The 991,344-nt window shown below is 47.5% G+C and overlaps 1 protein-coding gene across 2 annotated transcripts; it reads right to left on the reverse strand.

Moving 5' to 3' along the window:
* Window positions 1-258,455: 258,455 nt before the first annotated feature.
* LOC146856561 (gametocyte-specific factor 1-like) lies at window positions 258,456-880,734 on the reverse strand. Of its 2 annotated transcripts, XM_085650744.1 has the most exons (10): window positions 880,610-880,734; window positions 854,110-854,205; window positions 793,845-793,968; window positions 793,202-793,302; window positions 727,009-727,135; window positions 616,807-616,893; window positions 589,198-589,258; window positions 476,219-476,313; window positions 379,752-379,789; window positions 258,456-258,553 (listed from the first exon to the last, which is right to left on the reverse strand). In XM_085650744.1, exons 2-9 carry the CDS (start codon window positions 854,194-854,196, stop codon window positions 379,770-379,772), a joined length of 702 nt encoding a protein of 233 aa, XP_085506870.1. In that variant the 5' UTR covers window positions 854,197-854,205; window positions 880,610-880,734; the 3' UTR covers window positions 258,456-258,553; window positions 379,752-379,769. The 2 variants fall into 2 exon arrangements, with proteins under 2 accessions (XP_085506870.1, XP_085506871.1); XM_085650745.1 differs by lacking the exons at window positions 589,198-589,258; window positions 616,807-616,893.
* Between the last annotated feature and the right edge of the window lie 110,610 nt (window positions 880,735-991,344).

The following is a 991,344-nucleotide window of genomic DNA, read 5'->3' on the forward strand; positions in this document are numbered from 1 at the left end:
GTACCCCAGTTATTGGTACGCCACAGCTCCTGTAGGTCCTGGTGTCTCCAAACTTGGCGAGGAGACAGATCAGATCCTCCAGAGCAGTTGTAACTTGTCTTGCTTTGGTGCTGCATCAAGGTCATTGGGGAGCAGCAGGCCGACAAACAGGACTTCACGGATTCGGTGCCTGCAGTGTGCAGGGGAATTATACCTTCAATCCAAAGGGGCTTATTGGTGATTTCTTGGAGGTTGGAGTGCCCGTTTTTTTTTTTAGTCCTTTCAGGTTTCAGGACGACACAGCAGCAGTGATTATCGAGTCCAGGGAGCTTCAGGCAGGGTTTGGCGCCTTTTTTAATCTTCAGCAGGGCTTCAGTTCTCGAGCAGGGTGTCTTCTTTGTCCTGGCCTTCTCTTGTCCTTCAAATCTGATGTTCAGGTCTTGGACTGACACCTAAATACTGAATCTAGGGGCGTTACAAGGGGAGGCAGGTAGTAGCAAATGGGGTACCTACCATTAGGGTGTCTACACCCCCCTTAGTGACCGCTTCTTGTGGGAAGAGGTACTACTCTAGCCCGGATATGAGGTTGTCTCTCCATCCCAATATGGTGGAATACCAGGAGTGGTGTTCACGTCACCTGCCCCGCCCTAGGAGTGGTGTAGGCTAAGAGGGGAACCTCCCCTTATCTAAATAGATTTCCCACCTTTTCTCCCACCCAGGTGGGACATTAACGGGGGCTTGGCCGCCTCTACTATCTGGAGGTTCTTGGGTTGGATTTCAAGGACGGCATTGCCTTTGAAGCTACCCCCCAGGAAGATTGTCCTGTCCTGGAGGTGTGACGCACCTACGCCCAAGGAAAGCTATGTCTCTGTCCTTTGAGAGCGCTGGCTCTTCCCCCATGAGGTCAGAAACCTGCCTGGTAGTCGCAGGCTGGCAAAAAGAAGTCAGGAACCACACCAGTGCTTGGTAGGTTCTCAGGGGACCCTCTAAAAGGTTCTCCTCAGTGAATTTATTAATAAATCCAACACCGGCATCAGAGAGGATTTATTTAGACAAGATGTTTGGTACCAAACACCTTAGGAATGAGTGAAGTCTTCATGAAGCTATGAAACTTTTGTTTACAAGTATCCAGCCTATGTGGCTTCTCTGTGCATGTCTCAGAATAGACTGCACATTGTAGTGACATATTTGCTCATGCTGATATCCCCACACATAGGATATAGTGCACCCTGACTTACGGCTGAAGGCCTGCAGCAGGGGTGACTTACCTATATCCAATGCATTGTATGGGAGCCATAGCAAACAGGGCTGTGTGCCATGTCGACTCCGGATTTCTCTGCACCAAGACACGCAGCCTGCAATGGCAGAGAATGCACAGCCTTGGTGAGAGGTCCCTGGGGTGGCATGACCAGTGCTGCAGCCCTAGAGGACCCTCTTCAGTACCCATGCCCTAGGTACCAAGGGCACCGCTTACTAGGGACTTACAGGGGTAGCTGAAGTTATGCCAATCGTGTTACAGGTTTTGGGAAAGAGATCTGGCACTACCTAGGGACTTACAGGGGTAGCTGAAGTTATGCCAATCGTGTTACAGGTTTTGGGAAAGAGATCTGGCACTGGGAACCTGGTTAACAGGGACCAAGTGAACTTACAGTTCGAAATCACATCAGACTTCAGGCAGAAAGTGAAAGTGGGGGCTAACCATGTCAAAAGAGGCACTTTCCTATATTTCACAAAACATTAAATGGGAACCTGACTTTATCCTGGGAACTATTGACATCGTCAGTCTTTACACGTCCATCAGACACACCAATGGCATGAAAGTAACATGGAGAGCCTTAGGAACAAGACCAGCTAACCACATTGAAACCAACTAGATGATCCTGGACATGCTCTTCTTCTGTCTCTGCAATAATGTCTTCAGTTTCAACAAACAGCACTACCAACAGCTCTGCAGGACTGCGATGGGCGCTGAATTTGCACGGTTGTATGCCTGTATCTGTATGGGTCTTGTGGAAAGGTTCTGGTTGTGGAGTGACAGCTTTTCAGAATATATACCACACAAACTTTTGGGGTCTTTATATATTGACAATATCTTCTGCATATGGCAAGGAGACTTAGAGACATTGAAATCCTTCCTCAAACAGCTGGACAAAGACGTTTGGAACACCAAAACAACTTCCAAATTTCCATCTGCAGTAGCAGAATTCCTGGACCTTACCATTTACATAAGAGACAATGAACTCCATACGAGTCTCTATAGGAAAGAGACAGCAGAAGAGACAATGAACTCCATACGAGTCTCTATAGGAAAGAGACAGCAGCTAACACAATACTTCACGCGGACAGCTGACACCCCCACCACAATGTCAATAACATCCCAAAAGACGAGTTATTACGCCTAAAACGAAACTACAGCATGGATGGCTACCTCCCTGATTACCTCAAGAAAACTATGAAGGAGATTCACAAAAAGAAACAAAGTGAAATAATTCTAAAACCAAAATCCTACTCTTCACAATCTTATGCATTACATTTCATCACAGACTACAGCAGAGACCAAAAATGCATAAAAACATTCTACAACGGCATTGGCATTTACTAACACAGAATCCCAGCATCTCACACTACATCAAAACATATCCAGAAATGGGTTTTTGGCGAGCTTGGAACTTACAACGTCTACTGTGCAAATCAGAATTTGTTGACAAAAGGATTACAACATTGACATTTCTGGACAGACCACCAGACTTCCACATATGTCACAATCGCAATATTTGCAAGCTGGGTCCAAATAAACGCCAACACCTCACCCTTCAAACTGGCAAGACAATCAGGACCTGGATCGATTGCAATAGTAAATTCACTATCTACATTATACTGTGCCCTTGTAATTTACCATATATTGGTAGTACAAGAAGACCTCTCAGGACCTGGATTTAAGAGCATTACAGGAACATGCACAAATCCACAAAACACAACCTTCTCCTTTGCAGGGCTAGAAGTCATCACCAAACTATCTAGAGGTGGAGACCGGGAACAAAGGCTCCCCAGGAGAGAAAGTGAGCTTATTCTCAGAAACCAAACTGTAAAAAAAGGACAATACAAAGATGCAGAGTAGCATTACTGATTAGTTGAAGACTAATGAGTTATAACGCCAAAATCCTTGGTTCTTTACTGGATACACCACCAACTACAGTGCCTTCCTCACTACTGAAGTAGTTTTCTACACAATCCTCAGACTTTCTTGTATCTAGGAACTCTATGTGAGGGGCTCTCCTCCAGTAGATCCCGACTCATGTAGTGTTTATCTCTCCCATCTTACACATTTTTCTCTACCATGCTGGACTATATGGGCAGGTTTATTGCAGTGCTTCTACTGCAGTGATTCCCTTGACCTTCTCTTTCAAATATGTACTTCAGTTGATTATACTATACAGTATGAAAACTAGATGTTTTCTCGGACATTACCGGTAGATCGAATAATGTGCCTTTTATCGCTATTCTTTTTTGTTCTCACCTCCCACTTTAGACCTCTAATCCATGTATCTTACTAATGGTCAGCATACTGCAGCATATTAATACCCTCACCCATACCTATCTTGAGCGTAGTTATTTCTTAATACGAGTCATCACGTCACTTACTAGCATCACAAGTATTTTTTAATATGAGAAACCACATGTCTTTTACTAATATCATTGGTAATTTTTGGATGGGTACATACACATGATGTCCCCATATTTCAATGATACTTATTCCAGCTCTCACAAGGAGCTTATCTAACTTTTTAAAGTTATTTTTATTTATTTTCTTCAAACATTCAACTGCAAGACACGCAAAGCAATGTTACATTACACACAGTTCATTTTGTTAGCAGGTGACCAATGATAACAATGCCGAACGGTACAGTCTTCCGAAATACCCATTTATAAGCCGAACTTCACCACAGGCTATGCACCACGCAAGGTGTATCTAGAATTAGTCCTGCCCTCAGTGACTATGTCTTTTTGTTGCAGATAACATATGCATTCAAAATACAAATACTGTGGACTTCAACTCACTTGTTGGGCTTTGCATGTCATTAAATCTAGTGTGTCATCGTTATTGACAGAGGAGGTGTGCTGGTAAGTATTGTATAGTTCCCAGAAGTTTTTGGGTCTATTGCGTGGGGGGAGTAGTTCACAGTATAGTTCTGTCTGCGTGCTGCAATATGTCATGTCCCCTTTCCATTGCGAGAGAGTGGGTAGTGGTCCGCGGGACCAATTAATCGCCACCCTGCGCTTAGCTATCAGCATTCCCATGTCAATTAAACGGCGAACCCCTTTGAAGATTGGATTGGAATAGCCCAATAATGCCAGCAATGGATCAGGCTCTAGGGTTAGCTTAGTAATGCAGCTGAAGCCTAGACTAGATGAAGGAAGTCAGCCGATTGCGCATGGCAGGAATCGCACGCCCCACTATCACGTAGCCCATATCTATGCAGCCTGTCAGGGGTGTAATACACCCGATTTAGGTATTTAAAGTGCACTAGTCAGTGTCTACCGTTAAGTGAGATGCGCTTAGTGCTGGTGCAGCAGTAGGTCCACATGGTGTAATCTATTTCTATAGTCAGATCTCGCTGCCAAGCTCAGCGGGCCTTAGAGTAGTGATTCGCTCTGTATGCCATGGATATGCTGTAAAGATTGGCTAATATGCGCTTTGGGGATGCGGCTCGGATAATGTACGTTAAAGCCAAGAGCTCCGGGGGTTCCAAGTATTCATCTCCTAGTAATTCCCGCAGTGCCATGAGGGTTCTATGAAATTGAAATTGTGTCAATGTTGTAGGCGCCGGGTCGGCGGTGCAAAAATCGTCCCAAACCCTGGAAAACCCCCCCTCGAATAACTCCCCAACTGTGTGAAGCCCCAAAGTATTAAGTGCACGTGTGACTCCCTTTTCTTTGCAAGGTGTTAGCCAGATGCACCAGTCTAGTCGGGCCTTCGGTGAGTACAAGATCGTGCCAGCTTATTGCTGCAGTAGATGGTGCCAGGCGTGTGTTGTGGAGTTAATCGAGTCTAGTATGCATGTTCTCCGGTCCCCAGCCTGAAACAACATAGCAGGCACATGTGACATAAACGGCCATTCTACGGAATCAAATGCCTTCTCTATAGTCGGTTAGCGAGAATCTTAGCAAACAACTTTGTATCCACATTGAGCAGGGACAATGGACGATACTAGGCGCAGTCCTCCAAGGGCTTACCAGGTTTAAGAAGAGCCACTATCACAGCTTCTGACATAGTGGGTGGCATATTTCCGGTGACACATATGTCGTCAAAGAGTGCAGCTAGCTGCGGGAGCAATAAGTCAATAAAGGTCCTGTAGAATGTAACAGTGAGGCCATCAGATCCTGGAGCACTCCCCCTGCACGCATGCCAGACAGTGCAAGTAGTATTTTGTCTCGCTCTATTGGTCTCATAAGGAATTCCCTGTGTAAGTTAGTTAGCCACGGTAATTTGATATGCGTCAAATAATCAATGATATCCTCGTCTACAGCAGCGTTGCGGGTGGCGTACTGTACAGAGTAGTATTGGCGAAATCTATCCGCTACCCCTTTATCATCCGACAAGAGCGTGCCCTCATTAGATCTAATCTCCACTATTTGCGTTGCCTCTCTTCGTTTCTTGAGTATCAGCACTAACACTGCTCCTGGCTTCTCGCTCTTGCCGTATGCCCTAGCTGTGGCACATTTGCCCAGATGCTTAATCTTGTCGTCCGCCGCCGCATTATATTCTCCCAGTAGCTCAGCAAGCTCCCTATCGAACGTATCGTCCGTATCCAACAGTATGCATCGTTCTAGGGTCTTGATCTTCCCCTCTAAATCCGTTAGGCGATTGCGTATGGAGCGAAGAACCCCCGAGTGCTTTGAAATGGTGATCCCCGGATGTAGACTTTAAAGGATTCCCAGACAATTTGATAGTCATCAACAGAGCCCACATTTTTATCAAAAGATATCTCTATAGCCTCAGCTAGTTCGTCTTTGAATACTGCATCTAGTAGAGAGTAGGGTGGGAAACGCCAGGAGAATGGGGGGATGCGCCTGCAAGGTGTGCCTAGCACCAGAAAAATCAGTGAGTGATCAGAGAGTGCACGCGGTAGTACCTGACAAGTGCGTATCATGTCGCAGAGTGAAGTAGTAGCGAGCCAATAATCTATACAAGTGTATATGTTGTGATAGGCAGAATAGTGTGTGTAGCCCCCCGAGTGCGGGTGCTTCCAGCGCCATACATCGTTTAAGTCAAACCTAACCAATGTGCTGTCAAGCTCCCGGGCTGCTGCGGTAGTGCGTCATACAGGGCCCCCTGATCTGTCCAGATTGGGGTCACAAACCAGGTTGAGGTCCCCCCCCATAGGGGTCACAAACCAGGTTGAGGTCCCCCCCCCCCATAGCTGGGAAACTCCGCAGTTACAGCTCACGCGTTGGGATAGCGCGGAAAAAAATTCCAGGTTGTCAAAATTTGGGCCGTATATATTAACCAGCAGTAGATCCATGCCCCTCCCACTGCATCTAGTTAGAACATACCTGCCGTCAGAGTCAGTAGCCAGCGGTGTGATGGTGAGAGCTGCCTTAGGGTTGACCCCACGTGAGGACCCCTCGCGCGTGTGTAGTGAAGCCTGCCGCATTGATGTTCCCTATTAGGCCTCTACAGCATAACATAGGGGTATTAAGTGGTAGATGCATTTCTTGCAGTAGTGCCACGTCTATGGAGTGCCTCTTCAGATAGGAAATTACTTTGCGGATTTTCCTATAATCGTTCAGCCCTCGGACATTCCATGTGAGTGCTTTGAATGTGCCAGCCCCTGGATCATGCCCGTCATCAGGTAATCGTGTAGTGGGATCATTCAGTGTCACCTGTCCTCAGTGTTGTATAGTTTAATAGAACTTTGTAATGAGCAGGACTGCCTGATTCTAGCGTATAACATTGCTTGTGTCTCAACCCCTGTCTCCCCCCACCCACATCAAGGCCTCCCCAACCAGGACCTGAAGAGAAGAAATTCCCCAACATACCCCAAAAAACAACCCTTTATATTGCTATTCTAACCAAAGTGTAACACCCCCCCTCGCTATCCCTCCCACCTAAATGCGTCAATAACAGTCTCCCCGATGTGTGCTTCACTCGTGGGCGGAGGTTGCCAACAGTGTACTATCGTTCTGACCGTTGGTAGATAACGGACCATTCCACACATCAACTTAACATCGTCGCACATTAGCGTGAGTGGTAAGTATCTTTACAATAAGCATATCAATGGAGCCAATCAAATGACCATGCCCGCCCTGTAAACTTACACTAGAGTGTCTAGCTCCAAAAGGCGACAGGAATACTCAATTAGGCTATGCCACGTAACAAACAGATAGGAACGCCAAGTAGCCCCCCCGCGCCCACCAGTGCCTGGAAGAAGAACATAGTCTAAATTACAATCTCCAGCCCCCGCAAGCAAACGTTCCTTATCTGAGTTGCGGTCAGTCAAGCATTTTAGTTCTGCTCCTCCAATGACCCTCCTGACTCGGCGTCCGCATTCGGCCGCATCGCTGCTCTCTGGACCAGTCCTTTATCGCTTTTTGTAGGGTTTTTCGGGTCCGTGAAAATTAGCGACCTGCCTTGCCGATTGACACGGAGGCGCGCCGGGTACAGCATTGTGTAATCTATGTTCTTCTCTTGTAACTGCTTTTTGAGAGGGAGAAACAGGTGATGCGCCTCCTGGACCTTCATGGTGAAATCGGGAAACAAGGCAAGAGTGGATCCCTTCATAGTGCAGAGTCCGCTTCCCTTTGGCGACTCTCAACGCTGCGTCCCTGTCGCGGTAATTAAGTAATTTTGCTATTATAGGCCGTGGTGGAGCGCCAGGAGCCGGCCGCGGGCCCAAGGAGCGATGCGCTCTCTTGACCACAAACATGGACGAGAAAGTGTCACTGCCCAGTAGCGTGATGAGCCGTTTCTCAACAAACTGTTCCATATTACCAGTAGGTATCGACTCTGGCAGGCCTGTGATACACAGGTTACTTCTCCGGGACCTTGCCTCTAAATCTTCGGTCTCATCCTGCAGCGTCTGAAGCATCTTGTCCATACGTTTGTTGCTTGTGTCCATGCCCATCTGCGCTTGCTCCACCTCTGTGATACGACGTTCAGCCATGTCGATGCGTTCCGCATGCTTGTCTATTCTTTCAGACATCCTATCCACGCGGTAGAAGAGGGAGTCGATCTTCGTGCCCAAGACCGTTAGCGAATCTTGTAGGCCCTTTTCCATCGAGACCAGCATAGTCTTGTGGTCGCCATTGTGCAGCTCCATCGCCCTCTCCTCACCAGCACCTCTATCGTCTACCGAAAGCGCGCGGACTCTGGGCCTGCGTTGGTCAAATGTCAATTTTTGCTGCGTTTTGTCTGTTCTGCCCATAATTGCTGTCTGCAAGTGCACTCACCCAGTCCGTGAGGGCAGACGTGGAACACACCGAATTTAAAGTGGGTTGTGGCAGGAATAGGCACTTATTCAGAGCGGATAAGCCAATTCCGCTTGGTGTGCTGCCCCCGAAGACCGTGGAACAGCCCTGGCCACCACCCCCAGAGTCCCAGAACCCGCCAACTGAAGTGGTGCCGTGACAGTGGGCGCCACAGTCAGCACCTCGCAAGCCTCCGCGGCGGATGGCGCGCTCCAAGTGCGGATTGAAGCACTCTCGATAGCAGAGCGCAGTAGGACCTGGGCAATCAGGTGGGTGAAGCACCAACTGCCCGCATGTCGCCGGGAGTGCACTTTTGATGATTGGGACACTCGGTAGAGACGGCCACACAGAGACTGCCAGCGCCAGTGCATTAATGCCCCAGGGGCTCGTGGCCAGGTCGAGAACAACCAAAGTCCCACTGGGTAGACAGCACTGGAGACCTATCGTAGGGCTCAGTCCAGGGGGGAAGCGGACGTGCCACTCTCCCCCTCAGGCACCAGCCCTCGATGGGCAACTCGTGTGGCAGAGCTACCTGAATCCGAGGTACTGGCTGGAAGGCCGACTCCTCTAAGAGCTCGTCACCCAGCCGCCACCGCCAGCGGGACGCCGCTACACTTCTCTCGGCACGTACGATGATTTACACAGCCTGGCACGTCACCGGGAGCAGCCACAAGTCCGATCAAGGGGTCAGTAGCTGCGCGTCATCTCCGCAGCCAGCAGTAATATGTTGGGCTGAATTATACCGCTCAGGTGCTCCAGCAGACCCGCTGGGCCGCGCAGACCCAGCAAGGTCTCACTTCCGGTCAGCTGTTGCTGTGTCCAAGACCGGGGGATGTGTGGCCCAGGCAGCGCGCCACACCGACATGGTCAGCCTAGCTCTCACACACCTCGTAGGTGGAAGCTCGAAGGCTCTTCCGGCAGCGGCTTCGTTCCGCGATGCAGGGCTGTATTTGTTGAAGTCAGTGCCTCTCGCTAATGCCGGATTAATGAAGGATAATTTGTTGATGATACCGGGCTATTCCTTCAGGCAGCCATCTTCGGCGCCGGCAAGCTCCGCCCCCCCCAGCTTATCTAACTTTTACCTCAGGCCTGATTCTCCACTCCAATATGGCGCCTGTGCCAGACGTATAGGTGCGAGTTATCTTACACAGTCGACTTCCGGGTCGAACGACTATTCCAATACACACACCATGTTTATATTGCACCCACACTAGAGCATTCTAGAGACCACAAAGACTACATGGGCAACTTTACGATATTACATTTGTCGAGACTCAAGGTATGGTTGCTTTCACTTAGCTTTATAGCCGGATTCACAGTCCCAACTTTATTCTTTGCCCTCCACTTTAATGTCTGGCTTCATACAAATGCCTTTGCCTTCTTTCAGCTACCCAGGACCACAAAACTCGCCCCTTTGTCCCAAGGGTGAAAATCCATTACTATCTAGAAACATTTTCACTGTGACTCTATATTCATACTTCAGCTCGGTACATCACCTCTACAATGGATTTGTGTTAGCATCTGTCAAAGATAATGAAATTGGGCTCTTCTGCCTACCCACTGATTGCTGATGTATGTTGATTACTTTGATGGCATCTGGCTATGCAAATTACATTTGAAATGGGTTCCTTTGTCTGCCTACTGAACCTTGAATGTATATACAAGGAATGTTTTACGTTAACTACCTTTTTTTCCCCTCCCCTATCTTTCTTGGTTTTCACTAATTGCATGAATGTTCAGCCTTTAAAAAGCTCCAGGTCTGCGTGGGAGAAACACTTGTTGGTTGTTTTACTTTTGTTCTTCACTCTAGATCAGGGGCCTCCAACCTTTTCTGTAATGAGAGCTACTTCTGCTCAAGGAAAGTCTGCATGAGCTACTAGAAAATGTTATAACTGTAAAATAGGGACTATACTATGACCACCATTAGCAGGATTACCAGTAGTTACCACCCAAGTATTCCAAGTGCGGGTAACAGCAGAAATGCCGGTAAAACGTTAATCAATATAAAATGCCTCCACCTGACTTATGAAGTAACATTCAAATCTTGAAATGCCCTATGGCACAAAGGACATAAATACAGCAGTAGGTCTCCCAGCTCAGCTTGAATTATCATTCATCAGTTTCTTAAAATGCACATTTTCCTAACAAAGACCACTTTCCACTGTGGGCGAACAAACTCAATTTTCCAGAAGAAAACCCATTTTTGAAAAGAAAACTGCCTTTAAATATAAGTTTTCAGAGTTTAGGAAATGCACAGTCCCAAAACATCAGGTTGTCATTTTCATCCAGTACTCCTATGTAAAAATGTCTTATATGGACAGACTACTTTAAATACCCATGTATTACAGTCATATGCCATGGATGCTCACTAAAGCACCACGGATGCCTGTATTATGCCAGTAATGCCCACCATTATACTATGACCACAGTTGTGCCAAGACTGGAAACCTTAAGGGTCAGGGCATAGACCAAATATCAGTCATGACCATTATTCTGCCAGGAATGGGTAAATGTAGGCCAGTCATACTCCTAGTATGTAAAGGATGGCTGCCAGTATACCACCACTAGACCAAAAATACCCAAAATAGTCAAGGATGACCATTAATATGCCATTGGCACTATTATGCCAGGAACAAGACCAGAATTATGTCAGAGATAACACCCTTATGATGGGGGCTAGCATACACATTTGATGGTCCTTGACACCAGGTGTAACTTTCAGGAAGCAATAGCATTTATTATGGATGCAGTTAAATTCTGATGAGTCTCTTAATTTTCTCTGGTCTGGATCATGCTCTGTTCTCATCAGGTCTTGTGATCATGCACCCAACTGACACATTTTTACTCTGACTCCTGCAGTCCCACACTTTGGTGGGTCAGCACTGATTACTGCTCAGGCTACTGCTGCCATGCTTCTTTGATGGCCCACTGTTCACACACATGTTGTGTCTGATACCGCAGGGACTACAACATGGTCAATCTCCTTGTGGCATAGTTATATTAAGATTGGATACAGACTGTCAAGTGGCAGGCCCTATAAGTTGATACAGTGTGTGTCTGAGTGTTAGTATGAGATACTGCCAACAGTGCGGCTGGCTGTCACTCTAATGGTATTAAAATGAGCAGTGCTGCCTTTTTTTAATAGGCATCTACTCTGAATTTGATACTGGGTTTGACTTCACCTCTGAGAGCTACTTTGAAGGTACTGGCGAGCTACCAGTAGCTCCCGAGCTACTCGTTGGAGACCCCTGCTCTAGATTATCAGAAAAACCTGAATCAATAATAAAAAAAGTCTGGAAAAGACAACACCTTCATCTGTCCATACTCTGGATCACCAGTCTAACTTGGATCATTAATAAAAGGCTGACCCATTGTGGCAAAGGATTTTCCAACCATTTATATTGCCAGCTCTGTCCTTCACCACTTCATACTGCCATTGCAGGCTGCGTGAAATGATGCAAACAAGTATGAAAACAAAACATGACACATACCCTGTGTGTCATGCCTCCAGACACTGCATGTAATATATGTAAGTCACCCCTACAGCAGGCCTTACAGCACTAAGGCAAGGTGCATTAAATTACAGGTGAGGACATATCTGCATGAGCAGATATGCCCCTGTGCTGTCTAGTGCAATTGCTAGATAGTACAAGTGAACAGGGAAGCCATCTTAAGTATATGTACTGGGCACTGTTCATTACGAGTTCCCCAGCTAAAGATGGCTTCACTGAAACTTAAGGTGTTTTTTAATCTATCACTTTGTCGTAATAAATCCGTACTGATGCCAGTAGTGGAGTTATTAAAACAGGCACCCAGATGGCAACTTAGAGGTGCCCTGTTAGAAATGGGGTTTCTGGTTGGCTACGCAGAGCCCACCAGGCAGAACCTACCCCTCTAGTCAGGGTAAGCTAGATACACAACTGAGATAACCTGTGCTCACCCTCTGGTAGCTTGGCGCAGAGCAGGCGGCTTATCTAAAGAGGCAATGTAAAGTATTTGTGCATTACACACACACACACAGTAGCACAATGAATTCACCACAAAGAGTGACTCCACACAGGTTTAGAAAAATAGCTTATTATATTATAAACTAAAGACCAAAAAGATAAAGTTCCAATCAACACTTTTCAAGATATTATTTTTTAGAGAAACCGCAGTGTGGGCTTAAATGGCTGCACCAGTATATTAGTTCCCAAGAGAGTTTAAATCGTAATGCTTCACTTTCGTAACCCCACTACATAGAAGTCACACTATATGAGAAGAAAACTTCTCTTAGAATAAATAAATAATGAAAAGGAGCATATAATCAAATATAGTACATTTATAGATTATAAACAATATCAAATTAATGCGATTTGAAACAAAATTAAAGTGGGGGAGACTTGACATTGCTTTGCTTCATATAATCTTTATTTTCATTTCCAATCAGAAGCATAAAGCCCAGCCAACGCATTTCGTCCAATAGATGGACTTCATCAGGGTTGTTAATAAGATTACGAAGATCAGCAAAGCAATCTACGAATGTGAAATCTTGAAAGCCAATAATCTCGTAACGTCTTGTTAATATATCCAAGTTGGGAACAGCTCATGTAAATCACCAACCAAACGGTCAGACGGACAATACTTTGGGCACGACTTCATAGGATACCGGCATGGATAGAAGGCAATAATCCTTAGAAAATGCAGAAGACATTGGTGCGATTGGAATATCGATGCATAAACTTGTTTGGTGATTTACATGAGCTGTTCCCAACTTGGATATATATTATTAACAAGACGTCACGACATACTTGGCTTTCAAGATTTCACATTCGTAGACTGCTTTGCTGATCTTCATGATCTGATTCACAACCCTGATGAAGTCCATCTATTGGATGAAACGCGTTGGCTGGGCTTTATGCTTCTGATTAGAAATGAAAATAAAGAATAAAAAATAAAAAAAAATTTAAACATACTTTATTGAAGACCTTGACCTTACATCCAATGTAAAGATTATTACAGACGGTCATTTGTTTTTTATACAGTTTCAACAGTAATATTGCATGAATCCACCGTCCAGTATTAGAATATCATGACAGAAAATGAACTTCATGGACACTCGAATAATATCTAACATTTTTGATAATCGTGAAGTAGTGTTGCATAAATATCATGAACTTAAAGCATATAGATATTACCCGTTAACCAAACAAACCTATCTATGCCCCCACCCTCCCTATCCCACCCAACCCGTACTCCTGGTCTGAATATGCTAATTCTAATAGTAGCCTAAGGGGGCTAGTAGGGTATCGCTAGGGGACCTACATTACCCATGTAGTGTTGTAGGTAGCTCAGGGTTTGGGAGATTCGAGGCAGGCGATCACAAAGCCGCATAGTGAGTGATGGTGTAGGGTTACACATTGGGGGTATTAAATCAAGTAGTTCGAAGTCATGTAACAGAATATCCCATGCCATGGAGACGGGGTGTTTCCGTAACCTTTGCTCTTCCTCCCTCCGAAGGGCTGTGCCTTCAGCCTTCCCCCATTGCATCATGTTGTCTTGCCAGATAGATAATGTCGGGCACCTGGGGGATTTCCACCTCATGGTAATGGCTCATATTGCCAGTATGAGGGCCAAATCTAAGAATCTCAGTTGTACTTTCTGCGGACATGTACGTTTACGAAGGCCCAAGAGGCAATCCAGGGCACCATCTGAGACAGATAGGTGTGTGACCTCGCCTAGGGATTGACGAACATCTCTCCAGTAGTCCTGGAGGTGGGGCAGGACCATAGCATATGAAGGAAGTCTGCCTCGTCCCCTTTACAACGGGGGCAGCAGTGGTGTGCCTCAGGGAACATGCGGTGGATCCTCTGTGGGGTGAGGTATGACCTATGGAGAACCATTGTCTGTATAACTGTTAGTCTGGCGTTACGGGATACTCTTTTAGGGTGTTCAAGGATGCACTTTCAAGCTTTATCCGTGATTTCTGTATTAGTATCCTCGGACCATTTTGTTCTAAGGGATGTAAGTGGGATTGCGGCGTGTGCACGTATACCCGTATATATCCATCTAACTACGTGTCCCCCATTCCCCATGTAATATAGGAGGTAAACCAAGTTATGCTGTGGAGGTTCTCTATGTTGCGGGGCCCATGTATTCCAGATGTAATGGGAAACCGTAGCGTGCGATAGATATAAACATGATGGTGCCCCTGTAGCCTGTAAAAAGGAGTCATGGTCAAGTAGATTGCCCTCTCCAAAGAAAGCCCCGACATCATCTATTCCCGTCTCTATCCAGGCACGGATCCTGGTCTTCGTAAGCTGGCCCTGCGGTGTGGGGATACCCAGCAGGGGAATGTTCGTCGAATATGGGGCCACTTTAGAAGTATATAATAACGCCTTCTTCTAGCACTGCAGTGCCGTCCTTAGCAGAGGAGGGCTGTCTGCAGGGATTTTGACGTTAGGCAGAAGTAGGGAGTGCAGTGTGCCTCGGTCTAGGTCTCTAGGTGCGTAGCCAATTTCTTGCAAATTTCTCCCAGCCGTCCAATAAGACAGCCATTGGAGCTGACTAGCGTTGTAATATGCTCTGAAGTCGGGGACTCCCAAGCCTCCCCCACTAGACTCCAATTGGAGTTTCTGCAGGCTCACTCTTCGCTGGTCTGCCCCCAAATGAGTTCCACTAGTATAGCATTCAGGATATTAAAAATAGACTGTGGGACTACAATAGGTAAGTTCACAAAATAATACAATAGGCGAGGGAGCATCACCATTTTCGAGATGGCGATACGTCCCATCACCGAAAGGGGCAGGGAGGTCCAGAAAGCCACACTAGCTCTAAGGGCCGCTATGGCCTTCCCTAAGTTGCCGTCGAGTTGATCCGACTGTGTTCTATATACTTGGATGCCTAAGTATTTGAATGTGGTGGCGGCTACTGGCAAGGTGTACGTGCCAAATCGTAGATCGTCAGGGTATGGTATGTCCTGGAAGAAATAGGCCAGAGATTTTCTCGGGTTTATAGCACGACACCTGTTTAAAGGTGGCAAAAATAGCAGCGGGAAGGGGCACATTATCGGCAGTCAAATCACGTAGATATAAGAGGATGTCATCCGCATAAATCGAAATAAGATGAGTCGTGCCATCTATGGGGATTCCCAGGCGGTCCGTCGACCGCCTGAATGCCACCGCCAGAGGCTCTAGCGCGAGAACGAATAGTAGGGGAGACAGCGGACATCCCTGCCGCGTACCTCTATGAATGGTATACTGGTTTGAGATGTAGCGTCCCGTACGGGCTCGGGCAGTGGGGGAAGTATACAGTAGGCATACCCACTTAAGCTATGTGTCCGGAAGCCCGAATCGTTGGAGTGCCGCAAACATGTAGTCCCAGGATAGGGAGTCAAAGGCCTGTCGAAGGTCTAATGCCAAGCACCCTGCAGTCTGGTAAGTGCACAGGGTGGCCTTCATGACGTAATGTAATCGTCTTGTGTTGAGGGACGTGCTACGATTCGGCAGAAACCCGCATTGGTCACTATGTATGAGAGTAGTGAGGTAGGGTTGTATGCGGTTAGCAAGGGCCTCACTCAGGATTTTATATTCGGTCGCCAACAGTGAGAGGGGCCTAAAATTGGACAGATCAAGGCTATCTCGTCCCGGTTTCGGCAACGAGGTGACTAATGCTTGCATGGTGGATTGTGGTAGATGGCCGGCGTCCAAGGCAGCCCTATATACCGCCTCTAGTGTGAGGACCAGAACATCTGCATAAGTATGACAGAACTCGATAGGTAGCTCGTCGAGCCTAGGCACCTTATTACGATTCAGGCCTTTAATTGCAGCACAAATTTCCTGTTGGGTGATAGGGCCATTAATTTTCTTTTGCACTGCATCTGAGAGTACAGGAATTGCAAGATCCTGCAAAAAGTCTGCGATGGAAGTGTTCATATTTAGCGTGGGTGCAGCATAGAGAGTGCTAAGATGTGCATAAAAGGCTTCATTTATCTCTCGTTGGGTATGGGCCATACTCCCATCTGGCACGCGGATTTGGGTTATGAGCAGGTGGGTCAGGCTTGTCTCGCACCAGGCGATCAAGCAGTGTCCCAGTTCTATCAGCCTCAGAGTGTTTTTGCTGCATATATGCCCTATGATCAATCATCCATAAGGTTTCTAGTGTTTCAGCGTGGCTAATACGGCCATTCTGTAATGCCTCCCGTTTGTATGGGTCCGACACTGCCTCCTGTTCTAGTGTAGACATGTGTTGTTCAATTCTGAGCAAGCTTTGACGTGTCTCCTGTCGGGCTCCCACTATCTGTCCTATCGACGCCCCCCTCACGACTACCTTTAGCGTGTCCCACTCTATAAGGTTAGAGGAGGCTGTGTTCCAATTTTCGGCTAGATAATTAGTAATGGTGGTGGAGAGCCCTGCTCGAAATGGAGCATCCTCTAGTAACTGTGGGTGTAATTTCCAGGTGGGTACTGGGATTGGCACATTACCCCAGGCAAGTGTGATCTCTAAGGGCTTGTGGTCAGAGAGGGTTTTCGCTAGATATGTGGAACGGCAGACCTGCATGACAACAGAATTGGAGCAGAGGAATCTATCAATCCTGGTAAGGAGGCTATGTACGGGAGAGTAAAACGAATATTCTTTATGAGTAGGGAGTAGACATCTCCATACATCTGAAAGCACCCAACCAGTCGACCAGTTATTAAATATTTTGGCTAGCTTAAGGGCATTTGTACCGTGTAGTGGGGGATGGAACCTATCCATATTCGTGTCCAAGACTGCATTCCAATCCCCTCCCAACACCCATGGGATACCATCCCACTCAGCTAGTGCTGCACCCAATCTATGGAGAAAGCGCTCTTGATCAAAGTTAGGGGCGTAGATACTGTCCAGAATCACCAGTGAGCCATCAAGCGTGCCCTTCAGTAGAATGTATCGCCCTTGATCATCTACACGGCGCTCTAGTTTGACAAATGGGACCCCGTGGCGTACCCATATGGTCGTCCCTCTAGCAAAAGCAGAGTAATTAGTAGAGTAGACCTGTCCTCGCCACTTCTTGCACGTTTTTTATGCTTCTGACTCCGTTAAGTGGGACTCCTGCAGGAAAACTATATGTGCTTTGTGCCCTTCGGAGATAGGCGTGGATACGGTGCCTCTTCTGTATCGCCCCATCCCCCGTAAATTCCACGTTAGTAGATTGTAGGATCCTAATCTGGCAACTGTTCTAGGCATGACATATTAGACTGCATGGAGTTGGAGCTGATAGGCTGACATCGACCAGGAGTTCCCTTTCCCTCTAACATTAACAAAACATGGCTCCGTGCCCAAACTACGCTGGGCCCAACAACTAGCTGCAACTATCATATAACAAATAACGGTGCATACGCTCTGAGGGAGGTCGCCGCCACCGGCCATAAGCATGTCCATACTGAGCCTACAGTCCTGGCGGCTCTATGGAACCCAGAGGGGGGAGTATAACCAATCATGTCAGAGACAGTGGTTCCACCCAAGTATTCCTCAGTAATTTAAAGCAGGGAACCCAGCATAACAGTGTGAACTGGCAGAGACATAGGATCAGTCCGCCACCACATCCTTTACAGACAATCTAAACTCAAGACAGAATCATACGGGTTAGAACATAGCGATAGTATTTGAAGACAATGCGCAAAAAAAGATATAATGTTCTCTGGGAGTCGAGGATCACATCCTCTGCACAAGAGTTTAAGTCACAGAGGGTTCTGTGCTGTGTCATGCTCGTTGTGTGTCAAAATCCCGCTTCAATTATCAATGAGGTAGTCTACTGTTCGGGGTGTGATCGTGGGGAGCAGAGTAATACTATGTTCAGAGTCTGAGTTGAGGTTGCTGTCCTCTGAGTCCGTGTGGATCTTGGTGGAATCCTCAAGGAATGTCCCGGCAACAGCAAGGGCCCCCTCCAGATCGAGTCGCTGCTGTTCACGTGATGGCCCAGCGCCGCCCCTAGCCTGAGTTGGCTTCTGGGTCCGGCAGTGACTCATTCTCTGCAGTTTGCCGGATCCCTGCGAGGATAATACTGATTGACTGCCCTGGCTTGCCCCAATGCACATGACCTCAAGCCATTCCTCTGCGTCCGCCGGGCTTTCGAAGAAGTGAGTTTTCTTGTCATAAATGACTTTCAGTCTAGCCGGGTATAGAAGGGCGTATTTAGGCTGTGCTTTTTGCAGTTTCTTCTTCACGGCTTGATAGGACGATCTCTGTCTTTGGACCATGACCGTATAGTCAGGGTATAGAGAGATGCAATGGTTTTCAACCTGGATCAGGGCTTTTTCTCTCGCTTTTTGTAGAAAGAGGTCTTGGTCCCTATAATTCAGAATTTTTACTATCAGAGGTCGAGGTGGTGCGCCCAGTTTGTGTGCTCCAGTTGGTATTCGGTGGGCTCGTTCGACACAGAAGTAAGGAGACAGACCCTCTTGTGCTATATGGTCCCTGAGCCAGGCTTCCATAAATTCTGCTGCCTTTGTGCCTTCACTGCGTTCCGGCATGCCAATGACATGGAGGTTATTGCGTCTATACCTGCCCTCTGTATCTTCCACCCGATCTAGCAGGCCCGTCACCTGCTGCTGCAGATGTTGTAGGGTTGTGGTGTTTTCTGTCAATCGGGGATCCATGTCTTTGAGGGCTTGGTAGTGCTCCTTAATGGTATCGGCCAGTTTCGCATGGTCTGCCCTGAGTAATGTAAGTCCCGTGGTAAGCATGCCGATTTGCAGTTCAAGGGCCGCCCTGGAGTCCCGGATTTCTTTCAATATTAAATCCAACTTGTCAGGCGCATTCGCGATAAGTTCAGAAGACGCATTCCCTGGCGAAGGAGGCCGACTGGAGCCTTTCGGTGTGGTGGAGGGGGCACCTGCACCTTAGTGGCCATCCATTGTTTTCCCTCGAACTCTGCCCATGCTGCATGTGGACAGTGGTGGAAAGTAGTGTTCTCCAGTCGCTTGGGGTAAGTGATTAGAAGGAGGGAGGGGGGCAACAAGCCTTTTCCTTCTCGCACAGTACAGGCCCCTCAGTGAATCTACTATAGAAAGGTATCCGTGCGGGCTGGTGAGATACGATTTAGCGGCTGCACGCGTGAGCTCACCCAGTTGTCCCCCCTAGAAACCGGAACAGCGTGACCAGGCCGGGCCTACACCACTGGAGCGGGACCAGATGGCAGAGGAGGTTACACGGAGACACCAGTAGCAGCGCCTGCTCGCTGAACAGCCAATATGGGGCCCTGCACAGGGGACCTCACCTTGTAGGAAAAAGCACAGACGACCAGTGCAGGCCCCAGGGAACTTGTGGTCCAGCTACTGTCCTCGGTACCACGGAAGAGGAAGCATGTGGTTCATGCCGACCGGCGCCAGCCAGCTATGTACCCCCGAGCCAGCGAGCTGCACCTGACAGTATATTGTAGCCCACCCGGGCCACTCCCGCTGATGGTGAGGCACGCGTGGGGGCCAATGCGAGTCAAATTGGCCGCTGAATGCCCGGAGAAAGTCCTGGACGGTAGCGTTGTCCTTGAGGGTGGGGGGGAAGGCCCACAGCAGCAGGGGAATGAGAGCACCCAAGAGTCCCAGTCGCGCTTCACTGCCGTTGATTCCCTGCTCCCACCATTCGGTGGCACAGGATCCCAGGGCGGCCGGGGTTACAATCGCGCCCGAGTCTGGAAGTCAGGGGGGAGGAAGATGCGCCAAGTCGACTACATGCCTTTCATAACATCGCACAGCCACAGTGCTCACCTCGTCTTCTCTCGGCGGGATCCTGCAGGCACTCCACATGCAGCACGTGGTGCCGCCGCCGTGAACACAATGGCGGCGCGAGCCCAGCGCTGCTCGCCAGCCTCCGGGCACCCCATGGGTATCGCCGCCCAGCGCGCCAGTCCGCTCGCGCCTCACTGGAGCTTTGAGGCTAGGGCGCTCTCCTCAGCGAGCCGATCCGTGCCACGGACATCGAAGCAGCAACGAGGGTCCAGCGCACCACCATACCGCTCCCGAGTAGGTAATGGACGCCACCTCGCAGCACATTGGGCTGCCTACGTCTCACTTGAGCAACAGGTCACCGCCCAATCACAGCGGCGACCAGGCCCGTCCTCCGTACTGCGCGGGACCGAGGCCTTAAGGGCCGGGCAAGAGCTCAAAGTGTGCAGAGAGCTGTAATGGACAGGCGCTCATAACCTCTGTAGTTGGTAGACCTTGAGAGGCGGTACAGGAGTATTGAATCCCCCCGAGGCTCCTGAGCTCTACCAGAACACAACCACCATCTTAGGTGGCTAGCCATGCCCCCCGGAAATGAAAATAAAGATTATAAGAAGAAAAGAAATTTCAACACTCCCCCACTTCAATTTTGTTTCAACTCGCATGAATTTGATATTGTTTATAATCTATAAATGTACTATATTTGATTATATGCTCCTTCTCACTTTTCAAGATATGAGTGTTTTTGTCAGGTGCTTTACAGTATGCTTCGTATGAAGACAATGATCCCAGCCGGGCATCAGAAAAGGGCTTTCCTAAAAGTTAGAAAGGAAAAAGCTGTGACCCTGACGTCTTTGTGATAAATTTCCCATTGTCAAATAGATAAGACTCCGCCCCCGCTAGTAGCTGGAACGAGAGTCCTACTCGGACCCTCTCGATCATGCGCGGGCAAAGTCGGCTGCCTGGAAGGGAGTGCAGGGCAGTTGCAGGGACTACACGGGTCTCAAGGTCCACAGTATCTTTTTGGCCGGTGTCACATGGAGAGAGCACCATTAACAGGCAGAAGGCACAACGGCGGCCGCGCTGATTCAGCTGATGTGGGTGAGCCAAGTTGACGCATCAAAACTTGTGGAAACTTCAGTTGGCAAGGCGACACGGCCGGACGGCGTTAACACGACTTCCCTCGGCGCTGCAGCGTCTCCTCAGGATCAGAAACGTCGAATTCAGGCAGCGCACTGGAAATTATGTATGTATGTCGAAAACAGCTCTGGGGTAAAATGGAGACCCTTTGTGCAGCGAAGCACAGAGTGCAGAGCTTATTCTGCAGCTCGGGGTTAGAGCTTGTCTTCAGTGGAAGACGCTGATCTGTGCAGGCAGCAGCTGCTGTGGAGCTGAAAGATGAAGTCTTTGATGACCCTGAGACTTCGTGACCAGGGGGCAAGCCAGCAGGCCCTTGGAGAGCACTCTCAGTTCAGCACAACACAAAGGTAGCAGGCCAGAACAAGGCAGGTAGAAAAGTGGCAGTCCCTCCTGCAGCAGGCTAACACAGCAGAGCAGTTAGCAGAGTGGCAGTCCCTAATGGCTGGACATCATTTGGGGGTAGTCAGGGGCTGCAGCTGTGACCTCTATCTTGCTCCCTGATACTCCTGGCACTTCCTTTGCGACCCTTGGTCTCAAAGGAGGCAATAGTTTTGCCCCCTCCAAGGCCAGGGGTTGCAAAGGAAGTGCCAGGAGTAGCAGGGAGCAAGGTAGAGGTTGCAGCTGCGACCCCTGACTACCTCCAAAGGACGTCCATGCAACAATCCTTCTGGCAATGTGTATATGTAGAGCCAGTAGCGTCTGGTTACAGGTTTAAAGAATGTCTGATTAGATGGGCGTCAGAGACCAGTACTAACACTCAAAAGTGCCTTTGGTGTGGGGGTGACTTAAAAAGAACTCTCTGACGTGAACAGGTCACCTTTCAGCCCAGTACTGTCTGCCAGCCTAGCTAAGGGGGGTAAATCAGCCCTTTGTGAGAAGACAGGACACTATCTATTGCAGTGAAGCGTTATCTCCTCTCCTTCGTCCTGCCCAGGATGATCAATCAGTATGCAGATGAATGCAGATGCAGTTGAGTGTCTTTTGATGTGGTTGTCTAGGGGGAATGCCCAAATGTAGTTGTCCCCCAGCCCAGCCCAGACCTGCAGTGGAGACAGGCTGTCGGGCACACAGAGCAGTAAGTGCAGAGAAATGCTCACTTTCTAAAAGAGGCATTTCTAAAACAGTAATGTTAGATCCAACCTCAACAGTAAGTAGGATTTACCAATACCATTCCAAACATATGAAACATCAAAAAGCTACTCCTCTGATCAGGAATTACAGTCTAAAACATTATTAGGGAATTCCCAATGCTGCCCTAGGAGAGGGGTAGGACTCACAACAGTGAAAAACGAAATAGGCTGTTTGTCACTACCAGGACATGTAACACATAAAGGTACATGTCCTACCTTTAACTTACATAGCACCCTGCCCTTAGGGCTACCTAGGGCATACTTTAAGGGTGACTTATATGTAATAAAAGCGGAGTTTAAGGCTTGGCAAGTAGTTTTAAGTGCCAAGTGGAAGTGGCAGTAAGCACCGTACACAGGTCCTGCAATGGCAGGCCAGGAAGGCTACTTCTGTGGGGAGCACAATCAGTGCTCCAAGCCCACTAGTAGCATTTAACTTATAGGCCCTGGTAAATGGTGCACCACTTCACAAGGGATCTACAAGTACATTTAAAATGTCAATTAGGTATACATCAATCATAAACATGTTTAGAGAAGAAGCTCATGCACTTTAGCACTGATTAGCACTGTTAAAGTGCTCAGAGTCCTAAGGCCAATTAAAAGATACAGAAAAAAAGTGGAGGTCCAAAACAAAATGTTCAGGGGAAGACCACCCTAAGACTGACAGGTCTATCATGCCACCTGAATACCTACCACCCTCTTAGTGTGTTGGCTGACTGGTATTGTCCAGCCTACCACCACAAACTTGTTTCTGACCCCCACGCTCTCTGAGGCCAGAAACAATACCTGCTCCGGAGGAAGCAGGATGGCTAGTCAATCAGCATACCAAGGCCTGGGACTACAAAGTCCCTCCAGCCTTTGATATGCGACCCCAGGTTCCCCCAGACCTGCAAGATGCCACCCCCTGCCCTGAGGCCCATTTCGCACCAGGACAGGTGGGAAATTTGCTATGCTCGCAGGCATGGTGCACTTTTAGGTTAGTCACACCCCTAAGGTGGGCTGTCTGATGTGCCCCATGAAAGAAGGATTGCACCATTTTGATTTTGGTGGAAATAGGAATTCTGGGACAGGGTGATGCCCACTCCCCAAAGGAAGTGATCATATAAGGCTCCACTCACCTTAACGCACCTGAATTGAGTATTTAGTGTGAGAAGTTGGCCTGATGTATGATGTCACTAGTTATAGTGTACACCTTATATCAGTCCAAATACCCTTATGGTGATTGGTTGTAAAGTCAATCTTATAGACCAGCTATCCTAGTGGTAGCATGGACAAGAGCAGTCTTAGGCTAAACTCTGAATGGCATGTGAAGCCAGCTGTGATACCATATATAATCCCTTGAATACCAAATAAAAGGACACCACAACAGATATATATATAAAATAAAGTGTATTTATTCTAAGCAAACCCTCAGCACTCTTTATGAGATTAGAGGTAAGTACAACACAGTCTTATTAATGCATACAGTAAGTCACACAGGTAAGTAATACAGTTAGGCCCTATGGGCCACGCAAACCATATACTAAATAAGTGGTATAAGAACCACTGTCACGGAAATAGAATAGGCCTAGGCCTAGGGAATCGCTGGGGCTACACTACACTAGCGTTAGTTAGGAAGTGGGAGGCCCACGGGATTCGTGTGCAGAGTGGAAACACTCACGCGTAATGCGTAAAAGTCAATAGCAATGTTACAGTTTAGAAATAGATAGATTTAGGACACTTCCGGAGTAGCTAGGAAGTTGAGACTTGAAAACTAGACACTAGGATAGTCACTATCCTGATGAGCACCGGAGTACCCAAGTTACCTAGCCCACAGGCTGCGGGTGCATAGGGGTGAAGATGCGTCGTTTTCGTCGTCGACTCCTATGGATGCCTGAAGAAAGATGCTGACAGGCAGTCAGTGAAGAGTGTCCGGTGGATCCCAAGGCTGGGATCAAGAAGAGAAGAAACCTGCAAGCAGAAGGGACAGAGTCAAGGTCACTAGCCAGTGACCACGTGGAACCAGGAAGGAACCAGGCGATGTCGTGAAGAGTTGCAGGTGAAGGTGAAGCTTGTCGCTGCAGCCAGGAGGACCAGGAAGCGTCGAGGACGACCAGGACCAGGAGGCGAGCTGTCCCACGAAGGCTCTTGCTGTCGGCGGCGTCGAAGTTGGACTAGGACTCACCAAGCCTTGGCAAGCGGAACCCACGAAGAACAAGGGACTTGCTTCTGGTGCAGACCAGGAAGGTCTGGGGTGCTTCTTCTTTGCAGAGAAGCGGGAGCCAGTCTGGAGGAGCCAAACCAGCGCAGAAGATTTCAGGGAGCGTCGTCACAAAGGCCACTAGCCAGCGGGCAAGCAACCGGACAGACGCGGCAAGCAGGAAAATGCTGAAGGGGCCCACGCAGGACTCGTGGAGTGTGGGGGGCTGATCTTCGGTGCAGATGGTGCTTGGGGTTGGGGCTTCTCAATCCCCGGTGCACAACTTCGAGGGTACCTCAGAAGCTGCGCTGTAAGTTACTAGCCACTTTTCCCAGGTAGCCGGTCCCACGTCGCTCGTCGCCTCCACGGATCTCAGCTCTGCTGCAGATGTGGATGAGGGTCGGAGAAGTCTGGAAGTCAAGGCTCTGGTCGGGCTCTGCAGTCGGTTCTTCGTAGATCGGTCGCAAAGCAAAGGGTAGTCTCTTGATGGTGCCTGTTTGCACAGGGTAGCCACTCCTTGACTACAAGGGAGATTCTTCAGTCTTCTTCTTTCGTCGAATGTCGAAGGTCCAGAGTTTCTGTTCAGTTTTGCAGGTTCAGGATAATCTAAAGTCTTGAGGCCCAACTCCCACTCTTATACTAATCTGGGGGGCTGGGATACCTGCTAGGTCACGCCTTATGGGTGGGACCTGGGAGGGGGTGGTTACACCCACTTCCCTTTGTCCAGTTTCGCGCCAGAGCTGGGGCTGGAGTGCCCCAGCGCCGGTTTGAACTGGACTATGCAAGGAACACCTTGTGTGCCCCAGGCATGTCTCATTCCTTTCAGCCCACCCTGCCCCAATACACTAAAGGCTGTCTGGGGAGGTGCTAGCACCTCCCCAAGCAGGAAACCTATTGTCCAGGCCTCCCTGGCTGGGATCACTCCCAGCAGCAGGAGGTCAGACTTGTGTCTGTGGCAGCAGCATCCATTTTGTGATGCTGAGGCTTTGGTTAGAGATAAACAGCAAAGTAGGATTTTAACATGTCTCTCCCTCTAGAAGGGAGGAATAATATCCTCATCACCAGAAATGGTATGGGGGTATTATTCCAAAGTGTTAGACACCTTACACGACATGTTTTGATAAAGCCAAACCATAGTTACCATAACCGTTTAAGATTATAAGGCACTTTAAGAGTATATGGTAGGCTATATCATAGAACAGCTATAAGGACATGGTTCCGAAAGCTGCAGACAGGCTCAGCTCATGCTAGAGCACCATCTCACATGTTACCAAGCACTCTGCCTCCAGGATTGTTAAGGCCTGCCATAGGAGTGACTGATAGGTACACGTGTCTATATATAAGGGTAGATATAGGCATACTATATCTAAGCAAGGGGTGATTACACGACCTTGCCCCAGCTGAGTGATCAGCCAGTTGTGTCTGATTGGAAGGCCAGACCAGGGGTGGCATAATACATGCTGCAGCCCCTGGGAGGCCTAGGGTACACCTATGCCCTGGGTACCTAGGGTACACTGTACAGGGTCCAATAAGGTGATCCTTACCAATTGGTTATGTACCTAGGGTACATGGAGTCCATTTTACAGAGAGAGCAGACAGCCTGAGACCCTGAATGGCAGGATCTCAGGCCAACTAAGTCGAAAAACCAGCTAGACACTAGGCAAAAGGTTGGGGGTAACCATAGTCAGATATCCACCTTCCTACACAACCCCCCCCAAACGAAAGGAGATAAGGCTGGCCTTGACAAGGTAAGCCTCTATTGCCTGAGTGGCCATATAAGGAAGAACCAGCACTGGCATGGTTACCCCCTGTCTCATGGTCCACTAAGCAATCCCTCATCCTAAAGATATCATAGGGTCTCCACCATAGGGAATCTCTACCTTTGGTGTGTCTTTGCAAAGAAAAAGGCTGGTGTTGAGATGGAGTACTGAAGTGAGTGTCCTCAAAGTGAGGCCTCAGCTTCCTCCAATCATCCTCCACCAGGGATGCCTTTCTTTCTCTAACTGAGTTGCACTGTGCTCTCAGGGTCAGCCTCTGGCTACCTAAAGCTGGAGGCTGGGTCCCTTTTGTGGGCTTACTGGAGGGACAGGTCAGGTTTGGGGCCCTAAGGTCCCAGGTTTGCCTGTGCCCAACAGAATCCCTCTGGGGGAGGTCCCTAACTACCTTTGAAGGGGATCCCTCAGGAATGTTTTTACCCATCACCTGGCTAGGGCAACTAACCAAGCAATCCTCATTCTTTTGAAGGGGGGGTTCTTGTGGACAGGGGCCCTCTTGGGGTCCACTGGCCTTCCTGACCTCTGCAGCCCTGGGCTGACTGAGGCAGGGTAGAGAGAGGCAGGCTACCTGCACCAGACTGGGTCCCACCTTGGAAGGGGCCACTGACATCAGAGGCTCTGCCAGGCCAGGCCTGGCTACCTCTGGGGCAGTTCCTTCACAAGGGGTGAGGTCAGATCCCTGAGGAGGCTGACCTTTTCCTAATGTCTGGGGAGAGGGAGACTTTTCTTCCTCCCCACTACTCTCTGTTTGTGTGGAGTGATCCATAGTTTCAGGCTTCACTACACCTATATCAGTCTGAGTGTGGGCTGAGACCATTACAGCCTTGCCAACCTTTTCAGGAAGGCACTCAGTTTGTGTTTGAGCTGTGACTGTCACAGCTCTGCCAATTTCTACAGGGAAGTCTGTCTGTGCCTGGGCTGTGGCTACCACTGCCCTTCCAACCTTTTCAGGGAGGAAAGCTACTTGGACAGGGGTTGTGACTGGCACAACCCCACTACCCTTTTTGGAAAGGCCTACCATTTTAGAATGGGTGTCTTGTTCAACTCCAGCCCAAGCTGAGAGTTCTAAGTCATTCCCCAGCAAGCAGTCCACAGGCAAGGTTGGAGACACTGCCACCCTTTTAGGGCCAGTGACACCTCCCCAGCTGAGACATACCTCTGCCATGGGATGACTGTTCTGTTTGCCATCAATGTTAGTTACCTGGTATGAGAAACCAGGCAAAAGCTGCTCAGAGGGAACTAGCCTATGGGCCACCATAGTGATGCTAGCTCCAGTGTCTCTGTAGGCCTCAGCTTTTCTACCATTGATGTAGGGTTCCTGTCTGTACCTACCCAAAGTGTTGGGACAGGCAGTGAAGTTGGCAAACCCCATGCCACCATCACAGACAAGAGTAGCTGCTGTAGGGGAATTGGCTAAGCCAGGATCCCCCTGTGTTCCCCAAGAAAACCCAACCAAATTTTTGGGGGCACTCCCACCACCTGGGGGATTACTGCTGACAGTAATAGGTGGTGTGACAGGAGTAGTTGGAGGAACAGTTTTGTTTTTAGCCTGTGGACAACTGCTGTCAGTTTTCCAATGCCCAGGTGTTTTACACACATGGCAGTAAGGCTTTTTAACTGTGGTAGGGGAGGGAGCTTGGGACCCACCACCCTGTGTGGAGTTTTGGGGCCCTGAGGAAGATTTCTCTTTTGCTTTATCCCCACCCTTCTCTTGAGGCTTGGTGGTATCTTTCTTTTGGTCACCACCCTGATTTTTAGGCCTAATCCTGGTCCTGACCCATTTATCTGCCCTCTTTCCCAATTCTTGGGGAGAGGTCAAATCTGAGTCTACCAGGTGTTGATGGAGAAGCTGGTTCTGACAATTATTAAGGATCTGCTCCCTCATAATCAAGTTGTACAATCCTGTATAGTCCTGCACCTTGCTGCCATTTAACCAACCTTCCAAAGCCTTAGTGGCACAATCCACAAAATCAGACCAGTCCTGTGTCTGTGTCTTCTGGGTGTCTCTGAACAACAACCTATATTGCTCAGTGGTTAAGCCAAACCCATCTATCAGAGCACTCTTCAGGACTTTGTAATTGTTTGCATCCTCATCACTGACTGTGAGGAGCTTGTCTCTACCTTTGTCAGAAAAGGAGAGCCACAAGATAGCTGCCCACTGACTTTGGGGTACCTGCTGTACTTTGCAGGCCCTCTCCAAAGCAGTCATCCATTTGTGGATGTCATCCCCATTCTGATATGGGGGGGACTATCTTGCTTAGGTTTCTATGGTCATAAGACCTATCCCTATCTCTAGGAATGTTGCTGCCACCAGTGGGTTCTGACCCACACAATTTTTGCTCTCTAGCCAGAGCAAGCTTCTCTTTGGCAAGGGCAATTTCTTCCCTCTGAATCCTCAGATTAGCTTCCCTCATTCTGGCTTTATGCTCCTTTCTCTCAGGTGAAGTCATTCCCCTGTGAGAGGAAGCATTAGAGATGCTAGAAACATGGGAGTGGATGGATTCCCTTGAAGGGGATCTGTCCCTCCTGCTTCTCTGTGAATGCCTACTTGTGGGTCTGTATGGGGGGGACCCCATGCAAACTCCCATGTAAGCTTAAGTTAGCCTGGCTAAGTCTCCTTACTTGGCTCTGGCTGTCTACCTCCCCATCTGAAGCCCCATCTGACTCCTCTGTGGTGGGTAGACCCTCCTCTGTGCCTAGGGCACCTTCCTGAGATGCCCTCTGAGCATCATACTCCTCTAGGAGTTGTCTTAACTGAAGGAGGGTAGGGTTTGCACCCTGTTTTATTCCTCTGGAGGTACACAACTGTCTCATCTCCTGGAATGTTAAGGTATCATATCTAGAGGGGGTCTTTTGCAGACCTGATCCTCCTGGGAGAGCATCTACTTGATCTACTCTCAGAGACATGATCTAGTGAGGGTGTGGTGTGTGCACCTACCTACACTAGTTGTATCTACTAAACCTTTCTAGTAGTTGTAGTCAGGGTGTGTTATTCCCTTCAACCTACAACTACAAAGTCCAGTAGGACTTAAGTATAATAATCTATGTTATATGTACCTAGACAATATCTGTGTGATCTTTCAATTTAGTATCTCAAGATTACAATGGTATTACAACAGCAAGCTCAGATCCCAACCGCTGCTCACCAATGTGAGAAGTTGGCCTGATGTATGATGTCACTAGTTATAGTGTACACCTTATATCAGTCCAAATACCCTTATGGTGATTGGTTGTTGGGGCTTCTCAATCCCCAGTGCACAACTTCGAGGGTACCTCAGAAGCTGCGCTGTAAGTTACTAGCCACTTTTCCCAGGTAGCCGGTCCCACGTCGCTCGTCGCCTCCACGGATCTCAGCTCTGCTGCAGATGTGGATGAGGGTCGGAGAAGTCTGGAAGTCAAGGCTCTGGTCGGGCTCTGCAGTCGGTTCCTCGTAGAACGGTCGCAAAGCAAAGGGTAGTCTCTTGATGGTGCCTGTTTGCACAGGGTAGCCACTCCTTGACTACAAGGGAGATTCTTCAGTCTTCTTCTTTCGTCGAATGTCGAAGGTCCAGAGTTTCTGTTCAGTTTTGCAGGTTCAGGATAATCTAAAGTCTTGAGGCCCAACTCCCACTCTTATACTAATCTGGGGGGCTGGGATACCTGCTAGGTCACGCCTTATGGGTGGGACCTGGGAGGGGGTGGTTACACCCACTTCCCTTTGTCCAGTTTCGCGCCAGAGCTGGGGCTGGAGTGCCCCAGCGCCGGTTTGAACTGGACTATGCAAGGAACACCTTGTGTGCCCCAGGCATGTCTCATTCCTTTCAGCCCACCCTGCCCCAATACACTAAAGGCTGTCTGGGGAGGTGCTAGCACCTCCCCAAGCAGGACACCTATTGTCCAGGCCTCCCTGGCTGGGATCACTACCAGCAGCAGGAGGTCAGACTTGTGTCTGTGGCAGCAGCATCCATTTTGTGATGCTGAGGCTTTGGTTAGAGATAAACAGCAAAGTAGGATTTTAACATGTCTCTCCCTCTAGAAGGGAGGAATAATATCCTCATCACCAGAAATGGTATGGGGGTATTATTCCAAAGTGTTAGACACCTTACACGACATGTTTTGATAAAGCCAAACCATAGTTACCATAACCGTTTAAGATTATAAGGCACTTTAAGAGTATATGGTAGGCTATATCATAGAACAGCTATAAGGACATGGTTCCGAAAGCTGCAGACAGGCTCAGCTCATGCTAGAGCACCATCTCACATGTTACCAAGCACTCTGCCTCCAGGATTGTTAAGGCCTGCCATAGGAGTGACTGATAGGTACACATGTGTCTATATATAAGGGTAGATATAGGCATACTATATCTAAGCAAGGGGTGATTACACGACCTTGCCCCAGCTGAGTGATCAGCCAGTTGTGTCTGATTGGAAGGCCAGACCAGGGGTGGCATAATACATGCTGCAGCCCCTGGGAGGCCTAGGGTACACCTATTCCCTGGGTACCTAGGGTACACTGTACAGGGTCCAATAAGGTGATCCTTACCAATTGGTTATGTACCTAGGGTACATGGAGTCCATTTTACAGAGAGAGCAGACAGCCTGAGACCCTGAATGGCAGGATCTCAGGCCAACTAAGTCGAAAAACCAGCTAGACACTAGGCAAAAAGTTGGGGGTAACCATAGTCAGATATCCACCTTCCTACATTTAGGTGGCCCTGACACCAGGATTTCAGAATCGTCTGACAAGAAAAGAAGAAAAACCAAGAAGAGCCAAAGAAACTGAGGATTACTGGTGGACTTTTGAGCCAAACCCTGCCTGCCTACAATTGGCCCTGCCTGCCTACAATCAGTCCAGAAAATCGTGACAATCTGACTTGTCCTGCAGCTGTGAATCCTCCTAAAGCCTCGGAGGGCCTCTAGCACTTTGCCAAGCAGTCAGCATCTCCACTGAAGTGGAGGAGCCACTTGCCTGCGGGCACCGACCTCAACATCGGGTTCACCGTTCTGCTGGTCACTGCATCCACTGACGCAGCAGCCGCCCAGGAAGAGGTCGCCCTGCTCCAAGAGGTAAGATCCATCTCCCCACCAAGTGAGAAGATCCCAGGGCCAACCAGAGCAGCCCTGCACCTATATCTGGTGTACTGGACCCCTTGCAGCAACCAAAGCTTGCGTGAGTCCAGTCCTGACTCCAATGCTGCAAAGACAGAGCAGCCAACAAGGGACGTCAGCACCATAGAGGCAAGCACTGAGAGTTGCCAGCTGTCCTGTTTCTGTCCCCCTATGCAGGTCTTATTGAGAACTGTGGGTGCCTTTGACACACAGGCACCAGCCAACCAAAACCCTCTGCACTCTAGCTCCTCGGTTCGGGTCCAAGACAACCAACGGTGCTCCCCTTCTCCCAGGACCCCCACGAACTGAGTCCCCTGCTGGGAGCTCCCGAACTTGAGTCACCTCTGCAACCTGTTTCTAGTTGGCCCCCCTCCTTTCCTATGGTGTGAAAACAAGGCTTCCAACCCATCCAACATCTCTGCACCTGGACACTCCAGGGTAGGTAAACTCAAAAGGCTGGTGGCACTTTGGACCTTGGCCCCCTAGCACCTTAAGTCCCAAAGGGGAACCCTGAGAACTATTTGCAAATAACCATATACAATATATGCCTTATTCTCTATAGGAAAGCATTACCATGTAAAAACACATTTAAGGGACATTGTTACATACCTGCCAAAATGCTAGTAAAAAAACACTTACCCATTTACGAGGTTGTTGGTATTAAAATAAATATAAAAATACTTCCTGTTTTTCTAAATTGGTATCGAGTTTTTTCATTGAGTGTGTGTCTCCTTTATTGACTGTGTTCAACAAATGCATTAACACTATCCTCTGATAAGCCTAAACTGCTCGCCAACACTACCACAAAAGAGAGCATTTGGAATTATTAAAGCCCTGTAAGCCAATAAGGATTGCCTCGACGTTCTACATAGTATACCTTGTTTGGTATACTAAATTAAAAACCAGCTTCCTCCACCCAGCAAATGTCTGGAGCCGTAGTCTGGAGGTGGGAGACGAAAGCCAGAGGCGAGCCCACCTTCAGCAGTCAGTTGTCCAGATAGGGGAAGACTGGCACAACTGATCTCACCAGATGAGCTGCAACCACCATAATCACCTTGGTGAACACCAGAGAGGTGCTGTAAGGCCAAAAGGAAGAACAGTGATGTCAAAGTGCTTGTGACCAACCGTGAACCTGTGGGCAGGCAGGACGGGAACCTGGAAGTATGAGTCCAACACTACCATCCAGTCTCCCGGGTCCAGCGCAGACAGGACTTGAGTGAGTGTGAGCATTTTGAACTTCTTCTTGAGGAAGAAATTGGGAGGCCGCAGGTCTTGGATAGGATGACTGCCTCTGTCCTTCTTCCTTCTTGGGCACCTGAAAGTTGCTGGAATAAGAACCACGACCTACTTCCGGTATTGGCACCCTTCCTTGACCAAGACAGCTTGCACTTCCTGGTGGAGCAAGGAAAGATGGTCCTTCGTCAGCCTGTCACAAGTGGGTGGCATAGGTGGGGTACTCACGAAGGTGAGGGAGTAGGCCCTTTGGACAATCTGAAGGATCCAGTGGTCTAAAGTTATAGACCTCCAGTGGGGCAGGTGATGGTGTATCCTGCCTTCCACTGAGTGGCCATGATGGTAAGAGAGAAAACTAAAGGGGTTTGGAGGCTGCTGCTGCCGGGGGAGTGGTGGACTGACCCGACCTCTGGCTGTCCAAACCCTCAGGGTCTGTGCGTACTGGGTTCCCGGCCCTGCAGAGGCTGGGAAGCCTGTGTGCTGTGATGACTGGGCTGGTAAAGATGTGGCTGGAAACCCTTTCCGTGGCCATGAAAGGCAGACTGGGGTTGGTGAAGGGCCATGGAAAGACCCAAGGACTTGGCCATAACTCTGGTATCCTTAAAGTGCTCCAGCGCAGAGTTAGCCTGGTCTCTTAAGAGACGGAGCTATCAAAGGCATCTCCATAAGTAGCGCTTGGTTATACCCGGAACACCAGTTGTCTCCAGCCAGGCATGGCATACTAAGGCTACCGACTAAGAAATCACTCTGCCCAGTGAGTGACCAAGCCCACATGGAATCACGAACTTCGCTGCATCTCTCCCGTCAGACATAGCCTGGGAGAGTATGGCTCAAGCCTCTACCAGGACCATAGGCGGCACCTGTGCAACCGAATCCCACAGGGCAAGTGAGTAACAGCCCAAAAGACACACGCTGTCCATGGACCGCAGTGCCAGGCTGGTGGAAGAATTTTTTTTTTTCCCAAGATGTCCAGCCTCGTGGATTTTATATCTGGTGGAGTGGAAGGGAATGCGCCATGATTTACACGGGAGGTGGAGGCTTGGACCACCAAACTCTCCGGAGTAGGGTGTTGTGTGAGGAAGTCGGAGTACCCTGGGGTGGGGTGGTGGGCAATCGTCCTGCTCACAGGAGCCCCTGTGCAGGATTTGGAACAAGTCACCAGCAGGATGTTCATGAGGGCCTCATTAAATGGGGAAGTGGTTCTGATGTGGTCACTCCTGGGTGAACCACCTCTGTCAAGACATAGGCTAAGGTCTAGGACCTTGGCCGCCCTTCTCACAAACAAAGCAAACAAAGCCCCCTCCTCCGTAGCCACAATAGGAGGAGAGAGCATGCTAGTATCCGGAGAGATGTCCAGTCCGCTGGCGTCTTCCCATTCCTCACACTACTCCATGCTGGGGTTTATGGGTTGGCATTCTTCAGGGTCCAGCGACCCTCCCAGTCCTCCCTGAGTCCCAGCCCTTAAAAATAGGGCTTGTATACGGCCTGGAAGGCATGGCTTCAGTTGGCAACGAAGTTTGTGTTGGACAACACCCCTTCGGGTCGGGGATGAGAATGAGAATGGCGTCAGCGGTGCCGGGAGTCAACACCGTGACCGGCGCCATGGAAGGTCGAGTTGGTACGAGCAGCGCCGGTCTGGATCCATCTGTGGAGCCAAGGGCCTGAATGCAACGGGGGTGGAACTGCCAGCTGAGAACTAGTGGGGCCCCTCTCAAACCCACCGGACCCAAAGTCAAGCCAGCAAGTAAGGGCCGCCCAATTAAGAGGTGCATGGCCTCACAGAACTCACAAAGTTTGGTGGGGTTGCTCCGGCTCCCGGAAACTCAGGGTAGTGTGGAGTCAGCCCAGATGCAGGCTCAACTGCGGAGTCAGGCCTCGAATGATGACGCTCGCTTGTCTTGACGGATTGGGTGAAGTCGAAGACCTCTTTGACTTCTTATTCCTCTTGTGGGACTTACCTGAAGAAGAATTGTAGTGTGATGGAGATCTTGGGCTCTGTGACTAATCCTAGCCGGAATCTAGACTGTTGCGGCATGCTCCCTCAAGATCTTGGGGTGCATGGCCCAGAGGTTGACGCAGGTCTTCGCATCATAGACATGCTTGGCACCAGAGATAAACTAGGCGTGGGTCCTTCACAAACATCCGCCAGTGACAGGAGCCACAGGGCTTGAAGACGGCCTTCCTAATTGACACCCTGCCGCACCAGGGGAAAAATCTCAAAAAGACTTTGATAAAAAGTCAAAAAAGGTCAGTCAGAAATTGAATGGCGGTAGCTCTTTAAGGATCTGCACAGACTGTCCCAGAAAGAAAATAACTGATGTCAGAACGCTGGGGTGGCACCGAATATAGGCACAGCGCACGGCACTTCCAGTGCAGACAAAGCCACATGGAGCCATAAGACATTACCTACTGGAGCGCGGAGGTACTGCTCATGAAAGATTTTCAGATCCAATCTGATGCCTGGGAATAATTCTAAGATAAGGAATCTGCAGCTAGAAGTCTCTATTGGATAGAAATCGCAATTTTTAACAGCCAAGACATACAAAAATGTTAACCATTTAATGTCTAAACTGCACTATTTAAATGTAAGCATCTCAAAAACTACTGAACGAATTTTAAACTAAACAACAAAAAGCAGGTTTTCTTAGTAAAGTTCCCCCTGTATAGAACTGCATGAAAATTAGAGTGTAGTGAGTGCCGAATTGGCGCAGCTTTGTCCAGGGGGACAAATGTTATAGACGAAACAAAAAATGCCTTTTCAGTAGAAAGTGCGGCTGAACCAAAACTACACAATGACGACTAATCTATCTTCATCTAGGTGGTGAAAGAAATAGCAACCTCTCTGCAGCAGAGCAAACATTTCTTCAAAAACCCAAAAAAGCACGTGCTTCAAGGCTATACGCCAACAAACTGATAAAGGATGCAAAGCCTTGCAACTGATAACAGGAGGAATTCCACTGATGTTGCACAAACGCAGATTTACTATCCAGCACACTGAAGTTCACTAAAGATAACAGGAAGTGTGTTTTCTGGTATCCAACAGACCAGAGGACATAATTAATTGCCCGAAAGAAAACTGACACCGCCATTAGGTAGTCTGGAGTGATAAGTCTAGAAAAACGGAGTCTAAACAGGAGAACTAAACTTTATTCGGACTGAAATATTTCACCCATTTGTATAGGGAAAAGTCAATATATTTCGCTGGAACTCGTGGGAGAGCTGACGTAGTTCACAGGAGAATGTATTTCACAGATGAATAATTCATCCAAACCCTGTCACGGGGTACAACTAAAGGCAGGGGCTCAAAAACAAGAAGAACGAGTTCAACGATTCTATGCATAGAACACAGAACATGAAAACCAAAGGCCTCACACCAAAGGGACAATACAACATCGCTTTTCCAAACCGCTTCATCGATAACTGGGCTTCCAAGACTGTGTGAGATGAACCCATATGTCTGGGAACAATGTTTAACTGATCGAAAATTGTAATCTCAATCCAACCTGTTATGGGGCAAAATTTGAGTGGAAATTGTTTTGGGACTGAAACACAACTGATGGCAGAAAAGCTGGTTATCGTTTTGTGTTATCTGAGATACTTAATATGATAATATCATCTGATTTATAAATATGATTTTATGAGTTATTGACTGCGTTTTAACATGTTGTTTGACCAATAAAAAATTAGCCACATAAAAATCCACCATGAACCAATTCTAACACGCAATACCTTTCAGAAACTATTTCCTTGTAGGCAGCAACTACTTTCGAGGTCCTTTATGAGACCACTTACACTCGCATTACACTCTTCACCACCCTCATTTCGCCACACTTTATTTCCTCGTGGTCAGTAACTACGCTCTTTTCTGCTAGGTACGATTTTCAGTATTTTTAAAATTAAAAGCATTAATGGTTTTAAGATTAATGTTTTACTTCTTGTGTTCAAATAATTTCCATTGTGCGCCCCCATAAAATCCAGAGCCAACAATGTTTCTATTAATGTACTTCCAATCCACACTCCACATTTAATACCACAACCGTGTCCAATCTCTAGGATGACCATAAACCACTTCTCAACCCTCTCCTTAAACAACCACATACCAGCTTTGCTGTTCCATTTAACACTGTTTCTGTCTACAGCCTAACAATTTACCTCATCATTATGTAGAACAATGAAAGTGAAGCACTAGCTTCCTATCGCTACATAGTCAACGCCATACTTCCTTTTCCTCTACCTCTATGCAAGCTTCACCTCCAATCCCAACCACTCCCCACCTCTCAGATAATCCCACCGCCAACCTGTTTCCTCATTGAACACTCTCCCCTTCGTCAGACAGGCTGCCATTATCCAGATGTAGGCTGCCTTCCTAATCAGTGAATTAAACAAACGTTTGAGCGATGACGAACTATACGATGGAACAACTATTCAATAACCGTGTGCAGCACATTTTGAATAATCCTGTCCTCTCCTTGAACAAACTCACAATGTATTAAACAAAGAACTGTAACAACTAATGTTGACAGCTAGCCCGAGTTCCCACCTCCTGGTTCCATTAGGAGATCGATAAAGTAGTATGTTTCTACTTTGCATGCAGCAGTCGAGACAGAACGAAGATTCCCCACAGGACTCTAAACGCTGCATTTAACTGGCAGCTATAAGCACGAGGTTTGCCTAACTCACCAATAAATCAAGGGTGCAAGAGAAACTTCTGGCAAAGACCTATTGTTACCAACTCTTTAAATGTGTACATGCAGTGGGCGGTAGATTACCGGTCTTTCACCTCAAGCCATTCGCTGCATTGCTTTGCATTTCTTCCATTGCAATGCATGATGGGGTTTTTAAAATCTCAAAAGTTTGTTGAATAACCACATCAATTATTTTTCTAATACATGCACTGTATAAGAAAATATTTTTGCGTTGCTTTTTTCACTGCAGCACATGTTCTTTTTTAAATGTAGTCGGAACTCAAAATTCAAGCCAGACCTGTTCAATGCCAATTCACCAAATGCTTCACAAATCATCATGCGGTGTATGCAGTGTGTCCTACAGTACAATGGAGTCCTGCACACACGTCTTCATTTGCAAATATTTTACAAACACAGTCATTTTTATAACACAAATAACTACACTTCTGTTACTAAGGAACATGAGAATAACAACACAGCAGCAGTTCACACTGAACTGCAGCCTTGATGCGGTTATAAGGCACCAAGTACCCTAAACGGTTTCCATCAAACGCCTGCCCAGTTTCCTTTGGAGCAGGTCTTGGGACCTCAGCAGAAGTCTCGTTGAATCAGGATTGCAAGGTTTTCGAATATTACATGGCCCGTATTTTTCCCAGCATTTGCAGAGGCAAATATTGGTGCCCGCAGGTGCAAATTGTTTCTCGGGAAGGGGGTTGGGGGGGTGGCAAGATTTCTAATCTTATCTACTAGGAGAAATGACACATATGCGCCATTTTATTTAACATTTGTTGTTTGCCAATTTGATGAATCTGTCCCAGATTTGACAGAATTCTGTGTTAACCAAAAATGGTTCCAAACTTACAAAAACTGGTTACAAGGTGGTGCATAACCAAAAAGAATGTGTTTAATTTTTTTTTTGCACTAAACGTCATTTTCATTGCTTGATGATGATGGCTAAACAAAAAAAGTTTTCAAAAGCGTTTTGAATACCGTTTAGGAGTATGACAAAACTTGGAACACCGATGACTTACCGATGGACCAGTGCCCCTTAAAGACTGATAGGATTGAGACAATCCTTCATGTGGTGGAGTATTGTAACAGTATGGCTGAGGGCTCTCATGTGGGCAAGCATTCAACCAATTCTTCAGATCTTATTAGGAGACAATTGGGGTAGCCCTTTGGCCAGTGGAAAGAGACATTCGGTAGGGACGTCCAGCCCCTCTGTACGTTTAATTCGCAAGATGTTACCTTGTGAAAAGTAAATAGTGAGAGCCTATATGAATTTGGATAGAGGGCGTTGTGTTTGTTGTTTGGGATGACAGCACATGAGTATTCACCATGACTGTGTTAAAGATTTGGTGGAGTCACAGTCTGACACTAGCAGCAATGGCACAGAGAACAGCGTTCTTTTTTCCCTTTACATTACACTACCCCCAAACCATGCATTCCCTTCCCACCCTGATCATATTCATCCCCCTAACTCCACACCCCATTTCCATCCCCACTCACCCATAACCACATATGTGCATGCAACTTCAGGCTCACATGGGATGCTGGCGACCGGATGGTGGATGCATATACAACAAGAATGCATTTCAGGATATGCTTAATGCGTTAACATTTGTTTTAAAAAAACTAAGACATTCACAGAGACAGATTTTGAGATTCAAATAATGGTTGTGTCCTTTGTATTTATTTGAGATATCAAGTATCTAAGTACAAATGCGTTTGATCAAGAAACGGACATTTCGCCCTGTGTGGTGGTTTGCAGTCCCAGGGCTTTTTTCGAGGCCAGGTACAGAATCTTATTTGGACTTAAGAAATCGTAGTATTGTTTTTAAAAATGTCAATAGTTCAGTTCAGTTCAAAAAGTAAGTTTATTTAGACCATTGGTCTATAAACAACATAAAACACAATAAAACACGACATGTCAATTGATTGGCCACTGTGTTTTATTTTTAAAACCTTACTAATGCGGTTTTAGATTATAGCCGTCAGACCAATAAAACTTCAAATGGTATACTCAGCCAATAGCCTTGGGTGAATACCAAATTAGTCTTTTGGATAGTCGTGTATTGAATCTATAAAACAGATTGAATGCACCAGTGTCTAGTATGGTCGCAAAACAATCGAAGTCTGTACACATTGGAGAGAAGGGGTATGTCGATGTTGTATATATCACTAATATGTGGCAGATATACATGTATTTCTGTCTTGTTCAAATGTAATAACCATAATAGGAGGATAAAGAGGTTCAAGTAGCAAGAATGCTTAGTCGGAATTAATTTATGCAGTATAACAATTTTAAGATAAAAATTATTTAATTAGGAGTTTGACTTAGAGTACCTAAATTGAGTATGGATGCAGGTATAGAATGTATATTGTTCCTCTATGCCCTCGTCTGTACTGAATGTGTAGGTACACTACAGACAACCTAGATATTTCAAGCTGACGTGCCGGCAGCAATTCATCACATTGCTGTGCTATTGGGTTTTCTGTGCTCTCTTTTCTCTTCCCTTTGTATTGCTTGGCTTTCCACCTTAGGCAATTTCACAATTACATTTTGTCATATGGAGAGCAGAGGACACTTTAGATTTGCAATCCTTGGCTCTGGCAATTCGAGCACACAATAATGAGGGGTCTAAAAACTGGATGTTGAACTTTAGTTCCTTTAGGGCATTAAAAGAGCCCACCAGCGCAAACCGTTTGTCACAGTATTTGGAAAGGAAGTGACGTAGGATATTGAAGCCAAGTGGGCTTATAGCACTTCCCTCAAACCTTTCTGGAAAAAATATCAAAAAAGCTAAAATCGCTTCCTTTTCTTCCCAAAATGCTGTAGCTGACAACGGCCCCATAACGTTTTTTAAAATCGTCAACATTTTTTTCCAACTATTAGCCTGCAAACAAAGTGTGAATGCTTCCAAGTCGCAGGCTGAGAACCTTTTCCTATTCTTCCACACAAAAGTATAAAGAATTTACTCCAGGTTTGACACACAGTTCGATTTCCCCATCCCCGAGCTAACCTCCAAACCTCACAAGGCACTGGCAGTGGGGCTGCTTGAATCGTTGGACCCAATTTCATTAGCTGACTTGGAGCAAATAATACATCAAATCAAATCTATCTCGCCTCTCAATCCCTGTACAACCTTTCTGCTCGTCAAGGAGTCCCCTGCCATTATCTCACAAATCAATGCCCTCTTTAACCAGTCTAGAAAGTGGTGCGATGCCTCGTAGTTAGAAAAAGGCACCGGAAATTCCTGTGTTAAAAAATCAAACGCCGACCCACGTACATTGAGGAATTACAGGCTCATCTGTCTCCTTCCTCCTCTCGGCAAGATGCTAGAAGCCCTGGTGAAACGTCAGATCACCAGCTATGTATTCGGTTTTAAAAACAAAATCATAAAAGACAAATAAAGTTTAAAACAGAGCACAAAAATCAACATCAGGATAGGTTACAAAATCACACTTGCTTTAAAACCCTGGAAAGATAACGTAAAAGAAAAAAAAACACACAGTAGGTGTATTTAAAAACTGCAAATGCAATAATGCAGGTCTAACTTGGGTAAAATTAATGGGCTTTAAGAGTGGTCGTATAAACTTGAATCACAGACTAATAAATTTCGCACAAATCATGACAATATGTAAGGTGTCATTGACGGAGACATTGTCACTATCACATAAGGGCATCTTTGAGTCCTTGAAACAGCCATGGTTAAAAGGCACTAATTGCAGAAATAGATTTAACCTAAAATATATCAGTAGACGTCGCTGATGGCGGGACAAGTTCCAGGTCAGATAGGGTTACAGGTCACTCACGGTTTTCACAAGTATCGCATGTCGCACAGAGTGTTTCAGTAGCACTGTGTCTTCGCAATTAACTGCCACCTTGTCTCTGAACGCTACAGTGACTCATCAAAGCTCAGATCTAACCATACTGCTAGGAGTAGTATATAGTTCAGTCCTCCCTAAAGATGTTATATTATGGGAGATATAAGCCAACCAGGGAGTCACGGAAGGCTTATCCATATTCAGACAGTCTTGTATGATTAATCTGTTGAGACCAAGTTTCTCCTTTGTCTAAATTAAAATCCAAAGTTTTAAAGGACAGAGTCGAAGAAGGCCGGTGATATAACTCAATCCCAATTCTTCGTGGACAATTTCATAGGGTGCACTTTGTGGAACTCTCAAAAGGCCCCTTAAGAATTTGTCTTCCGCTATTTGAATTGAAGCTACAGGGCCATAACCCCAAATTCCACAGTCATAACTGGCTATAGGGATGTACTTGCCTTGAAAATTTCCAGGACCGATTTCATATGGGTGCGCCCAAGCCAACGTGAAAAAACACCTATGCTAAACATAGCTCTATTAAAAGCCATCACATTAGGAGTTATAAGTGAATGCCAATTAAGCCCAGAATCTAACTGAACCCCTAAATATCAAAACTCGTCCACCTGACTAATATGGTGTCCGTCTACTATAAATTTCATAGTTTTCGTTTTGGGCGGACCAAACTTCATTACATGTGATTTCGAAAAATTGATGGAGAGGTCAAGGCTGTTCATGAAATGGATAAAAAGAATAAGAAGTCTTTGTAGTCCCTTGGCGTCCGAGCAATTAAAACAGTATCATCTGCATTTATCAGAGCCTGAATTGAACTGCCACCCACTTTAGGGACATCCAGATATGGGTCAGTCCCTGCTTGTTCTAGATGATTGATATAAAAAAAAGGTGCTAAAATACAACCCTGACGAACCCCACACTGCAGTTTAAAGTGCTGTGTGCATTCACCATTAGGCCCACATCTGATACTAGCTGGGAGGTCCTTATGTAAATCATTCAATAAATTAATTAACACAGGCTCTACTCCCATCTGAGCCATCATGGTACACAGTGTGGAACGATTAACTCTGTTGAAGACAGAGCTGAGGTCCAAGAAGGCCAAATGGATTGTCCCCTTCTTAAAATCCTTGAGAAAGCTCCTAAAATACATGCCCCTTGACACTTTCAAAGGGAGTGTACATGTTCTTATCATCTCTAGGTTGGATTATGCCAACCTACTCTAGCTTGGTGACCCCAGAATCTGTCTCATAGCAGCGAGTACAAAATGCTGCAGCGAATCTCAGTCTGAATATCCCCAAGCATCAGTCCATCAGACTGGGGCTTAAAGAACTATACTGGTTACCGATAAACTCTAGGATAAAATTCAAGATGCTTATGATCACTCATAGAGCACTCCACCAGAAGGACCCCAGATACATCCAAGACAAGCTTAAACACTACTCTCACATAAGGGCTTTTCACTCTTCCAACCATAACCTTCTGTGTATACCCAGATTCCGCAAAGCAAGATCAGGAGGAAGGTCTTTCTCGGTACTGGCTCCCGGTCTGTGGAACTGTCTCCCATCCTCTCTTCATACTATTTGCAGTGAAAGCCTGTTCAAGGCACAGTTAAAAACAGTCATGTTTGGCAAGCTGTAACCTTCCGATCTTACCTGGCTCACGCAAGCACCACAACGCTTCTTCTGAAGCAGTAGTTGGGCTCTATAAGTATTTCTTCATTCATTCATTCACTCTTCCTCATTTTTAGGTTGAAACCTACGTCTGGTTTGCTAATGATATCTTGTGTACATTCTGAAAACTACGCTGGGAATGCAGTCTGCCAATTGCTTACTATTGGCTTTGTGTTTTATAACTTACATTTGCTTGCTTTATATTTGCTGCTTTATTTGTTTTAGGCTATCCAGCTTAAGTTCTTCCCTCTTTTGAAGTATAGCCTATTTTCTGTATCCTTCCATGAGTGCTCGTTTTCTGTAAACAGGCCTTTAAATTTTGTTCTTATTTTGTCAAATTTGCTATACATTCAAAGACATAAGTCAAATGTCAGGCTCTGTCTTCCGAAGGAGCTTGGTGCTTACTTTTCTTTCTCGGGCTTCAAAATGAGAGAATTTAAGTGACAATCTTTCTGGGAAAGCAAAAGCTTTTTCTCTAGCACACAACACAATGTAAATGTCTGTAAATGAACTGTGCAGATATTTAAGAATACATCAGAATTAATAAAGCAAAATGAAGCACTTTTTTTAAAACTCTGAAGTGTGGTGAAAATAAATATTTTAATACAATCAAAACAATTCAATACACTACGTGATGACATTTCCACATATCATTTGTGTGCCTTATACTTTTATCAGTAAAATCATACGTCTTTGCAAATATAATGGTCATTTCAATTGAAAATGCATTTTCTGTAATGGCACTGTGTTTCCCCAGCATGCATACTCCCCAGCACGCCCCCCCACTCTACAACACTCTATGCCACTTCATTCTACGACACGCCTCTCCACGTCACTCTACTCTTCCCACATTCCACTCCATTCCACAAAACGCCACTCCACTCTATGCCACTCCAATCTATAACAGAACACTCTACGACACCCTACTCCACACAACTGTTTGATACTTTACTCCACTCTACGAAACGCTACTCCACTTTGTGACACAACACTCTACAACACCATACTCCACACAACTCTATGAAACTTTACTCTACTTCACTCCACAATTTCCTACTCCCCTATATGCCATTTTACTCATCTCCCTCTATGCCACTTTACCCCACTCTACTCTATGACACACTACTCCACTACAACACTCTTCTCCACTCCACACTACTCCACTCCACTCTATGACATTCTACTCAATGGCACTCCACTCTACAACACTCTACTCCACTCTGTCACTCCATTCTAAGACAATCAACTCCACTCTACACAACTCTACTCTACAACACTCTACACCAGTGGTTCCCAAACCTTTGACTCCTGAGGACCCCCAATTGAGTCACCACTGGAAGCCGGGGACCCCCAAACTATTTGTAGGATTTACATTTCAAACATTAAAAAGTAACTCGAAAAAAATAAACACATGTGTGCACACAAAACAAATACTCGAATTACTCAGGATTTTAGGGGCATATTTACAAGCCCCCATCGCCATGGGAATGTCACATTGTGTGATGTTCCCATGGCGATAGGGGCTTCGCCTTATTTACAAGGCAGCTTAAGCCAAGTGGCTTAACACTGTCTTGTAAATTAGGACCCCTTTCATGCAATGCTTATCGTGAAAGGGGTGGGCGGTGGGTGCTCCACCGCAACACCCACTGATTTTGACGCACTCCTCTATTTAAAAGGGCATCGTAAATAGGAGGCAGCACCAAAATTAAGACCATGGAAAACCTGGTCTTAACTTGGCGAAACGAGGAGAAATGATTTATTACTCCATGCTTTTGCTTTTTCCAATGGAAAAGCCTAACGCCTTGGATTGTTTATGTTCAGGAAGGTGATCCTTCCTGCACATGAACAATCTTTAAAAAATGACATTTTGCAACTTTCATATGTGCTGCATTAGGCAGCACACACAAAAGTGACAAAACGGCATTTTAAAATTGTTCATGTGCAGGCAGGGGGAACTTCCTGCACATAAACAATCTTCCCCTGCACGCAAGCACCCTGGTTGCTATGTTGGCACTACACTGCTAAGTGTAGCACCAGCGCAGGGGGAAATGCAGACCTGCACCATATTTTTGTAAAGATGGTGCAGCGCTGCGTTTCTGAAGTGGCGGAGCATGTCGTTAAGCCAAGGAGGCTAACAACACACTCCACCAATTCTGTTGTAAATATCCCCTTTAGTATTTTATATTGAAAGAATTTGCAAAAAACTAAAACTTTTAATGGGAAGGTTGGTGCTGCATCTCCGTGACTAACCTTTGAATGGTTGGTTTTATTCGCAGTATGAGGCTCCTGCTCCTGCCAGGGCCAGACTGGAAACCCAAAGCAGGCCTGGCAAATGTTTTCAGACCAGTCCCCATTCCGTGCACACCAAGTGCAGTGAGTAGCCTGACCACTACAAAGAAGGTTTTGGAGGCTCTCTCCCCCCAAAAATTTAGGAAACAATGGTGCAGTCTACAACACATTTATCATTATATAATGAATTATATTGTTTTTTTAAAGAATAGCAAATGAAGACCTCACTATGCACCAGGATACGAAAATCTTTGTTGGGGGTCTTCAATGATTCCCTTGTTATCACCCTCCAACAGTGCCTCTCATCTCTCAATAGCCCCTCTGACACATGTATTTCATTTGTTTTATAGCTTCTCTCATACCATTGTAGGATGTCAGAGCACTTTACATCACACACATACAGAGACAATGAATCATACGTGTAAATCAGTATATAGAAAATGTTACATAAGGCAAAGGAGACTACAAAGTGTAGGATTCACATCATTCATACTGGTAGGCATTTTTAAAGAGTGCTTGGTCTGGAGAAGCACAAACTCAGGATTCAGAACATAACACAGTGGTTAGCATTGACTTTAACAATAAAAATGTATTTCCACCCAAATAAACCTTTTTAGCAGCATCAGGATAATGATAGACTTGGAAAAACATAAGTTACTAACTTGTACCATGCAGTTTGCAAGCAGCTCTTTGATGAGTTTATAGGTCACTATGCTAGATTACAATTGTCCCTTATGAATTGTACAGTAACAAAAGAATCTGTGACAAAAGCAGTAACCCAATTACCTATGCACATAACATACTGCTTTTTAAAATGCATGGTACACGCTCTTTTCAGTAGGCATAGTAACCCTCTGTGCTACATAAATTAAATCTGCCACTTGACAAAACTGTCATCTCTCTCCAGCAGGTACATTAATCACTGGCATTTTCTTGACACTTTTATTGTTGCTCGAAAACAGCTAATTATACAAGGAACTTTGCAGTGCTATTAAAACTACTGCCTGCGGACCCCCTGGGAATGTTCCACGGACCCCTGGGGACCACAGTTTGGTAAACACTGCTCTACGCAACTCCATCAACACCACTCTATACCAATTTACTCCACTCCTCGCCACTCTTTTCTTTGACATTCTACTCCATTTTATGTCACTCCACGACACTCTACGCCCTTCCACTCTATGACACTCTACTCCCTCTAGGATACACTCTGCCACTTCACAACACTTCTCTCTATGACATTTTATGCCACTCCATTCTTCTCCACTCCACTGTGCGACACTCTCTGCCCCTCCACTTTACGCCGCTCTGATTTCGACGCACAGGGGTACTGCTGCCGAAAAATTCTCCATATCCAGTCTGACACGTGGGGGTAATTCTAAGGTAAGGAATCTATAACTAATTGTCTCTTTCAGATTAACTTGCTTCTACATATCATCAGGCAGCATTCTCTCTGTGATCTCACAGTCCTGCAGTTTCCTACCTATACGCAGAGTTGTCAATTCACCCAATGTCTTCATCATAGTCACTTTTCATGCAAATGCATTCACATGCTGAGACTTAAAGAATAGGCTGATATTTAGAAAGGATAAGGGAAAGTTCAAGTCCAAGAATCTGAAACGTTGTAGGCTAATCGATCTGCTTGCCTAAAGGTATATGATGGCATGCAGCAACTATATACATTTGATAGCCTTCGGATTTTGGAGACTGGTGGGAGTGGGCTATGGATGTGGCACATGGTTCTCTGCAGCCCAACTCAGTACTCAATAAAACGCTTGACTTATGTCAATTCTGTCAATAGGGCGTGTGACCAGCATTTTATTCTTACTATTCAGGAAACTAGGCCAGATCAAGTGAGCCGTACAGAGCAGGAACGGAGCAAGTCACACACTCTGAATTATAGAGGCTTCCCTTCTCTCTGTCCCACCACCAGCTCCTTTAGGAGATTCTTACCTACCCCTAGTACGTCGCATGTGCCGGCAATTCCTATACCAGTTTTTCATTCCTTGTTGCAACAGCGATGACACTGAAGTATAGCAGTATGTGAGGGGAGGCAGCTGCTGAGCAGAGAACTCTTGCAATGGACTCTTCTTTCACTTTTGCACCCTTGTGCATGAAGCAGTCTGCTGTGCGAAGGTGTTCAATGGCAGACAGGCAGTCACTCAAACATTGCTAATCACTATGTGGTTTCAAAGTAAAGCCACACAGTGATTGGCCATGATCTCTTTCACTCGCCCCCGGCACTGCCTCGTGTGCATAGGACGGGCTCATAGACAGAATGCAGGCAACTAACTTAACCAATCCAGAAGCTGCTCTCGTGCTGCTTATAACAGTCAATGGCATGAGAGCAGCGCCAGGATTGGTTCAGGCAGGCAACCCAGAGCTCAATAGGAGACTGGGGGCTCCCACAGCTGCTTAACACAGCACGGGTTAAAGAGGCCTCAAGTGAACTTCAGGCTGGCCACCGCAAGACAGCTATCTGATCCAACATGTGCACCTTAAACTTTGCAAACACAAGGAGATAATGGATGGAGCGCTGAAACTTTTCAGACACTCATCCCAGTCACAGATCTGGGTTGAATCCATCATCGTTCATTAGCTCACTTCGCCACCCCAGTTCAGACCCAGCTATATGCAAATCAGTTCTGACCCTGTGACTCATGGGAACAGTCCAGCCTGAACTGCCCAGCCAGGTCTTCCCTGGACTGGAAACAAGCATTCTGGGAACGGTTTTGGGTTAGCAAAGTGAGCAAGTGACTTCAAACTTTAAGACATTACTCACCCCTGCTGCCAGTCAGCAAGCATGGACCTGCCCGCACTCCAAGACACTCGAGCAAGGTGGCAAGGCATTTTATTTTATTAAAGTGTATTCATTTTTCATGTTATTATATGTGGCAGATTGTGGGTGTGAAGCTCTTTTGCCCCAAAGGAGAGGGTCACCCCTGCATTTAGCTTTGCTTTTGCTAGTGCCATTCAGCAGTGAACTATGCAGAAGCTGTACTTTTACAACTGCACCTCATCTTTACTCCGGGGTTCCTATAGATGCCACAACCTTTTGAGATGCCTAGATCGTGGGGGAACAGAGTTGAGAAATGTTTAAAACTGGATGTTGTGCTACTTTAAGAACCCACAAAATACCAGTGGCCCATTTCAATTCTGCTTTTGTCAAATGTGCCGAAATCACAGTGTAAAAGACAAAAGTTCCATCACAGTTGGAGCCTTAATCTCCGTATCACTGATCGCATGGGGGGATTAGCTGCACCTAACTCTCTGAAAGGGTATTGGGGTGATTTTGACACAAGAGGGAGGTTGTTAGGAACCATCAAAGACTAGAGCTCCTATTACCACTTTCATAGACTTAGCATCAATTCACTTCCAGTTTACAATATTATCTTTCAGCACCAACACTGATGTCCCAGAAGGCTCAATCATCTCCCAACTCATCTTTAGCACCTACTTCAGCCCACTACTGGGCCACATAAAGTAGATCAATCTATTCAGCTACAACTTTGTTGATGAAACTCAAATCATTCCAAAGGTGGAAAATCCAATGGACACAGAAATTAGGACTAAACCATTGTCTCCAAGTGGTGAACCAGTGGATCCTGATGAACCACCATATAACTAAGTCTTTCAAAACAAATAATCTGTGAAGAATGGATGAGCTACCAACTTAGATCAATCTGACCCCAGGAATTCAGCACATTGCTAGTGACATTAACTGAAGAAAGAAATCTGCAAGTTATCAAGGACCACAGCAAGTCACTGGTGCCGCAAGTGAACCAAGTCACAAGTGCTTTCTACACTATGCACAGCCTTCAAAGCATCCTCCTCTATCATGCTTACCCACAGAAGTTTGAGGTTATCACTGCACTCGCCAAGTGTACAGTATGCAAACACATTGACCTAGGGAACCAACACAATATATTCCAAAGACTTCAAGAAATCCAAAATACTGCAGTAAGAAAACTCCTACACCTTCTGTACATGGACCTCTCAGTGACCAACACTTCCTACAAGAAGGAACAAGTCAGGAAAACCTCCTTTTCATTACAGCAGCAAAACTACACATTCTCTCCCATCATAAACAAGAAACATTCAAGACCATTGGAATTGAGGAATGCAGTAATGACCTGACTCTTCTGCAACAAAAATCACACTCACCTTAAAACTGGAACCAAATCTCTCAAAACAATGGCTGGCATGATCACATGTACACAGTCCCACATTCCCCATTGCCCCACCCACACAAACGTTTGCAGCGATGTTATGAAATTTTGTAAAGCGCATAGCTGCCTCAGCAACGGGGCTTACCGCACTAGTCCAATGTGAAAACAATTGCAGAGGAATGGCGCAAACCTTACTGAGGGGAGAGAGCCTACATAGAGAAAAAACAGGTCTACAATGACTTCCTAAACTGCATGTGGTTCTGAAGGATCCTAATTTGGAGAGGAAGGGTGTTCCAGAGAGCAGGTGCCTTCGCGTGGAAGAAGCGACCTCCCGCTCTAACTCTCCTAATTCGGGGGATCATAGCCAAATTCAAATTGGCAGAACGCAAAGGACATAGTAGGCAGTGCGGAAATACCAAACTGGCTAAAATAGGAGCTCCTTGGGAATGCAAGATCTTATGGGAAGTGCACAAGGCCTTGAAATGTAGACGCCTATCCACTGGGAGCCAGTGCAATCTGCGAAGAAGACCAGAAGCCGAGCAACATTTAGGAAAGGAAAACAGCAACCAGGCTGCCGCATTTTGCACCAGAGGAAGTCTGCTCATGAATGATTTATTGACTCCCAGGAAAAAAATGTTGCAGTAATCTAGCTGAGATAGAACAACTGCCTGAATAATAGTTTGACGAATGTCAGGAGGGAAAAACACAGAATAGGTTTAAGCCCTCTCAAAAGCCCAAAACACATATCTTCCACTGATTTAGTCTGTCCTTCAAAAGATGAAGTACTATCCGCACAGACTCCTAGGCCTTAGATGACAGTCTTAGGAACGGGAGGGGGCCCTAAAGAAGAAGGCCACCAGTGGCGGCTGGTGACATCTAAAAATGGTGAGGCTTAAAAGTTTGGTATGACTTTTATGTAGTGAGCGACATGGGCAGGCTTAATGGACAAACGTAGGGTCCAGGCTGGATCCTCCTCCAGATAAAAAAAAATGGAAAAAAAAGATTGGCAAATGGTGCATTTTAAAGCAAATTAATTTAGTGATAAAACAATGCTTATAAAGCAGTGGGAACATATAGATTTAAAATATTAAACACATTAAAAAACTGCCCTATATCTTACTGCATTAATATGTTCAACAGCTACTGTAATGTGCAAAGTGTACAAAGCGACAAATTCAGCCTTTTAAAGTGTGTGCTTGCCAAGTGTTTTGCAGTCGGCATCAACTTTGGAAGAAAATGCTCTAATGAGGCTTCGGGAAGGAACCATAGCTGCTGATTGCAATCAGTCACATATAAATATGTGAAGACAGGTCTTTAAGTGGGATTAAAAAGGTGTTGACTCTCTAAAAGGGAACACTTAAAATACATTTCTGTGATTCCTATAGGGTGCTACCCAACCAGTATTTTAGTTTCTCTGTGAGATGCAATTGCATCCAGATGCATAACACAACAACTGACCTACACCTAAATACCTGTCAGTACGATTGGCTTTGTCAATGGTTGTCAGTTGTTTAACATAAATGAGTTACAAGTATTTGTTATAAATAATTAACCTTCAAAATGTTTAAAATCTGAAATATCAATAGTATTGAGGCCTGTGGAAGGAGTTTTAGCTTTCAGTTATGGGTGCTTCATGTTAGGTATATATGTCCTTTTTCTCTGCACATCTCAACCATTTGCACATCTTCAACCACCTCTCTTTCCTCTTCTTTACCCTATTTTCACTCTTGCCCGAATGCACTTCCTTGCATCTCCCTCACTTCACCACTTCCTAACATACACTGCACTCAAACACATTTAAGCAATTTCTTTACTTTTGCCCTGTAAATATTTTGCCATCTGTGCACCCCCCCTTCACACACATTTTCACAAAATTGCAATTACCACTGAAATACATGACCAATGTTCTATGTGCTCTGCAAAGAGGCACTTTGCTGTGGCTTCAGTGTCAGAGCTCTCAATTAAAGCCTATCATAAACACATGCACAGCTCAAAGTATGCATGGAATAAAAATACAGAAAGAAACGCAACATGATTAAATAGCTAACTCTGAGGGTATCAAGATTAAGTAAAACTTGCAATAAGAGAGGAACTAAATAGATTACATGCATTGCCCTAACGTTTTTATCACTCATTGGGTCAGATGTATCAAGAATTGCTTTTGCGATTCTTAAATAGCGAATTTTACCCATTCGCTATTTAAGAATCGCAAAATGCAATGTATGTAGGATTTGCAAACAAAATTGTGAATCCTACATATTCCTCAATAGCGAATCGCAAATTGCGATTCGCTCTGAAGGAATACCTTCTCTTTCATTCCTATAGGCCCAGAGGAATGAATAGGATTGCATTCGCAATTTGCGAGTACCAAAGAAGTACTAGCAAATTGCGCATGCAATTTCAAGGGTGCGAAAAGGACACCCTGTTGCACCCCTGAAATATGCATGTGTGCACATGTGGCAAGGGCATGTATGTGCGCCACTTAGAAAAATGCATTTTTAAAGGAATTTGCAAATTACCACCAACTAGAAGTTGGTGGTAATTTGCGATTCCTTAGAGCCAGGTCGCAATTCTTTCTTGCTTCCTGCATTGCATTTAAGAAATCGCAAATTGCGATTCCCTAAATGCATTCGCAAAATAGGTAATCACAAATCGGCCTGTTTGTGCATGGGAAAGCGCTTGATACATCTTGCCCATTGTTCGTAAAACAATCCATGTTTTGGCATTAATAATATTAAGGGCATGTCACTGGCATGCAGACTGTGGAATGCGGGCTGGAGGGCTGGGTTTGGACTACTATGATCGCTAACGTCCACCTTTATCTTGTAAATCAAATTTAAAAACTACACACATTGCTTTTCTTTTCAGAGTATTATTTCATCAAACCTTGGAAACATAAAACTGTGCCATTAATACCATGTTAAAGTCTGCATTGCATGCTCTTGGTCTGTTGAGTAAGCAGCATGGCCACAAACCTGCAGGGATGTAGTACTTGCAGTGAGGCATGCAGCTGATTTAAAAACACTCTGCAGGCAGACCGCATTAGAAGAGCTGCAATGCATTTATATAATCAGAGCCAGAATAGCTCAGCTAGAACAAAAACCCTGGCCTGGTGTTTTTTTAATCCATTTCGCGGGGGTACAAATACAGCAGCTCCACTTCTAAAGGGGCCACCAACGTGCTGCCAGGGCCTGGGGTATCACATTGGGGAAGATTAGGATGGCGAGGGGTCTGAGCACAATATGTATAGCTGGAGATTAGCATGATAACACTTACCATTACAGAGAACAAGGCCCTAAAACACACATGCTTGTATCCACTCCAAGTGTGAGAAATTGGAAAGGGTGGGATCTATGCCTGTGAATGAAGGACGGCTGCTCTCACGCAGGGACTGAGACTTCAACGCCCAAAACCATAATGCTGAAAGCGTCACTGGCCTATAGTGGATACGGCATAGACTACAATGGCAATGATTCGTTATGACGCGCTTTGGAACAGTAAGCCCTGTGTTGTGTGTCAAATTGCAGAAAGTTGATTACTGCCTGGCTTCCTTTTCCTGCTTCAGAGAGACGTGGGGAAGGCAGCCTGGGACGCACATACCAGCCTAAATACATCGATTTGTTTAGAGATACTACCTTATCTCTAAATAAATCGATCAATTTAATATTTGTACAAGAATGAGAAGAAATATCGGGGGGCACAGCCCTAGAGGCCTAATGGAGAATCAGCCTCTGGTTGCCCCACGTATGAGTGTCTTTCCCTAGGAGGAGGATTTCAGTTTTGCTTGCATTCATATGTAGGTAATCAGCATTCATCCACTCTCTCTACAACGGTGAATATTCCCTTTTGAAAGTTTGCCAGGTATGACAAGCGATTATCAGAGAATGAAAATACGAGCTGAGTGTTGTTTGCATACGACACCAGAGTAAAACCCAGGGTTTTAATCATCTGGGCCAGAGGTTGAATATAAATATTAAATAGAGTGGGGCTCAGGGAAGAGCCCTGAGGAATACTGTGTTACAAAGTATGACATTGAGAGCTGAATGGGGAGAAATCACCTGAAAAGATCGCTGAGATAAAAAGGAATCAAACCAGGCCAATGCAGAGCCACCTATGCCGATGTTCTGAAGGCGTTGGAGCAAGATCTTGTGAGACATCATATCAAATGCGGCGCTCAAGTCAAGCAAAATCAAGTCTGCAGATCTGCCATCGTCCAAAATGCTGCAGAGTTGCTCTGTGACCGCAAGAATGGTCTGAAGCCATTTTGTGATATATCCAGGATCTAGTTCTCTTCCAGAAACTGAGTAAGACAAGCATTGACATATCTCTCTGTTACCTTAGTGAGAAAAGGCAAAAGCAAGATTGGGCGGAATATTTTCGGGCTGAAAAGCATCCAGAGATTGTTTCTTTAGAAGTGCAATGACTTTGTCATGTTTTCACCGACCAGGTACTGTAGCAGAAGAAAAGGAACGATTGACCAATTCTAAACATGTTAGAAGGAGGAAATTCTGAAGTTTAAGAAACAATTCAGGTTTAAAAGGATCAGTGGGTGAACCCGACTTGACCTGGCTGCATACGGTCCGCAGCTCAGGCAGACCTAAAACGTGACACAATTAGAGCTGCCACCAATCATGTACAAGACCAAACATTTCCAGCATAGGCAACAATTGCATTCAGACACCCTCACAACATAACAATGGCTATACCAAGCGATACCAGGCTGATGAGGCCAGAACAAAGGTGAGACCCGTCCTAGATTGCTTATTTTCTATTTCAGGCAGGACCTGGCCTAGCAGTTCAGGCCAGACTGTTCCCATTGGACCGGCTGATGTGCATATGGCTGGGCCCAATCTGAGTTGCAATAGTGAGCAAAATACCAATGACTAGGATGCTGCCTCAGTGATTGTCAATGACTGAGATTAATCCAAGTATTCCAGCCATCACTTTTTTTGTATACGGTTGCAGTGTATTAAAAAGCTAGCAAAACCGGTTTACTCTATACTTCATAAAAAATGTTACTCACCGGGAAACTACTTCGATTTAGTATCACATGCACCAATTATCCTCCCAGATAAAGCAGCTGCGGCAGTTGGGGAATCACTTGGAGGCACATTTGTGTTGCTGCACATGAATAGCTCAAGTGATCTTTGTACCTTCCAGCTATAGTTTGTGATCTGCTGCTAGAGCCCAGTCTGGGAGAAAAGAGCAGCATCTGCTGCTTCACCCTATCCATTTCATGCCGTGGATATTCAAACTGACACTATAAGTAACAAGGGGGACCCGATATAGGTAGCTTTTGGACCTCGGGTAATTATGTATTTTACAAGAACAAGGGTCCCTAGCTTAAACGTAAATAATGTAACTGTTTCAACATAGACTTAAATAAGACCTATGTGCATTCCTCCTGTGTCCAGCCGGACAGAGGAACATTTATTTTGAAATTCACAAAGTTTGAAACAAGATAATGAAGCACAAAAGCAATGAAACAAGGGCACAATCCTGTACTGAGTTTTCAACAAGGGAAAAGAAAAGTAGAAAAAGTGGCAGGCAAAAACTTTGGGAGCAAACATGGAGGCTTACAATACAATAAAGAACTCAAGTAAGCTCAGACCAACAGAAACCACAATACATTTTCACAGTGGATACAATGTGGTACTGTTATGGAAAGTCGACGTTTCGATCCCTAGCTCCTAATACAGTGGGATCATCCTCAGGACTTAAAATTACAAAAGTTGCCTGATATGAATTATACGCCTGTTGGAATGAACAAGGGAGAAGAGGGAGATAAGAAGACAAAACAAAAGTCCAACGTTAAAATTAAGAAAAGGAAAACAAGTCAGCATTCATTAGAAGTGTACAATAAACAATTGTGCGGTCCTAGAATGAGAGAGTGCCTCATGCATTGATTGTTGTTTGAATGGCAACGAGCTAAAAAATTGGGTTTAGTGAACAAGGTGAGCCAATTGAGGCGCGGTTTGGTGGCCATGAACGGGTGAGCGATCGACAGTGAGGATAAAGGACTTGTTGGAAGGTCCTGTGGAATAGCGTGGTAGCGGTTGTGAGGGGGTGAAGAGGGCGACGGCGTCCTTGTGGATTGCATGCCGGACCACTTGGAGTGATTGGATCTAATTGAGTGCGAAGCGTTGTAGTGATGGTGATCGCTTGGTGGCTAACCTTCAATGAGGTGGTAGCGTACGAGGCGTCGTCGTGCTGCCGCTGAGCGTAAGCAGTTGTGCTCAATCCACGGATGGCCAACCGGTGGCACGGTGGTGGGATTATTGCGTGGAGATGCCTTGAAATGAAGAAGGAAGAATGGTTGGCATACTAAAGGTGTGGGGAATTCAAGCGAGTGGCGGAGTCTGGAATACCTTAAAGACAGCAGATGGAGTCGCTCGTGGTTGCGTCCGGGCGGTATAGCAACCTGGCTGGAAGTGAGGCAGGGATGGATAATGCAAACAAGGATAGGGAGCAGCTAACGATGGCTGCCGGTAAAGACAGAACTGCGGGAGAAGGAAAGACGTTAGGGGATGTGATGCGAACAATGGGGAAGGTGCCTGCAGTTGGGAATGGTGTTGCGGGCTTACCTTGAGAAATTCTCGTGATCGCTCCGGAGAGGTAAATTGCTAGAGAAGCCCCGGCTGTTAAGAGAGCAGAGATTTCTTCCGCGTGTGGGGCGAGGAATGGGCGGCAGCAGCGATGGCTGTCCGTGTTCAATCAGAGCTAATTAAGAGGGAAGCTCATTAAGGGGACTGGAAGGCAGAGTTGGAGAGTTGCCTCTAGTTACTGGTGGGAGTCGCAGGCTTACCTCAAAGGAGTCTCGATGCGCCGATGCGAATGATCTGTGGACAGCCTTGGATGGGGACTGGGCTAGCGGGTGCTGTCTGATTTGAAGCCACGAGATGGAGTGGACATAGAGGAAGGACTGTGCACTTAGTCAGAATGTCGGCGCAAGTGAGGGGGCCATTTTGGAGTGGGGAACCTAAATCTAGTGTGAGGGCCATTGTTGGTTGGGTGATTGTGTAGTGAACTTCAGTGAGGTGGTCGTGCTTATAGGTGAAGGAAATTTTTTGATTTTCATAAGTGAATTGCAAGGTATGACCCAGTATGTTGGGCTGGTTAATAAATATGACATTTGTTAACAACAAGGAAATACAAGATGAAAAACAAGAAAGCAACATTAGGCAATCGGTCAAGGAGTATGTGACAAATTAAACCATCTTGATAATAAATCACGAAATAGTGATTGGAAGTAATATGAACATTTGCAGTTCAAAGAGGCGGTTAACGAAAGAATTGTCTTGTAGAACTGTAGGTACAATATTGGCATGTTCAGAATAGAAGTTCCATGGAAAGTTGGTAAAGGGACTATGGAGTGTACTTTCACTATTACATTGCAGTCCTTAAAGCAGCGTTGTTCAGTCCTCTGTTCTATTCAAACCGTTTCGTATTGAGTCAAAGAGGATAATTGATTTCAGTTCCTCTCTGTTCAACAACTGAGCCATATTTCCTCCACGTTGGGGTAATTTAAGGACTTTTAGAACTGTCCAACGAATGTCGTCTCCATTGTGATTGGCCTCAACAAAATGGTCAACAAGAGGCGCATTTGGAGTCCTACAACGGATGCGGCTTCTGTGTTGGCAGATCCTGGTTTTCACTCTTTGTGTGGTTTGGCCAATATAGATTTCTTGGCATGGGCAATTGATGAGATAAATCACATTCGCTGTATTACAGTTGGAGAAAGAATGGCTGTGTACAGTGATGTTCTTAAAAGTGAAACTTTTTCCCTCAACAGTAAATGCACAAACATTGCAACCACTACACTTGAAATGTCCCATGATGGGGGAAAGACCCCAGACAGCATCGAGAGTGGAAGCATTAGTAGAAGAAGGTAGAGAGGCTCGAATCAGGTGATCCTTAAGATTTTTATTCTTTTTGAATGCAAACAGGGGTTTATCTATATTTAGACTTCCTACATTCCGAATGGGCCAATGGTGAAGTATCATCTTCCTCAATTTGTTTGACACCGGAGAGAATGTTGTGACACATGCTATTCTTTGTGTTTCTTTTTTGGGTTTAGGGGTCAGCAGGATTTCTCTAGGGCAATACCATGCTCGCTTTGAAGCGTTTTTAACAATTCTTTTCGGGTAACCTCTGGCTTTCAATTTAGAGGAAAGATAGTTTGCCCCTCTAAAATAATCTGCCTTGCAAGAACAGTTTCTCCTGATTCTGAGAAATTGGGAATAGGGCAATGAGTCCCTAAGGGCCCTAGGGTGATTGCTGGTGTAGTTCAGAAGTGTATTCCGCTCTGTGGGTTTACGGTACAGACGTGTGAGCAACTCTCCCTCGAAGTGGAAGATTGTCAGGTCTAGAAAGGCAATAGAATTATTGTCAGTCGTGATTGTGAAGGAAAGGCCTGAACAGTTATTATTCATCCAATGTACAAAGGAGCGTAGAACTTCCGCATTTTGTCTCCAAGCAATAAAGATATCGTCTTTGTATCTACGCCAGAAGCCAATACATGAAAAGAAAGGGTTTGTGGCAGTGAGAATGACATTTGTTTCAAGTTGGTCCATGAAGAGCCCTGCTAAGTTGGGGGCAAAAATTGCGCCCATAGACGTGCCTTTGATTTGTTGGTAGAAAGTGTTGTTAAACATGAAAAAATTACGTGTCAGGCATAGTTCGAGGAGTTGTAAGATGAAGGTACTGGGGACAGCATGTCGGCGTGGATGTGAAACAAGCGTCTTTTGTATTGCCAAAAGAGCAGCTGTCTGTGGTATGTTGGTGTATAAGGACTCAACATCCATGGTGCAAAGGGTTTCAGATGTAGGGTTGTAGGGGTAATGTTCAATTAGATTTATCATTGCTATTGAATCTCTCACATAGCATTGGGTGTTTGGGACAAAGTCTTTGATGAAAAAATCGACATATGCGCCCAGCGGTTCTAGGATAGAGCCGCATGCTTAGACGATTGGGCGCCCTGGGGGGTTGGTTGTGTCTTTGTGAATTTTGGGAAGTGTGTATATTACGGGAATACGTGGTGTTTTCACATTCAAGAAATTAAATTCCTTTTTAGAGAGGAAACCGGCATGAAGCCCTTCTGTGGTAGTCTTGTGGATCAGTCCCTGGATCTCTTTGGTGGGATTTTGAGCCAGTCGCATGTAGTGATCTTTATTATCTAGCTGGCGTTGGATTTCGGCTATATAGGCTGTTTTTTCTTGGAGGACTATGCCACCACCTTTGTCTGCACTTTTGATGACTAGGGTGTCATTAGCTTTGAGGTGACTAATCGCTTGTTTTTCTTTCAATGTGATGTTAAAGGGAATAAAGTGTTTGTTGTTCTGTATGGTCGAGAGATCCTTTAGAACCATTTTTTCAAAAGTGAGTATTTCAGCAGGAATCATTCCTGCAGAGGGTAGGAAGGTTGATGGAGGCCGGAAAGGAGTATTGCAAATCAGTTCCGGTGTGGGGTGTAGCTGAAAAAAGGCTTGTAGGCGAATCCACCTAAAAAATCTAAGGAGTTCTGTTTGTAATTCCATAAAGTTGGGTGGAACTGTGGGAACAAAAGATAATCCCTTTTTGAGTAGGGAGAGTTCATCTGTGGCTAATGAATGGCTAGACAGATTAAAAATGGGAATGGTGTCAATGTATTGGTCTGGCGGGCGAACTGCAACTACCATTGGTAGAAGTTGTTGCGAGTCCTCCGTTCCCCTGGCGGGTTGTACCATCGTTGGTTTTTCTTGACTCTTCCTCGCTGTGGCGGGTCTTGTGGGCCTCTGGCTAAAAATGGGCTGCTGGTGTGAACCTCCGCGTCTTGTGGTGCTGCTGCCTTCACCTGGGTCAGAACTATCTGATGAGTCTGCTGAGGTGTCTGAGAAGCCTACAAGATTGTGGCGTCTATTATAGCGACCCCACGGGCGATTATTTTGGTAGGTAGCGTAAGATCTGTTGGTATAAAAACCTTTGTGTAAGTATGGGTAGGTGGTCTCTGCACTATAAGTTTTGATGTCTTTCTTAATTTTATTGGCCTTCTTGTTTTGCTCAATTCTATGAAAATCTGACACAGTTTTTTCAATCTGTTCAAATAATTTTTTTGCCTCTGTAGTAGAGTTAGAATCTTGGATTTGCTTGAGAATGTCTGAAATCTCTGTTTCTAATGTTTTAAGAGTTTCTGTGGCAATGTCGATTCCAAGTACTAGCCAGTGGCGTAAGCAGGTGGTTCCGATATAACTAAAATTAGATATGTATTTAGGGTTGTCGGTGAAGATCCCGGGAATATTGCTTACCTGTAGACCAAGGGGAATAACTTCTGCTTTGAGATAATCTGTGAGCATCCAAATCATTAGTTGCAATCGAACCTGCTTTTTCCTGAGTTTCTCAAGTTGATCTTGTGTTGAAGTGTTGGATGAAGTGGGTATATCCGAGGTGTCGGATAATAGGGATGGACCTGAGCAAAGTTGTTTAATGTAGTCGTCTGTGTAGAGTGGTGCAAAGGCTGACATGCTATGATGTTCAGATAGGGACAAGGGAAAGAAGATGGGTAGGTATGAGAGAGACAGAAAACAATACTAGGTCGGCCCGACCGGGGATAGGTTGGGAAGGGTAGGACAAACCCTTGCAATCCAGCGATTGCGCTAAGTGACACTATAAGTAACAAGGGGGACCCGATATAGGTAGCTTTTGGACCTCGGGTAATTAGTTATTTTACAAGAACAAGGGTCCCTAGCTTAAACGTAAATAATGTAACTGTTTCAACATAGACTTAAATAAGACCTATGTGCATTCCTCCTGTGTCCAGCCGGACAGAGGAACATTTATTTTGAAATTCACAAAGTTTGAAACAAGATAATGAAGCACGAAAGCAATGAAACAAGGGCACAATCCTGTACCGAGTTTTCAACAAGGGAAAAGAAAAGTAGAAAAAAGTGGCAGGCAAAAACTTTGGGAGCAAACATGGAGGCTTACAATACAATAAAGAACTCAAGTAAGCTCAGACCAACAGAAACCACAATACATTTTCACAGTGGATACAATGTGGTACTGTTATGGAAAGTCGACGTTTCGATCCCTAGCTCCTAATACAGTGGGATCATCCTCAGGACTTAAAATGACAAAAGTTGCCGGATATGAATTATACGCCTGTTGGAATGAACAAGGGAGAAGAGGGAGATAAGAAGACAAAACAAAAATCCAACGTTAAAATTAAGAAAAGGAAAACAAGTCAGCATTCATTAGAAGTGTACAATAAACAATTGTGCGGTCCTAGAATGAGAGAGTGCCTCATGCATTGATTGTTGTTTGAATGGCAACGAGCTAAAAAATTGGGTTTAGTGAACAAGGTGAGCCAATTGAGGCGCGATTTGGTGGCCATGAACGGGTGAGCGATCGACACTGAGGATAAAGGACTTGTTGGAAGGTCCAGTGGAATAGCGCAGTAGCGGTTGTGAGGGGGTGAAGAGGGAGAAGGCGTCCTTGTGGATTGCATGCCGGACCACTTGGAGTGATTGGATCTAATTGAGTGTGAAGCGTTGTAGTGATGGTGATCGCTTGGTGGCTAACCTTCAATGAGGTGTTAGCGTACGAGGCGTCGTCGTGCTGCCGCTGGGCGTAAGCAGTTGTGCTCAATCCACGGATGGCCAACCGGTGGCACGGTGGTGGGATTATTGCGTGGAGATGCCTTGAAATGAAGAAGAAAAAATGGTTGGCATACTAAAGGTGTGGGGGATTCAAGCGAGTGGCGGAGTCTGGAATACCTTGAAGACAACAGATGGAGTCGCTCGTGGTTGCGTCCGGGCGGTATAGCAACCTGGCTGGAAGTGAGGCAGGGATGGATAATGCAAACAAGGATAGGGAGCAGCTAACGATGGCTGCCGGTAAAGACAGAACTGCGGGAGAAGGAAAGACGTTAGGGGATGTGATGCGAACAATGGGGAAGGTGCCTGCAGTTGGGAATGGTGTTGCGGGCTTACCTTGAGAAATTCTCGTGATCGCTTCGGAGAGGTAAATTGCTAGAGAAGCCCCGGCTGTTAATAGAGCAGAGATTTCTTCCGCGTGTGGGGCGAGGAATGGGCGGCAGCAGCGATGGCTGTCCGTGTTCAATCAGAGCTAATGAAGAGGGAAGCTCATTAAGGGGACTGGAAGGCAGAGTTGGAGAGTTGCCTCTAGTTACTAGTGGGAGTCGCGGGGTTACCTCAAAGGAGTCTCGATGCGCCGATGCGAATGATCTGTGGATAGCCTTGGATGGGGACTGGGCTAGCGGGTGCTGTCTGATTTGAAGCCACGAGATGGAGTGGACATAGAGGAAGGACTGTGCAATTAGTCAGAATGTCGGCGCAAGTGAGGGGGCCATTTTGGAGTGGGGAACCTAAATCTAGTGTGAGGGCCATTGTTGGTTGGGTGATTGTGTAGTGAACTTCAGTGAGGTGGTCGTGCTTATAGGTGAAGCAAATTTTTTGATTTTCATAAGTGAATTGCAAGGTATGACCCAATATGTTGGGCTGCCGCGCTATTCCACAGGACCTTCCAACAAGTCCTTTATCCTCACTGTCGATCGCTCACCCGTTCATGGCCACCAAACCGCGCCTCAATTGGCTCACCTTGTTCACTAAACCCTATTTTTTAGCTCGTTGCCATTCAAACAACAATCAATGCATGAGGCACTCTCTCATTCTTGGACCGCACAATTGTTTATTGTACACTTCTAATGAATGCTGACTTGTTTTCCTTTTCTTAATTTTAATGTTGGACTTTTGTTTTGTCTTCTTATCTCCCTCTTCTCCCTTGTTCATTCCAACAGGCGTATAATTCATATCAGGCAACTTTTGTAATTTTAAGTCCTGAGGATGATCCCACTGTATTAGGAGCTAGGGATCGAAACGTCGACTTTCCATAAAAGTACCACATTGTATCCACTGTGAAAATGTATTGTGGTTTCTGTTGGTCTGAGCTTACTTGAGTTCTTTATTGTATTGTAAGCCTCCATGTTTGCTCCCAAAGTTTTTGCCTGCCACTTTTTTCTACTTTTCTTTTCCCTTGTTGAAAACTCGGTACAGGATTGTGCCCTTGTTTCATTGCTTTCGTGCTTCATTATCTTGTTTCAAACTTTGTGAATTTCAAAATAAATGTTCCTCTGTCCGGCTGGACACAGGAGGAATGCACATAGGTCTTATTTAAGTCTATGTTGAAACAGTTACATTATTTACGTTTAAGCTAGGGACCCTTGTTCTTGTAAAATACATAATTACCCGAGGTCCAAAAGCTACCTATATCGGGTCCCTCTTGTTACTTATAGTGTCACTTAGCGCAATCGCTGGATTGCAAGGGTTTGTCCTACCCTTCCCAACCTATCCCCGGTCGGGCCGACCTAGTATTGTTTTCTGTCTCTCTCATACCTACCCATCTTCTTTCCCTTGTCCCTATCTGAACATCATAGCATGTCAGCCTTTGCACCACTCTACACAGACGACTACATTAAACAACTTTGCTCAGGTCCATCCCTATTATCCGACACCTCGGATATACCCACTTCATCCAACACTTCAATACAAGATCAACTTGAGAAACTCAGGAAAAAGCAGGTTTGATTGCAACTAATGATTTGGATGCTCACAGATTATCTCAAAGCAGAAGTTATTCCCCTTGGTCTACAGGTACGCAATATTCCCGGGATCTTCACCGACAACCCTAAATACATATCTAATTTTAGTTATATCGGAACCACCTGCTTACGCCACTGGCTAGTACTTGGAATCGACATTGCCACAGAAACTCTTAAAACATTAGAAACAGAGATTTCAGACATTCTCAAGCAAATCCAAGATTCTAACTCTACTACAGAGGCAAAAAAATTATTTGAACAGATTGAAAAAACTGTGTCAGATTTTCATAGAATTGAGCAAAACAAGAAGGCCAATAAAATTAAGAAAGACATCAAAACTTATAGTGCAGAGACCACCTACCCATACTTACACAAAGATTTTTATACCAACAGATCTTACGCTACCTACCAAAATAATCGCCCGTGGGGTCGCTATAATAGACGCCACAATCTTGTAGGCTTCTCAGACACCTCAGCAGACTCATCAGATAGTTCTGACCCAGGGGAAGGCAGCAGCACCACAAGACGCGGAGGTTCACACCAGCAGCCCATTTTTAGCCAGAGGCCCACAAGACCCGCCACAGCGAGGAAGAGTCAAGAAAAACCAACGATGGTACAACCCGCCAGGGGAACGGAGGACTCGCAACAACTTCTACCAATGGTAGTTGCAGTTCGCCCGCCAGACCAATACATTGACACCATTCCCATTTTTAATCTGTCTAGCCATTCATTAGCCACAGATGAACTCTCCCTACTCAAAAAGGGATTATCTTTTGTTCCCACAGTTCCACCCAAGTTTATGGAATTACAAACAGAACTCCTTAGATATTTTAGGCGGATTCGCCTACAAGCGTTTTTTCAGCTACACCCCACACCGGAACAGATTTGCAATACTCCTTTCCGGCCTCCATCAACCTTCCTAGCCTCTGCAGGAATGATTCCTGCTGAAATACTCACTTTTGAAAAAATGGTTCTAAAGGATCTCTCGACCATACAGAACAACAAACACTTTATTCCCTTTAACATCACATTGAAAGAAAAACAAGCGATTAGTCACCTCAAAGCTAATGACACCCTAGTCATCAAAAGTGCAGACAAAGGTGGTGGCATAGTCCTCCAAGAAAAAACAGCCTATATAGCCGAAATCCAACGCCAGCTAGATAATAAAGATCACTACATGCGACTGGCTCAAAATCCCACCAAAGAGATCCAGGGACTGATCCACAAGACTACCACAGAAGGGCTTCATGCCGGTTTCCTCTCTAAAAAGGAATTTAATTTCTTGAATGTGAAAACACCACGTATTCCCGTAATATACACACTTCCCAAAATTCACAAAGACACAACCAACCCCCCAGGGCTCCCAATCGTCTCAGCATGCGGCTCAATCCTAGAACCGCTGGGCGCATATGTCGATTTTTTCATCAAAGACTTTGTACCAAACACCCAATGCTATGTGAGAGATTCAATGGCAATGATAAATCTAATTGAACATTACCCCTACAACCCTACATCTGAAACCCTTTGCACCATGGATGTTGAGTCCTTATACACCAACATACCACAGACAGCTGCTCTTTTGGCAATACAAAAGACGCTTGATTCACATCCACGCCGACATGCTGTCCCCAGTACCTTCATCTTACAACTCCTCGAACTATGCCTGACACGTAATTTTTTCATGTTTAACAACACTTTCTACCAACAAATCAAAGGTACTTCTATGGGCGCAATCTTTGCCCCCAACTTAGCAGGGCTCTTCATGGACGAACTTGAAACAAATGTCATTCTCACTGCCACAAACCCTTTCTTTTCATGTATTGGCTTCTGGCGTAGATACAAAGACGATATCTTTATTATTTGGAGACAAAATGCGGAAGTTCTACGCTCCTTTGTACATTGGATGAATAATAACTGTTCAGGCCTTTCCTTCACAATCACGACTGACAATAATTATATTGCCTTTCTAGACCTGACAATCTTCCACTTCGAGGGAGAGTTGCTCACACGTCTGTACTGTAAACCCACAGAGCGGAACACACTTCTGAACTATACCAGCAATCACCCTAGGGCCCTTAGGGACTCATTGCCCTATTCCCAATTTCTCAGAATCAGGAGAAACTGTTCTTGCAAGGCAGATTATTTTAGAGAGGCAAACTATCTTTCCTCTAAATTGAAAGCCAGAGGTTACCCGAAAAGAATTGTTAAACACGCTTCAAAGCGAGCATGGTATTGCCCTAGAGAAATCCTGCTGACCCCTAAACCCAAAAAAGAAACACAAAGAATAGCATGTGTCACAACATTCTCTCCGGTGTCAAACAAATTGAGGAAGATGATACTTCACCATTGGCCCATTCTGAATGTAGGAAGTCTAAATATAGATAAACCCCTGTTTGCATTCAAAAAGAATAAAAATCTTAAGGATCACCTGATCCGAGCCTCTCTACCTTCTTCTACTAATGCTTCCACTCTCGATGCTGTCTGGGGTCTTTCCCCCATCATGGGACATTTCAAGTGTAGTGGTTGCAATGTTTGTGCATTTACTGTTGAGGGAAAAAGTTTCACTTTTAAGAACATCACTGTACACAGCCATTCTTTCTCCAACTGTAATACAGCGAATGTGATTTATCTCATCAATTGCCCATGCCAAGAAATCTATATTGGCCAAACCACACAAAGAGTGAAAACCAGGATCTGCCAACACAGAAGCCGCATCCGTTGTAGGACTCCAAATGCGCCTCTTATTGACCATTTTGTTGAGGCCAATCACAATGGAGACGACATTCGTTGGACAGTTCTAAAAGTCCTTAAATTACCCCAACGTGGAGGAAATATGGCTCAGTTGTTGAACAGAGAGGAACTGAAATCAATTATCCTCTTTGACTCAATACGAAACGGTTTGAATAGAACAGAGGACTGAACAACGCTGCTTTAAGGACTGCAATGTAATAGTGAAAGTACACTCCATAGTCCCTTTACCAACTTTCCATGGAACTTCTATTCTGAACATGCCAATATTGTACCTACAGTTCTACAAGACAATTCTTTCGTTAACCGCCTCTTTGAACTGCAAATGTTCATATTACTTCCAATCACTATTTCGTGATTTATTATCAAGATGGTTTAATTTGTCACATACTCCTTGACCGATTGCCTAATGTTGCTTTCTTGTTTTTCATCTTGTATTTCCTTGTTGTTAACAAATGTCATATTTATTAACCAGCCCAACATACTGGGTCGTACCTTGCAATTCACTTATGAAAATCAAAAAATTTCCTTCACCTATAAGCACGACCACCTCACTGAAGTTCACTACACAATCACCCAACCAACAATGGCCCTCACACTAGATTTAGGTTCCCCACTCCAAAATGGCCCCCTCACTTGCGCCGACATTCTGACTAAGTGCACAGTCCTTCCTCTATGTCCACTCCATCTCGTGGCTTCAAATCAGACAGCACCCGCTAGCCCAGTCCCCATCCAAGGCTATCCACAGATCATTCGCATCGGCGCATCAAGACTCCTTTGAGGTAAGCCCGCGACTCCCACCAGTAACTAGAGGCAACTCTCCAACTCTGCCTTCCAGTCCCCTTAATGAGCTTCCCTCTTAATTAGCTCTGATTGAACACGGACAGCCATCGCTGCTGCCGCCCATTCCTCGCCCCACACGCGGAAGAAATCTCTGCTCTCTTAACAGCCGGGGCTTCTCTAGCAATTTACCTCTCCGGAGCGATCACGAGAATTTCTCAAGGTAAGCCCGCAACACCATTCCCAACTGCAGGCACCTTCCCCATTGTTCGCATCACATCCCCTAACGTCTTTCCTTCTCCCGCAGTTCTGTCTTTACCGGCAGCCATCGTTAGCTGCTCCCTATCCTTGTTTGCATTATGCATCCCTGCCTCACTTCCAGCCAGGTTGCAATACCGCCCGGACGCAACCACGAGCGATTCCATCTGCTGTCTTCAAGGTATTCCAGACTCCGCCACTCGCTTGAATTCCCCACACCTTTAGTATGCCAACCATTCTTCCTTCTTCATTTCAAGGCATCTCCACGCAATAATCCCACCTCCGTGCCACCGGTTGGCCATCCGTGGATTGAGCACAACTGCTTACGCCCAGCGGCAGCACGACGATGCCTCGTACGCTACCACCTCATTGAAGGTTAGCCACCAAGCGATCACCATCACTACAACGCTTCGCACTCAATTAGATCCAATCACTCCAAGTGGTCCGGCATGCAATCCACAAGGACGCCGTCGCCCTCTTCACCCCCTCACAACCGCTACCGCGCTATTCCACTGGACCTTCCAACAAGTCCTTTATCCTCACTGTCGATCGCTCACCCGTTCATGGCCACCAAACCGCGCCTCAATTGGCTCACCTTGTTCACTAAACCCAATTTTTTAGCTCGTTGTCATTCAAACAACAATCAATGCATGAGGCACTCTCTCATTCTAGGACCGCACAATTGTTTATTGTACACTTCTAATGAATGCTGACTTGTTTTCCTTTTCTTAATTTTAACGTTGGACTTTTGTTTTGTCTTCTTATCTCCCTCTTCTCCCTTGTTCATTCCAACAGGCGTATAATTCATATCAGGCAACTTTTGTAATTTTAAGTCCTGAGGATGATCCCACTGTATTAGGAGCTAGGGATCGAAACGTCGACTTTCCATAACAGTACCACATTGTATCCACTGTGAAAATGTATTGTGGTTTCTGTTGGTCTGAGCTTACTTGAGTTCTTTATTGTATTGTAAGCCTCCATGTTTGCTCCCAAAGTTTTTGCCTGCCACTTTTTCTACTTTTATTTTCCCTTGTTGAAAACTCGGTACAGGATTGTGCCCTTGTTTCATTGCTTTCGTGCTTCATTATCTTGTTTCAAACTTTGTGAATTTCAAAATAAATGTTCCTCTGTCCGGCTGGACACAGGAGGAATGCACATAGGTCTTATTTAAGTCTATGTTGAAACAGTTACATTATTTACGTTTAAGCTAGGGACCCTTGTTCTTGTAAAAAGTGGATATTCGAACTGGCCTGGGAATCTTGCAGGCAAGAGTATTAATAATACTTGTGATGCATTTTACATCTGAAATGCAACAATGTATCTGCAAAAATGACCACTTGATGTGCCACGTGGGGAACTGGGTAGATGCTTTTTTAAATTAAATGCTTTTACTTCACTTCTAAAATACAGCAAATCATCTTTTGAATTTATTGGGACCAGGAAGGGGGCACCATAGGGATAATAATGTAAGCAAAGGGTGGCAATGGCTCGCTTGTCCCTCATTTAGCTATGTCACTGTTATCCCACACAAATTTCACCAGGTAAAACTGGGCTAAAAGTGTGCAGAGAAAATATAGTAAATTATAAGTTTCCAACGTCGGAGCGGGGAAATGCAGTATTATCGGAATATTTGCATTCTTAGGCATGGAATAAGTAATGTTGTGCCCTTGCTCGGGCCTGGTGAGGGAATGTGTTTGTGTATTTGGCATGCAAAAGACTTGCACTGCGACTCGAGTGGTGGTAGCGGAGATGGACCTCAAGCAGTCCGCTCCCATTTATCAACCCCCTCTGCCCTCGCCTGGCCAGAGGATGACATGCATATACATCCGGTGGTTGACTTCAACAGCAGGATAGCTGACCTGCTACATCCCTTCCCAACTCAGTCTTGAACAGTTAAGTTCATTGTGTTCAACATGTAAAGTCTTTGAGCCGCTGGCTCGGTTGGGGGTTTGGCCTAATACTATATCAATGAAGCCAACTCCGAAGGGGCAGCTCACTGAGAGAGGTGCACTCGGCGGAGTGCTTCGGCGATATTCATGGGTGTTTGTTGGAATTCGACCCTCGCTGCCATTCTAGCTTCAAGTACCACCGGGAGCTATTGACTTTGCAATTATGTTGTCCATGGTGAGCGTGATGTGCCATACCCGTTTGATTTTGTGGTTGGGTAGCCTCGTGTCGATACACACATCTTCCCCGATAGTTTGGGTTTCTCAGCAATCACCATTGGTGAGACCCAAGGAGACAGACCGGACACCTTTTCTAGTTTCTCGAGTTCTTTCTCCACCAGTGGTTGGAGGTGGAAAGGGATGCAGCGGTGTCTCAGTGCCACCGGTGTGATCGAATGGGCGATGTGCAGCTTTATTGGGGTGCACTTGAGGCAACCTAATCCTCTGAACAGCTCGAGAAATTTATCCAACAGGTCATCAACATGGTGTGTCCGGACACTCTTGGCAAAGGATACCAGGCCCAGGTCTTCGGCGGTGTGACTGTCAATTAACGTGTCTGTCTCTTGTTCGATGACGTGGATCATCATCATAAATTCTTGCTCGTCAGACCGTACGGGCACAGAAATCCGCCCTTTGAGGGATAGCGGGAAGTCGCTCCCGTAGGTGAAGATCCTGGTTCGTGATGGCGTCAGTGGTGGCTTGGGTCGAAGACAGTTAACCTGCTGGATCCCCATTACATTGACTGATGCTCCAGTGTCAATAATGGCTTTGACATGACCCAGCTACGCAGACGACACATGTTGGCTGTGGTCTCCAGAGACGCTTCTGCAGGAAGGAGATGAGAAAAGTTTCTTCCTCTTCTTCTTCGGGGAGGAGTCTTTGAGGCCGCGGTTCGATTACCCTGCCCCCATAAGTCGTGCTGGTGCACTAGATTCATGATGGATAGTTGGCACACCGCTTTATATAGTGGTCTGTTGTCTTTAGTACCTTTGCCCCAGGACCTTTTTCTGCAGACCAACGAAAAATGGTTGGGGATCCCGCCATTAGCACAGGTCCAGCCCTGGGCAGGGCACTCGCTGATGGGGTGTTCCTCTCGGCCGCAGTCCCCAAATTTTGACTTGGTTATTGTGAATTTCTGCCTCCTGGTAGTGTCACTCCTGTTTCTCACCCGGATAGCGTTGACACGTTCAGTCTTGAATTTCATTGGTTTTTCCGGAGCCTGTGTAAAGACTTTGCCCATTTTGCTGGCCCATGCCGCCAACAGATCGTGCATTTGCACCAAGATCAAGATGTCTTCTAGGCGGATGTTGGGTTGGGGCAGCTTTAGGCCTCTGAGCACCTTGTTTCAACACCCTTGGATGATCTGTGCTTGGATCTCCTTGGGCTGGTCATCCGCTATGCAGGTGCTAGCTAGCTTGCATAACCTAGCATAGAAGGCATTGATGGATTCTCCTTTGCGTTGTCAGGCTTGGCGCAGCTTGAACCTCTCGAAGTCCGGGTTGAGCTGTGCGTCGACATGGGCTTTGAGTGCCCTCACCGCTGCATTGTAGTCTTTAGTACATATTTGAATAGTTTATAGATTTCTTCTCCGGCATAGTGGAGGAGCAGCGACCTCCTGGCGGTTCTGTCGATGTCTCTTGTGGTGAGGAGACTAAGTAGTTCTCTAACCTCTCAATCCATATTTTCCGTAGAGGGGATGCCATCGGCGGGTTAGCTAGTTTGCTGAACGGTGGTAGCACCCCAGTGAGGGCGTGTTGAACCAGGGTTAGCTGCTGGGGCAGGGCTCGAGCTTCATCCGCTATGTGCGTTCACCTTTAGGGAGTCGCCTTGACTTGTTTGTTTCAGTTATCGTTTTGCTATTTTTTTTTGCCTTTTCGCTTCTTTAGGGCTTGAGGTTGTGCCTGATTTGTCTCTTATCCTTCACCTCTTGGGACCTGGACCAGCTTCTGGGGCCTGCGGAGGCCATGTTCTGGCCTGTCCCTTATCTTTCGGGAACCTTTCCCCTGGTTTTTTTTTCTCTTACTGCTTTCCTTTTCTCTTTGCTTGTGTTCTTTTGTTCTCACTTATTTTTCCTGTTTTTTTTTTCTTTGCCTTTAGTACACCTCCCTTGTCCTCTAGGATTTCAGGCTCCCTCCTGGGGTCTGTGGCTGCAGTCAGCGTTGGACATGTGCTTGCCAGGCACGCTGCGGACCTTTTCTGCTGGCCGGGGGCTGTGAAGGGCCTACGTGGCATTGTGCGGTGCTTGCCTGCAGTTCACTCGCGTTCCCATTGCTCTGTTCTGCAGGCGGGGTGTTGGCTACCAGAGACTTGTTCTTAGCCCCTGTGGGGGTTTGCTGTCAGGCGCGAGTGACGCCTGTGGCAGTGGTGTGGTCATGGCCAGCTGGTAAGGCATGTGCTCAATTCGTCGTGGGCGGGGAACGCTGCGCTTCTCTGTGTCGGTGGTGCGGGGGCACGGCCCACCCTTGTTGCCAGTGTTGCGCCCTTGCTCGGGCCTAGTGAGGTACTGTGTTTGTGTATTTGGCATGCAAAAGACTTACACTCCGACTCAAGTGGTGGTCATACCGGAGTTGGACCTCAAGCGATCCACTCCTATTTATTAACCCCTCTGGCCACGCTTGGCCAGAGGATGATTTGCAAATACATCCAGTGGTTGACTACAACAGCAGAACCACTCACCTACTACAGCTAACACCATAACTATTGCTCATGCCCATATTGGTAAGTATCCATATTGGCATTTAATATAGTGTTATATTTCTATAACAAAAGACATATTTGCAGTTATGATATATTTGAATATACTGCTTATTTTCCATATTTCGCCCATACGTCCTTGGCAGCTGCCGGAGCCCCACAGGCCTTTCTTCCAGGTCTGGGTCTGACAGCGGTGTGTGACCGTGGTGCCGCATGGTGCGGCTGCATCGGAACCTCAGGAATCAGGGAATTACCCTGCTGGACGGTACTGGTCTTTCCCTTCAGGGCTTGGTGGCCGTGACTTATGCAGACCTTGATGTAACGCGGGGCGGCTGCCTCAGAGCTTCCCGCCATGGACCATACCTTCGGAGCTCCCTACCCTCGGAGGCTCGGAGTTCTGCACACCATGGGGCACTGCTGGAGACAACCTCTGGAGGTCGACAGCAGCCGTCGGGCCAGTCATTGTAGAACAGATGCTACCCACTCTCGCTGAGTTGAGAAGTTGCATTGCGGGTCTCGTGGCAGGTGAAGCCAGGACCACGAGGGAGCGTAGGAGCAGCTGTACACTCCTTTCAGGGGTACTGCAGGCCGCGAACTGGACTGAGACTGTGCTCTCAAGCTGACCCATGGCCCGGTCATGTTGAGGGAATGCTTGTGGTGGCCCAGACTTCACCCCACAGGGTTGTAGAACGCAGAGGGGGCAAGGAGATGGCAGGCTGCGCCCCCTGTACAGGTCTGTAGCCTACGAGGACTCCTCTGGACCTTGTTAGTTTGCACTGGCTCTCAGCTGGACTGTTGGAGGCCCTTATAAACAGGCTTGTGTTGACTTATCAATGTACGGACGCTCTTGGACACTAGATTAGAGGCACCTCACACAGCTGGGTGCTTGTGGTTAATGAAGCTGCTCTGGTCCCAAAGCCTGCCCCACTGAGGCCCAAATTGTGAGCCACCCTCTTGCACAGAACCTGAGTTAGTACTGTGTAAGCACTGGGGGTGTTGCTGCTGCAGCAGCCGCTGGGGACCTGGCCCTGGGGGGATGATCATGAATCCTAGCCCACACTGTGTTGAGGGTTCGTCCTACCATCATGGTCAAACAACAAGGCCTGAAGGGGGGACAGGAGACTGGAGTGGGGGCGCCGCAGGGCACTGTGCTCCCGGAGGTACTCGCAACGAGGTAGAAGGGTTCACGCCCATGGACAGGTTTGATGAGCTCCTGGGGCCATCAGCGACATTAAGGCCACGCTAAACCCTAAGATGGATGCACTGACGGTTGAGATGAGTTTGCTAAGGGCGGATCAAGCCAAGCTGAGGGATCAAGTGCAATACAATGAATCAGCACTAGCTGGCCCGCGCCCCTCAATGATAGACATGCAGTATCAACTTAAGGCCCTTCAGGGCTAGGTGACTTTAGTGCATAACTGAGTGAATGACTGAGGGGCTCCCGGAGGTGGCAGAAAGGGCCAGCATGGACTTTTTTCTTGAGGATTGGTTGCTCAACATGGCCAGATGGGCAGAGGACAACGTTCTGCTCTGTGGAACGTACACACAGGGTGCCCTGCAGACCGCCCCCTCCTGGCCCCTCCCTGTGACCAGTGGTGGCACGGCTCTTTAATTATTGTGACTGCGACCACACCTTACAAGTCACATGCACAAAGGGTCCCTGGAAGGTAGAAAATAGTCCAGTGAACATATACTCAGATTACACACATTTTGCATTTTTCTTACACAGACGGTTATGGTTATCATGAAGTAATATAAGAAAAAAGGATCCAGAGGGCGCGGCCAAGATGGCGGATGAGATGGACATGAAAGAGCTCCAACTGCCTCATCGGAGACCCCCACGGATTGACTGTAACCGCCTTCCTGCCTCCCTCCTGTGTGGTAGAGTTGGAGCAAGATGGCTGGGTGAGGCGCTTCTTTTTTGAGGTGGGGCAACATCGCTGACAGAAATACAGCCCCAGCCCAGCAACTTCATGCCAGTCAAGAGTCTGCTCCACCAACTGGGACTGCGTTACTCCTTGATGTTCCTGGCCAAGCTGTGAGTGTTGCATTCTAACACCATGCGTTTTATCATATACCTAGCAGAGACCTGGGAATGTCTGGAATTGAAGAGAGTGGTGCTGCCGTCGGGGAACACAACAGGCCCCGGAGGAGGACAGTGGTGGTGCCCCCACACCACCGCCACAATAGCTCCCATACTTGGCATATGCCTGAGGGGTGATGATTTGGGTAGCACCTGCAGTACCCTTACAGATTGTGCGCCACAGGGCTGGACCCAGGGGGAAAAACATGGTAGTTGAGGGACAGCAGAATGGCACGCCGATTGCTCTGGTAGCACGTTATGCTCCTCACTCAGGCCAATCTCACATTCTAGAGTCCCTCCCACGAATACTAATCCAAGATTTACATGCCTGAGCCTCTGGGGAGAGTCTTTTAACTGCGTACATGACATACATATGGAAAGATCCACTCCTTTGCTTTTTGGCACACAAACCATCAGGATGGTGCACTCCCTAACGTACTATCTACAGCACGGTAGACTACAAAATATCAGGCACCCGCTGAACCCCCTAGTGCAAGAGTACTATCACTTTTTGCAGGTCTATCGGCTGCAAACGAGAATTGATCTCTTTTTGGACAATCCTGAGATGCTCCCCTTTGTTCAATCAGCTGAAAATCTGACTTGTATGTTATCTGATCACTGTCCCCTACTGGGTGTGTAGAGTTGGGTGAGGTGTGGAACTCCGATTTCTATGTGGAGAATACCCACACACGTACTCCAGGATACTGGGTTTCGAGAGACTGTCAGCACTGATGTTACCCAGTACTTCGAGCTTATGAAGACACTGCGTTGGACAGGCACGTAGAGTGGGATTCCATTAAGGTGGTCATATGTGGCCTTTATAATAAAACCGAAAATGGTGTGAAAGTAACCTTGCGGCGCAAGTGCTGCAATTCAGGTGTCTGAGATTCGTTTGGGGGAGGGGAAGGATCAGAAAGCCCTACTCGCCTCCCTGAGGGCAGAGGATAGTGCCCTGCTAGATAGACTGGGAAGATTGGACTATGCAGAATATACTGCTAAACAACATGCTGAGGGCAATAGGGCGGGGTGGGTCCCGGTGTGGTCGTTGCGCTCCGAGAATGAACATCCCTGGTTGACAGCCATTAGGTCCCTGAATGGTGACATACTTACATTGCAAATAGTCGTTAACAAGGTCGTCATTGATTATGACTCTTGCTCGGGTCTGCCTGGCCCTAGATCAGATTGTATACACTAAAACCCAGGGACTTATGAACTCTTTGTGGAATTATCTTCAACCTTCTTCGCTACACTTGCTCTGCAGCTTTTGCGACTGTTTCAGTTGGCTAAGTCAGCAGGTGCCCTCCCACCATCAACGCGTGGGGCATTTATTGTGAAACTCCAGAAACCGGATAGAGACCCACTGGAGGTGTTCTCTTATTGGCGGCTCTCGGTACTTAACACAGACTGTAAGGTTCTGAGGAAATTATTGCAAATCGGCTGTTACCGCATGTCATTAATTTAGTACACCCAGACCAGAACGGCTTTATTCTGGGGAGGAACATGTTCCTTGACTTTCGCTAGTTGTTTCCCCTCATTGATGAACAACCCCCGAGACACCCCCTGGCGTGGTCCTCTCATTAGATTCTGAGGCCTTTGATTCTCCAAGTTGGCCTTACCTATGTGAGATGTTGCGACGAATAGGGCTGGGCCCGGAGAAAAGACAGTGGATAGATCTTTTATATTCGGATCCGGTAGCCAGAGTGTGTGCGGTAGGGAAAACTCAGTGCCATTTCCGGATCATCGAAGAACCCACCAGGGGTGTCCACTTTCTCACCTCCTTTTCGCCGTGGCCTTGGAGCTGCTGGAGGGCCTCTTTCGAAGACGGGGGCCACAGTGGGGTATGCGGAGTGGCATCTCACAGGAGGTGATTTTGGTCTACATGGGTGACACGTTAATATTTTTGGGCGATTTTCGTCGAGACCTGCCCGAGGTGAGGGAGGCTCTAGGTAGTTTCAGTAGGTCCTCAGGCCTGCCGCTGAACTGGCCTAAGTCCTGTCTTTTACTCCTCCGTGGTATCCCGGTTGAGGAATATGGGGGTCCCCACCACTCCGGACTGGTTTGGCAATTTGACACCTTTCGTTAACTCGGTGTTAACTGTAGGAGAGTAGGGTCTGCTTCCTATGGTCACCCCCACTTTTTGCTTTTGCTTTACTGGTTTTCGATTTAGATGTGGCTGTGGGCCTGCTAATCAGACCCACAGCCCAGCTGTTCTCTGTCTAAATTCATACTATGTACTTTAGGTACATAACCCAATTGGTAAGGATCACCTTATGGGTCCCTGTACAGTGTACCCTAGGTACCCAGGGCATAGGTGTACCCTAGGCCTACCAGGGGCTGCAGAATGTATTATGCCACCCCTGGCTGGCCTCCCATCATGACACAACTGGCTGACCACTCAGCTGGGGCAAGGTCGTTTAATCACCCCTTGCTTAGGTATAGTATTCCTATACCTACCTTATATATAGACACATGGGTAACCTGTAAGCCACTCCTATGGCAGGCCTTAACAATCCTGGAGGCAGAGTGCTTGGTAACATGTGAGATGGTGCTCTAGCGTGAGCTGAGCCTGTCTGCAGCTTTCGGAACCATGTCCTTATAGCTGTTCTATGATATCGCCTACCATATACTCTTAAAGTGCCTTATAATCCTCGCGGTTATGGTAACTATGGTTTGGCTTTATCAAAACATGTCGTGTAAGGTGTCTAACACTTTGGAATACTACCCCCACACCATTTCTGGCGATGAGGATAGTATTCCCCCCTTCTAGAGGGAGAAGACATGTTAAAATCCTACTTACCCGGTTAAAGTTAACCAGAGCCCCAGCATCACAAAATGGATGCTGCTGCCACGGACACAAGTCTGACCTCCTGCTGCTGGGAGTCCTTCCAGCGAGGGAGGCTTGGACAATAGGTTTCCTGCCTTGGGAGGTGCTAGCACCACCCCAGACAGGACTTAGTGTATTGGGGCAGGGAGGGATGAAAGAAACAAGACACTGCCTGGGGCACACAAGGTGTCCCATGCATAGCCCGGTTCAAACTGGTGCTGGGGCATTCCAGCCCCAGCCCTGGCGCGAAACTGGACAAAGGGAAGGGGGTGTAACCACCCCCCTCCCTGGTCCCACCCATAGGAGGGATCTAGCAGGTAATCCAGCCACCCAGATTAGTATAAGAGTGGGAGCTAAGCCCCTAGGACTTTAGATTATCCTGAACTGAAACTAGCCACGAAACTCTGGACCATCGACATTCGATGACAAGAAGACTGAAGAATCTCCCTTGTGGCAAAGGAGTGGCCACCCTGTGCAAACAGTCACCAACAAGCGACCTGCCGTTTGCTTTGCCCAAGTTCTACGAGGAACCGACTGCAGAGCCCGACCAGCGCCTTGACTTCCAGACTTCTCCGACCCTGATCCACATCCACAGCAGAGCTGAGATCGGTGGAGGCGACGTGAGACGTGGGACCGGCTACCTGGGAAAATTGGCGAGTAGCTTCCAGCGCAGCTTCTGAGGCATCCTCGAAGTTGTGCTTTGGGGATTGAGAAGCCCCAATCCCGAGCACCATCTGCACTGAAGATCAGCCCTACACACTCCATGAGTTCTGCGTGGGGACCTTCTGCATTTTCCTGCTCGACGCGTCTGTCCGGTTGCTGGCCCGTTGGCTAGTAGCCTCAGTGGCGACGAACCCTTAACTTTCACCACTGGTTTGGCTCCTCTAGACTGGCTCCTGCTTCCCTGTGAAAGAGAAGCCCCTCAGACCTTCCTGGTCTGCACCTGAAGCGAATCTCGATTTCCGCATGGGTTGCCTTTGCCAAGGCTTGTTGACTCCAATCGGGACGTTGACTCCGCCATCAGCAAGATCCTTCATGGGACAGCTCGTATCCTGGTTCTGGTCATCCTCGACGCCTCCTGGTCCACGTGGCTGCAGAGACAAGCTTCAAGACATCACTTGTGTTCTGCACAACATCGCCTGGTTCCTTCCTGGTTCCACCCGGTCACTAGCTAGTGACCCAGACTTTGTCCCCTCTGCTTGCAGGTGTACTTCCTTCAAGATCCATCCTTGGGTCCACCGGACATCTTCCTCCTGGCCGCCTGTCAGCATCTGTTCCTCAGGCATCCATAGGATCCAGCGACGACACCCGACACATCTTCACACCTATGCACCCGTCTCCTGTGGGTAACGCGAGTACTCCGGTGCTCCAGTGGATATTGACTATCCAAGTGTCTAAGTCTTTAGTTGCTTCCTCCTAGTTACTTCGGAAGTGTCCTTATTCTCCCTATTTCTAACTACTACATTCCTATTGACTTTAATGTAATCCGCGTGTGTGTTTCCACACTGCACACGCTTCCCGTGGGCCTCTCACTTTCTAACATTTGGTAGGGTAGTGTAGCCCCGGCGATTCCCTAGGCCCTAGGCCTACTCCCTGTTCGTGACGTGGTACTTATACCACTTTCTTAGTATATGGTTTGCGTGTCCCCCGGGCCTAACTGTATTTTCCTGTGTAACTTAACGTATGCTACTTAAGAAATTGTTTGTACTTAGACCTCTGAACTCATAAAGAGTGCTGAGGGTATATGTCACGTTTTCCCGCCGCTTCCTGCCTGCGGCCCCGCCCCCTCGCCAGACGATTGGTGGACGCGACCCCGCCTCCCAGCTGACCCGCCCTCCCGGATCCCTTCTTATGTCGCCCACTCAGCGACCGCGCAGCGGACACGCGCAGCGGGAGCACCGACTGAGCGCCGAAGGTGCGCCAAAGGTAAGCCCGTCTGCACCCGTCCGCGCCTGGACTGCGCCCAGTGCCAGGACCCCTGGCCCCCGCAGACCCCAGCCCACCCGCCGGACCTACGACGCCACCGAACTCTACGCACTCAACGCCGGAAGAATCCCGGGGTGCTACCGAGCAGCCCCGAGACGCACCCACGGACCCTTCTGCTGCAATGCCTGCAAGTTCACCTGCATACGGACCTGCACCACTCCAGCAGTGCTCAAGACCTCGACGAGCAACAGCAGCAGCCACCTAAAGTGCATCCTGCTCAACACCCGCTCCGTCCACAGACACGCCGTCGAGCTCTGGAACCTGCTCGACACTACTTCACCAGACGTCGCCTTCCTCACGGAAACCTGGAATAACGCCTCTTCAGCGCCCGACATCGCCATCCCAGACGGCTACAAGATCATCCGAAAGGACCGTATCAACCACACCGGAGGAGGCATCGCCATCGTCCACAGGAACACCATCCGCATCACGACCAACACCGACGACACCCTCGCAACCGCCGAGCACCTGCACTTTCAGGTCCACATCAACCCCAAGACCACCCTCAGAGGCACCCTCATCTACAGACCCCCGGGACAACGCACACAATTCAGCGAAGACATCGCCGACTTCATCAGCCCGCACGCCCTCTGCTCCGCTGACTACATCCTCCTAGGGGACCTCAACTTCCACCTGGAGAACAACAACGACCGCAACACCACCACCCTGCTGGACAACCTCACCAACCTGGGACTCAAGCAGCTGGTGACCACCCCCACCCACTACGCCGGACACACACTCGACCCCGTCTTCTCATCCAGCAAGGACATCGCCTTCAGCCACGCCACCGGACTCCACTGGACGGACCACAGCTGCGTCCACTTCAGCTTTGGAAGGACCACGACCCACCACCACCAGCAACAAGTTGCACGCAGGAGCTGGAACAAGATCACAGCCGACCAGCTCACGACCTCCCTGAACATGAACCCTCCCACCAGCACAACGAACCCTAGCCAGGCGGCCACCAACCTCACGAAGTGGATCAGCGACTGCGCAGACGAGCTCGCCCCCCTGAGGACCCCGCCTAGCAGACCCGGCAGCAAGAAAGCCCCATGGTTCACCGACAAACTCAAGAGCTCCAAGAAGAACTGCCGAGCCCTCGAGAGAACCTGGCGCAGAGACCCAACACCGGACAACATGACTGCCCTCAAGCTCGCCACCCGAAAACACCACCAACTGATCCATGCCACCAAGAAAACTGCATTCAAGGAATGACTGGACAACAACGCACACAACAGCAAGGAACTCTTCAACATCGTTAAAGAGCTCTCCAACCCCAACGCCGGAAACAACGACATCACCCCTTCGCAAGACCTCTGCAACTCCCTCACCTCCTACTTCCACAACAAGATCGCGGACATACACAACAGCTTCAGCACCCAACCGACGAACGCCACGACCGAACCACCGCCCCCCACCACCACCCTCCGCGCCTGGACTCCGATCAGCACCGAAGACACCGTCCGCACGATGAACTCCATCCACTCCGGATTTCCGACCGACCCCTGCCCTCACCACGTCTTCAACAAGGCCGACGCTGTCATCGCACCCCACCTGCGGGACATCATCAACACCTCCTTCGACACCGCCACCTTCCCGGAGAGCTGGAAGCACGCCGAACTCAGCGCCCTACTCAAGAAGCCATCGGCCGACCCGACCGACCTCAAGAACTACCGCCCCATCTCGCTGCTCCCGTTTCCTGCAAAAGTCATCGAGAAGACCGCCAACAAGCAGCTGGCCGCCTTCCTCGAGACGAACGGATCCCTCGACCCCTCGCAGTCTGGCTTCCGGGCAAACCACAGCACCGAGACCGCCCTGATCGCAGCCACCGATGACATGCGAGCGCTGCTTGACAACGGAGAAACAGCGGCCCTCATCCTCCTCGACCTCTCCGCGGCCTTCGACACTGTCTGCCACCGTACCCTAGTACAACGCCTCAGCAACGTCGGAGTCCAGGAGAAGGCACTGGAGTGGATCATCTCCTTCCTCGCCGGAAGGACACAGAGAGTCCGTCTCCCTCCGTTCAGATCTGAAGCCACTGAAGTCATCTGCGGCGTCCCTCAAGGCTCCTCGCTCAGTCCAACCCTCTTCAACGTCTACATGAGCCCCCTCGCAGACATCGCACGCCAGCACAACCTCAACATCATCTCATACGCCGACGACACCCAGCTGATCCTCTCCCTCACCAACGACCCCGCCACCGCCAGAGCCAACCTTCATGAAGGGATGAAAGAGGTAGCCGAATGGATGAAGAACAGCCGCCTGAAACTGAACTCGGACAAGACGGAAGTCCTCATCCTGGGATCCTCACCCGCCGCTTGGGACGACTCCTGGTGGCCCCCCGCCCTAGGCAGCGCACCCAAACCAACAGACCACGCACGCAACCTGGGCTTCATCCTGGACTCCTCCCTCTCCATGACCAGACAAGTCAACGCCGTCTCCTCGTCGTGCTTCAACATCCTGCGCATGCTACGTAAGATCTTCCGGTGGATCCCCACCGAGTCCAGGAAGACGGTCACCCAGGCCCTCGTCACCAGCCGTCTGGACTACGGCAACTCCCTCTACGCCGGAACCACCGCCAAACTCCAGAAGAGACTCCAGCAGATCCAGAACGCCTCAGCACGACTCATCCTGGACATCCCCCGTCGCAGCCACATCTCCGGACACCTGAGAGACCTGCACTGGCTCCCGGTCAACAAGAGAATCACCTTCCGTCTCCTCACCCACGCACACAAAGCCCTACACAACCAAGGCCCAGGATACCTCAACAGCCGCCTCAACTTCTACGCTCCCAAACGCCAGCTTCGATCGACCAGCCACGCCCTCGCCGCCGTCCCCCGCATCCGAAGAGCCACCACAGGGGGACGGTCCTTCTCCTACCTCGCCGCCAAGACATGGAACTCCCTCCCCACCCACCTCCGCCTGACCCAGGACCACCTCGCCTTCAGGAAGCAACTCAAGACCTGGGTGTTCGAGCAGTAGCGGACCCCCCTCCCCCAGCGCCTTGAGACCCTCTGGGTGAGTAGCGCGCTATATAAATGCGATGATTGATTGATTGATTGTTAGAATAAATACATTCTACTTGTATATATACCTGATGTGGTGTCCTTTCATTTGGTATTCAAGGGATTGTAATGGTATAACAGCTGGCTTCACATGCCATACAGAGTTTAGCCTAAGACTGCTCTTGTCCATGCTACCACTAGGATAGCTGGTCTATAAGGTTGACTTTACAACCAATCACCATAAGGGTTGTTTGGACTGATACAGGGTGTACACTAGAACTAGTGACATCATATATCAGGCCAACTTCTCACATTAACATTTACCATGCAGAACGTGACCTGGTGGACGGCAATCTGGGTGGGGCCCTGGCCAGAGCGTGCCGCTCATGGACATTTTGGAATTCTTTGTCTCTCTCTTCCGTGGGCAGGGTGTCTATTGTAAAGATGCTGGTGTTGCCTCAGTTGCTTTACCACCTCTTGGCCCCAGCATTTCTTTAGAGCCCTGTATTTGTTCTTTACTACTTTGATCTGGGGTTCCCAGAGGAAAAGAGTGGCATTACAAATGTTGTTTGCCCCTCTACAGAAAGGGGGCATAGGTGCACCACATTATGTGTCCGCTCAATTACAGAGGCCAATGTGGTGGTATGGATCAGGCCCTACTTTGGAGTGGGCTTCCGTCGTCTAACATCTGGGCGGGCAGGATATCCTCAGTTGGATTATGGGTCCTAGATATCTTACAAGGAGGATGGGGTGCTTGACCATGGTGGCCAAGTACTGCGGGAACCGGTATGTGTCCCCGTACCGCAGCCCTGTTCCATATGCCCCCTCCCTGCTGTTGTGGGAGCTCCCAGCGTTTCGAGGGATTGCTGCAAACCATGATGCAGGTGTGTGGACCGGGGGGGGGGGTTGTCAAGTTGGGTGATCTTTACGAACACAAACTCCTGAGGCTCTTCTAAGATCTCCGGGAAAGATACGAGATTCATGGGGGTCAATTTCTGACTTAAAATGCATTGGTAGTAGCATTTGCAGCTGCATGGGGACTGGACCATGCTTAACCACCCATGACCTTGGCCTTTTAACATTATTAGAGCATGGTTCTGGTAGTCATGCAATTCCATTGCTTTACAGTGTATTATTGGAACCTCATGTTTACACCCTCCATGATCTAAGGGACAAATAGGCTTAATCTACTGGTCGGGAGTTGATGGACAAATAATGGAGTCAGGTACTAGAGCAGGTATGGAGTGTCTCCCAGAACTTTTGCCTGAAATACAGCCAATGTAATTACGTCCACCAAACATACCTGACCCCGGTGTGCCTTCACCATATATTCCTGGGTGTCGTTCCAGGTTGTTCCCGCTGCCCCTCTATGGAGGCCGATTTCTATCACATGGTCTGGGACTGCTCAGCGATCGCTCGCTTCTGGGGGAGGCTGTTCAGGCTCTAGCCAAGGTGATCCGCTTCACTATTTACTTGAACTGACCACCCGGACATGCAAGAATAAGTACGTTGTTCGATTCATTGACCTGGCATTAGCTCTTTTGAAGATAGCCATGACTTGGGAAATCAGCAGTGGCGCTGTTACTATCACTTTGGCTGAAGGACCTTCTTAAGTGGGCATCTGCTGAGACAATGATATGGAAATCATTGCCATTGACATGGGGGTGATGTCAGCTTTAGTTACCGGAGACACATACATGGTTGAGCTGTCATCCAAAGCAGATGAGCGATCTCCCTAAAGAGGATTATCTCTCTCAAATATACTGGACAGCAAGGGTTTGGGTGACTGCCTCCCTCCAGTGCCCAGTCTTCCCCGAATATCTGAAAACTGCATGATTGGACAGTTATGTATGCATCACTCATCCCCTGCCTGACCCATGACACATGCGCCGTCTCTTTGAGACATGCTGCATTCACTCTGCAGGCTTACAGTCCTCCCATTGCTTTTCATTTGTTTGATTCTGTGCCCTTAAAAAAGAAATCCCTGATTTCAAATGGGTATTTGCTCCCATTTGCCTCTACTTTTCGTTGTTTGTTCCCTACCATGGAGGACGTCCATAGGACTTGTATCCCTCCACTTGAAACAGCAGTTCACACAAGTGTTGGTGTGTTTTTCTGATCAACGTGGTGCCCACTTCACGGATGCTGCGCTTCATGTTTCAGCAATGGGCCACTTCGAGAGGCCGCATCCCTTTCTATTTGTTGCGCGCTTGTTATATTTAGCTGATGATCAGTGCAGCTGCAATGCTTCATCTTTCGGCATGAAGCTGCTTCAGGAGGCCACGCCCCTTTCCATTTGTTTCACGCTTGTTAAATTTATCTGATGATCAGCACGACTGCCGTGATTCATCTTTCGGCATGGTGGCCTTGAGCTTACACTGCACGTACCACACATATCTGTGCTCCTCCTCACAAACTCCTGCAGCACCTTTGGCTCCCTTCCCCTTGTTTTTCTCCTTTCCATAAACCTCACCCTGCACGCAACCCTGTTCTGGATCCTAGTAGCCGTGCACCCTATTCACCCATGCTTGTCCTCAAAAACACCTGCAGCACTTTGGGCTCCCGTCCCCTTGTTTCTCTCCTCTCCACAAACCTCCATCAAAGCAAGTGACAGGAGTGTTTGAAAAATATGTGTGTGTAGCAGAGGGAAAGGCAGTGTGTTTGGTTCTGCTGCTGAACCTGCAAGAGAGGCAGGAGCACAAGGGTATCTGGGCTTCCTGCTGCTGGCGCATGGCTGCGACTGGGAAAAGAGCTGCAGCCAGAGCTCTGCCTGCTGCTCTACGCCCGGCACATAGGGACTGGAGCTGGTTTGCTCTGTGTTCACCTTGTTCCACCCACGACCATCATTACAAAGGTTTTGTGCTAATCGATGCAATGCTCTTTCAGGGCTGCGCTTGTGCCATTTATCAGGGTAAAAAAATCCTTTTGTGTGCAAAAGTCAATCAATGCTCTTGCATGCTCCACTTTGCTCTTCGAAATGCTAAAGTTTAATAATTCTGAGCCATTATAGCTGTAGCAGGGTTTTACAGCCTGCGTTTTCCATAGAAAATGTTGGGGTCTGAACAGGCGGAGCCTCTGAAAGGCCACTGGGCAGGGATAAGTCAGTGACATTCCAGATGGGTGCAACCCCTCTTGCGTCACCACGGTGAGATCCCTCACCAACTAGCCAGGATAGTCTGAACTGCTGACCACGCCCTGCTTTAAAAGGTTCTGCTTGTCAGCTGACTCCATCCTTCCAGTGAGCTCAATCCCACTTCCTCGTGAGGGAATACTGGCTCTACTATGATGTATGCCACCAAGGCTGGGCTATATTTATACTACTAACACATACCATCCTGTGCAATGTTCCTGCTGCACATTCCTTCCAATTAAGCCATCTTTCCAAAGTGTCTCTTACGATCCTCTCCACCTGGGCGAACCAACATGTATTTTGTGTTTGGCACAGGGGCCACAGGCTGCCCCTTCAGGAAGCGCTGTCAGTCTCATCTGTTCCCAGGATGCTTCTCTCTATGTCTGTAGATTATATGATCACCTGGCCTCGATGCACTAGTGATTAAAACAACACCAATGTCACCCCTTCAGCTATTTCTATCTCTTTACATGCTCCTCTGCTTTCCCGGTCGTATTTTTCCTTTTCCTCTTCTCACTCCTCTCTACCTGTCTCCACGTCTTTCATCCATTCTCTAGTTTTCCTTGGTACTAGATTTCTCCCTGTTCCTCCCTGCCAATCTCTGTCGCTCTCTTTTTCTCTTGCTTTCTCTCTTTCTTCCTCAATTTTTTCTTACCTTCTATCTCCCTTCCATCACTGTATTTACCTCTCTTTCCTCCTTTCTCTCCGTCACCCTGTCACTAGGTCACTCCATTGTTTCCATTACACGAACTCTAATAATCTCTCCTCTTTCTGTATTTTGTTTTAGTTCTAACTCTCTCTACCTTGTTCTTGTCCCCCCACTTTCTCAGATATTTTCTCCTTTGGTTCTTGCTTCCAGATTTCCTCCCCTTTCTCTCTTACTTATCCCCATCCCCCTCCCTCATTCCCACTCATTCTCCTCTTTTACTACTTTTGCCTCTTTCTACTTTTCTGTATTCCCATCAAGCCTGAGGCTCCCTTTACCCACTCTTTTTCCCTTGCTATCTTCCTCTCAGTGATTCTCTCTCTCTCTTTCCTTTTTCCAGCTTCCTTTCTTTAAGTCTCGCCTGCGACAGTGCATGCACTGCATGCGCTCTCGCTTGTTTAAATCTGCCGTAAAGGAACTGGCAACAAGGAAAATACGATAGTAAAGCTGCTCTGGCTTAATCAAATGGTCCTGTAGGAAGGTGGATATCTGACTATGGTTACCCGCAACTTTTTGCCTAGTGTCTAGCTGGTTTTTCGACTTAGTTGGCCTGAGATCCTGCCATTCAGGGTCTCAGGCTGTCTGCTCTCTCTTTAAAATGGACTCCATGTACCCTAGGTACATAACCAATTGGTAAGGATCACCTTATTGGACCCTGTACAGTGTACCCTAGGTACCCAGGGCATAGGTGTACCCTAGGCCTCCCAGGGGCTGCAGCATGTATTATGCCACCCCTGGTCTGGCCTTCCAATCAGACACAACTGGCTGATCACTCAGCTGGGGCAAGGTCGTGTAATCACCCCTTGCTTAGATATAGTATGCCTATATCTACCCTTATATATAGACACATGTGTACCTATCAGTCACTCCTATGGCAGGCCTTAACAATCCTGGAGGCAGAGTGCTTGGTAACATGTGAGATGGTGCTCGAGCATGAGCTGAGCCTGTCTGCAGCTTTCGGAACCATGTCCTTATAGCTGTTCTATGATATAGCCTACCATATACTCTTAAAGTGCCTTATAATCTTAAACGGTTATGGTAACTATGGTTTGGCTTTATCAAAACATGTCGTGTAAGGTGTCTAACACTTTGGAATAATACCCCCATACCATTTCTGGTGATGAGGATATTATCCCTCCCTTCTAGAGGGAGAGACATGTTAAAATCATACTTCAACTGTTAGCCTCTGACCAAAGCCTCAGCATCACAAAATGGATGCTGCTGCCACGACACAAGTCTGACCTCCTGCAGCTGGGAGTGATCCCAGCCAGGGAGGCCTGGACAATAGGTTTCCTGCTTGGGGAGGTGCTAGCACCTCCCCAGACAGCCTTTAGTGTATTGGGGCAGGGTGGGCTGAAAGGAATGAGACATGCCTGGGGCACACAAGGTGTTCCTTGCATAGTCCAGTTCAAACCGGCGCTGGGGCACTCCAGCCCCAGCTCTGGCGCGAAACTGGACAAAGGGAAGTGGGTGTAACCACCCCCTCCCAGGTCCCACCCATAAGGCGTGACCTAGCAGGTATCCCAGCCCCCCAGATTAGTATAAGAGTGGGAGTTGGGCCTCAAGACTTTAGATTATCCTGAACCTGCAAAACTGAACAGAAACTCTGGACCTTCGACATTCGACGAAAGAAGAAGACTGAAGAATCTCCCTTGTAGCCAAGGAGTGGCTACCCTGTGCAAACAGGCACCATCAAGAGACTACCCTTTGCTTTGCCCACGTTCTACGAGGAACCGACTGCAGAGCCCGACCAGAGCCTTGACTTCCAGACTTCTCCGACCCTGATCCACATCCACAGCAAAGCTGAGATCCGTGGAGGCGACGAGCGACGTGGGACCGGCTACCTGGAAAAAGTGGCTAGTAACTTAAAGCGCAGCTTCTGAGGCACCCTCGAAGTTGTGCACCGGGGATTGAGAAGCCCCAACCCCAAGCACCATCTGCACCGAAGATCAGCCCCCCACACTCCACGAGTCCTGCGTGGGGCCCTTCTGCATTTTCCTGCTTGCCGCGTCTGTCCGGTTGCTTGCCCGCTGGCTGGTGGCCTTTGTGACGACGCTCCCTGAAATCTTCTGCGCTGGTTTGGCTCCTCCAGACTGGCTCCCGCTTCTCTGCAAAGAAGAAGCACCCCAGACCTTCCTGGTCTGCACCAGAAGCAAGTCCTTCGTTCTTCGTGGGTTCCGCTTGCCAAGGCTTGGTGAGTCCTAGTCCAGCTTCGACGCCGCCGACAGCAAGAGCCTTCGTGGGACAGCTCGCCTCCTGGTCCTGGTCGTCCTCGACGCTTCCTGGTCCTCCTGGCTGCAGCGACAAGCTTCACCTTCACCTGCAATCTTCACGACATCGCCTGGTTCCTTCCTGGTTCCACGTGGTCACTGGCTAGTGACCTTGACTCTGTCCCTTCTGCTTGCAGGTTTCTTCTCTTCTTGATCCCAGCCTTGGGATCCACCGGACACTCTTCACTAACTGCCTGTCAGCGTCTTTCTTCAGGCATCCATAGGAGTCGACGACGAAAACGACGCATCTTCACCCCTATGCACCCGCAGCCTGTGGGCTAGGTAACTTGGGTACTCCGGTGCTCATCAGGATAGTGACTATCCTAGTGTCTAGTTTTCAAGTCTCAACTTCCTAGCTACTCCGGAAGTGTCCTAAATCTACCGTTTTCTAAACTGTACTATTGCTATTGACTTTTACGCATTACGCGTGAGTGTTTCCACTCTGCACACGAATCCCGTGGGCCTCCCACTTCCTAACTAACGCTAGTGTAGTGTAGCCCCAGCGATTCCCTAGGCCTAGGCCTATTCTATTTCCGTGACAGTGGTTCTTATACCACTTACTTAGTATATGGTTTGCGTGGCCCCTAGGGCCTAACTGTATTACTTACCTGTGTGACTTAATGTATGCTTAAATAAGACTGTGTTGTACTTACCTCTAATCTCATAAAGAGTGCTGAGGGTTTGACTAGAATGAATACACTTTATTTTATATATATATCTGTTGTGGTGTCCTTTCATTTGGTATTCAAGGGATTATATATGGTATCACAGCTGGCTTCACATGCCATTCAGAGTTTAGCCTAAGACTGCTCTTGTCCATGCTACCACTAGGATAGCTGGTCTATAAGGTTGACTTTACAACCAATCACCATAAGGGTATTTGGACTGATATAAGGTGTACACTGGAACTAGTGACATCATACATCAGGCCAACTTCTCACATTGGTGAGCAGCGGTTGGGATCTGAGCTTGCTGTTGTAATACCATTGTAATCTTGAGATACTAAATTGAAAGATCACACAGATATTGTCTAGGTACATATAACATAGATTATAATACTTAAGTCCTACTGGACTTTGTAGTTGTAGGTTGAAGGGAGTAACACACCCTGACTACAACTAATAGAGAGGTTTAGTAGATACAACTAGTGTAGGTAGGTGCACACACCACACCCTCACTAGATCATGTCTCTGAGAGGAGATCAAGTAGATGCTCCCTCAGGAGGATCAGGTCTGCAAAAGACCCCCTCTAGATATGATACCTTAACATTCCAGGAGATGAGACACTTGTGTACCTCCAGAGGAATAACACAGGGTGCAAACCCTACCCTCCTTCAGTTAAGACAACTCCTAGAGGAGTATGACATTATTAGGGCATCTCAGGCAGGTACCCTAGGTACAGAGGAGGGTCTACCCACCACAGAGGAGTCAGAGGAGACTTCAGATGAAGAGGTAGACAGCCAGGGCCAAGTAGGAAGACTTAGCCAGGCTAACCTAAGCTTACATGGGAGTTTGCATGGGGTCCCCCCCTACAGACCCCCAAGTAGGCTTACACAGAGAAGCAGGAGGGACAGATCCCCTTCAAGGGAATCCATCCACTCCCATGTCTCTAACATCTCTAATGCTTCCTCTCACAGGGGAATGACTTCCCATGAGAGAAAGGAGCATGAAGCCAGAATGAGGGAAGCTAATCTGAGGATTCAGAGGGAAGAACTTGCCCTTGCCAAAGAGAAGCTTGCTCTGGCTAGAGAACAAAAGTTAAGTGGGTTAGAACCCACTGGTGGCAGCAACATTCCTAGAGATAGGGATAGGTCTTATGACCATAGAAACCTAAGCAAGATAGTCCCCCCATATCAGAATGGGGATGACATCCACAAGTGGATGACTGCTTTGGAGAGGGCCTGCAAAGTACAGCAGGTTCCCCAGAGTCAGTGGGCAGCTATCTTGTGGCTCTCCTTTTCTGACAAAGGTAGAGACAAGCTCCTCACAGTCAGTGATGAGGATGCAAACAATTACAAAGTCCTGAAGAGTGCTCTGATAGATGGGTTTGGCTTAACCACTGAGCAATATAGGTTGTTGTTCAGAGACACCCAGAAGACACAGACACAGGACTGGTCTGATTTTGTGGATTGTGCCACTAAGGCTTTGGAAGGTTGGTTAAATGGCAGCAAGGTGTAGGACTATACAGGATTGTACAACTTGATTATGAGGGAGCAGATCCTTAGTAATTGTCAGAACCAGCTTCTCCATCAACACCTGGTAGACTCAGATTTGACCTCTCCCCAAGAATTGGGAAAAAGGGCAGATAAATGGGTCAGGACCAGGATTAGGCCTAAAAATCAGGGTGGTGACCAAAAGAAAGATACCACCAAGCCTCAAGAGAAGGGTGGGGAAAAAACAAAAGAGAAATCTTCCTCAGGGCCCCAAAACTCCACACAGGGTGGTGGGTCCCAAGCTCCCTCCTCTACCACAGTTAAAAAGCCTTACTGCCATGTGTGTAAAACACCTGGGCATTGGAAAACTGACAGCAGTTGCCCACAGGCTAAAAACAAAACTGTTCCTCCAACTACTCCTGTCACACCACCTATTACTGTCAGCAGTAATCCCCCAGGTGGTGGGAGTGCCCCCAAAAATTTGGTTGGGTTTTCTTGGGGAACACAGGGGGACTCTGGCTTAGCCAATTCCCCTACAGCAGCTACTCTTGTCTGTGATGGTGGCATGGGGTTTGCCAACTTCACTGCCTGTCCCAACACTTTGAGTAGGTACAGACAGGAACCCTACATCAATGGTAGAAAAGCTGAGGCCTACAGAGACACTGGAGCTAGCATCACTATGGTGGCCCATAGGCTAGTTCCCTCTGAGCAGCTTTTGCCTGGTTTCTCATACCAGGTAACTAACATTGATGGCAACCAGAACAGTCATCCCATGGCAGAGGTATGTCTCAGCTGGGGAGGTGTCACTGGCCCCAAAAGGGTGGCAGTGTCTCCAACCTTGCCTGTGGACTGCTTACTGGGGAATGACTTAGAACTCTCAGCTTGGGCTGGAGTTGAACAAGACACCCATTCTAAAATGGTAGGCCTTTCACAAAAGGGTAGTGGGGTTGTGCCAGTCACAACCCCTGTCCAAGTAGATTTCCTCCCTGAAAAGGTTGGAAGGGCAGTGGTAGCCACAGCCCAGGCAAAGACAGACTTCCCTGTAGAGATTGGCAGAGCTGTGACAGTCACAGCTCAAACACAAACTGAGTGCCTCCCTGAAAAGGTTGGCAAGGCTGTAATGGTCTCAGCCCATACTCAGACTGACATAGGTGTAGTGAAGCCTGAAACTATGGATCACTCCACACAAACAGAGAGTAGTGGGGAGGAAGAAAAGTCTCCCTCTCCCCAGACATTAGGAAAAGGTCAGCCTCCTCAGGGATCTGACCTCACCCCTTGTGAAGGAACTGCCCCAGAGGTAGCCAGGCCTGGCCTGGCAGAGCCTCTGATGTCAGTGGCCCCTTCCAAGGTGGAACCCAGTCTGGTGCAGGTAGCCTGCCTCTCTCTACCCTGCCTCAGTCAGCCCAGGGCTGCAGAGGTCAGGGAGGCCAGTGGACCCCAAGAGGGCCCCTGTCCACAAGAACCCCCCAATCAAAAGAATGAGGATTGCCTGGCTAGTAGCCCTAGCCAGGTGATGGGTAAAAACATTCCTGAGGGATCCCCTTTACAGGTAGTTAGGGACCTCCCCCAGAGGGATTCTGTTGGGCACAGGCAAACCTGGGACCTTAGGGCCCCAAACCTGACCTGTCCCTCCAGTAAGCCCACAAAAGGGACCCAGCCTCCAGCTTTAGGTAGCCAGAGGCTGACCCTGAGAGCACAGTGCAACTCAGTTAAAGAAAGAAAGGCATCCATGGTGGAGAATGATTGGAGGAAGCTGAGGCCTCACTTTGAGGACACTCACTTCAGTACTCCATCTCAACACCAGCCTTTTACTTTGCAAAAACACACCCAAGGTAGAGATTCCCTATGGTGGAGACCCTATGATACCTTTAGGATGAGGGATTGCTTAGTGGACCATGAGACAGGGGGTAACCATGCCAGTGCTGGTTCTTCCTTATATGGCCACTTAGGCAATAGAGGCTTACCTTGTCAAGGCCAGCCTTATCTCCTTTCGTTTGGGGGGGGGGGTTGTGTAGGAAGGTGGATATCTGACTATGGTTACCCCCAACTTTTTGCCTAGTGTCTAGCTGGTTTTTCGACTTAGTTGGCCTGAGATCCTGCCATTCAGGGTCTCAGGCTGTCTGCTCTCTCTTTAAAATGGACTCCATGTACCCTAGGTACATAACCAATTGGTAAGGATCACCTTATTGGACCCTGTACAGTGTACCCTAGGTACCCAGGGCATAGGTGTACCCTAGGCCTCCCAGGGGCTGCAGCATGTATTATGCCACCCCTGGTCTGGCCTTCCAATCAGACACAACTGGCTGATCACTCAGCTGGGGCAAGGTCGTGTAATCACCCCTTGCTTAGATATAGTATGCCTATATCTACCCTTATATATAGACACATGTGTACCTATCAGTCACTCCTATGGCAGGCCTTAACAATCCTGGAGGCAGAGTGCTTGGTAACATGTGAGATGGTGCTCTAGCATGAGCTGAGCCTGTCTGCAGCTTTCGGAACCATGTCCTTATAGCTGTTCTATGATATAGCCTACCATATACTCTTAAAGTGCCTTATAATCTTAAACGGTTATGGTAACTATGGTTTGGCTTTATCAAAACATGTCGTGTAAGGCGTCTAACACTTTGGAATAATACCCCCATACCATTTCTGGTGATGAGGATATTATCCCTCCCTTCTAGAGGGAGAGACATGTTAAAATCATACTTCAACTGTTAGCCTCTGACCAAAGCCTCAGCATCACAAAATGGATGCTGCTGCCACGACACAAGTCTGACCTCCTGCAGCTGGGAGTGATCCCAGCCAGGGAGGCCTGGACAATAGGTTTCCTGCTTGGGGAGGTGCTAGCACCTCCCCAGACAGCCTTTAGTGTATTGGGGCAGGGTGGGCTGAAAGGAATGAGACATGCCTGGGGCACACAAGGTGTTCCTTGCATAGTCCAGTTCAAACCGGCGCTGGGGCACTCCAGCCCCAGCTCTGGCGCGAAACTGGACAAAGGGAAGTGGGTGTAACCACCCCCTCCCAGGTCCCACCCATAAGGCGTGACCTAGCAGGTATCCCAGCCCCCCAGATTAGTATAAGAGTGGGAGTTGGGCCTCAAGACTTTAGATTATCCTGAACCTGCAAAACTGAACAGAAACTCTGGACCTTCGACATTCGACGAAAGAAGAAGACTGAAGAATCTCCCTTGTAGCCAAGGAGTGGCTACCCTGTGCAAACAGGCACCATCAAGAGACTACCCTTTGCTTTGCCCACGTTCTACGAGGAACCGACTGCAGAGCCCGACCAGAGCCTTGACTTCCAGACTTCTCCGACCCTGATCCACATCCACAGCAAAGCTGAGATCCGTGGAGGCGACGAGCGACGTGGGACCGGCTACCTGGAAAAAGTGGCTAGTAACTTAAAGCGCAGCTTCTGAGGCACCCTCGAAGTTGTGCACCGGGGATTGACAAGCCCCAACCCCAAGCACCAACTGCACCGAAGATCAGCCCCCCACACTCCACGAGTCCTGCGTGGGGCCCTTCTGCATTTTCCTGCTTGCCGCGTCTGTCCGGTTGCTTGCCCGCTGGCTGGTGGCCTTTGTGACGACGCTCCCTGAAATCTTCTGCGCTGGTTTGGCTCCTCCAGACTGGCTCCCGCTTCTCTGCAAAGAAGAAGCACCCCAGACCTTCCTGGTCTGCACCAGAAGCAAGTCCTTCGTTCTTCGTGGGTTCCGCTTGCCAAGGCTTGGTGAGTCCTAGTCCAGCTTCGACGCCGCCGACAGCAAGAGCCTTCGTGGGACAGCTCGCCTCCTGGTCCTGGTCGTCCTCGACGCTTCCTGGTCCTCCTGGCTGCAGCGACAAGCTTCACCTTCACCTGCAATCTTCACGACATCGCCTGGTTCCTTCCTGGTTCCACGTGGTCACTGGCTAGTGACCTTGACTCTGTCCCTTCTGCTTGCAGGTTTCTTCTCTTCTTGATCCCAGCCTTGGGATCCACCGGACACTCTTCACTGACTGCCTGTCAGCGTCTTTCTTCAGGCATCCATAGGAGTCGACGACGAAAACGACGCATCTTCACCCCTATGCACCCGCAGCCTGTGGGCTAGGTAACTTGGGTACTCCGGTGCTCATCAGGATAGTGACTATCCTAGTGTCTAGTTTTCAAGTCTCAACTTCCTAGCTACTCCGGAAGTGTCCTAAATCTACCGTTTTCTAAACTGTACTATTGCTATTGACTTTTACGCATTACGCGTGAGTGTTTCCACTCTGCACACGAATCCCGTGGGCCTCCCACTTCCTAACTAACGCTAGTGTAGTGTAGCCCCAGCGATTCCCTAGGCCTAGGCCTATTCTATTTCTGTGACAGTGGTTCTTATACCACTTACTTAGTATATGGTTTGCGTGGCCCCTAGGGCCTAACTGTATTACTTACCTGTGTGACTTAATGTATGCTTAAATAAGACTGTGTTGTACTTACCTCTAATCTCATAAAGAGTGCTGAGGGTTTGACTAGAATAAATACACTTTATTTTATATATATATCTGTTGTGGTGTCCTTTCATTTGGTATTCAAGGGATTATATATGGTATCACAGCTGGCTTCACATGCCATTCAGAGTTTAGCCTAAGACTGCTCTTGTCCATGCTACCACTAGGATAGCTGGTCTATAAGGTTGACTTTACAACCAATCACCATAAGGGTATTTGGACTGATATAAGGTGTACACTAGAACTAGTGACATCATACATCAGGCCAACTTCTCACAGGTCCCAAACAGCAAGTGTGTAAAACTAGTTTAGAATGTTAAGGCAAAAACCAAAGGAAATGATGGACGGAGTGTTGAACATTGCAAGCACTCACCCCCAGTCAATTGATCTGGGTTTAATCCATCACCGTTCTTTAGCCCACTCTGCCACCTCATTTCAGACATGGCCATATGCAAATCAGTCTGACCCTGTGCCTCATGGGAACAGTCCAGCCCGAACTGCCGAGCTATGTCTTCCCTGGACCGGAAACAAGCTTCCTAGGACCGGTTTCTGGCATTTCAGCCGTCTTCAGCCAGGCTTGCTTGAATCCAGTGGCAAAGTGAGCAAGGGACTCACGTCTGAGCATACCCTGCCAACTTATGGCGAATAAAGCAAAAACCAAAGGAAATGATGGACGAAGTGTTGAACATTGCAAGCACTCACCACCAGTTAACTGATCTGGGTTTACCATCACCGTTCTTTAGCCCACTCTGCCACCCCAGTTCAGACATGGCCATATGCAAATCAGTCTGACCCTGTGCCTCATGGGAACAGTCCAGCCCGAACTGCCAAGCCATGTCTTCCCTGGACCGGAAACAAGCTTCCTAGGACCGGTTTCTGGCATTTCAGCCGTCTTCAGCCAGGCTTGCTTGAATCCAGTGGCAAAGTGAGCAAGGGACTCACGTCTGAGCATACCCTGCCAACTTATGGCGAACAAAGCAAAAACCAAAGGAAATGATGGACGAAGTGTTGAACATTGCAAGCACTCACCACCAGTCAACTGATCTGGGTTTACCATCACCGTTCTTTAGCCCACTCTGCCACCCCAGTTCAGACATGGCCATATGCAAATCAGTCTGACCCTGTGCCTCATGGGAACAGTCCAGCCCGAACTGCCAAGCCATGTCTTCCCTGGACCGGAAACAAGCTTCCTAGGACCGGTTTCTGGCATTTCAGCCGTCTTCAGCCAGGCTTGCTTGAATCCAGTGGCAAAGTGAGCAAGGGACTCACGTCTGAGCATACCCTGCCAACTTATGGCGAACAAAGCAAAAACCAAAGGAAATGATGGACGGAGTTTTGAACATTGCAAGCACTCACCCCCAGTCAACTGATCTGGGTTTAATCCATCACCGTTCTTTAGCCCACTCTGCCACCCCAGTTCAGACATGGCCATATGCAAATCAGTCTGACCCTGTGCCTCATGGGAACAGTCCAGCCCGAACTGCCAAGCCATGTCTTCCTTGGACCGGAAACAAGCTTCCTAGAAACAAGCTTCCTAGGACCGGTTTCTGGCAATGTTAAGGCACCTACTGCTAATATCTACGCAAACCCAGAAAGGTAGAAGACTGGTGATACAATGGGGCGTGTGTCCACCCTCGTGTCACAGGTTAGTGTCTCAAATAGTTAACATAGCTGCTGCAGAGCTATGTGCAGGTCAAGGTTTGCATTCAATGTAAGATAGCTCAATGGGTTCATAAGCTTTTGTTAGAGAAATCCTTATGTTACTGGCGGGCCGTAAGCTATGAGCCATATAAAATGGCTGAGTTAGCAAGGTCTCCTTTTTTTAAAAACAAAATCTTGTAACCTGCGAGGCATGAATTTAAAAGCCAAGAGTGTCTTAGCTCCAACTTTCACAACTATAAAGTTGATAAAGTGATTTCTAAAGAATAGTAATAATCACTTCTGTGGTAAAGAAATGAATGCAGTTCATAGTCTATGATATAAACGGTTATTATTAATGTACATAGCATATACAGGTCTACAGATCAGATTTCGACTTGGAGCCTGAGAAACCTCTAGCAAGGTGACAATGCAGTCGTTTTATTGATTCTCTACATGGCCAGCCCGGTGTGGAGGCCAAGGGAGCTGTCCCAGCTGTGCTGCATTTGCCCTCCAAATGATCCCTACTATACCATCACTTACACAAGAGGAATGACTATGTCCTTTAAGTGAGGCATATTACACAGCGCTATACTGTGCCTATTAGTGTCAAAGCTTCACGTTAAAGAACAGTAGATGTTGTAGCACCCAGGATAATGCGCTGCATAGCTACATACTTGTAAGGTTCCAAAGGAGAGCTCTATTGACTATGCCAATGCTTCTTTTCCTTTCTCTTTCATATGGTTATTGCTGCTCCACTATAGCGCCTAACTGCGGCTGTGGAATAGTTATCTCAGACGCTACACCGTCATCCCACACACACTCCACCTCCATCTATTGTTGCCATTAACGGCGCCGCCGACTGTCAGTACTATTCATCGGTTGTTCGTGATGTTTCACTGAATGTCTATTACTCCTTTCATGTTTGGTTGTATTGATCGTTTATTGCCAGTGAATTGATTCTGTTCTGCACATTCCCAGATGACTGCTGAACAAGCTATTACGATGCGCTTTACATCGCATACAGGACCATGCTGAAGAGCTGTGTTTTAATACTGCTGTGAATGTGTATATATCTGCAATCAACCGAACAAAAAACTAAAATAATAAACAGCTACTTGGAAAAAGAAATGAAAAAAGGATTCAAACTGATGTCTGATTAAAGGAGCTCTTGAAAGTGCACAACAACACGTAGGACTGACTGAACGGAGCTCAAAAGATAGCTATAATCTAGCGTATGCCCACAGACATCAAACGTTTATTTTTTTGTCAAACTTGATCGAATCCCTTTATTTGGAAATACGTTCCTAATCTTCAAAATACACATATAGAGAGGCACTAGTGGGATATTTGAGGCAATACTGCCCTCATCTGGGCCTTGTGTAGCTTAGATGATTGAGCAACCTGATGCCAATGGCAAACTGCACCAGTTTCGATCTTGGGGCTTAATAGGAGGAAGGCCAGAGGCGGCTCGAATTTATTTTTAACTTGTTCGGAGCAAACACCTGTCCCCCTATGCAATAACTGAGCGACATCAAGAAGGGCGAACTTCCTGAGCGGGTTCTCAAGGCGGAGGTTTCTGTCTCGAATTGATAAATCGAGCAGAGATTTACGCCCAGGCCTAGATGGAAATCTACCGGTGCGGAAATCTCAGCACATCATCTCTGGTTATGAATAGATACTAATGTCTTGAAGCTGAGCAGTGTGCTCAGCTCATAAAAAAGTCGTGATCGGGAATCCACAGAAACACAATTAATTATTTCATGCCTTGCTGTCTTCGCTGCCACCTCACTCTCAAATCAAGATAGCATAAATGATGTGGTGCAGCGGTACGAGGCTGGGCGCAGTAAATTAATCAGCTTGGTCAGAGGATGGAGGTGGGGGGGGGGGGGGAGGGGGTTAAACTTCACTACATTCACATAGAAAAAAAATGAACAAATTGGGTGAGAAAAAAAAACTTTTTTAATCTAGTTCTGTAAACCCTTACACTTACAAGTTGCTGATCGTTTTCCAAATGGTTAGATGTTGCTTAAAGCTAAAAGATGCGGTCTTATTTCTGGCCACAGCCCATCTTTATTAATGACGTGCATTTTTATATATTAAAAAAAATATGTAGCACATAGTGTGTTCATTTCCCTTTCGATCAATACAAACTGTTGGACTAGGGATGTCTATGTCTATATCGACAGCTCGATTTTGAAAATCTAGTCAACCCAGAGCTCCCCCAGGTCACAAACCCGGTTATAAATAAAATGGACATAGAAACGGGTCTCTTTCCGCCCCTATATTCATGTGATTAATCTTTACGGGCAAATAAATACACTGATCGATTTATTTCCTAGCAATGAGTGTGAAAAAAAGTTAAGATAATTCACGTCAAAGATTTAGTTTGTGTCTGTATTTTATATGCATTACTTAATGTTGCATTCCTTAGTGGTAGCTATGTCCAGGATGTTGTGCTTTTGCATCTTTTTCCGTGTAGCTTATTATCCTTGTATAGGGCATGCTTTAAACTGAGTTACCTCCAGGTGCCTATAAAGGACCACGATTGAGAGCTCTAGAGTTCAGGCTGAAGGCAGTGCGAGTTTGTCACAGTTCCTGTCAGTGGGGCACAAAGGTATTTGGAATACATGGTCATCCAACCATTGACCTCTTAGCAGAGAGCAGGTATAATTATGATTCTAAGCAAATGTGAGGGAGGAAGGTACACAGCTGTCAAAAAACTGAGAAGGCAAAAGAAAATGCAGTGCTTACAGGTGAATGGATAGTTTGTGTGCGTGGGGGTGGCGAAATCAGGCAAATACGAGGAAGTGCATTCAGGACAGAGCGAAGAGAGGGTGCTGAAGAATGAGATGAGTTCTAAGGTATGCAGATGGACAAGACGTGGAGAGGAAAAGGACATACACATCTGACAATGTGAACAGAAGAGGAGTGATTGAGACCCTCTCAGGACAACTACCACTTCCACAGTCTTTAGTAATGTTTAATTCAGTTTCCCAGTTTTTATTATTTACAACAAAATCATTGTTATTGCTAATTTAGCTAAAACAGCTAATAACCACTGGCACAGACAATCGTCCTGAATGGTTTTAGATGAGTTGCTGTTCTATATATCTGCAGGCAACAACAGAAACTCAGGGAGGGACCAAAGTACCAGTCAGGAGGCACACTACGAGAATCACGGAAATTGAGTTTGTGTTTAAGTAAGTACATTGTTATTGTTCAATTATTTAAAATCATTACAATATGAATCATACAAAAACAAATAAATAAAATAATAATATTCAATAAAAGACTTTAAAGATCACAAATAAAAAAACTTTCTAGCTGAATAGGAGGAGAGTGGGAACTCCAATTTACTGGTCTGCCGGGTAGAGTATTAAAACCCTTCTGTTCAATTTGCAAATGAACACCTCAGCAAAAACATAAAATGACCTATTATTTTCAGGGCAAGCATATCGGTACAGAGTCAGTGTAGTCATGGCTTATAGACGTGTCCCTGCTATAGGCCATGAGCTAATCCAAGAAAAAGTGCTTGTGCCAAAAGAGAACTTGTGCGAAGGATTATTTTGAAGAAGCAGTTAGAAGTGGTTCCTATACTGCAGTGCTACAAATGATGGGGCTGGTTTTTTCCCAAGAGTCGGAGAGCTCCTTTTTAGGTCTCGGCTAGCGAAGGCTGCGCTTGCGCAGTCTCGCTCGCAAGATTTAATGACTTGGAGAAGAGGGGCTTGAACCCGCCCCTCTTCTTTCCTCTTCTCCATTGGCTGGCCTCTTAAATGCTGGCCAGCCATTGGAGAAGAGGTTCGTCTCGCAAAACAGGCCCTGTCCTTTTCGGATTCGGGGGCGTTTTCTCTCCTCCAGCCAATGGCAAGAGGAGAGAAAAAGAAAAACACGCCCCCGAATCCGAAACCGCCGCGTTTCTCCGAGGCATTTCTGGCTGACCTCGGAGAAAGGCGGTGGTTTTCATGGCGACTCCCTCCCCCTGCTGCCTCCTTTCAGTATGAGGCGCTACTACATGAGACCTAATGAATAGAGAATGAACAATTTTAGAGGGCGATACAGGTCTTAAAAAGGTATGACCAAAGGATTTTTCCGTAGGGGAATTAGTCTGGCAGTATGGCGCATGTGATTGGTCTAAGACTTAACCCTGCACCCAAGCATAAGTATTTAGTGTATAATTGTTGTATTACAATTGTACATATTCTAATAATGAAAGGCACATTTTGTACATAAATGAATAGCTTCCCAAAGCAAAGAGTCACAAAAATCTCGATAGTAGATGTAAAAAATTCTTTTAATGTAGAGTTCATAAACCGTTGTTTGTTAAAATCACCACACAATTGCTTTGCTTTGCCAACGCGTTTCGTCCCCATGGGACTTCCTCAGGGCTTAATAAGGTGGTTGTTGGTTATATGAATAAGTACAGCTCCAAGGCACCCTTCACAGCAATATTTGTCTAAGTTGTATATTAGTGAGAATCTCCCCAAACGGACCACAATAGGTCAGTGTAATGAATATCTTGTGTTATTCCCTGTATCGGTCAGACCACACAATGTATTGTGTGTAAGAGTAGCGATTAATAGAATTCTCCCCAAAGGGACCGCAGTACGTCCGTGTAAAGGGTATCTCGCATTGTTCTCTGTATTGGTCAGACCACACAATATATTTAAAAGTGTCGATATGGCAATGTCGCTCTTTCTGATCGGAAAGAATCCAGGAAGTTCGATTCTTTCCGATCAGAAAGAGCGACATTGCCATAGCGACACTCTTAAATATATTGTGTGGTCTGACCAATACAGAGAAAAATACGAGATACCCTTTACACGGACGTACTGCGGTCCCTTTGGGGAGAATTCTATTAATCGCTACTCTTACACACAATACATTGTGTGGTCTGACCGATACAGGGAATAACACAAGATATTCATTACACTGACCTATTGTGGTCCGTCTGGGGAGATTTTCACTAATATACAACTTAGACAAATATTGCTGTGAAGGGTGCCTTGGAGCTGTACTTATTCATATAACCAACAACCACCTTATTAAGCCCTGAGGAAGTCCCATGGCGACGAAACGCGTTGGCAAGGCAAAGCAATTGTGTGGTGATTTTAAAAAACAACGGTTTATGAACTCTACATTAAAATAATTTTTTACATCTACTATCTAGATTTTTGTGACTCTTTGCTCTGGGAAGCTATTCATTTATGTACAAAATGTGCCTTTCATTATTAGAATATGTACAATTGTAATACAACAGTTATACACTAAATACTTATGCTTGGGTGCAGGGTTAAGTCTTAGGTTTGGATAGTGGTGGTTTTATATCACCTTTTTAGGGTGTATGTGGGTCACATCCTAAACCCGTTGCACCAAGACTTGTTTTGGATTTGATAGGCCAATTACTTGGTTAAGTTTGGTGCTGTATCTCAATAAGCTTTGACCCTGTCCGTTTGTATAGCATGTGATTGGTCTTGAGAACAATCTCTCTTCTGATGGTAGTCTCATCAAACAGGTCTCCCTGCGGGCTTTGGTTCTCTGTTGGGCTCTGGGTGGAGATTAATGTAGCATGTTCTAATGAACTTCCCTTAAGTGGGGCCGGCGGGTGAGTTCGTGAATTCCAAATACAAAACTAGTGTACCAGAAAAAAATCGTATCCTCAGAGTAAACAGAATTCATACATTATCCAGGTCACAGGATACTGCTACTGACTCCGTGAAGTCGTTACATATGTGCCTCACTGAACCCCGATACAACAAAGTTGCTCTGTGATCGATTACCTGCTCGTGAAGTTCTATTGTTGAAATGCTTCCCACATGTTGCAGATATGCACAAGCACTGTGCAGCGGCTAAACGCCACCGACCGGAAACAGCACACTAAGGTCTTACATTCCGTATGTCGGAAGTGCTCGCATCTCAGCTCTCCCCAATACGGACTTCCTGCACCAGCGAACCATTCGCCAACACAGACGAAGGACTACAGTGAAATAGTCCGTTTTTCATTTCAGTAACGCGAATATGCACCTGCAATGTGGATTGTGATATTACAGTGTTGCTGTACAAATCTGGGCAACACACTCCCCTCCTGACCCCCGCCTCAGTGTGTTGAAGCTGCCTGCTCTGAACCATAGCGGAGGTGAGAGATGTCGCACACTCCTCTCAGGGGCCCCCGTAAGTTCACTTCATTTATGCTCTGCTTCTGAATCCGCTGCTGCCAGTCTCAATCCCCATCTGCGCTGCCCTAGCCTGCTGCTGCTCCTCAGAGCGCCACCTCACTTTCCCTGTCTGGATCCCAGTCTGGGCTGTTACGTGCACCTAATTATGTACTCTTGATTTTTTTGTACTTTCGGTGTGCACGGACCCAGTGGCTATGTGTAGGTGCTTTGCATGTTTATAGTCAGTCACTCAGTGGAAAGGTATGTCGCTGGTAGAAGGGGGCCCGCAGCGTGTCGGCCGGCAGCGAGTAGGGTGCATGGAGAAGCATTGACCTGAGTCCTCTTTTACGGAACAACCCTCACGTTTCGTGTCTTCAAAAATACAGCGTGTCTGCCTGTTTCGTATGATTATGAGAAGAAGTGGTCTGGTAACTAAACTGCACTCTTCGGAACCAGAGATCCGGGTTTGCAAATTGGTTGCTTCTGTTGTGTGATCCTTCCCAAATTACCCGAGTGTCTTCCTCTGTCCCGTGTCTCTTGTCTGGCAAAAATAAACGGGAGTGCCTCGGTGCATTGTGTAAAGTTTGCATTGTATGTTCTCCATGAAAAACATACTTATAGTTAAAAAATAACTTAATGATGGTAAGTAATGAGAATTTTACGCGGTAGGTTGTATATGAGGCGCACTTGTTTACAAGTTGGATTCTGAACCAAACCGACACATCGGTGATTGCTGGCCATTTACTTAACCCTCAGATATCTTTAATGCAATTCAATTGTACGAATGACTGGGCGAAGGCTTGTATCAGCTGTGCTCTTCTGCTTCAGTTTCAGTTATTTGTTTGATGCTGGAGGCGAGAGTGCGTATAAACTCCTCCCCCTCGTTAATCCAATTCCGCTTTGGAATTCAGAGATTCATGCCTGCCCCGGTCACGCTAGAAGCTGTTATTTTTAAACATTAGCATATCTACCAAGTCATCCCTGATTATGAGATAGTTTAGTGTTTGTCCACGATTCACAAACATTTTGTGCTGGTTTTGCGTTACAAAAATGATGCAAATCGGAGAATGTAAGATTAAAATGTTTGGGGTGCACACCTGCCAACTTAATTTTTAGTGATAAATGCAAAGATCTAGAAACAACTGTGCCACTTCTGCTTTGGCTCCCAAAATCAATATTTATGTGTCTAGATCTATGTGTGTGTGTGGTTCTGTATGTGTGGCGGTGTGTGTATGTGGCTCTGTGTGTGTGGCTTTGTGTGTGTGGCTCTGTGTAAGTGTGGGTGGCTCTGTGTGTGTGTGGGAGGCTCTATATGTGTGTGCCTCTGTGTGTGGCTCTGTGTGGGTGGCTTTTTTTGTAGGTGGCTCTATGCGTGGGTGGCTGTCTGTGTGTGGGTAACTCTGTGTGTGTAGGTGGCTCTGTGTGGGTGGCTCTATTTGTGTGTGGGTTGCTCTGTGTAGGTGGCTCTATGTAGGTGGCTCTGTGTAGGTGGCTCTGTGTAGGTGGCTCTGTGTAGGTGGCTCTGTGTGTGTGGGTGGCTCTGTGTGTGTGGGTGGCTCTGTGTGTGGGTGGCTCTGTGTGTGTGGGTGGCTCTGTGTGTGTGTGGGTGCAAATGCAATAGGTCTCACATTTGAGAGTGATTACTCTATTGACATTGTAAATAACAATGCCGTTTCTTTAACCCGTTCCCCGCTCATGACGGAACCACTCCGTCATGAGCCACGGGTGCGCTGTGCTCATGACGGAGTGGTTCCGTCATGCTGCGGCCGTTGGCGGCCGCTCCTTCCACGCGGCGCTAATTCCCCGTCTCTGCGGGCGATTAGCGCAGTGGGTGGAGTCATGACGGAACCACGCCGTCATGAGCACAGCTCGCCCGTGACTCATGACGGCGTGGTTCCGTCATGAGCACAGCGGCGCCGTCAACCCTGCCAACGCTGCGGCGGAATTCGCGCCGCAGCGAAGGGGTTAAATGTTTTAAAAAACAAAAACATAAACAAAAATAATGTCATGAGCAATGCCAATAGCTCTAACTTTAACAATGCCGAGACCGTTGCATTGTAAATGCTTGTTTATGTTGTTAGGGCAGGGTTTCGTGTGGGGAGTTTAATTCCAGTATGCCCCAAGGTGCCAAAGGGAGTTGTTAAGCAATGACACTGGATTGTGGAGGGGTGTGTTACCCCCTTCCTCAGATGGGCGTGTGTTGAGATATGCGGTCGGTTTTATTCTGGCAGGTCAGGTGCCTGCCTTAAAGTCCTGTCGAACCCTGGACATACTTTGTTGTTCAGGAGATTACTTGCGTGTCTCCTGAGCTTAGACAAGCTAATATGGCTTGTTTGCAGTAACGTACACCTGCCTGATTCCAAAAAGACTGCAGCTGGGAAGGCTTAAAATAGACCTGCAGAGGAAGATGATATGAATTGCACCTTCTGGGTGACCACACAGCCTGCAGGCCACCTATCCTTTTGTTTGGTCTAACGGCTAGGGCGGTCGACCTCGAATCTAGGAAACCGGGTTCGAGTCTCGGCACTGACGCTGAACATCCTGTGCTACTGGGCAAATCACTTAATCTTCCTGTGCCTAACAAAAAAACAAATTAATGTGTCCTAATGTACCGTAAGAAACGCGTTACTTACCTGTAACAGCAGTTATCCAGTATTGGTGTCTTTCATAGATTCACATGCCTGAATCATTCCCCGTCGTCGAGACGGGAGCCTCCGGTACATAGAAAAGTAATGTCCTATAGACATACATAGAGAAAAATAGGCCTAAGGGCCTCCCCTTAGTAGCCTATCCTTGTCCTTATGTAAAAAGGACCAAACTCTTAGAGCCAGCCAATCAGCTATCACCTCCCTCTAGAACCTTCCTGACAGGAGCCTCAGTCCCTCAGATTTTCGTACGCACCAAGCTAGGTAGGCGTAATACAGTTAGAGAGAGACGTGAGTCCTTCCAGGGGAGGCGGGAGGGTTGCATGTGAATCTATGAAAGATACCAATACTGGATAACTGCTGTTACAGGTAAGTAACGCGTTTCTTATCCAGTATTAGGGGTGTCTTTCATAGATTCACATGCCTGAATCAGAGTAGTCAGCAATACATTATGCACATTTCTGATGTAATCATGCCATATAGTCATTTTAGATAATACACATATTACCATGCGACTTTGAAACATTGGCATACATCAATATATCATAGCAGCAAGAGATGTGCATACCAGGATGGCGGGATGTTGGAAGGCTCACCTCACTGGAATAGATGGCGAAGCACCGCCTGGCCCACTGCTGCATCCTTCATAAGTTCAGCATCCAGGCAGTAGTGTCTGGAGAAGGTGTGCGGTGACTTCCACGTCGCCGCTCTACATATGTCCAAAATCGGCACTCCAGCGAACAGCGCTGCTGATGTGGACATCGCTCTGGTGGAATGCGCTTCCACCCTAGCTCCCAAAGGCCGTCCGGCCCCGTCATGGCAGAATGCTATCGCTGAGGAGATCCACCTTGAGATGCTCTGTTTCGTTAGAGGCATACCCATCCTTGGCCTACTGTAGGCCACAAATAGCTGTGATGACTTCCTGAAGCTCTTTGTTTTGTCTATGTAAAACTTTAGACACCTTTTGAGGTCCAAGGAGTGTAGCGTCCTTTCTGCTGCGGTGGTAGGGTTTGCAAAGAAGGAATGTAGAACCATCGGTTCATTAAGGTGAAAGTCTGAAGGCACTTTCGGTATGAACTTGGGATTTGTCCTCAGCACCACCCTGTCCTGTTTGAAGTGCATGAAGGGTTCCTGAATGGATAGAGCCTGTAGCTCGCTGACTCTCCTGGCAGATGTTAGAGCGAGCAGCAGAGCCGTTTTCCATGAGATGTACTTGATGGATGCTCGATGAATGGGCTCAAAAGGATGCTTCATGAGTTGGTTAAGGACTAAATTGAGGTGCCATGTCGGTGGGACCCGTCTAGGTCTTGGGAAGGATCTATATAGTCCCTTTAGGAACTGCTTGATAAGCCTATTGGACCAGAGAGACGGTCCTTTGTAAGTCCTGGTGAATCGTGAAATGGCCGCCAGATGCACCTTTATGGATGCGTGCGCCAATCCTGACTGTGCCAAGTGTAGTAGATATGGCAATATCTGTTCGGGTGTAATATGGAGTGGTCTCAGGCCTTTCTCTAAACACCATGTGCAGAATCGTTTCCATTTTAGAGAGTAGGTTTTGTTGGTACTGTCCGCTCTTGCCTTTGCCAGCACGTCCCTGCATTCCTGCGGGATGTTTAAATGACAGAACTCTCTGTGCTCAGGAACCAGGCCGATAACCTGAGCGATTGCAGGTTCGGGTATTGCACCTGCCTGTTGGACATTGTCAGCAGGTTCGGGTGCTGCTTCAGACGAATCGGTGTCCTGATGGAGGCGATGAAGATCCGAGAACCAGTGCTGCCTTGGCCAGAACGGGGCATTTAGGATCAGGGTACAGGGCTCCGCCTTCATCTTCCTGAGAACCCTGGAAATCATCGGAAACGGTGGAAAAGCGAACGCAAATACGCTGAACCAACCTATGGAAAAGGCATTTCCGAGTGACCTTGGGTGGGGACGCCAACTTGCGTAGTTTGGGCATTTGGCGTTCTCCTTGGTGGCAAACAGGTCGATTCCTGGGACTCCCCATTCTGAGAATATGTGATCCAGCGTACTCTTGTCGAGCTCCCATTTGTGGGAGAGGGATTTCTGTCTGCTTAGGGCGTCCGCAATGGTGTTGTCCTTGCCCGGGACATAGGCCACCCTGAGCGTGATCCCATGGAGTACAAGCCAGTTCCAGACCTTTTGCGATTCGCGTGATAGAGTGAGCGAACGCGTTCCTCCCTGTTTGTTGAGATAGTGCATCGTCGTGGTGTTGTCCGTTCTGACGAGCACCTGGGAGTTCTGGATGAGTGGTAAAAATGCTTGTAGCGCCAGATACACAGCTCTCAGTTCCAGAAGATTGATATGGAGTTGCTTCTCCTGATTTGTCCATTTGCCGCTTACTTGGAGGTCCTGTAGGACGACTCCCCAGCCTTCCAAGGATGCATCGGTGGTGATCACCAGAGGTGCTGCTGGAAGTAGGAATGGCAGTCCTATAGACAAATTCTTGTGATTTCTCCACCATTCCAGGCTCTTGGATATTTGCGGTGTTATCTTCACAATGTCTTCGAACGAACCTGTACTCTGTGTCCATTGGTTCGTGAGGGCTTCTTGCAATGGACGCATCCTGAGTCTGCAGTGAGGGATGAGGAGTATACAAGAAGACATCATTCCTAGGAGTGATTTGTAGGTTCGGACTCTTAGGGACTTCTTTGATGCCACAGCCGTGGCCAGAGATATTATCTTGTTTTTCCTTTCCTTTGAAGGAAATGCCCTTGCGCATTCCGTGTTCATGGTCGCCCCGAGGAAGGTGATGTTTCTTGTTGGGGACATGCAGGATTTCTCGTGATTGAGAGTCAATCCTAGGTGTTGAAAAAGATTGGTGCAGGCGTTGGAGGATTCGGTCGCGCCTGCAGCTGAAGGCGCCTTTACCAGCCAGTCGTCGAGGTAGGGGAAGACTTGGTGACCCATTTGACGCAGGAAAGCTGCCACAGGTGAAAGGCACTTGGTGAAAATCCTCGGTGCGGATTTGAGGCCAAACGGTAGGACTTTGAATTGGTAGTGCTGTCCTGCGACCTCGAATCTCAGGAATTTTCTGTGCCCCCCGAGTATCGGGATGTGGTAGTAGGCATCCTGGAGATCCAAAGATGTCATAAAATCTCCTTTTTCTAGAATGCCTAGTATTTCTTGGATTGTCACCATCCTGAACGACTGACTCTTCAGGAAAGAGTTGAGAGCCCTGAGGTCTAGTATGGGCCTCCACTTTTTCTCCTTCTTGCGTATAAGAAAGAAGCGGGAATAGAATCCTTTCCCTCTTTGAGACGATGGAACTCGCTCGATCGCTCCTTTCTTCAACATCGCCGATATTTCTTGGAGCAGCAGTCGTAGATGTTTGTGCGGAAGCCTGCGGGGAGGGGTTGCAGGTGGGATGGCGGTGAATTCCAGGGAATGGCCGAATCTTATTAATTGGAGTACCCAGCGATCTGTGGTGATGAGATGCCAATTTTCTAGGAAATGGGTCAATTTTCCTCCAATCTTTAAGGAGGGATATAGTTGCTGGACTGGCTGGAGTAATTGGTCACTGGCGTCCGCCAGTGCCCCTCTTCTGGTTTTTGCCCATGAAGTTTGATCTCCCATAAGAAGACTGACGACCTTGTTGCTGCTTCTGTTGGTACTGAGATTTATTCTGGTAGGAATACGAGGACCTATTTTGATAGGATCCCCTGTAGGAGGACTGGCCCCTGGATTTGTTGCCTCGAAAGGACTGACTCCTTGCCTGCAAAGTACCAAGTGCTCTAGCAGTATCAGTGTCTTTCTTGATCGCTTGGAGCGCCTCGTCAATCTTGTCCCCGAAAAGGTGTTGGCCGTCGAAGGGCATGTCCAGCACCTTCGTCTGCACCTCTTGCCTGAATGATGTTGCCTTAAGCCATCCCTGACGGCGCAGGACTGCTGCACCAGCTAGCTGTCGAAAGCCCGTCATGGCTACATCTATGGCACAATCAATGATCTCAGCTGCCGAGGTTTGACCCTCCATAAGCAGTGCCTTGACCTCCTCCTGAACTGTGTCTGGCAGTTCCGCTATATATGGGGCTATATCTTCCCAAAGCTGGCGGTTATAACGCCCTAACAGGGCTATGGAGTTGGCCACCTTGATGGTCATGGCCGATGTCGTAGTAAACCTTTTACCGATTGTGTCCAACTTCCTGCCTTCCCTGTCCGGTGGGGCTGACAGAGGAGAGGAAGGGTTGCGAGAATTCTTTTGGGCCGCCTGGGTTACGACCGAATCCGGTTTCGGGTGCCCATTAAGGCAAGCTGGCGCTGTGGTTGGAGCCTTGTATTTTTTATCCAGGCGTGGAACAACCGCAGGTACAGAGGCCGGCGTCAGCATCCGTTTCTTTCCCTGGTCCCAGAGAAAGTCTATTATTGGGATCGACTTCGTTGTCTTCTTTGTTTGCTCCTTGAAGTCATGTAAGAAGCACTCGGTCTCAGTCGATTCCATCACCATATGAAATCGCTTTGCTGCTCTTTCCACTATTCTATGGAAACCGCCAATGTCCACTGGCGGTGAATCTGCTTGGCGCGGTTGGGGTGAAGCTGGGGAAGATGCCACATACTCTTCCTCCTCATCGTAATCCGTGTGGTCCTCTTGGACTTCCCCCTCTTCCATTTCTTCCGCCTCCTCATCTGATGATTCTATCACCTGAGGTGGCACTTTCTCATGGCGGACCTGAGTAGTTGGCCGTGTCTGTTTTGGGGCTGCCGCTGGTGTATTTGTAGTAGGCGTCGGGCCCCCTGTCCCAGTTGCCGGTGACTCCGGGAAACGCTGTTTGTAGTCCTGGATAAGGTATTTAAGGTCATTTACAATTAAAACGGGAAGGCATACCATCGGGGTGACCTCCGTGCGAACCTGAGCTCGGAAAGAGTGTTCCTGGTAGCTCATCTCCTCCTGTTCTTCGTCCGTGCTCTGACATTTCACGTGAAGGTCTGAAGGGGAAGTAGCCCGATCCAGGAGTTCTTCTTCAGATTCCTCACTCTGGGGAATCTCCGTTGGCAAATGAGTTTGCACCCTACTTGGTGACGTTGTTTCTGGTGTAATCTGCTTCTTGGTCACTTTGCCAGACACAGAACCTTTTGCAGGAGCCCCTGCCGTCGTCATTGGCGTTGTCGACGGTGGTAGGGTCATAGACGACGTTTCTATCAGCTTGGATTTCTTCCATGGCTCAGTAATGACCAATGTCGACGACGATCCCTCCGTCGACGGTACCCTCGTCGACGGCATGACCTTCGTCGACGGTGCCTCCGTACACGATATTTTCTTCGTCGTCGACGCCTTCGTCGTCAACACTCCCGTCGACGGGGGGCTCTTCATCGATGATGTCGTCGTCGACGAGGCAATCTTCGTCGTCGACGAACTTTTGGACGTCGACGACGGCTTCAGCAGTATTATAGATGGAATAGGTTTACCTGCTGACGACGATGAAGGAGTGGTCGTCGTCTACGAGAAGACCGACGACGCTGTCGTCGTCGCTGTGGAGACATAAACTGGCGCCACAACCCTTTTTTGCGCTGAGGAGGATGTCGCAAGTTTGCTGGACGACTGGGTAGGCTTCTGAAAAGCCTGAGAATCCTTTTCAGACACTGAAGATTTTGTCGATCTTGCCTCTGAAGACTTCTTTTGTGCCTTCATAGGAGGAGTGTCTGAGGGGCCAGGGGACGCCACTCTTGGCCTCTTCAGGGAGACTTCAGAGGTCCTTGAAAAGCTTCTCTCTGAGGATACCGCATTGTCCCTCTCCTTAAGCCTGTCCAGCCAGATGAGCAGGCGACCCTCTCTGTCCCTCAAGGTCTTGTGAGGGAAATACCTACATATCTTACAGTCTTTAGGTATGTGGTCAGGATAAAGGCAATATAGGCAGAGGTCATGCTTGTCATCCACATGTAGCCTTTCTTCCCACATGAAGAGCAGGCCCTGAAAAGGGCTTTCTTCTGGGATTCCGACATGCCAGAATTTTGAAGAGATAAATCACTTACTGCAGTGATAAGTGGCTTGAAGTAATCCTGTTCAAGTTCTTGAAGAAAGAACTCACTTTTAAAAGTGAACAAGTTGGTATTGAAGAGATCCTGAGGAGAACTCAGGCTGGAGACTCCCTAGCACAACGTGCGGTAGAAAATCTGAGGGACTGAGGCTCCTGTCAGGAAGGTTCTAGAGGGAGGTGATAGCTGATTGGCTGGCTCTAAGAGTTTGGTCCTTTTTACATAAGGACAAGGATAGGCTACTAAGGGGAGGCCCTTAGGCCTATTTTTCTCTATGTATGTCTATAGGACATTACTTTTCTATGTACCGGAGGCTCCCGTCTCGACGACGGGGAATGATTCAGGCATGTGAATCTATGAAAGACACCCCTAATACTGGATAACTGCTGCTATGTAAAGCGCTCTGATACCCGAAACCGGGTCAGGTTCGCGCTATATAAAACTGTGAAAAAAAATAAAAATGAAGTGGTGTGTGTGTTTGAGGGGAGGACACCCACCAGGTGTTTCAAGAAGTTGCCTTTTATCCTGCTGCTAAAGGCATCACCCAAATATTGCTGCAGCTTCAAGGAGGTGTAGCTGTTTAGCACCATCCAGGCATGGGCACATTTCTCAAGGGTTGCCCTGACTTCTAGGGGCGATATTAGTTTTGATGTTTTATTGATGGCGCTTTTGAATATTTCGAGGTTTAGTGATGCAGACCACAATTGTGCTAATCCAGACAAGTCAGTTGATATTTTAAGGTAGTCTCTGGCCGCTGAATGTGATTTGTTGATTTTTTCCAGCCATGTGGTTTATGGTGTTTTTTTCGGCGGACCTGAGCCTATAGCAAATGTTTGTGAATGCTGCATGCCTGGCGACTGACTGACTATTGCAAATTCAAGCCCAATTTGGGCAGGTGAAGTGCTACTGGAGAGTTGGAAGATTTCCATGTAGATTCTTACGCAGGTTGTGTCCAGGATTTTTGTCTCTGCCCCCTAGGGCTTCACTTCCAAAAGCAAGGGTGGGCACCACCTTTGCTCTGGCTGTTTTTAAACTGGGACTACACGAGAACCCGGTCAGATTTCTAAATAGAGCCCTTAGCCCTGCTGCCAGTGCAAACCCTTTCCTTCCCATTTCCTCATTTTGGGGCTTGAAGTCCCCTTGTTGTTGAATATGAGGCCACGGTATTTGTATTAGCTGGTGGAGTCGAGGAACAGTTCATGATTTTGGTCTTCTCTGTATTGATTGTCAGGCCGTTTTTGTAGAGTATTCTTAAGTGGCATTCAGAAGGCGGTGCAGAAGGATGTCAACCTTTGTCTGGGAGCGCAACACCAGGTCCTAGGCATAGAGGAGATTTGAACGAAGTATGGAGCCAAGCTTTGGGGCATTGGAGTTGACTTAAGAGAGGCCCGTAGGAAGATCTGCAAAAATAGATTGAAAAGGATGGGGGCAAGACACACCCCTGTTTGAGTCCACAGGATGTTGGAATAGCCCTAGATAAATTGGCTCCACTGCCCAGCTTAGTTCTGACCCAAGTGCTGGAGTGTAGAATTTTGATGGCTCTTAAGAGCGTTGATTGTACTTACCAATTTTTTTATTTACTCCAAAGCCTGCTTCTAGTGACTCAGTCGAAGGTGGCTTTATAATCAGTGTAGCAGAGGTAGAGAGGCAGCTTGGTGGATTTATAGGAGTCGAGCAGTACTGACAATGCAACGATGTTTGTTGAGGCCCTGTTTCTCTTTTGTGAACCCTGCCTGCTTGATAGGGATGAATGAATTTGTGTTGGCCAATCAAGGAGCTGCTCCAACAGAATGACCGCGTAGTATTTCGCCTTGTTGGCAATAAGGACTATTAATCTATAGTTCCCAGCTTTTGATTTGTCACCTCCTTTAAAAATAGGCGCTATGATGTACCCTTTCAAGGAAGCTGGTATCGTAGCTCCTGTTAGGATGTGGTTGAATAAATGGACCATGTGCCCTGTCCATTTCGCCGGATCAATCTTGTAGATGGCCTGGGGGATTGCATTAGGGCCAGGGACTCCAGTGGTTCTTCCTTCAGTTATATGCCGGTGGAAGGCATTTTCGTCTATGCTTTGCACATCTTCTAGATCACTGGGCGGAACGGCTGAGGCCTCCTCTATGTTTTCTGATGTCTCTGCTGTGCTTCCATTTTTGTTGAAATGTACAAAAAGGAAGGTGGCACAAGCTTCCTCAGGTTGGATTCCAGGCGCGACTGTGGAGAACGTTTTAAGGCATTCACCGTTCACCAGAATGTGTTTGGATTATGATGCTTAATATCCCAAATTAGCTCGGCCCACAAAGTTTCTATGTTTTTTCTCTTTGCGCTCCAGACTGCCCTTTTTTGCTCCCTCTCTTTTCTTGAGCCTTAATTCTGCTGTGAGAATGTCATTGCATGGGGACCACAACACTGCTTGCAGGGCTTTGTTAACATCCTTCTTCAGCAATTTGATATATCCATTCCTGCACTGATTTTGACTGGGCAGGGGATGACCTGCTACTGGGAAAGCCCTGTGTGGTTTTACTTTTGTAGCATGTTGTTTGGAGAGTAAATTTGTCAAGGCTATCCAATTTTCTCTTTCGGAATTCCTGTTGCTCCAAGTCTGTTGTAGGTGTTTTTTGGCTTTCTGCTCCAATGATTCTATGGTAGTCGAGGGCCAGTTTACCCTCCTTAAGTTGGCCGAGCAGACTGAGCCTGCTGCGTTTGCAGTGTGACTATTTTTGGTCACAGCAAGGGAGAGTTCTAGCTCGTAAGGCAGATGGTCACTCTGATCTTTCGCCTATTTTAAATGAGCAGACTAACTGTATGAAATGCAGGGATCCAAACCGATAATCAATTAAGGAATTACCATTGGTGGAGTGGAAGGACAAACCGGTAGGGGTGTTGCCTTGGAATCAACCATTTAGAGCCCTAATCACGGATGCTCCAGTTTGCCGAGCGTGTGCAGGCCCTATGCGTCCCTCCTCTCTAACTCGGTTGTTGCTTGTATTGGGATGTCCCATTGGCGCTCTTGTGCCTTCGTGATTTCGTTTTTTGGTGAGTGCCTAGCAATTTCGTATTGAAATTGCCTGTTGCTAAAATCAAAGATCTCAGGTGGGACGCCCTTGCTTTAAGGAGGGTTTCAATCAGTATTGCCAAGGTCTCTGAGGGTCTTTGCGACTTGGTGGTGCATAGATGTATATTGAGGTCACTGTAGTGACTGTGCCCTCCGCTTCCGTTGTTATGTGCAATATTTGATTGTCAGCATCCGTTTTTTGCTCTTTGCTGGTGGCTTTGATCGCGGTTGACAGGTAAATTGCAAGGCCCCTCTGCTGCGATCAAATGTTGCTTCCTTGGTGGCCAGGATTGCGTTGTAAAGCCAGTCCGAAATTGCAACTTGTTCCAGGACCCATGCCTCCTGTAGAGCAATCACTGAAAATGTTTGGAGGAAACTGAGGATATCCCGGTCATCAAGCTTGCTTACCAGACTGTGTATGCTCCATGAGCAGAGTCAGCGAGTTGGTATTGCATGTTCCAGGGTGCCTACTTGTTCTGCCCTGGATTACTTTGCAGACTGAGGCTTGTTTAGAGACCTTGCGATCCATCCCCATTTGTTCGTCGGGGACCCTCCCCTGCAGTGGATCATGGATTATGAGTTAGGGTCTGATTAATTTGCTCTTTCCTTACTTAAAGAAGTTGCACCTAATACATTTTTAAGAACTGAGTGGGGCATCTGCGGTATTCTTGTTTTTCCCAGCTCAATGCTTTTGGCCCTCCTCAGCGGATGCAGATACACAGGGTCTTGGTATATTTCCACAACTATGCCCCTAGGCCAGGAATGTTTGCTATCACAATGTACTTTCTTGCCTACGTAAGGTGAGCCCCAAGTGGCCCCATGTTGAATCTCTCTGGTGGCCTTGGTCCGTGTTTACAAACTGAATGTATTCAATGTCAGTGGAGCGAACTCTGGGATCTGTTTCCGCAGTTTTAAGATGTTACCTCGTTGAGGATGTTGTAGTTTCCTGTTGAGCAGTAATGCGGGTGTAACAAAGTTGTACTTTGCCCCCTTTTTTTGACAGTTCTCACACGGTGCAGGTGTACTCCTGTACAGCTTTGGGAGTTTGTTAGAGCTATGTTCTCTTGACTCCTGTGGGAGGCCAGGGGCCCTTCTGGTCTGTTGTGTATAGTTCTTTTTAGAGTCAGATGGCTTTTGCAAAACATATTTCCAGGAATATTGCTATGTGTCTTCGTTGGTGGAAATGGCATGCCACATGCCTCATCGTCCAGGTTCTCTTCGACCATGACCATGATGACTGTTGAAGGGTATCTTCCCCTTTCCTTTCTGACGTTGAGGCAGTTTTGCCAAAAATGCCATACTTCCTCAGCCAGTTTGATTAATGGAATTTTTGTTCCTTGATTTCATTTTCTGGCATCATTTTGATCTTACTATAGCTCCAGCTGTTGTCGCGGCTGCAGGTGCAGTATTTTGGGGAGATCCGAAAAGGTCATGTTGACTTGACACTGTTCCGCTGTTGGTGTTCAAGTTGTTACTGCTTCCTGGGTTATTCCTTTGCCCCTGGCCCCGTAGCCATGGTCTCATGTGAAGGGCAGGAGTGGGTTGCAGGCAAGCGGCTGTCAACAGGAGGACTGAGTGTGGTGGCATTAGTCATTGACTCGAGCTGTTTAGTCACTAGGCCGCCTCCTTTTTGAAAAGTCTGTTCCGGTGGGGGAAGTTTCCCCTAGGTTACTTAAGAGTTAAGGAAGTTCTTCAAATCTTCAAGGAGGGTGCCTAGAGTGCCAGGCAGTTTGCTGAGTTTTCTCCAAAATGGGGGAACATGTGCACCTTGGAATTGGCACAATGGACTAATTTTGAGCCCTTTTGATGAGGTTGTTTAAGTCAGCAACTTTACCGTCGATCCCAGCCATGTGCATTGCCAGGGTGTTCAGTAGCTCTATTTGAATGTCCATTTTCACGGAGTGGTAGTTCTCCTTTGTCTGGGGGTTTGTTTCCATTTCCAGCTTTCCCTGGTTGTGGGGTCCTAGTTGGGGATCTCGTGGTCATTTTCAGTTATATAAGAAGCTAGCATCTCGTTTCACTCTTCCAGCGTTAAGTAAGAGAGCTCCATGTACTCCAAGGGAGCTACCCAGAATCTGCCTTCTGGGCTTATGTCTTTTCCACTTGTAGGCTTTGAATTGTTCTCATCTTCCGGGGGCAAGGGGGCCGTCCTGAGGGTCGGAGCCGTTGATTCAATTAGAGCTGCTGGGTCCAGGGAGAGGTTTACTCGGCAGAGGGCTGTGTGGAGGGTGGGTCCCGGGTGGAATGTGGTGAGATACTTCACCTCTGGGTTGCTAGAAACTGTGGGGACTGTGGATAACGGGCCCTCGCCTGGGCTATTTGGGTTTAATAATTTATTTATTTATTTAATGCGATTTTATACAGCGCAATCTTTACCCAAAGGTGTCAGAGCCCTTCACAAAAGGACCAGTTACATTACATAAGGACTTCGGAGTACATGAGTTACATAAAAGATAACAACAGAAAAACTCTAAATTCACACAAAAAATGGTAGTAAGTCCATACGTCTATACTACAGATACTAGTGGTTAGAGTTGCATATTTACAAGTTATAAAAAACTCAAGGAAAATATACAAACAGAAAACTCTAAATTTACATTAGAATGGTAGTAAGTACATACGTCTACTACAGATACTACAGAGGTTAGGTCAATGATCTCCTTCAGCTCCGAGTCCCTGCTTGCTGGGCACCCCCCTCCTGCTTTGTTCGGGTCATCTTGATGGCTAAGATGTGGCGATTGGGAGTTTGTGGCTCCCTCATGAGAGGAATCTAGTGTGGGAACATTTCCAGGGCAGAGCTTTGCGGTGTGGTCTTAATACGTACAACTATAGTTAGTATTAGAGGGGCTAGTAGGCCCATATAGTGAGTTGTGCTTGCAAAAATGGCTGTATTTGTCCCTTTCAAAAACTGAAACTTTGAAATGATTTTGGGTTGGTTGTCGGACAGGCATATGGGCCTAGGGCCTTGCCCTGGGGTGTTATGGTCCGCAGGGTGAGCTTCCTCCATTTGCTCCACTGCGGAGGTGAGCATCTAGCCTTCCCTGACCTCATGCTACTGGTGGTGCTGTTTGTAGTATGTTTGGACTGTTCTCACCAAGCCCGAGCTCAGCTGGATGTACTGGGAAAGGCAGTTCTCCTGCTTCACCTCCTTTCTGCTGTTCCGGCTTTAGGCCTGCTCCCCGCATGTCTGCTACTCCCAGGCCTGGCTATTTCTGGGTTGCTTGCTTCCAATCTCCAGGCTCTTGTCCTCTCATGTTGTTTGACCCCTGCCACCCCATTTCGAGCGCCGCCTCACCTCCCTTGAAGAAGCCTGCCTACAAGGAAGGGGCACGAGCACGCTCCACACAAGTTCCCGGGGATCTTAGGGTTATGGTGATTTTTCTGAATGGTTGTGGTGCTTGGTACGTCTGTGTCGGATTGACGGTTGGAGTAATCACGGCAAGGGTATTGGCAGTCAAGTGGCCACACTGGGCCCTCGGGTGTGGTTCGCTGAGCCTTTGTGTGCAGATTGAGGCAGAGAGAGCCTGTGGATTAATCAGGAGGCCCCTTGCGTCTTTGTGGCCTTGCGTTGCCCATGGCAGGCTTGAGTGGTTAGATTGCTGATTAGGGGGCAGGGGGTGCAGAAAGCACAGGATGGTGGAATGCAGGGGAGCACACCCAGGCTACAAGCCACACCTGACTCTGATCAGGCCGTTTCTGGGGATTTGGGGTTCGACTGATGCGGTAGGACCTAGTCCACTGCGCCAGCTGCAACTACTGCACCCTCTGTTAGTCCCCCACCTTCCTGAGGCCCCTCTCTTTTACCTCAGGCAATGAGGCAAGGGGTGGGGTGGAAGACAAGGCTTGAACGGTGGTCCCCAACCTCGAGGTCGTTTGGGCGCTCGGTTCACCCAGGCGGCTCCTCTGCCAGCACCACTCACAACCTGAACAGCACCCTCAAAGTGGCAGGAGCGGTGACGGCAGCACAGCAAGGAACTGGTGTCTTCTATTGCTTGCCAGCTCGCAGTTTCACAGCTTGCGGCTGCCAAACCTCCTTCCCTTGCTCCTCCTCTTCCTCCTTCATGTCAACTTTCACATGTGCCACTGCACAGTATCTATAAGAATGTTAGACCTGCTGCACCCTGCGTCACGTGCTGTAGCCATGCCTTTAATTACACAGGCCAACCCCTTTCAGAAACCCTCACTTTTTTCACCCACTTAAAGCCCTAAGTCAGCCTACAGATAAATTCAGCGTCTGTGTGTGTCCTCTGGTCTTCCTGTGCAGGGCAGAGAGGTGGGTAGCTGCTCTAGAAAAACACACATTCTTTGAGTTGTATTCTCTCTGGCCTCAACCCAGCACTCACACAGTTCCGAGTTACCTGTTGTATGCTGCAAGTATCCAGAAACCAAGGGAGCTGTGTTGCAGTCTCCCTTCACTTTGGAAAGGGGCAGTGACCCCATCAGAAATTCTCAGGAAGGTCACAGGCCCTCTTAGCCCCGGAAATTGGTGCCACTGATTTGACCTGTGGCGGTGGTATCTGTTGCATCACTCCTCGCGAAACTGTGTTTGGGGGCTGTGCTTATGACTCTGCTTTACCACGGGGTGAGCGCTGAGCTCTCCCCGCATATGTCACTGTTTTTGGTTTGGCACGCATAGCGAGGGAGTCATGGAATAAATGCTTGTGCGCCCGGCGTCAGAGCCGAGACACGCGAGTAATACGAACCATCACGCTGTGTGTGCTCATTCCTTTTGCGGCCCATGCCACGCGACCAGTGCTCACATTGCTGTGCGCCAGAGCACGATTTAGAACCCCTGTCTGGGCAAGTGAAATTGATACCCCAGACACAACATTTGGCGACGAGGGTGGTAGTACTACGGTGACTCGTGGCATCAGGCGGCGGCTGCGCACATCCCTATCGTGTGCGTGGTGCTCGTGCTGCAAGGGTGACACTCCAACGTGCTGCCTGTTACAAATGGGGGACGAGTTCTGAGCAGCGCCTGCTGAGCATCATGGGCGTCCCATCGTCGAGCACTGCCTGCTGGTCCAGTTGGTGGGGATCGGAGCTGTGCTCAAGAGGGCACAGAGCTAACTAAGTAGCGGTGAAAAGGTGTACAGGTTCTTGCAGCTGCCAACAGACGCAGCCACAATAAGTGTCGTCCAGAGGGACACACCGGTGACACAGAGCCTCACACACCATAGCTCACCATCCCTGCTATAGAGCCATTTGTGGTCGATGGAGCCCCGTCTGCTCAGGCCCCAGGTGGAAGGAATGGGTGGAGCAAGTGCTCCTGTTCTTTGTGGGCACAAAAGTCGATGATGAACAGAAATGTGCGATCATATTACATCTTGGAGGAAAGGATGTAAATAAGATAGCCAAGACAGTGGCGGAGGCAGCGCCAAAGACTCATCTCACACTCATCATGGCCCTAAATGCCCACTTCGAGCCCATGGCGAATCGCGATTACGAACGCTTCGTGTTCAGGCAAGCCAGGCAACAGCCTGAAGACCCGCTATATGTCTTTCATGCATGATAAAAGGAGTTAGCCAGCACCTATGGGTTTCAAGATGAGTCAGAGGCGAGGCCAGGTTATTCAGGGGAGCGCTTCTGCGAAACTGAGGGAGAGAATTCTAGAAGAATCGGGGCAGTCGTTGGCAGAGATACTCACCATGGGGAAAACAATAGAACTCTCAAAGGCACGGGCGGCACACATGGAGGCCGGGCTACAGGCTCCCATCAAGACCAAACCATTGAATGCAGTCACCCCAGCCACCATGCCAGTGTCGGTACGGACACGAGGCCCGAGAACAAGCACGTGTGGATACTGTGGGGGACCCTCACATCGGCCGTCAGAGTGCCCAGCTAGGGGCAAAAAGCGCACGGCGTTTGGGAAAATGAAACACTTCATGAAAGTATATCGATCCAGTAGAGGACAAGCTGTAAGGTCTCAGGTGAATATGGACCCAGAGTCACCGGGACAAAAGGCAGTGATATGGACGATGATGACCGAGAAGCACACAGTGCACTCGGTGTTCACCGTCGGATCGGCATCGAATACCCAGAGTCGACTGCTACAGTGCCAAGTTCTGGATGGGGGACGCTCCTCAACTGCTATCATAGATACGGGAGCGACTATAAACTTCATGTCCAGTAAAGCTCACCATGGGGTGACTCCTCCACCACTGACATCGGCCAAGATCAAAGTATTTGCATATGGACAATCCAATCCCCTGGCTATCAGGGGAAAATTCAGAACCATCATAACCTATGATAAACAGGAAGTTGATGCGTTGGTATACGTAACGGAGGAAGGACATGACATGTTGCTTGGGTGCAAGTCAGCAGAGGCCCTGGGCATAGTTACGGGATACACAGAGAGGGTGTGAGTCAAATACTAGAAGAGTTCCCGAAAGTGTTCAGTGGTATTGGGTGTTTACGGGATAAGCAGATATATCTCCACATTGACCACTCGGTGCAGCCAGTAGCCCTTCAACACAGGCGAGTTGCCTTTCATCTGAAACCCCTGGTAGTAAAGGTAGTAAAGGAACTGCGCAAACTTGAAGAAGCAGGGATTATTGAAAAAGTGAAGGGCTCGACCCCCTGGGTATCACCAATCGTGGTTGCAAGAAAGCCCAAGCAGCCGAGGGAGGTGAGAATTTGTGTGGACATGGGTATCCCCATTCTGCAATCAAAAGAGAACGCCATTTGACTCAGACCATTGATGACCTGATAGGGGAACTAAGCGAAGTCTGCTGGTTCTCAAAACTTGACCTTCGGGCTGGATACCATCAACTTGTCCTTGACGAACAGTCCAGATACATCACAACATTCCCCACGCATGTTGGATTGAGACGTTACAAGAGGTTACGTTTTGGGATATTGAATGAAGCGGAGGTGTTCCAAAATACTATCAAAGAACTTCTTGCAGACCTCCCAGGTGTAGTTAACGTAAGTGATGACATTCTGGTCCATGCAAAATTCACACAGGAGCTCAGCTGAGGCAGGTGCTACAAACAATACAAGACTCTGGGCTCAGTCTACATAGGGATAAATGTGAGTTCATTAAACAGAGGCTGAAATTCCTTGGATATATATTTTCAGCAAAAGAAGTTGCTCCTGACCCGGAAAAAGTAAAAGACATCAAAGAGGCCCCGGCTCCCACAAATGTGACGGGGATGGTAAACTACTGCAGTAGATTTATCAAGGAGTTATCCTCATTGACCACTCTGTTGAGCGAGTTAACCAAAACGTCGGTCACGTGGGTATTGGGCCCGGGACAAGAGACTGCCTTCCAAGCTACTAAAGATGCACTGTCGAGCACCACCACGCTGAGGTATTTTGATCGGAGGAAACAGACTCAAGTTGCAGTTGACGCCGGTTCTAAAGGCCTGGGCACTCTTCTCCTACAACAGACAAAGGAAGAAGATGAGTGGGCTTCAGTGGCATTTGCAAGCCGATCACTGACTGCTACTGAATAACGGTATTCCCAAATAAAAAAAGAAGCAATTGCAGTGCATTGGGGGTGCCGGCACTTCCATTTATATGTATATGGTAAACCGTTTCTGGTCACCACCGACCACAAGTCTCTTATTCATCTATTCACTGGAACGGCGTCTAAACCGCCACCTGGCATAGAAAAATGGATGCTGCAGCTGCAGGAATACAATTGCAAGACTGAATGTCACCCAGGAACAAACAATCCTGCAGACTATTTATCTTGTCATCCCAGAGAAGCTACACCTAGTGAGATGGAGGATGCGGAGGAGACTGAAGAATATGTGAGGTACATAGCGGAGAGGTCGCGCCCATAGCCAATTTCTCTAGCAGAGCTGTGCTAAGCTACTATCCATGATGAATGCCTGCAGAAGGCGTAAGAGGCAGTGAAGACCAACAAATGGTATCATCTAAGAAGTCAAGGAGTAACGTTCACCCCTCAAGCAAGGAAGGTGATCGAGAGCCTGTACCAAGTGAGGCATGAACTAAGCGCCGACCCGAACGGGTGCCTGCTCAGAGGTCACCGGCTGGTGATTCCGTCAACTCTAGTGGATAGAATGGTTGGGCTAGCACATGATGCACACCAGGGAATGTTAAAGACTAAAGGCAGACGCAGAACCAAGGTCTGGTTTCCTCTTATGAATGACAAAGTAGAAGAGGTGGTGAGATCATGTCAGTGGTGTCAAGCGACTGGTGAGCCGAATCCTCCGGCACCTATTGTGACTGAGCGATGACCAGAAGGCCCTTGGATGAGCGCAAGCATGGATTTTAGGAGTCTCCCGGATGGAAGACACTCCATGGTGGTAATAGACGATTACTCAAAATATCCTGAGGTAGAGGTGCTGTCATCCCGGAGTGCAGGAGAAGTCATACCAAAGCTGGAAAAGGGGATTGCCATACACTGGCTCATCAAAGAGATCAAAACTGACAATGGTCCACCATTTCAGGGGCAGGAATTTGCATCTTACCGGACGTCTCTAGGAATAGTGCACAAGAAGATAACCCCAAAATGGCCACAAGCCAACAGAGAAGCAGAGCGCTTCATGAGAACTTTAAACAAGGTTATCCGAATAGCAGTGGCCAACAGTGATTCTGTGGAACAATTGATATACTCTTTTCTCAGGGATAACCGGCAGACACCCCATACCACCACTGGTCGTGCTCCCGGACATCTGTCAATGGGGAGAGTCGTAAGTGATTCCATTCCCCATCATCCCCGATGGGTTCCAGAGGAAGTGGATGATCGTGCTGTGGATTGCAGGCGGAAACGAGCCAATGATCAGGTCATCAGACGGCGCATAGCGGAACTCTTGTCTCAAAGTTGGAGATCTCGTCCTTGTCCAAGACGACACCCAGGCAGTAAGTTCCTTCTTTCGTTTGAAAAAGATCCCAGGTGCATTATACAAGTTCGAGGCACGCAGGTCATGGTGATGAGAGGTTTGGAAGTGCTCACCAGAAATGTGTCAGCGTTCAAGAAGTATCATGGGTGTCTTGGCACTGGGAGAGATCCTGTGGAAGAAGGTTCCGGTGACCGAGCATGGGAAGAGGGGTCAGAAGCCAATCATGAGATGCAGGGAACTGAGGGTGTGGATTTGTCTACCCGACCTACGGAGGTCCGTCGAGAGTCATCTGAGTCTCCTGTAACACCGAAGAGAGCAGTGAGTTCTGGGAGAGTTGCACTCAATATAAACTAACAAAAAACCCTGAGCAGTGAAATGCCATAGGGCGGAATTTAGAGTTGGGATGCTGTGTTATCCAAATATCCAGTTTGATGTCTGGACTGTTTCTCTTAAGTAATGTTTTTCATTGTGTGTGTTGAATTCATTTTTTAGGGAGGAACGTTGTATCGCTCCTCACGATACTGTGTTTGGGGGTTGTGCTTATGACTCTACTTTACAGCGTGGGTGAGCGCAGGCGTCATGGAAAAAATGCTTGTGCAGGTGCGCCCGGCGTCAGAGCCAAGACACGCAAGCAATTGGAGCCATCACGCTGTGTGAGCTCATTCCTTTTGCGGCAAATGCCACGCGGCCAGTGCACACATTGCCGTGCGCCAGAGCGAGATTGAGAACCCCGGTCTGGGCAAGTGAAATTGATACCCCATACACAACAGTATCGAGAGGTGTGGATACAACCTTCTAGTTGTGGCTTGGAGGTCAGCTGACTTGAAGGGGGCTAGCGCTACATGCTGAAATGTATCCTTTCCTTCAGATCACTAACCCTTTACACTAGGTTCCCTCCCTCCACTAAGCCATTACCCCACTCTATAGAGGGTCGGATTAGGATCATAAATCACCTTGGGCGGTCCTAAAAAAAAGTGGCCCACATTCCCGGATCCTGTCTTTTCATTAAACACCAATTGATTTAGTCTCATTGGGCACATGTCTATAGAAATGTTTGGTAGTTTTAACATTTTGATCCTTATAGAGGCAGAACTACAACACCTGATCTGATGGTTATTTTAATATCCTGGCCTGTACAAAAATGACACAAATCACCCGAATCCAGTATTTTTTCCCCTAATCAGTATATATTTTAAATAGTAAAGGTAAGGCAAATGCACTTTATATTGATTTCCAAAGGTGCCTGACTCTATACCTTTTCCAGTGCCTGACTCTATACCTTTTCCAGTGCAGGAGATGAGCAGAAACTCACTGGATCCTAGTTCCAGCAGGAATTTCTGAGCCGGATTCGGCTGACCCAATAAAATATGCTCAATTTGTCCTGGTATATTTTTCTGACACCAGGACACAATTCAGCAGCACATTGTCTGCTTTTTGTTCAGAGCAATGACCAGCAGGTGGAGAGGGGGCTTTCTTATTTTCACTTCCAGCTGAGTCCAATACTTATGCCGAGTTTAAAGAGCTATTAGCCCTTCTTTTTTCACAAGTATCCCCCTGGATAGGAGCTATATAGAGCCTTTCACTTAGATAATGCAGAGAAACTAAAGGCACACAGCACATCAATCCACAAAAATTAAAAAGAAACTATCATTTGGAGGTAAGTTTTTGACTGTAAGAGATCTGAATGCACTGTAAGAATGCCAAATTTATCTGTGTGTATGAGTATTTGCACAAATAATTCAAATGCCGCTTAATAATATATATATTTTTTTACAGTGCTACTCATCCCAGAATAGGGTGATAGAGCACTTTATATCACACACAAAGCAGTAAAACACACAAGTGTGTAAATCAATGTACAGGAAATGTTACATTAGAGAATGTGGGTTATGAGACGTAGGAGTTCGTATTGTCTATACTTGTAGAGATATGTTAATTGTGCATGGTTGAAAGAAACACTAAGTCAGGATTTAAAACGTAATGTAGGGATTTGGGTGGCTCTCCTAAAAAATACTTTATTACTAAGCAAAGTAACCCTTCTTTACAAACTTAGAACAACAACAGAAAACATAATTTACAAAGACTGCATTACAACGCAGTCCATTACCCAGCATTTTTTATCCCGCAAAATCTTTTCCAACGCAGGGCTTTACACCGCAAACCATTACAACGCATTACCCATTACAACGCCCCGGTGGAGTTAGAATAGTAAATTGAGCTGTAATGGATAATGCGTTGTAATGGAATGTGTTGTAAAGCCCTGCGTTGTACGGGATTTTGCAGAGTAAAAAATGCGGGGTAATGGCACGTGTTGTAACATATTCATAAGAACAGATTGAGAAAAAAACAATAAAGACCTTAACCCATGACGTGCATTTTGTATGCAGTTCCTTCATCCCACTTCATAGCTTAATGTGCTGTGACAGAAAGATTGCAACTTAGGAGCTGTGAGTTACTTACCTGTAACTCTCATTCTCCAGTATTGGTATCTTTCATAAATTAACATGGTTGAATCATTCCCGTCGTCAAGGAGGGAATCCCACTGTATATTCTAAAGTGGTGGAAGTAGATATCATAGCTGACAATGGCAAAAGACATAGACTTTAATAGCTTGTTCACATCATTTATAAAGAACTAAACTCCAGCCAATCAGGCGATAGCACCCTCTAGAAGAATCCCAGCAGAGGCATTTTCGCTCAAATTTTCAAGCACTAATGGGAATAGTCACCACTGGCCAAGAAGGAAAGACTAACGGGAGGACGGTGGGCCGCATGTGAATCTATATAAAATACCACTAGTTGAGAATGAGAATTACAGGTAAAAATAACACATTTTTCTCCAGTATTGCAGTATCTTTCATAGATTTAAATGCTTGAATCAGTGTAGTTAGCAGTTACATACACGTTTAGCAAATTATGTTATAAAACACAATAGCGGATGTTGCGTTCAACTTACACATTTTATACCAGATTCATCTCATTGGAAAATATGCAGAAGTACCGCTTGCCCCACCACTGTATCACTGCGCAGCGCCACATCCAGGCAGTAATGCGGGGTGAAAGTATACTTGTTCTTCCAAGTTGCAGCACGGCATACACTTTCAATAGGCACTCCAGAAAACAGGGTTGCCATTGTAGAAACTGCCCTTGCCCAGTGTGCCTTAGTCCTTTGTCTCAAAGGCCTACCAGCCTTAGACTAGCATAATTGAATGCCTGTGGGTGGGTAAGAGTGAGGCCATACTTTCTTTGGATGCACGTATGGCATTCAACACAGTAGAATGGCCATATATGTTCGCAGTCCTCGAACGTATGGGTTTGGGGAGGTCGTGTCTCGATTGGAGCAAGCTCTTATACACCAAACCGCTGGCTCAGGTGATGGTGAATGGCCATGTTCCACCACATTTACCCTTGGCCGTGGCACAAGACAAGGCTGCCCACGATCCTCTCTTTATTTGCTCTCGTCCTTGAGCCCCTTGCTTGTTGGATATGCGGAGATCCAGTGATACGGGGATTGAAGTGGGCCAATACGTGGGAGGACAGAATCTTCCCTTACGCAGATGATATTTTACTTTATGTTGCTTCCCCTCATGTCTCCATCTGTAGAATCCTCCACATCTGTCCCAATCACGGCAAATATTCGGGCTACGTCATGAACGGCTCTACTTCAGTTGTATGCGTACTTCATGGGCCAGCGCCAGCCCTTCCGACCAATTGCGAAGCCACAGTCGCTGAAGAAGGGTTTCAATACCTAGGGGTCTACACAACAGCTGATCCATCGCTTTTCCATGAGCGGAACCGTTTGGGCCTCCTGTCCCGATTACAACGTGATGACCGCCTTTGGCGAACGCTGCCTGTATCGCTATTGGAGTGTGCTGCACTCTACAAAATCATGGCTCTCCCCCGGCTCCTCTATGCATTACAGAATACTCCATACTGGGTTCCCGACGCGTATTTTAAATCAATCGATGAGGAACTCAGGAATCTGCTTTGGGATGGGAAGCCCCCACGCATCGCAGGGTCTAAACTGGTTTGTGTGTGGTACGATGGGGGCATTGCCCTGCCGGATATCCGAAGTTATTATTGGGCTGCACACCTGTCTGTCGTCAACAGATGGGTGTATGGATCAGAGCAAGATCATGCATATCAGATGGATGGATGGCTGATGGGTCAAGGAAGGTATAGCGAGGCACTGTACACGAAAGTGCGTGGACAACGGCTCACTGGGCCCACTGCTCTTACAGTGGCCGCATTGGCACACTACCACTATAAAACTTGGTTGGTGCAGCAAATTGACGCAAATGACACCCTTACGGCATGCCGATATACTGGGCAACTTGAGCAAGTGCAAAGGGTTTGATAAGTGGGACACCATCGGAATTTCGTAAGTCAGCGACTTAATAAAAAGAGGTATAATACTGACATTTGCAGTATTGCAAAAAGAATACACGCTATCTACCGGCGAAACCTTCTGATACTTACGAATACGCAATGCGCTACGGGAAGCAATTAAAGGAATTGATGCGATCCCAGAAGCTTCCCCGCTGGAGGACGGACTTTTAGCAGACCCAGTGATGGGTGGGGCGATTTCAGTCACGTACTGGAAAATAATTAATAACCTAACAGATCAGTTGATACATCTACGTGCAGGCTGGCAGACTGACGTGGGTGACTTAGAGGAATAAGTCTGGAGGGATGCGCTCTCCTCGCCGCACGGGTTGGCCATACCGTCGCGACGAAGACTGGTTCAATGAAAATTGTTACACCGAACATATATCAAATGCGCAACATTAGTCAGGATGGGCTGTGGTGGTTCAGAGGACTGTAGGAGGGTAGGATGGGTTGCGGGGAGGTGGGTAAGTTCTACCACATGATCTGGGCATGTCCCTTGAAACTGATTATCTGGGAAGCAGTCAATCGAGCAGTGGGTGAGGTGTCTAGGATCGTCTTAACACTGTCCGCTAAGATCTGCCTTCTTAACATCTGGGACGCCACCAGTCTGTAACCGCATGGACCAACTGTGGGCAGCTAATGGGTTTGCACTTGCGAAACATAACATCGCCCATAAATGGGGAGTCCCAGACTTAGCAACAATTGTGGAATGGGACCGGGATGTCGACTGGTGTATGCTGGCGGAAGGAGTGGTCTATACGAACAGGGGTTGCCCCAAGAAATGGGATAAGATATGGGAGAAATGGAATGCGTACCGAGGCAATATCTACATTTCCCCATCAGTACAAAGACATGGACCGGTTAGGTTACAATTATGATGCATTTCTGGTAGGCGAGGGGAGATGGGGAGGGATTGTTGTTTGGGATATCCAGTATGGAATGCAATCTCCTGTTTCTGATCTGCTGCACATGGTTGTATTGTAATGTCATCAATATGTTTAAAATAAAAAGATTTATAAAAAAAAAAAAAGAATTTATGGCTTTAGAGATCCATCTTCCTATGCTGGCTTTGGACGTCGGGCGTTCCTTGTGATGTTTCCATATGCCAAGAATATCTGAGCTGTAGTTCGTAGATACTTTGTATGATGTAAGTAGAAATTCAAGAATCTTTTTACATCTAGGGTATTAAAAGTTCTCTCTGCAGGTGTCTGCAAATTCAGGAAAAAAGTCTTAGGCACAACAGGTTAATTGAGATGGAAATCTGTTGGAACTTTAGGTGCAAACTTGGGATTCGTTTGGAGAATTATAGTTAGGCTGTCCGGTTTTAGGTTTAAACCTATAATAACTGATAAAACCCCACTGAAAGAGAAATAGCCCTCACCAGTGAAAACATTTAAACATTGAAAAAACACCTGCACAGCCACAAACTAAATGCCATTCAAAGAAAGGAAAAAGGGAGTGAAAGAGTCATTTTTTCCTTCCTGAAGGGGCCAATACAATGTAACTTTGTTATACAAGCTAGCAGTAAGAAAGTCTGGGCTAACCTTATTCTGCTTGAGTTTTGTTGTTTAGGGATGCCACTAAAATATTTCTTTTTCTTCCTTTTTGGTTTTTTCACTTCTGTGGTCTTTGGTCTATATATGCAGAGTTTAGAAGCATGTTTTAGGTCTTGTTTAATTATTTTATAAACTGTAGAGAATCAGGAAATATGAAAATCATATTTGATTCTTTCACTGATAGGTAAAATGGCTGGTTTCATAAGAATCTTTCCTAATGTGTCATCACATTTACCCACAGAGAATGGGTAAAAACCCTTAATACATCAGCCCCCAGTTTCTAGTGAGTCAGTATTGATAGTAGGCGAATTGCCAACGCCTCAGGCTTTAAACATTCAATGCAAGGTATAGTGACAAGTATATGTGAAAAGAGCCCTATCACCAAGCATCTGGGATAGTGGTTAAAACATGACACTAGACTTTTGGAAAACATGGAATGCAATTTCACTTGGAATGCTCTGCATAAAAGGTTCTTTCCAAGTTCAACAAAGATTGGAGTGATATTGTTTGTATTTGCAGTGATTCAGCTACGTATATGAAAAGTTGTGCGATGACCTGTCAAAATTGATACCAGAGCTGAAGTGCTTGCCTGTAAGAGATCCTTGCCACTTGTTAGATGGTATGCTGAAAGCATCTTTACAATCTTCAGAGTTAATGAAGAATGCAATTGATTTCTTTAGTTCATTCTAATGCACTGTTTTCTTATGCACAGGAACTAAAACGCAAATATTTATCATTTCGTGCTTTGTGTGGCATTAAAGAAAGAGTCATCCCAACTGTGTCCCTTAGCTGATGGTTCTCAGTCCAAGGGGCTATGAATGCTATATTATCCATGTGGCAACCGTTTACAGAATTTTTGCATACTGATGATGCCAAAGGCAAGAAATGTGAGGATCTTTGGTCACATATTGATAGCGATGTGAAAAAAGTATACTCTACTGCATGCTTAGATTTTTACAGATAAACATAACTGTTGTAGTGGACATAATAAAAAACTAGAGTCTGAAAAAACCCTGGTCTGCCACGTGTTCAGCATAATTGGTGTAGATGTGAAACATCTCCTTGAGAGTAGGCTGGGCGACACCTTTAGTGACTTTGAAACTGCAACAAGTTCCGTGTTAGGGCGCTTGCCACTTGGTAAGCAAAGCAATAATAAAGAGCAATTCAGGAACTTTTATTTTAAAATATATGAGAAATGGCTTGCAATGATGCATAGAAGTGTCCCTTCACCACCAATGGCATTTGAAGTCCATGAAACCTCACTGTGGTACTCTGTTCTAGATCCCTTCCGTTAAGGGGAATTTCCTCAGTAATTTCAAAAGTGCTGCTTCATTTTTGACCGCTTCAACAACTGAGGGCATAAGCGCCCAGATCAAAGCAAATGCTGCAGAACCTGCCCTGAGAATGGCAATCTTCAAGTGAACCTGTATTGGCATGGAAAGCTATGTCAGTGGCTGGAGTTAACAAATTGTGTACTGGCTGTTTAGGCGTTGCCCATCTCGAGTGCCAATGTTGAGAGGACCTTTTCACAGAAGTTTACATGGGAAGGAAAGAGCGAGCACACATGACCAAAGACTCACTGAAGAAGTATTGTATGGTGTACTACAATAAGTTTAATTTACAAAATTCTATTTGGACCTCATATATACTAGCCTTACAGTGTCTATATACCATGCGCTATCAGTGCAGAAAGCAAGCAATAATAAAAGCGAAACGTTCCGTAAACACCAGAAAAACACTGTTTCTGTAGTTTTTAATGGCGCGAAAATGGGTAACCACTGAAAACCACTGTTTTTTTTGAAGTATTGAAATCACTTGAAAACACTGAAAAAAAAACACCAGAATTTACCAAAAATAGAAACTGAAAACAGGAAAGCCTAATTATAGTATTATTTTTGAACTGCAAGAAAGGCTCTTTTATTGTGAGTGCCTAGAGCTCACTTACTCTTGTTGCGGAAGTGAAAGCTAAAAGCAAAGCCACCTTGCATGTCAGGAACTTGAGTTTTGGCCTATGTATAGTTTTGAAAGGGCTCTTCATTAGTTGTGGCAGTACTCTGTTAAGGTGCCATGTTGGTGGAGGTGACTTTATGAGAGGAACAATTTTGAATAAACCTTTAGGAAAAAGTGTGATTAGTCTGTTAGACCACACAGAAGGTGATCCTGAAGTTCTTCTATAGTTTGAAATGATTTCCAAGTGCACTTTAGTGAAATAATGTACCAGGCCTGATCTGGCCAGAGAGAGAAGACAGGGAAAAATCTTCTAGAGGCGAGTTAGGGTGAACACTTGAGTTTTGACACCATAGTCAGAAACGCTTCCATTTCAAGTGATAAGCTCTGGCTCTTGCAAGGATATCCCTGCAGTCCTCTGGGATATCTAGGTGTTGAAGCTCATGGTATTCAGGAGCCAGGCTGATAAGTGCTGAGACGTCTGGTTCAGCTGAAGGACCAGCTTGTGGTTCATTGACAGCAAATCCTTCCGTGGCTTCAGTTGAATGTCGTTATCCTCTGATAACAGTTGAAGCTCCGTGAACCAGTGTTGTCTGGGCTATTGTGGAGCAATGACTATTAGCCAGTACGGCTCCCTTTTCATTTTCCTGAGAAGCCTGGGAATGAGAAGGATTAGGAGAAAAGTGTACGCATAGATCCCTGACCATCTTATCAAAAACACATTCCATCACAACCCTACTTGAAGGTACCAGCTTGCATAAAACTGCCATTTATTGTTCTCTTGAGATGCAAAGAGATCCAGCTTTGGCTTGTCCCATCTTTGGACTATAGCATCCAGAATGGATTGATTTAGTTCCCATTACTGACAGTTCTGACTTGTTCTGCTCAAAGTTAAACAGTTGCTGGTCCCGGGCAGATGTTCTGCTCCTATGATCATTTGATGCGCTAATGCCCATTTCCATATGTCCTGTGCTTCATGTGATAGGACCTGAGACCTTGTGCCTCCTTGTTTGTTAAGGTGGTGAATACTGGTTGCGTTGTACGTTCGTATAAACACCGATGACCCCGTATGCTCGGCAAGAAAGCTGAGAAGGCAAGTGAGATTGCTCTGAGCTCCGGGAAATTGATATGCACTTTTGACAGTGTCAGACTCCATTTGCCACATATTTGAAGCTCCTGCAAGTGTACTCCCCAGTTGTCTAGAGAGGTGCCTTTTTTAATGACGTATTCAGTTACTGGAGGTAGGAAAGCTAGCCCCGATGAGGGATTGTAGAGTTAATTCACCAAGGAACAGCTTTTATCACTCTTGACTTGAGGTGGATGACATCGTCAAATGAGCCTTCCACTTGGACCCATTGTTCGTCCAGTTCCTCCAGCAAAGGTCTCATTGTGAGATGAGCACAAGGTACTAGAAGAATGGCCGATGACATCATTCTGAGAAGAGATTTGAGACAGACTTTCTTTTTGAAAGAGTTCAAGCCAGCGTTATGAGTTTCCTCTTCCTTATCTTGTAACATATCTAGGGTTGCTCCCAGGAAATGTGTCATTGTTCAAGGACAGAGGAGAGATTTCTGATAACGTACTGTGAACAATGTTCCCTCTAATTGTTTTCCTCTGTGTGCGGCAGTGTAAGGTCTCTGTGCACTACAGCCCAGGCTATGTGCGCCGGGAATCAGACCACGAGTGCGGGTGCAGCGCCAAATATCACTCCAAATTTTTGCATAAAAAAAGTGAAAGGACGGTGCATTTCCACACCTGTAGCACCACATGAAGGGTCTAAAGGCAGGTGCTCAATTTAGATACACACGCCATGACATGAATTGGTTACACAGGCAAGTACACTTTGGGTTTAGAAAAGCATAGGACTCCAACAGTGGTACCATAATAAGATTTTACTAAAGATCCTCAACTCGAGCACTGTTCATAGGGTAGGAAAATGTTGGAAGCCTATACAAGATCACATATATACAATACACATGGATATGGCACTGGATGAATCTGGCTGTGGGCGGCTTGGAGAAGCCTTTAAATCACAAAGTGCAAGCACTGGGTCAAGCCTCACAATGACCCCGGAGCCTTATCTTATTTTCCGGCTCCTGAAACTACTGAGCTTAAACACGGAGTTGCAAAAAACCGTGTTCCCATACTGCCCCGCGCATTGGCTTGCAATGTCAAAGGAGTGTGTAATAATTACAAGGAGCCTGACCCAGCATCACCCAGCTTGTCATTATGGTGCCTTACATAGTGTTTGGTTAAAGTTAGAACACTCTTTCAAGCAATAATACAGTAAATTACCTTTGACACAATTCTGTCCCGAGTCACTATCAGGAAAGTGTATTTGTTGCGCTTGATTCCATTAAAATGGAAAACGTTGAAAGAGTGGCGGATTTCAGAAAGGAAAGAGTCTATTGTGCTTTAATGTCGTTCTCTGCTCATATTAGTTTGTTTTGCTTAATTTTGATTTTTCTTGAATCTATACATTTGTGAGCGATAAAAGGTTCCCACCTTTTAATTGCTGCTAGTACCAGTGATCACTTATGTTCAAGTGTTAGTAGTTGAACAGTGGTTATTGAAAGTAGATGTGAAGATGTCTTTTTCAAAGAAAAATCCAGCAACACCTTGTATTGCAAAGGAATTGGTCACTATTCGGTATGCTTGAAGTGTTATGTAGATGCCTTTTTTATTTCAGAACAATTTTATATGTAAAAAGGAAACATCATGAAATGCAATACAAACTTTGTAAAGTATACAAAGGGAACACACACTAAAATCAGATGTGAAATCACAAGTTCTACAGTTTCAGGTGCAGTGCGAATCTGGATTAAAGACTATGTTAAGTAATTCATTGTTATATTGGTTACGGATCAAAATGTTGTTGGGGAGCAAAATATTGAGACGCATCAGAGATAAGAATAGAAATGTCACACAAACACAAGGAAAATATGAAAATGTCACATAAGGAAAATGAAACTTGCCAGCTATCTTTTGCTGGAAAGAAAGCGTCACTCATAGTTGTTAAAATGTCACTAAAAATTACACTGAAATCATGAAAAGGTCACACAGAGCAATGTGAAACCTTGACAGCTATGCATGTAATTTCTATATACGTTTCACTTCTCTTTATGGCTTGATTTTTCTGGCGAGAAAGTGTTACTTACAGCCCTGCCAGGAACCACGCATCAGGTGTTAGACTAAAGCATTTCAGTGTGGTGGTCCGCACTGAAATGCAAATTCACGCACAATAGGCATAGCACCTGCCTTGGCCGTCAAGCCATAACTCCGCTATGCTGAAACTGGAGTGGCAGCAGGCCTGTGCGAGAGCGCTGCTCCCGGTAGGCTTTGAGGGCTGCTGGCTACAATGTATTAGTTAAAATAGGAAGTAATCCTCATGGCTGCGTGCGGCATTACGCAGGACGTGGCAATGCCAGGGCAGTGCTTACATCGTAGCACGGTAATACAAGCATAATCATGAATGATCCCTGCCACCGCCAAGACCCAATCCCACGGACCCGTGGCGACTTCTGGAGTCTAGATCACGCACTGTGCAACTGCTGAGTCTGAATGCAGTACGGGTGGCACGTTTGCCGAGGGAGTCATTCGTTGTGGCCAAGAGGACTCTGGTTTCTATGATTCGAGAGAGGGCAAATCTCTGGTAAAATAGGTGCGTCGGTGCTTCTTAGTAAGTGTGCTCGCTTTTAAAATGCATGCTCTTAATGAATATGCATACTTCAGCTCATGGTATTGAGAGAAAAAACATGCCTTGGAGTTGAAAACATTCCCGACTTCGGTCTAATCTATATCTAATCACGAGTGTATGATTTTTATTGATCCAGCTAGCTGTTTAGTGGGACAATCGGTGCCCCAGTTGTACGCCGACAGAGTCAGAGGACACAGCCGCCAGTCACTGACTCTGTGCCTTAACAGTATTTAACATTATTCCTTCACTGGTGAATATTGTATTGTCTTTCTATATCTCAAATCTTGCTCCCCACAGCCCACTTTCTCCACGAGTGGCACCAGCACAACCCCACAGGCACCCTCTCCTCTTATGCTGCAGTCTGGCTGTTTTCGGCTGCCTCCAATGCCGCCTCATTGCAAACACGTCCCCCGGCTGGCAATTACCAGAACCCCTCGGGGTGATCCAGGCAGGCACTTGTGTTATGACCGATCGCCTGTTTTTACAGCTGCGCAGCCGGTTCTCGCCAGGGGCTCTTCAGCCCCCAGGGAACCCCCGCAAAAAGACACTGCCCTCCACTGGGTCAGCCCTTCTTCACGCAGCCTCCACTTCGGAGTCTTCTCCTCAGGGGCCTCCGCACCAGCGCCTTGCTGCAGGCCTCACACAACTTTGTTTCTGCCGTTAGCCCCCTCTTTCGGCTCTCTGTCTTAACCCAGGTGGCAGGGACTGCAGGATTCAGCGTTGGATTCAAAATTACAGTTCTGTCTAGGAAGAAGCACTTCTTGTCGACATCTTGCCGGCCATGCCTCCCCATGTGTGGGTATTTCAATGCCAAAATGAATGTTTCTACTCAGGGCCGGCTCTAGGGCGGTGCGATCGGTGCCATCGCACCGGGCGCTGACTTGGGGTGGGGGCGCCATGTTTATTGTTTTAGAGGCAGCTGGTGCGGTATTCTTAGTTCCAGCAATAAAAATGTCAAGATAACTCATCTGATTAATGTACTTCCTGGAGAGAGACCGGAGCTTTGTCTAAGAAATGTTGACTTGTTGTGCAGAGGGTTAATATGTCTGCTGCAAATAACGTGTCCCATTCATATCATAAAGTGCATAAAATATAAATTGGTCAATGGGTTACCGCTTTTGTCAGAGAGATCCTGTAGTTACTTGTATAAGTTAAAATCCTAATATATTAATTGTCAGCAAAGAGCTGCATGCAAACTGCAAGGAATGTGTTAAGAGCTATGTGTGTTTTTTTCCAGTCTTTTGTTATCCTAATATTGCAAAAAGGGTTCATTTATGTAGAAATCAATTCTTATTATTTAGGAAAACCCCCAACATTGGTGTAACTTTTTTAAAATTCTGAATTTGTATTTTTCAAGACCAAAGACTCAAACTATACTGTCTACCAGAATGGATGACATTTTACTCCTACACCTTGTAAGCCTTTGTCTAATGTAACATTTCCTATACACTCATTTACACATGCGTGATTGTCTCTGTGCAATGTGTGTGTTCTGACACCTTAAACTGGTATGAGTCGTGCTATAAAACAAAATTAATCTAAGAGACAGTGGTTATTGAGACTTGAGGAGCACTGTCAAATGGTGGTAGTGTGGGAGTCTGTGGAGGAGGTGGTCATTGCGGGGGTGCCACAAAACATTGTCGCACAGGGCGCCACCAGTGCTAAAGCCGGCCCTGTTTCTACTTATGCCTTGTGCATGCGAATGCATCAGTGTCGCCTTGCACCTAATTTGTGTTTTGATTCTAAGGGGAAATGAAGGGGAACTTAGTCAAGACCTACGATTTAGTGATTTTGCAAATGTCATGAAAAAGAGTCCACCTCACAGTTTCTACTGGTTGATAGTTTTCACGAACCGTGCAACAACGTACTTGCAATACTACAGCACCCTTGCTCACTCCGCTGCTGCCCCTCAGACTCTCTTGCACCCAAATTAATGTCCCTTAGCTGTTTGCCGTGGCGGTTGTTAAACAGTTAATTTTAGCGTGTTGATTTTGCTTGGGAGAAAATGTCACTCATATTACACTGAAACATATGAAAATGTCACACATAGCAATCTGAAACCCTGGCAGCTATGTACTCATGATCCTTAAAATGTCACTCATATTACACTGATACATATGAAAAAGTCCCACATGGCAATCTGAAACCTTGGCAGCTTGAATCACACGTCCTGCTTTACATTTGCTACATTCCTTTTGCTAATAGTGGGCAGCTGCGGGGCTGAATGTGGGCCTTTGAGATAATAATCATGTTAATTGCAGCGTTGGTGTGCACTGCAATTAACAAAAATACTATCTCAAAGACCCACAGTCAGCCACTCACTTTTAACAAAAGAAATGCAGGGTCAAACACGACGTGTGAATCTGAAAGCACACGTTGTGTATGACTCTGCATTCCTTTTGCTGATAGTGCTGGGCCGAATGTGGGCCTTTGAGATAGCATTCTTGTTAATTGCAGCGCCCGTGTGCACTGCAATTAGCATGAAAACTATTTCAAAGGCCCACATTCAGCCCCGCAGATGCCAACTATTAGCACAGGAATGTGGTAATCTAAAGCGCGACGTGTTCTTTCAGAATCAAAAACACGTCACGCTTTAGATTACCACATTCCTTTTCCCAATACTGCACGCCAGTGGGGCAGTTTTGGGTCTTTGTGAAAGTATTCATGTTAATTGCAGTGCATGACGGCGCTGCAATTAACAAGAATACTTTCACAAAGGCACACAAACTGACCAGCTGGCGTGCACTATTAAGGAAAAAATGCAGCAAGTGTAGGCGTTTTAAAATTGGCGGCGCGAACGGGCTGTGTTGTGTGTGCGCGCCACAATTGGGACACTGCGCGCTCGGGGAGACTTTAGTGCGCGCGCGCACACCAGCGCACATTCTAGGGACCAGTGACTGTGAGCCCCAAGGATTGAAACGTCTGAAGACATGTTGGTGCAGCTTTGGACGATTGACAAACAGATGGCGCTTTTATTAGCCAGTTGTCGGGATAAGGGAAACCTAAAGGCCTTTCTGTCATAAGCAGGCTGCTACTGTGGCAAGGCAAACTGATTCAAGCCACTTGACAAAGGGTCCATGACCCCACCCCGCCCTGCTTGTTGCAGTACCACATGGCAGTGGTGTTGTCCGTGAACAGCTGCACTAGCTTGCCCTTGACAGAGGGAAGAAATGCTTTCAATGCCAATCGGATCGTTCGAAGCTCCAACAAATGTATTTGGAGCTGCGACTCCGCCGGAGACCATGTCCCCTGATCTCCACCTCTCCCAGATGGCCATCCCATCCTAGAAGTGACGCATCCGTCAGAAACTGTGAGATCTGGTTGGGGAATGTAGAGGGGTCTGTCATTGACCCAATCACTTTTCATCAACCACCACTGCAGATCTCTCACAGTTCCTTCTGATATTAGGACCATGTTGGTGAGATTTCCCCGATGCTGTGCCCATTGGAACTTCAGGTCCCACAGCAGAACCTGGCATGCTTCACCAACAGAATGCAGGAGGCCATGAGGCCCAACAGCCTCAGAGTCAGTCTCACCGAAATCCAGGATAGAGGCTGAAACATCAGAATCATAACCTGAATATCCTGGACTTGCTGCTCGGGAGTATAGGCTCGAAACTGCACTGTGTCCAGAACTGCCCGAATGAAAGGGAGCGTCTGAGAAGGAGTCAGGTGTGACTTTGGCACATTTATAGAGAACTCCAGTGAATGCAGGAGGTTTGCAGCAGTCTGAGGGTGCGAGACAAATGCCTGGGGTGAAGAAGCCTTCAACAGTCAGTCGTCAAGGTAGGGGAAGACTACCACCCCTAACCTGTGCAGTTGACCGGTGACCACCGCCATCACCTTGGTGAACACCCAAGGGGCACTGGTAAGTCCGTAGGGGAAAACGGTAAACTGAAAGTGCTCGCGGTCCACCTTGAACAGCAAGTAACGCCTGTAGCCCGGCAGGATGGGGATTTAAAAATACGCATCCTGCAGGTCCAACGCTACCATCCAGTTTTCTTGGTCTAGGCCAGACAAAACCTGAGCTATAGTGAGCATCCTGAACGTCTCCTTCTTGAGGAAGAGATTGACAGGCCGAAGATCTAAGATGTAACCCTTTGTTCTTCTTTGGAATCAGAAAGTAGCGAGAATAACAACCACTGCCTACTTCTGAAACCAGGACCTTTTCTTTAGCTCCCCTGGCCAAGAGAGCTGTAACTTCCTCTTGGCGCAACTTTAAATGATCCTCCGTGAGCCGTTCCAAGTTTGGCAGAATGAGAGGAGGAAAGGAAAGGAAGAGAATAGCCCTCCTGGACAATCTGCAAGACCCACTTGTCCGATGTTCTGGATCTCCAGTGGGGGAGATGATGACGAATTCTCTCACAATCAGCCTAGGAGTGCTTGGAGGCTCCGGCTGCTGGGGGCAGTGTGGCCGACAGCTTCTGGCCTCCATTCCTGGATCAGAATGCACCACGTCCACATCCTCACACGGCTTGGGCAGTCTGTACAGGACGGTGGCTGGGATAGGGCTGATGCAGCTGGAAACCCCTTCTGTTGCCACGAAAGGGGTGAAAAGAAGACTGGCCATGAGGAGTGGAGGAGAGGCCCAAGGATCTGGCTGTAGCTTGAGAGTCCTTGAACATGACCAGGGCCGAGAATGCCTTTTCACCAAACAGGCGGGTTCCATCAAAGGGCATGTCCATCAGATTAGCCTGCACATCCCCAGAGAAGCCAGTTGTTCAAATCCAGGCATGGCGCCTCAATGCCACTGTCATTGAAATTGAATTGCCCAGTGCATCAGTTGTATCTAGCATCTCTCCCATCCTTGACAGCTTGAGAGAGCACAGCTCGGGCCTCCTCCGGGACCTGTGGCAGCACTTGCGCAACAGTCTCCCAAAGGGAATGGGAGAAATGGCCCAATAAGCATGCGGTATTCACCGACCACAATGCCAGGCTGGAGGAAGAAAACAATTTCTTCCCAAATGCATACAACCTCTTGGATACCCTTTCCGGAGGGGCGGAAAGGAACACATCCTGGGACGTAGATGCCTGCACTACCAAGCTTTCTGGGGTGGGGTGTTGGCTGAGGAACTTAGGGTCGCCCGGAGCTGGGTGATGGTGGCGTGCAATCGTCCTATTCACAGTAGCCCCTGTGCAACGCTTGGACAACGTGCCTAGAAGGATGTCTGAAAGTGCTTCATTAGAGGGCAAACGGGGTTCAGAAGTGGAAGCGCCTGGTTGAAGCACCTCGGTCAGGAGATTAGTTCTGACCTGCGCTGAGGGCAGCTCTTGTCCAAGGACCCCAGCTGCCCTCTTCACCACCATGGCATAGGATGCCCCCTCATCCGTAGCCACTGTTGGTGGTGAGAGCATGCCAGTATCTGTGGAGGTGTCCAATCTACTGGCCTCCCCAAGTTCGCCAAAGCAGTTCAAGTTCTCCTCAGAGACATCCTGGTGTTCCAGAGGGTCCACAGACCCCTCCCATTTCTCTCCTGAGCCTAGCACATCCTCAAAGTGCTCAAGTGACAACAGAGAACCTCTGGTTTCAATTGGCGCCGGAATCGGCATTGAGCGACGTCGTTCCGGCTCCGTGTCATCGAGGATGAGGCTGGCGCCGCACGCACCAACTTCAGGTCCGACACCGGAGAAGCTCGCATTGGCACGACCGGCGTCTACCCATATCCGGGATCAGATCCTTGAGGCCCCACCGGCACTGTGGCCATAACCGACTGCATAGAGCCCGGTGGGGCTCTTTCCGACTCCCCGGGACCCGAAGACTCACCAGAGGGTTGTTCCACTCAAATACACAGCGCATGACCTTGTAAAATTATTTTATTTGAGCGACAGTAGCTCCCGGAAAGGGTGGGAGGTGGGAAGTCGACTCTGGCTCCGACTCCACTGAACCGTGTCTACAGCGTCGGTACTCCTTACCTCTCTCGACGACAGACACCAGCCAAGGTGAAGGTGAACACCACTTGGACTTCCTCTTCTTCTTATGCCTCTTCCCCGAGTGTCCCGAGGACCTCGAGAGGGATGAAGAGGACTTAGGGCTCCGGGAGCAGTCCCATGACCTCCTCTTCTTCGATCGGGACCGGGACCTCTGTGGAGTCTCACTAGTTGATGTCGACTGCCCAGCCGCAAGGAGCTTCATCGCTCGTTCCCTCAAGGAGCCATGGCCTGTCAGTATGAGCACGACTTTGAATCGGGGTCGCACTCAAGACACCAGAGACAGACTAGGTGGGGATCGGTAACCAACACCATGCACTGGCAAGCACCGCATGGCTTGAAAACTGTCTTCCTTGAAGACATCCCTCGCACACAAAGTGGAAAACATTCTCCAAATTCGACAAAAGTCGAGAAAAACCTGCCAAAAAGTGGCAGAGGGGTAGCTCTTCCCGGATTGGCGCTTAACTGGAACAGAAAGAAAATAACTGAGGCCAGTGTGCCTGGGTGGCGCCTACATAGGCACCGCGACATCATACCAGACGCTACCGATGCAGACGACGTCACACGGAGCCGAATGGAGCCAACCGACACAGCTCCTGAGGGGTATTGCTTAGCAAAACGTTCGGGATCCAGCCCGACACCTGGGGTATTCAAAGTTAAGGAATCTGCAGCTAGAAATCTTTATCAGATAGTGTCAGTATAGTTGCCGTCGATGAGAGTGTCGTTGATGGGGTGGTCATTGTTGTCTTTGCTCTCAATGCTTTGACAATTTGATGACGTTACCATCAACGAGGTTCTCATGGTCAGTTTGTGCCTCACCATGGAGGATTTTGTAGGCTTAAGTGCCAGGGCTGAAAATTTAGTTGTAGGTTCTCTTTTAAGGCTTTCCTGTGCCCCTCTGGTGCCACTTGGTGTGAACTATCTCTTTCTTGATTTTTTCTGTGAGGTAACAAAACTTTCATTATACTCTCCCTCAGAAACAACAGCAGTTTTAGCCTTTAGTTTCTGGAGCCATAGTAACGGCCTCCTCTTTCAAGCTTTTAGAGTTGTGAAAAAAAAAGTACAAATCTTACAGTCCTTTACCTTGTGTGCTGGGTAAAGACAGTAGATACACTCCTTAAGGGGGTCTTCCGAGTGCAGCCTCTTTTTTTCCACAGGTCCCACAAAGTCTAGAGTCCTTTTTCCAAGAATTCTGACCTACTGAAACACAGCTGTAGTAATCTGGATACACCCAAATTTGAAACAATCTGAAGAACTGAGCAGTGCTCAGGGGGACTCCCTTTCAACATGACATGTGGTAGAAAAGCTGATGGAAAATGCATCTGCTGAGAATGTTCTAGGGTTCTATTGCTTGATAGGTTTGAGTTAGGTTCTTTATAAATGATGCTGATAAGCTATTAAAGTCAATGTATTTTGCCATTGTGAGCTATATCACCTATTTCTATTGCTTTAGAATATACCATAGGATACCCACCTCGACGACGGGGATGATTCAACGCATGTGAATCTATAAAAGATACTTCAATACTGGAGAACCCACATGTCTAACCACATAAAATACAAATCTGGGATCTGCATGTTACACAATGTGTTTTGTAGAAGGCAAATTAACCCTCTGCTACTTTATGAGCCAAAACTAAACAAACATCTTACTCTCCGGGAAATGCATTAACCCCCAGAGTTCTCTAACCATGGAAAATGCTAGGCGCACAAAAATCTCTGTAGCTGTTTTAACCATGTAAGATATTCCCTAATGAAGCCTTTTAGTAGCCAATTAAGTTAGAACAGATTTCCCGTCATGTTTGTCCTTGTGATTAATTTCTTTGTAGCAGATTAAAAAAAACAAATGTATAGGTTGACTGTCAGACTCCACTTCACATGACTCCGCCCCTCTTGACTCCACTCTCCTTCCTCTGCCAAATATTGACCTCCAATTTATGGGTTCTTGGGAGTAAATTTTTTCCAAATTCGAAAAACTGAACTTCTCTGCACACGCTCCACATCCACTCTCCACTTTCCCCCTTCACACTGCACGTTCACCCTCCATTCCGCTACCTCTTATCACTTTGAGCTCTCACTTCACTCTGCATCTTCACTCCATGGAGTCCCGCTCCACTCTGGGTTCTCTCCCATAGCTCTGTTGTCTCTGCCTCCAATCAACGCTCACACACCATTCCATCCACTGTACCTTCACTCTAAACTCTCACCCTTCACTCTACCTTCACACTATGTGGTCCTCATCTACTCAGCATTCTTTCCCTCCACCTTACATATTTAATATTTGTATTGCCCTCACCCTGCACTCTATCTTCTTGCTTTATACTATCTCTCCATTCTGTGCTCTCTCCACTCTAGTAGTTCTGTCAAGTGCACCAACCTTACTTTCATGGGGCACAGCACTATAAAAATAGTATTAAGGAGCATGTATTTTCTGTTTAGTCTTCTAATTTCCCTTGTGGTTTCCACCCACTTCCACTTATAAGTTGTTGTTGTGGGATTTTTAAGTTCATTGGGTAAGGCAAGGTAGGTGTCTGCATATCTATGGTAGATAAATGTGCGTACCCTATGTAACACAACACTGAATACCGGCAGGGCATACCCTAGGCTTTCAACCTTCTGTTGTTGATGAATAAGTTATTTACCTTCGATAACACCTTATCTGGTAGAGACCAGATCTAGCCGCTGATTCCTTACCTTTGAATAATCCTTAGGTGCCAGACTGGATCTGAAAACCTCTACAGCAGTGCCTCTGTGCGTTGGTAGAGGGCATTGAGCGATTCCGTAATGACGTGGTCTACTGGATATAACATTGAGTCCATATAAGCACTCCCCTGACGTTAGTTTCTTCCGCGACTACTTTCTGCGCTAAAATGCGGAGCCATGCCTAGAAACTGCTATGGAAACAGTGTGCCCAAAAAGAATCTTCCTTTTAAAGAACATTTACAATATTCATTTTTGTATTAATTCTATTATTTATTTACATTTTTACAAATTAAAAGCACAAGAGTGCGTACAAAGGATCTGATAAGAAAAGGGGTATCAGTTTTCAGAACGGTGAGGGTGGGTGGGTAGGTAAGGAATCTGCGGCTAGATCTTGTCTCTGCCAGATAAGGTGTTACCGAAGGTAAGTATCTTATTCATTTCATAGAGACGTCTAGCCGCAGATTCTTTACATTTGAATGAGATACTTAAGCAAAACCCCCCCGGAGGGGGGCCTGCAAACCAATCCCACGAAAGATCTCCGACTAGGCTATCCGGTCTGTCATAAGAAAAAGAGAGTGTGACCGGCTGCCAGGAAGGGAGAGGAAAGAAGACATCCCACCAGAAATATCGTGGAGAACCCTGTATGGAACTGAAATCCGCAACTGTGCAAAAACAAGGAAAAAAGACACCATGGCAGAAAAATAAAGACAAGTTCTAAGAAACACTCTATATAAACATAATACTACATCACTCTCCGAATGTCAACCGGGCCAAAAGATTGGGGTGGAAAGTCAAGGACAATAGCTAAAACTACTGAGCCAAAGCTCCCAGCCATAGACGCAAGCAATGCAGAGAGTACCAACCAATAGTTTAGGAAAAGCATTGAGAGCAATAACAATAATTATGGCCATAGACCACGCATGGTCAGAGGAAACAGGTTTAGAGAGAGAAGTGAGCTCTCTGGGACTATCCAACATAGAACCGTCTGGGAGGCGAAGGAGCATTGCGGGTACAAAGCAACAAACATGCAGGAAAACAAGAAAACAGCAAGGGAGAAACAACCGCACTAGAATAGGGAAAGACTACTATGGGGAATTGTAAAAAGGGTTTAGTTGAACAAGGCCAATACAGGGAGGCCTAGTCAGAAAATGAGTCCCCATCTTAATAGAAAAAAAGAGCAGACGGACAAAGACGGAGGAAACGGTATGGAAAGACCAACGCTACTAGTGAAGATCCAAACCAAAGAACCAGTGTAAAGAACTGAAGTAACAGATGAAGAGGTAGTACCTACAGTCTACAAGTGTGGAAGCCAGAAGCAAAAAGAAAGTCCCCGTTTGCACGGGTCGACCTGTGCCCAGACAACAAGCCATGTAACATCATGAGTGAGGATCCTGACATCACCTAAGATCGTATTTGATATGCTGTTTAGTTCAAGGGAGAACTAACCCACCAAGGGGTTGAAACTGTATCCATGCTCATGAAAAGTGAAGGAAACTCCCCGGAAATGATTATCAAGGGATCATCAACCTCCGTACGACAGATGAAAAATGGCCATAAACCCAAATAAGGGTAGAAGGCACATCTGAAGAACAGCCAGGTCAGTAACCAAATATTAGGGTTGGTATTGGAGGCGTCATGGAAATGTCTCCAAAAAGCACAAATACATTGTCCAAAAGCGAAAAGCAACAGCAGCTTTGTGCAGGACAGAAGCAGATTAAAACAGGACATGCAGAGGAATAAAAGGGAAAGGGTCAGCAGAGTAGGCCACCAATGCCAAGATACGAACAAGGTACCTTTAGAGAGAAAGAGAAAGGGCAGAAGCCAGTCTTGCCTCTGTATAACGAGAACTAGCAAAAGAAGTGCTACCACTTAGAGAGTAAAGAAGGACCACCACCTAGGTCTGGACCAGATAATGCACCCTAGGCCAAGAACCATGCCCCTTCCCTTGCGTCTGCTAGGAATGATGTGCACCAGATAGAGTGGAATGAAAGAACCCCTTATCTAGAGTGGAGAAACAGTCAACAAAATGGGGGGCCTGGAGCAAGAAAAATCCAGTGCACCATCTTCCGACTTGCACCCAAGCACAGAATGGGGAGTCCCCTATAAGGGGTACTATTGTGTCAGAAACATATGGAGGAATGCCTGTAAGGCATACAGATGAAGTACCATGTAAGAGAGGGAACAGGGCAACAGTGCATCTGCACAATACCATTAAAATACCCCAATCAGAACTTGGGTAGAAACCAAAAGAGCACTGAGCAGCTACCGGCGTAGAAACCCAACAGAGCCAACAAATAAGATGCCCCCCATAAAACAACCAAGGACCACAACATGTCATTGACAGGGTAAGAATGAAAGAAAAGAAAATACCTGCCGGGACAGGAGCAGCACACCGGGTGCCATTCAGAAGTATACCATGGCATAGTGGGGCTACGCGGAGGTCCACGGAGTTGCTAACAAACTCCGTGGAACTCTGTGGAGCTCCGCTACGCTGCCCACCTCCACCCCCCTATTAAGAAGAAAGTTAACAGTAATTAAAAATAAACTTAAAACCACGTACCTCTTTACTGCGGCGTCCCCCGACTGCCCACCTCCTCTTCTTTGCCGTACCCGTAATGCTTGAGAAAACTGCGCATGCATTAATCGCAAGAAATGGGAGGTGGAGGCGGGGGCTGGCCAAGTCCGCTCCGGAGTGTGCGGAGATTTGCCTTCTATGTGGAACGCGGAGAAGGCAAATTTCCGCACACCCCGCAGGCAGAGCTGAGGTCTTTGCCCGAGGTTATTCAGAAGTGACAAGTGAAAAGAAGAAGCCAACGGTCATTACTCTAGAACAGCTCACATAGAAAAGAAATCAAGGAGACCATCCCCGAACAGACTGAGAATGTCAAGCCCAGCTTCGCAGGATTTGGTCGCAGCAGAATATGGTCCACCTCCAGATATGACCCACACCCAACCACGAAGGGGAACTGGGTGTGCGAAAGATCAGGCGGGGGAAAGGAAGGGAAGGGACAGCAGTGGATAAAAGGATCTGAAATGACAAAACAGACAATGACAATACACAGCAAGAATGTCTACTCTCAATAAGGTCTCACTAGTATGCGAGTATACCTGTATCAACCAAAAAGCCACAACCTCTGAACACAGCTGGCCCGCCTAATGCTCTCCTCGAACCTAGTAAAACAAAAGAAGACAAACTGAAGTCACACGCTTCACGTTACAGTCACGCTCAGCGCTACCATGTCTACCCTAGCATTCCCTTACATAAGCAGCTTGTTCGAGGGGCGGTCCGGCGTCCTTGACACGCTGTGGAAAAGAATAGTCCCACACCCAAAAGGATATAAACACAAAATCCACTGGAGATGTGAAAGCTCTCCCAGGCTGTCTCCCTAAAGTCACGAATGAATTCCCCCAAAAGTCTCGAAACGGTTTCCCTAATAACGGTTCCGTAAGGCTACTTGCCTTTAGGGTCTACTCAGATACCAGAGACGGTGCACATTCCTTCCCCGATGTGTAACAGCTCCCGCTCCGATAACTACAGGCAACGGGGCACCCAACCGCGGTTTGCTCACCTGCCGGTTGATGCCTATCACTCTAAGGAGTTGCGCGGCAACTCTTCAGTACTCGACGGACACGCCACTGGTGCCACACGTACTCACGTACTGCCCTCTCCGTGTCCGCTCGCGTCTTCCTTCGGAGCTTCTTCTCCGTCCGCAACCCCAACGGCGCTCTGATTCCTCACTCCTCCGCAGCTCGCCGAGGAAGTGTTCAATCCTGGATTCAAAATTACGCGCAACTTCCGGTGCGCCCGCACTCCCTATATCCTGTGAGCCTCAGGGGCTCCTGGGTATTGTAGTTCGTAGGGTTTATTTGGGAGGCGCGGCCATGGTCGGATCCTGACAGTTGGTCCCCCTCCCCTAGCGCCTTCCAGGCCCAGGTTTCCGAGGGAATCTGCGGTGAAAGGAACGTATGGCTCTGGGTGCATGTACATTCCTCCATGGTTCCCAGGAGTCATCTTCTGTTGGATAACCTTTCCAGGAGATGAGATACCACAGTTCTCCTCTCCTCAGCTTGGAATCTTTGATGCTTCTGACTTCGTATTCTAGGCCTTCATCTTGCAACACCGGAGGTGGTGCTCGTTGGCGGGCCCCACGTGCTGGCTTTAGAAGACTACAATGGAACACCGGATGTATGCGAAGTGAACTGGGCAACTTTAATTTATATGTTACTGGATTGATCTGACGGAGCACCTGATAGGGTCCTATGTAACGCGGATGAAAGATGCTTCGCATCTTAAATCGTATATTCTTAGTTGACAACCAGACTCGATCTCCGATTTGGTATTGTGGTCCCTCCCGTCGGTGTCGATCTTCCCATCTTTTGTAAGTCGCTTTAGCTTGTTGCAAATGCCTTTTTACCTGGCGATGTATCGAAAGAAGTTTCCTGGCTTGTGACAGAACCGTGGGTTGGTTTCTTACTTCTTCGGGGATGGAGATGGGCATAACCTTCGCTTCGAATCCAAACGTGGCATGGAACGGTGAGAGGCCAGTGGAGCTATGCCATGTATTGTTATAGGCCAATTCCGCCATCCAAAGCATGTCGGTCCATGAATCCTGAGCCTCGCTGGCGTAACATCGAAGGTACTTCTTCAGGGTTTGGATCAACCGCTCCGTTTGTCCATCCGTCTGAGGGTGGAAGCTGGTTGACAGAGAAGATTCGATGTGTAATGCTTTACACCAAACTTTCCAAAACCTCGCTACAAATTGCGGGCCTCTGTCCGAAATAATGACTTCCGGTAGGCCGTGCAACCGGACCACGTGGGTTAAGAGGAGTTGTGCCGTGGCGCTGGCTGTTGGGAGGTTAACGCAAGGGATAAAATGCCCCATTTTCGTGAGTCCATCCACCACCACCATGATGGCTGAGTTTCCCTTCTCCTTGGGTAATCCGGTGACGAAATCCATACTGATGTATTGCCATGGGCGACGGGGAGTGGGTAACGGTAGAAGCATTCCTAGTCTTCCCCTTGTGTCGGTCTTTGCTCTTGCACATACTTCGCATTGCGCTACCCAGGACTTGATGTCGTTTGGGAGAGCTTCCCACCAGAAGTGGCGTTGTACTAATTGCAAGGTTTTTCTTATTCCAGGATGTCCTGCTAGTGGGGAAATATGACACCATTCGAACGCCTTTTTCTGTAGTTTCTTAGACGGCAAGAATAACTTGTCTTTATAGAAAGATAACCCGTCTTTTACTGACCGTTCTTCCTTGTCTTGCGCCCAGTTGTCCCAATTCCTGTGTGGATGCTGTTTTCTTATGTCCGATAGGAAATTCTCAACTCGTACTACACACAGTACCTTTGAGGGATGGATTATGGGTTCCATCTTGTGTTCCCGAGGGGCCTGATCGGTGGTTTGCTGTCTGGACAAGGAGTCCGCCTTTTTGTTGTCCACCCCTGGACGATAGGTCACCACAAACTCGTACTCTGCGAAGAACAACATCCACCTCATTTGTCTTTGGGAAAGGTGTCTCGCGGATTTCATATATTGGAGGTTTCTGTGGTCTGAATATACTGTGACAGGATGTTTGGCTCCCCATAGATAATGCCTCCAGTCTTGAAAGGCTTTCTTAATTGCTAAAAGCTCCTTTTCGGCCACAGTATAGTTTCTTTCAGCAGGGTTGAATTTTCTGGACATATATGCCACGGGGTGTAGCTGACCGGTGTCTTTATCCCTTTGTGATAAAATGGCTCCTACTGCCTCATCTGAGGCATCCGCTTCAACCACGAAAGGGTGCTCTGGGTTTGGGTGCGCTAGTATGGGAGCCGTCGTGAATGCGGTTTTTAGGTATTCAAACGCTGCATTCGCTTCGTCGGTCCATTGGAACGGCACTCCTTTTTTGAGCAGTCTCGTGATAGGTACGGCTACCTGGGAAAAATGTTGGATAAATCTGCGGTAGTAATTCGCAAAGCCTAGGAAGCTTTGAACCTCCCGTACGTTCATGGGAATAGGCCATTCTTGGACTGCCGCCACCTTTCTCTCAGCCATGCACAACCCCGCTGGACTAAGTATAACTCCTAGAAACTCTACCTGCGTTACTCCGAATTCGCACTTACTTAACTTGCAGTAAAGTGAATGCAATCGTAGGGTATGTAGTACTCGAAGTACATGTTGAACGTGCTCTTCTGTGGTGTCCGAGTATATAAGGATGTCGTCAATATACACTACGACACAAACATCCACATAGTCTTTCAGGACGTCGTTTAGAAAGTACTGGAATGCCGCCGGGGCGTTACACAACCCGAACGGCATTACAGTATATTCGAATAACCCATATCGGGTTTTAAACGCCGTTTTCCACTCATCCCCGGCCCTCACGCGCACCAAATGGTATGCACCACGTAAATCTAAACGTGTATATATTTTGGCTCCTTTAACTTGGTCCAGCAGGACCGGGATGAGTGGTAACGGGTATCTATTGCGAATGGTGTTTTTATTGAGAACGCGGTAGTCCACACACGCTCTCAATTCCCCGTTCGCCTTCGGTATAAAGAACAGGGGAGAAGCCGCAGGGGAACGTGATGGTCTTATAAACCCTATAGCTAGGTAGTGATCTAAATATTCTCTTAGGTGCCTAGTTTCGGGCACCGAAAGGGCATATACCCTACAAGCTGGGATGGTGGCCCCCTCTACCAGGTCTATCCGACAATCGTAGTCCCTGTGGGGAGGCAGTTGCTCGGCTTCCTTCTCACTAAAAACATCCTGATACTGTGAGTACTCTGCCGGTAATGAAACGTCCTTTTCAGCGGCAGTGGCTACTGAGTGAGAATGGGTCAAAGACTCGCTCTGTGAGCTGCAAGTATTGGAAACGAGGTGGTCCCTGCAATGGTCGGAAACGAAGAGCACCGTCTTTTTTCTCCAATCTATCGTAGGGTTGTGGTGTCTTAACCATGGCATGCCCAGAATCACCTCATATTGGGGGGCATCAATTATGTTAAGTGAGATCATTTCTTGGTGTTTCTCCTCCCCTACTCCCACACTCATGAGCAGCTCATCGGTTTGCTCTACTATTAGCCCCGATTTTAACGGTTTGCCGTCCACCGCGAAGACTTCCTCCACGGTCCTTCTCGGTACCCTAAGTAACCCCAGTTTCGTCACCAGCCCGCTGTCAATAAAGTTCCCGGTGGCTCCCGAATCCACCATAGCCGTAATCGGAGAACAGGAATCTCCCTGAGTGAGTGTACTGGGGAGCACGATATGTGTTTCTGTATCGTGGGCATCGGTTTTTGCCAGGGATGGCAGAAGCCAGCCGGATTCCTTATCTTGTTCTCCCGTTATCTTCGTCTCTGCAGTACCTATCGGGGACAACGTGGACACGGCTACTTTCTTTGGTCTAGTCCAAACTTCGTTGGGTTTCGGTTTTGTGGGACAGTCCCGGACGTAATGTCCTTTTTTGCCACAGTACATACATAAGCCTTGTACCCTTCGGCTCTCTCTCTCTCTTCTCTGGTTAACGGACTCTTTACTACTCCTATTTCCATAGGTTCAGAAGGGGCTTCAGAGCTTAACGCCACCTTGCGTTGCGGTCTCTCACCTCTGTACGATCCCCTATCCCATCTTTTCTTTTCTCCCCTTTCCATCATCCTCCCATCTAAGCGCAAGGTCAAGTTAATCATGTCGGTACAGGTGCTGGGCTGAGGGTCTATTTGCGCCAGCACGTCCTTCATTTCATCACGTAGTCCTTGATAATATAAGGACATACGTTTTTCTTCCGGCCAGGCAGTTTCTGCTACCAGCCGTTGAAATGTGGTTAGATAAGTAATCAAATCCCCTCTCCCTTGTTTTAGTTCGAGAAGTTCCTTATTTGCGCTAAGCGTGGTAGCTCGTCTGTCAAACACTTTTTCAAACTCTGATCTGAAAGCATCCCAATCTGATAATACTTCGTCATTGTTTCTGACAAGAGGGACAGCCCAATTAGCTGCATCCCCTACCAGATAGGAAATGGCGAATGCCACTCGGGAGTGATTAGTCGGAAAGGATGCGGGTTTACAGGAAAAATGAAGCAGGATTTGAGTCAAAAAGACTTGCACCTTCAAGGGATCCCCCGCATACCTCTCAGGTGTTGCCAGGGGTATGGGTGGAGGTACAGTGACTTGAATCTGCGAAGCCGCCGAGGCGACGTCAAATGGATTCCGTGACAACCGCTCTACTCTATCTCTTAGGGCAGCGGCTTCTGCTTTAGAAGCGGCCAACTCATGCTGAACAGCCAATAGCGCCTGAAAAACCTCATCTAGGGTGGCCATGGTCTACCGCAACCGAACCGGGCAAAGCTATAATTCGTGGGCGCGTAATTCTGTCAAGCCCAGCTTCGCAGGATTTGGTCGCAGCAGAATATGGTCCACCTCCAGATATGACCCACACCCAACCACGAAGGGGAACTGGGTGTGCGAAAGATCAGGCGGGGGAAAGGAAGGGAAGGGACAGCAGTGGATAAAAGGATCTGAAATGACAAATCAGACAATGACAATACACAGCAAGAATGTCTACTCTCAATAAGGTCTCACTAGTATGCGAGTATACCTGTATCAACCAAAAAGCCACAACCTCTGAACACAGCTGGCCCGCCTAATGCTCTCCTCGAACCTAGTAAAACAAAAGAAGACAAACTGAAGTCACACGCTTCACGTTACAGTCACGCTCAGCGCTACCATGTCTACCCTAGCATTCCCTTACATAAGCAGCTTGTTCGAGGGGCGGTCCGGCGTCCTTGACACGCTGTGGAAAAGAATAGTCCCGCACCCAAAAGGATATAAACACAAAATCCACTGGAGATGTGAAAGCTCGCCCAGGCTGTCTCCCTAAAGTCACGAATGAATTCCCCCAAAAGTCTCGAAACGGTTTCCCTAATAACGGTTCCGTAAGGCTACTTGCCTTTAGGGTCTACTCAGATACCAGAGACGGTGCACATTCCTTCCCCGATGTGTAACAGCTCCCGCTCCGATAACTACAGGCAACGGGGCACCCAACCGCGGTTTGCTCACCTGCCGGTTGATGCCTATCACTCTAAGGAGTTGCGCGGCAACTCTTCAGTACTCGACGGACACGCCACTGGTGCCACACGTACTCGCGTACTGCCCTCTCCGTGTCCGCTCGCGTCTTCCTTCGGAGCTTCTTCTCCGCCCGCAACCCCAACGGCGCTCTGATTCCTCACTCCTCCGCAGCTCGCCGAGGAAGTGTTCAATCCTGGATTCAAAATTACGCGCAACTTCCGGTGCGCCCGCACTCCCTATATCCTGTGAGCCTCAGGGGCTCCTGGGTATTGTAGTTCGTAGGGTTTATTTGGGAGGCGCGGCCATGGTCGGATCCTGACAGAGAACAGGGGAAAGAAGAGGACGGTATAGCAAAGAGAGCTTAAGATGCCGTTCCACCCCAACCGTCCTGCAAATGGTGTAAAGCGGAATCAGCCTGAGCACCAAACAGATGGTGACCATGGAAAGGCTTGTCCCCCAAGGAGGATTGAAAAGCTTCCGAAAAAACAGAGGTGCGTAGCCAGGCACGCCGGCGATGTGCCCCTGACAGAGCCATGGCATGCCCGACAAAATCCGAGATATCTATACCACATCGAATCAACAATATAGCTGCCTGTCTGCTGTTCTGGAGTATCTGGGTAAGGGCCGCAGGGGCCTCGTCCAGGACCAAGGGGAGAAAGCACAAGACCAAATCCCACAACACAAGAAAAAATAGCCCAGAGCGCAAGAATCCCTTATTTGCATTTCGCAAAAACAAAAACTTGAAAGATCTTATTGTCAGATCCCGCATGCCTAGTAAAAAAGAGCCAACACAGAGAAGTGTTGAAAGCATGCTACCAATTGAAGGTAACTTCAAATGTGGCACATGTAAAAGTTGCCCGTTAGGTTTGGAATCGAACAGCATTCATTTCAATGGACTAATAATTACATCAAAAGGTATGACCAATTGTAATTATATATTTATCTACACAGGCCTAGGTCTCAGAAGGTAAAGTTACCATGAGCTGTGGTTCAAATCCTATCACTTTAGGTATATTGTACTCCCCGTATTTCTGAGTTTGAGGTAGTCACCGACAGCTAGCCACCTTCAATTTTTAATTAATAAGAGTTTTACTTCAGGCAATCCCCCTAATGAACCTTGCGGTGTAAGAACTCATGTAAAATACACCGGGTCTTTTTTCTGAAACAAATATGAAGAAAAAAAAAACTATAAAAAAAATGTGAGAAAGATGAGATGGCACCTCACGTGCGCAACACCAATTGAGCCTGCTGATTGGTACTCATCAGCTCTGCCCACTTTTATCATCATCGGTTGCCATCACGCTCCAAAAATAAACAAAGTGTCCACAGAGATAAACCCAAAAAAGTGTAGGTAAATGGTGAGAAAATCACATACCAAAGTGCGACTGGATAGTGAAGATAAAAAATGAAGAAGATGCACCCTCTATAGGTCTAAACTTTATTCTTCCTTAGATGTGCACCCAAATCAAAACTTAAAAAGGTTGCTTAATATGCATACCATTATGTTGTGCCAACATGTTTCATCGCCAAATGTATTTGTAGCGATTTCGTCAGGGCAACTACAGTCGCTTGGCACAAGTTGAGGACACTTCTTAAAATTTCATTCGGGGACTGCCAAAAGTAAAAAGCACACAACACTCAACTCTTTCAGTATCCCATTATACATAGATGGATATATCTCTTATTTAAATCCATTAATTACCCTTATTGAGCCTTGGCCTCGTGTACCAGCTCGTTTTTACAGGTCCCACACGGGCTCCAAGTGTGAGTCCTCGTGATGGTTCCGCATTCGGCTGTAATGCGTATCTACAGGTAATGCAATTTCAAGATAGTCAAATTTCTCTTCCTTACATAATCTTTTCAGCAACATAAGATCTCACATGGCTACATCGAGCCCCTTGTTTCTATAAAGCCCTTTCCTTTTGTGAGTGTTTTTTTACATACTCATCCACACTGGGGTTCAAGAAACCCGGTATGCATTCATACATATCGATGTATTATCACTCGTATTCTACACCAACCCCACAGCTGGGAAAATAGAGACCCTTCTTTTCACATCACCTGGTCAACCTGTGAATATCTCAAGGTTCCAAAATGTAAACGGAACGTCATAGACCGGTGGGTCTACCCATATCACCCATGGTGAACGGCCTCGATTCGGTGGTATTTCTGCCAGAGTTTCAAAGGGTTTTATGGAAGTTTTCACCCAGGGGAGACTATTTACACACGGGATCGTGGACATTCTCAAACAAAATGCCATAGACAGGGGGGTCTACCCATATCACCCATGGCTAACGGCCTCGATTCGGTGGTACTTTTGCCAAAGTTTCAAAGGGTTTGATGAAGGTTTTCACCCAGGGGAGACTATTTACACACGGGGTCGTAAACATTCACAGATGGAGTAGTCAGCATCACACACAGCCCCCTCCTTCTCAATCACGCCTCCTTACCACCCAAAGCCTCACGGAGCTCCTTATCTCTGCCGGTCAAGTGTATTCTGTTCCCGTGTCCGTTTATATTCTTATGCGGGTAACGCCCACATCCCAGCGTAAAAATGTATACGCGCCATTTTGGATTGGGGAGGTTGAATATGGGGGATCTAGAATTTACTGCTCCTCGTGACAGTCTCTAATTAGATTTTATTATATGCAGTTATCCCCTGGTATTCCTCAACGGAGAACTAGTTAGTGATTCTTAGTGGGCTACTACGTGTACGCCTCCCTACAGGTATCCATACCTGTCTTTTACCACTGTGGGCGCCATCTTAAATTGGGAAAATGAGTCACATGACTTACTGCTAACCAATAGGATACCAGTTTAGGGTCCCTATTACATCACCTTTGTCGTTCTCAAAGGGATCCTGTCTAATAGTGCTATGTTAAATCACTTTTGGAAGCAACTCTGACATGTTTCTTATGTCATCTGATCTTATCCTTTATGTTTTGTATACATATCGATCTATGGTTCTGCTCTACAAGAACCCCATTGTTACAGGATAGATACCTTGTTCATCTATTGAACTGCTCTTCTTGTTATGTAGAGGTAGTGAAAAATGGTCAAAAGATAATAAATTCTGTCTCATAGTTACACCCCCACAGACCTGGTAGGTCAGGCAAAAGATGAGACAGAATTTATTATCTTTTGACCATTTTTCACTACCTCTACATAACAAGAAGAGCAGTTCAATAGATGAACAAGGTATCTATCCTGTAACGATGGGGTTCTTGTAGATCAGAACCATAGATCGATATGTATACAAAACATAAAGGATAAGATCAGATGACATAAGAAACATGTCAGAGTTGCTTCCAAAAGTGATTTAACATAGCACTATTAGACAGGATCCCTTTGAGAACGACAAAGGTGATGTAATAGGGACCCTAAACTGGTATCCTATTGGTTAGCAGTAAGTCATGTGACTCATTTTCCCAATTTAAGATGGCGCCCACAGTGGTAAAAGACAGGTATGGATACCTGTAGGGAGGCGTACATGTAGTAGCCCACTAAGAATCACTAACTAGTTCTCCGTTGAGGAATACCAGGGGATAACTGCATATAATAAAATCTAGTTAGAGACTGTCACGAGGAGCAGTAAATTCTAGATCCCCCATATTCAACCTCCCCAATACAAAATGGCGCGTATAAATTTTTACGCTGGGATGTGGGCGTTACCCGCATAAGAATATAAACGGACACGGGAACAGAATACACTTGACCGGCGGAGATAAGGAGCTCCGTGAGGCTTTGGGTGGTAAGGAGGCGTGATTGAGAAGGAGGGGGCTGTGTGTGATGCTGACTACTCCATCTGTGAATGTTTACGACCCAATATACCTAAAGTGATAGGATTTGAACCACAGCTCATGGCAACTTTACCTTCTGAGACCTAGGCCTGTGTAGATAAATATCGATTGAGAGGAGGGCGACCTGGGTCTTTTTCCCTCTGTAGCTCCTTATTGTGTGCATGACCAATTGTAAGACAAAAAATATAATATACCTACTGCTATGTCCTTGCAATAAAGGATACATAGGTGAAACATCACGCTCACTGAGTATTAGACTTACCGAACAGAGTTCGGCAATTCGAACTAAAAAAGTAGTTTCACCCATGGTATCGCATTTTATGGAAAACAATCATACTGCCGATGACATACGGTGGATTATAATAGAAAGAATTTCAACAAAAGAAGGACAAAGTCAGGATAACATAAGAAAAAAACATTAAGTTTATTGGATTTTTCTATTAGATACTGTAAACAAGGGATTGAATCAAGTTATTCCCTGGGAAAACGCGATTATCTAATTACATGTTTTACAAATAGTCCATCCAGTGAAGATATTTACATATAGAACTTAGTTGCAATGTAGATAGCTCTCATATAAAATGTCAATATTAATCGACCTTCAATTTAGAGCCCTTTTACTGCATTCAGAATCCGGCTGGGTTCTGGGTATTTCCTTGGGTGTTACTCTATACATTGAGATCCTAGTCTTACAATGTTAAGACACATTCAATGATGTTAGCCTAGTTCATAGTTATTTTGATATATGAATCCCAATTGCATTTATTCTGAGATTACAGTTGAATCTCTGTCACATTGTTTGTCATTTATGTGCAGGAATAGATAAGTTGAACGTAATATATATATATATATATATATATATATATATATATATATATATATATATATATATATATATATAACACATCGGCTTTACCAACCTCAAGATGACAACCACTTGGAGCTGTACTAGTCTGTCCTCGACATTGATTATTTAATTCACTGCAATAATGTACATCTACGCGATATTGACAACCCATTTCATTGCAACACCGTGCATTTACGAGAGACTGTTGAATATAGCACACTTAATGTTATATCTAGAATTGGGTTTGACGCTAGGCATACCTTTGGTTAATACTCCAAATATTCAGTCAGACTCAAGCCCTACATTGTCAGGACACTATCCGTGATGTTAGCCTAGCTTATGGTCATTCTAAAAAATCTAAAATATGAATCCCAATTGTATACATTTTAAGATAACAGTCGAAGCTTTGTTATATTGCGTGTTATCTACATATATGAAATGACAAGCTGAATGTAATATATACACATAATATTGGCACTGCCAACTTAAAGAGGGCGACCATTTGTAGCCCCATTAGTCCATTTTCGATGATGTTAAGGTACTTCAGTACAACTATGCACATTTACACGAGATCTTTAAATAGTCCGTGATGATTAGCCTAGCTCACAGCTATCCTGAAAGATGAATCCCAATTTTATATATTTGAAGATAACAGCCGAATTTCTGTTATATTGCATGTTATCTACGTACATGAAATGACAAGCTGAATGTAATACATATACATAATATTTGCATTGCCAACTTAAAGATGGCGACCATTTGTAGCTTTATCAGTCCATTTTCGATAATGATAACGTACTCCACTACCACCACGCACGTTTACGCGAGATCTTTAAATAGTGCTTGTCAGCCCGCCAACTCTTTTATGGCGTTTTTTTTTATGCGAGCAGACCACCACAGACATCAACGACCGAATTGACAACCATGAACTAAGGTATATACATTACGAATAGGAGCTTCCCTTTGATAGCTACTGACCAATTTATCTATATGACATATTGAGTAGTGATATTATATATTTTTGTGTTCCTTTCTCAACCAGTTAGAAATATCTCTGCCGGTCAATTGCTAAAGATCTTCAGTTCAGTACACATTCGGCACAAGGGGCCATTCTTTAAGAATTCTTCGTCTACAATTTGAAGTAAGCACTCGATATAGTGATATTTAAGCATTATAAATATTCAAGCCAAGTCCAATTGGTGGTCTATAGCCCGTAAATTTTGCTCCTTTATTCACCGAATTTTCAACGTTGCATTAAGATATACAAGTTACAATTATCTTCCAGCAATACTGGAATGAAAATTACAATAAAGTAGAATGCACATTCGGCATAAGGGGCTATTCTTTAGGAATTCTTCGCCAACTATCTGAAGTAAGCATTCCACATATAGATAATTTTGTACGATAAACATTTAAGTTGAGTTGATTTGTTGATCTATAGCCCGTAAACTCTGCTCCTTTATCTACAGCATTCACTACGTTGCAGTACGATATACAAGTTGCAATTATCTTCCGGAAATATTGGAATGAAAAGTTAAAATAAAGGTAACTATGTTACAATATAGATACCTCTATTGGCAAATATTTATCACTGGCTTTAAATGAAGCATTGATCTATAATACTCTGTAGAATTTACTGTTGCGTCCTTTATAAATTGAGTAAAGAGTCAAAAAATGAGTCAGACAATAGATACCCAATGTATCATCTAGGATAGATAATAGTATAATACTTACTGTTGCGCCCGTTTTTAATCAAGTATTTGAACTTTCTACTTATGTACAAACATTAATTTGCTAATAGAATACATTATAGTCTTGGTTGGTTTGTGTTCTGCCTTTTCAGCACTTTTCGAATAATCTCCTTAGCTACAAGTAAACTAATTGTTTCATCCTATGGAGCTTCACTCCTCCAAGTAAGTGTAGTATTTATACCTATTTGCATAAGTCCATAAGACAGATTAAACCAAATGACTTTTGCTGTTAGATACAAGGTGTTTACCTATGTAGGGACAATTTATAATTGTCCACTCAGTTAGTGTTTATCCATGGACGTGTCCCTATGTCATCCAATTAGTCGCGAAATAATATATACTATCTGTATGCAACAGAAAATAATACATAAAAAATAATAACGAGCTCTATGTAATTCCACAAGAGCCCATGAGACAAATCCTTCTCTAACCTCTCTCTCCTTCTTTTCTTCTCTTTTTTTTCCCCTCTTTTTCTTTTCTTATCTTTATTCTTTCATCTTTTGTAGTTTATACATTCACGGGTTTTGAAATGCCTTTTCCTTTATACAATATGTAGAAAATGTATATATATGCGTGGTATATGTATATATTTTAAATAGGTTATGCACATATATTTCTGTGTTTGTGAAATATAATATGAATCGTGTGCTGGTTTTGAAGCTGCTAATATATTGATATTACAATACAAATAATACACTGTCATAAAATATTGAAAATTTAACCATATGTTGTCAATACATTGATACTACAATATAAAAAGTATATTACTATACAATTTTGAACATTGAATTCTATTTTGTGAATAGTTAGATGGAATTATTTTACAGTGATAATTATTAAGGATACATTATGTCTGTTTTCTTAAAGTAATTATATATATCAGATAATCGAGGTGCATGTATAGAATATCAATAAGTAACCATTATGCTATCTATATTTTTTATATTTTATTCAGTCTTTGTGCAATAGACGGTTTCCTGATGAAGGCAGCAGTGCCGAAATGCACGTAGTTCCTATTCTACCGCTTGCCATCATCAAGTTGTCATCTTCTTCATGTCCGACTAAAATAAGAATTATTAGATATCATTATCCTGATGTAATAATTGGAAATATAAAGATGAAATGTCTTTTGTATGTAATTATGTTGGTTTGTATAGTCTAAATTTGATGAATATGGTTTAAACACAAAATATTTAGATGAATGAGCTATTGAAGCCCCAAAAAAATTTAAAGAAAATAAACTGAAAAAACAGAATTTTCTAAATAAAAAATATATTTTGAATTTTTCATATCTTTTTGTATATTATTTATTATGGTTACTGACCAGTTTGCACCTTGATTATGCTTTAATTAAATAGAAGCTTGCTATTGGTTTCTTAACAAAGTTTAAATGTCCCTACGTATAGCAAGCACATTCGCCTGGTAGGGGTCCCTCGTTTTTCAAACAAAACAAGACCAAATCCCACAACACAAGAAAAAACAGCCCAGAGCACCAGCAGTAATAAGTGAGTGCAAAGCGGAACTGGTGGCAGAAAAGTTATACCGAACAAGAATATCGAGACTCCTCGACTCCCTGTCTGGAAGGACGTCCAGAAAGAAGCCCATGTCAGGGGAGGCTGTAGCCGCCTGAACCACAAAGCTATGAAGAGTAAGCTACCAAAGGAGGCAGACTGGGTTCTCCAGGAGCAGGATGGTGCATATGAGCTATAGACTAGTCCACCTGAGACCCTGAAACGGGCTGAGCCCAAGAGCCCAGCGAAATACCAAAAAAGGCCACACTGAAGAGGAGCACATGCTCCGCCTCCATCATGCCCTGATGAAGCACCCCAATTAAGGGATCAATGGCCAGCTCAATAGAAGGGAGCTGCAGCTGCAGAACCACCACAAACCCTCAGAAGCTCAGCGAAAGCAGAGCTAGTCTCAGTAGCTGGGGTAGGAGGAGAAAACAAGCTTGAGGAGGAGGAAGATTTCAAGCCCACTAGCATCACCAAGTTCAGCCACCGAATGAAACTCCAGAGGAAGCTGAGCAGCATCACTCATGTCATCACTGACTTCACCAAAACATCGGTCTCCTTAAATGAATACAGCTGGGGGCTTCTCCAAAGGAGGAGTAAGCTTGGTGTTATCCGTTCTGCCAACGCCACTTACGTCGTTCGGCACCGATGTGGCGACACCTTGAGGTCAGAGAGGAGATATACAGTAGCAGCGATTGGTGATGTCGACTTCAGAGCCAACTGAACCGACACTTGCGTCTCAGCTGGGAATCCCAAGGGGCTGTGCACCACAGGCGAGACTGATCCGACCACAGATCCAGAAGGCCTCACTGACGCTTGGGGAGACCCCGCCGGCGTGAATTCAGTCAAGGCACTTCTGGCATCCTTGGGGCAGAGACGCACATTAGACGGAGGTAAAGAACCAAAAATAGCATGAAGGCAGAGATGATATTATTTCAGCTGATCCAGAGTAGTGCCGGCGCAGGGGAATACTGGAAGAAGAGGTGTAGACTCTCGCTCCGACTCCTCAACCCAAGGATGTGGAGGAGTGTCAGACGCTGTGTGTATGCAGCAAAGGCGGGAGGCTGCGACTTCGACTGCTAACGGTGTGACTCACTAGTTGACATCAAGGACGAAGGATGCTTGTGGGAAGGATTCCTGAAGCAGATCCTTGAGCAGTCCTCGGAACATGAAGAAGACCACAACTGATGTGGGGCCCACGACCACCAGGCAGCCAGGGGAGTCATGCAGTACTCTTACAGGGCCGACGGCCAAAGCTGAAGACAGGAGCCACACTCTTAAGAGTCATGGTGAAAACCCAGACACCACATACAAATACTTCGAAAGTCCGGGGCTGACTTTTGTGAGCACACCAAAAAAAGCAAAATGTGTCATCGACAAAATGTCAAGCGAGGCCAAAAATGACCAGAGGAACCGCTCTCCAGATACATGTAGAAGCGCCTCCAAGGCGTCCTGCCCTTGGTTATGTAAGCCAGGGCCTCTCCAGCTAGTGAAGATGCCTGCCCCCCGCCCCCCCAACCAAGCCCCACATTTGGTGGCAAGGTCAGCGAGAAAATTAGTAAGCAGGAGAGGTTTGTTCCCTCTCAGCCAGGACCACCCCTAGAGTGTCCTGAGCTGGAGTGAAGCCATCCTTTAAAAATCCTTGTTATTGATTGTGCGGATTTCAGCCAATAGGCTTGGGGTATGCTGCCTCCTCAAAGGGAGTGGACATACAAAAAGTGTAGTCACCCTAAAGGTAAGTAGCTCATTGGTTACTACCTGCCAGCACCTGCAACATCCCTAAATTGAGTATTTGGGTGACCCCCTGACCCTTTGATTCCTGGAGACCTAAAAAAGGACCGAAGAGCGGTACCAGCAGTGAAGACTCCAGACGACAAATGACTTGGAGATACAGAGAATGTGCTTATGGAACTTAACCTGACCACTTACCTCCATCTTGGCATGCAGGAGCCAACGACTCTGTAGACTTAAGAACATTTAAACTGGTTACACTCCTACCAAGATCAAGCTCCAGAAGCTCTTAGCAGAGTATGCTAAGTGTAGGAGAGTAGGGTCTGCAATCCTATGATCACCCAGATTTTTTGCTTTTGCTTCATTGGTTTACGACTTTCTCCGGCTGTGGGCCTGCCAATCAGACCCACAGCCTAGCTGTTCTCTCTCGAAATTAACACACATGTACATTAGGTGCATCCACTAATTGGAACTGGGCCACCTTGTCAGTCCCTGTCTCAGCATACCACAGGTATCCAGGGCATCGGTGTACCCAGGGCCTACCAGGGGCTGAAGCATGTATTATGCCACCCCTGGAATGGCCGCCCAAATCTGACACAACTGGCTGCACGACAGCTGGGGCCACGTGGTGTAATCACCCGTTGCTGTAGGTGTAGTATTCCTACACCTAAACCCTAAAATGGACACATGGATTCCTATCAGTCACTCCTATAGCAGGCCTTATCAATCCTGAAGGCAGAGTGCAGGGAATCATGTGGGACGGTGCTCTGGCGCGAGCTGAGCCCGTCGACGGCTTGCGGAACCAAGTCCTAATAGCCGTTCCATGGTGACGCGGGCCAACTACTTTTAATGCATTATAATCCTTGCGGTTATTTGCTAACTTTGGCATCGCATCACCTATACATGTCGAGTAAGGTGTCATACGAATGGGAATACGAACCCCTCGCCAGTCCTGGTGACGGGGTTAGCATTCCCCCCTTTTAGAGGGACACGACATGGAAGTAACCTTGAACCCCGGTTAAAGTTGACTCAAGCCTCAGCATCACAAAATGGATGCTGCCACCAGACACAAGTCTGACCTCCTACTGCTGGGGGACCTTCCAGCAAGGGGAGCTTGGACAAAGGGTTTCCTATCGAGGGCGGTGTTAGCACCGTCCCAGACAGGGTTTGTGTATCCCAGGTAGGCAGGGCTGAAAGGAAGGTGATTGCCAGTGGCACCCCGGTGCTCACTGTGCATAGCCCGGCTCAAACCAGTTTCGGGGGCACACCAGCCCCTGAGCTGGCGCGAAGCCGGACAAAGGATAGGGGTGTAACCACCCCCCTCCTGGCTCCACCCATAGGTAGAACCTAGTCACGGGCCAGCCCCTTTTCTTAGAATAAAGGTAGGAGCGAGTCCCCTTCCCAAATTGGATAATCAGATAATCGGATAACTCCGAATCACGAACTACTTTCCACGAAAGGAACTCTTGACTATTTCTGAAGACTCTCCCTTGTGGCTAAGGAGTAGCCACCCTGCACCAGCAGGCACCATCTAAGCGCTTGCGGTTTGCTGTAAGTCTCTCCTACGGATCAAGACTGCCCAGCTCGACGAGACCCGAGTACCCTGCCAGCTCTGACCTTTTACCTACCTCATCAGCCCAGCTGAGAGTCGTAGGTGTGACGAGACCTGCGGGACCGGCTATCTTCAGAACCTGCACGACGCTTATCTAGCACGCCCACCGAGGGACCCTCGAGTGAGTGCACCTAGGGTTTGAGAAGCCCTAACCCTGAGCAGCTCCAGCATCGAAGTCTGCCTCCCCAGCATCCCCGAGATCTGCGTGGGGGCCCTTCCGCTCCTTGTTGTTCACCGCGTTGTTCGACCACTTGCCGACCGGCTTGTGGCCCTTTTCACGACGCACCACGATTGTTTCATCACTAGTCTGGTTGCTCCAGACTGGCTCTTGCTCCCCTTCAACAGAGGAGTACCACGGACCCTCCTGGTCCACTCCCGACGCCATCTTGACTCCCCCGCTTGGGTTGCCACCGCCAAGATCCGCTGCCCCTGCCTGGGCCCAGCATCATCGACAGCAGACACCTTCGTGGGACAGCTCGCCCTCCATCCTGGTCGCCGCCGCGCCTCCTGGTCCGAGGAACAGCCGAGTCCGACGTCACCCACTCACCTGGTCGAGGTGACTTCAGCCGGTACCCTCCTGGTACCCACACGATCGCTGGCTAGCGGTTGAGAACTGAGTCCCCTCTGCTTTCAGGTTTCCTTCATCACCGATCCAGGCTTGGATCGCTCCGAACATCGTCACTGGTCGCCTGCCAGCAACTTCTTCTTTCAGGCTCCTGAGACTACACGAGGACTCCCGACATCTTGCCGAACTTCACGCAGCCGCAGCCTCCGGGCTAGGTAACTCGAGCATCTCGGTGCTCCATCGCAGGTTCGCTCTACAAGTGTCCAGTTCCTTTTTCGTTTAGTCCCACTGATCGGATCACTCCGGAATCAGTACCTCCAGACTCTAACCATTCGCATTTCACTGTTAGTGTAGATGGTTTCTCGTGCCCCTCGGCCATTTGTGTAGATTGTGCAACTGAAGTATTTTCCTAAGAGTTTTGTAGTGTGCTTAGCTCCCTGACTCATAAAGAGCCAGGGTAGTCTTGTTATAAATAAATATCCTTTTATTTTCATAACAACTTGTGTGGTGTCCTTTCACTTGGTGTTCAAGGGGTATATGTGATGGTAAACAGCTGGCTTAACACGCCCTCTAGAGTTTAGCCTAAAGACTGCTCGTATCCACGCTACTAGGATAGCTGGTCTAAAAGGTTGACTTACAACCAATCATCAATAAGGGTCGTTTGGAATGATACACAGTGATCACTAGAATAGTGAGCACTACATATCAGGCCAACTTCTCACATTGGTGAGCAGCGGTTGGGATTTGAGCTTGCTGTTGTTTTACCACACACGTATCCTAAGAATATCGCAGTGAAAGATCACATAAGTACCCAGGTACATATAACTTAACTTAGAATACTCCGAGTTCTACTGAACCGGCTGTTGTAGTGTAACAGGGCTTAGCACACCCTGACTACAACTCTTAGCAAGGGATCAGTAGGTAAACCCATAGTGTAGGTAGGTGCAACACTTACACCTCACTAGAAAAGCATGTCGGTCCACGGAGAGTCTGCAGGGACTCCCTTAGTGGTCAGTGACCCTCCACAGGTCGTGTCACGATATGCAACTCTTAGCTTCAAGGAGATGCGACAACTGTGTGCCTCCAGGAAGCTAAACCAGGGTTCTAACCCTACCATCGCAATTCTGATAGGTCTCTTAGAGGCGTACGATGCTAGGAGGTCCTCTAACACAGGTCCCCCCAGTGCAGATGGGAACATGCCGCCCTTAGAGGGAACCCTCGGTGACCCAGACCTCGACCTCCACACAGAGGAGGAGGACGAGGACGAGTTATCGGGAGACGAGGCAGACAAAGGTCCAGTGGTAGTCGGCAGGCTTACAAGGACCAACTTAAGCAGGCATGAGAACGGAACTGGGGGAGCCCCGGGCCCACGCTCAAGCAGGCTTAACCTTGGGAACGGACGAGCTAGGTCTCTCTCCAGAGGCTCTGGCAGATCGGTTCATACACATGTCTCTCAGGCACCTTCTCAGAGAGGAATGACTTCCCCTCAGAGGAGGGAGCATGAAGCGAAGATGCGGGAGGTCAATCTGAGGATCGAGCGGGAAGAACTTGCCCTCGCCAAAGAAAGACTTGCCTTAGCCCGAGAGCAGAAATTAAGTGGGTTAGATCCCACTGGTGGCAGCATTCTCAATAGAGAGAAAGACAGGGGTATAGACACTAGACACCTGAGTAAAATAGTGCCCCCCTTTAAACAAGGGGACGACATCCACAAGTGGATAACTGCCTTGGAGAGGGCCTGCACTGTCCAGTGCGTCCCCCCAAGTCAGTGGGCAGCTATACTGTGGCTTTCCTTTGAAGGTAAAGGAAGGGACAAGCTCCTCACTACAAGAGCTGAGGATGCTAACAACTACCAAGTCCTGAAGAACACACTGATTGATGGGTTCGGCTTAACCACGGAACAGTACCGGGTGCTGTTCCGGGACACCCAGAAAATTCAGTATCAGGATTGGGCTGACTTTGTCGATTGTGCCACTAAGGCTTTGGAAGGCTGGTTGCTGGGTAGCAAGGTTACTGATTACACAGGATTGTACAATCTTATCATGCGAGAACAGATTTTAAACAACTGTCAGAACCAATTGTTGCATCAGCACCTTGTCGACTCGGATCTGACCTCTCCCCAAGAATTGGGAAAGAAGGCAGACAGATGGGTCAGAACAAGGGTCAAGCAGAACCAGAATCAGAACCAGGGTGGTCAGAAGAAAGCAGACCAAAAGGGTAACAAGAACGAACAAAATGACCAGAAGTCTTCGACAGGTCCCCAACAAACCAAAGAGGGTGGGGGTCAGGCTTCACAGAAGAAGAAGACTCAAGAAGGCCAGTCAAAAAGGTGGTGCCAATACTGTAAAAGTAAGACTCACTGGTTTAGTGAGTGCACCAAGAAAGGAGGGCAAACTCCTACCACTGCAGCCCCTAAGGCACCTGCGCCCCCTAGTACAGTCAGCAGTGGTAGTGCGCCTCCCAAGGCATTAGTTGGGTTAACCTTGGGAACCGAGGGGAGTGACGACTTAGTCGGCACGCTCACTCAGGCCGTCCTTGTCTGTACAGGGGATATGGATATGTCCCCTGATGCCAGTCCCAATACTTTGGGCAAATACAGGCAGACACCTTTGATAAATGGAAGAGTGGCTCAGGCCTACAGGGACACGTGTGCCAGTGTCACCATGGTGACGCCTAACTTCGTGGACCCTGGACAGATCATGCTAGGTACCAGTTACCTAGTGACCAATGCCAGCAACGTCACTACCAATCACAGTATGGCAGTTGTTGATTTCTCCTGGGGAGGGGTAAGTGGCCCGAAAAAGGTTGTGGTTAGTTCAGACCTCCCCGTAGAATGTCTGTTGGGCAATGATTTGGAAACGTCACAATGGTCAGAAGTGGAGCAGAGGACTCACATGGAAATGTTAGGTTTGCCAGCACATGTCCTTGCTGTGACCAGGTCACAGGCCAAAAGATGCCCCACTGAACAGGTGCTGGATCCTGGAAGAACGGACCAGACACCTTCCAAGAAAAGGAGCAGTAAGGGTAAGGCTTCGCCTTCCCCCTTGCCCCAGGTCGTGGATCAAGTCTCCGAGGAGGCTGACCTTAAAGAACTGAGGGAAACTGAGCCGCAAGAGCTTGAACCTGGTCAGGTTGAGTTTCTGGGCTCAGGGGGACCCTCCAGGGAAGACCTGGGGAAGGCACAGTTAGACTGCCCCTCACTTGAACCCCTCAGACAGCAGGCCGCTGCGGAGGCTGCAGGGAACGCCACAGGTACCCACAAAGTGTACTGGGACGATGGACTCCTGTACTCTGAGGCAAGAGACCCCAAACCTGGTGCGACCAGGAGGCTGGTCATCCCCTTGTCTCTGAGAGGTTTCCTTCTCACCTTGGCCCACGAGATTCCCCTTGCAGGTCACTTAGGCCAGAATAAGACTTGGGACAGAATTGTTCCACACTTTCATTGGCCCCACATGTCCGAAGATACGAAGGAGTTTTGCCGCTCCTGTGTCACTTGCCAAGCCAGTGGTAAGTCAGGTGGCACGACAAAGGCCCCCCTCATACCACTACCAGTGGTGGGGGTACCCTTTGAGCGAGTGGGGATCGACATTGTCGGACCAATGGAACCCCAGACAGCATCAGGGCACAAGTTTATACTGGTGGTGGTGGACCACGCCACCAGGTATCCTGAAGCTATTCCCCTTAGGACCACTACGGCACCTGTGGTGGCACGGGCCCTACTTGGAGTGTTCTCCAGAGTGGGCTTCCCTAAGGAGGTCGTCTCAGACAGAGGTGCAAACTTCATGTCGGGATATCTGACTGCTATGTGGAAGGAATGTGGTGTCAACTACAAGTTCACCACACCCTATCACCCACAATGCAATGGGCTTGTTGAGAGATTCAACAGGACCCTAAAAGGGATGATTCACGGGCTACCTGAAAAGCTTCGGCGGAGATGGGATGTCCTGATACCCTGCCTCTTGTTCGCCTACAGAGAGGTCCCGCAGAAGGGGGTTGGCTACAGCCCTTTCGAGCTTCTGTTCGGACATCCTGTAAGGGGACCCCTTTGTTTGGTAAAGGAAGGATGGGAGAGACCTCTCAGAAAGCCGGCATCAAACATTGTGGACTATGTGCTCGGTCTCCGCTCGCGGATGGCGGAGTACATGGAAAAGGCGTCTAAAAACCTGGAGGCGAGCCAAGAATTACAGAAAGCTTGGCACGACCAAAAGGCTGTCCTGACTGTGTACCAGCCTGGACAGAAGGTGTGGGTGCTGGAGCCAGTGGCCCCAGCAGCACTCAAAGACAAATGGTCTGGGCCCCACACGATCATTGAGCAAAAGGGAGAGGTCACCTACCTGGTAGACCTGGGAACTCCCCGGAGCCCCCACAGGGTGCTCCATGTAAACAGGCTCAAGGCATATGTCAACAGGGAGAGCATGGGCTTGCTCATGGCCACAGATGAGGGACAGGAGGAGGAGAGTGACCCTCTCCCAGACCTGCTCTCTCAGAACCCTGACGATGGATCAGTAGATGGTGTTGTCTTTTGTGGCAGCCTCTCTGGACATCAACAAGAGGATTGTAAACAGGTTCTTCAATCCTTTCGACATATGTTCTCTCTGACACCCAGTCAGACCAAGTGGTGTACCCACGAGGTCGACACTGGGGACAGTCTGCCCGTAAAGAGTAAAATCTATCGGCAACCTGATCATGTCAGAGACTGCATCAAGACAGAGGTGCAGAAAATGTTGGAGCTGGGAGTCATTGAACCCTCGGACAGCCCCTGGGCTAGTCCCGTAGTGCTCGTGCCGAAACCTCACACCCAGGGCGGTAAGAAAGAGATGAGGTTTTGCGTGGACTACAGAGGTCTCAATGCGGTCACTAAGACCGACGCCCACCCGATACCAAGAGCAGACGAACTTATCGACCGGTTGGCCTCGGCCAACTACTTAAGTACGTTTGACCTGACAGCTGGGTATTGGCAAATCAGGTTAGCTGAGGAGGCCAAGCCCAAAACAGCATTTTCTACCCCGGGTGGGCATTATCAGTTCGTGGTAATGCCCTTTGGTTTGAAAAATGCACCTGCCACCTTCCAAAGGCTGGTGAATCGAGTTCTCACTGGGTTGGACGACTTCTGTGCGGCGTATCTGGACGATATCGCTGTCTTTAGCTCCACCTGGGAGGATCACCTGGTCCACCTGAGGAAAGTGTTAGAGGCCCTGCAGAAGGCAGGCCTCACTATCAAGGCCACCAAGTGCCAGATAGGGCAGACACAGGTTGTATACCTGGGCCACCTTGTAGGTGGAGGCCAGGTTCAACCATTGGAGAGCAAAATACAGGCCATCCAGGACTGGGCTCCTCCAACCACCCAGACTCAGGTTCGAGCTTTCTTGGGCCTGACTGGTTATTACCGGAAATTTGTCAGAAATTATGGATCCATTGTGACCCCGCTAAACGACCTGACAAGTAAAAAGATGCCAAAAAAAGTTCAGTGGACAGCAAGCTGTCAGAAGGCATTCGATGACCTAAAGCAGGCCATGTGCACAGCACCTATCCTAAAGAGTCCAGACTACTCCAAACCATTCATTGTCCAAACAGACGCTTCGGAGCTGGGTGTGGGAGCTGTTCTATCGCAACTGAATTTTGATGGTCATGACCAGCCCATAGCTTTTATTAGCAGGAGGCTGACCCCCAGAGAGAAGAATTGGTCAGCTATTGAGAGGGAGGCCTTTGCTGTGGTTTGGGCCCTGAAGAAGTTGAGGCCATACTTGTTTGGCACTCACTTCAAGATTCAGACCGACCATAAGCCCCTCTTGTGGCTAAATCAAATGAAGGGTGAAAACCCCAAACTACTTAGGTGGTCCATTTCCCTACAGGGGATGGACTTCACAGTGGAGCATAGACCTGGCACCGATCATGGCAATGCAGATGGGCTCTCCAGGTATTTCCACTTAGAGCAAGAAGACTCACCTGGTCAAGGTTAGCTTATTGTCCCAAAGTTTGGGGGGGGGTCATGTAGGAGAGTAGGGTCTGCAATCCTATGATCACCCAGATTTTTTGCTTTTGCTTCATTGGTTTACGACTTTCTCCGGCTGTGGGCCTGCCAATCAGACCCACAGCCTAGCTGTTCTCTCTCGAAATTAACACACATGTACATTAGGTGCATCCACTAATTGGAACTGGGCCACCTTGTCAGTCCCTGTCTCAGCATACCACAGGTATCCAGGGCATCGGTGTACCCAGGGCCTACCAGGGGCTGAAGCATGTATTATGCCACCCCTGGAATGGCCGCCCAAATCTGACACAACTGGCTGCACGACAGCTGGGGCCACGTGGTGTAATCACCCGTTGCTGTAGGTGTAGTATTCCTACACCTAAACCCTAAAATGGACACATGGATTCCTATCAGTCACTCCTATAGCAGGCCTTATCAATCCTGAAGGCAGAGTGCAGGGAATCATGTGGGACGGTGCTCTGGCGCGAGCTGAGCCCGTCGACGGCTTGCGGAACCAAGTCCTAATAGCCGTTCCATGGTGACGCGGGCCAACTACTTTTAATGCATTATAATCCTTGCGGTTATTTGCTAACTTTGGCATCGCATCACCTATACATGTCGAGTAAGGTGTCATACGAATGGGAATACGAACCCCTCGCCAGTCCTGGTGACGGGGTTAGCATTCCCCCCTTTTAGAGGGACACGACATGGAAGTAACCTTGAACCCCGGTTAAAGTTGACTCAAGCCTCAGCATCACAAAATGGATGCTGCCACCAGACACAAGTCTGACCTCCTGCTGCTGGGGGACCTTCCAGCAAGGGGAGCTTGGACAAAGGGTTTCCTATCGAGGGCGGTGTTAGCACCGTCCCAGACAGGGTTTGTGTATCCCAGGTAGGCAGGGCTGAAAGGAAGGTGATTGCCAGTGGCACCCCGGTGCTCACTGTGCATAGCCCGGCTCAAACCAGTTTCGGGGGCACACCAGCCCCTGAGCTGGCGCGAAGCCGGACAAAGGATAGGGGTGTAACCACCCCCCTCCTGGCTCCACCCATAGGTAGAACCTAGTCACGGGCCAGCCCCTTTTCTTAGAATAAAGGTAGGAGCGAGTCCCCTTCCCAAATTGGATAATCAGATAATCGGATAACTCCGAATCACGAAAGGAACTCTTGACTATTTCTGAAGACTCTCCCTTGTGGCTAAGGAGTAGCCACCCTGCACCAGCAGGCACCATCTAAGCGCTTGCGGTTTGCTGTAAGTCTCTCCTACGGATCAAGACTGCCCAGCTCGACGAGACCCGAGTACCCTGCCAGCTCTGACCTTTTACCTACCTCATCAGCCCAGCTGAGAGTCGTAGGTGTGACGAGACCTGCGGGACCGGCTATCTTCAGAACCTGCACGACGCTTATCTAGCACGCCCACCGAGGGACCCTCGAGTGAGTGCACCTAGGGTTTGAGAAGCCCTAACCCTGAGCAGCTCCAGCATCGAAGTCTGCCTCCCCAGCATCCCCGAGATCTGCGTGGGGGCCCTTCCGCTCCTTGTTGTTCACCGCGTTGTTCGACCACTTGCCGACCGGCTTGTGGCCCTTTTCACGACGCACCACGATTGTTTCATCACTAGTCTGGTTGCTCCAGACTGGCTCTTGCTCCCCTTCAACAGAGGAGTACCACGGACCCTCCTGGTCCACTCCCGACGCCATCTTGACTCCCCCGCTTGGGTTGCCACCGCCAAGATCCGCTGCCCCTGCCTGGGCCCAGCATCATCGACAGCAGACACCTTCGTGGGACAGCTCGCCCTCCATCCTGGTCGCCGCCGCGCCTCCTGGTCCGAGGAACAGCCGAGTCCGACGTCACCCACTCACCTGGTCGAGGTGACTTCAGCCGGTACCCTCCTGGTACCCACACGATCGCTGGCTAGCGGTTGAGAACTGAGTCCCCTCTGCTTTCAGGTTTCCTTCATCACCGATCCAGGCTTGGATCGCTCCGAACATCGTCACTGGTCGCCTGCCAGCAACTTCTTCTTTCAGGCTCCTGAGACTACACGAGGACTCCCGACATCTTGCCGAACTTCACGCAGCCGCAGCCTCCGGGCTAGGTAACTCGAGCATCTCGGTGCTCCATCGCAGGTTCGCTCTACAAGTGTCCAGTTCCTTTTTCGTTTAGTCCCACTGATCGGATCACTCCGGAATCAGTACCTCCAGACTCTAACCATTCGCATTTCACTGTTAGTGTAGATGGTTTCTCGTGCCCCTCGGCCATTTGTGTAGATTGTGCAACTGAAGTATTTTCCTAAGAGTTTTGTAGTGTGCTTAGCTCCCTGACTCATAAAGAGCCAGGGTAGTCTTGTTATAAATAAATATCCTTTTATTTTCATAACAACTTGTGTGGTGTCCTTTCACTTGGTGTTCAAGGGGTATATGTGATGGTAAACAGCTGGCTTAACACGCCCTCTAGAGTTTAGCCTAAAGACTGCTCGTATCCACGCTACTAGGATAGCTGGTCTAAAAGGTTGACTTACAACCAATCATCAATAAGGGTCGTTTGGAATGATACACAGTGATCACTAGAATAGTGAGCACTACATATCAGGCCAACTTCTCACACTAAGGAACACCCTTCTGAAGAGGAAAACCTCCTCCCAGAAAAAGAAAGTGGCGATGAGGGGACAATGCCCAACCCCCTCACCTACATAGAGAAGATGAGGTCCAAAAGTAGTGCTTAGGGAACACAGATCACGCACAGATGGGTCAGGCACCCCAAGTAACATTGAGGACAGCCTTAGTGAGGAGGACATTCTTTTAGCAAAGTTGACCTGTAGAATAGCCTGGAGGATAGACTCCCGCCTATAGAAAGGGAAAGAGCAGATCTGGGTCTAACACCCATAAATGGTGGCAGCAATATAATTCCTAAAGACAGACAGAGCTCTTATGACCCTATTATACCCAAGTATGAGAACGGTGATTACATCACAAAATGGTTCATTGCCTTTGAGAGGGACTGTGCATGGAGACATGTGAAGAAGTCACACTGGGGAGCATTGCTTTGGGAACCATTCACTGGTAAGTGCAGGGATAGACTCCTGACACTCACTGGGGCAGAAGCTGATTCCTATGACCTCATGAAGGGGACCGATTGAGGGCTTTGGACTCACCACTGAGGAATATAGAATTAAATCATGGGGGGCTCACACACCTCAAGTCAGTCCTGGGTAAACATCATAGCATACTCAAAAACACTAGAAGGCTGGTCAACTGGAAATGAAGTGCATATTTATTATGGGCTTTATTATCTGTTTATGGAAGAACACATTAAGTAATTGCATTAATGAAAAGTTTTATCAGTATATGGTATCCCTAGTTCCAATTTCTCCCCACAAATTGGGAAAGAAGGCTGACCACTGGGTCAGGACTAGGGTGACACAGACTGCCACTGGGGGGTGACCACAAGAAAGGGGTTACAAAACATCCCCTGGGGAAAGAGGGTAAACATCCTAAGGACAAAAACAGAGTTTTCTAAAGGCCCCCAGAAACCTGCCCAGGAGGGTGTGTCCCAGAACACTTCACAATCCAACAGTGGGTCCAAAGGTAGGAACTTTGATCCCAGCAAGGCCTTGTGTTACAACTGTAAGACGTTGGAACACAAAACTGGAGAATCTGCCTCTCCCACAAAGAATCCCCCTAGTACTCCTCCAGGTAGCACTGGTATAACAATTCTCCAGGTGGGATCAACTGTGTGGCCAGAGCAAATCAGAATTCACACTTCATCTATGTTAGTCTCTGAGGGTGGATTAGATTTGGCCACTCTTACCAACAGCAACCCTTGATTAAAGGGACTAGAGGGATACAGGTACCAGTGTCACCACGGTGACAGAAAAATTAGTTTCTTCTGGACAATATTTGACTGGAAAAACCTATCCAGTCAGCAACACTGATAATGTAACTACAGTTCACCTCATGGCTGGGTGTCATTAGAATTGGGAGGGGTTGCTAGCCTGAAACAGGTAGTGGTTTATTTTAAGATCCGAGTTGATTGTCTGCTAGGGAATGATCTAGAGACCTCAGCATGGGCTGAGGTAGAGCTGAAACCTTCTAGAGAACAGCTGTGCCAAGGACATAGGACCTGTCCACTCTTGAAAGACTGATACAGCAAGCTGCTGCATAGGAAAGGGAGATGTCAGTGGCTCCCACAGGCCCTATTGGGAGGAGGGACTCCTTTACTCTGAGCCCAGAGACCCCCAACCTGGTGCCACTAGGAGGGTGGTAGTGCCTCCGCAGTTTAGAGGATGTATCCTCACATTGACCCATGACATTCCCCTAGCTGAGCATCCTGGCCAGACTAAAACCTATAATAGGTTAGTCAGTCATTTCTACTGGCCAAAAATGTCCCAGAAAGTAAAGTAGTTTTGCAGCTTCCGTGTCACCTGTCAAGCCAGTGGCAAGACAGGTGGGCACCCACAGGCCCCCTTAATTCCACTACCAGTGGTTGAGGTTCCCTTTGAAAGGGTGGATGTGGACATAGTGGGTCCACTTAAACCACCCACAGAATCAGGAATCAAATATATACTGGACGCAGTGGATCATTCTACCAGGTAACCTGAGGCAATTTTCTCTTAGGACTACTACAGCCCCTGCAGTAGCCAAAACCCTCATTGGTATCTTTACCCAGGTATGGTGTCCTAAGGAGGTGGTATCTGACCGAGGTACAAACTTCATGTCTGTATACCTGAAACACATGTAGAACAAGTGTGGAGTGACCTATAAGTTCACTACACCTTATCACCCAAAAACCAACGGCCTTGTTGAGAGATTCAACAGGACATTGAAAGGCATGATCATGGGGTTCCCTGAAAAACTCAAAAGGAGATGGTATGTCCTTATCCTATGCCTGCTTTTTGCCTACATAGAGGTGCCCTTTGACCTTCTGTTTGGCCATCCTGTTAGGGGACCTCTTTGTCTTGTGAAGGAGGGTAGGGATAAGCCTCTCTAAGAACCTCAGCAAGATATTGTGGACCATGTACTAGGCCAACGTTCTAGGATGGCAGAGTACCTGGAAAAAGCTTCCAAAAACCCTGAGGCAAGCCACGAGCTCCAGAAGTTCTGGCATGACCAAAAGGTTGAACTTGTGGAGTTCCAACCAGGACAGACGGTATGGGTGTTGGACTATGGCCCTCCAGGACAAATGGAGAGGTCCATTCCCTAACCTTGAGAGGAAAGGTGAGGTCACCTACTTGGTTGCCCTAAGCACTTGCAGGAACCCTCACAGGGTCATCCATATCAACTGCCAGAAGTCTTTACATGAAAGGGCTGATGTGGCCATGCTCATGGTCAGTGATAGGGATCAGGAAGAAGAGAGTGAATGTCTCCCCCACCTACTCTTCCTCAGTCCTAAAGTTGGGTCAGTGGAAGGAGTTGTCTTCTTAGGCACCCTCTGCCCAACAGCAAGCTGACTGTAGACAAGTTCTGAGGCAATATGCAGGGCTCTTTTCCCTAACCTGGTGTATCCCTAACCTGGTGTATCCATGATGTGAACACTGGAGACAACGCACCTGTCAATAACAAACACAGTCTGACAGAGTTAAGGAAAGCTTCAGGGCTAATGTCAGCAAGATGCTGGAGTTAGGGGTGATTGAGCCCTCTGAAAGTCCCTAGGCTAGCCCATAGGCCTTGGTCTCCATGCCTCATTCCATGGATGGTAAACCACAGCTGAGGTTCTGTCTGGACTATAGAGGTCTCAATGCTGTCATCAAGACAGATGCACACCCTATTCCAGGAGCTGATTAATTAATTGACAGAATGGGGGCAGCCACATTTCTCAGTACTTTTGATTTGACATCAGGGTACTAGCAGATTGGTCTCAACCCAGGAGCAAATGAACCGTCTGCATTATCTGCCTCAGATGGACATTACCAGTTCAGTGTAGTGCCATTTGGATTAAAGAATGCCCCGGTCACCTTCCAAAGGTTGGTGAGTATAGAGGAGAGGATGTGGCCTAACGGCTAGGGCGGTCAATCTCAAACCTGGGGAACCGGATTTGAGTCTCGGCAATGACGCTCATCATCCTGTGATTCTGGGCAAATCACTTAATCTACCTGTGCCTAACAAAAATTAATGTGACCGTCTGTAACGAAACTGGTGCTCATGTAAAGTGCTCTAATACCAGATACCTTTGGTCAAGTTCGCACTACATAAATATCTGGAAAAATAAATAGTCCTTATAGGGTTGGAGGCTTTTAGTGCAGCATATTGTGATGATATTGATGTATATGGCTCCACTTGGCAGGATCACCTCATGCACCTTGGTGGGTCCTTGAGGCTCAGCAGAGTGCAGGCCTCACTATCAAGGCAAGCAAGTGCCAGATAGAGCAGGGATCTGTATACTTGGGCCACCTTGTAGGTGGAAGCCAAGTTCAACCCTTACTACCCAAAGATCCAGACAATTGTGGATTTGGCAGCTTGAACAACCAAGACTCAAGTCAGGACATTCCTTGGCTTTACTGGGGATTACAGGAGGTTTGTGAATGGGGCTTTGTACCATTTTGGCACCCCTCACAGAGTTGACCTCAAAGAAGCAACCAAATAAGGTAAACTAGACAGTGAGCTGCCTTCGCTGAAGGAAGCAATGTGCTCAGTAGTGATTCTAGAAGCTCCATATTATTCTAACCAGTTCATAATGCAGACAGATGTCTCTGAACATGGGATAGGAGCACTCCTATCCCAGACAAATGATGATGGCCTTGAGGTTGCTCCCCAGCTAACAGAGTTGGAGTGCCACTGAGAGGGAAGCCTTTGCTGTGGTTTGGTCACTAAAAAAGCTGCTACCCTACCCGTTTAGTACTCACTTCCTTGTACAATCTAATCACAGACCTCTCAGATGACTGATACAAATGAAAGGTGAAAACCACAACCTGTGGAGGTAGTCCATCTCCCTACAGGGAATGAACTTTACAGAGGAGAAGAGACCTGGCATTAGCCTTTCCAGGTTTTTCCACTTCAAAGATGAAGACTCTCCTGGGGAAGGTTAATCTCATTCTCTTTCGTATGGGAGGGGGGGGGTTATGTAAGGAAGTGCCCCTTTTTGACAAGGTCACACCCACTTTTTGCCTGGTATCTGATGCAAGTTTGACTTAAGTGCAATGGGTTCCTGCTATTCAGGTTCCCAGTGCCAGTGTTTTAAAACAAGGTGACTGGTCAATTGTTCCCTAATTGGAAAGACCTTTAGTACCCCTGAACGTCCCTAGTAAATGGTATCCCTGGTACCTAGAGCATGGATACTAAAGAGGGTCCCTATGGGCTGCAGCATCTCTTGTGCCCCCCCCTAAGAGACTCACCACCAAACTCATGCAGACTGCCATTGCAGGCTGTGTGAAATGGTGAAAAGAAAAGTAAAAACACAGCCTGGCACACACCCTGTGTGCCATGCCCACAGACACTGCATGCAATATATGCAAGTCATCCCTACAGTAGGCCTTAAAGCTCTAAGGCAGGGTGAATTATAATACATGTGAGGACAAATCTGCATGAGCAGATATGCCCCTGTGCTGTCTAGTTCAATTACTAGATAGTACAAGTGAGTAGGGAAGCAGTCAAGTACATGTACTGGCCACTGGTCACTATGAGTTCCCCAGCTACATGATGGTTTCACTGAAACCCATGGTTTTTAGTATCAAGCACCTTGTCTTAAAAAAACCTTACTGATGCCAGTATTGGATTTATTAAAACATGCACCGAGTGGGCAAATTAGAGGTGACCCCTGAAAACCTACCAGACTCTTAGTGTGCTGGCTGACTAGTATCCTTCCGCTTGACACCACGGAGATGTTTCTGACTCCCTGCAGGTGAGATCTCATGCACTCTGAGGCCAGAAACAATGCCTGCTCTGGAGGAAGGGGTTCACACATGCTTCAGCAGGATGGCTTGTGAATCTGCACATCAAGGAAAAGGTGAATTCCACCACCTGCCCTGTGGCCCATTTTGCACCAGGAAAGGCAGGAAATTAGCTATGCTGTGTGGAATTGTGCTCTTCCAGGCCAGTCGCACCTCTAAGGAGGAATGCCTGATATGCCCCACGAAAGAAGGGTTTCATCATTTTGATTTTGGTGGAATTAGGAATTTTGGGATAAGGCTATGCCCACTTCACACAGGAAGAAGTCATATAGGGGCTGTAGTAACCCCAAGGGTAAATAGCTGATCGGCTACTATCTTTCACCCTCCCCTTAACGCCCCTAAATTGAGTATTTAGTTGGCCCTCTGACACTAGGAACTTAGATTCCTAGGGCTGAAGAAGGAAGAGGGCAAAGAAGAGCTGAAGAAGCAAGAACTGCAGACTGCTGGTGGACTTTGACGCCATATCCTGCTTGTCTACCAGCTCCTTTCCTGACAATTGTGACAACCCAACTTGTCCTCCAGCTGTGCATCCTCCAAAAGCTTCAGAGGGCCTCCTGCACTTTTCCAAGCTATCAGCATATCCCTTAAAGTGGAGAAGCCACTTTCTGGCAGCCTGTAGGCAACGACAGCAACGTCCAGTTCACTGTTCTGGTGACTACCGGGTCCACAAATGTACTAGCCACCAAGGAGGAGATCACCATGCTCCAAGAGGTCAGTCCCCCTTTGCAGCCTGTTTCTCGGTGGCCTCCTCTCTCCCTACGGTGTAGCGACCAAGGCTACCAAACATTCCAGCACCTCTGCACCTGGACACTCTAGGGCAGTTAAACTCGAACTGCTGGTGGTACTTTGGACCTTGGTCCCCTGGCACTTTATGTCCTAAAGGGGACCTCTGAGAACTGTTTATAAATAAGTAAATAACTGTATGCAGTATATGCCCTTTTTGCTACAGGAAAGCATTAACGTAGAAAAAACTCACTTAAGTGACTTTATTATTACCTGCCAAAATTTCTATCTCAAAAAGTACTTACCCATTTACAAAGTTGTCAGTGTTAACATAAATATAAAAATAATTGTTATTTTTTTCTACATTGGTTTCAAGTTTCTTCTTGAGTGTGTCTCATTTATTGACTCCGTGTGTGTTCAACAGATGTATTAACACTACCCTCTGATAAGGCTAAACTGCTCGCCCTTACTACCACAAAAAAGAAATTTGGGGTTTATTAATTTAAGCCCTGTAAGCGAATAAGGGTCTTCTGGACTTTCTACATAGTATACCTCGTTTTGGTGTACTACACAAAAAGCCAACTTCCTACAATTATCTCCTCAAAATCTGGTATGCAGAGTTTGAAATGTCGGGATTTGACAGGGACTGATGCTGGCCAATGGCCCAGGGACCCGGGGCAACACCTTTTGGGGAGCAGGAATTCACTCCAGCACAGGCCAGCAGGGCTCAGGCACGCCCAGTGGCAAGAAGGTCAGTTGCAAGATGGCCTCTGGGGATTTTGCAACAGCATTATAAAGGGTACAACGATTAGGCATCCTACTCAAGGAACCCCAATAAAATTGCAAACTACAGCAACGTGTGACGCGAATAAAGTTGTTTACCTATCGAAATGTCCATGCAGATTGGTCTACGTGGGAAAGACTGAATGAAAAATTAAAGTGAGGTTGATCGCACACAAAAGTAAATCTCGTACTAGGAATTTCAAATCAACAATTGCTGTAAATTTTAATACTCACAATTACAACATAAGCCAGCTAAGATTACTTATCTTAGAAACTGTACCCATAAAAGAAGGTAAAAACAACCAAAAATACATTCTCCAAAGAGAGGTTTATTGGATTAAACAACTTAACTCTGTCAATCCAAAAGGACTCAATGAATGCTTGAACTTTAGTTGTTACTTGTAAATCTAAATATGCGCATATTAGCATTCCACTGGAATCCCAGAAACATGAATTATAGCCATGTGTTTATTTTTTTATCAATTTTCATTGTTCTTCTGTATTCACCCCTCTTTTATGATTACCTTGCGCCTAGTTTTAATTTTATGTTTATAACTTTTATTTTGTACTTTTACCTTATTGGTACTTTTAATTGTGAAGGGAGCAGCTTTACCATCTGGCCACACCATCCTTCAACACACTTTGGGTGGGGCCTTTTTCGAAAAGACTCTTTCTATTTCTAATACTCCATTTCATCGGTTTAACTCAACACAGCCGCGTTGAACCGGCATCTCCTATGTTGCGTACCACTTCAGAGAAAACTTTCTCAATCCACTAGGGTGTTGTGTGATTTTTAAATATGGACTATTATGTCTCAAATATGTTTGTTACACTCTGGGGCACTCTCTTTAGAAGCACGGCTTCTTGATTACGGGCTCAGTCTTTTTCGCATAAACACTGGGGGACTTGCAAGTCTATTACTGACTATTAGGTTCTACTAAATTTGAGTTATTTTGGAATGTTTCTTTTGCAAACTCTTGCTCTCTTTTTCTTTATGAACACAAACTATAACCGTCGATTTTACACTGGAATATTTTCAAGGTTGACACATATTCCGCATTGGCTGAACATGTCATGTTTCACGTATCCTACCCTTTTTTTGTTCTTGTTTCACCTCTGATAACCGCATGAGTCACGGTTGCATGATGTAAATGAGTTTAACTTTTAATGACAACTTTGGATTTAGCCACTCGTCGTTTCAGCCAATTAAGAATGATGGGCTCTGACCCCTTTCACAGAGATAGTAATATATATGTTGGCCTTTTACGTTCCGTCGCATGTTTCCTTACCTTTCTTCATCACCTTTTTTTTTTTTACAATATATTGACTGCTTGTGTGGTTGTACCTAGATTTATTGCCTTCTAGGAATTTTCCCCTGATAAAGGGCTGATCCCGAAATGCATTGTGGTGTGTAAAAACAGATATCTGATGAATAACTACCCAAATAGTGTGATTGAATAACACTAAACATATTGATGAGATTCTACGCACATAAATGAAGATTGTCTACCATTTGATGTATTTGTGTTCATTACTGAAGAATCTACACTTAAAATTCTCTATGGAGTGACATGTGGGAGTGTTTCTCCTCTTCAGGAAGATGCAATCTTCTTTCATTTTCTTAAAGTAACATTTTCCAACTTTTAATCTAAAATCTGACTTTAGCATTAAAGAGGATTTTAAATTACAATTCATTTAAGTCCAAATAGCTCGTCCTTTCTGCTGCTTTGCCAGCCTTTCTTTCTGCACGCCAGTGTGACCGGGGACCACAATCACCAGGCTGCCAAGTGGCGCGCACGCCGCCAATGTTCATTCTACGGCGCTTAAATTCAGGCCAAGGCTCCCGCAGCGCAGGATGCGCCCCCGCCGAGGGCAGGCCTGTCTGCGCCCATCCGAGACCGGAGGAGGCTGGTCTGGGCCTATCCTCTTGGCTGCTATTGAGTTTGGATGATCACCTTTCATTTCATCTACAATACCGTCTTGGTGCCATGATATATGAAAATCGAATTCCCTACAGTCCCACCTACAGGCAGAGGAGCAGGTAGGAAGGCAGTTTGCCTTATGTCAATCTTATTGACATTGGCATCGTATATGGTGGTTATAGGGCGTTTGTAAGCTGACAGACCCTGCATTTTGAACATCTGGGTTACGTTCCTCAGTATAAGGAGGCAATTAGTTATGCATTTTGCCTGCTAATCAAGACCCCAGTCTATCTGTTTTCTCCTTTAAATTGTTACACATGTACTTTGGTACACTCCAGATTGGATACTGGGGTACCCTTATAAGTCCCTAGTATATGTTATGTTATGTTAAAATTTGGTAGAGCACAAAACAGCTGCCCCAGCAAAGGGGCGTCCCGGCGCTAAAGAACCACAGAATCTTCACAGGAGACAAAAAGAAGAAAGAAAAGAAGAAAGAAAAGAAGAGAGAAGAGAAAAGAGAAGCCAGGAGTCAGAAACCTAAAAGGGGGGGAATAGATGGGTTTTAACAGCTCTCCGGAAAGCGGACAGATTTTCCATTGAGCGGATGTTCACCGGCAAATTATTCCAAAGTTTGGCTCCTAGTACTCTGAAGGAGCGCCCACCTGTGCGAGCTAACTTTGTGAAGGGAACTGTCAGTAAATGTTGGCCAAAGGAGCGCAGATTACGCTGTGGTACGTAAGGTGTAAGGAGAGGGCAGAGAAGTTGTGGGCGTCCAGTTTTAAGAATTTTAAAGATCATAACGAGAGCTTTAAACTGGATACGGGACTCAATCGGCAGCCAGTGCAGCTTTCGTATAGTGGCTCTAGCCGAGCACCTACGGGGAAGTCCAACCAGGGTTCTTGCCGCGGTGTTCTGTACACGCTGTAGACGCGCAATCTCAGCTTTGTTAGCGCCCAGTAGGAGGACGTTAGCATAGTCTAGGCGGGACAGAATTGTGGCTTGTATAATCGTTTGGCGAACCTTGGAATCAAAGAAGCCAAGTATGGGGTTAAGGCTTCTCATCAGGCCCACACAGGTGGCCGCTACTCTTTTTGTGTGGGTCTGGAAGTTGAGTGCTGAGTCCATCCAAACGCCCAAGTTTTTAACCAAAGAATTAGGGGGAGGGATGGTGCCTAGTGACATAGGCCACCAATGTTGGTTCCAGTAACTGGTATTCTTTCCAAGGAGCAGCACCTCCGTCTTGCCTGCGTTAAGCTGCAGGCAATTGTCCGTCATCCATTGGGCTATGGCAGCCAGCCCATCCCTGAACCTATCTGCAGAAATAGAGGGACCCTCAGTAAGAGTGATTGCTAGCTGCGTGTCATCAGCGTATGACACCAGCGAGAGGTCCCATTCTCTGGCTACAGCCGCAAGCGGCTGTACATATAGGTTGAAAAGGGATGGGCTGAGTGCAGAGCCCTGAGGTACTCCCTGTCCGATGGGGTGGGACTGGGAGAGGAATGGAGGGGCTGACACCCGAAAAGATCTATCCTCCAAAAAGGAGCGGAACCAGTCCAATGCACGGTCCGAAATACCTGCCATGTTCAGACGATCCAGTAGAATGTTATGTGATACCGTGTCAAAGGCCGCGCTGAGATCTAATAAGATCAGGGCAGCGCTCTGGCCAGCATCAAGTAACGTCCGAAGATGATCAGACGTGGCTAGGAGGGCAGATTCAGTGCTATGGTGTGGCCTAAACCCATTTTGGGATGGATCTAAGATGTTATATAGATCCATGTGTTTGGTCAGGATGGTGTTAACGTGTGCTTCTGCGAGTTTGGAAATCCATGGAAGCAACGAAATAGGTCTGTAGTTCTCCGGTTTGGAGGGATCGAGGGTTGATTTTTTAATGATGGGAGAGACCCAAGCTTGCTTCCAGACCATCGGGACAGTGGCCGTGGAAAAATTTAAGTTTAATATGGATGTTAGAGAAGGTAAAAAGAAATCCAGGGATTCCATGAAGTGGGTCGGTCTCATGGGATCTGCTGGGGAGCCAGATTTGACCTTCCTGCAAAGTACAGCTAGGTCTTCACGAGAGATTTCAGGTATAAGCTCCATCTTAGTACATATATTAAAGGGAGGAGGGGAGCTAAGAGCTGTAGCAGAATGGCGTGGAAAGGATTTGTAGATGTTTTGAACTTTGTTCACAAAAAAGGATGCAAGATCCTCACATTGCTGAGCAGACATAGCATTGGAGGAAGGAGATCTATTTTTCTGCAGCTCATCTACTAGTTTAAATATAGCTTTGGAAGGGTTGGTGCTAGAAGTAATTTCTTCCGCATAGAAAATGGCCCTAGCAGAACAAACAGCTTTGTGATAGAGCTTTTGTTTTAGTCGATAGGCAGCTTTATCTTTAATACTGTATTCTCGTCTCTATATTCTTTCGGCTGTCTTGCAATCCTTGCGCATGGCTTTCAGGGTGTTGTTGTACCAAGGGTTAGAGGGAGAGCTACGTCCTTTAATCCATTTAAGAGGTACAAGGGTATCCAGTCCTTGGTTAATCCAAGCATAGAAGGCAGCATATGTGGTGTTTATGTTAGTATAGGCTTCTAGATGGAATTCGCCTAAGGTGGTATGTAGGTCGTTAGCTGAAAGTTTGTGCCATGCTCTTTTGAGATGACGGGTAGATTCAGCTTTATTAAACACTTCCTTAATCAGAATGGTAAATTTGACTAGGTAGTGATCCGACCAGTCTATAGGTTTGGGCGTCTCTATTATAGTCTCCTGGAGGTTGGTAAAAACGGGGTCCAGGATGTGACCAGCCGAGTGAGTGGCATCCTGGATCAGGGGGCAGAGTTGTAGGGCTGATAGGTCGGCTAAGAGATTCTTAATAGTGGGATCTTGATTTCTATCAAAATGGAGATTCAAGTCTCCCAGTATCGTGAAATTGGCCGAACTCACCACCAGCGAGTTCGCCGTTTCAAGGAGGGCTTCTATAAATTTAGATGAAGGACCGGGAGGTCGATAAATATAGAGGCCAGATAGAGAAAAGTGGGGGCCCGCTGTGATCTTAAAGCGAGCGCTTTCACAGTTCGAAATAGATTCTTTGGTGAAGGAGCACAGAAAGTGCTTTCTATAAATAACAGCAATGCCACCTCCTCTGGTGTTTCTATTTATCGACTTCATGTGATAGCTCTCTGGCAGCGCAAGATTTATGATACTGGTCATGTCGTCATATAGCCAGGTTTCACAGATAAAAAGGATATCAGGGTTTTCGTCAAGTAGAAGGGTGTTGATTTCTTGGTGGTGCTTACATAATGATCTCACGTTAAGTTGTAAAATAGTGAGAGGGGTAAGTTTATACGCAGCTGAAAGGTGCTTTGATGAACAGGGGTTGGGTGTGGAGAAGTGGCACGACTTACAGTATAGGTATGTCTGTCCGACGGTTCCCGATATCTTCTCACAAATTTTTCCCGGATTTAAAGCGAGGAGGCAGTCTCTATCATAGCGATGAGTTTCCCGGGTGATTAGACCAGGGTGGCAGGCGAAAGGCGATGTCTTGGCGATGACGGGCGCAGACGGGCTTGCCTTAGGCGCGCCCGCTGCGACCGTCTGCTGCGCGTACGGTGAAAGCACATGATTATTAAGGAGTAGGGAGGCGGTGGGCGTGGCCTCAGAGTGGGCGTGGCCTAGCGTCTTGCCAGCGATGGCGGCGGGAAATGTTTGAAGGTTTGGGTCCGCTACCAGCCTTCACTCGGCTGTGCGGTATGCACGAAGAACAAATCGTGGGGTCCCAAAGAGCAGGTGAGAGTTTTTAAAAGCAGCAAAATACAGTACCCATGTACTCAGGGCACAGGTACCCCAGAGGTATCCTATGGGCTGAAGTATGTATTATGCCACCCATGAGATGCCATGCAAAATGGAACTACAGGTCTGCTATTGCAACCTGTGTAAGATGGTGCTTTCACCACTTACGTTAGATATAGGTTCACTATCACTATCATCTATAGGTCACTACACTTAAAACTTATAAGTCACCCCTATAGCAGGCCTTATCAATCCTGAAGGCAGGGTGCTGGCTTTTTAGTGAGAGGGTGCCCCTGCATGAGCAGAGCCCCTCTACAGCCTTCAGAGACCATTCTCCCGGGTTGTCTGTGACTCGGCCGGACATATAGGTAGAAGTGCATTATACCTTTGCGGTAAATGCTATCTCGAAAAACGGCTGCATAGAAACATATTGTGTTTGGTATCAAACACCTTGGAATCATACCTCCAACCCGGTAACCAGTGTGTGAGGTATGATTCCACCCTTCAGAAGCGAGCCTCATGGGGTCACTGATGTATCTGCTGCCAGCCTTCTCGACACGGTCAGCACAAGATGGATGCTGTTGAACAGACATATTTTTGCCCTCCTGCTGCTGAGCCAAGTTCAAGCAGAGGAAGGCAGCACAATAGGCATCCTGTCACAGGGAGGTGTAACCACTTCCCAGACAGGGTTTAGTGTATTGGGGCTGGGTGGGTGCACTCTGAGTGCGCCCTGAAAGTCTGCACCTGGGGCACATTTGGTGTCCCTGTGCATAGTCCAGCTCAGACCAGTTCTCAAACCCATTGGCTCCTGCTCTGGCACGAAACTGGACAAAGGACATGGGTGTGACCACCTCTCTGTCCTGCATCTTCCCTAGAAGGGTCCCCTGAATCGGTCCAACCCTCTCCCTTGTGTACAAAAGGGATTACCTGGCTGTAAGACCTTAGATTTTACGTGGACAAGATTCTACAAGAAGAAACCACTGACCTTCAACCGTCTGGACACTCTGGACTTCGCTGGACCTCGACTGGGCTCAAATTCGTCCCCCTTTCAATCCAAAGCTTAGTTTGTGCCCGTGCTCCATTCAGGCTCTGTGCAGGAACTGTGGTGCACTAAAGACAACTGAAGAATCTCCCTTGGAGTGAAGGAGTCGCTCCCCTGCCCTAGAGGGTACCTTAACGCCACTGACCGGTCTGCTGCTCCTGAGCTCCTGCGGACTACGAAGATTTCAGCAAAATAGGAGGTGGGTTTCTGAAGGTCCCTGAAGTTGACCTGACCTCTCAGCAAGTTTGAGGCCAGTATCTCTCGTGGGGACTGCATAACCCGAACCCCTGTGCACCACGTCCATTTGTAGTTGCATATGCTTGTTGGCAATTCCCGAGGTCGTGCACTGGACTCCGTGTAGTCCTGACCCAGAGCAGTATTTGAACCAAAGAACTCCGGCCTCCTCGCACCGAGTACTCCGAGGGCTGGTACTTTGCAGTCTTACTCAAGGTTCCCTTGCGACTACTGGTCCTTTGCCCTGTGGGTCCCCCTGAGAGTCATCTTGATTTCTGTTGGGCTTTCCTGGTTGCTCCAGACGTGCCCTGACTTTCCCTTTCTTGGTGACTCCCCTGGACCTTGATGGTCCACACCGTAACCTGCTTAACCTTCCTGCGTGGGTTGCTTTTGCGTGGATTGCTTGTTGGTGCTCCAGCTGGACACCGACCCCTCAGCACTCAACATCCTTCATGGGACAGCTCACCGCCAGTCCTCGAGGTCTCTTGGTCGTCGTGGCTGCAGAGTCAAGCATCCCTTCTTTGCACCTGAAATCGGTGGGCATCCGCCTACGAGCCCCTGGTCACTCTGAAGTGGCCCAGACTATGTCACCTCTACTTTCAGGTTCCTGCCTTCTAGAATCCAGGCTTGGATTCCTCCGGATCCTTTTCATCTTCACGGCAGCAGTGCTTCTTCACAGCCCTCCAATGAGAACGACAGCAGTTTCCGACACCACTCCAGACCTATGCACCCGGCTCCTCTGGGATAGGTAACTCAATTACTACTGTATCCACGGGTGGGGTGGCTCTCCAACCTCTTAAGTTCCGAAGGGTTTGCTCGAAGTCCTCCTAGAAGGGTCCTTAAACTTTAAAACTGTAACTTCCCCATAGAATTGTACTAAGCCCACGGTCGTGTTAGCACACTGCACCCATTCTCCGTGGGGTCCCTATCTACTCACCTTGGGTGGTTCCTTGGGGTCCCAGCGATTCTACGTGCTCTAGACTGTCTTGACTCAAGTCATGATTGTTATACCACTATTTTAGTATATGGTTTGGTCTCCCCCTGGAGCCCACTGTGTATTGTGCTACTTACTACTGTTTTATTGATCTTGTATTGTGTGCTTTGTGTTGCATCCTCATGTAGAGGATACTAGAGTGTTATATTAATAAATACATATTTACATGCCTACTGTGTGGTTGTCTTTTCATTTGATCAATGTAGGAGGTGATATTCTGGTCAAAAAAGCTGCTTTACATTCCTTCAAGTTTAAGCCTAAAGGCTGCTCTCCAAAGCTACCAATAGGATAGCTTTATAAAGGTCATCTTTGACCTCATACATCATAAGGGTCATTTGGACTGGTGCAAGGTGCCCATTTTAATAAGTGGACAGCATATACCAGGCCAACTTCTCACACCAACGCCGTTCTAGGTCCCATGTTATCGCTCCATCCCTTATGCTCGCAGATACACAATCGTGTTGGGCCAGCACTGATGATTCTTTGAATAACCCTGGACTACAAGAGGATGCGCAGGATCTCGTCGGGTTAAATAGTCAATCAATAGCCCAACAGTTACCCCTTTCTCCTGCCATTATGATCAACAATCAGAGGGATAATAAAGCACCTTTAAGCCAAGGGCATGCAGCAGCAACCTCCAGAGAGCACCCAGTAAATTTAAAAGCTGCCTGTTCTACTACGCGAGGGACATCAACAGTGGTTGAGCCTGTCAGCCTAGGGACAGGCACAAAAAGAAAGACAAACAACGGGGGAAAGACAAAAAGATCAAGACCTAACCTGATATCCCAAGAGCCACCGACTGCTCAAGCAGAGACCAAGGCAGACTTGATGGGCATATTGGAATCCTTTCAAGACTGTATGAAGTCTTTGCTGGACTCCAAATTGGGTCTGTTAATCCATTTGACCTCGATCGAAAAGGGTCTATCTGACCACAAACGCTGTGCACTAACAGGTGGTAGTTGTTAACCCAGAATCAGGACCATCAATGCCCCCCCCCCCAATCGCGGATTGCCCCATCCTGACAGCCCTGCATTCAAACATCGGGGACCAACTCCAGCATTCAGGGAGTCAGGCGCCCGCTCGACACCCAGTGTCAGCACCGGGTGTAACCCATGGACATATAGATAGGCAGGCCACGAAGGATCGAACTGCCTTGGAGAGCTATTTACCTAGGGGGCAATCACAGGGGGGAGGGGAGATTTCTATGCAGAACCTACCTGTTATTCATCTGCCAGCTGAATCAACTCCCTATGTCGTGATATTGGGGAATGTCCCAACTCTCCCCTAGGGTACCAAGGAGGACTTCTCTCAACTAAAGAATATAGTCCTATACTGGCTATCGTGCAACACCACTCTAGAAATGAGGGTGGAGAAAAACATTAATATGGTGCGAAGGGTTAATTGGATCAGCAGCTCCTTTAAGTCTTGTAAGGGCGATTGTATCATCATAAATTTTGATAGGCTCCACATTGCGGAAAGAATTTTGGTTACAGATTTGCACCCTGCTCCTTTTGGACTCAAGTCGTCAATAATGGCCTTACCTCTTGTTTTTTTTTTATAACCAGAGTTAAAGGGTCGTAATTAAAGGAATAACCCAATAGTGTCGCATATAATGGATTGATGCCATCAAATCTTCCTATTAGGAATGCTTATTTAAATGAGCCTCCTAAATCAACTCACTTGAATCAAATTCCCCAAAGTGGACAAGATCCTGGCCCGCCCTTTTTTGAGTTGTCAAACCGTTTCGCTTCCCTGGCTGCCATGGACGCCTGCGGCTGACTTAATGGAACCTCTTTTACGGATTCAGTGAAATCTAATGACCAATAGGATTTTCCAGCGCAAAGTTTGGGTGAATGTGAAAAAAACATTAGATCCTGGAACATCGCAGGATTAGCCAATAAGTTTTCTGACCTGTCGTGGATCGCTTTTGTGAAACAATTCAGTGTGAAATGTTTGCAGGAAATATGGCTGATGGATTGTAGTTTATTTTTTAGAAGAATACAAGTCCTTTTTCGTCCGAGCCTCCCCTTCTCCTGCGGGTAGACCAAAGGGTGGTCGCAATTTATATCTCTCTGACAGTAGAATGCAAGATATTGGTCTTGCCAACATTGAGTTCATGTATACAGTCTCTGGTACTAAGGGGCCGAAAAAATTGGGTCTCATTAATTTTTATAATTCAGCAACATGCCCCATGGGTGGGTATAACATCAGTAGGTTAGGTTCTTTGATAATGCAACATTGTGATGCTGTTCTCAAAAACCTTATGATTGCTGGGGATTTTAACATCCATCCATGTGGAGACCCCAGGGTCTTAAGATTGACCGATCTGGGTTGCCCACAGGTGAGGGGAATTCACTGAACATTCTTCACAGGGGGATAAGCTGAACGATTTACTGTCTCTTATGTCTTTGTGTGACCCCTTTAGCAAGACCGTTGTCCCATCTTTTAAAGGGAGAGGTGGTAGCTCATTTATTGATTTTATACAAATTTCATCGAATTTAAAAGATTCATGTGCAGGATTCACCATACAAGCTAGAGTCTATAGTGACCACAACCCTTTGTGTGTTGCTCTCCGTGGACCACTACTGTTGCCCAAAGGAGGGGCTGGGCGGAGTGGGACAGTGAGACCAACAGATGATAAAAGACGGCTGAAGTGGACCCAGATAGCTCCAAATGCACTTCACGAGTCAGTAATAGGTTCATGTGCCAGTGAGTTAGCCTTGTGTAAGCCTTGTGTATCTCACGGTTTACACCCCGGGGGGAGGTTATCAGTGCTTTTAAATTTTAAAACAATTTCTGTTAAAGTAGGTGATTGTTTAAGCATCTCCGCCCAACGAATAGTTATTCAGACCCCTAGATGGTTTGATTCCTCTTCCTCTCAGGCTGCAAGAAAATTGCAGGAAGCTTTAAATAGGAGCCCAAGAAATCAGATTCTGGTCAGATTGTGTCGGAGAGATTACAAACTAGAACTGGCCAAATCTAAGTCCGCCTTGAAGGAGGAAGCCTGGAGCGGGTTAATCGAGGCTAGTACGTTGAGGAATAGCTCTAGATTTTGGGCCATTATTAATAGCCCTTTTCTAAATCAGGAGGAGGAAAGTGCAGTAGCTGCACATATCACAGAGGAGGAGTGGGTGCTTCGCTTCGAAACTATGTTTGAGAGTCCCCTTGAGCTAAACTGCCTGCCTGATAGTGAGGCAGACATCTCTGATTTGGTCTTTAGCATAGAAGAGATCGAGGAGGGTATTGTCGGGTTAACAAGTAACAAAGCCCCAGGACCCAACGATATCCCGCCGGGTCTATTAAAATTAGATCCATCTTTCTGGGTTCCGGTCCTTGCTGCAGTAAAAACCGGATGCCCTGAGTCCTGGGCTACCTCGACCACAGTGCCTGTTTTTAAAAAAGGTGACCAAGATAGCACACACTGCTATAAACCGATTTTGTTGTTGGACTCAGTGGTTAAAGTGGTGGGTGGAGTACTCTTAAATAAGCTGACCAGCTGGGCGACAGAACATACCATCCTATCAGACACCCAGTATGGGTTTCGCCCAGGGCGGTCTACCGTGGCCCAGTGCCTTAATATAACCATGATCCTTAATAAATACACAGTCGCCTGTCCTGGCACTATCTTTTTAGCATTCATGGATCGGTCTTCCGCGTTTGATCGCATGAATAGGGCCAAACTTTGGTAGTCCATGTTAGATATTGGGGTAGATGGCAGTATTGTTTACTTTTTAGAAGATCATCACCGTGCAACTAAGGCCCATGTTCGATTCTCACAGGATTTAAGAGTCTCGCGTAACTTCAACATAAGGAGAGGAGCACGTCAGAGGTGTATCCTAGCCCCCTTCTTGTTTAACATATACATTAATGATCTGGATAAAGGGATAAAGCCCTATTGATGACAGAGGTAGATTATCCGCAGATAGGCCAACATGGTCTGCCAGCACTATTATATGCGGATGGCGCGGTTCTCATATCTAGGCCCGCCAGGGTGCTACAAACTCTGCTTGATGCTTTCTCCGCCTTTATGTTGGATCGGGACCTATCCATAAATGACTCTAAATCATATGTTATGCAGGTGGGTCTTCGCCCCAAAAAGTCTTTTCAATTTAGGGTAGGATCTGCTCAGGTTCCCTGCACCGATGTTTACTCGTATCTGAGGGGCATAATGGATGAGCAGATGAAATGGGGCCCTCTAAAACAGAGAAAGAAGGGAGACCTGGTGCAGGTGAATGCAGCTACTTTCAATTTCGCTTCGAAACTAGTTAAGAGACCGATCGCGGCGCTTATAAAGATCTATCAGGCCAAGAGTGTTGTGACGGTCTCTTATGGTACCGAAATATGGGGGCATGTTACCATAGACAACCTACAAGTAGCTGAGAATGCATTCCTGAAGCGCTTATTAGGCGTCCCTCACGGAACATCTAATATAGTGGTACATGAAAAAATGGGGGTGCCCTACCCAAGTTATATATTGGCCCTCCACCCTCTAACTTCCTGGATGAAAATTTGGCTGAGTGAAGGATCATCATTGAGTCAACTGATATTGAAAGAGTGTATGGACCCTTGACCATGCCCTCCACATACCTTGGCTCAGATATATTAAGAGCAGATTTGAAAGATTAGGAAGGGCTGAATTGTACATCAATCCCGAATCGGTAACTAGAAAGGATGTGGGGAGGATAAGGGAGTCTTAGCAGTTTAAGGAAACTAGAGAGGGAAGAGCTGGAACTGAGGAAACCTAGTGTCCATATATTAATGTTGAAAACTAAACAATCATCCAAGCCACATCTCCTTGGGTCTTTTAGCACTTATGAACGCTTTTTATTGACCACGTTTCGCCTGGACTTTTTTCACTTTTTGTTGGCTATGCCGAGGGGGGAGTAGAAGAGGACAGTGGTTAGCACCCTGTGGCTGGCTGCGACGATGAGTCTCCACAGGATCTGCTACACTTCATATTATTTAGTAAATTTTATGGGGTCCCTCGGAAAACTTTTATTGTCCCTATTTTAAAGGGTAAACAGCCTTTAGTGCGCGGCTGCTACTGTGCATACCATTACTTCGCAAGCATTACTACGCTTGCAATGTTACAACTCGTACCATTAGTACGCAAATTGTTACATCGCAAGTGTTGTTACTACGCATGCGTTGTAATGGTATGCTTTAAAAAAAAAATAATGATCCATATCGTTGTAAGGAAACTGAGGCTGTTACCTCACAACGACGTGCACCGCCCCTCGGAGACGACGTGAAGAAGGTCCCATGAGGAGAGAGGAACCACGAGGAGAGTGAGGTAAGGGGTATGTAGTGTGTTTTTGTAGTGTAGGGGGTCGTGCTGGGGGTACAGCTTAAGGGTTGAGTGTAGTGTTGTGGTATTTGTGTAGTGTAGAGGGTCGTGCTGGGGTTAGTGGTTTAGGGTAGTGTTGTGAGGTATGTGTAGTGTTTACGGGTTGAGTGTAGTGTTGTGGTGTATGTGTAGTGTAGGGGGTCGTGTTTTAGGGTTTAGGGTAGTGTTGTGGTGTATGTATAGTGTAGGTTAGTGTTTTAGGGTAGTGTAGGTTGGTCGTGCTGGGTAGTGTTGGAGTATAGGGACAGGAGTGGGGGTCGTACTAGGGTAGAGTATTGGAGTTTAGGGTAGTGTTTTTGTTTATATGTAGTGTAGGGGGTCGTGTTTTAGGGTTCAGGGTAGTGTTGTGTTTTTGTAGTGTGGGGGTCGTGCTGGGGGTAGTGATTTAGGGTTTAGGGTAGTGTAGTGGTGTTTGTGTAGTGTAGGGGGTCGTGCATTAGGGTCTAGGGTAGTGTTGTGGTGTATGTGTAGAGTAGTGATTTAGGGTTTGGGGAAGTGTAGGAGGGTCATGCTGAAAGTGAATGAGTGTAGGGACAGGAGTAGGGTTCGGGGGGTCGTGCTGGGGGTAGTGATTTAGGGTTTAGGGTAGTGTAGTGGTGTTTGTGTAGTGTAGGGTGTTGTGTTGGGGATAGTGTGTTAGGGTTTAGGGATAGGTTATTTTTTTTTAAAATTATTAAAAATTGTCCATGTACACGTAGTAGTGGTATGCGAAGCAATGGTCTGCTTTTTATTATATTTTTAATGCTTTTGCTAAGTAATGGTAAGCACAGTAATAATATGCGTACTAATGGTATTTGCGATGTAAAAAACATCGCACTAAAAGCATGCGTAGCAATGGCATGCTAAGTATCGTAATACATTAATTTTAAAGAGGTTGAATCTTCAGCAGGCCAGTACAGCTCTTATCTATTTACAATTATTGCATGAATAATGTATTCTTTTTGTTCTTAGTTTTCTGAAATTTGCGTTGAAGGCCAGGGCCTGTCTTGATGAAATGTTAGTATTGGCCAGGGTTTACTTTTACTCCCACGATATATATACACATTAGGCAAGGCCTTGGGACCCATCCTTTTAATTTTTAGTCGAGGGTCAAGGGATTATGTATTTAACTTTGTACCTCTGGCTTTGAATTATTATAGACCCTTGTGGAATCTAGCTAATTTGGCACTGGTCAGCAGTGGTTAAGCACACAGAGTCCTAAATTCCAACAAAAATGGTTTCAGAAAACAGGAGAGGTAAGCAAAAATAGTGTCGGGGTGACCCTGCAGAGAGGGCCAAGTCCAACAACCTCCATGATTCAGGTTCCCGCTCCACCTCCTCCATGGAGTGCAGTGCACACACCAATGTGCTATCAGGATACTGCCTGCCTATATGATACAGTGATGGCAGACAAGACACCCCGCACATGTGCAGAAGAAATGTGATAATTACGATGCTTTTAATCAAAGGACCCACAGTTAGTAATTTTGCCTAAGTGTGCTGAAAGAAACACACTATGTCACAGTCTGTGAAAATGCTCTCTACCTTCGCAAAAGTAGACATTAGTGGAAATTGGAGGAGCAGTCAGTGGATGGCAGCAGCTCATAATTGGAGGGCAGTGGCATAGCACCTTCATCAATGAACTGCCACTGATGTGAAACAGTCCGAATGCCTTGGCAGATCAGAAGATAGATGGCTCACCACATTTTTCCCTGACCGTATCTGAATTGTGTAGGGCTCGATCCACATCGCAATGGCCTCCTACTTTAGGTTGAGCTGAGAGCTGTCAAACAGTGGGGCCACTCATTTCTTCCCTAAACTAGACCCTATATTTTACCTTTGACCAGTTGATACCTGCTTTTCTCCTCCTTTGTAGAAATGACAGACAGATGTAACCTGAAGTGATTTTTGAATGTGGAGCACATTCAAATGATCCCTGGCTTCAGGTCAGTGTACCCGAGTACTGAATAAGAAACCAGTTCCCGAGCCAGTTTTCTATCACCTTTGGATTTGGAAAGAGCCCCTTGTGCCCATGCCAAAGAAGTCACCTGACTTGGAAGGCCAGAGTTGAGGGTTGTCCCCAATGCTCAGGACCTAGCTTGGAATATGAGAGGTGCCTTACCCGACCCTGCACAGGGAGCTGCTGGACTCTACAGTGACGATAGGAAGAGCCCAGACCAGAAGGACAAAGACCAAGGTGTAGCAGAATGAAGGAAAGTATGGAGTAGGCCAAAAATAAATGACAGCTGCAGAGGTGCCACAAGAACCTTGCAATGTAGGTTGGGGGTAATGTTTTACTGACTGGGGTTAGTTACCATGATTATGGAACCTTTTGAACTATCAATTGAATGACCTACGATAGGTTTAAAACAAGAATGTGCCTTAGTCCCCTGCTTTTTAACATATTTCTGGCGGCTCTCCTGATAGTCCCAGGCGCCGTGAATGCACATGCTACAAAGCTTGGAGGAAAATCAAGCTGCTGCCTCCTTTACGCAGATGATGCCCTTTTAATATCCAAAACCAGAGTGGGGCTGCAATGGCTTTTGGACAATTGTACAAAACACAAAGGGCTTTCCATCAACCCCGGGAAAACAAGGATAATGATAATGGGCAGAAAGAAAAAGAAACCTGGCCAGTGGTCCTTGAAGGGCCTCCAAGTTAAAATGGTTGTGGACTATATATACTTGGGAGTGTGATCATGGATAATTGTGGAACTTTCCAAACCCGCAAGGAGCCCTTAAAGTCAAAAGAAGCCACCTTGCTACACTCATTTTTAAAGCTTTTCGAAAAATCTTCCCTCCCTTGATCCCTTAGTTAAAGTGATTTGCGCTAAACTAATGCCCTCTCTAGCCTTTGGAACAGAGGTCATGCTTGGTAGAGGTTCCAAACTGCTGGATAAACATTTATTGAACACCTGCAGAAGGGTTTTTTTGCCTCACAAAACACGCCTTGTGCTATCAGAAATTCAGCTGGAGTTTGGCCTTTTTAACTAAAACCCTGAAAAGACAAGGTGCCTTTGGGAAACATGCTTTAAGCTATGCACCAAACGGGCTGGCTCATTGGAAAACAAACTACAGCTAGAAATAACTAACCCAGATAGCCCATCTGCAGCCTGGGTCTACATGGACCCATCATATCCAAATCTACAGGCAGCTGCGCTGTGAGCAACCTGTTTCTTTTGCAAATTTTTAAAGGATAATTTCCAAAGTGGAGCATCAGACTTTGTGGCTAGCAGACAAATAAAAATTTGCCAAACGTACGCATGCCTGGTCAGTCGTAAATAACTATGTCAAACTGGAACCACAATCTGTGACCATGAAGTCAAACACAGGACCCTACAGTGGAAGCATTAGTCCACTGAGCCACCATACCTAGCATACCCGCGAGGACAAGGAAAAACAGTCACTTTTTAGTCTCTGACAATCTCACAGCGAAACAATTGCATTTGCCTGGTTCTGTTGAAAGAAAGCCAGGCAAATTTAAAATCTCAATTCCAGTTACTGGGCGTACGCTTCTACAAAGCAAAGCATCCAATTTCGACAGCGAGATTTATGAATTTCATGCAGGCATTCGACAAGTTATTGAGCATGCAGACCCTTGTGAATAATATTCTAACCAGGCAGTTTAAGACCTATTTTCGGTGGACCCTTTACTTACTCACTATGAGAAATAATAGTCTTAGGCTGAAACCTGGAGATGATTGCTTTTAAACCAAATTTGCAGCGATGAACTAGAGCGGATCATTTTTTTCTTATTTATAAAGTGCTACATTTAATAGTATAATGTTGCTGGCACAACGTCGAAAGTATGAGCCTCTGCTTGTTTGATGACCAAAAGAAAAAAATAGGGTAGAATTAAACACAGCAATTAGGTTTGCACTTTAGGTACCCAAGACCCTGTGATATATTTAATATTTAGAACGACTACATTGTGATTGATCTGCTTCATAATAAGACAAGGTCCATAGCTTGGTTTTATCTTCAAATATGACTCAAAAGTGTGCAATGGCGAAATATGGCTGTGGTCTGAGATGTAGCAAATCGGATGGCACTTTATATACTCCATGCACTTTCTGAAAATCTAAAATTTTTATGATACCTGTTACTGGATATACATGTTTAAATGGATTGAGATCAGCTCTATCTTAGATCCATGAATTGCAAGTGTTTGTGTATTTTTTATAATCTGCACTCAAATAATTTTATGGAAGTGGCAGTTTATTATGTCATTATGATTTCATGTTTTAGTTGATAGATATGATAGGAATTGTACCACAGTATTTTTATTACGTACATTTTATGAATTTTTGTAATGTTTTTATTAAACATACAAATAAAGTGAATTGAATTGACCTATAGATATCTTATTTTAAATGCGTGGCTCAAAAGCCTGACGCTAAATTCAGTTCTCACGGTGTAAGTTGGGTATAGTGAATGCCAGAACTAGATGTTCATGAAATATCGACTCCTAAAATTAATTAGCCCAGAAGACATAGAGGACCTAACACGAAGTGCTAACTCATGTTCAGCACCAGTAGTCATGGTTTGAATGTAAACCTGAGAGAACATCTGGAGTAGAGGCAGGTTTAGTGGTTGGCTATGTTTAGAGCTCTATAATCAACTACCTACGCCCCTGTGGCCTTGAAAGTGAGATCCTTGAACTTTCTCTTAGAACTAGTGCTTTGTCACTCTAACACTATCCATGTTCTGCTGGTGAGATTCACAGTTCATTTTTCAAGTTTAAATTATAAAGGATAATCAACATTCAGGCTTCCTTAAAGGCATACGCTCAGCCAGCCCGATGAAATCTCTCCTTCTGAACTGTAAACCTCTCTCATGCATTTTTTTTTTATAGTTCTTTCACTCAAAATATTTTCACTGATTCGTGGAAAGTTGCAGTAGGGAAGTCTTTGGTAATGGAGCCCTCAGTCAGCCCACTTGATTCTACTAACATTCGCCCATATCTCTCCTCAAATATCTACGCAATCCTCTAACAAACTGGCTCTGCCGTAACTGTTCTGTTTTGTTAATCAAAATGGCTTTTTGATGAGCATGAAGCTGGATTTCTGCCATGACAGTACTGAACTGGTGGTTTTATATGCATTGGACGACCGGAGGAGACCTCATAGATGTTAATGGGGACAGAGCATTAATCTTGATAGATCTATCAGTAGCTTCTAACGTCTACTGGTTTTACTCTTTCCTTACTGGAAAGCCCGTAGCAGAGGCTCGATCGACTTTCATATCTGATTAAAAAGGTCTGAGCAGTGTTCAGATAGGGTCTATCTTAATCCATAAAATCGTGCAGAACTTTGGGGTGCAACGAGAGGACACCTATCTTTAACAGCTCAATCCTTCGGGGGTTACCAAATGGTTATGCCTAATTAAGGATCCTAAGGAAGATTCTATTGTTGTTTTTAGGTAAACTTGCATTTACTGTGATAAACGTCATTCAAGTAGTTGCCTCCCAGAAACTTCATGAACTTCACCTCATGCAAAACATGACTGACTGTATTCTCATGGGCACTGCCAGAAATGAACATATTACTCCCACACTCTGAACCCACCACTGGTCACAAATGCATTCAAGGGTCATCTTCAAGCTGGTTATGCCCATTGTTCACAAAGCTATACATACAAAATCTCTCCATTTTCTGGCCTCTATGTTCTTGCTTTACAGCACTCTCGTCCCCTAAGGTCTGCAAATTGTTAGCTTCTCGCAATCCACAGGGGAGGTACAATCACCTACTGGAGATACACTTTTTTAGTTTCCGCTCTGGATCAATTTACCTGCATAACTGCACACTGAGCACAATCTGCTGTAATTTGGAGACTGCTTAAAACCTGCGCCACTTCTCCCCCCCCCCCCCCCTCCCTCCCCACTGCTTTCAGCCACTTTGGAATTGATTAGATAGTACTACAGCAGGGCAGTGGGCATTCACTGAACACGCAGCCACGCTGCATAAGCAGCCACATTTGCATAATAATGGGGGCGACGAGAGCCAAACTCCTTCTATGAACTGCCACCTGCAGAGGGGCTCAGAGAATCCTACTCCTAGGAAAAAGGACCTCAGAGGTGCGCTTGAGGGGAACCCTCGAACCAGTTAACACTGTTGAAGGACATCACGCAGTTGCCAGCGCCTGCAATTAGAGCCTCCCAAAAGACCGGAGGGTGGCCCCTTTGTGGTCCTTGACCTCTGCGATCAAACAACAGTGCCAGTACTGCGTGGTGGGAAACCCGAAAGGCCGCGTGTGACGGTGTGTCGCGCAGGCAGGCAGCGGTGAGTACCGCCACCCTTGGGACGGCACGGCTTGAAGATCGCAGTGATGGGGGGCCGGGGTCAGCGCGCGGCGCACCAGACAATATTGGACAAGTATACCTGTGCCAAAACCCAACCAGAAACGATGGGTCAGCCTGCAACGCCTATACCGGATGATGGCTTACCAGAAGGGTAAGAGGTCACGCTACAAGATATACTGTCCACTGTAAATAAAGTACACACAGCCCTGGATACACGGATTGACACAATATCGGTGGAACTCTCCTTGAGCCGAGCCGAATTCAAGAACATGAGTACAAGAGTAACTGAAGTCGAAACAAAAGTGCGCCAGCTAGAGGCCGACAGCAAAGCGATGTCTGCGAAGCTAGATAATTATGAATGCTGATCGCGGCGCAACAATGTCCGAATAATTGGTGTACTACAGGGGGTGGGGGGGGGGGTGATGGACCTCTTCGTGGAAGATCTTATCAAAAAGTATCTACAGCCTAGAGGCCTATCTCACCACATTGCGGTGGAAAGAGCGCACCGCATCCCGGGTGGTAGACCTAGACTGGGTGACCCTCCCCCCCCCCCCCCCCCCCCCGCCCCATTTTGGCCTCCATTTTTTACGAGATCGTGACCGCATTCTACAAACGGCGAGGGTGGCACCATTGGTGCGTTTTGAGCACAGCATAATAACTTTCTTTTCGGACTTTACAGCGGCAGTGACAAAGCAAAGGCGTAGCTTCCTCGACATCAAAAAAGAGCGAAGGAATCGAGAATTGAAATACTCCATGCTCTTCCCAGCTAAGTTGAGGGTCGAGGCGGAAGGAAAAGCGTGGTTCTTTTATACGCCGAAGGAGGCCCAGGAACGGCTCGAAGGCTGGCACCGGGTCACGAAACCTGGGAAGGCGGGAGGCAACAATCTCGCCACCCGCCGGAACTCACGAGGGGCGAGGGCACTCAGCCCTGAAGCAATTCCTAACCGACGCCTCTAAGGGCAAACGGATATGGTTGGCCACGTAAAGAGCGACCTTGTCACAGGGCGCCCACTCTGAGGACCTTGGATGCAGGATATCTGCAGGGTTATGCATATCTGCGCAAAGATTTCCCTCTGCGGGGTCCAGCGTTGAACCTGCGGGGCGATCCGGACAGGAAGGGCCTGCAACATTGACGTCATCCCCTTGATCAGGGTCTACCGGCATCGTTGGCGTATCAGGGTTGGGGTTACTCGCCAAAAAGGCCTGTTTCAGGCGAGCGAAGGCATCCAAATCTACCCCTGCCTCCCTAGGTCGTTTCGCCGGCGGAGGTTGAGAGCTCACTGGGCTAGCACCAGGCATACTAGTAGACGCAGTTTGAGTCGCCCTAGCCAACTTGTCGCAGGCTTGCTAAATTTTTTGGGAAAGGCGATCTTCTAGGGGCCCCATGGCCTGTTCAACCGCTTTTAAGATGGACGAATCCACCATCTCGTAGAAATCGTCATCATACTGCATAGTAGCGAGCGGGTCCTCCTCCCACTGCTCGTCATTATAGGTTTCGTCCTCATATGACTCCATAGTTACCAAAAGGAGATCAATCAGCTCCGTAAAAGAATGAAACTGTATAAATGAGGCGTAGAGAGAGTAAACTCAGTATGGGGGGCTGGGTGGCAGCCTAAACTTTGGGCAAGCAGTGCTTGCAATCGGGACACAGCCCTGGCCCAGCAGCCCTGGTGCAAGGTATATCAAAGGGCGACCTGCCAAATAGGGCCCGCAGGAAGAAACCTGCCATACAGACTCCTGGGAGCGTTGTTAATATTAGGCCTAATACAGACCCCCAATCAGCACAGACTAATAAAGAACTTTGTTAGGGGCGTTCAAATGACATGAATTGCTGCTTAAAGGCAGCTACAGACCTTATAAACGGCGTAATGGCAGGCCCAGGCTCACGTACGGTGTTGCCTTCCCGAAATCAATCGAGCGCGAAATGCGCGGAATCTCGGGAATGCACACCGTACAAAGGGACCCAAAAAACGAGGAAGAAAAGTTACAGAAAACCCCGACACTAAAACTGTAGGTGGCATTACTACTATCGCCACACCATCAACATTAATTGAAGGCAATGTGGAGAGAAAACAAACAGCTCCCCATTTTGTTACCATTACCATGCAGACACCCACAACAGATACTCATTTACAGAGTGTAGTACAAGGCAAAACTGAGTTGTTTATGTTGGAACGCGGCGGGTCTACGTGGTACAATACATACCACAGAATGGTTAGGCTTTATATGAAAATATCAAATTATTTGTATACAAGAGACATGGCTCACAGAAGGCATTCATATAAATGGGCACAGGACATATTTTACTTGGGTAATTCCATCAACCCATGATAGAGCAAAGGGGGGTCTGTGTACTTATGTAGCTAACACACTACAGTGTATTAATATTAATTTTATGACTGATAATACATATTTTCAAGTACTGGTATGTAACTCAAAAGGACATGCCAGTCTAGTAATTATTAACTTATATAACAATGCCACCATGCGGAATAATAAACAGACGATATATATCAACCACACATTGTATATAGTATATATGGCAACAAGCTAAACGAACAAATATATAAATATGACCGGTCATTCGCAAATGAAATTTCAAATCCATAAACGTATCGGGAGAAAACCTTTAATGGGTTGACTGACATTAGTATCATAGACCATATTTTAATGTCAAACCACTGCACTGGCTCAATTTTTAATTTTTGTACAAATTTGATATCATTAAGTGACCATTTCCTACTGAGCCTTCAACTATCGTCTGTACACCTTTTTAAACAAAGACACAATAATGTCATACCACAGGTAGAGGGCATCAAACTAGCACAACGCGATAGATATACTTTGAGCTGGTCAAAGATCAACCCAAAGGATCTCCTAAAACAGATAATATCTAAAAACAAGGGTGCGTTTGACTTGTGTCTAAATGAAGAAACAACCCCAAATGAAATCATCGGGGCCTTTCTGGCTATTTCAAAGAGTGTAAAAGAGAATCTCTCTGCCACCAGAGGGAAGACAAAAAATGGTGAAAAAGAGTATTTTACTCTCTCTGCAGTAAAGCTCACAAGCGCCCGAAGTAAGCACCACATAAAACACTAAGATGTAATAGCGAGTTTATCAAGCTAGAGTTGAATATAAACAGGCAGTAAAGAAAAGGAAAATGCACTTAAGAGATGGCCTGGGAGACCCTACAGGAGGCTGGTGCAAGCAAAGATGAGAGAACACTCTTGAGTATAATCAACTCCTCCCCATGGAATATAGAGGTGTCCCCTAAAATCAAGACCACTATCCTGGAGGAGGAATGGATTAAGCATTTTGCTGGTATTTACTCTGCACCCGTTACAATAAACCAACGAGATCAGGAACAAATGGGAACGGAGACTGCACCTATCCCCCAAACCCCCTATAGTCCTCAGTTCTCCTTGGAGGAAGTTAATCAAGCGATTCAGGCCAGCAAAAATAGGAAAGCTCCAGGGACAGACGCAGTCCCCAGTGGCTTTATATAAGGATAACATCAGCCTTTGGGGACCAGTGTTGACACAAGTATTTGTGGCGTGCTGTACATCAGGTTTACTACCCTTGTGGGGAGAATCAATCATTGTCCCTATTTATAAAAAGGGAGATCGCTTAAAACCAGCATGTTACAGACCAATCTCCCTGATTGACGCCCTAGCAAAAATAGCGGGACGTATTATCCTGAAAAGACTACAACTGTGGGCGGATACCCATGGTAAATTGTCTGACCTGCAATATGGCTTTCGACCCCAGGTTGGGACAATAGAGCAAAGTCTCAACCTAAATATGCTCATTGGTAAATACATCAGCATTAAAAAGAGGAATCAATACTTAGCCTTTGTTGATCTCACAGCGGCGTTCGATTGTGTAATACACGCAATGCTATAGCTAACACTGAAAGACATGGGGGTGGAAAGCTTAATTATCAGCTTTTTAAGGGATCTATACACGGGGTGCAGAGCGAAGGTTAGATACGGTGTCGGGGGAGAACGTACTAGAGATTTCGGCGTGGAGAGAGGGGTGAGACAGGGATGCGTGCTGGCCCCCTTCCTGTTCTCCCTATACATAAACAGTGTGGGGGATGAACTTGTGGCTGTCTGTAAAGACCTTCCCCAAATAGGCTTGCGCCCTGTCCCGCCCTCCTCTACCCAGACGACGCAGTCCTCATGGCCTGCACCCCAATGGCCCTACAGACGCTCCTGACTAACTTTGTCGAATACATGAATAAGCTGAGTCTCCGAGTGAATCAATCAAAAACCTTCATAATGAAGTGTGGTAAGAGCAGTGCGAAATGTAGAAACATAATAGATGGAATAAAGTTCTGCTTAACTAACACTTTTTCTTATCTGAGAGTCCTATTCGACAAATATGGGTCATGGAATAGGGCGATTGAGTACAGAAAAATCCTTTTTAGCAAGGCCTGTTGGGCCCTCAGAGGTTTTGCAAGACGACTGGGCGATAGCCCCCCAGATATCATTATGAAGATATAAAAAGCAAAATGCACTAGCATAACACTTTACGGGGCGGGTATATGGGGACATAAGAAATGCACAGAGATGCAAGTAATAGAGAATGATTTTTAAAAAAAACTTTCAGCAGTCCCCAAAAGTACATCAGTATATGTACTTCACTCTGAACTCGTTGCACCTCTCATTACAAATGTAATTAAGCTAGAGCCAATTCTGTTGTGGCACAAGATTTGGACCTCAGAATTCACAGATCTTAATCGAGCAATAATAGCTGACTCTTAAATCAACCGAATATATGGACTTCCATGGCTTGCGTATGTACATCAATTTTTTGATGACATGGCTCACCCTGATTAATTTGAGAAACCTGATACGTTACTTACCATCAGTAGAAAAGCTTTAAAAAGGGAGGCAATGATGCATTTGGAAGACCTCAATTTGGTAACCGAACTCCCAAAATCTTCTGTCTTACATAACCAACTGATATTAACCACTTTTAACATGCAGCCCTACTTGATATCAATTTTAAATTTGCGGCATAGGTTTGTTCTCACACGCCTACGACTGGACATATTTCACAGACTATGCACTTTTCCTACTATAAATGATTGGTCAACGGATTTAGTAAACTGTCCCTGTGATCACAAGATGTACCAGAACACAATGCACGTGGCTCTCCTGTGTAAATTTTACTCCCAATACAGGAAGTGGTACATCTTACCAATAATAAGACAGTTAAGTTTTACACAATGGCATCCTGCATATTTGTATCTTCAATCGCTGCCATCAATAGAAATTTGTTGCAGATAGTCATCCTTCTTATGGGCTGTTTTTTTATGCGAGAAAGATGATGACTTTAGATACCTCTGAGGACATGGTATAGGGAATACAGATTTAAGGTGGCATGGAAATAACTGGTGTGGGGAAGTACTGAACCTAGAAGCTCACGTGAAAAATATTGCACTAAAGAACAAGTTACTTACCTTCGGTAACAATGTATCTGTAAGAAACATTAGTTAGTTAGATTCCTCACCTTAGAATATCCCCAGGCGTCAGGCTGGATCCGGAAAGATTTTTGTAGCAATACCCCTTGCGCGTCGCCTGCGGCTCCGCGTCCGTCGTCGGCGTCGTGCACCGGAATAACGTCGGAGGAGTACTTAGACGCCGCCCTCGCGCGCTGACGTCAGTTCTTATACATAGCTTTCCACGCCAGGGACGCTGAGCCATGCAAGAGACCGACACTGGTGCCAAAAAATCTAGGGCCCTGAAAGGGATAACCTTAACCCTAGATGTCGGTTCGCAGAACGCAGAGGCTGGGTGGGTCGGTGAGGAATCTAACTAACTAATGTTTTTTACATATACATCATTACCGAAGGTAAGTAACTTGTTCATCTGAAAGAAACACGTTAGTTAGATTCCTCACCTTAGAATAGATACCCCAGCAATACCAACCCCAGAGGTGGGCCTGCGAACCAAGATCACACCAGAAAGTCCTGAAGAACAGAACGGCCAAAGTGGCCATCTCTCCGGACTTGGCTGTCCAGGCAATAGTGCCTGGCGAACGTGTGCAGTGAAGCCCACGTCGCCGCCTGACAGATGTCCTGCAAGGGCACTCCCCGTCCCAGGGCAGTTGTCGCCGCTGTGGCCCAGGTGGAATGGGCTCGCAGCCCAACAGGAGGGACCTTTTTCGCCAAAGAATAGCAGAGTTTAATACACAACACGACCCATCGTGAGATGGTCCGCTTGTGCACAGCTTAACCCTTCTTCGCACCTACATATCCAACAAAAAGTTGGTCGTCCACCCGGAACTGGTTTGTGCGGGCCAAATAAAATGACAGCGCACGTTTTGGGTCCAGACGGTGGAGCCTCTCTTCATCTTTTGAAGGATGCGGAGGCGGAAAGAAGGTGGGCAGCGTGACAGATTGCCCGATGTGAAAGGGAGTCACGACTTTAGGAAGGAAAGAAGGGCGGGTCCGGAGGACAACCTTATCCAGATGAACCGAAAGGAAGGGAGGCTTAGCTGACAGAGCCTGGAGCTCACTCACCCGCCTAGCGGAGGTGATAGCCACCAGGAAGGCAGTTTTCAGAGTCAGTAGACTAAGTGGACAGTTGTGAAGGGGCTCAAAGGGAGCGCACATCAGAAAAGTAAGAACAAGGTTCAAGTCCCACTGAGGCATTACGAATGGAAAACGGGAGACAACAGGGGACTTGAAAAGAGAAGGCTGATCAGGAAGCCTTAAGAAGGCAGAGATTGCAGCAAGGTGCCCAGAGCAGAGCCCTGCTGGGCCAAGGAAAGAAGAAAGAGTAGAACCTCAGAAAGAGGGGCAGAAAGGGGATCCACAGCCTTTGCTGTGCACCATGCCAAAAATTTGTTCCACCAGCAGGCGTATACCGTCTTTGTGGAGGGACGCCTGGCTGACAGAATGACATCACAGACTGCAGGAGGCAAGTCAAATGGCATACACTGCCGCCGCTCAATCTCCACGCATGGAGGTGGAGGCTGGACAGGTTCGGGTGGAGGACCGTCCCCTGCTGCTGCGACAGAAGGTCCTCCTGAAGAGGCAGTCGTATCGGGGGATCGATGGACATACTGAGTAGCTCGGGATACCTGTACCTTCGTGCCCAATCCGGAGCCACCAAGATGACTTGGACCCGGTCGCACCTGATCTTCTTCAGCACTCTGGGCAGAAGTGGTATAGGCGGAAAGGCGTACAACAGACCGCAACTCCACTCGCGACGAAAAGCGTCTCCGAGCGAGTGCCGCCTTGGAAATTCCAACGCGCAGAACTGCTGACATTGCGCGTTCTCTTCGGTGGCGAATAGATCTAACCAAGGCTCTCCCCACTGCAGAAAGAGACCTTGCGCCAAGGTCCGAGTTCAGACGCCATTCGTGATCCATCATGCACTGGCGGCTGAGTTCGTCTGCTCTGGCGTTCAGAGAGCCCGCCAGATGTTGAACCACCAGGGTGATGCCCTGATGTTCCAGCCATGTCCAGAGGCGCAGAGCCTACTGACAAAGGTTCCACGACCCCACTCCGCCCTGTTTGTTGCAATACCACATGGCGGTGGTGTTGTCCGTGAACACCTGCACGACACTTCCCCGGACAGAGGGAAGGAAGGCTTTCAGTGCAAGTCGGATCGCCCTCAGCTCCAATAGGTTGATATGGAGCCGAGTCTCCGCCGGAGACCAAATTCCTCTGATTTCCGCCTCTCCCATATGGCCCCCCCATCCCAGGAGGGACGCATTCCGTCACTACGACATGCTCCGGTTGGGGTAGGGAGAGGGATCTGCCGCTGACCCAATCGCGATTCGTGAGCCACCACTGCAGCTGGTTCGTAGTGCCCTCCGAGATCAGGACATGGTCGGACAGGTTGCCGCGATGCTGGGCCCACTGAAACTTCAGGTCCCACTGCAGAGCCCGCATCCGCCACCTGGCGTGAGGTACCAACAGGATGCAGGAGGCCATCAGCCCCAGAAGCCGCAGCACCAACCTGACCGAAACCCAGGACAAAGGCCGGAAGATGGAAATCAGGGCCTGAATGTCCCGGACCCGCTGTTCCGGCGGATAGACCCGGAACTGCGCCGAATTGAGAACCGCTCCGATGAAAAGGAGCTTCTGGGAGGGACTCGGGTGCGACTTCGGCACATTGATGGAGAACCCTAGCGAGTGCAGGAGGTCAGCCGTAGTCTGTAGGTGGGAGACGACTTGCTGGGGCGAGCCCGCCTTCAACAGCCAGTCGTCGAGATAGGGGAAGACTGGAACCCCTGATCTGCGCAGATGAGCTGCGACCACCGCCATCACTTTGGTGAACACCCGAGGGGCACTGGTGAGGCCGAAGGGGAGCACAGTGAACTGAAAGTGCTCCTGACCCACCGTGAACCGCAGGTAACGCCGATGGGCCGGCAGAACGGGGATGTGGAAATAAGCGTCCTGCAAGTCCAATGCTACCATCCAGTCTCCAGGGTCTAGGGCAGCCAGAACCGGAGCTAAAGTGAGCATCTTGAACCGGTCCTTCCGGAGGAAGGCGTTGACGCTCCTGAGGTCCAAGATCGGGCGTAGGCCCCCTTTGCCCTGCTTGGGAACCAGAAAGTAGTGGGAATAACAACCATGACCTACTTCTGGACCAGGAACGCGCTCGACGGCCTCTTTGGCCAAGAGGGCCGAAACCTCCTCTCATAGAAGATGCAAATGATCCCCCGACATACGGTGGTTCAGCGGTGGCATGGCTGGAGGGGTCGTCTCGAAGGGGAGGGAGTAGCCCCTTCGGACCATTTGCAGCACCCACCTGTCTGACGTGATGGAGCGCCAGTGGAGCAGGTGATGGCGAACTCTGCTACCCACTGGTGTGGAATGGGCCTGAAAGCTCGGACTAGGAGGGCTTTGAGGCGGATGCTGCCGGGGTGGATGTGGACTGACCGGCACACTGACCTCCAGTAACGCCTCGGCGGAATCCACGTCCGCAACCGCGTGCAGGTTGGTTCTGCGGCCGGTGGCTGGGCGGACGTGAGGAGGCGCCCCTTCCTTGGCCACGAAAGGGACGAAAGGCGGAAGTTTGCGGCCGCGGGGCCGAAAGACCAAAGGACTTGGCCGTGGCCCGGGAGTCCTTGAACCGAGCCAGCGCACTGTCCGCCTTCTCACCAAAAAGGCGAGTGCCATCAAAGGGCATGTCCATGAGGGAACTCTGGACATCCCCCAAAAATGACGTGGACCTCAGCCAGGCGTGACACCGAAGCGCCACCGTGGTGGAAATCGCCCGACCCAGCGAGTCCGTGGTGTCAAGTCCACACCGTATGGCATGCCGTGCTGCATCTCGACCGTCAGCAAGTGCTTGAGTGAGTCGTGTCCGGGCCTCCACCGGGCACAAGGGCAGCACGTCCTCCATAGTATCCCACAGAGAGTGGGAATAACGGTCCAAAAGGCAAGCGGTATTTAAAGACCGCAGTCCCAAACTCAGGGACGAGAACAGTTTCTTGCCAAACTGTTCCAACCTCTTGGATTCCCGATCCGGAGGAGCAAACGGGAAGCAGGATTGGGAGGTTGAGGCCTGGATAACCAGACTCTCGGGGGTGGTGTGTTGGGAGAGGAAACTGGGGTCGCCCGGAGCAGGGCGGTGGCACCGGGCAATGTTCCGGTCCACAGGAGGGACTGTGGAGGGCTTGGACCAAGTGCCCTGCAGAACGTCAATGAGGGCCTCATTAAACTGCAGCAGAGGCTCAGTGGAGCATGCTGTCGGTTGAAGGACCTCAGTGAGGACGTTAGTCCTCACGGCCACAGTAGGCAACTCGAGCCCTAGGGCTTCGGCCGCCTTGCTCAGCACCACTGAGAAGGCTGCACCCTCCTCCGAGGCCACAGTCGGAGGAGAGATGAAACCAGCGTCCGGGGAGGTATCCAGACCGCTGGCACCCCCTCAATTCCTCTGCCCAGTCCTGAGAAAGTTGGGCCTGATCGGCCATAGGGTCATCAGACCCCTCCCAGTCGCCCTCGTCATCCGATTCCCGATAAACAGGAGGAACGATCGGAGCCGGGCAGTAGATGAAGCGTTCACCAATCGGCGTCGGGCCCGGACCGGGGCTAAACTGGGGAACGTCGTCGTCCGGGGACGTCGTCGGAGGTGGAACCGGTGTCGGCGCCGGTGGAGGAGGCGTCGTGAGGTCGACCGGCGCTGACCGAGATCCAGGCCTGAATCCCTCTGGGACCTGCGGCATCGGGGCCGGAGCCGTCGACGGCACCGGAGCCGCCGGCACGCGAGGTCGCCCAGTCGAACCTGCGGGGCTCGAAGGCACGCCTACAGGCGTCGACGGCGGAGCCAGGCCTCTCATGGCCAAGAGGAAGGCACTGACCTCCGCAGGAGTCGCGTCAGTCCCAGGGACCGGCGGGTATGGGGACGGACGCGGCTCCTGCGGCTCCGAAGGAGCCGCGGGGTGGGACCACCCTGACCCTCGGCCGAGTCGCGCAACCGGCGAGGGGAGTCCGAAGAGCGATGTCGTCTCTTGGACTTCTTGGAGTGCTTCGACTTACCCGAAGACCCAGACAGGGGTGTGACTATGGCTGCGGCTCCGCGATCGGTCCTTGGACCTCCTCCTGGACCGGGAGCCAAAGGCGCGGAGCAGAGTGCCGAAGCTCGAGAAGCTTACGGGACCGCTCCCGCCTAGCTTTCGATGTCAAGGCCTGGCAATCGAGGCACGACTCCGCGTCATGGTCGGCCCCCAGGCAATAAAGGCACCGGCGATGGTGATCCGTCACCGACATCAGGCGATGACAGGCGTCACAGGCTTTAAAACCAGGCATCCTACCGGCACCAGAGTCGAGTCGATAGACCAAAAAGAGTCAAAAAATGACTAGGGGTAAGCTCTTCCCGGATCGGCGCTTACTGGCGCGGAAAAAAGAAGAACTGACGTCAGCGCGAAGTCATTCCGGCGCACGACGACGGACGCGGAGCCGCAGACGACGCCTAGCGACGCGCAAGGGGTATTGCTACAAAAATCTTTCCGGATCCAGCCTGACGCCTGGGGATATTCTAAGGTGAGGAATCTAACTAACGTGTTTCTTTCAAATGCACTTTAACAATTTTAGGAACATATTAGTACAAATGCAATATATAGGTATTGGGAGTCAGGTAATTTTTAGTATTTTAGTAAAGTGTTGAAATGTTTATAATGTCTATCTAATGAAATTGATTGTACCCAATGGGAGATTGAGATCATAATCAATTTGCTCCTCTTTGTTTTTATGATCATATCCTTTTTTAGATGTAATGAAATGCAATTGACATATGCTGCTTTTTTATCTATGTAAATGCTTTTATGGTCGTTTGTTGTGACTCCGAATAAACCTATACATGTCTATGACTTTGCTGTACAAATGGCAAAAAGACTTTGTCCCATTCTATCTCGGCGTGGATGGCACTGTGCTAATCCTATGCTCAAAGACTTTGATAGAAAAGCAGACATTTGAGGTGAGCAAATTTAGAGTGTCGCTGGTGTTGAGTGTGCTCTATATAAGAGCTGCTTTCCACCTAAACTTGAGAACTACCCAGAGTTCGTTGCTATATTATATATATATACACATATACATACAGGTAGCACTAAAATCAGCACCACTATTTCAACTACCATCCATCACCAGGAGACGTCAAAATATTATAGTAACAGTTGGTCAACTCGCCAGCTACATTACACCAGGATCACAGAGTTCATTTATCTGACCGTTCACTCTGATTATTTATGACAAAGAACTTACCAGGGTTTGAAAGCTCTTCTAGCTTGCTGCAAGTTACATCATCTCCAGTGGCAAAGGCGACCAATCGAGTGCAAATAAAAGCAACTGGAGATCACATTTCATTAAAAAAATCACAAGGAAACCTATCACAATATAAAACTGGTCTTGACTGAAAAATAACTAGATCTCGGGAAAATAAAATAAGTTACTTACCGGTAACTGTCGTTCTCCAACATTGGAATCTTTCAAAGATTCACATGTTTGAATCATTCCCCGTCGTGGGGATGGGCGCCCCCAGTACCTTTAAAAAAGTAATGTCCTAACAGACATATAACATAAAGGCCTCTTGGTTAGGAACGTATCCTAGTCTTTATTTAAAAAAGGATTAAAAAGGATTAAACTAAGAAGAGAATCTGATGATAGAATCCCGTAGAACCTTCCGAAGAGAAGCTCCAGTCCCTCAGATTTTCCAAGCACTAGTGCGTACAAATAGAAACAACTGAGCAAAATAATGGTGAGCTTTTCCAGGGGAGGCAGGTGGGTCGCATGTGAATCTATGAAAGAATCTGATATTGGAGAACTACAGTTACAGGTAAGTAACTGTTACAATGATGGAGTTCAGGTCCAATAAATTTAAAATGGATTTATTTTTTACAGCACAGCAACCCAAGGTGACTGATCAGCATCATCCAGACAGAGATAACTGCCCAGAGCATCACAGTCCCTTAAGGTTCCAAATGGAACAAGAACTGTTTCTCATAAGATGCTAGTATGCCATAACATAACCATGTTGAACAACAACCATTGAAAATGCAAATGTAACATATCTCCCTTTTTTTTTAACAAACAAAAATACTCCACCAGAAACTAATACATTACTTATTGAGTACAAACATTACTCATCATAAAACCTTGTTGGAGCTGTTCTTATGCGATCAGAAACTTTAACTCTAGAAGCTACATTATCATTATCACTCACTGATGGAGAGCACACAGCTTGACTGGGTATATTGTGACATTTAGCAACACGTTTAACATTCCATAATCTTCCATCTTGGGTTATGACACGGTTATCAAAAACCCTCACTATCTTCATGGTTTTACCAAAACTTCCTGAACCCTTCATAGTTAAACCTGGTTTTTTAACCCTGACCCAATCACCCCTGTTGAAATTGTGAGCTTTAGTTTTCCACTTGTTGTCATACCACACTTTTGTTTTCATTTGTTTGGAACAAACTCTTTCTTTAACTCCAGTAACCATGGAATCAGAAAAAGACTTATGCTTGCATTTCTCCTTGAACCACCATGGACAAATCTTGGAAGCAGGATCTCTCCCTTTTAAAAGACGGAAAGGACTGACTTCCGTAGTGGAATGGGGTGTGATGCGGTACAACCATAATTTTTCCCTTACAAAATTTTTCCAATTATCCTTCACTTTTACTGCATCTGCAACATACCCTTTTAACACCCTATTAAACCGTTCAACAACACCATTCTCATGTGGTTCATAAACTGAAACAGTATGGTGTTTGATGTTATGACATTTCAAAAAGTTTTCCATATCATTGGATGTGAGTTGTACACCATTGTCTGTAACAAGCTCAGCTGGACATCCTTCTCTAGAAAAAATCTCTTTGAAAAATTCCATGACTAAATTGGTCGAGGCACCTGAGGAAAATTTAACTTCTGGCCATTTGGAGTGATAATCCACTAAGACAAATGCATACTCAATCATGTGAATAGACTAGCAAGCCCATCCCCAAAAGAACTCACCAGCGGTGGCAGAACAGAGAACAATCGCACTATTGTGCAAATACATTTCTAAGTGAAGCCTGTCCAACTTGAGCATCTGCCCTAGCATCAGTGTCTAGGCAGTAGTGCTTAGTAAATGTGTGGACTGACTTTAAAGAGGCAGCCTTACAGATTTCCTAAATAGGTACATTGCGAAGTAAAGCCACAGTAGCTTCTTTTCCTCTAGTAGAGTGAACCCTAGGCTTACTAATCAAAGGCTTGTTCGCTTTTTGATAACACAGCTGAATATGTGTTACAATCCACCTAGAAATGGATTGTTTAGAGGTAGCTAGACCAGTTCGAACTGAGCCATAGTTTACAAATGGCTGGTCTGTTCTACGGATATCCTTAGTCTTGTCTAAATAGAATTTCAAGACTCTCCCAACATCAAGAGAATGCAGTGACCTCTCCGCAGGAGAAGATGGATTTTGAAAAAATGTAGGTAATGTAATAGTTTGGTTTACAGGCAACTCTGACAACTTTAGGAAGGAACTTAAGTTGCGTCCACATAACTACCTTAGAGGAATGAAAGACTGTATAAGGTTCTTAACAAAATAAAGCCTGAAGCTCGGTAACCCTGCGGGCAGACGTAATGTCCTCAAGGAAAGCCGTCTTCCAGGACAGATGCTGAAGAGAGGCCTTATGAATAGGTTGAAACGGTTCATTAGTCGTGAAAGGACTACCTTCAACTCCCAGGAAGGCGAAGGACGCCTGACGGGAGGAAACACTTTCTTCAATCCTTCTAGAAAATCTCCAATGACTGGAATTTAAAAAAATGAAGTTTGTGAAGGACATTTCCTATAAGCAGTCAAAGCTGCCAGATGAACTTTGATCGAATGGAACTGAAGGCCAGATTGCGCCAAGTGTAATACGTAAGGAAGGATAACATCTTTCTTACAGGAGGTAGGATCGAAGTCCTTAGAAGCACACCAGATGCAAAATCTCTTCCATTTATACGCATAAGACGTGCGTGTAGATGGTCTCTTGGCCTCCTTCAATATCTCCATACAGTCCTGAGGGAGATTCAAATGTCCGAACTGTACTAGCTCAGGAGCCATGCCGCCAAATTCAACAACGAGAGGTTGGGGTGCACCATCTGCCTGCCGAACTTCGTCAGAAGGTCCGGCTTGCATGGCAGACGGAGATGTGGCAGGAGAGACCGGGTGGAGTAGGAGTGTGAACCACCACTGGCGGGGCCACTCCGGAGCAATGAGGATCATTCTGGCCCATGATTGGGAAAGCTTAATCAGCACTGTCGGAATCAGGGGAAGTGGCGGAAAAGCGTAGAGAAAGCCGCCTGACCAATTGATCCATAGGGCATTACCCAGAGTCCCTGGTTGGTAAAACCTGGAGGCGAAGTCTCGGCATTTGCTGTTTTCTGCGGTAGCGAACAGATCGACTTCTGGAGTGCCCCATCTGTCGAAGATGTCTTGCACCACTTCGTCGTTTAGGACCCATTCGTGGTTTTCGTGAATGAGTCTGCTGAGCACGTCTACCTGAGCATTCTGAACCCCTGGCAGGTGTGTTGTCGTGATAGTCAGGTTCCTGGCTAACAGCCAGTGTCAGATGGCTTGGGCTTGCTGAGAGAGCACTCGAGATCTGGAGCCCCCCTGCTTGTTGAGGTAGAACATTATTGTCATGTTGTCCATCTGGACAAGCAGGGAGCTGGAGTGAAACGACATTTGGCATGCTTTCAGCGCCAAATGGACTGCTCGAAGTTCCAGGAAGTTGATGTGGTACTTGCTCTCTTTTGGGGACCAAGTGCCCTGTATCTGAAGGTGGTCGGAATGTGCACCCCATCCGTGGAGAGAAGCATCCGTCACTATCGTTTGCGTGGGTATCTCTTTGTGGAAGGGAATACCCCGAAGGAGATTGCTCGGAGAACACCACCATCGGATGGACTGACGAGCCTGCTGCGACATTTGAATCCTGTCTTCCCAGTCTCCCAGTGTCTGGTCCCACTGATCCTCCAGACATTCCTGCAGGGTTCTCATATGAAGGCGCGCATTAGGAGTGAGGAAAATGCAGGACGCCATCGAGCCCAGGAGAGACGATACTTACCTCACCGTTGGTGAGGGCATGATCACGAGTGCTTGATCTTTCCGAAGGATTGATAAGTGTCTCTCTTCCAAAAGGACACACATTTGCTGAGCGTGTGTCGATAGTAGCTCCTAGGTACTGAAGACTCTGAACCGGAGTCGATACAGACTTTGTGAGGTTAATGTGCAGTGTCAGACGAAGTAGGATCGGAAGTCCGATTGAAATGCAGTTGTGCTTCCTGAAACATAGCTGCCTTGATCAACCAATCGTCCAGATAGGGGTATATGAATAATTTGTTCTCCCTCAGATGTGCAGCCACCACTGCCATGCATTTTGAAAAAGTCCGAGGTGATGACTTCAGGCCGAAGGGCAGCATGGAGTATTGATAATGGTTGTTGCCCACAGTGAAACGCAGGAACTTGCGATGTTTCCTCGCTATGGGCACATGAAAGTACGCATCTTGCAGATCTATTGCGCACAGCCAGACTCCTTGATGAAGTTGAGGGTAGATCTGATGCAAGGACAACATCCGATATTTCTCTCTTCTAACCCATTTGTTGGCTTGTCGTAAGTCGAGAATGGGTCTGAACTCGTTCTTGTCTTTCTTGCGAACTAGAAAGAATCGTGAATACAGCCCTGTTCCTCTCTGTCCCAGAGGGACCGGTTCTATCGCATTTTTCTCCAGGAGGGTGTTGGCCTCCTTCTGCAACTCGCGCAGCATGTATCTTGATCGAGTTGGAGGGATTGATGGAGGAGGGCTTATAAAACGTATCAAGTATCCACTTTGAACAATATTCGGCACCCAATTGACCGGAGTTATTGTCTGCCACTCTGCCAGATGTCCTTGGATACTTCCATCCACCGGAGTGGACAACAGACGAGGGGGAAGAAACTCTTCAGGGCTTCGGACCAGCAGGAGCCTTGTTCCCCTGTCCAGACTGCTGGTTAGATCTTCCTCGCTGTTGGCGTTTCTGAAACGGCTGAAAAGACTGTTGAAACTGCTGCTGTTGGTTGGACTGCCAACCCTGAGATCGTTGGAACCTCTGAGAGGAATAACGTCGCTGGAAAGGACGGAAGGTCTTGCGTTGTTCCTTAGGTTTCTCCAAACCTACAGCCTTCACCGTCTCCATTTCGGCCTTCATGCGGGCCATCTTGTCGTCCGCATGGGAGCCAAAGAGAGTTGTGCCAGAGAACGGGAGATTGGAAATCCGTTGCTGCGCCTCAGGCTTCAGAGATGTGAGGTGAAGCCAAGCATGACGCCGTAGAGCAATCCCATGACAATACCGGTGGGCTGCCAGGAGCGAAGTGTCCGCTGCAGCGCTCATGACTTGGTTAGAGACCATCAGACCCTCATTCACAATCTCTTGGAAGTCTTCCCTCTTGTCTCTAGGTATGAGGTCCACAAAATGCTGAAGGAACTCCCACAACTATCTATCGTAACGACCCAGCAAGGCAGTAGAGCTGGCCGCCTTCATGGAAGTCGCTGCGGTGTTACAAGCCTTTCTGCCCACTGAATCCAGCTTACGGCTCTCTTTATAAGGGGGCACCGTGGAAGTCGGAGCCGTAGCACGCTGCTTCAGTGCCGCCACCACAATCACAGAGTCCGGAGTGGGGTCCAGCCGGAGGAAGTCAGGGTCCGAATCTGGTGGACGATACTTCTTCTGCAACCGTGATGGTGCAGACTTTACAGAAGATGGCGTCAGGAACAGTTCCATAGCCGGTTCCTCCAAACCGGGCACCAACGGAAGCAACGGACGTGATGTTTGTCTCTTCTGCAGAGTTTCGAATATCACAGAGGTGGGCTGCACAGGAGCAAACAGGGAAATGTTGAGTTTCGCAGCCCCTCTGACCAGAACCTCCTGGAAGGTAGAAATGTCATCCACCGGCGACACCCTCTGAGGGGGAGAGTCCGTGAGAGTAGGAGAGTACCTCCCTGTACTCGTGGAAGAGGTATCCCTGGTATGCCGGGACCTAGACCTCTCATGGCTGTGACGACGTGATCTCATGGAAGACCGGCGTCGATGTGACCGATGTCTCGAGCGAGACCTTGTTCTTGGTCGTCGAGGTGCCACCGGGAGCATGGGCTGAGGAACCGAGGGCCCAGGCGGAGGTGGAGGATGTGGCGGGGAGGGAGGACGCAGTGGTGGAGTTGGAGGAGAAGGAGGCGGAAGAGGAGGCGACTTTGGCGCCGGTGGTGGTGTCACTGGCATTGGGTGTCGTGATGCAGGAGGAGACCTGGACGGTGAATATGTACGGGAGTACAGAGTCAGCAGAAGAAATCAACCTCCTTTTGCGGGCTGGCCGCGATCATGGAGCCCTGGACTCAACATCAGACCTTCCCCTCGACGTTGAAACATTACTTGACGGCGAGCGTCAACCTTCACATGAATTCCCCGTCGACGACGATAGGCTCACCACTGAGCAAGTCCCTGAACGGGACCTTGACGTCAAACGCCGGCGTTGAACCCTTGACATCGATCTTGATCTCCTCGATGCCAACTTCGAACTTCTCGTCGACTTCGACCTCCTGTTCGACGTCGACCGTCTAGTAGACGCCGGCGACGCCTCAACGGCGACCCGCATTGCCTGTGTGATTTCGATCGACGACGATGGTGTCTCGACGTCAATCTCGTCTGAGATCTCGCCTGAGATCTCGCCGTTCTCCTCCTCGACGTTGAACGTCGACGTCGCATCGACCCAGAGCCCTGGGTCGACGGAGAGCATATCGTGGTCATATCTTCTCTCGACGTCGTTGTCGCCGTCCTAGACATCGACCGGGAACGGCACAAATTTTCTGCCGTTTTCTTGCTGGGGAGCCCCCCAGAGGTCGAAGCATGGGACTTGGTAGAGAACTTACCCTCTCCTTTCCCAGAGGCTGAAGAAGCTACCTTCTGTCTCCTCTGCTCCATTCCTTGGAGCCAAATCTTCTCCCTGTCACGCAGGGTGTGCCTGGAAAAGGTCTTACACATGGCACAGGTGTCAGGAATGTGAGAGACAGGCAAACACAGAATACAGACTCTGTGAATCCGACTTGGTCTTCTTCCTACCACATTCAAGGCACTTGTCAAACAGAGATGGCATTTTGACAAGAAAGCAGTAGAAATTCTGCCAAAAAACTACAGTAGAAGTTAGCTAGAGGCCAAAGACGTCGAGTGAAACAGATACCCAAGTCAAGAAATAATCACTAATTTTCTCTGAAATACCAAAAAATGGTAAAGCTCAATGCTCCAGGGTCCTGCTAGCAGGAGCTGAAGAAAAAACTGATAGTAAATGCCTCTGGCTGTGTCTCAAGAGATACCGGGGGTCTCTGGAGACTCTTAAAGGCACGGTACCCATTTTCAGACACATAATGGCAGCCTATGAGGGCTTCTCTATCCATTCCTTTCTTCTCTTTCATGAAAAAAGGGTTTTGTGAAGGAGAGTTTTCTATGTTAAAACTCAGCAAATTTACTAAAATTAAAGTTAAACTGGCTATCTTTTTCACTTCAAGATGAAGTAATGGCCAGTGTAGCCTAGTTTCTTAGGCTGCATTATTGATCTCTTAAGTGTCCATACAGGCCTTCCTGAAGAAAGGCAGAAGATGACACCTTAAGAGCATATATCTAATGAAGTGCTCCGGGGTCCACGCAAATGGGCGGGACTAATCACATGATTATAAATATAAATGGAAATCCCCTACAAGAGAAAGGTACTTTCTGTTTTTGCCTGCGTTTTGCCAAAGCCATTAGTTTCTGTTGTCTCTCCAGGTTGGGATACGCTTTAGAGTGGTATTCAGTATGGCTCGTAGGAAAGTTAGTCGCCTGAGGGTTGAAGGACTGACTTGTCCAGGTTGAGAGTTAGAACTAGTCTGTTGAAAAGGTGCATACAGGCCTGTAGGTTGGTGTCTTGACTAGCCAGGCGTAGAGGTAGGGAAAAATGTGATGATGATGCTGCAACTGGCACTAGGCACTTTGTAAAGAGGCCAGGGTCAAATTGGAGCCCAGATGGCAATACTCGAAACTGATAGTGCCTGTTGGCCTCCATGAACCTGAGGAATTTCTTGTGTTTTTGGTGTAGGGGTATATGAAAATTTGCATCCTGGAGATCTAGGGATGACATGCGGGCGTTTCTGTTGAGGAGATGCTATACGTCTTGGATGGTAATCATGCGGAACGATTTTTTGGGGAGGAATTTGTTGAGACTTCTTCAGTCCAAAATTGGTCTCAGCTTCTTTGACTTCTTGCAAACCGAGAAGAAACAGGAGTAGAAACCGTTCCCTCTTTGAGCAAATGGAACTCTTTCTATAGATCCTTTCTTTAACATAGTAACAACCTCTAACTTTAAAAGGTGTAGGTGTTTCTGGGTAAGAGGTAGGGGAGGGGGTCGGGTGAAGTTTGTATGAATTCTAGAGAATGACCGAATTTAATTAGGTCTAAGAACAATTCATCTGTGGTGATTTTCTTCCAATTCTGGAGTTAAAGGGAAATCTTTCTACTTATTCTGGGTGAAATGGGAGAGGCAGCATCTGGCAGCAGGAGAAAGTCATTGGTGACAAATAGCTTTTATGCCCTGTCATCTTTTTCTCTGAAAGAGGACATATTGTAGGCAGCAATAGGTGGTTGGCGTTGTCAATACTGTGGTATATATAGCTGATTATAGGAAGTGTATGTGGGGTATCGATACTGCTGGTATCCGCCGGTCTATGATAGATGTCTCTTGCCCAGAGCGCCACAACAAGGCATTTGCTAATACTGTAAAATCCCCAGGGACTTGGTTTATGTTTCCGATTTATTCGCCTGTAAAACCTCATCCACATGTTTCCCAAATAATGCCTCCCCGTCATAAGGTAGGTCTAGTATCTTGGTCTGAACTTCAGGCCTGAGTGACGTCGCTCTCAGCCAGCCTTGACGGCTCAAAACTGCTGCCCTAGCTAGCTGACAAAATCCAGTGGAAGTAATGTCCACTGCAAAGTCTATTATTGCTGGAAGGCTAGCACTTCGCCTCAGAAATATCTTTTTTGCTTCGTCTTTGACCTCTATTGGGAGATTGTCGCTATATGCAGCAATATCTGACCACATTATATCAGCCCAATAACGCCAGGAAATTTGAAGCTCTGACTGAGCACTGACATAGTCGAGAAGCATTTGCCGATGTCATTGAGCCTTCTGCCTTCCTTATCCAGGGGTGCCGAAGGATTTTTAGATCTACACTGCGCTGCTTGCGAAATATCCGAGTCCGGTTTTGGGTGGCCTGTGAGGCAGGCAGGGGCGTCCTCCAGGGCATTACATTTCGTATGCAGCCTTGGTAACACTGGAGACACTGTAGCTGGATTATTCATAATTGTTCAACCCTGGTTCCAAATGTAATCAATAATGGGCATGGAGCTCACTGACTTACTGAAAGGTTCTTTAAAATAATAAAGGAAGCAGTCTTGTTGATGCGCAGGTAGTGCAAACTCAAATCATCTGGCTGCTCTCTCTAAGAGGTTATGAAAACTCCCTATATCTTCTGGAGGAGAATCCGTTTGGGGTGGTGACGGTGATGCTGTTGGTGGAATTATGTTATCGTCCCACTCACAGTGTTCCTGTTTAATCTCCCCTTCTCTCTCTTCTTCTGAAGACGATGGCCGCAGTAAAGGGGCTTCCTGTGAAAAATGGCGAATTGTTGGAGATACCTATTTAGGTGAGGTTGGTGGTCAAACCTGCACTTCTGGAGGTGGAGGGGAGAGTTGTTGAAGAGAAGGCGATGCTGGTAGAAACCTCTTTCTGTAATCCGCTAACATAAATTGTAAATCTGAGAAAAGTGTAGAAGGAAGATACACCACATTTTGTTGGTATTGTTGGTTGTACCGTTGCTGAGGGAAATAATATTGCTGGTCCTAGTAGTGTTGATCATCTGAGTCCTCCTGATATTGAACGTTAAGTGCTGATGGGCTTTGGGCGCGAAGGCAACAATGATTGCACTCAACTTGGTGATGTTAAAGATGGTGCTAAAGTTTTATGCTTTATCCTCTGGAGAAAACCAATTTTTTCTCTCATCCTCGACAAGAGTTTCTTTACTGATGGATTAGGATGTACTGTAGACGGGATAGCCGTCATCGACGAGAAGCCATCAGTGAAGTAAAGCTGCTGTGGAAACTCAGTCGATGACAGTGGGGCTGCCGTCGGCGACTAAATCATAGAAGAAAGGCTTGCCGTCAAGGAGAGGTCCACCGTAGACGAGAGGTCTGTCGCTACATGATTTTTTGACAACGACTTTAAGGAAAGGGCAATCTTTACCATTGACGACAATGAAGCCTGACTTGTAGACAATGAGGTCATCAACAAGAGAAACTGCCGCCGACGATAATGTGATAGTGGTGACAATGGAAGATGTTGACGCTGCTGAGACCGCACTTGACTCACCAAGGATAGAAGATAGTCCTCTCATCATCAGAGATGTCCTAAACAAGCTCTCAGTCAGAAGAGCTGAAGTAGGCTTTTTAAAAGTCTGTTTCACCTTTGGAGGAGGAGAAGGCTCTAAAGCCAGTTTCTGCATGGAGTTTTGGGCAGAATCTGGTTTCTTGTCTTTCTGTAGTTCGAGAGGCAACTTAGAAGGAGCACCATGACTATGGGAAACCTCAGAAGCTTTTTTAGACACCTTTTCAAGTGGTTGCTGAGAGGAATGACCTACAGGGTCATCAAGGGGTCTTTTATGAGGCGTTTTGGAGGAGGATTTTGAAGAGGTGTCACTTTCCTTATCAGAGACTAGAGTATCTCTGTTTTTTAGCCTCTGCAGCCAAAAGAGAAGCCTCCCTTCATGATCTTTTAAATTCTTTGTACATAACGTGAGGCATATCTTACAATCCTTGGGTTTACGGTCCGGGGTAAAGACATTCTTTATGAGGATCGTCGATATTTAATCGCTTCTTCCTGCAAGTGCCACAGGGTCTGAAGAGGCCTTTTTTAGGTGTGTCTGACATGATGAACGTCAGCTTGCTTCACCTAAACACAAATACACAGATCCGGAAAGTATATCTCTAAAGTCAGAAGAAGGAAAAACCTGTAGGAATCTTTCAAGAAAGCTGTGAGGAAAAAATCGGATCAGAGCACAGTGGAGATTCCCTAGCACAACGTGCGGTAGAAAATCTGAGGGAATGGAGCTTCTCTCCGGGAGGTTCTACAGGGTAGTATCATCTGATTGGTTATCTGCTGAGTTTGGTCCTTTTTAAAATAAAGACTATGATAGGTTACTAAATCAAGAGACCTTAATGTTCTTTGTTTGTTAGCACATTACTTTTTTTAAGGTACTGGGGACTGCCATCTCGACAATGGGGAATGATTCAAGTATGTTAATCTATGAAAGTTCCAATGCTGGAGTAATCTTGGTGGTCCCCCACGGCTTCCTTAGAGTCGCCTGCCTTAACACCATCAGCAGCAGGCTAGTACTTCGATATAGCGGTTACTGAAAATTTATCAAGAAGCATACAATTATAACACATCTAAGAATCTCCCATACAGAACTTATTCTGTTCGATCCCTTAAGCTAATACATATTCCTTTGACTGTAGCATTCAGTGCTTGGACTCCTCTCTTATTCAATGTGTAGGCCCTCGTGCAGGACAGACCAGGAAGCAAGGGCAACAGGTCACAATATGAAAGTTTAATTTTCAACAACCATGACTTATCCAATAAAGGACAACTAATGTATTATGACATAGGCGCCCCACTTTTAGATCATCAAGCAAAAGAACTACCACTGGGTCAACCAATATTAATGATCGGAGGGTCTGACACAATTACATCACAGTTCTCAAAACTTGATGCTCAATTAGAGTTTACTAAGCAACTCATAACTTTTAAATCTTTTATTTTGATTTTCAACATATAGCTTAACAGTGCATAAATACCACATGACAGGTACATATTTGACAGTGAACAATTACGGAAATCATCGCACATGTAAGATATGAAGTATATCCGGCTTATCACGACATACAGTTGTAACAAAATACTTATATGGGAGCGGAATCTGTAAGCACATTTAGAACATCAGGCATACAATTCAGTCTTAGTCCATGATAACCTGTTCAGATCTGATGCAGAACCCTTGCCCCACATTACCCCGCAAGAACAGCCTCAGGCATACAATTTCAGTGTGTCAAGAGGAGCAGGAGACCCCGACGACCGGTCATGCGTCAGTAGTGGGATCAGCAGCCCGTTCATCTGCAGCACGCTGGAGGAGATAGTCCTGCAGGGGTCCCCATATGTCTTTAGGTCTGGACGCCCTAGGAAGTATTTCTGCATATGTAGTTGCTTGTTCCTGACAATATAATAAATCTGCCAACCAATCCTTGAACTTGGGGGCCCGCCCCCTACCCCATCTGCAGGCCACCCTTCGTTTGGCAAGTAATACGGATAAGGCTAGCAATTTCCGATATGGCTTAGGAATCTGTGCAGTATAGCTCAGGAGGGCCATCATGGGGTCTCTTTCCAGTGGGATATATATCATTTTCCCAACCGCTTCATAGACCTGTTTCCAATATTTCTGTATTGCTGGCCACTCCCACGCCAGGTGTAAAAAGCCCGCCCCTGCCGAGCCACATCTATGGCATCTATCATGATCTTGCAATTTAAAGCGGTATTTCTTTGCAGGGGTGTAATATAAGCGCTGTAGGAATTTATAATGTATCACCCGCAATCTACAACTGGCGGATATTTGTGATGTTTGTGCACAGCAGTAGTCCCATTGTTCATCAGTCAACACCTGCCCCATCTCTTCATCCTAATGCCTGCGGGCTGGACTAGAGGTCATCTCCTGCTGAGCGCGTATTCACCTGTACAGGCCTGACACTAGATGTTTCCCCTCTGTGGATCCCAGCATTTTATGCAATGGGGCAAGGTTTGCTGGTTCTTTAGGAAAATCTAGGAGGATCGCTCTCATCCCCTGTCGCAGTCGCACATAGAGGAAGATATCCAGGAGTGGGTTGCAGCCCCTGAAGGAATATGCTACTTACCAGTATGCATCTGTTCTTGGCATGTAGAGCTGCAGAGTTGTACACTTAGCATAGATCGCCATCTGGTGTTGGGCCCGGATGTTTGCAGTTTGTTTTTCTTGTTGGACAGTCTTTGGAAGTCACGAGTTTGGTGACTCCTCCTTCGGTCCGTACTGCGCATGGGCTTCGGCTCCATCCTCAGATTGTTTTTCGCCAACAGGGAAATGATGGAGCGTAGTAATAACAGTGAGAAACCCATGTGTTGTATCTAAATAAGATGTACTGGAACGGATACAGGTAGCCGGGGAGGCGGGTGGGCGTGTACAACTCTGCAGCTCTACATGCCAAGAACAGATGCATACTGGTAAGTAGCATATTCCGTTCGAGGCATATGAGCTGCAGATTGTACACTTAGCATAGATTATATAGCAGTACCCAACCTTAGCGGCGACCACCGGTATCCGTTGCAGCGGTTTGAAAAAGTGTCTTTAGTACAGCCTGGCCCACCCTAGCTTGCTGCTTGGAATGCACATCTACACAATAGTGTTTTGTGAAGGTGTGCGGTGTAGACCATGTGGCTGCTTTGCAGATGTCATCTAAGGGTATATTCCCTAGAAAAGCCATAGAAGCCCCTAACTTTCTTGTAGAGTGGGCTTTCGGAGGAACAGATAATGTTCTCTTTGCCTTTTGATAGCAAATTTGTATGCATTTTACAATCCACCTAGCTATCCCTGATTTAGAAATGGGGTTGCCTTTATGTGGTGGAGAGAAGGAAACGAACAATTGTTTAGTCTTCCTGAAGGGTTGCGTTCTTTGTATGTAGTATAGCAACGCCCTTTTCACATCAAGTGTGCGTAAGGCCCTTTCTGCAACAGATTGGGGTTGCGAAAAGAAGACAGGTAATTCCACTGATTGATTGAGGTGGAAGGGGGAAATGACTTTGGGCAGAAACTTCGGATTTGTGCGAAGTATGACCTTGCTGTGATGCATTTGTATGTAGGGTTCCTGTATGGAGAACGCTTGTATTTCACCAACCCTTCTAAGGGAAGTGATAGCTACTAGGAAAGCTGTTTTCCAGGTGAGAAACTGTAGCTCACATTTGTGCATTGGTTCGAAGGGCGGACCCATTAGTCGTGTAAGAACTAAATTTAGATTCCATACAGGGGAAGGTGGTGCCCTGGGAGGAATTACTCGTTTAAGGCCTTCCATGAAGGCTTTAATAGCAGGCACTCAGAAGAGTGATAAATGCTGTCTGTTTTGAAGATAGGCAGCGATCGCTGCTAGGTGTAGGCGTATGGATGAATATGCCAGGTTACACCTGTGAAGATGGAGCAGATAGCATATGATGTGCTGTATGGATGCATCTAGAGGGTTGATTGTATTGTTACGGCAGTAAATTACAAATCTTTTCCACTTTGCGGCATAGCATGCTCTAGTGGTAGGACGTCTGGCTTCCATGATGATGTTCATGCAATCAGGGGGAAGGTTAAGGTATCCGAATTCTAGGATTTCAGGAGCCAGATCGCCAGGTTGAGCTGAGCTGGGTCCGGGTGCCTGATTTCTCCATGGTTCTGGGTTAGGAGGCATGGGGATAGATGCAGTTTTTGATGTGGTACCACTGACAGTTGTAGTAGCGTGGTGTACCACGGCTGCCTGGCCCACGTCGGAGCTACCAGAATGAGTGTGAGGGAGTGCTGTTGTAGCTTCCTGACCACTAATGGAATTAGTGGGAGAGGTGGAAAGGCGTATGCAAATCTGCCTGACCAGTTCATCCATATCGCATTGCCCTTGGACAATGGGTGTGGGTATCTGGCGGCGAAGCTTGGGCATTTTTTGTTTTCGTGGGTGGCGAAGAGGTCTATCTGAGGATGCCCCCACTGTTGGAAGAATGGGTGAAGAACTTGTGGATGCAGTTCCCATTCGTGTAGTTGTTGTGTTTGTCTGCTGAGCAGATCTGCCATGGTGTTTTGTACGCCTGGAACGTGCTGTGCCAGGAGAAAGATGTTTTGGGGAATTGCCCATCTCCATATGCTCTGGGCTAAGCGGGAGAGCTGGGGAGAGTGTGTCCCCCCCCTGTTTTTGGATATAATACATCGCAGTCATATTGTCTGTGCGAATGAGGACTGCTTTGCCCGAAATCTGTTTTTGGAAAGATTTTAGGGCTAGAAAGATCGCCAAGAGCTCCAGATGGTTGATGTGGAGCGATTTTTGCTGTGGCGTCCATAGACCTTGCATGGTGAGGTGTAGGAGGTGCGCTCCCCAGCCGGAGAGCGATGCGTCCGCTGTTAGAATCACCTGAGGAACCGGGTCCAGGAACGGCCGCTCATTGGAAAGGTTTGTGGTGTTCCACCACTGCAGAGAGTGATGTGTGCGGCCGTCCACCAACACCAGATCCGTCAGTTGACCCTGGGCCTGGTTCCACTGTTGTGCTAGGCACTCTTGAAGTGGACGCATGTGGAGTCTTGCATGGGGCACTATGAAGATGCAAGACGCCATCATTCCTATAAGCTTCATAAACACTCTTGCTGGAAGAGAGTGTTGAGGAAGGAATGTTTTGCGTAAGGCTTGAATGCTTGTGATTCTGGCTGAGTTTGGATAGGCAATACCCTTGGAGGTGTCTATAGTGGCCCCGAGATATTGCTTTGTGTGAGATGGTATGAGGTGGGACTTTTGGTAGTTCACCGTGAAGCCTAGCTGGTGGAGCAGTTGGATGGTGCTGTTTGTATGTTGCACACATTGGTCGTAGGACGCGGCTTTTATCAGCCAGTCGTCTAGGTAAGGGAAGACGTGAATATGTTGACGTCTGAGGTGTGCTGCTACTACTGCTAGGCATTTGGTAAACACCCGTGGTGCGGTGGTGACCCCGAATGGGAGAACCGTGAATTGGTAATGTTGCCCGTCCACCACGAACCTGAGGTATTTCCTGTGAGAGGGGTGTATTGGAATGTGAAAGTACGCGTCTTTCAGATCCAAGGTTGTGAGAAAGTCTCCCTGGCAGAGGAGTGGGAGGACTTGCTGTAGGGTGACCATGTGAAAATGGTCTGAATGTATGTAGGCATTTAGAGGCCGGAGGTCGAGAATGGGTCTGAGGGTCCCGTCTTTCTTTGGTATTAGGAAATATAGGGAGTAGACCCCTAGATTTTGTTGATTGACGGGGACCTGCTCTATAGCGTGTTTTTGGAGGAGTGAGAGTACCTCTTGTTTGAGCAGTGTGGAATGTTCTTGAGACATTGGACGGTGCCTTGGTGGGATATTGGGTGGGGTAGATGTTAGTTCGAGACAGTACCCTGACCGAATGATTTGGGTCACCCATTTGTCCGATGTTATGGACTCCCATGTGTGGATAAAGTCTTGTAGTCTGCCCCCGACCGGAGTGGGATGGTCTGGGGGGAGCGGAGGGGAGTCATTCTGTGGGTGGGGTGGCAGAACGGGTGTTGTTGGTTTTGCCCCTGCCCTTATTGTTGTTGCCTCTGTAACCGCCCCTTTGATTGCCCTTTGAAAAGGTATTTTGAGGAGGGGACTTGTAGGAGGTAGAGGCGTTATCGGTGGAGGAGCCTCTGCCACGAAAGGACGAGCGTCGAAAGGAACGTTTAGAGGCTTGTGTTTGGAGTGCCCCCATAGACTTTGCTGTGTCTGTGTCCTTTTTCATCTTTTCCAACGCTTCGTCTACCTTTGGCCCAAAGAGAGTTTGCTGGTCAAAGGGGTGATTGAGTATGGACGCCTGGACTTCAGGCTTGAACCCTGAGATCCTGAGCCAGGCATGGCGACGAAGCAGGACACTTGTATTTATGGCTCTAGAAGCAGTGTCGGCTGCATCGAGGGCACACTTAATGGAGGCGTTTGTAATTAGTTTACCCTCCTGTATCAGGTCATGAGCCTTGCGCTTGTGTTTTTCTGGAAGGTGCTGCATAAGAGCCTCTAGTTCGTCATAGTGTGCTCTGTCATATCGCGCAAGCAGTGCTTGCGTGTTTGCAATGCGCCACATGTTCGCAGCTTGGGAGGCGGTGCGTTTACCAGACGCGTCCAGAAGTTTAGATTCCTTGTCTGGCGGTGGGGCTTCTCCTGAGGATTGGGAGTTAGCCCGCTTTCTAGCTGTGCAGACAACTAGGGAATCTAGAGGAGCAGGGCCCTTAATGTATGCCGGGTCTGTGGGTGCCGCTTTGTACTTCTTCTCTATTCTAGGGTTCAGTACTCTGGCCCTGACAGGGTCTTTGAACACCTCTGTAGCGTGCTTGGTGACGCCCTTAAGCATGGGTAAGATAGAAGTAGATTTGTCTTGTATGTCAAATGTATCCAGTAGGAAGTCTTCTTCCACTGGTTCACTGTGCATGTCCACCCCATGATAGTGTGCTGCTCTCTGCACTAAATGATGAAACCCTTCGGAGTCCTCTGGAGGAGACGGCCTGGATGGGTATAGGTCGTCCTGAGGTATATCTGGTATATCAGGGTTATTGTAATCCTCCCATGGGTCTGGGGTCCCTGGTGGAGTGGGATCCATTGGGGCGTCCGCTGGGTAATTGTCCGGGTCCCCGTCATCCGGATCTGGGGATGGGGCCGGATCGTAGTGAGGTGGAGGTGGCGGAGACCTGGGAGGGGGAGGGGGTGGAGGTGGTGGAGGAGGTAGGGGAGGCGGTAGTGGGGAGGGTACTCTTAGGGGAGAAGTAGCAGAGTCCTTCCTTTTAGGTGGAGGAGGAGGAGCCGGAGTATCAAGGCGTCTTTTCTTGATAATTAAAGTCAATAGTCCAGTCTTTGGATCTTTGGACAGAGTCTTTTGTAGAGGGTCTGGTGTAAACAGAGCCGGTGGCGTCGAATCGTCCGTCGGCACCGGTGATTTCGGAACCGAGGACTTCGATGGTTTGTGTGCGCCATGCTTTTTTGGGGCCTCCTGTTTTTTCGGCGTCGAAGGAGTTTTCGGCGCCGGAGCGTCGGTGCCGACAGATTTATGTTTGTGTTTGGTCGGCGCCGAGAGTCCAGGCTTCGGCACCGGTGGCTTCGGAGTCGAGCTGGATATTGCTTTCTTCGGTGCCGGATGCTGTTTTTCGGCACCGGGCGTCGGCTGGCTCGATCCCGAGCTGCCGTGAGACTTTGGAGGCTTCGACACCGGGCCCGTAGGTGGGGTGATAGAAGCTTTGGTTTTGGTTTTGCCCAGGCCGGCAGGCGAGGGAGTAACCTGAGTCTCTTTGGTTTTGGGCGCGGGGGTGGGAGGGGGTATAGTACTCACGGCCCGCTGCGCCGGTGTAACGTCCTCCACGTCGGAGTCGTCGGCCTCGGAAGCGCTGACGATGTCTTCCTCCTGCTCGGTGTGTGTTTGCCCCGAAGCTTCGGCGCCGTCTCCGAAGATGTCCGGTGGAGCTGCAGAGGATGAGTGCGCCATGGTGCGTCGAGCTCTTCGATCTCGGATGGTCTTCTTCGATCGAAAAGACTTGCAGGCGGGGCAGTCTCTAGCCTCGTGTTCTGGAGAGAGGCAGAGGTTACACACCTGATGGAGGTCGGTGTGGGGAAATTTAGACCCACATTTTGGGCACTTTTTGAACGGAGTCCTTTCCATCGGCCGGGACCGGAGTCGAGAAGGGCCCGAAGGCCGGTGCCGATGAACGGGATGGAGAAAGTGCCGTTTCGAGAGATGAAGATGATGATGAAGAAACTCGAAGAAACGAGGATTTTCCGTCGAGGCTGGAACCGTAGAAGTTCGAAGCCGGAGCACGAAGTATCACATCCGAGCCCGATGGCGGAAAAAAACAATCTGAGGATGGAGCCGAAGCCCATGCGCAGTACGGACCGAAGGAGGAGTCACCAAACTCGTGACTTCCAAAGACTGTCCAACAAGAAAAACAAACTGCAAACATCCGGGCCCAACACCAGATGGCGATCTATGCTAAGTGTACAATCTGCAGCTCATATGTGTAGAGATGAGGGGTCTAGTGGCTGTGTGGGCGGAGCAGTATGGGTGGAGACAGGGGAGGACTGGGTGACAGGAAGAGGCGGGGCAGGAGGACAGGTCGGGAGTCGAGGGAAAGTCAAGCTGGTGTAAGGAACATAATAAAGCACATGAACGAGAACCCTCCGTGTCTGTCGTCATTGTGAGTGAGTGGACACGACAGCTGGCGACGAGAGTGGGATCGAGCTGGATGCTCTCCCGAAACACCAGCACGCCGAGAAAGCTGACGAGGGGCTGGTAGCAAGGAACCAGCGAAAGCGCCGCCACCCGCGACAGCGTGTGAGAGCCTGCGGCTGAAGGAGCGAAGGAGCGAGCGCTCTGCGGTGGAGAGGACCGCCGCCGTGACAAGCAAAGAGGAGAAGTGAAAGCGCTGACGCGCGCGTCTCCCAGGCCGGATCGGAGCCGTGAATTCAAGGACTCCACCCGCCCGCCTGCCTGTGAAGCCGTGAGTGACAAAAAATAAATAAATATATAAAGCGGACTATGAGAGGGGCCGTCCAAGCAGCGCGCTGTCCCCGGAATGAATGAATAGAGAGCCCGGCACCACGTGGGACGTCTACACATGTTCCCCAGCCGGCGGCCATTTTGAAGTCAGGCGGACTCTCAGACACCCCATGCGAATAGGCCCGGGCGGCCATTTTGAAGTCAGGCAACACTGAAAATTTCATCAAGCACAGGCAAATACAAAAAAAAAAAAAAAAAAAACAGGAAAACAAGAACGTGGGAAACGACCTAAATAGAGCGCAAGACTCCACGAAGGATTCCCTGGGCCTGCTCTGCGCTGACGCTGCGCGCATCACACGCACACCACGATGTCGAATCATGGGTCCCCGGTCCATTCTCCAGCGCGCCAGGATGCGAAGCCGATCATCATGGGGCTGTCGCACCTGCGCCCCCCAGAACCCCTAGCGCTCGTGGTTGGGAGCAGCATGGGCCCTCGCTGGGAAGAATGGATTGAAGACTTTGAGGACTACATTAAGGGCTCGAAGGTGACAGGGGACGAGGATCAACTGATCGCACTTCGGAACCTCGTGGGCAAGGATGTCAGCAAGATGATAAAGGAACTCCCCGCCGCGGACGCGGGAACATATGCGAGTGTGCGTGCCGCCCTGGATCGGAAGTTCGTGCACAAGAAGAACGTAGATTATGAACGATACGTATTCCAAAGAGCGCGACAAGAAAAGGATGAAGTCATGGGCTCATACATCACAAGGTTGCGGCGACTGGCGCGCCACTGTGAGTTTGACGAGTTCTCGACGGACGACGCCATTCGCCTGCGGGTGATCGACGGCTGCCAGTCGGAGACGCTACGCAGGAAGTTACTAAAAAAGAGTCACACGTTGGATGAAATAGAAGAGATCACGAGGCTCCATGACCAGACTGAAGAGCAAGCCAAGACAATGGAGGCAGGACGCGTGGACCGCAAGGAGGTAGTCTGTCAAGTACGCACCGACCGCCCTCGCCGGTGGTCGAGAGAGCGGGAACGACAAGCTCGGCCGTCATCGAGACACCACCGTCGCCCCGGTCATCGACGGCCTGATTCGGGGAAGAGAAGCAGGCGTCAGGATCATGGGAAGAAGGCGCCATTGAGAAGATGTTACCGATGCGGGTACGACTTCCCACACATCGGGGCGTGCCCGGCCCTGGGACAGAAGTGCCACAAGTGTGGTCGCAACAATCACTTTGAGACCATGTGCGGAGACTATCGCCGGGAGAAAGATAAAGCCTCCACGAGATCACCAAGAGGCGAGACGCGCCGCCATCACGCGCGTGCGGTACGTGACCGCCGGAAGTCCTCCTCCAAGTCCTCCCAGTCCAGCAGGGAGTCACGGTCCTCAAGATGGTCTAGAAGATCACCATCAAGAGACTCCGAATCACCTTCAAGTGAACATGAATATTCTGTAGAATATGCCAACATGATTGCCGATCCCGATCAGCTTAAAAAATACCCTCGGCTGGACATCTGCGTTGGCACGCATCCCACAAAGTTCGTGATGGACAGCGGGGCATCCCTCAACTACATCCCAGTGACCGAATATCAGAAAATGAACCCTCGGCCTCGGCTCGACCCCGCACATGTGCGTGTCTACACCTGGATGTCCAGGAAGCCACTCCCATGCTTGGGGAAGTTTTCAACGACACTAAAGCATCGAACAACATCTATTCCGGCCGTGATTCACGTCATCGAGGGACCGGAAGCTGACTGTCTCCTCAGTCTGCCAACCGCTGAACGGTTGAAACTAGTGGAGATCCTGTACCGCGTCACCGGTGAAAATGACACCGTGCACAAGTTCCCAAAGCTGTTTTCTGGACTCGGGAAAATGAACAGAGGCCAGATCCGCCTTCACATAAATGACCAGGTCCGCCCGGTTGCCCAACACCCGCGGAAAGTTCCGTTCCATCTCCAGCAAGCGGTGGAGGATGAGCTGCAAGACCTGCTGGACGCCGACATCATCGAACGGACGGAGGGCGCCACACCGTGGGTATCTCCAGTCGTGATCGTACCGAAGAAAGGCACACCAGGGAAAGTACGACTCTGTGTGGACATGAGAATGCCTAACACCGCCATTGAGAGAGAGCGTCACCCAGGACCCCATTTAAGTGACATGATTGCCGCCCTCAATGGGGCGAGGGTGTTTTCTAAATTGGACCTAAACAAAGGCTACCATCAGCTGGAACTACACGAGAGCTCCCGCTATATCACAACATTTGCAACGCACCTAGGGTTGTTCAGATACAAGAGACTGAACTTTGGCATTTCATCAGCCGCTGAAATATTCCAAGAAGCGATCCGGCAAACAATACATCACATCCCAAATACGCTGAACTACAGCGATGACATTCTAGTCTACGGGGCAACGCTCCAAGTACACGACACGGCCCTAGACAGGGTTTGCCATGCTCTCCTGGAAGCCAACCTCACGCTCAACAGGGAGAAATGCGAGTTTCACCAGTCGCAACTGAAATTCTTTGGCCACATCTTTTCAGGAGCCGGAATGCAACCAGACCCTGCCAAAGTGAGTACTCTGAACAGCACCAAGAGTCCACTTGACGTCAGTGATGTGCGATCCTTCCTTGGCATGGCAAGTTACTGTTCAAGGTATATCAAGGACTATGCCACAATCAGTCACCCACTTCGCACGCTCACCAAGCAAGGACAGGCCTTTGAGTGGACTCCCGAATGCGAGCAAGCTTTCCAGGACATAAAGAGAGCTGTGGGCTCAGTGGAAAGCCTGGCCTACTTCAGCCCAGATCGCAAGACAGAAATAACAGTAGACGCAAGCCCCGTTGGGCTAGGAGCCATCTTGGCTCAATATGACAAGGACACGGACCATCGCCACATTGTGGCGCACGCCAGCCGGAGCCTTTCCGACACGGAGAAAGCCTACTCCCAACCGGAAAAGGAGAGCCTTGCAGTGGTGTGGGCGTGTGAGCATTTCCACGTGTTCATCTACGGGAAGCATTTCACCATGGTAATAGACCACCAAGCCCTCGTCACCATCTATGGCAACCCCCGGTCCAAAATGCCACCCCGCATCGAGAGGTGGGGACTCCGTCTGCAAGAATACACATTCACAATCGTGCACAAGCCAGGGAAGGCTGCCAACCCGGCTGACTATATGTCGCGCCACCCGGAAGACTCACAGCGTCACACACCGTCCATGGCAGACGAGTATGTCCATTTTGTGGTGGACCAAGCACGGCCACCGGCGGTTCCCCTAGAGGCCATCCTGGACGCCACCCAGCAAGACACCATGCTGCAACAGGTGATCCGAAAGGTCCGAACGAACAGGTGGCGGCACGAAGAGTCGGAGGACGAAAGGGGTGATACCACAAAGCATCAGGAGTGGCAAGCATTCCGGAATGTGTGCGAAGAACTATCCGTTACACCTGATGGCCTACTGTTGCGAGACATCCGAATTGTAATACCCCAACAACTGAGACAGGGAGTCGTCAACCTGGCACACGAAAGCCATCGAGGAGTAGTCACGACGAAAAGAGCACTTCGTGAACGTGTCTGGTTCCCCTTCCTAGACAAAATGGTAGAACACACCCTAAAAGACTGCCTGCAGTGCCAAGTGGTAAGGCAAGGAGACCCGCCCGCTCCGCTTCAGATGACGCCCCTGCCACCAGGGGTATGGCAAGAACTGGCCATGGACTTCTACGGCCCCATGTCATCGGGCAAGTATGTGTTAGTTATAATAGATGAGTACTCAAGGTTTCCCATCGCCCGGTTCGTCCCATCCACCAACGCAGCTGCCACACTCGCCATCCTGGATGAAGTCTTTGCAGCCTGGGGCATACCCGCGGAGGTGAAAACAGACAATGGGCCTCCTTTCAATGGCCGGGAATTCAGTGATTTCCTGACGCTCATGAATGTGCGACACCGACGGGTAACACCACTATGGCCGCAGGCCAACGGCACAGCGGAGAGGTTCATGGCCACTCTCAAAAGGACATTCCAACAGGCTGCTCTGGACAAAAGAGACCCGCAGGCAGCCCTCAATGATATACTCCGAGCCTATCGGACGACGCCGCATGCCACCACAGGCAAATGCCCGGCTACACTCATGTTGGGACGTCCAGTCAGGACCCGGATACCCACCTGGGAGGGAGCGCTGCGACCCATTTCTCCCAACCGTATTCATCGGGAAGTGGAAGCCACCGACAAAGCTCGCAAAGAAAGCATGAAAGCGTACGCAGATGGCAGACGGCGGGCTCGTTCTCTCTCGTTCCACGAAGGGGACTGCGTGATTGTTAAGCAAGAACAATCCAAGAAGACAGACAGCAGGTTCAGAGCGGAACCTCTGACGGTCACTCGTCAGAAAGGCACCATGCTGACAGCGGAGTCAGACACCAGGCGTGTAACCCGGAATGTGTCTCACTTTCAGAAGTGCAGCCCGGCTCTGCAAGAGACTCTCGAGTCGCGAACTACACCTTCAAAAACTCTGCAACCCGAGGCACTGAGCAATGGTGACAGTCTCCTGGGACAGACATCTGGAGCCGAAACAGATACAGTGCCTGAAGGCCGCACACTCCGTCCACGACAAACGATCCGTCAGCCCAAGCGGCTGATTGAGGAGATGTAACTCTTGGTGACCCCCCTTTCGTTGCTAACAAAGGGGGAGATGTAGAGATGAGGGGTCTAGTGGCTGTGTGGGCGGAGCAGTATGGGTGGAGACAGGGGAGGACTGGGTGACAGGAAGAGGCGGGGCAGGAGGACAGGTCGGGAGTCGAGGGAAAGTCAAGCTGGTGTAAGGAACATAATAAAGCACATGAACGAGAACCCTCCGTGTCTGTCGTCATTGTGAGTGAGTGGACACGACAATATGCCTCGAACATAAGTGTTCTGAAGAGCGGAACGTTCCCTCATGAAACAAATCTCCCCATGCAGTGACATGTAGACGTTTGCATAAATTCTGAAACCCCGTTTCCTGTAACAGGGACACCCCGGGATGGTAAGTGAGTGGCAACCGCAATGAATATAAGAGTGGCACAGAAAGGATATCAGCTATATGATGCCAGGCATCTACTGTACTAGTAACTGTAGTGGGCGGTGTTGCTCTTGTGCGACTGGGATGGCTATCTGTGGCATGTAGCGAGGGGGATAGATCCAATAGTATGCATAATGGGCTTGTGCGCTTAAATAATAAACTTCAAAGTCGGGAAGGTCAAACCCACCATGTTCGTACGGTCTGGTGAGAATTGTCCATCTGAGCCGTGGCTGTTTTCCTCCCCAGAGTAGCCTGCTAAGTTCAGCGCGTAGAGTTTTTTTTACAAAAAGGACCTGGATGATATCGTATATTTAAGAAGAGATATAGAAATTGTGGAAGCACAATCATTTTTATAAGGGAGGCCAGTCCTGTCCTGCCATTGACAGAGGCAACGAGATCCAGCGCGTAACATTGTTGTTAAGCCTTGTGATAGCCGTACCGTAGTTGAGCCGGATCGTCTCCTCCCACTCCCTGGTCACCTGTATGCCTAGATATCGAAGGTCCGTGTCACACCACTCCGACAGAAAGTCAAGTTGGAATTTGGAGACCGCTGGCGTGAGAGGAAAATCTTGGGACTTCCCCCAATTAATATTAATACCAGACAATTGACCGAACACTATGAACTCCCTCAGCACCGGATATATGTTGTGTTGGGGGTCCCTAATATATAATGTCATATCGTCCGCATATAAGGAAATCAAAATTTGGCGCAGGCAGCAGCGGAATGCCTTATCTTGGTGGTGCTGCCGTAGCCTGGAGGCCAGCGGTTCGACTGCTATGGCGAATAAGTGGGGACAATGGACATCCTTGACGGGTGCCCCTCGAGATGGAGAGCGTAGGAGACATATTCCCATTGATCAATATTTTAGCTATGGGTTGATAGTATAATAATTTAATCCAAGATATAAATAACGGCGGGAATCCCATACGCCGAAACACTCCAAAGAGGTAATCCCATTCCACGGAATCAAACGCCTTAGTGGCATCCAAAAAAAACCCACAGCCAGCGGGAAATCCGGTGCCACTGTCTGCAGCAGAGAGAACAGGGTGCGGAGGTTAAGGGAGGTGGCTCTACCAGGAACAAATCCTGATTGGTAAGGGAGTATAAGCTTATCCATTAGAAGAGTGAGGCGGTTAGCTAGTACTTTGGCCAATATTTTGGTGTCACAATTAATTAGCGACAATGGGTGATATGAGTCACAGGAGTTGGGGGGTTTCCCGGGTTTTAATAGAGACGTAACCAGCGCTTCCCTCATCGAAGAGGGGAGTACCCTGACTTCCAGGGACTCCTCATATACCTCCTTGAGGACGGCGCCATTACGTCTATATAGCTCTTGTAGAATTCAGCAGGAAGCCCATCGGACCCTGGCACCTTCCCATTTTTGAGTTGCATAATAGCTTCCCTAATTTCGTCTATTTCAAAAGGTAGACGGAGGAATCCCCATTGCATATCGCTTAGCCACCCCAGCGCCATGTCCCCCAGGAAGTCGTCGAGCTCCACTGCACCGTATCGTTGTGACATGTATAGCGCCTTGTAGTGCGCAGTGAACACCTTAAGTATGTCAGGTGTGTCACGATATACAAGTTCCCCAGGCCCATCTACCTCTAGTATACGAGTCTTTAATCGTGGACATCTCGTCACCTCTGCCAACGCTTTCCCCGGTCAGTAACGTTACAGATGGTGGAACCCAGCCCCCGCGACAACAAACAATGGTCAATACGCACCCATGTTCCCGTATGTGAGGTGAAGTGTGTTCCTTCTTTCCCCTGTGGGTGATAGTAGTGCCAACTGTCTATTAATCTGCCCTCCTCCATGATTCCCTGCATCACCCCCTGGGAGTGGTTATAATAGTGTGGTGCAGGGTTAGACCGATCACAGTCCGGGTGTAGGGCCACATTAAAGTCGCCTCCCCATATTATATGAGTGGATCAGACGAACAAGTTACTTACCTTCGGTAACGATGTATCTGTAAGAAACATTAGTTAGTTAGATTCCTCACTTTAGAATATCCCCAGGCGTCAGACTGGATCCGGAAGATTTTTCGTCAGCAATACCCCTTGCGCGTCGCTAGGCGTCGTCTGCGGCTCCGCGTCCGTCGTCGGCGTCGTGCGCCGGGATGACGTCGTCGGAGTACTTAGACGCCGCCCTCGCGCGCTGACGTCAGTTCTTGTACATAGCCTTCCGCGCCAGGAACGCAGAGCCATGCAAAGACCGATACTGGTGCCAAAAATAAAATCTAGGGCCCTGAAAGGGATAGCCTTAACCCTAGATGTCAGTTCGCAGAACGGGGAGGATGGGAGGGTCGGTGAGGAATCTAACTAACTAATGTTTCTTACAGATACATCGTTACCGAAGGTAAGTAACTTGTTCATCTGAAAGAAACACGTTAGTTAGATTCCTCACCTTAGAATAGATACCCAAGCAATACCATCCCCGGTGGTGGGTCTGCGAACCAAGATCACACCAGAAAGTCCTGGAGGACAGAACGGCCAAAGAAGCCATCCCTCCGGACTTGGCTGTCAAGGCAATAATGCCTGGCAAACGTGTGTAGCGAAGCCCACGTCGCCGCCTGACAGATGTCCTGCAAAGGGACTCCCCGTCCCAAGGCAGTAGTAGCCGCCGTGGCCCGAGTAGAATGGGCGCGCAGCCCAACAGGAGGGTCCTTTTTAGCCAAGGAATAGCAGATTTTTATACACAAAACGACCCACCGAGAGATGGTTCGTTTGTGCACAGCTTTCCCCTTCTTAGCGCCCACGTACCCAACAAAAAGCTGGTCGTCCACCCGGAACTGTTGTGTGCGGTCCAGATAAAAGGAGAGCGCACGTTTTGGGTCCAGACGGTGGAGCCTCTCTTCCTCTTTGGAAGGATGCGGAGGCGGAAAGAAGGTGGGCAAGGTGACAGACTGCCCAAGGTGAAATGGAGTCACCACTTTAGGAAGAAAGGAGGGACGAGGCCGAAGGACAACCTTGTCCGGATGAACAGACAGAAAAGGAGGCTTTGAAGATAAAGCCTGGAGCTCACTCACCCGTCTAGCCGAGGTGATGGCTACCAGAAAAGCAGTCTTTAGAGTTAGAAGACGAAGAGGACAATTGTGAAGCGGCTCGAAGGGAGCGCACATCAGGAATGTCAAAACCAGATTCAAGTCCCACTGAGGCATCACAAAAGGGACAGGAGGGAACGTGTGTGTAATGCCTTTGAGAAAGCGTGTAACCACAGGGGACTTGAAAAGAGAAGGCTGATCAGGAAGCCGCAAGAAGGCGGAGATGGCAGCAAGATAACCTTTCAGGGTGCCCAGGGCAGAGCCCTGCCGGGCCAGAGAAAGAAGGAAGAGGAGAACCTCAGAAAGAGGGGCGGAAAGGGGATCCACAGCCTTTGCTGTGCACCATGCCACAAATTTGTTCCACCGGCAGGCGTATACCGACTTTGTGGAGGGACGCCTGGCTGCCAGAATGATATCACAGACTTCAGGAGGCAAGTCAAATGGCATCAACTGCCGCCGCTCAATCTCCACGCATGGAGGTGGAGGCTGGACAGGTTCGGGTGGAGGACCGTCCCCTGCTGCTGCGACAGAAGATCCTCCCGAAGGGGCAGACGTATCGGGGGATCGGTCAACATACTGAGTAGCTCGGGATACCAGTATCTTCGTGCCCAATCCGGAGCCACCAAGATGACTTGGGCCCGGTCGTGCCTGATCTTCTTCAGCACTCTGGGCAGAAGTGGTATAGGCGGAAAGGCGTACAACAGACCGCAACTCCACTCGTGACGAAAAGCGTCGCCGAGCGAATGCCGCCTTGGAAATTCCAACGCGCAGAACTGCTGACATTGCGCGTTCTCTTCGGTGGCGAATAGATCTAACCAAGGCTCTCCCCACTGCTGAAAGAGGCCTTGCGCCACTTCGGAGTTCAGACGCCATTCGTGATCCATCATGCACCGGCGGCTGAGTTCGTCTGCTCTGGCGTTCAGAGAGCCCGCCAGATGTTGAACCACCAGGGTGACGCCCTGGTGTTCCAGCCATGTCCAGAGGCGCAGAGCCTCCTGACAAAGGATCCACGACCCCACCCCGCCCTGTTTGTTGCAGTACCACATGGCGGTGGTGTTGTCCGTGAACACCTGCACGACACTTCCCCTGACAGAGGGAAGGAAGGCTTTCAGTGCAAGCCGGATCGCTCTCAACTCCAACAGGTTGATGTGGAGACGAGACTCCGCCGGAGACCAGAGGCCTCTGATCTCCGCCTCTCCCATATGGCCACCCCATCCCAGGAGGGACGCATCCGTCACTACGACATGCTCTGGTTGGGGAAGGGAGAGGCTCTTGCCCTTGACCCACTCGCGGTCCGTGAGCCACCACTGCAACTGTTGTGCAGTGCCCTCCGAGATCAAGACATGGTCGGACAGGTTGCCGTGATGCTGGGCCCACTGAAACTTCAGGTCCCACTGCAGAGCCCGCATGCGCCGCCTGGCGTGATGCACTAGTAGGATGCAGGAGGCCATCAGCCCCAGAAGCCGCAACACTAGCCTGACCGAAACCCAGGATAGAGGCCGAAAGATGGGAATCAGGGCCCGTATATCCCGGACCCGCTGTTCCGGTGGATGGACCCGGAACCGCGCCGAATCGAGAACCGCTCCGATGAAGAGGAGCTCCTGAGAGGGACTCAGGTGTGACTTCGGCACGTTGATGGAAAACCCCAGCAAATGCAGGAGATCCGCCGTAGTCTGGAGGTGGGAGACGACTGCCTGGGGCGAGCCCGCCTTCAACAACCAGTCGTCGAGATAGGGGAAGACTGGAACCCCTGATCTGCGCAGATGAGCTGCGACCACCGCCATCACTTTCGTGAACACCCGAGGGGCACTGGTGAGGCCGAAGGGGAGCACGGTAAACTGAAAGTGCTCTTGGCCCACCGTGAACCGCAGGTAACGCCGGTGGGCCGGCAGGACGGGGATGTGGAAATAAGCGTCCTGCAAGTCCAACGCTACCATCCAGTCTCCAGGGTCTAGGGCAGCTAAAACCTGAGCCAACGTTAGCATCTTGAACCTTTCCTTTCGGAGGAAGGCATTGACGTTCCGGAGGTCCAAGATAGGGCGTAGGCCCCCCTTGCCCTTCTTGGGAACCAGAAAGTAGTGGGAATAACAACCACGACCTACTTCTGGACTCGGAACGCGCTCGACGGCCCCCTTGGCCAAGAGAGCCGAAACTTCCTCGCGGAGAAGATCCAAATGATCCCCCGAGATACGGTGGTGCTGCGGTGGCATGGCTGGAGGGGTCGTCTCGAAGGGGAGGGAGTAGCCCCTTCGCACGATTTGCAGCACCCACCTGTCCGATGTTATGGACCGCCAGTGGAGCAGGTGATGGCGAACTCTGCCGCCCACTGGCGTGGTATGGGCCTGAAAGCTCGGACTAGGAAGGCTTTGAGGCGGATGCTGCCGGGGTGGATGTGGGCTGACCACGTCGGCCTCCATTTCCGCCACGGCGGAAGCCACGTCCGCGACCGCGCGCAGGTTGGTTCTGCGGCTGGTGGCTTTGCGGACGTGAGGAGGCGCCCCTTCCTTGGCCACGAAAGGGGCGAACAGCGGAGGTGTGCGCCCGCGGAGCCGCGAGGCCCAAGGACTTGGCCGTAGCCCGGGAGTCCTTAAAGCGGTTCAGCGCACTGTCCGCCTTCTCACCAAACAGGCGAGTGCCATCAAAGGGCATGTCCATGAGGGTTGTCTGGACATCCCCGGAAAATGACGTGGACCGCATCCAGGCGTGGCGGCGGAGCGCCACCGTGGTGGAAATCGCCCGACCCAGCGAGTCCGTGGTGTCAAGCCCACATCGTATGGCGTGCCGTGCTGCATCCCTCCCATCGGCCAAAGCCTGGGTAAGACGCGTCCGGACCTCCTCCGGACACAGGGGCAGCACGTCCTCCACCGTATCCCACAGGGAATGGGAATAACGGTCCAAGAGACAGGCGGTATTTAAGGACCGCAGGCCCAAACTAAGGGACGAAAACAGTTTCTTGCCGAACTGCTCGAGTCTCTTGGAATCCCGATCCGGCGGAGCGGTCGGGAAGGAGGATTGGGAAGTAGAGGCCTGGATAACCAGACTCTCGGGGGTGGGGTGTTGGGACAGGAAACTGGGGTCGCCCGGAGCAGGGCGGTGGCGCCTGGCAACGTTCCTGTCCACAGGAGGAACTGTGGAGGGCTTGGACCAGGTGCCCTGCAGAACGTCAGTGAGGGCCTCGTTGAACGGCAGCAGAGGCTCAGTGGAGCTTGCTGAGGTTTGAAGCACCTCAGTGAGGATGTTAGTCCTCACAGCCACGGCAGGCAACTCGAGCCCAAGGGCCTCAGCCGCCTTGCGCAGCATCACAGAAAATGCTGCACCCTCCTCCGAAGCCACGGTCGGAGGAGAAGTGAATCCAGTGTCTGGCGATGTGTCCAGCCCACTGGCCTCCCCCAATTCATCTGCCCAGTCCTGAGAAAGCTGTGACTGAACAGCCAGAGGGTCCTCGAACCCCTCCCAGTCGCCCCCTTCTTCCGATTCCTGATAAACAGGAGGAATGATCGGAACCGGACTGTAGAGATGGTAGGACTCAAGCGGCGTCGGATGCGGCGTCGGCGGACGCCGTGCCGGCGTCGGGTCCGGATGGGGGCTAAACCGGGGTGTCGGCGTCACAGGTGTCGGCGGCGCCGGTGACGGCGTCGGTGGTTCAGGCGTCGGCGGAGGAGTGACTAGGTCAACCGGCGTCGACTGGGGCCCAGGCAAGGGCCCCGCGGGGACCTGCGGCGTCGAGACCGGAGTCGTCGACGGCGCCGGGGCCGGAGCCGCCGGCACGCGAGGTCGCCCAGTCGAGTCCGCGGGGCCCGAAGGCGCGCCAGCGGGCGTCGACGGCGGGGCCAGGCTCCTCATGGCCGAGAGGAAGGCACTGATCTCCGCCGGCGCCGCGTCAGCCCCAGGGACCGGAAGGTATGGGGGCGGACGCGGCACCTGCGGCTCCGCCGGAGCCGCGGGGGTGGAACCACCCTGACCCTCGGCCGAGACGCGCGACCGGCGAGGGGAGTCCGAAGAGCGATGTCGCCTCTTGGACTTCTTGGAGCGTTTGGACTTACCCGACGACTTGGAGCCGGACGAGCGATGGCGTCGGCTAGGGCTCCGCGAGCGATCCTTGGACCTCCTCCTGGACCGGGATCGCGCACGACGCGGAGCCGAGTGGCGAAGCTCGAGAAGCTTGCGGGACCGCTCCCGCCTAGCCTTCGAAGTCAGGGCCTGACAGTCGTTGCACGACTCCGCGTCGTGGTCGGGGCCTAAGCAGTAGAGGCACCGGCGGTGGTGATCGGTCACCGACATCAGTCGATGACAATCCTCACAAGCCTTGAACCCAGGCATCCTACCGGCACCAGATGTCGACAGACAAGGATCAAAAATGATCAAAAAAGATTTAGTCAAAAAAGACTAAAAGGGGTAGCTCTCCCGGATCTGCGCTTACTGGCGCGGAAAAAAGAAGAACTGACGTCAGCACGCGAGGGCGGCGTCTAAGTACTCCGACGACGTCATCCCGGCGCACGACGCCGACGACGGACGCGGAGCCGCAGACGACGCCTAGCGACGCGCAAGGGGTATTGCTGACGAAAAATCTTCCGGATCCAGTCTGACGCCTGGGGATATTCTAAGGTGAGGAATCTAACTAACGTGTTTCTTTCAGATGTTGAGTATTTTCCCCCACACCATAGTGAAGAATGCAGATGTATCTACATTAGGGCCATAGCAGTTTGCCAAGGTAACCGACTCTCTACCTAGCCGCCCCCATGCTATAACGTATCTCCCGTTGAGGTCCTCTATCACCCCAGCCATCACAAACGGTGTCTGCTTTTTTATCAGTACGGCTGTACCTCGGGCATATGAGGAATAGGAAGCCAACAATCTTGTACCCGCCCACTTGCTAGCGAACGTGGTTGGGGTTCTCGGGTTAAGGTGTGTTTCTTGTAAAAACACTACTTGTATCTGCGGTTGGTCCAAGTATGTCAAGATCTGCCTACGTTTTCTCGAATCCCCCAAACCCCTGACATTCCATGACAGTATCTTCAGTGTGCATTCATCTTGAATCCCCCAAACCCCTGAGATTCCATGACAGTATCTTCAGTGTGCATTCATCTCCCGTAGCCATCACGCCACCTCCCGCTACGAAATATAGGCCATACAAATGTGAAAATATTCCACAACAGATGGGTTAAAAAAACATTATACCTGAACATGATATATCTGCCAGTGACATCAAAACATGTAACTCCCCCCCCCTCCACTGAAGCATCCCAATTATGCTAGGCTCATCCATCCCACCCCCCTCCTCAATACCGAAAGATCCCCCTGTTACAATACAAGTCTCCAACTGATCCCAGATGAGCTCTGAAATGGAGACAACTAAATACAAAAACAAACATTTCAAAAGAAACACAGTGGGGTACACCCTTTTGGGGATATGCTGCTGGGTGGCCCACGTGTACCTCTCGCCTTTCCAGGTGGTCGGCGTCGCTGACCAAGTTCCCGGGGAAGCTCTGAGGGTGTCCGGCTAGTTGCACATTGTACGTCCTAATTAGACTTAGCGGAAATTCAGTCATGTTATGTCCCCTGAACAGCAGGAATCAGTTATGGAATCTCCTGCCGCGGTGTTATAATGCTTCATATGGAACACAGTGAAAATGTTTATCCATACTCCATCAACTGTCCTTGTTAGTTCTCATTCCACATCTGATGTCCGGGTTCCTAGAGAGTCGTCCGGTGCAAAAGATACGTTCTTCTGTTTCTTGCGCTTTTTGAGGAATTCTTCCGCTTGCTGAGTTGTAGTGCAGAACGTGTGGGTTCCCCGATGGGTGATACGAAGCTGAGCTGGATAGAGTAGGGCATAGTCTAGGTTGGCTTGTCTCAATTTTTGTTTTACAGAAATAAATTGACGTTCCTCTGGCACATGCAGTGTAAAATCCGGATACATGGTAAAGGGCACTCCCTCATAATGCAATTGTTTTTTCTCTCTGGCCACTCTTAAGGCGGTATCTCTGTCTCTATAATTTAAGAGGCGCGCGATGATGGGTCTGGGCGTGCTCCCCGGAGGTGGTCGGGGCCCAAGCGAGCAATGAGCCCGTTCCACAATAAAGTGTGGGGACAGGAGTTCCGTTCCCACTACCGCTCTGAGTTTTTCAACATACTCCTCGATCTTGCCCGTGTTCGTACTCTCCGGTATTCCAAAAATACGTATGTTGTTTCTTCTGCTGCGCGCCTCTATGGCCTCGTTCCTGGCTGCTATGATTTTTAACAGCTTATCCATTTGTGTAACTGTTTTTAGCATGCGGGCTGTAGTATCTTCCGTCTCGGATATTCGCTGTTCGGCATCTTTTATGCGGGTTTCATGCCCTTCGAGTTTGCTAGCGATTGCGTCCATACGAGTTGTCAGCATGTCCATCTTGTCCGCAATAGTCGCAAATCCCGGTCGGACCTCCGCAGCATTGACTTGAGATCATCACCAGATTCCGCTGGGTGATCTTGTTGTACACCTTCTGCCCCATTAACGTCTTCTATCAAGTGCGGACGGGTGCTCTTTTTGGCCTCGAACATGAGTCGCGGTTGGCGTGCGCCTGTTTCTCCCATTCTGGCACCTATAAACTGTTCAGGGGTACTATGCAGGAGCAGGGGAAGCGGGATAGGCGCTCTGTGCGGTCCGCCCTTGTTATTTTCTGCGTGTTGCTGCTATGGCACAAGGGCTTGCTCAGTGTATGTGGTCTGATGTGAGATATTCAGCTGCTATGCCCCGGGCCAGCGTACAGTCACTACAGCACAACTACCAGAATCATCCACAGCTTGTCTCCTCGCGCCGGCGTCCATACGTGTCTGGGTGGATACAGCCGCCTCTGTTGGATAGATTGGTGATACGCGTGCCTCTATACGAAATCGGCCTGCTACGGCTTTGTTATCCCACGCAGTAGTGCTGCCCCAGCCCACCCCAGTAAGCTACACTAGGCACACGGCGCACAACCACTACAGGAGATTTTATTGTCCTGCGTCGATGTAGGCGATGGCCTTCCTGTTATGCGGCATGATTGTGGCCACGTACCTTGCCGCCTTCCCAGTCCATCCACAGATCCGCAAAAGTGCGCGCTTTAGCCGTAGTCTAGCCGGTGCGCAAGTCACCTGCTGAAGCAATTAGATAAGAGCGCCTGCCTCACGTCTATCCCCCCTATCTCAGTTCCACTTTTGGGGTGAGGTATACTGCCTGCGCCGAGTGGCGCTACAGTTGGTGGATGCCGGTGTGTATAGGGAGCCGTTTTTGACCGCCGCCGGGGTAGGCTGAATAAGTCCCTGTGGCTCCAAAGTTTGCGCTTACCGCCTCTGTACGGGGCTCTCCTGGTCTTCTTAGGTGCTCCGCGATGCGTTTCAAGGGTGAGACACACTTGCTCCGGTGAAGATATAGCCGCGTCACTGCCTCAGCGCCGCCATGTCAGCAGAGCGGCCCAGTCACCGCATGGGCGCCTCGGATCTCGCGTGCACTCCGCCCCACTCACAGCTCCAGACAGACCAGGAATGCAGCCCGGTCACAGCTGCCCCACACGAATCGCCACCTAAGATCGCTGCAAGCTCCGCTTATCTCAGCTCTGCTCCCTCCATACGTCCCTGGGCACAGCAAAGTGTCTGGATAAGGATAAATGAAATATTTCGGCCGGACTGCGGGAGCCTCGCTCAATGGCGGCCATTCCGCTCGTGCGCCACCTAGCGCCCCCCTACTAAGCAACTCATAACTTCCATGGTGACCATCAATCTCAGGATAGGCTCGGTCGAAGAAGTGGTAAAGAATTTAAAAACAAATTCTAATCAAAGGGCTATATAGACAACCAAAATTGTATTCCTTTTGGGAAAAATTGTTAGAAGTTCCAAAGATTATAGATGGCATAATAGAAGACTTAGGGCGAAATCTGTCAAGTAAAACAACCATTGTCAAAAAACAGTATCAGCCTGCCCAATAACAGCATCTAAGGCAGTATTACCAACCTAACTGGTTTTGACCCATTCAAACAATCATTTGAGGATGAAGGACTTAACGCAAGACAAACAAACCACACATCCCTGAAGTTGAGGCAATACCTGTTTCTACTAAAAAGCCACAAAGGAAATGGTAAAAACTCAAAGTAAAAATGTTTAGGAAACATTGAAAGCAAGTGCAATAAAGAGACCACGTCCTTTTTCCATACCTTCATCTTCAATACAATGTCTCCAAATTATCATACAATCAACTGAAGAGACTAATCCCTCAGAATCGGGACATGTTGCAAAGCAATCACTTGATAAAGTAACAGAAACTGATCAAACTGCCCCTTTTGTGAATCAAAATCCAGGATTGATGTGTAGTAAAACATGTACCTTCCATTCCCACATAAAACGAGTGTCAATCGGGCACAAGCTGATCTTTCCACCTGAGTCGGAAATTAAAAGTGAGGAAAGTATACCCTCTGCTGATGTCAAACTAGTCACCTTGCACTGAGGTTTAAAATCATGGATCTGTTACAAATCAAAAAAGTCAAGCAGATCAACTATGTCAAATCTAAACAAAACCTGGTGAAATTGATCACAAAAACGTTTCTTGTTCACCAACTAAGATCAGTAAACCACACCCAATTTCACATACCTCTGATGGAGGAACATGGTTGCATCATGAAGCTAACATAACAAGTAAATCAAAGCATCACAAAAAGCCTTACATGAGAAAACCCAAGTTGCGACTCTAGATGATTCAATAATCTCAGATATTAACTTGGCCACCGATGACACTGTATAACCCTCAGGCAAACATATTAAACACTACACATGGCAAAGATCAATTTCTGGTAATGGACAACTAGGGAAAAATAAAGATACCAGACTGGTTAATAAGACAAAAATTCATTAACCAATTCTATTCAAGGCAGCACAAATGCCACCACAGAGCAGTTGTCGGTCATATTCACCCTTGAGTATGTATCATGTGGAAATCATGACATCCTCAATAGAGATCATATTTTGGGACTCAAATACATTGCCAGGCTTAAGAGACATATGGTCAAATGAGCTAAAAGTGATAGTGTTTGTTCAATCCAGTAAGAACGGGGAAAGAAATTCACATACCAGTATGGTCCAGTATAAAACTAACAAACAAAATCCTTTGCTCATGTGAATCAGCTGAAAGTGAGGGTACTCCACATAGAGTCACCAAAAACAGAATTTTGCTGGCATATATTCTCATAGAAACTAAACTTAAATACAGCAGCTTATCAAAAAAAGCTCAAACAAGACAAAGTTGAGTCTGAAAGCTGCAGTTGGCGCTTTCTACAATTTCTGAGGCAAGCTGATTTGACCGAAATCAAATTCTGCATTGTGAACAGTTCATCACATACTCAACTAGTTTTTCCAACTGTTGAAACTCAATGGCAAACAGTTTTTACAAATCAAATCTGCCATTTTTTACCACGAAAAAGACCTACATTATCAGATCAATTAGGTAATCGCCTCTAGGATAAAAACAGAATCTCTATTTCGGCAACTGGAACAGCATCATGCCTAAAAATACTGAGCTGGAATATAGCGGGGTTAAGGTAAAAAATGGATGACAAGGACTGGTTGGCCAATATGAAATAGGAAATTTGCTGTTTACAAGAAACACTGGCTGTCATCACTTTCGATCTTGAAGGATATTTAACTTGCCACATATCTGCTAAAAAGTAACAAAAAGGCAGACCCATAGGAGGTTTGTTCACCTGGGTAAGAACCCTATTGGCCACTAATGTAGAAGTGACAAATACTACAAGTAACTAGAACATATGAAGCACGGAGCAAAGGAACCAGGAGGGTCACTAAAGATTCTAAATGTATATTTCCCCCAGGAGGGTGGGCCCTACTTGAACCACATGTGCGGTTATTCAAAGAACAACTAATGGCTAAGGTTCGTGGAGCCGAAAAAAGATCCCAACAAAAATTATAAACGAAGGTCTCCTGATCGTCAGAAAGGAATGCATGCTTGTGTATCCTGACCTTAATTCCAAAATGACCCTACATTATTGTTGGATCCCACATTCAAGGACGAAGTTTGCATATGGAACACCCCCCCCCCCCCCCCCCAACCCATCTCGAAAGAGCGCTGTATTCGTACAAGGAGAGGTGAATATATCTTAGAAGCACTTGTTGGCGGGCGGGGGAGGGGATTACATCAACACATGTCTTCCAGAATTGGTTGCTGCATTTGGGTCATGGAACACCAGTGAATGAGCTATGAGCAAATTTGAAAATTGAAGTAAAATAATAAAATTGAGGATTGCATTGTCCTAGCACCTGTAAAATACTGGATTCGAATTTAGTCCAGAGAGGAGCTTGGCTAGTATAAACATACATTGCTAAATATTATGAAAAACCAAAACTATGGTTTTCTACATCCTGGTGCCACACATTTCAAATGTTCTTCAGAACATCAGATTGGAAGATCTTTGACTTTATCTGGAAAACATTACCAAGGCTAGTTTTGGTACTAAAACCTACTCGTCCTATGTAAATCAATTAAAAAGCAAGCAGTGCAGATTTCCCTGTTAAAATGTATTAAGGAGTTCAAACAAGACCGAGGCTTTGAACTATTTTTGAATGAAATTTTCCCGATGGAAAAAAACCTTTTACTTCAAATTTCGGTTGGGTGCTCTGCTGCTCACTTCAACAGTTAAAAGATGGTCATCAATGCCCGTTGAGAGAGCAATTTTGTACAGATGCTCTATTGGAAGTTCATAAACAACTATCCATTTTATGTTGCTGTGCCAGCATATATTAAGTATTCGGAAATTTTATCTACACCCTCTTTTTCTCACACAAAATATTAGACCATGCAATGAAGCCATAGCGTTTTGCACGAGAACACACAAGAACAGTTTTCTGGCTGTATCAGCCAAGAGCTAAGCTGCTTGAAAGACCAGAGCCTGAGTCCAGAAAATATTGCCGTTATTTTTAAAATTTGAATCTGGTGGTATAGATGTACAAGAAACCTTCAATTATCTTTGAAGATCTTATCTGACTAAAACCAGGGACTCCTAAAGTTTCCATAGTGGTTTTAGCATACAACTGCTTTGAACCTAACAAACTTTCTCCCAGACTCATGCTGCAATAAATTAAATGAAGTATTCTAATGGAGAAAATGTTGCTCTTTTTTCCACTCTTAATGTTAACTTTGCGCAGCAATATGTTGGCTGTTTGTAGGTGTTAACTATGAGGGCAGTTTTAATGCACTGTCACTTCCTTGTTCACAAATACGTTATCTTCAGTATTCTTTGCTGTCTTTTATTGTATTAATTGAGGCATTGAAATGGTTGGGATTTAATCAAATCTGTTTTTAGCTTGTTCGCATTTTCTCTTAATTACAGAGAGGACTTTTTGGTTCTATTAACATTTGTAATTAACCAATTCATTGATTTTTCATGATTATTAATTTTTTTTATTCTGCGCAATCTTAAAACTAACTGTATATTTTAAATGTACCGGTTGGTCTGGTGCAAGTTTCGGAGAAATGGCTGGTAATGTGAACTAAATCGTTTAACCTTGTTGGATGATCTTGAAAACTCATTTGCTGTTGGTGACGGCCTGCCATTATTTTCATGAAATCCCTCACACCGGAATGGTGCACAGAAAAGTAAGGAATGAGTCATTGTCTGCCTGAGACAGAGCTTTAAACACACAAAAAGGGGATGGAAGATAGGTCTGAAACAAGCTTAAACACTGGCAAGGGTAGCACTCCAACCCATCGGTCATTTGCCCACCATGCCTCCGCAGTTTGGACACTGCCATATTCAAATCAGTCTTGACCCTGCTCAAATAGGAACAGACCAAGCCCAACACTAGATGGCAGGAGTGTGCAGAGCGTGTGTATCTACAGCTACACATGCCACAAATATACAGTTTCTTGTACAATTCTGTGTGGAGAATGGTGTGGGATTTCAACCAGTTATATTCTTAAGCTATCTTTTAGGCAGCAAAAAAAGCAGGCAAAATCTACCTTGTTTTAACTTCCTGCCCTATGCCCCAATAATGTGATCCAAACACAGTAGCTCACTTAGCACAAATTCATCAAAACTAGAAAGGCTGGTGCCAACCAATTACAACTTTAGCAAGCTATGTCAATGAAAACAAACCAAGCTTAAGTGTTAGATTAACAGTGCAAATAAAACTCCAATGATTGAAGCAACGTGTCATTCCCAAGAAAACATTGACAATTTGATGAGTTTTACAAGTTTATTTCAATCATGGTGTGAAACAACAAAATTGTTTGAACATATATTCAACAGCTTTGAATGTTTAAACAAAACAATTTACATCGAATTAGATCAACCGGAAGTGCAATAAGTTTGTACTGTATTTCTAAACAGGTAACTCATTTTTATCTTGCTTGTTTCACTAAACTCAAATAGTTGGTAGAAACAACACTGGAAAGCAGCTTAATAAAAGCAAAATAAAAAAATTGAACAAGCAGACTTTGAAGTTTCAATGTTTTGTAGTCACAGGAAAAGCACAGTGCACCATTGTCAACAGTTCAATTTTTAGATTGGGATTCTTCTTTATTCTATACGGCTCAGAATGTGGTACTAACACCGGACAACCAGAATGTATTTGCAAGACAACAAAATAATGCAACATGAAAACAGATTTTAGGACTACCGTGATCAATTAGAAAACGGTTTCCAAGAGCAGAGGCATGCTAATCTAAAATTGATTGTTAAGGAAAAAGCAAAGAATAAGTACTGATAATTGTATGTGGGAAAGAACAACAGAGATGAAAGTGGCAGCTCAAATTAAGGTGATTATTGAAGGGTTTTTGCAGCTTCTACAAAAGCCATCTGAGAAATGGCTCAATGTGGGCCTGAACGGTTATCATGGTGTCAAGATTCTTTGTTTTAGAAAGAACTATTCCACCTTTATCTAACACAACAGTACCCGCTGCTTGCAAAGGCATAAACACTATCTTTGCTGTAAGAAAACCCCCAACCAAATGTCAGAGGAAGCCAAGAAAAACAAAAAAACTATGGAAGCACTCTGAATACGTTAAAACAGTTACTCAGTCCCAGGAGCCAGTAGAAAACAATTAGTAAAACAGTATTATCTTTACAAGAAGCTTTTGCTCAAAAGAAAAGAACAGGGAATGCAAAGGGGAAGGGGAGAATAAAGAGCTAATTCATCCCCACAACAAATACAGTAATGATAATTTACATGATTTAACCATCTAATTTACAATACTCAAATAAAGTGTGTATTAACTGGTACTTAATATTGTCACAGCTAAGTGAAGCAAATGCTTTGTGATAAGACTAAGGTTTCATTTTATGAACCCGGTTTACCGATCCAATTTGCTCCAGAGGTCAGAGCCTGGAGGACTGATCTAACTTCTTTTGAGATATTAAAGGTTTTAATGTAAGCTTTATACTAGCCTCCCTCTCATTATGGGTCTTAGCTGTACAACTTACACTTTCCAAGCACCTAAAATATCCCCATAGCTACCATTTTGCTTACAACCACTACTACTTTTATTATCACAGTAATCTTCTGAAACTTGGTCCAACTAATCTGCTGTGTGACATGAAATGCTTACTCACATCTTTTTCCAAACACGTTTTAATGACATCAAATTTCCTACCTATTGGTCCTGTGGCTTGACAAGGAGCTCATCAAGTGTATCACCCTCCACACAACAATCAATGATAAGGCCAAACAATCGAGTATCCCATCTGTTAGTGCACATTTATTGCCATTAGTGCAGTACACTCCATTGCAAATGCTGAGAAAGCACTGCTTTTCAACTGAGTCTCCAAACAAAGTTATTAAGAACAATGATACAGGGCACCAAGGTGTTGCATACACATGTAAAGCAACTAATAAACATATTTTCTATATGGATTGGCTGACAGCACACAGATTATGTCACTACTAATGTTTACACTCCTGTTGCATCACAGGGCTTGGAGGATTACAAAACTCTGTACTATTGGATTGTGTTAAATAATATAGATTCATTCAGGAATACAAAGCCAAAGACACAGTGGCATATGGTTAAGCAAGGTTGGGGCATATTTTATCTAGTGATGAATGACATAATAAAGTGGTGGTAGATGAAGCAGATTTATGAGAATTCAATCAATGATGTACAGATGAATTATAGAAGGAGTAAAGAACAAGCACAGAAAAACTAAGTCGGACAGCTTTGTCAAGAAGGCTGAAAATAGAGGCAAAGTGTGGGGCTAGAGATATGTATTTTTTCAAAAAGCATAAAGCATGCCGAAGCAAACTATGCTGACTTTAAACACGTATTAATATACACTGAACAATATGCGTTAGTAAGAACAAGTTGTTTTACAGATGATGTTCCACAGCTAAATATAGAGCAGAAGGTTCATATGTGTTAATGCCCAACAGCTATAGTTCAGTTATTTACAAAGAAACACTCATCGACCAGATCAACAGAACTTCAAAGGCATTTTGTGACATCTAAAACCACATTTCTACAGATACAGTGGCAAATATGGCTTTAAATAACCTCAATTATGAACAAAGTTAACTGCTTAATTCCAACTCCCCCTGAGTCACTAAAAGTTCTTCCAAAACTGGGGCACTCAATCAGCCAGGCCAAATCAAATTGTGAGCAGTCTCAAATTTATAGGGAAGCCAATTTAGCATGGTTTTCATAAAACCTAAGAGGGTAGGCTTAGAGGTGCCTGGCACATCGTAAAGTAACAATGGTGTTTTAATGTTCGAGCTGTGTCAGGCAAATCCCCTTCTGTACATCATCTTTTAATTTTATTCACATTGGTATTTTTTTTTAATGTGTTTCAAATATGAAGCCCAAATAAAATAAAAGCTCAGCTTTAATGGAGTTTCTCAATGCAATAGTTGGGGGCTTGCACTGCAAAATAACAAGTAACAAATGTAACACGTTTTAAGAAAGGAATCGTGTTCCCTATCTCTAGGCAATAGGACACAAATTGTGCTAATTCTGTCTTAAGAGACCAAGAGAAGCTGCAATCTTAGAAAAATATTGGGACTCTGACTCACAAACAACGGTTAGGATTTCCTTGTAGGGAGCTATTGAAGGCTAATCGGGTAACAACACCGAATTCTGCTTCATATCGCATCTACTGGTATCGACAAAGCACCACAAATAATAGTAAGACTTGTAAGTGAAGAATAAAGTAAATATTGTGAATAGGGCAGAGTGTCTGGTTGTGACATAAAATGTCTCAACATGCACTACTATATAACAGAACTCACTAAGGTCTGGCATACTAGCAGAATCATGTATGTGCATGCAGGTTAGAAGGATAACTCACTAGCTGGTTCTGTGCTGCCAAGAGAACAATGGCTTCCAGACATTAAAAACTTAACTTCTGCTTATTTTTCACTTACATAGAAACTTTGCTCAGATGAGTAGCCACAGTAAATGTGGTCAGTTCTGGGCAAAACCTACATACTTGAAGGTCCTTGATTTGCATTATTTTAGTGTTTTCACCAAAAATTACATTCAAGTGCAACTGGCCAGCAACATTTTTACGTTGCTGTCAAAATAGAGTTTTTACAACTCTAAAAAAATATATGTCTGTTTAAGGTTAGCCTGCACAGAATCATTGCAATTCTGACATTAATTCACACGTATGCCAGGCATTTATGTCATTTTTATACACAAAGCCTGTATTTTGGCCATGAAAACAGACTTTGGAAATTGAGATCTATGTCAGTTTTATTATATTCTGAATGTGTGAATCATCACATTCCAGATGCGTATGTAGTAATCATAGGACAGAGATACCAAATCTAGACTCTACGATGCACGTAATTCAGTTCAACAAGTCGACAATTTCAACAAAATAACTGATTTAACAGGTTAATGAAAAATAATTTTGCAATGAACAATTCTTTTTCAATTTAACTCTGGCACAAAACAGGTCAAAAATATTTCCCAATGAAAGTACCAAGAAATATACAGTAATCAAAAGGAATCATTAGCCACAAAGATAAATGCACTTTTGGGCAAGTCGAATGAATACTGATCACGCTGAAAAGTTGCTGTGGCAATCTCAGCTTTCATTTGTCTTTCAGAAACAGACAAGCAAGCCAAGAGTCAGTAACTGGAAAAAATAATCAATGTCTCCAATTTGCATCTAGTTTTCTCCTTGAACATTAGGGAAATTTCTATTTTCCTGAGTTGAAAAAATTAGTGGCAGTAGCCAAGTCGTTATTAGGACGGGTCATCCCATGGCAGTCCTATAGGTGACGGACTAAGGGTTGATGATGACAGAACCAGCAGAGGCTCCAACACTGGAAACCTGGCAGTTTGCCCACCTTTAAATTAGTTAAGGGGAGAAAATGTAGTTCACGGTAATTCTTTCCAAACTCTACATTAAAACCAAAGTCTAAATCAAAAGGGCAACAGAAGAACTTTTTTCGAGTACAAAGTCCCAAGTAAAGTTATGTTTCACTAAAATATTGAGATTTCTGATTGGGGATTATAAGCAGTTTCTTCACCTTGATTAAGTGCATCAGGGTTGTGTTTAGCTTCTTTCCATTTTTACAACAGGATTAACAATACAAAATGACAGCACTGCAGAGAATGATGCCGCGTCTTCTTCCAAGTTAACTCCCAAACCAATATCCCTGCAACAGAGATATTAGAGATATTTGTACAAGGCTGAAACCATGTTCCACTCCCGTTTCTTTCCCACACATATAAGCTCAAGACATGCTAATTCAAGGTGCAGTAACAGACATATAAAGAAAATGTTTGCCAACATTCCTAATTCAAACAAGTGAGTTCTACCTTCAAATTTGATTGCATCACAGTGTCACCTGGAAAACTGAGGTGAAGAGAGGTTCGAGCGGGGTTGGGGAGAAGGGAGAGAATATTACCCAGCATTTTGGCTAACAGGAAAGAACTAAAGACTTTACATTGGAAAATAATAATAATGTCAAACTGTGAGAAGCAACATTTTATTAATGTACTGTTAAGTTGAAGGCAGATTTGACCCTAGGAGAACAATCCTCCGTATTCACCAATAGTTTTACTTTTTCCTACGCATTTCTGCCAGCTGCATTTATCAAACTAAAGGATTGAGACTGAGATTTTCAGTGGTCCAAATGATATTTCAAGAAGTTGAAATTGAAGAAATAAAGTAACAATTACTTGCTAAATATTAAGAAAATCATTTTAGAGAGTCATTAGCCAAATCTCTCCTGTATTGTGGGATTTTAATAATAGCACAGCAACACAGTCTTGGCCGGTCAACATATACTAAACTTCAAAGTCTAAGCTACGACTCTGCTGCATTACTTCCATACATCTTGTAGTTCAGTAGATGGATTTTCAACTCAGTCCAATTAACTGAAATAATTTAAATTAATAAAAGAAACGGTCATAGAATGAAACTAAAAAGGAAATTGTTGCCTACCCAATAAGCATCTATTCATGACATGCAGTGCTGTAGTCATATGCTCTGCATACTCCTGCCAGCTAGTGTTGAGCTCGGACATTATGCAAGTTGTTTTTCGTCAAAGACGTCTTTCGAGTCACAAGGTATATAGGGACTCCTCCCTTCATTGACAATGAGCATTGATCATATTAGATTGCTTTTCGCATATCGGGTGAGAGGACATAGTTTGGTTCACAAGTGTATTGCAAAGAAAGATGCTTAATCAATAAAAGGAAGAGATCTATAATCAGAGCCACATGCTTCTCAGGAGGGTGGGTGCACATAGCACTATACGCTACAAACACATGCTTCAAAGTAACATTTTCCGTTTGTAACGTGTTGCTATCGATACACCTGCTTAAAATAAACTATAAAGCAGTATTGTCCTATATATGGGGGCTAGCATTTGGATGACACAGGTGTCTGAAATAAGGTCCTCAAGATCGTCTTGTTTATCACTGCTTGTTGTCTGGTGAGGATATTCGCAGAGCAGTATTCTGGAAACGTGTGGGGTTGACCAAGTGGGGGCTGCTTTACACATATCAGCAAGGGGGAATGTTCCCTAGGAAGGCCACAGTCGCTGCCTTCTACCAAGAAGACTGTGGCCTTGGTGTATACCAGTCGGACTGCATCTATCTGGTAATGTCTGCTGTAGATATGGAGTGAGTCTTTGTGGAGGCTATAAAAAGCTTGTCTGCTTTGAAAAAGTTCTTAGCCCTTGTAATAGGGAGAAAAATGATGTCAACTCTGAGATGCATTGGGAGGGAGGCACAAAAGACAAGATGGTGAGGGCACTAATAGTTAGAACGGAAGTTGTCAAACAGAAGGGAGAAACAGACTGAGGACAAGTGGAGTCTGGAGGAACGCACTGGGGCGGAGACCGGAAGGAGGAAGAATCAGTGAGGAAGAGTGGCGGTGCGCAGAAGAATGTTTTTGTGGACTAAATCACGAGTTAATCAAGCTGTTCCAGTGTGGTCTTGTTTGTAGACCTGTCACAGTCCGGCCAGTGTAATACAGGAGAGTATATTTAACATCTAAAGTGTGCTGAACTCTCTGCTACTGAGTCTGGTTGAGGGAAGAGGACAAAGCGTTCTACTGTCTGGTTAAAGTAGAAGAGTGCACCGCCTTAGGGAAGTAGAAATGGTTTATTACCTGAAATCGTAGTTCTTCCCCAGGGAAATCTCCATTGAAATCATAAGCACTGAATAGTTCTGCCCAGATGCGAGGATCCCGGAGCAGTTCTTTCAAAGTCACATCTACTTTCCCTTGCTTAAGAAAGGTCAGGAAAAATGTGACTGACAAAAAAAAAGTCAGCCTTAAAAACAGCCTAAATTGCCAATCCTATTGAAATACTTTAAAAGGAAAAAAGGGTAATATACGCAAGTCACTTCAGTCAAATTAAAAGTGACCCTTTAAAAATGTCCTTCACAAACGCTTTTTACTTCTTTTTAAAGTAAGATAAGGAGTAATACATGTAGCCTGCATCATTAAAACAATGCAAACAGGATACTGCACCTCTAAGGGCCTCTTGACCTCCAGTGTCATCAGGTCCTTTAGGTGTCAGTTTACTCAGTTCTTTTTCTGGTCACTGCTGACAGAATTCTGGAGCAGAGATCTGCCTTAAAGGTTTTTTCCTCAACAATTTTAATCCCAGGATTCTTAAATTAAAGATGATTCACTTGACGTCCTTAAGGACTATTTTTTTTTTAGATATTTTCCTGACAGCAAATATAACAAATTGTTCACGAAATGCAATCTCTTTTTGCTGACTGCCCAAAATGCACCAGAAAAAAGGCAAGACAGATCGACAGACGATCTGTATCTTGTGTTTGCCAGATTCTTATGACTACAAAATCCTCTTCAGGCACACTTTGAGGGAGAGAGAGAAGATTATCCTCCATGACCAGGGGGAGCACCGCAGAAGACAAGATTCCTCTGCTGGAGAGACTTCAGAAGGGAGAGCAGTGTCTGTTCCTCCCTCCAGTGCCCATATGTCACAGGAAGGACTCCCACAAAGGGAGATCAAATAAGAGAAGATCTAGTAAAAAACATTCCTATTCGATGTTGAGGACACAGACATCGGGAAGAGATACAGCACCTACTTGTTCACCATCAAGGGCTGAATCTACGTAGAAAGAGCACGGTCAACGTACATAGACACCATACGACGTAGAGGACCTTGATGTCACGGCATCATTCAATCTCACTGACCAAGACAGTGCAGTGGCTTTCGCAGATGAAGGCGCACAAACTTAATTCAGAGTTTGAGTCGAAGTACTCCTGAGCCTATTCACCATCCATGCCGACCTCTCCAGAGATCATTCGAGATTCGCCAGCACCACCTCATGCTCCAACGGATTCCACTGTCCTCCACAGCACTCCCCCTTCAAACATCACAATCAGCAATTCCAGAAGTACCTTCACTTCCAAGGCCGCCAGGCAACCTTTTACAGCCACCAGCCCCTGTACCAGTGGCACCTGCACCAAGGCAACCTAGATCACACTCCTGTCACACCAGTCCTTGCATCTATAGGTCAAGATCCAATTGTCATCATCGTCCAAAGTCTCTCAGACTCACACTCAAGACGGAGAAGATGCTTTACACCTGGGTTAAGATCCTCACAATCTGGTCATTCAGAATCTTCTTCTGGACTGTATTTGTCTACCTTAACAGAATCTCCCCCACCGAGATTATCTCCTATCCTAGCGCTAACAAATTGAATAATGATTTACCAATCACTACTAAATCCAGATTGATAATTTTTGACAGCTCGTTGAAGGTCCGGGGCAAGACCACTACTTTGGTTGCAGACCTCTTAGAACCAGAGATGGAACTTTTTTTTGACTGGCTGCTGTTATGGCTGCTATGTCATGCCTACAAAAAAACTACAACAAATACAGCCCGCCTGATCAAGATCCATCTTTTCTCCATACTGATCTAATGCCAGACTCAGTCATTGTTTCGACAGCTCCGAAACATCATGCCACTGCTCCATCCTCTACAGTACCCTCCTGATAAGGAAACCAAGAAATTGGATTCAGTGGGCAGAAAGGTATGAGGAACCTCTGCAGTTTCCATGAAAGCGGCTAGTTCAACTGCTCTCCTAGGGCGCTATGATAGATCTTTTTGGGACTCTTCAAAGTTCATCGAAGATCTTTCTAAACACGGGCTTCAGGATTTCCAGGATATCTTTAACAAAGGAATGATGGTGTCAAACCAAATTATCAGTGCTGCAGGCGATTCCTCAACTATAGCGGTACATGGTTGTCATGCACTAGCGCTTCGGCGTATTTGGCTGAGACTCATAGGTTTGAAAGCAGAAGCCCAACTCTGGATTCTAAACCCGCCCTTTTCAGGTTAACACTTACCTCCCTTTAGCTATCATTCTGACAATCAGATTTCTAGAATGAAGTGTGAGCTCGACACTCTCAAAGCTTTCAGATTAGTGAAAAGAAGTGACTATAGAAGACATACCTGTAGGTCTTAAGACTGCTACTACTTCCACCAGAGGGTTCAGACCCTTCACTGGACTACTGGACAACAGCAACCACAATCATCTCAGCCACAGAGAAATCATCAACAGACAGTCAGTCAAGAGGCTCAGGAGGAGAGTAATCATCTGCCCAGGTCTCTAAGACCACTGGGGGGCAATCAATGAGGTATCTAGGCCCCCTCCCGACTTGCCTACTCCGGTAGGGGGAGGTACAATATTTTATCTTCAAGAGTGGCAAAATATAATCATTGACAAAAGGGTTCTGAACATTTCAGAGCACGGTTCCTCTTTCAGATTTACAAGTCCTCCACTGTCCATTCCACCGAAGAAAACACTTCTTTACCACTGGGAAGAATTGCATCAAGAAGTCTCCATCCTGTTGAAACAAGCAGTGGAAAAGGTGACCTTTTGTCAGAAAGAATTGGGTTTGTATTCTTGTTACTTACTGGTGAAATAGAAAGGTCAAAAAAAAAAGTACAGACCCCATTTTAGACCTCACGAAAGCAAACATGTGGATTCTTAAAGGAGAATTCAGAATGTCAGCAAATCTACCCCAACTTTATCAGGGAGACTGGCTATGCTAAACAGACCTACAAGATGCCTTTTTGCACATCCCTGTAGCCAGGAAACATCAGAAATTCCTGAGGATCACTGTGGGAAGAGACCATAGGAAAAGAAAATCTTAGTCTTTCAAAACCTAAATGACTGGCTCATCAAGGCTCCTTCTTCTCTTCAGGATTCAATAGTAACATGCATCTTCCTTGTCTCAAATACACACCTCTACGTGCAGCCTCTCCAACAATGCCTAGAAGACCAATGGGAAAACAACAATTAAAAATGCTGAACAATGTCAAACACTCACCCCTAGTATAGAGATGTGGGTCTAAATCCATTGTTCTTCTGCTCACCTTGCCATTATTGTTGGGGCCCACCCATATACAAACCAGTCTTGACCCTGGCTCCTTATGGGAACAGTGCAGCTCGAACTGCAAGGCCAGGTCCTCTCTAGACCAGAAACAAGCATCCTAGGACCGGTTTTGAGGTATCACCCCTCATTAGCCAGGTATGCTTGACTCAAGCGGCACGTAGAGCATGGGATCCAAGTGTGGGCATACCCATTCCACTTAGGACGACGAATGCAAAAAGAACAATTAATGGACCGGATGCTGAACAATGTCAAACAGTCATCCCCAGTACAGAGATCTGGGCCTAAATCCATTGTTTTTTTGCTCACTATTTCAGTTTGAACCCAGCCATATGCAAATCAGTCTTGACCCTGCTCCTCGTGGGAACAGATCAGCCCTTACTGCCAGGCCAGGTTCTCCCTGGACCGGAAACAGAACCTGGCTTGGCAGTTTGGGCTACACTGTTCCCATGGGGAGCAGGGTCAAGACTAATTTGCATTTGGCTGTATCCAAAGTGGGGTGGTGTGGTGAGAAATAAAACAACGGATTAAACCCAGATCTGTGGTAGGGACGGAATGTTAGATTCAATGAGTGGGAAAGGTATGCTCAGACGTGGGTCCTCTGCTCACCGTGCCACTGGATTCAAGCTAGCCTGGCTAATGAGGGGTGATACCCCAAACCCATGATGCTTTTTTCCGGTCCAGGGAGTACCTGGCTTGGCAGTTCGGGCTGGACTATTCCCATGGGGAGCCGGGTCAAGACCGATTACATACGGCTGGGTCCAAACTGAGGTCGCATGGGGAGCAGAAAAACATTGGATTAAACCCAGATCTCTGACTGGAGGGTGAATGTTTGATTTGTTCAGCATTCCGTCCATCTCTTCTTTTTGCTTTTAGAAGACCAAAAGGATCAGCTCTCGGGCAGATGGGAAGACAGAGTGATAACCACTCATGTGGAACAATCTCTCAAATATTGCTGCAGCTCAAAAAATTACTCAGAAGAATGAATTTTCACCAAACCTTTCCGACCCACACCATAGTGAAAGATGCCTCCCAAGGAGGTTGGGGTACTCAAGCCCATCTTCAGATAAAAGGTACATGGTCTCAGACGGAACAGTCTTACCACATCAACCTGCTAGAGCGAAGGGCAGGTCATCTAGCCTTGAAGGCTTTTCTCCAGTCATTCAAGACCAACTCTCTCTCCTTGTTCAGAAAGACAATACAACAACCATGCACTATCTGAACTAACAGGGAGGAACAAGATCCAGACCAATGTTTTCCAGAAGCACAAAATCTGGAAATAGCTTTTACCCAGAGATTTCAAAATTGCAGCAGTCCTTCTTTGGGAAAACAGAATGCTCAAGCAGGCATTCTCAGCAGAATCCTTCAGACAATCATGAATGGGGACTAAACTACGCTGTACTTTATGTAATCTTTTAATATTGGGGATTTCCTGAAAGAGATCTTTATACAGAAGGAGAAAACAATAAAATTCCTAAGCTTCGCCTTAAGGTTCTACCAACCAGGTAACTGCGGAATGCCCTATGGATTGACTGATAAGGCAAATTTATTACGTCTTTCCTCCAATTCCCCTACTGCTAACCGTAATCATCAAGTTCTCACACTCAAAGGGCAGAATGATTCTTGTTGCTCCGGAGTGGCCCCCACAGTTGTGGTTTACAGACCTCCTCCATCTCAGAATGTCCACACAGGGGGATGCTGTGCAGACCAGATCTTCAGAAGGAGGCCATATTAAACATTCCAACCATCCCTCTCTGAATCTGGCTGCATGGCTCCTAAACTCATATATTAGGGTCACCTTAATCTTCCTCAGCAATGCATAGATGGTTCTAAGAAAAGCCTAAAGGCCACCCGTTAGAAATTCCTATTCCTACAAGTGGAAGAGATTCTGCATCTCGTGTTCTCTGAACAATTTCAATCCTTTAACCTATCAGGAAGAGACTGTTCTTCCATAACTTCTGTATCTCACTAAAGCGAAATTGCTATTCACAATCAGAACGCATCTCACACCAATTACAGCTCATCAGAAATGTCCTTCACAAATCCCTTTTTTCAGAATGCCTGTCGTCAAAGAGATTCTGGAAGGCATTAAGAAAATATATTCTACCCTCCAGAGACCTTCTCCATGGGAGTTAAAAACTTGTCCTCTTGCTTTATGGCTCTTCCCTTTTGAAACCATTCATAAGGCTTTTCTCCAAAACCTATCCTGGAAGGCTTCCTTTTCAGTGGCTCTTATTTCAGCTTGCAGTTAGCGCGATATAGACTGTCTGTTCACATAAACTTTACAGGACCCATCATACATTCCTCCCTTAAGTAGTCTTGGATTTCCACGTCAATCAGGCTATCACTTTACCTACATTCTTTCAGATCCCTTCTCCTGCAGAAAGATCTCTGCATACTCTTGGTGTTAAGAGGGTTTGTCTAGATAGGACAAAATCAAAAAAAAAAAAATCAAAGCATCTCTGTTAACTGTGGTCCTATGTAGACATGATATGCCTGCAAGTTTTAAACAATCCTTGTCTAGATGGATTGTCTCCTGCATAATTCTTGGTTATCAATAAGCAAACAAAACCCTATCTGGTAGATCTACAGCCTGCGCCACCAAAGGCAATTCAATAAGATTGCAACCTTAGCAAAGGCTATATTGCCAAAGTCTGTCACACATTTTCCTGGTCTTTTCAAAGTAAGACAAAGTAGACGTGACTTTCAAAGAATTGCTACAGGGTCCCTGCAAATGGGAGGGGCTATTCAGTGCTTATTATCATCAATGGAAATCCCCTAAGAGAGAACTTATGGTTAGTTCTTCCGGGGCAAAGTCTCAACAGACTTCGGAGGCAGTTTTGTGGCGATTTAGGCAGTAGGGCGATAGATGAAGATGCATTTTTGTCTCACTTCCAGTTCCTCCTGAAGGTGCTAAAGGCATGGTTACTCCAAGTCATCAGAACTTTCCAAAGGGGGCGTCCTTGGCATCCATGCTTTAGACAATAATGGCTTGGGCACCAAGAAGTCTTCAGATCATAAAGTCTTGGGCTTTGGTCCTTCCTGCCCGGTGCTAGAGGGCTGAGTCTTTGTCAAAGGGCTTGACGTCATACCTGCTGAAGGCCTGTGCTCAGTCTGGACTCGGTGCCAATATTTTCATTTTATGTCCCAAGGGTGTGGAAGAACCAGGGGTGGTTGTCGTGCACCCAGTCAGAGCCGGAGGAAAAGAAGTACTCTAGGGCTAGGTGACAGTTGGTGGAGAGGAACGCCAGAGAGGTCAACCGCTTCACTTTTCTCACCATTGAGGAAAGGCTGGTCCCCAAAGATGTCACTGGTGTCATCTGAAACCAGTCTCTGCATCCTGTGGTGGGCCCACCAAATACCAGTCAGTATCTAAGGGTTTCTTTTGAATAGTAGGTGAGCCAGGCTGTACAGGCAGTGTTGCTGTGATCAAGAGACAGGCAAAGATTACACACCAGGTAGTGGTCGTTTCAGGGAACTTTGCGTGACACGGAGGACAGTTTTGAAAGGGCTCCCTTCTATTACCCTGAGAACATTCTCCACCAGAAAGACATCAAACTGTCAAAGAGGAGCAAAAGGCCCTGAGAAGGGCCAAAAGTCGTGCAGGACTCAATGTGGGTTGGTCTAGAGTAGATATTGGTTGGAATAAAGGAAACAAAGGTAATTTATTTGAGGTATTGGAAATGAAAAATAGACCGGTTGTACTTCAAAGGAATTATAGAAACACATTGAACTTGTAGCCTCGACCGTGCACATCCAACATACGAACCAGATGGTAATGGGGGTAAACAATCACTTCAAAGGAATTATAGACACACATTGAATTTGTAGCCTTGACCGTGCACATACAACATACGAACCAGATGGTAATGGGGGCACACAATCATGTGTATTTCCAGCAACACATGCTACAAACAATAAGTTCCAGTATTACATTGAAAAACGGAAAACATAGGAAAATACCAGTTGTCAGAACATACGCAAACGTTCAAAGCAGTAGGGACATTTAAATATACAGATGGATGCATGTAGTACATAACTGCAAAGCAACCAGTTCCACAACAGACCATGCATTATTCGTGGGGGAGTGAAGTAAGTCAATAGATCTAGGAGCAGAAATAATGGCAGAACTGAAAATGCCCCATATGGTAGATGATTGCAGTACATCATGAAAAAAAACAACATTAATAGATCCGATTTTTTCAATGGCTCAAATCTCGATTTTTTTTTTTTAATCTGTGGAAAAGCAAGACAACTCAGTCAACTTGGGGGACTTCCTGAGTCACCAGGATGGTGGGAGTACAAAGTCTTGGATGGCAGCACAAATGCCGGCATTGACAGATACTGTGTGAAATTCATGAGGCCTTTTACATTATGTTGAGTCAGAGTGCAACTCTACACAGTAGGTGAAAGCTCATTGTGACATGCCTCATTAACGTTGAAAGTTAAAATTATTTTAAAAATACTTATTTGGTTCCGATATGTTCAGAAAAAGTACTGGTAGCCCCATTGAAAAGGAACAAAGAAGGGAAAATGAAAGGCGTAATGGGGGGGGGGGGGGGCTGGTCGCCAGTAGATAGTTATAGGTAGGACTGTGTTTCCATAGGAAATCCGCAACATTCTATTTGGAATAACTTTGGCGCCGGTTGACAAATCCTCGCAAAATTTTCAAAATAGGTGGGGCGCTCCGCTCCTACCCTGAAAGTCTCGGGGTGATTCGTCAAGCGGGGGCCGAGAAAAAAGGGGGGTCCCAAAACGCGTTTTCCCCATGCATTTTTCCATGGGACCTTTAGTCGAACGTACAGCCCGAACGGCTGAACAGAATTACTTGAAATTTGGCAGAGAGGTAGTCCTCAGGTCAGGGAAGTGCCTTTTGCAGGTCTGGTGTCAATCTGTTCAGTAGTTCCTGAGAAAATAGCATTTAAAAGCATATAAATATCTATAAGCGCGCACCGTGCGCGCACCCTAACGTGCTTGAGCGTAATTCTGATTGGTGGTTACATGTTAGTCAACGTTCGAATCGGTCGAAATCAGGAAGTGTCGGCCGCCATTTTGTTTGTTTTCAGTGCGAGAGTGAAAAAGGAAGGTGGTGAACGTGAAAAGGGTAGAGGGTTCCTGACCCCCTAGCCTTTGTCAGGGGGTCCCTGAAGGACCTCGAAGGCCGAAAACATTTTTTTTAAAAAAATCGCGGGGGTGCGCGCACGGTGAAAAACTAAAAAAAACTAAAAAAAGGTTTCACACACGTTATAGTTAGGAATTAGCATTTAAAAAACCTTGCAAATTCACTTAAAAAACCATAGGTTTCACACGTTATAGTTAGGTGGATATTTCACTCGTAAAAAACCAATGAAATTCCCCCGTTATAGTTAGTTCAGATAATTATAACTCGCGCGACCGCCACTCTATCACAAGGATGATGTCATCAGTGATGTCATGAGTGATGCCACTGACCATGTCATGAGTGATGTAATATGTGACGTCATGAGCAGTGGAATGCGGGCGCGCGAGTTATAGTTATCTGAACTAACTATAACGGGAGAATTTCATTGTTTTTTTACGAGTGAAATATCCACCTAACTATAACATGTGTGAAACCTATGGTTTTTTAAGTGAATTTGCAAGGTTTTTTAAATGCTAATTCCTAACTATAACGTGTGTGACACCTATGGTTTTTTCAGTGAATATATATATATATATATATATATATTACCTACTGGCGGTCGCCAGTAGGTAGTTATAGTTAGGACCCCTTTTCCATAGGAAAACCGCAACATTCTATTTGGAATAACTTTGGCGCCGGTCGACGAATCCTCGCGAATTTTTCAAAATAGGTGGGGCGCTACGCTACGCTCCTACCCTGAAAGTCTCGGGGGGATTCGTCAAGCGGGGGCTGAGATAAAAGGGGGTCCCAAAACGCGTTTTTCCCATGCATTTTTCCATAGGACCTTTAGACAGGGCTACAGCCCGAACGGCTGAACAGAATTACTAGAAATTTGGCAGAGAGGTAGTCCTCAGGTCAAGGAAGTGCCTTTTGTAGGTTTGGTGTAAATCTGTTCAGTAGATTTTGAGAAAATAGCCTTTAAATCAATATATATATCTGAGCCAGCTTACGGTACGCTTACCGTAAGCTTACCGTACGCGTACGGTGGCGTGCGCGAGCGCGATTCTGATTGGCTCTTAGATCTTAGTAAACATTCGAATCGGCCGAAACCAGGAAGCGGCGGCCGCCATTTTCTCTCTTGCACTGAGAGTTAGGTTGTTAAATAAAACCAATAAACATGTAAAGGGGCTGTTTAGACAGCTCACACACACATAGCCATGTTGAGGGAGTCCCCAAAGACCCCCCAAGGCCAAAAATTGAATTTTTATTTTTTCGCTAATTTCGCCGATTACGCTTACCGTACGCGTAAGGTAAAAAATGTAATAAACAAAAACACTATCCATACTCTCCCCACCCCCTGTGCTTTTGGTGGCTGCAGGCCACCAAATGTGCAGCGCTTTTTAGCGTTGTGAAAAACCACAATATTTTAAACAAAAAAAAAAAAAGAAAAAATTATCCACACTCTCTCCACCCCGTGTGCAAATGGTGCCCAAAGGGCACCATTTGTGCATGGCTTATAAAAAATAAGAAAAATTAAAATATTACCTTTCAAAACGAAGTGCATCATATGTCCTCCATGTGCGCACGGTGCGCGAAGCGCATCGTGCGTACATGGCCCATCTAGCGTAACGTGGGCACGCGGTGCGCGTAGCGCACCGCGTGCCCAACCTGCGTGCACGGCACTAACTGCGTAAAGTGGGCGCGCGGTGCGCGAAGCGCACCGCGTGCTTACTGTGCGCGAAGCGCACCGTGCGCGCACGGAACGAACTGCGTTAAGTGGGCGCGCACGCAACGAATGGCGTAAAGTAACTTAGCATTTAAAAAACCGTACAAATTCACTGAAAAAACCATAGGTTTCACACACGTTATAGTTAGGAATTAGCATTTAAAAAACCTTGCAAATTCACTGAAAAAACCATAGGTTTCACACATGTTATAGTTAGCGGAAATTTTACTGATAAAAAACCAGTGAAATTCCCCCGTTATAGTTAGTGCAGGCAACTATAACTCACGCGACCGCAATCTTCTGCTGATGACATATGTGTCTTTATGAAAAAAATATATTTGTAATATATGTATAGCTAAAAATGTATGGAAGAAGACATGGGCAAATAAGTGTCTAAATACAGTATTAGCATCAGCAGAGGATTGCGGTCGCGTGAGTTATAGTTGCCTGCACTAACTATAACGGGGGAATTTCACTGGTTTTTTCTCAGTAAAATTTCCGCTAACTATAACATGTGTGAAACCTATGGTTTTTTCAGTGAATTTGCAAGGTTTTTTAAATGCTAATTCCTAACTATAACGTGTGTGAAACCTATGGTTTTTTCAGTGAATATATATATATATATATACACACATACATACATACAAACAACAAACAAGTTACTTACCTTCGGTAACGCTTTTTCTGGTGGATACAATATCTGCCTGTGGATTCCTCACCTTTCGAATACCCCTTGCACCAGCATTCCGCAGGAAAATTCTTTCCTAGCTCTCCCACGTCGACGAGGACGTCACAATGGACAGGCTTCGCTCGCGGCACCGTATGACGTCACTTGAGCCACAAAAGGACCTCGTCGGCGTGCTGACGTCAGTTCCACCCATGTTTTCCGTGCCACCGAGGCAAACGGGCGGACCGACATTTCAAATATACACATAGCATATCAAATATATACATATATGTAAAATCATCATTGCATAATCAATACACTTTTTTTGGGGGGGGGTCGAAACAGGTGGACAACGGGGAGGCGGGTGGGAGCGTGAGGAAACCACAGGCAGATATTGTATCCACCAGAAAAAGCGATACCGAAGGTAAGTAACTTGTTTTTCTGATGGATACTTCTGCCTGTGGATTCCTCACTTTCAAATAGATTCCCAAAGCTGTACCTCTCCCGGAGGAGGGTGTCCACCTGACTAGACCAAAAACTCCTGCAAAACAGAGCGAGCAAAATGGCCATCCCTCCTAACCTCAGAGTCCAAGCAGTAATGCTTTGCAAAGGTGTGGAGGGAGGCCCAAGTTGCTGCCTTGCAGATATCAAGAACAGGAACACCTCTAGCCAAAGAAGAAGAAGTAGACTTAGCTCTGGTGGAATGAGCTCTGATACCTTCAGGCGGTTCCTTCTTGGCTAGGGCGTAGCAAATCTTGACGCACAAGATAATCCACCTGGAAAGCGTCCTCTTGTGCACTGCCTTGCCTTTCATTTTCCCAACGTAGCCCACGAAGAGCTTATCGTCCAGCCTCAGATCTCTAGTCCGATCCAAATAAAAGCGGACAGCCCTCTTAGGGTCCAACCGATGCAGTCTCTCTTCCTCCTTGGAAGGGTTAGGATATAAGGTGGGTAAAGTAATGGATTGTCCCATATGAAAAGGGGTAACCACCTTGGGAAGGAAAGCAGCCCTGGTCCTTAGAACCAACTTATCCGCGTGAATGGTCAGGAAAGAAAGTTTCGAACTAAGAGCTTGAAGCTCACTTACCCTCCTAGCCGAGGTAATGGCAATCAAGAAAACAGTTTTAAAAGAAAGAAGCCTCAACGGGTGTAGGAGAGTAGGGTCTGCTTTCTATGTTCACCCCCACTTTTTGCTTTTGCTTTACTGGTTTTCGACTTAGATGTGGCTGTGGGCCTGCTAATCAGACCCACAGCCCTGCTGTTCTCTCTCTAAATTGACACTATGTACTTTAGGTGCATAACCCATTTGGATAGGATCACCTTATTGGCCCCTGTACAGTGTACCTTAGGTACCCAGGGCATAGGTGTATCCTAGGCCTACCAGGGGCTGCAGCATGTATTATGCCACCCCTGGCTTGGCCTTCCATTATGACACAACTGGCTGATCACTCAGCTGGGGCAAGGTCGTTTAATCACTCCTTGCTTAGGTGTAGCATTCCTATACCTATCTTACATATAGACACATGTGTACCTATCAGCCACTCCTATGGCAGGCCTTAACAATCCTGGAGGCAGAGTGCTTGGTAACATGTGAGATGGTGCTCTAGCATGAGCTGAGCCTGTCTGCAGCTTTCGGAACCATGTCCTTATAGCTGTTCTATGATATAGCCTACCATATACTCTTAGAGTGCCTTATAATCTTAAACGGTTATGGTAACTATGGTTTGGCTTTATCAAAACATGTCGTGTAAGGTGTCTAACACTCGGGAATAATACCCCCATGCCATTTCTGGACATGAGAATATTATTCCCCCCTTCTAGAGGGAAAGACATGTTAAAATCATACTTCAACTGTTAGCCTCTGACCAAAGCCTCAGCATCACAAAATGGATGCTGCTGCCACGACACAAGTCTGACCTCCTGCAGCTGGGAGTGATCCCAGCCAGGGAGGCCTGGACAATAGGTTTCCTGCTTGGGGAGGTGCTAGCACCTCCCCAGACAGCCTTTAGTGTATTGGGGCAGGGTGGGCTGAAAGGAATGAGACATGCCTGGGGCACACAAGGTGTTCCTTGCATAGTCCAGTTCAAACCGGCGCTGGGGCACTCCAGCCCCAGCTCTGGCGCGAAACTGGACAAAGGGAAGTGGGTGTAACCACCCCCTCCCAGGTCCCACCCATAAGGCGTGACCTAGCAGGCAACCCATCCCCCCATATTAGTATAAGAGTGGTAGCTGGGCCCCAGGAGATTAGATTATCCTGAACCTGCAACTTGAACAGAAACTCTGGACCTTCGACGAAAGAAGAAGACTGAAGAATCTCCCTTGTGGCCAAGGAGTGGCTACCCTGTGCAAACAGGCACCATCAAGAGACTACCCCTTTGCTTTGCTGAAGTTCTACGAGGGAACGACTGCAGAGCCTGACCAGAGCCTTGACTTCCAGACTTCTCCAACCCTGATCCACATCCACAGCCGAGCTGAGATCCGTGGAGGCGACGAGAGACGTGGGACCGGCTACCTGGGAAAAGTGGCGAGTATCTTCCAGCGCAGCTTCTGAGGTACCCTCGAAGTTGTGCACCGGGGATTGAGAAGCCCCAACCCCAAGCACCATCTGCACCGATGATCAACCCCCCACACTCCACGAGTCCTGCTTGGGGCCCTTCTGCATTTTCCTGCTTGCCGCGTCTGTCCGGTTGCTTGCCCGTTGGCTAGCGGCCTTTGTGACGACACACCATGAAATCTTCACTGCTGGTTTGGCTCCTCCAGACTGGCTCCCGCGTCTTTGCAAAAGAGATGCACCCCAGACCTTCCTGGTCTGCACCAGAAACAAGTCCTCCGTTCTTCGCGGGTTCCGCTTGCCAAGGCTTGGTGAGTCCTAGTTCGACTTCGACGCCGCCAACAGCAAGAGCCTTCGTGGGACAGCTCGCCTCCTGGTCCTGGTCGTCCTCGACGTCTCCTGGTACCCGTGGCTGCAACGACAAGCTTCACCCTTCACCTGCAATCTTCACGACATCGCCTGGTTCCTTCCTGGTTCCACGTGGTCACTGGCTAGTGACCTTGACTCTGTCCCTTCTGCTTGCAGGTACCCTTCCTTCTTGATCCCGGCCTTGGGATCCACCGGACACTCTGCACTGACTGCCTGTCAGCAACTTTCCTTCAGGCATCCATAGAAGTCCACGACGAAACCCGACGCAAGTTCACACCTATGCACCCGTAGCCTGTGGGCTAGGTAACTTGGGTACTTCGGTGCTCACAGGGGTAGTGACTATCCTAGGGTCTAGTTTCCGAGTCTCGACTTCCTAGTTGCTTCAGAAGTGTCCTAAAACTGTTTATTTCAGAACTGTACTATTTCTATCGACTATACGCATTACGCGTGAGTGTTTCCACTCTGCACCTGAATCCCGTGGGCCTCCCACTTCCTAACTGTTGGTAGTGTAGTGTAGCCCCAGCGATTCCCTAGGCCTAGGCCTATTCTATTTCCGTGACAGTGGTCCTTATACCACTTCTTTAGTATATGGTTTGCGTGGCCCCTAGGGCCTAACTGTATTACTTACCTGTGTGACTTAATGTATGCTTGAATAAGACTGTGTTGTACTTACCTCTAATCTCATAAAGAGTGCTGAGGGTTTGACTAGAATAAATACACTTTATTTTATATATATATCTGTTGTGGTGTCCTTTCATTTGGTATTCAAGGGATTATATATGGTATCACAGATGGCTTCACATGCCATTCAGAGTTTAGCCTAAGACTGCTCTTGTCCATGCTACCACTAGGATAGCTGGTCTATAAGGTTGACTTTACAACCAATACCATAAGGGTTGTTTGGACTGATATAAGGTGTACACTAGAACTAGTGACATCATACATCAGGCCAACTTCTCACAACGGGCAAGAGTGAAGAGGCTCAAACGGAGAACCCATTAAAAAAGTAAGTACGAGATTCAAATCCCACTGAGGCATAATGAAAGGTGTGGGAGGAAACTTATTTGTAAGGCCCTAATGAACCTCATGACAATGGGGGACTTAAATAAAGACGGCTGGTCCGGCAAACATAAAAAGGCCGACAAAACCGATAAATAGCCCGTAACAGTGGCTACAGCACAACCTTGCTGTGCTGAAGAAAGAGAAAACTCCCAAATATTAGACAAGCGGGCCTTCAAAGGGTCAATGTCTCTCTCTCCGCACCACTTAATAAATCTGGGCCATCTGGAAGAGTAAACAGATTTAGTGGAGTGTCGCCTGGATGATTAAATAACGTCCACTATTTCTGGCGGCAGAGAAAGAGAAAGAACTCAGGTTGCCTCATTCAATCTCCAGGCATAAAGGTACAAGCTCTGGAGGTGGGGGTGTAGAACCTGCCCCAGCGACTGCGAGAGGAGGTCTGCCCTGAGAGGGAGATGGAACGGAGTGTACAACGAGAGGTGAAGTAGGTCTGTGTACCACACCCTTCTTGGCCAATCCGGGGCGATCAATATAACTTTGGCCCGTTCTTGGCGAATCTTCCTCAGAACCCGAGGACTCAAGGGTTTGGGAGGAAACTCGTAAAGGAGTTGTGAGCTCCAATCTATCTGAAACGCATCCCCCAAAGCTCCTTGCATCGGATACTAGAGACTGCAGAATGACGGGCAGTGCGCGTTCTCGTGAGTGGCAAACCGGTCCAACCGAAGAGATCCCCACTTCTGAAAGATACGATGGACCACCTCCGGATAAAGCTGCCACTTGTGATCAGCCGAGTAACGCTGACTGAGACTGTCCGCACGAACATACAGCACACCGGCCAGATAATTTGCAAACACATAAATCCGTTGGCCCTGAGCCCTGGACTAGAGACGCAGAGCCTCTCGACGGAGACGATACGACCCTACACCTCCCTGTTTGTTGATGTACCACATTGCGGTAGTGTTGTCCGTCAGGACTTGAACCGACTGACTGCGAAGGGAAGGGAGAAAAACCTTCAGTGCTAAACGAATCGCACGCAATTCCAGATGGTTGATGTGAAGCAACCTTTCCTCTGGAGACCAAAAACCTTTGATCTCCAGATCCCCCAGATGAGCACCCCACCCTAGAGTGGAGGCATCCGTGATCACTGTGGCCACCGGCAGAGGAGGCTGAAAAGGCTTTCTTTGAGACAGGTTGCCCTGCACACTCCACCAAGATAACTCCGCTGCAGCTTCTCTGGAGACTCTGATATTCTCCCCGAGATCTCCGTTGTGCTGATACCACTGCCTGCGGAGGCACCACTGGAGTGCCTTCATGTGCCAGCGTGCATGGTTGACCAACAGAATGCAGGAAGCAAACAGACCGAGCAGGCGAAGAACCTTCAGGACTGGAACAACCGCTCCATCGTAAAATAAAGGAATCATTTCCTGTATGCCGAGAATCCTGAGGAGGCGGGTATGCTCGACACACAGAAGTGTCCAGTATTGCCCCTATGAACAGGCTGCGCTGAGAAGGCAACAGGTGAGTTTTGGGTACATTTATCGAAAAACCCAATTTGAACAACAGATGAGTTGTCACTTGCAAGTGGCGCGAAACCAACTCTGGAGTCTCCGCTTTCAACAGCCAGTCGTCCAAGTAGGGGAAAACAGGAATCCCTGACCTTCTGAGATGAGCTGCAACCACCGCCATCACCTTTGTAAAGACTCGAGGAGCGGAAGTAAGACCGAACGGAAAAAACGCAAACTGGTAATGTTGTGATCCCACCGTGAACCGGAGATACTTCCGATGCGACTTCAGGATGGGAAGATGAAAATACGCATCCTGCAGATCGATGGACACCATCCAGTCTTCCTGTTGCAGCGCAAGAAGAACCTGAGCCAAGGTCAACATTTTGAACTTTTCCTGCCTGAGGTAAAGGTTCAAAATCATGAGGTCCAAGATTGGTCTCAAGCGACCATCCGTTTTGGGGATCAGGAAATATCGGGAGTAGTAACCCTGACCTCTTTTCCTGCTCCGGAACTACCTCTATCGCACTTTTTTGAAGCAATGTACGTACCTCAAGTGGTCTTCTGAACACCCACCCTGGCGAGGAGGGTAAGGAGGAGGAAACTCCAAAAAGAGGAGGGCGTACCCACTCTCTACAAGATTCAAGACCCAACGATCTGATGTGATCAGTCTCCAATTTTGTAGAAAGTGGGACACCCGACCTCGAACCGGACCAACATGTTCTAAGATGGGGAATCTAGAACTGCTTTCCTGTTGTACCAACGGTGGCGGGAGGGGAGGTAGAGGAAGAGGAGGAGGACTGCTGTCGATTTGCACCTCTGAGGCCTCTCTTATTCTTCCCTCTGTATGATTTGTACAAGGGATTCTGCTGTTGTTGGCTCTGCTGAGATAGCGGACGGCCACGAAAGGAAGCAGATCTCCCAAAGCCACGATATCTTTTGTAACCATAACCTCTAGACTGCACCTGGAGTCCAGGAGATCTCGCAGTAGCTCTACTGTCTTTAAACCATTCCAAGGCTGAGTCTGACTTCGCACCAAAGAGCTTTGACCCATCAAAGGACAGATCCAGCAAAGTCGCCTGAACATCAGCCGAAAAACCAGAAGACCTGAGCCATGCCTGTCTCCTTGTAGCCACAGAAGACCCCATCACACGAGCCACGGAGTCAGCAGTGTCCATGCCTGACTGAATCACTTGACGTGCTGCAGCCTGCGAATCCGAAAGGACTTTCAAGAAGTTGGCACGATCCTCCTCAGGCAACTTTGGAGCCAATTGTACAACAGAGTCCATCAATGCATGAATGAATCTTCCAAGAAGGCAAGTTGCATTAGTGGACTTTAGAGTCATACTTGCAGGAGAGAACACCTTTTTCGCAGCTTGCTCCATCTTTTTCGAATCCCTATCACCCAAAATTGTAGGGAAAGCACCAGAAGACTGCTTTGAACAAGAAGTTTGTACAACTAAACTCTCTGGTGTCGGATGTGATGACAAAAAATAATGGATCACCTGGGGCAGGCCTGTACCGTCTTGAGATGGAACGAGATACAGCCGGAGCAGATACAGGCTTCTGCCACACTTCCAGAATCGGATCTGTTAAGGCATCTGTAAAAGGAAGCAATGGCTGAGAAGTTGATGATGAAGTATTTAAAACTTCAGTTAGTATGTTGGACTTTATCTCTGCAGAGGGAAGTTTAAGGCCCAATAAATCAGCCGCCTTCCTTATAACCACATGGTAAGGTGCAATGTCCTGTACAACATATCCACTTGCAGAAGGCAGGTTATACTCCGGGGAAGTATCTAGGCCACTAGCTTAATGAAGGCCTTCAAACTCATCCAAAGAGTCCACAATTTCTCCTACCTCCTGATGTTGTAAATACTCCTCCTCCTCAAGCAATCTCTGTGCCTCTCTCCTGGAGCATTGTTTAGGCAACGGCGTCGGTGGAGTCACACACGGCCCTGGAGAAGACATCAACGGCGTTGATGGAGGAGCCTCGACGTCTATCAAACTCGAGGTGGAGCCGACTCAGCAGCTGAAGGAGTTCGGGGAGCCGGAGTGGAGGATCTTGGTGCCGGGAAATGCCAAGCCGGAGTCGACGGCAAAAATGGCATGAAAGGAGCCTGGGGATAGAACTGAGGAACACCCAGGTTGAAAGCCAAAGGACCCACGGGGCCTGAAGGCACGCCAGATGGAGTTGAGGCTCTGGCAAACAAGCCAAACATCACATTAAGAAAATACGAAGAATCAGCCCCAGGAGCAGGAAAAGGAGGATATGGATCCGTACATTCCTGAAGATGAGTCACCCGAGGTCGCACTGGAGCCTGCAGAGCCAGGGACGGCACCCGCACAGGTGAAGTCACACGGTCTGGAGAGGACTCACCAGGCACCGGTGACGTCGCTGGAGCCGATTAATCTTAATGTTGCGAAGAAGCATCTGAAGCCGGCGGCGACGCAGCCGGAGATGGTACTGGCGTCGCCTGAGGAGAAGGAGTTGGAGAGAGAAAGTCCTTCCTCCGAGGTCGCTCAGCCGGAGTCTGCGACCTCGATCTCGACACCCTGGCCTTCAAAGAATGATGACGAGAGTTATGTCTTCGCTTGGATTTTTTGTGCTTTGTGAGAAGATGAAAACTTCGCCCTCTTCCTACCTCTGTTCTCCTTCTTGGCTTTGGCCATAAACAACTTGGCTTCACGTTCTTTAATCGCCTTCGGATTCATTTTCCTGCAGCTTCTGCATTCCTCTACGTCGTGGTCCGAAAATAAGCACCAAAGGCAGTCATCATGTGGGTCCGTAATAGACATATGCCCGCCACACTCTCAGCAGGGTTTAAATCCGGTCTTCCTGGAAGTAGCCATTCTGAAACAAATGAGAGATACAACGTTTTCCTCAATGAAAATGGAGAGCCCTAGAAAAACCGTTAAGCGTCGACGGGGCGGAAAAAGGGAACGGACGTCAGCACGCCGACAAGGTCCTTTTGTGGCTCCGGAGACGTTATAGGGTGCTACAAGCAGAGCCTGTCCATTATGAGGCCCTCGTCGACGTGGGAGAGCTAGGAAAGAATTTTCCTGCGGAATACTGGCGCTGGGGTTATTAGGAAGGTGAGGAATCCACAGGCAGAAGTATCCATCAGAAACATACACACATATCTACCCTTAGAGGATGGTGGTTAACAAAATACATGCATATGCTCCAACATATATAAGATATAATGTAGTAAACTACCATCAATATAGGAACATTACATCATGAGAAGGAAAAAACACCTCTAATAGAAGAGGGTTACCTTAATGAAATAGATGACGTAGAACTGCCTGCCACACTGTTGCTTCGCTAAAAGTTGCCACATCCAGGCAATAATGCAGCGTTAAAGTATGAGCACTCTTTCATGTAGCGGCAAGGCAAATCTTGTCCAGTGGTACACCAGCAAAAAGAGCAGTAATAGAGGAAACTGCTCTCATAGAATGTGCCTTGGCTTTGATCGTAATCTGTTTACCCGCCTTAGTATGACAGAGCTGAATATCAGCAGCGACACATCGTGTAACAGTTCTTTTGATGACAGCAGAACCCAGCTGTAATATGGTGCTCCCGCTAGCCCTGAACTCCAACATATACTCCAGCATTTGTGCAGCGGTCGACAGTCTAGAAGAGGAGCAACCCCCTCCAATGACGTCAGACGCCGACGGGGGAAGAAGGACGAAAGTCGGAAGGCAGAGTGGAGGTCGGAGGAAGGGAAGAGGACGCAGAGACGGCGAGTGACGGGACTGGACCCGAGAACAGGGAGCAGTGCGTCGACATCGGAGGAGACTGTGGCGGAGGCTTGTTACCTAAGAGCACAAAGCCGGAAGTATCTCGACGTCCCAGGGGAGCACAAGACGCACAATACCCCTTGCTGCGGTCATGGAGGACCGTGGCTCCAGGCAAGTGCCCTGGTTGCAATATTTCAGGAGGCTAACAGGAAAGGGGGCGGATGGGGGGAGAGCAAGCACGGGTAAAGGAATGGGGGGGGGAGGACACCCGATATATAAACTCTCACACCCTTTCCCTTCACCCTGGTGGTGTAGCGCATGCTGGTGACGGTAGCACTGGAAAAGCACTTAAGCCCATAATACTTAACTAGTCATTTTTGTTCTGTTCTTTTCCCTCATTTTCCCTGGGACAACTGGAATATTCCCTACACCTGAGAGAGCCCGGAAGAAGGGGAACCTGATGTGAAGGCTTTCCACTGGATCCAAGAAGAGAATCTCTCTATGTGGTCCCCTTTGCATACTCCCAAGTAGGATAACATCCAGGCCTTCGTTTAGAGTTTAATTCTTTTGGTGTCCTTTCTGACATTAATTTACTTCATTGGACTATTAAAATTCCGTTAGGCCTGAAACGCCTTATACCCTTGACCTGAAGTTGCCTAGCGTTTTTCTTTCTTGGGACTTCTGGGTACTGCCTCACTTCCCTCTCCGGTCTACACAGTACAACACCAGCCAAAGACGTCCATAAGATACTAGCAGTTGATCTGTTCTGCGCAGCTGCTTTATTCGTTGCAAATAAAACTCGAGGCACTGTTTGACATCCAGAGTGGAGAGATTTCTCTGCTGGTGAAGGATGCGTGGGAAATAAAGTGCGCCGAATAACAGGCTCATTAAGGTGAAACTGAGATGGGAACTTTGGTATGAACTTAGGGTTTGTTCTCAGCATAACAGTCCTCTGTGAAGCGCCAATAAGGCTCTTTTATAGTGAAGGCTTGAATTTCACTTACTCCCCTTGCACAAGTAAGCACTAGAATTAATGCCACTTTCCATGTGAGAAACTTGAGCTCAATTTTGCGAATTGTCTCAAAAAGTTGCTTCATTAATTGAGACAGGACTACATTAAGGCTCCACTCTGGCAGAGGAGGCAGAATGGGGGGAAGTCCTGAACAATCCTTTCATGAACTGCTTGATGATGCGAGAAGAGCAGAGGGAAGAAGCGTTGGACGTGCGTCTGTATCGGTAGAGGGCCGCGAGGTGGACACTTACTGACGCATACGCCAAAACTGAATTTTCCAGACATAAGAGATAAAGCAAGATTTGTTCTGGAGATGAGAAAAGAGGATAAATGTCATTCTGAAGGCACCAAGAACAAAAACTTTTCCATTTGTCTGTACGTTTTAGTAGTAGACTCAGCTTTAGCTCTGGATAAAATATCCCTACAGTCCTGAGGAATGGCTAAATCTTTTAACTCAGGTTCCAGGCATGTAACTGAAGAGAATCTGGGTGCGGATGCAGGATCTGACCTTTGTTCATTGTTAGGAGAGTGGTTGACACTGGCAGGCTATAAGGCTTGGATTGTGACAGCAGGAGTAACTCCGTGAACCAATGCTGGCGGGGCCAACGTGGAGCAATGAGGATGAGCTGGCACGGCTCCCGTTTCATTTTCATCAGCACTCTGGAGATGAGGGGGCTTTAGGGAAAAGCTTACGCAAAGATTCCTGACAATCTTATTGAAAACGTATTCCCCCCCTGTCCCCCCCATGACCCTCTCCGAGGTTCCCTGCTGGCGAAGAACCAGCATTTCTGGTTCCCTTGAGATGCAAATAAGTCTAAGTTAGGTGTTCCCCATTTCTGGAAGATGGAATCGAAAATCAGCTGGTTGAGTTCCTACTCAACTGATTTGTTTGACATAATCTGCTCAAGGTGTCCTGGGAGATGCTCCGCCTTGATGGTTATGTGATGCTGTAGTGTCCATTCCCAGACCCTCTAAAGATAAGACTGGAGATCTTGTTCCTCCCTGCTTGTTCAGATGGTGCATGCAGGTGGCATTGTCTGTATGGGTGAGGACAGAGGATGCTCTCATCCTTGGGAGAAACAACTGGAGGGCTAGGAAAATCACCCTCAGTTCCAGAAAAATTATATGCATTTTGGATAGAGATAGAATCCATTTTCCCCTTTTTTGGCGGTCCTGAAGATGCGCTACCCATCCATCCAATGATGCATATGTGGTCAGAAAAAACTCTGGAAGAGGAGAGAAGGATGACCCAGAAAGAGATTGTTGGCGGACTGCCACCAACGAAGTGCGTCTTTCATGATCGGTGTTATCTGAATGATATCGTCAAATGATCCTGTTATCTGAAGCCATTGTCTGGCTAATTGCTCCTGAAAGGGTCTCAGCCTCAGAAGTGCGTGTGACACCATGAGGATGGCTGAACAAATCATGCCGAGAAAGGGTTTGAGATGATGGACAGAAACTAACTCTCTTTAGTAGAGATTGTGAGCCAGAGATAAAACGGAGCTCCGTCTTTCTGTTGACAAGCATGCCTTGTTTTGGAGGGTATCGAAAGTTGCTCGTAGAAACGTTATCCGGTGAGAAGGAATTAGAATTTATTTTTGATGACTGACTGCCAGCCCCAGAGAACAGAAGAGCTGTAGGCAGAAAGAAATGGCCTCCGAGGCCTGATGAAGAGAAGGAGCTTTCACTAAACAATGGTCGAGGTATGGGAAGATCTGTAGGCCTTTTAATCGTAGATGTGATTCTACCGTAGCTAGACACTTGGTGAGAACCCGAGGAGCTGAATGAAGGCCAAAGGGAAGCACCTTGAATTGATAGTGCGCACCTGCCACAGTGAAACAGAGACATTTTCGATGCTTGGGAAGAATAGGGATAAGGGAATATGTGTCCTGCAAATCCAGGCTTGCCAGGAAATCTGAATGGTTCAGAACTTGTACTATCTCCTTGAGAGTTACCATGCGAAAGGATTTCATCAGCAGGTATTTGTTGAGTTTTTTGGGGTCTTGAATGGGACGCCATTCTCCCGACTTCTTCACCAGAAGAAACGGGAGTAGAAGCCTCTTCCCCTCTGAGAGCGTGGCACACATTTTATAGCTCCCTTCTGGAGCATAACCAATGCTTCCTTCTTTAGCAATTGAAGATGGGGTGGTATTCATTTTTGAGGCAGATGAGGCGGTGGAGCTGTAATCAACTCTAGGGTATGGCCATATTTTATTATATCCAGGACCCATTTGTCTGTTATTTTCTGACACTGGCCTAGTCAAAGAGAGAGGGGAATTTTCTTGAATGGAGTGACTGAGGGAAGAGCAGCAGGCGGGACAGTCTTGTCACTGCTTTCTGACAGTATCTCTGGTTTGACCTTGCTACTTACATCTGGGCTGTCTGGAGTAAGCAGCCTGTGGTGGTGCACGGTATTGCTGCGGATGTTGGTAGGAAAGAGGTGCAAGTCTGAGGTAGGCATTTCGGGTAACCTCCTCAAAACGAGTAAGCTCCTGAGCCACATGCCCCACGAAAGGGGATCTTTCTGTATTAGAGCGTGCCCAAAGTCTTAGCTGTGTCAGTGTAATTTTTAATAGCCTGCAAGACATCATCAATATGTTTGCCAAAGTGTTTCACCATCAAATGGCATGTCCAGAACTTTGCTTTGTACCTCAGGGCGGAAGTTGTTGCCTTCAACCAGCCCTGATGCCTGAGGATATCCGCTCCAGTGAGCGGACAAAAAACCAGTGAAGCCACATCCATAGAGGCGTCAATTTCTGATGCTGATCTTTCTCCCTCAAGAAAGATCTTTCTAGCTTCTATCCTTTTGTCCTCCAGGAGGAGTTCCATGTAAGGGAAGATATCGGACCACATCTGGCAGTCGTATCTTGGTAATATTGCCAGAGCGTTAGTGGCGTGCACCGTAATACCTGAAGTTGTTGTAAACATCCTGCAAATGCTATTGAGGCGCCTTCCCTCCTTGTCAGGTGGTGTAGTAATAGGCGCTAAAGGGTTCCTTGATCTCCGCTAGGCAGCCTGAGAGATGATGGAATCTGGCTTAGGATGGCCTTCAAGAGAAGCTAGAGCATCATCAGGAGCCCTATATTTTTGGTCAATTCTGGGAAAGACTGGGATAGCCGTGGCGGGTGTACTCATAACCTTTACACCTTCCTCCCAGATGTCATCAATAACAGGTATCACTCTCACAGTCTTTGTGGATGGATCCTTAAAAACAAAGAAAACAGTCAGACTGCTTGACTGTCATTGATAATTGAAAACAAGAAGCCACTCTCTGCATGTGCATGGAAGCCGCTAATGTCCTCCGGCTGAGAATTTGCAGTTTGAGGAGATGGAGAAACAGGCGTTGATATCACAGTCCTCCCACTCATCACCTTCTTGCCACTCTTTTTGAGGTTGACTCCAAAATTTCTCCATCATCAGCAGTATCATGTTGTGGCAAAACCGTATCCCTTACAGGGGAAGTTGTAGGAGAAGGGTCAGGTCTATGTGGCAGAGAATTTAATGGAGGAGGTGCAGAGGCGGTGGAGGTGGAGGAGCAGCTGTTGAAGGAAAACGAGTGCGGTAGTCATGTAGCATGTCCTGCAGGTCATGAACCAAAGCTACAGGAAGGTGGACCATGGGTTCACTAACCAGCTCCATGTACTGAATTTTTGGACGTGGAGGGTGATATTCCTGCAGATTTTAACCTTCATAGTCATCCTCATCATCATCCTGATACATCACATGAAGCTGAGAGGGAGTGAGCAGGGGCAAACATCCCATCATCAGATTCCTCCAGAAAGGTTGAAGGTGGTAATGGCGATACCACTGCAGGGTTCTGGAAAAAACGCCTCGCCGACGAAAACGTCATTGATGGATATACAGGCGTTAACTGCAGCGTTATTGGTTGCTTACGACCAGGCGTGGGGTACAGCGGCATCAGCTTCAACGGCAGCAGTGTCTGAGTCGTCAATGAGGACAGTATAGAAGCAGAAGAATTTGCCGTCAGTATCATCAACGATGCCAAAATGGTAGTCGATGATGAAGAGGCGGTCGTCAATGATGACGCAGACGAAGACGCTGTCGCTGATTGCGCTGTCATCAGCAAGGAAGTCGTTGGCAGCGTCAAGGCCTTGGTCGTCGCTGTCAGCGGCGAGACCGTCGTCAACAGCGTATTTGTATCCGTCGTCGACGATGTATTTTTCGACGATGAAATCCTTGATGACTAGGTAGGTGAAATGGTCTCAGATGTCGATTTCTCCGTTGACAGGGACACAGATAACGCAGCTGACGATATAAGCCTTCTAGAGACTAATCTTCATAGATGGTTCTGAAGATTGTTTTCCATGTTTCTGTGATGAAAGGCTTTTCTCCTCAGTAGGAAATGAATGCTTTCCTTTTAGTGAGGTGCCTAAATCTTCCCGATAAGACTTTTTTGAAATCTTTTTCTTGGAAACTTCAGGGGATTCATGAGTTCTTTCTCTCCTTTTTTAGACTTTTCCTGAGAGGTCTGAGAGGTAGAGTTCTCATCTTCAAAGACGACATCAGATTTGTTCTTAAGACTCTGAGCCAAATCAACAATCTACCCTCTCGGTCTTTAAGGGTTTTGGTTAAAGAAGTCCTACACATTTAGCTGTCCTTTACCTTAAGCTGAGGGTAGGGACAGTATATACAGTTCATATGAGGATCCTCAACATGCAGCCTCTTTTTTCCGCATGTTCCACACGACCTGAAGAGACCTTTCTTTGAAGAATCTGAAATTTTTAGTATAAATCTTGAAAAAGAAGAAACCGAGCAGAGCTCAGGGAGACTCCCTTTCACATGACGTGTGGTAGAAAATCTGAGGAACTAAGCCTTCTTGGGATTGTTCTAGAGGGTGCCGCCGCCTGATTGGCTGCTACTTAAGTTTTTTTCTTTTACAAAAGAAAATGGATAGGCTATTGCAGTGACTCTTCATTGCATTTTAGCCTATTGAAATATTCTCTACTGCTTTTATATGCATCCGTGGGACTCCCACTGCGACGACGGGTTTGATTCAAGCATGTGAATGTATAAAAGATCCAATACTGGAGAAGCATAATATCTGATAAATATGCACAAGTGGAAAAGACTAGATGATTAAATGAACTATCCAAGAACCAGATTTAGCAAATGAGTGGATACAATTTTGGATATGGAAATACTGTTCATACTGGATAATCTTCTGTGGCGATATGCATTCTATTGACATCATGCTGTTGCTCTCATTATACCATGGATACAGTCCATGGTGTTGCTTTCTTACTGTTCATCTCTAATTTAAGGGTAATTGTCCTGACACTAGAGCGACCCACAAAGCCGTGGTCTCTTGGAAAATGCCACAGCTGTGGATACTTTCATCTGTCCTGGCACAACTTGAGAGCACAACCTCTCAATGGTTTATTTCTAAAACATTCTAATGCTACCTTAGCAACGCTGAGAACCTGGTCAATTGATGATCTCTCGTGACCTGGACCGCATTACCAACCTAATGATCTCATTACATGGTGCTTTTAACTCCTGTGACTAACTCCATGAGCCATTTCACTCGGCTTCATCACTTCATGGGCTGCCATGTGACAATTTCTTGGCAGCATGGTTGTGTTCTGCGATTACCCTTTTAAGTAATCCTGGCCTTCCGAACTTCTAATCCTCCGGTGTGAGAGCCATTTTTGGTACTATCCTTTGGTGCAAAAATAATCTCTCGCGTCATCCTTACTTCAAGCATGACTTGACACCTCAGCGGTCCTGTCGGAAATACCCTCCTACGTTCATCGGGCTGATATGTCTTCCTATGCTATGCCATCATCATTTGTTTTAAAGTTAAAGCTCCATTTCAATGTTAGAGCTTCTACCTGAGCTATAGACCAATACTTAGGTCCAGTATGGCCCTCTCTTGATGTCAATGTGTAAAACAAGAAAATACCCGCTTGGCAAAACCTTGCTTATATAGGTGCCACTGGTCAACAGTATGCTGCACTGAAAACAACTATGCATATTAGAAAATCACAAGTCTGGGAAGAGAAACAACAAAAACTTACTATGTCCTGGAAATAATGCAAATTCTGTTAGATCATGCCATTAAAACTGGAGTCAATAACTGCAATCATCCACCAAGTGAGCGATTGAGTGCCCACACCAACTACTGCTTCGGTTGCAAATATGGGCAGTATAACATCCTTCAAAAAGCATATCCCAGGATAAACATGTACGCAACTGGAGCATAAGAGGCTCATTTACCTATGATCTTGTCAGCTTAAATTATTTGCATGACGTGGGTCCTGTGCTCTCCAAGCCACTGGAATCAAGCAATCCTGGCTGAAGAGGGGTGAAACCCTGAATCCGGTCCTAGGATACTTATGTCCAGGGAGGACCTGGCTTGGCAGTTCGGGCTGGACTGTTCCCATGAGGCACAGGGTCAAGACTGATTTGCATATGGCTGGGTTCAAACTGGAATGGCTTGGTGTCGGTGAGCAAAAAAACGATGAATTTAGGCCCAGATCTCTGTACTGGGGTGAATGTATGACATTGTTCTGCATTCTGTCCTTCAACTTTTTTTGCATAAATTATTTGCATGTTCAATGGGTTGAGAAATTAAGCACGCTCTGAGGCCAATAAAAGTCTCATCAACTGAAAGTGAACGTAAAGGAGCTGAATACACCATGAAATGGTGGCTGAAATAGTCTATTACATCTCACCTTGCTCCTATCTCCTTGGTTGCTTTTATGCCTAGAGTCTCCCCTGTATGTTGATACACTTCGGCCAATCACAAATTGGGAAATGCAATTCAATTCCCCTTCCTGAAACCACCCATTCTATGTACCAATAGCATGCTCACTTTGTTAATGTTACAGTTTAAAACATTTACGTGATGTGGAAACCCGGGCCAAAACTTATAAATGGTATAGTTTCTTATCTGCAATTCTAGTTCTCTCGTAGGGTTTATCCATGATGGACATAAGCGATGAATAGTACCGCCAATGTGCGGGGACCCCGGAGCACTTTATCCAAATATGTTCTTTAGCGAAGAAGTTCAGCTTTCTTTGGAAAGGCCTTAAAAAGTCACTAAAGAATGTCATAATGCAGTCTAGGAGAAGGCCACATAGGTCAGAGTTCTTTATCTTGTAATGTCAAAAGAAAGGACTGTGAGAATATATGCTCTCAGAATAAATCTTTTTTGTAATAGCACAGAGGAAGAACCTCCACAAACCCTTTTGCAATGAATAGACAGATATGAAGAAGTGCCTGACCCTGTAGCCCATAGGCTGCCAGTATAAGTATAGAAAAAGAAAACTGGGCCTTTAAGAGCAGAGAGACCACCAATATCCCATCATGCACAGCCAGATGCAGTTACCTCAGTTTTATTTTTTCAGCTCCTTCTGACTGGACCCTTGGAGCATTGAACTCGACCTTTTTAGTTTTTTTCTTTAATTTCAGTCTTCATACTTCACAGTTTTTTGCTTCTATCAACGTCTTTTGTCCTTCTCTGTGGAGCTAAGTGTTTTTCTCTTAGGAAAGAGGCTTTTTTCCTGTTCAGAATGCCATCTCTTTTCCACTAATGTCCTAGATGTGGCAGAAAAATAGCTAAAACGGACACTCATGAAGTCTGTATTCTTTGTTTGCCTTCCTCTCATCTTCCTACTGCCTGTGACATCTGTAAAACCTTCTCCAGACGTACCCTGTGTGACAGTTAGAAGAATCGCCTGCTGGGAAGAGAAGAGAGAAGAAAACAGCAGGTAGCCAGTGGGACCTCTGAGAGAAGGGGAAACAAATCTCATACCAGAGCTCTTACCTCAACCCCCAGCGGACGTGGGAGGACAGAGAGGCGTTTATCACCCAGAAAACGCTTGCAGTCCCAGTTGACATCGAGAGGAGGTACGGTGCAGACATGTTCGCCGTCATTGACTGGCTCGGCGCCGAGGAAGTGTCGAACCTCGACGTTGAGAACCACTACAACGAGGTCAAGAGCCACTTCACGTCGACGTCCAACACCGAGACAAGTGTCGACATACTGGGATACTGACTCACCGTCGCAGAGAGGTAGAAGATTGGCGTTGACAGCGAAACATCGAGGACGTGACAGGTTGAGGGCGAGAACTCGCTCTTCGTCGGGCGGTCGATGCCGGTGGGGGTTGACGTTGAGGAGCACGTCTTCGTCAAAAAGTTGACAGCGGAGATAGACGTCGAGGAGCTCATCGACGTCGAGGCGAGGCAAGGCATCTAAAAGAAGGAGAATCTACTCCTCATCGGATTCTCACTCTAGATCAACTTCATTGCTGGAGATACCAGAGTCTCCCACCCCGGGATCACCTGCACCGGACCCAGTGGTTCCTGCAGTGCCGCTTCTTCCTGCTTTACCACCTCCGCCTCAGATTCCAGTACCTCAGCTTCTGTTACCTCTAATAGTGCCAGTACCTGTTCCACCTGCTCCTGGGTACCTCGAACCACACTGGCTCCTACAAGATCACGTTCAAGATTGCGCCGTCGATCTCCACATCACAACATTCACGGAGCCACTTTTACCACAGATCCAGATCATGTTCACGCCGTCACCACCATAGAGACACGTCCCCATATACCAGAGACTACTTTCCTACATTGTCTGATCCGCCACAACCTCGGTCCTCCCCAATTGATGGCATTAATACCTTTCAAGAGGTCCTGGTTCGGGGTGCAACTAAACTGAACATTCCTATGGAGACGCCTATTCCATCAATGTCTATCATTTTATAAACACTCCATCAATGCACTGCTTCTAGACCACTGCTACCTCTAGTGCCAGGCCTGCTCGATTCAGCCATGGAGTTGTTCCTTACGCCGGCAATTCTGCACTGTCAAGGATTATCAAGAAATACCGTCCACCTGAACAGGATTCTCTGTTCTTACGGTCGGACCCCCCTCCTGATTCAGTGGTTATTCTGGCTGCACATAAGTCTCACGTCACTTCTCCATCGGCATCAACACCTCCTGATAAGGAAAGCAAAAAGATGTATTCATCAGGAGGCAATATCTGCAACACGGTCGCTACTTCCATTAAAGCAGCGAGCGCCACTGCCCTCTTAGGATGATATGACGCTCCTTGTGGGACTCCAATCTTGCACTTCGCAGACCACCTCCCCAAAGAACATAGGCAAGATTTCCTAGAAGTTGTTCAAGAGGGTGCTATGGTCTCCAACCAAGTAATCAGCGCGGCAGCAGACTCCTCGCTGCTCCTGGCTACTGCCATGGAATAACCATACGTCGGCACGCATGGCTGCGTTTAACGTCTCTGAAACCCGACACCAAGTAACGGCTGCAAAACGTACCCTTTTCTGGCTCCACCCTTTTCGGTTCATATGCGGACAATGAGATGTAATGTATGAGAACAGAGATGGATACTTTAAAAGTGGTGGTACTAGAGAAATCAGAACAATGACGTTCTTTTTGCCCCTACCACCGACGTTTCTCGGCACAGAGGGTTCAAACGCCTCAATCGCAATCAAGCAGGTGGCAACAATACTAGCGGCCGTACCAATCGCTGAGCAAACCGCAGAGGGGTTGTAACCCCCAACAAACAAATCAAGGGGGACGTCAACCCGCTACATCAAAACCCTGAATCCTCTTTCCCCTCTTCTGTTACCCACTCCGGTAGAAGGAAGCATTGTAAATTATCTGTCAGAGTGAAAAAACATCACAACAGACACCTGGGTCTTGAATATTGTCAAACATGGCTTTCGTCTCAGGTTCACTGCCCCATCTCCTTCCATTCCTCCGAAGGCATCAATGTCTCGCCTAAAGCTCTTGCAGGAAGAAGCCAACATTCTGTGCCGCAAAAAAGCGTCCAAACCTGTCCCACGAAACCAATGCTGTCAAGGTATCTACTCCTGAAACTTCCTAATGAAATAGAAAGGCATACCCAAGTTCAGGTCGATTCTCGACCTTCGCATCGCAAACAAGTGGATCAAAAAAGGAAAAATTCTGAATGTTGGCCTTCAAAAGGGAGACTGTTTGATATATCAACACGAAGCCTATTTTCACATTCCGATCACAAAGTCCCATCGGAAGTTTCTCAGGTTTGTCGTGGGACAGAATCACTAACAATTTGCGGGTCTCCAATTCAGCCTCAAGTGTGCGCCTAGGACATACTCCAAACGCATGGCAGTGGTGGCAGCAAAACTTGAGACAAAAAATCTTTGTATATATATCTTTACCTGGACGACTGGCTGATCAAAGCATCCACATTCACTGAAGCCCAAGAGCATTTCCTATGGATGTGCGATCTGCTTCACCGCTTGGGTCTACATGTCAATATGCAAAACTCCACAGCATCTCCAGTTCAGACTCTAGATTACTTAGGAGCTACCACCGACATGTTACAGGAAAAGGGAAGAGGAACAATGGTTATCAATTCTCCTGAAATGTTACAACCTTCAGCGGATAACCCGTCCATCAGTACGCACAGTCTCCTATCTCCTCGGATCGATGGCCTCCTGCATATTCCTGACTCCCAATGCTCGCCTCCATATGTGTCCTCTCCAGGAATGTTTAGAGGACCAGTGGAACCAATTCTCGGGGAACTGGGAGGACACGATTACACTATCAATTCATGCAGTGGAATCTCTCCAGTGGTGGTGCCCCCAGAAAAATCTCTTGCGCGGAATGCCCTTCAATCCACTTCCGCCGACACAGACCTTGGTCACAGATGCTTCACTGCTCGCCTGGGGAGCCACATGGATTACTTACAAGTACAGGGTCTTTGGTCCACCAGAGAACAGAAGTATCATATCAACCTTCTGGAACTTTGAGCAGTACACCAAGCTCTCAAGGTTTTCCACCCGTCATTCACGACCAACAACCTGCTTGTCCAAACGAACAATACAACCACAATGTACTACCTGAACAAACAGGGTGGAACGAGGTCTAGACCTCTGTCGCAAAAAGCCAAATCGATTTGGAGTCTTGCAAAGTATTTTCAGTCTGTGGGGCACACCTTCTATAGATCGGTTTGCCACAAAAGAAAACAAAAAATGCCACGACTTCGGCTCCAAATTTTACCATCCACAGGGAATGCCCTATGGATCGACTGGTCAAACTAATTTCTTTACGCTTTTCCTCCAATACCATTAATATTGACGGTCCTGCAGAATCTGACGTCCACAACAGCCCAGATGATACTCATCGCCCCAGAATGGCTGAGAAAGCTGTAGTTTCTGCACCTCCTTCATCAGTCTATCCGTCCACATCTCAGACTTCCTTGCAGACCGGACCTCCTCACGAAGTTCAGAGATCAACTACTACACCCCAGTCTGTCATCTTTGAGTTTGTCAGCATGGCTCCTGAGATAGTGCAGTATGGTCATTTAAACCTGTCTCAGGACTGTATGGACATTCTAAAGGAAGCCTAGTGTCCTTCTAAACGAGCAGCTTGTGCTTTTAAATGGAAGTGATTCAACCAGTTTGACCCCACTTCCTGTCAGGAAGAAGTTATTCTTCCCTATTTATTGTATCTTAGCAAGTCGGGCCTCCAATACTCCTCAATCAGAGTCCATCTTTCTGCTCTTAGAGCATAAAAGAAAAGTCCTTCACAAATCTCTTTCTTTAGGATTCCAGTCATTAAAGTCTTCCTAGAGGGTTTAAAGAAGGGTTTTCCTCCCTTTAGACGCACTTCTCCTCCATGGGAGCTGAACGTAGTACTGTCTCGTCTCATGCTTCCTCCCTTTGAGCCCATCCACAACGCTTCATTACAGCATCTCACATTGAAAACCGCTTTCCTAGTGGCCATTACATCAGCGAGGAGACTTAGTGAGATTCAGGCTCTTTAAAAACAAACCTTAAACGATGTTCCATTCCTCTAAAGTAGTGTTACGCACACAACCCAAGTTTCTCCCTAAAGTGGTCTCAGATTTCCAAATGAATCAAACCATTGCTTTGCCCAAGTTCTTTCCATACCTTTCGTCTCCAGTGGAGAGGTCTGTCCATTTGCTGGACGTAAAAAGGCTACTAAAATTCTATTTGAACAAGACTAAAGCCATTTGTAATTCTCAACAATTTTTCATCAGTTATGGCACAATCCGCACAGTATTAGCGACTTCGAAACAGTCAATCTCTAGGTGGATTGTGTCTTGCATTCTCTGCTGCTATCAACTAGCATATAAATCCCTTTCTGGTAGATCCAAAGCTCACTCACCCAGGGGTAAGGCAGCTACAGCTTCTAAAAGAAATAAAAGGGGTTGTTGGCACATACTGTCCTAACCTGTACTAGCAGGTGGAACACAGTATGGTCATGGAGCAACTGGGAATAGGATAGTTATTGGAGGGAAGTGCATTTTCTCAAATATAAGACTCCTTTGAGACTCCAGAGACAAACCATATTAATGTGGCCATTGAAAACCTCACATATCGGACAAAAAAGGCTGGGTATTTGCTAGACAAGGAATATGCTACTTACCAGTATGCATCTGTTCTTGGCATGTAGAGCTGCAGATCTATACACTGTGCATAGATCGCCATCTGGTGTTGGGCCCGAATGTTTGCAGTTTGTTTTTCCTCTTGGAAAGTCTTTGGAAGTCACGAGGTCGGTGACTCCTCCTTTGGTTCGTATTGCGCATGGGCTTCGGCTCCATCCTCAGATTGTTTTTCGCCAGCAGGGAAAGATGGAGCGTAGTAGTAACAGTAAAGAAACCCATGTGTGTTGTATCTAAATAAGATAAACTGGAACGGATACCGGTAGCCGGGGAGGCGGGTATAGATCTGCAGCTCTACATGCCAAGAACAGATGCATACTGGTAAGTAGCATATTCCGTTCGAGGCATATGAGCTGCAGATTATACACTGTGCATAGATTATATAGCAGTACCCAACCCTAGCGGCGACCACCGGCATCCGTTGCAGTTGTTTGGAAAAGTGTTTTTAGTACAGCCTGGCCCACACTAGCTTGTTGCTTGGTTTGTACATCTACACAGTAATGTTTTGTGAAAGTATGCGGTGTTGACCATGTCACTGCTTTGCAGATGTCATCTAGTGGTATGTTTTCTAGAAAAGCCATAGAAGCCACTATCTTCCTTGTAGAGTGGGCTTTAGGGGGAACAGATAGCGTTAGTTTTGCTTTGTGGTAGCAAATCTGTATGCATTTTACAATCCACCTAGCTATCCCTGATTTAGAAATAGGGTTGCCTTTAAGTGGTGGAGAGAAAGAGACAAATAGCTGTTTGTTTTTTCTGAAAGGTTGTGTTCTTTGGATGTAGTAAAGTAAGGCCCTTTTAACATCCAGTGTGTGTAAAGCCCTTTCCGCAACGGTTTGAGGTTGTGAGAAAAAGACTGGTAATTCTACCGACTGGTTTAGATGGAATGGAGAAATGACTTTGGGTAGAAATTTTGGGTTGGTGCAGAGTACAACCTTGTTCTGATGCATTTGGAGAAAAGGTTCCTGTATAGCGAGTGCTTGTATTTCACTAACCCTTCTGAGGGAAGTGATGGCCACTAGAAAAGCTGTTTTCCATGTGAGAAATTGCAGCTCACATTTATGTAATGGTTCGAAAGGGGGTCCCATTAACCTTGTGAGAACTATATTCAAGTTCCAGACAGGTGAAGGTGGTACCCTGGGTGGAATTACTCTTTTGAGGCCTTCCATAAAGGCCTTGATAGCAGGCACCCTGAAAAGTGATAGGTGCTGTCTGTTCTGTAAATAGGCAGCAATTGCTGCGAGGTGCAACCGAATGGAAGTATATGCTAGGTTACACCTTTGTAGATGGAGCAAGTAACATATAATGTGCTGTATGGACACATTTAAAGGATGGATTGTGTTGTTGCGGCAGTAAACAACAAATCTTTTCCACTTCGCAGCATAGCATGCCCTAGTAGTAGGGCGTCTAGCTTCCCTGATAATATTCATGCAATCAGGGGGAAGGTTAAGATATCCGAATTCTAGGACCTCAGGAGCCAGATCGCAAGGTTGAGCTGAGCTGGGTCCGGGTGTCTGATCTCTCCATGGTCCTGGGTTAGGAGGCATGGTGAGAGGTGCAGCTTTTTGTGTGTACTACCGAGAGTTCCAGCAATGTGGTGTACCACGGTTGTCTGGCCCACGTTGGAGCTACTAGAATTAGTGTTAGGGAATGCTGTTGTAGCTTTCGCACCACTAATGGAATTAGTGGGAGAGGTGGAAAAGCGTATGCAAATTTGTTTGACCAGCTCATCCATATCGCATTGCCTTTGGACAATGGGTGTGGGTATCTGGCGGCGAAATTGGGCATTTTTTGTTTTCGTGGGTGGAGAAGAGGTCTATCTGTGGATGCCCCCACATCTGAAAGAACGGGTGAAGAACCTGTGGGTGAAGTTCCCACTCGTGGATCTGCTGCGTTTGTCTGCTGAGCAGATCTGCCACGGTATTTTGGACTCCTGGGACGTGTTGGGCCAGGAGAAAGATTTTTTGTGGAATTGCCCATCTCCATATGCTCTGTGCTAATTGAGAGAGCTGTGGAGAGTGTGTGCCCCCCTGTTTTTGAATGTAGTACATGGCAGTCAGGTTGTCTGTGCGAATAAGGACTGCCTTGCCTGAAATCTTCGTGTGGAAGGATTTTAGGGCGAGGAAGATTGCCAGTAACTCCAGATGGTTGATGTGGAGTAACTTCTGTTGCGGCGTCCATGTGCCCTGTACTGTGAGATGTATCAGATGAGCTCCCCAGCCGGAGAGCGATGCGTCTGTTGTCAGGATTATTTGTGGAACCGGGTCCAGGAACGGTCGACCTCTGGAAAGATTTGTGGTGTTCCACCACTGCAGAGAGCGATGGGTGCGACCGTCTACCAACACCAGATCTGTCAGTTGCCCCTGGGCCTGGTTCCACTGGCGCGCTAAGCACTCTTGGAGTGGACGCATCTGGAGTCTTGCATGGGGCACTATGAAAATGCAAGAGGCCATCATCCCTATGAGTTGCATAAACACTCTTGCGGGGAGAGAGTGTTGAAATATGAATTTCTGACGCAGAGCCTGTATGTTTGCAATCCTGGCAGGATTGGGATAGGCTATGGCTTTTGAGGTGTCTATGGTAGCACCGAGGTATTGTTTTGTGTGTGATGGTACCAGGTGGGACTTTTGATGGTTCACTGTGAACACTAGCAGGTGAAGCAGTTGGATTGTAGCGGCCGTGTGTTGCACACATTGTTCGTAGGACGTGGCCTTTATTAGCCAGTCGTCCAAGTAGGGGAAGACGTGAATGTGCTGTCTTCTGAGGTGTGCAGCCACTACTGCTAGGCACTTGGTGAATACCCTTGGTGCTGTTGTTACCCCGAACGGGAGCACCTTGAACTGGTAGTGTTGCCCGTCCACCACAAATCTGAGGTACTTTCTGTGAGCCTGGTGTACTGGGATGTGAAAGTATGCGTCTTTCAAGTCCAGAGTGGTGAGGAAGTCGTTCTGGGAGAGGAGTGGAAGAGCCTGTTGAAGGGTTACCATGTGAAAATGGTCTGAATGTATGTAAGTATTTAGAGGTCTGAGATCTAGGATAGGTCGTAGAGTCTCGTCTCTCTTTGGAATCAGAAAGTACAGGGAGTAGACCCCTAAATTTTGTTGATTTATGGGGACCTGCTCTATGGCTTGTTTTTGCAGGAGGGAGATCACCTCCGGTTTTAGTAACGTAGCATGTTCTTGAGACATAGGGCGTTGCCTGGGTGGAATGTTTGGGGGGGTAGATGTTAATTCTAGGCAATACCCTGAATGAGTAATTTGGGTCACCCATCTGTCTGAGGTGATCGTCTCCCAGACGTGAAGGAAATGTTGTATTCTGCCCCCGACCGGAGTGGAATGGTCTGGAGGGAGCGGGGGAAAGTCATTGGGTAGGCGGTGTGGCAGAGCGGGCGGTATTTGTCTTGCCTCTTCCCTTATTATTATTGCCTCTGTATCCGCCTCTTTGATAACCCTTTGTGAAGGTAGATTGAGGAGGGGATTTGTATGACGTGGATGCACTATCCAAGGAGTAGCCCCTGCCCGTGCCCCGAAAAGAAGAGCGGCGAAAAGAGCGCCTAGGAGTGTGCGACTGTAGGGCTCCCATGGATTTCGCCGTGTCAGTATCTTTTTTCATCTTTGAGGGCTTCATCAACTTTTGGGCCAAATAGATGATCTTGGTCGAATGGGTGGTTCAATATAGAGGCTTGTACCTCAGGTTTAAAACCTGAAACTCTGAGCCAGGCATGGCGACGGAGAAGGACACTGGTGTTTATGGCCCTGGGGGCTGTATCTGCTGCATCTAGGGCACAGCGTATAGAGGTATTAGTTATTGTTTTTCCCTCTTGGATCAATTCATTAGCCCTATTCCTGTATTTTTCAGGGAGATGGTGCATGATGGTCTCTAACTCATCATAATGCGCCCTGTCGTATCTGGCCAATAGCGCTTGCGTGTTGGCGATACGCCATATATTGGCAGCTTGTGACGTAGTGCACTTCCCTGACGCGTCTAGGAGCTTGGACTCTTTGTCAGGTGGTGGTGCTTCGCCTGACGCCTGAGAATTTGAGCGCTTCCTAGCTGTAGATACCACTAGGGAATCCAATGGTGCAGGGCCTTTAATGTATGAAGGATCTGGGGGGGCGGCTTTGTATTTCTTCTCTATACGGGGGTTTAGGACCCTGGCCCTGACTGGGTCTTTAAAAACCTCCGGTGCATGTTTGATTACTCCCTTCAACATAAGTAGAATGGCAGTGGACCTATGTGCATTATCGAAGGTGTCTAGGAGAAAATCTTCCTCCACTGGGTCAGTATGTAACTCCACCCCGTGGCAGTGTGCCGCCCTTTGTAGTAGATGGTGAAAGCCTAACGAATCTTCAGGTGGGGATGGCCTAGATGGGTAAAGGTCATCCTGTGGGACATCTGGGATGTCCGGATTGTTATAGTCGTCCATGGGTCTGGAGATCCAGTAGGGGTGGGGTCTTGTGGCACATCTGCTGGATCATAATAAGGGTCTCCTAAATCATCTGGGACAGGAGACAAGGTTGGGGAACGATGAGGCAGGGGTGGAGGTGGGGAGGGTGGAGGAGGTGGGGAAGGCACTCTGAAAGGGGAGGTAGCAGTGTCTTTCCTCTTTGGAGGTGGAGCTGGTTTGTCCAAGTGTCTCTTTTTTGAAGACAATGTCAAATGTCCAGTTTTTGGATCCTTGGTGAGTGTCTTTTGCAGAGGATCCGGTGTGAAAAGTTCTTGCGACACTGGTTGTTCGGTCGGCGCCGAAGGTTTCGGGGCCGACGGCTTTTTAGGTTTGTCTAAACCGTGCTACTTTGGGACCTCCGATTTTTTGGTCGGTGCCGAAGACGGCTTCGGCACGGGAGTGTCGGTGCCAAGGGCCTTGTGATGTTTGGTCGGCACCGGAAGGGCAGGTTTCGACACCGAAGGCTTTGGTGCTGGGTTTGGTGTGGAGGTGGAGGCCGATTTTTTCTTCGGTGCCGAAGGGTGTTTTTCGGTACCGCTGGTAGGCTGGCTCGAGCCCAAGCTGCCGGAAGGCTTAATAGGCTTCTTTACCGGGCCCGAAGGTGGGGTGTGAGAAGCAGTATCCTTGGTCTTGCCTAGGCCCGAAGGCGAAGGTGTGACCGAAGCCTTTTTGGGTATCGGTGTGGGAGGGGGTATTGTACTCACGACCCTCTGCGCCGGGGTGATGTCCTCCACATCTGAGTCGACGGCCTCGGAAGCACTGACGAGGTCGTCATCCTCTTCTTTGATGTTCTGCTGTCCCGGAGCTTCGACGAAGATGTCGACTGGAGCGCAGGTCGAGGAGTGCGCCATGTTGCGTCTAGCCCGTCGATCTCGAATAGTCTTTTTAGAACGAAAAGACTTGCAGGCGGGACAGTCTCGGGCCTCATGTTCAGGGGAGAGGCAGAGGTTGCACACCTCTTGAAGATCGGTGTGGGGAAACTTGGACCCACATCGAGGGAACTTCTTGAAGGGAGTTCTTTCCATCAGCCGAGACCGGAGGCGGAATAGGCCCGAAGGCCGCCGTCAACCGGAATCGAAGAAGTGCCGAGAGAAGGTGATTAAGATGATTTATTATCTGGAGGATCTCGATGAGCGAGGATTTTTGCGTCGATCGTTGAACTGGAAAAGTTCGGAACCGGAGCGCGAAGTATTACATCCGAGCCCGATGGCAGAAAAAACCAATCTGAGGATGGAGCTGAAGCCCATGCGCAATACGAACCAAAGGAGGAGTCACCGACCTTGTGACTTCCAAAGACTTTCCAAGAGGAAAAACAAACTGCAAACATCCGGGCCCAACACCAGATGGCGATCTATGCACAGTGTATAATCTGCAGCTCATATGCCTCGAACACATGATTTTCCAGCAATTGGGTAGCTGCAACTAGGGGGTTAGGGAGCTGCTGTTTTGGTAGCACTGGTTTCTCTGTGGATTCTTGGCACAGAGTTCAAATGACAAAACTATTTATTAAGAAACATTATCCATTTCCATATCTAAGAGAAGCACAAGTACATTTGAGCATGCATTTTGTCCCACATTACAACTTTCACAAGTCTTCTACACTTGTCGGTATTTTGAGAGTATCCTTCTGAATTTTTCACTGGGCTGCAAACGACTGAATTGTGGGCCTCAACACTACAATGCAGACGCAGACTGTTTTAGACGCTGAATGCTAGGAAAAGCTCAGTTTCAGCTCCGTATTGGCCTGGTTTTGTTTTTGGAGGCCCAACTGTTATCCATGTTGAAACATTAATCAGCTTTAACTGGATAGGGTCAGATCATCAAATGAACTTTTTGAGATTGGGCCATATCTCCTCAAGCAACGCACTGGTACTAACTGGAACAAGAACCCGCTCCTCAATTAGCATAGCAGATGCCATTACTCACCTTAACTAAAAAAAGAAAAGATAAATAAATTAAATGAACGGCGTACCCTCTAAAACTTGACTGCAATGACTACAGTCATCCTACCAGGGAAGTTATGTTTACTTCAAACTTAGGACCTAGTCAAATAATTAGGCTTGACACCTGGTTCTGCCTAGGGCAGTACTCATCTGCCACTTAACGTAACTCCCTCCATCAGGTTAGCGCTTGCTTTGAACTGCAAGACAGGCAGCTTTATAGTTGCAGCCCTCTATCCGGTCCCATTGAATATGGTGTGTCCCTATTTAACGTGGTGGTACTGCATATGAATAGGAGTGTCAACCCTGAACTTTGGATACGTTAGACGTCGAAGATGTCTTAGTTGTCAACTGTATGGTCAGCGACTGTGTCATAGTCACGGACGATTGAGTTGATGTAGTCAACAATCTTGTCAACAAGGTTTCCTTTGAAGGGGAGCCTTTTGAAAATGTCTTCTTCTCAACAGGTAGAAACTCTCTATAGCGCTTAGAGGCATACTCATCTGGTTTGTTTCCAAAGGAGGTGGCTGCCAGCACTGTACCAAACAAATCCTGCTCAGTAAACTTAACAAGTCTCCTCTTGTGTGCTGCCTTTGTGGAAGTACTTAGAGGGGCACTTTTTGCCGAAAGCTCCCATGAAGAGAGGGCATCTATTTTAGAAGTATGCAAATTCTCTTTATCTTAAGGAATAATGGCAACCTCCTTTCTCTATCCTCGAGTATTTTAGCTGAGAAAGATTTACAAATATTGCAATTGTGATGGCATATGGATTGGATAAAGTCAATAAATACACTGACAGTGTGAATCATCAGTGTGAATCTTGTTTCCACAAGATTAACAAGGTTTAAATAGAGATTTGCTCTCTTTGTCAGCCAGGTAACAGTTGGTTATGCCCTGGACAATAGGCTTCAGGGGGTCCAGGCGTTTGGTGATGAAATAGAAGGCAAAAACTCCTCTGCTTTATAGCATAACAGGCAAGTGAGGTGGGCATCCGGGCTTCTAACAGAATGGTCATATAATTTTCTAGTTAAGATTAAAATAGCCAAATTCTCAGGTGCCAGACAAATAGGTTAAAGCATACTAACAAAACAATGGATGGAATGCTTGAATTTAGTCTCTGCTACTGGTAATGTCTCAGGGCTGCATCAAAGTCCTTTGTTATTTTGCAAACCATGCCACCTCAGTTTGGACCCAGCGATATGCAAATTGGTCTTCGCCTTGCTCCAACTGAAACAGTCCAGCCTGAACTGCCATGCCAGGTCCTCCCTGAACCGGAATACAAGCAGCCCAGGATCAATGTCACCCTTATTAGGGCTTATCAGGCAGGCACAGCTCAGTTCCAGTGGCACAGTGAACACAGGGCCCCACGTGTGGGCATACCTGTCCCATTTAGGGTGGCACACTGACATATACAACCAAGTGATGGATGGAATGCTTTAATTAATCTCAGTCATTGGTTGATAAATTGAGCTGGCTGGGGTCTGGATGACTGATGTGGCCTTGGATCTGTGTTAGATGATCTGGCCTGAGCAGTACCTTCTAGTGGGGGCTGATGGGCATCTACAGACGCATGGAGTACATGGTTAACCAGCCCAGGCGGGAGCCACCAGGATGAGCGTCAGATGCTGGTCTCACTTTTCTCACCACGTACACGTGGACTGTGGGTGGGAGAAGCTGGAGACTAGGTTTGAATGTTTTGCGTTTCAAAGGGTGGCTACACATGTGGTACTCAAGTGCAGGAAGTAACTTTGTATGATTTGCATGTGGAAGTACCTCTTGTAGACTTGAGTCCTGCTGAGCAGGTCCGAAAAGTTGTAGACCATTCCTGGAAGGTGTTTTGTGGTACCAGATTACCCAATTACAAATGCCATGTTCTGAAAGCAGAGAAATGGTGAGAGGATCCTGTCCTATTCCTGCACGTTGAACAAATTGGTAGTAATGTCCGTCTTGAAGACTACCTGCTCTTGAATGTATTGGAAAAAGGCTTTGAGGGATAAATATATGGCAGGCAGGTCCACTTCATCGGGCTTCCCACACCCCTGGCATGAATAGTCAGGGTGGGCTCTACCACAACCAACGTGGGAGTAACGTTTTTGGTGGAGACATAGTTTTGAGCTTGAGATGTTTTAAATGGTTAAAACAGTCTAGGACTGTCCACTTGATACATTTATTCCAGGATGTCCCAACTGGATCAAAAGAAAGCAGTCTTGTGGCATTGCTAGCAGTGCCGTCGAGTTATTACCAAACGTCTAATACAGCCTTGATGTTTCGGCCACCTTGTTTATGCACAGTAGTCTTTTTTAGGATTTATAAACTATAAGCCTCCGGGTTGCTTAGTGCTAAAATTGACAAAAGGACCTACTAGAACACAGATTACATGTGAGACTTCTGCTTGCACCTTACTCAGAATACTTTAATTGGAAATACATTCTGTAAACTCAGTACTTTATTGTCGGACATTGAAGGGCCTGGGATGAGAAGAGAAGTCTGGGCTCTGGATGAATGTGTGACAACAGCGCAGAGTTCCTCTCTATCACCGGGATCTGAGCTATTTGCCCAACTCAAGGTTTGTGAGTGTGTTGGAAGGGAAACTGTTCTATCACCCCCTTCCAGTCTGCATTTGCTGGTGTTTAGGGCAAATCAAGAGCATCCGCGGTGAGGAATTTGAAAGAATGACAGACTGGCACATGTTAAAGACAAACACTCCTTTTAATAAAAGGGAGGATATAGCACCTAAGACCAACTTGTCCAGGTACATTATGGCAAACCGTTTGAGGACTTAAATGCTTTGGACTCCTGACCCGTAATCACCAATGCAAAAGCAGTTTTGAGAGCCTAACGAGGAACAAAACAGTAGAGCATCGGTTTAGACAGATACCATAAGGAAAATTAGAACCAAATATAGGTAGACTGTGAAACAAAAACGGACATGGGCAGAAACATACAACAAATCTTTCAAGAAGCCATCAACCTAGTGAACTGAATAAAGACGACAGGTCTGGAGAAAGAAGTAGACCGACATTGCAGCTTAGTACATTTTCACTGTTGAGGCCGCTGAAACTTAAGGAGTGAGACAGACTGCAATGCAGAAAACATTCAACAAGTAAGCCTCAAAAGGTATTAGGCCTACAGCGCAGCGCCTATAGACAACCTTGTCATGGCTCCCATACAATCAAATTTGCGGGCTCGTTTTAGGGAGGCAAGAATGCAAACTTTGGCAGAAGACTGAAAGACTATTTAGCACCATTTAGTCTACAAGCCTGCTGACCCAAGATGGAGGACACAAGCATCCTGCTGGAAAGCAGATCAGCTCAGCCCGTAAGATGATGTTGGCCATAAGTTCCACTAGGTCAGTTTTGCCTAGTCCTGGGCAATCACAACTGTTGCACCTTTTGCAACACTCAAGATTAGGAGAATCAAAATGAATGTATGAAATAGTCCCTCTGACCAACTCAAGTGGAATGAATTTCCCAATGCTGGGAAATACAAGGCACACAAAACACAGTACTTTTTTTTTAGTATCGAAATAAATAGTTTGACATAGTATAGTCCTAGCAGGGAGAACACCCTACCCATCACGACATGGTAGAATAAACATTCTTGATCTTATAAGGACAGTAACTCAAGGCATGCACCCTCACATTTCAAAAGAACTCCATTTCATAGAGTTATGTCATTACTAAAATGACTATAGAAAACCTTTCACAAACCTTTTTTTTATAAGGAAAGGGAATGAGGCATTGTTAACCAAACAGTCTGCCATTCATATAGTAAAGTCAATCCGGCACTGTGCCTATGAGGACCTCACAGTACCCCTGTATACCATCATGCTAACTTATAGCGGACTGTTAGGTTGGTCATTTTTACAGAAATAAGGAATCTGGGTGAAGCAGTTGTTAAGAGCTGTATTAATGCAAACACAACAAGATAATATCAGTCCGTGGAGGTTTGCTTATGACTTTGATGAGGATTCCCCTAGAAGAGAAGAAAATAAGTTACTTACCTGTAGTTCTCCAGTATTGGAATCTTTAATAGATTCACATACTTGAATAATTGCCTGTCAAATTATAATATCAATGCTAAGTTAAACATAAACTAGAAAGGCCTTAGGCTCCTTAGTTTTGTAACATATCAGTCATTGTTTTGTAACATATCAGTCACTAATTTCTCTAATACGTTAATTGAGATCCTTGCCCCATACATTAGTATTGACAGGGACTTCTTAATGGTAGGGGATTTTAACATACACAGTGATCAGAAAGACTGTAAAGATGCACAGTCTGTACTAAACGATCTATCTGTACTTGAGCTAACTCAAAGGAATTCTGGGCCAACGCACCAGGCAGGGCACACATTAGATCTGATTTTAACAAATTTTCCTACAGTCACATGTTCTCCTCCCACTCAAGTAACTTGGACTGACCATTTTATTATTGAATTTTATACTTCACACTCTAATAATACTCTGCATAGACCAATTTCTCTTCCTTGTCATCGATGGCAATGGCATAAAGTTAATAAAGAAGTCTTCACTAGTAATTTCACAGAGCCCTCTGTTACAATATCAGAAAATGTTGAAAGTGCCCTAAAGAAGCTGGAAACAGCAACTAGATTGGCCATAGATAATATTGCCCCTATAAAAAATTTCAAATCTCGGCCCGCCAATAAACAGGAAATCTGGTTCTCTAAAGACCTTAAAAAGTTAAAACAAGCAGCTAGGAAGCTGGAGAAAAGATGGAGAACTTCCCATCTGGCGAGTGATAGAAAGCACTATTGGGACTCACTATCCATCTATCATAAAGCTATCCGTAGTGCAAGAAAAATTCATATAACATCTCAAATTACGGCTGCAGGGAATTCTCCCAGGGTCCTTTACCAGGTGCTCCAATCGTTTGTTGAACCTGTAGTATGTGAAAGCTCCGAACTGGCGTCCCAACAGCTCTGTGATGGAATATCATCTTTTTTCTCCAATAAAATCGATACTATTTATGAGAAAATTGTGGAGTCTAATAATGCCATGGCTACTGACACAGTTCTTGCCTTCCAAAACACAGAATTCAATCAGGATATACATACTTTGGAGACCTTACCTCCCATCACTTATGAGGATCTATCTGTATTGGCTAAGCAGATTAAAAGTGGCAGCCCAGATGATATTATTCCAGCAAGACTAATGCCCATTCTATTTGACACACTATGTCCTACGATCGAAAAACTCGTCAATCTGTCTCTGAGCACAGGATCTGTCCCCAGAGAATGGAAACGTGCACTAGTTAGGCCTATTAGAAAAAATACCACCATTGCTTGGACCGAATTATCCAACCTAAGGCCAATCTCACTGTTACCTTTTCTGGGAAAACTTACAGAAAAGTATGTTAATAGACTCCTTTCCAGCTTTATTGAAACTGCTGGCGGCCTGGACCATTCTCAATCTGGTTTCAGGCCAAAACACAGCACTGAGTCTACCCTACTGTCTGTTATGGACGACCTGCATATGCTCCAAGACAAAGGATACTCCGTGATCTTAGTGTTATTAGATCTGTCGGCAGCGTTCGACACCGTGTCACATAACATTCTTATTAACCGGTTGTCGAACGTGGGAATTAAGAACAAAGCCCTTGAATGGCTGAGAAGCTTTTTTTCCGATCGCACCCAGACTGTCACCATGGGTACGTATCGCTCAGCGGAGGTAAAAGTTATGAAAGGGGTACCACAGAGCTCATGTCTAAGCCCAACGCTTTTTAACATCTATGTGGCCCCCTTGGCAAGAGTGATGCGTAAATTTGGCTTCATCCCCGTGTCATATGCTGATGACACGCAGCTCCTCTTCCCTTTTAAGACTCTTACCACGGAATTGAGGAGCTCTTTCTCTGCAGGCATGGAAGCTGTAGCATGTTGGATGTCTACTAATTACTTACAGTGTAACGTCAACAAAACGGAGGTCATGTTGTTCGGAGAAGCCAAAATACTTTGGACTCCAGACTGGTGGCCACCTGGCCTAGGCGTAGTACCTGAGCCTAAACAGATCGTTAAAAACTTAGGGGTTCGCCTCAACCAGGATTTGTCACTAAAACAACATACAAATTATGTCGCAGGCGTATGCTTCCATACTATCAGCCTGCTACGTAAAGTCTTTCCATTACTGCCGGACCTTTTCAGGAAGACTCTGGTGCAGGCCCTTGTCATGAGTCGGATCGACTATTGCAACGGCCTGTTGCTTTCTGCAAATGAGGGAGTGTTGAACAGACTCCAGGTGATACAAAACACTGCGGCTCGCCTTGTCCTTAATGCCCCTCCAAGAACAGCATCAAAGCCACTTTTAGATGAATTACACTGGCTCTCAATCCGCCAAAGGATAAAATTTAAAACTTGCTGCTTGATACATAAGAGCATAAATAGACAAGGTCCACTATACCTGGAAAAGAAATTTATTCCATACATTCCCTCCAGAACGCTCAGATCCAGCAATGGACATCTACTGGTAGTGCCGCGTGCCAAGAAGGCCAGGCACGGAAATAAAGCCCAATCAGTATTGGGACCCAAACTGTGGAATTGCCTCCCTGTAACTATTCGTTCATGCTCGGAACACTTGATGTTTAGGAAACAACTTAAAACCTTGTTGTTCACAAATGCGATTTAGTGACTCCTGCTTGTCTCACTTTTGATAAAGGATTAACTTGCCAAAAGCGCAGAGATACTCCAGTTGGAGTCGATTCTAGCGCTATAAAAACCTGCAAATAAATAAATAAATAAATTGTAACAAAAGTGACCAAATATAAGTTTCAATCAATCAGGTTGCCCTGCCCTCTAGAACACTCCTGAGAGAATCTTAAGCCCTTCAGATTTTCAGAGCACGAGTGTAGGAGATACACCCAAGAAGGCAAGAGAGAAGGTGAGCATCCCGGGGGAAGAGGGTGGGTCGTATGTAAATCTATGAAAGATTCCAATACTGGAGAACTACAGTTACAGGTAAGTTACTTATTTTCTTACTCCAGTATTGGAACTTTCATAGCAGTTATGAAGCACATTGTTTGGATTGCTCCTTCGTTTGTACTTCTGTTGTTCTTATGTCTTTTTGCATGAACTTATAGACAAAACATGTTCACGTTTAAAAACAGATAAAGGTACATATCTATATAGGCAAATATAAAAACACATTTTCAAACAAAGCGCTCCTCGCTCGGTGCGCTCAACTGCAGGTGCAAGCGTGGGGGCTGAACCGTCTGTCCAATTCAATTTTGTCATCAAAGATACACGCACTCTATAATTTCCAAGTAGATATAGATGACTTGGTATATGGTGAACACTTATGTAAGTGCCACCTGCCACCAATCCAGACAACGCTTATGGTGATTTTAGTGGTCTTAGACAACCTTGGAAAGCTCTCCAAGTGGTAGCTTTGGAGAACAGCCGTCAGGAATAGTCCAGGAGGAGTGTAAAGCAGCTTGTTTTACCAGAACATAATCTTGTATATATAGATTAAGTGAACAAGAACCACACAGTGTATTTATGAAAATATGTATTTATTATGAGACACTCACTAACACACACAGATATCTCCTAGCCAGAGATATACACAATGCACACAATAGTTTTCAATAGAAACAGGTAAGTCACACCAGCAAATAGTGCGGTTGATGCTCAACCAGCTCTGACAGAATGAGTGCGCACTGGTGTCTGTAGCGGATTTCCTGCCGCTTGATGGAAATAGCAGATGGCGCTGGAAATATAACAGGCAATATGCGGTTTGGAAAAAGGACAACCCTTTCTTGAAACACTATAAGCCACAAAGAGTGGAGTAGACTAGCGAAAGCTTAGTCTTCTGCGGATAGAACTTCAGAAATCGTTTGATATCTAGAGAATGAAGGGCCCCTTCTGCTTGAGTCACAGGATTTGGAAGAATGTTTTGAGGATGAGAGGTTCATTTAAATGAAAGTCTGAAGGAACTTTAGTAATGAACTTCGGGTTGGTCCACAGAACCACTCTATAGTTTTTGAACTGTAGAAAAGGTTCTTGCATTGAGGGGGGCGGAGCTAGCCACGCCTGGAGATGGCCGCACTGTAAGCGAGCTCCTCCGGCTGTGTCCAAATCTTGAAATTATCCTGCATTCTTAACCAGACAGCTGTCCCCAAACTACAAATACCTGCATCGGAAGATGCGGGGGACCCGAAGACCTGACCTCCGCTGCCACGCACCACGCTGTGCCCGAAAATCTGCTGAAACCGGATAGCCGAGGCGTGGCCTGTGCTGTGTGGAGCGCGCGCCCCGGCGGATCTGCCACGCAAGCCCGGAGACGAGAGGGCGTTGCGGGCAAGGCCGAGACACTGTATGAATGCGCCTGGCCGGACCTGCTGCGGTACACGCTGACCTGATCTGCCCACTGCTGCCTGCCGCCCTCTTCTAAATAACGGAGGAGCGAGGTAAAATCGGCACGGCGGAGACACCATTTCTGTGGTGTGTGGTGGGCGGGCCTGGGCGCAGATCTTGTGCGGAGCGTGCCTCACCCTGACGACGCGGCTCTGCTGCCTGAAATCACTGCTCAGCGCAGCGTGGCCGGCCCTGGATATTGCAAGGTGAGGACAACGGGATATCGTCAACGTCCACAATCCAATTGACACGTACCACGAGTTTGCGGAGAGTGAAATTTAATATATCTCGCGTAAGTACACGGCACGTGTTTATAGTGAGGGATGTAGACCAGGTAAAATGCTTTCCAGTAAGATACAGCCCATACACACTACGACTTACATAACTCAGATAGTGGACACACAGGACACGCCCAAATATGACACCCCCTCTATTATACGTTGTTTTGCAGACTATTGAACTCGTCTGTACACTGCACGGACAGCCACATCTCCGACTGAGATAAACCAGTACCTTGATGACATAGCCTTGGCGTGGTTGTCTGATGCACATGGAGAATACTTTAGTCACCACATAACAGAAGATGAGCTGCGAGAAGCTATAAATTCCCTCCCAAATAATAAAACGCCGGGCATGGGGAGTTTTACAAGGAATACAAAGACCTATTGATTCCCCACCTGGCGGCAATGTATGAGGAGGCCTATGAGGGCGGCATATTGCCCCCTTCACAGCGTGAGGCATTATTGATCACTCTCCTTAAACCTGATAAAGACCAGGTTAAATGTGAGTCATATCGCCCTCTCTCATTGATTAACATGACACCAAAATATTGGCAAAAATTTGCGCTCTTAGACTAAAACTATTGATGCAGACGCTGGTTTTGCCAGATCAGGCGGGTTTTATCCCGTCACGTTCCACAACACAAAACTTAAGGATCATATTTGCTATGTTCCACCACTTAAAGCACAAGTTACTTACTTGTGTAATGATATATCTGTAAGAGACATTAGTTACATACTTTCACTAAGCACTATTGTCTTGACAGTCAAGTCCGGAGAGAAGGCTTATTTGGCTGTTCGGTTCCCCGTGACTTTCTTGTGTAATCTCATTTCGCAGACCCACCTGCGGGGTTGGTATTGCTTGGGTATGTATTCTAAGGTAAGGAATATATCACTAACGTGTCTCTTTCAGATGCACAAGTTACTTACTTGTGTAACGATTTATCTGTAAGAGACATTAGTTAGTGATAGATTGCTTACCGCCCGCCCATCCTCCCCGTTCTGCGAACCGCTCTCAGGTCATCCCTTTCAGGGCCCTAGTTCTATTACACCAGTAGTCGGTCCCTGGCATGGCTCTGCGTTTCTGGCGCAGAAAAGTCGTGTACAGAACTGACGTCAGCGCGCGTCGAAGTAGCTCGGACGACGTCATCTCGGCGGTTACGACGCCAGCGACGTACGCGGAGCCGCACAACGACGCCTACCGACACGCAGGGGTGCTGCTGACGAAAACTTTCTGGATCCAGTCTGACGCCTGGGGATATTCTAAGGTAAGGAATCTATCACTAACGGGTCTCTTTCAGATCCCAAAATTACCGGCTGCTGCGGCTTTGCGAGACGCAGTGAAGGCGTTTGATTCAGTGGAATGGCCATACATGCTCATCTTTTGCACCGCATGGGATTCCCAGAGCCGTTTTAAAAATAGATAACATTGTTATACACAGAACTTTGCGCGCAACTTAGAATAAATGGCAGTACCTCTGAACCCATTAACCTACACCGAGGGACAAGACAGGGTTGCCCGCTATAACCACTTCTATTTACACTGGCACTAGAGCCACTGGCATGAAAGATACGACAAAGAGATGCAGATACAGCACTACAATTCCAATCACGGCCCGTTAGTGTATCGCTTTACGCAGATGATATGGTCCTATACACCCGGACACTAATTTAAAGACACTTATTCCTGAATATATTTGGTTTTAATATTTTTCTGACCTTCGTATTAATTGGGGAAAATCAGTGGTCATCCCACTCACCCCGGCGACAAGTAATCCGATACTGGACTATCCGCTGCAGTGGCAGACCGACCCAGTAAAATATTTAGGTGTCTGGATACATAGAGATGCTGAACTCGTAATACATGAAAACTATGGCAAAGCAATAACCAAGGTTGAAGATCAAATAGATAGATGGATCCGGCTGCCCCTATCCCTCGCTGATAGAATCGCGCAACAGAAAATGGTGGTACTGCCAAGGTTTCTCTATTTATTCATAAATATACGTATAGGGCTTCCACAGGCACTGTTCACCAAATTACGCACGGCTATGCTTAGGCTGACATGGGCGGGAAAACACGCAATGGTGGGGTGGAAGAAACTGACGAAACCATACATTCAAGTGGGCTTTGGAGCACCAGACCTCCAACTATACTACTACTGCGCACAGGTGCAACACGCCCACTACTGGTTACACCCGCATGGGCACTTACCACATATATCAGTGGAATACAAGAGTGTGCACCCAACTCCCCTACTTACACTTATATTTGCACCTAGACAGTATGCCCCAAACTCGGAGATACACCCAGCGGTCTGCACCTCTAGATAATGGCACACTCAAGCGCATAAGTGCCCCCACATATGCACCGGCACTGCCTTTGCGTCATCACCAACAACTTACGGTAACACATGAACGCAAAATGATACATGAGCTGCACGATATGGGACTCCACACTAAGGGGGATGTCTTCCTGAATGGAAAGTGTATAACACAAGAGGCTGCAGCCTTAAACACACATCACACCCCCCTAAAAACATTTGCATACTTGTGACTGCGGATAGCGGTCAGAGCTCTGTATCTCTCGTTTCCGGACGAACCACTGACACATAATGCTCTACAGGTCATACTGACATCCACTACAAGGCAGTGCTTAGTTAGAAAACTTTATAATACGGCTCAGCGTGAACAATTCCACACCTTGGACAGGCCCCGTACTAGATATGAAACAATGCTGGGCGTTGTCATTACCAAAGAAGATTGGGACTATAGTTGCATGCAGTTGCAATTACTTACATCAAATTGCAACCTGAAAATTATACATTTTAAGTTTATACACAAGGTATATTATTCACCCAAGCAGCTGTATAACTATGGATTAAGAGAGGATGACCGATGTCAAAGGTGTAACGCTCCCAATGCAGACTTTTTACACATGGCCTGGGCATGCCCCAAACTACAACCTTACTGGCTGGAAGTAACTACTACTCTCACTCACACACTGTCTGAACGTATTCCTAATGCACCTTTGGTATGCCTTTTGAGCATGTATAAAATTAAGCTGGCACGTAGTGGCAAATTCTTGACGGTGGCACTGCTGCTGGCTAAGCGACGAATAGCAAGGAAATGGGGCAGCAAGCAGGTACCGAAATATAAAGATTGGATTATAGATATGACGTATTGTAAAGCACAGTTAGAAACGTATGCGGAGGAACTGCCACAGGCCTCTTGCCCACGGGATTTTTGGGATCCGTTGGTACGATACCGTAGCTCCACGCAGGCGGAAGACTGACTGTATACATAAGGGAGAACATCGCTATTGTAAACTACACGCAGCTGAACCCCATTAAGCTTTATTAGCTGTGGACTATGTGGGTCTGATGTACTGAATGCCATATTCTGCTTTTCTATAATTTAGTATTCGATTTATGTTGTAATCAGCCAATCCTTTCTGTTTGTTTCATGATGTGGTAAAGTAACCTAACAGCCAACGAGAGTGGTGCTCTATGTACAGGTCAACATGATTGATTCTGCAATGTATAATAAATTGAATGTATGTTTATCTAGAATGTAAACACACCACTTTTTGACTGACCAAGAAAATAAAAATAGTAATAAAAACAAAAAATGTTCTTGCATTGTTAGAGCCTGAATTTCGCTGAACCGCCTGGCAGATGTCAATGCCAATAGCAGGGCTACTTTCTAAGAAATTAATTACGCGAAGCGAAGGTGAGGCCCCCCCAAAAAAAAACAGTGACATAATATATTGCTTTGTTGCGTCCACCAAGAAATGGCGTGGACAATTTTTAGTGTGATCTTGAGTAGATCATCGAAAGATCCTTCGGTTTGTAACCATCGTTTGTCTAGTTCCTCCTGAAGAGGAAGCATCCTTAGATGACAGAATGGAACAAGAGGGATGCAGGATGACATCATCCCTAGGAGGGATTTGAATTGGCAAACTGAAAGAGACTTTCTTTTTTCGAGCTATTTAAGCTAGAGATACCAGTTTGAATTGTCGCTCTACTGAGGGAAATGCTTTGTTGAGAATTATATTGAGTGTTGCCCCTGGGAAGGTGATATTTTTTTAAAGATGCAATACTGATTTCTCCCTAATTTAGGGTAATGCCTAATTTGTTGAACAGGCTGCTGTGAACGTCTGATCTGTGGAAATGGATGGTGCCAGATCAACCAATCGCCCAAATAGGGGAACACTTAGTGCCTATGTTTCCTTAGAAAGGCTGCTACCGGAGCCAAGCATTTTCTGAATATCCGCTGTGCAGACTTTAGGCCAAAGGACAGGACTCTGAATTGATAATGGCCCCTGGCTATTGTGAATCGCAGGTACTTCCTGTGAGATGGTTAAAAGGGCATATGGAACTATGCGACTTGCAGATCGAGGGTGGACATGAGATACCCTGGATTAAAGAGAACTATATTCTCCTTCAAGGTGACCATATGGAAGGACTTCTTGAAGTAGGTTTTGAGGTTCCACAAGTTGCGAATAGGTCACCTTTGCTTGAACTTTTATCAGACCAAAAAAGAAACTGGAGAGGAGCCCCTGCCCTCGCTGAGATCCAGGAGCTGGTTCCATTGCTCCTTTCTCAGGCAAGGTAAGGATTTAGAGACCGAGAAGATGTAGAGGTTTTATAACTGCCAGTCGAGGTGGAGTAGAGGGTGGGAGATGAAGAAATGCTAGAGTGTGCCTAAATTGAAAATGGTTGAGTACCTATTAGGCCATAGTAATCTTCTGTAAGTGATAAAGGTGTGCAGATATTCTTTCCTCCTAACATGATCAGTGAGGGATAAAGGATCGCAGGAGCCCTGGCAATGAGTTCCTAGTGGGATACATTGTCGTCTGGAGGGGATGGCTTGGCTGTTTAAAGGTCTCAGTTATCTGCTGGAGGATCTATTGTATAATTCGTCCACCGATCTATTGGTAAATGTGCCCCTTCATCATCACCATCAAGGTGATATGGTGGAGAATCCTGAGGTGTAATTTGCAAAGGATTTGAAGGTAGAGAAGGAGGCGGTGGAGGGAATGAAGTGGTAGATGAAAAGGACTGGTGGCAACAGATTTCTTCTTTAAAATGAACCTTGTAAGGAGTGTCCTCATCAGACAGTTTATGTTTTTGAGGCAGCTTGGCATGAATATGACAAGTCTCAGGGTTAATATATAGGGTCAGATGTACAATTAATTTTTGCATATGCAAATGGGTTTTAGAGCCGTTTCCGCATGCAAAAAACCAGTGGGCCATGTACTAACCCTATTTTGCAAGTCGCAAACAATTTGGTTTAGCGACTCGCTATTAGGAAGGGGCGTTCCCTTCCTAATAGCGACTCCAAAAGCCATGTAAGAATGTTTGGCAACCACAAATGTGGTCACAAAACACTCGCAGTTTACCACACTTCTCAGAAGGGCGGTAAAGCACTCACAAACTGGAAGGCTTCGCCAAGGGACCCCTTCCCCTTTGGAAATGCATCCGCAAACATTTTTTAAGGACAGGCAGTGGTCTCACGGACCACTGCCTGCCCTTAAAAGATGAAAAGTTGCATTTTTAAATTCATCCAGTTTTCCTTTAAATGCAGTCCTAGACATGGAGGTCTGCTGACCCCAGCTGGCCACCAACTCTGGGAGTGCTAGCCATTCCCAATGGGGTCGCACATTGCGACAGCCTTATTAATATTCATGAGGCATGCAATTTGTGACCTCATTGGGAATCGCAAACAGTGTCAAAGACACTGTTGTACATTGGAAATTGCTACTCGCAAATTGCAACTCTAAATTTCACACAATTGCGAGTCGCAATTTCCAATAGTTGTACATCTGGCCCATAGTCTCTATGGCTTGGGATCTGATTTTGATGGAAGAATGTCCAAATTCGGATCCAAAGAAGCATCTTTGGGTTTTGGTGCCAATGCTTTCAGTGCCGGTGTGTGCTGGCCTTTCAGTACAGAAGGTTTCGGCTCCGAAGGTTGCTTAGCTTTCGGCATGGAGGATTTCGACTCCAAGAAAGATTTCTGTTTGGAACCGGAGGGCTTCGGTTCCAATAAGGACTTTTGCCAACTTTGTACCGAGTTGGAAGGCTTGACTGGCTGTTTCAGAGCCCAGTCTGGAGGCGGGGCATCAGAAATGTCATCTCGGTGCAGACCTTGGCCAGCAGGCAGAGGTGGTGTCGAAGCCTAATGCTTTTTGGGATTCATTTGAGGGGGCAAGGGATCTTCTGTACTCGTGTCCCCTTGTCTCTGCAGTAGCTCATCGGCGTCTAGGTCTATCTCGAGCTCAGAGTTGGAGTCCTGTACAGAGAAGGCTTCCTCATCCTCCGCTGCTGATGCCTCCACGTCTTCTTGACCAGAAGTTTCACTGTTGTCCAGTGTGCGTTTGATGCTTTATCTCTCGACATTGAGCCCGACTATCCCGAAGAGTTTTCTTCGATTGAAACGATCTGCAAGCGTCAAAGTCCTCTTCATTGTGCTCCGGAGACAAGCACAAGTTACACACCCTGTGCGAATCAGTGCGCGGATACTTCGCGTGGCACCGAGGCCAGAATTTAAAGGGTGTCCGGGCCATAGACGAAGAGCTGATCCGACACGGTTAGGTCCGAAGGCTGTCCAAGAAGCTTCCCGATCGAAAAGTCGAATCCGTTGACTGAAGCAATTCGTGGAGAAGTTGGAAACGCGTACAAAACAATAGCGTCAAGGGTAGAGAGGAGTGTGCGTCGAGGGGAACCCGAAGAACGGTTTCAAACCGGAGCACAGCAATACACTTCCGAACACGATGGCGGAAAAATACATTTTACAATGGAGTCTATGACCATGCGCACTATCTCCGAAAGGTGGAGTCACCTTACCTCGTGACTAGGAATCTAGACAATGTCTAGTAATGGTATGTACAGATTTCCATGTAACAGCTTTCCATATTTCAGAAATTGGGACATTTCTAAGAAGAGTTGGGGTTGCCGCCTTCCCCCTTGTAGGATGGTTCTGCAATTGGTAGAGCAGGCGCGGCAACAACACAATTTTAAAAGTCACTGATCTACTATAACTAGGGAGGGTCATATGTGACCAAGTTTTCATCTTCTCACAAACCCGTGCCCATATCGGGACAATATTTCTGTCCCATGCCACACTTCTCAGATCCGACATCACTTGTACCGCCGAAACCCAAGGCCCCAGGTCAACAGTGCCTCCCAGTACCCACAGAGTGGATTTATGCGGATTTATGAAGAGGCCCGAGGATTCCCCAAAGATTTGCATAATACAAAGCAGCCTCGGTCCCGTCTTGTTACGTTGGTTAAGAAGAATAGGACATCGTTCGCATTAAAAGCAATCCGATCCAAGAGCCCATAAGCCCACTCAAAGCCCGCCACCTGCACATCCATCCGCACCTACACCGCCAAAGGCTCCATTGCTAGAGCAGAGAGATATGGCGGTATGGGACACTTCTGGCGGGTGCCCCTGCCGATGGAAAATGTGGAGAGGTAGATCCCGCAACTCGCACTGACGCCGGGAGGTCCATGTATAGCAACTTTAAATATGACAGGAAGCGCAGGCCCATGTTGAGACGGTCTAAGAGGGTGAACAAGTTTACCGTACTAAGAGAGTCGAACACCCTATCCATGTCTGTCAGCAAGAGGGCGGCCTGCACTCCTCTTCCCTGGACGGTGGCTATGGCCGTGTGGGCTAGTCGGATGTTATGACACGTAGCCCTCTGGGGCATAAATCCTGCCTGATTTGGGTGGACCACATTAATTATATGGGGTTGGAGTTGAGTAGCCAAGATATTGGCCTCAACATTCAATAGTGAGATGGGGCAGTATGAAGCGTGTTGGACTGGGGGCCGGCCAGGTTTATGGAATACAACCACTTCCGTGTGTCTCCAGTCTCGTGTTAGACGACCTCGGTCCCTCGCTTCATCAACAACGCAGAGAAAATTTGCATGGGAAACCATTCGGACCCGGCGCCTTTCCAGAATTCAAATCCCCAAGGGCTGTGCGGATCTCCTCCTCAGTGAGCGGATGGTCAAGGTCTGTTCGCGCCTCATCCGATAGGGCGCGGGGCAGCAAGTCTGCCATACAACGGTGTATCAGACCTTCCTGTAGTAGTTCCTTAGGGGTGTACAGCTCTGCAAAGTAGCTGGCGAAGCTCTCTTCTATGAGGGAGGGGTCACTGAGCATCCTCCCATCTGGAACCGGTATACTAGGGAGAACCTGTGGGTGTAAGGCCCCTTGACACAGTCTATGTAGTAGTTTACTAGACTTATCTCCCCACTGGTAAATTCTGCTGGGGGATGCTATCCAGGCAAGACGGGCCTCATCTATCAGAGTGTCGGCATGGGACTGTCGGGCCAGCACCAGCTGTTGGCGCCCCAGATTTCCTCCTTCCTCCTGCTGGTCCGCACTAATTCCATGATATGCGACTCCGATCGCAGAAGGAATTCCCGCTGGGTTCGACGTGCTGCAGCGCAGAATGAAATGTCTACCCCCTGTAAAGAGGGCTTCATAGCCTCCCACAGGATTTTGGCCTCTGCTACTGTCCCCACGTTTATATGCAGATATTGCTCGATTGTCTGCCCCATGTGCTCCTGGTATTTCTCACCCTGCAAATGCCATGGGGAGAGACGTCAACGAAAAGGCTGTTTCTCAGGGACCAACTGCACTGTCAAAACCACAGGGAGTGATCGGATAAACCTCTTGAGAGAATCTCAATTGCACTCAGCCTTCCAACGGCACCTATCAGTACGAATAGATAATCAAGGCGGAAGTAAGAATCATGCGTTGTCGAAAAATACGTGTATCCCTGCTCCTTGCCATGCAACCAACCCCATGGGTCCACCCATCCCAATCCCCTCGCCAGGGAGTTCAGTTTGGTATAACACACAAAAAGGCCCACTGGTCCAAATAACTGATAGTACGAGGATGTGACACCAGAAACAAGCGACAACTCAAAACTCACTAGGGAAGGAATCCCTTTCAGGACAACTCCCCTCACACACCAGATGTGTCATGCTTCATCATAGGAGTGCCTCCTCGCGCTAGGAACATAGTCCTAACGGGGGCTACAACCCCCTCTCTACAAGGGAGGAGCTCAGAGATGTTTTTCAACTTGAGCCCATGGGTTGTACTAAAATCCCTATGTGAGCGTTGTGTGTGTATGTGAGTGAAGGTGCAGTGCTAGTGAAAGTGGGTTAAAACTGACTTTAGAGCTAACTGTCCAGAACTTTATTCTAGCTGCCCTATGCCAGGATTAAAAAACAACAAAAAGCTGTATAGTGCAACTGTCAAAATTCAATGCAGGTGCATATTGAGAATCAACATGTTTCGGCCATCAACGACCTATATGAGTGTCTGGGCCTTCGTCAGGATCCAAAAAATATAAATAGCTACTGCAACTAGTGTAATTGAAAAAACAACAAATAATATATATTGAACCAAAAATATATTTGTTCAGCGGAATGTTCTGCTGCCACCAAATGTGGTCTCTAAAGTTACCGCATCTGTCCAGGGCTAATTTAGCCTGAGGTGCAGACAACACCACCACCTGAACTCAAGTGTCGGGTTTCCCTGGCGTCTTTCCTCCCGTAAGGAAAAAGTTCAGTTCGGTACCTCCGGTATATCCGCCCACAGGGCCGTAAGGCGTTCGACCAGCGCCCATGACAGCGGCGGGGGGGGGGGGGGGGGGGGGGGGGGGGGCATATACACAGCCCAGTACCACCTGTTCCTCTTAAATGGTGCCCCTGATCTCCCCTGGACATCTGTCCATGTCTCGATATGCTGGTATGGAACTCTACGATGAATTTAAATCGCGACTCCACGAGACATCCAAGTAAAGCCAGAGTGGTATAATTGAATATAGCAGTATCTGAGGAGACACAATACTTTTGTACCCATTAAGTGTGTCTCCTGAAGCATCAGGACATCTGCTCGGGACCTTTTGGCCTGTTGGGAGTATAGCCCCTCCTTCTACTTTATCTAGTGCTCCTCTGACATTCCAATTCACTATTCGGAGGTCCCCCGCCTGGAGTCGCGCCCTATCCATAGGGACTGCCATCTAAGGGTCTCGGAACTTCGATATGTGGGATACCTATCATCCAGTGTGTGAGTAGTGGCCATGTGTAACAGCGACGCAGTGCAAACACAGAACATGTGTTCCCCCGATAGGGATCTTTTGGGATCACTGCAGGATTTAGATCGGCATCTAGATCTCAACCTCCTAGTCCCTTTGATTTTTGGCTTGGGTGACTTGCGGACAACATCGCTGGACGAGGAATCAGATTCCCTCCTGGAGGCGTGCGGGCCGGATCTTCACGGTTTCATCCGTCCAGTGGAAAACATCTTCTGGCGATTCAAAGAATAGCGTGCGGGACTGGTACACCACCCTCAGCCTGGCGGGATACAGCAATGTATAGGGAAGTTTCAGCTCACAAAGGCGGGCTTTGGCTGCCATGAATGACTGTCGCTTCTGCTGTACTAGTCTTGTATACTCCGGAAATATGAGGATGCAGATGTATACAAACATGCAAGGGTTCTTTAATTCTGGCTTGCTTTAAAATCGCGTCCCAGTCATGGTAGTTCGAAATCTTTGCAATGACCGGCCTTGGTCTGGCTCCCGGGGGAGGCTTCTGCATCAGGGCCCCCCTATGCGCCCTTTCAATAATAACACAGGACGACTCTGAGGGGAAGCCAGCTCGCGAGCCACTTAGTCAGGAACTATTCCATGTCTCCCCCTTCACATCTTTCAGGAAATCCCACAAAGCGTAGGTTGTTACTCCTGGGCCTGCCCTCCGCATCTTCCACCCACGAGGCCAGACCCCTGGTGACCGTCTCCAAAAACCCACATTTTTTCTGCAAGGTAGTGACCGAATCCTCCACTCCGGAGATCCTGGTCTCAGTCTAAGTAATGCGCTCCACCGCATTCAGCAGATCCTGCCTGAGGAGCATGACATCAGAGCCCACCGCACCAATCTTCGCCTCCAAGGCGTCCCAGGACTGTGCAATGGCTGTCATGAGTGCAGCATTGTCCGGAATGCCTCCTTGTGCACCTCCTTGGTCGGTTGTCGAGGCCTCTGTTTCGGTGTAGCGGTCCAGCGTGCTGTTTAGCAGAACCTCCCGCTGTTTTGTCTTTTGTCATGGTGCAGTCTGGACACTTACCCCTGCGGATGAATGTTCCAGAACCCCCCAAACGGGCCTCCAGGACAAACCACACCTGTAAAGCCTGCGGCGTGTGGATTTTACCGCTTGCGGGCTCAGCTGTCGATATCTGGCTCTGCTTTTTATCTCCAGAAATATCGGGACTCGGGCGGAGACCTCCTGCCTACAAGCCGCACAGTGCTAACCCGGCAGCCTTCGTGGACAGTCGTGTCCCCCCCCCCCCCTTACTGGGTGTCCTACTGTCCTCCCAGGCGCTGCCTCCAGCTGTCCAGAGACATATATATCTCCCCGCATCGGGGTCCACGTAGTGTATGAGGCCTAGGCCGGACCCCTCCCTAGGCAGGTGTCGCGTAACCCTATGGTGCAGAAAATGGCCGTGGCGGTCCTCCACTGAGGGGATATATGTAGCTTGTGGGGCCCAACTACGCCCATACTGGCCCTCACGCCGCAGGCCCCAACACTATGGCAACCGGGAAGCTGAGTTGCGTGAGCCGGCCCGCGGTCCTCACCACATGCAGCCCGGATCCCAGCCGGCACAGCGCTAGACTACGGACCCCAGCAAGACCACTGGATCCCCTCCAAGCGGCCCAATCCGACCACTGGGATCAATAGAGGAGGTGGGGGAGGGGGATGAGCAGACACTCACCGGGTCACCGCTGGAGACCTCCCTACTCCACAGACGCCGTCTCTCTGCTGCAACGCACACACCTAGCCAGCCACCAGGAGCCGATTTAGCCCTCGGCTAGCCCTTCCGCCCTCGGCGTACTCCAGCACTGCCGCGCCAGTCGTTCTAGACTCTGGCTGCCACCCAGGAGACTCCGCCTCACTCTCATTTGCCGGGCCTCCAGGGACGCGCACAACCACTGCCGCAGCAAACTCTACGGTCTCTGCACTTCTGAGTCAGACACCCCACCACTCGGTTCCCCACAGCGACTGGAGACTTAAAGGTAGTTTATCCGACAATGCAGGATAATTGAAGGATTTTTGGTATGGGCTGAGCAGAGCTCGCCTAACATGCATCCACCATGCTGCATCGCTAGGCCACGTCCCCTGGTCTGCACTATTTTGGGAGTTTCTCTGATTCCTTAATTTTGAATTCTTCCCAGGCGCCAGACAGGATTGGGAAATTTTTCAGCAGTACCTCTGCATGCCGGGGCACGTCACTGCTGACGATGAAACAGATTGGGAAATCAGTGGAGTCCTATAACTCCCCTTTGGCGCGCGGACATCAGTTTTCTCTAAGAAACCTTCTGCGACAACGCTGAGCCACTATAAAAATTTCCTGTAGAACAGAGTGCCAAAAAAGCTCAATGTATCTTTGAAACAATAACTAAAAAACAGAATTGAATGGTATGGCAACACCAAGTCAAGATCTACAAGGTAAGACCAAATGCTTTGTTGAATCATACAACTACATGAAAGAGAGATTACTGATGCATAAAACCAGTGCTGAAAAAAGGGTGAAACCTTTATACTCTAACAAGGTCTATAAGGACAGATCAAACGGTAAGACGTAGCACTTAGCTACTTGAAACACTAACTACCGGTGTATAAACCAGGGTTGTAAAAGGAAATAACTCTTACACTGCAAATCATTCACAGAGTGTGGAGGATGGGTAGGGCGTTAAGGAATCCGTGGATAGACTATGTCTATACCAGATAATTAATGTGTTATAGAAGGGAAGTAACTTGTTCATCTGAGACATCTAGCAGCAGATTCCCTAAATACCATAGCTATACCCAACCGGAGGAGGGTCTGCAAACTAATCTTATTAAAGAGCTCAGATAGAACCAGCCAGTCAAAATGAACAATAGACCCGACCATGAGTTGTTAATAGAAACTGTGGCAAGGACCACAGGCAATGTCAATGTAAACCACCTAACAGGTATGGAACAAAAAACCAAGCCCCAAGGCAGGCGGAAAAATACTCTCAGAAGGAAACAGTCAATAGCAGGAGCACAAAACATAACCCCCACCAGCAGAAAGCAGCCAATGGACAGAAAACCAGAGGCAATAGCTAATGTTGTGAAAACTACAATTCCCTCCTTCAGCAAAGAAGCCGTTAAGAGAAAACTGTTGCGAGAAACCCAGAAAAAGGGCTCTCAAAACAGATTCACATTAGAATTAGGCTAATAAATGCATTCACCGCAAATGCGGGGAGACGAAAACAGGAACAAGATTGAAGAAAACCCAAACCTGTCCTTGGAAAAAACATTATTAGACCCAGGATCATTACTAAGATCCCTACCTTTAAAGAAATCACGTCATTAGATAAATGACCATTACAAGGATCTACACCGTATAGAACTCGTAGAGACAGAAAGATGGCAAGTATCAAGATAAGAATCTGTCAAAAATGATTAACAAATCTCCATAGCTCATACTGTATGAATGCATATAGAGCCTTAGCCACAATACATATACATGCATAGACACAAATACATATATGTATATATACACACACACACCCATATCTACATGATTTGACCTACAGACAGATGAAACTATAGTGAATAGAGGAGCAAACTGCGACAGCAAAAAAAGAAACAATACACATCCTGTGTTAATGTATACAGCAGAGTTCATTCTGAAGATGTACAATACAGATACATTACACTTGTACTTAACGCAGTTCGTTCCGTGCGCGCACGGTGCGCGAGTGAGCACGCGGTGCGCTTCGCGCACCGCGCGCCCACTTTACGCAGTTAGTGCCGTGCACGCACGGTGGGCATGCGGTGCGCTATGCGCACCGCGTGCCCACGTTACGCTGGAAGGGCCATGTACGCACGATGCGCTTCGCACCGTCCGCACATGGAGGACATTTTATGCGCTTCGTTGTGAAAGGTTCTTTTACATGTTTCGTTAGGGCTTGTGCCATGCACAAAAGGTGCCCTGCAGGCATCTTTGCAACCCGGGGTGGGGAAAGTGTGGATAATTTTTTTTTTTTAATTAATTTTTACCGTTTGCGTAAGCGTAATCGGCGTTTTTTCTAAAAAAATAAAATTGAATTTTTTGCCTTGGGGGTTCGTTTGGGACACCTTAATCAAGGCTAGGAGGTTAGGAGCTGTCTAAATAGCCCCTTTACATGTTTTTAGCCTTTGTTTTTCCTCCCCCACTCAGAGTGCGAGAGAGAAAATGGCGGCCGCAGCTTCCTGGTTTCGACCGATTCGAATGTTTACTAAGATCTAACAGCCAATCAGAATCGCGCTCGCGCACGGCACCGTACGCGTACGGTAAGCTTACCGTAAGCGCACGGTAAGCGCACCGTAAGCTGCCCCAGATATATATATTGATTTAAATGCTATTTTCTCAGGAACTACTGAACAGATTTACACCAGACCTACAAAAGGCACTTCCTTGACCTGTAGACTACCTCTCTGCCAAATTTCAAGTAACTCTGTTCAGCCGTTCGGGCTGTAGCTGTGTCTAAAGGTCCTATGGAAAAATGCATGGGAAAAACGCGTTTTGGGACCCCCCTTTTTTCTCAGCCCCCGCTTGACGAATCCCCCCGAGACTTTCAGGGTAGGAGCGGAGCGTGGCGCCCCATTAGTTTTGAAAATTTCGCGAGGATTCGTCGACCGGCGCCAAAGTTATTCCAAATAGAATGTTGCGGTTTTCCTATGGAAACAGGGTCCTAACTATAACTATCTACTGGCGACCGCCAGTAGATATATATATATCAAGACACGTGGGGTGTTCTAAAGAAACGAGCAGCACTCGAGACACGGACCTCTTGTTCCCCAGTAAGGCATTTTAATGGTATGGGCAGAATGGCAAACCAGTTCATTCAACGGCAGCTGACCGCCACCTGACGCGTTTCAAGTCAATCTCTTCTTCAGAGGCGGTTCCGGTCAGAAGGCACAAGGCAGGCTGCAAACTCCTAATTAAGCAATATCGTATGTCCTGATTGGACGGCTCAAATGAGGCAATACGTGGCAGTCTGGGAGTTGCAGTCCCAAAATTCCTTGTCCCTTAAAATGTCTGCCAAATCTCAAGCTCTGGATGAGCCCCAGCCAGCATATCTGCCCTTAATCCATAGTCCGTGCTCCACAAGCAATCCCCGCTGTCACGAAGATCTGTGGCCCCCTTCACCTGGGGTGGTGCCAGCTCAGCGGCAGAACAACCGCTCATACATCAAGACACGTGGGGTGTTCTAAAGAAACGAGCAGCACTCGAGACACGGACCTCTTGTTCCCCAGCAAGGCATTTTAATGGTATGGGCAGAATGGCAAACCAGTTCATTCAACGGCAGCTCACCGCCACCTGACGCGTTTCAAGTCAATCTCTTCTTCAGAGGCGGTTCCGGTCAGAAGGCACAAGGCGGGCTGCAAACTCCTAATTAAGCAATATCGTATGTCCTGATTGGACGGCTCAAATGAGGCAATACGTGGCAGTCTGGGAGTTGCAGTCCCAAAATTCCTTGTCCCTTAAAATGTCTGCCAAATCTCAAGCTCTGGATGAGCCCCAGCCAGCATATCTGCCCTTAATCCATAGTCCGTGCTCCACAAGCAATCCCCGCTGTCACGAAGATCTGTGGCCCCCTTCACCTGGAGTGGTGCCAGCTCAGCGGCAGAACAACCGCTCATACATCAAGACACGTGGGGTGTTCTAAAGAAACGAGCAGCACTCGAGACACGGACCTCTTGTTCCCCAGCAAGGCATTTTAATGGTATGGGCAGAATGGCAAACCAGTTCATTCAACGGCAGCTGACCGCCACCTGACGCGTTTCAAGTCAATCTCTTCTTCAGAGGCGGTTCCGGTCAGAAGGCACAAGGCGGGCTGCAAACTCCTAATTAAGCAATATCGTATGTCCTGATTGGACGGCTCAAATGAGGCAATAGGTGGCAGTCTGGGAGTTGCAGTCCCAAAATTCCTTGTCCCTTAAAATGTCTGCCAAATCTCAAGCTCTGGATGAGCCCCAGCCAGCATATCTGCCCTTAATCCATAGTCCGTGCTCCACAAGCAATCCCCGCTGTCACGAAGATCTGTGGCCCCCTTCACCTGGGGTGGTGCCAGCTCAGCGGCAGAACAACCGCTCACACATCAAGACACGTGGGGTGTTCTAAAGAAACGAGCAGCACTCGAGACACGGACCTCTTGTTCCCCAGCACGGCATTTTAATGGTATGGGAAGAATGGCAAACCAGTTCATTCAACGGCAGCTGACCGCCACCTGACGCGTTTCAAGTCAATCTCTTCTTCAGAGGCGGGTCCGGTCAGAAAGCACAAGGCGGGCTGCAAACTCCTAATTAAGCAATATCGTATGTCCTGATTGGACGGCTCAAATGAGGCAATACGTGGCAGTCTGGGAGTTGCAGTCCCAAAATTCCTTGTCCCTTAAAATGTCTGCCAAATCTCAAGCTCTGGATGAGCCCCAGCCAGCATATCTGCCCTTAATCCATAGTATGTGCTCCACAAGCAATCCCCGCTGTCACGAAGATCTATGGCCCCCTTCACCTGGGGTGGTGCCAGCTCAGCCGCTCATACATCAAGACACGTGGGGTGTTCTAAAGAAACGAGCAGCACTCGACACGGACCTCTTGTTCCCCAGCAAGGCATTTTAATGGTATGGGCAGAATGGCAAACCAGTTCATTCAACGGCAGCTGACCGCCACCTGACGCGTTTCAAGTCAATCTCTTCTTCAGAGGCGGTTCCGGTCAGAAGGCACAAGGCGGGCTGCAAACTCCTAATTAAGCAATATCGTATGTCCTGATTGGACGGCTCAAATGAGGCAATAGGTGGCAGTCTGGGAGTTGCAGTCCCAAAATTCCTTGTCCCTTAAAATGTCTGCCAAATCCCAAGCTCTGGATGAGCCCCAGCCAGCATATCTGCCCTTAATCCATAGTCCGTGCTCCACAAGCAATCCCCGCTGTCACGAAGATCTGTGGCCCCCTTCACCTGGGGTGGTGCCAGCTCAGCGGCAGAACAACCGCTCATACATCAAGACACGTGGGGTGTTCTAAAGAAACGAGCAGCACTCGAGACACGGACCTCTTGTTCCCCAGCAAGGCATTTTAATGGTATGGGCAGAATGGCAAACCAGTTCATTCAACGGCAGCTGACCGCCACCTGACGCGTTTCAAGTCAATCTCTTCTTCAGAGGCGGTTCCTGTCAGAAGGCACAAGGCGGGCTGCAAACTCCTAATTAAGCAATATCGTATGTCCTGATTGGACGGCTCAAATGAGGCAATACGTGGCAGTCTGGGAGTTGCAGTCCCAAAATTCCTTGTCCCTTAAAATGTCTGCCAAATCTCAAGCTCTGGATGAGCCCCAGCCAGCATATCTGCCCTTAATCCATAGTCCGTGCTCCACAAGCATCTCCGCTGTCACGGATTAAGGGCAGATATGCTGGCTGGGGCTCATCCAGAGCTTGAGATTTGGCAGACATTTTAAGGGACAAGGAATTTTGGGACTGCAACTCCCAGACTGCCACGTATTGCCTCATTTGAGCCGTCCAATCAGGACATACGATATTGCTTAATTAGGAGTTTGCAGCCCGCCTTGTGCCTTCTGACAGGAACCGCCTCTGAAGAAGAGATTGACTTGAAACGCGTCAGGTGGCGGTCAGCTGCCGTTGAATGAACTGGTTTGCCATTCTGCCCATACCATTAAAATGCCTTGCTGGGGAACAAGAGGTCCGTGTCTCGAGTGCTGCTCGTTGTGTGTCTTGATATATATATATATATATATATATATATATATATATATCTATATCTATATATCTATCTATCTATCTATCTATATCTATATATATATATATATATATATATATATATATATATATATATATATATATATATATATATATATATATATATATATATATTCATTCACTGAAAAAACCATAGGTTTCACACATGTTCTAGTTAGCTGGACATTTCACTCATAAAAAACCAATGAAATTCCCCCGTTATAGTTAGTGCAGGCAACTATAACTCACGCGACCGCAATCCTCTGCTGATGACGTCAGATATTACATCACTGTATTTAGACACCTATTTACCCAGGTCTTCTTCCATTAATCTTTAGCTATACATATATTACAAATATTTATTTTTCATAAAGACACATATGTCATCAGTGATGTAATATCTGACATCATCAGCAGAGGATTGCGGTCGCGTGAGTTATAGTTGCCTGCACTAACTATAACGGGGGAATTTCATTGGTTTTTTATGAGTGAAATGTCCAGCTAACTATAACATGTGTGAAACCTATGGTTTTTTTAGTGAATTTGCAAGGTTTTTTAAATGCTAATTCCCAACTATAACGTGTGTGAAACCTATGGTTTTTTCAGTGAATTTGTACGGTTTTTTAAATGCAAATTTTTTTTGGAGATTTTTGGTAAACCTATGTATAAAATAATATATGTACTATATCCTGCATTATGGAATGGTTAATTTTTTTTTTTATGCATTTTTTTTCCGTGCGCGTACGGTAAGCTGACGCTACGCGCTCCGTACGTCATAAGTACGGTGCGCTTACGTGATACGATGCGCGTACGGTAAGCTGACGCTATGCGCTACGCACGTCATAAGTACAGTGCGCTTACGTGATACGTACGTGACGTACGCGTACACGCGGAAGCAACGTCGCGGTTACGCAGGGGCGTGTAATGCGCGAGTGCGTCTTACGTACGCGCTCAGTAAGCTCTCCATAAGTGTCACGTTCGCGCATGCGTACTTTTTTCCGAGCGCGTACCGTAAGCTTACGGAGCGCGCACGGTAGGTCATGTGATCCACAAAGAACACTTTTCATTGGTTGAAACTACTTTCAGTTCCAGAAACTTCCCACACCACACCCATTCCCCTCATTACTGCTTGAGATCCCCTAGGAGAAGGAGCTGAATTGACATTGAGATACAATGGCAGAACAGCAGACCTCTTCTGAGAGTGAGGCTAGCAGCACCACCATCATCCAGAGAAGGAGGAAACAGAAGAATTCTTTTGTATGGGAGTATTTTACTTTTCCAGAGGGGGAGAAAAAGGTCAATGCTCCATTGGTCACTTGCACACTTTGTGTCCGTGTTTTATCTAGAGGAAATCCAAGGAAGAAGTATTCCTTTGGAAATCACTATGATGAGACACCTTAGGGATAGACATCCCAGGACCTTTGCTCGACATACTGGAGAAAACTCTTCAGTAAGTCACCAGAGCCCAACCTCAGAAGCTCAGCCGAGTACATCATCGGCAGCTCAGCTGAGCCCTTCCTCTGAGGTGGGAGCATCACCTTCTTCTGCTCCTCTGGACGTTAACCCTCGATTTGGGAGGGTTGCAATGAGGTGTACAAGGTGTTGTGGTCTTATTGTTTTTGGGGAGACCAGTGTTTCCCTTATTAACAATAAGATAGACCAGCACGTTTGTAGACGCTCATAATATTCCCATTCTTTCTTTCCTCCATCCCTGTATGAACCAAACGGCTCTTTTAAGAGCCAACCTTACCTCACAATTTTTTTTAAGCTTTTCTTTTTGAAATTTTTTTTTTGCCGTGCGCGCACGGTACACGTAATTACGCGAAGTTCGCGGAATTTCTCCGTTTACGCCGTGCGCGTACGCTACGCGCATTCGGCGACTTTTCGAAAAAAAATTAAAATTAATTTTTGCCCTTGGGAGTCCTTCTGGGACCCCCTGACCAAGGCTAGGGGGTCAGGAACTGTCCAGCCTGCCCCCTTTTCACGTTATCCACCTTTGTTTTTCACCCCCTCAGACTGCGAGAGACAAAATGGCGGCCGACACTTCCTGGTTTCGACAGATTCGAATGTTTACTGAGATCTAACAACCAATCAGAATCGCGCTCGCGCACGGCAGCGTGCGCGTACGGTAAGCTTGCGGTACACGCTCGGAGCGCGCCCATAGATATATATATATTGATTTCAATGCTATTTTCTCAGGAAATACTGAACAGATTTACACGAGACCTTCAAAAGGCACATCCCTGACCTGAGGGCTACCTCTCTGCCAAATTTCAAGTAATTCTGTTCAGCCGTTCGGGCTGTAGCTCGGACTAAAGGTCCTATGGAAAAATGCATGGGGAAAACGCGTTTTGGGACCCACCCTTTTTCTCAGCCCCCGCTTGACGAATCCCCCCCAAGACTTTCAGGGTAGGAGCGGAGCGCCCCACCTATTTTGAGAATTTCGCGAGGATTCGTCAATCGGCGCCAAAGTTATTCCAAATAGAATGTTGCGGATTTCCTATGGAAACACGGTCCTAACTATAACTATCTACTGGCGACCGCCAGTAGATTATATATATATATATATATATATATATATATATATATTTATTTATTTATAGATCTGTACCCCCCAAAGGGACCGTAAGTCACCAAACAAGCAATTTCTGTACAGAGAAAGATGTCCTCAGGAAGACCGAGAACATCCAGCTTCCTACAGAAAAATATAACTACACCCACATACTAGAGTATATAGAAAGAAAAAAACTCAATGTTCTTAAGGAAGAGAAGAACCATACAAAAGGAAAATCCTTCTTAAAAAAAGAAGAAAAAGATATCCTTCCAGAAAATGTTGGACATGATCGTAAACGCCAACCCCCTAGGGTTAAATATTTTGACACTGCTTTCCAGACAACATTACAAGCAGTGATCATAGAACAACCATACTAAGAAAGAGAGCGGGCCATAGAACTTCCACAAATGGAGGAAACTTTAGTAATATGATTATCCCAAAAAACACACACAATATAGCTTGAACCTCCTATATGCAGCGTCTCTCGGAAAGAAACGCACACCTCACGGGAGCAGTCCAGTACAAAGGCAAATGCACAGCGTGGCATTACAATAACAAAATCGCACCCAAAGGGGTGAAAAGCTACATGACCCAAAAAAGGGCTCCAAAAGAGGAAAAGAACAGCTATGAACCCACAACAATAGCCATTAAAAGAGCTTATAACCAGGTCCAAGATGGACTAAGCTGTACAGCCAAGTGATGTCTGCACAAGGCAGAGTACTCAGAGAAAGCTACACAATAGCAAACAAATACTCCATGAAGACTGAGAAGCATACCAAAAAGGGTATGAACTCTTGAGACTAAGCTCCTCATCAGAGTAAAAAATTAAAATACGTGATTGTATTCATGGAGTAACAAGAAAAACAGAAACAGCTATGCAGCTGAATAAACAATCCGGAGAGAAAAATAGTTACATTTGGAGTCAAACATTTTCGCAAGTAAGAAAAGTAGTAGTGCTTAATACTTCAACACAACAAAGTGCAACAGCAGCAGCTGCAGGAATTAAATCCTTTACCTAACCTAAAGATTCAAAACTGTTATATAAAAGGGTGATTAAAAGACACTTCAAAATTGGTCCATCAACAGAAAAGACCATCAAACGCTGAAAAGGAATAGATATTAAAATGAAGGCCCTTCCCGAAAAGTAGGCCTACGCCAAAAAACAAATGCCACATTACAAGTTACCAGCCATGAGGCGTTGTAGCGCAGAATCTGCATGGATGTCAAATAAGCGGACACCATCAAAAGTCAAACTCTCCCGAACAGTGTCAAAAAAATTTGACTTGCGCAACCAAGCGTCTCTGCAAAGAGCAACAGAACGAGCCATGGCTCTACCAATAAAACCGGTGGTGTCCATAGCAGACTGGATGGTAAACTTCACCATATCACGGCCATATTGCACAAGTCATGATTCCTTCAGAGAGGGACGGAAGGAGAAGGGTGTAGTAAGGACTCCCTTAATACGTACATACATTGTTAAGTTAGCATAACCACGTCAGAAGTTAGAAAGCCATCTTGCTGCTTTTGCACACGACACTACGTTCACATGTTATTGCTTAAACGAACTGCTGACTCGAGTTTTGCCTCACACGAGAGCAATCTGTTGTTACCATCCCGAGCTCTGCGAAGCGACCTTGGTCTGCACACGATGTGACAAACAGTCTGAGTTGTTAGACAATGCATGTTTTCCACTCTAGGTTGATCGACCCACTATTTAGTCATAACACACGAGCAGCTGCACATACCTGAAAGTTGGTGCTTTTAATATCACGGACATCATGTTTATTATTCAGACCGAAGACGAGCCTTCCTGCGAGAAGACTCCTCATGCTCCTGTGATGTGATTTCACTAAGCTGATCTTTGAGGTATGGGGTCCCCTATTCAAGCCTAAGAGACCTTCTGTTAGTCTAATAATAATATTAGCTTCTTAGTAAAGGGAAGGTGGTAGTATCCACTGTCATTATAACATGATCACCCCTTTTATATTCTATGGAATTGTAACTATGTTGATGGTTTTGATTTTAATCATTTGTCTGCTTGTATTAGCCAAAGTACTGCATATTAGGACACGTGGTCTATAAAAATAAACTCTTTTTCTTTTCACCGTGTCTCTGTTGATTCTTGTTGTGGACTGATGTGAGAATAATATACGAACAGGTATTTCCGATTCCCACCATTCCTGAGTATGTACTGAGTCGCGTGTTCTGGGTTGTCTTTTCATTGGGACCGCCGAGCTAAATCTCGGATAACGAATGGGACACTTATGCTAGCCGGATACTGGGTTCTGGGTTCTGAGGTGAGTTTCTGGTACACCACAACTCACTGAGGTCCTGGGGTTCTACGCATAGTTCTGTGTATAAGCAGAATCCCTGCAACATGGCGCACCTAACGTTTGGTCTATGAGTTGAAACGCCTTAGTAGTGCTCGCGTTTGTCCACAACACCCTCATTCTTGTTTCCGGATAACAAGTCTGACGGATTTAAAACCTACCTAGGTCTATTGATATAGGTTCTTTCAAGCTTGATAATTAAAAAGGTTATTGAACCCTTGTGCTACTGATAGTTTCAAGTGTGTGTTGTCCTAATGTCGGTGGAAATTGCGGCGCACAGCCGTGCAGCTGTGAAACGTCATTTGACGCAGTATGGGGTACCGGACACTGGTATGAACGTCATCTTTGTAGTGGGAGCCGATGCGGCTCATCCCTATGAGTTGTTCTACTCTTGGGTGACGATTCCAGAGGTGGGGGATGATGACACCTTTCATTCTTACACTGCCGCTGCAGTGCCGGCGAACTATACGCCGTATAGGACACAGGAAATACCAATATCTGCTTGGCAGCACCATATTTGGTTTAATGGCGCCCTTCCCCATGTGGTTATACCGCTGAGAATGGGCCCTTTATCAATTGCAGGGGCCACTTGGCCGGTACTAGCCGGATTTACGCCTCATCCCCGTTACCTCACGGTGACGGTGGCTGAGTTGCGTGTGCTACACACTGCCCTCATTACGGTATATAGGGCGTTAGTGCAGTATGTGTCGCGCAATATGCAGGCGGGGGCACCTGCTGTTGCGGGACAGCCTACTGATCATCACACGGTGGTCATTAGTCCTGTTATGGTTAATTCTGTTATGGGCAAGCGCCCCCAAAATAGGGATGATTTCCCCTTTTGGCTTGCTGAAAAATTTGACCAAATAGAAGCGGTTTACCCGAATACTACTCCTGTGGAGAAACACAGGATCCTCACCATTAGTTTGCCTAAAGACTTGGTCCCCCACATAGATGATTGTGTAAATTGGGGCAAGGTCTTTGCAGCGACGTACGCGCAGTGCTTTGGCACTCCGTCTATGTTGCAGCTGCCCTCCGTTATCAAAAGAGTTCAAGAGAACCATGGTGCGGAGTCTGCGATAGAGTTAGGGATGCGGCTCCTCGGGCAATTTGACCTGGTGGCTACCATGATAATTGGTAACCTGAAGGGTGATGCTTTGCATTTCCAGGTTCGTAATGAACTGAAACGAGTTGCTGAGGAGGACAAACCGCAGGAATTTGTGAAAATAATCGCAGAGGCATATCGGGATTTGGGTCGTAGCTCTTTAGGAGTTAAGCCTGTAATAAAGAATCCCGATCTAAAACAGCAGGGTAAGGCAGAAACGTCTGGTAAGGACGAACGGCCCTTTTTTCCTAAACAAAAATGGCAGGTTAAACAACAGGGAAAGCAGCAGCAACAGAAACAGGGCTCTCGGCCTGCCTCTCCCGTACAGTCTAGTAGTGAACGCACTTATGATCTGCGCGATCGTGCTGCTATAAAGTCTCCTGATAGATTTCAGGTTTCTGAACAGCGCTCTCCTCGTTCTTCACAGGAAACATCGGCTACACAGTCCGGTGGCGGAGGCGGTGGCAAAGGTCGGGGTGCTCCACAACAGCGTGACCAGCCCCGACAGACTGAGGGTAAAGGCAAGCAGGACGAATTTGCACGACAAAGACCCCCGTTTCAGAAGAAGAAAGTGGCGGCTCTGACGGCAAGGTATGCCTCAGATAGTGCGGACACGGCTTCGGAACCGGACATGGGCGCTGACGCTCCTGGACAGCGCAGCGGAAATTACCATAGTCCGTCAAGCTCTGCGTCCATTTCTGGCGGTGACAGCAACTGATATATCGGTTACTGTTGAAACAGCTGACACCAGAGTGGCTCCCCCTGACAGACTTTATGAAATAGTCTTATTAATAGAGGGTGACATTCAACGTACAATAAAAGGGATTTTTTGGGATAATCTGACCACCACCTATGATATCCTCCTAGCGGAGGCAGATTGGCCCCCAGCTTTCATTTTAGAGGCTCCTAGAGGGGAGGAAGTAATCCTCCCGTCCTTTGCGCACACAGTGCCTAAGGACCAAGCTGAAGTGTATGCTGAGGAGTGGGCGCTTGCGCCGGCGGTGTATCGTACTCAGGTGGGATGGGACAGATTGTCCCCCTGCCATGAGATTCCATTGCGGTCTATGCCCCAGCCTCAACCTCAATATCCTATGCGGCGTGAAGCGAGACCCCACGTCGCGGCAATCCTTGAACAATTGGAATATCAGGGTGTTATTGAAACATGTGTGTCCCCTATGAATAACCCTTTATTCACTGTAACGAAGCCTGACGGCTCGTACCGTTTAGTTTTGGATTACCGGCACCTAAACTCCCATTGCCGGACCTGCGCGGTACAAAATACACATAGCTCGGCTTTGGTCGACAGTCTCGTGCGTAAAAGATTTAAAACGACACTTGACATTTCCAATGGCTTTTTTAGCCACAACCTGTCCACACTGAGTAGCCAGTGGACAGCGTTTACTTCAGGCGGAAAACAAAAACAGTTTACAAGATTAGCCATGGGTTACAAAAATAGCCCTGGCGTCTTTTCTGCTCGCGTGGTTTCTCTCTTAGAAAGAATAGACCCCGAAGCATACTCCTATGTTGACGATATCTATCTTACGGATGATGAGCTGATGCCGCATCTGTCTCGGGTTGACAATATTATCGTGAGTTTTGCTGACTATGGCTACAAATTCAATTTTGCGAAGTCACACATCGCAGAATATACGGTGTTGTTTTTGGGCTACGAGCTCAACAATGAAGGTAAGGGGTTAGCCCCCCACTTTCTGGAAAAGTGTGCACGCTTAAGTGCTCCTACGACACTGAAGAAATTACAATCTCTGCTGGGTTTTCTGAATTTCGGCCGTACGTACATTCCTGATTATGCCCAGCGTATCAAGCCGCTTTACGCCTTGGTACAGCCTTCGTTTTCGAAATCTAGCTGGCAGCTAGAACACTCTGCAATTTTACAGTCTTTACAGGCTGACCTTCTTGCTTCACAATACTTGCTGACACGTGATAACCGCACTAACCTGGTAATAAGAATAGTACCAGGCGCCGTGGGGTTCACGTATTTGACGTTTAATGAGGGCGACACAGTCCCCATTGCGTACAAATCCCACTTGTACACCTCTGCTGAATTACGTTTTTCCACGGTCGAAAAAGTTCTGACTGCTGTGCAGATGGCGATCCTCAAGGAACGCGCACTGTCGCATGGGAAACAGATTCTGGTTGTAACTCCATATCCTGCTTTAGAGGCAGTGACTAAAGCAAGTGTACCAAATTCTAAAGCTTTGCATCCACGGTGGATACAATGGGCCACAACACTGACGTCGCCAGACGTCACTTACATCTTTGATGCCTCATTACAGACTCAAGAGTACTTGCAGTATAAATTCGTTCATCCGGCACCTGTCTTTGCGCCCGCTCGAAGAATACCATTGTGTCATATACACTGACGGGTCTGCGCAACCCGCAATTGGATCGAAGCACGCTTATTCTGCGGCTTGCGCAATTGTCGTAGGTACATTCGTAAATGGTGAATTCCAATCTGATGCAGTGCATACGCAGTCATTGGGTGATTGTACCGCGCAATTGGCGGAGCTCCGGGCTCTGGTGCTTGCACTGGAGTTTGCTGATCCCCGAGTCACTACTCTTATAGTGAGTGACTCCTTCTACTGTGTCCAGTCCTACAATGACAATTTACACTTCTGGTCTCAGAATAACTACCGCAACACTAAAGGTAGCACAATTAAGCATAAAACGCTTTGGGTTCGGGTGGCAGACTTTAAAGATCGTCTCCCTCTCGTGAGTGTTATTCACACTCTTGGTCACCAGCGGCTTGGTGTCCATGCTGTCGGTAACAGCTTAGCTGACGAGGCAGCAAAAACAGCAGTGGCTACATACTTAGTGGCAGCAGTTACAAGATCCAAAAGTAAGATTGATGATGACATCTTGGCAGCTATTGCTGCTACAGAGAAGGGAGGAGATTACCCGAAGGGTTTTCCCTCTCGGTATATTTATCATTTAAGTCCTGATAACGTCCCATTAGTGAGGATTAACGACGTTGGTGATAGAATTATTCCCAACGCGGACTGCAGACCAGCACTGATCTTGGCTGCGCACGAGGGGTTGGCGTCAGCCCACGCCAGTGTGTCAGCTACAATATCTCTGCTACAACAACGTTACTGGTGGTTTGGTTTATATAAACAAGCGCGCGCTTATGTTCTTGATTGTGACATTTGCCAACAGATTAAACCTTCTACTGTTGCGCGCCCACCACAGACACAGCTGTACATCTCTAATAAGCCATTTGGTTGTGTTTATTTAGATCACTGCGGTCCTTTTTCTTCTGATACTGCGTACAAGTACATCTTGGTTGCAGTGGATTCGTGCACACGTTTTCTATGGGTATGGCCACAAAGGAGTGCTGACTCGCGGACTGTCATCAGGGATTTGCGTGTCTTTGTGGGAACTTTTGCGTGTGGTACCTTCCATTCTGATCAGGGCCCTGCGTTCGCCTCTAAGGCTTACAAGGAGGCTATGAAAAATTTGGGGGTCCTAGTCAAATTTTCGTCTCCCTACCGACCTGAGGGTAATAGTGTGGTGGAGCGAATGAACCGTGACTTAAAGCAATCATTGACAGCACGTGTTTTAGGCACAGGCCGGAACTGGCTAGCCCATTTGTATAATGTCCAACTTGCACTAAATAATCACCCTAGAAGGTCTCTGGGTGGGCGGACCCCGTACATGATGCTCTTCGGAATCAGAATGTTTGTTCCAGACCTTGATGGTCTAGACATTGCGGCGTCGACCGCACCCTTTGACGTAGATGATCACTGTGCTGTTTTGCAGACTCTACAAGAAGCCAGAGACTCTCTTTCGAAAGAACATTTGCCCTCCACGTCTGAAGCTGAGGTTCAGATTCCGGTAGTCGGCTGGCTACCCCGAGTTGGTGATCTGGTCCGTGAGAAGGTGGAGAACAAGAAGGAGTTCGGCCCCTCTTATCGTGCACCAGTTCCAGTGCTTGGAGTGCAGGGTACAAGAACAGTCATTTTACCTCCACTTCCTGGTCGCAAAGAAAACAGGTACATCTCTATTGACAATGTCAAACTTCAGCGAGTGGCCGATACTTCTTAGTATGACTCCGGCAGTTTCATGCCAGACGATGCAAAGACATTCAATGTTGGTTCCTGCTTCTAACACCTTGTCTGATGTTGCCATCGAGATGCATTCAGTTACTGATCCCTTGCTGATACCACCTGCTGGTGGTTTGCCCGAAGAGACTGAGTATGCTTATCCTACACGTGGACCTTCGCCTGTTTTACAATCTACAGCACTTGGCCAGTCCCGTTTTTCCTTTGACACTAACTCTTTGCCCTCAACTCCCCCATCAAACATTGCTGTTTTTGTGAGCTGGTTTAAAAAACATTTTTTGATAGCCCCTTGGACATACATCTGGTTGATACTTTTTGGTATTTTTTTGTTCATGTCCATTGGATTTGTTGTAGTTTTCTTCCGTTTGGTGGATGGCCATTATCTCAAAGAGAGTTCGACAATTAGACTTATCAATGGAACTTTGGCCCCCCACTCCTCATCCCACATCATGAAAAGGGACCAGACTTTTGTGAATATTACTGCCTGGCCCGTCATGGATGGAATCGCATGGGATGCAGTTAAATTTCAAATTCATGGGCCTACAGAGGTCATTAATGTGCCTAATGTATTTCGTGTTTCTATGGGAGATGTAGTTAAACAGAACATACGTTCTGATGATTGGGATGTACACGCCATTGAAGCACTGTTTTCAGATTTGAAATATTATGCCGCCTTTGATGCTGAGGATTTGTATGAAAATGCGGCTAATTATGCGGAACAGTATTGTTTTCAACATTATGGCAATCACTTCCTGCATAAAGCGAATACGTTTAGAAATTTTGTAAATTTTACCCAGTGGGAACATTGTCCCACCCCCTCGTTTGGCAGTTCACATACATTAGTTGATAAGTTTACTTATTTTACTGATTTCAGTGTTTCAACCCCGGCATCCTTTTATTTTAAAGTTAAGCCTGAGTCTGCCTCTAAGGTTAGACTGACACACACCAAATTGCTATATTCTAAGTCCTTTATGGATGAGTTGTCAATCAAAGGTTATGATCTATGGAAGGCTACTATTGATCTTAAGTCGGTTTGGGGTTCCAAACCGTGGCAGGTTCAGGGAACTGAAGCATTACACTGTGGTAAATAATTTAATTACCGGGACTTAATTTGATACGGAAACATAGTAAAAATAGCTCAGTAAATAAGAGGCAGGATCCGTGGTATTAGAGGTTCGGAATGGGCTTTATTCCAATACTGATTCGAGTCAGGGATTTCAGGTTCCATCACCACGAAGGTTCAGGAAGTGAAGGCAATTCATTATTGACAGGTAACAATATATATATGAAAAGCATTTACATTAAGACAGATGCAGGAGGCGTAACAGCTGATAATACAGATAAGAATACACATACGTAATGAAAAGAGGCGTAATAGGGCGTAACAGAGAAACGTCATTGGTTGTGATGTCACAAATGGGTGGATCTATGAGATAATTTCGCAGTATCAGCAGAAATACTTGGCAGAGATGCGCGCGCAGCAGTATGACGTGTGATTGACGTGCAACTAGGGGGTGAAGGGGACTTGATATTTAGCTCTACATGTGACGACAGAAGTCTGGAGGGTCAAGTCAACCTAATCCCAAATCATATCTAACATCCTATGTTTAAAGAACTATGTTATCCAAAAGAGAGGTCTCTTAGAGTAGAATCTTATTCTATACTGACTATACTGACGGTTAGTGCGTGTACAAGCGTCTAAGTGTCTACACTAGATGCGAGGGCGGAATCTTCCATAGTAACAGGGCTATGAATTACTTGTATGAAGACAGAGAAGTCGGGCCTTTGCTCGGTAGCTGGAAGAATGTTTACTTAAGCTACTAGACAGGAATGCATTGGGCAGGGAGCGGAGCAGATAATTTTCGAAGGTGAAATACAGTTCTTGGCAGGCAGCAAGCTGATGTCAGGCTTCGTGAGCCGCGCAGAGAATGAGACAAAGTTCATGGTCACAGATGCAGGCTCGGACTGGAGCTTCAGAGACAGAAAGCAAGAGAAGCCTGATGACAGAATCAGGGCCTACTTGCCTGGACTGTAAAATGGCATAAGTGAACCATATAAAGGCGGTGGCCTTTCGTACTTAGGAATGGAATATCCGGCCCATTCATGGCGGATCAACAGAGGACATGTTAACGGTGGACGCACATGTATTTGCGTCTTCATAACTGGAACTAGAGGGAACATACATGTACTTGTAACATGCACATAGAACCGTTGGGGTCCAAGATAGGGGACATAACTGACCAGAAAAATCCATATTTCCACATTCCCTCCTTGTCCCCTACTTGCCCGTCAAGAGATATCAATCTTCATTAATCCATTGATCTGTTCATATAGCATCATTTGTTCTTCTTTCTTCTTCCAGGATCTTGAATGAAAATCTTGATGTGGAATGCACGATGTGGCACACAGACCACAAATCGCTGGTCCACATTGCAGGCATAAGCAGCAACTGAATAGTATGAGAAGGCCAATACCTAGGAAGGATAGAACTCTCCATCCCCAGGCTGATATCACGCTCCAAAACCAACCGGACCAAGTCCAGGTGCCGGGATTCTGGTGTATCTGGCTTACAATCTTATGAAGGCGGGTTATGGCCTTATATACAGATGGCGAATTTTCTGGTATGAATATGCAACAGCTTGATCCGATGACTCTACAAGCTCCGCCCCTATCGGCCAGGATGACGTCAAGGACAAGACGATTTTGAAGCACAACAATCCGCATAGCAGACTGATCTTCTGTTAAATTGCCTAAGGCGGAAATAGTTTCGTTCACTACTGCTTCAAGGGTTCTAGTCAATCTACGTATCAGTTTACTATTAGTAACGGTACCTATATAGGGAAAGAGACCTTTATTGAAATCTGTGTATTTTTCCCATGCCGTTTCAGTGTAATCGACTATTGGGAGATCTCTCCTTTCTCTATTGTGTACTAAATGAATATTTCTGTGATAATCAGGAGGAGCTAGGAAAACAGGTGGCAAAAGGAATCCAATGTAGCAGGTACCATCCCAATCTAGAGGCAAACGTACATATGCCGTCTGACCACATATGAAATAGGAATGGCGGGAAGCTCTAAATGTAGACTTGCCTTGATCACTAAATTCTACTACAGTGGTGCATTTACTATGGCCCATGTGTATGGAACCATTCTTTCTTATACATAATTCACCTTTTACTGGAAGTATTGACATAGCGGGCAAAATTGGAGTAGCTTCGGATTCAACATTTAGGATCATAAGATTAAGCGTAAAATTACCTAATCCATATACTTCATTTTCTAGATCAGTTCCTGTTCTTTTGGGAAGTCCCTCCTTGTTAGGATAGCAGACCTTAAGTAAAACTAAATTCAAATGTCCCCATACCCAGTTATCTTGATAAACTGCAGAATTCGAATCCAGAGAATTAATTAGGCTAAACCATGCTCCACAGGAGCCGTTGTGTGTGAACGGGTATGGAAAAAGAGGTAGAATTCCTTTATCATTCTGATAGGGAGGGAGTCGGCCACATATCCAACAATCTGTAGCATTGCTAACCTGATGGGAATGATGTAACATACTAATAAAAGTGTTATTGCGCAGCGCAAATCTGTATGACAATTCAAGCGGAGGTAATTCACTAAAAGAATGTTCAGCAGTAACATTGTAAACATGTCTAGAAATAGGATAATATATGTGCAACAATATACTTGCAGTAATTATTAAAAGACTTGAGAAAAACAAAATTAATAACGTCACTATGCAATGACTACGCAGTGATTTACAGTACGCCTGTCGTTTCAACATTTTTCGGGTGTTTTCTCTATTCAGGTCCAAGGGATACATGTCAGAGACAATTCAACCGCTTCACCTTGGAGAGGACTTAAACAATCAAATTGCTCGACTGATTGGGCCTGAGCTTTAATTTATAAAGTTCGGAGTCACTTTTTTCCACAAAAGGAAGTTTTGAGTCAATGGGTGAAGACACACAAGGTGTGCTATTCACATCTGATTTCAGTCCATGAAATTTCTTGATATGACTTGAATGAATCCATCCTTTTCTGCCTTCGATCTTCACGGCTGTTCTTGTTGTGAGCAACACCAGCTGGGGTGACCTCCACCTAGGTTCCAACTGCGTTTTTCGATCAAAGTTCCTCACGAGGACTAAGTCTCCCGGAACCACGTCATGGGGTTTCACCTCAGTGTTGTCAGGAAAAGCTGCAGCTACCTGTGAACGACAAGATTGTAGTGCAGACATCAAGGAAGCCAAGTAATCTGTCAGCATGTTACAGTCAATATCAGTTATTTTGCGTGGTATAGGCGTCCCCCACATATTTGGTGGTCTGCCGAAGATCACTTCATACGGGGATAGCCCTGTTCGAGAGTGTGCTACCATTCTTGTGTAAAAGAGTGCAACTGGTAATGCTACTACCCAGTCGACACCTTTCTCTCTGCATATTTTGGATAATCTTATTTTCAGAGTCTGATTATGTCTTTCTACGAGACCTGCTGCTTCGGGGTGTCGGACACAGTGGAATTTCCACTGATAGCCTAACAAAAGTGAAACGTGTTTCATTAATTCGGATGAGAACGGCTGGCCGTTATCTGAGTGAACAACACGTGGTAAACCGTATCGTGGGAAGAATTCTCGAACCAACTGTTTGGCAGTAGTCGGGGCAGTGTAATCTGAAACCGGGTATGCCTCCGTCCAACGGGAAAGAGCACACACAACTACGAGAACATATTTGAATCCTCTGCATCGTTCCATCTGGATATAATCCATCTGGAGGACTTCAAAAGGGTGATCAGGAGGCTGAAATCCACCCTGTTCTACGGGAACGCTTTTTCCTGGGTTGAACTGGCAACAGATCAGACAGGTACGAACCTTTTGTTTGGCTGCAGCTCGTAAATGCTTGTTGAACCAAATATGTTGAATGCTGTCTAGCATAGCTTTCTCTCCTAGATGCGCTGGACTATGGATAGTGTTAATAATGACTTGGACCATTGAATCAGGAAGGAACCACACAGACTTTTCCTTCATCAACCATCCTTGATCCGTTTGGATCCCTCCTAATTCCGTCCATTTCCTTATTTCTTCTGGTGTAGCATGTGTCTGTATATCAATTACGTCAAGAGTAGGATCTTTAACCGTCATACAATGTGTTGGCGTCGGGACTATTGTCTTTGTCATATCGGATGTTTGAGTTTGAGCAGTCCGTTTAGCTGTTCTATCAGCTAGATCGTTGCCTTGAGAAATGATATCAGTAACTTTCGTATGTGCTTTGCATTTCATAATCGATATTGCAATGGGTAAATGTATTGCATCTAACAAGGCATGAATGAGGGGTCCGTGCTGAATGTGGGCACCGTGAGAAGTTAAATAACCTCTCTCTCGCCACAGCACGCCGAAGTCATGTACGACTCCGAATGCATAACGTGAATCTGTGTATATGTTGACTTTCTTATTTGTGGCTCGAATACAGGCTTGTGTCAGAGCGATGAGCTCTGCTGCTTGAGCTGACAAGGTATTAATACGATTTGTTTCAACGACTTCAGTGTCTGTTGTGACTGCATACGCGGCCACTAGCTCTCCTGTACTTGTTCTCATACATGAACCATCTACATACAACGTCAGGTCTGGGTCTGACAATGGGACATCTGTCAAGTCTTGTCTGGGTTTCGTCGTGATTGTAATAACATCAATACAGTCATGGGCTAGTGGGTCTGTTCCATTTACAGGTAAAAGTGTGGCAGGATTCAATGTGTTACAACGTCTGATTTCTATATGTGGCTGAAACAGTGTTAGTTCATACCCTGTAAGTCTTGCTATAGTCAAATGTTGTGTTTGCGTTCGATTCACAAGAACCTCTACGGCGTGTGGTACTTGTACTGTCAATGGATGTCCTAATACTATGGCATCGCTTTGTCTGATTGCTAAAGCTGTCGCTGCCACTGATTTCAGGCACGCAGGCAGAGCCTGAGCTACGGGATCTAATGTACTAGAAAAATAAGCACATGGTTTGTGTGCTCCTGCTTGTTCCTGTGTGAGTACTGACAAGGCAGTACCTTCGCGTTCTGTAATAAAGAGTGTAAAATGTTTACTGTAACATGGTGTTGCTAAAACAGGTGCTTGGCATAGAGCTTTCTTTAAGCTTTTAAAGGCATGTGTATGTTCTTGAGTCCAAGGGAGGTCAGTCGATGTGGCTGCCTCCTGTGTTGTCAACTGAATGAGTGGTTTTGCTAGAAATGCATACTGAGGGATCCACTGCCTACAATATGAAGTGAGGCCTATGAAAGCCCGCACCTCCTTTTGTGTCTTGGGTATTGGCATGTTAGCTATTAACTGAATGCGGTCTGGTGTAAGCTGCCTTCCCTCCTTGGACAGCGAGTGACCAAGGTAAATAACTCGCTGGACACAGAATTGCAGCTTAGAAGGGGACACCTTGTGCCCTTTTTCGGCTAGAAATTGTAAAACTGTCAGTGATGCTTTTTCACATTCAGGTTCGCTTCGGGCGGTGATCAGCAGATCATCGACATATTGAAGCAAGGCAGTGTTAACTGGCATGTGGATGCTGTCGAGTTCTCGTTTCATTGCTTGGCTATAGATGCTGGGGCTTTCTGTAAATCCTTGAGGTGCGCGTGAGAATTTGAAGCTACGTCCATTTAAACTAAATCCGAACAAATATTGGCTTTCCGGATCTATTGGGACGCTGAAAAAGGCATTTTTGAGATCAATTACAGTAAAGAATGTTGCTGCGGAATCAATAGCTGTCAGTAATGATGAGATATCGGGGACCACAGGGAATTGTGGCACAATACACTTATTTAATTCGCGCAGATCAATAATCAATCGATATACTGGCGGGGCCTTCGGATCTGTTCGTTTGAGAATCGGAATTATCGGTGAATTACATACATTGGAGTCTGTTTCTACGACCACTCCTTGGGCAATGAGTTCGTCAATGATTTGCAGTAAAGCCACTACAGCATCTGGTGGTAACTTGTATTGTCGCATTCGTGGTAGTACCACTCCTGCCTTTAGTGTGACTCGATATGGTGTAATATTCATACAACCAACATCAGTAGGGCCTTGTGCCCATAAATGGGTAGGTAAAGTCTGCAATCGGGGATCCATGTCTCTAGACACATAATGACCTTTAAAATCACGTAAAAACAATCTTACTCCTTCCGGAGAACAACATATTATAGCTCCTAGAGCCTTCAGCGTTTTTATTCCTAACAGGTTTTCTGGACATGATTTAGTAAGCAATAAATCTGTAGTTCGGGTCAAAGGTCCTATCGTAAGTGGAAGAGGTTGTGACACTTCATTAACAATAGGTTTTCCTGAAAAACCAAGGGAAATATTCTGTGAGCCTGAGAGGGGTGCCCCTGGAACTTCACTACGTTTTATGGTTGTTCGACTTGCCCCTGTATCAAGTAAAAATTTTCTGTCTTGGCCTAATAATTCACTATGTACATAAGGTCCTTCTTGATCTACAGGGATCTCGATAAGGGGTAAGTCAACTTCCCTCTCTGGGCTGGTTCATGCATATCGTTGATAATCAGGATAGTCATACTGTGCGGTCTGGTACAGTTGTCGTGTCGTGGTTTGCGTGGCAGCAACAGGCAGTGCTGGAGCAGCCGGCACAAACTGTATAGACTGTTGTGGAGCTGGCATGGACTGTGCATGCTGCAAGGCTCCTTGTTCATTCTGATCCTGTCTAAGTGGCCGTGGTCTTTCTTTTGTAATGCCCGTGGCGATATTACGCTTCAGGACTGGACAATCGTGTACATGATGACCTAGTTGTTTACAATAGTTGCATGTCCCTTTTACAGGTCCCGCTAAATCGCCAGAATGTGTCGTACCCTTTTTATGTCCTTCAACTGGAACTGTCTGGGAGACTAGCATTTTCATTTTCGTGTCTTTCATGCGCCTTTGTTCATGATCTTGTTCCTCTCTAATTCTATTGTGATGATACTGTAACATTTGTAACATTTGTGATGGAGTGTTACCTTGCCAGGTACTCTCGAATTTTAATACTCTATTCTTCACTTGGGGCAAGGAATTTTCAACTAATTTTGTCACAAACAGATGTGGGTATGATTCGCTACTTGCTTTTATACCACTATTTATACCAAAACATTTCTCAAATCGTGCATAGAAATCACTAGTGTCTTCATCTTGCTTTTGTTTACAGGCTGAAATTGCACCCCAGTCTTCCTTTTTCGTGGTTAATAAACGTGGCAGTACCTGTACTAGTAGACCTGGTAGTGCTTTAGTTTTGTCCCCAAGCCCCGAACCTGGACCTCGGGCCTTTTCTTCTGCTTCTAATGCTGTCCAATCTATCTTTTGGTCTCCTACCTCCCACTCTTTTTCCTTGAGTTTTTCATAAATGCCAGCAGGCATCAATACCTTTAATATTGTCATAATGTCGGGATAGGTATACTCTCCCATGAGTAACATGTCTTTAATTTCTCGGTGGAAACCCGCTGGGTCTTTGTCATGACTGGGTACCACTTTCTTCATTTCCAACAATTCTATTTTCGATATGGGCGTATATACATATACACGTTTAAACTCATTGTCCTCGCCCTTTATTGGGTGCACTTCTCGTAAGGGATTCTGTCTGTCCATGTAATACGTAGTTCTTTCCTTGATGGGCAGTGAGACATGTTCTGGGCATATAAAAAGAATGTACTGCTTTCTTGATTCTAGTATTTCTTTAATTAGCTTAGTACCTGAACCTCTCCATCTATTCGTGAGTAATTCGGTCAATATATCAGGTAAGGGACCAGGATCTGAATGTTGGCTTTTATATAGTATAAGAAGTTGTTGAATCATATAAATCCCAGCTAAACGCTGTTCATCTGGGGTGAGATTCAAAAATGTGTGTGCTACTGTGTCATCACTATACTTCCCGGGACTGTCAACCCAATGGACAGCTGACCTGGCTAATTCTTGTTCATCCATAGAATCGAGAAAATGATAACCCCTTCGTTCTCGGAGTAATTTATCTGCTGCTTGGAATGAATGCTCGTTAGACCTTATATTTATTATTGGTGTTTGAAATTTCCTGTTATTTTCTAGACACATCGGACGTATCGGATCAGTAAGACATCTAGTACTATTACAAGATCTTCTTCTACCTACATAGGCTATAGTTTCTGACTGTCCTGTGGGCAGTCCTGATGCTTCTTCCTCGCTTTGTTCGAACTGGTCTACCGTTAATCTTTCTTCGTGTAGGCGTTCTATTTCTTTACGGATCTTTCGGCACATGGCTATTATACAGTTTTGCTTATCTTGTCTCCCTTCTGATATATTCTGGCTCCATCTGGTAAGAATCTGCATTGCTTCCGGGTCTACCCCCGGTCGGTCTTGATTTCTGATCACACAATTTATGAGGAAAACGCAACAGTTCCCCTTGTATTTCCACTTTCTGGTATTCCATAGCTCTGTTAATACATTCAGAATCTCGCCCGGTTTGGACAAAATGATATATATTATCTAGATGTGCAGTTATTCCTGGTAATTTCCCTAAATACACTGCGGCTCGTCTGATACGTAATGATGCTAGGGTCATTTCGTCCTCTTTTCCGGACACAGGGTCATATCTACAATCTATAAGAAGTTCCTTAAGCGTACGGGCATTTATGAGTTTGGGGGTACGTGAATGTGCTGACTCTTGAAAAGTAAGTTTATTTATTCTAGGTGGCGTAGAAAAGATATTGGTAGCACCTCCGGTAGCCCCATCTGGGGTATCGGGTGTGAAAGGATTCGTTGAACGTGATACAGCAAGTATAGGCGTGGATACAGCTATAGAAGTGGCTGTAGGAACAGATGCAGAAACAGATGTGCTTGCCGGAACTTGTGTCAGAACTTGTTGCTGTAACGATACGGGTACTGGATCTTGGCGTTGAACCTCCCTGGCAGGCGGTCTATGTGGGGCGGGATGAGCATACTCGGGAGCTGCGTCATCTAAATATGAGGAAAGAAAAACATCTTCTGCGGTTCTAGGATGCCCCTTAGGATGTACCTTTATTGGAAATAATGGGGTTGGCAAGTCTTTTGGTGTCCCTGGAGTAGCCTTAGGTAATCCTTCAGCCAGGAGGGGATACATACCATTCATAAGGGCATTTCTTTGTCTGTCTACTTGTTCTGATTTCACTCGTGCACCTTCTTCAATTAATAGATTTTCTCGGACTTCATTTGAATTTTCTTTACTCTTCTCTTCCTGTCTACGTGCTTTTTCTGTTAGTCTATATGATTCTTTACGCCATAATTCAATGGCGTCTTTCTGTGATTGTCTAACTTTCTTTTTCCATAATTCTTCCTCTACTTTCACGATGCACTCTGCATCCCAGGTCCCCGCTGCGGGCCACCTCTGACTTTCTGGTAATTCCTTAGTGTAGTCTACCCATAGATCAAGAAATAATATGGCGTCTAGACCATGTTTATGATACATGAAGTACCCTGGAGTGTCCCTAGGAGGAATGGGAACAGCTTCTTCGAGTACCCCTTTTCTAGTTGTGATCTGTCTTAGTTTCGAAAAGAGCGGCATATTGAGAACTGATCTGATACTTGATTTTGAACAAACTTACTACAGTAATCACAACAATGAACAGTCATTCATACCACAATATGCAGAACGTACTATAAACATTTAACATTTAACTGAGCAACAATGATGATGACGATCTAAGAAAAACTTAATCATTAAACATGATACTCGACTTGAACTGAATTATTCTGAATTTATATACTTGATATACTAGATATACTGCTAAACAGTACAGATACACTGCTGAAACAGTGCAGACCGGATTTGTGTACCCAAACCCGTCTGGACCGGCACAACTTATGTGCACGCCAGAACGCCTCCCCAGTAATGGTACTCACCGGGTAGCTCGGAAACGGAAGGCCTCAGAAACTGGACTGAACTTGAACCGGACTGGACTGGACTCGAACGCTTCGGACACTGGACTCGACTTTGGACTTCGGAAACTGGTGGGCCTCTGTATACCTCGGATCTTGCTCTCTCAGCTAGGCTCTGGTCGGGATACTTCGCACTTCTCACCGCCTCGTCTGGGTGTTGATCGCAGCCTCAGTCGCCCCCGCTTGACCGGAGGGAGATACAGGAAATCCTGCTGGTACGCGTTATTGTCCGTCCAGCTGTGGCAGGAGACCGGGCCTGCAACGCACCGCCGGCGCGTGAGATGAGAAAGTGTCCCTGTTCGGGCGCCATTCATGTGGTAAATAATTTAATTACCGGGACTTAATTTGATACGGAAACATAGTAAAAATAGCTCAGTAAATAAGAGGCAGGATCCGTGGTATTAGAGGTTCGGAATGGGCTTTATTCCAATACTGATTCGAGTCAGGGATTTCAGGTTCCATCACCACGAAGGTTCAGGAAGTGAAGGCAATTCATTATTGACAGGTAACAATATATATATGAAAAGCATTTACATTAAGACAGATGCAGGAGGCGTAACAGCTGATAATACAGATAAGAATACACATACGTAATGAAAAGAGGCGTAATAGGGCGTAACAGAGAAACGTCATTGGTTGTGATGTCACAAATGGGTGGATCTATGAGATAATTTCGCAGTATCAGCAGAAATACTTGGCAGAGATGCGCGCGCAGCAGTATGACGTGTGATTGACGTGCAACTAGGGGGTGAAGGGGACTTGATATTTAGCTCTACATGTGGCGACAGAAGTCTGGAGGGTCAAGTCAACCTAATCCCAAATCATATCTAACATCCTATGTTTAAAGAACTATGTTATCCAAAAGAGAGGTCTCTTAGAGTAGAATCTTATTCTATACTGACTATACTGACGGTTAGTGCGTGTACAAGCGTCTAAGTGTCTACACTAGATGCGAGGGCGGAATCTTCCATAGTAACAGGGCTATGAATTACTTGTATGAAGACAGAGAAGTCGGGCCTTTGCTCGGTAGCTGGAAGAATGTTTACTTAAGCTACTAGACAGGAATGCATTGGGCAGGGAGCGGAGCAGATAATTTTCGAAGGTGAAATACAGTTCTTGGCAGGCAGCAAGCTGATGTCAGGCTTCGTGAGCCGCGCAGAGAATGAGACAAAGTTCATGGTCACAGATGCAGGCTCGGACTGGAGCTTCAGAGACAGAAAGCAAGAGAAGCCTGATGACAGAATCAGGGCCTACTTGCCTGGACTGTAAAATGGCATAAGTGAACCATATAAAGGCGGTGGCCTTTCGTACTTAGGAATGGAATATCCGGCCCATTCATGGCGGATCAACAGAGGACATGTTAACGGTGGACGCACATGTATTTGCGTCTTCATAACTGGAACTAGAGGGAACATACATGTACTTGTAACATGCACATAGAACCGTTGGGGTCCAAGATAGGGGACATAACTGACCAGAAAAATCCATATTTCCACAACACCGTGCCTGTCTCGTACCAAATCATATGTTGTTTTTAAATGCAACCATCTTCCAAACCACCTGTTTCGGATTGGCCACTTCTAAAAAACTAAATTCGCCTTCTGTGCCGGATCTGGGTGCTTACCCAAATTGGAATAATCACACAGATCTGTCCCTTCCTGCTGTGCAGTTATTAGTTTCTAATTCATCTTTCAATATTTCGAAATTTGATAGTGAGGGATGGTTAATTTGGCAAAGCAGTTCTGATACCGGTCAACGACGTTTTCTGGGACTGAAACCGGGGTATACTCAAGATCGCGTGGACCCCCCGGTTTGAGTCGTCACATACAGTAACTACATACTCTGTAGGGAAATTATGTCAGTCCTGGCTGCGACATTCCACCTTGGCATCTGTCAAAGTTCATTTATCAAAGTTACATGACAAAATAGATTTCAATGATTTTGTTAAAGGTCCTGTGGGTGGCAGATCCAAGAGATGGGCGTATGCCATTTACAACGAAGTATGGAAACTGTCGCAAATTGAGGCAGCTTCAAGATTGAGAGCTATTGATCAGGCTAATATGGAAAAAGTATTAGCAGTTATTGATAACAGCATTAACACTCTTTCTTCTCGCATTTATACATTAGATAATATTGTTTCTTCAATTGTGGATATTGTGCAGGATGATGTGTCTGTGTTGTATCATGGTCAAAACCAGTTGCGTTCTGTTATGCAGTTTGCATGGACATTACAAACATTGAAGGCAGGGAAGATCCCTTGGGACTATCTGAATACAACATCGTTATTTCTTCCCTTTAACCTTACTGACAAACAGCAGTTCATGTCCATGAAGGATGCTACTTATTCCTTGCTCCATATTGAGAAATTGGAGCCGTTACCTTTCTCTGTAGCGGAAGTCGACTCTGCTGTGTGGCTCTTACACGGATTGATAACTCTACCGTTTGCACTTTTTAAGTTTACCTCTTGTATGAAACACTATGCTCTGGGTAGATATGAACAGCTGGGTACCGCTTTCATACATGAAGTCTGGTCCCTCCCCTTTACGTATAGATGTACAAGGGACGGTACTGAGGTTTATCTGAAGGGTGAAGAATGTACAACGTCACCTGATCATTCTGTTGTATGTAGGCACATTCAATTGCACGGTGCTTGTAATGTACACGCTCCGAATTTGGCCTGCGTCCTCAAAGGTATCCCGGTACCAGTGATTACGCCATCGTTCACGCTGCTTGCAAACGGTAGTTATTTAATTTTAAACAATGAAGCTTGCTGCGGGATGTTAGTAGGGATCCCGTATATAGTAACTGTAACACAGAGGGTTGTCTGCTGCAATAACGTCCTGTTTCCACCCCCGCATGGGAGGCTGGATGCTTCCATCTGGCCTTCGATTCCAACCTTGAAAGCAGAGTTCAACAAGATGAGCAGAATAAGAGCGCTATTGTCCCAAAAGGAGGTGCCATTGACTTCCTCCCGGGAAACATTTGTCCTTCACGTAGCAAATACGCGCACCGAGGTACAGGCGCTTTTGAATACTGACCTCCCCCTGCATTTTGGAGCTTTGATCCAAACAATTTTCAATGCCTCATCCACGACTGGCCTAGCTCATTTTTTTAAACTTGTGGGCTCGGGCCTCGTGACCTCTTTCCAAACTATTTTTGGTGTGATTCCGGCATTTTTTCATTCTATTTTCTCCAGCGTCTTTGGAGGTGTCCCGTTAATTCTGGCTCTAGTGGCAGGTGTGCTACTTTTACTTTTCATCTTGCGGAATGGCTGCTCTTTCTGTGCCACACGACAGCCTGTCCCGTCTGCAGCTTCTTCGTGACAGGATGCTTGATTACTATGGTGTCCTGCCGTTGGCGACTTTGAGCCTGGCATATGGATTATCCTTCCGGTATTCCTACTTCACCTGCGTGCAACCTGTCTTCCACTGCCTAGATTGTCCCTTTGAATGGCCTATGGATTTGTGCTTATCCAACATGGTGTCTCCGGACCCGGATTATGATCGACTGATGAGGCCCTTAGTGTCCCACGAGTCTGCCTGTTCTGGTGTTCGGATTATGGCCTGCGGTGCGGCGCATGGTATCCTGGGTAATTGGGACGTCGTGAGAGCGGCATATGACTTCTTGGATATGAGTTACTTGGAAGTACACGCTGGTTGCCCTCTGATGGTGCTAGAGGCTCCGCTAATAGAAGAACACGTATGTTCCTTTTCTTTACTTAACTGGATGGCTGAAACCTTCAGTGGCCGTGCCAATGATTTTCTGCTGGAAGCAGTGGCCACATATGCTGCATATACTTTCATGGATTGAGTGACCTTTTGTACACTGTGTTTTCCTCACGTGTCTTGAACTGTCCCTGTACGTCTGCACTTCTGCCCGGTGAGGCGTTTTTTCATTTTTTCACCCCCCACGGCACGTTTGAGGTTTTTTGTTTTTTCTTTCCATTTTTGGTTTTTTCCTGTTCGAACTTTGCCCGAACTGACCAGTTCTTTTTTAAATTGGATACGCCTTGTTCTGCTCTGTCGCGCTTGAACTCTGCGTTCTCTCTTTTCTTGCATACTAAGTAGTGCTTCGATCAAGGGGGCATGTAGTAAGGACTCCCTTAATACGTACATACATTGTTAAGTTAGCATAACCACGTCAGAAGTTAGAAAGCCATCTTGCTGCTTTTGCACACGACACTACGTTCACATGTTATTGCTTAAACGAACTGCTGACTCGAGTTTTGCCTCACACAAGAGCAATCTGTTGTTACCATCCCGAGCTCTGCGAAGCGACCTTGGTCTGCACACGATGTGACAAACAGTCTGAGTTGTTAGACAATGCACGTTTTCCACTCTAGGTTGATCGACCCACTATTTAGTCATAACACACGAGCAGCTGCACATATCTGAAAGTTGGTGCTTTTAATATCACGGACATCATGTTTATTATTCAGACCGAAGACGAGCCTTCCTGCGAGAAGACTCCTGATGCTCCTGTGATGTGATTTCACTAAGCTGATCTTTGAGGTATGGGGTCCCCTATTCAAGCCTAAGAGACCTTCTGTTAGTCTAATAATAATATTAGCTTCTTAGTAAAGGGAAGGTGGTAGTATCCACTGTCATTATAACATGATCACCCCTTTTATATTCTATGGAATTGTAACTATGTTGATGGTTTTGATTTTAATCATTTGTCTGCTTGTATTAGCCAAAGTACTGCATATTAGGACACGTGGTCTATAAAAATAAACTCTTTTTCTTTTCACCGTGTCTCTGTTGATTCTTGTTGTGGACTGATGTGAGAATAATATACGAACAGGTATTTCCGATTCCCACCATTCCTGAGTATGTACTGAGTCGCGTGTTCTGGGTTGTCTTTTCATTGGGACCGCCGAGCTAAATCTCGGATAACGAATGGGACACTTATGCTAGCCGGATACTGGGTTCTGGGTTCTGAGGTGAGTTTCTGGTACACCACAACTCACTGAGGTCCTGGGGTTCTACGCATAGTTCTGTGTATAAGCAGAATCCCTGCAACAAGGGCAACAGAGTCCCATAAAGCGTAAGAAGCCCTGTCCAAGACACAAGACATGTTTAACGACCTCAAAGCCAACCTAGAAGAAGAAAAGGTATTTCAGCCACACAAATCCAACCACCTGGATTCTCTACCCGGTGGAAGCAAGGGTGCAACATATGGATCCGGCGAAGCCTCAGCAGCTTGCACCACCAGCCCCTTAGTAGTAGGATGTTGTAAAAGACAGAATGGGTCGTCGGGAGCAAGACAATGGCGATGGGAAATAGCACTATCAACAGAGACTCTGGTCATTGGCCTTATCTAAGTTCCAAGTAAACTATCGTACAGAGACTCTCCGTAGGGCAGTAAGGGTTCAACACCTGTCGCACCCTGATGAAGAAAATCCACCAGGGATCACATGACAAAGTTACAGAAGGATGCTGTAATTGTACAATATCAGCAGCTCTTTTCACAACCTCTGCATAAGCTGCACTAGCCTCCGTCCCTATATGTGGCAGAGAAAGTAGACCAGAAACGGGAGGGCTGCAGACCCCGGCCTCACCCAATGCAGTCCAAAGTACTTTAATAAGAGGCTGAACAGGATCAACCAAGCGGGCTACTACAACTCCTGAACAACCATGCAATGCTGGAGGAACAGCAACAGGGGCGGCACTGACTCTGGAGTGCAAAGGAGAAGATGCGGGAGCAGCAGTGTCTATGAGTGGCATCTACGGCGCTGTCCGATGTTGGGGCGGCATTGTAACAACTTTAAAATTTACAACTTGGTCTGCTGCCGAAGCTGGAAGCCGCACCAGGCTGTGCACTAACGCTGTGATGGAATGGAGTCGGACGTTCGATTGGCGCCCAGGGCGAACCCACCAGTGTGGTTCTAGTCAGAGTACCCTCTACCTCTTTGGGGCCCGAAGGCACTCCAGTGGTAGGCATGGACCCAAAAATGGCATGCAAAGCATGGTAGTGTGCCTGCATCTGGGTCATAGTTGTCCCGACTTCAATCGTTTACGATGGGATTTTCGCGACTTAAGTGAGCAACATTAATGGGAACAGCTCCTTGAACGGCCCTGGACAGGAACCTCAGAGCGGGAAGAAGACCGACGTCACCTGGACTCAGAAGACTGGGCGAACTGCCCAGTCAGAAGCTTCATCAGCCTCTCCCGCAGTCTTTAGTTCAGACGTTTAGAGGCGGTGCAATCCTCAGTCGTGGTGCTCCCCCAAGCACCAAATGCAGATGGAATGGGGATTCGTGGCCAACATCTATTGAGCACAGGACTCACACATTTTAAAGCCCAAAGGCATAAGCTCGCTGTTCCGGACACAAAAAGGCGTCGAAGTAGGCCAAAAAATACAAACAGCCTAAGGAACCGCTTCTCCGGGTCCGTGTTACAGCACATAAAAGAAGAAACTAATGTCTGCGTGCCAGAGTGGGCTTATATGATTCCAATAACCTCACTACCGAAGTCCACATCAGCATGGAGTCGTACGATGCCATCCCCCGGCACGCAGAAGTACTGCTGAAATTCCAGTTCCAGTATAGCGCCTGGGGAGAATTCAAAGTTAAGTAATCTGCGGCTACATGTCTCGATCAAATAAGGATATCAACGTTTAATTTTGTTGCCTCCCTTATTATTGACACCTTGTTGAAGATAAGGTCATTTACAGGAGACACTCTTGCGGGAGGTTTAACTGTTGGAGTAGGTAAGTAATCGTTGACTGATGAGCAAGTAGTCTTAAACCAAGATGGAGATTTCCTTCTGTGTCTGGATTCAAGACCTGTGAGATATTCTAGATCTGGATATAAATCTGGGTCTGGGTGTCACTTAATATTTGCACCTAGGGCACTGTAACCTCACTGCCCAAGAGACAATGCATAAGGACATGAGCACTCTAACTGTTTTCATTTATTTATTTTAAGGCTGAACTCTAACTGGTGCGTGGCAATTTTTAATGTTTTCTTTACTTCTGAAATATTCTCTTGTTCTTCTTTTATCCTTGGGAAGCAGGACACACTGAATAACTTGGGGAAATTTACAATGTCCCATTGGATCACATGCCTATCATGGATTTGAAATGTTTCTTTCCGGATTGTGTTTCACTAACAATCTGTAAGGTCTCTTGGCACATATCACGTCTCTCATCTCTCTAGCTGAAAGGCCCTTTATCTCTTTCCCTTGTATCGTTCTCTGGCATTACCTATAGATAACACTTTAATATTGCATGGATCACTCTTACATAGCCAACTTTGCTATCAAGTACCCCTTTATCCAACAGGGTAGTACTAGTACTAGTCACCGTTCTTAAATAATGCTAAGTTTATACCTTGTGAGCTAATTGCTATTTTTAAGATAGCTCACTGTTTTTATTCTCTTTTTTATTCTTCGCCTTAATTTTTTATTTCATGGCGGCTACGTAACTCGGGTTTCCATATGTTCTAGGCTGTTATTTTTCTCATATTGCCTCCTTTTCACTATCAATATAAAGTTTTTTGCACCAAATCCGGTTTTAATTGGGACCTTAATCCCATTCCTCATCCGTTTAAAAACGGTTCACACCACAGACACCTTTTTAAACGTAATAGTCTTTTTTTATGTCTCACCTAGCGAACGCAGCACATGCGCTGCTTCGCCTTGGCGAGCCTATTGTTGTGGGTTTGGTGCGCGACGGGAGACAAACCATGTGGCGCACAGACAGGCGATGTGCACGCGCATGGCGTTTCCTCTCCGCGCTCCCACCACGCGCTCACACACTCCCACCGCGCACTTTTTCTGCCGAGGCAGCACTTTCAGCACAATGAGTGCCTGCCGGGACAGGAGATGTGCACGCGCGTCCGCTTTGGCTGTACTTGTTTTATATATGCAGGTTCTGGGGTTCGTGCTTGTTTTATATATGCAGGTTCTGGGGTTGGCTTTCCCCTCACCCTGCAATCTGCCTCCCGTCACACTACCTTGCCAATCGGAAGATAATGCGTCACTGATCCCGGAAAAAGTATTGACCAAAGCAGTGCGTAAGTCGTCGTTGCTGCTCATTGTCCTTTGAGTGCTGACTCTGCCGTGTGTCAGAAATGGAGCGTACGGTCTCAGATACGTTCTAATTGGAGTGGAGGTCGGAAGAAGGAAAACAGAACAGTAGGGGCAGGCAGTATCTGTGAGCGGGTCAGTGTCAGCAGTGGGCGTTTCTTTTAGCTGAGAACAGATCTAAATTGGCAAAAGAGACCAGATTAGAAAATTTTAAAAAACGAGACACACCACAAACATAAGAGTGGAACTGCAATTATCAGTGAAATGGCCACAAAGCGGTACTACAGTAAGGGAGCCTTACTGGCGTGGGAAGACTTTAGTGACAAGTATTAGCTTATATCCGATGACATTACGGACACCTTTATTCAATGCTAGGTTTTCTTTTTAGAAATCTGCTGTATTAGTCTAATTGAAGTTAAACCAAGCATACATCCCCCTGGTTGCTAGTGGAAAGTCGGGGGCTGATTCTTTTTACATTTCTGATTACCTTTCACATGAAGCCATAAGAGACGCTTTTTTTGTAGTGCTCCACATATAAAATTGCGGCGCAGTTTCGCCATTCATTGTTGATTAGCATATTTTGCTTTAATAGTAGGCATGGTTTGGGGCGGGATGCTACACTGCAGGTGGCGCTTACAACTCTGAGCCTGTGCTGTTGAGTTTGCCAAACGCATTCACTTGTTGTAAGCTACACAAGAGTGTCTCTGAAATGAGGTTGTGCCCAAAAAAAAAAACGTTTTGTTTGAAATTATCTCACAATCTCTGCGAGGCTGATCGAATATCTCATGGGAGGATAGGGTGTAACAAGACATTCAGTGTACTCCTCGGACGTTCTCGCTCTCTCAAAACTGGAAAATCTATTTTAAATAAAGGAAAGGGTTGGGATGCTCCGAAGGATATCCAAATTCTCTGCTGAGGAGCGCTGTGATTCTGTGCATTCGCTTGTTCCAACTATATTCTTCTTTCAGTGTCCCCCAACCCTGCCACACTCTGACCTCCACTATTGCAATGCGTTGTTAATGTCACATTGGATCATTCTTCAGTATGACGGCATTACCCAACATTTCTACCTCTTTGAAAATAGAATATACCCTTATGTTTGTCCAGAGTTGATAGTCTTTTTCTCTTTTTTTAAATGAAGGTTTTTATCTTGGTAAGTGCAAAGTTCAATAAGAAAGTAAGGATACAAGAAACGGAAAAGCGGCAAAGCAAAACATAAATCAGGGTTAAGAGGACAAAAAGATGGCAAGCAATGCAGCAAGACTGCCAGCAATTACAAATTATAACACAGCGGATACACAGTTCAATAGGACATAGTTGCAAGGGGACACTAGGTTCAGAGGATTATGTGTCTCTGTGGCCAGCAGGGGGTAGGTCAGCTCTAAGGGACGCCCTGGCTAGAAGGCGGGAGATCAGCTGTCTAAAGGTGGTGTCATACTCAGGCGAGACCCCTCACGTGAATGAGGGCCAGGGGTATTTTGAATACCAGTTGAGTCCACGTGAGAGGAAAGATAAGAGATGAAGTGGCAAGATATTCACCAGGCAGGATCCCTGGCAGGGCCGGCGCTAGGCATGGGCACTGTAGGCAGCTGCCCAGGGCTCCGCAGCTTTCTAACTACGACAGGGTCCCCCCAGGAGGCAATCATCCTTTTGAAAATGTGCCATTGTACCACTTACAGGTGGGAAACACACTCCCTCTGGGTGTGCAACCGTGGTGCAGCTCAAGGCCAGAGGCGGGCCATGGGCTGAAGGGGATATATTACCCCCGCATCCCTTTCAGTTGTGGCAGACTGGGCAGGGCAGGGTTTGTGGCCGTGATCAGCTTTCCTTTGCTGGCATCTCTTTCCCTTATCCTAATCGCCGCATCTGCACGATAATTGCAGATGCTTGAACTGGCGTGAGGTGTGAAGTGAGCCCTGCCCCTGCATGAATGAAACGCGGAGCATCCAGCAGGGCTCACAACAAACAAGCATTTGCAATGCAATGGGTCTCGCATTTAGGCGAGTTTGAGCTATTGGCATTATAAATGACAATTAGTTTTATTTATGATTTTGTATTTAAAACGTTAATAAAAGGCCTTGTAATTTAAAGTGCCAATAGCTCTAAATCTCGCAATCGTGAGACCCATTGCATTGCAAATGCTTTTTCTCATTTTCTGCCTCATCCACGGTTGATGTCACTAGACCGACATACTGTGAGGCAGACTAGTTTTTCAGTCGGTTACCTATTTTTGATACCGGAAGTTACAAGCATATTGGCATTCTGGGAGGTAGGCTAGCTTTCTAGTCTTTTACGTCTTCCAGAAACCGGAAGTCAAGCACACATAGCTTTATGTATCAATGGGAAGTGGAGACCAGTGGGCTTATAGAATGCAGCACATTTTACCGCTACTGCTGCGCCTGCCGGATACGGAGTTAGATAGGATACACACCGATCAATAAGTTACAGGACAGATTGGGGGTTTGATTCCACATTCCAAACCGCGTTGGTCTTGCTGCTCATTTAGTACGGGGGTCGGGTGCTTTACTGAATAAACTGGATTTACTGAATATAGTTTGTTAGACTAGCATAACTTTTACCTCGTTGGTTTTGCTTTCAACCAAGTACGGGGGGTGTCATTGTTAGGTCTCGCGCCTAGCGTTGCAGTGCGCAGCACTGCTAGCGCAGCGAGAGACTTCTTGTAGGGGGATCTGAAAGCTGACCACACGCTCGTGCGTGCGGTTTTGTTATAATTGCAGGCTAATGGGCGTTGCGTGCGTCTTTCTCACAAGAACAGCACGCATTTGCCCCGCCCACGGCCTATTGGTGTCTGTTACCCGCACAGCCGACATCTGTTTTGCATTATCGTGCCAGATAATGCAAAACAGATGTCTCGCTGTGGCGCGCGCGCGCACCACTTGTTGCTGGTTCCAGTTGCACGTGCCTGGACCCCTGTGCTCGTGCTGTAGCCTTCGCACCACTTGTTGCTGGTTCCGGTTGCACGTGCCTGGACCCCAGTGCTCGTGCTGCAGCCTTCGGCACTGTGATCTCGCGACTGACAGATGTTGCACAGCTTTTGATTCTCTTGCTGGGCAACTATTGGAGTGGCACTTGGGCCAGACTCTAAAGGGGGGGCGTACGTTTCCCTTGATGGTTCCAGCCCCCTGGTTGAACGTCCTTTAGCCATACCTGGGGATTCTCAGACGAGGCAGCTGTGCGTCGCTCCCTGTGTAGTGGCGCAAACTCTCCCCGCCTTAGGGGCAGGTTTCTCCCATCTCGCCAGGGAAAAAGGGGTTCCATGTGTACAAGGCCGGAGGCAGAACCCACCTGGTGTATACATTGTCTGGATACATGTGTACTCAAAGTGAGGACACGGAGGGCACAGCCCCCCTGCACTGGCTCACTCCTCCATTGTGCATTCACTCTGTCAGTGTTAACCCTGTTGAGGTGTGGTGCTCGGGTAATATCCAGCCAGCTACCGACAACTTTACAACAACAGAAGTACAACAATAACTTATTCTGAACTGGGCCATCAAAGCATCAATGCAGTAGACCTAATTTCTTTGATGCTGAAAAAGGTATGTTGCTGTCAGCGTTTGAATTGAAAGTGCGCACGTGTGTGTATGAAGTGCATTTTTGCAGCAAGAACCATCTGTGCGGTTACATACTCTTTACAGGCAATTTACAGTTATTTATTTTATCAAAAGTATTTCTTAGTTCTAAACTAAAGTAACGTGATGTTTCTTTTCTCGATGGCAGCTCCCTGCTGTAGACGCTTGCTTGCCCTGCCATCTAGAGGCCAATGGCGGAACAGGCTTCCAAAACTATGTAAACGAGAAACACTCGCCCCGACTAGTTAACAAGCATTTGCAATGCAATAGGTCTCGCAATTGCGAGATTTTGAGCTATTGGCGTTGTAAATGACCATACCTTTTATTTATGTGTTTTAAAAACCTGCAATAATAAAAGGCATTGCCATTTACAGTACAATAGGTCAAAGTTTCCAAAATGGGAGACCTATTGCATTGCAAATGCTTGTTTATCTCATAGCTAGATTTAATCATAACCGTAATGGCGACAATCGCTTCCCTCTAAGGTGTCTTTACAACATGGGTCCTGACAATTGCAATTCTACAACCTTATTCTGTATATCAAGCATATGCTTAAGCATAAAAGAGCGACATTACACAGCATGTCAGACCCAATCGCCATGGATACTAGAACCTGTAGGCCTATATCCCTTCTCTCTTGAACCATTTTTACTTTTTTTTTTTTTTTTAGTTTACTCTCTCCCTTTACCCTGCCCACAGATACACCTCTGAAAGACATTGGAGGCGTTTATTGACCATTGGAGCTTTACCTCAGCCTTGGAGAACACGTACACTATCTCTTGAATAAGGATACATAGGCATATCTAACCAGCCTAAGGTATGCACTCTCTACTCTTGGAGGAACTCGTCCCCTATGCGCCTATTTATATGTTAGTGGGCTTCCACTCGATTTATACCATCTCTCTTTCATCTAGGCCTCTTCTTTGGAAATTACGTCCATAATTAGGACGTATCGTACTCATTACACGTTACCGGATTTAAGTTGTTTTGGCTCACATACTCCACTACCACTTTTTGGTAAGCATTTGACGAGGAGACATTCTTAAACTTTTTTCTCACAGAGTGGCACTTTGGTTGTTGATGCCACTGTGGTATTATACTATGGCTTTGGAGATCTTTGGTCTCATGCGTTACTTCTTCCTTTTGCTTCACACAAAGTACTCAACTTCAAACAATACTCTCACTCGGCACGGCTATTCCTTCCTCTCGCATGATTATTGAGGCGCATTCTTTTTTTTCTTGGACTATGACTGTCCAATCTTCAACTGTCTTTTTGCTCCTTTTTTCAAATAAGAGCCATTTTGATTTTCCAAGAGTGATGTCTAAAATGTGTTTATGTTGTATGCTATTACAGCCCTGAAGAAGCCCTTGCTAGGGCGAAACGCGTTGGCAGTTTGTAAAGCTGTACACCAAGCGTGTGTGAAATAAAGACATACAACGACACAAACAAACGACTATTGATTCAATATCACTTTGTACACTCTGTAATTTGCTGCTCGTGTGTATTGCCTCTTATCTATCTTCTTCACACTCCTAGGTCTTCTTGGAGATTTATGTGGTGAAGCTGTACCATATGGGCTAAATAAGGGCCTAATTGGAGATGCAGGTAGCACGGATGGTGTGCCTGGAGAAAATTGTGGAGATGGAGACCACTCGAAGTGATGGTGCACCAGAAAGTTAAACCTCAGGTGTGACTCTTCATGGTAAATAAGTACAAGAATACTCGGAGTCCGAGGTACAAGGCACGGATCTATGCTGTAGGATTTGAAGTCAGCATGTAGAGATATTTAGGGTGAGGGCTGTCTGGCCCCAGATGTAGAACGAGGCATATATTCGCATGGGTGCCCTTTGACTTTAAATGCTTTTCTCTTGTAGTCAACATCGGCTTTTCCTCTGTTTGTGACATCAAATGTTGCTCACTCTATGTCAGCTTCAGCCCTGGATTTGACATCGAAACCTGCTTCTTTGACATCAATGAGTGGCAGACTGTCAACCTCAACGGTAGCAGACGCTGATGTGAGTCTGGACTGCGAACGTCGAGGACGTTTCTATGTCGAATGGTGGCTCAATCCTACCATTGACGGCGAGCACCCCGGTAACTGTTCAGTTCTTGATGTCATAGCTCTCAAGGTCGATCAGTAACGTCTCCTCTTGTGATGGTGATGCCTCTCTCTGGATCTCCCTCTTCGAAAGTCATGGAGCGACAGGAGGGATCTTTGGAAGAAGACTGATATTCTTCAAGGACTCTTGATGAAGCAGATATCCTTTCTTGGGGACCAGACCATGTAGCCTGATCTTTTCTCGTCCCTTCAGAGTACGTTTGGAAAACTTCTGGCAATAACCACAAATCTCAGGATGATGCGAGTCCGGAAGAAACAATATAGATAGTTCAATTTAGTCTGACTGAGACATTTCCTTCCCATAGGAAGGGCACTTCAAAAAAGTGAAGGCATTCTTGACAGGAAATAAAAGTATTTCCTGTCAGAAAAAAGGCTATCTGTCATCTTGGTGTTGAAATGTCAAAATATGCTCAACTGAAAAGAAATAGGAAAGACTTTCCAGTATTCATTGCTGAAAAGGCAGAGCACAGTGCCCCAACATTCCATCTACAGAGCTGGAAAAATAAATAGACCTAACTGCCACCTGTGAGGCATAATGAGATACAGAGGGTACTGTGAGGTTGTTAAAGGCACAGTGCCTGTTTTTCTTTACTATTCTTTGAGGGCAGCCTATTGGCTAACAATATCTCATTCTTTTTCCTTAAATTCTTTTAAAACTGAAAATTCTATTAAATCTGGCCATTTTTGGCCTCTCTATCTTTGGGATGCAGATTAAATATTTAAAGTACTGCATACAAAGTTTATTACATATCTATATAAATAAACAAATGTCGAGTGCTCCAGTATATTTGCACATGGGTGGGACTATTCAGTGCTTAGGACTACTGATGAGGATCCCCTGGAAGGGAACCAAAACATCTTAGGATACATGAGAGATCGCAGAACACAATTATTAGATAGCTTAACGTTCCATGTGTCAATCAAATAAGAGGAAGGAAAATGCTACTTGCCAGTATGCATCTGTTCTTGGCATGTAGAGCTGCAGATTGTATACTTTTGCATAAATCGCCATCTGGTGTTGGGCTCGGATGTTTGCAGTTCGATTTTGTCTTGGAAGAAGTCTTTGTAGTCACGAGGTAGGGGACTCCTCCCTAGGACGATAGTGTGCATGGGCATCGGCTCCATCATTAGATTGTTTTTGCCACGAAGGGTTACGATGGAGTAGTAAGAAGTAGAAAGAGATGACCATGTGTAATGTATCTAAGTAAGATAATACTAGAACAGATAAGAGGTATCCGGGGAGGCGGGTGGGCGTATACGAATCTGCAGCTCTACATTCCAAGAACAAATGCATACTGGTAAGTAGCATTTTCCGTTCGAGGCATATGAGCTGCAGATTGTATACTTTTGCATGGACTATATAGCAGTTACCTTCTTAGCAGTGGCTACCTGTATCTGTTGCAATGGTTTGTAAAAGTGTTCTTAATACAGCCTGTCCCACACTAGCTTGTTGTGTTTGCCTGCACATCTACACAATAGTGTTTTGTGAAGGTGTGTGGTGTAGCCCAAGTTGCTTCATCCAGGGAAGTGTTCCCTAAGAATGCCATGGAAGCCCCTAGTTTGCGTGTGGAATGAGCTCTAGGGGGAATAGTTAGTGTGCGTTTGGCTTTGAAATATAGCATATTTGGATGCATTTAACAATCCACATAGCAATTCCTGCCTTTGCCTTTATGAGGTGGGGAGAAGGCCACAAAGAGTTGTTTGGTCTTTCTAAAGGATTTCGTCCTTTCAATTTAGTAGAGTATTGCTCTTTTAACATCTAACTTGTGAAGAGCTCGTTCTGCCACTGAGTCTGGTTGCGGGAAAAATTCTGGAAGTTCAACAGACTGGTTGAGATGGAAGGCAGATACGACTTTGAGTGAAAATTTAGGGTTAGTCCTAAGAACCACTTTGTTATGTTACATTTGTAAAAATGGGTATGGTCAATGCCTGGAGTTCACTTACTCTCCTGAGAGATGTGATAGTAACCAAAAAAGCCACCTTCCAAGTGAGGAACTGTAGTTCGCATTTGTGGAGGAGTTCAAAGGGGGACCCCATGAGTCTGGTAAGGACTACGTTTAGGTTCCATACTGGAAATGGTGGGACTCTTGATGGAATTATTCTCTTAAGTCCTTTCATAAAAGCTTTGATAGCGGGCACTCGAAACAAAGACAAATGTCTGTTTTGGAGATCGGCTGCTATGGCAGCTAGATGTAGCCTAATAGATGTATATGCTAGGTTACATTGTTGTACATGCAAGAGGTAGCCGATAATGTTTTGAATAGAAGCATCTAGTGGATTGATTTTGTTGTTTGTGCAACAAATGACAAATCGTTTCCATTTTGCTGCATAGCATGCTCTGGTGGTAGGGCGTCTAGCCTCTTTAATGATATTCATACAGTCTTGCAGAAGATTTAGGTAGCCAAACTCAAAGATCTCAGGTGCAAGATCGCAAGGTTAAGTTGATTGGGATCTGGATGTCTCATCTCTCCATGGTTCTGAGTGAGAAGCTTGGGTGAGAGACGTAGTTTTTGATGAGGAGTTATTGATAGTTCCAATAGGGTTGTGAACCATGGTTGTCTGGCCCATGTTGGAGCAACTAGTATCATTGTGAGGGAATGTTGTTTGAGTTTCCGAACCACTAACGGAATGAGTGGGAGAGGCAGAAAAGCGTAAGCAAATTTTCCTGACCGGTTCATCCATAGTGCATTGCATTTGGACAATGGGTGTGGATACCTGGACGCGAAGGTTGGGCATTTTGCATTTTGGTGTGTGGCGAACAGATCTATTTCTGGGTGGCCCCACATGTGGAAGAATGGAAGAAGAACTTGAGGATGAAGTTCCCATTCGTGGATCTGCTGCGTTTGACGACTGAGCAGATCTGCTATCTGATTGTTGTTACCTGGGAGGTGTTCTGGAAGGAGATGTATGTTTTGCAGAATGGCCCATCTCCATATGCTCTGAGCTAGGTGTGAAAGCTGCAGAGAGTGTGTTCCCCCTTTTTTCTGTATGTAGTACATTCCTGTCATGTTGTCTGTACAGACCAGGACAGCTTTGCCTTGGAGGTGGAGTTGAAAAGATTTTAACGCCAGGAAGATTGCTAACAATTCCAGGTAGTTTATGTGGAATTGTCTTTGTTGGGGGGACAACATGCCCTGGATGGGATGGGTTTGAAGATGAGCTCTCCAGCCGGTGAGCGATGCGTCTGCTGTTAGTACTGTCTTTGGAACCGGGTCGAGGAACGGCAGCCCTTTGGAAAGGTTTTGTGTGTTCCACCACTACAGAGAGCGATGGGTGCGGGCGTCCACCAACACCAGATCTGTCAGCTGACCTTGAGCCTGGTTCCACTGACGTGCCAAACATTCCTGTAAGGGACGCATTTGGACTCTTGCATAAGGGAGGAGGAGAATGCAGGAGGCCATCATCCCGATTAACTGCATGACAACTCGTGCTGGTAGTGAGTGTTGAAGCTGAAATTGTTGGATTAGAGACTGTATGGCGCATACCCTGACCGGATCGGGATATGCTAGAGCTTTTTAAGTGTCTATTGTAGCCCCTAGGTATTGTTGCATCCTGGACAGTTGGAGATGGGATTTGGCGAGGTTTACTGTGAATCCCAAGCTATGAAGCAGCTGAATTGTGTTGTCTGTGGTTTGTACACAGCTGCTGTGTGATTTGGCTTTTATGAGCCAGTCCTACAGATAAGGGAAGACATGAATACGTTGTCTCCTTAAGGGAGCTGCAAGTACTGCAAGGCATTTGGTGAAGACTATGGGTGCTGTAGTGACCCTGAATGGGAGGACTTTGAATTGGTAGTGTTGACCATCTATCACAAACCTGAGATATTTCCTGAGCGGTGTGAAGAGGAATATGGAAGTAGGCGTCCTTTAGATCCAGAGTGGAGAGAAAGTCGCCCTGTTGAATTAGTGGGTGCATCTGTTGGAGAGTGACCATGTGAGAGTGGTGTGACTGAATGTAGAGGTTTAGCTGTCTTTAGGTTTTTGCGGCTCCGAAACGTTTTAGGCTTTGACGATTTTTTGGGAGTCGGAAGCCTTTTTCGGCCCTGAAGATTTCTTCGGTTTCGAGTGTTTGTCCTTGCTATGCTTCGATACTGAGGGTTCTGTCGTCAAGGCGGTCTTCGGCGCGAACAAGTGTTTGACTTGCTGCTTCGGTGCCAAGGACTTTCCAGCGCCGGAATAGGGTTGGCTCGAGCCCGAAGGCTTATGTTTAGGTTTCATCGCCGGGCCCGAGGACGGGATGTCTAAATTATGTTGTTGGTGTCAACCCAAGCTGGAGGGCGAGTGTTACCGGAGCCTTCGGTTTATTTTTCGGGAGGGGGCTTTCCGTACTCACGGACCGCTGAGCCGTGACGGTCTCTTCGGCGTCGGAGTTGTCGGCTTCAGAGACGGAGATGAGTTCTTCATCACTTGATTGTTCGGGCTGGATATTTGTGTCTGCCTCGAAGATGTCCGGAATCGAACTGCTTCCGCGAGACATTTCGTGACGTCGAGCCAGATGATCACGGATGGTTTTCTTAGACCTGAACGATGCACAGGCCTTGAAGTTTTTGTCTTCGTGCTCCGAGGAGAGGCAGAGATTGCAAACCTCATGCAAGTCTGTGTGTGGGAACTTAGCACCACTTAGCAGGCGTGGTCGGCGCGGAGAGGTCCACCGGCCTGTGTCGAACATTGAGGAGTTTGTTTTAAGATGCGTGTCAAAAAGGGAGACGTGATCGAGACAATACCGTCGAGTGGAGAGGGATCGAGCATTGAAGGGGAATTCGAAACCGATATCGACCTGGAGCGCAGCAATTCACATCCGAACCCGATGGCGGAAAAAAACTAATGCGCACTTTCATCCTAGGGAGGGGTCACCTACCTCGTGACTACAAAGACTTCTTCCAAGACAAAAACAAACAGCAAACATCCGAGCCCAACACCAGATGGCAATCTATGCAAAAGTATACAATCTGCAGCACATAAGCCTCGCACACAAATATATTTACTGATTTGTCATGCAACTAACTGAAAAACTATAAATAAACAGTACATTTGTCTGAAAACAAACCTACTAAAATCAGGTTAGTTAAATGAAACAAAAAAAAGCAAAATAGTTCCCCAAAGTAAAATACCATAGCAAAAAAATCAACAAGGCTCTTTAAAGAATATTGGAAGACTGCAAAATGCCATCATGCCCAGCAGTGTCATCTTGCTTTTTGAAGCATAGGGAAGGTACAATTAGCTGTTACAAGTCTAGGGTCCTAAAAAAGGAAACCGAGTGGGATTATAGAAGAGAGACTACATATGGTGAAAAACTATAATTACAAGTAAGAAAACGCTACTGTACTGTAACTACAGCTCTTCGGCATTGGTGCTTTTCACAGATTCTTAAACATGAATTATTATAAGGCTTTAAGCTAGGAACCGCTATTAACTTGTAGTCAATCCATCGTGTTTTAGAACCTGACGTCTAGCAAATGTGGTAAATGGCCTCTAAGATACTACCATCCTCAGGGGCTTCAAAGCGCCGTTTTTATACAAGTATACGTAATAAATTTTACACATGCTTTCATTAAAAACAGCAAATATAAGTGAAACAAATGTTTTAATTGAACCGATTAAACGCTATACTGACCAATTTTCAGGTATTAAAAAAAAAAGCTTGTTTAAAACCGAAACAAAGCCACTGACCCAAGAACTTTTACAAGCATTAAAAAAAAAAGAAAGATGAGAGAAAATATAGACAATAAAGCCTAAAAGGCTTGCAAATAATGTTGGATCCAATTATAACTCCTTTGCCTTCTCTCAGAGGAGGAGTGTGGGTTGCATATGATTGTGATGAAGATTATCCTGGAGGAGAGCTTGTATTACAAGCAAGTACATATTCAAGCTCCTCCAGGGGATCTTCAGTTTTAACCACAAGCAATTAACTGAACGACAATACCAGACAAGTTACTTACCTTCGGTAACACCTTAACTGGTAGAGACATAATCTAGCCGGATCCAAAAGATTCTTAGTAGTACCCCTGAGCGCCGGTAGGTGGCGTCGCTCAACTCTGCAGGACATTGTGTTTGGCGGCGTCGTGACGTTGGTGCCATCAATATAACTGCCACTACAGCGCGCTGACGTCAGTACTTTTCAAGACTTTCCATGCCAGAAGCGCGAAGCCATAAAGTGACTGTCCATGGTGTGTTAAAAAATTAACAGCTAGGGCCCTGAAGGAGAAAATCTCTGACACTTAAAACCAATTTCACAGTGCGGTGAGGATGGGTGGGTCGGTAAGGAGCCTGTGGCTAGATCACGTCTCTACCAGATAAGGCGTTATCGGAGATAAGTATTTTGTCCATCTGACAGACATCTAGCCACAGATTCCTCAACTTTGAGCAGATACCCAAGCAATACCATCCCCGGAGGGACTGCGGAACGGCTTAGACCAGAAAATCCTGCAAAACAGACGAACCAAACAGGCCTTCTCTGCGAACATGGGAATCCAGGCAGTAGTGTCTGGTGACCATGTGCAGAGATGCCCATGTAGCAGCTTAAGAGATCAAAGAAACACCATTCCGAAGAGCCGTGGTGGCTGCTTTTACCATGGTGTAATGGGCCCCTAAGCCCTTCAAGGTGATCCTTCTTCGCTATGGCGTAAAAGATTTTTATACAGCGATAACCCATCGGGATATAGTTCTCTTCTGGACAGCACGGCCTTTGTTTGCACCCAAGTATCCTATAAAGAGTTGGTCATCCACCCGGAAACTCTGATTCAATCGAGGTAGAACGATAACTCTCTTTTTGGGTCCAGAAGATTGAGACGCTCCTCTTCCTTGGAAGGGTGAGGGGGTGCATAGAAGGTGGGCAGGGTAACGACTGTCCCAGATGGAAGGGTGCTACCAACTTAGATAGAAAATTTGCCCTACTCCAGAGTACCACTTTGTCTGGAAAGTAAGGAGGCAGTGAAGATACTGCCTGATGTTCACTTGCCCTCCTGGCAGAGGTTATTGCCTCCAAAAAAAGAGGTCTTGATGGTGAAGAACCGCAGAGGGCAGTTATGTAGCGGCTCAAATGATGCACACATCAGTCTCACTGTGGGATAGTTTAGGAGGAAACAAGTGGGTAAACCCCTTCAAGAATCTGCACCAGAGGAGATTTGAAAATAGAGGGATGATCAGGTAGCCGAAGAAAAGAAGAAAGGGCCGAAAGGTAGCCCTTCAAGGTGCCCAACGCAGAGCCCGGCTGGGTCAAAGAAAGTATAAACAGGAGGACCTCAGATAAGGGAGAAGATAATGAGTCAAGAGACCGTTCTGTACAATATTTACAAAATGTGTTCCATTGGCAGGCGTATACCACTTTCGTAGAGGGATGCCAGGCTGCCAAGATAACCTCAAAGACTTCGGGAGGGAGGTCAAAACATGTCAACAGTCACCGCTCCTTCTCCACACAAGGAGTCGGAGAGTGGACAGGTTTGGGTGGAGAACCCTCCCCGGCTGCTGCGACAAATGATCCTCCCGAATGGGCAGCCTGACTGGAGGATCGATGCTCATGTCTAGAAGCTTGAGATACCAAACTCTGCATGCCCTGTCAGGAGCCACAAGAACAACGTGTGCAGTTGCTCCTGATCTTCTTGAGCACTCTGGGCAGGAGTGGTATGGGCAGAAAGGCGTATAGGAGGCCTGAGCTCCACTCACACGGAAAAGTCGCCAAGCGAGCATCGCCTTGGAAACTCCAAAGTACAATACTGTGGACATTGCACACTCTCTTCGGAGGCGAACAGATCTAACCAAGGTTCACGCCACCACTGAAAGAGACCTATTGCCACCTCCGGATGGAGACACCCATTTGTTGATTCCGAAGGCATCTTCAGGCTGAGCTTGTCCGCCCTGGCGTTCAGAGAACCTGCCAGGTGTTGAACCACCAGGGAAATGCCCGGTTTTTCCAGCCAAGTCCAGAGATGCAGAGCCTCTTGACAAAGACTGCACGACTCCACTCCGCCCTGTTTGTTGCAGTACCACAAGACGGTAGTCTTGTCCGTGAACACCTGTACGAGCCTTCCCTTTATTGATGGCAAAAAGGCTTTTAGTGTCAATCGGATAGCCTGGAGCTCCAACAGATTGAAATGGAGCTTGGCTTCTGCCAGAGACCAAAGTCCTCTGTTCTTCACCTCACCCAGATGGTCACCCCATCCCAGAAGGTAAGCACCCGTCACAACTACGAGATCTGGGTGGAGAAGGAAGAGGGTCTGCCCTTGAAAAAATCGCGGTATGTTAGCCACTTACAGTGCCCTCTGAAATCTGAAACAGGTCGGTGAGATTTCCTCGATGCTGCGCCTATTGGAACTTCAGGTCCCACTGCAGAGCCCACATGTGCCACAGTGCATGGGTCACTAGCAGGATACAGGAGGCAATGAAGCCCAATAGTCTCAGAGTCAGTCTTACCAAAATCCAGGATAGAGGATGAAACATCAGTATTATAGCCTGAATATCCTGGACTCGCCGCTCGGGAGGATAGGCCCAAAACTGCACCGTGTCCAGAACTGCACCAATGAAAAGGAGAGTCTTAGAGGGAGTCAGGTGTGACTTTGGCACGTTGATAGTGAACCCCAGCGAATGCAGGAGGTTCTCCGTACCCTGGAGGTGGGAGACAACTGCTTGGGTCAAGCCCGCCTTCAACAATCAGTAGTCGAGATAGAGGAAACCTGGGACCCCTGATCTCCGCAGATGGGCTGCGACCACTGCCATAAGCTTTGTAAACACCCGAGGGGTGCTGGGGAGGCCAAAGGGGAGCACCGCAAAATGACCCCCCGTAAAGAGCAGGTATCGATGATGGGCAGGCAGGATGGGAATATGAAAATAGGGGTCCTGCAAGTCCAGGGCTACTATCCAGTCTCCTGGGTCCAAGGTACACAGGACCTGAGCAAGGGTGAGCATCTTGAATTTCTCATTTTTGAGGAAGTAATTGAGGGTTCTGACGTCTAGAATAGGATGAAGGCCTCCGTCCTTCTTGGGGACCAGAAAGTAGCGGGAACAGCAACCACTGCCTCCTTTGGGCTCTGGGACCCTCTCTATACCTCCCTTGGCCAAGAGAGTTTTGACTTTCTTGTGGAGCAAAGCAAGGTGATCCTCAGTCAGCCGATCGTACACTGGAGGCATAGATGGAGGAGCAGTCTCGAAGGGGAGGGAGTAGCCCCTTCAGACTATCTGCAATACCAACCTGTCTGGTATATTGTTTTTCCAGTGGTGGAAATGATGGTGTACACAGCCACAGACTGGCTGAGAGTGATTCTGGGGTATCAGACTATGAATGTTTAGCGGTGGAGGAGGGGACCATGGCTTAGCCCAACTTCTGATTTCCCTACCCACGGTGCTGCGTGAGCCGCGTCCACGGCCCTGCAGAAGTTGCTGAACTTGCGGAGCCCGCTGGCCAGTATAGGGCCGGCGTGGCTAATAGCCCCTTCCGCTTTGGCCCACGAGACTTTGAAGCGCTTAAAGGCAGCATCCACCTCGTCTCCGAAGAGACGGGAGCCATCAAAGGGCATGTCCTTAAGGTTGGCCTGGACATACCCCCAAAAAACTATACGTTCTCAACCAGGAGTGGCGACGAACGGCCACCGTTGTGGAAATTGCTCTATCTAGCGAGTCCATCATGTCCAAGACACATCTGATGTCGAACTTAGCTGCGTCTCTCCGGTCTGAGATAGCTTGGGAGAGTAGAGCCCGGTCCTCCTCAGAGACCCTGGGCAGCACCTGTGCTAAAGTATCCCATATGGAATGGGAGTAACGGCCCAAAAGGAATGCGGTGTTTAACGACTGCAATGCCAGATTGGCGGAAGAAAACATTTTCTTTCCGATGTTCTCCAATCTCTTGGATTCCCTGTCCGGGGTTGCAGAAGGGAATGCGCAACGAGAAGTGGAAGCCTGGACCACCAAGCTTTGGGGTGTTGGGTGGGTGGTGATAAAAAGTGGGTCATCCGGTGCTGGGCGATGGTGGTGGGCGATGGTCATTCACAGGAGCCCCTGTGCTGGGTTTGCACCAGTTTCCCAGAAGGACGTCTGTTAAGGCCTCGTTGAAAGGCAATAGGGGTCCGAGACCCCAGGCTGCAGGACCTCTGTCAAGACATTAGTCTTGACCATCACAGTAGGAAGCTACAGGTCGAGGACCTCTGCAGCCCTAAGCACCACCATGGCAAAAGATGCTCCCTCATCCATTGCCAGGGCAGGAGGGGAAAGCATGCAAGAGTCTGGGGAGGTGTCCAAACCACTGGCATCACCCAGTTCCTCGTACCAGTCCACATATCGTTGGTGCAGGATTTCTAAGGGATCCTGCACCCCCTCCCAATCCTCTTCCTCCATCCCTAACTCTTCAGGATTAGGGTAGGGAGAACGGTATAGAGCTGTGCGGTTCCATCGCTGCCGGTCTCTGCATCGGAGGACACCGACTGGCTCCGTGTTGTCAGGAATTAGCGTCAGGGAAGCGCCGCAGGTAGGCACCTGCCGACGCAGAGGACCTTGGCGCCGGGTAAGGTAGCTGTGGAGGTGCGACTGGTATCGGTCCGGACCCGGGAACGGGTCCAATCTGAGGCCGTGGCTGGAGCCGCCGGCATGGGAATCTTGGGGGCCCCTCCGTCCTGTGAGCCTGCAAGGCCCAAAAGGCGTGCCGGCAGTGTTAGTCCACTCAAATATGGCACACATGGCGCCATAAAAATTCCATCAGCTAGGCGGGGGTCGCTTCTGGCCACGGAAAGGGAGGGAAACGCGGAGCCGACCCAGACATCCGCTTCGCGGAGTGAGGCCTTAAACGTTGAGGTTCTTCCGCCGAGTCGCGAGACAGGCGGGCGAAGTCGAAGCATGCTTCGACTTCCTGTGCTTTTTGTAGTGCCTCTTACCTGGCTTTGACGACTTCGACGAAGAGGACTGCAGTGCTCGGACCTTCCTCTCGACAGGGACCTGGACTGAGACCAACAGAGCGATCTCTGTGTGCAGGATGCCGGGCCGCGAGAAGCTTTAAGGGCCGCGAGAAGCTTTAAGGACCGCAAGAAGCTTTAAGGACCGCTCCATCAAGCCTTCGGCGCCATGGCCCAGCAGTTGGAGCACGACTTGGGAGTCGTGGTTGTACTGTAGGCACCAAAGACAGACTAAATAGGGGTCCATGACCTACATAGTGCAGTAACAGGCGCATCACGGCTTGAACCTCAAAATCTTCTTACTCAACATGACTCCTAACACACCAACAAAGTCGAAAATAAGTTGAAAAAAGCCAATCAAAAAATTACAGGAGGAAGCTCTCTTCAACTGATTGGCGTGGAAAGATAAGAACGGGCGTCAGCGTGCCGGATTGGCGGTTAAATTGATGACGCGGATGTCACGACGACAAACACGAGGCCATCTAGAGAAGTCGACCAACTCGCCTACACGTGTGCAGAGGTACTGCTAAGAAAAATCTTCCTGATGCAGCCTGACGCCTGAAGTTCAAAGGAAAGGAATCTGCGGCTAAATGTCTCTATCAGATTGCTCAATTTTCCACAAGCATCAAAGGCTTTGAAGAATCTTCTCCTTGAAAAGCATTTTCCACTTTGAGAAAAAAATATACCTTTATCACCATCAGTTGGTGGGGGTTAATTTAGAGACACCAACAGAAAGGGGTTCTGAAAAGGAATTCTTAAGTAAAATTTTATTTTTTTGACTAAAGAGAGCAAAGTTTTGGATCTTCCATTCCACACAATGTGCGAAAAAAATTGTCGTCTGATAGCTTGTGGTAGGAAGAATGTTTTGGCACTCTAATTGTTTGGCTTTCAGTATTTTTTTATATTGATGTTACCTGGCCACTAACGTGACACAGACTAAAAGCCTTTCTGGGTTGCTATATTGTGAGAATGCTTTTGCAAGGTTACAATGGGACTTCCATGTCCACAAAGACTAATGATCTAAAAGTGGAGAAACACTTCTTTTCTGTCGAAGTAAGCTGAAACCATTGCTAAAAGGCTCTTAGAGCAGACTTCAGACCAAAAGAAAGAATATTTCATTGATGGAGTTTTTTGCAACTTTTGAATCTTAGGAAAAACCTGAACTGACATAATCAAATAATCCTTACAATGTGTGGGTTATAAACACACAGAACCAAACTCTGGAACACACCAAACATCGAATCAGAGTAGGCAAGCAGCTACTTATATACCAAATCCACATTACACTTATTTTTGGGACCGATTTGTACACTCACCCACAATGTTTGATTTTAGGTGTTTACCGATCATCAAATTCAGGATTATTTTGGTCCTATGTGAATAAAACATCTAGCCTACATTACTCTAAACTGCTAGAGACAACAGAACTGAAAGTCTAATGATTCAGTTTTCTTTTTGTAGGGTGTGGTCTGATGAGCTTTAATACATTTTGTCCTGCTAAGACTTGCAAACTGCTAGCAGTCATTAACGAAACATTACAGTATAGTCAGCTCACCTGGCCAAATCTATAAGGTATCAACAGAATGAGCATGAGAGGATTGGTAAACTGTTGCTAAATGTTTAGATTAGATGCAGCACAATTAAACATTACTATATCTTTATTTCACATTCTATGAACTGCACCAGCAACACATTCGACCACTCATCTGAACTGTTCTCAATTCAACGTATGTTAAAATGTGGTTATTACTTTGTAGGTTAATATGTCCAATTGTCTCAAACATGTAGACCACTGAAGACTAGGGCACTTTAAAATAAAGTAAACATGTTCCTTCTAATATTTTTGTCCTATAGCAACATGAAGCCATGCCGCTTACGGATGAAGGCAGCTCCCCTCGGTTTCCCCAGTTGATCCACGATATGTCCAAAGGACTCACTGCCTCAACAATTTAGCAGTCTTCCATTGGAGCATGGCCCAGGTCAGTGAAAGCTTGCAGTGTGAAACAGTGGGGGGTGCCGTGATAACTTCTGCACAGACAGAGGAGAAGGGGCCCTTAGTAGGGGTGCAACAGCCTCCTATACTGTACTCCCTCGATGTGTCAGCTTATACAACTATGTTTGAGACTTCCCCTCAAATAATAATGGGCCAGCTACAATTTTTAAATCTGCAGAATCCGAAATGACAGAAGTGGGACCCGTCTGATCTATCTAAAGTTGGCAAGTTAATAAAAATGATGCAGGCCTCCCTAAAAGAGACAAGGATCCTTTGGTATTGGTCAAAATGTGCAGGGATGGTGTTGTGGCTGCCAAGGACAGCTCTGGCCCATGTATGACACTGGATGAACCCCTGAGCTGAGGGATAGGTTTATCTCATTAACGGAAGGCCGTGGCACCTCTTGCCCCCAAGATGAGTGTAGGAGAGTAGGGTCTGCAATCCTATGATCACCCAGATTTTTTGCTTTTGCTTCATTGGTTTACGACTTTCCCTGGCTGTGGGCCTGCCAATCAGACCCACAGCCTAGCTGTTCTCTCTCGAAATTAACACATGTACATTAGGTGCATCCACTAATTGGAACTGGGCCGCCGTATCAGTCCCTGTATCAGCATACCACAGGTATCCAGGGCATCGGTGTACCCAGGGCCTACCAGGGGCTGCAGCATGTATTATGCCACCCCTGGATGGCCGCCCAAATCTGACACAACTGGCTGCACGACAGCTGGGGCAAAGTGGTGTAATCACCCGTTGCTGTAGGTGTAGTATTCCTATACCTAACCCTAGAATGGACACATGGATTCCTATCAGTCACTCCTATGGCAGGCCTTATCAATCCTGAAGGCAGAGTGCGGGGAATCATGTGGGATGGTGCTCTGGCGCGAGCTGAGCCCGTCGACGGCTTGCGGAACCAAGTCCTAATAGCCGTTCCATGGTGACGCTTGCCAACTACCTTAAAATGCATTATAATCCTCGCGGTTATTTGCTAACTCTGGCATCGCATCACCCACACATGTCGAGTAAGGTGTCATACGAATTGGAACACGAACCCCTCGCCAATTCTGGCGACGGGGTTAGCATTCCCCCCTTTTAGAGGGGCACGACATGGAAGTAACCTTGAACCCCGGTTAAAGTTGACTTAAGCCTCAGCATCACAAAATGGATGCTGCCACCAGACACAAGTCTGACCTCCTGCTGCTGGGAGACCTTCCAGCGGAGGGAGCTTGGACAAAGGGTTTCCTGTCGAGGGCGGTGTTAGCACCATCCCAGACAGGGTTTGTGTATCCCAGGTAGGCAGGGCTGAAAGGAAGGTGATTGCAAGTGGCACCCCGGTGCTCACTGTGCATAGCCCGGCTCAAACCAGTTTCAGGGGCAACCCTGCCCCTGAGCTGGGGCGAAGCCGGACAAAGGATAGGGGTGTAACCACCCCCCTCCTGGCCCCACCCATAGGTAGGACCTAGTCACGGGCCAGCCCCTTTTCTTAGAATAAAGGTAGGAGCGAGTCCCCTTCCCAAATTGGATAATTCTGAATCTTGAACTACTTTCCACGAAAGGAACTCTTGACTATTTCTGAAGACTCTCCCTTGTGGCTAAGGAGTAGCCACCCTGCACCAGCAGGCACCACCTAAGCGCTTGCGGTTTGCTGTACGTCTCTCCCACGGATCAAGACTGCCCAGCTCGACGAGACCCGGGTTCCCTGCCATCTCTGACCTCTACCTACATCGTCAGCCCAGCTGAGAGTCGTAGGTGTGACGAGACCTGCGGGACCGGCCATCTTCAGAACCTGCACGACGCTTATCTAGCACGCCCACCGAGGGACCCTCTAGTGAGTGTAACTAGGGTTTGAGAAGCCCTAACCCTGAGCGGCTCCAGCACCGAAGTCTGCCTCCCCAGCATCCACGAGGTCTGCGTGGGGGCCCTTCTGCTCCTTGCTGCTCACCGCGTTGTCCGACCACTCGCCGACCGGCTTGTGGCCCTCTTCACAACGCACCACGACAGTCCTTCATCACTGGTCTGGTTGCTCCAGACTGGCTCTTGCTCCCCTTCAACAGAGGAGTACCTCGGACCCTCCTGGTCCACCCCAGACGCCATCTTGACTCCACCGCGTGGGTTTGCCACTGCCAAGACCTGCTGCCCCACTCCTGGGCCCAGCATCATCGACAGCAGACACCTTCGTGGGACAGCTCGCCCTCCATCCTGGTCGCCGCCGCGCCTCCTGGTCCGAGGAACAGCCGAGTCCGACGTCATCCACTCACCTGGTCGAGGTGACTTCAGCCGGTACCCTCCTGGTACCCACACGATCGCTGGCTAGCGGTTGAGAACTGAGTCCCCTCTGCTTTCAGGTTTCCTTCATCACCGATCCAGGCTTGGATCTCGCTGAACATCGACACTGGTCGCCTGCCAGCAACTTCTTCTTTCAGGCTCCTGAGACTACAACGAGGACTCCCGACATCTTGCCGAACCTCACGCAGCTGCAGCCTCTGGGCTAGGTAACTCGAGCATTTCGGTGCTCCATCGCAGGTTCGCTCTACAAGTGTCCAGTTCCTTTTTCGTTTAGTCCCACTGATCGGATCACTCCGGAATCAGTAACTCCAGACTCTAACCATTCGCATTTCACTGTTAGTGTAGATGGTTTCTCGTGCCCCTCGGGCATTTGTGTAAATTGTGCAACTGAAGTATTTTCATAAGAGTTTTGTAGTGTGCTTAGCTCCCTGACTCATAAAGAGCCAGGGTAGTCTTGTTATAAATAAATATCCTTTATTTTCATAACAACTTGTGTGGTGTCCTTTCACTTGGCGTTCAAGGGGTATATGTGATGGTAAACAGCTGGCTTAACACGCCCTCTAGAGTTTAGCCTAAAGACTGCTCGTATCCACGCTACTAGGATAGCTGGTCTATAAGGTTTACTTACAACCAATCATCAATAAGGGTCGTTTGGAATGATACACAGTGATCACTAGAATAGTGAGCACTACATATCAGGCCAACTTCTCACAATGAGGACTCTGCATCACCTACAGATAGAATGACAAGTTGCCCTTCAGAAGAGCAAGATTTAGCAACAGCTTTTAAGTACGTCTAAATATCGTCAAATGGGCGTAGAAAAACTGGGGTACTCATCTATTTCTGTACTGAAATGGGACAATTCTGCAACTTAGCAGGAGTATGACGACCTGCCTAATGCACAACAGAACCCCACGCGGTCTGCACAGCCAAAGGGGCCAGAGGGAGAGCACACACTGGAGTTATATACCGCTCTATCAAACAACACCAAGAGGAAACTCGCTCTGATGGGTGGAAGGCAAGGGTAGCAACAAAGAAACTACAGGGAGCAACGAGAAAGATCTCTAAATCCTGTACTGAAATTGGGGAAAGGATTTCGACATTGGAGACTCGCGCTGCAATACTTGAGGTCTCAAGGGCCAATCCGAAGCCCAAACATTTCACATTTTAGACATGCAATGGAAACTCTAGGGCTTCGAGAACAGACTACAAAATAGCCTGCAAATTCTTGGCCTCGAGGAGGGGGTCGATGTCAATGACATTTGGTCTTTTATTGTCAAGATATTCAAGGAAGCTTTCCCTGAGTTGGAGTCGTGGAAAAGGGAAAAGAAGCTGAAAAGATTGCTTTTTCAGCATATGGGGAAACCGGTGCAAAGTCAACCGCAGAAGGATGGCACTCCCAGGACTAGGGCATTTATAATGTATTTTGGCAATTTTCTTCTGGGACAGACTCTCAGCACATAGGCACGCCCAGAATCCAAGCAGAGTTTTGAAGGCAGGACCTTTGCCACGTTACTGTTGAACGCTGGTGGAGATTGAGACAACTCAAAACCTTGTCGGGACAAGTGCACCGAGGACTATTAGATTAATCCTGCACGATTTAAAATTATCTTTGAAAATCAGACCCGACTTACATTAGAGATTAAGGCTGAAGAGTTTCTAGATGAACTAATGGGCGGAGGCCAACGGTCCAAGTGAGATGGGTAAGTTTGTAAAGGAGACACGGACCAGTTTAAGCTAAAGTGCTGTAAAATGTATTTCTCTGTCTGAATGTTTTTTTTCTCTTCTCTTCATTTTTAGGACGGTAATATTCATAATCACTCAATGAGAAATCTTACCTCAAATTAGGGGGTTTAGTTCTCTCAAGTATTATGATGGATAGCTTTTTTGTGGTGGTATATATTCATGCCGGGATGCAGGGTGAGAGCGGGAGCGCGACCTCTTCGGCTTCGGCCTGTCCGCCGGTCTACCTTGGAAGGGAAACCGACCACGGGGGAACCGGCGGCGGACCCACAGGAGTGCATGGCAGCGACTGAGGCTGGGGCGGCGGAGGCAGCGTCCGCGGCTGAGGTGGCGGTGGTGGCGGTGGTGGAGGAGGAGTCGGCGGAGGCAGGAGAGGAGGCGGCAACGAAGGCATCCGAGGAGGCGTGTACACCACAGAGTACACCGATTCCGGTGACTCTCTCTTCCTCGACGTCGATCTTCTCCTCGACGTCGATCTTCTCCTCGACGTCGATCTTCTCCTCGACGGCGATCTTCGCCTCGACGGCGACCTGTGCCTTGACGGCGACCTGTGCCTCGACGGCGACCTGTGCCTCGACGGCGACCTGTGCCTCGACGGCGACCTGTGCCTCGACAGCGACCTTCGCCTCGATGTCGATCTCCTTCTCCTCTTCATCGACGGCGAACGGCGATCCCTCGACGGCGAATGCCGACGCCGTGTCCGATCTCGACGACGGCTGCTGGACGGGGCCGAAGACGGCGTCGTCGCCGACGACGCCGATGTAGTCGACGGCGGCCTATTCGGGTCCCTCGAGCCCTGGGGAGACGGCGAACAGACGGTGGTCATCCTCCTCTACGTCGCCGTCGACGCCCTCGACGTCGACGGGGAGTGGGAGCGCTTACTGGTCTTCCTGCCCCTGGGGAGCCCCCCAGGAGCCTCAGTATGGGCCAAAGCAGCCCCTCCAGACCCACCTGGTGCCTTCAGTCTTCTCTCCTCCAGAACTTGAAGCCTGATTTTCATTCTGTCCCTCAGGGTCCTGGCTGAGAACGAGTGGCAGATGGTACAGCTTTCAGGCACGTGGGACTGGGGAAGGCAACCTATGCACACCTCGTGTGGATCAGTTTTAGCCTTCTTTCGACCACATTCCGGGCACTTGTCGAACAAGCCAGGCATGTTGACAGTACCAGCTACTAAGCACAAGAAAAAGTGACAAAAATTGCCAAAATCTCAAATAAACCCTTGAAAAGGGGAGAGCTCAATGCTCCAGGGTCCTGCTAGCAGGAGCCGGAAAAAAGAACTGAAAGTAAATGGGACCTGCTGGGCATTCTGGGATACTGGGGAAAGTTCTGGAAATCTGGAAAGTTTTCTTAAAGGCACAGTATCCTGTTCTAAGCCACATAATGGCAGCCTATGGGGCTTGTCTGTCCACTCCTTCCTCTCTATCATTCCAGAGGCTTTTGCTGGTAGAGGCAGGGTTTTTTCCTATGTGGAGAAAAACTAGACAGGCAGTGCTGTTTGTGGAATTCTAGTTGAAGTACTGGACAGTGTAGCCTGTGGGTATAGGCTGCATTATCTGTCTTTAAATTAAATTCTCTTTTAAAGGTGTATGCAGGTCTGCATGATTTGTCACCTTTTAGAGATTGTTTTTTATTGCTCCGGGGTCCACGCACATGGGCGGGACTATTCACTAGATTATGACTATACACAGAGATCCCCTACTACAGAACCATCATTTATACTCCTGGTCTGACTGCCTTGATAAGTATAAGTGAGAGGGCTAGGGGAATCTGGGGGGTTAGTTTGTCTGGGAGGAGTGCAGGGAGGGAAGGGAGTGGGTGTTTAGATGTGGAGAAAGGTGAACTGGTTATTAGACTTCAGCAACGTGGGTGACAGCTGACTAATATCAGAAAAGTAGCTGAAGGCTTGAAGCTACCATATGCAGAGGTAATCAGTCTCCTAGAGACGCACATTGATGAGGCCAGGAAAAGATTATTGGAAACGCTGGGTTATAATAGTCTTCGGTACACAACATAGGGTACAAACTGAGGTGGTAATATTGGCTTGTAGTAATGCCTGTAAATGGATCCGTAGCACCTCTCATAAATATAGTAGATGGGTCACAGCTATTGTCAGATTGCTGAGAGGGTAGTTACACGTTGCTCCACCTATGGCTCCAAACTGGATAACCCTATGTTGTTAGACTATTTGACTATCAAGCTGCCACTATGGGCAACACCGATAATACTTTGTGGGAATCCTAATATAAACATAGAGAGTGGCTAAGGGGATTAAGTAGATCACCTTAGCCTAATTTTGGACTCTTGGATATTTGGCAAAATCTTAAGGCCCTGGCTCCAGGCTACACTTTCTTTTTTGCTCCTCATAGGAAACATGCTAGATTGGACTATTTCCTTACTGCTGCTGGTCTGGTTAACGGGATACAATTTGATCATCACCCACAGGTTTTATCAGATCACAATCCTCTGGTGATTGATATCTCTTCCCAGGATAGTAAAATGTCTTAACAGACATGGTTGCTTGACAGGGGGTTACTTTCTAATGAAGACTGTTTCCCATATGAAAGAATGGATCCCAGAATTTATGGAGAGGAATAGGGGTTGGGCCTCGGCTTGGGTTACCTTAAAAGCTGGAATAGCGGGTGGGGGGCGGCATCTGTTTTAGTCTTAACTGACAAAAGACTCTGTCCCAACTTCGGAAAGATAAATGTAGCAAACTCTCTGATGTAGAGATGCAACTGGTGGAGGAGACTGCTATAGTGGGTGAGATTCAGCAAGTCTTGCATAAATTAGCAGTAATTAAATCCGCAATAAAAATGATATCAGCAGGGAAGTCCGCTAAAAAAAATGTGGCTCGTACAAGAAAGAGTAATATGAATACAGTGTAGGCATGCTGCTAGCACTCCAGACTAGGTAATGAACAGTCTTCGGGGGAATATCCGAGATTAGAGATAAAGGTGGTAAACTTCTTAATATCCCCTGAGGCAAATCTGGAAGTATTTAGAGAGTTCTATAAAGCATTGTATGAAGCCAAAGATGGATGGATGAGCAATGCATCTCCCAATACTTGAGTACTATTGTGGGATGTAAAGCTAATGTAGACAAAAACGTTTTTTTGGATGGCCCTTTAAGCCAGGATGAAATTATAGAAGCGCTCAAGGCCTTAACCACCGGCAACGCGGTAGGCACGGATAAACTCCCTCGAGTTTTATTAAGTGTTTTTTTCTGTCTTAGAAAAGGACCTGACTGATATTTTATGGGGCCGCTTTTCTGAGCAACCATTAATGTCTTTACGAAAAAAGAGAAACCACCTCATGATCCTGTGTAATTTAGACCCATTTCTCTTATAAAGAAAGAGCGATGCCAAATTGTACTCCAAAATTCTGGTTACTGGGCTAAGTCGGATTATTGCCGAGTTGATATCTCATAGACAACATGGCTTCATACCAGGTAGAGGAATCGCAAATCCCATCAGCGTTATGTCATTACTTGACGGTGCCAGTGTTAGAGGGAAAACTACGGCCTTGGTGCTTTTTAATGCCGAGAAGGCTTTTGACCGTGTGGCATGGGACTACCTCTGGGCAAAGCGGAGATGGAATAATCTAGGGCCTGGGTTCATCAGAGCAGTCCAAGTGGTTTATATAAATCCAACTGCAAGGCTTCAAATTATGGGTGGGGAATCTGATCCGTTGACAGAACAGAAAGGCAGGGTACAAGGCAAAGGTGCCCATGCTCACCCTTGTTTGCTATATATATATATCGATCCTTTGATAAGGAAACTAGAAGCCAATGTTTTATTCAAATCATTAAAGTCTAAGGGCCTCAGCACAAAAAAACTTGCTTATACAGACGATATTGCGGTTGTGACACCCAGAGATCTCAGTCTATCTTTTGAACTGGAATTAAACACAGCTGGAAGTTAACGTGCAGGTACATTTTTTGCATCATCAGACTGTGGATCATGCACTCTACTTGGGAGTAAATATCACACCTAAAAAAGACCAGATAGTGGAAATGAACCTGGCTCCACTGATAAAAAATACCAAATTGGATTTTAGGAGGATGGATAATCTCCACCTTACAAAAATTGCCTTCTGCAATATTATTTAAGTGTTATTTCTTAAGGTTCTTTACTCCTTCAGCACCATACCTGTAAAGTCTGAAAAATGCTGATTACAAAAAATGGATGAGATCAGTAGACTCATCTGTTCCTATGCTAAAGCCAGGAGAGCCTTGAAGTAAATGATGCTGCCCAAGGCTGGGCAGGGGGCTGTTTTAAATCGGAGGTACTACTAGTGGGCAGCCGCCCAACAGTATATGAGGTTTTTACTAGAGTGTCAGCAGGCGGTGGAGCAGACAGCTATTTATGAATTGCTTCTAGGAGTTGATGCGGAGGCCCTTTTCTTGTAAATGGTCTAGCTGAGCAACTATAAAAAAAGTTTATTTCAAGACCATACCGGCTGCTTTTAAGATTTGGGGGATAGTCAGGAAAAAGACTGACATTGTGATATTACATTTTTATATTCCCATTTGGCGGTCCAAGTTGTTCCTAATGATTATCTACGATGCATACTGCTCTAGGTGGGAAGTTAAGGGGATGGGAAGGATAGGCGACCATTTTGATAGTAATCAAATGGTGTCATTTTAGGAGCATTTTAGGAGCATCAACTGGATTTTGGCCTCGAAATGAGAGATTTAAAAAAATACTTACAGGTCAGGGATATTTTTTATCTAGGAAGTGCGGTGGAGCTTTTGGGTTCAATAAGGAAACACTACTTGAATTACTCCTCAACACTGCAGGTTGTAAGATAAGTCAGATCTATGAATATCTGGGGAGATTCGAGCCCAATGGTCTCGAAAAACAGTCAGATAATTGGCTGAGAAGAGCAGGGGCCACAGATGGTAGTTTCTATGAGTCACTAGTACTTGACCACATGCTATTACTATCTCCTGGGCTACAGGCACAGCACTTTAAAACACTTTTTAACCTGCATTACACTTTGCATTGCTGCAGCCTGGCTTAATCCAGATCCCCTACATTCCATCAGTCACTGGTCAGGCTGCTCTCAATGTTCCATCCAGAGAGCATCCCATATAGTTGAAAGGGTAAAAGGCTAAGAAAAATGGGAAGAACATCTGGGCTCCTCTGGAAGAATGGTCACGAGGTGGGATGAGTCATCATTAAAGGGTGGCAATAATTGTTTTGATGTACACTGTAATGTGGTTTATTTTTTGAATGAGGAAACAGGGCAATTTTTAAGATGAAGGCCAAGGCTGCTATAAATTTTTATTACTGACGAGTTTCGATATGAGCAGCAAAATTATTAACTATTTGTAAAGAGCTAACGGAATATGATGGATTGTGAATAACTGCTTAACTTGGACTTTTAGTTTTTTGTCCGCTAATTTACATGTATACATTCTTTCGTATTATTCAAGTAGTATATGCTGAAATGAACTGATGAGTATGTCTCGTGAAAATAATATTGAAAAAAAAAGTAAAATCCATGAACCATCGGTGTGAATCAGTGAAAGCAAGCAGCGCCCGGACGTTTTTTTCCCTCAGTATAGTGGATAGAGTATACCTTCTACGCACAGCAGAAATATTATTTAAACAATACCTATTGAACTACTGTTTGTTCTATGTGTATTGTAAGCCAGATTCCCATAAGGAATAAGGGCTGCTCCTGGTTCTATGATTTTTTCAACCAGTCAGGACAAGCTTGCCCTTCATCAGCCTTTTACAAATCGTTATCAATTTACTCAAGTAAATGTTCTGGGCTTCCACTGGTCTTTCAACACACCTTTTTGAGCTGAAACACTAGCTAGCTCTGTGCTCCTTCAACAGAAACCGGTCTGAAAAAACATTCTAACTTGTTCAGAGATCTGCCTCATTTAGCTAATAGGGATTCCCCTAGTACATTTTTATCATACACCAGCCAATGCAAGGGAATGTCATTAACTTTAATTTACTATTAACAGTGAAGCTTATTGTAGGAAATATTTTAAATTGTTCTTTAAAAATAATTGCAAAAGGTGAAATACTTACAAACTGAATGAGATGAGTCTACTCGCGGATTGTTGAATCTATGGAGTAAAAAACATAAATTTACCTTTATTTGGAGTACATGACTAAGTCTGCAGAGTTGCTTTTATTCACAACCTTTAACTATCCTGCCCTTAGAGATGGGCCACGATTATCTATCTTAAAAGATATGATTGATTGATAACTTTATTTCGGTCATAAGACCATAAAAGTACAATAAAATATTTACAAGTACAGGAGTAAGACCATAAATACAAAAGATTTTTTAAAACATTATTAAACAGTAGGTTATCATGATTATTTAACAGAGAAAAAAGCTAAAAACTAAAAAAGCCATTTTTTTAAATAAAAGTCATCCTTCTCCGCCACATGCCATGTAAAAAGCGGGAAACTGCATAAACAATAAGAGGATCAGTGTCATAAGTTAGGACTCTGCAAGCTTGTACACATTGTCTGAGCCCCAAATTCTTGCACAGAGGAATAAAAGATATATAATCAGTGCCTTTTTCAGAGGGTAGGCATAAACACACACCATCTTAATAAGAAGTCTATCTGAGTGCTGGTTTTGACACTCTGCATCAGGCAGAGGCTAGAACAGGACATCCTACTGACCTCAAGTTACATGAAAGGGACCTTATGATTTTCTTAGATTGAAATTCTTTATTACCAGCCCTGGGAAATCCCATAGCAAGATACGGTGGGGAAGCCCTGAGCAGTTCTTTCAAAGTTACATCTACTTCGCATTACTTCGGAAAGGCCACTAAATCTATGTGACAGACATGTTAAATTTCTGCACCTTTAAAAACAGGCTATATTGACAATGTTTATTAAATAACGTCAAATTTTAGAAGGAAAAAAGGGTCACACCATTAAAATTCACTTAAGCAGAAATTAAAAGCGCTCTTTTAAAAACATCCTACACAAACACTTTTTACTTCTTTTTAAAAATGAATAAGGAGTAATACATAGCAATGTAGCCTGTGCAGGCTGCAGCATTGAAACAATTTAAATATAACACTACGCCTTCAAGCACCTTCTGACCTCCAGTGTCCCGTCATGACCTGTAGGTGGCAGATTATTCAGTTATTTTTGACAAGCGAATCAGTAGGATAATGGTTTACATAGATGATCCTTTCCTTCGGGGAGAAGGGAGGGTTGCCTTTTGATTTGAAAGAGGATTCCCCTGGGAAAGAACTAGGATTACAGAGAAGAAACCACTCCTCTCACAGGGGATCTCCATTGATAATCCTAAATATATTTGCAGTCTTATCCCTTAAGGATTTCGCAAACGAAGAGAAAAAAAATAAAAAGAAAACAGAAAAGTAAAATTAGGCCAACAAATTCTTTAGAGGGGCTAGTCGCACTTGGGCATTGCATTTCCCATCCGAATCAAGACAATAGTGTCTCGTAAATGTGTGAACTGATCTCCAAGTTGCAGGCTTGCAAATCTCAGCAATTACGATGTTCCTAAGTTAAGGAACAGTAGCTGATTTACCTCTGGTTGAGTGGGCCTTAGGTTTACCCGATGGGGTTTATTTGCTTTTTCAAAACAAAGGATTATACGGGAGACAATCCATCTAGATAAGGATGGCTTTTAAGTGGCATATCCGGTCTGTCAAGACAAAGGCCTTCCAAGAGAGGTGTTGGAGAGGGGCCTTATGAATGTGTTAGAAGGGAGGACCCATAAGGAGAGAGAGGACAAAGTTTAACTTCCATAGAGGAGATGGTCTCCTGAGCGGAGCATATATCTTCTTAATGCCTTCCAGAAAATCAGAGAATTTGAAAAAGGACGTTAGTGAAGAACATTTTTGATAAGCTGTGATTGCTGTGAAATGCACTCTAATTGAGAAGTTCAATTTCGCTCTAGCGAGAGGATGACCATATAGAAGAATAGCCTCTTCCTGACCAACCAGAGGATTGACATTCTTCAGAGAACAACAGATTCAGAATCCCTTCCTTTTGAAGGAATATGTAGTCCTAATAGGTGGTCTCTTAGCACATTCATGCCTTCCCGAGGAATGTTTAGGTGGCTATATTTTATGAGATCGAGAGCCATGCAGACAGGTTCAGAGAGGGAAGGTTTGGATGATGAATCTGGCCTACGAACTTCTGAAGATTATCCGGTGTGCCAATTAGCTTCTTATGTGGACATTCTGAGATATGAAGAGGATTAGCGTACCACCATCGAGGACACTAAGGAGCAATGATAATTATTCTGGCTTTTGAGTATGAGAACTTGATGAAAACTGTCAGCAGTAGGGGAATTGGAGGAAATGTTTAAAGAACTTTGTCTGACCATTCGATCCATAAGGCATTCCCCAGGGTGCATGGTTAGTAGAACCTCGGGGCGAAGCTTGGGCTTTTTGTAATTTCTCCACCTAGGAAAAGGCCTCTTTGGGGAAAACCCCAATCTGAGAAGATGTTTCTTGAATGACTGCTGAGATCCAGCCTGAGCGTTCAGGATTCCTGAAAGATGGGCTGTTGAAATCTTGAGATCCCTGGAGTTGAGCCACTTCCAGATTGTTTGAGCTTCCAGGGACAGAGGTCTGGATCTCATCCCTCCCTGCTTGTTCAGATAATTGATGCTTTTTGTATTGTCAGTCTGAACAAGGAGAGTCTATTCTGAACAATGGGAGGAAAGCCTTCTGGGCTAGATGTACTGCTATCAGTTCCAGGAGGTTGATGTGGTAAGACTGTTCCTTCAGACAACCACAGGCCTTGAATCTGTAGACAGTCCATATGAGCACCACAACCTGTCAAGGAAGCATCCATCAATATGGTTTGGGCCGAAATGTCTTCGTGGAAATTCACCCCCTTGAGGAGATTCTCTGAGCGGCACCACCGTTTGAGTGATTATTTCGCAAGAGTGGTATAAATCAATCTTCCCATCTTGCAGAGATCTGATCCCATTTATCTTCCAGACATCGTTCGAGAGGCCGCATGAAGAGACGTGCATGCAGGACCAGGTAAATGCGCAACGCCATTGAACCCAGCAGGAAAGAGACTTCTCTCACTGTTGGATGGGATGTTATCTTCACATTGTGACATTTCTGAAGGATAGATTATCGTCTCTCCTCCAAAGGAAACACTTGCGTGTACTGTGTCTAGAACGACACACAGAGGTAATGCAGGAATTGAACAGGTGTTGAGATGGATTTGTCATGATTCACGTACAGACCTAGTCAATTGTGAGTCATGATGGTTAGGTGACAATGTTGGATTTGCTTGCCAAGAGAAAGATACCATGATGAGCCAATCATCCAGATATGAATAGACAAATAGTCTCATTTTTCTGAGATGGGCTGCTAACACTGTCATACATTTGGAGAAAGTTTGCAGTGCAGGCTTGAGCCTAAGGGAAGGATCTGGTATTCATAATGGTCTTTTTCCTACAATGAACCTCAAGGAATTTGAATTCTTTTGGCTATTGGGATGTGAAAATAAGCACCTTGAAGTGCTATCAAGCACAGCCTGCCCCTTGATAGAGTAACGGGTAGATATGAAGAAGAGCCGACATCCTGAATTTTTCTTTGTAAACCCATCTGTTCGCTTTCTTGAGGTCCAAAATGGGTCTGAATTAGTTTTTGGGGTTCTCTCCTTCACCAGAAAATAACAAAAATACATTAGTATTCCTTTCAGGTCAGAAGGGACCTTTTCCATCACGCGTTTCTGCAACTGAATGGATACTTATACTTGTAGATGATCCCCGCAGGTAAAAAGAAGGTTACTTTGGTAGAATAGATGGTGGTGGGCACATGAATCCGAGACAGTATCCATGCCCTACAGTAGTCAGAATCCATATGTTGGTGGCTATCCTTTGTCACTCTTGCAGTTAAGATATTATGCTTCCCCCTACTGGAGTAGGCAACAGAAAAGGGCAGGGGGGATGACTCACTGCATTCCACCTGTTTTTAGTGGCCTGGGCAGATGATTGCCGTCCTTCTCTGTCTCTTGACTGACAGCGCTGCTGTTGATGTCTATGTGGCTGAGATGATTTTTGTTGCTGCTGTCCTGGGACACCTAGACTGCCACTTACCCGTGGGCCTTGAGTTCCTGCTTGTTACAGACTGATCAAGTGAAGAAGCCGATGCCTGGGTTTTCCCATCTCCATTCTTCCCACCATCAGAAGTTACGCCCACTCCAAGACCTACCTACTGCAGACCTCAGCGCAACCTCATCAGTAGGCACCTAGACACCTAGCCTGTCACTTGCCTGTGGCCTCCAGTTCCTGCTTCTACAGACTGATTTAGTGACACTGCCTCTGCCCGGGTTTTCCCACTCACCTTTCTTTCTGCCAAAATAAGCTCGGTCCTCCTAAGGACCTACTTAATGCAGGGCTCAGCGCAACTGCGCAGCTGGCTTCCCGAAGGCACATTAAAGACAAGCCTGTCTGCACGGGTCCGCACATTGACCTTGACCTCTGGCCCTCCTGTCCCACAAAGACACCATCGCTGAGCTCTACACCCCGACCCCGGGTGCTGCAATAAACACTGCTACCACGCCGACCCACGCTTAACTATAGAACCTTTCACCTGCACCCACTGCTACTTCAGCTGCCACAGCACACACACTAGCCAACTGACCAGCCTCAACCCGTACACAACACAGACACCACCTGAACAAAACACAAACTTGCATGCGGTCTTCTCAACCCATGCTTACTATGCAAGCATTCCACCAAATGATGGGACCTCATCTCCACCCTCACCCCAGACAGTTCTCCTCAGCGAGACCTGGCTCAAACCCACATCCACCCCAGACATTGCCACAGCGATTCCCAAAGGATAAAAAAAAAAATCACATACAAGGACCGCACCAATAAGCCGGAAGGAGAAACAGTCATCATCTCCAAAGAGACCATACAATCACTACCACCACCATGGAGCATCTTAAATTCAACCTCCACACGGACAAGACAACCATCAAAGGTACCCTTGCATACAGACCCTAAAGCCCCCGCTCTGGCTTCTGCAACATCATGTAGTAATGATGTCCATGCTGGTAGGATGTGGATTAAGTAGGTTTATTGAAGTAGATAACATGTAGAATAGATCCAGTACAGCAGCCCCACCAGGAACAGCCTGCCTGCTGCTCAGCCCATCATCCAACTGTTAACACTCACACCAGGCACCCAAACATTCTACTCATGTCCCTCACACCAACATTCCACACAGAACACTCACACTGGCTGAGCAGCAAGAAACCAGGTAACAGGGAACATTATAACACAACATGAAGATACTACACATCATCATATACTTCATTGCGTCCTTAGCCTTAGACTCCAAGGACAAAATGTTGTTGTTATTAATATAAAAACGTGTAAAGCGCGCTGTAATCCTACGGGCATCCTGGCGCTGAGATACATGTGCACTGCCACCATAAGTGCTGAAAAGAAAACCACGCTACATTAGAAATGCTTATGCTCTGGGATTGAGCCAGGCCTTTTTTTTCTTTCGAAACTGCAGCAGGTCTTTCATCTGTCTCAGATCAGTGGGAAGACCATTCCAATGCTGCAATGCTAAAAGCTCTTCCTCCCCCAATTTTGTTCTTTTACCAGATTGGCAGAGGAAGAGCGAAGACTACGGATGGGGGCATACCATCCAAATTTGCTCTGCAACGGTTTAGGCCCATGTCCGTGCAGTGCCTTAAAAACAATGCAGAGCGATTTAAATTGTATCCTCTGTAATACAGGGAGCCAATGCAGCTCCGCCAGAGCCTGAGATTGCTGATGACCGTCAAGGTCTCATTAAAGCAAGCTTTGCCGCCACAATCTGGTTTCTATGGAGTCTCCCGATCAGGTACCTTGGAGACTCCAGCAGCAAAGCGTTGCAATAATCCAGTCGACTCAAAATAACAGTCCTTACTACTAGTGTTCGGGCCTGGGTTGGTAACATCGGAAGAATCTTCCGAAGTACTCTGATGAGAGAGAAACTACTCCCCACAATCTTATTAACTTGAGTTTCTAGACTCAATTTATCGTTGAAACTAATTCCCAGGTTGCGTACCGTCTCAGAGGGTACCAATGGTGTACCCGTGAGAATAGGCCAGAAACCAGTTGGGAGTGATAATGGCACTTTCCCAGTGGCACTGCATAGGATCTCCGTTTTGTCACCGTTGAATTGCAGGGAGTTATTTCTCAGCCAGTGTACCGTATCCTGCATACAGGCATGACATTTTTCTAGTGAGACGGAATGATTTCCCCCTCCAGTGACAGAATGAGCTGCGTGTCGTCAGCATAGTTCCCTAGGCTGATATTATGTGACTTAATGACAGCAATCAGAGGGGTCATGTAGTCATTGAATAATATTGGGCTGATCGCAGACCCCTGAGGGACACCGTGCCTAATATTAACAAAATCTGATTGATAAGGGGGGAGAGCCACTGCCTGTCTGTTGGCCAGCTAAGATTGAAACCATTTCAGCGCCACGCCCACCACCCCGCTCCCTCCAGCCTCGCTAAAAGGACTGCATGGTTATCCGTGTCAAATGAGGCAGACAGGTCCAGCAAGATCAATATTGCTGATTGTCACTGCTCGCATTCGAAGATCATCCAAAACAGTTACCAAGGCAGTCTCCAACCCGTGTCCTGGGCGGAAGCCAAACTGCACACCCTCCAGCTTGCTGTTAACCTCCAAGAACTGGGAGAGTGCCTTGCTCACCAGACGCTCTGTGATCTTTACTGGATAAGGTAGAAGAGAAATGGGCCTATAACTCTTAGGGCATGATGGATCGAGCGTGGGTTTTCTCAACAGTGGAGTTATTACTGCTTGTTTCCAGCATATCGGTACCAGCCTGCTACTCAAGGATTGACTACACAACTGTCGGGAGTATCGGGAAGAGTTCAGAGCCTAGCTCTTTCCATATTTCATGAGGAAGGGGGTTCATCGGGGAACCTGAAGAGACACCTAGAGCTACTTTTTTAAAGTCCTCCTCTGAGGGTAACTCAAAATGATCTAATATGGCCACCTGATCTGATGGCTTCGTCCCACCTACCCAACCCTCTTGCTTATTTGGTGGTGGCCTACTATCCACCCCAACAAGATGACCAAATGGTCCACTTTCAGCCCTTCCATGATTTTGCTGATCTTATCCTCGAAAAAGGTTGCTAAATTATCACATAGATCTTGTGTGGGAAAAATCATTTTTTTCTGCAATCTGGGCTAGCAATATCATTCACAATTTTAAAAATACTCTTAGTACTGTTGGGTGCCTTCAGAATAAAATCTGCAAAGTACTCTGCTTTTGCGGTGACTATTTCTTTTTATAGCTAACTATTTTCTCCTTCCAGGTGGTTTTTTCCTTATCTACATACGCCTTTTAACATCCCTTTTTCAAATTCCTCAGTTTATCATTATACCAAGGGGCTGAAGGTCTACCTAGTTTTTAAAAACAATTTTAAAGGGGCAATCTGTTCAAGCCTTTCATTTATATGTCCACAAAAAGCTGCATAGTTCTCTTCCACCTGTTTTCCTGAATCGAAGGACCCATTAGTATAGAATACAGGGGACAGTGTTGCCCTCTTCAAAAGTCCATTCCAGTCCCTGCCTAGAAAACTCCTTACCACCCTGGTGGTTGAAGCACTCAGCCTGGGGTTATACACCCGAAATTTAACCAGGTGGTGATCGGACCAACCCACCGGAGGATATTTTCTACTCCATTGGAGTATTTATCAGCAAAGATCAAATCCAGTACATGCCCTCCCCTGTGTGTAGGTTCTGCAATCCATTGTAGCAGGTTCAAGTTCTCACAAGATTGTATGAGATTTTTATAACTTGAATCCAGGCTCCCATTGGTCCACAGGTTAAAATCTCCTAGGATGAGTATTCTGGCATGGATAAGTGCCATATTACTAAAACAATTCAGTTAAGTCCTGCTGGTGTTGAAGACTAACTGCCCCAGGGGTGCTATAACAAATAATACCAGTCAACACATGTCCTTTGTGGTCTTTTAATGAGAAGCCAAGCAATTCGATACCTGCTACCTTATCAATATCCATTGGAGAGATATCCCATATCTCCTGAAAAATAATCCCAACCCCACCACCTCTGCCACTAGATCTTGGCTTATGAAATGCTTTGTATCCCGGTGAACAGGTCAGGCTCAGCTCCATATCTGAGCCAGGCTCGTCCATGTCTCTGTCATGAATAGGACATCCAGATTATGTGATTCCAGCAATATTCGAATCTCCAGATAGTGCTTTGGTAATGACCTGACATCAAGCAAGCCACACCTCAGGGTATCCCTTTTGACAAAGTCTGGTTCTAGCCCAGCAGTCCCTGCCAACTTAAACTCCCTGGCTCCACCTCCCCACTCACCTATGGCCCGCAGTTGTTCACATGTATAGCGGTAACCTAGCTTCCAGGCGGAGTTCTTTCCCAAACCGGCAGCATGGCAGGGGCTGTGCGAGCCCAGTGCGCGGACGGGCGCAGACGGGTTTGCCATTGGCGCCCCTTCGGCACGGTCACGCAAGCGTGACAATTTATGGCCCAATGTTAGCAAAGACTAGAGTGCTGACCCAAGAGTGCAGCGGGCCCGCCCTAACAGGTGGACACCGCCAGGTTCAAATGCACTAAGAGGAAGTATTGCGGAGAATTAAAAAGGACACTAAAATCAGTTTATATTTAAAATATTATATGTGCAAAAAACGCAAGAGCAACAAGCAATGGCAACAACAGCACACATTAGCGATTAGCAATGACCACGTATCATACGCTGCGCGTTCGCACCAGCGTGACAATTTATGGCCAATTGTGTGCAAAGACTAGAGCGCTGACCCAATCTTCTGTGGCGAACTAAATTTCCACAGTCAACCCAAACTATGACAACACCTCACACCTCCTCGGATTGACCCAGATCATCCAGGACCCTACACGCACTGCATGACATACACTAAACCCCATTTTCACCTCCAGCAACTGCGTCAAATACAGCCACTTCACAGTACTCATGTGGATCGATCACTCGATCATCCACTTCAGAATCTCCATCACCCATACCCCCACACCCCGAAGACGACCAGCACCCCCCTCCTCCACTCACAAGGACCGATCACTTCTTCATCCACTTCAGCATCTCCCACCTCCCCTCCAGCCCCCCTCCAACGCCCCCCATTTGAGGTGAAATAAAGTCTCAGAGACCAGCTGGACGGACAGCCTCAACATTTCAAACCCTGCCGCCACCACCAACCTCGAACAGCGAGTGAAGAACTTAAACGCCTAAATCACCAATTGTGCAGATAGCATAGTCTGCATCAAAAGCAACATCCAGAGAATATCCTCCAAAAAGACCAGCAGGTACACCCAAGTCTTAAGAACAGCGAAACAAGACTGCAAATAGCTGGAGAGGAAATGGCGCACCAAGGAACTTTAAATCCTTAAGAAATTCTCCAATCAATCTATGACTTGTAAAGTGCAACTACTCACCCGTGAGGGTCTCAATGCGCAGAGAAGGGGGCTGCTGGGCGGACTGGGTTGAGTATCATTCGAAGAGCCAGGTCTTGAGGTCCTTCCTGAATTGGGTCAGTGATGCTGATGGCCCGAGGTGAAGGGGCAGCGAATTCAATCTCTTAGCGGCGAGGTAGGAGAATGATCTTTTTCCGGTTCTGGTCTTGTGGATGCGGGGGATGGAGTTGAGGTAGAGTTAGGAGACTCTGAATTGTCTGGTGGTTACGTGGAACGTGAGGGGGATGTTCAGGTATGCTGGTCCTTGGTTGTGTAGGGTTTTGTAGGCCTGAGTGAGGAGCTTGAAAATGACTCTTGTTGACTGGAAGCCAGTGGAGTTGTCGGAGGTGTTGCGTGATGTGGCTGCGGCGGGGGGGATGTCGAGGACCAGTCTGGCGGCATCGTTTTACACGTACTGAAGTGTATTGAGCTGTTTCTGGGTGATGTCGTGGCAGAGTGCGTTGCTATAGTCGAATCTGCTGGTGATGAGTGCATGGGTGACCATCCTCCTGGATTATGTGGGGACTGATCTAGAAGTCTTTCAGAGCAGGCGGAGAGTGAGGAAGCAGGCTGGGGAAACTGCGCTGATTTGGCGATCCAACGTGAGCGAAGAGTCCAGTATGAGGTTATGGGGTGGGGGGAGCATCTGGAGCGGCTGGCCACCAGGAGTCATTCCAGGCTGATGCGTGGGTCCCAGGATGAGAACTTTGGTCTTGTCAGAGTTAAGCTTGAGGCAGCTGTCTTTCATCCATGTTGCGACGACCTTCATTCCACTGTGGAAACTGGTTCTGGCGGTGGAGGGTTCATTGGTGAGGCAGAGGATCAGCTGAGTGTCATCGGCGTAGGAGACGATGTTGTGCCCATGGCTTCTGATGAGGACTGCGAGGGGGGCCATGTAGACATTGAAAAGGGTGGGACTCAGGGAGGAGCCCTGGTGGACTCCACAGCTGAACTCCATGGGTTCTGAGAGGAACGGTGACTCGCTGGGTCAGACCAGTGAGGAAGGAGTGGATCCTATCGAGTGCTCTGTCGTGGATGACGGAGTTGTGGAGGCTAGTGAATAGGGTGCGGTGGCAGATGGAGTCAAAGACGGCCAAGAGGTTTAGTAGGAGGAGGGTCGAGGAGCGAGCGAATGTAGTCTATGACGGCGAGGAGTGCCGTCTCCATGCTGTGGTTGCTTTGGAAGCTGGATTGAGAGGTGTCCAGGACGTGGTTTGCTTCCATGAACTCAGAGTTGGATGTGATTGGCCTCCACTATAACCTTGTCAGGGAAGGGGAGGAAGGAAATCGGTCTGAAGTTTTTGATGTCTGTCGGGTCCGAGGATGGCTTATTCAGCAGGGAAATGATCTTGGTGTTTTTCCAGTCGTCCGGAAAGGTGGCGCTTTCGATGAAGCGGTTGATGGTGCGGTGGAGCTGGGGAGCGGTGGCATAGCGGCTCTGTGGAAGATGTGGTACGGGCACAGATCCATTGGGGCCTGGGAGTGGATGTTCTTCATGGTCTTGAGTGTGTCCTCTGTGGTGAGCGGGATCCAGCAGAGCACAGTCTGTTGAAGGGCGGCTTGGTTGTGAGCGAGTGGACCTAGTGTGTCGAAGCGGTCATAGATATTCCTGATCTTGTGGTGGAAGAAGGTGACTTTGAAGAAAAAAAATCACACCCTCAGAGGATCTGTGCAACAACCTCAATGACTTCTTCCACGAAAAGAGCGCAACCTGACACAGACTTCGAACCACAAACCACACCAACGAATTTCCTCAACAGATACTTCACCACAGCAACAGACACGAACCACAGACTGACCACCTGGAGACTCCTCTCTACCCAGGATACCACCTCCACCACGAAATACACCCACTCTGGAGCTCTCACAGACCCATGCCAGCACCAAAACTTCTACCTCAGAAAACAAAGGATCGGCCAGGAACTCCCTACCTCTAGCACCATTGCAACATTTCCAGACACCTGGAAACACAAGCAAACTCCGCCGACCCAAGCAAACTCAAAAACTGCCAGCTATTTTCCCTACTCCTATTCCCAGCGAAGGTACTGGAAAACATCAACAAGAAACTCATGACACACCTGGAGCAGAACCATCTACTCAACACCTCCAATCCAGCTTCCGCAGCAATGACAGCACCAAAACCGCACTGATCGCAGACACAGACTGACATCCAAACCCTCTTGACTGAGGAGAGATAGCAGCCTTCGACACCGCATCCCACCACACACTGATCGAAATCGCTCAGATGGATCACCTCTTTCCTCATCGATTACTCAAAGGATCCACATCCCACCTTTCACCTCCAAACCCAAGGAGATCGCCTGCAGCGTGCCCCAGGGCTCATCCCTCAACCCCACAGTCTTCAACGCATATATGACACCGCTGACCAACATTGTGAAATCTTACGGTCTCAACATAATTTCCTAAGCAGACAACACTCAGCTTATTCTCTCACTCACCGCCGACCCCACCCCCACCAGAACCAGCTTCCACAGATGCATGACAAGCGTCGCCAACTGTAAGAAGAAAAAGGTCTTGCAGCTGAACAGAGACAAGACGAAAGTACTGATTTTTGCCACCAGCAGTAACACATGTAACAACTCCGGTGGCCATCAGACCTAGGACCCGCACCCACTCCCTTTAACCACGCCAGAAACCTCGGAATCCTCAGTGACAACAACCTCACCATGAAATCACAGATCAATGCAGTCTCCTTCGCCTGCTTCCTCACTCTGACCATGCTACTTAAGATTTCCAAGTGGCTATCCCTACACACGAGACACACCATGACAGGCCCTTATCACCAGCAGACTGGACTATGACAACACCATTTACGTAGGAATTGCTGCACACCTCCTACAGAGGCTTCAGGCCATATAGAATGCCACAGCCAGACTTCTCCTCGGTGTTCCCCGACAAACCCACATCAAACCTCACCTCAGGCAACTCCACTGGCACTCCGTACAGTAGAGATGCTAATTTAAGCTGCTGACCTAACCACACAAGGCTCTACACAACCAAGGACCCGCCTACATTAACCACTGCCTGAACTTACACCAACCGTCGAGAAGACTTCGCTCAGTTTTCCTCTCACTTGCCCATATTCCCTGCATCTACCAAAGCAGTATGGAAGACACTCCTTCTCCCACACTGCAGCAAGGTCCTGGAACAGCCTCCCCATGCAACTCCGGACTATCACCTCACTTCCAGAATTCAAAAAGGTCCTCAAGACCTGGATGTTCGAATAAGCCTCTGGGACCTGCAAGCACCTGGACACCCTATTGGGTGACTAGTCACGCTTTATAAATCCTAATTGACTGTAGACCAATGAGGAGTTTGAACCCTCTGGTGGGAATAGCGGCGATCATAGGGCCTAAAGGAATGCTTCCTACATTATCTCCTTTTTTCCAGTCCAAAACCTTTTAATGTGTCAGGCTCGGACTTCATCCTAGACACCTCAGTCAGCATGAGCTAAACAAGGTGCTACCAGAAAACAGCAGGTTGGGAATTAGATGTTGGGCTTCAGGTTTCAATTCTGAGAGTCTCTGCTAAGAACAGCGCCAAAGAGACAGGCAGGGACAATAGCCATGCACTGCTGCAGCACTTATAACTTCATTTGACACCATCACGCCTGCATTAACAGCCTCTTGGAAAGCCTGACGCTCATCTCTGGAAAGATTGTCCATGAATTGTTGAATAGTCCAAAGAAGACATGTCATTACATCCTAGGACAGCAATTGCACTAGCAAGAAGCCAACACTTGTTTCACCCCCTATGTGGCGCACAAGGCTGGGGCTTGGTCACGGCAAAAAACCCAAGGAGGTTAATAGATGCTATTACCTCCTTTTTATTTGTGATTCAGATTTTAGTCGTGAGTGACATGTTAAAAGCCGATGGACTGCACCCATGTGAAAGACGTGCTGGTTTCACTACAACTCACTTACCTGGAGTGATTATATTTTGGAAAATTAATTTCCAACAAATGTTGTATTTGAAACTATTGGCATATATTAGGAGAAGAAAATAATGTTTTAATGGAGCATTGATATAACAGTGACCAAAGAGGAAAAAGTGTAAAGAAAAAAAATCATTGTCTTTTCCACCTTACTCTTTGCAAGACTTACTTGTATTACTTTATTTGGGATCAACAGGAACTTAATTATTTGGTAAAAAGTCTCTATAAAATCCTATCCAACTGAAAGTGAGTGTTAGGCCCTACCCATAACTAGTGTGAATACCCTTTCCCAAAAAAAGGTAATTAACAATTAGGTCTGGAGTGGAACGGGCCTTTCGATATGTACAATAGAGTCTGGAATTGGATCTGTGCGAAAAAATTATAGATCTTGATCCAGTGATCTGTATTTCTATGGGAGGACTACGCTCATCTTTCTTTGTTTTATTAAACAGCAGCCATTATTAAAACATTAACAAGACTTCATTTCCCATAAAGCCAAGGGAAGAAGTCAAAGTTTGGATATTTGTTCGCTGCTCAGCAGCCGATTTAAGTGCCTTCCGCCACTTGGCATCATTTAGTTCTATGATTGCGTTAATATTTTTCTGTATGCTGTTTCCGTGCATTTCAGCAATAATTGTATGCAGGCCACGGGAATGCTCGTCGCTCCTCAGCGGCCGCAGTCAGGGGTAATGTTATGCATTATTCGCGCCTCAGCGCTTGAGACTAGTGCGGTTCTAGCCTCCGGCCACAAGGGGGAAACGGTGCGTCTTGGTAACCGGGGCAGGCGCACTCATTGAAATTTGACAACGTGTCCTGTTGGCTGTGCCAAATGATCATGCCCAACGCCTGGAGCCATTAGCCCAGGGTTGTTAAGTGGGCGAACGGTGTCATGCAGGAACTAATCTTGCTCTTAGCACTCTGGGCTTCCAGAACTGGCTGGGGGAAACACTCAATATATATGCTTTTACACAGATGGGTGTTCAGCATTTTGGCTCCTGTCACTACCTCAGGCCCTGGCCTTAGCTTGTTGGGATTCATTAGTACTTGGCTGTAAGAATAGCATTCTGAGTGACGTAGAGGACACCAACCTAGAGGAGGATACCACTACATACATCCCCCCCATTGACTACCACTTTTGTGAGGTTATGGACGTCTCTTTCATGAAGGCGGTGGCCTCCGTGGAGAAGACCCTTGTGCAGTACGCAGAGCGTTACTTTAAACTGCTCCCTTCGCGGTAAGCCAATTTCGGACTTATGCCCCTTTTAACTCAAGGGTGCCCCGTCAATCCCCAAACACTATCTAAGTGCAAAAGGGACCCCATGTTTGATGTTGACTTGGACGCCTTTGTCAGGCTGAAGTGTGTCTTTATGGCTCGCAAGCAGCCTGTGCCCCTGATCTCCCCCAAACTGGGATCCACAGGATGGACAATATCCAGCCCACCCTCACCTCCTCGGGCACCGAATTGCCCCTTTGACTCAGAAGTAGACCAGGATTTGGACTCCTAACCCTGGCATTCCCTCTCCCCTCCATGCGTAGGAAAGGTTTATCGGCAGTACCCCCGGACACATCTGACATTCTTGATCCGGAGACCCTCCTGCATCCCCCGTACCTCAGAATGGGTACTGGCGGACAAAGTTGCGACATATGTTGCCAGCTAGCTGCGTAAACTGCTGGATAAAGAGGTAGCTAACTGTCTGTGGATGGAATGCCCTCGCCCATCCCGAGGGACGGGGAAGCCCTCATACCCGACTTTGACAAGCAGATTGCTACTTTCTTGGGAAATACTCCTGGTGGGCATGCCAGAATCAACTTTTAGACCTAGCAGGCCCCCTAACCCGATTTCGGATATCGTGGAGAACGCCAAAGCATCAGGGAGTCTTATCTCTCCTGAAGTCCTATCAAGCTGGGCCCAGCAGGGCAGCCTCCTCCTAGGCAACACAAATTGCGCCCTATCCAGAGAGAGGCGCTGCTCGCTTCTCATTAAAATTTACCCCAAGTTGAATAACCTGGCCTCCTCCTTGCATTGCCCAAGAGGGTTTGTTGGGAGACCCATTCAAGAACATGGCAAGTTTGTCCAGACTTTTAATTCCCTCGACAAAGCGCAAGTTTCTATAAAGTATGTTTTTTCTCCTGTGGTTTTCTCCGGGGCTGGCGATTTAGGGGGTGTTCAGCAGGCCGCGCTCAATGTCCAGCTTACACCAAGGGACAAGACAACAGAAAGGGGAGATACCAAGATGCCTCCATGTTCAGGAACTTCTATCCCACTCGAGAATACCCAGCCAAAGCTGTGCGAGAGGACAGCGTGGCAGTTACTCTCAAGGAAACAATTCAGGTGAGTGTTCAACCCTTCATCCATGGGAACAGCCCAGCCCAAACTGCCAGGCCAGGTTCTCCAGGTGGTGCGGTGATGGTAGATCTTGCCATCAACTAGACGCCAATGATCTAAAATGGAAAGATTAGGAAGGATTTGCAGGCTGAAACCTGGGGGGGATGGGGCAGGAGGGGGTTGGTGTTGGGTGGGTAGAGTGGTTGGATCCGACACACGAGGTCAGTAGGAATCTCGCTCTCATCCAGGCTGGGAAGCTTGCGTGGCTGGGTTAGGATTTGCGCAGTTGAAAGCTGCTTCCATGATGAAAGGAGCAGAAGGCAGACTGAGGATGACATGGGGGAACGAAAGAGGCCCAAGTACTTGGCCGTAGCCTGCGAGTCCTTAAAGCGAAGTCTGTCTGGTGTCCGAAGGGCCACGAGCCGTCAAAGAACAGGTCTATGAGGGTAGCCTGGACATCCCCCAAGAAGACAGACATTCTCACCCAGGTCTGGCATCTGAGGGCTACTGTCGAAGAAACCGCTCTGACCAACGAGTCAGTCGCTTCCGATCCAGAGCATAGAGTGACCTTTGCTGCATCTCTCTAGTCTAGACCTGCTTGGGAGAATATGGCCCGGGCCTCTTCCGAGACCTGTCGCAGCAGTTGCGTAACCGTTTCCCACAGTATGTGGGAGTAATAGCCCAATCAGCAAACTTTGTTCACCTGGAGCGGGCGGTTGGCAGTCGTCCTACTCACAGGAGCCCCTGTGCTGGGTTTGGTCCTGGGTCCCAGAAGGACGACAGAGGGTTTGGTTGCACAGGAGTAGGGGTTCAGAGGAGGAGCCTCCCGGTTCCAGCTCTTTTAAGATGTTGGTCTTGACTACCACAAAGGGCTACAGAAGGTCGGGGCCCTGAGCCGCCCTCCACATCACCATTGCGTATGTAGCTCCCTCCTCCGTAGCTACAGTAGTGGGTGAAAGCATGCTAGTATCTGGAGACGTATCAAGTATGCTGGCATCACCCAATTCCTCACAACGGTCCATACACTGATCTTAAGGCTGGTAGTCTAAAAGGTCCAGTGACCTCTCCCATTCCTCCCCAAGGCCTAGCTTTTCAGAATAGAGCTCAGGCTCTGACATAGGACAAGGGGATTCTGTTGGCGCGGCTCCATGTCGGATTCAGGGATCACCATGGGGTTGGCGCCACCGGTGGGCTAAGGGAGCATAGGCATGAGAGCTAGTTTTTGGGGAGGGGTGTTTGGTTTGGTGATCGGAATGGCACGACCAGTGCAAGTCTGGATCCATGACCAAATCAATGGGGGCTAATCTGAAAAACCAGATAGGGCCCCCTCTAACCCTATCGGGCCTGAAGGCTCAGCGCAGGGGTCGGGCCACTCAAATACGAGACGCCTGGCCACATATAACATTAATTTGAGCAGGGGTCGCTCCAGCTCCAGGAAAATTAGGAATATGCGAAGTCGGCACAGGTTCCAAGGAGCCAGGCCTCAAAAGCTGAAGCTCCTTCGTCACGTTGGCAGTCAAACAAGAAGTCGAAGCTTTGACTTGCTGTATTTTTAGCGCTTCTTACCTAGGCAGTCCTTACGTGGATAATCCACATAAATTCCCACAGGTCTTGCACGGACGGAAAAGGCCTTTAAAGTCAGACATAGTAGAAATATCCAGATGAATAAAGCTTTTCAAATGGGAATACTGAGCAGAGCTCAGGTAGACTCCCTTTACACACGACGTGCGGAGAAAATCTGAGGGACTCGGCCTTTCTTAGGGGTGTTCTAGAGGGTGCTAGCAGCTGATTGGTTATCGTTGAAGTTTAGTTCTTTTTTTTAAAAAGGACAGACAGGCTATTAAACTGATGGCCGACTGCCATTACAGCCTACGAGAGTTTGATATCACTGCTCCATTATGGTACTGTGGGACTACCACTTTGGTGAGGGAGAATGATTCAAGTATGTGAACCTATGAAAGATAATCCATTACTGGATAAGATTAGGTACATCCTGTAATGTTTTTCTACAGGAAGACGGAATTAGGAGTCTTGAAAACATCTAGCACAAGTCTTTTTTTTTTGCTTTAAGAGGGGATAAATCTGGGGACAGGGGAGCTGCAGGTGATAGTGTAAGACGTTAACGACCGATCTATGGGTTAACTGGTCAAATTTTGAGGGAACCTTTGCTGCCTACATTTTTCAGAATTCAGAGGGCCCCAAAGGCAAGAGAATGTAGTCTTTGGATGACTGTGGAAGGCATGGTAGGAGGCACTGGTATTTTCCTCAATGGAAACCCTGAAATTGGTCACAAAACCATTAATGTGGCGGTAGAGTTATTGGTTGTGCTGGAGTAGGCAAGTTAAAAGGTTAGGCATGAGGAAGACTGAGTGGTATTAAACAATGAGTTTCTTACCTTCGGTAAAACTGTATCTGGTAGAGACACAGTCTAGTCACAGATTCCTTAACGTAGAATATCCCCAGGCGCTGGTCTGGATCAGGAAAACTTTCAGCAGCAGCACCTCTGCGCACCAGTGGGCTGCGTCGCGTGGCTCCGTCCTGATGTCGTCTACGGATATGACGTCAGTAGAGACAAATAAGTCCCTCCCAGCGCGCTAACATCAGTTTTCTACTGTGAAACATTTCCGCGCCAAAACGAGGGGCCACTACAAAAACTGTGGGCGTGTGGGAAGAGTGTGCCAAAAAAAAAAAATCAAAACTCTTTTAAACAATAAAGGCACAGAACAGAGAGTGAGGAGAAACATCACCCTATATGCCAAAGAAAGAGTACTTTATACTGTAAGGGACTGAAGTGAAAGAACAGAGTACCCGTCCCTAGAAAGAATCTTGCAGAAGCGAAGAACCACGCCCCTCCAGTGGGCAAAAAGGGTATGGGAAATGAATACCATGACAATTGATAGGTAGTCTGCAGCCACAGCATGCAATTGCAAGTGCAACAAGACTGGAACAACATGGCTCAAGGTAAGCGACCACATTTCAGCAACAGAGAATGTGCAACCATACACTCCATAAATGACCAATTGACTGTAGCACAGTCAAATAGACCCCCAATACAATGGACTGAAGCATAGTCAGAGACCTCAAAGTAGTGGGTAAAGAACAGATGAGGGAGGAAGGGAGGGTAGAAGAACATGAGTAGCCCCCACACTGGAAGAAACAGAGTGGATGAGCGCGGAAGGACATAGAAACCCACCAATCAAGAGAATGAGTGGAGAAGCAACAGAATGAGACATCATGCGGCAGAGGGAGGTGAAGTCGACCACCCCAAAGGAAGACAAAAGGTCACCTGTAAGGGGGCAAGTGGGTAGAGCCCAACCTCAACAGGTCCTCACAGAATGGGGAGGATGGAAGGGCGTTAAGGAATCTGCGGCTAGACTGTCTCTACCAGATACATTATTACCGAAGGTAAGTAACTCGTTCATCTGATAGTGACATCTAGTCGCAGATTCCTTAACTTGGAATGGATACCAAAGCCATACCTCATTGGAGGAGGGTCTGCGACTGAAACCCGCCAAGTTCCAAAGAAAACTTATCCATCAATAACATTGACTAAACACCGTGGGAACAGCAATGCCAGCGCGGGTGACACCAGACCTATAAAGCTCCTGAAGGGAGTATGAACAAGGGGAGGCAAAAGCACTACAATCTGTCAGAAGACGGTACGAGACCTCTGTCGCCCAGACAGGGACGGACACACAGAACCAGAAAGGTCAGTGCATAATAGAAGAAAGTTCAGAAACTTCTGCAAAAAGTAGTTAAATGGAGCACCAAATGCCATGGATCCGCAAGAGGCAGAGTCCAAGAAAAGGGACAAGATAGTATGACCACGTCAGAGCATACCAACTGAACATACACCACAGTGGATGCAAAAAACACAAAATGTGAGGGGACAGATGTCACCATGCAGTGATATGCAGAGCCATGACTATCAGGAGATACAGGCATGTGGATGACAGGAAACACACAAGGAGACAGTGTGTACCACGAGAACCGCACCACACCTATACAAAAGTCCAAGGAATTGGAGCATCATCAGCACACATGCGTCGGTAAAGAGGCCAGCACATCACCAGGTAGTCAACCTGCCAACTGTACCCAGAGGCATAAACAACGAAGGGAAACCGGCAAAAGCCGGGGACACACAGAGGGCTCTGTTATATATATATATATTATCTACTGGCGGTCGCCAGTAGATAGTTATAGTTAGGACCGTGTTTCCATAGGAAATCTGAAAATTCTAGTTTGAATAACTTTGGTGCCTTTTTTTTTTTTAAAGTTCAAAAACCTTTATTTCAACTTTCAGCAACCATACAGCCACTCGCCTACAACCTCACCGGCCGGCTACAGTAAACATTGTATTGAGATTACAAACACCTTGCACACAGCCAATCTGCCGACATCCCGGGGGTCCGGCGGCGCGTTTGTATATACCCCTCTGAACGTCAATGTTGTGTAATACAGAGCAGTCACGGGCCACGGAATGAGGGAGTGTCCATTAGGCCCATTCAGACCATTTAACACTAACATTCCCCAAACATGAAGCCCAACACATCCACGCAGCCCACCAGGGGTCACATAAATATCAATCCCTCTGGGCAAGCAATCAGAACACCCCACCACATATGTCCCCACTCGTCTCTTCTCCCCCATTGCCATGCCACAATGAGCCCCCACTAGTCAGATACCACACCAGTCCGCCCTTCACTCTCCGGCACCTGGCTCTCCCCTGCCGCGGAGCTAGTCTGCACCGGCAGATATGCTCTAAACGGATCCCATATGTCTTTTGCCCTGCTCTTCAAAGGTTGCGTTTCGGCATATATCGCGTTCTGGTCCTGACAGTACAGAACATCCTCTAGCCACTCCTTGAATTTTGGTGCTCGCCCCCTACCCCACCTACATGCAACACGCCGTTTCGCAAGCAACAGTACAACGTTAACAAATTTACGGTGCTCCTTAGGTACCGACACTGCATGGCCCAGCAGCATCACAAGCGGGTCAAGCTCAACCACAGCCCCCACCATGGTCGTAAGCGCAGTATGGACTTGCAACCAGTAGTCAGCCACCCCTGGACACATCCAGGCCAAATGCAGAAAATCAGCCCCCTCCGAGTGGCACCTCTCACATCGATCCGACAACCGAAATCGAAACTTCCTAACAGGAGTGTAGTACCAGCGCTGTAGGAACTTATAATGGATAATACGCAGTCTGCAGCTGGAGGAGATCTGGGAAGTGAGCTCACAGCAATACGCCCACTGTGCCTCCGTGATGTCCCTACCCAACTCAACAATCCATCCGCGAAGCGCTTTACAGCCTGCATTACCACCACCCTCTCGAATACTGCAGTATAACTGAGAGACCAAATGCCTACCATCCGTAGAAGCAAGCAGAACCTGCAACGGTTTCACCACCTCGGGCTCCACCGGATAATGCGGTATCACCAGTCTCATCCCTTGTCGCAACCGGATATAATAAAAGACCTCCAGTGGAGTAGGCTGATACCCCTCGAAAAATTGCTCCTTCGTCTTGAACGGACCATGCACAAAGATCTCCACAGTGTCGAATCCCTATCTTAGCACATAACACGCGGAACCCGCCTTCCTGCAACAGAGAGAGGCCTGGATGATAAGCCAGCGGCAACAGCGGAGTATATAACAGACTAGCGGTCAGCCTGCGCAGTATGCGCTGCCAAGCATCAATCGTGCACGTCACAGTGGTGAACGGCGTTACGATCGCAGTGACAGGTCCATGAATGATTCCTTGTAGTGGCAGAGGCCGAGCCACCCAGTCCTCAACCGCCAGCTGCGGCATGCAGGGCGTAGGGGTAATCCAATGATAAGCAAAGTGTGCCTGCACGCTCAGGTAATATGCCTGAAAGTCGGGAACGTCAAATCCCCCCTTACTGTACGGCAGGGTGATAGTCGACCAAGCCAGTCTGGGCTGTTTACCAGCCCAGAACAGTCGCAGCAGCTCAGAGCGCAACGTCCGGAAGAAAAACGCCCCTGGGTAATACGGAATGTTCTGGAAAAAGTATAAAAAGCGAGGCAACACCACCATTTTAATCAAGGAGGCCCTACCGGCCATGGTCAATGGCAACGATATCCAGCGCGTCATATCCTCTGCCAGCTTACTTATGGCTATGCCATAATTCAGACGTAGAGTCTCTTCTCGGTTCTTCGAGACTCGGACCCCCAAATATCGGAGATCCGATTCACACCACTCCAACGGGTAATCTAGTTCATATCGCCCTACCGCTGCCGTCAGGGGGAACAATTGCGATTTCTTCCAGTTAATGTGGATTCCAGACAATCTCCCAAATACCACAAATTCGTGGAGCAGCGAATTCAGGTTATTCCGCGGATCCACCACATAGAGCGTTAGGTCATCAGCATATAAGGACACATCTATCTGCCTTTGAAAACATTTGAAGGCACTCTGCTTGTGGAGTTGGCGGATACGACATGCCAGAGGTTCAATCGCTATGGCGAATAGCAGCGGCGACAGCGGGCACCCCTGTCTGGTTCCCCTAGTTAATGGAATCGGATGTGAGAGCTCCCCATTGATTAACACTCTAGCAGTAGGGTCAGTATAAAGCAATTTTATCCAAGCGACAAAGATTTTGGGAAAACCCATCCGATACAGAATAGCGAGCAGATAATTCCACTCAACTGAGTCGAACGCCTTGGTGGCGTCCAGGAATACAGCCGCGACAGGCAGTTCTGGCGCTATCGTTTGGATCAAGGAAAAGAGCGTCCGCAAGTTACTAGCGGTAGATCTACCCGGTACGAACCCAGCCTGATCAGGAAGGGCAATTTTAGTCATTAACAATGAGAGTCGCGTGGCCAACACCTTTGCCAGAATCTTGGCATCACAATTTATCAAGGACAGTGGTCTATAGGAATCGCAATCCACCGCGTCCTTATCTGGTTTCAACAGGGAGGTTATCACCACCTCTCTCATCGATCCCGGCAACACTCCTGTCTCCAGGGAGTCCTCATAGACCTCACGTAGCACAGGAGCCATTATATCAATATAGCATTTGTAAAATTCCGCCGGCAACCCATCCAGCCCAGGCGCCTTACCATTACTCAAAGACATAATCGCTTCCCGTATCTCATCCAGCTCAAATGGGGCTCCCAGAAATTGCCTGTGTTCATCACTCAACCAGCATAATGCTACATCGTCTAAGAAGTCCCCCAACTGGACATCCCCAACGTCACGGGCTGTGTATAATCCCTCGTAATGCTCAATGAATTGCCGTAATATCCCCTTTGTGTCTCGATGTATAGCTCCGCTCTGTGCACGTATCTCTAATATGTGCGAAGCGCCCCGTGAATGTCTAGTGATTCCCGCCAATGCACGCCCAGGTCTCTCCCCTTCACAATATCGACGGGCCTGCCAATGTTTCCCCCTGAAGTTGGCCTCTCTTTCCGCCTCTCGCTCGTATTGCGACAGCTTTTCCCTAAACTCCTTGTGGAGTGGGCCCATCGGCTCTCGGGCCATGGCAGTCTTCAGCTTCTTAAGTTCGGCCTCCAGCTTGGTGAGCGTGCCACGTATGGCCCTTAATACCCCAAAGCTTTTGGAGATGTAAAAACCCCGAACCGTAACCTTAAACGCCTCCCAGATGGTCTCAACACTGTCCACCGACCCTTTGTTGCGTGGAAAAAATTCCGCAATCTCCTCCCCCAGTTCTGTCTGGAATAGTGGATCCAATAGAGCCATGGGTTGCAAACGCCACCGCGATGCTGCCCTGCCGTACCCCGGGATAGCTACCTGCACCAGCACCGGACAGTGGTCCGAGTAGGACCGTGGCAAGTGCGCCACTCTGCCCAAATCCACCGCCAATCCACGGGACAGTAAGCAGTAGTCAAGTCTAGCCCAAGTGTTGGCATACACTGTGTAATGCGTCCCCTCACGGACCCCAGCATGCACAAACCTCCAACTGTCTATAAGGTCGCCTTCCATCATTATGCCCTCCACCGCATCTCTCGCGTTTCTGTTATATTGGGGGCTACCATCCGATCTATCTAGCACAGGTGTCAATGTGATATTGAAATCTCCACCCCATATGATATGCATGGATCCAGTATTCAGTACCTCACCCCACAATCTGGTGTAAAACGCAGGCGAATCCACATTAGGCCCATAACAGTTGACAATTGTGACCGTATCAGTACCCAGCCTACCCCACATCAATACAAATCTACCCTCATCATCCATGCGTTCACCCAACCACACGAACGGCACCGTTTTTTTTTATCAGAATCGCCGTACCTCTGGCATACCCAGAATATGAGGAGAAACTACGCACTGCCGCCCATCTATTCGCAAAGGTATACGTGGCTCGGGGGCTGAGATGCGTTTCCTGCAGCAGAGCGATCTGCACCTGATGCTGGTCCAAATAGGCCACCACCCTCCGACATTTTCTCGCATCGTTCAACCCACGGACATTCCAGGACATAACCGTTAATCTGGAATTATGGCTTTGTTCAGTCATCCTCAGTCAATCACACATGATCCAGATCGCCACCCCGCCCCAAACACATCTCCCGCCTAAGGGAGCAGCCATACCGCACGTAACCCCGGCTATATCCAGCCAATGCAACCACGGGAGCCCCCGCAGTGTCAGCGCTGTGCATTCCTAGCTTTTTCCTAATCCATAGCCTACCAACACCGTACCTCTTAGGTACACTCCTCTCATTTTGCAAGCTCCAATCATACATACAACCCCCACAACCCTCGTACCCACCCCCCTCCCACTGAAGCAATCCCCAACCTGCCAGCAGCGTACCCCCCTGATCCCTCCCACACACACCCCAATAACTAGGGCTAAGACAGCCCTCAACCCCAAAACCGTATGCTAGGGTAATTCCCATCGGGTAACTTATCTAGGTGGCACCACTAATACCCCCCCCCCCCCATGACGGCCCGCCCGAACCACATCTCGTGCAGCCCAGCCCGGCAACCAGGAGGGGGCGTCCGGCGCTATAATCAGAGGCATCCTGATGCGTACCGTCAGCCTCTAATGATAACCATACTCCTGTTATAGCAATAAGTTCCTGCTTCACAGACGAGGAGGGACCCCATACCATAGGGACCCCGGCAACAACCGTCTAACATAATACCCCCTTATCCCCCACTCCAAACATACCCACCCTGAGATCAGTACAATGTCTTTCAACGATAAATCCCAATCAAAGCTCGTAAGCAGCGCTCCGCGCTCATCAATGAGTCTATATGCAGATACAGTACTGGCCACTCACGGTTCCCCATCTTCCGGCGTCTCTGGACTAGGGGCCAGTTCATCGTCCGCTCCTGCTCCCAACCTCCGAGCCCGTTTATGCTGCTTGAGAAAGTCCTCCACCTGCTGTGGATTTGTAAAGAATTTCTGCTTCCCTTGGTACGTGCCGGATAGAGCAATGCATAGTCTATTTGCAGGTTGCGCAGTTTAGTCTTGACTGCTAGGAATTTCCTACGTTCCTCTTGAACCAGTGGGGTGAAGTCCGGATACAGCGTGAAGGAATTACCCTCATATGACAACGACCTCGTACTTCTTGCCGCTCTTAAGGCTGCATCACGGTCGCGGTAATTTAGCATCCGGGCTATAATCGGCCTAGGCGTCGCCCCCGGCTTCGGTCTGGGGCCCAGGGCCCGATGCGCCCGCTCCACTATAAAGTGTGTAGAGAATGCCTCCGAGCCCATCGCTGCCACCAACATCTTCTCGACGTACTCCTCCATTTTGCCCACATTTGTTGTTTCCGGAATACCTATGATGCGTACGTTATTACGCCTGCTCCTCGCTTCTAAATCCTCATTTTTAGCTGCGATGACACGTAGGAGATTGTCCATTCTGGATAACTGCGACGAGTGTTGGGTCACCACATCCTGAGTCCGATATGCGCTGTTCCGCCTCTTTCAAGCGACCCTCGTGCGCTTCCACCTTGTGCACCACCACATCCATACGTGACGAGAGCCTGTCCACTTTGTCCGCGATTGTCGTGAACCCTTGGCGCACCTCGTATAGTACTGCCTGTAAATTCGCCTCCGCATCCACAGCTCCACCAGACGCTTCAGTCGTCTCATCCGGGTGACGCGACTTCTCTTCTGGCGCTGTCACTTTCTTACTAGCCGCAAACGTGAGTTTGGGCTGTCTAGTGTCCGACTTGCCCATCGCTTTCCCAGGGCGTAGGTCTCCAGCACCACCAGCACGAGCACCGCGACACCCCCCTCCCGATCCCTCGTGAGCAGTCAATGCGCCAGTCGGTGATTCCGAGTGACTACCGTGCACGTCACTCCATGCAAGCACCCACTATCGCACCCAGGCCGCAAGTGGAGCGCACACGCTGCTGCACCAGCACCACTTCAATAATTCAGGCCACGTGCGTCCAACTGCGCAGCCACACGATCAGGGGGCACCAGCTGTGATCTTCAGGCCTGGGGGGGACCGTACGCCGTCACCGGTGATGCCAGTCGCGGCTCCGTTCACTCATCCACCAAGCTTCACCCCACCATGCCCACTGCACACCGAGTAGTGCGTCCGCTGCTTCAGGAGCTCTTCGCACTGCTCCTTTCCCAGTGTCCGGGGGGTGGAGGAAAAGTTCTTGCCCGAGGTCCCGTACCCGCGCCAGCCAACACCAGTTCAATCCTGGGTGCCCAGGCCCTGCAGTCGCTTCAAAGGGCGGGGGGGGGGGAGAGGATGCACCCCCGCTCGCTCTCAGCCAACACTCCGTCTCTCCGATCCGCTCCTCTCACCTATCCAAGTCACCACGATCCCGGGGGGGCCTCCCAAACTGTTTCCGCCGCCCGCGGCCTTCCACCGCGCTTCCATCCACGGCCTCGCCTACCAGCTCAATCCGGGGCTTCGGCACAGCGGCTTCCGGCGTCGCCTCTGCCGCAACTTTCGGCTCCTCTCGCGGCGGCCTCCCAGCAGCTGGAGCCCTCTACGTCCGCCCGCACACTCTTGCCATCTGGCTGGACCTTCGCCTGCGGTGACTGCACCCAGGTGTGCCCTTAAAAGGATAAATTACCGGATTAATGTCGCCGGACTGCGGGAGCCCTACAGGAAGGCGTCCATTCGCTAGCGCGCCACCTAGCGTTCCCCTCCAACTTTGGCGCCGGTTGACGAATCCTCGCGAAATTTTCAAAACTAATGGGGCACTCTGCTCAGCTCCTACCTTGAAAGTGTCGGGGTGATTCGTCAAGAGGGGGCCGAGAAAAAAGGGGGGTCCCAGAACAAATTTTCCCCATGCATTTTCCTATAGGACCTTTAGTCGAAGGTACAGCCCGAACGACTGAACAGAATTACTTGAAATTTGGCAGAGAGGTAGTCCTCAGGTCAGGCATGTGCCTTTTGCATATATGGAGTCAATCTGTTCAGTAGTTCCTGAGAAAATTGAATTTAAAAGCATATACATATCTATATGCGCGCACCGTGTGCGCAACCTAACGTGCGCGAGCGTAATTCTGATTGGTTGTTAGATGTCAGTAAACATTCGAATCGGTCGAAATCAGGAAGTGTCGGCCGCCATTTTGTCTGTTGCACTGATAAGGAAAGGTGGAAAAAAGGTGGAAAACGTGAAAAGGGGGCAGGGAAGAGAGTTTCTGACCCCCTAGCCTTAGTCAGGAGGTCACAGAAGGACCCCCCAAGGGTGAAAAAAACATTTTTTTTTTTTTAAATTCGCGGTGTGCTTGCACCGTGCGCGCACGGCGAAAAACCTTAAAAAACTAAAAATATTCATAAATACATAACTTAGCATTTAAAAAACCGTACAAATTCACTTAAAAAAAACCATAGGTTTCACACACATTATAGTTAGGAATTAGCATTTAGAAAACCTTGAAAATTAACTTAAAAAACCATGGGTTTCACACAGGTTATAGTTAGCTGGACATTTCACTCGTAAAAAAACAATGAAATTCCCCCGTTATAGTTAGTTCAGATAACTATAACTCGCACGACCGCCACTCTATCACAAGGATGATGTCATCAGTGATGTCATGAGTGATGCCACTTACCATGTCATGAGTGATGTAATATGGGACGTCATGAGCAGTGGATTGCGGGCGTGCGAGTTATAGTTATCTGAACTAACTATAACGGGGGAATTTCATTGGTTTTTTACGAGTGAAATGTCCACCTAACTATAACCTGTGTGAAACCTATGGTTTTTAAGTGAATATATATATATATATATATATATATATATATATATATATATATATATATATATATATGAAAGAAAGAGAAAGAGAGAGAGAGAGAAAGAGCGAGAGAGAAAGAAAAGCGAGAGAGCGAGAGACTGGGGTAAAAAAAAAAAAAAAAATAGGGCAAGGAAAACCCTAGTATGAGTGCTCTCTCGCTGTGTGTATGTTTCATGACATATACATAAGACAAAGACGTATATATGAAAAACATGGGGGAACTGGAAGAGCATACCCTAGAGAATGGAAGGTCGCCTAAAAAGCGACAGCATTCCAATTGACGGGAGGAACCCCGGTCTCCCACGAAACAGGCGGGGACACTGACCACTACACTCAGGAGGGTAAGGAGTGAGAAATACACAGACATAGGCCTTTACACAGCCCCATACAGACACTGTATAATGACAATGAGTATCCTGAAAAAGAATACTTGCACCGTAAACATACATAAAAGAAAGCAACAGTGCCTTTAGTTATGATTGAGAACTCACAACCAGGAAAACACCTGGAGATGAACACAGAACCTTTGGAGTAAGAGTCATAGACCTTAACCACTAGGCCACAGTGAGCCAGAAAATTTCAGCAGAGGCCAGAAGCGGAAAGATCTGAACACCTGGGCGGCAATAAGCAAAGGGACCATTGGCCCTGCCAGGGAAGTGCATACGTAAATAAAATACAAGGCAACGCTGGGCAGAGACGTAGATGGCGGAAAACTTCACTGCCCATAGGCAAAAACCGGACAAGTGTGAGCCATGAGAGAAGACGTAAGCATTTGCCCACACCAAGAATTGAGAGTAGAAGTCAGCCAAGACAGGGGCACAAGGCACATTGTCGGCACCCTGTGACAGCGAACATATCCTGTGTGTACTCACATGACCAATCCACACAACACGGTAGAGACTGTTTCGGAAAGGAACAGAGCAACATGCCCCCAAGGGACACGTGCCTACATCTAAGACAGGCAACGCAGGCAGAAAAAGCACAGCAAAAGCTGAAACAACACGCCGGGGAGAGCCAGGCGTGGCAGAAACCTAACAACACTTTAGGGAAGTGTGTCTCCACAGAGGTAGGAGAGAGCTACGGACCAACCGTAGGTAGACGAAAACGCATAAACCCCCGAAGGGAGCCGCACCAACACCGTGGGTTTCACCAGAGGGGACGTCCTATAACAGTAGGAGGAGCGGGATGAATTGGGAGGCCCGTAGTACGGCCCATAGGACAATTCCCCAGGGGGACAGAAGAGAAGTATCCTTGAAGACTCTGCTGGAGCCTTTGAAACTTCCAGCGCAAGGAAGAGCAGCTATACAGTAGCCAACGAGTACCCGCCATAGGGTATGGCACATGCTTATAAAAGCAAGGGACACCTCTTGAGATTAGTTCCTAGGCAGAGGGCTCAAAAAGAAATGCAGCAACAGCTGGCCAGCTGTAGCAAAAGAAGGACAAGAAGGGGAAAAGCCTCACAGTCCGTCCGGGCAATAAGGTTGTGAACCCAGAAACAGAGCACCACAAAAAGCAGTGACAAAACTGCAACTAAAGCCAAAGTCCACAACTAGGACTAGAAACCATGGAACTCATGGAAAGTCAGACATGAGACGTTGAACCGCCGAGACAGCATGTCTGTCGAACAAGGTGACCCCATCAAAGGGCAAATCTCTAAGATGTTCCTGGACATTGGCAGGGAAACAATCATCGCGTAGCCAAGCATAATGTCGCAAAGCAACTGACCAGGCCATGGCCCGACCCACCAAATCAGTGGTGTCCATGGCCAACTGAATGGAAAATTGAGCCATTTCCCAGCCATCATGAATCAACCGATCCAGGTCAGTCCGAGGACCCTCCGGAAGAGAAGGAAGAAGGCGCTCAGCCGAGTCCCAAAGGGCAAAAGTAACCCCTGCAAACACGCAAGACTTGTTCAGGGATCTAAGGCCTGCACTGGTAGATGCAAAAACACGGCGGCCACACGACTCCAACCTGCGAGACTTCCAAGTGGGAGGGAGTAAGGGAGGAGGGGCAGAAGGCAGCGAGACTGGAGCTGCTTGAATAACCAACCCTTGAGCCCTAAGATGGAGAGATAAACAGACAGGGTCATCCGGAATCGGGCGATGTCGATATGCAATAGCACAATCCACCGAGACCCCTGAAGAAGGCCTCGCCCATGTCCCCAGAAGAGTGTCATATAACGACTCGCCAGAAGGCAACAAGGGCTCCACTTCCACGGTGCCCTGGTGGAGCAAAATCAGCAAGGGATCAGTGGGCAGAGAGACAGAGGGTGGCTGCACTTGTAGAATGTCCGCATCCCTGCGAACCGCCCTCGCAAAAGCCACACTAGCCACCGTGGCCATCCGAGGTGGCGACAACAGGTCATCCGTAGGGGCCGGCATGAGGCTAATCCGACCACCAAAACGTGGGGGCTCTACAGCCTCAGGACATCCAAGACCTCGCCAGTGCATGGGTACCTGCCCAGAGAGACAGTGAAACAACCCTGTGGGTGGCGAACCACAGGGGCCTCCTCAGTTTCGGCCTCCACCAATCCATGAACCGACGGGGTTGGCACCAGTGTCGAACGGCGTCGAGACTGCGTCGTCTCAACGGCGATGAACCCCGAAGGGGCCTCGTTAATCCGTCGTGGACCGGCGTCCACGCGACCTCCACCAAGATGGGTATTTGCAGAGAGGAACAGAGTCGACTGAGTCGAGAACAGCGCTGCAGCCGGCATCGGCTCAGGGAGTCTCACAGGGCTGTGCGGAGATGGCATAGCAGGCTTGGATGGAGAATAGGATGCCCTTCCGGGCCGTGTCCCGATGTCGCAGCGACTCCTGAAACGGAGTCAGGGTGCTCAACGAGCGCCGAGGAAGAACCTGCAGGCGAAATTCCGATCTGAGCCACTACCCCCTCTTTGAGACCCGAAGGCACGCCAGGGAGAGTTGGTGACCCAAAGATGGTTAGTAAGGCCAGAGAATAGGCCTCCATCTGGGCCCTAGTCGTCCCTGCACCAGGAAATGCAGGTAAGTGGGGGTCGACTCCTGAGGGCCCGTACCGGTCGAGACCGGGAGCAGCAGGCCTCCCCGTCGCGTGTTATTCGGCAAACTCCGCGACTTCTTTTTCTTGTGCTTACCTGCGACATGAGAGCGTCGTCCGCGGGAACGACTCCGCGGCCTGTCCCGAACCAACCCCCCAGCACGAGGAGACTGGTGGTGTGAAGACTGGGAACAGGACATCCAGGCGGACAGCAGCTTCATGCGACGTTCCTGCAGGAACTTTGGCTTCAGCCGTCGGCAGGCGTCGCACTCCTCGGAGTCGCGGTGCACTCCAAGCTACCACATACAGATCACGTGTGGATCCGTCGCCGACATCTGCCGCATACAAGATTCACACGCCTTGAAGCCCGAAGGCATCACACACTGTTCCTGGACACCAAAGGCATCGAGAAGGCCTGAAAGAAGAAAAAAAAACAGGCCAGAGGTACCACTTCTCCGGATCAGCGTTGGGACGTAGAAAAGAAAACTGACTTCAGCGCACAGGGAGGGACTTATATGGCTCTATTGACATCATATCTGTTGACGGAGCCACGCAAAGCCCCCCGGCACGGAGAGGTGCTGCTGCTGAAAGTTTTCCGGATCTAGTCTGTCGCCCGGGGATAATCTACGTTAAGGAATCTGTGGCTAGATGTCTATCAGATAAAATTTGCAAAGAATCCTCAGCTGGAATTATAAAATACAGTGCAGAGCATATGAGATTAAAAAAAAGTACAAAATAGATGACAGTGATTCCATTCTTGGAGAATGTAGTGTTGATGTTGTATTAATGGACAGGATCGATAAGAGTAGGCAGCGCTGAGCACATCAGGGAAGGTAAATGGTGATTGTGTCACAGTTGAGATGTGAGGACTGAGGCCCTCTACGGAACACTAAGATCTTCAACATAAATGCACAAGTTACTACTTGTGTAACGATATATCTGTAAGAGACATCATTAGTTAGTGATAGATCCCTTACCTTAGAATATCCCCAGGCGTCAGACTGTATCCAGAAAGTTTTTTCGTCAGCAGTACCCCTGCACGTCGGTAGGTGGCATCGTGCGGCTCCGTGTCCGTTGCTGGCTTCGTATGTGCCGAGATGACGTCACGGAGACTACTTAGGCACCACCCATGCGCGCTGACGTCAGTTCTGTACACGACTTTCCACCCAAGGAACGCAGAGCCGTGCAAGAAACTGACCACTAGTGCCATGAAACTCGGGCCCTAAAAGGGATGACCTTAACCCTAGAATCAGTACGCAGAACGGGGAGGATGGGTGGGGCGGTAAGGAATCTATCACTAACTAATGTCTCTTACATATATATCGTTACACAAGTAGTAACTTGTGCATCTGAAATTAGTGATAGATTCCTTACCTTAGAAAAGATACCCCAGCAATACCAAACCCGGTGGTGGGTCTGCGAACAGATTACACCAGAAACTCATGGAGAACAGAACGGCCAAAGAAGCCGTCTCTCCGGACTTGACTGTCAATGCAGTAAAGCTTGGTAAACGTGTGCAGCGAGGCCCACATAGCTGCCTGACATATTTCCTGCAAGTAGAATGGGCACGCAGCCCCACAGGAGGCTCCTTCTTAGCCAAGGAGTAACATGCTTTGATGCACAGAACGATCCACCGAGAGATGGTTCTTTTGTGCACGGCCCGACCTTTTTTGGCGCTCACGTAGCCAACAAAGAGCTGGTCATACACCCGGAACTGCTGTGTGCGCTTCAGGTAGAACGAGAGCGCACGTTTTGGGTCCAGGCGATGGAGCCTCTCTTCCTCTTTTGAAGGAAGCGGAAAGAAGGTGGGCAAGGTGATTGTCTGCTCGATGTGGAAGGGCGTGACAACCTTTGGCAAAAAAGAAGGGCGGGTCCTTAAAACCACCTTGTCCATATGAACAGAAAGGAAAGGAGGTTTAGAAATAACGAGCCTGGAGCTCACTCACTCTTCTGGCAGAGGTGATAGCTACCAGGAAAGCCGTCTTGAGAGTGAGAAGACGTAAAGGACAGGTATGAAGGGGCTCGAAAGGAGCGGACATCAGATCGGTCCAGACAAGATTTAAGTCCCATTGAGGCATTATGAAAGGCACGGGAGGAAACGTGTGCGTAATGCCTTTCAGGAAACGGTTAACAACCGGGGACTTAAAAAGAGAAAGCTGGTCTTGAAGCCTTAGAAAGGCGGAGATGGCCGAAAGATGATCCTTGATAGTGCCCAGAGCAGAGCCCTGCTGGGCCAAGGATAGTAGGAACAGAAGGACCTCAGAAAGAGGGGCAGAAAGGGGATCCTAAGATCTTGCTGCACACCATGGCACAAACTTATTCCACCGGCAGGCTTATACCGTCTTAGTGGATGGACGCCTGGCTGCCAGAATGACATCACAGACTTCGGGAGGAAGATTGAAAGTTGTCAACTATTGCCGCTCAAACTCCACACATGGAGGTGGAGGCTGGACAGGTTCGGGTGGAGGACCGTCCCCAGCTGCTGCGACAGAAGATCCTCCCGAAGAGGCGGATGGATCGGGGAACGATCGCCATGCTGAGTAGCTCGGGATACCAGTATCTTCGTTCCCAATCCGGAGCCACAAGGGTGACTTGGGCCCGGTCGCGCCGAATCTTCTTCAGCACTCTGGGCAGAAGTGGTATGGGCGGAAAGGTGTACAACAGACCGCAACTCCATTTGCGACGAAAAGCATCGCCGAGCGAGTGCCACCTTGCAAATTCCAATGCACAGAACTGATGACATTGCGCATTCTCTTCGGTGGCGAATAGATCTAACCAAGGCTCTCCCCACTGCAGAAAGAGACCTTGTGCCACGTCAGAGTGCAGAGGCCATTCGAGATCCATCAAGCACCGGCGGCTGACTTCGTCCCCCTGGCGTTCAGAGAACCTGCCAGGTGTTGAACCACCAAGGTAATGCCCTGATGTTCCAGCCATGTCCAGAGGCGCAGAGCCTACTGACATGGCGGTGGTGTTGTCCGTGAACACCTGCACCACACTTCCCTGGACAAAGGGAAGGAATGCCTTCAGTGCCAGTCGGATCACCCAAGCTCCAAAAGGTAGCTATGAAGCCGGGACTCCGCCAGAGACCAGAGTCCTCTGATCGCCGCCTCTTCCAAGCGGCCTCCCCATCCCAGGAGGGACGCATCCGTCACCACTGTGTGCTCCGGTTGGGGAAGGGAGAGGGATCTGCCATTGACCCAATTGCGATTCGAGAGCCACTACTGCAATAGTTGTGCAGTGCCCTCCGAAATCTGGACATGATCAGACAGGTTGCCCTGATGCTGCGCCCACTGCAACTTCAGGTCCCACTGCAGAGCCTGCATATGCCATCTGGCATGTTGCACTACCAGGATGCAGGAGGCAATCAGGCCCAGGAGCCAGAGGGTCATCCTGACTGAAACCCGGGATAGAGGCTGAAAGATCGCAATCATAGCCTGAATATCACGGACTTGCTGCTCAAGAGGATAAACCCGAAACCACCTCGAATCCAGAACCGCTTTGATGAAGGGGAGCTGCTGAGAGGGACTCAGGTGCGACTTCGGCACGATGATGGAGAACCCCAACAAATGAAGGAGGTCGGCCGTAGTATGAAGGTGGGAGACGACTGCCAGGGGCAAGCCCGCCTTCAACAACCAGTCGTCGAGGTAGGCGAAGACACCCCTGACCGACGCAGATGAGCTGCGACCACTGCTATCACTTTCGTGAACACCCGAGGGGCGCTGATAAGGCCGAAGGGGAGCACGGCAAACTGAAAATGCCCAGGGCCTACCGTGAACCGCAGGTAAAGCCGGTGGGCCGGCAGGACGGGGATGTGAAAATATGCGTCCTGCAAGTCCAATGCTACCATCCAGTCTCCAGGGTCGAGGGCAGCCAAGACCTGAGCCAGAGTCAGCATTTTGAACTTCTCCTTCCGGAGGAAGCGGTTCCAAGATGGGACGCAGACCCCTTTTGTCCTTCTTGGGGACCAGAAAGTAGTGGGAATAACAATCACTCCCTACTTCCGGCCCAGGAACGCACTCGATGGCCCTCTTGGCCAAGAGGGTCGTAACTTCCTGCTGGAGAGTCGCCAAGTGTTCCCCCGACATGCGGTGGTACTAAGGTGGCATGGCTGGAGGGGTGGACTGAAAGGGAAGGGAGTAGCCCATGCAAATGATCTGCAATACCCACTTGTCCGATGTGATAGCGTGCCAGTGGGGGAGGTGATGGCGGACCCTGCCACCCACCGGCGTGGGGTGCTCCACAAATCTCGGAAGGTTTGGAGGCAGAAGCAGCAGGGGCGGAGGTGGACTGACCCCCACGTTGATTCCCAGACCCACCCCTGTGGAAGCAGCATCCGCGGCCGCGCTGAGGCTGGGTCTGCACGGGCTTGCTGAAGGAACGTGCCTGGGCGCCCCTGCGTTGGCCACGAAAGGAACGAAAGCCAGGAGTGGCTGGGCTTTTCATGTGTCCATGAGTGAGCTTTGTACATCTGGCGAGAACCCGGTAGATCTCAACCAGGCGTAGCGTCGAAGTGTCACAGTCGTAGAAATGGCTCTACCTAGTGAGTCCGCGGTGTCCAAACCACACCGAATGACGAACTTAGCCGCATCCTTACCCTCTGCAACAGCTTGAGGCAGCTCAGCTTCGGGCTCCTCAGGGCACTGAGGCAACACCTGTGCAAAGGCATCCCACACCGCGTGGGAATAGTGGCCCAGGAGGCAAACGGTGTTCACCGACCGCACCCCTAAGCTGGCCGAAGAGAACAACTGCTTGCCGAACTGCTCCAGCTTCTTAGAGTCCTTATCCGGCGGAGCCGTGGGAAAGGCACTCTGGGACGTCGAAGCTTGGATGACCAGGCTGTCGGGCGTAGGATGAGTAGTCAGAAAGGCAGGGTCACCTGGCGCCGGGCGATTACGCCTGGCGACATTCTCATCCACCAGGGCCCCCGTGGCAGGCCGCGACCAAGTGCCCAGTAAGACGTCAGTGAGGGCGTCGATAAATGGCAGCAGGGGCTCCGACGAAGTGGACGCCGTCTGGAGCACCTCAGTGAGGAGATTAGTCTTCAGGGCCACCGTAGGGAGTTCAAGGTGGAGGACCTACGCGGCCCGATGAAGCACCATCGTGTACAAAGCCCCCTCCTCCATGGTAGGCGGAGGAGAGGCAAACCCTTGGTCAGAGGAGAGAGCAAGGCCGCCGGCCTCCTCTAACTCGTCCGTCCAGTCCTGCTCGGAGTCACACTGATGAGCAAGAGGGTTCTCGGACCCCTCCCAGTCATCCTCTACCTCAGCCATATGTGGGACAGGCTGCGGCGGCAGGGCAGGGAAGGAACAAATGGCGCCAGGAACTAAGCTAGACGGGGGCGGACTGGCGCCGTGTCCCAATGTGGATCTCAGGTAGGAACAAAATTGTCTGAGAACCTGGGCAGCGGCGGAACAAACGGTACCCACTGCGGCGCCGGAGGCTGAGCCTAGGGCGGCGCTGGGGCCGGCAGCGCTGGACCTTGTGGCGCCGTGGCCTGCGGCGCAGGATCCTGCGGGGCCGGAGCTGCCACCGGCGCAGATGGTCCAACAGGATCCTGACACGGGTCCGCGGGGCCCAAGGCCACGCCGGCAGGAGCCAGAGGCCTAAACAGGCGGTCCAAGGTAGCAAGAAATTCTTGCACCTGTGCGGGAGTCGCCGACGGACCCGGGTAAGGTGGGTAGGCCACGGGACTCCCGGGCTCCAAAGGAGCCGAACCCTTGTTCCCCTCGTCTGCATCCGGGGACCAACAGAGGGACGTCGGAGAGTGACAACGCTTCTTCGACTTCTTTTTGTGTCGTCTCTTACCCGAATCAGAGGGTGAAGACTTGGAGCCCGAGGAGCGATGATGGTGGCCCCGCGAGCGTTCTCTGGAGCGGCCCCTGGACCGTGAACGGCGTGGGGATGAGTGCCGGACCTCAAACAGCTTCTGACGCCGCTCCCTCAAGGCCTTCGGGGCCATGGCCAAACAGTCCATACAGGCCCGGGCATCGTGGTCACACTCCAGGCAGTAGAGACCGACGTCGTGGGGGTCCGCCACCAAAATATTGTGACGGCAGGCCCCACAAGACTTAAAACCAGGCATCCTTCAGGTCCCTTTGATCCCGAGATAGGGTCTCAATTCTTTTCTTTCTTCTTCTTTCTTTCTCTCCTCTGACCATCTTGTTAACGGGAAGGGGGTGGGGTGGGGAGTGAAGGCGGGAGGGGGGTTTCGGGGGGGTTTGGGTTAAGGGAGGGGGGAGAAAATGATAGCGGCTGATGGGACTAGCAAGCATCTCTTCGACTTCCCACCCAACCGTTAGCGGTGGAAGCGAGCCAAGCTTATTCTGCTCCCGCTGAGGCCAGGGAATGTGTAATTGCTTGATGCTATACTTTCCTTTGTTGAAAACCTTAATAAAAGATTTAAACCTAAAACCAGGCATCCCTACGTGCACCAGAACAGACTCAAACTTACAGGAGACAAAAAATCTAAAAAAGATAGTCAAAAAGTGACTGAGGTACGTGTTCTAACCGGATCTGTGCTTACTGGCTCAGAAAAATAAATAACTGACTTCAGCGCGCATGGGTGGTGCCTAAGTAGTCTACGTGACATCATCTCGGCGCATACGATGCCAGCAACGGATGCGGAGCCACACGACGCCACCTACCGACGCGCAGGAGTACTGCTGACGAAAAAACTTTCCGGATTCAGTCTGACACCTGGGGATATTCTAAGGTAAGGACTCTATAACTAACGTGTCTCTTTCAGATAGAGATTAACAAAGGGAAGGACAATGTCTATGTTTTTTTTGTTTACTTTTAATAACCTCTCTTGCCCTTCCTTCAGAACTCCTTCTGGGGTAGTTTTGGAGGTGCAGTCTTCTTGGGTGTCACATGGCTAGATAGCTTCTCAGCTTTTCCATCTCTACTGCAAGTTTTCTTTATGTTATTTTATAGCACGCACAGCTACTCCGTGGAGTGTCCCGGCGCGAGGCAAGAGGGGTAAAACAGGTTGAACTAAACAAAGAGAAAAGTTTTCAGATTTTTTTTTTAAAAGCCATGGGGTCTTGGGGGTTGCAAAACGCAAGTGGCAGTGCGTTCCAGGCCAAGGCGACTTTCAGGGCAAGAAAGCTGCCACCCAATTTAGCAATTAAATCCTCAAATTTCAGCTTAGCCTGACGTCTTTCACATTAAGGTCCTTTGTGGCAGAACTCACATTCCTATATCATAAAATAAACAAAAACAGGTTCACTCTGTAGACGGAGGCTAGAGAAACTGAGCGAAAAGGTTAGTTTTTGAGAAAATATTCTCTGAAAAACAAAGGTGTGAAAGTCTCAATGTATTCTGGGATTCTTTTCTCAAAAGGTGGAAAAGAGAACCCTACTCTAGGAGGCAACTGCCAGTGCAATGCACCATGGGTAAAGGAACCTTCTAAAGCTTTAAAGAGGCAGGTGGTCCAAATTCAAATTTTTCAATGAAAATCTAATAGGCAGGCTTTGTAGACTGGTATTAACATTTTGTTTGTACCTCAGATGCTGTACTATAGTCTTGAAATAGTTCTTCTGGGAGATAGTCTACATTTCAGAAAAGGTTTGCTCTGTATAGGCTTCAAAAGGGTGCTTCACTTCTTAGGAATATATGCACCCTGTGTATTTAAATATGGACACATTAAAATAAAGTATTCCCAGGGCAACGCATATAGAAGGTAACTATTCTAAAAATTATGACCACGTTATCAGATACCAGACACCTCACTAAATACAGACAGCAGGTTGGAGGAAACTGCCTAATGCGCCTTCCAATAGTAACAAAACACAAGGACAAAAAATGAAAAGGTGGAAAAAATAAATGTAAAGAGGTTTTACTTTAAGTCTAAATCCCAAAATCCCCTTCTGGCTATTACATTTTCATCATTTGTTTGATCCCCACCAGACTGATATTAGTCTTGTATGTTTCATTCAGAACAAAGTGAACAAGCATTGGTATAGCCAATAGGTCTAGCTTTTGGGACCTTATAAGTGTTTAGCCATGCAACAGTTGATGTTGTTGCACCAAGGATATTGTGCTGCATAACTAAATACTTATAAGGTCCCAAAAGCGAGACCTATTGGCTATGCCAATGCTTGTTCATACTAGTATTTCGGCTTTCATTTTGATTGCTGGCCTAGTGCTTTGGAGTTCAGTACTCAGAGCATATGTGCAGTCTCCTGCAAGATGTGGTGACACTGCACAGAGTGTCCAAGTGCACAGAGTGGTTCTAAATATGCCATTTACCTACGAGCCCTCTTGTGGGAAATTAGATGTGTGCATAGTGTTTAATTGTGTCTGCGTCAGAATGTGCGTGAATTGTGAGATCCAGCGAGCATAATCAGCACAGGTGTTTGTGCCCAGATTCGCATCGGACGTTAGGTGGAAATTGATGTAGTACCCTATCCTCTGGCCTACTTCTTTCCTAATCCTCCCACATACTCTACTCTGTTTTTTTCTATGCTTTAATTGGGAACTTGAACATGAAGGCTGCATCGTGGTTTACTCTGTGCTACATATTGTGTTGGACTCCGAAAGTGGCTTAGGACAATGCATGAGGTAAATGTGCAAAGGTCACTGGCCTCGACTGTGTTGGAAAAACACCTTCCACATTTAGGTTGCTGCTGTAAAGTAGACAGTGGGATATTCATTAAAGTAAAGTTACGACAGCTGCCTGTTCATATATGATTAAGGTCAGCCATTGTGAGTGACTTCTATGAGCATTGCTTGGGAGTGTGCTCTGATGTGAATAATTCACTTCCTGTTCTTTCTAGAAGATACCATTAGTAATTAATTACATAGAAGTGCTTTGCGGATTGTTTGGGTAAAATAATCGACCATGTTGCTTGCAAAAATCGCTCACAACCAAGAAAACTGAAAAACACACTTGCACACAGGAACCACAATATGATGAGATTGTATCTGTGAACCGCACAAACGCAGATCGCTACCTTTTAAGAGTTAAGGCAGGCTTACTGCAGACAATCTTATGCCATTATTTCAAGGAGTGTAATGCAATTTCATTTAATTTGTCAGGAAGAAAGTGCTAATGTTAAAAGCCATTTAATACAAGCACTGGCATCGGCAATAGGTCTCGCCTTTGGGACCTTATAAGTGTTTAGTTATCCAGCACAATAGCCTTTGTGCAACAACATCAAGTGTTGCATGGCTAAACACTTATGGCTAAGCCAATGCTTGTTTCCCTTACGGTTGGGGAGGGAACACAAGCAATAGGAGAGTGAGAGGTGGGGTAGAAAATTAACACAGACAATGGAAGCGTGAGCAAAAAGAAAGAAATACGAAAGAAGCAGCACAGGCAGGAAGAAAGAAAGATACAACACTGACACTGAGATAGAAGAAGGAAACCGGGGCCAGGCAGCATTTTTCAAGTGCACTTGACAAACACTAAGATTCCGTGGGAAATAACAGAACACCATTCACTGGAATAGCTACCCCTCAATCTGTAGGCTGAAAGGAGATGTTAAGGCCAAAGGATGCAAAATTAGCGGACTTAAAGTGACATAAAAATGAACACATCTGGGTTGATAATGCCGCACCGGAAGCAGTTAAGTCAAAGTTGGTGTACGCTGTCCCTCGTTCCTGGTGTTCGTGAACAACTTCCTGTTTACTAAAACAGAGCCTCCATCATCTCATCAGGTACGGGAATAAGCTCAGTTTTCTAAGCACACCCACTTCAAAGCAGTTTCACCCCGTACAGCGGAATGACAAATTAAAGAAAAAAACACTACCTGAGCATCAGAAAGAATGGGATACAAAACGGGTTATGGGAGGAGGTATCATTCTCGGTAGACGTGTGAGCTGGGCTACATGTTTGCAAAGACAGTGGAGGTTAGCTTGTTTATTGTTCTTTCCCTTAGTTTACTGTATTGGGATAGTGTTTTTTAAACACACAGCGCCGACAGAATAGTTAATGAAATCCGTTTTTAAGGGATGAGTTTGCTTCCTGTTGGAAGGATGTATTCATCAGTAACTAACGCATCTCAACCTGGAGGTCACAGAGGTCAATGAATGTTATGGATAGAATATCTGATCTGGTCTGTGTCTTAATAATTGCAGACAACTCCCACCAGGACACACCTGCACAAGGGAACAAGCATTGGCCGCGTGGCCGTAAAAGTAACGGTCGCGCGGCTGTGAAAGCGAAAGTGATCGCGATTAAAGCTAAAGTGATCGCGATGACGCGCTCTTAGCACGCGAGCGGTGCACGCGCAGCAGTGATCGTGCCGGAAGGGAGGCAGAAGGCGGCTGCACGCGTGCACGCTCACGTGAACGTAAGCTTTAGGCCAGCGAGGTCTGGTAGCACTTTGAAAACCCTAATACTAAATGTCTCGCAGAGCAATGCATGCGCTGGCTCAGGCGAGACCTAAAAATGGACTGGGGTGTTTTTGGAATCTGGAAAAATTGCTTGTTCACATAAAGGTAGCATTTATTTACATTTGTTTTCCATCTTTCCCTCCTTTTTGACTACATAAAAGAAGAAGGCAGCACCAAAGTTTCACTCTGCACTGCACAATGCAATCTGCGCGCAGAAGCCAAAGACAGTTGCTGCGGATTAGACTGCTTGGATGGTAATTCTGTACTACAGAAATAGGATTCTGGGTAACCTGCATTTTCTTTTTCGCGGAATTAATCCCATGTTAAGTGGAGAGACCTGCCTAAAGTGGTCTCTCACGACACAGAATACAGTCCTCAACATCAACTTTCTAGACATAGGCATCAACATGCCAGTTGCCTTTCTCGTCAGTGGTCTTGAAGGTGAGCCAGCCATCGACTGAGAGCAGGTGGTGACTAACCCCAACGAGCAAGTTACTTACCTTTGGTAACAATGTATCTGTAAGAGACATATATTAGTTATAGATTCCTTACCTTAGAATAGATTCCTTAACTTAGAATTACCCCCAGGTGTCGGACTGGATCCAGAGAATTTTTCTCTAGGCAGTACCACAGCATGTCGATAGGTGGTGTTGGTCGACTCAGCCTTAGTCGTCGTGGTCACCGGGATGACGTCACAATGTCTACTTAGATGCCGTCCCTGCACGCTGATGTCAGTTCTCACACGACTTTCCATGCCAGAAGCGCAGAGCCATGCAAGACACTGACCACTGGTGCACATAACTAGAGTCCTGTAAAGAGTCCCTATCCCTAGAAGTCAGTTTGCAGAATGGGGAGGATGGGTGGGGCAGTAAGCAATCTATAACTAATATAGGTCTCTTACAGAGACATCTTTACTGAAGGTAAGTAACTTGTTCATCTGAAAGAGACCATTAGTTATAGACTCCTGACCTCAGAATAGATAACCCAGCAATGCCAACCCCAGAGGTGGTTCTGCGAACCAAGTTCACAGCAGAACGTACTGGAGAATAGAACAGCCAAAAAAGCAGTCTCTCCAGACTTGGCTATCCAGGCAATAATGTTTTGTGAACGTGTGCAAGGATGCCCAAGTGACTGCCTGGCAGATGTCAATTAATGGAACTCCCCGTCCAAAGCAGTAGAGGCTGTTGTCGCCTTGGTAGAATGGGCGCACAGTTCCACTGGAGGTTCCTTTTTCGCCAAAGAATAGCAGATTTTAGTGCATTGAACAACCCTTCAAGAGATGGTGCATTTTTGTACGGCCCAACCATTCTTGGCAACCACATACCCAACCAAGAGTTGATTGTCCACCCGGAAATCTTTAGTGCGGTCAAGGTAGAAGCACAGCGCACATTTTGGGTCCAGACGGTGGAGTCTCTCCTCCTCTTTGAAAGGGTGCGGAATTGGGAAGAAGGTGGGCAAGAAGACCTCTTGCGAACGACCACTTTGTCCGGACTGACTGCAATAAGAGGAGGCTTTGATGACAGAGCCTGAAGCTCACCCACCATGCGAGCAGTGGTGATTGCAAGCAGGAAGGCAGTCTTCAAAGTAAGAAGTCTAAGAGGGCAGTTATGTACTAGCTTGAAGGGAGCACACATCAGGTAAGTAAGGACAAGGCTCAAGGCCCACTGCGGTATTAGGAAAAGGAGAAAAGAGAGGAGTAATGCCCTTTAGGAAACTATTTACAATAGGGGACTTGAAAAGAGAAGGCTGATCAGGAAGGCGAATAAAGGAAGATATGGCCTAGAGGTAAGCCTTTAAGAGTGCCCAAGGCAGAGCCCTGCTGGGATGAAGAAAGGATGAACAAGAGGACCTCAGAAAAAGGGGCCGAGAGGGGATCTACAGCCTTTGCGGTGCACCATGCCACAAATGTGTTCCATCTACAGGAGTACACCGTTCTAGTGGAGGGAGGCCTGGCTGCCAAGATGACATTACAAACTTCCGGTGGAAGGTCGAAAGCGGTCAACTGTCGCCGTTCAATCTCCACGCAAGGAGGTGGAGGATGGATAGGTTCAGGTGTAGAAGGCAGAATGGGGATGACGTGGGAGGGGGGGGGGGGGGGGTGGGGCTCCCGTGGTGCGACAGAAGATCCTCCGGAAGAGGCAGTCTGATCAAAGGATCGATGGCCATGCTCAAGAGCTCGGGGCACCAGACTCTTCGTGCCCAGTCCGGAACCACAAGAATGGCTTGGGCCTGGTTGCACTTGATATTCAGCACTGTGGACAGAAGTGGTATCGGCGGAAAGGTGTACAGGAGGCCGCAATACCACTCGCTACAAAAACGGTCACCGAGCGAGTGCCACCTTTGCAATTCAAACGCGCAGAACTGCTGACACTGTGTGTTCTCTTAGTTGGCGAACAGATCTAACCAAGGTGCACCCCATTGCTGAAAGAGACCTTGCACCACCTCCGAGTGATCCATCATGCACCGACGGCTGAGTTCGTCCGCACTTGCATTCAGAGAGCCTACCAGGTGTTGAAACCACCAGGGATATGCCCTAATGTTCCAGCCATGTCCAAAGGCGAAGAGCCTCCACGACCCCACCCCGCTATGTTCGTTGCAGTACCACATGGGGGAGTTGTCTGTGAACACCTGGACTACTCTTCCCTTGACAGAAGGAAGGAATGCCTTCAGTGCAAGATGGATCGCCCGAAACTCCAAAAGGTAGATGTGGAGACAAGACTACGCTGGAGACCGAGTCCCATGATCCCCGCCTCTCCCAGGTGACCGCCCCATCCCAAAAGTGATGCATCCGTCACTACTGTCAACTCTGGTTGGTGAAGGGAGGGGGATCAGCCGCTGACTTAATCCTGTTTCTTGAGCCACCACTGCAACTGATGTGCAGTCCCCTCGAGATTTGGACGATGTGGGAAATATTCCCCCGATGCTGAGCCCACGGGAACTTCAGGTCCCACTGCAGAGCCCACATATGCCACCTGGCATGATCAACCAGCAGGATGCAGGAGGCCATGAGGCCCAGCAGCCTCAGAGTCAATCTCAAAGAAATCCGGGATAGAGGCTGAAGCATATGTATCATAGCCCAAATATCCCAGACTCGCTGCTCAGGAGGATAAGCCCGAAACTGCGCTGTATCCAGAACTGCTCCGAAGAAAATGAATCTGAGAGGGAATCAGGTGTGACTTCGGCACATTGATACTGAACTATAGCGAGTGCAGGAGGTCTGCTGTAGTCTGGAGGTTGGAGATGACAGCCTGGAATGAGCCTGCCTTCAACAGCCAGTCGTCAAGATGGGGGAAGACTAGAACCCCTGATCTGCGCAGATGAGCTGCGACCAACGCCATCACTTTCGTGAGCCAGTAGGGCCAAAGTGGAGCACGGTAAACTGAAAATGCTCGGCTTGTGACCTGCCGTGAATCGTAGGAAACGCCTTTGGGCTGGCAGTATGGGGATTTGAAAATATGCATCCTGCAAGTCCAACACTACCATCCAGTCTCCAGGGTCGAGTGCCGGAGGATGCGGTTCAGGGCCCTGAGGTCTAAGATAGGATGCAGACCTTTGTCCTTCTTTGGGACCATAAAGTAGTGAGAATAGAAACCTCGACCTACTTCTGACACAGGGACCTTTTTGATAGCTTCCTTGATAGCTTCCTTGGCCAAGAGAGCTGAAACTTCCTGGCGGCGAAGGGACAAGAGACCCTCCGACAAGAGGTGGAAGGATCGTGACATGGAGGTAGGGGATGCAGACCTTTGTCCTTCTTTGGGACCATAAAGTAGTGAGAATAGAAACCACGACCTACTTCTGACACAGGGACCTTTTTGATAGCTTCCTTGATAGCTTCCTTGGCCAAGAGAGCTGAAACTTCCTGGCGGCGAAGGGACAAGAGACCCTCCGACAAGAGGTGGAAGGATCGTGACATGGAGGTAGGGGTAGTCTCGATGGGGAGGGAGCAGCCCCTTCTGACTATCTGCAAAACCCACCTGTCCAGTGTGAGGTTTTGCCAGTTGGGGAGGTAATGGCAAATCCTGCCGCCCACTGGCCTCTGGTGGCCCTGAAAGGTAGGACTAGGAGGGTTATGGGTGGACCTTCCTGCCCACTGGCCCCCAGACCCGCGTAGCTGGATCCCACGTCCTCGGCCACGCACAGGCTTGCCTGAACCGGTGGCTAGCCTAGGTCAAACGTGGTGGGGAGCTCCTTCAGTAACAAAACATTGTAATGTGCACTCTACAACGTTTTGTGATGTAGTATTTACTGTCCAACCAACCGTCTGCCTCCCAGCAATTGAGAATAATTGAGCGAAAACTGAATTTTGAAGGCTACCTAGATACACTGAGGAACACAGAGGCCACTAGTGGGAACTGTCTCCGCTTGTATTAAGAACTGAATAAATCGATCAATACAGAACTGTTGGTTTTTCATGTGAGTCACTTGCACTCTTTTTCATGGGTGCACATTTGATGAGTTTGCATATTTTTTTATTTTCATTTATTTATTCAATCTGGCATTCAAGACTGTAATTCAAGATTTCATTCACATTTTAGTATGCAGCTAGTAAGGTTGGGACTATAGGCCTGAACATAGTATTTTTTTAAGGCAAACTTCGAGACTAAGCTAGTGGTCACACGTTCATTTATATATTTGTTTTGCTTGCACATTTGAGGAGTTTAGAATTAATTATGCAGTGGTTTTTATAACTCAAGATTTCGGTCACAGTTTTTTGTATTTAGCTAATTTGGTTGTCAAGATGGGTTTAAACAAAGAATTTTGTTTAGGTCTATCGGGAGATCAGGTCATGGGTCACGTGGCTAGTTTCCATTTCACTGCATGTTTCAAAATGATTGGGTGCACCTGGAGCACTTTGAAGGGGATTAAGAATGAGTTTGTTGAGGAGCCTAGCGCGCAACCAAGATGGCCGCGTAGGTGCGAGGCTCCCGAGGACCTCCGCGACCTCCTGCATAAATCCTGACAGAATCCTGTCCCAGATGAGGGGACTGTATTTGTGAGCCCGTGCAGAGGTGACGCCCGTTTTCCGTTTTTAAATCGGACCTCGGACACCGGCAGGAGCATCGATTGAGGTTTGCGGCCTTCTCCACGCCGGCCCCCCGTACTAGAGTTGTGGGGCGATCCGGACACAAAGTGAACAACAGCGGCGGGCAAGGCTGGGTGGCTCGCGTACCCCGCACTTTCACTTTCGCTTTTGCGCCCTCCTTGCTGCCAGGCGAGGTTGGGTTGCGGGGCGGTGTGCGGTGCTGTGGCCTCGTTGGGCTGCCCTGCCGGCCCGCCGGCTGCGATCCGCCCTGAGGAGCGGTGGTCGCCCCCCCCCGGAGCCTTTGAACGGGATTGTCTGCCCCCTTTCTGAGGAGATTGGCTCGATTTGGGGATTGCGACCATGGCCACAAAACAAGATGGCGACCGGGCCAAGGTGAAGTCGACCCGTCGTGGCACGGCCCAACAATCCAATAACATGGACCGCTACACCCTCCAGAAGGGATCTCCAGAGGTGCTGCGTAGGTCCCCCACGGGCCCGACTGATGCTCCTGTTCCGCCCACGGACCTGACCCTCCGGGACGTCATGGGCGCCATCGCCGAGATGAAGGCCTCGGTGGACCAGCGCTTTGACACTCTGGCGCAGAAGATCGACTCGGTCCTCGTGGACGTGGGCCTCGTGAGAGCCGATTTGTCTAAAACAAATGACCGGGTCGATTCTTTGGCCCACTCTACCTCGGGCCTCACAACTGACGTGGCGGCCCTCCAACAGGAGGTGCGCAGGCTTGGCCAGGCGAGCGCCCTGATGAATCGTCGACTGGAGGATTCCGAGGGTCGGGCCCGGAGAAACAACGTCCGCATTATCGGGGTGCCGGAGGGACGAGAGGCGGAGGCAGCGGATCTGTTCGTGGAGGACCTGGTCCTCACCCACCTACAGCCTCGGGGGCTGAGCAAATTCTTTGCAGTGGAGCGGGCCCATAGGGTCCCCGGGGGTAGGCCTAAGATCGGCGCCCCTCCGAGGCCTCTCATCGCCCGGATCTTCAATTTTAGGGACAGAGACGCTATCCTGCAGACTTCTAGGCTCCAAGGGCCAGTCAGACTTGATAACATGGATATTAATTTCTATCCTGACTTTACCCCGGCGGTCCAAAAACAGAGACTAAGCTTTCTGGGTGTCAAACGTCGCCTACGAGACCTGAATCTCAAATATTCTATGCTTTTTCCAGCTAAGCTGAGGGTGGAGGTAGATGGCCGCACGCACTTTTTTGATCGTCCCGAGGCGGCCGGGGACTGGCTGGACACTTTGCCCGGAGATCGGGGCCGGGGGGGCGGGGGGGGGAGCGGTTGGTGGGGAGGGCCCGCCGGATCAGGACTAAGGGACTAATGGTAGGCCTTGCTCCGGGCTGTGTTATTGTCACCATTGACTGTTAGGGTAAGTTCCCCTCCTGTGGAGGTCGTGCGGGGTCTCTTGGGGGATCTCCCTCCTCCTCTGGGGGACTAGTTAGTTTTCTTCTATGGGGCGACAGGCACACTGCACTTTGGGGGGGCTGTTTGGGCTCATGCAGGGGTGCAGGGTGGGGGGAGTTCTGTTGGGATGGGTGGGTTGGGGTGGGGTGTGGTTCGTTTCTACCGCAAGGCAAACCCTTTATTGTACTGGTGTTTTTGAGTTGCTCTCGGGGGGACAAATGATGGCTTCTGTATGTGATGGGGGGTAGGGACCTGACTTTGTTGTCCTGGAACGTTAACGGGCTGGGGGATAGGATTAAGCGGGGTGTGGTCCTGCAGTATCTGAAACGGATTTCGCCTGATGTGGTCTTCCTGCAGGAGACACACCTTATTGGTAACTCCTTTTGTGCCATGAATCGACGTGGTTATCGTTTGGTGGCCCACTCGGGCTTTACGTCAGGCTCACGAGGGGTGGGCATTATGATCAAGACCTCGCTCCCGCTAGAAATAGACGAGGTGCGCCATGATGAGAGGGGACGCTACACTGTTTTGGTGGGGAGAATGGAGGGCAGAGTAGTCGTCTTTGTCTCAGTGTACGTCCCACCGGGGTTACAGTCCACCACCTTTGCGGACCTGGGGCGCCTCCTTCTTGACCTTCCGGGGGGGCTTCTGGTGGTTGGGGGGGACTTCAACGCGGTGGTTTCTGGGACTATGGATCGTTATCCCCCTAGGGACCTCCCCCGGGCACAGGCGTGGCTGTCGGGCCTTTTGGACACACTGGGATTGGTAGACTGCTGGCGTTTAAAGCATCCCACTCAGCTGCAGTACACCTTCCATTCGGGTGCCCATGGTAGCCTTTCGCGGCTTGATCATATCCTTGTCCCTGCGGCCTATGCCGGGAGGGTGGGGGAGGTGCGCCATCTGGCGAGGGGCATTTCAGATCACTCCCCGCTCCTGTTGCACTTGGATGTCTTCCCGAGGGGGGAGGGCAGGGTAGCTCCAATCAACGCTTGGTACCTGCGCGACCCCACTATTCGCGCTGACTTGATTAAATCCTTGCAACGGTATTTCGAGGAGAATGTGGGGTCAGTTCTGTCGGCTATCTCCCTGTGGGAGGCTTTCAAGACAGTGCTGAGAGGGGAGGCCCTCTCCTTTATTTCCCATGCCCGGAGGCGCGCACAGGAGGAGGTGACCCGGGTGGAGGCCGAAATTACTGAATTGGAGGGTGATTTGGGGAGTGGGGTGACTGACGCTGCGCTCCACGTTTTGCACCTTAAGCAGGCGGCCTATAGGGCCCTCGTCACGGAGGCGGCCAGGGGCCTCAGCAGAGAGCAACAGGGGCGATTGTATGATGTGGGTGATAAGGCGGGCAAGTTGATTGCGTGGCTGGATAAGAAGGAGAGAGCGAGTCGTGTGGTCCCGCTGATTGAGAGGACGGATGGCGTGCGTGTCATTGAGCCGGAAGGCATCGTTTCTTGCTTCGCGGACTATTTCCGCGAGGTATATTCCCCGGTTTCTCCCTGCTCGGAGGAGGATTCCCATGCCCTGCTGCGTGACATCGCGCTCCCCTCCCTTTCTGTGGAGGACAGGGAGTCGCTGGATGCCGCCCCCACCTCGGACGAAATCGCCCTCGCCATCCGCTCGGTCGCTTCTGGTAAGGCCATGGGCCCAAACGGCATTCCTATCGAGTTATACAAGCTGCGACCGGATGTACTGGCACCCCACCTCCGCGCAATGTTCCTTGCGGCCCACTCGCGGGGCTCCCTCCCGCCGGACCAGCGTCTGGCTACCATCGTGGTCATCCACAAGGAGGGGAGACCTCGAGATCGGGTCACATCCTATCGGCCTATCTCGCTCTTGAATGCGGAACCTAAAATCCTCGCCAAGGTGCTCGCCAACCGGCTGGTCGGCGTGGTGGGCGACCTGGTCCACCAAGACCAGTCCGGCTTTATCCCCCATCGCAATACGGCTCTTAATCTGCGGCGCCTGCACGGCGTGCTGGCGCGTGTTCCGTTCGTGCGGGAGCCGGCCATCCTGGCGTCTTTGGACGCCACTATGGCGTTTGACACACTCGAGTGGCCGTACATCTGGGCGATGCTGGCGAAGTTTGGCTTCGGGCCGGGTTTTATCAGCTGGGTCAAATTGTTGTACTCGGACCCACTTGCGCAGGTGGTGGTGAATGGTCGAGTCTCGGCCCCATTCGTGCTGGGACGGGGCACGCGCCAGGGTTGCCCCCTGTCGCCGCTCCTGTTCGCACTGGCCTTGGAACCCCTGGCAGAGTGGCTGCGGTGGCACCCTTCTATCCGAGGTCTCCGTTGGACCCCTGAGTATGAGGACCGCGTGTCTCTCTATGCAGACGACATCCTTTTGTACTTAGCCTCCCCGCGCAAATCACTGATTGTCCTGGTCGATGTTCTGCGCTCTTTTGGCCGCAATTCAGGCCTTGTCATCAACTGGGCCAAATCCTGTGTCTATGTGCTTTCCGGGGAGGCTCCTGTCCTCCCGCGGGGCTGTCCGATCCAGATTGCCTCGGAGGGATTTCGATACTTGGGTGTCTACATTACGCTGGACCCGGTGGCCCGCTACGAGCGAAATTTGCTTCCCCCCCTCCAGCGCTTGAAGGAGGACGTCGCGCGCTGGCGGCGCTTGCCACTTTCGCCGCTCGGCCGGGCGGCGTTGTTCAAGATGATGTCACTGCCGCGCTTCCTGTACGCTCTCCAGAACACTATGGACCTGGTCCCAGCGCGCTACTTCCGTGAAGTGGAAGGTCTACAGCGCCGCCTGTTCTGGGATGGGAGGCCGCGTATAGCCTTGGCGAAGTTGACGCTCCCGTGGTACGACGGAGGGATTGCCCTCCCGGATATTAAACGGTATTACTGGGCCTCCCAGTTAGCTGCAATTAATCAGGGCCTCTATGGGCCCGCCCTAAACCCGGCATTTGAAATGGACAAGATGCTCCTGCCCGGTGGCGACTACAATCGAGCGCTCTACGCTAGTGTGCCCGATTCCCGCTTGACGGGACCCACGCGTGTCATGGTGCGAGTATGGCACGCGGCTAATGCAGCTATGGGCTGGAAGGACCGTTTGACCCGGGCGTCACCGCTGTATGCATCTGAGAGGTTGGGCTCTCTGTGGACCTCGAAGGGCTTTGAGCAGTGGGACACTATAGGCATCAGTACAGTGGGGGATCTCTGGACGAGGGGAGGATTTAAAACATTCGAGACGTTGCAGGCGGAGTTTCAGCTGCGGGGCAGTGAATACTTTCGGTACCTGCAGGTCCGTCACGCGCTGGGCTCCGTCTTCCCAGACGTGGCCTCCATCCCGGAGTCCTCCCCCCTGGAGGATCGAGTGCTAGACGGCCATGTTCCGGACAGCACGATCTCCCTCATTTACAAGAAATTGATAAATGATCGCTCGGGCTTACTGACTGGCCTCCGCGAGGCCTGGGTTGCCGATGGGCTGGAGTTGGACGACGAGGACTGGATTTCCGCGGTGGCCTCTCCGAAGGAGGTGGCCATCCCGGCTCGCCTTCGCTTCGTCCAGCTTAAGATACTCCACCGGGTGTACATGACGGGGCCAAGGCTTCTGCGTATGGGCTATGCTGAGGACGGATTGTGTAAGCGTGGGTGTGGTGCTTCAGCGACCTTTTTGCACATTTTGTGGGAATGCCCGAGGGTGGAGCGATTCTGGCGTGGTGTGCATGAGGTCCTGCGAGCGGTTACGCATGTCGCGCTATTGCCTGAAGCGAGGAGATGTTTGCTGAATGTGTGGGAACCGACCGATTACTCGGTTCCGCAGACGCGATGGGTGACTCTGGGCTATATGGTGGCAAAACGGGACGTTGCACAGCTGTGGGGATCCCAGAGGTCCCCGGCGGTGTCGGCCTGGAAAGAACACATGGATTGGTGCATGTTCCGAGAAAAGGTGGTGTATGTGGCGCGGGGTAAACCTGGGGCATGGGTGAAGATATGGGGCCCCTGGAACGCCTACCGAGGGGATATCTGCGAGCCGCCGTTGCTGCCTCCCGCTTCCCCAGCTCCATCCCCCTAGTTTACTCCCTCCCTCAGTTCCGAGCACAGTATTCTCCCAGTCCCGGACCTGTTTCCCTTCCCCTCTCGGGGGTTTTCAGTGGATGGTTTGGGGTCCCCCATTTGAGGAGCACGTGCTGCCACTTTTGATCGTGGGTTGCCTTGCGGGTGTGTGTTTATTTATGTTGTTGTGTTGTATAAAATGAAACCGTATTGTGGGCTCAGAGCCATATGGCCCGCGTTGTGGATACCTCCTGCCTTAGTGTCTCTGTAAAGCTAAGTGCCTCATTGTATGTATGTCATTTGTTATCGTCACTTTAGCGGCCGGCCGGAAGGTTGTAGGCCCATACCTGTATATATTTGAGATTGCAATAAACGGTTTCAAAAAAAAAAAAAAAAAAAAAAACAATTGCCTTTGGTTTGCTCTTTATGATTTTTTTCATTAGATGTTTTTACTCAGTGAGAGTTCTACACAAATAAAAACAAACAAGCAGAAGAATGAGTTTGTTTGCGTACAATCGGGATCACAAGTTGAATGAGTCACGACGTTGATGACGGCGCTGCGAAGCTGAATAATTGTATTGCGTTTATTAATTGTCTTGTAAGTGTATGAATATGCTACTTACCAGTATGCATCTGTTCTTGGCATGTAGGGCTGCTGACATTCATATCTGTGCATAGATCGCCGCCTAGTGTTGGGTCCGGATGTTTGCACGTTGTTGTCCTGGAAGAGTCTTCGAGGTATCCTGGGATAGGTGACTCCTCCCCTGGACTACAGTGCGCATGGGCATCCTCTCCATCCTCAGATTGTTTTTCGCCATTGTGGCAGTGATGGAGTAGATACAGAAAAGTGATGACCATGCTTACAGTGATTCTGAGAGCTGCAGCTGCTACAGGCGCCGGGGAGGAGGGAGGGCGATATGAATGTCAGCAGCCCTACATGCCAAGAACAGATGCATACTGGTAAGTAGCATATTCAGTTCGAGGCATGTGGGCTGCTGAATTCATATCTGTGCATAGAATGTATAGCAGTGCCCTCTATTAGCGGCGGCTACCAGTGCCAGCTGCAGCGGTCTGAAAAAGGGTTTTGAGAACAGCCTGTCCTACAGCTGCCTGCTGTTTTGATTGCACATCTACACAATAGTGTTTGGTAAATGTGTGTGTGGTGGACCAGGTGGCTGCTCTACATATATCATGCAGGGGAATATTTCCTAGAAAAGCCATGGAGGCCCCTAACTTACGTGTTGAGTGGGCTCGTGGGGGAATAGTTAATGTGCGTTTTGCCTTCTGATAACAAATTTGAATACACTTAACTATCCATCTGGCTATCCCTGCTTTGGAGATGGCGTTACCCTTGTGGTGTGGGGCAAAGGCAACGAACAGTTGTTTTGTCTTCCTAAAGGGTTTAGTCCTGTCGATGTAGTACATGAGGGCCCTCCTTACGTCTAGTGTATGGAGTGCTCGTTCCGCGACAGTTTGTGGGTTTTGGAAGAAAACGGGCAGTTCAATAGTTTGATTCATGTGGAACTGCGAGATTACCTTGGGCATGAATTTGGGGTTGGTACGTAGTACGACCCTGTTGGCGTGAACCTGTATAAATGGCTCTTGAACTGTTAGTGCCTGGAGTTCACTAACCCTTCTTAAAGAAGTGATTGCTACTAGGAAAGCTACTTTCCAGGTGAGGAATTGAATCTCGCATGAGTGGAGAGGTTCAAAGGGTGGACCCATCAGGCGTGTGAGGACCAGGTTGAGGTTCCACATTGGAGCCGGTGGGTGGCTTGGTGGAATGACTCGTTTGAGTCCTTCCAAGAATGCTTTGATGGCAGGCACTCTGAATAGTGAGAGGTGCTGCCTGGTTTGCAGATAGGCTGATATTGCTGTCAAATGGACACGTATAGAGGAGTACGCCAGATTGCATCGGTATAGGTGTAAGAGGTAACAAATGATGTTTTGGATGGATGCGTCCAGCGGGTTAATGTCATTATTACTGCAATAAATGACGAACCTTTTCCATTTGGCTGCATAGCAAGCTCTTGTAGTGGGTCTCCTGGCCTCCTTGATGATGTCCATACAGTCAGGTGGCAGGTTGAGGTAGCCAAACTCTAGGACTTCAGGAGCCAGATTGCCAGGTTCAGCTGTTGCGGATCTGGGTGCTGAATCTCTCCATGGTTCTGCGTCAAATGCGCGGGTTTGATCCGCAGCCTTTGATGCGGCACCACGGAAAGTTCGAGGAAGGTGGTGTACCATGGCTGGCGTGCCCACGTAGGAGCAACTAGGACGAGTGTCAGGGAGTGTTGTCTGAGTTTGCGAGCCACCAGCGGTATCAACGGCGCTGGGGGAAAAGCGTACGTAAATCTGCCGGACCAGTTCATCCATATCGCATTGCCCTGCGACTGCGGATGTGGGAACCTGGCGGCAAAGCTTTGGCATTTTGCGTTTTCGCTTGTGGCGAAGAGGTCTATCTCTGGATGACCCCACTGCTGGAAGTACGGTTGGAGTACTGATGGGTGTAACTCCCACTCGTGCATCTGGTGGCTGTGTCTGCTGAGCAGATCCGCCATGTGGTTGTCCTTGCCCGGGAGGTGCTCTGCCATGAGGAACATGTTCCTCTGAATGGCCCACTTCCACATGCTCTGAGCCAGATGAGACAACTGTGGAGAGTGTGTTCCTCCCTGCTTCTGTATGTAGTACATGGCAGGCATGTTGTCCGTCCGGATCAACACGACTTTGTTGCACAGATGTACTTTGAATGCCTTCATGGCTAGGAAGATTGCCATCAGTTCCAGAAGGTTGATGTGCATCCTCTTCTGTTGTGTCGTCCATAGTCCCTGCACTGTGTAGTGGAGTACATGAGCTCCCCATCCGTGGAGAGACGCGTCCGCTGTCAGTACTATTTGTGGAACAGGCTCTTGGAACGGTCGGCCCTTGCAAAGGTTTTGAGGATTGCACCAATGCAGAGAGTTGTATGCCCGACCGCTCACCAACACTAGGTCTTTCAACTGTCCTTGAGCCTGATTCCACTGACGTGCTAAGCACTCCTGAAGCGGGCGCATATGTAATCTTGCGTGTGGGACTATGAAAATGCAGGAGGCCATCATGCCTATCAACTGCATGAACACTCGTGCTGGAAGTGAGTGTTGGGGTTTGAACCTGGAGATCAGCATTTGCATGCTATTGATCCTCACTAAATTTGGCTGAGCTGTGGCCGCCAGAGTGTCTATAGTCGCACCTGGGTACTGTTGTACGTGTGCGGGCTGGAGATGGGATTTTGGGTAATTTAGTGAGAACCCCAGACTGTGAAGGAGGTGAATGGTGCGGGACATGTGGCTGGCACATTGCTGGGCTGACTTCGCTTGAATGAGCCAGTCGTCCAGGTAAGGATAGACGTGTATGTGCTGCCTCCGTAGATGTGCCGCCACAGTAGCTAGGCACTTTGTAAACACCCTTGGTGCCGTTGTCACGCCGAAGGGAAGGACTCTGAATTGGTAGTGCTGTCCTTGAACAGTGAACCTGAGGTATTTTTTGTGTGATGGGTGAATGGGTATGTGGAAATACGCATCCTTGAGGTCCAGTGTGGCTAGAAAGTCTCCCTACTTGAGCAGCGGGAGGACTTGCTGGAGAGTGAGCATGTGAAAATGCTCGGAAAGAATGCATCTGTTTAGGGGTCTCAGGTCCAATATAGGTCTGAGTGACCCGTCCTTCTTCGGTATTAAAAAGTACAGGGAGTACACCCCCGTACCTTGCTCGTGGACGGGTACGACCTCTATTGCGCCTTTTAGAAGCATGCTTTGCACCTCCTGCTGTAAGAGCGTTAAGTGCTCTGAGGACATAGGACGGTTTCTTGGAGGAATTGTGGGTGGAGTGGAGGTTAGCTCTAGACAGTAACCGTATTTGACAATATCTTTGACCCACCTGTCCGTGGTGATGGAGTTCCACGTGGACAGGAACCTTTGTAGCCTTCCCCCGACAGGTGTTATGTGGTCGGGAGGAAGGGAGAGGGCGTCACTGCTTGTTCTTGGGGGAGGACCTGGTGTTGCCGTAGCCGCGTCCTCTTCCCTTTGTACTGGAGCCACGATATCCACCCCGGGTGTTTTTATCGTAGGTGGTTTGTGTATTGCCCTTGTTGTATGTCTGCTGTGACCCTTGTCCTCTACCTGCTCCTCTATTTCCGGGGCGACGAAAGGGGCTGCTCCGAAAGGACTGAGTCTGGAGAGCCCCCATGGACTGTGCGGTGTCCGTGTCCTTTTTTATTTTCTCAAGGGTGGTGTCAACCTCCGGTCCGAATAAATAGTCGGGGTTGACAGGCTGGTTGAGTATATTATTTTGCACCTCAGGTTTGAATCCGGAGATTCGCAACCAGGCATGTCGTCGCAGCATGACGCTTGTGTTAATGGCCCTGGCAGCCGTGTCTGCGGCATCTAGTGCACACTTGATGGAAGCATTTGTGAGTAGCTGTCCCTCTCTGATAAGAATTTCTGCACCTTCTCTGTACTGGTCAGGGAGATGTTGGAGTAGTTGCTCCAATGTGTCATAGTGCGCTCTATCGTAGCGAGCGAGGAGCGCTTGAGTGTTGGCTATGCGCCATATGTTGGCAGCCTGGGCGGCAACTCGCTTGCCGGAGGTCTCTAGCACCTTGGACTCTTTGTCCGGGGGAGGAGCGTCACCTGTCGTCTGCGAGTGTGCCCTCTTGCGAGCATTCGCTACGACAATGGAGTCTAGTGGTAATTGGCCTCTGACGTAAGTAGGGTCCCCAGGCGCCGATCTGTATTTCTTATCGATCCTGGGGTTTATCACTCGTGCCCTGGTGGGTTCTTTGAAGATGTCCTTGGCTGGTTTGAGGACCCCTTTCAACATGGGCAGAGTTTTTATATGTCTTTCTGAGGATGCGAAGGTGTCCATAAGAAAGTCGTCCTCGATGGTGTCAGAGTGAAGCTGCACTCCATGATTATTTGCGGCACGTTCGATAAGAGCGTTGAACGCTGCAGTGTCCTCTGTGGGAGATGTTTTCGCCACATAGAGTTGTGGGTCCTGTGCATCTAGAGGTGCACCTGGATCTACAGGGTCGCCCCAAGTTTGATCAGGGTCCTGTTGGTAATCAGGGTCTATGTCTCCGTGGTAGGGGACTTGGTCATCCATGTAATCCCCCAACACATCCGTGTCGGAGTGTGTGGGAGAGTATGATTGTGGATCCTGGTAGGGCGAGTGGTAAGATTTGCTTAGGAGAGGTTCTGAGTCCACAGGCAGCTTCCTTTTTAGCGGGATCCGGAAAGGGTCCAAAGGTGGCTCCGAAGTTATCCTCCGTTCGTGGATAACCATCCTGCCGGTGTTGGCGTCGATGACATGTGACGGAGACGCCTCAGCAGGTGTAGTTGTGGTGTGGGTGACCCGTGTCCTGAGTTGGAATATTTTTGCGATCGTGGACGGAGGCAGGCCAAAAGTAATGTTGGCTGGCGCCGAAGAGGCTGCTGGAGCTTTTATTGGGCCGGAGCCCGACGTGTCCTGGAGGACCGTTTTGGTTTTGCTGCTTTGTGCTGCACCAGGTCGCACTTGGAGCGTCTTTGAGGCTTTCGCGCCGACCAGGTCTGTCGAGGCGGTCGTCGACTTTTTCGGCGCCGGCGGGCCATCGAGTCGAGGGGCGGGAATGGCCGTCGACGTCTTCGATGCATGAGGCTTCGGTGTTGCCGTGGAAGCGATGTGAGACGCAGCCGGCAGTGTGACCTTTGGCGTCGGAGTCGATGGCGTCGACGCCGGGAACCGATCAGGTTTGGTGGCACCGAAGGCCTTTTTCCGCATGCCGACTCCGACGTCGGCCGCTTCAAGTTCGGCACCGAAGTCTGGCTTGGTGCGCTCGGTGCCGACGCGCTTCGCTGGCGTCGAAGGTGTGGAAGGCCTCGATCCGACCAGCGCCACTTTTGGTTTCGGTTTCGATTGTACCAATGCAGCTTTTGGTTTCGAAGAAGGGAAACCAGCCGGTTTAGGTAATAATGGATGCCGCTGAACGTCCGAGGCCGGGCCCGAGGGCGGGGCCGAAGAACTGCGGGATAGGTCTCGGGTAAGGCCCGAAGGCGATCCCTCGACCGGAGCCAAAGACTGTGGCACTGGGCTCTCTTCAGTCTGAACGGGTAGGCCTTGCTCGTCATTGGAGCTACTCTCTTCGGCCCCTAAGGCCTCATCGTAGTCTCCTACCTCGGTGTCGTCTTCATCTCTGCGAAAGAGTGATTCGTCGACGTCGTTCGATCCGGAGTCATGTTCGGAAACGGGACTGGAGGGTAGGATCTCCAATTCTTCGACATCCTCGGTCTCGGCGTTGAAGATGTCTGCCGGGGCCGGTGCCGCGTGCTGCGCTTCGAGTCTTGCCGCTCGTCGATTCCGTAGAGTCTTCTTGGAACGGAACCGGGCACAGGCCATGCATGTCGATTCGTCGTGATCCGGCGAAAGGCATTTGTTGCACACCGGATGGACGTCGATGTGGGGATATTTCGCATTGCATACCGGACATCTCTTGAACGGTGTCCTCGATTCCATCGTCGATGGGCAGGTAAGAAGCGAAAAGTCGGTGCTGAAAGTTGTTAAACTAACAAAGGAGTATCGAAACCGATCGAGAAAACAGTACCGACGCGAACTAAAGGCCTTTTGGCCTCGATAAAGTTTTTCCTAACTTGAGCTAAGATAGCACATCCGAACCCAATGGCGGAAAAAAACTATCTGAGGATGGAGAGGATGCCCATGCGCACTGTAGTCCAGGGGAGGAGTCACCTATCCCAGGATACCTCGAAGACTCTTCCAGGACAACAACGTGCAAACATCCGGACCCAACACTAGGCAGCGATCTATGCACAGATATGAATTCAGCAGCCCACATGCCTCGAACCTTCTGGATATGCGTCTAGTCTGCATGCACACGGTTCAAAGCAGGGGACCTCGCATGACAGTGAGTGGCACTTTTATATTATAGACACAATACTCTTATTTTAGAGTAAACATCGTTGTTAGTTTTAAGTTTAGTTTTGGGTAACTTTCAGTTACAATGGGGCACAGACATTTTTGTCACATTGGTGTGTTTTCAGTTAAGTTTTCATGTGTCGAGTTTAAGTTTTTTTCTGGGGACAGTCACATGCATATACTGTTATGATTGTGAAATTATTCAAGAACGCTGATGGTTCGTATTTATACTACAGCTACTCCTGACTAAGGCCACAATGCACAAAATGCATTAGGAGAATACGTGAAGGGTTACATAGGACAGAAGTGGATTCTAACGTGCTGCAATAAAAGGCCTGGACGGGCATTTATTCCGCATTTGAAGCTTGGAATCTCATTGCCTCCGTTGTGAACTTTGATGTAAGTTGAATATATTTGGGAATACCATGGATTACTATGGTGTACTTGAAATGATGTTGTTGGATACTATAATGCATACTTGTGTGGCTGTGCGGTTTGAATACTGCACGCGACGGCGCAGCAGTTGCATATCGGCACCCCTTCTGTAGCCATGTAAGGGGCAAAAAGCAGACTGCTTGGGGCGTGAGGTTGCAGCGAGGCCCAAGGATCTGGCTGTAGCCCTAGAATCCTAGAAGCGCTTGAGCACCAAGTCAGCCTTGTCACCGAAAAAGCGACGGACATCAAAGGGCATATCTCGTAAGGTGGATTGGACATCCCCAGAAAAACCAGACGTCCTCAATCAGGCGTAGCGGCTCAGGGCTACTGACATTTAAACTGTTCTGCCCAGTGAGTCAGCGGTATCCAGCTGACATTTAATGCTGAATTTAGCTGAGTTTCTACCCTCTTCCACAGCGTGGGTGAGAATGGCCCGGGTCTCCTCCGTGCACTGTGGCAGCACTTGCACAAACGTATCCCATACAATGGGTATAACGGCCAATGATGGATGCAGTATTCACTGACCATAGCGCTAAGCTGGCGGAAAAGAAAAATGCTACTTACCAGTATGCATCTGTTCTTGGAATGTAGAGCTTCAGGGTTGTACACTCTGCATAGATCGCCATCTGGTGTTGGGCTTGGATGCCTGCACTTTGTTGTTGTCTTGGATGCGTCTTTTGTAGTCACGAGATAGGTGACTCCTCCCTTGGACGATAGTGCGCATGGGCATCGACTCCATCCTCAGATTGTTTTTTGCCATGATGGGAAATGATGGAGCCAGTAAGAAATAAGAGCTGTCCATGTGAATGTATCCAATTAAGATAATACGGGAACAGATACAGGTTCCGGGGAGGCGTGTACAACTCTGCAAGCCAAGAACAGAAGCATACTGGTAAGTAGCATTTTCCGTTCGAGGCATATGAGCTGCAGATTGTACACTATGCATAGACTGTATAGCAGTATCTCCCATTGCGGTGGTCACCTGTATCTGATGCAGTGGTTTGAGAAAGTGTTAGCTTGTTGCTTAGCCTGCACGTCAACACAATAGTGTTTGGTGAAGGTGTGTGGTGTAGACCATGTTGCTGCTTTACAGATGTCATCTAAGAGAATGTTCCCTAAGAATGCCATGGAAGCCCCTAGTTTGCGTGTCGAGTGCGCTCTAGGGGGAACCACCTTGTTACGATGTATTTGTAAGAATGGTTCTTGCATGGTTAAAGCCTGGATCTCACTTACCCTTCTGAGAGAGGTAATTGCGACAGGAACTACTGTTCACATTTATGTAGAGGTTCAAATGGGGGACCCATGAGCCTGGTAAGAACAATGTTTAAATGCCACACCGAAGAGAGTAGCAGTCTGTGGGGAATTATCCTTTTAAGGCCCTCTATAAAGGCTTTAATTGCAGGTACTCTAAATAGTGACAAGTGTTGTCTGTTTTGTAAATAAGCGGCACGTGCCGCTAGATGTAATCTTATGGATGAATCTGCGAGATGACACCTTTTTAAGTGTAGCAAATAATGACCTGGATTGAAGCATCCAGCGGATCGGTTTTATTGTTATTGCAGTAGATGACAAATCTTTTCCATTTTGCTGCATAGCAAGCTCTAGTAGTAGGGGGTCTGGCTTCTTTAATGATGTTCATACAGTCCGGCAGAAGGTTAAGATAACCAAACTCTAGGACTTCAGGAGCCACATCACTAGATTCAGTTGACCTGCATCGAGGTGTCTTATCTCTCCATGGTTATGCGTTAGCAACGTTGGGGAGAGACGTAGTATTTGGTGTGGAACTACTGAAAGTTCGAACAGTGTTGTGAACCACGGTTGCCGTTCCCATGTGGGAGTTGTGAGAAAGTGCCATCTTTCTTGCATGGTATGCCCCCACTTTTTGCTAAATTGCTGAATGTACTTTGACTGAGTGTACCCTGGACTCCTGCCAATCAGGTGCCCAGGGCCTATGTTTCTTCCCTAAAAACACAAAACCCAAATTGGCAAACCCTGGCCACATGTCAGCCCCTGGTAAATGGTACCCTAGGTACCCAGGGCCTTGTGACCAAGGAAGGCCTCTAAGGGCTGCAGCACTTATTGTGCCACCCTTAGAGGCCCTGTACCCTTACACACACACACACACACTGCCCTTGCAGGCTGGGTGTCTGGGTGCAAGACAAAACAAAGAGTTGACATGGCACAACTCTCTGTGTGCCATGCCCATCACCTACACTGCCATGGCATACATCAGCCACCCCTCTAGCTGGGTGCCCTATGCCAATGGTGTGGGCACAGGAGCAGGAGCCCTGTGCCCCTACAGTACCCAGGTCCATTCCAGGGCACTGTAAGTGCAGTGCTGCCATTTAAGAGTACATGGTGCTGAGAGCTCGTCAAACACAAACTCCACAGCACCATAATGGCAACACTGAAGACTGAGAAGTTTGGTATCAAACTTCTCAGCACATTAAACTCACACTGATGCCAGTGTGGGATTTAATGTACCAAGCACCCCAGAGGGCATCTTAGAGATGCCCCCTAAAAACTAACCTACAATCCACGTCTGTTCTGAGGCTGCCACACAGCAGACATGTTGCTGTACCCCTGGGTAGGAGAGCCCCTGCTCTCCTGGGCCTGCAACAATGCACATCCTTGGCGAGGTGCTAAATCTCCTCCCCCAGGATGGGCAGGGGGAAGCTTCAAAGGCATGCCGCCTCTTGTGAACTTCCCCAGGCCACTGCAACCCCCCACTCTGGCAGGAAGCTTGGCCGGAAACCCCAAATAAGGTGAGGAAATATGAATTTTGTGATCAGTTATGTCCCCTATCGTAGACCCCAACGGCTCCATGTGCATGCTATAAGTACATGTATGTTCCCTCCAGTTCCAGTTTTGAAGACGCAAATACATGTGCGTCCACCGTCAACATGTCCTCTTTCAGATCCGCCATGAATGGGTCAAATATTCCATTCCTAAGTATGAAAGGCCACCGACTTTATGTGGTTCACTTTCCACATTTTACAGATTCAGGCGAGTAGGCCCAGAATTCTATCATCAAGTCTTTTCCTGCCTTCTGCCTCTGAAAGCTCCAGTCTGAGCCTGCATCTGTATCCATGAACTTTGTCCTACTCCCTGCGCGGCTAACGGTGCCTGATCCAGCCTGTTGCCTGCCAAAAACTGTATTTCACCTTCAAGATTATCTACTCCGCTCCTCATCCGATGCATTCCTGTCTAGTAGTTTAGGTAAACATTCCTCCAGCTACCGTGCAAAGGGCCAGGCCTCGCTGTCCACATGCAAGTAATTCATAGCCCCGTTACCATGGAATATTCCTACCCCCTCGCATCTCATGTAGACACTTAGACGCTTGTACACGCACTAACAGTCAGTATAGAATAGATTCTATCCTAGAGACCTTTCCTTTTGGATAACACAGTTCTTTAAACATAGGATATTAGATATGATTTGGGATTAGGTTGACATAACCCCCAGACTTCTGTCTCCACATGTAGAGCTAAATGTCAAGTCCCCTTCACCCTCTAGTTGCACGTCAATCACACGTCATGCGGCTGCGCGCGCATCTATGCCAAATATTTCTGCTGACATTGCAGGATTCTTTTATGGATCCACCCACTTGTGACATCATGTATAATGACGTTTATTAAATTACGCCCATATGTCCGCCTCTATTAGTTACGTATGCACAGTTTATCTGTATTATCAGCTGTTACGCCTCTTGCATCTGTTCCACTGTAATGCATTTCCTATAAAACCAATTATCTGTCAATAATGTATGCCCTTCCTTCCTGAACTTTCGTGGTGATGGAATAGAAGCCTACAATTCGAATTGTATTCCTTTGTATAGGAATAAAGCCTTTTAAAACCTCTAATACCACGGATTCTGCCTCTTATATTTACTGAGTTATTCTTACTAGACTTTACCGCATAAAAAATAGTACCGGTAATGAAATATTTACCACATAAATTGGCGCCCGAACAGGGACACTTTCTCATCTCACGCGCCGGCGGTGCGTTGCAGGCCCTGTCTCCTGCTACAGCTGAACGGACAAAAACGCGTACCCACAGGATTTCCTGTATCTCCCTCCGGCCAAGCGGGGGCGACTGAGGCTGCGATCAACACCCAGACGAGGCGGTGAGAAGTGCGAAGTATCCCGACCAGAGCCTAGCTGAGAGAGCAAGATCCGAGGTATACAGAGACCCACCAGGTTCCGAAGCTCCGAGTCCAGTCGAGTCGAGTCCAGTCCGGTCCAGTTTCAGTTCAGTTCCGAGGCCTTCCGTTCCGAGCTACCCGGTGAGTACCATTGCCGGGGAGGCATTTAACGTGCACATAGTCTGTGCCGGTCAAGACGGGTTTGGGTACACAAATCCGGTCTGCACTGTTTCAGCAGTGTATCTGTACTGTTTAGCAGTATATATAGTATGTCTTGCATATAAACAAGTATTATCTAGTGTCTGTATTATGTCAGTAACTAGTTTTCTATTAGTTATCATCATTCGTTAAACTGTTAAGTGTTAAATGTTTTAATACGTTTTATATATTGTGGTGTGAATGACTGTTCATTATTGTGTTCATTGTATAAAGTGCGTTCTAGTAATAAGGTCCAAAAATGCCGCTCTTCTCGAAACTAAGACAGATCAAAACCAGAAAAGGGGTACTCGAAGAAGCTGTTCCCATCCCACCTAGGGACACTCCCGGGTACTTTATGTATCATAAGCATGGCCTAGATGCCGTATTATTTCTTGATTTATGGGTGGACTACACCAAGGATTTGCCAGAAAATCAGAGATGACCCGCAACGGGGACCTGGGATGCAGATTGCATCATGAGAGTAGAAGAAGAATTATGGAAAAAGAAAGCCAGACAGTCACAGAAAGATGCCATTGAATTATGGCGTAAAGAATCATATAGACGTACAGAAAAAGCGCTCAGACAGGAAGAGAAAGGTAGAGAGAATTTAAATAAAACCCGAGAAAATCTATTAATTGAGGAAGGTACCCGAGTAAAATCAGAACAAGTAGATAGACAAAGAAACACCCTTATGAATGGTATGTATCCTCTTCTGGCCGAAGGGTTACCTAAGGCTACCCCGGAAATACCAAAAGACTTAACTCCTCCATTGCTCCCGATAAAAGCACATCCCAAAACACATCCCAAAACAGCAAAGGACGTTTTCCTTTCCTCCTATTTAGATGACGTAGCTCCCGAGTATGCTAATGCCATACCACACACACCGCTTGCCGATGGTGTTCAACACCAAGAGCATCCGTCTGTATCCCCGCAACTACAACCTCCTACACAAGTTCCCACAGGTCCGTCTGTGTCTACAGTTTTTCCCACATCCACAATCTCTAACCTACGTCCAACGAATCCTTTCGTGCCTAGCACCTCAGATGGTGCTACAGGAGGTACGACAGACATGTTTGCCACCCCGCCGCGAAATAAACAGACCCTTAGAGATTTAGCACTCCAACGCACACCCCAATTAGCGACATCCGACATGTTTAAAGAACAGCTTGTGGATTGTAGATACGATCCAGTGCCAGGTAGGCAGGACAAACTGCTCATATCATCACTACGTATACGACGAGCTACATTATATTTAATGACGATACCAGGAATGGTTGAACACCTAGACAATATATATCGCTTTGTCCAAACAGGGCGAGGTTCAGAAAGTATTAACGAAGCTATGGAATACCAGAAAGTGGATGTACAAAGACAACTACTACGTTTTTTCATAAATTGTGTAATTAGGAATCAAGACAGGCCCGGGGCAGATCATGATACCATGCAAAAACTTGCCAAATGGGGTCAGAACATATCAGAAGAGAAACATGATAGACAGGCGTGTATAATCGCCATGTGTCGAAAGATCCGCAAGGAAGTAGAACGCCTACATAAAGAAAGACGAGAAACAGACAGAGTAGAATCAGAAGAAGAGGAGGAGCAAGAATCAGAACAATTAGAAACGATAGCTTATGTAGGTAGAGGAAGACCCCATAATAATACTAGAGGCTTTAATGACCCGATACGTCCAATACGTCCAGAATATAATAGGCATTTTCCAAATCCTATGTTAAATACAAGATCCCCTGAACACCTATTCCAAGCCGTTGATAAATTACTCCGAGATCGAAGGGGGTATCATATGTTCGATTCCATGGACGAACAAGAATTAGCCAGGTCAGCAGTACAATGGGCTGATAGTCCCAGCGAATACAATGATGATGCACTAGCGCACACGTTTCTGAATCTTGACCCCTACGAACAGCGTTTAGCTAGTATATACATGATTCAACACCTCCTTATATTATATAAAAGCCAACACTCCGATCCAGGACCCTTACCTGACATATTGACAGAACTACTCACGAATAAATGGAGAGGGTCAGGTACTGATTTAATCAAGGAAATTCTAGAATTTCGAAACCAGTATATAGCTTTCGTATGCCCAGAACACGTTCCAGTTCCCATTATGGGAAGAAAAATGTATCACATAGATAGACAGAACCCGTTACGCGAAGTACACCCAATCAGAGGTGACGGTAATAATTTTACACGCGTGTTTGTGTACACGCCTATAACTAAACTGGAATTATTAGAAATGAAGAAAGTAGTACCCAGTCATGACAAAGACCCAGCAGGTTTCCATCGCGAGATAAAAGACATGTTACTCATGGGAGAGTATACCTACCCCGACATTATGAAAATATTAAAAGTCCTATTACCCGCCGGTGTTTACGAGAAACTCAAAGAAAAGGAATGGGAGGTGGGAGACCAAAAGATAGATTGGACAGCATTAGAAAACGAAGAAAGGGCCCGAGCTGCAGGAGCAGGACTTGGGGAAAAGACTACAGCACTAGCAGGACTACTAGTACAGGTACTGCCACGTTTATTAACTACGAAAAAGGAAGACTGGGGTGCAATATCAGCCTGTAAACAAAAGCCAGATGAAGACACTAGTGATTTCTATTCCCGATTTGAAAAATGTTTTGGTATAAATAGTGGCATAAAAGCCAGTAGTGAGTCATACCCACATCTGTTTGTGACAAAATTAGTTGAAAATTCTCTGCTACAAGTCAAGAATAGAGTATTGAAATTCGAAAGTACCTGGCAAGGTAATACCCCATCACAGATGTTACAGATGTTACAATATCACCACAATAGAATTAGAGAAGAACAAGAACACGAACAAAGACGTATGAAAGATACAAAAATGAAAATGCTTGTTGCTCAGTCAGTCCCAGTTGATGGTCATCAAAAGGGTGATTCCGCAGGTCCTACGAAAGGGACATGCAACTATTGTAAACAACAAGGTCATTTTATACACGATTGTCCAGTCCTGAAACATAATATTGCTACAGGTAGAACCCAGGAGAGACCACGTCCACCTAGACAGGATCAGAATCAACAACAAATCCCTCAGCATGTACAACCTAGGTTAGCTCCGCAACAACTAGCTCCGCAACAGGCAGCTCCTCAACAGACCGTAGCACCACCACAAACGCAGCCTATTGCTGCAACACAAGCGACAACACAACAGATGTATCAGTATGCACAAGCAGATTATCCCGATTATCAGCGATATACATGAAATAGCCTAGAGAGGGAAGTTGGCTTACCCCTTATTGAGGTTCCTATAGACCAGGAGGGACCTTATGTACATAGTGAACTATTAGGGGAAGACAGAAAGTTTTTACTTGATACAGGGGCAAGCAGAACAACTATACGACGCAGTGAAGTCCCAGGGGCACCCCTCTCAGGCTCACAGAATATTTCCCTTGGATTCTCAGGAAAACCCATAATTAATGACGTAACACAACCTCTTCCACTCACGATTGGTCCATTGACACGTACTACAGATTTATTGCTTACTAAATCATGTCCAGAAAACTTGTTAGGTATAAAAACATTGAAAGCTCTAGGAGCTATAATATGTTGTTCTCCGGAAGGAGTACGACTATTTCTACGTGACTTCAAAGGTCACTACGTGTCAAGAGATATGGATCACCGATTACAGAATTTACCTACACATTTATGGGCACAAGGCCCCACTGATGTTGGTTGCATGAACATTACACCATATCGAGTTACACTAAAAACAGGAGTAGTACTACCACGAATGCGACAATACAAGTTACCACCAGATGCTGTTGTGGCTTTGCTGCAAATCATTGACGAGCTCATTGCACAAGGAGTGGTTGTCGAAACCGACTCCAATGTATGTAATTCCCCGATAATTCCGATTCTTAAAAGAACGGATCCAAAAGCACCACCAGTATATCGATTAGTTATTGATCTGCGCGAATTAAATAAATGTATTGTACCACAATACCCTGTGGTCCCAGATATCTCTTCATTACTAACAGCTATTGATTCAGAAGCAACGTTCTTCACTGTAATTGATCTCAAGAATGCTTTCTTTAGCGTCCCAATAGATCCGGAAAGTCAATATCTGTTCGGATTCAGTTTAAATGGACGAAGTTTTAAGTTCACACGCGCACCTCAAGGATTTACAGAAAGCCCCAGCATCTATAGCCAAGCACTGAAACGAGAACTTGACAGTATCCACATGCCCGTTAACACTGCCTTGCTTCAATATGTTGATGATCTGCTGATCACCGCCCGAAGTGAATATGAATGTGAAAAAGCGTCATTGACGGTTTTAAAATTTTTGGCTGACAAGGGGCACAAGGTGTCCCCTTCTAAGCTGCAATTCTGTGTCCAGCGAGTTGTTTACCTTGCGCACTCGCTGTCCAAGGAGGGAAGGCAGCTTACACCCGACCGCATCCAGTTAATTGCTAACATGTCAGCACCCAAGACACAAAAGGAGGTGCGGGCTTTTATAGGCCTCACTTCATACTGTAGGCAGTGGATCCCTCAATATGCATTTCTAGCAAAACCACTCATCCAGTTGACAACACAGGAGGCAGCCACATCGACTGTCCTCCCTTGGACTCAAGAACATACACACGCCTTTGAAAGCTTAAAGAAAGCTTTATGCCGAGCACCTGTTTTAGCAACACCATGTTACAGTAAACAGTTTACACTCTTTGTTACAGAACGCGAAGGTACTGCTTTGTCAGTACTCACTCAGGAACAAGCAGGATCACACAAACCATGTGCTTATTTCTCTAGTACATTAGATCCAGTAGCTCAGGCTCTTCCTGCGTGCCTGAAATCGGTGGCAGCAACAGCTTTAGCAATCAGACAAAGCGATGCCATAGTGTTAGGACACCAATTGACAGTACAAGTACCACACGCAGTAGAGGTTCTCTTGAACCGCACACAAACACAACACTTGACTATAGCGAGACTTACCGGTTACGAATTGACATTATTTCAGCCACACATAGAAATCAGACGTTGTAATACGTTAAATCCTGCCACACTGTTACCAGTGGGCGGAACAGATCCATTGGCACATGATTGTGTCGAAGTCATTGCTATCACGACGAAACCCAGACAAGACTTGACAGATATCCCTTTGTCAGATCCAGACTTGACATTGTATGTAGATGGGTCATGTATGAGAACAAGTACAGGAGAGTTAGTGGCCGCTTACGCAGTCACAACAGACACTGAAATCATTGAAACAAATTGTATTAACACTTTGTCAGCTCAAGCAGCAGAGCTCATCGCTCTGACACAAGCCTGTATTCAAGCCAATAATAAGAAAGTCAACATATACACAGATTCACGTTATGCATTCGGAGTCGTTCATGACTTCGGCGTACTGTGGCGAGAGAGAGGATATTTAACTTCTCACGGTGCCCACATCCAACACGGACCCCTCATTCAAGCCCTATTAGACGCGATTCATCTACCTACTGCAATATCGATTATGAAATGCAAGGCCCACACAAAAGTTACCGATATCATTTCTCAGGGTAATGACCTAGCTGACAGAACAGCTAAACAGACTGCTCAGAATCAGACTCACACAACTGACATGACAAAGACAATAGTTCCGACACCAACACATTGCATGACAGTTAAGGATCCCGCCCTTGATGTAATTGACAGACAGACACATGCTACACCAGAAGAAATAAAGAAATGGACTGAATTAGGAGGGATCCAAACGGATCAAGGATGGATGACGAAGGAAAAATCTATATGGTTTCTTCCCGACTCCATGGTTCAAGTCATAATTAATACAATACATAGTCCAGCGCACCTAGGAGAAAAAGCTATGCTAGACAGCATTCAACACATTTGGTTTAACAAACACTTGCGAGCAGCAGCTAAGCAAAAAGTTCGTACCTGTATGATATGTTGTCAGTTTAATCCAGGTAAAAGCATCCCCGTAAAGCAGGGTGGATTTCAACCTCCCGATCATGCTTTTGAAGTTCTCCAGATGGATTATATCCAGATGGAACGATGTCGAGGATTCAAATATGTTCTCGTAGTTGTCTGTGCTCTTTCCCGTTGGACGGAAGCCTACCCGGTTTCAGATTACACTGCCCCGACTACTGCCAAACAGTTAGTTCGAGAATTCTTCCCACGGTACGGTTTACCACGTGTTGTCTACTCAGATAACGGCCAGCCGTTCTCATCCGAACTAATAAAACACGTTTCCCTTTTGTTAGGCTACCAATGGAAATTTCACTGTGTCCGACATCCCGAGGCAGCAGGTCTCGTGGAACGCCATAATCAAACTCTGAAAATTAGATTGTCCAAAATATGTAGAGAAAAAGGTGTCGATTGGATAGTAGCCTTACCAGTTGCGCTCTTTTACATGAGAATGGTAGCACATTCTCGAACAGGGCTATCCCCGTACGAGGTGATCTTCGGTAGACCACCAAATATGTGGGGGACGCCTATACCTCGCAAAATCACTGATGTTGACTGTAATATGCTGACAGATTACCTGGCTTCCTTGATGTCTGCACTACAATCTTGTCGTTCACAGGTAGCCGCAGCTTTTCCCGATAATACTGAGGGGAAGCCCCATGACGTGGTTCCTGGTGACCTGGTTCTGGTCCGGAATTTCGACCGGAAGACCCAACTGGAGCCTAGGTGGAAGTCGCCGAAGCTAGTTCTACTAACTACAAGGACAGCCGTAAAGATCGAGGGACGAAAAGGGTGGTTGCACTCGAGTCATATCAAGAAATTTTATGGACTACCATCCAGTGTGAATACTCAACCTTGTATTCCCTCACAGACAGACTCAAAGCTCCCCTTGGTTGAGCAGTCAAAACCAGAACTTTACAAACTAAAATTAAGGTCCAGCAAGTCAGACAATTTGATTGTTTAAGTCCTCTCCAAGGTGAATCGGTTGAATTTGTCTCTGACATGTATCCTCTAGACCGGAATAGAGAAAGAAATCAACAGATGCAGCTGAAAAAGCATGCGTATTGTAAATCACTTCGTAGTCACTGCACAGTAACATTATTCATTTTGTTTTTTCCAAGTCTTCTGATCATCTTCTCCAGCATACTATTGCACATGTATTACCCTATTCTTAAACGTGCTTACAATGTAACTGCAGAACATTCTTTTAGCGAATTACCTCCGCATGAGTTGTCCTATAGATTTGCGCTGCGCAACAACACATTCATTAGTATGTTACATCATTCCCATCAGACCAGCAATGCCACAAATTGTTGGATATGTGGCCGACTCCCTCCCTATCAGAACTATAAGGGAGTTTTGCCCCTCTTTCCCTATCCGTTCACACACAATGGCTCCTGTGGAGCATGGTTTAGTTTGATTAATTCCCTAGATTCAAATTCCGCAGTTTATCAAGACAACTGGGTATGGGGAAACCTGAACCTAGTTTTGCTTAAAGTCTGCTACCCTAACAAGGAGGGACTTCCCAAGACAACAGGAACTGATCTAGAAAATGAAGTATATGGATTAGGTAATTTTACACTTAACCTCATGATCCTGAACGTTGAATCTGAAGCTACACCAATCTTGCCTGCCATGTCAGTATTCCCAGTAAAAGGGGAATTATGTGTAAGAAAGAATGGTTCCATACACATGGGCCATAGTAAATGCACCACTGTAATAAAATTCAGTGATCAAGGCAAGTCTACATTTAGAGCTTCTCGCCATTCCTACTTTATATGTGGCCAGACCGCATATATACGTCTACCTCTAGATTGGGATGGTACCTGTTACATAGCATTCCTTCTACCACCTGTTTTCCTAGCTCCTCCTGATTATCACAGAAATACCCATTTAGTACACAATAGACAACAGAGAGATCTCCCAATTGTCGATTACACTGAAACAGCATGGGAAAAATACACAGATTTCAATAAAGGTTTCTTTCCCTATATAGGTACAGTCACTAATAGTAAGCTGATACGTAGATTAACCAGAACCCTTGAAGCAGTAGTGAACGAGACTATTTCCGCCTTAGGCAATTTAACAGAAGAGCAGTCTGCTATGCGGATTGTTGTGCTTCAAAATCGTCTTGTCCTTGACGTCATCCTGGCCGATAGGGGCGGAGCTTGTAGGGTCATCGGATCAAGTTGCTGCATTTTCATACCAGAAAATTCGCCGTCGGTATATAAAGCCATAACCCGCCTTCATAAGATTATAAGCCAGATACACCAGAGTCCAGGCACCTGGACTTGGTCCGGTTGGTTTTGGAGCGTGTTGTCAGCCTGGGGATGGAGAATCCTATCCTTCCTAGGTATTGGCTTTCTCATACTATTCAGTTGCTGCTTATGTCTACAATGTGGGCCAGCGATTTGTGGTCTGTGTGCCACATCGTGTATCCCACATCCAAGTTTTCATTCAAGATCCCGGAAGAAGAAAGAAGAACAAATGATGCTATATGAACAGATCGATGGATTGATGAAGATCGATATCTCCTGAGGGTCCGTAGGGGACAAGGAGGGAATGAGGAAATATGAATTTTGTGATCAGTTATGTCCCCTATCGTAGACCCCAACGGCTCCATGTGCATGCTATAAGTACATGTATGTTCCCTCCAGTTCCAGTTTTGAAGACGCAAATACATGTGCGTCCACCGTCAACATGTCCTCTTTCAGATCCGCCATGAATGGGTCAAATATTCCATTCCTAAGTATGAAAGGCCACCGACTTTATGTGGTTCACTTTCCACATTTTCCAGATTCAGGCGAGTAGGCCCAGAATTCTGTCATCAAGTCTTTTCCTGCCTTCTGCCTCTGAAAGCTCCAGTCTGAGCCTGCATCTGTATCCATGAACTTTGTCCTACTCCCTGCGCGGCTAACGGTGCCTGATCCAGCCTGTTGCCTGCCAAAAACTGTATTTCACCTTCAAGATTATCTACTCCGCTCCTCATCCGATGCATTCCTGTCTAGTAGTTTAGGTAAACATTCCTCCAGCTACCGTGCAAAGGGCCAGGCCTCGCTGTCCACATGCAAGTAATTCATAGCCCCGTTACCATGGAATATTCCTACCCCCTCGCATCTCATGTAGACACTTAGACGCTTGTACACGCACTAACAGTCAGTATAGAATAGATTCTATCCTAGAGACCTTTCCTTTTGGATAACACAGTTCTTTAAACATAGGATATTAGATATGATTTGGGATTAGGTTGACATAACCCCCAGACTTCTGTCTCCACATGTAGAGCTAAATGTCAAGTCCCCTTCACCCTCTAGTTGCACGTCAATCACACGTCATGCGGCTGCGCGCGCATCTATGCCAAATATTTCTGCTGACATTGCAGGATTCTTTTATGGATCCACCCACTTGTGACATCATGTATAATGACGTTTATTAAATTACGCCCATATGTCCGCCTCTATTAGTTACGTATGCACAGTTTATCTGTATTATCAGCTGTTACGCCTCTTGCATCTGTTCCACTGTAATGCATTTCCTATAAAACCAATTATCTGTCAATAATGTATGCCCTTCCTTCCTGAACTTTCGTGGTGATGGAATAGAAGCCTACAATTCGAATTGTATTCCTTTGTATAGGAATAAAGCCTTTTAAAACCTCTAATACCACGGATTCTGCCTCTTATATTTACTGAGTTATTCTTACTAGACTTTACCGCATAAAAAATAGTACCGGTAATGAAATATTTACCACAAAGGACAGGGGATGTGCCAGCCTGCCAACCCCATCCCTCAGGTGGGGGAGGCGAGGTGAAGCACATCTCCGGGCTCTCGCCATCTTGAAGATGGGAAGCCCTACCCTATCAGGACTAGGCTACTGCCCCCCTCCCACAGGAGAGAGGCAGGGTAGGGGGTGTACCCACACCAGGACAGGGACCCATTGGTCCCTGCCCTTCACCTACCTATAACACCCCTAAATCTAATATTTAGGGGCACCCTGAACCTTCCTTCCCCAGATTCCAAAATCCGAAGAAGAAGTGCTAGAAGAAAGAAGACCTGCCCTGCAGCTGCTAAGAAGAGGAAGATACCAACTGCTTTGGCCCCAGCCTTACCGGCCTGTCGACCCTCGAACCTGCTCCTGCTCCAACCCGGCATCTCTTGTGGCCAGCAACCTCACAAACCCCGGAGGACCTGGCTACCTTTTGACTCTAAACCCCTGGGACTCCCATGAGTAGAGCCTCTACTCAAAATCTACTTCTAATCCCTGGCAGCAGCCCGGAACCGCGAACCCAGCACACTCTGCACCAGCCAAGCCTGGCCTGGGGCGGAGTGAACAAAGACCACGAGGATGACCCACGGCGACTTTGACCCAGAGTCCGGCACCCAATGACCTCCCTCGACACTCCTGAAGAAGCCTGCAGCCTCAGAACAAGGTGCCCCCCAACCGCGATCAACAGAGGGTAAGATTTCCCAACACCAAAAGGCACCCCTGCACCCCGCGGCGCCCCTGTGCCCAATCTCGGGGTACCCACCTGTCCTCCAACTACCCAACTTAACTCTCGAAGTGGTGGTGGCACCTGAAGAATCTTCGTCCCCGAGCTTGCAGTCTTTCTAAACCGGAGATTTCCCATTGAAATCAATTGAGCGCCCGAAGGCTCAAAAGCACCCTGCACCCAGCCGCCCGAGTGGCCCTGGCAGTGCAACCTCTACACCGATCTACTTCCCCAATTGCCCTGAGTAAGTGACCAGGAGCCCAGCTCCCACAGCCGTGTGGCCTGCTAGTCAGCAGCCACCAACCAAGGCCCCCCTACCTCCCATAGGATAACATTGGGCCTAACTCTTTCTGCACCCGGTCGCCCTTGTGCCGCTGGGGGTGAACCAACTGTACCTACCTGACCCTGGGAGACCCCTGAGTCTATGCCCAAAACCTTAACTCTGCCAGTCGAGTACTTCCTTCTAAACCGATAACTCAATTTTCTCCATAGGGTAACATTGACTGGCTTTTCCTGAAATTTCTTCTAAGTGTGGACTTTTCAAAACTTAAAATATTCACCAAAAATCAGCCGAGTAACGAAAACGAAAATACTCACCTGCTCTAAGGTGAGCTCCCAGTGCTGGATCTTGGTGCCCAGCACTGACTCTGAAAAATACTTACAACTGTTCTTACCATTAACCCAATTTTCTTCCATAGGAAATCATTGATTGTTTTTAAGTGAAATTTCTTCCAAGTGTCAATTTCAGTAATCTTTAAATATTCTTTAAAAATCGTATAATATCTGAAAACGTAATTACTTACCTGTTTTGGACAAAGGTCCCAGTACTGAGTCTAGGCACCCAGTACTGGATTACAAAAGAAACGAGAAAATACTATACCTGCAACTTGAATTTTCTGCCGTAGGGAATCATTGACTGTTTTCTATGAAATATTTTCTAAGTGTCAACTTTTAAAATAGCAAAATATTGTCTAAAAATCATCACAGTAATTAAGTCGACTTTTATCACTTGATTCCAAGTACTGACCCAGGACTGAATCTAGGATCCAGTCCTGGAATTCCAAAAGTAATCCTAAAAGTAATCTGTGGCAAATAACTTGAAACTTCCATTGAACTCAATGCATTATTGTGTTGCCTATTGCAACCACTTGTAACTATCTACAAAAGTCAATTGCATATTGCAAAAGTATTTATATATAGAGCATCTCATTCTGAGAAAGTATATTTTAATACCTATTGTTGGTTCTAAAATAAAACAAGCATATATTTTTTATATATAAACCATTGGCCTAGAGTTCAGTTATTGAGTGTGTGAGACCATTTGCTGGCTGAGTGTGTGCAACAAATGCTTTACACTGTCCTCTGATACTGCCTTACTGCCCGACCAAGCTACCACTTTAGAGAGTAAGGTCCTATCTAACTTTAGCCTCTCCCAAACCTCTGGGGACTGTGGACTCTGTACACCCTGTACCTATTTGGGAACAGTATATACAGAGCCACTTTCTCACAGGAGCTACCAGGATCATCTTGAGAGACTGTTGTCTGAGCTTGCGTACTACTAGGGGAATCAGTGGGAGTGGCGGAAAAGCGTAAGCAAATCTGCCTGACCAGTTCATCCATATTGCATTGCCTTTGGACAACGAGTGTGGAAACCTGGCGGCGAAGGTTGGGCATTTTGCATATGCGTGTGTGGCGAACAGATCTATGTCTGGTTGAACCCACATTTGGAAAAATGGTTGAAGAACTTGGGGATGAAGTTCCCATTTGTGTACCTGCTGTGCCTGTCGACTTAGCAGATCCGCAATCTGATTGTGAACTCCTGGAAGATGTTCTGCCAGAAGGTATATGTTTTGTGGAATGGCCCATCGCCAAATGTTTTGTGCCAGCCGAGACAGTTGCAAAGAATGTGTGTGTCCTTGTTTTTGTATGTAATACATGGCTGTCATGTTGTCCGTCTGGACTAGGACAGTATTGTGATGTAGATGTACTTGGAATGATTTTAATGGTAGAAATATTGTCGGTGTTTGATGTGGAACACTTTCTGTTGAGTGGTCCATTTGACTTTAACTGTGTGGTTTAGGAGATGGGCTCCCCAGCCGGTGAGTGATGCGTCTGCTGTTAGCACTATCTGTGGAACCGGCTCTAGGAACGGCTTCCCTTTGGAAAGGTTTTGTGTGTTCCACCACTGCAGAGAGCGATGTGTGCAGCTGTCCACCAACACCAGATCTGTAAGTTGTCCTTGAGCCTGGTTCCACTGACATGCTAGACATTCTTGTAAGGGGCGCATCTGAAGACTTGCATAAGGTACAATAAAAATGCAAGAGGCCATCATTCCTATGAGTTGCATGAATACCCTTGCTGGGAGGGAATGCTGTGGCTGAAATTTGGCAAATAGTGTTTGTGTAATGGTTATCCTGGCTGGATTGGGATATGCCAGATCTTTGGACGTGTCTAATGTGGCCCCTAGATACTGATGTATGTGGGAGGGCTGAGGATATGACTTGGTGTAGTTTACTGTGAATCCCAAGTTGTGTAGCAGCTGGATGGTTTGATGAGTGTGATGAACACACTGGTTGAATGACTTGGCTTTTATCAGCCAGTCGTCGAGGTATGGAAAGACATGGATTTGTTGTCTTCTCAAGTGTGCTGCTACTACCGCAAGGCACTTTGTGAACACCCTGGGTGCAGTGGTCACCCCGAATGGAAGGACTTTGAACTGATAGTGTTGTCTGTCCACTATGAATATTAGATATTTCCTGTGAGCAGGGTATATGGGAATGTGGAAGTAGGCGTCCTTGAGATCTTGTGTGGCAAGGAAGTCGCCTTGTTGAAGTGTTGAAGAGTGATCATATGAAAATGATCTGACTGTATGTAGAGATTGAGGGGTCTGAGGTTGAGTATTGGCCTTAGGGTGCCGTCCTTTTTTGGGATTAGGAAATACAGCGAGTAAACCCCTGTTCCTTGATGCTGTAAGGGAACTAGTTGTATTGCCTGCTTTTGAAGCAGTGAGAGAACCTCTTGTTTTAAGAGTGTGAGATGTTCCGTGGACATTGGACGCGGTTTTGGTGGTATGGTGGGTGGGGTTGCTGTAAGTTCCAAGCAGTAACCATACTGGATAATTTGTCTTTCCACTTGTCTGTAGTGATGGAATTCCAGGCTGGTAGGAACTGTGATAGTCTCCCTCCGACCAAGGTGGAATGGTCTGGGGGGAGTAGAGGGAAGTCACTGTTTATTCGTGGGGGAAGGCGAGAGTGTTGTTGTTACCTCGGCCTCTCCTTTTGTTATTATTTCCCCTGTGTCCGCCTCTAAAATGTGCTCTGTTGGGGGATGTTTGCGTGATGTTTTTGTTTCTGTTCCGATATTTTTGGATGCTCCTCTATAGAAGGAGCGACTAAAGACACTACGTGGGGATGGAGAATGTAATGCCCCCATGGATTTAGCAGTCTAGGTGTCCTTTTTAGGTCTCGCCTGATCCAGCGAATGCGCTGGTCTGGCCGAGACATTTTGTATACGGGATTTTCAAAGTGCTGCCGTGGCCTAAAGCTTTAGTGAACGTGAACGTGCACAGCGCCATGTGTCTTTCCTCCGCAGCACGCGATCGCAATCGAGATCACTTTCACTTTCGCAGCCGCGTGGCCAAAGCTTGTGTATTTTAATGCTTTTTTTATTTTAAAGCTTTTGTAGAATCGTAACCTCACTTTGGCGGCCGCGTGGCCAATGCTTGTTTATGGGTATCAGTTGTTCATGCTGCACTTTACCATGCTGCTTTCTAACATTAGTGGATTTGTGTTTTGCTTTTGAATGTCAAACTCATTATGATCAAACAGAACGATAGCTTGTGCAGTATGTGTTTTTCTGTTTGTTCTCCAGAGATTTGAAAACTATCGTAACTATGCCATGACCTATCTTCGGGTCTACCAGAGTACAAAATCAGTTGGTGATTAATCGTCTGACCACAAATCATCAGCAGACCTTATTCTCATTACCTAAAGCAGTAACGCTTTAGTACCTCTGTCGACCCTTCATGGTTTGAAAGCATAACCTTTCAAGCTGATTACTGCCAAGGCAGCGGCCTTTCATTATACGCTCACGATATGGTTGAAACATTTTCATTTAGTTGAGTAAGCAATTAATTTTCTGCAGAACTTCACATTATGCTTGTTTGCCATTAACTGACTGCGTGCAATATTTACTTTAAGCAAAAATATTCGTAAGTAAATCTTTTGGCATATTTCTACGTCACTGCTATTGTTTTTTTTGTGCATATTTTGTTTGCACAGCTGTTGGATAACTAGGTTATTTATTAGCACTAATAGATAAATGAGATAGGTCTGGCTTGGTATTCAAAGTCAGCTGGGTTCCTATAAATTCCTCTCTCATGCTATTATGACGGACACGCAATACAGCACATTGTGTATGCACTAGTAATACAATCATTGGCAAAGACAATCGGTCCGACATTAGCGGACATGTTTTGCCAATGCACACTGCTGCACGCCACAGACTGCTGCACGCCGCACACTGCTGCACGCCGCACACTGCTGCACGCCACACACTGCTGCACACCACACACTGCTGCATTACTCACTGCTGCATGCTGCACGACACTGCTGCACGCCGCTGCACGCCACACAGTGCTGCATGCCTCACACTGCTACACGAAACACTGCTGCACGCCGCACACTGCTGCACGCCGCACACTGCTTTTATGCGAGTTTATGCTACTGACATTGTAAATGACAATGCCTTTTATTTGTTTTAAAACCAAAACATAAATAAAAGGCATTGTAATTTTACAATTGCAAATGCTTGTTCATTTTCTCTAGAGTGGTGTCTACAGCCGGTTCAAAAAGTTGTTCTTGATTGAACGGCTGATTGAGGATAGTTGTTTGTATCTCCTGTTTGAAGCCTGAGATGCGTAACCAGGCATGTCGTCTGAGCAACACACTAGTGTTAATGGACCTAGAGGCTGTGTCAGCTGCATCAAGGGCACACTTGATTGATGCACTGGTTATTAATTTGCCCTCCTGAATTAAATCATTTGCCTTGGTTGTATATTGATCAGGTAAATGTTGTAATAGGGTTTCTAGTTGGTTATAGTGAGCCCCATCGTACCTAGGAAGTAATGCTTGTGTGTTGGCTATCCGCCAGTGATTAGCTGCTTGGGCAGCAACTCTCTTGCCGGAGGCATCTAACAACCAAGACTCTTTATCCGGAGGTGGCGCATCACCGGAGGTCTGAGAGTTGGCACGTTTTCTAGCATTAGTTACCACTAGTGAGTCTAAAGGTAGTTGACCCTTGATGTAGGTGGGATCGGGAACGGGTTTATATTTTTTGTCAATCCTGGGATTGAGAATACTAGCTCTCACAGGGTCCTTGAATATGTCGGGGCATGTTTAAGGACACTCTTTAGCATTGGCAGGGTTTGTACAGTCTTTGTGACTGTTCAAAGGTGTCTAGAAGAAAGTCCTTGTCTGCAGGGTCAGAATGCATCTGAACACCATGGTAGAGAGCAGCTCTATTTACAAGCTGACTAAAGCCAATATTGTCATCTGGGGGAGATGGCTTTGTTGGATATGCCTGGGAATAAGGGAGGTCTGGAGGATTTATTGGGTCATCATAATCGTCCCAATCGTCCTGTGGTACGTCTGTTGTCATCAGGGTCAGTGAAAGGGTCATTGTTGCCTCCTCCACCCCCTAAATCTTCATCATCCTGTGGTGGTTGTGAGTGTGGTGGAAGTTTTGGAGAATGTGGAGGAGAGACAGGCTTAGGAGGAAGAACAGGAGAAGAGGGTTATATAGGTGAAGTGGCACAGTCTTTTCTCTTCACAGGCACTGCAGGAGTGTCTGGTGTGTCCAGCTTCCTCTTCTTGTGTGGAACAGCAGGCAAATGTTCCGTTTTGGGTTTTATGTGGAGAGTTTATTGTTTCGGATCGACAGGATCCGGTAGAAAAAGTTCTTCCTCTCCGGTAACCGCTTTTGGTGCCCTTTTCTTCGGGTCCTGAGCGGGGTTTGGATTTCTACTCCGAGGCCTTGGGAGGTGGTTTGGGGTCCTGTGGTTTAGCTGTGGAGGCGGAAATCTTTTTCGGTTCCGAATGCTTTGGTTTCGGATCCAATGACTTTTCTTTCGGCGTCGAGTTGGTCGGTACCGACGTCTTTTTGGGAGTAGGCTGCGCTCTCATCTTCGGTCCCGAAGGCGCCTGCGGGACACTGAGATGTGGTTTGCTCGGTCCCGAACTGCCAGAAGGCTTGTCCCCTATCTTCGGGGACGGGGCTTCTGAAGCTTGTTTTGGGTCGCGACTGGGGCCAGCAGGCAAAGTCTTAACCAAGGCCTTTTTTTCAGATGGAGTTGGGGTAGGGGCAATTGTACTCACTCGTTGACCAGGAGTGATGTGGTCATCTGTGTTGTCTGCTTCGGACACGATTTCCAGGTCGTCAGAATCCTCCTCCGGGACATCATGGCCTTCATCGAATATGTCCACCAGTACCGGAGCTGCTCGCTGCGCCATGAAGTGTCAACGGGCCCAGCGATCATGGATGGTCTTTTTGGATCTAAAAGATGCGCAGGCCTGGCAATTGTTCTCGTCGTGCTTGGGCGATAGACACAGATTACAGACCTTGTGGTGGTCACTGTGTGGGAATTTAGCTCCACACTGGGGGCATTTTTTAAATGGAGTCCTTTTAATGAGCTGTAGGCCCGAACGACGTCGATAGGTCCAGCGGCCCGCATCGTCAACTGGAATCGAGTAGTTGAGGTGTGTGTCGAAGATCACGCGATCGAAAACAATACCGTCGAGTTTTAGATAGTTTGCGCGTCGAAAAGGTTTGTAGAATATGGTGCCGAACCGGAGCGCAGAAGTTACAGCCGAACCCGATGGCGGAAAAAAACAATATGAGGATGGAGTCAATGCCCATGCGCACTATCGTTCAAGGGAGGAGTCACCTATCTCGTGACTACAAAAGACTCTTCCAAGACAACAACAAAGTACAAGTATCCGAGCCCAACACCAGATGGCGATCTATGTATAGTGTACAATCTGCAGCTCATATGTCTTGAACAAACTTCTTCCCAAGGTGGTCCAGTTTCTTGTATTCCCTATCTGGGGGAGCAGCCCCTGTGCTGGGCTTGAACCAAGTCCCCAGAAGGACATCAGTGAGGGTGTCGGATGCAAGGGGGAAAGGTAGAAGCCACGTGTCCGCAAAGGAAGCGAGGAGGCGTTTTAACACTCAAGTTGGGGTTTGTTTATTCACAGAAACTGAATTAAAGAAAGAGTCCCAAGGGAGTCAAGTTCCAGGAGCGGTTACTCTTCGCCGGTACCAGGAACGTCGGGAGATAGGAGCTTCCTATTTCTCCTCCGCGGTCCTCTAGGAGATGGCAGGAAATCATCAAAGAAAAGAAAAAATAGGCCATGGATCAGTGGACGTTGTTCAATCTTGGAAACACGGGGAAGGGGAGCATGAGGGATCACCAACGGCAAAACGGAAAGGTGGAGACCAGAGAAGAAGTGCTGTGACCACCCACAGACTACCTATGCCTTCCCCCTGACTGTGCGAGCCCCTGTATGCGGTAACGTACCTGCTCCAGCCACCCTCATCTTGGAGCATGGTGGGGTGAATCGCGGTGTCGTCCTCCTCTGGGTAACACTCCATGGAAAGGAACCTTGACCGTAGCCGTCTGCGCGACGTCCCCAGCGTCTTCTTCAAACCTCTTCTCCTCCGCGGCTCCTTCCTTTCGATCCTCGGCGTGCGTGTCAGGATGACCGGGCGCTTTCTTCTTCTTCCCACAGCTGCTCGTTGAATGATGTTCCGGAGTAGACGTCACGCACGAAGGTTCGTCCTCTCGGGGAGTCCAGGGGGAATTAAAGGGCCCACCGTGCTTTTGTACCTGTAGCAGCAGGATATCTGAGTCAGTGAGAGCCTCCGAGTCTGGCAGACAGGGAGCCCCCCGACAGAGGGCTCCAAAGAGGCCACTGCCGGTTGAAGCACCTCTGTCAGGAGGTTAGTCCTGACAGTCACCGTAGGAAGCTCCAGGCCAAAGGCCTCAGCCCTCCTACGCAACACCACTGCATATGAGGCTCTCTCCTCCGTAGCCACGGTAGGAAGGAGAGCATGACAAGGTGTGGGGAAGTATCCAAACCACTGGTGTCACCCAGTTCCTCTCGCCAGTCAGACTCTTCAAGTTGATAAGCCAAAGGGTCTAAAGACCCCTCCCAGTCCTCCTCATCCTCCTGTGGTGCCATTCAGGCCTGAAAGGAAGACCAGGAATGAACAGAGACAAAAATGTACCTTCCGGCGCTGGTACCGACGTCGGTCCGACGCCGTGTCCAAGTCGTGAGAGTCGTCACCGGGATCGGCACAGGAGAAGGTAACATGAGGTCGACCGGCGTCGATCCAGATCCAGGCCTGGATCCTCTGGCGCTGGAGCCACGGGCATTGCAGGCCCAGGGGCCCCAGCCGAGTCCCCAGGGCCAGAAGGCGCCCCGGAGTTGGGCTGCCCAAAGATCCAATAAAGCGCCTCATACAATCCTCAAAGCTGGTCAGGGGACGCTCAGGCACCGGGAAAAGGAGGGAAAATGAGAGCAGGCTCCAAATAAAGCTGGAGAGCGACGAAGCGCCGGGTCCCGCGTCGAGTCAGCCGACCGACGGGGGGGAAGGCGAAGAGCGACACTGCTTCTTTGCCTTCTTCTTGAGCTTCAATCACGAAGACTTGGATAACGAGTGGTGATGGTTGCTCCGCGACAGGTCCCAAGACCTTCCTCTCGACCGGGACTTTGAGCGTTGCTGAGCCGACTGCCAGGCTTCCAAGATCTTGCGGGACCTCTTCTGCAAAGACTATGAAATCATGGCCCAGCAGTCAGAGCACGACCTTGCGCTCCAGGCACCAAAGGCACACAAGATGGGGGTCTGTAACCGACATCAGGCCTTGCACGGTTGGAATCCTGTCCGACGAAGATCGGACATCCCTCAGACACCAGGAGTCGAAGACTCAAAAAGTAGTCGACAAAATGTCAAGAAAATGGTAGTCAAAAAGTGACTAAGGGGTAGCCCTCTCCGAATCTGCGCTAAGGCTGGAGCAGAAAGAACTGCCGACAGCAAGCAGGGGGGGCATCTAAGTAGACATTGCAACGTCATCCCTGCGACCGCGACGCTGGACATCGAGTCGACTGACGCCACCTACCGAAGCATAGGAGAACTGCTAAGAGAAAAATTCTCCGGATCCAGTCTGACGCCTGGGGGTAATTCTAAGGTAAGGAATCTATTCTAAGGTAAGGAATCTATAACTAATGGTCTCTTCCAGATCTAGATGTCATGGATCTCAATGTCGAATGGGCCTTCCTGTCTTTCTTAGCAGGTCTTTCCTTTTATCTCCCGCTCAAAGGATCCCTAGAAAAGTTGGAATGAGCTGTGATAGAGGGAGCATCCCTCTCCACACCCCTTGGATATTAGACACAAATTCTTCATCCTTACGCTGGTCCTCCTGCACATCACTGAAGAAGATTTTATCTGTGTCCATAAGCTCCTCTAGGACACTTTCTGGAAAAATTGGCAGGAGTCTAAACAATTGGCACTGAGATGGTACACAATACAGATATCAGGGTTTAAGCGGGTCCTAATACTCACATTTAAGATTATTAAACAAAACAAAAAAAATGCTAGTTTGTGACGAATAAATATTTTTCAACCAGGAAAGGGAAAACAAAATGTACTCTGCTACCGAAGAAGGCGAGTAAGGAATATGCTACTTACCAGTATGCATCTGTTCTTGGCATGTAGAGCTGCAGAGTCACACACTGAGGATAAGATCGCCATCTGGTGTTGGGCTCGGATGATTGCAGGTTGTTGTTGTCTTCGGAAGAAGCCTTTGGTCACAAGGTTGGTGACTCCTCCCCTGGACAACAGTGCGCATGGGCATCCACTCCATCGTCAGATTGTTTTTTCGCCATGATGGGAAAAGATGGAGTGTATAGAAATGAAAGAAAGGATGTCCATGTGTAATGTCTAAGTAAGACGGATGCTGGAACAGATACAGGTCCCGGGGAGGCGGGCGGGCGTGTGTGACTCTGCAGCTCTACATGCCAAGAACAGATGCATAATGGTAAGTAGCATATTCCGTTCGAGGCATATGAGCTGCAGATCACACACTGAGGATAGATTATACAGCAGTGCTTCCCCTTAGCGGTGGTCGCCTGTATCCGTTGCAGCAGCTTGAAATAAAGTTTTTAGGACAGCCTGGCCCACGGAGGCCTGTTGTTTGGCCTGCACGTCAACACAATAGTGTTTAGTGAAGGTATGCGTGGTAGACCACGTGGCTGCCTTGCAAATGTCTTCTAAGGGAATGTTACCTAAGAAGGCCATAGAAGCCCCTATTTTACACGTGGAGTGCGCCCTAGGGGGAACTGTAAGTGTACGTTTAGCCTTTAGGTAGCATATTTGGATGCATTTAACTATCCATCGGGCTATACCTGATTTGGAGATCGGGTTGCCTTTATGTGGTGGTGCGAAAGCAACAAAGAGTTGTTTTGTCTTTCGAAAGGGTTTTGTCCTGTCGATGTAATAAAGCAAGGCTCTTTTGACATCTAAGGTATGTAGGGCCCTTTCAGCTACGGAGTCTGGGTTTGGGAAAAAGACCGGTAGCTCTACTGATTGGTTAAGGTGGAAAGGGGAAATCACTTTTGGAAGAAATTTAGGGTTTGTCCTAAGAACCACTTTGTTACGGTGTAGTTGTAAGAAAGGTTCCTCTAGTGTAAGGGCTTGTATTTCACTTACTCTGCGTAGGGAAGTGATTGCGATAAGGAAAGCTACCTTCCATGTTAGGAATTGCAATTCACATTTGTGCATAGGTTCAAATGGGGGACCCATGAGTCTTGTTAGAACCACATTGAGATTCCACACTGGGGCAGGTGGAAATCTTGGGGGAAGAATTCTTTTGAGACCTTCCATAAACGCTTTGATGGCTGGTACCTTAAAAAGGGACAGGTGTTGCCTATTTTGCAAGTAGGCTGCCAAGGCTGCTAGGTGTAAACGTATAGAGGAATACGCTAGATTGCATCTTTGCAAGTGTAGTAGATAGCAAATGATGTTTTGGATGGAAGCATCCAATGGATGTATGTCATTATTAGCGCAGTAGATGGCAAATCGTTTCCATTTAGCGGCATAACACGCTCTAGTAGTAGGGCGTCTGGCTTCCTTTATGATATTCATACAGTCTGGAGGCAGATTGAGGTAACCGAACTCTAAGACCTCAGGAGCCAAATCGCTAGGTTCAGTGTTTGAGGATCTGGGTGTCTGATTTCTCCATGGTTCTGGGTTAATAGATCCGGGGAGAGGCGTAGCCTTTGATGTGGAACTAAAGATAGTTCCAGAAGTGTGGTGAACCACGGTTGACGTGCCCAAGTGGGAGCCACTAGTATTAGTGTTAGTGACTGTTGTTTCAGTTTGCGTACCACAAATGGAATTAGTGGGAGAGGCGGAAAAGCGTACGCAAATCTGCCTGACCAGTTCATCCATAGGGCATTGCCCTTCGACTGTGGGTGTGGAAACCTGGCGGCGAAGGTTGGGCATTTTGTGTTTTCGGGAGTGGCGAACAGGTCTATGTCTGGTTGTCCCCACTTTTGGAAGAAGGGGAGTAGAACCTTGGGGTGTAGTTCCCATTCGTGGATCTGTTGTGTGTGGCGACTTAGGAGGTCGGCCACTTGATTGTGGATGCCTGGGAGATGTTCTGCTAACAGGTAGATGTTTTGGGGAATTGCCCATCTCCAGATTTGCTGTGCCAGTTGGGACAGTTGGAGAGAGTGTGTCCCTCCCTGTTTCTGTATGTAATACATTGTCGTCATGTTGTCTGTGCGTATGAGGACAGTTTTGTTCTTTAGGTGAACTTGAAAGGATTTTAGTGCTAGGAACACTGCTAAGAGTTCCAGGTGGTTGATGTGGAGCAGTTTCTGTTGACTGGTCCATCTGCCCTGAGTGGTATGGTGAAGGAGGTGGGCTCCCCACCCTGTGAGAGATGCGTCGGTAGTTAGCACAACTTGTGGAAGAGGCTCTAAGAACGGTCGTCCTTTGGACAGGTTGATGGTGTTCCACCATTTCAGTGAGCGAAGCGAGCGACTGTCCACCAACACCAGATCGGTAAGTTGTCCGTGAGCTTGGTTCCACTGTTGTGCTAGACATTCCTGTAAGGGACGCATCTGAAGTCGTGCGTGTGGGACTATGGAGATGCAGGACGCCATCATGCCTAGGAGCTGCATGAACACTCTTGCTGGAAGAGATGGATGAGTTTGAAATTGAGAGATGAGATTTTGTATACTGGCTATCCTGGCAGTGCTGGGATAAGCAATGGCTTTGGATGTATCTATGGTTGCTCCTAGATACTGATGTAAGTGGGAAGGTTGTAGATGGGATTTGGGGTAGTTGATAGTGAACCCCAAATTGTGGAGAGTTTGAATGGTGCGATGAGTGTGGAGAACGCATTTTTGGTGAGTATTGGCTTTTATGAGCCAATCGTCCAGATAGGGGAAGACATGGATCTGCTGTCTTCTGAGGTGCGCTGCCACGACTGCTAAGCACTTGGTGAACACTCTGGGTGCTGTTGTTACTCCGAATGGGAGAACTGTGAATTGATAGTGTTGCCCATCTACCACAAATCGTAGATATTTTCTGTGAGCGGGATGCATAGGGATGTGAAAGTACGCGTCCTTGAGGTCCAATGTGGCAAGGAAGTCTCCCTGTTGTAACAGTGGGAGGACTTGTTGGAGGGTGGTCATATGAAAATGATCTGAATGTATATTGAATATGCTACTTACCAGTATGCATCTGTTCTTGGCATGTAGGGCTGCTGACATTCATATCTGTGCATAGATCGCCGCCTAGTGTTGGGTCCGGATGTTTGCACGTTGTTGTCCTGGAAGAGTCTTCGAGGTATCCTGGGATAGGTGACTCCTCCCCTGGACTACAGTGCGCATGGGCATCCTCTCCATCCTCAGATTGTTTTTCGCCATTGTGGCAGTGATGGAGTAGATACAGAAAAGTGATGACCATGCTTACAGTAATTCTGAGAGCTGCAGCTGCTACAGGCGCCGGGGAGGAGGGAGGGCGATATGAATGTCAGCAGCCCTACATGCCAAGAACAGATGCATACTGGTAAGTAGCATATTCAGTTCGAGGCATGTGGGCTGCTGAATTCATATCTGTGCATAGAATGTATAGCAGTGCCCTCTATTAGCGGCGGCTACCAGTGCCAGCTGCAGCGGTCTGAAAAAGGGTTTTGAGAACAGCCTGTCCTACAGCTGCCTGCTGTTTTGATTGCACATCTACACAATAGTGTTTGGTAAATGTGTGTGTGGTGGACCAGGTGGCTGCTCTACATATATCATGCAGGGGAATATTTCCTAGAAAAGCCATGGAGGCCCCTAACTTACGTGTTGAGTGGGCTCGTGGGGGAATAGTTAATGTGCGTTTTGCCTTCTGATAACAAATTTGAATACACTTAACTATCCATCTGGCTATCCCTGCTTTGGAGATGGCGTTACCCTTGTGGTGTGGGGCAAAGGCAACGAACAGTTGTTTTGTCTTCCTAAAGGGTTTAGTCCTGTCGATGTAGTACATGAGGACCCTCCTTACGTCTAGTGTATGGAGTGCTCGTTCCGCGACAGTTTGTGGGTTTTGGAAGAAAACGGGCAGTTCAATAGTTTGATTCATGTGGAACTGCGAGATTACCTTGGGCATGAATTTGGGGTTGGTACGTAGTACGACCCTGTTGGCGTGAACCTGTATAAATGGCTCTTGAACTGTTAGTGCCTGGAGTTCACTAACCCTTCTTAAAGAAGTGATTGCTACTAGGAAAGCTACTTTCCAGGTGAGGAATTGAATCTCGCATGAGTGGAGAGGTTCAAAGGGTGGACCCATCAGGCGTGTGAGGACCAGGTTGAGGTTCCACATTGGAGCCGGTGGGTGGCTTGGTGGAATGACTCGTTTAAGTCCTTCCAAGAATGCTTTGATGGCAGGCACTCTGAATAGTGAGAGGTGCTGCCTGGTTTGCAGATAGGCTGATATTGCTGTCAAATGGACACGTATAGAGGTGTACGCCAGATTGCATCGGTATAGGTGTAAGAGGTAACAAATGATGTTTTGGATGGATGCGTCCAGCGGGTTAATGTCATTATTACTGCAATAAATGACGAACCTTTTCCATTTGGCTGCATAGCAAGCTCTTGTAGTGGGTCTCCTGGCTTCCTTGATGATGTCCATACAGTCAGGTGGCAGGTTGAGGTAGCCAAACTCTAGGACTTCAGGAGCCAGATTGCCAGGTTCAGCTGTTGCGGATCTGGGTGCTGAATCTCTCCATGGTTCTGCGTCAAATGCGCGGGTTTGATCCGCAGCCTTTGATGCGGCACCACGGAAAGTTCGAGGAAGGTGGTGTACCATGGCCGGCGTGCCCACGTAGGAGCAACTAGGACGAGTGTCAGGGAGTGTTGTCTGAGTTTGCGAGCCACCAGCGGTATCAACGGCGCTGGGTGAAAAGCGTACGCAAATCTGCCGGACCAGTTCATCCATATCGCATTGCCCTGCGACTGCGGATGTGGGAACCTGGCGGCAAAGCTTTGGCATTTTGCGTTTTCGCTTGTGGCGAAGAGGTCTATCTCCGGATGACCCCACTGCTGGAAGTACGGTTGGAGTACTGATGGGTGTAACTCCCACTCGTGCATCTGGTGGCTGTGTCTGCTGAGCAGATCCGCCATCTGGTTGTCCTTGCCCGGGAGGTGCTCTGCCATGAGGAACATGTTCCTCTGAATGGCCCACTTCCACATGCTCTGAGCCAGATGAGACAACTGTGGAGAGTGTGTTCCTCCCTGCTTCTGTATGTAGTACATGGCAGTCATGTTGTCCGTCCGGATCAACACGACTTTGTTGCACAGATGTACTTTGAATGCCTTCATGGCCAGGAAGATTGCCATCAGTTCCAGAAGGTTGATGTGCATCTTCTTCTGTTGTGTCGTCCATAGTCCCTGCACTGTGTAGTGGAGTACATGAGCTCCCCATCCCTGGAGAGACGCGTCCGCTGTCAGTACTATTTGTGGAACAGGCTCTTGGAACGGTCGGCCCTTGCAAAGGTTTTGAGGATTCCACCAATGCAGAGAGTTGTATGCCCGACCGCTCACCAACACTAGGTCTTTCAACTGTCCTTGAGCCTGATTCCACTGACGTGCTAAGCACTCCTGAAGCGGGCGCATATGTAGTCTCGCGTGTGGGACTATGAAAATGCAGGAGGCCATCATGCCTATCAACTGCATGAACACTCGTGCTGGAAGTGAGTGTTGGGGTTTGAACCTGGAGATCAGCATTTGCATGCTGTTGATCCTCACTAAATTTGGCTGAGCTGTGGCCGCCAGAGTGTCTATAGTTGCACCTAGGTACTGTTGTACGTGTGCGGGCTGGAGATGGGATTTTGGGTAATTTAGTGAGAACCCCAGACTGTGAAGGAGGTGAATGGTGCGGGACATGTGGCTGGCACATTGCTGGGCTGACTTCGCTTGAACGAGCCAGTCGTCCAGGTAAGGGTAGACGTGTATGTGCTGCCTCCGTAGATGTGCCGCCACCGTAGCTAGGCACTTTGTAAACACCCTTGGTGCCGTTGTCACGCCGAAGGGAAGGACTCTGAATTGGTAGTGCTGTCCTTGAACAGTGAACCTGAGGTATTGTTTGTGTGATGGGTGAATGGGTATGTGGAAATACGCATCCTTGAGGTCCAGTGTGGCTAGAAAGTCTCCCTGCTTGAGCAGTGGGAGGACTTGCTGGAGAGTGAGCATGTGAAAATGCTCGGAAAGAATGCATCTGTTTAGGGGTCTCAGGTCCAATATAGGTCTGAGTGACCCGTCTTTCTTCGGTATTAAAAAGTACAGGGAGTACACCCCCGTACCTTGCTCGTGGACGGGTACGACCTCTATTGCGCCTTTTAGAAGCATGCTTTGCACCTCCTGCTGTAAGAGCGTTAAGTGCTCTGAGGACATAGGACGGTTTCTTGGAGGAATTGTGGGTGGAGTGGAGGTTAGCTCTAGACAGTAACCGTATTTGACAATATCTTTGACCCACCTGTCCGTGGTGATGGAGTTCCACGTGGACAGGAACCTTTGTAGCCTTCCCCCGACAGGTGTTATGTGGTCGGGAGGAAGGGAGAGGGCGTCACTGCTTGTTCTTGGGGGAGGACCTGGTGTTGCCGTAGCCGCGTCCTCTTCCCTTTGTACTGGAGCCACGATATCCACCCCGGGTGTTTTGATCGTAGGTGGTTTGTGTATTGCCCTTGTTGTATGTCTGCTGTGACCCCTGTCCTCTACCTGCTCCTCTATTTCCGGGGCGACGAAAGGAGCTGCTCCGAAAGGACTGAGTCTGGAGAGCCCCCATGGACTTTGCGGTGTCCGTGTCCTTTTTTATTTTCTCAAGGGTGGTGTCAACCTCCGGTCCGAATAAATAGTCGGGGTTGACAGGCTGGTTGAGTATATTATTTTGCACCTCAGGTTTGAATCCGGAGATTCGCAACCAGGCATGTCGTCGCAGCATGACGCTTGTGTTAATGGCCCTGGCAGCCGTGTCTGCGACATCTAGTGCACACTTGATGGAAGCATTTGTGAGTAACTGTCCCTCTCTGATAAGAATTTCTGCACCTTCTTTGTACTGGTCAGGGAGCTGTTGGAGTAGTTGCTCCAATGTGTCATAGTGCGCTCTATCGTAGCGAGCGAGGAGCGCTTGAGTGTTGGCTATGCGCCATATGTTGGCAGCCTGGGCGGCAACTCGCTTGCCGGAGGTCTCTAGCACCTTGGACTCTTTGTCCGGGGGAGGAGCGTCACCTGTCGTCTGCGAGTGTGCCCTCTTGCGAGCATTCGCTACGACAATGGAGTCTAGTGGTAATTGGCCTCTGATGTAAGTAGGGTCCCCAGGCGCCGATCTGTATTTCTTATCGATCCTGGGGTTTATCACTCGTGCCCTGGTGGGTTCTTTGAAGATGTCCTTGGCTGGTTTGAGGACCCCTTTTAACATGGGCAGAGTTTTTACATGTCTTTCTGAGGATGCGAAGGTGTCCATAAGAAAGTCGTCCTCGATGGTGTCAGAGTGAAGCTGCACTCCATGATTATTTGCGGCACGTTCGATAAGAGCGTTGAACGCTGCCGTGTCCTCTGTGGGAGATGTTTTCGCCCCATAGAGTTGTGGGTCCTGTGCATCTAGAGGTGCACCTGGATCTACAGGGTCGCCCCAAGTTTGATCAGGGTCCTGTTGGTAATCAGGGTCTATGTCTCCGTGGTAGGGGACTTGGTCATCCATGTAATCCCCCAACACATCCGTGTCGGAGTGTGTGGGAGAGTATGATTGTGGATCTTGGTAGGGCGAGTGGTAAGATTCACTTAGGAGAGGTTCTGAGTCCACAGGCAGCTTCCTTTTTAGCGGGATCCGGAAAGGGTCCAAAGGTGGCTCCGAAGTTATCCTCCGTTCGTGGATAACCATCCTGCCGGTGATGGCGTCGATGACATGTGACGGAGACGCCTCAGTAGGTGTTGTTGTGGTGTGGGCGACCCGTGTCCTGAGTTGGAATATTTTTGGGATCGTGGACGGAGGCAGGCCAAAAGTAATGTTGGCTGGCGCCGAAGAGGCTGCTGGAGCTTTTATTGGGCCGGAGCCCGACGTGTCCTGGAGGACCGTTTTGGTTTTGCTGCTTTGTGCTGCACCAGGTCGCACTTGGAGCGTATTTGAGGCTTTCGCGCCGACCAGGTCTGTCGAGGCGGTCGTCGACTTTTTCGGCGCCGGCGGGTCATCGAGTCGAGGGGCGGGAATGGCCGTCGACGTCTTCGATGCATGGGGCTTCGGTGTTGCCGTGGAAGCGATGTGAGACTCAGCCGGCAGTGTGACCTTTGGTGTCGGAGTCGATGGCGTCGACGCCGGGAACCGATCAGGTTTGTTGGCACCGAAGGCCTTTTTCCGCATGCCGACTCCGACGTCGGCTGCTTCAAGTTCGGCACCGAAGTCTGGCTTGGTGCGCTCGGTGCCGACGCGCTTCGCTGGCGTCGAAGGTGTGGAAGGCCTCGATCCGACCAGCGCCACTTTTGGTTTCGGTTTCGATTGAACCAGTGCAGCTTTCGGTTTCGGTTTGGAAGAAGGGAAACCAGCCGGTTTAGGTAATAATGGCTGCCGCTGAACAACCGAGGCCGGGACCGAGGGCGGGGCCGAAGAACTGCGGGATAGGTCTCGGGTAAGGCCCGAAGGCGATCCCTCGACCGGAGCCATAGACTGTGGCACTGGGCTCTCTTCAGTCTGAACGGGTAGGCCTTGCTCGTCATTGGAGCTACTCTCTTCGGCCCCTAAGGCCTCATCGTAGTCTCCTACCTCGGTGTCGTCTTCATCTCTGCGAAAGAGTGATTCGTCAACGTCGTTCGATCCCGAGTCATGTTCGGAAACGGATCTGGAGGGTAGGATCTCCAATTCTTCGACATCTTCGGTCTCGGCGTTGAAGATGTCTGCCGGGGCCGGTGCCGCGTGCTGCGCTTCGAGTCTTGCCGCTCGTCGAGTCCGTAGAGTCTTCTTGGAACGGAACCGGGCACAGGCCATGCATGTCGATTCGTCGTGATCCGGCGAAAGGCATTTGTTGCACACCGGATGGACGTCGATGTTGGGATATTTCGCATTGCATACCGGACATCTTTTGAACGGTGTCCTCGATTCCATCGTCGATGGGCAGGTAAGAAGCGAAAAGTCGGTGCTGAAAGTTGTTAAACTAACAAAGGAGTATCGAAACCGATCGAGAAAACAGTACCGACGCGAACTAAAGGCCTTTTGGCCTCGATAAAGTTTTTCCTAACTTGAGCTAAGATAGCACATCCGAACCCAATGGCGGAAAAAAACAATGAGGATGGAGAGGATGCCCATGCGCACTGTAGTCCAGGGGAGGAGTCACCTATCCCAGGATACCTCGAAGACTCTTCCAGGACAACAACGTGCAAACATCCGGACCCAACACTAGGCGGCGATCTATGCACAGATATGAATTCAGCAGCCCACATGCCTCGAACACTGGTTTAGCAGTCTGAGATCCAGTATGGGCCGTAATGTTTTGTCCTTTTTGGGAATGAGGAAGTATAGAGAATACACCCCGGTTCCCTGATGTTGAAGGGGGACTGGTTCTGTCGCATGTTTTTGTAACAGGGATTGAACTTCTTGTTTGAGGAGAGAGAGATGATGTGAGGACATTGGACGTTGTTTGGGTGGTATGTTTGGGGGGGATTGTATGAGTTCTAGGCAGTAGCCAGACTGGATAATTTGTCTTACCCATCTGTCTGTGGTGATGGAAGTCCAGACAGGTAGGAATTGTTGGAGCCGCCCCCCGACCGGAGTGGAATGGTCTGGGGGGAGTGGTGGCAAGTCACTGTTTGGTGGCTGGGGAGGTGCGGGTGTTGTTGTTGTTGCCCCGCCCTCGACCTTTGTTATTGTTTCCCCTATAACCTCCCCGGAAATAACCTCTGTTAGGGGATGTTTGTCCAGAATTTTTAAAGGTGGATGTGGTCTCAGTTGATGTGTTTTTGGAGCCTCCTCTATAAAAGGAGCGACGAAAGGAACCCCGGTTTTGAGGAGACTGCAGTGCTCCCATAGACTTGGCAGTTTCATTGTCCTTCTTCATTTTTTCTAATGCAGTATCAACTGCAGGGCCAAATAACTGCTCTTGGTTGAAAGGTTGAGCCAGAATTGCGGTTTGAACCTCCGGTTTAAATCCGGAAATACGGAGGCAGGCATGTCGTCTGAGTAAGACGCTAGTATTGACCGCCCTAGAAGCAGTGTCTGCCGCATCTAAGGCGCATTTAATGGAGGCATTAGATATTAATTTGCCTTCTTGAATGAGGTCAGTGGCCTGGGACTTAAAGGGTTCAGGCAGATGTTGCATAAGGTCCTCAAGTTGGTCATAATGTGCCCTGTCATACCGGGCTAACAGGGCCTGGGTATTGGCAATACGCCAGTGGTTCGCCGCCTGTGCGGCGACTCGTTTGCCTGAGGCCTCTAAAAGCTTAGACTCCTTGTCTGGGGGGGGCGTTTCTCCAGTTGTCCGTGAGTTAACGCGCTTCCTGGCATTAGATACGACCAAGGAGTCTAAAGGGAGCTGGGCTTTAATGTATGCAGGGTCCTGCGGGGCTGGTCGGTACTTTTTTTCGATGCGGGGGTTGAGAACCCTCGCTCGAACAGGGTCTTTAAAGACATCAGTGGCATGCTTTATAACCCCTTTAATCATGGGAAGTATATGAACAGTTTTTTGTGACTGCTCAAAGGTATCGAGGAGAAAATCCTCTTCAAGGGGGTCCGTGTGCATAGTGACACCATGGAATGTTGCTGCCCTATTTATTAGTTGGCCAAACCCTAAATGGTCATCAGGAGGGGAGGGCTTGGAGGGGTAGGTAGTGGGGTCAGGCATGTCAGGCATTGGATAAGACCAGTCATCTGCTGGTGCTGTGTCAGGGAATGTAAACGGGTTGTTTGGATCAACAGGATCATTAAACAAATCAGGGTCCGCCCCTCCCCCTAAGTCATCATGATCATCCTGTGGAGGAGGTGAATGATAGGGAGATGGTAAAGGTAAAGGTAAAGGAGAAGCAGGAGGAGGAGGGGGGGGGACGGGTTAGAAGGTATTAAAGGAGAGGAAGGACGAAGTGGTGAAGTGGCACAGTCCTTTTTCCGTATGGGAGCTGGAGGAGGTGTAATGTCCAGCTTCCGCTTTTTATATGGGACGGCAGTCACATGTCCAGTTTCAGGATTGATGTAGATCCGCTTTTGAGTAGGATCTGGTCGAAAAAGTTCATCTGGCTCCGAAGGTGGTGGCGGCGATGTCCGCTTCGGGTCTTTATGAGCCTTTTTCGGTGTGGACGTAGTTTTCGGTGCCGATGATGTTTTCGGTGCCGAAGGATGTTTCGGGTCCGATGGATTTTTCGGAGCCGATGGAGTTTTCGGTGCCGAGGGACTTTTAGGCATCGATGTCGAAGACCGTTTCGGCGCCGGTGGAGACTTCGGTGCCGAGGAACGTTTCGGAGCCGAAGGAGATTTCGGTCTTGAAGCCTGTTTCTGTGCCGATAGTGGTTTTTTCGGTGCCGAGGGTGTTAAAGGCACAATCAGATGAGGTTTGCTCGAGCCCGAGCCACCTACAGGCTTAGATGTCTTCGGAGCCGGGCCCGGGGGCGGGGCTTCTGAAGAGGATTTTCGGTCGCGACTGGGCCCAGCTGGCGGAGTCTTGACCAATGCTTTTTTGGATGGGGCAGGGGCAGGGGGGGTGGTACTCACACGCTGCCCTGGAGTGATGAGGTCATCGGAATCGTCGGCTTCGGACACGATCGAGATCTTCGGTGTCATCTTCGGGAACATCTTGAGCAAAGATGTCGTCCGGTTCTGGAGCTGGTTTGGCCATAATATGGCGTCGAGCTCTTCGGTCCCGGAGGGTCTTCTTCGAACGGAAAGCGGCACAAGCTGGACAGGTGGATTCGTTGTGTTCCGGCGACAGGCAGAGGTTACAAACCTCGTGGTGGTCACTGTGGGGGAACTTCGCTCCACACTGGGGGCATTTTTTGAAGGGTGTCCTGTCCATCAGCCGCTTCCGGAACCGGTCCGAGTTGATGTCGACGTCGATGAATGAAGATTAAGGAGTTAAATCGATTGCTAAAAGTTTTCTGCTGGAGCGGAAAAAAGTTCATCCGAACCCAATGGCGGAAAAAAACAATCTGACGATGGAGTGGATTCCCATGCGCACTGTTGTCCAGGGGAGGAGTCACCAACCTTGTGACCAAAGGCTTCTTCCGAAGACAACAACAACCTGCAATCATCCGAGCCCAACACCAGATGGCGATCTTATCCTCAGTGTGTGATCTGCAGCTCATATGCCTCGAACAGTTATTTTCTGAAGGTTTTGAAAGGCGTCCAAACAAAGACCAATAAGGGCCAAGCTCAGAAGTCCAGAAGCCAGAAAAAACAACTAACAATTCAGTGCATAGGACTATAAAACTATAAATAAAGATGCTCTGCAGGAGAAGACCTTGAATATTTGAAGTCCGACTTCTCAAGCACACGCTGGTCTTCAATTTGCACACAAAAAGTGAGTGTGTCACGAAACCTAGGCGTGGTGGGACTATTCAGTGCTTATATCAATTAGGTTCCTGTGGAAGAGAAATTTGTTTAGCCACACACTTAGCGACAGCTACAATTAATGACTCTGTGCCTCTCGAACGGAGATGAGGTGCATCTGGAAACAGTTGCCACTACAATCCATTCAATTAAATTCCCCAAGACACCCAAACTTTTCTAAACATTGATTGGTCAATGACTTCCATTGTCAACATCATTCATAGGGCTTCAAGCCTGAAGACTTTGGGGCTAGACACAAGACCTAAACTCCCTGACTCTTAAATTGCTTGATGATCAAAATTAAATACCTCATCACAATGGTTTATTGTGAAGCACGCCAACACTAAGAATGTGGTAGAGAGGAACTACAGAAAAGGGCAAATTAAAAATATGAGCAAACCCAATTTATCCCATAAGTGCTATAACCTATTTTTCATTTATCTCCTTACTTGTTTTCCAAGGGAGCACATATGGCAGGGACTTTGGAGCCCGGATGGTAGAGCAGAGATTGCTTTTTTGCTCCAAAAGCTTATTCGGTCCAGTGCTAAAAAAGAATAAGAAAGTAAATTAAGGTTAAAGAATTAAACTTAATCCAAATAAGCCAAGTTGCATCTGCATCTACTCAAAATTGAAGTCTCTCAGTGAATATGAAAATGTCTAACAGAAACCAGTAACCACATCTTTGATGCACATTTCACCCTATACAGTTCAGCACCTGCTGTGACTGAGAAGCTGTATAATAAAACAAATTGTTATACACGCATATGTGTGTGTGTACACACAATTTACATGGGTATGCCCTGCTTATTAAATGTTTGTCATATGTTTCAAAGCTTGCATTTCAGAGAAAAGAGATCCAACTGTAAATCATTTGCCGTAACTGCTAAATGAAATTAATTTTTAGCTTTCAAAACGAATAAGATTACACAGCATGTGGTCATTCTTTCAGTGCTTGTCAAAGAAGGAGTAGTTTCTTACCTGTAATCATATTTCTCTCTCAAGGGAATCTCAATTAAATTCATGAGCACTAGATAGTCCCGCACACACGCAGGGACCCCTGAGCAGTTATTTTCAAGTCACATATACTTTGCCTTTCTATGGAAAGGCCAGGGAAACATTTGTGACGGACATGTTAAATGTTTGCAACATTAGATTAAGGGATATTGCCACTTTTATTGAATTACTTTAAAATTTGGAAGAAAAAAAGGTCATAAACATTAAAAGTGACACGTAAAATGAAAAAAGACCTTTTGAAAACGTCCTTCGCAAATGCTTATTGCTTCTTTTTAAATTAAAAAGGAGGAATATATAGCAATAGGCTGCAGCATGGAAATAATGTAAATAGGACAGTGCGCCTTTACTGGCCTCTTGACCTCCAGTATCCCATCATGTCCTGTAGGTGGCAGTTCTTTTTTCTGGCTTCTGCATACAGGATCTTAGAGCAGAGCTCTGCCTTTAAGGTTTTTCCTGAACAATTTTCACGTCAAGCTTTTTAAAGCTGAACCACTTGACGTCCCTTAGGGCGTAGAGCATTTTTAGATAATTTCTCGACATGTCATACCCTAAAAAAATTACTTTTACGGGTATGCCCTTTATCCATCTAAACTTTAAAGTAATTCAATAAAACTGGCAATAGCCCGTTTCTAAGGATTTGAAAATGTAGCAGGTCAGTCACATATGTTTTACTGGCCTAAGTGATGCAAAGTGAAGTAAATGTGACTTTGAAAGAATTGATCAGGGGTCTCCGCGTGAGGGACGGGACTATTCAGTGCCTATGATTATTATTGGGGATTCAATGAGAGAGAGAACAAAACCTTCCCAATGACAGCGCTGCTCTTATGCTATTATTGAGTATACCTGACAAGTTCACTCATGCAGGCCCATCCCTTGATGCCAGCCTCTACCAACGAATCCGACGCAGTGTTCGAAAACAACAAACTGTGAACCTTGTCAGCAAAAAACTTACTGTCCCACATTATACTTTCTTTATGGATGTCTTGTAAGCCTACTCTATGGTGTCAAGTACTACACAAGAAAAGTCAATTTCAGAATGCATGCTTTTAATTTATTTACAAGGAGCTTTGCATTAAAAATTTGATTTATAGTGCAAATTTGTGCACAAAGTAAAATGTAACCCCTTCGCTGCTATGCCTCATTCCTCCTCCCATACCCGTGCTAAGCCTTTTTTTGGTGGCTATTTGGGGTAGTACGTACTTAAGTCCCTCAACTTTTTGTCAACATAAGGTATCCACGGCAAATTTTACTCCTTTTTTTCACCAACATCTTGAGGATTCTAAAGGTACCCAGGCTTTGTGAATTTTCCTGGAGGGGACCCAGAAATTAGACGGAGACAGCTATTTATTTGTTTTTTAAATGGGAAAGAAGTGCTGCAGAAGAAGCTGTATGGTTCTTTTCCCTTCTTTTTCCACAATGGTATCGACAAAGGATTTGTGGTGCTGAAATCACCATCTTATCAACTTTGAGGGACAGGCAGACTGTCAGAAAAACTAAAATATTTACACAGTTTTGGCATTTTACTAGGACATAGCCTATTGTTGCTATTTATTGTGCTTTCAACCTCCTTCCAGTTAGTGGTAGAAATGGGTATGAAAGCAATAATTGATCCTGGAAAGCTATACATTTCTGAAAACTAGACAAAACTCTGAATTTAGCAAGGAATCATTTGTGTAACTCCTTCAATGTTTTGTTACAGATTTAACAGTTGAAAAAAGTGCATTTTGAAATTGAGCTGAAAAAAAACCCAGACATTTGTGCCAATGTTTTTACGTTTAGCTTTTAAGTAGGACAGATTTTCTTAAATCAATATACCGTACATCTGCTGGGCACTTCTGGTTTTAGGGATATTTAGGACTTGTAGGTTCACCAACAGTCCGAGTAACCCAGTAACAATAACTGAACTGCGTCTTCCAATGGTTTTTCATTGTGTACCGGTTATTGAGAAATTCATTTGGTAAAATATAAACAGTGAAAAATAGGTACCAAGGAAACCTATATATTTGTGAAATGGGAACAAAATATAGAGTTTAGAAGCAGTGATTATTTGCACATCTCCAAAATTGTGGGTAGCCGTACAAGCATGAGAATTAGAGGTCATTGATCAAAATTACTTATTTTTTTCCAAATTGTCTTACATTTTGGAAGCAGAAATGCTAAGAAAGTTCATTGATAATAGCATTTGCTCTACTATTTTTTGTCCCCATAGTCTCCCGCTAAAAATTATACCTCACTTGTGTGGGTAGGCTTAGTGCCTGCGGCAGGAAACAGCCCAGGACACAACATGGACACATCACATTTTTCCAGTGATAGCCTACCCTATTTTTGCAATGTGCACACAACAGCAAAGAGCTCTTCAGAATCGTGATGGAACTCTCCAACCCCAGCGCCAACACCAACGACATACCTCCCTCACAAGAACTGTGCGACTCGCTGGCCACCTTCTTCCACCGCAAGATCGTTCACATCCACGACAGCTTCAACACCATGAGCGCCGCAACAACGCCAGACTCCTCTAACCCTGCGAACACCTCCCACACCAACTGCCTGACCTCCTGGGCCAACGTCAACGACGATGAAACACGCAAGATCATGAACTCCATCCACGCAGGATCTCCATCAGACCCCTGCCCACACTTTATACTCAACAAAGCAGATGCAGCCATCGCACCCAAACTACGGAAAGTAATCAACATCTCTCTCGAGACAGCCACATTACCGGAAAGCTGGAAACACGCTGAGATCAACGCCCTTCTCAAGAAACCCAAGGCGGACCCCAAGAACCTCAAGAACTTCCGGCCCATCTCCCTGCTCCCGTTCCCGGCAAAGGTCATAGAGAAAGTCGTCAACACGCAACTGACCCGCTACCTCGAGGGCAACAACATCCTTGACTCATTCCAGTCTGGTTTCCGAAGAAACCACAGCACTGAGACAGCCCTCATCGCCGCCACGGATGACATCAGAATCAAACTAGACAACGGTGAAACATCAGCCCTCATCCTCCTGGACCTGTCAACCGCCTTCGACATGGTCCGCCACCGCACACTAAAGAAGCCGGAATCCTAGAGAAGGCCGTGGACTGGACCACCTCCTTCCTCTCCGGCAGAACCCAGAGCGTCCGCCTCCCCCCCCTTCCGCTCCAAAGCCACGGACATCATCTGCGGTGTCCCCCAGGGCTTATCCCTCACCCCAACACTGTTCAACGTCTACATGGCCCCCCTAGCCCACGTCGCCCGCCAGCACAATCTCAACATCATATACGCCGACGACACCCAGCTGATCCTCTCCCTCACCAAAGACCTGCACACCGCCAAAACCAACCTCCATGAGGGAATGAAGGCCGTCGCTGAATGGATGAAGAACTGCCGACTGAAGCTGAACTCAGACAAAACGGAGGTCCTCATCCTCGGATCCACCCCCTCAGCCTGGGACGACTCCTGGTGGCCAACCGCGCTGGGAACAGCACCGACACCCACCGACCAACCTGGGAATCATCCTCGACTCCTCTCTCTCCATGTCGTAGCAGGTCAACGCCGTCTCCTCCTCCTGCTACAACACCCTCCGCATGCTCTGCAGAATCTACAAGTGGATCCCCACCGAAACAAGAAAAACGGTAACCCCGGCCCTCGTCAGCAGCAGGCTGGACTACGGCATCGCACTCTACGCAGGTATCCCGGCCAAACAATTACGACGATTGCAACGCATTCAAAACGCATCCGCCCGACTGATCCTCAACGTTCCTCGCCACAGCCACATCTCCCCCCACCTGAAAAAACCTACACTGGCTCCCCGTCGAAAAGAGTATCACCTTCAACCCACGCACACAAAGCCCTCCACAACACCGGACCAGCCTACCTCAACGTCCGATTCAGCTTCTACACCCCCACTCGACAGCTCCGCTCCGCCAGCCTCGCCCCCGCTGCTGTCCCCCACATCCAAAATACAACCTCTGGCGGCAGATCCTTCTCCTTCCTCGCCGCAAAGACCTGGAACACCCTCCCCACCCACCTACGACTGACACAGGACCTGCTCATCTTCAGAAGACTCCTCAAGACCTGGCTCTTCGAGCAGTAGCAGCACCCCTTACCCCCACACACAGCGCCTTGCGACCCTCACGGTTAAGTAGTGCGCTCTATAAGTACTATGATTGATACTTGCCTTTGGTAACGATGCATCTGTAAGAGACATATGTTAGTTATAGATTTCTCACATTAGTTAGATTCCTTACCTTAGAATTAGCCCCAGATATCAAATTGGATCTGGAATTATCCCCTGGCGTCAGACTGGATCCGGAGAATTTTTTCTTAGCAGTACCCCTATGCGTTGGTGGGTGGAGTCGGTCGACTCCTTGTTCGTCAAGGTGGGCGCGGTCACCGGGATCATGTTGCGGTATTTACTTAGATGCCGCCCCTGCGCACTGACGTCAGTGCTGACCTGACTTTCCACGCCAGAAGCGCAGAGCAATATAAGACACTGACCACTGGTGCGCAACAACTAGGGCCCTGCAAGGGAGTACAAATCCCTAGAGGCCAGTTCGCAGAGCAGGAAGGACGGGTAGGCCGGCAAGGAATCTATAACTAACATATGTCTCTTATAGATACATTGTTTCCAAAGGTAAGTAACTTGTTTGTCTGAAAGAGACAGTTAGTTATAGATTCCTTACCTTAGAATAGATACCCCAGAAATACCAACCCCGGAGGAGGGTCTGCGAACCAAGTTCACACCAGAAAATCCTGGATGACTGAACGGGCAGAAGCGAGCACACATAAGATAAGTTAAAACAAGATTCAAGTCCCATTGGGGCATTATGAAGGGAGAAAGAGAAAAAAAAGAGGACACTACAGACTTCGGGAGGAAGTTCGATCTACACGCAAGGAGGTGGAGGCTGGACAGATTCGGGTGAAGAACCGTCCCCTGCTGCTGCAACAGAAGATCCTCCCGGAGGGGCAGTTTGATCGGAGGATCGATGGCCATGCTCAGGTGCCCAGTCCGAGCCACCAGAATAACTTGGACCCAGTCGCGCTTGATCTTCTTTAGTACTCGGGAAGAAAAGGTACAGGCGGAAAGGCATACAGGAGGCTGCAACTCCACTTGCAAAGAAAAGCACCTCCAAGAGAATGCCGCCTTGGAAATTATAACGCGCAGAGCTGCTGACATTGAACGTTCTCTTCGGTGGGGAACAGATATAATCAAGGCTCTCCCCATCACTGAAAGAGACCTTGCACCACCTCCGAGTGAAGACGCCATTCGTGAGCCATCAGGCACCAACGGCTGAGTTTGTCCGCCCTGGCGTTCAAAGTACTAGCCAAGTGTTGAACCAACAGGGCTATGCCCTGATGTTCCAGACACAACCAGAGGCGAAGAGCCTTCCGACAAAGGGTCCACGACCCCACTCCGTCCTGCTTGTTGCAGTACCCCATGGCAGTGGTGTTGCGCCACTTTCTCTTTGAGAGAAGCAAGGAAATTTTTCAGCACCAGGCGGATCGCCTGGAGTTCCAGCAGGTTGATATGGAGCCCAGACTCGGCCAGGGATCAGACACCTCCGATCTCCGCCTCTCCCAGATGGCCACCCCATCCCAGGAGTAACACATCTGTCACCACTCTTCGCTCCGGCTTGGGATGGGAGAGCTTGGTTCTTCAGCTACCACTGCAATTGTGTTGCAGTTCCCTCCAAAATCTGGATGTAGTCGGAAACATTCCTCTGATGCGGCACCCCCTGGAACTTCAGGTCCCCCTGCAGAGCCACCAGGAATGATCAACATGCAGGAGGCCATGAGGCCCAGCAGCCTCAGTCATGCTCACTGAAATCCAGAATAGAGGCTAAAAACATCGGTATCATAGCCCGAATATCCCGGGCTCGCTATTCGGGAGGATAGCCTTGAAACTGCACTGTGTCCAGAACAGCTCTAAGTAAGGGAGCATCTGAGAGGGAGTCAGGTGTGACTTCGTCACGTTTACAGTAAACCCCAGCGAGTGCAAGAGGTCTGCCGTAGTCTGGTGGTGGGAGACGACAGCCTGGAGCGAGGATGCCTTCAACAGCTAGTCCTCGAGATAGGGGGAAGACTGTAACCCCTGATCTGCACAGATGAGCTGCGACCACCGTAATCACTTCTGTGAATCCAGAGGGGCAATGGTTAGGCCAATGGGAAGCATGGTAAACTGAAAATGCTCATGGCCTACCATGAACCGAAGGTAGTGTCTGTGGGCCGGCAAGACAAGAATATGGAAATAGGCGTCCTGCAAGTCCAACACCATCATCCAGTCTCCAGGGTCGAGGGCAGACAGGACCTGTGCTAACGTGAGCATTTTGAACTTCTCATTCCGGAGGAAAAGATTGAGGGCCCAGAGGTCTAAAATAGGATGCAGGACCTTGTCCTTTTTGGGCACCAAAAAGTAGCGGGAATAGCAACCACAACCTACTTCTGGCACAGGGGGTTCTCTCAATAGTTCCCCTGGCCAAGAGACCTGAGATTTCCTGGCGGAGAAAAGCCAAATTTTCCTCCGACATGCCATCGAAAGACAGTGGCATGGACAGAGGGGTAGTCTTGAAGGGGAGAGAGTATCCCCTTCGGACTATTTGCAAAGCCCACTTGTCCGACGTGATGGATTGCCAGTGGCGGAGGTGATGGCGAATCCTGCTACCCACTGACCATTGATGGCCCTGAAAGGTCAGACTAGGTCGGCTAATGTGGGGTGGAAAGGATGGACTGGCCCACCGCTGGCTTCCAGACCAGCGAGATCGCAGGGTCCCACATCCATGGCCATGCAGACTGGGCAGCTTGCATGAACTAATGGCTGGACTAGGCCAGACGCCCCTTCCGTAGACACGAAAGGGACGAAAAGCAGACTGGAGTGGACAGGAAGGAGCACCAAAGATCTGTCTGTAGCCTGAGAATCTTTAACGCGCTTCAGCACAGAGTCCGATTTGTCACAAAGAGGCGACGGCCATCAAAAGGCATGTCCATCAAAGTACACTGAACATCCCCAGAAAGGCTAGATGTCCTCAACCAGTCGTAGCGCCGAAGGGCTACCAATGTGGCAATCGTTTTGCCTAGTGAGTCAGTGGTATTCAGTCCACATACTATTGTGCATTTAGCTGCGTCTCTCCCATCTGCCACTGCCTGGGAGAGAACGGCCCGGGTCTCCTCGGGCAGCGAGGCAGCACTTGCACAACCGAGTCCCAGATAGTGTGGGAGTATCAACCCAGGAGGCACGCGGTATTCAGACGTCAGTGCTAAGTTGGAGGAAGAAAACATGCGCTTCCCAAGGTGATCCAGCTCCTTGCATTCCCTATCTGGGGGAGTAGAAGGGAATGCACCCTTGGAGGATAAGGCTTGGACTACCAAGCTCTTGAGGGATGGGTGTTGGGTGAGGAAAACTTGGTCGCCCGGGGCTGGGCGATGGAGGCGGGTGACTGTCCTTTCCACAGGAGCCCCTGTGCTGGGCTTGGACCAGGTGCCCAGAAGGACGTCAGTGAGGGCTTCATTGAAGGGCAATAAGGGTTCAGAAGTGGATGCCGCAAGTTGAAGCATCTCTCTCAGGAGGTTAGACTTGACCACCACTGAAGGGAGCTTAAGGCCCAAGACCTCGGCCGCCCTTCTCACCACCACAGCGTAGGACGCGCCCTCATCCGTAGCCACGGTAGGGGGAGAAGGATGCCAAGGTCTGGAGAAGTGCCCAGACCACTGGCGTCACCCAGGTCCTGTCTTCGGTCTGGCTCTTCCAGCTGGTATGCTAAAGGGTCCAACGACCCCTTCCAGTCCTCCACACCCCCTTCTGGGTGATAAGGAACACCAGGTATGAACAGGGAATCAAAAGTACTCCACGGCATTGGATTCAATGTCGACGGACGTTGGTCCGGCTCATTCTCATGGGTGAGGATGGGGATGGCACCGACCAGGGGCACGGTTGTCGGCGGGGGCGTCGTCACCGGGATCGACATCGGGGAGGGTCGGGTTAGATAGACCAGCATTGGTCCGGATCCAGGCCTGGATCCGCTGGAGCCGCCGGCATTGAATACCCAAGACCCCTGACAGGCTCCGCGGGGCCCGAAGGCACGCCAGTGGAGTCTTGCTGCCCAAAAATATGATGGAGGGTTCTGCAAAATGTGAGCAGTCATCCCTGAAGGAGGCATTGGAGACGGAGCCTTAATGCGACAACGCTCCGGGTCCAGCTTCGCATCAGCTGACCAACAGGGGAGAAGGCGAAGAGCGTAAGTGCTTCTTCACCTTCTTCTTGCACTTCAACTTACCCAAAGATTTAGAGTGCAAAGAGGTGTGGGGGCTTCGCGAGCGGCCTCAAGACCTTCCTCTCGAACGAGACCAGTAGCGACGCGGAGCCAACCACCGGGCAACCAAGAGCTTTCGGGACCTCTACTCTTGGTCATGTGGTATGTAAACATCACCAGAACTCAGTGGACAATACTGGCCTACATTACAGTTACTCGTTACTAAACCATCTGTTCGTAGCAAGTAGATTTAAATGCTCTGCATACACCTGCTATCTAGTGTGGAGTTCGGACCTTTGAACCTATTTTGTCTCCAGTTCGAGTCCACCTCAGATTATTTTTTGCTCATCGAAGGAGTAGAGTAAATGGAGGTCATTGTGGAAAAGTGTGCTGTACATAATAGCAGTAATGATATAGAAAATAAACAGGATCATCTCTTGCTTCAAAACAGGACAACACAATACACATGTGGCTGCAGATACACATACATCCATCTCCAAAGCAGCGACTAACTTATGATGCAGACGTTCAAAAAAGCATCCATGTTACTGCTTCCAACTAGAGCTTACTGAGGTACTAAAACATCTCCAAAGTACTGCTTGGAAAATGTGTGTGGTGCTGTTCAAGTAACAGCCTTACTAATATATAGGTGCGAGAAAAAAATCTAAAAAGGTTACTGCAGCTCTCTTTTCCGATTGGATGCATTTTTGGCGGGTCAGGTAGAGTGTGCTTGGCTTCAGAATAGCAGACTTGAATACATTTAAATATCAACCTAGCAATGCCAGCTTTGGAAACCCTACATTAGTTGTGGAGTTTAGCGAAATCTACACTAAGATGACTAGACTTTCTGAATGGTGTAGTTCTGGATGTTAATAGCATGAGCGCTCTTAACATCCAGAGTGTGTAGCGTCCTTTCAGCGAATAAGTGTGGAAAAAAACAAGTTGCACTATCATTTGTTTGAAGTGAAATGCTGTGACAACCTTCAGGCAGAAATGTAGGATTAGGAGGAATAGGTCAAAGTTAATCGTAAGTAATCCTAGTTCACTTCAGCGGAGTACTCAAAGTTGTAAGCACTGAATAGTCCTGCTCATGCACCGGGATCCCAGAGCACTTTTCAAAACTGTTTATATATGTATAACAAACTTTGTACATAAAACTTTACATATATCTCAGCAGCCTAAAAAAAGTCTAAACAATGGGCAGATTACATTGAATTTTCAATTTATAAAGAAATCAATTGCATAGATATGACATTAATAAAAACAATTACCATAGAAAATATTTCACATACCCTTTTTTAAAAGGAAGGTGAATGAGACATTGTTAACCAATAGGCTGCCATCCAAAAGAATGTAGAGAAAACTGGCACTGTTCACTTAAGAACTGCACAGCACCCAGTTTCCCATCACACCAGCGCTGTAATAGTACCTATCTGGGAAGGTGGGAGGGTTGCCTATGACTCTGATGAGGATTTCCCTGGAAGAGAACTGGGACCATCATCAATAGTCATAAGCAAAAAATAACAAGTTATTTACCTTCAGTAACGCCTTACCTGGCAAAACTAGATCTAGCCACAGATTCCTTACCTTAGAATAATTCCCACACGTCAGACTGGATCCGTAAATTTTTCATTCATCAACAGTACCCCTGCCCCATAGGTGTTGTCGAATGGTTTCACGTGGCGTCGGAAGGGACGTGTGATATGGCTATATAGGCGCCACAGCAGCATGCTTACTTCACTTTTTTTTTGCTGCTTCCCACGCCAGGAGTGCGGAGCCACAAAGATAAAAACGACCACTAGTGTGTGAAACTAAGGCCTTGAAAAGGAAACGGACTGCACCTAAAAATCTGTTTGCAGACCATGGAGGATAGAAGACTTGGTAAGGAGTCTGCGGCTACATAGAGTCTCTACCAGATAAGGCGATACCAAAGGTAACTTGTTCATCTGATAGAGACTAGTATCCATATATTCCTTACCTTAGACTAGATAACCAAGTCATACCTCTCCGGAAGGGAGTCGGAGGTACGAGTTACTTAGCTTCGGTAACGATGTATCTGGTAGAGACGTAGTCTAGCGGCAGATTCCCTCACCTATAACTTTGAATATCCCCAGGCGTCAGACTGGATCTGGAAAAAAACTCAGCAGCAGCACCTCTGCGCGCCGGGGGACGGCACCACATGACCCCGCCCTGACGTCGTCCACGTACATGACGTCAGCGAGGTCAGATAAGTCCCTCCCAGCGTCAGTTTTCTTCGGAGAAACTTTTCCGCGACACAACGCGGAGCCACCAATAAAAAAACTGTGAAAGTATGGGAAAAGGTGTGCGATGGATGAAAATCTGTGAATAAATAAAGAGGATGGTGCAAGACGCTGTCGTAAAAGACAGAATTAGACACTACCTACATATAGGTGAAAAAGCTGCGAGAAAGAACCTCCCAAGATGAGTGAAGACCCTTCCCTAGTACAACAAGGGGAGAACATCTCAACAGACAGAATAGACTGTTAGTACCATGCAGAATAACAGACAAAAATAGACTGTCAGTTTCATGTAGAACTGTGCCGTCCAGCAAGAACGGAGCACAGAGAGACAACAGTCCACCGCAGGAATGAAAAGTCTGGCACCGCCTCTATAGGAACGGAGGTCCGAAACAGAGCTCCCAAGAAGACTACCGTAGAGGAGCCCAGAACTCTGAGCCAACAGAGAAGGCAGAAAGACAGCAGGAGAAGAAGAAAATGAAGAGGAATCTCCTGGTGAAGGACAATTGAACAGGCCTCATTTTATAGATAAGAAACCCATGAAAGGTAGCCAACTGTATTATTGTGATAGAAACCCCTGAGAGGGAGTCAGTGGTATTATGGCAAATCTCAAAGGGACGAACCAATGTGAGCACCCATGAGAGAAAAAACCAATGCCAACTGTAACCGGGGGGCCAGCGGAGAACCCCACTTGGCAAGGTCCTCGTAGAACGGGGAGGCTCGACAATGTCTCTACCAGATACATCGTTACCGAAGGTAAGTAACTCGTACATCTGATAGAGACATCTAGCCGCAGATTCCTTAACTTAGAATAGATACCACAGCCATACCCAAAAGGGGAGGTGGGTCTGCGACAGAAGAACGATAAATGCCAAGCATCCGATCCGGCAACAGAGTGACCGAGAAAAGGGGGAGGTTGTGGCGGAACAGCCATACAGCAACCCAAGCAGCTCGGAAGAGCAGAAATAACGGAATGGCAGATATCCTAAAAACACCAGGATGGCGCTACACCATACCAGTATAAAAAAAATTACAGGTAGAACGGCATGAGCCATATACCAGAGCAAAAGGGAGGGAGAGAGAGAGAGAAAAAAAAAAAGCAGGACCACTCCCTGCTTAATGGCGCACAATGAGGACACCGACCCAAGCTCGAAAAGAACCTGAAGAAATGCAACAAGAGCCTAACTGATTAGCCTATATAAGGAAGGCTGAAGGAGCCTATGCCAAGAGCCCAAAGGCAAGAGCTAGAACCTGAGCAATGCGTTTGGAACAGCCGGCAGGACAAGAAGCATGCCAAGAGCACACCCAATACCAAAAAGGGGAAATAGGGGCGAAAAGCATCAATTTTAAAACCCGCTGAAGCAGGTAGAAACTCACAGCAGGCAAAACGGCCACAGAGACCTTAAAGTGGCTTACACAAGAAACGATTGTATGACTAAACAACTACCGCCTAAACCACGACTCCCTAAACCACGAAATCTAAACAACGAACAATGCTTAGCCACTACTTTTTTCACAACGACTTTCTTAACCACGAAAATACTTTTAATTGCCCATTGCTAATTGACGCCAGTATGTTCTTTCAAATAAACATGTTCAAGCTGTGCCCATCAGCGAGCACAATCAAGCAGATTTAGATGAAAGGCTGTGCTTATCTGCTTAATCACCTAACAAGTGACAAACACATTATTGTGCTCCTCTGCTCTATCACAATCAATTACGTTATACTCGTACGGCTTAAATTAATTGAGCATGTGGTTGATTTTCAAAAACAAAATGTAAAAATCTTTGAATATTTTTTAAATATTTTTATGTGAAGATTCCTTAAATAAACGTTTTTTCTCAAGGAAAGACATACTTTTAAATTCCGCACGAACATGAAAAGTCAATAATTCAACATACACTGACAAAATTAAATTTCCATCATCTATTTTTACACATCCTTCTGCAATGTTCACTAAAATGCCTGCTGCATTACTAACGTTTAAAATAAAAGATAAGCACTCGTTCTCAATAATCACGCTCTCAATGAAATAAACATTATTTTAATAAATCATTGCATAACATATTTTCATTCACATAATAATTCCACAACAATTATTCATATTATAAACTTTCAACTACCATTTTAATGCCAATTCAACTGCCAGAGACAGCCAGAGATTTATTTCGCATCTAGAAGAGAAAGGCTTCACCACAGTGAAAAACAAACCAACATTGCCATGTACTGGCATAAAAAGGTATATAAATTCTGAACCTTTTATAACATAAGAATATATGTGACGTGCCACACATACTGCCAGTATACAAACAAGAGGTAAGCCTTTCGTTGACTTCGTAGTATGTGATTCTTCCTTGTTAAGGACTTCGTTGTTCAGCAAAGTTGTGGTTCAGGACTTCGTTGTTCAGGACTTCGTGGTATGTGATTCTTCGTTGTGCAGACTTCGTTGTTCAGGTAAGTCGTTGTTTGAACTTCGTTGTTTAGGATGTTTCCCCAAGAAACATAAGAGTGCCCGACCGGGAAGTATGAAGCCAAAGTGAGAAACAACCCACAATATAGACTTGCAGGCAGTAGCATATCCAAAGGATGTGGTCAAAAACACCAAGGTAACGAATCGTGGAAAGAGCCTCAGATTCCACGACCAAACCTCCAGAAAAGACACGTACAGTGTCAAACACCAAAAAGGGAGCATTTGTCAAATTGGGAAATCACCTCAGGAAGCAGAAGCAAGGAGGAACCTATGGGCAGCTTGCTACAACCCAGAAAAGCTCCCTCACACAGAAATATCGGTCTTTACCTCGCAGCCTCGAAAAGAGGTGGCGACGTAGGAAAAGGAATACCAAGGCAACCAGCACGCATAGATAAATGTATGACATAAATTTGTTGAGACAGAACAAGCCAGGAGCAGGAACATGTCCATACCGGAGCACACCTACTACAGTAAGGGCAGGTAGGAGCCACTTTTAAAGAGGAGATCAAGCAACCTCCCAAGGAGGTGGGACAGGCAACTGGCAGGATGACCATGGCGTGAGAAGATGGAACCAGGGAAAAACATAGAGCACCGTACAACGGACCACCAAGTGACGCATGGAGCCCACAGGATCTCCAGGCCCAGGTGAGATAAGCAAAGCTATATAATAGCATACAAGTGCCCCACATGTAGTATGCATACCCCAAACAATGGGGAACACCTCTTAGGGCAATAAGCCAAGCTACAAGAGCGCAGTAACAAACTGAACCCGTGAACATGAGTTCCGAGCCATATGACATTATCGAGCTAAGCCACCGGCTCAATACCACAGTCAGAGGACCAGACACAGAAAGCCAACAGGCAGCTCAAAGCAAAACGCATCGAAGGGATGCCAATAAAAGGGTAATCACCCTTAACCACAGAAAAAGAGACATAAGGCATCCGCCCATGTTAAACACAGAGCACATCTAAATGATGCGAAATGAAAAAGTACCACCACAGAAGACAGGCCTAAGAAGACCTAAGTGGAAGGACGAAAGCTCGCAAGGAGCTGGTGAACTGCCGACTCCGCGTGAGCATCAAACAGCAAAACACCATCAAAGGGTAAGTCAACCAGTCGCTCCCGGATATTTTCAGGGAAGACACTATCGCGCAACCAAGCGTGACGCTGTAAGGCAACAGAGCTCGCCATAGCACAGCCCTAAGAATCCGCAGAATCTAAGGCTGAGCGGATTGTGAATTAGGCAAGGTCTCGGCCATCCCGGAGGAGGCGAAGGAGATCAACCCGAGCACCTTCAGAAGTAGCTGAAAGCAAAGACTCTGCAGAGTCCCACAGGGCAGAGGTAGCCCGCGCCAAAACACACATTGTATTTAAGGACAGTAGGGCCGCACTAGTGGAGGCAAAGACGTTCCTGCCCCTCTCACTAGCCATCTGACCACCCTCAAAAAAAGCACACCGGCTTAGGTAGCCCTCCGCGGAGGAGACAACAACTCATCAGTGGGGGAGGGTTGTAAGCTGACCCTCCCCAGACAGTGAGGGTGTGACCAATGTTCCACGGAAGGGAGTCCCATTGAAGAATGAGGATCCTGACGTGGCTCCTGGGGAGGCGAAGAGCCTGCCGGATCTGGGAGCTCCTGAGGAAGCTCAACAAATTCCAAGGGGGGCACTGGCAACAGTACGTCTGGTGACGCTGGGCGAGAGGACGGGGCCGAACTCCCTCCCGAGACCTCTGGAGAAGAGTCCATAATTCTGTGCCGACACGGCGCCGAAACGGCGCGCGTCGGCGCCAACCCCGCGTCTTCATACGCCGACTCTTCTGCATCCGGCGTCGACTATTGAATATGCTACTTACCAGTATGCATCTGTTCTTGGCATGTAGGGCTGCTGACATTCATATCTGTGCATAGATCGCCGCCTAGTGTTGGGTCCGGATGATTGCACATTATTGTCCTGGAAGAGTCTTCGAAGTATCACGAGATAGGTGGCTCCTCCCCTGGACTACAGTGCGCATGGGCATCCTCTCCATCCTTAGATTGTTTTTCGCCATTGTGGCAGTGATGGAGTAGATACAGTAAGTGATGACCATGCTATACAGTAATTCTGAGTGCTGCAGCCGCTACAGGTGCCGGGGAGGAGGGTGGGCGATATGAATGTCAGCAGCCCTACATGCCAAGAACAGATGCATACTGGTAAGTAGCATATTCAGTTCGAGGCATGTGGGCTGCTGAATTCATATCTGTGCATAGAATACATAGCAGTTCCTCCATTAGCGGCGGCTACCCGTGCCAGCTGCAGCAGTCTGAAAAAGAGTTTTGAGAACAGCCTGTCCTACAGCTGCCTGCTGTTTTGAGTGTACATCTACACAGTAGTGTTTGGTAAATGTATGTATAGTGGACCATGTGGCTGCTCTACATATTTCCTGTAAAGGAATGTTTCCTAGGAAAGCCATGGTCGCCCCTAACTTTCGTGTTGAGTGGGCTCGTGGAGGAATCGTTAATGTGCGTTTAGCTTTTTGATAGCAAATTTGAATACATTTAACGATCCATCTGGCTATCCCTGCTTTGGAAATGGCGTTGCCCTTGTGTTGTGGAGAAAAGGCAACGAAAAGTTGTTTTGTTTTCCTAAAGTCCTTAGTTCTGTCTATATAGTACATGAGGGCCCTCTTTACATCTAGTGTATGGAGCATTCTCTCTGCGACATTTTGTGGACTTGGAAAGAAAACAGGCAGTTCAATAGTTTGATTCATGTGGAACTGCGATATCACTTTGGGCATGAATTTGGGGTTGGTACGTAGTACAACTCTGTTTGCGTGAACCTGTATGAATGGCTCTTAAATGGTTAGTGCCTGGAGCTCACTAACTCTTCTTAACGAAGTGATTGCCACTAAGAAAGCTACTTTCCAGGTGAGGAATTGAATCTCACATGAATGGAGAGGTTCAAAGGGTGGACCCATTAGTCTGGTGAGGACCACATTGAGGTTCCACACCGGTGCCGGTGGGTGTCTTGGGAAAATTACTCATTTAAGTCCCTCCAAGAAGGCTTTGATGGCAGGCACTCTGAATAAAGAGAGGTGCTACCTGTTTTGAAGATAGGCTGCTATCGCGGTTAAATGGATACGTATGGAGTTGTATGCCAGATTGCATCGGTATAAGTGTAAGAGGTAACAGATGATGTTTTGAATGGATGCATCCAGCGGGTTAATGTCATTGTTGTTGCAGTAAATGACAAACCTCTTCCATTTAGCCGCATAGCAAGCTCTGGTAGTGGGTCTTCTGGCCTCCTTGATGATATCCATACAGTCAGGTGGCAGGTTTAGGTAGCCAAACTCTAAGACTTCAGGAGCCAGATTGCCAGGTTCAGCTGTTGCGGATCTGTGTGCTGAATTTCGCCATGGTTCTGCGTTAAAAGTGCGGGTTTGATCCGCAGCCTTTGATGCGGCACCACGGAAAGTTCTAGAAAGGTGGTGTACCATGGTTGGCGCGCCCAAGTGGGAGCAACTAGGATGAGTGTCAGTGAGTGTTGTCGCAGTTTGCGTGCCACTAGCAGTATCAATGGCGCTGGGGGAAAAGCGTACAGAAATCTGCCGGACCAGTTCATCCATATCGCATTGCCCTGTGACTGCGGATGTGGGAACCTGGCGGCAAAGCTTTGGCATTTTGCGTTTTCGTTTGTGGCGAATAGGTCTATCTCTGGATGACCCCACTGTTGGAAGTACGGTTGGAGCACTGACGGATGTAGCTCCCACTCGTGCATCTGGTGGCTGTGTCTGCTGAGCAGATCCGCCATCTGGTTGTCCTTGCCGGGGAGGTGTTCCGCCATGAGGAATATGTTCCTCTGAATGGCCCACTTCCACATGCTCTGAGCCAGATGAGACAAGTGTGGAGAGTGTGTTCCTCCCTGCTTCTGTATGTAGTACATGGCAGTCATGTTGTCCGTCCGGATCAACACGACTTTGTTGCACAAGTGTACTTTGAATGCCTTCATGGCTAGGAAGATTGCCATCAGTTCTAGAACGTTGATGTGCATCTTCTTTTGTTGTGTCGTCCATAGTCCCTGCACTGTGTAAGTGAGTACATGAGCTCCCCAACCCTGGAGAGAGGCGTCCGCTGTCAGTATTATTTGTGGAACAGGCTCGTGGAACGGTCGGCCCTTGCAAAGGTTTTGTGGATTCCACCAATGCAGAGAGTTGTATGCCCGACCGCTCACCAACACTAGGTCTTTTAATTGTCCGTGAGCCTGATTCCATTGACGTGCCAAGCACTCTTGAAGCGGGCGCATATTTAGTCTTGCGTGCAGGACTATGAAAATGCAGGAGGCCATCATGCCTATCAACTGCATGAACACTCGCGCAGGAAGGGAGTGTTGAGGTATGAACTTTGATATCAGCAGTTGCATGCTGTTGATCCTCACTAAATTTGGCTGAGCTGTGGCTGCCAGAGTGTTTATGGTCGCGCCCAGGTACTGTCGTACGTGTGCGGGTTGGAGATGTGATTTTGGGTAATTTAGTGAGAATCCCAGACTGTGAAGAAGGTGAATGGTGAGGGACATGTGGCTGGCACATTGCTGGGCTGACTTTGCCTGAACAAGCCAGTCGTCCAGGTAAGGGAAGACGTGAATGTGTTGTCTCCGTAGATGTGCAGCCACTGTTGCTAGGCACTTGGTAAAGACCCTGGGTGCTGTTGTTACTCCGAAGGGGAGAACTTTGAACTGATAGTGATGCCCCTGAATAGTGAACCTGAGATATTTCCTGTGTGAAGGGTGTATGGGTATGTGGAAATACGCATCTTTTAAGTCCAGTGTGGCTAGGAAGTCTCCCTGACTGAGGAGCGGTAGAACCTGCTGTAGGGTGAGCATATGGAAATGCTCTGAGAGAATGTATTGGTTGAGGGGTCTCAGGTCTAGTATAGGTCTGAGCGAACCGTCCTTTTTTGGGATTAAGAAGTACAGAGAGTACACCTCTGTCCCCTGTTGGTTGACGGGCACGACCCCTATTGCACCTTTTTGCAGCATACTTAGCACTTCCTGCTGCAATAATGCCAAGTGCTCTACGGACATAGGACGGTGCTTTGGCGGTATGTTGGGTGGAGTGGACGTTAATTCGAGACAGTAACCGTGCTGGATAATGTCCCTGACCCACCTGTCTGTGGTGATGGTTTTCCAGACTGGCAGGAACTGTTGTAGTCTCCCCCGACAGGTGTTATGTGGTCAGGGGGCAGGGAGAGGGCGTCACTGTTTGTTTTTGGGGGAGGACCTGGTGTTGCCGTACCCACGTCCTCTGCCTTTGGTGCTGGATCCACGATATCCACCTCTGGTGGTTTTATCATAGTTACTTTGTGTGGCCCCTTTATTGTACTGCTGCTGTGACCCCTGACCTCTAGCTGCTCCTCTATTCCCGGGGCGACGAAAGGAGCCACTACGAAACTGCTGCGTCTGCAGAGCCCCCATTGATTTCGCAGTGTCAGTGTCTTTTTTAATTTTCTCGAGGGTAGTGTCAACTTCAGGGCCAAATAAATAGTCTGGGTTGACCGGTTGATTTAAGATATTGTTCTGAATCTCAGGCTTGAAGCCTGAGATTCTCAACCATGCGTGCCTCCTCAACATGACGCTTGTGTTGATTGCCCTCGCCGCTGTGTCGGCTGCATCCAGTGCACACTTGATGGATGCATTAGTAAGGAGTTGTCCCTCTCTGATAAGGAGCTCCGCTGCCTCTTTATATTCATCTGGCAAATGTTGTAAGAGTGACTCTAGTGTCTCGTAGTGGGACCTATCATAACGGGCCAGGAGTGCCTGTGTGTTGGCAATGCGCCAGATGTTTGCTGCTTGCGCTGCAATCCGTTTGCCTGATGTCTCCAGCACTTTGGACTCCTTGTCTGGGGGAGGAGCATCACCCGTTGTTTGTGAGTGGGCTCGTTTGCGAGCATTAGCAACAACCATGGAGTCTAAAGGTAACTGACCCCTAATGTACATAGGGTCTCCGGGTGCAGGCTTGTATTTCTTTTCGATCCTGGGGTTCAGCACCCGTGCCCTGGTTGTTTCTTTAAAAATGTCTTTTGCAGGTTTTAGAACTCCTTTTAACATGGGCAGAGTCTTGACAGTTTTTTCAGAAGAGGCGAAAGTGTCCACCAAGAAGTCTTCTTCGACAGTGTCAGAATGGAGTTCTACTCCATGATTGGCAGCAGCCCGTTCTATGAGAGCATTAAAGGCAGCAGTGTCCTCTGTGGGAGATGTCTTTATGTTATAAAGCTGCGTGTCATGGGTATCTGGTGCGGTACCCTGGTCGGTGGGGTCATCCCATGTCTGATCTGGGTCTTGCAAGTGATCATCAGGATCGACATCCCCAGGGTAGGTGGCATCATCCCCTAGATAGTCCTCTCCTGCGTCTGCCTCTGAAGGCGTAGGAGAAAAGGATGGTGGATCCTGATGGAAGGGTTGAAAGTGTTCATGAAGCACTGGCTCTGATTCTGCCGGCAATTTGTGTTTGAGAGGAATTTTGTAGGAGTCCAATCCCCTCTCTAGCGTGATTTTCCGCTTGCGGAGCATCAACCTACCAGTGGTGGCGCCGATAAATTGTGGCTGTGAACGCTCGAAATCCGTTCGTCCAGTGGATGGGGACTGTGTTTGGCGGACACGTGTCCGAATTTCGAACAGTTTCGGCGCCGTGGGCGGCGGCAACCCAAACGTGATGTTGGCCGGCGCCGAGTGTGCCTTCGCAGCCTTGTGCGTGTCGGGGCCCGACGTAGTGTGGAGGGCTGCCCGTTCTCTGATGCGTTGCAGTGATGCCGAGACCTGTTGCACGGTGAACGCAGATGGCTCCTTGGAACCGACCGGCACCTTGGAGGTAGGCGTCGAAGCGGCATCCGACTTCTGTGCAGTCATGGGATCATCGATCCAAAGGGAGGCATCGACGCTCGTTGGAGTCGATGACCTGGCAGGCGCCACCGTCTTTGAGGCGGCCACCTTGACTTTGGTGGTTGGGGCCGTAGTGTTCGGTGCTAGAGGCCGAGGCGCCTTGTGTGGACCGAGGGCCTTCTTCTTTGGCTCGACACCCGTATCCGCTGCGGTGAGCTCGGCACCGAAATACCTTTTTGCGCTGTCGGAGCCGAGGACCTTTGCCGACGTCGAAGGAGTGGAAGGCTTCGAGGCCTTCGAGCCGATCATAACCAGTTTCACTTTCAGTTTCGATGGAACTGGTGCGATGGATGGTTTCGGTTTCGCTGAAGGGAATCCAGTCGTCTTCGATAATAATGGCTCTTGCGAAGTGTTCGAGGCCGGGCCTGGAGGCGGGGCCGAAGAACCGTAAGATTGAACTTGGGTAAGGCCCGAAGGCGATCCCTCGACCTGAGCCTTATGACGACTTATTTTTTCGGCCTCCGTATCGGCGGTTTGGCCTAGCTCTTCGCTGGAGCAATCTTCCTCGGCCCCAAGGGCCTCATTGTAGTCTCCTACCTCTTCGACGACTTCTTCTTCTTCCTGAAAGATCACCTCATCGTCGTCTTCCGATCGGGAGTCGTGTTCGGAAGCGGGGCTGGAGTCTACGTCTTCCACGCTCTCGGCGTCCTCGTCTTCGGTGCTAAAGATGTTGGCTGGGGCAGGCGCCGATTGCTGCGCCTCTAATCTCGCTGCCCGTCGATTCCGGAGAGTTTTCTTCGAGCGGAATCGGGCACAGGCCATACATTTCGACTCATCGTGATCCGGTGAGAGACACTTGTTGCATACCGGGTGGACGTCGATGTGTGGGTATTTCGCGTGGCATAAGGGACATCTCTTGAAGGGAGTCCTCGATTCCATCGTCGATCAAAGTTCGATGTTCGGACCAAGCGGATCCGAAAAGCTGGAAGAAGGTGCTAAAGCACTAAAGAAACTAGTCGATACCGAACGGGAACAGTACCGACGATAACTAAAGGCCTTATGGCCTTAAACTGAATTTTCCTAACTTGAGCTAAGATAAGCACATCCGAACCCAATGGCGGAAAAAAACAATCTAAGGATGGAGAGGATGCCCATGCGCACTGTAGTCCAGGGGAGGAGCCACCTATCTCGTGATACTTTGAAGACTCTTCCAGGACAACAATGTGCAATCATCCGGACCCAACACTAGGCGGCGATCTATGCACAGATATGAATTCAGCAGCCCACATGCCTCGAACGATAAGCTCCCCTTCCGAGGAAGGAGCAGACGCCGGTGAGGCAAGCTTTCGGCGCAGACTCCACCTTATCCATGCTAGACTCCAACACCGAGGAACGGAGCGGAGGCGAGCCTCCGGCACCGGCACGGCGCCGGCTTCAGACAGGCGACCGCCAGCCCGGGAGCCCGGGGTATGTCAACAGGCTCCGACTCCGGAGAGGCGAGCCTCCGGCGCCGGTTCGGCGCCGACCCCTGCTCCAGATCAGGAACCTGGGGTGTGCTCAAAGCAGGGCTATGAGCCCTGGCAACCACCTGCGGCGCTGCAGGGAGCCCAGCGGGGCTATGCGGCGTGGCAGAAGCACCGTGAGTCGTAGAGTGGGACCCAGGCGGGCCACGCCCCAACAACTCCACGTGGACTGTAGAGGGAGACTTAACCGGGCCACGCCCCAACGGCACCACATCTCTGACGTCCTTGGGAGGCAGAGGCTCATTTGGCGCCGGGGGCGAACCCACCGGTGAGTCCGTCGGAGATCCCACAAGAAACGGAGGCCCGAGGACGGCCCAGGAACGGGAGAGGGCCCATGGGAGGCCTGCAGAGCTGCGGCATATGCCTCCATTTGGGCCAGAGTTGCCCCAACACCCGGAAAGGGCAGGTAGGGCAACTGCCGGGAGAGCACGTCTGGAATGTTCCGTGAACTAGAGCTCCTGACAACAGAAGAAGAAGGGGAGGTCGAAGACCTTGCCGACAAGCGCCTGGACTTACCAAGTGGCGAACGGCTGCCCCGGACCCCGAACGACAGCGGGACCGGACAGTAGAGGATCCTGCTGTTGAAGAAGCAGCCAGGGGGCGAGACGACTCAGACCTGGGCAGCCGCGCCGAAAGAAGCTTCACACGGCGCTCGCGCCAAGACTTGGGCTTTAGGTGTAGGCAAGCCTCGCAGTCCGTGAAGTCATGGTGCTCGCCAAGACACCACATACAAATAAGTTTTGAAGCCAAAAGGCATCGCACACTGTTCCCCGACACGAAGCGTCGGGAAGGCCTGAAAACAGGCCAGAGGAACTGCTCACTCCGGGTCTGCGTTGCACGCAGAAAAGAAGGAAACTGACGTCAGCGCGCCGGGAGGGACTTGTATGTCCTCGCTGACGTCACGTACGTGGACAACGTCAGGGTGGGGTCGTGTGGCGCCATCCCCCGGCGTGCAGAGGTGCTGCTGCAAAGTTTTTTTCCGGATCCAGTCTGACGCCTGGGGATATTCTAAGTTATAACAAACAGGACTATCCAGGCAGTAGTGTTTGGTGAACATGTGCAATGAAGCCCACGTTGACAGCTGACAGATATCTAGGACCAGAAGTCTGCATGCTAACTGTAGGAAAGTAGGATCTGCTTTTATGGTTACCCACACTTTTTGCCTGGTGCTAAGCTGTTTCGGACTAGTCTGACTGGGATCCTGCTAATCATAAACCCAGTCTATGTGCATTCTCCCCTAAATTGGTATGAAAAGTACTTGGGTACATCCCAGATTTGACACTGGTGTACCCTTATCAGTCCCTAGTATATGGTACTAAAGTACCCAGGGCATAGGTACACCAGGGGTCCTCCATGGGCTGAAGCATGCATTATCCCACCCATGGAGGATCACACAAACTAACTACAGGCCTGTCATTGCAGCTTGTCTAAGCTGGTGCTACCGCCACTTATGAAAGATATAGGTTTCCCTATATCTAGGGTCACTGCACTTAAAACCTACAAGTCACCCCCTAAAGCAGGCCTTTCAATCCTGAAGGCAGGGTGCTCGGTTTTAAGTGTGAGGTAGCCACTGCATCAGCAGGACACCCTTACAACCTTCAGAGGCCATTCTCCCAGGTTGTAAGTGCATCAGCTATTACGATACATAGAGTGAATAGCAGCCTATTGGCTAACATTGTTTCATATTACCTTTACTTTTGAATTAGGGTTTGTGAAATGTTTTCGCAAGTCTTTTTATATTTTTTATTAATGACATCTCTATGCAAGTGTTTTGTTTTTTAAGTGAAAATTCAATGTAGTCTGGCCATTTTGTAGCCTTTATTTAGGCTGCAAACGTATGTAAAGTACTATATACTAAGTTTGTTATACATGTATGAAGATTTTTAAAAAGTGCTCCGGATCTCCGCCCTTGGTCGGGACTATTCACTGCTTATGACTTTAATGAGGATTCCCCTGGAAGAGAACTACGTAATCCTCCAAAGGTTCATCCTTTCCCTGTGACCTAAAGGGCTCTCTGTTTGGGTCCTTTTGATAAGAGGGACTGCCAACATAGGAGTCTGCGTCCTGCGAGTTAGGTTGTGGAGTGTGTTGAGGCAAGGGAGGTTGTAATGGATGCACAGGAAGCAATGGTGGAAAAATATAGGGCTAGTTGCCCTATGCCTGACCTTCTTTGGGCTTGACGTCGCCAGTGGAGGACGACAGCGGATTCTTCCTTGAAGGCAAGGCACCTCTTTACTGGAATGGAGCTAAACCCTGGAGCCAAAAGCCTGGCAAGTATACTACAAGTGTCCAGATGACTGAAAAGCTTTTTCTACTTTTCATCAAGGATGTCAGGCCTCTAACGAAGAAAGACCCCCTCCGAAGTCTTGGAAAACAGCATAGACTTCGGCCCCTCAAACTGTTGGCTTTCTGCGTTGATTTCCGCTCAGGTGGGGGATTGTTGACAGCAGAGGTCAGAGGTGGGGGCAGCTTTGCTGCTCTGGCTTTAACACAGACTGAGGCTTTTTGGTGCCTGAACATTAAGCTAGTGGCTTAGCATAAGGTGCTACTCGCTTCAAAGCCAACCTCATAAGAAGCAGACCATGACGGTTTAAGCCTCTTCCAGCTCTGGTCTGGGTTCAATGTCAGACTCTTGAAAGCAGTGCACTAAAAATGTCACTCATCAACAATAAAAAAAAAAAACTTACTTACCTGTAATTACAGTTCTCCAATATTGGTATCTTTTAAAGATTCACATGCTTGAATCATCCCAGTTGAAGTGGGAGTCCCACAGTATCTTTAAGAAAGCAGTAAATGCTATAACCCTAGGCCAGAATGTAATGACAAAACAGTGCATTAGCCTATACATATTGTGAAAAGTAGCAAACTTAAACCATAACTAATTAGCCGAAAGCACACTGAAGAATCATCCAAAAAGAGGCTGAGTCCCTCAGATTTTCAAGCACAAGTGTGATAAGAGTAAACTTGAGTAAATAAGGGATGCCTCTCAGGAGAGGAGGGTGAGTCACATGCGAATCTATGAAAGATACCAGTACAGGAGAACTGTAGTTACAGGTAAGTAACTAATTTTCTTCTACAGTATTGGATCTTTCATAGATTCACATGCTTTAATCAGAATACCAAGCAGTTTAGCAGATAAACATTGCAGTAATCTAAGTACCCGTTGAGGATGGTGGGTAACAGGTAAATAGACATTTGCATTTCTAGAATATATAGAATATGAAGAGAATAATATTAAATATATACCTATATAACACAATTTAATCACTATATATATACATATATACATATATCTACGCGCACACACACACACACACATTAAAGATTATACAGGAATATGCTTACAAATAATACATACAAGGACAAAAAGAAAAGGGGTACCTCTATGAATAGAGGCTTACCTTATTGGAATAGGTGGCATAAACTAGCTTGTCCCACAGCCCAGTCTCTGCAATTTGCCAAATCCAGGCAGTAGTGCTGGGTGAAAGTGTGGGCATTCTTACAAGTTGCGGCACAGCACATCTTTTCAAGCGGGGCACCAGCAAACAGAGCAGAAGTAGTAGGCACTGCTTTTGTGAAATGCGCTTTAGCCTTAACTGCGAGTGGTTTTCCTGAATTAACATGGCAGAGTTCGATGGTGACTGCAATCCATCTTGCAATAGTTGCCTTTGTGACTGAAGTGCCTGGTTCAGATGGACCATAAGATACTAACAACTGATCTGTCTTTCGAATTTGTTAAGTTATTTGCAAATAAACTTTAAGACATCGTTTGATGTCTAGAGTGTGTAGAAATCTCTCAGCTGGAGTACATGGATTAGGAAAAAAGTACGAAATATAAAGGTTACTTTAGGTGGAACTTAGATAGAACCTCTGGAATAAATCTAGGATTTGTCCTGATAAGAACAAAGTCCTCAGTAAAGTGTAGATATGGTTGTTTTGTTGTAAAGGCGTGAATTTAGCTAACTCTCCTAGCTGAAGTGAGAGCTAATATTAAAGAGACCCTCCAAGTAGGAAATTTGAGGTCCGTTTTGTGGATAGGTTCAAATGGTGGCTTCATAACCTTTGAGTGAACATCTTTAAGATGCCATTAGGAGAAACTCAAATTGGGGGGAAAGCGTCGAACAATCCCTTCATGAATTGTTTGACAATTCTTGCAGAACGGAGAGATTAGGAGTGTGAAGAACGTCTGTATCTCAAAAAAGCAGCCAGGTGAACTTTGACAGACGCATGTACCAATCCTGAGAAAGCAAGAGACAGAAGGTAAGGTAGAATTTGCTCTGGCGAGGAGTTTAATGGGTGGATATTGTTCCGTAAACACCATGAACAAAAGCATTTCCATTTCATTTTATATGCTTTGTTAGTGGATTCAGCTCTTGCTTTGAATAAAACATTACTACAGTCCTCAGGGATGTATAAATGCTTGAAATTGATAAATTGAGGAGCCATGCATGCAATTCAAGAGGACTGGGTCCCGGTGTATGACTTGGCCCTTGTTCATCGTTAACAGCGTTCTCGTTACCGGAAGGCTGAAGGGCACCAATTCCAAGACCAGGAGGAGCTTCGTGAACCAATGTTGGTGAGCCAGTGTGAAGCAATTGGGATCAGCCAAAACGGGTCCCTCTTCTTTTTCATGAGAATCCTGAGAATGAGATAATATGGGGGGAAATGTGTAAGCATAGATCCCTGATCATCTTATAGAAAATGCATTTCCCCATTACCCTCTCTGCGGTTCCCAGCTGGCGAAGAACCGGCAATTTAGATCCTCCCGAGTAACGCAAAAAAATAAGTTTGGTTTGCCTCACTATTGGAATATGGAGTTGAGAATCAGTTGATTGAGCTCTGCTCAGGGTGTCCAATAGATTGTTGAATACCCCTGGCAGATATTCCGCCTTGATGGATACTGGATGTAGTAGAGCCCATTTGCAAATTCTTTGAGATTCTAGAGACAAAATGTGTGCTGGCAATATTTCATGTGAATAACTGTGCCTAACTTGCAATGGTGGTGGAATAATAACATTGTTCCTGTCCTCCTGAACCTCCGTCGATGAAGAAGGAAACAGTTTTGCTGACGGATCAGGAACCACTGGTGGATGTAGTCTTGTCCAAAGCACAGTTGACTGTAGATTAATCAACGGATTGGAGTTCGTAGACACTGTCTTTGTTGACGGTATTGCCCTTAGTGTGCTTGCTGCTATGGACATTGCATGGATAGAATGGTGGCAGCGTGACCGTTGAAGCGGCGGAACCGGCCCTGGGTTGCCAATGCGTGCTGTATGATCCCGGTACAGATGTATTAACAATGCCAGCGGGAACGTAAGAAGAAGTGTGTTACTGCTGATGAAAGAGCCGCACGGCGCGGAGCGGGCTTGAGGCCTTCGATTTCAAGGGCATGACACCCGCCTGCATCGCAGCAGGGTGCCGAGCGATGAGACGGATTTGAATACCACACGCAGCACTGAATGAGGTGCCCCAAACTGGGTATGCAAATGCACAGCCTGCTAGTGGGGATTAATTAAACCGTGCTGTGGGGCGTTAATATTACTCGCAGGCCGAAATTCTGATTGAAGTTACCGGTTGGTATTTACTGTGACTCCGCCTACTGGACTGGGCAACTACATGCAACTGACTGCCTCTGGAGCCATACTGGGAGATAGCTCAAGTCGTTGCCTGCTGGGTGTAAAGAGGTTATTTCTACAGTGCGGCTACCGACCTCCGGTCCTATGGTCTCTTCCGCTCTGCGTCCCGCCCTATATTGTGCCGCCGCCGCTGTGAGTGGTTCCCTGGGCACGGGTAGGGCTCTGAGTCCCTGCCTTCTCGTAGGCCCTTTATCCAGTTGCACATTTTCCTCTGCTCTGTGCCTCCGAATGCTGCTGTTGTGAAAGCTTCTGGGTGCGCAGAGTGCGGACTGGTCTCCGCGGTGCCCCTGCCGGGACGGCCCGTCTCCTACTCTGCTGTCACACGACCAGGCCAGGGGTGCGCTGCCACCCGAGGCCACTGCGAGTGAGGTGAGTGGACATGGGGTTCTCTACGACTGAGTAGCACAAGGGATTCCAGGCCGAGAGTGTCCAGGCTGTCCCACCCACCACTTGGTTACTTGAGATTTCATGCTGGTTATAGTGCTTGATGGGTGGACATTAAACTACGTGTTTTCACTTGGAGTTTATTTATGATTTGCAACAGTAAATAATACTTCTTGGAACATAGTTTCACTTATTACTTTTTTATGTATGGGGACGCACCAAACTATCAAATCTTGCCAAATTACTTACCCGTTTATCTGCTGTGAGGGGAACGGCCAGCAAGGGGGTCCAGCAGTCTTCTTCCTGCCACTAGCAGCACCGCCGTGAGGGGAACGGCCAGCGAGGACTACAGTTCACAGCAGCCCCACGCTCAGCCCAGGCGCCTGCCTTTGGAGTCAGCAGGCAGCACCGAGGGGGGGGGGGGGGGGGGGGGGGGAGCATAAAAACGCCGCTGGTGCACCGCAGCGCGGGACGCACCAAAATATCAAATCTTGCCAAATTACTTACCGTTTATCTGCCGTGAGGGGAACGGCCAGCAAGGCGGTCCAGCAGTCTTCTTCCTGCCATTAGCGGCACCGCCGTGAGGGGAACGGCCAGCGAGGACTACAGTTCCCAGCAGCCCCACCCTCAGCCCAGGCGCCTGCCTTTGGAGTCAGCAGGCAGCGCCGGGGGGAGCATAAAAACGCCGCTGGTGCTCCGCAGCGCGGGACGCGCGGGGCAGCGCCCTGGCGAAGCCCGGGCCAAGGGCGGGCCCGTCCGAGGCCAAAGGAGGCTGGGCTGGGCCAGCTCCTTTGCTTGTTAGAGTGAGGATATTCCCAGGAGATCTATTGTCATGTTTGAGGTTTGTTTACATTGCAACTAGGGTGTATTTATTCTACTTCTTTTCTTCGTGTTGCCAATTGTTTCGAATAATTTGGTATAACAACTGAAGGTTGTTATATTGCTGTATTGGTTTATGCTTTGAGAGTGTAGTACTGGTCTATATTGAGAACTAATAGCCTTGAGATAATGGGCAAAATAGTGACTAGTCGTCCTCGTACTAGACAAAATGTTTCTCTCAATACCCCTCTTCCAAGCCTTACGGCAATTGATAAAATGTTGCAAAAAACTATAGGGGTGGTGGTAAATGCAATTGAAAATACTGAGCGACGTCTGTCTCTTACCCCAAGTTTAATTTCTTCTCCAACCCATGGGAATGTCTCTATTCCTATAGACAACAACTTGGGTTTCGTCTCTTGTATCCTTTTTTGCTGAGCTTCCCTGTGCCCAAACCATCTTCGCGACCAGCCCATTGGGTACTCTATCAAACACCTTACCACCACCCCAGGATCTCCAAGGCACATCTAGGACCCAAAAACCCCGGGGGTGGAGAGGGGGGGGGGGGGGGGGGGGCGGGGGGAAGGCTATGCCATGTACTAAATCTCCTATGAATAACTCTGCACTTAGAATTTCTCTCAATTCAGGTCCAACTCAACTGCCTGCCCCTCTAACACCTCCGATATGGGCCACCCATCTTCTAATTGATTTACAAACCCAACTGGAATCACTCATCAGTTCTCAATTTAAAACTAAACTCTGATGGGTAAGATTGATCGAGTGGTATCTTTAATTAACAGTAAACCATCTGGGTATCTGGCTGCCCCCTCTGGGAGTGGGTCTTCCCACAAGCCCACCACAATTGTTTTGCCTAGCCATCAAGGTACCAGCTCTACTGCTTGCCCTTCTGGTTCTAATGACAGTGGGGCACGAGCATTACCTAGTATGAACATACCCCCTCCTACTTTGGGTCTAAGCGTATCTGACCACCCCTACTTGCTAGGTTGCCTACAACTGTTCCTAGTATGCCGCCACCTCCTTCTACTCTTTTTAATCCAACATCGGGTAGGAGGAGAGAGAATAGTACTTTTATATCCCAATTTAAAGACGGGAATGTCCATAGTACTGGGCAACCACCACCATCACTTTCTCCACACTTACCTCCAGAGGCCTCGCCATATGTGGTGGTCCTCACTGGTGTTCCCCCACTGTCTGGTGCACGCCAGGAATCTTACCACGAATTGAAGAATACGGTTACCCATTGGTTGAACACTTATAGATCTTTACCAAGAGGGAGTTCCGGAGAAATTTTGTTCGTGCGAAGGGTGGGATGGCTGGGAGTGAACCAAAAAGACAAAGGAGGGGATTGTGTTATTATTAATTTCAGGGATCCTAGAGTGGCCAATTTTATTCTTGAATGGCATGATCGGTCTTCTCAGAGTTTAATATTACCCTTGCCTCTGAGTTATTTCAATAAACGGCCAGTTGGCTTGGTAAGGTCCGATCCAAGGAATCCCCATTTTGGTCCACACACTGCTGCCTATAGTATTCCTGTTGCTAACTCTTTGGGCTGCTTGGACAACGAGGCTTGACTAGTTCCCTGTGTGGGGGCAACTGGTCCACTTTATGGCCGGCCTAACATTTCCAAGCCGGAGGGGGTGAGTGTAGAGGGAGGTCTTTATATGGCTTGCGCTGTTAAAGCACCCCCCCTGGCTTCAATCCTGGCACTTCTGATGATGAAGTAGGTTTGTCTCCAATATCTCACCGAGGTCATTTTGTAAGTTCAGAGATGGTTTCTCCTAGCTTCCCCGATGATGCAATCTCTGGCTCCTTAATAGGGTCATGGAATGTAGCGGGGCTGGGTACTAAACTTTCCAACCCCGACTGGGAGGCACTGATAGATAAGTACGACCTCTGTTTCTTTCAAGAGACTTGGATGACGACTACCCCGGTCAAGGTTGGTTTTGCTTCTTATAATGTCCCGGCTGTGCAGGGTCCCAGGGGGCGTCCCTCGGGGGGTCTATGTACTTGGGTGGCTACCAACTTGGGGTGTACAGTTAGTGTTATTGATTCCCATTCCCCGGATATTCTTTGTATAATTCTGAAGTTTGGGGATGGCACTTCGATACTAGTAATTAATATCTACCTACCCCCCACTCCTTTACATCTAGGACTTACCATTCTTAATGCCCTCAATGACCTCCTGCTTTTGTATTCTGTAATTCCATATAAGATCATTGGTGGTGATCTCAATTGCCACTTTGAACCCTTGGTTGGCATACCCTCTGTTACTTCCGAGGTAGATCTATCCTGGAATATACAGGACTGTCTTATGTACCCTGTTCTGCGTTTTACACCTCTGGCTATTGAGATTAACAAGCTCGTAGTATCTCATTCATTGCGAGCTTGCAATAGTAGACTTGCCCCAGATACCCCCGGGAAACATACTTCTAACAGACTGGGCAAAAGTTCCACCATTGATTACTTCTTGGTATCTGTGGAGTTTTGGTCTCATCTTAACTCCCTTACCATAGTGGACAGGGTTGATAGTGACCATAATCTCCTCAGTCTGGAATTCTTACATCATCTGGATCCAGCTCGAGCCCCAGGGTCCTTAGTCAATCTGTAGCACCCAATCTACTAGCAGTGGCTGGTGGACGTCGCATCAGGTGGGCTCAGGTTTTTGTCTACTCCAAATAAAATTGCGGATTTTTATTCACAGGTGGTCACCCACTTAGTCGAAGTATCTGTTCTCATGGAGGCCAGACAGGGTCTACTTAATTTTGAAGCCTTAGAGATTATTCACACGAAACTTTTTTCAAAGGCCGCTAGTTTTCTTTACATCATGGTAAAACCTAAGCCAAATGGGGTAAGGAAACAAGTTAATTGGCATAATTCTAGTTGTAAGGATGCTAAACTGGCCCTCTTATGGGAGGTGAAACATGGGACGTCTCATAGCATCAGAGGAGCTAGATTTTTGTATAAATCTGTTATATTTCTAGCTAAAAAAGACTGGGAGGTAGACAGGTGGGCAAATATAAAGGACGCCCTGGATAGTCATGATTCCAGGACTTTCTGGAATTTAGTCAGGTGTGGTAGTAGTGAAGGATCCCCAGCTATAACACCTGGTCTCAGTGAGGAGGTTTGGTTGAGGCACTTTAAGCCCCTCTTTAGTGATCCGATAAGTGACACTGTGGTTGAACCTTCACCTTTCTTAATTAACTTATCTCCCCATGCCCCTATTGAAGCAGGGGACTCTGATCCATTTCTCTGCACCTCTTCTGAAATCCAGGCTGCCCTACTGACTCTTTCTTCTGGTAAAGCCCCTGGTCTAGACAGGATCCCTGGGGATTTATTTAAAAGTGAACCAACAGAGGGGAGGAGCCTAGCGCTTGACCGAGATGGCCGCGTGAGCTTTGAGCTCCCGCTACCCTCGCGCCCTCCGGCACTCATCCTGTCCTAAATCCTGATTTTCATGCACGGAATCCTGTAGATGAGTCACAGCTGGGGCGATTGACGTTGTCCGGGCCAAGATCGCCCACCGGGGACCGAAGTTGTGCACGGCGGAAGATTGCGGCCTACCTCCGAAGGATGCCAGGGGCTTGCGTCGGCAGGATGCCCGGCCACTAATTGAACAACAGCGGCCTTGGGAGGTGCGAACTGACGGACGGATGCCGTGGCACTTTCACTTTCTCGCCCTTTGTTTGCTTCGGGTTGGGAGTGCGTCATACAGATCCTCTGTTGTCTGGAAGACCTCCACCCGGTCCTGACTGGCTGTTGAAGACCTAGTCGTACCTGTCTCCTCTACCTGAGTGAGGGACGTCCTTTTGCGACTGACCGTCCTGCTCTCCGAGATGTCGACCAAATCGGAGGCAGACAGGTCGAAGTCTAAGACTACCAGGCGGGGAGGCTATATCCAATCCAACAATATGGATCGCTATGCCCAGCAGAAGGAGTCGCCTGGTGGATCGGGACAGTCGCTGGAAGCGCAGAAGGCCGATTCATCCCCAGCCTCGGAGTTATCATTGCAGGATATCAAGGGGGCGATAGATGGGATGCAATCTTCCATTGGGCGACAGTTCGAGACCCTGGCGCACAAGGTGGACATGATTTTGGTCGATGTCAACCTGATTCGCGCGGACCTGGGGAAAACCAATGAACGGGTCAAGTCCCTGGACCTCAAGACTACTGGCCTCGCGGACGATGTCTCGGAACTCCAGGCTGAGGTCCGCAAGCTACGAACCGCGAATGACCTCTCCGCTCGCCGGCTCGAGGACTTTGAAGGTCGGGCCCGGCGCAATAATGTGCGCATTATTGGGGTCCCAGAAACTTCGGAGGAGCTCTCCGTGGACCTCCTCGTCGAGGACCTGGTGGTGAATCATCTTGCGCCGAAGGGCCTCGGCAAGTTTTTCGCGGTGGAGCGGGCTCACCGAGTGCCTGGCGGATGGCCTAAGGTGGGAGCCCCCCCCGCGGCCGATTGTCGCCCGGATCTTCCACTTTCGAGATCGGGACGCTATCCTGCAAGCATCGAGGGTGACAGGCCCGGTGCCTTTTCGAAATGCCTCTGTGAGCTTTTACCCTGATTTCACCCAGATGGTGCAGAAACAAAGGCAAAGTTTCCTGGGGGTGAAGCGGCGGCTTAGGGATATGGACCTGAAGTATGCCATGCTTTTTCCCGCTAAGCTGCGTGTGGTATATGAGGATCGGACTTTCTTCTTCGAATCGCCGGACATGGCAGGGGACTGGCTGGATGCACTCCATCGGCGACAGCCGGCCGGGACAGCGTGGATGGGGTGGAAGGCGACGAGGACGGACAGAAGTGATACCCTCGGTGCTGGCCTGTTTCGATTCAGCCCTGGACAGTGACTCGCACCTTATTGCAGTAATGGGAGGGCGGCGGGGGGAAGATAGGGGCTCTTTCCTCCCTTGGGGTGCTTTTTGTAGATTTGTTTTTGGTAGGGCGACAGGCACACTGCAAGTTGGGGGGGCTTTGTAAGCTGACGCAGGGGTGCAGGGTGGGGGGGGGGGGTTTCAGGATGTTGGGGTTGTTGTTTTTTCTTGCAAGGCGTAGCAATGGCTGTCAGAATTGTCCGATTGTGGTTCTCTGGGGGGGGGGGGGGAGGTCTCTTTGTGTTCAGGGATGGGGGATAGGGGCTTAAACGTACTCAGCTGGAATGTTAATGGCTTAGGGGACTTAGGGGACCGTATAAAACGGGGGATAGTCCTGCAATTTTTGAAACGGACTCTGCCAGACGTGGTCCTCTTGCAGGAGACCCACCTTATAGGGAATATGTGTTATGCGCTTAACAGAAGGGGCTATAAATTCATTGCTCACTCTGGGTTTTCCTCGGGCTCCAGGGGTGCGGGCATACTTGTCAGAGCTTCCCTACCATTTGAGGTTGACTCCACCATTGCTGATGATAAGGGGCGCTTTGTGGCCGTGTCGGGGAGGTGGGAGGGCAGAACGTTGATTTTGGTTTCTGTTTATGTTCCTCCTGCCTTGCAGGCCTCCACGTTTGCTGATCTGGGCAAGGCCTTGTTGGAACTCCCCGAAGGGATGCTGGTGGTGGGAGGAGACTTCAATGCGGTTGGTTCTGGAATGCTAGATAGGCACCCGCCCAGAGACACCGGGGGGGCTCAGAAGTGGCTTCCCGACTTTATTGATACTTTTGGCTTGGTAGATTGTTGGAGGCTGCGGCACCCCACTCAGCGACAATACACCTTCCATTCCGGGGCCCACGGGAGTCTCTCTCGGATTGATTACTTGCTCACAGAGAGAGTAATCGACTGCCCCAGATGAAAGGGAGTAACTACCATAGGTAGGAAAGCAGCCCTGGTCCCAAGGACCATCCTTTCAGCATGTAAGGATAAAAATGGGGGTTTCGAACTAAGAGCTTGAAGCTCACTCACCCTCCTTGCCGAGGTTATGGCTACAGCCTCAAAGGACAGCTATGAAGGAGCTCAAAAGGCGACCCCATCAAAACAGTTAACAATTAAGGTCCCAGTGTGGCATTACAAAGGAAGTAGGTGGAAACCTGTTAGTAAGACCTTTGATAAATCTTAAAACAATAGGAGATTTAAATAACGACGCCTGATCTGGAAGACACAGAGAAGCTGATAAATAGCCCTTAACCGTGGCAACAACACAACCTTGCTGAGCCAAGGAAAGAGCAAACTGAAGCACATTGGAAAGATGGGCTTTTAAAGGGTCAATGGATCTCTCTCCACACCATTTTAATAACTTAGACCACCTGTAAGAGTAAATAGACTTGGTGGAGTGTGGCCAGGCTGATAAAATAACATCCACCACATCAGGCGGGAGAGAAATAAGAACTCAGGTTGCCTCGTTTAATCTCCAGGCATGAAGGTGCAGGCTCTGGAGGTGGGGGTGAAGAAACTGCCCCTCCGACTGCGAGAGGAGGTCTGCCCTGAGAGGGAGACGGAGCGGAGGGTGTGATGAAAGGTGAAGTAGATCTGTGTACCACACCCTTCTTGGCCAATCCGGGGTGATCAATATAACTTGGGCCCGGTCTTGGCGCATCTTCCTCGGGAACCCGAGGAATCAAGGGTATGGGAGAAAACGCGTAAAGGAGATGTGAGCCCCAACTCAACTGAAACGCGTCCCCCAACGCCCCCTGCATTGGAAACTGGAGACTGCAGAATGACGGGCAATGCGCATTCTCGTGAGTGACAGACAGGTCCACCCGAGGTGTCCCCCACGTCCGAAAGACGCGACGAACCACCTCCGGATGGAGCCTCCACTCGTGGTCGGCGGAGAACTGTCGACTGAGACTGTCCACACGTACGTTCAGCACCCCGGCCAGATGATTCACCATCAAGCAAATCCGATGGTCCTGAGCCCAGGACCAGAACCGCAACGCCTCTCTGCAGAGACAGTACGACCATACTCCCCCCTGCTTGTTGACATACCACATATCGGTAGTGTTGTCCGTCAGGCCTTGAACCGACTGACCGCGAAGGGAAGGGAGGAAGGCCTTGAGCGCCAAACGTATCGCCCGCAATTCTAGAAGATTGATATGAGACAATCTTTCCTCTGGAGACCAAAGACCCTTGATCTCCAGATCCCCCATATGAGCACCCCACCCTAAGGTGGAGGCATCCGATATTACTATGGCCACCGTTGGAGGAAGATGAAAGGGCTTTCCTTGAGACAGGTTGCCCTCCACGTTCCACCAAGACAGATCCGCTGTAGCTTCTCTGGAGATCCTGATCGACTCCGAGATCTCCGTTGTGCTGATACCACTGCCTGCGGAGACACCACTGGAGTGCCCTCATTTGCCAGCGTGCATGGTTGACCAACAGAATGCAGGAGGCGAACAGATCGAGCAGGTGAAGGACCTTCAGAACTGGAACAACCGCTCCATTGTGGAATAAAGGGATCATCTCCTGAATGTCGAGAATTCTTTGTGGAGGAGTAAATGCTCGACACACAGTAGTGTCCAGTACCGCCCCTATGAACAGGTTGCGTTGAGAGGGCACCAGGTGAGATTTGGGCACACTGATTGAAAAACCCAAGACGAATAACAGTGGAGATGTTACCTGCAGATGACGTTGCACCATCTCTGGGGACTGTGCTTTCAGAAGCCAGTCGTCCAGGTAGGGAAAGACCGGAATCCCCGACCTCCTGAGAAGAGCAGCCACCACTGCCATCACCTTGGTGAAGACTCGAGGTGCAGTAGTAAAACCAAACGGAAGAACCGCAAACTGGTAGTGTTGCGACCCAACCGTAAAACGGAGATACTTCCTGTGCGACTTCAGGATTGGGATGTGGAAATACGCATCCTGCAAGTCGATCGACACCAGCCAGTCTTCTTGCTGCAATGCTTGAAGAACCTGTGCAAGGGATAGCATCTTGAATTTCTCCTGTTTCAGGTAAAAATTCAAAACTCTGAGGTCCAGGATTGGACGCAATCTGCCGTCCTTTTTGGGAATCAGGAAAGACCGGGAGTAGCATCCCCGACCCCTTTCCTGCTCCGGAACCACCTCTATCGCACCTTTTTATAGCAATGCAAGAACCTTCTTCTGCAGAAGAAGTAGATGGTCCTCTGAGCAAAAACCTTGACAAGGAGGGTAAGGGGGAGGAAACTCACGAAAGGGAAGGGCGTACCCATTCTCCACTAGGTTTAAAACCCAAAGGTCCGTCGTGACCAATTTCCAACCTCGCAGAAAGTGGGACACCCAACCCCCAACAGGCCTCACATGATCCAGGATGGGGGATCTAGGGCTGCTTCCCTGAAGCTTCAATTGGGAGCAGAGGAGGCTGAAGAGGAGGAGGGATTGCGACCAGAACCTCGCCGACCCCTTTGTCGTCCCCTATATGATCTATAGAGAGGATTTTGCTGCTGTTGTTGCTACTGCGGAAGGAACGAAAGGACGACCTCCCAAATCCTCTATACTTCCTGTAGCCACACCCTTTTGCTTGTGTCTGCAAACCTAAAGATTTCGCAGTAGCCCTGCTATCTTTAAATCTTTGTAAGGCGGAATCAGCTTTTTCCCCAAAAAGCTTTTCCCCATCAAAGGGTAAGTCGACTAGGGTGGCCTGAACATCAGCAGAGAAGCCGGAAGAACAAAGCCAATCCTGCCTTCTAGTGGCTATAGAAGATCCCATAATTCTAGCCACGGAATCAGCCGTATCTAGGCCCGACTGAATAACTTGCCTAGCAGCAGCTTGAGTGTCCGCAACAACCTGCATAAAAGAGACCTTCTCCTCATCAGGCAGTTTAGGGGCTAACTGCTTCACCGAGTCCATTAAAGCATGAACATAGCGCCCCAATAAGCAAGTGGCATTAGTTGACTTAAGCGCCATGCTTCCAGATGAAAAGACCTTTTTAGCTGACTGTTCGATCTTTTTAGAGTCCCTGTCAGCTGGTGCTTGAGGGAAGGCACCTGAAGATTGCTTCGAACAGGAAGCTTGCACTACAAGGCTCTCCGGTGAAGGGTGCGATGAAAGGAAGCTCTGGTCCCCCGGAGCCACTCTATACCTCCTTGCCACAGCTCTGGAGACTGCAGGTGAAGAAAGTGGCTTGCACCAAACATACATAACAGGCTCTAAAATAGCCTCATTAAAGGGCAACAAAGGCTCAACGATGGAAGAAGGTGAATGAAAGACTTCAGTCAAAAGGTTTGGCTTGTATTCTGCAGAGGGCAACTGTAAGTCCAACAACTCCGCAGGCTTCCTGATGACTAAATGATATGGAGCCAACTCTTGTGGAGGAGAAGATCTGGCAGAAGAATGCTCCCATTCTGGAGTAGTATCTAGTCCGCTAGCCTCCTGAATGCCCTCAAATTCATCAGTGGAGTCACCAACTTCACCTTCCTCCACTTCTTCCCTATATTGCTCGCCTCCATAATCCTCTGAGCCTCTCTTCGAGAACGGATCCGAGGGCACGGCGTTGGTGGCGCCGTACGCTGAGTCGGCGGCATCAAACGTGGATTCGGCGGCGCCGGAGTAGGCGGCACCGGACGCGGTGCAGATGGAGTCAGCGCCGGCGTCGAGGGAGGCTCCGATGAAAGCAAGCGATCCAGTCGAGGCCGGGAGGAAGGATCTCCAGACGGCGCCGGGAACTGCCATGAAGGAGCCATCAGCAAGAAGGGCATAAAAGGTGCCTGAGCATAATGATGCAGCACGCCCAAACTAAACGCCATTGGACCCACAGGACCAGAAGGTGCGCCGGATGGGAAGGCAGCTCTTTGGAAGACCCCATACATTGCATTAAGGTAATGCGTCGGATCCGCACGTGGAGTCGGGAAATGCGGGTATGGGTTCGAACCTGAATCCGGTCGAGGAGTAGCTGGAGCCGGAGCCGGAGCCAAAGTATCCTCAACTGGAGCCGCAGGTTCACCTTCTGGCACTGGCGAAAGATCTTCCACCTGCTCCGGCTCGGCGTCGGAAGCTGGAGAATCCAGTGGCGCCAGTGACTGCGCCGGAGTCAACTTGGGCGAAGGTGCCTTCTCCGGAGACACATGAGAAGTGGAAGGCGAAGGAGAAATGAATTTCTTACTTCGACGTCGAGGCGACGGCGACCTCGAAGCCTTACTCTTCGACGATCGGCGCCGAGAGCTATGTTTCCTCTTTTTTTGGTGCCTTCTCGACTTTGAAGAGTGCGAAGTCGACGACTCCGGCTTCGACTTCTCTTTCTGCCTACCTCTGCTGTCCTTTTTCGCCTTGGCCATGAAAAGCTTCTCTTCCCTCTCTTTCAGGGCCTTGGGATTCATCTTTCTACAGCTGGAACCGTCGTCCACATCATGGTCCGATGAAAGGCACCATAAACAAACTTCATGGGGGTCAGTGATAGACATGTGACCCCCACATTCCCTACATGGCTTGAAACCTGACTTCCTTGTCGAAGACATGGCAAATCCAGAAACAGTAACCCACAGGAAGACTACAAAGTAGCAGGAGAGTGCTGGAAAACCATTACGCGTCGACGGCGCGGACAAAAACGGAACGGACGTCATCACGCCGACGTGGCTCTCTTATGGCTCCGGTGATGTCATACGGAGTCGCGAGCGGAGCCAAGGTACGACTACGTCCACGTCAGCGTGGAGAGCTGGGGAAAAAATTCAGTGGAATGCTGGCGCAGGGGATATTCACAAGGTGAGGAATCCACTGGCAGATGTATCCATCAGAAGTATTGTGCTGCCTACATATCGCAGGCCACAGGGCCACTCCAGCACATAGACCACATACTCTGATTTACATGTTAGGGCCTTACTGATGGGTCATTCCTGTTCACTGAAGGGTGTCTTCTAGGATGTCTTGCTAATTCCGAATTGGCACGCCTTCCATATCTTGCATCTGTGGAATCCCCTTTCTCTGGGAGAGCCACGTGCCTTTGGTTTGACTGCCAGGATCATTCTGGACTAGAATGTCCTTCATGGAAGGTGCCCTGCTGTAAGTTATAGCTCTCTTGGGTAGTAAGTGGCCTATGACTGGGTCACCTAGGATCAAAGGCCAGTTCTTTCTGATGATATTTCTAATGGCCTTCTCCCGTCTGTTACATCCTAGAATGAACCTAAAGTTATCAGTATCACCACCCTCAGTTTTTTCTGCCTCAATGGGTTGGTTTAAGAGGATTTCTTTTCTTGATAGCAGTGTTAATACACTTCAAGGAGTAGCCCCTTGCTAAAAATCTGTTCTTATTGGTTAATTGGGCTGCCTGCAAGTCATCATCACAACTACAGATACACTTAAGCTTGAGCATCTCCCCATAGGGAATACTTTGAATTAGGTGCTGAGGGTGTTAGCTCCTAGCATGCAACACTGAGGTGCCCGAGGTGGGTTTTCTATGAAGTTTACTTCTCCAGTCGGCCATCCCTGATGTAAACCTGGACGTCGAGTATATTAACAGTCTCTGAACATCCTGAGGCTGTAAAATGAAGGTTGAGACAATTGGTATTGAGATTTTCTATGAATTTCTCGGCTTCTAATCTGGTACCCTGCCAAATAAGGAAAAGATAATCTATAAATCTCAACCAAATCTTGATTTTTTGTGAGACAATTGTAGCATATTCTTTTAGTAGGACTAGCTCCTCCCACCATCCCATGTGCAGGAAGGCATCACTGGGGGAGAAGCTGGCCCCCATAGCTACTCCTCGTTGTTGATACAAAACATTCTGAAATATAAAAATGTTGTTACACAAACAGAACTCAACCATATTGACAATTATCTTATTATGCTGTGCATACTCAATGTAGCTCCGCGCTAGAAAGTGTTGGAGCGCCCTTAGTCCATCTTGATGGTTGATAGATGTATAAAGTGATGTTACATCCAAAGTGATAAGTAGATAGTCATTCTGCCATTTAAAACCTTGCATTTTAGATAAAATCTCCTGTGTCCCTGATATAAGAAGGGAGCTGTTGCACATGATCTTGCAAATAAAAGTCTACATATTGAGATGTTTTTTCCAGGAGGCTACCACGGGCCGAGATTATTGGCCTTCCTGGGGGTTTTGTGGAGTTTTTATGTATTTTGGGTACTAAATATAAAATCGGCGTCACTGGAGATATATATACACACACAAACACACATATATATTGTGATAGAGCTGCGACATGGGGCGGATCCACGGCACACCGGGGGTACCATCAGGAACACACTCCCACCTCCCGGAAGGCTAGCCCTCAACCCGGGTGGAAGAAGAAAAGGGGGAGAGACAGAACCAGCGGCGGGTTGCAAGGTAGTCGATGAGGACGGAGCATCGGACCCTGAGGACAAGGACTCCGGTACGAACGGAGACAGCACCGGAAGGGGAGAAGGAGCCGAGACGGACGAGAGCGAGAGGAGCAGCGACGAAGAGGAGCCAGATCCAATAACCGGCGGAGGCAAGGAGCTCCAGGGAGATACCCCTCGGGAAGGCGCGGAGGACAAGGCAGTCGTGACCCCGTTGCCGGGTCACGGTACAAGGAAAGTGCTGAGAAGGAGATGGAGGTTCTGGCAAAGCTGGGCGGTTCACCGGGTGGCCTTCTTGGGGTATTGAGGTACGGGACCGGGTGACGCTTGTAACCCGGGCGGAAGAAGAACTATAAAAACAAGGCAGCTAAGCGGTGCTTGCGTAGGGCACCACACAGAGGCCTTGAGTGGAGAAATAACTTTTGGCCCTTTCTCCCTTCCTAAACGGGCGGGTTCGCTCACGAAAACTCCGACCCTTTTTTTATTTCTGTCGTTATCTGCTTTTCTTCTCTAGTAAACACACGGGTACATAGCCTCCTCTTGGCCTGCACACGTTGCAAACGACCGGGTGAGGTAACCCGGTATCCAAGACAGGAGGTCCTCTCCCTCCCTTTTATTTTCGTTTTCACCGAACGGGTGGGTGTCAGAACCTGCATGTATAGGGTTCCTAACAGCCTGTACCCCTTCTCATTTTCCCGAGGCGGAGCCCCGACAGAAGAACCATCCCCAGAGACATCAGAAGACGCTTGGTGTACCAACAGGAATCCTGAGCCAAGACCCCGAAGACCAAAGATATGAACAATCTCAGAGACAACAAGCTGTGCTTTGTTAATAAAACAGTGTTCTAACGATCCCCTGACCCTGCGTCCTTTCTGGTGTGTGACATATATCTACACACACACACACACACATATATATATATATATATTTACTGAAAAAAAACATAGGTTTCAGAGACGTTATAGTTAGAAATTAGCATTTAAAAAACCTTAGAAATTCACAGAAAAAAACATAGGTTTCGGGGGTGTTATAGTTAGCTGCCCATTTCACTCATACAAAACCATAGAAATTCCTCCGTTATAGTTAATTCTGCTAACTATAACTCACGCGCCCGCAATGCACTGCTGATGATGTCACATATTGCATCATTCATGACATGGTCAGTGACATCACTGATGACATCACTGATGACATCTCAAATGACATCATCCACTGAATGTGGTTTAGTTTGAAATTTAAATATGTATTATATATATACGAATCTGTATTGAAGATTGAGTGGATATAGAACTGTCTGGATGGAGGATTTAGTGGCTGTCTGGCTGTCTTTTTAAGTGAGTAATTAAAAGTGTCTCACTTAATACATGGATTAGTAACTAAACTATGTGAATGTGTGCAGCACTGTTGTATAACATGCTGCATCAGTTGGTCACTAACTACATGAGTGTGTATATTAGTTATTGATTAGTTGGGTGAGTATTTGTATGGGACACTGAGTTTGTGTGTGGTTGGATGGGGTGTGTGTAACTCTATGCATGGATGTGTGAATGGTTGATTGACTAGGTGTATGGGTTTAAGAGTGCATGTGGAAACAGTTGTTTGGGTGACTGAGTGTATTTATTTGTGTGTTGGTGAGCGAATATATGTTTTAGTTGTACATCTTCCAACAAAGTAAAAACATAAAAGGCATTGTATGTGAGAGTTGGTGTATATAAATAAGTATGTGTAAGACTCAGTGATTGTGAGAGTAACTATATGAATGAGTGTATAATTGTAATGGTGCTTTTTTAACATATTAACGATGAGTTACTATGTGTTTGAATAAATGAGGTGTTGTTGGATAATTGTGTAAGTGAGTGAATTTAAGTGCGATACATTTTTTTCATGAGTGAGTAGGATGACTGCATAACCGACTAAGATGACTGCTGATGTGTCAATGTCTATATATGTGTATAAGTGCATTTGATAGTGTTCTATTAATTAATGACTGCATGTATAGATGATTCTGCTGGTGAATGGGTACTTGTGTGTGTAGACTTAGGAATCAGTGAGTGGGTATGTAGTAACTGGTATTGGTGTGTCAATGGTTTCAAATATGGTACTCTGTATTTTACAGTGAGTGATGAAAGGTTATACTAGTGTATGATGAGGTGTATCAGATTGTCAAGTGGATGATGTCATCAGTGATGTCATTTGAGATGTCATCAGTGATGTCACTGACCATGTCATGAATGATGCAATATGTGACATCAGCAGTGCATTGCGGGCGCGTGAGTTATAGTTAGCAGAACTAATTATAACAGCGGAATTTCTATGGTTTTATATGAGTGAAATTGGCAGCTAACTATAACACCCCTGAAACCTATGGTTTTTCCTATGAATTTCTAAGGTTTTTTAAATGCTAACTTTTAAGTGTGATAGTAGTTAAATCTATTTTTTGTACTGATTTTCTACAGTTTTTTAACTGTTTATTTATAAATATTTTATTCATTAAACATTATATATTTTTCTGAAAATTGCACAAAAATTGTTTTTTTAAATAAAACTGAAATATGGAATAATTTTCTTGTATTTAATTTAATATATTTATATTATTTTCTTTAAAAACAAAATTCCAATTTTTTTCGCAGATCACGGTGGGTGCGCGCATTCTAGCCGCCATTCTAGAAAAGTCATGAAGGATCCGCGTATGGTATGCGACGGCTGCGTGTTTTTCAGTTACATCATATACATTTAATATCACGTGATATGCGCGATTGGTATGCGACCAGTCTGCGACTCGTGCTCCCGCGCATTCGCGACACATGCGCATTATGGTACGAGATGTTTGCGCGGTTGCGCGTCCCGCGTGACATCATATACGTGCTGGGGCGCGCTGGGTGCGCGACTCCTGCAAAAAAAAATTATGTTCCAAAATGATATGTATGTGTCTTTAATATACATATAAAGGCAAGAGATTTTGTAAGATATTCATCAAAATAATATATTTGTACTTATAATAAACTTATATTATTTTTAAATATATTTTCGCGAAGTCGGGTGCGTGCATCGTGAGTGCAGAAAACCAGGTCAGCAGAGCTGCTCTAGAGCCTAAGAACTAGGTCAGCAGAGCTGCTGCAGAGCCAGAGAAACCAGGTCAGTAGAGCTGCTGCAGAGGGAGAGAACCAGGTCAGCAGAGCTGCTCTAGAGCCAGAGAACCATGTCAGCAGAACTGCTTCAGAGCCATAGAACTGGGTCAGTGGAGCTGCTTTAGAGCCAGAGAACCAGGTCAGCAGAGCTGTTGTAGAGCCAGAGAACTAGATCAGCAGAGCTGCTCTGTAGCATAAGAACTAGGTCAGCAGAGCTGCTCTGTAGCATAAGAACTAGGTCAGCAGAGCTGCTCAAGAGCCAGGTCAGCAGACCTGCTGTAGAGCCAGAGAAACCAGGTCAGCCGAGCTACTTTAGAGAGAGAGAACCAGGTCAGCAGAGCTGCTTTAGAGCCAGAGAACCAGGTCTAGCTGACACTGACTGACTGATTGACACTGACTGACTGACACTGATTGACTGACTGACTGACTGCTCTCTACTACTCTACTACTGACTCTCTACTACTCGCTACTACTCACGCTCTACTACTCTCTACCACTCACTGTACTACTACTCTCTCTACTACTCACTCTACTATTCACTCTCTACTACCCACTCTACTTTCTACTACTCTCTACCACTCACTCTCTACTATTCACTCTCTACTACTCTCTGCTGCTCTCTACCACTCACTCTCTACTACTCACTCTCTACTACTCACTCTCTACTACTCACTCTCTACTACTCGGTCTGCTACTCACTCTCTACTACTCTACTACTCTCTACTACTCACTCTCTACTACTCAACTACTCTCTAGTACTCACTCTCTACTATTCTCTACTACTCACTCTACTACTCTCTCCCACTCACTTTCTACTACTCACTCTCTACTGCTCACTCTCCACTACTCATTCTCTACTACTCGCTCTCAACTACTCTGTACTACTCACTCTGTACTACTCACTCTGTACTACTCACTCTCTACTGCTCACTCTCTACTGCTCACTCTCCACTACTCATTCTCTACTACTCGCTCTCAACTACTCTCTACTACTCACTCTACTACTCACTCTCTACTACTCTCTCTACTTCTCACTCTCTACTACTCACTCTACTACACACTCTACTACTTGCTCTCTGCTCTTCACTCTCTACTACTCACTCTATTACTCCACTACTCTCTACTACTCACTCTCTATTAATCTCTACTACTCACTCTCTACTACACTCTCTACTACTCTCTACTGCTCACTCTCTACTACTCACTCTCTACTACTCAGTCTGCTACACACTACTACTCTCTAATACTCTCTGCTACTCACTCTCTACTACTCTCTACTACTCACTCTCTAATGCTCACTCTCTACTACTCACTCTACTACTCACTCTGATACTTTCTCTACTACTCTCTACTAACTCTCTACTCTAAATTACTCGCTCTCTACTCTCTACCTCTCTCTCTCTACTACTCTCTACCTCTACCTCTCTGTACATGCACACATATATATATATATGCATATATATGTATTTATATACATGTATGTGTATGCATATATATATATATACACACACATATATAAACATATAAATATAATCTGCATATCTATATAAATATAAATGCATGCAAACATATACATATATGCATACATATGCATGGTATGTACATGAAAGTTTGAAAAACTCTAATACAAGCAAAGCTAAAAAGCCACCTAATTACAAACAGAATTGCTTTAACTTAAACGAGGGCGCGACCTATTGCATTTTCAATGCTTGTTTACTTTGGTTCCATCAAGAAGGTATTCAGATGTGACACATTTGCCATAAATTCTGAATCGTAGCACTCTAGTTCCTCATTAGATCACTGTAGTAAAGCTACTGCTCACCAGGGAAGTCTGCTGCTGGTATTCAAAGTGCATGTTTCAGTCTGCATGTCAGAAGTTTTGAATGAAATAGAAGAGGATTTGAGAAGTCAAAATGTGCCCTAATTTTTCTTTCTGCAGCACTAATCATAATTTCTATGGCAAAATGAACCCCCTCATTTTGTTCCTTTGCAAATTAAATGTTTTAAGAGTTACCACTTTATTCCAATCAAGATGGCTTCAGGTGTGCCATACGTTTATCATAAGTAGGAGTGTTAGCGCTCTAGTTGTTCTTTAAAACACTCTGGGATTTCTGTCATTGGGCTATACTTGGGCTAAATCTCGGTGATTTGTGCTACATTTGGGCTCTTTTGTCTCTGGTGGCCATCTTGGGAGACTTGTTATGAAGTTTCCTAATTTCCTCACTTACCACAGTCTCCTCAGTAGGCATACTGTCAGTTTTTTACTTTGATTCAATGAAGAAGGCATTCAGATGTGTCACACATTTGCCATAAATTCAGAATGTTAGCACTCTAGTTGCTCATTAGATCACTGTAGTAAAGCTACTGCTCACCAGGGAAGTCTGCTGCTGGTATTGAAAGTGCATGTTTCAGTCTGCATGTCAGAATTATTTAATGAAATAGAAGAGGATTTGAGAAGTCACTCAAAATGTGCCCTAATTTTTCTTTCTGCAGCACTAATCATACATTCAATGGAAAAATGAACCCCCTCATTGTGTTCCTTTTTAAATTAAATGTTTTAAGAGTTACCACTTTATTCCAATCAAGATGGCTTCAGGTGTGCCATACGTTTATCATAAGTAGGAGTGTTAGCGCTCTAGTTGTTCTTTGGAACACTCTGGGAAGCTACAGTAGAACACAAAGGAATCAACTGACAGTCGCTGCCCTTGTTGGAAGTACATGTTTTACTGAGAATGTCAGACTTCATTCTCACATGACTGAGAAAGATAATGTGAATTTACAGAAAATATGCTCTCAGTTTAGCTTATAGATCACCTTCCAAACCTCTGTGGGAAAAGCATGTGAAAATAGTTTTCTCTCAAACATGATTCATGATATCCTCCCAGCAGAAGGCTTTTTCACCTAGTAAAATCACCTTAGAACATACAACAATTCCTAAAATGAGTATGGTCATCAACAAATGATTTATAATGTAACTAAAGTCTTAATACCTTCTATTAACTGCAATGCTTTTTAATGAGGTGCTTTCATGTATATTGGTCCCAAGATGGCTGCCAACACTTCTAGGATGAAGTGCTGACAGCCAATCAGATCTCACGATGAGATGTGTGGTTAGGCTCCGCCCAGATATATATGTGATTTTACTTTTGATTTTCTCAGGAACTACTGAACGGATTTACACCATTTAAGCAAAAGGCACGACTCTGAACGAAGGTCTACCTTTCTGCCAAATTTGGTGTAATTCCGTTCAGCAACTTCGGGCTGTAGCTGCGTCAACATGTCCTATGGGAAATTGCATGGGGAAAACGCGTTTTGGGACCCCCCTTTTTTCTCAGCCCCCGCTTAACCAATCACCACGGAACTTTCACGGTAGGAGCGGACCGGAGCTGGCCAAAAGTGTGGAAAATTTTGCGAAGATTCGCAACCGGCGCCAGACTTATTGGGAATAGAATGTTGCGGATTTCCTATGGAAAATAGGTCCTAACTATAACTACCTACTGGTGACCGCCAGTAGATAATACACATATATATGTATACATATATATATTAAACTCGTGAAATGCAATCCACAACCTCCGTCCAGCGATGAAGAAAGCACAAACTCCTCGTGCTGGCAAAATCAAATGTTTTTATTCTCTTGGAGCTGGTCACAATGCGTTTCGACTGCTTTAGCTGCCTTGATCACATGTGGAAATGCGTTACATTGCCAATTTTAAATACCACCCTGGTGTATCACGTGATCCCCCATAAATATGGAAAAACGACTATTAACCATAATGTGATCTTTCTATGGGCCATAGCATCACAGTTGTAAATTTTTCCTGCCACAAATATTCCCAGCCGGTAAAATCGTATGTCAGGTAAGGACAATGAGTAATAATACTAATAACAGTAGGCATGTAAAAACGCTAAAATAACAAGCATAAATATACCAGCATAAATGCGTAAGTGTTTCACTGCAAATTGTCTCCACATCTGAAACCGACATGGGGTACACTTAAAAACTCTCAAAATTAGGCTACTATGGAAATCATATTGTATTGATAACCAGAACTATATTAATGCTTCATTTGACAATACACCTCGGTTCTTACATTTGCTCATAATGCTATCCATTTTAAAAGACGTTTTTGCCTCATTATACAAACATATATATTTTGACAGTCCTTGCAATTGGCTGAAGCCCATAGTCATTTGTGCAAATCTAGCGGTTAAAGCGCTGCGTGTTGATGTTCAAATACATCTACTACCTAATTAAAGTGCTATGTGCAAACCCTTATTCCTATATAAATATATTAAAAATGGCTACATATGTACAATAAATATGACAAAAAACGCATCTAAATTACACTACTAAAGAATTCATTTTTATGGGGATTTTATATTTTGTGTTCGAATATAAAGAAAAGATTTTTCATCTATGATCAAAGGATGGTTAATATAAGTATATTACTCACTTGAGGCTATGACTAAAAACTTTAACTCACTTATTACCATCGTGTTTACGGAAGAAAACTGAATGTACTTGCAAACAATATGGCAAATATCATCACAAAAAATTATGTAGGTCTTCTGTGGTATTGAGTCCCCTAGGGGCCTTTCTGTCAAATTCCAAAACCCTAACATGATTCATGTTTCCTAAGCATGAGCTCCTTATTCCCCCCTCATCGGGGTACAGGAATGGCATCCACAACATGATACTTATGGCAGGTGGGGTTATTGTCATGTACTGCCTTAAAATGGCGAGATACAGGGTAATTACCATCATTATTCACTATAGCACGCAAATGCACTTGTAATTTGGCGCTCCCGATATAGTTGAGCCCACATGTGCAAGTGAGAACATATATCGCAAATTCTGTGCGACAAGTAAAGTAGCCCCTGATTTCTCTCTTGATCGGACTAAAAGGTACTGTATAGTGCGTTGTATTGGCTCCAAATTTGCAAGCCCTACACATAAAGCACTTAAAGAACCCTTGTTTTGGTTACTTAGCGCAATTCCTGGGCTATTCTTTACCAATTCACTTCTCATTGATCTAGCTTTTTTAAAGGTAAAATGTGGAACCAATGGTAAATCAGGAGCCAGTACTCCGTCCATCATATATATACACACATACAGATTTTTCCACAGGCCAATGCAGCTTTCAAGACAAGCAAGGCTAACCAATGCTTTGATAATCTGCTTTTGCATCGAAAGATATATAGTATGTTTTTAATTCTTTAATACACACACATAGGAAGAAAAAAACAGGAGGACAAAGACACTTGAACCCTCTTTAATGAACTGCAGAAGCTGTAATGTAACATAGCAGGCATGGTTAGCCCATAGGCTTCATTAGAAACATAACATAGAAAATGAAAGAAAACAGGCCCCGTTCCTTTATAGCAGCCATGACCCCCAGCTTTCCATCATGCCTCAGGGGTAACAGTTAGGTAAGTTGTTCCCTGCAGAGACCCGAAGATCAGGGCACAAAGAGACAAACTAATGTTTGATCATTTGTCCAGGGAGGTCGGTGGGTTGCTTATAACTTTGATGAAGATACCCCTGGAAAAGAACGAAGATTACAGGTAAGCAACTTATCTTTCTCTTCCAGGGGATCCTCATCAATAGTCATAAGCACTGAATCGAACAGCAAACCCATCCTCTACCTTTGTGGACAAATGATTTAGAAACCACAGCAGCTGGTCTCCGCATTGGAATACATTTCTCAAAGTGGCCTGGCATATTGGAGTGTCTGCTCGCGTATCTGAATTGAGACAATAGGTCTTGTGAATGTATGTACCGACCTCCGACTGGCTGCTTTGCAGATCTCAGAGATGGGGACATTGTGCAACAAAGCCACAGTAGCTGCCTTTCCCCGTGTGGAATGAGCCTGGGAGTAGCCACAAGAAGCTTATTAGACAACTGGCAAGCCAGCTTTATACATGGCACTATCCATCTGGAGATGCAACGTTTAGAGGCTGGGAAACCTGTTATGATGGAACCATCATTTAAAAAACAAGTGACCAGAATGAATTGAGAGACCTTTCAGCTGGTGCGGTGGAATTAGTAAAGAAAGTGGGTAGCAAAATGGACGGATTAATGTGAAAGTCAGACACCAACTTAGCTAGGAAAGAAGGATGGGTTCTCATTACTACCCTGCTGTTATGAAAAACTGTGTATGGGTCTTTACAGCAGACAGCTTGGAACTCGTTCACCTAACAAGCAGAAGTTAATGCCACCAAGAAGGTAGCCTTCCATGTGAGTTGTTGCAAGGTCGCTTTGTGAATTGGTTAAAAGGGGAGACCCATGAGCTTGGAGAAAACCCAATTAAACTCCCGGGGAGGAGAAGGGGGACGGATTGGGGGAAAAACTTTTTAACCCTTGCAAAAAAATCCTTTACCAGCGGAAGTAGGAAGAAAGATGGTTGGGAGGGTGACTTTCTATGTGCCATAATGGCTGCAAGGTGCACTTTTATGGAAGCAAACTGCAAACTTGCATTGGCCATGTGCAGGAGATATGGTAATATTACCTCCTCTAGCCCTTTGGTCAGATGGAACCCTTTTTGCACACTCCACTTATATAATCTCTTTCATTTAAATGCATAAGAACACCTCCTGGAAGGACTCGGATTCATTTAAAATTTTCATGCACTCCTGAGGGAGTCCTAGATGGCCATACTGAAGGAGACATGCAGCCAAGTTCAGCGAGGGAAGGTTGGGATGATGGATTCTCCTGTTCAGTTTGGAGAGGAGATCGGGCCTGCACGGAAGCCTACTGTGTGGACGTTCCGAGAGATGAAGAAGGAACGGGTACCACCACTGCCTTGGCCAGACTGGCGCGATCAGGATAAGTCTTGTCCTGGAGTGGCAGAACTTGATTATGACCCTCAGGATGAGAGGAAATGGCCGAAAAACATACAAAATGTCCCATGACCAATCGATCAAAAGGGCATTCTCTTTTTGTCCCTGGCCCGTAATATCTTGATGCGAAGTCTTGGGGGTTTGTTTGCATCATCCCCGAAGAGATCGATACTTGGATGACCCCATTCTCAGAAGATGTCTGCCACCAACTTGTCAGGCAGAACCCAGTCTTGCTGATCTTTGAAGTGACGACTTAGGTGATTTGCTTGAGCATTTTGTTCTCTTGGCAGGAGGATTGCTGTAATTGAAAGTTGTCGGACCAGAAGTTAATGCCAGATCACCTGAGCCTCCAAGGATAGGGGGCAAGATCGGGTCCCTCCCTGCTTGTTTAGATAGTAAATTGTGGTTGTGTTGTCAATCTGCCCTATAATGGAGCTGGCTTGGATGGAGGGGTAGAAGGCCTTGAAGGCTAGATGCGAGGCCCATAGCTCCAGCATATTGAGGTCTGCTCTTTGGTCGACCACAGACCTTGAGGTTGAAAAGAGCCCCTGTGGCTCCCCCTCCATGGAGGGAAGCATCCGATATCTGAGTTTGCGTTAGAGGGATTTGATGGAATGGTACTCCCACCAAGAGATTTATTTCAACAAGTCCACCTTGGGATGGAAGATTTCACAGCCTCGAAAAGGGGGACGTTGTAGTCCCATAGAGCCGTCCACTGATCCAATTTGTCCTTCAGATCCTGCTGCAAGGGTCGCATCCTCAACCTAGCATTGGGAACTAGGAAGATGCAAGATGCCATCGACCCTAGGAGCAAGGCAACCTGCTAGACTGTAGGTTGAAGAGTGCAAAGAAGCTGGTTACACTTCAGAGTGATAGATGATAGTCTCTCCTCCAAAGGATACACTTTTCCTGCGTTGGGAGTCTAGTGTCGCGCCCAGATAGTGTATTGTGAAGGTTTCCCATCCTGACCGGACGATAATAAACCCTCCAACATGGCGGACAATGGACGCCAAACAGAAAGTGGACTGAGCGGTCTAGACGCTCATTCCGGAAATCTCAGGCCGGTAGCCGCAAGTCCCAAGGGTGGGGCTAAAAACGCTGTGTCTGTGCTGAGGGGGGTGTTCGAGAAGGAACGGAGACGAGAAAGGGAGGACAACGCGGACCCAGAACCGGTAGAAGGAAGCCCTGGATCCAAGCACACGAAAGCGGAGGAAGCACCGCGACGACGGGACCTGCCGTCAACCGCTCTGGGAGCAGCGCCCTAGAGTCCGGTACTCCAGCAGGGGAAGAGGAGGTGCAACTCCTCTCCCCACTGCCCAGGAGGGCCGTGGGTCTAGGCAAGTTCCGGGCACGTATTTATTTCGGGGTTGGTGGGTGGGAATACGGGGCACGACATGTTAGTTCACCAGTCCCTTCCCTCACTTAGGCACCACACTGCTAGAATCAGGTGACGGTAGCACTAACCCTTTCAGCATTAAAAAACTCAGGAGAGCGACCCGACATTTCTTTTGTTGTTTTTCCGGTTCCCCATCCAAGGAGACTGACACCCTCACCCCATAAGTCAACCAGACATGGATCACCCCACAGCCAAAGACAGCCAGAAGGACCAGGAAGGACCCACCCAGGCACAGAGACGCTTGAAGACAACCCTCATTTAGTTGTTTCTCGACCCTACCCATCCTCTAAGCCTCCAAGCCACCTGTGTAATAAAGAAGCCTGGAAAACACTGGGCATAACAGATAAAGGATCCCCATAAATAAAGGCTCTTTTCTCACCGGACTCAAGACTGTCGCATATCTTTCAGGGGTCAGAAGGACGGCAGGCCACGCCCGGGTGAGGGGTGCGAGTACATGTATCCTTCGAGTAGGTTGATGAGCTGACTTTACCAAGTTGACATGATGGCCCAGCCGCTGTAGCAAACTTATACAGGTCTGGTATTGGGTCTTTACGCACTGGTGAGATAAACTCTTCAGGAGCCAGTCGTAGAGGTAAAGATAAATGAACAGTCCCTGGTGGCATAGAGCAGCTGCTACTACTGCCATACATTACGAAAAACCTAGAGGGGCCGACTTCAATCCAAAAGGGAGGACATTGTACTGATAGTCTTTGGCCCCTAACATGAAGCCCAGGAACTTTTGGTGGTGTGAGCTGACTGGTGCATGGAAATGCGCATCCTGCAGATGTATCGAGCACATCCAGTATCCTTGATAGAGGTGAGGATATATTTGATGAAGAGCCAGCATTCAAATTTTTTCTCTTCGGATGGACTAGTTTAGAATGCGTAGAACTAATCTAGATTTGAACTCTGCTTTGCGACCTTTCTTTCATACCAGAAAGTGCATAAAATATACTCCTTTCCCTCGTTGAGAGGGAGGGACTCCCTCTATAGCAGATTTTTGCAGTGGTAGTTGCAGCTGGTGACATGTGGTTTTTACTGGAGGGATCGCTGGAGGTGGATAGCGAAACCGTAGCGAGTACCCATTCTGCAGCATACTCAATACCCATTGATCTCTTGTGATGCTGTGTCACTATTGTAGATGATTGGCGATACTCTCCCTCCCCCTGGAGTGGGCAACAGCGATAGGGAAGCGACTGCTCGTTGCTTTTTTGGAGTCTTCGCCAAGGAAGAGGACTGGCGTGAGGTACCTCTACCACAGGAAGTGCGACGCCCTTGGTAGTGTATTCTGGGCTGGTGGTGTTGTTGCCTTTGAGATCATAGAGGGGGTTTGAACCCTCTGATGAAATGGCCTGTGGTCATCCGGTCTGTATCTATGGCGGAACTCCTTTCTCTCAAATTCTGTCTTCATCCTGGCAATTTCATCGTACGTTTGTGTTGCCAAAGAGAGAACTTCCAGAAAAAGGCAGGTTTAGAACACACTGCTGGGCTTCCTGTTTCAGTGCAGAAAGCCGGAGCCAGAATGATCACTTCTCACATTTTCCATGCACATAAGAATGCGCAGCTAGGGGTGACCAATTCACTGCAGCGCTAATCATATGTTTAGCCACAAAGCTCCCTTCTTGGAGAACTTCCTTGAATTCTTGACGATCCTCTTTGGGCAACTTGTCTTTGAATCTCTCCAAAGAATCCCATATAAACCTATCGTAGTGACCTAAGAGGGCTGAAGCATTGGATACCTTCAAAAAAAGAAGCTGAGGTGCCACAAACTTTCCTTCCCCAAGAGTACTGGGCTCTGCTCCCTTTGTTCGGAGGCACCGTTGAAAAGGACGCCACTGCATGCGTCTTCTTTGCAGATGCAATAATTACAGAATCCAGAGGAGGACCGCCCTCAGGAACAGTGGATCTTGCTCTGGGGGCTTGTAATTCAAGATTCTCGTAGGAGCCGTCTTGAGTGATGCCGGCGTGAGGAAGGTGTCCATGACTGGTTGAAGGAGCCCTGGTACCAAAGGTAGCAATGGTCTTGCCGCTGACTTTTGGTGCAAAGTCTCAAAAATAACAGAGGATCATGTTTGAGGAGCGGGCATATCAATATTCAACTTGTGCACTCCTCTAGGGAGCATGGCCAAGCAACATGGCCGACAGGATGAGAGCTCTCTAAGCTCCCGGCTGGCCCGCCAAATAATCCTGTTTCTATCCTGTCCAGTTGCACCGTTGGACACCATCCAGCTCACAGCTGTGTCACCCCTAATCAGGAGTGTTCCACTGGGGGCTCTGAGTTAATTTGAAGACCTCCCAAGGTGTCCGAGATGAGGCCTTGTCCATGAGGGGCGGCCCACTGTAAGACCATGGGCCCTGGCCCGAATCCTGCTGACGTCGCTGCCTGTGCTGAAGCCCGTGTCTCGGATGCTCCTCGCCCGGTCTAATTCGCCCTGGCCCGGACCTGCCAGTGAGAGGAAAGACCCTACTGCCATCGACAACACCCCGTGGGCCGTGGTTGATCAGCCTGCCTGCTGATGAGGAGGCCCGACCCCCTCCCACTGTAGAGGAGAGAGAAGAACCTAAAGAAGAGAGTATTCCCTTGTCCGCAGGGGTTTCTGGGACCGCCCTCAGGAACAGTGGATCTTGCTCTGGGGGCTTGTAATTCAAGATTCTCGTAGGAGCCGTCTCGAGTGATGCCGGCGTGAGGAAGGTGTCCATGACTGGTTGAAGGAGCCCTGGTACCAAAGGTAGCAATGGTCTTGCCGCTAACTTTTGGTGCAAAGTCTCAAAAATAACAGAGGATCATGTTTGAGGAGCGGGCATATCAATATTCAACTTGTGCACTCCTCTAGGGAGCGTGGCCAAGCAACATGGCCGACAGGATGAGAGCAATCTAAGCTCCCGGCTGGTCCGCCAAATAATCCTGTTTCTATCCTGTCCAGTTGCACTGTTGGACACCATCCAGCTCACAGCTGTGTCGCCCCTAATCAGGAGTGTTCCACTGGGGGCTCTGAGTTAATTTGAAGACCTCCCACGGTGTCCGAGATGAGGCCTTGTCCATGAGGGGCGGCCCACTGTAAGACCATGGGCCCTGGCCCGAATCCTGCTGATGTCGCTGCCTGTGCTGAAGCCCGTGTCTCGGATGCTCCTCGCCCGGTCTAATTCGCCCTGGCCCGGACCTGCAAGTGAGAGGAAAGGCCCTACTGGCATCGACAACACCCCGTGGGCCGTGGTTGATCAGACTGCCTGCTGAAGAGGAGGCCCGACCCCCTCCCACTGTAGAGGAGAGAGGAGAGAGAAGAACCTAAAGAAGAGAGTATTCCCTTGTCCGCAGGGCTGGCTTCGCCTCAGCAGGAGGCAGATTCTGGTTTCTGGGGCCCCCTCTGGAGTCCTGCTGGTCCGATGACTGCCCCGATCCCCACTGACAGCGCTGACGGCCAGAGCGCCTGTACCTTGGGTGCTCGCCGCCTGCTCTGCTGGGCCCGGCCAGGTGGGGAGAGGAGAGAACCAATCTGCAAAGACATCCCCCTGTGGGCCTATCTCTGAGTAGGCCCACAGTCCCTCCCCTACCTGAAAAGTAGGACAGGAACTAAGTGTGGTGAGTGAAATTCCTCGGCCACGGGACTGGCTCCAAGCCGGCCAGAGGTTGATTCTAATTTCTGGTCCCCCACAGAGGCGTGCTGGTTTGAGGAGCCACCGGTGATCGTGAGCTGCTCCCTAATCTGTGACCTCTGCCTGCCGGTGGAACCTGCGAGGCGGAGACGTGATACGGATCCCTGCTGGCCTTCCTGTGGCGGTACTGCCCTAGAGAACCCATTGAGCCCGCGCTGTGGGATTAGAGAAGAGATATTCCTGAACGTCGGCAGAGACCCTGGGACTGAAGAAAGAAGGCACCCTTGATGAAGGTGCAGAAGTAAAGCATCTCGGGCAGGGATCCTTGCGGCCATCCGCGGCTCCAGGACTGCCCTGGAGAAGCAAATCGAGACATGTTTTTAGACATAACCTACAGCTGATCTGCGTAAAGTGACAAAGTTACCACAGCAGAGGGGGTTATACTAAGTCTAAAAGGAGAGGTGGCCTCACCCAAGCAGCAGGTGGCACAGCTGTCCACAGCCACAAAAGCCCTGGAGCACCAGGAGGGCCTCCATGTTTCCAAGGCGTGCTTAGAAGAAACCCATCTGGACAACATGGGAGCTCAGAGATTACTGAGAAAATGGAGTGGCCAGATATTTCATTCCTCCTATTCTACTTACACAAGGGAGGTTGCTGATTTGGGTAGCCCCAGGTACACCGTTAGCATTGCAATACATTGAAGCCAACATCAACGGTTCATACATCCTGCTTAGGGCTAAACTAGATGTTCAGGACATAGTTATCCGGAACATATATGATCCGAATGTAGACGACGCTGACTTTACCAGTTCCCTACAAGACGTATTAATCTTGGACCTAGATACACCAATTCTCTGGATGGGAGACTACAACTGTATATTAGACCCTGATCTGGACAGGTCCCCTCCTCAACCAGACACTAAGCCACGAATGACAGACTCCGGGAGATAATGGGGAATCTGGGGGTACAAGACATATGAAGGGACAGACACACGACTCAGAAGTTGTACACTTGCTTTTCCTCCACACTAAACTCACTTAGTAGGCAGGAGAGGGTTCTGCTCTCGATAGCAAAGACTGCCTTGAGTGTTGAGGTGACCCATCAGGCCCGATTCCTCTCCGACAACTCTCCGGTTACTTGCATGGTCAACTAGGGCGCCCCGCACACCTCCCGAGAACATGGAGGATGCCGTCAGACATCCTAGAAGACCCGGTTGGAAAGGAGAACATATCGATTAACTGGCTAAATGACAATTAACTGGGAAGAGGCAAGCATTTATAAAGCTACGGAATGGGAGGCACTGAAAGCTGTGACACGAGGGGCCTGTTTGAGTCTGACATGCGGGGTCCGCAGGCAACTACAGCGTGACCTTGAACTAGAGGAGTTGGCATTGGCGGAGGCTCAGGCCCAGGACCGGGCGGATCCATCTGACATGGGCCGAGAATGGAAAATAAGAGCGCGCATAAAGGATATTTGGGACAGACTAGACAAGTATACAATTGGTCAGTAGCAACAGTGCTTACATAGAGAGGGTGACAAGTCTGGATGACTCCTGGCGTGGATCCTCCTTAGGGAACAGACCTGTGCCCATATTATTGCTCTTCACGCGCCCAGAAGCAAGGTAGTACACACCAGGGATGCAATCCTGCAAGAGATACAGCAACATCTCCAGACATCTCCGAAGGCGCGCCTAAGGCAAGCCCGTCTGCGCCCGTCCGCGACGGGCCGGGACCAGGGGCCACAACCTCTTCATTTCCCGTCATGCAAACTCGGTATTACACCTCCGAGGAACTCCGGACCTTCAACTCCCCGGTAACTCTGACCTGCGCTCATAAATACGCCCCACTCGACCTACCTCCTCAATGCAATGATTGCAAGACTCATCTTAAGCCTAAGCCCCACACGTCAAACCAACAAATGCTTAGACTGTTTCTGCTGAATTGCAGGTCTCTTTCAAGACACTGCACAGAGCTTTCTCTGTTAATTGACGAACAAAAACCAGACGCTCTCTTTTTAACTGAGACATGGCTAACTCCTCACTCCGACCCTGAGTTGGTTCAAATCCTGGGGCAGGAATACCAAATCATAAGACAGGACCGGGAAGGTGAAAGAGGGGGCGGTTTAGCCATCATCTTCAGAGACTGTTTTACCTGTCGCCGCACCCCCAACCCTTTTCCGGAATGCGAAAGCATGTCGTTCACCCTGGAATTCTCCCCCAATATAAGTTTTTCTGGAGCACTTATATACCGCCCACCAGGCACCCCCAAACAGTTCTACGAATCTCTGCCCCCGTTAGTCGCCGATTTGGCCCTATCACCCTCTAACTTCACGTTATTGGGTGACCTCAATATACATTTTGATGACCCCAATAACTCCATTGCCAATAAACTAAGCGAGGACCTATCCGCTCTGCAGCTGCTCCAGCTGGTTTCATCTCCTACGCACGCGAAAGGCCACTTGCTGGATCCTGTTTTCAGCAACTGCCCACATTTAAAGGCCTGTCCCCCCATAACGCTTCCTTGGACAGACCATGCTCTAGTCCCGTTGCTTTGGACAACTGAAAAATCTACATCCCCTATACCTACTGTCCAAGAAACACGAAACTGGTCTAAAACACCGCTGGCCCAGTGGACCCTGGAACTGCAAAAAAACGATTCCCCTAGTCGGTCAGACCCCCTCACAGGCCAATGAATCCTTCAATGAATGGATACAGAACTCTCTCAACACCACGTTCCCCCTGAAGAAAACAGTTTTCAAAAGATCCAGAATCTCAGCTCCCTGGTACTCCATTGAACTACGGGAGAAAAAGCGCTTTTGCAAGAGACTGGAACGCAAATGGCGACTGGAATATGCGGAAGCAGACAAAACTATCTATAGAGACGCCATCAGGACATACAAAAAAGACATAAAAAGTGCGCAATCTTTATACTATTCAAACCAGATCGCAGAGGCCAGCTCCAGCTCGAAAGAGATCTATAAAATAGTAAAAAGCCTCACCACCCTCCCCACACCCCCTCCTATAATTGAGAATCCTCAGCTCCGTTGCGAAGATTTGGCCAACTTTTTTTCCCAGAAAATCAATCTTATCTACTCTTCCTTTCCATCCACAGAACAGACCGCTCTGACTAAAGCAGCTCCATGTCCCCCTCAAGAACATATATCCAACCACCCTCCGGTGCTGGCGGAATTCCCCCAGTTACAGGTGGGTCTCTTCACCTCCCTCATGCACCAAGTGAAGTCAGGCTCCCCCAGAGACCCAGCACCCCCACATGTCCTAGTCTCTGCCATTCAAACCATTCTTCCCACACTGCTTAGAGTACTTAATACCTCGATCTCTACCAGCACAGTACCAGTAAAGTGGAACCAGGCCATGGTAAGGGCTCTGGTCAAAAAACCTAACCTTGACACCAAGAACCTCAACAACTTCCGCCCGATCTCCTTGTTGCCTTGGGCAGCCAAAATATTGGAGAAACACATAAACAGCATATTATCAACCTTTCTCGAGCAACACCATCTGCTCGATCCCTCCCAGACTGGTTTTCGCCCCAAGCATGGGACTGAGACGGCACTGCTGGCAGTCACAGAGGAGTCCAGGAGAATCTTAGATCGGGGAGGATTGGTGGCAATCACCCTCCTCGATCTGAGCGCGGCGTTTGATACCGTGAACCACGGTATCCTCCTGCAGCGCCTCCTGGACATCGGAATTTATGACAAAGCTCTGGAGTGGTTCAGGTCCTACCTGAGTGACAGATCTTTCCAGGTTTATGAAGGTAATGTCACCTCCTCTAGCAAGCCTCTGAGGTGTGGAGTCCCGCAGGGATCATCGTTAAGCCCGACGTTATTTAACGTCTACATGAGGCCACTGGCTGAGATCGTCCGCCCTTAGGGTATTAAGATCGTTAGCTACGCGGACGATACTCAGCTGGTGGTCTCCCTGGCACAGGCAGGAGGACCCGCAGCTAATGTAGATCTCGCTGGCTGTATGGAGATGGTCAAGAGTTGGATGACCAAGTCTTGTCTCAAACTCAATGGAGACAAGACTGAGCTCATGCTCCTGGGTCATACCGTACCATCCACCATAGACACTCTTTGGCCGCCTAGCTTAGGTCCTGCCCCTGCTCCCAAAGACGCCATCAAGAGCTTGGGTGTCTGGCTTGACAGGTCCCTGTCTTTCGATCAACAGGCAACAAAACTATCTGCCACTTGCTTAGGCATCCTGAGAGTTATCAGGAAGATCTTGCCTCTTCTCCCCTTTGAAGCAAGGAAAACCGTGGTTCTGGGCCTGATTCAATCGCGGCTGGACTATGGAAATGCCTTGTATCTTGGAGCTCCTGACTTCACCTTGCGCAAACTGCAACTAATACAGAATTGCGCAGTCAGAACACTCTTACAAATCCCCCGCAGATCATCAGCAAAACCCGGACTGAGGACACTGCACTGGCTCCCTATAAAGGAAAGAGTAAACTTTAAATCACTCTGCATTGCTCACCAGACTTTCTGGTCTCTAGGCCCGGCAATCAATCTCCCCCTCATCACACCCTATCTCCCCACAAGACAGTTGCGCTCCACCACTGCGAATCTAGCCATTGTGCCGCCAATAAAGAAATCAAGGTCTGGAGGCCGCTCCTTCTCTTACAATGTAGCTAAGAGGTGGAACGCTCTGCCCCAGCATCTTAGATCTAATCCTGACATTCTCTCCTTCCGCAAACAGCTGAAAACGCTCCTGTTCACTACATAACTGTGGAGCTGAATCTGCCTCTTCCTAACCCAAACCTCAGTTGGTATGCTTGGTATGCTTAGCGCTTGGACGCCTCAGGGCAGCTACGTGCGCTTTAGAAATCTGAGTTCATTCATTCATTCAGTGTACCTGCGAGCCACAAACCTGACGCACCTCCCTGCGCAGGCCTCCAAAGAACTCGAACCTCAATTGACAATCAAGGAACTACAAGCAGCATTATTAATGCTCCCAGGGGCCAAGACCCTAGGGGGGGGAGATGGATTCCCGCCTGAGTTCTACTGGGCATACTCAGACACAGACTAGGGCACTGATACAGGCTTATGGGGAGGCCTTTAAAGAAGGAATCTTCCCACCTACCATGAGGCAAGGTGAAATCTGTATTTTTGTTTTTTTAAATTTATTTATTGGTTTTATATAGCACCTGAATCACCCCTTGAGGGGTATCTCTGCGCTTTAGGCGAAGCTGCTGGCAGGCTGATAAAAGATGTTGAAACAGAGTTGACTTGAGTAGTTTCCTGAAGCGCAGGTAGTCAGGGCATTGCCTCAGGTATGTGGGCAGCTGGTTCCAGCAAAGGGGAGCTAGGTAAGAAAAAGATTTCCCACCTAGTCTTGCTTTCCTAACCATGGGGACTTGATAAGTGATTTGCTGCCTGACCTAAGAGTTCTTTAGGGAGCATAAGGCTTAAGCTTCCTAAAAATGTAGGATGGACCTTTGTTATATAAGGCTTTATAGACTGTGCAGCAGACCTTAAACCGAACACTCTTGCGAATTGGATGCCAGTGATGTTTTTTTAGCAGGGAAAGGGGAGGGATTTTGAACGGACGATTCATGACAAGTTGCGCAGCAGTATTCTGAACCACCTGTAACCTGCTAAGGGATGACTCATTCGCAGAGAGCAGGAGAGCATTACAGTACTCAAGACGGCTCATCACCATGGTCTGAATTAGAGTTTTTCGAGTATAGTCTGGCAGGAAAGGAAAGACTCGTCGTAACAAGCCCAACACATAGAAGCAGGTGCTGGCAGTATGGGCGGCATGCACCTTTAATGTTAAGGCTCGATCAAGGCGAATGCCCAAGTTTTTAACTAGGGTTTTGGGATTGGGGAAAGGGTCGAGAGCTGCCGGCCACCAATTTGGGGACCACAGAAGGGGGGTGTCTCCAAAGAGCATTATCTTCGTTTTTCCTGCATTAAGTAGTAGAAAGGAATATGCTACTTACCAGTATGCATCTGTTCTTGGCATGTAGAGCTGCAAATCTATACTTGCATAGATCGCCATCTGGTGTTGGGCCCGGATGTTTGCAGTTTGTTTTCCTCTTGGAAAGTCTTTGGAAGTCAAGAGGTCGGTGACTCCTCCTTTGGTTCGTATTGCACATGGGCTTCGGCTCCATCCTCAGATTGTTTTTCGCCAGCAGGGAAATATGGAGCGTAGTAATAACAGCAAAGAAACCCATGTGTGTTGTATCTAAATAAGATGGATTGGAACGGATACAGGTAGCCGGGGAGGCGGGTGGGCGTGTATAGATCTGCAGCTCTACATGCCAAGAACAGATGCATACTGGTAAGTAGCATATTCTGTTTGAGGCATATGAGCTGCAGATTATACACTTTGCATAGACTATATAGCAGTACCCAACCCTAGCGGCGACCACCGGCATCCGTTGCAGTTGTTTGGAACAGTGTTTTTAGTACAGCCTGGCCCACAATAGCTTGTTGCTTGGTTTGCACATCTACACAGTAATGTTTTGGGAAAGTGTGCGGTGTTGACCATGTCGCTGCTTTGCAGAGGTCATCTAATGGTATGTTCCCTAGAAAAGCCATAGAAGCCCCTATCTTCCTTGTAGAGTGGGCTTTAGGGGGAACAGATAGAATTCGTTTTGCTTTGTGGTAGCAAATCTGTATGCATTTTACAATCCACCTAGCTATCCCTGATTTAGAAATAGGGTTGCCTTTATGTGGCAGAGAGAAAGAGACAAATAGCTGTTTGGTTTTTCTGAAAGGTTGTGTTCTTTGGATGTAGTAAAGTAAGGCCCTTTTGACATCCAGTGTGTGTAAAGCCCTTTCCGCATCAGTTTGAGGTTGTGAGAAAAAGACTGGTAATTCTACCGATTGGTTCAGATGGAAGGGAGAAATGACTTTGGGTAGGAATTTTGGGTTGGTGCGGAGTACAACCTTGTTCTGATGCATTTGGAGAAAAGGTTCCTGTATAGTGAGTGCTTGTATTTCACTAACCCTTCTAAGGGAAGTGATGGCCACTAGAAAAGCTGTTTTCCATGTGAGAAATTGCAGCTCACATTTATGTAATGGTTCGAAAGTTGGTCCTATTAGCCTTGTGAGAACTATATTTAAGTTCCAGACAGAGGAGGGTGGTATTCTGGGTTGAATGCTATGGGACAGCACTAAACAACTTAATGGCCGAATTCAATTTGGAGCTCTTGAACTGTACATTGAAGAGGGGTAATATTAAATGTCCGACTTTTAAGGGCAGGAATGCTAGTACCAATATTGATCACGTTTTGATTTCTAATGATGCTAGATTCTCTAATCTATGGATACTTGAAGAACCCTTAAGTGACCACAATAGCATTTCAATAACATTGCTTTGTTGGGGGAATAAAACTTCAATAACAACTACCTGCATCGCTAACATTTCAGCGGCAAGGCCAAATGGAATGCATATTAAATGGGCTGGTGCAGACCCTCAAAAGATACAAAGGGAAGTTGTCAAGAAATGTTCCCAAGAAATTGATTATTGCCTGTGTGATGAGGCCCAACAGAGTATAGTGCTCATGAATATGGTAATAATTAATGAAACTACAGAGGGCCTTTTAACTAGGAAAAAATTATTTCCAGAACAAGACGTCAACGAATGGCTGGTTTGATAAACACTGTGCTGAAGCCTTGTATAATCTGAAACAAGCACTTGGCTTTAAACCAAGAGACACTACAAATATCCACGGCCTCCGCCACAAGTATAATTTATCCCTTAAAATGCGAAAAAAAGAATTACAGGCAGAGGCTTGGGCCAAGCTCAATCAGGCAGCAGATACAAAGGACAGTAAACTGTTTTGGGAGACCATCAACTGTCCGTTTCTAAAAACTGACAACCACATCCCTGATGTAACATCCCACGTGGAATGCAATGCTTGGATTGAACACTATTCCGCCATTTTTAACCCAGACAGGTTGCTTTTAGACTTTTCCTGTAGTGCTTTGATGTGGCCAATTTTATCTTTATAAATAACATTAGATGAGGTATACGAAGGGCTAAAAATTAGCAAAGGGGGCAAGGCACCGGGCCCTGATGGTGTACCCATAGATTTTTACAAAAATGAAATGGATCTATGGGCACCTATTTTACTACGTTTTTTTAATGCTGCTACTGAAACTGATCTCCCACTAACTTGGGGTCAATCTTGAATTATTCCCCTTTTTAAGAAAGGTTCAAGATCCGAGGCATGCAATTATCGCCAGATTTCTCTTTTGGATTCATCCATCAAAATTATCAGTAGGATATTGCTGAGCCGGTTAGAAACCTGGGCTACAGAAAATATTTTGACTAAAGTCCAATATGGGGTCAGAAAGGGCATGGGGACCTTAGAACAGTGTATTAACTTAGATTTGCTTATTAATAAATATACTAAGATAAAAAAGGGGAACCTGTTTTTATGCTTTGCGGATCTAAGCAGCGCTTTTGACCTCGTAGACCATTCAATTTTATGGCCCATTTTACTTAATGCCGGCGGCCCCAAGGAAATAATATACTTTTTAGCCCGACTTTATCAAACCTTATCATGTAAAGTACGTTACGGCACCAGCGGCGAGTGCGCTTCCAATATTCAGGTGAAAAGAGGCATTCGCCAAGGATGTGTTTTAGCACCATTATTATTTTCGCTTTTTATAAATGAAATTGACAACATTTTAAAAAAGATCCCGGCAGATGCACCACAAGTAAACCATGAGGCTATCCCAATTCTGCTTTATGCAGATGATGCTGTCTTGTTATCCCGCACACAACTAGGACTTCAACGCTTAATAGATAGCTTTACAGTATTCATTACAGAGAGGAAACTTTTAATAAATAAAACCAAAACTTTTACCATGACCTGTGGTAAGAAAGTTAAACCTGCAAGGACTTTTTTTATAGATGATTTTAAAATACAGTCAGTTAAAATGTTTTGTTACCTGGGTATAACTTTTTCTGATGACGGTAAATGGACCAATGAGTATGGAAATATACATTTTAAAATGACCAGAAGTATAAATAGTATTTTTAGGTTTTCGACTAAACTAGGTGAGCGAAGAATTAAAGATATGGTTGCAAGTTATAACGCGAGGTGTGTGTCCTCTGCGCTATATGGGGCTGGCATGTGGGGACACGACAGCGGGAATCTACTACAAAAAGATGAGAATAGTTTCCTAACACGCCTGCTATGTGTACTCACTTCGGCCTCCACACAGCTAATTCACCTAGAAGTGGGTATGGAGTATATTACAGACTTAGCAGCCTTACGTCCATTGTTACTTTGGCGTTCGATATGGACTCAAAGCGAAACACTATTTACCAAAACCATTATCAGAGATTGTATGAATTTGGACCACTTCCTTTACATCCCCTGGCTTTGCTATATTCGTCACTGGTATAACCTACTGTTCCACTATGATATTTTGTTGGATCCTGAACGCGTAGCTTCCCTTCCCAAAAAAGAGCTTAAATTTATCTTTCTTACCTTTGTCAAAACTGCCAGAGAAGGTGCCGTTTCAAAACAACCCACATTCAGATTTTATCAGGAACAGAATTATAACAGGGGTTTTCAGCCATATCTTATTGAAGTAACAAGAAATTCACACCGCTTTGCCTTAACACGGATGAGGTTAGGAATAGCCCACCATTTGGTGGCATTCCCCGATATGAAAAAGGGTTCCAAATCTGCGTGCCCTTGTGATGGGGTGTCCACACAGAGTTGTTGTCATTTCTTAATGTTTTGCAAATTTTATATGTATTTTAGGAAATTTTATTTAAAACCTGTCTTTTTAAAATATCAAGTGCGCACTACTAGAACCGCTATGAAACTAATTTTATCTTTAAACAGTCCTGATATTTGTTTTTTTACAGCATCTTACATTTTAAAATGTATTAGTATCAGGAAATTGATAGTTCTCCGATTATATTCAGGGTATTTTTACATGCTTTTTGCACTTTGGAAAGCTTTTTGCACATGACACTTTGTAGAGGGCAGCAGCCCATGCACTAGTATATCTTGGTACCATATATACCGCGAAGTTTGCACTAAATAGTTGCTGGAATCTAAAGTTGGCTATGCCTTATGTTATTTATAAGTAAGCTGTATTATATAGATTTGTTAGGCTTTTTTATATATTTTAGGTTTACGTTGCACATGACACTTTAAGCGGGTACATGCACTTTAAATGTTTATGCACTAAATATCTTGGTACTGTATATTCTGCGTAACTTGCACCCTAGGATTGATGGAATTTAGAGATATTGTACTGTAAATCCACTTATAAACTGTCCATTATTGCAATGTTTACGATGGTAACTACCAACGTCGTTAAGGATTCATGTATTCTACATTCTACACTTGGATCTTATTTTTTGTATGTTTTATGCTGTCATAACTGTTTGCTTATATGGTTGTATTTTTTACATACCGAATAAAAGCATATGAACTGAACTGACATCCAGTGTGTGTTAAGCCCTTTCCGCATCAATTTGAGGTTGTGAGAAAAAGACTGGTAATTCTACCGATTGGTTCAGATGGAAGGGAGAAATGACTTTGGGTAGGAATTTTGGGTTGGTGCGGAGTACAACCTTGTTCTGATGCATTTGGAGAAAAGGTTCCTGTATAGTGAGTGCTTGTATTTCACTAACCCTTCTAAGGGAAGTGATGGCCACTAGAAAAGCGGTTTTCCATGTGAGAAATTGCAGCTCACATTTATGTAATGGTTCGAAAGGTGGTCCCATTAGCCTTGTGAGAACTATATTTAAGTTCCAGACAGAGGAGGGTGGTATTCTGGGTGGAATTACTCTTTTGAGGCCTTCCATAAAGGCTTTGATGGCAGGCACCCTGAAAAGTGATAGGTGCTGCCTGTTCTGTAAGTAAGCAGCAATTGCTGCGAGGTGTAACCGAATGGAGATATATGCTAGGTTACACCTTTGTAGATGGAGCAAGTAACATATGATGTGCTGTATGGACACATTTAGAGGGTTGATTGTGTTGTTATGGCAGTGAACAACGCATCTTTTCCACTTTGCAGCATAGCATGCCCTAGTAGTAGGGCGTCTAGCTTCTCTGATAATATTCATGCAATCAGGGGGAAGGTTAAGGTATCCGAATTCTAGGACCTCAGGAGCCAGATCGCAAGGTTGAGCTGAGCTGGGTCCGGCTGCCTGATCTCTCCATGGTTCTGGGTTAGGAGGCATGGAGAGAGGTGTAACTTTTGGTGTGGTACTACCGAGAGTTCCAGCAGTGTGGTGTACCACGGTTGTCTGGCCCATGTTGGAGCTACCAGGATGAGCGTGAGGGAATGCTGTTGTAGCTTTCGCACCACTAATGGAATTAGTGGGAGAGGTGGAAAAGCGTATGCAAATTTCTCTGACCAGTTCATCCATATCGCATTGCCTTTGGACAATGAGTGTGGATATCTGGCAGCGAAGCTTGGGCATTTTTGGTTTTCGTGGGTGGCGAAGAGGTCTATCTGAGGATGCCCCCACTTCTGAAAGAACGGGTGAAGAACCTGTGGGTGAAGTTCCCATTCGTGGATCTGTTGCGTTTGTCTGCTGAGCAGATCTGCCATGGTGTTTTGGACTCCTGGGACGTGTTGGGCCAGGAGAAAGATTTCCAGCGGAATTGCCCATCTCCATATGCTCTGTGCTAATTGAGAGAGCTGTGGAGAGTGTGTGCCCCCCTGTTTTTGAATGTAGTATAATGGCAGTCATGTTGTCTGTGCGAATGAGGACTGCCTTGCCTAAAATCTGCGTCTGGAAGGATTTTAGGGCTAGAAATATTGCCAGTAACTCCAAATGGTGGATGTGGAGTAACTTCTGTTGCGGCGTCCATGTGCCCTGCACTGTGAGATGTAACAGATGAGCTCCCCAGCCGGAGAGCGATTTGTCTGTTAGGATTATTTGTGGAACCGGGTCCAGGAACGGTCGACCTTTGGATGCTACCGTCTACCAACACCAGATGTGTCAGTTGCCCCTGGGCCTGGTTCCACTGGCGCGCTAAGCACTCTTGTAGTGGACGCATCTGGAGTCTTGCATGAGGCACTATGAAAATGCAAGAGGCCATCATCCCTATCAGTTGCAAAAACACTCTTGCTGGGAGAGAGTGTTTAAGTATGAATTTTTGACGCAGAGCCTGTATGTTTGCAATCCTGGCAGGATTGGGATAGGCTATGGCTTTTGAGGTGTCTATGGTGGCACCGAGGTATTGTTTTGTGTGTGATGGTATCAGGTGTGTCTTTTGGTGGTTCACCGTGAAACCTAGCTGGTGAAGTAGTTGGATTGTAGCGGCGGTGTGGTGCACACATTGGTTGTAGGACGTGGCTTATATTAGCCAGTCGTCCAAATATGGGAAGACGTGAATGTGCGGTCTTCTGAGGTGTGCCGCCACTACTGCTAGGCACTTGGTGAATACCCTTGGTGCTGTTGTAACCCCGAACGGGAGCACCTTGAACTGGTAGTGTTGCCCGTCCACTACAAATCTGAGTTACTTTCTGTGAGCATGGTGTACTGGGATGTGAAAGTATGCGTCTTTCAAGTCCAGTGTGGTGAGAAAGTCGTTCTGGGAGAGGAGTGGAAGAACCTGTTGAAGGGTTTCCATGTGAAAATGGTCTGAATGTATGTAAGTGTTTAAAGGTCTGAGATCTAGAATAGGTCGTAGAGTCTCGTGTCTTTTTGGAATCAGAAAGTACAGGGAGTAGACCCCTACATTTTGCTGATTGATGGGGACTTGTTTTTGCAGGAGGGAGATTACTTCCTGTTTTAATAACGTGGCATGTTCTTGTGACATTGGGCGTTGCCTGGGTGGAATGTTTGGGGGGGTAGATGTTAATTCTAGGCAGTACCCTGAATGAATAATTTGGGTCACCCATCTGTCTGAGGTGATGGTCTCCCAGACGTGAAGGAAATTTTGTATTCTGCCCCCGACCGGAGTGGGATGGTCTGGAGGGAGCGGGGGAAAGTCATTGGGTAGGCGGTGTGGCAGAGCGGGCGGTATTTGTTTTGCCTCTGCCTTTATTATTATTGCCTCAGTAGCCGCCTCTTTGATAACCCCTTGTGAAGGTGGACTGAGGAGGGGATTTGTAAGACGTGGATGCGCTCCTGAGGAGTAGCCTCTACCCGTGCCCCGAAAGGAAGAGCGGCGAAAGGAGCGCCTAGGAGTGTGTGACTGTAGGGCTCCCATGGATTTCGCCGTATCAGTGTCTTTCTTCATCTTCTCGAGGGCTTCATCAACTTTTGGACCAAATAAATGTTGTTGATCAAATGGGTGGTTCAATATGGAAGCTTGCACCTCAGGTTTAAAACCTGAAACTCTTAGCCAGGCGTGGCGACGGAGGAGGACACTGGTGTTTATGGCCCTGGAGGCTGTATCTGCCGCATCTAGGGCACAGCGTATAGAGGGTTTAGTTATAGTTTTTCCCTCTTGAATCAATTCATTAGGCCTATTTCTGTATTTTTCAGGGAGATGGTGCATGATGGTTTATAGCTCTTCATAATGCGCTCTGTCGTAGCTGGCCAATAGCGCTTGAGTGTTGGCGATACGCCATATATTGGCGGCTTGTGACGCAGTGCGCTTCCCTGACGCGTCTAGGAGCTTGGACTCTTTGTCAGGTGGTGGTGCTTCACCGGACGCCTGAGAATTTGATCTCTTCCTAGCTGTAGATACCACTAAGGAATCCAGTGGTGCAGGGCCTTTAATGTATGCAGGATCTGTGGGGGCGGCTTTATATTTTTTCTCTATACGTGGGTTTAGGACCCTAGCCCTGACTGGGTCTTTAAAAACCTCTGGTGCATGTTGGATTACTCCTTTTAGCATAGGTAGTATAGCAGTAGACCTATGTGCGGTATCGAAGGTGTCTAGGAGAAAATCTTCCTCTACTGGGTCAGTATGTAGCTCTACCCCGTGATAATGTGCCGCCCTCTTTAGTAGGTGGTGAAAATCCAACGAGTCTTCTGGTGGGGATGGCCTGGAAGGATAAAGGTCATCCTGTGGGACATCTGGGATGTCCGGATTGTTATAGTCATCCCATGGGTCTGTGGATCCAGTAGGGGTGGGGTCTTGTGGCACATCTGCTGGATCGTAGTAAGGGTCCCCTTGATCATCATGGTCTGGAGACAGGGTCGGAGAGCGATGAGGCAGGGGTGGAGAAGGTGGAGGTGGGGAGGGTGGAGGAGGTGGGGAAGGCACTCTGAAAGGGGAGGTAGCCGTGTCCTTCCTCTTTGGAGGTGGAGGTGGAGCTGGTTTGTCCAAATGTCTCTTTTTTGAAGACAGTGTCAAATGTCCAGTTTTTGGATCCTTGGTAAGTGTCTTTTGCAGAGGATCCGGTGTGAATAGTTCTTGCGACACTGGTTGTTCGGTCAGCGCCGAGGTTTTCGGGGCCGACGGCTTTTTAGGCTTGTCTGTACCGTGCTTTTTTGGGACCGCCGATTTTTTGTTCGGTGCCGAGATAGGCTTCGGCACGGGAGTGTCGGCGCCGAGGGCCTTATGATGTTTGGTCGGCACCGAGAGGGCGGGTTTCGACACCGAGGGCTTTGGTGCTGAGCTCGGTGTGGAGGTGGAGGCGGATTTTTTCTTCGGTGCCGAAGGGTGTTTTTCGGCACCGCTGGTAGGCTGGCTCGAGCCAGAGCTGCCGGAAGGCTTAATAGGCTTCTTTACCGGGCCCGAAGGTGGGGTGTTAGAAGCAGTGTCCTTGGTCTTGCCTAGGCTCGAAGGCGTGACCAAAGCCTTTTTGGGTATCGGCGCGGGTGTGGGAGGGGGTATAGTACTCACGACCCTCTGTGCCGGGGTGATGTCCTCCACATCGGAGTCGTCGGCCTCGGAAGCACTGACGAGGTCGTCGTCATCTTCTTCGATGTGCTGCTGTCCCGGAGCTTCGACGTCGTTCCCGAAGATGTCGACTGGAGCGGAGGTCGAGGAGTGCGCCATGTTGCGTCTGGCCCTTCGATCTCGAATAGTCTTTTTTGATCTAAAAGACTTGCAGGCGGGACAGTCTCGAGCCTCGTGTTCAGGGGAGAGGCAGAGGTTGCACACCTCATGAAGATCGGTGTGGGGGAATTTGGACCCACATCGAGGGCACTTCTTGAAAGGAGTTCTTTCCATCAGCCGAGACCGGAGCCGGGATAGGCCCGAAGGCCGTCGACGACAACTGGAATCGAAGAAGTGTCGAAGAGAAGGTGATTAAGATGATTTGTTATCTGAAGAATCTCAATGAGCGAGGATTTTGCGTCGATCGTTGAACTGGAAAAGTTCGGAACCGGAGCGCGAAGTATTACACCCGAGCCCGATGGCGGAAAAAAACAATCTGAGGATGGAGCCGAAGCCCATGCGCAATACGAACCAAAGGAGGAGTCACCGACCTCGTGACTTTCAAAGACTTTCCAAGAGGAAAAACAAACTGCAAACATCCGGGCCCAACACCAGATGGCGATCTATGCAAAGTGTATAATCTGCAGCTCATATGCCTCAAACATTACTTTTCATCCAGTCTGCGATAGCAGTCATTCCTTCCGAAAAGGTGGACAAAGCCAGCGAGGAAGATTTCTTAAAGGAGAAGAGAAGCTGGGTGTCATCAGCATAAAAATGGGCAGGAAACCATGGGACCTAAGAAGGTTGGCCAGGGGGTTAATATAGATGTTGAACAATGTAGGGCTCAAACAAGAGCCCTGAGGGACACCGTTTGTCAGTTCCATTGTCTTAGACCGGAAAGGACCTAGATTAACAGTCTGAGTGCGGGCGGACAGGAAGTTGGTAATCCACTGAAAGGCAGTTTCACTGAGTCCAATCTCTGTCAGTCTCCTAAGCAGAATCTGGTGTGACACCGTGTTGAATGCTGCAGAGAGGTCCAACAGCACAAGAATGGTGGCGTGGCCACTGTCTAAGGTTATTCTGATGTTTTCCATAACCTCAAGTAGGGCCAACTGTGTGCTGCAATTAGGCCTAAAACCAGATTGAGAGAAGTCCAGACAGCCATTATTTTCGACATGGGCGGATAGGTGTTGATTAATATATTTTCCCAAGACTTTGCGTAGATGAGGTAATAAGGAGATGGGATGGAGATTGAAGAGTTCTTCCATGGAGGACTTAGGTATGGTACTAAAGAAGAAGTTACTTGCGTTCGGTTAGAATATCCCCAGGTGTCAGACTGGTCCGGAAACGTTTGCGCAGCAGCACCTCTGTGCGCCGGGGGGCGGCGGCGTACGACTCCGCCCTGACGTCGTCAATGGACGTGACGTCAGATGAGCCATATATGCCCCGGCACGCCGACATCAGTTTTCGTCAGAAGACTTTTCCGCGTCAGGACGCGAAGCCACCACCAAAAACTGTGAAAACATGGGAACAGTGTGCAGAAAAAGAAAAGAAAAACAAGGTATGGTGAAAAAAACATCACCATAGGAAGACCGTGCCAGGCACCGTATATTGAAAACTGAGGGAGGGAAAAGAACAGAGAACCACTCTGGGAGGGACCCCTGCAATCCTTAAGTCCAAAACCTCCCCTGGAGGCAGAAGAAGATGCAGAGCATAGGCAGGATTGAACCCTTGGCCTGTGTGAGCCTGTGCCACCAGAGGCACAAGACTCACCCTGTGAGCCATAGCTCCGTGGTAAACCATCACAGCAGCTTGGGGCGAGGCACGCGTCAGGGAAGATCACTCTCACCCCTCCTCTTTGCCCTGGCCACCGAGGAACTGGTGGTGCGGATGCGGGTGGACATGGAGCAGTGGAGTATCTGGGTGGGAGGCATGATTCATGTGATCTGCCTTTCTGCGGATGATGCCCTTTATGTAGCATCCCCCGGGGAGGCTATACCCAGGCTCCTGCAGCATTTGCAGCAGTTTGGCGAGGCCTCTGGAGTGCAACCTAACCAACATAAATCCCTGATTTCCCCCCTGGCACGCATAGACTCATTGCCCTTATTAGATGGGAGCAAGCACACTTCCGGTACCTTGGCGTCCAGATAGCCCTAGACAATTCCCACTTCATAGCTCTGAATGTGGACAAGGTCACAGACGCCCGGATATGCTCTGTGACCTTCTGGAATACTCTACTGCTTTCAATAATAGGCAGACTTGAAGTATCAAAAATGGTGATGCTGCTTTGCTGCCTTTATGCGCACCAGAATTCACTCTGCCCGATCCCCCCTCAAATCTTGAAACAACTTAACGCTGTCCTTATCTCCCTACTAAGGGTAGAAAGACGAAGTAGGGTAGCGCAGAGCCTGCTGACACACAGATACGAAGAGGGGTTCTTGAGGCCCCAAGTTTGATCTACACTACATTGCCGCCCAGCCTCAACATGAGTGCCACTGGTTGGAAGAAAGAGGCAGTTGGGAAAAACGACTCCTTGCTGGCCGAGTGCACTCAGATAAACTCCCATTAGGGCTGAAGCAGGGTAAGGGGTTCAGCGAGAACGTCCCATATATAGTACGCCAAACTGTGACTATACAGAAACAGTATGTGAAAAAGGTATAGAGACATTGCACCTTTTCACAGGGACCTCCCCATATAGATATTGGCCCCTATAAGAGACATGAGCGCACACATCATCTAGGCTTCGAAGGATGGGGGATGCAATATCCTGGCGGACCTCTACCCCTGCAAAACATTTATAACAAATGAACAAGCCTGTGACAACTTCGCTCTAGGTCAGGGTCACTACCTACACTATATGGGGATTTTGGAGACTACCAGAATCACCTGGCCAGAGTACCCCATTATCCTACAACCAACAATACACTAGACCTGCTGCTTACGTTTGGATCTGGGCGCAGGATGAGATCTCTCCTTTACAAAGCGATGAGGCTAGATTCAACTGCCCCGACCCCACGGTCAAGAGCGACATGGAAAGGGGACCTAAATGAACAAATGGATGACCAGGTTTGGACAGCCATATGCATGCTTACACACAGTTTCATGTAACGCAAGATTCAAACTGATCCACTATAATTTTTTTACACCACACCTACTTCACACCGGTCAAACTACAGCGTATCTTGCAAAGCCACACTGAAACGTGCCCTAGTTGTGGAACGAAGGGGACAGCTTTCCTGCACCTGGCTTGGGCATGCCATGAGCTGCAGCAGTTCTGGCCTCAACTTGTGGCAAAGGTCCGTGCAAGTACAGGTCTCCCTTTAAAAGAAGAGCCAATACAATGTCTGTTGGGCTATGTACGAAAACCCAAGAAACTGAAAATAGCATACAGACTGCTGCAGCTGATGATGGTCCTGGCTATACACAGAGTGGCTATAACTTGGATGGAATGAAGAAGCCCGGACATAACATGGCTTAGGGATGTGAGGGAATGGGCCCTAGCTGAAGAAATCCATATAAAATCCCATCGTAAAGACAAGAAGCTTAAGGCAGACCTCACTGAATGAAGGGAACGCTGCCCTCAATTCTGATAATTCAGGGGGGGAGGGGGAATGGGAACGATACTGAGCTGAGTAAGAGTGCAGCCGATGGAGCTGAGAACGGATGGAGACAGTAATGGTAGTGTGAGGGAATTGATGTGCACCTCCACCCCCCACCCCATGTTGCCTACATGTCAACACTGTAATGCTTTTTTATCATTGTGAGAAGCTGGCTTGGTATATGGTGTACATTTATGCAAGTGGGCACCTTGCACCAACCCATACAACCCTTATGGTGATTTTAGTTGTCTTAGACAACCTTAGAAACCCCCCTAAGTGGTAGCTTTGGAGAGCAGGTTTAGCCGAGGAGTGTAAAGCCGCTTGTTTTACCCGAATACCGTGAATACCTTAGGAACCAGGATAGCTGCACCAGGGAAGCCGGGTGCATAGGTGTGAAGTGGCGTCGGAAACCACAGTCGAACCCAATGAAGATGTCACTGCTGGAGAAGGTGAAAGAGTCCGGTAGAACCCAAAGGTGGATTCAAGATGTGAAGAACCTGCAAGCAGAGGGGAAATAGTCTATTCCACTCAGGAGTGACCAGGGGGCACGAAAGACGAATGCCCACAGATGTTGAGTGTTGCAGAGAAGAGGACAGTGACCTCGAAACTGCAGCTGTGCGGACCAGTCGACGCTGTGGACGAACAGGAGCTGAATACGAGCTGTCCCACCTCAGATTTCGAGAGTTGAGGGTTGGTGTTTGTCGGAAGCACCAACAAACCTTGGCAAATGCAACCAACGTGGAAGTTGAAGATGGTGCAATGTCGGGACCAGCGAGGTCCAGGAGACTCACTGTAGTGCTAGAGGCACTCCTATGTTTTGAAACCATGTGGTGACCTTCGACTACTATGATTTTAATTGACTTTTGGTGTTTTATTTTACCTCAGCCTGAATGTACGACATCATTTCGCTACATGTGCATGTTTCCCTTGAAGATTTCCTTTGTAACTCTTAGTAGTTTTAGCAGAGTAGGAGCTGTCACAGAGTAAAACAACCTTGCAAGGAACACAACGTGTGGGATGTGCATTTGAGAGCATGAGAGAGAGAGAGCGATTTGGAATGTACTTCTTGGTCTCGAAGTGCAGTATTATAAGCAGTGGTGCTCAAATGTGCATTATGTTGTTCATTGGGAAGTATTATGAAGTTCTTACTATTTGACTTTGACATGCCGTCATGTCATCTTGAATTCTGACTCAGTCTTGCTTGAGCTTTTTGCAAGCACAGGCAGGCCCCAGATTACTCAAGTTGTTCAGGTTATTCACATTCAAGGTTGATTTGTTTTCAGACATTGTTGAAAGTACTGCCGGAGACTTTTGTAAGCTTCGTTAAGCTAAAGGCTGTAACATGCGAAAATGCAGAAGGAACGTAAAATCCTTTGTCTTTGGAATGCTTTAACGGATAGTGGCAAATGCCAGTAAGTTTCCTTGGTCCAGAGGAAGGCTTCTCAGAACCTTTCAGTGTGTTTTGAGACTATAAAGCTAGGATTTGTTGACTTAGAAACTGGGATTGGAGCCTGACCGGCAGACGCGTCTTCAGTGCAGGAATCGACGTGCACCTGTGTCTTAAGATACGTGGGAAGCACCAAGCTCCAGAGCACGTCAGAATTTTACAGCATCTAAGAGCCATCGTTAATAATGATTCCACGTATCCGGTGGCACGTCATTTTAAACAAATGCACAATAACAATATCAGTAGTTTGAAAAATTTTGTGGTGGCAGCTATTGCTTAACCCCGAAGAGGAGGAGAGATAGGAAAAGGATGCTAAGGAAATTAGAATCTAAAATGATACTAGAATTAGAAAGCAAAATACCTAATGGCCTCAACAACACGGAAGACCTCTACTATTTTCTTTAGTGTGTCGTATGGTAAACTTGACAGATCTAAATGAATGAACTTTTATGTGTACTTACCTTTATGAACTGCATTAGTATCCAGTCCGCTAAGAATTTTTGTTTTACCCAGTATTCTTAAAGTTTTTTTTAAGTAGGGTTTGAACTAAGACGCCTTTGTAGTTTTCAGATTTTCATGTAATAATGTGTGTTAGGATTTAGCAGCACAAGCACTTTAAATAGGGTAAATTTGGATTACAAGAGCACTTTACAGGCACTTGTCACTTTTTTGCATTATTTGCACGCTGGCATAAAGCACAATATCCCTACCTCTGCGCATTTAAGAAGTAAGTTGTTGTAACATGAGGACTTACATTCATATTGGCATGACTTTGCACAATAATTTTTTTTTCATGATATTTGTTGCGAATTTTGCAGTTAATTGGCTCTATATTTTTAGTATTTTCGAAATTGAAGCATATATTTATATATGTAACATATCATATTTACTATGTATACATTTAGCCTAATTAGAATTTTTAACTGACCCGCTTTATTTAAATATCTATTAATCTGAAATTTTAACTTCTCAAATTTTGAAGTATAACATTTTATATGGGTTGTGACATTTAAAGTGTTTTGCAAAGCATGTATGCAGATATTTGTCAGTGTTGGCATATTTTATGAGGACTATGTATGCTCACCGTATAAGCTTGAAAAACAGACTTTTTTCCAAGAAAAAGCAGTGCCTACATGCTTATGGTGGTGGAAACTGAATATGCTACTTACCAGTATGCATCTGTTCTTGGCATGTAGGGCTGCTGACATTCATATCTGTGCATAGATCGCCGCCTAGTGTTGGGTCTGGATGTTTGCACGTTGTTGTCCTGGAAGAGTCTTCGAAGTATCCTGAGATAGGTGACTCCTCCCCTGGACCACAGTGCGCATGGGCATCCTCTCCATCCTCAGATTGTTTTTCGCCATTGTGGCAGTGATGGAGTAGATACAGAAAGTGATGACCATGCTTACAGTAATTCTGAGAGCTGCAGCTGCTACAGGCGCCGGGGAGGAGGGTGGGCGATATGAATGTCAGCAGCCCTACATGCCAAGAACAGATGCATACTGGTAAGTAGCATATTCAGTTCGAGGCATGTGGGCTGCTGAATTCATATCTGTGCATAGAATGTATAGCAGTGCCCTCTATTAGCGGCGGCCACCAGTGCCAGCTGGAGCGGTCTGAAAGAGTTTTGAGAACAGCCTGTCCTACAGCTGCCTGCTGTTTTGATTGCACATCTACACAATAGTGTTTGGTAAATGTATGTGTAGTGGACCAGGTGGCTGCTCTACATATATCATGCAAAGGAATGTTTCCCAGGAAAGCCATGGAGGCCCCTAACTTACGTGTTGAGTGGGCTCGTGGGGGAATCGTTAATGTGCGTTTAGCTTTTTGATAGCAAATTTGAATACATTTAACGATCCATCTGGCTATACCTGCTTTGGAGATGGCGTTACCTTTGTGGTGTGGGGCAAAGGCAACGAAAAGTTGTTTTGTTTTCCTGAAGACTTTAGTCCTGTCTATATAGTACATGAGGGCTCTCTTTACATCCAGTGTATGGAGTGCTCTTTCTGCGACAGTTTGTGGGTTTTGAAAGAAAACAGGCAGTTCAATAGTTTGATTCATGTGGAACTGCGATATCACCTTGGGCATGAATTTGGGGTTGGTATGTAGTACGACCCTGTTGGCGTGAACCTGTATGAATGGCTCTTGAACGGTTAGTGCCTGGAGTTCACTAACTCTCCTCAAAGAAGTGATCGCTACTAGGAAAGCTACTTTCCAGGTGAGGAATTGAATCTCGCATGAGTGTAGAGGTTCGAAGGGTGGACCCATCAGGCGTGTGAGGACCAACTTGAGGTTCCACATTGGAGCTGGTGGGTGGCTTGGAGGAATTACTCATTTGAGTCCTTCCAAGAATGCTTTGATGGCAGGCACTCTGAATAAAGAGAGGTGCTGCCTGTTCTGGAGATAGGCTGATATTGCGGTCAAATGGACACGTATTGAGGTGTATGCCAGATTGCATCGGTATAGGTGTAAGAGGTAACAAATTATGGTTTGGATGGATGCGTCTAGCGGGTTAATGTCATTGTTATTGCAATAAATTACGAACCTTTTCAATTTGGCTGCATAGCAAGGTCTGGTAGTGGGTCTTCTAGCTTCCTTAATGATGTCCATACAGTCAGGTGGCAGGTTCAGGTAGCCAAACTCTAGGACTTCAGGAGCCAGATTGCCAGGTTCAGCTGTTGCGGATCTGGGTGCTGAATCTCTCCATGGTTCTGCGTCAAATGCACGGGTTTGATCCGCAGCCTTTGATGCGGCACCACGGAAAGTTCGAGAAAGGTGGTGTACCATGGTTGGCGTGCCCATGTTGGAGAAACCAGGACGAGTGTTAGTGAGTGTTGTCTGAGTTTGCGTGCCACCAGCGGTATCAATGGTGCTGGGGGAAAAGCGTACGCAAATCTGCCGGACCAGTTTATCCATATCGCATTGCCCTGCGACTGCGGATGTGGGAACCTGGCGGCAAAGCTTTGGCATTTTGCGTTTTCGCTTGTGGCGAATAGGTCTATCTCTGGATGACCCCACTGCTGGAAGTACGGTTGGAGTACTGATGGGTGTAACTCCCACTCGTGCATCTGGTGGCTGTGTCTGCTGAGCAGATCCGCCATCTGGTTGTCCTTGCCGGGGAGGTGTTCCGCCATGAGGAACATGTTCCTCTGAATGGACCACTTCCACATGCTCTGAGCCAGATGAGACAACTGTGGAGAGTGTGTTCCTCCCTGCTTTTGTATGTAGTACATGGCGGTCATGTTGTCCGTCCGGATCAACACGACTTTGTTGCACAAGTGTACTTTGAATGCTTTCATTGCTAGGAAGATTGCCATCAGTTCTAGAAGGTTGATGTGCATCTTCTTTTGTTGTATTGTCCATAGTCCCTGCACTGTGTAATTGAGTACATGAGCTCCCCATCCCTGGAGAGACGCGTCCGCTGTCAGTATTATTTGTGGAACAGGCTCTTGGAACGGTCGGCCCTTGCAAAGGTTTTGTGGATTCCACCAATGCAGAGAGTTGTATGCCCGACCGCTCACCAACACTAGGTCTTTTAGCTGCCCGTGAGCCTGATTCCATTGACGTGCTAAGCACTCCTGAAGCGGGCGCATATGTAGTCTCGCGTGTGGGACTATGAAGATGCAGGAGGCCATCATGCCTATCAACTACATGAACACTCGCGCAGGAAGGGAGTGTTGGGGTTTGAACTTGGAAATCAGCATTTGCATGCTGTTGATCCTCACTAAATTTGGCTGAGCTGTGGCTGCCAGAGTGTCTATGGTCGCACCTAGGTACTGTTGTATGTGTGCGGGTTGGAGATGTGATTTTGGGTAATTTAGTGAGAACCCCAGACTGTGAAGAAGGTGAATGGTGCAGGACATGTGGCTGGCACATTGCTGGGCTGACTTTGCCTGAACAAGCCAGTCGTCCAGGTAAGGGTAGACGTGAATGTGTTGCCTCCGTAGATGTGCAGCCACAGTAGCTAGGCACTTTGTGAAAACTCTGGGTGCTGTTGTCACGCCAAAGGGAAGAACCTTGAATTGGTAGTGCTGCCCTTGAACAGTGAACCTGAGATATTTTCTGTGTGAGGAGTGAATGGGTATGTGGAAATACGCATCTTTGAGGTCTAGCGTGGCCAGGAAGTCTCCCTGTTTGAGCAGCGGGAGGACTTGTTGTAGGGTGAGCATGTGGAAATGCTCTGAGAGAATGTAGCGGTTGAGGGGTCTCAGGTCTAGTATAGGTCTGAGTAACCCGTCCTTTTTTGGTATTAAGAAGTACAGGGAGTACACCCCCGTGCCTTGCTCGTGGACGGGTACGACCTCTATTGCGCCTTTTTCCAGCATACTTAGCACTTCCTGCTGTAATAGCGCTAAGTGCTCTGAGGACATAGGACGGTGTTTTGGCGGTATTGTGGGTGGAGTGGAGGTTAATTCTAGGCAGTAACCGTGTTTGATAATATCTTTGACCCACCTGTCCGTGGTGATGGTGTTCCACGTGGACAGGAACCTTTGTAGCCTTCCCCCGACAGGTGTTATGTGGTCGGGAGGAAGGGAGAGGGCGTCACTGTTTGTTCTTGGGGGAGGACCTGGTATTGCCGTATCCGCGTCCTCTGCCCTTTGTGCTGGAGCCACGATACCCACCCCGGGTGTTTTTATCGTAGGTACTTTGTGTGTTGCCCTTGTTGTAGGTTTGCTGTGACCCCTGTCCTCTGCCTGCTCCTCTATTTCCGGGGCGACGAAAGGAGCCACTCCGAAAGGTCTGCGTTTGGAGAGCCCCCATGGACTTTGCAGTGTCTGTGTCCTTTTTTATTTTTTCTAGGGTGGTGTCAACTTCTGGCCCGAATAAGTAGTCGGGGTTGACCGGCTGATTGAGGATGTTATTTTGAACCTCAGGTTTGAATCCGGAGATTCATAACCAGGCGTGTCGTCGTAGCATGACGCTGGTGTGTATTGCTCTGGCAGCTGTATCTGCGGCATCCAGTGCACACTTAATGCATGCGTTCGTGAGGAGTTGTCCCTCCCTGATGAGGACCTCTGCTCCCTCTTTGTATTGGTCAGGGAGATGTTGGAGTAGGGTTTCTAATGTGTCATAGTGTGCGCGATCGTAGCGAGCTAGGAGCGCCTGGGTATTGGCAATACGCCATATGTCAGCTGCCTGGGCTGCAACCCGTTTGCTGGAGGTCTCTAGCACCTTGGACTCTTTGTCCGGGGGAGGAGCATCCCCAGTTGTCTGCGAGTGCGCCCGTTTGCGAGCATCTGCGACTACGATGGAATCCAGAGGCAACTGGCCTCTAATGTACGTAGGGTCCCCAGGCGCCGACCTATATTTCTTGTCGATCCTGGGGTTTATTACTCTTGCCCTGGTGGGTTCTTTGAAAATGTCCTTTGCTGGTTTGAGGACACCTTTCAACATGGGTAGAGTTTTGATATTCCTTTCTGAGGATGCGAAAGTATCCATTAGAAAATCGTCCCCGATTGTGTCAGAGTGGAGTTGCACACCATGATTTGCCGCAGCACGTTCAATTAGGGCGTTGAATGCGGCAGTGTCCTCTGTGGGAGACGTTTTTGCGCCATATAGCTGCGTGTCCTGTGTATCCATAGGTGCACCTGTGTCTACAGGGTCATCCCAAGCCTGGTCAGGGTCCTGTTGGCCTTCAGGGTCCATCTCTCTGGGGTAGGGGACATCGTCACCCATATAGTCCTCCAAAACGTCGGTTTCGGAGTGTGTCGGAGAGAAGGACTGTGGATCTGGGTAGGAGGTATGGAGACGTTCGTAAAGAACTGGTTCCGAATCCGCTGGCAGCTTTTTCTTTAGCGGGATCCGGTAGGAGTCCAAAGCGTGTTCGGAAGATATTCTCCGCTTGTGGAGCATAATTCTGCCGGTGTCGGCATCGATGATGTGGGACGGTGACGTCTCCGTAGGAGAGCGTTCGGCAGGTGTGATCCTAGTTTGGGTGACACGTGTTCTTATTTCAAACATTTTGGGCGCCGTGGATGGCGGCAGGCCAAAAGTGATATGGGGTGGTGCTGGAGAAGCTTTTTGAGCTTTTTTCGGCTCGGGGCCCGACGTGTCCTGGAGGGCTGCCTTTTCTTTGATGCGTTGCAAGGACGGTGCAACATGTCGCACCTGGAGCGCCGACGGTTCTTTGGCGCCGAGCGGTTCTGTAGAGGCAGGCGTGGGCTTCTTCGGGGCCACGGGGTCATCGAGTCGAGGAGAGGTAGTAGCCGTCGACGGTGTCGATGATTGGGCCTTAGATGCTGCTTTCGAAGTGGTGTGCGACGCAGTGGCCATTTTGACCTTCGTGGCCGGAGCCGATTGTTTCGGTGCCGGGTGCCACGGCGGTTTGGCGGTACCGATGGCCTTTTTCCGTGTGTCGGCGCCGACGTCGGCTGCTGCGAGTTCGGCACCGAAGTCCCGTTTAGTGCGGTCGGTGCCGACGGGTTTTGCTGGCGTCGAAGGTGTAGTGGGCTTCGATCCGACCAGTGTCACTTTCAGTTTCGGTTTCTGTGGAACCGACACGACTTTTGGTTTCGGTTTCGAGGAAGGGAAACCAGTCGTTTTGGGTACTAATGGCTGTCGCTGAATGTCCGAGGCCGGGCCCGAGGGCGGGGCCGAAGAACTGCGGGATAGGTCTTGGGTAAGGCCCGAAGGCGATCCCTCGACCGGAGCCATAGACTGACGCACTGGGATATCCTCCGTCTGTACGGGTAGGCCTTGCTCGTCACCGGAGCTACTTTCTTCGGCCCCTAAGGCCTCATTGTAGTTTCCTACCTCGGTGTCGTCTTCATCCCTGTGAAAGAGTTGTTCTTCGATGTCTTCCGATCCGGAATCGTGTTCGGAAGCGGGGCTGGAGGGTAGGTTCTCCACGCCTTCCACATCTTCGTCCTCGGCGCTGAAGATGTTGGTCGGGGCCGGTGCCGCTTGCTGCGCTTCAAGTCTCGCTGCTCGTCGATTCCGCAGAGTCTTTTTGGATCGGAATGGGGCACAGGCCATACATGTGGATTCGTCGTGATCCGGTGAAAGGCATTTGTTGCACACCGGGTGGACGTCGACATGGGGATATTTCGCATTGCAAACAGGACACCGCTTGAATGGTGTCCTCGATTCCATCGTCGATGGTGTCGATGGGAAAAAGTTGTTTTTGAAGTTAGTAAACTAACAAGTAACTGTCGATACCGATCGGGAACAGTACCGACGCGAACTAAAGGCCTTTTGGCCTGAAAAAAGTTTTTCCTAATTTGAGTCAAGATAAGCACATCCGAACCCAATGGCGGAAAAAAACAATCTGAGGATGGAGAGGATGCCCATGCGCACTGTGGTCCAGGGGAGGAGTCACCTATCTCAGGATACTTAGAAGACTCTTCCAGGACAACAACGTGCAAACATCCGGACCCAACACTAGGCGGCGATCTATGGACAGATATGAATTCAGCAGCCCACATGCCTCGAACACAATGATACTCTTATGAATACAAATGGCGAATGAATTTCAAACTGACCTGTGAGCAAGGGCACAAAGTGTCCGAAACGCGACAGGCTTGAGGATTGCAATAAAAAAACATCTGCCTCATATTGCTGGAGTCTCTGTTTGTCAGATGGAAATGCGGAGAATTTAAGTTGTTTTTGCATGTATACACACACACACACATATATATATATACATATATATATACACACACACACACACACACGCACACACACACACGCACACACACGCACACACATCTGAATGTTGTTCATTTGACATCTGGGAAAGCCTTTGTTAGAGCGCATTGCATAAATAAAACCCCAAGCCTTATTCTGAAAACAGTCTTTGATGTGCTCGGTTCCTGCAGCTCCGACGAGGGATACTGGCCTTAAACTTGGTGAGAGATGAGAAGAACCACCACCTGTGTTGCTGAGCCTTTCGGAGTCCGTGGGAGCCCAGGATCAGCAGATCGATCAGCTTAGTTGCAGTGCCTGCAGATACAGAGAAGGGACTCATTTACTTCACGGGAGATTACTTTAGGTGTCTTGGATGGCCACAGGCCTTGAAAGGTTCCTGTATGGTGCACAGGCACAGACGTTGTAGCAGAAGAGCAGGGCAAGGAGATCAGAAGCAGCAGGAGTCTTTCCGGTTGAAGCCTTGATACCCAGAGCAAAGTCCAGAGTGCCCAGACGGTTGAAGAAGTGGTGTCTGAAATGAATATTGTCCCAAGACAAACCTAGGGACCCACCCACAAGTAAACCCTTAAATACCCTAAGGAAAAGGGTTAGAACGATATGGGGGTTCCTCCCTAAGGAGGCGCTGGACCAGGGGCAGGATACTCTCCTGTCCTTTGTCGAGGTTTGGTCTAGAGCAGGAGAAAATGGTTCCCTGAACTGGTTTGGACTGGACTGTGCATGGAGAACACAAAGTGTGCCCTGCGTGCAGACTGTGTGGTGCTGGCAAGCGCTCCCACCATGCCCCAATACACTATACCCTGTCTGGGAGGTAGTCACATCTCCCTGTGACTGTATACCTATTGTTCTGCCTTCCCCTGCCCGAGCATGGCTCAGCAGCAGGAGGGTAGAAACAGGTCTCTGACCGGCTGCAGCCCTAGCTTGCTGTCCGGGTCTGGAAGACTGGTACCGGAAGCACCGAGGGCCTCCCAAAGGAGCTTTATGGTGCATGGATCATGCCTCCCACACAGTTCACGGTGTGAGGGTGTGATTCCAACATGTTTCATACCAAACATAATAGGATTCATTACAGCCAGTCTCAAGATGATCAGCGCGTAATGACGCTGTGCCCCTCTTTATGTCATATGGCTGTCTCACTTACAACCAGGGAAAATGGACTCCGTCGGGTGTACTGGTGTCCTGCTCATGCAGAGTTACCCTCACACTTAGAACCGAGCAACCTGCCTTCAGGATTGAAATGCCTGCTCTGGGGGTGACTTGTAGATTTTAAGTTCAGTGACCTTAGATATAGGTAAACCTACATCTTTCATAAGTGGTGTCTAGAAGCAGCTTACACAGGATGCAATGGCAGGCCTGTATTTACAAATTCAGTGGTCTCCCATGGGTGGCATAATACATGTTTCGGCTCATGGGGGACCCCTGGTGTACCCATGCCCCGGGTACCTTAGTACCATATACTGGGGGCTGATCAGCTTACATCAGTGTTCAATCTGGAACGTACCTAGGAACAAACCAATTTAGGGGAGAAGGCACAGAGACTGGGGTCCTGATCAGCAGGATCCCAGTCAGACTAGTCAGAAACAGCATTACATCAAGCAAAAAGTGGGGGGTAACCATAAAAGCAGATCCTACTTTCGCCGTTTGACGAATCTTTGTGATACTTTTAAAACTAATGGCCCACTCACTACTGCTGTTGTGTTAATAGTTTCGGGGTGATTCATCAAGCGGGGACCGAGAAAAAGGGGGTCCCAAAATGTGTTCATTTCCATAGAAAACTTTAGACACTGTTACAGCCTGAACTGCTGAACGGAATTACACCAAATTTGGCAAAAAGGTAGCTCTTGGTTCAGAAAGCTCTATTTTTGTAAAATGGTGTAAATCTGTTCGGTAGTTCCTAATAAATGTAAGCCCGGAATGGCCTTGCCAGTGGTGGTTTCCGGACCTCCTTCAACTATCGAAAGTGCCACACAGGAGGTTGCCATACCCTCCATATCTCGTATCCAAACAGGCAGGGATAGTATTTCACCCCAACCTCTCCTCCCAACGGTTCACAGCATGGCTCCTGAAGTCATACAATATGGACACTTACAATTGAATTCAGACTTTTTTGGCCATTCTCAAAGAAGCAAAAAGACCTTCCGCTAGGAAATCGTATGCCTTCAAGTGGAAACGTTTCTTCCTATGGTGTGTGGACAATGGTCATGATCCCATCTGGGGTCAGGAACAGGTGATTATATCCTACTTTCTGCATTTGGCCAAATCTGGCCTTCAGTTCACTTCTATCAAAGTCCACCTTGCAGCTATCACAGCCTATAAGAAGTCCCCCAGTCAGAATTCTTTGTTTACAATTCCTGTGGTAAAGGATTTTCTTGAGGGCTTGAAAAAGGTTTACCCACCAATCAGGTCTCCTTCCCCTCCATGGCAGCTTAACATTGTATTAACAAATTTGATGGGGGCCCCTTTTGAGCCTATTCATAAAGCTTCTTGCAGTATTTGACACGGAAAGCTGCTTTCCTGGTGGCTATTACATCGGCTCGCATGGTGAGTGAGATCCAGGCTCTCTGTTGTAAAGAACCTTACACTGTGTTTCACGCCAACAGAATAGTTCTCAGAACACATCCTATTTTTTTGCCTAAAGTAGTCTCAGACTTTCATATTAACCAGACTATCACTTTACCCATTTTTTTTCCGATTCCTTCGAATCCTCCGGAAAGGTCTCTCCACTCCCTAGATCTCAAGAGGGTTCTAAAGTTTTACAAAACAAAGACACTGAGAAAATCAGAACATTTGTTTATTAACTATGGTCCTCTTAACACAGGTTTTGCAGCCTCTAAAAGATCCATTTCGAGATGGATAGTTTCTTGTATTATATTGTCATACCAATTGGCCAACAAATCCCTTCCGGGAAAACCTAAGGCCCATTCCTCTAGAGGGAAAGTTTCTACCACGGCTCTCCTGAGGAATGTCCCCATGGCAGGGATTTGTAAAGCAGCTACATGGCGATCAGTTCATACGTTTACTCGCCACTACTGTTTAGATGCTGACACGCAGGCAGATGCTCAGGTTGGGCAAGCCTCGCTGAGAAACTTGTTTGCTAATACCGTTTAACAATTTTGTTTGCTGTTTTTTGCTCGTCCGCGAGGAAGTGGGTATGGGCTTGCTACTCTATTCAGTGCTTATGACTACTGACGAGTATCCCCTGGAAGAGAAGGATAAGTTACTTATCTGTAATCCTAATTCTCTTCCAGGGGTAACTCATCAAAGTCATAAGCAACCCTCCCGCCTCCCCGGACGAGCATTAACGTTTTATACGGTATTGTTGCATCTTAGATGCAGGTTGCTACAGGTTTCATATACCGTACAAAAGAACTGACCTAACTGTCACCTGTGGTGCCTGTTGGGAGCAGGGGGCTCCTGGAGGATTTAAAGGCAAGGTGCTCCGGTTCTCTGAGGCCTTAAAGGCGAGGTGCCAGTTTTCTTTTCTGTACAAGGATGTTATTTATCTATGCATCCTTTTTTAGGCTAATTGCCTGCTATTACCTGTTTTCGTTTATGAAAATAAAAGGTTACTGCGGAATACTATTACTGTGCATGTCCTGCTCTTACATTATATGTTTATGTGTTATTTTCATACTAGAGAAATACAAGTAACTTTGGCTTCTTAGCCTATTGGATATGTGTGGGGCTGCATATTTTTATGTTATACATGTATATGTGTGTTTTTATTTAGTACTATGTACTTCTTTTCTAAAACATACACATATATATGTATTTTTTGTATATGATCCGGGTTCCCGCACGTGGGCGAAGATAATTCAGTGCTTATGACTATTGATGAGTATCCCCTGGAAGAGAATAGGGACTGCTACCCCTCTTGTTATGTTAAGTCCCACACAGTGGGATTGCTAAGAGGTCTTCATAGGCCACGCCCTCCTTCGTCCACTAGTCTGCTAACGCGCCTTCTGGCGCACTACTGGTTGGGCGATGAAGTCCACTTTACTCCATAGGGACCGCGGGGGGCCAAGAAGCCCTCCTGGTACCTAATGTAAGTCCTACGCAACGGAATTCCTGAGAGCTGGTTTGATGCCCAGAACCCTTTCTACACCACTCTGCAAATGTGGTTGCTAGTTAAAAATAACCTTAGAAATTAACGGAAAAAACACAGATCAGGGACATTATAGTTAGGAATAAGCATTTAAAAAAACCTTCGATATTCACTGAAAAAAAACATAGTTTTCAGGGACATTACACTTAGGCGACATTTCACTCATACAAAACCAGAGAAATTCAGCCGTTATCATTAGCCGAGCTAACTATAACTGTCGCCCCAGAAATGCACTGCTGATGATGTCACATATTACAGCACTCATGACATGGTCAGTGACATCACAAATGACATCACTGATGAAATCATCCAATGACGGAGCGTTTCTAAAACGTTCAAGTGGTTATATACACACACACACATATATATATATATATATATACACTCCAAGGTGTATTGAAGAATAAATGGGTGTAGGAGTGTTGGTATGGATGATTCAGTGGGTGCGTGACTGACTGTATAAGTGAGTGATTATACGGGTCTCAGTAAATGTATAGGTGACTGACTAATGTTATGTTATAGGGAATTTATTAAGCGCACGTACACCAAAGGTCTCTTGGCGTTAAGTTAACTAATGTGTGTGAATGTCTGTCACTTGGTGTGTAAGTGGGTGCATGGGTTGGTGAGTAGCTACACGATTGTCTATATGGGTTATTTATTGGTTGTCCGAGTACCTGTATGGATGCCTGAGTGTGTGGGTGGGGGGGGTGACTTTCTGCATGGATGTGTGAGTGGGTGAATCACTGGTGTATGGTTTCATGCGTCTGCGAGGGGCTGTATGGTTGAGCGAGTGTGTGTATGGCTGTGTTGGTGAGTGTATGGATGTCTCAGTGGTAAATGGGTGAGTAACTGCTTATGTGAAAGGCTGTATATGTGAGTGTTGAAGTATGTAAGTGACTGTATGTGAGAGGGTAATGGTGAGAGTGGCTGTATGGATGAGTGTGTGCTAGTGTCAGTGATTGTATAAGAGTGTGTGTTAGTATGTGGATAAATAAGTGAGGTGGTGTGTATATAACTGCATAGGTGAGTAAATGGCAGTGTGATTGACTCTTTGGGTGACTGACTAGGTATGTGAGTAACTATGGGTGAGTGGCAGTGAGTGAGTGTCTGTATGGGTTTATCAGTACATATATCAGCGGCTGTATTGGTGAGTGACTAGGTGTTTGAGTGACTGTATGGGTGAGTGAGTGGATGTGTGTGTAAACCTATGAATGAGTGTGTGGGAAAATGCATACTGGTATTGGAGGGTCTATGATTTCGAGAATGGTAATCTGACATTTGGAGTGGGAGTAAGAAAGATGTTATCATCTTTCATACTCCCACTCCAAATGTGAGTGCGGTGTGAGTAGGTGCATTAGAGAGTATGTGGATGATGTAATTAGCAGTGCATTGCGGGGGCGCAAGTTATAGTTAGCTCAGCCAACTATAACATCTGGGTTTCTCTGGTTTTGTATGAGTGCAAGAACAGCCTGAAACCTGTGGGGAGATATATATAAATAGTTTTTTTTTTTTTTTAAAGTTGTATATAGCGCGAACTAGACCCGAAAAATCGGTTATAGAAGGACACATTCATTTTTGTTAGGCACGGGGAGATTAAGTGATTTGCCCAGAATCACAGTATGTTGAGAGACGTTGCAGAGACTCAAACCTCGGTCCTCAGCTTCAAGGTCAACCGCTCTTGCCGTAAGGCAACATACTCTCCCTTTACACACACACATATATATATATATCTGTGCGCTTGCCCGCTTTTCTATTCCGCTTGTGAAAAAAGGTAAGAGTGTCACCAGTTTCTTCCAAGTGAATTATTAAGCAATCACCATGTCGCCATGACGCGTTTCGGCCGGTAAAGACGGCCTTGATCACATGACAGCGCATGGGCGGCATTACCTCCATTTAAAGTGCAGATGCAGCAGCAATAGATATAGTAAACATACTACACATTCAAAAAAATTCAAAAATTACATCAAAATGCTAAAATCATGTTTAAAATGTGTGTATGAAATTACAGTTTACAATAAAAACCAGGAAAACAAATCACTGTAAAATACAGTAAAGTGCTTGTAAAAACCTACTAGATGAAATATCCTAAGTTATAATGGGTGCGGGATGTATTACAGTCAAAATTACTGGTATGAACCCCCTGTACCATGCACTTTATTTCATTTTGTCCTGGTTTGATAAAAAATCCAGCTGCCGTATTCAATAAAGTGACTAAGTGCTAAGTAAATTAACCCCCATCCTCCTAATGAGCGAGACCCGTATCAATAAAGTTATGTGCAAAAAATATATATAAAGTGCAGAGTAGTTCAAATGTGCAAAGAGAGTGCTAGCAGCATGACAAGTACGAACAGTATATTAGGTATGGGCAAATGCGAATTACCTTAAAATGACCTCATATAGTGTAAATCACAACCGGTAAATTAAGCAAAGGAGGATAAAACAGTAAGTTAATTAAAGAGATGACAGATAGGCTGATTCCCACATAATGATATTCACAATATAAAATTGTAATAAAATCATTTCAACCTAAAATCTCAATAAATTAGCTATAACCTTCCGTTATATATTTCTCTCAAACATCATAACATTCTAATATATGGTAATGGAAGCAATTTGTGAGTTTGAGATGCAACCATATTGTTGAGATGTACCTCTAGAATCAAAAATATTTATATATGTACAAGTTTTCTGGAGACCTGTGCTATACTGTCTAGTAATTAAGAGCGATACGAGATCTTTACCAAGTAAATTCCCCATGTATAGGCAGGTCAGCAACTAAATACCCAATAATACTGCGTAATCACCTAAATAAATAAATAAATAAATAAATAAATAAATAAATACACAATAAATATTAAATAAATGTGCAAAATCATTACAGTGACTCTGAAAAATCTGAAAGATATCAAAGGTTTGTAAACAAATCCTCACTGGTATTAACCCCTTCCATGCTCATGACGGAACGGTTCCGTCATGAGCCACGGTTGAGCTGTGCTCATGACGGAACCGTTCCGTCATGGTCCCGCCCGCGCTCGAACCCTTCAGCACCGCGGCGGAATTCGCCCAGCGCTGAAGGGGTTAAGACCCTTGGGCTGCTTGGTGTCTAGTTCTAAAATACATCTGGTCTCCAAGCGCCGCAGTCTGGCTTCTCTGTTGCCTCCTCTCTTGTTAAAAGGCTCTGCTAGCACATAATATTTAAAATATTTAAGGCTGCTTTGGTGGTGTTCCTTGAAGTGCCTAGCTACCGGATAGCTGGGGTCGTTATTTACAATAGCTTGTGTGTGTTGCAGGATTCTTTTATGCACTGGTAGTTTTGTGCTACCTATGTATATAAAATTACAACTGCATATCAGTGCATTAACAGCAAATTCAGTTTTGCATGACAGATATTTTGATAAGGTGTGTATCTTAGGGCTAAAGGCCGTTTGATAAGTCTTGGTATTCACACCAAATTGGCATGCCTTGCAATTGGCACATTTGTAGAAACCTGTTCTAGGGGCCAGCCACGTACTTGAATCCACATTCTCTGGGTTGTTTTTCATTAATGCATTACCCATAGATGCTGTTCTTCTAAATGTGATAGATGGTTTTTTAAGCATGGCTCCTCCTATGACAGGGTCTCTCATTACTATAGGCCAATTGTGTCTTATTATCGCCCTTATCTGTCCTTCCTGCCTATTGTACCCCCGTATCAACCTGGTTGGTGCCTTGGGGGTGGTGCCCGATGCTGCATTAGACTTGGATTTATATTGAAGTAAATCCTGCCTTGCTCTAGCTCTGGATTTAGATATTGCTGCTTCTATAGTGTGATTCTTGTACCCTCGCTGTAAGAGTCTATTTTTGCATTGTTGTTGTTTCTCTTGCATATCTTGTTCCTCACTGCAGATTCTCTTAATTCTCAGCATCTCCCCATAGGGGATGCTGTTTATTAAGTGAGGGGGATGGGCACTAGTCGCATGGAATATTGAATTTCCCGCTGTGGGTTTTCTAAAAAGTGTGGTTGCCAGACCTTTGTGGGAAATGTAAACCTTAGTATCTAAAAATGTGATAATTTCACAACTGATGTCGTATGTAAATTTAGATTCAAGTTGTTTGTGTTAATCTCAGGAATAAACTCTTGTGCACTCTGTATTGACCCATTCCAAACAACAAAGAGGTCATCGATAAATCGTAACCAAGCCACTATATTGCCGGAGAATATGAGGGCATATTGTTTCAAGAGGACCAGCTCCTCCCACCATCCCATAAAGAGACCGGCATAGCTGGGGGAGAAGCTGGCCCCCATTGCTACACCTTGTATTGGTTTGTAAACTTGATTCTTGTACAGAAACAAGTTATTCTCCAGAAAAAATTTCAATAAGTCTATTAACATCTGGTTATGTTTGGCATATTTCATGGGTCGATTTGCCAAGAAGTATTCCACTGCTTTGACTCCATCGTGGTTTCGTATGCTGGTGTATAGGGCTGTTACATCCAAGGCTATGAGGCAATAGTCCACCTGCCATCTGATTTTCTCTATTTTTCTGATGACGTCACTTGAGTCTTGCACATAAGAGTTGAGAATTTTCACATGGTGTTGCAAAAATGACATGTTCTCTAATGGTCCATCGCAGGCTGAAATTATAGGCCTGCCTGGCAGTTTCTCCATAGATTTATGTACCTTTGGAACAATGTACAGTAGGGGGATAGTTTGATTTTCCTTTTTTAGTTACTTGAATTCCTGTAAATTCAATAGGCCCGTACTCTTCCATGCCAACTGTTGGAAACAGCCCACTCCCACTCCGCAGGGTGGTGGTGGACCTTCCCGACACACTGTGGTAGCTTGGCTCGAGTGGTCAGGAAACAGGCGCAGTGCTAAGCATACAATATACCCATACAATAACCATGCGTGCATCCGTTCCAAAAACGACTCTACACCGTAAAAATTATGAAAATATGCTTTCTTTATCTTTTTCTCTTAGTTGCTGATTGGGAAAATAAATAACAATCACAATATACAACTTTAAATAGTGCAGGTTAAATAAATATTTGCTGTTTGCTGAAATAAATAGGGTTGATCATAAATAACAGGGCATAAATACAAGTGCAATATATACAGACAATTAAATACTTTGAGGTAATAAATACTGTACCAATAAATATTGTACACCAACAAGTCCGGTGGACCTATAAATATAGTGCAGCAATAAATAGATAAAAACTCAATAAATACAGTATCCCCAATAAATAATTAAGAGTATACAGCAACACTCATGTAATCAGATGACACTTCACTTCTTAAGGGCTGATTTGGCCCAGGCACAGCTTGTAGGGTTGTGGAAGGCTTGAGGGGGGCTACTCCCTGGCTGGGGCAAGGCTGAGGCCTAAACTGAGGTAGATCAAAGGGGGGAATACCGATGCCCTGGCTTTCCTTCTCCACACAACCTCTCTAGGTTAGTCCCAGTTCACCCCAGGCACAGTCAGGTGGGTTTCAGCACCTCCCTAGCCCCTTAGAGCAGTCTCTCAGGTCTCCACAGGGCCTTAGGCGCCCTCTACTCCACTTACTGCCCTTTTCTGATGTTCCGACGCCGCTGGAGTCGTGTCGACGCCGTGAGGCGGTTCCGGTTCGGTCTCGGCGGCCTCGGCACAATGTCAGTTCTTTGACGACGCCGGCAGGCGGTTCCGGTCCGACGTCGGTGGCCTCGGTTCGATCTCGACCTCCGATTCGACGGCGTCGGGCAGTCTCTTCACGAAGTCGACTTCGGGCGGCTCCGGTCCGATGGCGCTCTCGGCTCCGATGACGTCGGCCGGCCTGGCCTCGCTGTCGACTTCCGGCGACTCCGGGGTGCGATCCTCACCCCCGACCTCCGGTGTTCCTCCTCACAGGTTCCGGGCGACTCCGGAGTGCGATCCTCACTCCCGACCTCCGGTGCTCCTCTACCTCGGCCTCCGACGACTCCGGAGGGCGGACTTTACTCCTCCGATGACGCCGCTCGCTCGACCTCGGTTCACTTCCTTCTCGACCCTTGGTATTCCTCTCGACCTCCGCCGGCGCCCTCTTACGACCTCAGGCGGCTCCGGGTACGACGTCTGCTACCTCAGTCAGCGCCACTTCTCCACCTCGGGCTCCAGGTCTTCGGCTACTCGACGCCAGGCTCCAGGGAAACCAGTTCTCAGGTCAGAATCTTGCTGCTTTCTTGGTTCTAAGGCCTGTTCCTGCTGTCCAGGTCCTTAGGATGGTTTTCTTCTGACTTCTTCCCACACAGGGCTATAGGCTGGGATCCATCAGTAGGGACAAGTATCAAGGGTGGGTTTATGGACCCCACTCCAGGCACAAGTTTCCACCCCTGCTGCTTCACTCCTTCCTCCTTCACTGTCGTGCTCCTCTCTCTTCACCAGTCAGGTGCCAACTGCCAGCTCCAACTGCCAACTGCCTCTCATATCCTCCCAACATTCTAAACGGTTTCCAACTGTCACACAGTTCTGGAATCTCCTGGAAGGTTCTGGAAGGTGCTGGTAGGTTCCAGTGGATGCTGGTGATGTCACAGGAGGCCACCATTTTGTGCTCCAGGCCCTCAGACAGAAGTTTCAGGGGTAGCTAAAATGGCTCCCTGAATCTGCAGCAACACTAAAAAGTCTGGTGGTTCCCAAAAAGGAAAAATTCAAACAGGGTTTGAGGCAAAAGTGGGACAAAATAAATAATGATGAGGAGGGACCACCCAAAGGGCTGACAGGTCTAACACGCGTCCCCCCCAGCTGAAAGTGGGGAGAGCTACCCAACCCCTTGGGAGTTCTCATCACTAAGGCGGAAATACCTTGAGAGACCGTCTGCATTGGCGTGGTCCACTCCAGGCCGATGTTCCACCTGAAAGTCCATCCCCTGTAGGGAAATAGACCACCTCAACAACTTGGGATTCTCCCCCTTCATTTGCATCAGCCAACGAAGGGGTCTGTGGTCGGTCTGAACTAGGAAGTGCGAGCCAAACAGGTATGGCCGCAACTTCTTCAGAGCCCATACCACTGCAAAGGCTTCACGCTCTATTGCACTCCACTTCTGTTCCCTGGGAAGTAGTCTCCTGGATAGGAAGACCACGGGTTGATCCAGTCCCTCTTCGTTGAGTTGCGATAACACTGCCCCAATGCCATGTTCTGATGCATCTGTCTGGACAATGAACTTCTTGGAAAAGTCTGGGGCCCGTAAGACCGGGGCCTCGCACATGGCTTTCTTCAATTTCTCAAAGGCTTGCTGACAAGCCTCCGTCCAGACTACCCGTCGAGGTTGTTTCTTGGACGTGAGCTCCGTGAGAGGGGCTACGATGGTACCGTACCCCTTCACGAAGCGGCGATAGTATCCCGTGAGGCCCAAAAATGCTCGGACCTCAGTCTGTGTCTTGGGGGGTTCCCAGGCCATGATGGCCTCGATCTTCGCCTGGAGGGGCTGCACCGTTCCCCTACCCACCAAGTGTCCAAGGTACACTACCGACCCCTGCCCGATCTGGCACTTGCTGGCCTTGATCGTCAATCCAGCTTGTCTCAGGGCCTGGAGAACAGCTTGCAGGTGACGCAAGTGATCCTCCCAGCTGTTACTGAAGACGGCTATGTCATCCAGATAAGCAGCAGAGAAACTCTCCATTCCGGTGAGGATCTGGTTTACCAGGCGCTGAAACGTGGCAGGTGCGTTCTTGAGCCCAAAGGGCATCACACAGAACTGGTAGTGGCCATTGGGCGTGGAGAAGGCTGACCTTTCCCTTGCTCCATTAGTCAAAGAGATCTGCCAGTACCCTGAAGTAAGGTCAAAGGTACTTAGATATTGGGCAGCTCCCAGCCGGTCAATTAATTCATCCGCCCTAGGGATCGGATGAGCATCAGTCTTTGTCACTGAATTCAGTCCCCGGTAGTCCACACAGAACCTCAGTTCTGGTTGGGCACCCGGTGGTGCAGCTTTTGGTACTAACACCACCGGACTAGACCAGGGGCTGCTAGAAGGTTCAATCACTCCTAGCTCCAGCATCTTAGTGACTTCACTATGAATGCTGGCCTTCACCTTGTCTGACATCCGGTAGATCTTGGACTTCACAGGTGGGCTGTCTCCTGTGTCCACGTCATGGACGCACAGGTGAGTCCTACCCGGGACAAGGGAGAACAACGAGGAGTACTGCCCCAGGACCTGGCGACAGTCCTCCTGCTGTTCAGGAGTTAGAGATGGGGAGAGAATCACTCCCTCCACCGACCCATCCTTCTCTTGAGACGCAAACAGATCAGGGAGAGGCTCGCTTTCCACGTCCTCTCCTCCGTCAGTCACCATCATCAAGATGACTTCGGGCCTCTCGTGGTGGGGTTTGAGGCGGTTGGCATGCAGCACCCGCAGGGGCTGACGAGGGGTCTTCAGGTCCACCAAGTAGGTAGCCTTACCCTTCTTCTCCAACACCTCAAAGGGTCCTGACCAGCGATCCTGGAGGGCACTAAGCTCTCCAGGTTCGATCACCCACACCTTCTGGCCAGGCTCCAACTCCACCGGGTGAGCGTTGTGGTCATACCACGCCTTCATTACTGCTTGGCTGGCTTCCAAGTTGTCAGAAGCTTGCTTCCACAACTTAGCCATTTGGCTCCGGAAGGCCAGCATGTAGCTCACCACATCCTGGGGGAGCTTTCTGGGAGTTCTTTCCCATCCGTCTCTCACCAGGTTAAGAGGTCCGCGTACAGGGTGCCCATACAGAAGCTCGAAGGGGCTGAAGCCCACTCCCTTCTGTGGCACTTCCCTGTAGGAAAAAAGTAAACAGGGTAGGAGGACGTCCCATTTCCTCCGCAGGCTTTCAGGCAGACTTCTGATCATGCCTTTCAAGGTTTTATTAAACCTCTCCACCAGACCATTGGTCTGGGGGTGGTAAGGAGTTGTGAACCGGTAGGTCACTCCACACTCCTTCCACATTGCCCGCATATACGCTGACATGAAGTTGGTCCCCCTGTCGGACACAACTTCCTTGGGAAAACCCACTCGGGTAAAGATTCCCATCAGGGCCCTAGCCACAACAGGTGCTGTTATGGTCCTCAGAGGTATTGCCTCTGGGTACCGTGTGGCATGATCCACCAGAACCAGGATAAACCTGTGACCAGCTGTAGTCGGTGGATCTAATGGACCCACAATGTCGATGCCCACCCTTTCAAAGGGGGTGCTAACGACAGGAAGTGGTTCCAGGGGAGCTTTCAGCTTCACCCCTGTTTTCCCACTGGCTTGGCAAGACACACATGTCCGGCAGTAGGTATCGGACGACACTTTCATCTGAGGCCAATAAAAGTGTGGGACAAGACGGGCGAAGGTCTTGTCTTGCCCCAGGTGTCCTGCCAAGGGTATCTCATGAGCCAACTCTAAAAGGAAGGCTCGATAACGTTGAGGGACTACCAAGGCTCGTGACGATCCATGTAGGGGTGCCTTGGGTTCACTGTAGAGGAGGCCATCCTCCCAGTAAACACTGTAGTTCCCTTCAACGTTCCCTGCTGCCTGGGCTTCGGCCTGTCGCCTCAGCCCCTCAAGGGTAGGGCACTCCCTCTGGCCCTGGCAGAATTCCTCCCTGGACGGGCCTCCCTCCACGTGCCACTCGGCCGGGATGGGTAAGTCCTCCAGGTTGGTAACGTCCCCCTCCGCAGACTCCTGGTCCACCACCTCCGGTGGCCTATCCGTCCTACGGGGTGGAGACGCCGAGGCAGGCTCCTCCTGTCCTCGGTTCTTCCCTTGACTGGCAGCTGGCTGGGCCTTTGTTCCAGGCTCCAGCCGGAATGAACTCCCTCTTCGGGTAGTCACGGACCTTGTGCTAACACAGGCCCAGTCAGGTGTACCCAGCATCTCGGTGTGAGTCCGGTATTCCACCTCCTTCCAAGCGTTGTGCTCCATGTCATTGCCCAGCAGACAATCGACTGGCACGGCAGGGCTTACGGCAACTCGAAGTGAACCTGCAACCCCCCCCCATTCAAAGGGAACCTCGGCCACTGGATAGTGACCGGTTCTGCCGTCAGCCATCGCGGCTGGGTGGAGTACATCGGGAATTACCTGCTCTGGAGACACCAGTTGGCTACGCACCATAGTCATACTGGCTCCTGTGTCTCTCAGAGCCTCCCCTCTTTGGCCGTTGATGGTGATCCACTGCCCATACTTTGCGGTATTTGCGGGCACCTGGATCTTAGGAACCATCTCCCGTTCTCCCAGGGACACTAAAGTGACACCCGCCCACTCCCTTCCCTTAGTTAAGGGCATCTCCTCCCCGAGCACTACACTAGCTACTCCGGGGGGCTTTCCTCCAGTGGGAGGGGGTGATCGTTTCTGACACTTCGGATCTCCTTTATAGTGTCCAACGCCACCGCACTCATAGCAATGGACAACCCTTGGCTGCTGACTCTGGCCAGGATTAGGGTTTCTGGGTGGGTTAGCCTTAGAGGTGAATCCTGTTCCCTTCCCTTGGAAGTTATTTTGGGGGCCTTTGGAGAACTCCTTTTTCTTTTCCCCTCCCTCTTTCTTCTGGGGGGCGCCCTGTCCGGCCTTTTGAGTATCCCCTCCAGTCCCCCTTGTGGACACCCGGGTACTAGCCCAAATGTCCGCCTCCTCAGCAAGCTTCCGGGGACTGGTCAGCTTGCTATCCACCAGGTGTTGCCGCAGTTCAGGGAAACATTTCTCGAGTAGGTGTTCCTTCAATACTAGGTCAAACAGCTCCTCGTAGTTCCTTACTTCACTGCCTTGAATCCAACCTTCCAGTGCCTTCTTTGCATAGTCCAGGAAGTCCACCCAATTCTGTGTGCCCAGTTTGTGACTACCCCTGAACTTCTGTCTGTACTTTTCCGGAGTTAGTCCAAACTTTCTGATGAGCGCCAGTTTCATGGTGGGGTAGTGGGTTTGCTCCTCCTCTTCGAGGGCCAATAAAGCATCCCTACCAGCTGGAGGCATGTACTTATACAATCCCCCTCCCCAATACTTCGCTGGAACCCCATGGGCCCTCAATGAGACCTCATAGGCTGCTAGCCACTTGGCGATGTCGTCACCCGCCCCATAGCTCGCTATAATGTCCTTTGGCAGGTAAGGTTTGGATTCCCTGGTGGACTCTTGGTTTTGGCTGCCACCATTAGGAACAGGTTGTGCCCCGATTCTCAAAATCTGAAGATCTATTTCTTTCAGTCGCAATTCATGGGCCATCCTCTGCTCCTCTTTCTCCTTTTCCAGCCTTGCTAAGTCCCATGTGAGCTGTCTCTTCTCTCTCCGGTCTGCTAACTCCACTTCGGATAAGCCCCCACTAGAGACAGTGCTGCCCTTCCTAGAAAGTGTCCTGGGCCCTGCGGACAGGTTCCCCACCTCAGGTTGGTACATCTCAGCCCCCTCGGGGTCAGGCTCTCCATCCCTGTCTTCTTCCTCAGCCTTGCTTTCCCTGCGTGCCTCCCCCCAAGCCCTTAAGCTGGTTTGGAGTGCACCCTTCTTTGCTCCTGGGGGACAGTACACCCCCTCTCGCTGGCAAAACTCCCTGAGTTGGGCCACAGTGTACGTGTCTAGATTTTCAAGAACAAACTCCATCTTGCCCACTCAGGTTAGAGGACAGGTTTTGTGCAGTAACAATGCAGGGGGGTACCTTTAATAATACCTCCTCCCACCACCAGAGTAAATTTGGAAAAAACAAAAACCCACAATTAGGAAGGCCGCTGCGAGAAAACTCCCGGTGTAGGCCTATGGACTACCCACAGTTATTGTTGAGTATATGTAGGCACAGCTCAATCCCACCGCTGAACACCAATTTATGTTGGAAACAGCCCACTCCCACTCCGCAGGGTGGTGGTGGACCTTCCCGACACACTGTGGTAGCTTGGCTCGAGTGGTCAGGAAACAGGCGCAGTGCTAAGCATACAATATACCCATACAATAACCATGCGTGCATCCGTTCCAAAAACGACTCTACACCGTAAAAATTATGAAAATATGCTTTCTTTATCTTTTTCTCTTAGTTGCTGATTGGGAAAATAAATAACAATCACAATATACAACTTTAAATAGTGCAGGTTAAATAAATATTTGCTGTTTGCTGAAATAAATAGGGTTGATCATAAATAACAGGGCATAAATACAAGTGCAATATATACAGACAATTAAATACTTTGAGGTAATAAATACTGTACCAATAAATATTGTACACCAACAAGTCCGGTGGACCTATAAATATAGTGCAGCAATAAATAGATAAAAACTCAATAAATACAGTATCCCCAATAAATAATTAAGAGTATACAGCAACACTCATGTAATCAGATGACACTTCACTTCTTAAGGGCTGATTTGGCCCAGGCACAGCTTGTAGGGTTGTGGAAGGCTTGAGGGGGGCTACTCCCTGGCTGGGGCAAGGCTGAGGCCTAAACTGAGGTAGATCAAAGGGGGGAATACCGATGCCCTGGCTTTCCTTCTCCACACAACCTCTCTAGGTTAGTCCCAGTTCACCCCAGGCACAGTCAGGTGGGTTTCAGCACCTCCCTAGCCCCTTAGAGCAGTCTCTCAGGTCTCCACAGGGCCTTAGGCGCCCTCTACTCCACTTACTGCCCTTTTCTGATGTTCCGACGCCGCTGGAGTCGTGTCGACGCCGTGAGGCGGTTCCGGTTCGGTCTCGGCACAATGTCAGTTCTTTGACGACGCCGGCAGGCGGTTCCGGTCCGACGTCGGTGGCCTCGGTTCGATCTCGACCTCCGATTCGACGGCGTCGGGCAGTCTCTTCACGAAGTCGACTTCGGGCGGCTCCGGTCCGATGGCGCTCTCGGCTCCGATGACGTCGGCCGGCCTGGCCTCGCTGTCGACTTCCGGCGACTCCGGGGTGCGATCCTCACCCCCGACCTCCGGTGTTCCTCCTCACAGGTTCCGGGCGACTCCGGAGTGCGATCCTCACTCCCGACCTCCGGTGCTCCTCTACCTCGGCCTCCGACGACTCCGGAGGGCGGACTTCACTCCTCCGATGACGCCGCTCGCTCGACCTCGGTTCACTTCCTTCTCGACCCTTGGTATTCCTCTCGACCTCCGCCGGCGCCCTCTTACGACCTCAGGCGGCTCCGGGTACGACGTCTGCTACCTCAGTCAGCGCCACTTCTCCACCTCGGGCTCCAGGTCTTCGGCTACTCGACGCCAGGCTCCAGGGAAACCAGTTCTCAGGTCAGAATCTTGCTGCTTTCTTGGTTCTAAGGCCTGTTCCTGCTGTCCAGGTCCTTAGGATGGTTTTCTTCTGACTTCTTCCCACACAGGGCTATAGGCTGGGATCCATCAGTAGGGACAAGTATCAAGGGTGGGTTTATGGACCCCACTCCAGGCACAAGTTTCCACCCCTGCTGCTTCACTCCTTCCTCCTTCACTGTCGTGCTCCTCTCTCTTCACCAGTCAGGTGCCAACTGCCAGCTCCAACTGCCAACTGCCTCTCATATCCTCCCAACATTCTAAACGGTTTCCAACTGTCACACAGTTCTGGAATCTCCTGGAAGGTTCTGGAAGGTGCTGGTAGGTTCCAGTGGATGCTGGTGATGTCACAGGAGGCCACCATTTTGTGCTCCAGGCCCTCAGACAGAAGTTTCAGGGGTAGCTAAAATGGCTCCCTGAATCTGCAGCAACACTAAAAAGTCTGGTGGTTCCCAAAAAGGAAAAATTCAAACAGGGTTTGAGGCAAAAGTGGGACAAAATAAATAATGATGAGGAGGGACCACCCAAAGGGCTGACAGGTCTAACACCAACAATTTCCCAAAGAAATTATCTTGTACTTGTTTGAATTTCGACATGGTGCTTTTGCGGTAGGAGTCCATATCATTCAATTGTTTTGCTGCTTCCTCTGAGTAATCTTTGAGTGACCACAGCACCACATTTCCCCCTTTGTCTGCGTTCCTCACTACAACCTGTTTATTCTTGTTTATTTTCTCCATCAGTTGGTGTATTTCCGCTCTTGGTTGTTAATCGGTGTGTTGTTTTTGCTGGTCTCCATATAAAGATGTTTTATTTCCGCCACTACTTGCTCATTAAATAGGTCTATGGCGTCACGAGGCATGATGGGTATGAGTTTAGACTTTTCCTTAAAGTTCATTTCAGGCTTGGCACATGTTTCAAAACTCGGTGATAGCAAGTCCTGAGTTGCCAATTCCGGATATTCTCCACCACCTGTTTCGCGCCCGTCATCTATTTCACATTCATAACCCAGATTGCGCAGGACTTGGAGTGCTCCCAAGTCAGCCACACTTAGACTGCTTTCCCCAGTCTCTGCAATTTGGTGGTTGATTTCATTTGTTGCTTGTGACATATTTTGAGAGCTCGCCTTCATTAGATGGACTTATAGATATCCGCACGGGTATTAGTGTAATCAAAGTTTGTAGAGGGGCAATATGACAGAACTAGTTAGAGGATCAGTTGTTCAGAAGGATCAAGGTGGATATCGGTAAGGTTGCTGATGGTATTGTTGGTACTAACTGTCCTTTCCATTTCAATAGCCCCTTAGTTATATTGATCTAGGGGTATTTCTTCCTCCACTGACCCCGTCCTCTCACTTGTTTTGTGTTTCCACTGCTGCCACCTTTCTCTGGCAGCCCTCCTTCGTTGTCGCCTGCTTTTTGTCCTTCGTTTTTTAACGTTGTGGTGGATCGAGGTTTGAGAGTTTCCCTGCGGCTTCTTCTGAGGCAGTCTAATTCTTCTCCCAAGGACGGTTTGATTGCCCCTGGGACTGGTCTCAGATGCTGAAGTTGATAATACTCCCCCCTGTTCCTCATTTAGTTCTTGTTGCAGTCTATTGCCCCTCATTGTTTTGGTTCTATACACATCATATTTTCGCGCAAAAGTGAATATCTGTCTGTTGGCGTAATCATCTTTATCTATTTGAAACTTGTAGATTTTTCTTTGTTTGATTTTGTCTTCTTCTTTGATAAGCCTAATTGACTTCTACTCATGATATTTCTTTCTTAGTTGTAGGTCTCCTTGTTGCTTTATTTCTACACGGAGAACTTCGATTTTTTTCTGTAGCTCCAACCTATCCACCTCCGCATACTTTACAAGTATTTCCACTAATCTGTGGGAGGAGTCCAGGTTGCACTCAGCCATCATACGTGGGTTAGGAGTATCAAAGCTGGGGTCTAGCATGATTCTCAGCACCCTCTGCATTCTGCCAGCATCTAAATATTTTTGGAGGGACTTTGCCTCCCATCACTTAGAAGTTTCCTGTTTCATAAGTTTCTCAAGTGCGCGGTAATTGTCTTTTAATCCTTTGACTGCCGTTGTTGTTTCACCGGCCCCCTGGTCATTACTTTGCTGCCTCTGAGCAAGATTGTCGTAAACATTTCCTCCGCTGCAGACTCTCGGTCTCTGAGCGCTGAGGCGGACATGGTGATTGCTGAAAATTAACACTGCAGTTGATTGCTATACCCGCGGTCCCAAATGCAAACGTCCCTAGGACCGGAGGCTAAGCTGACAACTCCCCGCCTGTGTCGTGCTGTTACGCTATATGAAATACTTTGTTGATTAATAAAAATCATTACAAAGTATATATAAAAAGCAGTAAATTGTACATAGACACAACAGAACATTGTAAAGTATAAAATAATCAAGGATGTTATTTTTCAATTCAGTAAGAACACCATAATTAAGCAGCATTTTAAAGACTTTTTCTCCAAATCCTAATTTAAAGTGCCATTGCAAAGTGCTTCTATATGCAAATGTTACAAGGATGCCAACCTTCTCCGGTTGACATTCCATTTCTAATATTATAAATCAGAAATTTCACACAATTCACAAAAGACGCCACTAAATTAATTGTAAAACTAATAGTAAACATTTCTAAGAAATTTTATAAGAATTGCCTACACTGCCCCGTATTTTAAAAGTCGAAAGTAAAAAAGTCCTGATAGAAAAAAAAACATAGGTAAAGTGCCACTGTGCGGTTCCTTTTTAAATGGAGCCTTTCTCAAAGTCTTCTAAGAATTGCTTAAAGTGCCACTGTGCAAAACCTTTCAGAGAAGCCTTTCTTACGTCATTCTATACAATTGTCAGATTATGAAGGTATAGTTGACAATAACATCTTTGGGACAGCATTGTTGAACAGGCCGGTTACTGGTTATCACAAGAATCCTAACATCAGGTGGTACTCTCCAAGGTTAAATTTTTTTTGTAATAAGAATAAACTTTACAAACTGTGTGGTCAAATGAGCAGATTTCCAGGAGAGGCAAGTAGTAATTGCTTGACGACATGTCCTCACACCGTTTTCTTTAAGGATAGATTTTAATAGGGCTTTCCTCTCTTCTAGTAATTGAGGACAAATGGATAAAATATGCAATAGTGATTCATTATGAGTGCCGCATAACCTACAATTGTGTTTTAGTGCCAAGTTTGTACCCATAGGAGGGTTCCATCCTTTGTGGGATATCTCCCAAATCATAGCAACAAAAATGTGCCTCTTATAAGTTAGTTGGGAAATAAGATAAAATTGTGGCTCCAATTTGGTGAATAAATTAATAACCCACCTTGCATGGCTTTTATTGGCAAGCTCATCCTTGTCCAATAGAATCGTTAGGAAATGAGCTGATTGGTTAAGTGTCCGTCTGAACACTGCTTTATTTCTAGCTACATATTCAAAAGGCTGAGACTTAAAAGTTATTTAGGCTCTCCGTTAAATAAGATCTTCAACCCTCAGCGTGCTCATATTCAATTATTTCCTGCCAGCACAAATTCGCAAGTGTGCCGGGGTCTGAACAAACATTAATAAATGTTAAAAAGCAGATTGTCGTATTAAAGATTGTCTTTTCAGACCAAATTCCAATCGGACATTGGCATGCCCGATGTTCTTTGGAACCCTGAAAACCGATTTGAAGACTTTTACCTGTAGATTGTAAAGAATGTTTGAGTCTTTTCCTTGGAAAACAACTGACCCATAGGCCAGGGAAGGAATCAGCTTTGCTTTCATTACCTTAATTAAGTGTTCATGGTTCTGTTACGACTTGTCCTACCTGCGCGGAACGTTGCCAGGTTCAAGCCGCATTTCTGCCGGGAACACGAACTACCGCTCCCAGCATGCCATTAGCACTTCCGGAGCAGAGGTGGCACTTGGAGTCCGTGTTTCTGGAAGGGGCGGGCATTTAAACCTTGCTGTGTCAGTGAGACGCTGCAGATTATTCCTACTGCGAGCTTCATATTGGAGGTCAGGAAGCGGAGCACTCTCCCTACTTGGGTCTGGTAAGGGTGCTACGGCACCGGTTCATGTTACTTTTGGAAATTGCTTTTGGTCTCACTTAGCGATTTCTTTTGGAGGGGGTTTCTTTGCTTCTCCCCTCCCATCGCTGACATTGCATGAGACAAAGTTTGTGTGCTTATCTTGTAATATCAAGTGCATCAGCCGTGAGGGAAACGACCTAATCACTGGCACTTGAGTTTTACGACTTTGACGAAGACGTGTTGAGAAACGTCCGGGTTTGATTTGGTTCTTTATTTTACATGCCGAAGCCGGGTTGAGAACTGGCATGTTTGACCTGATTACATGGTTCGAGTAAATAGCCGTGAAAGTAACGGCGAATAACATTTTGGTATCAAGAGTGTATATACCTTTGCATGTTCATGCGACATTTATGACACGTTTCTTTCGCTATTATGTAAACAACTAATTTCTGCTGATTATTCATGCCGATCGTAACAGGGGTCTAAACGAGATTGGTGAAGCCATCCCCGTGATGTTCAAAGAGGCACATTTAATGGTGGGTATGACAGGAAGTGGCATAACGTTGATCCTATAGAGGTTGCTCTAGAGTGATAGTAACTGCATCTTTGTTATTCAGATTCACAGTTAATACTATTGTTTCTTGGAACCATCCACCATAGCTAATCGTTTTCGAAAGACTAGATGAAGGTGCTGTCTTTTCCCTTACAGGTATTTAACAGAAGGTATATCAAGGGCTTAGTATTGATACGTGTCCATAGTGAGGGGGTCAGTACTAACTGGTTGTTCTTTCACTTTCCAGGTCTCCCTCCCTGCTGTCCCCTTCCTTTCCTTCCCTCGCTTGATCATATATCAACCTTCTGTGCTATCATAGGAATCAGAATTGAGACGATCAAGAGGTGGACCCCTTTTGTGCATCGAGCCAACTCTGAGGTCACAAGAGCTGCAGGAGCTGACCGGTTGGGACATCACAGTGTGTCTCTCAGCTTTCTAAAAGCAAAAGACAGCGCTGTAGCTTTCGCTTTTAGGTTAAGAAAAAGCACTTTAAAAGACAATCTGTCATCAAATGTAATTCCTAAATATTTATAAAATTTTACAGCTCCAGTCTTTAACCCATTAATATTCCAAACTTTCATGTCTGATTTAATCGAACCAATCGTCATAATTTTTGTTTTTTTGGTGTTCATCAGTAAACCATTGGCTGATATATGGTTGTTAAAAGAATCTATTAATTTTCGTAAACCTATGGGAGTATGACTTAACAGGATGGTGTCATCTGTGTACAGTAGATATTTTATATTTTGTCCTGCAAGGTTATGCAAAAGAGCTTTAACATTTTTGAAATGTAACTGTAAATAAGCCATAAAAAGATTAAAAAGACAAGGGGCTAAGACACAACCTTGTTTGAGACCACTATACGTTTTGAATCGCCTAGTTGTATAGCTGCCATCCCCAACCTTAACCTGGACCCACGTCTTAGAATATAACAATATAATCATATCTAACAGTTGGTTTGGAATGCCACATGCAGATAATTTCGCTCAAAGTAAGTTGCGGGGAACAGAATCAAAAGTGGACTTAAGATCAACAAAACAAACATAACTTTTGCTTTTTATAATTATGTCAACAAGGTCAAATTCGTAATGGTTGACTCATCGAAAACCAGTTTGGAGTATTGGAATAATTTCTTATTTAGCGGCCCATTCTTCCAGTTCGTTGAGCAGACAACCTTTGAAAAATGTTGCCTCCACATCTGTTAGGGCAATTAGCCTGTAATTAGCTGGATCATCTAGTGGACCACTTTTATGAATTGGCTGGGTTATGCTTCCCTGTCATGATTCAGGGACCGTTATAAATTTTACATCATCATTGAACAGAGATGTCAGGATTTCCAATCAAAGATCTGTCTTAGCCATAAAGACAGAGTTCAGAATCCCATTGGGGCCTGGCGTGCCATTTGATCTTTTCCTACTTATTGCAGTTTTAACTTGACGTACTTTCCATGTTTCCATAGCTAGCAATTTGGCTACGTTGTGGTGTCGATCATTTCTGATTGCTCTGCTGTTTTCATTGGTCGGTGGACTTAAAATAGGATTATTAAAGTTATTACTAGGGGCTATGTCTGAAGAGGCCCCATACAAATTGCGCATAAAGGCTGCCCAGCCTGGATCAGTAATGTTAGTGCTATTCGCTCTTCTGCTACCGTATTCAAGGTTATTTATTAGTCCCCAGAATGATTTTAAAATGTTCGTTTTACTGGCAAAGTGCAACTTGGTCCATATACTCTCAGAGTGTGTATGTCTGCCTTTCCATATTTCGTATGTTGTATTTTCTTCTCAAGAGTTTTAAACTGCTCAATTTAAAAGTATTCACGCACCAATTCGGTTGCCTGAGAAGTGCCCGTGTAGCTTTTTTAAGTTCCCTTTTTTGATGGTGTAGCCTAGTTGTATACCATCCTGATCTTTTTGGCCTTGAATGGGCATTCTCTTGATGTTTTTGTCGAGGGGAAACGATCTAACTGGGAAGCACAGAAACAGGGCCAGATTTCAACCATTGACTTCTCTCGGTTGAAGGTTGTATCGAATACACATATATATATATATATATATATATATATATATATATATATATATCCCCCCAACCCGGAAGCGAACTGTCTCTGTCTAAGCAAAATGGGTTATTCGAGGTCTCACAGTTCTTAAAAGCACAGTTTCCTTTTTCTTCCCTTATAATGGCAGCCTATGGGCTACACTGCCCTGCACTTCTTCATCCTTCTCGCACATAACAAAAAGTTTGTGAAAGTATATTTTCTATGTTAACTTACAAAGTTTAAGCATTAGTTGCATGTTTTCTTGGATAATCCCCTTTTGTATACCAAGATGAAGAAATGTGACAACTGTAGCCAAATTCTATATGTTCCATAATGACTAAGTGACTATTCAAGGCCATCCTGAAGAAAGGCGATCTTCAGCACTTAGGAAGATATGTTGGAAAAAGTGATCCGAGGTCCCTGCAGGCGGGCAGGACTATTTAACACTTATGATTATACATGGAAATCCCCTACGAGAGAAGCAGTGTTTGCCCACCCAGGCCAGCGTTATCGTGTGTGTATAGTTTTAAAAAGGACCTTAGGGCACACAATGGGTATATTGCTAAACAGGTATAGAAACCATGGCAGTATGATAATTTTCATTATTGCTACATGGTCAGCAAGGGATAGTGGCATCCTTGACCATCCTGCCACCTAGTGTGCCATTTTCGCTATCGCCCAGATATAGTTTTCCCTGATCATTGGCTCAAGGTCTCTTTGTATCCGTGCCCCACAGGTACTTCACAGGATCTGTGCTCCATTCCAGTGGATATTCCAAGGTATTTGGTGTCGTACTAGACGTCTGGGGTAGTATTACAGACTTCGCCCAATGTCTTTCAAACAGGATATACTCCCTAATGAGCAGTGCTAAGGGTCTTGTGGGATTATGAACATAAAAAGCATGTCATTTGCATATAGCGAAATGCCAATCAGTCTCTGTCAGTATAATCTCACCCACCTCCTCCACCTCTATGGGTTGCGTCAGATATTCCCATTGTCCCAGTGATGGCCACGCCAGTGTTATGTCATCAAAGTAGGTAGCCATCTCTGTGGACGTCTTGTGGGATGCATAAACACTTGTGCAATAGTCAGGAAAGGCAGACAGGACCGCTGGTGAACCATAACAATCCATCCCATCCAATGATTTTTAACACATAGTTTTGTCCCCAGGTGGATTTTAGCCTATTGGCCAGAGTGCGACCTGGTTGCTCTTGGTCCCTGCATGCTCTGACCATGTGTCAGCAGATGTAGCACAGTTTCCCATTTCGCCATGTTTTTATAATTTGCAATTTGTTCTCCAATGTTGCCAGGGTGGCAGCGCGGGGCATGAATTCATATTCTCTTTCTAGCGCCTGCAATTTTTGTTCAATCATATGCACTTGCGTATGCATGTCACATACCCTACTTTTCAATACTATGCACTCTGCCTTGTGGGCTACACGGCCGATATAAGGATGACATTTTTATTTAAAAAGCAGCTTTATCCTGGCATAAAGGGTTTTGACAGGTCACACAGAAGGTTTTACGCAGCAGCAGTCAAGCTAAAATAGTAGGCTTGAAGCCATGTTTGCATGTCACTGTAGTGGATCTCCCAAAAAGGGGCTCGAGTCCACAAGTGGCATTTTAACTTACCGACCCCGGGTGAAATTTCTTCACCATATACTAGGACTTCTTGGCAAGTAGCGGTTTTGTAGGAAAGTAGAATCTGCACTTATGTTGCCCCCACTTTTTTTCTTATGTATACACTGGATTCTGGCTATAGTCTGGCTGGGACCCTGCTAATCAGGGCCCCAGTCTCTCTGTTCTCTCTAAACGATTTGGTGTGCATATTAGATGCACTAGTGATTGGATACTGTGGTACCTTATGAGCCCCTAGTATATGGTACCTTAGGTACCTAGGGCATAGGCACTTCAAAGGCCTGCCAGGGGCTGCAGCATGTATTATGCCACCCCTGGAAAGCATTCTCAATCTGACACCACAGGCCTGCTACTGCAGCCTGTGTGAGGTAGTGTTAGCACTCCTCACAGAGATATAGGTTTCTATATCTCACCATACACACATATATAAACTTATCAGCCACCCCTATGGCAGGCCCTATCAATCCTGAGGGCAGGGTGCATGGTTTACAATGTGAGGGGGTGCCTTTGCATGAGCAGGGCCCCTCTGCAGCTACCAGAGTCTATTCTCTATGGCTGTTTGTGGATGCGGTTAAACCATATACTCTTAAGTGCATTAAAATGCGAACGTTGGAATGACTGCATCAAAACATGTTGTGTTTGGTCTCAAACAACTTGGAATCATACCCCCACATCAGTCCATGATATGGGAGCATGATCCCACCCTTCTATAGGGGACGACATGCCAAACGACAGAAATCCTATAGAGCCCTGGCATCACAAAATGGATGCCACCAGCACAGACACTGGGCTGCCCTCCTGCTGCTGACTGAAACTCGCAGTGGAGGAAGCCCAACAAAAGGCATCCTGTCACAGGGAGGTGTCACAACCTCCCAGACAGGATTTAGTGTATTGGGGGTGGGTGGGTGCACTCCTAGAGTGCTTTGAAGTCCTGCACTGGGGGAGCAGTAGGCTCCTCTGTGCATATGCCAGCTCAAACGGGTTCAGGGGCTACCTGCGCCTGCTCTGGCGCGAAACTGGACAAAGGGAAGAGAGTGTAACCACCCCCTCCCCTGACCCTCATAGAGGAGTGGTCATAGAGCTAGTCCCTTCCCTATCTTCACTATAAGATAGCAACCTTTGCCATTGCAAATCAGATACCCTGGACGACGCTCTACAAAGAAGAATCCTGGCCCTTTGATGTTCCAGTACCTTTGGAAGACTACCTTGGAGTCAAGGAGTGACTCCCCTGCTTGGCAGGCACCAAAAACCTTAATCTACGTTTGCAAACTTTCCCGCTCCCGCCGGAGTTCGAAGTCCTTGCAGCCCCGGAAGTAGATTTCCTGACTCGACGTCCATTGTGATTCCCCAGCAGAGCTGTGGCGAGTGGACCCCACGAGTGACGAGGAACAGCAATACCCGGGGACCGTGCACTATTGTAGAGTGCAAACCCTTCACGACGTTCTACGAACTTGTGCATTGGACCATTTGTGGCCAAGCCTCCAGCGGGTTTTGCAGCGAAAATCAGAGGCCTACCCCGTCCCGAGTGACCGTGGGCTCCTGTGAAGCATTTCCTGAAGAGGCGTCTTCGCGATCCCTTGCCTGTTGGCTGGTGGGTCCCCCGAAGACTTTATCGACTCAAAGGACTCCCCTGGTTGCTCCAGGCCTGCCCTCACTTACCCTCGCTGGGTGAGTCCCTCAGACCTTGCTGGTCTGCACCATCGACTTTCTTCAGTTTACACAAGACTTGCAGTTGCCAAGGCTTGTTGGCTCCAATCCGGTTGCCGACACCGCAGTCAGCTGCAGACGTCGTGGGACACTCCGAATCCAGCTGCTAGTCATCGTCGATCCCTCCTGGACCTTGTGAATGAAGAGTCAAAACACCATTGACGACCTGAAATCACCCGACATCCGTGGTCATCCATCTACCTGGCCACCGGTCACTGGCAAGTGACTTTGAACACGGTCCCTTTAATTTTCAGGTCTTCTTCATCTTGAATCCACCCTTGGATTCCACCGGACACTTCTTCAGTCGACGCAAGCAGCAAGTCTTCTTTGGTCTCCATAGAAAACAGCGACGCGACCCAACACCAAAAGACACCTATGCACCCGGCTTCCCTGGGTGAGGTAACTCGTGCACTCCGGTGCCCTAGTGTGTGTTGGCCCTCGAAGTACTTACCTTGTAAGTGGCTTGATTGTAGACTTCCTCGAAGTACCCTAAAACTTTACAAATCAAACCGCGACTTGCACCATTGTAATCAATAGGGAACCCGCGGCTGTGTTCACACACTGCACGCGTCTCCCGTGGGCCTGTTACTTACCTGCTAACACTGCAGTAGTGAAGCCCCATCGATTCCCCAGGCACTAGGCCTTGTCATTTTGCAAGTCGACATTCTTATACCTTTTTTTAGAATATGGTCTGATACGCCCCTAGGGCTCCAGCCATATTTGTGCTTAATTTATTGTGAAACGTTGACATTTGAATGTGTATCTGGCTTTTAATCTCAAAGACATTAGTAGAGTGTGTCTAGTAATAAATACATATATATTTGATATATATACCTGTGTGGTGTCCTTTCATTTGGTAATTCAAGAGATAAGGTAAACCAAGCTGCTTTACATTCCTCTGAGACTTAGCCTGAAGGCTGCTCTCCACAGCTACCACTAGGATAGCTTTCTTTAAAAGGTTGTCTTAAACCTATCTACCATAAGAGTCGAATTGGACTGGTGCAAGGTGGCCACTATAACTAGTGACCAGCATATGCCACGCCAACTTCTCACAGGTTTCAATTAGGAATAAGCTAATTTAACCATGCTTAAAGGTATTACATTCTAACTTACTCCTTTGATTGATGCGATGATGGATCTGTGTCACAACTACAATACTGCACTAGACTTCTATGGGCGGTTGATGTTATCTTGTTTTGCTGCAAAATGTGATAACGTTTATTTTAAAAAAAACACGGAGCACAGGCACTTTACTAATGGTTAGCAGGGGTAAAGTGCACAGAGTTCTATGGCGAGCTCAAATCAAAACTGGTCCAGCAAAAGGTGAAAAATCTTAGGTGACCATGCACAAAAGACAGATTTCCTCCAGGAGCAATGTCAATTTGGCAACCCTTAAAGACAATAGCTTATCTACCTAAACAGCATCAGTTTTCTTTTGGTATAACAAACAGGTTTTCTGGCCATCTATTCCACACAATGCCTAGTTTTATTTGGATTTGCCTTTTTTATTAAGAAAAATGAATGGAAATTTACCTATGTAGTACACAGAAGGGTTTCCAAAATTATTTCTCATGAAAAAAAACTGCTTATCCCCATTTTTAATTTTTCTGTTACATATAATGCTTTTTAAAAATTCTCAGATTGTGTGCATGAGCAGGACTATCCAACAGTTCTGACTAGTAAAAAAGGCCAATTGGGAAAAAGCCAGTTCTGCTGATGGAGATGAAAAAATAATGACACCTAGAGGTTACTAGTCTTCTTTGCGCATTGGACTAGAGTACTTGCTTCTCTTGATATGCCATAGCAGGTGAATCTAAGATTGAATACCAGTAATAAAAAGTTAGACGTTCAACAAGTTATCGTGCGAAAGTATTTGTTCTAGAATCACGTTACTTCACCTCCAACCCTTACTAATAACGCTCATTTGTTCCTTTAAATATGAAAATCTGAGCTATGGAAGCCATTTGCCATTTCACTGGTCAGCATGGGGGTCACACGAGGTGAACTAGTTGCATAAGGTCAAATGTTAAGTGTTATCACTGTCATTTCACTTTCACTACTGAAGATTCACAGGCTGAGGACAAGGAGCAATTCAAGTATGCGAATCTAACAAAGATGCACAGCGATAGAAAATTCATCTTTATTTGTTCTATTTTTCGCAATTGGCTTCACGTTTTCCTTCATCATACTGGCAAGTTAAGTAACTGTACTTTCTTGCTACATAAATTTTGACCAGCAGATTTGAATTATTGCAATACATTTTTTAAAACTTAATTTCTAGGAATATTTACTATTACGTTAATCAAATATGCAGCGAAATTACAACTACATTTGTCACGTCTTGTAAGTACACAGCCACCAGTAATAGAGTTTTGCAGTATTGCATTTTAAGTAATACTAAAATCAAGTTGTACCTGTTTACGGCACAATTCGCGGTACCCCAAATAAATGCTGGACAAGACTGTTGCTTTAAGTCTGTTGGGAAAAAGAAAAGAAAAAAAGTCACCTCTACACTAGTAGTCTCAAACCTTCATTTGTGGTACATGGTCACAGAAACATCTTTGGCAGAGTGGAATAAAACCTGAAAAGACAGAAATTAGTTCCTTACTCGTAACTCCAGGTCTCCAACGTCTCATATAATTGTTGATTCTAACCCTGTTGTCATGCTGGGAAACCCTTGTTACTTTAAATGGCAGTAAACGGAGATAAACTGACCACAGGCCTTAACAAGTGTTTTAGTAGATCATCCACCTCATCTCAAACAACCCAAACTTCAGCCAACGAGTGAAAGGGTTGAGCTCTACTTCTCTTCAAAGAAGCCACCATAGCTTGGATTTCTACCACAGGTTTTGTGTGAGAGTTTCTGAGAAGAGGTCGTCTCTAATCTTGCTAGGACCATATCCTGATAATTTTCTGTTCTTCCTGGACTTGAATCAGCCCAGTCTTCAGCTTTCATTCTATTCAAATTTTCTGTAGGGTAATAAAGTGGAAAACCTTCATTTTCTGGGCAATGGAAGCCTTCCCCGTGATTATTATCGACATTCCTGCTCTTCCGGTGGACAAAAATCTACACAGATGATGCACAAAAGCATGATCTTTCCCCTCAGAAGGCTTTGCTCCAGGAGAGACTCTAAAGGATAGGGAGGGGAGACAGCTGTCCACATGGCTGTGCTTTGACAGGGCAATAGATTGGGGATCAGTCTTTGCCTCTGAAAGATCTGCTTGGTGGAGGGAGGGGGTTACCACCCAGGGAAAGCAACCATGGATGGCAACTGATGTCTGGGGTCCTTCATACAATGGTGCTGCAAAGTGGGTCAAGTAAACCCCCCTACTACGATGGACTCATAGGGTAGCAGTCCAAGGCATATCAGGGAGGTGGGGGTACATCAGCAGAACTGTAGCAATGAAGAAATAAGGACACTAAGTAAATGCCCACCCCAGGGCTTTTTTTTTTTTAATTATAAGAAGATAGAAGTAATGGTTCACACCGTAAGGCATTATGGTACAGAGAGAAAAAGCAGCACTATCGAGAACTGGAACATCTAAGCCTTGTGGCTCTAAATGGGCGCTTTCCTGGAGATCAGCCCCCGGCGGCAACATTCTACAGCGCAACTTCAGATACGTTGATAGATTATACTTTTGTATCCCTCTCATTCTTAAGCAGGATCATAGACTTCCAGATTGGGGCCCAAGATCAAAGCGATCATTTGCCACAAGTAATCTCTACAAGACTATCCAGAACTTCATTAGATATGCCAGTAGAGGACCCAGAGTCTATTTATATGGATAATTTCAAGAGGCTAAAAATTAAAACTAATCGCCCAGAAGAACTATTATCAACAGCAAAGGCAATATGGGAGAAAAGGGAACAGACAGACGCAAAAAGGAAAATATGATAGCATACTGGGAACACCTAGCCAAAACATTGGGAGCAGTGAATATGCCAAGTTTTCCCCCAGTTTCATTGACAAGCAGTCTGCCAGTCCGTTAGGATAACCAATCTCCAAACTTTGTAAATCCAAACCTCCGCAAGCTCAAGAATGCAATAAATAAATTAATACGTAATCTTCGGCGCACAGGCCATGATCCCATTTTACAAAGGGAGCAATCGCAATTAAAAGCAAAAAAGAAAAAAGAAATCTGGCAGGTGAAGAGGGAAAAAGATGATAATCTATGGGTGAGGCTACTGTATGATACCAAGATGAATAATAGTGCAAGATTTTGGCGAACAGTAAATAGCTTAGCCATCCAGAATGTGCAAAGAGTAAATTACCACCCATCAGAAGAAGCCTGGGCCTCGCACCTGCATCAACACTTTAATGCTCCACGGAGGCAGTCCTCCAGTAATATACTAGTGCCACTCCCCATACATTGTAATGAACTAACTGGAAACAATCATCTTTTATTCACAACTATACAGATTAAGAATAGGATAGCAAAGGGCAAGAGAGACGGCGCTCCGGGCCCTAACGGGATTCCACCAATTCTATTCAAAATGGACCCGGAATACTGGGTTTCCACTTTACTACCGCTGTATGGCCAAATAGGAGGAGTCGTCATCATCCCGGACTCCTGGCGGGGGTCAATCATATCCCCAATATACAAGAACGGGGATAAGAACTTAGCAAAGAGTTATACGCTTGTGGACTTAATTGATATCGAGGCGAAATATTACGCTGGCCAGCTCTTGGATGACCTCACTGCCTGGGCCGAAGATCAATCAACAATACCAATTAACCAATCAGGTTTTTGCAAAGGCATGGGGACAACCACTAATATTCTTGCATTATCCCTACTGATAGACAGGGCCAAGTCAGCAAAACTTCCGCTATTGATGTGCTTTATCGACTATTCGTCAGCTTTCGACAAAATCGATAGAAGTAAACTCTGGCACAAACTCAAGGAAATGAAAATACCAGCTGCTCACCTAAACCAGTTAATATTGCTTCACACAAATACATGGGTCCAAGTAAAGCTAGGGGATGGAAAGTATTTGTCCAGGAAAATTCCGACAACCATGGGGCTTAAACAGGGGTGGGTCCTGGCACTAACGCTCTTCAACTTATTTATGTCTTTCGTCAGAATTGGATATTTGCAATTCTCATCCGCCAAAGCTGGGAGGGCTTTTGCTTTCTAACCTCTTGTACGCAGACAATCTCGTACTGGTCAGCCAGACCCCCATCGGTCTCCAACACTTATTGGACACAACTAGTCGATATTCAATATCTAACGGATTAACTATTAATCATGACAAAACGAAGGTTATGAGGATACACCCAAAGAAGGAAACCTCTAAATACTCCTGGTATATGGCAGATTCACTAATCAAAGTAGTTGACAGATATAAGTATCTAGGTGTGATCATGGATAACAAGGGGTCTTTCAATTTACAAAAAGAAGCAATTAAAAGAAGAGGCATTACAATAGCGGTAGCCATAAAATCAATCAAACAGAAAACGGCCGGCCCGAGCCTTATTCCACTGCTACAAGTCTGGCAAGCAAAACTCACCCCGGCAATCACATATGGGAGTGAGTGTCTGAGGGGAAGAGATGCACTCACTTTGGACAGAACTGTCTCAAGAGCTGCCAGGATAATATTTAATTTACCAAAGTACGTCTCGCCAGCCCAAATAAGGCTAGAATTCAGCATGCAAAGTCAAGAAATAGCCCGCAAAGGAGCATATGTTAAGACCTGGTATAGGATAAAAAAATTCTGAAAAAGGAACACTGAACTCATATCTATGGAATTAAATACATCTAAAGAAGGAGTGTGGAGCAAGGACCTATTTGATAGCATCACTAGAACGTCTGGGTCTCAAGGAACTTTGGCCCGCCTCAGGGTCTTATCATTGTTTTAAAGAAATTGTTAACAAGACAGCGAAAAAGCTATCATTAGTAGAAGACAAGGCGGCACTTACAGAAAGAGCCCACGGATGGTTTGTGGTTCACAGCTATGACAAACTCTCTCCACAACCATACTTAGGCACAGGATTCAATAGAAAGAAGAAAGAAAGGAATGTGCTACTTACCAGTATGCATCTGTTCTTGACATGTAGAGCTGCAGATCTACACACTTTTGCATAGATCACCATCTGGTGTTGGGCCCGGATGTTTGCAGTTTGTTTTTCCTCTTGGAAAGTCTTTGGAAGTCATGAGGTCGGTGACTCTTCCCTTGGTTCGTATTGCGCATGGGCTTCGGCTCCATCCTCAGATTGTTTTTCGCCAACAGGAAAAGATGGAGCGTAGTAATAACAGTGAAGAAACCCATGTGTGTTGTATCTAAATAAGATAGACTGGAACAGATACAGGTAGCCGGGGAGGTGGGTGGGCGTGTGTAGATCTGCAGCTCTACATGCCAAGAACAGATGCATACTGGTAAGTAGTGTGAGAAGTTGGCCTGATGTATGATGTCACTAGTTATAGTGTACACCTTATATCAGTCCAAATACCCTTATGGTGATTGGTTGTAAAGTCAACCTTATAGACCAGCTATCCTAGTGGTAGCATGGACAAGAGCAGTCTTAGGCTAAACTCTGAATGGCATGTGAAGCCAGCTGTGATACCATATATAATCCCCTGAATACCAAATGAAAGGACACCACAACAGATATATATATAAAATAAAGTGTATTTATTCTAAGCAAACCCTCAGCACTCTTTATGAGATTAGAGGTAAGTACAACACAGTCTTATTAATGCATACAGTAAGTCACACAGGTAAGTAATACAGTTAGGCCCTAGGGGCCACGCAAACCATATACTAAATAAGTGGTATAAGAACCACTGTCACGGAAATAGAATAGGCCTAGGCCTAGGGAATCGCTGGGGCTACACTACACTAGCGTTAGTTAGGAAGTGGGAGGCCCACGGGATTCGTGGGCAGAGTGGAAACACTCACGCGTAATGCGTAAAAGTCAATAGCAATAGTACAGTTTAGAAAACGGTAGATTTAGGACACTTCCGGAGTAGCTAGGAAGTTGAGACTTGAAAACTAGACACTAGGATAGTCACTATCCTGATGAGCACCGGAGTACCCAAGTTACCTAGCCCACAGGCTGCGGGTGCATAGGGGTGAAGATGCGTCGTTTTCGTCGTCGACTCCTATGGATGCCTGAAGAAAGATGCTGACAGGCAGTCAGGGGAGAGTGTCCGGTGGATCCCAAGGCTGGGATCAAGAAGAGAAGAAACCTGCAAGCAGAAGGGACAGAGTCAAGGTCACTAGCCAGTGACCACGTGGAACCAGGAAGGAACCAGGCGATGTCGTGAAGAGTTGCAGGTGGAGGTGAAGCTTGTCGCTGCAGCCAGGAGGACCAGGGAGCGTCGAGGACGACCAGGACCAGGAGGCGAGCTGTCCCACGAAGGCTCTTGCTGTCGGCGGCGTCGAAGTTGGACTAGGACTCACCAAGCCTTGGCAAGCGGAACCCACGAAGAACAAAGGACTTGCTTCTGGTGCAGACCAGGAAGGTCTGGGGTGCTTCTTCTTTGCAGAGAAGCGGGAGCCAGTCTGGAGGAGCCAAACCAGCGCAGAAGATTTCAGGGTGCGTCGTCACAGAGGCCACTAGCCAGCGGGCAAGCAACCGGACAGACGCGGCAAGCAGGAAAATGCTGAAGGGCCCCACGCAGGACTCGTGGAGTGTGGGGGGCTGATCTTCGGTGCAGATGGTGCTTGGGGTTGGGGCTTCTCAATCCCCGGTGCACAACTTCGAGGGTACCTCAGAAGCTGCGCTGTAAGTTACTAGCCACTTTTCCCAGGTAGCCGGTCCCACGTCGCTCGTCGCCTCCACGGATCTCAGCTCTGCTGCAGATGTGGATGAGGGTCGGAGAAGTCTGGAAGTCAAGGCTCTGGTCGGGCTCTGCAGTCGGTTCCTCGTAGAACGGTCGCAAAGCAAAGGGTAGTCTCTTGATGGTGCCTGTTTGCACAGGGTAGCCACTCCTTGGCCACAAGGGAGATTCTTCAGTCTTCTTCTTTCGTCGAATGTCGAAGGTCCAGAGTTTCTGTTCAGTTTTGCAGGTTCAGGATAATCTAAAGTCTTGAGGCCCAACTCCCACTCTTATACTAATCTGGGGGGCTGGGATACCTGCTAGGTCACGCCTTATGGGTGGGACCTGGGAGGGGGTGGTTACACCCACTTCCCTTTGTCCAGTTTCGCGCCAGAGCTGGGGCTGGAGTGCCCCAGCGCCGGTTTGAACTGGACTATGCAAGGAACACCTTGTGTGCCCCAGGCATGTCTCATTCCTTTCAGCCCACCCTGCCCCAATACACTAAAGGCTGTCTGGGGAGGTGCTAGCACCTCCCCAAGCAGGAAACCTATTGTCCAGGCCTCCCTGGCTGGGATCACTCCCAGCTGCAGGAGGTCAGACTTGTGTCGTGGCAGCAGCATCCATTTTGTGATGCTGAGGCTTTGGTCAGAGGCTAACAGTTGAAGTATGATTTTAACATGTCTTTCCCTCTAGAAGGGGGGAATAATATTCTCATGTCCAGAAATGGCATGGGGGTATTATTCCCGAGTGTTAGACACCTTACACGACATGTTTTGATAAAGCCAAACCATAGTTACCATAACCGTCTAAGATTATAAGGCACTTTAAGAGTATATGGTAGGCTATATCATAGAACAGCTATAAGGACAAGGTTCCGAAAGCTGCAGACAGGCTCAGCTCATGCTAGAGCACCATCTCACATGTTACCAAGCACTCTGCCTCCAGGATTGTCAAGGCCTGCCATAGGAGTGACTGATAGGTACACATGTGTCTATATGTAAGTTAGGTATAGGAATACTACACCTAAGCAAGGGGTGATTACACGACCTTGCCCCAGCTGAGTGATCAGCCAGTTGTGTCAAAATGGAAGGCCAGGCCAGGGGTGGCATAATACATGCTGCAGCCCCTGGTAGGCCTAGGGTACACCTATGCCCTGGGTACCTAGGGTACTCTGTACAGGGGCCAATAAGGTGATCCTATCCAAATGGGTTATGCACCTAAAGTACATAGTATTAATTTAGAGAGAGAACAGCAGGGCTGTGGGTCTGATTAGCAGGCCCACAGCCACATCTAAGTCGAAAACCAGTAAAGCAAAAGCAAAAAGTGGGGGTGAACATAGAAAGCAGACCCTACTCTCCTACAAGTAGCATATTCCGTTCGAGGCATATGAGCTGCAGATTACACACTTTTGCATAGACTATATAGCAGTTCCCAACCTTAGCGGTGACCACCGGCATCCGTTGCAGTGGTTTGGAACAGTGTTTTTAGTACAGCCTGGCCCACACTAGCTTGTTGCTTGGTTTGCACATCTACACAGTAATGTTTAGTGAAAGTGTGCGGTGTTGACCATGTAGCTGCCTTGCAGATATCATCTAATGGGATGTTCCCTAGAAAAGCCATAGAAGCCCCTATCTTTCTTGTAGAGTGGGCTTTAGGGGGAACAGATAGCGTGCGTTTTGCTTTGTGGTAGCAAATCTTTATGCATTTTACAATCCACCTAGCTATCCCCGATTTAGAGATGGGGTTGCCTTTATGAGGTGGAGAGAAAGAGACAAACGATTGCTTTGTCTTCCTGAAAGGTTGTGTTCTCTGGATATAGTAAAGCAAGGCCCTTTTAACATCCAGTGTGTGTAGAGCCCTTTCTGCAACAGTTTGAGGTTGGGAGAAAAAACCCTGGTAATTCTACCGATTGGTTTAGATGAAAGGGTGAGATGACTTTGGGTAGGAATTTTGGGTTGGTACGTAGGAGAACCTTGTTCGGGTGCATTTGGAGAAAAGGTTATTGTATAGTAAGTGCTTGTATTTCACTGACCCTTCTAAGGGAGGTGATGGCTACAAGGAAAGCGGTTTTCCATGTGAGGAATTGCAGTTCGCATTTATGCAAGGGTTCAAAAGGTGGTCCCATTAGCCTTGTGAGCACTATGAACAAATGTTACTTACCTGTAAACTGTGGTTCTCCAGTATTGGTGTCTTTCATAAGATTCACATGCTTGAATATTCCCCGTCGTCGAAGTGGGAGTCCCACGGTATATAAAAAGCAATAAGTATCATGTATATATATATATATACATACATAAACCACATAAGAGTATATACATACCCAAATAAACTTTATATATATATAGTTCAAATAACATATCAAGTAAAAATACCATAGGATAGCATTGAGACATAAGAAAGCATTGAGAAAAAGAATCACTTTACTGACATATCACTGTCATTTTATAGTCCAAACTCCAGCCAATCAGGCGCTAGCACCCTCTAGAACCTTCTCCTCAGAGGCTCAGACCCTCAGATTTTCGAGCACGAGAGTGACAAAAGAGCCGAAAGCGGAGAAGAGAGCCTCTGAGGGGAGGAGGGTGGGTCGCATGTGAATCTATGAAAGACACCAATACTGGAGAACCACAGTTTACAGGTAACATTTGTTCTTCTCCAGTATTTGGGGTGTCTTTCATAGATTCACATGCTTGAATAGAATAGTAAGCAGTAAACAGTATTCGGCTGACCAAGCCGTATTGATCTTGCATGAAATACAATGACAATGTATTTAGAACGCAATTAAGAATACCCCAGGAGGAGGGAAGTAGCAGAGGCTCACCTTATTTAAACAGATTCCGTAGAACTGCCTGTCCCACAGCCGTGTCTGCTTCATTAATCGATTCCAGACAGTAGTGCTTCGTAAACGTGTGCCTGCTGGACCACGTAGCCGCCCGGCATATCTGATGGATGGGCACACCAGCGAACAGGGCAGTGGAAGATGATATAGCCCTCGTTGAATGAGCCCTCACTCCAGAAGAAAGAGGCTTACCAGCCCTTTATGGCAAAAAGAGATTGCTGATGAAACCCAACGGGCAATCGTGGGTTTGGTGACCGATTGTCCTTTGCAAGCACGCCCGTAGGCCACAAAAAACTGGTCAGATTTGCGAAAGGATTGAGTTCTGCTAATGTAGAATTTAAGACATCTCTTTAAGTCCAGAGAGTGTAAGCTTTGCTCCGCCGGAGTTTGTGGATGCGGGAAAAAAGTTTTTAAGAGCACTGGTTCGTTAAGATGGAAATCGGATGGCACTTTAGGTAGAAGAACCGGATTAGTGCGGAGAATGACACAGTCCGATCTGAATTGAAGGAACGGAGGTTTTATTGTAAAGGCGTGAATGTCACTGACTCTGCGGGAAGAGGTCAGAGCAAGGAGGAGGGCCACTTTCCAAGTTAAAAATTTGACATCCGCTGAGTGGATAGGTTCGAAGTTGAGCTGAGCCAGTACGATGTTCAGGCGCCACGTGGGTGGAGGACGCCGGATGGGCGGGAACATTCGGAAGAGACCCTTGAAAAATTGCTGTATGACTCTGGACGAATAGAGAGAGGACGAGCCGTCTTGTCGGAAGCGAGATATTGCCGCTAGAAAGACCTTTAAGGTAGAGTGCGATAATCCAGACTGCGCTAGTTATAGGAAGAACGGCAGAATGTGTTCTGGGGGAGCGTGCACTGGATGTATGTGGGCGGAAGCACACCAAAGACAAAATCGCTTCCATTTGAGCTTATACGTTTTCACTGTGGAAGGAGCTCTTGCCTTAGCTAACACCTCCCTGCAGGCTGGAGGAATGTTCAAATGAGCAAATTCAAGGTGTTCAGGTTCCAAGCCGACAAGCTGAGAGAGCTGGGATTCGGATGGCATATCCGACCATTGTTCATTGTCAGCAGATCCGGCTTCAGGTGAAGAAGGATGGGCTCGCATTGGGATAGGAGAAGCAACTCCGAAACCCATGCCTGCCGAGGCCACCGTGGAGCTATGAGGAGTACATGGCACGGTTGTTGTCTCATCTTCCGCAACACTCGCGGAATCAGAGGAATCGGCGGAAAAGCGTACGCAAATATCCCGTACCAATTGATCGAAAGGGCATTTCCGCACGACCCTTTGTGGGGAAACCAGCTTGCGTAGAACCGGCATTTTGTATTCTGAGGGGTTGCGAAAAGGTCGATTGTCGGGTGACCCCAGAGGTTGAAGACTAATTCCAGAGTCGGTTGATGTAATTCCCACTCGTGGGTTGATGATGCTGACCGACTGAGTGCATCCGCCAGAGTATTGGAAATGCCGGGCAGGTGAATTGCCTGTAGCGTTATCTGATGGAGTATGGCCCAACTCCAAATCCTCTGCGCCAGACGGGAGAGCAGTGGAGATCTTGTCCCGCCCTGTTTGTTCCGGTAGTGCATGCAAGTGGTGTTGTCCGTCTGAATGAGGACTGACTTCCCCTGGAACTGGAGGCGGAAGGATTTCAACGCCAAGAAAATGGCCATCAGTTCCAATCTGTTGATGTGCCAGCAACGCTGAGCCGCCGACCATTGGCCCTTGACGGATAGATCTTGAAAATGTGCGCCCCAACCCTCCATGGATGCGTCCGTGGTAAGGACGAGTTCTGGGGTTGTCAACAGAAAAGAGGTTCCTGCTGCGATGTTGGCAGGACGGGTCCACCAATGCAGCGCTTGAGCCATGCGGGGTGACACCACGAGCTGATCGTTGAAGGAACCGGAAACCTGGCGCCACTGCTTGTCTAATTCCTCCTGAATGATACGACTCTTTAGTCTGCAATGTGGGATCAAAGCGATGCATGAGGACGCCATTCCCAGAAAGGATTTCAATGTGCGGACTGAAACTGACTGCTTTGCTGCGATGGAGCTTGCAAGCTGTTGAATCCGCGCTTGACGCTCTGCTGAAGCGAAAGCCATGGCTGTGCTCGTATTGATAGAAGCGCCGAGAAAGGTCTTGCACATAGCCGGCGTGAGTTGAGATTTTTGCACATTGATCGACAAACCCAGGGACTGGAACAGATCGAGACAGCGCTGAGTATCGAGGGCCGCTTGGTGAGAGGATTGAGATTTGATGAGACAATCGTCCAGGTAAGGGTATATTTGAATACCCGCTTGCCTTAAATGAGCCACCACCGGGGCCAGGAATTTCGTAAAGACCCGTGGCGCGGAGCAGAGTCCGAAGGGTAGGACCTTGAATTGGAAATCTCTGTGACCCACTCGAAATCGTAGGTATTTCCTGTGGCGTGGCAGAATGGGCACATGGAAATATGCATCCTGCAGATCGATCGTTGTCATGAAATCCTCCTGAGAGAAGAATTGGAGGATGTCCTTTAATGTGAGCATTCGGAAGGATTGGGTCTTGAGAAATTTGTTGAGCGACCTTAGATCGAGGATGGGGCGCCACTCCCCTGATTTCTTTAGTATGAGGAAAAAACGGGAATAGAACCCCAACCCTCTTTGATATTTCGGAACCACTTCGATGGCACCCTTGTTTAGCATTATTTGGATCGGATTGAAAAGTTCTTTGAGATGGGCGGGAGGAGGTCCGGATGGAGGGGTGCGTGGAGGAACCTTCACAAACTCTAGGGCGTGGCCCCTTGAAATAATATCCAGAACCCAGCGGTCCGAAGTGATTAAGGACCAAGTTGAAAAGAACTGGGAGATTCGTCCTCCAACAGGAACTAGAGGACAACTGGGAAAAGGGAACTTTTGCCGTACACAGTCACTGTTTTTTGGTAGAATTCCCTCTGTAATTTGACTTCCCTCTATATGATCTGCCAGACTGCTGTCTGTAGGACTGCTGTGGTTGTGTAGAGTATCGCTGTTGTCCTTGGTGGTAGGAGCGGTACTGGGAAGAGGACCCACGAAAGGAAGAGGAGGTGCCGCGGCCGCGCGCACCTCGAAAGGGCTGCTTCCTAAACTGAAGAGTGCCGAGGGAACGAGCCGTATCCGTGTCCTTTTTTACGGTTTGCAAAGCATCCTCCACATGCTGGCCGAATAATGACTCTCCGTCATACGGCATGTCCAGAATCTTAGCCTGGACCTCTTGCCGGAATGAGGTTGATCGAAGCCAACCCTGTCTTCTTAGGACAGCTGCTCCCGCCAATTGACGGAAACCGGTGGATGCAATGTCGACAGAGCAGTCGATTTCGGATGACGCCCTCTCACCCTCTTGCAGGATCTTTAGAGCTTCCGCTCTAGAATCTTCCGGTATAAGCTTGACCAAAGCAGCCATGTCCGACCACATTTGTCTATGGTAACGGCCGAGGATTGCCAAAGAATTCGCAACCCGGACCGTTGTTGAAGCCATGGTTGAGAACTTCTTGCCAATGGCATCCAGGCGACGGCCGTCGCGATCCGGAGGCGCCAACATTGGAGATGATGGATTTTTGGAGCGGCGCTGTGCCGCTTGTGTAATCACTGGTCCGGCTTAGGTTGAGACACTAAGCAGGCTGGGGAAGAATCCGGAGCTTTGTACTTTTTCTCCAGGCGTGGAAGCACCGCCGGAATAGAATTAGGCGTTTATTAACTTTATACCTTCATTCCATATAAAGTCTATAATGGGCACAGCTCGTACTTGTTTCTGAGGCTGGGACTTGATATCGTACGAGAAACAGTCCTCTTTCCTAACCACCATGGGAAGGTGAAAGCGTTGCGCTGCTCTTTCCATCAGCTGATGGAACCCTGTTATGTCGACAGGTGGCGAGTTGACTGGCGACCTTGGCGGTGATGCGGGCGAATTGATTTGGTAGTCATCCCAGTCCGCCATAGAGTCGTCCTCCGGAAGCTCACCCTCTTCCGTATCTAGATTATCCACATTATCATCCGCTGCATTGGAAGGCAGTGCAGGTATGGATGGTGTAGGTATCGTCGGCAATATAGGAGGAGGTGGAACCTCAGATGGCGCTTCACGTGGAGAACTTTGAGAGGATGCTGGAAAGCGACGATTACAATCTTCCAACATGTATTGGAGGTTGGAAATAAGCCGCAAAGGAAGCTGCACCGTAGGAACCGGAGCAGGGGAATGTTGCTCTTGTTCCTGATCGTAGTATTCATCCTCTTTAAAGTCTTGGCACTTAATATGGAGCTCAGAGGGACTATGAGCATCCCAAAAAGCAGACTGATCGTCCTCATCTGAATCAGAATTGTCCTCATCCCCCGAAGGAAATAGTTGACGGGGTGGTCGAGGCCCCGGTGGTAACATGACTGGATCTAGTACAGCCTTACGACGTAGCAGCAAGGAGCCGTCCACAGACCCTGGTGCTGGCGTAGACATTGGCACCAATGGCATTGTCGCAAAATTTGACACCACCGTCGTCGAGGCGATCGTCGACGACGAAGCTGCCGTCGACGAGGAGGCTGCCGTCGACAAGGAGGCTGCCGTCGACGAGGAGGCTGCCGTCGACGAGGAGGCTGTCGTCGACAAGGAGGCTGTCGTCGACAAGGAGGCTGTCGTCGACAAGGAGGCTGTCGTCGACAAGGAGGCTGTCGTCGACAAGGAGGCTGTCGTCGACAAGGAGGCTGTCGTCGACAAGGAGGCTGTCGTCGACAAGGAGGCTGTCGTCGACAAGGAGGCTGTCGTCGACAAGGAGGCTGTCGTCGACAAGGAGGCTGTCGTCGACATGGAGGCTGTCGTCGACAAGGAGGCTGTCGTTGACGATGTTGTAATCACCGACGATGAAGACTTCCTCGATGGAGCTGTAGACGTCGACGGAAGCGCCAGCTTCCCAGTCGTCGACGAAGAGGTGAGTGGTATCGTCGACGAGATAGTTTTAAGGGAAACACATACTACCGTCGACAGTGAAGACGTCGACGAAGTCATCGTCGTCGACGAAGGATATCTGCTTGATACCGTCGTCACCGAGGCTGATGAATTAGCCGATCTCGTCGACGGAGGGGCCGTCGACGGGCCCGTCGACTGTTTTGAACGTTTCTGACTGGAAACATGCACTGACGGAGTCAGAGACGCCTGAGAGCTAAGTCTCGGGGGCGCTGGCGTGGTAACAGACTTGGCCTGTAGACACTTCCTCAAGATGAAGTCTCTTCTTTTTTAGAAAAGGAGATGGCAAGTCCTGGACACTTCCACGCTTTGAGGAGACTCCTGTTTTGATAGAGGCTACACTCTCCACCTCAGAAAGGGGGTTATCTGTCTCCGTTAGTTTTTGAAGCCATAATAAAAGGCGACCTTCTCTATCTTTCAAAGTCTTTTGAGAGAAAGTTCTGCAGATCTTACAGTTGGCCACCTTATGATCAGGATAAAGACAATAAATACATTTCTCATGGGGATCCTCAGAGAAAAGTCTTAACTTTCCGCAAGATGAACAGGGACGGAAAAGAGATTTCTTACTTGAAGACATGATGAGAGACAAAAAACCTCAAACCAGATCAAGAACTGAGCAGAGCTCAGGGAGACTCCCTTCACACGACGTGCGGTAGAAAATCTGAGGGTCTGAGCCTCTGATGAGAAGGTTCTAGAGGGTGCTAGCGCCTGATTGGAAGGAGTTTGGACTATAAAATGACAGTGATATGTCAGTAAAGTGATTCTTTTTCTCAATGCTTTCTTATGTCTCAATGCTATCCTATGGTATTTTTACTTGATATGTTATTTGAACTATATATATATATATATATATAAAGTTTATTTGGGGATGTATATACTCTTATGTGGTTTATGTATGTGTGTATATATATATATATATATATATATATATATATATATATATATATATATATATATATATATATATATATATATATATATATACACATGATACTTATTGCTTTTTATATACCGTGGGACTCCCACTTCGACGACGGGGAATATTCAAGCATGTGAATCTATGAAAGACACCCCAAATAGGTTCCACACAGGTGAGGGTGGCACTCTGGGGGGAATTATTTGTTTTAGGCCTCCCATGAAGGCTTTAATGGCAGGCACTCTGAAAAGTGATAGGTGCTGTCTGTTCTGTAAGTAAGCGGCAATTGCTGCGAGGTGTAGCCGAATGGATGTATATGCTAGGTTACATCTTTGTAGGTGTAGTAAGTAGCATATGATGTGCTGTATGGATGCGTCTAGAGGGTTGATTGTGTTGTTATGGCAGTAAACAACAAATCTTTTCCACTTGGCAGCGTAGCAGGCTCTAGTGGTAGGACGTCTAGATTCCCTGATAACATTCATACAGTCGGGGGGAAGGTTAAGGTATCCGAATTCTAGGATTTCAGGAGCCAGATCGCAAGGTTGCGCTGAGCTGGGTCCGGGTGTCTGATCTCTCCATGGTTCTGGGTTAGGAAGCATGGTGAGATGTGTAATTTTTGGTGTGGCACTACTGAGAGTTCCAGCAGCGTGGTGTACCATGGTTGTCTGGCCCATGTTGGAGCTACTAGAATGAGTGTGAGGGAGTGCTGTTGTAGCTTTCGCACCACTAATGGAATTAGTGGGAGAGGAGGAAAGGCGTATGCAAATTTGCCTGACCAGTTCATCCATATCTCATTGCCTTTGGACAATGGGTGTGGGTATCTGGCGGCGAAGCTTGGGCATTTTTTGTTTGTGGGTGGCGAATAGGTCTATGTGTGGATGCACCCACATCTGAAAGAACGGGTGAAGAACCTGCGGGTGAAGTTCCCACTCGTGGATCTGCTGCGCCTGTCTGCTGAGTAGATCTGCCATGGTGTTCTGGACTCCTGTGACATTCTGGGCTAGGAGAAAGATTTTGTGTGGAATTGCCCATCTCCATATGCTCTGTGCTAGTTGAGAGAGCTGTGGAGAGTGTGTGCCGCCTTGTTTTTGGATGTAGTACATGGTGGTCATGTTGTCTGTGCGGATAAAGACTGCCTTGCCTAAAATCTGTGTGTGAAAGGATTTTAGGGCTAGAAAGATTGCCAGTAACTCCAGATGATTGATGTGGAGTAACTTTTGTTGCGGCGTCCATGTGCCCTGCACTGTGAGGTGTAGTGGATGAGCTCCCCAGCTGGAGAGCGATGCGTCTGTTGTCAAGATTATTTGTGGAACCGGGTCCAGGAACGGTCGACCTCTGGAAAGATTTGTGGTGTTCCACCACTGCAGAGAGCGATGGGTGCGCCCGTCTACCAACACCAGATCTGTCAGTTGCCCCTGGGCCTGGTTCCATTGGCCCGCTAAGCACTCTTTGAGTGGACGCATCTGGAGTCTTGCATGAGGCACTATAAAAATGCAAGAGGCCATCATCCCTATCAGTTGCATAAACACTCTTGCTGGGAGGGACTGTTGAAGTATGAATTTTTGACGCAAAGCCTGAATGCTTGCGATCCTTGCCGGATTGGGGTAGGCAATGGCTTTTGAGGTGTCTATGGTGGCACCGAGGTATTGCTTTATGTGGGATGGTGTTAGCTGGGACTTTTGGTGGTTCACCGTGAAGCCTAGTTGGTGAAGTAGCTGGATTGTAGTGGCGGTGTGGTGTACACATTGGTTGTAGGACGCGGCTTTTATCAGCCAGTCGTCCAGATACGGGAAGACGTGAATGTGCTGTCTTCTGAGGTGTGCCACCACTACTGCTAGGCACTTGGTAAATACCCGTGGTGCTGTTGTGACCCCGAATGGGAGCACCTTGAACTGGTAGTGTTGCCCGTCCACTACGAATCTGAGGTACTTTCTGTGGGCATGGTGTACCGGACTGAGAAAGTACGCGTCTTTCAAGTCCAGTGTGGTGAGAAAGTCGTTCTGGGAGAGGAGCGGAAGTACCTGCTGAAGTGTTATCTTGTGAAAATGGTCCGAATGTATGTATGTGTTTAGAGGTCGGAGATCTAAGATAGGTCGTAGAGTCTCGTCTCTTTTTGGTATCAGAAAATATAGGGAGTAGACCCCTACATTTCGCTGATCGTGGGGGACCTGTTCTATTGCGTGTTTTTGTAGGAGGGAGATCACCTCCTGTTTTAGTAACGTGGAATGTTCTTGTGACATTGGGCGTTGCCTGGGTGGAATGTTGGGGGGGGGGGGGGGGGGGTAGATGTGAGTTCCAGGCAGTACCCTGAACGAATAATTTGGGTCACCCACTTGTCTGATGTGATGGACTCCCAGACGTGAAGGAAATTTTGTAGTCTGCCCCCGACCGGAGTGGGATGGTCTGGGGGGAGCAGGGGAAAGTCATTGGGTAGGCGGTGTGGCAGAGCGGGCAGTATTTGTTTTGCCTCTGCCTTTGTTATTTCCTCTATAGCCGCCTCTTTGATAACCTTTTGTGAAGGTGGACTGAGGAGGGGATTTGTAGGACGTGGACGCGCTATCTGAGGAGTAGCCTCTGCCCGTGCCCCGAAAGGAAGAGCGGCGAAAAGAGCGTCTAGGAGGGTGTGACTGTAGGGCTCCCATAGATTTCGCCGTAACTGTATCTTTTTTCATCTTCTCGAGGGCCTCATCTATCTTTGGACCGAATAAATGTTCCTGATCGAACGGATGGTTTAATATGGAGGCTTGTACCTCAGGTTTAAAGCCTGACACTCTCAGCCAAGCGTGTCGACGGAGTAGGACACTGGTGTTAATGGCCCTGGAGGCTGTGTCTGCTGCGTCTAAGGCACAGCGTATAGAAGTATTAGTTATGGTCTTACCCTCTTGGATTAATTAATTGGCCCTATTTTAATATTTTTCTGGGAGATGGTGCATGATGGTTTCTAGTTCATCATAATGCGCTCTGTCGTATCGGGCCAATAGCGCTTGAGTGTTGGCGATACGCCATATATTAGCTGCCTGTGACGCAGTGCGTTTTCCTGACGCGTCCAGGAGCTTTGATTCTTTGTCAGGTGGTGGTGCTTCGCCTGACGCCTGGGAAATGGATCTTTTTCTTGCGGTGGATACCACTAGGGAATCCAGTGGCGCTGGCCCTTTGATGTAGGCAGGATCTGTAGGGGCAGCTTTATACTTTTTTTCTATGCGTGGGTTTAGGACCCTAGCCCTGACTGGGTCTTTAAAAACCTCTGGCGCATGTTTTATTACCCCTTTGAGCATAAGTAGTATAGCAGTAGACCTATGTGCAGTATCAAAGGTGTCTAGGAGGAAATCTTCCTCTACTGGGTCAGTGTGTAGCTCTATCCCGTGATAATGTGCCGCCCTCTGAAGTAGGTGGTGAAAACCTAGTGAGTCTTCTGGTGGCGATGGCCTGGATGGATAAAGGTCATCTTGTGGGACATCTGGAATGTCTGGATTATTATAATCATCCCAGGGGTCTGGGGATCCTGTAGGGGTGGGGTCTTGTGGCACATCTGCTGGGTCATAGTATGGGTCCCCCTGATCATCATGGTCTGGAGACAGGGTCGGAGAGCGATGAGGCAGGGGTGGAGAAGGTGGAGGGGGTGGAGGTGGAGAGGGTGGAGGAGGTGGAGGAGGCGGGGAAGGCACTCTGAAAGGGGAGGTAGCACAGTCCTTCCTCTTTGGAGGTGGAGGTGGAGCTGGTTTGTCCAAATGTCTCTTTTTAGAAGACAGTGCAAAATGTCCAGTTTTTGGATCCTTGGTAAGTGTCTTTTGCAAAGGATCCGGTGTAAGAAGTTCCTGCGACACTGGTTGATCGGTCGGCGCCGACGTTTTCGGGGCCGACGGCTTCTTAGGCTTGTCTGTGCCGTGCTTTTTGGGAACCTCCGATTTTTTGTTCGGTGCCGAGACAGGCTTCGGCGTGGGAGTGTCGGTGCCGAGGGCCTTATGATGTTTGGTCGGCACCGAGAGGCTGGGTTTCGACACCGAGGGCTTTGGTGTGAAGCTCGGTGTCGAAGTAGAGGCCGATCTTTTCTTTGGTGCCGAAGGGTGTTTTTCGGCACCGCTGGCAGACTAGCTCGAGCCCGAGCCGTCGGAAGGCTTACTTGGCTTCGTCACCGGGCCCGAAGGTGGGGTGTTCGAAGCAGTGTCTTTGGTCTTGCCTAGGCCTGAAGGCGAAAGCGTGACCGAAGCCTTTTTGGGTGTCGGCGCGGGTGTGGGAGGGGGTATTTTACTCACGACCCTCTGCGCCGGGGTGATGTCCTCCACATCCGAGTCGTTGGCTTCGGAAGCACTGACGAGGTCCTCTTCGGTGTGCTGGTGTCCCGGAGCTTCGACGACGTCCCCGAAGATGCCGACTGGAACGGAGGTCGAGGAGTGCGCCATTTTTCGTCTGGCCCTTCGATCTCGAATAGTCTTTTTGGATCTAAAAGACTTGCAGGCAGGACAGTCTCGAGCCTCGTGTTCAGGGGAGAGGCAGAGGTTGCACACCTCATGAAGATCGGTGTGGGGGAATTTGGACCCACATCGAGGGCACTTCTTAAATGGAGTTCTTTCCATCAGCCGGGACCAGAGCCTGGATAGGCCCAAAGGCCGCCGTCGATGACTGGAATCGAAGGTGCGTCGAAGAAGAAGGTGATTGAGGAGATCAGTATCTAAACAATACCGAGGAGAGCGAGGATTCCGCTTCGATCGTCGACCTGGAATGTTCGGAACCGGAGCGCAAAGTATTACATCCGAGCCCGATGGCGGAAAAAACAATCTGAGGATGGAGCCGAAGCCCATGCGCAATACGAACCAAGGGAGGAGTCACCGACCTTGTGACTTCCAAAGACTTTCCAAGAGGAAAAACAAACTGCAAACATCCGGGCCCAACACCAGATGGCGATCTATGCAAAAGTGTGTAATCTGCAGCTCATATGCCTCGAACAAAATCTTTATCTTCGATTGGGTATTTTGGCATCTTTACCGCATCTTCCCCCGTGGAAGTGTCTCCAGGGTCAGTCAATATGCTGCCTATGTGAGGATGCTAATGAAAGTGTATTACACCTATGTATATGCAGAAAGCTACAGGCCGAACGGCGACAGCTACTAAAGCCGTTCTTCGTTAGAAAGTGGATAAGAACCTGCAGACAAGCTGTGATGGCATGTTTTGGAGGTGGAGATGTACAGCTGGCGTGTCGCTTTGTCCAATTCATGGAAGTGGCAGGGGCAAAAGCTCTTGCGTCAAGTGACCCGATCGCTTAATTTTTGCATCTCATGGCCCCTTAAATCATTATATTAAAGCAAAACTGACATTCTATGCTTACCTAACAATTAGTCGTTATATGCTTGAGTAGTAAAGCTAACAGCAAATCTTTCTTCACTGCTGTTAACAACCATCTGATGACGAAACAGTCTCTCTCTCTCTCTTTGATAACTGAGCCTTGCTTTCTTAAGTGATGGACTGTGCAGATATTTACTGTTAATTTCTTTGGGGATGTTAATACAACTCAAAAAAGTTTTATATGTTTTATTTAAATGGTTTTAGGATATGAATTCTGCTGCTAATACGCTATTTTTTTTTTTACATGGAAATTGCAACGGTTTTAATTAACCAAACAATAAATATATTACATACTTACTTACTATCGAGATGCAAACCACAGTATCACTAGACACAGATATAAAGTCTCAAACTTGAGCATGTGTAGACTTCCTGTGATGAAGTGAAGAAGCTCTTTCGACCAGTCTGTTATATTTGGCTTTGCAGTTCTTCTGAGCGTGTTACAGATCTTAAGAAGTCCCACCTAAATGTCTTTAGCCAACTTAAAAGTCAAGGTCAACATAAAAGGAGCCGCATTTGTGTGAACCTGGGGAACTAACCGTCCAAGTGGAAATCAGAGCAAAAGCAGGAGCCCTGCAACGTTCTTCACCTGCAGCTGGGCCCTTAAGTGCTACATAAGTCAAAATCAAAGTCAAAAATATCAATCTCCACAATTCAGCCCCCCACATTGAGTAAAACAGGTAGGAAATGTCAGAAGCCTATAGCCACAGATGATGAACCTTCAGGCAACACAGGCGTAGTAAGCACAGTGCAGGACATTATCATGAAAACTGAGGGTCATTGAGACCCTTGAGGCCAGACTTTTTTGTCTGGAGGATAAGCTACAAAAAATGGGGGGAGGGCGGAGTTATATAGTTAGTACTATCAAGACCCAGGAGCATAGATTACGCACCCTGAATAAGTCTCCATGTGATTACACCAAGGTTCATAATCCCAGACCTCTCCATACCACATTTCCCAAATCTCCATCCAGGGTCAGCTGCCCAGAATAGTTGTTAAGCTGTCCCTTTACAGTGTGCTATGGGGGGTGCCTGTTCCTCTGGTAACCTACCAGATAAAGGGAACATTTTACAAAATAGCTTACCTATCGGTCTCCTTGTCGCCGCTAGCTACTGTCCCATTAGCAGGGGAGCCCAATCCCGTAATTCTTATAACACCCCTGGTCAAACTTATAGTACTAACAAGAATGGGCCAACACTATTGAAGAACGTGATACAACTACCCCCGGCCTCAACGCCCTAGGTTCTTATATTGGCTAACGTTCCCCCTATTTGAGAGAGAAAAGATGAGCGCTACAGTCAGATTAAAAACAAGGTAACTCACTGGCTCTTGAAACGGTCGAACCTTTCAGCTTCTTCCTTATACTACGAAATTATTAAAGGGTGCAGGGTAGGGTGGATAACAGACACTCCTAAAACGACTGTTGTGGTTCATTTTAGAAACCCCCGGTTAGTGAAACAAATTAATTTTACCACAAGGCCAAATCCGTCCACGAGTTCTGATATCCTACTTTAACCCCTGGGCCGCTTTTACACTTCACTGTGCATTAGGCACCTTTTCAAGGCCCCATCTAGTCAGCCTTTGATGATTGGGTGCTTCATGGTGACATGTAAAGGGTCCAGCAATGATCTTCAGCTAAAAAATGGAATTGAACCTCTAGCACATCTAGATGAGCAAGATTGAAACACAGCCAGCTCATATTTGCCCCCAGTAAGGGCAAAGGTATGTCTATCGTCCAGGGGACTACTTGCTAATCCGGGCTGGAATGTTGTAGGGGTGAGTCAAGTTTTGAATGATGAGCAAGGAAAGTTTATATTGCAATCCTATGAAATCATTTGCTTATAAGAGACTTGAAATGCTACAGGCGATCTGAGTTTGGAAGGTAAGGCAACCGTTTTCATGAATGCAGAGCCCCTGCTTCATGGTAAACCGAACGGGGGCCTCATGACCTTTGCTAAATTGGGTCTAGGATGCGGCATGGAGATTATTCCTATGGATTCACCTTACATTTTATGTGTGTTTACCGTTGATAACAACTATAAGTTGTTAGTTAATAATGTTTACAATTCTGTCATTAAATGACACCACTACTACTGAGTTAACTAGCTTTTTAGAATCTATACACTGTTTTTCCTTAAACCTATCTCAATTTGAATCCTTGTAGATTTTAACTTGCATTCTTGTTGGTCATGTGGGGCTATTGTCGGGATTAAGTTTCCAGTTCTACTTCTGAACCGGTGCCTTTTACTCATTCCCGACGGGGAGTACTTAAATAATGTACTCTCTGAATTTAACTTATCAATTGGTTATCCAGGGAGTAGTTATTCTCAGATGGCGTAGTACTTACCTTCAAGGGCAAAAGCATAGTACCACGCTGGATTATATTATTGTGTCAGCTTGTCTATTTGGATCCCTTATTGAGTTTTAAACTCAGTGGAGAGCTTGTAGTGATCATAACCCAATATGTGCTGAGTTTAGAATAGACACGTCAGTCGTCAAAAAGCCCCACTTAAATATGGAGCCACTTATCCCAATGGAAAAGGGCCATAGACTAGGATGGGCTAAACATCTTTAACATCTGGTAACATCCTGCCACAAAAATGTTGAAATCTGTTTAAAGCTAGAGAGCTCTGATCAGGACATGCTCAACTCTTGAGCTTATCAGCTTAGAAATTCAGTCGGCCCTTACTAGGAAGGGTCGAGGGTCGCCCATTTAAGGACCCAAGTGGTTTGATAAGAAGTGCAATAATCCCCACAAGGCCTCGTTGGCGGCCCTTCATCAGAAGCCAGGGTGTGTAACTGCAGTGAGGGAGGCTAGGAGTGTGTACACAGCCACATGTAGGGAAGGCAAGCTGTGCTTAAAAGGGAGGCCTGGGAGGATCTACCTGCTGAATGCTCGCTTCGAGACAGCGTAGCATTCTGGAGGGTGGTTAACCGGCCCTTATTTGAGACAGAGACAACCAGTCCAAATTGGCTCTCACTATCCTTTCCCAAGCCTAGGTACGCCATTTTAAGTCTATTCACAAAGAGGAAAATGTATCCTCCTCCCCCATTCATCATAGCAGGAAGGCGGTAACCCTCTTCAACTTAGAGAAAGTCAAAGATAATATTGATGCCTTGCCATCTGGAAAAGCACCTGGCCCGGATGGAGTTTCCCGGAGACCTTTACAAAGCTCATGTGGACTTCTGGGCCCCTATTACCGAACACTTGAATGTGGTAGTTAGCACTCAAATCCTCCACTCATGGCAAAAGTCGGTAATTGTCCTGGTATACCAAAAAAAAGAATAGAGCCGATCCAGCTGGTTACAAGCCAATCTCATTAGTTGATCCGGAAGTTAAAACCATAAACCGCATCCTGCTGAAGAAGGTGTCAGAATGGGTAGGGGAGCATAATACACTGACAGACATTAAATATGGATTCAGACCAGGGCAGGAAATGATCTAATAAAATCTTAACCTCTATTTATTAATTAATAAGAACATTACAGCGAAGAAGGGCTCCATTCATTTGGCCTTCATGGACCTCTGACTCAGTCAATAGGTCGAAGCTCTGGGCAGTGTTGGAGTTCATGGAGGTAGACATTGCACTAGTCACTTTTCATCAAGATTTGCAAGCGGGGCTTGAGGCCTCTAAGATTTGGTCACAATGGGGAGTGCCCTCCACACTTCAAGTTAGCCAGGGGAGTGCGCCAGGGGTGCATTTCAGCCCGATGCTCTTTATTTTATATATTGATCAGCTTGAACTCTTCCTAGTGAAATTCTGCAAGGATGTTCCGACGGTGGATGCCAGATATGTACTGGCTTTGCTATATGATGAAGCTACTGTTCTTATAGCTTTCACTGATAATGGCTAACGGCATTTGCTAGACCAGTTCATTTTATTCACGGACAGCTTGGGCCCGAGTACCAACTTCTCTAAATTCTACATTATGGTTCTGGGCCGGGCCTAAACTAAATCTAAAACCAATAGAATTAAAGGCAATCAAATCGGCAGGGTCAATAAATTTTGTTATCTGGGCTTGTTACTTACTGGATACCAAATTGAATAGGCAATTCTTACTCAATGCCCAGGCTCAGTCTCTTAACCCCTTCGCCGCGGCATGAATTCCGCCCTGCGTCGCTGGGGGGGTTCGGGGTCAGCGCGGCGCCGCCATGCTCGTGACGGAACCACTCCGTCATGAGCCACGGGCGCGCTGTGCTCATGACGGAGTGGTTCCGTCACGACTCCGCCCATTTGCATTGATCGCCCGCACAGGCGGGGAATCAGTGCCGCGTGGGCGGAGCAGCCGCCAACGGCCGCAGCATGACGTAACCACTCCGTCATGAGCACACGGCACCCGTGGCTCATGACGGAGTGGTTCCGTCATGAGCAGGGAAGGGGTTAATAGAGAATCCCACAGCATTGAGGATCATTTTAGGCTTCTATGCTGACCCAATATTAAATCAACTACTGACCTTTACAAAGCGAAATGCATTCCAACAGCGAGCTTTGGATGCGAGATCTTGGGATACAAGGACTTCAACCTAATTCAGGTGGAGTGAAAAACTGCTCAGAAAAGTTCTGAGGTTGTCTTAAAGTGTCCCGATTGAGATCATGCATGAGGAACTGGGGTTTGGTTATATTTCTATATTCAAGTCCGCCCAATTAAATTATGGCTGTCAATTTGGACCAAGGAGTAATTAAAACTTAGTAGAATGATCCTAAGAGATTGCCTCGCACTGGATAGTGGGCTTCACATACCATGGTTAAACTATATTAAATACATTTTGAGAAACCTTGGCAAACCGTAGTTATTTGAGAACCCAAAATCTATCACCAAGGATGATACTGCATGGGTTAAGAAAGGCTTTTCAGGCAAAGCTCGGGAAAAGAGGGCGTTGAACGCAATGTCTAAGAAATCCCTTACGCATTATTTAATTTTTAATTCTCTGAATCTTACCGAACCCTATTTACCGCTTGATATGCCAGCTCACCACAGGAGACTCTTGACCTACTTCCACATGAACCGGTTTCCTCAGTTATTAGTGAGCTGAAACAAGCCTTACATGCCTCCATCTTACTCTTATTACTCTGCTGCTATATTTGATACCTTGCACATTGTTTTTATATGTCAGAGATTTTCTAGATTATGTCTTAAGTAGATTCACCAACTGTCTGTTTTTATGTCTTCTGGATTTTATCTGCGGCGTTTCATTCATATGTATGAGTTGTTATGAGACTTCATTTACTGGTGTGGGAGGGACAGTTCTCTTGATACAATTGCCCCTGTATTTTATGAACTTTTATGATTTGTTTTATTCAAATCGTAAAAAGACTATTGCATCGAATTGAACATAAAAGTCAATGAATCTTGTATGGCAGCAACAACAAAAGCAATAGGTCTATCGCCATTAGGACAGTTAGTTTGGCGCCATCAGAATTATTGTCATCTGCAACGTGCAGTTTGAAAATAACAGCTAGTATCAGCAGGACTGGAGGAAAGGCATAGACCAATGTTCTTTAACAGTTAATTAAAAGGCCAATGCCCAACGGGCCTAGTTCTGAATTCCTGGACGCTAAGCCTAGGCATTTTTTTATTTCTTGATGTTACAAAGAGGTCAATTAATGGAGAATGCTACCCTTTGAAAATGTGTTGCAACACTTAGTCGTCCAGCCCCCACTCGCGGTAGAAGGGATTTTGAAAATCCACTTGCGTACAGACTTTGTGAGACCTCTGGCTGAGACGCCTAGCAAAATTCTCCGAGCCTCCAGGGACCGAAGTCATGATCTTGTGCATCTCTGCTTGCTCAAGTAGTGAACACACGTCCTAGTGTCATTTTTGCATCAGACTTCAAGAAATCTGAATCATGATGGTTAATGTAGCTGGCAGTGCTTCCACGTCAACCTTGAAGTAATTAATTGCAGCATCTCTAGATGTTAGTTGGATGGTTTTAGTGGCATATTTGGTGATGGACTGGTAAATCAGAGACAGTAATCATTCTGTACAAAATTCAGGGCCCAAGCGTCTGTTGTGCTATACCCTTACTCTTAGAGATTTAGTAATACTTCCCTCTACTGGAGGGGAAATGGAAGAAGGGGTAGCAGAGGTTCACTGTTTAGAACCCGCTTGAGGATTCTTTGGTGACCACCTATTTCTTTTGGTTGATGCCTTTGATGTTGCTGGAAAGGCCTTTGTTGCTGTTGGTGGTGTCCTAGGAGCCACTGAGGGGGTTGAACCCTCTGAAGAAAATACCACTTCTCGTAAGGTCTGTAAGGATGTTTTTTTCAGACCAACTGCTTTCAGGGTTTCCATATGAGCCATATATCATCTCTATGGCTCCCAAATTAGGAGGCACCAGAGAAAGGTAGGTTGATAATTCTCTATTGAGATTCCAGATGCAGGGCTGTTAAACAAAGCCAAGAATGTCTCAAAAGAGATAATCTGTAGCAATAGCCATGAGTTGCTAGCAAGGAAGAATCGGCAACAGTGCTGATAACTGGTTAGAGACCATCATACCTTCCTTCAGAACCTCTACAAAGTCGTCTCTTGGGGGTCTATACACAAATTGCTGTAGGGAGTCTGATAAAACTCTGTCATATCTGCAGAGGACGGTAGATGTACTTACAGACAATGTGCGTAGCTGCTGGCCTGCAGCACATTATGTGTCCACTTTTTCTACACATTGTCTAGTGGAACTGCTGAAAAAGGGATAGTGAGTGGACTTTTTTTTGCAGCCAAGACTACCACTGAATCAGGAGGAAAATCTGAATGCAGACATAACAGATCATGCTCAGGAGGTTTGTATTTTTCAGGCTTTGGCTGAAGCTGGAGTGAGGAAAAGCTCCATAGCTGGTTCAAATAAGCCTGGAACCAGAGGCAGGATTGGTCTCGAGAAGGAATGTTGGTGAAGGGTTTTACAAATCACCGACTTCACTCAGCACATCTGGCATGTCTCGAAGTAGAGTGTTTCCTATGTCTTGAAATTATAGAATACTAAAACGTCGACCATCTGTGTTTGACATCGAATGTCGCCACCTGTTCGACTTTAACCTAGCTCTCATTTGCGAGCATGTTGCCACTGAACATGGTCTCAACTTTGAACGGGAACAACGTTATTTTCTTTGACTTCTCCCTGTCCTTCAGGGTTCGCCTTCTAGTGTTGACATCTGTCATGAATGAGACTGGATTGCCAGGAGGGCAGAGAATACACAGATTATGAGGAACTGATTTTGCGATTTTTCTGCCACAGGCAGGACATTTGAGATGGCATTTTATTTACCTGCAAAAATGGATTTTCCTGTCAAAAAATGACGGAGAAATACTCCAGATGTCTAAATATGTCAAGTAAAGCTGTTGACAAATAATCTTAAGATTTCTGTGAAGAAAAAGCCAAAAAGGATGAGCTCAGTGCTCCAAGATCCTGTCACCAGGAGCCAGAAAAAGAACTGAGATAACTGCCACCTGCTGGGCATGACTGGCCACTGGAGGGCTGTAACCCATAAAGGTGCAGTGTTTTTTATGTTAAAAGTACTACAGACTGTATGTCTATATTACTCTATTCCTTATCCATATACTTTAAAAAGGTTTGTGAAGGATATTTTGAAGAAAGAAAATTACCCAGCACCTGGATTTTTTTTTCTAGTTCTTAATAATGTTTTGACCTTTAAATAGAACTTAAAGTAATTGGCCAAAATTGCCTACTATTCAGGCTGCAAAACATTCAAACAAATTATTAGCTCTTAAACAGTTCTATTTCAAAGGAAGTGCTTCCAGGTGCTCACCTGTGGGCTGGACTAGTCAGTGCTTATGATTTCACTGGAGATTTCAAGAGAGAGAACTATTCCTTATCTATGACTAGGGCTGCCGGTTGGAATTTTTGTTGTGCGTACCAATAGCTTACGGAATAAATAATTTGAACCGACAAGACAAAATTCTGCATTCTTGGGTCTAGCTCACACATGATTATTTTTAGGCATTCTGGATAGTCTGGATCCCTTCAGTCTTTTACACTAAGTGGATTGCAATGGAAGATGAAAAAATACCCTTTGTTAATATTTTATGTATGCAGGTGTGGGTTTAAAGTGTACTCTTGCACTTCCACCATAATGTCCAAAACTGAAATAATGTGAGAAAGAACAGACAGTTACACAAATATGAAACCAATACAGGTGTTAGGACTACCATCAAAAAGAAGACGTGCAATTAAAAACTGGTCCTCACCCATATCCCAATCTTCGTCACAAGGTGGGGTCTGCCACGTGCTCAAATGGACCACTTCCTCCCGTCTACAGCTGCTAGATTGATTAACTGGAGTAAAGAAGTTTGCAAAAATACACTCAATTTCAGGAAAAACAGGAAGATTTAGCATAAACACATAGCACCTAACTATGAAACTACAACAAGCAGCGTCACCTCACTAATGAACCCGGTCTATTAGGCCAGTTGAAACAAACTAAACCATTTTTTTAGAAAGAAAACTCTAATGTACAAGTCGGAGCTGTGACGCCATTTCTGGAATGCTCTTTATCATTATCAAGAAGACTATTCTTGACACAACAAAGTCCTTTACTAGCTGCCAACAGATAAGATTGCCACTTTAAGGTCATTTATTTAGGCCACCACACTTCTACACCTTGACAGAGCTAGGTAAAATTTCTGCACCGAAGTCAGTCTTGAATCTTAAGAATTTCCTTTTTCAAGAATCTGCAGAGATACACAACAAGAACCAATCCTTCTCAGGCTTGGCTTCCAGCTTTGGAGAAATATTCCATCTTTTGTTGGAGACCAGTAAGATGCAAAATTGTGCCAAAAGTCCATTTAACCACTAATGCTATGCATACAAATTTGCTATAGATCGTTTTGGTAAACTGCAGCTTGCAAAACCGACTCAAGGAGAGAGCAAAAAGAAAAAGTTGTTTTACCTGTAAATATGTTTCTCCAAAAAAAGGTATCTATCAATAGAGGAAGATAATCCTTACAAGTTTGACTTTTTTAGCTTGCCGTCCTCCTTTGACATCAAATTACATTCAACAAGTGGGTCATTGTCGACGAGTAGGTTGCCATTAACGGACGTTTTGTTGACATGTTCTTTGGCCACGGAGGTGAGGTCGCAAATGGAGGCTGCGTTATTCTACTCACGGAGCCAAAAACTTAACCCATAGACCACAAAGACGTGCGCATCTCTGCGGAGTAGAAACTGAAAATCCTTAGGCAGTCTTATAGATCTCAGTGTTAGAAGCAGACTTGTTGCCAAGAACAGGAGCCTGCTACTTCTAGCACACCCCAGAGGTAATTCTAACAGGAGTTTTAAAGTTAAAGACACCCAATAAGTAGTTATTAGTTTAGATGATGATCCTGATGCAACATTCCTTACACAAAGCTCGCAAGGAAAAATGGAGGTCAGGGCCCAGATGAGTTGAAGAGTACTATTTCTGAACATCTTACAAATGGAACATGTTATGTAGGTATGGCCATTCTGGTTAAAGGCCTTTCCTATCTGCATCATCTAACAACTGCTTTCTTTTCCCAGACTTCACATAGGTTGACTAAGCTTTTTCTCTTGAGAGTATCTGACATGACCACAGAGGTCTCTAGGATCAGCCACCCCACCACTAAAAGAAGTACAAAACTCATTTTGTGTTTTGGAGGTGTGAGAAAAGGATATAACAGAGACCACAGAAGCACTAATAAACAAGGTGATCAACTAGATAAGGATGGAGCGAAATTGTTTATCTATAATTAGACCAGATATTGTTTATGCAAAAAGGCGTTCAGTCAACTCATCGTCCCATGATTATATTCATGTTGTCTTGTGCTCCCACTACCTGGGCGAAAACCTTATAGATTTCGAATTACGCACTTGTCATTTCTCTGGGATTAAACATCTGGGTATATGGTTGAAAGCATTTTTTCCATTGTTAGATAATATGGGAGGCACTTCTAAGCATCAGACCATCTCGGCCTCGAGGAACACTGTTACCGCCCTACTTACCTCTACATCGTCCTTGAATGAAACTGATTGACTAAAAAAACAACTTGCATCTGTCATTATGCACCAACCAAGAAAATAGAATTTGTGGAACAAATATTGCAAATGTCAAACTGTCTAATGCATGTGCACTTAATCAAACCGGGGCAAACAAAACCACAAATTGTATTTCTTGTAATGACTCAGTTGGCGGGATAGTATATACTCAGACTATTTGAGACACTAGAGTCAATTTCCAAGCTGGGGGGGGAGCCGAAGCCCAAATTGTACAACATGGTTGTTAGTAATCCTGATACACCCACAGACGAGTCATCCCGCCCGTCCAAGTCTATTAGCAACAACTGTTTGCTACCTAGTCTTAATCTTTTATCTTGGAACACAGCTGGGTCAAACCCAAAGATCAGTGATCCTGAACGGTTATAGTACATCGGGAAACAAGATGTGTGCATGTTCCAAGAAAACAGGGCTACTGAGAAAGCCTATATAGACCGGTTTACCTCCTTTAGTGTAGAAGCTAAACCAGCTGAGCGCTTTGGAAGAGCAATTGGAGCGCTTTTAATCCTAGTTAGCAATTGATGTTTTAGCTCATTAACCCTTACCCCCCTGAAAACAGACTGCCCTGATTTAATGGAGATTATAGTAACCTTAGTCACAGGACTTTCTTTGGTCGTAATACACATTTATGTCAGAATGATAAAATCAAGTGATAAACCCTTTACTATATCCCTTGTAGATGCTTTATTGGACACTGTACAACTGGATACAATAATAATAGTGGCTGGGGATTTGGATACCTCTTTCGAACCCTGCTCACTTATAAGCGAGATAACTAGCAAACAGGATGAATAATGGGGTATTCCATCATTGTCAGGGCCACTAAGAAAACATCTCTCCTCGATCGTACTTAAAGTAGTCTCACTAACAATCAATAGAGGGCTTGGAGCCTACAATGGACGTACCATTTCTGATCCTGACAGAGCCCCAACTTTCAAGAGAGGAACTTGTACTACCGTTATTATGTTCTTATCGATGTGAGCTTATGCTCGCTTTTGTCCGATATGTAAGTTGCTGCACGATCCGACAGTGACCATAACTCTCTGAAGGTAACTCCACATGGAGAATCCTTGAAACAAACAAATAATGTTTCTCTCACAGATGTCCCCGCTTCCTCTATAACCAATAATTGTTGCTCCGTTAAGTGGCCCAAAGTCTTGTCAAACCAAAATCTGTATTCGCAGTTATATAGGTTGTTTGTTGCTTCTTTGGAACATTACAAGGTGATGAATGCAGCCAAGATTCCTATTTTATCAGTGCATAAACAGATGTTTGGGGAGCTGCAAAAGTTTTTTTACACGGAGGTGAAAACTACAAAACCTAAACTGTCCAAGGAGAATTAATGGTTTGACTGACTCAACATGCAAAGCCACTAAGAGTTCTTTAAGGTCGGTTATCCATATGGGGACAGGTCTAATATTAGAATAGCTAGATGTACCTACAAAGCCCGAAGAGGCTAAACGGGATTAGGAAAAAAAATGTTGTCAAGATCTGCTTGTTGAGAGTAAAACTAAGAATAACAGAACCTTCTGGAAACTGGTAGCCCTAACTAAGCCAGGAAGTGCGAAAACCCTTCATTTTAACATATCTCCTGAAAGTGGGTGTCACACTTTTCTACTCTTAACACTGTAAAAGATTATAATGATTATCGGCTAAGCAACTGTTAGATCTCTCCCATAACGACCTCTACTGTAGACTGGGAAGCAGCTGCTATCCCAGTTGCCTTTACCTTTATAAAACTGAGACATAAATCTAGTCGACTTGTCTGAACCTGCTATCAAATGCCATTTCTGCAGGGGGAGAACTACCTGAATCATGGAGGGGAGCGGGGATCATAACCATATTTAAAAAGGGAGATGCAAGCAACCCTGCCAACTATATGCCAATAAGTGATTGACAATGCGTAAAAGGTTTTTGCCAGGCACGTTCTGAGCAAATTGAACGTCTGGGCGGCTGCCAATGAAATAATGTCACCATTTCAAGCTGGCTTTAGGCCAAAACGTCAGCACTACTGACCAGATTTTTAGATTTGCAATTCTATAATGAAAAACAGTTTTTTTACAGCAACAAAAGCTTTGTGTGTCATATATAGATTTAAGAGCTGCATTCGACCTTATCCCATGCCCAAAATGATGGCATGTTTTATTAAACCTGGGAGTTCCCGGCAATCTAGTTGAGATTTAAGTAAACTCCATGAGAACAACTTTGCTCAGGTTTGCTGGGGCCCAAATGGAGAGCTGACTGAACGCATCCCGATTGAACCTGGAGTGCGTCAAGGCTGTGTTCTTGCATCTACATTATTATCCTTATATTTGAATGATATTGTTGAAGTTTTAAAAAACTGTAGTCTTTGCTGATGATTCTCTTCTCATCTCGAAGACGCCTATGGGCCTGCAAATCTTAGATAATAGATTTTTATGTTTCTTCAAGTCAAGGGGCCCCAAACTAAATGTAAACAAAACCAACTGTATGGTGCTGGGATAGGGTGTGAGAAAAACAAGCGGTCATTCAAGTTGATGACGAGGCACTAGAAATAGTAGATACTTTAGATTATCTAGGGGTGTGACTCAAGGTGAATTTCAAATGGCTGAGTTGATTAAACAAAAGCAGCCTTTTAATTGAGCACAGGTAGAATGCCATCATTCGGATGCATAAGCAAACAGCCTCACATGTAGTCCCACCAGTTTTGGAAATATATTGTGCTAAGGTTTAAGGGCTGTGCTCTATGGCGCTGAAATATGGGGTTATGTGGATGTCTAACCCATGTCCCTGCTGAAAACTATTTTGTGAGGAAATTGGTTTGTTTTCCACCCAGCTCACCCCTTATCCCATTGTACTTTGAGTGCAGCTAAAAAGAATAGCAGATGTGGCTGCATTAAAAATACTCGTTTACTGGGTTCGCTTCTGGACCACGCCCAAGCTAGGTGATAACAAGGATTTGCATGCAGAACTATTAAAGACGCCAGGTGCTAAGATGCTCCCCTGGGTCATGCATGGGGATGGGGAAGTTGGGGTTACACAAGTTATTGGGCTGACCCTACAGAGATTAAAAAAAAAATTTTTTAAAAAAAATCAGAAATGAATGTACTGAAGGCTAAGTATTGGGCATACATCAACAAAGAATATATAAATAGTAACTCAATAGGTTCCCTAAGGAATGCCTTCCTTGAACACAAATTTTTACCATCTTTTGACAAATATCTAGACTAACCTTCCTTTCTAGTCAAGAGCCTGCATTTACGATTTTGTTTTGGAACTCTCCCTATAAGATTGTTCACCCATAAATGGGGCAAGGAACAGGAGTCTATGGTTTTCCCTATGTGTGGCCAGGGCGATGAGAATGAATCGTACTTATTGTTTTTCTGCTCCGAGTATATGTTTTAAACTCGCAAGTGGATTCGCCCCTTATGCTGTGATATGGAAATAACCACATACCAGGTAGGATTTCACAAATTGACACCTTTAAAGTTGTATTAGCTGTAAATACATTTTTAGAGGCAACCTGGTATAGGCGAAGATTAATTTTAAAAGCAGTTGCTTTATGATTTTATATAACTATTTTAGCATTTTCTTAAATTTTACAATTCACTTTGGCATTCGATTCATGTGATGAGACGGTCATTGTATTTATTGCACTTTTTCTCTATGTGTTTATAGTTAATAAATAAGTTACTTGCCTGTAACTACTTCTCCAGTATTGTAATCTATCACAGATTCACATGCTTGAATCATTCCCAGTCGTTGAGATGGGTGCCCTGAGTATTATTAAAAGTAATGTCCTATCAGACATAGAACATAAGGCCCTCGGCCTTAAAACTTTTGTAACATATCCCTGTCCTTTTGTAAAAAAGGATTAAAACTTGGAACCAGCCAATCAACAGACACCACCCTGTAGAACCTTCCTGAGAGAAGCTCCAGTTCTTTAGATTTTCCAAGCACAAGTGCACACAAATAGAAAAAACTGAGATATCTACGTGAGCCTTCTCCAGAGGAGGTGGGCGGATCGCATGTGAATATATGAAAGATTCCAATACAGGAGAACTACAGTTACAGGTAAGTAACTTATTTCTTACTCCAGTATTGGAACTTGCATAGATTCACAGGCTTTAATCAGAGTATCAGAGTAGCGAGCAGTGAATAACACATTTTCGTGTCATATACGAACTACACTTAGTCACACGAAGTAGTATTGCCTGCACATATATGGACCAATACAGATGCAACATCACTATCGAATACAAGTGTATATATATCTGTATATACAAATATAAGTACGTAAATTCATTTAATGTATTGAATATGCTACTTACCAGTATGCATCTGTTCTTGGCATGTAGGGCTGCTGACATTCATATCTGTGCATAGATCACCGCCTAGTGTTGGGTCCGGATGTTTGCACGTTGTTGTCCTGGAAGAGTCTTCGAAGTATCCTGGGATAGGTGACTCCTCCCCTGGACTACAGTGCGCATGGGCATCCTCTCCATCCTCAGATTGTTTTTCACCATTGTGGCAGTGATGGAGTAGATATAGAAAGTGATGACCATGCTTACAGTAATTCTGAGAGCTGCAGCTGCTACAGGCGCCGGGGAGGAGGGAGGGCGATATGAATGTCAGCAGCCCTACATGCCAAGAACAGATGCATACTGGTAAGTAGCATATTCAGTTCGAGGCATGTGGGCTGCTGAATTCATATCTGTGCATAGAATATATAGCAGTGCCCTCTTATTAGCGGCGGCTACCAGTGCCAGCTGCAGCGGTCTGAAAAAGAGATTTGAGAACAGCCTGTCCTACAGCTGCCTGCTGTTTTGATTGCACATCTACACAATAGTGTTTGGTAAATGTATGTGTAGTGGACCAGGTGGCTGCTCTACATATGTCATGCAAAGGAATGTTTCCTAGGAAAGCCATTGAGGCCCCTAACTTACGTGTTGAGTGGGCTCGTGGGGGAATCGTTAAAGTGCGTTTAGCCTTTTGATAGCAAATTTGAATACATTTAACGATCCATCTGGCTATTCCTGCTTTGGAGATAGCGTTACCTTTGTGGTGTGGGGCAAAGGCAACGAAAAGTTGTTGTGTTTTCCTAAAGGGATTGGTCCTGTCGATATAATACATGAGAGCCCTTTTGACATCTAGTGTATGGAGTGCCCTTTCTGCGACAGTTTGTGGGTTTTGGAAGAAAACGGGCAGTTCAATGGTTTGATTCATGTGGAACTGCGATACCACCTTTGGCATGAATTTGGGGTTGGTACGTAGTACGACCCTGTTGGCGTGAACCTGTATAAATGGCTCTTGAACGGTTAGTGCCTGGAGTTCACTAACTCTTCTCAAAGAAGTGATCGCTACTAGGAAAGCTACTTTCCAGGTAAGGAATTGAATCTCGCATGAGTGTAGAGGTTCAAAGGGTGGACCCATCAGGCGTGTGAGGACCAAGTTGAGGTTCCACATTGGGGCTGGTGGGTGGCTAGGTGGAATGACTCGTTTGAGTCCTTCCAAGAATGCTTTGATGGCAGGCACTCTGAATAGAGAGAGGTTCTGCCTGGTTTGTAGGTAGGCTGATATCGCGGTCAAATGGACACGTATAGAGGTGTACGCCAGATTGCATCGGTATAGGTGTAATAGGTAACAAATAATGTTTTGGATGGATGCGTCTAGCGGGTTAATGTCATTATTATTGCAATAAATGACAAACCTCTTCCATTTTGCTGCATAGCAAGCTCTGGTAGTGGGTCTCCTGGCCTCCTTAATGATGTCCATACAGTCAGGTGGCAGGTTTAGGTAGCCAAACTCTAGGACTTCAGGAGCCAGATTGCCAGGTTCAGCTGTTGCGGATCTGGATGCTGAATCTCTCCATGGTTCTGCGTCAAATGCTCGGGTTTGACCCGCAGCCTTTGATGCGGCACCACGGAAAGATCGAGAAAGGTGGTGTACCACGGCCGGCGTGCCCACGTTGGAGCAACCAGGACGAGCGTCAGTGAGTGTTGACGCAGTTTGCGTGCCACCAGCGGAATCAGTGGTGCTGGGGGAAAAGCGTACGCAAATCTGCCGGACCAGTTCATCCATATCGCATTGCCCTGCGACTGCGGATGTGGGAACCTGGCGGCAAAGCTTTGGCATTTTGCGTTTCCGCTTGTCGCGAATAGGTCTATCTCTGGATGACCCCACTGCTGGAAGTACGGTTGGAGTACTGATGGGTGTAACTCCCACTTGTGCATCTGGTGGCTGTGTCTGCTGAGCAGATCCGCCATCTGGTTGTCCTTGCCGGGGAGGTGTTCTGCCATGAGGAACATGTTCCTTTGAATGGCCCACTTCCACATGCTCTGAGCCAGATGAGACAACTGTGGAGAGTGTGTTCCTCCCTGCTTCTGTATGTAGTACATGGCAGTCATGTTGTCCGTCCGGATCAACACGACTTTGTTGCACAAGTGTACTTTGAATGCTTTCATAGCGAGGAAGATTGCCATCAGCTCTAGAAGGTTGATGTGCATCTTCTTTTGTTGTTGTGTCCATAGTCCCTGCACTGTGTAATAGAGTACATGAGCTCCCCATCCCTGGAGAGACGCGTCCGCCGTCAGTATTATCTGTGGAACAGGCTCTTGGAACGGTCGGCCCTTGCAAAGGTTTTGTGGATTCCACCAATGCAGAGAGTTGTATGCCCGACCGCTCACCAACACTAGGTCTTTCAACTGTCCTTGAGCCTGATTCCACTGACGTGCTAAGCACTCCTGAAGCGGGCGCATATGTAGTCTCGCGTGGGGGACTATGAAGATGCAGGAGGCCATCATGCCTATCAACTGCATGAACACTCGCGCGGGAAGGGAGTGTTGTGGTTTGAACTTGGAAATCAGCATTTGCATGCTGTTGATTCTCACCAAATTTGGCTGAGCTGTGGCCGCCAGAGTGTCTATAGTCGCACCTAGGTACTGTTGTACGTGTGCGGGCTGTAGATGGGATTTTGGGTAATTTAGTGAGAACCCCAGACTGTGAAGGAGGTGAATGGTGCGGGACATGTGGCTGGCACATTGCTGGGCTGACTTCGCTTGAACGAGCCAGTCGTCCAGGTAAGGGTAGACGTGTATGTGCTGCCTCCGTAGATGTGCCGCCACAGTAGCTAGGCACTTTGTAAACACCCTTGGTGCCGTTGTCACGCCGAAGGGAAGGACTTTGAATTGGTAGTGCTGCCCTTGAACAGTGAACCTGAGGTATTTTTTGTGTGAGGGGTGAATGGGTATGTGGAAATACGCATCCTTGAGGTCCAGTGTGGCCAGAAAGTCTCCCTGCTTGAGCAGCGGGAGGACTTGCTGTAGAGTGAGCATGTGAAAATGCTCGGAAAGAATGTATCTGTTTAGGGGTCTCAGGTCTAATATAGGTCTGAGTGACCCGTCCTTTTTCTGTATTAAAAAGTACAGGGAGTACACCCCCCGTACCTTGCTCGTGGACGGGTACGACCTCTATTGCGCCTTTTAGAAGCATACTTTGCACCTCCTGCTGTAAGAGCGTTAAGTGCTCTGAGGACATAGGACGGTTTTTTGGAGGTATTGTGGGTGGAGTGGAGGTTAGTTCTAGACAGTAACCGTATTTGACAATATCTTTGACCCACCTGTCCGTGGTGATGGAGTTCCACGTGGACAGGAACCTTGTAGCCTTCCCCCGACAGGTGTTATGTGGTCGGGAGGAAGGGAGAGGGCGTCACTGCTTGTTCTTGGGGGAGGACCTGGTGTTGCCGTAGCCGCGTCCTCTGCCCTTTGTACTGGAGCCACGATATCCACCCCGGGTGTGTTTATCGTAGGTGGTTTGTGTATTGCCCTTGTTGTATGTTTGCTGTGACCCCTGTCCTCTACCTGCTCATCTATTTCCGGGGCGACGAAAGGAGCCGCTCCGAAAGGACTGAGTCTGGAGAGCCCCCATGGACTTTGCAGTGTCCGTGTCCTTTTTTATTTTCTCTAGGGTGGTGTCAACCTCCGGGCCGAATAAATAGTCGGGGTTGACAGGCTGGTTGAGTATGTTGTTTTGCACCTCAGGTTTGAATCCGGAGATTCGTAACCAGGCATGTCGTCGCAGCAGGACGCTAGTGTTTATGGCCCTGGCAGCTGTGTCTGCGGCATCCAGCGCACACTTGATGGATGCATTTGTGAGGAGCTGTCCCTCCCTGATGAGTATCTCTGCACCTTCTCGGTATTGGTCAGGGAGATGTTGGAGTAGTTGCTCTAATGTGTCGTAGTGCGCTCTATCGTAGCGAGCGAGGAGCGCTTGAGTATTGGCAATGCGCCATATGTTGGCTGCCTGGGCGGCAACCCGTTTGCCAAAGGTCTCTAACACCTTGGACTCTTTGTCCGGGGGAGGAGCGTCACCTGTTGTTTGTGAGTGTGCCCTCTTGCGAGCATTCGCAACGACAATGGAATCCAGAGGTAATTGGCCTTTGATGTAAGTAGGGTCCCCAGGCGCTGATCTGTATTTCTTGTCGATCCTGGGGTTTATCACTCTTGCCCTGGTGGGTTCCTTGAAGATGTCCTTTGCTGGTTTGAGGACCCCTTTTAACATGGGCAGAGGCTTTATATTCCTTTCTGAGGATGCGAAAGTATCCATAAGAAAGTCGTCCTCGACGGTGTCCGAGTGAAGTTGCACCCCATGATTGGCCGCAGCACGTTCAATTAGAGCGTTGAACGCTGCAGTGTCCTCTGTGGGAGATGTTTTTGCTCCATAGAGTTGCGGGTCTTGTGCATCCATAGGTGCACCTGGGTCCACAGGGTCATCCCAAGTTTGATCAGGGTCCTGTTGGCCGTCAGGGTCCATGTCTCCGGGGTAGGGGACTTGGTCACCCATGTAGTCCTCCAACGCATCCGTGTCGGAGTGTGTGGGAGAGAAGGATTGTGGATCCTGGTAGGGTGAGTGGAAAGGTTCGTAAAGAACTGGTTCTGAAGCCACAGGCAGCTTTCTTTTAAGTGGAATCCTGAAGGAGTCCAAAGCCAGCTCCGAAGTTATTTTCCTTTTGTGGATAATCATCCTGCCGGTGTCGGCGTCGATGAGATGCGATGGAGACGTCTCCGCAGAGCGTTCGGCAGGCGTGATTGTGGTGTGGGTGACCCGTGTCCTGATTTGGAACAGTTTCGGGGCCGTGGATGGTGGCAGGCCAAAAGTAATGTTGGCTGGTGCCGAAGAGGCTGCTGGAGCTTTAATTGGCTCGGAGCCCGACGTGTCCTGGAGGACCATTTTCTTTTTGGTGCTTTGCGCAGCAATGGGTCGCGTCTGGAGCGCCCTCGATTCTTTTGCACCGACCGGTTCTGTCGAGGCGGTCGTGGATTTTTTCGGCGCCGGTGGGTCATCGAGTCGAGGGGCGGGAATGGCCGTCAACTTCTTCGATGAGTGTGGCTTTGGTGTTGCCGTGGAAGCGGTGTGAGACGCAGCAGGCTGTTTGACCTTTGGGGTCGGAGTCGATTGCATCGGTGCCGGGAGCCGAGCAGGTTTGGTGGTACCGAAGGCCTTCTTCCTTATGTCGACTCCGGCGTCGGCCGCTTCGAGTTCGGCACCGAAGTCTCGTTTGGTGCGCTCGGTGCCGATGTGTTTTGCTGGCGTCGAAGGTGTGGAGGGCCTCGATCCGACCAGCGCCACTTTCGGTTTCGGTTTCAATTGAACCAATACAGCTTTCGGTTTCGGTTTCCAAGAAGGGAAACCAGCCGTTTTGGGCATTAATGGCTGCCGCTGAATGTCCGGGGCCGAAGAACTGCGGGATAGGTCTTGGGTAAGGCCCGAAGGCGATCCCTCGACCGGAGCCATAGACTGTTGCACTGGGCTTTCTTCAGTCTGAACGGGTAGGCCTTGCTCGTCACCGGAGCTACTCTCTTCGGCCCCTAAGGCCTCATTGTAGTCTCCTACCTCGGTGTCGTCTTCATCTCTGCGAAAGAGTGTTTCGTCGACGTCTTCCGATCCGGAGTCATGTTCGGAAGCGGGACTGGAGGGTAGGTTCTCCACTTCTTCGACATCTTCGGTCTCGGCATTGAAGATGTCGGCCGGGGCCGGTGCCGCTTGCTGCGCCTCGAGTCTCGCCGCTCGTCGATTCCGTAGAGTCTTCTTGGATCGAAATCTGGCACAGGCCATGCATGTAGATTCGTCGTGATCCGGTGAAAGGCATTTGTTGCACACCGGATGGACGTCGACGTGGGGATATTTCGCATTGCATACCGGACACCTCTTGAATGGTGTCCTCGATTCCATCGTTGATGTCGAATCGACGGTCGGGTAAGATGCGAAAGTTGGTTCTGGAAGTTAGTAAACTAACAAAGATACTATCGATACCGATCGAGAACAGTACCGACGCGAACTAAAGGCCTTTTGGCCTGAAAAAAGATTTTCCTAACTTGAGTCAAGATAGCACATCCGAACCCAATGGCGGAAAAAAACAATCTGAGGATGGAGAGGATGCCCATGCGCACTGTAGTCCAGGGGAGGAGTCACCTATCCCAGGATACTTCGAAGACTCTTCCAGGACAACAACGTGCAAACATCCGGACCCAACACTAGGCGGCGATCTATGCACAGATATGAATTCAGCAGCCCACATGCCTCGAACACAGACAGACCAGAAATCATTGAAAATGTTTGCCAATAAAGGAAGGTGGGAAGTAACAAAAAGAAAAGAAGGCTCACACTTATTGAAAAAGATGTCTGACAACCGCTTGTCCCACTGCCGCATCTCGCTTAACCTCGGAGTCCAAGCAGTAGTTCTTGGTGAATGTATGCGGCTTTCTCCAAGTTGCTGCTCTGCAGATCTCTGGAAGTGACACACCTGCAAACAGCGTCGTAGACGTGGATTTTGCTCTGGTAGAGTGCACACGGCCTTTTGACATCAGAGATTGGCCCGCTTGCTGATGACAGAAAACAAAGGCACTTGATATCCATCTTGAAATGCTCTGTTTAGTGAGAGGGAAACCGTTTCTAGGTGCACTGTACGTTATAAAATGTTGATTTGACTTGCGAAATGATTTTGTTCTGTTCAGGTAAAATTTTAGGCACCGTTTGACATCCAGAGAGTGCAGAGCACGCTTCTCTGAAGTTTCTGGAGTTGGAAAGAAAGATTTCAAAATGATTGGTTCATTAACGTGAAAATCCAAAGGAATCTTTGGAATGAACTTGGGGTTTGTTTGTAGAATAACTTTGTCATGTTTGCATTGTAAGAAATGTTCTTGGGTAGAAAAATGCCTGGAGTTCACTAACCCTTCTTGCTGAAGTAAGAGCTTAGAGGAGAGCGACCTTCCAGGATAGGAACTTTATATTCCCTCTGTGAATAGGTTTGAACGGACCTTTCATTAATTAACTCAGCATTGTATTCAGCTGCCATGCAGCAGTAGGTGCCCTAACTGGAGGAAACATTCTGAACAAGAAACTGTTTGACCAGCCTTCTGGACCACAGAGATGGAACATTATCTGATCTGCGAAAACTGGAAATGGCAGCTAAATGAACTTTAATTGATGTGTGAGCTAAGCAGTAGCAAGCCAAGTGTAGGAGATATGGTAACATTTCTTCTGGAGGTGAATTGAGAGGAGGGACTTCAGATGATGCACACCAGATGCAGAATCTTTTTCATTTGAGCGAATAATTCCGGTTAGTGCTATCTGCTCTTGCCCTGGCAAGCAATACCTACACTCCTGTGGGATCCTTGAATGTTGAAATTCTTGGGACTCAGGAGTCAAGCTGATAATTTCAGAGAGCTGGGGTTCAGATGACACACTTGTCCCTGGTTCATCGTCAAAAGGGACAGAAATGGTTTGAGATGGATCGGAGGCTTGACTGAGAGTAGGTGAAGTTCTGCCTATCAATGTTCGTGAGGCCAGGCTGGGGCTATTAGTATGATTTTGCAGGGTTCCGTCTAACCTTTTTAGTACTCTAAGAAAGAGATTTGTGTGTGGGAGGGGGGGCAACTGAAGGATAAATGCCGGGCCAAGCTATTGAAAAGGCATTTCCCCATGAACCCTGATGGTGATGCCAACTTGTAAAGCACCGGCATTTTGCGTTGTCTGGTTTTGAGAACAGGTCAATGTTTGGCTTGCCCCATTGGAAGAAAATGCCGTCGAGAGTGCGTTGATTCAGTTTCCACTCATGGCAGGTTGTCTTTAGTCTACTAAACGTATCAGCTATGATGTTCTGCTATCCTGGAACCTACTCCGCTGTTCTATACACTTTGTGCTGAATCGTCCAGCGCCAGAAAGGTTAAGCTTCCTGAGAGAGCAAGAGAGATCTTGTTCCTACTTGTTTGTTCAGGTAGTGCATTGTCGTGCTATTGTCTGTTCTGACAAGCACCGAAGAGTTTTGTGTCTTCGGCAGGAACGCTTGGAGCGCCAGAAAAACTGTTCTCAACTTGAGAAGACTGATATGAATATCTCGGTGGGAGGGCGGCCATTTTCCGCTGACTTGGAAGTCTTGAAGGAAAGACACCCAGCCTTCTGAGACAGGAAAGTCAAACCTTGCGTTAACTGCTGAGGTTGCGTCCACCAGTCTAGAGCCACAATCATGGGAGAGGTGCTTTGGATCAGATCGTCGAATGGGACTTTTATCTGCACCCATTGTTCGTTTAAAGCTTCCTGAAGAGGACGTATGTGGAGACGACAATGAGGTATGAGGGGAATACAGGAAGACATCCTCCCTAGGAGAGCTTTGTAAAGGCGTACAGAAAAACTTTTTTGGGACCGGTTTTGCCAAGGACATTAGTCTTTGTTATCTCTCCAATGTGGGATACGCCTTGTTTTTGATTGTGTCCAGGATAGCACATCAAAAGACTAGTTGACGGGATGGTTGCAGAATCGATTTTTCTACGTTTGTGAGACCTAATCTCTTGAAAAGTTGCAGACAGGCTTGGTAGATGTCCTGGCTGCTTTGTAAGTGTGGGCCTTGATAAGCCAGTTGTCAAGGTAAGGAAAACTTTGATGAGGTTGTTGCCTCAGATATGCTGCAACTGGCGCTAGGCACTTCATGAAGATGCGGGGAGCTGATTTTAGTCCGGAAGATAGGACACGGATTGATAGTGCCTGCCGGTCACAGTGAATCTTAGAAAGGTCTTGTGTTCCTGGCGTATGGGTATATGAAAATATGCGTCCTGGAGAGCCAGTCGACATGTAATCATTTCTGTTGAGGAGGTACAACATCTTGAATAGAGATCATGCAAAACAACTCTTTTTTGAGGAATTTTCTTAGGTTCCTTAAATCCAAGATCGGTCTCCACTTCGTTGACTTCTTGCGAATCAAGAAGAAACAGGCGTAGAAGCCTTCTCTTTGATTGAGGGGCACTCGCTCTATTGCTCCTTTTTGCAACATGTTGGTACCTTCCATCTTGAAAAGATGTAGGTGTTTTTGAAAACGAGGCAGGGGAGGTGTTGGTGGAGGAATCTTTATAAATTCCAAAGAGTGGCCTATTTGGATTAGGTGTAGAATCCACTGGTCCGATGTGATTTCCTGCCCCTGCTGAAAATAATGGGATATTTTGCCGCCCGCTGAGGTTGGAATAGGCGGAGCAGAGGCAGATAGATGGGAGAAGTCATTGGCAGCGACCGGTGTCCTTTCCCTGGCGTCCCGATTTCCCTCTGAAGGAAGCCTTGTTGTAAGCCACCGCAGGTGGTTGACAGTGAGTAAATGGAGGCCTGGATTGTTGAACGGAGGAAGAATAGGCTAGGTAGCGAAACTGTTGGTAGCCTCCTCTGTAAGATGGTGACCTTTTCCTCAGGAGCCACGAAAAGGCATTTTCCTATACTGTAAGGTACCTAAAGACTTAGCTGTATCTGTGCCTTTTTTATTAGCTTGTAAAGCTTCATCAACGTGGCTGCCTAATAACTCTTCTGCGCTACAAGGTAGATCTAGTATTTTTGTTTGTACCTTAGGCCTGAATGAAGTGGCTTTCAGCCAACCTTGACGCCTCAGGACGGCCGCTCCAGCTAGTTGCCGGAAACCAGTGGATGCAACATCCATAGCGCAGTCTATTATTTCCGAGGCGGACCACTCGCCTTCTAGAAGGATTTTCTTAGCTTCCTCCTTGTCTTCTGGTGGAAGTCTATCCAAGAAAGGTGCCATATCCAACCACATTTGCCTATTATAGGCCCAGTAAAGCCAGGGAATTCAAAGCTCGTACTGTTAAGGCTGACATAGTCGAAAAACACTTTCCAATGTTGTCGAGTCTTTACCATCTTTATCGGGTGGCACAGTCAGAGGGGCCGAAGGATTCCTAGATCATCGATGCACTGCTTGCGAGATCACCAATATGGTTTTGGATGACCTATTAAGCAAGCAGGAGGGTTATCCGCAGCTTTGTATATTTTGTCAAGCCTTGGCAACACAGGTGGAATAGTTGCTGGGTTTTGCATGATTCTCAGTCCCTCTTTCCAAATATAATCAATTATAGGCATAGACCTTAACGATTTCCTGTAAGGCTCTTTAAAACCATACAGGAAACAATCCTGTTGATGCAGAGGCATTGGTAATTCAAACCACCTGGCCGCTCTCCCTAGAATATTATGGAAACCTCCAGAGGTGAATCAGCTTTGGGAGGAGATGGAGATGCCAGTGGGGGAATATTATGAGAATCTCACTCATCTTGATGAATTTCAGATTATTTTCTCTCCACTGCCTCTTCAGAGGACGACAACTCTTGCACAGGAGCAACCTGAGGAGAAGGTCGAACACTTAGAGACCCCTGCTGTAGAAAAGGGGAGCGAACCTGTGCTTCCGGAAGGGGCAGAGAAGGAGGAGGAGCCTGTTGGAGAGGAGGCTCTGGAGGAAATCTCCTCTTATAGTCTGCCAGCATAAATTGCAGATCAGTCACCAAATTTGAAGGAAGGCACATCACATCCTGTTGTTGTCGTCGTTGACGTGAATAGTAATATTGAGGACCATAATAATCATCCTCATCAGAATCTTCCTGGTACTTGACATTAAGTTCAGATGGGCTTAGAGCTGCCCCAAGAAGACTATTGCCCTCAGATCCCTTTTCCTCTTCCAAAAGAGATGGTAGGAGAGATTACACCTGACTAGGTGAAGTTAAAGCTGGTGTCAATGGTATTTTCGCAATTTTGTTTTTCTTTCCTCTTCGACAAGCTTGTCGACGAGGGATGCTTCACTTCTAAATCTTGATTCGACGGAATCACCTTCTTTAATGATGAATCGCCGCAGACAAGGATTTTTGTCAACACTGAGAAAGTTGTAATTACACATCTGCCGTCGACGAGGGTCGTCCCGGCCTCAGGGTAGACGACAATGGTGAAGTCAAGGCACCCGTCTTCGAGAGATGCGTCGACGGAAGGACTGTCGTTGAGAAATGGCCTTTCCACGAGGACTATGATTTTGAGGAAACAATCTGCTTCGTCGATGATATTGGTGCCTGACCGGTCGACAAGGACGTCGTCGACGAAGACATCAATGCTGAAGAAACAGTGATGGTAGTGAATGCCGATGTGACCAAAACCACATCAGGAGAGGATTTTCTCGTCGGCGGAGGTGTCGTCGACGAGCTGTCCATTGGCGGAGCTGAGGTAGGCTTCGTAAAGGTATGCTTCAGCTTCATAGGAGTAGAAGGTTCTGAAGCTGGCTTTTTAGCAGGCAAAAACTTCTTTTCTTGGTGAGAAGTTTTGCCAGCAGACACAGCCTGCTTCTGAAAGGCTTCAGATGACTTTTTTGATGCCTTCTTTGGAGGCTGCGAACATGTACCAACAGGGTCATCTAAAGGTCTTTTATGAGGTGTTTTGGAGGAGGATTTGGAAGATGTATCACTCTCCTCATCAGAGACCACAGTGTCCCTGTTTTCGAGCCTCTGAAGCCACAAAAGAAGTCTTCCTTCCCGATCCTAAAGTCTTTGTAGAGAAAGTCCGACATACCTTGCTATCCTTAGGCTTGTGTTCAGGGTAAAGGCAGTCCTTGTGTGGATCATCAATGTGTAGTCTTTTCTTCCTGCAAGTACCGCAGGATCTGATAATACCTTTCTTAGGTGTATCTGACATGATGGGCGTCAGTTTAAATCACCTCAAAACAGATATACAAGATTGGTAGTTTATCTGACTGGAAAAACACTTCAAAATAGAGAAAGAAAAAAAAAACTAAGCACAGCTCAGTGGAGACTCCCTTAGCACAACGTGCCGTAGAAAATCCGAGTAACTGGAACTACTCTCAGGAAGGTTCTACAGGGTGGGGTCTATTGTTTGGCTGGTTCTAAGTTTTAGTCCTTTTTTTACAAAAGGACAAGGATATGTTACAAAAGTGTTAAGGCCTAGGGCCTTATGTTCTATGTCTAATAGGACATTACTTTTAATAATACCGGGGGCTCCCATCTCGACTAGGGGGAATGATTCAAGCATTTGAATATATGAAAGTTCCAATACTGGTGTAACTAAAATTACATGGCTTCTAAAGCACAGGTCACTTTATATTCTGGCTTGACCTAATCACTCTGGGGGTTGTGATGTACTACGTAATTAAGCAATTGGAATGTATGGTATGTGTTTTTTTCAAATCATTTTAAATATATGACTTAGTTTTTTAATATCTATTATGGATGTTTACTTTGATGGTTTTGATAACCAAATAAAGTTTATATAAACTATACCATAGACCAATATCTGGATTTCTAGAGCAAATATCAATTCTAAAGAGGAGAAGCGAGGTTTTCCATGGATTAACCAGATGTATGGTAGATACGTTGAGCTTCTGATAGAGTAAACATTTCTGTGTTTCGGCACATTACTGGCTATAAAGACTGCACTGCCCAGCGTGTTGGTCATGTCGAGACCGCAAAGAATGGCGAACTTTGCTGCATGGAGAAATGCAGCAAAGTTCGTCTTAATGCTTGGGAGAGGATGACCCATGCTTCCTCCAGGACCTGTGGCAGCACTTGCGAAATAGTTTCCCAGAAAGTGTGGGAAGAACGGCCCAATAAGCATTCAGTGTTTACCGACCAAAATACAAGGCTGGAGGAAGAAAAAAGGTCCTACCCCAACCTTCCGGCCTCCTGGATTTCCTATCCAAGGGTGTGGAAGGGAACGCGCTTGGGAGGTAGAGACTTGGACCATCATGCTCTCGGAATAGGGTGGTTGGTGAGGAAGGGTGGGTCACCTGGTGCAGGGCAACTGTCCTATTCACAGGAGCCCCTGTACTGGGCTAAGATCAGGTTCCCTGTAGGACATCAGTTAAGGCCTTGTTGACAGGCAGCAGGACCTCTGTCAAGATATTCCTTTACTGCCACGAAGGGAGCTGAAAGCCCAGGACCTCAGCTGACTTTGTGCCACCATTAAGTATGAGGCTCCCTCCTCCGTAGACCCAGTTAGGGGAGAAAGCATGAGAGAATCTGGAGAGGTATCCCTCTAGCTGGCATCACTCATTTCCTCATACCAGTCCATTTCTTGACAAGGTTGGTCTTGTGAAGGGTTGAGCAACCCCTTCCAATCTTCCTCCATTCCTAGCCCTTCAGAATAGGGCAGAGGAAACAACCTAGAGACTAAGGGATCGGTCAGCACCGACATTAAATGATGCCAGTAGGCACATATACTGGTCATCGGAAATACAAATGGGGCTGGCCCCGCCAGGAGTCTGTGTTGAGACCAACGTCGGATACGATCGCAGTGGTACGACCAGCATTGGCCTGGATCTATGGATGGGGATTTGGGGTAGGGATCAGCATCTCACAGCCACCAGCGCAGAACCCGATAAAGCCCCTCTCTGAGCCTAGGGGCCCGGAGGTACGCAGGAAGGGTCAGGCCGGCCAAATATGAGGCACATGGCTGGTCGGGGAAGTCGCCCAGTTCCTGGAAAGGCTGGGAAGCGTGGAGTCAACTCAGGCGTGGATTCCAAGGAACAGACGCCTACGTCTCGTTGACCGATAGACAGGGAGAAGTCCAAGCACGCTTCGACTTAGGTTTCTTGTGGTTCTTACCTGATTGGCTCGATGACTGAGTGGGAGGACGAAGACTTGGGACTCTCGGAGCAGTGCCCGGACCTTACTCTCAAACGGGAACAAGAACCAGATATCCGGGGAGAACGATGTGGTGCAGAGGGTCAGGACGTAAGCAGCTTTAGGGACCACTCCCTCAAAACTTTCAGAGCCATGGTTTGGCAGTCGGAGCACGACTACTAGTCAGACAAACCAGTTGTGGGTCTGTCACCAACATGGTGCGGTGACAGGCGCTGCATGGGTTGAAGTCAGATGTCATCTTGGACAGCAGGAAAATGTACACACCAAAAAAGGGCTGACAAAATGTTTTATAAAAAAAACCTGTCAAAAAATGCCACAGGGTAGCTCTCCTCACGGATCTGCGCTGGCTGTCGCAGAAAGATAAGAACTGGCGTCAGCACGTTGATGTGGTGCCTATATAGGGGACGCGGACATCACACAGAGCCGACCAACGCCACCTACCGTCACGCAGGGGTATTGCTAGATGAAAAATCTTCTGGATTCAATCTCTGCCTGGGAAATTCAAAGGTATGTAATCTGCGGCTAGATGTCGATCAGATAATGGAGGTATACATCCTGCAAGTGCAACGTTACCATCCAATCTCCTGGGTCCAGGGCAGACAAGACCTGAGAGAGTGTGAGCATTTTGACTTTGAGGAAGAAATTGAGAGGGTGCAGTTCAAGGATAGGACAAAGGCCTTCGTCTGTCTTTGGGCATCTGAAAGCATCAGGATAGCAAACACGACCTACTTCTGGCTCCCACACTCTCTCTATGGCTCCATTGACAAAGAGAGCTGTCACTTCCTGTCAGAGCAAAGAAAGATGGTCCTCCGCCAGTGTGTCGCATTGGTGGAGGGGTAGTCTCAAAGAGGAGGGAGTAGCCCCTCCGGATAATCTGCAGAGCCCATTGGTCTGATGTTATGGACCACCAGTGAGGCAGGTGATGGCGGACCCTGCCACCCACTGGGTGCTGTGATGCCAAGGGTGCAGACTATAAGGGAATGGAGGCTGCAGCTGCAGGGGGTGGTAGTGGACTGGCCAAGCATCTGGCTGCCCGACTAACAAGGTCTGTGGGTCCGCATCCTCAGCTACGCAGAGGCTGGGATGCATGTGCTCCGCGGTGGCTACAGATGCGGCTGGAAGCTCCTTCCGTGGCCATGGAAGAAGTAAAAGGCATATTGATGGTCGCAAGGCGCCAATGAAAGGCCCAAGGTCCTGGCTGTTGGCCCAAGGTCCTTAAAGCGCTCCAGCGCTGAATCCGCCTTATCTCCGAAGAGTCAGGAACCATCAAAGGACATGTCCATAAGCGATGCTTGGTCAACCCCAGAAAAGCCAGTTGTCCACAGCCAAGCAGGGCGCTGTATGCCCACCAAAGCCACTCTGCCTAGCGAGTCAGTGGTATCCAGTCCATATCGGATGGGGAACTTGGCTGCATCTCTCCAGTCAAACAGCCTGAGAGAGGGCAGCCCGGGCTTCCTTGCAGATGGTCTGCAGCACCTGGGCAACCATATACCAAAGAAGAGGGGAGTAGCGGCCCAAAAGGCACTGACTGCAGTGCAAGGCTGATGGAAGAAAACATCTTCTCCAAGTTGTACAGCCTCTTGGATTCCGTATCCGGGGGTGCAGTAAGGAATGTGCCATGGAAGAAGAGGCTTTGACTACCAAGTTCTCTGGGGTAGGGTGTTGTGGGAGGAAGTTGGGGTACCCAAGGGCAAGGGGCAATCCTTCGGTTTACTGGAGGTGTGCTAGGCTTTCACCAGGTCCCAAGTAGGACGTCTGTAAGGGCAGTGGCTCGGAAGGGGACACTCCCAGCTGAAGCACCTCTATCAACACTTTCATTTTGACTGCCACTTAGGGCAGGCTACACTCTAGGACCTCGATCATCCTCCTCACCTACATTGCAAATGACACTCGCTCTTCCGTAGCCACGGTAGGGGTAGAAAGCATGGCAGTACCTGAAAAAACATCTAGTCCATTGCCCTCCGCCAAGTCCTCACACCTGTATATTTGGGTATCTAAGCAGGGGGGGGCACCAGCGATGCCAGAATTGATGGCATCAGGACCAATACTGGGGAAGGTTGAGGTGGTACGACCAGCTACGGTCCAGATCCATCTGTGGATCCACGGTGTTGGACTAGTGCCGGAGCTGTCGGTATGGAACCTGTAGGGTACCCTTCTGAACCCGCGGGGCCCAAAGGCACGTTGGCCACTTAAATATGAGGCACAGAGCCTCATAAAACTTGTGGAGTTCAGCAGGGGAAGCACAGAGTCGATCCCGGGTGCTGATTCAACCGCCGAGCCAGGCTTTGAATGTCGACACTCCCTGGTCTCATTGGCTGACAGGCGAGGGGGAAGTCGAAGAACTTGGACTTCTTACTAGTCCTATTTTTGTGAGACTTACACAGTTGGCCTGACTATTTGGAGGGAGAGAAGGGCCATGGACTCCACTACTGATCCCGGAACCTTCCTTTCGAGTGGGATGGTGGTCGTCACACGTTGGGCAGCAAGGATCTTGAGGGATCACTTCCTCAAGGACTTGGGTTGCACAGCTAAATAATCGGTGCAGGTCTTCGCCTAGTGGTCACGTGCCAAGCACCAGAGGCATACAAGGTACGGGTCCGTCACATATCTGTTGCTAACAGGTGCCGCAGGGTTTACGGCCTATCTTTCTAGTAGACATCCTTTCCACAACAGGAGAACAACTCACAAAAGAACTTGGCAAAACGTCAAAAAAAGAATATTCGTATGATGCGAGGGGATAGCGGGATGGACCAAAGGGGGAGAGTAAGACTAGTAGGGAGTGCGATCTTTGGGGGTTGGGGGAAGGGGGGGGAGGGGGGGGGAGTTAGGATGGGAGTTGGATTTTTTTTTTTTTTTAAATATACAATTGTCCATTGCCTGTACGTACATGTCTGAAGAATATGGCAGACGTCTCTGGGCTACAGGGCTCTGCATAGTATTGGCTATATTGACACAATAAAATTTGTTTAAAAAAAGAATATTCAAAAAGTGATTGAAGGGGTAGCTCTTTCTATATCTGCACTGACAACGTCAACACACGTGGGTGGCACCTATATAGAAACCACACACGTCTCATCAGTCGCAGGCAACACCACAAGAGCTGCTCGATGCCACCTACTAGGGCGCAGGGGTACTGCGCACAAAAAAAAAAATCCAGATTCAGTCTGACGTCTGGGGATAATTCACATGTATGGAATCTGGAGCTAGAGATTCCCCTTTCTCCCTGAATAAGCAATTTCCATCAAAGGGCATGTCCATCAAGGTGGACAGGACATCGAGCGAGACCAAGTCGATCACAGCCATGCATGACGGCATATGGCAACGCTGGTGTCCATGGCTCATGCAATGGAATTTATGGTGTCCAAGCCACAATGATCGTGAACTTGGCAGCATAACACCCATCTTGGAGGGCCAGAGAAAGTATGGGGCAAATGTCAGCTAACATTCCAGGGAGGGCTTATTCCACCAAATCTCAAAGGGCGTACGAGTATCATCCCAACAAAGATCGGAAGAGCAAGCTGTAGAAAGAAAGATGTTTGCCGAATGTTTCCAATTGTGCAAATTTCCTATCAATGGAGTGGTGGGAAAAGGGTTTGGATCAAAGCAGCTCATGAAAGCTTGGATCACTAAGCCATCTGACGAGGGATGATGTGAAAGAAAAGTAGGGTCGCCTGCAGCAGGACAATGGCGCCGGGCAATTTGTCTACTGACTGGAGAGCCAGAGCAAAGTATGGTGCAAGACCCCAAAAAGGTATCTATCATTGCCTTGTTAAAAGGAAGGCGGGGATCAGCAGACTAATGCCCCCGTTGGAGGATCTCCGTTCAGACATTTGATTTAACCTCTATGGTTAGGAGTTGGAGATCAAGTACTTCGGCCGCTTTCAGTATCACCATAGCGCAGAAAATGGACTCTTCTGTGGCCTGTCAATGAGGAGAGAAAAAAGCAGTCTCCAGGGAGGTATTAGGGCGACTAGCCTCCTTTAAGACATAGTACCAATTGTCATCTTGTTAGGGTTGTGCGAGCTCATCACCCAGGTCATAATCATTATCGGAGTTGTCCCAAAAAGAGAATGGAGAGAATGTTGTCTAGGTTGCTGCAGGTCAAGCAGAGGAAGCGGTGCCTTAGGAAGATTCAAGCACAGCGACGTCATAGGTTGAACCTGCTTAGATTGGTGTAGTGGAAGACAATTGGGGCCACCTCTTCAGGAAGCAAAGTTGGGGTGTCTGAAGTTGGCACGGGTGTGGCACCGGCATCGAATAGGAGCTGCAGGCAAGATAAGTGTGGCGGTGCCAGCTGGCGAGGAGGGCGAACCCATTGGCAGTATCCCAATTAGAAGGCCTCTCGATTCCTTGGGCCCAAAGGCGTACAAGAGGGAGTAAGCAGGGATCAAAAGAGCCGCAGCCTGTCTACACAGAGCTCTTCGATAGGATGCTGCATGTCTGAAGGCCCCAGAAACTCTGGTTGTGATGGAAGCAGCTGCAGAGTTAGCTCATAAGGATGACTTTAGGGGCAAGATCAAAATGGGTGGCACACCCTGCTCATGTTCAGGCGAATGAGTGGCATGAGGGAGCGGATGCCGCTTAGACTTGAAGTGTGACTAAGACAGAAGCCTGGAGAGGCTTCAACGCAGAGAGTGGGACTTAGAGCGAACTTTGGACCTGAACAGTCCTGTCATCGTGTCGTCTTATGCTTGGCAGTGTAGCTTTTTGCCTTGCATTACTTGATTTCTTCCGGCTTTATCGATGCACAGTCCCCTCAGGCCTTGGAGTCATGGTTCAACCATCAGGCACCAAAGGAACACCTGATGGGGATCAGTTACAGACATCATTTTGCAACAGACCCTACAGGGTTTGAAATCTGTCGTTTGGAGGGGGTGAGAGGGTGAAGGTGACATCCCTTGAAAACTGTACAAATTTTGATGAAAACAAATCATGATAAATCTCCGAGAGACTAAAGTGAATTCTGGATCTGCATCTGGAAGCATGGAAATAAAGGGATCAACATCTGCATGCAGGAGTGGCACCTATATAGACCTTCTTGCTGAAGCACCAGACGAGGGGCGGCGTCCCCTGAATGCACTGCAGAGTTTCCAATACAATGGAGTAATCCAACTTCATTCGTAATTAAAACAATTTAGTCCATTCACATTTCTCATTAATTAGAATTTATTATATCATCATAAATTCTTCTTAGCAATGGTGCTGATGTCCTAGGTTTGATTTACATTGTTCTGTTTGTGGTGCCCAGGATTTTTTCTTTCAACTCCTGAGTTATTGATGTATCATTGAACCCAACCCTTCATCAAGGTAATATTCAACATCAGAAGAAACAAGGGAAGCGTAGGTCACAGCGTGGCAGTACGGTAAAAATGCATTTGAGTGACCCTGAAGTGCAGCGTGCCTGGTACCATGGTGTAAGCCATGCATGCAAAAAATCTGAAATTGGACTGGTGAACAGTGAATTCACTGTAGATTAGTAATATAGGTGATGTTTTAGTGACCCAAAGTACTCCATGCCTGTTACCATGGTGTAAGCCATGCAAAGAGACGGAAGTCGAACTGGTGAACGGAGAGTACACTGCAAATAAGTAATGCAGATACAGTGAATTAAAACGAAACAAAAACAGGAGGCGGAGCTTGCCAGGCTCCAAAATGGCCACGTGCTAGATCGTCTCCTCGAGCCGTCTTTATCTAACCAGCATTATTTGCACTTCCCTCGAAGCCTGCTGCACACATTTTGGTGGAAGTATGCATCAACGCTGGGACTAGGTTCCGCCGCATAACGGAAGTCTGAACATTCCTTCCCCGCGACGTTGACCACGAGAGAGTTGCGGCGGCCGGTGACGAAGTTGTTTATCTGTGGGGTCGGATCGGCCTTCAACTAACTCCGGAGTGCGACAGTGCTGAGCCACTGGGGACCTCCCGACGTTTGTTGCTTGTTCCCACATCGATGACATCCGGCTTGTGGAACGCTGCTGTTGATCATCGCCAGGCGGGGGCCGGTGCATTCCTTTCCCGGGGCGTGTGGATCAGGGGCGCTGGGGCGGCCGAGGTTGTCGTGAGGCTCACCCGCTGCCACTGAGATATCATTTGCTTTGCTTCAGTACGGTGTCGCTGGGGCCTTCCTGTTGGGCGCTACCTCCTGGCCCCGTCATTGCTGCCCGGCCTGCGGGGATACTAAGCCCTCCTTTTCTCTGCGTTCAACACGCCGCACCCTCCCAGGGCCTGATATCAGGCTTTGTGGTCAGGTGACTGCACTGCTCTTGGAGGGCGTCCACATTTGGACAGTGCCTGGTTCGCTGCGTTCACAGCTGGTCACTTTGATGCTTCTCAGTGGGGACAACTACTTGCTGTGAGTACTTTGGCTCTGCTTCTTCTCCCCCATTGCCCATACCGGACCTCCGGCCTCCTCCTCCTGCCGTTTTTTGCCAGGGTCGATTCCCCTGCCTGGTGGTCTGGAGGCTGTGTGCGCTTCCTGGCCTCTGGTGCTTGAGGCCTGGACTTGCTCCTGCACTAGCTGAGAGACCGAGGAGGCTCAGTCTATTGACATGGAATCTTATCTTTGGGGGCAGTGTGCTGTTTCTTTCCTCACCACTGGATCCACTGTTCGCCTCAGCGCCGCTTCGTCCTGGGAGCTGCATTTGCACGCCTGACGGTTGCTGTGCGCCCGTGTGCAGAGCTTTTTTCTCACTCCTGGGTTTTGTTAGCAGGAGCTATAGCTCTTCGAAGGAGGTAAAATACTCTCACTGACATGACTGTTACTACTGCAACGCATTGTTGATGACGTTCATAGGCGGAGTTTGGATGAGAGGTTCTCTCGGAGTGGGCGCCAGTGACATACTCCTACAATTGCACCAGTCTTCTGTTTGTTGTCCTGAATTAGACTATTGATTGTTACTGAGATCGTAGGCAGTGCCCTCCTTGCTTTGGGTGGAGTCATGTGCAAGCCGGACAAAGCACAATCTAAACTGAACCTTGTGTTACGATAATCCAGAAACAGAGACGATGCCTCAGGACGTCCGCTCCCGCATCTGGTGACGAATCAGAGGTCTCGGGCATGGAATTTAAGCATATCCTAGCTACCATCCAGAAAAGCCTTTCCGCAATAGACGGTAAGATTGACTCCTTATCTTATAGAATGGACCGTATGTCTGAGTGCCGCGATAAACACACAGAACGCCTAGATATGTCTGAGCGGCGGATCTCTGAGGTAGAGGAAGCACAGATGGAGGCAAACTGCACACGGAAGCAAATGGATAAAGTGTTAACTATTCCTCAGTATAAGGCAAAGGACCTTGAAGCCAGGTCCAGGCGCAGTAACCTGCACATTGCGGGCCTTCCAAAATCAACCACCATTGGGGTTATGGAGGTGTTTGAGGAGAAACTTCTCAGAGACCTGCTGGGCGCTGAGACTTATTCCCCTATGTTTATTGTGGAACGTGCACACCCCTCCCTGGGTCCTCACACTCCTCCGGGTGCCCCCCCTCGCCCAATTATTGCCAAGTTACTCAACTACCGCAACAGAGATGCAGCTCTTAAGAAAGCCAGAGAATTAGGTAAATTACAGTTTAAAGGCTCTGCACCTTCTCAGTTTCCAGACTTCACACTTAGAGCTCAGGAGGCTAGGAGGCTATTCGTCCCGATGAAACGTAAGCTAAAGGAACAAAGTATTGAATATGCAATGCTCTGCCTAGCGAGACTCAGGGTTGTAGTTAATGGCTCTATGAAGATTTTTACTGACCCTAGGGCCCTTCAAAAAGCTCTCAAAGACTGGAAAATGGTGGAGCAGAATAAGAAGCCCTCGTGCTCTGGAGAAAATGAGGCAGGCTCAAGTGGTAACCTGGACGAGAATGACTGACTTTGTCTGATGAAGCAAGTAACCCAGCGCTAGGTTACAAGACGCTGATGTAATGGTGATGTTTTAGTTATATTCCTTTTATTGTAGCAGAGGGCTATCCCATTAATTCTTGCAATGATCCGCAGAATCAAGCCTGATGTGTGATATGCCTATATAAGTACAATGTACACCTAGTAGAATAAGGTTATGCATATATGGTTGTGGGCGGTCTTCTCCCCAGGGTGGGGAAACATTTCTGTTTAGACGGCACTGCTTTTTTGTTTGTTGAATAATGTTATGTCTGGCCACATCCGCCTCCATGGGTTACCCCCTGAAAATTTGATTGCCCTTTTTTTGTTTCATGTTTATTCTTACTTGTTATTGTGCTATTTTGGGTTATTTTGTAGGGTGGGGACATGGTAGTACATGCCTAGTTGGGTAAAGCATTGCGTGGGTGGGGGAGGGTTGGGATTTTGTTCTGTATCCACAGTTGGTGTACACAATCATGATGTGCTGGTAAATCACTCTGCATTCCCATATAACTGCTCGCAGAGGCCAATATGAGTATGCAGAGACAATCACTAGATGACAGTTCTCGATGTCAGACAGGGAAAGTTAGGCTCATCACCTGGAACAACCAGGGGCTAAATGATCTAGCTTATCTCAAACGTTCCGAAATGGATATCGCATTATAGCAAGAAACACATTTAGCCCCTAAGAACAAAAGTTACTTACCTGTAAACTGTGGATCTCCAGTATTGGTGTCTTTCATAGATTCACATGCTTGAATATTCCCCGTCGTCGAAGTGGGAGTCCCACGGTACATAACAAAGCAATGTAGTAATAACATAAGCCTATTAGGCCTACAGGAAAGAAAAAACCATAGAGTTTTCATGGATAGACAACTTGTCACCTTTATAACATATCACTGTCGTTATGTTCTAGGTCAAATCCAGCCAATCAGGTGTTCGCACCCTCTAGAACCCTCTCCCCAGAGACTCAGGATCTCAGATTTTCGTAGCACAAGAGTGACATCAAGTCAAATACAAGGAAGAGCCTCTGAGGGGAGGTGGGTGGGTCGCATGTGAATCTATGAAAGACACCAATACTGGAGAACCACAGTTTACAGGTAAGTAACTTTTGTTCTTCTCCAGTATTGGGGTGTCTTTCATAGATTCACATGCTTGAATAAGAGTAGTGAGCAGTAGTAGCAGAATAATACAAGGTACAGAAGAAGCCAGATAGTAGTATAGACAGTGCAAAGATTATATGCATAAAATCGACGTCTATCTATATATATTAGATATATACATATATATATAACATCTTATACATAAATATATAAAGAAATAAAAGTACCTTGTATGCAGGAGGAGGGAAGCAACAGAGGCTCACCTTATTTAAAAAGATTACGAAGGACTGCCTGTCCCACAGCTGTATCCGTGTTGTCTGCAGCATACAGACAGTAGTGTCTCGTAAAGGTGTGTCTGCTGGACCATGTCGCCGCTTTACAGATGGCTTGAAGAGGAACTCCAGCAAACAGCGCAGTGGAAGAAGAAACCTTCCTTGTGGAGTGCGCTTTCACAGCAGCAGCGAGAGGTTTTCCTGCTTGTTGATGGCAAAAGGCAATAGCAGAGGATATCCAACGTGCTATAGATGGTTTGGTGACAGGATGACCTTGCCGCATGCGCCCGTAGGCGACAAAGAGTTGGTCAGTTTTACGAATGGCGGCAGTTCTCTGAAGATAGAATTTGAGACTTCTCTTGATATCCAAAGAATGAAGTGACTTTTCTGCAAACGTCTGAGGATTAGGAAAAAATGTTTTCAAAACAACCGGCTGATTGAGGTGGAAATCTGATGGCACCTTCGGGATATAGGCCGGATTGGTGCGGAGCAGAACAGTCTTTAGTAAATTGAAGAAAAGGTGGGTTAATGGTAAAGGCTTGCAAGTCACTGACCCGGCGAGAGGATGTAAGCGCCAGGAGAAGAGAAGTCTTCCAGGTGACATGTTTGAGGCTGACATTATGTATAGGCTCGAAAAGCGATTTCATCAGCTGCGCCAATACCATGTTTAGATGCCAAGGAGGAGGAGGCCGACGTATCGGAGGAAACATACGAAACAGTCCCTTGAAGAATTGTTTCATTACTCTTGACGAGTAAAGGGAGTTCGAGCCATCTTGGCGGAATCGTGAGATCGCTGCTAAAAAGACCTTAAGGGTAGCATATGACAGGCCTGATTTTGCGAGGTGCAAAAAGAAAGGTAGTAGTTGTTCAGGCTTGGAATGGATAGGATGAATTTTGACATCACTGCACCAGGAACAAAAGCGTTTCCATTTGAGTTTGTAAGTTTTTACAGTAGAGGGAGCTCTAGCCTTTGCCAATACTTCTCTGCACTCCAAAGGGATGTCCATATTCACAAATTCAAAGTACTCCGGTTCCAAGCTGCTAAGTGTGGAGACGCAGGATCGGGATGGCAAATTTGACCGTGTTCCATGGTCAAGAGATTCGGAAGAGGACGAAGCATGATTGGGTCGCACTGAGACAGAAGCAGCAGCTCCGTGAACCATATTTGTCGAGGCCATCGGGGGGCTATTAAGATGAGCCGACAGGGTTCTCTCCTCATTTTCCGTAGGACCTTCGGGACTAGAGGTATCGGTGGAAAGGCGCAAGCATAAATTTTGGACCAGTTCATCAAAAAGGCATTCCCGCATGACTTTGGTTGGGGAAGCCAACTTGCGTAGAACTGGCATTTCCGGTTCAGGTAGGTTGCGAAGAGATCCAGATTCGGGGAACCCCATAGCTGGAATATGCGATCCAGAATGGGTTGGTGTAATTCCCATTCGTGATTGGTCGTGGAGGATCTGCTTAAGGAATCCGCGAGTATGTTGGACGCTCCCGGAACATGGACTGCAGTGAGGGCGATGTGGTGTTGAATCGCCCAATTCCAAATCTTTTGGGTCTGAAGGGACAACAGAACGGACCTCGTGCCTCCTTGTTTGTTGATATAATGCATGCACGTTGTGTTGTCCGTTCTGATCAATACCGTGCTTCCATAAATGATGCTTCGGAAAGCTTTCAGAGCCAGAAAGATGGCCAGTAATTCTAACAGGTTGATGTGTCTTGTCTTTTGATGAACAGACCACCTGCCTTTCACAGTAAGACCCTGCAGGTGAGCGCCCCAACCTTCGAGAGAGGCGTCGGTGGTGAGGGTGAATTGTGGAGAGTCCGCCAGAAAAGGACGCCCCGAGGAGACATGTTCTTCGTGAGTCCACCATAGAAGAGCCTTTCTGAGGCGAGGAGTGACTCTGACTAGGTCGTTGAAATTGCCGGAGACCTGAGCCCATTGCTTGTCCAGTTCTTCTTGGACAGGTCTCATCTTCAGGCAGCAGTGAGGAACTAGAGGAATGCAGGAGGACAACATCCCTAGGAATGACTTCAACTGTCGGACAGAAACGAACTCTTTTAGATGGATAGAGGCCGCTAGATTGCGAAGACGTTGTCGTCGTTCGTGCGACACAAAAGCTTTCCCTAGAGTTGTATCCAGAATGGCTCCCAAGAACAGTCTGTTTTGAGCTGGGTGCAACTGAGATTTTTCCAAGTTCAGCGTGAGGCCCAGAGATTGGAACAGGGAGCTGCACACCAGGGTTTGTGTTGACGCTAGTTCGAAGGACTTTGCCTTCAGAAGGCAGTCGTCTAGGTAGGGAAAGATTTGGACTCCCTGAAGGCGAAGGTAAGCTGCCACCGGTGCAAGGACTTTTGTGAACACTCGGGGAGCCGAACGAAGGCCGAACGGCAGGACTTTGAAGTGAAAATCCCGTCCGGCCACCCTGAATCGGAGGAACTTTCTGTGTCTTGGCAAGATGGGAAGAAAAAGTAAGCATCTTGTAGATCTAGGGTTGTCATGAAATCTCCGTGAGAGAGAAGAGGAAGGACCTCTTGTAGGGACAACATACGAAAAGTTTGTGTCTTGATAAATTTGTTCAGGGCTCTCAAATCCAAAATGGGACGCCATTCTCCCGACTTCTTCTGAATAAGGAAGAACCTTGAGTAGAACCCCCTGCCCTTCTGTAGTTTTGGCACCACTTCGATCGCGCCCTTTCTCAATAAGATGTTTAGCTGAATCAAAAGCTCCTTCAAATGTGCAGGAGGGGGACCTCTTGGTGGAGTATTTGGAGGAATCTTTATGAATTCTAAAGAGTGTCCCCTGCGCACAAGATCGAGAACCCATTGATCTGTGGTGATTTGCGACCATTTGCAGAAGAAGCGGGAGATTCGACCTCCAAGTTTTGGAGGAGTCCGTGAGTGAGGGTAAGGAGTGTCATTGTTTCTTTGAGGAGTCCTTTCCTCTGTAGGAAGATTTGCCTCTGTATTGCCTGTAATTGGAGGAAGTTTGCTGCCGATACGATTGTTGGTTCTGCGAGGAGTAGCGGCCTTGTCCTTGCCTGTACTGGTTGGAATTGCCTCGAAAGGAAGAAGAAGAGGAACCACGACCTCTTGCGCCTCGAAATGGCTGTTTTTTGAATTGTAAAGACCCTAGAGCACGAGCTGTGTCAGTGTCCTTCTTGATTGCTTGAAGGGCATCATCTATATGTTGGCCGAAAAGGGATTCGCCGTCGTAAGGCATGTCCAGGATCTTCGTTTGCACCTCTTGACGAAAGGACGTGGCCCGTAACCAGCCCTGACGCCTGAGGACTGCAGCGCCCGCCAAAAGACGGAAGCCAGAAGAGGACACATCGATGGCGCAATCTATAATCTCCGAAGAAATTCTTTCTCCCTCTGGGAGAATCTTCAAAGCCTCTGGTCTGGATGATTCGGGAATAAGATTGATCAAAGATGAAATGTCCGACCACATTTGGCGATCGTAGCGGCCTAAGATCGCCAAAGAATTGGCGGCACGTACCGTTGCCGCCACCATAGTGGAAATTTTTTTCCCTATACCATCCAGTCTGCGTCCTTCGCGATCTGGAGTTGCCGATACAGGCGATGAAGGATTTCTGGATCGGCGTTGGGCTGCCTGAGTGATGATAGAATCAGGCTTCGTTTGCGAAGTCAAACAGGCAGGAGAATTTGGAGGAGCCTTGTATTTCTTGTCGATCCTAGGAAGGATGGCTGGAATCGAGTTAGGGGTTTGCATTATTTTAAGGCCCTCTTGCCATATGAAATCTATGATTGGAATGCAGCGGACCTGCTTTTGAGGTTGGTCCTTAAAGTCATATAAAAAACAATCTTCCTCTCTAGTCGTCATAGGGAGGTGAAATCTTTTAGCCGCTCTCTCCATGAGCAAATGGAAACCACCAATGTCAACTGGGGGAGAATCCAAAGGAGCGGGATCAGCGGGAGAAGGTGTTTGGATCTGATAGTTGTCCCAGTCAGAAAGGAGGGAAGCATCGTCCAGCTCACCCTCCTCCTTGTCAGCGTCATCATCCTGGTCCTCGACAACATCCTCAAGCGTGAAAAGAGGAACCCCAAGAGATTGTTCACGAGTCACTGGCGTCGGTGTGACTACTGGTTCCGTATAAAACACAGATTGTTGAGGTGTCTGTGGTGTTGGAGTGGTATGCCCAGACCGTGGAAAACGGCGATTATAATCATCAAGCATATACTGCAAATTGGAAATCAGGCTTAAAGGCAATTGTGCCATGAAAGGTTGCGGAACCGGATGCGTGTCATAAGACGAGAGATCCTCTTGTCGCAAATCCTCCTCATCATCATCATCAGTGTCCTGACATTTAATCAAGAGCTCGGAAGGACTGCGAGCAGGCCTAAATCTGTCATCCTCATATTCATCATTGTCAGATGAAAACAGCAGCTCAGGAGGTTGCACAGGTGGTTTGAGTGGCATGAGGGTCTCCAGAGACGATTGCCGACGTTGAAGTAGAGAGGTTGATGTGTCCAATGGTAGCAAAGCCAGAATTGGAGCTGTAGCCGTCGTTGCCGGTGCTGAAATTCGCCGTTGGGCTGCCGTCGACGACGAAGCCACCGTCGACGACGAAGCCACCGTCGACGACGAGGCCACCGTCGACGACGAAGCCACCGTCGACGACGAAGCCACCGTTGACGACGAAGCAGCTCTCGACGACGAAGCACCCTTCGACGATGTCTGCTTTTTCTTATGCTTGATACTCGTCGACGATGAAGTTAAAGGCAACGTCGACGAGATGGGTCTCACCTTCACAGATACAAGCGTCGACGGTGAAGACGCCGACGACATGATCATTGCCGTCTTCAGAGACATAGATGCCGAGGTCGTCGATGTAGGTGCGGCGACGGCAGCTCTCGTCGACGGAGGAAGGCTTGATGAACTCGTCGACGAGAGAGGCAGTTTTTGAGGTAAAAACTGCGCAGCTGGAGTCTTAAGATGCCTGAGAATCAGATCTCGGGGGCGTCAGGGAAACAGAGAGACTCCTGTGGGGGGAAATCATCCCTCTTGAAGTTGAAGGTTCTCCATGCTGTTTCTTCACCATTTTAGGACGAGGAGAAACTTTTTGAGAGTCAGAAGACCTCTTGAAAGAGGGAGCAGTTTGGATAGAAGACACACTCTCCACATCAGAAACAGGATTTTCTGAAGTCTTCAGCTTCTGTAGCCACAGAAGGAGACGCCCCTCTCTGTCCTTCAAAGTTTTCTGTGAGAAGGTTCTACAGATTTTACAGTCCTTATCCAAATGTTCAGGATACAAACAATAAATACATTTTTTGTGAGGATCTTCAGAATGAAGTCTCAGTTTACCACAGCTCCCACAAGGTCTGAAGAGGGATTTCTTGGTTGAAGACATCCTAGACTCAATCTCTGTGAAATATGAGATGAAAAAACTGAGCAAGCTCAGGGAGACTCCCTTCACACGACGTGCGGTAGAAAATCTGAGAGCCTGAGTCTCTGGGGAGAGGGTTCTAGAGGGTGCGGACACCTGATTGGCTGGATTTGACCTAGAACATAACGACAGTGATATGTTATAAAGGTGACAAGTTGTCTATCCATGAAAACTCTAGGGTTTTTTCTTTCCTGTAGGCCTAATAGGCTTATGTTATTACTACATTGCTTTGTTATGTACCGTGGGACTCCCACTTCGACGACGGGGAATATTCAAGCATGTGAATCTATGAAAGACACCCCAATACTGGAGAATAACTGCTTTCCTAACAACAAGAGGTTGCAAGGCACATTTCATGCTCTGGAGTTTACCTCTCACGCCAGGGGTGTCCTTACCTGGATCAATCGCAAATCAGGCATTTCCATGACAGTGGTTATATCTGATCTCAATGGTAGATATGCTGTTTCAAGGGGTCATGGCTCTGGGTTAGATATTTAAGTTGTTAACATATATGGCCCAAACTATGATGACCCTTCCTTTTACCAGTCACTGTTAGCTCATGTTTCTAGCGGCCCGACTATGTCTCAGTTATGGGTCGGTGACTTGAATTGTTTTCTGAATCCCATCCTAGACCAGTCGGGTGGACTAGGACGACGCATTTCTGCTGCAGCCAAATCCATCACTGATATACCACTGCACTTAGACCTGGTAGATGTCTGAAGAACGAGGCACCCGGAGGCAGCCGGATTCACTCATTAATTGGCCCCTCATGACACATGCACTAGGATTGAATGCATACTACTGGACAGATCGCTCCTCCCCATGTTTGTACCTGCGAAGTCATGCCCTGCACTTTAGATCACTATCCCATTATCTTCGAGATTGAGGCGCCGCCACGGTTTGTTGCTCAGTTTACATGGAGATTTCCCCCATATTCCCTACTTGACACTGCGTTCAAAGATGAGCTAGCCACCGCTATCACGGACTTCTTTGCTATTAATATAGACTCTGTTAGATATTTCACCACAGTCTGGGAGGCATTTAAAGTATACACAAGGGGGAAGACACCATTTAACAAGCATGCAGGAGTGTTCGGCTCGATCAGGGGTAGACTTACTAACTTCGAGAAAAAGCTAGTAGAATTGGAATTGGCTCCCCAGGGATGCAGTGATCCCCAGATAGCAAAGGCTATGAAAGAAAGGCTTGAGGAACACAGTCCCGAGGCCAATGCAGAGGTCAGGCACATGGGGATGTACGCTATCGCTAAATCTTATGGAGAGGGCGACAGGCCGGGTGCCATACTGGCTGCATTGGCCCGACGACAGAGGGACACAATGGGGGTTTCTGAATTAGATAGGGGAGATGGTACCATCCTGACAGATCCTTCTGAAATAGTGCAAGCATTTCGTCAGTACTCTAGTGAGCTGTATAGTTCGCGTATCACGGTTGATGAGTCCGCAGTTCTTGACTATTTGGAGCATGTGCAACTACCAGGGCTCACAAACTCTCACAGAGAAAATCTTAGGAGGTCGCTTAAAACAACTGAAATTCGCATTGCCTTGAACTCTATGTGGGACGGTGGTGCCCTGTGTTTGGACAGACTTACGGTTCCCTTCTATAAAACTTTGATAGATCTTTTACTACCTCATCTTGGTAAATTATTTGAGGAAATTGAAGACACTGGTATAATGCCGCAATCAATGATGGAGGCGCTCATAGTTACCCTATTACCCTATTAAAACCTGGGAAAAAAAACTCAATTGTGTGCATTCTATAGACCTCTCACTCCTAAATGTAGACACAAAAATATTTGCTAAACTTAAGGCTGCTGCCATTTTTTTAGATGCCGAAAAGGCTTTTGATTCTGTGGAGTGGACCTTTATGATGGTAGTGCTACGTAGGATGGGGTTTGGAGATATTTTCATTGGTTTGATTTCTGTATTATATAACCAGCCGTCAGCAAGGGTTAAAATTAGTAATTGTGTCTCCTCTTTATTTTCCAAATTCCGGGGTACAAGGCAGAGCTGCCCCTCTCTCCATTATTATATGCTGTAGTAGCAGAGCCCTTAGCACGTGTGTTGAGGGAATATCACAGGCATCGAGGTATCCGTTCCCCAACTATAATTTTATCATGTCTGCTTATGCGGAAGATATGTTAATATATGCTTGGGATCCCGCCATCAACCTTCCCTCCTTTAATCTGTGAAGTTAAAAAATGTGGAGGTCTATGGGATTAAAAATTAATTGGGATATATCCATCATATTTCTACTCACCCCCTCGATGGTCCCGTTCAACTTGGACTTCCCTCTCAAATGGACCAATGAGTCGGTCCGATACTTCAGTATAGAAGTGCACACTGATTCTGAAGTGGTGTTGCGGGACAACTACGGTAGGACAATCGCTAAGCTGGAGAGCGATAATGAGAGGTGGATCAAGTTACCACTTTCACTGGTAGGCCACCTATCTCTGATGAAGAGGATAGTCTTGCCTAGACTGCTGTTCCTCTTCACTAACATACCTATGGTGATTCCTCGACATTTAAAAAAAAATCTCAAGGCTTTGATGATTAGACTTGCATGGGCGGGGAAGTCCAACAGGGTCAAGATGGACAAACTGACACTTCCCTACTCTATGGGAGGTCTGTGTGCCCCGGACCTAGAGCTTTACTACAGAGCTGCTCAGGGCTCGCCTGCTTATTACACAAGTCACGAAACCCACACTCTCCCGCATCTTCCTCACTCAGCCTCCCAACAGACATTATGGCGTTCTTGACTCTGTAAATTCAGTTGTTCATGCCTGGAGTGAACTATTAAAAAGGCAGGCAGGCACTCTGCTTTATTCTTTACTACTTCCACTGGATTGGTGCCAATGGTATTCTTTGGGCACTGAAAGTGATGTTAGAGTAGCGCTTAGCAATGTCTGGATTATGAACATGGGTGACTTCTTCTCCGAAGGCAGAGCCCGGACGTGGGATGAGGTCACCACTGTTGATCATGGTGCTAGCTCCTTGGTACAATTTCAATATTTCAGGGCACGACACACCTTGAGGGCGCTGCTGGGGGATAAATATTTAGAGCCTAGGGCTCGCCCGTCTTTTACTTACCTTTAACGGGCCAAAACCCCGTATAAATATATTCTCTAACATATACCCCATGGCCCGGGAATACTGCTGTGCCAATTATTCCCCGCTGAGAATGCAGTGCCAGTCAGACTTAGAAGTTCCCATTGATGATAGCCTATGGAGATACTGCAGCGAGGTCACCCAATCAGTGTCTTTAAATGGGAGGCATAGATTGATACATTTTAAGTTTTTGAATAGAACGCATTATACAACCTCCCGCCTTCACAGGTATGGCTCATGGGAGTCTGACAAATGTGAGCGCTGCGGGGCAAGCAGTGCAGATGTTTTCTATATGGCATGGGCATGCCCACGTATTACTACTTTTTGGACACAGATATTCATGGAATTGTGGAATATTGTTGGGACTCCACTTACTCCAGATCCCTTATTAGCCCTGTTGGGATACATTACACCACATCCTAAAGGGGTCAGGAAGCTTCTGTGATTGGGCTTTCTTCTGGCCAAGAGGCAAATAGCTATGCGCTGGGCACAAGGACCTCCTCTCTGAAAATCAGAGTGGGGAAAAAGATGAGATTTTCTGTAATATGCAGTCCGAAACCTAGTGAGTTAATGCCCCCCCAGAGTCGCCCCAAGAATTTTGGGGAGCTGTATGTTGTCACGGGATGATGCTGGAATAGGCAGTTTAAATTTTGACTATGCAGGAATATGTCTTTGTGATATGTCATCGGAAGTGCAAATGAAGGATATTTTTATAGATCTTTTTCCAATTGGGCTAATGTTTGTTGCTGAAATGCCTATGTCGGTAGAGTGTTATCAATAAGTGACTGCTGTCTCCCCAGCATATCTAAGGGATCTTTTTTCCTGCTTTGTTTATCTTCATCTATATCTGGCAGACTGCATGAGATTTCTCCTAGTTATAACGCTACTGACATTGTATTATGTACACTGCTGTTGATTGTTCAATAAACTCAATAAATAAAATAAAATAAAATTTTTACAAAACACAAACAGGAAATTGACAAAAGTAAATATGAAAGGTGCAGTGGCAACAATGTCCATGCTCTGCTTTCACGTGTCGGTGTTCTTAAAAAGTGAACCACACGGTCCCTAGTGATTGTAATATACCTCAGTGGGCGTGCACGGTGAAATTGCATGCGCAATGTTCATGTCATTACCGAGTTTCAAAAGTAAGGCAAATAAATGCGACTTGTCAATAAGCACGAAATAAGTAGCGTAGCAATTCTTACCAGCATTCGTGGGTTGATCAAAACTACAAAGTCATGGTTATTACGGACTGGGCGACGAGCCCGGCTGTGATGTGAAAAAGTTTAATAATGGACTGGCTTTCATACCATCTTAAGGATACTGGACTGACAAACCAGCAGCTGGCAAACAAAATCATTATAGCTAGGAGAGTGGGCTGGCTGGGCGGTTCAGCAAAGGCCATTGTGGGAGACTGCGTGGTGATAAATTTCAATAGCCCATACGTGAGTCATCTTTTGTAAACCAACCTCCTCAGATCGCCTGTTAGGAGTACCCAGATTATTCCATTACCTTTAGAGAATTTTTACACGCAGAGTATAGCGCCAGGTATTGGACACAGTCTCAGGCCAAGGGCAGGCCACTCGGTCACGGGATATCTGGGGGTCCCAATACAACTCTGGGGGTAAGGTTGCAAAATAGATTCGCCCCCCCTCTCAGACTTGGAATCCTGCGATTGACTGAAACCACTTACCCCTCCATCTGCCAGGAGAGTAGCCACACTACCTTCTCCAGTATATGGAATGCAGTTAACTCCTTCTTACCTATCTCTGCGGATTATAGCAGGTAAAAACAAGATTAACCAAGCATCCTGGAATGTGGCAGGAATCGCATCAAAGGTAGGAGACGATCAATGGCACAATCTCCGGCAATCCCTGGAGACTATGTTTCCAGGAAACATGGGCCAAGCAGACGTTTTTTTTTTTTACCAGTGTTCCGTACTTTCCATACTCCTGCAGTGTCCTCAACGTCAGGCAAAGCGAAAGGGGGGGGGGGGGGGGGGGGGGGGGGGGGGGGGGGGGGGGCTAGTAACTTTAACTTCCAAAACCACACCCCTACAAGTGAGGCATGCTGGCACGCCTAATACCCATTTCCAGGATTTCCAACTCGACCACAGAAACGAAGATCCTTGGTTTTCAATCAATTTTTATAACAATGAATTTGGGAGAAATATGAAGGTAGCGGCAGAAGATCTAACTAGAGAACTAGGGAAAATGAATGTACGCAGAAAAAAGGGCCTACTTAATATTATCTGGGAGGGGGACTTTTAATATTCACCTCTGCATGCATAATGAGGCTAAGGTGTGTGGTCTAGATGACTGTCAGGACACCCACTCACCCATTTCTCACACAACAAATTTGGCAACACTTAAAATAGCCTCCTGCTTACGAGTAATTTGGAAATAATTAGTAACATAAAAGCAGGCCAGTTAGGGAAAACATTCCGACGGGGTAACTACGAGTCAAGAATTGGCCCACCTTGACAACCAACTTACATGCTTCAGCGATCATGCTAGATTACTCATCCATCTAAGCTTTCTCTGTAAGGAGAAGAAACGTCAATTGCTAGCGGATACCATATCCCTACTTAGAAAAACGGCTACCAATTAAAGTGGGTACAGGTCGAGAAGCTGAAACTGGTACCAGAAATAATAGCGCAAGCAAGGGAAGATATTTTACACTGCCTAGACGAGGGGTTGGCCCCTCTGCAATTAGTCACCCATTTCAGTGTCCTCTTAAGGTAACTAAAAGTAGCACTTACTTGTACTAAGCCAGCAAATTCCATTCAAACCAGCCGATGGTTTGATCAATCTTGTTCCGCAGCAAAGAAAGGCCATACCGATGCTTTAAAGGCCCACAATAGAGACCCAGCACTGATAAGATTGCTACGCACTGAATATAAGCAGATCAGAAGAAAAAGGGAGAAGGCCTGGGACGATCTGGAGCGAAGCAGCTGTCTCAGGCAGAAGGGAGTTTCGGAAGGTTATAAACGCCCCTTATTTTAAAGACGAAAAGGACCCATCTCTGGATTGACACATAGAAGAGGATGCATGGGTGAGACACTTTGAAAGTATTTTTGGCTCTAATGCCTCTCCCACGCCATTATCTGCAGAGCAAGCCCCCCTACCCCAAGGTAGTCTGGGATTTTCTCTCCCTGAAGCTAAAAGAGGGTTGGAGGCTTGTGCTGCAGGGAAGGCCCCGGGCCCAGATGGGGTCCAGATCGACCTCTTCCAGGAGAATTATGATATGTGGGTTTCGCTATTAACAATCGTCTACAACGCCATAGCGGATGAGGGTCCCTCACCATCCTGGAACAGGAGCGTAATAGACCCCATTTACAAGAAAGGAGACAGGGCCAACTCAAAGAACTACTGCCCCATTTCCCTCTTGGACACCACTGACAAACTCATGGGCCGGCTCCTACTAGCTAGACTGGTGGACTGGGCCCAAGAACATAGTATTCTGATGGAGGTGCAATACGGATTTCAGAGGGGCAAGGGGACGGTGGATCAATGCCTTAACCTATCGCTTTGTATAGATAAGCATACCAAAGTAAAAGGCAGGAAGATCTATATGGCCTTTACGGACCTGTCAGCGGCCTTTCATTGTGTGTCCCACCAGAAGCTGTGGCCCATGCTGGAGGGGTTGGGAGTTGACCCCCTGATAATCTGCCTCATTCGACAGTTATATGCCAATGCCACTCCTTGCGTGAGGTACGGGGCAAATGGAGAATGTACGTGTTCATTTAAGATCAAGAGGGGAGTCAGGCAGGGATGTGTTCTCACCCAGTTTCTTTTTTTCATCTATATAAAAGGGGTGGGGGCGGCCCTGACTGGCACACCACTGTACGTGCTAACATTTGATAACACCCCCTTCCAATACTGGCCTATGCGGACGATGCAGTTCTAATTGCTAGGACATGGATTGCCCTACAAAGCTTTTTAACATAATATGCTTCATTTATGGCCTCACTAGATCTTAGAGTAAATAAATCAAAATCTTTCATTTTCATTGCGGGAGCCGGCAGAGGACCAAATCCCCTCATTTCCCTCTGGCCTCTATGAAAATCAAAGTGCTAGACTCCTTTTCATACCTGGGAGTCCTATTTGATAAAAAAAACCACTCAAAGACAAACCGGGTGATGGCAAGAGCACCAGGCGTGGAAAAGAGACTCCAAGCTATTAAGGACTTTGCCAGGAAATTGGGAGTCAGTCCCTTGTATACGATTAAAAATATCTACTGCGCAAAAACAAAGGCAGCAGCAATGTATGGTGCGGTTGTATGGGGGGTGGCAAACAGATAAACTCCAGAGTATAGAAGATACCTTTTCTAACAATAAGGTAGGAGTACTCCATTCATTTTCAAACTACATTTGACATGTTGAATTAGGACTACCCTATCTGATAGATTCCATCAGACTGGCGCCAATCTCGCTGTGTCTCTCGATTTGGCGTAGGCCCACTGTAAACTTAACGCATAATTTGTGACTGTCTGAAGCTGGATCATTATAACAGGATTGACTGGCTCAGATACGTAGAGGCTGAACTGTCTGCAATCGGGCAGGGAAATTTATTTAGGGACCCCTTGGCTTGCAGGAGTGACTCAAAACAGCAAATAACTGAGTTATAAATGCAGAGCGCTATTTCGGTATGGAGGTAAGAGAACCAGCATCAAAAGGCGTCCCTCGCACATGATCCTATCCCACCAAGATTAGTGGCAGGATTTTCCTACCTCTCTCGCATCACAATTGTTCAGCATGCATTTATTTTACTGCGCTTCGCATGAACCTTGTGCCATTGATGCTAGGTTTCCCTGAGAAGTTTAAACACTCAGACTTGTCCCCCTGTCCGGGTGATAACCAATCGCCTCAGACAGATCTACAGTTAGTATTATTTTGTAGTTTCTACCACACTGAAAGTAAAGCTTTCATCCTTCCACTCTTAAGGCACTATAACTTTGCACAATGTAGGGTGGCACTTTACTTTCTAAAGGCACTATCCGATTCCTATGTCTGCTTCTCTGTAGTAAGTTTCTTTTGCGCCTGTGTGAGAAAAAGGAAGACCCGGGGTCTGCTCTTTTGAATTTGTTGTAACATTAGGAAAGGGGTCATATTTAAGCGAGGTGCCCCTAAGTGCCCTAAAAACTCACTAAGGTTCTGACTGCTTTTTAAAAGGGTTTTCAAACAAAAATATATTACCTTTATTGGTCTAGGGCGCACCTGATGTTACTGCCTAGAAACCCTACAAAAATCTTGATTGTTTTATAACTGTTTTTATAATACTTTTTTTTCTGACCTTTGATGAAATTGTGCTTTTATGCGTGGTTAAAAAAAAGAGATTGAATAAAGATTTATGAAAGAAATGGAATAACAGGCTCATACATGCACATAAAGTAAGTCAATGGGGTTGTCGGAATGTGAACCAGTGATGTCATGCATGGTAAATGAAAAGTGAAAAGGGACTGAATACGACCGGTACTGAAGTAATCCAATTGTCTTATGCATGATAAATGGACAGTAAAAACCTAAACACCAACAATGTGAGAGTGTTCAAACGAAATTTCAAGTTGGCTGTTCAATGCCTTCGGGTAGTGGTCGGACTAATGAACAAGTAAACGATAAGACATTGCTAGTGGTGAATAAAGAAAGCCTCGGTATGGTCAACCTACAAACAAAATGTGTGCTAACGAGGGGGCCATCTGAAAAGAATCAAACAATGAAAGGGGTTGGTGGAACAAACAGTAAATAAGTGTTGAACTGGCAAAAGAATATTCAAGCTGTGTAAAGTCAATGTGTAAATGCATTTCAATGAAAATAAAACAGTAACAGTAGTATGATGTAATTTCAAAGCAAAAAAGAATGGAAAAAGATTTTTTTTGAATAAAGTTTTACATTGAAATAGGGTAGATTCGATAATGTCTATACAGGGTGTTATGTCCAGTTTCTAAAAAGCAACTGAATTCAATCCGGTCATTGAGCCCATTCGGGTGGACTGTGTCCAGATATTTGATCCAATGCGTTTCTCTCTGTAGGAGAAGTTTGTTGTTATTAACACCTTCATGTAGTAAACACTGTCTCAAGTACCAAAAATCACAGTTGAGTGATGTGATTAAACAATAAGAAATGTGAAGGTACAGTTGATTTCAAATTGTGCGCACATATTTTGCTTTTGTGTTCATTTAATCTCATCTTAATTATGTGCTCTGTTTTTCCAATATAAGCCACGCTACAAGGGCATTTTAACATGTAAACAAAATTCATGCTGTCGCAGGTGGAAGTGGTATGTAACTTGATTTTGTTACCTTGACGGGGATGTGTGATGTAATTTCCCTTGATAATGTTATTGTAGTTGTTGCAATTGAAACATGGAATTGTGCCTTTGTGCGTCAGTTGGATAGGTTTGGTGGTGGGTGCTAATAGGATTTCTTTAATATTTTTGCTGCGTTTGTATGCGAACATGGGAGGGGCAGAGAAAATCTTTGAAATCTGGTTCCATTTGTATCAGTGGCCAATATTTCAAAATTTGTTTCTTGAATCCTGAGCTCCATGTGGAAAATTTAGACACTAGAACCACACGATTAGCCTTGGTGGATTTTGTCGTAGGTGTCAAGAGTTGTTCCCAAGATGTGGGCATGACTCGTTGTAAAGCATTTTCTAGTGTTCTAGGAGGATACTTTCTATCTATGAATCTTTGTAACATGTCCTGGATATTTGTGAACAGTTTATCTGGATCAGAGACTATTCTTTTGACATGTAACAACTGAGAATATGGTAAATGTTCTTTCAGGGAAAGCTGATGAAAGAAGTGTAACAGGCTGTTTCGGTCCGTGTCTTTCCTGTACATGTCACTTTGTAGGTTCCTGCCAGATCTGGAGATGTTAATGTCCAAGAAACAAATCGAGGTATCATTGAAATTGTATGTAAATTCAATGCGATCACTGATTGTGTTCAAATGCGGCATGGCTGCTGTTAATTCATTTTCGGATCCCTTCCACAGTAAAGAGAGGTCATCGATCTATTTCACAATCGACAGATTTATAATCCACAAGTCATTTTGTAAAATGTGTTCCATCTCAAATTTGTGCATGAATAGATGAGTGCAGCTGGTTGCTGCGCAATTGCCCATAGCGGTCTCTTTGAGCTGTAAAAAAAATATTCATTCTCCCAACGAAAATAACTGTGGTACAGAGTGTAATGCAGTACATCTACCAGGAAGATTTTTAAATCCTAGTCCCCTATCGGTTTGTGTGAAAAAGTATTGCACAGCCTCCATTCCTAAATCATGAGGAATGGAGGTGTACATTTATTTGACATCAATAGTGCATAGCAAGATGTTAGACTCTTCCTCAAGGTGAATTATTTGGATTAAATTCAAGAAATCCGTAGAATCTTTAATATACACAGACATTGATTGAACCAGACGCTGCAGGTAATGATCCAAGTACTTGCCAACGGGTTTGTGTAAAGAACCCAGTGTGGACACAATAGGCCTGAAGGGAGGTTTATGGAAGGTATTATGTATTTTAGACAACATGTTAATGGTTGGACATCTCGGATCTGCTTTAAGTACCGCTTGTCCTTGTCCGTGATGGTCCCTTTTGAGACGGCTGCGTCCAAGAGAGTTGTTAGAATCTGGACAAACTCATTGGTTGGGTTTTGTCCAAGTTTCATGTAGGTTGAGGAATCAAATGCGTGTTTATTCACGCTATGGATGTAAAATGAAGAGTCCATAACTACTATTGCTCCTCTCTTGTCTGCCATGGTGCACTTGATTTTTAATAATGTTACTATGATAAGCACGGCTGCGGGATCTATTGCTCTAGACTGTATAGACAATCAGTGGATGGGGCACACCGGTGGAAGAGGTTGGGGTGGGAGGGAAGTCGGCTTATTTGTTGTTATAGTATGCAGTTACCATGGAACGGGCACCCCTTGATAGCTAGCAAGGGATGGGCCTCTGTCTGTCTGTTGTAAACAGTACTGAGGTAGGGCTAGCAAGAGGTAGCCTTCAGATTGTATGCTTATACATCACATGATCATGACCAAAGAGGGCAGCGAGATTCTTGACTGGGGGATGGTTGCCATGATGAGTACTGAGTATAGGTAATGCTGGGCTATTTGTTTGTTGTTGTATGAAAAAAATCAATACATTTTTTTTATTTTTTAAATTGTGCACTTGATTTTTACGTTATTGGCAATATTCTTTAGGATCCCAAGTTCCTTGATGGTAAGATTGGAATGCTTGGTTCTGTTGCCTTTGTGTAAGTTTTGCATATTTAGTTTAATGATGGTTTTGACAGAATCCAAAATCCTATGGCTAACCGGAGCCATATAGGTGCTTTTGTTTCTCAATTCTTTCAAAGTGCCATTGTCCTCAGGGCGTTGATAATCAACCACATTAGTGGAAACATGTTTGAGACGAAGTGTACGCATGAACTTGAAAAAGCTTACTTCTAATTCTAATGGATTAGAATGATAAATTGGAATGAAAGACGTTCCTTTTTTGGCAGAGTATCCATTTCGATTTTGCTCAACTGCTGTGAAGAAATGTTGATTACCAATTCATCTTTAATCAAGTTCTGTGACTCCTGGTTACCCTCTTCATGATTGCCGGGTCAGTGGTTGTTTCCGGGCTTGTACTTGCCCCGCCTGGTTCGTCGTTTTGCAGTGGGCCTTGTCATAAAAAAGGCACCTGAGAAGTGGAGCCACTTTGTTGTTCAGTGGGTGAAGGTGGAGGTACTCTGTGCGCCATTACGTCAGGTACGTGACGTTCCGTGGGTCTTCTAGTCGTGGATTCGGTACTGGTTGATGTTGTCTCTGTGTCTGACGTGCCTGGAGAGGCTCTAACACCAGGAGTGGGACTGAGCGAACTTTGGACCTGAACAGCCTTGTCATTGAGTCGTCTTATGCTTGGCAGCGTAGTCTTTTGCCTGGCATTCCCGTATTTCTTCCAGCTTCATAATATGCACAGTCCCCGCAGGCCTTGGCGTCATGGCTCAACCACCAGGCACCACCGGCACACCTGATGGGGATCAGTCACAGACATCAGGTTGCAACAGTCCCTACAGGGATTTAAATTTGTTGTTTAGAGGGGGTGACACCCCTTGAAAACTGTACAAATTTTGATGAAAAATCATGGTAAATCTCTCTGAGAGACTAAAGTGAATTCTGGATCTGCATCTGGAAGCACAGAAATAAAGGGATCAACGTCTGCAATCAGGAGTGGCATCTATATAGACCTCACATGTCATTTCTGAAGCAGAAAGGCATCAGTGTGGCGCTGCAAGGGGGCACTCTCTGGCACAAAGAGGTAGTACTGAAACGTTTCAGGATCCAGTCTGACAGCTGGGGACTATTCAAATGGTGAGGAGTCTGTGGCCAGAAGTAGATCAGCACTACCTTTCCAAGAAGATTTGTGAGGGGGTGGGGCCGGGGGCGCGACGCCAAACTCCTTTCTTACCTGTGGTACGGGGAGTGCGAACGCCGGATAGAAAGCAGAGACCCCGACATGAAACTCCGGAACACCCGTCAACCACACCCCCCTGTCCTCTCTTCCCACAGACAGGCAAGAAGACAGAAGAGGGAGGGGCTAACCCCGGAAGCGATACGTATCCACTATTCAAAGGAGACCTGGCCCAGGAAGTGCTCTCTCGGAGCGGAGAAGGAGCAGGAAGCGGAAGGACGACGGAAGCGAAGCAGAGAGACGAGGAGCGGAACGACAGCGAACCGGACCAGGTCGGGAACGAAGGCGGAACCGAATCAGAGGATCCGGAGGAGTTCTGGAGGGAAGACTGGTGGTGTCCCCCGGAGGAGGCTGTGGAGCGGCCGCAACTCAGGAGAGTTGCGGCGAGGCCGGTGAGTGACGAAACTCCAGGGGAAAGACCGGCAGGGAGGAGGGAGGAGACTGAGCAGAGGGAGGGGGGTGGAATCGGGTACGGGCGGCACTAATTAGTTCGTTTGCCAGTGCACCCTTAGTCCTGCAACCCCTCATAAGTTATTCCTGAGCAGTGTGAGTTTCCGGCATTCTTCGTATTTCTTCTACCCCTAAACCTCGTGCAACCTTTCTCACCACGCGGGCTTTTTCAGACACACACCTTTCACTCCCCCCTTATATGGTTATCAGGGTATTATTTAGAAGAGACGACCATTGGGTTCTAAAACCCATCACTCTCCAACCCTATCCTCCACGACACAGCTGAGGGGAAAGTTGTTCCGGAAAGCAGAAACCCAGACTAAGAACCACGGGTGAGGTGACGGGTAGAGTACCGCCTATAAGTGTTGAATGACCCTGACACTGACGGCCCACTGTTTCTTCTTTTCATGAGCCTTCGGGAAGATCCAACCACGGCCGAAGAAGCGAGGCAGATGCCCTTGAGATCCAGCTCCGAGGAAGACGACGACGAACAGCGTTACCCCAGTACCTCTTCACGGATAGGACCCGACACCTTCCCAACCGCCACAGCAAAGAGTGACCTACCTGATAATAAAATATTCTCACTTGGAAAATATATTCAGCCTCCGCGTCTGTATATCCGACCCGCCCTCCCACAAGATTGCTTCAATGCGCTCTCCAAGGGCACCACAGAGCAAGAAAGTGTTTGGTGCAGCAAAACATTAATAGGATGAAACTCATTGGCTAAGTATGAGGCAGAATCTTCTACGTTGTAAAGGTCTCTAACTGGTCTAAGGGTCTTCATGCAATTTACAGAATATCAGGATTTGATACCCTCAGAACTTTAGGACCAAGATGCTAAGCTTAGAGTTTGGGTTGGGTATGATAATCCATTTGTATTCCAAGCAAAACTAGAAAATCGATTTTTTGTTGCATGCAAAGCTACAGTACTTACAAATAAGAAAACCTAATTTTTCATGTCAACAAGGGGGGGCTGGTCTGCTGACAATATAGAAGAGTTGGGAAAAAGCATAAAGACATCTTTGTAAAAAACCTTCAATTACCTTGGCATAGAGGCTATACAGGTAACTAGTCTCTTGCTGGTGAAAGATCTTTTGAAGCTGTGAGGGGAGCAGTTATACCTTGTGACCACCACTGGCATCCAAGCTGAAGCTCCGAGAGAAGGATTAGTTACTTACCTGTAATCCTAGTTCTCATCCAGGGGTATACTCATCAAAGTCATAATCTATGAATAATCCCCGCCCATGTGCGGGATCCCGGAGCATATAGAAAATACATATATATACATATATATATACATATGTGAAAACATATAAATGCAGCCTAATAATGTTCAAAACATGGCAATGCTGTAAATTACATATTTTTGCATAGTAGTGCCCCCGTAACCCGTAAGGAAAAAAGGAAGCATCAGGCAAATTATAACACAGCACTGCTTTATTGCCATAAAGCAACATGTAATTGTAGGCATTCGCCAGTAGGCTGCAGTAGAGTATCAGGAAAACAAGAAAACTGACACCCTGCCTTTAAGGCATTAGAGTAGGGGGACCGTGCCTTTAAGGCCTGCCTGTGACCCCCTGCTCCCATGATGCACTACAGGTGGCAGTTGGGCCAGTTCTTTTTGGCGGTGCCTCCGCACCCGAGTAGATCTGCCTTCCATACATCACTTATTTAAAGAGAAAACATTGCTCGTCCGGGGAGGTGGGTGGGTCGCTTATGACTTTGATGAGTATACCCCTGGATGAGAACTAGGATTACAGGTAAGTAACTAATCCTTCTCATCCAGGGGATACACATCAATAGTCATAATCTATGAATAGAGTAGCAAGCCCATACCCAAAGTCTCGCGGACGAGCAAAAAACAGTTAAAAAACAAACAGCAAAACACATTTTGCATTTACAGTTATGCAAACAGGTTCCTCAGAGAAGCCTGCCCCGTCTGGGCGTCGGCCTGCGCGTCTGAATCTAGGCAGTAATGGCGCGTAAAAGTATGGACTGAGCGCCATGTAGCCGCTTTACAGATCTCAGACATGGGAACGTTGCGAAGGAGTGCTACCGTAGAAGCCTTCCCTCGAGTAGAGTGTGCTCTAGGTTTACCCTGCAGAACTTTGTGGGATAGTTGGTAAGCCAAAGCTATACAAGAGACAATCCATCTTGAAATAGATGTCTTGGATGCAGCCAGCCCGGTATTCGTGGGCCCATAGTTCACAAAGAGCTTGTCTGACTTTCTAAGAGTAAGCCAGTAAGCCAGATAGAATTTCAAAACCCTCCGGAGGTCAAGAGAGTGTAGGGCTCTCTCCGGGGGAGTAGTCGGTTGGGGAAAGAAGGTGGGCAACGTGATCACCTGGTTAATGTGGAAGTCCGAGACCACCTTGGGTAGGAAGCTCGGATGGGTACGGAGCACCACCCTATTAGCATGAAACACAGTGTAAGGTTCCTTGCAGCAGAGGGCCTGAATTTCACTAACCCTACGGGCCGAAGTTATGGCTACTAAGAAGGCAGCCTTCCAGATCAGATGTTGCAAGGAGGCCTTATGAATCGGTTCAAAAGGGGCTCCCATCAGTTTAGAGAGAACGATGTTCAGTTCCCAGGAAGGGGAAGGAGACCTCACAGGTGGGTAAACTTTCTTAAGCCCTTCTAAGAAATCCTTTACCACTGGCATCTGAAAGAATGAGGTCTGGGTAGGAGACTTCCTATAGGCTGTAATAGCAGCTAAGTGTACTCTGATGGAAGAGTACTTTAACCCAGACTTCGCCAAGTACAGTAAGTAGGGGAGAATAACCTGTTCTTGACCCCGGATCGGATCAAGGGTGTTATCTCTACACCAGAAGCAGAATCTTTTCCATTTAAAGCCATACGACTTCCTCGTGGAGGGCCTCTTTGCCTCCCGAAGAATGCTAATATAGTCCGGTGGAAGATCTAGATGTCCGTACTGGATGAATTCAGGAGCCATGCCGTCAAGCGGAGGGAGGGGAGATTGGGGTGGAACACTCTCCCCTTGTCCTTGGTCAGCAAGTTCGGCAGGCATGGCAACCTCCTCTGTGGTACCTCCGACAGCTGGAGTAGATCTGGGTACCACCACTGTCGGGGCCACTCCGGTGCTATTAGGATCATCCGAGTTCTGGCCCTGTAGAACTTCTGAATCACAGCCGGGATGAGAGGGAGAGGAGGAAAAGCGTAAAGCAATGTCCTCGACCAGCTGATCAAAAGCGCGTTCCCCTGCGACCCCCTTTGAGGGAACCTGGAGGCGAAGACGGGGCATTTCTTGTTGTCCGCGTCTGCGAACAGATCGATGTCCGGTATGCCCCACAAGCGGAAGATGTCTTGAGCGACGTCTTCGTTGAGCACCCAGTCGTGCGCTTCGACGAAGTCTCTGCTGAGGCCGTCCGCCTGCACGTTCAGGGTCCCTGGCAGGTGAACAGCGACGATCGTCAGGTTTCTCGCCAGAAGCCATTTCCAGATTGACTGGGCCTCCAGAGACAGGACCCGTGATCTGGTCCCTCCTTGCTTGTTCAGATAGAACATAGTTGTGGTGTTGTCCGTCTGAACCTGAACATAGTCGGTCTGCAGGGATGGGTACAGGGACTTGAGAGCAAGATGGACTGCTCGTAGCTCCAAGAAGTTGATGTGATAGCTCTGTTCGGTAGCGGACCAGAGACCTTGTACTTGAAGCCGGCCCATATGAGCCCCCCAGCCCTGCATGGAGGCGTCTGTGACCACTGTCTGTGTCGGAGGCGCCTGATGGAAAGGGACGCCGTGAAGCAGATGGGAGCGCTTCATCCACCACCGGATAGAATCTTTGGCGGCTTGATGAAGGGTAATGTGATCCTCCCAGCGGTCGGACCTCTGCGACCACTGATCCTCTAGGTCTTGTTGCAGAGGACGCATGTGCAGACGTGCGTTGGGCACGATGTAGATGCACGAGGCCATGGATCCCAGGAGAGATGACACTTGTCTGGCTGTGGGATATTCCGTGCTGAGAAGCGTGCGGCTTTTTTGCAGCATGGAGGATAACCTCTCCTCCAAAGGACACACGCTTGCGCTTGAGGAGTCTAGAGAGGCGCCCAGGTAGTGGATCCGCTGAGTTGGATTGAGGATCGACTTCCTGTAGTTGACCTGAAGGCCCAACGAGTGTAGAAGGTTTAGGCAGAACGAGAGATGACTCTGGAGTCGAGCCGGAGTGGAACTTTTTAAGAGCCAGTCGTCTAGATAGGGGTAGACGAATATCTTCCGTTTGCGGAGAAATGCAGCCACCACCGCCATGCACTTTGAGAACGTTCGTGGCGCGGACTTAAGGCCGAATGGCAGGACCTTGCATTGATAATGTTGGCGAAAGATGTGAAATCTGAGAAACTTCCGATGTTTCGCTGAGACAGGAATGTGGAAGTATGCATCCTGTAAGTCGATGGCACACATCCAGTCCCCCTGGTGTAGATGTGGGAAGATCTGGTGCAGTGCTAGCATCCTGAATTTTTCTCTTCTGAGAAATCTGTTGAGTAAGCGGAGATCGAGGATGGGTCTGTAGTCCCCGATCGCTCCTCTTTTCTGAACAAGAAAGTACCGGGAATACACTCCCTGATTTCTCTGCCTGTTTGGAACTTCCTCTATGGCGTTTTTGGAGAGGAGAGTGGCAACTTCGTCCTTTAAAAGCTTGTTTTGGCTGGGAGGGAGGGGCTGTTTCCGTGGGGGTACCTGCGGAGGGGGAGATTTGAACCTCAGCAAGTAGCCACGCTCTACAATACTCAGCACCCATCTGTCGTTTGTAATTGCATTCCACTCTGCCAGGTGAACGGTGATACTTCCTCCTACCGGAGTGGCGAACGAGCGCGGAGGAAGTAAGTTTTCACTGTTTGGGAGGTTGCTTGTTAGAGGACTGCTGCTGTTTAGCATTTCCTCTTCCTCTGCCCCGGCCCCTTTGCTGAAACTGGGACCTCTGTTGGTTTTGAGAGGACCATTGGGGCGTTTGAACGCGCTGGTGAAAGGCACGTTTGTCGCCCTGGCGAAAGCGCTTGCGGAACTCTTTGCGCTTTTCCAGTCCCACAGCCTTTACGGTGTCCAATTCCGTTTTCATCTTGCTCATTTGGTCGTCCGCATGAGCTCCAAATAGCGATGACCCATTAAACGGCAGGTTAAGAATTCTTTTCTGCGCATCTGGTTTGAGGCCCGTTAATCTGAGCCAGGCCGAACGGCGGGAGCAGATGCCATGGGAGTAGCCATGCGCGTCTAGGTCTGATGCATCCGCCGCTGCGCTTATTACTTGGTTGGCCACCAGTCCGCCTTCTTGGAGGATCTCCGTGAAGTCCTGCCTGTCCTCCCTAGGCAATTTCTCCACGAACCTGGCCAGGGAATCCCATAGGGAGCGATCATACCTCCCCAGCAGGGCTGAAGCGCTAGCGACCTTCATGTGCGAGGCAGAGGTGTTGCACATTCTCCTGCCGTAGGAGTCCATCAGTTTGCTGTCCTTCTCAGGGGGGACAGAAGCAGATACTGAGGCTGAGTGAGACTTCATGGCCGCCGCCACGATCACCGAATCCGCTGGCGGGTCCGCCCTCAAGAATAAAGGGTCCTCGGTCGGAGCCTTGTACTTCTTTGCTATTCTCGAAGGAACCGAGCCCGCTGTAGCCGGTGTAAGGAACGTGGCCATAGCTGGTTCTAACAATCCTGGCACCAACGGGAGCAGAGGTCTGGGAGCTGACCGGTGGTTTTAAGTGTCAAAGATCACAGAAGCGGGTGCCTGAGGGACGTGCAGTGCGATGTTCAACTTCTGCGCTCCTCTACCCAGGACGTCCGAGAAAGTTATAATGTCATCCACCGGAGACACTCGCGATGGAGGCGTGGATGAAAAAGTAGGAGAGTAGTCCCGGACTGAGGATCTTGTGGATGAAGTCCCAGTGGACGACCTGGTGCGTCGCCTCTTGTGGGAGCGTTCACTATGTTGAGCCTTTGACCCTGATCTGCGCTTGGACGGAGATCTTGGACGTTTTGGCGCGGTGTGACGGTCCCTGGAACGAGACCGGCGTGGTGATATTGGCCTTGGATCCCTCGGAGGTGATTTACTCCTGCGCGGTGGGGAATACCTGCGGGAGTAGTCAGATCCTGGACTCCGACATGCGCCAGCGCCCACATCTCGTAACCAGCGCGGTGACAGTCCGAACCGCTCTGGAGCCTCGGGTGATCCTTCCGGAGATATTTGCACGATGTGCAGTCCCGGAGATGATGACTGTTCTCCTGGGGACCTCTCCGCGGGCGCTCCAGTTTTCGCCCTCGACGTCGAATCCCTTGACGTCGACGACGTCTGCGTCACCATCGGCAAGTGTGAGGTATGCCGTTCTGGTCTCGACGGCGGTCTCGACGCCGATCGCGGAGACCTCGACGTCGATCTCCTCTTCTCTGGCACCTGACGTCGGCTAGATGACCTCGACGTCGGCCGTGTCTTTGACGTCGACCTCTCTCGACGTCGACTGGGCGACTTCGACCTCTCTCGACGTCGACTGGGCGACTTCGCCGTCGACCTCTCTCGACGTCGACTGGGCGACTTCGGCGTCGACCTCTCTCGACCTCGACGTGGTGATCTTGACGTCGATCTTCCTCTCGACGTCGACCTTCTATGTCGCCGAGTGGGGGTAACCAACGACGGCGACCGGCCCACTCGCGGCGGAATGTACGTCGCCGCATCTCTCGACGTCGACCCCCTCGAGGGTGGCGGAGAGTGTCTCGACGTCGACGGAAGCCTCGACGTCGACGGAGACAGTCCAGATGTCACCGGACTAGCAGCCTTCGAGCCCGAAGGACCGCCTCTCGACGCCGACTTACTTTTGCACGGCGGAGACTCTTGATGGTGGGATGAATCCCTCGACGCCGAAGTTCTCTGCCTTTTCGCCGGCATCCTCGACGTCGACGGCGAACCTCTTGGACTCCTGGTCTTTTTGGAGCCCGGGGAGCTGGTATGTCGCCGTTTCTGTACTTGCGTAGCTGAAGAAGGTGGTCTTGATGAGGAATGCTCGCCTTCACGACGGCTTCGTTCCTTCTCCAGTCTTGCATGCAGTTTAATGCGCTCTCTGTCCCTCAGAGTGCGCTTTGAGAACTTCTGGCAGTGGGGACACTGGTCAGGATCGTGTTTTGATGGTAAACACACAATACACACCGAGTGTGGATCCGCCAGTGCCATTTTATTGCCACAAGAAGGGCATTTCCTAAATAAAGGAGACATTCTGACTGGAAAAAATTGGAAAATTCACTGGAAACCAGCAGAATTAGCCCTTAAAAGCCAGAAAACGTCGAAAAAAGCTTGAAAAAGCTGTAATTCAAAATTTCAGTCAAAAAACTGAAGAGCTCAAGCTCCAGGATCCTCACAGAAGGAGCCGGAAAAAAGAACTGGCCCAACTGCCACCTGTAGTGCATCATGGGAGCAGGGGGTCACAGGCAGGCCTTAAAGGCACGGTCCCCCTACTCTAATGCCTTAAAGGCAGGGTGTCAGTTTTCTTGTTTTCTTGATACTCTACTGCAGCCTACTGGCGAATGCCTACAATTACATGTTGCTTTATGGCAATAAAGCAGTGCTGTGTTATAATTTGCCTGATGCTTCCTTTTTTCCTTACGGGTTACGGGGGCACTACTATGCAAAAATATGTAATTTACAGCATTGCCATGTTTTGAACATTATTAGGCTGCATTTAAATGTTTTCACATATGTATATACATATGTATATATATGTATTTTCTATATGCTCCGGGATCCGGCACATGGGCGGGGATTATTCATAGATTATGACTATTGATGAGTATCCCCTGGATGAGAACTCATTATTCCCTCTTAAAAAGGAGTGAAAGTACACTTGTTGATCTAGCCGCAGGTGTGCTGCTAAAGTCAACCACTGTGCGTTCAATCTAGATGTGGGCCTAAAGACTTGAATGATATTGGCCCTCAATGCTCCAGAAGGCTGATGGGAGAGTGAGCCACCTCTGATGAAGAGAAAATACAGACTTGCTATCATAATGTCAGCAAAGTCAGTCTCATAACTGTGCTGAGCAAACATTAGTAAAGTTGAAATAGAAAACGTTTTTTCAATATTAAAGAGATTCTTATGGGATGCTAGGTGGTGAAGGGGTTATTTAAATAGAAGGAAAAGCTTTGAGTGAGAAGTGGCTACAAGAGTTGTCTTTTGCAAATAAGGCACTTTCTGGAGTTCTTCTAGGAAATCTATGAAGACTGGGACTGAGAAGAAAGACTTTTAGTTTTGGTCTTTAGGATAAGCTGTTATAGTGGCCAAATGCATTATATTGAGGAAAATTACAATTTGAGTTTGCTAAGTGCAGTAAATAAGAATGCAATTTTTTACATGAGAGCGGATCGTAATTGATAGCAAAAAACCAATTTGCAAATCTCTCCTATTTATAGGCTAGAAACCTCCTGGCTTCTTTGATTATCCACCGCCTTCGGGCAAACTAAAGTCCATTTTGAATGACCTTAGGAGACATGCTTCCAAATTCAAAGATTGTACCTTGGGATTGAAGAATTTGAACAATAAGTGAATTAGCTCTTGATACCACAGATCAAAGAGCTAGAGCGCATAGATCAACACACAGGTGCCCCGAGAGTGTGACGTCAGTTGTCTAACACCCGCTCCCAGTTAGCGGCCATAGACATGGCCAGAGCGGAGTATTCCTGGCTCAAACTCGCAAAATCACCAGGCCCAGATGGGTATTCTGCCACTTTCTACAATACTTACTGGCCCGTTCTAGTGCCTGACAAGTGTATTTGATTCCCTTGTGGATGCAGGGGCAATTCCTGCCTTGATGCTAACAGCCTCCATATTAACCCTCTCAAAACCAGGCAAAGACATAGCGCAGTGTAGCTCGTACAGACCCATGTCTCTGCTAAACATGGACCTGAAATTATTCTTGAGCATAATAGCACACAGACCACGCAAGTTTTATTCCACGGAGACAAACTAGAGACAACACCAAGTGCATCTTGCATATTATTGAAAAGGCCTCTCGCACCAAGGGGAATACATGCTGCTGGCGATTGACGTGGAGAAGGGCTTGAGTGTGTTCACTGGTGCCATCTTGAAAAGGTCCTCAAGCATTTCGAGTTTGGAGAAAAATGCAGGACACAAATCCTCAATTGTTACCATGCACCTACAGCGATGGTCTGGCTTAGCGGCTATACTTCCACGCCCTTTCCGATCAATATGGGCACATGCCAGGGATGCCCCCAGTCTCCCCTGCTCTTCGCTCTCGACATGGAGCCAATGGCCCAGAGAATACACGACCACCCAGACATTACCGGAGCGACGTTTGGAGGCAACCGCCACTCCATTAGCTTGTACACAGATGACGTGCTGTAACACTGGATAACCCTGCCATGGCACTGCCGGCTTTTTGGGGGGGGAACTCGAGACCTTCAGGCCGCATTGGGCTTTCAAATCAATGTTGGGAAGCCAGAGGCAATCAGTCTTTCTCTGCCAGTCCTGCTAGTGGAACAGCTGGTGAATTAATACCCCATGCAATGGGCTGCAGAGACGATTCCTTATTTAGTCATTTACCTAGTCAAGACCACGCAGGCAACGGTAGCCAAAAATTATCAACTTTTACTCACGCAAATTCATAACTAGCTCGGGAGGTGAAAACGCCTTCAGATTTCCTGGTTAGGAAGGATAGCAGCAATCAAAATTACTATCCTCCCCAAGATACTCTATATATGGAGTAGTTTCTTTTCTGTAACTCCAGTTCTGTAGTAGGGGTATCTCTGTTATAGTCATAATCTAGTGAATAGTCCCGCCCATGTGCGTGGACCCCGGAGCAATAAAAAATAATCTCTAAAAGGTGACAAATCATGCAGACCTGCATACACCTTTAAGAGAGAATTTAATGTAAAGACAGATAATGCAGCCTATACCCACAGGCTACACTGTCCAGTACTTCAACTAGAATTCCACCAACATCCACAAACAGCACTGCCTGTCTAGTTTTTCTCCACATAGGAAAAAACCCTGCCTCTACCAGCAAAAGCCTCTGGAATGATAGAGAGGAAGGAGTGGACAGACAAGCCCCATAGGCTGCCATTATGTGGCTTGGAACAGGATACTGTGCCTTTAAGAAAACTTTCCAGTTTTCCAGAACTTTCCCCAGTATCCCAGAATGCCCAGCAGGTCCCATTTACTTTCAGTTCTTTTTGAAGGCGTAGCACGCCAGACCTGTAGCATTCTACATATGAATAAGTATCTCTCCACCGGGGAGGAGGGCGGGCGCTTATGACTATAACAGAGATACCCCTACTACAGAACTGGAGTTACAGAAAAGAAACTACTCCTTCTGTAGTAGGGGATCTCTGTGTATAGTCATAATCTAGTGAATAGAATGGCAAGCCCATCCCCACACAACAAAAGCGGTGGAGAACACATAAGACACTACTGTAGGAGAGTAGGGTCTGCTTTCTATGTTCACCCCCACTTTTTGCTTTTGCTTTACTGGTTTTCGACTTAGATGTGGCTGTGGGCCTGCTAATCAGACCCACAGCCCTGCTGTTCTCTCTCTAAATTACTACTATGTACTTTAGGTGCATAACCCATTTGGATAGGATCACCTTATTGGCCCCTGTACAGTGTACCCTAGGTACCCAGGGCATAGGTGTACCCTAGGCCTACCAGGGGCTGCAGCATGTATTGTGCCACCCCTGGCCTGGCCTTCCATTTTGACACAACTGGCTGATCACTCAGCTGGGGCAAGGTCGTGTAATCACCCCTTGCTTAGGTGTAGTATTCCTATACCTAACTTACATATAGACACATGTGTACCTATCAGTCACTCCTATGGCAGGCCTTGACAATCCTGGAGGCAGAGTGCTTGGTAACATGTGAGATGGTGCTCTAGCATGAGCTGAGCCTGTCTGCAGCTTTCGGAACCATGTCCTTATAGCTGTTCTATGATATAGCCTACCATATACTCTTAAAGTACCTTATAATCTTAGACGGTTATGGTAACTATGGTTTGGCTTTATCAAAACATGTCGTGTAAGGTGTCTAACACTCGGGAATAATACCCCCATGCCATTTCTGGACATGAGAATATTATTCCCCCCTTCTAGAGGGAAAGACATGTTAAAATCATACTTCAACTGTTAGCCTCTGACCAAAGCCTCAGCATCACAAAATGGATGCTGCTGCCACGACACAAGTCTGACCTCCTGCAGCTGGGAGTGATCCCAGCCAGGGAGGCCTGGACAATAGGTTTCCTGCTTGGGGAGGTGCTAGCACCTCCCCAGACAGCCTTTAGTGTATTGGGGCAGGGTGGGCTGAAAGGAATGAGACATGCCTGGGGCACACAAGGTGTTCCTTGCATAGTCCAGTTCAAACCGGCGCTGGGGCACTCCAGCCCCAGCTCTGGCGCGAAACTGGACAAAGGGAAGTGGGTGTAACCACCCCCTCCCAGGTCCCACCCATAAGGCGTGACCTAGCAGGTATCCCAGCCCCCCAGATTAGTATAAAAGTGGGAGTTGGGCCTCAAGACTTTAGATTATCCTGAACCTGCAAAACTGAACAGAAACTCTGGACCTTCGACATTCGACGAAAGAAGAAGACTGAAGAATCTCCCTTGTAGCCAAGGAGTGGCTACCCTGTGCAAACAGGCACCATCAAGAGACTACCCTTTGCTTTGTGAAACGTTCGACGAGGAACCGATTGCAGAGCCCGACCAGAGCCTTGATTTCCAGACTTCTCCGACCCTCATCCACATCTGCAGCAGAGCTGAGATCCGTGGAGGCGACGAGCGACGTGGGACCGGCTACCTGGGAAAAGTGGCTAGTAACTTACAGCGCAGCTTCTGAGGTACCCTCGAAGTTGTGCACCGGGGATTGAGAAGCCCCAACCCCAAGCACCATCTGCACCGAAGACCAGCCCCCCACACTCCACGAGTCCTGCGTGGGGCCCTTCAGCATTTTCCTGCTTGCCGCGTCTGTCCGGTTGCTTGCCCGCTGGCTAGTGGCCTCTGTGACGACGCTCCCTGAAATCTTCTGCGCTGGTTTGGCTCCTCCAGACTGGCTCCCGCTTCTCTGCAAAGAAAAAGCACCCCAGACCTTCCTGGTCTGCACCAGAAGCAAGTCCCTTGTTCTTCGTGGGTTCCGCTTGCCAAGGCTTGGTGAGTCCTAGTCAAACTTCGACGCCGCCGACAGCAAGAGCCTTCGTGGGACAGCTCGCCTCCTGGTCCTGGTCGTCCTCGACGCTTCCTGGTCCTCCTGGCTGCAGCGACAAGCTTCACCTTCACCTGCAACTCTTCACGACATCGCCTGGTTCCTTCCTGGTTCCACGTGGTCACTGGCTAGTGACCTTGACTCTGTCCCCTCTGCTTGCAGGTTTCTTCTCTTCTTGATCCCAGCCTTGGGATCCACCGGACACTCTTCACTGACTGCCTGTCAGCATCTTTCTTCAGGCATCCATAGGAGTCGACGACGAAAACGACGCATCTTCACCCCTATGCACCCGCAGCCTGTGGGCTAGGTAACTTGGGTACTCCGGTGCTCATCAGGATAGTGACCATCCTAGTGTCTAGTTTTCAAGTCTCAACTTCCTAGCTACTCCGGAAGTGTCCTAAATCTATCTATTTCTAAACTGTAACATTGCTATTGACTTTTACGCATTACGCGTGAGTGTTTCCACTCTGCACACGAATCCCGTGGGCCTCCCACTTCCTAACTAACGCTAGTGTAGTGTAGCCCCAGCGATTCCCTAGGCCTAGGCCTATTCTATTTCCGTGACAGTGGTTCTTATACCACTTATTTAGTATATGGTTTGCGTGGCCCCTAGGGCCTAACTGTATTACTTACCTGTGTGACTTACTGTATGCATTAATAAGACTGTGTTGTACTTACCTCTAAACTCATAAAGAGTGCTGAGGGTTTGCTTAGAATAAATACACTTTATTTTATATATATATCTGTTGTGGTGTCCTTTCATTTGGTATTCAAGGGATTATATATGGTATCACAGCTGGCTTCACATGCCATTCAGAGTTTAGCCTAAGACTGCTCTTGTCCATGCTACCACTAGGATAGCTGGTCTATAAGGTTGACTTTACAACCAATCACCATAAGGGTATTTGGACTGATATAAGGTGTACACTATAACTAGTGACATCATACATCAGGCCAACTTCTCACATTGGTGAGCAGCGGTTGGGATCTGAGCTTGCTGTTGTAATACCATTGTAATCTTGAGATACTAAATTGAAAGATCACACAGATATTGTCTAGGTACATATAACATAGATTATTATACTTAAGTCCTACTGGACTTTGTAGTTGTAGGTTGAAGGGAATAACACACCCTGACTACAACTACTAGAAAGGTTTAGTAGATACAACTAGTGTAGGTAGGTGCACACACCACACCCTCACTAGATCATGCCTCTGGGAGGAGATCAAGTAGATGCTCTCTCAGGAGGGGCAGGTCTGCAGAAGACCCCCTCTAGGTATGATACCTTAACATTCCAGGAGATGAGACAATTGTGTACCTCCAGAGGAATAAAACAGGGTGCAAACCCTACCCTCCTTCAGTTAAGACAACTCCTAGAGGAGTATGATGCTCAGAGGGCATCACAGGAAGGTGCCCTAGGCACAGAGGAGGGTCTACCCACCACAGAGGAGTCAGATGGGGCTTCAGATGGGGAGGTAGACAGCCAGAGCCAAGTAAGGAGACTTAGCCAGGCTAACTTAAGTTTACATGGGAGTTTGCATGGGGTCCCCCCATACAGACCCACAAGTAGACATTCACAGAGAAACAGGAAGGACAGATCCCCTTCAGGGGAATCCATCCACTCCCATGTCTCTAACATCTCTAATGCTTCCTCTCACAGGGGAATGACTTCACCTGAGAGAAAGGAGCATGCAGCCAGAATGAGGGAGGCTAATCTGAGGATTCAGAGGGAAGAACTTGCCCTTGCCAAAGAGAAGCTTGCTCTGGCTAGAGAACAAAAGTTAAGTGGGTTAGAACCCACTGGTGGCAGCAACATTCCTAGAGATAGAGACAGGCACTATGATAATAGAAACCTGAGCAAGATTGTCCCTCCCTACAAGTGTGGGGATGACATCCACAAATGGATAACTGCTTTGGAGAGAGCTTGCAAAGTACAGCAGGTACCCCAACGTCAGTGGGCAGCTATCTTGTGGCTCTCCTTCTCTGAGAAAGGAAGAGACAAGCTCCTCACAGTTAGTGATGAGGATGCAGATAATTACACTGTCCTGAAGAGTGCTCTGATTGATGGGTTTGGCCTAACCACTGAACAATACAGGTTGTTGTTCAGGGATACCCAGAAGACACAGACTCAGGACTGGACTGACTTTGTAGATTGTGCCACTAAGGCTCTGGAAGGCTGGCTATTGGGAAGTAAGGTTAAGGACTATACAGGATTGTATAATTTGATCATGAGAGAACAAATACTTAACAACTGTCAAAACCAGCTATTGCATCAACACCTGATTGATTCTGATCTGACTTCTCCCCAAGAATTGGGAAAGAAGGCAGATAGATGGGTCAGGACTAGAGTTAAGCAGAAAAACCAGAACCAGGGCGGTGATCAGAAAAAGGCAGACCAGAAGGGTAATGAGCAGAAACAAAAAGACCAGAAGTCTTCACCAGGCCCCCAAAAGGCTCAGGGGGAGGGTGGTTCCAAAAAGGATAAGAAGAAAGAAGGCCAAAAGAAACCATGGTGCAACTATTGTAAGTCTACCTCACATTGGTTTAGTGAGTGCACCAAAAAGGATAAGCCCCCAGCCACCATTGCCCCCAAGGCAACTGTACCCCCTAGTTCAGCTGTAAGTGGTGGTTCCCAGCAAAAGGGTGTAGTAGGGTTAACCCTGGGAACTGAGGAGGATTCTGGCCTAGTCAGAGTACCTACTCAGGCTGTCCTGATCTGTGATGGGGACTTAGCTTTGTCCTCTACTGTAGGCCCCAGTAACCTGGGCAAGTACAGACAGACACCTTTTATCAACCAAAGAATGGCTCAGGCCTACAGGGACACTGGGGCTAGTGTCACAATGGTGACACCTGCTTTTGTGGACCCTGGACAGATCATACTAGGTGAGAATTACCTAGTGACCAACGCTAGCAATGCCACTACCTCCCATAGTGTGGCTATTGTTAACTTCTCCTGGGGAGGGGTAACTGGCCTCAAGAAAGTTGTTGTTAGTTCAGACCTTCCTGTAGAGTGTTTACTGGGCAATGATCTTGAAACTTCAGTTTGGTCTGAAGTGGAGTATAGGACCCATGCAGAAATGCTGGGGATAGATGCACATGTCCTTGCTGTGACCAGGTCACAGGCCAAAAAGTGCAACACTGAACAAGTGCTGGATCCTGAAACTATGGACCAGTCACAATCCAAGAGAAAGAGCAGTAGGGTTAAGGCTGTGCCTTCCCCCCTGCCTCAGGTGGTGGATCAGTCCTCCCAGGAGGATGATTCTGAGAGCCCTGAAGGAACTGTCCTAGAAGAACTTGAACCTGATCAGGTTGAGTTTCTTGGGACAGGGGGACCTTCAAGGGCAGATCTGAGGCAGGCTCAATTAGACTGCCCCTCTCTTGAACCCCTCAGACAGCTGGCTGCTGCTGAGGCTGCAGGGAATGCTCAAGGTACCCATAGAGTGTATTGGGATGAAGGGCTACTGTACTCAGAGGCTAGAGACCCCAAGCCTGGTGCATCCAGGAGGTTGGTCATACCACTGAAGTTCAGAGGCTTCCTTCTAACCTTGGCCCATGATATTCCCCTTGCAGGACATTTAGGCCAGAACAAGACTTGGGACAGGCTTGTCCCTCACTTTCACTGGCCCCATATGTCAGAAGATACTAAGGAGTTTTGTCGCTCCTGTGTCACCTGCCAAGCCAGTGGCAAATCAGGTGGCACCACAAAGGCCCCCCTCATACCACTACCTGTGGTGGGGGTCCCCTTTGAAAGAGTGGGCATAGATATTGTAGGACCAATGGACCCACAAACAGCATCTGGGCACAGATTCATACTGGTGATAGTGGACCATGCCACCAGGTACCCAGAAGCAATTCCCCTGAGGACCACAACAGCTCCTGTTGTGGCAAGGGCCCTGCTTGGAGTATTCTCCAGAGTGGGCTTTCCAAAGGAGGTCATTTCTGACAGAGGTGCCAACTTTATGTCAGGATACTTGACTGCAATGTGGAAGGAGTGTGGTGTTAACTATAAGTTCACCACACCCTATCACCCACAGTGCAATGGGCTTGTTGAGAGATTCAACAAGACCCTAAAGGGAATGATAAAAGGATTACCAGACAAGCTTAGGCGAAGATGGGACATCCTTTTACCCTGCCTTCTGTTTGCTTACAGAGAGGTCCCACAAAAGGGGGTTGGCTACAGCCCTTTTGAGCTTTTGTTTGGGCATCCTGTAAGAGGACCCCTGTGTTTGGTGAAGGAAGGATGGGAGAGACCTCTCAGACAACCCAAACTAGACATAGTGGATTATGTACTTGGTCTCCGCTCCAGGATGGCAGAGTATATGAAGAAGGCTTCTAAAAACCTTGAGGCAAGCCAAGAACTCCAAAAAGCTTGGCATGACCAAAAGGCTGTACTGACTGTTTACCAGCCAGGGCAGAAAGTGTGGGTGTTGGAGCCAGTGGCCCCAGCAGCACTCCAAGACAAATGGTCTGGACCCCACACTATTGTTGAGAAAAAGGGAGAAGTCACCTACTTGGTGGACCTTGGGACTCCCAGAAGCCCCCACAGGGTGCTTCATGTCAACAGATTGAAGGCATATGTTGACAGGGCAGACATGGGGCTACTCATGGCTACAGATGAGGGGCAGGAGGAAGAGAGTGACCCTCTCCCAGACCTGTTGACTCAGAACCCTGATGATGGCTCAGTTGATGGTGTGGTCTTTTCTGACAGCCTCACTGTCCATCAGCAACAGGACTGCAGACAAGTTCTGCAGGCCTACAGACATATTTTCTCTCTGACCCCAAGTCAGACAAACTGGTGCACCCATGAGGTGGACACTGGTGACAGTCTGCCTGTGAAGAGTAAAATCTACAGGCAACCTGACCATGTCAGGGACTGCATAAAAGTTGAGGTACAAAAGATGTTGGAGCTGGGAGTCATTGAACCTTCAGAGAGCCCTTGGGCTAGTCCTGTAGTCCTTGTGCCAAAACCTCACACCCAAGATGGTAAGAGAGAGATGAGGTTTTGCGTGGATTACAGAGGTCTCAATGCTGTCACTAGGACAGATGCCCACCCAATACCTAGGGCAGATGAGCTCATTGACAGACTGGCAGCTGCTAAGTTTTTGAGCACATTTGACCTAACAGCAGGCTACTGGCAAATCAGACTAGCTGAGAGTGCAAAGGCCAAAACTGCTTTCTCGACCCCAGGAGGACATTATCAATTTGTGGTAATGCCCTTTGGTTTGAAGAATGCACCTGCCACTTTCCAAAGGCTGGTGAATCAAGTCCTTACTGGGTTGGATGATTATTGTGCAGCTTATCTTGATGATATTGCTGTCTTTAGCTCCACCTGGGAGGATCACCTGGTCCACCTGAGGAATGTTTTAGAGGCCCTGCAAAAGGCAGGCCTCACTATCAAGGCCACTAAGTGCCAGATAGGGCAGAGCAAGGTTGTATACCTGGGCCACCTAGTTGGTGGGGGTCAGGTTCAACCACTGGAGAGCAAGATCCAGACCATAAAGGACTGGGCTCCTCCAACTACCCAGACTCAGGTCAGAGCTTTCTTGGGCCTGTCTGGGTACTACAGAAAGTTTGTTAAGAACTATGGGTCCATAGTGACACCACTTAATGACTTGACCTCCAAGAAGATGCCAAAGAAAGTTCAGTGGACAGCAAGCTGTCAAAAAGCATTTGATGACCTGAAGCAGGCCATGTGCAGTGCACCTATTCTGAAAAGTCCAGACTACTCCAAAGAGTTCATTGTCCAGACAGATGCTTCTGAGTTAGGTGTGGGAGCTGTTCTTTCACAACTGAATGTAGATGGTCAAGACCAGCCCATTGCTTTTATAAGTAGAAGGCTGACCCCTAGAGAGAAACGTTGGTCAGCTATTGAGAGGGAGGCCTTTGCTGTGGTTTGGGCCCTGAAGAAGCTGAGGCCATACTTGTTTGGCACTCACTTCAAGATTCAGACAGACCATAAGCCCCTCTTGTGGCTAAATCAGATGAAGGGTGAAAATCCCAAACTTCTTAGGTGGTCCATTTCCCTACAGGGGATGGACTTCACAGTGGAACATAGACCTGGGACTGACCATGCCAATGCAGATGGACTCTCCAGATATTTCCACTTAGAACATGAAGACTCAACTGGTCAAGGTTAGTTTAATGTCCCTAAGTTTGGGGGGGGGGGTTGTGTAGGAGAGTAGGGTCTGCTTTCTATGTTCACCCCCACTTTTTGCTTTTGCTTTACTGGTTTTCGACTTAGATGTGGCTGTGGGCCTGCTAATCAGACCCACAGCCCTGCTGTTCTCTCTCTAAATTACTACTATGTACTTTAGGTGCATAACCCATTTGGATAGGATCACCTTATTGGCCCCTGTACAGTGTACCCTAGGTACCCAGGGCATAGGTGTACCCTAGGCCTACCAGGGGCTGCAGCATGTATTGTGCCACCCCTGGCCTGGCCTTCCATTTTGACACAACTGGCTGATCACTCAGCTGGGGCAAGGTCGTGTAATCACCCCTTGCTTAGGTGTAGTATTCCTATACCTAACTTACATATAGACACATGTGTACCTATCAGTCACTCCTATGGCAGGCCTTGACAATCCTGGAGGCAGAGTGCTTGGTAACATGTGAGATGGTGCTCTAGCATGAGCTGAGCCTGTCTGCAGCTTTCGGAACCATGTCCTTATAGCTGTTCTATGATATAGCCTACCATATACTCTTAAAGTACCTTATAATCTTAGACGGTTATGGTAACTATGGTTTGGCTTTATCAAAACATGTCGTGTAAGGTGTCTAACACTCGGGAATAATACCCCCATGCCATTTCTGGACATGAGAATATTATTCCCCCCTTCTAGAGGGAAAGACATGTTAAAATCATACTTCAACTGTTAGCCTCTGACCAAAGCCTCAGCATCACAAAATGGATGCTGCTGCCACGACACAAGTCTGACCTCCTGCAGCTGGGAGTGATCCCAGCCAGGGAGGCCTGGACAATAGGTTTCCTGCTTGGGGAGGTGCTAGCACCTCCCCAGACAGCCTTTAGTGTATTGGGGCAGGGTGGGCTGAAAGGAATGAGACATGCCTGGGGCACACAAGGTGTTCCTTGCATAGTCCAGTTCAAACCGGCGCTGGGGCACTCCAGCCCCAGCTCTGGCGCGAAACTGGACAAAGGGAAGTGGGTGTAACCACCCCCTCCCAGGTCCCACCCATAAGGCGTGACCTAGCAGGTATCCCAGCCCCCCAGATTAGTATAAAAGTGGGAGTTGGGCCTCAAGACTTTAGATTATCCTGAACCTGCAAAACTGAACAGAAACTCTGGACCTTCGACATTCGACGAAAGAAGAAGACTGAAGAATCTCCCTTGTAGCCAAGGAGTGGCTACCCTGTGCAAACAGGCACCATCAAGAGACTACCCTTTGCTTTGTGAAACGTTCGACGAGGAACCGATTGCAGAGCCCGACCAGAGCCTTGATTTCCAGACTTCTCCGACCCTCATCCACATCTGCAGCAGAGCTGAGATCCGTGGAGGCGACGAGCGACGTGGGACCGGCTACCTGGGAAAAGTGGCTAGTAACTTACAGCGCAGCTTCTGAGGTACCCTCGAAGTTGTGCACCGGGGATTGAGAAGCCCCAACCCCAAGCACCATCTGCACCGAAGACCAGCCCCCCACACTCCACGAGTCCTGCGTGGGGCCCTTCAGCATTTTCCTGCTTGCCGCGTCTGTCCGGTTGCTTGCCCGCTGGCTAGTGGCCTCTGTGACGACGCTCCCTGAAATCTTCTGCGCTGGTTTGGCTCCTCCAGACTGGCTCCCGCTTCTCTGCAAAGAAAAAGCACCCCAGACCTTCCTGGTCTGCACCAGAAGCAAGTCCCTTGTTCTTCGTGGGTTCCGCTTGCCAAGGCTTGGTGAGTCCTAGTCCAACTTCGACGCCGCCGACAGCAAGAGCCTTCGTGGGACAGCTCGCCTCCTGGTCCTGGTCGTCCTCGACGCTTCCTGGTCCTCCTGGCTGCAGCGACAAGCTTCACCTTCACCTGCAACTCTTCACGACATCGCCTGGTTCCTTCCTGGTTCCACGTGGTCACTGGCTAGTGACCTTGACTCTGTCCCCTCTGCTTGCAGGTTTCTTCTCTTCTTGATCCCAGCCTTGGGATCCACCGGACACTCTTCACTGACTGCCTGTCAGCATCTTTCTTCAGGCATCCATAGGAGTCGACGACGAAAACGACGCATCTTCACCCCTATGCACCCGCAGCCTGTGGGCTAGGTAACTTGGGTACTCCGGTGCTCATCAGGATAGTGACCATCCTAGTGTCTAGTTTTCAAGTCTCAACTTCCTAGCTACTCCGGAAGTGTCCTAAATCTATCTATTTCTAAACTGTAACATTGCTATTGACTTTTACGCATTACGCGTGAGTGTTTCCACTCTGCACACGAATCCCGTGGGCCTCCCACTTCCTAACTAACGCTAGTGTAGTGTAGCCCCAGCGATTCCCTAGGCCTAGGCCTATTCTATTTCCGTGACAGTGGTTCTTATACCACTTATTTAGTATATGGTTTGCGTGGCCCCTAGGGCCTAACTGTATTACTTACCTGTGTGACTTACTGTATGCATTAATAAGACTGTGTTGTACTTACCTCTAAACTCATAAAGAGTGCTGAGGGTTTGCTTAGAATAAATACACTTTATTTTATATATATATCTGTTGTGGTGTCCTTTCATTTGGTATTCAAGGGATTATATATGGTATCACAGCTGGCTTCACATGCCATTCAGAGTTTAGCCTAAGACTGCTCTTGTCCATGCTACCACTAGGATAGCTGGTCTATAAGGTTGACTTTACAACCAATCACCATAAGGGTATTTGGACTGATATAAGGTGTACACTATAACTAGTGACATCATACATCAGGCCAACTTCTCACATTGGTGAGCAGCGGTTGGGATCTGAGCTTGCTGTTGTAATACCATTGTAATCTTGAGATACTAAATTGAAAGATCACACAGATATTGTCTAGGTACATATAACATAGATTATTATACTTAAGTCCTACTGGACTTTGTAGTTGTAGGTTGAAGGGAATAACACACCCTGACTACAACTACTAGAAAGGTTTAGTAGATACAACTAGTGTAGGTAGGTGCACACACCACACCCTCACTAGATCATGCCTCTGGGAGGAGATCAAGTAGATGCTCTCTCAGGAGGGGCAGGTCTGCAGAAGACCCCCTCTAGGTATGATACCTTAACATTCCAGGAGATGAGACAATTGTGTACCTCCAGAGGAATAAAACAGGGTGCAAACCCTACCCTCCTTCAGTTAAGACAACTCCTAGAGGAGTATGATGCTCAGAGGGCATCACAGGAAGGTGCCCTAGGCACAGAGGAGGGTCTACCCACCACAGAGGAGTCAGATGGGGCTTCAGATGGGGAGGTAGACAGCCAGAGCCAAGTAAGGAGACTTAGCCAGGCTAACTTAAGTTTACATGGGAGTTTGCATGGGGTCCCCCCATACAGACCCACAAGTAGACATTCACAGAGAAACAGGAAGGACAGATCCCCTTCAGGGGAATCCATCCACTCCCATGTCTCTAACATCTCTAATGCTTCCTCTCACAGGGGAATGACTTCACCTGAGAGAAAGGAGCATGCAGCCAGAATGAGGGAGGCTAATCTGAGGATTCAGAGGGAAGAACTTGCCCTTGCCAAAGAGAAGCTTGCTCTGGCTAGAGAACAAAAGTTAAGTGGGTTAGAACCCACTGGTGGCAGCAACATTCCTAGAGATAGAGACAGGCACTATGATAATAGAAACCTGAGCAAGATTGTCCCTCCCTACAAGTGTGGGGATGACATCCACAAATGGATAACTGCTTTGGAGAGAGCTTGCAAAGTACAGCAGGTACCCCAACGTCAGTGGGCAGCTATCTTGTGGCTCTCCTTCTCTGAGAAAGGAAGAGACAAGCTCCTCACAGTTAGTGATGAGGATGCAGATAATTACACTGTCCTGAAGAGTGCTCTGATTGATGGGTTTGGCCTAACCACTGAACAATACAGGTTGTTGTTCAGGGATACCCAGAAGACACAGACTCAGGACTGGACTGACTTTGTAGATTGTGCCACTAAGGCTCTGGAAGGCTGGCTATTGGGAAGTAAGGTTAAGGACTATACAGGATTGTATAATTTGATCATGAGAGAACAAATACTTAACAACTGTCAAAACCAGCTATTGCATCAACACCTGATTGATTCTGATCTGACTTCTCCCCAAGAATTGGGAAAGAAGGCAGATAGATGGGTCAGGACTAGAGTTAAGCAGAAAAACCAGAACCAGGGCGGTGATCAGAAAAAGGCAGACCAGAAGGGTAATGAGCAGAAACAAAAAGACCAGAAGTCTTCACCAGGCCCCCAAAAGGCTCAGGGGGAGGGTGGTTCCAAAAAGGATAAGAAGAAAGAAGGCCAAAAGAAACCATGGTGCAACTATTGTAAGTCTACCTCACATTGGTTTAGTGAGTGCACCAAAAAGGATAAGCCCCCAGCCACCATTGCCCCCAAGGCAACTGTACCCCCTAGTTCAGCTGTAAGTGGTGGTTCCCAGCAAAAGGGTGTAGTAGGGTTAACCCTGGGAACTGAGGAGGATTCTGGCCTAGTCAGAGTACCTACTCAGGCTGTCCTGATCTGTGATGGGGACTTAGCTTTGTCCTCTACTGTAGGCCCCAGTAACCTGGGCAAGTACAGACAGACACCTTTTATCAACCAAAGAATGGCTCAGGCCTACAGGGACACTGGGGCTAGTGTCACAATGGTGACACCTGCTTTTGTGGACCCTGGACAGATCATACTAGGTGAGAATTACCTAGTGACCAACGCTAGCAATGCCACTACCTCCCATAGTGTGGCTATTGTTAACTTCTCCTGGGGAGGGGTAACTGGCCTCAAGAAAGTTGTTGTTAGTTCAGACCTTCCTGTAGAGTGTTTACTGGGCAATGATCTTGAAACTTCAGTTTGGTCTGAAGTGGAGTATAGGACCCATGCAGAAATGCTGGGGATAGATGCACATGTCCTTGCTGTGACCAGGTCACAGGCCAAAAAGTGCAACACTGAACAAGTGCTGGATCCTGAAACTATGGACCAGTCACAATCCAAGAGAAAGAGCAGTAGGGTTAAGGCTGTGCCTTCCCCCCTGCCTCAGGTGGTGGATCAGTCCTCCCAGGAGGATGATTCTGAGAGCCCTGAAGGAACTGTCCTAGAAGAACTTGAACCTGATCAGGTTGAGTTTCTTGGGACAGGGGGACCTTCAAGGGCAGATCTGAGGCAGGCTCAATTAGACTGCCCCTCTCTTGAACCCCTCAGACAGCTGGCTGCTGCTGAGGCTGCAGGGAATGCTCAAGGTACCCATAGAGTGTATTGGGATGAAGGGCTACTGTACTCAGAGGCTAGAGACCCCAAGCCTGGTGCATCCAGGAGGTTGGTCATACCACTGAAGTTCAGAGGCTTCCTTCTAACCTTGGCCCATGATATTCCCCTTGCAGGACATTTAGGCCAGAACAAGACTTGGGACAGGCTTGTCCCTCACTTTCACTGGCCCCATATGTCAGAAGATACTAAGGAGTTTTGTCGCTCCTGTGTCACCTGCCAAGCCAGTGGCAAATCAGGTGGCACCACAAAGGCCCCCCTCATACCACTACCTGTGGTGGGGGTCCCCTTTGAAAGAGTGGGCATAGATATTGTAGGACCAATGGACCCACAAACAGCATCTGGGCACAGATTCATACTGGTGATAGTGGACCATGCCACCAGGTACCCAGAAGCAATTCCCCTGAGGACCACAACAGCTCCTGTTGTGGCAAGGGCCCTGCTTGGAGTATTCTCCAGAGTGGGCTTTCCAAAGGAGGTCATTTCTGACAGAGGTGCCAACTTTATGTCAGGATACTTGACTGCAATGTGGAAGGAGTGTGGTGTTAACTATAAGTTCACCACACCCTATCACCCACAGTGCAATGGGCTTGTTGAGAGATTCAACAAGACCCTAAAGGGAATGATAAAAGGATTACCAGACAAGCTTAGGCGAAGATGGGACATCCTTTTACCCTGCCTTCTGTTTGCTTACAGAGAGGTCCCACAAAAGGGGGTTGGCTACAGCCCTTTTGAGCTTTTGTTTGGGCATCCTGTAAGAGGACCCCTGTGTTTGGTGAAGGAAGGATGGGAGAGACCTCTCAGACAACCCAAACTAGACATAGTGGATTATGTACTTGGTCTCCGCTCCAGGATGGCAGAGTATATGAAGAAGGCTTCTAAAAACCTTGAGGCAAGCCAAGAACTCCAAAAAGCTTGGCATGACCAAAAGGCTGTACTGACTGTTTACCAGCCAGGGCAGAAAGTGTGGGTGTTGGAGCCAGTGGCCCCAGCAGCACTCCAAGACAAATGGTCTGGACCCCACACTATTGTTGAGAAAAAGGGAGAAGTCACCTACTTGGTGGACCTTGGGACTCCCAGAAGCCCCCACAGGGTGCTTCATGTCAACAGATTGAAGGCATATGTTGACAGGGCAGACATGGGGCTACTCATGGCTACAGATGAGGGGCAGGAGGAAGAGAGTGACCCTCTCCCAGACCTGTTGACTCAGAACCCTGATGATGGCTCAGTTGATGGTGTGGTCTTTTCTGACAGCCTCACTGTCCATCAGCAACAGGACTGCAGACAAGTTCTGCAGGCCTACAGACATATTTTCTCTCTGACCCCAAGTCAGACAAACTGGTGCACCCATGAGGTGGACACTGGTGACAGTCTGCCTGTGAAGAGTAAAATCTACAGGCAACCTGACCATGTCAGGGACTGCATAAAAGTTGAGGTACAAAAGATGTTGGAGCTGGGAGTCATTGAACCTTCAGAGAGCCCTTGGGCTAGTCCTGTAGTCCTTGTGCCAAAACCTCACACCCAAGATGGTAAGAGAGAGATGAGGTTTTGCGTGGATTACAGAGGTCTCAATGCTGTCACTAGGACAGATGCCCACCCAATACCTAGGGCAGATGAGCTCATTGACAGACTGGCAGCTGCTAAGTTTTTGAGCACATTTGACCTAACAGCAGGCTACTGGCAAATCAGACTAGCTGAGAGTGCAAAGGCCAAAACTGCTTTCTCGACCCCAGGAGGACATTATCAATTTGTGGTAATGCCCTTTGGTTTGAAGAATGCACCTGCCACTTTCCAAAGGCTGGTGAATCAAGTCCTTACTGGGTTGGATGATTATTGTGCAGCTTATCTTGATGATATTGCTGTCTTTAGCTCCACCTGGGAGGATCACCTGGTCCACCTGAGGAATGTTTTAGAGGCCCTGCAAAAGGCAGGCCTCACTATCAAGGCCACTAAGTGCCAGATAGGGCAGAGCAAGGTTGTATACCTGGGCCACCTAGTTGGTGGGGGTCAGGTTCAACCACTGGAGAGCAAGATCCAGACCATAAAGGACTGGGCTCCTCCAACTACCCAGACTCAGGTCAGAGCTTTCTTGGGCCTGTCTGGGTACTACAGAAAGTTTGTTAAGAACTATGGGTCCATAGTGACACCACTTAATGACTTGACCTCCAAGAAGATGCCAAAGAAAGTTCAGTGGACAGCAAGCTGTCAAAAAGCATTTGATGACCTGAAGCAGGCCATGTGCAGTGCACCTATTCTGAAAAGTCCAGACTACTCCAAAGAGTTCATTGTCCAGACAGATGCTTCTGAGTTAGGTGTGGGAGCTGTTCTTTCACAACTGAATGTAGATGGTCAAGACCAGCCCATTGCTTTTATAAGTAGAAGGCTGACCCCTAGAGAGAAACGTTGGTCAGCTATTGAGAGGGAGGCCTTTGCTGTGGTTTGGGCCCTGAAGAAGCTGAGGCCATACTTGTTTGGCACTCACTTCAAGATTCAGACAGACCATAAGCCCCTCTTGTGGCTAAATCAGATGAAGGGTGAAAATCCCAAACTTCTTAGGTGGTCCATTTCCCTACAGGGGATGGACTTCACAGTGGAACATAGACCTGGGACTGACCATGCCAATGCAGATGGACTCTCCAGATATTTCCACTTAGAACATGAAGACTCAACTGGTCAAGGTTAGTTTAATGTCCCTAAGTTTGGGGGGGGGGGTTGTGTAGGAGAGTAGGGTCTGCTTTCTATGTTCACCCCCACTTTTTGCTTTTGCTTTACTGGTTTTCGACTTAGATGTGGCTGTGGGCCTGCTAATCAGACCCACAGCCCTGCTGTTCTCTCTCTAAATTACTACTATGTACTTTAGGTGCATAACCCATTTGGATAGGATCACCTTATTGGCCCCTGTACAGTGTACCCTAGGTACCCAGGGCATAGGTGTACCCTAGGCCTACCAGGGGCTGCAGCATGTATTGTGCCACCCCTGGCCTGGCCTTCCATTTTGACACAACTGGCTGATCACTCAGCTGGGGCAAGGTCGTGTAATCACCCCTTGCTTAGGTGTAGTATTCCTATACCTAACTTACATATAGACACATGTGTACCTATCAGTCACTCCTATGGCAGGCCTTGACAATCCTGGAGGCAGAGTGCTTGGTAACATGTGAGATGGTGCTCTAGCATGAGCTGAGCCTGTCTGCAGCTTTCGGAACCATGTCCTTATAGCTGTTCTATGATATAGCCTACCATATACTCTTAAAGTACCTTATAATCTTAGACGGTTATGGTAACTATGGTTTGGCTTTATCAAAACATGTCGTGTAAGGTGTCTAACACTCGGGAATAATACCCCCATGCCATTTCTGGACATGAGAATATTATTCCCCCCTTCTAGAGGGAAAGACATGTTAAAATCATACTTCAACTGTTAGCCTCTGACCAAAGCCTCAGCATCACAAAATGGATGCTGCTGCCACGACACAAGTCTGACCTCCTGCAGCTGGGAGTGATCCCAGCCAGGGAGGCCTGGACAATAGGTTTCCTGCTTGGGGAGGTGCTAGCACCTCCCCAGACAGCCTTTAGTGTATTGGGGCAGGGTGGGCTGAAAGGAATGAGACATGCCTGGGGCACACAAGGTGTTCCTTGCATAGTCCAGTTCAAACCGGCGCTGGGGCACTCCAGCCCCAGCTCTGGCGCGAAACTGGACAAAGGGAAGTGGGTGTAACCACCCCCTCCCAGGTCCCACCCATAAGGCGTGACCTAGCAGGTATCCCAGCCCCCCAGATTAGTATAAAAGTGGGAGTTGGGCCTCAAGACTTTAGATTATCCTGAACCTGCAAAACTGAACAGAAACTCTGGACCTTCGACATTCGACGAAAGAAGAAGACTGAAGAATCTCCCTTGTAGCCAAGGAGTGGCTACCCTGTGCAAACAGGCACCATCAAGAGACTACCCTTTTCTTTGTGAAACGTTCGACGAGGAACCGATTGCAGAGCCCGACCAGAGCCTTGATTTCCAGACTTCTCCGACCCTCATCCACATCTGCAGCAGAGCTGAGATCCGTGGAGGCGACGAGCGACGTGGGACCGGCTACCTGGGAAAAGTGGCTAGTAACTTACAGCGCAGCTTCTGAGGTACCCTCGAAGTTGTGCACCGGGGATTGAGAAGCCCCAACCCCAAGCACCATCTGCACCGAAGACCAGCCCCCCACACTCCACGAGTCCTGCGTGGGGCCCTTCAGCATTTTCCTGCTTGCCGCGTCTGTCCGGTTGCTTGCCCGCTGGCTAGTGGCCTCTGTGACGACGCTCCCTGAAATCTTCTGCGCTGGTTTGGCTCCTCCAGACTGGCTCCCGCTTCTCTGCAAAGAAAAAGCACCCCAGACCTTCCTGGTCTGCACCAGAAGCAAGTCCCTTGTTCTTCGTGGGTTCCGCTTGCCAAGGCTTGGTGAGTCCTAGTCCAACTTCGACGCCGCCGACAGCAAGAGCCTTCGTGGGACAGCTCGCCTCCTGGTCCTGGTCGTCCTCGACGCTTCCTGGTCCTCCTGGCTGCAGCGACAAGCTTCACCTTCACCTGCAACTCTTCACGACATCGCCTGGTTCCTTCCTGGTTCCACGTGGTCACTGGCTAGTGACCTTGACTCTGTCCCCTCTGCTTGCAGGTTTCTTCTCTTCTTGATCCCAGCCTTGGGATCCACCGGACACTCTTCACTGACTGCCTGTCAGCATCTTTCTTCAGGCATCCATAGGAGTCGACGACGAAAACGACGCATCTTCACCCCTATGCACCCGCAGCCTGTGGGCTAGGTAACTTGGGTACTCCGGTGCTCATCAGGATAGTGACCATCCTAGTGTCTAGTTTTCAAGTCTCAACTTCCTAGCTACTCCGGAAGTGTCCTAAATCTATCTATTTCTAAACTGTAACATTGCTATTGACTTTTACGCATTACGCGTGAGTGTTTCCACTCTGCACACGAATCCCGTGGGCCTCCCACTTCCTAACTAACGCTAGTGTAGTGTAGCCCCAGCGATTCCCTAGGCCTAGGCCTATTCTATTTCCGTGACAGTGGTTCTTATACCACTTATTTAGTATATGGTTTGCGTGGCCCCTAGGGCCTAACTGTATTACTTACCTGTGTGACTTACTGTATGCATTAATAAGACTGTGTTGTACTTACCTCTAAACTCATAAAGAGTGCTGAGGGTTTGCTTAGAATAAATACACTTTATTTTATATATATATCTGTTGTGGTGTCCTTTCATTTGGTATTCAAGGGATTATATATGGTATCACAGCTGGCTTCACATGCCATTCAGAGTTTAGCCTAAGACTGCTCTTGTCCATGCTACCACTAGGATAGCTGGTCTATAAGGTTGACTTTACAACCAATCACCATAAGGGTATTTGGACTGATATAAGGTGTACACTATAACTAGTGACATCATACATCAGGCCAACTTCTCACAACTACCACTACTGTGCGAACAAATTTCGCAGCGAAGCCTGCCCAAACTGAGCATCTGCCCTGGCATCCGTGTCCAGACAGTAATGCGCAGCAAAGGTATGGACCGACTTCCAAGTGGCCGCCTTACAGATTTCCGCAATCGGAACATTACGCAGCAAAGCCGTCGTGGCAGCTTTGCCCCTGGTGGAATGAGCCTTAGGTTTACCCCCTAAGGTCTTATTAGCCTTTTGATAACACAATTGTATGCAGGACACAATCCACCGAGAAATGGACTGCTTAGAGGTCGCAAGACCAGTCCTGACTGAGCCATAATTAACAAACAATTGGTCAGACCTACGAATATCCTTGGTCTTATCCAGATAAAATTTCAACACCCTCCGAACATCCAGGGAATGGAGAGACCTTTCCGCTGGCGAAGAGGGATTCTGAAAGAACGTAGGTAAAGTTATGGTCTGGTTAACATGAAAATCAGAGATAACCTTAGGAAGAAATTTAGGGTGAGTACGCATCACAACCTTAGCAGCATGAAATACAGTATAAGGTTCTTGACAACATAATGCCTGAAGTTCACTCACCCTGCGGGCCGATGTAATGGCCACTAGGAACGCCGCCTTCCAGGATAGGTGCTGCAATGAAGCCTTGTGAATGGGTTCAAAAGGCTCCTTCATCAGTCTGGACAGCACCACATTCAAGTCCCAGGAAGGCGAGGGAAGTCTGACGGGAGGAAACACTTTCTTCAAGCCTTCCAAAAAATCCTGGACCACAGGGATCTGAAAGAAGGAAGTCTGTGAAGGGCATTTCCTGTAAGCAGTCAAAGCAGCCAGATGAACCTTAAAGGAATGGAAATTAAGGCCAGACTGCGCCAGATGTAAAAGGTATGGAAGGATGACATCTTCCTTACATGTTGTCGGATCAAAGTTCTTGGACTTACACCAGATACAGAACCTCTTCCACTTGTAAGCATAGGATGTTCTAGTGGAAGGTCGCTTAGACTCCTTCAGAATGTCCATACAATCGTCTGGTAGATTCAGATGGCCATATTGCACTATTTCAGGAGCCATGCCGCCAAACTCAAAGACGAGAGGTTGGGGTGCACCATCCGCCCTCCGAACTTCGTGAGAAGGTCCGGCCTGCACGGCAACCGCATGTGAGGAAGGAGAGACCGGTGAAGAAGGTCCGTGAACCACCACTGCCTGGGCCACTCCGGGGCGATCAGGATCATCCGCGCCCTGGACTGGGACAACTTGATGAGCACCGCCGGAATCAGGGGAATGGGTGGAAAAGCGTACAGAAAGCTGTTCGACCAATCGATCCATAGCGCATTCCCCAGCGTCCCCCGCTGGTAGTACCTGGATGCGAAGTCTCGGCATTTGCTGTTTTCGGCGGTGGCGAACAGATCTACGTCTGGAGTCCCCCACCTTGCGAAGACTTCTCCTAGTACTTCGTCGTTTATGACCCATTCGTGGTTTTCCTGAATCAGCCTGCTCAAGGCGTCCGCCTGAGCATTCTGCACTCCTGGCAGATGCGTGGCCGTAATCGTCAGTCCTCTGGCCAGCAGCCAGCGCCAGATCGCCTGCGCCTCCTGCGACAGAGTGCGCGATCTCGACCCCCCCTGCTTGTTGAGATAATACATCGTGGTTGTATTGTCCGTCTGTATCAGCAACGAGTTGGTCTGGAAGGACGGAAGGAAGGCCTTCAGTGCCAGGAAGACAGATCTGAGTTCCAGGAAATTGATGTGGTACGTCGCTTCCAAAGCAGACCACTTCCCCTGAATCTGCAAGTCCCCGGAATGCGCTCCCCAGCCCTGGAGAGACGCATCCGTCACGACACTCGTCGTGGGAATGTCCTTGTGGAAGGGAACCCCCTTGAGGAGGTTTTCCGCCGAACACCACCACTTCAGAGACTGAAGAGCATGCAGCGACAGGCGTATCTTGTCGTCCCAAGAGCCCGTCCTCTGATCCCACTGATCCTCCAAACACTCCTGCAGTGGTCTCATGTGCAGCCGAGCGTGAGGCGTGAGGAAGATACAGGAGGCCATCGACCCCAGTAGAGACGACACCTTCCGCACTGTTGTCGATGGAGCAGTCCTGAGGTCCTGAGCCTTCCGAAGGAGTGATAACCGTCTCCCCTCCGAAGGAGACACGCTTGCTGACCGCGTATCGATGGAGGCCCCCAGGTACTGTATGCACTGGACCGGAGTCGTGACCGACTTGGACATGTTGACGTGTAACCCCAGCTTGTGCAAGAGCTCGCACGTCCATCGGAAGTGTTCTTGCGCTTCCGCGAAGGATGATGCCTTGATCAGCCAATCGTCCAGATACGGGTAGACAAACACCTTGTTCTTCCGCAGGTGTGCCGCCACCACCGCCATGCACTTTGAAAAAGTCCTGGGCGCAGATTTTAGCCCGAATGGCAGTACTGTGTATTGATAGTAATTGGCGCCGACTTGGAATCGCAGGAACTTCCTGTGCTTCCTCGCTATGGGCACATGGAAGTACGCATCCTGTAGATCTATGGCACAGAGCCAGTCTCCCCGTTGCAGCTGAGGGTAAATCTGGTGCAACGAAAGCATACGGAACTTCTCTCTGCGAATCCATTTGTTTGCCTGCCTCAAATCCAGAATGGGCCTGAACTCGTTCTTGTCCTTCTTGCGAACAAGGAAGAACCGAGAGTACAGACCTCTTCCCCTTTGAGACAGAGGTACCTCTTCTACCGCCTTTTTTCTCAACAAGATGTCTGCCTCCGCCTGGAGCTCTCTCAGCTGGAATCGAGAGCTGACCGGCGGAATCGCTGGAGGCGGGCTGATAAACCGAAGACTGTATCCATTGCAAACAATATTCAGCACCCACTTGTCCGGAGTAATTTTTCTCCACTCTGCCGGAAAAAATTGAATGCTTCCCCCCACTGGAGTGGGTAACAGTTGAGGGGGAAGTAACCGCTCAGGGCCGAGACCCGGCCGGGCCCTTGGTTGTGGTAGTAGCCTGCTGGCCTCCTCTACCCCTCTGGCGTTTCTGGAAGGGCTTGCGGAACTGCTGCTGTTGTGGCTGCTGCTGTCCCGAGCCCTGCCCTCGCCCTCTGCCCGACGATCCGAACCTCCTTTGGAACGGGCGCTTCTTTTTCTCGGCCTTCTCCAACCCGACGGCCGTCAGGGTTTCCGCTTCAGCCTTCATGCGGGCCATCTCATCATCCGCATGTTTCCCGAACAGGGTTTCCCCCGAGAAGGGCAGGTTGGCCACTCTTTGCTGCGCCTCTGGCTTGAGTGACGTCAGGCGCAACCACGAATGACGCCGCTGGTGGACGCCGTGACAGTAGGCGTGGGCGGCCAATAAAGCTACGTCCGCCGCTGCGCTGATCGTTTGATTCGACACCAGCATGCCTTCGCGCACCGTCTCCAAGAAGTCCTCCTTCTTGTCCCGTGGCAGGAGGTCTGCATATTGCTGCAGGGACTCCCACAGGGCCCAGTCGTAACGGCCCAACAAAGCCCCTGCAGTCGCCGCCTTCATGGTGGTGGCGGCGGTGCCACACACCTTCCTGCCCGCAGAATCCAGCCAGCGGCTTTCTTTGTCGGGCGGAACCGTGGAGGCCGGGGCGGTCGCATGTTGTTTTCTTGCCGCCGTCACGATCACCGAATCCGGCTTCGGGTCCACTCTCAGAAATGACGGATCCGACTCCGGGGCCCTGTACTTTTTCATGAGCCTGGAAGGAGCGGCCTTCGTCGTCGCGGGAGTAAGGAACAGTTCCAAGGCGGGTTCCACCAGTCCTGGTACCAAAGGCAGTAGGGGTCGAGACAGGTGTTTTTTATGAAGCGTCTCGAATATCACGGACGTCGTGGGTGTTGGAACCGTCACCGTGATACCCAACTTTGCAGCCCCTCGCAACAGCACCTCTTGGAAAGACACCAGGTCGTCCACCGGAGACACCCTCGTCCCCGGGGAGTCCGACAGCGTCGGGGAAAGAGCTCTGTCCGAGGAGCGCGTGCGCGACCTGGACCTATACCTCCTACGGCGTCGTCTTGAGTCCGACGAAGACCGTCCACGGCTCCGTGATCTTCTCCTCCTATGAGAGCGGGAGCACGACCTCTTCGGCTTCGGCCTGTCCACCGGCCTCGCTGGTCCAGGCGACCTTGGGCGTCGTAGTTTCGGGATCCCCTGCGGCGGAGTCGGGTACCGTGGAAGGGAAACCGACCACGGAGGAACCGGCGGCGGCCCCACAGGGGTGCGTGGCAGCGACAGAGGCTGGGGAGGCGGAGGCGGAGGCAGCGCCCGCGGCCGAGGTGGCGGCGGCGGAGGTGGAGGTGTTTGTGGAGGTGGCGGTGGAGGTGGAGGTGGTGGTGGTGGTGGCAGTGGAGGCGGCGTCGGCGGGAGAGGAGGAGGCGACGGAGGCATCCGCGGCGGCGTATACACCACCGAGTACACCGATCCCGGTGACTCTCTCTTCCTCGACGTCGATCTACTCCTCGACGTCGATCTTCTCCTCGACGTCGATCTGCGCCTCGACGTCGATCTGCGCCTCGACGCCGACCTGCGCCTCGACGGCGATCTGCGCCTCGACGGCGATCTCCGCCTCGACGGCGATCTCCGCCTCGACGGCGACCTGTGCCTCGACGCCGATCTTCTCCTCGGCGTCGATCTTCGCCTGGACGGCGATCTTCGCCTGGACGGCGACCTTCGCCTGGACGGCGACCTTCGCCTGGACGACGCCGATGTAGTCGACGGCGGCCTATGCACGTCCCTCGACGGCGATCGTCGACGCCGCTTCTCCCCAGAGCCCTGGGGGGACGGCGAACAGACGGTGGTCATCCTCCTCGCCGTCGACGCCCTCGACGTCGACGGGGAGTGGGAGCGTTTACTGGTCTTCCTGCCCCTGGGGAGCCCCCCAGAGGCCTCAGTATGGGCCAAATCAGCCCCTCCAGACCCACCTGGTGCCTTCAGTCTTCGTTCCTCCAGAACTTGAAGCCTGATCTTCATTCTGTCCCTCAGGGTCCTTGCAGAGAACGAGTGGCAGATGGTACAGCTTTCAGGCACGTGGGACTGGGGAAGGCAACCTATGCACACCTCGTGTGGATCAGTTTTAGCCTTCTTTCGACCACATTCCGGGCACTTGTCGAACAAGCCAGGCATGTTGACAGTACCAGCTACTAAACACAAGAAAAAATGACTAAAATTGCCAAAATCTCAATTAAACCCTTGAAAGGGGAGAGCTCAATGCTCCAGGGTCCTGCTAGCAGGAGCCGGAAAAAAGAACTGAAAGTAAATGGGACCTGCTGGGCATTCTGGGATACTGGGGAAAGTTCTGGAAAACTGGAAAGTTTTCTTAAAGCCACAGTATCCTGTTCCAAGCCACATAATGGCAGCCTATGGGGCTTGTCTGTCCACTCCTTCCTCTCTATCATTCCAGAGGCTTTTGCTGGTAGAGGCAGGGTTTTTTCCTATGTGGAGAAAAACTAGACAGGCAGTGCTGTTTGTGGATGTTGGTGGAATTCTAGTTGAAGTACTGGACAGTGTAGCCTGTGGGTATAGGCTGCATTATCTGTCTTTAAATTAAATTCTCTCTTAAAGGTGTATGCAGGTCTGCATGATTTGTCACCTTTTAGAGATTATTTTTTATTGCTCCGGGGTCCACGCACATGGGCGGGACTATTCACTAGATTATGACTATACACAGAGATCCCCTACTACAGAACTCGGACGTTCCCCTTGCAGCCACCTCTGAGCATGATCGCTTAACTCCAAGCAGAACTTTCACAGCTTATCTGGCAGGGCGAGAAACCGCGCTTGAAGAGGACCCTGAGCTGCCTTTCTACTGAAGCGGGCGGGTCACAGTTTCCCTGACGCACAGTAACATTACCAGGAGGCGCAGCTACGCTACCTAGTTGAGTGGAGCTGACCCGAATCGGAGAAGCACTGGCTTTTTCAGGACAGGGCAGTGGCTAAAACGTCTCTCTGGAAGGTTTCCTTTCTGAAGAGGACGCACAGACCACAGAACCTACATCATCCACCGATAATGTGGGCAACAATGACAGCCTGGGCCCAGACCATGGATTGACTACCTTCCCGTCTCCGATGACCCCCTTGCTGGACAACCCAGACTTCACCCCGGGGATAGAGACGGTGGGGTTTACAGAGTGGAGACCGTCGTCTTGCAGCTCCATGAGTCATTTCTTCGACACAGAGGGTGTGCTCTCCTTACCCCAGCTACATGTGGAGTATGGGCTTCAGGAGTCGGAGAGACTCCACTATTTACAACTTCAACATTGGGTTGCACACTCGCAAAATAAAACTAAATGCACAACAGCACCTTACCCAATATCAAAAATGGCTCCTTACTAAATCCTCGGACAAAGGAATGGGGAGAGATATCATATAGAGCTAGATACACAGCTAGTAATAACGTCCTCAATGAAACTCACAAAGGTTGTCTCATACTGTTATTACACCCCGGTAAGACTCCACAGGGTAAAGCCCACACAATGTGCGGATTGCTGGAGGGGATGTGGTGGGAGGGGGACATTGACTCACATTTTGTGGGACTGCCCCCGGCTTCAACAGTTTTGGCCACAGGTCCTGGATGATATAGATAGCTATTTGGACACCAGGCTGCTGCGCTTTCCTGCATACGTACTCTTGGGTTTTACCAAACCCGCTTACATACCCCCTGAAATCTAGACGCGGGCCACAGATAGACATGGCATTAGGAGCCACTATCCAAAATATACTCAGTCACTGGGGCTCCCCGCAGATTCCCACTAACAACAACTGGCTTCAAAAGTTATGGTATATCTTGTAAATGGAAAAGGATCACAATGTTTTTGACGGGGAAGGGAAACGCATTCAGGCATCTGTGGAGCCCCTACTTCTCATTGCTTACACAGGAATTCTGGGAACTGACCTGCCCAAGATACCTCCGTCGGCTGAGTTTACCAGAGACCAATCCACTGCCACTAATTTCGAACTGCCGAGCAAACCCAACAATTGCATGTCTCTAGCACCCCCATGAATGGGTGGGTGGGGGAGGGAGGTAATAAGAGAGGAGGGAAGTTTGGGGAGGGTTGGGAATGTTTTAAAAGCACGCAATTAGCAATATGTTAGGTTTTGCCATGGATCTCTCTGTTGATTGTGATCTGCTATTGGCATTGTCGGTTTTGATAAAAATGATTAAAAAAGCATTAAACTATAAAAAGAGCAAAACCAGTCTCCCGGTTGTACCTCTGCACCAGAAGCCTCTGGCCCAAGTCCAAAGGGCCCACCGGTCCCAGTGAGGTTCCCCAGCACTCCAGAGTCCGAGTCCACCAAGGGTTGACCCCTTCCAGACTTAGACTACGCCTTCAGCCTCTGCACGGATATCCCCCCAATTGCGACCTGCTCCAGTAAGCTGTTTTAAACATCAAAACACTCCCCTGCACCCACTGGCCCTGATGACGCGGACCAAAGGAGTCCCTACATTCCAGAGCATCGCAACTTACCTCTCCAGCTGCTGGCCTGAGCCTGCAAGCCTTTTCCGATTTTGCCTTTCTCCATTGCTTTGCATTGAGCACCCAATGCTGTGTTTGCACCAGTCTGTCCCTCTGCCGCTGGTGGTGTAGTGTTGGTTTTGCTTTGCACCCTACTTAGTGCTTGCTTCAACCCCCGGAAACTTGTTCCCTAAGCTACTGCTACTTACCTGTAAGCTTTATAACGGACGGGGTAACCCAATATGGTCAAGGACCTGGGTAATGTATATTACAAAAAACAGTTGTCCTGGACCTATATTTTGAATGAATTAATCAAATTGCTTCGTATTTTATGGTTCAGTTAACCATAACATTAGATGAATTAATACAGTAAAAGGAAGAAAAACGACCTGAAAAAGAATTCATCATGTATTTATTCAATGATATATTGGAAAAATGCCATCCATGTGATATTTAATCAAATGAATTAATCAAAAAGGAGGTTGCACCAGAAGGGATGTGCAGTGAAAAGGAGAGGGTGCTCAAGTGTAAGGAAATCAGAGGAAAGAATACTTCAACATTTTATCTGAAATTAATATGTCAGGGCAAAGGAGCACGGTTACAAGTCACCGTCTTAACTGGTCTGTCCCAATGTCATTCATATAGTCTTTGGCTGTTGTTCAAACACAGAAATCAATTCTGATTCAGCACATTGAAGAGGATATTTCGGGTACAGACTGAATTCAAAGGGGGGCGTCGACGTTTCGATCCGACTTGCGACCATAAGGGAAATTAAACAGCCTCGGTCTTGCGGATCTTCATCAGGACTAAGCCTGGGCAACCTAAAAGGCAATTGGCGCCGATTAGTAGGTCGTTACATTAAGAGGAGTTTCTTAAAAACAATAAAAGGTTTATAGGGGCTCACCTATCAATTATAGGCGATGTGAAAATTCATGGTTCATACTTGGAGTCCAGTAAGATGAATATAGTCAACCTTAAAAGACAAATTTGATCAATGTGGGATCAGTTAAATTAACTTTCTAACTAATTCTGGATACAGAGAAATAAATTAATTAATTACCTAGACAATAAATGTCCAAAAGTGAACCACCAGAGGTTTCAAGGGACAAATCCAGCAAACTGTGTGAACAAAGAGGGAGCTTGGTTGTAGCCTCTGTGCAAATTGAATGGTACAATTTAAAAACGTTAAACACACTACCACAGCGACCCATTATGTCTAGTAGCTAGCGGTCTAAAGCTGGAAAAGGGGCCTAAAACTCATAGCGTTCGGCTTTAGTAGAAAACAAGCTCAATTGGTCAACTAAGGCCGGTGTACTACGTCTCACAGCGGTGGAATTGTATCAGATGCAAGTGAGAACTGAGCGCATTAATTGTCACGGCCGCGTCTATGATAATAGCCCCGCGATGGGCTGGGGAGGGGGAGTCTAGGAATAACTTACTGTTCAAGAGTAAAGTTTAAGCAGTCAACTGGGGTTCCGTAGATTGTTTAGAAACAGCGCGCGTCGTCAGTACGCGGTCGTCCCTGTGGAGTCAGGCACGAATGAAAGCAGGAGGGGAACGATGCGCACGTTAAATATAACGTTACCGGCAGCGTCAGGCAGTACGTGACCGGTATGGGTGTAAGAAGGGAGGAAAGACTTCCGAAAGGATAGCGAATGACACAGCAAAAGGCAGCAAGATATATACAATTACATACAAACTTAATCGCAGTGTTACAGCCGCACAGACAATGTTAAAATTATGAAAGACCTGAGCAAACAATATTAGACCGACCACAGTATTACAATTACATGAGGGCCATAAGAATGGAACAATTAAAAACAGACAACAATTCAATACATGGTAGACATCAGAGCCCTAATGTCTAACCCAGTCAGATGGAGTCTAAGGGGATACAATTAAATTGAATTAGTAGTTCGGGAGCATCGAGACCTGTCTACTGATCTCCTCAAACTCGTTAAGGCCTCGGGTTACTGTATTAAGAGAGTGTATCCATTTACACTCGCGTTTATTGAGTGTTATACTGAAGTCTCCCCCTCTGGGGTTGGGGCTAACCTTTTCTATGACCCACCATTGAAGGCTGTTGGCTGCATGGTCGAATAGTGTAAAATGTTCCACTAGAGGGGCACCCTGTACTTTGCAGCGAATACGGCTACAATGTTGTAGTATGCGGCATTTTACTTTTTGTATTGTTTGCCCAACATAGATAAACCCACAGGGGCATTGGATAGCATAAATCACCCCGCTCGTATTACAATTACTGTGTTCCTTTAAGCTGTACGTGCACCCATTGTAAGTGAAATCAGTTATTTCTTTTGACATAGAGCAGGCCTTGCAGCTACCACGCTTATGGTGGCCATGGATGGGTGGGAGACCCCATAGAGTTGTCTGTGTATCAATCCTGGGAGTGTCTAACATGGATTTAACCACATTGTCCCTAATATTTTTGGCTTTTTTGAAAGCATGTAGGGGGAGTGGTATGTTTTTTAACTCATCGGAAACCAGGTGCCAGTGTTTATTTCACTTACAATGGGTGCACGTACAGCTTAAAGGAACACAGTAATTGTAATACGAGCGGGGTGATTTATGCTATCCAATGCCCCTGTGGGTTTATCTATGTTGGGCAAACAATACAAAAAGTAAAATGCCGCATACTACAACATTGTAGCCGTATTCGCTGCAAAGTACAGGGTGCCCCTCTAGTGGAACATTTTACACTATTCGACCATGCAGCCAACAGCCTTCAATGGTGGGTCATAGAAAAGGTTAGCCCCAACCCCAGAGGGGGAGACTTCAGTATAACACTCAATAAACGCGAGTGTAAATGGATACACTCTCTTAATACAGTAACCCGAGGCCTTAACGAGTTTGAGGAGATCAGTAGACAGGTCTCGATGCTCCCGAACTACTAATTCAATTTAATTGTATCCCCTTAGACTCCATCTGACTGGGTTAGACATTAGGGCTCTGATGTCTACCATGTATTGAATTGTTGTCTGTTTTTAATTGTTCCATTCTTATGGCCCTCATGTAATTGTAATACTGTGGTCGGTCTAATATTGTTTGCTCAGGTCTTTCATAATTTTAACATTGTCTGTGCGGCTGTAACACTGCGATTAAGTTTGTATGTAATTGTATATATCTTGCTGCCTTTTGCTGTGTCATTCGCTATCCTTTCGGAAGTCTTTCCTCCCTTCTTACACCCATACCGGTCACGTACTGCCTGACGCTGCCGGTAACGTTATATTTAACGTGCGCATCGTTCCCCTCCTGCTTTCATTCGTGCCTGACTCCACAGGGACGACCGCGTACTGACGACGCGCGCTGTTTCTAAACAATCTACGGAACCCCAGTTGACTGCTTAAACTTTACTCTTGAACAGTAAGTTATTCCTAGACTCCCCCTCCCCAGCCCATCGCGGGGCTATTATCATAGACGCGGCCGTGACAATTAATGCGCTCAGTTCTCACTTGCATCTGATACAATTCCACCGCTGTGAGACGAAGTACACCGGCCTTAGTTGACCAATTGAGCTCGTTTTCTACTAAAGCCGAACGCTATGAGTTTTAGGCCCCTTTTCCAGCTTTAGACCGCTAGCTACTAGACATAATGGGTCGCTGTGGTAGTGTGTTTAACGTTTTTAAATTGTACCATTCAATTTGCACAGAGGCTACAACCAAGCTCCCTCTTTGTTCACACAGTTTGCTGGATTTGTCCCTTGAAACCTCTGGTGGTTCACTTTTGGACATTTATTGTCTAGGTAATTAATTAATTTATTTCTCTGTATCCAGAATTAGTTAGAAAGTTAATTTAACTGATCCCACATTGATCAAATTTGTCTTTTAAGGTCGACTATATTCATCTTACTGGACTCCAAGTATGAACCATGAATTTTCACATCGCCTATAATTGATAGGTGAGCCCCTATAAACCTTTTATTGTTTTTAAGAAACTCCTCTTAATGTAACGACCTACTAATCGGCGCCAATTGCCTTTTAGGTTGCCCAGGCTTAGTCCTGATGAAGATCCGCAAGACCGAGGCTGTTTAATTTCCCTTATGGTCGCAAGTCGGATCGAAACGTCGACGCCCCCCTTTGAATTCAGTCTGTACCCGAAATATCCTCTTCAATGTGCTGAATTAGAATTGATTTCTGTGTTTGAACAACAGCCAAAGACTATATGAATGACATTGGGACAGACCAGTTAAGACGGTGACTTGTAACCGTGCTCCTTTGCCCTGACATATTAATTTCAGATAAAATGTTGAAGTATTCTTTCCTCTGATTTCCTTACACTTGAGCACCCTCTCCTTTTCACTGCACATCCCTTCTGGTGCAACCTCCTTTTTGATTAATTCATTTGATTAAATATCACATGGATGGCATTTTTCCAATATATCATTGAATAAATACATGATGAATTCTTTTTCAGGTCGTTTTTCTTCCTTTTACTGTATTAATTCATCTAATGTTATGGTTAACTGAACCATAAAATACGAAGCAATTTGATTAATTCATTCAAAATATAGGTCCAGGACAACTGTTTTTTGTAACTTACCTGTAAGCAACATCTGTTTGATTGCCCCATTCTTCATTCAGTTTTACTGGGTGCCCAACAACGCATTTGCAACCTGCACCCGACCGCTCGTGGTGTACTGATGGTGCTGAACTGAACCTTGCCCAATACTGACCTTAACTCCCGAAGACTGGTTTGTAAGTCGATGTTACTTATATGTATTCTAAATGCTTTCTTCCTCTCATAGGTTAACATAACAAAGTCTGAAAATTGCATTAAGTGTCGACTTTTGATATTGAAAAGTATTTCTACTACAAAACTTATTTTCCTAAGACAAATTTCTGTGGCTCTACGAATTAAATATAACCAAGTATTATTTTTATAAATTGTTCTTTGACTGTTCGTCTCAGTGAGTGTGTGTCTCATTAATTGCCACTGTGTGTACAACAAATGCTTAACACTGCCCCCTGATAAGACTAGCTGCTCGACCACAATACCATAAAAGAGAGCATTAGTATTTTCTACTTTAGACTCTGTAATGCCTGTGGGGATCCACTGGACTCTCTGCACACTATAACTCTTTTTAGTATAGCATAGCCAGCTTCCTAATAGTAGTAACTGGGCACAAACACCTAGTCAACAGTGAAGTTAACCCCTTCCACGCTCATGACGGAACCACGCCGTCATGAGTCACGGGCGGCGTGTGCTCATGACGGCGTGGTTCCGTCATGCTGCGGCCGCTCCGCCTACGCGGCACTAATTCCCCGCCTGTGCGGGCGAAGTACTGAGTGGGCGGAGTCGTGACGGAACCATGCCGTCATGAGCACAGCTCGCCCGTGACACATGACGGCGTGGTTCCGTCACGAGCATGGCGGCACCGCGCTCACCCCAAACCCCCCCAGCGCCGCGGCGGAATTCGTGCCGCAGCGAAGGGGTTAAAGTCATTTTTGTAGTTTATTTCCAGTCTTAGCATTTATCAACTAATCATATTAGTATCGAAGTATGGGTAGATGAAATCATTGCTGCGTAGGAAAGGTAAAATTACTGCCATTCACTTAAAGAATGCATATGAAGCAGATTGGAGGCAGAATGGCAGTACTTTGCACAGGTAATCAGTTTTTCCAACATGGAAACAGAGAACATTTCTGTGCTATGTTACTATTGGAATGTAGAAGCAGGCATCCCTAAGAGCAGAGTCTCCCTCCATTGACTGAGGATAAATCTGACAGAGGGACCATTCTAAAATTTATTTTTCGTGATTAATTTGTTGGCTCTTCTCAAACAGAAAATGGACCTGCACTTTTTCTTTGCATTCTAGGGGGCCAACAATATCTTGAATAAATAATTTTCCCTCTCTGTGTCAAAGAAACTGTTTCTATTCCTTTTTTTAGAGTAAAGCTGCTTCCTGCGCCTGAAGGTGAAGTGACTAATGTTGAGGGGCTTTTTGGTGGAATAGTGGAAGGCAGAGGTTTTAAAGTTGCAACCTTTCTGAGAGATGGGGTTGCCTTTATGTGGTGGAGTGAAAGCAACAAACAGCTGTTTGGTTTTGCGAAAAGGTTTGGTTCGGTCGATGTAATAAAGCAAGGCTCTTTTAACATCTAAGGTATGAAGGGCCCTCTCAGCTACTGAGTCTGGATTAGGGAAGAAGACTGGTAGCTCGACTGATTGGTTAAGATGGAAAGGGGAAATGACTTTAGGTAGGAATTTTGGGTTTGTCCTAAGAACTACTTTGTTGCGATGTAGTTGTAGGAATGGTTCTTCAAGAGTTAAGGCTTGTATTTCACTTACCCTTCGCAGGGAAGTGATTGCGATAAGGAAAGCCACTTTCCATGTTAGAAATTGCAGTTCGCATTTATGCATGGGTTCAAATGGAGGACCCATGAGTCTTGTTAGAACAATATTTAGATTCCACACTGGGGAAGGTGGTAATCTTGAAGGAATAATCCTTTTGAGACCTTCCATAAAGGCTTTGATGGCTGGTACCTTAAAGAGGGACAGGTGTTGTCTATTTTGTAAATAGGCCGCTAAGGCTGCTAGGTGTAGACGTATGGAGGAATACGCTAAATTGCATCTTTGCAAGTGTAGTAAATAGCAAATAATGTTTTGGATGGAAGCATCCAGTGGACGTATATCATTGTTAGTGCAGTAAATGGCAAATCTTTTCCATTTTGCAGCATAACACGCCCTAGTAGTAGGTCTTCTAGCTTCTTTTATGATATTCATACAGTCTGGTGGGAGGTTGAGGTAACCGAACTCTAAGACTTCAGGAGCCAGATCGCCAAGTTCAGTTGCTGTGGATCTGGGTGTCTGATTTCTCCATGGTTCTGGGTTAATAGGGCCGGTGAAAGGCGAATTTTTGATGTGGAACTAGCGATAGTTCCAGGAGTGTCGTGAACCAAGGTTGACGTGCCCAAGTGGGAGCTACTAGGATGAGTTTTAGCGACTGTTGTTTGAGCTTGCGTACCATAAATGGAATGAGTGGGAGAGGCGGAAAAGCGTACGCAAATCTGCCTGACCAGTTCATCCATATTGCATTGCCCTTCAACTGTGGGTGTGGAAACCTGGCGGCGAAGGTTGGGCATTTTGCGTTTTCGTGTGTGGCGAACAGGTCTATGTCTGGTTGGCCCCATTTTTGGAAGAATGGGAATAGGACTTTGGGGTGTAATTCCCATTCGTGGATTTGCTGTGTCTGACGACTTAGGAGATCAGCAACCTGGTTGTGAACCCCTGGAAGGTGTTCCGCTAGCAGGTAGATGTTTTGGGGAATTGCCCATCTCCAGATGTTCTGTGCGAGTTGGGACAATTGGAGAGAATGTGTCCCCCCCTGCTTTTGTATGTAATACATTGTCGTCATGTTGTCTGTGCGGATGAGGACAGTTTTGTTCTTTAGCTATACTTGAAAGGATTTCAGTGCTAGGAACACCGCTAGGAGTTCTAGGTGATCGATATGGAGCAGTTTTTGTTGAGTGGTCCATCTGCCCTGATTGGTGTGTTGAAGGAGATGGGCTCCCCACCCTGTGAGAGATGCGTCGGTCGTCAGCACTACTTGTGGAAGAGGCTCTAAGAACGGTCGCCCTTTGGACAGGTTGATGGTGTTCCACCATTTTAGCGAGCGAAGTGAGCGACTGTCCACCAACACCAGATCGGTAAGTTGTCCGTGAGCCTGGTTCCACTGTTGTGCTAGACATTCTTGCAAGGAAAGCATTTGAAGTCGTGCGTGGGGTACGATGGGAGATGCATGATGCCATCATGCCTAACAGTTGCATAAACACTCTTGCTGGAAGAGAGTGTTGGGTTTGGAATTTTAAGATGAGGTTCTGTATGTTGGCTATCCTGGCTGTGCTGGGATAAGCTATGGCCTTGGACGTACCTATGGTAGCTCCCAGATATTGATGTATGTGGGAGGGTTGCAGTTAAGATTTGGGATAGTTGATGGTAAATCCCAAGTCGTGTAGGGTTTGAATAGTGCGGTGAGTGTGGAGAACGCATCTGACGAGAGTATTGGCTTTTATGAGCCAATCGTCGAGATAGGGGAAGACATGGATTTGTTGTCTCCTGAGATGCGCTGCTACTACTGCTAAGCATTTGGTGAATACCCTGGGTGCAGTTGTTACTCCGAATGGGAGGACTGTAAACTGATAGTGCTGTCCGTCTACCACAAACCTTAGGTACTTCCTGTGAGCAGGATGCATGGGGATGAGAAAGTATGCGTCCTTGAGGTCCAATGTGGCAAGGAAGTCGCCTTGTTGAAGTAGTGGGAGGACTTGTTGGAGAGTGATCATATGGAAGTGATCTGAGTGTATGTACCGGTTTAGTAGTCTGAGGTCGAGTATGGGTCTTAAAGTCTCGTCCTTTTGGGAATTAGGAAGTATAGAGAATATACTCCTGTACCCTGATGTTGGAGTGGAACTGGTTCTATTGCGTGTTTTTGAAGCAAGGACCGAATCTCCTGTTTGGGGAGTGTAAGATGGTGTGGAGACATTGGACGGTGTTTGGGAGGTATGTGTGGGGGGGTGTTTGTAAGTTCGAGGCAGTAACCAAACTATATAATTTGTCTTACCCACTTGTCTGTTGTGATGGAATTCCAGACAGGTAGGAACTGTTGGAGTCTTCCCCCGACTGGAGTGGAATGGTCTGGGGGGAGTGGGGACAAGTCACTGTTTAGTGGCTGGAGAGGTGCGGGTGTTGGTATTGCCCCGTCCTCGGCCCTTGGTATTGTTTCCCCTATACCCTCCTCTAAAATATCCTCTGTTAGGGGATGTTTGTGCGGAGGTTTTGAAGGTGGAAGAGGTGTCTGTGCCCACATTTTTGGAGGCTCCCCTGTAAAAGGAGCATCGAAAGGAGCCTCGGGGTTGTGGAGACTGTAATGCTCCCATTGATTTAGCAGTCTCGTTTTCTTTCTTCATCTTTTCTAGTGCAGTGTCTACTGCGGGTCCAAATAGATGCTCCTGGTTGAATGGTTGAGCAAGAAAGGTTGTTTGTACTTCCGGCTTAAAGCCTGAAATACGTAGCCATGCGTGTCGTCTGAGTAGTATGCTTGTGTTAACTGCCCTAGAGGCAGTGTCCGCTGCGTCTAATGTACATTTGATTGACGCATTAGATATGAATTTTCCCTCTTGGATGAGGTCATTGGCCTGGGATTTGTACTGATCTGGCAGGTGTTGCAAAAGATCTTCTAGTTGATCATAATGAGCCCTATCATATCGGGCTAATAGGGCTTGTGTATTGGCAATACGCCAATTGTTAGCAGCTTGTGCAGCAACCCGTTTGCCCGAGGCCTCTAGTAGCTTGGACTCTTTGTCTGGGGGCGGTGTCTCTCCTGTTTGGGAGTTAGCCCGCTTTCGTGCGTTTGAAACAACTAAAGAGTCTAGAGGGAGCTGTGCCTTAATGTATGCGGGATCTTGTGGGGCCGGTCTATATTTTTTTTCAATTCGGAGGTTAAGGACCCTAGCTCTAACAGGGTCTTTAAAAACCTCAGTGGCGTGTTTTATGACCCCTTTAATCATGGGCAAGATCTGAACTGACTTTTGCGACTATTAAAAAGTGTGGAGAAGAAAATCCTCTTCAGGGGTATCTGAGTGCATGGTGACACCATGGAACAGTGCCGCCCTGTTTATCAGCTGTCCAAACCCTAGGTGGTCATCAGGAGGGGAGGGTTTGGAGGGGTATGTAGTGGGATCAGGGATGTCAGGTAAAGGAAAAGCCCAGTCATCTAAGGGTGCCATATCCAGGAGTGTGAAAGGATCATTAGGATCATTAAGGTCATCTGGGTCTCCCCCTCCCCCTAAATCATCATCATCATCCTGTGGAGGTGGTGTATGTGAAGGAGATGGTAGAGGAGGAGGAGATGGGGGCGGAGGGGGTGGAATGAGAGGTAATATAGGAGAGGAAGGACGAATGGGTGAGGTGGCAAAGTCCTTCTTCTTTATGGGAGCTGGAGGAGGTGTTGTATCCAGCTTCCTTTTCTTGTATGGCACAGCGTGACATGTCCGGTCTTTGGATTGATATAAATCGTTTTTTGGGTGGGATCCGGGCGAAAATGTTCTTCATTGTCCGAAAGTGGCTTTGGTGCCGACTTTTTCGGTTCCGATCTACGTTGTGGGTGATCGGTAGAGTCTCTATGGACTTTTTTCGGTCCCGAGGATGGTTTCGGTGCCGAAGAACTTTTCGGTGCCGGTGGAGACTTCGGTGCCGAAGAAAGTTTTGGTGCCGGTGGAGATTTCGGCCTCGATGGTCTCGGAGCCTGCTTTGGTGCCGAGAGGTGTTTAGTCTTCGGTGCCGAAGGTATTGTGGGCACAATAACATGTGGTTTGCTCGAGCCCGAGCCACCTGCAGGCTTATATTTCTTCCGGGCCGGAGGGCGGGGCTTCTGAAGATGATTTTCGGTTGCGACTGGCGCCAGCTGGCGGAGTCTTGACCAATGTCTTTTTTGGGGGGGTTGGGGTAGTGGCACTGGTACTCACTCGTTGCCCCGGAGTGATGAGGTCATCAGAATCGTCCGCTTCGGATACGATTTGGAGGTCTTCGGAATCGTCTTCCGGGACATCCTGAGCAAAGATGTCCTCTGGTTCTGGAGCTGGTCTGGCCATGATATGGCGTCGAGCTCTTCGGTCCCGGATGGTTTTCTTGGAACGGAATGCGGCGCAGGCTGGACAGTTGGATTTGTTGTGTTCCGGCGAGAGGCACAGGTTGCAGACCTCGTGGTGGTCACTATGGAGGAACTTTGCTCCACATTGGGGGCATTTTTTAAAAGGTGTCCTTTCCATGAGCCGTATCCGGAACCGGTCCGATTGGATTTCGACATCGAGTTGTAAGGGTTGTTGGTTTCGAAAGCTGGATTTTTAGAAGTTTTCAGCCAGAGTGGAAAAGTTCATCCGAACCCAATGGCGGAAAAAAACAATCTGAGGATGGAGTGGATGCCCATGCGCACTGTTGTCCAGAGGAGGAGTCACCTATCTCGTGACCAAAAGGCTTCTTCCGAAGACAACAACAACCTGCAATCATCCGAGCCCAACACCAGATGGCAATCTTATCCTAAGTGTGTGATCTGCAGCTCATATGCCTCGAACATATTGTTTTCCATCCTTTGGAAGATCAGCAGCAAAGAGGAGTAGTGATTACCATAAGTCCCTATAATGTCTATCCACAGAGCAGATTCACTCACTGATGTCAGTTTAACAGCGGCAGATCCACAAAACTTTACAACACACAGCATCACAGGACCTGGCTTTGGTTCTTGTTGGGGACAGATTGTATTCTGTTGAAGCAGCTTGTACTTTTTTAGGAACTGTGTTGGTGCCAATTTTAAAATGACTGGTGTCAAGAATTTTTCTTCTTCGACTACTGTCAAACCTGGATCCAGTGGCAGTATCGGCTTAGATGATGCTCAAACTTTTAACGTTTCCATAATTACTAATACAGAAGACTGGTACTTCAATCTGTATGCTTACTTTTGCTGCATCCCTTACTAATGTGTCCAGAAAAAGTACATCATCGACCTGTGTTCTTACAGAAGATTGGTATGTAGGATATATCTGTAGAGTGAGGATGTTCTTAACATTCAGCTTCTAGAGGTTGACTGTATGGTGGATTCTGGTGTCAGACATTCTTGGCCGAGTAATGTCACTACGTCAGCAATGGATCTGAATAATGCATGGATGCCGAGAAGTCTGTTCGACTGAAGAGTGATTATGCTTGTGTTATTATCTATGTTGACAGTCGGTCTAGTAGTCAATGGTGTTCACGTCGTTGGTATTGGTGTGGTACTGTTTGGTACCAGAGGTGCTTGAGTGGACATTGCCAGAGCTGTAGAGAGTCTCAACAGCAAACATGTCAGCGCCAATGCTCTCCTGAAGTGCATGTGTCTAGAATCAGGATGAGGTTGCCTCTGTTTTTTCTCCCTTGATCTACCCCAATGGCTCTTCTTTTCGTGAGTGGAGCCTTTGGCAGCTGAAGAGGCCCTGTCTTTTTCCTCTGCTTTTTCGTTTCTTCTTCAGTTCTGAGGTTTTCCTCCAAGGCGAATGCCTTCCCTTTCCTTCAGAACTTTTTTTTACATCTTTTGGCAATGACGAGAGACTTTAACAAGTGGGAGGATGGAGGACAGACCACACACATCATGGGGGTCTGAAGACGCCTTCTTTCTCCCACATTTGAGACACTTCACAAATAGTGAAGGCATAATGAAGGGAAGGAAAATCCTTAAGTTGTCAAAAATAACAGGCAAAATCTTTAAACCTTTAAAAACCTGTAGAGTGAAGTTGTAAATAATGGAGTTATGAAAACAAATCCTCAGAAAACTACAATTAAAGTACCTGTGAAGTGTTCTGCCATCCAGTCAGCACGAGATTGGAAAAAGAACTAAGCCTGAGACAATGCAGTGCATTCTGGGTAATAAAAGCAGCAGGCTCTCAAAGTTATACTTTATTTTAAGTGCAATTGATGTATTTTGTGCATTGTTCAAGGTATTTAGGTTGGTGTATGGCATTTCCAACATTAAATGCTGTTATAGGACTCACTAATATAATTATGCTACTAGAACTTTCTGCAGACAAAATGCAATTAAAGCTGGCCTGTCATGAATTTATAGAGGTGCCATCAGACTATTCACCATTGAGGTGGCCACCTCCCACTTCAGAAATATCTGTACCAATATATTATATAAGCGCTCTGGGGTACCTGTACGCAGGTGGGACTATTCTACATTCATAGCGATCAGTGAGAATTCTACGATGCAGAAATACACTAATCACAACATATCACACTGGAATCATCCCCGGAGACCAATGGAAATGCGTGGACCGCTCAGCTGGAGTTGGTCACTTCTTGTTGAAAGACTGCACTGGATGAAGTCTTCATTTGTGTGGGGCACAATCACTTTATCTTGTACTACTAAAGCCACGTTGGACACAAAGCTTGACATGATAGGCACAAAACCAAATGCCGGAGGCATAGAAAGACTTTAGCTAACATGTAAAAGCTACCAGAGCCAAGGTAAGTGACTGTTGTCCATATTGAAGGAGAAGAGGAAAACATGACCGACGGAATCGGAAGGCACACCAAAAGTTCAAAACTCCAGTGAGTACCGTCGACACCCAGCTGGACATTGAGTTACGGACATAAGGTGTTACTACAAAAGGGAACATGTAATAATCCACAAATATACTTGCAATGGGGATTCATGGGGAGGATTCAGAGTTTTAATGGGGTAGGGGGTTGGAGAGGAAATTGTGAGTGCTCTAGGTTATTGTTATTCAAGGGTATTCACCCTATCATTTTCTGAATAAATAAGCAGGCCGTACTGTCAAATTGCAAACAACCCAATAACATTTGCTATGAAAAAAGGAAAAGAAAAAAAAAAGACTTCAAAACTGCCATTCAAAGTTTAAGACTACTTTAGTTATTCCTGTTCGGTCCTAACTTACTTGGGATAGCTGCAGTTTTTTCAAGATGAGAGATGGGTTAATTTCAAATAGATGTGTATCTGATAAATGAACATACTCTATTGTAATCTTCACCATCCTTTTCCAACCTCATCTCTATACATGCAAAACTCTCCAAAATGTCCTATGTACTATTTTTCTGTTAATACATACATTTCTTGGTGAATCGCACTGTTGCTCTTTGCAAATGTGAAGAAAAATAGCGAGGTTACATTTTGTTCACAGATCTCTTCTGTAGCCTATTGTCCTCATCATGATGATGACGTTTTGACATAGTGCAGGCCACTCAGAACCTGATCTAATGAGAGACCAGTAACTTAAGCAAGACCACCCTGAGGAACATGAAACACTGACCTGCACTTATGTGAGGCTCAAAAAATCACAATCCCTCATGTGCTCATTACCTTGGGGTGCGCCAGAGTATAATACCCCATGTACCCTCCTCATGGTCTGGGCTTTCCCAACACAAATGTATACTGGTCATGTATGTAAGACATATAGGTAAGTGCTTAAACTCAGTTTTTTTTTATGATGACATGAGGTAGGAAATGACCAGAATTTGCCACAAAAAAAACCCTTGAACTTTGGAGCAAAACAGAGAAGCCTGGTGAGTTTTAGAGTGATTCAGTGGACCACAGAAGAAGAAAATTACAACAGCAAAGTCAATGGTACCGTTATAGGATACTAGACTTTGGTACTAACATTTCTACATTTGCAGAAAATGTCAAACTAGGGTTCAAGAATAAAAATTGTATTCAACAAAAACGAAAGGTAGTATTAGCGGTTCAAAAGGAACAGTTTCCTACACCAGGCTGGTGCAGCAGCAACGCCAGTCCTTCATGGCGCTAAGCATAGGCTCAGAGAACTCAACATACAGTACATGTTGTGTACCCGGCCAGGATGCGCATCACCTTCCAAAACCTTCTTCTTTGACACACCGGAGGCAGTCTTTGCCTGGGCAGATGAGAGGTCCCACCCTCGGCCACATACGCCGATGCCACTAGAATCCGACTCCTCAATAACTGTTAGGACTAACTGACCTGTTTTAACTCACGCTCCTTTCACAACTACACACACTAGGACTCTCACACCTACTGCACCCAACGGCAGATACAAAAGATCCCCGCCAAAGAACCCCACACTGGGTGCTTGTCTGGTTTTGCAGCGCCGACCTGACGAGGGGAAGGCTCATATGATGAAGCATGACACCTAGCTTGCTAGGTGTGTGAGAGCCCTAGTTCCGAAAGGGGGAATTTCCGCCCCCTCTCTATATTTTTCAAGTGTGGGACTATCACTCGTTTAGTCCCTCTGTATCTCCCTGTTCTTTCACTTTGACCTAGAGGAACTCCATACCCTTCTTGTGTACAGTACTGTTGGGGCACAATTGCTGGACCTCTTTAAACTTGCCCCCACGTTCCTCCTCTTTGGATACAAAGCTACTAAATCCCCCTCGAGGGTTCCGAGGCTGCGAGGGTTAGAAGGAACACTGTGCTCCTCTCCCGAGCTAGTTGCCAGGGAGTTCGTTCGATATCTCTCTGCGCTTTATAGGCGAAGTGAGCAATTATCAGAAGATCAAATTGCCAAATTTCTTACATTCCCCCCGTACTCTTACGGACCACATGAGGGACCAACTGGATGCACCCATTACAGTGGACGAGCTCAATACAGCTCTTGTTAATATTCGTCTGGGTCGTGCGCCAGGTCCAAATGGTTTCCCCATCGAATTTCTTATGCAGCATATGGGCGCACTGGGCTCACATTTCTTTGCGGCATTACACAAGGCCTACGACCAACATGTGTTGCCTCAGGATTGGGGACATATGGAGATCGTCCTGTTCTTGAAGCCTGGTCGCCCGCCGGAAGAACCATCGTCATAGCGACCTATCTCTCTTATAAACTTTGAGCCTAAACTCCTGGGTAAAGTACTCGCAGATCGTCTCCACACATGCATTCAAGATTTGATCCATCCTGATCAATCTGGCTTCATGCCACATCACTCAATAAGACACAACATACGTCGGGTCCATAACGCTATGACGAAGGTTCCGGAGCTGGGCTGTCCTGTGGCGACCCGGCTGGCTGATATCAAAAAAGCCTTTGACTCTCTCAGCTGGACGTATTTGTTCCAACTCCTTGAAGTCGTCAATTTCAGCCCACGCTTCCTGGCCTATGTACAATTACTGTACACGGACCTAACCGCTTCAGTCAGGATTGTGGGTCATCGGTCAGTGCCCTTTCCTATCGGCCGTGGTACAAGACAGGGCTGCCCCCGGTCACTGCTATTATTTGCCCTAGCGGTGGAGCCTCTGGTGGCATGGGTGCGGAGTGAACCCGTTATCCGGGTCTTTGAGTGGTCACGGTCCCAATCCGACCGTATAGCACTCTACGCACATGATGTGTTTTTTATGACTGACCCTTTTTTTCTCAGGCCCCCGTAAACTGCACATTCTCTGTGTTTTCGGACAAACATCTGGCCTCCCTACAAATCCCACCAAATCAGTTCTTTTTCCTGTGTGCGGAGACCAGGGACGCAGCACTTGGGCAGAGCAACTGTCGCATACGACTGCAGGCTTTAAATATCTGGGCATTTTGGTTTCGCCCTGCCAGAAAACCTTGTGGGCACATAATATTAATCCACTCATGGCTGGCTTACAGGACGAGACAGTGATACGATCTCACCTCCTGCTTTCACTGTATGGGCGGCCGACGATTTTTTAAATGGTCTCCTTACCCCGCATCCTATACAGGTTACAGCATTTCCCCTATGATATACCACACACATGGTTCACACAAGTTAATGTTAGACATAACAAATTTTTGTGGGGTGGTCCGGGTGGCGTTGGGCACTTGCACGCAGTCTACGTACTGTGGCAGTATAGCAGCAGCGGATGTTAATGCATATTATGCAGCATCCCACTACTCATCATTAATGAATGGTGGTACAATTCACTCACAGACCCTGCATACACACTCGAGCATATGGCACTGGAGCACAAACCCCTCCTTCAGATCCTATATAGTCACGCAAACTTAGATTTCTTGCCTCCCGCCAGCAGAACTGTGGTTCGGTTATGCAGGTATTTGGTCCAACATATGGGGTGGCAAGGCCACCTGACGAGTAGGACTGGGCTATGGTATGGCGCATATCTGTGCCCTGTCACGGCGCTAGAGGGTTTCCGTAAATGGCATTTGATGAGTACATCTACTCTGGGTGATGTCATGCGGGGCACTACCCTTAAATCTTTTCAACAGGTGCAGCCAGACTTTCAATTGAACAAGGCACAATTTTACAAATACCTCCACCTGCGACATGCAGTCACTCCGCTTTTACACTCATTCGTACCTCTGCCCGAATTCTATTCCATCGAGGGTCGATTGCTAACGGGGGGCATAGGGGCACATAAGATACGACAGCTATATCAGACACTGACCACTCTACATAAGAGAGGTTGGCATGGTTCGGGGATCTACCCGACTTTACTGACGATGACTGGACGGAGGCCCTGGCCAGCCCCGGGGGCGCGGCGGTGTCCTCACATTATCGCCTCATCCAATTTAAATTTGTACATCGCATATACTACACTCGATCCCGGTTATGGCGGACGGGGGCCATCCAGTGCCCAGTGTGCCTTTGTTTTGCGAGAGGAAGGAGGGGACCTTCATACACACGGTATGGCACTGTAGAACGCTGGAGCCATTTTGGCTTAGGATGGCGTCCTGCTTGGATCAGGTCCTTTCGTGGGACCTTTCTTTTTCATCAGAGGTTATTTCTATTGCATAGCACCGATGGGATTGGTGGGAACAGATATAAACAACACCTGCTCTTCTTGGCCCTCACCCTAGCTAAGCGTGATATTGCTCAGCAGTGGAAGGGATTGTCCCCTTCAACAATTGGTGGATGGAAGAAGGCCCTAGATAGATACATGGAAGCAGAGATTGCAATTTTTCCAGGCCCGGGGTTGTTCCCAGAAACACAGGAAAATTGGTTCCGATGGGCAATTTACCAGGGAATTGATTTACCACCCTTACCTCCCATTGGCCCCTCATAGGATAGTCCTCCCATGCACATTGGGTCCGTGACGGCCAAGGCCACGTAATGTTACCATCTGTATTCATACATATCCAGACTCAATCAAAAAAAGAACTGACATAACTGTCACGTGTGGTACGTGATGGGAGCAGAGGGGCTCCTGGAGGTCTTAAAGGCACAGTGTCCAGGATCTTGAAAGCCTTAAAGGCGAGGTGCCAGTTTTTTTACTGTACTGTGATTTTTATTCACCTATGCAGCCTTTAGGCCAAATGCCTTCTATTACCTGCTTTTCTTTATGAAAATAAAGGTTTTCTTGTATGACACTATTTCAGTGTATGTTTTCTATTACAGTATTTATATGTAATTTTGATTTTTATGCAAGAAAAACCTGTATAATTTTGGCATTTTTTCCTATTGGATATATGTTAGGTTGCGTATTTATGCTTATTATATACATGTATAGATGTATGTCGTGGTAGTGCTGTGCACTTTTTGGCCACACAACATATATATATATATGTATATTTCTATATGCTCCGGGATCCCGCATATGGGCGGGGATTATTCAGTGCTTATGACTATTGAGGAGTATCCCCTGGAAGAGAAGGATAAAATATAGAAAATTCTTTAGTATGTTCAAAGGAGATAGAGTCAAAATTCATGCTTAGATTAAAAGGCTTACTAGTGATGTTACTTCCTTGGAGTGAGAGAGAACATGCTGCTCAAGTTGTAGTTTCATGACTTATAGGCACCTTTTATAATATTCACTGCCATAGCTTTCATGACATTCATTAACCCTGCTACTGTGAGTTACTAGGTTTGGTTTCACCATAGAGTTATATATGCTATTTCAAAATACAACCCCCTGTTCAATTTTCTTCTCCAATGTTCCAGTCTGGAAAATATACCCTATTGAAGATCGTTGGGACAAAAATAAACTGGGTTTGTTCAATCTATGCAATTTTGGGCAGCCACCAAACCCTTATAACACGCAGTGTTTAACTTCTGTTATTTCCCAACTATGAGTTTTGGTGTACCTGCTTGGTCTTCTAGTGGGGTAAATTCAATTAACATGTCCACACAATAAAAAATATTCCATTGCCAGTCTACTAATAAACAATACTGATCAGGAAAAAAAATCTTACCCTCAACTACAGTTCTACAGTGATGGTCTGTCATGGATTGATATGCGTAATTTTAAACCCACTGTTCAATTGGAAACTGCCAGTACATTTCAGCAAAAGCAGCTAAGAAACACATTTATGCACAGCAATAAACTATACGATCGAAGTAACCCTTCTACTATACAGTGTTTGTACAAGCTTCAGTCAATGAGGGTGACACTCACAACCACTTGCTCCAGAGGCAATCACACCTCAGATTTGCATCCACAACTATATCAATCCCCCCCTTTCAAATCCAAGCGAGAAAATCTGCGAAGTACTTCAGGGATCTACCCTTTTAACATCTATATAGTCCCCATGGCGAATGCTGCAAGATTATTTGGGATTGAGATTCTTTCATATGCGGACAATAGCCAGCTGATTATATTGCTTGGCCGGGAAGCAGAGCTCTCTGAAGTCAGATTTGTGGACTGCATACATTCTGGGCTACATGGATAAAACAGTTTTCGTCAATTATGGAGGGAAGACGGAGGTTATGCTTTTCGGGAAAGCGATCCAGGCTGGCCAGAAGACTGGTGGCCGTGGGAATTGAAAGTTCCGGCCATCCTAAAAAGGTAGTGATAAATCTAAGCTTTACAATGGATGATATGCTCTAAATGGAAAATCATTTTAAGGTTACATGTTGTAACTGTTTTGGCATACGTGGCCACCTTTAGACTGTAAGAAGACTGACTAAGCCATTGATAACTAGCCGCCTGGATTATGGTAATACCTTAATGTTGGGCATAGAGTACTCTTTGAGGTCTTCCCTTCAGCTTGAACAAAACTTGGCCTCCCTTCAGGTTTGCTTTACTAGAATAAGCCTGGTGCTCAGTTTTTTGCACTGGCTCCCATTCAATAAAAGTTGTATTTTTGAACTTCTCTGTTCCTCTTATTATGGCCTTGACGGGCACAAGCCAGTCATATAGCTGGTCCCTTATAGCTTTAAGGTCCTCTGAAACTCCTCTGGCTATTCGATGTAGAATTCGAACCACCCGCAATAAAAGCTGTTATTTATCCCTTCTTGCTTCTAATTACTGGATAGTTACCTGTACACTAACTCTTGCAGCGTCTTTCTGCTTTCTAAAAAGCAAATTAAAACTAGGATTTTCAACATCACCTCTTTTCGAATGCCAGGCTGAGACTTGCCACTGCCTCCTATTTTAGCTGTTACCACCGGGATACTCCATATGGAGTAAGCTGTGTTTAGCGCTATACCAAATCCCTATAACATAACAACCCCTTGACCGCTCAAAAGATATTCAAATTGATAAAGATGCTTTATTTCTAAGAAATGTCAAGGCATGCGCAGATAAATCTATATTAATGCAACTTTTTTTGTGAGATGTCAGAAGCCAAACTTTACATACACTAGCTTCTTGACTGCCGTAGTGGTCCCTGCCAAGAAGAATAGATTTTAAAGCGAAAAATCTTTTTGGTGCATTACGAGCAATAACCACACAGGCATTGCAGGTTCTGAAGAACAAGTTACTTACCTTCGGTAACGATGTATCTGTAAGAAACATTAGTTAGTTAGATTCCTCACCTTAGAATATCCCCAGGCGTCAGGCTGGATCCGGAAAGATTTTTCGTCAGCAATACCCCTTGTGCGTCGCTAGGCGTCATCTGCGGCTCCGCGTCCGTCATCGGCGTCGTGCGCCGGAATGATGTCGGAGTACTTAGACGCCGCCCTCGCGCGCTGACGTCAGTTCTTGTATATAGCTTTCTGCGCCAGGAACGCAGAGCCATGCAAGAGACCGACACTGGTGCCAAAAAATCTAGGGCCCTAGAAAGGATAGCCTTAACCATAGATGTCGGTTCGCAGAACGGGGAGGATTGGTGGGTCGGTGAGGAATCTAACTAATGTTTCTTACAGATACAACGTTACCGAAGGTAAGTAACTTGTTCATCTGAAAGAAACACGTTAGATTCCTCACCTTAGAATAGATACCCCAGCAATACCAACCCCGGTGGTGGGTCTGCGAACCAAGATCACACCAGAAAGTCCTGGAGAACAGAACGGCCAAAGAAGCCATCTCTCCGGACTTAGCTGTCCAGGCAATAATGCTTGGCAAACGTGTGCAGCGAGGCCCAAGTTGCTGCCTGACAGATGTCCTGCAAAGGGACTCCCCGTCCCAGGGCAGTAGTAGCCGCTGTGGACCGGGTGGAATGGGTAACAAGCCTTTATACACAAGACGACCCACCGTGAGATGGTCCGCTTGTGTACTGCCCTTCCCTTCTTAGCACCCACGCATCCCAACAAAAAGCTGATCGTCCACCCGGAACGGTTTGGTGCGGTCCAAAGAAAAGGACAGCACCCGATTTGGGTCCAGACGATGAACCCCTCCTCCTCTTTTGAAGGATGCGGAGGCGGAAAGAAGGTGGGCAAGGTGACAGATTGCCTGATGTGAAAGGGAGTTACCACTTTTGGAAGAAAGGAAGGACGAGTCCGGAGGACAACCTTATCCGGATGAACAGAAAGAAAAGGAGGCTTAGACGATAACGCCTGGAGCTCACTCACCCGTCTAGCCGAGGTGATAGCTACCAGAAAAGCAGTCTTAAGAATCAGAAGACGAATGGGACAATTGTGAAGAGGCTCAAAGGGAGCGCACATCAGAAAGGTCAAGACTAAATTCAAATCCAACTGAGGCATTACGAAGGCGACAGGAGGAAACATGCGAGTAATGCCCTTAAGGAAACGAGAAACAACAGGGGACTTGAAAAGAGAAGGCTGATCAGGAAGTCGTAAGAAAGCAGAGATAGCTGATAGATAACCTTTCAAGGTGCCCAGAGCAGAGCCCTGCTGGGCTAGAGAGAGAAGAAAGAGGAGAACCTCAGAAAGAGGGGCGGAAAGGGGATCCACCGCATTTGCTGTGCACCATGCCACAAATTTGTTCTATCTGCAGGCGTACACCGTTTTAGTGGAGGGACGCCTGGCTGCCAGAATACTGTCACAGACTTCAGGAGGCAAGTCAAATGGCATCAACTTTCGCCGCTCAATATCCACGCATGGAGGTGGAGACTGGACAGGTTCGGGTGGAGAACCGTCCCCTGCTGCTGCGACAGAAGGTCCTCCCGAAGAGGTAGTTGTGTCGGAGGATCGATTGACATACTGAGTAGTGCGGGATACCAGTACCTTCGTGCCCAATCCGGAGCCACTAAGATGACTTAGGCCCGGTCGCGCCTGATCTTCTTCAGCACTCTGGGCAGAAGTGGTATAGGCGGAAAGGCGTACAACAGACCGCAACTCCACTCGTGACGAAAGGCGTCCCCGAGCGAGTGCCGCCTGGGAAACTCCAACGTGCAGCACTGCGGACATTGCGCGTTCTCTTCGGTGGCAAATAGATCTAACCAAGGCTCTCCCCACTGCCGAAAGAGGCCTTGCACCACGTCCGAGTTTAGACGCCATTCGTGATCCATCATGCACTGGCAGCTGAGTTCGTCTGCTCTGGCGTTCAGAGAGCCCGCTAGATGTTGAACCACCAGGGTGATGCCCTGGTGTTCCAGCCATGTCCAGAGGCGCAGAGCCTCCTGACAAAGGGTTCACGACCCCACCCCGCCCTGTTTGTTGCAATACCACATGGCGGTGGTGTTGTCCGTGAACACCTGCACCACACTTCCCCGGACAACGGGAAGGAATGCCTTCAGTGCAAGTCGGATCGCTCTCAGCTCCAAAAGGTTGATATGGAGCCGAGTCTCCGCCGGAGACCTGAGTCCTCTGATCTCCGCCTCTCCCATGTGGCCCCCCCCATCCCAGGAGGGAGGCATCCGTCACTACTATGTGCTCCGGTTGGGGTAGGGAGAGGGATCTGCCGCTGACCCAATCGCGGTTCGTGAGCCACAACTGCAACTGCTTCGCAGTGCCCTCCGAGATCAAGACTTGGTCGGACCGATTGCCACGATGCTGGGCCCACTGAAACATCAGGTCCCACTGCAGAGCCCGCATTCGCCACCTGGCGTAATGCACCAACAGGATGCAGGAGGCCATCAGCCCCAGAAGCCGCAGCACCAACCTGACCGAAACCCAGGATAGAGGCTGAAAGATGGGAATCAGAGCCTGAATATCCCAGACCCGCTGCTCCGGAGGATAGGCCCGGAACTGCACCGAATCTAGAACCGCTCCGATGAAGAGGAGCTTCTGGGAGGGTCTCAGGTGTGACTTCGGCACATTGATGGAGAACCACAGCAAATGCAGGAGGTCGGCCGTAGTCTGGAGGTGGGAGACGACTTGCTGGGGTGAGCCCGCCTTCAACAGCCAGTCGTCGAGATAGGGGAAGACTGGAACCCTCGATCTGGGCAGATGAGCTGCGTCCACCGCCATCACTTTCGTGAACACCCGAGGGGCACTGGTGAGGCCGAAGGGGAGCACGGTGAATTGAAAATGCTCCTGACCCACCATGAACCGCAGGTAACACCGGTGGGCCGGCAGGACGGGGATGTGAAAATAAGCGTCCTGCAAGTCCAACGCTACCATCCAGTCTACTGGGTCTAGGGCAGCCAGAACCTGAGCTAAGGTAAGCATCTTGAACCGCTCCTTCCGGAGGAAGGCATTGACGTTCCTGAGGTCCAAGATAGGGCGTAGGCCCCCTTTGCCCTTCTTGGGAACCAGAAAGTAGTGGGAATACGCGCTCGACGGCCTCCTTGGCCAAGAGGGCCGTAACTTCCTCCCAGAGAAGATTCAAGTGATCCCCCGACATGCGGTGGTACTGTGGGGGCATGGCTGGAGGGGTCGTCTCGAAGGGGAGGGAGTAGCCCCTTCGGACGATTTGCAGCACCCACCTGTCTGACGTGATGGAACGCCAGTGGAGCAGGTGATGGCGAACTCTGCCGCCCACTGGCGTGGAATGGGCCTGAAAGCTCGGACTAGGAGGGCTTTGAGGCGGATGCTGCCGGGGTGGATGTGGACTGACCGGCACGTTGTACTCCAGTACCGCCTCGGCGGAATCCACGTCCGCGTGCAGGTTGGTTCTGCGGCCGGTGGCTAGGCGGACGTGAGGAGGCGCCCCTTCCTTGGCCACGAAAGGCGGAAGTTTACGGCTGCGGGGCCGAGAGACCCAAGGACTTGGCCGTAGCCCGGGAGTTCTTGAAACGAGCCAGCGCACTATCCGCCTTCTCGCCAAAAAGGCGAGTGCCATCAAAGGGCATATCCATGAGGGTACTCTGGACATCCCCCCCGAGAAAGACGTGGACCGTAGCCAGGCGTGGCGACGAAGCGCCACCGTAGTCGAAATCGCCCGCCCCAGCGAGTCCGTGGTGTCTAGTCCACACCGTATGGCATGCCGTGCTGCATCTCGCCCATCAGCAAGCGCCTGGGCGAGCTGTGACTGGGCCTCCTCCGGACACAGGGGCTGCACGTCCTCCACCGCATCCCACAGAGAGTGGGTATAACGGTCCAAGAGGCAAGCGGTATTTAAGGACCGCAGACCTAAACTCAGGGAAGAGAACAGCTTCTTTCCGAACTGTTCCAGCCTCTTGGATTCCCCATCCGGAGGAGCGGACGGGAAGGAGGATTGGGAAGTCGAGGCCTGGATAACCAGGCTCCCGGGAGTGGGGTGTTGAGACAGAAAACTGGGGTCGCCCGGAGCGGGGCAGTGGCGCCGGGCCACGTTCCGATCCACAGGAGGTACTGTGGAGGGCTTGGACCAGGTGCCCTGCAGAACGTCTACGAGTGCCTCATTGAACTGCAGCAGAGGCTCTGTGGAGCTTGCTGACGGTTGAAGCACTTCTGTGAGGACGTTAGTCCTCCCGGCCACAGCAGGCAACTTCAGCCCAAGGGCATCGGCCGCCTTGCGCAGCACCACTGAAAAAGCTGCACCTTCCTCCGAGGCCACAGTCGGAGGAGAGATGAAACCAGCGTCCGGGGAGGTGTCCAAACCACTGGCATCCCCCAGTTCGTCTGCCCAGTCCTGTGAAAGGTCGGCCTATCTGGCCATAGGGTCCTCAGACCGCTCGCAGTCGCCTCCGTCATCCGATTCCTGATAAACAGGAGGAATAACCGGAGCCGGGCGGTAAATGAAATGCTCATGCATCGGCATCGGATGCGGCGTCGAGCGGCGCCGGGCCTGGACCGGGGAACGGCGCCAGGCGTGGAACCGGTAAAGGCGCCGGCGGAGGAGGCGTCGTGAGGTCGACCGGCGCCAGCAGAGATCCAGGCCTGGATCCCTCGGGGCATCGGGATCGAAGTCGTCAACGGGGCTGGAGCCGCCGGTTCGCGAGGTCACCCAGTCGAGCCCGCGGGGCCCGTCATCGACGGCGGAGCCAGGCCCCTCATGGCCGAGAGGAAGGCGCTGATCTTCGCCGGAGTCGCGTCAGTCCCAGGGACCGGCGGATATGGAGACGGACGCGGCTCCTGCGGCTCAGACGGAGCCACGGGGGTGGGACCACCCTGACCCTCGACCGAGTCGCGCAAGAGGGGAGTCCGAAGAGCGGTGTCGCCTCTTGGACTTCGAGTGCTTCGACTTGCCCGAAGGCTTCGAGCCCGACGAGTGATGATGGTGACTGCGGCTCCGCGACCGGTCCTTGGACCTCCTCCTGGACCGGGACCGTGAACGGCGCAGAGCAGAGTGCCGAAGCTCGAGAAGCTTACGGGGCGGCTCCCGCCTAGTCTTCGAGGTCAAGGCCTGACAGTCGAGGCACGACTCCGCATCGTGGTTGGGTCCCAGGCAGTAAAGGCACCGGCGATGGTGGTCCGTCACCGACATCAGTCGATGACAGGAGTCATAGGCCTTAAAACCAGGCATCCTACTGGTTCCAGAGTCGAGTCGACAGAAGACCAAAAAGAGTCAAAAAAGTTTAGTCAAAAAGTGACTAAGGGGTAAGCTTTTCCCGGATCGGCGCTGTCTGGCGCGGAAAAAAGAAGAACAAGAACGGACGTCAGCGCGTGAGGGCGGCGTCTAAGTACTCCGACGACGTCATTCCGGTGCACAACGCTGACGACGGACGCGGAGCCGCAGACGACGCCTAGCGACGTGCAAGGGGTATTGCTGACGAAAAATCTTTCCGGATCCAGCCTGACGCCTGGGGATATTCTAAGGTGAGGAATCTAACGTGTTTCTTTCAGATAATGATTTCTTACACTGCCTGAATTAAAATGCATGGGTACTTACCAATCTTAAGGCAGGGACGAGTAACGTATGTGAATATATATATGCATCTCAAATGAAATAAAAATCATGTCGCTCTGATTTATTTTTACCTAGACGTATATCATATAAGGTCAATGTTTAGCCAAGAGGCTTCAGATTATGGCTTTCTATTTTCAATACAATAAAACTTTTGAATATCATTTATTGATTCACACTTTTGAAAATTAACTATTCATGTGTTTGCTTTACAATATATTGAGATTCGAAAGGATCAGTGGTCAAAAGATGTCCAATTTTAACAGTCTGCTAAGCATGGCAACAGACTAAGTTTACGATTGTGATATTTGACATCTACTCACAAAAAAGAAGGTTTGGATATATGTTAACTCTTTAATAATTGGTGAATCTCAACAGGGAGAATAATAAACAAAAAAGATAAATGCAATAAGCCAGGCTACACATTTATCTGCCCAATGAGTAAGAACTTTAACTCAAATCAGAGCTTGATTCCATTCTCCAATCACACAAATTCCTACCAATGTCTTGCTCAATGCAGCTCTTGTCGTCACAGGAGGATATGTGGTGACTCATCTCCGCTCTCGGAACATGATGACGTGCATTAAAAGGGCATGTCGCCAGTTCTCTCTCTACATCAGGGTGATTCTGCAAAACAGAAAAAAACGACTCAAGAAGAAAAGCAGTATTAGATGGCCTCCATTAAAGGAAACTCAAAGGGAAGAGTTAGCTACTTGAAAACAAAACTATGAACAGATTAGGCAAACTGGTTTCTCAAAGACAGTTGGCCCATGTTAGTCATCACTGGTAATCAGAATGTAGACAGTATGCCCTGAGAAAATACAAAAATACTTTCAAGAGTGTCTTACAATCATCACATGAAGGAATTTTTCGTATTCGGGTTGCAATTGCCGCCTTCCCTGTCCTCACATTCCCCCACCCTCCCGCCTGGGTCAAATGAGCTTTAATCGTGCCTGTAAGGGATTTGTTAGTAAATGTATAACTAACGCAGTAGTTTCTCCTATGACAAAGGTATTGCTTAGAAGTGGATAAGAATGTAAGTATGGAGGGGTGTGGCTTGGAAGGCTATCATGATGGCCGCTTTTTACTTCGGCTCCACCCCGAGCCCTTCTAATCCACCAAATATCCGCCCGCTTAGCTGCCATTGGGTATCTCCAATGACTCCCTAGCTATGTGCGACAGGGTGGGAACAAGCCTGCCCACGGGATTCCCAGAAAAGTGACCCCGATGCCTGCCGGAGAAGAGGAGCCTGCCACACCGGTTCCCAACTGGAGGCTGCGACTTAACTTTCAAGTTTTGTTACTGCTGATCCCCCTCGGACCCATCTGCGATGTCTGCCCCCAGGGCTCTGCATCCCCAGTGTCTGCTGCTCAGCTCATCCGACAGATGGCGGGGGGGGCGGGGGGGGGGGGGGACCATAGGTGGGCCGCTGCTGACCAGAGACAACCGGATGAGAGGTGACAGCCTGCAGCCTTGAGGAGCCTACTCACCTGCTCCTCTTGCACCACAGGAAATCAATCCCCTTTCTCCCTGGGGCCGGAGACGCTGCCCGGACCCGCTATTCATGGCCTGAGCCGGTTCCATGGGGCAATCCAGAGATTGGGAGTTTTGCAGGCCTTCCAGCCTCCAAACATGTATGAACCTTGCCATTGTTGTTGGATTCCCCTGAGGCTGCGCTCCTGTCCTCAGCCTTGGCGGAGGGAATACCTGGAGCCAGTGAAGAGACTGGGCCCTGTGCAGAACTGTACTTTTAACTCTTACGAGTCCCTGGGCCTTGAGTGATTGGACCTCGCTTAGCTGCCTTGGGGGCGAACTTTACTCCATTGTGCCTACCTGTGCAGTGTACTGTGTCCTGACCTTATGAGGTGGAGAGAGCTTTGATGTCCTTTCCCAGCATACTTTTTCATTCACTTCTTTATCCTACTAGTCTGGCTAGGTCCACTTACCTCTGCCTTGACATATCTTGTGGCTGTTTGCACTACCAGGGTGTTCCCCCGAGTTCCAGACTTCTGTACTCTAAGGGCAGTGAGGACTCTTGTCATTCACATGGCATGGCCTACAGTGATAACCTGCTTCTAACCAGCTCTTCACCTACACCTCTTACCTACTGCAGTGGACAAAAGCTGCCATGTACACAAGTCCGACTGCTCGTCCTGCCGAGATCTCGTGGCAAGCAGACCGACTCCTCTTCGTGGTAGGGCTTGGACGACCTGGAGTCTCGCCGTGATAGGTAAGGATACTATACTTCAAGCTATGCAGACATCACAGGTTGCAGTAGAGACAAAAATTGGTGACGTTAGAATGGCAGTAGCTCTAATTCGCCAAGACCTACGAAATGCCACTGTGTGCATTACAGAAGCTGAAGTTCAGATTTCCAGTTAAGAAAGGAGGTTTCCACTTTTAAAATCCAGGTCTCTATTTTACTTACCCCCACGGCCACGGCAGACCTTCATACACACACCCAAGATGGAGAAAAATCGCTCCAGACGCAATAATGTGCACATAATTGGCACTGAACCTCAAAGGGATAGCTGACTTTTTAGAGCACTGAATTAAATCCTGGATGCCAGCTAACGTTTGTACTCATGGTTTAGAATAGAGAGGGCCCATCGAGCGCCGACCCCCAAGCCTGTTCCCTAGTCCAATTATCGCTTGCATCCTTTATTATGGAGACAGAGATGCCATCCTTAGGGAGGCTCGGTTACAAGCAGAACTCCTGGGTGGCAATACCAAGGTTCTCTTCTTTGCGGACTACACTCGTGAGGTTCAGCAGAGACGCCGCTCCTACATGGAGGTCAAGCAAAAGCTCCAGTACCGCTTGTTCCCAGCAAGAGTCCACATCATTTATGCTAACAAATCAAATTTTTTGGACAACCAGGAGTCTGCTTGGCTGTGGCTTACAAAGGACCATCCACTCTGTAACCACACCGCCTCGTCACAACGGACAGACTACACTGACCCGCAGGGAACGTTGTTGCCTAAACAACGCAGATGGCACACCATCACCTTCACAGTCCCCCCAGGCACAACCACCATCACCTTCTCCCATTAACTCCAATCCTTCCGCAGATGGGGAGGAACAGGGACCAGATATAAGGATAATCCTCCAAACTCACCATCTTCTGCACTGACTGCTCTCCACAAGGACACAGACCTCTCTTAGCCCCACGATTTGACTTGACTTAATTCTCCAATGGGTGCAAGGGTTCAAAACATAGGAATGGTCTTGCCCGTTCATAGATTTTCTCATTTGTTAAGCTGTCCTTAAGAGGCAGTTATCAACTTATTCTTTACTAAGCTGGAGTTCTTCCCTTTGATGCTTCTGCATTATTGGTTACGTTGTTTTCCGTAACGATTTTTTCAGAGCTGCAGATGCTTCTGGGGTAAAAGTGTGGGAGAGGGTCAGTTGGGGGGCAATGGGGTGGCGGTTGTGGTCTAGTCACATGTTGGCGGTATTTTAGGTGGTCATATTGCATTACATGTCTTTCATTCTTTGCTTCCTTAGGTTTTTGACACACCCACGCAACAGTTACAACAGCACATTTCAATTCTTGTAGTGCTTTGCCTCCACACACACTGCTCTAATGCCGGGACACAATAGGCCCTTCTCATATAAAACCCAATGCACGTGATCACATTCGTCCTCCATAGCGATGGCCTTCCGAGTACTGTCTTGGAATTTTAACGGTCCCCTGGATTGCGTGAAATGCACCAGGGCTCTCACGTTTGCACCCGCCATCTTCCCAAGCCAAAAATACTGTTCAAATTCACTAATAAGAGAAAAGAAAACCGAGCAGAGCTCAGAAGAGACTCCCTGGCACAACGTGCAGTAGAAAGTCTGAAGGTCTAAAGTTCTCTCAAGAGTGTTCTAGAGGGTGAAGGGTCCTGATTGGTTCAAGAATTATTTTTGCTCTCTTTTACAGAACGAGAGTTATGGGTTACAAAACAGAAATGGGTCTAGGTCTTTTTTCTGCTTTGTATTGATTTAAGCATTGCTTTTTTTGATGTACAGCGGACTTCCATCTCGACGACGGGGAATGATTCAAGCATGTGAATCTATGAAACTTATACTGGAGTAATCAAGCTATCCTGGCTGATGAGGGGTGAAACCCTTGAACAGGTCCTAGGATGCTCGTTTCCGGTCCAGGAAGGACCTGACTTAGCCGTTCCGGCTTGACTGTTCCCATGAGGGACAGGGTCAAGACTGATTTGCATAAGGCCAGGTCTAACTTGGGGTGCCATGATGAGCAAAGAATGATGGTTTTAACCCAGATCTCTTGACTGGGGGTGAATGTTTTGATTTGATCTGCATTCAGTCTATCAATTGTGTGTCTTTTGCCTTGAAAAAACTGCAGCAGAGGCCAAGCAAATTATGGTCAAGTTCAAGTCTTACGCAGGTGCAATGAGGCGCAGAGAAGAATGCACAGTCTAAGCCATGGGGTATTGTGTACACTAGATACCCTTCAGGCCAAAATGTTCAAATAAATTGATCATTTCAAATAAATAGCTACCTGTATGATCTAGTCTCTGGGCAAACGCTGTCTCAATCCCCAATACTAACCAAATGTATGTAATCCCCCACAACAACATATTCCTGTGCTTTAATATTCATGGTATTGTGACTTTCCGGTACCATTTCGGACCCATTTTTGGGGTCTGAGGGAGTTCTCCCAAAAAACGTTTTAGAACAATGCTATCTTACGCCTATCAAACTGAATGTCACATTTTTTATTTTGCTTCTGCCATGCTTCCCTCCTTGAGCTGGAAGATTTGCACCATGTTAGGGTGTTCATTCAAGAGTTATTAAAGGTAGGACCAGAGGTTCTGTGCGTTCTATCCAGTTTTTTATTCCCAGATATGTTTGCTCTGAGGAGGATTTGAAACAGATTCTTGGCATAGCCCTCAAGGTCCTCTTTCGAGCCACCAATGTATTCCGCAGATGTAGATTATTTTCATCACCTTTGAATTTCGACTTTGGCAGTTGGTACATTAGTCTAGGACAATAGTGTAGCCATCAACAAAAGTGCTGCTGTTGACACAAGAGATGAACCCACACTTCAAGCAGGTTCATTTAAGGAAGTTCACTGCAGAAGCACCACCAAACCTAGGAGCCTGTGCCTTAAAGGCAGTCAGAGTGGGTTTTTTTTTTTGGGGGGGGGGGAAGAACTGGATCAGATGATACGGAAAATGGAGGCAATTAAGGCATTTTGAGTGGTCTTATGAACAGATAATCTTTGCTTCACACATTGATAAGGTTTAAAGAGAGATGGGGAGTGTGACGGTGCATCAGTCGTTGTGACATAGCTTTCAGGTATAACCTGACGGACTGCAGCAGCAGTCACCATGCGGGGCACTTAGAGGTGGACCAGCGTGACAGCATTGAGCAGACCCACAGCCTATCATGGTCTGCAACTGACAGCTCGCGGGTAATCACAAGGACTGGTGGTTACTAAGCTGATAATTTCAGCTGGAGCCACAAGCCAGATGCTGAGAAGAACAAGTTACTTACCTTCGGTAACAATATATCTGTAAGAAATAAAAGTTAGTTATAGATTCCTTACCTTAGAATTAACCCCAGATGTCAGACTGGATCCGGAATGTTTTTCGTCAGCAGTACCCCTGCGCGTCAGAAGGTGGCGTCTGTCGACTCCGCGTTCGCGGTCATGGTCTCCGGGATGACATTGCGGTAGCTACTTAGACGCCGTCCTCGCGCGCAGACGTCAGTTCTGTACACGACTTTCCACATCAGAATCGCAGAGCCATGCAAGAAACGGACTACTGGTGCACAAAACTAGAGCCCTGAAAGGATGACCTTAACCCTAGAAATCAGTTCGCAGAACAGAGAGGATGGGTGAGGGGGTAAGGAATCTATAACTAACCTATGTTTATTACAGATATATTGTTACCGAAGGAAAGTAACTTGTTCATCTAAAAGAAACAGTTAGTTATAGATTCCTTACCTTAGAATAGAAACCCCAGCAATACCAACCCCGGGGGTGGGTCTGCAAACCAAGTTAACACCAGAAAGTCCGGAGAACAAAACGGCCAAAAAAGCAGTCTCTCCGGACTTGGCTGTCCAGGCAGTAGTGTTTCGTAAACGTGTGCAGCGATACCAAAGTAGCTGCCTGACAGATGTCAATTAGGGGGGACTCCTTGTCCCAAAGCAGTAGAAGCTGCCTTCACCATGGTGGAATGTGCGCGCAGTCCCAATGGAGGATCCTGCTTAGCCAAAGAATAGCAGGCTTTAATGACCCACCTGGAGATGGTCTGTTTGTGCACGGCCCGACCTTTCTTAGCACCCATGTAACCAACAATGAGCTGGTCGTCCACCCGATTTGTTTAGTGCGATCCAAGTAAAATGAAAGCGCATGTTTTGGATCCAGACAGTGGAGCCTTTCTTCCTCTTTCCAAGGATGCGGAGGAGGAAAGAAGGTGGGCAAAGTGATGGTTTGGGCAATGTAGAAAGAAGTAACGACCTTGGGAAGAAAGGTAGGTCTAGTTCTTAGGATGACCTTGTTCGGATAAATAGCCAGAGATGGAGGCTTAGAAGACAGAGCTTGCAGCTCACTCACCCTGCATGCAGAGATGATGGCCACCAGAAAGGCAGTTTTCAAAGTGAGAAGTCTGAGAGGACAGTTATACAGTGGCTCAAAGGGAGCACACTAATGGTATGTCAGAACCAAGTTGAAGTCCCACTGGGGCATTATGAAGGGAGCATGAGGAAAAAGATGAGTAATGCCGTTAAGAAATCTATTTACAACAGAGGACTTGAAAAGATGATGCTGATCAGGTAGCCTTAGAAAGGCTGAAATGGTGGAGAGTTAGCCCTTAAGAGTGCCCAGAGCAGAGCCCTGCTAGGCCAAAGAAAGGAGAAACAGGAGAACCTCAGAAAGAGGGGAAAAAAGGGGATCCACAGCCTTTGCTGTGCACCATGCCACAAATTTATTCCATCAGCAGGCGTACACTGTCTTAGTGGAGGGACGCCTGGCTGGCAAGATTACATCACCGACTTCAGGAGGCAGGTCAAACAACATCAATTGCCGCTGCTCAATCTCCACGCAAGGAGGTGGAGCCTCTTCAGGTTCGGGTCGAGGACCATCCCCTGCTGCTGCGACAGAAAATCCTCCAGAAGAGGCAGTCGGATAGGGGGATCGATAGCCATGTTGAGCAGCTTGGATACCAGACTCTTCATGCCCAATCCGGAGCCACAAAAATTACTTGGGTCCGGTCGCGCTTGATCTCCTTCAGCACTCTGGGCAGAAGTGGTATAGGCGGAAAGGAGTATAGAAGACCGCAACTCCACTCGTGACGAAAAGCGTCGCTTACCGAGAGCCGCCTTGGAAATTCCAACATGTAGAATTGCTGATATTGCGCTTTCTCTTAGGTGGTGAATAGATCTAACCAAGGCTCTCCCCACTGCTTAAAGAGAAATTGTACCACGTCCGAGTGAAGACGCCTTTCGTGATGCATCATGCACCTGCGGCCGAGTTCGTCCGCCCTGGCGTTCAGTGATCCTGCCAGGTGTTGAACAACCAGAGATATGCCCTGATGTTCCAGCCATGTCCAGAGGCAGAGGGCCTCTTGACATTGGGTCCACGACCCCATCGGCCCTGTTTGTTGCAGAACCACATGGCGGTGGTGTTGTCTGAACACCTGCACTACTCTTCCCCGGACAAAGGAACGGAATGCTCGGACTCCGCCGGGACCAGAGGCCTATGATCTCCGCCTCTCCCATGTGGCCGCCCCATTCCAGAAGGGATGTGTCTGTCACCACCGTGTGCTCTGGTTGGGGAAGGGAGGGATCTGCAGTTGACCCAAACCTGGTTTGTGAGCCACCACTGCAATTGTCGTGCAGTGCCCTCCGAGATCTGGACACAATCGGACAGATTTCCCCTGATGCTGCCACCACTGGAACTTCAGGTCCCACTGCAGACCCCGCATATGCCACCTAGCATGATCGACCAGCAGGATGCAGGAGGCCATGAGGCCCAGAAGCCTCAGGGTCATCCTGACCGAAACCCGGGATAGGGGCTGAAAGATCGGAATCATAGCCCAAATATCCCGGACTCGCTGTTCGGGAGGATAAACCCGAATTGCGTCGAGTCCAGAACTGCTCGGATGAAGAGGAGCTTCTGAGAGGGGGTCAGGAGTGACTTTGGCACGTTAATGGAGAACCCCAGTGAATACAGGAGGTCGGCCGATCGCCTGGAGGTGGGAGGCGACAACCTGCGGCGAGCCAGTCTTCAACAGCCAGTCGTCAAACTAGGAGAAGACTGGAACCCCTGATCTGCGCAGATGAGCTGCGACCACCGCCATCACTTTCATGAACACCCGAGGGGCGCTGCTAAGGCTAAACGGGAACACGGTAAACCGAAAGTGCTCGTGGCCTACTGTGAACCGCAGGTAACGCCGGTGGGCCGTTAGGACGGGGATGTGAAAGTAAGCGTCCTGCAAGTCCAACGCTACCATCCAGTCTCCAGGGTCGAGGGCAGACCAGACCCGAGCGGGCGTCAACATTTTGAACTTCTCCTTCCGGAGGAAGCGGTTGACGTTCCTGAGATCCAATATAGGACGCAGTCCTTTGTCCTTCTTGGGTACCAGAAAGTCATGGGAATAGCAACCACGACCTATTTCTGGGCCAGGAACACGCTCGATGGCACCCTTGGCCAAGAGTGCCGAAACTTCCTGTTGGAGAAGGGCCAGGTGATCCTCCGACATGTGATAGTACTGAGGTGGCATGGAGGGAGGGGTAGTTTTGAAGGGGAGGGAGTAGCCCCTTTGGACTATTTGCAAAACCCACTTGTCCAACATGATGGTGCGCCAGTGGGGCAGGTGATGGCGGATCATGTCGCCCACTGGAGTTAGGTGGCCCTGAAAGGTCAGACTAGGAGGCTAGGAGGCTGCTGCTGCAAATGGGACTGTGGTGGACTGGCCCGCTCGCTGGCCCCCAGAACCACGGCAGTGGTTCCCACACCCCAGGCCTCGCTGGGCCTGAACAGCCTGCGCCAGCCAGTGGCTCTGGGTGGGACGTAGTGGGGCACCCCGTCCATATCAATGAAAGGCAGACTGTGCAGGGCGGTTAGTGGAGAGGCCCAAGTACCTGGCCATAGCTCAAGAGTCCTTAAAGCACTCTAGCACACTGTCTGCCTTGTTGCCAAAAAGGCGACGGCCATCAAAGGGCAGGCCCATAAGTGTGGATTGAAAATCCCGAGAAACCAGTCGAACGCAACCAGTCGTAGCGCCGAAGGGCTACTGACGTGGCAATCGTTCTGCCAAGTGTGTCAGCGGTATCCAGCCCACAGCGGATAGTAAACTTTGCTGCGTCTCTCGCTTCAGCAACCGCTCGAGAGAGAATGGCCCGGGCCTCCTCCGGGCACTGAGGGTATAACGACCCAATAGACATGCAGTGTTTACCGACTGCAGTCCCAAGCTGAGGAAGTAAACATTTTCTTCCCAAGATAATCCAGCTTTTTGGATTACTTTTCCAGGAGTGTGGTAGGGAATGCGCCCTTGGACGTAGAGGCAAGGACTACCAAGCTCTCCGGGGTGGAGTGTTGGTAAAGGAAAGTGCGGTCGCCCGGGGCCAGGCAATCATCCTGTCCACAGGAGCCCCTATGTTGGGCCTGGATGACATGCCCAAAAAGATGTCCGTCAGGATTTCATTAAACGGCAGCAGGGGCTCCGAAGAGCTCGCTACCGGTTGAAGCACCTCTGTCGGGAGGTTAGTCCTGACTGCCACTGTAGGTAGCTTGAGCTGGAGAGCCTCAGCTGCCCTACGCAACACCACTGCGTATGACGCTCCGTCCACCGAAGCCACAGTAGGAGGAGACAACATGCCAAGGTCTGGTGAGGTATCCAAACCACTGGCATCCCCCAGTTCCTCTCTCCAGTCCTGCTCACACTCCATTTGGTCTGTGAAAGGGTCGCCAGACCCCTCCCAGTCCTCCTCAATCTCTTCCGGCTGCCAATCTGGTCTCAAAGAGCCAGGGTAAAACAGGGGAACAAAAGTACCCGTCAACACCGGATCCGGCATCGGTCGGCGCCGGTCCGACTCAGTGTCTACCTCGAGGTGGAGCCCGGGGTCGACGAAGGCTGGGGACACAGCCGACGCCAGTGGCAAATGTGGTGCAGGTGGAATCGGCGCCGGGGGAGGCGTAACGAGGTCAACTGGCACCGATCTGGAACCAGGCCTGGATCCAAGAGGACCATGCGTAGCTGAAGCCGCTGACAGCCCAGGACCCCCAGCCGAGTCCGTGGGGCCCAAAGGCACACCAGCAGAGTCGGTCTGCCCAAAGATGGCATGCATAGCTTCGTAGAAACTCCGAAGCTGGGCAGGGGTCATACCAGGTCCCAGGAAGGGAGGGAAACCCGGAGTCGGCCCAGCGGGCTCCGCACACGAGGCCGTGGGAGGGGCACTACCCGCATGCCTCTTTGCATCGGCCGACGGACAGGGAGAATATAGGGGAGTAGGATCTGCTTCTTATAGTTACCCCCACTTTTTGCTGATGTTTCGCTGTTTTCGACTTAGATTGACTGGGATCCTGCTATCCAGGATCCCAGTCTAACTGCTTTCTCCTCTAAATTGATTGCATGTACTTTAGGTACACTCCAGACTGGATTCTGGGGTACCCTTATCAGTCTCTAGTATATGGTATACTATGTACCCAGGGCATAGGTACCCCAGAGGCCTCCCAGGGGCTGCAGCATGCATTATGCCACCCATGGGAGACCATTCAAAATGACACCACAGGTCTGCTACAGCAGCCTGTGTAAGGTGGTGCATGCACCCCTTACTTAGATATAGGTTCACTATATCTATTCTATATCACTGCACATATAAACCGATCAGTCACCCCTATAGCAGGCCTTATCAATCCTGAAGGCAGGGTGCTGGGTTTTATGTGAGAGGGTGCACCTACATGCGAAAAAGTGCCGCCTCCGGAACCTATTTTCCAGGGCGGTTTGTGATGCAGCAACCATATATGCTTAAGTACATTATAACCTCATGGTAAATGCCAACATTAAAACTGCTGCATAGAAACATGTCGTGTATGGTATCAAACACCTTGGAATCATACCTCCCCGCCAGTAACTGGCGGGGGAGGTATGAATCCACCCTCCTAGAGGGACAAATGTGACATACCGGGCTACCCGGTACCAGCTTTCTCGACCTGGGCATCACAATATGGATGCTGCCAGCCACAGACACGAGTCTGCCCTCCTGCTGCTGAGCCAAGCTCGAGCAGGGGAAGGCTTGACAATAGGTTTCCTGTCACAGGGAGATGTGACCACCTCCCAGACAGGATTTAGTGTATTGGGGCTGGGTGGCTGCACTCGGAGTGCTTTAATGTCTGCACTGGGGGCACATTTGGTGTCCCTGCGCATAGTCCAGCTCAAACCGGTTGCAGGAGTGATTTGCTCCTGCTCTTGCGCGAAACTGGACAAAGGACATGGGTGTTGCCACACCTCTGTCCTGACCCTCCCATAGGTGGGTCCCCAGAGTTTGTCCCACCCCTTCCTTGGGTATAAAGTAGGAACCCCTGACTACAGGACTTTGGATTTTACCTGGACTAAACTCTGCTACAGAAACAAAGTACTTCGACGATCTGCACGACGCTGGATGACTGAAGAATCTCCCTTGGAGTAAAGGAGTTACTCTCCTGCAAGGCAGGCACCTAAAACGCACCTGACCGGTTTGCATCTCCCTAGCTCCTGAGGACGCCGAAGATTTCCTGCAACACAGGAGGTGGGTTCCCGAGGTCTCTTGAGGTTGATCTGCGCTCTCAGCAATTCTGTGGACCCTATCCCTCGTGGGGACCGTTCAACCCGAACCCCTGTGCACTGCGTACATTTGCAGCAGCATATGCTTTTTGGCGATACCTGAGGCTGTGCTTTGAAGTAATTGTAGTCCTGACCCCGACCAGTAATTCCACCGAAGATGTCCAGCCTACACTCCAAAAGTGTACCGTGGGCTGGTATTTCGTGATTCAGCTCGAGGTCCCTTCGCGATCCCTGGTCTGTTGGCCTGTGGGTCCCTGTGAAGGTAACTGACTTTCCGTGGGTTTTCCTGGTTGCTCCAGACTTGCCCTGACTCTCCACAGCTTGGCGAGTGCCCAGGACCTTGCTGGTCCTCACCGAAGCATCTTTCTCTGCCCGCGTGGGTTGCAGTTGCCAAGGCTTGTTGGTGTCCAATCCAGACACTGACCCCACCCCCAGCACTCAACGTCCTTCGTGGGACAGCTCACCTCCGGACTTTGGTCATCGTCGACGTCTCCTGGTCCCCGTGGCTGCAGAGTCAAGCCTCACCTCTTCTCACCTTAACACCCGACATCGGTGGGCATTCGTCTATCGTGCCCCTCGTCACTGTGAAATGACCCAGACTCTGTCCCCTCTGCTTTCCGGTTCATCTCAGCTCCGATCGTGGCTTGGATCACACCAGACACTTTTCATCTTCCCGGCAGCAGCACTTTTTCGCATCATGCCATTGAAAACGACGAAGGTTTCCGACATCACTTGACGCCTATGCACCCTGCTTCTCTGGGATAGGTAACACGGGTAATCTCGGTACTCTCAAGGATGCTGGCCTTAGAACCTTCTATGTTTAACTGGGTTTTCCAACCGTGACTTTCCCCTAGGATTGTACGGTGCTCACACCTGTGTTCACACACTGCACCCGTCCTCCGTGGGTCCCCTGTGTCACTACCTTGGGTGGTTCCTTGGGGTCCCAGCGATTCTACGTGCTCTAGGCACTGTGTCTAGTCAAGTTGTGGTTGTTATACCACTTTCTTAGTATATGGTTTTGTCTCCCCTTGAAGCCCACTGTGTATTGTGCCATTTACTGTCGTTCTGGTGATTTAATATTGTGTGCTTCGTTCTCTAATCTCATAAAGAGGTTAGTAGAGTGTGTTTAGTAATAAATACATATATTTTATATATTCCTTGTGTGGTTGTCCTATCATTTGGTCATTCAGGAGGTTCTGATCTGGTAAAACAAGCTGCTTTACATTCCTTCGAGACTTAGCCTGAAGGCTGCTCTCCATAGCTACCACTAGGGTAGCTTTCAATAAAGGTTGTCTTTAACCTAATCATCAATAAGGGTTGTTTGGACTGGTACAAGGTGCCCACTTTAATTAGTGGTCAGCATATACCAGGCCAACTTCTCACAGAGAAGTCGAACAGTGAGAATCCTTCTGCGACTTCTTTTTGTGCTTCGACTCACCTGACCCAGAGTATGAAGACTTCGACGAAGAGTGATGGTGGCTCTGTGACCGGTCCCTCAACCTCCTCCTCGAGCGGTGCGGAGCAGACTGCCAGGCCTCGAGGAGCTTTCGGGACCACTCCCGCAAAGAATTCGGGGCCATGGTCCTGCAGTCGGACCACGACTTAGAGTCGTGGTTGCGCTTCAGGCAGTAGAGGCACACGCAGTGCGGATCCGTCACCGACATGAGTCGGGTACAGGAACCGCAAGCCTTGAAGCCGAGCATCGCTCGTGCACCAGGAGGACTCTGACCACAACGAAGTCGACAAAAGTAGAGAACATTTCAGTAAAAATTTGACTGGGGGTACCGCTCTCTCTGAATCTGCGCTTGCTGGCGCGTATAAAGACAAAACTGACGTAAGCGCGCGAGGGCGGCGTCAAAGTAGCTACCACAACGTCATCCCGGCGATCACGACGCCGAACGCAGAGTCGACCGACGCCACCTTTCGAAGTGCAAGGGTACTGCTGAATAAAAACTTTGCGGATCCAGTCTGACGCCTGGGGGTAATTCTAAGGTAAGGAATATATAGCGAACTGTTTCTTTCAGATCCATGAAGCACTGCACTATAGGTGGCAATGTGAAGGCACCTTCTCTTTGGCAAGTATGCATTCGGTGGTGGAGGAGGGACTGCCATTTGACATTGGGGTGGTTCTGCATTGCTGCAGCCCCACACTGCTGCCAGGTAGTTGGCACTTACTGACCTTTTCATTAGACTAGTACACAAAGAATTGACTAGCCAGTGACACATAGCATCTTCAGGTCATAAGGCAGCATCACTCGATCAACAGCTGCAACATTGTGGTTTTGCTGGTTTGGGCCTCCTGTTAACATGTAGTGCAATGAATGAATGAACAAATGAATGAAAAAACATTAATTATGCGCGTAGCTACCCGAGGCCATCCCAGCGCTAATAGCAGCTTTGCACAGACAGACTACAAAGCAAAATTAATGAAAAACCATGTTTTGAAAAATTTCCGGAAGGTCAAATGATTAGGCTCAAGACGAAGGTGGAGGGGAAGGGTGTTCCAAATCCTGGCAGCATTATAGGAAAACAAACGGCCACTGCTACTCGCCTTTTCAATTCTGTGAACTAAGGCGAGACGGAGGTTGTCAGAGTGCAGACACCTGTTCGAACGGTAGGGTGAAATAATGGACCGATTGATAGAGACTAGTGAACAATACAGAGAGTCTTCAATTGAATTCTCTCCAGTATGGGAAGCCAGTGGAGGGTATTAAGTGCTGGTTTAGCAGATTGCCAGTTCGGAATCCGAAGGAGCATAGGTGCTGCACAGTTTTGCAGTCTGTAGCTTCGCGATGGTGGCACAAGGAGCTCCTAAATAAAGGGCATTCCCGTAGTCCAGGCGGGAAAGAATTAAACCCTGGACCATAAATATCCTTGCGAAGAAAGATAGAAGAGGAAGAACTTTCCAAAGCATCCTAAGGGTTCTATAGCAAGTGGCCGTCAATTTCAAGGCCTGATGCTTGAAGCTCAGATCACGATCGAGCCAAATGCCCAAACTTTTAAACTGCGTTTTGGGAGCGGTCCGCAACCTACAATGATGGTGGCTCGAAAGGCTTTTGCATGTGTGGTACACCCAAGTTTTGAAACACCTTACACACTTTATGGAAAGCAGAACTTATCTGTCATTCAAGTTTCTAATGAATTGCTTATTTGGTGTCATGTTCCCTCTGTTCGTATAGTGGTGATCCCATCCCAGTAAACCAACAAAGAGGACAGGACCACAGCTTATATGGGAGACCTGGAGCAGCGGCTGAGCATCTAGGACAAGTTGACAATGTGTTGTAGTAAAGTTTATATGGTGTGAGATTTTTGTATTCAGGATGCAAAATGTAATCGATTTAATTGCATGTTGCGCAATATCTTGTATGGCCATTTAGCACTAGGGTACACTCTGAATCGTCCTGGGGTCTTTATAGACCGGTTTCCTATTGTGCCCAAAGTTTAGGACATTTCACATCTATTTGTTGGATGAAGAGTCAAGAATCGCCTGTTGTATATATCATTTGGGTTACTGCATGCATGCTGGGTTCGGCCAGCCTTATATGCGATAATATAGAAAATGCCCTTTTTAGTTGCCAATATCTGGGGAACTAGACTTTCGGAATATTCTATTCCCTCACATGCGTATCAAAATCTAACATCTCAACCATAGAAAACAAAGTCTCAACAGTATCAAAACACTGTTTCTGCCACAGGTGGAGCTGCACAGGGAAAAGCTATCTTATTTACATCCGAAGCCCTATTAGTGCTATAGATGGTGCATAGGTAAGTGTTTAGTAAGCAGGAGGGTTCGTTGCAGGCACGATAGAACCGTGTGCAACAGAAAAGGCAGCTGGGGTGGATAAACAACACTTGTAAAGCTAGCCAAGTACTCACGTATTTAGATCCATATAAAACAGACATGGCTTTAGTCCAGAAGCAGCATGCACCATCAGTGTCACAGTCTACTTTTGCGGCAACCTGGAGCCTCAACAGCTACTTTTTCTGTATACTTCAAGGTATCATAGGGGCGAAGTGACATTCAAAAATTTCCAATTTTACCTTGCAGGAATGTTTTTTGGTGCCACAAAGGAGCGTGTAGTCGTAGTGGTGGGTCTGTTTGACTCAGCCGCTTCTGAAGTCCTGGGACTGAACTCAAAAATAGTTTGTTAGCTAATTTTTAAGATCTCAGACCTGCTAATTTGGTGGGTTTTCTGTCCAGCAAACAACGCAATCACCAAAAATAGCTTGTCCAAGGTATCTGGAACTAGTCGTGGCGCAGCACCATCAATGATACTGCCTTCTGACTAGTTCAAGTTAAAGCAAAACAGACTAAAATGCTCCAAAGGCTTTTTTCATAATCCTTTACAAGACATCTTTAATATTCTCTAGTCGTGTAAATATACATATTGATCTCATAAATAATTCCATGAACGATGCTATTTGTTTTTGTTTCAAACTAATTTCTAAACAGGTGATGTGTCATTAGCCACAACTGTACATCCATAAATCATGAGTCCCGCTGGAGAGGGTTAGCTCCTTTGAGTACCTGGGCATAGTGTTATCTGATAGCATGATTTGGAAAAATCATCTGAATAAGGCGTCCCTAAAATTCTCTCAGCTATCAGGGGCCTTGGGGGCGAGATTTGTTTATCATACACCAAGCCCGTAGCCCCAGCCCTTAAACTATATAGCTCAAAGGTTTTGAGTAGTGTGCTCTATGGGGCAAAATTGTGGGGTTCAGTGGATGCAAGGAAATAAACAACAATCGAAAACAAGTTTTTTTAGTAGTTTTGCAGCCCCAAAGCACCCCCCTCCTTCCATTGAAACTGGGCCTGGGAGTTAGGTCTTAACACGACCAAGCGAGTCTGCGCACCTTGCTTTTTTGGTATAGGTTGGTCACCACTCCGACCTGGCCCCTTATGTTGCTGCTTTTAATGAAGTGTCTGCCCTAGACAGGAACAAAAAAATTGGGTGGAAAAAATATGATTACACTCTTCGGGCAGCAATTGGCCTCCCAAACGAGCCTGTTAGCTCCCCACCACTGTATTCAAAGGACCTCATAAAGCGTCAATATTGGTTACGGGTACAGCAGACCACTTATTCGTCACGGTTGTTTAACCAATGTCTTTTTACATATAAAACTCTTTAAACATCTTGAGAAATATTTTGACATCATCAAAGTGCCTGGGGACAGGAAATTGTGTACAGTTTATGTTTGGTTGTTTACCTATCAATGCTTTTATCAATCTTTGGCTAATCAAAACCAGCCAGCCTAAGGGATGCCCTTCCTGCCAAGACCCAAATGAAACTATGGGCCATGTTTTCTTTGTATGTCCAGCTTTTGACAGACCAAGAAGGAATTGGTTGGTTCCACTATGCAGACAGTTGGAGACTCATAGCCATCTTGACGCCTTACGGATTTTAAGATCAGATACAAGACAATCTTTTGTATGTGCTGTTGCAAAATATCTTGGTCAGTTTTGGGCCATTAGGCAAAGGCTTCTGTCTACTTTCCCGTGTGCTAGGGACTAGCTGCAGCAAAGACTATGATTTGAGGGTGACCTAATTTTCAGGATCCTGTTTTTAACTCCTTTTTTAAAAGTTCTTACAAAAACTTTTTATATCATTTTTACTTAAAGTTACAAAGGCAACAGGGTCCCTATTGAAAGCTTCAGAGTGAAAACTGTGGCGATCGTTAGACACTAATGCACTCGCATTTTATTCTTGTTTTATCTATTGAATTTGGCTCTAACGGAATATACACATAGCTAACGATGTATCTTAGTGATCTCTTTTGTGTTTACAAACTACATCAGGAGATACTTGACCATTACAACATGGTGTATTAAATACTTTTTACTGTGACAACTGTACCGTGGGTTCCACTGTCAAGGAAGAATATGTGTGTATCTTTTATGGTTTTACAACCGAAATAAAGATTTTAAAATGGAGTCCCGATTCATGAACTCTGGGCGATACTCTGCAGGAGAGAGCCACCATCTTCGAATATCTTGGAATTACTCCAGCTCAAAGTATGTCGTGGAAGCCTTGAGTGGCTAAATCTACTCTGAAGCTCTTTCAAATAGGTGGGGCTTTGAGTAAAGAACAGAGATCATCTTACAGTAAACCAGTGGCGGCGCCTTTACGGATATGCAAATCCAAAGCAGTGAGCGCAACCCTTTATGGTGCAGAGCTGAGGGGCTTCTATCGGATGATCTCCTCAGAGTTGAGATTACATTTCTATGGAGCATAGTACAACTTCCACAGAGTACCCCTATCCACCCCTTAAGGCTTGACCCGGGTAGGAAAATGATTGCAGATAAGGCTAAGCTTCAACCATTGTTATTTTGGTGAATAATTTGGTCAACCCCGGAGTTACGCTCTAATGCCAAGGCCCTAGTAGAAGTTATCACCTTAGATAAGCAGAATACGCTAGGGTGGCTAAAGAATATAAAGAACCTGTTAGCCAATATCGGGCTAGAGGATCATTGGGAAAATCACAGTACTGGGGCTGGGTCACCCAGCTAGCTGCTGCCAAGTCTAAAGAGGGCTGGCTAAGTTCAGAGTTCAATGATTTCAAATCTGTTCCCTTCCTAGAACCCTACTTAGACATTATCCAGTCTTCATTGGATAGAAAACTGCATATGCAGTTCAGGTTCAGTACGCTTCCCCATAATGCACACACTAGTTCATGACACAATTCCTTCGTAATATCATGGTTCTGCCCTCTTTGTACTGCATCACCGGAAACACCAGCGCAAGTTTTATTTGCCTGCCCAGCTTTCGTTCGCCCTAGAGCAAAATGGCTCACACCCCTATGTAAACAGCTGGGGGCACATGATCACGCTGAAGCTTTGCGCATACTTAGATCTGATCCTAGACAAGTGATTGATTGTGCAGTCGCAAAGTTTCTGGGCCACATGTGAGGCATAAGGTGGAAGCAGACGCGCAGAGGAGACTGATAACTATGCACTTTATCTGTTTTAAACTAATCTAAATTATCAGCAGTATAGTATTTTATGATTAACATGTTCAGGTTTGAGTTGGTTGTATTCCAAAAGCCTCTTTGCAACATAGTGGTCCCGCCAGAAGATCTTCATGTGGCTTGGGGTGCACTTGATAGAGGGCTGTCCAGTATTTAAATACTAAATCAAGCTTTTACATTTGGGCATGTTGCTTAGAATATATTTATATTTTATTCTCAACTTTTTGGATCGAACGAAAGCTATTTTGTCTTGCCATGAATTTGCTATGTATTTTATGCTTTATTTAATCTCTTCCAATCCGAAGCGTATGAGCTAACTTGTACATTGCACTTTTATGGTCATAAGACCGATTAAAGTGTTACTGATATGTACAGGCTGTTTGGAGCTCTATTTCTTCCCCAATGCCAAAAATGTGAATGATTTGTCTCAACATCCTGCTTGAACCCAGAGATATTTTCAATAAACCAAAAAAAAAAAAAAAAAAACGTATGAACAGATCTCCAAGTAGCTGCCTTACAAGAAGAGCTATGGTAGCCGCCTTTACCCATGCAGAATGTGCTTTAGGCCTACCAGGTAGCGATCACTTAGCTATCTGGTGTAAGAGATTAATGCAGGATACAAACCATCTAGGAAAATATTGTTCAGACGAAGGCAAGCCTGTACGTCTTGGATCATAATTTATAAAAAGACGGTCCGACTGCAGTATGTCCATGGTTTTGTCTAGATACAAGTTCAGGACACTGAACATCCAGAGAATGCAAGGACTTCCCCAACTTTTTTTCCCTAATCTAGCAACATCTGCAGAGGATCTATTTCAATCTTTACTGATGGTGGTAGGAGATATCATTATTGGAGGAGATTTTAATCTAATTATGAACTTAAGGCTGGATAAGACCACGCAATCTAGGAAACAAGTCAAACCTAAATCATTGAAAGTTATTCTTAATTATAAAAAAACTTTAGACCTTTGTGATCCATGGCGCACTCAATACCCGTTAAAAAAAAGAATACACATGTTGGTCAGGCAGGTTTAAGTCTTTTTCGCGGATTGACTTTTTTCTAGCCTCTAGACAGCTTAATATGTTGAATCAAAGGCCTATCCATAATGGGTTCTCAGATCATGCAATGTTGGTTATTAACTTTGCAGTGGATCCAAACTTAAAGACTCCTAAGCGTTGGGTATTCAACAAAACATACTTGAATGATGAAATGTGGGTAACGTCTTTGAAAACAGAGATCAATGATTTTGTATCTCGTAATGCCAACTCGGCCCCGATTAATATTATCTGGGATGCTATGAAAGCCTTTATTCGCGGTATAATTATAAGTAAAGATGCAGCAGTATTTAAAGCAATTAAAAGTAAAAAAGAGGCGCTGGAACAAAGAATACAAGCTTTAAACAAATTAAGACAGGCAAACTCATCCAATACGATCTCACATCAATTAGATGAAGCCAAAAGGGCATTAAGTGCACATTATTATGCTCAAAGCGAGGAGATTTTTCGCAGACATTCTCAAAAAATATACGAAGACAGTAATTTTACTGGGAAGTTTCTAGCTTGGCAGGTGAGAGAACAAGTAGCGGCTAATTTGATTAGAGGATTAAGATGCCCAGCGACTCAAATAGATACAATAGACTCGATTGGGGTAGGGAAGATAATGCTCGCTCACTATAATAAAATCTATAGTCAGCAACATAATATTGATCAAATAAAACTATCGGATTTTTTAGAAAATTGTGCATTGCCCTGCCTTTCTCAAACCGATCAGGAAGCATTGTTATGTCCTTTCTCATTGGAAGAGGTAGAATTGGTGGTTAAAAACCTACCAAATGGGAAGGCTTCTGGCCCAGACGGATTGCCAGCGGAATTTTTTAAAATGTTTTTTGCACTTTCAAATATATTTTTGCTATTATTAAATTCGATGTTGGAAGGAGGCCCGATCCCGGACTCTTTTAGAGAAGGAACAGTGGTGAGTTTTCTGAAGAAGGGGAAGGATGCTAAAGATCCAAACTCGTACCGACCAATTACCTTACTAAACACAGATTATAAAATCGTTACTAAATTAATATCAATGCGCATGAATCAAATCTCAACAGAATTGATCCACCCGGATCAGAACGGTTTTATTCCAGGAAGGCAACTGTTTACAAACACACATTATTTAGTTGATGCCTTAGATTATTTTGAGACACGAGGGATCCCAGCATTGATTTTGTTATTAGATGCAGAAAAAGCTTTTGATTTGGTGGTTTGGGAGACACTTTTTATTATTTTAAGGCACTTTGGTATTCCCCATAAAATTGTAAATTTAATTCGAAATCTGTATACTATGGCCAAAGCAAATATTATTATAAATATGGTAATGGTCGGCACTGTTTTCGTTAAGAGAGGTACGAGACAGGGATGTCCCTTATCCCCAGTCTTGTTTGCGTTCTTTATTGAGCCCCTTGCGGCTGCAATAAGGAACTGTGTTAATATCTCTCCCCCAATTCCTTCAATAAGTAAGATCAAACTTTATGCGGATGATATTATGTTATTAATTAAACCTGAGCTTCATTCGCAAGTTAAGATGCTTCAGATCTTCGAAGAGTTCGAAGCCTTAGGGGGTTACCGGATCAACAAAAAAGAAAACAGAGATTTTGATCTGTGGGAATAGAGATCCAGAAATACATCCCGATCTAAAGTGTTGCATTAATACTAAACCCAAAAGATATCTCGGGGTCTATTTCTCACAGTCAGTTAAGGATTTATATATGCTTAACTTTGATCCCCTTCTTTCAGAAGATCCGCTTAATGTTTACACGTTGGAATTCCTTGCCACTATCAATCCTGGGTCGGGTTGCCCTGATAAAAATGTCTATTCTTCCGTTATTTAAATTTTTGTTTTCTACTATTCCTTGTTTTTTATCAGGAACGTATTTTTCCAAGATTGAATCTATGTTCTCTGCATTCGTATGGGCAAAGAAGCCTCCTCGTATAGCAATTAATACTCTCTATGCGGATTTAGATCAAGGAGGACTTTCTCTGCCAAATATTAGAGATTATAATGCTTATTTTATACAGTATCTGTCGAGATTTAGGAATCAAACTCAAGGTCAAAACTTGTTTATTAATTGTTTCTTCGACTTAATTTGTTTTGAAAATGAGCTACCCCCTCCCCCGCAGATTTTTAAATCTCCCAAATTAGTTCGCTATAAGATTCTCTTATGGTTTCTTAAAAAACGTACTGTTATGTTTAATAGATATTCACTCCCACTATTTAATGCAACAACTCCACTGTCCAGTATTTTTCCACTGATGGGTATTAAAGGTGGATCTGATATAGCGGACAATTGGGCCAGAGTAGGATTTAGTAAAGTAACTGATTTTTTAAAAAATGGAGGCTGGATAACTCCTAGAGAGATGGCAAGTCTTGTTCAGACAAATTTTTTGTTGGTTTTGTCATATAATACTATTTTTAAATTTTTGGGCCAACTTGATATTGAACAGCTTAATCAACCAACGCAATTGGTTAAAGATCTCCTTATAAATGAGTGTATAAAGAGACCAGGGGAATGGAAACGTTGCTTAGCATATAGTAGGGAAACGGATTTAAGTCAAAAAGTAATTAAAAAATGGAAGGAACAAGAAAACCATGTACTATCTATGAATACTTGGAAGACTATTAACCATTTTAATTTTAATATACTTCGGGGAGCTAATTGGCGAAGAATGTTATTTTTGGGGAAATGGTTATTATATCGTACTCCTGCTGCTATTTCCAAAATGTATTCAAACTATCCTTCAAACTGTTTCAGATGTACACAACACATATCCGCCAACTGGTCTCATGTAATGGCTCATTGTACCAATATAAGGGAATTTTGGGACGATATTTTTGTGTTCTGCCAGATTTATTTTAAAATTACGCTCCCTTTTAATGAAAAACTGATACTATATGGTTTTGATTCAGATCTTAAAATATCCGCCCAATTGACTAAACTATTGTATATAGCAACGGCAGTTGCAAGATCTTTACTACTGCAAAACTGGCGGTCAAAACAGATTCCAAGTAAATTAGAGTGGATACAGAAAATGAGGAGAGTAAGAAAGAGTGAACAAATTTATGCTCTGCGGGTGGGAGGCGGGAGAAAATTTGATAAAATTTGGGGTTCTTTTTTGATTCGGACTGATGGTTATTTAGTGGATGATGCTTGACTTTATTATTTGAGAATCCTTTATGCTGAAGCTGTCTTTTATGGTGTTTGATACTGTATATGTTTGACCAGCAGTCTTTATTGTCACTAAAGTACTTCAATACAAATAAAAATTAAAAAAAAAAAAAAACATCTGCAGAGAAGGAAATAATTTGGATAATGTTGAAATCCGAAATAACCGTAGGGAGAATACTGGGGTGTGTCCTGATAACTCTATTATTATGGAATACTGTGTATAGTTCAGTGGCGCATAATGACTGAATCTCAATACCTCTACATGCAGAGGTAATAGCAACTAGGAAAGCTGCTTTCCATGTAAGCTGCTTCAATGTGGCTTTGTGTATGGGTTGAAAGGGGGTCCAATTTATTTAGAGAGGACGGTTTTAAGTTCCCAAGGAGAAGAAATGGACTTAACAGGTGGAGAAACTTTAATACCTTCTAGAAAATCTTTAATAACAGGTATTTTAAAGAAAGACGCTTGGATTCTTTTATAATGTACATGCCTTCTTGTGGAACACCTCAATGGCCATATTGCAGTAATTTAGGAGCCAAGCCGCTAATTTCAGTGATAAATGGTATGGGTGCAGAATCTGGCCCCAATCTCTAGTGTGGTTGCTGTTAGAAGTCAAGAAGGTCCGTTAACCACCAGTGATGAGCCCATTCCAGTGCCATCATCATTATTCTGGTTAGGCTTGATACAATTTGGCCAGAACTGGAGGCGGAGCTTAGCTCGCAGCGAAGATGGCTGCTTGAGCTCAGAGCACCGGCGAGCTACCCAACCCATCCGGCAATAATCCTGCCCTAACCACCTAAAAGAACACCTCATACCAGTGGCGGAGATGCCTACCCGGCCGCGCTACCGTTTGGCGGAATCCTGAGCCCGGGGCGGGCTGTAGATCGGCAGCGGGCGCTGACGACGCCGAGAGCGGACTGGGCCGAAGATCCCCGGCATTGCGTGCAGGCACGGACGGCTGTGCGTAAGGGAGCGTGCGGCCGGCCGCGCGAGGAGGGGCCGGCCTGAGGCTGATCGCCGTCACTTGCGGCATCGGAAGGAGTTGCCCTGAGGCGTGCGCAACGGAGGGGAGCACCAGCACGAGTGAGGGGACAGAGAAGCTCGCCGCTGCGTGGCATCGCGGGGACCTGCCTGGGAGCTCCTGAGCTGACCTCGCTGCATCAGGCGCACGGAGGACCTGGCGATCCGGTGCCTGGCTCCAGAGGTGGGGGTGCGGCACGGTCGGACGCCTGAGCGGTGAGTGCCGAGGGCGAGCTGACTGGGGCACGCTGGGGGCGCCCAACGGTCGCTCCCTGGCCAAAGACACAGACTCGGCCTGGGCTGGCGCCCGGGAACGCCGCACTGACGTGGAGGCCGGAGTGACCGCGCTGCGGCAGCAAAGAAGAGGCCGCACGTGTTGAGAACCTGTAGCTGGCAAGGTGGTTGCCCGGCTGTGGTCCCTGTCGGCTGCAGAATATACCAGCAAGGGAGGTCTGGGTGTGGTGGCGTCTCCTGGCCCCAAGTCGGAACACTGGTCTCTAATGGAGTGTAGCTGTGGCCTGCCACAGTGCTAACCGGAGCGGAGCAGAGAGAGGTGCAGCGATTGGGAGACTGGGCCCCCGTGCGCACGGAGACAGGGTGCCAGCTGTGTGGGCAGTTGCTGCGAAGCGCAAACGAGCGGAGACTGCGGAGAAAGGCCCAGCAGTGCAGCGAAGCGCACGGGAGCACGGGCTTGGCGCGCTCTGGGGGACCGAACCGCGCTGCGAGGCGCTGTGACTCGAGATGGGCAAGACCGATAAATCCCAGCCCAAGTTGACATTGGAGCAGCGGCGCCCCAAAGCCCAGGCGCCGCTGGAGGGGGCCACGGGGGGCTCACCTCCCCCCCCGGAGGAAGAGCAGGACATTCGGGGGCTATTGCTGTCAATGGAGAAAGGGTTGCAGAGTGGCATAGCCTCCCTCGGAGCCAAGATCGACGCACTATCCTACAGGATGGATCGCATGGGCGAGCGTATAGACCAACATGCGGAACGCCTGGACCAATCGGACAGACGTCTCTCGGAGGTGGAGGGAGCGCAGACGTCCCTGGACGTGGGTCAAAGGAAACTCTAGCGCCAGCTGCAGGTGTTACAAGACAAAACTGAGGATTTAGAGGCCAGTACACGTCGGTGCAATTTGCGCATTACAGGCCTTCCGGAGACGACTGCGAAGGGCCGTATGGAATGCTTCGTAGAGACGCTGCTGGTTGAACTGTTGGGAAAGGAGGTGTTTTCGGGGATGTTCGTGGTGGAGAGGGCGCACAGATCCCTGGGCCCCAGGCCCCCACCAGGAGCACCACCCCGACCGATTATCGCGAAACTGTTGAACTACAGAGACAGGGATGCTGCTCTGAGGGTGGCCCGCGAAAAGAAAACCTTGACATACGAGGGGTTGACTATATCACTTTTTCCGGACTTCACAGCCAGAGTGCAGGAAGCCAGACGTCAGTTCGCCCCAGCCAAAAAGCAGCTCCGGGAGTTGGGCTTGGATTATGCGATGCTGTACCCGGCCAAAATGCAGGTCAACAGACCGGGCAAATCACATATTTTCCAGGACCCTAAAGCTATGCAGAAAGCGCTGAAGGACTGGGCTAAGGAGCAGCGAAGGAGCCCCGCGACGCAGCTTCAGGAAGGTGCGAGGGATGGCGGACTGGACGAGCAGGATTGACCCCGAAGGGCAGGCAAGACCGGTTGAATTCATTGACTGTTGTGCAGAGTTGAGCTGGGGTTGGTGGGTTGGTGCGGGTTGCGGGGCTGGGGTCAGCTGAGTGCGGGCAGAGTGGGGTATTGTACATATCCTCCCGCCGATGGAGCGGCCGCGGGCCCACAGCGGGGGTTAAGCCAGCTGGGCCCGAGCGCGAAGCCCACTGCCCGAGGGGTTTAAATATATGGTCACTCTGTTGGTGGCTGAGTGCGGGAGCTCCTGAGTTCTTATGTCCTGAGTACAGCCGCGGAGCTGCGGTCGACTATAGCGGGTGGTTGGAGGACGGGCAGATAGAGGCTCGCCGGACCGGGTGGTAGCTGTTAGGGACTAGGCGCTTCCACACTAGGGTGTGAGCGCTGAGCAACCTCCGCCCGCGAGTGCGTTCCACAGCTTTCAGTGGGTCAGTAAGTTGGGGGTAGGGAGGCGGGAAGTTTAGGGTGCCCATTCATGGGAATCGGCAAGGCCAAGTTGGGGCGGGTCTGCTGTGTGTGGGGGGAGGTGGGGGGGGTTCCAGTTGTAGGGTTTTGAGGTTTAACTGTCGGTATGCACTGAACTGTATATTTGTACGCGCCTGCTCCTTACGACACAGAGCTGCGGGCGATTGGCGCCCCGGCATAACTGCTATCCATTACCAGCACAGATATGGCTGAACGCCTTGGCACTCTCAGAATCCTGACCTGGAATGTTAGGGGCCTGAATGATCACAGTAAGGTCCGTAAAGTTATGCACTACCTTAAGAGACATCAGATAGATACAGCTTTCCTCCAAGAAACGCAGCTTCCTACTAATAGTCCTATGCTGCGCTCCAGGGAGCTCTGCGACGCGCATGCGGCGGGGTTCACGACACACTCTAGAGGGGTACTGACTTGGGTCCGCCCCCGGGCGGAATATAGAACGCAGTTCATAGCTGCGGACAGCGCAGGCAGATTTGTGCTAATGCGCTTTCAGGGCAGAGGTTTGGATGTACTGCTGGTTAACTGTTATGGGCCGAACTATGATTGCCCTGAATTCTACACCGCGTTGGCGGGCACGGTTAGGGACCAAGGAGCGCGGAATGTGCTGTGGGGAGGAGACTTTAATGTAGTTCTGAACCCCGGGATGGATAGATCGGGAGGTCCGGCACGGGCGCAGTCAGCGGCGGCGAAGGCGATCACGCGAGAAATGCTCTGCTTAGACCTGGAGGATGTATGGAGAACTCGTAATCCGGAACAGGGGTGATTCACACACTACTCGGCATACCACAGCTTGTACACGCGGATAGATTATTGGCTCGTGTCCTCGTCTCTCCTTTCGCAGGTGCGAGCCTGTGCGGTGCTCCAGTGCACACTTTCTGACCACTCTCCTGTGTTGATGTCATTGGCTGCACCCAGAAAGACGGTTCCGCCATTTCTTTGGCGATTTCCCCCATACTCGCTGTTGGACCCCCTCTTTAAGGAGGAACTAGCGGAGGCCATTGGGCAATTTTTCGATACCAATCTAGGGTCCGTGGACAACTTCCAGACTATCTGGGAGACCTTTAAGGTCTATATCCGAGGGGTGGCGATGGCCAAACACTCAGGGGTGCTACGAGACATTAGGCAGCGGCTTACGATGCTGGAACGCAAACTGAAAGCCCTGGAGGCTAAACAGCGTGTAACACAGGACGAGGGCGTCCCTGAGGAGATGAAGACACTACTGGCGGAATTCCACGAGACCGCTGATGCAGAGGTACGGCATTTGGGGAAGTAAGCTACCGCCAGGGTGTATGGGGAGGGTGATAGACCGGGATCGATATTAGCAAATTTGCTCAAAGCCCGTAGACGTAGAACCGTCATCACCCAGGTCAGATCGGAGGAAGGTTTGCTCTTAACGGAAGAGGAAGATATAGTGGCGCGCTTTCAGTCGTACTACACTAAGCTGTATGCTTCTCAACAGACTGGTATGGAGGATAGCATAGGGGACTACCTGGACTATATTAAGCTGCCGTTTCTTACGAACAAGCACAGGGAATTTCTGGCCCTGCCTATTGAAAGGGATGAAATTCTGGAGGCACTGGCAGGTATGAAAGCGCATAGCGCCCCGGGAGCGGATGGCCTTACTGTTGCATTCTACCGGGCCTTTATTGATCAGCTCCTTCCACACATATCGACGTTGTTCGATGACATGTGCGTTAAAGGGAGCATGCCGCCATCCATGCGGGAGGCTCTCCTGGTGGCGATTCCAAAACCGGGTAAGCCGCCGGAGGAATGCAGTTCTTATAGGCCGTTGTCGCTGCTGAACGTTGACGCTAAACTATACGCGAAGGTGTTGGCCACTCGCCTAGCCTTGCTCACCCCGGAACTTGTAGCCCATGAACAGGCGGGGTTCGTGCCTGGCAGGAACCTCACATACAATCTGAGGACGGTGTTTAGAGTCATGCAACATGTGCACCCAGACACGCGGGCATGAGCTGTTTTTCTTGATATGGAAAAGGCTTTTGACTCGGTAGAGTGGTCGTTCATGCAGCAGGTCCTGACAAGAATGGGGTTGGGCCCGGTCTTCCTGCAGCAGATCGGGGTGCTGTATAGCAGCCCCACTGCGAGACTATGGCTGGGAGACCGTGTTACGGATGCGATGCCTATTTCGAGAGGGACAAGACAGGGCTGCCCCCTGTTGCCTATCTTGTATGCACTGGTGGCGGAGCCATTGGCGTGTGCTCTGTGTGAATATCATAGTCTGAGGGGAATTAACTTTCCAATTTATAAGATAGTGGTCTCCACATTCGCAGATGACACTTTGCTATACGTCAGGGACCCAAAAAACAACCTGGCCCCGGTGTTGCGGGAGGTGGTTCAATATGGAGCACTCTCAGGTCTGAAGGTGAACTGGACCAAGTCTATAGGGTTCCCGTTGACGCCGGTCACGGCCCCCTTTGACATGGAATACCCGCTGCAGTGGTTGGACGACGCGGTCCATTACCTGGGGATCCAGCTTCATATGGACTCGGAGGTAGTGCTGTCTGAGAATTATGGCAGGGCAATCAGTAAACTCGAAGATGACGTGGAGACCTGGATCAAGCTGCCTCTCTCGCTGCTGGGACGCATATCCATCATGAAGATGGTGGTGCTCCCTAGGTTTCTGTTCTTGTTTGTCAACATCCCCATGGTGCTATCGCGCGCCTTCTTCGCTCGGCTGAAGGCGTCCCTCCTTAGGTTGGCGTGGGCGGGCAAGCAGGCACGAATCAGCTGGCGGGTCCTGACGTTGCCCTACCATCTGGGCGGCCTGGGAGCGCCGGACCTGGAATTGTATTACAGGGTGGCGCAGGGGACTCAGGTGCACAGTTGGATACATGGGGACGGGGCAGTCCCGTACCTCAAATTGGAGACTTTGTTCGCAGCGCCGCTCCCCGCTGTCATTTTTGAGCCACCGGACCGCCGAACGGGGTTCTTAGACTCTTTGAATTCAACCCGACATGCTTGGAACAATATATTACAGCGCACGTCTGGGGCGCAGCTCTATTCACCGGCAATGCCACTTGACTGGGCGGTGTGGCTGTCCCCCTGCAAGGAAGAGGGGGTGATGCGGTCACTCCGAGCGTTGGGTGTACACACCATGGGAGACATGTTCGTGAACGGCGTGGTTAAGACATGGGAGGAAGTGGCCGCGTCGGTAGGGGGTGGCACGCAGTTGCAACGTTTCCATAGAGTTAGACATGCTTGGAGACAGCTGCTGGGGGATGACATGGCGGAACCACCGGAGGTTCCGGAGTTGTCCTTTATTATTAAGAACAAAAATCCCCATAAGTTGATCTCTACATTATATCGCACGGCGCAGTCGCAAAGGTCGCAGGAGTACATTAAGGCCCGGCTGGCATGGTAGAGAGATCTTGAAATTACAATTGACGACGCCATGTGGGCATACTGCTGCACGGGGATACGACGCATCTCCCTGCATGGCAGACACCGGCTGGTCCATTTCAAAATTATAAACAGGATTTACTATACTCCGGAGCGACTACATCGTTATGGCCTGCGAGAAGAGTGGACGTGTGAAAGATGCAAGCACCCAGTGGCAGACTTTATGCACCTGGCGTGGCACTGCCCTGGCATACGCAGCTACTGGGAGGCGATCTATCGGCAGATAGCGAGGGTGGCAGAGGTGGAGTTGGCTCCAGATCCGGCTGTGGCCCTGTTGGGACACTCCAGGGTATTACCAAGAGCGGCGCGACGTTTGGTAGATATGGGGCTGCTGGTTGCGAAACGGCGCGTCGCGATGTGCTGGATGCGGGGCCCATTACCCACAGTGGCGCAGTGGAAACGTGATGTACTCTACTGTTGTACTCAGACAGAGAGGTTCAGTGAGCTGCTGCCGCCGCGCAGCCAGCCCAAAAACTTTTGGGGACTGTACGCAGAATATATTGGCTGGGGAGGTACGGAAGCGGAAAGCGCCCCGGGCTGTTCCAGCATGGAGGCAGTTCAGAGAGAGGATCCTGGGGAGAGTGCTGGTGGGGTGGAGGCATAAAATCCGCACTGGAGGCACCAGATTAGAGGTGATGAAGATCTTCAGGGATGCTTCAAGGTGTCGGGATGCGGGTGGACATTGAGTGCACAACTACTGATACGGTGACGGCTGACAGGGGACCTCAACTGTTTGAATTAGGTGGGTGGGCTGGGGGGACCTGGTGGGATTCCAGGGCGGGGATAGGGGGTTTAGAGTTTATTGCCAATGGTACGGAACTGGGATCAACAGGATACGGGTAAAACACGCTTAGACCTTGCAACTGTCAGGGGGTCGCTCCTAAGACAAGGATATCCGGTGAAAGCGAATTAGAATACTGCAGTAGCTGTGCCGGCTGCACACGGTGATGCCCGACCTCCGGGATGTGGGATAACCGGTGCGGTTGGGTTAATATTTGCAACACTGTAGCCGGCCCCCGGGTTGTAGGCGCAGAGATCTGTATGTTAATGTGCCTTTTGCAGTCAATACAAAAAATATTTAACCCAAAAAAAATTTGGCCAGAACTGTTTGAATGAAGGGAACTGCTAGAAATACGTAGAGAAATTTCTTCTACCAGTCTATCAGAAGAGAATTCCCCTTCGTTCCCAGTTGGTAATATCTGGAGGCATAGTCTTGGCGTTTTTTGTTTTTTTAATGTCGGCAAATAGGTTGATTTGAGGATATCCTCAATCTAGGCAAATTTCTTCTACGACTTTGTTGTTTAGAATTCAGCCATGTTTTTCTTGGAACGTTCGACTGAGGGTGTCCGCTTCCATGTTTTGAGAACCTGGGAGATGGATAGCTGTAATTTTCAAGTTTCTTGCAAGAAGTCATTTCCATATGATTTGTGATGCTAGGGAGAAATCTCTAATGCGCTCCTCCTTGCTTGTTCAGGTAGTACACTGTTGTTGTATTGTTCATCCGAACAAGCAGTTAAGTCATTTTGATTGCCGGAAGAAAAGATTTCAAAGCCAGATGAACTGCTCTCAACTCTAGTAGGTTCATATGGTAGGTCTTCTTTTTGAGTGACCATAGCCCCGGAGTCCTCAAATGGCCCACGCGTCCTCCCCATCCTTGTAGAGATGCATCTGCAACTAGACTCAGAGCTGGGAGACACTGATGGAATGAGGTTTTCCAGATTATCCAATGTGGTCCACTATGGGAGTGATTGGACAGCAGATTCAGTTTGTTCATGCCAACTGTTTGAGAACTGGTTCCACTGGTCTACGAGGCATTGCTGTAAAGGACTCAATCACAAGGAACTAGAAAAATGCAAGAGGCCATCGATGCCAACTGAGATGAAATCTGCCGAGCTGTTGGGTGAAGGGTTTCCAAAAGAACATGACACTTCAGTTGGATTGACAAGAGTCTCTCCTCAGAAGGATACGCCTTTTCAGACTGCATATCTAGCTCCCAGATAATGAATGTTTTGAACTAGGGAGGTTGTTGATTTTTTTTAGATTTACATGAAGACCTATCTAAGTTAGCGCATGGAGACCTGTTTGAAAATGACTTGGTGTTTCTGCTGAGGATGTTCCTTTTATGATCCAGTCGTCTAAGTAAGGAAAGATGCATATTTTGTGGCTCTCTCAGATGTGCTGCAATGACAGCCATACATTTAGCAGATGTTCAGGGAGCGGACTTTAGTCCCAAAGGGAGTACTTTGCACTTAAAATGCCTTGAGCCTATAGCGAACAACAGCATTTTCTGCAGTAAAATGTTCATCCCTTCTGCACTGGATCTTATTAATACGACAAGGTTTTGGTTGGAGGAAGAGCTGAGGAAAGGCGATTTGAAATGAACAGCAACCATTCCTAATATTCAGAACCCATCTGTCTGTAGCTATCAGCAACCACTCGGAAAAATGTGTTACAATATTTCCTCCCTCCAGAGCGTTTTTCACGAGTGTTGATTATGGCCCCTACTTCCTTTAGAGGTTCTGCGCAAATAATATGATTGTTTCTGCTAGTGTTTCTGGTGGGGTGTTACGAGTGAGGGGTTTGAACCCTCTGGGATAGTAGCACCTGTCATAAAAACTATATGTCGTACTAAATATTTTTTTATTTTCCAGGCCCACAGCTTTTAAAGTGTCCACTCAGTCTTCATCCGTGAAATCTATTCATCTGCATGAGAACCGAACAGCATGTTTCCCAAGAATGGCAGTTCAGTGTTCTATATTGTGCTTCTGGTTTTAGACTCATTTGTCCTAGTCATGAGGATCTCCTAGCACAAATAACATGGCAATAACCATGGGAAGATGCATCTAAAATGTCAGCAGCTGAACCAATGATCTAATTTGATATCAGCATTCCTTTGTTAATGACTTCCAGAAAGTCTAGCCTTTCTTTAGGATTTGTATCTGTACATTTTTGTAGGGAGTCTCAAAGTTGTCTATCATCTCTCGCTAAAAGGAACAGACCTCGCTCTCGTTTGACGTCAATGACCATAACATCAAAGACCAGACCCACCTACTGGCTCGCTGTCACCGGGTACAACGATGAGACCCTCGATGGTGAAAGAACCCAGATGGTCGCAGTTGAACAGTTGCCCCCATCGATGTTCTCATCACCACCCTGTTAGCATAGAACACTGTGTGAGGTTCTTAGGCACAGAGACTGAATCTCGCTGACTATGTGTGCCGAAGTAATAACTATAAAAAAAGCAGCTTTCAAGGTAAGGTTTTGTAAGGATGCTTTATGTATAGGTTCTAAAGGGGGAGCCATGAGTTTCAAAAGCACCACATTCAATTCCCAAGGAGTAGAGGGGGAACGGACGGGTGGGAACACCTTCAGTCTCCCTCAAAAACCTTTACTACAGGTATTTTGAAGAATTACATCAGTGTAGGGGACTTCCTGTATGCAATAATCGCTGCGAGATGTAGCCTTATGGGGATGAATCGTAGACCCGATTTTGCTAAATGGAGGAGATAAGGTAATGTTACCTCCTTCTGCCCCAGAATTGGAAGGAAATCATTTTGAGCACACCACCTGTAAAATGTTTCGCACTTGAAAGCATAGGAATGCCTGGTTGATGGGCTTCTGGACTACATAAGAATGTGCATGCATTCCTGCGAGAGACCGAAGTGTCCATACTGGAAGAATTCAGGAGCCATGCTGTCCAGCTCAGCTAGGGAAGGTTGGGGTTTAAAATGTTCTCTAAGAGCTTGTACAGGAGATACGGTCTGCAGGGCAGCCTTCTGTGTAGTCTGGCAGGATGAGGAGATCCGGGTACCACCACTGGCGGGACCATCCTGGGGTTCCCAGGATCATTCTGGTCCTGGCTCTGTACAGTTTGTTGATGACTGCTGGGATCAACAGAATGGGAGGAAACTCATAAAGAAATGTCCATGACCAGTCTTTAAAAAGGGCATTCCACTTTCTTCCCGGTCAATAGAACTTGGATTTGAAGTTTGGGTATTTGTTGTGGCTTTCGTCGGCAAACAGGTCTATTTACGGATGCCCTCATTCTCGAAAAATCTAGCACAACAGTCGTGCAGAATCCAGAAGTGCGTTTCCGCTTAGAGAGTCTGCTTGCAGGCTTCGGACTCCTGGCAGGTGAATCACTGAGATTGTAAACTTTCTTGCTAGGAGCCAGTTCCAGATGGCGTGCACTTCCAGGGATAGAGGACGGGAGCAAGTGTCTGCTTGCTTGTTTAGATAGTGCATCCAGGTCATGTTGTTCATTTGTACAAAGAGTGCGCTGGTTTTAATGGATGGAAGAAAAAAAAAAAGGATGGACTTGAAGGCTAGATGGGCCGCCCGCAGCTCCAGCATGTTGATATGGTACAGCGGCTCCCTGGCCGAACACAGGTACTGCGTCTGTAGGGAACCCATTTAAGCACCCCAGATCTGGAGAGATGCATCTGTTCTGAGCATTTGCGTAGGAGTGTCCTGGTGAAAAGGGACACCCATTAGCAGATTTTGTCAGCAAGACCACCACGGAAGCAATCTTTTTGCAACCTGTGACAGGGTGAGCTTGCTGTCCCAATGGTCTGTGAATTGATTCCATTGATTCTCCTGATTCTGTTGCAACATTCTCATGCACAGTCTGGCACTGGGAACAAGGAAGATACACAAAGCAATTGATCCCAGTAGAGACACCATCTGTCTGGCCAAATGGTGTGGAGTGCAAAGGAGGTTGGCAAACTTCTGAGCGATTAAGGATAGACTCCCCTCCTAAGGACTCACTTTTGGTGCCCAGGGTCGCACCTAGATAGTATAGTTTTTGAGTTGGAATCTGGATTGATTCTGACATTGATCTGGAGACCTAAATATTGAAGAGTCTCAATGCAGATGTCATAGTGTTTTTTCATCTGATCTGGAGAGAAGGAGTAGTTTCTTTTCTGTAACTCCAGTTCTCTAGTAGGGGTATCTCTGTTATAGTCATAATCTAGTGAATAGTCCCGCCCATGTGCGCGGACCCCGGAGCAATAAAAAAATAATCTCTAAAAGGTGACAAATCATGCAGACCTGCATACACCTTTAAGAGAGAATTTAATTTAAAGACAGATAATGCAGCCTATACCCACAGGCTACACTGTCCAGTACTTCAACTAGAATTCCACCAATATCCACAAACAGCACTGCCTGTCCAGTTTTTCTCCATGTAGGAAAAAACCCTGCCTCTACCAGCAAAAGCCTCTGGAATGATAGAGAGGAAGGAGTGGACAGACAAGCCCCATAGGCTGCCATTATGTGGCTTGGAACAGGATACTGTGCCTTTAAGAAAACTTTCCAGTTTTCCAGAACTTTCCCCAGTATCCCAGAATGCCCAGCAGGTCCCATTTACTTTCAGTTCTTTTTGAAGGCGTAGCACGCCAGACCTGTAGCATTCTTCATATGAATAATTATCTCTCCACCGGGGAGGAGGGCGGGCGCTTATGACTATAACAGAGATACCCCTACTACAGAACTGGAGTTACAGAAAAGAAACTACTCCTTCTGTAGTAGGGGATCTCTGTGTATAGTCATAATCTAGTGAATAGAATGGCAAGCCCATCCCCACACAACAAAAGCGGTGGAGAACACACAAGACACTACCACTACTGTGCGAACAAATTTCGCAGCGAAGCCTGCCCAACCTGAGCATCTGCCCTGGCATCCGTGTCCAGACAGTAATGCGCAGCAAAAGTATGGACCGACTTCCAAGTGGCCGCCTTACAGATTTCCGCAATCGGAACATTACGCAGCAAAGCCGTCGTGGCAGCTTTGCCCCTGGTGGAATGAGCCTTAGGTTTACCCCCTAAGGTCTTATTAGCTTTTTGATAACACAACTGTATGCAGGACACAATCCACCGAGAGATGGACTGCTTAGAGGTCGCAAGACCAGTCCTGACAGAGCCATAATTAACAAACAATTGGTCAGACCTACGAATATCCTTGGCCTTATCCAGATAAAATTTCAACACCCTTCGGACATCCAGGGAATGGAGAGCCCTTTCCGCTGGTGAAGAGGGATTCTGAAAGAACGTAGGTAAAGTTATGGTTTGATTGACATGAAAGTCAGAGATAACCTTAGGAAGGAACTTAGGGTGAGTACGCATCACAACCTTAGCAGCATGAAACACAGTATAAGGTTCTTGACAACATAATGCCTGAAGTTCACTCACCCTGCGGGCCGATGTAATGGCCACCAGGAACGCCGCCTTCCAGGATAGGTGCTGCAATGAAGCCTTGTGAATAGGTTCAAAAGGTTCTCTCATCAGTCTGGACAGCACCACATTCAAGTCCCAAGAAGGCGAGGGAAGTCTGACAGGAGGGAACACCTTCTTCAAGCCTTCCAAAAAATCCTTGACCACAGGAATCTGAAAGAAGGACGTCTGTGAAGGGCACTTCCTGTAAGCAGTCAAAGCAGCCAGATGAACCTTAATGGAATGGAAATTAAGGCCAGACTGCGCCAGATGCAAAAGGTATGGAAGGATGACATCTTCCTTACATGTTGTCGGATCAAAGTTCTTGGACTTACACCAGATACAGAACCTCTTCCACTTGTAAGCATAGGATGTCCTAGTGGAAGGTCGCTTAGACTCCTTCAGAATGTCCATACAATCGTCTGGTAGATTCAGATGACCATATTGCACTATTTCAGGAGCCATGCCGCCAAACTCAAAGACGAGAGGTTGGGGTGCACCATCCGCCCCCCGAACTTCGTGAGAAGGTCCGGCCTGCACGGCAATCGCATGTGAGGAAGGAGAGACCGGTGAAGAAGGTCCGTGAACTACTACTGCCTGGGCCACTCCGGGGCGATCAGGATCATCCGCGCCCTGGACTGGGACAGCTTGATGAGCACCGCCGGAATCAGGGGAATGGGTGGAAAAGCGTACAGAAAGCTGTTCGACCAATCGATCCATAGCGCATTCCCAAGCGTCCCCCGCTGGTAGTACCTGGATGCGAAGTCTCGGCATTTGCTGTTTTCGGCGGTGGCGAACAGATCTACGTCTGGAGTCCCCCACCTTGCGAAGACTTCTCCTAGTACTTCGTCGTTTATGACCCATTCTTGGTTTTCCTGAATCAGCCTGCTCAAGGCGTCCGCCTGAGCATTCTGCACCCCTGGCAGATGCGTGGCCGTAATCGTCAGTCCTCGGGCCAGCAGCCAGCGCCAGATCGCCTGCGCCTCCTGCGACAGAGTGCGCGATCTCGACCCCCCCTGCTTGTTGAGGTAATACATCGTGGTTGTATTGTCCGTCTGTATCAGCAGCAAGTTGGTCTGGAAGGACGGAAGGAAAGCCTTCAGTGCCAGGAAGACAGCTCTGAGTTCCAGGAAATTGATGTGGTACGTCGATTCCAAGGGGGACCACTTCCCTTGAATCTGCAGGTCCCCGGAATGCGCACCCCAGCCCTGGAGAGAAGCATCCGTCACCACATTCGTCGTGGGAATGTCCTTGTGGAAGGGAACCCCCTGGAGGAGGTTTTCCGCCGAACACCACCACTTCAGAGACTGACGAGCATGTAGAGACAGTCGGATCTTGTCGTCCCAAGAGCCTGTCCTCTGATCCCACTGATCCTCCAAGCACTCCTGCAGTGGTCGCATGTGTAGGCGTGCGTGCGGAGTGAGGAAGATACAGGAGGCCATCGATCCCAGTAGAGACGACACCTTCCTCACAGTCGTCGATGCAGCAGTCCTGAGGTCCTGAGCCTTCCGAAGGAGTGATAACCGTCTGTCCTCCGAAGGAGACACGCTTGCTGACCTCGTATCTATGGAGGCCCCCAGGTACTGTATGCACTGTACCGGAGACGGGACCGATTTGGACATGTTGACGTGTAACCCCAGCTTGTTCAAGAGCTCGCACGTCCATCGGAAGTGTTCTTGCGCTTCCTCGAAGGATGACGCCTTGATCAGCCAATCGTCCAGATACGGGTAGACAAACACCTTGTTCCTCCGCAGGTGTGCCGCCACCACCGCCATGCACTTCGAAAAAGTCCTGGGAGCAGACTTTAGCCCGAATGGCAGTACTGTGTATTGATAGTGATTGGCGCCGACTTGGAATCGCAGGAACTTCCTGTGCTTCCGTGCTATGGGCACATGAAAGTACGCATCCTGTAGATCTATGGCACAGAGCCAGTCTCCCCGTTGCAGCTGAGGGTAAATCTGGTGCAACGATAGCATGCGAAACTTCTCTCTGCGAATCCACTTGTTTGCTTGTCGCAAATCCAGAATGGGCCTGAACTCGTTCTTGTCCTTCTTGCGAACGAGGAAGAACCGAGAGTACAGACCTCTTCCCCTTTGAGACAAAGGTACTTCTTCTACCGCCTTTTTTCTCAACAAGATGTCTGCCTCCGCCTGGAGCTCCCTCAGCTGGAAGCGAGAGCTGACCGGCGGAATCGCTGGAGGCGGGCTGATGAACCGAAGACTGTATCCATTGCAAACAATATTCAGCACCCACTTGTCCTGAGTAATTTTTCTCCACTCTGCCGGAAAAAATTGGATGCTTCCCCCCACTGGAGTGGGTAACGGTTGAGGGGGAAGTAACAGCTCAGGGCCGAGACCCGGCCGGGCCCTTGTTTGTGGTAGTAGCCTGCTGGCCTCCTCTACCCCTCTGGCGCTTCTGGAAGGGCTTGCGGAACTGCTGCTGTTGTGGCTGCTGCTGTCCCGAGCCCTGCCCACGCCCTCGGCCCGACGACCCGAACCTCCTCTGGAACGGTCGTTTCTTTTTCTCGCCCTTCTCTAACCCGACGGCCGTCAGGGTTTCCGCTTCAGCCTTCATGCGGGCCATTTCATCGTCCGCATGCTTCCCGAACAGGGTTTCCCCCGAGAAGGGCAGGTTGGCCACTCTCTGCTGCGCCTCCGGCTTGAGGGACGTCAGGCGCAACCAGGAATGGCGCCGCTGGTGGATGCCATGACAGTAGGCGTGGGCGGCCAATAGCGATACATCCGCCGCTGCGCTGATCGTTTGGTTAGAAACCAGCATGCCTTCGCGCACCGTCTCCAAGAAGTCCTCCTTCTTGTCTCGTGGCAGGAGGTCCGCATATTGCTACAGGGATTCCCACAGGGCCCAGTCGTAACGGCCCAATAACGCCCCTGCACTCGCCGCCTTCATCGTGGTGGCGGCGGTACCACACACCTTCCTGCCCGCAGAGTCCAGCCAGCGGCTTTCCTTGTCCGGTGGCACCGTGGAGGCCGGGGCGGTCGCATGTTGTTTTCTCGCCGCCGTCACGATAACCGAATCCGGCTTCGGGTCCCCTCTCAAAAAGGACGGATCCGACTCCGGGGCCCTATATTTCTTCATGAGCCTGGACGGAGCGGCCTTCGCTGTTGCGGGAGTGAGGAACAGTTCCAAGGCTGGTTCCACCAGTCCAGGCACGAGAGGCAGGAGGGGGCGAGACAAGTGTCTTTTATGAAGCGTCTCAAATATCACGGACGTCGTGGGTGTTGGAACCGTCACCGTGATATTCAGCTTCGCAGCCCCTCGCAACAGCACCTCCTGGAACGAGACCAAGTCATCCACCGGCGACACCCTAGTCCCCGGGGAGTCCGACAGCGTCGGGGAAAGGTCCCTGTCCGAGGAGCGCGACCTGGACCTATACCTCCTGCGGCGTCGTCTAGAGTCTGACGAGGATCGCCCTCGGCTCCGCGATCGTCGCCTCCTGTGAGAGCGGGAGCGCGACCTCTTCGGCTTAGGCCTGTCCGCCGGTCTCGCTGGTCCAGGCGACCGTGGGCGTCGTGGCTTCGGGGTCCCCTGCGGCGGAGTCGGGTACCGTGGAAGGGAAACCGACCTCGGGGGGACCGGCGGCGGTCCCGCAGGAGTGTGTGGCAGCAACAGAGGCTGGGGTGGCGGAGACAGAGTCCGCGGCCGCGGAGGAGGCGGTGGCGGAGGTGTAGACGGTGGTGGAGGAGGTGGCGGCGGTGGAGGAGGCGGTGGCAGAGGTGGGAGAGGAGGAGGCGACGGAGGCATCCGAGGCGGGGTATACACCACCGAGTACACCGATCCCGGCGACTCTCTCTTCCTCGACGTCGATCTTCTCCTCGACATCGACCTGTGCCTCGACGGCGATCTTCTCGGCGTCGATCTCCGCCTCGACGGCGACCTTCGCCTCGACGGCGACCTCCGCCTCGACGGCGACCTCCGCCTCGACGGCGACCTTCGCCTCGACGGCGACCTCCGCCTCGACGGCGACCTCCGCCTCGACGGCGACCTCCGCCTCGACGGCGACCTCCTTCTCTTCATCGACGGCGAGCTGCGATCCCTCGACGCCGACCGCCGACGCCGGGTCTTCACTCGACGTCGACCGCTGGACGAAGCCGAAGATGGCGTCGTCGCCGACGACGCCGATGTAGTCGACGGCGGCCTATTCAGGTCCCTCGACGGCGATCGTCGACGCCGCTTCTCCCCAGAGCCCTGGGGAGACGGCGAACAGACGGTGGTCATCCTCCTCGACGTCGCCGTCGACGCCCTCGACGTCGACGGGGAGCGGGAGCGCTTACTGGTCTTCCTGCCCCTGGGGAGCCCCCCAGAGGCCTCAGTATGGGCCAAATCAGCCCCTCCAGACCCACCTGGTGCCTTCAGTCTTCGCTCCTCCAGAGCTTGAAGTCTGCTCTTCATCCTGTCCCTCAGGGTCCTGGCTGAAAACGAGTGGCAGATGGTACAGCTTTCAGGCACGTGGGACTGGGGAAGGCAAGCTATGCACACCTCGTGTGGGTCAGTTTTAGCCTTCTTTCGACCACACTCCGGGCACTTGTCGAACAAGCCAGGCATGTTGACAGTACCAGCTACTAAACACAAGAAAAAGTGACAAAAATTGCCAAAATCTCAATGAAAACCTTGAAAAAGGGAGAGCTCAATGCTCCAGGGTCCTGCTAGCAGGAGCCGGAAAAAAGAACTGAAAGTAAATGGGACCTGCTGGGCATTCTGGGATACTGGGGAAAGTTCTGGAAAACTGGAAAGTTTTCTTAAAGGCACAGTATCCTGTTCCAAGCCACATAATGGCAGCCTATGGGGCTTGTCTGTCCACTCCTTCCTCTCTATCATTCCAGAGGCTTTTGCTGGTAGAGGCAGGGTTTTTTCCTATGTGGAGAAAAACTGGACAGGCAGTGCTGTTTGTGGATATTGGTGGAATTCTAGTTGAAGTACTGGACAGTGTAGCCTGTGGGTATAGGCTGCATTATCTGTCTTTAAATTAAATTCTCTCTTAAAGGTGTATGCAGGTCTGCATGATTTGTCACCTTTTAGAGATTATTTTTTTATTGCTCCGGGGTCCGCGCACATGGGCGGGACTATTCACTAGATTATGACTATACACAGAGATCCCCTACTACAGAAGCCTTTTACCAACCAGCCAGTTGTCCAAATATGGGTAGATTAATATGCTTTTCTTTTGTAAGGCTGCTGCTACAACGGCCATGCACTTCGAAAATTGTCAGGGAGCCGATTTCAAGCTAAAAGGCAGCACCTTGCACTGGTAATGCTTGGATGCCACTTTGAACCATAGGAACTTCTGATGCTTCATGGAAATTGGGATGTAGAAGTAGGCATCCTGGAGATCAATGGAACACATCCAACCCCTCCTTATGTAGATCAGGGTATATCTGTTGGAGAGCAAGCATTACAAATTATTTCTTGCATATGTATTTGTTTAGGAGACACAAGTCCAGAATGGATTGGAATTCTACATTTGGACCTTTTTACCTCGAGGAAATGCAGAGAGTATACTCCTACTCCTCTTTGAGCGAATGGAACCTCCTCTATTGCCTCCTTGCAAAGGAGAGTGGAGACTTCATTCTGTAGCAGCATTCGCTGGTGGCAATAGGCTTTCGAAGGTGGAACAGCAAGAGGAGGTGCTTAAAGCGAAGTGAGTATCCATTCTCTACAACATTTAAGACCCAGTTGTCACTGGCTATGGTGTGTCACTTGTTCAAATGTTTGGCGATTCTTCCCCAGCCCAGAGGAGTGGGTAACAGCAACGTTGGAAGTGACAACTCATTGTTTGCCTGGGCTCTTGGGGTAAGTAGGTGGCACATATCCCATGCGAACATCCATGCGCAGCTAGGTCAAAGCCATCCGCCGCCACACTAATTATGTGATTAGCACCCAGATTTTCTCCTTGCAGGATCTCCTGGACGTCCGGTCTGTCTTCCCTGGATAGCTTTTCTGTTAATCTGGCCACCGATTCCTATAGAGACCTATCATATCGTTCCTCTAATACTGCAGTGCTAGACACAGTCATAAATGAGGCAGATGTACCGCATATTTTCCTGCCCAAGGAATACATTTTCTTTTACTGTCCTTGTCCCGAGGGACGGATAATGAAGCTGCAATGGAGTGCATTTTCTTGGCAGTGGCTATGATGACGAATCTGGTGGAGGGTCGTTTCTCAGAAATAAAGGGTCTTGATCTGGAGCCTTGTATTTCTTTAGAATTCTCTCTGGAGCCCCTCAAAGGGAGGATGGGGTAAGAAAAATTCCATTACTGGTTGGAGCAGTCATGGGACCAAAGGAAGCAATAGTCTAGAGGAAGACCTGAGATGTAAGGTTGTGAAAATGACTGATGGGGTTGTAGTGGGAGCTGGAAGATCAATGTTCAGCTTAGCAGCCCCTCGAACCAATACCTTGTTAAAACGTATTCAGATAGTCCATCTGGAATATTCTCACTGGTGGAGTGTCCATAAGTGCTGGTGAGTAATCCCTCTGAGGATTGTGTGGATGTAGACCATGTATTTGTATTTTGTATTTGTAGGGGTATTTATAAAGCGCGGCGTTCGCTCCGGAAGGAGCATCTTGGCGCTGAGAATCCTTGATGACCGGTCTGGGGACAGAGAGGGATTAGATGGCTGCTTTAGTGAGATCATCGGGGAGGCTGAAGATCCAAGTCTTCAGAGCCTTTCTGAATGGTTTTTCTTGCGTTAGTTGCCTGAGGTGTTTGGGCAGATTGTTCCATGCTTTGGTGGCCAGGTAGCTTAGGGTTTTACCTCCCTTCGTCTTCAGATTATACTTTGCAGGCAAGTTGAGGTTGTCCTGGGACGAACGGAGAGATCGCCTGGGGGTGAAGTGGGGAAAACGTCTGTGGAGGTATTTTGGACCGGATTTATTGAAAGCTCTGAAGGCGACGATTAGAATCTTGAATAAAATTCTCTTGTGGAGAGGTAGCCAGTGTAAGGATCGAAGGGCTGCGGAGATGGAAGCTCTACGGGGTAGTTTGAGTACAAGTCGAGCAGCTGTATTGAGCACGCTCTGGAGTTTCGCGAGAGTGCTCTTTTTTGCCCCTGCCAGTAAGCCGTTGCAGTAGTCTAGTCGTGAAATTATAAGGGCTACTGTTACACTCTTTCTGGCGTCGAGAGGGAGGAAGTTGAAGAACTTTCTTAAGGATATTATTGTCCCGAAACATTTGCCGGTTACAGTCTTAGCATGTTGATCAAAGGAGAGATCTGAGTCGAAAATGACGCCTAAATTCCTGGCCGTAGTTACAGTTTGGGGGGGGGCGATTGAGTCGTCTGGCCACCAGAGGGCTGGGCGGAAGGAGGTGTTCTTTCCAATTGGGAGAATCTCCGTTTTATTTGAATTACACTTCAAATGATTTGCGTTCATCCAATGGAAGACCTCCGTTAGGCAGTTCTTGAGGTTGAGTTCGGCGCTGGTGGAGTTACCATCCAAGGGCACGATGAGCTGGGTGTCATCGGCGTAGGAGGTTACAGGTATTCCAAAGGATTCAACCAAGGACAGGAGAGGAATGAGATAGATGTTGAAAAGGAGGGGACTTAGGATAGAACCCTGCGGGACGCCTGAGGAAATCGTTTTCTCTTTTGAATGGAAAGGGCCCAGAGCGACAGTCTGTGATCGGTCAGCAAGGAATGATTTTAACCAGGATAGAGCGTAGTCTGAAATCCCTATGTTCGTCAGTCTACTGATGAGGATGGAATGGGAAATGGTGTCAAACGCCGCGGTCAGGTCAAGAAGAATGAGGATTGAATTTTTTCGCTGATCTTGTAGCAGTTTGATCGTGTCTGATAATTCTATCAGCGCTGTTTCCGTCGAATGTTTGGGACGGAAACCAGACTGCTGCGGATGGAGTATGTTATTTGCTTCCAGGTATTGTCTAAGTTCTCTATAGACCAGTTGTTCGGTTATTTTTCCTAAGGCTGGGAGTAGAGAGATCGGGCGAAGATTGGTCAAGTCAGACGGTGGTTTATTGGCCTTTTTCATAAGAGGCTTGACAATTCCTTTCTTCCACCGGGGGGGGACAATTCCTGTGCTAAGCGACGAGTTGACTATGTCGTTAATTGCTGGGTTGATCACGTCGATAATTTGGTGAAGAATTTTGGGGGGACAGGGGTCGGAAGGGGAGCCTGATTTGCAGGCCAGGATGACTTCTTTAGTTTGCGCCAGAGTTACAGGGGAGAAATTGCTCAAATTTCCGGGAAAGGAGTCAGAGGGAGGGGGGAATGAGGAGGTACAGAAAGGATCTGTGTGTGTGTGGCATGATCTAGACCCTCAGGCAGGTGTAGAGGATCTTGTTCTGGTCCTGCATTGAAATCTACTCCTTGTCTGTACCTGGATCTGCACAGAGGAGTGGTCTCCCTAGGGAGGCTGGTCTGTGCCAAACAGGCTAGAGGAGTCTTTGGAGCAGACTTTGGAGACTGTGTCCACGGGGGAGACTGTGACGGTGAATAGGTCAGTGATTATTGTGTGGAACCGGCCAGTTGTGGAGACTTTTTAGCCATCATGGAGGCAAATAGGAGTCTGAGGAGCCTCTGGTTGATGGAGAGATGTTTGTCCCAGTGTAGAGGACTTGGAGGAAGTCCCTGAAGACACAGCTGAAGCTCGTCCAAGTGATACTTGTCTAGTAGACAAGTGATGCAAAGTAGGCCAGTCAGGCCTTGACATCAAGCGACAAGATGCTGACGTAGACAGGGTCTCGTGGACTAATCACAATGCATAGCCAGTGAGTGAGGCCTCAACGTTAAGCAGCACCTCGCTGCTGTTGACTGCCTAGGAGGTATTGGTTTCGAAATAGATTGGCACCTGGCTGCAACTGACTGATGTCTGATCAACTTCAAGCTGCGCCTAGTGTCCATCGACAGATGTCTACCTAGATGTTGAGTGGCCCCCGTTTGCTGCCAATGGAGGTCTGCTTCATTGTCGAGCAGCGCCTGGGTGCCACCGGAGTGGTCTACCTTGATCTCAAACAGCAGCTGATTGCCGCTAACAGAGTTCCTGTCTCGACATCGAAAGGCATCTAGCTGTTGCCAGAGACTGTCTCGATTAAGTGTGCCTCGACGTTAAATGGCTATGTGGCACCATCGAGTATTCGTCGCAGTGTGCTTCGACGTCAAATGGCGTTGGATGGCAGGCGACTGATTTTCTGTCAGGAGTACCAGCCTCAACCGGTGAAAACCTGCCGTTGACAGGGTCTCCTCCCTGGAAGTATGCGTTGAAGTCGAGAGACAGTGGGACGCCGATGTAGCTTCCTTCGACAACGTGAGCTTAGACGGCATGGGATAGTGTTTGACAGTAGATTGAGACCTTTCAGGTGCAGAGTCCTTCAACGTCAGTTGTCGCCGTTTCGTCACAGATGGAGGTTTTGCAGGCGAAGAGTGCCTCATGGTTGAGGGCACTTTCAACGTCAATCCAGATGCCAACTGGGAACAAATAGGTATTTTCCTACCTTTAGATACTGATCGTGTTCATCATTTCTCTTGGCTGTCAGGAGATATGCCTCTGGAGAGAGCCTTGTGAAGTGCAGCAATTTCCTTTGAGGAAGATGATAGAGGTCCTCCTGCTGACCCAGTTATTTCTCTCTCGAGGACCATGGAGACACATTTTCTTTTCAAGAGAGCTTCTAGCAATGGGTGCTATAACTCAGGAAGATGACTGCAGGTAGACATATGATACAGACTAAATGGGGATCAGCTTGTGACTTCTCTGTCACAGGCAGAGCGCTTGACAAAAATATAGGGCTTTTTTGACAGGGAAAATATATACTTTCTTGTGACAAATGAATTTCCTTTTACTCTAGATGGAAAAAACGTCAAGTGAAGCAAAGAAACCTATTTTTATAAAGCAATTTGTTTGAGAAAAAGTAAAAATGAGAGCGCTCAGTGCTCCAGGATCCTCACTCACTGTAGGAGCCGTAAAATAAAAAATAAACGGACCAGTCACGTTTGGGGCATGATGGGATACAGGAGGTCCTGAAGGTCTTAATGACACGGTGCCATTATTCACTGGTTATGCTTTTGATGCACCCTATTAGCTAACAATGCCTTTGTATTCCATTGCAGTTTTATCTTCAATAAAGGCTGTGTTTTGCACTTTAAGTTCTTTCTTTCTGATTTGCAGACATTCTTGAATATGGTACGAGATTTATTAAAAGGAAACGATGTAAATCGGGCATTTTTTGCCTTTAATATAGGCTCCAGTGTCCCCACAGCATGCAGGAACATTCAGTGCTTATGACTATTGATGAGGATCCTCTGGAGGAGAAGCTGTCTCCCCCATATTACCCCTGGCCACTCAAGAATTCTCCATACTCACTAAAATGAGACAGAGGAGGTGTAGGTAAGGTAACTCTTTCATGTGTATGGGGAGTTGGAAAGAGAAGGTCCAAGAGTATGGGGTTAGACTGCTTGGGAGGCTGATTTGAGGTATTCAATAATAAGGATGTCTGCTAGATATACCGTTGTAAGCAGGTGAAGAATGCCATCTAATAAAAGACACAAATTGAGTCACTTCAAATGTGTTCACCGTCTACGTTTCACACCAGATTATGACTAAAGTCCCTGAGGAAAGCATCATATAGTGCAAAAAAAAAAAAGCAGGACAAGAAATGCTTCTTTAATTCATATTGGTTGGCTCTGAACCCAGTGTTTGAATTCATCTAAAATAGTTGAAATGGCAGTAGTTGCATTCCAGTATTAGCCCTATTAGGCTATACTGCAAATGTTTCCCTAACCAGTGTGTACATTTGCGGCCATGGCCCCGGTCCTTAATGAGAGGTGAGTGGCGATGCACTGGATGAGCGCTAGTATGCCCAAACATGGAGACTGTCTTGAAGACATGGGGTATTTTAATGAACATATCAGAGTACATGGAAATTGTACATCTTGAAGGCACGCCTACTCAGTGGCCTCATTGCAATGCCTTGTTAAAACAATTTATTACAATATATTTGAGAGACTTTAACAAAGTGCGCTGTATGACATTGGTAGTCACTGTATGCGTTGTTGCATTTCGCGCTCGTGTGCCAAGAACACATGATGCTAAAGTACTACGGCAAAAGTTTTAAAAATGAACAATAATTGAATCAAGTTGAAAACTATTGACCTAGAACAGACCACTTGTATGTTTTTTTCCAGATCACGTGGTCTGCCTTTGACCTAGTTCCTAGACCTAAATTCCAGAAAGTCCTAAAATGAAAAAAAAAAAAGAAATTAAAAGAAAATAAATCAGGGGCGAATTTACCAGCAACAAATAACATTGAAGTTAAGAAGAGTTCGACAAGGACGTGGCCTCACGCCATCCTTATTCGTACTTTCATCAATGGTAGCATTAACTTTATGATGAATTGTGTCAGTGACTCCCCTTTAATTACTAGTCATAAGGTCCTGGCTCTTATTTGTGGTTGACATATTATCATCTAACACTCCAATGGGTCTTAGGACTCTCTTGGAAAGGTTTACTCTCATGTTCTCCATGACTTAGAAATCAACACTGCTAAACCAAAATGTATGATGTTCAATCCCCAGTATTTTAGGGGATTGATGAGCACAACTAATTATTTCCTAGAGAAAAATCAATGAATTTAATTAACTTGGATTCAGACGGTTTCACATAGCTAGTCTGCCCAATTAGATAAAAGTGAGCTTCCCCTAAAATAAAGAGCTGCTACAATACTGAAGCTTGAGAATCGCTCCACCATCTGCACCTTATCCCCTACACTGGAAATACACTAGGCAAAAGCAGCTCCTTTAGCAGCAGGTTATGGGGACACGATTAGACAAAAATGCTTTTAAAGATAGAAAACAACTTTGTTAAATCACTTTTGCAGGTACCACCAAGTTTCTTCAACCTTCCCATTAAGGCTTGAATCTACCTTAAGATCTAAAGACTTAGCCAACCAGAAACTACTTCTTTACTGCGTACAAATCTGGTCAGTGAACGAGTTGAGCCCTTCTATTGAAGCTTTGTGTGAGATTTTCAGTAGGGCAGCTTCATCTAAAATATCTTGGGTGGTCTATGTGAAAATGTATTTGCCTCTATTGGGAATGGGTGGTTTTTGGAGGGCTACAACTTTGATTCTTGCTCTAATTCTAAATTATTAAAAAACAGATATGGGAGGGGAGGAGCCTAGCGCTTGACCAAGATGGCCGCGTGAGCTTAGAGCTCCCGAGACCCTCGCGCCCTCCGTCGACTATCCTGTCTCTAATCCTGATGGTATGCATGGCACCGTGTTGCTGAGTTGTCAGGGAGGCGATTGATGCTACCCGCGGTCGGATCGCCCATCGGGAACCGGACTTACGACTGGCGGAAGATTGCGGCCTAACTCCCGGGGATGCCAGGGGCTAGAGTTGGCAGGATGCCCGACTCCTAGTTGATCAACAACGGCCTGGCGAGGTGTGAACTGTCGGACGGAGGTCCTCGCACTTTCACTTTCGATTTCGTTCCCTTTGTCTGCCCGGACACTGTAGAGCTCTGGGTGGCTTTATTACCCCAAGGACGCTCGGCGGGCTGCTCACTCCTTATCCCTCTCTCTGAGAGGGAACAGTCTTAACTGCACTGGACTGCCCGGAGTCCATTATGTCGGGCAAAGCAGAAGGGGATCGGCTGAAGACTAAGTCCACCAGGCGGGGATCGTATTCCCAAGTCAACAGTATGGACCGCTACGCCCTCCTGAAAGCATCGCCGAGTGGATCGAGCCAGGCGCCGGATGCCCAGAAGGAGGACTCGCCTGGGACACCGGAGCTCTCCCTACAGGATGTCATGGGCGCGCTCGACGGGATGCAGACCTCGATGGGGAGACAGTTCGAGGCCCTGGCGCATAAGGTGGATGCCATCCTGGTAGATGTCAATCTGATCCGCTCGGACCTGGGCAAGACGAACGAGCGCGTTAAGAACCTGGACCACAAGACCACGGGCCTCACTGATGATGTTGCGGATCTGCAGACCGAGGTTCGGAAGCTGAGGGCCGAGAGTGACCTCGCCGCCCGCCGGCTGGAGGACTTCGAGAGCCGGGCCAGGCGCAACAATGTGCGCGTCATCGGGGTCCCGGAGTCCTCGGATGAGGCTTCGGCGGACCTGCTTGTGGAGGATTTGGTCCTCAATCATCTGAAGCCTAAGGGCCTTGGAAAGTTTTTTGCGGTGGAAAGGGCCCATAGGGTGCCGGGCGGGCGGCCCAAGGCGGGTGCCCCGCCGCGGCCGATTGTCGCCCGGCTCTTTCATTTTCGAGATCGGGACGCTATCCTGCAAGCTTCGAGGGTGACGGGCCCAGTCCCCTTCCAGAATGCGTCGGTGAATTTTTATCCGGACTTCACCCAGCAGGTGCAGAGACAGAGACAGAGCTTCCTGGGGGTGAAGCGGAGACTTCGGGAACTGGATCTGAAGTATGCCATGCTTTTCCCTGCCAGACTACGGGTGGTGCATGAAGATCGGACATTCTTTTTTGACTCTCCTGTTATGGCCGACGAATGGCTGGACGCTTTGCCCCGGCGACGGACGGGGGATGACACAGCCGAGCATGGAGACAGTGGCCGGGATGGACAGGGCTGAGATCTCAGAGCCGGCCTGACTTGATTTGACCATACTTGAAGATTCGAACAGAGTGCAGTAACTGTGGAGGGTTGCGGGAGGACGAGGGGTGCTCTTTTCCTCCCTTAGGGTACTTTTTGTAGATTTTTTGTTTTTGTAGGGCGACAGGCACACTGCAAGTTGGGGGGGCTTTGTAAGCTGCAGCAGGGGTGCAGGGTGGGGGGAGTTTTGGGGATTTTGAGTTTGTTGTTGGGGGGTTTATTTCTGCAAGGCATGATGATTATCCTCAGGGCTGTTCCATGGTGGCTCCTCGGGTGTGGGGTGGGCCTCTTTCCGTTTGAGGATGGGGGGTAGGGGCTTAAGTGTTATAAGCTGGAATGTTAATGGTTTGGGGGATCGCATCAAGAGGGGGATTGTTTTGCAATTTTTGAAACGCTCAATGCCAGATGTTGTCCTGCTGCAGGAGACGCATCTCATAGGTAATATGTGCTATGCCTTGAATAGGAAGGGGTATAAATTCATTGCACACTCGGGATTCTCTTCTGGGTCCAGGAGTGCGGGCATCCTTGTTAGAGCATCGTTGCCTTTTGAGGTGGACTCCACCATTGTTGACGATAGGGGGAGGTTTGTGGCGGTGGCGGGGCGGTGGGAAGGAAGGACTTTGGTTTTGGTTTCCGTTTATGTCCCGCCGGCCCTGCAGGCCTCCACACTTGCTGAACTGGGCAGGGCTTTGCTGACTCTCCCGGGGGGAATGCTGGTAGTGGGAGGGGATTTCAACGCTGTGGGCTCCGGACTGTTGGATAGATACCCGCCCAGGGACACAGGGGGGGCTCAGAAATGGCTTCCAGACTTCCTGGATACTTTTGGTCTGATAAACTGCTGGAGGCTCCGGCACCCCACACAGAGTCAATACACGTTTCACTCCGGGGCGCATGGTAGCCTCTCCAGGATTGATTACCTGCTCACTCTGGCCGCACATGCCTCGTTGATATCCGAGGCGAGGCACATGGCACGCGGTATCTCTGACCACTCGCCAGTGTGGATCCGGCTGGATCTAGGTCGGGAGGGAGGAGGGAGGGTGGCCCCAATCAACCCATGGTATTTCCGAGACCCCAAGATGCGCAGCGCCCTGGTAAAGAAGGTGGATAATTACTTTAAGGACAACCTGGGAACCGTGGACTCGGCGGTGTCGCTGTGGGAAGCCTTTAAGACCGTGCTTCGGGGGGAAGCCCTCTCCCTGGTGGTGGCTGCCAAGAATCGGAGGGATGGCGAGGTGCGGCAAGTGGAGGAGGAGATCGCGGCCCTTGAGGGGGCTATGGAGGAGGAGGTTACAGAGTCCTCACTGCATGAGCTTTGCTTGAAGCAGGCGGAGTATAGGGACCTGGTTACGAACGCCGCTAAGACCCTCAGTAGGGAACAACAGGGCCGCCTGTATGACGTTGGTGATAAGGCAGGGAAACTCCTGGCGTGGTTGGACAGGAAAGAACGGGTCAATAGAGTGGTGCCAGAGTTGACGGGAGAGTGGGGAGAGGCGATTGTGGAACCTGAGGGGATTGTTAAGTGTTTCGCGGAGAATTTCCGTAGGGTTTATTCCTCTGTGTCGGACAGGCCGCCCGAGGACTCGTCTGAGCTCCTCCGTGATATCGAGTTGCCCTGCCTCTCTGATATAGATAGGGATGATTTGGATGGTGACATAACGGTTGACGAGGTGGCGGGGGCGATTCGCGCGTTAAACTCGGGTAAGGCCTCTGGACCGAATGGACTGCCGATCGACCTGTATAAACTGTTCCCGGATAGGGTCGCCCCTCACCTGCGCGCCATGTTTTTGGAGGCGCGGGGGGATGGGATCCTTCCGTTGGATCAGCGGCTGGCGTCGATCGTGGTAATACATAAAGAGGGTAAACCCCGAGATAGGTGCGCCTCCTATCGGCCCATTTCACTCCTCAACGCTGAGCCGAAAATTCTGGCCAAACTCCTGGCTACCCGTTTGAGTAGGGTGCTTGGCGATTTGGTCCACCTGGATCAATCTGGCTTCATCCCGCACCGAAACACAGCATTAAACCTTAGGCGTCTTCATGGCGTCATCGCCAGGGCGGGCACACTGCGTGAACCGGCTATTGTGGCATCTCTTGATGCCACGATGGCCTTTGACACGGTGGAGTGGGCATACTTATGGGCCGTGCTGGCCAAGTTTGGTTTCGGTCGCGGTTTTGTGAGTTGGGTCCGGTTGCTGTACGAGGGGCCACTAGCGAATGTTGTGGTGAATGGTCGGGCATCTACTCCGTTTCAGCTTGGTAGGGGTACTCGGCAGGGTTGCCCCCTGTCGCCTCTGTTGTTCGCCCTCGCCCTTGAACCGTTGGCTGCGTGGATACGTTGGCACCCGGATATACGGGGCCTTCGGTGGTCGCCTGATCACGAGGACCGTATTTCGCTTTATGCCGATGATATCCTACTGTATCTTGCCTCACCTAAGAAGTCACTTATAGTGGTCTGTGACGTACTCGCATCGTTCGGTGGGAACTCGGCGCTTGTGATTAATTGGGGCAAATCGTACTTGTACGTTCTTAGTGGCGAGGTCCCACCGATCCCTAGAACATGTTCGATACAGGTTGCCCAGCAGGGCTTCGTGTATTTGGGGATTTTTATATCCTTGGATCCTGCTGTGCGCTATGAGAGGAATCTGCTCCCCCCCTTGGCGCGCTTGAGGCGAGATGTTGAAGGTTGGCGGAGGCTGCCGCTCTCCCTTGTTGGGCGTGCGGCCCTGTTCAAAATGATGTCTCTTCCCCGCTTCCTCTATGCCCTCCAGAACACCTTGGACTGGGTACCGGCCAAATACTTTCGGGAGGTCGAAGGCCTCCAACGGACGTTGCTGTGGGATGGGCGGCCGCGAATAGCTATTTCAAAGTTGACGCTCCCATGGTACGATGGGGGCATTGCGCTCCCAGACATCCGACGGTACTATTGGGCCACGCAGCTGAGCGCGATCAACCATGGGTTTTATGGCCCTGCCCTCAGCCCTGGGTATGCCCTGGATAGGTGGCTGCTTCGTGGCGGCAACTACTACAGGGCGTTGTATTCGCGGTCCTTAGACTCGTCCCTCACGGGGCCCACAGGTGTGGCGGTGCGTGTATGGAAGATGGCGACTGATTCGTTGGGCTGGAAGGATAGGCTCACCCTCGCTACCCCATTGTTTGAATCGGAGAGATTGGGAAGACTCTGGCATACGAAGGGCTTTGATAAGTGGGACCTGATAGGTATATCCAAGGTGGGAGATGTGCTGCATAAAGGGAGGGTGAAGTCCTTCGAGGAGTTGCAGACTGAGTATGAGCTAGGGCCCTCAGAGTATTTCAGGTATATCCAGCTGCGTCACGCCCTCTGATCAGTCCTCGTGGAGGGTGAGAAGGTGCCGGAGTCCTCTCCCCTTGAGGACCGAGTCCTTGATGGTCATATGCCCGAGAGCACGATCTCGCTCATATATAAGAAGTTGATTAACGTCCGGGCAGATATGCTTTTGGGGCTGAGAGAACAGTGGACTAGGGATGGCCTTGAGTTGGATAATGAGGACTGGCAGTCAGCGGTTTCTTCTCCTAAGGAGGTTGCGATCCCGTCGCGTCTGAGGCTGGTGCAGCTTAAAATACTGCACCGGGTGTATGTGACGGGGCCAAGGCTGGTCCACATGGGATTCTCGGAGGACGGCCTGTGCAGAAGGGGATGTGGTATGGTGGGTACTTTCCTGCACATCATTTGAGAATGTGGTGTCATTGTGGAGTTCTGGAGGAGAGTCCATGCAGTTATGGGGGAGGTGACGGGCACTGCGGTACAGCCGGAGGCGCGGTGTTGCCTCCTGAACGTCTGGGGGCCCACTGACCTCGATGAGGCGCAGACCCAATGGGTGACTCTGGGTAACATGGTGGCTAAAAGGGATATCGCGCGATTGTGGGGCTCCTCGGGACCCCCTACACTGACCGCGTGGAAGGAGAACATGGACTGGAGCATGTTTAGGGAGAAGACGGTCTACTGCTCTAGAGGTCGCCCCCGGAAGTGGCACGCCATCTGGGGGCGGTGGAACCAATACAGGGGGGGGAATATGTCTTGCCCCGGATCTGGAACCTCCCGAGGAACAGCTTTCCCCCTGACCTACTTTCCAGCACAGTTTGGTTTTAGGAACCGTTTTGGGCCTCTGCTGTCCCCCTTCTTCCTCCGTACACAGTCTTGTAACTAGTAGATGAATGGGGTCCGGCCTCCCCTGGGGGCTTTCGCCATGGGCTTTCAATGTTCTGCCTTGCTGGGGTTTGTTGTGAGTTTTTTCTGTGTTTATTTAAAATTGGACCTTTGCATTACTCTTTGAACTGTATTGGGGACACATCACTGTATCTAACTCTCAACGCTGCCGAACCTTCGGGCTGTCGGCTGAATAGCTGTGTCCTGAATTTTGAAATAAAGGTTTTCAAAAAAAAAAAAAAAAAAAAACAGATATGGGAGACTTGCTACATTTAGGCAGTTGGTTAGCAGCTCTCATGCCTGCTAGCCGATCAAATCGTTCATCTTTCAAGCGTGATTTGTTGAATAAAGAAATGTAAAATTATATTAATCATTCAGCAACTCCGAGCGTTATATATTGAATATGCTACTTACCAGTATGCATCTGTTCTTGGCATGTAGGGCTGCTGACATTCATATCTGTGCATAGATCGCCGCCTAGTGTTGGGTCCGGATGACTGCACATTGTTGTCCTGGATGAGTCTTCGAAGTATCACGAGATCGGTGACTCCTCCCGTGGACCACAGTGCGCATGGGCATCCTCTCCATCCTTAGATTGTTTTTCGCCATTGTGGCAGTGATGGAGTAGATACAGTAAGTGATGACCATGCTATACAGTAATTCTGAGTGCTACAGGCGCCGGGGAGGAGGGTGGGCGATATGAATGTCAGCAGCCCTACATGCCAAGAACAGATGCATACTGGTAAGTAGCATATTCAGTTCGAGGCATGTGGGCTGCTGAATTCATATCTGTGCATAGAATACATAGCAGTACCTCCATTAGCGGCGGCTACCCGTGCCAGCTGCAGCAGTCTGAAAAAGAGTTTTGAGAACAGCCTGTCCTACAGCTGCCTGCTGTTTTGAGTGTACATCTACACAGTAGTGTTTGGTAAATGTATGTATAGTGGACCATGTGGCTGCTCTACATATTTCCTGTAAAGGAATGTTTCCTAGGAAAGCCATGTATGCCCCTAACTTTCGTGTTGAGTGGGCTCGTGGGGGAATCGTTAATGTGCGTTTAGCCTTTTGATAGCAAATTTTAATACATTTAACGATCCATCTGGCTATACCTGCTTTGGAAATGGCGTTGCCCTTGTGTTGTGTAGAAAAGGGAACGAAGTTGTTTTGTTTTCCTAAAGTCCTTAGTTCTGTCTATATAGTACATGAGGGCCCTCTTTACATCTAGTGTATGGAGCATTCTCTCTGCGACATACTGTGGACTTGGAAAGAAAACAGGCAGTTCAATAGTTTGATTCATGTGGAACTGCGATATCACTTTGGGCATGAATTTGGGGTTGGTACGTAGTACAACCCTGTTTGCGTGAACCTGTATGAATGGCTCTTGAATGGTTAGTGCCTGGAGTTCACTAACTCTTCTTAACGAAGTGATTGCCACTAGGAAAGCTACTTTCCAGGTGAGGAATTGAATCTCACATGAAAGGAGAGGTTCAAAGGGTGGACCCATTAATCTGGTGAGGACCAAATTGAGGTTCCACACCGGTGCCGGTGGGTGTCTTGGGGGAATTACTCGTTTGAGTCCCTCCAAGAAGGCTTTGATGGCAGGCACTCTGAATAAAGAGAGGTGCTGCCTGTTTTGGAGATAGGCTGCTATTGCGGTTAAATGGATACGTATTGAGTTGTATGCCAGATTGCATCGGTATAGGTGTAAGAGGTAACAGATGATGTTTTGAATGGATGCGTCCAGCAGGGTAATGTCATTGTTGTTGCAGTAAATGACAAACCTCTTCCATTTAGCCGCATAGCAAGCTCTGGTAGTGGGTCTCCTGGCCTCCTTGATGATATCCATACAGTCAGGTGGCAGGTTTAGGTAGCCAAACTCTAAGACTTCAGGAGCCAGATTGCCAGGTTCAGCTGTTGCGGATCTGGGTGCTGAATGTCGCCATGGTTCTGCGTTAAAAGTGCGGGTTTGATCCGCAGCCTATGATGCGGCACCACGGAAAGTTCTAGAAAGGTGGTGTACCATGGTTGGCGCGCCCATGTGGGAGCAGCTAGGATGAGTGTCAGTGAGTGTTGTCGCAGTTTGCGTGCCACTAGCGGTATTAATGGCGCTGGGGGAAAAGCGTACGCAAATCTGCCGGACCAGTTCATCCATATCGCATTGCCCTGTGACTGTGGATGTGGGACCCTGGCGGCAAAGCTTTGGCATTTTGCGTTTTCGTTTGTGGCAAATAGATCTATCTCTGGATGACCCCACTGTAGGAAGTGCGGTTGGAGTACTGATGGGTGTATTTCCCACTCGTGTATCTGGTGGCTGTGTCTGCTGAGCAGATTCGCCATCTGGTTGTCCTTGCCGGGGAGGTGTTCCGCAATGAGGAATATGTTCCTCTGAATGGCCCACTTCCACATGCTCTGAGCCAGATGAGACAACTGTGGAGTGTGTGTTCCTCCCTGCTTCTGTATGTAGTACATGGCAGTCATGTTGTCCGTCCGGATCAACACGACTTTGTTGCACAAGTGTACTTTGAATGCCTTCATTGCTAGGAAGATTGCCATCAGTTCCAGAACGTTGATGTGCATTTTCTTTTGTTGCGTTGTCCATAGTCCCTGCACTGTGTAAATGAGTACATGAGCTCCCCAACCCTGGAGAGAGGCGTCCGCTGTCAGTATTATTTGTGGAACAGGCTCTTGGAACGGTCGGCCCTTGCAAAGGTTTTGTGCATTCCACCAATGCAGAGAGTTGTATGCCCGACCGCTCACCAACACTAGGTCTTTTAGTTGCCCATGAGCCCGATTCCATTGACGTGCCAAGCACTCCTGAAGCGGGCGCATATGTAGTCTCGCGTGCGGGACTATGAAAATGCAGGAGGCCATCATGCCTATCAACTGCATTAACACTCGCGCAGGAAGGGAGTGTCGAGGTTTGAACTTTGAGATCAGCAGTTGCATGCTGTTGATCCTCACTAAATTTGGCTGAGCTGTGGCTGCCAGAGTATTTATGGTCGCGCCCAGGTACTGTCGTACGTGTGCGGGTTGGAGATGTGATTTTGGGTAATTTAGTGAGAATCCCAGACTGTGAATGGTGAGGGACATGTGGCTGGCACATTGCTGGGCTGACTTTGCCTGAACAAGCCAGTCGTCCAGGTAAAGGAAGACGTGAATGTGTTGTCTTCGTAGATGTGCAGCCACTGTTGCTAGGCACTTGGTAAAGACCCTGGGTGCTGTTGTTACTCCGAAGGGGAGAACTTTGAACTGATAGTGATGCCCCTGAATAGTGAACCTGAGATATTTTCTGTGTGATGGGTGTATGGGTATGTGGAAATACGCATCTTTGAGGTCCAGTGTGGCTAGGAAGTCCCCCTGACTAAGTAGCGGGAGAACCTGCTGTAGGGTGAGCATATGGAAATGCTCTGAGAGAATGTATTGGTTGAGGGGTCTCAGGTCTAGTATAGGTCTGAGCGACCCGTCCTTTTTTGGGATTAAGAAGTACAGAGAGTACACCCCTGTTCCCTGCTGGTTGACGGGCACGACCTCTATGGCACCTTTTTGCAGCATACTTAGCACTTCCTGCTGCAATAACGCCAAGTGCTCTACGGACATAGGACGGTGCTTTGGCGGTATGTTGGGTGGAGTGGACGTTAATTCGAGACAGTAACCGTGCTGGATAATGTCCCTGACCCACCTGTCTGTGGTGATGGCTTTCCACGCAGACAGGAACCGTTGGAGTCTCCCCCCAGACAGGTGTTATGTGGTCGGGGGGCAGGGAGAGGGCGTCACTGTTTGTTTTTGGGGGAGGACCTGGTGTTGCCGTAACCACGTCCTCTGCCCTTGGTGCTGGAGCCACGATATCCACCTCTATTGGTTTTATCATAGGTACTTTGTGTGCCCCCTTTAGTGTACTGCTGCTGTGACCCCTGACCTCTAGCTGCTCCTCTATTCCCGGGGCGACGAAAGGAGCCACTACGAAACTGCTGCGTTTGCAGAGCCCCCATTGATTTCGCAGTGTCAGTGTCTTTTTTAATCCTCGAGGGTAGTGTCAACTTCAGGGCCAAATAAGTAGTCTGGGTTGACCGGTTGATTTAAGATGTTGTTCTGAATCTCCGGCTTGAAGCCTGAGATTCTCAACCATGCATGCCTCCTCAACATGACGCTTGTGTTGATTGCCCTCGCCGCTGTGTCGGCTGCATCCAGTGCGCACTTGATGGATGCATTGGTAAGGAGTTGTCCCTCTCCGATGAGGAGCTCCGCTGCCTCTTTATATTCATCTGGCAAATGTTGGAGTAGGGATTCTAGTGTGTCGTAGTGGGACCTATCATAACGGGCCAGGAGTGCCTGTGTGTTGGCAATGCGCCAGATGTTTGCTGCTTGCGCTGCAATCCGTTTGCCTGATGTCTCCAGCACTTTGGACTCCTTGTCTGGGGGAGGAGCATCACCTGTTTGTGAGTGGGCTCTTTTGCGAGCATTAGCAACGACCATGGAGTCCAAAGGCAACTGACCCCTAATGTACATAGGGTCTCCGGGTGCAGGCTTGTATTTTTTTTCAATCCTGGGGTTTAGCACCCGTGCCCTGGTTGTTTCTTTAAAAATGTCTTTGGCAGGTTTGAGAACTCCTTTTAACATGGGCAGAGTTTTGACAGTTCTTTCGGAAGAGGCGAAAGTGTCCACCAAGAAGTCTTCTTCGACAGTGTCAGAATGGAGTCCTACTCCATGATTGGCAGCAGCCCATTCTAGGAGGGCATTAAAGGCAGCAGTGTCCTCTGTGGGAGATGTCTTGATGTTATAAAGCTGCGTGTCATGGGTATCTGGTGGGGCACCCTGGTCTGTGGGGTCATCCCATGCCTGATCTGGGTCCTGCAGGTGATCATCAGGATCGACATCCCCAGGGTAGGTGGTATCATCCCCTACATAGTCCTCTACTGCGTCTGCCTCTGAAGGCGTGGGAGAAAAGGACGGTGGATCCTGATGGAAGGGTTGAAAGTGTTCATGAAGCACTGGCTCTGACCCGGCCGGCAATTTGTGTCTGAGAGGAATTTTGTAGGAGTCCAATCCCTTCTCTGGCGTGATTTTCCACTTGCGGAGCATCAGCCTACCAGTGTTGGCGTCGATAAACCGTGGCTGCGAAGGCTCGAAATCTGTTTGTTCAGTGGATGGGGACTGTGTCTGGCGGACACGTGTCCGAATCTCGAACAGTTTCGGCGCCACGGGCGGCGGCAACCCAAATGAGATGTTGGTTGGCGCCGAGGGTGCTGTCGAAGCCTTGTGCGTGTCGGGACCCGACGGAGAGTGGAGGGCTGCCCGTTCTCTGATGCGTTGCAGCGATGCGGAGACCTGGTGCACGGTGAACGCAGATGGCTGTTTGGAGCCGGTCGGCACCTTGGAGGTAGGCGTGGAAGCGGCACCCGACTTCTTTGCAGCCATGGGGTCATCGATCCGAAGGGAGGTATCGACGCTCGTTGGAGTCGATGACTTGGCAGGCGTTGCCGTCTTCGACGTCGACGGGGTGGCCACCTTGACTTTGGTGGTGGGCGCCGACGTTGTCGGTGCCGGAGGCCGAGGCGCCTTGTGGGGACCGAGGGCCTTCTTCTTGGGCTCGGCACCCGTATCCGCTGCGGTGAGCTCGGCACCGAAATCCCTTTTTGCGCGGTCAGAGCAGATGACCTTCGCCGGCGTCGAAGGAGTGGAGGGCTTCGAGGCCTTCGAGCCGATCACAACCAGTTTCACTTTCGGTTTCGTTAGAACTGGTGCGATGGATGGTTTCGGTTTCGCTGAAGGGAATCCAGTCTTCTTCGATAATAATGGCTCTTGCGAAATGTTCGAGGCCGGGCCTGAAGGCGGGGCCGAAGAACCGTGAGATTGATCTTGGGTAAGGCCCGAAGGCGATCCCTCGACCTGAGCCTTATGACGACGTATGGTTTCGGCCTCCGTATCGACGGGTTGGCCTAGCTCCTCGCTGGAGCCATCTTCCTCGGCCCCAAAGGCCTCATCGTAGTCTCCTACCTCTTCGACGACTTCTTCTCTCTGAAAGATCACCTCATCGTCGTCTTCCGATCGGGAGTAGTGTTCGGAAGCGGGGCTGGAGTCTAAGTCTTCCACGCTCTCGGCGTCCTCGTCTTCGGTGCTAAAAGATGTTGGCCGGGGCAGGCGCCAATTGCTGCGCCTCCAATCTCGCCGCCCGTCGATTCCGGAGAGTCTTCTTCCAGCGGAATCGGGCACAGGCCATGCATTTTGACTCATCGTGATCCGGTGAAAGACATTTGTTGCATACCGGGTGGACGTCGATGTGTGGGTATTTCGCGTGGCATAAAGGACACCGTTTGAATGGAGTCCTCGATTCCATCGTCGATCGAAGTTCGATGTTCGGACCAAGCGGATCCGAAAAGTTGGAAGAAGGTGCTAAAGCACTAAGAAACTAGTCGATACCGAACGGGAACAGTACCGACGATAACTAAAGGCCTTTTGGCCTTAAACTGAATTTTCCTAACTTGAGCTAAGATAAGCACCCAATGGCGGAAAAAAACAATCTAAGGATGGAGAGGATGCCCATGCGCACTGTGGTCCAGGGGAGGAGTCACCTATCTCGTGATACTTCGAAGACTCTTCCAGGACAACAATGTGCAATCATTCGGACCCAACACTAGGCGGCGATCTATGCACAGATATGAATTCAGCAGCCCACATGCCTCGAACTAAATTGTTGCTCAACATTCTCCCTTGGGCTTCTTTCACCGTAAAATGTTCTACAAACTCAGGTCCTTCTGGTTGTATCGTTTGTGATTATGTGGCTATATGGTGTTGGCTGCGAGTTATCTATGGCTGTTTCAATGTTATTTGCTGTATTGATATGGTGCTGTGTTAACATGGACCACGGAGGGATTCCAGTCTGATCAGCGAGAATAATGCAATTGTGTGAATTTCTGGAAGATCGAATGCTAGAGAAAAAGAATTAACAAACCTGCAGACAAGTAAGCAACGTCATGTATCAACAGGAAATGCACCATAGATGTTTGACTTGGCTGCTTGATTGTGAGGAATTGCACTCATTCTCTTCCTACCAAGAGATTGCAGATGTTGTATAGCCAACATGCTACTTGCGGCAGAACTCCTGCTCTTTTAAAAAAAATGCCTCCTTAGAAAGCCTCGATCAGTTTTTTATTTTTGTTTAATTTCTCATTGTGATTTGAATCCCACGATTAATGGCCTAGACCCACAGCTATTCAGACCACTGTTTGCAGAAACAGAACATGCTATTCAGGTCAGCAGTTAGATCAGGATTCGTTTTCCCCAAGGACCTTGGAATAAACACTACTGAGCAAATCTTATGAACTAAATCAGCAAGATGCTGATATGGTAGAAGGATTCATAGAGGATAAAAAAACATCATCACCTCCTGATAGTCTTTAAATGTAAGCCCATTGTTGCATTTCCCAACTTCATTCACTTTGAATGGGATTGCATCATTTGATGACAGATAACGATCTTGCCACCCCAGGCTCTATCAGAGCTGCACCCTCACAATGCGCAGGGAAATACCTGGTTAGTCTCCTCCAAATACTGAATTTTCCAAAGGAGAGATCCTGATAGTCTCCAAATGAAAGCCCATGGTTGCATTTCCCAACTTTATTCACTATGAATGGGATTGCATCATTTGATGACAGGCAATGATCTTGTCAATCCAGCCTCTATCAGAGCTGCATCCTCAGAATGCACATAGAAATATCTGGTTAGTCTCCTCCTAATACTGGATTTTCCAAAGGAGACCGCTTAAACTCCTGAGAATCCAAATCCGTTCACACAAATGAAACTTTTAAGGAATCCGTGTCATGTACTTACCGTTAAAGCAGTATTGCAGCTAGCGAAGGTGGTCGCTATTCTCTTGAAGAGTGACCCATATACTTGCATCTGAAAAGCCATTCAGAGTTGAATATTCTAGGTCTAGTTGGACACAAGAGAACTTGATGGTGCAGATGGGAGATGGGTCTCCACTACTGTTGGTAGATCTCAAACTAAACAGGAGAAGCTTTAATTTGCAATTAGTTGAACACTTTTTTAATCTGAGCGAGTGACTAGGTCTTTGTCTGGTTTAATAAAACGGAAATAGACAATTTATTTATTTATTTTATAATTTTATATAGCGCTGAATCACCCCGAGGGGTATCTCTGCGCTTGGAAACAGATGACTGATCAGGCCCGAAGATTAGAAAAGATGGGTTTTTAGTAGCTTTCTGAACTGTAGGAGAGGCATTTCACCACGGAGGTGCTGGGGGAGACTGTTCCAAAATCTGGGGGCCAGATACGAAAATGCTTTGCCCCCATACGCGTTTTGTTGATTCTAGGGATCGAAAGAAGCCTTTTTGAACCGGATCTGAGAGAACGCCCTGAAGTGTAGATGTTAAGTTTTTTAACAAGATAGGAGGGGCTGAGCCTATTCAGAGCTTTAAATATAATACAGCCCATTTCAAAATCCACTCTTTTTTTGACTGGTAGCTAGTGCAAATTAGACAGCAGGGGCAGAGAGGGGGTCCTAGCGGGTGCCCAGGTTACCAAGCGTGCTGCCGTGTTTTGTATTACCTGTAATTTACCCAGTGAGGCTACATGCGTAGAAAGAAGCTAGGCATTGCAGTAATCAATTCTACTCATAATGAGTGCCTGTATCATGGTCCTTCTGGTGAAGATGGGGAGCAATGGGAAAATTCTCCTAAGCAGGCTCATAATGTGATAACAAGTGCCAACAGTAGCATTAATGTGGGTATCAAGGGTGAGTTTCACATCAAGTTTGATGCCCAGATTTTTGACCTCCTCCTTGGGGGTAGGGACTTTACCCAACTCCTCAGGCCACCAGCTGGGCAACCAGCTGATGGTCGCACCCCCAAACAACATAATCTCAGATTTTTCAGAGTTCAACTGGAGATAGTTTGCTTTCATCCAGGAGGCAATTGCACTCATGCCCTGGGAGAAAATATGTTGTATGTCAGGTCTATTTTTATCGAAGGTGAGGAGGAGTTGAGTATCATCTGCATAAGAGATGGGATTAAATCCCAGTACCCTCATAAGTATAGCCAGGGGGGTCACGTAGATGTTAAACAAAGTCGGGTTCAAACATGAGCCCTGAGGGACACCCCTGGTAACCTGCGAGGGAGCAGAAGAGAAAGAACCAAGAGTCACAGCCTGAGTTCTGTTGGTCAAAAAGTCAGACAGCCACTTCAATGCAAGACCTCTGATCCCAATCCCCTGTAATCTGGACAGCAGAACTCGATGAGAGATGGTGTCAAATGCTGCAGAAAGGTCAAGCAGCACCAGAAGTGCCGCTTGACCTTGGTCCAGAGCCATCCTGATGTTGTCTGTTACTTCCACTAAGGCAGTCTCTGTGCTGTGTTTAGCACGAAAACCAGATTGAGAAATATTGGAGTGCGCATGTAGACTCAATGAAAGCAGCTAAATGCTTATTAATGTGCTTTTCGGTGATCTTGCTCTGTAGGGGAAGCAGCGAAATTGGACGATAGTTGGTTAGTTCGTCAGGGGAGATTTTTTGATTTTTACGTATAGGAATGATTTGAGCATGTTTCCAGCTTTGTGGTAGGCTGCCAAATGTCAGAGAGCTATTAATAATAGTGCAGATAGGAGCGGCAAGCTGATCCGCAAAATTAGAGGCGACTTTGGCTGGGATAATATCCAGGGGAGATCCAGATTTGGTGCATTTCAGAAGTAACTGTACTTCAGTGCAAGTAATGCTGGGAAAAGTAAGTAAGGAGGACTTTCCACTGACAGGGTCATGAGTAGCTACAACGGGGACAGGGGAGGAGGTATTAGAAAGTGTGATTCTTTGATAGATATTTTCAATCTTTTGTATAAAAAAGGTAGAAATGCTATCACATAACGATTGGGAAGAAATGTCTCTAGTTTCACAGGATTTAGGATTGGTAAAATCACGTACAATTTGGAAGAGCAATCAGGAATTGTTGCCAGCATGTTCCAATATACAGGGAAAGTGCATTTTGCGAGCCATTTTAATGTGATTGTGGTATGTGGTTAATGCAGCCTTATACATGGATTTGGCTTGTTCATTATGCGAGCGTCGCCAAATACGCTCTAGCTTCTTGCAAGAACTTTTCTCTTCGCGAAGAGCAGACAAGTACCAGCTCGTATCGGAATTTTTGGGTGAGTGCGTAAGAGATTTCAAAGGGGCCACTTTATCAAGTAAATTGATTACTCTAGAGTTAAAGAGGTCAAGTAGCTGGTTAACATCACAAGACATGCTATCCCAGTCCCACGTCAAGAAAAGCGAGGAAAGATGATTTGCCATCAGTTTATGCCAAGGTCTATACTGTCGAGTAGCAGGGTTATTGGTAGCGACAGGGGAATGGTCAATGGGACCAAAAAGTTGAAACTGTATTAGAAAGTGATCAGACCATGTGAGTGGGAAGGTCTCACCGCATTTAATATCCTGTGAGTTAGCGAAGATAAGATCCAGGGTATGACCTGCGATATGGGTGGGGGCACAGTTGGTTTTTGCCAGACCGCAGGCTGCTAGGTCTTGCAGGCAAAGTCTTGCATCTTGATTGGAAGCATCTTCGCTGTGGATGTTAAAATCTCCAAGCAGGAGAAATTGACGTGAGGCAATTATGTGAGGGGAAATGAAGTCAAGCAGCTGATTGGTGAAGTCAAGTACAGAACCAGGCGGTCTGTAGACCAGAGCACCCTTCCAGCTACAGCGTGCAGATAAATCCAGTCTAAAAACAAGGCATTCAAATGACAATCATGGTCCATAATTACCATGGATCCCCCTATTTTTAATAAAGATGTCCAAAGACTATGGAATCGCCATCTTGAATTTTTCTGCCAGGATGAATTTTGTTGAGGATTATCAGCTTTAGGACATGACTCTGCTAATGCACTCCAATTTAATTTGTTCGCAGAGATCAATAGGTCTTTTACAAAGAAGCTCCTCACTCCTGAGGGTATCCGGGCGCTGAGGTATAGGTGGTCTGATTCGAAACACCAGGTCTTGAGTTCTCTTCTGAATTCCGCCAGGGTAGAAACATCCTACTGCCAAACAGGACAGCATATGGGTAGGATAAGCACATTTCTCCAGGGTCTCTTATTTGCCCCACTACAACTCTGAAGCAACGAGTAGTGGTGCGAGGAAGGATGCAAGACAAACTCCTTTGGTTTTCCACTGGGTAATCTTACCCATCAGGAACTGCAGCTTATACTATGGTCATTAGAAATGCCACATTGGATTCTTATACATGTAAACTCTGGTCAATGGAGACTGTGAATCAAACAAGGAGAGAGCATCCAGGGCGGAACAATCAGAAGCTTACTAGTGCGTAGAGGAATTTCCCACTGTGTGAAGAGAGGTAGAGCAGGTTCAAATCGGACTCTGTAATTTTTTAATGAGAAGTCATCTCACTACTTACATGAAAGGGCTATAGAAGTGGATTCCTGTATTCACTGCATCATGGGTTTACCCCTAGCTTTACAGCCGTCCATAGTGTTGCAATATTGTCAGCCTGAGGGGGCACCAGGATGATCTTTATGTACATCATGTATCACAACAATGCTGGAATAAAGTGGATTTTCCTTTTGCACGTCCTACTGACTTCACAATGTTAATTTCCTGGATTTACATGGCGTATTGTTCAAAATGTAAAGAGACTCTCTATGCGACGCTATGTCTCTTGAAGAAAGATAGCTTATTTCGGTCATGCAAACCTTTCTAGCATCACACAATTTGGGCCTTGCCTATGCAGAAGATTGCAACATTTACTGAGGCTCTAATCTCTTTACAGGAAATGTATTGACTCAGTTTGGAAAATGTACCATCCAATAGTAATTTCAGAAAAGACTAGACTATGTTGGGAGATCCAGTTCCATCTATTATACAGCAGGCACTGGACACTTTATGAATTACTGCTTCTGAAGAATGCACTTTTTGGTGAAGATGTGGAGCGCCAAGTTCTAGATCATGAGGAGCTATTGCTCCTGGATTGATTCATAGGGAATTTCCATCACTGTTGTCGGATTTAATGGTGGTGACCGTTGTCACCACCAACATTAAATTTGTCACAAGAACAACAGTCGCAAAACCACGTCGCTCATATTATAGCAGCCATTGCTTCATCTTAATCTTGCTGGGTACTCCTTTCTTAGTAAACGGAGTCAAGTAATCGTTTCAAAAGCAAGTCCCATATAGGTCTTGCTCCTTTAGGGTGGACTTTCCTGCCACTGAACTGGGGATGCTCATGTGAAGTCTCAAACATTGATGCATAGCCATTGTAAACCTTATGCACTAATCAGTCCTTTGTACTTAGCTGCCACTCAGAGACCAAACAGAAGAGACCACCAGAATGGCTTGAGAGAGCATATACTACTGCTAGGATTGTCCCAAGAGGAGTGTTTGTGGGTACTGTTGGCCTCTGTGCACAACAATCATGCAAGTACACAGAGAGGCCCAGTAGGACATGAGAGGTGGCCAAGAGCTATTCTCGTGGTCTTGAAGGGAGCATCTTGTGCACTCCCCTTTTTTGGAGTATGACCACTTTCACCTCACCAGGCTGCTGAAGACTAACGACCGTGGTGGCAGCGAATGGCTATACTAGAAGGACTGCCCATATTTACTGTGATCTGCAGAGGGCACGTAGCTCAGGTGCCAAACTGTTTGCATGTCACCTACAATCGGGTCATTCACTGCATTAAATGTCAATGGGCCTTAAAACAGGGAAATGTACCTGTGGACACACACTGACAGGCAATTCAGAATGGATGCCTTAATTGAGATTAAGTATCCTGTAAGGGCCAGTATTAGGAAGGCAAATGATCAGCTAAAGTGGATCAATAATGCAACTGAGTGGAGGCAGAAGATGAAGTTGAGTGCACACTGAGGGACTCTCCAGTCCTTAGGGCCCACCACCAGTTATCTAGTGTCGGAAGACATTTGGAACCTGGCGTAGGTTAGTTAGGGCTTACAAGGCTATCTGTGTATACATCTGCTGAAATCTGGCTGATGTAACCGCCCGTATCCCCGCTAGAAAAAACAGTGGCAAAAATTGATGAAAGAATTAGTGTACTTTAAACAAGCACCTACTGCTAGAGTAGATACTTTTCATACATGTAAGTAAACATCAAAACACACAAACATAGGTAATGTGACAATCACTTTAGAACTTGCTTACCTTTCTGCACTTTATAATATGATATGGGAACCTGCAGGCCCTGATTTGATGATTAGCATCATATGGACATTGAATCAGTTGTTCCTTATCATAGGAATCCACTGGGAAGAAACAGAAGGAAAGACATAATGGAAAGAAGAAAAGCGGAACAGTAGTTTCACTATTAATCTAATTCTTCAACAGTCCTGCTTCTTCCCAACCCTCCACAGTCTCATTCGCCCTTTCACATTATCAGTGTTCATACCTGCTTACATGAACTACAAAGCAACCATAATATATTGAGCAACCAATACAAAATAAATGAAGGAGTTTTGAGTTGACCAATCGTAAAGTCTTCATTGCAATCTAAACCCACTAACTACATCCAGTTATTGAAATGACTGGTATTTAAGAAAGAAATTCGCCAGTCGGTAAAAAGGGGAGTTTGCAATTCTTTAGTGAAGGCCTTGTCTAAGAAGCTAGTTTAGGGGATGCAAAGAGAAAAAAGCCAACTTCATGTGATTTCAGCTACTCTATCACATAACAGTGCATCAAAATACTAAAGATACAAATCGGTCACGATGTTGAGTGCAGGTATATGTATTACCACTGTTCACAAACGTTTAATGTTTTCTAATATGCGGTTAAATAAAAACATTCGTACAATAGTAGTCTTGTATAGGTTCAACTTTAGGCTCTTCTTTCAGTTCGACCGGACGCCAATTTGTTTTCTTCTTCGAAAGCCGAACATTTGGTGGAACAGCAGTTTCCTTTGGTTTGGGTTTATCCTGCAAGTGGAAAGAAAAATATGAGAAAATATCCTCAGCTGCAAATCTCTAAGTTGCTGACCAAGCCAAACGGGATATTTGTCATTACTATTTCTACTATTACCTCTTCTACAATTATAACCGCAACACACCAATCAACTCACATTACTTAGTCAACACGTTTTTAAAATTCAAATTAACATCAATTTCTTTCATCTACTGAGAAATATAGCCAAAAAAGACCTAAATTCAATTACTTAAGTATTAAGTAGATTATTTGTTATTAAATTTGGGCATTGCAGCAGACTACATATGTCTAACTTCTAAAAATGCACTTATCACAAAAAGATGTTTGTGAGTGCATGTATGCAGATGAAGGTATTTTAAAAGTTCTCTTGAATCACAAACAGACACAGATTCACAGAGTTATAACTAGCCAAGATCCAACGCAGGAGAAAAAAATAATTTTGTTTAATAGTAGTTTTTGAACGGTGAGGGCTTGATCCAAGGAGTGTCAAAACATTTCACAAACGACGGACTTTCACACAAGAAAAAAAACAAGGTACATCAAAGTAATCATAAAGTGTTGAAAGTATAACAGAAATTCAAATTTATAGCACAAACCGAATATTAAATACAGCACTAAAAAAAAACACTGAAAGAAAATGAATGTTCCTTATGGTCATATGAAATTAACAACATTAAAACATCTCAAATGTCCTGAAGGAATAGACGGGTAAAGTGGAAAAGGTTAAAAAACTAAATAAAAATCAATAAAAACCATTGAAATCTACAAGTTATGGTTACCTGAGCAAACAGTAACTCATCCTCAAAGAGCTGCTCAGGACCTCTGAAGAGCTCAAACATATACACCTTCCTCAGATATACCCTTCGATACACAGTGTGAGAAGTTGGCCTGATGTATGATGTCACTAGTTCTAGTGTACACCTTATATCAGTCCAAACAACCCTTATGGTGATTGGTTGTAAAGTCAACCTTATAGACCAGCTATCCTAGTGGTAGCATGGAAAAGAGCAGTCTTAGGCTAAACTCTGAATGGCATGTGAAGCCAGCTGTGATACCATATATAATCCCTTGAATACCAAATGAAAGGACACCACAACAGATATATATATATAAAATAAAGTGTATTTATTCTAGTCAAACCCTCAGCACTCTTTATGAGATTCGAGGCAAGTACAACACAGTCTTATTCAAGCATACATTAAGTCACACAGGTAAGTAATACAGTTAGGCCCTAGGGGCCACGCAAACCATATACTAAAGAAGTGGTATAAGGACCACTTTCACGGAAATAGAATAGGCCTAGGCAATCGCTGGGGCTACACTACACTACCACCAGTTAGGAAGTGGGAGGCCCACGGGATTCAGGTGCAGAGTGGAAACACTCACACGTAATGCGTAAAAGTCGATAGAATCACTAGCAGTTAGAAATAAGCAGTTTTAGGACACTTCTGGTATAGCTAGAAACTCGAGACTCGGAAACTAGACCCTAGGATAGTCAATACCCTTGTGAGCACCGGAGTACCCAAGTTACCTAGCCCACGGGCTGCGGGTGCATAGGTGTGAACTTGCGTCGGGTTTCGTCGTGGACTTCTATGGATGCCTGAAGGAAAGTTGCTGACAGGCAGTCAGTGAAGAGTGTCCGGTGGATCCCAAGGCAGGGATCAAGAAGGAAGGAGACCTGCAAGCAGAAGGGACAGAGTCTGGGTCACTAGCCAGTGACCACGTGGAACCAGGAAGGAACCAGGCGATGTCGTGAAGATGCAGGTGAAGAGGTGAAGCTTGTCGCAGCAGCCACGGGTACCAGGAGACGTCGAGGACGACCAGGACCAGGAGGCGAGCTGTCCCACGAAGGCTCGTGCTGTCGGCGGCGAAGTCGAACTAGGACTCACCAAGCCTTGGCAAGCGGAACCCACGAAGCATGGAGGACATGCTTCTGGTGCAGACCAGGAAGGTCTGGGGTGCTTCTCTTTTGCAGAGGAGCAGGAGCCAGTCTGGAGGAGCCAAACCAACAGTGGAAAATCAAAGGTGTGTCGTCGCAAAGGCCGCTAGCCAACGGGCAAGCAACCGGACAGACGCGGCAAGCAGGAAAATGCAGAAGGGCCCCACGCAGGACTCGTGGAGTGTGGGGGGCTGATCTTCGGTGCAGATGGTGCTTGGGGTTGGGGCTTCTCAATCCCCGGTGCACAACTTCGAGGGTGCCTCAGAAGCTGCGCTGGAAGATACTCGCCACTTTTCCCAGGTAGCCGGTCCCACCTCTCTCGTCGCCTCCACGGATCTCAGCTCGGCTGTGGATGTGGATCAGGGTCGGAGAAGTCTGGAAGTCAAGGCTCTGGTCGGGCTCTGCAGTCGGTCCCTCGTAGAACTTCAGCAAAGCAAAGGGTAAGTCTCTTGATGGTGCCTGTTTGCACAGGGTAGCCACTCCTTGGCCACAAGGGAGATTCTTCAGTCTTCTTCTTTCGTCGAATGTCGAAGGTCCAGAGTTTCTGTTCAAGTTGCAGGTTCAGGATAATCTAATCTCCTGGGGCCCAGCTACCACACTTATACTAATCTGGGGGGCTGGGTTGCCTGCTAGGTCACGCCTTATGGGTGGGACCTGGGAGGGGGGTGGTTACACCCCCTTCCCTTTGTCCAGTTTCGCGCCAGGACTGGGGCTGGAGTGCCCCAGCACCGGTTTGAACTGGACTATGCACCCAGGCATGTCTCATTCCTTTCAGCCCTCCCTGCCCCAATACACCGAAGTCTGTCTGGGGAGGTGCTAGCACCTCCCCAAGCAGGAAACCTATTGTCCAAGCCTCCCTTGCCGGGATCACTCCCAGCAGCAGGAGGTCAGACTCGTGTCTGTGGCAGCAGCATCCATTTTGTGATGCTGAGGCTTTGGTTAGAGTTAAACAGCAAAGTAGGATTTTAACATGTCTCTCCCTCTAGAAGGGAGGAATAATATTCTCATGTCCAGAAATGGCATGGGGGTATTATTCCCGAGTGTTAGACACCTTACACGACATGTTTTGATAAAGCCAAACCACAGTTACCATAACCGTTTAAGGTTATAAGGCACTTTAAGAGAATATGGTAGGCTATATCATAGAACAGCTATAAGGACATGGTTCCGAAAGCTGCAGACAGGCTCAGCTCGTGATAGAGCACCATCTCACATGTTACCAAGCACTCTGCCTCCAGGATTGTTAAGGCCTGCCATAGGAGTGGCTGATAGGTACACATGTGTCTATATATAAGGTAGGTATAGGAATACTACACCTAAGCAAGGGGTGATTACACGACCTTGCCCCAGCTGAGTGATCAGCCAGTTGTGTCTGATTGGGAGGCCAGACCAGGGGTGGCATAATACATGCTGCAGCCCCTGGGAAGCCTAGGGTACACCTATGCCCTGGGTACCTAGGGTACACTGTACAGGGTCCAATAAGGTGATCCTTACCAATTGGGTATGTACCTAGAGAGCAGACAGCCTGAGACCCTGAATGGCAGGATCTCAGGCCACCTAAGTCGAAAAACCAGCTAGACACTAGGCAAAAAGTTGGGGGTAACCATAGTCAGATATCCACCTTCCTACAAACAGCAGACCCTACTATAAAACAAACCACTTCCCCAGGTGATTCCTATTAGTTGTGAACACTGTATTGTCCCTCCCAAGCAAGGAATACCAACATTTTTTTTCTCATTAAGGAAAAAGGTTTTTTTTATACAATGTTTTTAAAAATAAATAAAAAGATAGTCAAATATTCACAAAAAAAACACAAAGGTTACAGGGACTTTGTAATTAGAAAATAGAACTTTTTTTTTAAAACGTCGAAATTTACTGAAAAAACCCAAGGTCATAGGGATATAGTTAGGCTGAAATTTGATTCATACAAAACCAGAGAAATTCAGCAGTTATGGTTAGCATAGCTAACTATAACTTATGCCCAGGCAATGTACTGCTTATGACCTCACATATTAGATCACTCATGACACATCCCTGTAACCTTTGTTTTTTTCAGTGAATTTCTATGTTTTTATAAGTCGCTTTTTTAGAGTGATGGAGAAGGGGGGGGCGGGACCTCCAACCAGCGCTCACGAATCCGGTTGTGTCGCACTTACTAGAGTTGACAGGAGAGCGTGTTGACTCTTAAGAAACCTTCAGTATTCAAGGGAGCTTCATCCCCCGACCAGTAGCGCCCCAGGAAGCACTTTTGCAGAGTGTTGGAGAAAGGCAACGAGGCCTCCAAGGACCTCACAGCAATCCCACTGTGTGCGACTTACTGGAGGTAACAGGAGGTCTTGTTGACCACCAAGGACCCTCTGGAGCCAAGGGGACTTTATCCCCCAACTAACAGTGCACCAGGAGGCAAGTTTGCAGAGTGGTGAAGAAAGGGGGGTAGGGCCTTAGGTGACTGTCCGGTCTTTTTTTTGTTATTTTATCCGGAGAGGGGAGGCCGCTTGAATAGGCCAATTTTGAACAGAGGAGAGGAGGAGCCTAGCGGCCCTCGGCCAATTTCGGCACCAGGAACCACGTCCCCAAGGGCCGGGCCTCTTGCGTGGGTGCCCTCGCCCCCCTCCATATTAAGGTTTTTTTTTGCCCGGGGATGTGGTGGTCTCCGGGGCAGGAGGGTTGCCTAACAGGCACCGCCGCATTTCTATTTAAAATAAGCCTTGGGAGGTGGTGGTCCCCAGGGGAGGTTGTTTCACTAATTTTAGAAATAGCCCTGTGGAGGTGGAGGTCCCAGGAGCTAGGATGGGCTGTGCAGGCCGCCCATATCATTTTAATATTTGCCCCAGGGAGGTAGCCCACCCGAGCACCCCCGCATAATTAAAATACACTGCCCCAGGATATAGGTCACCCGGGGACTTCCTATAAAAGACACACAGGAGCCCATGCATTTTAATTTTGCCAGGGATAGCCATGAATTTGAGCAAAACACAGGAAAAAAAAATGCTTTTAATCCCTGTGGGACCCCCACCATATATGGGTAGACAGGGTATTCCTACACTGCCTTCTTTTCTCTATTTCTCGTGGGACTCTGCTTTAAGCTAAGTCTCCAGATAGCTGCCAACACTTCCAGGTTGAAGTGTTGGCAGCCAATCATATTTCAGTAGGATCCACAAGTCCACTTCAAGGATCCGAGTCCCCGGATACCTGTATTTTTTAACTTCAATATCTCTAAAACTACTGAACAGATGTACACCACATTACAAAAAGCATGTTTTGTGGACCAAGGTCTAGCTTTCTGCCAAGTTTTGTGCAATTCTGTTCAGCGGTTCGGGCTGTAGTCATGCTCTAAATCCCTATGGGACAATGCATGGGGAAAACTTTCAAAATAGCAGCTGATCAAGAAGGGGAAAGGTTTTGAAAATGTCATGAAGATTCGTCAAGCGGCGCCAGAGTTAGTTATTGGCAAAAAGAAAATGAGCTTTTCCTATGGAAACATGGACCTAACTATAACTACCTACTGGCGATCACCAGTGTGTTGGTATATTTTATATATCGTCTGAACAAAGAGTTTTAAGAGTGGTGCACTCTTGCTGCCGGTGCTAGGGTGGGGGTTAAAAGACCACAATACCTCAATAGATGCCTTCACAAGGGACAAAACGCCGCACACCCGGAGACGCCAATTAGCAGTATTCTTTAATGAGCACACAGCATTTGACACCACAAAGCGTTTCAACATCCAGTCTATATCAAGTGGTTGCTATCATCAGCATTTCTAAATACCATACCTTATGTATGGTCCGGGTCTGCAACGTTTTATCCCTTGTGAAAGCATCTGTTGGGGGTTTGTGGTCTTCACCCCCCACGCTAGCACAGGCAGCAAGAGCGCACTGCTCACAGACCTCTTTGTTTGGACAATTAATTTACAGCTGCAGCACCCGGTGAGCAAGACCAACAATGAAATGCAAGTTGGCAAGATACTAATCTCCTGCGCAGTGTACTGAGCATTTGAAGACGGCAGACCATAAGGTTTTACTTCAAGGGTGCCTAGCAAGTCTTGTTTTGTGGGGACAGGCTCAGAGAAAAATGGTGAGCGTGTGTCCTCTTACATTTCCTCACTGATGTGACCCGTTTGTTTGGAGAAGGGTCCGGAGGTAGGCAGAAATCTTTTTTTGGAAAAGCAATTTGAACTGTGCTATGCAGTTAAAGTAGATTTATGGGATTGTTGTAGTAAATGTGTAAACCATCAAGAACAAGCGCTAAGCTGTAATTGGATTTGTGATGAGAAAAAACTATGGCAGGCCTTCAGTTGAACGACAGCACTACCAATCCCATAATTCCTTAGATCATATATAAAAAGACACACAAATGGACAGAATGCAGAAAAAAAAAAAATCAATCATGCACCCCCAGTCAAGAGATCTGGGTGAAATCCATTGTTCTTTTGGTCACCATGACACCCCAGTTTGGACCCAGCTATATACAAATCAGTCTTGATCCTGCTCCTCAGGGGAACAGTCCAGCCCAAACTGCCAAGCCAGGTCCTCCCTGGACACAAAACAAGCATCCTGGGACAGGTTTTGGAGTATCGCCCCTCTTTAGCCAGGCAATTTTGAATCCAGCGGCACAGTGAGCCCGGTACTCCCGTCTGGGAATACCCAGCACACTTAGGGCAGTTCAAGCTAGACTGTTCCCATGGGGAGCAGGGTCAAGACTGATTTGCATATGGCTGGGTTCAAACTGGGGTGACATGGCGAACAAAATAACATTGGTTTAACTCAGATCTGTGACTGGGGTTAAGTTAGTGAAGAGTTTCAACCCTCCGTCCATCATTTTATTTTGTGATGTTGGATCATATACAAGGTATGGCAATTGGATATACTCATGATTACAACTACTTGATAAAGACTAGATGTCAGAACGCATCATGATGTCAAAAGCAGTATGTTCATTAAATAACTCTGCCAATTGGAGTCTCCGGGTGTACAGCGTTTACTCCCTTGTGAAGTAAAGACCATGGCGTTCGGCAGTAGGTAATTATAGTTAGGACCTAGTTTCACAGGAACAGCGTTTTTTCTTTGGCACTATTAGACGAATCCTAACGAAATTTTCAAAAACAGTGGGACGCTCACTTGAGCTCCTGTCAAAGTTTCGGGGAGCTCAGTCAAGCAGGGGCCGAGAAAAAGGGAGGGGTCCCAAAACACGTTTCCCCCACGTTAATTCCCATGGGACCTTTAGACATGGCTACAGCCCGAACTGCTGAATGGAATTACACCAAATTTGGCAAAAAGGTAGATGCTGGTCCAATGAAGTGCCTTTTTAGGTCTCGCGCCTAGCGTTGCACTGTGCAGCGAGAGTCCTTTAGTCCGGGGTTCAGAATTGGACCCTGGAATCGTACACGTGTGTGTGTTTTTTGTTTTGTCTTCTATTATTGGGCTTTTAGTGGCTGTATTTTTTAGACAGAGCACGCAATAGGCCAAAGGCTGGCGCATCGCTCTGCCCACGGCCAATTGGTGTCTGTTACGCGCACTAAAGCCTATCTGGTTTCAATTATCGTGCCCAGACACGGGTGCGATAATTATAAGCATATGGCTGTCTGTGGCACGCGCACCAATGGCGGCTGTCTCTGCTTCCAAAAGCAATTGCTTTCGGTTTCGCGATCGCTTTACTTGTGGCTTTGCTTTCAGTTTTGCGATCACTTTACTTGTGGCTTTGCGGCTGCAATACAGTTTGTTGCTTAATTGGGAGGAATGCGTGGCTAATCTTTACGCGGTTACAAGGTAAAATAGCGGTTACAAGGCAAAGATAAATGAAAATGTGCTGCAAATATTTACTTCGTTACAAGGTAAAATAAATGAAGGCGGTTACAAGGTAAAAAAAGGAAAATGCGCGGCAAATATTTACGCGGTTACAAGGTAAACCATGCGTGCCTAGTAATTGCACTATACTTCTCTTTTTCTAATGTCGGGTCAGGCTTACTGAAATAATTGACTATCTGCTTAGCTACAAAACAAGGACTCGTTGGGGCTAAGTCATACTGTCTGACTGGACTGAAAACGTGTGATTTTGGATAGAGTTCTTTCTCTTTCCGTTACCCGATTCCCTTAAGTTGTGTGTGGTTGTGTGTGTGTGTGTGGGTGGCTGTGTGGGTGTGTGTGTGTGGTTGTGTGTGTGTGTGTGGTTGTGTGTGTGATTGTGGTTGTGTGTGTGGTTGGGTGATTGGGTGTGGTTGTGTGTGGTTGGGTGTGGTTGTGTGTGGTGTTTTTGTGGTTGTGTGTGTTGTGGTTGTGTGTGTGGTTGTGTGTGTGGTTGTGTTTGTTGTGGGTGTGTGTGCGTGTTTGAGTGTGCGTGGTTGAGTGTGTGGTTGTGGGTGTTGTTGTGGTTGTGTGTGTGGTTGTGGGTGTGGTTGTGGGTGTGGTTGGTTGTGGTGGTTATGTGTGTGTGGGTGTGGCTGTGTGTGTGGGTGTGGGTGTGGCTGTGTGTGTGCTGTGTGTGTGTGTGTGGTTGTGTGTGTGATTGTGGTTGTGTGTGTGGTTGGGTGATTGGGTGTGGTTGTGTGTGGTTGGGTGTGGTTGTGTGTGGTGTTTTTGTGGTTGTGTGTGTTGTGGTTGTGTGTGTGGTTGTGGGTGTTGTGGTTGTGTGTGTGGTTGTGGGTGTAGTTGTGTGTGTGTGGTTGTGGGTGTGGTTGGTTGTGGTTGGTTATGTGTGTGTGGGTGTGGCCTGTGTGTTTGTGGGTGTGGCCTGTGTGTGTGTGTGTGGTTGTGTGTGTGGTTGTGTGTGTGGTTGAGTGTGTGGTTGAGTGTGTGGTTGAGTGTGTGGTTGAGTGTGTGTGTGTGTGGTTGTGGGTGTGTGGTTGTGGGTGTGTGGTTGTGGGTGTGTGTTGTATTTGCGAGTGTGGTTGTGTGTGTGTGGTTGTGCGATTACACATCCCATAATTACACTGTATTCTATACAACATAAATACACTCCACATACCACTCAGTACTACATAATTGCATGTCACATAATTACTCTCTACTTAATGCAAGATAAATACACTCCACACAATACCACTCTGTGCCACATAATAACACAACACATAATTACACTGTACTCAATGCAACATAAATACACACCTTTAACTCCAGTTCATGCTATATAAAAAAAACAACAAAAAAACAATTGCAATGCAATAGGTCTCACATTACTGTATCTTTGAGCTGCTATTGGTGTTGCATTATTATTAGCAATGCCAACAGCTCAAACTTTAATAATGCGAGAACTATTGCATTGAAAATGCTTGTTGTTATTTGGTGTAAATCTTATAGGTAGTTTTAGAGATTAACGGGTATCCAAATTTGCATACATGGGGAAGCGGAGGATCCGCGACCCCGCCCTATCCCATGCGGAGATCCAATTGGCTACCAATACTTTGAACCTAGTCACAGAAAAAACTTTTTTTTTTTTAAAGAAAAGGGGGCATGGTAGAAATACTCTGCCCCCTACGACTCTTGGGGAAGGGAGGGGGTACCATAGGGACCCTGCAAAGCCCAAAAAGCTTTTTTCTTAAAAACTTTGCAGCACAAGTTGCGTTGGATCCGCGAATCCTGCCAAAAGTTTTAAAAGAAACAAAGCGTGGGCTCTAAGGAGGAGTGAGTGGGTGAGTACTGGTGCGGGTCTGAGAATGGGTGTGTGAAAAATTATGAGTGGGCAAACGAGAGGTTGTATGGGGTGAGAGTGGATGCAAGTGGTTCAGTGGATGATCTCATGAGTGATGTCATCGACTAGGTCATGAGTAATGTAATATGTGAGGTCATAAGTAGTGCACTGCGGGGGCGTAGGTTATAGTTAGCTCAGGTAACTATAACTGCTGAATGTTTATGGTTTTGTACGAGTCAAATGTCAGCCTAACTAAAACTACCCTTTAACCTTTGTTTTTTCAAGTGAATATATTTCAATTTCCAGGAAAAAGGAAAAGTTTTAGTACCCTGTGAAAGGCTATATCGACTATTTCTGAGTCACTAGAAACAAATTGTTACCAGAAAACTTCCACAAACCTTTATAAAAAAAAACAAGTTTAGGAGGCAATGCGGATAGTTTAACCCAATAGGCTAAAGCTTCTATCAAAATTAAAAATTTAAATAAATAATTATGCTGCTTATTTAACAAGCAACATGAAACCATTATCCAACTATGCCCTTAATGTGGTAGTGGAGCCATTCCGGTTTTCCAGTTCCTGCTGATAGGGTCTTGGACCAACCTTTAAAAAAAAATACCCTCTCTTAACATCTTTTAGTTAACAGAACATTTTTCCTGCTCCTTGGAAGGATTATTTTTTTCTTCACAAAATGAAATACTGTTTTGTGAGGTTTCCCACATGTGAGAAAAAAAAACCCAATCAGACCCTTATGTGGTCCGATTCTCATCACCTTGACTCCTGCAAATTTTGTAATAAAATGTCCAGTAGGATATTAATGAAAGGGAGAACACCAGTCTTGAAAGACCTTCACAGGTGTCAAGAGGAATCCAGTAGACTTGAACGACATGGAGAAGGAGCAGCCTCTACCTCTGCTTCCTCCACCACTACCAAGGACCTCATTTGAGGGCATATCTAAAGAAAGGTCGCAGAGAAGAAAGAAAGGGGGAAAAGAAAAGAGGTAGAAAAAAAATCTCCTCATCTACGGGAAAAGATAATTTTGAAGGTAGGGGCCTGCCACATCATTCCATCTATCTGCTGAAGGGATCTGCAAACAAAAAACAAAAAAAAGGAGCGTTCCCCACGTACCCGATTCCAAATACACCAGGACATTCTCAACTAATAGAACTATTTTCAGATGCAAATCTTTTCTCCACCTCAGTCACTAGAACATAGTTTCTACCATACATCTTTCTTCAGTGCCTCTGGTAGTGTTGCAGGGATTCTGCAGAGGCACAGAACTATGCTTGAGATCATAGATCCTTAGTAGGCAGGGAACTGAGTCATCCTACCATCTGAGTACCCATGAGCCCGGGACGGACTAACTATAGTGTCTCACTTGCCCTGCTACTCGCAGAGAAAAAAGTGATTAGATGCCCCAGGACCCAACACTCCCGACCCTCTCCGGAATCACGGTTGCAGGACTCACCCTTTCGCTCTCACACTCTTACTAGTCCACAATAAGATCTGACAGAAATGAGAAAAGTTTTACATTTTTATTTCAACTATTGTGCTCTAGTATGCAGTATACGTGCCAAAATAAGTAAGAAAATGTTATGTTATGTTAGGGAAGCTTATATAGCGCATGGCTACCCCAGCAACGGGGCGTCCCAGCGCTTGCAGACGAGCCAGATACGCAACAACCAAGCCAGGGGTGGGAAGAACCAACACAAATATGATCAGCATGGCAAGTAGTGCATAAAGCGTAATAGGATCTGTCAATATATAGGACAGGGTAGCCTAAACCCCCTCCCTTCTACAGAAACAAAATAATAATACATCAGAAGATCTCTGGGTGTTTGCACCAGACACCATACCTTCAAATACACAGATGCAAGTTCTACATCTCAGGTGAGGTCACAGTCTCTTTCCTAGAAAGATCCCTCTCCAAGTGGGTCTTCTTACCCATCTATGCATACCTATGTGACAAAAGTATGTGTTCCCAAACAATTGCATCTGTGCATTTTGTCTAGGTGCTAGGGCCTGACCAGAACACAACAAGGGGCATTGTTGTTTGACCTGGTCTATGGTGTTCAGATTAAATCCCAGGAAAGAACAGAACGTGAAAACAACAGCAGTTTCTGTGTTAAAGTACGGTGTTGGCACAAAGCAAAATAAGTTTGTATAGTAACGTGAGCAAAGCAGAGGGCAGTCTGCAACGTGCTCCTGCTAACATAGGGAAAACAACATTGGGCCTGAACGAGACATGTGACAGTAGTTTCTTCTACCAATTGTCCGGATCCATCTGTGGCTCCTCCATCAGCTGTACTGCAGCCTCTAAATGATGTACCTTTGATGACTGTTAGGAGCCGAGAAAATTTGGCAGGCAGGCTCAGAACTCAAACACTGTTTCAAGAGTCCTAGTCAAAGGTCATAGCATCATCACTGGCAGCAATCACCACATCATTGTTATTCTAGAGTACATTGTTCTAAAAATACAAATAATACTAGATCAACAAGGGGTTCTAGATTAAGTAGGCTTAAGATCTCATTACTAGCACAGTCGTGTATTCTTGCAACATAACTTCAAATTTGTGATACTGTCAGGCCGTCAGTAGCTGAATGCTATGGATGCCACTAACCTGAGAAGTCGGCCGGCGGGAGCGATGACCTGTAGTAAAATAAAGCCCTTACTTCACCCGTGTGCAACCCCACGTCGATGTATGTAACAAACACCAAAACATGGAGGAGGCACACCGGGGGAAAGGAGGGAAATAAATCAAACGAACTCTTGTGGTCAATGTGGTGTCATCTACCATCAAACACTGGGAGGAACTATGGTTGTGACTCCCTTGGTTGGCTGCAGAAAGGGGAGACAAACAGAGAGCTTGTTAGGGAAGAACAGACGACCTACCCTCTTACCCTTCTCCACCCTCTGGGTCCAACACTTACCAAAGGGGGATACACTTACAGGAAGAAAGGGTTTCTGTTTCAGGAGCCCCACAGCCTCCGAAGCTGTTCTACTCACAGCCACGTGCAATTCTCCTTAACACACCTAGCAAGGATCTTGTCCCCGGAAAGCGAACACTGTGCTTCCAGTATGTTGCCTTTGCTAGTCCCTAGCCGTCACGATAGTTATGCCCACTATCACGGTCCTTGTTTGCAGCACACGCGCGTTCCTAGCGCAGTCTGCACAGTCCCACAAGCGAAAAGAACTCACGAAGTAAGTCCGAAGCAGTTGACTCCACTGCCACGGCAAAGTCCCACAAGCGAAAAGAAAGCAAGAGGTATGTCCGAAGCAGTTGTCTATACTGCCACGGCAAAGTCCGTTGAAAGAGTGCTCACACCCACCTAAATACCTGACACTGGCGTCCCAGCGTAGTATCACCAAAGTCCTCGGGGGGAAAAGTCGGGCTCCAAGGTTGAGCTGCTGAGTATGCGGCTTCCGGCGTTGGTTTCAGCACGCGCTCATTCTCTAGCCGGGAACACCATCCGCTAAGCGCCGCTGCTGGGTCTTTCCGATGGATTGTCAAGCCCCGTTCCTACTGAGGAGGAGGGCCTTATAGCGGCGGTCACATGCGTGACACCACTTCCGGCATTCCGACTCTCGGTGCCCCGGAGACTTCTGGGACTTGTAGTGTGGCTCCCGCTGCTTGTTATCATGCGTACTGCCGGGACATGGCTAGGGGCGCCTGCCCTCCGTCCTGCAGATCTGTTGTCTGGCCAGGATCGTGACAGAACCCCCTCTTGAGGACCGCCGTCTCGGCGGTTCTCCTGGCTTACCGGGGAACCTGGCGTGGAATTGTTTTTGTAGTTCGGGGCAGTGAAGGTTGGATGCTGGTTCCCAAGTTCTTTCCTCCGCCCCATACCCTTTCCACTCAACTAGATATTGCACTCGTCCCCTTACAAGCCGGGAGTCTAATAATGCTTGGACCTCGTATTCTTCTTGGCCATCAACTTCCACCGGAAGGGGAGCTTGGGGCAGTCTCATACTAGCGGGACAGGGCCGGAGCAGGGAAACATGAAAAACAGGATGTATTTTCCAGGAGGAGGGTAGACACAGCTGCACTGCTACAGGGTTCAGGATTCGTTCTACACTGTAAGGACCTACATACTTGGGAGCTAGTTTACCCACCCCTTTTAGATGCAGATTCTTGGTGGACAACCACACTTTGTCTCCTACCTGATATTCTGGTTCTGGTGCTCTTCTTTTATCAGCGTACAGTTTTTGCTGTTTCTGTGCTGCCTCTAAGTGAAGCCTCGCTTCTTTTAGAATGGTTCTAAGGTGCCTATGGTGTTCTTGAATGGTGGGATGTTTGGCTACTACAGGCCACTCAAACTGGAGCATGTTAGGGTGGAACCCATAAAGACAAAAAAAAGGGGAGCACCCTAATGTGACATGGTCTGCGTTATTGTATGCGAACTCTGCCAACCATATTAAAGGGTACCAGTCTATGGTATTTTGAAGGGTAAAACATCGTAGGTACTGTTCTAGAGACTGATTGAGACGTTCTGTTTTACCATCAGTTTGAGGATGATAACTCGAGGATAAGCGGGCCTCAATACCCATGGATTCACACAACGTCTTCCAAAGCGTGAGGTGAATTGGGTTCCCCGGTCTGTTATGAGCACCCTAGGTAGTCCGTGTGCTCGCACTACATGTTGCAGGAAAATAAGAGCCAATTCACAGGATGTAGGAAGTCGTTTGAGGGGGACGAAATGTCCCATTTTCGTTAGATGATCGACTATTACTAGTACGGTGGTATATCCTTCACACGGGGGCATCTCGACGATGAAGTCCATGGAGACCGTGTGCCAAGGAGATGGTGGGATGGGGATTGAACGTAACAGCCCCACGGGTTTGGAATGGCTGGTCTTGCTTTGTGCACAGACAGCACAGTTCTTCAGGTACTCTTTGGCATCCGTCCGTAAGGAGGGCCACCAGAATGTCCTTTTAAGTCCCGCAATGGTTTTGTGTTCTCCTAAATGGCCTCCCAACGATGAATCATGTATCCAGTTTATGGCTTGAAGTTGTTGAGACTGCTGGGGAACAAACAGGGCGTTTTTCTGGAATAGGAAATCCCCTTTTTTGTTTCTATGTTCTGGGTCTGCTTGTATCCAGGTTTGTTCGTTTATCTTGGATAAAGACGTCTTTACTTCATCAAGAAATTCTTCCGATGAGGTTAGCGCAAGCGATTGACGGGAGAAGGCTTTTTCTGGGAGAATGGGTGGTGGCTCTGGTGGTATGCTCGTCTCATTTTCTGTGGGTTCCTCCATCCGGGATAAGGCATCGGCCTTGCCGTTCTGGGGTCAAGGTCGATATTTGATGAGGAAATCGTAATCGGAGAAGAACAGGGACCAGTGCAGCTGACGTGGTGTAAGGGCTCTGGCGGATTTCAAGAATAGGAGATTCCTGTGATCAGTGTACACTTCCACAGTGTGACAGGCCCCCAACAGATAGTGCCTCCACTCCTCACAAGCTCGTTTAATGGCTAAGAGTTCCTTATCCTTGATAGAGTAGTTCACCTCACTCGGAGCAAGCTTTTTGGAATAATATGCCACAGGATGGAGTTGTCCCGTACTGGGGTGACTTTGGGACAACACTCCCCCGATGGCGTATTGTGATGCATCAGTTTCCACCATGAACGGTAGGTCAGGATTTGGGTGGAGTAGGATTGGAGCCTGTGTGAAGCGTCTTTTCAGCTCTTGGAAGGAGTGTTCTGCTTCTTGGTCCCAGACAAACAGCGTATTTTTCCTCAACAGACGGGATATGGGGTGTATCACCTTGGAGAAGTCTTTTATGAAGCGCCTATAGTAATTGGAAAATCCAAGAAATCGTTGTACCGCCTTGACGTGATTCGGAGCCTTCCATGAAGTGATGGCTTCCACCTTGGAGGTGTCCATTTGGAACCCTTGGGCGTTGATGATGTACCCAAGAAATGCCACCTCTCTCACATGGAATAAGCACTTTTCCAGCTTGGCGTACAAAGAATGTTGCTGAAGGCGGTCCAACACGGATTGTACATGGGCAACATGTTCTTGGAGGGATGACGAATAGATGAGTATGTCGTCTATATACACGATGCAGCAGACGTCCAGTAGACCCCGAAGGACCTCATCCATAAAAAACTGGAACGCCGCCGGGGCGTTGCACAAACCAAAGGGCATAACTTGGTACTCGTAGAGTCCGAACTTGGTTCGAAAGGCTGTTTTCCATTCATCGCCCGATTTTACACGAACCAAATGGTGCGCACCCCGTAAGTCCAGTTTGGTGAATATTTGGGCGCCCTTGAGTTGGTCCAGCAACACAGGGATCAAGGGCAGTGGATACCGGTTCTTAATGGTTCACTTGTTGATGGCTCTGTAGTCTATACATGCCCTCAATTCGTCACAATCTTTTTTAGTGATAAAGAAGAGGGGAGAAGAGGCGGGCGAAGAGGAATGACGAATGAATCCGGACTCTAAATTCTCCTCCAGGTATCTCTTTAGGTAACGGGTCTCAGGCTCAGTGAGGGCGTACACCTGACTGCAGGGGATGTCTGCTCCGGGTTGGAGGTCTATCCGGCAATCGAAAGATCGGTGGGGAGGTAATTGCGTCGCCGTTTGTTTATCAAAGACTGGTTGGTACTCCATATAAACGTTGGGTAGAGTTGTTGAACAGCAATACTCAGGTTCTTCCCTGCCTTCGGCGAGAAGACTTGCTTGCGTTCCGGAACTGTTGTCCCACTGAAATGATTGCCAGGTGCAGTTAGCTTTGCAATGCTCAGAGGTCAGGGACACTGTGCGATCAGCCCATCGAACTACGGGGTCGTGCAGAGTCAGCCAAGGCATGCCTAATATCAGGCGGAAGTGAGGGGCGTCGATTAGGTCGAACCGTATGAATTCGTAGTGGTCTTCACCCACCCGCATCTTGAGGGGAATGGTGTATTGCCGGACTGGTCCAGATGTCAAGGTCTTTCCATCCACAGCCTTCACTATTTCTGGTGTTATCTTATTTTCGTGTGGTACCCCAATCCGCCTGGCGTATTGTAAATCCATGAAATTCCCGGTCGCAACGGAATCCATCAGGGCATGCACGCCGAGAGAGTGGTTTTCAGTGACCCATAAAGTAACGTAAACATTGATGTGGGCCACGGAGGGTTGAATGGTATTGGCAAGCGCTAGGGGGATCCTTGCTAAACCAGAACCCAAGGCAGAGATCCCTACCTGTCGTGGGTTTTCTAGTTTTCCGAGTGTTGCGAAAAGGAAACGGCTTGTACCTGTGAGGTGCTTGGTCGTTCGGTTGTCTTTGTTCGAGCACGACATTCCCGAATAAAATGTCCACTTTTCCCGCAATAGAGACAGAGTTTCTGCTGCCTCCGTTTTTCCCTTTCTTCGGCGGTAAGCGGACCCCGTATCCCTCCCATCTGCATTGGTTCGCTGCCGTCTGAGTTTTTTGGACGGTCTTCAGGGAGTGTTGGGATTCTAGGGATAGGAAAGCGTGCCTCACCTCGAGCCTTATCTCCCTTCCTTTCTTGCAAACGATGCTCCAACTGCACGGTGAGATCTATTAACTCCTCACAGTTCTGAGGTAGTTGTACCACTTGTGATAAAACGTCCTTTAGATCTCCTCTCAGACTTTGATAAAACAGAGTGGAACGTTTTTCGTTAGGCCAATCAGTTTCCACTAACAGTCGATTAAACGTGGTGATGTACGCTAATATATCCTGTGACCCCTGCCGGAGGGTAAGTAGTTCTCGGTCTTGCGACATCATGTGAGACTTACGATCGAACAGTTTTCGTAGTTCTGTACAAAAGTCTTGGAAATTGTGTAGTACCGGGTCGTTTCTTTCCATTAACGGGATGGTCCAGCTAGCCGCGTTACCCCCCATGTAGGACATCATAACGGAGGTTTTTGCTGTGTGTTCCTGGAACACCGTTGGTTTGCAGAGGAAATGCAATCTACATTGATTTAGAAACGTCTCAAATTTTTGGGGGTCTCCGAAAAAACGTTCAGGGGGTGCTAACGGTATCCCATGGGTCTGAATGACGTGTACTGTAGGTGCAGCATCATGGGAAGATTGAGACGCTAAGGGAGGAGAGAAGAACCCCGCACCGGTGGAGCCACCCCCCATTGCCGGGGGCGTGTGTGACGCGGAAGGGTCCAGTCTTTTATGTATGAGCTCTTCCCAGGGCCTTGACGAGAAATGCCTGCTACCTCCCTACGCAAGGTACTCATCTCTTTTTTCAATTCTTGATTCTCTAGACGGGAGTTTTGTACCTCCTGTTGCAAGGCCGTGAGGCTCTCCAAAAGGGAGGACAAAACCACACTGGTGTCCATCGTTCAGGCCTGGCTAATTACTTGGGCTTGACAATCTGTCAGGCCGTCAGTAGCTGAATGCTATGGATGCCACTAACCTGAGATGTCGGCCGGCGGGAGTGATGACCTGTAGTAAAGCCCTTACTTCACCCGTGTGCAACCCCACGTCGATGTATGTAACAAACACCAAAACATGGAGGAGGCACACCGGGGGAAAGGAGGGAAATAAATCAAACGAACTCTTGTGGTCAATGTGGTGTCATCTACCATCAAACACTGGGAGGAACTATGGTTGTGACTCCCTTGGTTGGCTGCAGAAAGGGGGAGACAAACAGAGAGCTTGTTAGGGAAGAACAGACGACCTACCCTCTTACCCTTCTCCACCCTCTGGGTCCAACACTTACCAAAGGGGGTTACACTCACAGGAAGAAAGGGTTTCTGTTTCAGGAGCCCCACAGCCTCCGAAGCTGTTCTACTCACAGCCATGTGCAATTCTCCTTAACACACCTAGCAAGGATCTTGTACCCGGAAAGCGAACACTGTGCTTCCAGTATGTTGCCTTTGCTAGTCCCTAGCCGTCACGATAGTTATGCCCACTATCACGGTCCTTGTTTGTAGCACACACGCGTTCCTAGCACGGACTGCACAGTCCCACAAGTGAAAAGAACTCACAAAGTAAGTCCGAAGCAGTTGACTCCACTGCCATGGCAAAGTCCCACAAGCGAAGAGAAAGAAAGAGGTATGTCCGAAGCAGTTGTCTCCACTGCCACGGCAAAGTCCGTTGAAAGAGTGCTCACAACCACCTAAATACTTGACACTGGCGTCCCAGCGTAGTATCACCAAAGTCCTCGGGGGAAAAGTCGGGCTCCAAGGTTGAGTTGCTGAGTATGCGGCTTCCGGCGTTGGTTTCAGCGCGCGCTCATTCTCCAGCGGGGAACACCATCCGCTAAGCGCCGCTGCTGGGTCTTTCCGATGGATTGTCAAGCCCCGTTCCTATTGAGGAGGAGGGCCTTATAGCGGCGGTCACGTGCGTGACACCACTTCCGGCATTCCGACTCTCGGTGCCCCGGAGACTTCTGGGACTTGTAGTGTGGCTCCCGCTGCTTGTTATCATGCGTACTGCCGGGACATGGCTAGGGGCGCCTGCCCTCCGTCCTGCAGATCTCTGTTGTCTGGCCAGGATCGTGACAGATACTTTTTTACCCTCTTGGGTACAAAAAAGTTCATAAAATGTGAAAAGTTCATAATGTTGGCAATACACTATATCTACCGCCATCAAGGAGAGTGGATAGGGACCATAGGTCTACAAGATGCTTATTTTCATATCCCCATTATTCAGAAGCATCAGAAATGTCAGATTTATGGGGAACGAGATGGCGCTCGAGTAAATCTCTTCCTTACCGCCATCCCACGCCGTAAGGGGTTTCTGCAGTCGATTATGCCGCCTGGGCTACGCGTGCAGCTTCACTCGGCTCTGAAGTCAGCTGGGGGAACGACACCACTGCTGATGCAATTCTGGTGCTGCCGGCTACCTCGCGGGCTCGTTTCGGTCCGGCTCTTCGTCGGAGACAGACTTTAACACACTCGTGCCTCTGGCTGCAGCCACCCTTGTGCTGTGCATTCTACCACCGGCTAAATTTGCAGTGTTTATAACGGAGGTGGAGACCCAGTTCCGCCACAAATTGACAATGGCCTCCCGAGGAGCTCAGGGATTGATTTGGAAAGCCGCAATTGTCAACACCAGTACTCCACTTATCGCGGGACACGAAGACTTGGAAGGGACAGCACAGGAGCCGGTCTAGAAAGGTTGGGAGGCTGGGGCGATTAAGAAAACTACAGGGAGATTGGGTGGAAGCGGAGTAGCGAAGGGCCTGAATCTTCATCCCTCAGTCACCAAACTATTCTCTACTACCAAACTCCCAGCCCCCAAAAGCGAAATTGCACTAGCTATGTCTGTAGCGGTAACATGCAGCGCCGATACTGATAACTTGATACAAATACTTGAGACTCAAGGGCTTGCTCGATGTGGGCAGCCTCTAGGAGCAGAGGTTCCAACTGACCTCACGAAACCTGCAGCCTCCTCACAAGCCCTTACGGGGGGGGGGGGGGCGTGCCGACTCAATGCCTACAAGATCCACAATGACTGTAGATCCTGCCCTCGAAGTTTGGAGGGGGATTACCGGTTTGACAACTCCAGCCTCTGGCTTTATCATCATCTCGGCTGTGCCCCCCCCCCCCCACCCCACTCTCCTGAGCCTGCGGGGGAACATTTTTTCTCGGTCTCGGACGGCTCTGACTCAGGGGGCGAAGAATGCTCCTCCTCCAGTTCAGAGGATGGTGCAGTCTCGGACAATAACAGCAAAAGTCCTCCTAAAGAAACCGGGACAGTACAGCGTCTGAAGAGTGGGCAAGGCAAAGGGAAGCGGCGCAGCCAGCTGAAATGGGACTATCCTGACTCTCATATAACACTACCATTTGATGAGGAGCCCTCTATATTACTCGAACAAACAGGAGCCCCCGCTGGACTTGCAGCCGGTTTTACTAACAAACCCTCGATGTCGACCATACTGGCCTCAATAAAACAATTTCAGGAGGAGGTCAGATCAGACAGTCGGCTTGCAAAAGGCACTGCCAAGAAGTTACAAGGGGGCATGAGGAAGCGGAGTAAAGTCTGTTCTGATATAGGGAACCGGGTCACTATGGTTGAAAGCTGTGCAGAGAACCTTGAAACTGAGGTTATAGCCTTGAAAGAACTTGGCTCATCTCAAAGCACCCTCATGACGGGCGTGATGTCGAAGCTGGAATACCAGGAAAACCGCCAGCGTCGGAACAACCTCTGTCTCCTTGGCATTCCGGAGGGGGTGGAAGGCAAAGACCCACGGCACTACATAGTGAAATTCCTCCGGGGAGCCTTCCCAGATTATCTGGAGTGGAACTGGGACCACAAAGTGCAGCTCGCCCATTGTGTCCCCCTCAATTTGAAAAAGCGGCTCGAGGATAGCAATAACAGTGGAGGAAAACCCAGGACCTTTCTTGGTTTTTTTGGAAATTTTCTTTTAAGACAGTTAGTTTATGGTCAGACCCAACCTAATTCTCACAAAGAGTTTGAAGGGGTGTCTTTCTTTGCGAAGCCCGATTTTTGCCACATCACAGTGGAATGGAGCTTTTCACACCCTTTCAGCAGCTGGGGGCTCAAGTATTCCTAATGAACCCTGCTCGACTGAAAATTATTCTAAATGGAGCAACCTGCACTTTCACCTCCCAGATCAAAGCCCAAGAGTATCTGGATGAAATAAAATCTAGGAAAGGGCAATTAAATCTGGTCAATTGCAAACATAAGGTGGTTGTGTAAAATCCCTAAGGCACCCTTAGTCGCTTTGATAGAAATGGCTCTTATTCTGGATGACTTCAATTTTTTTATGGGGAGGGCTCTGGCCCGTTAGGGTTGATCCAACCAGTGTCATGGTATAGACATCACACTTTTTTTCTCTTGGTTTTTCTTCCTCCTCTTTTTCACTTTTGGTTGTGTTTGTAGGCTTCCATCAGGGACCAAAAGAAATGCAAATATATTCTGAAATGTTGGTATTGTGAATACGGCCTGGTGGGTGGCGGGGACTTGCCACAAGCAGCCATCATTCAAGCTACTCCTGATTGCTCAAAGATATGGGGGGACGGGTTCAGGGATGGGGGGGCTGGGAGACAGAGGGGGTGTTTACTGGTACTTATGCAGCCACTTGTTTTTTTTTTGCATTATTCGTGGGCGAGGGAAAACAAAGAAACGTAGTGAACAGCCTAAATACAGGCAAGGTCAAAGTTAGCTGTGTGTTGTGGCAAGTTAACACAGTGCTTCTCAGGGAAAAAAAGTGTATGGTCGGGAGCCAACTTATCTTTCGTCTCCTATTCTCGACTCAGCACAATAATCTTACTTGAGTATGTCAACTAATCTTAGATTTGTCAGCATCAACATCTGTGGGCTGAATGATGACCGAAAGAGACAGAAGGTGGCCAAAGGACTGCGCCTGCTGGGGGCCGATGTCTGCCTCCATGAGACGCACATTGAAGGCTCTCAGCTTCACCTTTTAGACAAGATGGGATATAAATCAATTGTGGGGACATCACAAGGGGAACAGGTGAAAGGAGTGGGGATTTTAGTGCTGAAAAGTCTTCCACTTCAACTCAGTCGCTCCAAGTCTGACCCCCTTGGAAGGTGGGCTTTGGCGGTATGTTTGTTAACCTCAGGCTCTTCATTTACCATATGCTCTATGGATGGGTGCACAATTGATGATCCTGGTGTAATCAACTGGGTTAATGAAGAACTAGCGCATTGCCCCTTCCCGTAATCCTTAGTGGTGATTTTATCATCAATCTACCCAGCGATTGGGGGAGGGATACCCAGTGGAGATACACAGGCCGAAAACCCAAGGTATTTCAAGCAATAAGGGATCTAATGGATACACGGGCTCATCAATGTCTGGGCCAATTTAAAACCATGCCTGCCAGGCTTCACTCATTATTCTGCTCCCCATCTTTCTGTAGCAAGGTTAGATTACTTCATTTCATCCTCTCTGATCTGCAATTGTGATATTTATACTGCCCCCCGCTTTTTGTCAGATCATAATCCGCTCATCTTAAACATAACTGGCTAAGAGCCTCGCAAAGAAGTTCCTTCCTGGAGCTTTGAGAGAGCGCTCCTTTATGATAACGTATATCAGATCCATATGAAGAAATGGATCCATGAATTTCTGGCAGATAATATAGGGTCAGACTCTGTAGTGGTAGTCTGGGACACAGTAAAAGCAGGTGTCAGAGGGGAAACCTTACAATTTTGTTTAAGGAAAAATAAACAGGATAAAGCACATATTTTGGAGCTCCAGAACGAACTAGCAATCGCAGAAGAGAAATTAACAGGAGCAGTTCAAAGAGATGCTGAAATAGAATCCGCACAAATAGCAACCTCAGTCATAAGGGCTAAAATTGGAATATTATTGACTGAGAAAACTGCTGCCTCAAGGGGGGAAAAAAACTACGAATTCAGCGAATCTATCGGTCATCAGTTAGCCATTAGAACCAGAAAACAAGCAACCCTTAATGAAATACAGTCAATACAGACGTCCTCTGGAGAAATTATGGGCAATTCTAACAAAATTCATATAGCCTTCCATGAATTCTACCAAAAATTATATTCCGAAGAGGATACCGGTCCCCAGGAGCTGCGCTATTTAGAGACGGATAATTACCTAGATACGATTCTCTTATCACAACTTAGTACTGAAGATTATGACATGCTGGAACATCTCCCCTCTCCTGAAGAAGTCACTATGGCTCCATTTAACCTTCCTGATGGTAAAGCGGCCGGATCGGACTATATACCTGTGGAATTTTATAAGATCTCTCCACAGTTAAAAGACTTTATGACTCTTAAAGTCCATTTTTCAGGCCGCTTCTCCTCCTGCATTATGGGCAATGGCGAAAATTGTCATCTTCCCTAAGAAGGATAAACCACTCTTACAAATGGGCTCACATCGCCCTATTACTCTTATTAATGGGGACTCAAAAATGTACACCAAAATGTTCTCAACTAGGTTATCATCCATCATCGAACACTTGGTCTCCAAATGACAACACTCGGAAGGGCACTATCGATCACATTCGCAGAACCATTACCTTGGTTCGACGCGGCTCAAACTACAGGGGGACCTGATTGCACTGATACTCTTGGATGCAGAAAAAGCGTTTGATCAGGTCTCCTGGCAGTTTTTGTAGCGGGTCAGGGCTAAGATGCGCTTCGGGCCTAAGGCTATTCAAAGCCATTAAAGCCCTATATCGTAGTCCTATAGCTAAGGTGTCGATAAATGGGCAACTCACTGAGCAGATTGTATTATCTCGCGGGACGTGGCAGGGTTGCCCCTGCTCCCCGCTGCTCTTCACCCTATACATTGACCCCCTTATTAAAAGACTCCAAAACAACATAGAAATCAGGGCTATCAATCGATTGGGTTTTGTAACAAAAGTTATGGCTTACGCCGATGATTTAGCCCTAAAGACATCTGACCGGGAAAAAGCTATAAACTGCTATCGAATTAGAAGCTCAAGAATGCGTAAACATTTCTGGGTATTGTGAGGAGTTGGCCTGGCATATGCTGGTCACTAGTTATAGTGGCCACCTTGCACCAGTCCAATTCGACTCTTATGATAGATAGGTTTAAGACAACCTTTTAAAGAAGCCTTCAGGCTAAGTCTCAGAGGAATGTAAAGCAGCTTGTTTTACCTTATAATCTCTTGAATTACCAAATGAAAGGACACCACACAGGTATATATATCAAATATATATGTATTTATTTCTAGATACACTCTATTAATCTCTTTATGAGACTAGAAGCCAGGAACACATTCAAATATCAACGTTTCACAACAAGTTAAGCACAAATATGGCTGGGGCCCTAGGGGCGCACCAGACCATATACTAAAAAAATGGGTTAGGAAAGTCGACTTGCAAACTAACAAGGCCTAGGGCCTGTAGAATCGCTGGGGCTTCACCACTGCAGTGAAAGCAGGTAAGTAACCGACCCACGGGAGACGCATGCAGTGTGTGAACACAGCTGCGGGTTCCCTATTGATTATAATGGCGCAAGTCGCGGTTTGATTTTTAAAGTTTTAGGGTACTTCGAGGAAGTCTACAAGCAAGCTACTTACAAGGTAAGTAATTTGAGGGCCAACACACACTAGGGCACCGGAGTGCACGAGTTACCTCACCCAGGGAAGCCAGGTGCATAGGTGTCTTTTGGTTTCGGGTCGCGTCGCTGTTTTCTATGGAGACCAAAGAAGACTTGTTGCTTGCGTCGACTGAAGAAGTGTCCGGTGGAATCCAAGGGTGGATTCGAGATGCAGATGACCTGAAAATTGAAGGGACAGGGTTCAAAGTCACTTGCCAGTGACCGGTGGCTAGAAAGATGGCTGACCACGGATGTCGGGTGATTTCAGGTAGTTGGCGTTTTGACTCTTCGCTCACGAGGTCCAGGAGAGATCGACGATGACCAGCAGCTGGATTCGGAGTATCCCTCGACGTCTGCAGCTGACTGAGGTGTCAACAAGCCTTGGCAGCAGCAAGTCTCGTGGAAATCGAAGAAGGTCAGCTTTGCAGACCAGTAAGGTCTGAGGGACTCACCCAGCGAGGGTGAGTGAGGGCAGGCCTGGAGCAACCAGGGGAGCCCTTTTAGTCAATAAGAAAGTCTTCGGGGGACCCACAAGCCAACGGGCAATGGATCGCGAAGACGCCTCTTGAGGAAATGCTTCACTGGAGCCCACGGTCACCAGGGACGGGGTAGGCCTCTGATTTTCGTTGCAAAACCTGCTGGAGGCTTGGGCCACAAATGGTCCAATGCACAAGTTCGTAGAACGTCGTGAAGGTGTTGCACTCAACAACAGTGCACGGTACCCAGGTATTGCTGTTCCTCGTCACTCGTGGGGTCCACTCGCCTCAGCTCTGCTGGGGACTCACAATGGCCGTCGAGAAGTCAGGAAATCCACTTCCGGGGCTGCAGGGACTTCGGACTCCAGCGGGAGCAGGAAAGTTTGCGACCGTTGATTAGAGTTTCTGGTGCCTGCCAAGCAGGGGTGTCACTCCTTGACTCCAAGGGAGATTCTTCGGTCTTCCAAAGGTAGTGGAACGTTGAAGGGCCAGGATTCTTCTTTGTAGAGCGTCGTCCAGGGTTATCTGTTTTGCAATGGCAAAGTTTGCTATCTTATACTGAAGATAGGGGAGGGACTAGCTCTATGACCACTCCTCTGGGAGGGTCAGGGTAGGGGGTGATTACACCCACTTCCCTTTGTCCTGTTTCGTGCCAGGTAGCCCCTGAACCGGTTTGAGCTGGCATATGCACAGAGGAGCCTACGGCTCCCCTAGTACAGGACTTCAGAAGCACTCTAGGAGTGCACCCACCCAGCTCCAATACACTAAATCCTGTCTGGAAGGTGGTGACACCTCCCTGTGACAGTATGCCTATTGTTGGGCTTCCTCCACTGTGAGTTTCAGTCAGCAGCAGGAGGGCAGCCCAGTGTCTGTGCTGGTGGCATCCATTTTGTGATGCCAGGGCTCTTTCAGATTTCTGTTGTTTTACTATAGTGGGTACATGTCGTCCCCTCTAGAAGGGTGGGATCATGCTCCCACATCATGGACTGATGTGGGGGTAAGATTGCAAGTTGTTGGACACCAAACACGACATGTTTTGATGCAGTCATTCCAAAGTTAGCATTTTAATGCACTTAAGAGTATATGGTTTAACCGCATCCACAAACCGCCATAGAGAATAGACTCTGCCAGCTGTAGAGGGGCCCTGCTCATGCAGAGGCACCCCCTCACATTGTAAACCAAGCACCCTTCCCTCAGGATTGATAGGGCCTGCCATAGGGGTGGCTGATAGGTTTATATGTGTGTGTATGGTGAGATATAGGAACCTATAAATCTGTGAGGAGTGCTAGCACTACCTCAACCAGGCTGCAGTAGCAGGCCTGTGGTGTCAGATTTAGTCTGCTTCCCAGGGGTGGCATAATACATGCTTCAGCCCCTGGTAGGCCTGTGAAGTGCCCATGCCCTAGGTACCTAAAGTACCATATACTAGGGGCTCATAAGGTACCACAGTATCCAATCACTAGCGCATCTCAAAGTCGTTTAGAGAGAACAGAGAGACTGGGGCCCTGATTGGCAGGGCCCCAGCCAGACCATAGCCAGAAACCAGTGTATACATCAGAAAAAAAGTGGGGGCAACATAAGTGCAGATCCTACTCTCCTACAGGTATGCTATAAATAAAGAAAAAACTCAGCATATAGTTAACGAGAAAATCAAGTGGACAGATACTAGAGTCGTTGCTATGGCAAAATATCTGGGGGTAAACATTGTTGCTGACACAGATTCAATCATCTCCGAAAACGTGACCCCCTTAGCCGTAGAGACGAAAAGAGCACTGGGTAGAATTAACAACTTACACTTGACGATAGTTGGAACGATGCAAAGTACTGAAAATGATATTCTTTCCTAAGTTACTCTATTTTTTCAGAGCTATTCCCCTGGAGTTTCCAAATGTACTACTGCAGAAATTTGAACGTCTTTACTTTGTTTGTCTGGGCATACTCCCAACCAAGAAGAGTGTTCAAATCTTTGTCTCTTCCTCGGGACAAAGGGGCTAGGCAGTCCCTAATATAAGATTATATTAATGGGCCACGGTCTTGCAAAACTGTTCCATACTGCTACAAGAACAATCGCTCTCCCGTCCTCTTTTAAACTATTATTGGGGCAGGAGACCTGGGGTTGTCTGTGGCACCAGGTGGAATACGGGTACTACAAAAAGGTTAGATTTAAGTCCCTGATGGGTACCTTTAAGGTCTTCACTTTAGTTCGGAAACTTTTGGGTTTGGGCCGACTGAATTATTACACCCCCATCAACCGTAATATCAATCTGACAGCTATATTTGGGAGATCTTACCTACATAATTGGCTCAACTGGTATTCTTAGGTTAGGGAGCTTTTTTTCATCTGAAGTGATCTTGACTTTTGATGCCTTTAAGTCCCAGTTTAATTTGTGTCATAATTACGCTTTTTAATACTTCGCGATTAGCAATTTTCTGGCTCGAAAAGCGGGTGGGCCCTCTGGGTTTTTTCCAAATGATTTAATCAACAAACTATGTGGGTCCGCCAGGCCTCGTATCGGATATATATATATAATCTTGAACAATCTTATGCCGGATGATCTAGCTAGAGTTTCTTGCAAATGGCAGCAAAAACTAGACACTACTAACAATATCTTCGGTTGTGCACTATGTGCTGCTCAGACTGACCTGCTTTCAACTAAGCTTCAAGCACAGTTTTATAAAACTGGCTTCTTTCTCTACTTTACCCTAGTAGAATCGCTAAGTGGGGGACTGGCAGGGGAACGCGTTGCGCCAGATGTGCGGAATTTGGCGCAGATTCAATTCACATGTTCGCTTCTTGCATACATCTGGGGCCTTTGCTTAATCAAATTCAGGATTTCTTTAGAATAGTCTTGAAACAAGATATTTCATTGTCACCTGCTACCATCTTGCTGGGTATCCAGGACACTGTAGATAGGAAGAATGGTGGGGCTCTGATTTTTGTGGCCATGACAATCTACAGGTTATGTATAGCATCTGCATCTATAGACCCAAACCCCCCTTTATTCTCACATTGGCTTGTTAGACTTGTCGCTACCTGTAATTTGGAAATAGCTATCTATGCCAAAAAAGCATACGGTCCAAAAAGAAAGGTGTAATCATATGGGAGCGAGAGGATCCAGATGCTTAGCCAGACACATGATTAATTAACTACTGGGTTGAAAATGCATTCTCTATGTATGCTAAGCCGGGGTCAGGTTTATTCTTCTTTTTCCTGTTGGAACTTTGGTTTTAATGTATTGAAGATTGATGAATTTTACTGTATGAATTGCAATTTTTGGTATTCTGTATTTGTCGTAAACTTGTCACTATTGCTCTCTTCTCATGAGGATATCTGACTAGGAATTTCAACAACAGTTGTTGGTCTATGACCAGGCAACATTTCGTACATCTCATTTTTACCTTTAGCAGATTGTACTTTTTTGCTTATTTTGTACCTTGCCCCGTATTGAGTACAGGTCACTCTTTTTGATGTATCCTTCGCCCCTACCAATAGATGCGTGATACATCTGTGGATTCACTGTTATGCACCTGCACTTTATGTATCTTCTTGCATTATAATGGAGTTTCAATCAATCATTTATAAATGTAGATTAGATGGTGGCCTAAAAACCACATGCGTTTATGGAGCACATGGCAATTTATTTATCATTGGATGGTACAATTGGGGGGGGGGGGGGGGAGTGGGGCGGGGGTTGGCCTTATTCGATCTTGAACTGTTATCATTTTTGTTGTTTTACTGCAGAAAATACTTGATTTTTTTTTTTTACTTAAAAAAAATAAATGTCTGAGATTTCTACTAGGAAATAGAATTTACTTGTACTAAGTTCTACCCTTCGGTCTCATATTAGCAACAAACCTTTTCAAAGTGCATGGCGGTGGTCAAAATTCACATGAACATTTTGATCCATCCCTACCTGGGAGACTGGCTCTTAAAGGTAACAGCACCTCAAAAAGTCCAGCGACATTACAGGATTGCACTTTTGGTTCTTCTGCAGGCAGGGTTAAATATCAATAATTCACGTCAGTAACAATTCCAGTGGAATCATCCATTATGTGGGATAAATCAGACGCTTTATCAGCAAAACCTCATCTTTTGAAGGAAACCGCATTCTCACTGAAGTGTGTCTCAGGAACTTTTTAATAAATTAAACATTTGATAACCTATTAGATTTCTTTAAAAAAAAAAAAAATGTATTGATTTTATTGCAGTACATAATAGAAACAACTTAACAAAACCCGTTGTATCACTTGCGGGCCTAACAGCATAACAGTGCATAAGACCTGTTACAATCCAACACTTAAAGCAGGCATCCGAGGGGTGTACTTTATACATGTATTACACCTGGAACGAATCGTGCACCCTTGTCTATCTCTAAATTCTCTCCGCTGCCTGAAAACCCATCCAAGGTCGATCAATTTCTCAATAGCTCTATCTACCAGGCTGTGTTGCAGCCCCATGCAACTTAGTCTTCTACATATGCGACTCCTGAGATAAGGTCATGGTAGCATTGCCATTTGGGACTACCTCTGTACTTGCAGTTTTACTCAGGATATATGTTCCATATGGACCCCCAACAACTTTTGGGCCGGCTCGTGGGAGGGAGCAGTTCATTATATACATCCGCCTCGTATAACAATAAACCATATCGGCATGCCATTCTTGTAAATTTGGTAACGGGCCACCTGCCCAGCGGATTGCCACACAACGCTTTGCTAAAAGTAGTCCAATAGCTAGTAGAGGGCGCAGTGTTTTTTCCACAGAGAAATCCCACCCTAGCAATGCCATCTTGGGATCCGGCTCCAAGTCTGCATTGATAATAGTTCCTAGCTCTTGGAACACAGTATTCCAAAATAATTGGATCCCAGGACACTGGCAAGCCAGGTGCCAGAAGCCTGCTTCCTCCACCCCACATCGTGGACAACAGGAGCTCTCTGATAACCCACAAAGGAACTGCCGCTCTGGGGTACAGGAAGCTCTTTGTAAAAATTTAAAGTGACGAAGTCTATGCCTACCAGTCAGGGAGACACAGCGGGTACGGGAGCAGCAAGATTGCCATTCTTTATCACTTAATGGAGCACTCAGATCCCGCTGCCAATCCAATCTGACCTTCGGGGCTTCAGCTCAACGGGTTTCCTGCATGCTGGTATAGAACCAAGAAATCAGCTTGAAGGGATCGCTAACTTTAAAACGAGTGATGAGGATCCCCGTGGCCTGCGGTTTCAACATGTCATTACCCAGGAAAGCATGCCAGGTATGCCTAGCCCTGAAGAAGAGAAACAATGCTGCGCCTGCCGGCTGTATGTCCTGTCATTGTAAAGCCTCCCAGTTGACAAATGACCCATCTTTAAAGAAGTCTCCCATTTTTTGGATGCCCGCAGTCTGTAATGCACGCCTGGCTCCCGCATCCGGCCCCAATAGGAACAACAAGCACCAATGCAGCGGAATCTCTGGCTAGTACAGAAACGCTCCTGCCTGCATGTGCAACAGTGTCTGCCACGCCTGCAAAGTAACGGCCAATGAAACAAAAATAGATAGGCGCCTGGAAGCCAGTTCAGAAAGTGTCTTGGGTAGTGTGAGCGGTGCTGCCGCGCCCCTCTCCAAAAGCAAGAAAGGTGTCTCATGCGGGCCATGAACCCAAGAATGAGCAAATGTGCTGTTTGCCGCTCTGTAGTATTTCTGCAGGTCAAGAGCACCCAACCCCCCACCCAGTTCAAGGGCAATGTGAGAGAATCCCACCGTATCCAGGGTGCTTCCTGGCCCACGCCAGCATAATTAACTGTGTGGGCAATTGTTTGAACAGGGTGCGCAGTGATGAAATTGGTATGTTTTGGAATAAAACGAGAAATTGCAGGAGAACCAACATCTTCATTATGACAACCCTCCCCATTAACTATAGCGGGAGCCTGATCCGTTTGTCTACATCCTCAAACAGCTTTTGCGTAGCCCTCCCATAATTTTACCAGATGACTACCACCGGTAGTATGAATCTTTATGCCTAAATATCGCACTGCCTCAGTGGTCAATCGCAATGGGAACTCTCCACAATCGGTTCAGTAGTGGCTGGAGTATGCGGAAATATGATGGACTTGTCCCAGTTAATTGGCAACCCCGAATACCCACCAAACTGGACCACCTCGCGCAGTATGAGGGACAGATTCTGGGCTACGAATATATAGCAGAGGGTCGTCCGCATAGGCCACAATGTTCAGTGTATACTCAGGGAACCCCAATTCTTTATGCGAATGATATTCACAGATGGCACAGGCCAATGGCTCAGCAACTACTGCATACAGCAGGAGAGACAGCGGGCAACCCTGCCTCGTGCCTCTCGTGATGTTAAATGATTTTGAAACAGTACCACGGACCCTGGCAGTGGAAGATGTGTATAACTCCGACACAAGGCGCAGAAAAACCTCCCCGACACCTATTATCTTTTTTAAAAATGTATTTATTTATTAATTTCATAGTGATGAGAACAATCAATAGTACAGAATGTTAAAGAGCGAGAAGAACATATAAAGCCCACAAACCCCCTCCCTCTCCCTCCCTCCCAGGCAGACCCGTATCAAAATTACAGCACATTTCGGACACAGCAATACATCCTCCAATGTAAGGCGAAAGCAAGGACAATTATGAGAAAAGTTTTAACATATAGACCACCAATTTAGGCCGGAAATGGGTACACAGCAATTTCAGGGTAGCTAATTGGGAGCTATAAATGTCCTGGCGACGAGCGAGCACTTCCACTGGGCATCGAGCTGCAGATGGGAAAAACAAAGGGTTGTTGCACAGATATTCACAATAGGTCAGGGTGGGACACCAAATATGCCGTAAGGGGGGCCCAAAAATCTTTGGGGTGGGATGACTTCGGCAACTCTTCCTCATAGATCTGTAGGTGATCCCTACAGTAAGTCAAGTCACTGGGCCATTTTTATTTACAGTAGGTGTGGTCCTGACTCCCCAGCACTGCGCAATCTCCCTTTTTGCGAAGAGGGTAGAAACTGCAACGATGCGCCTGTTACAAGGCTTAAGACGTTTAACGTAGCCCAGTAAACATAGCTCAGGAGTACAGAACACAGGCTCCAACACCATATCATTGAGAATGGACACCACTGCAGTCCAAAAAGCAAACGCACCCGTACACATCCAGGCAACATGGAAAAAATCTGCATCCGCTGCTCCACATCTCTTACAGTTAGCAGTCTCTCTCAGACCATACTTGTACAACTGTAGGGGGGAATAATATACCTGATGCAGAAATTTAAAATGAATAATTCTAAGATTACAGTTGGCTGTGAGAATACCTGTTAGTTGGCAGCATGCCGTCCAGACTTACGGTGCAATAGGAGTGCCCAATGCTGCTTGCCAGCGTAAGCAAGATGGATGCACCACTTGCTCCCATTCACGTAAAGAGGCATTATGAAGTTTTGTGATTAGCCCTTTGCGACCTTCACCCGCCAGCAGCGCCTGCAACGCTCGGAGAGTAGTTGGCTCAGCAGGGTATTCCGGATAGGCAGCGCGAACTGCTTGACGAACCCAGACATATGTAAAGTTAAACATAACCCTACGATCCGCACCATTCTGCGCCTCTTGCAGTGTTTTAAACTGTCCCCACTTATATAAAAGTCACCTAACCAAGAGATGCCCGCTGCAGCCAGCTCCCGTAAGGCGGGCGCCTCCCATGCCACAGAGATATCAAGATGGGAAGCTAGTGGCAGCAGTGGAACATATAGATAGGATAGCTGAGCCCGTGACGCAAGCATTCGCCATGCCCAATCCGTGCACTGTGTAGGGTTAATCTCGGTCCGTGGGCCTCCCGATGCCCCCGAAAGGACCACTGTCTGCAGTGGGACAGGAAGAACAGCATTCGATTCAATAGCCACATGGGGCTGAAAAGGCTGTGGAAAATGCCAATAATGCGCAAAGTGCGCTTGCGCACACAGGTAGTAAAGGCGAAAATCAGGAGCCTCAAAATCTCCCCGGTCAAATGGCTGCACCAGCAGATCCCACCTGCATCTGGGCTTCTTACCTCCCCACACAAATGTCAAAAGCGCAGATTGGAGAGTGCGGAACAGCACGATGTTCAATTTTATAAGGATGTTGACAAAGAAATACAATAATTTAGGCAAAAAAAATATTTTTACAACCACCATCCTATCCGGCAGAGAGAGGGGTAGGTGTGCCCATCTCGCAGATTGTTCAGCAGTGCGTGTAACCGTGTGGCCATAGTTCCCAGAAACAACAATAGCGGGATCCTTGTGTACCCACACCCCGAGGTATTTCACTGGATCAGAAGTCAAGGACAGTGGAAAGTCCATCTCCACTTCTTTCGTGAGCGCAGTTAGAGGGAACATGACAGATATGGACCAATTTATCCCTAAGCCAGAAAATCTCTCAAATTGTACATACTCCCAGAGTAATGCAGATGAGTACACAGCGGGCTCGCGGACATAGAGCAGCATGTCATCCGCATAAAGGGAGACAATCAAAGGCCGCTGCCGGAACCGCAGAGCAGCTGCCACGTGTTTTTAGCGCAGTTTACAAGCAAGGGGCTCCAGGGCTAGAGAGAAAAGCATGGGTGACAGGGGGCACCCTTGCCTTGTGCCCCTTTGAAACAGTGATGACACCCAACCATTAACCTGAACGCGGGCAACCGGGTCACTGTACAGCACCCTGAGGCAGTGTAAAAAAAAAAAAAAAAAGGGAGGAAAGCCCATCATACTTGATGCAGTGAACAGAAAAGGCCACTGCAGGGAGTAAAAGGCTTTTGCTGCATCTAGCAGCATGGCCACCGCTTGAAAATCTGAATCAAGATAATGCAAAGTGGAGAAGAGCGTGCGCAAGTTGTGAGGCGTGGAGCGTTTCGTGACAAAACCGGACTGATCTGGCAACACCAGTAGGGGAACCTGGGGTTGCATTCTTATAGCAATCATTTTAGCTAAGATCTTTGCATCGATGTTGATAATCGATAAAAGGTCGGTACGACCCACATTGATTGGAGGACTTATCTGGTTTTAATAGTGTAACAAGGAGAGCTTCCCCGAGAGATGGCGGCAGTGCCCCTTTCTCATAGGCCTCTGCATAAACTTCCAGTAGCCGGGGAACCAGGTCCGACGCATATGCCTTAGAAAAGTCATTGGGCAGCCCATCTGGCTCCGCAGCTTTACAGGTCGGTATGGACATTATGGCCTCCTTAACATCATCCTCATGAAACGGTCGTACGAGATACTCCCAATGTACATTGGACAGCCACCTAAGTGCTACATCATCACGATATGCATCTATCTCCACAGTCGGTGGAGACTCTCTGGAGGCGTAACAACAGGTATAAAACTGTAAGACGGTATCGCAGAGTTCCACAGTCCAGTGGCGGGCCACCCCATTTTCATCAATGAGTTCAGTTATATTTTCCGGACTATGTGGTTCCGAGAGCTTCTATCAAGTGAGCGGCCGGGGCGGCATCCCTCAACATAATACCACGCCATTCTACGCAGGGAACAGTGTAGCAGTTCCAGGTCAACCGTCTCATTATGGTCTGTGACAAGCTCCCTTATTGCAGCTAATTTTGCAGTAGAGGGATCAGACTCGAATTTCTGTTCTAATTGAGAGATGTCAGATGCTAATTTTTGTATCCTACGTCGGATGTCAAGCAAGACTCCGGATTGGGCCCCAATACAAGATCCCCTTATGGTAACTTTTAATGCTTCCCATAGCACTCCTGCGCTGTCCACAGTCCCCTTGTTTTCCCTAAAATAATGTTTTATTGCCTCGGCTATAGCCCGCTTGAATACAGGATCTTTAAGTTCTGAAGGTTGAAGCCTCCACTCAAAGGGCGGTTTCTGATATGCTGGGAGCTGTAGCGCGAGGAGGACCGGGGACTGGTCAGACAGAGTGCGAGCCTCATGCGACATGGCTACTGTCCAAGTGCAGATCAATACGGGACCAGGACCCGCGCACCGAAGACACATATGTGCCCTTCCGACCAGCGGGGTGGAGTTTGCGCCAAACGTCATGCAAATGGCCAGTGTCCAGAAGCCCCAGTAACATGTTCGCAGCACGTTTGGGCCAGGTCTTGCTACAGCCAGTTCCATCCATGGTAACATCTAAGCACAAATTAAAATCCACCCCCCCCATATGATTGCTGCCGGAGGAAACACCGATATTCTGAGCCACACATCCGAGAAATAGGCGGGGTCATCCACATTAGGACCATAGACATTCACAATCAGGACACTCTCTCCACCTAAGCGCCCATGCACTATCACAACTCGCCCACAATCGTCCGCTTCAGATCTAAGCACAGTGAAGGGTACACCCTTTTTCACCAGGGTTAGAACACCTCTAGAGGAGGTGGAAAAGGAAGACGCAGCTTTCACACACGCCCAACGGGTGCCTACTTTGCTCGCAGATTCCACAGTTAAATGAGTTTCTTGTAGAAGGGCAATCTGCACTCCCATGCGGTCTAAATATGCAAACACCGATCTAATCTTTTTAGGCGTGTTAAGGCCACGTACATTCCAAGTAAGGAACTTGATTACATTATGCATTGTGGAAGGCCGGCCATAAGAGGAAACATAAAAAATATAACGGGTAGCTGACACCCAAAGTACACCTGACACCTATTTTACGTAATACTGTAAGCATAAATCCTCACTCCACAGAGTCAAAGCTTTCTCAGCATCGATAAATACTGCCGCACCTTGACATCTGAGTTCAATCTCTGCACCACCTCGAATAATGTCCTTAAGTTCTGTGACAGATTGCGACCAGGCACAAAACCAGCCTGCTCAAGGCAAATAATGCCTGCTAATAATAGGGCTAGTCTATTGGCTGAAATTTTCGCGTAGATTTTGGCATCTACATTTAATAGAGATAGGGGCCTATATGAGGCGCAATGATTGGGCTGCTTACCAGCCTTCAATAGTGTGACAATAACAGCTTCACACAGGGAGGGGGGCCATAATTCCGGATTCTGCCATCTCTTCATAAAGCATTTTGAGGTGAGGGGGGGGGGGGGGGGGGTCAATAAATCTTGGAATTCTTTGTAGAAGGCCACCGTGAGCCCATCTACCTCAGGAGCCTTCCCTGCTGCCATGTCTCGAAGTGCGTCTTTAATCTCATCTGTTTTCAGAGGAGCCATCAAGTTTTCTCTATGCTCTGTCGCTAGCCACAGCATTTTAATATATATGACAAATGCTCATCAAGGGCAACGCTATTGGACGGGATTTGTGACGTATACAATGATTGAAAGTAAGAGCAAAAGTGGTCCGCTATTTCCTCCGCGGTGTGCAGAGGAAGTCCATTGTTATCCATCATGCCTACCATCTTATCTAGCTCTCCCTTGGGCCGTAATATCCCGGCTAACATGGCGCCAGGTCTTTCCAGCTCCCCATAACGGCGTGCTGTGGTGTACATTCCCATATGCTTTAGTTAATCGTTCTCAGTATTCGTAAACTCCACTAGTTTCTCCTTAAGATCTGCAGCGGCCCGGTTACCGCCCATCCTGGAAAGTTCCCTTTCTATATGGCAGATTTTTGCTTCCAGGGAAGCTAATCTACCGCGAATGGAACGCAACACTCCCGCATGCGTGGAATTACCTACTCCCCTAATATACACCTTAAAAGTTTGCCAGACCATAGCGAATGCCGGGACAGAGCCTAAATTGTTTACAAAGAAATCTTCTATGGCAGTCATTAACCCAGCTTTTAAAAAACGTATCTAGTAGAGAATAGGGAGGAAATCGCCAGGAGAACGCCAGGACCCCAAGTGCACTGTATCCTATTGTAAGCTGAACTGGGGAGTGATCAGAATATGTTCTAGGGAGGTGAGTGCAGGCTGTGACTCTGGTGTTTAATACCCCTGACATAATCCAATAATCGATAAGCGCAAGTGTCATGGACTGAGGAATAATGCGTATAACCTCTCTAAGGGTGCCCTATGCCTCCATATATCAATTAGGCCCCCAGTGTGCATGAAGTCCATTATAGCTACCGCTGCTGCCGCTGGACGCCTGGGTGGGCCTTGAGAGATGTCAATGTCTGGATTAAGAATGCAATTAAAATCCCCGCCCCACACATGCAGGATACCCTCCCATTGTGCCAGCTTTGCGGTTAAAAAGTGATAAAAATGAGGATCATCATGGTTCGGTCCGTATACACCAACCATACACCAACCACAAGGAATTTAAGGCCCCCTCAGTGCAAAGGGCTACAGTGAACCTGCCCTGAGGGTCCTTTAATAGTCCTGTCATTACCACCCCAGCTCTCTTATCCACCTGTATCAGGACTCCCCTGGCATGCGAGGTTTATTCTGCGGAGTAACACTGCCCTTGTAATTTACGGTGGACCTGCATAATAGCAATAGCCACCGAGTGTCTCCAAGTAGGCTGCCACTCCTCGAACTTTCCTGCTATCATTTAGACCACTAACGTTCGAGATCATGAGATGTAAGGATTGTGCCTTCCCACCCTCAGAGGTCATTGCATGAGCCGGTCAACCATGAAAGATGGACCCATGTGCATATGTTTTGCCTATTGCTGAAATTCCGCAACTCGTTTCTCAAACAGCGTACAGCCCCGTCTACAAAAATAAACATCCCTCCCATGCCACGTAAACCCACAACTTCCGTGGCTAATTCACACCCCACCGCCCTTCCATTACCCCTTTAACAAAACAAAACACCCAACAAAGCAAACAAGATAGTGTGATACACTTGGGGGCAGATGTTGCCATCTTTTCCAAAGTCCCACATCACCATATCTCCGCACTTGAGTGCTGTCACCCAAATAAACAGTGAGGGTCACTAAGATGCAGTCATTTGGCGAAAATAATGCAGTAATCTCGGCCTAACATTCCGCCCACTGATACAGAAAAATTATGAACATTGAGTATGACACACAAATAACAGCCCAGTGGTACTTACAGTGATACTCCACACCTGGACAGTGGAGACTTACACATGAACTGTACCTTCCATCCACATTCATCCACATTAGTAGAGTACTATTCCTCCTGCCCAGGAATCTCACAGGATTTTGGCCTCCGTACTAAACGCGCAGTCGCTGCATTGTCTATGTCATTGCCCACGAGAGTGCATTCCAATGTCTCCCAGTCTTCGTTTTCTCCATCTGTACCCAGAGGGTCGTCCAAGCAGAGCTGGGAAGTGGTCGGTGAACCTCAGTGCCTCGAACGCTGCCCCTGGTCTTTAAGAAAATGCAGGACTGCTTTGGGGTCTGTGAAGAAATGTACCTTACCTTCCATTTTGACACAAAGTTTGGTGGGATATATAGCATACTATATTCCAGGTTCAGCTATCGCAATCTCTTTTAGGAGGGAATGAAGAGCCGTCTCGCCTCCAGCACTTGCATCGCGATGTCCAGGAATAGCGATATGTCCCTGCCCTCATGTTGGAGGGTCCCCAGTTCTCGTGCCTTTCACAAAGCTGCATCCCGGTCCCTGTAGTTTAAAAATCTTGCAATTATAGGTCTGGGGTGCCCCAGGGACCGGGCAAGGCGCTAGGGATAGATGCGCCTGCTTCACAACGAATGTCTGAGAAAGTGTCCCCACCTAGAAGCGTGATGAGCAGCTGCTCCACATGTTGTTCCATGTTTCCGATGTTGGATGTCTCCGGCACTCCTAAAATATGAATGTTGTTCTGTCTCAAACTCGCTTCGAGATCCTCCGCCTTGGCTTGCAGCTTCTGCAGGATCTTATCTCTTTCCTGGTCAGTCTCAGCATCTGCCCGTACGACATCCTCAATGTCAGATATTCGCTGCTCCGCAGAGTCGAGCCTGTCTCCATGCTTGTCAAGACGCTCTGACTTCCTATCCATATGCAACGACAGTGCATCGATTTTAAAGAGACTTTGCTAGATAATGCGCAACGCCTCTTTCACGTCTATGTCTGCTGTTGTGTCTTGATCATTGGATGCAGCATCCTGCTCGGCAGCCGTGGGGCCTGCGATCTTGAGGTTTTGCGGAGCTCGAATGGCAGTTTTGACTGGAGCTTGTCTGATTAACCCATTCTGCAGCGGGGGAAGTCACAGCAAGAGCATTCTTTCTAGGCTATTGCGTTGGCACCACACAATATCTTCGCAGGGGCGATGCGATCAACCTGCCATCAGCATTATATGCTCTGAGGCAGCTCAACTGATCAACCCTCCAGTTTACAGCATCAGCTACTCACTCGTGGCAATTTAGGTCACAGTTCTCGCCACACCAGGCAGTGCAAATACCAAGGCAGCCCTATATTAATCGAGGATCTTCCAGGCAGTAAGCAGCATTGTTATGGAGGCACAGCGCTCCTCAGGGCCCCACCATCAGCACAGGCACGCCATACATTTCCAATGGATTGCTAGTATGAGGTGCAGGCAGGGTAACGGGTGGCATCGAGTAGCGATCTCAGTAAGGAGAAGTTTAATTAAACGATCCGAGGAGGGGCCGCTTAGGGGACCTCAATCGCAGGCCCAGAGGACTCCACGCACCTCACCAGATTGCCAATTCCAGCTCTCCTAATATGGCAGGTCCCCACACTGATGCGATCTCAGTAGTCGTCTGGTCTCCGCGCCTCAAGTAGGGTCAGAGACCGTGTCCTCAGGAAGCGAGGAGACCCACTTGCCGGTGAATCGAGACCGCTCACAACGCTGTCGGCTCTCACCTGCGGGGGCATGTCGCCAACTCCAGCCTCCACTGCAAACTCCAGACTACGGCCCCCTCCAAAGTCCACGGCCCAGCAAGCTTCCACTCGGTCCAATGTAGCGTGGCACCCACGCACCTCGAGCAAGCGTGCACCGCGCGGGGGACTGTCAGCACTCCCTTTCCCTTCGCCCAAGCTCAGGAAGAAAGCAATTGCTGCGTAGCACGGAGGCCTCACTCTCCAGTGTGTGCCGAAGCCGTTGCCGCTGGAGGCTCGCACCGCACAGCTTCGATCTCAGGACTGCTTAGTTTCTCCAAAAGCCCTCACCAACACAAAACTAGCGACTTCTCTTGAGAGGATCCCAGGAAGGATTTATAGCAGGATATTGCCGGATTATTGGTGGGGAGCCAGGATAACTAGCGGCCATTTTCGAATCAGGAAAGCTCCGCCCCGCCTATTCAATTTTTTCCCTATATTGGTCTTGCTGGCATCCAGCATCTTTCTTGTTCTGAATACAGTCAGGGAATGAGGCCACTACAGCAGTGCTTAGAAGATCACTGGAGTCAGCTCTCCGGTAGGTGGGAGGACAAGTTAACTTGCAAACAAGCCACAAAAGTATCCCTTCAGTGGCGGTTGTGATAAACAAATTCCTGAGGAGTGCCACTTCCCAACCAGTCTCAACCCTTTTCCTACTTTTATGAAAGATGCCTCTTTGCCGACTGGGATTGGGTGGGGCGGGGGGTTTCGAGGGCTTAGCTATCAATAAATGCAGCACGTGCAGCGTTACCGGGGTCAAGGTATCTGAGATTCCCTCTGCAACTCTATTACAGATGTTTTTCACTTTTTAAACCGGGGGTTAAGGAGGCCCTTCTTCCATGCTTGCATTAGAGATCACTGCAGGCCTCTTAGGCCAATGTTGCAGAGGCCACAAAGATGGATTTAAAGTACAGGGCATTCTGGTAAGCACAAGAAACAATATCAACCTTCTAGAGCGGATGGTAGTCTATTAGGCCTTCAAGTCTTTTCCACAAAGTTTTGAAGGATTTTCACTGCATTAAAAAAAAAAATAATAATAATAATAAATTACATTAAAAAGCAGGAGGAACAAGACCCACTGCTATATCTATAGGCTCCCAAGCATTTTGGAAGTGGCCAACTGTGAAGAAGCTGCATATCAAAACAGTTCACCAGCTTGGGTTTTACCAAACAAGAGCACTATCTCTTGATCAGTTGCTCAGAAACGTTTGTGTAAACATTTCATCTGATGGTGAACAAGAAGTTATGTTATAGGTATTTGTAGAGCACACGACTCATCGAGGAGGGTATCCAGTTGCTAAAGGGCACAGCTTGGGCAGAGGCTAGGTGAAGAGCCCAGTCTTTAATTTTTTGCGAAACTCAAGAACCAAGGAGACAGTTCGCATGAGCAGAGGTAGATTATTCCTTGCACTAGGAGCAAGCTCGAAGGCCCAGGTGCCAGATCTGGACCTTCGTATGCAGGGGATGTGTGCTGAGAGAATGTAGGTATGTGGAAATGTATGTGATTGTTGAGGTAGGTTGGGCTGATGTACTAGGCTTTGTATGTGCGTGCGCAAGTTTGTGGATGGGGAACCAGTGGAGGTCTTTAGGTGCGGGGTGATGTGAGCGCAGGGGTGGAGGGAGTAAGTTTGAAGGAGAGTCTGCCAGATGAATTCTGTATGGTGTGGAGTCTTCTGGTCAGTTGCAAATCGATTCTTATGTAAAGCAAATTGCCACAGCCCAGTTTGCGGACAATAAGGGCCTGGATGACAGTGCTGTATTTGGTAAAGCGAAGCCGCTTGAACATTTTCTTGAGTGTGATAAAACAGGAGGCAGACATTGCGTTTACTTGGCCTGTCATTGTAACCTGGTGGCCTATTTTCCTTCCAAGGTTCTTCACCTGGATAGTCAGAGATCAGAAAGTGGAGTCTCAGAGTGAAGTGTCTTCATAAAAGACGACTAACTAATTGTCTGTGTTGAGCTTGAGGCAGTTGTTTTTCATCCATCTAGCGACTTCAGACATGCAGGCAGAGAAGTTGGTTTGGGTGTTCAATGTTTTGTAGGAGAGAGAGGATGAGCTAGGTGTTTGCACAGGATAGAACGTTGATTCCGTAGGTGTGAATGATACTGACAAGTGCAACTATGTTTAAGTTTAACAGCATGGGACCAAGACAGGATCCTAGTGGAGGTGTTTGGAAGAGGCCAAGGTAAAGAGTCAGGTTGCACAAATGGGCACGGCCTGTGAGATAAGAGCGGATTCAACGGCATTAGCCCCTGAATTCCAGTACAATGTAGGCGCTGAATAAGGATCAAATGGGAAACTGTATCTAAGGTTGTGGATAGGTCCACAAGGTTGAGGGAAGCTGTCTGGTCTTCCATGATCAGTCGTATGTCATCTGTGGTAGCGATTGTGAGAAAGTGGCTCTGTATATACTGTTCCCAAATAGGTACAGTGTGTACAGAGTCCACAGTCCCCAAAGGTTTAGCAGAGGCTAAAGTTAGATATAACCTTACTCTCTAAAGTGGTAGCTTGTTCGAGCAGTAAGGCAGTATCAGAGGACAGTGTAAAGCATTTGTTGCACACACTCAGCCAGCAAATGGTCTCACACACTCAATAACTGAACTCTAGGCCAATGGTTTATATATAAAAAAATATATGCTAGTTTTATTTTAGAACCAACAATAGGTGTTAAAATATACTTTCTCAGAATGAGATGCTTTATATAAATACTTTTGCAATATGCAATTGACTTTTGTAGAAAGTTACAAGTGGTTGCAATAGGCAACACAATTTTAAACACAATAATGCATTGAGTTCAATGGAAGTTTCAGGTTATTTGCCACAGATTACTTTTAGGATTACTTTTGGAATTCCAGGACTGGATCCTAGATTCAGTCCTGGGTCAGTACTTGGAATCAAGTGATGAAAGTCGACTTAATTACTGTGGTGATTTTTAGACATTATTTTGCTATTTTAAAAGTTGACAGAAAATATTTCATAGAAAACAGTCCATGATTCACTATGGCAGAAAATTCAAGTTACAGGTACAGTACGTTCTCGTTACTTTTGTAATCCAGTACTGGGTGCCTAGACTCAGTACTGGGACCTTTATCCAAAACAGGTAAGTAATTACGTTTTCAGAAATTATACGATTTTTAAAGAATATTTAAAGATTGCAGAAATTGACACTTAGAAGAAATTTACAGAAAAACAGTCAATGATTTCCTATGGGAGAAAATTGGGTTACTGGTAAGTACAATTGTAAGTATTTTTCAGAGTCAGTGCTGGGCACCAAGATCCAGCACTGGGAGCTCACCTAAGAGCAGGTGAGTATTTTCGTTTTCGCTACTCGGCTGATTTTTGAAGTTTTGAAAAGTCCACACTTAGAAGAAATTTCAGGAAATAGCCAGTCAATGTTACCCTATGAAGAAAATTGAGTTATCGGTTTAAAGGTAAGTACTTGACTGGTAGAGTTGAGGTTCTGGGCATAGACTCAGGGGTCCCCCAGGGTCAGGTAGTAGGTACAGTTGTTTCACCCCCAGCGGCACTAGGGCGGCCGGGTGCAGAGAGAGTTAGGCCCAATGTTATCCTATGAGAGATAGGGGGGCCTTGGGTGGTGGCTTCTGACTAGCAGGCCACGCGGCTGTGGAGCTGGGCTCCTGGTCACTTACTCAGGGCAAGTGGGGAAGTAGATAGGTGTAGAGGATGCACTGCCAGGGCCACTCGGGCGGCTGGGTGCAGGGTGCTTTTGAGCTTTCGGACGCTCAATTGATTTCAATGGGAGATCTCCGGTTTAGAAAAAGACTGCAAGCTCGGGGATGAAGATTCTTCAGGTGCCACCACCACTTCGAGAGGCAAGTTGGGTAGTTGGAGGATAGGTAGGTACCCTGGGATTGGGCACAGGGGGCCGTGGGGCACCGGGTGCAGGGTTGCCTTTTGGTGTCGGGAAATCTTACCTTCTGTTGATCGCGGTCAGGGGGGCACCTTGTTCTGAGGCTGCAGGCTTCTTCAGGAGTGTCGAGGGAGGTCCTTGGGTGCCGGACTCGGGGTCACAGTCGCCGTGGAGTCGTCCTTGTGTTTCTTTGTTCACTCCGGCACAGGCCAGGCTTGGCTGGTGCAGAGTGTGCTGGGTTCGCGGTTCCGGGCTGCTGCCAGGGATTAGAAGTAGGTTTTGAGTAGAGCCTCTACTCATGGGAGTCCCAGGGGGCTTAGAGTCAAAAGGTAGCCAGGTCCTCCGGGGGTTTGTGAGGTTGCTGGCCACAAGAGATGCCGAGTTGGAGCAGGAGCAGGTTCGAGGGTCGACAGGCCGGTAGGGCTGGGGCCAAAGCAGTTTGTGTCTTCCTGTTCTTAGCAGCTGCAGGGCAGGTCTTTCTTCTAGCTCTTCTTCGGATTTTGGAATCTGGAATCTGGGGAAGGAAGGTTCAGGGTGCCCCTAAATACTAGATTTAGGGGCGTTACAGGTAGGTGAAGGGCAGGGACCAATGGGTCCCTGTCCTGGAGTGGGTACACCCCCTATCCTGCCTCTCTCCTGTGGGAGGGGGCAGTAGCCTAGTCCTGATTGGGCAGGGCTTCCCATCTTCAAGATGGCGAGAGCCCTGAGATGTGCTTCACCTCGCCTCCCCCACCTGAGGTGTGGGGTTGGCAGGCTGGCACATCCCTTGTCCTTATTTGGGGTTTCCGCCGAAGCTTCCCGCCAGAGTGGGGGGTTGCAGTGGCCTGGGGAAGCACACAGAGGCGGCATGCCTTTGAAGCTTCCCCCTGCCCATCCTGGGGGAGGAGATTTAGCACCTCGCCCAGGATGCGCATTGTTGCAGACCCAGGAGAGCAGGGTCTCTCCTACCCAGGGGTCCAGCATAACATGTCTGCTGTTGGCATCCTAGGCAGCCTCAGAACAGACGTGGATTGTAGGATTAGGTTTCAGAGGGCCTCTCTAAGATGCCCTCTGTGGTGCTTGGTACATCAAATCCCACACTGGCATCAGTGTGGGTTTAATGTGCTGAGAAGTTTGATACCAAACTTCAGTCTTCAGTGCTGCCATTATGGTGCTGTGGAGTTCGTGTTTGACAAGCTCCCAGCACCATGTACTCTTAGATGGCAGCACTGCACTTACAGGACCCAGGAATGGACCTGGGTACTGTAGGGGCACAGGGCTCCTGCCTCTGAACCCACACCACTGGCATAGGGCACCCAGCTAGAGGGGTGGCTGATGTATGCCAGGGCAGTGTAGGTTGTGGGCATGGCACACAGGGATGTGTGCCATGTCGACTCTGTTTTGTCTTGTACCCAGACACTCAGCCTGCAAGAGCAGTGTGTGTGTGTTAGGGTACAGGGCCTCTAAGGGTGTCACAATGAGTGCTGCAGCCCTTAGAGGCCTTCCCTGGTCACGAGGCCCTGGGTACCTAGGGTACCATTTACCAGGGGCTGACATGTGGCCAGGGTTTGCCAATTTGTGTTTTGGCTGTTAGGTAGTTTTTAGGGAAGGAAAAGTGCATCAGCTTTGAGGCAAAAAGGGGGGGGGGGGTTACTGCAACAGAAACCCACTTTCTTACAGTGATGAGGCGGCATCAGTGCGGTTATTGGGTCTGAAGCCAGGTTGGGTGTTGTTGAGGAGGTTATCATCATGCAGATAGGTGGCTAGATTTAAAAAAAAAAAACATTTTATTGATAATTCAATACACATCGAGTAAAGCAGTTCACAGACATGACCGTATTCAGTTAGTAACCCATATGCTGCAACACACAGTAAGCTTGTACACAATAAAAGGACATGTAAATACAAGTGTGCCCTCCCCATCTCAATATAATTACCAAGTTGCTTTGATTCACATTTGATATTTTCTCATAGCATATCCATATTCTGAAAACCAGTCACTCATGCCAGAATCTGAGTCGTCGTGAGGGGGGGGGTACATATGTTTCCCCGTAAGTTGTTCCATTTCCCCCACACTCGTGTCCATTTTCCGGGGCATCCTCTATTAATAAAGACTGCCTTTTCTGCCACCATGGGGCTGTCAAGATCTCGACACCACTGCTGATGGGAAGGTGTAATTTGTGCTCCCCAGTGTCTTGCAATGTTCCTTTTAGCTAGGGTGATGCCGAGTGTGGCCCAGTTCTGCGCCGCATGGTTTAGATCAGTGGGTTCCCACACATTAAGTAAGCACATTCGGGGTTCGAGAGGGACCTTGAACCAACATACCTGGGTGATCGTCGTCATAACTGCTCTCCAGTATTGCATGATGTGGGGGCAGTCCCATAGCGTGTGGTGGAAAGACCCAGTGAGCCCGCAACCCCTAAAGCAAAGTGGCGTGTCAGCCCTCCCTATTTTATGCATTATCAACCGCGTATAATAGGTTCTATGTAATTATCTGAGTTGCACAAGTTTTAACCTGGAAGGGGTCGCCATCTCCCGCGTGGACGCCAGCGCCTCCTGCCACTCCTGTTCGTCCAATTCCCCCACCTCTGCCTGCCATCTCTCTTTTAGTGTCTGTGTGGGATTATTTATCAGCTTTCGATAAGTGAGAGAGATTGCCTTTTTAGATAGCGCGTCTGTAAGTAGACTGTCCTCGAGCGGGGAGGACTCAAGCAGATCTGCTCCTGGGGGTATGGTCTTTGTAAGGGCATGTCTAATTTGGGTATAGCGATATTGTTCCCTTCCCACCATCTGATACGTTGCCTGTAGCTGTGCAAAGGAAACCACCTCACCTTTTTGCCATAAGTCGCCAACTTTAGAAATGCCTGTGAGGTCCCACCTTGTAAAACCTTTGCTTATGCGCAATTTGCCGAATCTTGGGGAGTCCCACAATGGTGTGTGCGGAATTATCACGCCCTCCCATCCAAGTGCTCGCTGCGCTGTGTACCAGATTTGCACAGTGTGGGCCATGGGTCCTATTAGCGTGTTTTTCTTGTGCTTGTCGTACAATACACCCAGGGGACCATTCACACCGAACATGAGCCTGTCTATGCGCAGAGCTGGTTCATCCAGTGGGGTATGCAACCACTTATTGATCACTATTGATCACTATAAGCTGGGATGCCCAGTAATATAGCTGTATGTTACTAAGGGCGATATCGCCGTCGTACCAGCTGCGAGTTAGTTTACTCAAAGCTATTCAGTGAGGTTTTCCCTCCCGCAGGAGATGGCCCACCTCCGCCTCGATGGCTTTCAAATATGAGTTAGGAACCGGTGTGGGGGTGTTTTGTAATACATATAGGAACCTAGGGAGGGCCATCATCTTGAACAATGCCGCTCTTCCCAGCAGTGTCAATGGGAGTGATTGCCAATTTTTTACATCATTCTTCAGCCTCCGCAGCGGTGGGAGCAGATTACGTTCCATAAATTGTTCGTGTAGGGGCGTGATATTTATACCCAGGTATTTGAAACCGGTCTGTGTTATCTGTATCTCCGCTCCCCGGGGTATGATTGGGAGAGGGCTCTGAAGTGTATATAACACAGATTTGGCCCAATTGATGGTATAGACCCTTTCGTAGGACGCGCAAATGTCAAGTAAGCAATTAATGGACCGTCTGGGGTGTGTCAAGTATAATAAAAGGTCATCGGCGAAGAGGGAGATATGGTCCTCCCATCCCTCTGCCCACCTCAGTCCCTGAATCACTGGGTCTCTTTGTATCCACGCCGCCAGCGGCTCCAATACCAGGGCGAACAGCAGCAGGGAGAGGGGACAGCCCCAAAAGAAAGTCCTCTGACAGGCGCCCATTGACCGTCACCTGCGCCAGTGGCTGTGCATAAAGCAGCTGTATCCAGGCACAAAATTTGGGTCCAAAGCCCAAGTGCTGCAACACCGCAAACAGGAGGGGCCACTCAACCCGGTCAAAGGCCATTCTGGCATCTAGGGAGAGTATCACCGCTTCCTCTTGGATATAGGGCCTCCTAGCCAAAACCCCATGTAGCCGCCGAAGGTTCATCGCTGTGTTTCTGCCAGGCATAAAGCCGGATTGGGTCTGGGTGTACTAGTGTCGCGAGATGGGGCTGCAGCCTAGTCGCTAGTGCCTTAGCTAGTATTTTCGCCTCCGCGTTAAGGAGTAAAATTGGTCGATAGGAGTTGCACTCCTGAGGGGGGGGGGTTACCTGGCTTAAGTATTGCAATGATCGTCGCCACCCTTAGATCACGAGGGAGAGAGCCCGTCACTAGGCTGGCCTGGTACATTCTCAGCAGGTGTGGCACAAGAGTGTCCGCCTCCCTTTTGAACAACTGGGACGCCGTTAGGCCCCAGTGCTTTCCCCGACTGTAGTCCCTTAATAGCAGCAGCGAATTCTTCTCTTGTGAGGGCCGCCTCTAGCGATTAAACATCCTGCGGTGCAAGTTTAGGGAGAAGTATGCCTCTTAGAAAATCTAAGTTTTCCTCTACCGTTGTAGTGGCCACAGGGGTGTAGACTGCTTCGTAGTGGCGTGCAAACGCCTTAACGATGTCATTAGGGTCTGTTATCGTTTCCCCACTAACTCATTGGAGTTGTGCAACCCACCGGCTGGCCCTTTCTTTTTTATCTAACCACACCAGTAATTTGCCTGCCTTGTCCCCCACTTCATACATCTTGTGCTGCGTCTTCGTGATGCGTGTCTTGGCTTCCTCCCATACATGATCCCTGTAGGCTTGTTTAGCGAGACTAAGAGTGTGGGCAGTGTCCTCGTTGGGATCTGCAGTGTGGGTCCACTGCCTGTTCTAATGCCAATACCTGCTGAGTCATGTCTCGTTTGTGGGCATTGATCACAGAGATGGCCTGGCCGCGCATGACCGTCTTGTACGCCTCCCAGAGTGTGACTGGGGAGGCCACTGAGTGTTCATTCTCCTGAAAGTATTGGTTTGTGGTCTTATGCATAGTCTTATGTATGATTGGCACCTTGAGGTACCCGGTGTGAATGGGGAAAATACGTCTCCGTCCCGTAAGGTGTGATGTGTACGATAGTAGTATCGGAGAGTGATCAGAGATTCCCCTAGGGAGGTGTGCGATGTCTCGTATAGCTCCCAGGCCTGTCGGTGTTGTGAGGAATAGGTCTATTCGGGAGAGACTGTTATGTGCGCCTGAGTGGTACGTATACTGATGGTCTGTTCGGTATCGCATGCGCCAGACATCCACCAAACCCGTCGCCTCAGTGAAGTCTCGTAAGATCGATGTGCATGCTTCCCTCCCCCTCGGTGGGAGTCTGTCCGTTACATCATCCATTGTGGCGTTAAAATCTCCCATTACAAGTTCCCTGGGGGAAAGGTCTAGCACAAATTTACCCAGGGCTGGGAAAGCAAGTGTGTGAAGTGCTGGAATTATGTACACTGAAACAAGATTATACACCTTCCCCTCCCACTGACATGAAGCCGCCGCAAATCGCCCTTGGTCATCCGTCCATGACCCAGTCACTATTACATGGCAGCTCTTTCTGATTAGGATCCCGACCCCTCGAGAACCAGACGTAAACTCCGAATGAGTCCCCATATTAAACCCCCCATCTATCCAGTGCTTTAACCCTTTCGCTGCGGCGGGAATTCCGCCGCAGCGCTGGGGGGTGCGGGGGGGCAGCGCGGTGGCGCTGTGCTCATGACGAAACGGTTCCGTCATGACTCCGCCCATTTGCGTTGTCCCCCCGCACAGGCGGGGAAACAGCGCCGCGTAGGCGGAGCGGCCGCCAACGGCCGTGACATGACGGAACCGTTCCGTCATGAGCACACGGCAACCGTGGCTCATGACGGAGCGGCTCCGTCATGAGCGTGCAAGGGGTTAACAGCAGTGCCCATCAGGTGGGTTTCTTGTAAAAGGCAGACTGACAGGCCATGCCTCCTGAGATACTGCAACACTAGACCCAGTTTGATCGTATTGCTGAGCCCATTCACGTTCCAGGATATTATGGTCATCGGCGTGCCCTGCGCATGTGCATGGTCTAATTGTGAGCTTGTGATCCCAGATGGGATAGTCAAGGGAATTGTGTTGTCACTGCGTGACAGTGGGTTTCAACCTGCAGATTATTGAGCATGTGGAGTAACGGTCGTGTGATTAACTCTATCTGTTGTGCTTGCTCTCATGTGTATATAGCGAGAGAAACCTCCATGAACAAAAAACAACAAAAACACCCCCCCACCACCACCCCCCTCCCTGCTCCCCTGCCAGACGAAACCCCAACTACCCGCCACCCCAACATTGCAGAGTGCTTTATTCCCATTAAACAGTACTTGTGTGCGAGGGGAGGAAGTCTGGGAGGCACCTCTGTCGTTCCCCTGCTTGAAGACAAAAAATAAACTACACATTTTGGCTCATCGGAGCCGTTGTAGAGCCATAGTGCGCTGTCTCAGGTTGGTGTCCTGGACGACTATTTGTGTGGGTCCTTCGACTCCCTCTGAGTAAACTTTCCCCAGCGTGGCGCGATTGCCCCCCATTTGTAGCCAATGATCGGGTCGCTAGCCAGTACTCACCGCCGCCTGCCGCGTGTCTTCGTGCTACGTGTGGCCTGTCGGTTTTCCCGCCGTGTCTTTATGTTCGTGATGGGTGGCAGGAAAGGAGGCCAGACGCGTCAAGTGCAGGCTGCCCAGCTGCAGGGAGATGTGGGTGCCGCCAATATCTTCCCCCCGGTATCGTTTGTGAGTCTACGGGACTTCCGTCTCCTCACTCCCCTGCTCGTAAGCGTCTGAATGTACCGCAGCCACAGGCACCTTGGATGGCCTCACAGAACAAACCTAGCGCTGCACTTCCATCTGCCCCCAACAGGTGCGTTATTTTGTCAACGTTACTGCAGCTGCTGCCCAGCCCGACCGACACTAGCGTTTCTCCAATACCTTAGACCTTCACGGGGGCCCCCCAATGTTCCCCTGCTCAGTAACCACTCATTACTATTTGCTGGGGTTATCCGTTCGTGGCGATTTGTGCCTGTTCGCCATATCGTGCTCCCAGCCTTACCGCCTCATCATAGCAGAGTGCCTCACAGGTTCGTCGGGCCTCCCATTAATCGAGGCCCCGGCTTCGATTGCCCGTCTAGGCCTCAAGGGCGATGAGTCCCAAGAGGGCGATGCAGTGTCGGCACCAGGAGCAGGGGCCGCCTCTCGCATTCCGATGCAGGTCCAAGGCCTCCAGGTACCCCCAGCGGGTCCTGTGCCGCCGGGTCGCTCCCTTCTCAATTCGGCCTTCACACCAGGCGAGGCCTCGGCTTCAGTCACCCGTCCAGGCCGCCACCATCACCGCGGCCCTGGAGGCACGGGGAGAGTTATTCAGGGCTGAAATCAGGATCAGAGGTAGCCTCGCGCTCTCCGATGCCTGGATACTTCTTCAAGCGAGGATTATTGGGCGGATTAATTAGCAGGGGAACTCGCGCCTTTTCCGGAGCTCCTCTAAGCCTTGGCCATTGAGATCGGCTGCAAGCCACGCCCCCCCCCCCGGTAGCTAGATATTTGTTCATGATATTCTCCTTAACTTTCACCAGAAAGGGTAGCAAGGAGATGGGCCGGTAGATGGCTAGCGTTTTAGGGTTCCCTGGGGGTTTCTTCAGAAGAGGGAGAACTGTGGTGCGTTTCCAGGCATCCGTGAAGGTGGCTGTGTTGATAAGTCTTTCAGGGAGTTATGCTGGTGGAGCTTTCTTTTGAAGAGGTGAAACCTTTCATGATGGCGAAGATTACCTTGGCTCGGCTTCTGAGGTGCTTGGAGAGGGTGGACGATCTGGGGGCTCTCATTTGTTGGTGCTATCGTCCGACAGGTGCTCTGTAGTTCTTAGTCTGCGTCTTCCTAGGTTTATGTCCAACTGAGTTCCAGCTGCATGCAGTGGCACTTGGCGAGGTTTAGCTCTTCTGTGTACCAGCTGGTTTGTGGTCTGGTTCTGGTGGCCTCGAGTGTGCCCGGGTGTCTGCACAGGAGATGATTCAGACACTGAAATTTGAGATGGATCTGTGGAGGAAGTCGTTGAGGTCAGTGGTGTAGGAGCTCTGAGGTCTAGGATTCTTCAGAGACCTTGCTCCAAACCTGTTATGAGGGTTTGGTGATGGGATTTCTGTGGTAGCGAGGAATGGTTATGTTGGAATGAAGGAGGGCACAGTGATGGGGTTGGGGTTGGCCAGAGTGACTTTGCTGAAACTGGTGCAGATAGGGTCCAGTAGGTTTCTGTCAGCATTGGTGAGGCCTTACAATCACTGGGGAAATCCCAGGTTTGATATGTCCTGGAGGAAGTTGGCTCTGTCAAGGCCGATGAGATCCTCTGACTGGTAGTTGAGTTAGACAAGGTTGGCACTCGGGGATTAGTTGGCGGTGATGTGGAGTTTGAAGACCAGATGTTGCTATTCGACGTAGTGAAGCACTGGATGTGTTTTTGCAGAGGATTTCGAATTCTCCTACGTGTTTATAAGCCCTGTCCTGACCAACAGCCTTGTATAAGATGGGGGATAGCTGTGGCAATGTTGGGAGCGGACGTGGAAGTTGGCTAGGCTTTTGTCAAGCACAGCAGGACCGGTGTGTGGTGGCGCAGCAGGTCCTAGATTTTGATGATTCAGCAGCAGGTCCAAGATTTTGAGGATTTATTTAATGAGGGTGCAGCTGTTGAGAAGGCAAGATAGTAAGGGCAAGGAGCAGTACGAGTTAGGTGAGTAAGATGTGCGTGGTGTATGAAGGGGACTGTTGTGAACAAGTACAAAGCACAGGCGAACTCCGCTTAAAGGCGATTAGGATCCTTTCTGCTCCAGATTTGCCACAATAATGGTTCCACACAGACCTTTTACCCATATCAGAACAGCCACAGTGGAGACTATCATCCATACTGGATGTCCTATTCAAATACGAGATCTGGCCCACCTACTGTAAAGTATTGTATACTGCTTTCCATAGAGACAAACTTGTGTTGATGGAGTTTTGCTCCCATAGTGACTCAACAGATGATTTTGCTTCTGACTTTCTTCCAGACTTAATTATCCATTGAACTTGTCCTTTCCATTAGGTGTTAAAATTAGCTTAATTTTATTTGGAGAGGACATACAAGGCATTTTTGCTGTGACACAGGTTCCAGAATAAACTGCCAAGTAGGTCAGGCTTCTCTCTATGAAATCTTTTTCGTTAATGTACCGAGTACTTTTGCTTTGCCCGATTTCTCTGACTTGGTTAGCAATGGACTCGCCATTCTACTTGCTGCATATAATAATAATAATAATAAAGGTTCTCTACAAAAGAATAGTTACTTCTAATTTTAGTTCTCCTCCAAGTGAATCTTCTTTATGGTCAGGAGCAACCTTCCCTTCACGCTAGAGAAAAGGGAACAATCCTCAGTTCTACATAAACCTTCATCCCCGTTACAAAAAAAAAAAAAATTACTTAACTACCACTACAGGCCATGATGAGATTGGTGATGTTACTTTTTAAAGGAGCTGCACCATTTTCTTTATGCAGCATTACGTGAATAGGTATTTTACACAACTCTGTAATCAGGTTTTCATGAGGTTGAATGGGAAATATAACTTTTGTCCCTGCCCTCTAAACTTCACCGAATCAAAAGAACAGACCTGTTAGAAATTACAATATTTTGCCAGATGAAGATTTTACAAGGAGTTGTCAAATGGTGTCAAAATTAATAGCACAAAATAAGATATTTTTTTTATTGTAAATGAGTTTTAAACATAAATCCAAAGTTACGAACTGTGTAACACACACTTTGTACGATTAAAACAAGAATTCAATGAAGATATGTTATTTAAGTCATCAGAATTTAGCCAAGAAGTCATTGGACGCCGCAACGCCGTTTGACAGTATAGAGTGGCCATACTTATTTATGGTACTACATTAACTGTGCTTTGGTCTTAATTTCAGAAGATGGGTCCGGCTATTTTATGAGAGTCCTAGGGCTCAGGTGCAAATCAACGGGGTACTCTCCAGGTCCTTCCAGCTAGGAAGAAGCACACGGCAGGGCTGCCCTCTGTCCCCGCTGCTCTTTGCCCTGGCTCTGGAGCCACTAGCTCACTGGGTCCGAAGGGATCCAGCCATCAGGGGCATAGGTGCGCCGGGAGGGTGGGAGGAGCGCATATCGCTCTATGCGGACGATATTCTTCTATACTTAGCTAGGCCTTACTACTCCATGGCACGGGTACTCCATATCTTTGAGCTTTTTGGCAGCTACTCGGGCTAAAAAATTAATTGGGCAAAAATCAGTCATGTTCCTACTCTCTGGGCCCCCTCCAAGGATGTCAACAAACTGTGCAGCTCCGGTAGCAACGGAAGGGTTTAAATACTTGGGCATATACATCGTCAGAGACCCTGCTGTATTAATGCAGAAATACCTAGACCCCCTGATGGAGCGCCCAAGTGCTGATGTGCGTCACTGGCATTCCCTCCCGTTGTCATTAATGGGCAGAGCGACCCAATTCAAAATGATGGCCCTGCCTCGCCTCCTTTATGTCCTACAGAATACCCCATATCGAGTCCCCCCAACCATCTTAAAAATAATATCTTACGAAGTTAGGCAGCTACTATGGCCAGGTGGCTCACCTAGGATAGCGCTTACCAAACTCCAGCGAGAGGTTTACGATGGAGCTTTGGCGGTTCCAGACCTCAGGCTGTAATACTGGGCCTCACAGCGCATGGTCATAAACAACTGGGTGTATGCAGACCCGGACGAACCAGCATATCGGGTGGACAGAGCCAGCATGCGGTGGGGGGGGTCATCATGCCTCGCTCCTCTACTCAGGAAGGAGGCAGCTGCAGTGCCATTCCCACACAAGAGTAGTGGTGGAATGCTGGAGGGAGGCAAATAAGTTGCTGGGGTGGGCGGGAAAATTGACTAGCCAAACTCCATTGTGGGTAGGCGATCACCTGAAGGAGGTGCCGGCTCTGCCGGGCTTCAGAGAGTGGAAACTTATTGGGATCGACTGCCTGGGGGACGTGTGGAGGGGGAAAACGCCACTCACCTTCGGGACCCTGCTGCAGGAATACACCTTGCACCACACCCAAAAATACCACTACCTCAGGCTCATACACACCCTGCAGCGTCATATCCATCGGGGTACCCCCCCTTCCGTACTACTTCCGTCTGGGAGGATAGATTATTCCCTGACCCCATCACCGAAAAGCCTACCTCTGCAGTCTACCGTAAGCTAATAAACAATCTGCTAGATCCCCTCGTGACCCTGAGAGCTGACTGGACAGATGACCCATGGAATTTGGACAACACAGATTGGCAGGAGGCAATACAGAGTCCTAGGGAGATTGCAGTGCGGTCTCGCTTCAGATTAGTGCAAACTAAAATACTGCATCGTACATACTACCCACGCACACATCTATACACCTGGGGCAGAACGCAGTCTGAGCTGTGTGTCACGGGGTGCCAGCAGGAAGGTACCTTCTTCCATACCCTTTGGGAGTGCCCTGAGATAGTCAGATACTGGGAGGGGTGACAGAGGTGTTGTCCAGAGTCTCCGGGGTACAGGTCCAGATGGATGCTAAATGGCTCCTCCTTATGATCAAAGGTAACTCAGATTGGCCCAGGCATACCGGAATTTGGCTTGCCTTGGCAGCCGGGGTTGCAAAACAGAACATTGCAAGGCGGTGGGGAGCCCCCTCTTCGCCTTCATTGAGAGACTGGAAGCGTGACCTCGAGTGGTGCCAACAGGGAGGAAAATTTATACAAAGGCAGAGGGTGTGCCAAAAAGTGGGAGAAAATATGGTCACCATGGTGTAAATACAGAGGAGGTTGTATTGTAGCGGACCAGCACCCTACCTAGTACAATTGTAAGAAGGTGTGACCCTGAACTGTTTAATGAAGTCACCTTGCGGATGGTCCGAAGTATTTGCTGTATATTTGTTCTGCTATAATGTATCTCATAGGTGACCATGTACTCACCTGAGAGCACTGTAATGTTACTGGTGTACAAATTAAGATAACTGTATACTACGAATGGTCGATTGAGCAAAAATGAAAAAGATTAAAAACAATTTAAAAAAAGGAATTTAGCCAAGAAGACACTTGAAAAGTTCACTAGACCAACACATTTTTATTGTAGCCAAAGCAGAGTTTATATGGTCCAAGGAAAAATAAACTGAAAAACCTGAAAGGGGGGGGGGGGGGGGGGGCAGACAAGAGGATCAACATGTTTATATGTACACCATGCCACAACTTGCTCCAACGGCAGGGGTATACTGTTTTGGTAGAGGGATACCTGGCTGCCAAAATAACATTGCAAACTTCGCACAGGAGGTCAAACACTGTCAACTGTCGCTGCTCAGTCTCCATGCATAAAGGAAAAGCGTTTTCAAGTTCAGTGCAGAACCCAGCCATGTTGCTATGACAGAAAATCCTCCTGAAGAGGCAGTATCATCAGATGACCAAGGCTCATGCTCAACAGCTCGAGACACAAGACTCTCCGTGCACAATCCAGATTGACCAGAATGAGTTGGGCCTGGTCATTCCTGATCGTCTTGAGAACTCTGGGCAGAAGTGGTATTGGTGGAAAGGCATACAGAAGGCCAGAGCGCCAATCGAGATGAAAAGCATCTCTGAGAAAGAGCTGCCTTGGAAACTCCAGCATGCAAAACTGTTGACATTGCGTGTTCTCAGGGGTGGTGAACAGATCTAACCAAGGCTCTCCCTACTCTTGAAAGAGGCCTTGACCACCTCCGGATAGAGATGGCTTTTTTGATCTGCTAGGCAATGACAGCTGGTGTACAGAGAGTCCGCCAGATGTTGAACCAGCCGAATGACTGGTGGTTCGGCTTGATCTGAAGGACGCGTATCTTACGGTCCCCATCTTTTCACCTCACAGACGATTCCTCCAGTTCCACTTCATATACGAATTCACTTGTCTACCATTCGGTCTGTCATCGGCTTCTTGTTCAGCCATGGAATGGCTCCTGGCACGGAGCGTGCGCCTCATTGTATACCTGGACAACATTCTTTTGATGCATCAGGTGGAGAGCTCCTGGATTTCCCAACTCCGACTGACTCAGAATCTCCTTCAGAGTCTGGGTTTTATACTGACCGATTAGAAATTGGTCTATGCGCCGGTGCAAAGGTTGACATTCTTGGGTTACAAGGTTGACAAGATACAGCAATGCCTCAGATTACCCCAGCAGAAGGTGTGTTTGATTCGCAGAGAACTGAGGCGGATTCTGGAGAGAGAAGTTCTCGCTAGGCCACCTTGCTCAAATTGTTGGTCTCCTGTCTTCAATACAGGCGATCTTTGCATTACCGGGCTCTACAGTGTCTAAAGACGCAATATCTGCATCCGCGACTCTCCTACACACAGGAGATATCCCTATCTCAGGAAGCACGAGTGGAGCTCCATAGGTGGCTCGAGCATATGCAGGCCTGGAATGGAAGGGCCACTTTCGGTTTAGCCCCAGACTTGGTGATAGAGTCAGACGCCAGTCGCCAAGGTCGGGGCACCCGCTGCAGAAGACTTACTACAAGCGGGCACTGGTCCGATCACTACACATCAACTGCTTAGAGGTTCTGGCCGGATCATTCACAATTCTAAGTCTGGCAGTCAACAAAGTCTCCTGCGCCATTCTTTTGAAGATGGACAATATCTCGGCAGTGAGATATATTAACAGGCTAGGGGGCAAACGCTCCAAACTCCTGGCGGATTTGGCCAAAGACTTCCGGATCTATTGCCTGACTCACAGACTAAGTCATGGCAGAGTACCTTCCAGGGTCTCTCAATCAGATGGCGGACTGGCACTCCAGACACCTTCAGGAACAGTGCCTGGAAACTGAATCCGGCGATCTTTCAGAACCAGATGACCCAGTGTGGTCCTTGTCAAGTGGATCCCTTCGCGTCACGCCTCAATTACCAGATTCCCCTTTTTTTCAGCTGGTGCCCGGACCCTCTAGCAGAGGCGACTGGAAATTGTTCTACAAGATTAAAGTCGGTTTCGGGGGTATGTGTTTCCCCCGTTTGCCATTATACCCAGGCTCACGGCTCTGGTTTGGAGACAGAAGGCGGAGGTCATACTGGTAACACCGATTTGGAAATCTCAAGTCTGGTATCCAGTTCTTCTGGAACGTTCTATGGATTTTCCAATCCAACTTCCCCAGACACCTCTTAAGCTGACAGATGAGTGGGGCAACTTGCACGCTCTGGTTCGAGAGGGCAGCCTCCACCTTATGGGTTGGCAGAGGACGTTGGGAAGTTCCAGGCCTTTGAGAGAGGGCTTAATCCCTTTTCAAGAAGGCATGGGCAGAATCTATAGTCAAGCAGTAAAGATCTCCCTGGAGGAAGTGGACAAGCTGGTGTTTGCTACGGGGTTTAAATACGGTCCATGTAATCAACTACCTGTCGGAGTTAGTTGACAAGGGTTTGGCCTATCGTTCGATTAATGGCAGTTGTTTGATGATATCTGCAGGTCACATGCCCATTCAGGATGTCCCTGTGGGAGAGCACCCTCTGGTATGCCGATTGTTGAGAGGCATATGCCTTTCCTTTCCACCTCTGCCGAGATACTCCTCCTTGTGGGACATGAATTCAGTGCTGCGCTAACCCTTACCTTTCCCGTAAGGAGCTAACAGGTAAGCTAACAATGCTCCTTTGTCTGATCGCTTGTAATGTCCGGGCCTTGGAGGTTAAGGCATGGGTGTTCACACCGGAGGGGGTGACGTTCACTGTGGCTCGCCATACAAAGTCTAACACTAGGGTGGTTCACTACCTGGCTTTTCCGGGTCATCTTAAATTGTGTGTGGTGTGCTGCCTTCGGGCATACAAAATGATGATGGAAGAACACAGACCTTCAGGTGCGTTTCGACTTCTTATTTTGCTCAAGAAGCCTTTCAAGGCTGTGACAGCCGCTGCGATTGCTCGCTGAGTGAGATGGGTGCTCCAGGGAGCTGGTATTGATACAACGGCCTTCGGGGCCCATTCAACAGGGGGATCCATGGCTTCAAGGGAATTTTCCCTTTGGGGGTGCGACTAGAGGACATTCTTAGAGCAGCAGACTGGTCCTCGGACTCTACATTTAAGGCCTGTTATTTTAAACCCATCTTGTGCATGGATTCTCTGGAGGTAGATCAGCTTTGAACTAGCATAATCTGAGCCTCCGGTCTGACTTGGAATATAAAATGTCCTAGCTATCATGAAGGAAAGTTCCAATTCTATTAAGGACGCAGAGGTGAGGATTATCCCACCCAATGAATTTGCTTTCAGTCCCTCTCTGGTAGTGTGCAGTCTACATGTTGGCTAAGTATCACAACTCAGGAGGGTTACAAGGTAATGTTTAGATACAGCTATTCTATGATTATAGTTGGTTGCTTAACCTGCCTTTTTGTCGTTGTTATAGGCATACCATATGTTTATCATTTTCTGATGATGACTTTTTGTCTTTGCAGGATATGAGCAGAAACAAGACTATGGATGGAAAAGCGGGATCTGTTACACCCGAAGAAAGAGGAAATGCTGTCTTTTCATATTGTTTATATGAGACTGCCTCTATGGTCGTTTTGCGAACATTACAAAGACATGGGATTTGTAGTCTTTTGTTGTTAATTGTTCTCTTAAGGCTGCTGAGCAATAAAATAAGGATTAAGCATAATCTTCGCCTCTGCGTCATTAATAGAACTGAAACTTTCTTTTCACAATTGCTAGGAAATTTTACATTCCCCGTTACTTTTACAAAAGGAAACAACAGCTGCAGCAAAAGCCACACTATTAGGTCAGTGAACAAGACTACTGAATTTTGCACAATGTGTGACCATCCATAAGCTGAACATATTACCTGTGAACTTACTTTTGTAAAAAACACAAAATATTACAAGTCTCTTATCAAATATTTTATTAAGCCTGACATAATTTAAGCTAAGGCGGCTCTTCCAAGCAGTATAATATTTTGTTCTATAAACATACATTTTTCTGCTAATTTAGATCTGATTTAATACTAAACAGTATTTAAAATGTGTCAATTTACTCTTGATTTCTTGGAGTTGAATAAACCGCTCTAGTAAAGGAAACAAAGGTGAAACGGTTGACATCCATCAAAGTAAATGTATACAAAGTGCCATTTCATGACATTTTTTTCCTCAAGCCCTTCAGCTTGTTCTGCTTTATTTTCCACATGGCGTTCTTCATGGGTTCTATCTAGCAAGTTGAATTTTGTTACATTGTGCCAGAATATCTGATATTTAGGAAAATGCTATCCTACCACCGTCAATAGACAGACTGTCAAATGTTCCATGTTATCTTGGCATTTCAAACGGGCATGTTTTAAGTATTTAAGGAAAGGTTATATAGATGGATACTGAACTGCAGATTGCCAAAGCCAATTAAATTGCTCAGTCTACACTACCACAGAACAGCATCACAGTAAACCACTTTTGTCAGACAGTAAGCCAAAATACACTAGAAGACACACATAGTACATGTTTTAGTGAAAATAAAACGGAGGATCTATATTATCTTGAGATTGGTCTGTCATCCAAATTATCCCAGACTAGGGTACATTTCATGATAGTAGTTATTCAAACCTCCCTGCTGAATAAAAGGTTAGCACACACTCAGCGGTTCAATTACCTTGCAAATCAACATATGCAGGCGGAACTCTGAGCCTTTGATTTGATGGTCAGGATTGAATGGGCAGATCATACCAATTGATGCCATATCGCCTGTCTGGAAAATATGGAAGAGAAGATTAGCAAGAGCAATAAAGCAACCTGAATAAATAACATTGAAAGACTACTACAGCTATCGCTCTTTGATTACACAGTCACCAAAATCCACTCTAGGCTTTATTATGCCATACTGCATAGAGCGGTTTTGCAGCATTGTTAGATTAGATGTACCTTCATACCCTGGTCTCAAGACAACCATTACGCAGCAGTCTGTTTTCTTATTTCGAGAACTGAATCACCAGTTGTGTGGTAACATTCATATATACATGTTTGCTGGTTTGTGGTTTTCAACTGATGGACTTCACTAATTCAGCTATGTATAGAAGTACTTGTCGAGAAGTGTCTGGCAAATTAGATTACAGTGTCTTGTTAGAGTAGACAATACTCCATTACACCACATGAGTTGTGGGTGGCTTGGAAGGTGCTGGTTTAGTTTGTTTTGATAGGGATATACTGCTATATGAAAAACAGTGTCATAAGAGTTTGGTTAGATGTAACTATAAGGTACCTCTAAATCGTGCTCCTCAAAACATGCCTAAACTTGGAGCAGTATAATTTATATTGCCCAATGCCCAAGACTTCAGGAATCCCATTTATGTCAAGAAGTTTTAACCCAGACATGTAGAAATGTTAGTTGCCCTCCTGGCTCGAATATAGCAACTAGCTAAAATATGTCACATTACAATATAAAAATCATGGCACTGCACCTCGCCATCAATTGAAGAATCAGAGCGGTGGATAACAGATACTTCCAGACAATCGATTAAATGGGAACAAATTATTTATGATAAATGTAGGGCGGTTTGTCTTTGGGAAATTTTTTCTCAGGTTCTGCAGCCGAAGGTTTAAGCCTGCTAATGGGCTGCGACAGGTTAGAGGGATGTTTAGCTGTATATGGTCTTGAGAGACAGAAAGAAGGAGTTGCACTATACATACACCAAGAGATTAATGCACCTCAGCCAAGTAGCACGGAGAGGACAAGCAGGGACAGCCCATAGGTCACGTTTGTTACCCCTTAGTTATGGAGGCACTGAAGGGAGTCAGTCTCTTGTTGACAAACCAAGCACCTTTTATTTTTTATTCACCTCAAGATCAGGCAGAATGGATCAGAGTGGAGGCTGCTTTTATGTGGTTGAGTTGTTTAACCGGGGCCATGTGCTTTGTCAAGTCAAGCTAAAGGTACACAAAGTGCAATGTAGTTCTTTCACTTACAGTTGGGAAACTATGTTCAGAGCAACCAGTGTTTTCTCCACATATATCCCTCTGCCACCTCATCCATATATTTTCTCAGTTTGCATTTCCTTCCTTTGAATTCGAAACCAATCATTGTCCTCAGGCTACAAGAAGATAAGCACTTGACATTTCAAGCCCCTCGTTGGCGGCATTCTCAACGACGCAAGACTCACACAGTCCTGCACAGCTTCTATGAAACCACTGCTGCGCGAGTTATCCTCGACGCAGGATCTTGCAAAGCTCAGCAAACCAGGATTTAAAGTACTTTGTTCTGTGGGCCTAACTTGGTCCCTGTATCCCTCTCACACTCCATTGTGGTCGGCCTTTACTTGTGACTTTGGTTATCTGGTCATGCCGGAATGGGACACAGTTGGTGCTTTGTGCTTTTGGTCACTATTTTCACTGAAATCTTTAAAATTGCTTATCTTTGCTTCTACTGATTGGATTTTTGTTTTTTGAATCTCGAAAAATGTATTCCATTTTAGTCTGGTTTTCTAAATTGTTGTGGAATTTTTCTTGCGTGGTGTTTTCACTTTATCCTGTTTGAAGTGCTGCATAAATAATGTTCACATTGCCTCCAAGATGAGCCTGGTTGCTTTATGCCAAGCTACAAGAGGGTTAAGCGCAGGTTAATTTTAGGTTTGCTTGTGTTTCACCCTGACAGATTGTGGTTGTTGCTGAGTGGGTTTTTCTCTCAATCAACCACTAACCCAATTTGCTAGATAGCTGGATACTACTCTCCAGCTACCACGGTCCCAGTTGGACGAGATCCGCGCGCTCCCTTACATTATATTGTCTTTGGTTGAGACAGAACACCACACCTGCCACCAGCCCTCTGAAGTTCTATGCATGCCAGTTACATCTTTTGATTAGGGAAGCAGAGATTTAAATGTAGAAGTATCCTCTATACATCTGGAGCACTATATGAAATATCTTAACCTGGAATATTATTGTCCACTGTCTGCACTACTTTATTTATAAAATGAGCCTGTACCAGGGGGTTCAAACACCTGCACAAGCATCCTCTGCCAAGCTTTGCATACAATGAGCACTGTCACTTTTACTTGCACTTCGCACTGTGCACATGAATCGCTTTCAAAATACTTCATGACAATTAATCAAATGTATCTGGATTTAGTTAAAGCAATTTAGGGGGAATTGCACGCTACTCCAGAACCAACGATTAGTGGTTAGTCAGGTGGTGCTTCCATGAAAGAAATTGCATATATTTACTCAAGTTACTTTGTGATATTTTAATTCCAGATAGGTGTGATCATTAGTAGGGGAAATGTGGTTTCAGGTGAATGGTTAGTGAAATAAGATAGTCTGGCGGGGATTAGGCAGCCTTAGATTACAGGGATAGGGTTTTAAAGTGGAGAGGTTATCAATGAAATGAGATCAACCAATTCAGAATTACAATAAAAAGGATTGAAGCAGGCAGGACTGAGACTCAGAAATAGAAGGTACACAGAGTGTGAAAGGTAAGAAGAGGATCACTCTGAAGAAAGAAAGTACGTCAGTGTCAATAGTGGAAGAAGGCTTTCTGAGATAACAAGCAAATAGAGGATGCAAGATGTAGAAAGAAACAACATTATACATAGTGCTTTATACAACGGGCAGACAGCCTAAACAAGTGATTTAGAGTGTACACATTGTTTAAATACAAACTACAAACTTGGTGGTGAGAAATAGGTATGTGGTGCTCCAAGGTGTTTCGCATATGAATTTAGTTATAGCTCAGATTCGGCATGGTGCAAAGAGGTAGGGACGCCGCCATATTCCCTAATGCATGGTCGAAAGGCTACATATCGCAGGCCACAGATACTAGTTCTCTGCACACATTAAAAATACAGACATAATTAGCACAGTTCTAGATCACACTGGTATTTCTTTTTATTCCATAGTAGTTTTATTTCTTTTCCTTCTGTGGATGGTGTCTGCGTACACCCCTTGTATTAAACAACAGAAGCAAAACCCATAAACCACGTTGAGATTTGTGTAGGTATGTGAAATAAACAACAATTTCTCAACTGGTATCATTAGGCAGGACAGTTAGGTAAGCATGTGTAATACATTACATGAAAGAAAAAGGAGACTCTCAGTAGGTTTTCGTTAAGAATGTGCACATGGCATCATATATTTGGAAACAACTTAAGACAAAGAAAAAAGGAGAATTACAGTTGTGACAGCACTGTGGGCAAAACTAATTTGCGTGAACAACCCGAATTGTACTTGGTGCTCAATTGTATTCGTGACACAACGGGTGGCGACGCAAGTGACAATGTGATATCAGCAAGGAACGGCGCAAGGTGCAAAAGTGAAAGTATACACAGAAATCCTGAGGGTGGGATGGGTAGGACCTTCAACTAAAAATATTATGGGCGATTGTATAGTTGTGAATTTTAGACATCCTTCTTTGGTGAAAGGTATATTAAAATGTAACACCAACTACTTTAGTACCCCAACGGCCATAACTTCATTACCACGTGGCTTTTTTTATAGACCATCTCAAAGAACCCACTACTCAAACACTTCGACATATCCTGTACATAACCGGTTCGCCGTCCTGTCTGACTTAGAGGGACAGGACTGACTACCGAGCGAACCCTCGAACACTGTAGCACAATCATGGGATATACAAATGGGCAATCAGGTCATGTCCAGACCCGGCCCTATCGGGAACTTTCAAACGGTCCGGGCAGTAGAACTGTTGCCTTTCTGTCCTGTTACTAGTGAACCCAGGTCTACCGATCAACACCTAAAAATACTGAGTTGGAATATCGCTGGCCTAAAATCCAAAATGAACATAGTAGATTGGACCAACATGGTTAGCGGTTTTGATGTTTCAGGAGACATGGAGTACTAGTAGTTTGTTTCTTGAGGGTTTTGTTTGTTATAATAGTACTGTTCTTAGCCCTGAAGCTGGCCGACCTAGTGGGGGGTTATCCACATGGATAAAGATCACTCCAGGAAGTTATACTAAACCCTTGGAAACAAATGATAGTCACTTTCAGGCCACACTCTATTCGAATGGGATTACGTTATGTTTCATAAATTTTTATAACAATGATTTTAGATCACTGCCCAATAGGAATTTTATTATCTTATTTGATTTTATTGATAATATGTTAGCAAAAAAAAGGTTTGGTAAATTGGACGGAATTTGTTTGGTAGGTGATTTTAATGCGCATTTGCACAAAAGAATGGACAATACCTTAGTCATACCCGTCCCGTTAATTCCGTGTAAAAGAGGGGAAGAATTGTATAATTATCTATCGACCAGGGATCTAACTAATGTCATGGAGAAAGTTGGTCGTATGTCTGATAAAGTCCCCTTGCCCACCTTTAGAGGTGGTGGCTGTTCATCGACCATTGATTAGGTTTTATATCCTCATCCCTTGACAGGGCTCGACAAATCCACTCGACCGCTCGCATTTGCGAGGTAAATTTTATGAGGTCGAGCTATTTTTAGGTCCTACTCGCCCTTTCTGGCGAGTAGGAAAACATACTAACTTTTGTCCTCCGTCTTTGAAAACGGAGCAAATGTGACAAGATAACAAGATTTAAAGGCCTTTTTATTGCTCACAAAGCAAATGAGCAATAAAAAGGCCTTTAAATCTTGTTATCTTGTCACTTTTGCTCCGCTTTCAGAGACGGAGGTCAAGTAGGTCACTGTTAGGGCGAGGAGATTTTTCGAGGTACTAGTCCTGCAGGACTAGTACCATTTTTCAGATTTTTCGAGCCCTGCTTGAGAATGGTCTAGTTAAGGCTGAAGTTTTAGGCACTAGCTATAGTGACCACAGCCCAATTTTGACAATTATTAGTTTTGTTAATAAATTTATTAAACGAAAAGAAATAGGGGCAAAGAATCTGGTGGCATCTACTGACAAACTTAAAGTAATCTGGAAGGGCATAGATAAGAAGGCCCTACTTGCACAAATTATAAAATTCTATCCCTTACTTGTGGAGACATGTCTGTCTAGTGGATGCCCTGATACAGAGATCATTTAGTCCTTTACTGGGTTATGTGATGGCATCAAACAGGAAATCTCTAAACCTGTCAGGAAACAAAGCAAGAACCCCAGGTGGTTTAATGGCATCTGTTCACGAGCAAACCGTAATCTTCGCGAGGCATTAGCTGAAAAACCCAGGGATACGACCCTGGTTAAAACCCTGAGAGGACGTTATAAGAAAGCAACTAAATCACGTACCGAGGAGATATTGAAGGAGAGGTGGGATTCCCTTGCATGTACTGCTGCAATTAAAGATGTAACTGGGTTTTGGGGTGAGGTGAAAGCTATGAGGTCCATGGGATCTTACATAGCCCCCATAAATTGTAACATACCTAGTAAGTCTTGGGAGGAGCATTTTGCAAGAATATATACAGCTCCAGCAATAACTATTGACTCTCACTATCCAGCTAATAAGGTGGTTATATCTATAACTGAAGTTGAAGATGCCATAAATCAAAGCGCAGGGAATAAAGCCCCAGGCCCTGATGGGTTATCAATCGACCTTATTAAATCTGAACCCGATTTATGGTCCCCTTTACTTTGTAATGTTTTTAATAATCTGTCCAACACCACAATGCCGAAAACTTGGTCAACTAGTATCATCCTGCCCATCTTCAAGAAGGACGATAGATCCAATGCTAGTTGCTATCGTCCTATATCTTTAATAGATAACACATTGAAGATCTTAGGCAGAGTGATTTTTAATAAAATTAGGAATTGGGCACAGGATAATCAAATTGTAAACTCATCAGTTGGGATTCATAAGTAATGTGGGAACTGTAGAACAGTGTTTGAATTTAAATCTTATATTGGGCAAATACACTATCGCCAAAAAAGTCCCTTTGTATCTGGGTTTTATGGACTAATCTTCAGCCTTTGATTTTGTTAACCGATCACGATTGTGGGAGATTTTATTAAAATACGGGCTGGATAAGTCACTTGTTCACTTTTTGGCACATTTGCACAGAGACCTCAAAGCTCAGGTAAGGATAAATAATGAAGGAGAGGTCTCCGGGGATATTTTAATCGGTACGGGGGGGGTCAGACAAGGTTGTGTCTTGGCCCCCCTACTTGTTATTCTTTATATAAATGAATTAAATAAAACCCTGTCCAAATCAACATGCGAAGTACCGAAAATTAATGGTAAATTACTCCCCGTACTTTTATATGCGGATGATGCGCCGCACACCCAAAGCACTCCGCGTTTTAATCATGGGTTTTGTTTCTTTTATGGCAGATTTGGACCGGTGTACTAATTTAAAAAAAATCATATATTATGTCTTGTGGGCCCAAAAAACATCGTATTAATCACATAGTGTCAGGAGATAATGTTCTAAAAAGCACTGCCACTTTTCCGTACCTGGGTTTAGTTTTTTCAGACTCTGGAACATGGTCAGCACACGTGGCTCATGGTAGAAACAAACTCGGGAAGGCAGTTAATTCAATTATTTGTCTACGACAGCCAAAGCGGGCTGAGGTAGTGATACCTCTATTACAGATCTATAAATCACAATGTCGACCAACTGCAACTTATGGTGCCGAGGTGTGGGGGTACACAAATTGCAGTGGTATCCAAATTGAAGAAAATAGATTCTGCAGAAAGGTGCTAGGGGCCCAAATTTATTCACCCACTTACATATGCCATAAAGAATTACATTTGTATTATGTCGAGGATTTTATCAAATCTCGGCCAGCATGGTTTTGGATAAAGATTTGGCGAAACCCAGCAGCAATTTTAACTCAGGAAATAATCAGCAACTGCCTTAAATGCGATAGGGGCAGTTTTATACCTTGGCTTAGTGCTGTTAAGAAAAGTTTAGCTAGTGTGAGATTGGAACATATTTTCTCCCATCCCCTAAACATAGACGGCATGAATATAAAAATCGTGACAGAGGCATTGTAGGATTCATTCCGAAGGGAAAGAGGATACACGGAGCTATATAAACCATCAATAATTAAATATATTTCCATTTCGACACTTCCAGGCAATAAAAATGACACGCCACAGGACTACCTTAAGAAAAACATTGAAAGATGGAATAGGAGCTTGCTCTTTCGCCTCAGGGATGGGAGTATAAAATATTTACTTTGTTTCCCACTCGGTTTTAATAAAGATTTAGAGAACCTGCTCTGCCCATGTGGAACTGATCATAAACAAACAATTTTACACTTCCTGTTCTTCTGCAACTTTTATAGTAGATACACTAAACAGTATTTGATTTCCTATCTTAAGTCACATGCTATTATTGATTATAAATTGGCATTTGATGAAACATTGCGGCTAGGAAGTGAAGATATGATTTTCAGAGTAAGCTAATTTTTGCAATCTGCGGTACGATCGCTTAACACAATGAACATTTTATAGATCGCATTTTGTTTGAGGTCTTTTTCATTCAGTTTAACATTTATGCACGGCTAATTTGCACATTGACACAGCTAGGTTTGTTGTCTGTACAGTGTATATTTCGAACCTGCTAGCACTTTATTGCTATTTTTGCACAACTGTTTCGTGATATTTAATGATGTCGATTTTTATAAATCGTACTAGCTTTCCAATTTGGCGGTGATGATTTGCATTTATCGACATCTTAAATCTAATGTTTTTGGACTGCTAATTTGTACAAATGTATAGCTGGTCTGATGTTTACATGCTGCACCCATTGAATTTTGCACTTTACTGCCATCTTTGCACATTTGCCCATATTATTAGATATTGTTGATTTGATACCTAACTTATTTTAATATGTGTTTTACGTTATTGTATATCTGTATCCTATTGGTGGTGATGATTTGTACTTTTATGGATATTTTATATCCGAATAAAGACCATTGACTGACTGAAAGTATACACAGTGAATATTGTGGTTCAAATCAATAATTCGCAATTTTTGTAGACAATCTGAGAACAGTTTCTTTTGAACCACAGGAGGTAAGCGTCATCAATCGCACTGAGAGGTCGCGACGTTTCGATCCAGTGATTTAGGATCATCTTCAGGACCGGGTTGGCATAAATTGAACGGTGCTGTACAAGGAAGGAAAGGAGAAGGGTAAGGGAGGGGAAGAGGGAGGAGACGCGAGGGCTGGGACGCTAGAGCAGCAATAAGTCCAATCGGTGAGGGGGTAGCAAGGATATGGAGGTGAGAGTGAGGAGTAGGTTAAGACAAGAGGCTAAGGTCTACTGGGTATAAACTGCCTCAAGTGGGTGGCTGAATGCTCGTGCAATACTGACTGGAGTAGTTGTGATGAACCCAGGGACAAGCACCCGTGAATACTAATTGGGTGGTCTGTCGTAATGGGGAAGAATAAGGGGGGAAGGGGGGGGGGGGGTGAGGTATGCCGTGGGATCGGTCTGAGCCGAGTACACAGGGCGTGATGAAGGCAAGCGGATGACGCGCTCTCAAATCAGTGTGTTACCTGGAGTTGTGGAGAAAGCCGTGCCGAAGGATTCAGCGTGTTGAACTGTAATTAGTGTGTCTGAGGAAAAACAAGTGTCACCATTGGTCCGGGAGGGGGCAATGTGGGGGGGGGGGGGGGGGGGGGGGGGGTTGTGTCAGGGAATTGGGTGGGTGAGGAGGGGGAAGGCAGAGTAGGGGTGGTGGGTAGAGAACGAGCGTCAATTACCTGGAGACAAAGATAAGTGGCTTGAAAAGGGGCCGTGTCCGGAGGGACATCGGCGATGTAGATGAAGTCAGGATCAGACCGGCAAAAGCGAAAGCTCGGATCTGTGGGCAGAACGGGTTTGGAAATTAAGTCCGGGCAATGTGGAAAAATGGATCGTGTTGCCATCACTGAAAGTCAACCACTAGGAGCAAAGTCTATAGGGACGCAGTCCTTACCTATGGAATCATGGTTTGTCCAGCGTAGGGCAGTGAAGAAATCAACCGTGTCCCGCCACCATCGTGTGCGGTGTGGAGGGCAGGTGGGACCGGAAGTATATAAGTGCAGGAGACTTCCGTGTATTGCCGCGGCCGACGGTCATGTGCCCCTAGTCGTGGGGGTGTCTAAAGTGACGTGGTGTGGGCGGGGTGGAGGACTCTGGTGGGATGTAAGAGGTGGGAGGGCAGAAGGAACGGGGAAGGGATGGTACAGAACATGCAAGCTTGAGGGAGAATTAAGCATAACAATTGCCTCCGGATGAATGGAGCATGGGAACATCGAATGTATCTGGGTGGCATGTATACATAAATTGGCAGGTAACAAGTGCCGAAAAGATACAGCCGTGCGAGTTTGAAGAATTCAGCGGAACATTTGCATTTGGATGAATAAAGCACGGGAACAACGATTTGTATCTGGTTAGCATGTATGCATTAATTAACAGATGACAAGTACAGAAGGGCTCATAAAAGTACGAGCGCAGAGGAGAAATCGAGCAGAACATCCATCCAGATAAATAAAGTGAATAACCATAGATTGTATGTGGGCTGCATGTATACATTGGTATATCAATATCAGCTACATAGAGGGTACAGAATTAATAAAATGGAGTGAGCTGCATGGAAAAGGGACGGGGGCATAGTCATGTTGAGTGTGTATGAGGATAGATGAGGGCTCGTTAGAAGTGTGTGCATAGCGTGTCAGTTTGATCTAAGAGCACTGTTGAGAAAGGGCATAAAAGTTACAGTTGGAAGGGTTTAAAGTAGGATAGTACTGTTCCATTCATCGATTGTATTTAACCCTGCATTGACAGAATTACAAATGGTGATCCATTTGCACTCGCACTTGTTGAGAAGGGCTTTGATATCTCCCCCTCTGATGGGCAGTGTCGGTTGGTCTATCACTTGCCAGGTGTTTTCTGTTTCGCCATGTTTTTTTTCAATGTAGTGAGAGACCAAGGGAGCAGTCAGGACTTTACAATGAATTCTGCTTCTGTTTTGGATGATCCTCCGTTTGACCATTTGGGTGGTCTTGCCAATATATAAGAGGTCACAGGGACATCGGATGGCGTAGATGACATTTTGAGATCTGCAGTTGGTGTGTCAGTTCTTGATGTTCCTAGCCAACACATGTTTTGTCGCTTTACAAGGAATGAACCCACAACTTCTTCAGGGCTAAGGAAGTATACAAATGTACATGATTGTTGCATATGTAAGTACAGTTGCACCTAAATATGCACACCCTAGTGATTCTGGTGACATGAGCAAGTCATTTCTCACTTTAGTGTCAACTAGTGGAAACCCATGTGTAATTTTTCAATACAGTTCAAAGTCAATTTGTCCTTAACATCAGTTGATTACATGGCAGGGAATTGTACCCTTGTTATAGGTATTTGATCTCTACTTATCGACATAGCTTTCGTTCTTGGTTACAAAATTTACATTGGGTGACAGGATGCATTGTGAATATAAAGGCAGAGTAAACATAATTTGGCATATTTTGGCAATGGACCTTCATGTTGTCAAGGCGGTGTCTCTATAGTGCGTGTATAAATAGTGCGCCTCCGTTGAGAAAAAGTGGCTGATGAACTAGTGCAGAAATATGATACCTATTATCTTGTCTTTTGAAATTCCTAGGTGAAGAGAAAATTATAAACACGTTAACAGTTTTCCCTCAGGACATCTGCACACTATTATCATCAAAATGAAGGTATGAATAAATCAACGACATATTTCCTTGGGAATAATTCCAACCCGAAATGGCCTCAGGATTATTTTCCTTTTTGCAGAGTTTGGTGTATAGCAAAAGTTGCCTCTCCGGTTCTATATTCCTTCAATATAAAGGAGCTTCCACCCGGTGCCCCATCCTTAAGTAAAGGGTACAGGAAGGTACGGGCTTAATTTTTCCATGGTGTGTGCCTAAACAGCTATTAAAGCCTCCAAAACCAGTCAATCAATCATAAGCATTTATAAAAGCGCAGTACTTACCCGTGAGGGTCTCGCGGCGCTAGGGGTGGGGAATGCGGCTACTGTCCGAAAAGCCAGGTCTTGAGGAGTCTTCTGAAGGTCAGCAGGTCTTGGGTCTGCCGTACGTGGATGCGGAGGGTGGTTCCAGGTCTTGGCAGCGAGGTGGGAGAACGATCTGCCACCGGAGGTCGTTCTTCGGATGCGGGGGACTGTGGCGAGGTCAAGGTCGGCGGAGCTGGTGGGTGGGGGTGTAGAAGCGGAGTCGTCTGTTGAGGTACGCTGGTCTGGTGTTGTGGAGTGCCTTGTGTGCATGGGTGAGTAGCTTGAAGGTTATCCTCTTGTTGACGGGGAGCCAGTGCAGGTCTCTCAGGTGGGGTGTGATGTGGCTGCGGCGAGGGATGTCGAGGATCAGGCGTGCAGAGGTGTTCTGGATGCTTTGAAGCTGTTTCAGGAGTTTGGCCGAGGCTCCTGCCTAGAGGGCGTTTCCGTAGTCCAACCTGCTGTTGACGAGGGCCTGGGTGACCGTTCTTCTCGTTTCGGTGGGGATCCACTTGTAGAACTTGCGGAGCATGTGGAGGGTGTTGAAGCAGAAGGAAGAGACGGTGTTGACCTGCTTAGTCATAGAGAGGGTGGAGTCGAGGATGACCCCTATGTTGCGTGGGTGGTCGGTGGGTGTTGGAGCTGTTCCCAGTGCGGTCGGCCACCAGGAGTCGTCCCAGGCCGAGGGGGTGGATCCGAGGATGAGGACCTCAGTCTTGTCCGAGTTCAGCTTCAGTCGGCTGTTCCTCATCCATTCGGCGACGACCTTCATTTCTTCGTGGAGGTTGGTTTTGGCAGTGTGGGGGTCCTTGGTGAGGGAGAGGATCAGCTGGGTGTCATCTGCGTGAGAGATTATGTTGAGGTCGTGCAGTCGGGCAACGTGGGCAAGCGGTGCCATGTAGATGTTAAACAGCGTTGGGCTGAGGGATGAGCCCTGGGGTACGCCGCAGATGATCTCGGTGGTTTCGGAGCGGAAGGGTGGGAGGCGGACGCTCTGTTTTCTGCCGGAGAGGAAGGAGGTGGTCCAGTCCAGGGCCTTCTCTTGAATCCCGTTGTCGCGGAGGCGTGTGCGGTGACAGACCGTGTCGAAGGCGGCTGACAGGTCCAGGAGGATGAGGGCCGCGGTTTCTTTGTTGTCTAGCAGGGTCCTGATGTTATCGGTGGCGGCGACGAGGGCAGTTTCGGTGCAGTGGTTGCTGCGGAACCCGGACTGGGAAGAGTCCAGGATGCGGTTTTCCTCGAGGCAGCGGGTCAGTTGCTTGTTGACGGTCTTCTCGATGACCTTCGCCGGGAACGGGAGCAGGGAGATGGGCCGGAAGTTCTTGAGGTCCGCCTTGGGTTTCTTGAGTAAGGCATTGATCTCGGCGTGCTTCCAGCTCTCCGGGAAGTTTGCTGTCTCGAAGGAAATGTTGATGGCCTTCCAGAGATGGGGTGCGATGGCAGTGGTGGCTTTGTTGAAGATGTGGTGCGGGCATGGGTCTGACGGAGATCCGGAGTGAACGGTGTTCATGATCTTGATGGTGTCGTTGACGTTTATGTTGGTCCAGGAGAGCAGGCGGTCAGTGCGGGTGGTGGTCGTGGGGGCGGAGGTCTCAGTGGTTGTCGGGGCAGTCGTGGCGTTGAAGCTGTCGTGGATGTCTGCCATATTGCGATGGAAGAAGGTGGCCAGCGAGTCGCACAGGTCTTGCGAAGGTGGGATGTCGTTGGGGTTGGAGAGTTCCTTCACGATGTTGAAGATCTCTTTGTTGTGTGCGTTGTTGTCTAGGCTGTCTTTGAAGGAGGCTCTTTTGGCAGATCTGATGAGGTGATGGTGTCTGCGGGTGGTGTCGCTGTGGGCTGCGTAGCTGTCCGGTGTTCGTTCACAGTGCCAGTTCTTCTCTAACTTTCGGCAGGATTGCTTGGAGGCCTGGAGTTCTATCGTCTCACTGGCACAGGTTCTGGCTGGGAGCGTGTTCCTTCGCACTGAGAGTACGCAGTGTACGGCAGGGGTGTCTCCGGAAGTACCTTGACGTTGTAAGTATTGAAAATAAAAGACAGACTCTGAACCTCTTTTGTGATTACAATGGTCCAGCAATCATGCAATGGTGCATCTATGTTTGTTACATAATTAGAGTGTTTGGGATGAAGCAATTTGAAACTCCGGAGCATGTTGCAGTGCCCATTGTGTTGGGCATCTTAAGAGCCGTTCACCACACGAATACTAATACCCTGAGGGGGTCAGCGTGGTCCGAATCTATATGTTGTTAAAGGCGATATTTAATTAAACCAGTATATTGGTACTGTAGCTCCGTGATGGTGGAGCAAGTGTTGACCACCGCATCGTAATATACAGTAGCTGAAATACGGCCACATTGTCAATGTCCCTATTCACTATTAGGCTGTTGGCAAAATGCGGGTGATATATGTGAAAATTGCAATGCGTGTGTCAATATACCATAACAGTTATGGGAGGAGGCTGGAAAAAAATTACACATTATGACCTACAAATGTTTTAAACACTTATTTATAATGAGTATAAACTGACAGGGTGAAATGTCCCACAGTTATAGTGTCTAGCATCGGTACGAGTCAAGATCAGGGTTTACAAATTATAAACTACATGACCAGGAGACAGGTGTATAAATAGTCCAATCGCATTCGCAGGAAATGTTCATTTGTGGGTGGATATTCCTATGAGCCACATATACTAATGTGCCGAATCTGGCCTGAACAAGCTTCTACGTGGGCAAGCTTCTAAGCGGCTTATATGGACATATGCATGTCTGGGAGGATCAGAAGCAGGGGTACAGTGTCCCACCATTGTGTATTATTGAGTATATATATATATTTTATTTTTATTGAACAGGTTTTATATAGCGCTGGCTAGACCCAGAGGTATCAGAGCGCTTTACAGCAGCTAAAAGAGGTACGGAGAATAAAACGAGTTCAGCAATGTCAAAACAAAACCATAAGGGCCAACATAGTGATTAAACCCAAGACTTAACATAAATAGAGAACAAACTGAATAGGGTGGGAGGAGGGAAAAGAAAAAAGGGAAGGCTAAGAGGTGAAGGAGGTGGGAGAAAGTGGGAGGGGAAGGTCTAGGAGGGAGGAGAGGGGAGAAAGGGGGTTGGGGGGATGTGGAGAGAGGGAGAGTGGAGGAAGACAAGGAGACAGACCGGTAGAATCTGACAGGGGGGATTTGGGAGAGAGAGTCAGAGGACAAGCCGAGGGATTAAGGACCCCAAAATTTGTTGAGGAGATGACGTTTAAGGTCCTTTTTGAAGCTGAGATAGGAGGGGTTGCAGCGCAGGTCTTTGGGAAGTTTGTTTCAGATGCTAGGGGAGTTACCAGAGAAGGAGCGAGCTTGAGTGCGTTTCTTATTTAACCGGGGAGGGACTAGAACGAGAACATTGGTACTTCTTGTCGGTCTGGAACAGCCCGCTTTGTGGAGTTTATTAGCAAGGTACGTAGGTGAATTATGATGTAGGGCTTTATGAGTAATGCATGCAATCTTGTAGGAGGATCTGCCTTCAACAGGCAGCCAGTTGAGGGCTTTGAGGGTAGGGGAGATGTGGTCAAAGCGTTTGCAGTCGGAGATAAGCCTGGCAGCTAGGTTAAGCACCGTTTTGAGTGGGCTAAGTGGATTTTAGGCATTCCGGAGAGGACAGCGTTACTATAGTCAATTTTCGACAGGACCAGTGCTTGAACTACAGATTTGAAGTCATCAGTAGGATTGAAGGGTTTGATTTTCCTGAGATGGCAGAGGGGGAAGAGTGCCCCCTTGGCCGCGTTTTTTATATGGGGCATAAGTGTCAGGGAGTTTTCAATGGTAAAGCCTAAAGATTTGGATAAGGTAAGAGAGCAGTTGAGCACATTCAGGTCTTGGATCCAGTCTTAGATGTGAAGCGGATTGTTTTTTGGAGAGAAGAGAATGATTTCGGTTTTATTCGGGTTGAGTTTGAGATGGTTATGGTGGAACCAAGATTGGATCTTAGAGTGTTTTTAAGGTGTAGAACATCAGAGCGAGACTTAATCTTAAAATAAAGTTGCGTGTCGTCAGCGTAGAGGTGGTATTTGATACCTGAATGTCTAAGAATTAGGATGAGCGGTTCAATGAAGAGGTTGTAGAGGGAGGGAGAGAGAATAGAGCCCTGGGGAACGCCACGGGAGATAGGAGAGGGATTAGAAAGGCAGTCCAAGATTTTAATTTGCTGGGTTCTCTGCTTGAAAAAGGAGGTGAACCATTGGAGGACAATCCCATCGAGGTCAAAGCGAACTTTGAGTGTTAAGTAGGGTAGAGTGGTTAACAGTATCAAAAGCCGCAGAGAGGTCGAGGAGGATGAGAAGGCAAGAGTCGCCCTTGTCGAGGGAGTGATGGATGTCATCAACTATGTTAATCACAGCAGTTTCCGTACTGCAGCCTTTTCTGAAGCCAGATTGTAGAAAGTCCAGGAGATTGAATGAGTTGATGTGATTATGCAGTTGGAGGAGGGCGCATTTTTCAAGGACTTTGGAGAGAAGAGGGAGGTTAGAGATAGGGCGGAGAATATTTGGGTTGTTAGGATCGGCATTGGGATTTTTGAGAATTGGAGGGATTTGTCCGAGCTGGAGGGAGGCAGGGACACACCCCGAGCCTAAAGAGGAATTGATGATAGCGGTCCAGAAAGGAGCAATGATATGTTTAAGATCTTTGATTAGGTTAGCAGGGAGGAGGTCTTTTTTGTGGGAGGAAGGCTTAAGGTTAGTGGTGAGGTCATATACTTTGAGTTCAGAAACAGGGCGGAAAGCATTCCAGGAGGCGTTGTGTTTTTTGCTGGGGTTTGTTGGGGATGGTTTCTGGAGGGAGGGTGTCAAGAGGGAGAAGAGAGGGGGTCAGTGGGTGGGTTGACAATGGCAGGAGAGTCCGAAGTCATGTCAAAGGAAGAGAATGAATATATATATATATATATATATATATATATATATTTTATTTTTATTGGACAAAATATTAAGGAAAACCCAACTTGCTTGGTTTTCCCGCCGATTCCCCCCCCCCCCCCAAAGTGGGGGGCTCACCGGTGTGAGTTAGTTGCTTGGGGCAGCAAAAGGTGGGGACAGCTCCCAAAGGCGGCAAGCCTTTGAAGCGCCTCTTTCGAGGACTCAGCCTATCCTGGGGAGGATTAACTCCCCTGCCCAGGATGGACTTTGTTTCTGGGCCCAGACAGCGGAGGCTCTCTACCCAGGGCTCCATCAGCGATACAAGTTTATGCTTCTTAGACGTGCAAATATATGTGAAAAATAACACCTTAAACACATGTGCTTACAGAAAACCGACGGCCGGTAACACTATCTTACACGCCAATAGCCACCATCCAACAAAATTGAAAAACAGTATCCCCTATGGTGAACATCTAAGGATAAAAAGGAATTGTAGCGAACCATGTGTCCTAGAAACTGCACAGAGATTTAAATGAAAGATTCAAGCAGAGAGGTTACCAACCTTCTGTATTGGACCAAGCACTAAGTAAGGTTAACACAATAGCTAGATCTAGCCTTCTACACCCAAATGAAATGACAAAAAGTAAGAAGACAAGTAAATACAAAAATGAAATAAGGATGATTACCACTTACAATGCCAATCAGAGCAGGGTGAGAGACTGCCTGAATAGGAATTTGTATTTGGTAAGGAGGGATCCGATTATGAGAGAAGTGGTTACAAGAAAACCGCTAGTAACCTTTAGGAAAGCACAGTCAATGAGACAGGACTTGGTCAGCAACAGCCCTGAATTGAAGACGACAGAAGGGTGGTTACGGGCAAGTGCAGGATTCTTTAGATGTATAAATAGTAAGGCCTGCACTATAGGACAGAACACCAAGCAAGTCAAGTCCCCATTACTTAAGAGCCCTTGGATAATCCGTAACCATCTAACCTGCAGAAGCGACTATGCTATTTATGTGCTCCAATGTACTTGCCAGAAATACTATGTGGGCAGCACCATTCATATGGTATATTTCCGATTTTTGCAGCATATGAGAGCTGTAACTAACAATGACAAGAGCTACCCAGTGGCAAGACATATCAATGAGACACATAATGGTAACATACAGGATCTATCTTCCTTTGTAATAGACCAGATACCAAAAAGCAGCAGAGGTGGGAATCGAGAGAGAAGACTACGCCAATTGGAATCCAGATATATAATCCTTTTTAACACCAAAATCCCGTTCTGTCTTAATTCCGACGAGGATTTGTCTGTGCACTTAGGAGTATAATCCATTATGGTTGGAACCCTCAGCTTTTTAGATGGTTTTAATGTAGTGGAAAGAAAATAGGTCACTTATAAAAAACAAGAGTTATGGTAATAAGCAGTAAAAATACAACAAGAAAATGACATCACAAGTGTTGACACATGGGGCACTAGCCCTTCCATACAAGTAGTCTTATAAGTGGGTGCAATAAAAGAATTGTGCTAAGTAATGGTTGATGACATCCGAATGGTTGGGATGAACTACAGATTTACAGTGAATGAACCTGTGAAACAGAAATAAAATTCCAAGCCCACAGGGGCAGGATGACCAGATTGTCAGTATAAATTTCAGTAGTTACCCTACCTGCTGAAAACCATGACTTGGTGGGTGTAGACCACAGGAAAAGTATCATACTCAGGGCTCGACAAATCCACTCGCCCGCTCGCATTAGCGAGGGAGAATTGATGAGGACAAGCTATTTTTAGGTCCGACTCGCCCTTTCTGGTGAGTAGGAATAGAAACTAACTTTTGTCCTGTCTGTGAAAACGAAGCAAAAGTGACAAGATATCAAGATTTAAAGGCATTTATATTGCTCACAAAGGGAATGAGCAATAAAGATGCCTTTAAATCTTGTTATCTTGTCACTTTTGCTCCGTTTTCGGAGACGGAGGTCAAGTAGGTTGAAGTGAGGTCGAGGGGATTTTTCAAGGCACTAGACCTGCAGGACTAGTACCATTTTTCTGATTTTTCGAGCCCTGAATACTCCTGTACCCATACAGATCAATTAGATCATCGAGTTTTTGATTCTGGTGCCTCCGTCAAATTATAGCACAAGGAGGAAATAAATGAAATGTATAACATCACAGTGTGTAATACTGCTTACTACGAACCAGAGTTTCCTTGAGAAGAAATTAATCAGGTCAGATAACTGTGGTTAATTGCTTGAATCACTTTGAAGTCAACTGTAAATTAATTTTTTAATTTGTGACATTTAACAAAAATTAATTAATGTTATAAATCAGTTGCAAATAATCAACTGATTTAGGATGCGAGGTCTCAGAGTGCCGTTGGTTAGTCAAGTTGTGTGGAGGCTCGTACCCAACGGACTCGGAGACCTCGCATCCTGGATCTCCGCTCCTACTAACCGGAAGTCCGCGTTAACACGCATAACTCCACTCTTGGACTCCCGCAATGCTCAGGACCTCAGAACCCTTCGTATAACTTCACACGAGGCTCCAATCCGTGACCGCCGACCCGCCGGACGCACCCGCACCTCGGGCTTTCCACATAATTCCTTGGCCTTCGCCGGTTCCTTTGGTTATTCTGACTATTGTTTTTGCTACTTCCCAGGTAGTCCTGTCATCTACCTGTCCTGAAGAGATCCCACTATTCCTACAGGGATCGAAACGTCGTCGACAACCATTTCTAAACTCCTTTATATTTATTATTTAAATGTTGGGAGTATGAAATGCTTTACTGACTTTTTGTTACTGCTTATTTTCATGCACTAAAAAGTCACCTTTTAATCACTTGCCTGGGTTCCGGAAATCTGCCGATTTCCCTTTTACCCTGCCACAGCAAAAAACGCACTCACTGGTTTCGTTATTCTTTTGTTTACTATTAATTTGTATTGACTAATATTTTTGCATTGTCTTTATACATAAACCCAATTTTTCATTGGACTAATTGCGGTATTTTACTTTACTCTGTTTGAATGGGACCACTGTTCCTTATAAATATGTACATAAGTGCAGCCTTACCCATGAATATTTTTAAACAGTTCACTGAGTAAACTAAAACTCTACTTTCAGTCAATAATTGGTCGAGAGCATTTTTCTGAACGTGCAATGAGTTGAAGCCTAGGGACAGTGTCAAATCTTTAAAAAAAAAAATAGTTTTGTTTTAATATCATTTCATTAGGTCTTTATTTCGATTAAAATAATCATGAAAGACAATTCATACAAAAAAGCTAAAAAGAAACTTGGAGTAAAAACACAGTGCCATATGAATAATCAAAACCAATTAACAAATCAGTAATTAATACAGTGTGTATATCAGATGAAAATAATCAACATCCAAGGACCACTATAAAACCATGCAAGTACAAAAATACAATGTAAAACCAATTAATCATGTAGCTAAAAATTAATTAATTAAAAAAACCGTACTGAAGTTATATCACATTGTTGTGGCTACAGCTAGGCCTGCTTTTCTCCTAGTTTTTTGCAGCGAATAAGCCATGCCCATCTCAGGAATGTTGCCACAGCTACAACTATAGGAACATCAATAGATGTCCGTAAAATCCTTAATGCCACCATGGCCGATCTAGTACCCATGTTCATACAAATTGGTTTGAGCCATTTGAGCCTGGGGGATTTGTAAGCCGGGCACGCCAACAAGAAATGGGATATGGATTCCAACGAGGCTGGACAGAAGGGACAATGGTCAGACCCATTTGACCGCCAACTGGAAGTAAAGGCGTTGATTGGGAGAGAACCAACCCTAAACTGGTGGTATAGTTTTCTATCCACCGGTCTAGAAATGATGTCCCAGTATGCTTCAAATACAAAATCCAGCTTGAGCATCAAATAGTCCGAGGATAAGGTAGACCTAGTGGAAGAGAAAAAATACTTGTCGTTGACCATATCCCAATAGGCGGCCTTGAGTTCCTTTTTGGACAGAAATGGATTTTCATCGTGGTGCGTCCACAGGCCACTCATCCCCATCCCACACAGGAATTTCTTTACATCCTGTAACCATTTAATCTTCCCAGTACAGCCAACCCCCCTGAAATCCATAAGGGATTTCGCATATTGGGAAAGCTCAGGAGTAACCCAAAGACGCCGCCAAAACGCTATTGTTCTAAAGCGAGCTAAATCTTCGATTCGAAAGCAACCCAGATCCAAAAAGAGTGGCAACAGTGGAGTGGATTGCGGGAGACTCGTGATAGCTCTGACTAATTTATTCTGGGCTAGTGCCAAGGTGGAAATGTTCTCGAAACCCCATAATTCCGCTCCATATAGAATTGAGGTAATAACCTTGGTATTATATAACTTTAAAACAGGGGCCATAGGCTTGGTAAATGAAAGTTTGTGTTCTTTAACAAGGGCTCCTGCCAGCTGGGCATGTTTCAAAGCTAAGAGATCAATCTGTGGTTTCCAGCTAAGTTTCTTACCCAGAGTAATCCCCAGGTATGCAAAAGCTTCGGTCTCTTCTAAAAGGGCATTGTTCATAAATACAGAGCTTTGAATGGTCTTATGATGGTGAAAGACTATAAACTTGATCTTGTCCACATTAACCACAAGCCCATAATCGTAGCAGAACTCCTCGAACCTAGACAATGCAGCCTGTAGTCAAGAACTCCTCGAACCTAGACAATGCAGCCTGTAGTCCCTCCTGCGTCTTGGATAGGATCAGGGTATCGTCCGCAAACATGAGCAGAGGCATCCCAAGCCCCCCCCAAGCTAGGGGCGTCTGTGTGATATGTGGAATAGTATTGAACCAGCCTGTTAATAAACAGGGAGAACAGTGTCGGCGCCAGGACGCATCCTTGGCGCACACCTTTTAGGACGGGGAAACTAGCTGTAATCTCTCCCTTTGAGCCCCATCGCACCTGAGCATAATTCATATAGTGCAACTTAATTATCAAGGCTAATAGCTCCTGGGGCATCCTTACTTACAAAAAGGCATGCCACATTTTGTTACGAGGCACCAGATCAAAAGCAGACTTAAGGCCAATAAAGGCTGCATAAAGGGACCCTCCTCCTATAAGGGCTACCTTCCAGTAAATCATAGTGAACATAAAAACCTGGTCAATGGTGCTGGTAAAAGGGCGAAAGCCTCCCTACAACGGTGACAAAATCTCATTCCCCTCAATCCACGCTTGGATTTGACAAAGGACCAATCTAGCGATTATTTTCTGCATAGAGTCAATAAGGCTAATCGGCCTATAGTTGGCAGGAGATGAGCGATCACCCTTTTTGTATATCGGTAATATAATAGCTCCAGACCAGGTATCAGGGAGAGGTGCACCACCGGCTATGGCATTGGCTATGTATGTAATATATCTGAACCAATTCTCTTTGTCATACTGGAACAAATCAGCCGGTATACAGTCCGGACCAGGAGCCCTCCCTTTAGGCAACAAGGAGAGCACCTTCTCAACTTCAAGGTTGTCAAACAGTAAGGTGTTAGGCGTTAAGCCTGGTAGCTGGTAAATAACAACATTTGAAATAGAGAATTGGGCTTTAAAGAACTCCACCCACGAGTCAGGTGCTACATGGTTCACCGGTATATGTGTTGTCCCGTTACTACCCCACTTGACTAACTGCCAAAATGTAGACATGTCTCTCTCGAGACTAGCATCAAGTAGATCGAGCCAACGTTTTTCATCCCAATCCTTCTTAGCTACTTTTAGAGCTGCTTTGTACCTGGACCTAGCCAATCTTACCATGCCCACATTTCTTGATCTAATAGCTTTTGTTAACTCCCGATAGGACTCTCTACAAGTCTTATTATACCAGGTAGACATCTTGGCACTTGTATTGCTTTTCCTAGAGTTACATTTGATAAAAAATGGTTTTAAACTAGTAAATAGTTCCCTATGTACAATCGGAGCAGTGCGATTCATGGCCTCCTGAGAGTGACAACTATTAAGAATAGCAACCGAGTGGGCAACCATAGACTTTATCTCGTCGAGATCCCCCTCTCTTTCGATAAGCCTGGCCCATCTAACTCTTCTTTCATCATTCATGACAGCGGCTTCCACTAGGTTGTGTGCCTCAGCCATATTGGGATTGACTATTAAGCTTGATGCCAATAAAGATAGTACTAGTGGGTCATGATCACTTTCGGCCCGCTCAACGACCGTCATGTCATATAAGTGCACCCAAAAATCGACACCAACAAGGATGTAATCTATCCTACTTGATCTTAGGCCGTTATTATAAGTAGGTGCACCCCTCCGATCCGACAGGGTCCTTCCGTTTGCTGCCCTTACTCCCTTCTCCAGACACATCCCCTTAAGCTGCAAAGCAGCTTCAGTCCATTTTTTAATTGGTCTGAGTTCTAAGGAGGGGATCTTCCATTAGGAGTCCTCGTCGGAGGTTAGATTACCATCCTCAAAGCCAAGCTATGATCAAATGGTGCCCCACTTTCCAACTGTCCAGAAACCTATCGAGGATTTCAACAGTCTCAGATCGCCTGCCCCCCGGTTGGCCTCTTGCATAGATGTTGATTAGCAAAATATCCCTAGCATGGCCCGAGGATAAACAAAGGGCCAAGATGTCGGGGCTGTCAATAAATACATCCTTGACAGTGTAGCTCGCTTGTTGTCCTACCCAGCATGTTAAACCGCCCGATGGCCTCCCCTTTCGCCCCCCTGGTGCTGGTTTAAAAAAGTTGAGAAACCCAGGGTGATGGACTTGATCCATGGCCCATGTCTCCTGAAATACCCAGATATCATGCTGATCAATGAAAGTTGACCAGTCACTGGATTCAGTTTTGGGCAAAAGCCCCGCGATGTTGCAGGAGCCCAATGAAAGGCCCACAGCCCTGTCTGCCGGCATAGGCCGTAATACATGCCTATCAAAAAAATCTCTGGTTGGGGAACCTTGTTCGAATCCCCCGTCCCCCTCTGTTGGGGTTGCTATAGTTGTTACAGGACCCCCCTCACAGCCGAGTCAATCATTACTATCCAGAGTAGAGAGGGCATCGAATCAATTACTCACGGGCACTAAATGTTCAAACAACCCGTGTGATTGAGGAGCCCCTCTCGTATTAACACCACTAGGTTCAATGGTGGGTTGGTAAAAGAAGCCCAATGGTAATACGGAAATGGAATCCCTTACAACGCGATGCCCTGCCCTCGACAAGATGTATTGTACCAGGCTTGGTGATCTAAAACTCAAGACCACACAATACCCCCTAAACATTTTCTGAGACCTCCCCACCCAAGGAACCCTGCACACCATTTTAAATTCGGTAAACAAATCTGTTGTTAGCCCAGTGCTTAAGCTAAGAAAGTGTAGGGCCTTGTTGCGTAGTGTGGTCCAGTTTTCCCTTGCCTGTGGTCCGAGCTCCGGGACATTCCCCAAAACAACAGTATAAGGGGTGGCCTCCGGTGGTAGGTGTAGAGAAGTTGGTGGGTAGAATGTCTCTGATGGCGAATGGTGGAATGATTGCAAACTACCCAATCTCTGAGCCTGAGGGGCTAGGGGGACACCATGTGGGTCAGGACCACCTACAATTGGGGGGTTTGAATGGTTATTAGCCAAGGCTTCAGTGGAAGAATTAGTTAAAGTATTTGCAAGCCACTCTCTTTGCTGGCACCCCCCCAGTCGATTATAGTCCACCCACCCATCACCTGGTTGGACATTATGGCTTGGTAGTGTAATGTGGTTGGGTGGGGGATTTTTAAGGAACCCTTGCTCTATTTTAGTGAGTCTGTCTTCAATTGAAGCCAATTTCATCAACACAGGATCAATTAGAAAATAAATTTTCTGCAATAGTAATTTGCTAAAATCTTCCTTACTACAGTATTCTGGGTCGGAAGTAGCGTCAGCAATGGAACAATCACTAGGGGGTTGCTGGCACATCCCAGCCCCCTTAGTGGGAGCCTTCCGAGTTATACCTCCAGTCTGGTAAGACTGTGTTTTGACTAGGGCACGAGCTTTCTTTTTCTTTGGTAGAGGTTCTCCCCCCATCCCCAGTTTAGATTGTTTAGCTTTCCGACCCCTAGTAGTAACAGGAGAGACTATGTGAGAAATATCTGGACTAACTGGGGTGGAATCAGGTGGCACCGATGGGACGGGAGTGACCTGTCTCGGCAAGCCTATAGGAGCATCTATACGGGCGTTGGTTTGGGTTGGCAGGATGGAAGGGGCAGAGTTACCTTGACCTATTGGTGGTTGGGGTTCCAACGATAGCCTACGCTCCGTAATTTGGATCTCGTGCATGAGCGCGGATTCAGCCCTAGTTAGAAACGCATCAAGGGTTCCAACCACTCCGCCCCCTACACCCAATTTTCGTTTCCCTAAGAGACTAAGCCCAACTGGGGGCATGATGACCCGGGAATTAAGCTAAACTGCCCCACCTAGTAAGATACCTAGTATAGGTGGGGTAGCTCAGCTCAGCCTCTTCCGAGCTACCGCCGAGCAGCAACCTACGCCGCGACGGAAGAGGCAGTGCTTCAGCGCAGATGACACACCTCCCTCTCACTTACGTCAGCTGAAATAGTCGGGGGATACTCAGGGGGTTTAAATCCTATCCCAGGGTGTCGGAAAAAATGACAATAAATTGCTGCCGGCCTTTAACCCCGGAGACCTAAACCCACCAATGTTTTTACAGCAGCTGTAAAAGGGTCACACCTCGCTGTGTCGATAAAGCTGTACTCCGTCCACAAGTCTCTTGATTCACCAATCGGATCTGTAGCAACAAGCGCAACTGTCAGCTGAAGTCAACATATAAAGAGGACTAATCCAACCATATGTGGAAATCACCCCTACCAACAGGGAGCCTAAAGCAGCAACTAGCCACAAAGCTATAGTGACTAGTCGACTGATCAAAGGCTCACCTCAGGTGCCGCTAGATACCAACCAAGAGCCCTGGCCTAGCCCAGCCTCTTCAGGGCGGTGACGGGCAAGGACGGGCCCGCCCTTGGCCCGGGCGCGTCCCGCACCGCGTTGTGGGCTCGCGCTATTTAGCGCTGCAGTCAGGAAGCTCCGCCCTCCTGGAGGAGGCGCTGAATACGCAGGTTGCTGCTGGAACAGGTAGTCCCCACCAGAGGCAAGAGTTAGTGGCGTCCCGCGCCGCGTTGTGGGCTCGCGCTATTTAGCGCTGCAGTCAGGAAGCTCCGCCCTCCTGAAGGAGGCGCTGGATACACAGGTTGCTGCTGGAACAGGTAGTCCCCACCGGAGGTAAGAGTTAGTGGCGTCCCCTAATATCAAGTTTGTCCAATATGTTTCAAATTGCAAAATGTGTAACTTTTTTTCCTCATGTAATGGCTGTGAGGTTAGCTCCGACCCCATTTCTGGAAATGCTGGTGCTGCCCCACTGCTGAGAGTGTTAGCCCCCCGCCCCCTGAAGTATGGGTCTAGCTATGTCCCTGCTAAGTAAACTATAACTCGCTCCCTTGCCATGCAATGTTAATTAGCCCACATATTACTTCACTCGTGACATCTTCGACATCATTGATATGAGTGCAACATTTGATGTAAATGATGTAAAATTATTGATGAGAAAACTGCATTGAGGTGGCACGAGATATAGATAGCTTACAGCACGAGTTATAGTTTCCTGATATAACTAACTATAATAACTGCTGAATTTCTACGATTTTGTGTGTGTAAATTCTGAATCCAACTAGAACAGCCCTGCAACCTTTATTTAACTTAGAGGGGGTGTATGTATATATACATATACACACACACAGCTTAGTGCCGCTATATGCAATGCTTTCAGTTGAAATACAGATGTGCAGGTACTCACTATCTACAGTACCTGCTTGTACCGGAGAAGTGCATGTACTCTTCAATTAAATGTATTGCAGCGGTGCTGAGAAGTGCATGGACTCTCACTTTCAAATTAAATAAGTGCAAGTAAGTGCTCAGGAACCTGCCCATTACTGCGATATAATAATGATGGAAGTAACATGAATATAATAGTATAACACGGCATGACAGTCAACACCGTAATACAAAGGTTCTCCTTCCCATCTTCCCTCTGGGTTGCCTATAATCACTGGGTCTTGTTGACCTTTTTACTCAAACTCACGCTTCCGCGTACAAACTCTGCGCTCGAGCGCGGTCTTTAATTATATACGCAGCTACTATCTTTTCTGCAGTCGCGACTCTTTCGGACGTGTCTTCTTTGCTATCAGCCCTCCAGCTCAATTCTTTGATCGTACTTTACTGAAAAATAATTACATAAATTTCCATTCACGTACCCGCTTCAGACCGTTCCAGAAAGTGAAAACACAGCATGAAAAATGCGTGAGTTTTTGCAAAGCCTCATTTTAATGAGTCCCTAAAATAAGCAGTCGTTCCTAAAAAAACGTAAATAATCTTACCTCTTAAATGCCACCGATTCAAAATGTTCTCCGTCACAATTGAAATTAGCTACCACCTGCTTCGGTTATCCGACGGTTATTACTTGCTAAACGACGTCTTCCGTTTATAAATCAAGTAGCCAAGAACAGCCCACACCCTGTGCTCACAAGTTATAACGAATAGAGATGCTGCAAACAGAATAAACAGGCGAGATGATCTTGGATTGGTCGAAAGAACTCTTGCAGTAGAAGCGCGGGAGGTGCTAGTTGCGCTAGTTTTTGATTGGTTGAACGGCCTCGGAGGTTGGACACTTGCTCAAACATTGATTGGGAGGAAAAACGTACAAAATTCTTCATTGGTTAGATCTACGTTTGCTGTACGCGTCTTTCTGTCCATGAAGGAAGACGTTCTGTAATTTTCAGAAAGAGTACTAATCTTGTATTGTTTATGCGTTTTTATATTGCAGGTACCTTACCCACAGGTGTCAGGGCGCTTTACAATAGAGCGAAGTACATTACATAAGAAATGCAGAGGATCACGGTTGTAGGTGACAATGGGGATGACCTGGAAGTAGATGCTTTCCCTAAATTCGTTTTACCAGTTCGGTACGATCACATTTCTGTTTTATCTTCTGGTTATTTATTTTTTGCAGTGTTATATAGCGCGAACTCGATCGGAAGGTATCAGAGCGCTTTCCATGAGCACCATTTGCATTAAAGACGGACACATTAATTTCTAGGCACATGGAGATCAAGTGGTGTGCCCATAATCACTGGGGCAGATTTACAAGACCCTTGCGCCACTTTTGCGTCATTTTAAGTAAAAGTGACTAAAGGGTGGCGCAAGAGTCTTGTAAATAAGCTCCAGGATCTTTTAGCCTTCCTCCGGAATCGAAACTGGTGCCCCAGCTTCAAATTGGACCGCTCTGGCCGTTAAACCTGACGCGTTCTTGTCGGCAAAGGGCGAACCATTCGGCATGTAACCGCCCCAAGGATCATTCTCCAGCACGTCTCTCGTTCCGGGAGACTGCAAATCCATGCCGGTTTATTAGATATGTTTATTGACATTTTCAGAAATATCCGGGTGTTGAAAATATTAGCGCTATATATATCACTTAACAAATTACAATGAAGGAATGCTCTCTCTTTGGGTGTTCCAACGTGATCCAGTGGGTTTCCAGCTTGTGTTACTCACACACCATATACTCACCTGGGCCCATAAATATTCATACAATAAGCTAGTAATACCGCTGGGGTCAAGTTTAGTTTACCTGCGAAGTTGTTTACCTTTACCAAATTCTTACCAACTCGATCTTGAATGAGTGTGAATGACACGGATGATTCATTAATGCCAATCACACACTGATGAGTGAAAGATGACGGGATGCGGTAACTGGCCGCCACCAAAATGGGCATCACACAAATATGTGTGTGTGATAGATTATGCTAATATATCACATGCATTTTCTGCGTTTGCCACCATCATGACCTTTGGACAATGGTATGAGCACAAACGTATGAATATGTGAACAATCCGGAAACTAAACACAACAGTGGTTGTGCATGGTCTCTTTCTTCTTCCTTCCACAGATGAAGTGATTACACGAAACATAATAGTTCACGATAACTAAGGAGCAGCTATCTGCCCTTTTCAAAGTAGTATAGGGAAATTCTCTTACTATTCCTTGTTCCAGGGGGTAACCATTCCCGCCCTGAAGAAAGCCTAGCTCCCTTCACGGCACAACTGTGGACTGAAACATGTTGGCAATAGGGTCTTAGGACCATATATCCCTACTGGCCCTTTTTCTCTGTTTTTATTATCACTGCCAGACCCAAGAATAAAGGGAAACTGGGATCTGACAGTGGATTTTTAATCTTCATCCCCCTGGCCAAAAACATCTCATTAAGTGCTCCCTGAAAGATGGTCGAGCCCACCCTGACTTCTAGGCGTCAAGGTGTCCCGATGATGAAGCATGGCACCACTAGGGTGTGTGAGGGAATATAAAACAAAAGGACGTGCCTCCTTTCCCACTCTATAGTGGTGTTATATTCATAGCTTCCCATAGGGTGACCCACCTAATGTTAACTCAGGGATTGTTCCAGCTAATTTCCAAATAACCACAGACTCAAGGAGTTTAAAAAGTTTTATCTAAATCAAATAATTTTGTGAGTCAAAGATCAAATACATGTTATACACCGTTTCCTTCAGGAAGAAATCAAGTCAGGTTCAATATAAGTCTCAATTTGAATTATCATGATGACAGTACCTAAAGAGGGAGAAAACAGAGTGTAGTACAAGGACATACTACACAGAATTCTATGTCAGGATTGGAGGCGAGGATTATGCCTTCTTTCTTCACTTTAATGACATAGCAGCGATAAGGTTAACAAAAGACTACATTTCCCATGAACCATAGGGAAAAGGTAGTCAAAACACATGGTAAAAACCAATCCTCATTCAGGAAACAACTGTTCAATCAGGGGCAAGCCAGCCCAACATAGTCCATTGTTAGTGTCCACTCTTCCTCTCTCTTCGCTGCTGCCCAGCAAGATAAGTGCTCTTCAGTTTTTCTCTTAACTGGTTTCATTATTATGCGTTTTGGCTTCGCTGTTAATGTTGCTTATTTTGTAGCGCTTAAGACGTTTTGTGCTATTGTGCTGTAGCTTTTTCGAGCGATAATATTGTACTGTTATAGTCAAGATTTCAGGTGTTAACCTTTCCCACTATGCTGGTTTTCTCTTTCCTTGGGTAGACGTGCTCGCGTCGCATTTGTTTATTTGGGAGAGAGCTGCTGGTACAGTTTTCCATCCCTACGCGGCTCCCTGCTGGCAGACGCTCCTTGGACCTCCTGCCGCTAGAGGGCGCGGGAGGTTGTGTAGGCGTGTCGCAACGTATGATCTCTCTCCAAGGGGTTTTCCAATGTCGCGTGCGCACTCCATCGGAGCCTCTGATCTGAGGTGAACGCCGGTGACGGTTGTAAGGCAGCGGTGAATTTTCAGTGTCACACTGCCCAATTATTGAGTCACACTCTGTGCCCAGCCTTTTCTAGTAAGGGGCAGAGTCTGTGACTCCCAGTCTGTCTGCCAAACGCCTCGCTGAGGTCTTGTACTAGCATTGGCACTTGTTAAGGGGACATTACCCAGATCAGTTTTTCCTCCCTGCTTTTAGGGTGTGCTTCCTATACTTTTCCTTGCCAGCAGTTAGTCCCCTCGGGCTAGAACCAGGCAATTGCGGTTTTCCCGCGCAAAAACTGCAGGCTGACACCCAGCCCTGATTATGGCCTTCATTGCTGGCCCAGTGGGTTACAGCTGTTGTTTCACTACACGTTGGAATCGTGTTCTCATCGTTATGGAATACTACGACGATTATCAAGAGGAGGAGGACCCCCTCGCAGACATGCCTTGGGGGGATGCCTTTTATGAGGCTGTGGACACCTCGATTTACCGGGCTGTGGATCAGGCCATATCCGCTTTGGAGGACAGGCTCTCACACCAGATCCAACAGGCTTTTGCCCGGCTCTCTCAACAGATTGCACCACCTCCCCAGGCTCCAGCTGCTCCTCCACAAGATCCCCTCGAAGCTCCACCGCCCACGTGCTCCCGCGAAGCGGGGGTGGACGGGGATGCCTTTGATCGCCTTAGGCAGGCCTTCCTTGATAGCCATCCTGCAGGGGTTTCCACCTCTCCAGCTCCGGCGCTTCCACCTGCTGACCAGGTTCCTCAGTCTCTCGCTAGCACCTCCCAAGCTCCCCTGAGCACCTCCGATATGCTGGATCCCAACAATATTATTCACCCACTGTCTTCTTAGGGGCACCAGCAGACAAAGTAGCCCCGTATGTGGCCGGACATATTCGGCGCCCTCTTGAGAAGGAAGCTCGCAAGTGCCTCCGGGCAGAGTGCCCCCGCCCCACTTTAGAATGTAAGGTAGCCCTTACTCCTGAAATTGATCCCAGGATGTGCACCTTTCTTCAAAAGTTCATCAGAGATCCCAAGAAGGGGTTAGACAGATCCTAAAGGGCCTGCCAGGATAATCTCCTGGACGCCCTCGGGCGTATCATGAAAATACTAGATATGGCGGAGGAGGCATAGGAATCTGGCTCCATTATTTCCCCCGAGACCTTATCCGGATGGGCACAGCGTGCTGTGATATTCATGGGCAATGCCAATTGTGCCCTTTCCACCGAGTGCCGCCGGCCCCTCCTCATGAAAATTGATCCAAAACTAGGGGACCTGGCGGACTCAGAGGCGGGCGCCATTGCCCAAGGTGGCCTGTTTGGAAAGCCCTTCGTGAAGGAGCTCGGTAAGTTTGTAAATACCTTCACATCGTTGGATAGAGCCCAGCCTACAATCAAGAAGGTATTCCTCCATGTTTTTCGCGGGGCCAGCCAAGGCAGCGGCCGCTCGGCTGGTCGTCAGCGATGCCAGACCAATCAGAGAGGCTCCGGACAGTACCAGGACCAGTCCTGGTTCGGAAACTTTTACCCCACGCGAGGATGGGGTGGAAAGGGGAAAGGATTCCGGGGAGGAGCTACAGGCTCTAGCCCTGGCGAGAGTTCTCCCTTCTTCCCCACAAAGCATAGGGGGGCGGTTGGCAGAGTGCTTCCAGGTTTGGTTGACTATCACACGCGATGTCTGGGCACTGCAAACTGTGAGGGGTTTTCATATAGAGTTCCAAGGGAGCCCAGTGCAAAGGGCCCCCCGCCCTATTCAGTTTTCTGCGCAGGACGCTCTCATTGTGGACGAAGAGGTATCTTCTCTTCTCAGGAAGGGCGCCATCACCCCTACTACACCACACCCCAGGCGTTTTTTGAGCAACATTTTCCTGGTCGACAGGACCGATGGCGGCAAGAGACCTGTGATAAATTTGAGCAAGTTCAATCAATGGCTGGTGTACCGCCATTTCAAAATGGAGGGAATCCATCTTCTCCGGGATGTACTCTGGCCCCTCGATTGGATGGTCATCTATTTGGTGGTCCTGGTGTTCCTGCCCCACCGTCTGTTTCTCCAATTCATCTGGCGTCACCTTACTTACGAATTCACGTCCCTGCCTTTCCATCTCTCGTCGGCCCCCTGGTGCTTCACCAAGGTTCTCAAACCGGTGGTGGAATACCTGCGGGCCAGGGTAGTCAGGATGATTGTGTACCTCGACGATCTACTCCTGATGGCCGCTTGTCCCCGTCGCCTGACGCAACATCTTCAGATGGCAGTGTCTCTGCTTCAAGAGCTCGGGTTTGTAATGAACGAGAAAAAATCGCTTTTACAGCCTACTCAGACCATTACATTCTTGGAGTTCGTCATAGACTCTACGTCATCCCCTCTCAGTCTTCCAGCCAGGAAGGTCTCCAAGATCCGTCACGAGTTGCGACGCGTTCTCGCCAAGCAACGGGTGTCCCTCCGCCAGTTGGCATGGGTAGTGGGCCATCTGTCAGCGTTGATCCAAGCCATTTTCCCGGGCCCCCTCCATTACCGGGCTCTGCAGCGCCTCAAGGCATTCTTTCTACGCAAGGGGTACCCATATTCTCACAAAGACGCCTTGTCCATCGAGGCAAGATCTGAAATTCAATGGTGGTTGGACCATATGGAGACATGGAATGGTAGAGCAATCTTCCGTTCCATCCCGGACATTGTTATAGAATCGGATGGCAGCAGGCTCGGTTGGGGTGCCAGGTGCGGAGACCTCTCTACAGGAGGGTTGTGGTCACCCGGCGAACAGAAGTTACATATAAATTGTTTGGAACTTCTGGCGGGGTCCTTCGCAGTACGTTTCTGGACGAGGGATTCAGTGCAGTCTTGCGTGCTCCTGAAGATGGACAACTTTTCGGCTGTCCGCTACGTGAATCATTTGGGGGGTACCAGGTCGAAAGCTCTCTCGGATCTAGCGGCGAGCTTTTGGCAGTATTGTCTGGACAGTCAGATCTCCGTCACAGCGGAGTATCTTCCGGGGAGAGACAATGCGGAAGCAGACTTCCAGTCGCGCCACTTCCGAGATTCCGGTCTTTGGCGATTGGACCAGTCCGTTTCTGCGAGACTCAACGACCTTTGGGGTCCTTTCTCGGTGGACCTTTTTGCATCCAGGCTGTACCACCAGATTCTTCGCTTTTTCAGCTGGCAACCAGACCCCTTGGCAGTGGCTACGGATGCATTCTTCCAGAACTGGAGTGGGGAGCAGGGTTACGCGTTTCCACCCTTTGCGATGATCACAAGGGCAACGGCGCAAGTTTGCAGGCAAGCGGCAGATTTGGTCATGATCACCCCTCTGTGGAAGTCTCAAGCTAGGTTTCCAGTTCTTCTGGAACTTTCCTGGGATTTTCCAATCCTACTCCCCATGTTACCGACCCTTCTCATGAGTCCGGACAGGACTCCACATCCTCTAGTGTCCACAAACTCACTGTGGCTCATGGCGTGGCGGATTTCTGGGGTAGATGGGAAGCCCCTGGACTTTCGGGAGAGGCTGAGACTTTTATCTCATAAGCATGGGCAGACAGTACTGTCAAAAGGTACAGGTCTGCATGGGGCAGATGGTCCCGTTGGTGTCTGCGATGGGGTTTTCATCCCTTGGTCACAGATGTGGTCCATGTAGTGAACTTCCTGACTCAACTGGCTTCTGAGGGTTTGGCTTACTGGTCTATTAACACCTTCAGATCGGCCGTTTCTTCTGCTGCGGGGCATCCGCCTTTCCCTGCCTCCGGAGCCGCGTTATTCCACGCTCTGGGATGTCAATCAGGTTCCTAACCTATTTCTATCTTGGCAACCTAATAGACTCCTCTCCAGAAAAGAGCTTTCGGCGAAAATGGCCATGCTCCTGTGCCTGATATCTTGCAGATGAGTGTCAGGCGTGCGAGCTCTAGACAATTCTGACAGAGTGTTTACTCCAGATGGTGTGACTTTCACCTTACTACGAAGTGCCATACCAGGTTGATGTCCTATCCGCAATTTCACGACTCCCCGAAACTCTGTGTGGTTTGCTGCCTCAAAGGTTATGAGGAGATGACGGAAGAGTTTCGCACTCCAGGATAGCAGCAACTCCTCATTTCGCTCCGGAAACCTTTTAAACCAGTTTCCTCACCCACCATTGCCAGATGGGTATGCTAGGTGATGCAGGAAGCGGGCATAATCCTTAGTCTGTTTGGGGTGCATACCCCAAGAGGTGCTTTGGCTTCCAAAGCCTTCAGCTTAGGGGCGCGCATAGAGGATATCCTCAACGCAGCGGATTGGTCTTCGGACTCCACCTTCAAACGGTTTTCCTTCAAACCGATTCTGAATATGGCTCATTTGGTTGTGGGCAAGCTTTAAACAAGCATAATCCTCGCCTCCAGTCCTGACATAGAATGTAAAATTTCCTAGTTAACGTAACAGAAAGTTTCAATTCTATTAAGGACTCGGAGGTGAGGATTATCCCGCCCTAGACTCCTGGAGGAGACCCCTCCCCATACTACAGTAAGTTATTGACTTGGTTTTTAATGTCTGCACTGTGATTATTGTTCAGCTTCCACTGCGATGTATATATTTTTCCTTGCAGACTTTCGCAGTTTGTTCTACCCGTAATATGTTTCTATTGTCTTCAGGCTCTGATACACACAAACAAGACTATTGAAGAGACGGAGGGTGCTGTCTATGCGCTCCGAAAGAGGAAGAGAGGACACTAGCAATGGACTATGTTGGGATGGCTTACCCCTGATTGGACAGTGGTTTCCTGAATGAGGATTGGTTGTTACCATGTGTTTTGTTTTGACTACCTTTTCCCTATAGTTCATGGGAAATGTAGTCTTTTGTTAACCTTATCGCTGCTACGTCATTAAAGTGAAGAAAGAAGGCATAATCCTCGCCTCCGAGTCCTTAATAGAATTGAAACTTTCCGTTACTCTAGCTAGGACATTTTTCATTATATTTACCTAAGGTGTGAAGACTACCCCCCTGGCCAAGGAGTCAGGTGAAGTTCTCCAGAACAGGTCGGGAGATAAAGGATCAGGACAGGTTCAGGACCAGGAAGGTGACCTCTTCAAAGTGCAACGCCTGCATCGCACCCCTCTCTGGCACTACTCTCCTCGAATTTTTTTCCGCGACTCCCCCCTTGTATGTGCCTCCTCGATTTTTCTTCCGCGGTCTCCTTCTAGATTGTTAGATTCTTCAATCAGTATTTATGTCTCTCGAGCAGGGTCTCTGGCATCTGCAGTCTGCGTAGGGTCTGTGATGTGACATCTATCTATCTAAACTACCTCAGTTATACTATTCTATGTTCATGTACCACTCCCAAATTTTTCAATATATGGTGAAAACCCCTGATTGGGCAAGGCAAGGGGAAGAGGTCATCACACCATGCTAAATGTAATAATTTACTTTAGGTTCATTGTTAAATGTTCCCGCCCCTTAATTTACTTTCCCAAGCTTTAGTCCCACCTGCATTTCACATTATGATCAATATATTGTATATATTTTGTATATTCTTTTCTTCCTCTGTCCTGGTCGATGGGTTAAGTTCCCAAGAGATTCTTGCCAGTGCGACCTTGGCTGAGTTTCAACGGTGTCATCATAGTTCCAGGCAGGTTTGAGTGCGCGTGCGCATAGGTCAGGTGGGGTAGGGATTTCAGTCACTCTCCGAGGCCCAAATATGAACTAATAATAAAGTCAGAAAAAGACATATTAAAAAACAAAAATAAATGAATTCACTGTATACCACTTATCACTACTCTAATCCCATTTACTTATATATATCTTTCACATTAGCAATTTAGTAGAACTTATGTTTATTTTAGGCAAAGCATGCGCATTAACATGTGAGTTTCAAGCAGCCATTTTAGAAGCTATTACGCAGCTGCAAAGTTTTCCCTCCAAGCATAGAAAATGTCATATTACGTAGATGCAGTAGACGCATACGCAGTAAGAATCCCATGTTTTTGGCAGCCATTTTAATGACACTAGGTTTACTGGTTAGTAATACACATTGGCAAGCTTCCCCTAGATTCAGTATAACGTGTATAATGCAATATTAGTAATTACACACAGATTAATTACAGTGTTATATGTTATTTGAGAGAATTGCATCCAAGCAAGTCCCTTTTATATAAGACCTTGCTCCATCAAACTTAGTATTTCAACCCAAGCAGAACCGAGTTCCATAATGTTACATAAAGTTATTAAATCCACATTGCTCTGAAAGTTATATCGGTAGCATTTATATAGTTTGTCCAATCTCCCTCATTTGAACAGACAAGCACCGTCCCGTTTAGGAATTGCAAAATAAAAAATCATCAAACTCCAAGTAGCAGGGTTGAATATAGACCAAAGCAGAGTCTGGTGGGCTTATAGGGCAAACAGTAAGTGGCTGTTGGGCTGGTCAGACAGATCAATGTGTGGGAGTGATTTTTGGGGGGGTTTGTTGGCCAGTTTTATGGTCTGATGGACCGGTTCTAATTTGATTTCTCTATATTGCATCAAACATCCCCTGCAGCCAGCACAAATTTATAGTCTTGCAAAATACCTAGCGTCTTTCAAAACTTCCTTGATTTGCAGATCTGGAATACTTTTTTTTTTAGCCATATGATTCACTAAGGAGGAGGGGGGCTGCCTTTATTTTGATGGCTGAGTCTAATTTCTGTCCCAGTCTGACCAGGATTTGAGACCCTTCACCTAAAATTGTAGAGGGTCTCTTCTTTTGTGTAACAGTTATCACAGCTCTCTACATACAAATATTGCTTGTGTGCGATATTTTCATAATTTCAGTGTAATTGTAAGTGACATTCAACGACTGAGTGGCACTTTATCGCGAGCAAAATCAAGCAATGAAGATGAGGGAAACATATACATTTCAGAAATTACACCCATTTGAGCAACAAGAACATAGCTGCCGCGTTTTCAGATTGCTTATGACATTTCCATGGTTTCAATGTACTTATGAGTGACATTCAACTGCCAAATGTGTGGTATTGAGTGACAATTTCTCGCGAATAAAACCAAGCAATGAAGCTCATGAAAAGAGGTCATTTCTGATATGTACATCATTTTGAGCAATGAGAAGCTCCGAAAAGATTATGAAACTGCAGCAAAAGTCCTGAAATAGGAAGTCACTAACCTATTGTCCCTATTTTAAAATAATGATTTGCATATTTATAGTGCTTTTGGCTCTAAGCCAGAGGACTTCAATTTGTGGGGGGCGACCCCCGGGGGACCGTGGAGTCCTCAGAAGGGATCGCGCATTTCCAGGCCTCACTTCTGGATGGAATCTGAGCATGTAAAAAGGAACCAGCTGGGACACTTCAATGCTTCAGCCAAAGTTAATTGAGTCTCCTGTGCTGTGCAAGGAAAAGGCCCAGCAGACAGGTAAAACAATCCTTGGTGCCAGGGTGCCTGCTTGCCCGAATGAAATGCAAATGTGTGAGTTAATCTGCAAATGTAAAGGGTGCTCAGGAGCGGTTCTGTCTTTCATTGCTCGAATCACTACAAGCAATGCGATGGCCATGATTTTAGGTCTCGCCTAGGCAGCGCGCCTGCGCTGTCTCTCCGAGACATCCAGTGATCCGTATCAGTGGTGAAACTCCACCTATGGCCGCCTATTGCCTTTTTATTGACTTGGTCGCTTGTCAGCTTAAATCTTTTGATTTTGACCGGTTAATCTGTCCTTTAGTTCCTCCTTTATTTGTTTGGGAATGCCTATGCAGCACTGCCTAACTACTGTAAACCTGCCACTAGTGTGCTGAAGTATTTGTCTTGGAACTATTTTTGTTTTTTGGTGCCGTTCTTAATTTGTTTGTGCGTGGTATTTTTTTGCGGGGGTAACCGGTGAGTTTTAATGTTTGAACTTGTGTTGCGATGATTTTAGCACTGATTAGCATTATGCCCCCACATGCTCTCCACAATCAGTTTAAGAGAAACAAGCCCCTGGTACTGCAAATCCCTTTCATGCACGGTGAGTTTTAATGTTTGCATTAGTGTTGCGATGATTTTAGCACTGATTAGCATTATGCCCCCACATGCTTTCCACAATCAGTTTAAGGGAAACTGGCCCCCAGTACCACAAATCCCTTCTGTACAGGTACTGGTTTTTGTTGTCACCAGGAGAGGGGGCCCCGTTAGGGATCAGGCTGCACGGGAGTAGCGAGGCAGCTCCTTCGTGTTGGTGACCTGTGAGCTTTTAGTGTTGAATTTGTAATAAATAATGTTCCGTGAATCTTATTAGGCGTCAGCTTTAGGGAGCATATTTTGTTTTAATCATAACACTAGTGTGGTGAAGTATTTGGCTTTGAATTTGTTTTTGTTTCTGTTGTTGGTGTCTTTATTAATTTGCTCGTGCATGGAATTGTTTTTGGGGGTGACCGGTGAGTTTTAATGTTTGCATTTGTGTTGCGATGATTTCAGCACCGATTAGCATTATGCCCCCACATGCTCTCCACAAACAGATTAAGGGAAACAGGCCCCCGGTATTGAAATCGTGGCAGCTCCTTCGTGTTGGTGACTTATGAGCTTTTAGTGTTAAATTTGTAACAAATAATGTTCCGGGAATCTTATCAGGCGGCAGCTTTAGGGATTCACGTTTGCTTTCGTGTCACTGGGCATACGGAAAAAACCCTTACAATTCACAGCGCTCTACCCTTCGAAACAAAATGCAGTGTGCCAGGCAGAATGCTGTAATAAAAGTAAAGCAAACATGTGAACAGTTTCTGCGCTTCCTGTTTTAATTGTTCTCCGCAAATCAGAATGCAGTAATAACTGAACAATGCCCTAGGCACACAGGTCTGCAATGTACGTCTGTGATGTTGGTGTACTACTCGACCTGCAGTAACCAGGCAATGCACGCCATTCTGCTCTTCACACGGCCCCTTGTACCGGTCACTATGCAGTAATCTTGGTAGACTGCACATGCGATATACCCACGTTTTGCATGCCACATGTTCGTTATGTGTAACAGTCAGCATGCAGTCACTACCAAAGGGATGTGGCCAAGTGGTAAGCGCCGCGGACTTTGAACCGGGACAACATGCTGGCTTCTGCTCGAAGTTGCGTGATTCTGTACCACCTTGGAACTCGCGTTCCAGTTTTAAAATGTGCTCTACAACGTGTGATTTTGGGCACATACTTAACATTTTTAACATGCACTAAAAATACTTGTGCTCAGGACTGGAGCAGAAGCTGTTATGTTGATTATAATGTACTAGTGCTAAGCACCCAAAAATATTGGCTTATATTTACCAGTGCGCTCTTCCTATATGTAAAATACCAATACATAATATGAATGCCTAGAATCTGGATTCAATCCTGGTTTTCTATAATCATACTGGAACGCTTTTATAAAATAAATGTAGTCCCATGTACTTTAGGGCCTGTGTGGCATCCATAAAATCAATTGTAAATTTTAAAATCTTCTTTTTTGTACCTTTTAGCTGTAACCTACAGTTGTTTTTGCACGTTGTTTTTAAGTTACTGATCTGCATCTCACAGATGCTGCAGACACAAAGATTAGGATCTTTACAACGTGGCTTATTTACACTCAATTAGCTCGTCTTGGTTTCCTTTCGCAGCTGTAGGGAACATGCTAATGTTTCACAATACAGCAGACTTTCAGGCTCCTTTTTTCCTCCAAAACAAATGCTAATACAGTGGGATTTATTCACACAGCTACACAAACCAGCGTAAAAACAAAACAAAGTTTGAATCGTATTGCAACAAAAAAGTGTATTTTTTTTCTTTGGTAATACTAATTTAGTTTTTAGGTAGCTGCAAACATAATGGGATAACAGGGCCCCTTGTACCAGTCACTATGCAGTAATCTTGGTAGACTGCCCACGCAATATACCCACGTTTTGCATGCCACATGTTCATTTTGTGTATCAGTCAGCATGCAGTTACTGCTAAAGGCATGTAGCATAGTGGTAAGCGCTGCTGACTTTGAACCGGGACAACATCCTGGCTTCTGCTCAAAGTCGTGTGATTCGGTATCACCTTGGAACTCACGTTCCACTTTACATGTCAACTCCGCCAATCAGCATACAGTAATAACAGAACAATTCTTAGGCACACACGTCTGCATGTACGTCTGTGATGTTGGTGTACTACTCGACGGCAATGCACGCTATTCTACTCTTCACACAGCCCCTTCAACTTCACTAAACACCACCTCAGCATCACTCTGCAACACATCGGCACCAGCACAGAACAAATAAGCACCACATAAGCACCAACACAGCACAAAATCATCAATGCACCACTAACAGTGCAGCACCAAAACAGCAAAAGCACAGTGCCACCTCAGCTCCAGTGCACCAACAATTCAACATCAACACAACACAGCACCATCTCAGCATCAGCGCAGCTCCACCCAGCATCAATGCACCAAAGCAGCCAAAATTCAAAAGCAAATCAGGACCAACACAACACCACTTCAGCAACAGTGCTGCACCACCTCAGCATCAGCGCTGCTCCACATCAGCATCACTACAACACCAGCAGTGCATCCCCACATCAGCACCAGCACAGCCATATGACAGCAGCAATTCAGCACCAACAAAGCACATCTTCAACGTAAGTGATGCACTACATCAGTATAAACTAAAACAACATCAACACAAAGCCAGCTCAACATAACAAAGCAACACAGCTGCACAGCAGCCACACTGCTCTACAACATAGCTTAAAACAAAGGCCAAACCAAAACATCTGGCTAATCACTTATAAGGTCCCAAAGGCGAGACCTATTGGGTATGCCAATGCTTGTTTTTAGTGGCAGTACGACAACTGGGCTGTGAAGTGCATACTTCAATCGTAATTGCATTTACACAGTGCTTACCACCCCTAAAGAGATGTTGAAGGGACAGTTAGGCAAAAAACAAAAATAGCATTACTATGGTCTGGTATTAATAAAATCTACATTTTGGAAGCTCCATTTTATCCTAAAACTATTAGCACAGTTTATAGCAGTCTATATTATGTGTGTAATGCAAGTATAAAATAATGACTTACACCTTCACAGTGCTTTCTGTCACAGGCTGTGACCTCATAGCACTAAAAACACACAAATCACTATTCTCCACTGCACCAACCAAATTTAATTCTGTGGCTCTGTGGTTACACACAGACCTCTGCATTGCATTAACTAATAGAGGTTTCCTAATGTACTAAAAGTGCATTTCTCACTGAGTAACAACTTTTTAAAATTTACTTTTCATTTAAGCTACCCATTATTTCATATGTAGCTACCTGATGGTGAAAGACCTAAAAAAACGAACAACATATTTTGGGGCTGATTTACGGGAGGCTTGCACCGCCGGCGCAGCACTTTTTTTGAACCTCCGGTGGCACAAGCGTCTCAACCTATGAGGCGATGCAAAGTCACCCTGCGTGAATTTGCATGGCCTCATAGCTATGGAGTAAGACAAAGCAGCGCAAGTCACTGCGTTGTCTTACTCTGTCAAGTAGGTGTTCTGTGGCCATTGCTGTAGCTGTTCCCATGCAACACCCATGGATTTTAACGCTGCCCCAGATTTACAAAACTATGCAAACCTGGGGCAGCAACTAAACCTTACGCCTCCCCACAGCAGGCCTAACGAGGAGAAATGTTTTCATTTTGCCTCGTTTTTTCATCTTTCTATGTGTGCTGCATTCTGCAGCTCACATAGAAAAAGGAAAACCCCTCTCAGGATAGTTTGTGTGCAGGATGTTGCCCATTCCTGCACAAAAACAATCCTGCCCACATTGGCGCCCGGAAACAATTTGCACCAACGCAGTGGGAAAGGACAGGAATGCACCCAATTTAATAAATAAGGTGCATTCCTGCCCTTCTACATTGGCGTAGGCCAGCACAGCAAGAAGACTCGTGGCGCTGCCCTACGCCAATTCCTCACAAATTAGGCCCTTTGTTTTTAGCCACACCGTTGACCCAGCCCCCACGCTCACAGACCTTCGTTTTGATAAACAGCGTTTAATATTATTTCCCCACTGTAAATCTGATTTGCTATGGAAATTGGGGGCATTTATGGTTGTTGATAGTTGTGAATGATGAGGAGTACCAAGTTCTAGACATTTTTGTTGGGGGGGTCCTTACGCCTAAACATTTTTGACAGGGGGGTCTCTGCATCAAAAAGTTTGAAGATCTCTGCTCTAAGCAGTATAAATACACACGTCACTATTCACCAATGCACCATACAGGATTCAATTCTGTTTTGCTCAGATTACACTCACACTCACGAGAGGTAGATAGACAGACACACACACACACACACACACAGTAGTGATGCATTAACTATTTGAGGTTTTAGAATGTAAAAGAGCGCATTTTCCACAAATTTTATATGAAATTGCCATTATATAATATATACATTGCAATATTGCAAAATTAATTATTTCATATTTAACACTAAATCTCTTAGCACATTTTGTGGTGCAATACAGTTTTAAAATTATTGGAAAATGCATTTAACTCAGATGTTTAGAACTCATTTATTTGCGAATCCCTACACCATAATGAAACTCAAATACTACGTAAAGTAGGAGCCTCACTAGACAGTTGGAACCCCAAATTTCTCACATGGTGGGCCGTATTGAGACCATAAAAACAATGATCACCCCCATAATCAACTACCTTGCAAACATGCTACCACTAACGCTATAGGATGAGTTCTTACAGAAGACTGACAGACTACTAAACAAATTTATTTGGCAAAATAAACGGCCCAGAATCTCTAAAAAAACCTGTCACTTCTTGTTCATCTAGGATCTTGACCCCCTGTAAATAGACAAGTAGACAGATGCTATTCACGAGCTCCGGGAACCCACCATTCCTCCTGCAGCACCGAATACCAGAATTCCTTGTTGTCATGGCTTCCACTAGCCGTCTAAATGCATGAAGGCATGAGGGAACCAATGTTCTCCTCTGCTAGTCTTGCCCTTAGATCTGTCAATTTGAGGTGCCTCCTGTAGCGTTACTCGCAGTAGGACATGGTGAGCAATATCTTGCCTGCAGTTCCTGATGAAATTCGTGCCAGCTTCCAATAAATTAAACAGGATGGTCAAGATGTGGCAAAATAGGTAATCAGATCAGGTCTCGACACTATAATTATTTATTCATATGGCTGTAATGTAATTCCTAACTGTGACGACACACACCTTATGTTCTCCTTTCAAAGAGCTAACAAGGAGATTAAAGAAGCCTTTAGGGATTGACTGATGGCGGATGAAAAAAATATGTTTGATTCTCAACTCTGAACTTCTGTATTTTGGCGGACTCTCTTCAGCTTCGTCCAGCATTTGGTGGCCTATGGAATTAAGAGATCCACCCTCCCTGACCTCCACCACTATGAATTTTGATATAAAATTTGATAGAAATCTATGTTTCCGGCCTAAGTCCTGGCATTCCTTTCTAGATGTTCTCCAGTCAATGATGAAAATGTAAAAATGTTACCAAACGACACTCAGAAGACCATTGATCACATTTTGTTCATGGCTAGGGGGCCAATTACGTTCTTGACTGGAAAGCATTCCTACCGAATCGGTCCTGGTGTCCTTTCCGGACGACTCGGATCTGGTGAGCCCGAACGAGCAATTTGGATGTTTCCGGATGCTTCCGGTTACGATTCGGTCGGACTCCCATTGACTTCAATGGAAGCCTGTGTTTCAAAGGAGAACACAGACTCCCATTGAAGTAAGGGGTGGTTGGGGGAAACCTTGCACCCTGTGGCAGGCACCCCATGGTGCGTGCCACACTGTGCATACCCCCACAGCCCGATGCAGAGGGCCCCGGGTGAAGGAGGTACTTCTACAGGCCCCCAAAGATAGATACCGGCAGCTGATTCATTCCAAAGAAACCAATTCGGAACAGCTATCTGAATCAGTCACCGTAATCGCTTGCTCAGAAAATGAGTCCATAGAGCTGTACGATTCGGCTCCGAAAGACTTGACCTATCCGAATGACTTCAGAACCGATTCGGACAGCCTTACAGGTTTGCGGGCATCGTAATCGGTCATTGGGAACTGCGTAGGATCTGTTCTGCAACAAGAGGTCCTAATCGGTTTCATCAAACCTGAATCCAATTCTGGGCCCTTCCGAACAAGATTGTAATCAGCCCCTAGGTTGGATTATGCCTGTACTTTATATTTTGTTCTGCCAATTACCCTGCTTTGCCACCTGCAGGCTGTTCTGAATGAGGCAATCAGATTGATTTGTGATATTCTGAGAGAGAAATCAATCACCCTTATTTGAAAAATCGACACTGACTGCCAGTACAAAAACACATTTATTTTAAACACCTGTTGCTAATGCACAGAGCATTTTATAACAGGGGTCAACACCTAAGGTATAGATTGACTTACTATCTTCTGAAAAGAAAAGTTAATTCCTCTAACCTTCAGCTGGTAAAAACTCCCAAGGTATGTCGACCAAGAAAGGGAGGACACTCCATTACACTCCTTGCCACCAAGCTCTGGGGTGACCCCCCGGTACCACTCAGATTCATTTTGGCAGAATCAAGTTTTACAAACCAGTTACCAACATACTTATTTTACTCTTGCTTATCAGCATTTCCAAGAGAGCTCTCTTGCTGTAATGACAGGATGCTCCTTCTGGAACAGCTGTTGCGCTTAAGAACTACTATTTCATCCATTTAAGTTCTATCTGCCCGGTATTCAGGTGACTGGTTGGTGGCACTGGATTTTCAGGATGCTTATTTCTACATCCGCCCTGCAGTCCCACAGAGATTGGGAATACCAGTCTTCTCATACTGTGATGACTAGTTAATGAAAGCAGGCTTACAACAGACGGTCATGAACCACCTCCAGGCAACGGCTGACTTGTTGAAATCCCTTACATTTACCATTAACGCGGCAAGGTCACTCCTGACTCCTTCCCAGAGGCTCCCTTTCGTTGGAGTCATCCTGGAGACCGTGCTATTCCAAGCTTTCCCAGTGCCTGAACGAGTCAAGGATATTTGGGCTGTTATCCTAATGTTTCGACCCTTTACCTAGGTCTTAGTGATAGGAGCTCTGAGACCTCTTGGCCGCTTGCATTCTGCTAATGGACTACGCCAAGTGGTACTTGCAGGCTTTGCAGTGGCATCTGAAGTCTCAGTGGACTCCGCACCAAAGGAACTTCTCAGATTCCATTCAGATGTCAGAGTAGTTTGCAAAAGATCTGCAGTGGTATTTAATGGACCACAATTGGATCCGCAGAAGACCACTCTCCTTACCTCAGCCAGAGCTAATGGTTGTGACGGATGCATTATTGATGGGTTGTGGAGGCCATCAGGGAGAGGGGAGTTCAGAGGACTCTGGCCTCCAGGGTAAACCCGCCTCCACATCAACCTGTGGGATTTGCTTGCTATTCCCCTAGCACTGAAGGCTATGGGTGCAGATTCTTACAGACAAAACCACCACCGTGCGGTACCAGTACTGCAACAAGTAGTACAACTGGCACATCAAGCCTTTTTGCCATTCAAACCACCCCTGTTTACATGCTACGTCGATTACTCTGCGGCTTGTGGTGAGTCGGCAGATATTGTGAAGCAAGCTAACAAAATGGGGTACTTTACAGGTGCTACTTAAAGTAATCATTATCCTATACACTTAAACTTGGGTAAGCTGTAAGGTAGGCTAGAGAGACAAAGCCTCCAACACTATCTATACAAATAAGGGTCTTAACCAGGGGTGCATCATAGCCCTCCCTTTTATTTAACCTATACAATGCAGACACTGGTAAGGCACTGTCTAGGATGAAGGCATTCCCTCACAGAATAGCACAAATTCTCCAATATGCAGATGACCATGTCATCATATACCTGATGAGAATCAGTTTATCTTGGGCATTGGAACAACTAAGCAAATTAAAAAATAAAGTTAACAAACTGATGGTAAATGCCAATAAAACCAAGGTATCCGTTTTTGTAAAATAAAAGAATAAATCAAAACAAACATGGCAATTAGGTCTGACGAACATAGTCTATGCACTGACACTACCTAGGGGTCTGGTTATTGGATACTGGAATCTAAACATCCACTTGGGAGAGATTAAGGAAAAGCAGACAGCTTAATCTTTGCATTAGGCAAAATAAACACCCAAAAAAATAGCTTGCCAGCAGAAGCCATTATAAAGGTCTCCAAAGCTAAGCTTCTACCTTCCATTTCCTATGGTCATCAAGCATTCCCATTGAAGTTCACAATAGATTTAGAAAAATGGCAATGAATTGCCTAGAGAAATATATTTCAACTACCATCAGTATATCCTCTGCACTCAGATACACCTGGAATTTGGTCTACTCAGGCAAGACCTAGAGTGTACATCTCGTTATTAAGCATCATTATCTTGTCATGCAGGCTGATAAAAAATGTCCTAGCTTTCTTAACGGAAAGTTTCAATTCCCATTAAGGACACATAGGCGAGGATTAGGAATTTCTTCTTTATTTTCAAGAGCAGCCATGTTAATCAACAACAACACTCAACATTGGACTTAGTTTCCAATGATCTCAGGGAAACCAAGAAGTTCTAAAGAAAACAAGTTCATCAAATCAGTAAGCTCCAGCCTCTGTGTCTGGGGTTGTCCCTCATCGAACGTCCTCTTTCTTCCTGCAACAAAGCCAACCGTTGAAGATTATCACTCCTGTTCAGAAGACTCTGATCCTGTAAGTCAGAGAGCATTCATGAACACCTGGAAACAAATCAATAGACATCAGCAGAGAACAAGCATAACTATGCAACAGGTTATTACGAAGCCCAAAACATTTACTTAAGCCAAGACATAGATCCGATAACCCAGGAGGGTCATGACTTCATTTGTGAGTGGGCTAATCCTCGCCTCCATGTCCTTAATAGAATTGAAACTTTCCATTATGAAAGCTAGGAATTATTTCAATCTATGTAAGGACACGGAGGTGAGGATTAGGCTAGTTTAAAGACTATCCACCACCATAGCCACAACAGAGGAGACTGCTTAAAGTAGAACTTCTTGAAGGTTGAATCTGATGACCAGTCGCTGCATTCAAAATATCCTCAAAGTGAGCTCCTAACACAAAGGCTTTTGTTGCCATTGCCTCCCACGCTGAATGCGCACCAAAAACTTTGGTGTCAATGCCAGCTTCCTGCATAATCCACCAAACCCATCTTGCTATGGTCGGGGATGAGACCGCCGTAAAGGGTTTCCCTCAAACCAATCAGCAGTTGATATCCCTGTAAGGCTGTAGCTCTACTGTCATGGCCTTGTAGGCCTTAATGCATCTCACCCCAAGGGATCCAAACTCCATTGCAGACAACAACTCAACCAGAGAGACCAGGCCGAGCGGCATCTCTTAGCCGTACTGTCTGCCCAAGCTTAGGAGAGGAGGTCTGCTGCGCTTCTCGAAATGCCCGGGACTTGCCACCTGAGGGTGAGAATTGCCGGCTGGATAGCTTAGGAGATGAGGCAATGAGTGTAGACGGTTTGGAGAAGCCAAGAAAGTTCCATCAGAACTGAAACCACACTTGCGACTTCCGTACCAGGGTAGGTACCACCAAATCCATCTTCTGCCAGCGCACTTGAGTTGTCAACCTCATGATCATAACACACAGCGTGGTTCAGTACTCAATTTCACAATTAAATAATCAAGTAGCATGGGTTGTAGTCCATAGTCCACAAATAGAGAAAGCAAAGTGAAAATCTTCTCAGTGAAGCATTATACCAGTCATTCTCCTTGGAAAATAGATTTAGCGTGAAATCCGGTTTGAACCGGACGTCATGCTAATACGACTTGGAGCAACCATACTCCAATTGATTGAATACAACACTGTATCCAAACTAGGAAACACAACCTGGAGAACATGCGGATAACATCATCTGCATGCTAAACCGTGAAGAAGTCCCAGGGGGATGAAATGCGTCGGCTATCAGTTGCATGCTGTTTTTATGGACAACTTATGAATAAAGAATCTATTTTCCAAGGAAGAATGAACCGTATAAAGATTTACTGAGAAGATTTTCACTTTGCTTTCTCTATTTGTGGACTATGGACTACAACCCATACTACTTGATTATTTAATTGTGAAATTGAGCGCTAAACCACGCTGTGTGTTTTGGTGTTTTTCTTTTCACCACATAGAGACGTAGTTGGGTCACGTTTCTGGTTCTTTGCACCAGGTTGTAGATAATAATTTCCCACTATAATCACTTAGTATTGACGAGTGCAGGACTTATGTGCCTTGACCCTTCTTTGTTCTGTAACCTCATGATCTCGGTGAACGGGGAAATGCATAACCCTGTTTTGTCGCCCAGTCTTGGAGGAATGCATCGGTGGCCACTGCCCCCGGACCCGGCCTCCAGCTGAAGTACTGGTGGAGTTGGTGATCGAGACACAATGCAAACAGGTTGATCGTGAAAAGACCCTAAAGCAAGAGAAGAGACAGGAACATTGGAGGGAACAATCTCCACAGACTCGACTCCTGAAGATGACGGGATTGCTAATCAATCAATCAGACATTTGTTAAGCGCAACTACTCATCCGTAAGGGTCTCAAGGCGCTGGGGGGGAGAGGGGGGTAGCAGGCTCCAGTCCATCAAGAGGGGGGGGGGGGTCTGTCGAAGAGCCAGGTTTTTTGGTTTCTTGCGAAGATGGGGAGCGATGTTGTCTGTCTGAGGTGGAGCGGAAGGGCGTTCCAAGCTCGGGCCACGAGAAAGGAGAAAGAGCGGCCTCCCGATCTGGTCTTTCTGGTGGGGGGAACCACGGCGTAGGAGAGCTGGGCTGATCGTAGGGTCCTCTGGGGTGCGTGGAATTTGAGTCGGCTGTTCAGATATGCTGGTCCGGTGTCGTGAAGGGCCTTGTGGGCATGGGTGAGCATCTTGAAGGTGACTCTAGCTTTGATGGGGAGCCAGTGGAGTGTGCGCTGATGCTGGGAGATGTGGCAGTGTCTTGGCAGGTCGAGGACCAGTCTTGCAGCGGCGTTCTGGATGTTCTTTAGCTTGCGGGTGAGGTTTTTGTTTATTCCGGCGTAGAGTGCGTTGCCATAGTCGAGTCTGCTGGTGACCAGGGCGTGAGTGACGGTCTTTGTGTTCGAGGGGGATCCATTTGAAGGTCTTACGGAGGAGGCAGAGGGTGTGGAAGCAGGAGGACGAGATGGAGTTGATCTGGCGGTCCATTTTTAACTTGGAGTCCAGTATGATTCCCAGGTTGCGTGCGTGGTCCATGGGGTGGGCGGGCTTCCGAGGGCAGGGGGCCACCAGGTGTCATTCCAGGTGTTGGGGTTTGGGTCCATGATGAGTACTTCTGTTTTGTTGGTGTTTAGTTGTAGGCAGCTGTTTTTCATCCATTTGGCGACGGCTTCCATGCCTTCTCGAAAATTGTGTCTGGCGGTATTGGGTTGGTTGGATAGGGAGAGGATGAGTTGGGTGTGGTCTGCGTATGAAACAATGTTGAGTCCGTAGGTTCTGACAATGGGGCGAGCGGAGCCATGTAGAGGTTGAAGGGTGTAGGGCTGAAGGAGGACCCCTGGGGCACTCCGCAGGTGGTAGGTGTCGGGTCCAAGAGGAAAGGGGGAAGTCTGACCCGCTGCGTTCTGCCAGAGAGGAAGGAGAGGAAGGAGTGGATCCAGTTGAGGGCCTTGTCTTGGATCCCTGTGTTGTGGAGTCTGCGTATTAGGGTGCAGTGAGAGACTGTCGAACGCCGCTGAGAGGTCGAGGAGGATGAGGGCTGTTGTTTCTCCTTTGTCCAGTAGGGTGCGGATGTCGTCTGTTGCAGCGAGGAGGGCGGTTTCCGTACTGTGGTTTTTTCTGAAGCCGGATTGGGAGGAGTCGAGGATGTTGTGCTCTTCGATGAATGTGGCAAGTTGGCTGTTGATGGCTTTCTCGATGACTTTCGCTGGGAACGGGAGCAGGGAGATGGGTCTGTAGTTTTTGAGGTCGGTGGGGTCCACTGAGGGTTTCTTCAGAGGGGGTTGACCGCTGCATGTTTCCAGCCGTACGGGAACGTGGCAGTTGCCAGGGAGCGGTTGATGGTGTGGCAGAGCATGGGTGCAATGGTGTCGTCGGCTCTGTTGAAATTGTGGTGGGGGCAGGGGTCCATGGGGGCCCCGGAGTGGATTGACTTCATTGTCTTCAGTGTGTCTTCGTTGGTGAGGGCTGTCCAGTTGTCAATCGCTGGCTTCAGGGTGTCGGGGTGGTTGGTGAGGGTTCAGTGTGTTGGTTTTCTTCGTCAAAGTTGTCGTATCCGTTGTTGATTTTGTGGTGAAAAAAGGTGATGAGTTTGTCGCAGAGGTCTTGTGAGGGAGGGATGTCGGTGGACTCGCTGGTGGGTTGGGCGAACTCCTTGATGATGTTGAAGAGTTCTTTGCTGTTGTGTGCGTAAGTGGAGATTCTGTCTTCAATCACTTTTTTCCTTGTTTTTCTAATGAGTTGGTGGTGAGCGTTGGTGGCGGCTCTGAAGTTGTTGTGGGCTTCTGTGGATTTGGTGTTTCTCCAGGCCTTTTCGAGGCGGCGGCAAGTGCGTCTGGACTCTCGAAGTTCGGTGGTAAACCAACTGGCTTTCTTGGCATGGTCAGTCCATGGGAGTTAGGTGGTGTGGCTGAAGGTGAGGGAGTTACCTGTTGTGAAGAGGGGGTCGAGGTTGTGTCCTGCTGAGTGCGTGGGTTCGGTCACGATCTGGCGGAGTCCAATGTTGTGGAGGTTGCCCAGGAGGGATGTGGTGCTGGGATCCAGTTGGTTGTTGAGGTGGAAGTTGAGGTCTAGGGAGGTCTAGGGAGTAGTGTGTAGTTGGTGGACGCGTAGGCTTGTGGGGAGATGATGTCCATGATGGAGTTAGCAAAAAGTCCACGGGGGTCAGGGGGTTGGTAGATGAGGGTTCCTCGGAGGGTGGTGGTAGGGCTGGCCAGTATCTTGAAGTGAAAGTGTTCCATCAGGTCTGTGGGCTTGTCAGGGAGTGTGGTCAGGCAGAGGGTGGATTTGTGGACGATGGCGATTCCTCCTCCCGGGCGGGTGGGTCAGTCCTTCCTGAAGATCTTGTATCCTTGGGGAATGGTGATGTCCGGTCCCGAGGTGATGTTGGTCCATGTTTCGGTAAAGAACGCTACTTCCGGGGTGGTGCTGTCAAGGAGGTCCCAGATTTCGGTGGCGTGTTTGTGGAGGGATCAGACATTGAGGAGCATGCATTACAGGGTCTTCGGTTGGGTTGTGGTCTTGCGGGTGGGTGGCGCCGGGTCCGGGGTCTTGGCGGTGCTGCAGGTGTGCCAGCAGCGGTGACAGCTGGAGGGTCCATGGGTGTCGGCTGGTGATGCTAGCTTGCAGTTGTTGTTGCGTCCTGGGTTGAGAGTGTGGAGTGCCGCTGGGTCGTAGCGTTGGCATTGCGGAGGTCCTGGGTTCCTGGCGCTGGTTGCAGTCGAGTCGTGGATGGGCGCAGATGGGCTTGCCTTTGGCGCTCCTTCGACGCACCAGCGGCGCGGCCGCGCAGCGGCCGCCATTAAGTAGGGGTCGGGGAGGGCTGGACAGCTGGGAGGCGGGAGCTGGGAGGGGAAATGAGGCAGTGAAAGGTGCAAGAAAAGTGGGGGAAAGACAAAGAAAGAGCGTAAGAGGGGGAGATTAAATCAGTAAAAAACGATTGAAAAAAGAGGAAAGACACAGGGGGAGTGAAAGGGGAAATTGAAATCAGTAAAAAACTAGTGACAATGGCGGAAAGACACAGAAGGAGAGTAAAAGGGGGAGATTGAAATCAGTGAAAGACCAGTGAAAACGGATAGAAAGAGTGGAGCGAGAGAAAGGAGACAGAGGTCCACTGCACCACCAGGGATGAGGAGCAGGTAAAACCTGTGGGTGGAGGAGGGCCTCGAATACCAGCACTCGAGAGTGCAGGGGCTCGGGTGAAGGCCTCACTTGATGGTGGAGCTGCGAGGGGGGAGAGCAATTTCACTGACAATGAGTCAGTGGTCTTGCTCCAGGTCAGCCACCTGGTTGGTCGAACCCTGAAAATGCTCTGCCGTCACTGAGAACTGATGCTCCAGGCAGTACTCCCAGAAGCTTTTGGCAAGATCCACCAGGGTCTTGTACCGCGTGCCTCCCAAATGGTTGATACAGCGGACCGCCTCCACATTGGCCATTTTGAGGAGGACACAAGATTGCACCTGGTCCTTGGTCCAACACCGGAACGCAAAAGAACCAGCCATCAACTCTAGGCAATTGATGTGGAGTGACCGTTCTACAACGGACCATGCACTTCCGGTAGTGAATTCTCCACAAAGGACTCCCCAGCCCGAACCATTGGCGCCTGACTCGATGATGAGGTCTGGTTGAGAGCCAGAAATGGCATGCCCATTCCACGCCTCTATGTAGGAGAGCCACCAGTTGAGCTCCTCCCTAGCCTCCTCATTCAAGGGGAACCGCTGGACGCATGTCAGTCTGCACCGTAGGCTGGAAGCCTTGAGACTTTGCAGTGGCTGAAAATGGAGGTGGCCCAGGAAAATGAACTGGATCGAAGACGATAGGAGGCCTGCCACCCTGGCAATGTTCTGCAGGAAGGTCTGTGGCTTCACTTGCATACGCCATACCTTGTGCTGGATCTACGCTATCTTCCTGGATGGCAGACTAAGTGTGGCTTCCACAGAATCGATCACGAAACCCAAAAAGGTGACCGAACAGCAGGGCACTAGACTATACTTCACTTGGTTGATAAGAAACCCCGGTGATTGAAGAAGCTCCACTTCTGTGCGCAGCTGGCAAGAGAGGGTCAGTGGGCACTGGTCCATGAACAACCTGTCATCCAGGTACATGACCATCTGCATGTCCACAGGTTCCACCACAGGTCGCAGAACCTTGGTGCAACACCAAGGTGCCGACAACAGGCCGAGAGGAAGGGAAGTAAACTAGAAGGTTTGGTTCTGCCATTGGAAGTGGAGAAACTGACGATGCGGAGGGAAGATCGGGACCATGAGCTACACGTCCTTGAGGTTCAACTGGACCATCCAATTGTTGGGGCATAGAAGTCTGCGGAGCAGGTGGATCCCTTCCATCTTGAAGTGGCGGTATACCAACCACTTCTTGAACTCCTGGAGATTTAACACCGGTGTTGACCCCCGTCCTGCTTCTGCACCAAGAACAGATTGCTTAAAAATCCCGAAGGATGTGGGGTGGCACAGCAAATTGCCCCCTAGGACAACAGCTCTTGTACCTCCCGTTGGATGAGAACGGCTTCTTAGCCTGAGAAGAGGAGAGGGCGGAGAGAGGACAGTTGTACGGGAGACCCATAGAACTCCATGTGAAACCCCTGCACTGTTTGCAGCACTGAGTCGTCAGTTGTAAGAGCCCGCCAGTTGCGGCTCCTCCACTGTGGGGACAGCTGCGCTGTCCTCTGTGGCATGATCATCCCCTAGTAGGGTAGAATTCTCCAAAACATACTGAGTCTTGCCACTGCCTTCTCTGGGAAGGTTGGCCTCTTCTGGAGGCGGACTAAGAGGAACGACCAGCCAAGTGCCACTACCACGGCCGGCCACGGAGACAATACTCACATTAAAGATGTGCTTCATAGTTGACTGGGCCTTATCCAGAGAACCAGGGAATTAAACGTGGACACAAATTTGGTAAGCTTCTTGATGAGTGGATCACCAAAGAGCCGGCCCTGTGCCACCTGACCTGCTTCTGACATGTCTAGTTCCCCTAACTTAGGGTCCGGTTGGATGAACAACGACCTGCGCCTTTCAGTAGACATGACGCAGTTGGCATTACTGAGGAATATAATTGCTTTCTAAGCCCAACCAGCCAGTACATTGGGTGGAATCAAAGCCCCAGATGCCTTTGCGTCTTCCGCCATGTCAAAGATCTCAACTAAAGGGCCCATCATGTCCGATAGCTTTTCTTGGCATGATCACTCTCTTAGCACGACCGCCGAGAGCGGTTGATGCCCTTTTTTGGGTCCTTGATGTATTTGGTGAAGAAGGTCGCCATATGGGCATCAATTTTTCGTTTTGACTTCCACCTTGCCCTCCAATGAAGGCCAGGGGCATTCTGCCCCAAGCTGGGAACGGACCTCCTGGTCCAGTGGCTTATGCAGCCTACTTGCCACATACTTGGTCACTTTTTCATAGGTAACCCACTCCGAGGAGCAGGGGTGCAAAAGCTCCTCAGGCACTAAGAGATATGACTGGCCGTTCTGTGGGCCATCCCCCAGAGCAGGAGTCCGAGGATAAAGTGGGCGAATGGCGCCAGGGCCTGTCATGGTCCTATTCGCCATCAGACCCTGCAGGGGACTCATCAGAGGGCAGGGAAAGCTTCGCGATTCAGGTTGCCTACAGGTGGAGGGTCTGCCAGAGCTTCTAGAGGCAGGGGAGGGGGATTGGCCCCGGGGGACACCTTCTTAAGCCTATCGAAGGCATCCAGTTCCATCCCTTCAGGGTGGGGGTGTTTACGCGGGTTCTTAGGTGGAGGGGCAGTGGCCTCCTCTGGATGTTTGGGAGCTGAAGGCCAAGAAGTTTCTTCTCTCAGAGTGAAGGTGTTGAATGCATCGTTGTGTCCAGTCCATCAATCTGTTTTCCAAAGGGCAATTGCATTGGAGACCAACCTGACCATGGAGACGTCCACCGTATCGCAGAAGTCACCCGTGACCGGGAAATACTGCACGTCCTCCTCCTCTTTATAGTAATCCCCCCCAATCCTCCATAAGGTAAGTGTAGCAGCACGCTAGCCAGCTGCAGGAGGTGACAGTAGGGGAGGGTGACCACCCACCAAGTAAGAAGGAATAATAGGGCTGGGGGAAGACCCAGTAGGTAACACTGGACCTGAGCTTATCACCGTGCCCAGGTAAGTTCTGCCCTTGTGAGGGCATGAGAGAACCAGGCTCTCAGATATTGGGAGATTTTAATAGGCCCTGCAAAGTGACAACAGGGTAAACTGGTCGCGCGGACAAGGGGAGACAAAATGCCCTTAGATTACCACAGGCAGGATAATAATAGCACTGCCTGGGCCTTCTGCCCAAAAGCAGGGCTAATCACCCTGCAAGCCTTACCCCGAAAGGTATCTAGCTCCAGGCCGGCCAGGGTTCACAACGTGACAAACTCCCAACGCAGGCAGAGGCGCCCAACATGAATTGTAACTGCTGCGCCCTTCGCTCCTTGCCAAGGCAATCACGGCAAGTAACTGACGCAGAGGCATGCCCTCTAGCAGCCAGCAGATCGCCGCACACTCCGGCCCTTGACAGGAAACCAATTAAAGTAATAATGAAGGGTGCAGCTGCGAAGGAGCGATGGAGCGTTGTCGCTGAAGGGAAGTGAAGACTTCGCAAAACAGTCTGCAACTAATAAACATTGACCCAAATGGAAACCAAAGAAGAAAGGGGAACAGTGTCCCTTCACTTATCTTAACACAGCTACAGCAGCAAAGAAAGAGGAGGTTCGAAGAAGGACAACACCAGTTACAGAGGCTGGAGGCTCCTGAATGGATGGACTTGTTTTCTTTAGAACTTCATGGTTTCCCTGGGATCATGGGAAACGAAGTCGAATTGTTGTTGATTAACATGGCTGCTGTTGAAAATAAAGAAGAAACAAATGCCTAATCCTCTCCTCTGTGTCCTGACATAGAATTCAGATTCGCTCATGATGGCTTTACAAAACATGCATAAGAACCACGATAGCCCGAGGTCTAAATACTTTTTTAAAATTGTTGTTACACTTTATCAAAGCGTGTAGATTGATATTTTATTACAGGAAATCTCAGATTACTGTAGTAGGCAAGGGTTTCGGTGTTGATTACCCCGACCCCGCCAACAGCTCTGTGTTGGATTCTTTCTGTGATAAGCCTTGTTATGCCCTTTTGGGAGGGTTCTATGTTGTTTTGCCAACTGCTTCTTGTAAATAGTTTTATTATTTCAAACAAACAGCTATTCCTGGAAGTAAAATTGCTGTTAAACTGTCAATGAATATAACATTGCTCCATTGGAAACCCTGTTACATTGATGAATTAAACCAACTACCCGCTCCACCCAACTTTCCACATGGCAAATTCTACAAATCATTTCTAGTACTTCACCCCAGGCCCATATCTCCCACATAATATAAACAAGAGCAATATCAAATTTTGACCTTAGACACTTCTACGTGGATGTTATGTTTACCAACAAGAGCTCAAACATTCATTTTCAGTTCTTGATGCCTCTCTACCGCATACCACTCCCATCCCCCCTGTCCGCTAGAGGGCACTCCACCTATATCACCAGCAAATGTGAGACATGTAAGGCTAGTCTTCAATTTCAAACCTAACCCTTGTCCCCTTGTAGTGCTACATTTTTACCTTGTGAGATTGTGGTGACCTTTGACTAAGTGTTTTAACTGACTCCATTTTGAAAGTACAACGCTTTTGCATGATCATTTTGTGCCTTCTTGCAGCTTCAGAGTGGAATGTTTTCTTTCTTCTCAGCACAGAGCAAAACAGCCTTGCAGGAAGAGAACGTGTGGGAGGTGCATTTGCAAGCATGAGAGAGGAAGGTACTTCTCTGTCTCTGAGTCAAAACACAAAGGGTTGGCCATCTTCCGTCTTGACCTCGAAAAAGAACGGTATGGTCAGCCTTGGTTTTGCAATAGATGAAGGGAGGGGGAATTTCTAGAAGTCTTTCTCCATGTTAGTAAAAGGTATTAAAAACAGGAAATGTTGGCACTCATATACAAGCTTACTCATGGGGTGGACACACCGTCACAGGGACATTTTTCTGTCTCATTGACACTTCTGGATGACTGTAAAGGATTTCCCAGTCAAGCTGACCAGAATGATAGGTTCTCAAATGGTGATGTACAAGCTAGAAGTTTCATTACTCTGTGAGGTTATGTTGTGAATACATGCTCTTTACATTTGAGTCTTTCATTTGACAATACTTATTCTTGGCATTTGACAGTGCTTATTTTTTTGCATTGGACGTCTATTATTATTTTCTGCTTGTGTTTTATCTTCTTGCATTTGACTTGTGAATGTTCCATTATTATTATCTGCTTGTGCTGAACATTCTTGCATTTGACTTGTGAATGGTGGTGAGACAAAATATTGTGTAAAAAAAATTGACTGACATTAATAGCGAGTGAAAAATATTGTGGAATAGAAATATTGAGTGTAAAAATATCGTTGTCAAGAATATCGATTTTAAGCTAAGTAATATTGATTTTTATTTTTTGTTATTTTTTTTAACATATGTTCTATGTATATGATGTCGTTTTTTAGTTTAAATATTATGTATGTTTTTTAATGTATTTGTAAAAATGGTAGTAGGTATTACATTTTATTTAAGTAATTGTTCTTATTTTTGTTACTGTAGCAGGTTGTGGGTTATAGGCGTACAGGGTGGGAAGTCATTTAATTATAATAAATTAATGTTTTCTTTTTATAAATATTATTAAATGTATAAATAATAATGTATTTTGTCAATTCTGTAATACATTTTTTATAAACTAATATTAATTATTTAATTGGTAAATAATGATGTTCATATTTTAAATAATGTTCATGCAATTGTTATATGTGGGTTGTGGACGTTAGAGGTTGAGGATGGGAAGTAATTTAATTTATTCTTAATTAATTGTTAATGTTAATTCTTCAATTGATCATTAATTATGTTAATAGTGTAAGTACATTTTTATAAAGATTTCTATGAGTGGGTTGTGAGATTTATGGGTGTACAGAGTTGGAAGTTATTTAGGGCCTCATTACGACTCGGAATGCGTTCCAACCGACTCGGGTTCGGCGAGTCTGACCGACAGAATACGATGTTTCCGAAAACAGTTCGAACAAACTCCCATTGACTTCAATGGGAGCCTGTGTTCCGACCGGCAACACAGGCTGTCATTTAAAAATGAGTTGGTTGCGGAAAACCTTGCGTCCTGTTGCAGGCACCTCATTGTGCCTGCCACACTGTGCATGGTTGGAAACAGGGGTTCCATGGGTACCCCAATGGGGCCCAACCGGAGGCCTCCAGGTGAAGGAGGGCCTGCTACAGGCCCCTAAAGACAGTTTCTGACAGCCTTTTCGTGTTGGACAGACCAATTCGGAAAGGTTGTCCGAATCCGACTTCGTAATACGTTGGTCGGAAACGCTGTGCATAGACCAGTACGATTCGGCCCCAACCGACTCGAAGTCTCCGAATGCCTGTTGGAACCAAATCGGAAAGACCGACTGGTTACCTTCTATCGTATTCAGTTGGTAGGAAATGTTGTCGAGTCGGTCGGAAACATGGGTTCCGACACTGGTTAGGAAAATCCGAATGCCGTTCAGAGCCATTCCGACCGAGATCATTGTCAGGGACTGTCCTGAACTATGTCAGGAACACAGTCAGGGACTTGGACAAGGACTGGGAACGGGGTAGAAAACTTACACAGAGAGGAGTACAGCGCTGCCCAGGATCACATAGGGAGTCAGAAGAAGAAAAGGGATCCAAAGGGGAAGCCTGTACAAATGAACAAGATGGATAAGACTCAGAAAGGAAGGGCACTCACAAGGCAATTTAGCATTCAGACTAACTACACAGAGGACGGACGTGCAAGACATATATATAATACAACATTACCAATAAAGGGGAGTGTGGGGTAAAGCACTCAGGAGCTCCACACGGTAAGACTGAAGCTCAGTAAGTTTCTCGCCCACAATTTCTGTTACAGATACTGACTGCAAATACCCACATATAGGATATGTATGCAAAGGCAAGGTCTGTGGAGCTCATACCTATGGTGATGTTATAAATGCATCACAAAGACAATACTCACAGTGATCAAGAAACACCACCTAGTTAGTCAGCTGTGCCCACGGATCCTGGTGATCAAACAGGAACACGCAAGGCAGTAACTGCAAGGGGATAGAACTAAACACAAGCACGATAGACAAGGATCTAGCAAGGATGAGTGCCTAACAAAAGGAAGGAGATCACAGGGAGCACTTGGCAGAAAGCAAGTAACAAACATACAAGGTAATAGAAGCAAGACAGACAGCAGAATAGAAAGACAGCTAACTAGGAAGTGGAACCAAGGAAATTGGAAGAAAGGCAGGGACTGGAAAAGGATATACAGAAGGGGAGGCTGCAAGGGTACACTAGAATAGTGCAGGTTCAGGAATCAAGAAAACAAGGTAGCAAGAAGGCAGTGCTGGGGCAGGGACAATAATTGAGCTAAGGCTCAGGAGTCAAGGTTGCACTGCAGGCAGCGCTAGTTCAGGAGAAGGGAAACTGCTGCAGGTCAGGAACAAGGAATGCTAAGGCTCAGGAGTCAAGCTAGCACTGCAGGCATTGCTAATTCAGGAATAAGGAAAACAGCAGCAGCTCAGGAACAAGGAATACCTAAATCTCAGGAAACGCTGGAAACAAGAATATCAAAGGCTCAGGAAACACTGGAACAACGATCGGTCTCACCGGTATACAGCTACAATGACCAACCTTGGCCTGAAGGGAGCTGGGGCTTAAAAGAGCTCACAGTAATCAAATGCATCAGGTGTGAGCAGGTCAGCAGCAGCCAGCCACAGGTGAGCTGAATTGCTCCACCCATCCTTGGCCTGCAGGGGTGGAGACGAAGCAGTGAGCAGGGAATTCTAGGTAATGGAATTTCAGGCATGAGCAGGATGGCTTCCACAAAACCCGACATGGATTGAGAATGGATGTCAATTCCCAAATTGTGTCCAAATGGCTGGAAGTCAGTATATACATGAAGGGGAAGGTCTGGAAGGTTATTACAACACTGGAGAGTCCGACAGTTCAGCCCCCTGGTGGTGGACACGAGAACGCAGGGTGCAAGTCGTGACAATCGTAATCAGGCCCTTAATTGAAATTGCTTGTTAATGAATACAAATTATTTAATTTATAATTAATTACATGAATTGTGTCAGTAATTTTCTTTTATTTTAGGTGTGCGTTGTGGGGTTTATAGGGGTATAAGGTAGAAACTAAATCAATTTTAAGTTATAAATACTTATGATATTTTAATTAATGGTTATTTTATAATTAAATATGTTAATTGTGTAATTAATTTATTATTATATTTTAGGAGTATGGTGTATATTTTGTGGGGTATATTGTGGAAAGTTATATAAATTTAATTGAATAATCAATCATTTTTTACTAAATATAATATTTATTGCTATTACATTTTCAGGTTAATATTGTAAAATATTTGTGTTTTTATTTTAGTGTTAGATTTTGGTTGTACGTTTTTTAGTTGTATATAGTGGGAGGAAATTATAACAAACTATTTTATGAATTAAATGTATTAATAACTTGTTTTTAAGAGAAATAGTGGCTTTAAGATTTACACTCACGTGTGTGACAGTTGCCAGTTGCCTGATAAAACTGGTGAGTAAATTAAACTTTATGATACTCAGAGGAATTCTTGAATTGCAACAGCCTCCTCCACTTAACTTTTGGTTTAACTTTAATCCAGTATTTGTATGTGTATATACACACACACACACACAGTTAGGGATATGAAGTTGATTGAAGATTAAACTTATTGCTGAAAACTAAAGAGAATGAAAAATATCCTAGCTAACGTAAAGGAAGGTTTCAATTCTTTTAAGTTCATGGAGGCGAGGATTAGGCTGTTCTCTCTTCACTTTAATTACATCATTTTCCTCCAGCAGCCATTTTCATGAAATCTTTACATTACAAAAACTACATTTCCCATGAACAGTCCAGGAAAAATGAAACAGACAAAGTCCATCCAATCGCAAAACAGTCATCAGTATAATGCTATGTGTAGCCTGTCTATTTCCCTCTTTCTTCCTGCGAAGGCGGCATTCCAAAATTCTTCTCACTCTGTCCCTAAAAAGATCAAGAGGTACACATTGTCCGTCACTACATAAGGGAAGCTTGAATCATAATTATAGCATGGCATAGCAGGAATAAAAAACATCAACACCAAAGCAAGCGACCCACTCTCCTGTAAGACACAGGCCTTAATTACAACTCTGAAACGCACCATAAAATTCTCATAGGGAGGGAAGAAATCTCCGGCAAGAAGTATAGGGTGGGCTAATCCTCGCCTCCGTATCCTTAATAGAATTGATACTTTCCTTTACGTTAGATATGGAAATTTTTTATTGTATGTCAGGATCCAGACTCGAGGATTAGACTAGTACAAAGCTTGCTCACCACTACGCTTGCAAGAAACTGAACTGGTTTGAAATAAAAGGTCTTAATGGTAGAATCAGTAGACCAGTATGCATGGTGAGGATATCTTCAAGAAGTGCTCCCAGACAAAAAGCCTTGGAGGCCATTGCCCCTCTTACTGAATGGGTTCCAAACTGCGAAATAGCAATCCCCCGCCTCCTGCATGACCCATCTGGCATTCGTAGGGGAAGAAACTGCTTTGTGGGGTTGTGTGAGGGCAATCAAAAAATGTCTCTCACCATGAGGACGATTTTCATCCATAACCACTTCATACCTTTTAATGGTGCGGACTACACACAATTTAGGAAAAGATAGATAAGACACCAACCTAGAATTACATTTTGTTTGGTGAGTAATATGAAAGGTCACCCCGTCTGGGGTAAAAACTCTACCCTTAATATCCAGGGCTCGGACATCCGAGACGTGGTGACAAGAGATCAAGCATAATAGCATTGCTAATTTCACAGACAGCTGCTTCCTGGACAGGTACTTATAGGGCCAGGCTTGAAACAGAAAAAGTACTTTGTTGACGTCCCACAATGTCGAATATTTGGGTTCAGGAGGAACTGAGAGTATGATACCCCTCAGTAATTTACAGACTAGCGGATGCTCTCATACCAGATGACCGCCCACCGGAAAATGCCCCATGGAAATTACCGACCTGAAGGCATTAATTGATCGGTACGCAAAACATCGGGAGCCCAAGCTCGCTTGAAAAGTTTACAATCTGGACATCTGCCCCCATGGGATCCACTTGGTGTTAAAGATCCCATACCAACTATCTGGACCAGGCGGATCAGTATCGTTTATTTGTGCCGTCTGCCCAGGCCTTGGCAAGCAGGGAGAAAGCCTCTTGTGAAAGGCCCGGGACTTTCCAACATAGCCTGTAACCCTCCAGACCATGAGGCGGAGATACCCCGCTAAGACCAGCGGGTGAATTTGCCCCGGGGATCCCGGAGAAGATCAGGAGACAGGAGTAGAGAGATTGGAAAATCCCAGTAAAGTTCCATCATCGCTGGAAACCAGGCCTTCGATCTTTAAATCCGGATAATCTCTACCAGGTCCACCAGGTCCGCTCATTGCCTGAGCACCTGAGCCGTCAGTCTCATTATCATGGCAAAGGGTGTAAAAGCATAGGACCGCTCCTTGCCCCAGTCCTGGAGAAAGGCGTTCATTGCCGCCTCATGAGGATCCGGTCTGCAACTGCAGTACCAGTCGAACTGGAAGTCCAGACGGGAGGCAAAGAGGTCCATGGAGAACAGAACCCATCGGACCTGAAGTTGTTGAAATAGATGGAGATCCAACTTCCAGAGGCTGTCATCCTTCCATTGGCGAGAGTGCCAGTCCACCACTTGATTGAAGCAACCTGGAAGGTGTGCCGCTGACAGGGAGGTTTGGTTGGCTAGGCAGTACTCACATTGGGTCTGGGCGAGGTCCAACAAAGTCTTTGACTGCGCCCCCCCAGATGATTGACGTAACGAACCGCTGCTACGTTGTCCATTTTGAGTAGGACAGAGCATTCCGCCCTCTCTTTGGTCCAACACCATATGGTGAAAGAGCCCACCATCAACACTAGGCAGTTGATGTGCAGAGATTGTTCTGTGGAGGACCATTGGCCGCCATTGGAGAACTCCCCACATCGCACGCCCCATCCAGGGCCGGAGTTTGATCAAAAAAGGGCCAGGCAACCTCCAATTTGAATGCCCATCGGGTCTGGAATCCTCACCTAGTGTATTCTTGAAATTGCCACCTCTGTCTCCGCCTCTGCCTCCATAGCGGCGATGGTAGGATTTGGTCTTGTAGAAATTGCCAAACTTTCTGGAGTCCTGTCATTAGCCATGGCGGGGGTAGCAACCTCTGGAGGCTTGCTGGAAGGGATGGCCGGACGAGTAGCCCCCCACCTCCCACAGTGGGGGAATATCCTCTTAATAGAGGATTGAGCTTTGTCCAAAGAATTGAAGGTGTTGACAAATTTGCCCCGTTTCCGAATAAACCGCTCCTCCAACAAATTCCCCAGGGCTATTGTCCCTGACCCGGGGTGGAGAGCTCCCCAAACTTGGGTTCAATCTTGATCAGTAGCGATCTACGCCGCTCTGTAGCGGGAAAGCAGTTCGCGTTCCCAAAAAAGAAGATTGCCCTCTGAGCCCAGTCGGATAAAGCGTCAGAAGATATGAGGGAACCAGAGGCTTTTGCATCCTCCGCCATATCCATGATTTTCGCCAGGGGACTGAGACGTCCAGGAGCATATCCTGGCACAAACTCCATGATCTGTAGATGCCCTTCTTGGGGTCATGGACAAATTTTGCAAGGAAGGTGGCCATATTGGGCTCAATCTCTGGGTGGCCGCCTCCTTCCCCTCAAAGGAAGGCCGAGGACATTCAGCCTTCAGGCAGCCCCTCACCTTATCGAGAGGTTTCCTCAGGTGGCTTGCCATGTAGGCCGCTACCTTGGGTGCAGGGCACCAGACCGTGGATGCAATAGATCGGGGTCCAGCAAATCCCCTTCTGGAGGCTGCATGGCGCCGGTGGAAGGCTCTGTTCCGGCCAGGGGACTGGCCGTTGGACGCCACAGTCTACAACCGTCCCCCTCCCATTCCGAGGTATTGGGCGAGCCATTCCCATCCCCTTGGTCAGTCCTTGGGGTTGTGGCCAGGTCCAGTCCTAAGGGACCCAGAGTCTGAGGGTCCAGTAAGGGTTGGCAGTCTAGGAACGCCTTCTTGAGGTGTGCGAAAGAGTCCAGATCGACCCTAGGGTCGTATGTGCTCTTATGCTCGTCGAGGGAGTGGGATTGGCTTAGAGCAGGGGTAGCTGTCTGGCCTAGAGGTAAGGGGGCCTGTGGCCCAGTGGAATCTTCCATCCCTTCGAGGGGTTTGTTGGATTGTGCTTGGAGACACAACAACTTCTTCTCCAGGGGGATACCACTTGGGAAAAAGCCCTGAAGATGGACGCGTCCATCACTTCACAAAAGTGGTCATCAATTGGAAGGTAAGTAACCTCCTCCTCCTCCTCCTCAATGTAATCCCCAGTTTACTCAAATTCCATTATGGCTCCTGTGCGTAGAAAAAAGGATCCACTAGGATCAAATATGGAGCTATGTGGTGGGACTGAGCCCTCTATAGAATGCCAAGAATATTAGGAGTTGGGACAAGCAGTCAAGCACCCCTGTTGTCTATGGGGTAGACAAAACGCCTGGGAGGTCCCAAGACTAGAACGTTCTTACCCCTCAAGGTGTTATCTCCTCCAGGCGTAGGCTGGCAGAACTAACTATCTGTAGCGCTGGTAAAGGAAAAAGGCAAACCTTGATCGTTTAAACCTGAGCGGTAATGAACTAAGCTTCCCCTGTGTTTGCGCAGCAGCCAGAACACTTCACTGTAATCGGACAGTGAAACTGACGCAGTGGCGTAACAAAAGTTTAAGGGGCCCCCCTGCAATGTACTCAGAGGGGCCCCTGCTGCGGATTTTATCCGGAGAACTCCGACCAGAGCGCTGTGCTGAGGGGGCCCCCCTGCAGCTGGGAGGCCCCCCGCACCGCGGGGAATACGGTGGCCTGTGTTACGCATCTGAACTGACGTGTTCCGGCTGCCGGGGGGTCAGAGACACGCAGCGCGTGCAGGCCCTCTAGCGAGCTGTCAGCAATTAAGTGTCTGCGGGCATGGGGAGATCAACACACTCGGAATCGGCCGACGCGTATGAAACGGTCATGGAAAAAAAAAAAGTCAACAGTGATAACAAAGAAGAAAAAAGAGTGCACACATCTGAATTGCTGCTGGAGCAGCGAAGAAAGAGGGACATTGACAGGCTACATGGAGCATTACACTGAGGACTGTGTTGCGATTGGATGGACTTTCTTTTTTCCTGAACTGTTCATGGGAAATGTAGTTTTTGTAATGTAAAGATTTCTTGAAAAAGGCTTCTGGAGGAAAATGAATGTCATTAAAGTGAAGAGAGAACAGCCTAATCCTCGTCTCTAGGTCCTGAAATAGAATTTTGGAATCTGGAACAAAATGGAAAGTGACAGGTGGATCCATACATAAATTCCTAAGGAGAAAGAGATACAAATAAGTAAGGCATGGGTGTTATTATTAAATTGTGTCTTTTTTGGGGGCCATGATTCTACGGTGATAAAACGTTTTATTTTCTTTATAAATACATATATATTTTTATATATATTTTTTCTAATATTTTTACAGACATTGTCAATGTTTGCATATATTTAAGAATAAGATATCCTATTTCAAAATATGTATATCAGTGGGAATTTGCACATATGACTAATAGAAAGTGAGCATGCATGTGTGAATTGCAAATTATTTAGTGGCTTGAATTATTAAATAACTTGTGCTATATAGTTGTAGTTTATTTATTATGCTTGATTAATTAAAACCATTGCATACACAAAAAAATAAAATATCGTACAGTTTTTTATAAAATAGTTATAAAACTTCCCAACTTTTTGTCAGAAACCATAATTAAAGTGATTTGTAAAATTTTACAACACGTTAGAAAAAAGTGCTTAAATTATTAAAACATTCTGCACGTTAGCCATATTGACTAACTATTGTTTCGACGGTGTCCGATCTTGTAATGCTTATGTCAGTTTTTGTAATAAGTAATCGTTGGGCTGCTCGGTCCGGTGTTTCAGTCTTTTTGCAGTTATGTCAAGATATTTAATTAGCCGGCAGTTTAGCTGGACCAGCTCTGGGTTGAAACACATTACCGCTTGTCTGCACGATCTGGCTCCATACTGTTTGAACGCTGGCTTTAGCAGGGTGATCCTTATATCTTTTAGCTTATTACAGGTGCATATGACGTGAATTGCGTCTTCAACACCGCTGCCGCATAAACGACAAGGCTGGACTCCTCCCTTTCTCTCCCAAGGTGGCATAAATTGATTAAAGGGGCCAACCCCCATCCGGAGTTTTAGGAATTTTTCCTTGGTGTTATTTTTTATTCCAATTTTCAGGTAGAGCTGGGGTTTTAGCATTTTGTATGTGTTTAGGACCATCCAGCTGTGCGATCGTTTGGCTAATGTTTTTTTGTCCTCTATTTGCGGATAGTAAGCGGATTACCTTTGATACGGATTTTTTAAATGTGAAAGGATTCGCTGGGACGTCCCACAAGTCTGTTAAACCTAGATGTATAATAGATTCCTGGAGGTATAGGCTTGCTGGTGATTTTCCTGAGTGGGAAAGTTCCGTCCAAAGTTGGTCATTCAGGGTTCCTTTTTCGTCGCCTTTGATTTTATGCCAACATTTCACATATGCTCCCATGCGTTCCAGTGACTGTTTATGAAGCCCAAACTCCAAACGTATTTGGGCCGGGGAAACCATTCTGGGGAGTTGAAAGATCGCTCGATACGAGTTGGATATTATATTGTCAGGGGTTGTTGCATCTTTTCCCTTCAGTGCTTCGCTTCCGTAATTGTTGGCTGGAGTTTAGCTTGCAGGACCCTTAACAGAGGGTCAAACGTCAGATACGGTAAAAGCTTCTTTAGGGGCTTTATGGCTAGGCAGGTCATTACCCCCTTTCTCCGCAAGGATTCTATTTGCGGTTTTTTTAATTATTATTTTTTTTTTTTTAAACCGTTTATTACAATTCTCAAAAAATATACAAAGATGGGCCTACAACCTTCCGGCCGGCCGCTAGTAGACAAAAGGAGCATATGATACACATTGTAGAGCGTGCGTTGCGGCTGAGGAAGATGCACAGGAGTTAGCAGCGTTGATAGCCACACCATCCGGACCCCACTGTACGGTTTCATTTTAAACTGAAAAAACAACCAGAAAAACAAACCCACAAGGCAATCCACAATCCGAAATAGCAGCATGTGCTCCCCTGAGAGGGGGACCCTACCAGTCCATAGGAGTATCAAGAAGGGGAAGAGATCAGGACTAGGGCTGGGTAAACTCAATGCCCGGAACAAGGAAGATGGGTCGGCTAAGGGGATGGGGCAGGCGACGGATCGGGCAATAACGGCGGAGCACAAATTCCCCCGCGGTAGGCGTTCCAGGGGCCCCATACTTTCACCCATGTCCCAGGCTTACCTCTCGCCACATACACCACCTTTTCCCGAAACATGCACCAATCCATGTGTTCCTTCCAGGCCGAGACAGTCGGGGACCTCTGGGATCCCCACAGTTGAGCAATATCACGCTTGGCCACCATATATCCCAGAGTCACCCACCACGTCTGTGGCGCCGAGTAGTCGGTAGGTTCCCACACATTCAACAGGCATCTCCTCGCTTCGGGTAGCAGCACCACATGCGTAACCACACTCAGGACCTCATGCACACCACGCCAGAATCGCTCCACCTCCGGGCATTCCCACAGTATATGTAGAAAGGTCCCCAAAGCGCCACACCCACGCTTACACAACCCGTCCACAGCATAACCCATACGCAGGAGCCTTGGCCCCGTCATGTAGACTCTGTGGAGTATCTTGAGCTGGACGAAGCGAAGGCGGGCCGGTATGGCCACCTCTTTCGGGGAGGCCACCGCAGAGGTCCAGTCCTCGTCGTCCAGCTCCAGTCCATCGGCAGCCCAAGCCTCACGAAGGCCAGTCAGCAATCCCGAGCGGTCATTGATCAGTTTTTTGTAGATCAGTGAGATCGTGCTGTCCGGAACGTGTCCATCCAGCACTCTATCCTCCAGGGGGGAATACTCCAGGATGGATGCAACGTCCGGGAAGACGGAGCCCAGCGCATGACGGATCTGCAAATACCGAAAGTACTCCCTGTCATGCAACTGGAATTCCGTCTGCAGCATCTCGAACGTTTTAAATCCTCCCCTCGTCCAGAGATCCCCCACTTTGCTGATGCCTATCATGTCCCACTTCTCGAAGCCCTTCGAGGTCCACAGGGAGCCCAACTGCTCGGACGCGTATAGTGGCGATGCCCGGGTCAGACGGTCCTTCCACCCCATCGCCACATTGGCCGCGTGCCACACTCGCACCATGACACGTGTGGGGCCGGTCAGCCGAGCGTCGGGCGCGCTGGAGTAGAGCGCTCGATTATAGTCCCCACCCGGGAGTAGCATCTTATCCATTTCGAATGCCGGGTTTAAGGCGGGCCCGTACAGGCCGTGATTAATCGCAGCCAGCTGGGAGGCCCAATAGTACGTTTGATATCCGGGAGGGCGATCCCTCCGTCATACCATGGGAGCGTCAGCTTCGCCAGCGCGATACGCGGCCTCCCGTCCCAGAACAGGCGGCGCTGCAAACTCTCCACCTCACGGAAGTAGCGCGCTGGGACGAGGTCCATAGTATTCTGCAAAGCGTACAGGAAACGCGGCAGAGACATCATCTTAAACAATGCCGCCCGGCCGAGCGGCGAAAGCGGCAAGCGCCGCCAGCGCGTGACATCTTCCTTCAGGCGCTGGAGGGGGGGAAGCAAGTTCCGATCATACCGGGCCTCCGGGTCCAGAGTAATGAAGACACCCAGGTACCGAAAGCCCTGCGGGGCGATCTGGATCGGACAGCCCCTCGGGAGAATAGGAGCCTCCCCAGAGAGAACATACACACACGATTTAGCCCAGTTGATGACAAGGCCGGAGTTACGACCAAATGAATGCAAAACATCAACCAGTACTATCAGTGATTTACGTGGGGAAGCTAGGTACAAGAGGATGTCATCAGCGTATAGGGATACGCGGTCCTCATACTCGGGGGTCCAACGGAGACCACGGATGGAAGGCTCCCACCGCAGCCACTCCGCCAGGGGCTCCAAGGCAAGCGCAAAAAGGAGCGGCGATAAGGGGCAGCCCTGCCGCGTGCCCCGGCCCAGCTCGAAAGGAGCCGATACTCTACCGTTCACCACCACCTGCGCCAATGGGCCCGAATACAGCAATTTGACCCAACTGATGAACCCAGCGCCAAAGCCAAACTTCGCAAGCATCGCCCAGATGTATGGCCATTCAAGCGTGTCAAACGCCATAGTGGCGTCCAAGGACGCCAAAATGGCCGGCTCCCGGATGTACTGAACACGTGCGAGCACCCCATGCAAACGCCGCAAGTTAAGGGCCGTGTTACGATGGGGAATAAAGCCGGACTGATCCTGGTGAACCAGTTCGCCCACCACGCCGACCAGCCGATTGGCCAGGACCTTGGCGAGAATTTTGGGCTCCGCGTTCAGTAGCGAAATGGGCCGATAGGATGTAACCCGGTCCCGAGGTCTCCCCTCCTTGTGGATAACCACGATTGTAGCCAGACGCTGGTCCAGCGGGAGGGAGCCCACCGAATGAGCCTCCAGGAACATCGATCGGAGATGTGGAGCCAGCGTATCCGGTCGCAACTTGTACAACTCGATGGGGAGACCATTAGGACCCATGGCCTTGCCGGAAGCGACCGAACGTATGGTGAGGGCGATTTCGTCGGAGGTTGGAGCGGCGTCCAACGACACTCTGTCCTCCTCCGAAAGGGAAGGCAGCGCGATATCCCTGAGCAGGGCACGGGAATCCTCTTCAGAGCGGGAAGACACCGGGGAATACACCCCACGGAAATAATCCGCGAAGCAGGAGACAATTTCTTCCGGCTCAGTAACACACACACCAGCCGTTTTCTCAATCAGCGGGACTACACGACTCGCTCTCTCCTTTTTGTCCAGCCACGCAATCAATTTACCAGCCTTATCACCCACATCATACAGTCTCCCCTGTTGCTCTCTACTGAGGCCCCTGGCCGCCTCCGTGACGAGGGCCCTATAGGCCGCTTGCTTGAGTTGGAGGACATGTAATACGGCATCCGTCACCCCACATTCTAGATTACCCTCCAACTCGGCTATCTCAGCTTCCACCCGGGTCACCTCCTCCCGCTCGCACCTCCGGGTGTGGGAAATGAGGGACAGGGCCTCTCCTCGTAGTACTGTCTTGAATGCCTCCCACAGTGAGACAGCCGACGGCACGGACCCCACATTCTCGACAAAATAGCGCTGGAGGGATTTAATCAATTCAGCGCGAATGGTGGGGTCGCGCAGGTACCAGGGATTGATCGGGACCACCCTACCCTCACCCCTCGGAAAAAGATCCAGGTGTAACAGGAGAGGGGAATGGTCCGAGATACCCCGTGCCAAATGACGCACCTCTCCCACCCTCCCAACATAGGCCGCCGGGACCAGGACATAATCTAGTCGTGAGAGACTACCATGGGCCCCCGAATGGAAGGTATACTGTAACTGCGTGGGAGGTTTTAAACGCCAGCAATCCACCAATCCCAAGGTGTCCAATAGACCAGATAGCCACGCTTGGGCCCGGGGGAGGTCCCTAGGGGGGTGACGATCCACAGTCCCGGACACCACCGCATTGAAATCCCCCCCCACCACCAGAATCCCCCCCGGAAGGTCAAGGAGGAGGCGCCCCAGGTCCGCAAAGGTAGTCGACTGCAGCCCCGGCGGGACGTATACTGACACAAAAACGACCACTTTGCCCTCCATCCTTCCCACCAAGACCGCGTAACGTCCCCTGTCGTCATGGAGCACCTCATCAATCTCCAACGGGAGCGAGTTCTTAACCATGATGCCCACACCCCTTGAGCCAGACGTGAAGCCCGAATGGGCCACTAGGCGATAGCCACGCCGATTCATGGCGCAGAAGGAGTTGCCAATGAGGTGTGTGTCCTGCAGAAAAACTACATCGGGCGAGATTCGCTTCAAGAACTGTAGGACCACACCTCGTTTTATCCTGTCCCCCAGTCCATTCACGTTCCAGGACAACAGAGTTAGTTCCCTACCCCCCATCGTAGACAGAAGCCACCATTTGTCCCCCCGAGAGCACTATAGAGCTAGCACAATAATACTTTTGCCTTGTGGTAAAAACGAACAACACCCCCCCATCCCTGCCCACCCGCCCCAAAAAAACTCCCCCCTCCCTGCACCCCTGCATGAGCCCGAACAGCCCCCCCAACGTGCAGTGTGCCTGTCGCCCCATATATATAGTAAAAACTAGCTAAACCCCCTAGAGGAGGAAGGAGAACCCCCAGTAGACCCCACACAACCTCCATAGGAGGGGAAATTATACAGACAGACGCTTAATCGAGAGTGGCATCATTTTTGTCCAGAGTGAAGCCCAATATTACCCCCTCAGTCCCGATCCAGTGTGCCGTCTCCCCCCGCCACCCCCCCCGCCCCCCAGATCACGATCCCCAGACAGAGTGTCTAGCCAGTCTCCGGCCGCTTCGGGACGGTCAAAAAAGTGCGTGCGACCCTCTACCTCCACTCGCAGCTTGGCTGGGAAAAGCATAGCTTATTTAAGGTTCAGGTCCCGAAGACGGCGCTTGACGCCTTGGAAGCTCAGTCTCTGCTTCTGGACCGCTGGGGTGAAATCAGGGTAAAAGTTCACCTCCATATTGTCAAGCTTAACCGGCCCATGCAGTCTGGAGGCTTGCAGGATAGCGTCTCTGTCCCGAAAGTTGAAAATCCGGGCAATGAGAGGCCGCGGAGGGGCTCTGACCTTCGGCCTTCCCCCGGGAACCCTGTGGGCCCGCTCCACCACGAAGAATTTACTCAGCCCCCGTGGCTGGAGATGGGTAGCGATCAGGTCCTCCACAAATAGGTCCGCCGCCGCTTCCTCCCGTCCCTCGGGCACCCCGATGATGCGGATGTTGTTCCTCCGGGCCCGACTCTCGGAGTCCTCCAGGCGCCGATCCATAAGCGCGCTCGCCTGACTAAGCCGGCGCACCTCTGTTTGTAGTGCCGCCACCTCAGTAGTAAGGCCCGATGCGGTGTGGGCCAAAGAATCAACTCGGTCGTTGGTCTTGGAAAGATCGGCCCTCACCAGGCCAACATCCACGAGGACCGAGTCGATCTTCTGTGCCAGTGTGTCGAACCGCTGGCCCACCGAGGCCTTCATCTCGGCAATGGCGCCCATGACATCACGCAGAGTCAGATCCGTGGGCAGGTCCGGGGCATCAGGAGGGCCCTCAGGGGATTTGTGCGGTCCGCCGGGAGATCCCTTCTGGAGGGTATAGCGGTCCATACTGTTGGCCTGATGGGTGGTGCCACGCCGGGTCGATTTGGTCTTTGCCCGGTCTCCATCTTGTTTCGTGGCCATGGCCACCAGTCCCCCGGTCGCACCAGCCACGTCGTGAAGGGCAGGCAATCAGGGCCACAAGCTCGGGGGGGCCACCCCAGATCGGCGGGGTGGGTCACAGCCGGCGGGCAGGCCGAGTCTCCCCGCGAGACCACACCAACACAAAGAGCCCCGCGACCCAACCCTGCAGAGACGGCAAGGGGGTGCGAAAGCGAAAGTGCGGTGTACGCGACTCGCCAGGCCCGGCCCGCCGCTGTTGTTCACTTTGTCACTGGGTCACCCCTCAGCGCAAATCCGGGGTCTGGCGAGGAGAAGGCCGCAGACTTCAATCGGTGCTCACTCCGGTGTCCGAGGTCCGATTTGACAACGGAAAACGGGTGCCACCTCAGCTCAGGCTCACCAACACATTCCCCTCGTCCAAGACAGGATAAATTCAGGATAGTCGTAGGAGGTTGCGGAGGTCCTCGGGAGCCTCGCACCTACGCGGCCATCTTGGTTGCGCGCTAGGCTCCTCCCCTCTCTATTTGCGGTTTTGATGAATGATTTTGATCCAATATTACCCCTAGATATTTGTAGCTTACTGCTTGTTCCAAACGATGCCCGTCGAGAAACCAGTTGAGATGTTTCTTCTTGTGGTAATTGACTGCCATCATTTTTGTTTTGTTGAAATTTATTTTTAGTGCGTTTTCTTGCGAAAATTTGTAAGTTACGTTCAGTAAATGGTGATGTCCAATTGGTGTCCTACTTATCAAGACTAGATCATCCGCGTATAACAGGTTTGACAGAGTGGAATTCCCTAGTTTTGGGGCGTGGGCTACACAGCTGTTCAGCTCCCCCGGAAGGTCTGCTAAGAAAAGATTGAATAGCAGGGGGGCTAGAACGCACCCTTGTTTAAGCCCTTTTGTAGTGAGGATTTTTTTTTATATATGTAGTCTTTCGCCGAGCTTTATCCTGACCCATGTGTTGGTGTGGAGGTTCCTTAGTTGGTGTAAAAGAGTAGAAGGGATCCCCCAGCCATCCAGTTTTTGCCAAAGTTTTGTTCGATCAACATGGTCGAATGCTGCAACAAAATCTATGAAACAAAGAAAAAGCGTGTATTTTCCCTGTTTAGCTGCGTCCATGAGCAAGGTCAGGGCCATTATGTTGGTTATTGTACCTTGCCTTTTCCGGAATCCTGTTTGTGTTGGCGGTATTATATGATTCTCTTCAGCCCAGGTGGTTAGGTCGTTTAGGAGGAGCCCTGCTAAGTATTTGGCGTCGATGTCAATCAGGGTTATCAGACGGTAATTTTTCGGCACAGACCTTGCTCCTCGTTTATAAATTGGGCTTATAATTGAGCCTCTCCATGACTCAGGAATTATAGAGTTTCTGACTGCGTACTTAAAGATAGGTTCAAGTGCGTTGCTCCAGTAATCCTGGTCATTTTTGAACAGCATTGGTGGAATGCCATTGGGGCTGGGGGCTGGGGGCTGGGGGCTCCGGCCTGTCGGCCCCTTGCTATTTGTTTCTCTATCTGTTGGATGGTATACTCCTCCACTAGTCTCCGGGTATCTTTTTGTGCAGAGATTAGAGTTGTTACCCGTTGTTGGTGGTGTGGCACTGTTCTTTCGCTATCCTCCGAAGAAGGTGGGCAATGCAGTGTTTGCTCTTTTGCAATCCTGCTGAAACTCTCAGATCCTAGGCGTTTGGAGTGTGTAGCTGTTTGTTCAATGTCGTTGAAATGGTTAGAGAGAAAGTCTATCCAGGTCTCTTCAGTGATGTGAGAGTTTATTCCGTAGTGATTTGGCCGGTGTAATTTATTTTCGGATTGCCCAAATTTGGCGCTGTATTTCGGTTTTGCGTCGTGAAGAAGTCTAGCCCAAAGTTCATTATTCATGGTCGTTTTCCTGATCCATCTTCTTCTCTGAAAAAGGGCCTTTGAATCACGAAGAGACTGCTGCAAGCTCTGATTTCCCGGTGTTCGCCGGAGTTGTCGTAATAATTGGTTTATTGTTAGTTTCAGTTTCTTAGAGAGTGGGCTCTTTACTCTCGTCATTGGCGGAATGTTTACGTTCTTTTGTTTTGGGCCTATTTTGGAAGGAAATTTGTCGCCAAGAGTACAAATTAATTTTTCCCAACTTTCCAACGGTTGACTTGGGTTTTCCTGTACTTGCTTAAGCACTTCTTTAGCTGTAGCTGCTATTGTTTCTATATTTGTTGAGTTGCACCTTATACGTTTGAGGTTTGTTGTTCCTACTGAGATGATAGATTTATCAGCCTCCAAGAATAATGTTGAGGTTGCTTGAAGTATCATTTCTTGTGGCATGTGATCACTAAGTGTGTTTTTGCCTATTTGGAATGAGGCTATCCTGTCAAACATGGTTAACGTAGTGAATGTAAAGTCAAGATAAGAAGATGTTTTGACTGAATGGTATGTAGGTGCCGGGGGATTATCCCCCTTGAAACGGCCGTTTACTGCCCTCAAGTTCAGGTGTTCTAATTTTGAGAGAAGGTAGTTTGAACTCTTCGCTTGTTTGATTTCCTTCGAGGGGCCTTGAATCGGGATTCCCCATATACCAGTCAGGTCTTGCGTGAGCTCGTCTTCCTGGCTATTCCCTAAAAGGTGCATATTAAAATCTCCTGCCAAAATAACGTTGTCTACATCCTCTTCTCCCATTACTCTTGTAACTTCTTTAATCAGTTCCTTAGATGATGGTAGTTTGTGTTTGGGATGTAGGTAGATGTTTATCAATATTACCTTCTGTGCTGTCTGGTTAAGAATCAACTTAACCATTGAGGCCTGAATACAACTTGGAGGGGAGATGTAAGTTTTTATGGGGTACATATATAGGAAATCTATAGACTAGATCTGAACAAATAGGATGGGGTGCATTCTGTAAATACTGAGTCTTATGACTTCTCAATTTGTGATAGTACAGCTTTCTAAGGTGCTATTCACATGTGAAATAAATGAAGGACTATGGTTGCAGGCGCTAGATACCTATGTGTGAAGTCATCAGAGGTGACAATCTATATATATTAATTTGCTCAAAGCAGAAGGATCCAGAGATACTGGATAAATGTTTTGACCAAATAACTAAATAAAAATATTAATATGAACAAGTTAAATGACATGAAGAATAATTTTTAGTGTAAATAATAGACTCTTAATTACTAAACGTATAAGGACAAATAGAATACGTTTAATAATACAATGCCTTCTTTTTGTAATCTAAGATGATAAAAGAACTGAATCTTACAAATAAAGCAGAATTATGTTTTTTGTAAATATGGAATATGAGGTGGAAGCTTTACACAGATACACACTATTTATTGTGATGTTTGTAAAGGGGCTAAAACATGATGGGTTTTTGTATATATTAAATGTGTGTACTTCAGAGTGAGATTCTGTTGCTTTTGATGTTGTTTTGCAGCCGTGATGAAGTGGGTCTTTGTGAAACATGTGTTGGCTGCTTTGTGTGTTAATGTCATACAAATTAATTATAATAAATTATTGTGGAAAATAACTTTGACATAAAATAAGAGACGCTGCTTGGAAACAATCTACTTCCTCTCTTAGTTCCTCAGTGAGCTTCAACCGGTACTCTTATTCTTCTCTTCTTACTATAATTACTGACTGTCTGGCACGTGATAAGTTAAGGGTTTGTCAATTCCTTGGTTGGCTTATGTTAAAGATTCGTTTGATTGGATCGGACTTTCACATGCATTTTCTGACGTAGCATCATGTAATGCTATTGATAACAAAAACAGGTGTTTATAATACCGTTAGCCCAATTGCATGAAAAGGGGTTGGGGATGAGTCCCAGAAAACAACCATTGCTAATGATTTGATGATAAAACCAGGGGGTTAATCCAGACAGGTATCTGTGGAAACCAAGAAGGAACTGGGATCACTCTTATTTTACTCTGTTTTCCCATAGGGTACCAGCCGAATTTAGATACGAGAGCCTGCCCATGCAATATTGGTGCTAAACAATCAATGGTTCATTTAGTCTTTTTTTGTAAATGTTATGAATTATATACTAAAGGTTTTCTGGTCCCTTTTATGAGACTAAGGAATGTAAGGCAATGAAATTCCAGCCTATCATTTTCTTCAACAACTCTCAGACAAAAAGACTTGTATCGCTATAAGCCGATTTCTTCATGCTGCTGTACGATCACGGGGCACTAAGCACGTTATTTAAATTGTGATTAATCTGTATTTTGTGTGTTTTAACCTTTTAATAATTGTCAACTGTGGATGTATCTTACCACTTTTACATATTGTATGAGTATGAATTCTTATATTGTTGTACTTTCAGCCAAATAAAGATATTCAGTTCATCCATCCATCCATCTATTCCCTGGTTCACTTCAAATGAGCCAGGCTCGAATGAACAGATAGTTTGAGACAAATGTTCTTTTAAAGTGCAGAGGCAACCCCTGCCACCTTCCAGCTTTTCTTTTCTCCAGAGGTGTGCAGGGGACAGCTTTGTTTAACACCATGACCGGCAAAGTCTCCCTTTTAGTGCATTGTTTTTCATTCAGGGTCCAACCAACTCCTCCCTCCCTTCCTTCTTGCCAAATCTGCAGATCAAAAGGTTACGACTGGGCAGCCGATGTGAAGGATACAAACTTCCCTGATACCAGACATCACCCTAAGCAAAGCAGGGCTTTGCCATTCACATTTTCTTCTGCCAGCCAGGGATCAATTTTGGGTGGATTCCCCCGATCATTATGGAGCAATCCTTTTTTTTTTTTACCAGGACGGTAGGATGCAGCAGTGTGCCTGAGTAATGTCTGAGCTGCAAGACAGAGGTATTAATCTAGCTACCCCCTTGCCACACCAGGGAAAGGGTTGGAGGCTCCTGAATTCTACTAGAAGTGCTGGTGGTTCCTGTATTTTAAGGAGAAAGCAAACTGTCATGGAAAGATGTTACCAGGACCTATACCTGCAGTAGTAACGCTGCCAGAAAAGCAAAGCCACAGCCCAGTGACCTGCAGTGGAAAAGAAACTGTGCAGAGGGATTTAAGACTGATCATAACATGAATGCTATGAGATCTGGAGAGGCTAAGCACCACAAGGAACTGCAGTGAGAATCCTCTCTGTAATGATAGGGGTGTGTGTAGTAGGGTGTGGGAGGGAATGGCCTCTCCTTTCAGACCCCTCCCTCAGATGATAGGTATGCATAGTAGGGTGTGTAGAGGCATTGGCCTCTCTGCTGAGACCTCTCTTTGTAATGACGGGTGTGTGCAGTAGGGTGTGGAGAGAGACTGGCCTTTTTTTTCAGACCTCTCTTTCAGAAGACGGATGTCCGTAGAAGGGTGTGTGGGCCGAGCTTTAAGTCTACTCAACTCTTCTCAAACCAGTGAGCATAAATTGTAGAGTCTGATGAAAACCATCTCTAGTAAGTCTTCATACAGTAACAAGTGAGCATAGCAGTGTATTCAAACATCACCTACTCCTTCCTACTTTTCATGATCCCGCCAGTGTCTCACAAGATCGTAACATAAAAAAAATAAGATTTAACTTTCTAATCATCGCAGTACTTATCTCTTACACAAGGACCACATTATGAGTTCCTACTAATAGAGTGTATTGAAAGAACAAGTTACTTACCTTCGGTAACGCTTTTTCTGGTGGATACAATATCTGCCTGTGGATTCCTCACGTTGTGAATATCCCCTGCGCCAGCATTCCACAGAACATTTTCCCCAGCTCTCCACGCCGACGTGGACGTCATAATACCTCGGCTTCGCTCGCGACTCCGTATGACGTCACCGGAGCCATAAGAGAGCCAAGTCGGCGTGATGACGTCAGTTCCACCCATTTTTTCCGTGCCTCCGAGGCGAACAGGTGGACCGACAACAGATTCAAAGTATACACAGTATACAACATTCGAACAAATATACATAGTACATATACAAAAAGGTAAGCTAAGGAACAGAAGCATTTCTATAAGTGTATCAGAAGAACAAGTTACTTACCTTCGGTAACGCTTTTTCTGGTGGATACAGTATCTGCCTATGGATTCCTCACCTTGTGAATATCCCCTGCGCCAGCAACATTCGGAAACTTTTGTAGCAGTCCACGCCGATGGGGTCGACGACTACGTCACAGAGACACGGCTCCGCTCGAGACTCCGCTGACGTCACCGGCTCCATAAGAAGACCTAGTCGGCGTGATGACGTCAGTTCCGCCCCTTTTTTCCGTGCCTTCGAGGCACACGGACGGACTGACAGCAATATATATACACAGTATACACAGTACACAATATGCATATCAACACACTCAGTGTGGAGAATAAATAACAAAGCACAAGAAATAACAATGCTTTTGACAGTGATAAACACATTTGAAACCCATCAATAGAATTACAGGCATAGAAATACCAGTATAGAAGGATGGACAACAGGGAGGCGGGTGGGTCAGTGAGGAATCCACAGGCAGATACTGTATCCACCAGAAAAAGCGTACCGAAGGTAGGTAACTTGTTCTTCTGATGGATACATCTGCCAGTGGATTCCTCACCTTGTGAATAGATTCCACAGCAGTCCCCACTCCCGGAGGAGGGTGTCCACCCTTCTATACCAGAAAATCCTGAAGGACGGAACGAGCAAAGTGTCCGTCCCTCCTCACCTCGGTGTCTAAACAATAATGCTTTGTGAAGGTGTGGAGGGAGGCCCAAGTTGCCACCCTACAAATGTCCTCCACCGGAACACCCCTAGCTAAGGCAGATGTGGAAGTCTTTACTCTGGTAGAATGAGCCCTCAAACCCTCCGGAGGCTCCTTACCAGCTAGGGAGTAGCATATCTTGATGCACAAGACAATCCACCTGGAAAGGGTGCGCTTGTGCACCGCTTGACCCTTCCTGCAGCCAGCAAAGCCCACAAACAGCTGGTCATCAATCCTGGAGTCCCTTGTCCTGTCCAGGTAGAAGCTCACCACCCTCTTAGGGTCCAAGCGGTGAAGTCTCTCCTCCTCCTTGGAAGGGTGAGGGGGAGGATAGAAAGAAGGAAGGGTAATGGACTGCCCCAAATGGAAGGGAGTTACCACCTTAGGCAAAAACGCAGCCCTGGTCCTGAGTACCATTCGTTCAGTATGAATGGTCAAGAACAGGGGTTTTGAACTTAGAGCTTGAAGCTCACTTACCCTCCTTGCCGAGGTGATTGCAACGAGGAAAACCGTCTTAAAGGACAACAACCTCAAGGGACACTTGTGTAAGGGCTCGAAGGGAGAACCCATAAGATAGGTTAGTACAAGATTTAAGTCCCATTGAGGCACAATAAAGGGAGTAGGAGGAAACTTGTTTGTAAGGCCCTTTATAAAATGAAGAACAATAGGTGATTTGAATAATGACGGCTGATCCGGCAAACTAAGGAAAGCCGACAGAGCCGATAAATATCCTTTCACCGTAGCCACAGCAAAGCCCTGCTGAGCAAGAGAAAGGGCAAACTGTAAAATATTAGACAGACGAGCCTTCAAAGGATCAATGGACCTCTCTCCACACCAGAGAACAAACTTAGACCACCTATAGGAGTAAATGGACTTGGTGGAGTGTCGCCTGGCCGATAAAATAACATCCACCACATCTGGTGGGAGAGAGAAGGAATTCAGGTTGCCCCGTTCAATCTCCAGGCATGAAGGTGTAAGCTCTGGAGGTGGGGGTGTAGAACCTGCCCCTCCGACTGCGAGAGGAGGTCTGCCCTCCGAGGGAGACGGAGCGGAGGGCACGAGGACAGGTGGAGAAGATCTGTATACCACACCCTTCTTGGCCAATCCGGGGCGACCAATATGACTTGGGCCCGGTCTTGGCGAATCTTCCTCAGAACCCGAGGAATCAAGGGTATGGGAGGAAACGCGTAAAGGAGTCGAGACCTCCAACTCAACTGAATCGCGTCCCCCAACGCTCCCTGCATCGGATACTGGAGACTGCAGAACAACGGACAGTGCGCGTTCCCGCGGGTGGCAAATAGATCCACCCGAGGAGTTCCCCACGTCCGAAAGACGTGACGAACCACCTCCGGATGGAGCCTCGACTCGTGGTCGGCGGAGAACTGCCAACTGAGACTGTCCGCACGCACGTTCAGCACCCCGGCCAGATGATTTGCCATCAGACAAATCTGATGGTCCTGAGCCCAGGACCATAGACGCAAGGCCTCTCTGCAGAGACAAAGAGACCCCACTCCTCCCTGTTTGTTTATATACCACATCGCGGTAGTGTTGTCCGTAAGGACTTGAACAGACTGACCGCGAAGGGAAGGGAGGAAGGCCTTGAGCGCCAAACGTATCGCCCGCAATTCCAGAAGGTTGATGTGAAGCAACCTTTCCTCTGGAGACCAAAGACCCTTGATCTACAGATCCCCCAGATGAGCACCCCACCCTAAGGTGGATGCATCCGTTATCACTGTGGCCACCGATGGAGGAAGATGGAAAGGCTTTCCTTGAGACAGATTGCCCTCCATGCCCCACCAAGATAGATCCGCCGCAGCTTCTCTGGAGATCCTCACAGACTCCCTGAGATCTCCCTTGTGCTGATACCACTGCTTGCGGAGGCACCACTGGAGCGCCCTCATGTGCCAGCGTGCATGGTTGACCAACAGAATGCAAGAAGCAAACAGACCGAGCAGGCGAAGGACCTTCAGGACCGGAACAACCACTCCGTTGTAAAAGAAAGGAATCATTTCCTGTATGTCGAGAATCCTTTGAGGAGGAGGGAATGCTCGACAAACAGTAGTGTCCAGTACCGCACCTATGAACAGGTTGCGCTGAGAGGGCACCAGGTGAGATTTGGGCACATTTATCGAAAAACACAAGTTGTACAACAGTTGAGTTGTATCCCGCAGATGATGCAGCACCTTCTCTGGAGACTCCGCCTTGATCAGCCAGTCGTCCAGATAGGGGAAAACCGAGACCCCTGACCTTCTGAGATGGACTGCCACCACTGCCATCACCTTCGTGAAGACCCGAGGTGCAGAAGTAAGACCAAACGGGAGGACCGCAAACTGATAATGTTGCGACCCTACCGTGAAACGGAGATACTTTCTGTGCGACTTCAGGATTGGGATGTGAAAATACGCATCCTGCAAGTCGATGGACACCATCCAGTCCTCCTGATTCAGCGCTTGAAGAACCTGAGCAAGGGTGAGCATCTTGAACTTCTCTTGCTTTAGATAAAGATTCAAGATCCTGAGGTCCAATATCTGACGCAATCTGCCGTCCTTTTTCAAGATCAGGAAATACCGGGAGTAGCATCCCTGACCCCTCTCCTGATCTGGAACCACCTCTATCGCACCTTTCTGAAACAACTTCAGGACTTCCTCCTGCAGGAGAAGACGGTGGTCCTCCGAGCAAGCCCCTTGGCAAGGAGGGTAATTTGGAGGGAATTCCCGAAAGGGAAGGGCATACCCATTTTCCACAAGATCTAGAACCCAGAGATCTGTAGTTACAGATTCCCAATCTTGTAGAAAATGGGTAAGCCGGCCCCCCACAGGACCAGCATGATCCGGAATGGCGGATCTAGGGCTGTTTTGCGGTGGTGGGAGGGGCTGAGGAAGAGGAAGAGGAGGAGGAGAGCTGACGGCCACGTGTGCGACCCCTGATTCTTCCTCTGTAACCTCTCGACGAGGAACCTTGCTGCTGCTGCTGTTGCTGAGTCTGCCTATAGGTTCGAAAAGATTTCCTTCCAAAACCTCTGTACCTCTTAAAAGACCCTCTCGATTGAGACTGGAGTCCCAAAGATTTAGCAGTTGCCTTGCTCTCTTTGAATCTTTCTAGAGCAGCATCTGCCTTTTTCCCAAAGAGGCCAGACCCATCAAACGGTAGATCCAATAAGGTTGTTTGCACATCTTGAGAGAACTCCGAAGTTCTCAACCAAGCACTTCTTCTAGTTGCAACCGACGACCCCATGATCCGTGCAACAGAATCCGCTGTATCCAGCCCCCTTTGGATCACTTGCCGCCTGAGCATCAGCCAAGATGTCGTTAAAACCAGATCTATCCTCATCAGGTAGCTTCGGCACCAGTTTCCTAGCCGAATCCATCAGCGCATGTACATAGCGTCCCAAAAGACATGTGGCGTTAGTCGATTTCAAAGCCATGCTGGCTGATGAAAACACCTTCTTTGCCGACTGGTCCAGTCTTTTTGCCTCTCCGTCACCAGGGACCTGTGGAAAGGCTCCTTTAGACTTCCCAGAACAAGCCGCCTGAATTACCAAGCTCTCAGGCGATGGGTGAGACGACAAAAATTCTGGATCACCTGGGGCCGCTCTGTATCTCCTAGCGATAGTCTTAGACACCGCAGGAGCCGAAAAGGGTTTGCGCCACACCTCCAACACAGGTTCTGCAATGGCCTCATTAAATGGAAGCAAAGGCTCCGACACCGCTGTGGGAGAACGCAAGACTTCAGTCAAGATGTTTGACTTAAACTCCGTTGTTGGAAGTTGGAGATCAAGTAACTCCGCAGCTCTCCTTATGACCGCATGGTAGGGTGCAACGTCCTTGGATGGCTCATCTGATGGCGGAGTAATCTCCCACTCAGGAGACAGGTCCAAACCACTAGCTTCCTTAAGCTCGTCAAAAACCTCATCAGACTCCACCAATTCTCCATCCTCCGCTTCCTCCTGAAGGTATCTCTGCACCTCAATAATCCTTTGAGTCTCCCTTCTGGAGTGAATTCGAATAGTCGGCGGCGCCGTAATCGACTCAGACGGCGCCGGTGCCGGCGTCGACCGTGGATCCGGCGGAGCCATCGGCGTCGAACGCGGTCGAGCCGGAGCCGGCGAGGATGGAAGCGGCGTCGACGTTCTCGGAGCCGGAGGATTCCAAGACGGCGTCGCTGGATAAAATGGATAGAAAGGGGCCTGAGGATATACTTGCGGCACCCCTAAGTTAAACGCCAAAGGACCCGACGGACCCGCAGGTGCACCAGGGACATACATGGCACGAGCAAATACCCCATACATTGCATTTAAGTAATGTGATGGGTCCTGACCTGGCCCAGGGAAAGCAGGATACTGGCCAGGCCCCACCGGACTCGGGCCAACCGGCGCCGACGGTGGACTCAACGGCGTCGCAGGCTCACCCGGGGCTTGAAGATCTTCTGGGGCCGGAGATGGAGCCGGAGACGGAACCGGAGCCGAAGATGGAGATGGAACCAGCGTCGGAGTCCGGGCTGGAACTGGCGAAGCCGGAGACAAAGACCACCGGAGATGAAGGACCAGCAGGTGAACCCGGCACAGGAGAAGGAGAAACAGAGTCCCTTCGACGCCGAGCAGGTGACTTCGGCTTCGGCGCCGTGCTCTTATCTGAATGGTGCAGAGAGGAGCGTCTTCTCTTTTTCTTGTGCTTCTTAGCTCGAGAAGCATGCCCCGAAGTCGACTTCGACGCCGACCTTGACTTTGATCGGGACCTCAATCTCGATCTCCTTCTCGCTCTCTTGTCCTTCTTCATTCTGGAAATAAAGAGCTTTGCCTCCCGTTCCTTCAGAGCCTTCGTACTCATCTTTCGGCAGCTGGTACAGCCATCCACATTGTGGTCCGAGGATAAACACCACACACAGTCCTCATGTGGGTCAGTGATGGACATATGCTTGCCACACTCCCGGCAAGGCTTAAACCCAGACTTCTTTGTCGACATCTTCAAAGAAGACAGGAAAAACAACGAAAATACACAAAGTATCAACGCCGCTAACAACAGCGATTCCCAAAATCCGTTGGCTTCGACGGCGCGGAAAAAGGGAACGGACGTCATCACGCCGACGAGGTCTTCTTATGGAGCCGGTGACGTCAGCGGATTCAGCGGAATCGCGAGCGGAGCCGTGTCTCTGTGACGTCGTCGTCGACCCCATCGGCGTGGACTGCTACAAAAGTTTCCGAATGTTGCTGGCGCAGGGAATATTCACAAGGTGAGGAATCCACTGGCAGATTTATCCATCAGAAAAAACAACATATCAAGCAAGGCAACCTTTAAGGTATACAAAGGTGGACAACGGGGAGGCGGGTGGGCCAGTGAGGAATCCACAGGCAGATATTGTATCCACCAGAAAAAGCGTTACCGAAGGTAAGTAACTTGTTCTTCTGATGGATACATCTGCCAGTGGATTCCTCACCTTGTGAATAGATTCCCACAGCAGTCCCACTCCCGGAGGAGGGTGTCCACCTTTCTATACCAAAAAGTCCTGCAAGACAGAGCGCGCAAAGTGGCCCTCCCTCCTCATCTCAGAGTCTAAGCAATAATGCTTTGCGAAAGTATGGAGGGAGGCCCAAGTCACGGCTTTACAAATGTCTGCAACAGGAACACCCCTGGCCAAAGCAGAGGTAGAAGATTTAGCTCTCGTTGAATGAGCTCTAATACCCTCAGGAGGAACCTTACCAGCAAGGGTGTAGCAGATCTTGATGTCTAGGATGATCCACCTGGACAGAGTGTGCTTGTGCACAGCCTTGCCTTTAGAGTGTCCAATATAGCCCACGAAGAGCTGATCATCCAAACGAAAATCCTTCATTCTGTCCAAATAAATGCTCACAGCTCTTTTAGGGTCCAATCGGTGAAGTCTTTCCTCCTCCTTGGAAGGATGAGGGGGAGGATAAAACACAGAGAGAGTAATCGACTGCCCCAGATGAAAGGGAGTAACTACCATAGGTAGGAAAGCAGCCCTGGTCCTAAGGACCATCCTTTCAGCATGTAAGGATAAAAATGGGGGTTTCGAACTAAGAGCTTGAAGCTCACTCACCCTCCTTGCCGAGGTTATGGCTACAGCCTCAAAGGACAGCTATGAAGGGGCTCAAAAGGGGACCCCATCAAAAAAGTTAAGACAAGATTAAGGTCCCACTGTGGCATTACAAAGGGAGTAGGTGGAAACCTGTTAGTAAGGTCTTTGATAAATCTTAAAACAATAGGAGACTTAAATAACGACGGCTGATCTGGTAGACACAGAAAAGCCGATAAGGCTGATAAATAGCCCTTAACTGTGGCCACATCACAACCTTGCTGAGCCAAGGAAAGAGCAAACTGAAGCTTTTAAAGGGTCAATGGATCTCTCTCCACACCATTTTACAAACTTAGACCACCTGTAGGAGTAAATAGACTTGGTGGAGTGTTGCCTGGCCGATAAAATAACATCCACCACATCAGGCGGGAGAGAGAAAGAACTCAGGTTGCCCCGTTCAATCCCCAGGCATGAAGGTGCAGGCTCTGGAGGTGTGGGTGAAGAACCTGCCCCTCCAACTGCAAGGGGACGTCTGCCCTGAGAGGGAGACAGAGTGGAGGGTGCGATGAAAGGTGAAGTAGATCTGTTTACCACATCCTTCTTGGCCAATCCGGGGTGATCAATATAACTTGGGCCCGGTCTTGGCGAATCTTCCTCAGAACCCAAGGAATCAAGGGTATGGGAGGAAACGCGTAAAGGAGTTGTGAGCCCCAACTCAACTGAAACGTGTCCCCCAACGCCCCCTGCATCAGAAACTGGAGACTGCAAATGACGGGCAATGCGCGTTCTCGTGAGTGGCAAACCGGTCCACCCGAGGTGTCCCCCACGTTCGAAAGACGTGACGAATCACCTCCGGATGGAGCCTCCACTCGTGGTCGGCGGAAAACTGTCGACTGAGACTGTCCGCACGTATGTTCAGCACCCCGGCCAGATGATTCACCATCAAGCAAATCCGATGGTCCTGAGCCCAGGACCAGAGCCGCAACGCCTCTCTGCAGAGACGGTACGACCCTACTCCCCCCCCTGCTTGTTGACATACCACATTGCGGTAGTGTTGTCCATCAGGACTTGAACCGACTGACCGCGAAGGGAAGGGAGGAAGGCCTTGAGCGCCAAACGTATCGCCCGCAATTCTAGATGATTGATATGAGACAATCTTTCTTCTGGAGAGCAAAGACCCTTGATCTCCAGATCCCCCAGATGAGCACCCCACCCTAAGGTGGAGGCATCCGATATTACTGTGGCCACCATTGGAGGAAGATGAAAGGGCTTTCCTTGAGACAGGTTGCCCTTCACGTTCCAACAAGAGAGATCCGCTGCAGCTTCTCTGGAGATCATGATCAACTCCCTGAGATCTCCGTTGTGCTGATACCACTGCCTGCGGAGACACCACTGGAGTGCCCTTATGTGCCAGCGTGCACGGTTGACCAACAGAATGCAGGAGGCGAACAGACCGAGCAGGCCAAGGACCTTCAGAACTGGAACAACCGCTCCATTGTGGAATAAAGGGATCATCTCCTGAATGTCGAGAATTCTTTGTGGAGGAGTAAATGCTCGACACACATTAGTGTCCAGTACCGCCCCTATGAACAGGTTGCGTTGAGAGGGCACCAGGTGAGTTTTGGGCACATTGATCGAAAAACCCAAGTCGAATAACAGCTGAGATGTTACCTGCAGATGACGTTGCGCCATCTCTGGGGACTCTGCTTTCAGAAGCCAGTCGTCCAGGTAGGGGAAGGCCGGAATCCCCGACCTCCTGAGATGAGCAGCCACCACTGCCATCACCTTGGTGAAGACTCGAGGTGCAGTAGTAAGACCAAACGAAAGAACCACAATCTGGTAGTGTTGTGACCCAACCGTAAAACGGAGATACTTCCTGTGCGACTTCAGGATTGGGATGTGGAAATACGCATCCTGCAAGTCGATCGACACCATCCAGTCTTCTTGCTGCAACGCTTGAACAACCTGTGAAAGGGTTAGCATCTTGAATTTCTCCTGTTTCAGGTAAAAATTCAAAACTCTGAGGTCCAGAATTGGACGCAATCTGCAGTCCTTTTTGGGAATCAGGAAATACCGGGAGTAGCATCCCCAACACCTTTCCTGCTCCGGAACCACCTCTATCGCACCTTTTTGTAGCAATGCAAGAACCTCCTTCTGCAGAAGAAGTAGATGGTCCTCTGACCAAAAACCTTGGCAAGGAGAGTAAGGGGAAGGAAACTCCAGAAAGGGAAGGGCGTACCCATTCTCCACGAGGTTTAAATCCCAAAGGTCCGTCGTGACCGATTTCCAACCTCACAGAAAGTGGGACACCCGACCCCCAACAGGTCTCACATGATCTAGAATGGGGGATCTAGGGCTGCTTCCCTGAAGTTTCATTGGGAGCAGAGGAGGCTGAAGAGGAGCAGGGATTGCGACCAGAACCTCGCCGACCCCTTTGTCTTCCCCTATATGATCTATAGAGAGGATTTTGCTGCTGTTGTTGCTGCTGCTGTTGAGGTTGACGAAAGGAACGAAAGGATGACCTCCCAAATCCTCTATACTTCCTGTAGCCAAACCCTTTTGCTTGTGTCTGAAAACCTAAAGATTTCGCTGTAACCCTGCTATCTTTAAATCTTTGTAAGGCAGAATCAGCTTTTTCCCCAAAAAGCTTTTCCCCATCAAAGGGTAAGTCGACTAGGGTGGCCTGAACATCAGCAGAGAAGCCGGAAGAACGGAGTCAAGCCTGCCTTCTAGTGGCTATAGAAGATCCCATAATCCTAGCCACGGAATCAGCCGTATCTAGGCCCGACTGAATAACTTGCCTAGCGGCAGCTTGAGTGGCTGCAACAACCTCTATAAAAGAGACCTTCTCCTCATCGGGTAGTTTAGGGGCTAACTGCTTCACCGAGTCCCAACGTAGCGCCCCAATAAGCAAGTGGCATTTGTTGACTTAAGCGCCATGCTTCCAGATGAAGACCTTTTTAGCTGACTGTTTGATCTTTTTAGAGTCCCTGTCAGCTGGTGCTTGAGGGAAGGCATCTGAAGATTGCTTCGAACAGGAAGCTTGCACTACAAGGCTCTATGGTGAAGTGTGCGAGGAAAGAGAGCTCGGGTCCCCTGGAGCCTCTCTATACCTCCTTGCCACAGCTCTGGAGAACGCAGGTGAAGAAAGTGGCTGGCGCCAAACGTCCATAACAGGCTCTAAAATAGCTCTAAAATAGCCTCATTAAAGGGCAACAAAGGCTCAACGATGGAAGAAGGTGAATGAAGGACTTCAGTCAAAAGGTTTGGCTTGTACTCTGCAGAGGGCAACTGTAAGTCCACCAACTCTGGAGCCTTCCTGATGACTAAATGGTAAGCAGTCAACTCTTGTGGAGGAGAAGATCTGGCAGAAGAATGCTCCCATTCTGGAGTAGTATCTAGTCCGCTTGCCTCCTAAATGCCCTCAAATTCATCAGTGGAGTCACCAACTTCACCTTCCTCCACTTCTTCCCTATATTGCTCCTCCTCCATAATCCTCTGAGCCTCTCTTCGAGAACGGATCCGAGGGCACAGCGTCGGCGGCACCAAACCTGGAGTCGGCGGTGCCGGAGGAGTCGGCGGCGTCGGACACGGGCAGATGGAGTCAGCGCCGGCGTCGAGGGAGGCTCCAATAAAGGCAGGCGATCCAGTCGAGGCCGGGAGGAGGGATCTCCAGACGGCGCTGGGAACTGCCATGAAGGAGCCATCGGCAAGAAGGGCATAAAATGTGCCTGAGCATAATGTTGCGGCACGCCCAAACTAAATGCCATTGGACCCACGGGACCAGAAGGTGTGCCGGATGGGAAAGTAGCTCTTTGGAAAACCCCATACATTGCATTAAGGAAATGCGTCGGATCCGCACCCGGAGTCAGGAAATGCGGGTATGGGTTCGATCCTGAATTCGGTCGAGGAGTAACTGGAGCCGGAGCCAAAGTATCCTCAACTGGAGCCGCAGGTTCACCTTCTGGCACTGGCGAAAGATCTTCCACCTGCTCCGGCTTGACGTCGGAAGCTGGAGAATCCACCGGCGCCGGAGACTGCGCTGGAGACTGCGCCGGAGTCAACTTGGGTGAAGGGGTCTTCTCCGGAGACTCACGAGAAGGGGAAGGCGAAGAAGAAATGAATTTATAGGAACGTTAAGGCTGAAAAATCCCCTGCATGGCTCTAGGGAGGTTGCGCCCGTCCCTCTAATTCCCCAAATAAAGTTTGTTATTTTTATACTTGAGCACATATGACAATTTGCATGAGTGACAGGGGTTCCCTGTGACACCCAATGCAAACCAGAGTTGGGCTTGTGGGAGACACAGTCACACCATGTGCGCCCTCCTTTGGTTTGAATGACCAAAGTCAGCTCACTACGCTGTAGAGGACTGACAGTGGTGGCTGCAACACACCACAGGCCTTTGTACCCGACAACTGCTAGGGAGGGTTACCTACTGGCCTTTTTCGTTTTTAAATTGCCCTTCCATCCCCCTACAACTGGATCTTTCACTACTTCCATTTGGGACATGGATGGCGTTTGTGCGTGTAGCTTATGTATGTGCAGTAGATGAGCATTAAGTGTATGTGTTACATGTATCTCATCACCGAAAAGCCAATATTGATTTCCTGCACTTGTTTGATACCCAAGATGGAGGTTGAATTATAAGGCTTCCCCTGAAGTCCTTTGTAGTTGACCAGATTCCAGGGTGTGGAGTGTAAGAGACAGAGTTCTCTTGAAGTGTGGGAAAATCCCCTACGCCCGTCCTGCTCCACTGTTCAAAAGTGTTACAGCCAACATGTTGAGCCGTAGTTAATTGGGGAAACCCCTCATTTGTTCCTTTGCCTTAGTCTGCCCTGGAGGGGAGTCACAACTCCACCCCATCTTCCTGTTGACATCAGAGACAGACTATGGCGATACCAGTCTGAGAGGAAGGCACAAAACATTCTGAAACTAGTACTAGGAGGGGGACAAGTGGAATACACATACTCTGCAAACTTACTATAAGTGGAAAATACTAACAGTCATTGTGCCAAGATTTCTCTTCCAGAATCCAGGGTCCCACACCAGTGTAATAATGCAACTCTCCGGTGCTCCAGAACTAGGGAGCTGACTGCGAACTCCCCGCAACCTGATTTACAACCTGGTTTACTAACAAGAATCAGGAAATTTGCCAAGAGAAGCTGCCTTAGACCAGCCTAGAGGGAAGTAGCAGTGTTATAGGAACCTGTATACAAAGATAACACCTAAAAAAGGTTGATTGCGAGGGTGGGGGTGGGAAAAACAGAACATAGCAGCTGCATTGGAAGGCTCTGCACTGCCATGCTGTGTGGTGAGGCCCTGAGACCCCAAGACATGCCCAGAAATAAAGCTCCTAGAGAAGGCACTAATGAATGGACGAGGTGCCTGTGACTCAGCAGCACGTAAAGAACCATGACTGAACTTCAGGGTAGTATTAACTGATGACAAAGCGACTAGAGAAATTTGGCGCTACACTGAGATCCCATACTACAATTAACTGTTTCAATGACTGCCCTTCGGTGACTGCTGTGACGTAGGGTGGGCTTTCCTCTTTCTTTGGGTGGTAGGTTGGTGTTACCAATACAGAAAAGACTACCTCTGAAGATCCGTCTGACCCAAGTATTACTGAAGGAGCAAGGGCGCACTCGCTCCGGCGTGAGCACCGAACTGCCTCCGCAGCGGCTGGGAACACCTGTGCACAAGTGACTCTGGGGACAACAGCAGCATCAACCAGGCTGGAGCGGAGTCAGGACAATATTCCCAGGTGGGCTGCCCAGAGCCGCACACCACCGGGAGCTGCACCGCTCCACACTGTGCCTGCAGAATGGGGCGAACACGTTTAGTAGTCAAGGTACAGTGAAACAGTGGAGCATTGCACGGAGGACCATTTATGCGCTACCAAGAACCTGGTCCTAACTAGATCTCTGGATGTTGTTGCCGGGAACCAGGAGGGGCATCAAGAGAACCATGACCACCCATAACCCTACACGTTCCCCAGGTATTATCATTCTTTGTTGAAAAAATATTGCCACCAAGCAGCATTTCCAAAGGACCCCACTTTACCACCATTTAAAAAGACCTTAACATCCCAGAAGGCATGGTCACAGCTGGAGTAGTAAGTTGTAAATTCCAGTCCTGAATGTATAACATGCCCTCCCACAATACACCCCTTGTCTATTTGTGGTTTGCAGTGACATTTGTATACTACAGTGTGCTGTTACAGTGCCACTTGTGTCTGTGAATGTTTTTCCTGGCTTGCTTTATATGTGTCCTCCAATGAACGTCACAGCCTGCCCACTGAAGCTGGCCACAAGTTAACATTATTGTTTGTCAATGGACAGGAGATATGCCAAAGTGTCCCTCTCACATAGCAGGATCCTGAGGGACATGGCAGCTTCTACGTCCCTGTATCCTGAACACCTCCTTGTCATAGGTGAGGGAAGGCATCCATCCCGTTGTGCAGAGTACCCCCTCCTTCCTTCCTCTTATTGTGTTGCTGGCACTCAACTAGCAAGGAGGCCCTCCGCTGTGCTCCATCTGGGGCAAATGCACATCCCATCTCCATCTTGACTGGTTTTAACTGATCTTATCTGTACCCGATTGCACCAAAAAGCCCACAAAACCCATGAACAGAAAGCTAAGGTGCATTTCTCTCTGATTTGAAGAATGACTTGAGTTGGAAAGCAGAACATTGCTGGCTCAATGAGAGGTATAAATAAATGCAATTTCAATCAGATCACTTATACAATGTCTGGACTTACACCGAACTGGTTTATCCAGTACTGTAACACTCAATAGCACCGACCTGGTCTTGTCGTACCCAGCAGGAGCGATGGTATGAGGATTAATAGCAATGCCCAACTGTGCCTGGCGAGTGTTCAAACAACCTACCGAGGGGAAAGGGGGGAAGAAAACAAGGTAAGTTCGGGAAGAGAAACCACTAGAGTGTCCACCCTCCAGGTGTCTTGTTCTGTGTGAGGACTGGTACTCTGGAGTCGCCGGATTCTTCCAAATAGAGTATTTGTTAATCCGAACTACACCCGATTGTGCTTGCAATGAGATTCTTCGTCATGATTCTGAGTAGCTGGTACTGTGGGACGATTGCAGTGTAGATTGCTAGGTTCTTTATTTTTGTGTGGTACTAGGGTTAAGTATTGTAGAGGAACCAACTCACTTGGTGGGATTATGGGTAGGTTGTGGTTGGAAGCTCTTACAAGTCTAGGTTCACTGGTTCTCATTCATACCTCATCCACACCATGGGCAATCACAATCGCACTAATCAACACTCATACATGGATGCTGCCACCCACCCCAGTCATACCAATACACTCGGTAATAGCAATGCTTGCAGTCTCATGCGGCTTTGGAACCACTTATCGGATGGCTCCTTCTCAGGGTGGGGTGGAAGCATGAGACCCTCGTGTGAGTGGGCATGTCTTGTGTGCATGTCTGCAATGTGAGTGGGTCTGTGGTGTTATTGGATGAGCTTGTGTTGTGCATGTGTCTGGGTGTGTTTGTATTGGGAGTGCATGTGCTGAATGTGTGGTGTAGAGCCCGTGGATTAAAAGTGTGTTTCTCCCTCTAGGCCCCCACCGCTTTAGTCCAAAGGAGGCCATAGATGGCAGAAGGGTCTACGGGGGCCCGGTGGGTCCGGACAGTACTACCCCGCAAGACTCGCCATCGGTTTAGGCTTGGTTGGGTGAGTGTGATGGAATTTAGCCACTAACCGAGGGGCATGAAGGAGATGAGAGGTGGGTTCCCATGGTTGCTCTACAGGTCCATACCCTTTCCATTCCACCAAATAATAAAGATGTCCCCGAGCAAGTTTTGAATCTAAGGCTTGTTTCACTTCATTTTCCGCTGGCCGTGAACAATAATCAGTGGAGAACGGGATTGTAGTCTCATTTTAGCATTTCATGGCTTTAACAGGGAGACATGGAAAACTGGATGGACTCTCATAGCCAGTGGAAGATCTAGTTTGACTGACAGGGTTAAGGATATCGATTATTATGACTGGCCCTACGAATCGTGGTTTCAGTTTTCGGTTTCCTTATAGGTTAAGGTGTTTGGTTGCTAATCATTATTGATCTCCTGTTTGATAGCTAGGTTTGGTGGCACATTCCTTGTCAGCATTTCTTTTGATAGTTTGCTGAGCTTCTGTTAAATGTTCTGTAGCATCTGTCAATTTTGTACGCAAAGAACAAGTTACTTACGTTCGGTAACACTTTTTTCTGGTGGATACAGTATCTACCTGTGGATTCCTCACACTTTTATATATCCCAATGCACTAGCATTCCATGGAAACTTTTCTCGACAGCTCCCTCCTGTAGACTAGGACGTCACAATGCCCATGGCTCCGCATGCGGCTCCGCATGAAGTCAATAAAGCCATAAGCGGCCCACGTTGGCATGTTGATTTCAATTTCCACTAATTTGTCGTGCTTTGAGGCAAATGGGTGAAACCAACAACACAAATGCAAACTTTAAATCAAAGGTGTGTGTGTGTGTGTGTGTGTAAAATGAAATACATGCACAATATACAGACTTCTTTGTTGTATTAGAAGACAAGCAACGGGGAGGGGGGTGGGTCAGTGGGGAATCAACAGGTAGATCCTGTATCCACCAGAAAAAAAACATTTTTGAAGGTAAGTAACGTGTTCTTCTGATGGATACACCTACCTGTGGATGCCTCACCTTTTGAATAGAACCTTTGCTAGAAGTCGCTTCACCTGCCGTGGTGTCCTGCAGTTGCTTCGCCTGCCCTGCCGCCGCTGCCTGGGTCTCTGGCGCTGTGCGTCACCCCTGCTGCCGCCTTCCACCACGCGGCCGTGAGCAGGGGGAGACTAAAGCTCCCAGGTCACCTAGCGCCCGCTGACGTCTACCACGCGCCCGGAGGCGCAGAAAAAACCGAGGCTTCCTCGGTGGAGCGGGAACCTTTGCTAGAAGTCGCTTCACCTGCCGTGGGGTCCTGCAGTTGCTTCGCCTGCCCTGCCGCCGCTGCCTGGGTCTCTGGCGCTGTGTGTCTCCCCTGCTGCCGCCTTCCACCACGCGGCCGTGAGCAGGGGGAGACTACAGCTCCCAGGTCACCTAGCGCCCGCTGACGCCTACCACGCGCCCGGAGGCGCAGAAAAGACCGTGGCTCCCTCGGTGGAGCGGGAACCTTTGCTAGAAGTCGCTTCACCTGCCGTGGGGTCCTGTAGTTGCTTCGCCTGCCCTGCCGCCGCTGCCTGGGTCTCTGGCGCTGTGTGTCTCCCCTGCTGCCGCCTTCCACCACGCGGCCATGAGCAGGGGGAGACTACAGCTCCCAGGTCATCTAGCGACCGCTGACGCCTACCACGCGCCCGGAGGCACAGAAAAGACCGAGGCTCCCTCCGCGTCGCGGGACGCGCGCGGGCGGCACCGGACGAAGCCCGGACAAAGGGCGGGCCGTCTGTGGCCGTCCGGGGCCGGTAGAGGCTGGGCTGAGCCACCCCCCTTGTGTGGAGGTAAGACGAGGTTGGAGCCCTTGGCTGACATTGATTCTCTTGCTACTCCTTGCTCGCGCCAAACTGACTGCCATTACTGCAGGCCATTTGAAGTGAGATCAGGTCCTACTATTGTGACCGGGTTGTACCTGGGGGGGCTTATTGTGGACGACTTCCACTGTTTTTCTGCCATGTCGGCGAGACCTATGTTAAGCATATATTGATGAGCTTGTGGGCATTTATATTTCCACACTACATACTGCCTACTTAGGCTTGTTAGGTGGTTAAGCTGCTTCTTAATTGTTCGGGGGAGCTTGGGGGATCTCGGCTACTCTTTATCCACCTTATTATATAAGTGCGCCTGGTTGCAGAGTTCAGATTGTTGTTGCGTAACCCGTGATTATTTCTTACTCTCAAAAAGTGCCTGTAAGACTTGAACACTCCTTGTACTATTTGAGGCGTTTCTCAGCACATTAATGTCCAAAAATAAATTAACTATGGATAATTATTTAGTAAAGGTGGTGAGCAAGATTAACAATGAAAGAAGGAAATCACTGGGCCGGGAGTGTCTCCTGGTCCCACCTTCACCTACATCTAACGATAACTGTAGCGAAATTGTTGTATCCCCCGCTAATGACTTTCTGTTGGGAGAGACTCCTGTATTATCAGTTGTCGATCAGGATGTACTAAAACAGAATTTATTAGATGATTCCACGGTAGTTCCAATTGCACACTCTCCTGTTAAGAGAGTTGTAAGGAAATGTAGGAAAACGCAGCCCAAGCCGGGGGGGTTACTACATAAGTCTTTAACTGTCCCAATCCAGAGTAACGGGTTTGGCCATAAGGAAACTATGACTACTAATTGTGGCACTAGCATAGATATGAAAACAGACTTTTTGGCCCAAATAACAAAGATATTCAAAGATAAACTCGAAGCTGTTGTGCAGCCACTTGTAGAAAAGATTGATTCATTGACAGCTGAAGTGACCAGATTGGGTGGTCTCTTATTAAAAATATCTAATGATCATAGTACACTACAGAGGGAGTTGGGGGAACAACATGAAAAAGCTGCACAGTTGTCATTGATAGAGAGAGAAAAGAGACTCCAACCTATTATGAGAAGTCAACCGAAAAATAACAATCCCCCGACTGAAGAGGCTTCAACTAGTTTGGCGTTGCCCTCAGGTTCATCAAGGAAAATCCATTCAATTAACTTACCCCCAGAGTGCGAGCCATACGTAGTTGTTCTTTCAAATGTTCCACCCCTGGACTCTTCATTACCCAATTCACGGAACGTATCTCATGACTCACTTAAACGCAAAACAGTCTCCTGGCTGAATAAAAACTGTGGGTTTCCAACAAATTTCGCGGACCAGATACTACTAACTAGATGGGTTCCTTGGATCGGCAATGCTAGAAAAACCTGTAGAGGTGAATGCATAATTATAAACTTTAGACACCCCCAACACGTTGCGACTGTTACTCAGATCAGCGTCGTTGGTACTGGGAGAAAATAGTGTGGGTGTGCACCCTTTGGGGTACTTTTATAGTCATTTAGCTCGGGTCCCCCATGCTAATATTCCAAGTAGACCCCAAAATTCTAACAGATGCCCAACTTTTGAGATTTCTACTAATAACAGATATTTGGCACGGAGTTCCCTGGATCAGAATGATTGACTTCCGTCGGGTGGCACTTCTGATCTAGAGATATCTGTTGATACCAAGGCAGGGGAGTTGAGTTTGAGTGCTATAGAGTCTGAACAACTACAGTTGGAGGTTCCCTCATTATCTAATGATGTTAGACTTGCACCCGTCTTGACCCCTAAAGCTGTGATAATAGATGAGCCCTCAAATACTATGGAAGCTAGTAATTCTAACTTGGGCGAGGGTGGACAGTGTAGTATTAGGACCACTGAGATTGAGGTTAATAATACTATAAAATTAACAACAGATAAAATAAACACTCTAGTTAGCCCTGTATCTGGTGTAGTTGGGCATGGGAGATCGGTGAAGGTACTTTCACCCTGCCCAGAAGGAAATTCATCTGTTAGATTAATATTATGGAATATAGAAGGTATAACTAGGAACCTACGGGACGCAGCTTGGTGCTCCTACATTGAGAAGTTTGATATTATTCTTCTTCAGGAGACTTGGGCCGTTGAAATTCCGCATAGATTAGGGTATAAAACATTTTGTTGTGGAGCAATCCCATCAGTAAGAGGGAGAGCATCAGGGGGATTGGTGATTTGGGTAAGGGTTACTCTAGAAATCGATGTTACCCAATCATCGACTTCCTCTCCTGATTTATTGATATTAAAAATAGAGACTAGGGGCAAAGGTACCATACATTTAATAAATATATACAATAGACCACATTCATCTAACAAGGAATCCAAGGTGATAGAGCTATTGGATTCCGTCTTGGACAAATTAAGCCCAGATGCACAGGTAGTGATTGGTGGGGATTTTAACCGTAAATACGAACCAGTGTCGGGCCTGGACAATTTATTTGATGAGCAGGATTCTGCAAATAATGTCCTGTCCCTGGACTCCACTGGATCGGTTAAAAGTTCTATAGCTGCTATCCAGATCCTACAGCTGTCCGTAACTCATGATTTAAGGGCATGTAATGGCCGTTTCCAGTCCGACAGACCTCCTGCCCCTACATTTTGTAAAGGCAACTGTAGGTCACATATAGACTTTATATTGGTCTCCCTGAACCTATGTTATTTAATAATCGATTTTAATATAGACCACAGGACAGAGAGTGATCACTTTCCACTCCAACTATGGCTGGATTCTGAGCCTTTTATATCTAACCTAGTTGGAGAAACTATACCAAGTAGCTAATTCGGGTAACCCCAAATAACAAATAACAGGCGTGCTTTAAAATGGCCATATATTCTGGCTAAAGAAGAGACGTTGCTAAAAATTTATAATGCATTCACTGATACCATTGAAGCATGTCAGATGCCCTTAATAGGCACTCAGGGTGTTCTAGATATGCATTACAAACTAGTAGACGCTCTAACTCCTCATCTGAGTAAAATCCATAAAAAGGATAATAATCAAAGATAATCATGTAGAATCAGTTAATCAATGTTATAACAAGGACTGTCGCACAGCTAAGTCCCTTTTGATCCAGGCTGTTAAACTAAAGAACCCTAAGGATATAAGAGATAGAAGACAGGCATACAATAAAACCTTGACCCAAGCAAAAAAATACTGGGATGGTGCCTTATGGGCTGATCTCCTAAATGCGGCCAAAATGAGAGATCAGAGTACTTTTTGGAACTTAATCTCAAAGGGAAACAAAAAGGGTAGATCACCAAGGGACATTTACTTAGACGAAAAAACATGGTGCGACCATTTTTCAAAACTGTATGCTACTAATGATGAGGGGTCATCCACGGGGGACCAAGAGATTATTCCAGTATCGAGTACTGCCCCCTTGTGGTTTAGCCTAAAGGAGACTACTGAGATACTACAGGCCGTTAAAATGGGCAAAGCCCCCGGTCCTGACAAGATTCCTGGTGATTTATTTAAGCACGACATGGAAGTTTGGGGGCCCTATATACATTTTTTATGTAATTCTATAGTGGCAGGAATGCCAATTCCCGAAACCTGGAAAGGGGCTGAAATTGTAGCAATTTTTAAGAAAGGGGATCGCTACGACCCGAGCAATTACCGCCCGATAAGTTTAATAGATCTTTTACAAAAAGCTTTTGCCAGACATATTTTAAACCGTCTTTTAGAATGGATAGAGGAGATTCAGATATTAACCAAATATCAGGCAGGGTTTAGATCCAAAACCAGCACGGTCGATCAAGTATTCAGATTCATGTGCATCTGCTGGAAATACATTAACATAAGGAAGGGCAGTTTGTACGTGGCATTTATTGACTTGAGGGCCGCTTTTGAACTCGTCCCACGTAATTGGTTGTGGTCCAACCTTAAGAATATGGCAGTCCCTGGTGTGTTACTTAAAGAACTTATTAGATTACACACAGGGAACTACGCCAAAGTTAGATGGGGGAAGAGCGGTGAGGTTTCAAAGGCCATACCTATAGGTCGGGGTGTGCGTCAAGGCTGTGTGCTTGCGCCCACACTTTTTTCATTATATGTTAACGATATACCCACCTATTTAAGTAATTGTGATCATGATTCCCCGAAGCTAGGAGGTGAGGCGATTATATCACTACTCTTTGCCGACGACATGATTCTCATCTCACAAACACCCAAGGGTCTACAAAATTTAGTGAATTCCTTTAGTAATTACTGTGCGGGGAAGGGGTTAGAAATAAACTCATCCAAAACAAAATATATGTCCATAAACCCACAGAAGTCCTTTAGGAAAAACCTGGTATTAAAAGACAAAAAACTGGAGTACGTGGGGAGTTTTAATTATTTAGGAATTACACTGGATAGTATGCTTTCTTGGAAGGGGCAGCTGGAAAAAAGTAAATTATCTCTAAAACAAAATGCAATGCCTATTTTAAAAATGCATGGTAGCAGCTATTCTAAAGCTATTACTCTGGCATTGGAAGTATTTAAGGCAAAGGCTCAATCAGCGGCACTTTATGGAGCGGCACTATGGGGGCATTCCTGTAAAAGCAACTTCGAGAAAGAAGAAAACTATTTTATACGCAGGTTGCTTAAGATACCGATGAGAACTCCCCTAGTACCAGTGTTTCTGGACATTAATCTCAAAAGGACAGATTACCATGCAATATTAAGGCCATTATTGTATTGGGTTAGACTATGGACAACCCCGGAGCTGAGCGATTAGAAGAGTGGGCTGATAGAAATTATTCAGAATGTTGGGTGTAAGAAAATCGCATGGTTAAAGCACATTTTTCAGTGGTTTAACAGGCTGGGACTCTCCCAGTTATGGGAAGAACCCCAGAACATGACACCCTTTCTCAAAAACCTTGTAAAGTCCAATTTTTGGTCTTATGTTAATGATGAATCAGTTCATAGCTCAACGATTGGCACATTGTCCCAGAAATTCCTGATTTTAAAGGATATTCCCGAATTTGAACAATTTATGGATGAGATAGAACCACCCTTAGCAAAAACTTTATACCTGCAATTCAGATACGGGGTTTTACAAACCACCGCAAATACTTGTAGGTGGGGGGGCAAAAACGACAGCGGGCTGTGTACCCTCTGTTCTCAAAAAGCAAAAGAAGATGATGCCCACCTATTGTTCTTCTGCCCAGTCTACAAAAAAACAAGGGACCGTTGGATCAAACCTTTATGTAAAAACATGGGGGTTAGGTCCTATAAAGAGGCAGAACGCATACTCAAGTCAAATACCACCCAATTGGTAGTGTTTTGTATAAGTAGGTTTTTATTCAGTGTGTACCTTACTAGAAAACAGATTGGCTGTAAGTTGTAATGAATTGCTGTGGGTTCTATTCCCCTAGTCCTGATAAGTTAACAAGACAAGTACTGATCCCTTCCTTTTTAATATGTTTTAGAAGAAAGTTTTAAATCTGGCTTTTTAAATTAAATTATGTTTTTTTTTATTTTTATGCGGTAATTGCACAACTATTGAGATAGATTAATTGCTTGTTCGTCCCATTCTACCTATTACTCGAATATTGGTCTGTGTATATGTATTAATTGTTGGAAATGTTTTTATGTACATTTTACTGTTATGGCTACTGTGCCGAATAAAGTTGATGATGATGATTAATAGAATCCTCAAGCAGCCCGGTACTCAGAGGTGGGTGCCTGTCTGTCTGCACCAAAAAAATCATGTAAAATAGAACAGGCAAAGTGACCGTCCCTCCTCACTTCAAAGTCTAAGCAATAGTACTTCACAAAAGTATGGAGGGGGGCCCAAGTTGCTTCTTTATAGATATTAACTACGGGAACACCTCTACCTAAAGCAGAAGTAGAAGACTTCCCTCTAGTGGAATGACCTTTAATACCATCCCACACAAAAAGCACTCCACATGACCACCGACCATTAGTAGCTTAAACATCCTGTCTTGGAACGTTGCAGGGATCACTAAATTAGTTCAAGATCAAGCGGCAGTGGACTTCCTAGAAGGTGCCGACATAATCTGTACTCAAGAAACTTGGACAGTTAAACCCATATCCTTAAGGGGGTACGCCGGATTTTGTAAACCAGCCATAAAAGCTAACATATTCGGAAGACCCTCAGGAGGGATTACTATTTATATCAAGCACTCGCTGTGTATTGAATTCAACAAAATACCTTTTACTTCACACTTGTTCCTGGCGGGCATCCTGAAAGGGCTTCATTCGATCAGTGGCCCACTTTCCATCCTGTTAATCAGTGTTTACCACAACCCCAATAGACAGGGGGTCACGGACTCTAGGTCACTGCTGACAAGCCAGCTAGAAGCCTTACTTTTGCAATACCCCCTTACTGGACTCCATCATCCTTGGGGACTTTAACACTCATAACATAGGGGCCACTCAAAGCCACGTTTCTGGAGCAACAAACGCTTTCAATGCTTTAATTAAATCATATAACTTGGCTACTGCCCACGTGGTCTACTTAAAAACTCATCCAATGGCCGTCGTAGCCCCCACTTTCAATAATCAAACAACGATTGATTACATCATACTAAGTGAAAACCTACAACCCTTACTGTCAAACTATATAGTCCACCCACGCAATGAAAGCGACCATGCTGCCCTAATAATCACCTTGAACCTTACAATGGAAATCTGCCCTAGGACGAATTGCCTCGGGACTTCTACTGGCGAAGAACTGTTCAACCTCCCGAGACAAATTAAATGGGGGCCAGTGCCGGCCACTAAGTTCGAGGTCTGGAAACAAGCCTGGAAAGGTCGGCCATTAAGTCTCAATCCTGGGGGTGCCATAAAAGAATGGGACAGACTAGCTCCGGATCTAGCGCTTGCGCTCCGCGACAACTCAGCAGGTTGTGCCCGAATCTATGCACCCCACAAACCAGGAACCAACACAATAATTAAAGAAAGCGCTCGAAAATTAAACGCCCTACGTAGAACATTCAGAAAAACTGGCTCTTCTCAAGACAAAATGCGATTAAAAACAGCCGCAAAAAGTCACACAAAAACGGTGTGGGCTGCAAAGCGCGATCATTTAGATGCCCAATGGCTGCGGATTTTTGAACTGTTAAGACCTTGCAAAACCCAAGAGTTCTGGAGCTATTTAAACACCCTCGCTCTAGGTCATAACCACAGAGAAAACTCACTTGATGCACGGTCTTGGGTTAACCACGTAGAGACATTATATCAAGAAGATCAACATAGTCTCCATCCAAATAACGACCCCGCTGGAATTGGCGAACTAGACTCTTCCGCCAAATTTAACGCGGACCTCGAGACAGCCTTAGTCGCCCGAATTTTTAAAAAAATCAGGCATAATGGAGCCCCAGGCCCTAATGGCCTGCCCGGCTCTCTGTTCAGGGCAAACATAGAATTCTGGTCAGAGACTCTGTCGCCCCTCTACGCAGAATGTCGGCTTCTGGGGGACGTGCCAGACTCCTGGAGAGGGTCGCTTCTACACCCGATTCACAAGAAAGGTCCAAAATCCAACCCGAACAATTACCGTATGATCGCTCTCCTGGGCATCGAGGGCAAGGCCTACGCCAGTTCCATCTTGGCAGAGTTAACCCACTGGGCAAGTTCTGAAGGTCTTTTACCATTCTTCCAAACAGGGTTCAGATCTGGGGCTTCGACGACTGATAATATAATAGCCCTTTCTTATTTGGCCCACCAAGCAGTTAGCCGCAAAAGTCTCCCTCTCTTCGCTTGCTTCATCGACTATTCTGCAGCGTTCGATGGTGTAGACCGAACAATCCTTTGGAAGAAGCTAGCACTTTGGAATATTAACCCCGCACTGTTGAAAGCAATACAATTGCTATATCATAAAACGTGGGTCAGAATTAAACTCTCCAACACCTCAGCAACAGAGAAAATAAAAACAGATTGGGGTTTAAAGCAAGGGTGCGTTTTAGCACCGCTCCTGTTCAACTTGTATACCGCTGACATGGGCCAAGCCTTGACAGGTGCAGCACTGGCCACGCCGAGGATCGGGGACATCAAGATACAGCTTATTCAATACGCTGACGACCTGGTACTTTTAGACCACACCAAAATAGGTCTACAAAAAGCACTGTCGGCCTTGGCAACCTATAACGTTGCCCACAAGCTGGTGGCCAACCAATTAAAATCTAAAGTTGTCATCTTCGGCCATTACCCGAGCAAGAAACTAGCAAGATGGAGCCTTGGCCAGCTGACACTGGAAAGCGCACAAAAATACAACTACCTGGGCGCCTGGCTAACTGAATCGGGGCGTCCGTGCGCTCAACTGCACAAAATTCAAATAAAAGGGAAATGCATCACTTATGCTCTCTGCAAATTACAAGCTACTTTGCACAGCCCAACCACGACGGCCATCCGTAGAGTTTTACGTGCAAAATTAATGCCCGCCCTCACTTACACTCAACTAGCTTTCCCCGGAAAACTAACAAAAGAACTAGAAAAAATTCATTGCAGTGCTCACAAAAGGCTGTTTCATTTACCTGCGTGCACCCGAAACACTTTAGTGCGCTTAGAATTCTCTTTGAACCATCAAACGCTGGAAGAGACGGCCTTTCTGTGTAAATATTATTTCCTTACTACAGCGGCCCAAGAGAAATCGTTGAAGGCGGTCTTAAAACATATTTTCTGCGAACCTGGGAATCCATGGTCAACCGCTCTCGCAATTGGAGCAGACCAGCTCAAACTAGCCTTGGAGAACTGGAACCCTAAGACTATTAAGTACTCCGCCATCAAATGCATACTTAAAAAACAAGTTTGCATTCACTCTCGTGCACTTGACCTGGAACAGTTGGACAACAAAGGCCTGCACGAAAGCCAAACCCTGCCACAAAAAGGGTTCAGTCCTAAACACCATTTCACGCAGGCAGTGGGCAGAGCAGCCTTACTTAGGATCTTGGCATTCAGGTTACATCCCCTGCCACTTCAAGAAATATATAACACCAAACTGAGAACATCGGCGATCAAGGGCTGCCGGCTCTGCGGCTACAAACACGAGTCTCTGGCCCACCTTCTATTTTGCTGCCCGGCCCTGCGCACTGCCCGCAGTCTCCACCTACGGCCAATTCTATTACAACTGGGCACCCGCACAGCCAATGAGGCGATTCATCAATTGTACACACTAAACACAGTAAAACATATGGCCTCGTTTGGCAAATTCATCAAACAGACTCGATTACTGTTGACGGCTTCACCTCCTAGAGACCCAGTTAACTGCAAGTCTGCTTGACGTCCACGGATTTTAACTATTGTTTTCTTTTAAATGCTGATATTTTTATAAACTCTGTTCTATATCAAAGTTTATGTTATGGTTTTAAGTAACCAGCAATAAAATGTATTCATTCATTCATTCATTCATTCATTCCATCCGGAGGTTCTTTGTGAGCCATGCCATAGCAGTTCTTAATGCAAAGAAAGATGCATGTGGATAATGTTCTTTGGTTTTAATGTTGCTACATCAAACCGTTTTGATGTTTTAGATGTAGTTGATTGACTGGATACAAGCTACATTGTTCCGGGGAGGCAGTATATCTCTAAGCTAAAAGGTACAGAAGCTATAGTAGGCCCTAGGGGTGTCACTTCCAAGGAGGTGAGCCATGAGGGGTTTATTACCTCAGTGGAGGGTGAAAAGGGATTTGCCGATTTGGCAGGTGGTGGCTAGGGGAAGGCCGGCACAATCCAGTATCCCAGCTCCAGAACTCACGAGACCGGCCGCCCCATGGTCACAGTGAAGGCCACGACCAACAGGAATTGCATGGGAAAGGTGTGCCTGTAGACCTCGTAAATTTGATAGGTCTGATGTTGCTGATAGCCATTCGAACATGCATCCACAGGCAGTTCTGCCAGAATGAAGCAGGGGTTCTAATGACATGAATGCTTGTGTTGATGTGGAGAAAATGTGTTTCAAAGCTCTTTGTGACAACCCCAAGTGATTATCATGGAATATAGCTGGCCTAAACACTAAATTTAACAATCCTGATTGGGCTACTTTTTTTGAACAGCATAGCATCTGTTTATTCCAGGAAACCTGGGCGCTGAAACCACTGTATCCGGCTGACTGTACATTTTAGCAAGGAAACGGCCTCAAATGGTAGGGTTAGACCATCAGGAGGGCTGACCACCTGGGTTTGTTCTGACGTATAAGGGGAACTCAAAGGGGCAAGAGTGCCCTCACCTGACAGTATACATGTGTCCATCACTAACCTGGCTGGGGTTTGTGTACATATATAATGTCTACCTTAGATCAGGAGGGTCAGCCTACGAATTGCATACTTTGGAGCTGTTACTCTTTCATATGATTGCTGCATCATGGCCTCCTCTCATAAAAGGCGATTGTAATTGCCAGTTTGAACCATTGTGTGATGAAGGTGGAGCTGGCTCATATGAAGAAGACATTGTCTGGGACATCCCTAGCTTGTCCCTGGAGCCCATTAAGAAATGGACATCACTGGCTCTCCAAGTAATGCTCTGACATTAAACGCAGGCCTTCGAGCAGTGATCGGGAGATCCCTCTCAGACAGTAAGGGGAAACACACTTTCAATTGACCATTCATTACTAGTCTCATTGACTATATTCTAAAAGATCTACGATTATAGTCTTCCCTCATTGACTTTATAGTGATAGATCAGTTAGAGAGCAACCATAAAGCCCTTTCACCAAAAATGTATCTCATGATATTAGGCCTGAAGTCTGTCCAAGAGCACAGTATTGATTTGAATACAGTTGTATCTAGTAATTTGTGCAAAGTGAAATGGGCACTTTTGAAGGACTCAGAGGTGTAGTTGGGTAAAACTTATTACTGTGTAGCTACAACTTTGCACGAGACACTCAACTTGGGATGGGACAGCTCCCAAATACATAAGTTGTTTAATGATTTGAAGGCTTTATTTTTTGTACTGCCTAGGAAATCCCGCAAACCTCAACCATCACAGTTGTGGTATAACGTAGATTGTAAAAATGCCAGACATGCCTTAATTCTAGCAATTAAGTATCAGGAACGGGGGGAATTAAAGTCCTGATGGCTGTATACAAACTTACCATTAGAAGGGCTAGAGAGGTGTGGGAAATGGAACGTTGGAAGCTTATGTTAACAGCAGTCATGTATAAAGACCAGCGCAGCTTCTGGAAATTGGTTTTGTTGGGCAATAAAGATGAGGTGGCCCACCTAAGTCCAATATCTCTGTTACAGACTGGGTAACACATCATGCAGCATTATTTTCACTGGGGGTGGTGGTGATTTTCACCAGCAGTTGACTTTGCCTGAAAATTTACAAAAGAAAGGGTGTGATCTGCCACAAGCAAAAATGTTTACATCTTTTTCCCTGGAGGAAGATCAACTGCAGCTGGTAAATTAAGTTACAATAAAGCTCCAGGATTGGAACCAGGATGTGTGTGGTTCATATTTCAAGTTACTATTTAACAGCATTTTAAATGGAGCAGCTATTCCCTCAACGTGGACAGGGGTTGAAATTATCCCCATACATAAAAAGGGTTCCCCCACCGGATCCACGTAATTACAGACCATTAACTTAATAGATTGCTCTCAAAAACTCTTTGGCACCATACTTTTATATGGGCTACATTCTTGGATAGAGGAGCATAAAGTTTTAACCCCTTTCCAAGCAGGATTTAGAAAGGGTGCGAGTACAACTGATCAAGTATACCGTATTTTGCGAATTTATTGGAAATTTGTGGTGTTGGGTGGGGGCAGCCTTTACATTGCTTTTGTCGATTTACATTCAGCTTTTGATATGGTCCCACGATATAATCTCTGGCAAGTTTTATCTGATATAGGTGTCCTCTCAGATCTTCGGGCTATTTTAATCAGGCTCCACTTGGGAAATTATGTACAAATGCGGTGCGGGACGCCAGGCAACTTAACAGCCCTTTTCTCTGCGGGACGTGGGGTGAGACAAGGATGTGTGCTCACTCCCACCCTGTTTTCACTGTACATGAGCAATTTAATTTAATTCCTGGATTATCTAGGAAGGACTGGCTTATACCAATTTGACATGCCATGGGCACAAGATCTTATTCTAATGCATTCAGAATATTGAAAAATGATGTAAGTTATCTAACTGTATTTGCATTAACTCGGTTTTAATTGGCAATATGGAGAGTAAGGCAGCGGTTTCTGCAAGATAGGACAATATTAGTCCATAGTGTATAGGTTTTATTTCTAAGACTTTTAAAAATAGAATGTGCTAGTCGCTGTATCAATTATTTTAGACCTGTTCATTTTGTCCACAGATATAAGCTAATTAATTAATGTGTCTGGTATTAATGTATTTGGTTCGATACACTATTCTTTCTCATAATTTTACATTTTTATCTTTTTTTGTATCTATACTGTACTTAACTCAGCTGCATTTCGCACAGCGCTGACTAGCACTAGTCTCTCCCCTGAGGCGGAAGCCGGGGGCTTTTACTTAGCGGTTAGCAAATTGTTTTAACTGTTGTCAATATATTGTGAATACCTTGCGGTTTTTAAACATTGTGAATTTTGATGTTTTTAAACGTTTTAAAATCTATCTAAACCTTCTATTGCTGCCACTTACCTGATCACCGCCTCGCCTTCACTCCTCGCGCGTTGCTGCTCCCTCGCGCCGGGAAGGAAGGGGCTGGCCATCTTGGGTGAGGGAGGGGTAGCGCTGCAGCTGCTCGCCGCCTCCCGCCCTCCCAGAGTACTTAACTCAGCTGCATTTCGCACAGCACTGACTAGCACTAGTCTCTCCCCTGAGGCGGAAGCCGGGGGCTTTTACTTAGCGGTTAGCAAATTGTTTTAACTGTTGTCAATATATTGTGAATACCTTGCGGTTTTTAAACATTGTGAATTTTGATGTTTTTAAACGTTTTAAAACCTATCTAAACCTTCTATTGCTGCCACTTACCTGATCACCGCCTCGCCTTCACTCCTCGCGCGTTGCTGCTCCCTCGCGCCGGGAAGGAAGGGGCTGGCCATCTTGGGTGAGGGAGGGGTAGCGCTGCAGCTGCTCGCCGCCTCACGCCCTCCTCTCACGGATAAATGGGACAGACTGCGCAGCGGGCGAGCGCAGCGGGCGCGCCGGCGGCGCGCCAAAGGCGCGCCAAAGGCAAGCCCGTCTGCGCCCGTCCGCGCCAAGTCCGGGGCCATGACCCCTGTCTCATCTCCCTCACATTTGAAACAATCATACGATCGCTCCACTCTTATGAGGCTTCAACCTTCCCCATCCTCAAGCTGCGTCATATATGTCCCCTCACTGCTAAATAACGACACCCATCACACCTGCTTACACTGTAACACCATGATCAGGATGTACAACACCAAGGTATTAAACTATCAGGAAAAGGATACTGAAGAAGCGACCATTGTCATGGCACTCATTAATGCACGCTCCCTAGTCAAACACAGCCAAGAAATCGCTGACCTCATTCTTGACAATAACCTGGATGTGCTGTACATCACGGAAACCTGGACAGACGATGCCTCAGGCCCCGACCTCGTGGTGGCAGTTCCGCCCGGTTATAAAGTCCATCGACAGGACAGGGTTGGCAAAAAGGGTGGGGGCATAGCGATAATTAGAGAGAGGCTAGAAATCCGAACAGCACCCATTCCTGACATCGCTTGTGAAGCTATGTATTTTAACATAAAGCTCACAGCCTTGTATAACTATAAGGGTGTACTTCTATATCGTCCCCCGGGGAACAAAGCAGACTTCCTCGCCAACCTCAGTGTATTAACAGAAGGCATGGCTACAGATGAATCTATCACAATAATGGGTGATATGAATTTTCATCTGGAACAACTGACTGATAGGGACACCGATGCTCTCATCTCAGACCTTGAAATCATGGGTCTCAGACAACTAGTCACAGCCCCCACTCATAAAGCAGGACATACGCTGGATGGCATCTTTTCAAATGCAGAGGGCTTACATATATTACATATCTCGCCCATGCCTTGGACGGATCATTATGCCATCTTCAGCAGTCTAAAACTGAAGGAAGTAGTGAAGAATAAGGCTATAGCTCCAACAACCCTTCCCTTTAAAGTCTGGACGAATTTAGACCAGGATAAATTCGCCACACTACTGGAAGAAACTCGCCCTACTTTATCGGATGATCCTACCACCGCCACTAACCAACTTCATGTCTGGTTCAGTATGGCATCGAATCAACTGGTACCTACTAGGCGTTATTCCAGGAACAGGAGCACCCCGACAGCACCTTGGTTCACGGATGAACTACGAGCCCAAAAACAAATATGTAGGAATAAAGAAAGGCAATGGCGCAGAAGTTATGATGCCAAATCCAAGACAATATACAAAGAATCACTGGCCATCTATAAATCCACGATTGCTGCTGCCAAAAAAATATATTTCTCGCAGCAAATTGAATCCTCAAAAAATTCAAGTAGACAACTATTCACTATAACAAAAACCCTGTCTGGTAATGCTCCAGATCTACTTCCACCTCCGTCCCAACCACTTTGTGACGCGTTGTCAGAATTTTTTTACTTCAAGGTTAACAATATTTATCAAGCCTTTTCCTCCACAAATACCGGCAGTAAAGCTTCTTCTGTTGACATCAGTCCCAGTAGCTCGTTGTCCAGCTTTAGGACTCTTTCGGCTGATCAGATAACCACCATTATGAAATCCATCAAATCAGGCTCGGCCTTGGACCCTTGCCCTCCCGCAATGTTCTCCTTGGCGATGGACACTACCATCCCTGTCATCACACAGGTCTGTAACACCATACTGACCTCCGGGATATACCCCGATTGTCTTAAAAATACGCTGATCAAACCTTTATTGAAAAAACCCGGTCTTGATACAGCAGAACTCAAGAACTATAGGCCCATTGCTAGTCTTCCTTTCCTAGCTAAGGTGGTAGAAAAGGCAATGAACCAGCAGCTCTCCGAATATCTAGAGACTAATCTTCTCCTGGATGACACTCAGTACGGCTTCCGCAAATATCACGGCACGGAAACTGCCCTTCTCAAGGCAGCCGATGATATTAGAACCATCCACGATCAGGGCATGACAGCACTGCTTGTGCTGTTGGATCTCTCGGCAGCCTTTGACACGGTCGATCATAAGATCTTGGTCGACCGTGTCGGAAAGAAGGGTATTGATCAGTTGGCAAAAGAGCTGCTCTCGTCCTTCCTAGCCGACAGAACACAGGTGGTGACCCTGGGTCCATATCAGTCTACCAAGCTGTCACTCCCTTGTGGAGTTCCCCAAGGCTCTTCCCTTAGCCCGACACTATTCAATATCTATGTGTCGGACCTTGCAAGTATAATCAAATCAGCTGGGATGAGCCTAACCTCCTACGCCGATGATACCCAACTGGTATTGGCCAACAAAGGTAAGGGGACAGAAGTGGCAGAACACTTTCAAAATACCATGAGCCGGATAGGAGAGTGGATGGCAGGCAATTTCCTAAAACTTAATTCCGATAAAACGGAGGTGGTCATCTTCGGATCCCTCTCACCGACCTGGTCCACTCTCTGGTGGCCCCCTGAGTTCGGCACTCTACCTAACCCAACTACCAAGGTCAGGAATCTGGGAATCATCTTCGATGATCACCTCAACTTCATGGCACATGCTAATAAAGTTGCAGCTACTGCCCACTACAAACTGAAGATGATTAAAAAAATCATGCCATTTCTTCCAGATGATGCTGCCAAAACTCTTGTTACCTCTCTGGTCCTCCCTTCTTTGGACTATTGTAACTCACTTTTTCTCAACAGTCAATCCAGAGTTACAAAAAAACTCCAAACCATACAGAACGCGGCAGCACGTCTCCTGACAAGAACACCCAAGTTCAAGCACATCTCGGATACCATCAGGACACTCCACTGGCTAACTATCAAGAACAGGATCACATTCAAATCCCTTTGTATAATTTATAAAATCCTACACGATCAAGGTCCACACTATTTGAAAGACCAACTTAAACTGTACAAACCCACTAGACAACTCAGATCCATCACCCTCAATAGGCTGGTGGTCCCTCATTCTAAAACTGTCTCATGGGGTGATCGCCGCTTTATAGTAGCAGCACCCAAGATCTGGAACACGCTGCCTCAGCAAATCAGATCCAGCACATCTTTAACTCAGTTCCGTAAGAGCCTAAAAACATGGCTCTTTAATCAGTGAACCCCCTTGATCCTCCTTGCCTAGGAGAGTCAGATGCTTAGTCTAGCGCCGAGACGCCCACGGGTATTTGTTTAGCGCTCTATAAATGTCAATAAATAAATAAATAAATATTAGTGTTTTATTGCGATTTTTATTGTGTACTTTTATGGCTTATGTATTTGCTGAATAAAGTCATCAATGATGATGATGATGATAATGTTCTTTTATGGACAGCTTTTCCTTTCATCTCACCTACATAGCCAACAAACAGCTGATCATCCAGTCGGAGAGCAGGTGTCCTGTCCACGTAAAAGCTAACAGCCATTTTAGGGTCCAAACAATAAAGCCTTTCCTCCTTTTTAGATGAATGTGGAGTAGGATAGAAAGTAGGAGGGTGATAGACTGGCTCAAGTAGAAGGGAGTAACCACCTTTTGCAGGAAAGCAGCCCTGGTTCTTAAAAACCAACTTATCCGCCAAGGAAGCCATGAAGGGTGCTTCATACTATGGGCCTGCAACTCACTAACTCATCTAGCAGAGGTTATATCAACAATAATTCATTTTTTTTAAATTAGCCTTACAGGACAACTATGTAAAGGTTCAAATGGAGAACACATAAGTCAAGTTAGTAGCAAATTAAGATCCTACTGAGGCATGTTAAACAGGGTGTGGGGGCTTAAACACAGAAGGTTGATCAGGTACACAAATAGCCCTTAACATATTGCAACTGCACAGCCGCTTGGGCCAAGGACAGTGCCAAATGTAAAATTTCAGACAGATGGGCCTTTAAGAGGTCTATAGAATTCTCCCAACAACACATTACAAACTTGGCCCATCTGCAAGCATAATCCGACTTAGTGGGGTGTCTTCTAGCTGATAAAAGAACATCCACCACATCAGGGATGGGGGGGCGAGAAAGAACTCTGATTACCCCGTTCAAGCTCCAGGCATGTAAGTGCAGGCTCTGGAGGTGGGGGTGTAGACCCTGCCCCACGTACTGTCAGAGGAGGTCTACCCTGTGAGGAAGGCAGAGTGGAGGAAACTGTGAGGTGAAGGTCTGTGTACCACTCCTTTTGCGGCCAGTCTGGAGCTATTAATATGATTTGGGTCTGGTCTTGGTGAATCTTCTTCAGAACTCGAGGAATCAAGGGTGTAGGGTAAACACGTAAAACAGCTGGGAGCCCCAGTCCAATTACACGCATCCCCCAATGCTCCCTGCATTGGATACTGGAGACTGCAGAACGATAGGCAGTGCATGTTCTCGTGAGAGGCAAACAGGTCTATCTGAGGGGTCCTCCATAGCCAGAAAATATGAAGAACCACTTCCGGATGGAGAAGCCACTTGTGATTGATTGAAAAATGCAGACAGTCTCCGCACATACGTTTAGAACTCCAGCCATGTGATTTGCTATGATACAAATCGTATGACCCTGAGCTCAAGACCAGACTCGTAGAGCTTTTCGGCATAGAAGATATGACTGTACTCCTCCCTGTTTGTTTATGTACCACATTGTGGTTGTATTGTCTGGTAAGACCTGCACTGAAAGACCGCAAAGGGAAGGGAAGAAGGTCTTGAGAGCTAGAAGTATCACTCGCAATTCCAACAGATTGATGTGAAACAATTGTTCCTCTAGAGACCGAAGTCTTTGTTCAACAGACCCCTACGATAAGCTCCACACCCTAGAGTAGAGGCATCCGTGATCACTGTGGCCACCAGAGGTGGAGGGTAAAACAGCTTCCCTGGAGACAGATTGCCGAACACATCCCACCATAGACGATCCGCTGCATTGTCTCTGGAGATCCTGACCAACTCTTTGAGATCCCTGTTGATGCAGAAAACACTGCCTGCGGAGGCACCACTGGAGGGTCCTCCTGTGCTAGCATGCATGGGTGACCAATAGGATGCAGGAGGTTATCAGACTCCGCAGGCACAAGACTTTCAGGACTGGAACCATAGGTCCATTCTGAAACATTGGAATCATAGCCAGACTGTCCAGAATCCTCTGAGGAGGGTAGGCTTGATTCACCTTAGTGTCCAGTACTGCCTCTATGAACAGGGTATGCTGAGAGGGCTCTATGTGGGACTTGGGCTTGTTAATGGAAAAGCCCCGGTTGAACAACAACTGAGGGATGCATCACCAACTCTGAAGACTTGGCTTTGATCAGCCAATATGTCCAATTAAAGGAATACAGGTATTCCACACCTTCTGAGATGTGCTGCAACCACCGCCATCACCTTCATAATGACTTGAGGTGCGAAAGTAAGACCAAACGGAAACACCGCTGACTGGTTATGTTGAGACCTTACTGTGAAGCAGAGATACTTCCTGTGCAATTTCAGAATGAGGAAATGGAAATACACATCCTGCAAATCGAGCGAGACCATGGAGTCCTTTTTCTTCAGTGCAAGACGCAAGTGTGCCAGAGTCAGCATTTTGAACTTTTCCTGCTTGAGGAACCAGTTCAAAATCCTGAGATCTAGGATCGACCACAAATGACCGTTCTTTTTGGGAATCGGGAAATACCGGGAATAGCATCCCTGAACCCGTTCCTGCTCTGTAACCAACTCCACTGCACCCTTTTGAAGTAGGGATTGCACCTCCTACTGAAGGAGTAGAAGATGGTCTTCTGAACAAAAGCCTTGATGGGGAGGAAAGGGTGGGGAAATTCTTGGAAGGGTGTGGTGTACCTTTTATCTACAATATTTAAAAGTCCACTTATCCAATGTTATGGATCTCCATTGTGGTAGAAATTGGGACACCCATCCTCACTGATAAAGTATGCTCCAGGATGGCAAAACTAGGGCGGTTTTCCAGTGAAGTTAGCAGAGGGAGGAAGAGGAGGATAACTGGCTCCTCGTTTACCTCTTCCCCACCCTTTATAACTCCTTTTGAGGGGTTTGGACAGTTGCTGTTGCTGATAGTGTTGCCTTCCTCAAAAGGAGAAGTTCCTACCAAACTCACGGAATCTTCAAAACGGTCTGATCTCTGGGCTGCAATTGAAGGCCTAAAGATCTTGCGGTCACCTTGCTATCCTTGAACCTCTCCAAGGCAGTATCGGCTTTGCCGCCAAACCTTTTCAACACATCGAAAGGCAGATCCATCCCGGTATTTTGTACGTCCGGCGAGAACCCAGACCCTCTTAGCCATGCATGCCTCCTTATAGTGGCTGATGTTCCCATCACTCCTGCAACCGAATCAGTCATATCCAGGCCCAAATCAACGACTTGTCAAGCAGCAGCCTGGCCGTCATTCAGCAACTCAGAGTGACCTTGAACATTCTCAGGTAATTTCGTAATTACAGTTTTAGCAGTCCATCAAAGCATTAATGTACTGTCCCAACAAACAAGTTGCGTTGGTTGACTTCAAACCCATGCTACCAGAAGAAAACAGGTTTTTCGCCACTTGTTACATCTGTTTTTTACTCCTATATGCTGGGGATGTCAAAAAAGACCCAGGAGTTTACCTGGATGAACAGGAAGTTTGTACCACCAAACTCTCTGATGAAGGATCAGAGGATACAAACAGAGGATCTCCTGGAGCAGGCTTATATTGCCTTGCAATTGGTCTTGCTACTGCAGAGAATGACAGATTTCTCCCAAATTTCTAGAATTAGCTCAGTCAATGCCTCATTAAAAGGTAATAAATGCTCTGGAAGAAGTAGAAAGCAACACTTCTGTAAGCAAATTAGACTTTAGTTCAGTTGATGGAAGAGTTATTTCCAACAACTCAACAGCCTTCCTGATCACTAAATGGTGTGATGTAACCTTTGGTAGAGGAATATCTTTTGAAGACAACAATTCCCATTCTGGGAAGTGTCCAACCCACTTGCCGCTTCTAAACCTTCGAATTTTGGATCCACTGACACTACTTCTCCCTCTTCCAGTTCTTTCTCCCAAAGAATACTGTTCCTCTTCAAGAAGCTTATGAACTTCCCTTTGGGATCTATGTCTATTAAACCAGTACCGGCGCCAGTGACTTTGGCACCTGTATAGAAAAGGCTAACAGAACTGGAGTCGAGTGATGTGATGCTGGAGTGGATCCAGCCGGCATTGGAGAGAGCTCAACTGGTACCAGGGACTCCTGCTGAACTTCCGACTGGCGAAAGAGTCACCCTTCCTAGTCGCTGGAGGAGGTGAGGATACCTGGGCCATTGGCATAAATGGCAGCAAAGGCACCTGCTGACATTGTTGCAGGAAACATCCCAACAAGGAAGATAGCAGACCCAGGGGGGCCACAGGCTTACCAGATGGAGTCATTGCCATGCTCAAAACCCTGTACATAGAATTCATAAAATTCAAAGGTTCGGACCCTGGAGCTGGGAAAGTCAGATACTCCTGCCCCTGCCGAGGCGGTAGAGCTGCAGGAGGAGGGACTAGATATACGTCCGGCTCAGGTCGGTAGCAGGCTTGGATTCAAAGGAGATGCTGGAAAGGCTACTGGGGATGGGTACGGAGTTGATCTTCTTGTGACTTCAGACAAGGAGACCCCAACCATGGAGACTCATCCCTCAAAGATCGATGTCTGGAACCATGATGCCACTTCTTACATTTCGCCTTCGATGACTTTGAGGAATGGGTTGCTACGACTCAGAGTGAAGACAAGACTTTTGACGTCTTCTTTACTCCCTTGTCAGGCTATTAACAGTTTTGCTTCTTTCTCCTTCAGTGCTTTGGGGTTCCTCTTTTAACATGATGAACAGGCACCGGCGTTGTGGTCTGAACTTATACACCAAAGACAGTCTTCATGAGTATCGATGATTGACATTTGACCCTCACATTCCCTGCACAGCTCGAAACCAGATTTCCTCGCTTGAGACATTTTTCCTGCAAGAACAATGCAATTTCCAGAAAAAATTCGAAAGACTCCTTAGTCTATGGAGAGCCTATGGAAAAACTGCTGTGTGTCAAAGGCGTGGTAAAAAATAACCAATGTCATTACGCCAATGAGGGCCTCTTATGGCTCCATTGACCTCACGCAGAGACGCATGCAGAGCCATACGGATTGCGATGTCCTCGTTATCATGGTAGAGCTCTTTGAGAAAGGTTTCAGTGGAATTCTGGCACATTGGGGTATTCAAAAGGGTGAGGAATCTACAGGCAGTCAAATAAAAGGAGCCGCCCGCTCGAGGGCGCGGTCTCCAATCACCGCTCGAGTGTGGGCTGAGTCTGTCCGCGCCACAGCGCGGCCTATAACCCCTAATCCCCGTGCCCATCCCGGGCAATTACACTGGCGACGAGGCGGGATCTCTGAAACCCCGCGCCCCAGCAGTTGATTGCCTGTGACGCTTCGCGGAACTAAAAAAAAAAAACGGGGAAAGAAATGGAGCGCCGACAAGCAGCGCGCACGTGCACCAGGCCCCAGAGGAATCACCCGGTCGGGCAGCATCAGCAGTGCCGGCGGAAATAAGGCGGTGAGTGCAACTGCACACGGGCCCCAAGTATAAACAAGCACAAGGCACACCAACAGATTGTGCCCCAAGGGAGGCTGCTAGAGACACGTGGCCACAGACAATAATAAGCACAAGGCAAACCACCACATTTGGGCCCCAAAGGAGACTGCTGGGGAAAGGACAAAGCAGGCCCACAGCGCACCCCACCAGGGGTTCAATACCACCAAGCTGCAGCAAGCCAGAGAAAGGCATAGAGACACGCAACAGGGAGGGAGCCACATACTCTAAGCCTACCAGTATTACAAGCCCAGTACTACAAGCAAGCAAAGCGATATAAGCCACCTGCCCCAAGGGAACAATGGGGGATAACGACGAGGGAGCAGCGCCAGGCCCAGGGGCCGCACAAGGTCACGCTGCCGTGCCAGTCCACGATCTGTTCCAACATGCGGCGTCGGGAGTCCTGCCCCCATTCAGTGAGCTCGAGGACCCTGCAACAGCCTCTCCCCGATGGAAGATCTGGATAGAGCGACTCAACAACTACTTCATCGCAACCAGGGAGACGGACGACGCAGTGAAGAGGTCCCTACTCCTGCACTACGCGGGAGATGAGATATTCAAATTATTCAAACACCTACCCAACACGGGAGCAGCCGCGGATTACAACGCAGCGGTGGCCGCCCTCGACGCCCACTTTGACCCCAATTGAACCCTGATTTCGAGCGGTTTAAGCTGCGCCAGGTTCGGCAGAGAGAAGGGGAATCGATGGACGTATTTTATGCCAGGCTTCGCGAGCTCGCCAGCACGTGTACAGAAGATGATCAGCCCAAAGAAATACGCTCCCAATTAATCCAAGGGTGCCGAGACAAGACGTTGAGAGGGCTTATCCTGCGCCAACCGAAAATCGCGCTCGAAGATATGCTAGTACTAGCAAGGACACATGACCTGTCAGCAGCCAGAGCAAACAAAATGGACAAGGCACTCACAAAACCCCCAGAACGGGCCGAGAACATCAAGGTGGAACGTGCAGACGCCCTCCGAACGAAGCCAAGAGGAGATTCAATCAGAAGTCAGAAACCCGAAGAGACCAAATCAAGGCGTGGATACTGCGGGCATGAGCCACACGCCACAAAGGACTGCCCCGCGCAAGGGAAAACGTGCGCCAATTGTGGAATTCCCAACCATTTTGCCTCTGTGTGCCGAAGACGCACGAGAGGACGAGGCCTTCGAAACCGGAGGCCCCCGACAAAGGCAGTATGACACCTATCGGTAACGGAGGAGAGGCTGCCAGATGACTCGAAGATGAAAGGAAGGAGATATCAGGGGACAAGCGGAGAGTCGTCAGACGAGGACGAGGGAGAGGGAGGAGTATACCTAATCTCATTCGCGAGGGAACAAGCTATGCCACAGACCTCAACCAACGTGCACGGTCCACGTGGCGGGAACGGAAGTGCAGGCAGTCATCGACACGGGGGCCACAGTGAACGTAATGGGCCTCCAACAATACCGACGCCTAAAGCCCTGTCCTCCGGTAAAGCCATCCAAAACCAAAATCTACATGTACGGAGCAGACACGTCCCTTCCTTTGAAGGGAAAAATCACAGTCCCCGTCAAGGCAGACGACCGGGAGGTCACGACGACGATACATGTGATCGACAGGGAAGCAGACACACTGCTAAGCAGCAACACCGCAGAAGATCTGGGGCTAATATCTTTTGAGAGGAGAGTACAAGTCCACCAGGTTGAAGAGCTGCTCAATCAATTCTCGGAGCTATTCCAGGGCCTCGGACGCATTAGATGTAATCCGGTCAAACTACACATTGACAAGACCGTCGTCCCGGTCGCGCTGCAACATAGAAGAGTCCCTTTCCACCTGTGGCCACTGGTCGAGAAAGAGCTAGAGAATTTAGAAAGACAAGGCGTCATTGAAAAGGTATCCGGCCCGACGCCCTGGGTTTCACCAATGGTCATCGCGGAGAAGCCGAAACAGCCGGGAGCGATACGCCTCTGTATCGACATGCGATTACCAAATAAAGCCATATGAAGGGAACGTCACATCACGCCAACTATGGATGATATCACTGCAGATGTGAACGGTTCAAAGTGGTTCTCGAAAATCGACTTAAATGCAGGGTACCACCAACTCCCACTGTCCAAGGAAAGCCGCTATATCACAACTTCCAGCACCCATCTAGGCCTACGACGGTACAAAAGGCTCAACTTTGGAATATCGTCCGCGGCAGAGGTGTTCCAAAACACGATACGAGAAATGCTGTCCGGGTTACCCGGCGTGCTGAACGTAAGTGATGACATTCTCATTTATTTGGCGACGGCTGCAGAGCATTACCAGCATCTCCGCAACACCCTGACACGCCTCAAAGAACACGGGGGCTACCCTACACAAAGACAAATGCCAGTTTTTCCAACCGTCGCTAGAATTCTTTGGTTATGTGTTCAACCAAGAAGGCATTCAGGTAGACCCCCGTAAGTCACAGTCCATTAAAGATGCACCCGCGCCAACAACCCCAACGGAAGTACGCAGTTTCCTGGGTATGGCAACATACAGCGGGAGAAACATCCCCGTACTAGCCACATGAGCAGAACCCCCGAGAGCCCTCACAAGGTCGGACGCCAAGTGGCAATGGGGACCGAAGGAGGAAGCAGCGTTCCAAGGGATAAAAGATGCTCTTCTGGGAGAAGCCACACTCACCTATTTTGACCCAGCAAAAAGGACAGAAGTTCTTGTGGACGCCAGCCCCGTAGGGCTTGGCACGGTGCTGGCCCAGGAACAGGAACCAGGGCGATGGGCAGCATTATCATTCGCCAGCAAGTCACTCACCCCGACCGAAGCCAGGTACACACAAATTTAGCGAGAAGCGCCGGCCATTAGATGGGCCTGCAACTATTTCCACTTGTACCTCAAGGGACAACCGTTCACAATGGTCACAGACCACCAGCCGCTTGTGCCACTCTTCAAAGGGACGGCGCCCCACCCGCTGCCACGCATCGAGAGATGGGCAGTCCAGCTGCAGCCGTATGAAATGGAAGTCGTGGATCGACCATGAGCAAAGAATCCTGCTGACTTTTTGTCCCGACACCCGGCCCACGCACAGGAAGACAATGCGGATATCGAACACTACATACACCTCATATTCACAGCAGCATGCCCGGTGAATATGACTCTAGGAGACATTAAGGATGCGGCTACCGAAGACGCCGTGTATAGCCGAACTATGAAAGCAGTCCACGAGGGGTCGTGGACGAACTACCTGCGGCAAGCCAACTCATGGAGCCCGGACGAGCGGGAGTACTCCACGAAAATGTGGCACATAAGACATGAACTCAGCGCTACAAGCGACGGGTTCCTACTCCGAGGACCCAGACTGATAATACAGCGGACCCTGAGACACAAGGCGCCGCAACTAGCCCACGGGGACACCAGGGAATCACAAAGATGAAAGCCAGAATGCGGGAGAAGGTCTGGTTCCCGGAGCTGGAAAACATGGTGGAGGAGTACGTCAGGCGATGCCCCCTATGCCAGTTGACCGGAAACCTGGAGAGGCCCGCACCGGTGATCACCGAAGATGCATGCACCATCCCGTGGTCACAAGTAAGCATAGACTTTGGAAGTTTCCCCGGAGGAAAACACACGCTGGTGTTAGTGGACGCTTTCTCGAAATACCCCATAGTAGAGCCAGTGACGTCCACGGCATTTGCCCAGATAGAGCCCGTCCTAGAAAAAGTATTCGCCATGTTCGGGTTCCCACAGGAAATCAGAAGCAACAATGGGCCACCCTTCCAAGGAGCGGAGTTCACCATGTTTCTAAGACAGAGGGGAATACACCACAGGCGAATAACCCCCCCCAGTGGCCCCAAGCCAACGGCGATGTGGAACGCTTTATGCGCACGCTGAACAAGGTGTTCCGCATCGCAGGGGTAGAACAAGCAGACCCGGAACAACGACTGCACGAGTTCTTACGGGAATACCGGAGCTCACCACACTGCACCACCCAAAGGAGCCCGTGGGCACTGATGCTCCAGGGCCCACGGAGAGACTTACTCCCTACATACCCAGGGTGGTTTCCGCCCCCAATGGAAGCCGAGGCTGTACAAGCCAGAAGAGCCCGACGAAACCAACCGGCAAGCCTTCGCCGCCGTGCCACGCCGAGGACACTCTGCACAGGAGCCACCGTTCTCCTGAAGGACCGCCGTCCTGGAGGAAAATTCAAAACCAACTATGAACCGGGGCCCTGGACAGTCACCGCGGAGCGAGGGACCATGGTGACAGCCCAAAAGGGAGGAGAGGAGGTGTCCCGAAATGTGTCCTGGTTCAAAGAGGTGCCCCCATGTCACCCGGAGAGACTCCCGGAAGGGCCCACCGGGAGTACACCTACACCGACACCCGAAACCACTGAGGTCACCATGATACCAGCACTCAACTCAGTACCAGAGAGCGGACTTCCCACGGGTCCACGACTGCAAGACTCTCCGCAAAGGTACAGCCTAAGGCCCAATCCTCGCCCCAGCCAGCGGTTGAAGGACTTTGCCTGCTGAAGGTGTCCGGTGGCTGCCAACGGAAAGCACGCAAGTACCACCCCTCTGTGGGTTGAACTGTTTAAATGATCTGAGTTTGTATTTTGTGTTTTCATTGACCGATTTGGATAGGGATGCAATATTCCATGGTCTAGTGGTGCAACTAGACGTCACACCGCATCCACAGGCCAGGCGTGGCCTGCGGGGTCAAATAAAAGGAGCCGCCCGCTCGAGGGCGCGGTCTCCGATCACCGCTCGAGTGTGGGCCGAGTCTGTCCGCGCCGCGCAGCAGTGCGGCCTATAACCCCTAATCCCCGTGCCCGTCCCTGGGCAATTACACCATCTAGAGGTGCACAGATACACTGACTGGGCGGCCGATAGCCCACGGAGACGCAGAGTGACTGACAGAATGTCATGCCCAGAGAGTCCCGTGCAAAGAGGGTGTCGTACACAGAGAGTGAACACATACTAACACCTATAGATTGAAAATACTAGACGCACCAATTCTGCGAGCGACAAATACTCAGAGTAATAGATGCAGATCTTGAGAGAGGGCATAGCTGAGAGAGAGGCAGAAGTAAATACACAAACACTCAGCCCACCAGGGACACAAAGAATAACAGGCAAAGTGAGTGACGAACACAAATACACAAACACGCAGACACAGTCGATGATAGGCACAGCGGATGACAGATACGCACACACAAATACCCTCCTCCGCGTCCTCTGTAAACACACAAGCAAAGTAAGGTTTAATTTTTACATTGATACTCGGAATAGAAGGAAACAATTAAATACTTAATTCACAGAATTAACTGTAAGACTTGCAGTGCCACTTTCCTTCAAAGTGGATGTGAACAAGTTGCAAAAGGCCAGACAAGTCAAAACTAGATACAGCATCCCAAGAAAATAAGCCCTCAATATAATAGGCAGAACACAGCGCTGAACCAAACAAAGTTATCTGCATCACTGAAACCATGCTATCTTATACTGCACCCGCAATGCACGAAGATGGCCCAACTGGAATATGACAGTACATTATAGTTACTCCCATAGAAAGCAGAGCTTCTACAGGGAAAAAAAAATAAGCTCAGAGACCCGTCACCTACAAACTTCAGTGGCATACTTAAGCTTTTTACTCCACTTGGCTCTGAAGCATAGGGCACACCCAAACCTACCTATTTGAGGTGAGCTCAACATATGGTTGGAAACCGAGCACGTCACATTTAACTCAAGTCTGGAAATGAATCACCTGGTCAAGTGAGCAGCCATACGCACAAGCCATTTCTTTATCAAAAAGGCTCATCTTGGTTACCGTAAACAACCCAACAGCCTCGAGTTACCTACTAAAGAATCCACTTTGTAGGACCAATGCCTCCACTACCATGTGACATTAAGGACAACGAGACTATGGAAGAAAAATTAGATTGCAGTCAAAAGGATCTACTTCCAATTCTCAAAATCCTGCAGTGCTCATGTTAGCAATTGAACTTTTGCAAAATTGAATTTGATGTACTTGCAAACCTTCGACCTATTAACTGGGTAATAGGATGATTCAATTAAAACATGCAACTTGAAAGATCTATTCTGCTCGAAAGATAGTACAGAATATACAGAACTTAAAGAAAGCAGATATTATTTCTTCCACATTTAATACGCCGCATGCCAAGCAAATAAGTACATAAATTCTTAATTCTGGAATCCAGCATGCACCGCATTAACTATAAAACAGAACCGCCGCAGCAGATCACTGAAAAGCAGACTCAAGAACTTGCTTCTTTCTGAAAAACGGCTGCAAAATCTTGCAACGACACCCTGCCAAAAAGCATTTCACATTCAAAATACACGTACAAAATACACAAACACTCAGCCCACCAGGGACACAAAGAATAACAGGCAAAGTGAGTGACAAACACAAATACACGCACACAGAGTCGATGACAGGCACAGCAGATGACAGATACGCACACACAAATATAGGAAGAGCGAGGAAGAAAGGAGGGCACACCTGGGCAGCACAGACCGTTGGCCAATGAAACAAGTGCATGACAGGCTAAAGCGACGGACCACAAGCTCTTGCTTAGAAACCAGCGCTCTTCAGTTTTCAAGCACTCACACTCGTGCTTGTGGCGGCATCCACCTTGCGGCAGCGTGCACGGACATCTGTTTGTAATGAACGTGGCCGCGCTGCTGCTCGCTCCCGCAAGGTGGATGCCGCCACAAGCACGAGTGCTTGAAAACTGATGACCGATTGCTAAAGGCCCTCTCCTAGGCAGAGACCTAAAAAATAAAATGATAACTATTATCATTATATTTTTTTCCTGTTTGGTGCACATCAGCTTTGTGGGGCGTGGCTGACAGAGCAGCCCAGGAGTAGTTTGCCCCTACTGCCAAGTGCGCAATGACTGTTTGGCCGGCCCACCCGGGATGTCCAAACCACTCAGGTGCACTTTTCCTCTTCTCCATGCAGCCTGGGTGGAGAACATGCCCAGGCCCCCATGCCCTGTCTGAGCACCGAGTCACAGCGCTCAGACCAATCACAATGCTGCATTGCAGCGTTGTGATTGGCTCAGGGGAGCATGGGTGCTTCCAGGCTGCTTCCTGTTCCTGCCGGTGGGAGGACGAGAGACGTGACTAGGAGGAGCAGATAGGAGGACGCGGCAAGCAGGTAAGTTATTTTGTTTTAATATAACCTCCCCGCACCACAACGCCGCTACCCCCCCCCCCCGGTGCCTCTCCACTCCTGATCGGTGCCAGCCGCTGCTGTCCAAAGGTAGATGTAAACATCGGAGCTAATCTCAGCCCTGAACCTATGCATGTAGATCTGCATTCTCCTGCCCTCCTCCCTCCTTGCTCCGTTGGCTGCCTTCCATTCCGATTGCTCCCCTCTCACTGGTCAGCCTGACCGAGCTGCGTTCCTTATTGCCTTTGCTTTCCCCCATCACCTTCTTTGACCCAAATTACATGTCTGTTATGCTATGCTCTTTTTACTCATGGGACCGTGGAACATTGTTTCCGTATAGGTTGATGTTCTTCCATGCTCTTGTAACACTCGTTTTACTGTGTCACACTGTTTCTCCTTTTCCTATGGTTTAATATGCTCCTGTAACTGATGTAATCTTGTAACTTGTTATCACACTGATCCTCATGTAAAGCGCTCTGATGCCTCCGGGTCTAGCCAGTGGGTATAATGCTCTTCTACGGAGGGTACGTTGACTTCTGTGGTTGGGCAAAAGGCAATATGTTTGGGTGAAAACCCATTAGGCAATAGAACGGGGAGCACCGTAACGTGTTCTGTTCTGTGTTGTTGTATATGAATTCTGCCATCCATAAATTTGTGACCAGTCATCCACATATTGTAAGGCTATGCCCCAAGGCCTGGTTCTGGCACTCTGTCATACTGTCAGTCTCAGGATAACTGATAAGCAGGCGCGCATCAATGTGTAAAGGTATGCATACCTTTTGCCAAAACAGAGGTATACTGAGAGCCCCTGCCGGTAATAAATACACTAGGGATTCCATGTAGTTTGATTATATACTGGGCGAATGTTTGTGCTAACTCCAAAGCAGTAGGTAGTTTGAGTAGTGCAATAAAATGATCCATTTTGGTTAAGTAGTCTATCACCACTAGGATTACAGTGTGCCCTTGACTCCATGATAACTCAACCACAAAATTCATTGAAACTATATGCAATGGAGCTGCTGGAATGGGAATTGGGTGTAGTAAGTCTGCCGGCTTGGTCTGATTTGATTTTATATGAGCACAGATTAGGCAGGTTCTTACGTATTATTCCACATCAGAACGAACGGTAGCACACCAAAAATATCTGGTTATGACAGATGTACTTTTCTGTGACCACAGGTGGCCCACCAGATATGAATGAGTTGGAGATTGGTGAACGGTACATAAATAGTGTGGTCAAGATACCATAAAGCCTTATTTTCTGAATGAGTCTTATCGGCCTTTAACTAGTCACTCAAGTGTACAGTTTTTTATCATGTTGGAAGGTCAGTCTGGAAATCTTTGTTTACCATGGCTATCTGGGGTTCTTCTTTGGGCAATGTGACTCTTTCTTGTAGAATGAGTAAAGGCTCTCTTTCTGGTTTCCTTTCTTGTGTTTTGTAGGACTAAGATAAAGCATTAGCCATGAAAGTTTGTACCCCCGGCCTGTAGACTATAGTGAAATCAAAATCAGGGAAGAATAAAGACCAGCGCAAATGGCGGGGGGTGTAAGAGCACGGAAAGATTTTAAAAATTGTCGATTCCTATGATCTGTATATATTTTAATGGTATGTCTAGCCCCCATGAGGTAATGGTGCCATTCTTCAAATGTTTGTTTTATTGCTAATAATTCCTTGTCGGATATGCTGTAATTTATCTTGCAAGGATTCAGTTTTTGAAAGAAGTATGCCACAGGATGCATCTGTCCAGTCTCGGAAAGTCTTTTGGACAATATAGTACCTAATGCTGAGCTAGAAGAGTCTCCTTCCGGAAAAAGTGTTACGGTGATGTCTGGATATCATAGTATTGGTGCCTCCACAAACTGTGTTTCACCTTTTCAAAGGCTTGGTGTGTTTCTGGGAGCCACTGAAAAGAGACACAGTTATGAAGTAGCCTAGTTAAGAGATGGACTATGGTGGCATTTGTTATGAATTTTCTGTAGAAATTTGCAAAGCCTAAAAAGCTCTGCAAACCTTTCACATGCGTAGGGGCTGGCAACTGGAGAATTGCCTTAACCTTGCTTTTATCCATTCGGATTCCTTCAGGGCTTTTTACGTAACCTAAATACTCAATCTTGGGAACATAAAATAAGCACCTCTCAAGCTTGGCAAACAAATGATGATGTTGATAACGAGCCAAGATGGCCCACACATGTTCTATGTGTTCTTGTGATGTGTTTGAATAAATGAGGAGATTGTCAATATAGACAATGCAGGACACATCTATATAGCCTCCTAAAACTTTTTCCGTAAAGTACTAAAAGGTGGCTGGGGCTTTGTAGAGTCAAAAGGGCATGAGCTGATAGCCAAAGAGCCTGAACTTGGTCCGAAACACTTTTTCCACTAGTAGCCCCGTCAGACTGACTAGATGGTATACTCCCAGGAGCAAAATGAAACCAGCAGAAGGTGCACAGTCCGTGGCAGAACAGAATAGCAAAACAATAGTTAATGTAGAGAAACGCAGGAGATCCTACAAGTAATTGGGGCAAACCCTCACAGGAGATAGGAGTCCATCAGCCCACCCTTATTGGCGGAGCATCGTCATCTGGTACTCCTGGGAATCACTGTCTAGGCCCATATATGCAGGTCCCCAGGGACTCTGCCTAGGTGCACCGGCCAGTGATACCCGGAAAAGGAATACACTCCTGCCAGGGTGTGTACCCAAGTAGTTGAGGGCTCCAGTGATGTGCAGTGCAAGAAAGTGAAGTGGAGTTAAAAATGAATACTTGGTCAAAAAATATGTTTAATGTGGATCAACCAAGTTTCATGTCTAAAAGAACCTATAGTCTGTTATATATTTTTACAGGCTAGTCTTTGGTTCATGTGAGAGTGTGGTCGACATGTTTCAGCCGTTACGGTGACTTAACCCGGCTTTCATCAGGACCAAAAGAAAGAGCTACTGCAAAACTAATTATAAAGTGATATAACTAACCCCATATACCAAATGTGAGTGTGGGATACAGGTGTGGCGATTGCCACCCTACCAAAAAATGCTCAAACTAGAGCGTAAGAACGATGTCTTCATTCCTAAAAAAGAAAAGTATATATGAACCTCATGCATATCAAAACACAACTACTGATTGCCACAAGGCAAAGCTAATTCAGCATCACCCAGATTAACAACTAAACTCCAAAATGATGTTTTTAAATACTAAATTTGTATAGAAAATTGAAAAAGACTCACCCAGCTTTGTGTGGGAGAACAGCCTCACCTCACCCGGCTGACTGCTCGGAGAAGGAGGCACCGCTCTGTTTAAATGTGGAGAAAGAAACCAGACAGATTGCCAATGGATACCCATCTGCTCAAAGCTCAACACACATATTTTAAACAAATTAAAAAGGAACCAAAATTGATTAAAAAAGTCCGAGACCTCGTGACCGCCCATAAAAGTCTAGTAGTGTTAAGGTGATGTCTCTTTAGAACATCCTATCAGACATCCAGTATGACCAGGGTCAAACATAACTATGAATGATTGTTATTCAGTTGTTGAAAGAGCTGTCAACAGAATTCCAACCACCAAAACATAGAACATGTTGTCTTCCACCTTGCCTATCTATCGACATCTCTGGCTAACTTGCAGGCTGTCAGAGAGGCATTTGGCAGGACAGAAAGGGTGCTACTTAGTAGCGATCGTGTTGGACGTGCGCGTTCTGAAATTACAATCAGCTGTATGCGCGCTTTAAAGAGACAGGTCCAAGACCTCATGACTAGGTCTGTGTAGTTAAGTCGATGTCTCTTAAGAAGAGCCTGTCAGGCATCTAGTATGACCAGGGGCAGATGTAATCATAAAAGAATGTTGATGGGTAAAAGAGAAACCAACCCTGGGATCTATCGCCAGAAATCAACCCACCAGTTCTAAGTTCAGGAGTATATTTAAAAAGAAGTCAGCACAGAGCACACGCAGCCTGCCTCCTCACCTGTCCGTCGATACCTCTGACTAACTCGCAAGCTGTCTGGGAGGTATCGGCAGGACGGGGAGGCTGCTATTAATAGCGCTCGTGTGAGACGCGTGCGTCTTAAATTGAATTCAGCTGCTCGTTCACTTGCACTGAAGCAGCGTCTATGTACAGTAAAGCGCATGCGCCTAGGGCAAGTGCTGATTGAAACGCGCATGCGTTAGTGCCGGACATTACGCCGATGTACCTAGCCAGTCCAAATTAGAATGTGTTACGAGATAATCATCACAACAAGGCGAATCACCACAGAATCAGTCCGCCTACGTTTAAGGTGCGGTGTGTGGTATAGATCGCGCCACTAATGGGGACCTCGTATGTCTAACGCGCATGCGTCGGGGAGTAATGGAGTCGGCCCGCGCATGCGCGAGACGTCGTAACACACCGGGGAGATGGAAAGCTCAGTGTTTAGTGCCTCCTGTTGGGTGTAAGTTATTGGTGCTTTTGACAATAATAGATTAAGTCCTATAAAAGGCACAAGGAGTGATTTACCCACCATGACTATGGGGCAGTGGTAATATGTAATCTATAATCCCCACTCGGGGAGTAATGGAGTCTTCCCGCGCCTGCGTGAGACATCACAATACTCCGGGAAGATGAGAAGCCCAGTCTTTAGTGCTAATCAATAGGGGCACTTGAGTATGACTAATCAATGGTGTTGGACAAAGGTAAAGTGATCATGTCAACTGGCGATTTGGTCAGGTGTCAGTTATTCATTCATTAGACATGAATAAGTTAAGTCCTAGAAAAGGCACAAGGAGTGGTTTACCCACCATGACTGTGGGACAGTTGGTAATGTATAATCCCTTGCTGAATACATGTAGTGTCATTGTGCACTAGGCTACAGAACAAGATCTCGTGAAGCTAAACATATCTGTGGGATGTTGTAATGGCATCGGTTCAGTAGACAGATAGCGATGTCTCTAGAAAAAGGTATATCGACTGAATCCTTGGGAGCCCACGAGGCTATAAGGGAGCTTATTCCTCCCGCCGAGAGAGGCTACTCTTGATGATAGAGTAACTGAACTAGATCAAACATCAGTGTTTACTAGAATGATTAACAATGAGACAGTCTAACTGATTCAAGTATAGACCGAAGCCCATGGTATGTTGTCGTTCAGTCCTTTGGTGTCAGTCTTCAACTTAAAAATCCATTTTTGTTCTTTGGAAAATAAGAACTGGGCAACGTCCGTTATGTGTTGAGGAATAAACGGGCGTTCGAGTACTAGCCACCTTAAATCCTCAGCCTTGTGTTTTTTGGCTAGGAAATGCTCCGTCATCCGGGTGGATTGTCTCATGCAGCGGATGGTACTTTTGTGCTCGCTTATGCGGAGCTTCACTTTCCGTGTGGTGTACCCTATATAGTGTAGGGTACACGGACACGTGATTCTGTAAATTACGCATTCTGAATTACAGTTCGTGTGGTTGCGTACTATCCAGGGACGTTCTGTGCCTATGTCTACTGAGGTGGTCTTAGTGGTTTGTGGACAGACACTACAAGTTCCGCAGGGAAAGTGGCCACGAACTGGGGGTAGTGACCACAAAGTGTTGGTCTCACCTGTGGGATGTGACAACGGTCTGGTATGGACCAGACTGTCGCGCAAACTAGGACCCCTCTTAAAGGCAAATAAGGGAGGCAAGATCTTGCCATCCGCTATGTTCAATATTTGCCAATGTCTCCGTACTGTTTTCTGTATTTGGCTGGACATAGTACAGAAAGTGGTGACAAATGTGAGTCTCTCATTAGTAGTCTTGGGTGCGTCAGTGTCCAGTAGGGCATCACGATTGTTATTAGACGCCCGTTTCCAGGCTTTACGCACCAGACGTTTCGGATATTGCCGTGATTCTAGTTGTCTGGCAAGTGCCTCAGCATGTTTGTCGAACAGTTGTCTGGTCGAGCAGTTCCTGCGAACCCGCAGGAACTGGCCAACTGGAAGGTTCTCTCGGAGTGCCCTCGGATGATGGCTGTTAAAGGACAACAAAGAGTTTCTGGACATGGGTTTCTTATATAGTTCAGAACTCAGTGAGTTATCGTGAACAAAGATAGAGATATCCAGGAAGGCCAAACGATGTTTGTTGTACTCAATGGTGAAGCGCAAATACGCATTCTGTTGGTTTAACCATGAGTGAAAAGCATGAATTTCGTCACCTGTGCCCCGCCAAACCACAAGGATGTCATCTATGTATCTCTTCCACAGCAACAGATGATGACGATACGGGTTGCTGTGGTTGAGTACAAAGTCCTGTTCGAATAGATGGACATAGAGGTTGGCGAGGGTAGGAGCGAAAACACTGCCCATTGAAGTCCCAGATGTCTGGAGGAAGATCTGGTCCTCAAACTTGAAGTAGTTCTCCATCATGGCTAGTCTGGCACAATCCATGATGAAAGGCACAGGGGTGATACTGTCCAGAGAACGTGCTTCCAAAAGGCCTCTGATGGCGTCGAGGGTCTCTTGCTGGGGAATACACGTATAAAGTGACTCTACGTCCAAACTGGCCAAGAGATCGGTGTCAGAGTTGAACTCTATCTCAGGTAAGAGTCGTAGAATGGGATAAGTTATCCATCCCACTTCAAATGAGGCTAAATTACTGGTGACCAGCAACCCAGTGATGCCCTACTTTTACTGCCTCCCCAAAATTCACAAACAGCAACGACCGCCTCCTGGCCGTCCCATTATCTCTGGGATCGGTTCATTACTAGAACCTCTGTCCAAATTCGTAGACGTGTTTTTACGACCTATGGTCAGTGAGATGCCAACTTACCTTAAAGACACGGCAGACGTTCTACGACTCTTACCTGAGATAGAGTTCAACTCTGACACCGATCTCTTGGCCAGTTTGGACGTAGAGTCACTTTATACGTGTATTCCCCAGCAAGAGACCCTCGACGCCATCAGAGGCCTTTTGGAAGCACGTTCTCTGGACAGTATCACCCCTGTGCCTTTCATCATGGATTGTGCCAGACTAGCCATGATGGAGAACTACTTCAAGTTTGAGGACCAGATCTTCCTCCAGACATCTGGGACTTCAATGGGCAGTGTTTTCGCTCCTAGCCTCGCCAACCTCTATGTCCATCTATTCGAACAGGACTTTGTACTCAACCACAGCAACCCGTATCGTCATCATCTGTTGCTGTGGAAGAGATACATAGATGACATCCTTGTGGTTTGGCGGGGCACAGGTGACGAAATTCATGCTTTTCACTCATGGTTAAACCAACAGAATGCGTATTTGCGCTTCACCATTGAGTACAACAAACATCGTTTGGCCTTCCTGGATATCTCTATCTTTGTTCACGATAACTCACTGAGTTCTGAACTATATAAGAAACCCATGTCCAGAAACTCTTTGTTGTCCTTTAACAGCCATCATCCGAGGGCACTCCGAGAGAACCTTCCAGTTGGCCAGTTCCTGCGGGTTCGCAGGAACTGCTCGACCAGACAACTGTTCGACAAACATGCTGAGGCACTTGCCAGACAACTAGAATCACGGCAATATCCGAAACGTCTGGTGCGTAAAGCCTGGAAACGGGCGTCTAATAACAATCGTGATGCCCTACTGGACACTGACGCACCCAAGACTACTAATGAGAGACTCACATTTGTCACCACTTTCTGTACTATGTCCAGCCAAATACAGAAAACAGTACGGAGACATTGGCAAATATTGAACATAGCGGATGGCAAGATCTTGCCTCCCTTATTTGCCTTTAAGAGGGGTCCTAGTTTGCGCGACAGTCTGGTCCATACCAGACCGTTGTCACATCCCACAGGTGAGACCAACACTTTGTGGTCACTACCCCCAGTTCGTGGCCACTTTCCCTGCGGAACTTGTAGTGTCTGTCCACAAACCACTAAGACCACCTCAGTAGACATAGGCACAGAACGTCCCTGGATATTACGCAACCACACGAACTGTAATTCAGAATGCGTAATTTACAGAATCACGTGTCCGTGTACCCTACACTATATAGGGTACACCACACGGAAAGTGAAGCTCCGCATAAGCGAGCACAAAAGTACCATCCGCTGCATGAGACAATCCACCCGGATGACGGAGCATTTCCTAGCCAAAAAACACAAGGCTGAGGATTTAAGGTGGCTAGTACTCGAACGCCCGTTTATTCCTCAACACATAACGGACGTTGCCCAGTTCTTATTTTCCAAAGAACAAAAATGGATTTTTAAGTTGAAGACTGACACCAAAGGACTGAACGACAACATACCATGGGCTTCGGTCTATACTTGAATCAGTTAGACTGTCTCATTGTTAATCATTCTAGTAAACACTGATGTTTGATCTAGTTCAGTTACTCTATCATCAAGAGTAGCCTCTCTCAGCGGGAGGAATAAGCTCCCTTATAGCCTCGTGGGCTCCCAAGGATTCAGTCGATATACCTTTTTCTAGAGACATCGCTATCTGTCTACTGAACCGATGCCATTACAACATCCCACAGATATGTTTAGCTTCACGAGATCTTGTTCTGTAGCCTAGTGCACAATGACACTACATGTATTCAGCAAGGGATTATACATTACCAACTGTCCCACAGTCATGGTGGGTAAACCACTCCTTGTGCCTTTTCTAGGACTTAACTTATTCATGTCTAATGAATGAATAACTGACACCTGACCAAATCGCCAGTTGACATGATCACTTTACCTTTGTCCAACACCATTGATTAGTCATACTCAAGTGCCCCTATTGATTAGCACTAAAGACTGGGCTTCTCATCTTCCCGGAGTATTGTGATGTCTCACGCAGGCGCGGGAAGACTCCATTACTCCCCGAGTGGGGATTATAGATTACATATTACCACTGCCCCATAGTCATGGTGGGTAAATCACTCCTTGTGCCTTTTATAGGACTTAATCTATTATTGTCAAAAGCACCAATAACTTACACCCAACAGGAGGCACTAAAGACTGAGCTTTCCATCTCCCCGGTGTGTTACGACGTCTCGCGCATGCGCGGGCCGACTCCATTACTCCCCGACGCATGCGCGTTAGACATACGAGGTCCCCATTAGTGGCGCGATCTATACCACACACCGCACCTTAAACGTAGGCGGACTGATTCTGTGGTGATTCGCCTTGTTGTGATGATTATCTCGTAACACATTCTAATTTGGACTGGCTAGGTACATCGGCGTAATGTCCGGCACTAACGCATGCGCGTTTCAATCAGCACTTGCCCTAGGCGCATGCGCTTTACTGTACATAGGCGCTGCTTCAGTGCAAGTGAACGAGCAGCTGAATTCAATTTAAGACGCACGCGTCTCACACGAGCGCTATTAATAGCAGCCTCCCCGTCCTGCCGATACCTCCCAGACAGCTTGCGAGTTAGTCAGAGGTATCGACGGACAGGTGAGGAGGCAGGCTGCGTGTGCTCTGTGCTGACTTCTTTTTAAATATACTCCTGAACTTAGAACTGGTGGGTTGATTTCTGGCGATAGATCCCAGGGTTGGTTTCTCTTTTACCCATCAACATTCTTTTATGATTACATCTGCCCCTGGTCATACTAGATGCCTGACAGGCTCTTCTTAAGAGACATCGACTTAACTACACAGACCTAGTCATGAGGTCTTGGACCTGTCTCTTTAAAGCGCGCATACAGCTGATTGTAATTTCAGAACGCGCACGTCCAACACGATCGCTACTAAGTAGCACCCTTTCTGTCCTGCCAAATGCCTCTCTGACAGCCTGCAAGTTAGCCAGAGATGTCGATAGATAGGCAAGGTGGAAGACAGCATGTTCTATGTTTTGGTGGTTGGAATTCTGTTGACCGCTCTTTCAACAACTGAATAACAATCATTCATAGTTATGTTTGACCCTGGTCATACTGGATGTCTGATAGGATGTTCTAAAGAGACATCACCTTAACACTACTAGACTTTTATGGGCGGTCACGAGGTCTCGGACTTTTTTTAATCAATTTTGGTTCCTTTTTAATTTGTTTAAAATATGTGTGTTGAGCTTTGAGCAGATGGGTATCCATTGGCAATCTGTCTGGTTTCTTTCTCCACATTTAAACAGAGCGGTGCCTCCTTCTCCGAGCAGTCAGCCGGGTGAGGTGAGGCTGTTCTCCCACACAAAGCTGGGTGAGTCTTTTTCAATTTTCTATACAAATTTAGTATTTAAAAACATCATTTTGGAGTTTAGTTGTTAATCTGGGTGATGCTGAATTAGCTTTGCCTTGTGGCAATCAGTAGTTGTGTTTTGATATGCATGAGGTTCATATATACTTTTCTTTTTTAGGAATGAAGACATCGTTCTTACGCTCTAGTTTGAGCATTTTTTGGTAGGGTGGCAATCGCCACACCGGTATCCCACACTCGCATTTGGTATATGGGGTTAGTTATATCACTTTATAATTAGTTTTGCAGTAGCTCTTTCTTTTGGTCCTGATGAAAGCCGGGTTAAGTCACCGTAACGGCTGAAACATGTCGACCACACTCTCACATGAACCAAAGACTAGCCTGTAAAAATATATAACAGACTATAGGTTCTTTTAGACATGAAACTTGGTTGATCCACATTAAACATATTTTTTGACCAAGTATTCATTTTTAACTCCACTTCACTTTCTTGCACTGCACATCACTGGAGCCCTCAACTACTTGGGTACACACCCTGGCAGGAGTGTATTCCTTTTCCGGGTATCACTGGCCGGTGCACCTAGGCAGAGTCCCTGGGGACCTGCATATATGGGCCTAGACAGTGATTCCCAGGAGTACCAGATGACGATGCTCCGCCAATAAGGGTGGGCTGATGGACTCCTATCTCCTGTGAGGGTTTGCCCCAATTACTTGTAGGATCTCCTGCGTTTCTCTACATTAACTATTGTTTTGCTATTCTGTTCTGCCACGGACTGTGCACCTTCTGCTGGTTTCATTGTGTCTATTTGGGATTGGAGGTGTTTCAGTCCTTAAACCAAGTCCCTTATTTTGACCCTCGTTTAAAATTGTTGTTTGATACTCCCAGGAGCTACAAAATTGCTGGTATCTCGGTAGTCAAGTAATGCCGACACTTGCACATGCCTGCTATTCGGGAGTATGAACTCTACCAGAACATTTAAATGTGCAACTGTGTTTTGCCATTTGTTTGCCAACTAGGTTGAGGTCTCTACTGTGCTTACTCTCGGGTATGTAACCTCTAGCATATTCGAGAGCTTACGTTTTCCAACACCAGAGAATGTTTTAGGTGGTCTGCCAGAGCATAACTTGAGTTTTCTACATCTCTTTCTTCTGAACATAAGTGACCTCGCCTTCCCCCTGCTTGCATGACTTCCACACCACACTCTAGGTATCTTTATCGGAAAAATAACTGGGTTGTACAAAAAACACTTGCTAGTCTGTCTTGTTTCTGTCACTCTTTCTTTCAGATAACCGGTGATCTAGGTGGACACCAAGTGTAATCAACACCTCGCAGTCAGTGGGAAGATTGAGGACCTGGGCCAACACATCTTTCAACGCCCCCTGAGGACCCTGATAAACATGGACCCCCTTTTCTCCTCAGGCCATTCAGTTTCTACCACAAGCCCTAATTGTGTCAATGTAGTGAAGGAGATCCCCGTTTCAAGGTTAACAATTTCTTGTTCAAGGACAACGCATGTACCTTTCTAGTGAACAGTTTTTGCTTCTCCCTGCAGAAGGTATCAAAATGGTATAGCACTGGATAGTTTTTTTCTATTAGTGGAATGGATCACGTTGCTGCGCTACTGTAAAGATAGGACAGTACACAAGCGATTTTGGATTTCTCATCTGGGAAGGCTAGTGGTTTACAAAGGAAATGTAACTTACATTGACTCATGAAGACTACATACTTCTTTGGGTCCCCATAGAACCGTTCCGGAAGGGCTAAGGTGATAGTAGGTAGTTATAAAACCTGTATTGTAGAGGGTGTAGATTGGGGAATCCCACCAGATGCAGGGAAAAGGTCAGTGGAGCTACCAGACCCGGGGAGAGGTGGAGGCAAAGTCCATGGTCGCAAAGGATTAGCACCCTTTCCTGTCTCTCCTTGCCCTTTGCACACTAACCCAGTCACCTCCCTTCAGACCATTCTTAACTCTTTCTGCAATTCTTGGTTCTCTAGAAGGGAAACCTGGACCTCCCCTTCTAATGCTGCAATGATGTCAAAACGGTTCCCAAGACCTTACTTGTGTCTATTGCTCAGGATGGTTATACAAACCTGGATTTGTCAATCTGTCAAGTTTATTAAGTACTAGAACACTCACTAGGAAGCAATTACCTTGTCTTGCCATACCCAGTGGGAGCGATGGTTTGAGGATTAATTTGCCAGTGCCCAACTGTGCGAACCCTGGCATATGTTCGAATAACCCACCAAGAGAAAGCAGAGGGGAAAGAAATCAAGGTAAGTAGGGGAAAAGAAAGCACTCAAGTGTCCTTTACGATCTGCCTATGTCCGCCCTCCAGGTGTCTTGTTCTGTGTCTTGCCCGGGTGTGTGGACTGGTACTCTGGAGTCGCCAGATTTTTGAAAAAGAGTTTGTTATTCTGAACACCACCCGATTGTGCTTGCAATAAGATTCTTCCTAATGATTGCATAACTGATACTGTGGGACAATTGCAATGTAGATTACTAGACTCTTTAGTTGCATGTATTACTAGGGCTCAGTTGCAGCTTCTCCTCTATGGCGGAGGAGCATGCCCCACTGCTTTGTCACAGTGCGAGAAGCAAAGACATAAAATGGTAATAACTTTTAGTTATTACCATTTTATGTTTTAGTTTACCGGCAGGTAGGGCTGCTCTGCTTACGGAGCAGGGCAGAGGAGGAGTGGTTTGTCCACTCCCGAGTGCGTAATGACTGTTTGGTCGGATCTCTAGGGCCACCCAAAACAGTCATGTGCACTCCCCTGTTCACCATGCAGGCTGCATTGCACGGTCACGGCGCTCAGACCAATCACAATGCTCTATTGGAGCATTGCGATTGGCTTAGGGGTCGGAGCCTGGCTGCCTGCTTCCTGTTCCGACCTGGAGAGCAAAAAAGAAGACGTGGGACCCGGCGGCAAGGTAAGTTTTATTTATTCCTTTTTTTTATGCAGCCCACGGCCGCATTCCCCCCCCCCCCACCCACGCGCCCGCACCCCCACCTGCGAGCCATGCCGGCCATCCCTGCTAGGGCTGAGTATTGTACAGGAACAAACTCAATTGTTGGGCTATGGTTAGGTTGCAAGCTCTAACTTCAGGGTTGAAGTCGAATGGATCTCATTCATACCTCATTCACACTATGAGCAATGCATTCGCACTAATCACTCATACATGTGTGCTGCCACCCACCAGTCATACCGATACACTCTTGGTATTGCATGGCTTGGGCTTGATGTATACTCTTGTGCCTTGAAAACCAACCCTTCCACCAGCCTTGTTGCTGGTATTCAGATAGCCCCAAATCGTGCAGCAATGTACAGTTCCACCAAGTTCTACAATCAAGCTTGCACTATCTGTGCCAAGTTGTAGCAATGCTTGCAGTCTTATCTTTGCCCTTTCGCTTTGCTTTCTATATTCTGGAATTGCGAAAAACTCATGCTTGTTTAATGTGTACTTGTCTCCTTCTTTCTCCTTTAGGGTAATCGGGTTGGGTCCAGGGTTAGCATTGCTGGAACTGGAGGAGAGATACTGGTGCTGCACAGGACTTGGATTCACTGATGCAGTCAAGTCATAAAACTCTGAAGGCCTTGCTGCTGCGGAAGTCGGCTTGCAAAGAGAGATGTGGTTTGAGGCGGGACCTTTTATGACCTTGCCATCCAAGAAGGCCACAGACTTCCAAGTCTCACATGGTTTTGGAACCACCAATCGGGTGGACTCCTTCTCAGGAACTAGGAAGGGTGAAAGCATGAGGCCGTTGTGAGAGTGGGCGTGTCTGCAATGTGAGTGGGCGTGTCTATGGTGTGACTGGATGAGCTTGTGTTGTGCATGTGTCTGGGCGCGTTTGTATTGGATGTTCATGTACTGAATGTGTGGTGTAGAGCCCGTGTAATGAAAGTTTGTTTCTCCCTCATGGCCCCTACAGCTCTGGTTCAAAGGCGAAATGTGCTATAGGTCCAGGTGGGTCCTGCAAACCCATTGACAATGGTCAGACACATTGCCAGGTTCAGAACCTTTGCTGGAAGATGACCTTCAGGCAGGAGTCATGTCTGTATTGCAGGAGGGCACTCCGGCAGTGGCCTGTGGGAAATTAGGAGCTTGACAGTCCTGCAAGGGGAGAAGCTATAGTGGCAAGAGAAAAACCTGCCTAAATTAAGCTAGATAACTAAAGGTCTACATAGAGAACCTCAAGCATCCAAGTCCATCCAGGAGCCATGGGATACGTACAGCCCAGATGGACCAAAAGCAACACAAAGACCACAGACCATGACCTGGGGAGTGGGGCTAGCGATCCATTGTGGCATAATCACTTTTCAATCTGCTCCCCCCACACCCCTTTAGGGTGTCTGTCCATCTCATGGGTGAATGGCTATTAGCAACTCTTGATCACTAATGGATCTCTCCATATAGGTCTCCTAGAGTTGGGTATCTCCTAGGAATGTCATGGTCTTTGCTAACTCAATACCACAGCTGCTGGCAATCGAACACATGAAGATCAGTGGAGTCCTTAATCGATCTCTGAATGATGCATTACCTGGGCAGTGTGTATCAGATCTTCAGTAGTCACAGGAATTGGACACCAAGATTTTCTGCACCCTAAAAATACTCCACTGACTGTGCTGGAGTGAAGAAGAGATTTACACTCTGGAGGGACAAATCACAGG

This window comes from Triturus cristatus, chromosome 4_1 (genome assembly GCF_964204655.1).
Source record: "Triturus cristatus chromosome 4_1, aTriCri1.1, whole genome shotgun sequence".
NCBI lineage: Eukaryota > Metazoa > Chordata > Amphibia > Caudata > Salamandridae > Triturus > Triturus cristatus.

What these genes read in the sequence shown, in the direction of transcription:
- LOC146856561 (XM_085650744.1), bottom strand. Translation starts at nt 854,196, where the DNA reads ATGGCATCAATTGGTATGATCTGCCCATTCAATCCTGACCATCAAATC. An exon ending in ACCTATACAAGACTACTATT is followed by an intron (nt 793,303 to 793,844) that starts GTACGAATGTTT and finishes GTTTCTTCCCAG; the next exon opens with TGGATTCCTATGATAAGGAA. An exon ending in GCGAATTGTGCCGTAAACAG is followed by an intron (nt 476,314 to 589,197) that starts GTACAACTTGAT and finishes ATTCTTTTTTAG; the next exon opens with CACTGGACCGAATAAGCTTT.